The 1,124,315-nt window shown below is 41.5% G+C and overlaps 3 protein-coding genes, 3 long non-coding RNA genes and 1 other non-coding gene across 18 annotated transcripts; 4 read left to right on the plus strand and 3 right to left on the minus strand.

The window, feature by feature from the left end:
- Positions 1-83,616: 83,616 nt before the first annotated feature.
- On the minus strand, positions 83,617-83,762 carry LOC116587340. The gene has a single exon (XR_004284373.1). It is a non-coding gene; the product is annotated as a U4 spliceosomal RNA (small nuclear RNA).
- Positions 83,763-202,642: 118,880 nt separating this feature from the next.
- Positions 202,643-234,668, plus strand: LOC116586290. Its single transcript, XR_004283968.1, has 3 exons — positions 202,643-203,102; positions 208,209-208,336; positions 234,371-234,668. It is a non-coding gene; the product is annotated as an uncharacterized LOC116586290 (long non-coding RNA).
- On the plus strand, positions 215,021-217,617 carry LOC116586289 (zinc finger protein Aiolos-like). Its single transcript, XM_032336077.1, is given in 2 exon segments — positions 215,021-215,553; positions 215,722-217,617. Coding segments are annotated over 2 exon segments (1,362 nt in total). The 5' UTR covers positions 215,021-215,129; the 3' UTR covers positions 216,660-217,617.
- An 8,994-nt stretch (positions 234,669-243,662) lies between the features above and the next one.
- CD180 (CD180 molecule) lies at positions 243,663-257,921 on the plus strand. Of its 2 annotated transcripts, XM_032336079.1 has the most exons (3): positions 243,663-243,923; positions 251,159-251,325; positions 255,294-257,921. In XM_032336079.1, the coding sequence occupies exons 1-3, from the start codon at positions 243,831-243,833 to the stop codon at positions 257,020-257,022; spliced, it is 1,989 nt and encodes a 662-aa protein (XP_032191970.1). In that variant the 5' UTR covers positions 243,663-243,830; the 3' UTR covers positions 257,023-257,921. The 2 variants fall into 2 exon arrangements, with proteins under 2 accessions (XP_032191970.1, XP_032191969.1); XM_032336078.1 differs by lacking the exon at positions 243,663-243,923 and having other exon boundaries at positions 250,391-251,325.
- A 9,759-nt stretch (positions 257,922-267,680) lies between these two features.
- Positions 267,681-819,876, minus strand: MAST4 (microtubule associated serine/threonine kinase family member 4). Of its 11 annotated transcripts, XM_032336080.1 has the most exons (31): positions 819,181-819,876; positions 673,801-673,954; positions 650,980-651,104; positions 569,071-569,145; positions 539,467-539,498; positions 524,104-524,139; positions 387,564-387,652; positions 344,316-344,385; positions 338,710-338,788; positions 332,124-332,281; positions 329,771-329,846; positions 327,620-327,829; positions 322,257-322,358; positions 319,772-319,904; positions 315,935-316,002; positions 313,432-313,517; positions 307,016-307,224; positions 305,482-305,620; positions 303,591-303,723; positions 302,543-302,708; positions 300,578-300,679; positions 294,906-295,028; positions 294,586-294,698; positions 292,649-292,776; positions 292,056-292,291; positions 287,669-287,869; positions 285,120-285,349; positions 284,450-284,572; positions 275,596-275,732; positions 273,273-273,454; positions 267,681-272,908 (listed from the first exon to the last, which is right to left on the minus strand). In XM_032336080.1, the coding sequence occupies exons 1-31, from the start codon at positions 819,541-819,543 to the stop codon at positions 269,040-269,042; spliced, it is 7,947 nt and encodes a 2,648-aa protein (XP_032191971.1). In that variant the 5' UTR covers positions 819,544-819,876; the 3' UTR covers positions 267,681-269,039. The 11 variants fall into 11 exon arrangements, with proteins under 11 accessions (XP_032191971.1, XP_032191972.1, XP_032191973.1 ...); XM_032336081.1 differs by lacking the exons at positions 524,104-524,139; positions 569,071-569,145 and adding an exon at positions 474,057-474,137; XM_032336082.1 differs by lacking the exon at positions 524,104-524,139.
- Positions 493,805-508,836, minus strand: LOC116586296. Its single transcript, XR_004283970.1, has 3 exons — positions 508,826-508,836; positions 504,691-504,697; positions 493,805-498,784 (listed from the first exon to the last, which is right to left on the minus strand). It is a non-coding gene; the product is annotated as an uncharacterized LOC116586296 (long non-coding RNA).
- Positions 819,877-875,768: 55,892 nt separating the features above from the next.
- On the plus strand, positions 875,769-887,806 carry LOC116586294. The gene is made up of 3 exons (XR_004283969.1): positions 875,769-876,436; positions 886,564-886,847; positions 887,459-887,806. It is a non-coding gene; the product is annotated as an uncharacterized LOC116586294 (long non-coding RNA).
- The last annotated feature ends 236,509 nt before the right edge of the window (positions 887,807-1,124,315 follow it).

Consider the following 1,124,315-nt stretch of genomic DNA (forward strand, 5'->3'; position numbering starts at 1 on the left):
CCCTGGGATTATGACCTGAGCTAAAGACAGCCAACGGCTTAACCGACTGAGCCACCCATGTGCCCAACAAATTTGGAAGAGTTGTGTCTTCAAATATCTTCCTTTCCTAATATCTCCATACTTCTTTTGAAAATACAACTATACATTGTTATATTATTTGATACTGCCCTATAAGTCCATTTTTTATGTTTTCTCTTTATTATGCTTCCATTTAGATAATTTCTAGTGCCTAGTCTTAAAATTCAGTGATTTTTCTCCTCCTGTCTCCAATCTGCTAATAAGTTCATGCAGTGAATTTTTCCTTTCAGATAATTTATTTTTTAGCTCTTGAGCTTTCATTGGTTATTTTTATAATTTCTATTTCTCTGCTGAGATTTTCCATGGGTTAAATCATTAAGTTCTTTTCTTTTAAATCATCTAACTTTTATAATAGTTTTTCAAAATCTTGTCTAATAATTCAAATATCTAAGTCATCTCTGGATCTACTTTATTTACTGTTTTTCTCCTTATTATGGTGATTATTTTTCTGTTTTTTCACTTGTCTCATGTTTTATTATTACTTAGACATTATAAATGCTACATCACTGAGATTCTAGATCTTATTTTTTTCTTTTAAAGCTTGTTAATTTTTTTTTTCCTGGAAGGCACTAAACTGATTAGTAGATAGCTTCTATCCTGTCAAAGATTTTGCCAAATGTTTTGTTAGGGCAGGGGTACAATAACCCTTGCTATTGGGCTAACGTAACTTACTCTTAATGCATGGTCTTTCTGGTCTCAACTAAACATCTAATACATTCATTGAGGTCTCTTTCCCCTGAATGTTGGGAATCCCAACCTTTCCCAACTCTTTGTCACTTTCATAATATCCATTCAGCTAAAACCATCATTAACTACATTCTGCCAAAACTAGCAGAGTTTCATCTACAAATGCATAGTCAGCTATAGACTCAAAGAAACACAAATTCTTATTTCTGATATTTCTTCTCTATTTAGCACCCTACACTCTAATACCCTACCTTGCAAGTCTCAATACTCTACAAATTTTGAGATTCACTTCCTTTGTCCAGCAAGATAGCTGTTTTCTGTGTGGGCTCTTCTTCCAGGTGCTACCACTTAGAAAGTACCCCCACACAAAAAAGCCAGGGTGAATATGGAGCTTATCTTAACTATTTCCCCCCTTTAAAGGGCCACAGATCTGTGCAGTCTGTTTTCCAACGCCTGAAAAAAAAAAAGATGCCTCAAATATTTCATCCAGTTTTATATTTGTTAATGGAGAAAAAGTAAGCCTGATAATTTTTCTATAATGCATGGAACTATAAGACCATTACTAGAAGTTATCCCAAGTAGAGGAAATACACACACACATACTTCAACAGCCATAGCTCAACGGAAACTGTTACATACCTAAAACTTTCCAAAGTCTGAAATTTGGGACCTGTGTACTTCCATTCATGATTAAAATTATACCTCCCAAACAAACAGGTATTTACCTGTGGAAACACTTATTTGTTTAAGGAAAACCAAAAAGAAAGAAAGAAAGAAAGAAAGAAAGAAAGAAAGAAAGAAAGAAAGAAAGAAAGAAAGAAAGGAAGGAAGGAAGGAAGGAAGGAAGGAAGGAAGGAAGGAAGGAAGAAAGAAAGAAAGAAAGAAAGAAAGAAAGAAAGAAAGAAAAAGAAAAGAAAAGAAGAAGAAAGAAAGAAAGCCAGCAAAGCATATCTGAAAAGCTAGCCTCATATGGCGCGGGACTATAGAAGTTTACCTCCTGAATTATGGAACCAGTCTAAATTTGTTTGTAGGTGTGATTATCACCTCTACACATGTGAATCTCTTATAACCTTGAAAGTGACATTTAGCCCATTCATTTAGTCAAAGTGAAACCAAAGTGAAACTTCTCTGTAGATCAGAATCTCTTATGGCTCAGACGATCATATAACTAATTATTCAAACTGGGAAGCTTTGACAGTTTTAATAAATACACAAGGGCAAAAGCATGCACATGACTGGAACATATGGTCAATCTGCTTATTGTATTCAAATGGTCTCTTGCCTGGAGCTGTGGAGATGAGAAAGGAAGGTGGTTCTGGGACTTCTTTTAATGACTTAAACTCCTCAAGTTTTGGGAAAGTCCGTTACTCTTTTCTTTTTGAAGAAACAAAGTCCTAAGGAGGCTTACACATCCACTAGTTCAAGTGACCAGTCCTCACCTTTCTTTCCTCTATTACATTTCCTGTCATGCTTTGAAAGACTACTTCCCTCTAACTGCAGGAATGACCCCTGTGCATACCCTGCTCATGCATGTGAGGGGATAAGGAAAGGAAGAGAGACAAAAGTGATAAAGAGAAAATAAATTTTGCTATTTTTCTTGATAGGTGCATTAAGTTGCTTTTATCTTTTCTGTCAGAAGTTGGAGAAATGCTGTTCAGGTTCTATTCACCAATTACATCGTTTGTTGTATTGTCTTTATTAAGAGCCCTTGTGTGATGCAGCAAAGTAAAAATCTCTCTTTGTTAAAGATTGTTTACCTCATTGTGATTAGTGGGAATACTAATCAGCCAAAGAAGAAAAGGAAAGATCATGCAAGGACTAAAATAATAGTTTGGTAAAGAAAACAACTTTACTTTAGTCTTTGAAAACTATTCTATCCATATCCTTTTTTAAAGGGCTACAGCATAAAGTACCCCCAGTCCTCCTCTTTAGTCCCTTGATTCTACTTAACAGTTGTTCCAGAACATTTTATAGCCATATAGCTTAGTTTGCATTGATTTCTTTAACTGTGCTCAGAAAATATAATCACAAAATGTTCTCACGCCATTTGGGGTTCAAGGAGAAAGTATAATAATGTTCTTGCAAAAATGAAAACCTTACTTGCCCTATAGTCCAGGCCAGAAAGGAAACACTTTTTTAAAGGACAAATGAACAAATGTCTTCTCTATTGTTTCTTCTTTGTTAGATGGATAAGAAACAGGTAACATTCTCAGAATGGGTAATATAAGTAAATAGTAATGTATAATTGGCAGATTTCTCAGTGATTTTATTGGTCTGATGTCATCCATGCATAATTGGGGAGGAGATACTTAAATGGAAAGAAAATTTCTAATGCAGTTTGGGTTGGGGGTAGCATTTAATTCAGCAACACTGCAGCATTGCACTGCAGTGATTTGAACAGGGACTCCTTGAAAACTTTCAAAGTTGTGCAGCAGACACTTATTCCCAGTGCAGTTATCAGAGGGCTGCATCTCCTTACATTCTACTACCATACAGATGCATGAGTACTAATCAGAACATAAATCGTCATAGCTTTATTAAGACAGTTTATGAAGATTCTGGACTTAAAATGTGATCTTTCATCAAGTGAAGAAAGTAATCTAAAAAATTATCTTCAGTTAGTCTATTAATCCTGATGCAAAACATTATTCATTTGACCTAAATCAGATAGAAATTGGAGATAGCTAGCAAACTTCTCAGAGCAGGAGATGAGAGAAGACAGACCATCAAGATGAGAACTAGTACTTCCCTTACTCCCTGCTAGAAGAACTTCTCACCTGTACCCCTTTTGAGAAGAATCTCTGTGAAACACCATTCACCATGGCAGTTGATAGCAACTTCATCCTTTTAATTGTGTATAACAAAGTCCTTGGGAATCATCAGCGACTTTTGCATCTTCTAGCCAATCTACCAGAGAAGCCTGTTGGCTCTACCTTCAAATATACCCAGCATCTGACAAATTCATACTAGCACCACTGCTCCTAATCTATCCATGCTACCATTATCTCTCAACTAAATTATTGCAGTAGCCTCCTAAAGATCTTTCTGTTTTGATTTCTTACCTTACCATAGCCTATTTTCAACCCAATAGCTTGAGCAATTATCTTATTTTATTTTTGGAGCAATCATTTTAAAACTAAGGAAAGGGGCATCTGGGTGGTTGGGTCTGTTAAGCCCTGACTCTTGGTTAAGGCTCAGGTCCTGATCTCAGGGTCCTGGGATCAACCCCCATGTTGGGTTCCATAGTCAGTATGGAGTCTTGAGAGTCTTTCCCCTACTTTGCCTCCCCCAGCTCACATGTGCGCTCTCTCTCAAATAAATAAATAAACTCTTAAAAAAAAAACTAAGGTAGATAGTGTCACACTTTTGATCTGAACTCTTGATGAGCTCTTCACTTCACTGAAACAACAACATACAATCTTAAAGTTCTCACCATTTTATATATGATCGACACATACTGGGGCAGGATCACCAGCATTCATCAGTCAAGAATCCTAGAAGGCAGAATAGGTCACTTCCAATATATTAATGATAGGACTTTGTGGATCTGAAAAGCCCTCACTTTAAAACCCCTCTTTTGCTGATAGATCATGGAAATTCAAGTAGGGGTATTTGTATGTCTGACCTATGACTTTGATCTTCATTGAATAACAAACATATTTCAGAAGGACAAAAATGTATGCACTGATAAGTGACTTCTATTTTAAGATGTATATGTTTCTCATGCTCTTTTTTTGGCAGTAAATTATGAATGAAAGTAATATGGGTGCTTTAGTATGGAGAGAAGAAAATGGAATCAAACCTTATAGTACAAAGAGGTAGAAGACCCAGACCACAAATTTTCACAGCATCATAATTCTACCAAGGGCCAAAACTAAAAACAACTTTTATTAAAAATGTAATGGCATTTTAAAAATTCACTACCAAAAAATAATATATGCTTATCGCAACAATTCAAGTAATACAAAGATATAAATTTTAAAAATGAATCTTCATCTCCAGCTCTTATTCTATCCCCATCAAGACACATTATTTAATAGTTTAGCATATATCATTCCATAGAGATACATTTCAATTTAAAGTATGCCCCTAATGCTAACTGAGCCCAACTTTGACATTAAGCTCCATTACACTATTTTCTTCGATTAAGGTTATTTTTTTCAAAAAATCATCTTAGCTATCTATAGAGACCATTTGAAGAAAAATTATTGTATAAAAAAGAAGGAAGAGGATCCACATATGAAAGAACTTCTATTACATCTCTCCATGCCTGGCAAACTAGTTCGTTAAGCAATTTTTTGCTTAAAAGTTTGAGATTTTTGTCAAAGGTCATGCATTCTTTCAGAAGAAGGAAATGAGATGCTATTCTCCCAGTGGAAAATTTACAGAATTACTTTCCATGTTTTTCACACTGAAAATACACTTGGATAAATTAATGGTAATTTCTGAGATTGTTTGAATCCGTTTTCAGTGACAGGCTCTACATTAAGAAAGCATTCTTCATGAATCACCTCTTGTAAGTCCTCCCTAACCAGGATAAAGGTTTATTCTGGTTTTTCAGATTATACTTAAGGACTAGCAAGTACTCAAGGAATTCCAAAATTCAAAAAGGGAATATGTTCAAACTAAGATTTCTCTGATTTATACAATCAATTCAGCATAGCATTAACTTTATATATCTAAGTCCTATTAAGTCATATCTTTGGTTTCTTTGAAACACTTCTTAGAATATGGCATAGAAATAAAAAAAAAGAAATCAGGAAATAGAAATCAAGAGAGAAGAGGACTAGAATGTGAACTAATACAAAGTCAGAAGACAAAGTGCTAGACTGACATGGGGTGGGAACAAACAGACAGATGTAGCTGAACTGTATTTAGAAGTGGGGGGAAAATCATCTCTCATTTACCAGTACATGATGACAAATGAGTCTTATCTCATGTGTGAAACCCATTTGATTGATAGTAGTTGCCTGGAAGACAGTGTCTGAAAGGGATTCTAAGGCCCTCCTTGGGGGGAGCCACAAACTATTAGGAAAATTTTGACATGTCTAATTTGAACATAAAGTAGGAAATGGCAACATATATCTTATGGAAACAAAGAAGAAATGGAGAATAATAGTAACTAAGTACTTGCTCTATATCAGGTGCTTTATAAACATTCTCTTACTAAATTCTCATAGATCCAATGAGGTTAACACTATAATCTACATTTTATAGATGAAGAATATCATTCACTAAGGGGTGCAAAAGGGGTAGAAAAACAATGATTTTATGACAGAGGGAGTGAAAGGTGTGTGCAAATGACCAGTCCTACAGATGAACAGTTTGTGGACTGACAGCTGTCATTCAGAAAGAATCTATGTACACTAATGTCTTCCTACCCCACTGCTTCCAGTGTTTCCAACACCTCTTATATTTGAGTATCACAGATATTCAGCAGTTTAAATTGTCTCATTCTTCAAGATGTGCCATTATGCTAATTATAATGTCTTCATCAATGGTGAATAATTTTTCCCATTGGAAATTATTTTACAGTTGGAAAGAAACCTGATTCAAATTCTCTGATTACTACTCCTAGACCAGAGAGACTATTTAAGAACAATGGAAAGGAAAGCATATGAGCCCAAGAGCACAGAATCCATCAGCAGTCTCAGTCACGGAGACACTCTGCTTCTGATAACTGGATCTGCATCTTGGATTAGTCACTCTCCCCGCTCTGGGGATGGACTACTCCTTCTAAGGTCTATATGGATTCCTAAGTGCTGTGGTTTCTAAGAGATCAAATGTAACTCTACTAGAAAGAGTCAGAGAGTCTTTACTATAAATAATATATAATATTGTGTGGGAATAAAGAACATATATTTTATCCATTCCTTTTTCAATACATATTGGGCATATCTGAGGTGAATGCTCTTTGTTCAACACACAGACTGAGGGAGAAAGCACCCATTCACTCCGTGTTAATGTACTGACCACGCCTTTGGGCAAGGCGTTATGCAGGTATGAGAATTAAAGTTGTAAATCAAGTATAAATGTGCTCTAAACATAGGAATAATAAAGATATATAAGTAAAACATAGATCAGAAAGTAAAAAGAGTCACAGGAGTTATACAGGTAAGTTGCTATGGGAGATAAAAGAAAGGGTAAATACCTTTTGTGGAGCTATGGAAACAGTAAAAGGAGTTTCTATGGATAGAGCCTTGTGAGTAAGCCTTCAGAAATAAAGAACACTTGGCCACATAGGGAAGAACGGAAAGAGGAAGGCCATCCAGGCAACTGATCCACTGTGAGCAATGGCGAGGAGGAGGGCAAATACAGAAAAAGAATGGACAAAAGTAAAATATTCACCATGGCTGGGATGAAAGGTCCCTGCAGGCAAACAGTGGTCAATGACAGAATCCCCAGAAAGGGATTCTGTCATTGACTAGAAAACAGTACAGAACCTGCAGTGACATAATAAAGGAATTAAAGACTTTCTTTTGTAAATCAAATCGTTTTGAGCAGGAGAGTAAAAAATCTCTGTCATCTGCCAGATCATTCTGGCAGGAGAATATAAGGTGAAGTAGACTGAGAAAATCCTGGGGATGAGCTTAGTCAGGAATTACTTCAGGGTCCAACCAAGAACTAGCAAGTGCCTGGACTAATATCATGATAAGGAGAATGGGAGAGGCACCCACGAAAGCTAATAATAATTGTAACAGGGAAGAAGCAAGAGGGCAAAGGAGTAGCAGACTGAAATATCATTAGGTCCCAGGAGTTCAGCTAGATGGTTATCAGACCATTCCGAACACCTACGAACTCAACAGGAGATAGAAGAGAAAAAGAGCAGCAATTCAAGAGACAGAAAATTGACCACTTTCAGAATGGTAGGACATGCAGAGAAGTGAATCCGAAGAGAGAGGAATAGATACCACAAGGGGAAGGGCTGGCTCCCTGTAAGTGGTGGAGCAGCAGAGCACAAAATCATAACTTTTAGAAGTCTGTTCCACTGAAGGACATCGCTCCAGAGGCTAAGCGGAGGGTGGAGCCCTCGCAAGGATAGTATGGTCCCAGGACCCATGGGGTCACAGAAAGACCAGGGCTGACTGAGTGTGGCAAAGCTCCCAGATTTTGGAGTACGGAAGCCAGATGCAGAAAAGGAGCCCAGGAGTGAGGTCTCAGCTCCAGGTGGCCTTAAACCATGATCCAAGGCACAGTTGAGCCAATGCTCTTCAAGCAGGGACCCCGAAAGTGGCAGATCTGGGGGGAAACCCCCTCCTTCCACCTCTGGGAGGAGTGCCGTGGGAATGCATGGCAGGAAATCTGCTGGATTTGGAGACTCCAAATGGGGCTGTGTGCCAGAGACAGAAATGCTCGGTCACAGGCTGGGTGAGCATGGAGTCATGAGCCACTGACTATTTTTCTATGAAGGCCCATTGAGGAGTGGGGCCCTGAATCTCAGGTCCTCGGGCCAGAGATTGGGAGGCCGCCTTTTCACTCCCGTCCTCAAAAAGCTTTACGGGAAACATTCAGGGAACAAAAGCTCCTGAGAGCAAAACCAAACAGATTGTTTAGCCTGGCCCCCAGGAAGGGCAGTGCAATTCCATCTCAGGCCAAGACATTTGAGATGCACTGCAACAGGACCCTCCCCCAGAAGTTCAGCAAGTACCTCAAGCCACGACCAAGTTCATCCATCAACAAAAAAGGCCAAACTCCAGAGCTAAGGGAAAGCAACACATAGAATTCATGGCTTTTTTCCCATGATCCTTTAGTATTGCAAAGTTAAATTTTTAAAAAATTTTTTCTTACTCTATTTTTTTAACTTTTCTTCCTCCTGCTTTTAATGTTTCTTAACTGTTTTATCGTATCAATAACTTTTAAAACAAATTTTAAATTTTCCTTGTTATAGTCATATTTTATCCCTTCATTGTATTTAATCCTCTTTTTGTATACATACAGGATTTTTCTTTAAAAATTTGATATACATTTTCTTCTAACAGATAAAAATATACACTAAATCTAGCACATGGCTTTGTTCTAGTCTCTAACCTGATCACATTCTCTCCTCTTCTTTTTTGTTCTTTATCCAACCAATTTATCAATTCCTTTTTAAGACTCTTTTTAAATTTTCATCTTTACAGTTATTTTCCATCCCTTCATAATGTTTACCCTTCTTTTGTGTATTTAAATACCTTTTTGTCTCTTTTAAATTTGGGGACATAGTTTCTTCTAAGACACCAGAATACACCCCAAATCAAGGAGGTGGCTCTGTTCTATTCACCAGTCTAACATATACATAAGACTTTATTTTTTATTTTTTTATTTTTATTTCGTTTTTCCCCATTCTTCTCCTCACAGTTTCGGGTCTCTTCTGATTTGGCTAGCATACATTTTTCTGGCATACATTTTACCACCCTGTTAATATTTTATTCTCTCATTCATCTATTCTTATCTCGATAAAATTACAAGATGGAAAAACTCACACACACACAAAAAAAGAGGCAGTACCAATAGCTAGGGACCTCATCAATATGAACATTGGTAACATATAAGAACTACAGTTCAGAATGATGATTCTCAAGTTGCTAGCTGGGCTCAAAAGAGCCATGGAAGATAGTAGAGAATTCCTTTCTGAAGAAATAAAATCCCTTTCTGGAGAAATAAAAGAACTAAAATCTAACCAAGTTGAAATTTTAAAAAGCCATTAATGAGGTACAATAAAAGTGGAGGCTCTTACTCTGAGAATAAATGAGGCAGAGGAGAGAATTAGTGATATGAAAGACCAAATGACAGAGAAAAAAGAGACTGAGCAAAAGAGAAACAAACAACTACTGGACCACGAGGGGAAAAATTAAGAGATAAGTGATATCATAAGATGAAACAATATTGGAATAATTGGGATCCCAGAAAAAGAAGAAAGAGAGGGAAAGGCAGCAGGTATATTGGAGCAAATGATAGTAGAGAATTTCCCTAATTTGGTGAAGAAAACAAGCATCAAAATACAGGAGACACAGAGAACCCCTCCTTAAAATCAATAAAAATAGTTCCACACCCTGTCATCTAATAGTAAAAAATTACAACTCTTAGTGACAAAGAAAAACTCCTAAAAACAGCTCGGGATAAGAACTCTGTAATATACAATGGAAGAAATATTAGATTGGCAGCAGACTTATCCACCAAGACCTAGCAGGCCAGAAAGAACTGGCATGATATATTTGGAGCACTAAACGAGAAAAATATGTAGCCAAGAATACTATATTCACCTAGGCTGTCATTGAAAATAGAAAGAGAGATAAAAAAAAAAATTTCAGGACAAAAAAAAAGAAAAAAGAATTTACAAACACCAAACAAGTCCATGGTAATTATTGAAAGGTGTCCTCAAAGCAAAGAGAGAACTTAAAAGCAGTAGACCAGAAAGGAACAGAGATAATATACAGTAACAGACACCTTACAGGCAACACAATGGTACTAAATTGCTATCTTTCAATAGTTACCCTAAATGTAAATGGGCCAAATGCCCCAATAAAAAGACACAGGGTATCAGAATGGAAAAACAAAACCCATTGATATGCCATCTGCAAGAAACTCATTTTAGACCCAAAGACACTTCCAGATTTGAAGTGAGGGGGTGGAAAACAATTTACCATGCTAATGGACATCAGAGGAAAGCTGGGGTGCCAATCCCTTTATCAGATAAATTAGATTTTAAGTCAAAGAATATAATAGATGAGGAAGGACATTATATCATATGTAAAGGGTCTGTCCAAACAGGAAGATCTAACAATTGTAAACATGCCCCTAACATGGAAGCAGCAAATTCTATAAACTAATTAATAACAAAATCAAATTAATGAATTAACAATAATACAGTAATAGTAGGGGACTTTAACACCAAACTCACTGAAATGGACAGATCATCCAAGCAAAAGATCAACACAGAAATGAAGGCTATAATTGACACACTGGGCCAGAAGGGCATCACAGATATATTCAGAACATTCCATCCCAAAGCAACAGAATACAATTCTTCTCTAGTGCACATAGAACATTCTCCAGAATAGATCAAATCTTGGGTCACCAATCATGTCTCAACTTGTACCAAAAGATTGGGATCATTCCCAGCATATTTTCAGACCACAATGCTCTGAAGCTAAAATTCAATAATATGAGGAAAGTTGGAAAGAACTCAAATACATGAAGGCTTAAGAGCATCCTACTAAAGAATGAATGAGTCAACCAGGAAATTAAAGAAGAAGTGAAAAAATTCATGGAACAAATTAAAATGAAAACACAACTATTCAAAATCTTTGAAACACAGCAAAGGCGGTCCTGAAAGGAAACCATATAGCAATACAAGACTTTCTCAAGAAACAAGAAAGGTCTCAAGTACACAACCTAACCCACACGTAAAGGAGCTGGAGAAAGAACAGCAAAGAAAGCCTAAACCCAGCAGAAGAGAAATCATAAAGATGAGAGCAGAAATCAATGAAATAGAAACTGAAAAAGCAGTAGAACAAATCAAACAAACTAGGAGCTGGTTCTTTGTAAGAATAAATAAGATTAATAAGCCCCTGGCCAGACTTATCAAAATAGAAATGACCCAAATTAATAAAATCATGAATGAAAGAGGAGAGATCACAACCCAAACCAAAGAAAGACAAAAAATTATAAGAACATATTATGAACAACTACATACCAGCAAACTTGACAATCTAGAAGAAGTAGGTGCATTCCTAGAGACATACAAACTACCAAAACTGAACCAGGAAGAAACAGAAAACCTGAATAGACCCATAACCAGTAAGGAGATTGAAAGAGTCATCAAAATCTCCCAACAAACAAGAACCCTGTTCTCCTGAAACTGTTTCAAAAAAAAAAAAAAGAAAGAAAGAAAGAAAGAAATGGAAGGAAAACTTCCAAACTCAGTTTATGAGGCCACCATTACCTTGATCCCAAAACCAGACAAAGACCCCACAAAAAAGGAGAATTACAAACCAATATCCTTGATGAACACTGATGCAAAAATTCTCACCAAAGTGCTAGCCAATAGGATCCAACAGTACATTAAAAGTATTAACCACGACCAAGTGGGATTCATTCCAGAGCTGCAAGGTTGGTTCAACATCCACAAATCACTGCAATAAAATACATTAATAAAAGAAAGAACAAGAACCATATGATACTCCCAATAGATGCAGAAAAAGCATTTGACAAAGCACAGCATCCTTTCTTAATCAAAACTCTTCACAGTGTAGGGATAGAGGGTACATACTTCAATATCATCAAAGCCATATATGGAAAACCCATAGCAAATATCATTCTCAATGGAGAAAAACTGAGAGCTTTTTGCGAAGGTCAGGAACACAGCAGGTATGTCCACTACCACCACTGTTATTCAACACAATACTAGAAGTTCTAGCTGCAACAATCAGACAATAAAAAGAAATAAAAGACATCTGAATCAGCAAAGAAGAAGTCAAACTCTCACTCTTTGCAGATAATACAATACTTTAAGTGGAAAACCCAAAAGAGTCTACCCCAAAACTACTAGAACTGAAACGGGAATTCAGTAAAGTGTCAGTATATAAAATCAATGCACAGAAATCAATTTCATTTCTATACACCAACAGCAAGACAGAGGAAAGAGAAATTACAGAGTCGATCCTGTGTACAATAGTACCCCAAACCATAAGATACCTAGGAATAAACCTAACCAAAGAGGCAAAGAATCTGTATTCAGAAAACTATAAAGTACCCATGAAAGATATTGAGGAAGACACAATGAAATGGAAAAACATTCCATGCTAATGGATTGGAAAAACAAATATTGTGAAAATGTCTACGCTACGTAATCTATACCTATCAAAATACCATCCTTTTTTTTTTTTTTCAAAGAAATGGAATAAATAATCCTAAAATTTATATGGAAGCAGAAAAGACCCTGAATGGCCAGAGGAATGTTGAAAAAGAAAGCCAGGGGGTGGAGTCAAGATGGCGGAGAAGTAGCAGGCTGAGACTACCTCAGCTAGCAGGAGATCAGCTAGATAGCTTATCTAAAGATTGCAAACACCTACATATTTATCGGCAGATCGTAGAGAAGAATAACACCAATTATAGAAACAGAAAATCAACCACTTTCTGAAAGGTAGGATGGGCGGAGAAGTCTGTTCCGCTGAGGGACATCGCTCCAGGGGCTAAACTGGGGTAAAGCCCACGCGGGGTCAGCATGGCCTCAGGTCCCGCAGGGTCACAGAAGGACCGGGGGTGTCTGAGTGTTGCAGAGTATTAGAACGGAGAAGCCGGCTACAGAGACAGAGCCGACAGTGAGCTCCCAGCTCGGGGTTACCTTGAACTGGTCGCAGGCTCGGTGATCTCGGAGCGCGGCCAGAGATCAGGTAGACGGGAGTTACTGGGCACTGTTCTCTGAGGGCACACTGAGGAGTGGGGTCCTGGGCTCTCGGCTCCTCCAGGCCAGGGACCAGGAGGCCACCATTTTTATTCCTGTCTTCTGGAACTCTACGGAAAGTGCTCAGGGAACAAAAGCTCCTGAAAGCAAACCCGAGCGGATTACTCAACCCGGCCCCTGGTAAGGGCAGTGCAATTCCGCCTGGGGCAAGGACACTTGAGAATCACTACAACAGGCCCCTCCCCCAGAAGGTCAACAAGAAATCCATCCAAGACCAGGTTCACCTACCAAGGAGTGCGGTTTCAATACGAAGGAGAGCAGCAGAATTCCAGAGGAGGAGAAAGCAAAGCACGGAACTTTCTTCCGTGGCTTTCTCCCCATGATTCTTTAGTCTTGCAGTTAATTTAATATTTTTTCTTTTTTAATTTTTTTTTCTCTTCTTCTGCTAAAAATTTTTAACTTTTACCCTTTTATTTTTTAACGTTTCTAACTAGTTTATCTAATATATATATTTTTTTCTTTTTTATACTTTTTCTTTATTTGTTTTCTTTTTTTAATTGTTTCCTTTTTTTTCTTTCTGAACCTCTTTTTATCCCGTTTCTCCCCCCCCCCCCCATGATTCGGGTCTCTTCTGATTTAGTTAAAGTGTATTTTCCTGGGGTCTTTGCCACCCTTTTAGTATTTTACTTGCTCCTTCATATACTTTTATCTGGACAAAATGACAAGGTGGAAAAATTCACAACAAAAAAAAAAAAGAACAAGAGGCAATACTGAAGGCTAGGGACCTAATCAATACAGACATTGGTAATATGTGAGATCTAGAGTTCAGAATGATGATTCTCAAGGTTCTAGCTAGGCTCGAAAAAGGCATGGAAGATATTAGAGAAACCCTCTCGGGAGATATAAAAGCCCTTTCTGGAGAAATAAAAGAACTAAAATCTAACCAAGTTGAAATTAAAAAAGCTACTAATGAGGTGCAATAAAAATGGAGGCTCTCACTGCTAGGATAAATGAGGCAGAAGAAAGAATTAGCAATATAGAAGACCAAATGACAGAGAATAAAGAAGCTGAGCAAAAGAGGGACAAACAGCTACTGGACCACAAGGGGAGAATTCGAGAGATAAGTGACACCATAAGACGAAACAACATTAGAATAATTGGGATTCCAGAAGAAGAAGAAAGAGAGAGGGGAGCAGAAGGTATACTAGAGAGAATTACTGGAGAGAATTTCCCCAATATGGCAAAGGAAACAAGCATCAAAATTCAGGAGGTGCAGAGAATGCCCCTCAAAATCAATAGGAATAGGTCCACACCCCGTCATCTAATAGTAAAATTTACAAGTCTTAGTGACAAAGAGAAAATCCTGAAAGCAGCCCGGGAAAAGAAGTCTGTAACATACAATGGTAAAAATATTAGATTGGCAGTAGACTTATCCACGAGGACCTGGCAAGCCAGAAAGAGCTGGCATGATATATTCAGAGCACTAAACAAGAAAAACATGCAGCCAAAAATACTATATCCAGCTAGGCTATCGTTGAAAATAGAAGGAGAGATAAGGGACACCTGGGTGGTTCAGTTGGTTAATCAGCTGCCTTCGGCTCAGGTCATGATACCGGCATCCGGGGATCGAGTCCCACATCGGGCTCCTTGCTCGGCAGGGAGCCTGCTTCTCCCTCTGCCTCTGCCTGCCATTCTGTCTTCCTGTGCTTGCTCTCTCCCCCCCCCTCTCTCTCTCTCTGATAAATAAATAAAAAATCTTTAAAAAAAAAAAAAAAAAGAAGGAGAGATAAAAAGCTTCCAGGACAAACAAAAACTGAAAGAATTTGCAAACACCAAACCAGCTCTACAGGAAATATTGAAAGGGGTGCTCTAAGCAAAGAGAGAGCCTACAAGTGGTAGACCAGAAAGGAACAGAGACAATATACAGTAACAGTCACCTTACAGGCAATACAATGGTACTAAATTCATATCTCTCCATAGTTACCCTGAATGTTAATGGGCTAAATGCCCCAATCAAAAGACACAGGGTATCAGAATGGATAAAAAAACAAAACCTATCTATATGTTGCCTCCAAGAAACTCATTTTAAGCCCGAAGACACCTCCAGATTTAAAGTGAGGGGGTGGAAAAGAATTTACCATACTAATGGACGTCAGAAGAAAGCAGAAGTGGTAATCCTTATATCAGATCAATTAGATTTTAAGCCAAAGACTATAATAAGAGATGAGGAAGGACACTATATCATACTCAAAGGGTCTGTCCAACAAGAAGATCTAACAATTTTAAATATCTATGCCCCCAACGTGGGAGCAGCCAACTATATAAACCAGTTAATAACAAAATCAAAGAAACGCATCAACAATAATACAATAATAGTAGGGGACTTTAACACTCCCCTCACTGAAATGGACAGATCATCCAAGCAAAAGATCAGCAAGGAAATAAAGGCCTTAAACGACACACTGGAACAGATGGACATTACAGGTATATTCAGAACATTTCATCCCAGAGCAACAGAATACACATTCTTCTCTAGTGCACATGGAACAATCTCCAGAATAGATCACATCCTTGGTTCCTAAATCAGGTCTCAACCAGTATCAAAAGATTGGGATCATTCCCTGCATATTTTCAGACCACAATGCTTTGAAGCTAGAACTCAACCACAAGAGGAAATTTGGAAAGAACCCAAATACATGGAGACTAAACAGCATCCTTCTAAAGAATGAATGGGTCAACCAGGAAATTAAAGAAGAATTGAAAAAAATCATGGAAACAAATGATAATGAAAACATAATGGTTCAAAATCTGTGGGACACAACAAAGGCAGTCCTGAGAGGAAAATATATAGTGGTACAAGCCTTTCTCAAGAAACAAAAAAGGTCTCAGGTACACAACCTAACCATACACCTAAAGGAGCTGGAGAAAGAACAAGAAGGAAACCCTAAACCAAGCAGAAGAGAAATCATAAAGATCAGAGCAGAAATCAATGAAATAGAAACCAAAAAAACAATAAAACAAATCAACGAAACTAGGAGCTGGTTCTTTGAAAAAATTAATAAGATTGATAAACCCCAGGCCAGACTTATCAAAAAGAAAAGATAAAGGACCCAAATAAATAAAATCATGAATGAAAGAAGAGAGATCACAACTAACACCAAAGAAATACAAACAATTATAAGAACATACTATGAGCAACTCTATGCCAACAAATTTGACAATCTGGAAGAAATGGATACATTCCTAGAAACATATAAACTACCACAACTGAACCAGGAAGAAATAGAAAGCCTGAACAGACCCATAACCAGTAAGGAGATTGAAACAGTTGTCAAAAATCTCCAAACAAACAAAAGCCCAGGGCCAGACGGCTTCCCAGGGGAATTCTACCAAATATTTAAAGAAGAACTAATTCCTATGCTCCTGAAACTGTTCCAAAAAATAGAAATGGAAGGAAATTTTCCAAACTCATTTTATGAGGCCAGCATCACCTTGATCCCAAAACCAGACAAGGATCCCATCAAAAAAGAGAGCTATTGACCAATATCCTTGATGAACACAGATGCGAAAATTCTCACCAAAATACTAGCCAATAGGATTCAACAGTACATTAAAAGGATTATTCACCACGACCAAGTGGGATTTATTCCAGGGCTGCAAGGTTGGTTCAACATCCGCAAATCAATCAATGTGATACAACACATCAATAAAAGAAAGAACAAGAACCATATGATACTCTCAATAGATGCTGAAAAAGCATTTGACAAAGTACAGCATCCCTTCCTGATCAAAACTCTTCAAAGTGTAGGGATAGAGGGCACATACCTCAATATCATCAAAGCCATCTATGAAAAACCCACCGCAAATATCATTCTCAATGGAGAAAAACTGAAAGCTTTTCCGCTAAGGTCAGGAACACGGAAGGGATGTCCATTATCACCACTGTTATTCAACATAGGACTAGAAGTCCTAGCCTCAGCAATCAGACAACAAAAGGAAATTAAAAGCATCCAAATCAGCAAAGAAGAAGTCAAACTATCTCTCTTCGCAGATGATATGATACTATATGTGGAAAACCCAAAAGACTCCACTCCAAAACTGCTAGAACTTGTACAGGAATTCAGTAAAGTGTCAGGATATAAAATCAATGCACAGAAATCAGTTGCATTTCTCTACACCAACAACAAGACAGAAGAAAGAGAAATTAGGGAGTCAATCCCATTTACAATTGCACCCAAAACTATAAGATACCTAGGAATAAACCTAACCAAAGAGGCACAGAATCTATACTCAGAAAACTATAAAGTACTCATGAAAGAAATTGAGGAAGACACAAAGAAAAGGAAAAATATTCCATGCTCCTGGATTGGAAGAATAAATATTGTGAAAATGTCTATGCTACCTAAAGCAATCTACACATTTAATGCAATTCCTATCAAAGTACCATCCATCTTCTTCAAAGAAATGGAACAAACATTCCTAAAATTTATATGGAACCAGAAAAGACCTCGAATAGCCAAAGGAATATTGAAAAAGAAAGCCAGAGTTGGTGGCATCACAATTCCAGACTTCAAGCTCTATTACAAAGCTGTCATCATCAAGACAGCATGGTACTGGCACAAAAACAGACACAAAGATCAATGGAACAGAATAGAAAGCCCAGAAATAGACCCTCAACTCTATTGTCAACTAATCTTCAACAAAAAGAGTCCAATGAAAAAAACTGCCTCTTCAATAAATGGTGTTAGGAAAATGGACAACAACATGCAGAAAAATGAAATTGGACCATTTCCTTACACCACACACGAAAATAGACTCAAAATGGATGAAGGACTTCAATGTGAGAAAGGAATCCATCAAAATCCTTGAGGAGAACACAGGCAGCAACCTATTCGAACTCAGCCACAGCAACATCTTCCTAGGAATATTGCCAAAGGCAAGGGAAGCAAGGGCAAAAATGAACTATTGGGATTTTATCAAGATCAAAAGCTTTTGCACAGCAAAGGAAACAGTTAACAAAACCAAAAGACAACTGACAGAATGGGAGAAGATATTTGCAAACGACATATCAGATAAAGGACTAGTGTCCAAAATCTATAAAGAACTTAGCAAACGCAACACCTAAAGAACAAATAATCCAATCAAGAAATGGGCAGAGGACATTAACAGATATTTCTGCAAAAGAAGACATCCAGATGGCCAACAGACACATGAAAAAGTGCTCCATATCACTCGGCATCAGGGAAATACAAATCAAAACCACAATGAGATATCACCTCACACCAGTCAGAATGGCTAAAATCAACATGTCAGGAAATGACAGATGCTGGCGAGGATGCAGAGAAAGGGGAACCCTCCTACACTGTTGGTGGGAATGCAAGCTGGTGCAACCACTCTGAAAAACAGCATGGAGGTTCCTCAAAATGTTGAAAATAGAACTGCCCTATGACCCAGCAATTGCACTACTAGGTATTTACCCTAAAGATACAAACGGAGTGATCCGAAGGGGCACGTGCACCCGAATGTTTAGAGCAGCAATGTCCACAATAGCCAAACTATGGAAAGAACCTAGATGTCCATCAACAGATGAATGGATCAAGAAGATGTGGTATATATACACAATGGAATACTATGCAGCCATCAAATAAATGAAATCTTGCCATTTGCGACAACGTGGATGGAACTAGAGCGTATCATGCTTAGCGAAATAAGTCAAGCAGAGAAAGACAACTATCATATGATCTCCCTGATATGAGGAAGTGGTGATGCAACAAGGGTGGTTAAGGGGGTAGGAGAAGAATAAATGAAACAAGATGGGATTGGGAGGGAGACAAACCGGAAGTGACTCTTTTTTTTTTTTTTTTTAATGAACAAATTCTGATTTTCTATTTTCAGTCATTTGACACAGTCTTTTTGGGTTTTCCCCAAAGGACCGTTGGAATATATAATTCTTTTTCTCAAAAGGGTTAAGTGCTCAAATTTTCTGCAGTATCTTCTTATTGATCTCATTTGTGAGGTATTGTGGAGCTATTCAAATCTTTATTTCAAGTCAATGTGTTCTCCATTTCCCAATATCAATTCCACACATTTCTACATTCAAATCCCAAAGATACAACACATAAATCTGAAGGTAGATCCCTAATCAGGAGTTTTTCTTTTTTTTTAATTAAATTTATTTATTTTCAGCATAACAGTATTCATTATTTTTTCACCACACCCAGTGCTCCATGCAATCCATGCCCTCTATAATACCCACCACCTGGTACCCCAAACTCCTACTCCCCACCACTTCAAACCCCTCATGGACTCTGAAAAACAATCTGAGTGGTTTGAAGTGGTGGGGGGGGTGGGAGGTTGGGGTACCAGGTGGTGGGTATTATTGAGGGAATGGATCATAGAAGTGACTCTTAATCTCACAAAACACACTGAGGGTTGCTGGGGGGATGGGGGTTGGGAGAAGTGGGGTGGGGTTATGGACATTGGGGAGGGTATGTGCTATGGTGAGTGCTGTGAAGTGTGTAAACCTGGCGATTCACAGACCTGTACCCCTGGGGATAAAAATATATGTTTATAAAAAATTAAAAATTAAAAAAATATTAATAAATGAAACCTAAATAGAGAAAGAAAAAGAAAGCCAAAGTTGGTCGCGTCACAATTCTAGACTTCAAGCTCTATTACGAAGCTGTCATCATTAAGACAGTACGGTACTGGCACAAAAACAGACACATACATCAGTGGAACACAATAGAGACCCCAGAAATAGATCCTCAACTCTATGGTCAACTAATCTTTGACAGAGCAGGAAAGAATGTCCAATGGAAAAATGACAGTTTCTCCAACAAACAGTGTTGGGAAAATTGGACAGCCACATCCAGAAGAATGAAACTGGACCATTTCCTTACATCACATACAAAAATAGACTCAAAATGGATGAAAGACCTCAATGTGAGGCAGGAATCCATCGATATCATTGAGGAGAACACAGGCAGCAACCTCTTCGACCCCAGTCACCGCAACTTCTTCCTAGGAACATCGCCAAAGGCAAGAGAAGCAAGGGCAAAAGTGAACTACTAGGATTTCACCAAGACCAAATCTTTTGCACAGCAAAGGATACAGTAAACAAAACCAAAAGACAACTGACAGAATGAGAGAAGATATTTGCAAATGACATGTCAGATAAAAGGCTAGTATCCAAAATCTATAAAGAACTTCTCAAACTCAACACCCAAAGAACAAATAATCCAATCAAGAAATGGGCAAAAGACATAAACAGACATTTCTGCAAAGAAGACATTCAGATGGCCAACAGACACATGAAAAAGTACTCAACATCATCTGGCATCATGGAAATCAAAATCAAAATCACAGTGAAATACCACCTCACACCAGTCAGAATGGCTAAAATTAACAAGTCAGGAAACGACAGATGTTGGCAAGGATGTGGAGAAAGGGGAACCCTCCTACACTGTTAGTGGGAATGCAAGCTGGTGCAGCCACTCTGAAAAACAGCATGGAGGTTCCTCAAAAAGATGGAAATAGAGCTACCCTACAACCTAGCAATTGCACTACTGGGTATTTACCCTAAAGATACAAATGTAATGGGGCACCTGGGTGGCTTAGTGGGTTAAAGCCACTGCCTTCGGCTCAGGTCATGGTCCCAGTGTCCTGGGATCAAGCCCCACATTGGGCTTTCTGCTCAGAAGGGAGGCTGTTTCCTCCTATCTCTCTGCCTGGCTCTCTGCCAACTTGTGAACCCTGTCTTTCAAATAAATAAATAAAATCTTTTTTTAAAAAAAGATACAAATGTAGTGATCTGAAGGGGCATGCATACAAGAATGTTTATAGCAGCAATGTCCACAATAGCCAAACTATGGAAAGAACCTAGATATCCATCAACAGATGAATGGATAAAGAAAAAGAATGAATATATATACATACATATATACATATATATATATATATATACATATATATATATATATATACACATACACATACACACACACACATACACACACACACATACATACACACACACCACATTTTCTTTCTTTCTTAACACACACACATACATACATACATACATACATACATGCAATGGAATACTATGTAGCCATCAAAAGAAACGGAATCTGGCCATTTGCAACGATGTGGATGGAACTAGAGGGTATTCTGCTAAGCAAAATAAGTCAATGAGAGAAAGACAATTATCACATGATGCCCCTGATATGAGGAATTTGAGAGGCAGGACGGGGTGTAATGGGTGGTGGGGAGGGAGAAAATGAAACAAGATGGGATCACGAAGGAGACAAACCGTAAGAGACTCTTAGTCTCATGAAACAAACTGAGGGCTGCTGAGGGGTTGTGGGGTAGGCATAGGTTGGCTGGGTTATGGACATTGGGGAGGGTATGTGCTATGGTGAGTGCTGTGAAATGTGTAAACTTGATGATTCACAGACCTGTACCCCTGAGGCAAGTCATAAATTATATGTTAATAAAAATAATTTTAAAAATAATAATCTTAAAAACTCACATCTTTTGGGTGTTTACTGTGCACCTTGTGCTGTCCTGAGACATCTAAAACTCACAACAGTGCTTTGAGCTAATTTCTATTATTTCAGATTTACTGAGGCACAGAAGGTTACTGCATAAAGACATCCCTACTGCATAAAGACATCCTTAAGGAACCGAACCTCTGGCTCCAGAACCCTGTTTCTTAATCTGCCACACCCTGCAGAAGTGACAGTGAAATGGCAGGGTCACTGAGGGATGATAATAGGAAGAGGAGGAAAGGTCAGAGTTGATACTGAGACTCCAAGCCTGGCTGCTAGGAAGGTGGAGCAGCAGTTGTCAAAGGATGGAGGAGGAAAGAGGCAAGCAGGTTTGAAAAAAAGACAGCAAGTTGAGGGTATGTTGCTTTGAACGGGCTGCCATGAATGAAGGTAAATAACAATAACAAATAACAATAACAAATGGAGGCCAAAAATGTAAGTGATTGTCAGGGCCAAGGATACAGACTTATGAGGGTTATGATGCCATGACACTCTTCAAGCAGAGAGTGTGGGAAGGTAAACGTTAGCGCAGGTGCTGGGGGAGCATTTAAGTAGAAAAGAAGAGGAAATGAACAGAAGAGGTTCAAATCCAACCATGTCCACAGAGAAACGGAGTAAGACTGGAGAGCACATGCTATGGAAACTAAAGAAAAAGTGGTTCCAACTGGGAAAACACAAAGATGTCAATGGAATTAAGGAGCATCTAGGAAGGCCCCTTCCTGTGATTTTGTAATTAAACAGGATCCCAATGAAGCAATGTCATTTCCACAGAAACTTCACCTACAATCCAAGGACACAGAGAAAATCTATTTTGTCATTGAATGCAACTCAGGCTAAAAAGGCAAAAAATGAGCAAATCATTACCTAGATACTCTTTTTTTTCAGGTAGCTACTGTTCATATATGTGGACAATAAAATAATTAGATAAATAAAATATGTGATAAGTAAAATAAGCATTCCCAATTTATCTGTGGCATTTGCTTCACTCTTTGGAAATGCATTCTAAATTACCAATTTCACCAGCTCAATGGTAATCCCCTGATCTCACTGGCTACATAAAGCAAACTGTAGACCTCTCAGCCCTACCTCCTATGGTATATGCTATTGTACCTCACATAAGATATGTGAGAAATTCATTTTTGAATTTATCCAAGGACAGGAGCTCCCATCCCCAACCCCACTGCCTGGTGGCTACTTGTGCTATGGGAAGATGTGTGGCTTTATGCCAAGTAAACCAAAGGTAACTGGCAACTACCGTCCCCTCCCAAGTTTTCCCTAACAAGCCAACTGACTCAGTCTGTCTTCTCAGTTCTTAACCTGAAGACCTCACTTAAACTAAACCAGTGATTAGAAATGATGTGTCCATAGGATGCCTGGGGGGCTCAGATTTCTTAAGTGTCTGCCTTTAGCTCAGGTGCTAATCCCTGGGTCCTGGGATTGAGCCCCACGCCAGGCTCCCAGCTCAACAGATAGTCTGTTTTTCCCTCTACCTCTGCCTCTCTTGCTCTTCATGCTCTCTCTCTGACTCTCTCTCTTTCAAATGAATAAATAAAATTTAAAAAAAAAAAGAAAGAAATGATGCATCCTAGCAGAAGCATGGAATATAGGAGTCTATTTTAAAGGAATGTTACAACTCCAGTTTTCCCTAATTCTCATAGATAACGATGACATTTGCAAGAATTGGCAGTGACCACCTTGTAACCACCCATCTATATTCCATGTTAATGCTGCTCCTGCATCTTTTTTTAAATTTTATTGTTCTTGTTTGTTTGGAGTGTTAGTAACGATTCTTATGAACACAATGACATAAGCAACATAAAATAATGGAAGTAAGGAGAAATGTCAGATATTAAAAGCTAAAGAGATTCATATTTAGAAAATGAAATAAATTCTAGTTACATAATTCTGAAGAATAGGCCTTTGCCTGGGCAGCAGCCCACCTCAGGTTCAGTGTCTCTGTCCCCTCACAACCTACTTTTGCTTATCTTCCCGCTGGCAGAATTCAACTTAGGGAAGAGTATAGCTCTCATTTGATAAAACACATTTAATTTCCAGTGAGGAAAATTAACTATCTTCACAATACTGCTCTTAATGTAAATATATTGTATATTTAACTCTAAACCACCTACTAATTTGCTTTAAATTGGCCTAATAATACTTATTGCTTAAAGTTATGCAGTGAAGCAGCCTCTGCTCTTTGAAAAGCTAATTTTGACAGCAGGTGCTTCTTATGCCACTGTAATCTTTCCTATAAAGATTGTTATCACTTAATTATAAATGGCAGCTGCATTTAGGGTATTTTGGTCCACAATGATGGTTTGATTGATTATTGGAGTTCTAATTCCACTTTGGGATTTCCAAAAAGCATCTTCAAGATTCTCAGCATCAGCACATATTAGTTCATTCTGTCACAAACTGTCAGCCATGAGGTAATGTTTTATATAAAGCACAAAGACAGCTCTCTATTCCTTTTTGACCAAGAAATTTAAAAAACAAAACACTTGTGTGTGTGCTTTACAAATGATATGTTTCTTCAGCATCTAACTCAACCACATATGCTTTGAAGAAAACCAATTTAGACAAAGTGTTTTTAAGGGTATTATAATACTTAGGGAAGAATAGGAGTTTTCTAGAATTTAAGGGGAGAATATGATGGTAATATATGAGACTTTTCATATTTTTAAAAAGTAATACCTATTTTCCTACAAACCCAATTTTGATATTTTTTCCAAGCTATATGATAAACATAAAAGTCAGCTGATGTGATTACTTCCCTTGAAACTGATGAATCTTTAGGTCAAAGTATATGTAGATATATGTCAATCTACATTTGTTTTCTATCAAAGAGAAAAAAAGACAGAGAGAGATGTTGAATATATCAAATGCAGAGACATTTTGTCCTCTTTGGGAGCCTATCCCAATAGAGAAAGAAAATATACAATTGCCTCTGTCCCCAAACTACTACTTTTCTAACTTCACTGCCTCTGTCCCCTGGCTAACCTCTTAAAGACATGTAGCTGTATGATTGAGGCAAATCCCTAAACCTCTTTTATTTATTTTTTTTTTTAGATTTTTTTATTTTATTTTATTTGACAGACAGAGATTACAAGCAGGCAGAGAGGCAGGCAGAGAGAGAGAGAGAGGAGGAAGCAGGCTCCCTGCTGAGCAGAGAGCCTGATGCGGGGCTCAATCCCAGAACCCTGGGATCATGACCTGAGCTGAAGGCAGAGGCTTTAACCCACTGAGCCACCCAGGTGCCCCGTCCCTAAACCTCTTTATGTGAACACTGCCTAATCCATAAAATGATGCTAACAAATGACCAAATGTTGCACAAACCAAATAGGAAAACACATGTTAAGCTCTTAGAAGTGTTACTTACACATATGAAGCATTTAAATATTATAGGAGATTTTATGGTAATTATTAAAGAACTGTATGTTTTAATGGAGCTGCTTCTTGGTATCAGGCACTCTACTGGGTAAAAGAATGAAATACAATCTCTCTTCTCTAAGTAGACCACAGTCCATGGCAGCATGTTTTTGCTTGGCCCCTAATCTAAGAATGAATTTTATATTTTCAAAGGGTTGTAAAGAAAAACAGAGAATAATATGCAACAAAGACCTGTAGAGCCTTCTAACTTTAAATTATTTATTATTTGGCCCTTTACAGAATAAATTTTCCAGGGGCTGCTCTGCAAGTGTTCTCAATCTAGTAAGACCAACTAATACTACAGTAAGTGCTTCATAAGGAACAGAAATGTTTTGGTGAGGGAACACCAGACTAATAATCTTGCTGAGGACAGTGGAGAGAAAGTCACAGGTCTTGCAGTAGAAGGTATATTTGAACTAGGACATGTGTATCATAGAGGAGGTAAGATCTGATCTGCCTCAAAAGGGAAAGGAGTACGCACAAAGAAAAAACAAGATCAAAACACTAGGATGGTATATTCCAGGAATTGTGGTTAGTTCAATGTGTTTGCTTATAGGGTATCTATCTGTGTAGAAGGGAGGGTGAGGAGGGGGAAATTTAATGGCCTACAATGAATGTGAAAAGAGCCACAATATGAAGGGCCTTAGATGCTCTACTACAGGTCAGAATTTTTACATGAAAGTAAAAGGTTATCACCAAAGATTTTTAAGTAGGAAAATGACAAAATCAGATTAGAGATTCAGAACAATACTTCAAGCAATAGTACAAAACATAAACTAATAAAGATACTCTGACTTTGGGCAAAGATGCAATAAACAGAACCAGATTTAACCTTCTGCTTAAAACTGTTAAAAAGAAGTAGACAAAATACATGAAACAAGGTTTTCAGACATTGGCAAGAGGCAGTGCTATACACTGACTCCTGAAAAGCAGGGGAGAAATGAACAAAGCCTTAACTGACCAGATTCCTTCATGGAAAGAGGTTCTAAGCCAGCATAGGAGGGGGAAAACATAGCATGTAATGAGGATAAAAATCAATCAACAGAAACAAACTGAGAAATAATAAAGATTACAAAATTGTTAAACAAGTACCTTAAAGATTATAACTATAATCCGAATTCCCAAATGTCAAAGGAGAGGAACTTTGAGTACATTAATTAGAGATATAAAAGATATTTTAGAACACCTAAATCGAACACCTAGAGACCCCCCCCATAAAAAAGCCTAAAACGAAAAATAAACTGGATAACAGAATATTAGACACTACTGAAAAAAGTACCAATGAACCCAAAGACACAGTAATAGAAACTATCCATAATGACATACACAGAGGAAACCCCTCCTGCCTGCCCCCCAAAAAGAAATGAGTATTAGTGGTCTATGGGATGCGTTGACTCTCTAAAGGAAGAAAAAAGAGGCTGGATAGAAAATAATTTTAAAGAAATATAGAAAAGTATTTTAAAAATGCTTATCTGCAATAAACCCACAAATTCAAGGACGTAAATAAACCACAAGCACAAGAAATATGGATGTAGTGACACCAACATTCATCATAATCCAACTGGCTAAAAACTAGTGATAAATAGAAAATCATAAAAGTGGGGTTAGGGGCAGACATTACATACAGAGAAACAAAGACAAGAATAACAGCAGCATTTTCCCTGGTGATAATGTGAGGCAGAAGACATTGAGTAACATCTTTGAAAGACTAAAAGAAAAGATAACTGTCAATATAGAATTTTATACCCAGGTAAAATATCTTTCCAAAAGAAAGATTAAATACAGACTTACTCATAATATGTGAAAGCAAAAGAATTCAGAGCCAGCAGACCTGTACTAAAAAATATATTAAAAGAGGTCTTTCAGGTAGAAGGAAAGTAATACCCATGGAAATCTGGATTATCAAAAGAATGAAGAGGGGGCACCTGGGTGGCTCAGTGGGTTAAAGCCTCTGCCTTCGGCTCAGGTCATGATCCTGGGGTCCTGGGATCGAGCCTCACATCAGGGTCCCTGCTTAGTGGGAAGCCTGCTTCCCCCTCTCTCTCTGCCTGTCTCTCTGCCTACTTGTGATTTGACTGTCAAATAAATAAATAAAATCTTAAAAAAAAAATGAGCACTGGAAATTATTTTTTTTTAATTTTTAAAATTTATTTAAAATGTAAGTGACTAAGGCAACAAGGGCTTTATAACATATATAAAAGTAAAATGTATGAAAACAAGAACAAATTAGCCATAGAAAGAGAATTCCCCAACTTGATAAAAGACAGCTATGCAAAACCTACAGCTAACGTTAGATTTAATATTCAAAGACTGGCATCACAAAAAAGGCAAAGATGTCCTCTCTTATTCTTTGTATTCAACATTGTACTAAAGCTTCTGGTATTGGTAATAAAGCAAAATAAAGAGGCAAAAGGAATCTTAATTGGAAACAAAAGAAGAATATAGTGAGTGAAACAAGTCAGAAAAATAATATTCTACTTACATCAAATTCTAGGAAATGCAAACTCATCTATAGCAATAGGAAGCAGATGAATGACTACCTGAGAACAGAGGTATGTGGGGGAAGACAGTGAGAGACATATAACAAAGGAGCACATGGAACCTTCTGAGAATGAAAGTTATGTTCATTATTTTTATTGTGGTGATGGTTTAAAAACTTCTCAAGCTGTATACTTCCAATATATGTAGTTTATTGTCAGTGAATTACAGCTCACTATGTCTGAAAAAAATGATGATGATTAGGATTGAGGTGCAAAGGCAGAAATTCATCTAGGAGATAAGAATAAGAGAAAAGAGGAGAAATAATTGAGACCAGGGTTAGAAAGGTGAGTTCAAGGGTTTCTGTGTGGATCAATCAATTAAGCATCCGACTCTTGCTTTCAGCTCAGGTCATGATCTTAGGGTCTCTGAGTGGAGCTTCATGCTCGTGGAGTCTGATGGAAATCCTCTCTCTCCCTCTCACTTGCCCCTCCCTGTCACTCTCTCTCTCAATTAAATAAATAAATCTTTTTAAAAAGTGATTTTAGGAATGAAGAAAATAAATAAATACAAGTTTTCCTTCTGAGGTTGAATGAACAAATGTGCAGCAGCATTAGGGAATGGAGAAGTGTCTGATTGAAGGGGAAAGAGAATGATTTGAGTTCTAAACAGGTCCCATGGTACATCTAATTACAAAGTGAAGAAATAGTTGCATATATAGCATTTAATTTTAGGACAGAGATCTTGGTTGGAAGTCCAGATTTGGGAATCATTAACAATACAGTAGAAAACTGAGGCACGGGGAATGGGTGCGAATGCCTAGGGGAAGTCCTTATATTAAGAGAGGAAAAACAGGAAGTGGAGCTGTGAGAGATATCAATACTAAGGAATGGGCAGTAGGCTTTGTTCTCTGAGTCTCCATCCTCTTTTTATCACCCCATACTCTACTCTCAGTTCTCCAGGGCAGATAAACATAAACCAGCACCATCCGCAACCAGAGATTCACTTTGCTCTGAGCAGTGTCATGTGCAATTTCAACTCAATCTTGGATCAAATCAAGAACTATTTCATCAGGTTCCCAAGTATATTTACACACTTTGTATTTATACAAAGTACATGCCTAACTGTTTTCAGGGTATGCATCATCCCTACATTTTGCCGTGCTTGGTAAGAGACAGTAGAGAACTGGGATAGGCACGAATGCAAGGAAGGCTGGAACAAGTCTTGGAAGATCAAGCTCCTTCATCCTGGTCAATGTATCTCTACTTCCTAAGACAGTGTACTGCAGTGAGATTGTAATCAACATAAGAAAATCATTATGCTTAATTCTCCTTAAGATAACAGAAATAGGGAGCCTGGCTGGCTCAGTCAGCTGAGCGACTGCCTTTGACTCAAGTCATGATCCTGGAGTCCCAGGATCAAGTCTTGTGTCAGGTTACCTGCTCCCTGCGGGGAGTCTGATTCTCCCTCTGATTCTCCCCCCACTCTGGTGCGCGCTCTCTCTCTCTTTCTCTCAAATAAATAAATAAATACATTCTTTTAAAAAAAAAAAAGATAACAGAAAAACAATTTTCTACTATAAATTCATCTGTGCTTAACAAGAAAAAAACAAGGGGGGGGTCCAACTGAAAGCTGTCCTTTATATATTTTTAATTTTAAATTTTTTTTAGTTTCTTTTCAGTGTTCCAGAATTGTTTATGCACCACACCTAGTGCTCCATACAATACGTGCCCTCCATGATGACCAAGCAGACAGAGATGTTTTCCCTTTAAGTAAAGTACTAACCCAAGGTTACCACGACTTCCTTCTCTGTCCATCTCAGCCCCTTAGAGAAAATAAAACTGTTCACATAACCACTGTCTCTAATGACAAAAAATTCTTTTTTTATTTCTATTTTTTAAAAAATCCAAAGAGTCAAAGCATCTTTATTATTTGTTCATTTTAAATAATTCAACCCTCTGAGCCGTGGAAACTGCAAAAACTAGTGGAATACTAAATAAGGAGCTATGGAAGAAAGATTCTTTCCTGGATATCCTTACAAGCCAAGGAGCCTCTAGGCAGTATTGTGACTTGGCAGAGAAAAAGACTGCAGTCAGACAAGGCTACCTCTTGCTCTCTGACATTTAACTTGATCTTTTATTTTTTTCCCCCACCTTCCATATGTAGACCAAATTCACTCATGAAACTCTAGCTCATCAAATTGACTTCCCTGCACATTTAAAGATGGAGCCAGGTACTGCATAACATTTGAAGTTTTGTTTTTGTTTCTGTGTTCTTGAGTCACACAATGGGGGGCAAACTATACCTTCTTTCTGGTCAACCCAAAAATTCAAGTGTTTACAGTGTGAATATAAGCAGAGATGACCACAGTAAAGCTTCAATTCAATGGAATAGGCAAAGAATTCTAAATTTCACTACACAGATATGTAGATAGGGCCCCCCTGAGGACTTCCTTCCACAGGAAGATGAATTAGTGGTTCTCAAGGAATTCCTTTTGTGATTGTTCCTGCTGGTCTTATAGCGGCTGCTGACTATAATTTTGGAGGTCACAGACAGAACACACGGCATGGTAAAACCATCATCCTCATAAAAGGATGTGTTACTTGCTAACACAAGCAGATACTAACATCATTTACTTTGTTTTTTTTAATCATCTGAGATATACTGCATCCAAGAAAAACAATTCAACTGATTATGTGGGGGAGCAAAGGTAGAATTAAAGAGTAAAATAGGGACAATTAGAACAGAGTCCAAACCTTAATTCAGAAGGTGAAGTTAATCTCTAGTCTCTTGAAGATTTGTTGGTCAGGGTCTTAATATATTCACCAAATCTATTATTCAAGCAGACTTTCTTTGTATTTTTAAAGTTTTAACAGCTTTCCTTTATTGCCTCTGCCATCAAGTTTTCTTTCTCATGTGTTCTCTTCCCTTACTTCTAGCTTTCATCTATTTCAAAAGAATTAACAGTACTTGGACCTCCTACACAATGATCCTTCAAAGAGACTATGCACCCAGTTTAGTTAAAAATACAATATGAGAGGGAAAGAAGTATGTCTAGAATAACTGGTATTTTTAAAAGAGCAACATGTGATCCAAAAGAATGGAATTACTCAAATGAGGCAGTCCCCTGAGGAAATAATATAACAATAACCCATAAAAAGTAATTAAAACATTCCTGGTATACTCCAAAGTAGCCAGAAGAATTTAATTACAAACTTTATGGTTACATTATGAAGATTTATACCAAGGCTAGAAGCAAGAAGTACCCAAGCCTGGAAGGGCTTACTCACAGAACATTGTCATTACATCTCTCTCATGGAACCACTGATCTCTTCTCTCACAGAACCATTTGCCACTGTTTCTGAAGAGCAGTCACACCAACTTTTTCAAATACCCTGTGAAGCTCACAAGTGACACTGATGGGAAAGAGCAAAGATGTCATAACCAAATCTTCTGTGAGAATAGTGAATAGAAACATCCATATCTAGAATGGTCAGCAGTTATCACAACACCACAATAAACCACCAAAAAAAAGCACACTCTGTCCGGAGCTATGAGTGACGGGGGCAACTTCTAACACAATGGCATTTAGGATTCTCCATCACACATCATTTGCCCTAGAATAACTAACCTCTTATCAACTTAGAGTTGTCTAAGATTTGAGTCATTACAAAAAAGAATAGATTAAACAACAAAGAGTGATATTGTTTCCAGAAAGCTTCTTTTGCAATATAGGCACTAATTAGGAGCAGATAAGGTAGGTCTTATCTTACTATCTCAGATCATGATTCTGAGGATGCTTATGGGCACAGGTTAAAAAAAGAAAAAAAGAAAAAAAGATTCAGGGCGCCTGAGTGGCTCAGTGGGTTAAAACCTTTGCCTTCAGCTCAGGTCATGATCCCAGGGTCCTGGGACCAAGAGCCCCGTATCGGGATCTCTGCTCAGCGGGGAGCCTGCTTCCTCCTCTCTCTGTGCCTGCCTCTCTTGTCTACTTGTGATCTCTGTCTGTCAAATAAATAAATAAATAAATAAATAAATAAAAGATTAAATTAAAAACTAGAAAATTAGTTTTCAGTCAATTAAAAAATTTATGATCTCACATGTAGGAATGTATGATCTCACATATAGAAAGCTCTAGACACACACTGTGGTAGAATAAGGACTTATTTGGTCTTTGTCCCTGTTTCCTGGCACAAAGCTCCTAAAACACTTGGTGTTTCCTGAGTAATAGGGGTAACTTTGTTACTCATTATCAGACCTGTTCTATTACACTTGGGTTTATGCTAATGAGGTGACTTACGGTGAGGTCCCCAAACAGCCCCATAAAGGGGCTGAAAGACTAAATGTCCAGAGGACTGGAACGTTCAATCCTACCCACAAACCTCCAGAACAGGACAAGGGGATTGATATCAAGCTCTTAAAAAACTCTTGAACAACCCCTCCTTCTATACCTTGACCTACGTACCTCTTCCATTTGTGTGTTCTAAAACTGACCCTTTATAATAAACCTGTAGCAGTAAGTAGAGTGCTTTCCTGAGTTCTTAGTGACAAAAGTCATCAGAAGATGCAACCACTGACTGACCCATGAGTTGGACTTAAGCACATGGAGGCTCCTCACCCGCTCTATTAACCTTTGAATATGGGTTCCACTTGCTTTCTTGCTTCCAGAGGCTGCTCCAAGGACAGGGCTTTGAATTGGTAATGTGGTACTGAAGTCACCTACACATGACTAGCCCCAATTAAGACCTCTTTATAAACTTCTAAGATTTGGTAAGAGGGTGTGGGGATCCACCCATTTTGTTGCCATCCAAGACATGCCTCATATGCCAGCTCCTTTTGTTTATGAAAACTGACACCTGCCAACCTGGAGTAGCCTGCCTCTTTCTTAGGTCTCTCCTGCCCTCTGTATACAGGTGTCAGTTTCAGAGTACACTAAGGAAGTTCCTGAGAGGGTTGTGACCCAACAGTTCTATTACCCAATTCAGCAAATTACTGAACCTGACAAGAGGATTGTGAGAATCCCTTGACTTAATAGCCAGGTGGACAGAAGTAATGATAGTCTGAGATTTGCAATTGGCATCTAAAGGGAAAGCAATTTTATGGGACACAGTCCCTAATCTACCCGTGCTAACTTCCAGGGGCTAGTGTCTGATTTGAAATGAACCGAATTGAATGCCCAGTTGGTATTAACAGAGTTGGAGAACTGATTGTGTGAGGAAAATCCCCCACATATTTGGTGTCAGAAGTATTGAGTAGAAACAGATTATAACATGTACCAAGATAGGCTCTAGTTCAGGACTTGGCAACTACAACTTACAGACCAAATCTGGCCTGCTGTTGTCTTGGGGTTTTTTTGGTTTTTTGTTTGTTTGTTTGTTTTAAAGATTTTATTTATTTATTTATTTGTCAGAGAGAGAGAGAGAGAGACAGCACACACAAGCAGGCAGAGTGACAGGCAGAGGCGGAGAGAGAAGCAGGCTCCCTGTGGAGAAAGGAGCCCAATGCAGGACTTGATCCCAGGACTCTGGGATCATGGCCTGAACCAAAGGCAGTGGCTTAACCGACTGAGCCACCCAGGTATCCCTGGGTGTTTTTTTGTTTTTGTTTTTGTTTTTCATAAATAAAGTTTTATGGAACATAGCCTTGGCCATTCATGTATTATCTACGGCCACCTTTGTGCTGCCACAGGAGAGATGAGTAGTTATAAAACAGACCATACGCCACAAAGCATAAAACATTTGTTATATGACCCTTTACGTGAAAAGGTCACTGACCTCTGCTCTATCTCTACCTCCTTATAATTTGTTAGGCTCAGCTCTCTTCCATATATTGACTCTATGCTCAAACTGCCTACTCCAGGTCAAAAGGTAGATATTCCAAGTATCATATTCAAGTATGGCAATGTCCCCAGGCAGAAAAAAAAAAGCTGGTTGTTTTTTTTTTTTTTTTGTATCTCTTATAAGAACAAGGAAGCTTTTTTTTTTCTTCTAGCTTTTACCTAGAAGTCCAGAGAATGGTTTTATTCACGTAGCATTACTGTAAAACATATGAGAAGCCAGTGCTGGACCCAATCACTGGCAAGCAAACTGAAATCACTAATCAGAACCCACTCTCTGAGAGGGAGGATGGGTTAGCCCCTCCTGAAGTGCATGGCCATGTGGAAGAGGGTAGGTGTCTAAACCAAATCAGACTCTGTGGGAACAAAGATTGACAAGAAGAATGACAGTTGGCTACTACCAAAGCAATGAGTTAGAGTAAAGGTAGAGGAACTGAGTTTGACCCAGAAAACCACACAGGAAAATACTAATAATAATGATACCGGAGGATATGAAGATGATTTCAGAGAGGAAATAGTGAGGAAAGACATGGTCATCCATACTGAGGTTTCCTACAACTAATCTTGCTAAGATCCAAAACAATAAATGCCTTATCATTCAAATGGATCTACTATAAAAAAACATGTGAGTTATCTACTCCCTTGAAGAAGGCAAGGAGAGAAGAACCAACCATGCAGTTCTCCTGGGGAAAATTCGCTGAAGTAATTCTCTGACCATTTGTGTTTAATAGCTACATGACACTTATATTTGATACAAACCCTTCCGTGCAGACGGAAATGACTTCTAAAAACCATGGTTACTAAAGGGTCTATACAGTATCCTTTTCAACCACCCCTAATACAAGGGTTAAAATATAAAATTGTAAAAGCATAAATAATTAAGATGTACAGCTCATGTGTTTCCCTTCACAGAAAGACTCTTCAAAGTCTCAATATGAAAAAATAGTTTTTATACATTTCCTATGTATATCTCCTCTCTGATACATGAGATTACATGACAAATGACTTAATTAAAGGTAATTCTGAACAGACTAAAGTATATTCTTCCAGTTGGATAATTTTATGGGTTCTGACCCTCAATGACATGTATATTTGAAACCATTCATTCAGCACCAAACACACATTGTTGTGTCATATTAATAGTTTCACTATAAGTTCCTTGCATATTGTATGTCCCATCCCCATAAGGTAGATACTTTGTTTCCTCCTGATAACCACTGCCCATAATAGGTGCTCACCATAAAGTCAATAAAGAACTCTACATTTTTAGCAAGCCACAGTGTTAAAATGATTTGTGTTCCAAAATTTTATTTGTAAACCTGAAATTGAAATTTGAGTCCATTTTTTCTCCATTAAAAGAAATGTTAAAGATAGTAGTTATGTCTTCAGAGAAGTCCATGAGAGATACTTGAACAAATATACAGCCAACATAGTTTATCTTCACAATGAAAGACAGTAGAAAACCATACTAAATAGAAGGCTGCAATGATCACTCTAGAAGTTTGTGATTTCAGGGACACCTGGGTGGCTCAGTTGGTTAAGTGTCTGCCTTTGGCTCAGGTCATGATCACAGGGTCCTGACCCTCAATGACATGACCATCAAGCCCCGTATTGGGCTCCCTGCTCTGCCTCTCCCTTTGCCTGCTGCTCCTCCATTTGTGCATGTGCCCTCTCTCTCCCTAATAAATAAATAAAACATATTTTTTAAAAATTAAAAAAAGAAGAAGTTTGTGATTTCAGATCATAAAGAGTGCCCTTGGAAAGTAAAAGCATTCAGTATCATGGCAAGGAGTTCCCACAAAAGTAAAAAGCATTGCAACAGAGAACACAGTTTCTAACCCCAAATGCCATCCGATTGCAAAATCAATAGCAACCAAAAAATTTCTTACCTGGCTTTTTGAGTGTCAGCATGGGCTGAAAAATCAAACCAACCTATAAGCAGTTTTTAATCTAAAGAACAGTGAGGCTATTTGAAATAATATTTTTATTTTCTTTGACTCATTTGCAAAGAAAAGCTTTACATGCCAGTTGCACTGGGGAAAGGGAAAGATAGCATGGGGTGGGGAGCATGAAGCAACATGAGCAACACTATATGATTTACCAAGTGATGAGGACAATGTTTCTCAAAGTATAGGTACACCCCTTAAATTTGTCAAGTACAGGCACCTGAGTTTACAGTTATTTTAGGCCTTTTTTCTGAAGTTTTTTGTTAAATCTCTCTTCAACTTAGCATCAAGTCACTAACCAACCAGTTTTTCTCTTCCCTTTGCTCAGATACCTATTACAGATACAGAAATGGTTTTAACAGTCCATACTGTGCCTCTGTTTAGCAACTCATAACTAATCCTTAGAGTAAAATTCAAATCATCATGTTTGCCTGCTCCCTGAAGCTTGCTCTATAATTAGCATAATTAGTCAAAGGTGGTTAAATGGGGAAATCATATCATTTGCTTCCCAGGAACATGCCCTGGGATGCCTCGCCAGTGTTTCTCACTAATAAAGAGAGGAAAGATTGTGTAAACCTTGCTCTTCCATTGAACTCAAAGCAGAGTTAATTTCTAATATCCAAATGACTTACACTTTAAGACTAGCTCAGAGTTGATTCCATATTCACCAATATGTTTAATTAAATCACACAAACAAAATTACTACCTAGGTGATATTTTGTCTAAGTTCGCATTCTTCATAATCATCAGATTTGAGGCAATAAACAAAGTGATGTTTTGAAGCATAAAGGATAGATTGTTTTGTAAAACTGATGCCTGCCTGCTCCCAAAGAACCAAGTAATAACACAGAATTTTTTTTTAATTTTTTTTGAAGATTTAATTTATTTATTTGACAGAGAGAGATCACAAGTGGGCAAAGAGGCATGAAGAGAGTGAGAGGGAGAAGCAGACTCCCTGCTGAGCAGAGACTCCGATTCAGGCCCTGATCCCAGGACCCTGAGATCATGACTGAGCCGAAGGCAGAGGCTTAATCCACTGATCCACCCAGGCACCCAATAACACAGAATTTTTAAAAAATCATTGCAATCTTCCAAATTACCATGGAAGTTTGGTAGACAACTTTCTAGATATCTCTTTATGGATATGGTTAAATAAAAGATGAGTAGATATATTTATGGATAGACTGGGATCATTTTATTAAAATAGATCCACAGTATATATTCTATTTTTGAACAAAAAACTTGAATTTAATTTTACTTGAATTTACCAGAATGAAATAAAGTAAAATTAAAGAAATAGCTAGATTTTAGATAGATTCTTCCAATCTTAAAAACATAATATATAAAACCTTTAAGAAATAAGAACAATTAAAAAAAAGAAATAAGAACAATTTTCTTTAACTTTAGGCAATATCCATTGATGCCCTATAAAGATAATGTACTAACTTAACATATCTTCCCAATTAGCTCCTGCACATCCCTTTTGTTAGTTATATCATTTTATATGCAAAATACCTATAGTATTTAGATTCAGTTCTACAATCAAAGTCCTCTAGTGGTTTCAAGCTTTAAAGTTAAAAGAACTTCAAGATGAATGTCACTTCTTTTACAACATCTTTTCCATGTATTCTTGATTTTGATTCACCTCTTGGTTGGCCAGATTTCATAGTATAGTAGTTTATGCAAGAAGAACTCTATTTCCCTGAAGTATTTCATGTTGAGAATGTCAGTCTGTTGTCTTTACACTTGAGAGACAATTTGGGATGGTAAACAGCTTTTTCCTCATATTTATTCCCCTTAAGTTTTCGACACAATATTCAGCTATCTTATAATACTTACTGTTGCTGTGGGAAAGGTAGTAGGGGTTAGTATACTAAGAAAACATGAATCTGAGGGTTTTGAAGGGGTTGGGGGGTGGGAGGTCGGGGTACCAGGTGGTGGGTATTATAGAGGGCACGGATTGCATGGAGCACTGGGTGTGGTGCAAAATTAATGAATACTGTTATGTTGAAAATAAATAAAAAATAAATTTAAAAAAACCCATCAGTATTATCACACAGATGCGAAAATACTCAACAAAATACTAGCCAATAGGATTCAACAGTACATTAAAAGGATTATTCACCACGACCAAGTGGGATTTATTCCAGGGCTGCAAGGTTGGTTCAACATCCGCAAATCAGTCAATGTGATACAACACATCAATAAAAGAAAGAACAAGAACCATATGATACTCTCAATAGATGCTGAAAAAGCATTTGACAAAGTACAGCATCCCTTCCTGATCAAAACTCTTCAAAGTGTAGGGATAGAGGGCACATACCTCAATATCATCAAAGCCATCTATGAAAAACCCACCGCAAATATCATTCTCAATGGAGAAAAACTGAAAGCTTTTCCGCTAAGGTCAGGAACTCAGAAGGGATGTGCATTATCACCACTGCTATTCAACATAGTACTAGAGGTCCTAGCCTCAGCAATCAGACAACAAAAGGAAATTAAAGGCATCCAAATCGGCAAAGAAGAAGTCAAATTATCACTCTTCGCAGATGATATGATACTATATGTGGAAAACCCAAAAGACTCCACTCCAAAACTGCTAGAACTTGTACAGGAATTCAGTAAAGTGTCAGGATATAAAATCAATGCACAGAAATCAGTTGCATTTCTCTACACCAACAGCAAGACAGAAGAAAGAGAAATTAAGGAGTCAATCCCATTTACAATTGCACCCAAAACTATAAGATACCTAGGAATAAACCTAACCAAAGAGGTACAGAATCTATACTCAGAAAACTATAAAGTACTCATGAAAGAAATTGAGGAAGACACAAAGAAATGGAAAAATGTTCCATGCTCCTGGATTGGAAGAATAAATATTGTGAAAATGTCTATGCTACCTAAAGCAATCTACACATTTAATGCAATTCCTATCAAAGTACCATCCATCTTTTTCAAAGAAATGGAACAAATAATTCTAAAATTTATATGGAACCAGAAAAGACCTCGAATAGCCAAAGGGATATTGAAAAAGAAAGCCAACATTGGTGGCATCACAATTCCGGACTTCAAGCCCTATTACAAAGCTGTCATCATCAAGACAGCATGGTACTGGCACAAAAACAGACACATAGATCAATGGAACAGAATAGAGAGCCCAGAAATAGACCCTCAACTCTACAGTCAACTAATCTTCGACAAAGCAGGAAAGAATGTCCAATGGAAAAAAGACAGCCTCTTCAATACATGGTGCTGGGAAAATTGGACAGCCACATGCAGAAAAATGAAATTGGACCATTTCCTTACACCACACACAAAAATAGACTCAAAATGGTTGAAGGACCTCAATGTGCGAAAGGAATCCATCAAAATCCTTGAGGAGAACACAGGCAGCAACCTCTTCGACCTCAGCCGCAGCAACATCTTCCTAGGAACAACGCCAAAGGCAAGGGAAGCAAGGGCAAAAATGAACTATTGGGATTTTATCAAGATCAAAAGCTTTTGCACAGCAAACGAAACAGTTAACAAAATCAAAAGACAACTGACAGAATGGGAGAAGATATTTGCAAACGACATATCAGATAAAGGACTAGTGTCCAGAATCTATAAAGAACTTATCAAACTCAACACCCAAAGAACAAATAATCCAATCAAGAAATGGGCAGAGGACATGAACAGACATTTCTGCAAAGAAGACATCCAGATGGCCAACAGACACATGAAAAAGTGCTCCATATCACTCGGCATCAGGGAAATACAAATCAAAACCACAATGAGATATCACCTCACACCAGTCAGAATGGCTAAAATCAACAAGTCAGGAAATGACAGATGCTGGTGAGGATGCGGAGAAAGGGGAACCCTCCTACACTGTTGGTGGGAATGCAAGCTGGTGCAGCCACTCTGGAAAACAGCATGGAGGTTCCTCAAAATGTTGAAAATAGAAATGCCCTATGACCCAGCAATTGCACTATTGGGTATTTACCCTAAAGATACAAACGTAGTGATCCAAAGGGGCACGTGCACCCGAATGTTTATAGCAGCAATGTCCACAATAGCCAAACTATGGAAAGAACCTAGATGTCCATCAACAGATGAATGGATCAAGAAGATGTGGTATATATACACAATGGAATACTATGCAGCCATCAAAAGAAATGAAATCTTGCCATTTGCGACAACATGGATGGAACTAGAGCGTATCATGCTTAGCGAAATAAGTCAAGCAGAGAAAGACAACTATCATATGATCTCCCTGATATGAGGAAGTGGTGATGCAACATGGGGGCTTAAGTGGGTAGGAGAAGAATAAATGAAACAAGATGGGATTGGGAGGGAGACAAACCATAAGTGACTCTTAATCTCACAAAACAAACTGAGGGTTGCTGGGGGGAGGGGGTTTGGGAGAAGGGGGTGGGATTATGGACATTGGGGAGGGTATGTGCTTTGGTGAGTGCTGTGAAGTGTGTAAACCTGGTGATTCACAGACCTGTACCCCTGGGGATAAAAATATATGTTTATAAAAAATAAAAAATTAAAAAACAAAAAACAAAAAACAAACAAACAAACAAAACCCGTGAATATATCCTACAATTTAAATACATTTAAAACAAAAGATTAACATTGTGCTTGTTCCCAGAGGTCAGCAACAGGATTTTATGGATTAAAGAAAATAGAAGGTTAAGCAATGTTTCTTTTACAGCCCTACCTTCACCAAGTCATGTGTTCAATTGGGTAAATACTCTGACCATGGTCAGTTGCAAGCTACCAACATATTTTCACTAACAGGGGAACTTTTATGAGATGGGCACAATCAGAGCCCTATTGTGCACATTATGAAAAGAGAAAACAAAAGCTAGAGTGAGTGAGAGAGAAGCTTCAGGGCTTTAAGTTTCCAAGGGGGCATGATATGAAACAGCTGATGTCTCAAACACATACAGGATGAGATAAGTCCTTCTAGTGAAAGAGAAAGGTATTAATAAGAGATTACAACAGGGAGACCTGGTTAGAAGACATTTTTGATGATGTGACTTTTAGGCTGATTACTAAAATATGAGTGCATGTTGCCAGGAAGACTTGGGGGAACGTATTCCAGGAACTGGACTCCAAGGCCCATGAGATGGGGAAAGCATGTTTTAAGAACTAAGAAAGAGATTTTTCTCTGGTATTTACCATGGGAATCTGATCAAGAGCCTGGAGCCACAGGGGTACATGGGACATCCAGGGCCTTCACAATTGCTCACAGGCCAAAATATGGCCCTGACTCCTGTCACTGGCTTGCAGGGCTTAGCTTACCTGCAGCTAGCTCCTCCAGCTGTGCCCCTGCACCCTACTGGCCAAATTCTCAGCACCAGGCTTCACTACTGTAAAATAACCATGGTGAGACTTTGCAGCCACAGGACTACACTCCAACAGATGGGGCCCCTGCAGCTGCCCATGTGCCTGAAACTGGCTCTAGCCCTTGCTGCTGGCCCTGGCCCTCACCACTAACTATATGTCTTCAGCTGGTCCCTGCCACTACACAGGGACCTGGTTTCCCTCTGGGATAAAGAACAAGAGAAAAGTGTCCACTCTCACCACTCCTTTTCAAGATAGTACTAAAAGTCTTAGCCAAAGCAGATAGACAAGAAAAAGAAATAAAAGCCATCCAAGTAAGAGAGGAAGATGTAAAACAGTGTTTGTTGATGACATGACCTTGTGTACAGAAAATTCTAAACTCCACAAAAATAACTGTTTAAATAAATGAATTCAGAGAAGTTTCAGGACACAAAATAAATATACAAAAATCTGTTTTCAAGTTCTACTCTAACAATGATCTATCTAAAAAAGAAATTTAAAATGAACACCATTTGAATAGCATCAAATAATAAAATACTTATTTACATTTAACAAAGGAAATTAATGATCTATACAATGAAAACTGTAAGACCTTGAGGAAACTGAAGACAAAAATATGGAAAGATATTCTGTGTTAATGAATCAGAGTTAATATTGTTCAACTGTCCACAGTACCTAAAGCCCTCTACAGATACAATGTAATCCCTATCAAAATTCCAATCTCATTTTTCAAAGAAATAGGAAAAACAATGCTAAAATTCATATGGAACCATGAAAGACCCCAAGTAGCCAAAGGAGTCTTAAGAAGAACAAGGTTGGAGGCATTACATTTCCTGATTTCAAGCTCTACTACAAAGCTTCAACATGGTTACTAGCATAAAAACAGACACATAGACCAACAGAATAGAAATGAAAGCCCATAAATAAACCTACACATATATGGTCAACTAGTACATGGTACATGACAAAGGAGCCAAGAATACTCAATGGGGTTAAGGATAAATCCTTCAATAAATGGTGATGGGAAAACCTGATATTCACATGCAAAAGAATGAAAATGAACCTTTATTTTATACCACTCACCAAAACTAACTAAAAATAAATTAAGACTTAAACATAAGACCTGAAACCATAAAACTCCTAGAAGAAACACAAGAAGCTCCATGATATCCATCTTGATAATAATTTTTTGAATAGGACATGGAAACACAAGCAATAAAAGCAAACATCAATAAGTGAGACTACATAAAACTAGAAAGCTTTTGCATAGCAAACAGGAAAATCAACATAATGAATAGGCAATTTGGGGAATAGAAGATACATCCAAACCAAATATCTGATAAGGGGTTAATATTCAAAATCTGCAAGGAACCCAAACAACTGGAATGGCAAAAAATATATATAAATAAAAATCTTGAATTTAAAAATGGGCAAAGAACTTGAATAGACATTTTTCCAAAATAGACACAAATGACCAACAAGTATATGAAAAGGTGCTCAGTATCACTAAACATTGGGGAAATGCAAAAATAAACCACAATGATATATTATCAGACACCTGTTAGAATGGCTACTATCAAAAACAAGAAAAATGGCTGTTGTCATTATTTGTTATTAAATAAAATAATTTTTTTAATATTAACAAAGCCAGTGAAGATGTGAAAAAGAAGGAAACCTGGCACTCTGCTAGTGGGAATGTGAACTGGCATAGCCACTACAGAAAACAGTACAGAGGTTCCTGAAAAAATTAAAAATAGGACTAACATGATCATCAATCCTACTTTTGGATATATATCTGAAGGAAATCAAATTGATGCCTCAAAGAGACATCCATACTCCTACATTCTTTGCAGCATTATTCAGAATAGCCAAGACATTAAAATAACCTAAGTGTCTACAGGCAGAAGAATTAATTTTTTAAAAATATGATATACATACACATACACAAATGCACACACATAGAGGAATATTATTCATCTGAAGGAAAGCCTATTACTTGCATCAAATGAATGGAGAACATTATGCTAACTAAAATAAATCTGAGAAACATAAATGCTGTATGATCACATTTATATGTAAAAATCTTAAAATATCAAACTCATAGAAACAATAGATTGATACTTACAAGGGGCTGGGGAATACAGGAGATGTTGGCCATAGACTACAAACTTGCAGTTATAAAACATAAATTTCAGAAACCTAATGTAAAGCATGATGACTATAGTTAGTGACACTGTATTGTACACTTGAAAGCGGCTGTGAGAACAGACCTTAACAACAATAAAAAGTGGTAATTATGTGATGTGAAGGATGTGTTAAGTAACTTTATTGTGATAATTATTTCCTTCAATATATAAGTTTACCAAATTATCACATTGTTCACCTTGAACCTATACAATGTTATAGTCAATTTAATCTCAGTAAAGCAAGGGGAGGGAGATTATCAAAAACAAGTAACTAAGAAACTATCCTGAACCAGTAAGAAAAAAGCACAACATACCACCAAGGAAGGAGGCAGGGGCCAGATCTCACATTGTCTTGCACACCAGCCATGTCAAAGACCTTGTGTTTTATACTAAGTGCAATAAGAAGCCATTGGAAGATTTAAATAAAGGGAGCAAAAGGCTATTTGAAGTGTTAAAGGTCATTCTGGATACAGAGGACAAAGGTATGAGAGTTGAAGAGCTGGTATGAAGAAGAGGAACAACCAGGAAGCTCGAGGCAGGAAGCTGTGAAAGCACTTTGAGGATGAATAGGATTTTTAGTTGATCCAGGGTGGGGAAAGCAAAGAGGGACAGACAGAGAGAAATTTAAGATATGCTCTGAGAAAAAGTCATCAGGATGTGGGAAGTAAAGCAGAGACAGAAGCCACAAATGACTTTCAGTTACTGGCCCACAAACATAGGCTGAAGGAGCCACATACTGACAGGGGAAAACTGCGAAGAACAACCATGGGGGAAAAAAGTGAGATGTTGATGGTACACCTAAGTGAAATTTAGGGCATCTTTTCATATTTGTGGTTCTGGTCTTCATATAAGCTTTATATGAGCTTGAGGCTGAAATTTTGGGTTTCTGTATAGCTACAATTTATACCATGATGGAGATGAAAATGCTTAGAGGGAAAGCCTCACTAAGGCCAGAAAATGGTCCAAGACTAAGCCCTGTAGTTCCAATAATTATTGGGTGGTAAAACAGGGAGATACTTTGTTTTATATGTAAAGGTACCAACCAGAGAAAGAGCTATCAGAACTATCAGAGGAGAAGAAAGGATTGCAAAGAACACAGTATCATGAAAATCAAGAGATAAAATTTTTCAGAGAGGGAAGAGTTAACCACTGAGAGGTCACATAAGATGGGTAACATGTCCATTGGATTTAGAAATTTGGGAAGTCAATGGTAACTTTACTGAAAATTGTTTCTGGGAAGAGATTGGGGTATAATCCAGGCGTCAGTGGCTTGGGCAGAGAATCAATCTACCACATGATTCCTCTGTTTTTGAATGTAAAATCAGGTCACTAAGATGGTCTGGATTTCTTGAAGATTTGCTCAATTACATGATTCAAAAGGCCATGTGTGATACCCACCATAAAGACAAAGGAATTCACCTTCTTGGAGCAAGCTGCAGTCCAATGAGGATTCAGAAATCCTGCAGAGAAGAGGCAATTAAAATTTCGACAGAGTGCAAAACTAAATGATGAATCATCTTTGGAGACATAGGTCCAATAGCGTTCTCAGGGCTCCTTTCACAATGGGTGATTAGTGCATATAAGAGTTGGATAGAGAAAAGAAGTCAGTTAAGAAATAAGACCACATTGACTTCCCTTTCCCAGTCAAGCAGCACTAGAAAACACTGGATCTAAGTTACGGGAAGAAAGGCACAGGAGTTCTTGTTTGTTGGTTTTGTGATAGTGATGATGGATTTTGTTATTTTGTTATTGTTGTCATCATTTGCTATTAGGTAAAATAATGTTTTAAAACTAAGTCCATCTATAACTGTGGCATAGGAAAAATGTACTGTTTTCCATCCAAAGCACATGCATCATATTTCTGGGCAAACATTTTAAAAGATACATGTGCTATGCTCCCAAGTTCTTCATGTCGAAAAGAGAAAGGTTAAATAAGTTATGATTCTTTCTTCAGAGTAAATGATTTGCATCCTACTGTGACTAAGTACTACTATTGGTTAACTTTAGGCATGCCTGCTCTTCTTTATTTAAAAGACCATTTGGCAGACTAGATTATTTCTTCTTGAGTTTAAATATTTGCTTAAAATAGTTATTTCATAAATATATATTTTCTCTTTCCAGGAGAATGTAAAACTGTAAATTTAAAATCTTTAATTTTAACTAACATGAAAAACTAAAAGAAAAAAGATGTTCTTACTCAATTTAAATATGTATTTTTCAAATAATAATGTGTATTAGAACCCTAAATTATATATTTTCCCACACTGTGTTGTACGTGTAATTAATCTGCTTACAGTGCCATTATCACAGAAATTTAAAGCTGAGAAATTTACAAGTTGAAAGAAATCTTAGAGATCCTCCTACTCAACTACTAATCACAGAAAATAAACATACCTGCATAACATTACTTCTAGAGAGAGGTCTGCACAATGTTAAGTTTCAAATTTCTAACCAGAGACATATGGAAAATATCAGAAATGACCTTTTGCTCTTTGAAAAAAACAATTTGAATGATGCATTGTGAAAATGTCTCTTCTGGGGATGTAAGAGCTCTAACGTAGAGTCCCCTCCTTAATGTACATATTATCCAGAGAGGAAATGAGACAAGGGAGGTGAGTGAGGGCAAAAGGGGAGATGAGTCAAACAAAATGAGATGAGGGGAAGGATGCAGATTGGAAACATCAATGGCATGGGACCCTGAATGGCTGCTATGTATATCAGGGATAGGAGGGGAAGGAAAACAAGGCAGATGGAAATTTTCAGATGCAGTGAAACAGGGGCACATGAAGGAAACAGGCAAACTTAGAGTGGGGCTTCAGAGAAAGATGAGTGTGGTTTTAGATGCATGCAAGTACTCTACTTAAGTGTGATATTTGAATCAAGGATAGATAAGCAGTGTGAGGGCAGGAATCAAGAGGAAAGAAAACAAGTTTCCTTCTGATGCACCTGAGGAAACCCATAACTTTAATGGGCAGCAAATGGAAGTCAACTGGACATAAAAGTTCCTTCATCAGAGAAGTATAGTTTATTCTTCTCAATACAGATAAAAATGCTTAAAGCCATCATTCTATATTAAAAAGCAACTGCAATTGCAGGGTCATAGGGAAGCTCTATTTTTAATTTCTTGAGGAATCTCCACACTGTTCTCCAAAGAGGCTGCACCAACTTGCATTCCCACCAACAGTGTAAGAGGGTTCCCCTTTCTCGGGCGCCTGCTCAGTGGGTTAAGCCTCTGCCTTCGGCTCAGGTCATGATCTCAGGGTCCTGGGATTGAGTCCCACATTGGGCTCTCTGCTTGGCAGGGAGCCTGCTTCCTCCTGTCTCTCTCTGCCTGCCTCTCTGCCTACTTAGGATCTCGCTCTGTCAAATAAATAAATAAAATTTAAAAAAAAAAAAAAGAGGGTTCCCCTTTCTCCACATCCCCTCCAACACATGTTGTTTCCTGTCTTGCTAATTTTGGCCATTCTAACTGGTGTAAGGTGGTATCTGAATGTGGTTTTAATTTGAATCTCCCTGATGGCTAGTAATGATGAGCATTTTTTCATGTGTCTGATAGCCATTTGTATGTCTTCATTGGAGAAGTGTCTGTTCATATCTTCTGCCCATTTTTTTATATTATCTGTTTTGTGTGTGTTGAGTTTGAGGAGTTCTTTATAGATCCTGGATATCAACCTTTTGACTGTACTGTCATTTGCAAATATCTTCTCCCATTCCGTGGGTTGCCTCTTTGTTTTGTTGACTGTTTCCTTTGCTGTGCAGAAGCTTTTGATCTTGATGGAGTCCCAAAAGTTCATTTTCGCCTTTGCCTTTGGAGATATATCTTGAAAGAAGTTGCCGTGGCTGATATCGAAGAGGTTACTGCCTATGTTCTCCTCTAGGATTCTGATGGATCCTTGTCTCACATTGAGATCTTTTATCCATTTTGAGTTTATCTTTGTGTACAGTGTAAGAGAATGGTCGAGTTTCATTCTTCTACATATAGCTGTCCAGTTTTCCCAGCATCATTTATTGAAGAGACTGTCTTTTTTCCACTGTATATTTTTTCCTGTTTTGTCGAAGATTATTTGACCATATAGTTGAGGGTCCATATCTGGGCTCTCTACTCTGTTCCCTATGACCCTGCAATTGCACTACTGGGTATTTACCCCAAGGATACAGATGTAGTGAAAAGAAGGGCCATCTGTACCCCAATGTTCATAGCAGCAATGGCCACGGTCACCAAACTGTGGAAAGAACCAAGATGCCCTTCAGTGGACGAATGGATAAGGAAGATGTGGTCCATATACACAATGGAGTATTATGCCTCCATCAGAAAGGATGAATACCCAACTTTTGTAGCAACATGGATGGGACTGGAAGAGATTATGCTGAGTGAAATAAGTCAAGCAGAGACAGTCAATTATCATATGGTTTCACTTATTTATGGAGCATAACAAATAGCATGGAGGACAAGGGAAGATGGAGAGGAGAAGGGAGTTGAGGAAATTGGAAGGGGAGGTGCACATGAGAGACTATGGACTCTGAAAAACAATCTGAGGGGTTTGAAGGGGCGGGGGGTGGGAGGTTGGGGGAACCAGGTGGTGGGTATTAGAGAGGGCATGGATTGCATGGAGCACTGGGTGTGGTGCAAAAACAATGAATACTGTTAATGCTGAAAATAAATTTAAGAAAAAATGGAAGAAAAAAAAAAAAAAGCAACCACAAACAGACTCTACAAGTAGAACTTTAAAAATGAAGAAGACAAGGGCACCTGGGTGGCTCATTCAGTTAAGCATCTGCCTTCAGCTCAGGTCATGATCCAGGAACCCAGGAATCGAGTCCCATGTCAGGCTCCCTGCTCAGGGGGGAGAGGCAGGGTCTGCTTCTCCCTCTGCCCCTCACCTGCTCTCATGCTCTTTATCTCTCTCTTTCTCTCAAATAAATAAAATCTTTTTAAAAAAAAAAAAGATTTTATTTATTTATTTGAGAGAGAGACAGTGAGAGAGAGCATGAACGAGGAGAAGGTCAGAGAGAGAAGCAGGCTCCCCGTGGAGCTGGGAGCCCGATGCAGGACTCGATCCTGGACTCCAGGATCATGACCTGAGCCGAAGGCAGTCGTCCAACCAACTGAGCCACCCAGGCGTCCCTCAAATAAATAAATCTTAATGAATAAATTAATTGAATAAAAATGAAGGAGACAAGATGAAAATAAATGAGACATTATGCTGTCCGTGATCAAAGGAGCAAGACTGATACAAAGCAAAAACCAAGCAAAGTTTTATTTCACACTAGCACTGAGAATCAAACCAACCGGCTGGGGCCATCTTTATGGAGAAAGTGACCACCCCCAGCTTCACAGACTAGCTTTTATAGAGCAAAGGTCATGTGGTTGAGCCTGGTCAATGAGATTGTCTCCATCTGGCCTGACCTATCCTTGCATTCTAGGCTCTGTTATCTCCACCTGACCTGACCCGTCCTTGTATTTGGGCTCTGTTATCAGGGACTGATTGACCATATTTTCCTGGTTTCCCAGACTTGCTTTTATGTAAGTTCCTGAGGGGGGGGGGCGTCATTTTAAGTTTTACTGCACAAACAACAAAATGGCTGTTAAATTGAGATGGAGTTGCTCTGGCTAAGTAGGCCCCTACAAGACACAACAGGAACTAACTGCAAAATTAAATTTGAAAGCAATATCAGGGTAAGTATAATTTCAAAAAAAATTAAGTATTTTTGAAACGAGTGAATAAAAAGGGATTTTTTTTTTAAGTTTCTACCACCTTTTACAGGTTTCCCATTATTCAGAAGACAAATGCCAGAACATAAATTTAAGACTCTCCACACAAATCATTTTCCCGGCCTATAAATAGTAGTTTTTCCATTTATGAAGACTCTGAAGAGGGAGTGAGAAGCAAAATGGTGGAGCAGTAGCAAACTAAAATGACATAAGATCACAGGAGTTCAGCTAGATAGGTACCAAAGCATTCCAAACACCTACAAACTCAACAGAAGATAGAAGAGGAGCAGCAATTCTAGGGAAAGAAAATCAACCACTTTCTAAAAGGTAGGACATGCCTTTCAGAATCCGAATAGATGGGAAGATAGATCACAGGAGGAGGGGCTGACTCCAGGCAAGGGGAGCAGAGGAGCACAAAATGAGAACTTTTAAAAGTCTGCTCCACTGAGGGAAATCATTCCAGAGGCTAAGCAGGTGTGGAGGCCTCACAGGGACAATCTCAGGTACAGCAGGGTCACAGGAACATCAGGAGTATCTGAGTGTGGCAGAGATGCCAGGTATCGGAGTGGAGAAGCCAACTACAGAGACAGAGCCTAAGAGTGAGCTTTCAGATCAGGATTACCTTCAAACATGATCCAAGGCACAACTGGACCACGTCCCTTTGAGCAGGGACCCCGCAAGTGCCAGATCCAGGGAGACTCACCTTCCTCTTCTGCCTGCAAACAGCGCAGCAGGAATCTGCTAGGTTTGGAGCTCCAAAGAGGGCTGTGCACCAGAGACAGAAATGTTCGGTCACAGGCCAGGTGAGCCCAGAGAGAGGCCAGAGTCCATGGAGACAGGAGTGATTCAGTGCTTTTCTCTGAGGGCCCAGTGAGGAATGGGGACCGAACTCTCAGCTTCTCCAGGCCAGAAATTGGAAGGCCGCCATTTTCATTCCCATCCTCCAAGCAATATGAAAAGCGTTCAGGAAACAAAAGCTCTGAGAACAAACCCCAGCACATCACTTAGCCTGGCCCCTGGCAAGGGTGGTGCAATTCCACCTCCAGCAAAGACATTTAAGAACCACTGCAACAGGCCCCTCCCCCAGAAGATCAGCAAGAACATCAAGCCATGACCAAGCTCACCCAGAAGGAGAACAGTGGAACTCCAGTGCTAGGGGAAAGCAACATATAAAATTCATGGCTTATTTCCCATGATCCTTTAGTCTTCCAAAGTTAAATTTTTTTTAACTTAACTTTTTTTCTTATTCTATTTTTTAACTTTTCCTCTTCCCTCTTTTAACGTTTCTTAATGAGTTTATCTTAACAATACCTTTCTATAAAAAATCTTTTTAGGGGCGCCTGGGTGGCTCAGTGGGTTAAAGCCTCTGCCTTCAGCTCAGGTCATGTTCCCAGAGGCCTAGGATCAAGCCCCACATTGGCCTCTCTGCTCAACAGGGAGCCTGCTTCCTCCTCTCTCTCTTTGTCTGCCTCTCCGTCTACTTGTGATCTCTGTCAAATAAATAAATAAAATTTTAAAAAATATATTTTTAAATCTTCATTGTTATAGTCATATTTTATCCCTTCATTTTATTTAACCTTATTTTTTGTACACATATACTTTTTTTCCTAAAAAATATGGGGATACAATTTCTTCTAATAGATCAAAATATACCCTAATCTAGCATATGGCTTTGTTTTAGTCTCCAGACTGAGCACATTTCCTCTTTTTTTTTCTTTTTCCAACCAACTTATCTTATCAACTCCTTTTTTAGAACTTGTTTTAATTTTCATCTTTATAGTCATACTCCATCCCTTCATTGTGTTTACCCTTATTTTTGTATATATGTAAGTTTTTCTTTCTTTAAAGTTTTGGGAGGTAGCTTCTTCAAAGAGACCAAATATACCCAAAATCAAGGGGGTAGCTCTGTTCCATTCACTAGTCTAATATATATATATGCATACATACATACAAACATATATAATTTTTTATTTTTTATTTAATTTTTATTTCTTTTTAACCTCTTTCTTCTCCCCCCACTTTTGGATTTCTTCTGCTTTGGTTAGTGTAATGTTCCTGGGGTCTTTGCCACCCTTTTAGTATTTTATTCTCTCATTCATCTATTCTTATCTTGATAAAATTACAAGGTGGAAAACTCACCACGAAAAAAAAAAAAAAAAACAAGAGGCAGAACCAATGGCTAAGGACCTCATCAATACGGACATTGGTAATATGTAAGAACTACAGTCCAGAATGACGATTCTCAAGGTGCTAGCTGGGCTTGAAAAAGGCATGGAAGATATTAGAGACTCCCTTTCTGAAGAAATAAAATTCCTTTCTGGAGAAATAAAAGAACTAAAATCTAACCAAGTTGAAATCAAAAAAGCTATTAATGAAGTGCAATCAAAAACAGACCCTCTTATTGCCAGGATAAATGAGGCAGAAGAGAGAATTATTGATATAGAAAACCAAATGACAGAGAATAAAGAAGCTGAGCAAAAGAGAGACAAATAACTACTAGATCACAAAGGGAGAATTCAAGAGATAAGAGATACCCAAAGACAAAACAATATTAGAATAATGGGGCCTCCAGAAGAATGGGGGGGGCGCAGAGGTATATTGGAGTGAATTATAGTAGATAATTTCCCTAATACAGCAAAGGGAACAAGCATCAAAATCCAGGAGGCACAGAGAACTGCCCTCAGTATCAATAAAAATAGGTCCACACCCTGTCATCTAATAGTAAAACTTACAAGTCTTAGTGACAAAGAGAAAATCTTGAAAGCAGCTTAGGACAAGAAGTCTGTAACATACAATGGAAGAAATATTAGGTTGGCAGCAGTCTTATCCACAGAGACCGGGCAGGCCAGAAGGAACTGGCATAATATATTCAGAGCAATAAATGAGAAAAATATGCAGCCAAGAGTACTATATCCACCTAAGCTATCACTGAAAATAGAAGGAGAGATAAAAAGCTTTCAGGACAAACAAAAATTAAAAGAATTTTCAAACACCAAACGAGCTCTAAAGGAAATATTGAAAGGGGTCCTCTAAGCAAAGAGAGAACCTAAAAGTAGCAGACCAGCAAGGAACAGAGATAATATACAGTAACAGTCACGTTACAGACAACACAATGGCACTAAATTGCTATTTTTCAACAGTTACCCTGAATGTAAATGGGCCAAATGCCCCAATCAAAAGACACAGGGTATCAGAATGGAAAAACAAGACCCATCGATATGCCATCTGCAAGAAACTCATTTTAGACCCAAAGACATCTACAGATTTGAAGTGAGGGGGTGGAAAACAATTTACCATGCTAATGGACATCAGAAGAAAGCTGGGGTGCCAATCCCTTTATCAGATAAATTAGATTTTAAGTCAAAGAATATAATAGATGAGGAAGGACATCATATCATATGTAAAGGGTCTGTCCAAACAGGAAGATCTAACAATTGTAAACATGCCCCTAACATGGGAGCAGCAAATTCTATAAACTAATTAATAACAAAATCAAATGAACAAATCAACAAAAATACAATAATAGTAGAGGACTTTAACACCACCCTTACTGAAATGGACAGATCATCCAAGCAAAAGATCAACATGGAAATGAAAGCTTTAAATGACACACTGGGCCAGAAGGGCATCACAGATATATTCAGAACATTCCATCCCAAAGTAACAGAGTACACATTCTTCTCTAGTGCACATGGAACATTCTCCAGAATAGATCACATCCTGGGTCACAAATCAGATCTCAACCGGTACCAAAAGATTGGGAACATTCCCTGCTTATTTTCAGACCTCAATGCTCTGAAGCTAAAATTCAATCACAAGAGGAAAGTTGGAAAGAACTCAAATACATGGAGGCTAAAGAGCATCCTACTAAAGAATAAAAGAGTCAACTAGGAAATTAAAGAAGAAGTGAAAAAATTCATGGAAACAAATGAAAATGAAAACACAACTATTCAAAATCTTTGGGACACAGCAAAGGCAGTCCTGAGAGTAAAATATATAGCAATACAAGCCTTTCTCAAGAAACAAGAAAGGTCTCAAGTACACAACCTAACCCTACATGTAAAGGAGCTGGAGAAAGAATAACAAAGAAAGCCTGAACCCAGCAGGAGAAGAGAAATAATAAACATCAGAGCAGAAATCAATGAAATAGAAACAAAAAAAAAACCAGTAGAACAAATCAATCAAACTAGGTTTTTTGAAAGAATAAATAAGATTAATAAACCCCTGGCCAGACCTATCAAAATAGAAATGACCCAAATTAATAAAATCACGAATGAAAGAGGAGAGATCACAACCAAAACCAAAAAAAGACGAACAACTGTAAGAACATATTGTTAGCAAATATATGCCAATGTATCTGATAATCTGAAAGAAATAGATGCATTCCTAAAGACATACACACTACCCAAAACTGAACCAGGAAGAAACAGAAAACCTGAACAGACCCATAACCAGTAAGGAGATTAAAATGGTCAACAAAAATCTCCCAACTAACAATAACCCAGGGCCAGACGGCTTCCTAGGGGAATTGTACCAAACATTTAAAGAAGAATTAATACCTATTCTCTTGAAACTGTTCCAAAAAATAGAAATGGAAGGAAAACTTCCAAACTCAGTTTATGAGGCCAGCATTACCTTGATCCCAAAACCAGACAGAGAACCCACCAAAAGGGAGAATTATAGACCAATATCCTTGATGAACACTGATGCAAAAATTCTGACCAAAATACTAGCCAATAGGATCCAACAGTACATTAAAAGGATTATTCATCACAACCAAGTGGCATTTATTCCTGGCCTCAAGGTTGTTTCAACATCCACAAACCAATCAATGTGATACAATACATTAATAAAAGAAAGAACAAGAAAAGGAGTGCCTGAGTGGATCAGTGGGTTAAGCCTCTGCCTTTGGCTCAGATCATGATCTCAGGGTCCTAGGATCGAGCCTCTCATCAGGCTTTCTGCTCAGCAGGGAGCCTGCTCCCCCCCCCCCTGCTCCCCGCCTGCCTCTCCGCCTATGTGTGACCTCTCTTTGTCAAATAAATAAATAAAATCTTTAAAAAAAGAAAGAAAGAAAGAACAAGACCCATATGATACTCTCAACACATGCAGAAAAAGCATTTGACAAAGTACAGCATCCTTTCTTGATCAAAACTCTTCACAGTGTAGAGATAGAGTGTACATACCTCAATACCATCAAAGCCATCTAGGAAAAACCTACAGCAAATATCATTCTCAATGGGGAAAAACTGAGAGCTTTTTGCTAAGGTCAGGAACACAGCAGGAATGTCCACTACCACCACTGTTATTCAACATAGTACTAGAAGTCCTAGTCTCAGCAACCAGACAACAAAAAGAAAGAAAAGGTATTTGAATAAGTAAAGAAGAAGTCAAACTCTCACTCTTTGCAGATGATACTATACTTTAAGTGGAAAACCGAAAAGACTCCACTCCAAAACTCCTAGAACTCATACAGGAATTCAGTAAAGTGTCAGGATATAAAATCAATGCACAGAAATCAATTTCATTTCTATACACCAACAGCAAGACAGAAGAAAGAGAAATTAAGGGGTCAATCCGATTTATAATTGTAGCCAAGAATTTAAGATGAGGAATAAACCTAACCTCTTTGGTTAGGTTTACTGGACTCTGAAAACAATAAAGTACTCATGAAAGAAATTGAGGAAGACACAAAGAAATGGAAAAAATCCCATGTTCATGGATTAGAAGAACAAATATTGTGAAAATGACTATACTACCTAAAGCAATATACACACTTAATGCAATCCCTATCAAAATATCATCAATTTTTTTCAAAGAAATGGAACAAATAATCCTAAAATTTATATGGGACCAGAAAAGACCCCGAATAGCCAGGGGAATGTTGAAAAAGAAAGCCAAAGTTGGTGGCATCACAATTCCAGACTTCAAGCTCTATTACAAAGCTGTCATCATCAAGACAGTATAGTACTGGCACAAAAACAGACACATAGATCAATGGAACACAATAGAGAGCCCGGAAATAGACCCTAAACTCTATGGTAAACCAATCTTCATAAAAGCAGGAAAGAATGTCCAATGGAAAAAAAACAGACTCTTTAACAAATGGTGTTGGGAAAACTGGACAGCCACAAGCAGAAGAATGAAACTGGACCATTTCCTTACATGACCCACAAAAAAAGCCTCAAAATGTATGAAAGACCTCAATCTGAGACAGGAATCCAGAAAAATCCTTGAGGAGAACACAGGCAGCAACCTCTTCGATTTCAGCTGCAAGGTCTGAGGTCTTGAAGATGTGTATGTATATACAATGGAATACTAAGCAGCCATCAACTTCTTCCTAGAAACACCGTCAAAGGCAAGGGAAGCAAGGGCAAAAATGAACTATTGGAACTTCATCAAGATCAAAAGCTTTTGTACAGCAAAAGAAACAGTCAACAAAACTAAAAGACAAGACAGAATGGGAGAAGATATTTGCAAATGACATATCAGATAAAGGGCTAGTATCCAAAATCTTTAAAGAACTTATCAAACTCCTCACCCAAAGAACAAATAATCCAATCAAGAAATGGGCAGAGGACATGAACAGACATTTCTGCAAAGATATCCAGATGGCCAACAAACACATGAAAAAGTGCTCAACGTCACTCAGCATCCGGGAAATACAAATCACAACCACAATGAGATACCACCTCACACCAGTCAGAATGGCTAAAATTAACAAGTCAGGAAACAACAGTTGGTGAGGATGCAGAGAAAGGGGAACCCTCCTAAACTATCGGTGGGAATGCAAGCTGGTGCAGCCACTCTGGAAAACAGCATGGAGGTTCCTCAAAAGGTTGAAAATAGAGCTCCCCTGTGACCCAGGAATCACACTACTGGGTATTTACCCTAAAGATACAAATGTAGTGATCCCAAAAGGGCACGTGCACCTGAATGTTTCTAGCAGCAATGTCCACAATAGCCAAACTATGGAAAGAACCGAGATGTCCATCAACAGATGAATGGACAAAGAAGATGTGGTATATATATATACAATGCAATACTAAGCAGCCATCAGAAGAAATGAAATCTTGCCATTTGCAATGACGTGGATGGAACTAGAGGGTATTATGCTGAGCGAAATAAGTCAATAAGAGAAAGACAATTATCATGTGATCTCCCTGATATGAGGAATTTGAGAGGCAGAGTGGGGGTTTAGAGGGAAGGGAAGGAAAATATAAAACAAGATGGATCAGGAGGGAGACAAACCATAAGAGACTCCTGACCTCACAAAAAAACTGAGAGTTGCTGGGGGGAGGGTGGTGTGGAGATGGTGGTTGGGTTATGACATTGGGGAGGTTATGTGCTATGGTGAGTGCTGTAAAGTGTGTAAAAGCCTGATGATTCACAAACTGGTATCCCTGAGGCAAATAATACATTATATGTTAATAAAAATAATTAATTAAAAAAATAAAACGCTGAAGAGATTCTAAAATTAATTCCATATTTAAAAGGTTACTAAGTAGTGTTGTTTGGGGTATGTATATGGGTATAAAAACTTTAACCCCTTGAGAGTGTTAAGTCAGCAACAGGAAAGACCCAGAGTCTTTCATAGGGTAACTTATGTATTTCACGGCGGTAGAAGAGGGAAGAATGGAAGCTGAAGACAGAGCAAAAGGCAAGCCAAGGGTGCGCCAGAGCTGACCTGCAACCCCTCTCGCACTCCCCCCAAAGTGGGGTATGTACAACATTCCACAGGCCCTTGTGACTAACTAAGAACAAAGGTAGCAGAGAAACAAATGGTCAACTGATAAAGATCACAGTCAAACAGGACATGAAACGCCTCTTACAGTCTGTAACTGTCTTAATGATTCACAAGAAAAACACAGTCTTATTCATCAGACCTCCAGGAACCTACAGACACAATTTCCTAGAGCCCTAACATCACCTTCACCTCCATAAGACAGAAAACCCTATGAAATCAGTCACTCCCTCCAATCACGATGGAGTTCATTCTGTCCATGAGTCCTGTCCCTGTGCTATATTAAAAACACGTTCTTGCACTGTGAAACATCTCAAGAATTCTTTCTTGACCACTGTGCTCAAAGATGCCTCAGAGAAACCATAGTCCTTCCTCCCATTCCTTTCCCCTATCTTAAATTAGACTCACTTTATATTGAGAACTTAATTAAAAGAACTAAACTTGAAATATATACACATATATTTGTCAGGAATTATGAAACTTTTTTTTTTCTAAAATGAAGACAGAACATCTACCACTTGTTAACTATTCTCATTTCAAAAGCCCCAAAATGTGATATAACAAAACAAAGGTAAAATGTTTACTAAGATGGGACATTAAAAAGTAGAATAAACATATAATTTAAATATACCCAGCAATCCTGAGTTAATTCCTGAGGAGGCAGAATACATGCTCACAGTGCCGGACAGAGTTCATTGGCCATTTCTTTCACACCACCTTCCTCAGTTCAAGAAAGTTCAAAGGCCCCATCTGGCAGATGAAACCAGGGCTCTCTAGAGCAAGCAAATCTAAAAAGCTGGGAGAAAAGAGCCCTGGAGAAAACCCAACACAGTTTGGAAGGAATAAGGGCCAATACAAAAATGAAAAAGAATTCTTCTAGATGGTTGAAATTTTTACCCTGCACTAGCTGAGCCAAAGCACCCTCAGTCCCCTTCTTCAGCCTTGTCCTTTTCTAGCTGCCTGCCACTGCTGCTGAGTTAGAGATATGCAGTCCCACTAGGGACTCTGTCATCTACCCCTTATGGGTCATTCATCCTGGCTAACTCCCATTCACAGGGTATTAATACATCAGGACACAGAGCTAGCAGTAAATATTCAGGACACCCAAAGTACACCGTGGGTGTCATTTATCTTGACAATGAGCAAAAGATGTATCTCTAACAGTCTACATTATTGAACTTATCAGTGTTCAGCTGTACTCACTCAGAGGCGTTCTCCCTCAGACCCTGTTTAAAACTTTAATCCTAGCCCTTCTCATCTAGCTCTGCTCTCCCCTTCTCTCATACACACACACACACACACACACACACACACACACACACACAACATATGTCTGTACATATCTTTGTACATATGTATGTATTTGCTACCAGTCTGCATGTCTGTCTCTTGCACTAGAATGTGAATTCTGGAATACAGATTTTTTTTTAATTTATTTGACAGACAGAGATCACAAGTAGGCAGAGAAGCAGGCAGAGAGAGAGAGAGAGAGAGAGAGAGAAGCAGGCTCCCTGTTGAGCAGAGAGCCCAATGTGGGGCTCAATCCCAGGACCCTGAGATCATGGCCTGAGCCAAAGGGAGAGGCTTAACCCACTGAGCCACCCAGGTGCCCCCGGAATACAGATATTTTTGTCTGTGACATTCACTGCTCAATCCCCAACACCTACAATAGTGCCTGCCATACAGAAGCACTAGCAAATATTTGTGAAATGAATGTTAAGGATTATGCTAATCTTTATTTACTACCATCAGAACAGTTTGCTTATTTTAGGTAATTAGACTGTATATGAGGGTTAATGGTCATAACCAAATGCCTTATGAGCTCCAGGGAGCTTTACTCTTACCAATGAATGCTTATTCATTTGAAGATACACATGATTCTTGCTAAGTAATTGCCAAACACATTCTTGCCAAACACATCAGTACCTCAGGACTCAAAATGTGCAACAAACCTGTGGATATTTGAGGAAGATTCTGGACAAGGCGATTATATAAGTAAGTTTGTGAGACATTTAGTTCTAAGTAACCTGTCGAAGAATGAAAAGCATAATTTACATCCTTCAAATATATCCGGTACAGGCCCTAAGAACCTCTCAATCAGCACCTTAGACTGTTAGCTTTGATAAACATCAATGGTCTCTGCTTGATTAGAAGCCAAGTGGGTCTCCTCTTTTATAGACTTCATTCTAGATAGCGGTGAAGACCATGATGAGAAGAGCCACAGAATTCACAGCCATCATCGGCAGCCACTGCCATTTCTGTTTTATTTACTCTCCGCCCCCACACCTCTGTGAAGTGGCTTCTACTGGTAGTAATTAAAGAAGGCAAGCTTTGTGAAGCATATTGCACATCTAGTAATTGTTCTGAAATTGTTAGATGCTATATTATCATTTTAACAATGAAGAAATGCAATGAAACAACTCACCGGTATCACAGAGATGGTAATCGAAGAAATGAGATCTGAACCAGAACTGAATTCTGTCTCCAGATCTGAACACTTAGCCTCTGGACAGTTCTTCTCCTGGGGTCTACTCCTCCATCCTCAATCTCACCCCCTCCACGTTCCAAAACTCCACACCTATAATTTAATGTAAAAGGCTAAGTCTGAATAATAATTAAATATGGTTAATCAAAATTTTTGAAGAAAATTCAGGTAACTCTGAATTCACTGATTTAGTAAGGTTAGCCTTAATTCACAAATGCTCATATATTGATACTTTCCTGTTCATACCATCACAGGTCACAGACCTGATTGGGTTGTTGAATGAAACTGTCACCAATTCATCTCAGGTAACTGGAAATGTAGAAAATTCATTTCTTCTATTTTGGACTACTAGCCATAATTGAATTACATATGGTAATGCGAGTAGCTTCAATTTAATGCCATGAACACAATTCTGCAAAACTGCTTTAAATCCAGTTTCCATTATAGGAGTCCTTTCATCTCACTGGATTTCATACAAATTGCATTTTGTTTCCCACTGAAAAACAACAGGTTCCTAAATGAAAAGTCACTGTAAAATCACTTAAGAATGATAATATTTATAAAAAGCTACCCACGTGAATAATGACAATGGATAAAATATGACTAGTAAGTATAGCAAATCTATACTCCAAGTAAGTCACAAACTTAACAAGCCATAAATCATGCTTGCTGTGCAAAATCCAAAGATGCAGACAGTCTGGCCCATGGTCTGCCTAATCTGCTAGGAGAAAACCAGGCATTTGACCTAAACAGTATTTCTGTCTTTTTCCATTTCCCATATGGAATCTTCAAATGAGAGCACAAAGATATAATAATTCATTTATTTGTTTCCTACCAAGTATTTCCCCCCTAATCCACTTAAATGAATAGCTCTTCTAGAGCAAAGGAAGCTGACCATCTGGCAGACACAACTCAAATACTTATTTCAGTCAGAGTAATTGAATATGAGGATGTGATGAGGAGAATGAGATTTTGCTGGACAGAACTGATCCTGGTCAGCAATTCCTAGCTAATCAGCAGCTAATCTCACTTGGGCTGCATGAAACCTGAAGCTAGTTAACTCTCATCGTCTCTCAAGCACCCAAGAGTCAGCTTCTAGAAACAACAACTGCATCTAAAGAGGCAACCTTTGCTCTTTCCATCACCCAGCTCTTCTGGATCCGTAAGTCTAGTCCAAGTTCTGCCTCTCACCAGGATACCAGCCCTCTTTAAGGGCCCCTTTTATTTACCTCATACTTGCTTTCAAGCCACCTTGCCTCCCACTTTCCTACAAACAGCACTACTTTCTACCAGGCACACATGACTTCAAAGTCTTATTTCTACAACATGAACGTAAATTCTTTGAGGTCACAGGCCACAATGAATTCTTCTAAAGCAAATACTTCTAGAGGAAACACATCTTGACTGATTTCAATATAATTGCTTAGGTGGCCTGCCTCCTCTGCATAAGCACTGAACTCCAGGAAGCAAATGCCCAATAAGCTGGTTCTCCAGTCTAAAGAAGTATTTTCAAGTTAATTTATGTTTGAGTAATTGCTGGAAGCTTCCCTCTTTTTGTAGGAGGAACTGATGTAGAACTAAAAAACAACAGTATTTCCTTCTTGTTTTTCATGATGAGAACCAAGTCTTGTTAGCTATTTCCCATCATAAGCCCTTACTCTTCGAAGTATGATCTGTGGACTGGTCCATGGCATTGGTATCACCCGAATCTTATTAGAATGGCAGCAACCAGGCTCCATCTGAAACCCATTGAATGAGAATACACTTTCATAAGATCCACAGGCAAATTAAAAGCAAATTAAATTTTAAGCACTGATTTAGTTCATAACTTTTCCTTATAATATCATATTTTGCCTTTGGTTTCATTTTATTGGATTTTTTCAAAAGTACTATGTCTGATGTAACAGATCAAACAATATAAAATTGTAGGTGTAAAAAGGTTAACAATCATTCCCATCCTGGCCACCGGTGAAAATCCACATTAAAAGTTGACTGTGTGGGCATCTGAGTTATACAGTCAGTAAGGTGGCAATTCCTGGTTTCGGCTCAGGTCGTGATCAGGGTCATGAGATCGAGCTCCCTGTGGGGCTCTGTTCTTAGCACAGAGTCTGCTTAGGTTTCTCTCTCTCCCTCTGCCCCCTAATTCCCCATGTGTGCACGTTCTATCTCTCTCAAATAAATCAATAAATAAATCTTTAAAAAAAAAAGTTGACTGGGAAATATCTCTATCCGGGTTCATACATCCTTACGCAAAATATAATGTGCACGTAAATGATAAGTTCTGAGTGATGGAACAATCTTACTTTCAATCAGCTCTACAATGTGGGCACTGACAGAAAGAGGCTGTTAACCCAAATCAGCATCAGCTGCCTACACCTGCCCAAGCCATTTCTCAGATTCCCTAGGTGCTAATGCACATTTTCACAGTCATCTGTGCACAATCACCAACCTCCAAGCAATAAAATGAAGATGAATAAAGTGGACAGACAGAATAAATCCTCAGCCTTTGTGTGTGATGTATTTCGCATGATGGTATGTGTACGATATGGCTAGAACCAAATGTTTAAGTAATCAAATGAGCACATTTGCTATCTTCTTTCTCCGTTTACAACTGGGCAGCATTGACAGTGTTGGAAATTTTATGGCTTGATTCAAAGGACCAAGGACACTATAAGCATGATTTGCCTTTGCCCCGAAGGCTGAATGTCATTTATAAAGCGGAAATGGTTCGATTATATATTTGCAAGTTTTCTCTATACTAATAGCATGTATTGTTTAGGCATCTAAATGAGGGATTATAATTTAAAAAAAAAAAACTATTTTGCAGGAAATGAAAATTGCAACCTATTCTGGGACAACAGGTAGCTGGAATAACCAAAAGAACGCAGAGCTGGAGAAAAGTTAAGAATAACATTAATAGGAATGAGAGGTAAAAGTGCGCATGGCAATGTACTCGCCAACTCTGCTGATGGATGGATGCCTGAGTGTGGGACGAGGCAAACGCTGCAGTGACTTATCTGCACAGTTATTACATACTCAAATTAGCTCATATGGTATTTATACATGGCTTGAAAATTGGCTATAGCTTTTTTTTCTACAGATCGGAATTTGATGGGTCCATCCTAGGCCCCCTCCAAGGGGTGAAAGACTCCAAGCCCTTCCTGAGAGAGCAGTTTTCTCTGACAGGCCAACCCGCCACAGAGGGCATGGGGTCATGAAAAGTGTAGGCAAGCCTTTTACGTTATCCTTGAGATCTCATCTCATACCTTAGCTCACCAAATATCCAAATCCTAGCATTACAGGGTTCTTAACTTTGACCTCAAACTTCTGGTCTGATCTAGTGAGATCCGCAGAACTGGTACCAAAAAAACCCAAAACAAACAAACAACAACAACAACAAAAAACATAAATAATAGAACAAGCTTAGGGGGGTTCAGATGGTGACATGATCCAAGGCCACTAAGTCCCCAGGTCCCACCTTTAGTGGATACTGATCAGGGTTCTATCATCCCAGAAGCAACTTTATTTCTCTTTTCTTATGTAACCTCTCTTGTGTATAAAACACTCCTCCACCACAAAAGGAGATATGGTAAAACATGAGGCTTGAAAGTTACTTCAAAAGGGTGACAACTGGGGCTCCTGGGTGGCTCAGTGGGTTAAAGCCTCTGCCTTCGGCTCAGGTCATGATCCCAGGGTCCTGGGATCGAGCCTCGCATCACCATCGGGCTCTCTGCACAGCAGGGAGCCTGCTTCCCTGCCTCTCTCTACCTGCCTCTCTGCCTGCTTGTGATCTCTGCCTGCCAAATGAATAAATAAAATCTTTGAAAAAAAAAAAAAGGGTGACAATTTTAAGCGTCTATCCCCTGTCATTTGCTCTGCCAACAGCATCCAATGGCCTGACTTTAAGATGGGGAACAACTCCAACAACAAAAAGAGCTGGGAACCAGTACAGGAGAGCTGAGTGCAAACCAGGCAACGGGCTCAAGGTTTTACCCATGCTATGTCAGTACTACACATCAGTCATCACTGAAGGAGCTCAGTGTGTTAAAAATTCTCACCTTATTAAAGATAAAGAAAAAGGGAGGCACCTGGGTGGCTTAGTGGGTTAAAGCCTCTGCCTTCGGCTCAGGTCATGATCCCAGGGTCCTGGGATCGAGCCCTGCATCGGGCTCTCTGCTCAGCAGGGAGCCTGCTTCCTCCTCTCTCTCTCTGCCTGCCTCTCTGCCTACTTGTGATCTCTGCCTGTCAAATAAATAAATAAAATCTTTAAAAAAAAAAAAAAAGGATAAGGAAAAAGGGAGAGAGAGAGATTAAGAGGCTTCCAAGGGTCACACAACCTGCGTAGACACAGAGACGCCTATTGATCATGGGTTTTTCTGCTTCCAGAGCCCTCAGCATCTCACCCTTTCCTGCAGAGACTCCACAGTAAATCCACTAACAAATGGGGGGAAGAGAGCACTGGATTTCAATTCACAATGTGTTAATCTATATGCTGGCTCTGCCACCTGCCCCAGGGAAGTTACCTAACATCTCTGGATGGCAGAGCCCTCACTGGAACGTGGGATGTTTGAAGAAGTGAAAACGTTTACAAAGAAAAGAAAGTGCCTGGCATGTAGTAAAACTTTACAAATATTACATTCCCCAAAGTGGATTCAGCCTTAGCCACTTACTAGAATTACAGAGACTTGATCTGGGTACATGCTTTTAGGCACTTACTACATAGTCCACAAAGCACAATCAAGTGGCATCAATTACTTAATTATTTTGTGGGAAGAAAGAGGACATCCTCCACAGATACACTAAAAAATGAGGGTGGTAAAAATGTCTGCAGTGTTTTGCCTTTCCTGCTGGCAAAGCTTAAAACGTACTGACAAAGGTTTTTATTTCCCTAATACCATTCCAGTTAATTCAAACAGAATTTGAAATTAACATACAGATTTCAATTCGGGAATTATTACTTTTTAACCAGTGGTGCATATCTAGGCTACTATTTATGACACAGATCTTATTTAGCAGAAAGTCTACTTGTAAGCTGGACAATGTGCAGGGCTCTCTGAATCTCATCAGCACAAAAGCCAAAAAAGGTTAATCCTGATTTAGCCGCCTACACGTTTAAAGCTGATCAGCTCGTTCTGTCCTTTTGTTCTGTCCCACCTGCACAAATCCTCCAGGCTCCAACTAACTCTGTTCCGACATGCTGAGTGTCAGGAGGGCCTCAGGCTTGTGACATGAAGGGACTTCACTGAGATTATTCCAGACCCGTCCCTACCCACACAAGTGCCACTGCCAGAGGGTTCACACATGGTGTCCACACACTCAGATGAGAAAAGCTTCCATCTGCCCCAGCTCTGTGGTGTGCGGGGTCTTACAAGAGTTTATATATCCTCTTTATCTTTGTTTAACAACAAAGAACAAGAGAGAGAAATCGATCAGATTACTGCAGTATCAGGGCTTATAGGAGAGTTTGGCATATCTGCAGCTAAGACTATCCAGGAGCTGTGGTATTCTAAGTTCTGACCCCAGAAGAGCTGAGAGGGGACAAAGCAAGAAAGACAATGAGTCACAGAGAAGTCTGCAGCTCCACGAGTGCTTTTCTTTTTCCCCCTCTATCATTATGCACACAAACAAGCAAGCAAGAAAAATAAATGAATGAGCAAGCAGAAAATCATTTGGTCTAACATATGCATGTTCCAGATTTTAAAAGAAAAATAGGTCCAGAATTGTGGCTGCAAAAAGAGGCTTTCCTTTGACCTAATCTCCTCTTCTAATTATCAATTCCTTTCTCTCTTTCACTTACGGCCTTGGATCAAATCCTGCTTTCATAGGATTTACTAACTGTATGTTCCCAGGCAAGTTATTTAAATGATCTTCCCTTATTTCCTCGCCTATAAAAAGGGGATACCAAGAGCCCATACCTCATGGAACTGTTGTCGAGATTAAATGAGTCCCTGAAATGAGTGCTGGACTCATGAGGGACATTACAAGGCCATGGTAAGTCCGGATCTGCACATGTCTGCAGTATAGGATCGACCACTGCATTTGAGGAGGTCTCTCAGTCACAAGGGATTCACTATGGCAAAGAGTAGGCACTTCAAGTAAAGAGACTGAGGGGAGCAGGTAGTCTACTAAGGAGGGTTTAAGGAGTTTAACTCAAGGTTTTAGACATAAAAAGTCTGAGGGATGCCTGGGTGTCTCAGTCGATTAAGCAGCTGCCTTCAGCTCGGGTCATGGTCCCAGGGTCCTGTGATCAAGTCTCACATCCAGCTCCTTGCTCAGCAGGGAGCCTGCTTCTCTGACTCTGCTTGCCACCTTGCCTACCTGTGTACGTGCTCTTTCTCTCTCTCTCTCTGACAAATAAATAAAATCTTTAAAAAATAATAATAATCTGAGCAGGTGGTAGAAAAAAAGGAGCAACAAGTTGGCCTTTGGGAGATGTCCACTCCATAACAGACAATCTTTGGGTCAGGACAACTGAGAAATGTTTTTTGGGGGCAGGGAGAAAAGGAAGACACAGGCCAGGAGGCAGCCCACACCCAGCATCAGTGACAGGGGACTCAGGGAAAACACCAAGAGCACATCTGTGTTAGTTCAGGACCTCTGAGAGGTAGAAACCAAGACAGAATTAGATACACCAGCGATGTGTTGGAGGAAGCACCTGTAAAGGAAGCAGGGGAGGGGAACCAGAGAAGGCAGGTGAGAACCCTGAGATGTAGCTGCAGGTCAGAGTCCTGTGAAGAAGGGGTCAGAAGGAGTTTGGGCAGGGAGAGTCTCGGAAAGTCCAAGAAAGTCTTAGGTCAATGGGAAGGACTCAAGCCAAAGTTGTCCATATCCTAGAGGGAAAAGGGCCTGTATTAGTCACCCACTGTGCTGGTCATTGGTTGAGAGAAGCCTGTAGAAGTGAGGCTCCAGCAGGAATAAGGTGGTGGGTCCAGAAGGACACCAGCAGTGGTTGTCAATCATGCTCCTGCAGCAGAAAACCTGAGTGTTCATTCTCATGGCTACCACACTCCACTGTGCAACAGAGATTGATTCTATATATGGTCTCAGGAGAAGCTCCTCCATGGTTCTTGGGTACCATCTCTTACTCAAGGTTAGTGGTCTCAGGGCCATAGCTGGTTCTCACCCTATCCCTCCTCCACCATCTATTAGAAATTCCCTCACCCTCCACCATCACCATGGCAGAGCTTGGTGGCTCATCTGGCAGTGTGAAGCAAACTTTCCTTTCTTCTGGGAAATCACTCTTTTCTGGGTAGGAGATGGCTACCCCACAATGCAGTGGGTTAAGGGGATGCCAGCAGATGCCAAAGTGGATCAGAAGGCTGCACACACACTTCCCCCTGGCCCCATTACGCAAACATTTCTACTGCCCTGAGGACAGGGTGGTGACTTCTTCTTGCTTGCTGACTCTGGACACAAACTATCTAAAGCGCTTTGGTGGCAGAGGTAATGTGAACTTCAGGAGGATGTGACTGAGGCCTCTGACAGAAGGTTATCATCTTCAAGCCTTCCATCCCAGAGTGTGAGGGACAGAAAGCACAAAATCTCCACTGGGAAAAAGCACCAGGAGTGATTTCCCAGTGACCTAATCATATTTCCCAGACTTGTATATTTTTCCTATTGGGGACATGGTGTCATAGAAAGGGCTCTGATTTAATGTATATACTGCATCTTAAAGGAAAGCCCTCCATCCTTTCACAGAGTTGCCTCCAATCTAGTGCATCAGACATCCCTTCAAACAATTCCAGGATTTTCTGAGGTCAGCTCCTTCTGAATGATGGATGGTATAGAATGTGATAAGATCAGCAGAAGCTATAAGCCTGATCCCACTTCCACTCCTCCTTTGCTGTAATGTTGGATCCCTAATCAAATCCATATCTGTTGGTCAAGCTTTCTGTGAGTCCCAGAATAATGATGATGGCTGAGATTCTGCAGATAGGAAAAGCAAACACATACCCAGAACACATATCTATCCCTGAGGATGAACCACTAGCCTTTCCAGGGCAGGCCCATGTAGCCACTTTGCCACCAAGTGGCCAGTTGGATTCCTCAAGGAATATGCTTTTATAGGGGCTCAGATCTGTCTTTCTTGCAGACAGGGAGGGCATTTAGAGGCAACAAGGCTACAGATGATGATGCACAGCTCATGGCCACAATGCCAAGTGCATTGCATGACATTAGGCAAATCACATAGCTTCTCTGCATCTCCATTTCCTTTTATGAAAGGAGATTGGACTAAATATTCCCTGAAACTTCTTCCATATCCAACACTATGAACTACTAAGACATGAAGGTTAGAGGTATCCCTAAATAGGGATGGGGGTAGTCCCCTAACCATGAGTCCATGCACAGCAAGCCCTCTCCTGAATTACCTGAATTACTATGAACTGTGGAGAAATTCACACCGATCTGAAAGGTAAAATATTTGAGGTTTTGTCACTTCCAAGTAAACTAAGCTAATACCTAGTAAAGCACCCACTTCAATCAAGAGAGAAAAATGTGGCTATTTTCCATTTCACTGACTTACGCGTGAGTGGTTAAAAACAAAACAAAACCATAACTCTCTAAACGTCGGCCTCAAATTCACCACTCAGTCAGGTTTGTAATCACCACCAGCAGAGTTCTCAGTTGAACTCATTTTAGGTAGGGTATCACGAGGGTAACAGATGTAACCAACATGATAGAATCCAGATGTTTACTGATCGAGACTGAGGTTTCAGGGCCTCGGTCAGTTATCTGTTTTCCTGCCTGCTCTGTACCTACTCCTCTTTTGGAGAAATTCCCGGTTGCTCTTGTCCAGCTTGATCTTGGACAAATTACTTAGCTTCTCTGTAAACTTGCTCCATATCTTCGCCTATAAAATGGACACAATTATGTTGTGAGGATTAAAGGAGATGATGCACACAAAGTGGTTAACGCAGATCTGGAGTGAGTATTAAATCATGGTCCTTCCCATTAGTTTGACCTGTCAGTAATTGACTTGCCTCATTCTGCTCGCTCCATGCCACTAGATACCACCCCCCCCAACAGTTTTTGCCTTGGCTGTGGGTGTGCTCCCCACTTTCTCAGCTCTTGGGAGTAATTAAATCTTAATATCCAGTGTTCTCTTGTTCCAGACACTGGCATTCCACTTGTTTCTAAACCTTGGTGATTTCCCAGCACCCAGGACCTCATATCACCTTCCTGTCTCCAAAGTAAGGGTAAAATCAGTTTGATTTCAAGTATCTTAAATAGTCTCCCCTTCCTTCACTCAGAAGCACAGTCCCTTTTCCAGGCATAACTGGCACAATCTGTGAAGGGAGACTTTGTGTGCCAAACAAAGAGAAGCCAGAGCCCAGACTTGGTCGAAAGTACCAGAGTCTAATTTGAGGACGATGTCCAATGTGAGCTCAAAGCAAATAATGGGATGAAAAGTGCTGTCCCTAAAATAATTTCACCACAAAATAAAATTCTGTGTCCTTTTCCCCCACCAAATTTAAAAGCTGTCCCTCAAAACTCACATTTCTCAGTGGCAGGAGGCTCCAAGTTTTTGATGATACCACAAACTAATACCTAGTTGCAGGTGATGGTTTTCAAACTACCCCCTCCGCATTTACTTTCTTGTGTGAGACTGCCAGGCTTAATCGTCCCAAAGTCACAGGTAAGAAAGCAGGCTCAGAGTAGACAAGCAGTTTCCCTGGGATCACAGAGATGGCCAAACAGCTCTGTATCATTTCTTATTTAGACTGGATTGGAGTCAGCAAATTCTTCTGGAAGGAGAGAGATAGTAAATATTTTAGGCTTTGCAACCACACATGGCTTCTGTTGCACATTTGTCTTTATCATATTTTTTACAACACTCTGAGAACACAAAAATCTTAGCTCACACACCATATTGATACACGTGGCAGGTTGGATTTGGCCTGCAGGCCAGTTTGTCAACTTCTGCACTAGAACGACTTTGTAGATGTATTATTTGCATTTTATTTTTTACCCTGTCCCATGAACCAGATAAAATTTTAAAATGATTTCAGATTTTACAACTAGCTTTTGTTTTTGTTTGGGAGAGGTGGTGTTTTTTCGTTTGTTCAATAGCAATTATAAGACACTAGATTCCTTTTTCATAGGTAATTCTCTTCCCAAGCGTACTAAAACTAAATGTAAAATTTATAGGCCTCTAAACTAACAGATCCTTCTGCCTAAAATAGCTAAATAATTTGACTATATTTCTCGAAGAGTAAAACACGTCAGTCCAACCCCTTCGATTTAAAAACATCTTAGGTAGTCTAAACTTCCAAAGATTTTAATAGTTTTATTTCCAAAACTTTCTGGTTATAAAAGGGAGAGAGAATCGGGCTTCTGAGCTTAACTACTTGTCAGCATCCGAACTTAACCAGTGAGCCTTTCTCTGAAAAATTCATCAACCCGTATGAATAGCATACAGAGAAGTCAAACGAATATAAAGAATCAGATTCTTTCATCAACGCCCACTTGTCTGACTATTTAGTCCCCATAACTTTTTTAAGGGTTAAAGATCACTTTCCATGTTGACTCAGAAAAAAGCAAACAGGAAATCAATACCATGTTAATAAATACAAGGGTCACCCTGGGTCAAAACAAGTCATTCTTCAAATGTTATTGGCCTTAATCTGTTATGGGAATTGTTCTCCTTATATCCTAGAGTTATAGGAAATGTGGGGTTTCAGTAAACCAGATGCTAAGATGACTTTCTTCATAATCTATTCCATATGCTAATTGTTTCACAAACCCACTCGTTTCTCAACCAGGTGGGTCAGATTGTTTCTGGCACAGCACTGATGAAAAGCATATCCCATATGTTACACATTACACAATTGGCATCTACACAAGAGTCAAGGTCCATCCCTCCTTTCCTCCCACCCGCCACCTTCCTTTAGAAAATTAAGGACTGGCAATGGCCAGAAGCTGGATACTGTACATGCTCCATCAGTTCCCTAAGGAGCATTTCTAAAAACTGGGCCCCAAGTTGCAGTCCCTGTTTGCCTGCTGTTCTGTCCAGTCACCTGCTTCACCTCCATGGGCTGCAGGGTCACCCTTCCACCTCTTTTACATCTTTGTACATTTCTTTGGTATCTTCCCCACATCCCCTTAAATAAAAGAATAATAGTACCAACTTCCAGTTACCACATAAAAATATGTCATGGGGATATAATGTACAGCTTGGTGATTATAGTCAATACCATGGTACTCCATATTTGAAATTTCCTAAGAGTATATCTGAAAAATTCTCACCACAAGAACAAAATTGTGACCATACATGGGGATGGATGTAAACTAGACTTACTGGGGTGATCGTTTTGCCATAGATACAAATATGGAATCATGTTGTACACCTGAAGCTAATATGATATTACATGTCAATTATACTGTTAAGAAATTTTTTTAAACCTGGTTTTTTAAAGAGATTTTATTTATTTATTTGATAGAGACCACAAGTAGGCAAAGCAACAGGCAAAGAGAGGGGGGGAAGCAGGCTTCCTGCTGAGGGGCTCGATCTCAGGACCCTGAGATCATGACGTGAGTCAAAGGCAGAGGCTTAACCCACTGAGCCACCCAGGTGCCCCAACACTGTAAGATATTTTTTTTTAAAAAAAAAGAAAAAGATTATACCTTGGCTATTTCTATATTTTTAATTTGAATCAGTCATATACTTCCATTCAATAACAACAACCAGATTCCATATTTAAAAGAAATATATAGCTTACCCATAACCCATATTTAAGAGAAAATATATAATCCATACAGAAATTATCATCTAAATATTTGTTATTCCTACTGCTGAATCCTTTTTTGGTCACCAGTTATGGTCTAAGTTATAAGAAGCTCTTCTCCAATAATTTCACTGTCTAGGTAAGTAAAAAACACCTATCAGAGAAACCAGTGGTTCTCAAAGCTTTATGTGCACAAGAATCAGGAGAAGAACTGGTCAAAGATAGAGATCACCAAACCCCATATCTGATTTAAAATGTTTGAGGTATCTTTAGGGTAAATACCCAATAGTGCAATTGCTGGGTCATAGGGCAGTTCTATTTTCAACATTTTGAGGAACCTCCATGCTGGAAAAAAAAAAAAAAAAAATGTTTGAGGTAAAGCCTGGAAATGTGAATTTCAGCAAGCTCCCCCAGTAAGCCTGGCGCAAGCCATCTACTGTACAGGTATACAATCTAACAGGTTACAACCCTTTGAGAAACACTTTAAAAATCTTTGGGTCAAAGTTGGGCTGAGATTGTTTAATGATGCCACAAGATGAGAGTAACACAATAATTATCAATTTGTAAAGTTATAGGTTTTATATGTCAGTGTATGAGTCAGGGTTCTCCAAAGAAAAAGAACTGGTAGAATGTACATATATAGAGAGATTTATTTCAAGGAATTGGCTCATGAAATTATGGAGGTATGGCAAATCCACAATCAGATGGAAGAGTCTGGCAGCTGGGGACTCAAGAAGGAACTGCAGTCTGAGTCCAGAGACAGCCTCCTATAGAACTGGGAAGAGCCAATGTAGCATATAAAGTTTGAAGGTAGTCTGTTGGAGAATTCTCTCTAGGTCAGGGAAAGTCATCTTGTCTTCTATTCAAGTCTTCAACTGATTGGATAAGGCTCACCCACATTAAAGAGTACAATAAGGTTTACTCCAAGTCTACCAATTTAAATGTAAATCTTATTCAAAAACACCCTCACAGAAACATCCAGAATCATGTTCGACCAACTATCTGGGCACTGAGGTCCAGTCAAGTTGATATATAAAATTAACCCTCACAGTCAGGATATCCAGTAGAGGGGGTTAAGTTCTGGGAGTCATGGGTCATATACCTCTCCATCTCTATTTCCCTAATTATCTGATTCATCAGTTTTCCAGCCTTAGCGCCATCTTTAGGATATAACTTCTAAAGTAAAATTCCCACCTGTAATAGGCAAAATAATGATACACAATTTTTAAGTGTTGTTGGGCTGATCATACTCTCCCCTGTCCGTACCCCAAATTACCTGGAGAATAGTAGCTAACATTTCCAAATAACTCACTGTGACTAAGAATACCCTCAGTTAACTTCTTCATTTAGGAATCAAAGCCTTCAAATTCTTTAGCACCAGGCTCTAATTAATTGGATAAGATAATTACAAAGAAAAAGAGTATAATAAGCTTTAAAAATGGGTATGAGGCTTTCTCATCACTTCATTATTTTATTTTTTTAGCTAAAAGTAGATGATGTTGTATTTAGCAAATTGATCAAGAAAATCCCTTTGCTGGCAAATAATGAAATGTATAGGTTGTAAGCAAGGATTCAGGAACTGGTTTTACTTTCTCTGCCATTCATTCATTTAATCATTGCTTAACTTGTGTTAAGCTACAACACTGCTCCATGTTTTGACATGCTGGGTATACTGACATGGGTAAGACAGTCTCTGCCCTCAAGTGTGTCAGTATAATGAGAAACAAACATACATAGAGCAAAAATCATCCTAACTATTTACTGTCTACTATATGATAGTGATCAGGCTGTATATGCTTTTCTTCTAGGCCTCACAAACTTTCTGAAGGATAATTAATCCCACTTTTCCTTGAGAACACTGAGCCAAAGAGTGGTTCAGTAACTTGCCTAAGATCTCAGAGCCAGTTTCTAAAAGTGAGCCTTCAATCTACTACTATAGATTTCTGACTCTAAAATCTACATTCTCATTCTACTACTATCAAGCAAAAGAAGCCCATTAATTGTGCCATAGTCCACATGGCATGAAGAAAGAAACACAAGGATAATTGATTTGGAGAACTTGACATTTAAATTGGCCCAAATAAGCAAAAACTTGCCACACTGAAATAAGAGGATTCTAAATATACTTAACAGCATGAAAACCAGTATGTAAAATCAAAATGCCTGTTTTTCAGCATCCAGAAGAAGACTGCTAGATCTGAAGACAGGAACATAAAGAAGAATTCAGAGATGATGCTCAGAATGTATAAAGCCTTGAATATAGACTTTTCCCTACAGGTATGGGGTATTTTAAATTAAGAGTCTGCCATCACAATGTGGATGGCATCCTGTTATAATGATACCATAGTCTGAATAGCTAGGATTCAAATACAGTTACTATTCAACTGAATTATTAACACTTTTTCCATTCATTCAGCAGTTACAAGGGAATCGAAAGTTCCTATTTTTAAAAATAGAACAATGTTAAAATCAACCTGTTCTTGAGTAATATGATAGTTCAAAATTTTAAAATATCAGGCTATCATAAAATGTTTAAAATGATACTTTATTTTTTTATATTTTAGATTTTATTTATTTGACAGAGATCACAAGCAGGCAGAGAAGCAGGCAGAGGGAGAGGAGGAAGAAGGCTCCCTGTTGAGCAGAGAGCCCAATGCGGGGCTCGATCCCAGGGCCTTGGGATCATGACCTGAGCCGAAGGCAGAGACTTTAACCCGCTGAGCCACTCAGGTGCCCCGTAAAATGATACGTGTTTTAAAGGAGAAAAAAAAATCTATTAAAAGGAAGAGAAGTTCATATTTATTTAATAAAATATTTTTGTATTTCTAATAAAGCATTTTGTGTATATTTTGTTATTGTAAGCTACAAATAAGTTGAACAAAGGTAAATATTTTGTCAGAACTTCCTTCCTCACACTCAGAGGACTCCCCATCATATCTGTCATCTCAGCTCTCAACAATGTTGCTGACAATTCCCTCACAAACAAAAATGAGAAACAGAAAAATGAAAACCAGCAATTAAAACAAAGTACTTCAACTTTTTCTGCAGAGCTTTGATTTATCTGCGGATCCTAGTTATAAATGCCACACATATTCCAAACAATGGGTTCACACCATTCAAGGTATGTCTATTAATGAATTGACATTATATTTGGTTTGCAATTTAATAATGTGCATTATGGAAGTTCATGCTTTAAGAGCACACTCTTCTAGCACACTGTAAAGTACTTTTAAAGCGAGGCTTAAAATAACTATCTGTATATAATTCAAAAGCTTAGTTACTTCTCTTTAATCTTAAAGTCTTTAAGGTAAGGAACCATTAGTTCTTTCCTGCCATTTATTTAATCAAGATTCAAAATATTCACTTTTGGAGGGTAGAGCTCAACAGAATTCATTTATAGGTACACACTTTGTTCTCAGCTTCCTTCTGACCGTAAAAATCTACCAAATGATCGCTGTATGTTTCCTTAACTGATTGTCAGAGGAAGCATGGGTCTTTGATATTCCCTTTTAAAAGATACTTTCATACACTAAAACTTTAATTTTTTAAGTCAATGTCCATCAATTTGGGTTCCAAGGACTTCCAAGTGAATACTGAGGAATTTTCTTTTGCTTTTTTTTTTAATAAAAAAGGAGAGAAAGTTTATTTTTTAAAATAAATTTACTTCTGAAATTTCATTAAATTTGCTTTAATTTAAAGGAGGCTCAATATTTTCCAAGCTAGACAAACACTGTTTTCCAAAGGTGTTATCTGGCTAGTTTAACGAACCAAACATCCTTATTATTTTCGAGGCAATAAAGAGAGAAATGCATGTTTTCTGCAAATATTCCAATTTTCTTGGTATTTACACATACATCTTATTTTTCCCTTAAGATTTATTTATTTATTTATTTGACAGACAGAGGTCACAAGTAGGCAGAGAGGCAAGCAGAGAGAGGAGGAAGCAGGCTCTCCACTGAGAGGAGAGCCAGATACGGGGCTCGATCCCAGAACTCTGGGATCATGACCTGAGCCAAAGGGTTAAAGGCAGAGGCTTTAACCCACTGGGCCACCCAGACGCCCCTACATGCACATCTTAATAATGGAATTTCTGTGGAGTCTGGAGGAGGATATCCAAATGCCAATACAAACAAATATGATCAGAGCCTACATAGTTTCAGGAAGCCCTGACTACTGAAGAAGTTACTCCATACCAGAGCATTTGGTTGGAGAAATTATACAAAAAAATTCTATAACAAGCCAAAACCATGATGACACTCTCTAAGATAAAGTCTAAGTTCTTCACTTCTCCCTAAATTCTGCTGCATACTTTAGCCATCACCTGGGATTTCAAGACCCACTTGTTTTGTTCAGTCAAGCATTTGACATCACTGGATATTAACGAATAAATGGCAAGCATGGGCACCCACACACATACACACAGAACAGCAGGTTTAGAAACCAGGTGTAATTTAAAGTAAGTATTTAGAGCTCTATTTTAATATACAAGTCAAATCAGTGAAAGTTATTTGCTCAATCAGATTCTTTTTTTTTTTTTTTTTTTCATATAATGTTACAGAAGCTTGCCAATGCTAAGGGCTCCTTTCCTCCAAGATTTCGCTCTGTCCAAACCTTCATTCTTCATTCTATGTGTTTCCCATTCCCTCTGGCATACGGTAAGCTTCTTATTACATAATCATCATAAACGTTTATGGACCTCTCAAATTTCTGTGTGATTTTGTTCATGTGTACATTCTTTTCTCTTCCAAAATGCTAAGAGACTCCGTTTGGTCTCCTGAAAGCCTGAATCAATTCTTGGATTAAGTCAGATAAAATTGCCAGTTCCAAATGTTGCCTAGAGCTCCAGAACACATTTGTGCTTGTGGAAAGTGTCCTGGTGTTACTGGTCAGACTCGCTTTGGGTGTTGGCTTGGTTCCTTGCATAGCAACTTGGGAAAAGTCTATACTTGTTAGAAGGGAAAAAAATCCTTTTCAGAAGAACCTATTCTTCAAAAAGTGAAGAGTTTTATTTATATTCTGAGAAAGGGTGATTAGTTTAACTGTTGTGAACCAAATGTACAAAGGGTACAAAGTGTAAAACCAAAACATTTGTCCACCTAAATCATTGAGCATCTGTGCTCTGTGATGAGGATAAACAGACAAAATGAGTGTATTCTCTCCCCTCTACGTGCTAAAATCTACTGGAAGAGACAGCTATATAAATAGGTAATTAGAGTACTATATAATACATGCTACAAAGGTATGTGAATACAGTGACGTGGAACCCAAAGGAGGAGAGGATTTTTGTTTGTGTTTCTGTCATTTTTCCCTTTAGCTGGCATCTCTTTCCAGAAGACTCCTGAGACACAGGCAAAAGAAAGAAGTCTGAATATGCATCTGGAGGCATCAAACAGGGATGAGGGCTTCTCTGTATTGGGATTAAATAAGGTGCTGATTATGTAAGTGTCATTACCTGCCTGTATTGAGCTTTGACTATTTCTAGCACATTGCTAAGAACTGAGGCTTCTCAGAGGCACTGCCAAGGAAACTGTTGGAGGTTGCCAGTCATTTTAGAGAAATGCCATAGAACGCTGCATGCCAGATGGCTACTGATGAAAGTGATGAAGGTTCATGCTTGGAAATGAAGTCCAATTCCATATTTGGTCCTTCTTTCCTTCTCTTTTGAATGCATAAGAGAGTACAAACTCAGCCTTATTCTTCTTCTGTCACAAAATCCCCATTGTCCTTTCTCCACTTGATAAGGTCCTGGAGAGATGGAATCAAGTTAAATCCTCTTTATCCCAAAGCCTCAGAGGTCTCAGAGTCCTATCTCTCACTGAGTCAGGCCTTTTCTCTTTTATCTCCTCTTATTCATGATTGCCAGAAACAACAGTCAATGGAACCCACTCAGGGTCACCCTGCCAGCAACTCAAGTTTCTGTGAGTTAAGTTTTTCCCATCTCAACATCTCATGGGGGGCGGGGAAGGGAGAAAAGAAAGAAATGTCCTGCTGAAAATGTTTTATAATGGTCCCGCTTTGTAGAAGTTCACCTGGTCTCTGTGGAAGGCCTTCCCTACAACCACACCCACCTACTACTTTTTCTTTCTCGGACTAGTGTATAATATTAGGAGTAATTGCTTCTCCCTCACTCCTAATATCCTATGTGGAGGGGGCCCAGTGGGACAGAAATCCTGGTCTATCTCCCCTTCTCTTACGCCACCTCAGGAAAGTGAAGTGGTAATGAGAAAAATAAACCAAGCCTTCTTCTCCCAGCATCTTGCTTCTTTCACGCTAGGAGCTAACTCACCTCTGTTCCTCCATGCTGGTGCCTGGTCAGGTGAGCTTGCTTAGTCTAGGCTAGACATCAGCTAGTCATCTTGCCTAGAATCATACAACCATCACCCAAACTAAGGTTTTCACATAGTAAAGCTGACATATTGCTACTCTGTTTGCTGTTAGGTCCCTTCAAAGAACCCTGACAAATGAGAAGTAGTGATAGGAACTCCAACAAAAAATAGCCTTCACTCTTTCTGAGTAGATTTTTTTTTTTAAGATTTTATTTATTTATTTGACAGATCACAAGTAGGGAGAGAGGCAGGCAGAGAGAGAGGGAAGCAGGCACCCTGATGAGCAGAGAGCCCAATGCGGGGCTCGATCCCAGGACCCTGGGATCATGACCTGAGCCGAAGGCAGAGGCCCCAACCCACTGAGCCACCCAGGCGCCCCAGTGAGTAGATTTTTATTGGACAGAAAGCATTATGTCACTTTCTGTTCTTTCCTCCTGAGGTGTAGGAGGCCCTGCTAGGAGAAAGGGAAATAGCAGCAGATCTCTTAATCCACCCTGAGGGTGACAAGAAAGCCCTGAGATGGAGCAGAACAAGTTATGAAAACTCTACTTTTTGATGGCTTTAACTTGATTCTTGTCCTTTACACTAGGTAAAAAAGCATTCTGACATTAGGACATTTGGGCTCATAACTGTCTTGGGTCTCCTCCTTCCTTCCATCTATGATATTCCCATAAATACATCTCCAAAAATCCTTCCTAAAGCTTTCCATGAAGTGGGCTCTGGTCTGTGATAGCCAGACTGATGTTACCCTCTACTTCTCCACTGTATTTTGTCTAAAGGCATTTGAATGAATCAATAAATAAATGAGTAATGATAAAAGAAATGGAATGTCTTTTGCTTGCACATCTATAAAAGAGAGATGAGAACCTCTCTGATATTCTTCAGGGTTACTATCCTGCCCCACTGAAATGTCTCAGGGACAGCTGGAGCCCAGAAGCTCCTCATTCAGTAACCTAATAAAAAGTGTGAGGAACATGCAGCTTGATTTTCATCACACTGGACTCTGCTCTGCAATGCCTTGGACGCTGGGGTTAGCATAAGATCTGTAATATGTAGGCTTGGACTTCGAATATTTTCACTGGGGCCAGATAGCTAGACTGCCCAGCCTGACACCAGGTCTCTACCGGCACAGGATGGTGAGGGAGAGGGCAGCATTCCAGGCAATTTGGAGGAACAGAGACTGAGCTTGGCTAGAAAAGACCTGAGAAAAGCAATTTTGATCCCTGGATAATCGCCCCCGTTGCTTGCAAAGCATGCCAGTAGAAACCTGTCCCAGGGGTTTCCAAGCTTAGAAAGTAAAATGATTGAAACTCAATCCAGAATAAGGGTATTGAGGCAATTAAGCAGGGGAACAAGTGGGGCCTTTGCCTGGAGCAACTTCTGTCCCATCAATTGAGAGAATTTACTTGCCCTCAAAGGAAGGTTATTTTAGCACCTGGCACCAGAATTCTCAATATATGAGCTTTGCAGTCTCCTTTGATCTGCAGTTACTAGTTCCTGGATTATCAGGCAGTAACTAAAGGAAAGAACATGTTCTCTAGCTGTACTTGGCCCATGGGCTGTGATCAGCAATGAGGGTTGTAGCTGCCACATAGTTAGTTTACTTCATGTATAGGCTTACTCACTGGGGTTCCCTTCTAGAGATTGAACTGAAAGACTTTAGTCACCCCTAAGGTCAAACTACATATACCTATGCTGCGGATTACCTTTAGTTGCCACATCTTTCATCTCCTAGCCCCAGTGATAAAATGCCACCCAAAGAGACCCAAGGTAAATTTTTTGTTTTGTTTTTCTAGAGGGGGAGACTTTGGGTTCAGGCAGTCCTAGATTCAAATCTCAGTTGTGTGACTCAGAGAAGTCATTTCATTTCTCAATTTTCTCATCTAAATAAAGGGAAATAATAAGATATAACCACAAAAACAAACAAACAAAAAGACATAATCACAAAGATTTGTTATAAGGACTAGTGAAACATCTTATGTCAAGGACTAAAACAGCTTACCATATGACTAGCATATAGTAAGTGCAGAAAAACGATCACTCTCTTCCCCAACTTCTCCTTCAAGCAGGGCTTGGAGAGTTATTCTAGACTAATGGTTCCATTCTGGTTGTGTGCTAATGAGAGCCAAGTGTTTAACTGCAGGAATTTTGTGAACCAGTTGATGTGATGTTGGGAGTTTAACAATGGCCACAGTGAGTGTATTCATCTTCCAGAAATCAGCAGACACTGTAAATCAGGCAGGCCTTCCATCCAGCCAGCCAGATATCTGCTTTATTGGCATACCACCAGTGGTTCTCAAGGTATGATCCTACAACACCAGCAACTACAATGCCTGGAATCTCTTAGATATGCAAATTAACCCAGTCAGAGCCCAGCCCTGATAAATCACAAACTCTGAAGGCAGGGCCCAGAAATGTACTTTACCAAGCCCTTCCAGTGATAGATGTATGTGGCATGTTAAATGACCTGCAGGGAGGGTAGTGTGGCTGGAGTAAAGTAAACCAGAGGGGGACAGACAAAAGGCAATGGGGCAGTGGTGGTTAGGGCTGCAGAACACTTCGAAGAGTTTGACTTGTGTTCCAAGTGACAAGGAAATAACCAGAGGGTTCTAAGCAGAAGAACGTATCTTTTAAATCCCATTTTAAGGGACCACTGTGATTGCTATGTCGAGAGCAGATAGTAGGCACCAGGGAGGTAAGAGAAGGCAGAAGCTTGGACCAGGAAGACAGAAACATATATGTTAAGAAGCAGTTGGCTTCCAGATATATTTTGAAGATACAGCAGTAGGCTTTGTTGTTGATTGTTTACAGGTAGAGAATGAGGGAAAGAGAAGAGTCAAGAATGACTCAAAGTTCCTCAGCATGAGCCACCAGAAAAACAGATTTTCACTGAGATACAGAAAGAATGGGCTGATGAAAGGCAGCAAGTTGGAGATTAGGAGATCAGTCCATTTTGGACATGATGAGTTTGGAAGTCTATGAGACATCAAGAGGAAATGTCAAGGAAGACATTAGAACTGACCCTGGACTTTGAGGGAGGAGCTGGGCTGAGAACTTAGCTTTGGAAGTCATCAGCTTCCAGATGGTACCTGCTGAGTTGGTATAAGATAATGAAAGCAGATGGAAGAAGTGGGTCCTTACTCTAGAAAGGGTAGAGTCTGGACTGTGGGAAGAAACCAGCAAAGGAAACAAAGAAAGAATAATTAATGAACATTATTAGTGCAATACAAATTATGGAAGCCTTCAGAAGGCTGAAATAACATACTGCAAGTAGGTATCCAACTTCAGTTCATGTTTCCCGGGATCGCTTATGTCCTTTCTTAATCATCAGTGAGTAACAGTCTTCACTCACAGCCTTCTAAATAGAGGCAGCATTCAGTTACATATGAAGTGGGACCCACTAAGCCAGTCTGCACTTCCTTCATCCTCTAAGATCCTACAGCACTTGCTTCTTCCTAGGGAGTACAAGACTTGTTACCACAAGCTAACCACAGCCAGTAGCCAGCTCAGCAGACCCATCTGAAACTACACCTGTGTTTGTGAATGTTTTTGCTTTATCAAAAGGAACATGTAATTATCTTAAAAATATAATTCTCCATCTTTGAAATATGTTGGAACAGTCAAACCTTCTTAAGCCCACAGTGCTTTCACAAGGACAGTTTAATCAATTACCGTTTTAAGCTTTTAAAAGTCTCTGACTCATTTGAGCAAGTTGAGAAAAAAGACAAAACATCAGTATCTTGCTGGAAAAATATTGTGGGTTATTGGCGCTGAAACAAAAATAACACTTAAATAAAGGCACTGTGCTCCCCAAATCAAGTGTATGCCCCATCTTTTTCTTAAGAAATCTTCTTTGCACTGGGGACTTTATGAGTCGTAAATGCTTGCAACCTGCATGATGTGGCCTTGGACAGGTTCTTTTCTCTGATCATTCGTTCCTTCCCGGGGAAAATGAGGATAATAATACTTACACAATAATGTGTGAGTGGGAGGCACCCAACACAATGCTGGATACTCAAAACTCCTTTTCCACTGCCCTAGAAACAAACATGGTCCCAAGTAGTTGAAATGACCACTTCACAACTGAAAGAACAGTGGTTAACAGTATAAGGCGAGAGAACATATAGTTGGGAGCACTTTTGCCCAAGCAGAGTATTCTGACTCAGTTGTTGATTTGTAGAGACTATTAGGGACACAACCTTATCAAAACATCTATGAAAAAATGTAAAATGACTTTTTTAAAGAAAATTACAAAGTAAGGCACAAAGCAGGTATCACTGGCTTTCTATTCCATCATGACCTTCACCTTGACTCTGAAGTTCTTCCTTAAGAGATGGATTAATAATATCTATTTCCCACATTATTTCAGTTTTTCTAAATGGAAAACTTAGTACTTATTTTTATAACCTAATGCAAACACACAGCTCAAAAGGCATTGTACATTTGTCCAAACCCATATGAATGCTCAATACCAAGCATGAACTCTAAGTAAACTACGGACTTTGGGTATAATGAGGTATCAGTGTTCATCAGTTCTAACACTTGCACCACACTGGTGGGAGATGTTGATAATGGCTGTATAGGTGTGAGGCAGGGGATGTATAAGAAATCTCTGTACCTTCCTCTCAATTTTGCTGTGAACCTAAAACAGAGCTTAAAAAAAAATTCCACTTAAAACTCTAAAAGCAAGACATATTATACCTTAAAAACAAATTTAAAAAAAAAAATCATCTTAAAGTAACATGTACCCATCTTTGTGGTCTATACGAGGCTCAGTGATACAAGGAAAGAGTTCTCAAATACAGAGGCAGACTTAAGGCAACAGTCTTGCTCAAGTTAGAAAACCAATGGAATAGCCTCCCCAGGCATGTGGGTCAGAAGAAGAGGTGACTGAGGCTCCCCTCCCCAGATAAGACTTGGTATATGAATCACGTTAAATGCAATTTCTCCAAGTAGTTAATTCCCCCACATGTTGGGCTTCCCCAAGGGAAAACTTCCATCTTACTTTACACTGGCTCCTTCTAGAGACTTCATTAAAAATGAATAAATAACCTAGCAAACAACGAGCAATAGAGCAATTGTGGTCACTGTTTTCTGCGATAGCATATGTGAGGCAATCCGTACTTCAACAAGTCTGAGGGAAATTCAGAGTTGTTTCTTGAACACTCTTTCCTGAAGTTCTCCCACATCACAGCTTCTTCTGGAGTCCGTTCTGCTTTACTGAAAGGTCCTACTGTTTCCCCAATGCCCTCCTCTGCCTCCACTTACCTCTAAAATGTGAAGGCTCCTCTGCTTTTCTTATGCTACTCATGTTCACTCTCAGATTCCCTTTCTAGACACACACACAACAAAGAGGCAACTGGGTATCCCATCTGTGCTGGGGTTGCAGGAGATCGTGTTGGACCCAAGGAGGGGAAAGATCTGGTTTGAAATGTGAGCAATGTAGTCACCTGATGGGCAGTTTTAATTTTCCTTGGCATCTTGTGTTCTTCTTACCAGCCCAATTTCTCTTTTGGCATGTAATCATCTCTTGAGAATTCTAGGATTCACTTTTTTGCTAGGTCATCTATTAGCTATGGTGAAGGGATCCTATGGGAATCAAAATGATACTGCAGCCCCATGACTGTGATAAGTCATATATGCAGATGTTTTCAACACCAAAATGGCCTTAGACCCTCTGTGCCCTGGGAGGACATCACCAGAGTTGAACAGGAGACCTTTGACTGAATTACCAGACAAAGAAAATTAAGAGCCAATGTTTCCTGTTGCTCTGACTTCAGTTACCATTTATATGCTGAGGAATTCTCAGATCTCTATCTCGGCACAGTATTTCTCACAAGCTTACAACCTTGTATCTCCACCTGAGTATCCCCTATGGAACTAAAAACATCAAAAATCACATTATTCATCTTCCAATTTCAAACCTACTTCTCCTTGTTGTTGTTGTTGTTGTTGTTGTTGTTTTCCACAATTTTGGGGGCCCCACCATTTATCTAGTTATCCAAGCTAGAAACCTTTTACCCTTCTCCCCCACTCCTGCCATTCCCCAAATCCAATCAGAAATCTTAAGAAATTGTGCAATCCAAATATTCTGAGGATCCATCATATCGCTCCATCAGTAAGTCAAAGAATCATGAAGTTCTATAAGCTGCCCTGATCTGGCCCCAGCCTTGCCCTAGTGATTAAACCCAGGATACATAGGACCTGATGGTCTTCTTCAAGAGACACATCACTCTTCTGACTGCACACATTTCTTCCCTGCCAGTAATTAGTTTTTACCCCTGTAGTCACCTGATGGGCAGTTTTAATTTTCCTTGGCATCTTGTGTTCTTCTTACCAGCCCAATTTCTCTTTTGGCATGTAATCATCTCTTGAGAATTCTAGGATTCACTTTTTTGCTAGGTCATCTATTAGGGATCCTAATGGGAATCAAAATGATACTGCAGCCCCATGACTGTGATAAGTCATATATGCAGATGTTTTCAACACCAAAATGGCCTTAGACCCTCTGTGCCCTGGGAGGACATCACCAGAGAATAAATATGCATATAAACTAGGGCAAACACTGGAAAAGGTTATTTAGCATTTCCTAATGCTATTAAGGAAGGACCTAGGAGTCCAGTTTCTATTTAAGTTCTCTGAAGAAAAAAGATGTGGAATTTGGGGATAAACAGGGGTTGGAAGAATAGGAGGTCATGGCATAAATATATCTCTATCTCAATCAAAAGAAAGAAAATTAGGAAAGAATTGTCAATTCCACTGAAGCTAAGACATCATTTCATGAATTATTCTATTAGCAATAATCGTGCCTCGGATAAACCTCATTGGCTGTGATACTGCCACTGTGCAAAGCTTGTTCTAAAGATGTTTGATGAGAATCTACTCTGGCTAGGTAGTAGGAAAGATTGATAGAGCTGTTTGATGATTGCTGTTGCCAGAAGGTCTATAGCACAGAGGTAGCTGAAAATAAGGAAACAGACATTGTTATTAGAACTGAAATGAGTGGGGTGGGGTGTGTGGGAAGGAGGTTATATGCAGACAGATGACAGGGATAGAGAACCAGATTTGGGAGAGAACAAAGAAAATCTTGCTAAAGGAAATGATATCTAAGTTGAAACCAGAAAGTGAATAAGAGTTAATCACGGTGCAGCAAAGGGAATGTGAACAGGGAAAAAGGGCTCTGGAAGAAGGAAACAGTATAAGCAAAGGTCCTGAGATGAGAAATAACCTGTTTCGTGCAGGTCTCCAAAAGAAGTTCAAACTGACTTGTGTAAAATTCAGTGATACGGGAGATGAGACAATGTTTCAGCTTTGAAGTCTCTTATTAGCCACATGAAGAAATTTTGACTTTGTTATGTCTTGTGTCTTAGAAATAACCCTCTTCAATGGGGAGAATAGATTACAGTGGGGAGGAGTTATTTATTAGGAGGCTTACTGCAATAATTCAGATGAGAAATTATGATGGCTTGCATTAAGGGGTAACAACCGGGATATAATTAAGTGACTGTGTTCAAAAAATATTTAGGATCTGAAATCTAAGAATTGATGATTACATGTGAAAGTTAGAAGAACTTGCAATATGGCAATATTAATTTATTTTATAAATAATGTTATGAGTCTCTCTAGGTCTTCTTTGTCTTTATGTACTTGCATTCAGCACAGGGTCCAGCAAAGAGTCAATTAATGCTTAATTAACGAATGAATGTAATTCTGAAAAAAAAAAGTTGGTGCTTTATTCTGACCCATACCACCATGAAAATATTTTTAAATGTATCTATACCTATATATAAACTGCCATACAGATTTTACTCTTGAAAGCCTATTAAAAAAGCAATTGCAAGTATGCTTTGGGAAACAGAAAAAAAGAGAAGAGGTTGTGGAAAGCTCACGGTGTGGACTCTCCCATGTATATATACTCTGCGTGGCTCACTTCGGTGTTCGTCATGACTTCAAAATAATAGCACAACTTAATGCTTTTTCACACCTCTAAAAAAGGTGACACTCCTCATGCCAGCCTGCTGTGCACAATTATAGGAGAGAAACCACAGGGAGTAACCAGTTGCTAACAAGCATCCCCTAGAACATCCAAGGATTTTTACCAATATATTCACTCACCAGAGCTGCCCAGTGCAAATTCAATCAGGCCTTTCATTTATGTGTGCTGATGGCAGACTGCTCTGAAGGACCAGATTGCTCCAAGGGATTGCAGGGATTGTAGGGATGGAATCTCATACATTGAAATAACTGGCCCCATTTTTTTTCCCTCCTCCCTTGTTACAGTTATAATTCATTACCATCTGAGGGCTATTTACCAGTCTGTGTAAAAGGAGTCAAATGTTGGGCTAACCGATTGGAAATATGCCCACATAATGCAATTTGTTCTCCCCACTGGCACGCATAATGGCAGCCTAGCAAAAGGGCCAAGAATGTAAAACACATAACAGCTACTGAGCTGCATCCCAGGTGGGCCAGCTCTGACAGGGTGAAGGTAGATTGACCAGAGAGCTATTACTGATCTGAACTCTCTGATTTTACTCAACAGGAAGAAGACCTTTTAGAAGTTCGAGAATTATTTTTTCAAGTAAATTGAAAGGCTGGCCTTCTACACAGAGTACTCCCTGTCTAAATTATAGAGATTGCTTCTGACTGCCACACACTAAGACTGGCACTGTTTGGTTGAGACATCCCTTCTGAAACACCTCGTGTTTCTTTCTGCTCTTCCTTTCATCGCATACGCCAGCACTTTGACAAGTTAACCTCCAGCAAAGATCTTTCTTCTGCCAGACATAAGAGATTTGAGAAGCAAAAAAAGAAAAAGACAAAAAGAAAAGAGTGAGCGATGAGGCCAAGTTAGAGGGTGAGCAGGACAGAACGGAGGTCTCCAGGTGGGTAGTGACATCTTTGTTGAGAAGTCCAAAGCAATATTGCACAAACCCACCTACACTCCCAAGAATATTCATGGGATAAGCCTTCCTTGCCTTGTAAAAGCAAAGAAGCATTGATTTGATATTCTATCCCAAATTTTAAGCCTCAACTTTTTCTGCAAAATGGGAATAATGCATAGACCACAGGAAGTCATGAAGATTAAATAAGATCATAAGGCAATGATTGTAGCACAGTTTCTAGTACCATGAAAGCACTCAATCCATTTTGACCATAATCATGAAGAAGCACAGTAGGAATCTTGCCTTTACCTTACAAGATAAACTGCCAGATTACCTTGATCCATGAGGTACGAGTTTACTTACCACATCAACCTCCATTTGGGGAAAATAAAATATCCTGATCATTGACTTTTGGTGGTTACCAATGGGTTCTGGTTATTATTAAACAATGCAAATGATTGCATTATTCTCAAAGGCACAAAACTGCAGCATAGCCATAAAAGGCAAGAGTTTGGGCATTCTCTACCACCTTCATAGTCACCCATAGACCATAGGGTGGAAGGTCTATGTTCTGTATTAGGCCACCCAGTATAGCCAAGGCTACCTGGGTGCCTTATCTATGCCCCCTCAGCACTAACCAATCTAATACTTCCAGCTGAATGCAACTGGATCTTTGCCTGGTGGCTTTCTCTGGCCCACTCAGCTAGAAGTGTCAGGGAGGTAGAAGCACCAGGGAGTTAATATCCCCTGGAGCAGACCTCTATAAATAACTGGTAGAAGTTGGTAGATTGCTATCTCCATGAATGGAACAACCTGAGACATTTCTACACTGTTTCCCAGAATTCCCCAGGACTGACCCCTGGCTGTACACAGCAGGAACCTGGTCAATAATGTCCTTACTGACTTCCTTCCCTTCCTTCCTTCCCTTCCCCACATTCCTACCAGTGTTTGCTGGGACCACCTCCTAAACAGGCTACTTGTCCTCAGAGTTTCCTTCTGGAAACACTCAATCCAACCCCCATAAAAGAGCCTTCCATAACAAGGAGCTCCTGCAGCTCCTCACTGCCACCCCATTCCACCATGGGCACTTGAGCAACTGCCATTTCCACCTGGGGATTTCTGATTTAGGGAGACCACGCATAGCTTTCAAAACAACTTCTGTGGGAAATGGCCCCAGTCAATGTTTCCTGAGAGCTCACCTTGTACCACACATCGTAAAAATCGATTCTCCTATTCTACCTCTAACCATTATAATAAAGTAAGTATCATTATTATTCCAACTTAAGACTTGTGGAAATCTGGGTTCAGGGAAGTTAAGTTACTTGTCAAAATCTGACAGCAAGTGAAAGGAAGAGGTGGGTTGGCACCTTTGTTGGTTTGGCACCAATGCCCATTACACTTAATTCCTTAAGCTACCTATAGAACCTTCTGAGTGATAGTTCTGGGGTCGGTATATTTATAGAGCGTGCCTTGGGCACTGGATATATTTGCACTTACTGAAACAGTTTATCACTTTCCTTATCCTACTCCATGAGCAGCTTGCAGTCTAGTCTGTCTCACCCGATGCTCAATCATGCTCAAACAGAGCTTTATAGCATTAAGTGGTGTGGTGGGAATGGTTGGTTATTTGTCTCCCCATAACATTCTCAAATTTCTTCCTTTCATAACAGAGCCCCTTAGTTTTAAGTGGAACACTTGGCTACTACCTAGACACCCACTCTCCCAACTAGACTTATAGCTAGATATGGCCACAAGGATGTGAGTGGAAACACTGAGGACAATTCCCAGGACCTACCTGCTTGTGCTTTATCTCCACATCGTCCTTGTCCCTTCCTTTGGGAGGGAAATCAGAAGTGGAATGTTAACACTGACCAGGAACACAGGGTGACAGAACAAACTTGAAGAAGCCTGGGTCCCTAGATCTCCACACAGAGCCGACTTGCCCAGCCCTCCTGATCAGCCACCAACACATACTGTCATCTGAGAGAGAAACATTTACCTACTTTGAGCCACTTGTCTTTCTTCGACTTTGAGGCAGCCAAACCCTCATAAAAAGAGAGAAAAGAGAACGAGGAACTGAGAAGAAAGTCAGCAAGAAAAAGGGGGGTAAACACCAGAGGAGAGCAAGGCTCAGAAGGGGATGAACTATAGTATTTTATTTGTTTGCTTGTTTTAAAGTTTTCGGAAACACAAAGGAAGAGGAGGAAATCAAAGCCAGAGAAGAAAGGAAGAGCAAAGGCCTTCTCTTTTATCCTGCCTCTTGGGAGGCTGTGGGTGGCAGGAAAACAGAAGCGGAAAGGAATCCCCAGCTGCTATCAGAACCCATAAAAAGTTCAAACTCAATTTTCTACTGCAGAGCAGAAGATGTCACTGACTCCAAAGCAGAAGGGGTCCTCAGGATCAAACTGGTGCCCGTGGAAGCCTTTGCACGTGCAAGTAGCTCAAGCAACCCTGGGCCTCCCTCACCCTGGAACAGAGCAAAGCTCCTCACCTTAAGGGAAGGCTCCAAGTCACTCAATACAGCAGACCATGTTTTCACTTTACTCACAAGAATAATAACTATACAATGCAAATGTGTGCAAACTGCCAGTTATTTTCTAAGAGGACACATGCTTTAAAACATTCATTTCCAGAGTCCACACAACAGGATACTGTCCATTATTTACATAAAAACAAATACAGCTACTCTGAATGAAGGAACACTTTTTAAAAATTGCATGCTAATTATTCGTCCCTGCAGTGCCTCACCACAGCCAGCACTTTTGCTAGTGAACATCACCGACTGCCCTTCAGATCTTGGCAGAGCCCCAGGCCCATGAGTCCCACACACAGCACTGCTGAAGCTGGCGACCAGACCTCGGCCGCTCAGCTGTGCGGGGCTGGTGCGGTGCTGGTCGATGGGGCACCTTATAAGCAACATGCAGAACAGCTGAAGAAGCAAATTAGCCGTGGTCAGTGAAGAATGGTAAGTTGAGGGGGCACGAAGGGGGACACTACAGCAGATGATATAAATCAGGATATCCTGAAAGGGAAAATCGAGGGACTCTGGAGGAATATGAATTAGTGTGCAATCCAGGTTCCCAATGTCCTGAGTTGCCATCAGTCATTCCTGCTTTGAACACCTGCTCTGAGAAACCATTCCGCAGAACTTCAAGAAGCCCACTCTTTGGGGGAATTTTCCTCCCTCAACTATTTCTGAATCTTTATGGAGATACTTCCACAGGTGTCTGTCGTGACTGTCACCTGCCACCTCTATCCGCTATCTTATTCTCAGCAACTTGTCCCTTCTGTGGGTCATCACTTGCTGGCTCACACCTAGCTGTCTGGTCTGTCTTTTTCCTTGAACATTAACACCCTCAAGAATGGCTGAAACCAGAATATAGTGTCTAATGATGGAGATGCTAAGGGCTATTCAAGGGAATAACAATGCAGACATAAAATCTTCAGCTGGTTGTTGGACATCACCCATCCAAGCGTGCACAGACCAGGCCACTCCCTAGGTACTGTGCCCTGCTTGCACCTAGGCTTCCTAGGCTTGCCAAACTCGGGTGGGAGAAGGGAAGGATATTGTACTTTACTCAGACTGGACATCAAGTAATACAAGCCTGCTCAGCACTTCCACTAGGACACAGATTCCTCTGTATCCTTGGTCACTGGTTGGCCCTTCTGGGTAACATCTCTCAGAAATACAACTCTGACCTCAAGAAAGGTAACTTCCTTATCATCGGGAAGAACCTCTTGTATCTTTATTGTCCTAACTTGATTTGAGCTTTGTCTTACATAAACCAGTTTTCAAACTTAAGGAGTTTACTTAAAACTTCCATTAAGCAGAAACTACGAAAAGCCTAGAAAGAGCAGCTATCTCTCCAGCTCCATACTTTATTCTGATTGAGGGTTCAAAAATACAAGGATTCAATAAAGCTGAGATTAAATCACTGGAGAGTACTGATAACACTATACTACTCCCAACTTATAAAAAATTCAAAATTAAAACAATCTAAAGCCGTAGCTTAAGTATTAGGAAATCCAACTCAATTCTCATTTTTCTCACTATGATGATTTTGGTGCTTTTTCAAATAATTACTTAGTGCAAAGATGCTCTCATTTTCTTTGAAATTCTTCCTTGCTGGTGCCCCCCAGGACACTCAGCTTCTTTGGGAAGCCCACCACTATGTCCGGTATTAGAGCGCCAACCTCCCTTCCCCATTGTACATGGGAGCTAATTCCAGAGCCCTACTAACATCACAGTTGCCTTTGCTTAAAAATCCACCCATAGTAAAACACAATGCTCCTCTCCAGTGTCTTCCTACTGCAGTATTCCTGAGAACAATGGGCTTTTGCACTCAGCAGACAGTGTGAACTGCCCCAAGATTATTTAGAACCAAAGGGGTCCCTTCCCTTTCTTTTTCTCCACCATTTACTCAGGGCCTTAAACCTGATGGTCAAAGGAAACCTTATATGACTCATTTATTCAACAGTGTTTGTTGAGCATGTGTAGTGGCTTGAATAGTGCTTCCCCCAGAATCCACATCCACCCAGGACCACAGAATATAACTTTATGTAGAAATAGGGTCTCCACAAATGTGATTAGTTAAGATGAGGTCATTCCGGAGTAGTGTGAACCCTAAATCCACATGAGGGGAGGACACACAGATATACACATGGGGAATAAGGTCTGGTGACAACGGAAGGAGAGACTAGAGTGATACAGCCACAAGCCAAGGAGCTAACATCAGGTACTGCCAGCAACCACTAATGGCGAGAGGCATGGACAGGATGGTGCCATAGAACCTCCTCGAAAATCCAACTCTCCCAACACCATGATTTCCGACTTCTGGCCTTCTGATCTGGGAAAGAATAAATGTGGCTATTGGAAGTCGCTCAGTTTGTGGTGATTTGTTAGGGTAGCCCCAAGAAACTAATAGAGCTCCTGGTATTTTATAGTCACGGTACCAAGCACCAAAAGGATAGCAAGGAGCAAGACAAGGAAGGTCCCTATTCTCATGTAGCTAAAATTCTATTGGAGAAGACAAACAATAAGCAAGTGACAAAATAAATAGGGTTACTTCACAATGTGATCAATTTTATGAAAGAACAATAACAATGAAGTGATAGAGATGACCGGGGGAGGTAGGGCAATACTTCCTTTCTCAATGGGATATTTCTGGAACATTCACACAGACAGTGTTGACACTACCCACGAAGTCTCTTTCCAATCCAGCCGGCACTTTCCAGGAGCGTGCCCCCTTCCACTCCACTGTGCTGCTCTCATGCCAACCAGAGATCTGGCCTCTCCTCTCCTCTCTTCAGAAACTCAGGGCCTACAGAGTTCCAAAGGCAATTCTGCTTCTCACACCATACACTGTTTTCACCCACAGAAGGTTTTCTTCCTTCACATGTTCCCCAGCTTGAACATGTATCAAAACTGACAAGAATTGCTTTTCTCCCCCCAACCAGCTTGTACATAATGGATGTCAGTATATGCCCTCACCATACTAAGAGAGCAGATCCAATTTGACTTAATTACCACCGGAGCTCTGTAAACAGCCGCTAGTTATTGCTGAGCCCTGTGGTTTATGAAGAGAACACCACAAATGACAGGAAGCTGCAGGGGGAAAAATAGTCTGAGCTGCCTTTGGCATGCTCGCTTTTGAGTACAGACACTTCCATTCATCAGTGGGGACATTCATGTAATCTGGGCTGTCAGGATTATATTCCAGAAAGGAGCAACAGAGACCCAAAGTGTTGTTAATTACGTGTGCATCTCTGAGCAGAAGTCCTCGGACAAGAATGCAAGATGCTGCTTCAAAACCATAATCAGCCAGACCCTGCACACCAACCTGAGCGGGACTTCTCAGGGTGGCCCCACTCTGCCGCAAGCCCTGGGATTCATGAATGAGTGCAGACCCAAAGACACATTCAGTTTAACAGAACTTGGCTTCATAAGAGAAAAATTTCCACCCAACAAGAGTGTGGTTTCACAGGATGACTCACGCTACCCCAGCGTCTGACACACTGCAACTTGCAGCAGGAGCACAAGGAGGAAGGGCGGGTAAAGGTACAGCAGGTGCCTCTGTTCTGAACAGGGACGCTGGAGTCCTAAGCTCAGGGTGTCCCCACACAGAGTGAGGGCATGCAGTGAGGACAGCATTCTAAAGGTGATGTGCTCAAGAGTGAAAGTGAGGACCTGATGAAAATGCAGATTCTGGTTCAGTAGTCTGGGACAGGGGCCTAGAATATTGCACCTGGAACAAGCTCCCAGGGATACCCACAGGCTGTTGAGGACCTGGAGAACCGGCGGCCGTGTACAAATGGACTGGGGCAGGGGTCCACTTCCAAGGCCTTTGCCAATGCCTGGACATCCAGGTAAAAACCAGGGCCACTCTGCTTCTCATGGGCAATCATAAACTGTTACATATTAGATATAGTTTCTCACCACCAAAAATGATTTATTCTTATTTCAACAGTGTATGACAATTCTATGTGTTGAATTAAGACACAGTCAAGTATCAACATAAGTAGTTTTCAGAAGATGATAAACCAGCGTATCTGCACTTGATCTGCAGAGGATAGTCACACAGGGAGCAGTCACAAAGACCAGTGCCTAGGCTCCAGGCCATGGCAACTGAATCCAGATCTCCTGGACTAGTGTGTATAAAGGAGGTCAAGGGGAGGCAAAGGAAGAGGTGGACAGCCCGGAAGGAAGGGAAGAGAAAAATCCAAAACAAGAGGGACTACAGAAAAGGATGAATTGCACTCACTTCTTACTTCAGTTCCCACTCCTTTCCAACAGCGCTCGTTTCTCCCCTTGCAGACTCTCCTTCCTGGTATTCTTCCAGTCAGAATGTGTTCTGCGGATGGCAGCACCAGAATCACCTGGGATCTTATTAGAAACTGAATCCCAAGCCCCTCCGCACACCTACTGAACCAGAATCTGCATTTTAACAAGATCCCCAGGTAATCACTGTGCACAGTAAATTCTGAAAGCACGCCTCTGCATGGATTTGAGGCCAAGCTCTTTGGCGCAGACATACACTAGGTACAAAGGCAATCATTAAGCTGCCCAGGCAATTCACACTGGGGTCAGCTGCTGCTTATACCCCTGGCAGGCAACTGTGGGAGAGGATGCCTGTGAACGGGTAATTGATTTACAACATCATCTGACTGTAACCCAATGAAAGCCAAGTTGTCTCTTTTCCTATATTGATATAATTACCGACATGAGGGGAAGCAGGTTCTTTCTTCAGATCAAGTAACCTTGTTATTCATCAGCCTGTGCTAGCTCCACTTCTGATTAGCAATTTATTCTGGGGGGTTATGGACTGACCCCACTTGGCTTTCATTATTCATTCTCTTTCCAACAGCAACAATTATTTAGCTCTCAGAATGATATAAACGAACATGCAGTTATACAGATTTGCATTTTCTGTACATCTTTCTATTTTTCTTGCCTGCCTCCATAGATAGAACATTACTTGAGGACCATGAATGCTTTTTTAACTCCTCACAAAACCTAGCACTTAGTGAGAAATGTAATTGATGCTGCTGGGTGATATCAGGAAGCAACTGTAATACTGTTCCTCTCAGTGCCCCATCTCCTGAGATAGAAACAGAACTGGTTTAAGCCACACTAGAACACCCTCAGTTCCACAAAACTCACCACCTGCCTCTCTGTGCTCTTTGCTGTAATTCAATCATGAAAAGCAGATGCTGTCACTAGCTTAGAAGCAGTTCCCGAGAGTTCATCTCAAAGTCATTTATTGGAACTTCAAGTGTATTATCCCAAAACAATCCCTTCAGTTCCCTCTGTAGCCAGCGTGGATCCTGTGAGTGGGAAGCCATACTTCTACAATATCAACGGCAACAATGTTAAATTAAATCCAAAAAGGTTTTCCTTCAACTTGATTTGGTCCTTTAGAAAGAGTCCGAATCAAATGACTATAGGAGGTAGGAAGAGATGATTTTACAGATTCCGAGGCATATATATTTCTCAGAGCTTAGTATTAATTTTTCAGGGTAAATTTTTTAATTAAAACTTCTGATTTTCCTCTTTCTTGCACAATATGTGGATACACCTTAATTTTTACACTTATTTTCCACAAGTATCACTATTCTGTGGCTCACAGATGGCTCCTAGATGAACTCACAAGAGGGAGAAAAAAGAACAGAGAAATTAAAAGAGAAAAGTGAGCATGATCACAATCTAGTGAGTCTAGTATAATAGAAGGAATTAAAAGGTTAGGTATATGAATGAGTGAAGGATGGCTTGAGGTAGATACAAAATAATCAAATTTTAGAAATGGAAGAAACCATAGTCACAATGACCACATTTTCCTTTAGGGCCCTGTTCTTCAAATGGAGGGAAGAAGGGACTATGCTCCAGGTGACAGTGGACAGTATCTGGACACATTTTTGGTTGTCACAACTGGTGGAGTACTACTGACATCTGGTAATATCTGGGACCAGGGATGGTGCTAAGCACCCTACAGTGCACAGGGAAGCCCCCAAACAATGATTTATGCAGCCCTCAGTAGTGCTGAGACCAAGAAACTGCTTTGGAGGTAAAGAGTAACAGGTAAGATGGTCACTAGCTGGCTGAATAGTGACAGACATTCTTAAGATTCTTCTACAGCAAGATTATGGAGAAGAGGATTGGGATGGCTGATCTGACAACCCAAGGTTTACTCTAGGTGAGAAGATGATACTGCATGTCACATACTGAAAAGGAGACAAAGAAAGAAAAAGATCCAGTTGTTGGGAGAGTGGTGGGTAGGGAGAAACACGGTACAGAGAGTGGGTCAAGGAGCAGGGTTGCAGACTGAGCACCTCTGTTGCTGTGGAAGGTCACAAGATAGCTTAAAAGAGCTACATCAGGCTGGTCAAAAGCTCCTTCACGTGGAGCCTGCCATCTTGGTTGAGCTTCAAGGTCAGCAGAAGTGGGGACCAAGGCAACTTCTGGGCAGCAATTCACTAATATGAACATGGGATGACTGTAGGGAAGGTCCATGTAATCTGGCGGGCATCCATGAACTAACAATGACCTCCAGGAACTAACAAACTCACTAACATAAAGTTCATATACATATTTTGATCACTCCCAAATTTTCATCTTTAGACAGATCTCCTCCCCTGAACTTTCAAATCATGATCAAATGCCAATTTACCTTCTCAACTTAAATATCTAATAGGCATCTCAAATTGGAATTTCTAAAAATAGGGCACCTGGGTGGCTCAATGGGTTAAGCCTCTGCCTTCAGCTCAAGTAATGATCTCATGGTCCTGGGATTGAGTCCCGTATCCGGCTCTCTGCTCAGCAGGGAGCCTGCTTCTCCCTCTCTCTCTGCCTGCCTCTCTGCCTACTTGTGATCTCTATCAAATAAATAAATAAAATCTTAAAAAAAAAAAGAATTTCTAAAAATAAACTCTTAACAATCCCCCACACCTGTACTTGCTACAGTTTTCCCCATCTCAGTTTCTCAACTAGAAACACTGGAATCATTTTTATTTTCTTCATCTGACACTGAACATCTAATCAGACAACAAATTCTCTCAGCATTATCTTCAAAATAAATCCATACTGAAAACATTTCGTTAACTGAAAGAAGCCAGTGACAAAAAACTGCATGTTGTATGCTTCCATTTACATGAAATGTCCACAAAAAGCAGGACAACGGAGAGAGAACATAGACTAGTGACTACGAGGACTGAGGGAAGGAGATTGAGGGGTGATGGCTAAGGTGTACAGGGTTTCTTTTTTTTTTTTTTGAGATTTTAATTTTTTATTTTTTATAAACATATATTTTTATCCCCAGGGGTACAGGTCTGTGAATCACCAGGTTTACACACTTCACAGCACTCACCAAAGCACATACCCTCCCCAATGTCCATAATCCCACCCCCTTCTCCCAAACCCCCTCCCCCCAGCAACCCTCAGTTTGTTTTGTGAGATTAAGAGTCACTTATGGTTTGTCTCCCTCCCAATCCCATCTTGTTTCATTTATTCTTCTCCTACCCACTTAAGCCCCCATGTTGCATCACCACTTCCTCATATCAGGGAGATCATATGATAGTTGTCTTTCTCTGCTTGACTTATTTCGCTAAGCATGATACGCTCTAGTTCCATCCATGTTGTCGCAAATGGCAAGATTTCATTTCTTTTGATGGCTGCATAGTATTCCATTGTGTATATATACCACATCTTCTTGATCCATTCATCTGTTGATGGACATCTAGGTTCTTTCCATAGTTTGGCTATTGTGGACATTGCTGCTATAAACATTCGGGTGCACGTGCCCCTTTGGATCACTACGTTTGTATCTTTAGGGTAAATACCCAATAGTGCAGTTGCTGGGTCATAGGGCAGTTCTATTTTCAACATTTTGAGGAACCTCCATGCTGTTTTCCAGAGTGGCTGCACCAGCTTGCATTCCCACCAACAGTGGAGGAGGGTTCCCCTTTCTCCGCATCCTCGCCAGCATCTGTCATTTCCTGACTTGTTGATTTTAGCCATTCTGACTGGTGTGAGGTGATATCTCATTGTGGTTTTGATTTGTATTTCCCTGATGCCGAGTGATATGGAGCACTTTTTCATGTGTCTGTTGGCCATCTGGATGTCTTCTTTGCAGAAATGTCTGTTCATGTCCTCTGCCCATTTCTTGATTGGATTATTTGTTCTTTGGGTGTTGAGTTTGCTAAGTTCTTTATAGATTCTGGACACTAGTCCTTTATCTGATATGTCGTTTGCAAATATCTTCTCCCATTCTGTCAGTTGTCTTTTGATTTTGTTAACTGTTTCCTTTGCTGTGCAAAAGCTTTTGATCTTGATGAAATCCCAATAGTTCATTTTTGCCCTTGCTTCCCTTGCCTTTTGCGTTGTTCCTAGGAAGATGTTGCTGCGGCAGAGGTCAAAGAGGTTGCTGCCTGTGTTCTCCTCAAGGATTTTGATGGATTCCTTTCGCACATTGAGATCCTTCATCCATTTTGAGTCTATTTTTGTGTGTGGTGTAAGGAAATGGTCCAATTTCATTTTTCTGCATGTGGCTGTCCAGTTTTCCCAGCACCATTTATTGAAGAGGCTGTCTTTTTTCCATTGGACATTCTTTCCTGCTTTGTCGAAGATTAGTTGACCATAGAGTTGAGGGTCTATTTCTGGGCTCTCTATTCTGTTCCATTGATCTATGTGTCTGTTTTTGTGCCAGTACCATGCTGTCTTGATGACGACAGCTTTGTAATAGAGCTTGAAGTCCGGAATTGTGATGCCACCAACGTTGGCTTTCTTTTTCAATATCCCTTTGGCTATTCGAGGTCTTTTCTGGTTCCATATAAATTTTAGCATTATTTGTTCCATTTCTTTGAAAAAGATGGATGGTACTTTGATAGGAATTGCATTAAATGTGTAGATTGCTTTAGGTAGCATAGACATTTTCACAATATTTATTCTTCCAATCCAGGAGCATGAAACATTTTTCCATTTCTTTGTGTCTTCCTCAATTTCTTTCATGAGTACTTTATAGTTTTCTGAGTATAGATTCTGTGTCTCTTTGGTTAGGTTTATTCCTAGGTATCTTATGGTTTTGGGTGCAATTGTAAATGGGATTGACTCCTTAATTTCTCTTTCTTCTGTCTTGCTGTTGGTGTAGAGAAATGCAACTGATTTCTGTGCATTGATTTTATATCCTGACACTTTACTGAATTCCTGTACAAGTTCTAGCAGTTTTGGAGTGGAGTCTTTTGGGTTTTCCACATATAGTATCATATCATCTGCGAAGAGTGATAATTTGACTTCTTCTTTGCCGATTTGGATGCCTTTAATTTCCTTTTGTTGTCTGATTGCTGAGGCTAGGACCTCTAGTACTATGTTGAATAGCAGTGGTGATAATGGACATCCCTGCCGTGTTCCTGACCTTAGCGGAAAAGCTTTCAGTTTTTCTCCATTGAGAATGATATTTGCGGTGGGTTTTTCATAGATGGCTTTGATGATATTGAGGTATGTGCCCTCTATCCCTACACTTTGAAGAGTTTTGATCAGGAAGGGATGCTGTACTTTGTCAAATGCTTTTTCAGCATCTGTTGAGAGTATCATATGGTTCTTGTTCTTTCTTTTATTGATGTGTTGTATCACATTGACTGATTTGCGGATGTTGAACCAACCTTGCAGCCCTGGAATAAATCCCACTTGGTCGTGGTGAATAATCTTTTTAATGTACTGTTGAATCCTATTGGCTAGTATTTTGTTGAGTATTTTCGCATCTGTGTTCATCAAGGATATCAGTCTATAGCTCTCTTTTTTGGTGGGATCCTTGTCTGGTTTTGGGATCAAGGTGATGCTGGCCTCATAAAATGAGTTTGGAAGTTTTCCTTCCATTTCTATTTTTTGGAACAGTTTCAGGAGAATAGGAATTAGTTCTTCTTTAAATGTTTGGTAGAATTCCCCCGGGAAGCCGTCTGGCCCTGGGCTTTTGTTTGTTTGGAGATTTTTAATGACTGTTTCAATCTCCTTACTGGTTATGGGTCTGTTCAGGCTTTCTATTTCTTCCTGGTTCAGTTGTGGTAGTTTATATGTTTCTAGGAATGCATCCATTTCTTCCAGATTGTCAAATTTATTGGCGTAGAGTTGCTCATAGTATGTTCTTATAATAGTTTGTATTTCTTTGGTGTTAATTGTGATCTCTCCTCTTTCATTCATGATTTTATTTATTTGGGTCCTTTCTCTTTTCTTTTTGATAAGTCTGGCCAGGGGTTTATCAATTTTATTAATTCTTTCAAAGAACCAGCTCCTAGTTTCGTTGATTTGTTCTATTGTTTTTTTGGTTTCTATTTCATTGATTTCTGCTCTGATCTTTATGATTTCTCTTCTCCTGCTGGGTTTAGGGTTTCTTTCTTGTTCTTTCTCCAGCTCCTTTAGCTGCAGGGTTAGGTTGTGTACCTGAGACCTTTCTTGTTTCTTGAGAAAGGCTTGAACTGCTATATATTTTCCTCTCAGGACTGCCTTTGCTGTGTCCCACAGATTTTGAACCATTGTATTTTCATTATCATTTGTTCCCATGATTTTTTTCAATTCTTCTTTAATTTCCCAGTTGACCCATTCATTCTTTAGAAGGATGCTGTTTAGTCTCCATGTATTTGGGTTCTTTCCAAACTTCCTAATGTGGTTGAGTTCTAGCTTTAGAGCATTGTGATCTGAAAATATGCAGGGAATGATCCCAATCTTTTGATACCGGTTGAGTCCTGATTTAGGACCAAGGATGTGATCTATTCTGGAGAATGTTCCATGTGCACTAGAGAAGAATGTATATTCTGTTGCTTTGGGATGAAATGTTCTGAATATATCTGTGATGTCCATCTGGTCCAGTGTGTCGTTTAAGGCCTTTATTTCCTTGCTGATCTTTTGCTTGGATGATCTGTCCATTTCAGTGAGGGGAGTGTTAAAGTCCCCTACTATTATTGTATTATTGTTGATGTGTTTCTTTGATTTTGTTATTAATTGGTTTATATGGTTGGCTGCTCCCACGTTGGGGGCATAGATATTTAAAATTGTTAAATCTTCTTGTTGGACAGACCCTTTGAGTATGATATAGTGTCCTTCCTCATCTCTTATTATAGTCTTTGGCTTAAAATCTAATTGATCTGATATAAGGATTGCCACTCCTGCTTTCTTCTGATGTCCATTAGCATGGTAAATTCTTTTCCACCCCCTCACTTTAAATCTGGAGGTGTCTTCGGGCTTAAAATGAGTTTCTTGGAGGCAACATATAGATGGGTTTTGTTTTTTTATCCATTCTGATACCCTGTGTCTTTTGACAGGGGCATTTAGCCCATTAACATTCAGGGTAACTATGGAGAGATATGAATTTAGTGCCATTGTATTGCCTGTAAGGTGACTGTTACTGTATATGGTCTCTGTTCCTTTCTGATCTACCACTTGTAGGCTCTCTCTTTGCTTAGAGGACCCCTTTCAATATTTCCTGTAGAGCTGGTTTGATATTTGCAAATTCTTTCAATTTTTGTTTGTCCTGGAAGCTTTTAATCTCTCCTTCTATTTTCAATGATAGCCTAGCTGGATATAGTATTCTTGGCTGCATGTTTTTCTCGTTTAGTGCTCTGAAAATATCATGCCAGCTCTTTCGGGCCTGCCACGTCTCTGTGGATAAGTCAGCAGCCAATCTAATATTTTTACCATTGTATGTTACAGACTTCTTTTCCCGGGCTGCTTTCAGGATTTTCTCTTTGTCACTGAGACTTGTAAATTTTACTATTAGGTGACGGGGTGTGGGCCTATTCTTATTGATTTTGAGGGGCATTCTCTGAACCTCCTGAATTTTGATGCTCGTTCCCTTTGCCATATTGGGGAAATTCTCCCCAATCATTCTCTCCAGTATACCTTCTGCTCCCCTCTCTCTTTCTTCTTCTTCTGGAATCCCAATTATTCTAATGTTGTTTCGTCTTATGGTGTCACTTATCTCTCGAATTCTCCCCTCGTGGTCCAGTAGCTGTTTGTCCCTCTTTTGCTCAGCTTCTTTATTCTCTGTCATTTGGTCTTCTATATCACTAATTCTTTCTTCTGCCTCATTTATCCTAGCAGTGAGAGCCTCCATTTTTGATTGCACCTCATTAATAGCTTTTTTGATTTCAACTTGGTTAGATTTTAGTTCTTTTATTTCTCCAGAAAGGGCTTTTATATCTCTCAAGAGGGTTTCTCTAATATCTTCCATGCCTTTTTCGAGCCCGGCTAGAACCTTGAGAATTGTCATTCTGAACTCTAGATCTGACATATTACCAATGTCTGTATTGATTAGGTCCCTAGCCTTCGGTACTGCCTCTTGTTCTTTTTTTTGTGTTGAATTTTTCCGTCTTGTCATTTTGTCTAGATAAGAGTATATGAAGGGGCAAGTAAAATACTAAAAGGGTGGCAACAACCCCAGGAAAATATTCTTTAACCAAATTAGAAGAGATCCAAAATCGTGAGGGGGGAGAAAGGGGATAAAAAGAGGTTCAAAAAGGAAGAAAGAAAGAAAAAAAAAAGAAAAAAGAAAAAAGAAAGAAAAGAAAATAATTTAAAAAAGAGAAAACACCTAAGAAAAATGTAAAAAAGAAAAAATATATATATTAGATAAAATAGTAAAAAATCGTTAAAAAAGAAAAAGGTAACAGTTAAAAAAAAAATTTTACCCGAAGGCGAGAAAAAAAAAAAAATGAAAAAGAAAAAAATTAAATTAACTGCAAGACTAAAAAAAATCACAGGGAAAAAGCCATGAGTTCCATGCTTGGCTTTCTCCTCCTCTGGATATCTGCTGCTCTCCTTGGTATTGAAACCGCACTCCTTGGTAGGTGAACTTGGTCTCGGCTGGATTTCTTGTTGATCTTCTGGGGGAGGGGCCTGTTGTAGTGATTCTCAAGTGTCTTTGCCCCAGGCGGAATTACACCGCCCTTACCTGGGGCCAGGGTGAGTAATCCGCTCAGGTTTGCTTTCAGGAGCTTTTGTTCCCTGAGCGCTTTCCATAGAGTTCTGGAGGACGGGAATACAAATGGCGGCCTCCTGGTCTCCGGCCCGGAGGAGCGGAGAGCCCAGGGCCGCACTCCTCAGTTCGCCCTCAGAGAACAGCGCCCAGTTACTCCCGTCTGCCCGACCTCCGGCCGCGCTCCAAGCTCACTGAGCCTGCGACCGGTTCAAGGTCACCCCGAGCTGCGAGCTTACTGTCGGCTCTGTCTCTGTAGCCGGCTTTCCCGTTCCAATACCCGCAAGCTCTGCGACACTCAGACACCCCCGATCCTTCTGTGACCCTGCGGGACCCGAGGCCACGCTGACCCTGTGTGGGCTTTGCCCCGGGTAGCCTCTGGAGCGATGTCCCTCAGCGGAACAGACTTTTAAAAGTCCTGATTTTGTGCGCGGTTGCTCCGCCACTTGCCGGGAGCCGGCCCCTCCCCACGGGGTCTATCTTCCCGTCGCTTTGGATTCACTTCTCCGCCGGTCCTACCTTTCAGAAAGTGGCTGTTTTTCTGTTTCCAGAATTGCTGTTCTTCTTCTCTTCGATCTGCCGATGGATTTTCAGGTGTTTGCAATCTTTAGATAAGCTATCTAGCTGATCTCCGGCTAGCTGAAGTAGTCTCAGCCTGCTACTTCTCCGCCATCTTGACTCCTCCCCCACTGTACATCCAGGGTTTCTTTTTAAGGTGTTGAAAATGTCCTCAAATATGTTGTGTTAATGGTTGAACAAATCTGTGAACCTACTAAAAGCCAGTGAGTTGTACATTTTGAATAGGTATAGTGGATGGTATATTTCAATAAACTTGCTATTTTTTTAAAAAGCATATGTACACATAGTATCTCTACAATCTGACCTCTTCTCAGGATCTGTTCAATGACTGACACAGCCCAAACCATAACCCCAGCCCTACATTATTGCAGCAGCCTCTGGACCTGACTGGACACTGGTTTTTCTTGCTACTCTACCTGGATGCTTTTCCCCAAGCAGCTCATAGTAACCCTTTGAAAACCTAAGTCAGATGATATTACTGGCTCCCATCACAGTGGAATGAAAGCCAAAGTGGCCCTGCACACACAGACTGGCCCCACTTGGCACTTCAGCATCATCTTCTCTAACCCCTATCACTCACTGCTATAGCCACCCACTTCTTCCCTGCTTGGTGAGCACACCAGGCCCTGCTCCCTCCAGGACTCTGAACTTGCTATTTCCTATGCTTTTTCTCCCAGATCCAAGTGCCCTGCTCCCCCACCTCCAACAGTCTTTGCTGGAACCTTTGTTTTAAGGCCTTTCTGGTCATCCTATTTAAATTGTAACTCCCCAACAGCACCTCCTAGTCCTCTTTCCTGTTTTATTTTTCTCTTTAAGAGTTACCACCATCCAGGGGCACCTGGATGGCTCAGAGGGTTAAAGCCTCTGCCTTCAGCTCAGGTCATGATCCCAGGGTCCTGGGATTGAGCCCTGCATTGGGCTCTCTGCTCAGCGGGGAGCCTGCTTTCTCCTCTCTCTCTCGGCCTGCCTCTCTGCCTACTTGTGATCTCTGTTTGTCAAATTAATAAAAACTTAAAGAAAAGGAGTTACCACCATCCAAAAGTGTGTTTAATTTACTTATTTCTTTTTACTGCCTCAGTTACCTAAAATGGAAGCTTTGTGAGAGCAGTAATTTTTACCTAGGTGTTCACTACTATATCCAGAACACAACCTAATATAATAGGAGATATCTGATACAGATGTGTTGAATAAATGAAACAAGTTAATGCAAGAAAGAATATAAAAGTTAAATTATATAAAATTGAAAATATATGCTATATCCTATGACCCAGCAATTTGTACTTCTTGTACAAAGATACAAAGGTTGTGATCCAGAGGGGCACCTGCACCCCAATGTTTATAGCAGCAATGTCCACAACAGCCAGACTATGGTAAGAGCCCAGATTCTCACTGACAGATGAATGGGCAAAGAAGATGTGATATACACACATACACAGATGCACACACACGTGTACATGTGCTTGCACACACATAAACACACACTGGAATATTACTCAGCCATCAAAAATGAAATCTTGGGAGGGGAGTAGGGAGAGAGTGGTTGGGTTATGGACACTGGGAAGGTATGTGCTATGGTGAGTGCTGTGAAGTATAAACCTGGTGATTCACAGACCTGTACTCCTGGGGCTAATAATACATTATATGTCAATAAAAAAATTAAACAATTTTTAAAAAGTGAAATCTTGCCATTTGCAACAACATGGATGCAACTAGAGGATATTACACTAAGTGAAGTCAATCAGAGAAATACAATAATCATATGATTTCTCTCATATGTGGAATTTAAAAAACAAAAGAGAGGAGCCTAGAGGAAGGGAGAGAAAAATAAAACAAGATATTAATCAGAGAGGGTAAAAAACCATAAAAGACTCTTAACCATAAGAAATAAACTGAGGGTTGCTGGAGGGGTATGTTGAGGGGCTGAGGTAACTGGGTGATGGGCACATGATGTAATGTTGAGTGTTACATGCAACTGATGAATCACTAAACTCTACCTCTGAAACTAATAATACACTATATGTTAAATAATTAAATCCAAATTTTTAAATCTAACAAGAAAAAGAAAATGCTATAAAAGTTTCATGGTGAAATCACTTCATATTTCTGTTTTAAAACCTTGACACTTTTTACCCTCTTTTACCTATATTCTATCATAGCCATAGTGGCCCTATTTTTAAAACATAATTAGTAAACACAAAAGAGGAATATGTGGTCTTTAGAGAAGGAAAACTATTAAAAAGATAAGAAAAATAACATACTTTTAACAATTTACTGAGAAAAATACAGTGTCAGGAGGGGCAAATGGAACAGCTCCTTCTAATCTGGACATCATTCTCTGGTTTAATTATCTCCTGTGAATTTTGGCTTAGCCCCCCAAATGAAAAGGCAATTATTTTATAAGTACTCTTAAAAAAAAAAAAGTAATTAAGAGACTATGAAAAAGAGAAGAACTGAGGCCCATGCATGACTGGAAAAGAAAAGTGACCATTAAGAGCCAATCCACAGTTGCCAAACTGTGGAAGGAGCTGAGATGCCCTTTAACATATGAATGGGTAAAAAAAGATGTGGTTCCTATATACAATGGAATATTACTCAGCCATCAGAAAAGATGAATACCTACTATTTGCATCAACATGGATGGAACTGGAGGGGGATCATGCTAAGAAAAATAACTCAAGCAGAGAAAGACAATTATCATAAGTTTTCACTCATATGTAGCACATATAGAATAACATGGAGGACCACAGGGGAAGGGAAGGAAAACTGAAGGGGGAGAAATCAGAGAGGGAGACAAACCAGGAGAGACTATGGACTCCCAGAAACAAACTGAGGGTTTCAGAGGAGAGGTGGGTGGGGAGAGGGCTAACAGGGTGATGATTATTGAAAAGGACATACGTTATGATAAACACTGGGTGTTATACGTAACTAATGAATCACTGAACACTACATCAAAAACTAATGATGTACTGTACAGTGGCTAACTAAACATAATACTCAAAAAAAAAAAAAAAAAAGCCAGTGGCTCAGTGGGTTAAAGCCTCTGCCTTCGGCTCAGGTTGTGATCTCAGGGTCCTGGAATCGAGCCCCACATTGGGCTTTCTGCTCAGTGGGGAGCCTGCTTCCCCCTCTCTCTCTGCCTGTCTCTCTGCCTACTTGTGATCTCTGCCTGTCAAAATAAATAAATAAAATATTTTTTTAAAAGAGCCAATAAGTCTCTTGAATTCAGATATGATAATAGGATTTTGGCACTTCCTAGGGTTACATGATATCTTAGAATTCCTCATCTTTCCCTAAGTAACTTTTGAATCCAAAAAGTGACTGCAGAGAATTACAGAAAGCATTCTTTTTTTTTTTTAAGATTTTATTTATTTATTTGACAGACAGAGATCACAAGTAGGCAGAGAAGCAGGCAGAGAGAGAAGAGGAAGCAGGCTCCCTGCTGAGCAGAGAGCCCGATGCAGGGCTCGATCCCAGGACCCTGGGATCATGACCTGAGCCGAAGGCAGACGCTTTAACCCACTGACCCAGGCGCCCCTACAGAAAACATTCTAATAGTCCTAGGATAAAATCATGATTTGATTAAAGAATCAACAATGATTAGTGAATAACCATCTATTTGTACCTATTCTTAAGCATTTCTCTCAGCCTTGCTCTAAAACAGCTCTCATTTAGGGACATCTGGGTAACTTAGTCGTTTAAGCATCTGACTCTTGATTTTGGCTCAGGTCATGATATCCGGGTCATGGGATCGAGCCTTGCATCGGGCTCCACACTTGGTGTGGGGCCTGCTTGAAATTCTTTCTCTCCCTCTCCCACTATGGGTATCCCCCCCTAAAATACAATAAAAAATAAAATAAAATATTTTTATTTAAATAGATTTTAAGATAGAATAGTTATACTAAGCCATGCTGAATACAAAGTTATGTTAAGTTCTCAGTTCACTGTGAGTTGGGATAACATAGAGTTTGGGACCACTGCATTCCAAGTGCACACAAGAAAAGGGCAGTGACCTGGGGAGAACCACAACTACAAATGAGTAGCAATATCACATTTCTGAAGAAGAGATTTGTATAACCAAGGAAAATGTCATGGGAAAAGTAGAATTTCAGGTAATTGGGGTTGGATAGGTAAGAGCAGTAAGAACAAAGTGAATAAAATAGGATTTTAGGTAGATGAAAGGAAAGACAGGGCCTCTATTGTGACAGTAGAGAAGCCCCTCCACTCATACCTCTAAAGGAATTTAAAGGACACTCTGTGTCCCAGAGGGAAGCCCCCACAGTCATGGCCATAACTGTCATCTGGAGGGCATGGCATTCCAGAGCGTTGGAATTGGAGAGCAAATTATGGCCAAAAGCCCCAACATCCTCTTCACTTAGTTTTGTGCATAGACAGGCCTGCCTCCAGTATTTCAGAGCCTAGGGCAAGAGTATAAATGGAGGTCCACATGCCATGTATCTCAATTGTAAGCCCAGCAAACAAACTATTAAATAAAATTTGTTCTATTACCCTATCTTAACAGATACACCTTCCCAACAACCTGGATAGCCAGATTCAAAATGACAATTCCCAGGACTGTATCATAACATGACATCAAAGAATGGCATCGAGGGGAGAAATCATAGTCTCTGCGCTGTGGACCGTCCCCTTGCCTTCCCAAACCTAACTCAATCCTGCACCTCTATTCACATATATGTGGACAATGAGAATGCATATCCAGACTTTGTCCACAGCAGCTATTGACTATCCTCACATCAGTGGCCCAGTCTACCTTCTGGAGATAGACCTGGAGAAGAGGCCCACAGAGGTCCTAGAAGTGGATGCAGGACCATCAAGGCAGAGAATTCCAAGATCCCAGGTACCCGAAGCATGATCTTGAAGGAGTGGTACAGGCTCCAGGTGGGTACATGAGGAAAACAAGGTCCAAGAGGATCTAAAGAATATGGTCCTTTTGTCCTGATGTTGCAGAAATGACTGTCCCAGAAATTTCCTCATGTCTCTTAAGGATCCCAAGGAACTACATAGGAAAATCAAAGTGTATACTTCTCCCAAACAAACAACCTCTTACTGATTCAGAGGAATGCCATTACATCCACACCTCAAAATATCATCCAGGAGAAAGGGGACACATCTCTCTTTTAGAAGAATTCAAAAACCTGTAAACAGATATCCTGGATCCAGAAAGTGGAGTTTAAACCCCACCCCCGACCCTGCCTTTTAGCCTGGGTTGGACTTAGTGATTTGCATTAAAAAATAGAGTATAGAAAAGTAAAAAATACTAACTTCACAGTGGAGAAGGCTGGCAAACCCTACCTAAATCAAATGATCAAGGTTAATCACATCAGTGAAAAGTCATGTTGATCTCATATGTCCATAATAACATGTCAAGTTGATGAGGAAGACATACTCTGTGGTTTGCTTCTCCAAACCCATAACCCTAGTATAACCATGAGAAAAACAGCAGACACATTCAAAATGAAGAGCATCAACAAAATGCCTGGCCAGAACTCCTCAAGACTGTGAAGGTCCTAAAAACCAAACAGAGACTGAGAAACTGTCACAGACCAGAGATTCTGGAGACATGAAAACTAATTCCACTGTGGCACCTTGGATTGGCTCCTGGCACAGAAAAAAGACATTAATGTGGAAACTTGTGAAATACAAATAAAATCTGGATTTTACTTAATAGTACTGTAACAATGTTGATTTGTTAGTTCTGACAAATGCATTGTGGTAATGTAAAATGTTAACAATGGGGGGAAAATGGGTAAGGAATGTTTGGAAACTCTCTGTATTCTCTTGGCAACCTTTCTACAAATGTAACATTATTCCAAAATACAATTTTTTTAAAATGTTCATCCACAGCATCAAAGAATCCCAGTACATCCATCATTCTGTCTCCCTCTGGCCCACATTCGCTCTATTGAACAATGAGGTGGCATTTTCCAGGTCTAGAATACTGATTTGGAGACCTTTTTCATGATACCTCAAAGATGCCAGTTCTCCTGGTCAAAATTAGTCTGATTCCAGAGGTGCACATAACCGACAGCGCCTCAGAGTATCAAGATGTGTCTGTGGGCATTCCAAAGAAAATAAAGAAGGTTTAAAAGAAGAAGAGGAAGGGAAATTACTTGTGGCATGTTTACAATTTGGAGCAGCATAAAATAGGAAACAAATGACATATATAAAAGTCTGGTAATAAACTTGAGAAGGAATCCTAAAACAGACCACAGAGACCTTAACACACTGCAACAGAACACTCAGCTGTTCAGCTGTACAGCCTCCCCTGGGCATGCGCGCAGTAGTTACTCTACAAAACTGCCTCAGAATGGAACTAACCATAGACATATGCTCTCCCTTACCTCTGCTGTTAAGGAGGGGACACCAGGAATTTGCATAAAACTCAGAAGGGTCAGCTATTTCTAAGAAAAGCATTTGGTTTATCATGGGAAAGCAGCACAAAGAGCTCTTGCAGTGCACCCGTACCATTCAGTCAGAGGTCCACAGAGAGCCTGTTCATTCCCATGGATGTAAACATATAGGATTTGCTAGTAAAGAAAACATATGACTTCAGGTATTTGCCATAGTTGGAAATTTGCTCCAGGCACAGATAATGGTATCTTCCCAAATTAATGTAGGTGCCCTGCAATGAGTCCCCCTGTGGCTTCAGAGAGCAAGATCTTATAACTGCTCTACAGCTGCTTGGCTTGAAAAGAGACCATCAGGACACTCATCAGTACCTCTTTCAAAAGCCAGATTTTGCTCTTTCACTGGGATTCTTACCACTGACAAGTTGTTTGGGAAAGTGCTTCATTAATTAAAGAAAACTCCAGGCCTTACAAAATGTGGCAGCAATTTGATACCCCACTTACACAGGATTAGCTACTTTTGAATAATGTTTCAACATCCAACCAGAACCTAATTGTTAGGCCATCTTTTCTCAGACCATCAAATCAAGAGAAGGAGAACATATATATGTATTGAGCACAGTCTGTGCTATGAGTTTCACGTCCTTGCTTTATTCATCAACACCCCCCCCCCATCTCTATGAGGCAGGTATGATCTTTCTTTTACACATAAGGCAACCAGACTGTGAGAGGTTAAGTGTCATGGATAAGGCCACATCTTGGGACAGCTAGCAAAGGGATTTGAACTCAGCACTGTTTTCTATTAAAGTAAAAGATACTGTCATTAACCCATCCTGCCCCTGAAAATACTCTGGAAGACAGAAAGAGATTAAGAGACTGAGGAAGAAAGAGAGAATATGAAGGACGGCGGGAGGAAGGTAAGAGGTAAGTGGGAGGGACAGTCAGTTCGAATGAAGATCGTCTGCAGACAAAATCCGGAAGGAGTGAAGTTTCTATTTATCTGGCCATGTTCTACACACTGGCTTTGCCCTCCTCCACTCCTCTCCTCCTCAAACTTCCCTGCCTCGGAAGTCACCTCTGCAGGTTTACAATCCTTTCAGTTGCAATTAACAGAAAGCCCACGCAAAATGGCTTAAATAATAGAGGAATTTTTTTTTTTTTTTTTTTTAATCAATGACCAGAAGATCCAGAAATAGGGCAGACTTCAAACCAGTCTCTATCCTGGGCTCAACCAAGAGGGCCAGGACCGCTTTGGAGTCTCATCTCACATTCTCAGATTTGTCTCCATCCAGAAACTGCCCTTTCCCAGTGTAGATCCCAGGAAGAAAGGCTTTCTAATGTGCATTCAAGGAGAGACACATAACAGAGAGAGAGAGAGAGAGATGAGGCAATAGCATGACCATAGAGCCAGAAGAATACAGAAAGGTCCCAAGTCTGTGTTTCCCCAGTGAGCCCTGCTCCTCATCTTCATCCCACCAGCCCCATCTCTCACCTCAAGCCCTGTGGTTTCCTAGGGGAAATATGCACATAGGACAATGGAAACCAGGAAATAAACCTCCACCTTACCACATGCCAGGTGCACATAACCCACAATGCAGAATACCCTGGTAAATATGACAAGAGTCCTTGATGGAGGCTTGAGACTTCAAGATGGTCTTTCCCGTCCAGCTACCAAGTGAAATGAAATGAGAACTTTCCAATATTTAAATGTTTCTGTGAGAAGAGAAGAAAGATCCCACTTAACCGGCAACACGGTGGTAGAAGGACAAGAGAAACAAATCTAGAGCCAACCTCTTGTTCTAAACATAATTTAGGTGGAGGAAGCAGCAGACCTCCATGCCCACGTCTGGCATTTCTTCCACAAGAAAATGTGGCTCCTTCAATGTCTTGAAATATGACCAAGTCCTTTCAGCATTACTTCCTCTCAGAAAGGGCAATACATTCTTGTTAGACATTGTATCTGAGGCTCAGAAATGACTTCTTCCTAGCAGCGTTCTAGCTTCTTCAGTGGGTGGGATGAATGATGTGTCTTAAGATAGAACTAGGACAAGAAGTCACCCAAGGATGCTGGGGACAATGCTCTGCCTCACCATGCTGGAGGAATGTGATCTTAAGCAGGAGGTCAACTTTACTTGATTTTTCCACAATGAAGTCAATGACAAAATCCTTATGGATGAGTAGTATAGAAGTTTGTTGTAAAATGTCTACAGGGTAAGTCCAGTCTTCACACCCAGGTTACTCAGAGCTGAGAGGCCATCACCTATTAGATAACTATACAAACCTACCTTCTCTGTGCTTTAGTTTTGTCATGTACACAGTGCAAGGAGGTGGGACTGGCTTAACTTTAATGCTTTTTCCAGAGGTCTCCAACATTGAAATGGAAGGGTATTTACATATAAATGTGGATTCAAATTTACCTGTTAAGAAGTAACACTTACTTGCACATTACCTTGCTGAAAAATAGATTTAAATCTACAGTTATTTTTAAACCTCAACAGAGAAGACACTGTACCTTCAAATTACATATAGTGTCTTCTATTCAGAAGATCCTAGGAAAATATTTAGTAAGGGTTCTAATGGAGATGGAGTCACTCTCACTCAAAAGTACAGTAAAGAAGTAAGAAGATCTTAACCACCAACTTGGGTCTGGAAACTATTCCTCTATGTGTGTGAATTAATAGACTCAAACAACAAAAACAGGAACAAAAATTAATGTATTTGGCTCTACAGAAACATTCTAATAATATTCTAAGTCCCACTTGCTTTTGGTTTACCACATAGGTAAAAATGTTCCTTCTGGTTCATTTTCTCTTTCCTTAAAGAGTGCATTATTCTTCCACCCCTCAGTATAAGTTAGATATTCAGTATGTCCTTACTTCTAGTACTTTGTCCTCCAATGATTTTAAAAATCAGGGGTGGGCTCCTGGGTGGCTCAGTGGGTTAAAGCCTCTGCCTTCGGCTCAGGTCATGATCTCAGGGTCCTGGGATCGAGCCCCACATCAGGCTCTCTGCTCAGCGGGGAGCCTGCTTCCTCCCCTCCCTCTCTGCTTGCTTCTCTGCCTACTTGTGATCTCTGTCTGTCAAATAAATAAATGAAATCATTGGAAAAAAATAAAATAAAAATAAAATAAAAATCAGGGGTGCGTGGGTGGCTCAGAGGTTAAGCCTTTGCCTTTGGCTCTGGTCATGGTCTCAGGGTCCTGGGATCGAGCCCCACACTGGGCTCTCTGCTCAGAGGGGAGCCTGCTTCCCCCCTCTCTCTGTCTGCCTCTCTGCCTACTTGTGATGTCTCTGTCTGTGTCAAATAAATAAATAAAAGTCTTTAAAAATAATAATAAAAAATAAAAATCAGTCATGTGGTGTGGTGAAGCAAGTATAGGATCAAAAGAACTAGGTTCAGGTCCCAATGCCTCTACTTAAAAGGTGTGAAAAAAAAAAAAAAAGAGACTCTTAATCATAGGAAACAATGGGTGGAGGGATGGGGTGGGTGGGTGATGGACGCTTGGGAGGGTATGTGTTGTAATGAGCACTGGGTATTATATAAGACTGATGAATCACACACCCATACCCCTGAAACAAATAGTACATTATAGGGGCACCTGGGTGGCTCAGTGGGTTAAAGCCTCTGCTTTCAGCTCAGGTCATGATCCCAGGGTCTTGGGATCAAGCCCCGCATCGGGCTCTCTGCTCAACAGGGAGCCTGCTTCCTCCTCTCTCTCTGCCTGCCTCTCTGCCTGCTTGTGATCGCTGTCTGTCAAATAAATAAATAAAATCTTTTAAAAAAATACATTATATGTTAATTAATTGAATTTAAATTTAAAAAAAATTAAAATTTAAAAAAAATTTGTGGGACTAGGCAAGTGGCTTCTCTAATATAAAGGGAGTGATTACATTTACCATACGGGGTTACTATGAAAATCATTATTATTTATTTATGCCTTATGCTCTTTTGGAAAGGAGTGATGACAAGTACCATGAATATGTAATTTAAAAGATGGCACCTGAAATGGAACTGAGGGAAGACAGAAAAAAAGAAAAAAACAAGACTTGTGACTTAAAATGGATTCAGGAATACAGTTAAAATGGTTAATCGCATAGAGACATAAACATCTGCTCTGAGAAGGAAATCCACATACTGGACGGCTGGGGATGATGAAGGATATCGCGGATGGAAGAGCGCCTGCAAAGGTAACAGTGCTACATGGCTATTACTTGTTTCTCTACAAAAAGCCCAGACTTTGAAATCGTGCAATCTCAGTGTGCCTACTGGCTCTGTGTTTTACTTTTACTACCTCTCAGCACCTCAATTTTTCTGATGTCTGCAATGAGAAAAATAAATCCCACTTTGCAGGGGGGTGGGTCTCCAAAGTGACTCATCTGTGGCAGGAGCCCAGGGAATGTGAGTTTCTGGCTCGTTCTCTTCCCCTCTCTTTCCCTCTTCACTTCTGTATCACTTTTCTGCATACTTCAGATAGTAAATACTCCTGTGAGAAACTGTTTCTAGTTCACTAAATTATCCTCTGTTTACCATCATTTTATTTATACTTATTAACAGCAATACAATACCCACATCTGCCTCGGAGAGTTGCATACATCTGTATTTACTAGAAAACGGCTTCCACTCAGGTGTCAATAGCAACAACAAAACAGAAAAGTACCTTTAAAAACTGCCCTGAAACACACAAGGCCATTAATGTCACATACAATATAGGAGAGTTGATTTCTTGACAGAAGGTTAATTAGTTCTCTCCCATAGGATGGCACTGCCATAATTAAACCAATAACAACAAGGAGAAAATACACCCCTGGGCAATTGAAGACATTCTGACAAGAATGAGAAATGGCAGCGGGCACTGGGCACCAGGGCTGTTTTCTAGTTGCTGTTGTTTAATCATCATTGGCACAAGTAAGCAAGTCCTCCCATGCCAGATAACGTCTGCTCCTGAGAGTACCCTGTTTTAAACAGAAAGCAAATATTTCAGCTTTATACCAGGCCTTTCTGTACTATCTCTTCGTAAATGAAAGCAAGAAGCTCCAGATGTGGATAAAACCTTAGTATCTCTGGTTATATGGTACCATAGATCATCTCCCCTGGTAATGATATGATTAATAGCATCTGTTCTGTGACCTGATTACAGGCAAATTCATGCATATTCATGACAGGGAGGCAGGAAAGACGCCTACACACATTAGGAGCCTACCTGCAGGGACTGATTCCCCTAAATGAGAGTGCCAAATAAGGCCCAGCAGAAGCTGCTGTTGTGAGTGCTCACCCTGCTGACATGGCTGGAAGTTTCATTTTCTTGAGGAGGGGGGTAGGGGGAAGTCATTTTAACAAGGTCCATGTCCAGCATGGAGCCTGACTCAGGGCTCAACCTCATGACTCCGAGATCATGACATGAACTGAAATCAAGACTCGGACACTTAACTTATTGAGCCACCCAGGCACCCCTGGAAGAAGATACATTTTTCTTTTCTTCAATTGGGCATGGTGGGAGTACACAATTTCCTCTGGGACACTTTTCTTAAAACCTAGGAGAGGGTCAGGGAAGTGGTATTAGGCAGCTTGAACTCACTGGGCTGTCTTTCTAAAGGGTGTGGGGGGTTCAAAATTCAAAGAAGAAAAGCAGTGCCATGTGCTCACACATATCCCCACACCACCAAGCCCTAGAGGTTGGATGTGTTGGTGATAATACAAACTCCCACTTCCTATACATTTACATTCAAGACTCCAGTGGGCTGAGAGGTGGGTGTCCAGTCCGACATTGTCCACTACCACCTTTAAGGCCCAGCTGAGTACCTGGGGGCTCACAGCTCAAAGCAACAAGTTAAAAACAGAACCAAAGATGTCTGCTCAGAATGTGCAAAACTGCTTTAAAAGTCTTCAGTCTGATTTCCAGAGTACTGTCTCTCTGCTAAGCTTTGTCTCTTGGCAGGGCTTTAGAAGGTCAGAAGCATTAACAGTTCCTGGAACATTTACCAGGAGGCTACCACAGAAACACTGCTGTTTGATATACAGGAATAGTAGTACTTCTCAACCTAAAACTTGCCTCCATGGAAATCTGGATACGCCGTTTTTCTTTTGTGAAGCACTTCTGAATCCTCCCTGTCAGTTACCTGGGCTTAGCCTAGTTTTCAAGGTAGCATAAGAACCAGTGTTTACCAAGCAAATAAAGAAGTCTGCTCAGAAGAAGCAGGTATGCAGGTGCTTACGGTTTTCTCAAAGATCTAGAACATTAGCGGACATCATCATTGGTCTCTGTAATGAGGCAACCATGGAATGTATGTATCTTCAGTAACACTAAGGAGTCATAAATCAACGCCTGTCCCAGGTGATTGCCCACACATGACATTCTAAAGCATTCACCTGCTTGCAGATAATTTACAAGAATCTTCATCATGATGCGATTCAAGGCAAGGTGTCAGAATACTTTCAAAAAGCTGAGAGCTCTGTGGTGATTTAAACACCCCTTAGCTAATTCTGGAAATTTTACTAGAAATTTCAGATCCTACACAATCAAAACACACAAATTATTAAATTCAAAAACCTATGAGGGTGACAACAGAAATTAGGATAGTGTCCTAATTTGGATTAGAATTCTTGGAGCTTAAAACCTAGGTGAAAAAGTGAGTACTATAAAATGAGCATCCCAAATATGAAGCAGGATGTGATAAATGCAATAAGATACTACAGCAAATAGGTGTCAATCTTGTGAAGGCATAGAAAAATGGGAAAGCAAACAAAACCCAGAGATCTACTATTCCATCTCCAAATAATATGATACTCCTTCTATACACACAAAAACATAAATTTTCTTATTCTTCATTGATTGTGTCCTAATCGATATGCATTTCAAATCAATTATTCATTTTGCGGCCATATGCTATATTACTTTCGCAAGTAGCCACATCTATAAATTCACCAAGATGCTCTTGGGAGAAATGCCAGACTCTCTAAATGTAAAGTTCATTAATTGAATCTAACCTCAAATTTAAACATATGTAACATCAAGACAAAACCCCTACTTGGCCCTAAACCAAAGACCATTTAAAACTCAAATTAGGGGGTGCCTGGGTGGCTCAGTCTTTAAGAATCTGCCTTCAGCTCAGGTCATGTTCCCAGTGTCCTGGGATCGAGTCCTGCATCGGGCTTCCTGTTCAGCGGGAAGCCTGCTTCTCTCCTTCCCACTCTCCCTGCTGTGTTCCCTCTCTTGCTGTCTCTCTCTCTGTGTTGAATAAATAAAATCTTTAAAAAATAATAAAATTCAGATCTGTACTCAGTAAGTATTTATTGCTGATTAAGAAAATAAAATTGTCATACACATCATATGAGAGTTTGTCATTCAAGTTTTCCACAGCCAATTATTATTAATCCCCGAAAATAGCATGGCACATGTGAACTAAGACATTACAGATGGGAAGGGTGTGGATCTCGATGTTCTTGACTCGGGTATATTCCACATTCAGCTTAAACCTGAATACTTGGAATACATCGGTCACAATACATGTGTTGAGCCTTGGCAACTTATAACTCATTTCTGCCATCACATCCGGACGGACATAAAATCACTACCAAGTAACAACAGTAAGTCCCCTTTCCCTTACTCTTCCACGTTCTGCATTCCCTCTTTTTACCTGACAAGAGAATTCTTCATAAATAGGAATGTAATCAAGTTTGGTGGATGACTACTAATGTTGTATAGGTCCCTTTTCACTGTGTTGGGATATGAAAACTAGGTCACTTACCTTTAACTATGCTTATTAAATGACTTCAAGTTTCCTTACCAAGAATGAGTAACTGTCTTCTCTACCTGTACAAAGTCCAAGATTCTAAGAATGCTTACCCAGGAAGGAATCAGTTCTGGTGATCCCCCTTGTGGAAAGAAAAACCCAAAATCCATCTGAGCATCCTCCATGGAATGGCCAACTTATGCACTGCTGCCATTGCTGGAAAAATACCTAGGTTCTGGGCGCCTGGGCGGCTCAGGTCATGATCTCAGGGTTCTGGGATCGAGCCCCGCATCAGGCTCTCTGCTCAGCAGGGAGCCTGCTTCCTCCTCTCTCTCTCTGCCTGCCTCTCTGCCTACCTGTGATCTCTCTCTGTCAAATAAATAAATAAATAAAATCTTAAAAAAAAAAAAAAAAACTACCTAGGTGCTGCTGAAAGAGCAGCCCAGCACAATCACTGTAACTTCTGCAACAGTGCAGTGCAGTTAGCGTGTCCTTCACCCTGCTGACACTGGGTATCCCCACAGCGTGATGCAGAAGAAAGGTCTTGAGGAGCTACAGTGATCTAAACGCGTGTCCAGCTGTACTGGATTGTTTATGCTGCTCAGGCCTTGGGTCTTCGACGCATGTCTCATCCATCGATTCCTCACCACAGAGGCTCAGTGATGGCCCAAGATGTTCCCATAAGTGGAACACATCTGCCACCGCTGGGGCTACTGTCACCACCACAACCACAGGCCTCCATGCCAAAAGTGGCCAAGATGGACCCTTGCACTGGCTGCTCCAGCAGTTTCCCAGCATGACCAGGTACACAATCCAGGAGTGCAAGAGGGTGAGCAGTTCTGAGACACCTCTTCATAAGGGTGCTTTGAAGACGTGCCACATGACAGAGAAGTCACCTGTGCTTGGTAACCGGAGCTGTGGTTTTCTCTATAACACATTCTCTTGTATTCTCCTCTCCTTCCCTCCCTGCCTCACATCTTTATATCTCTTCACTCTGGCTTCCCTGGAATGGTACTCTCTCCAGAAAGCACAGGGAAGGGAAGAAGCTTTTCCCTTGGGCTATCTTCCAGTAAATCTGGGCTAAGATTCCACCAGGGATGATGAAAGTGAAACATCTGGGGTTCCCAGTACATGGAGAAAATCTCTCTCCATATATGTGACATACAGCTCTACTTATGCTCCATCACTGTAGCCAGGGCACCCCCCCCCCAGGCTACTGCAGTGTGTTATGATGTTCTTTCAGTGCACAGGCAAGCACAAGCACACACTCACGTGTCATCTCTCAGAAAACACTGCAGCTCCACCTCAGTGCAAGAGAAGCTGGGATAGGAGGAGCTTCAACCTCTCACCATACTGGGTTAGGAAATGCACTCCCCTCCAACCCCAAGATGGCTGTCACCTTTGAGACTAGAAGAGACAAGATCTCCTTCCCTCTTCTAGTCTTAAAAGCCCCCTTGCTTCCTGCCATGAAAGGATTGCTTCATTTTTTTCTCAGAGGAAAATCTCAGCTTATTACATGAGGTTATGAGAAAATCATGCTCACTCAGAAGTCTGTCTGCATGGCCCTCCACTTCCCTTTGAGTTACAACAGGACATCCCAAGGCAGATATGACATGGAGACACCTTCCCCCTCAATAGCTTTTAGCCAGGACAAGGCCTACTAGAAGACATTCATTCAGCTCTCTTCCCTGTTTAATTTGAATGGCAAATAAGGGACTTTCTCACCAAAACCATCCAGTCCCTTTTTACTTTCCTGGCATGCTGTTTTTAACTCCTGGCATTGAATTCCTTTTTGAAGAACCCTCTGGATACATCTGAACTAACCTGGATAAAACTATTAAGTGGAAAAGACAGGGAAAGGAATTGCTACCTATCAGCTGGTCAAGATACCTGGCACAGATTTACTGGCAGAAAGCCTACTCCTAACATAACTGGGTGTCATTCAACAACTTCCAACTGGTGCACACACTGAGCACTTACTATGTGTCAGGTGCTAGGAGAAAAGAGAAGTAAAAAAATCCCTCTCTGTCCTGCAGGGAGACACTGGAAAGTGGCAGGATCTCGTTTTGTTTGCTTTGTCATTACCAATGTCATCACAGAACTTCCTGTTTTATAACAAATATTGAAACAAAGCCACATCACTGTTCATCACTCTCGGTGCATTTTGGAGAGTCATAAAGACATATAAATGTCTTTTTACATAGTGATAATCTTTGTTTATGAAGTGGTTTTCAGTAAGTATTGTCACATATTTCATGTGTTTGCACAAACCTAAGTAAATATCATTTCGATAATTGTATTTAATAGTAATTTTTATCCTCCTTTCTATTCCAATATACCTTATTAAGATGACACCCTGCTACCAGGGTCAATGGCTTGTCAGAATAGATGCTCAATAGCCCCCTTACTCCTGCTCCCTATTCTGAGCCTCACTGACATATAACATTTCACAGTGAGGGGGAACCGGGAACCATTATGCCTCTGACGATCGCTTAGGTGACTGTTCCCTTTCGCATATATTTATTGATATACTTCACTGCTATGGACTTTTTTTTAATATATCATTCTTTCTTGTGGGGGTAGTCTACTACTCAAAGAAGTCTGTAGCTATTATACCATGCCAGATCCCTGCCGAGACAGACTAGAACAACAGAGAGCCACTAACAAAACAATGTGTACATGTGTGTCCCCTAGCCCATTAGGGGTTAGCAATTGTTTCTGCTGACTCAAGTTGTTTGTATTTTCATTTCCTCAATTATCTTCAAAGCTATGTATTTGTGCCACGTGATATTTGACTTTCTATATTTCCTTCTACGTAAGCCAAGTGTTCAAATTCTTTGAAAAATAAAAAATGAGTTTTTGCATGAAACAGAAAGAATAAGAGGTGACTTAGGACATGGCAGGGATTGTGGGCTCTGAATGCCAAGGGTAGGGTCCTAATCACAGGGCTCAGGTCCCAAGAGGAAGGGGATGAGATCAGGGGAATTCTATAGCAGGCCAGCTCTACCTTCTGCATGGAAAACCAAAGAAGTCCATCCAAGAAAGGGAAATTCCCCAACCTTTGTGTCAGTTCCTAAACCACAGACCAGATAGCCAGTCATTCTACATGAGCTGGAATTTGCAAAGACCTTTTCAAACATGCCTCACAGCTCCCAAATTAATCTGACCACCCTCAATTTGCAAAGAAAGGAGCTGAGTCACAGAGGGTTTGAGTCACAGGACTAAGGCCCGTTAGTGAGAGAGCTGAAGGCAGGAGGCAAAGCTCCTGAATGCTTGTCCTGGACTTGGGGGAAAGAGGCCACCCTGCCTCCTTGTTGTGTCTATCAAGAAACAGACGGCCAATTGTGACCTCCCCAACTTCCACAAAAGAGCAATTTGCTGCTTTGCCAACAGTGGGAGCTGAATAAATTGGCCCTTGTGCTCAGGGTATGCTGAGCCCAATTCTCTGCATCAAGCTGAGAGCTGCCCAGCATGCTCATCAGCCAGATCACATGCAGGTTGAAGCCCCTGGGTGGAAGGAAGTCCTCTCATGCAACCAGAAATGGATTGGTATGAATGGGGGAGCCAGAGGCTTGGCCATTCCCTTCCTGCTCTGAAAGTAGAAAAGGAAAAAATGCACGATGCACAAAATCCAGATTTTTTAAAGGTAAATTAATTCTAATTTATGAATCAGACATTTGGATTCATCAACTCTTCAAAAGCTTAAAGAAAGCATCAAAACACCTAATCAATTGAACAGAACCCCAATTTGCTTAGCCAGCTTTTTGCACAACATCCACATAGGTTGTACAAGGACATTATTGGTACCCAACAGACCAGATGTTTGGCAATAAATGAGTATTTTCTTAAAAAAAAAAAAAAATTCTGAGGACTCTAAGAACCAGTTCTTCAATGTTCTTTTGTATTTCATGTCACCTGAAAGTGAGAAAAGAAGGTAGACCTCTCTGCTCTGAAACTGACCCTTTCCAACTCATTTCAAGGCAATTTGGATGCTACTTACCTAGCTAGTTTTTTCTCCCATTCAAAACCAAATGAGACTTTATTGTCAGGGTTTTATTTCACTTTCTGGCTATTACTGAATAGACATATTTTTAAAAAGAATAATGAATCATGAAAAGAAGACCAAGATTTTATGAAACCAACATTCACACAGTCCCTTGGAAATTTACTGCCAAGTGTATACACAGTGGGTGTCTTTAAAGAGATGGAGGCATCTCTTTAAAAGACCTTCCTTTTAAGTGTTGTAATCATTCTAAGCAAATAAATGAAGGAGCATTTACTCTGGTCCTCATCTGTAGCTAGAGGCAGAGGGCCACAAAGGCTGCCTATGTCACTGGGGTCCTAGGCCAGCTCTTCCTGTCTCTGATTTGCTGCCTTGCTCCTCACAGGGCTGGGAAATCTCCAAACTCTACTTTGACTTTACCTTGAATGTATTCCTGAATTCTAAAAGGGTCATACTCTAGATGTAGTAGCCAAAGGGGGAAATGCCTCTATTCTGATTAGGCTCCCAAAAACCAGCTCTTATATGCCTACTGTGACCAGAAGGGCAAGTGCTTGGAGGCAGTCCACTTACTGAGGCACTGGCCAGCTCACACATGGCTTGGGCTATTCCCTTTAGCTTCCATGGACCCTAGCAAGGAGGCAAGAATTCAACCAGCATTTACTGAGGGCCTATGTGCCAGGCTTGGTCTTAAGTGTGGGGGACAGAGTAATGAACAACAAAGACAAGGTCCTTGCTCTAGAGCAGTTTATTTTCTAGAAGGAGAAATAGACAATAAAATAATAAAAACATGTGACCATTGCAAGTACTGTTAGAACCCTGGTGAAAATCAAATCAGATTAAATGAGAATGAATGATCTGTGTTAAACACCAGATTTCAAGGGAGTCCTCCATGGGAAGATGACAATGGACCTCCCAGCAGCCCAGTGATGAAGGCAGAAGGAATAAAACATGCAAAGACAATGGAGATAGGACAGGCAGAGGGCAGAAGTGTTCATGGCCTTAGAGAAAGATCCATGAACTCTACCACAATCATCTCAGGCTGTTAGCCTTACCAGAAGAGGTACTTAGGAGACCAACTCTCCACTAAGACACATAGCAGAGGGCCAACTCTGGCCCTGAAGGCCATCTCACCCAACCCCTTGTTTTAAAATCAGAGAACAAAGACCCAGAAAGGCAAGAAGTGATTTGCCCTAAGTCACATGGACTCAGCTAGGTGGGGCAAGCTTGGGAGCAGTGTGTGGGATATAAAAACTAGTGGGATTCTAAAGTAGAATAGCCTTTATGGAACCTCTAAAAACACAGTAGGCTACTCACACACAACAGGGAAAAGGGACCCTGTAGTCAGATTATCAGAGTCAAGTTACCATCTTGAGTGATCCCCAAAGAAGAAAGTACTGAAGCATCTCACGTAGGCAATGTGATACTCCAATTCAGAGGTGATGCATGTCCCCTTTGCTCACTACTCATTTTCCATGTAGCCTACAAAGACACACACCCAGGACAAAGAACAAGAAGTATCTGGCAAATTGTGCTTATGACCGAACACCATGCTCTATGTTCTACAGGCTACACCAGCAAATAGAAAACCCCCACAGAACCAAATGTCAAGCCTTTCTTTTTCCAACCCAGAAAAGCTCAGGCACAACTCAGAATTAAATTAACAGAAAACAGGATGAGGAGAGACAAACCCACAAGGTTTGATCACCCAAAAGGTGTGATCACTAATTGTTACTGTCAACAGTTGGACGGAAGGAAAAATATTGCTTGGCTGAGGAAGAAGAATGCCTTGCTAAAAGCTGGAAGTCAGTTCCCAGGGCTCTCAGGGTTTTGGACCCTCAACATAGAAGTCTTATCCTATTAATTAAAGGAACCCCCCAAAAATCTTAATACATAGTAGTAGAAATTCTTCATGTTGTTTTCTTTTAGAAGACAGCTTCAGGGGTGAGCAGGCTCCAGAAAACAGTCTTGGCTGTAACAAAGAACATGCTCACCTCAAACCTTCTTAAACTATTCCCTTCCCAGATAAGCTCATCTCAACAGGTAAACTCAGTCACAGGCATTGCCTAGAATAACAAATACTAAAGTAGTATCTACATGCTCATACCAACTTGACCCTGGCTTAGAAGCAGGTGTACACAGACATGCTGCCTGTGGACATGTCGGCACCAGCAGCCCACCTCAAGGTTACACCTCCTGCCTCTCCTGGCCTTCTGGATCTCATGCCCCCTGCTGCTAGTTGCACTATCGCTGTGTCTGGCACACGCCACAGAAAAATGGCGCAGACACAACCACACAACTTCTCCAGTGAGAGCTCACCCTCTCTAATCCCAACTGAGCGTGAACATGGAGGAATAGAATTATCTTCTGTTCTCTTGAACCTCAGCAGGAACCGTGACAAAGATTTTCTGAACAAAGGCCACAGTGAGATGAGGCTGAAAACTGAGTCCAAGAACCCAGCATTTCAAACCACACAAGAGAGTTCTAGTCACATGAACCTCAAGAATGTGTTTGTTATCTTCAAATCTTCAAAATCTGCCTGCTTTTTCCACATACATCACTCTCTTAGAATCCTCTTTACCAATGACCCACTGCTAGAAGGAAAAGCAGTCCAAAATCACGGAGACTTAATGGCTACCGAATTCTTCACCACTTTTCCATGGAAATTGGACAAAAAAGCTGGCTTTGCAGCAGGATGTCAAAATGGCCTCTGCCTGCTGGACTCTCTGTATGAAACACTGGAATTGTTCTTAAGGAAATTCCACCCAATGACCTTTTTCAGCACATAATTGGAGTGTGAGGTTTTCTTAAGCCCTGTGCTAAGATGTTTCTGGTATAAACTCATTGGCAATCTGAAATCTCCTGTGATTACTGGAGATTGCTGTGCCACTTCTCAGAGTTCAAAAGGCAAGCAGGCGAATACCGCTGGGCTTTGGGGACACACAGCACAGATGTGTTTGCCAAACTAAAATGCTTTCTCATTAGAACTACATAAAATCTGTAATTACTGGTCTACCGAGGCTTCTGAGAGAATTCCTATCCATTTTCTTCACCTCACAAAGAATCCACAGGAGTTCACAGACCACCCCTACTCCCTGCCCCCATCTGGCTCAATTTGGTCAAGGCTTGTTTTAATCACATTAAAATGTCACATCTGGAGGATAAACTTTTTCATGGGGTTGCACATACGGCCTTTACAGGGGACTTTTAATGCTGATTCATAAGCCGTCTTCTGTTTGAGGTATGTTCAGTTTCTAGCCACCGGTTCTCTCTCCCACCACCCCACTCCTTTCCCCCTCCACATCACACTTTTACCTCTAACCCCATTCTTCGGTCTACAGTGTCACCCATTCCACAGCATGGGAGGAAAATCCCCCTCGTCATTGACGATGTCGCTCACTTCCTCCAGAAAGTCATCCAAGAGCACTGGATTCACCAGCTAAGAAGTAATTGTTCAGGACTCCTGAACTCCTCCAGGCAGAACCCCTCACAAACTCTCTTTATAAGGTCAACAACTCCCACCAAAATATCCCTACTCAGTGTCACTTTCCCCATTAGATATGAGAAATACCTCTTTGCTAATGTGAAAATGGGTAGTCATGGGTTACTGGTATAGACTATGAGGTCATTCATTATCACTACCCTGGTTGTAGCTAACAATTTTGAGGGAATACTCTATGTCAGGCACTAATCTGGTCCTCTTCCTGTGTCACTTCATTCAATTCCAAAAACATATGCATGAGGGGGAACTATTATCATTAGCCTTACTTTACAGATAAGGACACTGAGCCCCAGGGAAAGTAGATAACGTACCCAAACTCGCTGCAGGTAGTGATAGAGTCAAGATAAAACTCCGCATTCTGACTCCAGAGCGCTTTCTCTTAGAAGCAGTTTTTCCCAGCAATTGCACTATTGGGTATTTACCCTAAAGATACAAACGTAGTGATCCAAAGGGGCACATGCACCCGAATGTTTATAGCAGCAATGTCCACAATAGCTTTAAATAGTTTAACTAGTTTCTTTAACTATGGAAAGAACCTAGATGTCCATCAGCAGATGAATGGATCAAGAAGATGTGGTATATATACACAATGGAATACTATGCAGCCATCAAAAGAAATGAAATCTTGCCATTTGCGACAACATGGATGGAACTAGAGCGTATCATGCTTAGCGAAATAAGTCAAGCAGAGAAAGACAACTATCATATGATCTCCCTGATATGAGGAAGTGGTGATGCAACATGGGGGCTTAAGTGGGTAGGAGAAGAATAAATGAAACAAGATGGGATTGGGAGGGAGACAAACCATAAGTGACTCTTAATCTCACAAAACAAACTGAGGGTTGCTGGGGGGAGGGTGTTTGGGAGAAGGGGGGTGGGATTATGGACACTGGGGAGGGTATGTGCTTTGGTGAGTGCTGTGAAGTGTGTAAACCTGGTGATTCACAGACCTGTACCCCTGGGGATAAAAATATATGTTTATAAAAAATAAAAAAAATTAATTTAAAAAAAAAAAAAAGAAGCAGTTTTTCCAAGTTGATCCACAGAAAAATACAAAAGACATCTTCCCAGAAAAGGATGCTCTCATGACCTGTGTTCCACCCATTTTCTACTCTCTCCTTCCTTCCTTCTGAGGAACAAAAGCACTCATCCACCTCACAGAATGGCAGCAGTCTCAGTGAGGGAGAAGATGGCCCAGCCTCAAGGCCAGCATAGCCTTGACTGCCATACCAAGTCTGGCTATCAGATTTCTATCTGCCATCTGTGTGAAATGAAGGCAGGCAACCCCCAGATTCCACAGTCCTGGGCTTCTCTGGGACCTGTTGGGGGTATTCATTAGCACAGAGACAGGCTTGCACCAAGGAAAGACCAGCCTCCACTTCCTATTAGACCAGGATGAACACCAAACCCTCTTCAAAGCCAGCTCTAAGTTCCCACATGGCTCTTAAACATATCCAAGACTGAGTTTGAGCTCCAGTCTTGGCAAAGTCAGGATGTGTGTTTCAGTGCAAGTGACCAAATCTCTGTGAGACTTGGTTATGTGGGCATCAAGCTGCTAGAGGCCTGTACAGAGCCCATGGGGGAGAGGCCCCATGGGCCTCTACACAGGCCCCATCATGGGCCAACACATGATGCTTCTTTCTCTGGACACTGCTGCTCTGTCTGTCTGGATGTGGCTCTAGTGAGCCCCACCATAAAGCTCTCCAAAACTTGTAAGCTCCGCAGCTCCTGACTGGTCCTGACTCTGCAACCTCTGACATTCTCTCTGGTTCCAGTTTGTAACTTCATCGCTGACCTTTGCTTTACCTCTTTCATTCCCAGTACCACGTTCTCCTTCCTGGACCAATCCTACCTTTGGCTTTGGCTCAACCATGCCAGACCACCACATATATATGAGAATGGAGCTCCTCCAGGGCACAAAGGCAATGACCACCAAATGTCTGAGGAGCAAACTCACAGAAGGTCCAAGGCAGAGTTACCTGAGTAGCTGATCTGTTTTGGCACACCCACAAAACACGTCCGGTCTCTCCTACTCCTGGCTTATCTCCTGGACAAATCATGGCACTGCTCCCCTCTCTCTCACACTCTGAGATTCTGAATAGTATTTTATGGCTCACAGAATGAAGCTCAAACTCTTGCGGAGGCACTCCATACTATACCCATCCTTTCACTTGAGCCTCCTCTGGCTTTGCTCCCACTACTCCTCTCTGTGGAGACCTGTGGCAGCCGAGCAGAAGCACAGCCAGCAGCGTGCCCTGTCTGCTTCAGGACTTTCTGCTTTCAGTTCATTGGCAAACTGCAGAGGCTCTCTAAATACCTCCCCCTAAAGTACCCAATTCTTAGGCACCAAAGAACACATTTCACAGCAACAGAGCTAGGCAACAGCAACATTTTTTTTAACCTTGGCAAGAGTTATTATTTTTTTAGTTTGGACTACCTTAAAACAAACTGCCACTTCATTTTGTCTGGCACTACCTTGACCTCTCCTCAGGATGACTGTCCCTCTTTGGTCCCAGGGGTGGCCCTACACTGTAGAATAACAAGCGTCCTCACATCCCTCCAGTCCGTGCCAAAAACTCATCAAAATCTGGAATGAGCCAGTAATAAAAACCTCCTAAAGCTAAAGTTGCTACAAGGGAGAGAACATTCATGAATGAGATTTCTCACTGCACCGACGTCAGGAAGTGAATCACTCAACCTCCCACCTGCCAGTAATTCCTCCCTTTAGATCTGCAAGGTTCACCCTCCAACAGTTTTCATATCCAGTAAAGGAAGAGGAAGGCGGGTCTCCCTGTGGTGGGTGTTAAAATAAACAGGCTCTGGCAGCGTGAAGAACCTCACTTCTCTAAGAAGAATCTGAGACAGAGGAGGAAGTGCATGGACATGATATGCAGGTTTTTATACACTGCCGTAATATTTAAGTCAAACCCAATTTACAAATTATGACATGAATCCTAATACGTGTCTCTATACAAAGCCACAAGCTCTTTAAAAAAAGAAATTAAAGTTAGGCCATTATTCACTACAGGCTAGAAGACAGGAACCGAGAAAAAATCAAACATCATTGAATTTACAGATGCTGCAGGAACCTCCCAAGTCCTGTTTTTACAAGTTATACATATTCTTTGCTCAGAGACAAGAAAGTTCTGACCCATACTTAGCGACTTCCAGAAACTGATTCCTGTTTTCCTGCTCATTCCTGGAAATGGAGCTCAAATGACTGATGAACCCCCTAAAAAATAATCCATTTCCTTGCACTTATGCGTATATTTACCTTCCTTTAGGAAGGGAGCTTGTAAATTTCATTAAAAGCCAAAAGCATTCAGAAACCCAACAAAGGTCGAGGACTCAATTCTAAAAGGAGGTCTTTATCCATCCTTTAGGACAAAAAAGTAGATCAAATGGAGCCCATATGGATGTTCCTATATCCCACAGATTATTTACACCAGGAGAGACTCCAAACAGATGTCTGCAACTTGTACCTTCAATGCTCGATTAGGACGTTAACTATATTATATTCAAATTATCTGGTTTAAACTTAAAAAAAAAATTAATTTTACACCTCCCTGTGCAAGGATTGTGCCCAACATCAAAGATATAATTGGCATGCACCACCACAGCTGTATAGGCTATTAAAGTATTGAAATTCTTCCATAGTCTCCCAACCAATGTCCCCTCCTTCCGGAACCTCTGGATTTCGCCCCAACTTTTTCAACTACAAAGTTAATATCTGGAAATGCAGAGAGCCCCCACGATGTACCCAGTGCTCAAGTCAGTGTCTGTGTGGATTGACCAGGTCATAGCAACTGTTAACATATTGAATATCACCACTGGATATAATAATGAACAAAAACGGACTGGTTCTTGGTCTCTTTTCACTTAGTCTGTATTACTCAAGGTAGTTAATAGAAGTTGCTGCTGTAGCAATGGCCACATTCACCAAACTGTGGAAGGAACCAAAATGCCCTTCAACAGATGAATGGATAAGGAAGCTATGGTCCATATATACAATGGAGTATTATGCCTCCATCAGAAAGGACAAATACCCAACTTTTGTATCAACATGGATGGGACTGGAGGAGATTGTGCTGAGTGAAATAAGTCAAGCAGAGAAAGTCAATTATCATATGGTTTCACTCACTTGTGGATCATAAGGAATAACACAGAGGACACTGGGAGATGGAGAGAATTGAGTTGGGGGAAATTGGAGGAGGGGACGAACCATGAGAGACTGTGGACTCTGAAAAACAAATTTGGAGGGGAAGGAGGTAGGGGTTGGGTGAGCCTGGTGGTGGGTATTAAGGAGGGCACAGGTTGCATGGACCACTGGGTGTGGCACATAAACAATGAATCTTGGAACACTGAAAAACTAAAATCAAAGTTTTTTTTTTTTAAAAGCTGCTGCTGTGAGAAACAATCCCCAGATCTTTGTCACTTAATATAATAAAAGTTTGTTCTCATAGTCCCAGACAGGCTGTGAGTGTATCTGTCAGGACCCATGTGTTATCATGGACTGCCTCACTTCCATGACATTCCATTGGCCAGAATCCAATCACATGGCAAACCAAACTACGAGAGGGGGCTGGGAAACTTAGTCTTCCTCTGCGCCCAGTAAACAAGATTAGTCAACATCTAGCCTTCTCCGGCACACACTCTGAACTCAGAGCCTAGTACTATACAAGGCTATTCATCAAACCATCACACTAATAAATGCAGAATGATACCTGTGACAAGCTTCTCCCTCACTCCATTAGCAGAGATCACCTGGAAGGTCCTGTATGTTTCAGAGCTGTGCTTCTCAAAGATGAGGTGCATCCAAAACCTGGACTTAGGTTTAGTTTTAGCTTGCTAAAACCTGTTTTGCTGGCCCCCATGCCAGCACTTCTGATTCAGGAGGTCTGGTGGAAGCCCTGAGCAGGTGATTTCTGAGAGGTTCCCAAGCAATACCAGGACAGTGCTTTAATTCCAAAGCCAGAGATTTTCTTGCCAGATCAGCAAAGAGGCCCTGAACCCAGAGTAATTCTCTCCCTCCCCACCCCCCCACCCCCCAGCATTTCTGAAGGGCTTCTCTCCTCTCTCTCAGATTTTCAGTTCCCCTACTGAGATTCTGGCATTTCAATGGTTTTGCTACCTTCCCCAGGTCAGGCGATTCCCAGGCCCCTCAAGGCTAATTACATCTTACTAACAGCTGTATTTAGGGCCCCTTCTCTCACTCTGCCCAGTGTTCTTGCCCAAAATCAGATCTCTCCTAAGATAAACAGGACCACCAAGGCCACGCTCTGGGGAAGTCCTCTCCAACCAGCCTTTCTTTTGGGGTTTTTGTCCTTTCTTCAGTCATAGCAAAACCCTGTGTGCAACAGCCCTCTCTTTCAGAATGTTAACTTTGGCCAAAAGGAAACACATATTATTTTATTGTAACCAGGAACTAGCAAATCAAATTTTATCTGAATATTCACTCTTAGTTTCTCTGAGAATACGGACTCCCTGCAAATAACAGTGAATGGTGGACACACTGCCTGCTTTATCTGTTCATGTCCAGACTTCTTTGCTTGTCTATGTTCCATAGGGAGCCAACGAGGAGGAATCAGATGAGTCTAAGCCAGAGCATTACCTTGGGTCCCAGTTTTCTCATTGGCGAAATGAGGATAGCAATGCCAACCTCACAAAGCTCTTGTGGTGGCCAAATGAATTACAGGGAAGGCCCAAACATAAACAAGGCTGAACCCCAATGTGTAGCCTGGGGAGTATTCTTTAGGTATACCATACACAGAGATTAAGAGTCACTCGAGATGCATTATCAAGGTCAGGCGCTAGCAGCATTAGATGGTGCATGAGCAAATATGTTTGTACGCCAGACCTCAACTCTAGCTATGGGACCCTAGATAAATCATTTAACCTCTCTGTGGCTCTAGGGCCTGTAACACCAGTATAAAGGGAAATTTAGTTACCATCTTGTTTCTTCTGAGGGTATTCTGCAACTCATAGGAAGGAAGATGAAATTCTTGGAACTTTTTGAAGAGAAGTATCCTATTTATTCAAACCTATGATGATATAAGCCCATCATATCAAAAAGTGAACTAAAAAGACTTTGATACAAACTTGTTTCTCTAGTGGAAAGATTTATCTCCTAAGAAAGGTTTATCTACAAGCAATACCCACTGCAATTTCAAATGGGAGTTCGGTTTTTGGTTTTTGTTTTGTTTTGGTTGATTTATACCCAGGTGGGCCTGAACCTTCAAGTTTTAACCTGAGATCCAATCCCTAAATATTTAGAAAGGTTCTATAGCAACTTGAGGATTAAACATCACTACATCTGTGAGGAAAAAACTGACGTCACTCTTTTAATCCAGGGCTGAGTTAGTGCAATATCCTCTCTCTGCCCTGACTGTGCATGGAGCACCTGGACCGCTTTGCATGTGCTCCAACAGCCTCCAAAATCTGAAATATCCCCAAGCAGGGCTGCTGCTGAAAGGAAATTAGGAGAGCTGATGCCATCCATCAGGAAATTGAGTATTTAGCATAATGTGCTTTTCCAGCTTCAAGAACTCTGTGAACGACATCTTTTTCACTTCGTTAATGACAGGAAATGAATCATTCCATGCTTCAGTTGGCCAGCAATGGAAGTTCCATTTCTCCATTCTCAGGGAGTTAGCCTGCAGCAGGATTTCTCTCTCCTGAGGGTGGTACTAGAAAGGTCTCCCAATACTCAGAATTTCACAAAGGGCTTGGACCAGACAGAGGAGACTGGTGCAGGTGAGCACGTGAAGAACACAAGTCCACCAGGCTGAGAATTCAAAAACATGGTGCTCTTCACACTCTGTGGAACAATACATCATCAGAAATTTGTGTGTGTGCATGTGTTCTGTTTGTTCCCTGTCCCTCTCTGCCTCCCACAGTGATGAGACTTAAATAACTCAAGATCGAACAATGAATTCTGGAACACTGAAAAGAAATAAAATAAAATGAAAAAAAACAAAAACAAAAAACCTCAGGATCAGTTGTGATATGTAGCAAAAGGAGAACCTGCAGCACAGAATCTAGTAACAATATTACATCACCAAGTGGATTCTAATGAGACTGAGTCCACACATTTTGTAATCCAGCTCCCTCCCTATGCCACCATAAAGCACTCCTTCTACCAGGGACGCCTAAGCAGGTCTTCAGTGTTTGTGGAGAAAAATAAGTTAGGGAGAAATTAAAAGAAGGGAAGATCATTGGCTAGCTCCTAAATAGCCCAGCCCTCTCCTCTAAAGACTCCTTCGGGTTTATCTCCTGTAATCTAAACAAATCAGCCCTTGGACTTATCCAATCCTACAAATTAATGACTTCTTCCATTCCAGTGTTTTCTCTCCTACTTCTCAGGAGCAGCTTTCACAAAGTATCACAGATTTTAAGCAGGGACTTGATTGGAAGCAAAAAAGGTAGACCCAGAGAACAAAGAAGGGCTTGGTCACCCCTGTACAAACAGGGAGCCATGGAAGGCTGGCTGGGGAAAACAGAGTCCCCTCCACAGAGGGAGCTTGTCCCCAAGCCACTGTTTAGCACATATTTCATATCAAACATTGCATCCTAAGTGGCAGTGTAGAGAGAAAACAAGCAGATACGGTAGTTAAAGGGAAAGCCTTCTAGGTGGAGAGGGGGTCCACAATTGCAGAAAAATGATCGCAAAACAAACACAAAAGACAGCAAACCCACTGAAACAACACTGACTTAGAGAGAACTATAGGTTAATTACCTATAAAAAGAGGAAAGGAGGGAGGAAGAGAGGGGACAGCATAGAGAGGAAGAGAGGAGAGAAGCCAAGAGAAAAGAAAGACCTACGGCTATAAATTAGTTTCTGATGTATTTCAAATGACAGGATCCTGTTTATTTTCTCCAAAGTATAAGCAAAGTAATGGTTATACCCTGATGTTAGTCGACCTTTATATTGAAAGTAGGTTTGATTTTGTAAGGAACAGGGAGTACAAAGGGCACCAACATCTACACTGTTGTGTAAAGGTGAGTATCATTACCCAAAACAAGACTTGCTGCAAGGGACAGGGGTACCTATGTGAATATTGTGAAAGTTAAAAACAAAAACAAACAAACAAAAACAAAAACAAAAAAAAAAAAAACAGAAACAACTGAAACACAGGCATTGGTCAGGTTAGTAGTAAACCATGAATGTTAACCATAGATACATAGCTGAGAGAAGTTATTTCATTTCCAGCAACACTGATCTTCCAGGCTCCACTAGCTGTATGGGAGACACAACTATAAAGAAAACCATGATGCCCAGTTCTGAGGGGCACAGCCTAAAAAAGAAAAGATGCATTACAACACAACGCCACAAGCATGGAGAATCCAGGAGGAACACATGTGCTGGGTCTTGAAAGACATGCGTTAGTTCTTGGGGGACAAAAGTCCTCCAGGGGCAAACTGGGACAAGATTGTGAAAGGCTTTATATGAGACTCCGAAAGAGATGAACTTGGAGGACCTGTCAAGAGTTTACTCAGTGAAGTGGTGTGACTGTGTCTATGTTTAAGAAACATACCTTCAGGGGCAGTGTGGTGGACGGGTTTGATGGGGAAGAGAAAGGAGAGAAAACAGGCAAAACTGTTAAAAAAAAAAAAAAAAAAAAGCAAAAAAGCCCAAGCATAAAAGCCTGAAGGAGAACAAAGTCAACAGGGATGGAGAGGTAGAAGACTGCTAGACAGGGAAAGTGGCAATAAAGATACGGTGACCACTTAGATGTCCATTAGATGTCAGGTGTCCAAATGATCCTAAGAGTTCCATCTTGTGCTACCAGCAGGACAGTGGTACCTGACTCAAAAGACTATAGAATAGAAACAAATGTTCCTATTTTGGCTTTGGTGGGGGTTGGAGCAGATATAAATTCATTTGGACATACTGAGTCTGAGAAGACTTTGAGGTAATCAGATCAAGGTGTCCACGGGTAGGTGAAACAAAGTTCTGGAGTTCAGGCAAAAGGAGGCAGGAGTCTGAAACCTAGACCTAAACATCACTGGCATTCAGGCTATCTTTGAAGACAAAGTCAAGGAAGACATGTAAAGTGAGGGTCAAGGATGGAATCCATGCGCACACGAAGGGAAGGCAGCTGATGGAGCTACCTGAGAGACAGGAACGTGGTTAGAGCTCTTAGTTGTGGAGGAACTAGGGCTCTAGATTTGGGGCCTTAGGCTAAACTCTGAGTTGTCAAGATTCTCCGTTTCATTATGTATATAGATGAGAAGAGTGTTTACCTCTATTTGACGTCATCATAACAGTTAGGTTGTCATTTATGAAGAACACAGAGCTTGGAAGGTGGCACTGATGTACAATGGGGACACTACTTTCTGTCTTTTTTTTTTTTTTAAGATTTTATTATTTATTTGACAGAGAGAGATCACAAGCAGACAGACAGAGAGGAGGAAGCAGGCTCCCTGCTGAGTAGAGAGCCTGATGTGGGGCTCGATCCCAGGACTCTGAGATCATGACCTGAGCTGAAGGCAGCGGCTTAACCCACTGAGCCACCCAGGCGCCCCTACTTTCTGTCTTTTTGACAGCTTGAACTATGGCACAAGACTACACATACCATTTGTACAATGTGTCACTGTTGAAGCATTAGGCTTTTCACCTCCAGTGTCTCACCAGAGGCACCACCCCGCTTCTGGCTCTGTGCCAGATCAGACAGGCCAAATGCAGTATTCTCAACATTCCATGCTGCAAAGTGTTGGGTTTCAGGAGCTTTTCCCTTAAGCTTTTAAAGTATTCTGAGAGAATCAGGCTTCAGTCATCCCCTCGTGATGTATTTGCAAAAGACCAGGACAACTGTGTATTTACCTGTTTCACAAATGTGTAATCACTAGAGTTGCATCAATCACAGATTGTAATTTTGTCTCTGCCCCTTGCTAGCCACAGGGCATCAGATACTTTACTTCAGCTTTGTGACTGTCAGTTTCCTCATCTGAAAAATAGGCATGATCCTGTAATCAGATGCTATTGGGTGCCAACTCTGCATCTATTCTTTCTTCTTAACAAGACCCCAGTGTTGCCAGGGATCCATCCACTCCATCCCATGCAAGCCTGAGACTCAGGGCAGCTAATCCCACTCTTAACTCTAGGAAGGAATCTCACTGATCTAAAAATAATTATATTTGCTTTTTCGCTGATTGGTTCAGAAAGGGGCGAAATTCTAAACAACAAAATTAAAGAAAAATCCACTGCAGACATTTGAGGAAATTATTCTCACTTCAAAGAGAGAGCCACACAAAGAAAGGATCTCCCTCTGGACTTTGCTGTATTTGACTGTGATGTCTGGGACTACTGTCACCATCTTGCTTCTAGCTTGAGACTGAAGCCAATGTATGGGATGGCAGTTGAAAGACAAAGAATCAGGGCTGCACTTGACATCTTGGATCAATGCATCAACCAACTCTGAAGACTGCTCTAATTCTGCACTTCCTGTCATGAGACAGAATAGGTTTTCTTTTTTTTTTTTTTTAATTTTTTAAAATTTATTTACATAAGAAAGAGTGAGAGAGAGAGAGAATGAGAGGGAAGAGGGTCAGAGGGAGAAGCAGACTCCCCGCTGAGCAGGGAGCCCAATGCAGGACCTGATCCCGGGACTCCAGGATCAATACCTGGGCTGAAGGCAGTTGCTTAACCAACTGAGCCACCCAGGCACCCTAGAATGAGTTTTCTTATCATTTAAGCCAGGTTGCTTTTGGGATTTCAAATATTTAAACTGACATAGTGGTGGTATCCACTTCATAGGACTTCAGTGAAAATTAAATGGAACCCCGTGAAGTGCTCAGAACATAGGAAGTATTCAGACACTGCTACTGTTGTAGTGGTTTATGAATCCCATTTCAGTTCACCCTTGGGTCAGTTATTCTTTGTAGGAAAGCTCCGTCTTTTTGGTTCACCTTGGGAGAACATCCTTTGAATACCGTCTATATATATAGTCTAATACTAATACTTTATTCTATAGTCTTACACTCAGTGAACCATTACGTTTGGAAACTCAGTACTCCCCATGTCATGCACACAAGGCTGAGCACATTTCCTGAGTTATCTCACTGAGTCCTTCCAGTAATCCTGAATCAGGTGCTTGCTTTTAGATACCCACTTACTAGATGACAAAACTGTGGCTGAAGAAATGGACCAAAACTTAGACTTATATTTTCAAGCCTAATACCACTCTGCTTTCTTATTCAGTGTTGAAATGATCCATTTCACAGGCACCTGTGAAGCAACTGCTTATCCACGTCTAAAAACTTTTGCAAATGGGTACTCCTGTCTGTGAAACTCCAGATGGGGCCAGCTAAGGGACAGAGAATTGAGGCTATTTGGACTTAACGAACAAGTGAAGAAAGCATCCTGAAAGAGGACGAGGAGGAATGCAAATGCAAAAATGTACATGACTGAGCTGAGCTAAATGGTGACATCACTGCAAAGAAGCATAGGATCTGACCACACTGTAAAGATCAGAAAAGGGAAGCGAATGAGCTCCCTCTCTCCAGAAAACAAAAACAAAAACAAAACAAAACAAAACATGTATTTTACTTGAGCCTAGACAGAGGTATCAATAATGGGCAAGGAAACAATCATTTCTGGTCTAAAGCATGTTATATAGATATGTTTGTGGTTAGGCAAAAACAAGTGGAAAGAAGCATAGTAAAATTTTATTTTATTTTTTATTTTTTTTAAGATTTTATTTATTTGACAGATAGAGATCACAAGTAGGCAGAGAGGCGGGCAGAGAGAGAGGGGGAAGAAGGCTTCCACTGTGCAGAGAGCCCGATGTGGGACTCGATGCCAGGACCCTGAGATCATGACCTTAGCCAAAGGCAGAGGCTTAACCCACTGAGCCACCCAGGTGCCCCGAAACATAGTAATATTTTAACAAAGATTTTTCTGTATGGTAAAATTATCAATATTTTATTTATCTCCTTTGGATTTGTCCATACTTTCCAAATTTCCCAACCAAAATTATTTTAAATGCATTAATCATACACTTATAAAAGTAATTATCTAAGCAATTTTGTGTATGCATGTGCACATACACACACAGTTTATACTAACCAAACTATCTGCCAGGTACGTCCAGCTCTAATCGGTTCCTCTTTTCTTTGCCTGGCTTCTCCTCTTCTCTAGCCACCTGCTTGCTACCTTTTGCTCATTCCCTGCTTTTCTTCTCTGAGGAAGTGAGCTCCCACCCTGAAGGAAAGAAAGCAGTCTAGAAATGCAACCTCACCCCACCTACTGTATGTGCCAAGGACCACAGAGCCTGGAAAGGAGATGGAACTCTGGGTGAGGGCCACTATAAGCATGGGCAAAGGGAGAAGCTTGCTGTCAGATGACAGCTCTGCAGAGGCTCCACGGTCAGTCTGGGTGAAAGATAGCAGGTGAACACCATCAGGGAACTATTCCAAGAGGTAAGTGGGAGAAAAAAGGAAGGATTCTCTGAACATTCAAGCAGCCCTGAAATGGGATAATATAACATTTCAAGATACCTACCAATCTTGCTATTAGAAAATATCCAACCAATTAATTCAGTATTTTCTCATGTTTTGGAATATGGAAGGAAAGAAGGGGGCAGAGAAAGGAAAAGGGGGGAGGTCAACACAACAATGAAGCCTCTTGCTTGAAATCCATATCAGAGTTAAAAAAACAAAATTACCTTAACAGCCAGCTCCAGGATTCTCTTTAGGAGGCTGTTTATTTATGGAAACAACTTAACAAGGTAGGTTATAAGGCTGTGAAGACAGGGGTTTGCAGGAGACAAGGCAACAACAGCTATGACATGATACAACATGGACTTTTAAGAAAAAGTACACCCATTTTCCAAATGAGATTATGTAGTTTTCAGAGAAGTAAAGATGTAAATGTCCCTGAATCCCCAAAACCCTTGGTAAAACCTACTAAACACATACACACACAGAGACCTGGGAAATAGTGGCAGTTTTATGGAATTCAAATAGAATGGGTTCTAGGTTGGAGGTGGCATGGGGGTTACTCCCAGGACCCCAAGGATGAGACTCTCCAAAAACTGAATTTACTGAGCAGAAGCAGGACGCTGGGTGGGGAAGTAACATCCATAGCAATCCCAACAGCTGACCTGCAAGGTTGCCCTGAGCTGGCATTGATGAAACAGTTGAATCCTCAGAACAGCCCTCTGAAGGAGGAACCACTCTTACCTCCACATTACAGATGAAGAAGAGGAGGCACTGACAGGCTGAGCACCTGCTCCACAGCCCATGCCCTGAGTCATCACTCTGAGCTACCTCTCCTGAAAACAAGATATGTCCCCAGAAACTTGGAAAATGCTACTGGACTTTTCCTCACATTTTTGGATCAAGGTGAGTTTCAAGGCAATCTTGAAGTGGCAGGAGGGTTCCAGGTGACATTTGTGTGGAGGTGATAGAACACAGTATTAATGTGTAATCAGAAACCCCAGTTCTGCTTTCTAACTTCAATCTCTGTGACCTTTGAAAAGTTATCTTCTTTGATCCTCAGTTTTCTCTCCGATGAAGTAATGGTCTAATAAGAGATCTGTCTCCCACTATCATGTAACTAACAGATCGGTTAATCAGAGCCCATCACTAAGAGCCCAATACATGGAGCCTTTTACTTGTTCTGTGCAGTTAAAATCTACACTGATGCTGCACGTGAACAGCTGGCCAGCAGCAAACCTGTGCGGGCTGACTGTCAGGTGCACCTTCTGTAAACAGAAAACATCTGCTTTACTTCATAGAAGCCACTAGGGTTTCACTCAAATAAAATAAACATAAGCCTAAAAAAATGTTAAGAAAAATATGCATTCAAAAGGTCATTCTAATGCATGATTGTGTGAACTGAATATTAAAATGGAAACTAAAATGTTCCTGCCACTGTCTGAATATATTGTGATTAGTTACAATCTGAAATTTACACAGTACTGTTTTTCTAGTGATTAAAGTTTCTTATTCCAAGTTCAACACAATATGTTGAAGCTTTGCTTTCCTTCTCCCAGCAGGATTTTTATAGATGAGCCTGAATTAAGATTAAACAAACATATAACAAACCTGTATCACATTTTCAGCTGGAGGGAAAAAAAAAAAAGGAAGCCTGAATCAGTCAATGTAACTCCATACTTCCGGCTAGGCCATAAATGTCAGTTGTTCTACTTAAACAGAAACAGAGAGCCTGTCTCAGATCTCTATGGGAGTCAAGTGAGATGAGAAACCAGAGAAAAGATGATTGTTTCAAAAACTGCAATGCTGGGTGTACTTGGGAGTTTCAAAAACGCAGTAATCGCTGAACACCAAATTTTTAGCTATCAAAGAGCCCCTTTCAAGAGTTAAACTTCTTCCCACAAGAGCACTTTGATAACATGTGATACAAATAGAAATGTTTCTATACATTTTCTTTCTTGAAATACTCTAGAGAAAATGCTGAAGCTGGTAAAAGAGAATCATGAAGTGGAAGGGAAATACTGAACTGTCCCAACTTTCAAAAACCATTGAAATGCATTCTTCATAAATAGGGAACTGAACTGTGGGGTCACAAGCATTCATGCTGACACACACCTGAAACAGGATAAGAAGTGTGAAATGGAGCCCATGAATTTGTATCCACAAAATAATTCCCTTAAACAAAACTGTGCATTCGACATTTCTCAGATGGAGAAGAGCTTCAAGGAGGGAAGAAGGAACGTAAGAAAGAAAAGAAGTTCCATGGTTTTCAAAATTCCAAATGGCTTTAGTTCAACCTTTTATCTTCTAAAAACAAAATGACAGCAGCCTGTAAGAGACACAGGAAGGTCTCACTATCACACCCTCACTCATGCCTCAGCTACGTGTGCAGAGCAGAGAGAAGCTAACCGGGAACAGCGGAGAACTAGCAGCAGCTTTGTGAGCTCACTCCACCCTGTGCCTCAGAACTGGACCATCCCAGGTGCCATTTCAGGGAAACGTTTTTCCCACAGTTGAAGGAAAGCAAAGATGACATCACTTAACAAACACCACATGGTGACAGGGGCAGAATCATCTTCCCAGGCCAAAACCCCCTCCACTCCTATTAAGTAGCCCACACTCTGTCTCTGAACATCCCTGGATCATGCTATTGTACTAGAAGTTCAGATTCAGGGCAGAAGACAGTTCTCAGAATCTTCAATAATCCCCTACTGGGCGGGGCAAACTCCTTGGAACAAGAAATCTAAAGGAACAAAAGTCATGCTGAAAGTGTTTTGAAACAGTTGAACCTTGTATATGTTGAACAGAGGATCATTTGATTGCATTTTGTTTCTTCAAATGCTTGTGGGCAAAATGGGCTGATGTGCCACTTGGCGTGGGTGTTCCCAACAAGTTCACCCAGTATGAAAATTCACCCTAGGAAACACTCCTCTTCAAAAAGAACACACCCCTCCCCAACTCCACCTTTTTCTGAATATACAGAAGTTAATAATTCAGCTCATGTTCCTTGAGGCAGAGGGTATCCTGGAGGTATGAAAATGTTCATCTACCCAAAAATTATGCCCTATTTACCTTTCAATTACAGTCAATTATTTAAAGATGGGGACAGTGAATGGGCAGGTATGGGGGGTGGGCTGGAGAGAGGGTGAAAGGGACCCAACAGCAAAAGATAAGAGCAAAAACTGCAGGGCTTCACAGTGCTGCTGTCTGAGCCCCTGCCAGGCTGGGATGAACAAGCACAGTCAGGATGATTATAGGGGCTGAAAGACTACTATTTCCTACTTCTTAACTGTTTCCCCAAGAGAGCCCAGCAGAGACTGGGGAAACAAGAGAGGACCACAGCACGAACCTTCAACAGCTCTCAAGTTACAGTGAAAACAACAGATTCAAGGAAAATACCATTACAGACCCCTCTCAGAATAAACCAGAATAATCTTAAAATCACAGATGTGCCACAGCATGTTCATAAACTGTTAAGATATTTAGAGACCCAGTTCAGAGACTCCTAACATTTGGGGAGCCATAGACCACTTTAGGGAATATGACAAATGCAATGTGCTTTTCTTCAGAAAAATGCCCATATGCACAAAGACATAACACACCACCAACTACTGCAGATGGTTCAGAAGATCTCCGAAGCCCCCTGCATCATGAGCAATAGACATCTGACCCAGCTGCCTCCTACCCACCGCTACACCATTATAAAATGAGAAAGCAGAGAGCCCGCTGGGGATAATAATACCTCTAATTCTGAGTAGTCAGAGTTGTCACAGGACCAAATCTTGTCCCATTTCCCTCAATTTCTAGAGCAGAATTCTTCCTACTGCTTTGTGAATCACTAAAAGAAATTTCTATCCTTTTTAAAACTATCTCGCCCCTAAGATAACTTACATAAAAATTAGTATCTTTTGCTACTACTCATGTCTAAAGAGGCCACAGAGCAAAATGTAAGAGATCTAGACAATTCAACAAGAGCATCTTTGCCTTTATAAACAGACTGAGTTGTTTCTGGTTTGTTTGTTTGTTTTTAATTCTAGGGTACAAACCATTCTGTTGAGAGTCCCCTAAATACTCTTAAAGAGAACACCCATTTATCCATGTCAGACCTTGCTCGAACCATCTGCCACCCACAAGCATACTTGTCTCATCGACTGCTGGGTGGACATCTTTTGGAAGGAGTTTCATCTTATTCTCATTAGTGTTCAGCTGAGAACTCTGTCCCCTTTCCTTCTCTCCATTCAGAACATGAGCGCTCTTCTTTCCAACTCAACGACAAACCTGCCAAGTTGTCATGGGGCCAAATCCCCCACTTGCCACTGACTAATGAATCCTCTGAAAATCTGAGTCCAAAGTGTAAGCTATTTAATGCACAGGGCTCCTTTAAGAAATGAAGGATCTGAGAGGACTCTCACAGAACTTCGAAGCATATAATATATCTTTATCATTTGGCTGGGGGTGCTAAATGAAAGTTATTATGGTCCAATATTTCTTGGATCCCATTCTTTCTTCACTTTGTAAGAGGAAGGACTACTCCTCAGAGAGGCAAAGATTCTAGGAAAAAGTAGAACACCAGTTTCATTAAAAAAAAATTTTCACCAAGTATGCAGAATGCTAATTTTTTCAAGATTGTTCATTATCTGGGGTGCTGTCCTCATTGCTTCATGGGAAAGTCAGCACAGAACAAGAATGTGGGTCCTTGAGGCACTGGCTGGGCCTGTCCCAAGGAGGGAATGTCCTGGTGTCAGGATAGATCATTCCAGGCCACCAAGGGGGACTATCCTAAGCCTGCACCATAACTTGCAAGCTTTCACCCAATTCATGTGCCCTCCCACCCAGAGGCTTTTCACAGCTGGGAGGCTGCACACAGCAGAGCCCCCTTTCCGGGACCCCTTAAGAAACATGGGTTATACTCCAGAGTCTAATTTGGCTCCAACGTACTAGGTGAATTCAGGAAGCTGCAAGAGATGGACCCATCCTTACTCCCTCAGAACAGCTTGAAGATCAAAACACTCTGACATCATCCTTAATTCTGATCTGAAAGGCCCAGCACTCATGCTGGCGCTGGTCCGTCTCTGGCAAGGGGCAGAGGTGTCTGTGGCAGGCCTTCACCAGCAGCACAGGGGAGAAGAGCCAGTTTGGTTCCTCTGCACGGTCACATGGTGGTGTACATTTGAATGGCTCCTGGAGCTGCTGGTCCTGGCTCATCTTTCTGGAGCTCTCACGAAGCTGGCCACAACCTCACAATAAAGTATTTAAAGATCCCATCCTCAGCTCCCAGAGGGCTTGGGCTCCATGAACATCAAGCCCATCCCCTGTCACCTTCCCCATTTTGTCTGGGTGGCCATCTCCATCACTCCCACAAGGTTCAGGATCCCGGACCATCTCCCTGTAAGGTGACGCCCTATAAACTGTATGACCCTCTCCCTTCAGGACCTTCCCTTTTCATTCTTAAGAGTCCACTTTTGGCAATTCCAATTCTAGATATAAGCCTAAAAGAATTGGAAGCAGGGACTCGGGCAGATAATTACACACCCATGGTCAAAGCAGTACTACTCACACAGCCCGAAGGAAGAAGCAACCCAACGGTCCATCAACAGATGAAGAGAAAAGCATATAATGGAATAGTATTCCATTTTGAAAAGGAAGGACATTCTGACACATGGCTATAACACAGATGAAGTTTGAGGACATTATGGTTAAGTGAAATAAGCCAGACATACAGGGACAAATCCTGCGTGATTCCACTTATGTGAGTTACTTAAAGTACTCAAATTTATAGAGACAGAAAGTAGGGTGGGAGATTCCAGGAGCTGGGGTAGGTTGAGGGGGAGAGGGAAGTGGGGAGGTATTATTTAATGGGTACAGAGCTTCAGTTTAGGAAGATGATAAGGTTCTGAGATGGATGGTGGTAACAGCTACAGAATATTGTGAATGTATTTAATGTTGCTGAAACATATAGTGCCAAATGGTTGAAATGGTACATTTTCTACATACTTTGCCTCAATTAAAAAAGTTTTTCGGGGCGCCTGGGTGGCTCAGTGGGTTAAGCCGCTGCCTTCGGCTCAGGTCATGATCTCAGGGTCCTGGGATCGAGTCCCACGTCGGGCTCTCTGCTCAGCGGGAAGCCTGCTTCCTCCTCTCTCTCTGCCTGCCTCTCTGCCTACTTGTAATCTCTCTGTCAAATAAATAAATAAAATCTTTAAAAAAAAAAAGTTTTTCAAGAGTCTACTTTTGGAAGCAAAACAAAACTGACAAAAAATTAACCTAAGTGTCACCTTTTTGGAGCAGACATGCTGAATGCAATACTACCGAAACTGCAAACAGAAGTCACTTCTTGGGCTTTCCTTCATTGTTCCCTCCCTTGTTGTGCCTCAACAACTTCCCTAAAGTGGCTGGGGGCTCCTGAAGGCCTCAGAAGCAATGACATGGCTCTGGGAGACAGAGCATCCCTGTGGGCCCTGGAAGATGTCATCTTTCCTACGTGCTCTTGCTGAAATGATAAGTATTCACAGCTTGATATTCTGAGAAAAAATTACATAAAAGCAATTTTCCTCAGTACTATTTCTGGACCTTGTATGAGTCATTCACTGCCTTCCGAAGTGCTTGCATTGCTAATGAGGGCTTTCAGTGCACAATACACCAAGACTCCTTCAACATTCTATTGGCACGAAGAATAAAGAAACTGCTGTTTCATTCGTAAGTTCATCCTGAAAGGTTAGAGATAACTAGATGGAAGAATCTACCACTCATATATACTAAGTACTTTATCTACAAAGCCAGCCACCTGAGAGGCACTAGCTCTGGGCATCTAGAAGTCCCCGTGCCTGCTTCAGTTATGTCTCATGCTTGTAAGATCTCGTCAGGCCAGTTATCAGAGAGACACATCTCTTAGAGATAGGTCCAGCTCACACGTGCAGAATGTGGCACTGCGTATGACCGGTGATGTTTATAACAACAACCTTTATACCTGCTGTGAGTCTGAAGGACCTCAAGAGTGAAAGTCTCCTCTAAAAGATGAGTCAGAAGTCACCGCAGATGGACCAAGACCAGAGTCCAAACACTTCTCACAGATAGGCTGTTCACAGGACAGCCAATTACCAAAGGCACCAGTCAGCATCTGCTGCTTTCTCTCTGCCTCCCTGGAGGAGTGAAAGAGCATGCATGTGAGGCCACTGTGAAGAGTATATGCACCTTCCCACGCAGAATTCCATCAGTTCCCTTTGCAGAAAGAAGGAAACAGTGACACACGAAGACATTAAAGAGTGTGAGAGTGTAATGCAAGGCGGCTTGAAGGGGCTTGAAGAGTTGTTTTGCTTCCCCCGCTCCACTTGTAGTCTAAATCCTCATATGCCAAAAGGTACTTACATCTCTTGGCCTGTTCAGTGAAGGAACACAAGACCAAGGCAACAACCAGACAAAGAGAACACCTTCCCTCTCCTCTTCCCTCGCTAAATGACCGGAATGACAGAAGAGCGTCTTATTATGAAAGAAGCAAATGATCGCTTTCCGAAGAGAACTTCCACTTCTCATTAGTTCCCCTGACAAAGGGCCGTTTTCTCCTCGTGTCCATGTGGACACTGTCTTATTGACAGTTTTCTTACTCTTCCTTCTTGATTGTCCTGCCACTTAGAAAACATCCTTTCAGGAGTCATTTCTTCCACAGACACCAAAGCTACCCTTCCTTCCGCCTTCCTCCTGTCTGTTGAATTCTTACACTATCTTTAGGAGAAAGAGCCAATACCAGAGATTAGGTCGGTTCCAGAGAAGTTCAGTAACTTGCCCAAGGTCACACAGCTTAATTATTGACAGATAATTAGCCGCCTATCATTTTTCTTATCACTCTATCCCTCATCTCTCAGTGCCTGAATGTCACTCGATCACTATTTGATACAACAACTGAGTGCATGTCATATTTTACGTGAAGCCAATCATTCTGCTTCTTTTTTTTGGTAAGATTTTATTTATTTATTTGACAGACAGAGATCACAAGCGGGCAGAGAGGCAGGCAGAGAGAGAGGAGGAAGCAGGCTCCCTGCGGAGCAGAGAGCCCAATGTGGGGCTCGATTCCAGGACCCTGGGACCATGACTTGAGCCGAAGGCAGAGGCTTTAACCCACTGAGCCACCCAGGCGCCCCAATCATTCTGCTTCTTGATGCAAGGTAAGAGAGAGAATAGAAATGTATTAGTATTCACTTGATCAGCAAATGAGAGGAACAGAGACCAGCAGCTAAAGGTTCTGAGGGTGCACTCGATCTCAGTATGACAGCAGCCTTTCCTATCACCTGCATGTCTGGGTGCTATCCGTTGTGGATGAGCATCACACCTGGCCTTTGATCCTGTGTGGGGAAATTATGAAATTATGTGTGCATGCACACATGTGTGTACACACACACATGCACATGTACATGTTGGAAAGAAAGAAGGGCACAATGCAATGACTAACTTGAGCAGGTGGGTAGGGCAGGTGGTGAGAAAGAAGAGGGTTGTGTGCCCAGAACTGTGGTTCCAGTGCCAACACATCCCTCTGTGGCAAAGAGAATGACATAAGCCGTCATGCCACATTTGCAGGTAACCATGAAAGTGAAGCAGAGCAAAACCTTTGTCACTGTTATGAAATCCTGAACCCTATCAGTCCCCTCACCCTCTAGACTAGGGAAACCTGAGCCACACTCAAAGCCATCTCTACCTATCTCTAAGTAGTTGGAACACACAAAAGCTGCTTGCCTGGTGTTGAAAATAACCCTGAATAGGCAACAACCATTCACAGCAAGAACAGCAATGGGCTGGACTCTCTTTGGGACCCGTGACTGCTCCCTGGCCTACTGGAGGCTCAAGTGGGCTTTGGCCTCTGTTGTGTGTCTGAGCACAGGAGGCTGAGGCCTTGCTTTTGTGCTGAAGTTTGGCACATGAATGATAAAGCTTATGAGCATTTTCAGAGGCCATGTGTCATCAACCACATATGATTTTCAATCTAATTTACCATAAACTGTACTACAAGATTCTTTCCCAACCTCAGTGCCTTAAAATGGACAAAAGTGTTCCCTTCTGCCTTTCTTTGCCAAAGAATATCAGGGAGAGGCCACTGTTGGTGCAGTCCTATTCTCTGCCAAAGGGATGACAAAGTGTTGTAAGCTTATCTCCCAGTTCTTTTTAAGACCAGAATCAATGCAGACAAAGGCAAGAGGGGGCCCTTTGTGACCCACTCTCATGTTTTCTTATTCCTCTGTATTGGTTTTTTATTTGAGGTCATGAGGATTTGAAATCCTCTAAGCAGAGGTAGAAAAATTAAAAGCATGTTAAAAGTGGCTCGGACCTACGGAAAACAAAAATTACAAGTTGTGGTTAAATTCTCACAAGGAATGTTATCCAAAGACCTTACTATATTTTCAAGTACAGAATCACGTCTGACACATAGATGTTCAAAAGTATTTCTTTCATTTAATGCACCACAAAAGCAATATGTCACAGTGAAATGAAAAGATATCTGAGAAAGGTTTTCTTCTATGCAGAGACACAAGCAGAGAAATGGACAAGACAAAGCTTTTAAGTGGGCTCCACTGGGTGCCCAGCCTGGCTGAAGTAGTGCCAACAAAACCTCAGATGGCCCTATCAGCATGTTGACATTCAGTGACTTTTCACACTTCAAAATCTGTGACAAGCTTATCTCATTCAAACTACTACAATCCTCAAAACCAACAAAACTCTCAGGACAGGTGGCTAAGAAGGAACAAAATGTTTTAAATCCACAATGAACGTGAGAAAATGGAAGTCAAAATAAATAAATAAAAAGATGTTTGAACTTGAATATATAGTTCTTTGCAGACTTTGCAATCATTCTACATCACTTCACATCAGGATGCGAGAGAAATAAAGATGCCCTCAGAGAGCACACGAGGAAACTAAGACCAGGTGTAGGGCTTCTGTCCAAATGTCAGGTCCTTAGATCTAGAAGGAACCCTCAGATACCTCCCCTTCCAAATTCTAAGTAGCATCCAGAAATGCTCTAAGGCAATGTTTAACACCTACAGTCCATGGGCCAAATCCAGCCTACTGCCTGTTTTAACATGGCCTACAAGCTAAGAATGATTTTTAAAATCAAAAGAGTATTATATCAAAAGTAAAAATAACATTTAAATGTTTCAGTGTTGATAAATAAAGTTTTATTGGAACATGGCACCACTTGTTCATTTATATGTGGTTTGTGGCTGAGTTTCAGTTACAATGGCACAGTTTAGTAGTTGCAACAGCTCACCACCCACAAGCCCAAGATATTCACTATCTGGCTGTGTATAAAAAAAGTTCCCCATCTCTCTCTAAGATCATAGGACGGAAAGAGTAAAGAACAGGGAACATTCTGGGTATCACTTCCCAGGACCATGAGGAAAGAGACCAATTTTCCCTATTAAAGATTCCCTCACCAAAGCAAGAACCTGAATACCATGGTGCTCCTGGATACTAAGGCCTAAGACAAATGACTCTGTCATAGGATTCTGACCCCACTGTTCATTTCCAAGGTTGTGCAGTCATTACAGTAAATGATCTGCACATTTTAAGCTCCTGCAGTCAGGCCTCCTCTATTATGTCATGGTAAATAATATGCTGTAATCACACAAATGTGTCACTACATCAGCTAAACACTGAGGAGGAAAAAAGAAGCAAATAGTCTCCCAGTTTGAGGCACAGGGCTGAGTAATCTGTCAGACATTCCACACATCCCTCAGATCAGACCTCTGAACTTACCTCATTGATTAAAGAACCTTCCCAAGATGCAAATTATTTGGACTGAATTTAACCTTGCCCTCTTTGTATAATGTTCAGATCAAGTGTCAAGCAAGTCTGGATCTCGGGAGAGTTGGCATTTATCTACTGTGTCCCAGAGAGCTTGACACCCAAGCACTCAGTGCCTCTCAGAGCTCAGAGAATGTTGCTCCATTTGAGGGGACAGTGGGAAGACAATGCGGGATTGTTGGCCAACAGCAAGTCTGATTCATCTCTTTGTTAAAATGAATCGGAAAAGCTGCTGCATCTGTGTGTGCTGGGAAGTCAACACAATTACCATTGTTTATAGCCCTGTTTGTTGTGGCTGCTCCATGTGCACAGATTTGGCAAGGGGAGAGATTTCCATATTAAAGTCACTGTTCTGAGTGTTTAGTGTTTAAATCTCCAGTTACATAAATCTTTGCCTACCACACTCCTGGACTTGACAGCCCAGCTTGGAGTGATCTGGAGATGGGGTAGCACATAGAGTGGCCAGTGCCTTGAGTGTGAGAATGAACAGTCATCTTGAAATGAAGGGAAAAGGCCAAAGGAGCACTTGGACATGGAGGACACACGCCAACACAGTTCTAGCTTACAGCATGAATTCTTCCAAGAAAAAGGATTCCCAAAAATCCAGTCTGCACTTTGGAAATGCTTCACTTCTAAGTTTCAAATAAAAAGTTCTGAGTCTCTTTGGGAAGGAAGGAAGGGCGGACAAGGGGAGCGAGGAAACAAGTGAGCGCAGTTTTTTTTGGTATGCCAAATGGGCTAGGACAGGGGGGTGGCATCCATTTTGTAGCATACACCCATACATAACTAGCGAACACTCCCAGTTATTCCATCAAACACTAATCTAGGCACTGCTATGAAGGCATTTGCAGACTGAATTAAAATCCCTAATTCATTGACTTTCAGATTATCTTGGCAGGCCTGGTTGAATCAGTGGCAGCCCTGTGATAAAGCTTCACGCCCTCCCTGAGCCATCTTCCAAGTTGCATCTGAACTACCGTTGTTAGGCTTGCTCAGGATCCTCCCTCCCTGCCTACCTATAACAGCTTCCAACTGGGTCTGGGGGATTCCAACCTGCTCTTCATCTTCCCCCTGTCAGACTGACTGCCCAGGGATTTCAGTTTGCACAATCCTTTAAACCAATCCCTTCTAGTAACATCTAGCTCCCACCAGTTCTGCTTTCCGCTACACCAAACCTGACCCAGACGCAGGGCAAGCTAGTCTGGCCGTGCAAATCAGCACCAGATCACTGGCCCGTGGCATTATAAAGTTCACCAGCAAAATTGTTTCTTTTTTCCACCTCTACCCGATCTAAGGGACATAACACTTTTCTGTCAAAATCACGGTTCGATCAGGCTACTCTTCTCAGAAAGGCAGTTGGTAGGGAACTGCGGCAGAAATTAGATATTCTCAGAGGTTCTGTTATCTTTCTTCCACCTCAGCTGAGACTCTGTGCGACAAAGTGCCTCTGTGGGGCAGGCACAGCTACTCGGCTCTCATTTCTTTCCTTGATATTGTATCTACCCAAAGGTGTATCCAGGTAGGAGAATACCAGAACTGAACCTGCTTATGACTGAGTTGTCAAAGAACCACAAATCTTGATTCAGCACAAGCTTTTCCCTATTCCCCCCTACCACTCCCCACCACCCCTGCCCCAGCAGCAATGTGAATCCTGTGAAGAAGAATAATTAGGCCTCACCAGGGCATTCTTTGTTGGTTGGTAATGCTTTAAATCTACTTGGGAAATTATCTGTTGAAGACTTTTTTCTGTAGATTTAGCTAACCTGCATGCTACCACTTCCCCTTGGCCTTGGGGCAGAAACAGAGGGTATCCTACACTGTTGGTGGGAATGCAAGCTGGTGCGGCCACCCTGGAAAACAGCATGGAGGTTCCTCACAAAGTTGAAAATAGAGCTACCCTATGACCCAGCAATTGCACTACTGGATATTTACCCCAAAGATACAAATGTAGTGATCCGAAGGGGGCACATGCACCTGAATGTTTATAGCAGCAAATCCACAATAGCTGAACTATGGAAAGAGCCGAGATGTCCGTCAACAGATGAAAGCATAAAGATGTGGTGTGTGTGTGTACCTTCATAGTGTGTTCATGGTATACAATGGAATACTATGCAGCCATTCAAAGAAATAAAATCTTGCTATTTTCAACGACATGGATGGAACTAGAGGGTATTATGCTGAGTGAAATAAGTCGACCAGAGAAAGACAATTATCATATTCTCTCCCTGATATGAGGAATTTGAGAGGCAAAGTGGGGGCCTGGGGGTAGGGAAGGAAAAAATGAAACAAGATGGGATCGGGAGGGAAACAAACCATAAGAGACTCCTAATCTCATAAACACACTGAGGGTTGCTGGGGGGAGACAGGGTATGGAGAGGGTGGTTGGGTTATGGACACTGGGGAGGGTATGTGCTATGGAGAGTGCTGTGAAATGTGTAAACCTGATGATTCACCGACCCGCCCCCCTGGGGCAAATAATACATTATATACTAATAATAATAATTAAATAAATCTAAAAAAGAAAAAAAAAAAAAGAAACAGAGGAGAGTAAAGGTTTGCATGGTAAGCTAGGGGACCGTCTGGCCTTCAACACCAGTCCATCCCAGGAGCCTCAGGTTCCCTAGGGAAGGACGCAGAGGACCTCTCAGTGGTAGAAGAGGAGTGGGATAAAAGAAGGGAGAGGGATGGCAAGGGATGGAAAAGAGCCCCACTTCTTTCAGCTCCCCCATCCGATTTCCAGAAGGCCCAGCCAGGGGGGCTTCAGAATCCAGGTGTGGGCCTCTGAAGGTAGAAACTCTTATGTTTGGTTTTATGTTTATGTCAGGTACAGTCAGAGCAGCAGGCCCTTGGAAACATAGTTTAGGGGTTCTGCTTACTTTATGTCTGAAAAGACCAAGAATAATTTGACACACAAGTACTGTGTGGTTTTTTTTGTTTTTTTTTGTTTTGTTTTGTTTTTTAAAGATTTTTTTTTATTTATTTACTTGACAGAGAGAAATCACAAGTAGACGGAGAGGCAGGCAGAGAGAGAGAGAGAGAGGAAAGCAGGCTCCCCGCCGAGCAGAGAGCCCGATGCGGGACTCGATCCCAGGACCCTGAGATCACCACCCAAGCCGAAGGCAGCGGCTCAACCCACTGAGCCACCCAGGCGCCCAAGTACTGTGTTTTTTAATGATACCTTCATTTAAACTCTTATGTGGAGTAAGACCCAGAGCACATAGTTCCAATCAAAATCCATTAATCTTGTCGTTCTGCATCAAAGCACAGGATTGAAAGTGACAGACTGATCACTGAAAATATTTGTTCCTCCTTCCGAGCCAAGCTCGTGTGGACACCAATGGGGTAAACGTGCTGCCCCGCTCAGTAATATTGCAGAAACAATATTTTTATATTTTCTTTGTGAAAATGCTTTCTTTTATAGAATCTTTATCTTTAACAAAAACTATTTCTTTTGGGATAAGACTATAGGATAATATCAATTTATAATTGAGAACAAATTTTTGGCAAAGAGTGAAGATTTTTGCTTGGCTGGATCAAGTTACTGGAAAGTTTAAAAAAGTAAAGCAAGAAAACATCTGAGACAAGGCACTCTTTTGTGTTTAGTTGATTCAAAATCAACTTTATATCAAAGGAGGGAGAAATGAAACTGATCATGTTAATACAATTCCTGACAGGAAAGAGAGCATTTTTACCAATTAAAAGTGTATTTGTAAACAGATATTTTCTCTGCTTCACACACACACACACACACACACACTCACAGCTTATGTGTCAGATTCACCAAAAATGACGAAAGTACTATGTTCAGACAACCAGGCTTTTACATCTTTCAAAACAAAAAAAATTAACACAATTTCAAAAATAACTCCTAAGCCTATTAATCCCAATCAAGTTTATGAATGTTCCAATAAAATAGGCATTATGTCTGATTAATATATTTGTGAACCAAAAATTGAGACACAGTGTCTGACATGTGGAATTTGCAGAAAAAGGATGCCAGTCACAGGAAATCCTGGACACGTGGTTGCTGTAAGGATCCCACATGTGAAATAGCACCAATTTTTAAAGTTCTTCACTTGTAAAAATTGTGTTCTACTTAGTCCTTATACCATGCCATCCTCAAGGACCTAAAATGTTACTTGCCATGCAGCAGAGTTCAATATGTGTGGAAGGCACTTTATGGTTTACAAAATATTTTTACATTTCTTATTTCATTTAATCATCAGGAGGATCTTGAGGGGGACTTGGGTGGCTCAGTCAGTTAACCAATTGACTCTCAATTTCAGCTCAGATCATGATCTCAGGGGGTGAGAGGGAGCCCAATGTCCAGCTCCCTACTGAGCACACAATCTGCTTGATATTGTCTCTGTCCCTCTTTCTGCCCCTCACCCTCATGCTCATTCACATAGGCACTCTCTCTAAAATAAATAAAGAGGCACCTGGATGGCTCAGGTGGTTAAGTGTCTGCCTTGGCCTTGAGTCATGATCCCAGGGTCCTGGGATCAAGCCCTGTGTCAGGCTTCCTGCTCATCCAGGAGTCTCCTTCTCCCTCTGCACCCCCCCCACCCCCCATTTGTGAGTGCACTCTTTCTCTCTCTCCCTATCTCAAGTAAATAAAATCTTTTTTTAAAAAAATAAGTAAATAAATCTTTTTTTTTTTTAAGGTACTTTGAAATGAAAGCAAAGAAGCTGTTATGACTATACCCATTCTATTGGAAGTACTATTAAATTACCCATTTTGTCGTAACAGGAAAAGGGACTGGATGTGAAAGGTCACATAAACAGCAAGGGGCTGAGCTAAAATGCCAACACTCACTGATTACCAAATTGATTCAAGGAATCGCTCTCTGTTACCTATGTTATTGGCAAAGATAAAAACTGAAACACTTTGCTGACGTGGTTGTATGTGCAATCCCAGGTACTTTGGCTCTGAGCACACACTGGGACAAGCTCTCTGTGAAAGAATTTGGCAGTACACATGACAAGTCTTTAAATCATTCCAATTTTCCCCAAAACCCCAACTCTAGGAGGCTTCCCTAAAGGAAATCCCATGTCCAGCAATGGTGGACTGACTAAATTATTTTGCATCCATACAACAGAATACTCTATTGCCATTAATAACTTCAAACGATATTTAAAGACAGAAAAAAAATCTTGATAAAATATTAAGTGACAAAATAGGATAAGGACCTTGAAGAATACTTTTTTGAAAAACTGGAAACAAGGCAATACAGCAAAATGTTAGCAGTAATGTTCTTTGGGCAACATGCTATGGTGACTTTTATTTCCCTTTATGCTCTTCTTTATTTTCCAGATTTTCCTATGATCAGAAAATAGTCTTTTTTTCCCCCCACTGAAATAAGGAAGATGCCTAGGCCTTACCTCTAGAGTCTCAAATACCAAAAATTTTCAGTAAGTGAAATCATGGCAATAAGGATGTTCTATGATGAGAACTGGCCCAGATGACATGAGGTTCAGAGGCCATGCAGGGAACATTGGGGCCTCAGGGCACTGGGTGGTAAGGAGGGACTGCAGGATGGGCATGACCAGGCCGGGAGAGGAAGGAGAAGGGACTCAGTGCTCCATTTGCCTCCAGCCTAGCAGAGTACATGGGGTTATGGAAATGCAGATAGAGGCAATGATGGGATAAGCCGGAGGAAGCTATATTATCTCTAGGCTTCCCTGAGCCTGAGACAACATACCCTATAGACATTATCAAGTCATCTCCAAAAAAAAAAATAAATAAAAGTATAGGAGTTGGGTAGTAAAGAAATGGTAGAGCGTTCTTGAGCAGTTATACCTTCCTCAGCTTTTTCAAACCACACAGATGCCCTGTTTCACAGCCACCAGTTTCCTAAATCCTGACAAACAGGTTCCTAGCCCATCAGCCTACACATTCTGCATTAAGAGATACCTGAGAGAAGGAGACATACTCAAACTCTGTCTCAGACACATCCCCACACTACTCCCTTTCCTACCTACTGACCTGCAAACTTTTAGCTACTTCTTTCTTCCTCTCTGCCACTTGCCACCTCTGGTTCTCCATTCCTTGTGTGACCTAAACTATGTATGGGCTTGGGAGTGGGGGCCCTCTACTAAGTACTTCTAGATTCTTAGCTGTAAGCTCTACCAGCCCACAGATACTTCCCCGTCAATGGAAGGGAGCTTCACCTTCTGGGTCTACAAGACAAGACAGGTACAAAATGGAAAGGACTCTGCCTTCCACTTTACCACTCTGCCCATAGTAGGACCTTTTTCCATAGCACTGAGTGCCAGCAAAAAGATGTTTGTTTGTTAAGAAACAAGGCAATATTAGACCAGGCCTCCCCAGACTTGCCACATCAAGAGAATAGTGTGGTCAGAAGCCAGCAGGATCAGATGAGGCTGTCTCCCATGTCTTACTAATGCTGCGGCTGGCACAGAGGCAGTTCAACTTAACACATGGCGCAAACTTGCTTCAAATCCTTGCTGAGAGTATTCTCTTGGACAAGCTACTTAATATATCTAAACTTTGACTTCCTTATCTTTTAATGAAAAAATATAAACACCTTACATAGATGGTGTAAGAAAGACTATGAGACAAAGGTATAAAGTATATACAGTTTCTAAAACACAGAATTTATCCAGTTAATGGTGGCACATAGGAAGATAGATGAAAAATAAGGACTGAAATCCAAAACTCTTACACTAACACCCTTCTTCCCACTATGCCATTATCTCTATTTGTTACTGGCTTTTTCAGGGAAATTAGAGAAGATTGACAGGCTAGATAATAGTTCATATTTTCACCATGTTTCTTTGTGGTTTTGTTTGATATTCATATTAGAAAAGTAGGCTTATACACACAGAGGTCAACTTCATGACATAATTGAAGATTTTTTTAAAAGATTTTTTATTTCTTTATGTAACAGAGAGAGAGATCACAAGTAGGCAGAGAGGCAGGCAGAGAGAGAGGGGGAAGCAGGCTCCCTGCTGTGCAGAGAGCCCGATGTGGGGCTCGATCCCAGGACCCTGAGATCATGACCTGAGCCGAAGGCAGAGGCTTTAACCCACTGAGCCACCCAGGAGCCCTGACATATTTGAAGATTAAAGGGGATAAGGAATAAAATATAATACATAAGTTTAAAGGAAATAGGGAATAAAATATACATAAGATACATAAAATATAATATATGAAGTTTGAGAACACTCAGAAATAAGTACATAACAATGTGTATCTGGGTGGGGAGTAAAACCACATTAACTACTATGAGAACCAAAAACAGATATTGTAAGAAAATTGTCAATATCCTTCATGAAGAGATGCAAAAACCCTTAACAAAACATGAACAAACTGCACTCATAATATATAATAGAATAATACATCAGCACCACGTGGGACTAACCCCAGGAAGGAAAATTTGGTTCAACATTTGAGAATCAATCAGTATAGTTCACTGTCAGCAAACTAAATAAGATAAACCATATCATCATCTGAATGGATGCAGAAATAGAATTGATAAAATTTTACATCCATTCATGATAAAAACTCTCAGCAAACTAAGAATTGGAAGGAACTTCCTCATATGCACAAAGGATATCTATGGGAAACCTACAGCTAACAGCATACTTAATATTGAAAGAATGAATTTTTTTTTTACCGATGTTAGGAACAAAGCAGGAAGGTTCACTCTTACTATCGCTATTCAACATTTTACCATAGGTCCTAGCCAGTGCAAGAAAGAAAGAACAATAAAACAAAAGAAATAAAAGGCATCCATATTGCAGTGGAAGAAAGAAAACTGCCGGTATATACAGAAAATATGATTCTCTACACAGGAAAATCTTCAGAACTCACACACACAAAAACAGGCTATTAGAACTAATAAGTGAATTTATTTAGCAAGGTCTCAGGAGACAAGACTAGTATTTTCTAAAAGTTATTACTTCCATACACAAAAAATGAATTATAAATTGATATCAATTAAAAATTGAGAAAATTTTAAGTGGATTTATAAAAAGACCGAAGTAAATGGAGAGCAAAAACATGTTCAGAAAATTGAAGACCCAGTATTGCTAAGATGCCAATTCTCCCCAAATTAAGATATAACTTCATGACAAACACAATGAAAATCCCAGAAGGACTTTTTTGAAGAAATTGACAAGGCCATTCTAAAAGCTATATATGAAAAAGCAAAATATCTGAAAAAGGCAAAACACTTTTGAAAAAATAAGGAAAAAGGTGGATGTTTTAGCAAATCTAACTTGTCCTCCTTTGTGTCTCCTTTACTCTCACATGATTACCACACTCCCAACACTTCTGACATAATATATGTGGGTTTTCTCCACACCGAGCAATTCTTGGCAACACTAGCTGGGTATCATAAAATTTAATTCAATTCCAACACCATCTACTTGGGAGATAGCATCAAATTCCACAAGTTAAGAGCTCAGTCCCAAAAGATGACACCACCTCTGCCTTCCACTTCAGATGTCAATCACAAGTCCCACACTGTCACCTATACATATAACTGACCAGCCATAAAGTAGAGTTCCCACAATTAATTCCTTAAGTTCAATAATTTGCTATTAATTATCAAAATCTTGAACAACCCAAGTGAATATCAACTGGAAGGTAGATCAGTTGTGGTACATATATATTTTGGAACACTACTTGGTCATAAAAAAAGGAACAGACTATAATACATAAAACAACTGGGATGAATCTCATAAACATTACTTTATGTGAAAGAAGCAAGAGACAAAAGGCTCCTATTTTTATGACATTGTACTGACCTAGCATATAAGAAATTCCATCACCTCTTTTCTCTACTCTTCCTCATTTTTGCCCCTTCTTCACCAACCTGGTCTGTAGCAACAGAATATCCAAGTGCCAACTTCAGACTCTTTGAAGCCAGAAAGACTTAGAGTGAGACCCCTTCTCACTCGACCATCTCCATGGGGGCCAAACAAGTGAGTTCTCTCTGAGCTCTCAACATCACACCCAGTGGTAAGCCTGCTGAGAGAGGGAAGCAGAACCACACCAACTGCATTAGAACCTGCTACTTGCCCACCAAAAGCCATTCTCCCTTCTTCCTTAGTAACAGACACCTATGCAATTAGACACTACAATGCGCCCAGCTCAAAAACCACATTTACAAACCTCCCTTACAGATATAGGCAGTCCATGAGATTTCAGGTGAAGTTACTGGGGAATGTTTCAGGGAAAGACCCTGAAAAGAAGTTAATTACAAGTATTTTTACCTACCTCCTTTCCTTCTTCCTTGTGCTTGCAAGGCAGAAGTGATGGATGGAACGCCAACAGCCATCTCCTGACAGTGAGGTGACCTTGAATACAAAAGGCATGCAAAAAGACAGAAGAAGCCTGGGTTCCTAATGATGATGGAATCACTATACTAGTCCTGGACTGCTTGGTTCTGTTTTACATAAAAGGGACAAAAAGAGTCTTGTTTTTTTTAAGCCAGCATTATTTGGACTCTGTTAATAGCAGTCAAAAGCAATACCTAAATGACTCAATGATCTACTTAACTTTATAAAATGATACTGAAAGCTACAGAGTTAAAAATGAAAAATTGTTGATAGCTTGATTTTTACCTTGGTTTAACTTTCTGAGAAGAATTTGCAGATCTCATAGATGAATTCTATTACCTTAATTCACTAATGTTTGCTCTTTCTTTCAGTTAAACTGTAAGTGGATAGAAATGTACAAGTTATAAGTCACACTACTCTATGTGCCCAGAACTGTAGGAAAATAGTATCCATCCCTGTTACTTATTCCAAATCAGGATTAAGTTACCTTAGCTACCAAATTACTAACTGCTTTTCCTCTTATATTAATACTCAATGAACTCAAAGAGCATCAAAACACCTGTGTAGGGGAGACAAGATGGCAGGGAAGTAGGAGGAGGCACCGTTTCAACCTGTACCCTAAAGTGAGCTGATTACCTACCAAAGAACTCCAATCACCCATGAAATCAGCCTGAGATCAGAATTATACACATCTAGATCTCTACAGGGGCAGAAGACACCAGTGGGCAGGTAAAGCAGAGTGGGAACATGGGACTGATATCGGAAGATAAACAAAAGAGGGAGGGAGCCACCAGACGCAACCGATTGGAAAATAATACCCCAATACGAGAGTGCCCTGCGTCTAGGGACCAGCATTAACTCAGAGTCTGCTTGAAAGCACTCAAAAAGAGCAAAGAATCACGGGGTGGGGGGGGAATTGTGGGAATTGGGGCTGTTAGGGACAGGGGCTTAAGTCCCTAGACCCAGGACAGCCTCCCCTGATGCTGAGCCAGAGAGAGTGCAGCGGAGAAACCAGGTCTTGTTCCCTGAGTCTCCAGTGCACCCGAGAACGCATGGGGTCTGGCTCCTATGAAGGGCTGGGAGCCTCGCCAGACAGCAGAATGCTGGGGCCGTGCTAACAGAGCCTGAGACACATGCACCCCACACCCTCCCCTGAGAGAAGTGCATGCAGGCACCAGCCTGGCTCTCTTAGACCCGGACCGTGCTATCAGAGCCTGAGACTAGCACGTCCCTCACTCTCCCCTGTGAGAGGTGCGCGCAGGCCCCAGCCTGGCGCTCTCCGACCTGAAAGACTAGGCACTCCCAGCCTGGGCCAGCAGGAACATCACAGTGTGCGATCATCGCTGCTTGGAACCTCTCTGGTGGTCTGGAGCTACCCAGATAGCCACCGCTGCCGTGGTTTGGGGTACAAACATGAGATCCTGCATCTCCAGGGACCGCGACTCGAACATGCTCTGCCTGTATCTCCAGGGACCGCGACTCGGAACATGCTCTGCCGGCAGCAGAGGGGGAAATTATGTGCTCTGGAGCACTCACAGGGGAACAGACGGAGGCTTCTCTCTGAGAGGGAGGTCAGGGTGCAGTTTGCTTTCCCCTAAACCTCCAAAAACCATCAAAAGCTGTCAAGGTGAGAAAAAACAAATGAACAAACATAAAAACATCCAAAGAAAAGAAGCCTGAAAAACCAGTTTCCTCAGAGCCCACCCCCTTGAGGGGGGCAGGAGGACTTAACTCAGGGAACATCACTGACTGAAAACCCACGTGGCAGGACCCTCCCCCAGAAAACCAACCAGGAAAGAAAAAAAAAAAGACGACAAGAGAACAACCACCACTACTTCATAGATACAACTTTCATTTTTAACTCATTCCCACTATTCTGGTTATATATATATATATATATATATATATATATATATAATTTTTTAACCTATTTACCATCACAGTGAGATGTCCAGGACATCAAATTCCATAATAACCTTCATAACCTTCTAACCTGAACTTTTTGATACATACACCCGTGTTTTTCTTTTGCTTTTATATTTTTTTAATTTTTTAAAAAATTTTAGTGTAGTTTGGTCTAGTCTATTCTTTTTTTATTTTTATTTTCTAATAGTCATATAGAGTTAAACTTCAAGGTAATCCCCTTTCCCCAATCAATGCTACCCCTATAGGTAAATGATTTTTAATCCCCCTTTATCTTAGGAAGTTGAGTCCTTTAACAAAGATCTCAAGATACATCCAGGAAGAATCAAAATAACCTTCCTCACCCACACTGAGAATTTATAACCACTCTCCCATCTTTTTCTTCCACCAGTGTTTCTGTGTATTTGTGTTTGTCCTGATAGTATATAAATCTTATACTTGAGGTTCTTTTTGATGAGGTTCTTCCTTTTTTTTGCTTTTATATATATATTTTTTTCTCTTGTCATATACTTTTATCAGTCTTTCTGTTTGTCTGTATTTGTTTGTATACTTCATAAATCTTACCTGGGGGCCCATTTGGGCTGAGCTTTCTCTTTTATCTTCCCTTTTTTTCCTCTCTCTCTCTCTCTCTCTCTCTCTTTTTTTCTTTTTCTTTTCTTTTTTCTCTCATTTGGGTGGAGAATCCTGATTGGTCAGAAGCGTTCCAGGGTGCACATTGACTCCACCACGGTGGATACATCCAGCTACATCCATTCAGTCATCTCTCACCAAAGTTACTAGGAGGAGGAATGCCCAACAGAAGAAAAATACAGAGGATGGGCCTTATACAACAGAGCTAATAGCTATCAACATAGACAATATGTCAGAAAGGGAATTCAGGCTAACAATTATCCAGGCAATAGCTCGGTTGGATGACCAAATGGAATTGATTAGGGCAGAACTGAAAGCCACCAGAGATGATGTTCAAAATGCTCTCAATGAGTTCCAATCTAATCTAAATTCTCTAAAAGCTAGGGTAACTGAGACAGAAGATAGAATTAGTGATCTGGAGGACAAACAGAGAGAAAGGATCAGGAGGAAGCCTGGAACAAACAGCTTAGAAGCCACAAAAACAGAATCAGGGAAATAAATGAGGCCATGAAACGTTCCAACATCAGAATTATTGGAATCCCTGAAGGGGAGGAGAAAAAAAGAAGTCTAGAAGACTCCAATCTCACGAATGGAACCAGCATTCATGTGCTAGAGGCAGAACAGTTTCCCCCCAAGATTATAGATTCTCGAAAGTCCTCAAGACACCTAATAGTAAGAATGAAGAATTATAATTGTAGGCAGACTCTCTTGAAAGCAGCTAGGACAAAGAAGCTCCTTATGTACAGAGTAAAGCCCATCAGAATAATGTCAGACCTGTCCACAGAGACCTGGCAAGCCAGAAAGGGCTGGCAAGATATATTCAGGGCACTAAATGAGAAGAACGTGCAGACAAGAATACTTACTCAGCAAGACTGACATTGAAAATGGATGGAGATATAAAGAGTTTCCAAGACCGGCAAGGCTTAAAAGACTATGCAACCACCAAGCCGACACTGCTGGAAATATTAAGGGGGGTTTCTATAAAAGAGAAAAAATCCTAAAAATATCATTGAACAGAATAGAGACAATCTACAGAAAGAAAGACTTCAAAGGTAACACGATGTCAATAAAAACGTATCTATCAATAATCACTCTCAATGTGAATGGCCTAAATGCGCCAATAAAACGACACAGGGTTGCAGATTGGATAAAACGACAGGACCCATCCATATGCTGTCTACAAGAGACCCATTGTGAACCTAAAGATACACCACAACTGAAAGTGAAAGGATGGAGAAACATCTTTCATGCCAATGGGCCTCAAAAGAAGTCCGGGGTAGCGATTCTCATATCAGATAAATTAGATTTTAAAATAAAGACTGTAGTCAGAGATACAGAAGGACACTACATCATTCTTAAAGGGACTATCCACCAAGATAATCTAACAATTGTAAATATCTATGCCCCCAATATGGGAGCAGCCAATTACATAAGAAAACTATTAATCAAGATAAAAGAGTCATACTGATATGAATACAATAATAGTAGGAGATCTTAACACGCCTCTCTCAGTAATAGGCAGATCATCCAAGCAGAAAATCAATAAATAAACAAGAGCATTGAATGACACATTGGACCAGATGGACCTCATAGATATATACAGAACATTACACCCTAAAACAACAGAATACTCATTCTTCTCAAGTGCACATGGAACCTTCTCCAGAATAGACCACATACTGGGTCACAAATCAGGACTCAACTGATAACAAAAGACTGATATTACTCCCTGCATAGTCTCAGATCACAATGCTTTGAAACTGGAGCTCAATCACAAGGAAAAGTTCGGAAGGAACTCAAACACCTGGAAGCTAAAGACCATCTTGCTTAAGAATGCTTGGGTCAACCAGGATATCAAAGAAGAACTTAAACAATTCATGGAAACCAATGAGAATGAAAACACTTCAGTCCAAAACCTATGGAATACAGCAAAGGTGGTCCTAAGGGGGAAATACATAGCCATCCAAGCCTCCCTCAAAAAACAACTGAAAAATCCAGAATACACCAGCTGTCTTTCCACCTTACAGAAGTGGAGAATCAACAACAAATCAAACCAACTCCACACATAAGAAGGGAAATAATCAAGATTAGAGCAGAGATAAATGAGGTAGAAACCAGAGATACAGCAGAACGTATCAATGAAGCTAGAAGCTGGTTTTTTGAAAGAATAAATAAGATCAATAAACCATTGGCCACACAAATGCAAAAGAAAATAGAGAAATCCCAAATTAATAAAATTATGAATGAATATGGAGAGATCACAACTAACACCAAGGAGGTAGAAACAATCATCAGAAGTTATTATCAACAGTTATATGCCAATAGGCTAGATGAAATGAATGCATTCCTGGAAAACTATAAACTCCCAAAATTGAACCAGGAAGAAACTGACAACCTGAATAGACTGATATCTACTAACGAGACTGAAGCAGTAATCAAAAACCTCCCAAAAAAACAAGAGCCCAGGACCTGATCGATTCCCTGGGGAATTCTACCAAACTTTCAAAGAAGAAATGACACCTATTCTCCTGAAGCTGTTTCAAAAAATTGAAGCAGACGGAAAACTTCCAGACTCTTTCTACGAAGCCAGCATTACCCTGATCCCCAAACCAGGCAAAGACCCTACCAAAAAGGAGAATTTCAGACCAATATCACTGATGAATATGGATGCTAAGATTCTCAACAAGATCCTAACAAACAGGATCCAACAGCACATTAAAAAGATTATCCACCATGACCAGGTGGATTCATCTCTGGGTTACAAGGATGGTTCAACATCCACAAATCAATCAATGTGATAGAACACATTAATAAGAGAAGAGAGGAGAACCACATGGTTCTCTCAACTGATGCAGAAAAAACATTTGACAAAATCCAGCATCCGTTCTTGATTAAAACGCTTCAAAGTATAGGGATGGAGGGAACATTCCTGAACTTCATAAAATCTATCTATGAAAGACCCACAGCAAGTATCATCCTCAATGGGAAAAAGCTTGCAGCCTTCCCGTTGAGATCAGGAACACAACAAGGATGCTCACTCTCACTACTCTTGTTCAACATAATATTAGAAGTCCTAGCAACAACAATCAGAGAAATAAAAGGTATCAACAAAGAGAAATAAAAGGTATCCAAATTGGCGATGAAGAAGTCAAACTCTCTCTCTTCGCAGATGACATGATTCTTTATATGGAAAACCCAAAAGACTCCACCCCCAAACTACTAGAACTCATACAGCAATTCAGTAATGTGGCAGGATACAAAGTCAATGTACAGAAATCAGTGGCTTTCTTATACACTAACGATGAAAATACAGAAAGGGAAATTAGAGAATCGATTCCATTTACTATAGCACCAGGAACCATAAGATACCTGGGAATAAACCTAACCAAAGAGGTAAAGGATCTGTACTCGAGGAACTACAGAACACTCATGAAAGAAACTGAAGAAGACTCAAAAAGATGGAAGACCATTCCATACTCTTGGATCAGAAGAATAAAGATGGTCAAAATGTCTATACTGCCTAGAGCAATCTATACTTTTAATGCCATTCCAATCAAAATTCCACCGGTCTTTTTCAAAGAGCTGGAGCAAATAATCCTAAAATTTGTATGGAATCAGAAGAGACCCCGAATTGCTAAGGAAATGTTGAAAAACAAAAATAAAACTGGCGGCATCACGTTACCTGATTTCAAGCTTTACTACAAAGCTATGATCACCATGACAGCATGGTACTGGCATAAAAAAGACACAAAGACCAGTGGAACAGAGTAGAGAGCCCAGATATGGACCCTCCACTCTATGGTCAAATAATCTTCAACAAAACAGGAAAATATATAGAGTGGAAAAAAGACAGTCTCTTCAATAAATGGTGCTGGGAAAACTGGACAGCTATATGTAGAAGAATGAAACTCGACCATTCTCTTACACCGTATACAAAGATAAACTCAAAATGGATAAAAGACCTCAACGTGAGACAGGAATCCATCGGAATCCTAGAGGAGAACATAGGCAGTAACCTCTTCGATATCAGCCACAGCAACTTGTTTCAAGATATGTCTCCAAAGGCAAAGGAAACAAAAGTGAAAATGAACTTTTGGGACTTCGTCAAGATCAAAAGCTTCTGCACAGCAAAGGAAAGAGTCAACAAAACAAAGAGGCAACGCACGGAATGGGAGAAGATATTTGCAAATGACAGTACAGTCAAAAGGTTGATATCCAGGATCTATAAAGAACTCCTCAAACTCAACACACACAAAACAGACAATCATATCAAAAAATGGACAGAAGATATGAACAGACACTTCTCCAATGAAGACATACAAATGGCTATCAGACACATGAAAAAATGTTCATCATCACTAGCCATCAGCGAAATTCAAATAAAACCACACTGAGATACCATCTTACACCAGTTAGAATGGCCAAAATTAGCAAGACAGGAAACAACATGTGTTGGAGACGATGTGGAGAAAGGGGAACCCTCTTACACTGTTGGTGGGAATACAAGTTGGTGCAGCCACTTTGGAGAACAGTGTGGAGATTCCTCAAGAAATTAAAAACAGAGCTTCCCTAAGACCCTGCCATTGCACTACTGGGTATTTACCCCAAAGATACAGATGTAGTGAAAAGAAGGGCAATCTGTCCTCCAATGTTCATAGCAGCAATGGCCACTGTCGCCAAACTGTGGAAAGAACCAAGATGCCCTTCAACGGAAGAATGGATAAGGACGATGTGGTCCATATACACTATGGAGTATTATGCCTCTATCAGAAAGGATGAATACCCAACTTTTGTAGCAACATGGACGGGACTGGAAGAGATTATGCTGAATGAAATAAGTCAAGCAGAGAGAGTCAATTATCATATAGTTTCACTTATTTGTGGAGCATAACAAATAACATGGAGGACATGGGGAGATGGAGAGGAGAAGGGAGCTGAGGGAAATTGGAAGAAGAAGTGAACCATGAGAGACTATGGACCCTATGGGCGGGGGGTGGGAGGTTGGGGGAACCAGGTGGTGGGTATTGGGGAGGGCACGTATTGCATGGAGCACTGGGTGTGGTGCAAAAACAATGAATACTGTTATGCTGAAAAGAAATTTAAAAAAAATAAAATAAAATAAATCTTTTGTTTAAAAAAAATAAATTTGAAAAAAAACCTGTGCAATTTTGCATTCTGTAGATGCAGATTTATTTGGACTCTAAAGAATTCAGAAAATTCTCTTTTGGTAATCAAAAACATCATTAAATTTACAAAACAGGTGTAAGATCTGCAAGTTCTAAACCTTAATAATAATAATAATAATAACGTAAAGCCCCAGATGAGAGAAGAGACTAAAATGGTTAAACGCAGGTTTATAGGGGCTCCTGGGTGGCTCAGTTGGTTAAACATCTGCTTTCCCCTCAGATCATGATCTCAGGGTCCTGGGATCTAGCTCTCCATCAGGCTCCCCTGCTCAATGGGGAGTCTGCTTCTCCCTCTCCTTCTGCTCCTTCCCCAGCTCATGTCCTCTCTCTGTCATTCTCTCTCTTAAGTAAATTTTAAAAATGTTTAAAAGCAGATTTATAAAAAGAATAGCTAGACTAAATGATAAAATATAAGAATAATAATTATTAAAAAAAACCTTTTCGGGTTATAGAAGAGGACCAGCTGCTGGTGTGACTGACTGCCCATGGGTCTAAACCCTTGGGGTCTCATTTCTGTTTATAACAGCCCCCTTCACACCAGTTCACAAATCCTCCATTCACACCACCTCACACATCATCTTGGGTGAGCCAACTGGGGACTGCAAGGACTATAAACAGAGGACATAATAAACAAGATCACAGGCACTGCCAGGTACAGGACTTAAAGCAGAACAGTTCATCTACACTGGGCTCCTAATCTAATCTTACCCTCATTTGAGTTTCTTTCACCCCCACAATGTTTTGTAACAGGGAGTTTCAAACCAGTGTGGGGGAAAAACAAAAGTGACAAGTTTTTGTGGGGTACACTTCCAGTTGAAAGGAAGCCACCGTACACTCACACAAAGGATGAGAGATGGAGCACTCCCCAGGGAGCCACATCAAGGATGCTTCCCAAACAACTGCACACATCAAGGTGTCTGTGCTGTTTATGACATTAGGTAACAAAGTTGAGAGGAACAAAGAATCACTTCAATCACACTTGAATTTCAGCTCAGAAACTTAATCTGAGCAAAACTAAAAGCCCATTCACACCATGGAGAGCAGTGACTTTGGCCTGGTAGGGTGCAAAGAATCAAGATTCCAGCATCTGAAGGCTTGGACCTGAACCTCCACAATTTTCTTATTCAACCTTATGTTAGTTACTTAACCTCCTTGAGTTTCAGCTTCTTCATCAGGAAATTATGTTGATAATGCATTTATTCCAGGATGAGGTGAAAAACAATGACCTATAGGAGCTCAGTATATCCTGATTCCTTTGTCACTTCTCTATATTCCCATAACCTCAGCCTGTAACCATAACCAAGCAATCAACCTGTAGGGCAAAGCTGGCCTAAAAACGTGTTTTTGCTGCAAACTGTGTATGTGTGTGTTTTTAAGGCACCACGATTAAATTCTTTTTCAGTTTTTATTGAAAGTTCAGTTAGCTAACACACAGTGTTTCAGGTGTATAATGTAGTAATTCAATACTTACATACAACACCCAGTGCTCATCACAAACACCATCCTTAATCCCCATCACCTATTTCACCCATTTCCCCCGCCTTTTCTGGTAACCATCAGTTTGTTCTCTGTAGTGAAGACTCTATTCCTCGGTTTACCTCTCTCTTTTTCCTCCCATGATCATTTGTTTTGTTTCTTAAATTCCACATATGAGTGAAATCATATGGCATTTGTCTCTCTCTGACTGACTTATTTTGCTTAGCATAATGCTCTATAGCTCCATTCACATCATTGCAAATGAAAAAATTTCATTCTTTTTATGGCTGAGTAAAGTGCACACACACATGCAGCACTTCTTCTTTATTCATTCATTTATCAGTCAAAGGACATTTGGGCTCTTTCCATAATTTGGTTATTGTTGATAATGCTGCTATATAAATATAGAGGTGCATGTATCCCTTTGAATTAGTATTTTTTTTGTCCTTTGAGTAAATACCCAGTAGTGCAATTGCTGGATCATGGGGTCATTCTAACTTTTTGAACAACCTCCATACTGTTTTCCAGATCAAGACAATATGGTATTGGCACAAGAACAGACACAGAGATCAATAAAACAGAAAACCCAGAAATGAACCCACAACTAAATATTTTTCTAAAACTACTATTTCAGTTTATCTTGAAAAATTGTAATGGTAACACTGGGCCTACATTCCTCCATGGCCACATGACTGCTGGAGTTGATTGTTTATACAGGGCCTCTACTACACAGCTCATTGACTTCCTAACCCAACCATGTTCATTGCCATGAGTTAACTGCCTGACAACACAAACATCTGAATCTGCCAGAAGTGGTAGCAATCACAAAGGTGTCATCTCAAACTACCATCCTTGCTGCCCTCTACCACATCACAGGCTCCTTTGGTACCCTAGTACTGTAGTGAAGTTAAACATGCCTTTTGAGCTTATTCTACTTACTGATGGATCAACAGACTGCATGTGAAATGGAAAGTTTAGTCAATTACATGAAACCAAGTCATGAGGGAGGGAGGCCAAGGAGACACAGTCAGAGAGACAGGGAGACAGACACAAACACACACATACTCCCAACCTATGATAAACTGACCAGATTCATTAAGTTCATTTGTTCCCCTTTAAAAATTCAATAAAATGAATTTGTGGGAATATACAAAAGTATAAATCATGCACTTTAATTCTACAAGTGTTAATTAATGTTTAAATGTATTTCTTTATTCTAAGATAATTTGAGTCAGCTTACTCTTACATGTAAAGTCAAATATTAAATTAATTATCAAATAACTAGCTAATGGGAACAAACTGAGGAGAGCATGGAGAAACAGGCACTCTCATATTGCAAATCAGAGTACAATATGGTACAATACCTACAAAGGGGAATTTGGGAATACCTACTAAAACTCGAAACGAATTTACCATTCAGACCCCAAAGAACCCACTTCTGGAATCTATTTTGATAATAGCCCTGTGTGAGTGGGAAATAATATATGCATAGGTGTATTGAGTATCTGTTGTTGCATTATAAATATGGCAACCAACCATCCTGGTTTGTACAGGACTGTGGGGTTTACTGAAACTCAGAACTTTCAGCACTAAAACTAAAACAGACCCACAAAAACGGACTGCTGGTAATCCTAGAAACAAATTACTCTAAAATTTAGAAAACATAGGCAATAAGCTCCTTGACAAAGGTCTTGGCAATAATTTTTTTAATCTAACACCAAAAGCAAAAGTAACAAAAGCAAAAATAAACAAGTAAGACTACATCACATCATCTTCTGCACAGCAAAAAAAACTAACCACAAAATGAAAAGGCAACCTACCAAATAGGAGAAAATATTTGTGAATCATATATCTTATAAGGGATTAATACCCAATCCAAAACATATAAATTCATACAATTATATAGAAAAAACACACAAAAAATCTAATTAAAAAATGAGAAGATCTGAATAGACATATTCCCAAAGAAGAGAGAGAAATGGCCAACAGACATATGAAAAGATGCTCAACATTATTAACCATCAGGGAATGCAAACCAAAACCACCATGAGATATCAGCTTGCACCATGGCTATCCTAAAAAAAAAAAGAAAGAAAGAAAGAAAGAAAGAAAGAAAGAAAGAAAGAAAGAAAGAAAGAAAGAAAGATATATCAAGCACTGGTGAGACTGTGGAGGAAGGGGAACACTTGTACAATACTGATGGGAATGCAAACTGGTGCAGCCACTGTGGAAAACAGTATACAGGCTCCTCAAAAAATTAAAAATAGAACTAGCATATGATCCAACAATTCCACTTCTAAGTATGTGTCCAAGGGAAAAAAAAAAAACACAAACAAAAAAAATAGCTGCACCAACCCCCACATGTGCAATGCAGCATTATTTACAACAGTCAAGACATGGATAAATAAAGAAAATGTGGTATATATATACAATACAAGATTACTCAGCCATGTGGTTCTTCTCTCTTCTCTTATTAATGTGTTCTATCACATTGATTGATTTGCAAATGTTGAACCATCCTTGTAGCCCAGGGATGAATCCCACCTGGTCATGGTGGATAATCTTTTTAATGTGCTATTGGATCTTGTTTGCTAGGATCTTGTTGAGAATCTTAGCATCCATATTCATCAGTAATATTGGTCTGAAATCCTCCTTTTTGGTAGGGTCTTTGCCTGGTTTGGGGATCAGGGTAATGCTGGCTTCATAGAAAGAGTCTGGAAGTTTTCCTTCTGCTTCAATTTTTTGAAACAGCTTCAGGAGAATAGGTGTTATTTCTTCTTTGAAAGTTTGGTAGAATTCCCCAGGGAATCGATCAGGTCCTGGGCTCTTGAAAAAATGGGCAGAAGATATGAACAGACACTTCTCCAATGAAGACATACAAATGACTATCAGACACATGAAAAAATGATCATCATCACTAGCCATCAGTGAGATTCAAATTAAAACCACATTGAGATATCACCTTATACCAGTTAGAAGGGCCAAAATTAGCAAGACAGGAAACAACATGTGTTGGAGACGATGTGGAGAAAGGGGAACCCTCTTATACTGTTGGTGGGAATGCAAGTTGGTGCAGCCACTTTGGAGAACGGTATGGAGATTCCTCAAGAAATTAAAAACAGAGCTTCCCTATGACTCTGCCATTGCACTACTGGGTATTTACCCCAAAGATACAGATGTAGTGAAAAGAAGGGCAATCTGTACCCCAATGTTTATAGCAGCAATGGCCATGGTCACCAAACTGTGGAAAGAACCAAGATGCCCTTCAACGGACTAATGGATAAGGACGATGTGGTCCATATACACTATGGAGTATTATGCCTCCATCAGAAAGGACGAATACCCAACTTTTGTAGCAACATGGATGGGACTGGAAGAGATTATGCTGAGTGAAATAAGTCAAGCAGAGAGAGTCAATTATCATATGGTTTCACTTATTTGTGGAGCATAACAAATAGCATGGAGAACATGGGGAGATAGAGAGGAGAAGGGAGTTGGGAGAAATCAGAAGGGGAGGTGAATCATGAGAGACTATGGACTCTGAAAAACAATCTGAGAGTTCTGAAGGGGCAGGGAGTGGGAGGTCGGGGTACCAGGTGGTGGGTATTATAGAGGGCATGTATTGCATGGAGCACTGGGGTGGTGCAAAAATAATGAATACTGTTATGCTGAAAATAAATAAAAAATAAATTAAAAAATTAAAAAAAAAAAAGAGCTTCCCTATGAGCCTGCAATTACAATACTGGGTATTTACCCCAAAGATACAGATGTAGTGAAAAGAAGGGCAATCTGTACTCCAATGTTCATAGCAGCAATGGCCACTGTCGCCAAACTGTGGAAAGAACCAAGATGCCCTTCAACGGAAGAATGGATAAGGACGATGTGGTCCATATACACTATGGAGTATTATGCCTCCATCAGAAAGGACGAATACCCAACTTTTGTAGCAACATGGATGGGACTGGAAGAGATTATGTTGAGTGAAATAAGTCAAGCAGAGAGAGTCAATTATCATATGGTTTCACTTATTTGTGGAGCATAACAAATAACATGGAGGACAAGGGGAGATGGAGAGGAGAAGGGAGTTGAGGGAAATTGGAAGGGGAGGTGAACCATGAGAGACTATGGACTCTGAAAAACAATCTGTGGGTTTTGAAGGGGCGGGGGGTGGGAGGTTGGGGGAACCAGGTGGTGGGTATTATAGAGGGCATGGATTGCATGGAGCACTGGGTGTGGTGCAAAAACAATGAATACTGTTATGCTGAAAAGAAATAAAAATTTTTTTAAAAAATAAACAAATAAAAATAAATTATTTAAAAAAAAGATTATTCAGCCACAAAAAAGAATGAAATCTTCCCATTTGCAACAACATGGATATTCCTTGAGGGTATTATGCTAAGTAAAATAAGTCAGAGAGAGACAAACACTGTTGTGTAATCCAAAACAAACAAACAAAAAAAGCAAATGCACAAATAACAATAAAAAATAAGCTCAAAGATATAGAGAACAGATTGGTGGTTGCCAGGGATGTGGAGGTGGGATGAATGGGTAAAGGGAGTCAAAAGATACAAACTTCCAGTTATAAAATAAAGAAGTCATGGGCATGCAATACACAGCATGGCAACTATAATGTATATCTGAAATGTTAATATTACTGTACTTCATATTTGAAAGTTGTTAAGGGTGTACTGTAAAAGTTCTTATCACAAGAAAAAAATGTGGAACTATGGAGGGTGATGGACATTAACTAAATTTGTTATGGTGATCATTTTGCAACCCATACAGATATCAAATCATTATGCTATACAACTGAAACTAATATAATGTTAGATGTCAGTTTGATCTCTATAAAGAAAGAACAAAGGAAATATCAGGGCTAAAACCAGAACAGCACAAGGCAAATGAGGCTGTTGGTCATCCTGATAACACAATGCCCTAAAACAATATATATATTTTTTCTCTTTTTTGAGCTTGCAGTTCCTGTGCATCAGGAAACCAAGCCCAGTTTCACTGGACCTCAGCTTCACAGCCTCTCAGAAGGCTGCAATCCAAGTGTCACAGAGGGGAGAGGTCTCCTCTGAATGTTCAATTATAGGAGGACTCACTTCGAAGCTCACTTGTGTGGTGGTGATAGGCAGAATTCCCTTTCTCAGGGCTGCTGGAATAAAGGCTTCACCTACTTGTTGGCTGTGGGCCAAAGACACCCCCAGTTCCTTTCTATGAGGACTTCTCCAGCATGGCAACTTGTTTCATCCAAACCAACAAAAGAGAGTTTTCTAGCAAAACTTGAAGTCAGAAAAAAATTTTTGACCCAGTCACAGAAGTGACAGCCCTTCAACATTGTCATATTCCAGCGGTTAGAAGGGGAGGGACTTACATAATACCAGGAGGTAGAAATCACCTGGAACCAGCGAAGACTCTGAGCCCTCACCTAAGTGGATCTAACACATCTGTGTTCTATTTCAAATCTTCTCAACTCCCACCCCCCACTCTAGCTAACACCACAGTAGAAGTCCCAGATAGTGATCAACTAGACACAGGTGTAACCTGGCTGTGCTCTGCTTCAAGCCTGTGATGGTGGGCATACAGATCATGGTATTTTGAGGGTAATAGACAGACAGCAGTAGAATGCTTCTTGACATTAAAAAATAAATAAAAAAGTAAGAGCTGGCAGACAGAAAGTTGAAATCAGAAGCCATAACAGAAAAATCGTGGCCCTCCACCAGGGTTCCAGTTCAATCAGTTCATAGACCCAGAGCCCACTGACTGAGGGGAGGCAGTTTTCCTTGAAAAATAGCCCAAGTTTATTACAAGTATATACAGTAAACATTACCTCCATCCTTCCCCAAAGTGACCTGTGATCACTTCTCAGAGTAACTTTACAGGAGAAAGGAAAACACAGAGATGTTTTGACCTTACACTGCTACCAAGAAATCATAAATATCACTTACTATAAATGTCACTACTATTCTCTGGTTAGAAAATAAAGTATGGAGGGGTGCCTAGGTAGCTCAGTGGATTAAGCCTCTGCCTTTGGCTCAAGTCATGATCTCAGGGTCCTGGGATGGAGCCCCGCATTGGGCTCTCTGATCAGCAGGGAGCCTGCTTCCTTCTCTCTCTCTCTCTCTGTCTGCCTCTCTGCCTACTTGTGGTATATCTCTCTCTCTGTCAAATAAGTAAATAAAATCTTTTTAAAAAAACAGAAAGAAAGAAAGTAAGGGTAACAGGTAATAAATGAAATTCTGGTCCAAATCCATCCCACAGTAGACTCATTAGTTATTTCTCTAGTAACTGAGTTTATAATTGGGATGAACTTAGAGGATGGAAACCCTCAAACTACTTCCCTGAATTCTGAAGTTAGAGCCTTTATAAGGGCAAAGATCATTGTGACATTTATCGTTCGTAACAGCAAAGCACAATCAGGCAACACCTGTTTTCTTCCTGGGCATCATTTGAGATGAGGCTGAAAATCCTAAACACAGAATGTGTCCTCTGGGCACACTGGGCAGTTCTCCAGCCCCCTAAGTAAGTCTTCCACCCCTTCTTTTATCTTTGCAAAGAAGAGGGGAGACGATTTAACAGGCCATTATACTCTCTAAACCTTCCATCAGAGGATTTTTTTTTTTTTTTAGTCTGAGCTAGATACTCTTACAAGATGACCATAAACCACAAGTGGTATACCTAGAAGGATGCAGAGCAGGACCCCAGAGCACGAGCAGGACCCCAGAGCACGAGCAGGGCGGAGCCAGAGATTGCCTTCAATGAAAGCCCACACAGCCATTCAGCACCGACTTTTCCCCAGGGACAGTTCAAGTACAAGGGATGAGATCCACAATAGCCAAGTATGGGAGCTAAGCTGGTTTAAAATCCTCAGTCCCCAAAGGAGCCAATATCCCTGTAACAAGTCCCTAGACATAGCTTTCATCACCCCTACAGGACACCCATTACACAAGTCACCACACTTAGGAAAGCCCAAAGCATGGTCTTCCTAGCAGGAATTTATGGTTCTTTGCAGTTCCTCCCACTCCAGATACAATTCCCCACTCAAGGGTCATTTATATCATCAGGAATAGGGTAGAGTTTGCATAAAGAGGTTGCCGAAGCAATGGAGCTACACAGCTAACCAAAGGGCAAATTCTTCTGCAGAAGAAAAAGGGTTGTTTACCGTTAGCCCACTCATCCTTTCATAAGAGTCCATAGATTCTGCTCCTCAGGAAGGAGCTACTGTAGCTACAGGTATTCCAGTGTCTTTGGGGGAACTGCACAGAGAGTCACAGATGGAGGGAGGAATTCCAGAACCAAATTTATCTCCTCCATTTGTTTTTCTGCAACAAGCTCTACTTGAAGTATGAGATCAATGTGGGTTTTTTGGTGGGGTTTTTTTTGTTGTTTTTTGTTTTTGTTGTTGTTGTTGTTGTTGTTGTTTTTGTACTGATGGATTATTTGTTTCAAATAGGGAGGATACTATAGCAAACTCCAGCCAAATCTTAGGGCTTCTTGGGAAAGCCAGAGACTGAGGTGCTTGAGACTATTAATGCAGGACGTCCACATTGCCTACTCTCTACTATGCCCTTCAGATCACAGGGCAGGACAGTCTCACCCAGGGTCCAGAAAGTCATCTGTCAAGCCACCGGGTAAGTTTACCCTGGGTGGGTAATCAGGAGCAATTCTCCTTAACCTCTGGGATCTCCACTAACTCCCATGTGGGCCTGCATGCTTAATGATTCATGTTCTGGGGCATCAAGGACCTCTCACCTGTAGCGGTTCCTCTTTCAGGCCCCTGAGCCCAAAGGCCCCTTCTAACTCTCTGCTCCCTTTTGTAGTGTACCCTCTTTCCCTCTCCCAGATTTTGTGACTCGGCTCCATTCCATGTCCCCTGGGATGGAGCTGGAGAGGATTCTGGGTCCATATGAATGAAGGGCAGAATGAAGGTCAAGCATTTATTTACACAGCAGTCAAATCATTTTCCTAATGAGAGTGAGTGGCTCCATAAAAATCTCCTGCTCCATTTGGCTCAAAGGATCTCTGTTTTCTCCCCGTTTAAGTTACATTAAGAACAGGTCCTCTTCTGTCCTCTTAGCCTCATGGGTGCCATACCCCAGGGGATGGGGGAGAGGCAAAGAATTCATTCCACACGTAAATGCTTCCAACTTTCCAGACGCCTGCTTGGTTTGTTCCAATAAACTGAACATCCACAGAAAAAGTTTCTGCCTGAAAGAAGATCTCACCTTCTCCCAAGGGTGTACAGCAGGCAAACTCTTCATGGAGACCCATGTTGTCATCTTCAGGCTCTGCTCTGTCCTCCTTGTGGCCAAAATCTCCCCATGCAGCTTGTGGCCTGGCACCAGCCCAATGGAGAAAACTCAGTTCTTTTCTCTTGTAGCAAGTCAATACGTGTCCTTAATGATTCTAGTGGTGCTTTGGTCAACTGTCCAGAGAGCCAAGAACAGGCTCTGTGGGGAGAGTGGGAGCTGGCATCTATGGGCCAAGGAGCATTGTGCAGTGATTCCTTAATGACTTTGTTTAGTGGGAGATGAAATATAGGGCAAAGTCCGAGAAGACTGAGCGGGGAGCTAGGGAAAGAGAACAGATGTTGTAGAAGATACTCTTTCATGTTTCCTGTGCACCAGAAATCTGCAGATGTATGTTGGCAGGGCTACAGTCAGAGAGCAGAGGGAGGCTGGGGTTTACACATCTGGAAGTCATTTGGCAGGGGCAGAGTTCAAACGCTTTCTGCTTCAGCTGCTCTTAGACGTACCTTGCCATGCGGGCTGTTTCAGAGTGAGGGGCCAGCCATTCCCAGAGTCCCTCTGGCCTCACTCTGGTGGAAGCCCTACCTAAGCTGGTGGGTTTTCCTCTGCATCAGTTCAGTCATACAGAAAAGCTGAAATAATTATAAAAAGAGAGAAGGGGACCAGGGAGGGAGGGAAGCAAAGAGGACAATGCACCACAACTGAGAGAAGCCTGGCTGGAAATCAAGAAACAAAATGTACTTGGACCAAATCCAGTGCATGAGTTAACTTGAGAGCAAAGAACACCATTCAGGGGGGAAGGAAGGAGGGGCTTCTCTGCAGCATAGTAACACCCAGGGATCATGCTCACACCACATTTACTTTTCTCAGAAGTCCCTGTACATTTTTGCCTTCACTGATTTTAGGAATGTACAGGACTCTCTTGATCCTGAAGGGATTACTCCCTTTGGAAGGATTTATGGGGTTCTGTAAAGAGAGAAAGCAGGGTCTCTGAGGGCCTGGTCATCACCCCACTGACCTCCAGCCTCCTGCTGACACCCTGAGATACAGCCCTCCCTCTCAGAAGGGGGCAAGTTCAGCTCGGGTGTTTTGCTTCCCTCAGAGGAGAACACATCTTTGGGGTGAAATTGTGTCCCAGCTCAAAGTTCCTGTCATGCTCAGCTCTGCAGACCACATTGCCTGCAGCTGCTGGCAGGCCTAGCTTGGGACTTCGCACACACCACACTTCACACACCACACTTCATGTGGTGAGCAGAACTGGCAAGGGTGGGGACATGGTAATGAGTTTAAAGGCTCCGGGGCATCCCCAGGTTGGCTAGAAGACCTCAGAAGGATCACAGTCCACCAGGGGAGACAACAGAGTACTTGAAGAGATCAGTAACAAAATACAACCAAATATAATAAACGCCAAGTGTGAGATAAAACACGTTCAGACAGATCTTCTCATAATTCTCACCCCCTCAAACCTGCTTAACTTCCTGTGCCCGCTAATTTGATGGATATCTCTGTCATCCCCACAGCTATGCCCAAGACAGAATGTTCACTTATACCCCTCCATCACGCTATGTGTCCAATTTGGCCCCAGGTCCTGCTGATGCTATGTACGTCCCATCTTTTGAACGTGTCCATCCCTGAATCCCAGCTACCCTGAACCATGGTAGCTGCCACCAAATTGGTCTCCCTTCTGCCAGTCTTGACCCTTGAGTCTATTCTCTGAGTTCCTTCCTGAAATATAGATTTGAGTGTGTCCTTTCTCTAAACAGCTCAGTGATTCTCCACAGCTTTGGGGTCAATGTTCAGCCTCCTAAATGTGAGATATAAAATCTTCACCATCTGGTTTTTGTCCAGCCTTCCAAACCTCATCTTCAGGGGTAAATGTTGAATAACGAGACCTCCAGATACACCATGTGTTATCTTCCAGACACACTTCCCCTAGAACAACAAGGAACTTCTACCAACCTCCTGCTCATACCCTAATCTCTCCTCTACCTGGACTTCTGCATATATTTCTCTCTCTCTGCCCAGAAGGACCTTCTTCCTTCCTCCCTAGTCATCCTTCAAAACATATCTCTTCCCAAGAAGTCACTGCCCAGCAAGAACAGTGGCCATGAAAATGCTGCACTGTAATTGTGTGCTGTGGGGGCTGCTGCTTGAGCCAGGCACCAGTGAGAACAGGCAATATCTTTATCTTTGCACCCATACTGTCTTACACTGTGCCTGGCACACAGTAGCTACTTAGAAATCACTGAATCAAAGATTGCAAACAATGCTAGTTCTTAATTCACTACTTAACTCTACCCTCTTGTACAAAGAATGTAAGTGCTATAGGCCTTCCATGGGTCTGAGGAATATATAATCAGAGTAGCTAGAGAAGACTTCTTGGAATAGAGTTGCCAGATTTAGCAAACTAAAATATAGGATGTCCAGTTAATTTGAGTGTCCAGTTATTTTGAGTTAAACAAAATAAACAATGAGTAATTTTTTTTAGTGTAAGTGTATCCCATACAATATCTAATAAATATTTATGGTAACAAAATATTTATTTATCTGAAGTGCACATTTAACTGGGTGTCCTGTAGTTTATCTGGCAAGCCTATCTTTTGAGGAGGCTGCATCTGAGCAAGAACTTGATAAATGAGTCATATTTAGAGAGGACAAAGAGAAAGGGGGGCTGGTTCTTCTCATTGGAGACTGGCAGGAAGGGCCCTGTGCAAAGAGCACAGAGAATGGAAAGATGCAAGGAATTTTCAGATTGGTCTGGCAAGAGGATGAGGTCTGTGCTGATGAAGGATGAGAAGCTGAACACGAAAATGGACACTGAAATTCAAGTGACCTGAGAGGGAAGAAATATAATTATTCAGACACTTGTTCAGAGTTTTTAAGTCCTGACCTGGCCCAGAGGTGACTGGACGAAAGGACGGGAAGAATGGGCAGATTACTAGATGGAGCAGGAGGTTGGGATAAAAGGGAACATCTAAGGAATCCTCGAAGACTGAGGACTCAAGAAAAGAAACCAGACTGGAAGGGGCAAGCAAGGAGGATGAGCTTCATTTACACAAAGTGACTTCAGTGTAACAGTAAAATGCACAACAGAGTTGGAGATGGGGTGCTAGGCCCTTGATGTGACAATGACAGGGAGTGACTGGGATGGTTTGCAAGGGCTCTCTGTCACTTACATGACACAGAAACCTATCCCAGGCAGCATAGGAGAACCCTACCATGCTGCTGTATTCAACACTCCACACTCCAGAGCTTCTCAAGGGTCCTCCAGGCCACCGAGGGGATGTCTCACTCTTTGGCTTCCTGACAGAATGATTGATGTCGTTCACCATAAGACATTCCTAAGATGGAAAGGAGCATTTTTGCAGTAAGCCACCTAAATGTGTTGTTAAGCCCAAATGTAATAGAGTTCAAATCCAATCCTGAACAGAGCCAAGTACTTACATACATGAAACTGGCAGAGGCACAGTCTATAGAAATAATAGATATGAAAGTGCTTTGAAAATTATAATGTACTATCAAGAATATTACTATGCACACAAACTGAATATTTCCCAGATAACTGAAAATAAATGCCCAGACATTCATTCGTTTACTGTCAAACATCTGGATATCTCAAGACAATCAAATCCAACCCTTTCCTTGACATTCTCTACGTCCTTTCATCTTTTTCATAAATACGAGTTACCACCATCCATCATAGTCTATAAGCAATACCTTATTTTGTGTTTTCTCTGACCACCCACCAAAGAGTATAAGCCTGGAAGGCAAAAATTGGTATCTTTACTTTCTTTTTTCTTTTTTTTAAGATTTTATTTATTTATTTGACAGAGAGAGATCACAAGTAGGCAGAGAGGCAGGCAGAGAGAGAGAGGAAGGGAAGCAGGCTCCCTGCTGAGCAGAGAGACCGATGCGGGACTCGATCCCAGGACCCTGGGATCGTGACGCGAGCCAAAGGCAGAGGCTTCAACCCACGGAGCCACCCAGGTGGCCAGTGTCTTTACTTTTCAAAGGGCTGGCTGCATCTGCATACAAACATCTAGGTAGCTCAAAACTGTCCTGAAAATACAAATATGGAAAAAAAAAAACAAAAACCTCCAAATAACAACAGCCATTGTCCCATAAGTGGGCATCCAATGTCATGCAGGCATATTAGGAGACATGGTCCATGTGAACAACTTGATTGTCCTCCCAATAAGACAATTGTAGGCCAGTGTCTAGGTCCTTCCTGGTAGAGGGTAGTACGAGAATGCTGGGTGACCCACGAGAGTTAATTTCCCTCTTTGCTAAACTGGGATCTTCGGTATTTCCTCTCATATCCCAAGAGGCCTCAGAGCCTCACCCTACCCCCACTGAGGATTGACTCATCAAAGATACCATGTGGACCATGCTTTTCTCATCATCCTGGGATATTGTGTTTGTTTCCAACAACAGAAAAGAGCTGTATTTGAATTCAGATTCCAGAAACCAGCATGTCTACTTGAGCCTGTGGTTCTTTTTGCACAGTTCAATCCCCTGTCTCTGGAGCAATCCTAACTGCCACAGAGTGTTGACTGAACACCGCCTTGCACATGCTGTTCTACAGAGCAAATGGAAGAGAAAGGATTCCTGCTCAGCTTCCCAGCGTGAACTCGCAACCCCGATGTAGACAAACACAAGAAGTACACTGCAGCTCAAGCTCAGATGAGCCTTGAAAGACATCCAGCTGCACTCTTCAACCCAGCTGGTATGTGTCCTGGTTAAATAATGGAACAGACTGGCAAGTCCCGGAGAACCCAGTGCTAAAGTCCAAAAAACTGTCATGTTTTTGAGTCTGCTTGCCCCCCTGGGAAGCAGGAGGCTGGGGGGAAAAGGATTCAGTAGCAGGATGTCAGAAAAGATGGAGGCGTCCTAAGTGAGATAGACCCTACTAAAGAGCTGACTCTTCCTTGGAGTCTAGTGCCAAGGAGATGGGTGGAAATCAGCAGGGACAGGCGGGCCCTAAGGCCCACAGGGGGCAAACTAGAGAACCTGAGGAAGTCACAGGCTGGAGCACCTGAACTCCCAACAGGTCACGGTGATAAGAAACCTGCTGCCCTTTGCTCCATTCCTCAATTGACTACTCTGTGTCCTCTCTCATCTGTGTCAGTCATACGGCCACCCACAAGGAGGCTAGAGAGGAGGCTCCCCTGTTGTCTCCTTCTAACACAGGGGACTTCCTTCCGCAAGTCCTCCCCTTCTCTGTAAGGCCATCCAGCCTCACAGAGCCTATCAACCCTTCCTCTTTTCCATGCTCGTCCTCAGTTGATTCATTGCAGTATTCCTCGGCCTCCTAATTACTGCCAGACATGAAGCTGATGGGTCGGGCTTTACAGACACTATTACTGCCAGATTCTCTTCCTTTCATTGTCTGGAAGCCTGTCTCCTTTTAAGCCCTAATCCTTTTTGCCATGTTTGACCTAGTTTCCATTATTTTATATTTTTCCATATTAAGTGAAATAAGCCACTTGTCAACCTGCATATGTCTTATTGGATCCAGTTTTTCTTTTGTGACTCAAATGAATGCCTGATGGAGGGAAAAATGAAAAATATATCCCAGTCAGTACTAGAGATTTATCCACTTTCTTAACTTACAGCATAAGGACTAGATGGAAACCCCTTTAAAAAATTCTGGTGATATTCCTTAACAAGGCAAAGCTTTGCTATTACTCATTACCCACCTACTCTCTGCTGTCTTCAGACAGACCAATGTGTTTAAATATATAAAAAATATGAAGCATGTGTGGATAAAGCCCTCCTTACAACTGTTAAATAAAAAGTGCTAACAGTTGATGAACGTGCTTCAAGGATAAGGAAGAAGGAGTAAGTGAACAAGGAAGAAAGAAAGAATGAGGAATGAAGAGTTGAACAACAATAATTAGACACTCATTTAAAAAGCATAATTAATCCCCCTTCTTATCTTAAGCCCCAGATAACTGTATGTGAGGCTAGGCAAAAGCCTAAGAAGCATGCTGCGGAAAATATTTCTCGAAACATACATGGCATGACCACAGGTATGCAGGAACAAAGACATGTTTCGTGATAAATAACGCACGAACTGGTCCACCGCCCCTTTCTGGGTGTACTTCACAAGGAATCACACGTACTGGATATGTACCACAAAACCTTTGCACCAAACCAAACTTTTAAAGGCTCTCACTATTGCTTTAATATTCTTCATCTTGCTTATCCATCATATAGGGAGACATTAGGACTACTTAGGGTATTCTCAGGTACTATTCTTAGTCTATTTTCTTCTCCAAAATCAAAGTCTTACAGTCTTACAGCTGCCAAACTGAACTTGGAGAGCAGTGGGATTCTCAGGGATTGTACCCAGAAATACTCATGTCAGTGTGGTTTTTAGTCCTGGTAAGGAGTGATAACTGCCTTGCCCTGAGTGGTGGAACTTGGATTGTGCAATCCAGAGATGACATTTGGGAAAAGTGAGAAATAAGCAAATTGATTAGTTTTGACCTGCCGAGATGACAAGCTGATGCTTATCCAATCCTCATTGAATGACAGATTCTATTTTAAAAGAATATTTTTATGGATATAATATTCTTTTAAAGATTTATTTATTTTATTTTTTAGAGAGAGAAAGAAAGGGTGGGGGTGGAGGGGAAGAGGGAGAGAGAGAATCTCAAGCAGACTCCCAGCTAAGAGTGGAGCCTGATGCTGGGCTTGATCTCAGGACGCTGAGATCATGACCTGAGCCAGAACCAAGAGTTGGACACTTAACCAACTGAGCCACCCAGGTGTCCCTAAAGGAATATTTTTAAATTATTGATAAAATACCAATACTAAAATATAAATTAAAATAAATAACAGGAATAGCTGTGACAAAAATATGCTTTGCACTTTTTATGCATTATTCTAACACAGCTATCTATCAGGCAGGTATTATTATGATGTACATTTTATAGATAGAAACCTCAGGTTTAGTGTCATAGAAAATTAGGTAGATGTGCACAGGTCCATATGACCTCTGATCCCATGCTCTTAGATACAATGCTTTAAAATACATTTACAATAGAATTTTTTCTAATTAGATATGTAAAAAGGATAGCAAAACAAATTACATTCACTCACAGACAACTTGGCAAAATCTCTTCTACATGTATCCTACATATCCCCACAATTTAGCAAAAAAAGGGAGCAGAGATCATTCTTAACATATTGTTGTATAAGCTTTGCATTTTCATTAGAAATACTGTGTGGAGGTCTTTCATGTCAATACGCTTCTTCCACATTGTATCTAATGACTGTTTTTCATTGTTATCCCTGTACCATAACGTATAATCAGTCCTCCCTTGGGACATTGTGGTTCTTATACAGAGTGATGAAATAAATATCCTAATAACTGACTTCTTACACACGTTTTTATATCCTTAAGATAAATTCTTAGAAACAAAGTATAGGTTTATCACATATTGCCAAATTACCTTCAGAAGTGCAAATTTTCATTCTTACCAGCAATGTATTAAAGAGTGTCCTCTTTCCCATGCCAGCACTGGGTGTTAGCATTTTATATCTCTGCCAATTTTAAATGGGAAATAATAAAATCTCATTGATCTTTTATTTGCTCTGCCTTAATTAGCACTAGGGCAGGGCATATTTCATGTCCTTGGTATCTGTATTAGTGCTTTTGTCAAATATCTATGTCCATCATGATTTTCTTTCAGGGCTCATTAAATAGTAATCATTTGCCAAAATAATGTATTAAATACATTTCTTCCAATTTTTGCATTTTCTAAATTTTTTTTCAATTGCAGAGAACTTGAAATTTTTCTTTTCTTCTTTGGTTTCTGTCATCATTATCATCCATAAAAAGAATCTCTACCTTGAGGTTATAAAAATATCTAAGTTTTCTTATACCTCAAAGTATTTTTTAACACTTCAATATTTAGTTTATCTAGAATTTCTTGGTGTAAGATGTATTTTATTTCTTATAATTTATTAAATCAAATGTCCAAATACCATTTACAAAACAATCTATAAATTCATAATTCATTTGTAAATATTGATTTTATACCAAAACTTTATATATACTTATGTTCATTTCTAGCATTATTGGTCTATTTCATAGACCTATTTCCTTCTAATTCCTATGTTACTATTATCTATTTTAGTTATTACAGCTTTAAAGCCATATTAATGTCTCGGGGGCAATTTTCCCATCATTATTACAAACGTTTATTCTTTCAAGTGCATTTAATAATTATTCTGTCATTTCCCCCTCCAAACAAAAATGACATTATTGTTAGAACTGTGTTAAATCATTATAATGATTTGGAAGGAACTGATAGCCTTACAATTTGAGTAAATTGTTCCTTCTAGGAACAAGGAAGGCATGTCCACTTATTCAAGTTTTTTTATTTTTCTCAATAAAGCATTCACTTTCTTCATATATAACATGTGCCATTTTATGAATAAAAGTGTCTTCTTCTTGTTATATTTTACAACTAGGATGAAACTCATACAACTGGAATCCAAGTGGTCCTCATTTTGACGAGGGTAAAGCTGATACGCAGTCACCCTCTTCATGTGCAACACAACAGGATATATTAGAGGCAGCAGTTAGTCCCCATGACACTATCTCCAGGCCCTATCCCTAAAGATGTGTCCACGATTCCCCATCGCTACCACCACCACCCTGCTCATGGCACCAGTGACTCTGAGGACTTTGCCTAGGCCGTTATTGGTATAACTTCCAAAATGACACTCCTGATTTCACATTTCACTCTTTAATCTATTCTTTGAATTTCAAAAATAAACAAATCATACCACTCCCCAGCTTAATACTCTGCAGGGGACTCTTAAATCCAAAATCCAGGGCTCTACAAGATGACCCTGTGTGCCTTTCCAACCACGCCTCCCTGTGCTCCCTTCTTGGCGTGCTCCACCACTCTTGCCTTCATTCAGCAGCCCCACCATCCCTCTGCCTCAGAGTGCTTCTTCCAGAGGGCTGCCCCTTCTGACCACACTCGAAGCTCACCTTGAGGGTCACCTACTCAACAAGATCTTCCCTGATCATCCAATTTAAAGTAGATACCATGACTCTTATCATATCTTCCTGCTTTATTTTTGTAAAAACATTGATCATGAAATTTTAATTTGTGTATTATGTATCATATCCTCTCAGTCGGTCTCCCCCAACTCCATCTTGGAGGCAAAGTCTTAAAATAGTCATAATTTCTGTCTTGAACACTACTGGATTGCAAGGGACTAGTTAAGTACCTGGTACACAGCAGATGCTCAATAAAAATCTGTGGAACAAATCAATAATTGAACAAACATTTTTCTGGGTCATGGGGAGCACCATTTGGTGGAAGCAGCATGCATTTTACAACAAAGAAGATCTGTGTTTGCCTCTCAGTCCTAGTCCTTGTGAGTTCCTGGGGAAAATACCCAGTCTTGGAATATTGGTTTTTTCAGTCATAAAACAGGGAGATTAGTAACATTCTATGCAAATTCTATGCATAATAAAATTTGACAATTTAATAAGAAAACACTAGTATAAACACTAGTACAATTCCTAGCACATAAAATGAACTCAAGATGGGTTTGTTGTTTTGCCTATTCCTGAACTACTTTGACTTACCAACTAGCATGTTAACCTATATCGTACCTGGGAAACTGAGAAATTTAGTGCCCAGAGAGTCTCAATATTAGGTTAAATCAGACTTTCAAAGTAGGTATAAAACAGGAAGCGCTGACATCTGAGATAGGTCTTTGCTGCAGTTTGCTTTCTGAAATTCAGAAGGAACAGACATTTCAGCAAATTATTCCCTAGCCTAACCTACAACATAGAGTCAAAGACAAGGACAGTCAAACAAGTCAACAACAAATTTCGTTTTGCTATAAATCAACACAATTAGGGTATTTAATCTTAAGGCCAAATTAGGGGAAAATACTCATTGCTCAGATCCATATAGCACACTGGAACTATAAAAGGGGGCATTAAACACTCTCCGGGGGAGGATCCAAAATTCAAATAAATCGATGATTATGGTCTCCTAAAGCAATTTCACTGAATTTCCATGAGCCACCAATATCAGGAGAGTACATAAATTATATAAGACTATAAAGTCTGACACAGTAAAAGTGGTTCATTCTGAAAAAGGAAATGAATTCTTTGACCTTGACTATCAAAACACCACCATTGATTTTTTTTTTTTTGCACTTTCCTTTAGAGTTTACACTTGAAAAGCCAGTTCATTTTGTTTCCTCTTTTGTTTATATTTTTAGGGTTTAGCCCCATGGATAAAATGTAGTTTCCTAAATCTCAGGAATTGTAGGCTTGTCATTGAGAAGGCCAGCAATCCCTGTTCATGGTACCCTTCCAATTGCGAGCAGCCCTTCTTAAAACCAGGACTCACTCCATCTGAAATACTACCTAGAAAGTAGTGGGCACAAAATTATAGATCATACCCTATAATGAAGAGGTTATGTGAGCCTTAAAAAAAAAAAAAAAAAAAATGCAGCATATGCTTTCCCAAGAAGTTCTAGAAAAGAACCAGCCAACACCAAGAAGGAGGAGTATCAGCCAAGCATAACAACTGAGAGTGCAGATTCCAGACCATAGTGCTGAGTTGAATCCCTGTTCTACAGCTTACTACTGTGTGAACCTTGGCAATTTACTTTTCCCTTCTGTGCCTCAGTCTTCTTGTCTGTAAAATGAGGAAGATAATAGTGCCTACCTTACACAGTTTTAATGAGTTAGGATTTTCAGGGAACTCAGTAGAGCTAATTAAAGGCTTTCTATAACCCAGTTACAACTCAAGGGAGAATCTTCATGTCTCTGTTCCGTGAATTTGTGTCCTTAGTGAGATGAGGTGAGCCCCTCCCACAGCCTTAGTGGAGTGATAAACAGGGACTCTATTCACGTTGTCCCACATTGTTCCTCCTTTGTCCCACAAGGTGAAAGAGGTAAACATGGGTCATCCACTCACTTTTATCAGTGAAAAAATGACATCAGTGAAATGAATAAAAATCCAGTTCCACTCATCTTAAAAATCAAAGAAGGATACAGTAATTAAACCCTGGTCCTTGGGTTTCCAGACCTCCGCATCACTTCCTACAGGTGTCATAATAAACTGTGACCTATTTTCAGGGCAAAGATGCTGAAGGTAAGTATCCACTGCATGGGCAAGTATAAAATATCAAAATTTCCTCCTTCAGAGGGTCCCCACAGAGTCAAAAGTAGTAAGACAACACCATTCTAATGCTCCCCAAAATACATGAAAAAAAAAACCTTGAAACTCTTTAAAGGGCCAATCTAACTGTGCCCCATACCTCACTACTCACTACTCACTACCATGCTGTCTCACCTTTGCCCCCCGAGCACTAGATGATCTCTTTGAAATCTGAAAATAACTTGCATTCCCTGCCATGAGAGAAGCCCATCTGCTGAGAAAAAATTTAAGTGAAGGATTTGTTTGTTTGTTTGGGGGGTTTTTTAAACCATGATATGGGAGTGATTTTAAAACTAGGGTTTGTAGGGGGAAGAAGAACCTAATCTGGATGCTAACCAAAGAGGGCAGTTCACAGGTATTGGGCAGCCAGATAAGCTATGGGTCTCCCCTAAGAACCAGTGCAGACTCTTCTTAACTAGAGGATAATTCAGGAAAGTGAGAACTAAGACAGCAAGAGCCCATTCATCACAACTGTAATAATGAATAGCCATAATGACAATGAAAGGAGAAAGCAGAGAAAATAAAATGTTTCGAGATGGAGAGGTGGTTAGGAAAACTGCATACTGATCATTTTTCTTCCAGAAACACCACTGAGAAAAATTAAGTCTTTAACCTTTGATGGCTTCCTGCAGCTAAGCCACAGAAATCTAATTGAGACACTCAGGTCCATAGAAATCCGCCGTCTGCTCTGGCTTCAGAATCATATTATTATAAGCCTTTGACTTTATTACTGTAAGAAACAAAGAATTATTGCTACAGAACCATTATAAAGACTGTACATCCAAATGATGCTTTTCTGGTCTTTGTTTACTAATCTTTCCCCATTACCTCCAGCAAAGAGATGATGGAGATACCTCAGGGGACACTGTATTCTGTTTGGTTCTGGGTTTTTTCCAAATGTGTTTTGTATTTCCATTGTAGAAAAGACACAGAATTGAGTGCCTGTATAAAAGACAAGAGGACAATTACTTTTGGGATAGCACTGTAATATTACCAGTATTACAATACCCCTTTTTATCTTTGGGTTTAGGAAAGATGTTGCAACCATATAGCCTCTCACAATGATGTGCTTGCGTGCTTCTTATATCGCCCACTGCACATTCAGAGACAGTGCAAGTGTATTATTCCATTTGCTTCCAACGTTTAGCTCTAGCAGTATCTGCACAGAACAAGCCCCAGCTAAGAACTGGATCTCCAGGTAGCTTTATACTTTTTCATTTTCTAGCTAGTGGCAGGTATGAACAATTTGACAAAGCCAACAGGCTTTCAGAGGAGGAAGAGGCAGCTAAGATGTAATCTCAAAACTCCCTCTGTACTTTATTCAGTGTTGACTTAAACCCCCATCTCTTGTTCATCAGGAAAATCCCCATGACAAACATCATCTCATCTGATGGCCTTCACTAGCTCTCTCAGAACAGAAAGAACGGCCGCCATCTTCTCCTGCCCAAGCAGCTCCCTTTACACAAAGCTTTCTCACACTCATCACTTCCAACTCCAATGACCTCTCTGCAACTCTGCCTTCCCAGTTTGGTTTTTGAAAACCTAGCACCAACCCCCATGCCTGGCTCTCAGGAAATGCTCTCTGAATAAATGAATGGATGAATGAATTAATTGACTAAGTATTACAATTAAATGGTTGGGAAGCCTCAGGAACATGAGATGGTGACATCTGTTAGGAGTACAATTCTCTCTTTAGGTATGTAGTTGACACTACAATCACAAAAACAGGACACCCAAGAGAACATGGCAATTTTTGAATAATCAAAATATCCAGTATTGGTTGTATCAGCTTCATCATTTATGGCATGCAGTTTACATAGCCTGTGGGGATAAAATTTAGTAGCTACTATGTCAGTTCAAGGAAATAATAATGACGATGCTGCTGATGATAACGAAACCACCAGTAAGGGGCAATACAGGTTAATTTACCATAAAAGAGTAGCAGTAAGAGTAGGTTTTATTTTGGGTGATGGTTTTGTTTTGGGGTTGGGGAGTAGGTTCACAGGTGTTCATTATCCTATTAAAAATAATGAACCACACATGTCTTGAACCAAAGATCATAATCAATAATTAATAAAATCCTGTACTAAAATAGAATAAAAAGTAAAGAGAACAAACTTCCTACAATGTATAATTCTCAACCTATTATTATAATTATTTATCTTTGGATAGCACTTCAACCTAAATAGCACTTAGTGTTCTACTTCATGGAATGATTTAGATTTTTGTCTAAGTTTAATGAAATCCTGTGTTAATATGGAAAGTGGTAGAGAGCGCTCAATATCCATAAGTGAGTTGAGCATATGGTATAAGGCTTTAATTATAAGCAGATGTTCTGTTTTAGGGGACACTATAGACTCATGACCTATTTGTATTCACACAATAAACTGTGTTAAAAATAAATTAATAAAAAAAAACAGCAGGGTTCTATGATATTCAGACACAAAGCTCAAAAGGACTTGTGAAAATCAATTCAGTCCTTATTTTCCTTCATTCATGAGCAATGCCCTTAGTTGTCATAAAAACTAATCCTGGTTAAAGTTCAATTCAGAGGACAGAATTCAATTAACCAATGTTCCAACAACAATAAAAAAAAATAAAAACCAAGTGATAACTTTACACTTGTATAAGGTTTTACTGTTTCCATGATATTAGAACCTCTATTTGTTACCAGTGCTAGAATCATTCAGCACGCAGTCAGGAGAGCAGAGCACCCAGGATGAGGTGGATAAATATACATTAGTGTCAGTGATCATGTTGACAAAGCCATCCACAGTGCTATGCATCATTCACTCAGGACTCTGTATGATATCTGACCAGAAACACTTCATTTTATGGCCTACTTAACACTTACCTTCAGAGGGCAACACAATGAATAGGAATGAATCTAGAATTGAAGTAGAGGGAGCATTCTACCCTATGAGGCTATAATGGTGCCTAAGAGTCAACTAGCTCCAGGTACAGAGCCAACCTTGAACACAAGAGGATTTTTAATCACGAAGAAACTTCCATTTTGCTATGTTATTCTAGTGACCTCTGGGTTACTTAAAATGTGAGTTACAAGACTATCATTCCTGCTGCCTTTACAACAACTGCTCTAAAGGTGAGTCTCCTGAATTGTAACCTGTCACGCATAGACATTAGAGGAACTGCAATGTCACAGAATATGGGTTAAGGAAAAGGCTTTATCAAAGAAAGTGGCAGCTGGCACAGCCAGACTCAGCAAGAGAAGAGAAGAGGTGGGATCACCCTTTGCCCTCTGAAGAGGAGCTGGCAGGACACTCAAGCAGTATGGCTTATGGTCTAGTAAAGGAACACAAGGCCCATTCCTCTGTATCTCTGTTAAGGACATGCAGGAGAAAGGGGCCTTGTTATAGGAAATGCAGACAGATTCCTGTTGCTAGGTGGACTGTGTTTATTTTTTATTTATTTATTTTTTTACTTTGATATAACTGGTGATTTTTTTTCAGTGTTCCAAGATTCACTGTGTATGCACCACACCCAATGCTCCATGCAATACGTGCCCTCCTTAATACCCACCACCAGGCTCACCCAACCCCCCACAACCCTCCCCTCCAAAACCCTCAGTTTGTCTGAGTCCACAGACTCTTGTGGTTTGTCTCCCCTTCTGATTTCTCCCAACTCACTTCTCTTCTCCATCTCCCAATGTCCTCTGTGTTTATTCCTTATGCTCCACAAGTAAGTGAAACCATATAACTGAGCTGTGTTTAGATGCTATCTGTTACCGTACTTGTCCAGGAAAGCCAGCCACCCAGCATCCAGAGATCTTGAGGCCCCTGTGGGATTACAGGCCTCCCTGCCGAAAGAAAAGCCACCCGTCATATGAGAAGCTGAACTTGGACACATCTTCCCCTGGCAAAGGGAAGTCCCTAGGACCAGCTGAATCATTGTTGAGGCAACGCAGAGAAGGTATCTATGATTGTTTGCAGATACCTGTTACATGTATCACAGTATGACCCGTGAGTCTACAAAAGACTATGAAATAAAATTATGCTAACCTGAATCTTCTGCTTCCCTGTGTCTTGACTTGCCTGTATTAGAATGATTGTTACAGCCAATGCCAAATAAGCATTCTGTATCTTCCTGTAAGAAGAGGACATCCCTACCCAGGTTCCTTTCTTTTCTAGAAATATTTCTCTACAAAGCAATTCTAAATCCTTGACTTCCTTTTATTTTGTAATCCTATTATACTAAGACCAATGAAAGGAAAAAATACAACTAAGGTATCGATCACATTTGTCCTCAGAGCTCCTGACCTGCACACTTCCTCTCTCTTCGCAGGTACCAGATTCTTGGGTTGCCCACCTGGGACTCACCCTCAGGGTGCTTTTGCCAATAAAATGTACCTGTTTCCTGCCCTATCCTATAACAATAAAGAGTGATTCAATATACAGATAAATCAATATTCTTAAGCTTTTTCACAATCTAGTGTGCAGTGCAATGAATGATTAAGGAATGATGAAAATTCTCGACACTCAGAGAGGATACTTTTGTCAGGGAAGTCTTCCGTGTTCCTTACTTTCTGCCTGTGGTCCTTTTTACACTTGACTTCAGCCTGGCTTGCTGTCAGCCGGGAGGCTGGACTGTAACAGCCGATGAGCCTTCAGGTAACATTGTTGGAGTCCTTTGGTTAAGTTCACACCAACTTTTTGTCTTGATCTCTATACTCCAGCTCCTCCGTTGTCAACTTTGTCATTATTTATTGGACATTTTATTGCTGTAGACCAGTAATTTCCTTTACAGAATGAGATTCTGTGTAAATAAATAAGTAATACACACACATTTTGAGTGTTGCTTCCTAAAAGTTAGTTTTTTGTGTACATGAATCTCAAAAATGGAGCTCCAGTCTCAAGTTCTTGTTGATCAGCTATTAAATACTTGGTTTGCTAATAACAATGCCAAAACAGTGTACTGAACCTGGAACCCAGAAATCTCTGTTTGATTCCTTATCTTGCATTTGGTTTTCTTCCCTAAGTCTCCTCTTTCCTCTATTGTTTCTCCATACTGGAAAAGAGCGCAGTATCATAAGAAAAGAAATGCAAAATGGACACACCACAGGAAATCACCACTGTGCTATATTCTTGGCAACCCTTCATGGTCAGGGGAAAAGTTCTTTTAAGAAAAAAGGAAATAGCATACTGAAATAATTTATTAACTGATTAAGTACCAAGATAAGTATGATTCAAATCTCATTAACAAACCAACTTCTAAGCCAACCCTTCAAATCTCTTTTATGAGATCTTTAAAATTCTTTACATTAAGTTTCCTACGGTCTAAAACAGATTGCTTAAACTTGAGACCAAATCAAGGAAATTCTCCCAAGTATTCCCCAAGACCTCTGGGTGATGGTCTGACAGCTGGGCGTGGGCAGGATGCACGAAGTGCAGCGTGTACTACCAGGTAAGCACCGAGGAACGTCTGCAGCCTTGGAGAACCAAGCAGGTACCTGTCTAGGTTTCCTGTGGTCTCCAGGAGCTGCGAACTGGACTAAATCACATGGTGCTTCAGCTGCAGCAAAAGAAGTAAATGGCAGCAGTACAATTCCAACAACAAGCAGGGAGTCCTTTTTTGACATCAAAGAGGTTATTCTGAGAATACCATTAATTGGCTAGAAGACAGGTAACAAATCTTTCTCACAGGCGAAGAAGACTTGAAGCTCTCAGTTCATCTAGGTCTTCTGATTCCCTTCTCTATAGTAGGCATGTGAGACCTCTTCATAATATATATGAATGCATAAATGCACATAGAAACAGCCAAATAAATGACACTCCTGTTACTGTTTCAGAACCACTAGAAGACACAATTAGAAACTGCAGCATAAACCCCAGGTCTTCTGCTTGTCAAAATGCTTCTCAGTTGCTTTTACTTCTATGTTAATCAGCCTCTGGCTGGTTCAAGATATGCTATCATAGAATGAGATTCTTTCCTTTGTTTTTTAAATCTCAAATTAAGAATTCAAATCCTGTGTGATGCCCTTCTCTGAGATCTATAATGATTTTTTTTTTCTCGCATACTATGTCATTCAATTCTGATAGCTATAAGATACAGGGGATCTTTTCTCATTTTAAAAAAATCATCAAAATACCTGAATATTTTAAGTATGACTGTGTGATGAACTGTCCTAAATAAACCACTTAGACTTCCCATGTGCTATAGGACTTGACACCAAAATTGAATATCCCGGTATACAAAAGTACGATATGTATCAGAAATAGTCCACCTGCTCCAGAATAAGTTCAGGTAGATGACCCCAGCCTGTCTCCCCCATCACTCTCCCTTCACACACCCCAAACAAAGTATTTCCCTCTACACAACTTCTTAGATGGACACATAGGTATCTCTGCAAAATAGAGGCTAAAAACTACTGCCCTAATATAATTCAATTTTAAAGTCTAATTGTAGATAAGTAATTCTTGCAGATACTTCATAACAATAAAAGCGATTGGTTATACTGCTCAGATGGTTAAAAAAAAAAAAGATGATTATACTATACTACTATAGGCTTAGATTCTGCCAACATGTTGAGATCACTGTCCTTAGAGTTACATACTCTCATTAACATAATTTTTCCCTAAGCAGGAACCAGTTGCTTTCTCCATCATGAATTGTATTTCCAGCTGAGTCAATGTCTCTGCAGCATTAATTAGCTGGGAGCAATCACAGCTACAGTTTTCATACCAGCTTGTACTGCTTTCCCCAGCTATGGTAAAAATCTAGTTTTCCCAGGCCCCCTGTCTTGAGGATAGTGGGAAATGTTAGTTATGCTTACATGGAAGTTGATGAAAATTGTATGAGAAATAGAAAAATATATGTATGTATGTATGTATGTATGTATGTATGTATGTATATACACTCATGTGTTTATTACTATATCTAGAGTCCTCATCTGGTTGTAGTGAAAGCAGGTTTCTTTTCCTTTCAAAGTGATCCACATTATGTTACCAGGCCTTATCTAAATACAAATTGCAAGACAACCTAGACCTTTCCTTTTCATTTCCTGTATTTCCTCCCTTGAGTAATTTCTGAACTCATCCTGATCTGCCACACAGTGGCTTTGAGACAATTGACATGTTACTTAACTTCTCAGAACCCCTCTTGAGAATGGAGATATTAATATCATCTGATTCGGAGAGTTGCTATGGGGACAAAATAAGGGAACATCCATATAAAGTTCTGGATGCTTCTACTCATTTGTGTTAGATAACTTTCCACTCCTGCATTTATTCAGGAGTAAGATTATTTAGACCATTATATGAACACCCTCCCTTCAAAGCACAAGGTTAAAAAAAAATCAGCTTTTTATCTCTCTGTCCATCAGTAAATGATACTCTAGACACACACAGAATGCACAAACATGAAAACGTTCACTTTTAATAACAGTATTAGTGGCAGTTAGTGGCATCAAGGGAGTCACATAAAAGACATTATGTTTTAAAGTAAGGGGTTATTTTCCCAAGTATTAACTTACCAACTTTCTACACACCAAGTTCCCACAGCAGTCAAGAACATCTGAGACGCTGCTAGCCTCAAGTTTCCCCTAATGGGGCACTAATTATTTTCAAATAAAGGCCTCTAGTGTGTAAGCTGTCTATGTAGAATGCAAGTACATTAAGTAATAGTAAACTTAACCCATCATTCTGATGTCTACAATGTCGTGCTTCAGAAGAGTCCAGGAAAGATCTGGTTGGAACTAAAAATATTTGAAATACAATAAAAATATTTAATATTTGAATTACAAGAGTATCAATCACTGAACAACTCCCTCAAAAAACAAATACAACACAATTCTATCACTGCTCCCCGTAACATTTACTTTTCCTGAAATGATTACATCTTTAATACACATGCTCACACAAATAACCATCACACATGTGCACTCCACTCCTGTGATACAAAGTATTTTCTTGTGAAAGGCTCTTTAATTTTGTGTTTTCCTTCTTTATTTGCAATCTGTTTTTAGGACTTTAAAATGAGGTGTTTTACCAGCGCCACCTTGTGGTAATAAGCCATTTTTAATTCATCCACCCACTGTCTCTTCCCCCATCTTTTCTGTTTTGCGAGTGGTTTTTTTTCATTTGTATTCATTTATCATTCATCAGCGCTGGTGTTACTGAAGATAGGATTTCATCAAAACAAAGTAAGCCATTAAAAATACTAACAAAAAAGCAATTTTTTTGCCATTAAAAATACTAACAAAAAGCATAATGTGAGCAAAACAGTAGAACCCATACACTTAAAAACATGCCACTCTTTGGGGCAAGAAATGTAGCTACAAATCAGAGATTTATGAAGAAGAAAAAGAGGGAGAGAGGGAAGAATCCCAAATGGGTTTTAAAGGGAAAGCTAACCTGATTTAAGGCATTTTGGCTACTTCTCTTCATATATCCACACATTTTCTGCCCATTGCCAATCTGAGAGCCAAGCAACTTAGAACAGCAAGCAAATGCTTCCCAGCCACAAACAACAGAATATTAAAGCCATTGATATTCTTCTCACAGCAGCGGAAGCCAAAGCCAGGTGCTAAAGGAATCAGTTGTTTATAAAAAAATAATCAAATATTCCTGCCTTCTTTCCTTCCTCCTCATTTCAGCTTCCTCTCACATAACTACCAGCATCCCTTCTCCCAATGGCCAGAGTGCTACTTGGGGAAAATAATAATGTATGATTTTTTCCCCCTAAAACACTTCAGCACTAAAAATTTAGACCTTCATTAAAGAGCTTTTACGCCCAGTAGCAGGTATGGCCAGCTGGCCATCAAAACAGGTAACACGTGTACTTTTTTTTGTTTCGATCATTAAACCCAATGAAAACTTCATCCAGCCTCTGAAAGCCCTTGACTCTTTCAACTCTGAAACAGATCGTGATGTGGATCCACCTGATGAAAAGGAGTAAAGGTAAGACTTGAGAATTATGGCCAGAGAATATCCACTCATGAGTCTACATAAGGGCATCCAGGCCGCAGAAGGAGCTTTCCTGAGCAGAGAGGCCCAAGGATGACCTTCTGATTTAAAGGTCAAAGTCAGATTTACACATGTATGTGCACACATAGGCACACACAGGCACACATATGAAGACTCACACACGGGGACAATCACCCAGTCCACTGGCATAATAGGGTTCAACCCCACTCCTTACACTGACCTTCCATGGAAAGTCATGCCTTTCCTATGGCTTCTAGAGCCTCAGACCTGGGACCAGATCCCAGGGACGGAAGCATGTGATAGGAGACTCAAAAGTCAAGCTGTCAAGTTTGCGTAAGATAAAACTGAAAGAAGAGAAATTGTGTCTACTGGAGATTTGGGTTAACAGAAAGAAATCTTAGCATCAGCAGATGCTAAGCCAGGGTGAAATACTGGGAGGAGTCATGGACCGGACTGTGAGGAGGGAGAGATGATTAGAGCAGCGAAAGGAAGCTCTGAGTGAGCCATTGTAATCACCAAATCCAAAGTATTATTCCTGAGTGCAGAGCCCTGGAGGCCTGCCAAAATCAGACATCCTAGCTGACCTTTCCAGGTCTCGGTGACTCCCAACCAGACCGAAGACTGTGACTGAGAAATGAATTCCTTTTCCTTCCTGGTGACCCCACATTACTTTCCAGTAAGTTCTCCCACAATACAATTGTTCCTTTATCTGCACAGGAAGGGTATTTGTGATTCCTTCTGGAAACCGGAGCACTGTGGGTGCCAGGCTCACTGTCTTGGCTGCTGGCTCAGAGTCTGACCATACACAGACCTGGAAGGAAGCCCAATCATGTGTGGGCTGTGATGCAACAGCCCAGCTCACCTCCTGGCTAGGTGGAGGTTTTAACTCTCCAGGACCCAGTAGCCTGACAGTGACCAACAAATAGAAGTTACTGTAACTCCAGTGGTATAAAACAGGGGTCGGCAAATTATAGCCCCCAGGCCAAATTAGGTCTGCCACTGTGTTTATAAATAAAGCTTTACTGGAACACAGCTATGTTCATTCATCTCAGTATTTTCTATGGCTGCTTCTACACAAAAATGGCAGAGCTGAACAGCTGCAAGAACAACCATTGGCCTCTAAAACCTACATTACACTATTAGGGCCTCTACAGGGGAAGTTTGCCAACCTCCACTTTAAAAAGAAAGGTCCTCGGGGCACCTGGGTGGCTCAGTGGGTTAACGCCCCTGCCTTCGGCTCAGGTCATGGTCCCAGGGTCCTCGGATCGAGCCCCGCATCGGGCTCTCTGCTCCGCGGGGAGCCTGCTTCCTCCTCTCTCTCTGCCAAATAAATAAATAAATAATCTTTTTAAAAAAAATAAAAAGAAAGGTCCTCAAAAGAAGGCAGTATGGTATACCACAGAGATCAGGAGATGGGGACTCCAAAGGCTAGTTCATAGTCCTGGCTCTGTTGAAACTATCTGGCTGTCTAGTTCTCAGTAACCCTGAATGCCTCTGCTAAGCTGAAAAAGACACAACAATTCTGTAATTTATACATTTGGTAATGCACAGCATTTCAAATGCCAATTTTACTGTACATTTTCCCAAAAAATGTCATTTTTCTATTTGTAATCCAAGGATTGTGATATTTAAAATCATTATTTTGGAATCTATACCTTGTGCTTAAAAGGCAAATACATACACACACAAGCACACATATACACACACACCAGGGCAAGCCATCCAGTCCACAGATAGAAGAACAGGGTTTCCCACCCAAGCTCCTTAAACTGACCTTCTGTGGGAAAGGCATGTGGCTTTCAGGGCCTCACCACTTGCTCAGAGAAAGCTGCTGTGTGTCTAGGGCCTCACCATCTGTAAAGCTGTGATCAAAACATCACTATCAGTTACCACCTAAGGCACAGCTGTAGAATTATGGAGAAGTGTTTTTACATAACTTAACAACTGTCTGAGTCTGTCTCCTGACTATAGGAATAAGAATCCCTAATTCACAAAATATTTCATACTTTATAGCACATTTATATAAAATTCAGTTGATGCTATCCTATTTATTTGTATTCCATACCATCTGGCTACTTTGAGACTTGCAAATAGTCTCCAAACGCCTCTCAAGCTAAGAAAAACATAACATAGTGAAGCTGGTTTTAAATCAGGGCTCTGACTTAGTCTGGGCTTTCTTCAAAAGCAGAGCCTAAGACAAGATCATTATTTTGGGAAGTGATTCCAAGGTACAGAAGTAAAGGACTAGGCAGACTGAAACAGGGAGGGGAAGGGAAGCCAATCCAAGGACCCTTTATTGATATAGTGACTGCTATGGGCAATTAGGGCTAATCCACCCCCTGGGATGCTTTGAATTGCCTTGTAGAATGAGCCCCCATATGTTCCTGCAGAATATGCAGACTTGGTAGTGTTCATACAGCAATTAACATCATTGGCGCATGGCTTTATTTCACTCTCACCTCCAGTGTGACCATGGGGCAGAATGAGTGACCTGGCCGCTGCAAGCAAAATGAGTGGAGAAGCCCCAGGTCAGAAAGCAAGACTTATGTGGAGCAGATGAAACAAGGAGCTGATGAGTCACAAGTATACACAGTTGTCATAGCAACAGCTGGAGTCAAAAGGTAGGCTGGGATGCCTGAGTGGTGCAGCTGATTAAGCATCAGACTCTTGGATTTGGCTCAGGGCATGATCTCAGGGTGATGAAATCAAGCCCCAGGTCAGTCTCTACACTCAGCATGGAATCTGCCTAAAACTCTCTTTCTCCTTCTGCCCCTCCCCACACTGCACACACACTCTCACTCTCTCAAAAAAAAAAAAAAAAAAAAAAAAAAAGGTAGGCTAAGGGGAAAGAGGCAAGATGGTGGAAGTGTAGAGGACCTCATTTCATCCCTTGACTTCAGCTAGATATCTACCAAATCTTTCTGAACACCTATGAATTCAACTCAAGATGTAAGAAAACAATTGCTGGAATTCTACCAATAGAGTAGTGATGACTTTCTGCAAGGAGGGAGATGTGGAGAAGTGAATCTGATGGGATGTATTGGAAGATAAACAGCAGTGGGGGAAGCCTCCAGAACCCAGCTACCAGAAGGTGACAGAGCCCCAAAACTTTTAGAATTCTGCTCCAGTAAGACATGTCCCTGCCTCAAAGGTGCTCAAGTGGTGAAGTAGGGCAGAATCCTAGGCAGGACATTGTGGCCTCAGGATCCCTTAGGTCACAGAAAAGCTCAGGGGTGCCTGAGCCAGCAGAGTTCCCAAACATCACAGCAGGGAAGCCAACTGCAAACAGCAAGTCCAGGAGTGGGCTTTCACCTTGGTATTGCTAGAAACCACAAACCATGGCATAATTGGGCGACCACTCTCCCTGCAGGGTCCTTCAAAGGGCATAAAAGTGGCGACCCTCCTATCTCCCCTGGGAGGGAGCAACTATATGAGAACAAGTTAAGCAATCTGGAAGAAATGGATGCATTCCTAGAGACTTATAAATTACCAAATTTGAAACAGAAAGAAATAGAAAACCTGAACTGACCCATCACCAGCAAGGAAATTGAAGCAATAATCAAAAATCTCCCAACAAACAAGATTCAGGGCTGGACAGCATCCCAGGGGAATTCTATCAAACATTAAAGAAACATTAATACCTATTCTTCTGAAACTGTTCCAAAAAAATAAAAATGGAAGGAAAACTTCCAAACTCATTTTATGAGGCCAGCATTACCTTGATCCCAAAACCAGACAAAGACCCCACCAAAAAGAAAAATTACAGGCCAATATTCCTTACAAACATAGATGCCAAAATTCTCACCAAGATACTAGCCAATAGGATCCAATCATACATCAGAAGGATTATTTACCACAACCAGGTGGGATTTATTCCTGGGCTGCAAGGCTGGTTCAACATCTGCAAATCAATCAACATGATAAATCACATTAACAAAAGAAAGGACAAGAACCATATATGATCCTCTCAATTGATACAGAAAAAGCATTTGACAAAGTACAGCATTCTTTCTTGATTCAAAGTCTCCTCAGTGTAGGCATAGAGGGAACATACCTCAATATCATAAAAGCCATCTACGAAAAGCCCATAGCAAATATCAGTCTCAATGGGGAAAAACTGAGAGCTTTTTCCCCCAAGATCAGGAACACGACACGGATGCCCATTCTTAACATGCTTGTTCAATATAGTACTAGATGTCCTCGCCTCAGCAATCAGACAACAAAAAGAAATAAAAGGCATTCAAATTACCAAAGAAGAAGTCAAACTCTCATTCTTTGCAGATAACATGATACTCTATGTGGAAAACCCAAAAGACTCCCCCCCAAAATTGCTGTAATTCATACAGGAATTCAGCAAAGTGGAAGGGTATAAAATCAATGAACAGAAAGCAGGTGCATTCCTATACACTAATGATGAGAAAGAAGAAAGAAAAATTAAGAAGTTGATCCCATTTACAACTGCACCCAAACCATAAGATACCTAGGCATAAACATAACCAAAGAGGCAAAGGATCTCAGAAAACTATAGAACACTCACAAAACAAACTGAGAAAGACACAAAGAAATGGGAAAACATTCCATGCTCATTCCATGCTTAACAAATATTGTTAAAATGTCTACACTACCTAGAGCAATCTACGCATTCAGTGCAATCCTTATCAAAATACCATCAACTTTTTTCACCGAGCTGGAACAAATAATCCAAATAATACAAATAAGTTTGTATGGAACCAGAAATGACTCCAAATTAGCCAAAGGAATGTTGAAAAGAAAAACCAAAGCTGGTAGCATCACAATTCCAGACTTCAAGCTCTATTACAAAGCTGTCATCATCAAGATAGTATGGTACTGGCATAAAAACAGACACATACATCAGTGGAATAGAACAGAGAACCCAGAAATGGACCCTCAGTGGAACAGAACAAAGAACCCAGAAATGGACCCTCAGCTCTATGGTCAACTGAATTTTGACAAAGCAGGAAAGAATGTCCAATGGAAAAAAGTCTCTTCAACAAATGTTGTTGAGAAAATTGGACAGCCACATGCAGAAGAATGAAACTGGACCATTTCCTTACACTATTCGCAAAAATAGATTCAAAATGGATGAAAGACCTAAAAGTGAAAAAGGAATCCATCAAAATCCTAGAGGAGAACACAGGCAGCAACCTCTGTAACCTCCGCCTCAACAACTTCTTCCTAGACACATCTTCAAAGGGAAGGGAAACAAAGGCAAAAATGAACCACTGGGACTTCATCAAGATAAAAAGCTTTTGCAAGCTAAGGAAACAGTCAATAAAATCAAAGGACAACCATCAGAATAGAAGTATTTGCAACATCTTACCAGATAAAGGACTAGTATCTAAAATCTACAAAGAACTTATCAAACAACAAATAATCCAGTCAAGAAATGGGCAGAAGACATGAACAGACATTTCTGCAGAGAAGACATCCAGAGGGCCAACAGACACATGAAAAAGAGCTCCACATCATATGGCATCAGGGAAATACAAATCAAAACCACAATGAAATATCACCTCACACCAGTCAGAATGGATAAAATTAACAAGTCAGGAAATGACAGATGCTGGCAAGGATGCGGAGAAAGGGGAACCCTCCAACACTGTTGGTGGGAATGCAAGCTGGTGCAACCACTCTGGAAAACAGCATGGAGGTTCCTCAAAAAGTTGAAAATAGAGCTACCTTATGACCCAGGAATCACACTACTGGGTATTTACCCTAAAGATACAAACGTAATGATCTGAAGGGGCACGTGCACCCGAATGTTTATAGCAGCAATGTCCACAATAGCCAAACCATGGAAAGAACCTACATGTCCATCAACAGATGAATGGATAAAAAAGATGTGGTATATACATACAATTGAATACTATGCAGCCATCAAAAGAAATGAAATCTTGCCATTTGTGATGACCTGGATGGAACTAGAGGGTATTATGCTTAGCAAAATAAGTCAATCAGAGAAAGACAACTATCATATGATCTCCCTGATATGAGGAAGTGGAGATGCAATGTGGGGAGCTTGGGGGGTAGGAGAAGAATAAATGAAATAAGATGGGATCAAGAGGGAGACAAACCATAAGAGACTCTTACTGTCACAAAACAAACTGAGGGTGACCGGGGGGAGGGGGGTCGGTAGAGGGTGGTGGGGTTATGGACATTGAGGAGGGTATGTGATATAGTGAGTGCTGTAAACTGTGTAAACCTGGCGATTCAGAGACCTGTACCCCTGGGGCTAATAATACATTATATGTTTATAAAAAAATTAAAAAATTTATTAAAAAAAAAAGAAACCACAATGAGATACCACCTCACACCAGTCAGAATGGCTAAAATTAATGTCAGTAAAAAACAGATGCTGGCGAGGAAATGGAGAAAGGGGAACCCTCCTACACTGCTGGTGGGGATGCAAGAGGGTTCCCCCTCTATTTTCAACTCAAGAAGCTGAAAAGAGAGCCACCCTTGACCCAGAAATTGCACTACTGGTTACAATACTCTAAAGATACAAACGTAATGATTTGAAGGGCACCTGCATCCCAGTGTTTATAACTGCAATGTCCACAATAGCCAAACTATCCCAAAAGAGCTGAGATGTCCTTCAAACAGATGAATAAAGAAGATGTGAGATATATATGTGTTTGTGTGGATATATATATACACACACACTATATAATATATATATATTTATGTATACATACATACACACATACAAAATGGAATATTACTCAGCCATCAGAAAGGATAAATACTACATACTATTTACTTTGATGTGGGTGGAACTGGAGGGTATTATGCTGAATGAAATAAGTCAATCAGAGAAAAACAATTATCACACAGTTTATATGTGGAATATAAGAAACAGCGAAGATCATAGGGGAAGGGAGGAAAAACTGAATGGGAAGAAATCAGAAAGGGAAACAAACCACAAGAGACTCTTAACTATAGGAAACAAACTGAGGGTTGCTGGCGGGGTGGTGGGTGGGAGGATGGGGTAACTGAGTGATGGGCATTAAGGAGAGCACAGGATGTAATGAGCACTGGGTGTTACAGCCATATATGAATCACTGAACTCCACCTCTGAAACCAATAATACACTACATGTTAAACAAGTAAATTTAAATTTTAAAAACTAGTCAGAGGGGCTCCTGGGTGGCTCAGTGGATTGGGCCTTAGCCTTTGGCTTAGGTCATGATCCCAAGGTCCTGGGATCAAGCCCCACATGGGGCTGTCTGCTCAGCGGGGAGACTACTTCCTTCTCTCTCTCTGCCTCTCTGCCTACTTGTGATCTGTCTGTCAAATAAATAAATAAAACTTTTTTAAAAACCTTTTAAAAGCTAGTAAGAAAAAGAAAATGTATGCTATAAAAGTTTCATGGTGAAATCACTTCATATCTCTGTTTTAAAACCCTGATACTGGGGCATCTGGGTGGCTCAGTGGGTTAAAGCCTCTGCCTTCAGCTCAAGTCATGATCCCAGGGTCCTGGGATCGAGCCCCACATCAGGCTCTGTGCTCTGCGGGGAGCCTGCTTCCTCCTCTCTCTCTGGCTGCCTCTGCCAGAGATCTCCGTCTGTGATCTCTGTCTGTGAAATAAATAAATAAAATCTTGAAAAAAAAAAGAATGAAAATTATAAAAATTAGGCCAAGAGGATATAATGGCACAAGAAGTGACCATATAGTATGTAATATTTAAATTCTACTACCCCATCCTCTTGGCACACCGTCAAATAAGTTAGCATGATCACAATATTCCTTCATGCAAAATCAGAAGAACATCTGCCCACACTAGACATGAAATAAAGAGATGAAGACACTATCCTTGTGTTTAAGGAGAGTTCCATTTTAAAGGAGGATTGACTCTGGAAATAAGTTATTTTAATGCATTCAGATTAATACCACCAGTTAATATGCAAACACAGACAGATCCTCCAACCTCTATTGGATGGGGAGCAAGGAATGGATGTCAATACAAGGGAAGTCTTCTTGGGAATTAAGGAGTGCACTTATGATGAGCCATCGGTAAAGAATGGAATTGTTGAATCACTATACTGTACACTTCAAACTAACATAACACTATACAGTAATTTAAAATGAATTAAAAAAAAAAAGGGAAGCCTTCAGAAGGAGCATGAGGCCCAAGAGATTTCAAAGGACGAATAAGAGTTTTTCAGGAAGTAGAACAGAATGAAAGAATGAATCATCTATGCAGAGTCATGGTAGTTAAAGTGAGAATGAGTGCAGGAAAATAGGAGGACTTTAGAAATGATGACATCTAGGTAACACAAGGGGAAATGGTCAGCCATAAAGAGGCAGCACCCAGACCATGAGACCCCGGGTCCCATCTGACACACCTTGAACTCCATTCTACGGGCAAGAGTGGGAACATGTTAGGATTGTGAAAAAGGAATGGAGTTGCTCAGTTTGTTTTTAACAAGAAAGGTAACTCCAATAACATCACGGAAGGGAGTTTGTATCATCTCAAAGGAACTTCAGCAGTAAATTAAACTCTGTGTATCCTGATGATCCCAAGATTAAAATAATTCAGCTCCATCAAACATGCCAATTCATAGAACACAAAATAACTTATTTTTCTGTACATATACAGAACATTATGGCTAAACTTAACACAAGACTGAATGAAAACAGCTGCAAGCCTTCATCAAAGCAGAGACATTTGTGAGAGGGTAGGTCCGTTAATTTATTATTTAATGCTCACAGCACTATAATGTAGGCCTAGAAATAATTTAAACGACTGGTCATTTCCCTGGCCCTTAGCTTTGGCAAAACAACATGAATATTCAGGAAGACTAATGACAGGACTCAGTGCAGAAATATAGGTTTTTCCCATGGTGTTGACAAGAAAATCAGTCACCATAAACAATGGGCATCTAATAAACAAAGTTGACTTCCTCAATTTTTTTAAAGGTTTTATTTTATTTATTTGACAAAGAGAGAGATCACAAATAGGCAGAGAGGCAGGCAGAGACAAAGGGGGAAGCAGGCTCCCTGCTGAGCAGAGAGCCCGATGCAGGGCTCAATCCCAGGACCCTAAGACCATGACCCGAGCTGAAGGCAGAGGCTTAACCCACTGAGCCACCCAGGTGCCCCGACTTCCTCAATTTAAATTCAGCAAAACAGCAGAGTAGTTCTAATGCTCCTTCTGTGAATCTGTGTGCCAAATACAAGAGGCAGAGTTACAATAATGAAGAGGAAGACAATGAAAAGGAAATCGAACATGAAGGAACAGACTCAGAGACAAGAGAAAAAAACTTGAGAGGACCAAAGAACTTTCTGTGCTTCAGTTTCCACACTGCCTAGAAAGAGCAAGTACCCCATCTCTCCCTCCACCAAACTGTGACAATAAGTGATGTCGATGCTGAGTGGCTAGAAATCGGACAATTCCAAAGAGGCATCCAGAGACCATCAGCTTATGTTGAAGCCTCCACCCCTCCTTTAGTCAAGCCCTTCAATTCATTTTGGAGCCATGGCCCAAGCCAGAAGTCTGGTAAGACTTACAGACCCTTTCCTATTTCTATTTTCTAATGTAGTTGAAAGCATAAAATTATATTGAAATGCAATTACCAAAATAGTAAGAACTAGTATATGTGCTTCTCTATCAATCCATTAAATATCAAGATCTAATGGTGACTCTGATAACTAGCATAACTTCTGTGTAGTTATACCTGTAACGCTGTGAGGTGATATCAGTAATTTCTACTGGTGACAAACTCTTACGTGCTGCTAATACTGTTTTGATAGTTGCCTAGTAATAGCTGAGGCATATGCTAAAGTTACGTTGGGGGCTGATAAAACTGAAGATGTAATTCATGAATCCTCACTTAAGTCTGCTAGCCACACTTCTGAAGGTGTGTTTCAATCCTTTTCCTGGAAAAAAAGCAACTTCAATTTCAAAGAAGTCCTCAGACCTCCATATGATAGAAGTTGTGATTTTTTAAACAAATGACTGAAAATGGGTATAATAACTAAAAACTACCACAACATTAGTTACTTAGAAATATTTGCTTTTGATAAATCACAACCCCATCTTCACATACTCTATCTAGAACAGCACCCATATACCCATATGTAAAAGACTGTGTATTCAGCCACAAACAATGCGTTAAGCACATAAGAATTTAGAGAGCTGTGTTTTAACACAACCAACATCTGTTTTGAAAAAATATACTATCCCAAGTACTAGGTACAGACTTTGACTTCTTTCTACAACTGTGAACAAATGAACTCAGTTCTCTTCGTCTGTAAGATGGGAGTTAGAATTATACTGACTTGATAGGATTACTGTGAAAGGTGAAATGAGCTAAAGAAGTATTTTTTTACACAGTGGGTTGTAAATCATTAAGCAAGACATAAAGTCCATTAGCATGTCACAATCAGCATTTTTAAAGTGAAACAGAATAAAATGGGAAATCGCAAAGAGTATCACATATGGTAAAATTGTTTTATGAAAATTTTATTTCAAATATATAGGTCTAACTCCAGCTGTACATCACTTTTTTTAATAGTGAATAATAAAGGTATTTTTTAATATTGAAATAAAACATAAAAAACAGATAGTGGAAGACATGGCACTCAGCAAACTACTGCTAGTGGTAAGAGTAAATCACCAGTACCCCAAGGTCCAGAGTCACAAATTGAAAGCCACTCCGTTCAAGAGGCTACTTAAAGACCTGGCTTGCTAGGAACGTGTGAGACCAACAATTGATCGGTCTGCAGAGGGATCAGACAAGCCCTGACAAGGAGAGAGGAAAAAATAAAAACGGGACTCTAGAAAAACAGGATAGAATTTTATTTAGCTTACTTCAAAGATCATTTTACCTTCTCTGGTAATAAGTAACCATATGACCTCACACAAGTTATTTAACTTCTCTGGACCTCAGCTTTCTAAACATAAAGGTAATAGTTGTTATCTCATAGGGTCATCATGAGAATTCAATCAGTTAAATGTAAAATGTAACATTTTACAAATGTAACATTCACTCAGTGAATGTTAGGTATCATTATATTGCTAGTATTATTACAGGACTCAGAACAGACAAAACTACAATTTGCAACCATTTTTCTACTCCCCCTCCTTAGCTTGAAATGATTTTTATCTTTTATTGTTATTCCTACAGCAAACAGACTTTTTTTAAACCAAATAAAAGGCTGCAAACAACTTCATTTTTAGGAAGTCCTTTATATACTACCACCTACGTTCTTCTTTTCTCTGAGATCTAAGTTATTTTTCCAGAGTTATTTTTTATTTTTGTCTTGTGTGGCTGACAGAGGGGGTGTGTGTATAAATGTTCACATTCCTAACCATATGCTGAAATTTTATCAGGAGATCTAAGGTGCTAATCCCAGCTTTCTGGATGCACTACTTCTTGCTTTCACGTGGAAAATACCATATGGAATTCATATGACCCATGCAAGGGCAGTTGAGCTTCTTTAATATTCACAGATATATCGGCCCCTGAATTAAATCTGGGATTTAATATACCAGACACCAATCCCCTGACAGAGGCTGGTAAGTACCTGACCAGAAACAGACTTTCTAGGTGACCACTGAATTTCTAAGTCACTTCACATACTTTTGTCCAGCCACAGAGCAAGTAAATGGTGGAATAATTCAGAACCTGAGGTATCAGGGAAAAGCATGCCCTCCAAAGAGGAAGTAGCTCTCCAACGCTCCATTTCTTCTTTGCCCTCCCCTTGTCTAGAAGTGTCTTTTAAAATTGTGAGGCATGCACCATCTTTCCACTCCCAGTCCTGTCCTTTTCAGAATTGCTAGCCAAAAAGGGTTTAGAACACCACCCACGGACGTCCCATCCAAATCCCTATGCTCTGTGTCTCCTGGAAGTCTCCAGAGGTAAACATTTCTGATCCAAAGTAAATAAACTGCCTACGGGCTGGTCAGAATCTCATGAGAATAAGTAACTGCAAACAAAAGCAGAGCCAAGAAAAATGGACAATAGCAGAAAGGGTTTTTCCCAACTTTTCAATATGAAAATTCTCTAAAATGAAAGCTGACAGACTAGTATAACCAGTATCTATATGCCTATCACCCAGATGCAACACCTATTGCTATTTTGGCATTTTTTATGGATGTGTGTATCCACTCAACTGTGTGTGTGGGGGGGGTGCATTTGTGTGTATTTTGAATAACTGGAAAGTTCCTGATATCCTGATAATTCACCCCTAAATATTTCAGCATGCCTCTTCTCACAATGACATTCTCCTCTGCATTCCCCTATTGATAGAATAATAACACCTAAGCAAATCAAGAGGAATACCATAATATTTAATATTAGCCCACATTCCAATCTCCATCCTCATCCTGAGAATTAAAGCACTGCATTTGATTGCTATAGCTCTTTCAGCTCTTTTAATATAGAGCAGTCCTCCTACCTCTTATTTCAACAACAGTGGCTTTTGCATGTGTCCAGACTATGTCTAGCAGGACAGCAAACAGAACCTTCCACCCACCCTCCGCCGAATGGAGAACAAAAGTCCCAGCTCCTTTCCCCCACCACGCTTCACCCATAGTCACATCACTGCAGCCACACTGGCCTCTGTGCTGCTCCCAACATATTAACATGCCCAGCTCTGACATCTGGCTCCTGAAGGGGACTGTTCCTCCCACAAATCCCAAGAGGTGCCCTCCAAACTCGTGCAGGTCTTTGCTCAATAAAGCCTACCTTGAACATCTTAATTACAACTGTAAACCACCTTCTCCACCTTATTTTTTCTTCATAGTGTCTTTCACCATTGAACTTTCTAGACATTGTGTTTCTTTTGCTGGTCACTTATCTCACCACCTGGAATGTACCCTCCTCCAAGACAGGGTCTTTGTGTGATATGCTCATTGCTACATCCCTACTCCTATATGAGGGTTGGGTTCTAGTCAATCAACAAGTATTTATTAAGACCTGCTGCTATGCTCCAGACACTGGCAGAGCAGCAGTACCTGCTTAAAGCTGGCCCAGCCTGACTCTAGTCCCCGATGCCCCAGAGCAGTGGCAAACCCACTGCCCAGTATTCAGAATGGCTTCTCAGAAGTTAGGTGAGGCCCTGGGGCCATGCACATTAATTCCAGAGCCCTGGCATTTGCTTGAAGGTAGGACTGACCCTATTGTCCCACTGTCCCCCTCATGAATCCCATGGCTTCCAGTGCAGGTCTCTGACAATTCTCCTAGGCCTAACAACTCCTCAATCTGTTCCAGTCAAAGTGTCCACAGCAAACTTGCCTGTATCCACCCCTAAAGGACCACTTCAGTGGTTCCAGTCACCCATCCTCCCACTTGTCCTCCTCGAAGCCATTGCAGTGATCTTTCTAAGACACAGTCATTGCAGAATCATTGCCTCAGCTCAAAATACTTAACTGACATTCCGCCTTGCCCAGGATTAAACATTAGTACCTAGACTGATGTACACACAAGACCCTTCTTATGTGTGTACCATCCTGACTACCACCTCCCCCATCCTGATCTCCTGCCACGCCCCACCTCACATTTGACACCACTAAGTTATTTTTAGTGGTTTCTGGAATATCTATGCTCCGTAGGTGAACTTGAACACTCTCTTCTGTTTATACTCACATGGAGCATTTTGCCTAAAAAGAAAATCACTTTAACGTTAATGTTAACACCCTCCCATTAGTAGTGTTTGCCTGCCAGCTAGATCTCGCTGCAGGCCTGGAACCCATGCCCTATGAAGATTCCATAGGGGTGTGGGTGAAGGGGTGTGGGCCTTTGCATCTTCCTATCCAGAGAGGTTTTAGTAAAACACTAGGTGTTTAATAAATGTGTACGACTTAGCCTAAGAAGCTACTTTGCCCTGGGCAGGGCTGTGTGTTTAGGGCCTCAAGGATCAGAGTTGGTGACCCTGATCTTCCCTATTCTGATTTTATGGCTCAGGCCTAGAGTGAATGGTAAACGTCCTCATTGTTTCAGTTTACTGAAACATTATGTAAACCCAGCATCAGGCAGGCTGTTTGGCGACAAACAACTCTGCATTCCAGAGCATGCTGACCCTGTGGCCAGTTGCTTTGTTTGCTTTTCACTAACAAAGAGGCTCTCATTTAAAGTTCTGAAAGTTAAACCACATTATATTCATTCCATCTTGTTCTCCCTCATAAAAATGTGAGTATGTATGCTCGCGTGCGTGTGTGTGTGTGTGTGTGTGTGTGTGTGAAAGAGAAAGACAGACAAAGCTAGATGCCGTGAAATTAGCGTGGCAGCTATGCTTCAAGCTAACTCTTATGCCCTGACCTGAAAGGACTGGATAAAACACGTGGGATGAGGCACCAGGTCCAAAAGGGCCACGGTTGGTTGTCACTAGACTTAGCAGACCGCCTGCTTCCAAAGTATTAACATGGACCACTCACCAGTTCTCCACTCCATTTTATTTCCCTCTGAGAGTCATTACCTTCTTCACCCACCTGAGTCCACAAAATTGCATGTGCCTAATAATGAGGAGTGTTAGGATTTCTCTAAGGAGATGAGACTAATTTTCCACAAGCTAAGAATTTTTTATATGGTAAATATGCTTCTGTCATTTCTATCTACAATATATGGACAAAACTACAATATCACTTAATATTATTATTTAGAAATTTGCAACCATTACCCTACTCCATAGAAGAATGGGTATCCCTGGTTCTGTGCAGTGAGGGAGTATACAAGGACTCGAAAGCTGCTCGCATACCCATGCTTAGACTTTGCGGACTTCAGGCTGAAGGTGAGTAAGCATTTCCGGCAGGGTCTTGAGACTCCTTCCCCTGGCTGTTAGCATTGTTTCACTTTGTCTGGTTTAAACCGAAGCCAGCTGAATCTCCTCCAAGTTCCAGTTTTGGTCAGATCTCAGGAGACAGCCTGTCTGGTTATTTAAAAACAAATATCTGCCTGCACATCCACCCCAACCTGATAACATGGCAGATCCCTGATGCCTTGTGACCCCACCTGGGTCCCCATTTGTGGTGGAGGGAGGGGTAAGGACATTAAGTGCTGGGATCTCCACAACTGAGGTTACCAAAGTACAAACAAGAAGGCCTGTGAACAGACAGTGAGGCTACAGAACCAGTTACGCTCTTGCACAACCAGTCTCTGCCACCACACACCCATGTTGTCTTCTCCTTTCCCCAGTTTACTCATGAACGTCTCCTTTCATGGCCTCAAAGCACATCCGATTATATGCCACTAATCAGTGAGCATACAGTAGGCTTGCCCCTGATCAGTTTCCTGAAAAGACAGGAGAGAACAAGAAGAAGGGAGTCTTCACTCCCAAGGAGTTTATAACACAGAGATGGAGACAAAAAAACACACCAACATAAGAAACAGAATAAAGATATGGGATTATTGTATTGTAGACACAAAGAAGGGGACTTTTGCTCACTGGGTTTTTCTGCAGTGAACGAGTTCATCCTCGGAATGGCATGTAAGACTTGTCCATCAAGGGGACAGAGGCGGGAGGATTGGATTCAGTGCGTGAAATAATTCACTTTCAAAACATTTAACATTTTGGAATTCAATTATATTGACTTCAAATATTGTTCATTGAATTACAATTTGACTTTTTAATTCAGTGAAAAACTCCCTGTCAAATTTACCATTTAAAATCTTTGCTTAAGTGTTTAAGAATATATATATATATTATTAACATAAGCTTTTCTCCTCTCCAATCTGTGCCAATCTCCCCTAAATCTTCCCAACTGTCTATCTTCCTGTATTCCTCTTCTACCAGGAAATAAAGAGCAAATTCTAATGCTAATGCTAATCTCCAAATACTGATGTAACAGGGTTATATGGTAATTAATATTATAAACAACTCAATAAAGAGGGAGTCAGGTATGGTAGGAAGAGCTTGGGTACCAGAGAAAGGAGGCTTTAATCTGAATGTGCTCCTTTCTCATTATGTGAACTTGGAAAAGAATAATAATCCTCATCTCATAGGTTTTTTCCTTTGATCTATTAAGTTTTTTAATAGGAAAAAGTATTAATGTACCTAAAAGATCTAGCACAGTGTTACATACACTATTTTATACTGCCTTATATAATCTGGGAATTAGATAGAAATCATTAAAAACCATATAATTTCTGTTTTTAAAAGTCACTGTTTTGAAAGTGTGTTTTCAAAACCACAAGAAAGAACAAGTGTTGGTAAAGATGAAGAGAAGGGGGGGGGGGGGACCTGTTACACTGTTGGTGGGAATGCAAACTGGTGCAGCCACTGTGGAAAACCACTGTGGAGGTTCCTCAAAAAATGAAAAATCAAATTATCATATGATCCAGTAATTTCACTACTAAGTATTAATTCAAAGACTTAAAAAACACTAATTCATTGAGAGATGAATGGCTAAAGAAGATGTGGTATAGACACATAACGGAACAGTACTCAACTATAAAAAAAATAAACTCTTATGATTTGCAACAACACAAAAAGATCTAGAGGGTATAACACTAAGCAAAATAAGTCAGTCAGAAAAAGACAAATACAGTATGATTTCACTCAAATGTGGAATTTGAGGAACAAAATACACAAAGAAAAAAAGAGAGAAAAATAAAAAACCAGACTCTTAACTATAGAAAACAAACTAATGGTTGCTGGAGGGGAGGCAGGTGGGGGATGGAGGATATAGGTGATGGGAATTAAGAGTATACTTACCCTGATGAGCACTGAGTGATGTACACAACTGCTGAACCACTAGGGTGTACATCAGAAATTAATATAACACAGCAAGTTAACTATACTGGTAATAACGTTTTTTAAAGTGAATAAGCATTTACTGATAACTGTACTTTTAAGGATGAAATTGTGCTCTCAGGTCTCTCCCAGACACTTGAGATAACCAGAACACCAGCAATGGAACAGCTTCATCAAAGTTGGGTTTGGTTTGCTGAGTAATAGCTTGGAAGAAGAATTTTGTTTGAATGAGGTTTAAATTATGAGGATTATGTGCAGACAGAAAATGGAGAGAACATGAGGAGCAAATGAGTGAGACTGGAAGAATGGGGAAAAGCTGGAGACAAGAAAAATCAAATCCATCAACTCAAACACACCCTCGAGTCCCAGTGAAGAGAGCATGGTACAATGGAAAACTCACAAATTTGGCAATCAGCTGATTCCAAATTCCTGGTCAGCCCCTGGTAGCTGTGGGGCCTTAGGCAAGGCACGTGACCCTTCTGAACTTCTACATCTTCACAAAAATATCTTTGAACAATACCTAACTAGCAAGAAAGATTAGAGATGATCTGTGTGGAAGTGCATGACACAATACCCTGTCCACAGGTATGTTTAATAAATGCCCTATTATTACCTCTTAGTCATCATTCGCTATTGTGATCCCCTGGAACCAATGTGAAACAGATCCTTAAGAAATTAAAACCAGCCAACTGTCCAGCCAAAATAGAAGCAGATACTGAGCTAGAAACACACACTTGACAAGAAAAAAAAAAATTTTTTGTAGCCATAGCAAGATCAAGCAAGGAAAAAAAAAAAAAAAGATAATGTTGGAATATTATGGAAAAATATTTTGATATACCCAGAAGGAATAAGTTTTGGTGGACTTGGTAGCTAAGTATCAGGAAACCAGAGTCCACTAGCTACGTCATATCACCCTTGGTAAGTGCAGCCATGTTCCAAAGCAGAAGTGTCCAGAGGAATCACAGATAAAGAAAGCCGGGCTACCAAATTAAAATTACAGACATCCAATGAAGAAATTCGTTATGTACTGGATATAATAGCAGCAGATGACACCCTTTCTATGGAGAAGATTAATATGCTGACTTGAGAGGTGGGATTCTGGCCACTGGAAAGGGGTGTCCAGGTGGAGCCAGCGAAGTTCTCCTCCTCCCAGAGTTCCTCCATGATGGCCCATGGTACAACAGTGGTCAAGAGCAGAAGGACGGCACTCAGAGACTGACTTGAAGACCAGGAAAAGAAGTAAAACTGCAACAACTGGGACCCACAACATTCCTTAAGAATTTCTCTGCAGGGGCGCCTGGGTGGCTCAGTGGGTTAAGCCGCTGCCTTCGGCTCAGGTCATGATCTCAGGGTCCTGGGATCGAGTCCCGCATCGGGCTCTCTGCTCAGCAGGGAGCCTGCTTCCTTCTCTCTCTCTCTCTGCCTGCCTCTCAGTGTACTTGTAATTTCTCTCTGTCAAATAAATAAATAAAATCTTTAAAAAAAAAAAAAAAAAGAATTTCTCTGCAAAAGTTTCACTTTCAGGGACTGACGAATGGGATCACTTCAAGAAAGACACCCTGTTCTGGGTCCTAGATGCCAGATTCTGGACAGCAGCATTATCCTACAACACACAGGAAAACCAGAGTAGAAACCATCAGGTGTAGAATCACTTAAAGTACTAATATCATGTCCTAAATCCTGCAAAATAAGATAAATATATCGTATGAACCAATAATACAAGGCCTCCCTGTGTTCGCAGAACAGCTCTACTGTATTCAGTCTACAAGTGTATATTCTAGCTATAAGGAGTTTTGAACATGTAACGGACAGTAATTATCTTCTTAGAATTCAGCAGTTTTTGGAGGCAGTGCTACAAATGGCCTAGCTCTCATAACACAAACCAAACAAACATGAACTCTAAGCCGAGAACTTCATTCAGCTGCCTTCTGATTCTGGTCACATATGTTAAATTAAACAAGGAAGCCATTAGACTTAGGTGACTTTAATCCTTTAGTCGCCTAGCGAGCGAACCCATACCTAATCCTGTAAATGCCTCAAGGTTAAGAACCTGGAAACCTAAGGACAACCACTCACAACAAACAGCCAACTAGGCCTCCCAAGCAAGGCAACCGCTTACGCTACAGCCAAATCGAATCAGTCCTTCGCTTGCTTCCCAGTCTTCCCTTTGAAAGTCTTTCCTCTGACTCCTAACTACTCTAGCGTGTCTCTGCCCAATTAGAAATCCTGTTTACTCAAGCTAACAATTTAATATGCCTCAGTTTATCTTTTAGCACATTCAAACTCAGTCCTGAATACCCTCCTATCTTACGGTCATGTCCTCTGACTTTTAAAAAGGGAAATGTCTTAGAAACCATCTGGCCCACCCCACCCACTCTCACCCTGTGACCATTTAAAATAAGGGAACCAAAACTCAGGGAGGCTGAGGGATGTCCAAGATCATAATGATTTTAATGTTTATCCTTCCTTCTGTGAATGCTAAACAAATCATTTTAATAAGACTTAACAGTATCCACATAGATCACTGCTCCCAGCACATATGAGTGAACAATGCTATCCTGTCATGACTGACAGAAAAAGTAAAATGAAAGTTAAATGACATGTCATGCTTTCTCACATGAGAAACCTATTTTGTGGAAAGTAGCCACAAACAAATAATGTGGATGTTCATACCAGACCAGGGATAATTTAGAAACAAAAAGTATGTCCAGTTACATGAAGCTTACAGTGATAGCCCTCCAAGTAATTCACAGAGAAGCATTTTTTCTTTTTTTTAGATTTTTTTATTTGACAGAGAGAGATCACAAGCAGGCAGAGAGGCAGGCAGAGAGAGAGAGAGGGAAGCAGGCTCCCTGCTGAGCAGAGAGCCCAATGTGGGACTTGATCCCAGGACCCCGAGATCATGACCTGAGCCAAAGGCAGCAGCTTAACCCACTGAGCCACCCAGGCACCCCACAAAGAAGCATTTTTTAAATAATTTTTTTTTTTTAAAGATTTTATTTATTTATTTGACAGAGAGAAATCACAAGTAGGCAGAGAGGCAGGCAGAGAGAGAGAGAGAGGAGGAAGCAGGCTCCCTGCTGAGCAGAGAGCCTGATGCGGGACTCGATCCCAGGAACCTGAGATCATGACCTGAGCCGAAGGCAGCAGCTTAACCACTGAGCCACCCAGGCGCCCAAGAAGCATTTTTTAAATTATCATTTTTTATAGAGCTGTATTTTTTAAATAACTTTAAAAATATTTCACCAAAATGATTATTTCACAAAATTTCTGGAATTCTGAAAATTGAGCAGAGCTTCCTCTAATTCCCCTTCTCCCTCTCTGAGCCACCACCATCAGTCCGCACTCAACTCTGGCTCCACTGGCCCGGCATGAGTCTGCAAAACCCACCATTTTGGTGCTCACCCTGTTGGCCTCTGGACAGAATCACTCTGGTCTGTTCTTAGGTCATTTTGCCACAAACAAGTACGTCCCTGTCTGAAGCTCACTGGTCCTTTTGTGTGCCTTTTGTGTGCCTAAGACCTACTTTCACATCCTCTATATGCCAACAGCAAATGGACTCCACATTGCAACCTAAACCCTACCCAAACCCATAAAAATAAGTGGCCATCCAAGCCCCTACAAGCATCAATTTATTAAATGGGTGCACGAAACCAACATGAGAATAAATCAGCCTGGGTGCTGTCAGTGAACTCAGCTTTCCATATAAAATTCTTCACACACTGGCCAAATGTAAGCCCACTCCTAGCCCCCACCAACGTGTATATTTAAAATCATCCCACAGAGGACCTCTTCTTCCATACAATGCACCTCAGAGATTTGGATGATTCACCCACAGCCTGTACGATCCTGGAGATCAGCTGATAGAATAGCAATGGTGGGCACTGAGGGGCCAATGAAATGCAGAAACTATAGGACGCAGGGTATAGTATTATTTATCAGTAACAAGTAAGTCACATTATCTCAATCTGACACTCATCTAAGAATTCTATGAAGTTGTCTGGTTCTGGAGGGGGCGGGAAATCTCAAAAAAAAAAAAATGAGAGAGAGTAAGAACTATAGGAAAATGAGAAATGTTTTGTTATCATGGAAGTCGGAAAAAAATTTTTCCTATACTTAGTGAAGGAGAATACCCACCAATACAAAAAAAAATTATGTGAGGTGAAAGGCAAATTCAACTAAGTCCAAATGTTACACTATATTCAAGGTATCCAATAAACTCTAATTTTTAAATACTAACATAGGTCTGCAATTTTTAAAAGAGAAAATCAGCCTCTCCTTGCCATTATGAAATGACTATTAAATGCACCTCAGAGATCTGGATGATTCACCCACAGCCTGAACGATCCTGGAGATCAGCTGATAGAATAGCAATGGTGGACTACCTAAGGGACACCTGGCTGGCTCAGTTGGTAGAGATGCAACTCTTGATCTTAGGGTTGTGAGTTCCAAGTCCCAGGCTGGAAATAAAAATTACTTCAAAATTTTAAAAAAAAATTAATATTTTATTTATTTATTTGCGAGAGAGAGAGAGAGAGATTGAGAACACAGGGAGAGGAAGAAGCAGGCTCCCCCCTGAGTAGGGAGCCTGAGGTGGGGCTCAATCCCAGGACCCCAAGATCATGACCTGAGCCAAAGACAGATGCTTAACCAACTGAGTCACCCATGTGCCCCCAAAAGTAAAAAATAAAAATCTTTTAAAAATTTAAAAAATAGGGGAATCTCCCGCCAGCTGCGCGCTGCGTCCCGGCGACGGCAGGAGCACGTGGAGCGGCCGGGGAGCCAGAGCGCAACTCCAATCCAATCCAGCCCAGCCCAGCCCGGCGGCGAGATGGAAGATACAAAACCAAATGTGGAACTGAAAAGCACTCAGGAACAGTCTGTGTCCACAGAAGACCCAGTGATTTTGAATGACTATGATTTAACCAAACCACATGAAACAGAAAATGTGGACAGTGCAGAAGGCCCAACCAATGAAGATGAAGATCTAGGAGATGATTGCATGAAAGTGAAAGATGAATACACTGAAAGGGATGAGAATATTTTAAAGCCAGAGCCCATGGGAAATGTGGAAGAGACTGAAATTCCATACAGCTATTCAAGAGAATATAATGAATATGAAAACATTAAGTTGGAAAGACATGTTGTCTCATATGATAGTAGCAGACCAGCCAGTGGCAAGATGAACTGCGATGTGTGTGGATTATCCTGCATTAGCTTCAATGTCTTAATGGTTCATAAGCGGAGCCATACTGGTGAACGCCCATTCCAGTGTAATCAGTGTGGGGCATCTTTTACTCAGAAAGGTAACCTCCTCCGCCACATTAAACTGCACACAGGGGAAAAACCTTTTAAGTGTCACCTCTGCAACTATGCATGCCAGAGAAGAGACGCACTCACAGGTCACCTTAGGACGCATTCTGTTGAGAAACCCTATAAATGTGAGTTTTGTGGAAGGAGTTACAAGCAGAGAAGTTCCCTCGAGGAGCATAAGGAGCGCTGCCGTACATTTCTTCAGAACACGGACCTGGGTGAGACTGCAAGTGCGGAGGCAAGACACATCAAAGCAGAGATGGGAAGTGAAAGAGCTCTCGTTCTGGACAGATTAGCAAGCAATGTGGCAAAACGAAAAAGCTCAATGCCTCAGAAATTCATTGGTGAGAAGCGTCACTGCTTTGACGTCAACTATAATCCTAGCTATATGTACGAGAAAGAGAGTGAGATAATCCAGACCCGGATGATGGACCAAGCCATCAATAATGCCATCAGCTACCTTGGTGCTGAAGCCCTGCGCCCCTTGGTCCAGACCCCACCTGCTCCCACCTCAGAGATGGTTCCAGTAATTAGCAGTATGTATCCCATAGCCCTCACCTGTGCCAAAATGTCCAACGGTGCCCCCCAAGACCTAGAAAAGAAGAATATCCACCTGCCAGAGAAGAGCTTGCCCTCTGAAAGAGGCCTCTCCCCCAACAATAGTGGCCATGACTCCACGGACACTGACAGCAACCACGAAGAACGCCAGAATCACATCTACCAGCAAAATCACATGGTCCCCGCTAGGGCCCACAATGGGATACCACTTCTGAAGGAGGTCCCCCGCTCTTATGAACTCCTCAAGCCCCCACCCATCTGCCCGAGAGACTCCATCAAAGTGATCAGCAAAGAAGGGGAGGTGATGGATGTGTATCGGTGTGACCACTGTTGAGTCCTCTTCCTGGATTACGTGATGTTCACTATTCACATGGGTTGCCACGGCTTTCGTGACCCTTTTGAGTGTAACATGTGCGGATATCGAAGCCATGATCAGTATGAGTTCTCATCTCACATAGCCAGAGGAGAGCACAGAGCCATGCTAAAGTGAACATCTGGTCCCAGAGATGATTTATGCCTGAGCATTCAACATAATTTGTAAAAACCGACACCCCACCTAACAAGCTATTCTCCAAACAAACTCAGTTCCAAACCCCTTTCCATACCACTTTTAGTGTCCAAAGGGTCAAGTTCACATGGAAAACAGAGAAATGCTGTCTTCATTCAGAAATTGTTTGCTTTTATATCATGTTATCATTTTTGTGAGACCTTTGTTTTCTCATCGGGGACTTGAGTTTTTATGACATTTAAAAGCCATTGAAGTATTTGGTCATTACCTTTTGCAGCAATAGAACAAGCAGTCCTTGGAGTTTGTTGCCAGTCAAAAGAGTCCCCCAGCTGTGCTGCATGAGACATTCTTTCTGAGATACAGTGCCATATGTGGAAAAGTCATACATCCAGGTCCATAAGAAGAGCTCACCAGCTAACTTCGGTGGGAAGACATGCCCTTCTGCACTTAACAGAGGCTGAAAGTCTAGGATATAATCTCCTCATCCCTAATTAGAGTCTAATAGTAAGGAAAAGAACAGTGATAAAATAAGTATCTGTTACCAGTTCCTGAAGACCCCAGTCTCCAAGCAGCAGACCCATTTCTTATCACACAAGGAAAAAAAAAAAAAAAAATCAAGTTATTCGATGATACTTCTGCTTCTAGCCTCCCATACCAATTTAAAAACTGCTTTGGGTTAAACCAGTCCTGTATAAGAGAAATTCTATACCAGAAGAACTAATGGTTTTAAACATAGACTATCATTGAAACTTCACAAAGTTGTCTGTTAAGGCATCCATTTCCTGTCGTCGAAATTGGCAGAACTGGACTCTGAGGGGGAAATAGTTCAGCAGCAGGAGGAGAGGGGCAGCTCTGTGAACGTTCTTGGTCTCCTTCATGGAGCATTAGTATACAGACCTAAGGCACAATTGCCGATAATTTTTTTTTTTTTGACAGAAAATAGACAATCCAAAAAGCATGACTTAGTCTCCCCTTTCCCACAGGAGAGGAATGAGGGACAGATATCATGAGTATTGTCTGGTTCAGTGTTAAGCTTCCTGAAGAAGTGAAGAGAGGCGTACCCCTGCTAACAGGTTCTCCTTCATCAAGGCGGATAAGGTTTTCTCCCTGTTTTAAGCTGCTGTATGCCAGGAAGATTCCGGAAAGTCTGCTCTTGGTTCTGCAGATCTATTGGCCAGCTTTGTCATTAATTATGAGAGATATGCTATCAAGGAAAAGTGCAGGGATAATTGTAAAATTAGTACTGCAGTAGAGGTCCCAAAATCTGTTTGCAAATTCCATATTGGCTGCTAATTAGCTATATGACTTTGGGCAAATCACTAAACTCTTTTTTTTTTTTTTTTTTTTTATTTATTTTTTATTTCCAGCATAACAGTATTCATTATTTTTGCACCACACCCCGTGCTCCATGCAATCCGTGCCCTCTATAATACCCACCACCTGGTACCCCAACCTCCCACCCCCCGTCCCTTCAAAACCCTCAGATTGTTTTTCAGAGTCCATAGTCTCTCATGGTTCACCTCCCCTTCCAATTTCCCCCAACTCCCTTCTCCACTCTAAGTCCCCATGTCCTCCATGCTATTTGTTATGCTCCACAAATAAGTGAAACCATATGATAATTGACTCTCTCTGCTTGACTTATTTCACTCAGCATAATCTCTTCCAGTCCCGTCCATGTTGCTACAAAAGTTGGGTATTCATCCTTTCTGATGGAGGCATAATACTCTATCCCCAGGGGTACAGGTCTGTGAATCACCAGGTTTACACACTTCATAGCACTCACCAAAGCACATACCCTCCCCAATGTCCATAATCCCACCCCCTTCTCCCAAACCCCCTCCCCCCAGCAACCCTCAGTTTGTTTTGTGAGATTAAAAGTCACTTATGGTTTGTCTCCCTCCCAATCCCATCTTGTTTCCTTTATTCTTCTCCTACCCACTTAAGCCCCCATGTTGCATCACCACTTCCTCATATCAAGGAGATCATATGATAGTTGTCTTTCTCTGCTTGACTTATTTCGCTAAGCATGATACGCTCTAGTTCCATCCATGTTGTCGCAAATGGCAAGATTTCATTTCTTTTGATGGCTGCATAGTATTCCATTGTGTATATATACCACATCTTCTTGATCCATTCATCTGTTGATGGACATCTAGGTTCTTTCCATAGTTTGGCTATTGTGGACATTGCTGCTATAAACATTCGGGTGCACGTGCCCCTTTGGATCACTACGTTTGTATCTTTAGGGTAAATACCCAATAGTGCAATTGCTGGGTCATAGGGCAGTTCTATTTTCAACATTTTGAGGAACCTCCATGCTGTTTTCCAGAGTGGCTGCACCAGCTTGCATTCCCACCAACAGTGTAGGAGGGTTCCCCTTTCTCCGCATCCTCGCCAGCATCTGTCATTTCCTGACTTGTTGATTTTAGCCATTCTGACTGGTGTGAGGTGATATCTCATTGTGGTTTTGATTTGTATTTCCCTGATGCCGAGTGATATGGAGCACTTTTTCATGTGTCTGTTGGCCATCTGGATGTCTTCTTTGCAGAAATGTCTGTTCATGTCCTCTGCCCATTTCTTGATTGGATTATTTGGTCTTTGGGTGTTGAGTTTGCTAAGTTCTTTATAGATTCTGGACACTAGTCCTTTATCTGATATGTCATTTGCAAATATCTTCTCCCATTCTGTCAGTTGTCTTTTGATTTTGTTAACCGTTTCCTTTGCTGTGCAAAAGCTTTTGATCTTGATGAAATCCCAATAGTTCATTTTTGCCCTTGCTTCCCTTGCCTTTTGCGTTGTTCCTAGGAAGATGTTGCTGCGGTTGAGGTCAAAGAGGTTGCTGCCTGTGTTCTCCTCAAGGATTTTGATGGATTCCTTTCGCACATTGAGGTCCTTCATCCATTTTGAGTCTATTTTTGTGTGTGGTGTAAGGAAATGGTCCAATTTCATTTTTCTGCATGTGGCTGTCCAATTTTCCCAGCACCATTTATTGAAGAGGCTGTCTTTTTGCCATTGGACATTCTTTCCTGCTTTGTCGAAGATTAGTTGACCATAGAGTTGAGGGTCTATTTCTGGGCTCTCTATTCTGTTCCATTGATCTATGTGTCTGTTTTTGTGCCAGTACCATGCTGTCTTGATGACGACAGCTTTGTAATAGAGCTTGAAGTCCGGAATTGTGATGCCACCAACGTTGGCTTTCTTTTTCAATATCCCTTTGGCTATTCGAGGTCTTTTCTGGTTCCATATAAATTTTAGCATTATTTGTTCCATTTCTTTGAAAAAGATGGATGGTACTTTGATAGGAATTGCATTAAATGTGTAGATTGCTTTAGGTAGCATAGACATTTTCACAATATTTATTCTTCCTATCCAGGAGCATGGAACATTTTTCCATTTCTTTGTGTCTTCCTCAATTTCTTTCATGAGTACTTTATAGTTTTCTGAGTATAGATTCTGTGTCTCTTTGGTTAGGTTTATTCCTAGGTATCTTATGGTTTTGGGTGCAATTGTAAATGGGATTGACTCCTTAATTTCTCTTTCTTCTGTCTTGCTGTTGGTGTAGAGAAATGCAACTGATTTCTGTGCATTGATTTTATATCCTGACACTTTACTGAATTCCTGTATAAGTTCTAGCAGTTTTGGAGTGGAGTCTTTTGGGTTTTCCACATATAGTATCATATCATCTGCGAAGAGTGATAATTTGACTTCTTCTTTGCCGATTTGGATGCCTTTAATTTCCTTTTGTTGTCTGATTGCTGAGGCTAGGACTTCTAGTACTATGTTGAATAGCAGTGGTGATAATGGACATCCCTGCCGTGTTCCTGACCTTAGCGGAAAAGCTTTCAGGTTTTCTCCATTGAGAATGATATTTGCGGTGGGTTTTTCATAGATGGCTTTGATGATATTGAGGTATGTGCCCTCTATCCCTACACTTTGAAGAGTTTTGATCAGGAAGGGATGCTGTACTTTGTCAAATGCTTTTTCAGCATCTATTGAGAGTATCATATGGTTCTTGTTCTTTCTTTTATTGATGTGTTGTATCACATTGACTGATTTGCGGATGTTGAACCAACCTTGCAGCCCTGGAATAAATCCCACTTGGTCGTGGTGAATAATCTTTTTAATGTACTGTTGAATCCTATTGGCTAGTATTTTGTTGAGTATTTTCGCATCTGTGTTCATCAAGGATATCGGTCTATAGCTCTCTTTTTTGGTGGGATCCTTGTCTGGTTTTGGGATCAAGGTGATGCTGGCCTCATAAAATGAGTTTGGAAGTTTTCCTTCCATTTCTATTTTTTGGAACAGTTTCAGGAGAATAGGAATTAGTTCTTCTTTAAATGTTTGGTAGAATTCCCCCGGGAAGCCGTCTGGCCCTGGGCTTTTGTTTGTTTGGAGATTTTTAATGACTGTTTCAATCTCCTTACTGGTTATGGGTCTGTTCAGGCTTTCTATTTCTTCCTGGTTCAGTTGTGGTAGTTTATATGTTTCTAGGAATGCATCCATTTCTTCCAGATTGTCAAATTTATTGGCGTAGAGTTGCTCATAGTATGTTCTTATAATAGTTTGTATTTCTTTGGTGTTAGTTGTGATCTCTCCTCTTTCATTCATGATTTTATTTATTTGGGTCCTTTCTCTTTTCTTTTTGATAAGTCGGGCCAGGGGTTTATCAATTTTATTAATTCTTTCAAAGAACCAGCTCCTAGTTTCGTTGATTTGTTCTATTGTTTTTTTGGTTTCTATTTCATTGATTTCTGCTCTGATCTTTATGATTTCTCTTCTCCTGCTGGGCTTAGGGTTTCTTTCTTGTTCTTTCTCTAGCTCCTTTAAGTGTAGGGTTAGGTTGTGTACCTGAGATCTTTCTTGTTTCTTGAGAAAGGCTTGTACCGCTATATATTTTCCTCTCAGGACTGCCTTTGTTGTGTCCCACAGATTTTGAACCGTTGTATTTTCATTATCATTTGTTTCCATGATTTTTTTCAATTCTTCTTTAATTTCCCGGTTGACCCATTCATTCTTTAGAAGGATGCTGTTTAGTCTCCATGTATTTGGGTTCTTTCCAAACTTCCTTTTGTGGTTGAGTTCTAGCTTTAGAGCATTGTGGTCTGAAAATATGCAGGGAATGATCCCAATCTTTTGATACCGGTTGAGTCCTGATTTAGGACCGAGGATGTGATCTATTCTGGAGAATGTTCCATGTGCACTAGAGAAGAATGTGTATTCTGTTGCTTTGGGATGAAATATTCTGAATATATCTGTGATGTCCATCTGGTCCAGTGTGTCGTTTAAGGCCTTTATTTCCTTGCTGATCTTTTGCTTGGATGATCTGTCCATTTCAGTGAGGGGAGTGTTAAAGTCCCCTACTATTATTGTATTATTGTTGATGTGTTTCTTTGATTTTGTTATTAATTGGTTTATATAGTTGGCTGCTCCCACGTTGGGGGCATAGATATTTAAAATTGTTAGATCTTCTTGTTGGACAGACCCTTTGAGTATGATATAGTGTCCTTCCTCATCTCTTATTATAGTCTTTGGCTTAAAATCTAATTGATCTGATATAAGGATTGCCACTCCTGCTTTCTTCTGATGTCCATTAGCATGGTAAATTCTTTTCCACCCCCTCACTTTAAATCTGGAGGTGTCTTCGGGCTTAAAATGAGTTTCTTGGAGGCAACATATAGATGGGTTTTGTTTTTTTATCCATTCTGATACCCTGTGTCTTTTGACAGGGGCATTTAGCCCATTAACATTCAGGGTAACTATTGAGAGATATGAATTTAGTGCCATTGTATTGCCTGTAAGTTGACTGTTACTGTATATGGTCTCTGTTCCTTTCTGATCTACCACTTGTAGGCTCTCTCTTTGCTTAGAGGACCCCTTTCAATATTTCCTGTAGAGCTGGTTTGGTATTTGCAAATTCTTTCAGTTTTTGTTTGTCCTGGAAGCTTTTAATCTCTCCTTCTATTTTCAATGATAGCCTAGCTGGATATAGTATTCTTGGCTGCATGTTTTTCTCGTTTAGTGCTCTGAAAATATCATGCCAGCTCTTTCTGGCCTGCCAGGTCTCTGTGGATAAGTCAGCTGCCAATCTAATATTTTTACCATTGTATGTTACAGACTTCTTTTCCCGGGCTGCTTTCAGGATTTTCTCTTTGTCACTGAGACTTGTAAATTTTACTATTAGGTGACGGGGTGTGGGCCTATTCCTATTGATTTTGAGGGGCGTTCTCTGAACCTCCTGAATTTTGATGCTCGTTCCCTTTGCCATATTGGGGAAATTCTCCCCAATAATTCTCTCCAGTATACCTTCTGCTCCCCTCTCTCTTTCTTCTTCTTCTGGAATCCCAATTATTCTAATGTTGTTTCGTCTTATGGTGTCACTTATCTCTCGAATTCTCCCCTCGTGGTCCAGTAGCTGTTTGTCCCTCTTTTGCTCAGCTTCTTTATTCTCTGTCATTTGGTCTTCTATATCACTAATTCTTTCTTCTGCCTCATTTATCCTAGCAGTGAGAGCCTCCATTTTTGATTGCACTTCATTAATAGCTTTTTTTATTTCAACTTGGTTAGATTTTAGTTCTTTTATTTCTCCAGAAAGGGCTTTTATATCTCTCGAGAGGGTTTCTCTAATATCTTCCATGCCTTTTTCGAGCCCGGCTAGAACCTTGAGAATTGTCATTCTGAACTCTAGATCTGACATATTACCAATGTCTGTATTGATTAGGTCCCTAGCCTTTGGTACTGCCTCTTGTTCTTTTTTTTGTGTTGAATTTTTCCGTCTTGTCATTTTGTCCAGATAAGAGTATATGAAGGGGCAAGTAAAATACTAAAAGGGTGGCAACAACCCCAGGAAAAAATGCTTTAACCAAATTAGAAGAGATCCAAAATCGTGAGGCGGGGAGAAAGGGGATAAAAAGAGGTTCAAAAAGGAAGAAAGAAAAAAAAAAGAAAAAAAAAGAAAAAAGAAAAGAAAAGAATTAAAAAATAAAAAAAAAGGAAAACACCTTTCAGAAAGTGGTTGTTTTTCTGTTTCCAGAATTGCTGTTCTTCTTTTCTTCGATCTGCCGATGGATTTTCAGGTGTTTGCAATCTTTAGATAAGCTATCTAGCTGATCTCCGGCTAGCTGAAGCAGTCTCAGCCAGCTACTTCTCCGCCATCTTGACTCCTCCCCCAAATCACTAAACTCTTAAAACTAAGTTTAACAATAAAGAATTGGGCTTAAATGCTTAAAAAAAAAAATTTAAAAAATAGGCACTTGTAGGTCGCCAAATTATGACCCTGCTCCCAGAATCTTCCCCACATGTGTTGGGTCCTGCCCTGAATTCAGCCCCATGAGTACAGCCACACAAAACATCAATCCCAACTCTTCTGCTGTTCCCTCCTTACCATCGCAAATTGCCCCAACCCCTGCTTGCCATTTCTGTCTCTTGCTTCTCCTATTTCAAAAGCAGAAAGGTCTCTTTCCTTTCCAAACTGCTTCTTCCTAAGCTCCCACACATAATTTTGGTTGTATCAGTCCCTTGCCTCTTCAGTCTACCATTCTGTACCTAAATACTCCCTTCTGAATATCACCAAATGGTGCTTGCGTCTCCCATTACCCTAACACTCCCATTTACTCCTCCGGAGCACCATGCTCTAGCAGCCTCTTTTCTGTTCTGTACATCAGCGCCAAACTTTCAAATGAACAGTGGGATCCTCGATGTGGCAGGCTTGGGTCTCATTGGCCTTGGACTCCTCACCACGCTAGCACAGTAATGTCCCTCGATATATTTGAGGACCAGATGACTGAGCCAATCGTCTGTTTGTAGTGGTGATAACAATCACACCATAGCTTCACACCACCTGCGATTGAGTCTAGTCATAGGAGAAAGTGAGGTGGCCTTGTCTTGCAGGCTGAGCCAATCTTGGAATTAGACTGATATATTCGTTGCAAGGGAGTTACAGGTGCGACACTGCCCATTTAAGCGTGACAATGATTCACGTCAAATGAACTGTCACTGCTATTTCCAATCCTCCTTCCAATCTGATATCACAGCTACTGCTTAGTCACCAGGACAGCAAGCTCCTTTGCGTCAAAACCACCCTCCTCAAAAATACCCCTGCGCTTCCACCCCTGGTACTCTATCCATTCTATCACATTACACTTTCCTCCACCAAGATTCAGCTCTAGCATCCGATCCGCAATGCTATCTGGCCTACAAAGCTTCATTCCATTCTCCTTCAAAATAACTGTGGCATATTTTCAATGGAAACCGGAATACATCACACATGGTTAAAAATAATTCAAGCAAACAAAAGCTCTGAATGAAGTTCTGAATGAAACATCTCCTTCACAAGACCATAGTTCCTTGGCTGAGGAGCTTCTCAGTCTCCTAAAGGGCAGCCATTACATCATTTTTTGAAATACCCTTCCAGAAGTCTTCCCTCTCCTGGAAATACACACAAAATATATAATAACTTTTTTAGAGGAACAGAAGAACACAATGGACACTCTTGTACAACTTGATTTTTGTTCTTAGCACATTCAGGAACTTGTAAATCTAAGTTAATACATGCGAAGCCCTTAGAACGGTTCCTGGCCCACAGCAAGGGCTAAGTAACTTTCAGGTGGAGTGTATCAGAGGCCATCCCAGCACTCGAGTTTCTACCATTAGACCCCAGAAGCATACAAATAAAGGCTGGGGGTTTCACTGGACAAGAGCTCCGGGGTGCTCTTCCCCCCCTCACATCCAGAGGGGATGTGAGGCAGAGGATGTGAGGCAGACTCCCTGCAGACTTGGCTATTACCTCTCCCCTTTGTGTGGCATTTGGGGGAAAAGGCCACCCCGGAGCTCACACTTCCAAACTAAAATCACACCTCCCTCCCACTGATCCCCAAGTCTAAACAATACGCCGAGGAGTAAAAACAAAACACGTTCTTGCACTTTGCCTTGATTACACGGCAAGAAGGATACATTCGGCCAGATACGATTAGCTTTGTGGCATCAGCTCCCTGAAAATTCTGCCCGAGCTGGCTCAGCTCTGCACTAGGTCCCAGAATGTTTCTAGAAGGTAAGCTGCAGTAACCTTGCCTCAGGCTCCGGTCCCAACCCTTCCTGTGTCCCCTAATAAGAGCAGAACACACAGGAGGTGTGAAATCAGATGTGACTCCAGCGAGGACAAGGTCATGTGTTCCGCTGGCTTTGGGAGATGACCGCAGAGTCCCCGTCAGTCCTCACGAGCAGTTTTCAGGTCAGAGAACTTGGGAAGCTCTGACGAAGGCGCCAGTTTTCGCCATTTTCAGCTCCCTCACCTCAGGCCCGCAGCACTTCCGGCTCATTTGCATACCTGATGAGCCTTTCAGGGCCCAGGATCTTTCCGCAGCCTACCCAGAATGCACCTTGCCAGCCTGGGCACTGGGTTGGGGAGGGGCAGGGGCCATGGGACCTGGACTGGCAAGAGCTCTGTGAATTTTGGCGTTTGGGGCAGGGGTGGAATTTGGGAGAGCTTGAGACTGCAATTAAAGGGAAGTTGGCAACTTAAACACTGCCCCTTAACAGTTAGTTGAGGGTCCATTAAGTTTAACCCCCCACCCCACCCCGCCCAGACTTCTTTGCAGGTACCTGTACCCCTGTGGGCTCACGGACACATGTGCACACATTAACAGGAACCACTCAGCAACCAAAAACAGAAGGAGAAAGAGAAGGAAAAACAGTGGCATCCTGAGGCTCACAGGGGAAGAAACATGAGAGGCTTGACCCCTTCATGTTACTTTACTGAGAGGCTTATGTGGGGTGAGGGACTGGGTCAAAACAAGGTCTGTCTTAGACACCTGTTCTTGCCACCGACTCTCCCAAACGTTTCCCAAAGCCTTAGAGCACCCGATACACGTACACACATAAGTGCACATACATAGGGAAAATGAGCCTTCTATTTTAACAGCTGCAGCTTCTTAACGGAATGGACTTTCCACTGAGCCTGTCATATAAATAACCCACGGCCTCTGTCAAAGAGAATATTAAAAATATTGAAGTTGAATAAATAGGGCATAATAAATAATTACATAAATAATAAATAAATAGGGCATAGTTTACCTAAAGTGGCACTTGGCCTGGCCACCTGGGTCAATAGAGGTTCAGAGGCTACTGAGTGACCTCAATTGTTCTGGACCAAAACAAAGAGAAACTTTTCTGAGCAAAATAATAATCAGGTCAGCCTCCTAGAGCCTTAGGAGTGAACACAAAACCAAGGGTCAAAAGGACAGGACAGTGTCAGACCAACCTCAAGAGGAAGGCCCAGAATGCATTGTGACAGTGTGTCAAGGCTGGAATGTAGGCTGAGCATTGTGCTGAAGGCAAACTGACCTTGTCCCCTGTGCACAGATGTGAGAGAAAGAGGAGTGGGATGTAAGTTTAGGGAAGGGATCAGACACTCTCCAGGGAAGGATGGATGACAACTCCGCGCAGCTGTCTGGAAAGTTCAGGGCTGTTGAGCTGTTCCAGTGACTTTAGGGAATTAAGATGTTTGGAGTAGGAGTCCCAGACAAAAGTCTGAATTTAGTCTGGCTTCCAGTTGCTCGGACCAAAAACCTTCGTGTCATTCTTGACACACATCTGCTCCATTCCCAACACTCCCGCCAACATCCAGTCTATCAGGAAATTCTATCAGCCTTATTTTCTCAATATATCCATTTCTGCCCATTTCCCACCACGTCTGTGCTATCTATCACCCTGGTGCAAGTCATTATTATTGCTCACCTTGATTACTGAAATAACTTCCCTAGGGTTTGTGTTTCTATCCTTGCTCACCTATATAGTCCACACAGCAGCCAGAGCGATAATTTGGTAAGTGATAAATTACTAAATTCTCCAACTGAAACCAATACTACACTGTATGCTGACTAACTGGAATTTAAATAAAAACTTGGAATTAAGGGGCGGTTGCATGATGTGATAGGCATTAGATGGTATTCACAACTAACAAATCATTGAACACTACACCAAAAGTATGTAATGATGTACTACACGTTGGCTAATCGAATTTCAGCAAAAAAATAAATAAATAAAAACTTGTAGGAAGAAAAATAAATATTTATTTGAGCAGCATAAATAAACAAATAAATAAAATGCAACTCAACTTCTCTGCTGAAAATCCTGTGATAGCTTCCCTTCTCACTTAGAGGAAAACCAAAGTCCTTCCACTGCTTTACAAGGACCTCTAGAGAGTGGACCCATGGCCACGAGGCCATCACCTCCACCTCCTTACAGCCTCACTCACTCAGTGCAGCCACACTGGCCTCCTCATCCACCTGGAACTGACCAGGACCGCTCCTGCCTCACGGACCTGCTCAAATGCAGTTCCTTCTGCCTGGAAATGTCCTCCCCAGATATACTCATGATTCATCCCTTCAGCTCCTTCAGGCTTTTTTTTTTTTTTTTTCCAAATATCAACTTCTCATAAAGCTCTACCCCTTAAACTGTTCTATTTCTTTTGTGCATACAAATTCCTCTTAAAGTGTTCTATTTCTTTTCATATAATTTATCACTTTCTAATGTTATAATAAGCACATTTTCATATATGGAACATATTTATTACACATTACATATTTATTACACTACCTGTCTTTCCCCACACAAAAATGCAAAGTTCCATGAACACAGGTAGTTTTACATAATTTGTTAACTCATGAATTCTTTGAGCCTACTAGATGGTCAAGATATAGATGATTCTCAACACAAATCTTCTAAATAAACGAACAGCCATTTAGGTCAAAAGTCACTGAATGGCTCCTTTGCCAGACCGGGAGCTCCTCTATAAAAAGAAATGTGGCATCCATCCATTCAGGCATGTGATTAGTATTTATTGAGCACCTAATCCATACCAAGCACTATGCTAGAGAGTCTAAAATACAATGGTGAACAAAACATGTACAACTTCTTGCCTTCATGAAACTTACAAATTAGTGCCTAGAGACAGATACTCAACACATAACTGCACAAATGAGATCATTACTACCAACGTAGTGTACCATTAAAATAGTCCAGGAAAAACTTTATGTTTTGTACTAGGTTGGTGGTAGAGGAGGTGGAAAAAGCTAAGCAGATTAAAGATTATTTAGTAAAGAAAATGTAATGGGAGATATAAATGTATTAGGTGGGGTTGGGGAGAATATATAACAAAGGTAAGTCCCAAAGCTCTGGTTTAAGTAACTGAGTGGATGAAAGTGCCCTTTGCTAGAGTAGTGGAGTCAGCTAAATAATGGTCCACCAAAGATATACATGTTCTAATCTCTGAAATTTGTAAATGCTATCTTATCTGGAAAAAAAAGACATTTGCAGGTATGATTAATTTAAGGATCTTAGGACCAGGAAATTATTCTGGATTATCTGGCTGGGCCCTACGTGCACTCACATGTAATCACATGTATCCTTATAACACATGTATTCTTATAAAAGGGAGATCAGAAGATATGCGCGCGCGCACGCACACACACACACACACACACACAAGGCGATATGAAGATGGAACCAAGAGAAATTTGAAGATGCTGGCATTGAAGATGGGAGTGATGGGATCACAAGCCTACTATGATGATTAATTCTATGTGTCCACTTAACTGGCCACAGGATGTCCACACATTTGGTCACACACCATTGTGGTTGTGTCTGTGAGAGTATTTCTGGATAAGATTAACATTTGAATTGCAAGACTGAGTAAAACAGACTGCTTCCCTAATGTGGGTAAGCCTCAACCAATCAACTGAAGACCTGAAGAGAACAAAAATGCTTAGTTAGAGGGAATTCCTCCAGCCTGACTGATTGAACTAAGACATTTGTCTTTTCCTGCCCTCACACTGGAGCTGCCATGCCACCACTGGTCCTCCTCAGTCTCTAGTTTGCAGATCTTGTAACTTCTCACCCTCCATAGTTGTGTATGCCAGTTCCTTGCAAAAAAAACCACACATACATACACTATTGATTTCAGTTCTCTGAAAAACCCTAATTAATACACCAAGGAATGCTGGAAGCCATCAGAAACTGGAAGGATCGAGAAACAGATTCACCTTGATTTCAGCTCAGTGAAACTGATTTTAGATTTCTGGCCTCCGGGACTCTAAGACTATAAATGGATACTACCTTAAGCCAATCTGACTGCAGTCAGTTGTTACAAAAGTCACAGGACACTGACGAAATGGGAATCACTATAAGAGGAGATGTGGGGCAGGAGGGCATCAGGATTAGATTTGGAACATGAAATCTGGGATGCCTATCACACACCTAGGGGAGAGGCAGGTCAAATCAAGATTTGGAATACAGGTATGGAACCGATGGAACGGTCTGAGCAGGTGTATAAACCCCGGAGCCCACAGACTGGAAAGCATCAGAAGCAGAGTAAAAGGAAGGACAGCTGAGTGCCACATCCTGAGGCAGTCTCAACAGTGAGAGGTCGGGAAAGAGGACAGCTTGAGAAAGAAGCAAGAGAGCATGGGGTCTTGGAGACCAACAGAGGTGAGAGTTTTTGAATTACACGGTCCTCAGCTCTGGAGCAGAACCCAGTGTGGAGGAGATTTAAGAGTGAATGGTCGATGAGGCAGGAACAGCCTGTGTGGAAAATTTATCCTTAAAGTATGTTTGGTTTGGAAAGTAAATAAAGAGAGCAGAGAGTTGCCAGGAATTTGGGGCCCTGGGAAGATTTGGGGGGGTCCTTATTTTAAATAGGAGAGTTTAGGGCATCAGGGCATTGTGCTTGGAAAATTACCTGAGAGAACAGAAACAATTGGAAATGCAAATGAAGGTGAGGTTCCTGGCTGAAGCCTGAGAAGGCTGAAGGGGGAAGCACACACAGAGAGCAGGTCTTAATCTGGGCTGTCATCTAGGATTTCCTGGGGATAATTTTAAAATCTTACTGCCTAGCCTGCACCCAAGACAAATGGCATCAGATTTCCTGAGTTAGGACCCAGACATCAGTTGCTGTGCATGCTTCCCAGGTGATTCCAAGAAGTGGACCAGGGGCTTCAGAGCACACCCAGAAATCAAGGCCTTGAGTCCAAGGAGCATCAGGCACAGGTTGGAGGTTTGCTGGGTGTAAGTGAGGGAGTTGCCAACTTCACTGTTATATTTTCAAAATTCAAGACAAGGTCATGTGCTAAGTATGTCCTGAGCATATAATGGAATAAGGGAAGACTGAGAGCCAAAGAAAAGGAAAATAAGATGACTTAGTTCATACTGAGAATGGAAAAGGGAAGATGACCTCTAATTGGGGAAACGTGGCAAGAGCGCTGAAAAGATGACCTGTAATTGGGGAAATGTGGCAAGAGCGCTGCTATAACTTACAGCTATACCATCCATCCATCCATCCGTCCATCCATCCGTCATTTGTCGGAAAGACACCAAACTAGGCAGTAAGGATAAAACATAAGCAAGACAATGTCCTCACAGATTTCACAATTCAGTGAGAAAGTAGACATATACGTAAAGAGAAGATTCAGGAGCTTTACTCCGTCAAAGGGATAGTGGGGACCATAACCCTTATGGGGACAGGAGGCATCTCCTCCCATCACAGTACATGGCACACAGGAGGCCCTCAGCCATGTTCATTGTACTCCCAGAACTTGACTGTTGTGGGGAAAGGGAGGGCATGAAATTGACATGAAATGACAATTCAGCTTTTATTCTCCAGACGTGACAAAAGCAGCTGCAAAACCTAATGACCTTACCAGCAGCATAGTGTCACGTGGCATCTGCAAACAGGAGAAAGTCTCAGAGCTCAGAAGGGGTGCCAATGCAGAAGTCAATGTGGAATTTTCTACTTGGTAATCTCCATGTGAAAATCAGAAAGTGGTCACTAGGTGGCAGGATTAACATTTGCAAAATAACTTGCCAAGTGTAGGAACTAATCAGATACCAGCTGGTGCCCAAAACCAAACTTCCTGGTCGGCCCAGGGAGTTTCCTGTGCCAGTGTGACCAGCAAGGAGAAGAACACTATAAACTGGTTGTTTGGGGTCACTGTTTAATGTAAACTGATTAACCTATGGTTATTTAGTCTCCTGTCTCTTTGGCCTCTAAAACTATGTTGTCGGATAAAGTAGACACTAGTCACATGGACCTCTTTGAGCACCTGAAATGTGACTAGTGCAAATGAGAAACTAATACTTAATTTTATTTTCTTTAATTCATGTAAATATAAAAGCTGATATTCTATTTCAATTATTGGAAAAACTCTCAATTATGCTTGAAACAACTTGGGTATGTCAATCCCAAGTTGAATCCTTTTCAACCATAAATTTTCTGAAATCTAAATACAGACCAAGAATTTCCAAACAAAATGTACTATGAAATTGAGATCTGGTATAAGGGTAAAATATACATCATGAAAAATAAAAGGTAAATATCTCATAAATATTTTACACTGACTGCATATTTTACACTGATTTTTACATTGCATGGAATTAAATATAATATTTTGATATTTGAGATGAAAATGCATTACCAAAACCAACTTCACATAGTATTTATTTTTATTGTAGGTGTCTTAGCCTGCTGTAACAGAATACCATCAACTAACTAGTTTGTTTAAACATCTACTTCTCACAGCTCTGGAGGCTGAAAGTCTAAAATCAAGGTGTGACAGATTCAGTGTCTGGTGAGGATCCTCTTCCTATTTGGAGACAGCTACCTTCTTACTCTATTTTCACTTGGTGCAGAGAGAGATCATCTCTCTTGTCTCCCTTAAAAGGGCACAAATCACATCACAGGCTCCACCCTCACGACCTAATGACTTCTCCAAAGCTCCACCTACAAATGCTATCAAATTGGAAATACAGTCTTTAATACATGAATTTTGAAGAGACATAAACATGCAATCTAAAACAGTGGGCTACAAGAAAATTAAAAATTACTTAGGTGGTTCCCATTGTTTCTCAGAAGGATGTGTCAAGTTTCCTATGCAATAGAGCTTTTGTTAATGTAACATGAGGGACTAGAGAACATAGGTCAGGAAACGGCTAAGGAATGAGGTTGAGCTGGGTGGGGGGCTCCACAGAGCAGTGGGCTGGCATTCCCCTACCTTGACCCACTCTTAAGCATGACGCCCTGACCAAATGGGTGTTTTGTTTTGTTTTGTTTTGTTTTGTTTTGTTTTTGTGTTTGTTTTTTCATTTCTAGCCCAAAGAGACAGAAGATCCAAGTCCTGGGGAGACAAGGTGGCTGGGAAGGGTCTTTCAAAATTCACCCAGAGCTTTTTCTGTATACAGTCCCCCACTTCGAAAGCTAGACCCCTCTCTGTTCTCAGGGCACTGGTCTCAGCTCAGATACTGTCCTAAGAGAGGCTTTTCAAAAGGGGTAGGGGGAGCAGAGAAGAGAGTTCAAAGGTTTCTTCAAAGCATTGGGAAGGGATGCCTGGGTGGCTCAGTTGGTTGGATGACTGCCTTTGGCTCAGGTCATGATCCCAGAGTCCTGGGATCGAGTCCCACATCGGGCTCCCAGTTCCACGGGGAGTCTGCTTCTCTCTCTGACCTTCTCCTCGCTCATGTTCTCTCTCTCTCAAATAAATAAATAAAATCTTTTAAAAAAAAAAAAAAGCATTGGGAAAAGCTGGTTGTTCTGATGGTTTTTTCTCTTCTTCAAACTTTCCTGTCACCTTCCCTCTCCTGTTTTATCTCTAGTGTCAAACTCCTTAGGTTCAAACCCTACACATCCCTGAATGACTGAACAAGTTATTGCGTTTCCTTGTGTTTCTTTACCCAGAAAAGACTACTCAGAGTGTACTAATAAAGATTAAATGAAAAAATATCTGTGAAGTACTTAAAACAGTACCTGGGCATAATAAACACTATGCAGTAGATATTGTTATTTTCTCATAACTTTTTTTTTCAACTTCCTCACGAAGGTGATAAAGAGTTGGCATTCTAAGTCACAATTTAAAAAAAAAACTAACTAAAAAGCAAAAATACTTCCAATCCCAATTTTGCAGCTGAGAGTATAAAGAAAAAAAATAACAAGTCAACAAAAAGTACATCTATTATGCAACTGTGAACCATGGTCAGGCTGGTAGATTTCTAGGTAGAATAGGCCACCTCCTGCCCTGGGAAGAAGCCAGATCCTCAGCTATCCAGATTTCTGCTCCATCTCCTGCAGAAAAAACAGCCTGGTGCTCAATCAGCTTGTGCAGAGCAACCTGTCACAGTTCTTAATGGCGGTGGTAGCTCAGTCATTTGTATTAGCACATTTTGACATGACAGCTGACTTCTCCAGATACTACAAAACTGTACTGCCCCTGCTCAGGCTCTACACCTTCTCAGAAAAACTACAGCTTGGGATAGCTCTAAGACAATTCCAGCACTGACTCTGACATTATTGGCTCATACAAAGCAAACACTGTCATTTATTTGGTTTATTTCTGGCTCCCAAATACTTACCTTGCATACGTTTCAAATCTATAAGTCAGCCTCACTTTACACAGCAGATATGGGCATAGTTAAATTTTGAAAAATCAGGTCATCCAAAAATGCACTAGATTTGGCTACAGTTTAAAGGAGGGTGTCCTGCAGTCACAGATAAACTGAGTCCTTTGTTAAAGGACTAATTTCATGAGTGTAACAAATTTCAAAGTGTTACAAATGGTAGATTTTTTTTTAAATGAATTAAACTATATTTAGAAAGTGAAAAGGAAGTTTTAGAATTTCCTCTTTCTCCTTCCCTTTTTTTTTTTTTTTAATAGACCTTCAATGCGAGGGAACTGCATTCCAAAGAGGAAGACTATGTTAGAACTGAAGCTATAATCACAATTTTTCCCATTCTCAGCCACTGTTGATTGCATCTCCATGTAAAGATTTTTTTTTTTTTCCTCTAACCTTGTTGTTTATTTATGGCTGATCTTATCACAATCTATGTTTATCTAGAAATACAAAATGGATTTTCTCTCTCCTGTTGAAAATCCCAAGACCAGTTCTTGGCTTCCTGTTTTCTTCTCCACAGGTTCCAGGTGCTTGCATCTTATTTTAAAAAGGAAAAGCCTAGGGGCACCTGGGTAGCTCAGTGGGTTAAAGCCTCTGCCTTCAGCTCGGGTCATGATCCCAGGGTCCTGGGATCGAGCCCCACATCAGGCTATCTGCTGGGCAGGGAGCCTGCTTCCTCCTCTCTCTCTCTCTGCCTGCCTCTCTGCCTGCCTCTCGGCCTACTTGTGATCTCTGTCTGTCAAATAAAGTAAATAAAATCTTTAAAAAAAAAAAAAAGAAAAGAAAAAGGAAAAGCCTAAAAAAAAAGGGAAAAGCCTAAAGCTAAATGGGTACCATCTTGGAGGTAAACTGCCTATCGTGTTGGTCAATGTCAGGGCTGGGGGACAGGGTGCATCTCAGGTATTTGGGGCCCTCTACTCCTGACTTCCCTCCAGCCAGGCACAAGCCCCTGGCCAGGCTCAGCAGACCACTGGGTCCCAACCCTGGAAATGGGGGCAGCTCAAGCCTTTTCCTTTGTCACCATGCTGGCTACTGACCTGACCAGGCATCTGGGCAACCCCACAGTGTCTTGGAAGAATGCGGACCTATGGAGAGAAAACACATGGGTGCTGCTTGGGCCTTCCAGAGACAAAGACCAGAAAAAAAAAATTCTGAAGAGCAAGGGATACATGGGGTGCTAGGATGATGAAAAGCCGTAACTGAAGTCGAGGCTCAAAAGTAGAAAGAAGTATAAAAATCCAAGAGGAAGAAAAGTGTGAGAGAAAGATAATTGAAACAAGAACTGAACACCAACAAAACAGACAAACTTTACGAGAAAAAGGTTTTCACAAAGGAAATACAAGAGAAGTGGAGTGGGAGCCAGGCGTGGAAGTAAGGGCTCCTGTACGGGGACATAAAGGAAAAGGACCGAGAGGCAGAGTCCAGGGGAACTGCAGGGCTCTGACTTATTTACTCTCTGTACTGATGAATTCCTGCGATTGTGTTTGGTTTTGTCTGGTTTTGTAGGTCACAGCCCCTGGTAACTTGGTACAAACTTAAAAACATGATTAATTGGAAATGCAAGCTGGTGCAACGTCTCTGGAAAACAGCACGGAGGTTCCTCAAAATGTTGAAAATAGAACTGCCCTATGACCCAGCAATTGCACTATTGGGTATTTACCCTAAAGATACAAATGTAGTGATCCGAAAGGGCACATGCACCCGAATGTTTATAGCATCAATGTCCACAATAGCCAAACTATGGAAAGAACCTAGATGTCCATCAACAGATGAATGGATCAAGAAGAGGTGGTATATATACACAATGGAATACTATGCAGCCATCAAAAGAAATGAAATCTTGCCATTTGCAACAACATGGATGGAACTAGAGCGTATCATGTTTAGCGAAATAAGTCAAGCGGAGAAAGACAACTATCATATGATCTCCCTGATATGAGGTCGTGGTGATGCAACATGGGTGGTTAAGGGGATAGGAGAAGAATAAATGAAACAAGATGGGATTGGGAGGGAGACAAACCATAAGTGACTCTTAATCTCACAAAACAAACTGAGGGTTGCTGGGGGGAGGGGGATTGGGAGAAGGGGGGTGGGATTATGGATATTGGGGAGGGTATATGCTTTGGTGAGTGCTGTGAAGTGTGTAAACCGGGCGATTCACAGACCTGTACCCCTGGGGATAAAAATATATATGTTTTTTAAAAATAAAAAATTAAAAAAATAAAAAAAAAACATGATTATTTTTCAGCATTTTGAAATAAAGCACTCCCAATGCAAATTGTTCCGGGATAGCAAATCTTCCCCCAAAACCAAAAACCTTCAATATGTTCCAACTATACAGAATCTAAGAGAGACCTACTTGGAGTATAATTAGGGTGTCTATTTGTGACAAACAGTGACTCTCTGGACAGAGATTGGTTCCAACCCTGCCATGTTCAGTAGCTTTGGGCACTTTTTGGAGAACCAAACTGTTGCTTTAAAATAGAGAGAAGCTGGTGTGTGAGATTCATGCCATCTCTAGAAACACGTTTGCAAGACATGTGCCAGTGTTCAGATGTTGCCACAAGAAAAGCTCTCTGTGCAGAATTTTAACCTTCTATTTCTAGTCCCTCGGCTCTTCCCCAAAGTCTTTTGTCCTCTACCCAGCCCCCCGCCCCTGCAACCCCCATGCTGGCCAACTGCTCAAGAACTCCTGTGACTGGAGAAAGCCTCCTTCACAGGAGGTGGCTGTAGTAAGCAGAGATTGGGCAGGCCAAACTGGTGAGCCCCCTTAATTAGCTTCTTTGTATAAATATTTCCCCTTGTCCCTACTTACCAATCAGGAGCCATGATGTGTCCTGATCACAACAATAATTTGGGCCTGGGGCAGCCACCTCTTGCTCCATCATGAAAGAGGACTATTTACAGTCGCCTTTGCAGTCAATTCATCTCCGTAGCAGTGGAAAGTCACTACAGCTCACAGTAATCACTGGTTGTGAGCAAAGAGGCCCTTGGTGGTCAATAGCATTGGGCCTTCAGCGGCCCCGGCAGTGGCTCAGAGCTGTAGATTATGCACAATTAAGAAAATGCATCTGTGTGAAGCAAGAAGCAGCCCGCAGGCCTGGGGACCAAGTCAGCATGTCCTTGGCATTTACTAGGTCCAGATGTCTTTATCTTCTGGGCAGGAAGTCAGGGTCTGTCCAGATGGCATCTTGATTGCCTTCAGCCCAGCTGATTAAATTTCTAGGGCTGACATCTCTTCCAAATACACTCTCCATCCTCGAAAATGTGGTTGTGGAATAAGTGCCAGAAGAATCCCTGTACACAGCAGCAAACCGGGAGGCCTCGAACTGGAACCTGAGTGTCTGGGACGCAGACACTGTGCAAACTCCCTGCCACATGGCTGTGGTTCTGGAATGCTTCCTGTTGCAAACAAGGGAATTTCTGGGAAGCCAGTGTGGTGAGGGGCAAGATCACAACTCTCGGATCAGACAGGGCCCATTAGGAGTCCTAGATCCTCCACACTCTGACCTGTAAGCTGGAGCCTATCCCTAAACCACTCTGGCCTCAGTTTATTGGCCTATAAATCTACGATAACAACAAGACCTTCCTTGACAAGTTTTTTTTGAAAATTTTTTTGACATAATGCATGTCAAGCGCCTACAAGATTACCTGGCTTCTTCCTAATAAGGTTTCCTTGCATATATTTTCTAAGAAGCCTTCCTTAGTTTTGTTCCTAGCCTTATTTTAACTTCAGAGAACCTGCTTCTTAGAAATGGAGACCTGAATGGGGGTGATGAACCAGCCTGGGCACCACATATGCCTTTTGTTAGAAATAATAAATTATGGGTGCCGGGTGGCTCTGTTGATTAAGGGTCTACCTTCAGCTCAGGTCATGATCTCAGGGTCCTGGGACTAAGCCCTTTGTCAGGCCTAGGGGAGAAGGCTCCCCTTCTTAGTGGGGAGCCTGTTTCTCCCTTTCCCTCTGTCCTTTTCCCTACTTGTTTTCCTCTCTCTCCCTCTCTCAAATAAATAAATAAAATATTTTTTTTTAAAAATAAGTCAAGCAGAGAAAGACAACTGTCATATGATCTCCCTGATATGAGGAAGTGGTGATGCAACATGGGGGCTTAAGTGGGTAGGAGAAGAATAAACGAAACAAGATGGGATTGGGAGGGAGACAAACCATAAGTGACTCTTAATCTCACAAAACAAACTGAGGGTTGTTGGGGGGAGGGGACTTGGGAGACGGGGGATGGGGTTATGGACATTGGGGGGGTGCTTTGGTGAGTGCTGTGGGGTGTGTGGACCTGGCGATTCACGGACCTGTACCCCTGGGGATAAAAATATAAGTTTATAAAAAAATAAAAAATTATAAAAAAACACACAAATAAATTATTCTCCGTAGTCCTTTACAGGTTACCCTTCATAAGCACACTTGAGAGGTAAGCAGAACAGATGCTACTCCTCTTTTATAGAAGAAGGCAAGACTCTGAGAGGCTAATGACTTGTCCAAGGTCACATAGGTATCTGAGTCTGAAGACAGAAACCCATAAAGGCTACTAAATTCCTGTCTGCTGCTAATCGCCCCCTGGGGAAGTCAGTGTTCCACATGGTGCAAAGGAACGAACAAAATCTCCAGGCTCCCCTCAAACCACCACCATCCTGCCCCCAACAACTGTCTCCCCTCATACCAGTGGGACTTTTCTGGGGTTCACTAGAATGAAGAAAGGATGTCATCCGGCCATTTACAGAAATTGTCTTGCCTCTCTGCTAGTTCAGCAAGTACTTTCCTCTTGTACTGCACCGTAAAGGGCTATGAGAATTTAATCTAATATGATCCTCACAGAAAAAAAGCCTGACAAGAGACAGGATGTGAAAAATGTTCCGAAAGGGCTAAAATAAATGGTTTGATAATAATATGAATAATCCCAGCTCTTGGGAATGTCAGGCTCATGTTGTTCTTTTATATTCTTAAAATTTAAAAAAAATTGACAGGGTTGGATTAGATTATTTTAAAGCTGATTTTTAGTTTTAAAATTTCCAATATTAATATACCACTATTAGGACCACTTTATTTCAGAGTTAAGGGTTTATCTCAGAATCCCAATTCCCAGTACTATTCTCTAGTCCCTGTATCCCAGTGCCTGTTAATACATTCATTTAAAGCTTGAGAGAAAAACCCCAAGGACACCTTTAACATTTATGCCCTTATAAAATATACCAGATGAAAAAAAAAGTTAGTAAATGGCACTGACCTTATGGTTAATTGGAAGTTAAAACTTGATAAATATTCCTACATGTTACACATATTTCCAGAACCATATATGTGTAACCAGGTGTCCACAGATAATAATGAAGCCTTGATTGGGGGAAACGTCCTTTTTAAAATATCCTTTTTTAAATGGCTATAAGCTTCAAATGCTGTAATTTTTAAATCCAGTTTAAGTGGTTATAAGTCCAGGGAGTGGCTATTTTTGCTATGAGTCATCTCACAAAGGGGTAAATCCTGGGGCAGGAAATGCAAACTGTCCCTGGATTAGGCAAGAAGAACTCCCCCTTTCTCTGAATACTAAGGCCAAGGAGGCCTGGGCTCTGAGATGTGAAAAGGCCTGGGGTAATTTTGTGGAGGAGAAGGGATGTCCCAAGAACTTGGGTCCACAGGCCATGTGAGGATACGGTGCCTACTTGGTTAAGATGGTGATAACAGAACCATCAAACATGGAGCAGAGAAACAGGCAGTTCTGGAGCAAGAGAATCAAGGGCAGCATGGCAAAGCCATCAACACAAATGACCTTGAACGTGAGCACATGGTAAGAAGAGCCATGTCTCCTCTCCAGGTGGTGAAGGGGCTCTGTTTAGCCTGAGGATATCACAAGAGCCACCAATCGAAAGGCAAAGGCATAGAGCATGTCTAGACCTGAGGGCTCTGTTCTAATGTGCCCACAAGGCAGAACGCCAGGAACCCCCAAGAGAGTGGTGGGGAGGATTTTAGGAGGTCTTCACCTCTGAGCTTCATTGCTGTTAACCTTAATGGTTTAGTAACATAAATGAATATGGAGAAATATAATGATAAGACATTAAATTGATCATAAGAAGCATTAGAATATTCAAGTTGAAGTAGAATTTTAGATGCAAGTTGATTAGCATCTGGGGGTGGGAGAGGAAACAGGGGGAAGGTCAGGCACGACCCAAAAGCAGAACAAAAACTAAATGTACAAGAGAAAAAAAAAAAGAAAGACAGGACAGTTGTACACCACCTGGTGCCCATGAGCTGTACATGGAAATTAAATGTCTAGTTCTTTGCTAAAGGTGGAAGACAGAAGCATATTTGGGTTTGCAAATCCCTGAAAAAAGGCATATTAGCCTTTGGGTTTTAGCTAAGAAAGGGCTTAAAGAAGCAAACAAGTTATCCTAGGATCCCAAGTCACTCCGCAGACTATCATCAAATGGAAAAACGAGAAAGTGAGGTCATGGGTCTCCCAGACATGAAAGTGGACAGTTCTGGGAAGTCACCCATGGGGTGGCTGCTGACCCAATGGATGAACGCATGGGAACATGGGGGAATAAAAGAACAATAATTGCCCTGGTTACTTGTCTTTAGAAATAAATGAGTTTCTAATGTCTTTTCTTACCTTCCCCTTTCTCTTTCCATATCTCTGTAAGAACTGGCTCTTAAAATAAGGGACAGCAGTTCTATCCCATAATGGCTCTGTGAATCGGTTGGAATCATAGCAGGCATGATGTCCACCACTCCAGGCAAACCTCTCTCTGTTTTCTGTTTGCTAAGAAGGGGCAAGCTCACCTGGAGTAAGAAAGAGTCATTGTCAACAAACAGCAAGTAGGAGTCTATTTTATTGGCTCAAGCCAATCAGTTATATAAGTAAAATGGAAACCACTGTTTTGAAATAGACAAATTGGATTTTTAGATGAAGAAGTGTCTTACAGATAAGCTAGTCCAACTCCATCATTTGACAGATGGGGACATTAAGATACAGAAGGACGTTCCCAGTGACGCACGAGTTGATGGCAAAGCTAGAACAAGAATTCAAGTCATTGCTTTCCTTAGAAGATTTGGAAAACATTCAGATAGACTGTAAGGGATTCAGATGCATGTAGCTATGGTCAGGTTGGAGGAACTAGAGATTTTTTAAACCTGGGAAGGTTATGATTCAGAGACATCTTAACTACTGTCAAGTAGCAAAGGACCAGCAATAAAGGCTTGAACTTACTCTGTTGGCCTGAGGAAAGGAGGAGCATTGGAGGGAAGTCAGAGGGAAGACTTCAGGCTTTGGTGGTTTAGGTTTTAAACAGTCAAAATTTGCCAAGACAATTTGTTGGGGGCAGTAAATTTTCTGTCACCTGAAGAATTTCAGAATAGACTGGGAGGTAATGTAGTGTCTATGTTTTGTCTATGGAAAGGGGTGGGGCAAGGGGTGTGGAGGGAAGAATTCAGGCATGAAAATCATTTGGATGGGGTGACCTTTAAGAGCCTGTGATTCTTTACAACCTGGTACCAAATAAGGGTTTATTCTTCCTTTGAACTCTAAAACCTATCTTCCCATCTGTTTGCAATAGTTTAAATTTTAATCTATTTCATATTTCAGGGTATTATGCCCTGAATATTTGATTTGAATGCTGTGGCAGAAGGTCACTCATATTCATTTATTTTCTTTTACTCTTATACACTTGCAGTGAGTCTTTTGAATCCATTATGCAAACGTATGCAAATCATATGCAAATAGCACGGCCTCAGAAAATGACAAAATCCTATAGCCTTAACTGAGCCATCAAACCTTTCCTTAAAAAGAAAAGTAATACACCTTTTCCACATCTCTGGGCAGGAGACAACTTTCTGATAGTGATATTTCCATGACATTGGAATTGGTTAATCAGAGGAGTAACACATCCCTTGTATTTACATAGGAGTTAAAGTTTAAGAAAGCATTTTCAAATGATCCCATTTGATCCTCATAATTACCCTGTGAGGGCAGAACAGGAATTGGAATTCCTGTTCTATTTTTTAGATGGGAAATAGATACAGACAAGTGACATGACTTGCCCAAGTTCACTTGGTTGGTCATCAGCAGACTTGAGGCCAAAAACTATGCTCCTTCAAAACCAGAGCTCTTGCCATGCACCGAGATACATGCCTTTAAGGCGAGGTGGGCTGTCATCCAGTTTGCTTGCACTGTGTCTTACCAAAAGCACCTTCGGAGCCTCTTCTGTCGATGAGAATGGCATTTGAGGGGCGAGATGAGAAAAGCCTAAATATTTGTAGTAGCCCTCGCACGGTGCCTAAGCCACAGTTTCTCCAACCCCCTCTGCTTTTTCTTGTCTGGTCTGACATTTCCGACATTTCCAGATGAAGCACTGCCTTCATCCCAACCATTCTTCACTCTTTCAGGAGGCAAAATTCTTCCTTAAATTACAGTATGTAAGAGCACAGTCTCCATCGTGAGACCGTGGGTCTCAAGCCATCGTCCTCCATTTTCTAGTTATGCGGCCTTGGAGAGGTCATTTAATTTCTCCAAGCATGGGTTTTTACATCTATAAAGAGGGAGAAGCAACAGCACCTCTATGGTAGGACATGGGATAAAGATATAAACGCAAACAAAACAGCACCCTGCCTGGAGTCTGACATAGAACAGGGGCTCAATAAATAGCAGCTCCAGTGATTCTTAATGAACAGTTGTGATGAAGTAATGGAAGCAGCCTCTCAAGTCATTCTGAGCTCTGCAGTAAAGAACCGGGCTCTGGGAAATGGACTGGGGGAACCATAACGCCAAGCAGCCCCTCTGATGTCTAGAGGGAGCTCAGTTCAGCCCAGTGAGGAATGGCTGAACTTTGACTTTCTTTAATTATTCCCCCATCTTGTGCCATGATGAGGACAACTGCAATCCTGCTTGAAGCTATTTCTAAGAAGAGATAGAACCAAGGCTGACATCCTTAATCCTGCTCTCCCCGCTGGACTGCCCCATATACAGCAGGGTTCCCTACTTCCCCAGATTGAAAGGGAAAAAAAGGGGGATTCCATTCCACCTGAGCTGCTGTATTCAGCCTGAACCACAGGGTCAAAGGATGGATGTGTCATCCTCCCGTACCGAGACCAGAGGCAGGATCAACCAGGAGGCCTAGGCCGTCGTGGAGAGGGGCCTTGTCCCCTCCTGTTCCAGTGCCCACCTCCAGCAGGCCCCGCCTCAGAACCTGGTCCTTCCCTCTGCACCACCCTCCACCACCACCAGCATGCCACCGCGCCTCTCCATGGCGCTCACCTAGGACAGCTAATGAAACAGCTTCCTTTGTGAGGCCAGCTTCCTGCTTCTATGGCCTCTCTTGTGGAAAGGGACCAGAAGCTGTTGGAGGTAGCCAAACTGTTGAAGCTGGCCTAACTCAATAAAAACCATCACACTGAGAGTCCGGGTGACATGCACCAGAGGGGTGTTCAACTGATTCATGCTTGCCAGGAAATGCCCTGGACCATTCTGGGGCTGGGTTCTCAGCTATTTTTGGCAAGTATTGATGGTATGCAAAAGGAACTTCCTCTTTTTCTTTTTCTTTTCTTTTTTTTTTTTTTTTAGCACAGACCTAGCAAAAACTGAGCAATCAACAGCATTTCTTGTTCCCATATCACCCTTCTGAGCATCTCTCTGCCTGCCGAAATACTGAGGCCACTATACTTGGATACCATTTCTCCGCTCCAGGCACTGGATAAGCCGACCAAGCTGGGGTGGCCTCATTCCAATGATGGCTCCCCGTGCCAGCTGCTTCTTATTGGCGGTGGTGTTTTCTACGAGCTGTAAAGCCATCATCTCCTTGAATCAGATGTGCACTGAGGTGAGTCTGAACTGTGTGTCTTTATCTAGATTAAACTACCTGGAAATTGTGAGATTCGACAGTGCTATCTGAGCCTTAGTCTCTCAATATCAACTGTCTTTAAAAGGGTGACACGGGAGGCGCCTGGGTGGCTCAGTGGATTAAGCCGCTGCCTTTGGCTCAGGTCATGGTCTCGGGGTCCTGGGACGGAGCTCCATATCGGGCTCTCTGCTCGGCGGGCAGCCTGCTTCCCCCGCTCTCTCTGCTTGCCTCTCTGCCTACATGTGATTTCTGTCTGTCAAATAAATAAATAAAATCTTTTTTAAAAAAAGGGGGGGGTGACATGGCGGGTAGTGGTTTTTCTTTAGAGTGAAGGAGACATAGAGCTCCGCAAGGGGATGATCTGGAAGCTTCTTCACTGGAAGAAGTAAGGGTTTTCCTCCTCTGCAAACATTTCCCTCAAAAGGATCCTAACTGGGGTATAAGATACCAACAGGGGCTCAGGGCAAAGGGCAGCCCTCCAAACATGTGTCCAGCTTGGAGGTGCTGTTTTTCCAACATCCTAGCATACGGTCACTGCCACAAACTGCTTTCTGGTGTCCTGGAGATTAGTGAAGATGGCCTGTGCCAGGTTTTAGAGCATAGAAAGATCACTCTGAATGAGTCTTTCTCCTCGCATCGGACAGCCCTCCATCTGTTTTGTTAACCCACAGGAGTAATACTGGAGAATAGAGCCAGATTGTATCTTCTGTTTTACCCCATAACAATATTTACCAACTTGTGGGAAGTTCTTGGAGAAGGCGGTGAGAGACATAAAGGAGAAGGATCTGTCTCTTGTCAACTTCTAAAGTGCTTCAACCTCTCTCCTGCTGAGAAACTTCTCATGATTCTGGAGACCAGAAGTCTAAGATCCAGGTGCTGGAAGGATTACTTTCTTCTGAGACCTCTCTCATGAGCCTGTAGATAGCCACCTTCTCCCTGTGTCTCCACATCGTCTGGCCTTTGACGTATCCATGTCCTACTGTATTCTTCTCCTAAGGACGCAAGTCATACTATATTAGGGCCTATCCTGATGATTTCATTTTAACTAAATTACTTCTTTAAAGACTCTCTTTCCAAATAAAGTCACATTCTGAGGTACTTGGGTTAAGACAACCGAATGTGGGGGCAACACAAATCAGTCCACAAAAGAAGGGGTCAAGGAAGAGGTTTTTATCAACCCCAGAAGGCTACCTCCCCATCATTCAAGTTGGAAGGCCAATTACACACAGGCACATAAAGGACATGATAAGAGGCTCAGAGTGGGGACACCACCTCCTCAGTGACAACATCCTCAGGTAGGACAGTATCGCAATCAAATTCAAGCTCATTGCGAAGCAAGCTATCTTAAATATCCCCCTCTTAAGCCTACCAGCTCAACTCTTAAATCCCTGCAGGGCTGCAAAGCCCATGCAGCCCTCCAGAGGCCCAGAAGGGAGCCCTGGGAGATTCTGGAAATCCTGTGGAAATACTGTACCACTCTCACTTCCTACTGAGGACGCTAGGTTCCAGAGTTGTCAGTTCCTTTTTGCAACTGGCCCCAGCTTTGGCAGAGGAGAGGAGAGAGCAGCCGGGCGAACTCCTAGGCCTTGTGTTACCTATTCCATGGGCCCTCTGACACTCAGGTGTCACAAGTGATGCTGAGGGTCTCAGGATCTCTGGGCCTGGTCCTATGCTGCAGCAAGAGCTTTAGCTTTTGGTTAAGTCAGGTGAGGCTGAAACCTTTCAATACAACAACCTCCCTGCATCTCTTCCTCCAAAAGGACCAATTTTCAACACTTTGGAACCAATGCAATTAACACTATCTATACCTTCCTTTATATTCTCTATCATATATGAGTTCTTGGTAAGAGGATTGGCAGGCTGTTTTCTGAGCTGTCACTCTATGAGACTACTGGCAAGTTGCCAGGATACAAAGAAGAATGAGGGTTTGGTCCCAAGGTAAGGAACTTCTGGACCACTGGCAAGTGGAATAAAAGTGGGAGTGGTGGGAGAGGAAGCTTTGGGTTGAAGGGTTTGTTTTTCTCCAAGTGCAGGTCACCCAATTTGCCCTGCCCTCCCCCTCACCTTACTTTCCTCTTGTGTTCTCCTCTCCAGTTTAAGCAGAATTAACCACGTCCTGTATATGTGCTCCTGTGGTGGCCATTAGCTCATCAGGCCCTAATCTGAAAACAAGGCTTTTGTTTTGCTTTGAGTTTAATAAACCTCTTATTGAAGTAGAACATACATGCAGAAGGTTCCCCGGTCCTAAGTATACAGCTCCCTGAGTTTTAACCCAAGAGAGCACATCCATGTGACCAACATATAGATCAAGAAACACACATTCTCAGAAGCCCCTTCATGACTCTTTCCAGTCACCAGCCCCCAGGGGCATCCAATACTCTAACTTCTATGACCAAAAAATGATTTTCCCTCTTCGTGAATTTCATATACAGGAGACCACATGGTATGTACTCTTTGGTGCCTGGCTTCTTTTGTTCAGCATTAAACATGTGACATTTACCAAAGATGCTGCATAGAGCAATCATTTGGTTTTTTAATCACAGACTGTATATTTTGTATTAGTGTATTGTGGTATTCTCTTGTATTAGAGAACCACTATTTATTTATTTATTCATTCAGCTGTTAATGGCCGTTTGCCTTGTTTTCGATTTCTTGGCTATTGTAAATGCTGCTGCCTTGGACATTTATATCTATGTCTCTAGAAAACAGATGTGCAAATCTTGATTAGGTGTATACCTGGGTGGGGATGTATTTGGTCATAGGGTATACATGTATTTAATTTCAGTAGATATTGCCAAAAGGTTTTCCAAAGGGCCGGTACCCAGATATACTCACGGGCAATGTGTATGAGCTCTGATTGCAATGTATCCCAGGATCCTCACTATTGTTTAAGAATGTTTGCCATTCTGATGGATGGTGAGTAGTGTATTTACTAGGATTTAATTTTTATTTTCCTGATGATTAAAGTCAGTACATTTTCAACTTCATTGGCCATTGACATATCCTTAAGTGTGAGTGTATGTGTTGGGGGGGGGTGAGAGAGAGAGAGAGAGAGAGGGAAGGGCTTCTTCTAGTCTTTTGCCCATTTTCCCTTGGATTATTGGTCTTTCTCAAATTGATTTGTTAGGGCACTTTAAGTATTGTGGATATAAGTCCTTCGTTAGATTGCAAATATCCTCTCCCACTCCATGGCTTGCCTTTCCACTTTCCTAGTGATATCTTCTGATGAACAGAAGTTCTCAATTTTAATGTAGGTTAATTTATTATTGTTCCTTTATTTTCAGTGCATTTCTGTCCTGCTTAAGAAATTTCTGCCTACCCCAAGGCCATAAAGATATATCCTATGTTTTCTAGAAGTATGCCTGGTATTTATTGCTGTTGCTTGGTTTCCTTTTTACATCTATGGCCCACACTGAATTAAAATATTTCAAATATTTTATTTCAATATTTCAAACCTAGATAAGTTCTAAAAATATAATGAACATCCATAAACACTTCATGTGGAATCTTCCATTGTTATATTCTACATGTTCTGCGTGTGTGTGTGTGTGTGTGTGTGTGTGCTTACATCATAAGTAACAAAATTAGAGCCATTACCAGGTATTTGGAGGCTGACAAATGTGCAAAGCATAACTAGAATAAGTGTCCTGTGATCTGAATTCTGATAACACTTTAGATGAACTCTTGAATAATTACTTTGAAGCGTAGACACACCTCTTCATTTCAAATGAACTCATCTTGGCTACCCTGTCCCCTCAAAACTATGGTAGAAGGCAGTCCTTCCATCCTAGGGAGGGGTGGAGAGTGCTTAGTAGGACTTCTTTTTAGGAGAACTCCAAGTTCACAAGTTCGCACATACAAAGGCTTCTGAAGAGTTGTCAATAACATGATGTTGTGATGATCCAGTGAAAGGAACTCCTCTTATGAGTGCCCAGCCTACATTATCTCATTAATCCTTAGGGCTGGCCGGCAAACAAGGTTATCCCCCATCTCTAGCTGGGGAAAAAGAAGGCTCAGAGAACACAGTTAAGTGGTTGAGAGCTGGAATTTGTCCACCAGACAAATAGAAAATGAACTGCATATAATTGGGATGCCCTTTGCCTGGAGGTGTCAGGTAGACCACCAAGCTTTAGGACTCTGCCCTTCTGGGAATGTTTTGTTTTATTTTTAGAGGGCAGCTGTTACCCTGGGATTTGATGCAGTCATAACGCTATCTCTGGGTAGAAGAGTGAAAAATGGAGGGAAGGTCAGTGTTCGGCATCCCAGACTCCTCGCGCAGGGGGAAGCTGGCCACTGTGTGTGCCGAATGCAGACAAGACATTTGTTGGAAAGGTGGGAGTTGGCACCTGGGGAAACTCAAAGGGTTCAACATTAGAATATTTCAACACTTTCGACAAGAGAAAATACAGTGGGATAGCAGGAAGTTAGAGCTACAGCAGAAGGCGGCAAAATAAGATCTTGATTGAAAAAATGCTAATGAATACCTGGGCGGGAAAGGGAGGGCAAACACCGATGTAGCCCTTGGAAGTCCTGTTCTGTGGAAAAAGCACAGCTCCGGCAGGACGCTAGAGACGGAGTAGGTGGTGCAGGTCCCAGTGCACATGGGGTCCTGAGTAAATGCCTCACGTCTGGGCAGCGGGGAAGGCCCGGGACGGCAGCTGTGAAGGCCCCATAGCCTTGCACAGCCCTGCCGGCGGCAGGAATTCCCAGCAACAAGCAACCCGTCTGCTGTGGAACCAGCCAAAGCAGGAGTGAGGAGGTCATTTGCCACAGTGACCTCGCACTGAGGGCTAGAGAAGGAGAGCTGGTTTCATAAGAAGTGCTCACATGGAACTCAGAGGAACCACAGGGGCTGCACGAGCAATGAGGTGTCTGCCTGGAGAAGCACTGAGCGCGTGTCCCTGGCGGCCAGCCCCACCCAGGGGCAGAAGGGCCATGGCCCCACCGTATTCCCTTTCTGCCTCCTGCTCCTTCCCTCTCTCTTGCATTGTCCTTCTACAGTCCCGGAATCCTGCGCTCTGCTAATCACACTCTCACAAAGTTTCGACATGGATCCTGACAGCGAAAAAGACACAACTTCATTCACATAGTATTTCTACCAAAAATGTATAACCCGAATCAAATCAGGAGGAAAGATACGACCCCAAGCAAGGGACATTCTGTAAGATACGAGGCTGTGTTCAGTTATAAATAAAACAAGATGAAATAAAAATAAAATAAAAAAATATATATCTCAATGCTATGAGAGACAACAAAAGGCTAAGGAATTTTCTCAGACGAAAGGAGTCTAAAGAGCCATGAAAACTAAATGCAATGTGTGAACTTGGATTAGAAAAACAAAATTACTATGAAGGACAATATTAGGACAATTGCCAAAATGTGAATACAAACTCTATGTTGGACAATAATATCGTATCAACATTCAATAGTCTGAATTTGGTAATGGCAACATGATTACAGAAGAGATGTCCTTGTTTTTTTGTTTTGTTTTCCTAAAGATTTTATTTCTTTATTTGACAGAGAGCACAAGTAGACAGAGGCAGGCAGAGAGAGAGAGAAGCAGGCTCCCCGCTGAGCAGAGAGCCTGATGCAGGACTCGATTCCAGGGCTCTGGAATCATGACCTGAGCTGAAGGCAGAGACTTTAACCCACTGAGCCACCCAGGCACCCCAGAGATGTCCTTGTTCTCAGGAAATTGAGGGGTAAAGGGACATGATATCTGCAATTTACTATCAACAAAAAAGAGGATGAGAAGAGTGAGTGTGTGTGTGTGTGTGTGTGTGTGTGTGTGTGTGCTTCCTGCCTTAAAAAATACAATAGACCAGAGCACCAGGCTTGCTCAGTTGGTAAAGCCTGCGACTCTTGACCTTGGGGTTGTGAGTTTGAGTCCCACTGTGGCTATAGAGACTACTTAAAAATAAAATCTTTAAAAAATATATGATAGATTGCAAACGATTTAACACTGCTTGAGTGATTGCAGAGCACGGGGCGCTCCGAGCCACCATCCATATAGTAACTGTGATCGCACAGGAGTGTGAATATGAAAACCAAAGGGGAGGGGATGGGTGTGTGTATGCAGCTTAGGACATTTTCCAAGATGTGCTTGTTTTTTTAAATTCTCTTATAAGCTGCAATTCTTGTCATTTGCCTCTCTCTCCCAGGAATCAAGGGCAGAATTCAAAATACTCGGCTCCCATGGAACCTAGGATGAGGCAATCCTCTGAACTTAAATGCATGGCTGTTCCCCAATGCTGGGGTCTGGTATCAGTAGCTTGTGGTTCCAAAGATCCAGAAATGAGTCATGCTTCAAAGTTGCATAGTCTCATGACCTACGGGCTATGCCACCCTGCTAGTTTGTTTAAATTGTGTCTTAAGAAAAAAAAAATTCTGATGTAGTGTTCAATGATTCATTAGTTGCATATAACACCCAGTGCTCATCACACCACGTGCCCTCCTTAAATATTAAGAAAATTTCTGAACAGATACAGAAGTCATTAGTTACAAAGAACGTCCATGAGTACATAACTATATTCAACAATCATCAATATTTTGCCTATTGATTTCACCTAACCATTCCTCCCTTCCTTTTTTCCCTGAGTATTCGAAAGGAAATCCCCAACATCAAGTCATTTTATCCAGAAATACTTCAAAAGGCTTCTCTAAAGAATACGAACATTGCACTTATAATCAACAAAACTCACAATTCCTTAAGATCTTCTAATATGCTATCCTCAAGTTTTTCTTGATAGTCCATAAAATCTCTTTTCCTAATGCTTTATTTGAATCAGAAAAGGTAGCATAAAATATGCAACATACTACATACCATATACCATGTACTACGTACCATGTAGGAGCATTCTGTACCTGGCTCTTTACACCTGACAGCATACCTGGATATCACTCCATGTCAGCATGTGGGGGTTTTCCTCATCCTGTCTTCATCTGCAGAAGGTTCCATCTTGTGAATGTACTGTATTCCATTCAACAAGTCCTGTATTGATGAATAAGCTGGTTATTGCCCATCTTTTGGTACCACAAAAATTACAAAAATGACTACAGCAAATAATCTTTTGCATGAGCCACTTTGTGTCTTTGCAGATATCTATTTGGTCAAGATCACTAGAAGAGAGATTGCTGTTCAAAGGATAAATGTAATTTTGCTAGTCGATCAAATTACCAACTCTGTTAGGAATTTATATTGTTTCTCTCATCAGAAAGAAGCCAACAGCACATATAACTGTGAAAATTTAGGTCTCGCGGGAGTTCCTGACACTCTACCAAATACAACAGAATTTTTGGAATTTGGCTTTAATTTCCTACCTACACTTGAAAATACAACTTTCAGCAGACTTGTAGATCTGATCTTCTTGGATTTAACCAGGTATGTATCTGAGTTCCTCGTCTATAGTTGATATTTTACTTATGTAATAACACAACTTGCATTCAAATTGTTTCCAGGATCTTCTTTTGGGAGCGCAGGGACACTCTATCTATTTTTCAGGTTTACTCTTTCCCATGAAATGTTTTTATGCAGGTGAAATGTAATATTTTTAAAAACCCAGTCAGTAGAGAGAAAAGTGGATTATTTTCAAAACTAGATTGCATCAGCAGTGTTAAGAAGTTCTAAGGAATACTGATAAAAAAAAAACTGAAAACAAATCTTGTATTATATCAGATACATAGTTTATATTGGGTGATGACATTTTAAGAAAAATTTATAGGAGAGACACATAAACTACTAACTTTTCCCCCCTCTAGATTGAGAAAAGAGTTCCATTATTTAATTTTAGAAGCAAAATCAGGATTCCAAATGCTGAATCAGGTTTGTGAACCAGTGGGCAGAAGTATCACAAGGAAAAAAGGGAAGAAACCAGAAGGGAAATACAGCATGCACGGGTGCGCGTGTTCATGCCTGTGTGTGTTTGTGTATGTGTGTGTGTGTAAGATGGGAAAGGCTTTCCATGTAGATGGGGTCTACACTGCTTGCAGCAGCTCTGTTTCTTTGGTGTCTCAGCCTGAGCTTCTCCAGAGTGGCAGAGCCTTCACATCCCCAAGACTATTTCAACTTTATAACTTTATTTCAACTTTGTAACTTTAATGCTGAATATTATTTAACTCATGTTCAATGAGGAAATGGAGGCTCGGGGAGACTCTGTGAGTTTGCTTAGGGTCACAGAGTAAGGGAACTAGGACTCTGCTCTCCTGACTCACAGTCCAGATTCCCCCAGAGAACCCCAAGCCACCTCCACAGCCAAGATTCCACCAGCTGCCTTGCAATATGTCACTGAGACAAAGCCTTGCCTTTTCAGACAGGGACAGAGATCATTCTACTACCTACCCTTTGTGCCCTTGAGATATTTACTTTCCCTCTACCTTACCATTTCTCACTTTTAGATGAAATGAGTTTGACCACATTTCTAAGGAATGCATGGGGCCAGGATAGCTTGTCCAGCTAGAACACTCTAGGTTTCCTCTTCTGTTATTCTCAAATGGTAATACGGATAGGACCTCATACTTTCTAAACTCCCTCTCCTTAGCTCTCCTCGCCCTTGCCTCTCACAGGGCCACCAGTCAGACACTATTTTTTATTACTTTAAATAGCCACTGGGTTTTTTTGTTTTGTTTTGTTTTGTTTGTTTTTTAATAGCTCTGTCAACATGTTTTCTGTTTTTTTTTCTTTGATTACTCTTCCATCTCACTTTTTGGACTTTCTCTTGGAACAATTTCCCTTTTTTCCTGAGGTACATAACAATTTCTTTAGTGAAAGTCTGCTAGTAGTCAACTCCCTCGGTTTTTGTTTTTCCAAAAATGTCTTTATTTCACTCTGATTCTTGAAAGACAGTTTCTCCTGACAAGATTCCAAGTTGGTAGTTATTTTTCTCAGCCCGTTGGTGCTGCCGTTCCATTCTCCCCTGGTTGCTGCTAGATAGTCACCTGTCTGTGTAATCACCGTACACATGCAGGCAATCTCTCCTCTCTTGGTGTTTCCAGTAGTTTTTCTTTGCCTTCAGTACTCTGTAATATCAGTGTTACACTGAGTAAATCACTGGGCTTCTTGAATCTGCAAGGGGTGTCTTTCATCAATTCTAAAATATTCCGGCTGTTATTTGTTTGCAACTTGGCCTGCTCCCATTCACTCTTTGATCTTCTCTGGATCTCCGATTTGATTTATACTGCATCTTCTCATCCACCCTTCATATATGTCAATATGCCCTTCTTGTTTTCCACCTCTTTGGGTTTTAGACTATATTCTAGGTAATTTTCTCACATCTACTTTTAGTCCATTAGTATCCTCCTCAGCTTTGTTTAATCACTTGGGTAAACTGTCCTTGGTTTTTCAATTTCATTAACTTCCTACTTCAGTAAATTTCAATGACTTCATTTTATAAATATATCACATCAGTTTTAATAAGTTTTTCCTTCATCATATTATTGGTTTATACTGTTTCCTTTAAACATATCAAACACATGTTTGATAGAAATATGTGTATTATATATTCTGATAATATATATCAGATATATCACATATTCTTTATAAATCATATATATATGTTATCAGATGTACCTCTTAATTCCAGTAAAATTCTGTTTGTTTTAACCTGATTCTGTAGAACATTTTTTAAAAGGATGTATTTATTTGCTTAAGAGAGAGAGCATGAGCAGGAGGGACAGAAGGAGAGGAAGAAAGAATCTCAAGCAGAGTCATGCTGAGCACAGAGCCTGACACAGGGACTCTATGCCATGACCCTGAGATCACAACCTGAGCTGAAACCAAGAGTCTGATGCTTAACCGACTGCATCACGCAGGCCCCTCTATAGAGCACTTTTTTTTAAAACTGACTTTGACTAACTAATTCCCTTATGTCTTGAGTAAAATGTTACTTTGAGCTTATTTATCATTTGAAACTTGATGCAAATCGTTGTTTAAAATACTTTCCTGGAATTACACAATGGCATTATGGCTATAGAAAATAAGCCTATATTTTTTGGAGATGCATAATAAAATATGTACAGGATATCTAGGATCTAATTTAAAATCATTCAGGAGGAAGAGGTGGAAACAGAAGAAGCAAAGAAGTGTATGTGGCCAAATCTCAAGAACCGTTGCCGCTGTGTGATAGATGTATGAAAGTTTATTGTACTATGATCTTGACTTTTATGTAAATTTGAAGGTTTTCCATATTAAAAATTAATTAAGTAGGTATATTACTCCCAAAGAAATTTCTGTTTACTTCTGCCAGTTACCTGAAGTCACTATCATCCTGGAGTTGCTTGAAACTCAATTTTCTACACGAGCTTCTTTTGGGTGGTTCACAGACAGAGCATCAACTCAGGCCACACTCCTCAGGAGTGGAAGCTTGTAGTTTGAGAATCTCAGAAGAGACTTCTCTCATTATTGTTGTTCCATCCAGAGCTATGGCCAAGAAAAACACATATCCCCAAGATCACCCTCTATGAACTTTTTTTTCAAGGTCATCCACCGAAAGAATCCTTTTTGAGGGTCTTGGTGGTTTACAGGTTTTTGATAGGACCTCCTACCCTGCTTGGACCCCAACCTTTGTCTCCTGTCATGTTGCATATGGCTTATCACAACTCAGGCTCTAAGCCACCAAGAACTGGCAGACATTGGCAGATATGACAAAGCTAGCTCCAGGGCTCACTTGTTCCTAGGGATTCCAACTTTTTCTAAGGAAATTAGAATTCTAAGGAATTTCCTTCTTGATCTCCAGGGGAGTTATGTGTGTGTGTGCGTGCGTGCGCACGCACGTGCATGCACGTACATGCCTACACCTATGTGTGCATGCATAATCCAGTATTTTCAGGTGCAATACCAGGATGAAAACTCTACTTTTCCATATTTCTATGGAGCATTTTCATATGTATCATTTGACTAACAACTGTTCCTCAAAGTACTCACCATTTCTGTACTTTATAGACACAACAAAAGAGGTTGAGATAAGTTGTGATTTGCCTAGAATGAGATACATATACTACATATCATGTTATATATAACATACTGTATATTACTTAAAATAGTAAATAGTTGGATTGTGCCTACAATCAAACCATTAATTGTTCCCTAGAGTCCAAACACAAACCTCGAAGAGTTCAATCCAAAGGGGCAAGATATCCAGAAAAAAATTCTAAATCAAAGTTTTCAGAATTGAGGCTAGCCATTAATCCACAGGTGATCTGTTGGTACTTAAGAAAGTTTTTTATGTTTTATTTTAAGTAACAACATATAGTGTTTTTAATAAACACAAAAGATGGTTCTATTAATATAGGTCACTGTGACAGAGTTTTTCTTTTTTCCAATTAACTATTGTTAAATACTATTACCTTTTCAAGGTGCCAGATTAACTGGGTACATGAAGATACTTTTCAAAACCATCATCAATTGAACACAATTGTGCTGACTGGAAATCCTCTGATATTCATGGCAGAAACCTCTCTTAATGGGCCCATGTCACTGCAGCATCTTTTCCTAATCCAAACAGGAATATCCAATCTCGAGTTTATCCCAAGTCAGAATCTGGAAAACTTGGAAAGCTTGTATCTTGGAAGCAACCATATTTCCTCCATTAAGTTCCCAGAAAACTTCCCAACCCAGAATCTGAAAGTTCTGGATTTTCAGAATAATGCTATACACTACCTCTCTAGTGAAGACTTGCATGCTCTGGAGAAGACCACCAACCTAAGCCTTAATTTCAATGGCAATGACATTAAAGGCATTGAGGCTGGAGCTTTCCGTTCAAAAATCTTCCAAAGTTTGAATTTTGGAGGGACTCTTAACTTGTCTGTTGTATTAAAAGGTCTACAGAACTCCTCTATTCAGTCTCTCTGGCTGGGGTCATATGAGGACACGGATGACCAAGACCTTACTTCAGCCATGTTTGATGGACTTTGTGAAATGTCTGTTGAAAGCATCAATCTGCAGAAGCAATATATCTCTGATATCTCATCTACTACATTTCGGTGCTTCACTCAACTCCAGGAATTGGATCTGACAGCAAATCACTTAAATGAGCTCCCCTCTGGGATCAAGGGGATGAAGGCTCTCAAGAAATTAGTTCTCAATGTAAACATATTTGACCAATTGTGTCAAATCAGTGCTGCCAGTTTTCCATCCCTTCTAGACCTCTCTATCAAAGGCAACAAGAAGAAACTTGACCTCGGTGTCGGCTGTTTGGAAAAACTAGAAAATCTTCAGAAACTTGATTTAAGCCACAGTGATATAGAGGCTTCTGACTGCTGCAATCTTCAACTCAAAAACCTGTCCCACTTACAATACCTAAACCTGAGCTACAATGAGCCTCTTGGACTCCAGAGTCAGGCGTTCAAAGAATGTCCTCGGCTAGAAGGTCTAGATTTGGCATTTACTCGCTGGTATGTTAAGGGTCCACAAAGTCCTTTCCAAAACCTCCATATCCTACAGGTTCTGAATCTTTCTCACTGTCTCCTGGATACCAGCAATCAGCATCTTCTAACAGGTCTGGTGGATCTCCGCCATCTAAATTTACAGGGGAATCACTTTCAAGATGGGAGTATCTCAAAGACCAACCTACTTCAGACCTTGAGGAGCTTGGAGATTCTTATTTTATCCTCCTGTGACCTCCTCTCCATAGACAAGCAAGCATTCCAGAGCCTTGGGAAATTGAGTCACGTTGACTTAAGCTACAACAACCTGATGGGCAATAGTATTGATGCTCTTAGTCATCTTCAGGGAATCTACCTCAATATGGCCGCCAATAACATTCAAGTCATCCCATCTCATCTCCTCCTCACCTTGTCCCAGCAGAGCACCATTAATTTAAGTCACAATCCCCTGGACTGCACTTGTTCGAATATTCATTTTATAACATGGTACAAAGAAAACCTACAGAAATTTGAGGGCTCAGAGGACACCAAGTGCGCAAACCCCCCGTCTTTAAAGGGAGTTAAGCTGTCTGATGTCAAACTGTCTTGTGGGATTACGGCCATGGGCATTTTCTTTCTTGTAGTATTTTTATTCTTGATTGCCCTTCTGCTCATTTTTTCGGTTAAATTCCTTCTGAGGTGGAAATACCAGCACATTTAATGCTGAACGCTTCTAGAGATGTCAAGTCAATATGTTTATGAAAATGCCTGAAGAAAGGGAAGAGTTGTCTGTTCCTTTTCAGCCTCGCAGACTTCTCGGACTGGTTCCTGTAGCTGGGCAGGGATTCACTGTGCTTCTCTGAGTCCTAGAGCTAATGAACCTTCCTGAAACTTAAACTGACTAGGGCTAGGGGGCCCAACAACAGCTGTGAGAGACCCAGAGCCATTTCTTCACATGGAAGGTGGTTGGAGGACCCTTGGCAGGGAAAGGCCAGGAGAGGAATGCACAGGAAGCCATCTCCCTTCTGGTTGTGGACACCCCTCGAAGCAGCTCCTACCATGACTCTAAGAGGAAATCAACTCCTCCAACTAGGCAGTGTGGACAGAGTTTGGCAGCCCAAACTCTGTCTCCCACAGCTTGGACATCATGCTTGGCTCTGAATCCTCAGTAAAGCATATTTACTTGAAAAATGTGTTGAGGATAAAGTCTCAAAGCTTATTTTAAATGGAAAAGGGGATACACAGCGAATTTAAAAGAAGAGGCCGAGAAATGAATCTGACCTAAAATCAACCTCACTGATCTCTTTAATCCTTGGGTTTAAGCCTTCTACAAAGCAGCTAGGGTGTAAATAGCTACCAAAAAAAAAAAAAAAAAAAAAAAAAAAATCACCCCCACTAGCCCCCCAGCCCCCAACATCTAGGAGTTTTGCTCCATTGGCCACCCTCTCTTCAGAACCCCAGAAGCTCCTTCTACCTATCTGGGGCACTTGCTCTTATGTTATAAATCCTACCTTACACATGGGCTGTGGTCCAAGTGATCTTCTCATTTGGATGTCTGGTCCTTAGAAGCTTCTTTCCCACAGGAGCTATGAAATAAATAGTGCTTTGGTTGCCAGGCCAGCTCTCAAAACTCTATTTACCTGGGACAGCAATCAATACAGCACATTCACATTGAAAACTGGTGGAAAAAAGCGTAGTTGTAAGCTAGCCTTCCAGAACAATAAGCCGGCTTACTGAGGTCCCAGTGAGGGTGGGGGTGTCAGCAATGGTTATACCAGTGGAAAAGAGAGGACAAGACTGTTGAATGTCAAGAGGGAGAGAGGACAGGGAAGAGGAAAGTGTTTTGACTTGAGCCTTACAAGGTACAAAGGGTCATTCTCATGTACGGCTTGATCTTCCGTAATCTTCCTGGTAGACAAGGGCTGGAACCTGTTGCCCTTAGATGTTACATTTATATGGTCTTAAGTTCTGTAACTAATTTTAAACTAAAGATGGTAACATAGAGTTATGAAAATCTGATTGGTTATCAAAATAACATTGATTAACGTTCATATCCAATGGGAATTGATTAGCCCTTCAGATGAGGGCATAAGAGTGTATCACAGTAACAAAGTAGAAACTTGGGGAGCAAGCTCTCTTTACCTCTGTATCCCTGAGAACCGCAGGAAAGACAGGAAATGCTGACAAAATGCCATAGACCTCTACTGCAAATGCTCTGTTAGCCTTAGGGTTTTTTGTTGTTGTTGTTGTTTGTTTGTTTGTTTGTTTGTTTTGTGCAGTCCTGCATGGGAGGCCCAGGTTTCTCAGAAGTTCTCCTGGGTGCAAAACTTAAGGGGGAAACCAAAAAATTCAGTAAGCAAGACAAAAACATTTTAATGCGGTATTTTAAAAACTTTAATGACAGAAATACATGGTAAATAAAATATAAACATTTAAAAAAACAGGATCCATAATAATAGTCCCATGCTGAACCACATTAGAGCCTGAGGCAAAAGGAAAAATCTAAACCTGACTTTGTTCAAAATTTTGATATTTTGCATTAGTTTTTTAATTTAATGTTGCGTAAAATATTATCTTCATTACTGAGTTCTTTGGTGCTCCCTTAAATTTAGCACCCAGGGTGGGTGTCTCACTGGCATTACCCCGTTGCCACCATGAGGAATGTTAGGAAGTAGGGATTCCCAACTCATTCCCAGGCCACAGTTCACCTAGGCATGTATGAGTGGGCATATGCTATCTCAGTTTTACTCAGAAGTGTCTGTCCATTTCCCCTCACTTTCTGGAAGTAGCCCAAAGTGTCCAAGAACTTACACCTTGTTCCCCATCCTCAGGTAACTTCCAACTCTTGGACTCCCAGGCATCCTTCCTTCAAAGCCAAGAGAGGGGGCAGAGATGAATGGGTACCTTATTCCCCTGAGCTCTAGGGAACCTTGACCTGACCAGCGAGGGCAGGCTGAGTACCACTCTGCTGATGAAATGAAATATCACACAATTAGCTGGTTTAATGATCTCAAATATCAGCGTTTGGGAAAACAGACGCCTGAAAAGGAAGCTTTCCTGAACTTTCCTGAGGGAACATTGGAGATGTTGTCATTTACATGTGTGTGTGGAAAGAGAAAGGAAGGGCTGGAAATATGAGGAGACTGGGCCTCACCTGTCATCTACCTTTCTTCCCTGGCTAGGATGGTGGGGCACCATTCTTAGAAGACCAGTTCGAGCCACCGTGGCTTGGTATTGATTGGCCTTGAGTTTGGCAGTGACCAAGGCCTTTTTACACTGAGTTGTGGGCTCAGGAGGGACGTGATACAGAAGTAGAAGGGGCTGCCTTGGCCAGGATCCGTTGGTGTGCAGAGTGGGGGCTATTCTGGGTGGCTTCCTAACAGCTGCTACAGGAAAGTCTCCTCATTCTGGGGACCTAGAAGCAATGTTAGTTTAAGAGTTCAGGCTACCGGGGCGCCTGGGTGGCTCAGTGGATTAAGCCGCTGCCTTCGGCTCAGGTCATGATCTCAGGATCCTGGGATCGAGTCCCGCATCCGGCTCTCTGCTCAGCAGGGAGGCTGCTTCCCTCTGTCTCCCTCTCTGCCTGCCTCTCCATCTGCTTGTGATCTCTGTCTGTAAATAAATAAATAAAATCTTTAAAAAAAAAAAAAAAAGAGTTCAGGCTACCAACCTTCTCAAGTCGAGAGAGAGCACCCCTGCCGACTCCAGCAGCCCATGTGGCCCACTGTCGTGCTGGAGCCACGACTTAACTTTGACAAGTCAAGCGGGAAGGGAGCAGGACACACAGTCAATTTGTTTCATTGATGGTGTTCATTTGCTTGTAGCAAATGAGCTGATCAGCTCTGGAAGCTCTGGGAGATTTCCCTGGTAGTCACGGTGAAGATGCAAACACCCTGCTCCCTGTTTCCTCTCTCTCTCCCTTCTCTCTTTCTCTTTCCTTGGGGTTCCTTACCTTCTTTCCTGCTCTCCTCCCCTCACTTTGCTTCCTTCCTTCTTTGCTGGTTTCATGCTTTCCTTCCTCCCTTCATCCATAACAGAGTATGGAAGTCCAGGCTCTCTGAATCCAGTCTAAGACAGAACCAAGCCACTGAGTTCCCTGTGCATTCTAGCAAATTCAGGTTCTTCAGGATTTAAGCTGCAGACACAAAATGTTAACTACTGACTTACCACTCCGTAGCCACACTGTCCTCCACAGTAGTTCATTTGGAAGAACAAAAACATAGTATTCTGTTTGGGATATCCATGATGCACATGGCATCACATGAAAGACAGTGGGGTCCTAAGGCCCAGCAAAATGTAATTGCCCATCTTGCTTTCGTCTAAATCAGGCACGCGCCCCTTCCGTGTCATGCAACTTGCTATTCCATAACCGCACGCTGATCTAAGGCTTTGTGACAGCTCCTCTGTTTTAAGCAACAGTAAATTCACCCTGCAAAGTCAGAAAGGGAGCTTTTTTGATAGCTGCTGTCAATTTTATTGCTTTATCCTGGTTACTAGGATAGAATCTGAAGACAGGGTGTGTTTATTGGTTTTATGTATCGCATGTTGTTACCGCTCTGACAAGCTACTCCTATAAAAATGTGTTATTATTGCATGTTGTAGCTCAGTGAGCTGACCCTGCATTTCAAAGTGTACTGAAGCAAATAGCATTGAAGTCCATAAAAGCTGACTGGCCTCCATCACAGAGGACTCTTTGTGTGAGCTGCAACTCCCACCGTCTGGTGGCAAATTATACCTTTCCCGTGAGCCAGGGGCCATCATTGCTAACCAAACACAGCACAGACCCAAACACAGGCAGTATCTGTAGAATTCCCAGGCAGGAAACTCTCATCTCATTCCTACTCAGCCAATTCCTCACTAAGTATCATTTGCAGTTTTGAACTTTACAAAGTATGAGATAAATGGCTTTTAAATATTTTTTGTATAAGATGCAAATGGGGCAGCTGCCATGGTTTTCTCCCTTGAATGCTGAAGAAAAAGTTAGCTTGAGACATAGCAAGAAGGAATGTCATGAGTTCTAAGCAAGTCACAGCTGGGGATCCTGGGTGTTTAACCAGAATCAATTGCCTCGAAAGTTAAGAGTTAGAATGTTTCATAGGGGGAAGGTGAGGTTAGCTTGAAGGCTTCAAAGAATGGGCCAGCCAGGTGTGGCTCCCAGATACTGGTTTATGGCCAGAATCATCTGGGGGATTACTTACCAAACAGATTCCTCTGCCTAACCCCTAGATGTTGGAATTGTGTTAGACTGGGTTTGGCTCTAGGCTCTAGGCCAAATGATTTCACGCATGCAAAATATCCTTCCCTAATCTTACATTCATCAATATAGAGCTGAGGCACATGTTAGGCTCCATGAATCAAATGAATTGAAGAACTGCTCAATGTTCAATAATGGGAATAAGGGACTAAGGAGCCTTCAAACCCAAGGGCGAGACATCCCAGGGCATGCAGCCTATTATTCTCTTGCTACAATTGCCAGGCCACAAGACTCTGTTGCTAAACTCTGGTGCTCCCCCTACGACCCTCCACCCGCACTCCCATTCCATCCCTTCTACTTACAGTATGACATCATTTATTGAATAATGCTGGTCTTGAGAAAAGAAAGAACTAATCTACGGATTATTTTAAAAAGTCATTACTGTTCATGAAAAATTAAACAGGGAATTTCACTGAACTCTCATCTCCCCAAGTTGAGATATTCTTTAAGCATGTGACTGTTCAAGACAAGGCATTAGATCCCACAAAAGTTGGCAGAGGACAAGGGCCACCTTGGGTCTCCCTTTTTAGCTTTCTCTGATCTTTGGAAACAACCTAAATATTCAATAATAGATAAATGACTTAATAAATCAGATGATGTGAACAAACTGGGAGATGTTCTACATTCTTGGGTGGGATAGGAACATTGGAAACTTGTTGGTATGACTAGGAGTTGGAGGAATACAACTTAAAAGGAGATAAAGGTTTATATCTATTAGTCAAGCAAAAAGAAAGAGCTGAATAATAGCATCGGTAGGGATGTGGGGTTATAGGGACTATGTGCATGGCTTATGGACATAGATGGGTGAAGCCATTCAAGAACCCTGTGACAACAATTAGTCAAGTTAAATATGTGACCCACACATTCTGCGAGGGTGTATTTCCCAAGAAAATCTCACATTTCCACAATATTTAGTGTGGCATTATTTATGGAGGAGGATGTTCAAAGCAGTGTGAGTGTTCATTACCAGGAGAATGGGTAGGTACATGTGGAAGATTCCCACCATGGGTATTATACAGTCGTCGGGAACAGTGGGTTATATATAGCTATGGCTGTGTATTGGAACATTAAACACACCGTGTCAGAGGAGGTCATCCATAGGACATGACTACTGGTTGACCCATGAGCTGGACCTGCACCATCAGAGGCTACACACGCCCTCCCATTCTTGGAATGGACATTCTACCCACCATTCCCACAATGCGAGCTGTTTGAAGGAGCAGTCTGCAGGGAGCCATCTGGATGGTACATGTACCTGAACCCTATTAAGAGGTCTGTATAAACTTGAAAGATTCTGGCACATGGGTGCAGAGATCTACCTGTCTGTGGTCACCCAACACAAACCTCATATGCAAGTTTCCTTGTTTATTAAACCTGCCACCTACCAACCTGGACTGACCTGCCTCTTCCTTCTGCCTCTCCTTCCTCTTCCGGGACAGGGGCCAGTTTGTGAACCAAACAGAGAACTTGATGGGGAAAAAAACAAAGCCCAAATGACACATTAACACAATCATTTTTAGACATTAAAAATACATGGATACCTTAGAATGGCCAAAATTAACAAAACAGGAAACAACATGTGCTGGAGAGGATGTGGAGAAAGGGGAACCCTCTTACACTGTTGGTGGGAATGCAAGTTGGTGCAGCCTCTTTGGAGAACAGTGTGGAGATTCCTCAAGAAATTAAAAATAGACCTTCCCTATGACCCTGCAATTGCACTCCTGGGTATTTACCCCAAGGATACAGATGTCGTGAAAAGAAGGGCCATCTGTACCCCAATGTTTATAGCAGCAATGACCACGGTCGCCAAACTATGGAAAGAACCAAGATGCCCTTCAACGGACGAATGGATAAGAAAGATATGGTCCATATACACTATGGAGTATTATGCCTCCATCAGAAAGGATGAATACCCAACTTTTGTAGCAACATGGACGGGACTGGAAGAGATTATGCTGAGTGAAATAAGTCAAGCAGAGAGAGTCAATTATCATATGGTTTCACTTATTTGTGGAGCATAACAAATAGCATGGAGGACAAGGGGTGTTAGAGAGGAGAAGGGAGTTGGGGTAAATTGGAAGGGGAGGTGAATCACGAGAGACTATGGACTCTGAAAAACAATCTGAGGGGTTTGAAGTGGCGGGGGTTGGGAGGTTGGGGTACCAGGTGGTGGGTATTATAGAGGGCACGGATTGCATGGAGCACTGGGTGTGGTGAAAAAATAATGAATACTGTTTTTCTGAAAATAAATAAATTGAAAAAATTAAAAAAAAATACATGGATACAAAACCATACCTGTTTTTGTAAGAAAACAAGAAGATAAACCAGTTAATTCACATGGCTACCTAGAATTGTAGGGATAGAGTCAATGAACTCTGGCATAAACTGGCTGAGAACTGGAGAGCAAGACGACCCCAAGCGTCTGCCTCTGAGGCTCCCTGCCATGAAGGAAAGCAATACGGCACATCCATAAAATGAAATGCCACGCAGCCATTGTGAACAATACTGCAGAAGCGTATTTATAGATGTTGAAATATATTTGTGATTTAATACTCATCCAGGGAGGTCAGCCAACATCATGTCCCCTGTTACTTAAGTTTTTTGAAAAAAATTAAAAACCTATATAAATTGAAGAATGACAGAACACCTGGTGGGATCACAGCAATTCCTTTTTCTTCATCTCTGTACTTCGAATCTGCCTCCTATGACCATGTTAGGCACGGAAAAGGAGTTTTGTCATTGAAGAAAGACTTCTTTTGTTTCTACAAACAAGGGCAAGAAGAATAGAGAGGTCACTGGTTGTGACAATTTACAGGAACTGGAAAATGAAGCTGCCTTTTCCTAAAGCTCTATGTGTTTCCATGAGGTCAGGGAGCCATAGTTGTTCTAAGGATGCCCGCGTGGACGGAGCAGGGGGCTGAGGAGCCGGGGCTCGCACTACAGGCCAGCACCACCCTGAAGGATGTGGGCAGGTATCTGCAGGAATCACCCTAGTCCCCCAAAGAGTCAATCTGTCTCCAGCCTGGGAACGGCACTTCATGGCACTGTGTAACATGGTGTATGTATTCCAGAGGGACAGAATTTTCAGGCAAAGGATTTTTATTTAGGCAGGTTAGGGCTGGAGGTTATGGTGTTGGCAGGCTGACATATGAAACCCCAGTCAACGCAACACGCTTGCTTCAGGCCCCACGAACATCTTCATCCTTCACGTCCTGGCTACTGACAGCCGTCTCCAAGCAGTGTTAATGAAACAGGAGCTGAGCATTTGTTACAGGCTTTCAGCTGCACTGTGGTAATAGACGTTCTGCAAAGCTGTGTGCGGCAAGACCTAGCAACCATAGACAGCAGATCTTTTTTTTCTCAACATCAGAACAGGCTTGACTGGCACATCATGGAGGACAAAGGGAAGTCAAGTTTGGGGGCTTTTGGAAGGCATGGTTCCAGAAATCAGTGGGATGTTGTGTGTTTTTCCTTGAGGACTGGTGCGAAGATCCCAGCCTGTGGCCCAAGGAGTCTGAACTGCCAGAGAACTTGAATGTGAGCCAGACTGACTGACTTTCAATAGGCAAAAAGTAATGAACCCGAGGTTCAACAAAGGCACGGTCATTTCTAGCTTTTGTAGATAGACAAGATGTGGAGAATATTCATGGGCACAGACCTAGAAAAAAAGGACTAACACAAATCACTGCTTTTAGAATGGGTTAAAACCATACTGGTAGGTGGGAAATTAAATTTAGAGAGCTGCCCTACCCTTGAGTGGCTTCATTACTGGCCTGTATGGAAGGAAGCAGATTTCTGTAGTTAAGATTAAGCTATACTTCTTCCTGTTACATTTGTGTTACGAACCGGAAATCCTAGATGGGAAATTGCCAACTGACTCATTAGAATTAATCAAGGAGCCCTATTACAGAGAATGATTAGCTGCCTTGGCTTGAGGTCTCCCACCAATCACCAAACATGTAATTTTGCCCCGTATGATTTTTCTGCATGTTAAGAGACAATGAGATGGCTTCGAGCATTCACAGAGGGGCCCAGACCTGAATGCAACCACATGACATCTGGAGATGTTTAGAAAGGTCGACAGCTTTAGAGCCAGGAAAAAAAAAAACAAAAACAAAACAAAAAACCTGGATGCTAATATAGACTCTCTTCACAGCGTGTATATTAAGGGAATGACATCATCCATCTGGGGCTATTTCCTCATCTGTAAAATAGGGATGCTGCTACCATCTGGGTTGGGGCTCAAATGACATGGAAGATGAAAAGTATCTTGTCCAGCACTAGGCATGCACACACACACCTACATATACAATAAATGTTAGGCTGCTTCTTTCATTTCTGGTGGTTTCAATGGCTTTGATTACAAAAAGGGAGAAAGGAAGAGAGGAAATGAACGAAGACAGGGCAAAATGCAATTGATGGAGGAAGGTTTCTGGAGAACTGAAGGAGCTGGAGCTGGTGTCCCTGAGAAGGAGACTGTATGGAGACAGTGACTGTGGTGTGGAAGCTGTCAAGTTCTGCAGGCAAGGAAGAAGGTTGGTAGAAAACATAGGAAGGCATTATAGGAAGACTTAATCTTTAAGAAGAAAGCATTTGTGTAAGTAAAAAAAAAAAAAAAAAAAAATTAGGGGCACCTGGGTGGCTCAGTCAGTTAAATGTCTGCTTTTGGCTCAGGTCATAATCTCAGGGTCCTGGGATCAAGTCCTGCATTAGGCTCCTGCTCAGTGGGGAGTCTGCATCTCCCCCTCCCTCTGCCTCTCTGCCTATTTGTTCTTGCTCTCTCCCCCTCCTCAAATAAATAAAATTAAAAAAAATTAGTAAACCATTCCCCTCCATAAAAAGCCATCTGTAAAGCTGCATACTTCCCATAATATACAGTTATATTCAGTAACATTTTAGGGATGTATGTATACACATAAGGAAAGAACATGTTAGTCATTATCTTTTCATGCTAAATTTTTATTTCAATGTTATGCAACTGCATAAGTATAAATATTTGTTCAATATACAACAATTAGGACATCCATAGGGAACTTCTTAGAGAAAATAAGACTGCAAACACTTTATTGCACAGATCCTAACAGACTTTGAAGCTGGTCAACCTACAGCTGGGAGTTCTACCGAGGAGCACATCTTACAATCACAGGAGACTGACTGGAGAGAACACAGGAGAATTCCTACCAGCTGACTGGAGAGGTTTACAACAACAAACAGGTATTACATGAATGCAACCTGAAGTACTCTTTACTCATCCAAAATGCAAAAACATATTTGGCAAAAATGATAATACACTATACAAAATATACATAAAAATATCATTTGTAAACGAGCAGCTAGTTGTGCTTTAAAGGAAACTGGACAGTTAAAAAGCAAAGGCTGTAAACCATGAACTACCTCCCCGATACATCTGTCGAGGTGTCTGGATACAGAAGACTGGGTTATGACAACCACCAAACACAGATATGAATTATAAATGTTGAGACCACTTTGGAAACCCATTTGAGTTCTTTTACAATACTTATTTCTTCTACAATTTCACGACAGAGCGATGGGGAAGAGCAGAAACTACGTGGGGAAAAAAAATCAGGGGCAAGGAGGAGACTTTTTTACTTTTATTTATTTTTTTCCATTGCCATCTCATTGTACAATGAAGGACAACCAAGCAGTCAGTTAAGTTATGCCTTTGTTTTTGGAGCAGGGTTTACAGCCTCACTAAATAATTTATAATCCAGAGGCTGTGCTTAGAGGAACAATTTTATAGCTTGAAGATACTAAGACAGCCGAGGGGGTTTGGGTGCCGAATTAGTATTTATCGGTAATATTTTTTTCTCTTGAAAAACAAAACAGAACAAAAATCCTACTATGGATCCCAAACATCTTATAAAGACTTATCTGTGTGTATTTTCTCTTAGTGCCTTTAGTACTTATGTCAGCAAGTGTCGTCTTACAATATAAAACAAGCCACCAGGACAACTGCAACGAAAACAAACAAAAACCCCCTCAGCACTAAAATGATTTGACAAATTCTACATATTCCATGGTATACAAAATTTAAATAAGGCTTAGCAAAAGTAAAAAGGACACATTCAAGCACCAAATAGCTCCACCGAGTCTTTTTTTTTATTAAAAAATGCTGCTCTTTATTAATACAGTATTTATTTTTTTTTGCATACAAATAAAGAGATCGTGTTATGTAATGTATGGAGCTACTCGATGCATCAGAAATGAATGTGAAACCCAGGAACTTGCTAAAAACAGCAAGCTTCATCTACAACATAAGGCCCCAGCTATGTATTAAAATGTATCTGATGTCCTGATTATTCATTAATATATATGCTATGATGCCAAAATCCACCCCCTGTTTCCCCTCAAAAAAAGCAAAATTTAAAACCTCTTCCAATGCCTGATCCTTCTTACTCGATTTAAGCACTGTCAGATTCGTGTGCAGCCAGTAATTTTCCTTTTTGTTCAAGAGCAGGGCTGGTGCAAAAGTCCTATGAAATGTGTGCTTCTTGGACTAGTGACTCATAGCATAAAGGCCTGAGTTTAAGAGCATGGAAAGAAAAAGAAGGGAAAGTAAGGGAAAGTTGACGTGTGTTTATAGCCCACACTCCAGCGAGGGTGAAGACCCTACACACACACTCACAGACAAGCACAACTGGCCTTTCAGACAGTTGGACCCAGGATCAGAACGTCCACTGGGATGGCTGTGCAGTGACAATGGTTAGCTCCCTTGGTTCTGGCCATTCCTAACAGAGGAAAGCTTCCAAATGCGGTGATTAGAGTAGTTCTTGCTTTCGGATCTGGAAACACAGGTAGCCAGATACAGTACTACCAAAATCTCTCCTGAAAAGTACACACAAAAACTCACGATCTACTGTATCTAGGACTTTCTTCCACCTTTAATTCTACTTAGAATGCTTTAACTTAGAAAAATGTAGCCTTGAAATATTCTCTTAAACCACAGACCAAAACATGTGGGTGGGTGCGTATGTACACGAATAGGAGCATAGCTCTACTTTTTAATACACCCATTTTTAACCGTTTTGCTTCATTACTACATTATGATAAGTGGTAAAGCAAAAATCTTAACTGGGGAAAACAAAACAAAACAAAACAAAGCTGTGGTAAACAACGCAATCACAGCAGCAAGGTACCGACTCTCAGTCCCAAACCAAACACATTGCTAGGTATTTACAGAGAAAATCTTTTTCCTCAGCAACCCTCAACTGTAAAGGTTATTCCATTGTTGTTGTTTGTACAAACACTATCTGGTAACAGTTTTACCGGTAACGATCGGGAAGGCAATTGGAAGAAGGTCCCCTCTTTCTTTCCGACTTTCTCTCCCTCTCCCTGTCCATCCGCAGTGAGGCTCCAGGCTCTGCCCGGTGGGCGTTGCCACACAGTGCTGGTTTCGAAAGGTAGTCAAGACTCAGGTACACATTCAGGTCGGGTCTCCCTAGTCTGGCCTGGGGCCTGCCCCACTACGAGGCCTTTTTGTGAGGGCTGCTACGCACACTCTCTTTCCCCCGCCTCTGCCGGACCACAAAGTCCTTCTCAGAAGAAAGGGTGATGGGCCGGTCAGGGTTTGGAGCTGGGGACGCCTTGACTTCTCTGCCTGGGTTCTGTTTCCGAGTCTGAGGGGGCTGGGTTGGGACAGGCTCTTTCCCTTTGGTTTCTCCTGCGGTGGCAGTTACTGACAGGGCCCTGTCCCGGTGGCCGGCACCCCCCGCCACACTCGGGCCAGGGTGGTGCAATTCCAGAGTGACGGTGGGGCTCCGAAAAGATGGCAAGGAGTCACTCTTGGTCATGTGGGTTCTGCCATCCCCCCCAGGCAGGGCCTTAGCCGCAGCCCCGCCAGCCTTGGTGGAAGACGCATCGCTGCCACTCGTGGTGGCCTCTCGCGCCCCCGGTCTGGCTTCAGGAAAGCTGGAAGAGTAACTCAGAGACTTCTCCGGGAGGGCAGTGGATCGCAAAGAGCTCTGCCCAGTGGCCGAGGGTGACCGCTTCATGCCACTGGGCTTGCCTGCCTCATTCAGCGGCTTCTGGGCACTCAGCCCTTTCCCCTTGGCCTCTGACAAGCCTTTCCCAACAGCAGCTGCTGGCCTCTCTGTGCCTTTTGGCCTGGCCTCGCTAGATGCCAGGGGAAGGCTGGCCTCAGGCTTCCCACTCTCTGTGGCGACATAAAGTGCTTCAGTGCATTTCTTGCCCTCAGACTTCCTGTCAGTGGTAGTGGTGGCCAGTGAACTTGGACTCATGTCTGTCTGTTTGCACAGAGGTGGGCAGTCTTTCACAGTGGATGGTTTGGGGTGCTTTGGAGACAGGTTTTGCTTTTCACTGACAGTGGCGGGTTTCTGGTCTACCAACTCATCTACTCCTGGGCGTCTTTGCCATGGCAGGAGCGTGGGCTTTTCTAGCCCCTCTGGGGGATGCCCAAAACTGGCGGGTTTCAGCCGGGTGTCTAGAAGACCCCCTTCGGCCTGCAGTGGGACTGAGGGTCCACCTCCTCCCTGGCCCATCGCATCGCTAACTGTGTTCAGGGAACCTGGGAGGGCAGGGAACGCATCCAAGATGCCCTTGCTGCAGCCCTTCCCCTCTCGGCTGGGGCCAGCAGGGGGCTGAGAACCAGGCTCTCTGCCCACTGCAGGACCACTGCTTAGCTTCTGGGAGGAGAGGGCCCTGTCTGGGTGCTTCGACTTTGGAGGGCTCGGGTCAGGGCCAGGCCTGGGCTTGTGGCTGCTGCTTTCACTGTGCGCTGTGGTCGGCTTGGGAGGGCCCTGGAGGCCCAGGCCAGGTTCTGCAGCACAGGGCTTGCCCCCGGGCTCTCCGGCTGAGCCGTGGCTCAGCGAGCTGCTGTGTGGCCGAGCCGCCAGGCCGTGCAGTTCTTTGGTGACTGGGACTGGCTGAGAGCTACTGCTGACATGCTTCTGTGGAGGCTGTTCCTTCCCTTCCAGCTCCTTGGGACTGTCTCTCGGCAAGACGGGGAAACCAGAGAGGAGGTCTCCTCTCCCATTCTCAGGGCCGGGTGGCGGCTGGGAACGCCGGGCTGGAGGGGCTTCTGGCTGGGGCTCCGTGCCACCTCTTCCTCTGCCCAGCTCCTTCTCAAGAGTCCCTGCTGAAGGCAAATGAGAGTCCTCCCTCGCCAGAGGCCTCACCTCCACGCAGCCATCTCTGGGGCTTGCTTTGCCACAAGACCCCCATGCTTTCTCTGTGGGGTGGGGCTGTGTGTAGCAGTCAGGGCGGGGCCTTCCCCCAGAGGGGAGGTTTCTGGAATCATCATGGGTTTTAGCAGCTTCTGGAGGACACAGCTCGGTGGAGGGGTCTCTTTGAGAGTCAACCCTCAGAGCAGACCGCTCGCCTCTGGCTGCGGAAGGGCCCCTTTCAGAGGATTCCCTCCCGCTCAGCTTCTCTCTCGAGGGGGTACTTTCAGGGGGCAGCAGGCTGCGGGACCTGGATGGGTCGGTGCTGTGGGGGTTCTGCCCCAGGAAGGGGAGGAGTTTAATGTCGGGGCTGTGGTCTTGGTGTTTGCTGGGGCCCCCCTCCTTCTGCTGGGGATTGCTTTCCATGACCGTCACTGGGCTCCTGGCAGCATGGGAAGCTTTCCTGTCCCGCTTTAGGTCTGGCTCAGGCAAGGAAGCTGCTGGTGAATTCTGGAGAGCCCGGCTAGAGGATGGGAACCGGGACTCCAGCAGGTAGGACTTACTCATCCTGAAGCTGGCAGGGGAGGGCTCCCTCTGACCCGCTGTGTCACCCTTCATGCCCCCGCCACTGGGGAGAGCTGGTGGCACAGAGGGCCCCACATCACTGGCTGGGCTGGGGCTCTGTGCAGGCTCCGGGGACGGCAGCTCTGTCTTGGAGGCCTGAGGTCCAGACAGGAGCGCAATATCCAGAGTGCCCTCAATTGGCTTCAGGCAGGACACGGACCTACCTTCCATCTTATACTCAGAGGGGCTTTTGCGGACAGGTGACTCAGGAGCGACCAAGCCCGGCTTTTCCCCTCCACCATCCACCCGGCCAGCGAGGGCCTTGAGAGGGACAAAAGCAGCAGCACTGATCTGAGCCGGGTGGGCACTGCTGACGAATGCTCGGCTCTCAGAGGCTGGCAGGGCCTCCTGCTGTCCACCCACAGCCCGGACTGGGTTCCCAGGCAGGCTTTCGTGGGCACTCGAGGTCATCTTGGGCTTGAGCACAGAGCACGGGCTGTCATCTTTGTCTTCAAGGGACACTTTCTTTCGGAGGTAATCGATGTTGGCCAGTTTGCTGTCTAACTTCTCACATCGGGGACAATCCTTGGCCTGGGAGGCCTTCTCCATGTTCTCCCCCTTCGTGGAGCTAGACCTGTCTGTGGCGTGACAGAGACTGTCCTGGAGGGTGCTGGCAGCAGAGGTGCGCTTAAAGTCACAGATGCCCTGGCTGTGGTCCCCGGGGGCCAGGACATGGCCCGTTGCTGCCCCTTCTGAGGTCACCCCCTCGCTGACCCGAACGCTGGCCTGCTTGTGAAGAGCCCCCTTCAGCAGACTGCCCAGGGACTGGGTCTCCTGCAAGGCCCCTTTGTTTTCAAAATGGTTTGACCTTTCTAAAGCCTTTGGGTATATTTTCTTCTCTCTCTCTTCCAGCCTCAAAGTTGAGAGGTTTTCTAAATCACTACCAAGTCCATGGGATTTCTGTTGGGGTTCCTGTTTCTCCAGGAACCCATCCGGTTTCTTCACTACCACCTTGGCCTTCAGCTTCTCTCGGTCCAGCTCGTCCACAGACTCCTGTCTCCCCAGCTTCCGGGACACAGGGCGCTTCAGGCAGCCTTGCTCAACGGGCCTGGCACGGCTGAGTGAGGGTGCGTCACACACGTTCTCCTCCAAGCTCTGCAAGGTCACTTCCCGCTGAGGCTGTTCCCGCTGCACTTCCTCCTGGGTCACCTCCAGGCTGTGCTTGCGGGAACACAGGTGCTTTTTGTCACTACCATAGGAGGGGGAGAGCTTCTCCTCCGACTGCACGCGCTTGAGCAACGGGGACCTTGGGGGCTCTGCGCTCTTTGGCCTCACGATATGTCTGACGATGGTGGGCGGGGAGTGCATTTTGCTGGGGAAGGCTTGAGCGATCTTGGAATTGCCAAGCGAGTGTCCCAACAGAGGGGATGGTGACCGCTGGGGGGAGGTGGGCTGTGGCGTTGGAGAGGGGGTCCTGGCCAGTGGGGAGAGAGGGATGCTACCAGCCGACTTGCGCCTTCCCGACCGGTAGCGCTGTCCGCTGAGTTTGGGGGCCAGGCCATGAAGGGTACTGGGTCGGATGTGTCCTGACCCTGCTGGGGAATTGGGGGCACTAGAGCTTGGGGAGCTGCTTTGGGAAGAATTAGTACCTGTGGGTAGAAAACAGAAAGCCATGAGCAATGGACTCCTTCCCTTTCCCTTCCATGCTTCCAACCCAAACTCTCTTCTATCAGCTTAGATAAAGGTCAGCAAATTGTCTCAGCATTTAACTCTAATGAATACATGCTTTTCAGATACATCTTCCCCACATCAGGGTCCAACCCAGTACTTCCTGTCTTAATGTTCTAAACAACCACATCTCACGACGGCCCCATAAATCCTGTTCACTACCATCTACATCCTCAACCATCTTTCATTAACCTGGAATAAGCCTCCTGTCCCTCAGGAGCTCACATGGTGATTCTGACCACCTCTCAACTCTCCCTTGCTGCGTGGGCCAGGAGACTAGCTCACCTGATGGGAAGTCGGGGGTGGAGCGATAGCTGGGCGTCGGCGACCGGGGAGACAAGCTGTGCGTGGGGGAACCCGGGAGGCTCTCCCCTGAGGACAGGGACCGGTTCAAGCAGGAGAAACTTCGGCTGGTGTGGAGCAAAGGAGAAGGCTGCTTGGCTAGTTTTTTGAAAAGGGATCTTCTCCTGGAGTGAAAACCGGAGACAACAGATTAGATTCTACACTTGGGGCCTCCCCGTCCCTGTGCAACACCTCTGCAGTCAGTTCACACCTCGGCAGCAGGGACAGCGGTCCCGGGGCAGATCCTACCCTAAGGTGCAGGTTCCCACTTTCAAATTAAAAACCTTGTGACTTAGAAAGGAAGAGTCTTTGATATTATACAGTGGAAGCTCTCCCAATTCTCCAATACTTCAGGCAGAGCTGAGAAAAAAGGAAAAATATAAAACACATGCGACATTTACTCATTTCTTTGTCAGGTTTATGAGGAGGGCGTTCTTGACCTGAAAGCTTCTGAGCATGTACCCTCAGATACAATAACACAATTTAATTAAGAGGTAATACCAAGTAAATCTCTGAAAGAAAAACCATTATCTTAGATATAGAATTCTTTAATGGTGATACGCTGGGCAGTGGCTTTATCTAGAAGGGGCTGTTTGCGGTGCTTATACCACAGTGGGCTCTTGAAAATTCCTAATGACAATGTAGGCTACACATTAACATAGAAAAAGCGAGAAAGGTGAACCGAAGCTTATTGTGTCAGCAGGGCACCAGACGCTATGCTGCAGCAGAAGCAAATGTGTATTTAGTGCTCAAAAAGCGTATCTTAAAGCAATAAAAAAAAAAAAAAAAAAAAGAGCTTCTGATGGCTAAGAAATGCAAGTGGCTCTAGAAAGTTCTTTTACCTTTGCCATTATGCAAGCCTCACTCACCCCCACAGTGAGCTTAAGCACACGTTTAAACACTGCTACCCCTTGGAAAAAGTGTGTTCTGTCTAACTTAAAGCACAATCCAGATACTAAGCACACATTAAAAAAATTTAGGAATCACTCATTTATCTAATATCTAATAGACTACACATCTCAGAACTGGTGTGTTTAATTTTAATCAAAGCAATAAATGTAGTTGGGTTAAATAATGACATTATCTTATACAGTTCATAATGAAGAACAGCAAGTGTGCTACTCTGTCCTTGGCACACTTGGCTGAGAAACCACTTTCTACTCCTTGAGCTGTTTCTTCTATCTGTCTGCACATTGCTACGGAATCTCTTTATACTATGTTTTCGTTTTTCAGTTTTAGAAACTATCTATTGACTTCCCAGCACAGAAGATGAGGATTAAGCTTCTCCCCAAGCACCTTTCTGCCTTCTGACCAAATACACTTCCCTTTTTCTATTCCTCCCTCTACAGCTAAACCAAAACTTTCAGTTAGAGAAAAGGGTGGTCTTTTTTCCTCTCTATTTTTATATTATAAATACTGTCCACGGCTGGGCTAGGCAAAGCATAATTCCACTTCCTTTCTTGTATGCTTTTGTCTTTCCTGGAATTAATAAGCATTCTTTTTTTCATTTGCTTATTTTCCCACATTTCTATCACTAAAAATCCTCTTAATACAATCAGACACATTAGATCTAAGTAGGCAAAGGAGGGATACTGCTGGGACATCACGCAGGGAGCCCATCCAGACAGCTGACTAGGGAGAAATGTCCCCACGGCAAGCACATACACGAAGCTTGCCAGTGTGTGCAGAGAGCACAAAAACACTCACGGTGCCTCCCAGATTATAAATGTGTACCCCAGTTAGATCTTCAGCCAGTAAAACAAAACCTCTTTACTTGTAGGCTTACTTGGATGCTTTTAAGATATAGTTATTTCCAAATATCTGCCATTTAAAAAACTGTATGTTTTCAGGTAATGTAAAGGCTATTATTAAAAGTAGATTTCATGCTAAAAACTGCCTGAAGATCCAACACCTTAAATCCAACTCACCTGAAATGAATTCTAGAGGCTTAAGAAACAGTAAATGGCTTTTCATGGTACTCACACAGTAAAAAAAACAAAAACCAAAAACCAAAAAAACCAAAAAAAACAAAACAAAACAAAACACCAATCTGAATTCTCCTACAATATAACTCTGTAAATCTTTTCATTGTGAAAAGTAATGCTATTATGAATATGAACTTTAATGTACAAATATCTGAACCATAGCATGAAATTTCTCACAGAGCAATGGATCTTTCTCAGACAGACGTGTTTAAGTTAAGTAAGGAGTAACTTTCCTCCAACAAGGTATATACCAAAATCGCAAAAATACTGCTTTAACTAACCTTTCTAGACTTTCTTTCTTTTTAGATTTCTTGCTCCGCCTCACCATCCGGCTCTTATAGCTGTTTCTCCTGGCTGGTCCCGTTTTGATTGATGTGTTTTCAAACGGGGTAGTAGTGATTGACACCTTATTTCCACTCTATAAAAAAAAAAAATGGGACAGGATTAAAGGGATATTCTGGGAGGAAACAAGATTTGGAACTGGGCTAGGAGATTCAAAGACAAATAAAGATACTTAAAGATATATGTACAAAAGCCTTCCATTTCTAAGTAACCTTTTAATAAAGCAGGAACATCCTAATAGAACACAAAGGGTAGACAGCAAAACGACAGGTTTCTTTAAGAGGGCAGGCTCTGGACTCCACAGATGTGAGTTCAAATCCAAGTCCTGTGACTGCAGGAGATTGCTTCTCCTCTCTGGGCCTCAAACACCTGCCCTGTCTACCAGCGGAATCAGACCTACCTCACAGAGGCTCATGTGAGGACTCCACAGGATGGAGTTAAGAAAGGCTTTAGCACCAAGTGTGACATGTGGAAAGTGCTCTATAAATAAGTTACCTTCATCCATAGGTATGGAGTATAAATGTGCCCAGGGGCTGTCTGTTCTTGGTTGATTTATTTTACTTTTTTCTCCTTTTTGTGTTTTTCCTTTGACCTAGAAATCATAGTCTAGGAAAACTGAAAGAGACTTTTTAAGTATTTTAAAAGATTTCTTTCCTGTCACCCTAAAACTTGTCAGCTTGCAGAACTGGAAAGTTGATGCCAGTGAGTATAAAACAGCTTATCTTTAACCAGGTCATACATGGGGAGGTAACTCCTGGTGGATTACTGGGTATTTCACTCACTGCTGGAACAGGACTTGCTGGGAAGGCCCTGAGGTTAGAAAGGACAGTGGAGTCAGAAGCCGGGCTGAGGGGTGCCGAGGGCAGATGGTAAGACTGATTCCCTTCACTCCCACATCAATGACCTCTTCTTGAATTTCTTAATAACTGGGGGAGAAACATATCCTTTCAAAGCCACAGATGGCCCTGATTACCTTGAAAAGACAAGAATTATAAGGAGAAAGCTCTTTTCAAAGGCCTAAGCCTGGGAAACACCTAGCAGTTTAGCTCTAAGTGATAGGAGAGTTGAGTATGGTGGGGGTCAGGGGACTCAACCAAGGAGGACTGACTGCTTTCATGTTAACATCTACTCTGCTGCTTCAATTTGGGAAATAATACATGATATTATAAGAAGTAATTGTAGAGCATAAGTGAAAATAAAAATCATGGAGAAACCTATCACTCAGCTAACACTGATAATATTTCAGAATATTTCTTGATCTCTTTTCGGGTACATATAAATTATGCACGTATATGGACATACTTCAGAAATGATTTTAATCTTAGTTAATCTAATATTTAGCTTTATGTTGTTTTTCCATCTCACATATACAACTTGGAAAACATTCCCTGCATCATTGAATGTTCATTGAGAACATAATTTTTATTGGCTGTATAAATAATATTCCATGAGATGGGTGAATCAAAACTTATTTCCATACTTTTCTACTTTTCAATTCTTTTAAGGGTTGTCATAAATAGCCCTATCTATAAATCACTTGTTTTAATCTCTGTCATTTTCCTTAGATTACATAATTAGAGTCAATGTAGCAAATCAAAGGGTCTTTCCAAACTTTTTAAAGACTCTTGGTACAAACTAATACACTATTTTCCAGAAAGTTTATGTCAATAGGTATATTTATGGGCAGCACATATATACCTTTTTTTTTCCCCAGATTTATTTGAGAGATAGTCAGACACTTAACTGAGTGAACCACCCAAGTATGCCCATAAATACAATTCTTACCACAGGTTTGTCAAAACTGAATATTAACATTAAACAAATTCTCAATTTTATGCAAATAAGCTGTATCAAGTTTTTCTCTTCCTTCTTTGATAGTGTCTCATTTATTTTGGTCATTTCTATCTCTTCAGGAGATAATCTGTCCAGGTCTTATATCCATTTTAGCATGAGCAAGTCTTAATATTTTGACTGATTTGTAGAGTTCTTTGTACATTTAAGACATGTATTCCCATACCTAATGTCCTAATTGTAAAAAACAAAAAATATATATACATACATGAATATTATGTATATATACATATATAATATGTAAATAAATAAATATATATATGTATATTAGGGAAATAGGATTTGAACTGAAACGAAAGGAAAAAAAAATTATTCTGAAAGACTAAACTATATGTTCTGCATGCAAATGCCAAAACTTTAAGAATAACCCTTTATCTGATGGTAAAGACTGACAGTCTATTTCTTGTTTCCATAGAACGTTCAGCTTCTACGTATGAAAGGCCTACCAATGCACGTTGTTTAGAACAGGATCTTCCCTGTTCTAAACAAGTCTGTTCTGCATGCCTTAGGTGAATGAAAAGAGCAACCAGTATGGCTGGAGTTCATCTTTCACTGCCATTCTTTCAACCCTTTTCCATATTCACATACAGACAGGACAGAGAGCCTTCGTGACCACTGAGGCTCTCCTAGTATGTGAGTCACTGAACCGGAGTCCAGTTCTACCCTTCCTAACATAATTCGCCATCACCTTTCCTAGCTTTATCTGCAAACAGTTAACAATGCCATGCAGCCTTTTTCAAGTGCGTCTTGGGCATTAAAGTGTTTTTCACATATATTCTCTTGCTTTATTTTCACCACCACACCAGGAAGGATGTTTTAGTTTTTTACAAATAATGTAAATATTTTACAATAAATATTTGTACATATTTAATAGATACAAATTATATACATTATACATATCCTATATTTAAATTATATATATTTAATATATTATATACAACATATATTTGTATATAATAATGTAAATATTTTACAATATTTTACCATTGCACCTGGTGAGGTGGGAAAGAATTGTTATCCTTGTATGAAAGATGGGGAAAATAGATTCAGGGACACTGGGGTTTCTTCTTCCCAAGGTCACAGAGCCTAGTGGAAGAGCTCTGGCTCTCTGACCCTTATCACCTGTGCCACTCGTCATGGGTATGGCACGCCCTGGTCCTTCACCTCTCTTGCTCCCCGCAGAGCATGGCTTATACTTAATGGGTGGTGGTGAGGGAACCAGGTACTGGATTAACATAGAGAATGATCAACACATCAGACTGCCAAAAAGAAAATGAAGAGATATAAAATAAGCATAAACATTTTAAGAGATAAACATAAGTGATAAGCCTACTCATCAGAAAATAGTTATGACCACGTTTTTTAAACCAGAGCACATCAGGATTTAATGCTATCCTGAGCTCTCTACAAATGTTCCCTTCCCCTATAAAAGCCAGCTCTCGTTTTCTCTTCCTTGTTTCTATATATGACTTGTTCCAGGGGACCGTTTGCTTGACTGACGTAAATACACTGAGAGAATTTCCCTAAGGAGGAATTACAGACACAGAAGATACAGACTCCAAATATTTCACCAGGAGCATTAATGACAACGAAAATGGTAAACGAATAGAAAAACGACATTTTCCGCCAACAGGGTTAGGAATCGTAAAGCCTGCCACCTGGTGGATGCATTGGCCACACGGAGGGCTGTCTGAGCAGAGTGCAATTTGTCTTACTGGGTCAGTTCCTCCTCAATACTTTCTTCCAAAGAACAAGTGAACTCTTCTAAGAGAAATTCTGCAGTACTTGTTTAAAAAACAACAAAAAATGGGGCCAGCAGACTGTTAAATGTTCAATTTGTTTACTTTTCCTATTAACTATTTGTGTAATTGTGCATGGTGGGAGGGAAATTGCTTTAAGCTGGCTGAACTCAATACAACAGCAGGCTAACCGGACTGTTCCTCTCAGCCTGGCTCCACGTGAGCTTATCAGTTGGCCTTGGATAGCTTCCTGAGGTAGACTATTTTTATATTCCTTTCTCTGCATCACACACAAGGGGACTGTTGCGCGTTCTGTAGATCAATGTCTTTGCTCTGCTTCACATCCTCTACAATCCAGCTCCAACCAACCTGCATGCCCCAACCTGTATACAAACCGGGGCTCTTGCCGCGCCCGTTTACTCACGTACCTCAAGCACGTTGAGTTTTCTTGCCCTTCTGTCTGCACACACTCCCTCTGCTCTACTGAGACCATAATGCACTCCCTTCCCATACACTAACGCTCCACCCATAACCTCCAACTCTTCCTCCCTGTCTACCTTAGTTTAAGCTGTCTGTCCTTTGGACTTTGGGCCATATTTACAGTCTGTGTCTTTGACTGCAGACTGATATTGGACTCTCTTTCCACATGAACACTGTACTGCATTACTGGCAATCAGAGAACCTCGGGTATAGGGCACTCTGGTTGGACTAACGCCACGCACGTGCTTTGACACCACACAGCAGGGCGCAAACCCTCCTCTACTCCCTCTTAGCAGGTAACCTCGGACTGCTCAGCTAACATTCTCCTGCTTTGATTCCTTCATCTGTGAAGTGGGCGCACACTGTTATTTACAGCACCTACCTCCCAGGGTGTAAGGATTGTGGGAGTTTGTCTGTTACCTGTTATTCCCGGAGTCCTCTGCCCTATGACCCTTCAGGACCTAACACAATGCTCTGCACATTTTCTGGGCTCAGTGAATAGGTAGGGAGGGTAATAATGACACTATCTTATGGTCTTCATTTTAGTATCTAAAAGTTCCCCCAGAGTTCATAGAAAAGAAATTTCTGAAGCAGGGGCTGATGAAGTTTTAGGGTTTCTCTTATGCACTGGGCATTTAAACTAATGCTATCCTGAAAAAGCAACCTGGTTGAATTGGGAGTTTCCTGATTAGGCAGGTAAAGCCAGACACATGGTTATGTGCCTCAACAGGGACGTCACCCACGACAGCAGCGGGTGAAGAAAGATTTTATTGCTTTGGCGAAGTTCTCTGAGAAGGCTAACCTGAAAGCCGAAAGGAGGTGATTAACTCCTGGTGGCAGGAGAGCGTGGGAGGCAAAGGTGAAGGAGCACACTTTAAGGGAGTCAGAGAGGCAGTGGGGCGCTGACCTGGAGAATCACAGGATTCTGTAATTCCATGGATCCGCCATGTGAAATGACTGCGGACCTAAGTCCCTGCTCCCCCAGCGGGTTTGCCTGCAAGTTGTGAGGGGCAATGAGACCAAAGGTGAAGACCTTAAATGGAAAATGCTTCTGGCGTTCACATTCCAAAAGCTAAGTAAGTACTCTAGGAGCATTTCTAAACAGACACATGGCAGCCCCCACCTTTGCCTAAGGTTGCCACGACATGTCACGAAGCAGCCTGCAAGTATAAACCGTCAAGGAAGCAGCATCCAAGGGAGCGAAACAGAGCTGTTACCCTGGTGCTCCGCAAGCGACGGCATGAGGGCGCCCAGTGTGGGTATCCCTCACTTCACGCGTGGTCCAAGAACCGCTGCTTAAATTTGGAAGAAAGCTGCATGATTACACAGTTCACTGGGAAGATAATTAAATCCCTTGTATCCTTTTTGTTTCATTACACTGGTTGCTCCTCTCCAGTGCTTCCTTTATGAACCAGAGGCAGGATCCTCCGGTTGGCTCTGTGACAGAGACGCCAGGGCTCTCCAGCGCGCTGCGGCTGTGTGTACGCAATTTCAGAGCCACACTGACTAGATCCAGGAACGAAGGTGCTCCATGACCAGGGGAGGACACACTGGTACAAATGGGACTGGATTCTGCCAAGAGGCTTTGCCAGAGACCTTCAGGAGAAATATATATTCAAATTCCACAGAAGCAGGTTTTAAAAATCCTGAATCATATCAAATATAAAACAAATTATGAAAATCATCAAATGTCTCAGCCAAGGAAACAAATGCATATTTTCTAAAGATATATATATATACACACACACATTTATATATATGTATATACATATTTGTTTATTATTTCTTGTGATTTTATGAGCAGATACATGAAATGACAAAGAGATACGCTGTGGCTGGAGCCATGCGGCATATAACAATGCTGTTGTAAGGAAGGCAGAAAGCCAAACTATGTTACCATTTCAAATCCCTTTGACCTTCTTTTAAATGCTAAGGCCAAGGTCTGAAAAAGCTCTAGCAGGATGAATAACAACTAACAGAACCTCACCTGTAAAACACAGACTTACAATCTAAAACAAAAGGTGAGCTCCTAGAGAAGAGCAACTGAGCATTTTAGAGATAGATAAACAACACCTGTCTCTGCCTGCCTGCTTCTTCGGTGGGGAGGTTTCTATATTGGATATGTACACAGTGGGTGGGGGGACCCAAAACAACTTCCCTGGGCTCTTCCTCACAAAGGGGCAATCTGTGAGCCAGCAATGGAGGCAGCCTCGGACCACAGGAGCAGGGACTGTGACAGAAGCTGCTGGTCAGACTCATGAGTCTGTATATCCCTTCTAGAATTTTGCCCTGTAGAGCCCGAAGTCATTTCAGGTGACTTCCACAGCCAAAGGACCTCCAAGTCAGCATCACTGCTGTGCCTCCCATTTCTTGGACACTTATTAGGAGTGAGTTGTTGCACACCGGGTGGACAACAAAGAATATTATCAAGGATAGATGGGGAAGGAAACGAAAAAACTCAGGTCTTACCCGCCATGTCTTCTGTTCTGTTTGGTAGGCACACTGAAAAGCGGAGCCTAACTTGAGCCATTTAATGTTGAATGGTGAACTGAACGGCACGTACACCAAAGACATCAGTCAAGACATAACAGGAGCAACGTGTGGTACTTGGCTCCTCCCATGGTAACTTTTGGACAGCAGGAAAAGGAGAACCCCATTGTTCACCTCAACCCCACAGTTACTGGGTACCCATCTATATCCAGGTACGGGGTGCATGCTGGGATTACATGGACAGCTTTAAGAGTTAAGATCTGCCCTGCAGGGCTCTGTCGGATTTGCTACGTGTTCAGCACGACCTTCAGCGGATTTCCAACACTGCCTATGGCCCTGCAGCGTTCTCTCAAGACTGAGTCCCATCCCTCCAGTGAGATCAATACATGCATTTGTGAGAAAGCTGGCTAGTGTTAGGTAACAATCTGTAGGAATTTATGAGGGCAACGTCAGGCCCCAACCATTCAGACTTCAGTTTTGAGCCCAAGACCCAAATTTCATTAATAATGTGAATTAATCAATGGCAATAACTTTCTTAAAATCTGCTACTTTACAATGGACATTGGGATATGGGATATGCCTGCTATTAACTACTCTTAGAAACCTAGGCCAGACCCTTAATTTTTTGAAGAATATATTCTTATTAGCTGTGGGAATGACAGGAAAGGAGAAAAGTCATTAAACTGCCCTAAGTTTTGGGAGGCTTAGCACACCCACTTCTCTGTAGTGCCTTCTAGAGTTCTAATTTTCTTTCATGTTTCAATTCAATGAAATTTCTCTGTGATGTCTCTCTACTCACAGAATATTCTCTGAGAAAGTATGACAGCCCTCCCTCTGACTAATTAAGTTAAACTTTACGTGCTTCCATACATCTCCTGCATCTCCGATACTTCCCAAGGGCAAGGACTATAACAATTCCTGTGTTATCAACATCTACCATCTACATCCGGCACTGGACTCAGAGCACGTATTCTGAAAATGGTCTAAATGCACATTATTTAAATAGCATATACAAATTAATGCTCTCTCAACACCCTGTAGGTTATTTGAAGCTATGGTTCACACCTCTCTGTGTAGAAGTCCCTTACAGACCCCTTGGTGCTCAAAAAGCAAGAGGTCATCCATAAACCTGTGGGTGTATAAAATAATCCTGTATTTCAGGATTGAGACTATTTCTGATCACAGACTTCTTTTTCTGAACAGATTTTACACGCAAACACAAACTTCATCTTTGTTTTTACAAGACCCATATTTGGAGCTCTAACCTTATATTCTACAGTCAGCAGGTGACACAGCAAGTAACTCAACAGAAATGAGAGGATCAGTGTAGATTTTCTCCCTCTGCTCATGTCCACGCTTCTTGTGATCTTAACTCTACAAGCTTTATTCAGCTTACAGCAGAAAATGACTTATGCTCAAATTCATTTGTATGAGGTGGGGGAAGGCCTAATGATTGTTACCACCCCCTCCTCCATTACTACCTATTTCTGTCATTTATGGTATATGTGCTTATTTTCACAATTCTTTTTTTTTTTTTTAAGATTTATTTATTTATTTGAGAGTGAGTAATCGTGCACATGGTGGGGGGAGGGGGAGACAGAGAGGGAGAGAGAGAATCTCAAGCAGACTCCCTGATGAGCACAGAGCCAGATGTGGGGCTCAATCTCATGACCCTGAGATCACAACCTGAGCTGAAACCAAATGTGCGATGCTTAATTCACTGAGCCACCCAGAGGTCCCTGTATTCACAATCCCATCTTTCAAAGGAAATTCAACTATTAGAATGAACCTTCATATCTGACCTCACAGTTTAATACCACTTCATCTTCCATTGTACTAGAATAAAACTTAAGGTTCCTGAAGAAAATCACCCTTAGGATAGGTGATTTCCAAACATTTTACTATGTGAGGTTCATAAAATGGGGGGGAAAAAAACAACCAAAAAACAAACAAACAAACAAAAAACTTTTGTTATCTGTGATTTAGAATAAGAAGTTCAATTAGGAAGTGACTGGGCAGATATAAGAACATGATTTTCATGATATAAATAACCAGAGAATTCATATTCTCTTCTCCTTTATATTAAACCTTAGACTATTAAATAGCTTTCTCAGTGATAAGACTGAGTATGTACCACAGAGAAGAACTACAGAACTTAAGGAGAGAATTCTTGGTACCAGTTCTTTCTAATGACCTGCTTTCCCTGTATGGCATGGACATAAAAAGATAATACCTTTAGCAAGAGCTCTATAACTTCCGTGTGGACAAGTCCATGCACCGGTTCTCCATTGATGTGTGTGATCAGATCCCCAGCCTTCAGTCCTGCCTGGCATGCTGGACTTCCTTCTTCTACATTCTAAAGTCCAAGAACAGAGTACACATTCATAAGCCAACAAATGGCAACCCTAACATCTGCTGTTTCTTCTGGGAGAATATTCTGAATTTATCAGCAAATAATCCTAAGCGGAAATCAAGAAGGCATGGTTATTATTCCTTTTCTGTCATCATCCTAAAATAGGACCATTCCTTACAAAATTTCAGGTGAGTGGAGAAGGTAGTTTTGTTTTAAAATAAAAGAAGATCAGAAAAAAGATTACAAAAATAAAACGAAACAAAACCAAACCAAAAAGCCCCAAAAAAGAAACGTGGCAAGAGGACAATCTTTGACAATTTCCACCAGCTTGTTATGCAGAGTGGACAAACAGGAAAACTTGACAGAATTATGAGAAATTACTAGTTTTTGTTAAATTCAATGCCCCCCCCCCCATAAAGGGAAAGGGCATGAACAGGTCCTCAATGTCAGCTTAATGGAAAAACAGCTCAGAGATCGGCCTCCCAACGTATTCATTTTCCAGGATGGGTGGGAGTAGAAATGAACGAGGATGAGAGGCTGATGGTCTTACCCAAACAATATGGTGCACCGTGTAGATGTCACTGTCTCCCACATACACCCGGATGGCTCGGATGGTAAAACCATAGTTCTTCCCGGAACTGTGGATCACAACAGGCTGATGTGGACTGGCGGACGCTGCTGATGAATCTCGGCTGGGAGAGGAGTCTCGTGAAGAAGAAGGGTCCGAGGACAGGGAATGGGGGGACATTGGACTCCCCAGTGGAGAAACAGCAAACATATCTGCGACACAGAAGCCAGGCATCAAAGCCAATCCTGATCACACAGATGCCTGTGCAGTCAGCCCACGACGCATCAGCCCTGCCATGACTAGGAGCTTGGCTGCAAGACCAACTCATTCATGTCTCATCAAGAAATAATATAAAAATACTTATCTAACTAGCATGGCTTTCTGAACAGAGGCTATTAAGAGAACTTCAAAAGTGTCTATTTTAACTCATTTTTCAATGAATTCTCTGAAGTTATAATTTCTTATTTACTTACACTAATTAAAACACACCCAAAACCTAGCTCCTACCTGGTTGTGATAGTTCTAGTTAGCATGTTTTCTTTTAATTACAGAAACAAATCACAGATGCACAAATTTCAAGTATGCCTTTACACAGAGAATACTGCGTGGCCCAGAGTAAGAGATCCTCGGGCTTCAAATCTTGCCCTCAACAACTTGAACACGGTTCTTCTCAAACATGCACGGTTAGGAAAGCCATTTATCAACACCCCAGTTGCTTTCTATAGTATTACTGAGCTAGTACTCATGAAGCGATTTTGATCAAGCCACAGGGCAATGTTAATTTCTCAACGAATCACTCCTCATTCCTCTGACTACAACTGATTGTCTTCATATGTTACCTACAATTCTGACAATGATTCTGAGAGGATAACGCAGGTGAAATAGAGAAATTTTAACAAACACTTTGTTCACCTTCCACAATAGCAATTCTACTCTGTTCTTCTTGTTTAAGAAGCAAACACACTTCTAATTTAATTGTTGCCATTGCGTTCCTTCTATGTGAATCTAAATAGATCTTAACTGGTCACATGAAACTGGGTGCGTGTTTGACAAGAAGAACAATCCAGAGAAGACACTGAGGTTGCAAGGGTGAGCCCCATGGGAGCCAGGCGACTGAGCCCCAGGGCTGCTGAGCCTCACCAGGTGCACTGAGTCCCCTGTGGACACAGAGAGCTCAAACTATCCACACTATCATTTCTTCCCGTTCTTAGGTCTGGCCAAAGTAGAACAAAGCTAAGTGTCTCACTACCATGCTCCTTCATTTTGTGACTGCACGTGGCATCTTGGTTCTCTTTTGTTGGCTACCTTTTCTCTAAAGGTCAAAAGACCAGGTGAGGAGACACACACCGGTGGGCAGTGAACTTTGAACCATGCAAGCAGGCACGGGACAGAGTGGACACACACATACATTGAACCTGCTGGAAAGCCAAGTCCCTGACCCCTTCCCTCCCAAACGGAACAGCTGCTCTACTTGACTAAGATTTGGGCCTTCTCAGCACCTTTCGAAAGCGAACTTACCTTCCCCACCACAGCTGCTCGGGGGCCACTGCCTTTGGGTTATGAGCAGTCATTCAAACAAACTAGGTGTTTGTTTTATGGTACTACAGGGGATGTCTCCCAGCAAAGATATGCTAGAGGGAGCAGTACCCCCACGGGAGCAGTTGTTTCTGTCAAATTTCTTTTTGCACAAGCAGGAAAATTTTGAAACAGGAAATTTTGAAAATATCAATGATTCCTTTTAGACATGGTCTGTATTCTTCCCAATGCAAGCTGTCTGCAACAGAATTCAGTTACTACTTGCACTCCCTTGCCGCCATTGGAACTACCGGTAAGTCACCAACCCTAGGGTGTGTATTTCATCTTTTCCAGTGGAATTGCTGTGGACTTGGTGATTTGTGGAGGCAAAACCTAGTTATGGAAAAATACTGCAATTCCACAAAACCATAATTAAGCTCTGTTTTCCAATACATGGAAGAAAATGATTTGACTGCCAGTAGGAGGAAGCATAGCTCAACAGACAGCGTTGGGAAAAAGTAGAACTTCAGTGCTGTCTGTGACTCTCTGCATCCCTGGAAATGAAAAACTTATATCCTCCATGTCTATTTCCTCATTAATTAGATGAGGAAAAACTATACTTAGCTTTCCAACACAGATGCTATAAGCAGCTCAGTAAAGTATATAAATGATGCCCCATCTCAAGAAGAAAAACTATTCAGAGGAGGTAAATTTACTACTGAACTTGGGGAGAAGGGAGCAGAACAGGAAAGAAAACAAATATAAGAAGGAAGGCATTGTGGGAAGGAAGCCTGCCTCATCTCCCGATGCAGAAAGAAGCCAGAAGAAATCAGCGACACATGCTGTCTGGGAGGCCTGGAGCGCCTGCAGGGAGAAGCTCCTGGAACAGCAGGGTCAACCAGCTACCACTCGCTATTGCCTCTAGCCATCTTGCATCCCCATCAGCATTCCGAACCCGGGGAAGGAGGGTCACATGCGCACATCACACAATTTCATGCGAGTAGATGTCTCTCTACCTCCTGGGATCATGAGGGACAGAGCACTGGCAGAAAGGGACTTTGTGACTTTCCCCGAGATTTTCTTTTTTTCTGTGCTTTCTAATCGCTGCCGGGCCATGTGCGAAGCGGGTTCACTGGATGGCTTTGCGGAATTATCTGTACTGTCCACACACTCGCTTCGTCCATTTATCTGATCCAAGTGCTCTGAAAAACTGCCAACTGCACAAAGAAGAAGGGATAAACACGTTCAGGGAAATCTGGGACCAGAGAGGTAGGGAAAGGGGAAGAGAGAGGGAAGGAAGAACAAACTGGGAAACGTCCTCCCCTGTGGCTCACGGGCCTTATGGTGTCAGGCAAACATTACAGTCATGACCAGTTGGAGAAAGGGGACGTGGAAGAGAGGGAGAGGAAAGTGGCGTCCATTCAGGTGTCACTCTACCCGTCCACGAGTCTGCTCATTCTCAGCCCTGTGACTCCCCTTGCCTAGAAGACTCATTCCTTTCTAGAATCTCTATCTTACAACCCTTGTAGTGACAACTCCCCCCCCTCATTCCCAACCCACAGAAGGCCATGCTATAAACCAGCACCACCTTATCAACACCATGACCGTCCGCTGTCTAATATGGTTATCCGGTGATATTAGTGATCAACCTTAGCAATGTCTTAATAATGTGGACAACGCTGCTTTGTGGTAAGTGGACATCACCTCATGTCTTTGTGTAGACTTATGCCTGTGTCACCTCATACCATCTTCCCAGGACACCTATACTAGGCTCACACTTTAACTGATAGAAGAGTGTCGGAGGTGTCACCTTGGACTTCTCATGCCATATGCCCCCTTATACTCTCCACTCTTTGCAAACCTCACAGGATGACAAAGCCTATTACCCACTATGTTACTCAGTGGCTCTCTACATCCTCCTGACTTTTCCTCCAGGCAGTGTGTCATTGGCTCTGTCCTGAAGTTATGGGACCCGTGGTAAGATCCTTTCTCCTCTAAGGTTGCTGTGCCTTCTTTATTTTTGTTTATTAACCCTTAGGAGACATTGGAGGTATTCTTTTTGTCTCCTTGTTTTTAGTTAAAAAATTAGGACTCCCCTCAGGATGCTATCCCCCTCAGGGATCCCAAGGGAATATAACCATGTAGGAGGCGATAAAAATGGAAAATCGCTGATGTCTGTCTGGGCAATGGCACACAAAGAGTCAAAGTTTCTGGGCAGAAGTCACATGTGGAGTTCCCGCAGAGAAAATGTGAACAGCCTCCCCTTTTGGTTCTTCCTACTCTTGCTTTTGCAGACTACCAGTTTTCTTTCTTTTCTAAAAATCACTGATAGTTTATCTTTGTCGATCCAGAAAAAGCAAAGCTGATATCATTTTGACTTCTAAATGCTGTGTTACCAGGCCTCCTCCACCCCGTGCTTTAAAAACCATCAAGACAATCATCACCTTAAGGTTTGCAATCCATGCAGAGAATCTGATACAAACGACCATTATAAATGACCCTTTGAGGGCGCCTGGGTGGCTCAGTGGGTTAAGCCTCTGCCTTCGGCTCGGGTCATGATCTCAGGGTCCTGGGATCGAGTCCCATGTCCGGCTCTCTGCTTGGTGGGGAGTCTGCTTCTCCCTCTCTCTGCCTGCCTCTCTGCCTACTTGTGATCTCTCTCTCTCTATTTCAAATAAATAAATAAAATCTTTAAAAAAAAAACAACAAAAACAAAACAAAACAAAACACAAATGACCCTTTGAAAGCCCAGTTGACAGGTTTTAAAGGACACAACACTCTTGCCGGGGAAAGGGTTAGGCTGGATAAGACTTAGCTCACATTGCTGTTCTGCTGCTGACCGTACCACTCAATGGCATAGCTCGAGTTTGGCCTTTGTGCACAGAAGTGGCACCTGCCCTAGAGGTGGAGTCCTCGCTAAGGGAAGCTGGGATCTGGCAGAGTGCTGTGGGTGCAAGAAAGGATTCAGACATCCATGTGACATCCATGTGACCTACAGAGGAGGATAATCCTAAGGGACGTATCAGCAGCCCTCCTGTTCCCATCCGCTCAACACAATCTCACTCAAGTCCATCTACTCTGCGCTCTCTAAATAAAGGAATCAACAGCTCAAGGACTTGATGAATACCGTGTCACGAACCAAACACCTCATCTCAAAATCCGTAAGCTTCCTTTCGGGTAAGTCACACACTCTTCTCCTTGCTAATCGGGGGCGGGTGGGATCCCTGACGAATGCAAAATGAAAAGCTGAATCTCTTCACAGTGAATAATACACCCAGGACCTCAGGACTTTTACTTCTCACCCATTCAAAAGCAACTTAAGTCACAAAGGAAAACAAAGAGGTGTAAAGCTCTACTTCCCTAAAGGTCTGCACGGGAATGTACGGTTCTCTTTTCTATCATCCCTCCCTCCTGCATCCACCACCTCATTTCGTAGCCCTAGGTTTAAGCGTGCATTTCTGCTCTGCCAGTGGTGGATAATGTCACCTTAATGTTCTGTAAATGTCAAGGGTTCCTTCTTTTTGATGGTGGAGCAATATAAAAATCAACAAATTTAATTTTACTACAGTCACGGTTTTCAGATTTCCTAATTACCCTTGGCCGTGAGCAGACCAGCTCATCTCTCTATTCTGTGCAGCCCCCAAGGTCTTTGATTATTTTTAGTGTGTATATGGGGGAGACAGAAAGGTGGTTTGAATCAATTAATCAAAATGCACAGCAGGACCTAGCAGGTTTTTTTTTTTTTTAAATTATGAAAGTAATCAATCAACTGCTTAGACTCCCTTTCCCTCCGACACTGCTGATGGGGACCAGGGCACGGAGACTAAGTGATCTACTGTATTAAGAAAAAAATTTAAATGGAGCTAAGTACACTCTCTTTAGAGCATGATCATAAACTAGGAAACAGAGACCTTAGTAACCAGAAATATAAAATACTGAGATAATTCCATTTGGCTTGACCACATACACAAACAAAAAAGAATTAAGAATCCTGGACCACTAGGTTGTGCCTACACTACTTCTACGTCGCTATTCCCTTGGCTTTATAAAAAAGTAAAGATAAGGGGAATTATACTACATGGCAACAGAACTGAGGGGAAGAGGGAGAAAGAAAAAAAACCAAACAAACCCACATTATTTTTCCCTATGATAAACCAGAAGCACATGAAAAGCTCCACAGAAGCAAACTTTTCAGCTTGGCTGAAATAAACCTAAGCTGTAAGATATGTTTTCGTGAAATGATTTTAAAAAGAGTTATGCTGGGAATATTCAGTTAGATTAAAAAAAAGTTCATAAAAATTCTTGGAATCATTCATGGTTATCAATACAGCATATTGAATATAGCTTAATGAAAATTATCATAGCAACCCTAAGCCATATCCACGTTTCATTTAAAAAAAAAAAAAAAAAAGCATAAACGCACCCTTCTCTGTGGAAGGATATGCTGTGCAAACAGTTGTTGTAAACCAAGTAATATTTTAAGTGCTCTTGGCTGGTCTGAGGGAAATGCAAGTTTGATCACCTAATGACACAGTAAGCCTTTTAAAATCCTTTGAAGATACTGTCTCTGCTGTCAGGAATGTTACGTTACACAAAAGTGACTCTGTAAAGTACTCTCCAAGAAAAGCCCAATCCCCCTGGACTGCCTCACCAACAGTGACCCGTGTCTGTGGAGTTTTGGTAGGACTGGAATGGTAACCTGTGCCTATAGCGGGATCCTTTCATATGTGCATGAAACACCAATTTGAATTGTGTTGGTATTTCTCACTCTCTCCTCCCCGTCTTTGTCCCAGATGCATGGAGATCACCTGGGAATCTCACAGAATAAGCATCTTGCTGTGCTAAGTCTAGTGTGGATATATGGAACTTATCTGGCACAACATGGCCCCATGACCAAAACCAACTCTTTCCAAGAAACCACCACCCACTGCAACACTGGAAGGAAAGCTGTCTTTATAGTGTACCTTCTGGGCGACTGAAGCCATGTTTGAGGGTGATTTTGAACATGTCGCTGTCTGATACAGTTCCCAACTCCCAACTTTGACTTACACACCACTGTGCGAGACCCGCTTTTGCATCAACAATAGAGAACACAACACGGTCCTAGGGTGTTCTGACTGCCACCTGAGAACCCCATCGAAGCCCAGCTGTGAAAGCAAAGGCTGGCTCTTGGGCCAAACTGAAGTGAGGAGGGTTCACTCTCTGGCCATGTGGTCGGGAGGGGTGACCTCAGTTCATAAGAGCTGATGCCCGAGTCCTAGACGTGGGGCCGAGGAGGGAGCAGAGTGGCACAGAACAGCCATTGTCACCGCCTAGGGAGGCCGCCTGGGATTCCAACCCTGGCCCTGACCCTCCAGCTGGTGGATACTGGGTGTACGGCAGGCAGCATGCCCAGGCGCTTACCCGACAGTGTGGAGCTGCTGATGGTACTGGCTGGCGTGGTGACCTCGGGCTCCTCCTGAGTGCACTCTGCAGGAGGAAGGGATGGCTTTTCTGGCTCCTCGGGCAGGTCTCTGGGGCAGGGAGCAGCTTCATCTTTCTCTGCCTCTGTTGAAATAGCCAGTTTGGGAAGTGGGCCAGAACTGAGTTTATGTCTGTTGCTTTCAGTATCTGAAGAGTTGGATGTGGATAACTGTTGCCTTAATTAAAAACAAAACAGAGGCATGTATGCATACACACTAGGAAACTGCGTTCGAGGAGACTCTGGGAAGAAAGGAGGTAAAAATGGAACGGAGGGCAGGCTAACCAACACGTGTCTAGTGCAGTGGTTCTTACAGCGCGATCCCTGGACTGGCCGCAACAGCATCCCCTGGACCTTAGGCCAAAGGCACGTTCCCAGCCTCCATCCCTGATTTAGGGGAGCAGATACGCTGGGATGGGCCCCGCCATCTGTGTTCTCACAGGGTTTCCAGGAGATTCCGATGCCCGCTCAGCCTGAAGAACCACTGCACTAGCAGTGACCGCTTACGACCCTTCTTAACAGGCGTTTCACGTACATTTCAGAATATTCCGAGCTCCAGCTGAACGTCTCCGTGGACGGCAGTACAGCGCTTTTGGTCTTGTCTCCGGGGTCCTCCTTCTCTTCTCCGGAATTCTGGGTTATTCGGTCTATGCTGCTGAAAACCTGTGAGGCCAAGCGCTGGGGTTTATTACGACCTTCTTGAAAGAGCTTGTCAGAAAAACCCCAAACTTGGGGAGAAAATCTGAGAGTCCCACTCAAGTTCAGCTGGAACTGTGTATTCAGAAGGTACTTTCCGATGCTATTTACATGAGTCCTGAGATGAATGGGCCGTGGATCTATTTTTTTTTTCTCCTTGGAGTGGGGAGTTATGAAGTCATCACCCTCTCGCCCTATCTCACTATGGACTTTGCATCTGCAAACCCAGTCCACAGATGCTTTGGGGTTTCTAAGCCCTGGGATCAATGCACATCTTAGATGACTTTTTAACCATGAAGTCTATCAGAAAAAGAAAATCACAGAGAAGAAGATTTAACAACCACCAGTCAGGAGCGGGAAGGAGAGAAATGAATTGGAATTGAGTGTGAAGAGAAGAATAAATTACCTGGTTCAAGATGTGTGTGAGGGGGAAGGCAATGCACATTTGGTTCTGAGTCAGAGGGGTTTGTCTGGATTATAAATCACATGCACACACAGGCAGCTTCCTAAGATGGGACTGGTGTTTCTGAAGGGGAGCAGAGTTTAGGGAGACCTGAGATCTCTGCTGTCCCACAGGAAAGATGGAAAGAAAAATCGGGAGCGGAAAGCCCAGGGCAGGAAGCACTCCCCACAGAGCAACACAGCCCCTTGCTGCTCTCATGGGAATGGCCCTTAGATGGCATATCGTGTACTGTGGTGAGGCCCAGGGTGACTAACGCACAGGAGACAGTGGGAAGGGAACAGAGTCTAGGGCCTAGCTTGGATGGGCCAGAGCACAGGAACGAAGGAAAGCCTGTCCTCAGGATAAGCAAAGCTTCAGTTCTGGCTCTGGGCGGGCTGGCCAGCAGACCCTGCAAGGAGACCCCTACCTCTCCATGGCCTTCCTTTAAACAGTGAAGGCAGTGTCGGCCCATTTGCAGATATGCTCTATCTAGTAGTCATGTACAAAAACGCACACTTCATAAGCCCTACATGGTAGGGCTTGATCTGAACAATCAACACGCAAAACGCCATGGCAACAGGGATTGCATAGTTACTGAAAAGCACAAAAGGGAGAAGGGGGCCCTCCAGATGCCCTTCCATTTTCCTAGGGCCCTGTCTGGTCTCAGGACTGTCCGATTTCTTTGTGAGTGGTAAGAATTTTTTCACGTTACCACTCTCGGTAAGAAGCATCCTTGTCGGACATTGATTTTATTACCTTCTCCCGTTTCCAAAACTCTAGCTTGGCTTTATCTGGCTTCTGTCATGTAACTTACATTTTCTATTACTGACTACAAGACTTTCCCATTTCACAGCAACTATCCCCAAGGGTCCTAGCTGATGTCAAGGACTCTGACTGCTCCCTTGTGTTGTATTCTTTTGATAGTAAGAGGGGGCAGTGTACACAAGGACTCTAGCTCAACGTTCTTCATTGAAGCATCAGAGAGGTGGGAGATTCCTCTCCGGACTGGCACTGAACTAGACTCGGTCCTGCAGGGTGAGGTCTGCATATATATGGCTATGGTGTTCTCTGAAGATAGTACTCCAAGTCCAAATCTGGGCCTCCATACCCATCTATGGAGAGTGTGATGAGCTGGCAGGAACTCTGGATTATCAGGATGGTGGGATCAGTCACTCTTCTGAAACTCCAAGGAATTTTAAGTATAGGAGACCCCAAGTCCAAAAACACTGTAGGTAGTTTTTATGATCTTGTCCAGCTGTTTAGGGATGCCCACTATCGGGTCTGAGGGAGATTCTCTGGGGAGACCCTGCATGTTTATGCCACATTTCACTTACTTTTGAAAACCTGTGTGAACAGGAGGAAAACTGCCTTATTTCCACATTAAAGTCTTCATCATTCGTGTCATCCTCTTCCTCTGTCTCCATGTGATGATACTTCTCTGACCGAGCTGCAGGGAAAGGTGTGGGCACAGTTCCAATTACTCAGCATTTCAGCTTTTACTTTAGATACAGTAATTAATTAGGAGCTCCTATATCAAAGCAGCCTTATGTGTAAGAACTCACAGGTTCAAGACTGGAGGGTTCTACCCTAAGTGGAGATAATTTTCTACCAAAGTAAAGGTCAAACAATGTTTTATGTCAGATAATTCACGTACTATCAAAATAACTTGTGTCATCCTCGGATTCCAGCTGGGGAATAAATTCTGCCTTCTGTCTCAGCAAACTGTTCCAGTCTAAAGAGCGGAAGAATCGATGCTGTTTGACTTCGTAAGCACCACCTTGGGGCGGGGAGGGAGGGAAAGGACAGAGGGGGAGATGTTAAACTACCCTCCAGCAAAGCTTTTAAGAACAACACCCACCCCACCCCCCAATTTAGCAACAGAAAAAATCAAAGAATCATGGAAATCTTACTTTGTCATTCTATAACCAACACGCCCCATAAAAGAATCTCTTCCCCATAATTTATCAGCAGAGGATTTGATTTTGCTAACAGCAGTTGTTATAGCACATGTTTCTTTGTTAATTTTTCCATGACTTCCTCCATTTTTCAAAGGTTAATGATGCGGCCACTTAAAACCACATTACGTCGAACCTGGGGATGTGGACGCACGTTGGCCCAAAGCAGACTTGCTCAGTACAAAACCAAAGAAATTCTAACAAGGCGCAAAATGTGTTCACAGCAATATTTCCTCTGGAGGCGAGGTTAATAAAGATGAATTTTTCCTAAAAAGTATATAATGGTTTCCATTCAATTTTACTGGCTTACTTGTTAACATAGGTAGGACTTTGACGCTGTGGGTTACAGGTTTTTAGGTAAGAAACTGGCAGACCTGTTTGACAGATTTATAAAGGATGGGATGGAAAGCGGGCACAATTCTTAAGTTTAGGCTTTTTTTTTCCCCAAAGTCAGCATGACTACGCAATTCAGTAAAATGTTTTTAATTCAGGTTTATTTTATTATTTTTAAAAGTATCACTCTTAAAAAAGTATTTTATTTATTTATTTGGAGAGATAGGGAAGGGGACGAGAGATCATAAGCCACGGAGGGAGGCAGAAGGAGAAGCAGACTCCCTGCTGAGCAGGGAGACCAATGTGGGACTTGATCCCAGGATTCTGGGATCATGACTTGAGCCAAAGGCAGATGCTTAATCAATTGAGCCACCCAGGCATCCCTCAGCTCATAAAAGAGGATTTGGAAGGGGAAGCCCCACCAAATATCATACCCTACGCCATCAAAGAGAAGAAGGCCCACAGTCATAGCGTGAGCATCCGGCCTCTGGCTTGCCCGTCCCCTCAACCTCCCGCCCGCCCACACTGTTGAGGAGGGAGAGAAGGAAGACTCTATCCTGAAAAAACACCAGGAAGAGAGATTTCACACAAGACTAACAGAGGTTCTAATTGCCTCCCTGCCAGGAGACACCCTGTAGGGGTGACTTAAAGCCTCTTTCATGCCCTTGTCACTATGTTTCCCACCCTGTTCTCTGTGGAATATGAAAAAAGAGGAGGAAAAATGCAAAGCGAAGGAGAAATGGCCCTGGGTATTGGGGTGGGGGAGCTGTCTACGTGGTTCAGAGATGGGGTCGTGTCCCCATCAGACTGCTGTAGCACAGGGGGCAGGTCAGGGCCCCAAACCCAGCCAGGACCAATTGGTGTATGGAGAACAATGGAGAGAAAAAAAGCAAAGTGGGAAAATCACCCCAAGAAATGAAGAAGAGATTTTTTGTTACTAAGCATTCCCTATGTTTCCAACACAACACTGAAGTCTGACCTCGACCACAGCAGCAGTAGCGCGAGCAACTCCGGTGGGAGGGCTGACTTGGACAAGGACTGCACTCCACGCTAGAGGCATCTGGTTTCCTTTCATTAAATCACTGAAAGCAACCCCGCAAAGTAGGCATTGTGTCAACTCCATGTGTGGATGGGGAAACAACATGTAAGGGAGAAAGCATACGGGACCACGAGTGCCTAGTAAGTAAAGCGTGGAGAGGCTGAGCTGAAGTCTGTTTAAAAAACAGCCAGGCCCGTCCTCGGGGTCATAATGCCAACACGCCCGCACACAGCTGCCAGACACACACTCTTCCAGCGTTCTTATCTCAGAGAAGCTGAAAGATCTTCAACATCTATCCAGCTCCCTCACTGTGCCTATGACACTAAGGTCCACAGGGTCAAGCCCTCCCGAGCGGCGTACCACATACCGCGCTGCAAGGACTCTCACTTCCACTCCTGCTCATGGGGACACAACGATGACAGAGGATACCCCCAGGTCACTCAGCTTTACTCAGAGAAGCACAGTTCTCTAGATCTAAGGGCTCACAGGGCACTTCCGGACCATAGTGGGAGGACTGGGGTTCACATTCCTCCACCCGGCACTCTTTGGAACTCAAGTTGGGGAGGACATTCACTTCATCTCTGTGGATGACGACAAGGGGTCCTCCCCACAGGGTCACGGCCCACATTTCTCACCCTTTGGCCTTTGTGCCACACCCTCTACCCTCCCACCCCTGCCCCAAGAAGAGGTTCCTTGACCATGGAGTCCTGTTTCTCGTGCACTTTTGCCGAGATGGGGAACAAAAGAATTAAAAGGACACACTGGGGAGAAATGACGTCTGGTCTAAGCTGCTGGGGCAATGCAGATGATGGCATTATGAGCCTGAAAAAAATGATCGAGCCCTGGAACTCATGCAGGGGACAGTGCTCACTGTAACAACTCACCATGCAGGGAAGGACAAGGAACAGTTATGTCTGGAGCTCCTGTGATGCACTACGTTAATGTGCCTGGTCACTTCATGACCGTGTTCGCCTTCAGTCCTCGCAATCATCCTGCGAGGGGTATGGTAACAGGCCCATTTTCCTAGATTAGGAAACTGCGACCTAGATCATGAAGAAACTACTCTAGACCTCTCAGCTGGTACACGGTAGGGAGCCAGTCACCTTATTGGACCTATAAAGTCCAATAAAACAGGCTGCCGCTCAATAGCTCACAAGTTCAAAAGTCTAGTTCAAGTAGGACAAGTTTCTAAATTCTAAGTTATGCTTCACACTAATGTTCTCCCTTGCGTTTTTCTCTCCTTTCATGGAAGTTTCTTAAACATCCATTATGTTCTTCACACTCCTTTTCTTAGCCTCTCTAGTCTCTCGGGCAAATGTGAATTCACACATTTTCACGGTGCATTATTTTGCCCGCTAAATATGCATTAAATCCAAAATGCTGTCATTGGAAGCAGCATGGCAGGCCTGCGGGATTCTCAGCCTCATTCTCTGGGCCCTACTGGGATCTGTCATGTTGGACCTGACTGTTTGGCAAGTACTTCCTGAAATGCTAAGAGCTTGGGCAGGGTCTTTTAAATGTCTCTTTTGAGCTTCTGCTAGGAGATTCGCATCTCTAATTGTCAAGGCCTGAAAAGAACACAAGTAGCAGTAAGGAGAAAATGCACAGAGAGATAAATCACAGCATATAATATAGAAAGATGGGCATGCTGACCAGCATCATAGCCCTGTTTTGTTGAAGTCAAGATTCCCGGTCTTCTCAGAGGAGGGAAACAGACAGAAGACTCAGTGGGAAAACTCTCCAAACTGACCCAAGAACACTGAAGAGAAGCAGGCTTTGGGGAAGGCACATGTCAATTCTATTGTTATCTTTGGTCATATCTCAGGACAATGCTTCTCTAGGACAGCTGAGTAGGACATGGACATTGATATTTCTGTTGTTGCAGGACAAGCTGGAAATGCCACTGGTTCTCCTATTTGGCTCAAGTGAGTAAAAAAAATCACTCCTCAAAACTCTGCCCCAGTCAAAGCTTGACATGGACTCTTTGACTGCTACTCCTCTCTCTGGAGCCAGAAAGCAAATGTGACTGCAGGTCACAGCAGGTAGGGAGGAACAACTTTGCTAGTTGCTTCAGACAAAAGGAACACCAAATAGGGTGGGAAGAAATATATTCTGTCCAAAGAGTTCAATCAGCTCAAAGGTGGAGGTACCACCACCATTGCTGGATCTCAGACATCCACAGGGGAAAGTACCAGATTATATGGGCAGGAAATTAAAATGACAGTACCAGTGGCAGCAGTGTCTGACCTGGTGCTAAGAGCCAGAATGGGTGATCTTTCATCCTCACGGTAATCCTGCTAGATGGTACTTCTCTAAGCTCCACTTTACAGATGAAGAAATGAGGCACAGAAAAGGAAGCATCCTGCCCACAATCACACAGCACAGATTTAAACTCAGGTAATCTGACTGTGAAGTAGTTTGTGCTCTTAATTTCCACTCTTTGCCGAAGGCCCACTCATCCACTGCAAAAGACATACAGGCACACGGTACTCCAGAAGGAGGCTCAACTCAAAAACGTTTTCGTAAGCGAGGCCAGAGTCTTCTTTGATTCAGTCAGCGAGATTTTTCTGTACAAAGCCAAAGAGTAAATACTTTGGGCTTTGTGGGTCATACAGTTTGAGGATTCAACTCTGCCACTGTACTATGAAGGCAGCTACAGACAATGTGTATGAATGGCACTGCTGTGTTTCGATAAAACTTTATTTACAAGGTAAGAATATGATCTATGGGTTTCAATGCACCATCATCAACTCCAGTAGCACAGCATACTTAAGCAAGAATGGAGCCCTCCATCTGGGGGATGCTGTGGGCAAACATGGACAGTTACGTGTGTATTTGGAGGAGTTATTGGAAAAACTGAGGGAGAGAATGATTTGTTCAGCATTTTCTGAGTTTTCTATTATAATGAAGTAGAATGAAACAGCTCAGAGTAAATATTCCATCAAGTCAACAATTTTCATTGCTGAAAATTATGGATACTATCCACAGTGTGCGTGTGCGTGTGGAGTTTATATTTATATTTTAATATTTAGCCCTATCTAGATAATACTGGGGCAGGTTGGAACTCCATATTGGGATCTCTGTCTATTCAGAATATAAGGAAGAGGAGAAGCAGAAAAAAAACTCTAAGTAGAAGAGTTGGGGAAAAAATAAACAGCAAGAAACAAATCTATATTATCTCCTTCATCTTGAAAGCCAATGGTTTTAATCCTCTTTCTTGGGCTAGGGTGCTGATCACCATGATGAGACAGCATGGTTCAACCCCAGACACTCATTTCTAGTAATTAATTAGTTCAAGTACTGATAAACCATTTCAAAGTCTATAAACAGTTAACGGGCTGGATCAAATATTTTTGGGAATATATATATATGTATTTTTTTAAAAATCCAAACAAAAAAGTTCTACATCTCAAATCCTCTGTTTTAATTTAAAGATGCATATTTTTCAGGATACAAGAGTTCCATTATGCGCCCTCAGAGTTTTTCCTCTAGACCAATTTTATTTATTGAAATAAATTAAGAATAACTTTTGCCGGTGCCTGGGTGGCTCAGTTGGTTAAGTGACTGCCTTCGGCTCAGGTCACTATCCCGGAGTCCCAGGATCGAGTCCTATATTGGGCTCCTTGCATGATAGGGAGTCTGCTTCTCCCGCTGACCTCTCTCCTCTCATGCTTTCTCTCATTCTCTCTCTCTCTCTCTCTCTCAAAAAATAATAAAATCTTAAAAAAAAAAAAAAGAGTAACTTTTGCTTTGCAAAAAAAAAGACGAAAATAAGAAAAACAAAAATCAAAGACAACCACCCACCAGCCTTCCTAGTGTACATACTACTCTCAGAAAAAAATCCAAAATATTATTATTATGATGTGTTGTAGTCATGTCCTACATCAACCGACAGATGTTTCTTATGCAAAACCCCCTCACACAAACAAAGACCTCTGAGTGCTCCACAAAGACATTATTTTTTGCATATTAGCACAATTAAAACATATGTGCTCTAACCTGTTCCCAGTCTCTCCAGGGGATTCTGCCTAAGAAGTAAGGTAATCAGATCCTGGGCATCAGGGGGCGGCGCCTCGTCCTTCTCTGGCCAGTTGATCTCATCTGGAAGGGAGATAGGTCATTTACAACTTTATTGTTCAAACGGCAGTCTGGGTCCCAATAGCCAGGAGGATGCCTGGGAGTCTATTACACAAACAGAATGTCAGGCTCCATCCCAGCCTGAATCAGAACCTGCATTTTAACAGGATTGTCAGTTGATTTCTGGGCCCAGCCAAGTTTGAGGAGCATTGTTTCATGAGACATGAACCAGCATAGCTTACAACAAGGCAGGGAGAAAATATTTCAATAATTAGTATCTTCCATTTATTTGCTTTTTTGATTCTTCAATTTTTTTTTTTCTTTTTGGCAGACTTGGCTCAAAACAAATTATTCCTTCTAGTTATTAAGAGGACTTAATATGGTAAAAACCCTTGTGTTTTAGATGGTCGCCCTTCCAGGCAATCAAGAGAGTATGATTTTTCTTTCTCACTATTCTCAAATGTGAATTTGAGCCTGCCCTTAGAGCTCTTCAGCTTCCAGAAGCACAAATTAATTTTGCAAAAATAACTATTTCTAGAGACAAACGAAAGGCCAAAGTGTTAAGCTTGGAGACAAAAAAATCCAAAGTAATCATGGTAATAATGGAAGTATTTAAAGTCTGTCCATAAATATTAGAACATGTTCTACATTCCACAGGAGTTCGCCTGAAGATAAGGTGTGCGTGCTTGTGTGTATGGAAATGCAATAAAAACATGAGTTATTTCTGTGTGTGCCTGCCTCCAGCTTCCTCTGCTGCAGTTTAAATCTGATTTGGAAAATAAAACATGAATATGCATCTGAGCCGTAAGGCATGGAGAACAAAGCCAGCATTTGCTGCTGTGTTAATTAAACAGTTGATTCCTCTTGCCATTCAGGCCTTGGTCTATCAGAAAACAGCCTAGTTATAAATCCATAAACAGCTCAGATATTGTAGAAAAGGGTTATACACTGCAGGCAACCCACAAATCTACTTTGTTAAGGTTTACAAATATGCCTGGCTTGCAAAGTCAATGATAGAGAATAATGCCGTGATTAAGGGACTCCTCATACCACCACAAATTTTCCCTCTTTCCACTGATAGACCTTGTAGCACAGCCCAAAAGGTGGTTGAGTGGGTGATGCGGATGTCAGCGATAACTGGTAAACTTTGAGGTGGAGAGGCCTTTCTGATCTATGCTTCGGGAAAATTTATAAAAACAGCAGGTAGGGTAGTAATAGAACCTATTTAATTATCATTTAGTTTTGCCACAAGCCGCATAACAATAGTGAGGGTCAGCGTGCAGGTTAAGATCTAAAGGTTATTGAATTTTAAATGAAAGATGAACAGCTGTTACAGAAATAACATTACACCATAACAACCACCAATGAAATCATTAACAATCTGTGGATTAAATTTGCTTCCTTCCCATTCTCATTATTTATTATTTGGTAGACATTTGTTTTAGGGTTTATTACATTTTTGTTAATTTCTTCATTGCGTCATTAGCCATTTTCCCCCATTTATGTAAATGCTACCCACATTAACCTTTTCTTCCCTGGTGCAACTTTCCTATTATAGAAAGGAAGACTGGACGGCAATGAAATAATTTACAAATCCCACATGAATTTCTTTTGCAGAAAAGCACACATAAAAACTGGTCACACTGCTAGTACATTTCCAAATTCCATGTTAATGAAACTTCCTCAGATCAATTTTCAACACAAATTGATCCCCTGAGATTTGTGAAAGTCAGTTATGTGCTATGATGAGTGAGTTCTTTTAATGTGTTGGCTAAACTGTTTGATAAAGGTTAACATTTTAGTAGTTAAAATGGCAATACTCCACAGAATTGCATGCAATAGCTGTTTCCCAACAGCCGCTTGAAGAGAATGCCTGATGATATTTACCACTGATGACTTGTCCAAATAGCTCTTCTGGAGTATCCCCGAAGAATGGCACGCATCCAACCAGAAATTCATAGAGGATAATCCCCATGGCCCACCAGTCCACTGGCTTCCCATAGCCTTGCCTCAGAATCACTTCTGGTGCAATGTATTCAGGTGTGCCACAGACCTAAAAGATGATTGCAATATTAGAATAATTGGAATATTAGACATGAATTAAAATGAGCAAGATGGCTACACACCAATTATTTTGCCCAGAGCGCACCTGCTCAACCACAGAGATCCAATCGGACGAAGAACTCAGGAACAGCAATTACAAGTCAGTATCCGTAACACCAAAGGCAATGAAATATTTAAACAGCAAAAAGGGGAAATTTAAAAAGCTGCTGCAATGTTAAACTATGTGTAATGAGTAATTTTGAATGGAAGGTTTGATGCTATTTGGTGGTTTCACTTATTTCACAGTATTAAAAACATTTTTAATCCTCAAAGTTAATATAATGATACAAGTTTAATCAGTCACCACCACAGATAATTTTAGTATTTATATGACCAAAATAGAGTCACATCCTGGTTACTTCAGAAAAGCATGTCGGTTGAGATGTGTTTACCTTAAGTAACTTTACAATGAACAGATTGTGGGCACATGGTAATGAGGCATGCTTAAAGGGAAATGGGCCATGGCTCGGATTTTAGCACCCGTGATTGTACAATGCATCATGAGTTTCATGAGTACTCTGCTGAGACTCCTGAATTCCTTACAAAAACAGTTTTCCATTTGTCTCTCTCACATTCTCACTTGTGTGCAATTACATCGTTCGTCTTGCTAATAGACCATAATGCTGGGGAGGAATGTGGAGGAACGGACAGTTCAAAGAGGCCCAGGGAGAAAAATGGAAGCAATTTGCACTTTATTAAACGTAAGGCTCATACAGACATCTAAACGCCCAGTCCTAATGCAGACCTGGCTTACACAAGTTGATTCGGAATGTCAGCGGCAATATCGTACTTTTTCTTTCTCTCTCTCCAGCTGAGCTGCAGCCAAGCCTACCTGTTTGTCCAGGAACTCTCGAGCATCCTTCTCGATATGACCCTCATAAAGATTGGTGGTCATGCTCATTAGTCCCACCTTGGATAATCCAAAATCTGTCAGCTTTATGTGCCCCATGGAGGTGACCAGCAAACTATGAAGCAAAAGGACACATACGATAATACTTACTTTGAAGTTCTTTTTTTTCTGTTTAGATTTTCTCCTTTTCTTGGCAATTTGTAAGACTATTTACTGTAGAGGTATCAATCTTATTTATTTAGAAAGAGGGGAAAGGCAGAGGGGCAGAGAGAGAGGATCTTAAGCGTGGAGCCCACCACGGGGCTCGACTTCACAATCCTCAGATCATGCCCTGACTGGAAATCAAAAGTTGGGACACTTAACCGACTGAGCCACCCAGGTCCCAGAGGTATCAGTCTCAATATAAAATCCAGCCTAGGGGGTGCCTGGGTGGCTCAGTGGGTGAAAGCCTCTGCCTTCAGCTTAGGTCATGATCCCAGGGTCCTGGATCAAGCCCCACATCAGGATCTCTGCTCAGTGGGGAGCCTGCTTCCCCCTCTCTCTCTCTCTGCCTGCCTCTCTGCCCATATGTGATCTCTGTCAAATAAAAAAAATTAAAACAAACAAACAAACAAACAAACAAAAACAGCCTGGGAAGAGATGGGGTCCCATTAACACATTACATATGTGTATCTGGCTCATGAGTGTGATTCACAAGGGAGGACCAGACACCTGGCCTGGCTAATCTTTGTTGGAGCAGCCACATACAGTATCATTTACAGGTTTAAACTTAGAAAAATATAAGCATGGGACTCCGATATCTTTCTATTTTCAGAATAATAAAATAGAGAAGTGTTCTCAATAATCCCACGCCATACATCAGAAACTAAGATAAGCAACCATCTGTGATTTAAGTGACACATAAGATAAAGAACTTGGACAGAAAAATGAACTACTGTTCAAGATTTCAACTTGTGGATCAATTATAAATTTCTGCTCATTAAGCACAAAATGCAGATTTCTTATATAATGCAAAGAATTCACATGTGACACTTTTATTAATTTAATCTTTAAAGTTTTCATTTTCAAAGGAAAAATTAGAATTTTAATTAATTAAAACGTTAAAGGAAGAGAGGATGTGAAAAGAGAAAAAACAGCTACAGAAAGGAAATAGTTCATATTCTAACAGTTGTTTTTGTTAGGTAATGCTATGAATGAATTTTTTCATGTTTTTCTGTACTTCAAAATTCTCTGGAATGAGCATGAATTAATTGTAAATCATAAAATTTTCAGCACGCTTAGAATCTTTACATATTAACATGTAATGCTTTTAGAGGTATATGAAATTAGTAGAGAAAGCATAAAAAATTTAATAAATGGTGTCAAGATGAATAACTTAGTCATTAGAGGGGAAAAAAGTCTATCTGTATCTCAAATCAGACATTAAAACGAATGTCATGAAGATTAAAAATTAAATTCAGTATGAAATGTGAGACAGAATATAATACCAAGCATATCATTGTGGCGTAGGGAAGGAATAGGAATAGGAAGGAATAGGGATAATCCCAAATGCAGAAACTATCCAGAAAAAAACTTGTAGCACATTTCTAGAAGCTATTCAAAACTGAACATGACAAAAAACTTTAAAAATTTTAACTAATCCTGGCTTTGTATCATCTTTTTCTTTTGTTTCTTACAAGCTATTATTATAAGCACCAAAGTCTTTAAATTATTATATAAATATTATCATATAAACTGCTAAAATAACTCACTTGGGAACATTATAGGAGAACTTCAAAACGTGCAAAGCAACATTAAAGAAAACATTTTTAGAGACAGTAAACAACTCTTTGTATAGTGTGGAAAAAGAGATGTGTTTCCTTGGTGTACATACTTGTCTGGTTTCAAATCCCTGTGCACAATTCCATAATTATGTAGATATTCCAAGGCCAAGACCGTCTCAGCAAAGTACATCCTGGCCATATCAACAGGGAGAGGCCCCATGTTCTTCATTAATGTAGCACAGTCACCTCCTATAAAACCCAAGCACAAGATTTAGCAGGTGGAGTTATCAGCTAGGATGGAAGAAGACCATCAGTTCAGATTAGAGACCTTCAAATCAGAATGCCCTCTATCCCCAGACACAGCATTTCAAATTCCTAAGTGGAGACCATGCACAGAGTAATCACATCTCTAATTAAGATGTGGTGTGGGGTGTGGGGGAAAAAAAAAGTGTTTTTTTGTTTTTGTATTTTTTTCTAAGCAGGAGTCCTTCCAAGAGAGCGGACTTGCTCTGAAGCGGAACTGACATTTGAAGAACAAAATACACCATCATAAAGCTTGGGTTCTGGAATCAGGCTACTGAGTTCAAATCCTACCCTTGACTCTTAAGGCAGGTAGATCTTAGTCAAACTAGACCGGGCTCTTTCCTGTAATATTAGGATATAAGACTGTCATCCCTTTTCAGATTATTGTGAGGACTAAATGAGGTAATCTATGTAAAGAATTTAGGATATTGCTAGTATTTATTAAACATGTGACAAATGTCAGCTATGGTAAACACAACCAAGGTTAATAAAGCCCGGTGCTGGCATGGGGGAAAAAAAACTGGGTGGAAATCAGGTAAGCTATGATTTTGTCTTGTGTCCACAAGGAAAGTATCTAGTAAGTTTCCCCTCTTCTCGGGTTTCAGTTCACTCATCTGCAAAATGAAAAGGTTGAACTAGATGATATTTAATGTTTCTTTGAGTTTTATAGTTTTGGGGTTCTGCTCCTATAAGTTTTAGAGCTTAAATTAGATGCTCTAAATTAGATGCTCTGCAGACGGTTTTGGCCCTTCCTGATATATTCTTTTTATTAACCTAGTTTATGTCAATAAGTCATGGCCAAAAATGCAGAAATTGAATGTAAAATGGAAGGAAATAAGAATATTTAAAAGGTAAGCCATAAACATCAAAAAAAAAAAAAAGGTAAATTTTCTTGACTTGTATGTTCTTTGCCCCTAACTCATTTTTAATTTCACACCATAGACGAAAAAAGGATGTATTTTTAATTCATTCTTTAAGAAGATCAATTGTAATGAATGATTTTATGCTATGTGATAAAAGTAAGTAGGAAAAAAATCCCATCACCTACATTCTAACTTTAATGACCAACTGAGAAGAGGTAGTTAGGATTAAAAGCTATTAAAAAAGAAAAACAACCTTCTTCCAAATAGCACTAATTTTCCCTTTGTTATAGTAGAGCAGGCACTCTACAAGCAATTATCAGAAGATGATGACTGGGAATACAGCCATCTCATTGCCTGGCTTCAATTCCTGGGCGGCTACAACCATTCCACAGCCCAACAGGGAAGGCCTCCACCGCACAAAGGAGCCAGTGATTTCTGGGTACAGGTGTCATGTTCTCTGTGTCAGACACTGATTTACCTTCCACGTATTCCATGACCATGCATAGGTGGCGCCTTGTTTCAAAGGAGCAGTACATGCTGACGACAAAGGGGTTCTCTGCGAAAGTCAGGATATCCCGTTCCACGAAGGCCTGCTGGATCTGGTTTCGGAGGATGAGGTTCTGTTTGTTAATCTTCTTCATAGCAAACCTCTGCCGGGATTCCTTATGCCGCACAAAGTAGACTGCCCTGAAAAGGAGCACAAGAGTTGGGGTTCATGGGAAGTGATGATGCTTTTGGATACAGTAAACCATGTGATGGCCAGCTTCTCTTTTCCTCGTTATTTCTTTCTTTCTTTTTTTTTTTTTTTTTGCATTCACATGGCCGCTGGAATTCAGCTCATAGATACTATCCTAGCAGTTACAAACATCCCACTCCAGGCCAAAATCTTATGGCACCATTTATTTATTTCTTATTCTTTCGCTAAATGTCACTGGTCACACATAAGGCTTCAAATTCATCTTCACTGCAAGGACAGAAATGGACAGTCTCCAGAATGAGCTATTTTCCAAGAGCTAACCGATATTTTCAGTTCTTCCACAAACAAAGCAAAATTCAATATATAAGTCAGAGTGGGAAAAGAATTTTAAAAAGGACATATACAACCATGAGCTATATCCTTTCAAGCATTAGATATATGTTAGGCATTTTTTTCTAGACTGACTAAAGCGGTAATTGTCTACATGGTACCCTTGGGATCTGCAAAAAGGACCAAAGCTTCTTAGGGTAGGTGGCTTCCAACTTGAGGGTAATTTACTCCCCATGGAATTCCAGATAAATGAGAAGAATGTAATAGGTCATGTGAGGCTGTCTTGCAATGGAGAGTAGTGTATTTCCTCACTACACACATCAGTATGATTTACACCTATGGCTGTTTCAACAGAAAATGCATTTCCCAACATAAAAGGAAGCCAATAATACACTCGTCCATCCGACCCATGGTCAAGGTGACAGCCAACTTCACTGTAAAATGAGGAGGCTGCACTCACGCACATACTCTAAAGAACCAATTCTGGCTGGGCAAAGACAATGGACTCTTTGAAGCTTGATATGGAAGAAACCAGTCAAGAGGAGGAGGAGGCTTAAAACCTCACCTGGCAATGATGAGCAACAAGGAAAGTATCTTCAACTGGCTCATTTTCTGCTAAGTTACTCCTCACTAGTCATTATTGTGGAACAGATGTGAGCTCTCAGGTTAGGAAATGTTCAAATAAATAATAATTTACCTAAACAGCTATCACTCACAGTAAAGGATGTCCAACGTCTGTATCCTAAAACAAGGAGTTACCTGATCTGAGATGCATAATAGTAAGTAAAATCCATTTACATAAATCTGAAGTATATTCAATCTCAGTTTAACTGATATTCACATGTTCCTCCCAACTGTTCAACCAGAAATTCATTTTTCTTTCAACTCTGTATGTTTGCCTTTTCACTGTATCCGTCTTTCTCCTTCACTTGCAAAATCATTTTTTTGGGGTCTCTGTTTAAACCTTACCTTTTTGTTTTTGCTTTACTTCTCCTCCCCACCCCAATATTTCTTTGGTCTTCTCTTCTTTCCTTCACTGTATAAAAAATCTCTTTTACCCACACTTTATATAACCAACTCAAGGAAGAATCTAGCGCTGTTATTTCCACTGTACCACAAACTGACAGGGGAGCTGGCCAGCTGGGTGGCCAACACTTTCCACACAGGCTAGCAGTCTTCTTCAGGATGTCAAACGCTGGGGCTCTCACCAGCTGGGTTTATTCCTACACCTGTTTTTCTGGTGAGGCTTGATATCAGGATTAAATAATTTAAACAAATATTTAAACCGATGAAACAGGAGTGTGAAAAAGAAAAACTTTGTTGTTTATTTTTTTAAAAATGGAATGCTTTGGAAAGTACTGATAGATATGGTAAATATGAGCTACTAAATAAAAATCCTATTGATTTAGTATGGGTGAGAAGGTTTTCAAAAGTGGGAAAAATAATACAGTCTAGATTCCTACACGCAGATTGCTTCAAGTTCCTGCTTCATATTTAAAGTAGCGAAAAGTAGAAAACAAAAACAATGTATTAGAAAGATGGTTTATATAGGCTGTCCTAAAAAAGGCCTTATATCAGAGGACTACTGAAATTATACACACACACACACACACACACACGCACATATGTGTGTGCGTGTGTGTGTGTGTATGTGTGTGTGTGTGATTATCATTTCTTTTTTGAAGAGAGAGAGTACGCGAGTGGTGGGTGGGGGGGTGGAGAGGGAGAGAGAGAAGCCCAAGCAGGCTCCATGCCCAGCACAGAGCAGGACATGGGGTTGGATCTCACAACCTATAGGTTGTCACCTGAGCCAAAATCAAGAGTCGGATGCTTAACTGACTGAGCCACCCAGGCACCTCTGAATTTAATATATATTTAGATTACACTGAAATGTTTAATTTCAGGATGCATCTGAAATTAAAAGTATATTTAAAGTATACATCATTTTTTTTAATGATTTCCGACTCTGACCAATTTAATTAACCAACCGACTATTACTTCTTTCTGGATCAAAGACTTTTACACTATTTTTCTTTTTCCAAATACTGACTGAATAAAATCAAGATCCCCCCAAAACCTTGAGCTTCTCCTAATCAGATGCTGGAAAGTGGACAGACAGATACAAAGGGAGCACAGAAAATAACCTGACTTACTCAGAAACAGAAGACAAACACTGGGGAACAAATATTGTTTTGAAGACAAATTTCTGAAACAGGGAATTTACATTTTAAAATGAAATTTAGAATTTGAAATGTTGAAAAAAACAGTATCTTTACGTAAGTGCTTGCCTACAACCGAGAGTCAACTGGAATACAGCTCACGTTCTCTCTCTTTGGATATTTCACACTGAGTAGATGTTGCACTGAGGACCCTCCAGACATGATACTAGGAACCTCACTTGTAGACTGTCAGAGGGCTGCCATGGGATTTTCAATCAACTATCAGTGTTTCTTACATGGAAAACTGCTCAGCCGTATGTCTGAGAACAACAGGAAGTGGGGAAGGAAGAACAGCCTTCCGCCATTTAATGAAAGAACAAAGGAGAAAGAGGCTTTGGGCCCAGTTTGACTGGCATCCGGACTAGGTTTCCCAGGGGCACTCTGTGAATGGGGAAGGACCCATACCTTTACTCTCAGACTTGCAATTTATAGAACCTCATGACTTTTTGCTTTGCCTTACTAGGATGTGCTTAACATCATCAGTCAATGCCTAGGGAAATTTACCTACATCCACAGAAATTAATCCTATAGGTAGCTTGAGACATCACTGCCTGGGGACGCTCATATCTTGATCAAGTTGCAAAAGTCAACTATGCTTCTTAATTAGAATCTGCTGTAGCTACTTATCTCTTTGTTTTATGTTCTTGTTTTTACAGTTCTTTACTGCCTTAGGAATAGTCTTTTTAATGCTGAAATCCAGTCGTTGAGCAGTAATTGTCCTCTCTCGTGTACACCCTCCTTCCTCTCCTGAAAGCTGATGCTCCAAATTAACTTAATTCAGCAGAGAGAGGGTGAGAGAGATTGAAACAGAGAGACAGACAGAAGCTGGCTGACGGACAAGACATCTAACACTGCTAAGCACAGCTATACACCATCCAAGGTTTTAAAACTGGACTGAACTGACTCAGTCCCTCATTTCTCTGCAGTTTGGCCTGAAAGAAAGGCTGCTTTCTTTCAAAAGGCTGCTTCGGTCTCTTTTTTCCTACACTGATCTGCCTGGTAAGTAGTAGAACCCAAGGTTGGGGGATGATGCAGGGAGCCGGGTACCTGTCCTCTCTCAGTCAAGCTTTTTTTCACCCCAGGCAGAAGTGAGGAGTGGCAGGGTAGAGAGAGATGGAATCAAAAGCTGATGGGATAGAGAACAGAATGAATCGGTCCTCTCTGGAGTGTGAGTATCTCATGTGTATAAAATAATGCGTAAACCCGAAAGCCCGGGACACGAATCGTGCGAGCAAATCTGTACAAGCGAACAAGAGTGAGCGTATTAGAGGAAAGGCTGTAGGGAGAGAGCTGTAGCCACCAACCTATGCACATGCATCTGTCGCATAAATGACCCCATCTTTTGAGGCATCAGAGAGAACGATGTACAGCAAAGCTAGAAACAAAAAGCAAAGTGGGACAGAAATGTTGTGCCTTTGAAATTTAATTTTTTTTAATTAAGTCAGTTTTACTCTTTCACTCTGAAAACATCCAAAGCTGTCCTTTAAAAGTCCAGGTGGAATCAAGAAAAGACGGCTCCAAGTTGCAACAGCAGCACCTGGAGAAGGGAGGAACTCTGCTTGGAATCAGCACACCTGTGACCAGCCGTGCCTCTGAGCCCCTCTTTCCCCATGTCTAGGCGGAAATAACATCAACAGCACTTGGGGCTCTTGCAAGAAGAAAATATATATAAACCAGGGCTCAGTGTCCAAAACATGTTCAGCGGAGGAGACTGGATGATATCAAATTAGCAGATTGGGTTTACAACATGAACTATCACTAAGTATGATGTTGAGAAAACCCTGATGTGTTATTTAGCTCCTTCTAATGACAGGGTTAGTTTCCAGCACAGGCGATTTTCACCACGTCGCAGAATCAAGGTCACTCGAAGCCGCCAAGGTGAGTGGCGGACTTTAACACAAACGCCAAGGAAACCTCCAACAGCCTCAGTTCATCCGCCCAGAGAAGCATCCCCGTGTTTAGCCAGGTTCCGGAAGCCTGCCGTCAGCATCCTGACTGGGTAGACCAATGGGTTTAGCGTCGTTCAAATTTTAAATTAAAAAGAATTAAAACGAAGGGGAAATCTGTCAGAAATGTAGTGGGAGATTAAATCTGAGGAGAGCAAAAGAGGGAAAGAAGTTTTGGCTGCTGGGCAGAAGTTCCCGTAGGCAGCTTGTCAGCCCATTAATGACTTGGCCTGCATCCGGGCTGTTTACCGATTCACAGCTTGTTTAACTTCTTGTATATTCCCAACCAGTCCCCGAAGTGTGATATACCTCATCTACGAGACAGCGCTTTAATTGCACTACAAATGAGTTTACTCAACCAATTAGAACTCCAAATACTGCTAAGATATATGCCCAAATTTGATAAAAGTGGTGCTTCACAGATCATCTTATTCTAGAATTCCACTGCCAATAAAATCTATCAGTGCTCCAGCCCAGAGACCCATTAAATCAAAGACCCGTTTTTTTCCCTAATGAAGGAAGAAATCCTCGGAGGATCTCAAGAACCAACAGGAACTACAACCAAGTAAGAAACAAACAAAACTCACAAACGACTATATGTTAAATCAATTTTCTTAGGGGATAAAGTTTCCGCGAGGCCCCTGAATGAAAGACAATGTTATGAAAATAGGACATCAGAAAACATTTACAAGCCACATCAAGAAATATACCATTTGACATAATCCTGGAAATAAATCAGTGAAGCACAGAAAGGACTCACAACTATTTAAGTTCTTCACGAAGTTAATGGTGTGGAAAATATTAGAGACAAAAAAAAGTCATAAGGAGAAACATCCCTTGTGGCATAACAAAAATCACTTTATCTCATCTGCTCATCTGTGTGATAAATGGCAATAAATGTCTATGGGATTGTTTATTGCCCTCCATATACAGATGGAATTGAGATTAATACTTAATTAAACTAGAGCTCTTGGGCTGTCTAAAACGGATCAGGACACAGGATGTGTATTAATTACCCTTCCTAACTGTTTCTGAGTAACTCAGCAGGATCTCGTCACCACTGACCCTTCCTATGCCCTGAGAGGAAAACCCTGTGTCTCTAAATAAGAAGCAAGAAGGGGGCATCGCTAATGTGACCAGATAAGAACACGGACTTCAGCTGAAAAGCAAAACAAAACGCTGGTATAATATAAAGACTGAGGGAAATATACTGCTTTAAATTTTCAAGCAGTCTTCTCATTTAAGTACTTCTCTCACCAGACTGACTGGCGGTCAGAGAGGAACTACTAGCTAACTCTTAAGTAGTGATGCTATCTGTATATGAAATTACATGTTTTCAGAGATACAGATTATTTATATATCCAGATAGAAATGTATGTATGCATATATACGACCAAGAATCAGGTATTTCTGCACCCAAAGGGCACAGTAAAGGAAGCGGAAACAGGTATATATAAAAATGTACCTTTACTTTATAAAGTCTCCTCCATACCTCTAAAATAACTCCAGGTCACTTGATAGGCTTTCTTGATGGAGTATCTAAATGAAAAACGATTTGGGCTGCATATTATACCCACCAGTGGAGGAGCAGTGAACTGAAAACTCAAGTCCCTAATGATGTCTATTTGGCCTAGGATAAATGCGAAGAATGTATTACTCAGGTGTGTTAAAATACAATAGAGAGCTTTCTTGAATTACTCACCCATAGGCTCCATTGCTAATCAATTTAATCGTTTCAAAATCACTTTCCCGAGGTTTCCTTTGAAGTTTCAGGGAAGCATTCGAGCTCTTGGAAACAAAATAAGGAAGTTAGGAGAGTTGAGAACTCAAGAAAATGGTTTTAATAGTACCACAAATAACATTTGCATTCTATGCTCTGGTGTGGAATCTGTTGAAGGGCAGTATCCGAGCCAAAGGAAGCTGGCACACAGCTTTCAAGTTGAGTTCTGCAGGGCGGTGCTGAGAGATTGCCTCTCATGACGGAGCCTCAGTCTAGTTTAAGTGAACCTCCATTTCTGGGAGATGAAGGCACCAAGCTATTGAAAATTTCTAATTTGGAGGTGCCAGGGTGGTTCAGTTGGTTAAGCCTCTGCCTTCAGCTAATGTCATGATCTCAGGATCCTGGGACTGAGTCCCAAATTGGGCTCCCTGCTGCTCAGTTGGTGCAGCATTTCTGTCCCTGATCAGAGGATGTCTGTCCTTCCTGTGGCAACCATTCTTATTTGGAAAAGGCAGTCAGCAACAACGAGGCAATGTGTGCCTCTCCTGACTTCCACATCATTAGTCTTACCATGGTTTAGATAATCTATTCTCAAAAAGACATTTCTTTAAAAAAGTTGAGTTCAAAGGGTAATAGTAAGTAAAATGGGTTTGTTTGTTTGTTTTGGAAATATTCTTTCATACTCCACATATCTTAGGTCTGAGAGGATGAGCATGGACAGCCTCTTTGCTCCTTTTGCAGAGCCCAGAGCTCTTTCCTGTAATTGTGGAAGAAACCCCATGAGTCTGAGGTGTTTGTCACCCGCCCCCACTGGATGCTGTCATCAGTTGACACACTGTCCCATTTATCAAAGGAAGACCTGGGTACCCAGCTTCCCACCTTCCTCTATGCTTCTCTCACTATCCTGGGTGACTTCAGGGGCCATGAGGTGGCCTCTGGGCTACTTATATTGCTCAACCAAGCCACTCTTCTTCTTCTCTATTTCACCAAGGTTTCTGGCCATGGGCCCTGGGTCTAGTCATCACTGCTAACACCCTATCTCAGAGGACATAATTCAAGACTGGAACCACTCACTTGTCCTACCATTCCATTCTGATGGGGCCCTGCAACTTTGGACTCAAAGATTCTTTTCAAGGCCCACCTGTCTCATTAACTCTTCCCCACCCAGGTGACCACATTCATGCCCATGGATGACTCTTACCCCATTCAGAACTCCCAAAAACCCTCCAAGTACTGGGAGATCCCACACCATGTATACGGATGCTAGTGTAATGGCTCTTCTTGAATGTCCCCCCAAAACTTAAGTCTACACTTATTCAAAATTATAATATTATAGTTTTATTATTATTAATTATTATATTATTAAATATTATAATATACAAATTCAAAATTATAATATAATTATATAATATATAATATAAAATTCAAAATTATAATAATTAGGATAAAGTTAACAAAACAACTATCATTTATTTAGCATGTAATAATGTTGCTGATCTAACCATTTCACATAAATTATCTCATTTATTATTTTGTCACCTTATATATTTATTTTATAGAAGAGGAAACTGAGGCACAGAGAAGATGTCCACAGTTAGTGAGAGATGCAGCCAGCTTTCAAATCCAGGTCATCTTACTCTAGAGACTTAGCCCCCAAGCTACACAGCTGCCTCTTTCCTGACCACCCCCAACTTGTTTCAGCCTGGTTCCCCTTCTGGTGTTCACAATTAGGGACAATGGCACCAATATCCCGGAACTCTTCCTTGAGCCACTGCCAAGCCTCTTGAGTGGCTTCTCCATGGTCACCCCTATCTGCCCCCCCCCACCCCATCTGTGATCTATACCGCCTTTGTAAGATTGTTTTTAAGCTGTAACTCTGACTGGGTCAACTTCCTGTCCATCTGTCCCCACCCCACAAACACATACATTTCTTCCCAAGTTCAATAGCTTCCCACCATTCTTTGAAAGGAAGGATCTGACAAAGATGAACAGTAAGGACCTCTATGTCTGGTTTTTGCTCCCAGCTCTCCAGTCTCTATGATGTCCTTGCCCTTATCCTCAGATGCACTCTGATCCCTTGTGACACAGTCTTTGTGCAGGTTGCACCCTGGGCCTGGAATGTTCCCTCCACGCCCTTCTCACCCTAGTAACTTCTCATATCACAGCTCCTGGGCCATTTCCTCAGGAGATCTTTTTGGATTGGGAAGACTAAGGTCACTCTCTGTCAATGTTATGTTTTAGTAGCACAGGGCCCTTTTTCTTTGTACATCTTCTTCGAATTTATCATTTTTATTTTTTGTGTATGGTTTCTTTTTTTTAATCTCTTTCTCTTTGGAAAGAGGGGCTGAAATTATATGCTTACTGCCTTGCACATAGAAGCACAACACATGTTTATGGAAGAAATAAAGTTATTGACACACTGTAAATCTCCAGAAGCTGATAAACAGAAAAACCAACACCATATTTCATTGAGAAAGATACTTACACTCACTGATTCATCTGTTTCTGGTGTTTCTGCTGTCCCACTATCATAGTTTCCCAACTGAGCCATTTCTAAATTAAAAAAACAAAACAAAACAAGGTTTAAGAGAATAGGACAATTTCAACTAGACAAGAAGTAACTTCTTCAATACTAAAAAAAAAAAATTACTCTCTACTTCAATGTACCCATGGGAAAATCTTAAATCAAAAATGGCAAGACTTGATAACTGACATTCTGGAAATTGTTCAGGACATTGTCTCATGAACACCTAGATCCTAGGTACTTCAGAGCTGGGCCTCTGCTTCAGCTACCAGGACTGACTGGCCAACACAAACTTAGGGTTGGGGGGCAGGGGTGTGTATGTAATAACTGCTCTTATCATCAAGAGAGGCACGTCTTCCCAGGCTCAGACAGGCATGGAAGACGCACTGACTCCAGCTCAGAGATGATCCTCAACTTGAGGTTGAATATTCCTTGTTCTGTTTCTTTGCAGCCACTGAGAGATATCCCCTGCCTAGTACATGAAGAATTTGCAATTTTTCACAAACGAAGTAGTAGTTGTTGAGAGGGGCTGGACAACAAAAAAACTTAGCACACCACCATGATCAGCACATCCTAGGGACCTTTCACCCCACAGGCTTTCCTCTCTGTAAAATGGGAACAATGTATTCATGTCTGAGAGTTTCTTGTAAGTATGATACAGGATATTACTGTAGGGCTCTTAGCATGTCAACTAACAAAAGTGAAGTGTTCACTTAATATTGATGGTTATTTACGATTATTAGTTACACCCTGTAAGTTAGTCAATCCTGGGCTGGATGCCACATGCCTGACACCACCTTAAGTACTATCCTGGTGGTCTAGTTAAGAGACAAAATCAAAATAAAATTAAAAAAAAAAAAAAGAAAAAAGAAGAAGAAAACGGCATTTAACTGCTCAGTCTACAATGGAATGCATCTCTGAGTCTATATAAATAAATAAAGAAACCTAATTCATTTAATTGTTCATTTTAATTTTTATTTTTAAAGAAAAAAAGGTGCTTAATTAAAAAGAACATGAAGGAATTCTCTCCAAAATGCTGACGGGGAGTTAGTTATCTCTGAGTGGTTAAGATCATAGATACTGGGGCGCCTGGGTGGCTCAGTAGGTTAAAGCCTCTGCCTTCGGCTCAGGTCATGGTCCCAGGGTCCTGGGATCGAGCCCCGCATCAGGCTCTCTGCTCCGTAGGGAGCCTGCTTCCTCCTCTCTCTGCCTGCCTCTCTGCCTACTTGTGATCTCTCTCTCTGTCAAATAAATAAATAAAATCTTTAAAAAAAAAAAAAAAGATCATAGATACTTATATTTTCTAATTTTTCAAAATTGAACATGTATACTAAATTATATATAGTAACTTATGCAAAAGTTATAGTTTTTAGTTACCTATTTTTGTATGCATCTAAAAGTAGTCCTTAGACTCTCATTTCATGTATTCATATTCTTACAAATATCATCATCCTTTTTGGGAGAGATTACCCATAAAAGATACAAAGCAAAACAATACTGGAGGGTTGTCTTCGGATAAAAACCAACAAATTCCAGAATCTAAAATAACTGAAGACTGACACTAACTTTCCTAATTTACCAGTAGGGGAAATTCAAAAATAAAAATGAGCTCAGTACAAACCAGGTGATTTCTTAGTGTCATTCAAGTGATGTTAACTTCCTGCATGATAGGCACTTTAGATTGGGGGCCTGGGAGGTGGGCGCAAATGTATTCACTCTCAGGGACTCTCAAGGATAAGATGGATTTTAATACTGTTTAAATAAAAGAGCAACAGTACCTAAAATTTATTACGCATTACTGCATCTTGGGGGGAGAGATGAACTCCTATAATCCTAAAAACAACTCTACAAATAGGTCCCATTTCCCTGGTTTTATGGAAAAAATACTGAGGCACAAAAGCTCATCAGCTGCAAGGTCAAGGTCATGGCCCACAGGGCTGGGGCCAGCGTGCAGACCTGAGCTTTTCCACTCCCCATCCTCACCCCCAAACTTCAAAGCTCAGGCTATACGTCTGTTAGTGTAAATGTTGACAAGAAGGGTAATAAATGTAGATGAGAGTCTAAATAATGGCATGTTAAGGGGTAACAAAGAGATTAAAAATCACCGTCAGATCAGAATCAAGAATATGAAGCATCAAGAGTTAAAAACACGACTCCCAGCGATGAATTTGTATCACTAAACTCAAAACTTGTCCAAGATCACCATTAAGATTTTTTTTTTAGAGTCTCTATAAAGGCACATAAATGGGCCTCAGATGATTCACCTACCAAAGTTCAGCCCACAGTGATCTTTACTGCCGGGTTAAGAAAACTGCAAAGAGCCCACTCGTTCTACAGTTCAAGGGCTGAACCAACCTCAACTCTACCAGCGTGAACAGTCACTCTAATGTACTTTGACAGTCTCCCCACTCCAATTATTTTCATAAAAAAAAAAACAAATTAAAAGATGGCTGTTTTAAATAGGATTTCTGCTAAATAACTATTATCTGGGAAATACATATTATTTGCAAGCAGTGAGTAGTAATGGAATGGAACCAGGAGTCAGCTTTTGAAGCAGGAAGCTAAGGCATCGTTTTGCAATGCCTGAAGAGATTTTTAAAACTCATCTAAATACCATTAAACATCTGCCCTTTTTATTTCATTGATTTAAACCATTTCTGAAGACTCATGATTCAAAAAGGTAAAGATGGTAATTTAAAAGCCATGGGGAAAAAATCTCTCCCCAGGGAACTTTTCAGGAAAAGCAGCCACCAGCCTCTGATAAGTGATGAATCTGATGTGGTATTGCTTTCAGGACAATATAAATTTATCTGGCATTATCTCCCAGGAATGCATGCATCATTTCACTGGAAGCAAAGATCCAATGGCCGTAAGAGCAAACAAAAGCGGGGGAAACAGGAGAGCAGGGCAGAGAGCAGCAGGTTCCTGGGCTTTAGATGGGAAAATATCTGTGCCAACAGTTACCATCATTACAAACAATTTAGCAAGATAAACGCTGTTTGCAAATTCAATTTTACGAACCAGGAAGAGGATTTCGAATGAAGGAGTCTTTGACTGCTTTTGACTCTTCCTAGGCGGTATGTAACTTAAGTGTTTTAAAGTCTAATCCAAATAATAGAGATCAGGAAAGGGTCGGGGGCAGAGGAGTAGTTTACTGGTATTAGATTTTTAAAAAACCACTAACAAGATGCTTAGTCTTCTGTGTATTTAATAACATTAGACCTATAAGCTTTTAGAAATATTTTCCCCCCACTGGCCTTCCTGTATATTACCATTTTTCACAATTTTTTGTTACACGCAAAAATCTACCTACCAACACTCTACCTCGTCTAAATCTATCATCAGTTGCATTACTCCCCAATTACTTTAAATGTCACTTTTAAATTAATTATAATTAATTTCTTTAGCAACATCTTCAAAATTAAAAGTACACTTGAGAAGAACCCTACTGAGCTTTGCAAGAGAAAAAGTACTCAGAGAAGGCTGTAATCTGAACGCTTGCAGGACGCTGTGGTATTGTCAGGATGACAGGTCTCTGGGATTTCAAGGCCTCAGACCCACACTCTAGGTAGAACACAAAATGGGTCAGGTTCACCCGCTCTTTGGGACTCAACGTAGTGAGTTGTGAACCCCATAGTGAAGGGTTGCTTTCTTTCTTCAAAGCACAACTGGCTCCCCAAATTTGCACTTTTCAACAGACAGAGCTAAATCATGAGGAAAAAGTAAAGACTTGCTAAGTTCTTGTTTGAAGTCGTAGTGCACAGTCCAGTGAAAGGTCAGCCCAACCAAGGTACGTACCTTCCAAAGGATCCTTATTGAGCCCCAGCTGGCTAATGATGTACCTGGGAATGTCGGTTTTAATACCCTGTCCTTCTTTTGCATGGCCTTCTGCTGCTTCCAATAGGTAGTAAAATTCTTCAGGATCAAATTCCTAGCAGAAGACAAACACAGATGTATACTTATTTGAGCCAAAATTCTCTGAGGTTTTATTACATAAATTCCTCTCACAATAAGATTTGCTCAATATACACAGTTGCAGGTTATTTATGCAGGAAGGAAGCAAATGGCTTTTAAAAAAGTGCGCACTTCTTATTTCATATTTGAAGGCTTTCATATTCTGAGGCAATGCATGCATGTCCTTGGTAACTCATAGAGGAACCACTTCCAGTTTCCTTAAAATGCAACCTTGAAGATATCCTACTGCTATCTTATTGAAAATGAACATGTCTAAAATTCAAATAATGCCTTTTTTAGTAAAAAATTTTTAAATCCAAAATCTCATCCAGAAGATTCAGTTTCTCTCTTTGCATAAACAGCCTCAAAAGGAGTAATGTTAGAATCCATATTCTCAAAGGTTTTGCAGGAAACTCCATTAGTACAAAGGGGTGCAAAAGTATTTTTTTAAAATATCAAAATTACCACTTTTTATTAGTACGTTCTAAAATTAAGTTAATATTCATGGAATGTGAAGATTAAGAAAGACAAAATTATAAAACTAATGCTATTACCTGTGTCTATTTTTAAAATTTGGTAGCATATTTTACCTATGTATTTACTCTCTTTGGTTGCTACTTCTAGGATGTAATAAAAATCTTTAGAGTTCCATTACTCTAAATTGATGTCATGGGTTTACTTCTTGTACACAATTATGTTTGAAGATTTAAACCACAGAGGCTATTTTTAGTTAAATTTCCTAGATGTTATCCCCTCAAGATGTTTCCCATTTTAATTAATACCCCAACTAGACAACTTTAGAATATCAGCATTTCACCTAAGATCACTCAAGGGTTTCTAAAGGCCATGTAAAAAAAGTCTCGCTGCAGATGGAGGAAAGTCAAAACCAACATATACACTCAGTGTGCCCTTTTTAGAAACCTACAATGACACAAAGCGCAGGCCTCAAACAGCAGGCCTAAGACCACTGGTTGGAAACCAACCCCTCAAACTCTGAAGCTCCAGTTTCATTTGAGCTTTAATAGTGCTGAGAACAGTAACATTTTCAATTCTACTCTTAAGGTCACCTCTTTCTATCCCTGAAAGGTTATACTTTTACTTTTTCACTTCTGGTGAGGGGGGATTACTGAAAAAATTCATTTCCTCTTTTAAGGCAAAATCTTCTATTAGCATATCTGTGGCTGTCCAGAGAAACAAGTTTTAATGCTAAATGCTATTTTTTCCCCAAATGAAACAAATACAGGAAGTACAAACATGTGGTGCATAATTCAGAAAAAGTACAATGGGAGACGTAGTACAAAATGAGACTTCCTTTTGCCTACATTCGTCAGGCACACGGTTCTCCCAGAGTATTTGTTCCCCTTTATCCTTCCAGAGACAATGCCAAATGGTGCTTTTGAATCTGTGGTTCTAAGGGTCCTGGCCGTTGATGGAAACACCTACTCCACCATGCCCCTCCCCGTTTCCTCAAGATTTCCCCTCTCACATGACTCACTGTGCATTGGTATATATTTATGGGGCTTGTGAACATTTCACTATTATAAAAAGCTATGCATGTTAATCAAAATAAGATCAAAACCCTAGCAATACCCCCCTATATGTATATGTGTGAATGTTTAATTCTGAAAAGCCGTACTGCATGGAGTGTTACACTTTAATGGCTGGCAGAACTTAAAAGTGAGTGCTGATACTATGTTAAGCCCCTTAAAACTCGTCTTATCTTCAAAGCTTCATATTTGTTCACAGGGTGGACTGAAATTTCAGCCAAAATTACGTGAAACAAAAATTTTAAAGTAGGAAAATGACCAAGGACAATATAATGGACAAAATGAACTCATCTCTGGAAGTTTCTCTTCTTCCAGTCTATATGGGACGCTACTATATTCTCCCTAATGGGTTGCTGCCGAGCATCTGTTTCTAACGTGCCACATTTTAAGAACAAATACTAGTAACCGCAGGTTATGACAAACCTCTCTCTGCATCTTGCCAGCTCCAAAAAAGTGAGGCCCAGCAAGTGTTTTAAATGAGCTGTCACACAGTAATGGTGCGGAGATAAGATTAAGCCTATTAGTTCACGATGATATTTCCACTTTGAAAAGAATGTGATATGATTTTCACTCAATACAGCACAAGTCCTAGAATTTTTACTTAAAACCAGAAAACAAAACCACATGGGGATGTGCTCATAAACATTCACAAGTTGTAGCTCCTGTGGACTCTTTCCATTTAACTCTGGTCTTGGAAGCCAAATGAAACTGGAGGTTTCTGATGGTCACTGCTTTCCCACAGTTAACAATAAATAATGGAGTTCCCTCTAGGGGCAACTTACCAGGCACTCCAATAACCGAGCTGGGCGGGCAATAACAATTAGGATCTTTCGAACTAGTTGTTTAATAAATGCCAATTCTCCACTTTCTGAACGATCATGAGCCTGTGAGAAAGCAACAAAAAGAAAGGTGAGACAGGGTTGCTCTACTAAATGGAAAAGAAAATCAGCCAAGTACATTAACTAGATAATTGCAAATATTTGAAAATTAAGTGATTTAGAAAATACTTTTTAAGGATTGATAAGCGAACATTATCGCTTCACATATGGACACCATTAAACTTTTTTTTATCTACAAACTGGCTCTATTAGCTAAATTTCATCTGTAAAACTTTGATTTATTCTGTGTTAAAAATCAAACACTGAAACTCTCAATGTGAACCATGAATGATAGAGAGATTAACAGATTATGACACATTAAGCTCATGGTACACGTGGAGTGAGGGGCAGATAAGGAGACTTGATTTGCCAGATGTCGCAAAATGAAGTATGAAATGGCTAATATAGTGAAGGTCTGCTTTTGTTATTGCCGGCATTTAATATATTTATGTTATGAAATAGATCTTACATGGGTACCACAATTAGCCTATAAATTCACTATGGTATAATGTGTAAGAAGTTTGCATTGCTTACTTCAAATGTTAGGGGGATCACATTTATACTCACACACATGCATACGAATTTGGTTTCATATATTGAATAAATAATACCTAGGCACTCAACTCAGTAAAACTTAACTGACTTTCCATCTTTTAAAATTTTATGTCACATGCTGCCTCATCAAGCACAAAAAATATCCTGAGAATAAAACTCAGTTTGAATCATTAAAATTTTCAATGATACTTTCTTGAAGAAATGAGGTAAATCTGCATCAAGGCAGTCATAAAACCAAAGTTGTACAAGTTTAAACATGTGAACTTTTATGCCAACTCACTTTAAGGCTGTCATAATTTTTAAATTGGCATGATTTACTTTCCCCTAAGGACTAAAAAAACACACATCGAGAAGATGCTGGTACAATAGAACATAATTTCACAGACATACTAATAAATATTTCAAATCATTCTTGAAGGTGCTTTATTCTAAGAACCAACCCTCTTATGAAAAGAAGTGGCAGACTAAATCTGTGAAAAATTATTAAACTTAGTGATAACAGGTCTACGAATTTTAAGCCATCAAATCAAAGGCAACTTTCCAAAATGTAGGTATAGGAAACATATATATAGGTTAAAGCAAAAGAGCCAACATTTCAAAGAAAAAAACACAGGGGAAAAAGACCACTGGTGAATAACTGTGGAACAGAATGCGTTCAAAGAAAACCAACTTGTAGCAAAAACTACAGGTCCTAGCAATCAGGTGGGATGTTAAGACATGTATAAGGAGTTACACGTAATATTTAAACTGCCTTAGGTTTTCTTTCTAATTTTTGTTTTACACCAAAGAGAGACTTTGGAAGAGATAACGAATGCCAAGAAGCATGGTTATATGCCTTCTTTATAGCTTCTTCTTAATCAAAACTAAACAGAAAACCTTACAGATGAAACAAAAAGCCACCTAACTTCGTGATTGACAATGTGGGCTACATACAGAATTTCCTCTTATTGTACTAATTACTGCTTTACAAATTCAGGAATATAAGAAAATCTAAAAAGCCTGAATGTGTTTTGCTGAACTCTTCAAAGAGAAAAAAGAACTCTGTATCTTAAAAAAATCTTTAGTTAGTTTAGATTACACAAATTCCATTTTAAAAACTGTAAAAATAATCAGTTCATTCCTACTTGTTACTTCTAAGAATTATCCGCTGTAACTAAGGCCAAAACACACAATGGGTAATGTTAACTCAAACAACATTCTATCTACTAACAGTATTGGGAAGGGAGTTTTGTTAAGACAACACCAAACAAAATCACACAGTTAGCACGAGAAGAGAGAGAGTTTCCAGGCTGCCAACAGCAAGCGCCAACACTAATGGATACCCTGTGTTTGTATTTTAAGTGTTGGCTGTTATAAAAAATACTGAGACCCATATTTGAGTAGGTTATAGCTTCCTATGTATAGTATTTTCTTTGGCAAATACACCTAAGAGAGAAAACACAGGGAGACATAAAAGCATTCATCTGGAATTGACCTAGACCTGGGGACTTTAAAAAGACATCAGTTAAATCAAGCTGTTCAAAGCCGCAGGGGGACCCTGCCTGGGTCTGCAAAAAACTGACAATGGGGAAAGTGGCCAGGAGATACCCTGCAGGCACACAATGCCGCAGCTGGGAAGTGACAACAACTGCATACTGGGGAAGGCAAAGGCAATTCTCACAATAAGACTCCATCTAAAAGGCACAAGTTCCCCTGTGACTGTTTAGCTCCAAACCCTGGAAGGACACTGTTAAGGCGATTCTGAAGACTGTTTCAATTTTCCCACAAGCACTGACTGAAGGAAATGTTTATCTGTGAAGATAAATAAGAAATTCCTATTCATAATCAAAACTTGCTCTTCATACCACAAACATACATGCTTCTCTGCTGAAAAGACAAATCTTCCTAAAAATCAACAATTAATTAATTAACTAATTTTTTCTTTTTTTGAGAAAGAGAAAGAGAACACGCAAGGGGCAGGGAGAGGGAGAAAGAATCTTAAGCAGGCTCCCAACCTGCTTGGAGCCCAGTGTGGAGCCCAACACAGGGCTTCATCTCAGAACCCTGAGATCATGACCTGAGCTGAAATCAGGAGTTGGAGGCTTAATCAACTGAGCCACCCAGGCAACCTCAAAATCAACAATTTTTGTCTCTTATATGGTGCATTCACATGATTTTTGAAAGCTATGATTTTTTTTTTTAATAACTGCCATGAAACAATCTGCCAGGTCTGTTAAACAGAAATAAAATTCAGTGTGTGTGTGTGTGTGGGGGGGTGTTTAAAGATTTTATTTATTTGTTTTAGAGATACAGAAAAAGAAAGAGAGAGTGTGAGCAGGAGGGAGGGGCAGAAGGAGACGGACAAGCACACTCCATGCTGAGTGCAGAGCCTAGTGTGGGGCTGACCCTACAACCCCAAGATCAGGATCTGAGCTGAAATCAATAGTTGGATGCCCAACTGACTGAGCCATCCAGGAACCCCACTCGGGGCAGATTTCAAAGCAAATCACTCTGGACATTGATTCTATTCTTTTCAGAAAAAGCCTCTGAAGGAATGAAAAATGCAGGACTAAACTAGTAATTTTAGTAATATTCTGGGACATGTATGTGGAATTATAGGAGTATCTCACAGAAGCTGACTATACAGATACTCTCTTAACTGCTTCTTCTGTTTAAAAATGCACTATTTGGGGCGTCTGGGTAGTTCAGTTGGTTAAGCATCTGCCTTCAGCTCAAGTCATGAGTTTAGGGTCTTGGGATAGAGTCCCGCGTCGGGCTCCCTGCTCAGCAGGGACCCTGCTTCTCCCTCTGAGCCCCCTCTCCTTTCAAAGAACTCTCTCATGCTGTTTAAGTGAAAACCCCAAACAGATCATTACAAAATGCATTGTGCTCAACGGGCCATGTTAGGGTTTCTACTTGTAGGCAGAATGGAGCCACTGAAGACTCTTAGATATATGTTCTTACAGCCTCATAGGAGCAAGAATGTGGGAGTTAGGATTACTGCCTTGGTGGAGAGACACTCAACAGACAGGCAGACACATGAATTTGAAATCTAAGAGAGAGCTGCTGATCTGAGATGCAGAATGGAAGCCATTAGAGTTCATGGGTCTTTAAGATAGCCAACAAGATATCTCCAGCGGGGAGGAGCCGTGGGCCACCAATCAGATATGGGAAAGCTAACTTCTAGAAAACACAAGTTAGAAGAGCCCTTGGAAGAAGCAGAGAAGAAATTAGTAATTTTAGAGGTACCAAGAATAAGAATATCTTGAAAGGAGGGGGAAGGGTTAGCAAGAGAGAAAGGGAAAACTTTAGTATTGCTAAATCTAATAATATTTAGTTAAACAGGCTGCTCTGAGAGAATGTGCAGTGGATAGGACAGTGAGGAGGAGAATGGACTTCAATGAGTTCAGTGAGAGGAGGTCAGAAGCCATTCACTCCACAAGCGTTTTCCTATGAGCTAGACGTTATTCTAGATGCACAAACAGACAAAATCCCTGCCCACACGGCCACTACAGCCTATGCTGCAGGCAGTCCCTGAGCCATCAGTCTGTGATGACGTGAGTAAAATTACTGAGAGTAAGCACTTAGCAGCTCTTATATTTTTACTTTGCTTATACATCCAAATGCAAGATCATTTTCCTATAAATTTATTTTCATTTTAATACGTGGAAGAATAGGTGCAAGACAAATTGGAAATGAACACCCAAACTCCAAAACAACATATTTACCAGCCCTAAAATATGGTGAGAAACACTGCCTTAATGGACCACGACAGGCTGAAATATGAGTAATGGGACCAAAGTACAGAAAACCCTGTCGGGATGTTGGGATGGGAAAGAAAAGATAAATAGTGGCTGCCGGTCAGAGAGAGATCTCACCAGAACTAAACTCAGTTGGGGCAGACAGATAATTTCCAGAAAACTAGGATGCTAGTATTTTCCTTCAGGTCCACGCAATTATTTACATATTCATGGTTAGAGAAAAACACGTACAATCATGCTGACATGGGCATAGCTTCTGCCCTGTGAGGTAGAGAAATACAATATATCCGAATATGTAGGCTAAACAGGTTTTACTTATAGGTTGTTGCTGATCAATTTCAGTCAGTAGAGCAATATATACACTAATTGCATTCTACCATACACATTCCTTCCTGTCCTGGTTGTTATCGGGAGCTAAACATTCAAGGGGTTGGCTCAGGCAGGCCCTGTGTTTATCTGTCTTTTGGAAATTGGATATTTCGTTAGAAGAGGAACTGACACTAATGAAAATATAAGTTACCATTTACTGCCCAATACCACGTGCAGGTCAATTAATAGGACACAGGCCTGGAAGAAGCCAGCCGTTTTCCATTTAGCTTTTTCAGATATTAGGACTAGATAGCATCCTCAAATAACACACATGCACTCAGGCAATTTATAACTTTATGGCTGGGGGTAGGGGGAAAAATCACTGCCTCAAAATCCTTCACAATCCACTTATCCCAGAGCCATAGATGGTTGGATCCTGAGGTTCCTATAAAGGTTATTACATTAACTTTCTATTACTATAAATGATGACGGCAATCAATTTATAGAAAGTAGCAATCAGTTTTTTCTTCTTTTTTGCTTCCCTCCGAATATGAACTCTATCTCACGGTTAAAACGTGGAAGCAAATGCACTCGTGAAATTTCTCTTTTTTCAGGGGAAAAGCAAAACGAATCAGAAAACTTTACACGGTATGTGGTTCATACCTCTTGTAGCAATTTATCTAATTTGTGCTGTAATTCAAGGAAGTATCGTGAGGTGATGAGACCCTGGTGGGATTTATCCAAGCAATCTCGAGCCAGTTCAATAATCTGGTGGTGAGTGAAACTAAGCACTCCATCTGCTAGAGGAAGAACGTGGTCAGGGGAGTAGCTGGTGATAATTTCCTTCAGACGTTCTTCCATCTGAGCCGTAGCCTAGTGAGAGAAGACGTGCACACACAGATGAAATACAACAAAACACACACACGGACAATCATTACATTTATGGAGCATTTTCAGAGGCCTCCACAAATTATGAAACATTTCTCAAAACTAATTGTGCATACACAATATCATTATATATTTGTCAAAACCCACAGAATACACCTCCTGGTGTGAACCTTAAATGTTAACTATGGACTTGGGGTGATTATGATGTGTCAAGGCAGGTTCATCAATTGTTAATAAATGGACTGCTCTGATGGGGGATGTTCATGGGGGGAGGGTATTTGGGTGGGTGTGCTGGAATGGGGAGGGTGTTGCGGAGACATGGTTGGGGGTATATGGCAATTCTTGGTACTTTCAGTTCAACTGCACTGTGAACCTAAAACTGCTCTAAAAAATAGTCTGTTTTTTAAAAAAAAAATTATTTAAATTCAATTATCAAATATTATATGTTAGTTTCAGAGGTAGAATTCTGTGATTTATCAGTTGGATATAACACCTAATGCTCATTTAAATTTTTTTTTTTTTAAAAGCAGCAACAGCAGCCTTATCTCATGGAAGAAAGGTGTGAGGTAAAGGGAAACTGACTATCCAAGGGTGATAATGATTTTTTTCCTATCCTATCAAATATAAAATGGGCTATGTCAGCTTCTTCAAATAAGCCAAACAATACTGTGCATTGTTATGTTTTCATTTTAAATCTTGGGCTCTTTCTTTCACATGGATGTTCAACGATATCCAGTTAAATTTTTACCTATTCAAAACTCAGGACTGTTGCTGGAATTCCACAGGGTGGGCCAAGAGTCATTTTGTAGTAGGTTTAAATGCACCAGGAACATCCTTACCCTTCTCTCAAAAAGCTACATCTTGTACAAAAGGCCAAGGAGATTCCTTGGGTACATCTATCAAAAATTTCCTTTGCAACTTTGATTTCATTTTCTGTGATGCCCTAGTGTCTAATCAGTATCCCCTGGTTATATTAACTGTCTATGCAGAGAGGGGTGCCCTCTGCCTCCTGCTCCTCTCTAAAATCCCAACCAGCACAGACTATGAAGAGTCAGGACCTATTTCCCTGGTGACGAGGGACAGGTAATTAATAGCTAAGACGGCTTTAATCAATGACATCAATGTTGGGTTCATTACAAATAATAAGTACTCTACATGTGATTTATGAAACCAGAGATTTCCTTTCGTTTTCTTGCCTAGGGCTACACGAGTAGCTGGGGAGGAACAGGAACACAATGGAGAGGCTGTCCTCTCCTGACTGTGCAGGAGCACTAGGGGAAAGGTCGTGCAAGCCAGGGTCAGGGAACGTCAAACGGCAGCTTTCCACAGCTGGGGCATCTGTCAGCAACTCCTCAGCAAGTCTTTTCGGGCTCAGTGTGAATTCCCTTCGCCATTCTATTGGGGAACATTGCAACTGCACCTTCCCTTCTAAATTAATAGGGTTAGACATGTATTTGCTGAAGACACAGGAAGTCACAGAAAAGAAAAAGGAGGTTTTTGGGGGGTTGTTTTGTTTTTTAAGAAAAAAAGACGTTCATCACATTCCACTCTCCAGGTGTCTAAGGAAGGGAAAGGATTGCTCTTGGCACTATACAGCAGGCCCAGACAATGGGCAGGGGAGCATGTGGGTGCAGAGGCTCCCTCTCCCTGTGGCACCCCACCAGGCCCACCCAGGGGATTGGGCAACCAGCAGGATTTGCTTTAGAGGGAGCTCAGCACACAGAGAGTGTGGGTAGTGCTCAGCCATTTAAATAAAAATTGTTCAGTAATTTTTACCTTTCTTAGAAGCTGTGGTGCTATTCTATACAGGTCTAACTCATTACTACGCGATTGGCCCATGCTTTCCCATAACAAACCACCTTATGGACGCTACATGCATATTGCCCATTGGTTTAGATGCTAGACATCTTCAATTCAGTTCATTACCTTTGGGAACCTCTCTTTGTAGACATGGTTCATCATAATTATTTCATGGTCACAGCAGGCGGGAGAACGTCCAGGGCTGTAAGCAAAGCAAATGACCCTTTGAAACTTGCCTCAGCATGAAATGAAAATAAGCTTTTTATTTATAAACAACTGGTTGGACCAAAGTACTATACAACCTTTGCAAGAAAAGAATATTAGGTAATAAACTACAAAATCAGTCATTAGTACACACATAAATACCCACAAACAGTGACATCCTGAACAGGATTCAAAAAGGAAGCTCTAGAAATGGAATGCCACGAAATAATGAGAGCTACAATATAAAGGAGGTCAGAAACGTTCTTAAATTGAGATTATATTCTGTATGTAGAATGCATTTCTATTGTTCTGGAAACCAATTAATGAATTGCAATATAAAACAAAAGAAGATCGTTCCAAACAGCAACATCGAGGACACACTGAACAGAGCAATTTCACACTTTTTTCCGACACCTGCGCTCTTCCACGTGCCACTGAAGAGGTCTGACGGTCTTCTGCGGCACAGGTGTCGCCACTGAAATCCATTTTCTAGCCTCGCAAAGATCTCTCTGGGGGTGCTGAAGTCAGCATTACGTACAGTATGAAACAGAGGCATGGAGCTGTTGTGCGCTCTTCTTCCTTTCAATAGCAGTTTCATGTTTCTTCTTAGTGTTACAGAGTTGGGCAACCTCAGTGAGGACGGTGTTTACCCTTCTGGGAGAATACAGCCTGTACTAGATACCCAAGGAACTCCTTTCATAAAACCATAAAATGGGCACCCCTGTGGTAAAACACAATGTCCCTAAATGAATTCATAACATTGAACTTTTATTCCCTAACTCAAAATAACAACATGTTGCCAAATCATTCAATGTGGGGTACATTAACTATCAGTTTATTATCCTAAATAATATCCCAGTCAGGGGCACCTGGCTGGCTCAGTCAGTAGAGCATGAGACTCTTGGGTGTGGGGTCATGAGTTTGAGCTTCATGTTTAGTAGAGAGTTTACTTAAAAAAAAAAAAGAAGTACAAAGGGGAAAGGGGAAAACCCTTATCAGTAAACTTTGATATTCAACTGAACACCTGACAAACTATTTTTATAGTAAAATCTTCAACAGGAAAGTATACCAATTCTACAGCAGCAAGATTCATACAGTGGAGATGGACTGCCTTGATCATCCTGCAGAGAAGGACCTGCTGCCCCAGCAGCTGGGACTACAGAAGCCATCAGCCCTCAGTCCCTTCAAAGATGGCCTCAGCTGCAGTCACCTCACCCAGGCCAAGTCCTTCCCAGGGCTGCACTCAGCAACTGAGGTAAGGATAAAAAATAAGGGCCATTTGGCAGAGAGGGGTAACTCTGATGGTCATGCCATACCCAGAGTTCCCTGTGGAGTCAGCTGTGTGGCACCTAGAGTTCTTTCTGTTCAAGTCAGCTTGCTGGCCTTCCTCACATGGGATAAATCCTAAGCACCCCCTAATAAACATCCCAAACACAAATCTGTTTTAGAATCTACATCCTAAAAAAACAAACAAACAAAAACAACAAAACTCCAAACAAAAATTTGTAAAACACATCAATCTATCTCTATATATTTCTGGCCCTACTCAAGGTCAAAATTGAAGGGATATAAATTCCTAATAATTAATTCATAAGCTTGCAAAAAGTAAAAACTCATGAAGGGAAGAAAGATGAAAAATATAGATGAACTTTTATAATGTGGAATCTAAAGGAAAATCTTTTTTTTTTTTTTTTTGCTGTCCTTCCTTTTTAGCCAAGCTTACTCATCTTAAAATAAGAACACTAAGTGTTCCTGTACCACAGTTAGATTGACTTGAAATTTCCAATGCAAGAAGGTTTTACAGGAGGTCTCTTTAGTCTGTCGTGATTATTGCTACTATCCCAATTTACAAATTGAAAGAAATGCAAAGAAAAACAGAGGGCGGCCTGGGTGGCTCAGTCATTAAGCATCTGCCTTTGGCTCAGGTCATGATCTCAGGGTCCTGGGATCTAGACCCGAATTGGGCTCCCTGCTCAGTGGGGATCCTGGTTCTCCCTCTCCCACTCCCCCTGCTTATGTTTTCCTCTTGCTGTGTCTCTGTCAAAAAAAATAAATAATATCTTTTAAAAAAATAGGAAAAAATAAAGAAAAACTGTAAGATGCCTTTCAGTGGTAATTACCAATATCATGTAGAGATTGGAAGAATCACATGATTTTTGGGGTAGTGCACAAATCAATTCACACATAGGTGAAATAGAGGAACAAACTACTTCCCTCGAAATGGTTAAAAACAGATAATCCAATTAAGTAACACTTTTCAATCAGGTCCACCTACCTCAGACTTCGGGAACGGGGGCGCATAGGCGTGTTCCTGCATCTGTTTTCTGTGGCAATGCTTTCGGTAGTACAAAAATGTTTCGACAGGAAGTGCAATTCATCTGGCGTTGGTTGGTAGGGTAACTGATGCAGCTTCTCCTGGGAGGAAGAGGAGGACTACAACAAACCACAGGGAGGTTAGAGGACTGTGTGAGAAAGTGAATTCAAATTCAAGTGAATTCACAATCAAAGCAGTGAACCTGGGTGACATCACCATTTTATAGTTTCCCTTTCACATTATAATTATAGTAATTAGTGTCCAAACGTATACCCTTACTGCTTTCTCTGTGAGGTCAAAATGCCTTCCGTATTTCATCTCATTTGTCTACTTGACCATTTCCCAAAAGATAGTTTCCTCTCTTGCAGAAAATCCAGGCTCTGAAAATGGGGAGGACTTGTTCAAAGCCAAGGCAAGAAAGTGATACCTGGACAATCTGGGTGCATGAAATGACAGATTAGTTCTCAACTGAGTATGGTACCCTTGCTTGGACCACTGCTCACAATTAAATACAGTGGCTTTCCGGTGAGTAACATAAAATGACTTTTATGATGTGTGATTATAAATAATTCCTTTACAAGGCATGCTGTCTATCGATACATTGGTATGTGCCTTGGGTGAAAAGGGGAAGAGATGAATATACTTTTCTCACTAATGCCATTGTTTTAAAATTTGGAATTTTTTTTCTTCCTTTATTCCTTTGGCTAAGACTTCCTCTTCTCCCTCTCTTTCTCTCTCTCTCTTTCTCTTTTTATTAACATATAATGTATTATTTGCTTCAGAAGTACAGGTCTGTGATTCATCAGTCTTCCACAATTCACAGCACTCACCATAGCATATATCCCCTCCCCTCTTTTCCTTTGTTAAAGCAGCTGCAGTGGTGATTTTTTTACTTTCTTGCGTATAGATTTGCTTTCTGAAAACTGTCACTTCATACTTAGAGAAAGGTAACACAGAGAAAATGAGTAACTAAATAACACTGTTTTTAATCAATCTGAGAAATAGACCTATAAAGCAAACAGACTTTTCTTTTTGTTTTCACTGGGAGGTAAACTCTATAAGCAATTCTAACAAAAGAGACTGAGAAATTTTTGAGCAAGAGAAACATGATTAGAATAAGCAAATTTGTAAAGTTAACACTCATCCGAAATCTCAGTTTTAACAGTTTTTTTTAAAGCTGTCATTAGTTTAACAATAAATGCACTTCATAAACACTGAAGCATCACAATGCAGTAACACTAGAAATTAATGACTAAAGCTTAAAAATACCCTCACACCTTGAAATTATAAAACACCTTATAAGTCCACACAGAGACAAAGAGGAATTTTTGTAATGTAATGAGATTGTTTTATAAGCCATAAAAATGAAAACACCACTGGAAAAACTTATGAGTTAAACCAAGTCTCTATTCAGAAGAGTATAAGCACAGCCTTAAACACTTTTTGCTGGGGAAAAAAAAACAACAAATAAAACACAATCTAAGTCAACTCAAGCAATCAGGAAAAGAATAATAAAATCACCGTAAGCAGGAAAGAAGCCTTAATGATCAATGTGAAGATAAGGAAATTAGCTAATAAAAAAATGTAAGTAAGAATCTGTATGTAGGTCTCAGAGGAAAATCAATGTCCACAGTCCTGTATCCAGGACTGCAAAACTCTAAAACCCTGAAGTTTATTCCTAAGACTACAGGAATCCCTTCTGATAGCCTAGCATCAACTGAGCTCATGGAAAGCTATTTAAAATATGTATTCAATCCACTTAGTAGGAATGTTGATTCAGGCTTCTGTAGAAATATTGATATATTTGACTGTGAGCCACTGGCCCAGGTACTGCTGGGCTGTCAGGGAAAGTACAGGGATCCCGTTACCTTTCTAAAATATGAAAATTAATTCCCAAACACACTGGGCTCTAGAGTTTCATGTAAAGTATCAGGGGCCTGCAGTGACATGGAAATGACAGCAAGCGACTTCGAAGGGTAAGTTCCCTCTCTGGAAGGAAGGAACAGAAAGGGACTGGGGTGGGGGCAGCGTTTTATTTGTACCTTTAACATTTACTAAACAAAATAACAATTTATTTTAAAAAACAGCCCTAGCAAATGTAACAAAATGTTAGCAAGTGTGGAAAATTCGGTGATGCTACCATATATACAGCCACAGAACAAAACCGCATAAGGAATGTGCCCCAGGTTTAGGGATAGGGAATAAGGCAAAATGAATGGTGCAGTGGTGCTAAATGTTCCAACCTTAATACTAGTAAAGAAGTAAGGAGGCAAGGACTCCTTTGGGGAGAGAGACTCCTTCATCTATCTCAGTTGGAACAAGCAAGGTACAAATGGGAGGAGGGTGATAACCTATTCAAGGGACAACGGATGGGTTCATGGCATTGGGGACAACTGTAGGCCAGGAAAATAGGGCCCCAAAAGGGAAATGATATTGGACAATCGAAAAATCCAAGGTGAGGCTTTTGCAAAGATCAGGGACTCACTCAGGGGAGAAATTTCGAAGCCAGTGAGAGGGACAAGACAGCAGAGGTGCAGGCTTGCCCCAAGACCGCACACCATACTTCAAACCACCTCCACTGGTCAAGGCATCCTGGGAGTCCCACTTGGAGGAGAGCTTCAGTAATTGGTCTGGGAGTTTCTGATAAACTGTGTCTGATTACTTTACACTTCTAGCATATTCTCTATGTGCGGTGTCAGGTCTCCTCACCCAAATGGTCTGCACATGACTTTTGATAGCATCATAAATCAAACCCACATTCATAGAGTAGAGAGTTACGTAAAAAAGTTGTACAAGACTTTCCCAAAACTGTTCTGAATAATGATATCATTTAATCTCTCCAGATAACCATTTTGCAACAGACAATACTCATATGAATGCATAATTTCCTACTTCTTATTAAATGTAGTATCATTTTATAGTCATACCTCACATATGTATAGGTATTTATATTCTTATTTCCATTTTCTCAGCAGAAAATAATTAATCTGTTAAGAAATATGGGGGACTGTCCTCCTCCTGCTGCAGTTCTATATTACTTATTTTGAAATTAAAAATTATGACTGCAATATTATCTTGGAAAAGTTCCCCACTGATTAATTTTAATGGAAAAATCTGGAGTTGAAAGAAGTTGCAAAACCAAATATTTTCTGGAGGGACTGATTAACTTCCTATGACCAAATCTTTTCAGTGTTAGAATACAGCATTTTTAACACTTGCCAATGGTACAGCTGCCATATATCCAAAAGATAAAGATGTGATGCTTACATTTCAATAATAGTACTGCTGGAATTCAGCAAACAACACAATTACCTGCCAAACTTAAGTGGTATGTTCCAAGTGTTTGTCATTTTGTGTTCTGTATGTTTACTTTTAAAAAATAACTGAAATGCATTTTGATTGGCCTCATGACTAACAGTTAACCCACAAAATGAAAACTGGAGAGTGCCTCAGATAAGATTTAGAAAAGAAGAAAATGAGGCGAGTCTGGCTGGCTTAGTCAGTGGAACATGGGACTCTTGATTTCAGGGTCATGAGTTCAAGCTCCACAGTGGACATAGTGATGAACTTAAAAATAAAATATAATATATCTTTTTTAAAAAGAAAGAAAAAAAGAAAATGTAACTACTAAGCAGTTTTGGGCAAATTTTGCCCCACTATGTAAAGGACAAGAACCCCAAAACCCTGAGAGAAATGAAAAGTAGCTTTTCAAATTTTCACTCATTATATTTATCAACAATCAATAGGGAGAATAGATAACTGAACTTTTTATATGTGGAGCACCTACACTTCACACACTTAACAGTTCTTTGCATCTTTTGGCACAAAGTAATTCGAAAGCTAAAATTTTAGAGGCGCCTGGGTGGCTCAGTTGGTGAAGTGTCTGCCTTTAGCTCCGGTCATGATCCCAGGGTCCTGGGATGGAGCCCTGCATTGGCTCCCTGCTCGGTGGGGAGTCAGCTTCTGCCTGCCACTCTGCCTGCTTGTGCTCTCCTTCTCTCTCTCCTCCTGTCAGATAAATAAATAAAATCTTGAAAGAAAATTTTATTTTGAAGGAAAACATAGGAACATGAGGTCAACAATTGTATGTACCATCTTCTTTAATAAACATTAAAGAGAAAACCTAGAAGCTATCTTAACGCTGGTCAGCAGCTGTCAGTTAGAAACACAGCAAATGTGTGTGCGTGTGTGACTGAATGTGGTCTCACGGGGCTTCTTCCTTAGACACATATGGAAGTCAAGGATGGTGGTAATTCATTGTGCCAGATGGCCAGGTCATGTTTATTAATTAAAATATTTATTTTAAGAAATACCATGTAAATTCCTTAAAAAGAGCCAAGAGCCTGGAGTCTAGACCTGACTATATCTTCGAGAAAGGAAGGGGCTGGTCAAAGCCCCTCAGTGTGTCATTCCCTGTGTCTTACATTTCTGATAAATAAAAGGAAGAGAACGGTAGCAATTGCACAACACAGTGTGTTGCTGGGATTAAACAAGACTACTATGGCGCACTGGAAGTAGTCAGGCTAATGTCTAGCACATAATAAATATTTCTATACTGGCTTTTAAAATTATTTGTACCAAATGAGGTCCGATTGTACCATATGAGAGACTGGCTTTTTTAAGTGGTGTATGATTTAATAGTTACAGATGGAAAGATCTTGTGCTCTCGCCTATTTTTCTCGCAACGGTCAAATTACTGTATATATACGACACTAAAATTTGACTGAAGGGCGAAGCTAGGTCATAGAGCTGAAATGAACAAGAATCTGGAGACAAAGACTTCTCTGAAAGTCTGTAGAAGAACTATACTCAAATTTCAGAAAGTTACCCTTGCTTTTCTTTTCATTCAGTTTTAGCATCTATTTTCACACTGGAGTTACCCACATTTTCAACATCTAAAATCAACAAATGACCAGTTATGACTCTGGACACAGCAGCCCAGGGTGGCTTCACTGTTTTTTAGTGACAGTTTTATCCACTGAAACCATCCATGAGTCTGAAGCATCCTCTCCAGGTGCGAGGTTTCTGCGTCATTGAAATGACTCAAGGCTGTCAGGACGCTTCACCAAAATTATCGAACTGGACAATAAATTCACATGCCATACTAAATGGAATAGAAGATAAGAAAATAAATTACCTCTCCTCAATAAAATACCAGAGAGATGGTAAAAAATAATCCAATGAATTTTAACAAGGCAATATTAAAGTGCTCCAGAAAATTCACATTATATTGCATCTGCAATTCTGGAAACACATAATGTAAGGCAGCAATGATACCAGTTAGTTTATAAACAATGATAGTGTCCTTTCTTTTTTCTAAAAAAGCATTTATTTGAGAGAGAGAGGGAGCAAGGTAGTGGGGAGGGGGGTGGAGTGGGCGGGAGGAGAAAGAGAATCTCCAGCAGACTCCCTGCTGAGTGAGGAGCCTGCTGCGGGGCTCGATCCCACAGCTCTGAGATCCTGAGATCTTGACCTGAGCCGAAATCAAGAGTTGGACACTTAACCTAGAGGGCCGTCCAGGCACCCCAGCTGTAATGTCTTTTCAATATAAGTACGTGCTGAATGTACTTGCTTAGCACAGAGCTGGGGCCTGTGAAAAACCAGCAGCACCAGCCCAGTGAAACAATGGATGAATAACCCTACACAATAAACCACAGACTTTCCCAAAATGAAGATGGAAATGGACCAGAAGGAAATCTAAAATCATCAGGTCCACATTTCTGGCTTGTCCAAGGGCATTCGGGCCATTCCATTAGGTATGTATTGAACGCCTACAACAGACCCGGGGTTTCTAAATGACCTCCAGCTTCCAAAGCTCTGCAGAGACAGATACCCCACAACACCACTAATTTAAACTGAGAAAGCATCTATCTAAACTTACTGAATTGTTTCCATTCATCGCTAGAGCTCGTGTTGAAATGTTACAGTTTGGGGCAAGAGCATCCTTCTTTCTTTATCCTATTTCCACGGTTTCATTTTGTCTCTTTGTCTTAACTTACTACGAAATTCTTTTAATCTCTCCTTAAAAAAATGTCTTACCTAGGAGGTACAGATTTAAGGCTTGCCATTTTTTTTTTTTAATTTGAAGGAAAAAAACAAAGAAACAAAACAGCAAAAACAAACAAACAAAAAATCCCTGCATCTAAGCCACACAAGAGGAAAAAAAAGACTCAGGCCATCAAAGTTTAATGGCGTTTTCAGTACTGATATCACTGGTGTGGAACCAAAGCAATAAAACCAGATTGCATTTCCCCCCTCCACACCCCCCCCAAACTACACCAAATGGTATTAAAACAAAAGCTCCTAATCTCCTCCAAACTTGTGATCCTGGGACTTAACTCAATTTATGCACCATAGTTTAAAAGCTTGCAGCAAAGAGTATGTCCTTTTTACATCTGTCAGCCCCTCATGTGATGAGGAACCTATTCAGAGTGACAGACATGCCAAATTTATCTCCTCCTTCCTACCAGGAAACACCCAGAGAAGACACGTGCTGTGCCAGAGAGCCGTGTGATTGTGAGGAAGAGGAGAACAGTTCAGTACTTACAGAGACTGTGGAGCTGGGCGTGTTTGTCCCATAGCCCGAGGAGGGGAGAGAAGCCAAGGACCAGCGGCGTCCATCAGTCCTATTGAGAGAGGGAGATTAGCTTTGGCCAACGCTGGAACACTGTTACAGGGGGGCCCCAGGGAAACCAAGCATTTTTAGTCAAACAAATGATACAAATACGGTCAGTGAAGATGTGGAAATGTTCAGCACGGGCCAGAGTAAACAAACATTATACAGCAGGTTGACTTTTATTTAAACTGAATCGATATAGCCAAACAAGTAGAAAGTGAATGGGTTGATCCATATTATTGATCTCTCACTAACACACTTTGACAAAATGAATACTGGGGATAATTACAATGGTCAGACTCAGCAGATTCAAATGAATAAAAACAGAAAGGGAGGAGGAAAAAATACTTGTGTCTGGAGGCTGATCACTGAGGTCACGGGTCTCTGGAAGGGCCTGAATTCCAGCAAGGTCTAAGAGCCTGTGGGGAATTTGATGACATCCTAAAAACTCTCCACTTATTTTCAAGGAAACTGTCTTCCTCCTCACACCTAGGGAGGGGATTAGTGGGGCCCAGGGCTGTTTCAAGTCTTAAGTAGCAAAAAAACTTTCACACTAAAATAGTGACTGACCTTACGGTCAGAATCTCTAAGACTTACTGTCTTCTGACAGGACCTGGCTTCAAGTGTTACAACAAAAGTCCCTTGCAGAGTTGTGAGTAGGTAGCCCCGCTCCGGCCCAGGACAGCAGGAGCAGAAAGAAAATTCTCCACTAGTCACAGAACCTAATGAGAAGAGTACAAGTGTCTGCTCCAGTCATAGGGCAAAACTGTCAGGAGTCCTTGAAGAGAGCGATTTTCTCGCCAAATGGTCAAAGGGTAGCTTCCAGGGTAGATTCTGGTTATGAGTTAGGGTCTTTACAAGGGTCTCAGATGACTGAATGAAATAATAGAGATACTGTTGCAGGGAACAGAAAGCAAACCTTCTGAACTCTCGGGTGTTACAGAGTCATTATTATTTATCCTGTTTTAAGTAAGACTATGATTTCAACATCATATACTCCTGTGAAAACAAATAGATGTGTATTTGCCAAGGGAAAAACAGGAAAAACACACATTATAAAGGCCTATACTGCATTCTTTAGATGTAGTCTATCCTATATAGACTTCTTATAATTTACGACTGTACTCATTTACTATGCGAGAGATAAGAGGGGGCCAAATTTACCACAGACACATTCACAGGAAGTTGAGGTCAGGGGATTCAACAGCATTAGACTTGAATTTGAGAAATGTCACAATCAGATGTTTATGTAAAAAAAACCTGATATTTGAGACTAAATTACGTCAAGGGAAAATATAATCACAGACTACCTTGGATGTTGCCTCCAATAAATGCAAATGGTCCACAAAGACAAAATGGAGAAATTCAAGTGGACAAATCACAGAAATACTACAATGTTAAAATCTGAGTAAAATTTACCTGTCATTTCTGTGACCATGATTGGAGTACAATTGGATCAAGTTTGTTTTTTAAAAAAGAAGCAAAACAAAATATTTGTAAATATGCCAGAGATAAGGAACGGGAACAATTAAGTCATATGTTCTTTAAAAATATTTTTAAGCAATTAAAAATGTTAAAGATTTATGGATAAAATAATTATAAGAACATGTTTCTAAAGATATCAATTAACTGGACACAGGTTAGTTTTATTTTATTTGGCTACTTACTGAAGACTTAAAAATCCATGCTGTACTTTACATTTTAAACACCTCCAATTTTTAGAAGTAAAAAAAAAGGGTGGTGGATATGATTTTTAAAAGGATTATTCAGTCCATTTAATAGCAATTATCAGAAACTAGTCTCTGGAAAGAACGCAGGCACGATTTCCCCCATTGTGACTTTGTTTTGTGATTCATTAACTCTCCTTTCCCTCAGGTATCAATGAATATATTTCACATGAATGAACAATTCCAAGGAAAGACACATTCTTATTAGTTTTGAAACATAAATTACATTTGCTTACTCTGGAAAACACCCAACTAAAAGATGTTTAAACAAGAAAGTGCAGCCATGGACCAGAAATAATTTATGTCTCATGAAGTTCCCCAAGTTCTTGGTGTCTATTTACTCAACCGGAGCACAAAGGACCATTGCATTTTCATTACCATGACGACCGCATATCAGAAGTTATTATACATGCTATATACTGTACTTAAGAGAGAGCATGCCCTTTTTTTCAAGAAAGCTATCACACAAGTGCAATTTAGATCTTGCTAACAATGTTGTCTTTTCTTTGCAGAAGCTACCAATAAAATATTACTGGAAGACAGCCTACATTGCAGCCAAAGCAATAAGGCTTTCCTGAAGTGATTTTTTTGGGGGGTGGGGTGGGGTGGAAATCTCTCAGTGTTAAACTAAGTGAGAAGGAACGAAGAGAAAAACATCTGATGGGAACATAGAATACAAAAGACTTTGCAAAAAACATCATTTCAACACTACTGAAAAAAAATCATATTAATACTGTATATAACAAAGGAAAAGTGGAAAGTCCCAGTATCAACCTGACTCTTATAATTGTAGAAAGAGCAAGAAGATTGATTTGTTTAGTTGTAACAGTCACCTGGCATGACATCTTTTATATTCTGATTGATACTGGAACAAGGTGAACTATGCCAGGTGCTCAACCAGTGTCCAATGACCTGAACCCAGCAGCTAAGTCTGTTCTAGTAATTTGCTTGTGGAAATGTATTCTGAGATTTACCCTGGTAAGGAACAAGGAGGCACTAGGAAACACCCATGGCATGCAGTCAGGGCTCTGTGTTTCCAATGTAAGTAAAAGCAGTACGTAATGGGTCAACTCCATCAACTTTTGGGAATGGTAGAGCAATGTTATTGCCTCCATCTTAAGCCAAAGAAAAAAATGTTAATTCTGTAATCAGACTGTAAATCTGTATCACAGTTCTTAGGAAAGAATATATATGCTTCTTTGCTCCTGATGAAACTTATTATGCTATAATGCTCATTTTCATCCTTTTTAACTCATTAGTAAAAAATTAGCTTGATAATTTTACTCTTACGGATGTATTAGATAGCAAGTGAGTGCCATCCTATTTTCCAGTCTGAAATTAAACTATTCCATTACAGGGGATGTCTAGTGGGGGCGTATTATCACATACTGGTATATGTAAGGTATATGTTTATACACACACACATACACACCCCACACATAATGGTATAAGTAAGATAAGAAAACATTAATAAGCCTGATCTTTATCCCTTCACTCAAGAATAATTTTAAAAACAGAGCAATCTCTTCTCTGTTGGACTAAATACACAAAATAAAAACATGTGAGAGTCTCAGAATGATATTACTTCTTAAAGTCTCAAAAATGCACACCGGAATGGAATGCAATGGAGACCCATGAGTGGTCTTTCCATGTTTCCTGAATAAAAATGAACTTTACAAAGGAGGAGAGAGACATCAGATGTTAAATAAAAACACATCAATTTTAGTTTTTATAAGCAAATGCAGGGTTCTGTTTACTTGAATAAAAGTTTAAAAAGATGATCACTCATGCCCCAATCTAAATTAATATTTTTTCAAGAGTGTGGAGGGAGTTCCATCTGGAAATTCATGCAAAATGAACTACAGGTCTCCTGTGATAATCTTCTGTCATGGTTTCTGGTTTATTTGTCAAAAATTAACATGCCTGGGGGTTGTGTACCTTTTTAAATAGCAGGGAAACCAGATTCATCTGTCCTCCAGTCACCCACTTAATTATCAGATTCTCTTCATTTTTATAAATCTGGCAGGATTAAGAGACTATGATTTCTGTCATGTTTAAACGCACACTATAATGAGATTTGCATTTTTCTTATTACTTAAAGTAATTAAACACATTCTTTTAAGAGGTGTGTTTTAAAGACTATGGTGGGTTCTTGTTCATCCATTTTTGTAAGATTTTCATTTCCACTTAGATGAGTAGCACTATCATGAATTAATATCTACTGGGTGAACATAGGCTTTGTGGGACCAGTAATTTTCACCTTTTCTTTATAGTGCTTAGAACAAGTTCCTAAAAGAAGAGAAGTTGAACTGGGGAAAAAGTCAGGGTGGGGGTCTCAAGCTCCTTAGAGAGCCTGTCTTATGGTTCTGGTGTCCTGCCCATGATGGAGAATAGGTACTTTCCACACACAGGCACCTGCCATATGGTGGGGGATGTGTAATACTTACAAGGGATATCAGTTACAGAGAATTTGGGAAATAGTGCCAACAGGTCCTCTTCTTTGGATGTAGTAATGTAAGTACGTTATGTGCTGACCAACGGCAGTGGGGACACTGCAGGTTTCGCTAGTCAGGAACACGTGTTAAAACAAATCTATTTTTTTTTTTTTAACCTACACATATGTCTTTATTCAGTGCTATGTTAACGCACTTCCTGGGTGGAAGTGTCTGAGGAAAATGAGCAAGTATGCTGGACATGTCAACCATAAATGAATTCAACCTGAATATTCAGCGACCCAGCTGAAGTTCGGTTGTTTTCTGTTTTTCCCGGAGCAGGAGGGGCGAGGGTGTATGAGAGGTGACAGAACCCAGGACGGTGAAGGTTGGAATCAGACAGGGAGATGTACACTGATCCCACAAATAGAACAGAGAAAATGTAGCTGTGTAGACTCCTCTCATTTGGAGAAGTCACAGAAGAAGATCCAGAACCTGTAGGATTTCACGTTATGGCACAGGCCTATGATCCTCCTAATTCACAACAAGACTTCCTTGTGGCTCAATGACCCAGATAGAACACATGTATCTTCAGCACTTGGTATCAAATTCTAACTAAGATATGAACAGAAAACATTAACTATCCTATAGTCCATGCGTGGCTTTATCTCAAAGGGATCACAAATTGGTGGCTTCATGCTCTCAAGTAAAGATGCATCTTAGAGTTCATACCCTCTGATCTCAAGAAGGTGATTTAAAAAAGAAAAAGTATTTCAATAACAACAATAACAGTTGTATCAGGACACAGAGATGAGTCAAGTCCTTGTAACATAAGCTTGGGTAGTTCCGTAAAAATCTGCTAAACCTCAAGCATGTACAAGGCAATGCTTGTACACATACACACAAACACATACACACCCCCAACACATAATGGTATCAGTAAGATAAGAAAACATTAATAAGCCTGATCTTTATCCCTTCACTCAAGAATAATTTAAAAAACAGGGCAATCTCTTCCCTGTTGGACTAAATATACAAAATAACAATAGGTGAGAGTCTTACATGTTAAGAGAGAAAAAAGGAAACCATCACCTCTCGCCCTCACTGGGAGCCCAGCGTCTGTGTGGGACCAAGAGAGGTACATGGAACTCTAACCTGAGTCAGAAATCATTATTAAACTGTTAAAGCATGAGTGTTTTCAACAAATTTGGGTGGTGGTGTGAAGCTATCTTTGGCCAGGGAGCTTCAGAGGCCATATATAATACGCGGGATCTCATAGGCAGAAGGCAGGGGAACAGGCGGGAATGAGGAAGAGGGAATTCAGGAGACGCGCTTCTCGACATAACACTTTACTGTTTGACCCACAGCAAGTCCTCACCTCCGTGCAAATGAGAAATGGGCTGAGGCACTGGGGGAGAAATTTCTTGGACTATCTTGAGGGCTGTTTCCTGTAAAGAGAAAGAGGGAAAAAAAAATCACAACATGATTTTATTTTTGTAACATTATCCACATCCAGGATCGTCTTCTTTCTAGTAATACGTTTCTGTACATTCTCATCCCACATTCCCCTCTTCAAAAATGCTTCAGTTTTCCTTGGAGTGGGGGCTGGGAGTGGGGGGGAGGGAGAGTGAGGGAAAGGCCTTGAGTCCCAGCACAGTGTTCTGAGGGTGCAAGATATATGAATAAGCACATCCATCCATCACCAAGCAGCAGTCTCCCAGGGATTAATAACCTAAACATTTCAGTCCTAAAGAATAACGTATATATAAATGTCTTGCTTCTCAGTCTTCCAGATGTTAACATTTGAAGCGACAGGATAGTTGTGGAGGCCTATGCTTCACCTGGTGGTGGGGATGGGGCTTTCTATTTTGGGAAGCAGCCTCAGGATTTTTTATTTACGGAAACCAAGTACATGTCTGAGTTCTCAAAAATAAATCCCTGTATTCCAGAATCCAGTTTTAAAAGCAGAAATGTCAGTATGCATCACAAAATACTGGGAAGAACCCAGTCATTTGGACCTATTTCTCCAATGACCCAGATCTAGCCCCTAAAGCTATTTTCTTCAACACCTCCCCCCAACCCCAGTTCGAAGCATCTGGGCTGTGACTGGCCAGGCAGACGTTCAAAGCCACTACCCCACAAAGGCTTTTTTCTCAGAGAGTGTTTTCCTTGCATCCCACGGAGGCGGGTGAGCACAGACCGCTCGCTGCAAAGAGCACAGCTCCTTGGGGGCTTGTTACTTCCTCCATCAGAACACCCAACCTGCTGCTGGTCACTGAGAATGCGTGGTAGGCAGCTGGTGAGGGGCAGCTCAGGACAGCCCAGACCACCCGGCTTCCCTCCGCGTGTTTAATTAGATTGGCAGAATTATCTGAGGACCGGAGGGAACTGTATGTAGCTGGTTTAAAGGAGGAGGTGAGGAAAGGTTGCAGGTTAGCCTTATACTGTCTTGAAACATGGAGAATAAATCAGGAAGCTGTGTTTAATCCCTACCAGCCAGCCAGTTCCCACATTACTGATTTCAGAAATGGAAGTGACAACTGTGGCAAGGTGTGAGGAATACAAGACTGCAGTACCTAGCTGCAAACAATGCATCGCCTGCGTGCAAATAAGAAGAGACCAACCCATTAGTGTTACCTTGAGGACTTCTGGGCTGGTTACATCTGTACTGAAATTTTTCGATTAACTTAAGGTTGCAAATTTTATAGAGATGTTGTCAACCGATGCCATTAACTTTATGACAGACAGCACAATTAAAGCCATTTGACTAGGAAGCACTGAAAAGCCTGTTTCTTTATGGACAGAAACTCTAGAAGAACTTTTCTCTCTTTTGTAATGAAATTTATCATGTCTCTGCATCTGTTGTTCCTTGGGCCCCTGGAGAAATGGATTCTGCTTTTGCTATCCAGTAATCCAGGACTCTTTTTGTCCATCTATCTACACAGCTAAAGTAAGTTCCATCAACTTTTCCCAATAGCCTTCGTTCCCACCACCCTGCCTTTTCCCATCTTAGCTTATATATTATTCTTTGTAGCCTTAAAAGATCTTGAAAAATTCAAGATAGCTAAAAATTCTTGATTCTGAAAGGGAGATGAATCTAATGCCAGAAATCTTAGTGTGGATTTTGTTTATTTGGAAAAAGAGTTCACTTTGCTCACATCCCATATAGAGCAAACTACCAGTAAGTTATCAGGAAAAACAGAAGAATTGATTGTTGGAAGCCAAGGTATGATCAGTTTAGTAATCCCTGCTACCGAATTCACTAAGAGTAAATAATAAGATCCATGAAACTTAATACCAAATTCTTAGCTCCAGGTTCTTTTAGAAAGTGAACACTGTATTTGGAGATTATGATGAGATCAACTAGAACTAAAGAGAGCTTACTACCTATTTTCAACACTCTGAAGAAGGGAGAAACAAGGAGTTAACTTAAAACCCTTTTCACTTTTAGAGATTTTAATGACTGGTCCCCAGGAAGCCATGTAACATCTTATAATACATGGCAACTGATCCCTTTGAAGATGAACAGGCTGAGACAAAGATATATAGAGGTAGGTTAATTTAACTCTGCTCTTAATGAAAACAAAACAAAACAAAACAAAAAAAAACAACGCTACCATTAACCATTTCTAATCTTTGGGTTTTTGCCTCTCCATTTCATGCTAACTTTCTAAGCCCATCGATTGAAAATGTTTCTCATCCACCCCCACATTGCTATAGAATCAAACCCAAATTCCCACATTTTTAACTTCAAGACTACAGGGCCATCTGCATAATCTTGTTCCTAACAGATCTTTCTTCCTGTTTCATGGCAGCTCTAAAGCCAGGTTTAAATGCCAATGTGTGCACACATGCACACCCCTCCCCCCTTCCCTGCCTATCACAGAGGTTCTTAAATGGAGTGGGATATTAGAGAAAATGATGGTGGCCTGAACTAGAATACCTGATAATTCATTACAGATAAGAGATTACAGCTTAACCTGAGGACAGCTGGGCAAACTCAACAGAAGAATGGAAGAACCTCAGGAAGGGGAAAGAAACCACCCAGACAGAGCAGGATGATACAGTAGGGATAGACACTCTGGCAGCAGGAGATCCAGACTCGTATAGCCAATGAGCTGTGAGCTATGTTTACTGGTATTAACCAGGGGAGGGCCTTACGAGACATCAGCAGGCAAGAGAGAGACGCTAGAGATTTTAATCTGGCATGAACGTGTTGGGTGGACAGGTGAGTGGCCAAAGAAGGGAAGTTTAGGAGCGTAGATTAGGACATGAAAGGCCAACAGAAAAAACATCTTTGTGAGCAAACCAAGCATAATTAGTGATGCAGTAGAAATGAAGTGATGAAAATATTCCAGGTTACCAGCGACCCACATTTGGAAATTTTGAGAGAGAAGAAGTGGAGTGGTTGTGATAGGACAGGAAAAGGGTGGATGAGTCTGTAGATTTTTGTGTTATTACAGAATATTCCTCCATCTTCCTTCGGGAGAGGTAAAAAGATTAGGAGATTAGATGGGTGGGAGTTAATCTTCGTTTCTGTTTTTGTTGTGTTTTGATTTTAGAGAGGATAGGACAGAGCGAGAGTGAGAGCAACAGCGAGCGAGTCAGCGAGAGAGACAGACAGACAGAAAAGAGAGAGAGAGAGAATCTTAAGTAGGCTCCACATCTAGCAGGACCCAGGACCCTTGAGATCATGACCTGAGCAGAAATCAAGAGTCAGACGCTTAACCACCAAAGACACCCAGGCACTGCTGGGAGTCAATCTTTGAAGTCTGTGATCTTATTTGAAAGAAAAATTGATTTCTATGTTACCTACTCAGTCTCTGAGGCCTGGGGGACGTACTTTTGTTATACAGTGAAGAAAATCCCACTCATTTAGAACAGATTAAATTAAAAAGCACACCTTATATATGTATTCTTAAGAAATGAGGACCAGGCTGCTGTGGACATGCCCAGCAAGCCTCCGGGATGAGAAAGCAAGACGGACTGAAACCAGAGTCCTATACATGACCTTCACTCCTCACAGCACTGCTCTCTGAATTCATCCACCCATCTGCAAAGCAATACCTGAGAGACTTTCCAATGAAAACTGGTGCCAGTTAATTCTCTGCCCATATGTGCAGCCCTTGCTTATAACTCAAATCCTGCTGCTCCCAGGGATTTGCTGGCTCTTGGATCTTTGAGTGCTAGGACACTTCATAGACCGCTGTTATCACTGCTGATGTTTTTGACCTGGTAAAGCAAACCTTAGCAGTGGTCAGGCATTTGGTAGGTAATTAATGCTAGGGTCCCGGGGGTGGGGTGGGGGGAGGACTAGCACAGCCAGTATACAAGCAGTATAACAAAATGGGACTTTACCTCACGGCTCTGCACAGGGTGCCTCATTTTCAAGGCAGTTATGGTTTAGAAAGTGATTTCCAGATTAATTAAATTGTTTGATTGCTTTGTAATTAGGTTGGAGAAGTCCTGTGTCTTTACCACAGAGAAACAAGCTGCAAATCTTTTTAAAAGGCATATGCTGTACCCACCACAGATTATTAATGTGCTTTTAATAGCTGTCTGTTCACAAAATGATAGTTTCTGGTTGCCTTGATTTTTCTATCTGGACTGAGGGAATCCAAGAAATAATGATAATTGCCGTCTGAAACTCCTGGTGGATCAAAGAGTAAGCCCCCCATTTGAATCCTTGTTGTCATTACTTGACGATCAGCTTAAATGACTTGTGGCGTTTTACGCTGTAACAATCAATACCATGGTTCCTGTCGCTTTGTAGGAGACTCTGAGTAACATATTGCCATTGCTGTAGAGTGTAAGACCAAACCTGCAAGTATCAAACCTAGCATCTCCTTCCAAGATGAATTTCAGCAGATAAGATGGGCACGGGAACAGTTAGGCAGGAACCTCAGGCTGAGTGAGCTTGCAAAGACAGTAGTTCCCAACACCTGACCCTTTTGACTCTAGCCTAACAGACCCAGCTAATACAAGAAAAGTTAAGTCTTCCTCTCACTTAGACAGCTGTCTCAGCAACTGGCTCCTCTCCAGATACGATTGTGGAATATTAATTAAAGCTGGGCAGCTGTTTAGAGTCTAAGTGGACACAGAAAAACCTTGATTGGCCTTCTGTGGAATTGTCTCTGGGTAGTCTGTGAGGGGTCTAGAGCAAGCCAATGAGCAGAAGTAGGCTCATCTGCCTGGTTTTCAAGTAAATACAAGATTACAGACAATGAACCAAAACTGTCATAAAATCTCGGTTCTCTAAACTTGTTTTGGTTTTCCCTGTCCCTCATTGCTTACTGATCCTTCCAGCAGCCAAGACCACTACTATCATTTGATTCATTCATTCAACAAATATTTATCAATCCTCCACACCATGTAGAGGGCAGTAAGATTTGACTTACATTTTAGAAAGATCCATCTGGTGTTCTGTGGCCTATGGGCTATAAGCAGGTGTGAGCGGAAGCAGGGAGATCGGTTAGGAGGCTACGAGCTCAGACAAGCTAAGGAATGATACTCTGGGTGGGGTGACTTAAGATCTCAGGTGCTTTCTGGCACTAGAACGAATAGGACTGGCTGAAAACTGGACTGAGTGGAATGATAAGGGAAACAGAAGAAACCAAGAGGACTCCTAGATTCTAAGACTAAGCCAATGAGTAAGATGGTGGCATTAACTGAGACAGGAAAGACCAAGGGGAGGATAGGGTTTGGGAGTGTGAGACAGAACTAAGAACATAACTCCATTATCTGAGTGGGTATTAGGCTCTTTCACTTACAGAGACACCACATCAAATAATTTCAAATATATCAAAATGTACTCATATGCCACTTTTTAGGCAATTATATATAACAATGTTATACTTAGTTGCAGTTCTCATGCAACATTTATATTAATTATGTAAAAATTCTGTTATATAAAAATTCTGTTATAGTTGTTACTGTACTTGAGAGCAGGTAACATTTTTCTGCTCACATCTTTAAATGCCTAACAGACAGAATAATCCTGATCTGAGTCAGACACTCAAACCACTGAAGAGTGCTAGTGAAGGGTTTATAGAGAAGGAAAATTCTATAGGCTAAATATTGAAGATTGAGTAATGATAACTTCAATCACTGTCTGTGTCACCACAGGTAAAACCAAATGGAATTTAACGTGTATTCTCCTCCCTATCTCTCTTCCTCTAATTGCTATTTCTAAATATTTGATGGGGGGGGATAAGCTTTAGTTATACATGTAGATACACACAAAGTGTATTTTGAATTCTCAGTGCCCAACCTAGTCTCTAAGATATAGAAAACTAGAAACATACAGCTTTTAAACCCAACAATTATGTATTAAGATCTTTTTGTTCACAGCTTTGAGCTACGTACTATAACAGATGAAGTGGCGAACAAAACCCAAAGAGCTAAAAATCTGATAGAGGCCGCTAACTCTAGATATCAGCCAGCTCTAGACTCATCTTGCAAAACCAATTCTGGACCCAAATTCATGTGAAAAAGAAGTGTTCTTAAGCCAAAGCTCTTAAATGTATCAAAATTACTTACTAAAAATGAACGCTCAATGACAATACCATATGGAGAATGTACTGTGTCACAGCATACTGTTGAGAAATGGACACAGCATGCTTTCTAAGGAATGACTGATGAGGCTGGAGGTGGAAAACATGCAGGGAGTAAAAGAGAGATCCAATAACAGGTCAATTTCTATGTCGTAAGACTCCCAATGATGCCTATTGTCTCCATTTCATGAAGCTGGTCCTCTGGAATTTGTGTACTCTATTTGAAATGCTGTGGCACTGACACGAATCCCTTGGAGATGTGTTATAATGGGTTCTTGAGAATGTTTTAGCTTTTCATTGACCCTTCCTTATTACTCTGAATTGATGTCACATCTCAAGGTGATCTCGAGTAAAGACCGGTGAATGTCAAGAATGATGAAGAAAGTTGATTTTTAGTTGTGTATTTTCCTCCCATCTACAGTAATTCATCTCCCCACAATAGAGAAAAGATTATTTTGAGTCTTTGTTTAAAGTTGCTGAGTAGCACTGGTGAGGTCAAGGAAGGGGAGTTAATAACATAGCCACTGTAACAGATACTCCTAACTTTCATGCAATTTTATGAAACTCGATGCATTCCTTCATCTTAGATAATTAATTAGTATCTGAATCAGGATAAAAGACTAAGTTAAAGAATGTAACCTACGGTGCATGTTTTCTTTTTCTGTCATACACGAAGGGATCTCAATTCTTTAACATAATTAGATACAAAGAATATCCCTTTTTACTTAGAAGAGTAGGGTGGGTGCCATCAGGAAATGGATTCTTCTCAGATTGTTTGCTTCAACTGCTCAGTAATTTCTAGTCAAAGAGCAAGTATTTAAATGACATGGTGCATATGCATATACCTTGCTAAATATAATCTGAATGTAATCTCTATTATATATAAATCTGAATGTATCTCTATTATATAAATCTCTATTACTTTTTCCTTTCAGTTCTTCATAGTTAAAAAAAAATACATTTTCGACTTAAGAGGGTCCCATTTAACAAATACTAAATGTTCCTTCGGCTGCTGGTACACCAGTATTCTATCTGAAAGAAGCAAAATACATACATTTTTTCTTTTAATAGTTACCTAATCATTTTCAGTGAGTAACTCCAGAAACAGGTTCAGACTTAAAAGAATCAAAGACATTCAATTCTACTGCTTCATTATAAAATAATATGCTATGTGCCAAGTATCTAACAATTCAGAATTGTGACTCTGAGTTCCCATAAACCATACTGATGTTGGAAATTCCCTGACCCTGAGACTTTGCTCTAATATTTTTCTTTCACTCTTCTCTTTCATGTCCTTATATCAATAAACAGTTCTCATCTGCAGTGCATAAGAGACTCACTTGGGAAGCTTTAAAAATGCTGATATCCAGGCCCTAACATGACCCTTTTTAAATGAAGTGATTGTAATATGCCAGGACTCAGAAGCATGACCTGAGAATTTGCTTATATACTATAAATCAAATTCGAAACATCCACTCGTCCCTCAGACCACTTAACCAGGAAGTTTGGATATTTTTTTTTCACTTCCCCATGTCATTCTATAGTGCAACTTCCCTCCTTGTCTCAGGTACAATAATAGTTCAATGTTCCTTTTACAAATTCACTTCATGTGACCTCCAAGTATTGTCCAAATAGGACTAATGCTTGAAATTCCTCCCCTATCAATCCAAACAAAGAGCATCCTACCATGTGAACACCCTGGAAATCCCACCTGCCCACATGTGTTCTCTGAGGTTAATCAAATAAATGATATACTTCCTTTACCCAGTCCTACTGCTACCCTTCACTTCATTATTCTCACTCTATTATTTCTTCTATCCTCACTTCCTTACTTCCACAATTTTTCCCTTTTTTCAAACAGGGTGTAACACCCCACCCAAGCTTAGCTGTGTATCACTCCTATATTCCTAAAGTAAGTCTAAAAGTCTCTGTAAAAGGAAAACATAAGAAAAAAAATTCATTGACCATAATCCTTTTTTTTTTTTTGTCTTTTAAAGATTTTATTTATTTATTTGACAATGAGAGACACAGTGAGAGAGGGAACACAAGCAGGGGGAGTAGGAGAGGGAGAAGCAGGCTTCCTGCCGAGCAGGGAGCCTGATGCAGGGCTCGGTCCCAGGACTCTGGGACCATGACCTGAGCTGAAGGCAGATGCTTAACAATTGAGCCACCCAGGCACCTCCACTGACCATAATCTTGCTTACACTTTTATTATCAAGTCTTAATCTTTTGATTATCCAAAGTTAAACACCAGTTTTCATTTCAATCACCACCTAACAGTATATGAGTGAAATATTTGCCTTAAGACTGTATTCCCTGCTTTCATTTTCTCATGGCAGAATGCCCAGTATTTGGTTCATGTAGTACCAGAATTTTAAAAATTATTAGGACAGTTAAAATCAATTCACGGGGCCTCAAGGCAACTTGTGATTATCGAAGAAAAAATAACATCACTCTAATCATTCCAATCATTCCTTCTTACAAAAAAACAGGACTGGGGGCACCTGGGAGGCTCAGTTGGTTAAGCGTCTGACTCTTGGTTTCAGGTCAGGTCATGATCTCAGGGTCATAAGACAGAGTCTCGTGTGGGGCTCCAAGCTCAGCACAGAGTCTGCTTGAGATTCTGTCTTTCCCTCTCCTTCTGCCCCTCACCCATCTCACGGGAGTATGTGTGTGTGCACGCGCTCTCTCTCTTTCTCTCTCTCAAGATAATAAAAAAATCTTTAAAAAAATTTAGAAAACAAACGAACATGATTTGGTCTTTTCCATGACAGAGATGTGCCCATTCAGGTCCTTATTCTATGTATGTTCTATACATGTATCCAGGGCATTTTTAGCATACGATCCTAAATTATGATGGATGGGGTGAGGGGGCTTATTTCAAACCACACACAACCCTGAGATTCTCTACACAAATACAAACTTTTAGAAAATCACTAACTTCAGGAGTCACAACTATTAATTACAATGTGTTGAACCCTTCAGGTATGTTCAGGGGCACTGAGGTAGGAAATAAAGTTGTGACTACTCTTCTTGATCCGCATGACTAGGTATCTACGGCCCTCTGAAAGAAAAAATTAGGTACAAATTTTAATCACATATTAAATCATATGACAAATAGTTACGTAACTAAATTTCAATACCAGAAATTGTAAAGCTACTAGAAGAAAACAGGGAAAAGCTTCTTGACATGAGTTTGACAACAATTTTTGGAATACAACACAACATCAATAAAATAAAAAAGAAATAAGACTACATCAAACTTTCTAAAACACTTCTACAAAGCAAAAGAAACAGCACAATGAAAAGGCAACCTCTCAAATGGAAGAAAATATCTGCAAACTACCCATCTGGTAATAAGGAGCTCATACAACTCAATAACAAACACAACAAAAAAAATTTTTTTAAATGTGCAAATACCTTAGACATTTTTCCAAAAAAGATGTATAGATAGATCAAGAGAGAAATGAAAAAAAAAATGCTCAACATCACTAATCATCAGAGAAATATAAACCAAAATCATAATGATCAGGGAAATACAAACCAAAATCACAATGATATCACCTCACATCTATCAGAATAACTATTATCAAAAAGACGAGAGACCACAAATGTTGGCAAGGATGTGGAGAAAAAGAAATCTTCATGCATAAGTGCTGGAAATGTAAACTGATGCAGCCACTATGGAAAACAGGACAAAGATTCCTCAAAAAAAATAAAAAATAGAATTATCACATGAAACAAAAATCCCACCTTGGGGTACTTCTCCAAAGATAATGAAATCACTACTTGTAGGTATTTACCCAAAGTTAAGAAATCACTATCTCTGCACCCCAAGTTTACTGTAGCTTTACTTACATAAACATATGTAACAACATATGGTAACAACCTAAGTGTCCCTGATGAATGAGACAACTGTGGTGTATACATAAAAGAATATTATTCAATCATAAAAAAGGATACCCTGTCTGTTGCAATAACACAGATGGAACTTGAGGGTCTTATGCTAGGTGAAATAAGCCAGAGAAAGACAGATACTGTATTTTCTCACTTATATGTCGAGTCTAAAAATCCCGAGTTCATAAGGGCAGAGTGTCAAATGGTGGCTGCCAGTGCCTGGGGGACATGGTGAGATGTTGTTCAAAAGGTACACATTGTATGTAGAAGGTGAGTTCTGATAATAATGTAAGGTATAGTGACTGTAATTTACATATTGCAATACAAACTTGAAAGTTTAGAGAACAGATCTTAAATGCTACCACGACGCACACAAAAATGATAATTACGTGAGGGGATGACAGTTGGAACTAACCCTATTGTGGCAGTCATTTTACAATACATATGTGCATCAAACCAACATGTTGTATATGTCATATATGTTAATGATCAATAATGTCTCCATAAAGCTTGGGGAAGGTAAGCCAATATACGCTGGGTATGTCATTAGATCCATTAAGTATAAGATCATTGATACTGGTGGCTTCCTTCAAGTGATGTTGGCGATGATGATGGATGAAATGGAATATTGGCAATTCTGGAGACTGTGTTTGAGACTAGAGCTCTGTGTTCTAGAATACCTGAGGGCCACTCACTTTCTGTGTGAGGTGAAGCGTGACAGTAAGGCAGACGAGTGCCTGGAGTTCAACAGGAAAATATTGACATGACAGACTCTTGGTAGCCTTTGGAGGAAGTCAGATGAGTCAGACCATCCCTGACCACAATGCTCTCTCCCATTAGACAAGGAAGAAAGATGGAAACTGAACATAATAAGATCCTGCACTCATTTGGTATAAATAAAACGAGGGAACCATGCATTCAGAAGAGGGATGGAAGGCCATACAGAGGCAACCTCCGATCTGAACCTCCAGGGAAAATGGTAGATGAAAGACTGAAAGGAAAGGAGACTTTTGAAGCAGAGGAAACTGAACAAGCAAAGGGACAGAGTACAAAAGAGAAGGCCTAATTTACCTACTTTAGTTTTACTACAAAAGCAATTATACAGACACAGAAAAAAAAAAATACAAATGGTTCAAGAAAGGACACAATAAAGACTAAAAATTTCTCCCGAAGTCTGACTTCCATTCACTGATTCATTCAGACATTTACTATGAGCTCAAGCATCATGTAAGGCAGCAGGTTCTGGGCTCCTGTGCCCATATCCCAATCCCCAATTCTACTCTTCAGGTGCAACCTCTTTCAATAGGGTATGAATCTATCTAGAAATACATATAGATGTGCAAGCATGGACTATGAATAAAAAAAAAAAATCCCAAAAGAATACCATGCCATTTATTTGTGTATGTATAGTTTTAAATTTGCTTTTTTCTTCATAATCTATCTACATCTTTCTGTACCACCACACCGCTATCTGTCATCATCTTTATCATCAAATAAAATTCCAGTATGCCATAATTTACTTCGTTTCCTATTAATGGATATTAGACTGATGTCAATGCTTTGAAGATTCAGTATCTTGTAAATACTTTCTGGAGGAGGTCACTCAGAGGATGTGACCTCCACTGGATCCGGAAGGGACCCAGGTAATTGGAGGCTGCAGATCTCCTCCGTGGTCCACGGAATGTATACTCTGCTCACCGTTCCCATAGGTAAAGGTCTTCCAAGGACAGAGCCCTGAGAGAGAGCTGGGCTAAATATATGACTGAACCCAGTTACGTCTTCTATGTAAACTTGTAAGATTCTGGTCACGAGGCACATACCTGCTCCCCTGGAGGCCCCTCAAGGCTGCCTTGTAAATAAGTTCCCTTGCTCTTAAAGCTGCCACTGGCCAATCTGCAGCGTGAGTGATCCTGAGGATTTTTTAAAAATATGTTAACTCTCTGTTTCATTCTCTACAAACTACCTGGCTCAAACTTTCTTCTTCCGAATTGTTAGGTTAGTCTTTTTTTTTTAATTGATTCATTCTGTTTTTGTATTTTTACACTGAGGCAATTCTGTTAATGCACTGAAGATGTTCCATTTGTTCTTATCTTTTTATGTTGGTTATGTTATTTTTCCAAGAAGAAATTTTTGTTTAACCAAATTTATATCAACCATTGTCCTTTATGACTTTAGGTCTTGTACCTTGTTTTAGGTCTTCTCCACTTCCAAATTCTTTCCTCAATGCAGCCATGCTTTCTTCTAGTACTTTTATGGTTTCTTGTTAATCAAGTTTTTTTCTGTATCTACACGGGATTTATTTGTGTATGGATGGAGGTAGCAGTCCAGTTTATTTCTTTTCTAAATGACTAATCAGCAGATTCAAGATCATTTATTGGCCTTAACAATCTACATTTTCCCCAATGATTTAAGCAAGGCACATTTAAGGATTGCCAAGTCATTTGATGTCATGGAAGCAAAGTTGTAGGAATTAAGGCAGGGCAGGGCGGTGAATGGTAGGAAGCACAAAGAATGAATGAACATCAAACTAGAAAAGCCTGCTGGCCAGGTGGAACTATCCTTTAAGACAGTATTCCAGGTGATTCTGTATCTGGTGGGAACCCTGGAGTCCCTGTTTTTGTCCAGTACGCCAGGCGATCCTTGGGCACACTAGAGTTTTCGGAATCCTAACTTCAGAACAGTGATTCTTAACCTTGGATTCATATTAAAATAGTCCAGCGGACAGTAAAACAAACAAATGAAAAACCTCAATGACAAGGCACACTTCAGTCCAATTAAATCAGAATGAGGACCCTGGATGGGGCAAGATTATTTTTAAAGCTTTCCAGGTGATTCTGATGTGCATTCAAGTTTGAAAAACACTGTTTTAGATTCTGCTAAAGCCAGTGAATTTTACAGATTAAGTTGTTCTCTAACTGTACTAAGTATCAAAAATCCCCTTGGGTGCTTTTAAAAAAGATATATACTGATGCCAGGTCAGATACATGGAGTTTCTGATTTAATTGGTCTGGGACCTGGTATTTTTTTAAGCTCTGCAGGTGATTCGAATGTGCAGTGAGGCTTCAGAATTCACAGAACTATAATTCTCAACCGTAGAGTGTATCAGAATCACCTTGAGAATCAGACCACAGATCACTGGGCACCACCCCCAGAATTACTTAATTAGTAAGTATGCGTTGGCTCCTTAGACTCTGTATTTATAACTAGTTCCTGGAGCTGCTGATCTGGGATCACATGTGGGTACCACTACACTCATGTATGTCAGGACAAACCATGAATGTTGCTTTAAAGATATAATTACATTTATGTATTTAAAAAAAAAAAACCACACACACAAAACATTTCAACAAAGAGAAATGTGAATGAGGTAGACACAGGCAGTGAGAGCAGGTCAAAAGAGGGAACCTGGTCCTTACTCCGCTGCAGATGCCCTGAACCGGGGCAGGGGCCAGGACGAAGCACCAGAGGTCAAATTTCAGAGGGAAACTAAGACTTAGCATGGAAGGTGGCATGGAAGATGCTGGGTGGCCAGGTACAATGACATTGCTAAAAGTGAGAATGAACAGAACTGGTGATAATCAGCTTGCCTACTGAGTAACAGTTGGAGCTGAGGTGCTGCTGGGACATGTTCAGATGGAGAAAGCTCCGGCAAATAGAAATATGCATCTGTGTTCAGACAAAATGTCCAGGCCCAGGATAGAACTGGAGGAAAAATCAGCACATGCATGAAGTACCAGGTCTTGGGAAAGGACTGCTTGTCACAGGTAAAAGGGTGACAAAGGATGTAACACAAGAAGATTCCAATAGTTAAAATGGATGAGGGCACAGAAAGGAGCCAATGGGAAGGATGGGAATACTGAAGAAAGAATTAGATGAAGTAATGGAATAAAAATTACCAAGAGGTAGGAAATGGTTCCTAATATTAAATCCTCTATAGAGCTCAGGCCGAATAATAATATTTTACAAAGAAATCACTGATCTGACCACTGGGAGATGATGATTTTAGTGGAGCAGGGCGATGGGAGTAGTGTCATGCCTCTCATTTATGTCATCAGTGAACGCTGGCCAACATTGGACCTGACTAGTTTCCCAAGGGAAATGGAGTAGGACTTGCTGGCTCGACTTCACGGAGACATAAAATAAACATAATAATAACATCCGCACTTGGTTATTAATTTAATCAACTTATAATTTTAAAAGAAATTTTAAATGTTATAATAGCTCATAATTTCACAGAATGATTTTTAAAACCTCCTATTAAAAATGTGCTCTCAGGGGCGCCTGGGTGGCTCAGTGGGTTAAAGCCTCTGCCTTCGGCTCATGTCATGATCCCAGAGTCCTGGGATTGAGCCCCGCATTGGGCTCTCTGCTCCATGGAGAGCCTGCTTCCTCCTCTCTCTCTGCCTGCCTCTCTGCCTACTTGTGATCTCTCTCTGTCAAATAAATAAATAAAATGTTTAAAAAAATATTTTAAAAAAATGTGCTCTCAGGTGGAAAATGGCTGAGATAATATATAAGTGAGGGGTAAGCTTTTGCATTTTATGCTATGAAGCTACAGCAGGACAAAAGCCTCTCCTCTGTTATAGGCCAGAGGATTTACAATTTTTCAATCTTAGCACAGGCCCATTTTCCTTAGGATATTTCTAATTAACATCTTCTTAACTAGAAAATGGAGGAGTTCTGCTAAATAGTTTTGTAATGTTTTCCAACAGCAATTAACTCAGATCACCCCTCCCACCCCAAAAGAACCCCCATTTTTATTTAACAGCACATGTCATAAAAAAGCATTCTGATCTTCATGCAGATTCTGGCTGCTCTGCGGCAGAAGCATGTGTCTCCAGGTGAAGTTAGGTAGAACGCAGAAGCATATGCCCATCAGCACGGAGGGGCTGAGTAAGGATAAACCAGACTGAGGGGATAACTTTAGTACTGCTCCTAATATTGGAAAATGCTAAACATAAAACTGTGTAACTGCTTCGAACTGAAGGCAGATGGTGAGGGTGGAAGCAATATGCACGTGGGATTTTGCTGGTGAAATGCTGAAAATCCACAGTAGAGGAACTGCTCAATTTTAAAATAACTTTTAAAAACCTGACTCTAAAGGTAACATGTGTTCATGTTGGAAGATTTGGAAAATGAACTATAAAAATGAAAGTGGTAATCCTTTTAACGTAGTATGGTATTTTTCTTTAGCCCGTTTATGGATAGTGTGTGCACATACACGCACACTTTTATTTTATTTTCTTAAGTCATCTCTGCACCCTACATGGGGTTTGAACTCACAAGCCTGAGATCAAGGCACGCGCTCCACCGACTGAGCCAACCAGGCACCCTGGAAACATACTTTTAAATAGGATCACAGGGATGACTGGGTGGCTCAGCTCGTTAAGCCACTGCGTTCAGCAGAGGCTGTGATCCTGGGGTCCTGTGATGGTCCCCCGCATTGGGCTCCCTGCTCAATGATGAGTCTGTTTCTCCCTCTGACCTTTCCCCCTCATACTCTCCCTCTCTCAAATAAATAAATAAATAAAATCTTAAAAAAAAATAGGATCCCATATTCAGTTTTTGTATCCTGTTCCTTATAATTAGGTTGTAATCACAATTTTCCTATGCCATTACATTTTTTTCCTATGATGGTTTTTTAATGGCTACACATTATTTATCAGACAGATGGACTACAATTTAAGCATCACTCCTCTTACTATACAATATTTAGGTCGTTGCCCATTTTTGTGCTATTATAAATAATGCTGCAATTAATATCCTTAAATATGTATTTCTTTTTTTTTTCTTTTTTTTTTTTAAAGATTTTATTTATTTATTTGACAGAGAGAGAGATCACAAGTAGGCAGAGAGGCAGGCAGGCAGAGAGAGAGGAGGAAGCAGGCTCCCTGCTGAGCAGAGAGCCCGATGCAGGACTCGATCCCAGGACCCTGAGATCATGACCTGAGCCGAAGACAGCGGCTTAACCCACTGAGCCACCCAGGCGCCCTTAAATATGTATTTCTGAGTACTTTTCTGATTAATTCCTTAAATTATATTTCATGAAGTGCAAATAATAGTTCAAGTGATGGAAACTATTTTTAGTGCTCTTGACAAAATACCACTCTGCTTTCTAAAAAGATTATAAATTTACATTAATATACTAAGCATTACTATCTCACTACACCATCACCAGAAATGATTATTACCATGCGTTGCTTTTTAATATTTGCAAATCAGGTAAAACTGGTATTTCATTATTTTAATTTGCATTTCTTTGATTAGCATGAGGTAGGACTTCTCATTCGTCATTTCTACTTTTTCCTTTGTGAGTGGTCTGTTCATGTCCTTTGCCTATTTAGTGGGACATTAGAATTTTTTCTTTCATTCAAGAGAGTTTCTTACGACTTAATAATACTAAACTTCTGCTCGTGATATTTGTTGGAGATATATTCTTAGTTACTAGTGTTTTCATTTTTTACGGTGGTTTTAACTTATAGAATTATGAGTTTTTAATATACTCATATTACCCACCTTTTCCTTAGCTGTTTCTTTGACTTTTTCATGCTAAGAAATTATTTCCTCATCCTGAATAACTACCTATTCTTTTTACTTTTTAGGGCTTAATTTTTACATATCATTTAACAGCGGGATGAAAATCCTTTTTGCATATAGCATGAAGGGAGTCCACCTCCTGTATTTTCATACAGATAGCCAATCTTCCCACTACCACTAGCTGGTTTAAACTCTGTCTTTCTCAGGGCTGTGTGATGTTTTCCTCAGCATATCATTATCAATCCCTGGCAATTTTTATTTCACATGTGATCAACTGCTTGCACTGTCCTCACCCTAAATGGTGTCTGCTAAACTCAGGTAGTCAGGTCCAAGTCCCTGACTTTATGTGGCCAACGGTAACTACACAGTCTTCCAGATATACTTTAGTCATTACGTCCACTTACTAGAGTGAGTATTTGCATCCTATGCTCACCCAGTAGCTTCTGACTGGTCTTCCTAGAGAAAAGAAATTTCCCACATCAGGACCACTGCCTCCCCAGGAAGGATGCCACCATCCATGTTTCCAGCTTTCTTTGCAATGAGGGCGTAGTCGAGGCTTTGCCAATTAAGTCTCAACTCAGCGTTGGCTTGAAAGAAAACACTATGAGGAAGCAGGTGACTAATTAATTTTTATGGCAAGAGTGGTGGCAGGGGCACATCTCTTGGGAGCGGGGGCAGCAGCATTTGAGTTTCTGGAATTCAGGGATCAGGGCCAGGAGCCAGGGGTTGCTCTGCACAGTACCACGTGGTCTATGCATTTTCGAGGCTATGTGGACTTCGATGCTCTCTCTTTCGTCCTTCTGAAAATTATCTGAACTACCTAATACACCTTAATAAATTCCTCCTCTCTTCAACTACAGAGTGAACATGTTGCTTGCAATGAGACAGCTACACACACAATTACACTATCAGGAGTATTTGGATTAGAGTTGCTTTAGAACTATGATTTAACATGGGGAGATTATATTTTTTAGCTTTTTCTCCAATAAACAGGACATGTCTTTCCATTATTCAAAAAACAGTTTTGCTTTCAAATCAAGTTTTATTGCTTCTACATAGCCATCTTTTTCAAGTCTCTTTTGGTCACTTCAAAGGCATGGTATTTATGCCATTTCTTTGGTGGAAAAGAGGGTATAGGAAAAGAGTAGAATGCTAACATGAATTGATCCCTTTCTTTCACTATCATTTCTAACTGGTTATAGCTGATAATACTCATTATTAATTTCTACATATTCATCTTGTATATAATATGCTTAATGAATACTTTCATTAATTTTTATATTTACACACTTAATTCTCTTGCATATTCTAGGTTATATCTGTCATCCGAATACAACAAACCTTACCTAGCTCTTATAGATTTTGTTTTAGTTTTATGTGTTGCTTGACTACAAAGAACCTCTAGAGTAAAGTTAAATAATAATGGGGAGATATTTTAATAAAATGCTGACTGTATTTTGGTGAGGTAAGACTGGCTATCTGAATTAGATGTGTCTTCCTGTATTACGCAACCCTCTGTGTGTTCTCATTTTCTAAAACATTTTCAGCAAGAATAGATGTTTAATTTTATGAAGTGCTCTTTCAACATCTATTGAGATAAACATCTGACCCGCTGCTTTGATGTATTAGTACCACTCACAACATTAAATCAATCAGCATTCTTGGGATAAACCTTAGTAGTTTATAGTAAATAACTCTCACAGAGTCCTATTACAACTCTCACATTTATATTTCAAAGTGAGGTGTGGTGGTAGTTTTCTTACTCTGTGTTAGAGTATTTTCTTCTTTCCCTCCGTGACGCACAAGGAAATCACTGCTTTTCATGCTAGTACGTTTATTTTAAATGTTTAAAAAACATACCTGAATGTCTATCTTGCTAATGAAGACATTCAAAAGGAGTAAATATAACACTTGTTCACTCCCCAAAGTTAGCCGAGAAACCTGGTGTATGTGTGCTTTTGCTTTATATCTCCACCTTTCATTTTGGCTGATGGGAGTTCCGGATCTATCCTGTTGTTAGTGAATCATTATTTACACTGTTGCACTTCCAAACTATCTTTTCAAACTTTTAGTATGCTCAACATAATACTTTTATACCCCATCTTTCCAATTCTTTAGTTCTTTCACTCTTAGCTACCTATCTTTAAATGAGTTCCTCAGGAAAGACTTATGAAAAGTGTATTTTATGTGACCTCCAATGAATGATAATGCATTCATATATACATACATACAATAGCTTATCAAATAGAGCTCTGTGGCCACAACATCATTATCTGGCAATTTGTGGAAGGAAGTATGACACCAGAATAAATTTTATACCTTTGTCAGCAATCGATTTATTCTTTTCTGTTCAGAAGTACACTTGTGTTTTTCTTTCACTGCTTAAGAAAAGAAAGTCACAGGACTATATCCAGGGCAGAGATGAATTTTTGTTTCTTGTTTTTGTTACTTGGTCTCTCTTCCAACACAAGTCTTCATTAAAGTATCTTTGATTATTGCTTTCGTTTCATTCTTCTAGTTCCCCACCAGAAAAATATATTGTTATAAATTAATTAACAAACCCTCGGTTTATTTGAGGTAGATGTTTAAAACTATTAAGTGCAGTTCCTCAGATATAATAGAGAAAGATAAGGCTGTTGGGAGAACAATGGATGTAAAACGGCTTTCTTGTGGTAGGAGGAGGCTGCTAAATATTTTGCTTGTTGGCTGAGGTACAACGTGTCTGACGTCAGGATATGCAGCACAGGAAAGTGAAATTCACCATCTTGTGGAAATGTTCTGTCTCTGCCTATCAGGCTCTTAGACCGTTTCTGAGGTCCAGCCATGTATTGAATGTATTTGAATCATGAGATTCTATATTATATGTAAGGTTAATTCTTCCTAAGCACGTGACCAGTCTTTGGCAAACACCTACTCCGTGTTACTGCAGTTTTACAAACTGGGGATGATGGGACGTTACAGGCATTTCAGTGAAAAGTATGATTAGCTAACAAACCCAGGAGTTTTAAGCCAGCCACTCACCATGAGGTATGTTCATGTCAGAGACTCAAATTTAGGTCTTGTAACTTCTACCTTTGCTAGTAAAGAAAATTTGCGGAAATGAAATGTTAAGCAGGAGTCAGGTAAGACAGGCACATAATCATGACAGAAATAGTTAAGGCCTCACATCACCACAAGAAATGAACATCCATCATTTATGTCAACAGTAAGTACAGGAGAAGTGAAATATGCCAACTTCACAGAGCTCCTGACAAAGCAGACTGCGACTGCTTATGGGAAATTTGTTGCAGGGGAACTATGTACATCTCTTGATGTAAAAATCTGCCTGGGTCTCCAGAGAAGGAGGAAGAATTTACATTTGGCCTTTCTCTTTTGAAAATCAAAACTGTCAAATGAAATGACTTGTGATAAGCTTCAAACCCACATTTCCTACTGAAATAAGGACACAAAAGCACCAAATGTGAAACCACTCAAAAAAATTTTTTTTCTTTCAATTTCAAGGATGTTAGAATGTCCCACACCAAATTACTGATCCTACAAGGAAGAGGGCTTTTATCAATCAAGGAGCTTGCTTCACTTCCTACATTTAGCCAATTTAAAATATTTTACATATGCCAACAAGAAGTGGGGTTTGCTCTTTGCCTGAGATCAATCTCTCTCTTTTTCTCTCAGACACATAAACACAGACAACCATGTACGCACATGCGATTGGTCCCTCATTCTCAAATCTTCAAAACTAAATTCATATGATCAGGGGGTCACTTTGGTCACTACCATAGTGTTCCAGAACTTGTCCACATGGGCAAAAATAAGGCTTTCATGCCTGAATGCTCTAATTTACAGACATACCACAAACGGAGACGTAACTGCCACTCCAGTAAACACAGGGATGGCTTTCAGACTGTGACTGGGAGGCCCAGGCCGCAGGACAACCAGTTTTCCCAACCAAAGTACTTCCAGATGGAATATCCATCCTCAGATGATATCCATGGCCATGTCCAGGACACGCCTGTAGGTCATTCAGGCATGCTGTCCTCCATCTTAAGTCTGTAGGGTCCAATCTACTTTCTTATTCTAAATCCTTTCCTTATTATTTTAGATGCTGAGAAACCATTTTTCATCAGCCCCTAGAGTACTAGAAACATGTACCCAGTGAAAAACATAAGGCCAGTGTGAATTAATCTGATAAATAACATGATGCAAGGGAAAAAACTCCTTTAAAATGAAAGAACAGGAAATACGGAGTTACAGCCTCGGAATAAATATTAAAAAAGAAAATTAGAATAAATACATATAATCCAATCTCCACCTTTAACAGAAAGGAAATTAAAGGCAAGTGAAGATAAGAGAACTGTTCAAAGTCATCCATGATTAATAACAACACATGATAGAACGAAAAGAAAATTAATCTGAAATATAACTACTTTATATCTACTGAAAAAAGGTACATGTAATTAAATGCTGCTTTTTCATTCACTGACAACTGAGACCACAATAGATGGACCAGTCTGGAACATTTTTGCTTTGGGGGAAATTCTCAAGTGTACCTGTATTAGAGATTCTGTGCCCAAAAGGAGGATGTTGACAGGACAGTCAGCAGCAATCTATGATTAAGACACGCACAGTTTTTATAAAAAGGAAACCTGCCCTCTCTCAGTCACTTGTTGACTAGGTAGGTGTGATTTCCTGCTGACCCTCCTTCAGTGAGTTTAGTCATGTGGGGTCTTGTTAGTATATTGCTGACACGCTTGTCTCCTGACCAATAGTTACTCTTTTCATGTATTAAAGCAACTTAATTAATTCCTAATATAATCTGAAATTGTTCTCTATCCTCAAAACACACCATACATGGTAACTATAATAACAAGATGCCTATAAATCGACATGTTTATTTATGAAAAGTGAGCTCCCCCTGCTCCACTTAAGGTGGGAGACCCAAGCTCTTTCACAGAGTAGTACAGAAGGAACATAAATGAAGAAAACTGCTGATCTAGAACCTGTGTCAGGCCCAGCAGAGGAAAACGAATCAAACTTAACTCTGGGGATGTTCCCGGTCTTCCCCGATCCTTCCAAAAGACAACTTCAGGGACTACCACAGAGTCCTGCTGGGAATGGTGCCAGAGGCAATAACTGGGAAACCGGGTGTCAGACCTAGCTCTGATACCAATAAGCCCCGTGACCTGGAACACGTAGCTGCACTTGGTCTCCGTTTCCTAGAATGGTTTTGAAATACGCACGTGGGCGTGCACACACGTATACACAGTAAATCTTCCACTCAGGCAAAAGAGGACTCTCCAGCCCAAAATGTGACCAAGGGGAAACCTTCTCTGGTTGAAGCAAAGGTGAAGGAGGGGGCTGTGAACCTCCCTCCTAAATAACTACATAACCCTTCCTACTCCCGACCCCTGAGGCAGGCCCTCTGGAACTGCTGCGGTTCTCGTCCACTGGAACTGACTTTTTATTTTTTACTTTTATTTTGATTGATATTGATTGATTGATTGATGAGCGAGAGAGTGTGTGAGTGTGGCGAGGGGAGGGAGAGGGAGAGAGAATCCCAAGCAGACTCCACACTGAGCTGACCTGGGGCTCCATCTCATGACCCTGAGATCATGATTGGAGTTGAAACCTAGAGTCAGACACCTAATGGACTGCACCACCCAGGTGCCCCTGGAATGGACTCTTAAAACAAATGCTGTTTGTTTGCCAAAGCAGCTCTAAATCAGACTAAGTACACAGCTGAGGGATCTCCAAAGGCTGGAATGCCGAAAGGGGAACATCACAGACTATGACACCTGTACTGCAATGGGGACCATGACAGAGACGTCACATTCCACTGTCAGCAGCCCACCTGAAGGCTGCAACAAGCCTGTGTTCTAACTTGCTTTGTATTTTCACACCATGGTATCCCATTATTTTAACATTATGGATGCAGATTGGTCCCAAAAAACACCTGAAGACTTTCTGAAAACCTCTCACTGCTGGGGTACTTTATAATACTGCAAACAAAGTCACATTTAAGCGATCGTATGAGGTAGCATGGGCAAGTTCTGTTATTTAAATTTTTATATATAAGGAAGTTGAGATATAGTGATTTGCCCAAGGGAGCAACGCTGATACATGGTAGAGATGAGCTAAAATCCTGATCGGAACCCCAAGGCCCAGCGTTTATTACACACACCATTTAGTCCTTCATCGGTTGTTAAAGATCTCCAAATTAAAAGGGTTTGGTGGCAGGATCAGGGTGACATAGCAGGTGGAGGTTTCTACACTAGAGTCTAATAAGTCCTCGGTGTCTGGGAAAGCGGGGACACGGGGTGAAGCATGAACAGCTAGGCAGCTTTGTGCTATGGTTCCCCCTTCACTGACTTCCCTAACTTCACCAGGTCACCATGATGTCACTGGGGACAGAGTTCCTGGAAGTTCAGCAGATTAGCTATTGTTTCACCTGGAGAGAACACACTTGAGATGTACTTAGATATGTGTAAAGTTATTCTGGTGCCTACACAACACATTCCTGATGTTTATTAAATGCCATTTGCAGCAAGCATTAAAGAGCATTTCCTGTGGACACTATCTTTGACTTTAGGGCCTCAAAAAGCTACAGCGGACAATAAGGAATGACCGGACAATGCAAGCACAAGACAATAGGAGGCCAGCACTTTAAAGAGGCTCCTCCCAGAGTAGGCTGCGAAACGAATCAGAGTTGATCACAAAGACTGATGTGTAATGTTATTCACCGTGACATTACTTATAAGAACAAAAAAACAGGAAACCAGTCAAAATATTCATTAGGGGAAGGCAACTATGGCATGTTTGTGAAATGGAAGTATTCTGGACTTTTTGAAACCAAGTATTTGGGGGAAAAAAAGACATTTAACGATACTTAAAAATCTCAAAGAAAGAAAAATGATCTAGATACAAAATTGTATCTATGATCCCATGGGTCACACACAGCTCTAGACAAATTATGTGTATATATAAAAATTTATATTTTATGTATGAATTTATGTATACACAAGTATCATAAAAATTATAATAGATGTACATATATAAACTAAACATATTTAGACAAAAACATCCAAAGGTTAGGAGTAGCTAATTCTGAGTGGTGGATAAGCACAGATGATTTTCGCATTCTTCTTAAATTTTCTTATATTTTCCAAATTTTCTACAATAAACACGCACAGTTTTTGCAAACAGGAAGAAAAAGGGTTTTAAAGACATTCTTAAAAAACATAAAGTATTTCTTTTTTAAAAGCAAAGATCATCTCTCTTGCCTAAAACTACATGACTGTGCTTGTATGCATGCTGTTCTAAATTCTTTCCACCTCTCTCTTCCCGGGTTATAGGGATGCCAAATCTGCTATCAACCCCAATGCAAGAGTGTTGATGGGCTCTCCTTCCCCACAGCTGAACCCTCTAAACTTGTGATGGTTGCCAGAGTATACGTATACCTTAACATTTCATGACAAGCTCTATAATTACCCACTGTTACCCCAACCATAAAAGCTTAGAACTTGAAAAGCCTGCAATTTGCCTGGCTTTCTGGAGAAGTACTTGCAAACTGCTGTAACAAACACAAAAAATGTGCATTAAAGCATCCTTAAAGCTGAAATTATAATTATGCCAGAGTCAGTAAGTTCAAAGACAGAGATGGCATTACTGTGCATGTTTAGGCAAACACTCTTTAGCATAGGTACTCAAATTTAAAATACAGGCCTATAAACCTCGCTTACTTAAGACTACCTGATAGGTTCAGGCCATTTAGGTTATGTTGAGTGTGTTGTCTTCTACCAAGGGCGCTGCCACTGAGTGCAGACAGATGGCTCATCCCATACTAATGGGACAACGGTCTCAAATTCTTTTGTCTCTCCTGAATGGGCTCTTTTCCTGGGATACAAATCCAGACACTCTCACTAGCTAATGGGCTGAAGAAGACAGTCTGTCCATACCCATAATGAGAGATTTTAACTAAAGCTCAGAGATCATGTGGGGGTACACTGATATAGAGCATGCCAGGAACACTGTAGTACCAAAAACAAACAAACAAACAAACAAAAAAAACCCAAGTCACTGTGACAATCACCAAAGCTGTCCAGTCTGAGAGCATCAAGTTCTGAAAATCTTGAGGATGAAGACAGCAGGGATTGAAGCAAGGATTTTAAATGCAACTTTTGGGGGGCACCTGGGTGGCTCAGTGGGTTAAGGCCTCTGCCTTCAGCTCAGGTCATGATCTCAGGGTCCTGGGATAGAGCCCCGCATCGGGCTCTCTGCTTGGTAAGGAGCCTGCTTCCCCTTCTCTCTCTCTGCCTTCCTCTCTGTCTACTTGTGATCTCTCTCTGTCAAATAAAGTCTTTAAAAAAAATTTAAATGCAACTTTTGACCTTTCTACGTTTTAGGTGATCATTTATTTACCGTCTGTATGAACATAAAAGCAACCCTACACCTAAGGCAATCTCTTCTTTTTCAATGGGTACATAAAAAAAAGACTCTTTTTAGCATATATATATATATATATATATATAATATATATATAAATGAATATATAACTTCTAGACATTTAGAGTATATAAACTTCTAGACATTTAGAAGACCTAAGGACACATGTCATTTATCTGTTTTCAAATGGTGAAATATGTAATTACCACAGTGTAAGATTTAAATCCAAAAATGTCTAATCCAAACGTAAATGCTGTTGATAATCAATTATTTTAATTTCTAGTTGTAATATTTATGAAATATGAAATTAAAAAGACTTATCTACCTCACAGACTTTCAAGAAAATAGTCTATTTTGAGACCTTTGTTTCTCAAATTTTGGAGGGGAGAATCCTCTCCCCTCCAAAATTTGCAAAAATCTCTTTTCTCACAGCAAAAATAACTTTAAGAAATTCCAATGTCTATTATCTACAGCTCAGATTTCCTTCATTTTGGTGAAACACTGCCTTGTGTGACTGCTCTGTAGATTTGGAAGGTGGGCAAGAGTCCCTTAGCATCCAAACTATCCAGCAGTTATGAAAGGTGGGAGCTCCCTCTCAGCTTTTAGCCAGGGTTGAGACAGATTATATCATGGATAAGATAAATGAAAGATTTGCTAAAACTACTTTTAAAATAAAGTTATTAAGATAATGCACTAAAATCTGTGGGGATTTCTACCTAATTAGATTATTTCAGAGGACTTTCTCTTTGTTGGGATAACAAATCTTCCATCTGGAGACTATGCTGCATTTTTGGTCACCAGAGTAAAATGAAGCTCTGTCCATTTCTTTATGAATCGTCATTTATTCTTTGAATAAATATTTGTTAAATGCCTGGTAAAGACCGAGGACTTGCTATTAAAATGTACCACTCCCTCTTTCTGGGCACTCTGTCTTCTCTTAAATTCTGAGATACTACTTTCCTCTCTTTCCCTCCTGCCTCTCCGGTTGCTGCCTCTCAGTTTCCAGCTGGCGACCTGTCCTCTCAGAACCTCTAAATGTTGGCCTGGTAGACTCAGCACCCCCACCTTGCCGGGTTTGGTCTTCTTTTCACTCCCAAACTCTTGCCTCACTGATTTCATTCTCTCCCAAGGTTTTATATACCACTAATGAATGAATGGCTTCCAAACTGGTATCGCCAGTACAGGCTCAACCTCTGAGTTTCAGACCCATAAAACAACTGCTTCTTTACATCACTTAAATGTATCATGGGCATCTTAAACCCACTAAGCAACAAAGTGAACTTTTCAGCATTAGCTCAGCTCTGTTCTTTCCGCCCCCTCCCTCTTGGGAAATGCCCCTTCTGTTCATCCATATCCTCAGCAAGACACCTGCATGCCATCTTTGATCAATTCTCTCTCACCCCACAGCTAACATACCACTAAATAATGTCAATTCTAACTCAAAAAGCAGGCAATTAAGATCCAGTGGCACTTAAGCAGCTAAACCAAGGCAAGAAGATCCAGCTACTGTGTAAACACAAAAAGTTATAAAATTTTGATTAAAAAAAATGAAGAGCCATCCCCAATGGATGAGAGTGTCAAACCTTCCTAAGTGGCTGCTATGTTCTATTAAAAACAAAAACAAAAACAAAACCCACAAAAAACTATTATCACTTTTGTTGACACAGGGGAGGTTTAAAATAATAAAAGGCAGCTTCACCAAAGCTTCAATTTATAATTGAAGGAGAAAATAAAAACCTAAATCAAAGGTCATTCAGATTAAATTCTACATTTAGAGTTTAGGGATACAAGAAAGATGTCAATTGTTAAATTAATGCTAGGAAACGAGTACATATACACTTACAGTCTTCTTAAAGGGCCAAAATGACAAACTGAGGTCACAGAGCAGATGATCTACATGAAGGAATTAAGAAATACTAATGATGCTGATATACACCCCCGATTAGTGATTCAACACAAAGCAATACCCCAAACTAGGAAAATACACTGACTGACGTCAGTCCACCTGATTTTATCATACTTTTCCTTAAGCAGGAAGGGCAGTATGTGTCATTACTCAAGCCAACAATTGACAGTTACACAAAGGCTAAGAATTATAAAACTCTGAATGCAGCATGGAATAAGAAAGGTAGTATTCTCTATAATTCAGAGAAAATGATTTTTGAAATACTTGGAAGTCACAGAATAGATGCATTGTGAAATTATATCGCTTAGACCAACACACTCAACTAGGAAATCTGGTCTTGGGCCCTCTGAAGATTTTAATCAAAACAGACAATTCCAATGTGATATTTCATTTGACTATTTTTATCCATATGATTTTCTAATTTTAAGCTCCACAAAATGAAATTCTGAGGACATCAGGTGCTCCGGACTAAACACAAGGTTTTATAACTTTAAGTTGGTTGAGATCTGCTTATAATTGGAAAAAAAGGCAATGAGTGACCTATCAGAGATTCCTCTTGAGTTAAAACAAACAAACAAAACAAAACAAAACAAACAAAAACACAGTTTCTACCATTTTAAAGAAAGTAGTTATACGGGAGAATCACAAAAGAATTTCTATTAGAGCTCACAATCAATTTGTATGACTCTGTGGGCACATAATTTTGCTCTGTCCTATTCCCCAAATACAAAAAAGCAAGGGAACTATTCATCCTCCATCATCATGTCTATATGGTCAAAGGAGGTGAATGCCTTGATGAATGAAAATGTTTACTGGAGATCTACAACAATTTGCCAAACATCATTCTGAGTATGGGAAACCTGCGGAAGGTTTTTGAATGACAGTAACAAAAAAAATGAAACAGATGTACTATCACACTTGGGGCTGTGTCCCTAGTCTCTCCTTATCTAAGGATAAATTTTTCACTGATATCTAAAGATCACTAATCTCTAAGTCGTTCCCACCAGTCAGCTAAAATTCATAAGAAACAGCTTTCCCTCTGTCTGTGTGCAACATACAAACCTGGTACCCCATATATCAGAGAAGAAATACATAAATGTATTCAGAAAAGCTTCTTTTTGCTCAAAAACACACTGCTTGGGAAAACTATCATCCCATAGAACAGAAGGTAAAGAAACATTTGACTGATACTAAATTTGTTAAGCAGGAGAAACAGTGAGGTCAGAGTAGACAATTTTTAGAGCAAGAACAACCTTGTTTTTTTTTAAAAAAAAAAAAGATATCTTATAGAAACTAGGCACAAGGACAGCAAAAGTGGAAGAAATCAGAAGGAAAAAGACCAGGCCACAGAAAAATTAAAAGTAAGAAAAGAAAAACCCTTACATTATCAAAGCACTAATAAAAAAAAAGTCAAATCAAGAATGCCTATCAGTGATAAGACAAAAAACTAATAAAACATAAAAACATAAAAACTAATAAAACATACCCATTAAAAATACCAAATATACTAAGATATTCACCTAACACATGTTAGAATGGCTAGTATCAAAAAGAGATAGTCAATATTCCTGTGGGGAGGAATATAAATTTGTGCAGCCATTATAGAGAACAGAATGGAGGTTCCTCAAAAAAAATTAAAATCAGAAATAGTACATGAAGGGAGAAAAGTCAAGATGGCGGAGGAGTAGCAGACTAAGATGATATCTGGTCGCAGGAGTCCAGCTAGATAATTATCAAACCATTCTGAACACCTACAAACACAACAGGAGATTGAAGAGAAGAAGAGCAGCAATTCTAGAAACAGAAAATCAATCACTTTCTGAAAGGCAGGATGTGTGGAGAAGTGAATGCGAAGTGACGGGAAGATACTGGGGGCGGGGGGCGTAGTCAGCTCTTGGCAAGTGGTGGAGCAGCAGAGTACAAAATGAGAACTTTTAGAAGTCTGCTCTACTGAGGGACATCACTGCAAAGGCTAAGTGGGGGTGGAGCCCTTGCGGGGAGAGTGTGGTCTTAGGTCTCATGGGGTCACAGAAGGATGGAGGTGTCTGAGTGTAGCAAAGCTTGCAGGTATCAAAGCAGGGAAGATGACTATAGAGATGGAGCTGAGGAGTGAGCTCTCAGCTTGGGGATACTTTAAACTGTGATCTGTGGCACAGTCAGGCCACTGCTCCTTGAGCAGGAACCCCACAAGTGGCAGATCCAGGGAGAACCCACCTTCTTCCGTGGGAAGAGCAGCTCAGCAGGAATCTGTTGGGTTTGGAGACTCCAAATGGGGCCGTGCGCCAGAGACAGAAACCCTTGGTCACAGGCTGGACCAGCCTGGAGCACGGCCAGAGACCAGAGAGAAAGTAGTGACTGACCGCTTTTCTCCATGGGCGCACTGAAGAATGGGGCCCCGAGCTCTTGGTACCTCCAGCTGGAGACTGGGAGGTCGCCATTTTCATTCCTGTCCTGCAGAGCCCTACAGAACGCATTCAGGGAACAAAAGCTCCCAAGAGCGAACTCGAGCAGATGATGCAGCCCAGCCCCTGGCAAGGGTGGTGCAATTCCACCTTGGGCAAAGACACTTGAGAATCACGACACAAGGCCCCTTCCCCAGAAGATCAGCAAGAACATCAAGCCAAGACCAAGCTCAAGGAAAACAGTGGAATTCCATAGGAGAGGAAAGCAAAGCATGAAATTCATGGCTTTCTCCCCACGATTCTTTAGTTTTGCAAAGTTAATTAAATTTTTTTAATTTTTATTTTTTTTCTTTTTCTAATTTTATTAACTTTTCCTCTTTCCTCTTTTAATGTTTTTTAACTAGTTTATCTTAACAATACCTTTCTAGAAAACTTTTTTTTAAACCTTCATTATTATGGTCAATTTTATCCTTCATTGTATCTAACTTTATTTTTTGTATACGAATAGGGTTTTTTTTATAAAAAATTTGGGGATACAATTTCTTCTAATAGATCAAAATAGACCCTCAATCTAACACAGGGCTTTGTTCTAGTCTCCAGGCTGAGTAAATTCTCTCCACTTTTTTTTTTTTTCATTCATTTTCCCACAAATTTTATCAATTCCTTTTTTAGAATTTTGCTTAATTTTCATCTTTACAGTCATATTATGTCACTTCATCATGTTTACCCTTATTTTTGTATATATATAGAAGTTTTTACTTTCCTTAAAATTTTGGGAGGTAGTTTCTTCTAAGAGATCAAAATACACCCCAAACCAGTGGGTGGCTCTGTTCTATTTACCAGTCTAATACATACATATATTTAAAAAATTTTTTTTAAAATTTCTTTTTACCCCCTTTTTTCTCCTACCGATTTGGGGTCTCTTCTGATGTGGTTAGTGTACATTTTTCTGGGGTCTTTGCCACCCTTTTAGTATTTTATTCTCTCATTCATATATTCTTATCTGGATAAAATGACAAAGCTGAAAAACTCACCACAAAAAAAAAGAACAAGAGGCAGTACTGAAGGCTAGGCACCTAATTGATATGGACATTGGTAATATGTAAGATCTAGAGTCCAGAATGACGATTCTCAAGGTGCTTGCTGGGCTCGAAAAAGGAATGGAAGATATTAGAGAAACATTGTCCAGAGAAATAAAATCCCTTTCTGGAGAAATAAAAGAACTAAAATCTAACCAAACTGAAATAAAAAAAAGCTATTAATGAGGTACAATAAAAAATGGAGGCTCTTACTGCTAGGAAAATTGAGGCAGAAGAGAGAAATAGTGATACAGAAGACCAAATGACAGAGAAAAAAAGAGCTGAGCAAAACAGAGACAAACAACTACTGGACCACGAGGTGAGAATTTGAGACACAAGTGATACCATAAGACTAAACAATATTAGAATAATTGGGATTCCAGAAGAAGAAGAAAGAGGGGGGCAGAGGTATACTGGAATGAATTATAGTAGAGAATTTCCCTAATATGGCAAAGGGAACAAGCATCAAAATCCAGGAGGCACAGAGAACCACCCCCTCAAAATCAATAAAAATAGGTCCATACCCCATCTTCTAATAGTAAAACTTACAAGTCTTAGTGACAAAAAGAAAATCCTGAAAGCAGCAAGGGATAGGAAGTCTGTAATATAATGGTGAAAATATTAGATTGGCAGCAGACTTATCCACAGAGACCTGGCAGGTCAGAAAGAATTAGCATGATATATTCAGAGCACTATATGAGAAAAACATGCAGCCAAGAATACTATATCCAGCTAGGTAGGCTACTTTGAAAATAGAAGGAGAGGGGTGCCTGGGTGGCTCAGTGGGTTAAGCCTCTGCCTTCAGCTCGGGTCTTGGTCTCAGAGTCCTGGGATCTAGTCCCAAATTGGGCTCTCTGCTCAACAGGGAGCCTGCTTCCCCACACCTCTCTCTGCCTGCCTCTCTGCCTACTTGTGCCCTCTCTGTAAAATAAATAAATAAAATCTTAAAAAAAAAAAAAAAAAAAGAAGAAGGAGAAATAAAAAGCTTCCAGGACAAACAAAAACTAAAAGAATTTGTAAACACCAAACCAATTACTGAAATATTGAAATGAAATATTGAAATATTGAAAGGGGTCCTCTAAGCAAAGAGAGAGCCTTAAAGTAGTAGACCAGAAAGGAACAGAGACAATATACAGTAACAGTCACTTTACAGGCAATATAATGACACTAAATTCATATCTTTCGATAGTTACTCTGAATGTAAATGGGCTAAATGCCCCCATCCAAAGACACAGGGTATCAGAATGGAAAAAAAACAAAAAACAAAAAACAAACAAACCTCACTGATATGCTGTCTACACGAAACTCATTTTAGACCCAAAGACAACTCTAGATTTAAAGGAGGTGGAAAACAATTTACCATGCTAATGGGCATCAAAAGAAAGCTGGGGTGGCAATCCTTATATCAGATCAATTAGATTTTAAGCCAAAGACTATAATAAGAGATGAGGAAGGGCACTATATCATACTCAAAAGGTCTGTCCAACTGGAAGATCTAACAATGTTAAATATCTATGCCCCTAACATGGGAGCAGCCACTATATAAACCAATTAATAACAAAAATAAAGAAACACATTGACAATAATAATATAATAGTAGGGGACTTTAACACCCCCCTCACTTAAATGGACAGATCATCCAAGCAAAAGATCAACAGGAAATGAAGACCTTAAATGACACACTGGACCAGACACACATCACAGATATATTCAGAACACTCCAATCCAAAGCAGCAGAATACACATTCTTGTCGAGTGCACATGGAACATTCTACAGAATAGATAACATCCTGGGTCACAAATCAGGTCTCAACTGGTACCAAAAGATTGGGATCATTCCCTGCATATTTTCAGACCACAATGCTCTGAAGCTAGAACTCAATCACAAGAGGAAAGTTGGAAAGAACTTAAATATATGGAGGCTAAAGAGCATCCTACTAAAGAAAGTATGAGTCAACTGGGAAATTAAAGAAGAATTGAAAAAATTCATGGAAATAAATGATAATGAAAACACAACGGTTCAAAATCTGTGGGACACAGGAAAGGTGGTCCTCAGAGGAAAGGATATATTGATACAAGTCTTTCTCAAGAAACAAGAAAGGTCTCAAGTATACAGCCTAACCCTACACCTAAAGGAGCTGTTGAAGGAACAGCAAAGAAAGCCTAAACCCAGCAAGAGAAGAGAAATAATAAACATCAGAGAAATAGAAAACAAACAAACAAAAAACCCCAATAGAACAAATCAATGAAACTAGGAGTTCGTTCTTTGAAAAAATAAATAAGATTGATAAACTCCTGGCCAGACTTATCAAAAAGAAAAGAGAAAGGACCCAAATTAATAAAATCATGAATGAAAAAGGAGAGATCATAACCAACATGAATGAAATACAAACAATTATAAGAATATATTATGAGCAACTATACGCCACCGAATTTGAGAATCTGGAAAAAATGGATGCATTCCTGGAGACATATAAACTACCAAAACTGAACCAGGAAGAAACAGAAAACCTGAACAGACCCAAAACCATAAGGAGATTGAAACAGTCATCAAAAATCTCCCAACAAACAAGCGCCCAGGGCCTGATGACTTCCCAGGGGAATCCTACCAAACATATAAAGAAGAATTAATACCTATTCTCCTGAAACTGTTCCAAAAAAACAGAAATGGAAGAAAAACTTCCAAACTTATTTTATGAGGCCAGAATTACCTTGATCCCAAAATCAAAGACCCCACCAAAAAGGAGAATTACAGACCAATATCCTTGATGAACAAAGATGCGAAAATTCTCACCAAAATACTAGCCAATAGAATCCAACAGTACATTAAAAGGATTATTCACCATGACCAAGTGGGATTTATTCCAGGGATGCAAGGTTGGTTCAACATCCGCAAATCAATCAATGTGATACGTTACATTAATAACAGAAAGAACAAGAACCATATGATACTCTCAATAGATGCTGAAAAGCATTTGACAAAGTACAGCATCCTTTCTTGATAAAAACTCTTCAAAGTGTAGGGACGGAGGGTACATATCTCAATATCATCAAAGCCATCTAGGAAAAACCCACAGCGAATATTATTCACAATGGAGAAAAACTGAGAGCTTTTCTGCTAAGGTCAGGAACATGGCAAGGATGTCCATTATCACCGCTGCTATTCAACATAGTACTAGAACTCCTAGCCTCAGCAATCAGCCTACAAAAAGAAATTAAAAGCATCCGAATCAGCAAGAAGAAGTCAAACTATCACTCTTTGCAGATGATATGATACTTTATGTGGAAAACCCAAAAGACTCCACTCCAAATCTGCTACAACTTGTATAGGAATTCAGTAAAGTGTCAGATATAAAAATCAATGCACAGAAATCAGTTGCATTTCTATACATCAACAAGAGAGAAGAAAGAGAAATTAAGGAGTCAATCCCATTTACAGTTACACCCAAAAATCATAAGATACTTGGGAATAAATCTAACCAAAGAGGCAAAGAATCTGTACTCAGAAAACTATAAAGTACTCATGAAAGAAATTGAGGAAGACACAAAGAAATGGAAAAATGTTCCATGCTCATGAATTGGAAGAACAAATATTATGAAAATGACTATGCTACCTAAAGCAATCTACACGTTTAATACACGTTAATCCCTATCAAAATACTGTCCATTTTTTTTTCAAAGAAATGGAACAAATAATCCTAAAATTTATATGGAACCAGAAAAGACCTCCAATAGCCAGAGGAATGTTGAAAAAGAAAGCCAGTGTTGGTGGCATCACAATTCCAGACTTCAAGCTCTATTACAAAGCTGTCATCATCAAGACAGTATGGTACTGGCACAAAAACAGACACATACATCAATGGAACACAATGGAGAGCCCAGAAATAGACCCTCAACTCTATGGTCAACTAATCTTTGACAAAGCAGGAAAGAATGTCCAATGGAAAAAAGATAGTCTTTTCAACAATGGTGTTGCAAAAATTGGACAGCCACATGCAGAGGAATGAAATTGGACCACTTCCTTAACACCACACAGAAAAATATACTCAAGATGGATGAAAGACCTCAATATGAGAAAGGAATCCATCAAAATCCTTGAGGAGAACACAGGTGGCAACTCTTCAACCCCAGCCACAGCAACTTCTTCCTAGAAACATCACCTAAGGCAAGGGAAGCAAGGGCAAAATTGAACTATTGGGACTTCATCATGATCAAAAGCTTTTGCACAGAAAACAATCAACAAAACCAAAAGACAACTGACAGAATAGGAAAAGATATTTGCAAACGACGTATCAGATAAAGAGATATCTATATCTATAAATAATTTATCAAACTCAACACCCAAAGAACAAATAATCCAATCAAGAAATGGGCAGAAGACATGAACAGACATTTCTGCAAAGAAGACATCCAGATGGCCAAAAGACACATGAAAAAGTGCTCAGCATCACTCGGCATCAGGGAAATACAAATCAAAACCGCAATGAGATACCACCTCACACCAGTCAGAATGGCTGAAATTAACAAATTAGGAAATGACAGATGCTGGTGAGGATGCGGAGAAAGGGGAATCCTCCTACACTGTTGGCAGGAATGCAAGCTAGTGCAGCCACTCTGAAAAAAAAAAAAACAACTTTTTCCTCAAAAAGTTGAAAAATCTACCCTACGACCCAGCAATCACACTACTGGGTATTTACCCTAAAGATACAAGTGCAGTGATCTGAAGGGGCATGTGCACCTGAATGTTTATAGCAGCAATGCCCACAAGAGCCAAACTATGGAAAGAACCTAGATGTCCATCTACAGAGGAATGGATAAAAAAGATGTGGTATATATATATATACACAATGGAATACTATGCAGCCATCCAAATAAATGAAATCTTGCCATTTGCAACACTGTGGATGGAACTAGAGGGTATTACGCTGAAATAAGTTAATCAGGGAAAGACAATTATCATATGCTCTCCCTGATATGAGTAATTTGAGAGGCAAAGTGGGGAGTTTGGAGGGTAGGGAAGGAAAATATGAAACAGGATGGGACTGGGGAGGGAGACAAACCATAAGAGACTCTTAATCTCACAAAACAAACTGAGGGTTGCTGGGGAGAGGGTGGCAATGAAGAGGGCTGTTGGGTTATGGACATTGGGGCAGGTAGGTGTTATGATGAGTGCTGCGAAGTGTGTAAGCCTGATGATTGACAGACCTACACCCCTGGGGCAAATAATACATAATATGTTAATAAAAAAAACACACACAACAATGATAGTGTTAAAGAAAAAAAAGAAAAGAAACAGCACATGATTTTGCAATTTCACTTCTTGGTGTCTATCTGAAGGAAACAAAGTTACTAAGAAGATATGTTCACTGCAGCATTATTTATAATAGCTAAAACATAGAAACAACCTAAGTGTCCATCATGAGATGGATACATAAACAAAATGTGGTATACGTATAATTACAGGACTACTAATCGGCCATTAAAAAAAGAAGGAAATTCTGCAAGTGCAACAACATGAATGGATCATGAGATTATGCTAAGCGAAATAATTCTGAGAAATACAAAAGGTCCATCTTCCAACTCTAAGATAAATTCCAGGATGTAATGTTAACTAAACCCACCTTGCTGTACAAAACTGTACTGTATAATTAAGGCTTCTAAGAGAGTAAATCCTAGAAGTTCTCATCATAAGAAAAAATGTATCACCTTGAGGCACCTGGGTGGTTCAATCAGTTAGGTGTCTCCCTTTAGCTCGCGTTATGATCCCAGGGTCCTGGGATCGAGCCTGTCATTGGGTTCCTCGCTCAGCAAAGAGTCTGCTTCTCCCTCTGTTCCTCACCCTGCTCATGCACTCTTTCTCTCTCTCAAATAAATACATAAAATCTTAAAAAAAAAAAAAAAAAGTGAAACCTACATGAGGGGATGGATGTTCACTAAACTTACTTCCCAATAGATGCAAATACCAAATTATGTTGTACATCAGAAACTAATATCATGTTCTATGTCAATTATTTCTCAATTAAATTGGAAAAAATACTATGATATTGTTTGGCTTATATTGTGGAACCTAAAACTCTATACCATGAGCGCTGGCAAGGGTGCACTAACACAGAAACTTCAACAGCCACATGCACACATATACCCATGTTCACACACCCACAGGAAAAAGGACAAGAAATAAAATGTTAGCAAGTGGTTGCGTAACTTGATAGGATATTCCTATCTTCCATGACATTTCTCCTCTTTCCTACAAACTATCAGTTTTCACTGTAATAATCGGAATATTCCATTTTATTTTTTAGCCACACCAGCCTGGAAGATCAGAATCACGGACATGTGTCCTGTTGCATTTCTTAGGAGATTTTACACTTCTTCTTTAAAATGGCACCGCATCATGTGGATGTTAGTAAGCCGATTAAGGACGTGGTTGCCACTCAGCAGCCACATTTCAGGTTTTGCTAAATCCGTTATTGCCCAGCTGCACACCTTCCAAGCTTAGGGTTCCCATTCTCGGCACAGTATGTAGAGACAAAGTTCCCCACCAACACTGGGGATGCTCTCAGGGACACCTCTGGCACCCTGGAACCCTTGCTCCCCTGTTCTACCCCAGATTATCTTCTCTGAACTCCACAGTGTTTATTTTTTCCCTGTCTCTATCTCATTGCCAGACTACTCACTTCCAATTCTTTGCATCAGCAATACCTGTCTGTAGAAACCCCTGCGTGTACCTCAGTCCTATTCAGAGTCCCACCTGATGAATGAGAACACCAATACAGCACAAATGCACGTTGTAAAGTGGACACACCCTTTCTCATTGTGGGGCTCAAGAAGAAACTCCAAAACAAGTCCCAAAGAGGAAGGTACTCACCATTTTCTGAACTGAGAAAAACCCTACTAAAAAAATACCCATGGTATCTCATAGTTTCTCCTCTTAATGCATGCAGTGGGTCGTTAAGCCCACGTCTCCTGGCCCCCAAGAGGTGGGGAAGAAGGAAGATGATGAAACATGAACCACAATGTCCACAGGGACTAGTCACACGAGAGGGACAAGCAATGGTCTGTTGTGCTGCCCAACCCCCATGCGCCCATCCCAGTGCTGTTCCGTGTGTTCTAAGTTTCTCCGTGGAATAGACGCTCTCTGGTTCTCTGATTATTTCTGCCTCTACAGGCCCCCTTTAGTTCAGTTACAGCTTTGAAGAAGGGCCTGGTGAACATTGCGGCAACAAATAAGCCAGTGACTCACCCTTCAGACATGAGGTACTTCATTATTATAAAATAATTTATGAACCTTTTTCCAACAACATATTAACCTAACCTTAGGGATATTTCCTGTCTGTAACAATTCCTAGCATTGTCCAATAGGAACGTGAGACTCCTTTCCATCTTTTCTTCCAAAAACATTCTTATAAATGAATCTCAACAGTTACCTGCAAATTCCTGGTAAGAACAACTTCTGAAGACACAAAAGGTTAGGTATTTTGGAAGGGGGCAACGTATGCTCTTAGGACTTAAAAGGCCTAGAGTCACTACCCAATCAGATAAGCCTTTTCAAAGAAAAAATGTGCTCTGGCTGATGGCAGGCAAAGTTAGAGACCTGAAGCATGGGAAGGACTGGCTGTGCCGGCAGAGGCTTGCAGGGAGAGGACCGTAGCCTCCAGAGGGTGAAAGGAGCCTCTGGCCAATGGTCAAGATGAGACAGGGATCTCATTCCTCTACTCGCAGGGATGTGAATCTGTTCACAACCTCCACGAGCTTGGAAGCAGATTCTTTCCTCGTCTCCAGATAAGAGCCCAGCCCAACAGACACTCTGATTTTGGACTTATGATACTCTAAGCAGAAACACTGGGTGAGGGGTCCTCGGGAACTAAGAACTTGGGACTTCCCACCTTTCTTTGATTTTGGCCTTCTGATAGCTTGAGAATCCCCTGAGCTCAAGCAAGTCAAGTGTACCCAGATATCTGCCCCACAGAAGCATAAAATTAATACACGGACACTGTATTAAGTGTATTAAGCCAGTACATTTTTGGTAATTTATTACACTACAAGAGAAAATTAAGGTGGGTATTGTTTTGTTTTCTTTATTGGCTTATTTTTAGAGCCTTATTTTAGTATAAAACCACTGTATGCTAATTTCCCTACCTTCCTAGTCCCCAAGGATTAACAGTGCTAAGTCTCTCCTTTCTCCTTCCAAAATTGCCTATGAATATGCATGATATACAAGTGTGCCTATATGCATCTATGCTGTCTAAAACACACACACACGTAGAAAATTACACAGTGTATTTTTTCACTTAACCACCCATCTTGAGCATCAGTCTAATATCAGAACATGAAAGTCTATCTCTCTCTAAAAACCATGCAGTGCTGGGCTGTACGTCTGAATCATTTTCCACAAAACCAGTCCCCTACTGAAGGACATGTTAAATGATGAAATGGTAATAACTTTACTTTCCATCTGTGATTTACAAGTCACTAGCCTTGTTATTTTCTGTTATTTTGCGAGAATTTCACTAGATTACTTCCTAGAGATGAACTGGTTGAGCCAAAGGGTAAATGCAGTTGCAGTTTTCACCAACAGGGCAAACTGCTACAACCAAAAGGGCATCACCAGTCACATCATTGATACTGATGTCACGTGGCAGGACCTCTTTCTCTATCTACAATCTTGCTGTCTTTGGAGTCTGTCAGTTTTATAGTTTTTGACAATATGTCAGGTGAATGATACTCTACTATGGCTCACGTTTCTCTCACGAGTGCAATGAATCATTTCATACTTTTGGGGGGACATTTTGATCTGTTTTCTATGATGTGCCATTGACATCTTGGGTGCATTCGCCATTTTCCTATCAATTTATACAAGCTCTTTGTGCCTGTGTTAAGGCAATCAGATACTTATCTATTACGGGCATAAAAAGATTTCTCACACTCGTTTCCTTTTGGTTTTATTTACTACAGAGAAATCTTCATGTTAGGGGAGATACACTAGTCTTTTCCTTTGGAGCCTCTGGATTAAATTTCATGCTTAAAATCTTCCCAGAACCAGGAGCCTGTGATTTTCTGCCTTTGTTTTTTTGTTTTGCTTTGTTTTGTTTTTTTAATGGGACTCCTATTCACTGCTCTTTCAGGAATCCCTCGCTCTCAACAAACACTATTTTGTTCATAGAGATAAGCTCCAGAACACTATGCTGGGCTCTCTTTCCTTAGAGCCCTACTGACACATCCACACAAGTGAATTCACGTTCTCATCTCTAACAATTCATTTGACAGGGGATTAATTCATGTGTCAGCGATGAGTGGCCTGATTCACATAAGCCTGACCTAAAATAAATAAATAAATAAAAAGTCTAACTTTATCTTTGGGTCAGTAAGCACTGAAAGATGGTGGTTTTTCTTTCGCTTGTGTTTTGTAAAGACAGTTGGGAATTCTCTCTGGCATTCTTTGTCTCAAACACATGACACAGAAGACAGCAACGGGAAGGAAGAGGCTATGAGGCAAGGTGAGTGGGCAGGCATTTACCATCATCAAGACAGGAGGACTGGTCTTTATTTAATTTACATTTCCTCCTCTTATTATACATAAATAGGAAACTACCAGATTGTGACAAATACCATGTCTCACAAATTAAGTCTGACAGAGTTCTACAGGTTCTGAGCAAATAAAAACCTGTTGGCTCTTCGACCTGAGGGAAAATGCCGTCAGAACCTGACAGACAGGCTTCTCTCTGCCTACTCCTCCGATTATGTCTGAAGAGAAAAGAATTCAAGCTAAGTCTACATAGAGAAAAAGAAAAATAATTAAAAGGATCATTAAAGTCTTCACCACATTTTCTCTACTCTCAATATTAGCACTGAAGAAAATCACAGCAATAAAAAGACTCATCAGCGGGCACATAAACTAGGGTACAATTACTACAGAACACTACAGAGAGGAATAGGATTGAAGTTTTTAATCACTACTGAATTACACATAAGAAATAAAATTCATGATACACTTAGCACTTGTTTATATTGCCCCATCTCTTCAGGATGAAAGTAAAGAAACAATTCCAGGGGCATCTGGGTAGCTCAGGCGCTCAAGCGTCCAACTCTTGACTTCAGCTCAGGTCATGATCTCGGGGTCATGAGAACAAGCCCTGCGTCAGGCCCCATGCTGGGTGTGCAGTCTGAATGAGATTCTCTCTCTCCTTCTCCCTCTGCCCTCCCCCACTGCCCTACACGTACATTTGTTCTCTCTCTAAAAAAACAAGACTGCAACTCTTTTTTTTTATTTTAAAGATTTTATTTATTTATCTATTTGACAGAGAGAGAGAGCACACAAGCAGGCAGAGAAGCAGGCAGAGAGAGAAGCAGGGTCCCCACCGAGCAAGGAGCCCGATGTGGGACTTGATCCCAGGACCCTGAGGTCATGACCCAAGCCCAAGCTCAACCGACTGAGCCACCCAGGCGCCCCAAGACTGCAACTCTTAAAAAAAAAAAAAAAAAGATAGAATTCCAGCCCCAAGTAGGTATTTGGCCTTGCTTGCCCCTCTGTCACCTTTCACTGTTTTGATAATAATGTAAATATACATCTCCATGGTATAAACAGTAATGACAGAAGTAGCTGGGTGGTCATCAAGGAGTTGTGGAAATTCACTATTACCAACTGCTTCCCCCTCCCCCAGCGATATCTCCCTCACACCTTCTCAGAGGTAATTACTACCATGAAATCTCTCTTTAAAAGGATTATGTTTTCCTTTAGGCGCTTAAAAGAAATGTATATACATGTTTAAGAGTATATGTGGGTATCCCTAAACAAAATACTGTTTATAGCTTCATGCTAACCTTACATGAATGGTTTCAACTAACTTTTTTTGCAAGTTGGCTTTTGCTGTCCAACACTCTCAGAGTTGCGTCCATGCAGACAGGCGTGGTGTTAATACTTCCTTTGTGCACAGTGTTCTGTGATGACTATGCCACAACTCATTCACCCATTTTTCAACCGAAAGCTACTTAGGGGGCTTCAGATGTTTAGCTATTACAGTGTGGCTACGAAGAGTCTAGACCATGCCCTCCTGTGTCTACGTGCAAGTTCTATCTGAGAATGGTATCTCTGAACTTCCATGGTCTTACTTTAGTATCATAATTTAATCAACTCTTGTTTTACCTTTTTTGCTTTGCCATCTTTTATTTATTACTAAAGAGAAAATAAAGTTTTGTTCCTAAGGGGCAACTATCTCTCTCTCTCTTGTTTCTTCTCCCCAAACCGGTTACTGTTAACTCCCAATCTCAATTTGAAAGCAACCCCTGAGCAAAAGGACTGCCTTCAGGAAAGAGTCAGAGCCCTATTTTTAAATAGGAAATGAGTATCATCTGAAAGCCCACTGGGGTTAGAGCTTCTACCAGAGTACAATGATTTAAGGCTTACTCATCCATCCTTTCCACCCGTCATCCTTCACAATCCTCAAGACAGCTTCTCAAAACACAGATCCTCCTCAAATCCTTGAAAGGCAATCAAAATCCAAATCCCTTGTACTCTCTTCCACCTCTTTCTCCACCTTCATGTTTTCTTACAATCCAACAAGCATGCCCCACTCCAGCCACACTGGCAATTCCTCTTCTCTCACCCCATTTCTACCAGCCCGAGTCTTGCTTGGCTTTCAGCATCTTGACTAAGTGGCTCCTTCAAACTCTCCCATACTTTCCTGGTTGGAATGAACCCTTCTCTACCTCACAACATCACGGATAATTAAAAATAACAAAAAACAAAAAACAAAAAACCCCAACATTCACAGTAATCTTCACTACACAGTTTTTCTAATATGGCTATAACCTTGCTTATAATTGGTACTTGAGGCCAAGGACTCATTCTTAATCTTCCCTATCCCTATAATGATTATAGATGTAATAAATAAGCCATTTCCAGGTAAGATCTGAGATAAACTCTTGCACACATACTAGAGAAGATATATCCTAGACTGTTACTAGCAGCATTATTTGTAACAGGGAATGTAAGTAACGGGTAAGTCCAACTTTAGGGAGAATAAATGCTGAATGGTTCTGAAAGAGGTTAAGACACATAGCCTCAAAATATGGCATCCTGACCAACAGTATTTTAAGCTGAAGAAATAGGAGAAATGGCATGTGCAGGAAGGTTCTGTGGATCTGCACCTAAAGCAAAGGAGCGTCTTGATTCCTGAAAACAATGGATAGAGATTGCAAATGTACAGCTCTTGCTCAGTTTGCCCCGGTTTACTAGAGTTAGCTCATTTCTGCCCTTTCCTTGCACAACTTTTCACTCTTCCTCAAACCTAGCATCAATTCACTCAGTTCAACCATGTCTCTGGGTTTCCTTTCCCTCATGAAGGCTCCTGTGTCATAGACATCTTCATTAAATAAATCTGTTGCTCTTCTCTTGTTAATCTGTCTTGGGTTAGAAGGTTCCCAGTGGAGAACATAAAAGGGCAGGGAAAAAGGTATTTTTCCTTCCCTAGAGTTCTGAACACTGATCCTCTTCATGTGAACTAACACATCTGCATTACCCAGAGATAATCCCAACATAGAAACCTGTCTTGCAGGATCCACAGATTTAGAAATGGAGAAATCAATAACTGAAAAAGGATCCCATATAAAAAAAACTTCTCAATTTCAGTGTCCAAACACTCTGAAAGAGAGGATGAGGTTTGGGCTAACTTATCAGAAAGAACAAAGTACTGATAAAACAAAAGGAAAACCAAGATAAGCGGGAAAGCCACACCTGAATTTCAAAATGCTTGGATTATTTTAAGAACCAGCAAGAAGAAGGAAGACACAACTCAAGAAAGGTTAAGTCGTTACCTGCATGAGCAGAGAGAGGTGAGTGTGGTCGAGGCAGTGCTGGTGACTGTCCATTGCCTATCAAGCTTTTCCGGTTGCTTGTTCGGCAACTGTGAAAAGGAAAAACAAAAAAAGCACATATAACGTCACTAATGTCCAGGAATATTCAATATACACAGATACTAGAGGTTCAGCAACCTATCTGCTCAGGCTGCGGCTTAAAGCTTTGCAAGTTAATATACACTCAACTAATATTTGAGGGGTGGCTGCCCCCTGAATATCAGAAAATATAATGTATTCATATTGCATAACACCATCAATATGTTTCACCACCAGTGAAGTTGTAATTAAATGCCTTCTTTCTGCTCCCGACTGCAAATAGGTGACACGCCATATACCCAAGTGATAAATTAATGATTCAAATCAGCAAACCACAGGTAGCATCTCTGTTGACATGAAATTTCTAATACAAAATTACATGCAGTGAAGCGCAATGACATTCATCTTACAATGATACACTAATTAAAAATCTAATTATTTAGACAAATTTCCTATTTGTGCCTTTTGTCAATAGAGCAGCTGATGCCCAAGATGTATTTCACTACTGATTCATTTTTCATCTTGAATACTCCACTCAAATTCCTCAATAAGGTAAATATTTTGGAATCATAAAAATGGACCCTAGTTGGTATTACAATAATAGTGAAAGCCTTTTGCCAAAGGCACACTACCTACTCTTTTTATCCTGGGTACCCACTCAATAGAAACAACCTGTTACATTCGGGCAAAGGGCAACTACTCTTTCCTGTTTCTGCCTGGACCAAGTTATAAAATACATATTTGGATTCGCAGATAACTCTCACAAGCAGCAAAGAATAGGATAAACATGAAACTGGCTGATGGTGACGTGAAAATGATCTCCCCTTCATGTACTTTTCCTTCAGTGCAGACTGGCACTGCATTCTCTATTAGCAGTAAAGCAGTGAGAAAAAGGGGAGTAAAATCCAGCAGGTCACCTCACCAAATTCACCTATAGTAAGGTTCAGGGCACTGTCATTCTATCCTCCTACACTTGGGCTGCCCTCAACTACCACTGAAGGTTTATCATAATCTCTTCTTGAATTCAGAATATACCTGTTTTAACAGGCGCTTCAAAGAGATGTTTTCACCTGACTTCCAAATTAGATACCATAGACATATTTGAGAGTTTGCGCGGAATATTTGAAAGGAACATTTCTCAATATTCAAATAATACATTTAAAGACCAAACTCAATTTCTTTCAGCAATATTGACTTGGAAACCAATCCTCTCCCTTAAAAGTTTGCTGCTTATTATCATTTGTCAACATTCCCTTATTTATAATTTGTTAAGGTCAGGCTGCATCATTTTATTTTCCTTACTGAAGCAATCAACATCCCTTAGCATTTCTGTGAGTGTAATTAAGATCACGTTTAGCCTTAAAGAATTGCTGATTAAGAATAGACCCTTGATACTTAATTATAAAGGTGGACTGTGATACTATCAACTCATCTATCAAGAACTATATATGACCTATTAAATTCAAAATTCATAATCATTAAATCAGATAGTATGATTGTTTTAAAAAGATACTTTATAATTTATTTAGTGTTAATTCAAATTGATGTCTTCTTTCATTCCAATACAGGAATAGTAAACATATCATCTTGTTAATGTTAATAAAAGAAATTACAAATGACAGATTTATACTCTGGAAATCTCAGCCAAGTTATTTGTTAATTTAACCAAATTAACTGAAATATGAGTTAACTGCTAGAAAGATGGCTGTATTATTTTTTACATTTAGTATTTGATCTAAATCACTTATGAAGATTTTCTCTTGACATTCAATTACTAATGTTTATATACGTAAATAAAGTTTTCAGTAAATGTAAATCAATAGAAATAGTAACCTAATGAGGGATACAGGTGAAACATAAGAACTTAAAATCTAAAAAATGGTATTTCTTGAAGAAAACCTTAAAAAATTGAATCTTCCCAACAAACATATAGAATGACTAGTACACTACTATGGGCAAAATAAATAGACAATGATTTAAATTTAAAACAAAGAAAAACAAAAGAAATTTTCAAAATTATGTCAGTTACTTAAAGCCTACCAAGAAAAGGCAGGAAAGTTCTGATTTTAAAAATGTGATTAAAAAAAAAAAAAAAGAATCACAAAGAAATCTTTAAATAAAACCCAGAAATAGAATACACTTGTTTGCTTACTGTAAAAAACATTAAAATACAAAGTATAAAAATATGGTAAGTTTAAATTACATTCATCCTTTGTTTGCCTACTCTCTAAAAAGACAGTAATCTTTACAAACTAATGATTATGAATGCAATTTAGAGCAAAAGAAAAAAGGATTCTTCATCTATGAATATGGGAACAAGGAAAAAGTTAAAAACAAGGCAGAGGGAACATTTTATACAAAACCTTAAATAATCAGAGGCATATCTTATTGACAAATGTTACGAACAATCAAAGTTGGAACGGTCTTCTCTAACCTCTCTATGATCTTGAGCATGAAGGTAGAGACAGTATTAAAATTAAATAGACTTGAATCTCTCAACAATCAAACAGGAAGCTTTTAACATGAAATACAAAACCAAACTTTATAAAAATACAGATTCCTATGTATTACATCTCCATACGCATGAAGTAGTGCCTTGGCCTCACAAATAAATTTATTTATTGCTAAAATCCTTAGGGTAAAGAGGAATTTTAGATTGTATTTAACCCCAAAATACCTAATTCTTGAGATATATATATATATATATAGATATATATATATAACGTAATATTGTATCTAATATATGTATATATATGTAAATACATATATATGTATATATGTATACATATATTATATATACACGTGTATATACATATATATGTAATATCTGTATATATATTGTGTATATATATGTATATGTATATATATGTATGTGTGTGTATATATAGATAATATTTTATATATATATATATATATGTATATATATATATATATATATATCTCAAATGTAATATTAGTGCTTTTAAAATCCTGGGGTCCCAGTGCCTGGGTGACTTAGTAGGTTAGGCAACTGCCTTTGGCTTGGGTCATGATCCCGGAGGCCCGGGATGGAGTCCTACATTGGGCTCCTTGCTCGGCAGGGATTCAGCTTCTCCCTCTAACCTCTCCCCTCTCATGCTCTCTCTCATTCTCCCTCTCTTAAATAGATAAATAAATAAAATCTTTTAAAAAAATAAAATAAAATCCTGGGGTACTCTGATATTCTGTAGACAACTTTCCATGGGTGGGGGACACTGGCATTCATCCAATCTCAATACAGCTTGCTTCCAATATCTCTGACATTACCTCATTTTATTGTTCTAGGTACCTGGTTCCCAATGAATGAATTAAAATCTGGTTTTAGTGGCACCTGAGTGGCTCAGTCAGTTGTGCACGAATCTTGAGCTCAATTCAGGTCTTGATCTCAGGGCCGTGTGTTCAAGCCCCACACTGAGCTCCACGCTGGGGGTGGAGTCTAGTTAAAAAAAAAGAATTAAAAAAAATCTGATTTTAACCCCTAGTAAAACAATTTTTAGCTGACAGGACCCATGAGCATTTACTATCTACACCGCCACTGCACCTGACACTGCCCACAGTGATGACACAGGTACAAAATGCTGAGTGGACCTCTGGGGTCATCATTTATTCCTCCAGGTTGTCCTGCAGGTGTAAGGAGAGGCTCATGGTATCCAAGCACAAAATGAGCTCCCCACATGGTGGTGACTATGCCACACTCATTTAATCCATAAAGTGAAGAAAGAGGAGATAGATACGCTGCCCCATAGACAAAATCCAGGTTCATTCCTTTATCCCCAGCATGACTGAGTCCATTCAGCCTTCCTTGCTTTTTCTCAAGCAGAGTCATCCCAGGAAAAAAACAGGGGATGTCCTGCCAGTTAAGACAGAACTACCACTTCTACCGCAGCAGAAAACTCAACTTGTTTAAAACTGATCCTCGTCTAAGCTTGTAGAACTGTCTCCAGTTTTTGGCCTTTGGAACAAAGGTCATAGGATTGCAGAAGTCAAACTGAAGAATGGTCATACACCCAAGTTTCAGCTCTGCATCCCATAGTGCATTCTCTCTGCTCCACTCTTCAGAAAAGAATGCAAGCCCTTTCCCCTGACTCTGCTTGGATGTGGGAGCCAAACACAGGAATACCCAAAGAGGCACATTCGCCTCTTTGGTTCTCTGCCTGGAGCAACACAGGGAGGCATGCCGCTTCTGCAGCACATGCGCACTTTGTGCCATCAGTTTGGAAGGTGACGCAATGACACAGATTCTTTTTTGCAAAATCGCAAGTGAGCCCAAGCAGCAGCCAGAGACAACCTGAGACCAAGGCAAACAGTAGACCAGGATAGAGAATGATGATGTTGAGAAAGTACTTCTTTTTACTTCATTCTTTGGTTCTTCCACCCATGCACGAACTATACACACACAACACGCACACAGTACAACAAATACCGCTGACCGTGGACCTGGGATCTGAGAAGAATGGGAAGTGGAAAGACAATGGAAGTACTTCGGGGTGGGTGCGCTAGGAAGCAAGGCAGGGAGAGACAGAATGACCTGGAGGGACGTCACAGCTAGATGGGCACAGGGTGTGGACATACTGTAGGGTGACACCAGGCCAGCACAAAAAAACTGTTTTGTCTGCCTGGTTTTTGGTTCTGGCAGGTGAAGTGAGGACTGCACAGGGCACGCCTCCTGCTCCGAGTTCACCGTTCCGATCACAAAGCATTCTACAAGGAGCTGGTCCATTTCCTAACCAACACCAACAGAGCCTCCCATTTGTCAGGAAGATAAAGAGACAGATCCTGTATCTTATTTTTATTTATTTTTTCTCAAAGGTTTGTTTTTTTTTTTTTTGAGAGAGAGCACGCAGAGGGAGAGCAAGAGAGAGAGGAGACTCTCCATTGAGCAGGGAGCCCAATGCAGGGCTCGATCCCAGGACCCTGTGATCATGACCTGAACTGAAGGCAGATGGCCAACCGAATGAGCTACCCAGGCGCTCTGAGACAGGGCCCGCATTTTACCATCTAAGTCAGGCCTGACTCAAAAGTGAGGTTAGAGAGGAATGTGATGTACATATTTTGGGTCCAAAGCAATAATATTCTTTATCTGCGCAGGTTGTCCTTATGCTGAGGGTTCCAATGAAGGGCCTGGCAGGACCGGCAAACCTCTCACATCTGAATCTGTCACATCTCTCCTGGCCAAAGAACCTGTTAATTATCCCCAACCAGGTGTATGAAAGTGGAAGGCCCACCAGACTATAGCCTTTTGCAACTGTTCTGAGTAGCTGAGCTCCAGCTTCATTTTAAATTACACTCATTTTGAGACATGAATACTCATCACGTCTGACCATAGCAAGACACACGGCAGAGGGGAAACCCCAACAGGCAGTAATTTCTAACATTCCGAGCTGATTTGAGAGGCCAAAGCTCAGGATGACGTGTGAACAGCCATGACTGAGGGGCAGTGATCATGCCGTGGACTGCATGGAGAGGGTCCCAGGAACTCAGATGCTAGGCTGTAATTTATTAGTTCATCTTGATGAAAAATCGGATAAATATGCACAGTGGACCAATTAAAGACCAAAGCTTTACTGGATGTGAACATCTGTTATTCTGAATACCTTAACAGAATCAGAACATCTGAATATTCCTTCAACGAAAAGGAAAGCTCCAGGCGAGGAAAGGGGGCGTGACTGTGAGACAAACGGCCCGGCTCGTGGGGCTCGGCTGACTACATGTTATAAACCGGGCCGGCTTCCGTGTCCCTCGCTGTACAAGGAACGGGCTACACCAAGGGAGAAAAAGAGTGATACATTTATTTTTCTTTTGTCTAAGATGTTTTAAAAATAGAGGGAATACAGAAAAATAATCATCTCCACCCTTGGCATGAAGAACTGTATCATTTTGTCCTATTTGTTCCTAATCACATAGCGGAGATAGGGGGGAAGTGTACCCTTGGACATGCAAACCAATCAATATTTTTCCACTCCCCAACCAGAGAACTACTAAAAATTGTGGCTTCTATCTTTTTTGGAACTTGACCACACACACGTGCATCAGATGAACAACACCTCTGTATGTGTTCACAGTTTCACGAGTGGTTTCCCATACCAGGAAGAAATGACAAAGATGGGGGAGTGCACAAAAGGGATGAATGGCTTGCCTTTCAATGGCTCGTTAGGCTTTATACCGTGGGCCACCCCGCCCCCACCACCCCCAGCAGGGACTACCTGATTCTCTAAGAATGGACAGCTTCCATGGTCTTTCTTGACTAGACTATTTAAAAACTCTGTAGGGGGAGAAGTTAAATTGTAGAAAATTGGTAGTAAGGCAGGGATTCTTGTTCACAAAATGCAAATGAGTTTTGTACGGTACAGACATAACTCATAATCTCCATGGAGAGATGATCCTGAACACTTAATAGCACTGTCCTACAAGATATTAACCAGTTCTGCACCTACTGGCAAATTCATGTCATCACTCCTATTGTGTGTGTGTGTGTGTGTGTGTGTTTCACAATCCTTTAATCTTTTTTAATAGGTTACTGCTACCTTCATTAGTTAGTAACAAATAAAATCTTTAACATACGGTCATTTTATATTTCTAGGACAGTCATGTTTTTTGACTTTTGTATAAATTACACTTTAGCTCACACTATAAATTATAGGTATGCTGCAACTTACTTTTTTCACTCAACATGTATTTTTGAGATTTAACCATGGCAACATAAATATATGGGTCTAATGCATTCCTTTTTTAGATTATTCACTTGAAGCAAATTTTAGAATTCTTAAAACACACTGAAATTATATATATCATGGACATTTCTTTTTCCTTTTCTGCAACACGAAAAGATCACTTCTATGTGTTCGCAAATCGGAATGCAAAAGCCTTGGGAAGTATCTTTGAGGCTGTATTTTGAAAGAAAAATTATATTAAGCACCATAAAGCAAATCTTCCTTAAAATCTGTGGACACCCTCCCCCAAATCCTGCTTATTCCTTCAGAGGCTGCTCTGTCCCCATCTTCACTTCTGCCTTCATACTATTGTCTTCTCCCAGAAGATTTACGTCCTTCTGATATAAATCAGTCCTCCTAGGCTCTCAGTCATTCATTCAACAAATTACTTTTTGAATCCCTAGTACATGCTAGATATACTCTAACTAGTAAAAATCCCTGCTACCCTCCAGGGGCTTCCTTTCTGGAGAAAGAAGCAGACTGTAAACACAGTAAATGAGTAAAATTTATACTATACTATAGGAGATGGTGAGGACATTTATGGTGAGAGAGATAGCGATGGAGAAAAAGAACATAGGAAGTAGGTCAGGGAGTGGGGAGTGCTGCTGTGGGCCATCGCAGTTGTACAGAGGTGGTCAGGAAAGGCCTCTTGGAGAGGTGAGGAGTGAATGAGACCAGAAGGAGGAGGCAACAAGCATTCACAAAGAGGAGAGGCCCTGAGACAGGAGCTGAGTGAGCCAGCAGCAAGTAGCCCAAGAGACAGTGGAGAGAGGGCAGGGACAGTTCTGTAGCAGCGTGCGAGGCCGGAGTGTGAAGTCTCAGTTTCTAGCCCAGGTGGAAAGGAACGGTGCTGGAAGGTTCCGAACATGATGTGACTTTTGTCTAAAGAGGAAGGTTCAGGCTACTAGATTGAAGTAACCAAAGGAGGAAGTCAGGAGGCCAGTTAGGAAGTTAAGCTGATGTACTCATCAACTCCTGCGATTATGGTTTATAATATTTTATTTAAAAACTAACTTTTATCAAAAATGGCTCCCAAACTCAATGTAAGCATGATGCCAGCCCATGCTGTCTTGTACAGCACCAAACAACAGGAGAAAGAGCCAGTGCCCGTCGTGGGGGCACGACCAAGCCTGAGTGCTACCAGCCTCAGCGTAACCGCACCAACACCATGACCTAGTTCCCACAGTCATTCAGGGAATGTAATAACGACTACAACTGATGTTATCGGCTGGATACTCAAACTTAACTTTCCCATTCGTGGAAAGACTCCTTTTTCAAGGCATTAATTGTAATGGAAATGAAGAGCTGTTCACACTGTTTTCACCTACGAGCAAAAAATTGGGGCTGATTACATACCTAGAAGAAGGCATAGGTCTCCCAAGCTTTAAAAAGTTCTCAGGACAATCAACAAGAAAAAATATATATTACTGTATACAGTACTTCTTGGACATATATCTAATCCTTTAAGATAACCCGTAATGAAGTCTGGCCCAATTTTCTGTCTTCACAGAGGAAGAGAGGATATTAGAAGACACTATTTGGTATAACAGATAGCAATGGAATGTCCTTTCCCACAAACAAACTACTATGAGAGATAAGAACACGAAGAAAACATTCTCCAAGTGTTTCAAGTATAAATGAGATAAGAATAATTCACAGATAACTGACTTCTAAGGGCAGAATCTGAAAGACAGGTACAAAACAAAATGTGTTGCTGTTTCAAGTGTGACACAGAATCCCAATCATCCTTGAGACCTATTTCCATAAATAATAAGCACTAGAATTTGATAGTATATACCATGCATGGCAAACTGTCCTTCCATTTCATAGGTTTTCTCTAAATAATCCCTTCATCTCAGAGATCTGCCTGGCATAAAATATTCTTACATCCTCTTCCTTTTTAGTCTGTTTTCTGACTGTCTGAAAACAAGACATAGCAACGCAGCTATTTCTACGTGGCGGACATGGTGAGCTCTAATGTCGTATGTGGGCCACTCAGCTGATGGGGGGCTGACATTCACCACACTGTTTCAGAGGGATCCTGGCAAGCAGAGTACCCAGCCCGGAGTCACTCATTTGTTCAGTAAACAGAACTGGGTATTCTACATAGAGGTTATAATCTAGGAGAGGGGATGAGTTCCTTGACACCAAACATTGTATTTTATGTACTAGCGAATCTCTTTGGGTACCCAGAATGCAGAAAATAAAAATGACTTCAGCAAAGATTCAGTAAGTATTTTTGAATGATGAATCCTTAGTTAATTAACTTTAATCACTCAAAAATATTTACTGAATCTTTGCTGAAGCTGTTTCCCAGTCGTTAAGAAGTTTATAATTTAACTTGGAGGACATAGTGTCGCTTGGAAGATTCAACTGATCCAAGATGATATAATACAGTCTAATACTACCTCATTGATCAAAGCCATGTAACTGAGAAAACACAAAAAACTGATGGGACTGTGGCACTGAATCTATGGCATGACACATTTTATTGGAACAACCTACATAACACATTGTTTTGAATAAAATTACAATGGGATAATCAGTGGAATTAAAAGAGGCTTAACATGACTCAAAGTCAAAGAGGAGCTGGTAGTGATAGGGGTATTTATAGAAGCAGGGTGGCGCCGAACTGCTAAAAGTGTTAGAAGTAAAAAGTAATTCAAGTTGGGGGGGGGGCCCGAGAAAAAAAATTTTTAGTGCAATTTATCTGCAACAAAATCTAGGAGGTACCTAGCCCATATGCCCTTCAGAAGTCCTCAGACTTCCATCTATCTGAATAAGGACAGCTGAGGGCTAAGAAAGTCAACAATGAGACACAGATGACTTGTGAACTTATGATTGCTCAGGGAGGACACAAAAGCTCAAACCTACATGGAAGACACAAAGTAAAGACTGTTCCTACCTGGGATGAGGGTGTGAAGAGAATGTTGGGAGGGCAAGGCGATTAATTTTGACCTAGGAGTTGAAAGACATGTGTTGTATCTTGGGAAACTGCTCCAAGGGTGATCTGGCCAAAACACTGTATGGAGTCATTCAAATCTATGGTGTCATCTATCCTGCAAAGCTGAAGAGCTGCTATCACCTGGCTGGGCCCACCTATGGCTAGGCTATCAGACTGGCAAAGAGAGACAGATTGGGGGGCAGTGGCCCTGGTTCCATAACTGGGTGAAGGGCCAGGGTCAAATACTTTTGAGACTCACGCAAGCCTTTAGTTGTTCCCAGGGTGGCTGCACACAGGAACCAAAGGTTAAGTGAACAGACCTACTGGGGAGTTAAGAAAGAATAAACAAAATACAAATACAGACCAATGTTTCCCTAAACTTCCGCTGTGTGTGTGTGTGTTGCAGAAAGGGGGTGGACTAATTTGTGACTTAAATATTTTTTTTAAGTTCCCATGTTTCATACTCAATATGGATGAAAGTTATGACTTGATACGTTTTTTCCTAAGGAGCAGAAAACCAAGTGCAAAGTCCAACTACAAAAGTTACTGTTAATCAATTTAATTTAATAACATTGAACTATTCTCAGTTGGCCAATGATGAGGAAATAAATTTTTAAAAAGCCTTAGATAGTGTCAGCAGTACCAAACCAGAGTAAACTCATCACATTAAATCCAATGTTCTGATCTGCCTTTCCGGAAAGACCACAAGAAAGTTTTACTATGAACTTCTTTCTCCAGTAGCTACTGGTCTCTAAATTTTATCGCTTTTAAGAAATGCTCCACACCTTTAGAAAGCTCAATGGTAAGATTTTCTTACTTCCAAATTTTACTCGGGCTTATACAGAACAGCTGAACTGCTGTATGTAATACTGTTTTACCCACTATAGACTTCTCCATCCAGAAATGAAATCTCAGCTTCACTTGCTATACCCAGACACTTTTAATTTGGTGGATATATTTTAGTCTGGTAGGGTAATTTAGCTACAGAGCTAAACACCACCCCCCCAAAAAATCAAAGGCTCTGTTCCTTCTTCCTGGTTCAGAGGATCTTGGGGCCACTCGGTTCCGACCCACAAAAGGGAGGTGAGTTTGCTTCTGTAAACACCCGATCTTTCATGAGACTCAACAGAAATGTATGTCAGACATGGGATGAGCAGCACGACTATTTAACACCACTCCAGGTCTAAAGCATTCTGCATTTGCCACGATTTGGCAGAACGGCCTGCCCAAGAGTGAACTGTCCCTGAGTCCACGTGCCTCCAGTCAGAACACAAACGCACACGTGTACGGCCGACAGCAGAGCTCCACTTTGTTCTCTTCCGCGAGGAAAAGTCATGCGGCACAAAGCCATTATCTCTCTGTTCAGTATGTTTTGTTGCTAGCTGTGCCTAATTCTGTATCTTGCAAAATGACATTCTGTTAATGACAGGAATGTCAAAACTGTGGTCATGGGCAGGAGTAGAAGAAAACGTTTCCTAGATGGAGAAACAACAGGAAAACTGCCAAATGGATGTGAACATTAGTTGTGTGTTCATCCCATACTCACACCCCACCCCTATTTGTTCTTCATAGGAGAAGGATGGAGCCTTCTAAGGAGGGAAGAACAGCCTATCTTGGTGAAAAGTGGGGGGCGGGGGGAGTGTCAAAGCATGTTTTCCTTTAATTAACTGGACAAATGTCTTTTTCCCCCCCTCCTCATTTGTATTCACTGATGTTTTCTTAGTGGGCCTCTCATTTTGCAAAGATGAAACTGGCCACAAGGCATCGATTCTCTTGGTAAAGACAGGAGGGCTGGAGAGATACCAGAAGTTGCTGACTGGTGAGTTTGTTACCCAGTATTCAGTGTGGGTAGCCAATTCACCTTGCTCTTGCCATTTGGGGGCTGAGCAATAGAAGAGTAGCTCTAGAAGATGACATGCTGTCTGCCAAGGCAGCGTGACCAAGTCATGGTAAAAAGGGCCAAGGATGAGAAGTCAGGTGGCTCTCACAACCAGGGTACCGTCAAAGTTGGAACTCTGCATTAGACAGAGAAATACATTTAACTACGACTTACATGGGTGTATAAAAATTCTATCCCAGAGAGAGAGAGAGAGAGCTAGATCTTTTTAAGATTTCATGGAATGCTATAAAATGTAAGGACTTGCTCTTGGTAGATCGGTTTTCCAATTCCAACTCTCTTAAGCCCCAATTCACCATCCTGTAGAATAGGGATAAGAATACGAACTACCTCAGAGGGCTGGGTGGAGATTAAATGAGATAATGCATGTAAAGAAACTGTCATCACAGCACACGGCACACAGCAAGTGCTTCATAAACAGGAGTTGTCCAAATAAGACGTTTTGGTCTCTCTTGCGTATGTTCTTTCATGCATTGATGTTTTAGTACCTACAGTGCAGCACTGAGGCTTTCCCTCAAGGCTCTTAGAACAAGAGGCATTAAGATTACCCACAGAATTAACTTCTAAGGGCAGGACAACGAATTACGTAAAAGGTAAAGAGGCTAGATCTAAGGCGACAGGACTTGATGATAGCAAATGAAAATACTAACAGTTACAGAAAAAAATGTAGCAACACAAAGGTTTATTGGTTGGCTTTTAGAAACACAGAGAAACAAAAGTTGCGGAATCACAAGTTCAAGTGTCAATCCAAGCACTGACCAAGGTCTTCAAACTGGCAATGCCAAGGTGGAGGGACGTATAAGGGACCCCACCCATTCACTGTTTCAGACCAACTGTCAAAACCATGTGCATCGGTCTCCCTTTGCCCAGGGCCATCCATCATTTCAATCACATAGCGACCATCCTCCCCAAGCAACCTTCTGGCTAGCTTCATGGAGAGATATGCCCAAACGTGAACAAAAACAGCAATAATAGTAACAGCTAACTTTGACAACTACTGAATACATGCCAAGAAACAGTTTAATTTTCACAATCCTGTGAGGTGGGATTTCTTTTTATCCCTATCTAGCAGATGTGAAAACCAAAGATCTGAGAAGTCTAGAGGCTTCTCTGACAAGATCACACGAGCAGTACGAGGCAGAACTGGAATCACATCCAGGCAGTCTGCCTTCAGAACCTGTGCTTGTAGTTTTCTTGTGCAAGTGTCTATAAGACTGAGAAAAAGAACTCTGAGGGGTTTAAGCTCAATAATGACTGTATTTATTTATTTTCAGGATTTTATTTTTTATTTGTCGGAGAGAGAGAGCTCACAAGCAGGGAGAGCTGAATGCAGAGGGAGAAGCAGGCTCCCTGCTGAGCAAGGAGCCAGATGTGGGACTCGACTTCAGGACCTTGAGATCATGACCTGAACCGAAGACAAACGCTTAAGCAACTGAGCCACCCAGGTGTCCCAGTAATTACTATGTTTATTCTTGTAAATTAGTATCTCAGCATTCTGGTCCTGTGCATCCAACAGTGAGCTTGGTAACTACAGGTCCATGCCAAAGAGATGGAGGGGATCCTGGCAGTACCAGGTCTTTGAGCCTATAACCTCATGTTCAGAGATACAGAGGGGACATCAAGCCATCAAGCTTCACATCAGATCGTGAGAATTTTCTGGAGGCAGCAAGGCTGACCTAGATGGATGGACATCCCGATGTCCAGGCTCACATAGACAGACAAGTCAGATGTCATTCTGTGGACATTTCCATTTCCACAGGGTAGCGTCAAGGATCCAAAGGCAAATGACCCAACTCACAGATAACCCAAGGCAAACAGACACTCCTGCCTTGGCCCTCTCTAAACCAGCTGGACTAGACAGACACAACTAGAGAAAAGAATTGTGCTTAAGCATGTATGAATCACATTTTTTTTGTTCCATTGTTTCTTAACAGATTTCAAAATTAAATCTAAACTTCTGGATCATGCTCCCTTTTATATATATATATTTTTTTTCTTTTTTCTTTCCCTCTTTCTAGATGTCTGACTCAGTATTAGAGAATAAAGAAGTCAGATTTCTGATGTGAAGCATGTCTGTGAGCGCAGGCTTTGGAGAAAAGGATTGATGGCACGCACTGTAATGTGCATCAGAAAGTGACTTTGGCCAGCAGAAGGTGCAAAGTGTTTCATAAGCTATACTGCCTGTGCTATTGAGACAAACTTTTTTATAACTTGAAATATTTACAAAATGAGACATCTCAAAATAAAACAAACTCATTATAAAAGGTACATATATTTACAACTTCTATAGACTTGTGACCCCAATTCTTAGATTTTTGGGTGGCATTTATTCTTTCAAGGTGTCATCCCCTTAGTCTGGCATCTTCCCCCATTCTTGCTGCCGAAAGACCTCTAAGACTTTCAGAACGTGTGAGAACATGTCTTTGTGGAAAGAGCCTTCAGGGAACTGTGAGTTGTTATAACTATGGCGGGAGTCTGGACAGGTTGGAGCGCCCCAAAAGCATCAGTTACTAAGGAAAAGTTGAAGGCTGGTTTCATTCACCTCGAGGTTGCTGGCTTGCCTCTCACAGGCACGGCCACCTATTTCTCCTAGGGCCAGCCTGTGCTCAAAGAGGTGACCTCATTCGTCCCTAGCCTGGGGTTTGGCCCTAATAAGTAAGTACCCTGAGCTCCAAGAGTAACACACCAACTCCACCTCTTCACCATATTCACCAGGCGACCAACCCAAACTCATTCTGCATTCCCTGCCGTGACTCACGCAGTTCCTGTTCATGGTGCTCCTGGATTCCTGTTTATTAAAGTTAGGGAATCTGACCTTCACATGACAACATTTCTAAGTAGAAATTCAATGCTATAGAGAGAAAGCACCCTACTGTGTAAAATGTCCATACTGAAAAGGATCCTTGCGGACTTGCCCACAGGACACTAAATTGCCTATCAAGACAAGAATTATGATACTTGAACTTACTGAAAACAAGTCAGTGACCCAATGAAAGAATGAATGTGAAATCTTTCACTGGCTACTTTTGCTCTTCTTATTTTTCTAAAGATCGTTGTTGAAAGAACAGAATACATATGAAAACAACAACACGACTAAACAATCTTCAAAATAAAAGCTGTCAATAGCTACCACGTGAGTCATTCCTTTGGCTTTGTGGTCACATCGTATTTTCATTCACAGTATAATCATAAAATTACAGGGCTCACTTATATAACACAGAGTTTTCTGCCTGAGTCTTCATATATTAGCAACACTGTTAACAAGAGGCTCCGAAGTTTCTGAACTCATATTATTATATGGTAAGGAGCAAAAGCCCTCTGAACCTTTAGCTAACCTGCCTCATGGACAGTACATAAAAAATGTGATGCTATAGTCTTCAAATGACAGAAAATCATTTCTCTTTTTACTTAAAAAAATTATGTATTTTTTCATCTGAAAGTTTAGATATTTTAAAATAATGTAAAAGAAAGCAGATGAGCGGTTAGCAACAGGTCATGTCACCTTTCTACAAACTGGAGACCTAGCGAGCACCTGGTGATAAATTCTCATAAGATAGAGTTGTCTTTTCTAACCCCCTCCAAGGATAGAACTATGAACATCGTTTTCTTGTTTTGACTCCTTTTTTCTCATGGGCAGGTCTATTGTTCCACCAAAAATCCCCAAGCATTTTGTAAAGAATGTCTCTGCTTTGGGCAAAGGAGGGCTGGTACCAGAACCCAAGAGATGTGCCTATGAGTTTGCAATCAGGAAATCTGGGGAGGGAGACATTTCCCAGAGTTTTAAAATAGCTCCATTGTTTAGTTAAGCCACACTGTGTATCTGAGGACCAAAAGAAAAGAAAAGACCAAAAAAAAAAAAAAAAACCCCAAAGTGAAATAAAATGAAACAAATTAACATATAATCATCTAAATTAGAAATGTAACTGTTGAAAGTTTCAATATCCGGATAGGCAAATTGTTGAATCCTGGTCAGGTTATGGCATTTTCTCAAGTGAGTACAAGAGACAATAAAGATATCTAGAAAGGGAATAATTTGATCATTGATAAACATGAAGTAGGGAATGAGAAGGTAGCAGAGGTCCCAGGAAGACTATTTAGTAATACATCATTAAACTAAAACATGTAATTCCATTCATAAAATAATTTTTAAAATTATTCTATTTCAGCAAATGCCGGCAGAACCAATAATTAATGTGTGTGTTCTAATTTAAAAAAAAACAAACAAAAACAACAACAACAACAAAACCAATAGCAAAAGAATCGGCAACATGTCTGGCACCATAGTTTGGAAGAATTTAATGGCACATTAATTATGAATGATAACCCCCCCAAATCCTCCTGGCCCTTACTGCCACAGCCGTGCTTCAGAGATGAGTCATTTTTCAACTGTGAAAACTTCCTCTTAGAGAAAGAACTTTGATTAGTTTTCTACCTCCTCTTGCAAGATATGATTTTACTTCAACAAGATTAATCTCTAACTCATCTATGAAAAAGTTAATCAATTTGTATAGAAATGAAGAAAGGTACTTCCCCATCTTTTTAAAATGTTTGTTAAAAATTGATAAGATTCAGGAATAGAAATAGAGTTGGCAACTTTTCTTAGGAAAGCTCCTTTTTTGGTCATTCTGTCCTCCAAATGCTTTTTATGTACTAAATGAAAAATCTATTTTTAAAAATCTCCCCTGCAATAAAGACCTGGTTCTGTCTGACTCACGGCAGCCTGAAATGCAGTGATGAAAAAGTCCAGAAGTGAGCAAAGCAAGGGTGGTCTGAGGTGGCTCCAGGACCAAGGCTGGCCCATGACAGTCCCTCCCCTGGGGACAGAGGAGCTGGAACTTTGCAAAAAGATCCTCACTGCTCTCCTTTTAAGATCACTTGACAATTACCTAGAATTAACTGTCTCCTCTCTGGGGAAGGTTTTCTGTTTCTAATCAAGCCATTTTTACCATTCACCCTCCCTCTCTATGCACATCCCTTTTTGGCCCTTTTTCTGAGATGGCAGAGAACTAATGATGACAATCAGTCTCTTCTCCTAAAAACCCTGAATGAAAAAGTGCAGTAAGTGAGGCTATGGCTGTAAGATGGGATGTTATTCCAAAAGCGCTTGCAAAGACATAGGTGAAAAGCAAACAAACGGTCCAAAACCTGAGATCAAACATGTTTAAAATACATGAAAAGGCAAAGAAAATGGATGGGAAGGAATTGTCCATCAACAATAACGGTGATTACTCCTCAGCGCAGGAATGTGGAAGTCTAAGTGTGTGTCCTTGTGTTTAGTTTTCACAACACTGCAACCTGGATTCTGTAACCTCTTAATCTGGAAAAAATAAGTGTGTGATGTGAGAATTTAAGCAGATGCCCTTTTGAATACTGCTGGCCATGATTCTTTAGGGGCACAGAGGGAGGTAGAAAGGGACCCTGTACGTGTCCTCTGACAGGACACTTCACTGAAATATTTATTTGTAGTATTCCTTCCCCTGGAGGAGGATACGAAGTATAAAGAAGAAGAAATCCTTGCAGCCAGAGTCTGGCTCCTGGGACTTACAGGGCCTATTGTGCGGAGTTTTGGTTTCAGGAGTGAGAGCGGAAGTCTGGAGGCAGCCATGGAGGTGAATCTCTACCCAGGTCCTTCCCTGAGGACTGAAGAGCCTGTGAGCCCAGTTGCTACAGGGAATGGAAGGGGTGGAACTGTCCAAGCCTAGAAGAGGACCTGGGCATTCCTGAGATGGGGAGAAGGCATAAGTGCCTGGTTGTGTGTCTGACTTGTGACTGGCCAGGACCTCTGTCTCCTCCTTTCCAATGCAGGGCTCCAGGAGGTACAAGATGGCAGGCCCTGGGGGAAAAAGGGGAGCAGGACAGAATTAAGAACAGGAGTCATGCCTGCTTGGCCAGTATCAGCTACAGATGTTTATGCCCACCACAGGCATCCAGGAATACCACACCCCAGCTTAGAACACGCCTCATCATCCCATGTAGGGTTTGACTGTAAGTAACTCAGATGAGCCGGAAGCAACTATGGGTTTCCACATCACCGGGCCAGATCAGAAAGGCTACACCAAGCAGCTCTAGTATGACAGAGACTGCTGATGACTGCATGAATATTCGCTTACCTCTGGACTCATCAAGTTGTATACATTAAATATGTGCAGCTTTTTCTAGGTCAACTATACCTCAGTAAAGTGATTTTTTAAAAAGAAAGCATCTAGAGAATCAAAAAAAACAAAAAACAAAACAAAACCAACATACCAGATCCCCTCGGTTATGACGTAGCAGCCAACATGAACTCACTCACTGCAACCCAGCCTACCAGGGAAGTGTCTCTTTCAGTAAATCGTCAACAAATATCATTTCAGTATTTTAGCAAAAGCTCATATTTCCTCAGAACCTGATTTAAAACATGAAACCAGAAACCAAGCACAGAATGGTGACCAGAGAGTTTGCTAATGGAAGGAATCGTTGGCACCCTTTAATTACAATCGAATTGCTTCTGGTTGTGGAAACACAGCGGTGCTCATCAAAGCCAGGGCAGGACAATTCTAATAGTTATTAATGACACAGGGGAAATGCAGCCAGACTTCGGCAGCTGACTCTGGTCAACTTGACTAATAGCAAAGCCAAAAGGGAAAAGGTCTCCTTGACTTAAAATGTCAACGAAAACACCACGTACAACCCTGGAGTTGCAGAGATCTGAAAGCAAAAGCAGGTAATCTCACTGGTTGCCTCTCAACTAGTAGTCTATCAGGCCTTCAAGGGAACCTTCCTGTTCATCAGTTAGCCCCCTCAGTTACACAAGTATGCTCCATCAGTGAAGACTACCCTTTTTGAATATCCATGTAGAACACACTTTTGCAGAGCGGCAGACAGAATCAGCTATTCTACAACAAAAAACAACTCTACATACCTCAACTTTTCCTAGCATTTCCTGTGAAATATCATCACTCCTTTTGGAGCTTTAATTACTAAATGTATATTCAGGTGGTAATTACCATATTGCATTGGAATATCAAGTGTCTCACATTCAATGTGCAGAACACTTACAAAGTCAAAGCTACAACGCAGAAGCTTTGTGTCACACGTTAAGAAAGCTCCCAGTGTTGGGGTTAGTTATATGGAGGAGTCATCTGTTATCACATAGCCCCTGGTCCTCTCTACAGAACATGTAGCTATAGAACAGATAGGGGGAAAAGCCTGAATTAGGAATCCGGCAGCACAGGGAGAAGAGGGAGACCTTGTGGTTTTGGAATCACTGTTACACAGCTCCCTGTTGCCACTCTGCCCCATACCCCACTCAAATGCCCACAAGTACCACTTGGCAGGGACCTCATCCATTTTCCTGGTTGCAGAAGTGCCATGCTTGTGTGGTGACAGCATTTCAATCATAGGACGTCAGAGCTTAGAAAGGGATCTGCAGCTTCTCAATACTTGGCTTAAAGACAGCTTAGCAGAAAATATCTGAATAGGGACTAAAGAACAATTCCAAATTCTCTAGGTGAGGCCTGTGATGACACCACAACAAAAGAAATAAGCCTTTTAGGCAGATAGTTTTAAACAAAGAGACCGTACCAGGCCAGGTAAGACATTTTATACTCAAGTCACCGGCCAACTGGCTTATGCTCTAATCTCTTGTTTGAAATGTGGTCTGGTATGAAGAGTAAGCTGCCATGAAGGCCTCTTTCATTGAGAACCAAACAGATAAACAGGGTTACACCCATGATGAAACGTAATACAGTGTAGAAACCTGCTCACAGACTTCATTGTTTATTCGGATCTCCAGATGGACAGGGTATGGAGATGCAGATTCACAGTGTCACAGTACCGGACAAACTGATTCCTTCCGCTGAAACTTGAACTTATTTTGCTCATCACAGACAACAGTTGCAAAAGCAAAGATAAAGGTGACGATGGCAATGAGCAAATGAACACAAGCAGACTGTCTCCCACAGTAGAATCAAAGTTAATCGGTTATCACACTGCAAAACCTAGATCGTTCTAACGTGACAAAATTCATAGCGTACCACACACCATTGCTTCCACGCTGTCATTCTGCGTAGCTAGCTCTCAGTTACTTTAGAATTGGGTGTTCCACTTAGGACTTCGAGCAGAAGCTTCTGGTTCTTAGTCTAAAAGCACAGAACGTTTTCGGCAATCTAAACCATGCCTATGTTGTAATGAATCCCAACAAATGAGCTCAGTCAGATCCTAACTTTTTTCTCTACTGGGTCTCCTCCAAGTATCACAAGTTATCAGTAACAACCTGAAAAAAGCACAAAGAAATTAAAATTCATTAGTTAGAAGGGAACCAAATTCCGCTTGGTTATTTTCATGTAAGTAGGTGCCACTTTCTAAAAAGTGCTATCAAATCAGCAAGAATTTTTTTGCTTTTGGTTTTTTAAGAGTGAATTGTTCACAGGAAGAAGTAATTAACAGACAAGAAAGAGATGGATATCAAACAGAATACTATTCTATCATCAAATGCTGGCTTCCAAGTATGATCATTCATGGCTAACCTGCGAGTCTGTAAACAGAGTTAGACCAGGGCAAAAAGTGTTTTATTTTTTTTAAATTATTCTAAGATGAAATAGTCATCTTAAATCATGCTGAATTGAGGTTTATCTTGTTTAATGTGCAAATAATGGCATATAACGTCTAATACTTTGAGGTACAATACTGGACATGAAAGAAAGCAATAAATCTGAGCTACCCTATGTTTATAGATTTCTAATTGCCACACATACGTATATTTCTTTGCACTTAATAAAATACATAAAATAAGGCACATCACTTTCCTTTTCTGGAGTTCAGAATTCTGTTATTCTCCATAAAGCCTCTCATATTTGCACAATCGTCTATGGTACACCATGGTACTATGGTACTATGGTACACCTGACATATATGATGTGTTAAATAGGCAAACCTTCACTTCAAATGGAATTTAGAAGTGGCCTTACTCTAAAATGCCTCCTCGCAGCTCTCCTACAGGAAATTGTCAACTCTCTGTTGGCAAGCACAGATCTTACTCTTCAGGTGCCCCTACTGACCTGGCACAAAGTCATCCTGGCCTAAACCTCGCCAGATACATGAACCTAAGAATAAGCTAATAAAAATGAAAAAAGCAAAGTTCTACTGAAAATGGGACAGGGGAAAGTGTGCTCATAATAAACCGTGGCCTAATAGATCTTCCTTTTTTAAAATGGTTAAAGTTACCATTTTAGTTTCTCCTCCAATCTTCATTAGAAAGCAGTGATTGGTTGCGGGGGGCGGGGGGTGGGCAGGATCTAGTGAGAACCATACAAGGTCAGACAGGCCTGGTCTCCAAGGGTCGTTCTAAAAGGGATAACATGTACCACAGAAGAACTGATGGGACAGATTCAGGTGACCACAAAAGTTCTAAAAGAACCTTAGGCTAAGGGGTTAAAGTAGCAACTGAGCAAGAGTTTCTGGAAAGGGGACAGATGGCTTTTGACAAATAAGCACACCTTCAACGCAAGTGACAGAAGTAGGTCATGATGAGTAAGTGAATTTTCCACTGACTCATTTCCACACGTATCATGGGCAGCAAAGGATACCAGTGATCTAATGCTCCGCCAGGAAGAGCCATACAAATTCATTCTCAAATGAAAGAATCTACAATTAAAGTTGACGTGGCATGGAGAACCACCGTCCTAATCCATAAACAGTCCCACGGGCAGGAGGGTCAAGAGGCCTGACAACAGATACGCATTTAACAAAAATCTCTGTGTATTCAGAAAATCTGGTAAGAGTTTAGGGGCATGAGAATAAGGTGATGCCTCCTCTTTCTCCAGCTAACAGATCGATGCAATCTGGTTTAATGGGGCTGCACTAATTAACATATATTCGACAAATTTCACTAAGTCTGCACGCAGCTTTTCAGTTTTCAGCTTTGAATGCCAACAACCTCTATTTTAGGTCTGGCAGGGGGAAAAAAAAACCGGGTAAATTATTTTTTAAATACAAATTCATTTATTTTAGTGCAAATGGAGCATACCACTGTAAATGTCAAACAGTCACCATCCATTATGGTAATAGGGTCTGGCCAATCTTACCAACTTATTCAAAGTTCACTGCATGAATGATCAGAGCTCTCAGTCCCTAGACAGAAGTTAAAATATGTCCTTATTAAAAAATTCTGAGGCAATAAATCAGGTTAAAAAGGTGGCAAGAGATGACCCCCCTCTGCCACCTACTCTGGGAAATGCCCAGTACTTTCTGCTCTGGCAGACGGGCTGAGCTGATCATTCCTGTCTGGGGAGAGCACACCAGGATGGGGTTGTACTATGAAGACCGATGGCCTCCATTCTCCCGGAACTTACATTCAAATCAGTCTGTTGAAATGCATGTGTTTTACTCTAGTGGGCGATTATCCACAGATAAAAGTAAATGCTTTCCCTCACACAGGAAAAACTACTGTCCCCAATGGGAAAGATTCCACCCAACGGACATGGGTTTTATTTTTTTCCAGGAGAGTTAATGAGTATGGTGTTCTCATTCATATTTGAAAAAAAAGTAGCCCAATATTTCCAGCCCGTTCTGAAGCACCAGTTGCAACTATAGGAAAAATAATTTTCATTTTAAATATTGACTGGCATGGGACCGACATTCCTAACCTTGGCCTCTTTAGCACAAAGCTCTACTGAACCAAGATACCAAATAAAAATAGAGCGACTCAGACACCCAAGGCTCTACAAAATGAAACACTGTAAGAAAGTGACAGGAGCACTAAACACAGGAAAGTGCTGAGGCAAAGAAAATTTACAAAACATTAGGTTCCCCAAATATATAAAGCTCATGTAATGTTTCAAATTAAAGCCACTTGAAACTCCAATAGAATGGAGGGGTATAAAACCACAGTCTCGTTACTGTATACGAAACAGGTCTTCTTCCAAATATCACCTCTAGAATTTTAATGATTTGCCTCAGAAGTGCTATGGAATGATGGTTGACAGAAATGAAGAGCTATTTTCTTCCCCCCCGCTGATTTAAGATGTCACTCAGACAATCTATTTCTGCCACTGGGGTTATGGGGACCTCTCCAAGAACCAAACTGATGAATATGTCATTTTACAACAGCTATCCAATAACCATCTGATGGAGAACTCTGAGCTCTCACTCAGTACTAACCTGGTTCAGGCCAAAGTTTACAAGGACAACAACCTTAAAACCATCAAATAATGCCCGAGACCATAAAAGAAATGAGATAGGGAATAGAGGTATTGTATCATGGAATTACTAAATTAAGTATGGAGATTTTATATCATATTGCCCTGAAAAATTATTTGTTTAATGAAGACCTATAAAAATGTGAAAGAGTGGGCTCCAGGATGGCTCAGTAGATAAGCGTCTGCCTTCAGCTCAGTCATGATCCCAGAGCCACAGGATCAGGATAGAGCCCTCATTTGGCTCCCTGCTTAGTGGGGAGTCTGCTTCTCCCTCTGCCCCTCACCCGCTCTCATGCTTGCTCTCTCTCTCTCTCAAATAAATAAAAACAGTCTTTTAAAAAAATGTGGGAAAGTGATATTTATCCACAGGGATATGAAACATTTAGGTAATAAAAAATATGTACTTAATTGGGAATCTGGATTTACAATTCTCTACACGTCTTTAAATCTATGTACCATTTCACATTTAATTGTGAAATCATAGTGAATTTCAACTTGTAACAGGTCTACATTTTTTAATTTAAACAAATTTCATTACATGAAATTCTGCAGTATATAAATGAGTGAAGTTTGACATGTATAGAAATGTTAAAGCTGGGGCGCCTGGGTGACTCAGTCGTTGGGCATCTGCCTTCGGCTTGGGTCACAATCCCGGGGCCCTGGGGACGAGCCCTGTATTGGACTCCTTCCTCAGCAGGAGGCCTGCTTCTCCCTCTCCCACTTCCCTGCTTGTGTTCCCTCTCTCGCTGTCTTTCTCTCTGTCAAATAAATAAACAAAATCTTAAAAAAAAGTTTAAAAAAATGTCTAAGTCTCCAATTCAGATTAACATTGTATAGACCCATACCTAGCACAAACAGCCATTTCAATGATGTGATTAACATCCGATTATAAATTCAGCAAGAATGAACTTCTGTTTCACTTTTTCATACCCTTTTCCCATATAAGCAAACATGCTTTCCTTCTAAAACCACCATTCTGTCTACCATAGTTTTCCTCTTTGTGGACCCAGAAATCATGCTGCCAAGAGAGGACTTCTAAATAGAAAATACTTTCTGTTCAAGAGAAAGAAGGCAAAAAAGCAAAACATCAAAACCCAACAGTCAAAAACCACTATGACTGCTACAGAGCTTTGCAAGTCCAGTTTCTTACTTACGTCCTATCATCTCTTTCTGTCCTGATTTCTTTTTCCTTAGAGACAGAATTTACATAGATAGTAAGGTTCCTCACTATATATATATATTTTTAAAGATTTATTTAATTTATTTATTTGACAGAGATCACAAGTCGGTGAGAGGCAGGCAGAGAAAGAGGAAGAAGCAGGCTCCCTGCAGAGCAGAGAGCCTGATGCGGGGCTTGATCCCAGGACCCTGGGATCACGACCTGAGCTGAAGGCAGTGGCTTAATCCACTGAGCCACCCAAGTGCCCCATCCTCACTATATTTTTAACTACAAGGAAAACAGTGCAGTACTACAAGTTTAGCAGCTACAGGATTCTATGCCCAATGATGGTTAAATCCTCATTACCCCCAAGTAAAAGAAAGTACCCAAATTTATCCAAGTAAAAGAAAACACACATACCTATGGAAAAGATTAGGTATATGGTTCACTACTTAAATCGTGTGCAAATCCTCTCCCCCCTCACCTCCATTTAACTTGGGAATACAGAGGACATGAAAGACTAGATTCAGTCCCCAGGTCTAGGCAGCCCTAAACACTAAAGACTCTTGGAACAGTAATATTTGACAGTCATCAACTCTGATGCTCTTCATTCATAGTTATGTGGACAATTCTCTATCCTCAGCCCGGAACTCTTTCCTACGTTCCAGACCCTTGCATCCAAGAGTTAGCTGTACACCTCTACTTGAGTCTGTAAAGGAGCTCACCAAAATGATCACCTTGCCTCAACCTGTCCTGCTTCCTGTGCTCCGGTCTCATCCTTCCTCACTGGAACCATCCAACTGGTCTACCAGTCCTGCGGATTCCATCTCCTTTCATGCTCATGGCTACTAAAGCCGTGACCGTCTTTTCACCAGCATCTCTGGCTTCGAAGCCTGGCCTCCTCCTTGCCCCAATCCAATTCCTCCTCCACTGCCAGGAATCTTTCCAATGCGCAAATGGGATCTTATCACTCACTGCCCTAAGGTAAAACCCTTCATCGGCCCCTCCTGCCAAAAGAGTTAATTCCAGGCCTCTAGCACTCTAACACAACCTCTTCGAGTCTCACTCCGAGGGTTCTGTGCCTGGAATATTCTCCTCCACCATATACTGGCACCTCTCTCAGTCACCAACCTGGTTTATCTCCCTGATAACCCACTGCTATGGGCCCTGGGATGCTCTCAATACCATTTCTAGTCCCTCGTGACCCTCCACACCATGGCTAAGAGAAGCAACCACAGACACACGACCGCACACAACACTGCAAGCTCCTGTGAATCTTTGCGTCTATCCTTGCTACCCACCCATGCCCCCGAAACCACCCCTACCTCAATTCTCATGAAACTGCAAGCTTTCAAAAGGGCAGGGACCATCTATCTCCTTTACCTCTCCCTCTCCAGCACAATGCCCGACATAAGGGAGGTGTTTGGCTAATATTTACTGAATTCACGAATAAACAGGTGCACAGGGTGGAGGGCAGATGGCACACAACTGCAATCCCAAGCCGCATCCCGCAAATGACATCGCCCGTGCTTTAGGCAGATCTTCTTAAACTCAGGGGCGGCTGTAACAACAGGTTCTCCACTAAGGGGTGGCTTTCAGGAAGTAAGGATGTTGTCTCTCCAAAGTGCTTAAAACAGACGAGCCTAACACAATGACGTGCACCAGGGGATGCGTACAGGATATGGGATACGGCCAGAGTTGACTTTGCTTCCGCGGCACAGTTTGGACTCGGAAGAGAATAAAACACTTATTCATGAGCTACTGGTCAAGACAGAGAGATTTTACTTTGTGTTTGTAATAACTATATATTCTGATGAGTTCTGTGCTACAAATAAATGTGAATGGTGGTCAAGCCATCTATCTTAGTACAACATTAAAGTAAAAAATTGCTGTCTTCTACGCTAATTATCTGAGTTGTATCATTAAATATGCAGATAATAAATATCCTTATACATCTTCAAGTAATAACTCTGATAATTTACAATAATTACATAAACATTCCTTCCTGATGAATATAACTTTTAATAGTCGTATGTAAAAACACGAAAATAGAACATATTATAGTTATTCTACCTTCCACATTTATTTGGACTTTCTCACAAATAAAGGTAACTGGTGAATTTAAACCTGATTTTTTTTTTTTAACCACAGTGAGTTTCATTTTCATTTGCCTTCTGCATTAAAATATAAGGGGAAGCCCAAATGTTAAGGAGGGAGGGAGTCTTTGCCATCCACATCTAGGTCAGTTCCATGTGTCACTAAAAAATGATGGATTGCTTTTTTCATCTTTTCAGAAGAGAATTCTGTGGTCTTGAGTGTTAAAGGAGGGGAAAATGTGCCTAAGGGGCTATGATTTACAATGATTCTGTCTCATGCTGATTAGCATAAACGACCGTGATAGGAAATTGCATGCAAACTCTAGAAGAGTCAATAAAAGATATTGATCCACAGCAGCAACGAAGGGAGGAGAAACTGCTTATAGCCTAGTTTCAAGGTTCCTATCTAATTTGGTAGAGATCTTCTAACCTGAGAATGATTCTATGTTTACAAAGCATTCTTATGGATGCATGAATTACCTTTCACAAGCAGATGGACAAATCAAATCTCAACACTTTGCTTTACTCATAGGTCTTTTAGGCTAGAAGTCTGAATCCAGATTAACATGGATGCATTTATAAGGCAACTGCAAAGCCAAAAAGAATCCCATTAGAGGCTAATGTCATGAGATGATGTTTTAACAGTCAAATGGCAGGACATTTAAGAGCATTCGTAGTTCTCTCTCTCCCCGCCCCCAAATTTCCCTCCCCCAGATGCCCAGGTGAACTTGGCAGGCAGGCAATGAGAAGCAATGGCTTCCATTCTCTGAAAGGATTAGGATAAATTCTGCTTGCCACTCCTCTTATTTAGAACATATTCAGACCGTCATTAAAACACAGACTCTAGGGAAAAAAGATGACTTTAAGATTAGCAAACGAGAAGGGCTTTATCAATTTTATTCTTTAACTTCTTTTTATTTCAATGATCTTATTTTCCAGCTGGGCAATGTAATTCAAGCCTGAGAAGCAGGCAGGGGCAGCACGTATTTTCTGCACATTCATGGCCACATGCGTGTGGTTATGACAAAGAGGTGATGATGCTCTGATGGCAAGACACTGAGGGAAACATGCTCCTCCACTGTAAGGACACAGCTTACTAGACAAGAAGAAGGGGACACAGTCACATTCCCACAAGGCCTGGCCTTTGGATCCTTCCAAAGGCAATGGTCAGGGTGACAAGTGACTCAACCACTGTCATGTTCCTATTGTTTGTTTTAATATACTCCTGGGCTTTACTAGTAATAGGCACAGTAAAATAAGTAATGAAAATCCAGCACATTTTTCACTTTTCACTTCTCAGCCAGGTGAATCATATATATATATATACATATGTATATATACATATGTGTGTGAATATATATATATATATATATATATATATAAAAAAAACTGTGTGTGTATAATGGAATATACAATACAGAGCATGCACAAATTCTCTTTAGGACATCTGCTGAACCATCCAGCTCACTAAAATCCTCAATTTCCACACAGGGAATTTTTTTTTTTTAACGATTTTATTTATTTATTTAACAGAGAGAGAGATCACAAGTGGGCAGATAGGCAGGCAGAGAGACAAGGGGAAGCAGGCTCCCCGCTGCGCAGAGAGACTGATGCGGGGCTTGATCCCAGGACACTGAGACCATGACTTGAGCTGAAGGCAGAGGCTTTAACCCACTGAGCCACCCAGTTGTCCCACACAGGGAATTTTTAATTGAACACTAGCTTTGCTCTATTCAGCTTAGCCCCCACAAACTTCATAATACCATCTACAAGGTGGCTTTTAGGTGATTCTATGTGTTCATTAATACCATACTTGTACCAAAAGGCAGATACTGCTATTTATTGCTGGTAATTTATGAGGCAGTCAAACATTAGATGAGGGAGAGCAAAAAAATCAAACTCAAAAAAAGCTATGGGTACCCAATGTCACAGAGCAGAGACTCAATCTTATTTCATACACAAATAAGATGAAATGAAGATGGAAATGTCTAGTATATTAGACAAAAAGTTTCAAACCTTGATAAAAGCACACCTTGGAATGTGTCTTAACAGCAATTTGCATTTAGTAATGTTTCATATTTGAACATTAAGTGTGCTGAAGAGGAAAAAGTAAATAAAAAATAACCAAATGCTTTCTTAAAATAATGATAACAATATAGAACAAGTTCAAAGCAATTAAAAAAACAACAACAACAACAGGAGTGCTTTGTCCCTGTAATGTAACTTTATCCTATACCTTGCCCCTGCTGCCCACCTTCCTTCATTTTCCAAGTCCCACAGCAGGAATATTTATTCTTTTAGAAGCTTTTCATCCTTAAGCATATGCAATGTTCATTCCAGACTTAAATGCAGCGATGTTGTACCCTCCTTTCCATTTCTTTTGCTAGGGAAAATGTGGAACGCCAAGACTGCCAATCTAGCAATAACACACCATGCAACAGGAGAGTCACAAACTTGGAAGGAATCACAAGTAGACATAAAACCTACTTGGCATTATATATCAAGATTCATAAACATATGCATATCACTTTGGCCTAGAAATCTCTATTCTGGGAATTTATTCTAAGGAAATAGTTCCAAAAGACGGAAAAGGCTAGATGAACGAATGTGCTCACTGTGGAGTGCTTTCATTCAATAAACCTTGATCAACTGTCTATTACGTGCCAGGTACCATGCTGGCATAAATTCTCTGCCTTAAGACATTCAACATCAGCTGGGAGTTCAGATAAGTATACAGAAAATTATAACACGTTGGGATAAATGCTAACAGGCCTGTACAGAAGCACTAGAAACACTGAAATGCACTGGAAAGAAGAGCAAAGAGAGTCAAGAAGGACTTTGCAAAATTGGGGGTAATGCTGTTACCATCTCTTCACAGTATTTTCTTTTTTTCTTTTTTTTTAGAGACACGGATCATGTTAAAGTACTGAAAAAAATTTTATTACTCTGAAAAAACATTCCTCAGTACTTCTAAAATAAAAAAACAACAAGCACCCATCATTGCCCTTAACAGCTTTCTGAAAGCCCCGCCATCTTTCTCTCCACCATGTGTGGGAGTTGGCGTGCACCCATCCATCACTAAGTCCTCATCGGGTACATTCAATCAGTCTGTTCCCCGTCTTAGTCTTCTGCTAGACACCAAGGCGTCCCTAATCAAAACTGCCAAGAACTCCCAGTTCATTTTGCTTAAAATACGAAACAAAATAAACAACAACAACAAATCTAATCGCTCCTTTGAGAACTTCCTCTTTGAAACGGCCCAATCATTTAAGTCACAAAACTGCTGCTTTGTTAAGGAGGTCCTTTGCTAAACGTGGTATTTGTAATTAGTAGCAATTTGTTAACATCTTCAGGAATGAAAAGAATTCCAGTTTGGGGGAAGGTTTTGAAGAAGTATAGATCGGACACACCTAGTAAGAGGGTGAGAAATAACCTAAACTGAAGTGGGACACGTTGCTATCTACTTAGAATGACGGTATTTACACTTGGATTAGAGCAAATTCTATTCCTGCAACCTGCACACCGCCCAGTTCAAGTCCAGACACGCTATATCTCAGGGTGTGGGAGTTGTGGAGAGACCTCCCTCAACGTGTTCTGTCCTGTGTCATGGCTCAAAGCTTTGGCCATATTCCAGAGGTGGATAGGGGCTTTGGAAGGAACGTTAGAGAAGGCCACACCAGAACTATCTTGTAAGAGGGCCTCCAGAGAAAGCCTGAACTTGAAATAATCAATGGGAAGACTAAAGGCAAGGCAAGACTACCGTTTTCTGAGAGCCTGCACTAGCTAGGCACTGCTAGAGGCTCAGGGCTGGGGAAATCCCCCTGTAAAGGACCAGACGGCATACACTTTTGGATTTGCAGGCCAGAGTCTCATGTTACAACTACTGGGCTCTCCTCCTGTGGCACAAGTAGCCACAGTTAATCCCTAAATGAATTGATATGGCTGAGTTCTAACAGCTTTATGTACAAAGACAGGCCAGACTGCACCCAGAGGCTGTAGTCTGCCTACCCTTCGTGCCTGACCTACGTGCTTATACCTCATATAAGGCACAAAAGGTGTGCTGTTTATTTTCCTAGTTAAGGATGAGGAAACCAAGTATCTGAAGTAACGTGACCTGCAAGGCCACATGTCTATTTTGTTAAGGAGTATGGATTCCGACCAAGGTACGTCTAAAGCCTGAGTCTGAATTCTCTATTTGAAAAGTGAAAAGGTTCTCTTAGGTTGAAAAGAGATAAAGAAGTTCATGTTGAATGAAAGAAAAAAGAAAAAAAGAAAGAAGAAAAAAAAATGACAAGTCAAAATCCTTCTTCCTGGTTAACATTAACCAATCTATGCCCACCTATGACAAAATATAGAGGACAGCAAAAATGCTGGTAAATAAATATATTTAGGGATATAATTGAAACACTCCTCCCCAAAGAAGCTTCTGGAATACTCAGTACTGAAACCCTTCATACCAGAAGGAAAAAGGAACCAAATTCTGTATTATAATGCGTCAGATCATTGGAAAGCTATAATGAAGTCACTCTCCTAGAACTGCAAAACTTCCAGAGAAGACTCTGGAAAAACAATCCCATTGCTATTCACATATTCCCTAATTCATTCACTTCAGGTCCGGACAGCACACTACAAAAGTGCTTAAAAAATGGATGTGGCGTCTGTCCTTTAGGAATTTCTACAGAGTTGGAGGCACACAGAGGCACTAAACAGTTAATCATTACCTGCTGATCTGAAAAGCCACCTGAGTATGTAAAGAAACTATGTAAGGGTGATGGGTCCAGCTCAGTGCCAGTAACTCGAGGAAGAAGAGGCAATGAAAATGAGGGCGTGATTGCTTCTATGTGACCCCTATTCAAAGTTCTTGCTCCTTTCATTCCTCCTGAGAAATACAAGATTCTAGTTCTACCACGGTTGTCCTCATTTGGAACCTGAAGACCAGGATTCAAGACCATTCAGGATTCAAGACCAGCTTGAAAGTCTGATGCCAAAATATTAGTTTCCTCATCTTACAGTAAAAGGACTTGACTACATGTTTCTGAAAGTCTTTTCCAAGTTTAAGCCTTCATTGAATGGATTTGTCAAACACAATTCTGTATGTCAACAATCAAAAAGGAAATCATAACCGGGACCCAACTTAGATGTCCACATATTTTAATCTATGACATAGGGTTCTTTAAATCCTCATAGTAAGAAAAAGTTTCAATTATTAAAACTATCTCTGTTAAAAAGCAGAAAGTATCACTTAGAGAGTTGCACAATTATTTCTGAAAATTAAATGATGATTTTCCCCAAAGGACAGAGGGGAAAGGAAGATGTGGAGCAGATGGATTCTTTGTTCCCCTATGGAGAAAAAACATTTCTACACCTTGCAAAAATATATTAATTGGCCTGCCATCTGGCAAGCCTGCTCACATACATAAGGGATAAAGTTTAGAACTTGAGGTTTAACATTTAAGCCTGTGGGGAGATGGTAATTGGAATCTTTCTGAGTTAGCATTAGTATTTTTAAAGGGAACACTTCAAGAGAGATCTGAATATAAGGAGAGAAACACAAGACCTAAAAAGTGAGAGCATCCAAGGTGACATCCCTGGTGTCGGGGGCTGGGCCCTCGTACTGCACAACAGGGAGCCAGCCACGGCCACGGCCATGGCCACGTAAGGGAAGGCTGTGTATTAGCTCAGTGGCTTTCAGAATGGGGTTTTCAACGCTTCCACACAACTTCATAGATAATGCCCACACAGCTTCTTATAGGTTAGAGGTATTTTTCAAATTTTCTGGAAATCATAACATTGTAAAGCTGGGTGGGTATTTTTTGTTTTTTAATCTTATTTATTTATTTATTTATTTATTTATTTTTAAAGATTTTATTTATTTATTTGACAGAGAGAGATCACAAGTAGGCAAAGAGGCAGGCAGAGAGAGAGGAGAAAGCAGGCTCCCTGCTGAGCAGAGAGCCCGATGCGGGACTCCATCCCAGAACCCTGTGATCATGACCTGAGCCGAAGGCAGCGGCTTAACCCACTGAGCCACCCAGGCACCCCCTGGGTGGGTATTTAAAAGAATCTCTCTCTCTATCTCTCTTAATTTATTTGTCAGAGAGAGGGAGCGCACAAGCAGGAGGAGTGGCAGGCAGAAGGAGAAGCAGGTTGTGCAATGCAGGACTCGATTCCAGGACCCTGGGACCATAACCTGAGCCAAAGGCGAACACTTGACTGACTGAGCCACCCAGGTGTCCCTAAAACATTTCTTTAAGGGAAAAAACCCGCTCATAAGACAGTAGATACAAAATATGAGTTTTGTGGTATGTATATACACATATGCACACACATGCACTCAGAAAGAACTGGGAAGGATAACCTCACATTCTTAATAGTGGTTACGTGTGTGAACTAGAATTTGGGGAGTTTTTTTATTTTACAGTTGTTTGTATTTTCTCCACTCTGTCTTCAGCATCGATTGTGTTTAAATTTTTCTTTAAAAGCTACATACATTCCACTGAAATTAAAACATACTAAAAATAGTGGTAAGATATGATAAATTACTTTATAAAACAATTCAAGGAGCTTGGATTTATCTTTTATAAAATGTATGTTTTGTTCTGTCTTCGTTCACATTGGAAAACTCCAGAAGTCCTTCTGGATCTCTGTGTTTATTTTCCCACAACCAGAATCTGTCATGAACTACATACCTTCCAAATCTTCCTCCTCATGGCTCTCACTGAACAACGCCAGATTACTTTAAATAAGTCTAAGTAGCAGGAAATAGTTAATCTGGTTTCTTAGAACTTCTTCCCCTATGCTGGCTCCAAGGAGTTATTACATATTAATAATACACCACACGAATGAGGTAGTTTATGCTTTTCTTTTAAGTATCTCATGATGCGTTTTCCTGGTACCTCCTGGATACTACCAACCAAGTAATCAACCTATGTGTTAATCATCTTCCTCATGAAAATGAGTTCTAAAAAGGATTATACAAGGTAACATGGTGTCCTGGATGGCATCCTGTCACAGAAGAAGGATATTAGGGGAAAATAACCAAGTGCAGGCTTAATTACATATGGAAACTAATATTTTAAAAAGGGGAGGATGGGGACAGGAAAACAAAACATCTTACTCTAATCCTATATTAGCGATGTCAAACAATTAAAAAACACCAAAAACTTTCTGAGGGGCTGGAAATCATGGTGGCAGTTACATGACTATTTGTCAAAATTTGTGGAGTTGCAAACCTAAAAGGATGATTTTACTATCTGTAAATTCTATCTCAATAAACCTTATTAAAACAAAACAAAACACCTCTATCTCCCTGGAGTTGATTTTTCTAGAGCAAGTGAATATAACTGGTAAACTTTATATCAGTAGGAATCTGAAGAAGGCTTGGGCCTGGGTTAATGGCCATGAAGAAAAGCATCTGGAACGTTTGAAAAAGCACTTGAAGGGGCTGCTTCTTCCATTCTATCCTCAGGGAAGGGCAGCCATTCCTCAAAAACAGCTCACATACTGTACCACTGAGAGCCACAAGATGGCCAGTGAAGGATTCTGTGGTTTAGAGAATTCTGGATACAGTATTTGTGCCTTCTGCATGTTACAGATTACTCACACTTTATTCCTTTACAATTGTGGTATGGATAACAAAGCAGTCACTTCTTAGTTCTTTAAATACAGTGGCTTTCCCAAGGGAAAGATGTATTTAAGTGAATGCCACCAACTCATCTCCTTTTCTTAAAAAAGGTAGTTAGGGGGACACCTGGATGGCTCAGTGGGTTAAAGCCTCTGCCTTTGGCCCAGGTCATGATCCCAAGGTCCTAGGATAGAGCCCCGAATCATAGGGCACTCTGTTCAGCAGGGAGCGTGCTTCACCGCCCCCCCCCACCCCGCCTGCCTCTCTGCCTACTTGTGATCTCTGTCTGTCAAATAAATAATAAATAAAATCTTTTAAAAAAAGGAAAAAAAAGGTAGTTAGGGGCGTCTGGGTGGCTCAGTCATTAAGCTTCTGCCTGTGGCTCAGGTCATGATCCCGAGGTCCTGGGATCCAGTCCTGTGAGTCCTGTGAGCCCGGCACTGGGCTTCCTGGTCATCGGGGAGTCTGCTTCTCCCTCTGCTCCTTCCCTGATTCTGCTCACTCTCTCTCTCTTTCACACAAAAATAAACAAAATCTTTAAAATAAAAATAAAAAATAAAAAAGACAGCATTAGCATAGTTAAAAGGAATTATTGTTATTTTTTTTTTAAATTAAGGAGCCTATAGGAAATTCATCCCTAAAATCTCAACATTTTTTGCGGGGGGGCATTCATATGGTACTCTCATTTAGGACGTAAGACCTTTTGTCCTTCTATGAAATGACCTATATGCATTATTACAAGATCAGTGATTCTGAGATATGTCCCCATAATACATCCATTCATGTAATGGAAAGGATTTTATAATACAGAGAGTGAAATCTCAGAAAAGTAGGCATGGGGTGCAGAGAAGTGTTATTCATTCAAAAGGCCTGTTCAGAGCTATACCATAAGTAAAACCTCAATTTTAAAAGCACACGCCCACTCAAATACCATTATAAACTCTGATTCTTTAAGATGAGGAAATTGCAGGAGAATACATATACAATTTCCATTACTGGGAGAGAGAATCAGCAGGTGGCATTTTAAAACAAAGTAAAACCTACTTCTATTTTTCACTCTCTTCGCTCAGACAGCAGGTGGCATTTCTATAGCAAAGATCAAAATTATCAGGCTCATTCCACCCATAGCCTCAAATTGCCAGGAGGCTTCTGCACTATAAAACCTAAAATCTTATTTGTAATAATAAGAATATAATTAGAATATTTTGAGAGCTCTATGTCTGTTGGAGACAGGATAGTACAGTTAAGTTTCTATCTAGATCCCTCTTAGTACTGTTGATATTTGGGTACAGTTAACTAATCCCTTTAAGCCTCAACTCTTTCATCTGTATAATAGATACTATAGATTGGATTAAGTGAGACAACACATACCCAACTGCCTCAACAAATATTCTGCCTCTCCCTCTTCTTTTGCTGATGTTGGTCTATCTCCTACCGGTCATTACACGTTACTGTAATTAACCTGGCTATATGGCTTTCTAACCTCACTAGAAAAGGATCATGTCATACACATCATTGTTTCCCAGGTGATAACCACAGCTCTAATCACATAAAAGCTACTCAATAAATATCTGTATATAAAAAAGTAAATGAGGCAATGCGACGAACCCCCAGCCTCCCGTGCACAGAAGTCAAATGTTGACAAACTGAGTTATTGGCTTATCAGGATTCCAAAGGTGATTTCAGGCTATTCGCAAGCCGCAAAGCAAGAAAAGGACCACACAGAGATGTGTAACTCATAAATAACCCCTCCAAGTATTTTTAAATGAAAACAACATCCCACGCTCAGAGGCGAATCCCCCAGCTCTAAGCCTCTGGTTGCTCTGTTTTTAGGTCCAGTTTATAATCATTTGATTCCTCTTTAGTGCTGTTAAGGTAAACCGGAAGAAGAGCCACATGGCCTGGAGTACCTGGGGACATCCCGTCCCAATCCAGCCCCTAAGACACCCTAAGGAACTCAGTCAATGACTAGAAGGCTAAAACAAAACAAGCAAAACAAAAGCAACATCATTTGAGTCTAATATGCCTTAACATAGAATTCAAGATATATACACACCTGGAACTTCCCAACAAAGTCCATAAATGCTGGGCCATGAATCCCCTCCAAACATGTTAGTTTCTTATTAAATAGATTTGAAATCAAACCTGTTAAGTGGCTGAAGAAACAGCTACAAGCCACTGCCTGCGGGACACACCTAAAAGAATGGAAGGTCTGAAAAGCCAAGCTTGTTTCTTCAGCTCTGGGCTGGGCATGCCACTCACACGGGAACCAGAAAACTGGCTTAAAATGAGAACTATAATCTTTCTGGAACAATAGGTCATGACGAGCTTCCTTAATGCCAAAATAAGTGTTTGGAGGTGACTTCTGCTAACTGAAAGAAAGTGTAAAGGGCATATATATTTACTCTGGCTTGAATACAACATTTTTGAATATGCTTATTAGTGCCAAGAGTCAGAACCCTTTTCCTCATGGATTTTAAACTCGGACCCATTCCACGGAATATGTTTCCTAGAAATGGCATCAAAAGGCTGCATCATATTAATATCTAAACAGCTCAACTGTCTGTACCTTTCGACTCTCAAATCACCCTTGGTCTGGTGTGAGGAGGTAGACTAATTTGAAGGTTAATTCTCATAAGGTAGACAAACCACAACTTCTATTATTTAAAAAACTTCTTTTAAGAAACCAACAAATGATAGGTCATCAATCATAATTTCAAGAAAACTCACCTACCTACCTAGAAGGCATCTCGGCAATGATGATGCTGATAAAATGACATCAAAATGACCAGGCTCTAAGTTTGATCTGAAGAGAGCAGAACTCTTGAGCCTGGATTTTTTTTTTTTTTTAAGATTTTATTTATTTATTTGACGGAGAGAGATCACAAGTAGGCAGAGAGGCAGGCAGAGAGAGGGGAAGGCAGGCTCCCTGCCAAGCAGAGCCTGATGCAGGGCTCATCCCAGGACCCCGGGACCACAACCCAAGCCAATGTCAGAGGCTTTAACCCACTGAGCCACCCAGGTGCCCCTTGAGCCTGGATTCTTATGTTAAGAAGGCTTATACAAACCACTATTAATTTCTCACTTTAAAAATCTTAGATATGCAAAGCTAACTCATCTGAAATTGATCAGGGAGAAAACAACTACTGAAAAAGATCACTACATACAAATTTTATAGGTCACAGAGTAAAAATAATGACAAGTTTTATCCCTTACTAACTCTCTGGGTCCAGACATCTAACCCCAAATACCAAATCCTAAAACACACAGGAAAATTATAATTTTTGCAGAATCCATAAAAAGAACTATGACCTGGGGCACCTGGGTGGCTCAGTGGGTTAAGCCTCTGCCTTCAGCTCAGGTCATGATCTCAGGGTCCTGGGATCGAGCCCCGCATCAGGCTCTCTGCTCAGCAGGGAGCCTGCTTCCCCCCTCTCTCTCTCTGCCTGCCTCTCTACCTACTTGTGATCTCTCTCTCTGTCAAATAAATAAATAAAATATTTAAAAAAAAAAAAAAAAAACTATGACCTAAAACACCCCTGAACAATCCCATACTCTCCCTGTTCCATTATTAGCCACTACGGCCATTTGAGATCTAAGATTTAAAACTTTCTTTGCTTAAAAATGCATCATTTATGGAAAATGCAAATTCATCATCAACCATTCAAACTGCCAAGTTAGGTGAGTGTGCCTATCAGCTGTTTTGCCACCTGTGTGCCCTTTGGAGTGGTTGAGCAAGCATAGGCTAATTTTACAACAAACTATTTTTTGGATTAGCACATAATTTGTGTTTATTTGGATGGGTACTCAAATGGAGAATACCAAGTGGATAAAATTAATCCTTACCTGGGGAAAAAAAAATCTATCTGACATAGCTTCAAAAGCTCTAGGGCCCCATGTCCAACCGAGGTAATCTACTTGGAAAAGCCTTTGATTTTGCATCCGAAGTCTTGAGATTAGCTAAATGAAAGTAGTATTTTTACAGGAATTTTATCTCAAGTTTCAAGATCAACAAGTCATTCCAAATCAGACGTAAGAAATAACATTACATAATAGTCACTTAAAGGCTATTGTTTTACAGTAACAAAGGTTTCATTTACCATATTTCCTAGAGTGCTTTATTCAGCAGGCAGATTTTCCCATGCCAATACACTCTTTTCTCTTAAACCCTCCATATATCTGTAAAAGTAAAACATTTAATAATTATGGTTTCCAATTTAAAGATCCCCATCATATAGTATTTTAAAAAGGTCTGAATGTTAAAGGGACACAGGTGATTTTTATGCAAGCTATGGGTTCAGTGATTTTCTTCTAATTTATAGCTAAGAATTCTGGCAGTGGCTAAACGATATTCTAAGTGACTCATGAGAGAAACACAGTAAGGTCAAAGTCAGGGTCCTGAGATATCAACATGCACTGTAATGTTTAAAATTAGAATAAAGCAAAACAAAGACCGCTTCAGCGGATACTCATAAGGCAAAATGAGCCTGGTGAACCCATCAGTTTTCTTCTGATTCTATGATCCTAGGAGCCCTCAGCAAGTGTCATCAGCTCCCCATTCCTCCACCCAGGTGATTCACTCACGACCTAATACATTATCTCCCCAAAAGATCTGGAATTTGAACTGCCATGTCATGTTAGAAAGTTTCCAGGGAAGTGGAGCTGGTTCTTACCTTGGAAGAGCAAAAGCATACTTGAGGAGTTCGAAACACAAATGGCAGTTGGGTGACCACATGCCAAGACCTGGATTTTTTGCCTGTATGTTTGTCTGCAACTACAGTTTCCAAGAGATCCCAGACTGTAACCCAATCTGAGCCATGGATTAATCTAAGATCACAAAGTCAGTGGAATGTACAAAGTCCCAGGGTTCTGTAACAACCCGAGCAACGTAAAGCTTAAGAGAGAAGCATAAATGACTGCCCCTTCTCCTTACCAGTCTATTTTACCCTCAAATGCTGATCAAAGCCTAAGTTCTCTGCTCAGGCCTTTAAAAAAACAAAATGAAACAACACAGCAGTATGATGTTTCAGGCTGATACTGGTATCATTACCTTCCCTAATAAGCATGTCCAATGGCGATTAGTGTAGCTAAACCCTCCTACAGATCCTCTCATACTATTAATAAGATTTAAGGTCAACATTTTCAGAATTTACAACCAAGCTCACAAGGAAACTTCCTAATTACCAAGACAGAGGAAAAGAAAATAAAGAATCAGAACGGCAAGTGTTAATGACCACGGAAATGTCTATTTAGAGATCCCAAGTATCACAAAAACCAAATTTGCTACTTTAGAATCAAGACTTCCACTGATAGAGACTGTGCCTCTAATAAATGGATTTGTACACACCCTGTGCCCACTTTCATCCAGGTAGCCCCAGGACCATTTTAATATCTTGACTCTACCACTTAACTTTCAAAGGGATTACTCAGTTACCATGACGTCACTCCCAAATGACTAGGTTACATGTAGTAAAGACAGCTCAGATTAAGAGTTCGCACATGCTTACTCACACAAGAGATGGGTGTGTATGGGGGTGAAGGGGGGGCAGTTCAGGGCTTCCAGTCGTAATCTCCCTGAGAAACCAGACTATTTCCATTTCAACCAATACAAGGAACCGTCTCCCAAATTATTTAGAAGGAGGCCTACTCCCAGTTTTCTCCTCTATGACCCATTTCCACACAGGGACTCGAGTGATTCCTTTACTCCAACATCTGTCAGTTTTCAGCCCAGAAAGAAGATGGTCTCTGTCGTGAGGCTTATGATCCTCTTGTTTTAAAGATACAACCCGGGCTTCTGATAACTAGATCTACGTGTAAAGAGAAGCAAGAAAAGCCATAAAACATATAATGTTCTACCCTGTCACTGTGAACTTAGTGACACACACACACACACACACACACACACACACACACACTCTTCCCGGTATTGACAAGTTCTAGTAATGGATAGCCCACGCCTGGCCATGGAATAGGCTCCACATTCTAACAGTTTATTTTTAAAGAACTTCTAAAATCCCCCTTTTGCAGTTTCTCACACACACACTCCCTTTTCGTTTCTTCCTTCTCTCTCCTTTCTCCCTCCCTCTTAACCCTTGGAAGACCTACCTATTCTAGGAGCCAAACGATTCATAATCTCTTATGGAAAGCTTCACACTAAGGAAGAAAAACAACATTATCACCCTGTGTGTGTGTTCCTATTCATGTCCTCTGTCCCTGGGAAGCTTTAACGGGCTACAGGATACACAAGGAGTCGGTAAGAACGTGCTGCTTTGGTCTAGGGTAGCCAGGCTCTGCCCAGACAGCACTGAGACACCTGTTGGAAGTTCCTGGCCTGGGCCTCAGCTTTCTCCTCTTCCCTCAGAGTACCCCTTTACTAGGCTCGGGGCGGGCGACCCAGGAGTGAGGGTTTCATGGAAAAGTACCAATGCCAGAGCTACCCATGAGAGGACTGAAGGGTGAGTCCTGCAGTGACAGGCAGGCCTGTCCTGCCTGCAGAACACACAGTCTGGAGCTGGAAGAAAGCAGAGGGATGAAAGGAAGCGGGTAGGAAACAGGCCTGGGCAGAGCATGGAGTGGGAGGAAACGGGTGCAGACTCGGGGAGGGGCCTGGCCTGCAGGTCAGGCATGGAGAGTCTGAGAGGAGGCCAGCCAGGGAGCTAGCTTCCAGCTTCCTGCGGAACAGGCTGGGAGAGGCAGGGCTCAAACTCAGGGCATAAAGGGCTGGTGGGCAAGGGAGGGGGCAAGTATCCAGATGCCCTCAGAGCCAGGATTCTGAACCAGAGCTCTTCCAGAGCTCTTAGAAAGACAGACTCTGAAGGCTATGAACAAAGCCTGAGCTTCCAGGCAGGTGGTGAAAAGTCTGAAACTGTCATTGCCTGTTTGTTTGGGCGATGAGGCAGACAATAAAGTGAGCAACAGTGAGTAAGGGGATATGATTCAGGGAGGAGAGCTGACAGCCCAGCTGTGAATGTGCAGGAGCTGGGACACAATGACGTAGTCACTGTCATTGAGCTGTAGTCAGCTCCCCACAGAGTGGTTACCACCCATGGTCTGCCATTCCTTACTTCAGGGCTGGTGCCCGGCTCCTCGGCCTCACCCCCACCCTTGCCCCTACTATCCCATGGCCCCCACTACGGTTCACTCTGAGGTCATCACTGCCTTCCCTGTCATCCTGGAGTATCAGTGCTGTCCAGATTCCTCTTGGGATCTCTCTGAGAACACTGTGTGGCTTCCTTTTTACCAGACTCTCTTCCAGGCCTCCTGGCCTGTGCCTGCCTGCCTGCATCTCGACCCACTCTTTAAATGGGGCCTCCTTAGTTCTCCCACAGATGAACCTAACCTACTTCTCCTATGGTCCTAATGATGACACTCAAACTTATTATTTCTGATCCAGCCTCTCTGGGGCCCTGAACTCTCACATCCAACAGCCTGCCTGGGGGCTCTTTCCTTCCTGCCTCTGAGACTTTGCCCTTCCCAGGTGCCTATCCCAAGTACTCCCCACTGATGGCTCTTTACCATCTTTTAGGTCTCCTGTTCAATGATACTCGCTGACCACATTATCTAAAGTAGTCCCCCCCCCGCCATACTGTGACTTTCTTCTCAACACCTGCTTATAGCCTTTGGAACACTGACCACCACTGGGCAACTGACTTATTTAGATGCTTGTTTATTTGCAAGGCCCAAACACTCTGTCCTGTTCACCATTAGAGCCCTTGCCCAGCTCGGGATATTGGTGCTATGAATCTTGGCTGAGTGAAGGAATGAAGGCTCCACGGTATTCAGTCTACATCAGATGCTCAACAAATGTAGATTAACTGGGCTTCTGGGGATCAAAGGAATGAGTACAAGTTCTGTCTTCCCTTCCCCCACTCTTGCATGTACAGGGAGCCCATTCATCTCCCTGGTCCCTCAGGTCAAAATCCCCAGGGCCACTGGGGAATGTTTCCTTGTGTCTCAGAGCCAATGGCTCATCAACTTTGATCACCTTTATATCCTCAGGGTCTCTCAAAGCCACAGTCTTACCATGTTCCTTGGTCAGACTTGCAAAAAAACCCTTTAGACATGCTCCTACAATAATGTATTAATTGGTTTCCAGGTATCTCCCTTCCCTCCCAGAACTAAAAGCCCCAGTGCAGCCAGACATGCCTTCTCCCTTTGGGTAAACACCAAGAAAGTGCCCACAAATATCAAGGGCCTCAACTCTCATCCTTGGCCTCATCGCCCACTACCCATCCCCTCGTTGTAATGATAGAAATAGCGTGAATACTTATGATTTACAGAGTTTTTATGTGCTCGTTGTTGCGTTAGGCGTTTTACACATATGAACATATTTTACTCTTTGTAACAATCCTGTAAGTAATTTACTTGTCCCTTTTTATAGATGGAGCAACTGAAGTCTAACAAACTTCCCCGATCTCATTCAAACCCAGGGCAACTGGCTTTAGGTCAACCCTCTTCACCATCGTGGTATATTATACTGCCTCTTCAAACTTCCTGCATCAGCAATACTGGGTTATGCTTCAAGTTTTTTATGCTCCAGCAACACTGAGCTATGTGTAGTCCCTTGAACTCTGCTGTTAGGGTCACTATGCCTTTGTACACACCATTTCTTTTGCCCTTTGGGAGGCCCTGTCCTTCTGTCTGATAAATACCAAACTATCCTTTCAAAACTCCCTGAGGTCTTGCCTTTTCTACGTGGTCTTTTGGCTCCTTGAGACCAAAGCCTGGCCTACCCAGTGACCACTCCTGAAGCTTACAGGTACCTTACAAATACGTCTCTATTGCCCTGGTTTGCAATGATTCATTCCCATGTCTTCACTGAGGGCAATCCCATGACTCACCTCTGGGCCACAGTGCTCAGGCTCACAACAGATGCTCAATAAATGTGTTTTAATTAGACTTTCCATAGGAGGGGTGAGTACAAATGCCATAATACCCAACGTGTCAGGACAAGAGACAAATGTATTCTCCATTCTTTTTAAAAGACACGCATTCACGAGCAAAACAAAAACTCATGCAACACTACAGATGTTTTTTAAAAGAGGATGCAGCATACCTAAAGATTTGATACATTCTGACCATTGCAGCAGTGAGTTTAAGATCCCTGAGTATCCCTGTTATTCAGGGCAACCGCTGAGTAATAGGGATTCAGAAACACACACACACACACACACACACAAAACCCCCAAACCAACTTTTATCCCATGGGCTCCCGGCAAACCACATTAGGAAAATTGCTCCAACTGATGAATCGAGTCACAAGCTGCCCACTGGCGTGGAGAATGGTGCTTGATTTAGTTGTCACCGAGATTTGGATATTGTCACATACACTCACTCAATGAAAGTATGACAGATTTCTGACCAATGAGGTTGAAAACCAAACATCTTCTAGAATCTCTAAATTGTGTTTTAGCAACACTAAAGTTGCACCTCAAAACTGAGCAGCGATATTTATAGACCAACAGTAGTCCTTTCCTTACATATGTGATATAAGTAATAAAGAAGCTTAAAGAAAGGAGAGAAGCTTGATCTTCTTCCCTCCCTCCACAAAGTTTTTAATCCAAAGGGAGAAAAATGTTATAAAGCTCAGGGGTAACATACAACAGCCCGGGATTTCTGTCTCCCGAAGCAGCAGGTGAATGGCTCTACTCAGTTGACCTTGTGGAAAGAATCGAAGGGCAGAGGAGATAAAGCCAGGCATAAAAAACAAAAAACAAAAATCTGTTTCCTGTTCAAGAGGAGTGATAAGATGAGATATCTCTGCCTTCTACCTGATCTAAGCAAGGAAAACTCCAAGTTTCTCACTTTGGTAGTTCACCTTATTCACAGAAGACATGCTTCAAAACCCCCAGTATATGCCTAAAACTGCAGACAGTATTGAGCCCTATATATCCACTATGTTTTTTCCTATACATAGATATGGATGATAAAATGTAATTCATAAACTGGGCACAGTAAGAGATGAATAGTAACTAATAATAAAATAGATTATAACAACATACTAAAAAGCAGTCAGGTGAATATGGCCTCTCTCTGCCTCTTGTGATGATGTGAGATAAAATGTGTGTGTGATGAGATGCAGCGCGGTGAATGACGTAGGCGCTGTGACCTGGTCTCAGGCCACTATCAATCGGCTTCTGGACTGTGGCTGACCCCAGATAACGGGGACTGTAGAAAGTGAAATCAGAGATGGGTGGGGGACTACTGAATTCAGGATTCTGTTAGCTGAAGGTTTTCTGTAGGTATCTTTCATTGATTTGATGAAATTCCCCTCTGTGCTTGGTGTTCTGAGAGTTTTTGTCATGAGTGAGTACTGGATTCTGTGGAGTACTTTTGCCCCATATACTAACCTGATCATGTGATAATCCTTACTTAGCTTATTATTGGGACAGATTATATTGATTGATTGTCTAGTGCTAAACCATCTTCGCATACCTGGGATAAACTGATCATGATGTCTGTTTTCATTCACTGCTGGATTTGATTTGTTAATAATTAGTTGACAGAACATTTGACGTTTTCTTCCATGCAAATATTCCCTAGAAGTATAAGCTTTAAGACTGTGTCACTTAAACTCATTCATGAAATTTAAATGACAGCAAGGCAAGAGAAAGGGTATTTTGAAAGGTTTAAGACTTTATTATAGAGTACTGATAGATGTTTTCCTAAAATTAAAAGAAGAAAATTTCCCTTTAAATAAAGAATATATGATTAAAAAAATAAATAAATAAACTGTTTCCAATGGAATGTGTAAGTTTTCCAGCAAAACATCGGACCAAGTCAGTATGCCTCCAGCCAACCTGTTGTCTGCAACAGTCAAGACAAAAAACAATGAAGGGAACAGTAAATTGCCTTTGGGATACAGAACAAGGATTGTCATCAGTTCAATACTGTGTAAAAATCTAGGCCTGAGATCAGGTCTCTATGATCAGATTGTCTAAGAACCCAGAGAGTTAAAAGGTATAGGCCCACGAAGGCCCAGTTGGAAAAGAAACTTTCAAAGTTTTCCTGTAACAGAGCAAGGCAACAAACCAGTACCATGCTGAACTGGCAAGGCAAATGCAATGGAACCAACCAAAAGGGCTTCCATGATGAAAATGTCTACCATAATACAGACTTAAGGGAAGAATGTGAAACCCTTCCATCTCTCCTTTTTGTCTAAATGGTACATATATCCTACCACAAAAAGCTCTGAGATGTTCATTCACATGTTCAAGGCGGGATTTACTCTTTGAAGGATGCAAGAAGCTGATATTAAAGAAAAGGTTAAGATGAAGTCCTCTAAATTACAATGTGAATCAGAACAAGTGGCTAGGAAAAAAAAAAAAAAAAGGAAAATGAATGATCTGATGGACAAAGTCAGCAAGTATGCAGAGAAGAAGCTGGGCTTGGGCAGGAGAGATATTCCCAGGGCTAGGGCTCACGCACCTGAGGGTGCAGGATAGGTGTCCTCACCTGGACACTGCGTACAGTCACAACTGGCAAAAGGACAACTTGAGGATGGCAAGGTCCTTTCGAAAGGACAGACTTAGGGAACTTGATCAGCCAGGTGCGGAATGGGGTTAAAGTGGCAGTTGGAGGAGGAGACAGCATTTAGAGCAGTGAAGGGAGGTCACAGAATGGGAAGAGTCCCACTGTAAGCATATGCTACACGCCCTCAGGGAAGGACACAGAACCGGAATTGATCACTGTATAATAAGAGAATGCAACAGCTACATATACCGCCCTGGACAGGAAGACAGTTGTCCTTCAAGTTTCCAGATCTCCATAATAAATATAAAGCAGTGCTGGTTCTTTGAGACCTATAATAAGCAGATGTGCATAGAGATGATCTTCAGGAAACCTATCTCCAAACTCTAAGAATCCTGGAAATCCCCAGTCACAAAGGCTGGGACAACCTCCACTAATAGAAGGGAGGGAAGAAAATCCATCCCCTTTTCTGTTTCACTGAACTGGAAAAAAACCGGGTCCATGACTTGGGGAATGGGGAAAGGCCTCCCACACTCTTCCACTTTGCTGGGAAGAGCCTAAGTTACTTCAGTTCCTAAGAAGGAACTTGGCACTCGGGCTCTGTGCCAGTGTGAATGGTCTGAATTGCAGTGTTCTGGATTGGAATGCCCTGGGCTGGAAAGTCAGGGTCACACTAGCCTGAGAATTCTCTCAGTAATATTATCAACAGGTAGACAGGGCAAAGAAAGGCTCCAAGCCTTTCGGTGGAGAAACACAGGTGTAACGCCAGAGCAGGCCAATCTCTTGGCAAAGTGGCCTCAACTGGGAGTAGAGACCTCATCATAGCCAGGACTACACGACTCAAATATTTAGGGGCCCCTGACAAACTTGAAAGGCAAGACGTTAAAGAATGCACTGCCACGAAAGTTGTGGTCTTATTCATAGATAGCATTATCTCTTTAGCTAATTAGCTGCATTTATTTTGCTGGTCGGGCATGGATGACACATCTTGAATAAAAATGACCAACACCAAAACATCAGGTCTCTAAACATACGGAGCAGAACAAGAAAAGCCTAGTTAACCTTACTTAAATCGAAACTCTAACATGGTGTCGCGGGACCAACGTTGTTCAAGTTGTATTAAAGGTAAGTGTGACTTTAAAGTATACTCAGAATCAGACAAAGGTGTGTGTGTGTGTGTGTGTTATAGGTGTATATTTGCATGTGAGCCTACAAATAGGGCACATCAGAATATTCCGGGATGCGCTGAAATCTATGAAACAAACACCAAGGGAAGTTTCGGAAGGAAAATTTACTGAGTTTTCCAAAGTATGAGCTATCTGCATTCCTGCTCCACAAAGTTATAGGCAAAACAAAGAGAATACACCATTTTCTGGTGTTCTTTCAACCCTGGAGCACAGAGATTATGAAGCTCCCAATCTGATAGGCAGTATCCTGTTTATGTGAGCGCACCATTGCTCTTAAACGTGCTCGCGGGGACGTAAGAGTCAAGTTGCAAAGAAAAACGAAGAACCTAGGGTTAGGCAACTCAGAAGGCAGGCCCCTCTAAAACCACCATAATGCCACCTTTCTGTGCTGGACACAATGGGGAGAGAAGAGAAACACTCCCCTTCAAAATCCTATTCTCTCAATCTGAGTGTCAGCAGCTAACTCTGAACTGCCTTTCACTTCTGCCACCAGCTTCAACCAGATTTTAAAGTTTTCTTGTCCTCCACCTATTCTGTCAAATACCTTTAAAAAATGAAAAGGCCAGCCTGTATTAGGAATAAATGTCAGCAAACCAGTTTAAAAAAAAAAAAAAAAAGTCAAAGTTATGCAGACCTGTCTCTTTTAAGCAGACAATACGAAACAGGCTAACTGGAGCTATCTTTGCATTGCACATCTGCATCTTATAAAGGTCAAATATTTAATAGGAAGGAACATCTGAAAGGCTCTACAAAGGGAAGCAGAAGCCTCCAGTGCCTGAGTGAGGGAAAGGGATGGATCTGATCAGATCAGAGACAGACAAAGTATCTCTCCTCCTCCCTTTCACTCCCCCCTCCACTCACTCTACTCACGCCCTTCTCACCCACATTTCAAAAGAACAACTGGAAAAGCACCGGCAAGTAGGATTCCGCAGGAAATCGGCGAGGATGACAGACAGAACACCTGAAACAGGGCCCCCCTGGCAGGGGAGAAACTTTTCGAACTGTCGCCCAGGAAACAAAACCCCAGCTGCTAAGGGGCTTGGGCAGCGTGGCTGCCGCCAAAGCCAACACGTTCCCTCTCCAGGCAAAGTATCGCCGCGTTGTTGTTTTTTACCTTTGTGTTCGCCGAAGCCTGTTCCCACTCCTCAAATGAGGCAAAGTAAAGTTTGAGAGCACAGTCCAAAAATTGGGGTCAGACATATCCATTTCTTTCTCTCTTCAATTCACTGCGGGTTCAAGGCCATAAGGCCAAACCAGGGAGGGGACGGTAAAATGGAAAAATAAAATAAAATAAAAGACGAAAAAAAAAAGAAGAAGAAGAAAAATATCCCAATTATCTACTCGCTCCCTCCAGAGGAAACGTGCTGTGAACTGTGATCTCAAGAACTTGGAGCCCGTCTGAAAAGTACCCGTCCTAGCCTTTAATTAACGCACAGCCATTTCTCCCAGGTTCAGGAAACTTATTTCCTCCTGGGTTTGCCCTCTCCTGGCCGGCCCTGGGCAGCTATAAACAGTAATTACAAGAGTGGGGCCGTGCGTTCTGCACAAAATGCTGTCTGTGTGTGATTCAGTCCAAGGTACTTTGTCATCTGTTTGGCAGATACCATTTGCAGCTCCTGCGGGGGGGTGTTGTGGGGGGGGCGGGATGACTATTTTAAGTCTCTGGTTCCGGGAGGCTGTTGCTTATCAGCAAACCATTCAACATCCGAACATGCCCAGTGCCGAGTTTCCTTTTGGTATCTACATACAAGGAAAAGAACTGAAATACAAAAAGCGCCTCTTCTCCCCCTTTGCAAAAGAAGAAAAAAAAAAAAAAAAAAAAAAGGAAACTTAACAGGCACTTTTAGAAAACTGGCCTATAGGCGGACTAGAACAGGACACCTTTGTGCGGCCCCGGCGGCTGGGCGCTGGTTGCGGAGGGGAGGAGGCTCCCCACCCCGCAGACACTCCCCCCGGGAGCGGGGCCTCATGGGAAAGGGGGCCGGCGGGGGTGGGAGGTGGGGGTGGGAGGTGGGGGCTCCGGCGCGCGAGCCCCGGAGCAGCCCCGACCCCAGCATCCTCTGCCCCCGCGCGCGCCGCGCCCCGCGCCCCCAGCTCGCGGCCCCAGATGGATCATTCCCCCCCAAATAAATAAACAAATCCAGCCGCGGCCAGCACCCGGGGAGGCGAGCGTGGCGCACACCTGAAGGCTGGTCTGTGATTCAGGGCAGAATGGATCACCACGAAAACACTCCTAGGAAGTGAGTAATTACTCTTTACCCGGACGCCGTTTGCAGGAAAAGCACGCCGATGGGATGCCACACTCGCCCCAAAACCTCAGTCAACTATATTTATGAGTTTACATTCATTTGATGAATTACGACAGGCACACCTGTTTGGCTTCGTGGACGGGCAGACACCGCCAGGGAATGGGGAGCTACTACCTGCGAAGACACTACTTGGCATTTATTTAACAAATGCTCGATTATTTCCCTTCCACGTGTGTTCAGACTTGAGGGAGTGAAAGGCAAGGTTGAATCCATGTTTCTGTCGTTCATCTTGAAGAAAGGCATGGAATTCAAATAACTTCCCAAACTGACAAATGCTTGTGTGAAAGTCTATGAAGGAAAAAAAAAATTAGAATTTAAATTAGCTGCCTTAAATCTGGCATAACAGGGTGAGAGCTACTAAATTTCACAAGAGTTTAATAAAAAAAAAAACTCATAAAAAATGGTTTAGTTCACCTACTAAATACTGGAAACAAACTTGCTTACAGAAATAAAGTGGAGGGGAGGTCAGCTTACAAAGGGAGGGGGTAAACAAAGAACAGAAGTGTACTTTGAGATCCTCTCTATCTAATTCTTATGACTCCCTAAATATTTTCACCCCAAGGACTCTAGGAATTTCTGATCATCATTATTTTACAAGTCCTTATTACACATTACCTCCTGAAATTCTCAGAGCCTCCTCGGATCCTTGGTATCTACTAAGAGAGACAAAAGATGCAATTTTTCCTCAGTTTAACAAGTGACAAAATACACTTCACCAGACACTAAGGAACTTGCTTTTCAGTATGTTTTTGTTCCATACTAAGCCATCTCTCCTCCACCACCCCCCTTTTTTTCAAGATCTTAAAAAGGTATTTTTTAAAGGCTGACAGAAAGACAGTACTACCCATGTTCCAGCGCTGTTTGTCAACCTCATTCCTTGGACATGTGAGGGTGCATAATTCTTTGTTCTGGGGGTAGTCTTGTACATTGGAGGACCTTTAGCAGCACGCCTGACCTCTACCCACTAGATGTCAGTTTTGACAATCAAAAATGTCTACAGACATTGCCAAGTATTTTTTAGGGGGCAAAATCACCCCGTGGCTGAGAACCACTACTGCCTTAAATAAAGCCTCCCTCTGAGAAAGGGAGCGCAAAGCATTGGTGAAGAGGAAAAAACTTGGGTCTGAATTCTGGATCCAATATTTAACTATGAATTAAGACAAGTCACTTAATCTCTGTCCATTTCCCCCATTTGGGGGGGGGCACATGATAGGACAAACTTTTAAGAGATCAACATACATAAGTGAGATGACATATATAAGCCCCTCTAAGCAGTGTTGAGAACACCCTGCACATAATGTCAGCAGTACACCGAAGTTAAAAGAATGCAATGCTGAGGGGTGTAGGAACAGAGCAGAGGACACTGCACACCATGTCCTCTACTTTCATGGTGGCCAGAATGTGCCTCCACTGAGATGTAAACAAACTGTTTACTGCTGTCTTCCCTACTAGTCTGTGAGTTCCTCAAGGCTGTGGTCCTGTTTTACTGATTTCTCTGTTTCCAAGATCTGACAGTTCCCGATTTATCTAAGCAGTGAGTAAATACTTTTGAATGGAGATGCTTCAGATACTTGGGCTTCCCTCAAAATGCCCTAAAATTATTGGTCTTCACAGGTCAACTGACTTTTGTCAAAGAATCTTAACTTCTTATGAATCCCATGAACATAGTTTTAATTTCTAAAGAATTTCTCCCATTGACTAATTTTTATCTACACTCTGTAACTGAAAACAAAAGTCCTGTAATTCCTCACGTCGCAACCAAAACTAAAAGAAACCCTCTCTGTATCCTGCCTACTACCTGCATCCCCAAAGGTAAGCCCAGGGAATTTTGTGTGCCGAGTTAATAGGTACTCGAGTTTAAGAAGGAAAATTACATCGTAGAGACCTCCCAGAGAAGGACCCTCAGGAAGGTGAAAGGAGACATGAAAGTGTGCTATCTGCATCACATGGTGAAGAAACTGTTCCAAGTGCAGAAAGAGAAAATTTGGGAAGCTTGACAGTGGTCTTTGAATACTGAAATAACTATTATGTGGAAGAGCCTTCGGATCCAAAGATGAAAAGGGCTGATAGGCCAAGAGAGGATGTCCTATAGAAGTGTCTGAGTAGAGGTAACTTGAAGGAGATGCAGTGCAAAGAATTCAAGTTCTGGATGGTTCCAAGAACTAATGACTCTAGCTCCCAAATCCTATATTCTATTTCTTCTAGAAAAGCCCTTTTATTGGGGCAATACCCATTAACAATGATAACTAAAATAGGTAAATGAGTACATAAAACATTTTTTCTTCTTTTGATTGAATGATACATATCCTGGTCTGGGAGCAGATGTCATTACAGCCTCCACTCTGTACATACTGGGTAATCCATCCTGCAGATTTTCAAAGGGATGGGTAAAAACACATTTTTTTTTTAAACTACATATACTTAAACATGTGTTTTGCACTTAGGTGGCTTGGGAAAATTGGGGTTGTATCCAAAATGAAAAAAATAAAAATAGGTAAAGTACATGAGGGGCCAGAAATGAACTACTTAACACAGTGAAAGTGGCTGATACATTCCCACATTCATTTAAGATAAGAGTAGGTGTGACACTCAAGTGTAACTTGTCTTCTAACCTGTTTGACTTGATTTGGGAACCTATGATTCAGAAGCTAATGCAGTTAGCAAACACAAGAATTAAAATTGTCAGAACTACTGACATTTTCCTACAGAGAAATAATTATATGGGCTACAGCTATAGTTTGGTTGCAAATACAGTGAAACTGGCTACTAAACTAAGAGGAAATTGAAATTAATGGAAATTCTTAAGACTATAACTGGTCTAAGTCAATATACAGATATTCAAGATTTTCTACTTATTGCACAATAACTGAGCCTACACAGTAATGGACAAGCTTTGTGATCCGGAATGCTCACTCATTTAATCAGATGATATTATGAGCCATTGTTTTTATAAGAAAGGTGAATGACAAAGAAAAATAAGCTTCTCACGATACTGAAATGCTGGCTTAGAATGAAATGAGTAGTTAAGAATGGGTCAAATTCGGGAGACAAACCATAAGTGACTCTTAATCTCACAAAACAAACTGAGGGTTGCTGGGGGGAGGGGGTTTGGGAGAAGGGGGTGGGATTATGGACATTGGGGAGGGTATGTGCTTTGGTGAGTGCTGTGAAGTGTGTAAACCTGGTGATTCACAGACCTGTACCCCTGGGGATAAAAACATATGTTTATAAAAAATAAAAATAAATAAATAATAAAAAAAGAATGGGTCAAATTCTTCATTGTTCACCTCCCTCCTATATACAAAGAAGTCCCATGTTCTTTCACTTACTTGAATTCTCCTATCCACTTGGTACCCTCTGCCCCATGCCCACTCAATAGGGTTTCCTCCCACCCTCCACAGAACAGCAGATAATAATCCCTGGAGCCTTCCTTGAACTTCAACACCGTGGGAGACTAAGCTCTCTAACGCAGGTGTGCAGCCAGGGAATCCGTCAGCTCCCTGCACTGACACTCTGGCTACAAGGCCATTCCAATGAGAAGACACCAAGAAAAGTGGTATTGATACCGAGTTCCCAATATATTCTACCTAATCTTGGCCTCCTCTGGGGATTGTGCTATAAACTAACTCTGATTTTCATCCAACCCCGTTTTTAGAGCACCTTGAAGTGACTACTTCCCTAATACTGTCCATATGTACAGGTCTGCCTTGTTCACCTTCTAAATGCTGCCTTGCAAACTGAAGGGCAGAAGTGTGAGCAGCAAACTGACTGACCTCAATAAGCCATCCTTGTAATCACAGCACATATTAAGAAATAAAGCTTAAAGGCTGAGCTAGAGATGTGAAGAAAGTTGCATCAAAGTGGAATAGGTTGAAAGAAAACTCTACTAGTGTTATTAAACTTTTTTTTTTGCTCACATTACTAAACTATGAAAGAAGATAAAAGAGATAAATGAAAATTATCATGTAGGGATAAATGTGAATGCCCAGTAACAGGAGATGGATAATAAGGAGGTTACATCATCCTTGGAATATGAAAAAATATTAAACAATATCACAAGGCAGATTCACGTTTATAGAGTGAGAAGATAAAACAGAAACACAATTAGACTGATTTCTATTTCTTTTTTTTTTTAAGATTTTATTTATTTGACAGACAGAGATCACAAGTAGATGAAGAGGCAGGCAGAGAGAGAGAGAGAGAGAGAAGCAGGCTCCCTGCTGAGCAGAAATGCCGATGCGGGACTCGATCCCAGGACCCTGAGATCATGACCTGAGCCGAAGGCAGCGGCTTAACCCACTGAGCCACCCAGGCGCCCCTGATTTCTATTTCTTAACAGGTTGAGCAGAACTGTGAGATTCCAAGGGCTGGCTGAAGGATAAGACCTGAGAGAGCAAAGGGCAGGGTGGAGACTAACTAGAATGGGAAGAGAACATAACATTGTCCTCAGGTACTTCTTGGACTCTAGGAGAATCATTGGCTCAGAAATGTAGCAAATAACCAGTGACTTTAAAAAAAAAACCCAAGAGGAGAGAACAGATGAATACAGACCATGGAGTACTTATCCCCCACACTGGTGACTCCTTGATGGGTAGGACAGAAAAGTGGAGTAGAACATGCGTGACAACAGTCCAGCATACAGGACCGGGCTGGGTTGCACGATCACTGTTTACAAGCACGTCACCCTACCTCTCTGCCCTCTGCCTTACCAGCAAGCGAAGGTCCTGGGAGAAGCTGCACAGTCAGGCTGACAGAGCTCTACCCCTGTGACAGGAAGTGGACAGAAAAGGTCTATCACCCTTATGGGGCTGCTGCAAGGGTCATCCTATAGGAGATGACAGGGAACCAGAGATGACTGTGTCACTCCATTCTAAACCAGCTGTCTACAAGATCCGCCAATAAGTGACACAGAGTCATAGTTCTAACAGAGCTAAGCAACCCAATTTGGGAGCGGAGAACATGGCTTGGAGATCAGACACCTCATTTCACAAATGGGAAGGCTAACTCCTGTCTTTAAAGACCGAACTTCTTGCCACTTGTTCTAGGCAGCCTTCCTTTGAGGTTCCCTATCCCTGCTGTTGAGTATCCCTCTACTGGCCTCTGCTCCTGAGAACTTCTGTAGGGAAAATGTTCTCCCACTGTATCAAAATCAAAATCTGTTTGCAGCTCAATCCCCATCAGAATAAGAGCCCCTTGAGGGAAGGGCTCTCTCCTCTTCATCTTTCAATCCTCAATACAACCATTTGGATGAATGTTGAGAGAAGGGAGGAAAGGAAAAAAGATTTGCTCAGGGTTAAAATGATACTTGACAGCAAAGTCAGGTATAGAATCCTGACATTTTGGAGACTCAGTTTGTACATTAAATTTTGTATATTTGTACATTTTGGAGACTCAGTTTGTTTTAAAAAGCTTTTTTTGATCTAGTCCTCCTAAATTTCATGACTCCATTGCTGTACCTATTAGGCAGGTCTATTGTCTCAGATTTCAAAATCTCAGAAAATAGAGACCGCATAAATAGTTTTATGTATGTACACATATACATGCATATAATTCATTTATATGAAATACTAACTGCTTTTTGCTTGTAACAGTGACCCCCAGATCGTAATCATTGCATTAGTCTCTCAATCTGGAATTAACTTCAAGGACATGGAGTTTCTTGATCCAGAAGCCTGGGTCTAAGGTTCATCATTTCTTCTGCGGTTCCTGAGCATGAATTACAGTGCAATTATCACAAGTGTCAATTTGGTTTAAGTGGGTCAGGGTAGTTATATTTAGCCCTTTGGTAGCCGACACTAAGACCTGTCTGTAATGTAAGATTAAAGTTAATTTATCAGTTCTCCTTTTCTTGAATATTTTTACAGGTCAGACATCTAAAGTTAAGGAAAATTGTGCCACTAAAATAAGAGGTAAGGTTTCCATCTAAGTACCACATAGGGAGTATATATAGACTGAGGTTAAAAACAATGTGCTTCTGCAACCAGTAAGAATTTCAGTCAATTAAGCAAGTTGATTTACATTATTCCACAAATCAGAGACTATTATTTTAGGGAAGACACAAAATATTTTACCTAAGGAGTTCTCAGGCAAGCCTCTAGTAAGTTAGGTCATTTTCATTACCAACAAAGATTTTTATTTATTTTTTTTTTAAAGATTTTATTTATTTATTTGACAGACAGAGATCACACGTAGGCAGAGAGGCAGGCAGAGAGAGAGGAGGAGGCAGGCAGAGAGAGAGGAGGAAGCAGGCTCCCCACTGAGCCGAGAGCCTGATGTGGGGCTCGATCCCAGGACCTTGAGATCATGACCCAAACCAAAGGCAGAGGCTTTAACCCACTGAGCCACCCAGGCGTCCCCCAACAAAGATTTTTAAAGAAACACTAATTCACAGAATAATTAACGTTTAGAATGAAAAGTGTTCAGTCTAACTATTCTTGTAGAAATGCAGTCAAAGCATCAATTAAATATTTTTACCTGTTTAAGTGGCAAAGTTGAAAAAAAAAAAGACCATCAGTGGTGGTGAGAGCATGAGAACGTAAGTTCTCTCTACTAACTACTGGGAAAGCTATCTGGAGAACAAAAATGCACACACACACACACACCCCCGACACATATATCACCTATACACAGACACACACACATAAATGTACATGTCTGCTACATATGTATACATATAATACACACATACAAATAGACATTTTAACCATAACTGACATCTTGGAACTTACACAAATACAACCAACTGCATACATAAACATTTATGCATATGGAAATTAATCTCAGAATTCCTTATAAAAGCACAGTATGGGTGACAAAAACTAATGGTACAACATGTTAACAAATGTAATTTTATTAGGGCAAATGCTAATAAATACCAAAAGAGCCATAAAATAAAATACTATGAAACCAATAAGAACAGAATAATAGATTCCAGTGATATCCAGATTCTAATCCCTGGAGCCTGTGATATGTTACCTAATATGTCAAGAGGAATTCTGAAGATGTGATTAAATTAAGGGTCTTGAAATGGAGAGATTTTCATAAATTATGAAGGTGGGCCCTAAATGTAGTGTCTTTATAAGAGGGACACAGAGGGAGATTCGACTGTATAAGAAGGCACAGTGACACAAGCAGGATGCTAGGCTGCTGGCTTTGAGGATGGACGAAGGAATGAAAGGAATGCGCAGAATTCAGCTCATGAAAGAAGCTGGGAAAGTCAAGAAAACATATTCTACCTTACTGTTTCTAGAGGGAGCTCAGCCTGCAGACACCTTGATTTTAGCCCAGTAAGACTGATTTCAGACTTCTGGCCACTAGAACTCTAGGAGAATAAATATATGTTGTTTGAAACCATTATAGCTTGTCATAATTTGTTGCAGTAGCCATAGGAAACCAAGACCACGTTTGTAAAGTATACATAATGGGAAACGCTCCTGAAATGTGTTTAAAAACAAAATGGAGCAGTTAGGATATAACTTGCTTATAATAGACATGAAAGTATATGAACAAAAAAGTGAACTAAACAAAGTATTTTTCATGGCCATCTGTAAGTGTGGAGTTATGGTTGATTTTATTCCTTTATACATACGTGTGTGTGTGTGTGTGTGTGTGTGTGTGTGTATTCTTTTTTACAGTGAATCCTATTATTTTTAATTAGGAAAAAAAAAACCTCCAATCCCAGAAGCCATGTATCTGACAGTCCTTTTACCATGACCTGAAATTTCATGTTCCTGCGAATTTTAAATTACTGTGAAGTTTACAAACTTTAAATGATGTGCCTTTACTAGACATTTTCATAAAACTGGATTAGCATCTTTTGACAAAATAAAATGCAAATGTAAAAGCTCTAAAAACCTTAGAAATACTAACATTGCTTTAAAAATGAAGTCTTTCCTACTCCCGGGAATTTGAGAATATAAAAATGAAAAATAACTGCTTCTACACATAAATCCTTACCTGTCTATGGCAACTGGGCAAATGGGTATTTTCAAAACTGACTGGGTTATAAATCCATACACGGCTGTGTTTTGGGTTGAATATATATGTTGTTATTTGCAGACTGGTCAGGCTGTGCATTTTATGTGACCAATTCTGAATTCCAGAATTATTTCATTGTGCTGTACATGAAGACTTTCTTCTTTCATTGCTCAGAACATTTACTTTTTTTAAAAAGATTTTATTTATTTGAAAGAGACAGAGAGAGCACAAGTAGGGGGGTGGGGAAGATGGGCAGAGGGAGAAGCAGTTCTTCACTGAACAGGGAGCCCAATGGAGGGCTTCAGCCCAGGACCCTGGGATCATGACCTGAGCCGAAGGCAGATGCTTAACTGCCTGAGCCACCCAGGCACCCCCAAAATCATTTACTTTTGATAAAGCAAGCTCCATTTTAATATTGGCCAACTAGTATGCAGTAAAAAAAGATGTTCTTAACTTCAAAATATTATATTATCTGTAATTTGGGATTACCTCTCCCCTCTCCCCAGCAAACACAAACTTGTTATTTCCCATGTTGCTAGATAATTTAGATTTTACTGTTTTTACTTAGCTGGATTATGAGGACTGAAAGGCACAGACCAAGTTTCTGGTACCAACCAAAGAAACATTCTTTGAACCAATGTATTGTAAGACACATCACAGAAGATACCAATATTAAAGTTAACAGTTACCCAAAAAAAACTGTCAAAAAGAAATTATTCCAGGTTTAAGAGCTATAGCAACAGTCAATCATGTCATCCAATATAGGGGCAGTTGGGTGATAGATGAGTGATCTCCACAGGTGGCTTTCAGCTCATGAAGCACATGCAGAATTATAAAGAATGCTAATACACCAATGACAAAAGGAAGTCAAGGCCAGACCAGATGACACATACACCGCAGAAATAGAAAACTCAAGAGAGTAGAAAAAAACTGACTTAAATGTAACAAAAATACACTAGTTGGGAACATAAGAAATTGAGAGAAAAGTCAATGAAGTTCTCACCATCCATAAAGTTAAAAAAACAACAACAACACAGTTTTTCACGTTGTACGGGGCTGTCTGGTCAAGGCCTCCATTATCTCTTGCTGGGATTCATAAAATGTCCTCCTGCTCCCCACTCCAAACTGTTCCTCCAAAACCACCGGCGCTAATGTGTGCACGGCGTTTGATCCTCCCTCTCTCCCCTGAAAGAAAATTCAGTGGTTCCCGCACTGTTCTAGCAATATTCCTTCAAGAACTGTTTCTGTCCCACCATCACTGAATTGCTGGCGTGCAGATTTGCGGAGGCTTCTCCACACCCACGGACTGAGGATTTCTGGGCATGAAGCCCAGGAATCTGCATTCCACTTAAGTGGCCAGGGGGGTGGAGGTCTTCTGCACATTAGAGTTTGAGAGGTTCTTCGTAGGAAAAAACAAAACCTCTTTAAATGGAATACTTTATAAATACAGAGCCTTACTGCTTTTGCCTCATACTTTGACACATGTCCCTTTGTGGTTTATGCTCCAATAATAAAAAAGTATGTACTTGTCAGAAAAAGTGAATTACTTTCCGCTCCCCAGACACAGGAGCTGCTCCATACCTCACTGCCTCATTGCCTTTGCACATACTGTTCCTAGTTCCTAGAATTTCCATCTCCTCTGCCTGGAAAACTTCTGCTCATCTTTCAAGTGAGAGATGAAAGGTCACCTCCCCAGCTAAGTCAGTCTGACCTTCTCCTGAAGACATAAGAGGTTTCCCTTCTGGATCTCGAATGAACTTTATACATATACATGCCTCTTTTAGAGCATTTTCCTAGAGCACAGTTGTCTACAGGTCCAATTCTCCACAAGGCTTTAAGCACTCTGAGTACAAGGATAGTTTCTATTCATCTGTATAGGTCTCTAAGTACATCAGAGATACCCAGCAGACTTCATGGATACTGTAAGATTTAAAACAAACACACACACACACACACACACACACACACACACACACACACACACACCTGTTATTTTTTCTATTTTTCTAAATTCTACTTAGAAGCCCTAGGGGGATGCTTCCAAAACCATGTAGCCTTTTGTCAATTGGTTGGATGGCTTTTCTTTTAAAGCACTGTCATTAAGGACAACCTTCATGATTATTAATAAAAAGAACAATGAAAATTTAAGACTGATTTTTAGGCAGATTTTAATGGCTCATTAAGAAATGAACCAAAAAAACACTATTAGCTTTTATAATCCATCACAAGTATGGCTTAAGTCAAGTGTTACCCTGCTGCCTCTGAAAAGATAACTAAAAATGCAGAGTGACATTTTTCCAAGGCTGGAAACTCAACCCTCCTGGGGATAGGATCAACATGTGTGCCCCCGCCTCCGCACACCCTCCTCGCCCACTGCAGTGAACAGATGACAATTTTGAGTACCAAGGCCAGAGTGTTCAAGGTCTGCAACCTGTTGGCCACCACCTCAGAGTCCCAGGCTCTGAGCTCTGGTATGTCAACCTCTTCAGCAAAACTCTCCCAGCCATTCAGGAGGAATGGACACAGCTGATCTGTTTCTTCTCCTAGCACCTCTCCTCCTCTTTGGCAAATGCCCATTTCTACATCTTGATCTTGCTTGTATACCACAGTCAACCAATCCCATCTAGGGGTCTAAGAATTAACCTTTTTTTGTTTTGTTTTGTTTTAGGGACAGCATGGGGGAGGGGCGGAAGGAGAGGGACAGAGAGGATCCCAAGCAAGCACCACACTCAGGGAGCAGCCTGACCCAGGGCTTGATCCTATGACCCTGAGATCACAGCCTGAGCCAATAATCAAGAGTTAGATGCTGAACCAACTGAACCACCCAGGTGTCCCTACAAATTAATATTTTTATTGATAATGTTGAAGATCTTACTATCTGGCAGGGTTTATATACGAAAGGGAATTAAAAGTTTTAGAGAAAGGTATGAGGAGGAGGGCAGAGTCCACTCATGACTGTAGGAGCGTGTTTAGTGAGTGACGTCAATCTGAATCTGGAGATGGGCTCCTCGAGAGCAATGGCCACTAAGTCAACTCCCCACCCCTCTTCACTAGGGAAAAATAGAAGTGAAGCTGTAAAACCCTGCTGTGAGAGGGTTATCAGGCCCTGATGCGGATACTACTGTATGACTTTTCACACACATGACAAAGGTTGATGGCTTACTTACTAATTGTGCAGCCACCAGAAATGATCATCACAAATTATATAATAGAATAATAATACATTACATGGAAAAAAGTATTTCAGAAGTAGCCTTACTATGGTATGATTCCCATCTCACAAAGCACATATGCATACTTGAAAGGATTTGTATGTATCATGGGAAACTGGAAAGAATTCATCCTAAGTGATTTATTTTACTCTTTCATTTCTGTTATTTGTGTTTTAATATATATTAAAGCACATCATATGTGTTAACAGTATTTCCTGGTCTGTAGGTAACTTGCTTCATTATCACATCAAACTGCTTTCATGCGAACTCATCTTCCAGCTCCCTGCAAACAACACTGCTTGATGGAAAACACACAGAAAAGGTAGTAGGGCCCAGGCTGTCTCTGGTGGACACTCAGGGAGGGACAACTTCACTTGTTCAAAAATAGTGGACAATAAACTGCTGGGGGGCTCAAAGATAAACATAATCATTAATGAGCATTTTGGATGGCATGGTGACAACATCAAAGCCCTTTCTCTCGCCTTCAAAAGAATCATTTCTTTTATTTACCCTTTGTTAGTGCCTAGTACCATGGCTTTAAAAACATTACTGTGGAGTTCATGGCTCAGAAAAATTGATTCAGTGATTCTGTCCCAGAAATGGGAAGAGGTTTGCTTCAGTGAGCTGCCAGGTATCTGCAGGACACCTAAAAACAACACATTATTTGTTATTGTCAGCTTTAATGGGGAGCAAAGCCTACTGCGTTTAACTTACATGACTGCAGAGCTCTGGTCTCCCAAATTACAAAGGACATTTTAGGGGTGCTTACAAAACATAAAACAGGCAATGGAAGTTCTGGCTGGATCTAATATCCATCAGTCAACATATGGTCTATGGGTTAAGCCCATCCGTTAATGTAGGTATACAAACAAAGACAATTTTGGAGTGTGAGGGGAAAAGAAGTCTTTGTAGTGTTTCATAAATATAAGTCATGATATAAATTACGAAATTTTTTTTTTCAATGAGCTGCTTCTAAAGGAAGCAAACAAAAGAACAGGTGGAAAACAATAAACAAATGAACAGACCAGAGCATGGAACCCAGACAGCCATCTTTCATAGATGCACACTAAGTGTGGGGAAAATGTCATGCCTAGAATCTGTAACATACCTCTTCTACCCAGCTTACTACTTAGGAGTAAATTAGGGCATAACTGCTTCTTTGAGTAGAGTTGGAATTTAAGGTCCTGTTTTTCAGAGTCATGTCTTAGAATCTTTCACTGACACAATTTCAAACAATTTCAAATCATGCTTCTTTTTCTTTTTCTTTCTTTCTTTTTTTTTTTTTTTGAAGATTTTGTTTATTTATTTTACAGAGAGATCACAAGTAGGCAGAGAGGCAGGCAAAGAGACGGGGGAGGCAGACTCCCCGCTGAGCAGAGAACCCCATGTGGGGCTTGATCCCAGGACCCTGCTTTAACCCACTGAGCCACCCAGGTGCCCCTTATTTTTATTTTTCATCCAAAGAACCAGCATTTCAGGGGCACCTGGGTGGCTCAGTGGGTTAAGCCGCTGCCTTCGGCTCAGGTCATGATCTCGGGGTCCCGGGATCGAGTCCCGCATCAGGCTCTCTGCTCAGCAGGGAGCCTGCTTCCTCCTCTCTCTCTCTGCCTGCCTCTCTGCCTACTTGTGATCTCTCTCTCTCTGTCAAATAAATAAATAAATAAATAAATAAAATCTTAAAAAAAAAAAAAAAAAATAAGAACCAGCATTTCAGGAGGCAATGACTAAATCATAACATGCTATACTCCTAAAAAATTCCAGTAAATAAAAATAAATAAATAAATAACATGTTTCCCCAATGAAATTACAACTAATCTACATGTCAGATCCCAGAAAACTCTAGAATAGATTCCTACCTACAAGTTTCCAAGACCAGTTAAGTAATTAAAAACAACAACAACAACAACAAACAATCTCAGAGACTAATATGACCAGATAAATTTATCATGAAGTGAGAGATGAAGTAATAGAGAATAGTTGTGGTCATATGGCTCTTTAAATTTGGGTATGAAAACTGACTTCATAAATAGAATACACTTCTAATAAAAGTTTATTTCTGATTTCAGAACAACTAATTGAGTTTCCAGGGCCATATAAAAATTTGTATCAATTTCTTTGTTAAGAATGAGCAAAACATGAGTAAGAGAAATCTCCTGATAATCTATAAATTACATCTTATGTAATTATTTTAACTTCCTGTCACAGTGAAGCTTCCCTGGAGCTATCAACACCTGGCAAACCTGAAGTCTGAATTTCACTTCTTCTACATCTCCCTATAAAAGCTGGAGGCTTGCTGGAGAGAAAAAAAAAAAAAGTCCTAAGGGAGAGATCTAGAATAAAGCTACAAAAGCAAAATTCTCAGTGTGTGTGTAGTCTTTGACTATTCTGTGATTGACTATTGATAAAAAAAATATTAATGGAAATGGGACATGGGATACAAGTATCATTTTATTTTTTAATTTTTTAAATTTTTAAAAAATATTTTATTTATTTATTTGACAGAGGTCACAAGTAGGCAAAGAGGCAGGCAGAGAGAGGAAGGGAAGCAGGCTCCCCGCTGAGCAGAGAGCCTGATGCAGGGCTCAATCCCAAGACCCTGAGATCATGACCTGAGCCGAAGGCAGAGGCTTAACCCCCTGAACCACCCAGGCACCCCCAAGTATCATTTTAAAAAGGGATTTAAGATAGTCTAAAAATTCTTTCCTGTTACAACAGAAAATATTGATCATGTTTTACTTATTCTAGAAAAAGTATTTCCTTCTTCCTTGGTTGAAACAACTTTGCCTAGTGTGAATATTTATTTAATTGCATGTTGTTATTTATCTGCAACTACATTTCTTTCCTCAGAAGAGTTGGCTTCAAAATGTCAGTGGGGGAAAACAGTAACAATTTACCATATAAAATAACATTTTTCACACAGCTACACCTTGTGTGTCAATATAGCTTTTGGCTAGACCCATACATGGAATTGCTGCTGTGCCTCCATTTCCAAATACCACAGACTCGGCTCAATTTGCTTGAATAATTCTGGGTCACCACATACTTCCATGGGACAGTGAGAACTTTAACTTATCAAGGACTGGACAAAATCACTCTGAAGACAAATTTTCTCCCCAAATGTTCTTACTGTTACATTTTTTTAAAATAAAAATAACTGGCTTCCTTACAGAAAAATAAATAGCCCCAAGCAAATGATGCACAAGAAAGTGTGAGGAAAGACAGAGATGGTTTAAAGGTGCTTCCGAGAATTGAAAAGAGGCAAAATTCAGGAACAATTTTTAAATGTCAAGGTTCTAGGGATCTTACCTTTCCAAGCCCCCTCTGACATAGTGTCAAACATTTCTGCATCTCACATTAAGCCTTTTCTCCTGTGAAACATGGTGTGAGTATTTTCTGTTTGCTGCATTTCTAAGCAATCATCACACATACTTGGGAATTCTTATGAGATGAAAAGATCTAAAATAGAAACTGTCTCCAAAAGTTTCATTTTTGTGATTGTTAAATTTAATGGTTAACAGAGTTGATGTTATGTTTTCAGACAAATATCTTGTTTCCTCTAAGAAAGCTGTGAGCCAACAACCTGATTCCCGGTAGGTTAAAATGTAAAAATAATATATGTTTTCATGGATAATGCTACAAAATATGGTAAAAAATTTTGCTTCTGTGGATTTCCTTTTGTTTTGTTTTGAACCAAAATATCTTCCCCTTTGCAGACTCAAACTGGTCACAGTTCCATGAATGTCCCCTTATGCACAGAACGTGGGGTGTATATGGGGTGGCAGTGCCACAGAGCGGCTGATGACATGGACTGGAGCCATTGCCCGGCTTGTGATCACAGCATCAGTACTTAGTAGTTATGGGATGTTGGGTAAGTTATTCAACCTCTAAGTGCCTTAGTGTCTGATTCTGCAAAATTAGAATTATACTTACCTCATATGACTGTTGCTAGGATTATGCTCATTGTTTTTAATGCTGAGAGCACTGCCTGGCATTTTAAAAGTATTAATCAAGCTACTGTTACTTCACAACCAGCAGATGAAGTGCATCTGAAAGAACCCCTCATTTTCCCCAGCAAAGCTGCTCATCCACAGGGAGCTGTCTTGAAGAAATGGACAGACCCCATATTTTGGGGAGACATCAAGACAAACCAAGTCCTCTAGATCAATGTCCTTAGTTCTTTCTTTTCCTTCCCACAGTTTCTTCTTAGGAATAGGGGCAGGGGTGGTCCCAATGGTAAGGATAACCCCATCTGGGTTAAGGGTCAATGAAGGGGAACAGAATCACAGAGATTAAAGACCTCTCCCCAGAACAAATAATAGAGTCACTTCCCTCTAGTGGCTGAGATACAAAATTACAACTGTCCCAGCCAAGTATAATTCTTGAGATGTGCTGTAATGGAAATAATTCAGAGCATGGTAAAGTGAAAAGCCAATTTTAAGCCAGTGGGGAGTAAGATACAGAATAACAAACCACTGAGACTTTTTAAAAAAAATAAATATTAGACATTTGCACAGTGTCATAATTATTAACCTTAACATCACAAAAAGAACAATTTTAATTAAATGTAACCCCACCGTATTTAATAGCTACTTCAGTGTCCTCTAAGTACAGCCAGTGTAGTCCACATGATAAATAGCTCTCTCCTTCTCTAAGTTTTTTAACAGATGAGGCTCATTACTTTACATAATCATCCCCAAAACTAGGACACCGCTCCCACTGTCGCTTTGCAGTGAAATATTAATCCTACCAAACCAAATATTTGACATGATCTGTTGGGCTTGGAGTATTTTCCTTAAACCATTAACTTCTCATGCATATGGGGAGACAGGAAAAAAAAAAATGAAAAAAGGAAAAGACATCTTTCATTACAGTTGTGTTACATGAGGAATATATAACAAAGGCAACCGGATTTTCCTTAAGAGTGCTGAAATTACTTCTTAGCAGTTTATGTTCTAAGCCATTTCAGACACTCAGACACCCAGCTCTTCTGAAACGTTCTGATTCTAAAACCCCACTGCACATGATTCATCAGCATCCACTCTGGGCTGTGTATGGAAGAAGGAAGGTTACACCAAAAACACTGCAAAAGGGGCTCATTTTTCTTTTATAAATTCATGTAAGAAAGCTTAAAAAAAAAAAATAGTCACCTACAAGACACAGAAGATATTCCTAAAACAAAGCTCTCCCGTTTTTTCTTTCACAGAAGCCATATACACACATTTGACTTTTAAAAACCTCCGATCTAAAATACACCCATTAGAAAGCGTATTTTCTTCTTTCATGCTCTTAAATACACAAACCTCAAGAAATATTTTCTCTAGCACATAAAGTACCATGACGAATCTAATAAATCTACGTAATTTCATGCTCGCTTAAGATACCGAGAGGTGTATAATAGTACACACATGCATATTTGTGTGCAATAAAACACAGTGTGGGAGAAGGAAGAATATAGGTGTTCAGCATTTCTATTTGATGAGCTGTCAGTTCATCTAAGGACTGATCTTCTCTCGGCATTGGGACCAACAGGACTAGATAGATATGAGCAGGGTGAAAAACTGATAGGCCCGTTTACAAATTTGCTTTCCCTAATGAAGGTCAGTTATTTCTCTGTTTAGAGGCCTATGATCCTTACAAAACGAAACATCCAGCAGGCGCCCTCCTTGGAATTTACCCAAAGGAGCTGAAAATTTACATCCTCACAAACACCTGCATGTAGATGTTTAGAGCAGCTTTGTTCATCACCGCCAAAACTTGGGAGCAATCGAGATGTCCTTCAGTAGGGGAACAGATAAGCAAACTGTGCTCCAACCAGACAAGGGAATATTACTCAGGATTACAAAGAAATTAGCTATTAAGCTGAGAAAAGACGTGGATGAAACTTAAGTGCATATGGCTAAGTCAAAGAAGCTAATCTGAGAAGGCTACATATGGTGTGATCCAAACTAAATGACGTTGTAGAGAAGGCCCAACTATGGAGTCAGTAAATAGATCAGTGGTTGCCAAGGAATGCAGAAAAGGGATGAATAGGCAGCGAATGGGAATTATGGGGCAGTGAAAATACTCTGTATACCATCCTGACGGTTATCTGTCACTGTACTTTCGTGCAGACTCACAGAACATAACAACTCCAAGAGTGAATCCTCACACAAACTATGGATGTCAAGTGACCAACCTGTGTCAGTGTAGGCTCACCCACGGAAACCAAAGTGCCACCGTGGCGGTGAACACTGATTAGGAGCATATGTGTATGTGTGGTCAGGGATGGACATATGGGAAATCTCTGTTCCATCCCCTCACTATGAAATTAAATGTGCTCTATGAAAAATTAAGTCAACTGAAAATAAAAAGTTAAAAAAATAAACAAACCACCGACTTTATATTTTGGGGCACCTGACCAGCTCAGTCAGGGGAGCATTCAACTCTTGCTTCATCTTGAGGTCATGAGTTCGAGCCCCATGTTGGCTGTAGAAATTACATTAAATAAAATTTAAATTGAAAAACTTTGCATTTTTAAGCCAAAAGGCATTTCAGATGACTGGTAAATTATTCTTTAATGAAATGAAACCAAACCCCAGAACTGCTCTGCCTGCAAAAATGAAGCTCAGCTTGGGCTCAGCCACCCTCTGGAGCCTCAGCACTGAACATTTGCCTTCCACCGCCTACCACGGGGCTCCCCAGGAACCATGACTCCCTCATAACCACAACATTGCTCCTGAGCGATTCCTGCCATGGCCTTTGCCCAGGACTGGCTTCCCTGCTAGCTCCTCTTCTCTTCCTGATTGACGTCTTTTCATCCTTCTACAGCCAAATAGCATCTCCTCTGGGAGCTCCCCGTTGAAATTGAATCAGACAGAATTAATCCTCTCTCCCCTTGTCTGTTATTGTATTACAGTTAACTGTTTTCTTGTCTGTCTTCCCTGAGGGAAGGTCATGGGTCATCCATCGTGGTAGCCCAGCCTTTTCTGTGGGGTCATTCCTGGCAATCAATACACGTTTGTAGGATGAATGAGTGGTTCTACGATGTGTATCTATCTATGTGTCCGTGGTTTCAAATCTTTGTTAGAAGTAGGTGGGGCCCAAGTCATAAGTGAAACCTGAGTGTCCCGTGTTACTGGACTATGTACTAGACTTTTCACCAGCATGTTAAATACACTGCTCATTTTCTCTCTAACTCAGCTTGTCTCTAGCTCCCTCCCCATCTTCCACATGCTTATTCTGCCTCCCACATCTTATCCTTCCTCCAAGCCTAGCCTCCTGTCATAGGTACCATAAAGGCCTTTACCATCTACACAGACATGTGCACGTAAGCTGTGGGCTGAAGGAAGACAAAAGCTAAGTCATTAAGTCACACAAGGCCTACTGCTCTCATAAGGCTGCACTAAAGATAAACCTGATTTGGCAATGGGAGGTATCAAAACGGAGAGTTCTCATATGTCACACAATGAGCAAGAGCCCCAAATTTCCCAGAAGGGCAATCAAGAGCCCCATGTGGCTGGTATCACGGGTCTTTGTCCTTTGTCTTGTGTCTCTTCTGGTATGTGCTGTTTACCTGCCACGCATCGCTCTCCTCACCACAGACCCCTGAACTCCACGGCCTGTGCCCAGGGAAGCACTGACCTCAGCATCACTCTCAAGGGGAATATTCTTGAGAGTTTCCCTGCTGGGAACTCTGTGATCTCACTTCTGTGAAGCCATTCATCCCTTCCTCCTCCGGATCCCTGGCCACTTGACCTGCAGCTCCCCAGTTCACATCTGGATCTGCAGAATCTCAGACACCCACCCCAGGGCCACTTCCCACCAGTTAATTTCATCCAGTCCCGTGACTTTATGTCAGGCCCTAAATCTGCTTCTCTGGGCCTAGCCTTCCTTGGGAATTCCAGAGTCCACATGGATATCACAGAGGCCTCTCCAACTTGACATGAACAAAACCAAACTCATGATTTTCTGGCACAAGCTGTTCCTCTCCAAGCCTTCCCCACCTTGGGAAATAGACCTACCATCTACTCTGTTACTCTAGCCAACAATCTAGAAACTCATCTTGATTTTGTTCTTTGCCTCAAACCCCTTCCTTCCAACTCATTCCCTCATAAGTCCTATGCATTTTCCCTTCAGAGCAGCCAGAATCTAACCACTTCTTTCCAAATCCCCTAGTCCAGGCCTCCCCTATCTCTCATTCTGGACTACTCCCTCAACCACAAAACTGAGGGCAATCCACCCACCACACAACAGCCAGAGGAAACTTGAACAACCACAAATCAGGGGCACCTGGGTGGCATAGTTGGTTAAGGGTCCAGCTCTTGGTTTCTGCTGAGGTCCTGATCTCAGGGTCATGGGATCGAACCCCATGCTAGGCTCCAAGCTCAGCACAGAGTCTGCTTGAGATTCTCTGTCCCTCTTCCTCTGCCCCTCCCACTCATTCTCTAATAAATAAATATATCTTTTTTAAAAAAGCAGATCAATTTCACAATATTCTCTTATCTCAAAGTCTCAAGTACTTCCCCCGCAGGCTTAGGGAAAAGCAAATCTGACCCTTTAAGTCCTTCACACCAGGTTCTGCCCATCTCCCATCACATCACACCATCTTGTCCACATGCTCTCTCCTTGCCCATGTGGCTCTTCTCTAGGCTGCTCTTGCCCTGCTTGTCTTTCCCCTTGGGATGCCTCTGCTTTGGTTTTCTCATGGCTGGTATCTTCCGCTCATTTAGGTCCAGCTTGCATGTCGCTCCCTCAGAGAAAAAGAAACCATCAGACCATCCTGCTGAATTTCACTGCAAAACACTTGTTATTACCCTCCAGGGTTTTCCTGGCTTGTTTTAGGGTAGTTCCTCTTTCCTCCCATCCCCTACCCCACTAGGATGTAATCTTCATGACAGCAGAGACCTCTGTCCTCAGACTCTAGAACACAGCCTCACCAGTAGCTGATGCTCAGAATGAGCGAGCGTTGTGTGAATGGAGGTCAGACACAATGCCTGAGTCTCCCTGTGTCACCCTGAACATTTTCTGGCCAAAACACTTTGAGAAGCATTGCTCAGAAGAAATGCTCAAAGCATTTCTCTGCTTTCTTTTTAGAGTTACTGATAGTCTACACCCTGTGCCCATCAGCTGATGTCGTAAGTTGCATCACTGTACTTCTCCAGGATCCCTACCTTTAAGAAGACTTCACAGAAGGTCTTCTGCCAGACCTCCTGCTGTTACAACATAACACAGTAAATCCAAGCCCACCCGCCCCTCCTCAGCTTGACAGCTACTGTTGACTCATCACCTTGTCTGTGCCTTGAAGTCAATCATCAACATGCAAAGATATGTGTGTGAACTTTCCCATTAAACAGACGAGGAAACTGGGATCCAGAGATCCTATATAACTCGTCCCAAGTCCCTTAAAGCAAATGACAAAGCCATATGTCCCTCACAAATGGCAGGGTACACCATCTCACAGGGAGGGCTAGATACACTGAAGTAAATGATAGTCTTTTCACCTTTAAATCAGCATCCCAAATCCCAGCTTCTGTCAAAATCGAGAATGCTCGAATCCCGAGTCATATTCAAATTTTTGGAACAAAGCTAACCCGTGTCCATCTGTTATCATGGAGAGGAAGCACTATAAAAGTGAGTGACATCAGCTAAGGCCTCCAGAACAAAACCTCCATGGTGACTTCACTCAGGGTCTCAACCACAAATGTTGCCACCAAACTCAAACTATCCACTAGTGACATTTCACAGCCTTGTAACCGAGAAGCTACACACAGATGCTCAGAAGGAAAGCTCACTGGCAGCAAAGGGACAGAACTCTAAACTATGTAGCTACCCCTGTGAAATGAAGTCAGATACACAAAGCAACGTCACCACTGAACTCCTTAAACAAAAATGCTATATAAATGCTATGTGCCCAAGAAAATCTCAAATTCTCTGGTGAATGGTGCAGCCTTCCTCATTACATAGTTTAATGTACTTTAGATCAGTATTAAAACTAGATCTAACTAGACAACGAGGCCTCTGTGGTTGGGCCAGTGAATCATCCGCAGAAGGGCACCACACTCCAGCGCTGGTCGCAGGCTCCCTTAAATGATCTGCAGAGAGGCACTTTAATGAGGGAGAAAATAGAAGCAAACGTAACTAGTCAAATCAGATCCTACAGGAGGGAAAACACGTTAACTGATGGGCTGATATCTGCCGCCAAAATATCAGCTAGGGGGGAACAAAAGGCTGTCAAAGCAAGACGCTGGAATGAAGCCAAGACAGCCCAGGGTTTGGGCTTCAGCTGCAATGCAACGTTCTCAAGAGGAACATGAGTTTTGTTTCCAATGTCAGCTCTCTAAGTGATTTTTTATTGATGTCATATTTTTAGGACTTGCTAGTTCTCCCTGACAACCAACCGGAGATTCCAATAGACTGTCATGATGACTTCAGATATACATGCTGAGATAAATAAGAAATTTTCTGTCATTCTTAAACACTCTTTTGTGACATAACTTCCCTACCTATCTATGCAGGTTAACAGTGTCCAGACACATTCCTATCCCTCAACTACATCTCTGAGTGACCCTCCAAGTAAGAAAATTCACCAAACCTTTACTAAGATCAAATTCAGCCGCGTTAAGTAAAGATACATGGAAAGGTTCAAGGTGAACATGAACATGGACACACAGACAGACAGACAGACAGACAGATGGAACAGTTCAAAATGGGACAAGGCCAGAGATGGTAAAGGAAAAAGAACATTCCACCTGTTTCAGGCTGCAAAGCCCCAGGGCTTTTCTCTACCAAGAGAAAGGGGGTCCTGACCTTACTGCTTTCTCATTGGTGAGACTCTGGACAAGTAACTTAATCTCTGTAAATTCTCATTTTCTCATTTATTCCATGGGAGTAACACCACCGAGTAACTCTACCTATCCTACCTATTCCCACCAAGTGGAGGCCTCAAATCATTTGGGGCTGCCTGAAACCATTACCTGGAAATAAATAACGGGATAAAGGTCAAATAAACAAACAGGAAAAATGACCTCCTTGGGTTTTTATGAGGAACCAATTAGCATGTGTATGTGAGAAGTGCCCCTGAACTGGATGGCACTTCACAATTACTGAGCCGAACTGAGCTTGGCAGAGACGCCGAGTATTTAATCTTCCTCCAGAAGCAATACCACTGCACAGCCCTCAGAATCAAAGTGGGTCAGAGAGTCTCTTGTAAAAATGAAATCCCAAAATTAAATGGCGCAAAATAAGCTTGGCCCTAGCCTTCCTTATCCCTCAACACCCAAATCAGCTTATCAATTTATAGTACTGGGTGATAGAATGCGTGCTCTCAAGGTACAACAAACTAGAATGGCTTTTTTTTTTTTTTTAAATATCTAAAGCTTCTGGACAATTTCTGTCAAAATAAATTCAATGCAACTAGCCAGTAGAGGGACACAGTTTCCAGTGGCAAGTTGATGGCACAGGTGCTGCCCACAGAAAGTACTGCTGATTGACTATAGTTTCTAGTCACTAAGCCTCTCACAGAGCCTCAAAATCCTTCCCTGCATGGAGGTCGGAGTCCGTCTTACAGAAGAGTAGTCAGAATGAAGCGTCTCTCGCTAGCCATCCCTAGAGCACAGAAATGAGCAGCTGACTTATCGTCAAATGTTTTCCAAAGTGGAAATTTCTACTTTGAGCCGATAATTTCCAATGAATAAAAAAGCATTGAGATTAAATTCATTCATGAGATCAATATATTCAGCCATTCGAGGTAACATTTTCCAAGCATTTCATGCTAGGAGGCTTAAAAATAGGCAAAGCTATTCAAAGTCACACGCTGTACTATATTATGAGGTACACGGAAAAGGCAGCCATTTGTAAAAATTCTGCCTTTCAGGTTTTTATGGCCAAATGATCCCTCCCACAGTCCACTGCATGGAGCTTGGGGATCTGAGTCCAGTGCTATTTTTTCTTTAGGATAATTCTGTTCTTTCTTGAGAAAAAAAACAAAAAACAAAAAACAATGGGCTGCAGTTCATCTCCACAAGTAAAACAAAGACCTTGGTTACAGTTAGAATTCCTCAGGCTCCTTACCAGCATCAAAAGCAGGAGGAGCTCTTCTGCCCAGTTTCTGGGGCATTTCTAAGAGAGCAAGAGGCTATATGCCCAAACTGGAACTACAAATGATTCCGGTATCTTCAAATCTCCAAATGCAGGCTTAGTCCACAGTTAACTGGACTAAAGATACCTCAGTTCTAAGTTGCCACTCAACGTGCCTTCCCAGGGCTAATTACTGTTCCCTGAACTGGGGACTATTCACTGTTTTTTGCCCCAAGTGTAGACCCAAACCACGGGAACAATGAGCGCGGTGGATTCTGCACGGCATCTGCCTCGCCACCCGCAGTTGGAAAGCATTCTTGGTGTCTGATGATACCACCCACACCTTCACCCACATCATGCAAGAGGTCCTGGCAACGCTTCCCAGCTCTGGGATCCATCTCCAGCAGCATGCTTGATGTTTCCACTTGGCTGTTTCAGTATCATATTCAGACATCACATTATAAACATGGCTAAAATGAAATTACTCTCTTGAAAATGGGTTTTTCTTCTAACTTCCCTTTTTCTGAGACAACACAATTCCTCTCATCTATAGGACGCTTCCATCCTTCCACAAGGCCTACCGACTCATCTTTCCTAACACCTTCTGCCTTCTTCCTTCCCCTTTTCAAGGCTGTCCTTCCGGTCTACTCTGTGTTTTCCCTTTCCCGCACTGTGCTTCATCTACCCTATTCATGCCACAGGCAGAAATCTCACCAGACTACCAAGTTCATCAGACCAATATTTTGGTTAAAAACCTCAGACACATCTCACACTTAAAAAAATAAAATGCAAGGTTTGTAAGCTGGCATGTGAGACAGTCCACAGTTGGCTCCCCACCTCTCCTTCCTAGGAAATCCCTTCTATGCGAAGTCTAGTCTTACTCAACCTCTCCGACAAGCTGGTTAATTCCTCACCCTTGACCATGTGTGTCCACCATTCCTTCCATTCCTACTTGCATGTTCATCCCTCAAGACCTACCTTACTCTCCTCTCCCATAGTCCCTCACCAACCTTCATAGTCAGTCTAGTTCACATCCTCCTCCTATATTCCTAAATCCCCCAGCTGCACCAATTAGGTGGCCTTTGTAACAAAACCTTTTTTTATTTTTTCAGGTATTTTGGTGTTATTGTTACTAAAAACCAAAATAAGCTCCAAGAAAAGGGGAACATCTCTTCTTGGTATCTTCTTCCATATTAGTATAGCAAACATAGGTGGTTCTTTGCCAACTACTGGATATGCTACAACTTATAAATAGTTTTGAGATGATTCCTAAGGACTGATTTTTAAAACACAGAATAAACCAGAGTGGGTACATTTTAGGTTTTCGCCTTCACTGAGTAAACCTTACTCTCATTATTCTAACTCGCCCACTGCCACCCAACTGTGGAAGCTCTTAAGAAATTATCCTTTTTGGAGGGAAGGGGAGAAAAGAAGAGTTTATTTTACTTTACTGAAATGATTATTTTTTATTTTAACACTATGCTAAAAGGAACACAATAATTCCAAAGTGTATCTTCACTCATGTTCATTCATAACCAAACTTACAAACTTAAACACAGAATAAAACAGTGCCTCAAAATAAGCAAGCAATATAAAAATTGATGTGTGATTTCATAGCAGCGCTACACAACAGATTCAAACTGGAAAATAAAATCCACCCTGAAGCTCCAAAGAAGTAGAAAATAGAAATGAAAATGCTTTAGGAGACAGGAGAAACAGAGTTCCAAGCGCCAAGTTCAATTCCTCAGTAGTCACTGCCATTGTATCAAAATGCCACTGAAATATACCTAATTAGGCAAACACTGAAAAAACAATAAATTGGATTTTCTCTCAGATTTCTTCAGTGCTATTTTCACAGAAGAATATAGCATCACATGGAATCTTACTTATTCCTGTAGGTCTGGTGATTTATCATCTTTTTCCCCCCTTTGGAAAGACACAAGGCCAGTGTAAGCTCAGAGTATGACCTGATGGGTCACGAAGGTGAAGAACAGGGACTCTGTTCATGAAGCTGTCATGAGGTGTCAGAGTCCAGACACTGCCGAGAGCCGGAATAAACAAAGCCACGCATAGAGGCACATTTCCCCCACAAATGCCTACAGCTCTTGCTGTGATCAATAAATTAGACAATTTTAAATGTTCTGGAATCTCTCTGCTTTTTGTCTTTTCTCTTTCAAGAGATATGTTCAATCCAGGGATCATGTGGGTGATCTACAAAATGCCTCACATTAAAAAGGAATCCCAGAGTCATAAAGATGAAGCTGTCCATCTCAGATCCCTGAGGCTAACCCCACGTATCATCCAATGCCACATAGTGCTGCAGCTTGTTCAAGCTCTCAGGCTGCTGGTCTCTGTGCTGTTTACAAAATTTAGCTCCTTTTATACCTTCCATCATGGATATAAGGATACAGATGCAAAGGAGCAAAGGAAGGTGGTCAGTGGCCATTGAAAGAATCAAACGAATGTTCAGTTATCCATACTGTGCTTCACACTGAGCGAACCACGAAGCCCATATGAACCAGATAATGCTGTAAGTTCTACAGAGTTGGTAGGTACAGACAGGATAAACCAAAGCCCATTATAATCACCGCATAAAAGACACCCAGATCTATGTCGTGGGGATGCTAACTGTTGAGATCCTCCTGTAAGATGCCACAGGTTCCAGGGATTCTCTCCCACACCCTGGATCCTAGGTGAGCCTACAGAGTGCCCTGTATTGAATACAACGCTGTGTTCTCCTAATTGAGGAGGGAGCAGCACGGGAGCACACTGCCCTATTATTGCTATCACACTTCGGTCAAGCTGTTTCCTTGTCTGAATCCCACTGACTTTCATCTCCCCCAGCACCACATCTGGCTCTCAGAAGCAAAATGACTGAAAGCATCAGGGGACATGAATCCTCCTCATTGGGGTAAATTCGGGGGAGTAGCGGTACAGGTGATGATACCTAGAGTGTGCGCCTGTGGCTGGAGATTTTTAATAGCTCCTAAGGGAGAAAGAGTGAACCCCAGCAGGTGTCTTCCAGGAGAGGGTAAGGGCCCCAGAGGACTGGAACTGTACTTCATTACATGGTTTTCCTTGCAGCCTCCCAGAGGCTCCCACAGACCCCACTGCCTCCTGGCCTACCAGCCCATGGAAACCACAGAGACCACAGCTCCATGTGATGGGGCTAACAGTCAGCAAGAGAGGGAGGGATTCTCACTGCCACACAAACACAGACACATAGACACACACGGCTCCAGGGCATCCAAAATCTGGAAGCCACTTAAAACAGCTACTTCAAGAGGAAATGAGTTCCCTGGACTGTGGGAAATGGGCTAGTCATCTTCCTGGGAGGATGCCTTTGGGGTCCCGCCTCTCATAGGTCTGTCTCTTATGAACACTTATGAGCAGTGTGCACTGTTCACCACATTCACCGGCCCTCGTTTCATGGAGGAGGAGAATACCTGGGTCAAAACAGTGCTGAGCTAGGAATCGGCAAAGCTGGTTCACATGGCGTGACTCCCTTAGTCCTTGGGCTACTTCTTCACCAAAACCGAGGTCAAAGTCCTCACCACACAGCTCTGAGAGGGTCATTCGAGAGTCACGACTGAAGTAAAAGAATGTACAGTTTAACATTATATTTTGTTCCTGTGGCTGATATAAGGAATGAACACAAAGTCTGTGGTTTAAAGCAACGAAAATGTCTTCTCTCACAGTTGTAGAGGCCAGAAGTCTGAAGTCAGTACCACTAGACCCAAATCCACCTATCAGCTGGCTCTGCTCCTTCTAGAGGCACTGGGGGGAAATCTGTTCCCTGCCTCTTCCAGCTTCTCCATGTAGCACATCCCTCTGCCTCACTCTTACAAGGATTCTTGTGATTGGATTTAGAACCCACAGGGATAATCCAGCATAATCTCTTCATCTCAAAATCCTTAAATTAATCACATCTGCAAAGACCCTTTTTCCATTAAGATAACATTGACAGGTTTCAGGGATTAGGTTCTGATCTCTTCAGGGCCACCATTCAGCCCACCACACCCACCAATTACACTGAGTGTTCATGTACAACGCCTGCCCCACATTCTTTTCTTGTTCCTTATCATCTCAACTAGAACAGAAATTCGTCAAGGATAAGACGTCTCCTACTCTGTAAGTCCCAAGAAGGCTTTTAACGTATTATGTACAGAATGAATGGCTATTTGTTCATTTAGAAAATAAAACCTCTGTTCTACTTAATTTTCCGTTCCCAACACGAGTATGCCGGTAAAAATTCTAACATAATGTCAAGTGCTTCATCTGTTATTTCTAAAATAGCCAGCCCGTCTGCTCCGAGTAGCTGGAGAAGAGAGAATCGCCGAGTACCTGGCTAGAACGTCATCCATGCTGTACTGTTCGTGAGAGTTTCAAATATCGCCAGAATCCAAAGACAGGAGGACCGCTAGGTGTGAAAACTGCGACAAAATCCAGACAAATGAGTGAGGAAATCCCGCAGCTCGATTCATCTCAGTGTCAAGAATAGAAAAGCAGCAGGTAATCTGGAAGAGCTTGAAGGAGGCTCAAGATGGGGGTAAACTCACTCGGGTTTTCAACAGCTATTTGCTGGGGGTGTTCTAGGTCTCAGACGCTAGGGACCCGGTGGTGAACGGGTTAGATGAACAGCAAATAAATGTTACAGATTGAATGCGGATACGCACCACGATGCAGGAAACATAATGAACCAGGAAAGGGAGATGGTGGGGCTGGGGGAGAGGAGGCCCTCTGTGGCAGGGAGGTTTAGTTCAGATATTTATGTGAAGGGGCGATGAGGTGACTGGTGATCAGGATCCACTACTCTTCCTGCGCAGCTAGACCTTGTTGTGTTGGAAAATGAAGAAATGCTAGAAAACAGACACAAACGAACAAAACCCCTAAGACGGTCATGTCAAAATGACCCAGTAGTCAGCCTGAACGAATTTCCACTGATGAATTCTGAGACAACCTGACCAGCAAAAAGCGCAATGATGGCCCTGGGTCATTACACACCAAATATGTATTTGTTTTCTGTTTTATGCCTTAAAAAATACATGAATCGATAGTAATACTCCCAACAGTGGGAGGAGAAGGAGGGGAAAAGTTCTTCTTTAACTGAAAAACACCAACTAATAACAAAAAACTGTCATTTTACAAATGGCAAGATATTAACTGACTCAAGGTCACCAATAAATGCAAAATCCATTGGGTGAAAGCTTGAGAAGGAGACAATTATTCACGCGGACTCTTAATGTCACTCCAGAGATTACTTAATAAAGCAAAAAACATGGTACCACAAGGGAAAAATCTGGCAGACGTGGGATTCTGGGCTTCCAAATGCGATGTTTTGGGGAAGACAACATCATCTGTTCCTGCCAAATATGTTTAACCTGAATCTAGTGAAGAGGAAACCACCAGATAAAGTGAAATTGTGGGACAGTCAACACAGCATTTACTATAGGCTTGAAAAATGTCAACATTATGAAGAGAACACCTCCCACCCCTACTCCCAATCCCCCAGCCATTCTAAACAGGTAAAGCTGTTATAATTTAAAGGAGACCAAAGGGATATGGCAACTAAATGGAATATATAATCTTTACTAGGATCCTGGATTTAAAAATACAACAAAAAGAACTTTTTAGGGACAACTAGAGAAGTGTGGTATGGGCTGCCTACCAGATAACACTGTAATCATGCTTAAGTTGATAGTATAATAATGACAGGATGATACTATGCCTATGAAAAAGAATGTACTTGTTCTTCAGAGATAAATGCTGAAGGATTTAAGGGCATAGTGAATGTCTGCGAAGTACTCTCAGATGGTTCAGCAAAAGAAAAAAAAATCTACCTACGGGCTAAGAGGGAAGGAGGCAGAAAGATAAAGCAAAGGTGGCAAGTGTGAACTGGTGAGTCAAGAGGAGTAAGGGCATTCGCAGTACCATCTTTCCAACTTGTTTTTGTAGGTCTGCATTTGTAAAAATGTTTAAAGGTGAAAGGACAGGGTGGAGTATTTCAGGACCAGGGGGGCAATGTGTGCGGATACAAACACAGTTGGGACGGCCCAGAAAAAGCAGAGCTCAATGTGGCCAGAAGGAAATGAGTGAGAGGCAGCAGGAAGGCAGCTCATGGAAGACGGGAAGGTGGCCACTGGAAGGCTCTGAGCAGAGGAGTGACTTACCCTATAGAGATCCCTCAGAGAGCTGGCTGGAGCACAGACCTTAGCAAGGCAGAGGCTGAACTGAAGCATTAAGTTAGGAAGCTACTACAAACATCCAGGGAGAAGTGACAGTGGCTCAGACTAGGGGAGTATTAAAGAAGGAGTAAGCAGAGCAGACTGCAAAGAATCAACAGGACTTCCTGATGGAGGATATGTTCACATGCTGCCATATACACACACTAGGAAAAGGTGGGGGGTGGCAGGACAATTAAAGATGATTTTAACTCTGAACTTGGTTAAGATGGAGCCAAATACATATTTTATTTAAAGAGAAAAGAAAAAAAATTCTGACACCACTCCTGGAAAAACAATGTTAGGTCACTTTGGTGTAACGCCATCAAAGTTGTTTTTTTTGTTTTTTGTTTTTTTTTTAAGATTTTATTTATTTATTTCACACAGAGAGATCACAAGTAGGCAGAAAGGCAGGCAGAGAGAGGGGGGGAGGCAGGCTCCCTGCCAAGCAGAGAGCCCAAGGCGGGGCTCGATCCCAGGACCCTGAGATCATGAACTGAGGCAAAGGCAGAGGCTTAACCCACTGAGCCACCCAGGTGCCCCTTCACCAAAGTTTTTATTAACTGGATCAGGTAATGACTCAACAGAGCATACTGTCATGGGAATAGCCATAAAAAGCCTAAGAAGCCATGAAATTTAGCTCATCTCCTATTCACTTGCGATCATTAGTACAGTTATCCCAGTTTCATAATATCTCATCACTCACTGTCATGTTGGAATATGCAATATTTTTCATACAAGGGTTGGGTTCTGTAGCTCAGTTTCAATACTGTGTTTCCAAGAACAATATGAAGCTAATAATAATAAAATAGAACACTCATCTTGGAACTTTTCACAAATGCTGCCTAATTAATTCTCAAAACACCTCCAAGAAGTATTATTATCCTCATGTTACTGCCGGAGAAACTTGAGAATGTTTTAATTCCGCATTTGTATTCACTTACTGAGACACCTTTGTATTATCATCACCATCTTCTGCTTTCAAGGAATATCACAACTTCATTCTCTGATCAATAGGGTGGGTGTTAATGGCTGCAGCAACATTTTAAGTACAGGAAATAGGTTTTAAAAAACGATGTGAAATCTCTTTTTTCTAGTCTAAAAGCAATACAGAAACTAAAGAAAATATAGAGCCGAACCGCCACTCCCTCAGCCACACACACACACACACACACACACACACAGCAAAGTAATTTCTTCATCTGCCCCAAGATGACTATGTAAATAAGAGATAGCCGCTAAAACTCCCCAAGAGTATCTTCTAAATATTAAAATTTATCTTCTAAATATATTCTAAAGCCAAAATTAAAAAAGTTGTTCCTACCCAATATTTGGTCTAGAAAGACCATAATAATGACTGCTCCTGAATGGTAGGGTCACACAAACATTTAATGGGGAATGCCACAGAGCAAGTCCTGGCTCCCTGCACATTGCTGGGGGCGGCGGGGGGGGGAGGTTCCTTCTTCAAGCCTGAGGAGGTGTGGCTTCTAGTAGAGCTCCAAGGGCCTAGGACCCTCAGAGCAATGGGGAGAGGCTGTCAGCCCCCAGGCAAAGCAGGCCAGTTTGGCTGAGGGAACCCAGCACAGACTGCTCAGGTTAGCACAGCAGAAGGTAACAGAGCTGCTGGGGTGCACAGCCTGACTATCAAGTGAAACCAATTTAACCCTCATTGCACGATCTAGGCTCTGTCTGAAATCAATTTTTTATACAAAGGGAAAAAAAGGGCACCCCAACTCAAAACATACTCCCTAGTTCCATAACCACACTCTCAACAGAGGACTGAAAAATGTACTTATGTAGTGACCCAAGCAGAAAAACTCCAAATGGAGTGATGAAATCAACTCTCCTGTGAATAGAATATTCTAATCAGAAGGCAAACTTCACATGACTGCTGACTCCAGGGTATTGAAGGAGTTCACCTCCACGCCGCTGAGTGAGAATGCGGGCTCTCTCACCAGATGCTTTAGTTTGAACCCCATTAGGCCGCCTTCTTGACACAGGTAGGTGGGTATAATTTGTTGCCCACACTTGGGAGGGTTTGAAAGTCAGGGAACGCCTTTCAAGAACCACCCTGGGAGAACAGGCATAAATGGAACAGAACCAGGGCAAACCAAGATGTGTGTTGACCGCATGTGACTTTGTTTCTCTGTGCCTCCATTTTCCCGTCTGTAGAATGACAACAGCAGCCTTGCCTCCCAGGCACATTGTGACAACTGCATGAACTCATCTCTGTGAGGGACGAAGAGCAGCCCTGGGTATGCAGCAAGCTCCTGACAAATGAGAACTAAGATAACAGTGAGGCAAGTAGCTAAGTTAGTCATGTTGGCCTCTCAACCAAGTCCTTAAACCGGAGAGCAGAGCACATGAAAACATAAACACTTAACTAAAACCTGAGAATCATCATGACAGAAACAAACGCCCTGGAAGGCCGCCCTGGGGGTGGCACAGGCAGATGCCTGCAAATGCAAGAGCACAGGTTAGGAAAGGACGCATGCGTTCCCAGGACGCCAGTGAACTTGAGGGTTCTGCCTGCTGTCTGACCTCACAGGACTTAGTGCCTTAGGCTCAGTAACTTTGTTACAGCTAAGTTTACATATCAGTTTAAAATGAAATGAAATGAAATGAAATAAAATAAAATAAAGTGTTCTAGAAAAAGAAACTCAAAGGAAAACTCCCAAAGCATCTTTCTGCAGTAAGCTTATTAATCACCCTTCCCCGTTCCCGCACATGAGTCTACTCCCAAGCTATCCCCTCTTGGACTACCTCACACACGTCACCTCATTCTTGCCTCTTTGGATTCTTACAAGCAACAGAAGCTTCCAGGAGGTGGCAGAGGCAGAAAGTGGGGTGGGGCCCAGGGAAGTGCCTAACCAGCCAGTCCACACACCCTCTACCCCCCTCTGATGCCAGCGTTCCCCATCTCTACCCAGACCCACACCCACGGGAACAGCAGAGCATTCATGATCCAGTTCAGCTTTGCTTAGCGGAGCCGGTCCTAGGACTGTGTGCACTAAACAGAGTCAGTTCTACATAGCAATTCTGAAATAAAATTCAAGTATGCATAAGGCAATTCATTAAACCCATCACATTCACAAAAGCACGGGAACTGGAATTCATACAGGACAAAAAAAATGCCATCTGGTACCAGCTTCTTCCGATTTGCTCAATGTTCTCCATCAAGTTAAAGTGGAGAAACCAAAATTAAAAAGAAATGGTCCTGCTCATACTATCAAGTCAATGAAACAAGAAGGGTTTAGCCGTCATGTGACTTCCTTATGCTTCCAGGTTCCCCAGGTAAAGGAGACACAAAATCATAACATACAACCATGTATTGGGTAAATACTTGTTACGTCTCCCCCTCACCATGGCCACAAATGAAGGGCATTCAGGAAGCTGTGAAGCCAGGAACCCTCCCAGCAGCAACAGGACAAATGGACAAGCTCTTAGCAAAATGAGATTAGGTGACACTGGCCCCTGATGCCCTCTTTTATGACAGTATCATCTACCTTCCCTTTGAGTGATGTATCCTCTTTGGTGTGGGATCTAACACGACTTCGAGATCGTTTTCTCAGTCCCTCATTAGAGTGAGGTTCGGTCTCTGATATACTCTGGGGTTCACCTCTCTTTGATAATGCCGGTCTACTCTGGCCTTGAATCTTACTTCATTTGTAACTGATACCTGGTCAGTTTTTACATGCTGATGGCTATCATTTAGTATTTATGAAAGAATCAAAATGTACGCCCTACCTCTCCCAAGTGTCAACACCATTCTCAAAGTGCACATACTAGGGACACCTGGGTGGCTCAGTTAAGCCTCTGCCTTCAGCTCAGGCCATGATCTCAGGGTCCTGGGATTGAACACTGCATTGGGTTCTCTGCTCAGCGGGGAGCCTGCTTCTCCTCTCTCTCTGCCTGCCTCTCTGCCTGCTTGTGATCTCTCTCTCTGTCAAATAAATAAATAAAATCTTTTTTAAAAAAGTGCACATACTATAGAAGCATAGGCCATGTTTTGAGGACAGGTTAAAAACATCAGTAGAGCCTTGAGCCCCAAGGATAATGGTCATTTCTCCAGCAGTAAATATTTAAGGAGACTCTACGATGTGTGTCAGGCACTATTTTAGACTTTGTGGATACATCTGTGAAGAAAAAGAGACAAAACACATTGTCCTTGTGGGATGTGTAGCACAGCGGCGATATTCTTCTTAGAAACGAGTCCTGAGACCTACCAGCAATGTGGCCTGTGTGACTGTAGTCACAGCTGATGTAGGGCGATGGGGGTTCGGGGGAACCTAAGAAGAAATGGAATATGTGCTTCGTTGCCGAGTCTAGTAGAGCTGACTGTGTGTCTATGACCTGAGACTCTAGGAAACAAATGGAGAGGTAAACTAAGGATGGAAGAAGTCCAACAGGAGGAGTGTACTAAGTGCCATGGAAGTGCCAAGGGAGGCTGTCCACCAAGAAGCTGGGGCATGAAATGGAGACACAGAAGAACATGCTCGATCACAACAGAAATGCAGCTGCTGAGTAAAGGCAGCCAGCCACCAGCTACTTACTGAGTCCCTACTGAGGGCGAGGCAGGTTAAGTGCCAAGAAAGACATGGAGAATGTAAAACGAGGCAGCTTCCCTTAGAACCTTGCTACATGATCAGAGTCGAGATTAGGAGCAGACACGGGTCATATCAAATTGCTCATGAGGCACTGACGTCATCATTATATGACCAGACACTCAACTGTCACCAATTTATGAAATACTGAGGATTATGGAAATCCTGAGTCACTCTGATTGGCTCAGACGGGGAAAAGGGAAGGCATGCAGAAATTCCAATCAAGGTTTTTAAGATGTTCCCGGTCATGTCATTGACAAATTGTGTATTTTGGATCGCTCTCCAGCCCTGCTGGAAGACAACAAAGGTGTCGGAATTTCAGGGCAGAAGGGACTTTGGGAATTGTATGGGGTCCTACTGCTCTGCTGGCTGTAGGAATGACTTCTGCATCCTTCCAGCTAAGTGGGAAGCTGGCTTTTCTGGAAGACGTCCAGCAGCACGAAACTGAAGGTTTAATGAGGCAGCCCACTGCCCATGAGCCCACAGCCCCTCAAACTACCTTGTGGTCTCCATGCAATGGTGCAAGGTTCTGCTCCCAAGATGGACTAAGCTCAACTTAAACTTCATTTAGCATCAGAGTTGCCCTAGAATCTGCAGATGTCTTGTTTCTGGGCAACCTTCAGGAAGCCTGAGCTGGAACACTAACTCCCGTCTCAGCATAGTCTGCCTCCAGGGCTTTACTATGAAAGGAACAGAATCTTCCATTGCCATATTTAGAAACTGTGTGTCAGCACCTCAAAAGGGCACATACACTGTGAATGCTCCCCACCACCACTCTCCCCCTAGACATGCAAACACTACTCATAAAAAAAGAACAGAGAAGAAACCTGATCCATCATAATCAAGGAAAGAAAAATCCGTGCAGTGTTACAATAAATCCTGTTTGGTGGTAATAGCATGAACGTATTTGGAATCTCTCCATTCATAAAAGACTATTATTTGGGGGCACACCATGAAGGATGCCCAGTCCCAAGCTGACAACCAGGTATCACAACCTAGAGATATCTCCGGGTGTTCAAGGTCAGACTCAGGGTGACGACTTTCCTCCCTCCCAAACTCTGCTCTCTTGAGGTCTATTCATTTAATGCTAGAAATCTCAGTGCCCATCATTTAGTTGAAATTATTTACTGAAGACCGATCATTGGTGACTTTCTTTCATCAACTTTTCTGACCAAGACTGCTAACTATTGAGCAAACTCATTTTCCCAAATACAAGTAAGCTGTACTTTGAGCCTTTCCTGTCCATAGGTGTAGTCAGAACGGTAGATCCTGGGCATGCCATATGAATAGAACTGATGTGTGCCATCTTCATGTCTGGCAGTTCACCACCTCCCATGCCCCTTCCCATTTCACCAACTGGAAGCTGATGCCCAGGGCAAACTTGACGGCATGTGCTAAAGAGCCCCCTGGATCCCTAAATCACCATGTGGAGCAGTGAGTCTCTCATGCTCTTGGTCTGGGAGTGAGAATGTGAGTCATTCTCTATTTGGTGGTTCATGTGTGAGCTGTGATTTAACTAATACATCTTTTCCTTCCAATCTGCTCATTTATTCATTCTTTGATAAACACTTCTGAAACACTTAATACATTCCAGGCATTGAGAGAAGCACCAGGGAAATAAAAATGACAAAGAGAGGTCACAGGTCTACCTAAACCAGATAATTAAAATTCAATATAAATGATCTCAGAGCACTATGTATCTTAAGTTAGTCACAGTGGAAAAATACGAGACTTCATTCTGAATCCTTGGCTAGCAAAGCAGGTTTATCTCTATGTGTATTAGCATCCTCACCTGTAAACAGAAGCATTATCCCTTTCCGTCTTACAATGGTGGATTACATTGAATGAGATCAAGTATATGAAAGCATTTAGTCGACTATAAAGTACTTTGCACATGTGAATTAAATTCATGGCACTGGTCCTAATCCAGGACTTGGTACTCATGAAGTGTTGTACCAGCATCCTCATTGGAGTTTCCACCTGAAATCCCATCCGTTCTTAATACCCACTAAGGGTATTAAGGGTAAAGGTTCACTTTTCTTAGTCTGAGCTCGCCTTGGTCCTTTCCTGATTCAGAACTCTGGAATGCTTACAAAATGGAAGTCAAACTTTTTAGCTCAGTTTTCATGCTCCCAAATTAATTTCTAAGTCCACATCAAGCTCTTTACAACTCCTGGCTCTCTTCTCTTTTATCCGTCTTAAGTTCCAGCTACACACGGCTTGTCTACAGAGTACCACATTTGCATACCTCCTTCACTGTTTTATGTTTATTTTTCAAGGTCCAGTTCAATTATCACCAGGTCCAATACATCTTTCTCCAAAAGCACTCTTTCAACCCCCTCCTCTTCCATCCTGTCAACAGCGTTCGTCTCAGACTCTTTTCCCCCCTACTACGGATAGCACCTGCATTTTGAATAGCTTATTGTCTTGAGAAAGGGAAAAAGAAAGGGAATGTGAGCATTTAATGAAGACATGTTACGCTGAAGAAAAAATTCAGAAGAGAGTCCAATTACTTTCAGTTGGATCACCAAAAGGAGACAAATTATAAGCTCAGGAAAATTCTCTGGATTGTCAGAAAACAATTCCCATGCTTTAGGATCTATTATATTCAGAGAGCATATATTATATGCTTTATGAAAGCTATTACATGGAACTTTAATGTTGAAAGTCACTTTTACAATAAATATAATCCTATCAGCAGAAGGGGAGAACCAAAGTTCAAAGTCATTAATTCATTTCGCCAGTCAATTCTTCTTCACAAATTTTTAGTTCAGTCTTATTTTAGAAAATAAGAGAAACAAATAGGTTAAACTGACCCAGTGATAGGCAATGGCCATGAATTTTTTTTTATTCATTTGAGTATGTGCAGAAAAAGGTATTCAGTAACAAAAAATAATTTCAGTCACTCTTTCCATCAACTGAGAATTTCATTCCACTTTCTCTCTTAGGATTAAAAAAAAAAAGGTTGGGGGGTGGTGGCTGGGTACTGCAGAGGATACGTGTATCCTCTAATTAAGTATGGAGAGACCCACTCTAACCAGACACTGAATTCATGAAAATATTAATAGAACATAGGTATTACACATACAATGTGAACAGTACTTTCTACCATGAATTCTTTTAACAAACTGGGCTAAAACATAAGTAGAGCTCCTGGGAGATCTTTCTTGAAAGAAAAGAAAAGAATAATTTACATCAGCCTGTGAATGAGAAGGCGGAGATGTCGTTGGGAGTTCTAAAAGAGATGAACATTTCTAATCCTTTTAGACAATTTAAACATTTTGTCCTGTAAATAACAGGATGGATATAAACTAATTTCTGGCAACCCACATTACAATACTTTAATTTGAATTGGGAAATACTTTCTAGAAACTGTAATAAGTTGTACTGTAAGAGACAGGTCAAAATTTGTCCAATTCAGCAGATCGTCTCCTAAGAAAGCGAGAGGAAAAACTACCACACGCACAGGAGTTAAACAACTAATCACCAGGCGTGAAGTGAAATATAGTTAAGATGAGCTAACTGGGAGAAGCACCGTACATTTTCCAGGTGCTCCCGTAAATCACCAAGCAAACAACTCAGTCAGTCTTCCTTACTCTGTTGCCTTGCTCTGTTAACACTAAGATGACAGTCGGAGAGGACGGTGAATTGTGTATTGCAGAGTCACAGGTGTTCCAATATAGGTTGTGGGGTCTGGGGGGGAGGGAAGGCAGAGACAAAGCAGCCACAGGCCGGGTCGGCACTGGAGCGCGCTTACCTCCAGAAGTGGAAAGCGAAGAGAGGACTACAGGGGCTGCCTGGGCTGGATGGGGTTGGACTCAGGCTCCTTGGAGTGAGACTGAAAGTTAAAATAATGTCATTCCGATTGGGGAAATGATGGCAGTAAAAATAGCAATGCTCATGTAAGGGACTGTGCTCCCTTCAGGCCAGAATCCCTGTGGCATGCCTATCAATACTCCGAGGCGATCAGCTTACCACTTGCCATTTTCCAGCTCTGAACTAGAGAACAAGGGCAGTGCTTCCTTCGGAAAACTGACAGCCTCAAAGCTACCACGGCCATTTGCATTTATGCCTTGTCTTTGTCACAGAGCAACTTAGCAGGTACCTTCTGTGATGTCTGCAAAGAAAATCTAGTCCTCTTTTACTCAGTATATTCTGATCAACAATCAATGGTAAATCAGTAGAACGAGAGGGAGGTAGTTATCAGACAACAGAATTCAAGTTAAATACTATAGTTTTTAAAAAGGCAAAGCGGCAAACATTTCCAAATAGGAAGATATGTTTTTAAGTGCTTTGCCGTGAAAAACACCCAACATCATTTTCTGTAATTCTCAAGGGCAAGGGTAAAAACTGTTTCTTACATTTATAATAGGTAATGTGAAAATTTCTTACACATATTACTATAAATTATTTTACTTTCTAGAGAGGTTTTTTTTTTTAATTTCATCTGTCAAAGGACCATTATAATCCCCACCCCGACCAATCTATCCAAACTATCCAGCCCATTCACCAGCCAGATCTCAAATATTCATCACAGGGTGGTGAGCCTACATTGCCTTTATCTTTTTTCCTTTTGGCCTCCTATATTTCCTTTTTTAGGGAAGAGATATAACTTAAATTTGTCAAATATCCCACTCAAAAATTTTGCCAATGGATTTATCAAAGTATGAATCTAATGCTTGTCAATTCCCAATTATTTTTACACGCCAAAAACAAAATTAGAAATAGCCAGGTACTCTGGTACCAACTCTTTGGCTGAAGTGAGCAGGAGAAATTCCCACAACAGTGCAACGAGATTCTTTTAGAATGTTCCTCTCTACTGGCCATGACCCTACACCGTACTTGGATGTTTGCCTATCTTCGAGAAGGGGTCCTGGATTGGAGCTGTATGTTGTCTGACTCCAGCTGGTTGTGCCCTTTACTGAACAGAGAAATGGCAACGGTGGCTAAAATCAGAGTTGGGCTTATCAAATTCTCATCGGTCCTTGTTTCCCATTATATGGATAATTGAGATGTGGCTGTATTTGTCTTAAACTGAAAGATAAAATTACTGCTCCAAATGCTCCCACTTATTAATAAAATGTCTCCACAACGTTTTTTGTTTTTTGTTTTAATCTTTTAAAACCATTTTCCGGTTTGGCGCCACTACTTAGTAAACTAAGGAACGGATTTCCTTATACATTCAGAGCACGTTCAAAAGCCACCGCTCTTAAACATGCTGTACTTGAACTTAGCAGCTCATTGGAAAACTCTCAGGAATGTCTACTGATACAGACATTATTTAACCTCAGTACAATCTTATCTGTCCCTTTGGGTCTGAAAATAGGCATACATAAGCACTGAAACCACGCCATGGTGCCAAGCTGAGACAGGGATCATACGTGCTCCCAAGTGTCTATTTCTATCCTTGAACCAATTTCTACCCTTATATTGAAAAAAAGAAAAAGAAAAAAAGCAACTTACTTCCTCAGAAACTGTAAAGCCATGTATATGCTATCTATACATCAGAAATTTCTGAGTAAATTAATGATCCATTAACTTCTGAAATACTTATGCATCTGGTTATCTCATATCCAGAAATCCAGAAAAGTAATTCCTGTTATTGCTAAGTCAGATGGAAAAGTCTGAATTGTATCTACAGAGTATAAAACACACTGGTGTCATAGCCCATGGCCGCAGTGCCTACAGGACACTCTCTCCTCAAAGGGAAATAGTATTATCTGTGGAAGAAAGTTCAAGAACCACTCCATGTAGCTGGTGTGTTATAAAGTCCCCAAATAATTAAAATAATATACATATTAAATCTGCTTTTAATAAAATCAGTAATTTTTAAGACCCCCCCATTAGAATATTTCTATGCAGTGGTTAGAAAATGAATTTACTCAGAGACTGCAGAATTTGCTTTCTCCATGAATGAATGTAAAATTAACTATGTCTATCTAAGAGGGATTTTACGTTTCAAGGTAAGCAAAATGTTCACAGTAAATTTTATGCTAACACTACAGTGACATTTAATAGTGATCCCTAGTCTACCATGTCAAGCTCCCTGAATGGAGGAGTAATCGATTTTAAATGTGCAGTAACATTCAGAGGCTAGACCCAGGGGGTGTGACCTGATCCAACACAATATCCAGGGAACCCCCCGGGTTTAGCTGATCCATACGCACTGGGTCATCATTGACAACGTCATAAAATCTGTGGCCTACCTCGAACTCTCACATTATAGGTAGAACATTTGATACAACTGAGCTTGTGTAGTAAGAAGTTCCTTTCAAGTGTATCCTCTTAAAGTGGACAAGATGCTAAAAACAAAAGAACAAGGCATAATGTGGAAGGATGTATACTACTAAGTCTGAAAAAAACGAGTAAGTGGGACAACCAGAAACAGAGGTGAAACAATGCTGGGGTTCATACCCTGGGTCTTAAGCATAAAAACACTGGCATCTGAGCTGTGCATTTCCAGAATGCCAGAGAGAGGTGCCTTGAGTGCATGCCACTGGATGTGCCATGAGGACGGTGAGGGCTGAACGCTAGGGTGGAGTTAGAGAAGGGCACGGGGCAATGGACAATGGGTAACTATGGCTTGTATGTCCATTATGAAAAATGCCACAACTAGCAAGAGGGTTCTAAGAGCCCTCTAACTTTTTCTAAGCAAGTACTTGTTAAGAAAAAATCAGTGTAAAATTTGAGAGCAAGGACTGACTAGAAAAGTATTCACATCACTTCAGAAATGTAGTGTTTTTATTAATTTATTATTAACAGAGTAATAATTTCCCTCATATGATGCATATCCAGGATTTAAGAGGAATAATCAATACTTGGAACTGGACAAAGCACTCTCTTCCTGCAGGTTTTCCCTGGAAGTAATCCAGCACAAAATGACTGGGATTGTATGAATTTCAGCTAAAATGTAATTTTCTATCTTCACTGGAAGTTAGAAAAAGGGGTATCTCTCTTTCCCTACCAGATTTACATGTGACTGTTTATTATTTTCGGCGTGCCAAGCACAGACTAACTCACAGTTCCTGCATCTTTGACTAACAGATTTAAAATAAAAATTTGCTGACACTTCCTGCATCACAGATGTTTAACTTCTGCGCCACAAATGAGATGTGGGCATTTTCACGGGGCGACATCAAATCAGAAGGCAGTCAGATGAGTTAACGGGTTAAAAAAAAAAAACCAGCTAAGCAAACACAGATCCTCAACTAGGTAAACACTGCATATGCAGTGGCTGGAGACTGCAGAGAGGACTCAAAATGCACTCCAGTTCATTAATATTCTGTTGCACAAATAAAACATGGATCACATCTAATGAACGTTACAAATAACCCTTCTCTTGTACTCTAATCCATTGTCACGTCTCCTGTTATTCAATGCAGACAGAGGCCTTTCTTGAGAAAAAGGCAGCATGGGGATAAACAAACAGTGAGAGAGGAGAAAAAGACAGCTACACCATGGCCTGCTGAGGCATTCTTTCACAATGAGCTGTTAAGATGTTTCCAGCACTGAGGTTTAGTAACTTTACATACGCAGCCACGCTTCTCCTGACTGCAGTGCAAAATGCAGGGTCTGGCTCTCCCCCTCCGCTGAAAACCAAAAGCCATGCATTTAAGACATGTTCCTCCACCTCACACTGCGGTGCTCTGAGGCTGGCAGTACAAACAAATGCTAAAGAGCTATTGGTTGCAGGAAAGCGGAGTACCATGCAGAAAGCATTAAAATATTAAAGACAGACAATACTTACTCCAAGGTCAGCCCCGGAATCTGCAGCCTTTCCCGCTGGGCTTTCATGCTTGTTGTATGTTACCACACTGTATTGTAACCATGACACACATTCCCTGCCAGCGTCCCGGTGATGACAGAGAGCCAAAACGAACCTCTAGAAAGGACTGGACTAACAATCTCTCTAGGGGGAGGGGGATCCTGCAAGTTTGGGTCCTTCCACCTCTAGCAGTAATCAAGAGATGTCAGCCGCCTTCCTCAGGTTAACAGCGGAGCACACTGCACTGCTTTCGTTAAGGGAATGAGGCTTTCAGCTCTGCATATCAAGTAATTGGTTTCTGATTTTTTTTTTTTTTTAAAACAAAGTCGCTCCACTCACAGACCCAGTTTTCACCTCAGTGAAATGAAAAGTCCTTTCATCATACAGGCTGGAAAAAAAAAATATATATATATATAAAGCAACAGTATCATACTTGGGAAAGAGTTTATCTCAGCCAACCTCAACTATTTCCCACCTCCCAGGGATGCTCTCAAATAGAATCGGGCCACCGGGAGAAGTTCTGTTGACTCTTCCTTTGGTGGAGTTAACAAAATCACTCAGGTGCCACAAGAAAGACACCGGGAATGGTGCCGAATGAAAACAATTAGATTTTTTTCTATATAAGGCAATCATCAGAAAGAGGAATAAACTAACTGCATTAATTTGGGGGATGTTGAACTCTGATGTGAAGCAAACCCTTGTATGAACAGGCAAAACCCTACGATGGGAAATACCAACTGGAAATGAAAGAGATAGGAGCTTGTGTTTTTATTTTTTGAAAAGTGATTTTTAAGAACACCATGGTGCTACATACTTTACAAAAGCAATCAAATATGAATAAGGAAGTAAAGGGAGAACGTACGTTTTGGAAGCCGGAAAGTTTCATACTGTATTTATTCAAATAACACAATTTTGCACAGTACTCCTAACTGGGGACTAAGTGTACTTCCATTGTTGTGTATGAAGAACATATCTGACTCATTTCTTCTGATGCATTTTAAAATGTTTTAAAATTCAGTCACCACCGGTCTGCTGAGAAGTACTTGATCAAATTAAATTTTATTTTAGCAAGAATTCTCACTCTCAAGCATTGCTGCTGGTCCACACAGCCAATCTGTGATCAAACAACCGTGTTTGAGTAGTTACATTTAAAAACTATGAAGTCAGGGGCGCTTGGGTGGCTCGCTGGGTTAAAAGCCTCTGCCTTCGGCTCAGGTCATGATCTCAGGGTCCTGGAATCGAGCCTCACATGGGGCTCTCTGCTCATCAGGGAGCTTGCTTCCTCCTCTCTGTCGCCTGCTTGTCTGCCTACTTGTGATCTCCGTCTGTCAAATAAATAAAGTCTTTTAAAAAGACAAAAAACAAAAAAAACCATGAAGTCAAATTTCATCATTTCACAGACAAAGAAACTGAAGGCGCACAACTGGTGACAGTGCTAGGGTTAGATGCTGGTGTATTTATTCCCCTATCCCAAAGGCCTTCACTTGCAGGGGTGCCATGTGCAGTTGTTCAGGTTGTGCCCTTCACAAAGGGGCTGAGCGGCGGGGGTGGAGGGGGTGGGGGGGGATGTGAAGCCTGAAGTCCAGCTTGCTTCCCACCCTGCCAAACCTGCCGTATCGCTCTGGGCTGCTTCCACAACCTCCACCTCCTCCCCACCCCCCCATTTTAAACAAAAATACCCTCAGCTTTGCATCCATCTAGAGGGTCACCTGTTTCTAATTGTACCAAAGTTCGTGTGGGCTAGAGAAGATTCATAAAATATTCCCAGAACCCTTCTCTAACCCCTAACCCGCCAACATGCTCCAAGGTATTTGTTAACTAGGTAACGACGTCTCCTACTGTGTGGGCTTACAGAAAACTAACCATATGGACTTCTCAGTGGTAGCAAATCCATACCAGGAACACAGACATTGTGTAGTGATCACAGGGAGGCCATTTTAACTAATATGAAAAGTATAACAATAAGAAATGATAAAGATATAGTAGAAGGGGGATCAACTTTGCTCACTAAAGTTAGGGAAAGCATGAAAGGAAGCATGGCAAAAGTAGGGTTATGATTTTAAAAAAAAAAAAAAAAGGAAAGAAAGAATTCCACTCTGCCTCCCCAAAAGCTAAATTTTCTGAACTTTTTATTTTCTGAAAATAAGCTACTTTAAGAATCACATTAAAGGGGTGCCTGGGTGGCTTAATCATCAAGCGTCTGCCTTCAGCTCAGGTTGTGATCCCAGAGTCCTGGGATTGAGCCCCACATCAGGCTCCCTGCTCAGCGGGAAGCCTGCTTCTCCGTCTCCCACTCCCCCTGCTTACGTTCCCTCTCTAACTGTGTCTCTCTCTGTCATATGAATAAGTGAAATCTTAAAAAAAAAAAAAAAAGAATCACATTAGAATTTTATTCAAAAGACTTCTCTACACAGATCTTAAGTGAATTTTAGTTCCACATTGTCAATGGACAACAAAATAATTTCCCTTGAATTTATTCTTATTTTAAAATATCCAATACCCAACTCCCCATCCTCCTCTGTGTGCCAAATAAATTCCCATGCAATGTAAAAATATCCAGACTCTCACCATTCTTTCCCCCTGAACCACTCTGATGCAAGGAATGTCCTGCCTGGCTGGATGATTAGAATTTTCTTCTCACTGATCTCTCCACTGCCTCCCTGGCACTCTCTATGCTTTGTGGGATACACAAATTCCAGAGTGATTTTTTTCCAGAAAAGCACGCCTGTGTTCAAAACACTCCAACAGTTTCTCTCTCACTCTAAGTAAGGCCTAAAAATTCTAGGAAACTTAGCCAAAAAGCCCCAGAAAATCGAGCATGAATAGGAATGACAATGGTAATGTACTAGAACACACCTGAAGTTTAATGCCATGAGTTCAAGGAGAGAATGGAGAAAGGGGGTAAGAAAAGAGTGAAGAAGGGAAGGGGGGGAAGGGAGGGAAGGAAGGACAGATGGAAAGACGGAGAGGGAGGGAGGAGGGAGGGAACCAGCCAGGCAGGGCGCCCCTTGGAAGATGCTAGGGAGCTACCCCATTCATTGTGAAAACTGGAAAAAAAAAAAATTACTACTTATCCTGATTTCCCTATGGACTGCATTTTATGGGTAAGAAAATGCTTCTCTTTATTCCAACAGGTGAATAGAGAAAGAGTGCTCCAGTTAGAGTACCATTTCTCAAACCCTAATAAATGATTGGATCTAAGCCATGATCATGATGATTGAGTGTTCTGTGCCTCTTGGTGCAACATCTATGATGTAATCCTACGGAAAAAGCCGCACCACCACAGGATACAATCAAGCTTCTACATCAAAGTGTCGATTACAGTATACACAGGGACAGAGAGACGCGGTCCGCAAAAGCTCGACTGGAAAAAGTGAAAACCACAACAAAGGACCTGGTATCTTAAACCAAAATGTTCAAGTGGGGATGTGAAGGAGATGGAGGGGTTAAATAAGAATGGAGAGACAATGGGCGCCTGGGTGGCTCAGTGGGTTAAGCCGCTGCCTTCGGCTCAGGTCATGATCTCAGGGTCCTGGGATCGAGGCCCGCATCGGGCTCTCTGCTCAGCGGGGAGCCTGCTTCCCTCTCTCTCTCTCTGCCTGCCTCTCCATCTACTTGTGATTTCTCTCTGTTAAATAAATAAATAAAAAATCTTTAAAAAAAAAAAAAAAAAAAAAAAAAAGAATGGAGAGACAAATCCATTAATGGCAGCCTGTGAACCTGTGTGGGTCCTGATACCAAACACACACATAATCAAATACTTGGAAATAATCAGGGTAACAGACACACACACTGACTAGGTATGTAGTAATATTAACTATTTTAAGAGAATATTGGGATCAGGATCACTTTTCATTTCTTATCTTTCAGAGATACACATAAAAATATTTACAGGTTAAATAAAGTATGCTTTGCTTCAAAATAATCTAGGGAGGGAGAGTAAGATATAATATTAATTAGTAAAAGTAGTGTTACCAATCTGGGTAATGGGCATATGAAGAGTTTGCTACACTGTTCTCTGCAGTACCTGCCTGAAATTTAGCATAATGAAAAAACTGGAGAGTTCTCACCGTGCCCACAAAGCTTCATGTGACATGTACACCCCCACCCTTCCTGGCCTCTGTCCTTGAACTCCACTCCTCACTGTCCTTCTGGTACCCCAAAACCACTTCCATCTCACGGCCTCTGCACTGACTGCTCTGTCTGCCACCAACTCTTGTCCCCTGAGTCATCCAAACATCCCATGGAGTGGCTTTTACAACCTCGCTGACCAGGCTTGGAGTTGCAAGCATCCCTTCCACCAACTGTTTCCTTCTCTTTCTGATGTATTTCTCTTCTCGGCACCTGTGACTTGAGACATATTTTAAATTCATTTATTGTCTCTCCTCTACAGGACTGTGGGCTCCAAGAAGTAACTGTGTTCTAACTCCAGTGCCAAGAACAGTCCATTCAGATATTTAATAAATGTCTGCTGACATTAAAATACACTATGAAGGGGCGCCTGGGTGGCTCAGTGTGTTAAAGCCTCTGCCTTCGGCTCAGGGCCCTGGGATCAAGTCCCGCATCGGGCTCTCTGCTCAGTAGGGAGCATGCTTCCCTTCCTCTCTCTCTGCTTGCCTCTCTGCCTACTTGTGATTTCTGTCTGTCAAATAAATAAATAAATAAAAATCTTTTTAAAAAATTAAAATACACTATGAAGATGAAGTAATTGAAACAGTATGGTACTAGCACAAAAACAGACACACAGATGAAGAGAACAGAACAGAGAGCCCAAAAATAAACCCATGCTTATATGGTTAATTAATCTAAGACCAAAGAGGCAAAAATATGTAGTGGGGAAAAGACAAGTCTCTTCAACAAATGCTGCCAGGAACACCGGATAGCAACATGCACAAGAATGAAACAGGATAAGTTTCTATCTCCAAACATGAACATAAATTCAAAATGAATGAAGACCTAAATATGAGACCAGAAATCATAAAATCCCTAGAAGAAAATGACAGTAATTTCTTTGACACTTGTCTTGGCAACATTTTTCTAGATATATTTCCTCAGGCAAGGGCAACCAAAGCAAAATCAAGCTATTGGGATTAACCAAAAGATTTGGGCGGTGAAAGAAACCATTAACAAAATGAAAAGGCAACCTACTGAATGTGAGAAAAAATTTGCAAATGATATATGTGATAAGGGAAAATAACTCATACAACAAATAATCTGATTAAAAATATGGGCAGAGGAGGGGCGCCTGGGTGGCTCAGTCAGTTAAGTGTCTGCTTTCTGATCACGTCTTGATCCCCAGGTCCTAGGATCGAGCCCCACATGGCTCCTTGCTCAGGAGGGAGCCTGCTTCTCCCTCTGTCCCCTCACTCCCCCTGTTTGTGCACATGGACTCTCTGACACATAAATACAAACTTTTTAAAAAAATGCAGTGTATATGTCTGTGTTCATACACACCTACACACAGGAATATTACTCAGCCAAAAAAAAAAACATGAGATCTTGCCATTTTCAAAAACATGGATTGGCTTAGAAGATACAAGGCTAGGTGAAATAATACAAAGAAAGACAAATGCCATATGATTTCATTCATAGGTGAAATTTAAGGAATAGATGGAAAAACAAGAGAAAAACAAAACAAAACAAAATCTTAAATACAGAGAACTGGTAATGGCCAAAGAGGGGGTTGGTGTGGGGTGGTCAAAAATGATAAAGGGGATTAAGAGCAGACGTATCTTGATGAGCAGTGCACAATGTACAGAATCATTGAATTGCTACATTGTACGCATTGTACACGTGAAACTAATATAACACTGTATGCTAACTATACCTCAATAAAAAAAGAAAAAAAATCTGAAAAATGAATGAATGAGTCTCCCCATATCGGTACAATTACCAACTAAGGGCACTCACCCTCCTTCTTCTTACAATGACAGCTCTTCACAGTGTTTGATAACTAACCAAACAGTACCGGCAGCTCAGAGAGTGGCATCCAAGAAAGAGGAGAGTCAGGATTTGTTCATACACCACAGGAAGACCCAGAAAGACCCCTACCGGCTGGAAAGCACACAGCAAGTACTAGGTGCACACTCACTTGTGCGCAGAGAAGGAACCTAAGGAAACATTAGAGCACTGTGCTGTGTGCTGGTGGAATGTGGAGAGAACACAGCTCGAAACCACACCGGAATGACTGAGAAGACATCCGCACAACAAGGCTGAAGTTGAGCAGCTTTCTCTTGCTACAGGGAGGGAACACCCTTGTACACTTAATGGTGTAAGTATGAGTTCTAAAGAAATCCACTGGCATAGTTTAAGGCTGGGTGGTTCTACACACACTCTAGAATGGTAGTTCTCAACCAGGGAGTTCCTCAACCAGGAAATGCCTCCAGACATGACTGGTTGTCACAACCAGAGAGGAAAGGGGTACAGAGGCCATGGTTGTTGCAAAACATCTCACCATGCACAAAGACAGCCCCCACACCGGAATTATCCAAGCACAAGTGAATAGTGTAACTCTAGAAACTCTGTTATAAAGTTAAGGGTCAATTTCTGTAGGACTCTCAGTGTCATTCACTAGATTGAAACATTTTGGTTCTGATTTCACTGGACTTCGTTTAGGGAAAAGAAAAAAAAAAAGAGCAGGCATTGTTCACTTCTCATCCCCCGTTTCCTCTCTCAGCAATACTGCCAACCTAAGTGTCTGTGGATGCCTCTGTCCTGTTTTCAGGGGGAAAAACTTTTTATAGCCAGAGCCCCAGAAGTATCTGTAAGTCACAGAAACCTAATTAACAGTGTCTCCTGGCCACACTCAGCCAGCAACCTAGATAGGGAATTTTGCAAAGCAAGATGTACGAAATCCTAAGGCAAGAGCATCACTCTCCCTGAATGTTCAACTATTTATACATCCTTAAAAGCTGTGCGTGGTTGAGGAAAACTTTCAGAAAAGATGTATGTTACCTCCTTTCATCACTCATGCAGTCCAGTAAAAATCAGAGCATGTTATGAACATTTTCACTCTCTTAATAGCCAGTATTTCTCATTTCATCCATTTCATTCAGCACTATATGTGGTGCCAGAATACAGGAGTGGGTAGGACAGAAACCCATCTGTGGAATCCATTTAAGCTGGAGAAAGAAAGTAAGGACACAGATGGAATCATTTCAGATAAGGACGGGTACTGCTCTGGTGCCAGCACAGGTGGGATGATGGTCAGTGACCCGGGAGTACACAGCACCCTTAGATCAGGGTGGGGAAAACAGAGTGATGTGTGAGTTTCAACGGTGGGATGCGAAGGGTGAGGAGACGGCACCAGAGAACGACAGGCAGAGAGAAGAGCAATTGCAAAGCCTCCGAAGCTGGGGACAAGGCTAAGTCATTTAATGGTCATGAAGAAGGTCCTATGTCTGATATGCAGAAATCCAACACATTGTTACTGAGCATTTATATAAACCATGGCATTATAGGATATGCAGAGATGAATCACACCTAAGTCTGGTTCTTAGGGAATGATAACGTTCAGTGTAGCAGGAGGAAGAATAGAATAAAAGTTCAAGTGGGAACAAGTTTTATGTCCTATGGGCCAAGGAGATAAGGAATCTGGTTTCAATGTTAACGGTATCTTTAATAAGTGGAATTAACTCTTCAAGCAGGCCTTTGTGAGACGCAGCTAATGGCTTCTAAAGATTCTCCAATGCTTCATAGAGCAATTTCAGATAACACCACGACGGCGTCTGTGTGTGTTCATTCACTGAGGAACCGAGGTTACGTGCCTCCAGTGAGCACGATACTAGCGAAGCAAGGTGAGTAAGAGAGACCCTGTCCCAGGGAGCCTTGACGCATGAAGATCAGGGCAGAGGCATCTTCCACTCCTTGACCCGCTCTTCTCTCCTACCCTCTCCTGTTCTTGTTCCTTCCCCCACAAAAGTAAGACCCTTTTTCAACAGAGACAGTTCCTCACTGTCATCTACATAATTGGCTGAAGATAGCTTAAGACATAAAAGTCACCCCATCTACCATCTATACACACCTTCTCAAGAAATGACTGGAGGACGTGCTGCCCCTCAGCGAGGAAGCAAACCGTGTCAGAGAAATGCAGGAGGGGGAAGGGTGATGCACGGAGATGAGTGAAGGGAAGGAGCAGGATGGTGGTCACGACGGTGAGAGGACATCCCCGGAAAACAGCCGTGTGTCAGCCCCGGACAGCGCACAGCCTGGCTGGGAAGGCAACGGTGGCGACGCACTGAGGAAGAGGCTCCAGGGCGGGGGACTTGCAGGTGAGCTGGTGCGGCGGGTAACGCGCAAAGTGCTCACAGAGGTTTTACAGTTGTGTAAAGAGTATGGGAAGGATTCGTGTGGGCTGCATAAAGTCTGAGGGGAGGAACAATACAGAAATTATTTACTCCAAGAGAAACACGGGTATGAAAGAGGGGGAAGAGAATCCGTGGCGAGGAAGAGGAGGAGAAAGAGGAGATGAGGAGGGAGGAGAAGATAAAGAAAATTAAAATATTAAAAATATTACATATATTTAATATATAAAATATTAAAATATTATAATAAATACAATAAGAAATAAAATAAACAATACACACACACACACACACACACACACACACACACAGTGGTAGCAAAATAATGACCCCTCTGAAGATGGCCTACTCCCCAGAATCTGTGTACTGAGCATGGCAAAAGCAACTTTGCCGATGTGATTACATTAGAGGAGATTGTTCTGGATTATCTACAAAAGACCCAATGTAATCACGAGGGTCCTTACACAGGAACAGGAGGAGGCAAAAGAGTCAGAGTCAAAGACACAACTGGAGGGAGATATGAGCCATGCAGCCGGGAGCCAGGAACATGGGTGGCTTCTAGAAGCCGCACAAGGAAAGGCACAGATTTCCCTCCGAGAACCTGCAGAAAGAATGCAGCCTTTGATTTTAGCCTCCTAGGATCCAGTTCAGGCCTTTGAGATGACATGTGTTGTTTTAAGACACCACATTCATGGTACTTTGTCACAGGAGCAATAGGAAACCAGTATGCACATAACCTAAGATGAATACTGAATATTGATTTAGCCAAAAACATTGTACCATAACAGTGGTCTAACTATTCTGGCAAGTTGGGGGATAGAAAAAGGAGGTAGAAGAGGTTGAATTAAGAACTACGTTTCCATGTTCCATATTAGGAAGTCAATATATAATGTCCAGGTTGATAAAGAGAGCAACAAAACTGCATAGTTCTGAAATATGGAGAACATCATTTAAAGAAAGAGTTCTGAGAGTTGAAGCTGTTCTCTCAGGGAACCAGGCCTGGACAGTGGGAAGAGTGAGGTAGATTTCTACAGTTTTTCACAAGCCTCAGAGTACTATTTAATTTTTAAAACTATGTATGTACATTATTCCGATAAGAATAAAATTGAAAGAAGAAAAGATGAGCTATTGTAGATAGCAGTCATCCCTTGCTATATCTCTGGATTTCATCTGACTCCCCTTTACTGAAACACTGTCTCATTTCCTGCGCTTGTCATTTATTATGGAACCAACATGGCCAAGAGCAGAGTTGAGTGTGAATGAAATTGTCTGAGCCCTGGACCAAGCCATGCTTGAAGCCAGACACTGAATCTTTCCAAGGATATGATCCAACAAGTCCCTTTTTTTAGGCCAACGTAGGCTGGATATTCTGTCACTTGAGATACTAAAGATTATCATTATTTGTTAGGAGTACAAATAATTCCATAAATGTAACCATTTTTATTCCCGTAATATAAGAAAATTAAAAAGCTAAACAAAGCCACAGATCCTTAAGTCCTGACTATAAAATGCACTGTAACAGTAATACTATCTATCATGGCCAGAACCTACAACCACCCAAATGCCCATCGACAAGAGAACAGCTATAAATACTGCAGCACATTAACTAACAGAAAGCCACACAGCAGTGAGCATACATGACCTATAAGTGCACAGCAATGTAGATGAATCCTACAAGCATAATGTTGAGGAAAGCAAAGTTTTACTATCCTGTGGGAATGTAAAATAATGCCGCCAGTGTGGAAAACAGCATGGTGATGCCTCAAAAAACAAAACAGCATCATCCTATGATTCAGCAATGCCACGTCCGTGTATATATACAAAAGAAATGAAAGCAGAGACTTGGACAAGTATATGGGCACCCATGGTCGTATCACCATTATTCACAGAAGCCAAAGTTAGGAGCAACCCAGGTGTCTAACAAAAAACCAACATGTAAGCAAAATATGATCTATACACAAAAGGGAAGGAAACTCTGACATATGCTATAACATGGATACAGCTTTAGACATTATGTTAAGAGAAACAAACTAGCCACAAAAGAAGACTGTCGGATTTCATTAAATGTGGTACTAAGAAGAGCCAAATTTATAGATGGAAAGTAGTATGGTGCTTGCTAGGGGCTGGGGAGAAGGGGAAATGGGGAGTTACTGTTAACAGGCATGGAGTCTCCCTGTTTGGTAAGATGAGTAGGTTTTGTGGGTACACAGTGATGATAGCTATACAAGAAAGTTAAGGTACTTCATGCCATAGACCCATTTACTTAAAAATGGTACCTTTTAGGGATGCGTGAGTGGTAACGGTTGAGTGTCTGACTCTTGGTTTCAGCTCAAGTCGTGATCTTGGGGTTGTGGGATTGAGCCCTGCACGGAGCTCCCCGCTCAGCATGGAACTTGCTTGGAATTCTCACTGCCTCTGTCTCTGTCCTTACCCCACCCCTCTAATAAATAAATAAATCTTTTAAAAAGAATGGCAAATTTTATATTATGTATATTTAACCACAATTTAACCAAAAAAGAAAAAGTGTACCTATCCTATGATTCTATTTATATGAGGTTCAAAATCAGGTAAAACCAATCTTTTCCTCTGGAAGTCAGCACAGTGGCTGTGGGGATAGGTGGGCAGCATCGGGGAGGGAATGACAGGAAGTATGAGGACTTCTGAGGTAGAAATCATGTGTTGTTTCTTTTTAAAGATTTTTATTTATTTATTTTGACAGACAGAGATCACAAGTAGGCAAAGAGGCAGGCAGAGAGAGAGGAGGAAGCAGACTCCCTGCCGAGCAGAGAGCCCATGCGGGGCTCGATCCCAGGACCCTGGGATCATGACCTGAGCCGAAGGCAGAGGCTTTAACCCACTGAGCCACCCAGGCACCCCTCATGTGTTGTTTCTTGAGCTAGTGCTAAGTAACACGGATGTGTGCACTTTGTGAAAATTCCTCAAACTTGTGAATTTGGAGATTCCTTCAAGTCTCAGGCTGCATCTTTTATAAAAGAAAAAAAAAAAGAATCTCTTTCTGAGGCTTTACAGCTTTCTCACATACTTTTCAAACACACTTCCTATTTTTGGAAAGTTATTTATACCCAGCATCATTCCAGACAGGATTTGAGACAATACATATAAGAATACACACACAGCTTACTAAATCATTATTTGTTAAATTTACAAATGAAGCAATGTTTAAAAAAGGAAATTAAATCAGAGCCAGAAGAAATAATTGAAAATGGAATATGATGACAAATCCAGGGGAAAATATGCAGAAAATACAGCACCCTCAAGGACAGGGGTGAATTTTATAGAGCTACCTGGGACTGAGACAATTAATTGCTTCCCTGACATTATATATTTTCTAAGTGACTAAGGCAGGATTTTAAGTCAAATTTTCTGACCCAACTACTTTATGTTATTACAGTTTACCACACTTTTTCCAGATCATACATAAAGTACAGACACTGACTTTTTCGACCAAATCATTCCAGGAACATTTTTCTAGATAAGATATCCAACATATTAGATTAACACCAAAATTTTATTTTTGAGAGTATTTTTGGAAACATAGTGCATAAAGTCAGATCCATGTTAGCTACATCATCCAGAAGGTAAGCTGGAGGTACTTGTTAAAAAACAAAAAAAACTTTGCCAAAAATGGACAACGCACAAAAATATCAGGGTAAATTACAGAGGCTTGTGAGAAAGCTGCACAAGCTATCAAGGTACGCTCTAGAGGAGGTAATGGATAAAAGATTTCTTCTATTTCCTTTAAAAAAAAATGGAATGTAGAATTTATACACAAAGACAGGGACCCAGCCTGGGACCCTGCATCCCCTACAAATAGAGAGCTCTCTCTACAAAATATAGATAATTTTGCTCCCCATAACAGTGCGGGAAGCATGGGGAAGAAGTTGAGATCTATGTTCTGAAGAACAAAGGCACCATCAGTACTGAAAGGTAAGGGGCACCGGGAGGGGCTATAGGAGAGTGGTAGGAGGCTGGGGGCCCCAAAGTGGGGCCTCTGAGGTCAGTGTCTGTGAGGGGATGGGGTTCTCTAGTGTCTTTGGTAGGAGCTGAAGGCACCCTGGGTAGGGATGGGGATCACACTGGAGTCTTATAAATAGAAACCGGGGGACGCCTGGGTGGCTCAGTTGGTTGGACGACTGCCTTCGGCTCGGGTCATGATCCCGGAGTCCCGGAATCGAGTCCCGCATTGGGCTCCCGGCTCCATGGGGAGTCTGCCTCTGACCTTCTCCTCGCTCATTCTCTCTCTCACTGTCTCTCTCTCAAATAAATAAATAAAATCTTAAAAAAAAAAAAAATAGAAACCGGGCTGGGAGGGCTGGGGGAATGAAGGTAACTTCAGCAACACCGTGATTGTCCCCTGGTTTTTGTACAGCTTATCAGGACTATAAAAGACAGCACCACCCTCAGCATTTTCCATTTTTGTTAATGGTTGACATACATGCGACCTGATTAGCAGAGTTCCTCATTAGAGAAAGGCCTTCTAGACCTATTAAAAGCTATCCTAATGATACCTGATTTTTATATTTTTTCAATTGTCAAGGTGTGATGATACAACTAAGATAATTTGCGTAGTTGAAGTTCTGTGATTTTTATAAATAGATGCAATTTCTCTCCACTTCCTGATTCTCACTGACCCCTCAAGGCAGACTGGCCTCTGTTAATTCGCTCAGCCTCCAGGCACTAGTCCAACTGGGTCCCTCACAGTGGATTCACATTCTGAATCTTTCATTTAAGAGACATCTATGGTGTGCATTAAGGATGAGAAGTGTCCCTTAGAGAAAAAGGACAGAAATCAGATAGCACTTCTGAGGCTAGGAAAGGAAAAGATGTCTTCATTGATCCAGAGACAGTATCTTAAGAATAAGCCACAGCAAAGGATTCCTTTTTAAAAAATCTGGGACTAAGAGTAGCCGTCTGTACCAGAATTAGAGGCACCTAAAAGAAGTAATGCGAAGATTCACAAATAAAAACTTTGCCTTTTAAACAGGACAGGGAGAACTGTAAATTTGAAACAGTTGAAAAAAAAAATTCAGATGATTGGCAGCAGATTTTAAACCTGAAAAGCCATATGCAAGAGCTTAATTAAGTCCTTTATGGAAATCTTATCATCAGCATTTATAGATACCGAGTTTTGAAACCTGGAGGGGACAATGTGTAAAGAAAAGGCACAAAGGTTTGCATCACCACTGAAGGTCTATATTCTTCTCTTAACAAACGCTCACCCATCTGAGATTGCTTTCTGTAACATATCTTAAAAATTCCAAGTCAAATACACTCTTTGGTTATTATAAAATGCTAAGATGACTTGACAATCGGTAACAGATGATCCATATATGTGTATTTCTCTGCCTTTCAAAATCATGTTAGCAGAGAAGCAAAAAATTGTAAAATCATGTTAATAAAGTACTAGAATTCCATGGCTGGGTGTAAATGCCTGCTGTGGAGACCAGCGGAGCAATGAAACGTTATTTCTTTGTATTACATATTTGGTAACCATAATTCCTTTAATCAACATTTACTGAACACCTATTATAGGCAAAAAACAAAACAAAACAAAACAAAAAAACCAGAATAAAGAAAATTTGTATTTCTTAGCTTCATTATAAAATGTTTTCTTGGCTTAAAAATAGAATTTTGTGGAAAAAGACATTTATTGGCTATATTCTGGGGAAGAGAGGGAGAAAGGCACATGTTGGCCCAAACTTACTTGCCTTAACAGTGGACTTTTAAATTGATTTTCATCCTGATATTCAAAATTCTAGTAAACAATAAAAGGGGTCACCCAGAAGACAGTATTGTAAAGACTCAGGTTGGCGGGGCACCTGGGTGGCTCAGTGGGTTAAGACCTCTGCCTTCGGCTCAGGTCATGATCCCAGGGTCCTGGGATCGAGCCCTGAGTCGGGCTCTCTGCTTGTCAGGGACCCTGCTTCCTCCTCTCTCTCTGCCTGCCTCTCTGTCTGCTTGTGATCTCTGTCTGTCAAATAAATATATAAAATTAAAAAAAAAAAAAAACACTCAGGTTGGCTTTGTGATCACCTCATCTGACTGAATTTTTTGAATCAGCAAATGAGAAAATGAGGCCTTACCCCTATCTGTTTTGATGAGTTAAGCAATGCAAAGAAACTTACATTCTGTTGTTAATGTGGTATTATCACATCTTCGTCAATGTGTATTTTTAAAGTTTAAGAAGGGTATATCTTGTCTCATTTCCCTCCTTCTCACTTATTTTTTCTGCAACTTGTAACACTGTACCCCAGGTACAAAGAACTCTGGCTTGTTTGGCATCATGACCCCCAAAAAACAATTAAACAAGAGAATACAGTCCAAAACACAAATTTAACTTTTTGGTAACATGAAAATCTTTTTCCAATTCCTATATCTTCCAGAAATTGCTAAATAATATTATGTTTCAATGTAAATATAGAGCCCCTTCAGGACCACTAGGAATGGCTGAAATAAGCATCTTACAAAGTCTCGAGAGCAATAAACTTTCCAAGAATATCAGCTGATCACTGAAGTTGATGTGGAGATGAGTCACCTGAAAACACAAAATATATTCTATAAAAACATGCTGAAAAATGTGCTACAAACTACTGATTTTATCCTGAGCAGGACTTGAATTTTAAAAACTAGCATTTGGGTTGATCATTATTTCTTCTCAAGAGCTTCTAATTTTTTTTCTTCTAGCCAATAATTTTTAGGAGACTATTATTTCAAAAACTTCTGAAAACATATTAATTACTAGTATTGTACGAAAAAGCTTAACCCCTGTGTAAATTTAAATACTGGCATTCTTATCCGCATTTTACAAGTGAGGAGGGGCAGGTGTAGAGGTAGTAATTAAATTGTCCAGGGTCACCCATCTACAAAAAGAACAGAACCCTTAATAGTATGCTTTGGGTAATTTACCGAGATTGCTTTCTGTAGTCTAATGAAGGATCGATTTGACGAATGTTCCTTAAGTATTGAAAGGTGGGGTGGGAAGATAGAGTCTGTATTTATAGCATGTAAAATTCAATACAGATCCATTCACATCCTAATTAACTTATTTTTATTTACTTCACCTAATAAGGATAATACTGTGTTAAAATGCCTGCCCCCTTTCAAAAAAACAAGTACCTCTTAGAATAGTATACTCAGCATTTCTGGTTTTTAGGATTGCTGAAGGACATCATTTGTTTTTGAACTAAACGGTATACTTGTGAGGGGTGCCAGCACATTTTATTCATCTCCTGGCACACACTCTGTCCCATGTCAAAGTTTGTTGATCTGAATTTAGAATTTTCCTATTTCCAAAATAATTATCTTCATTCTCCAGTGGCATATTTGTTTCTAACCCCCATTTTTTCCATATTTTACCCACTTACCACAATACTTATTTTTTGTCCCCAATATTATTCCCCTTAATAGAATTATCTGTAAACATGTTATACATTTTGAATTACTCCATTTGGCCTTTTTTTTTTTTTTTCCTGTAACATCTAAAGTCTGTTCCCTGATTAGCACTCTAAGATTTTAAATATACATAAAGGATCTATGATGTCAACTGCTTGAAATACCCTATGATGAAATAGAACAGCAAATTTTATCCGAGAAAAAAATGCCTTTCTTCTACCTTACTAAATTAAAATATTGAACTCAACTCAACTATCATTTATGCTCCTGACCTCCCAATCTAAAGTAGACCCACAATTACCCTCACCTAGAATATTCTGCTCCTTTCCTTCAGAACATCTTTAAAAATCAGGATATATTTTAAATAAAATGTATTAATATAAATCCAAAGAGAGCAAAGGTCATGACTTTTCTGTTTACCGTTTTATACTAAATAATTAGCATAATGCTCACATATAGGAGGCATTCAATAAATACAGGACAAAGCAAAGAGTTAATTAATAGTTAATAAAATCATTGCAAGTATAAGCACAGGGGGTGAAGGCATCAAATTCAACTGGGGGGAATATTTCTAGAAGGCTTAGTTACCATTGCTGACTGGAATAATCAGGATTATTCTGGGCTATCTTGAGAAGTCCAACATATTACCTGCTACTCAACTCCACGCCAGCCAGTGATAATGTACAGCATCATCTACAAAGCGCCATCATAGCCATGTAGCTTGGAAACGGCTTCAGAGAAAAGCTGAGAGCTACTATGGGAGACAAAGATCCTCAAGTGCTTTGCTCTGCCCTGGACCAGGGATGGGGATGAAGTGGGGGTTGGCGAAGGCAACAAGAAGACTTTGGGTTCAGGGAGTAGGAAAGGAGAAGTCTAAAGCTACAAGTTTTGATAATTCTGTAATCATGCCAAACAGCTGACACCTAGTCAAGAAAGACCTCTGGTGACGGACTACTGACAAGATCTTACCCTTTTCCCAGAAAACCTGAAACCTGGAATCACATTGGAAGGATCTCTTATCAACCCCACATTTGAAGGGAACTTAGTCTTTGGTTCCTTGACAAATAATCCAATTCACAGTATGACAAGGGTTCTCATCTTCAATTTTCCTTTTCTGTCTGCTCAGTCAACTTGGGAAATCAGTCTTTGAGCATGTAAGTGATCTAAGCTGGCAGTCTCTTTCGTGAGCTCACCCCCTTCTCTACCAATGTGGGACTCAAAATGGGAGGGGATGTGTTACAGCTGCCTTGTGTGCCGGAGGGACAGTCACTTTATAAGAGAAGCCTGTCGTTCAGATAGTCCATTTTCCTTTCTACTTTGCAGGGGAAAGAAGTTTTAAAAAACAAAACAAAAAGCCCACAGATAATTGGCTATTAATGTATTTTCACCCGTTTCAGTTCCAAGATTTGTCCAGACATCAGAGGTCACTACCTCAAAAACAGGGGATTCTTGAGACCCAGCCCTATGATATGAAATGCTCCCATGAAATCCCATGGCAGTTCATGAACTAAAACTAAACTCCTATGAACTAAATTAAAATTCAACTTCCTTTTCCTATGGGACGCAACCAGGTTGGGTAACATGCCCAAGCTTTAAGGGTTATTCTGTGTCCTGCCATAGAAAATACTCCACAGGATTGGCAAGGGTTATGGCAGAAAAGAGTATGCCCTGTAGAAGTCTCACCAGAATAATTCTTCCAGAAAGAAAAGACTGCAGGGCAAAGTGATATTGAGCATTAAAGCGAGCGGGAGGCTAGCTTCCAGTATCTAGATGGTGAAATAAAAAGCTTAAAATGCTCAATATCCCTAAGTAATCAAAGAATGGGGTTAACCCATCCCCTTGTGATTTCTATGTAAGTACAGACTTGAAATTTGATGCACTTTACCAGAAAAGGCCGAGGAGAGAAATGTTCATACGCTTTTCTTCGTGTGGAGATGGATACAGTATGGGAATTTAAAGCAAGTTTGCATTCCTCTATTTCAACATTCTCGTGACAGGTTGGGATCAGGCAGAAACTTAGGTCTGGTCCAAACCCTACAGGGACCATAAAAGTCACCCAGGAAAAAAAAAATATATCTATTTTCCAGGGTCCTACTTCTTCTAGGGCAGAAACAACAATAAAGAATTCAGAGGTGAAAAGAATTAGTATGTCATAAAAAAATAGGAAAGAAAAATAAAATACTCTCACATTGACTATCCCCGGGAGAATTTACTCACATACTTAAATTTATGCAGCAAGTTACCAGGAGCCTCATAAATACTGGACCCATAATCAAATTGTAATCATTCATTTTATTTACATTTCATTAGGGGGCACTAAGGTAATGATCTTCGAAAGATTTCACTTGCAGTCAAGGAAAGAGGAAGTGGATGTCCTGGGGGGTAGGGGAGGAGAGTGCCTAAGAAGGGGATGTCATTTGTCCCAAGGGCACAGAATTACTAAAACTGTTTAAAAAGTGACCATGTGCTTTATGCATCTCCCATGCATTATCGCATTCTCTATTATTTTTACTCCCCATGTTACATGAGAGGGAAGACCTGCATCTCTCTGACTTGAAGAACTCAGACTGAACTTTGAGCAGGACGTGAGAAACAAACAACTTCCGTGAAATAGAGGCTGCAACAGTAATTTCCTAGACAGCCGGAATATTCACCATATATATTACCACCTGTCATTTACTGTTGGCAAAATGCATGACAACCTTTCAGGCACTTCCAAAGCAATTTGAATAGCTGCACCAAAGGATAGAGCAACGATACACTGAATAAAACATCCCGTGCCTGCATCCTTCCTTTGAAGGCTGTCGGCCATACATTTTGAATAACCTGAAATGAAGATCAAAAGGGAACAGGAACCATTTATTTATTTATTTTACCAGAGGCAATGAATGAAAAGAAGGTGAAATTAAGGATTAAAAGAAGTTCACCTATAGGCAAACATCAAGACTCTGTTCCCAAGATTCATAAAGTGCAATGATCTCGTCTAAGTCACAAAGCCATGACTGACACCGTGGCAGAACACGAAGCCACAGCACCAGAAAGAGCTCAAGGAAAAGAAAGCCTGGCGCTCCTTCCTTGGACTCTTCCCCCTCAGCAGCGCCCCCCGTGTGCCCCCATTCCGCAGGCATAGCTCCTCCCGAGCTCCGGCCATGAGCATCACCGCGATTCTCTTCAACACATCAGCCTCAGAGTGGCTCCTTCCTCCTGCAGGGATTCCCTGGGTACAGTTCATGTCTCCCCTCTTTCCTCAAGCTCGTCATCAAGACAGGAGGAACCTGATGGAACTCAAGAGGGGCAAGTGGAAAAAGAGAGGCTGCCTCGTCTTTCAACTATTCCACCTAACATGTAGACTTTGGTTGGGTATAAACAAACCTCAGAAGCTAGCTTTTTATACAGACATTAAAGAAAACGAACGGAAGGATTTAAAAAAAATTGTCACACACGTTCACTCTCAACCCACTGTGCAATTTCAATGGAGCCACCTAAAAACCTGATAGCACTAGGTAACTGATTCACTCTAACAGGTAATTACACTAACAAGATTCTGTATGTAGCATATGACATAACTACCTAAACAATAAACTAAACGTGATCTCAATTTCTCAGAGCAGGAAACTGTTCCTACCGCTGAGGAAGGGGCTGCTCCTGCCCTCCCTGTGTGGCCCCGGATCTAGGGCACTTTTGTCTCTGTGGAGGTGCTCCACACACCAGTTGCAAGGTGCCAGGAACTCTGAATGCCTCTGGGGGGCTCAGGGATTAGGACCTGAGGGGTTCTGGATTACTCGGAAGACAACCTTCCTGAAAGTATGTGTTAAGTTGGATTCTATGGGACAGCCCAGGAACTCACCATCACATATAACATAGCTTCCCTGGGGAAACAGGTTCACAGGTTTTCAACAACTCATCTAGATCTGAACTGGTGAAAAAGAGCCCATAGCTGTTCATGAAAACAACCAACAGAAAAAGAGGCTCTCAGAGACTTTGTCTCTAAGGTTTTGTGTTTGGCTTTTGAATTCAGTGGGAGTCTCTGTAAACTAGGTTTTGCTCTGACTCAAGTCTCTGTAAAACTAGGTTTTGCTCATCTGTTACATGGAGGTCATAACATCATGCTTAGCGACCAGGAGGTAGTCAACAGATGTTCACGCTTTCTTTCCCCGTAGAAAAATTGTATAAGCTTTTTTTGCCGATAATATGGTAGGCAGAACTCTTAAATGACCTCCAGGAGCTTAAACTATTACGTAATCCCCTCCCTGTCCACTCTGACAGGCAGACCTTTGATGATGATGGAACGTTATTCCCATGGAGTGGTTACTAATCAGCTGACTGTTATTCAGAAGATGACACTGGGTGAGTGGACCTGACCTAATCAGGTAAATCCCTTAGGAGACGGTGAAGCGTCAGAGAAATGCTTCTACCTGCCTTGAAGACAGTGAAAGCCACTGTGAGCTAGCCACTGTGAGCTTACCACTGCGAGGAACCAAATTCTGCCAAACATTTGAGCTGGGAAGAGAACCCAGCTGAGCCCTGTCCTGACTTCTGATCTACAGCATTGTGCGATAATAAATGGGTGTTGTTTTAAGCCATTAAGTTTATGGTAATTTATTACACAGCAATAGAAAACTGAAACAGAACACAGCTATAAATTTATGTGTTTCTATAACTCTAGGGAAAAGAGGCATCAGAAATAACAAAGTACACACATATTAGAAGAAGAAAGAGAGGGAGGAGAAAGATTTGAGATGTATTGTGCTAGACACTCCGGCAGATACTGAACAAATGTTAACTCTTATAAAGAAAGAGTTTTATTTAGAAAGTTCTAGTGTCTTCTATTACTCTAAAATAAAGTTTCTATTTCAAGCCCAATTACCACCAACTTAAAACTTTTTACTTCATTATCATGATAGAAATCTTTTTTAAATTTTTCTAATTTTTATTATGTTCTGTTAGTCGCCAGACAGTACATCATGAGTTTTTGATGCGGTGGTCCATGACTCATTGTTGGTGCTCCATGCGATACACGCCCTCCTTAATACCCTTCATCAGGCTCCTGACAGAAATCTTTTAACCAGCAAAAGGATGTAATCAAATCATGGTTTGAAAGTATTTTATTTTATTCATTATTTTCTTTTAGATTTTATTTATTTGAGAGAGAGAGAGAGAGAGCATGCAAGAAAGAACATGAGTGGGAGGAGGGGAAGAGGGAGAAGCAAACTCTCCACAGAGCAGGGAGCCTGATGTGGGGCTTGATCGCAGGACCTTGGGATCATGACCTGAGCTGAAGACACACTGAACCCAGACTGAGCCACCCAGGTGCCTTGAAGAATTTTATTTTTATTTATTTATTTATTTATTTTGAAGAATTTTATTTTAAGGACACTGAGAATGACCCAATAGTAGGTGATTGTGACTTTGGAAGCACTATACAAAATCAAATAGCACGTATCACATAGGCCATTCAGAACCAATTTTTTTCTACTGGTGGAATAAGTATAAAAGAAACACCTTTTTTTAGAAATTGAGGACACATAAGTCCATATGACAATGCAGAAGGCAACTGGCTGCACCAAAAACATTCAGAATAATCTATGAATTACGAACTATTTTTAAGTGGCAAAAATCAGAAAATACCCACATCATGTTTTGATAGAAATCATACATATAAAGTTTAATAAATTTATGGAGGAAAAGTGGGGAAAGCGTTGCCTATATTTTAAAAGGTCTTGACATCTATGCAAGACATGTAAAATTAACATCCCAAGAACACTTAAAGTCCCTGAAAACTGAGAGTGACTTTCCAGAGAAAACCAGTGAATGTAAAACACATCTGTGTGACTTCAGAATGAAATTTCCATCATTTAGCATGCTCTAACTCTGATTCTAAAAAAAAAAAAAGCACAAGCACCAAGCATAGACATAAAACATTCTGAAATGCTTCCATAGGGAAAAGACAGCAGTTTTTCTGTAAGCACATATTGGTAATTGGTAGTCCAGTATTTCAGGAGATAGAATGGATAGAATGGAAATATTCAAATAATAAAAAAAAATTTTAAGTACTTTTACTAATGATATTTGCTTAAAGACAAAAAAACACCAGGTAGTGAATTCACTGTGCCATTCCATTAAGCAAATGAGCCTTTTGGAATTTGCTAGTATCTTAATTTGACAAAAATGTATTTTCAACTGTTAGGCTACAGATTCCAACAAGAACTATTTAGGGACCCAAAAGATCCCTGCAGTCACTCCTTATTTCTTAAAAGCAATAACAACTTTAGGTAACAAGAAGAATCTTTAAATAGTCCTTATTCTCAGAACCTGACCTCTGCATTTTCATGTTTGGTAACTATTTCTTCAAAACTCTGCATGTTATCCACTGTGTGAAAAGCCATGTTTTACTAGAAATGCTAGCCACATTTATAAGTGCTTGCTCTGACCTAGCACAGGACATGCATTACCATACTCAATTCTATCAGGTATACATTCATCAAACTCATTTCATTAATAAGGAAATTAAGACCTACCAAAGATTATTTAACTTATCCAAAGTTAGGTTGGGTGGTACATGATAGAACTGGGATGGTCAATCTCCAAAGCCAAAATAAGCAAATTATCTTTAACTGTCTTTCATAAGAAACTGTAATGAAACAGAGGCATGATTATGTATCATGGGTACTTTACCATGACAGGGAAAAATCAATGGAAACTTTTTGTACATATATATATGCCCATAATCTAACAATTTTAGATTTACAAGGTAACAACATTCTTGCTTTCTATCATACATAGACACACTCTCATATGAGTATCAACAGTGATACCTCAAACTCATGAAAGATACTGTCTACTTAATTATACCTAAATAAACCCTTAATTTGCTAATCAGATGATGTTTATATTAATCTCTAGGTCTAAAAGAATCTGCCAAAATTAATCCAAGACCAAAAACAAAGTCATAAAGAAATTTAACTGATAACAAAGTTATCTCTAACACTCTTCTCAAACAAGCTCAATTTCCAGCGTAATGATAAGATATATGGACACACAAACTTATATAGAGGACAATATGGAAAACAGAAAATAATAACTACAGTCTCATGAAAGTGGCTCAGAATCATGATGTGCAAACTTTTTTTTATCAACTTACATAGTCTTCTAGTATATAATTTCCATTACACAAATCCACATTCTCTTCTGCTAAAGAAAAATAGCATAGTAATAAAATGCTTTATACACACATCTAGAAAATATGTTTGTAATGGAGATAACAAAAGTTGTAACTCACATACAAAAAATACAAACTGATTAAAATACTAACCCCAGAGACATAACAGCAAACATATGAATAGATATTTCCCAGAAAAGAACATCTCAATAGCAAACTAAATGAAAAGATAATAAAATGTTTTGTTAGTGAAAAGTGAATTAAACTAACAATAAAGTATCACTTTACACGTCAAGTGGCAGACTATAAACAGTGTCAAAATACCTATTGTTGGCAGATTATGGAAAAATGTGGCTTCTCAAATTGTTAGCTAGTGGAAATACATGCATACGTTATTTCTTCTGTCAGGTTCAATTTGGGTATTTTCTATTAACCTGTCCTCCACATTACGAATAATGTCTTCGGCTGTGTCTGTTCTATTAAAACTGCCCATGGAATCCTTAATTTCAGAAATTGTATTTTTCAATTATCAATTTTTCTACTTGCTGCTTTTTCTCCCCCACAAATTTTAATTCTCTGGTGAAATTTTCCAATTTTTCATTTTTCTTCTTTAACATACTAGTCACACTTTTTTTTTTTTAACATTTTTTTTAAGTCCCTAAATTCTAACTTAAATCTTTGGGATAGCCCTTATGGGCAAAGAGTGGGTCTTTGCCCCAACTCCTCTCTAAACTCATGTCTGGAACATAAAAATTAGCATTCTCACTGTAAAACCAACCAAAACAATGTTCTTCATATTAAAAAGGAATAGTCCATTAAATTTAGGCAATTTAGTCATCTCTGGAAGCCACTGTCTCTTTCTGGATGGCAAGCAACCCTCGAATATGAAGAAGGGAAGGCATTTGGTGATAAAATTACCATGTAACTTAAAAGAAATTTAGCTATATTCCCTATTAAGTGTAATATTTCTTACATCACAGAGTATGTTTCACACTAACACTTTATATTTATCATAGACACTAGCAGCATTCCAGGAACAAACCACCTACCATGACTATTATGTGATGCTTACTTGGGAACAGGAAATATTGGAAAAGACCAATACCAGAAAAAAACAACTGCTATCCAAATGTGATATAATTTTGTATCTAGAAAGCCAAACAGAATCAATTAAAAAACTACTGGAGTTAAAAGAAAAGTTAAGTAGCTTGGACAGATCCCACATATATAAAATCCAATAGTTGCAATACCAGTAAAAACAAAACAAAACAAAAAAGACTTATTTACAAACCCTACTCACATAAAATTAAATAAATGAAAATACTCCAGAATAAATGGTTCCCAGAGGGGAAGTGAGTGGCGGGGAAGATGGGTGAAACAGGTGAAGGGGATTAAGAATACACTTACTTTTTTTTTTTTTTTTTTAAGATTTTGTTTATTTATTTGACAGAGATCACAAGTAGGCAGAGAGGCAGGCAGAGAGAGAGGGGAAAGCAGGCTCCCACTGAGCAGAGAGCCAGATGCAGGGCTCTATCCCAGGACCCTGAGATCATGACTTGAGCCAAAAGGCAGAGGCTTAACCCACTGAGCCACCCAGGCACCCCAAGAATACACTTATCTTGATGAGTGCTGGGTGGCATGTGGAATTGAAGAATCACTATAATGTATGCCTAAAATAATCTAACACTGTATGTTAACTCTACTGGCTTAAAATAAACTTTCAAATAAATAAATAAATAAACACTCCAAGATATCTTAAGGAGAAATATATGTGATCTGTTAAAAAAAAAACCAAAACCAAAAACCAAAAAAAAAAATTTTTTTTTTAGAAAGAGAGATACCAGAGTCATTAAATTAATAAATGTTTCTAAAAGGATAAAACATAGCTTAAGATGACACTTTCTTCTAAATGAAATGTATGCTTTTAATATTTCACTTAGGGAACTGTGGCCTTGTAGGTGAACCCCAAACACAATTCTAATATTTATGTGGAAAAAAAATGAATAGATGAACTTTATCACTTAAAAGTCTGCAAAACAAGAGCAAATATGGAAATATGTCTATAGTTATCAAATATAGTATAGTCCTAGTTAAAAGAAATATGGATAATAGAGAAGAGATAAGGCATATATTAAATATAAGACACAACAAATTAGTGGGGAGAAAATTATTTAGTAATGGCAGGAGGGGTAACTGGTTAACAAAATGGGAAGAAAACTGTAACCTATGATGTAATAAAATAAATTACAAACACACTTAGACAACATTTATTTTGTGCTCCTAGATGTCAGACACTGGTAGGTACCAGAGATGCCAAGATGAAAAGACAGTGGAACAGTCTAAGAAACAAAGGAGCAGATAAGAAAGTTCACAGAGGCCCCCAGTCCCGTCTAGCTGGAAGTACTTATCATCCTAAATTGAATGAGCATTAGGAAACTCGTAAAGTACCATGTGTGCCTTATTCCCTGCCCCCCACCCAAATGCCTTCACACACAAATGCACAGTGTCTGGCACACAACAGGTGCTCACATTTTTATGGAATAAAAAGATACAGGGCACCTGGGTGGCTCAATGGGGTAAAGCCTCTGCCTTTGGCATGATCTCGGGGTCCTGGAATCGACTCTCTGCTCAGTGAGGAGCCTGCTTCCCCCTCTCTGTCTCTGCCTGCCTCTCTGCCTACTTGTGATCTCTCTGTCAAATAAATAAATAAAATCTTTTAAAAAAAGATACAAAAGATGCTACAAAATAACAGGACTGCTTTTCTGTGTATGTTTCCTGTATAAAAGCATCGGTTCTTGTCCTTCCACTTCCAATGTTGGAAAACCTACTGTAATTTGTCACTTGCAGAATGATCTGAGGGACAGAAGGAGGAGTTTTCATTAAAGAAAATGAGAATGTATTTTTCATGTTTCTCAATCTATGCCAAATTCTGTCCCGAGGAGGGAAATGGTAAAAGAGGTGGTCAAGGTACAGACAACTGAGTAGGGAAAAAATGGTTTAAAGCACTTCTGAGAAGCAAAGAAGATACTGCTAAAGATTGTGAGCTTAAGACCAACCTAAACATTTCAGTATTACGACTTTCTAAAAGCAAAGGCTGGCAGCAGACGTGCTCAGAGATAAAGAATACCTATGAAAAAGAAACTGGCAGAAAAAGAAAAAAAAACTTTCCCTAAAAAGAAAAGAAAAAAAAAAAAGAAAAGACTTTTCATTGAGTTACATCCCAAAGGCATTTTACTGTACATGTTTAACACACCCATGTGAGGCTTAACATACACCAGGAACTGCTGAAGTGCTCATAGAAATATTACTTCATTCAATCCTTATAATAACCCATGATTCAGGTGCTATTATGACATTCTTCCATAGATGAAGATACAGAGGACAAGAGATGTTAAGCAATTTGACCAAGGGTATGTAATTATGAAGTGGTAAAGCCAGGATTTAAATTCAGGCTGTTAAAAATAAGTTTCCATTGATAGAATTCATCCCAAATGCATGGCCACCAAATTAACATGTTCTTCTTTTAAGATGGGAATAACAGAATATTCAGAAATAAAGGGAAGAGTCTAAGCAGTGAGGAAGACCTGAGTGTGAATTCTCTATCAATTAAAAGCTGTGACACCCTGGACAAGTTAAATAACATTTCAGCACTCTGGTTTTCACATCAGTTAAATGAAGACAAAACAACCGAGCCTCAGAAGTAAGGACTGAGAGAAAAATATCTACAGAGGAGCACCTGGCAATGGGGGACCACAGAGCTCTGGGCAACTTGCAGCAAATGTGGCAACAGCTGCATGACCACTGAGGGTCACAGGGCATTCTGAGCTGGCCACGCTCACTGTGGGGGTCCCCCAGGAAAGAGAGGGAAGAAAGCACAGAACTGGAAAGATGGCTCCAAGAATTTAAAGGGACTGGGGGTTAAACAGGTAGGAAAAGGGCACAAAGGGCAGATTCAGTAGGTAGCAAAGAGGTTTGCAAGGTTACAATATAATTGGCCTCCATAGGCACCTTGGAAGATGCTACTTCCCCTTTCAAAAGTGCTAATAATGACACAAGTACATCACCTTCTACGGGAAAACATGGCACTGCACAGTATCAAAAATCTAATGATGAAACGCAGACATGAGGAAGTCTCTTCTTAGTCTCCTCTGCATGTAAAATGAATAAAAAAAATCAGAAAGGGATACTCTGAATCCCTTTCTTACAGTGTACCTGTACCACTAGGAACTGGCAAAAATTGATTGGCACCTAGCGTGTTCCAAGCACTGTGCAGAGCATTTCTGATACATTATCTCACCGAAGCCTCATAATGGTCTCATTTCCATCATCCTCATTGTAACAGAGGCAAAGTAACATAGCTACAGAGTAGGAGAATTGGGCCAGAAGGTAACACCACCAACTGAAAAAAAAAAAGCCCACGATTTTATTTATTTATAAAGATTTATTTATTTATTTATTTTTCAGACCAAGAGCGAGCACAAGCAGTGGAAGTGCAGGCAGAGGAAGAAGCAGGCTCCCTGATGAACAAGGAGCCTGATATGGGACTTGATTCCAGGACAGAGCCACCCAGGAGTCCCCGCAAAAGCCGATGATTTTAACGACAGCAGCTACTACTTCTAAATACAGAGGTTTGGGGGAAACCTCTTCAGAGAAAATATGGAATCACTAACTCAAGAGTACCATTTCTCCACCCAGTGCAGAGGTCCACCACCTTTTAACTCATTAACACATGACTGGCCCGTCCCCACCCCTGCCCTTGGATCCTTCCTTTGTTGCCAGGTTCATTATTTGCTGTAAGTAATGCAGCTAAAAGCAAGGCTGGGTTTTGTATAAGAAACAACCAAGCCAAAACAAACAAACAAACAAAAGCCACAAAGCTTAGGTGCAAATACTTATTTCGGTAAAAAACAGAAAGACAAGAATTAATTGAACCCAAGCTCACCTATTTCAAGGATAAATATTAAGTCAACCTACTTAAAAACCAAGTCACATCCAAGAATACACTAAAACTAATTTGTACCAATTTTGGCCCTTCGTGTATTCTATACCAGTGCTCCTCCTCAAACTGGAGACTAAAAATGACTGTTAGGGAGATGAATATTAATGCAGTATAAAAATTTTTGTTGACATTTCACTGCGAGTCTTAAAAAAATATGAACTCTGGAATGACTATCCTTTAAATTCAGACTGCTCCATGATTTCAGTGCCATGTTTCCATCTGTGGTAATGATCAAGTTGGCCCTGTATTACCATTTCAATTTTCCAGAGCTAATGAGAAAAAAAACCAGAGTATACAAATAAGAGTATACAGAGTATACAAATAAGGCGAGGGCCAAATGATATTATGGAGCACCGAGGAACCATTGAGAAAGGCTTTCTGTCAGGAAAGTCACAGCAGAACTGAGCTTCACACTGCATATGATAAATATGTCAATTCAAAAAACAAACAAATGAAGGAAGCAGGTAGCATACCAGCCAAGAGAGATTTTGTTTTAGCCAAATATCATCATTAATAAGTAATATCAGGAGCACCTGTGTGACTCAGTTAAGTGTCTGCCTTTGGCTGGGGTCATGATCTCAGGGTCCTGGGATGGAGCCCTGAGTCCCACTCCCTGCTCAGCAGGCAGTCTGCTTCTCCCTTTCCCTCTGTCCCTCCCTGCTGCTCACGCACTCTCTCTCTGTCTCAAGTAAATAAATAAAAATAAATAAAAATCTTTATTTAATATTAACAGGTAATATTAAATCAATACTATTATTGTAAATGCCAGTTCTTTTTTTTTTTTTTAAGATTTTGTTTATTTAAGATTTTGTTTGACAGAGACACAAGTAGGCAGAGAAGCAGGCAGAGAGAGAGAGAGAAGAAGGGAAGCGGGCTTGGCAGCCCGGTGGGGGGCTCGATCCCAGGGCCCTGGGATCATGACCTGAGCGGAAGGCAGAGGCTTTAACCCACTGAGTCACCCAGGCGCCCCTGTAAATGTCACTCTTGGTGGTTTTGTTGTATTTGTTTTAATTGCAGTGGTGACAGTGAATCTGAGTTTGTATCTGGCTTTTTTCTTCATATATAATAAAGTATCATTAAACTAAATATATTTACATAACATTGTAGCCGTGAAAACATTTCTTTTTTATGGAAGCTTATACATCCTTTAAAGTAAAGGAACAGGTCTAAATACAGGTTCAAATCCTTGAACACCACAGGTTTGAACTTCATGGGGTCACTTATACACAGATTTTTCTGGATAAATACAGTATGGTACTGGAAATACATTCCCTCTAAGATTTTCTTACATTTTTTTTTCGCTAGTTCACTTCAAGAGTATAGAACAAATATACAAAATATATATTAATCTATTGTTTATTTTATAGGTAAGGCTTCTGGTCTATGGCAGACCATGTGGAGACAGTTCTTGGGGGTGTCCTAAGTTCTATGTGGATTTGTGACTGCCCGGGCATTGGTGCCCCTAACTTCTGCGTTGTTCAACGGTCAACTCTACATGGGTTTGCACTGAAATCCGTGAGCAGTTTCCCACACACTGCTGCCCTGCTCTTGCATACTCCACGCAGAGCACGTGTGATGCAAAGCATCTTACCACAGGATGCTTACCACGAGAAGGGAAAAATGAAACAAGATGGGATCAGGAGGGAGACAAACATAAGAGACTCTTAATCTCAGGAAACAAACTGAGGGGTGCTAGGGGGTGGGAGGGTAGGGTTAGGGTGGCTGGGTGATGGACATTGGGGAGGGTATGTGCTATGGTGTGTGCTATGAAGTGAAGTGTGTAAGCCTGATGATTCACAGACCTGTACCCCTAAGGCAAATAATACATTATATGTTAATAAAAATAATTGAAAGAAAGAAAGAAAGAAAGGAACTAGCTTAACACATAGTTAGACAGAAACTTTGACTTCTGCCAGCCAAGGAGGCATGGGAGAGTCCTGTGAAAGCTATGGGAAACATATACAGGTTCCCACATAATGTCAGCGATTTCAGAAAGCTGTCAGGTGTCCAGAGTGAAAACACTTTGTTGGAAAATAAGTATAGTTTAGAAGAGGTGCTTTATTCTTTTTAATTAGTAAGCAACATGCAACCAGGAAAGAAAGAGTGGGGACCAAAAAATCGAAACTACTTGGATCACCAAAAGGGATCAGGAACAACTAATAGGTTTGGGTGAGAAATTTTTGCTCAAATAAAGGTATACACAATTCAAAATCTCACAAGCTCATTTTCAGAGAGTCAAATTTAAAAAATACCTCATCGTCACTGAAATATTTTTATTGGGAAATTTTTCTACATAAAAGGAGCACGTAAGTACAATGCAGGCAGAGCAAATTATCAGAAATATGAGTACTAAGTCTATTCCAGTTAAGAGATATGGGCACAATCTATGGGTGGCTAAATATGGTAATAAATGATAATGAACTTCAGATAAGCAAAAGCCACCTTAGGCTTTGCAAAAGCCAAAGAATTTCTGGCTTCCCAGTATCTGTGGGTTTCAAAATATGATATCTGTACAGATGAGAATTAAAGGATACATCTATCCAATTGGAAATACTGATGAAGAGTTGTGCTTACGGGTTGCGAAAAAACCAATAGGTAATATTTTGAAAACCCCAACACAACATTTTGTTGAAATTTATTTCAGCCAAGTGCAGACTTTGAATAAATGAAAGGACTTAATTGCTAAATTTCATGGTGTGTCATAGAGAAAAATACCCAAATTTCATTCTACCAAAGATTAATAGAAAAATCATAATAAAAACTCCAAATTATTTACATAGCTTAAGTAGATATCAAAGATTGCAGACATGCTCTGAGGAACACAACTAATCATCAACCCACGACCCATGCACAGCTAATTACCACCCAATACAGTGAAAACCTTCACCACCTATTCAGTTTATAATGTGGCCCTCACATCAAGGTTTTGTCATTTTTGGTTTTAATAAGAACCAGTCATGCAGGGAATTTAATTCAAAGTGCAAGCACAATTTTAACATTAAGTTTATTTCATCTCCTTTTTTTCTCCACTTTTTCCTTTTTATTTTCAGAAGAAAGCAAACTGTGTTAATTCCTGAAATACACAACCTACAATGGTGGTCGAGAGTTCTCTATCACCTCCACTTGTGAAATCCAACTCTCCAGCTAGAATAAAATAATAAAACCAAAGTCTTCTACAGAAAGGGCATCTTATGAAATCGCCATTTGAGTAAGCAAACTAGAGGTTAACACAAGACATCCATTTCTTGGCTTGGCCTCCTCTCTCCAAGCCCGGGAATTCCAATGAAAAAGCCAATCTCATCTAGAACTGAGGAAGTTTTTGTCATCTTTTCTAGGAAAGGTGGAAGAGCTTTCCCTGATCAACACTGCCTCGCTACTCATCTCTAGAAACCTCTCAAATAATTCCAACTTTAGTTTGACAGACTTAACTACGAAAAAGCCCTCTTGGTTAAGATTTTATGAACAGCAATTAAGAATGGACAGGTAATAGAAGATAGTCCATATTTTCTATTTCTTACTGCTAGGTTATCTTTTGGAGATAACATCCATATCACCACCATCTCCAAAAAAAGAATGCTGGATACACACCCGTTTTTATAGCATTTCCATATTTTCCTGAAGATAATGTGACTTCACAGTTCCTTCCATGCACAGTTCACCCTTAAACAACACAGGTTTGAACTGTATGGTTCCGCTTATATGTGGATTTTTTTTTTTTATAAATATAGTACCATACCATAAAATGTATTTTCTCTATCTTAGGATTTTCTTATTAACAACCTATTTTCCCTAGCTTACTTTATTATAAGAATATACCAATCTGTGTTAATTCACTGTATATATTATGGGTTAGGCTTCTCCAGCATTAGGCTGTCAGTAGTTCAATTTGGCGGGTAGTTAAAATTTATACTTCAATTTGTGACTGCACAGGGAGTCAGCACCTTTAAACACCTTGCATTAAGGGTCAACTGTGCTTTAAAAAAGTGGCGAGGAGCGCCTCGGTGGCTCAGTCAGTTAGACATCCAACCCTTTTGGCTCAGGTCATGATCTCATGGTCCTGGGATCGAGCCCCACATGGGGCTCCATGTTCAGTGGGGATTCTGCTTAAGATTCTCTCCCTCTCCTTCTGCCGGTCCCCTTAACTTGGGAGCATGAACATGTTCTCTCTCACTCTCAAATAAATAAATACATCTTTTTAAAAAGTGGTGATACATCATCAGGTGTCTGTATCCCCATACTGGTTGGAATTTCAGTGGGAAACTGAGTCCTGCATTTGAGAAATTGAATGGCGTCCCTTTTTTTTTTTTTTTCTTTTTTTTTTTTAAGATTTTATTTATTTATTTGAGAGAGAGACAGTGAGAGAGAACATGAGCGAGGAGAAGGTCAGAGAGAGAAGCAGACTCCCCGTGGAGCTGGGAGCCCGATGCGGGACTCGATCCCGGGACTCCGGGATCATGACCTGAGCCGAAGGCAGTTGTCCAACCAACTGAGCCACCCAGGCGTCCCCAATGGCGTCCCTTTTCTATAGTATCTTAATATACACAATCTTTCCAGGAAGCAACACAGCTTTCAGTAGACTCTGAATATTTTCGGTGATGGAGGCCAGGGACAGATAGTATGGATAAACGAAATACAAATAATTTTTAAAGCTTCTAGATTGCTAGAAGCTTTACAATCTAGGAGCTTTAGAAGATAACAACTAGAAATTAATAAATGAAAACCAACATAATGTAATGCTCAATCTCTTTTTTTTTTTTTTTTGTCCAGCTGCTAACTAGAGTAACTTCATCAGGAATGCGTTAAGAAAACTGTAAATCAGAGTTAGCTAGGCTCCTTTTTACCAACCTCATCACTCTCCATTCTTCCAGTCAATTAATCAATCAATCAATCAAGGAAAGAAGACATTTATCTAAAACCAGGGCAGAAATTCCTCTCCTTCCATAAAAAATTAGGATCCTGGGTGGCTCAGAGGGTTGAAGCCTCTGCCTTAGGCTCGGGTCATGATCCCAGGGTCCTGGGATCGAGCCCTGCATTGGGCTCCCTGCATTGGACTCTCTGATCGGCGGGGAGTCTGCTTCCGCCTCTCTGCCTGACTCTCTGCCTACTTGTGATCTCTGTCAAATAAATAAATAAAATCTTTAAAAGAAAAAAAAAAAAAAAAAAGAATTAGGATCCTGATATGTGCCCAAAAGGCAAACACACAATTGATAAAATCAACAGCTTGAGGGGAAAACGGGGTACTAAGGATATGAGGTTACGAGTGAACTTTCAAACACTCTGCTAAACGTATGAAACCTGATAAAAATAAGGGAAAACATGCTCAGCGAGAAAAAAATGTGACATTTTATATACTTCAAGTATAAAAGGAGAGCATTAGTTGTCTTAAAAGTACCTCAGGCAGGAGCTACTTTTTAGGGTCTCACATCACTGTGACTTGGAGACACTGAGAAAATGACTTGGCCTTGTTAGAGCTAAAGTTCTGAGCAGCGGTGTTTCCCCGAAATCCGGACCTCCATGAAAATCGTCATGCCTAGGGCTAGCCGTGAATCCAGAGCTGCAGAGAAACATGAAGAGTTCAAGAAGGCTGAGGACAGCCATGGCAAAACCTTGATTTATCCCACGCAGCTGCACAAAGTATGTCTTGCCCATAGCACCGGTTACTGAACCTTAGTCCTGCCCCAGCAGCTGGGTAAATGCCCATCATCCCTCCTCTTGGGCTGCCCCCGTACGGTCTCCCAAAGCAGCCTCACCCATCTTGGCTCCCTCCCTATTCACTGCCTTGTACAGGACAATCAGATGCTGAAAGCATTGGGACCCCACCTATGAAAGCAATTCTCTACTTTCTTGCTTCATACATTCCTCAAGAAGTCAAATATATGTTATCAGGCAATTTTTCATTCCTTGAACGATTAAAAAAAAAAAAAAGGTCAAACGTTCTAACTATGGCTCGCACACTCCTCACTGATACGCTCCCAACCTGTCCACATCCTTTCAGTTTTGTCCTTTTTGTTCGCTATCAACGACACACACCACTGACCCAAGGAGAGTCCATGTCTCATTGAAGCTAACTATTAGTCCGTTTTGGAAAGCCAGATAATTTCCCTCTGGTGTCGGCTGTATTAACTGTCTGAGAGCTATACTTTTTATCATTGATACGGCACGTTCTTTTCTGTTTTCAATTCAACTCTCTAAAACAATGGTAAAAAGCAATGAAATGCTCACATCAGTGTTGTACTGCCAAGATAGGGATGCTGCTGAAAGTCAATGTTGGCTGGCAGAAAATGGGTATGACTAACACTGTCTACACCATTAGGAAACAGAGTTCTGAGTAAATAAGGAAGCAGTTAAGCAGGATACAGTTTCACAATCTTCTCTTTGACTTCATCTAGAAGGTGCCTTAGGGGGAAAAAATGTCATGGGGCACAACAGACTAGTCCTTCTTTAGGTCTTGGGAAGAAATTCTCCTTTCTTCCTTTTCCTTGGACCAGTCTTTTCTTCCTGAGATACTGTGTACTCTATAGGGCAGTGATTGGGGTTCCTGTGGAGAAGATCTCTGGATCAGTTAGGATTAGGCACAGCTGTAACTGTATATGACTGGTAACCCACATATGTGGCTTAAACAAAACAGCTTACTGCTTTCTCAGAAGCCCAGAATCCAGTGTTGGGAGTGGTGACTACCAGATGGTCAGACTCAAGAGACTTGTACCTTCCAGTTCAACCATCCTTAGTAGGTAACTCTATCCTAATGGTCTCCTCAGGGACCAATATGGGTGCAGGAGCTCTAGCCAACACAGATGCATTCCATACTGGAAGGAGGAAGTAAAAGAAAAAGGATTCCAACAAACTGTGTTATCTCTTGAGCAACTTTAACTTAGATCTCCCTGGTCAAAATGTAATACCACCATAACTCTATCTAGCTGTGAGGTAAGAAGTCTCCTTAGGCATAGTCATTTAATTGAGCACATTACCATTGTAATAAAAATCACAGTTTTATCTGTGAACCAAAATGCAATCATGAATACCGTGCACACAGCTGGATATCTCTGTCCGTGTCTCTGCCAGTTTTCATTCTGGGCATGAGCCTTGTCTTGAGGGACTCCTTGAAGCACCTGAAGGTCCAACCTTGTTCACTAGACACCACTGCCAAGGATGGCAGTCTCCAAGTAGGGAAGAGCACACTGGTTCCGCGTGTCCTTTTGCACCTTCCCCCAAGCACCCTGACAAGGCAGGGAGAAGGCCATCAGTGCCTCCAGGCCTGCCAAGATGCCTATACCCAGCTCATCTCAACAGCATACAAGGCAGTACTCTAAAGGTACATCTTGAAAGTTAAGACACCAGATCACAGTTGTCAGAGAAACAATGTGACAAATCGTGAGAGGTTTCCAGGTCCATCCACAGAGGACCACTTCACAAGTAATGGAGCAGAAATAGCAAAAATAGTATTCATTTGCCATCATCTAAAGTGGAACTGATTGGATTTCTTTAGATTACTCTAATGAGGTGTAGAGGAGAGCCTGGATGGAAAGAAAAAGGAAGAGCAAGGACCAACTCCTACTTCCTGCTGGCTTTGTTCTCTGCCAAGTACACCCTTCCAATGCTCTCTCCCGAACAAGCAACTTGTCTTTGTTTTTCCAGTCAGAGGAGTCCAGGAAAAAGGAAGGGGACATTGCACAGACTACTACAAGCTCGAACAGGACAGTACTTCCTGGCAGGGGGAATCTGTCTTCCACATTTGAGCAGGAGGAATAAGAACAGAGGGGCTTTTTGAATTGAGCTGCACACCTCGGAAAATACTTAGTCCTAACCCTCAGTACCTGTGAATGAGACCTTTATTTGGAAATAGTGTCTTTAGAGATGATCATAACGGTGAATCCTAACCCAATGACTATGTCCCTATGAAAGGGGAAGACTTGGACACAGGAAGAGTCATGCACACAGAGGAAAAGCCTGGTAATGATGGAAGCCAAGATCGAGGTGATGCATGTACAAGCCAGGGAGCGCCAGAGTGCCAGCCAACCACAAGGATCTGGGAGAAAGACCTGGAACAGATCCTCCCTCACAGACTTCATGAGGAAACAACCCCACAGACCCCTTCATCCCTGACTTCTAGCCCCTGGAACTGTGAGATAAGACGTTTCTATTGTTTAAGCCATCAAGTTTGTTTGCGGCACTGTGTGATAGCCGCCCCAGCACACTAATACATGGGGTGACGGGATCACATCCACTCACCTCCGTGAGCCTGGGGCAAAGCTCCCTTTCTGTCAAATGTCCACACCTCAAGCTACTTGTCAAGGGCCACCGTTTTCCACGACCATCGTTTATGTAACTGAGGCTCCAGGCATGCATGTTCTATAGGGTGGTTCAGGACTGTTCACCAAGACAGTATGAGAATGAGGGGTAGCCACAGGACCCTCCACCCTAACGTGGATCACCTACCACTGTGACCAAGACAATGAGAAGTCAGACACTGCACGGTTGGATACCTATGTGTCAGAGTCTGCTGACACTATACCAAGAACTATACCAAGAGGTAACTGCCAAAGCTTCTGCAGAGACAGAAGTATCTGAGTCAAAGGAAAAAATGAGAACAAAGGACCAGCACAGAAGGCCCTATAATCACTTCTCGCGATGAACAGGTTCACATATGAAAATGTATTCTCTCTGTCAATCTCTCTCAAACATGTTTCTCTGCTTCCATAACACCTCTCCTTTCTCTCTCTCTCCTGGCCTTTCTGTCATAGCATGGGGCTGGAAGACACTGGAAATGGAAGAGGCTGAAAAAGCTAAGCCTTTTAATAAATAGAAGTGAACTGGAGGAAGTCTCACTTCTATGCACATCCACTCTCTTTTATGGTTTCTAATGAAAAATCTAGGAAGGGAATAGTATAATATACCCACCTGGTTATCAACAACCACTCAACTTGACATGTCAAAATTAAATACTGTTGAGGCCCCTGCTCCCACTCCATGATCTTGGCTCCCTTCCTTCCCTGAAGAGGTAACCACCATCACAAATTTGGTCTTTATTATTCTCATACGTGCTTTTACTCTTCTCATACACGCTTTCACACACTACACTTCTACCACAAAAACAACCCACCTAAAATGATGGTGTTCTTTGGCCACATTACCCACTGGTTCCCTTTTTTCTCCCTCTCTTTTCTTTCTCCCATCTATCAGGAGAGTAATTATCAGAAAAATGTATTCAAAAGGATGGCAGGAATAACCACAAACAGCTATTTTTTATTCCTGTCAAAGAATATCTATTTTATTCACCTGTGTTACTTGTTCCCTTCCCCTACAAATCTGTGATATAATGAAATCAAGCCGGAACAATGGGAAGTACACTTTGAATAGGTATCTATTTCTCGCACTCAATTCAGATTGGTAAATGGAAATGTACATCACTTATGCTTAAAATTCTCCTGGAGAAAAAAACTGAACGGATAAATTAGAAGTTAGGATAGTATTAAATTTATATTGCACTTCTTAAATTTATTTATTTATTTATTTTAGAGAGAGAGAGATAGAGCACGCAAGCAGAGGAGGAGGGAGACAGAATTCCAAGCAGACTCTGTGCTGAATGCAGAGCCTGACCTGGGCTCGATCCCAGGACTCTGAGGTCACGACCCGAGCTGAAATCAACAGTTGGACACTGAATGGAGTGAGCCACCCAGGCGCCCCTTGTACTTCTTTACACAGACGACTAGAAAAACACTGAACTATTTCATCACTTTTACCAGTTTCCATAAAATACTTAAATGCAAACAATGAAATAACACTGTGCTAGACACAAATAAATTAAGCTGACAAGCCAACATCTATCATATTTGGAGCACATCACAGTCTTTTTTTTTTTTAAATAAAAAAAGGATTTTATTAATATTTATTTGAGAGAAAGAGAGCACAAGTGGAGGGAGGGGCAGAGGTAGAGGGACAAGCGGACTCCCTGCTGAGCATGGAGCCCGACGTGGGGCTCAATCCCACAACCCCATGATCACAACCTCAGCCAAAGTCAGATTCCTAACTGACTGAGCCACCCAGGCACCCCGAGGAGCTTACCACATTATTAGAAGTTGGAACAACTTAATGTAGGAATTCAGGAATTGCTCAGTCAACTAAAGGGTTAGTCAATGAGAGTGTTAAGCAGCGGGGGAAATAACGGATTTAAAAACACACAAAATGGTATCTACAAATATTTGTGGCACAACTCTGATACACCAGGCATGGTTCTAGGCACCGAGGATACAGCAGGGGCCCAAACCTCCTGGCCCTAGGGAGCCTCCATTCTAGCGGGACAACGTGCACAAAGGTACTCTAATGATACATTCTGAGCAACTCTGGGAAACCCTCCCTGATCAATGAATCACTCCACAAACCACAACATGGCTAAGGAAGGCTGCAGTGCTGGTTTCGGGGGAAATCTGAAAGAGCCCCAAGTGTTAGAGCAACACAAAGAAAAACTGTTCTACTCCCTAAATGAATATGTCATCTCTTTGTTGACTATGGGAACCTATTAAAATGTGTTGTGAGAAGTGATTTTTCTGCACATAAGAACTAAAAGCTTCCTTGAACCTAAACAAATACTGCCAACAGCTGCAGAAAAAATGTGAGCATTTTTTAGTTTTCTGGAATGAATTACACAAAGTAAGGAAATGCCTCAGTACCTAAACAAGCATACATGACCATGAGTAACGGTCCAGCTCGTTGCTCTCCTGGCTCTTCGGTTCAAAGGCACAGAAAATGTGCCCACATTTTGAGCAGAGTACTCAGTTCACCTATGACTGGTCGAAGCTCCAGAAAGTACTTCCCTGCTGGAAGAAAAACGCGCACCAAAGAATCAATCATCATCAAGTAATGAGGAGTTTAAAAAGAGCCTGAAGAGAAACAGACTAAAATGCTTTCAGGGACTATCTTTACATGGTGAGATTATGGATGAAAACTTCTATTCTTTATACTTTTCTACTTTTCTACAAGGAAATAATGAGAAAAAATGATAAATGCTTTATGATCTGAGAATTTTCACGGCAAAATAAAATGCTACTCCATTTCTTAAATGCTAGGAGCCTCTAACACTGTAGACACCTAAAGGAAAAATTATTTAATGCATCAAAAGACATAAGTGAAAGCTACATTCGCTGCTTTTTAAACTGTCTTTCCTTTAAGTGATAAGATAAGGGGTAATTTCAAATGCGTCTTCTCCCGGCTGTATTTTCTAGTTTTATGATGGTCACCTGTGTGACTAATAGTAAGTATCATTTTCTATAAAGACCAGTTGGCTGTAACTTATTAAGATATTACAAATTATACATTATTACTCAAGAAATAGACAATAGGAATACACATATCAGTTCCTGCCATAAAAACAGTTCTTGGAAATGCCTCCAGGTTTGAATTCTTTCCCTCTTTACAAGGACACCAGGGAAGCTCAGAGAGATTACAATGCACCAACTCTTCATAAATTAGCTATCTCCACGGAACAGCAGTCCCCGGTCTTCCGCCATCACTGCTCTGTCAACATATCAACACCACGTCTGATGAGTCACTCACTGACAGGAGACGGCAACAGGGAGAAAATGGAACAGGAAGGTCTGGTTCTCAGGCCTCTATCACATTACATACATTGCAGGATTGAAGTGTTTTCTGATGATAGAAAAACAACCGAACTCAGGGCCGGCTCCCTCTTGATGACAGGTTTTTAAAGCTCATCTTCGAGCTTGCGTCTGCTCTGAACCGCATTTCCCAATCATTGGACGGTGGGTTATGAAGGCAGAGAACAATTTGTTACATCTCTGAATGCCTCCAGCGACAAGGCCAGATTCCATCAGTCTTCCAACCAGCAGCCTGAAATATACAGTACTGGGCTCTTAGGTTAAGGTCAGTGCTCAGGGTCACAAACACGAGCAGAATAATTTCTACAGGGACAACAAAAAAAAGCCAGAGCTCTGCCCTCCTCAACAGAGTCATTTACAGAGAAGCAGGATGGCAGTGGCTCCAAGGCGTGAGGCAGAGGAACCTTGGGGTTTCTGGTGGATGCATATTCAGGATACAGTACTAGCAAGCCAAAAACGAGAAGATAGCCTGAAGTATGTGAGCCGCAGCCTCACAAGTACCTACAGTCCTCAAAGCACTTCCTCACTGGCCCGTTTCCTTTCTTTTTCAGGCAGGTCTCCCAACGGCTGGCTAGAGGGAATTTTTTCAGCCTTCATTTTTTAAGGCTCCTGCTGCCAACACCTGTCTCAATTGTCATTGGCTGACCCCTAAAGATGGGCATGAGATTCCCCAATATTAACGGACCCCAAGAGAACAATTCTTTCTGTCAGCCTCACATTGGGTACGAAAGCCTTCAACTACCTGGCATTTCTTTTAATCAGTTATACTGCTTTGGGGCTCATTTCACAAAGCCATCTGGCTTTGCAAACATCAATGTAAAGACTATGAAAAAACCCACTTTTTACTGTGGCCCTGCAATGGGGAGCAATCTACTTCAAAGTATGTTAAGCTCCAAGGGTTCTGGTGTGGAAATAGCTGGCTAAGATTCTTCATTGTTCAGACATCCAAGGATCCTGGCCCTCTAGAAGATAAAAGGATTCTTCTGAAAGCACCATGTAAAGGAAAATATTTGTTCAGTCACAGTGTCCCTACAAATGTGATCTTATGCTCCATGGCTGGGTGTCTAAGAAGATGAAAATGAAGGGGCCTTAACAGATCTGGTGGAGACCCGGTCAGATAAATTAAAGGTTGGGGGACATGTGCTGTCCTAAATTGGAGAATGCTGAGGTGCCCTCCTTCCTGTGAATATTCTACTCATTCTTACAACATGTTCCATACCTCAGGATGGCATTAAGGAGAAATGCTTTGATTTTTTTTTTCCTACTACTGAATACAGGTGCAATTTTATATATATATATATTTTTTTTTTTCAAGTGCAATTATATTTAAAATATCTTTATATTCTACTGCTTTGAGAGGTTCACTTTTGAAGTTTTCTATTCATACGTTTCAATAGTCCTACCCCTCTCTAAGAAATTGTAAGCTGGCCTTGGAAAAATCTAATAGCAGGAGAAGATACCAATGGAGGTGGTTCTTTTTTTTTCCCCTTTCTCTCTCTCTCTCTCTCCAAATAGCTATTCCATTCATTAGAATTTGAATGGTAGCAGAAATGACAACAGAAAACTCAAGGAGACTGACATTCCAACATTTAGATGTACAAAAATAGGGGCGCCTGGGTGGCTCAGTGGGTTAAGGCCTCTGCCTTCAGCTGGGGTCATGATCCCAGGGTCCTGGGATCAAGCCCTGCATTGGGCTCTCTGCTCCGCCGGGAGCCTGTTTCCTCCTCTCTCTCTCTCTGCCTGCCTCTCTGCCTACTTGTGATCTCTCTCTCTGTGTCAAATAAATAAAATCTAAAAAAAAAAAAATGATGTACAAAAATATCGTGGGGACTAATAACTCAGGGTCAGATTTAATGTGTCATTTTAAAAAGTCATCCTGTGACATAATTTCACTTGGAAGTTAGATGCAGCTGGCAGTACGTGTCCCCAGCTCATAAGAGGTTTCCCCAAAGCAGCAGCTTTCCTCTTTAAGGCACAGAGAGGAAGGGTCATTGACTATTGACCCAGCGGCTTGACCTGTATAATGGAGCAGTCTCAACACAGTTCTCAAGGGGAAACGCCCTGACAGCAGAAAGGACAAGTGCTTACGTCATACTCACAGCTGATTTATAATTTCTGCCACCAGCCCAGGGACAGGGTGGAAGCTCACTCCTTAAGACATAAATCTTCTCTGATGATACTACACTTTACTAGCAACAGACCTGTTTAAAATCGAAGCAATATGGAAGTCTCACACTTTACACTGGATCTGTTGCATCAATATTTTCTTCCACCTCCCATGTGTGGAAGGTTTAACATATTCTAGCAGTAGACTAAAGCAAAATAAAGAGGAGAAACTGGTGATACTCTACTTGGAGATCACTTCAGACAGTGCAAAACACATGAAAGTGATATTCAGTGAGGGTAAGATTTTAACAAGAACAAGAGGATAAGATTAAATTACTCCAGTGGTACGTGAAGTCACATTCTGCCTTGGTCACTTGGAGGCAACCTTGGCAAATCTTAAAGCGAAAATCTGCACAAAATATTTACCTTGATTCAGGTTTAATTTCTAGTTTAAGATTTTTCCATTGTTTGAAAATACAATATCATATAAGGTGTTCTGTTTCAATGTGATCTAGATTAAGAATGCCTATTAGTTAAGGAGGGCTACGGTTTACCTCATCTCATTAGGTCCAGGAATGATATCTGCAGGCTTCGGGAAGATTGCTTCGAACCCAATACCTGCGATCCTCTGGGAGCTATGTCGCTGTTTTTTTGGGCAGCACAGGAGTACCATCACTGGCTTCACATCTTTTTGTCAAGTGCAGGGATTCCAAGTAACCCTGGTCAGTTCATTGAAATCAGCAGAGGTGATGTATTCGATACAGTGTTGCAGATGTGGGGGATTGTCCTCCTCATTCTTCCTGTCCTGTGAGCATTACTCTGATTTTTCTGGTTCTTGTATCCTCCCCATGTCAGATTTCAAGGCCTCTACTCAGAGTGGCTTTGTAAACATACTGGTGATATACTGTGGAAACTGTGGTTTTTCTGGCTTCAAGAAAAAAACCTGATAAACAGTCATTCCAACCCCTGACCAGAGCCGGTGGTTTATGTTTGTTGTTTATGCAGTTTATTTATGATGGTTGTTTATGTGTGTTTGACAAACACAGAGAGGGGTTCTCTATACTATTTTTATTTATCTATGTATTTATTTAAAGATTTTATTTATTTGTCAGAGAGAGAGAGTCCGCACAAGCAGAGGGAACAGCAGAGACAGAGGGAGAAGCAAGCTCTCCACTGAGCAGAGAGCCCGATGTGGGACTCAATCCCAGACTCTGGGATCATGACCTGGGCCAAAGGCAGAGGCTTAACAGCCTGAGCCACCTAAGCGTCCCTCTCTATCCTGTTTTAAACAAATTTTCCCAAGTCTCTAGGTTCAGGCAGCCCTAGAGCTACTTGAAGTCTTAACTATTTGACATTAGTTTTGAAAACAATTCCTTTATTATTAACCTTATCATACAGTTACTTACTGGCTTTTTGTTTGTTTGTTTGTTTTACTATGCTTTTCAGTTCCTGCAATAGCCTGCATATATTTAAAAACAGGGATGCCTGAGTGGCTCAGTGGGTTAAAGCGTCTGCTTTTGGCTCAGGTCATGATACCAGGGTCCTGGGATCAAGCCCCCAACAGGCTCCCTGCTCAGCAGGAAGCCTGTTTCTCCCTCTCCCATTCACCCTGCTTGTGTTCCCTCTCTTGCTGTGTCTCTCTCTGTCAAATAAATAAATAAAAATCCTAAAAATAAATAAAAAACAAATTTGTCTTAAAATTAACAATGTAGAATTTATATATCCATGATTGTATTTAAAATATAGTCCAGTGATATTTTTTTAAGTTTATATTTGTCAACTGTCAGTGTTGATCCTGATTAACACTTGAGGACAGAAAACAGAATCTGAGTGGATTAAAATACAGTCTCTTTGGCAACACCAGAAACATGATAAGCCTTTTATTTAGCACTGTTTATATCACTTGTTACCTATGACAGAACAAGATCCGGGGCTTGGGGCTTTTGGTAGGCTCAACTTGTTCAATGGCTTCTAAGTACCATTTCCTCTGTCCCTGAAATTTCTGCTAGAGCCCTGCAGAAGACATTCCTTCAATTTGGTTTATCTGACATGAACAGCTCCACCCCTGTACACACTGTTGAAAGCATCCTTGAGCTTTAGCACAAAACAAAACCAAACAAATCCATTCTGAAACCAACAAAATGTTCCCTACCCCAATCATGGCTGCCAGTTATACTCCTGAAAGAGTCTGGTTGACCGTTAGTGGAAAGGAGTATTAGAGGCCAGAAGGCAGGGACATGAAGTGTCTGCAGGATGGCACTGGATCTATGAACTGGATGGCAGCTGGGAGCTAACTGTTCAGTACCTTTAGAACAGAAGAGAAAAATTCCACTTGGCTATCTATGATTTAATAAAGATTCAAAGTTCACATAGATGGTTTAAATTTAACTCTAACTAAACTAAGTCCTTTTTTTGGTCTCAGTGTGAATAATTTAAATGAATTCCCTCTCTCTTTTCTAAATTACTGTCTTTAATATTCATACACATGCCCCAAATTGCCATACCAATTAATTTATTTGAATTATAATACCATTAAAATTACGAAGAATCTCATTTTTTAAAAACATAATTGTTTTTTGTCCAAGTATTTCATTCAATAATAATCACAATACATTAATTATTTTACCATCTCATTTTTGGCTACAAAACTAATGGTTTTTTCTAATTAATTAATGAAACATGGGCGGACTCTACATGGGGAAATCCCTTTGCTTTCATAAGCAAAATACAGACCTTGTATGTGTTTGTATATATATTTATCTGTAAGACAACATTACTATTATTTTTATCACATGCACTTTTAATGGTTATATTTCAAATCCCCTTAGAAAAACACAAAGTTATTTAGTGTTTTAATATTATAAGTAAAGCTTCCAAAAAAGCAACTGAGAATATCAGTGAACACAATTAAGTTATTATCACAGTAACATAAAGTTGAGAAGTATCAAAAACATGTAAAATATTAGACAACTTTACCCAAAATTTCAGGTGTGACAGTTTCTTAGGTCAAGATTATTTAAGGTTTAGAAGAATGAAATCATAAAAGATCACAAGATACATGGTTTGTTATGCCCGTCTACAGTTCTTTCTTTATATTATTTAGCTAGCCATCAACCAATCCAAGTCTGAGTATATTTTATAGTTTGGCACATAAACAGAAATACAAAGTATTACAAGGTCACAGTCACTGAGGGCATTCATTACTGGAGCTTTAATGCAATAATCTACTTTTTGGATAGATTTCAACCATGGCATGTCTGTAACCCCCATTTCTCCATTTTGAGGTAATTGTACAATTATCACAGACACAAAGTAAAATCACATTTAAAGAATCAAAAGTCACTGGGTGTGGTGAAAAAATAATGAATACTGTTTTTCTGAAAATAAATAAATTAATTTATTAAAAAAAAAAGAATCAAAAGTCACAAAAGAAACAGGTCCTCAGTTTATCAATAAATATTTTCCAATTAGTAATACCAAGTGACAAGATCCCCAAACTGAGAATTACTAATTTAATTCTATTTATTATATATTGTTATATGACCTTTTATATTCAAAACATTTAAGATAAAATTCTCCAACTTTAAGTTTTAAATTTAAGTATGGAAAAAACAAATGGCTAAAAACAACAATGAAAACTATGAGAAGACCAGTGAAGGACAACTTACCAGACATTACAACTCCCTAGAAAGCTACTGCATTCAAAACAGAATGGTGTTGGCACAGAAATGGATAGGGATCAGAATACAGAGTCCAGAAATAGATTCAAATATATATGGCATCCTTATATGTGGCAAGATAACATTTCAATCCCATGATAAATGTTCTTGTAATAACTATAAACTAATAAAGACAGAATCCTACTTTATATCATGTACAAAACTTAAAAATTGCAGTCAGATTTGAAGGTTTTAAAAATTGGGGAGAAAACAGAGGAAAATATTTATATGACCTTGAGATACACACACGACCCTGAACAAAATAGATTATCTCAGAAGCAATAAAGAAAAAGACAGACATATTTGATTAAATAATAATTAACAATTTTCATGTGGCAAAAGACATCCCACACAGAGAGAAGAATGATAAAGATATATTTGCACACATATAACGAGGATTAACATTTCTAAAACACAGTAACTCTCAGAAAATACAAAAAAAAACCACATTACCAAGCAGAAAAGTGGGCAGTGGAAATGAAGCTGAAGTGAAGAAAAGAGAAATTCATATGGATAATAAACATGTGAAAATATTCTCAACATCAACAGTAGTGGGAAAAAGGTAAATGAATGATCAGGGACAATTAGATTGGTAAGAATTAAAAGGAGCAATGACATCTAATGCTGATGAGAATGTGGGAAATGGGCACTCTTACGCATAAATATCATTTGCTATTCCTCTGAGGAAAATAATTAGTTTTATCTGTTAAAATTAAAAATACACATACCGTTTGACCAAGCAATTCCACTTCTGGGAATCTATCCTATAGAAGAAAAAAAAAAGGACCAGTACGTAAGGACACAGGTACAAAGATGTTTACTGCAGCATTGTTTGTTGTGTGGCAGAGGAAGATGGGGGCTTGGAAATCACATAACGCCCAGGATAGGAGAAACAGTTAAATGAAATGTGATATATTGATAATATGCAATTATTTCAAAGAACAGGATAAATTGGTAGATGCTAACTTGGAGGTAATGAAAGCAAACTGGTAAGGTAAGAAAAGCAAACTGAAGTGCCATAATCCCATTCTTAAAATGGCAGCCACAGCAGCAACAGAACAGCATGTGTGATGCACTCACATGTACATGAAGGAAGGCACGGAGGAACACAGACCAGATTAACACCTACCTACGGATCAAAGTGGAATCAGGGATTAGAAGGGAGAAGGATTACTCACTTTCTCTTAGTGTATTTCTGTGCTGTTTCACTAGTGGCTAAGGGCACCATGATACTCTTAAAATTTTCAAAAATATATTTAAGAAACAATTATTAACTCTTATTAGTGGTAGTAGAGCCGTATTTCCAGACATTCATCCTCAGTGAAACAGTAGCAAATAACTATTCCTTTCTTTGATTATGCCAGTCAACACAGTATCCATGTTTAATTGCTTGCCCAGTCACCATTCCATCTCTCTCCCATATGTCTGTTAGCATGTGGTTTGGGTGGGTCAGACTCCCAGGGACACCCGAATGGTCTAAGGTAATTCTGTAGACAAGAAACACAATTGGAGCCGCTTCTAGAATTTTAATTTTCTAGTAGTCACATTTTAAAAAATTAAAAAAAAAAACAACCACATGGAAATATTTCCAATTATGTACTTGCATTCTAACTCAATAAATCCCCAAATACTACTGTTTCAACATATACTTAACATACAAATTATTAATTAGCTATTCCACATTCTTATTTCATATCTCAATTTAGACAAGCTGTATTTCAAGAGCTCAATAGCCATATGTGGCTAGTGGCTACCGTGCGGGATAGCATGAGTCCAAGCTAATGGAAGAATTGTTTTAATGTTACCATATTCAAGGGGGACATATAATTTAAGATGGCACACTTAAAAAAAAAAAAAAACCCACAACTCATCATGACAGAAGAAGAAATATCTTCTTGTGACGAGAATGCATAAGAAAAAATTAACCCTGAAAACTCCTGGCAGCCATGTGTGACCTATGAAGGAAAGCTCAAATGGGATGAAGGAGAAAATGGGTCCTGTGTCAACAATGAACCTTAGGATCAACCCCTGCCAGGACCATGGCCCATTTAGTTACATGAGCTGGTAAAGTTCATTTATTTTTTTCAGCCACTTTGAGTGAACTTTTCTTTATGACCTGCAATCAAAAGTATCCCAACTGAAGGGTGCCTGGGTGGCTTAGTTGGTTAAGCATCTGCCTCCAGCTCAGGTCATAATCCCGGGGTCCTGGGATTGAGTCCTCCAGCAGGCTCCCTGCTCACCAGGGAGCCTACTTCTTCCTCTACCCTTGCTTCCCTGTTCTTGATCTCTCTCTCTCTCACTCTCTTTCTCAAATAAATAAATAAAATCTTAAAAAAAAAAAAAAGTATCCCAATTGATACTCATCTATGGCCAATACCATATCTAAACAAATAATCTCCTCTTAAGCAAATTAACTCAGATGTTCAACATTTCTTCCATTTATCTGCAGTCAAGCCATGTTTTTGTTAAACTAGCTTTATTTGGTAACATTTTTAGATATCTTTTGGAAATACCTGAAGATTTCCACAGACTAATTCCTCATCATCCAGAATAACTGTCCATGGTTACTACCCAACAGAGTAGTTCTCCTCAAGACAATACAGACAAAAGGAGCCAAAGAAACCTATCAGTTTCACTCTCACTCTACTCTCTTTTCTAGTCCTTCCTCCCCAGACCAGGGTTCCCCAACTTGAACACTATTGACATTTTGGGGAGATAAGACTTTGTTGGAGACTGTGGTTTCCCTGAACATTGTAGAATGTTTAGCAGCATCCCACTAGATAATAAAAGAAATCCCACTCTCCCAGTAGTTGCAACAATCAAAAATGTCACTAGGCATTGTCAAATATCCTCTTTGTGGACAAAAATTGCCCCTGGCTGAGAACTACTGTTCGAGATCAACCACCAGTTCAAGTGCACAAGTAACCTTCCTTGTTCTGTTAGACTGAGTCATTGTAGAAAATATTAAAGTTTGTTCCCTGTATTACAAGCTTTCCATAAACACATGAGGTTCTAGAATCCCATCTGTTCATGTCTTCCTCCTCCCTTTCCAACTATGCTGACCCTGAGCTCTCCATTATATTCTTCTTTCTAGAAGAAATGCACCTACTTCCCTCTAACATCAGCTTGAAATAATTACTTGACTGGCTTCCAGAACAAACCACCCAACCATTTTTCTTGGGCTTCTCTGAGGGGATTTTTCTTATGAAATATTTGCTCGCTCATTTATAGTCATTCATTCCTCAATTCAGACTCTGCCAACTATGCCTCCCCGCTCCTCCATCAGCCCATGTTGGTGGGCAACTCTGCCCCTGTCTCTCCACACTGTAATACCCCACATTTTATCCTCCCTAATCCATCTCTAAGACTACAGTTTCACTGTAACCACCACTGGAAAACTTCACAGCTTCTCAAACTGATCTACAAAGTTAATTCAATTCCAGTAAAAATCTCAACAGGTTTTTTGTTTTTGTAGAAATTGACCAAATGATTCAAAAATTAAAGAACCTAGAAGAGCCAATAAAATTTAGGGAAAAAAATCAAGATGGAGAATGAACACTATTTAATATTTAAACTTAGTATAAAGCCACAATAATCAACACAATGTGGTATTGGTATAAAGACAAAGAGGTCAATGAGAAAGAATGTAGTCTATAAAAAGACACATACAAATAAAGACAACTGACTTCCAACAAGGATTAAAAAACAATTCGGGGAGAAAGAATGATATGTTCAACAAATGGTGCTACAACAATTAGATACCTACATGCAGGAACATGAACATCAATCCATATTTCACCCATACACAGACTGAACTCAAAATGGATCGCTTAAATTCATGACTGTAAAATTCAGGACTATAAACATTCTAGAAAAACAACAGGAGAAAAGCTTTGTGATCTGGGTTAGGCAAAGATGGTTAACCATGTTCATTTAAAGGACAAACTGATAACACAGACTTCATCAAAGTTAAAAACATCTGTTCATTATCAATGCTGTAAAGAGACTGGAAACACAAGCCACAAGTTGGGAGAAAATTTTACCAATCATACATCACAGTGTTATCTATAATGGCCAAAAACTATCAGCAACCCTAATGTCCATGAACAAATGGATGGATAATCAAACTATGGATAATCAAACTGTACCCATTCAATACGACATTACTTAACAATAAAAAGTAATTCACAGATGAATCTCCTAATAACCAAGCTGAGTGGAAACAAAACAAAATAAAAAACGGTACAAACAGTATTGTTGCATTTATTGAAAATTTTAGAAAATGCAAACTACCCTTTAGGGATGGAAAATATTAAAAACTGCCTGATTTGGCATGGTGGTGGGGGGTGAGGGCAGCGGTGGAGGGAGTCCTAACAGACCAGTAAGAGGAAACTTCTGGGCAAGACTGTTTCATTCCCTTGATGAAGTGGTGGTTTCACAGGTGTATGACAAAGTTTATGAAATTGTGCACTTTAAGTGCAGTTTACTGGATGCGAATTGTTCTTGCATAAAGCTGTTTGTTTCTTTTTCCTTTTTAAAGGTGTTGGCAGGGGTGGGGCACTGTTAGCTGTTGGGGAAAACATTAGCTGCTAGATCACATAGGGCTCTACTGTCCTTAGCACAGCTGTAACTGGGTCATGCTACATGGAATTTCATGAGAAGAAGCTTTTCTGGTGTGTTTTGCGTGCTTGTTTCACACGGTTTTAAATTCTGCTGCAGAGTAATACAAATGAAATCCATTTCATTGACTACTTAACATCATACAGCTTAGGTGATGTTAAATGGGAGCCTACAGGTTTGTGCTGGACAGAGAGAGATCTGACAGAGCCTCAAGAAGTACCACTGTCCACTACCTTTACTATAATTCCTCTTTTAAGTTATCTCCCCAAACAACAACCACCATGACTGTTCCTCCTGTGGTTTTCAAGATAAATCTGACCAACACCTCTCAGAAAAAGGGAAAGAAAAATGAGAATAAACTAAGTGGCCTGAATTCTCAAAGATAATAATTAAGTAACATGCTTTAACCAGATGTTTGATGACAGTGTTTTTCCCTGCAATTCTATCAGGATCAACTGCATTTACATACAAATTGATAATACCTTGGAATCCCACCTGAAAAAAAAACAAAAACAAAAACAAAAACCAACCCTGTTCCCCTAAGACATAAAACCCATGTACTAATCTACTAATTCCTTTTTGGTATGTGATGTCAAGTGCATTTTAAAAATTAAACTCCATTGCCTCCAAATGCTTCTTTAATCCACAAGGAGTGGTTTTAGCATTTAAACTAATCTATCCTAGACATAAAAAAAACCTTCTGCTTATTCTCCCAGATAATTGATTCTTGATTTGTTAAGATACTAAACACTATGCTTTATACCCTGAAATGCCAAACCCCTGGTGATCTCACTCATGTGCCCCATGCAGAGCAAATACCACTTAGTGCCTCAGCACAGAGGCCAAGGGGAGCTAAGAAAAGAACACACCCCCGCTTTGTCCTGCTGCCAGCTTAGAGGGATGGTCCCCACTGTCCCTGCATTAAACATTACCCTATGCTCCGCAGCAGCTACAGAAGCAAGTCATATGGTGCCAACTTCTCAAAGCAAATACCCTTTTCAGTTCTTGGAACATGAAAATAAACCCCAAAGATAAGCTCTGCTCAAAACTGGCCTAAGGAAAGGTACAGACCACCCCCGACAGTCACAGGAAAAGACAGTACTGGAAAATCAGGGTCTAGTAAGAGACTGGCACCCAGGGCTAATGCCATTCCCAGTTAATCCCATCGATCTGGATGACACACAGAAGTTAGAAATCACTTTTCCTATACAATAGAGAGCACAAAGCATAGGCCAAAGTAATATTTTCTAACAGAACAAGAACACTTTTCACAGAAACATTTACAAAATAGGCAAATATTTCTTGAAAGATTTTATAGTTATAGAATAAAGGCATTTCAAAATCTTTCCCTCAATATAATATGCATATTTGAATTTATTATGATTACAAACTTCATTTAAAAAAAATAAAAATTTAACCTTTTTTGGTAGCTCAAATAGATGTCACCTATTCCACATGCAAGTAAAATTCATAGAACAGGGGCACCTGGGTGGCTCAGTGGGTTAAAGCCTCTGCCTTTGGCTCAGGTCATGATCTCAGGGTCCTGGGATCGAGCCCCATGTCGGGCTCTCTGCTCAGCAGGGAGCCTGCTTCCCCCCCCACCCTCTGCCTGCTTCTCTGCCTACTTGTGATCTCTGTCTGTCAAAGAAATAAATAAAATCTTTAAAAAAAATTAATAGAACACCCTTAAGGAAACTCTTCCCCCTCATTAGAGAACTCTCTGCATAGAATTTTCTTATGGTACTACTCAAAAGTTACCTGGGTGGTGTATGAGCTAAAGCAGAGCCCAGAAGGCCATGGGAGGAGATGTGTCCAGCTGCTGGCATATTCTATGGTCTCATCTTATATTCCACAACCTGAGCGCACAGACGCTCTCTAACTCATCCAAGGAGAGGGGACTTTATCGAACAAAATATAAGAAGTCAATGCACATGTATTCAGATGAAAGAAACGACCCACCAGGATTCTCAGAGGGTGAGAACCCTATTGCAGAAAAACAAAGAGGGAATCCTCAAATAACTTCTTCCCAGCTATGGAGGTTGGACAGTCAGCTGCCACAAAGAGTAAAAGGGCAGGGAGCTGAATTCTCTGGCATCAGGAACAGCTGAGGAAACAGGAGAGATTCTAAGGAGAAACTTGCAGCTACCACCCACCTCTCCGAGATCCCCCTCAGAGGGCTTGACTCACTTCCACACCACAGGGTACCGAGGACAACAGAGAACTTGGCCACTTGGCTCATGTCTCAGGGAATAATGGACAGCACTTACTGAAGCTGGGACTGCTACACCACACAGCCAGGCTCTCCCCAGTCTCCAGATTAGTCTGACTAAACCTTGTTCCCTGGTAGTTCTGGGGTGTACCTTGAGGCCTTCCCTTTGGTTGCAGTTCTAAGTGTGAAACTCAAGAAAAGTTGGGGTTAAGCTTTCCAAAATGTCCCAAGAAACCAGGACAAGCATGGTGAAGTCAAGCATACAGGGGGGGTCTACCATTTAATTGATCCACACTGTGGACGTCAATGCTAAAACTCCTGTCTTCCAGAACAAAGCACACCCATTTCCTTGCTGATTACGTCTTTCTAACTCAAGCACACTCTTTTTCTTTCTTTTTTATTTTTTTAAAGATTTTATTTATTTATTTGTCAGAGAGAGAGGAGCGAGAGTGATCACAGACAGACAGAGTGGCAGGTAGAGGCAGAGGGAGAAGCAGGCTCCCTGCCAAGCAAGGAGCCCGATGCGGTACTCGATCCCAGGACGCTGGGATCATGACCTGAGCTGAAAGCAGCTGCTTAACCAACTGAGCCACCCAGGTGTCCCTCAAGCACACTCTTAAAAAGGAAAGGCTGCTTTCCAATCCCTGGAGGCAGGAACCCTAAATTCTGGTCACAGTTCACAGTCAAGGAACTAGGCTAAGCACAAGGAAATCTCCAATCCTTTGTGTTGTTAGTTCCACACTTCTCAAATAAAGGTTTGTCCAGTCAGAGGTCTGTTCAAGTTTCTTCCAGGTATGAAATTCTGACTAAAATTTTTGGTATGGACATAAATAATAGCCCGCTTCATTTTCCTCAACACCTGTCTACCCCAAAACACAATTTTAAGAACTGAACTGTACAGTATGCTGAGAAAAAGGATAGGCAGGTCTAGGGTGAGGGCTTATTCTGGAAGAGGGGTCACTGAGCACAAAGAGTTCCCTCATAGCCTGATGACACAGAGCCAGAACATGTGTGGAGTCCGTCCCCACAGCACACCTAGAAATCTCCTGTTACCAGGTTTGACCATCATGGGATGCAAGGGAAAGGTCTACCCAAGGCTCTTGGGCCAAATGCCCTGTTAAAAACCTCACCACTGACAAAAGCTGAGAAAATCCCAGCTCCTCAGAAAATGCTCTGCAAATGATACGGCTTTAAAGGAATTTTCCCAGCCTACTTTGCAGTCTTTGGTCTAACTCTAGAGAACAAAAATAAGAGATGGGGGAGGGGATGGCACAGGGAGGGCTTCACTGCTGGTACTCTTTATTTTACAGAACACGTACATAGTACTTAAAGTAGGCCACACACTGCTGTAAACACTTTACAAATATTAGCTGATTTAATTCTCAAGACACTCCCCATTTTACAAATGAGGAAGCAAAGACACCTAGAGGCTCAGTGACCTTCTGAAAGTCACAGCACTAGTTAAATGGCAGAAGTAGGATTGAAATCCAGGCAGTGTGTGTGGCTCCTCAGCCCATGCTCTGAAATGCCCACTGAGGAACAGACCTGAAAAGGTGGCTTTTAGTGAGAAACCAGAGGCAATCACTCACCAGCCTCGGGGGGTTGCTGTACAAGCCTACACAAGCCTCTCAGAGTGAGGAGTGCTCACTGAAAAACTCTCCAAATTCCTGCTTGATTCGTTTTTGTTAAAGAGTTATTCTAGCAAAGATGAAGTAGAGAACTTATCCTCTGGCCTTAGGGGCATCCAGAAATCCACTTTGCCACCATACAGGCCCTGAAGCTCTAACACTTCTCACCATGGGGAGGTCGGGGGGCATTTTAAGCTCACATGGAGAACCGGGTGAAGGTCTGACAGCCTCCACCCCCAACACGCCCAGATTCTAATCTGCACTCCCAGGTGTGTTTGGAAATGCACGTGTATTTTGAGAACCCTCTGGAGGGGACCTAGCCCTTCTTACCTTGGGGCAAAATTAAGGTTTCCCTACAATTTTCTAAGGTCAGAGGATCAATCCGACTTTGCTTCCACCTGGCAGGTCCCCCCCCCAGCTCCCTTCGCGGAAGATGAGGACAGGCAGAATAAAGGCCGCTGCCAACACAGGCCAAATACCAAACCAGCTCTTCGATGAATATATAAATGCAATTGACATTCTTTCACAGGCTGCAGTCCTCTCTTTACTCTCAGGATATATTACACCATTCTCTTTTGATATAAACATGCCACTTTAAATGCTAATTCGGATGCAACACTCAATTTCTTCTTCGTTTTGTTTCTGGGTTTCTAACATTAAAAATGACACTGGACTTCCATTCGGCTTTGACAAGAGATATTGTGAGTTTTTGCTTCCATATCTATGGGTGCGGCAGGGAAGAAAGTACTAAAAAGGAAGCTAATTTATTTTAAAATGCATCCAAATAACAAGTGTGGTTTACACAGCCTTTGGTGTGCTTGGATTAAGCCCTTTCCCTCCATTTCAGGAAATGTTGCCCTCACCTTGCTGAAAATCTCACAAAAATCTAATGCAACTCCATTGTGAAATGAAGGTGATTCCCTCTCCTTGCAGTCTAGACTGAAACTACTCATTTTACTCAAACTACTTTTTCTGAACACTGTTTAGAAAGTCAAGGGAGTATGCTCTGGCTGAAATACAACCAGTGGGAAAATAAGCCTTCTTTTCAGAAAACAGACATTTCTACACATGCCAAGCACATCGTCCCAAGCCTATTAAATTACACGGAGGGCCACTTCCCAGCTGGTCTCAAAACGAGAAATTCCATCCTAACCCTGTACCTTCAGTTCAATATATCTACAGTGAGACAAGCCACCTTCTGCGTCCCGCAGGCCCAGTTCCACCCAGAACCTTTCGACAACCCTCAAGGTCCTCTGCCTCCATTGTCCTGACCACCCTCTGACAACACTCTCCCTCTGCTGCTGACTCATCTCCCATCCGTTTCCTGCCCTGCCCCAGAGAGACAAAATTAGAAAGAAGGGAAGTCAGTCTGCCACTCATTCCTATGTTCATTAACTTACACGTGGGGCAGAAGAGTTCTGGAAGGCTGCTCCCTTATCTGGTGGCCTCCTGTCCCACCCGCCCAGGAGACGAATTCCAGTAAGGAACTGTTTGCCTCCGTGCTAAACTCGGCACAGGGACCTGCGGTCCAAAGCTATGCATGAGTCCATGAGACACCGAAGAGAAAACATCTCCAAGCTCCAACTGAATGGATTTCTGGTACGAGGACGTCTGGCACTGTGGCAGGTATATTTAAGATGCCTGCCTTCTCTGTACATGGGGAGGTGGGTTTCCTAGGAGACCTGAAACAGCTGGATGCCAGCAGACAGCTAGCTACGGGTGCCACACCCACCCGTGCTAGCCCCCAGCGGCCTCCCGAACAGGGAGATAGCAGACGGAAAGCGTGAATGGAGAGGGGACAAGACTCCAGGGAGAGGAACAATTACTGGATACAACAAGTACTGTTGCTACATCAAGAAATTATTAAAATAAGCCAAGACTCCTAAGATGTCTTTTAGGCATTTCCATCCTCCCAAAGATTGCTGGGCATGCAGAAACACACTTTTTCAGGACCTTTGTGCACACCAGGAGCGGCATCTGCTTGGGTTTCAACTGCTGGATGCTGCTTTAAAAGGTGTCTAGGCAAAGACCTGGCCAAGTGTCAAGTCCCTGATTCTACTCTAATCAAGTGGTAACTATTCACATAGTTTTATGAATTCTACATCAACCCGGCTCCATAAAACGGTGCCCTCTATGCTCATGATTAAAAGACATAGAAGAAACACTACTTAAGTAGCAAGGAGAATTTCCTTGCTAAGAATAGATAGTGCAGTTTCCTTCTCTGTATAAAGACATCTAAAAGATAGCTGGAAAACAACGGAGGAGGAGAGGGACTGGACTCCAGCCCACTTCGGGCACCTCTCCCTGGAGGAATTCTATGAAAAAAGAGGTTGTTGCCTGGGAGAAATGTTCACTCAGACAATTAACAAAACACAAAAGGGTCCTTTAAAAAATAAAATGTAGCTGCCTGGGCCACCCTGGCCTTGCTCCTCACCACTTATCTTGGGTTTTTAGCACCTTCTCTGTCCGAAAACAAACAATTCCCAGTCTTGCCTCTTGCGCTGAAATGTTGTTTCAGAGCCCAAGATCTAACTATGGGTAAAGACAAGATAAGGGACCCAAAACACCATGAGCACTTACATCAATACGGACTGTTTAGATTAGTTGTCATTAGGAAAATAAAAAGAATTTCAAGAGCGCCTATGTATTGCACACTGAATTTAAACCAAGAAAGATCGACATGAGCCGACCAGACACGGAATCACTATGAGTCCTCAACACATTGTGACAGGAACTCTGAGCAAAAGCAGGACAGTTCACTCTGCTGGGAGGCTCACTGTCTGGCTGGGGGAGACAGACATTGTGGGTCATCTCCCAACACCCATACTCTGTATGTGACCATACTGGGCATCTTGTGATAGATAAAGATAAGTCAGTCACTTCTCTTAAAGGCCTGAAAACTCAAGACAACAAATCTAATTCTGCAGCTAAATGTCATAATGTCGCATTTCAGATATCATCTCACGTGCCTCCTTTCTCCACGAGTACCAAAATTTATTACGATGCTTTGGCATTAACTAGTAAGGTACCTGCCACAGCAGATACTCCAGCAACTATAAAACTGTACTCATTTGAGCCAATCTTCAAGTCACAAAAAAACAAGAGTAAAACAAAAATAAATACAGATTGGGTACAACCTTGCATTCAAAACAGGTAAAATTTACCCAATTTTCCCCTTCAAATCATTGTTAAATCTCCATACATATTGGATAAAACAGTCTGAAATCTTACCTTCGTGTAATTACTGAGTATTTTAAATAAAATAGTTCAAGAATATCAAAATGAGAGAGTATACTGTAAATATCCATGTATCTACCACATTAATTATACACATGAAACCCCTGTAGCATTTAGTACTATAATTTGTCACCCATGCATGTTTTTATATTTTTACTGTACATGTTTGCATTCACCAACAAATGTCTTATTTTGCACATTTTAAAATTTTATCATGTAAATACTTTCTTGTAAATGCAATTTGCTTTTAGCTTCTGTTCTGCACATTTTTGATACTATTATGTGTTGATACTTATGTTCCAGTTCATTCACCTACCTGCTGTATAGTATTTCACTGAATGATTATATCATGATTTATTCAAAGGGTCTCCAGTTTTTGACAGGTAGCTTATAGGAGAAAGAGCAGAGAGTATCACAACTTTAGTTCCAAAGAGAAAGAGACGGAAAGTGCTGGAAGGATCTAGGATCAAGTCTTAGCATGTGGCTACTTAGCATGTGGCTTCCTCCTTGAAAGGGGGAAGGCACTAGGTGAAGTCCAGCTATCCAAGCAGTCAGCAGGGAGAGGACATCTGGGACCCTTAACTTGATAAAGGACTGAGAAAACCTCTGAAAATCTGATCTGGAGTCACTGCTCATTTAGTAACATCTTGCCTGGAAAGCAGGTCCTTTGACTTCTCCTCTGTTGCCCCTTCGCCCCATACAAAAAAAGGACAGAATCATTCCCTTTGCAACCTTTTAAAACATATATGAAACAACACAGATTTCAAGTGATTTCTTGAGAAAATGATCATATTTTACAAATTCCTGAGGAATTGGATTATCTTTTGGACAGAAGGCAGTTTGTTTTTTTTTATACTTTAAGATAGTAATAAAAAGAAAAACCTATTTTCTGTGATCCATTGTGAGAGCTTTAACTTTCACATATATAAAACATGTTTTTGTGATTCCAGACATAAAAATTATCTGTAAGACAATACTAAATCTTTTAAAAAATCTGATAAATCCCTAAGTGCTTGAATGATGACAATGCATTTTAAAAATATCATCCTTCAAGACATACAAAGCTGAAGCCCCAGGTATAACAAAATCAGGCACCTTCTTCCAGGAGCACAGCCTTTCTGAAGGCACACACCTCCCCCTACCTCTCCACCCCCAGCCCATCCTACCCCCAACACATTCCCTCGCACCACTTTTTAACTACAAGCAATGAGGAATCCATCACCCTGTGTAGTTGCTTACTGTTAACATGGAAACAAGATTCAACAGAACAGCGAAATCAAATCCTCAATCTCTCTGGGAGAAGATACTACAAGATCTGAAAACACTTATGCCAGAGGCGTTTAACCAGTAAATACAAGAACTAAGTGTTAACAAGTTTTAATAACCAGGAACAGTTACGTTGACAAGTGTGACTTGTGCCCTTCTTCATTAGATTTTTCATTAGATTTGTATTAAATCACTCTAGCAATTATTTTTAAAAATATTTTCTTTTTGGGGAGCCTGGGTGGCTCAGTGAGTTAAGTCTCTGCCTTCCGCTCAGGTCAAGCCCCACATCGGGCTCTCTGTTCAGCAGGGAGCCTGCTTCTCTACCTGTTTGTGATCTCTCTCTCTCTCTGTCAAATAAATAAATAAAATCTTCAAAAAAAATTTCTTTTTCTCCAAGTCATAAAACAACTGCATGAGGAAATTAATTACTAACGTTTTATATGGGGGTCAATGAAAATGCTGAGTGGTGTCAAGTCCCAGAACATCTCTATCATACACCATTAATTCTACTGGGAATATTTAATTAAAAATACCCAACTTTTGTAGCAACATGGACCGGACTGAAAGAGATTATGCTGAGTGAAATAAGTCAAGCAGAGAGAGTCAACTATCATATGGTTTCACTTATTTGTGGAGCATAACAAATAGCATGGAGGACAATGGGGAGTTAGAGAGAAGAAGGGGAGTTGGGGGAAATTGGAAGGGGAGGTGAACCATGAGAGACTATGGACTCTGAAAAACAATCTGTGGGTTTTGAAGGGGCGGGGGGTGGGAGGTTGTGGTACCAGGTGGTGCCTGTGGGTATTATAGAGGGCACAGATTACATGGAGCACTGGGTGTGGTGAAAAAATAATGAATACTGTTTTTCTGAAAATAAATTAATTAATTTAATTAAAAAAAATACAAAAGAGCATCTTCTTTCTTTTTTTTTTTTAACTTGGAATATTAATTTCCACAGAATTCACTAAAAAAGGAAAAGGTAGATTTATGTTGATGTACATGCTATGTTTTACTTCCACTATCTGATTGATGTATCAATTGACTTTTATTAAGGATGAGATTTTTTTTTTTTTTAAAGATCTTACTTATTTATTTGACAGGCAGAGATCACAAGTAGGCAGAGAGCGAGAGGGGTGGAAGGAGACTCCCTGGGATCATGACCTGAGCCAAAGGCAGAGGCTTTAACCCAGTGAGCCACCCAGGTGCCCCAAGGATGAGATTTAAATGACTAAAATGTAATTCTATGTTTCTCTTAAGCTTTCAAAGCATGGGTGTCAAAGAAACTTATGCCGTCACCCTTTTCATTCATGAAAGATTCTATGCTCCCAAGTCAAGAAATTTAAATGTATCTTCTATTTTCTCCCACCAACCCACAGTTATCAGCTAACATTAACAGACTTATACAGGGAGATGTGAGATAAGGAGATACTACAAAAGGAGGCCCTTAAATAGACATGGGGAATCTAATTTGTAATTAACATGACCTTAATAAAAATTTACAGGAAACATACTAACTCAAAAACTAAAAGAAAAAAAACGTAACCTAATATAAAGGCAAAAAGAAAATCTGACTGAAATTCTGAACTTCTCAAAGTATTAAAGACAAACCTAGGATAATTTAAGCGTTAAATAAAGGTACAAGGGAAAAGAGATTTTTTTTCCTAGTAAGATATTTCATGTAGTTTTACTTCGGGTTTTCTTATCTCTTATTTTTTATCTTGATTAGAAATACCAAAATTGGGGGCGCCTGGGTGGCTCAGTGGGTTAAGCCACTGCCTTCGGCTCAGGTCATGATCTCAGGGTCCTGGGATCAAGTCCCGCATTGGGCTCTCTGCTCAGCAGGGAGCCTGCTTCCCTCTCTCTCTCTCTCTCTGTGCCTGCCTCTCTATCTACTATCAAATAAATAAATAAAATCTTTAAAAAAAAAAAAAAAAAGAAATACCAAAATGTTTGGACTTTTCCAGGTCTAGGAGAGAGTCCTAATCATGATTCAGAAGAAGCCAAGGTTTTTATTCTAAAGGCATTTTCTACAGCCAACTTTTAGGTCATTAACCTCTAGCACACACAGATGAAAGATGGAAGTCCGTGAAAATTTATCCAGACACAGTCTTCAAAAACAATGATCCCATATCCTCCAGGCAGCCTAAAGCTGTAAAACGTTAAGAACCAAAATAGATAGTACTGAAATCTTCATAGAAGATGAAATTTTGGTTCTCAGATGCAAAAACTGACATAATCTAAAAACTGGTAAACAAAATGAATACAATCTTCCAACAATTACCACATACAATTCTAATACTTTAAGTTGAGATCTGTATCAACCTACTTGAAATATTATACTTTTCTATAAAAAGGACATTGCCCATCCACTCAATTCTGTAATGTAGATACCAAATCCCAGTATTTCCAGATCAGCCCTTACACAACACTGGTTGGTAACAAATCTACCCTAAATTTAGTGGAACACAGAAGGTAATTAATTTCCTTCTGCAACTTGCTAATGGTAAAACAAACAAACAAAGAACCAAAACAAACAATGATTTATGCAAATATATTATTGGCCTTCAAAACAAAAGGTTGGAACAAACTATGAAGAAATCAGGTTGAGGTTCATAAATCTGCTATTTTTAAAATAAGACCATGACATCAGTCAATGCAATAAGATCCAGATCTAACAGATAGTTCAGCTGACTTAAATTCCTCATCATCATGGCAAAAGTTTATCATTTCCTTTGCATAAAATCCATAGCATAAAAAACAATCACAGATTTCTAGAACATATAGGAGAACACTAATTTTTGACTCGGATCCATTTATACCATTTGCAGACCAAATAATGTGTTTGCTTGATTACCTAAGAGAATTTTTTTTTTTTAATTAAGATTGCCCCAGGAATAAGTAAGCATTTTGGCTTACAACGCCCATAAGGACAAAATCTAGAAAGTTTCTTCACCTTATCCTGAAATCATGAATATGTGACATTTATAAGTAAATGCAAAGTGTCTGTTTCCTCAATTCAGTTGATTATCATTAATCCTCCATTTGCCTGAAAATCCTAACAAGTTGGAGAATAACCACATTACAAACTGTACAACATAGTAATAATAAGGAAACAAAATTAGGCTACTTACAAACTTCCTCTTCTGGGGAGACTGAGCTCCTTCTGCAAAAGAAAAACAAAACAAAACACCTACATGAGAGGTCACATTAACCTTAGCCTAAAAAGGCACCAAACAGATAGCCTAATTCTTCATTATGCTTGATTTAGCATTTTTCACAAGGAAAAGATTTTAACGTCATGATTTTAGGCTGGATCCCTTCTTACATTGTTCTCTTTACATGTTGTGTTGAAATTACAAACATAGTTCATCTAAATTCCAAAACAGAAAAGGCACTATTCCTCTCAAAGCAAGGACAACAGAATACTAAGTTGAGCTCCATGGCCCTAAAATTGAGCTTTGGGAAAACTGGAGGAACCAAAGGACTTATCCAAAGAGAAAAGGGATAGAAGGAAGAGCAGAAATTTTGCAGGATTATAATTAAATGAGAGGTGAAATGGGGGAAAAAAAAAAAAAGGCAGTGAAATCCAGCTATTCACCCCCAACAGAAATAAACTCATGCAAGACCCTGTGCATACCAAAGATTACACGTTACTATGATTTGCTTAAATAAACCCAAAGATATCCTTCTGGTTTCATTTCTTAACATAAATGCAGTTTAGGACTTTGGTTATTTAAAAGTAGGTTAATGAATCTCTCGAAAGGTAACCAGACAGCAACAATTAATAGAGTGCTTTAAAGTCTTCAAAAGGGTGCTCTCACGCTAATCACTAATTAAGATCACTATCCACCTAACTATAGGGGAGGCTGTGAAAACAAAGAAACAAACAAAAAAGCCAACCAACCAGACAGAAAGGGATACAGAAATATCTTCACCCAGGAATGGAGATTTCAGAAGCCTTGGTCCTCAGGAATGATTATGTGATAACAATAATTAAGGAATAGGAAGTCATGAGTCATCAGGCTATTTAAACAAACAAACAAAAGAAAACCAGTATAAATTTGAAAGACTTGACTAAATTTAGTTTTTCATTCCTATAATTACCTTTTTTTTCCTTTTTCTTTTTTTGCCTTCCAGAAGCTTTTTTGAAAGGTGTTTCCCCCTCGGCTTCAAATTCACCTTTCCTGTCCCCTATTTTTATTGGATCCTTAAATGGGTGTCACAGACAGTGACCGCAGATCTTACTTCTAAACAGCACAATTTATCCCAGCACAGCTTACAGAACACGGCCTTGAAAGGAACAGACCGAGGGGAGGACGTTGCTTTAAATGTAAACCGCCCTACTTATTAACTGGCAAATGTATTCCCATACAGTTATAATAATCCTATCACTGTTTAATTACAAGAAGAAACAAGGAAACCATTTTAGAAGCAGGAGCTCTTTCTCCTCTCAAGAGCCTCAAGGTTCAGAGATGAAACACTGTATTTTTGTTTTGTTTCGCTTTTTTCTCCAATCCTTGATTATCTCCGAGAAATTACAGGGCTTGCTCAACTTGGATGCTTGATTGTGAAACCTAAGTGCACCTTCATTTACTAAACCCCCTAAGGACGAGATGAAAAGTCTCCGGTCAAGCCTGTTTTCCTTGTGCACTGAGATGTAAATGGAAAACCAATGAGCAAGTCTATCTTTGGTGATGACAAGCACTGAGACATGTGTTTTGTTTGCAGGTTAAAAAGAGAAAAGCAAGAAGAGAAGAACAACTCCCTAGAAGCAATCGTTCACGGGTCCGTGTATCTATTAGAAAGGAATTATGGAAGCCCACTGCACAGCAAAGGCCTAGAGCTCGAGAAAGGAAACGCTGTGGTCCTGTGAGCTGATCTGACAACAGCGCAGCAAGAAAAGGAGGCAGGGCTGATGGGTTATCATTAATAACAGAGTCAGTCAGATGTTATTTCAACTCCATATGCAAATAGATCACTCATGATATGAGAGGCAAAGGGCCAAATGAATGATCCCCAAATAGTTCAATTAATCACAGTTCACCAAATGACCCAACCGTAAGCTGGCTGCTCTGCTCTGCTCTGAGAAGAAAAAAAAAAAAAAAAAAAAAAAAAAAAAAAAAAACTGCTGAAACAGCAAGATAAGGGATAAAAACCAACTCTGTTTTTAATCAGAAGTCTTTCCAATAGGTCCAGCATCTAGCATGATGAGCTCCAAGCAAGGAGAAAGGTCACAGTGCGTAACCTGGTGCTGCTGCTCCATGGGACGGCCTCCGAGGCTCCAGGACGAGGAACAGAGGACATTTAATCGGCCACTGTCGACTGACCTGAAGCCTCCACGCTAACCAAGCTGAGGGAGCTAATCCACCTGACGGTTTGAATGTCAGACTCGGCACTGGAAACTCAATTTGGGAGCAAATTGGAATCAGATGTGATGGTAATAAAGTGAGAGAAATGAATGCGCTGTGGCCAAGACCTTGTGAACAGTGGCTTCAAATGGCAGCGGATTCCAGGAGGACCCAGCGATTGCAGACGGAGCAATGGGTGGCTCATGCATGGGGACCACACACTGATCGAGCCGAAGCCCGCAGAAGTCAGTGAGCGGCGGCAACGCATTTTCTGCCGAAGCCCCTGTCGTACATCGTGCACGTGTCTTCATTTTATTTTCTTAATGTCATGTGAAGGGCACTAACACATACTTAGATAATTAGGTAAGACATAAGGTATTGGTCCGAGTCATAAACCAAAGCTTCTGCTTAGGAGATCTGGAACGCACGTTAATAATTTAGCATCAGGTAAGGATTAGGGGAGGGAAGAAGTGTGGGACAAAGAGAGTAAAGGTCAGGAAGTATCTGCCTGAACTAAACAATATGGAACTATTAATCATCACAGGATTAAAGACACTCCTAAGAGTACATTCAAGAACATTAAAATTTTTTTAAAAGATTTTATTTATTTGACAGAGAGATAGAGGGCACAAGTCCACAGAACAGCAGGCATAGGGAGAGGGAGAAGCAGGCTTCCTGCTGAGCAGGGAGCCCAATGCGGGGCTCAATTCCAGGACTCTGGGATCATGATTTGAGCTGAAGGCAGACACTTAACTGACTGAGCCACCCAGGAGCCCCAAGAACATTAAAATTTTTTAAATGGTTTTCATGGATACTGATTTCTCAGTGACTTCTAACATCTTTTTAGAATTGCTGTGTATCATTACTTGCTGACAGTACAATTTCCTTTGCCCACCCCCCCTTTCTAAAAGTGCTAACTAGCTTATATGCATTCGGAAAATAAGGGTGAAGCTAAGTTAATTTTGTTTGAGAACACTGTGATCTTCTTATGATTCCTGGATAAGAGTGAGGACAAACAAGGGTCCCTCAAACCCAGTAAGAGAATTTTAGGAGAATCCGGGAACAAAAGAGTCCTAAGAAATGATTCAGCTTCTTCCCCCCACCCAGACCCCCTCCACCTCATGCCCCCCCACCCCCATCAACCTTGGGCACAAAAGAAGAAAATAACTTGTTTTATTCATGAAGGCAAGAGAGAAAACTGCGATGTTTCATATGTATAGACAATTTCCACAATGGTAATTTTAAAAGAATGTACTATTTAATATGGGTTTTTTTAAGGTTTTATTTATTTATTTGACAGAGAGAGACACAGTGAGAGAGGGAACACAAGCAGGGGGAGTGACAGAGAGAAAAGCAGGCTTCCCGCTGAGCAGGAAGCCCCATGTGGGGCTTGATTCCAGGACCCTGGGATCATGATCCAAGCAGAAGGCAGACACTTAACCGACTGAGCCACCCAGGTGCCCCTATTTAATATTTTTAATAGTTATACATACAAAATTAGAACAGTATGTTCACATATGTTTAGGGACTCTTTGAGCTATTCTTTTTTTTTTTTTTAAAGATTTTATTTATTTATCAGAGAGAGAGCGAGCGAGCACAGGCAGACAGAATGGCAGGCAGAGGCAGAGGGAGAAGCAGGCTCCCCGCCGAGCAAGGAGCCCGATGTGGGACTCAATCCCAGGATGCTGGGATCATGACCTGAGCCGAAGGCAGCTGCTCAACTGGAGCTATTCTTTTTAACTGATGGGTCATTCTGTGATTTTAAAAGAAAGGAGATGTGATTATATCACAAATAATATATATTGGAGCACCTGGGTGGCTCAGAGTTAAGACTATGCCTTTAGCTCAGGTCATGATCTTGGGGTCCTGGGATCAAGCCCCGAATTGGGCTCTCTGCTCAGCAAGGAGCCTGCTTCTCCCTCTCTCTGTCTGCCTTTCTGCCTAGTTGTGATCTCTCTCTCTGTCAAATAAATAAATAAAATCTTTTTTTAAAAAAAAATATATATAGGGACGCCTGGGTGGCTCAGTTGGTTAAGCAGCTGCCTTCGGCTCAGGTCATGATCCCAGCATCCTGGGATAGAGTCCCACATCGGGGTCCTTGCTCCGCAGGGAGCCTGCTTCTCCCTCTGACTCTGCCTTCCACTCTGTCTGCCTGTGCTCGCTCCCGCTTGCTCTCTCTCTGACAAATAAATAAATAAAATCTTTAAAAATATATATATATATATATATATTAGATAACCCTCTCTCTAAGAGGTGGAGCTTAATTCTCTTCCCCCTGAGATTGGCTGGATTTAGTGACACACTTCCAAAACTAGAATAGGGAAAGGGAAAAATAACAACTTTCCAGTGGAGAAACCTGACAGACAAGGTCTTAACCAAGTGATTCAGAAAAACACCATCTGCTAAGTTACGTCGCTCTCATGTGCTCCTGATACAATGTTATGGGAAGGGGCTTCACCTCAGGTTTTCTTGCTAAAAACCCTTAAGCCCAGTCTAATCATGAAAAAACATAAGGCAAACCCTAATTGAGGGTCGTTCTACAGAACATCTGACCTGTCCTCTTTAAAACATCAGGATTGTGAAAAACAGGGAACATTTGAGAAACTGTCAGAGATTAAAGGAGGGAGAGATGACTAAATGTAATCTATGTAGGATCCTGAGCTAGTTTCTGGATCAGAAAAAGGGGGAAACTGCTAATATACAAAGAGAGTCTGAGTTTAGTTAATAGTAATATACCAGTGTTAATTTCATGGTATTGACAAATGTATTCAGACTATAAAAGATATTAACATAGTGGATGGGTGCCTGGATGGCTCAGTCGGTTAAGCATCTGCCTTTGGCTCAGATCATGATCTCTGGGTCCTGGGATCAAGACCCGAGTCAGGGTCCCTGCTCAGTGGGAGATCTTCTTCTTCCTTTGCTTCTCTGCTCCGGCTCTCTTTCTCTCAAATAAATAAATAAAATCTTAAAAGAAAAGGAAACATATTAACACAGTGGCAAAGTATACAGAAATTCTCTCAAGTCTTAAAACTTTTCTATAAATATAAAATTATTTCAAAAAAATTTTAAAAGTTCTTTCTCACACAGGAGAAGAGAGAGAGGTAGGGAGAAAGTAAAACTGATGGGAAGGATGGACAGGATGAACAAATCAACATCCAAATATTCCAAGATTATTTTAAGGAGACGTTTAGCCCAATTTTTAGGAGATTGTGCAAGTCATCTTTGTGAAAGAAGACTTGGTTAGGTCCACCCATGAAGATGGTGAGAAGCAGTCGGATTTGAGAGACATTTTTATAGAACCTATAAAAGAACTGTGTGTAGAATAGGAGAGGAATCAAGGAAGTTTTCTGCCTAAGCAAATACAGTTTGCGGGCAGAAGAGTTTTGTTTGGACATGTTTCATCCAAGATGACTCTAAGGATTCCAAGTAGAAATTTCCAAATAGGTGGCTGGACTTCTGCGAGCCTGGTTTCAGGAAAGAGGCTGGAGCTGGGAAAAGACTTTGGAGTTATTACCCTACACAGGGCATGTAAAGCCCTGGGCTGGCTGAGACAGGAAAAGAACGGGAAGAAAGAGGCACACCCTTATGCATCATCATGGGCACTTCAACATTTCAAATCTTCAAGGACAGAGAATCATGCTACGTGTTGTTAAATGGTGCATTGCACATGCAGCAACTAGGGTTCTTTTTTTTTTTTTTTTTTTAAAGATTTTATTTATTTATTTGTCAGAGAGAGTGAGCACAGGCAGACAGAGTGGCAGGCAGAGGCAGAGGGAGAAGCAGGCTCCCTGCCGAGCAGAGAGCCCGATGCGGGACTCGATCCGGGGACGCTGGGATCATGACCTGAGCCAAAGGCAGCCGCTCAACCAACTGAGCCACCCAGGCGTCCCAGCAACTAGGGTTCTTAATAACCAAGAAATTGAGACAGGCGACAAGTAGAAAAAAATCTACTGGGTAGATACTAGCTCTCACACAGGTGACAGGATGGTAGCACAGACAAGATCAGAAAACGGGACAAAATCCAGGAAATTAAACCCCAGACAACATGGCCACACTCGGGACATCTCCACAACTGAACACTGAACTCAAGTCCAGCCTCCAAGAAGTGAAACTTAACTGCCTGTGCATCTTTCCCTCCTCACTCCTAGTGGGTTTTTCCCCTTCTTTGAGAGTGTTAGTATGATCATACCTGGGTCTCTGCTTCAGCTGTCATGGAACAGAGGAGAATACTAGATCCCTTCACCAGTACAGTGGGAGAAATAGTCATTGGTAAACTCACCATGTCATTGAGAGTTACAACTATTTTACATTTGCAGACAAACTGTTAATTTAGGGAGAGAGTCCAAAGAGCCAAGATATGCAGGGCAATACTTCAGGCACTGCTTAGGGCACTTAAGGAGGAAAGAAAATATGACAGATTCAAAAGCCAGCTGGTGGAGGGGGGGCAGTGATGCCCGGGTGGCTCAGTCAGTGAAGCCTCCACCTTCGGCTCAGATCATGATCTTGGGGTCCTGGGATCGAGTCCTGCATCAGGCTCCTTGCTCAGCGGGGAGTCTGCTTCTGCCTCTGCCTGCCACTCCCCTGCTGGTGTGCTTGTGTTCTCTCTCTCTTTGTCTCTTTCTCTTGGTCTCTGACAAATAAGATCTTTAAAAAAAAAAAAAAAAAAAAAGCAAGCTGGTGAAACATATATGCACACAAGAAAAGAGATACCAGGTATGAGATTATGCAGTTTTACCTGAACATGTAAACACTAACAGTGGACAAAAGATCAAAGGGGAGAAGATAATTCAGCTCAGGCAGTGGGTCTGAATGCAACTGGTGACACATTAATATCATCCAGGAAGCTTTTCAAAATAACAATGTCTGAACTCCACCCCTGGAGATTGAGAAGGAGAGTGGTCTGTGTAAGTTATTTAGTGGAGGTTAGTGCTTGCTTGCTTATTTATTTATTTATTTATTTAGAGAGCGAGAGAGCTATGGGGGTCAGGGGGGACAAAGAGCAAGAGAGAATCTTAAGCAGGCTCCGCACTGGGGAATGGGCTCAAACTCAGCACCCTGAGGTCATGATCCGAGTGGAAACCAGGAGTCATACCCTTAACCAGCTGAGTCACCAGGTGCCTCAATACTTTTAAGTTCCCTTAAGAACAATGAATATGCATAAATCTTTTGCCTTTGGGTTTTTTTCTTTATGGAATATTAGTTTTCTTGCCATCATTACAATAGTGAACTTTCAGGTTTTCAGTTATTTCCTTTGCAAGTGGGAAGCACTGGAGGGCAAGGAGAGGTACCCTCAGTGGAACTCCCTCTACGTGGGAGGGTGTAAAATGAGCAAGGAGTACAGATTCATCTGGGAACTGGTTCTCCCAGAGAAGGGATTTGGGCCCCATTTTTCTGGCCTCTGTTTCTAAGGGTCACTTATGAAGACAGAAGCACAGGTCAGGCAAGTTCACACTACAGAACCAGATCTTACATGACACTTCGGTTAGAATCAGAGCAGTGGTCAACAGCAGCTTATGTGCAAACAGCGCTTGAAAACTCCAGTAAACGGCCCGTAAAGGAATTGGTTTTCTGCATTAAAAGCCTGTAGTGTACAGCTAGAAAAGCAGCAGGTCGACCTCAAAGATCTGCCTGGACATTCACACCATTTGACCTGCAAAACATCCCTAAAATCCCTCAGTGGGAATGTGAGATCGGTGGAGAATCCCAAAGGATCTCCCCTTTCTCGCAGGCTCTATTTCATTCTATTTTTGTATCTATAAACACTTAAAGGCATTTATTTGCAGTTGTAAAGCTCAATACAATCAACCATAAAAGGTAGACACAAAACGCTTGCTGGGTTTCCATAGCCATTTTCCTTGATCAGAAACCACATCCTCACTTTCTTTTAATAAGAAAGTGGCTACCATCTTGCTTTCTTGCCAGGCTGGCTTTTTTTCTGCTGTGAACCCAAGTCATCAGCTGTTACATGACTAGGCATTAGGTGTACAGGCTCTCTCCATAGACAAAAAGTTTCTTAAGTCACAATATGGCTATCTGTCTCTTTCGGTTTTAGAAGCTCTTATCAAAAACTCAATCTAAGAATTTTACAACATCATCACCTGGTTATCTGCCGGGACCCTAATGCCCTCCCACTGAAAGCCCAGGGGAGACTAGTAATTGCCTCATGGTCACAAAGCCAGGACATGCTGGAAACAGAATCTGAATCAGTGTCATAAGGTTCCAATCTGTTCCCCTACAACGGACTGTGCAGGGTGGAGATGTGAGCCACTGAGAAGGGTTCTGAATGAGTACCTGTGCAGAGAGGGCTGGAATCAATAACCAAAGAGGGCAGCCTTTCCTCTAAAGAGTAAGAAAGATACAGGTTGTGAACAGGTAGGTCTGTAATTTCAGAAAAGCATAAATCACAATCTTTGGCCAAGGGTGAAGGCCAGGGGCTTGTGGAGGGACTAAAGCAAGCAAATGGAGGTCCTTTATTCTAGCACACACTTTTTAATAAGGGCCACGTGGGGGGTGCTGTGCCAGGCTCTGGGGAGAAAGGATTCCATTTGCTGTAAATTTTAGTGCTGATAAACCTGGAAGAGAGACCTTTAAAAATTATGCAACAGGACCAAAGGAGGAGGTGATCAGTTTTCCATAAGTACTGCTTATCGCCCAAGGATGCTACCTGTTATTTGGGATAACAAAACCTGGTGGAACTCACACTACTCTCAACCCTCAGGCTTAGCTCAGGTTCGGTGAAGCTAATGACAAAGTTCATTTGCTTTGGCCAGAGATGGCATGTGATTCAATCTGGGAAAACAAGATGCAAAACAATGTGTGTTTCCAGGATCCTGGGAGAGAATTCCTTCCCTTTTCCAAGAGAGCTAACAGGAAAGAAGGTGCACTAACCCCAAGAAGCTAATGGCGGCCGTAGGGTAGACAGACATGGAAGATGGCAGACAAGACAGAAGGTTAGAAACTGGGTATTGGGTGGTATCTTTCATACATGACACATGAGCCATTCGATTCTCTTTACTGTTTTAACTAGTTTAACTTGTGGGTTCTGTTTCTTGCAGTTCAAATATTCTCAAGTGACACACTACTTTTGTCTGGTTCTTCTTTAGCAGCAACTGGGAGTTGGTGAGAAGTGGGTGAGAAAAGGGGTATCCCTGAAAGAGCAAGAGATGTAGCAAGGCTGGGTGGAGTGAAAGAAGACACAGCTCTTAGTAAATTCAGAAGTGCTGGAACTGAAGGTAGAAAGAAAAAGCCAACAGAACAAGAATATGGAGGCAGAGACAGGGTCAAGTCACAAAGTTTTTGGAAGGGTCTGCCTTTTTGCTAGTGGCAACGAGGAGTTCCAGTAACATTTTATTATTATTTTTGAAAGATTTTATTTATTTGAGAGAAAGAGAGAGAGAGTGAGTACAAATTGTGGGGAAGGACGGAGGGAGAGGGAGAAGCAGAGTCCCCCCTGAGTAGGAAGCCAGACACTGGGCTTGATCGTAGGACCCCCGAGATCAGGACCCGAGCCTTAGGCAGACACTTAACCAAATGAGCTGCCCAGATGCCCCTATAACATTTTAAATAGGAGGGGAAAAATGGTGAAGTCTGCACATTAAAAAAAGATCACTCTGCCATCAGGATGTCAGATGGCTTATTAAGGACAAACAGGAAAGGAATTAGGGGGTTTATGAAGTTTGTCTGGAAAGCATGGTGGAGTAGGGACCAAGGAAGAGGCAGTGAGGAAGTCAGAGAGGAGCAGATTCAAGACAGAAATGTGCACAGGATCTATAAGGTGTTGAGAATAAATGCTTAACTAGTGGAAGGTTTAGAACCCTGGGAGCTAAGGGCAGGGTGCCATGCAGAGCTTAGGAAAAAGGGCCATCCCAAAGTACAGAGAACCTTTCAGAAGTTAAATAAAAGAAATCTGAATGGATGAGGGGATAGAAAAACCATTTAAGTTAGACCGCAGGGTCCCTGATGGGCAGGAACATGAGATAAAGTTCCAGAGTGAGGCAGGAGCAAGGGTCAATATCCTGGGTCTTTCTTACATGAAAGTTACACATCAATCATCACAAACCCCTCTTCCACTTTATGATTCATACACACAGGGCAGAAGTGGTTTTCCTTTACTACGCTCATCGGCCTCCCTCCACTTAAGAACAGCAGCTCCCATCTACCGTGTGCTGATGTCCGCTATCTCATTTCATCTTCACCACCATTTCCATTTTACAGAACCGAGACAGAGACAGGTTAAGTAGCTTACACAAGGTCACGGAGCTGGTAAATGGCTTAGCCTGTCTTTGAATACACATCAGCCAGAGTCCAGAGCAGTTTAATTATTTTTCATCCCCAAGGAAGACTTGGTCTGCCTGCACTGGGACCCTGACTCGTGGAGGCTATCAGGGTGTCCTCGTAGTTGATAACACACTGGCAATAACTCTCAGAAAGGGGTTCTACCGATTTCTGCAGCTCTTTCTAAGCAAATTTCACACAAATTATTTCTTACAGACTGTATGTGAAGCAAGGCCTTGAAAACACATTACTTTTAACACAGACCTTTTAAAGCAGAAAAAAAGCGTAACAAGTCAAATATCCAGCTAACCCCAAGTAAATGAGCAAATGAAACAAGCTTCCTTTCCCAGCCAATTATGATGGTTCCTGATGGTTTGTAACATGTTACACCTTTGACTTAAAAAAATCAAGCTTGGGAATCGGATATTTGTAGCCACATTGCCTTCCAACTTAGTATTATGTATGGGAAATCCACTTCGAAGTCAGATTTTCCACTTCCTACATGGGTTGCTGAATAATAGCTAGTACTTACATTAGTAACATCTCTGGTTTACTAAGTGTTCATTAAATACTAAAGTGAAGGGCAACTTATTTCCTCATTATTAGTAGCTTCCAGCACAGTCAAATTTTACTTTATGTGCTTATTTTGTTCTCTAAGAACAAAGGACTATTTCTTTCAAGAGAAAGCATGTCCTTTTTGAAATTAAAGAAACTCCTTTAGATCCAATTAGAAGAGTCACAGTCCTCTGCAACAAAAGCAGCCAAATAAGTAAACATACTAGATCAGCCAAACTTCAGGCTAAAAAAAATCTCTATTTAAGCTAAGCCAATCGTATACTCCATAATGACTAAATGGAGAAGATTTAGACTCACATACACGTATATTCTACTCCAAACGTTAGAAAGCATCCTTAAAAATTTCCCTTACCTTGTGTAGGACTCAGTCTCTTGAATTATTATAGGAGGATAGGACAACTAATGCCCTAAAGTGTTAAGAAGCTGAATGAGAACACAGGTCCTGCATTAAGCCCGGGTCTCAGACATGAGAGCACCCTAAATGTCAGCTATTACTATGTGAGCAGGTTTCTCACATTGGACAAGGCACCCAGGGCACAAGGGAAGAGCTCCGAGAAACAGAAATGGAGGGAAATCAAAGAAGAGGCACAGAAGACGCCTCCTCCTCTCTCTCAGTGTAGAACCCGGCCACTGTTCTGGGAACTACCTGGAAGATTCGAAGCCAATCCGGCTTCAGTGAAATCATGGACTGTTACTAATCATCAGAAAAAATGCCTATAACAGGAGATCAAACGCAAAAGCTAGATATTTAGAATTTTAATTGCCTTTAAGACAGTGCGAGTTTAGAGACCCTTCAGGGCTATAAAATTAAGGTCACTGTGGACAAGTTTTGTGATTTTTCTTTTTTCCCTGAGAAGAGTCTTAACAAAGATCTTGATAAATACGCGTATCGGCCCTGCCACTTAACTATGTTTCTTGTTACTCAGGAAAGCCTGTGACCTACAGTGAGCTTAGATAAAAAGGCAACACCACACAGCTGTGCCCCACAAGGCTTGGCAATTTTTTCAGTTCTTCCATCCATTACCCACAAATTATAGTAAATTCAAAATATTGATCTGCACACCCCCCCATGGGAAGAAAGTTACCATCGACTTTTATTGCTTATTGTTGGGTACAATTCCCTGGAATCAATAAAAGCTACAATGTTCATAAGCTTCTAAAAAGCTGGTTAATACAGTGGATATGAGACACCTCTTAGGATCAGTATAAATCTATAGGATTCTTCAATAGAACAGTGAGTGGCTAGCAAACATCTTCAATGTTCAAAAGCTTTATTTGATTTTAAAATCTTCTCATTACCCAGGAAAATGTATCTGTGACTGGGAATAAACATTAAGCAATTAGAGAGAACCCCACTTAATGGATCTTCACTTTCCTCTTTTGGTTCCCTTGCATTCCCACGCTGATGTCAATGTCCAATCCAGGGGCAATTATTAACAGTTGTGATCATTTTTTAGAAAGTATAGCTTAACACCGATTTAAGTAAGCTTTCTGAACAGTAGCTTCCAGGTTCGATCAAAGAACGCCAGTTTGCCCATAAACAATATTTCAACTGCCCCTAATTCAAAGAATCAATATCCTTTTATGAACCAATTTTTAAAAATCAGGTAATAATTCACAGGTTCCATTAAAATTACAGACAACCATAATACAAAAAGAAAAGGATTTTTTATAGAACCAGGAACCAGAATTGGATGAGACTATTTGACCAGTGATATAGAATTTATTCAGCTGAGATTAATCATTTTTATTTACTAAGGGCCCCTTAGAGTTTATCTAGCAGTCACTCTTCTGAAAGCCCATTTTAGTGTAGAAATTTACTGGCAAATCAGCTCCAGGGAGCTCTTGAAGTGCTGTATGAAGCTAATACCCACAAGCCTGCTTTCTTCTGACACTCTTCTCCATCTAAATGCAAAAGACGACACTTAAAATGTACATATAAAATGTACAAAGGTGATGGAAGATTAATGACACACATATTCAAATAATCAATAATGTGACTTAAGCCTTTAATGGTACTGAAATTTATTGTAAGGAGGTCACAGAATAAAATAAACAATTGGCTTGCGGGGGATATATCTTTTACTTAGTAAGTAATAGTTCCTATTTGCTAAAGGGCACGGTAGCTGACTTTTAAGATTATTTTCCCCAATGTGTTATTTCAAGTAACAGTACCTGGAGGATGCTGGAATTGGGAGCCCCAAGACTGACAAACACGAGTTAGCTATCTCCCTTTTCCTACTTTGCACCTCCCCCAGCAAAACCACCAGGAAAATCGGCACTGCTCTGCCTGCCGCCACAATGCCACCCACCAGCTTTGCCCCGGTAAGTGCCAGGCCCTGTGCTCCATATTTTCTCATACACGATCTCACTGGAGACTCACTTCAGCCCCGCAATTACAGACAAATTACCACCACTTCTTCTCATGGGAAACCGAGTTTTGGAAGAGTTACACTGTGATCTGCTCCAGGTTAGAGGACTCAGGCAAAGGACAGCAGAGCAAAGACAAAAGTGGGGTGAGGGACCCTGTTTCCATACTATACCAGCCATGGGCGTTCATCAGGCAAACATTTTTATGGGAGAAATAATAAATCTTTATTTATTTAAACTGCTCTTAGTTTTCTGTTACTTGCAGCTAAACATATTCCTGATAACTGTCCAAAAACAGTTCATACCGAACTTTTCAAGTCACTTTTGGAGCAGGGTATCTAAAGGCACACTAAGCATCAAGACGACCCTGGGTGGGGCACCTGGGTGGCTCAGTGGGTTAAAGCCTCTGCCTTCAGCTCAGGTCATGATCTCAGAGTCCTGGGATCAAGTCCCACATCGGGCTCTCTGCTCAGCAGGGAGCCTGCTTCCTCCTCTCTCTCTCTCTCTCTCTCTGCCTGCCTCTCTGCCTACTTGTGATCTCTGTCAAATAAATAAATAAAATCTTTAAAAAGAAAAGATGACCCTGGCACCACCGATTATGAGCATTAGAAGGGCTGATTCGGTACCCAAAGAAAATGACCAAATGTTCCTGAAATTAAGATTCGATTCTATGAGAAACAAAACTTTGACAACATTGGTTACAGACTGTCGATGTGGTTCCTTTTTTCAAAACAGATTTGAGAGGGTTGCACAGTGTGTGCTAATGACTTTGAAGTTAACTAAAGAGATTCCAAATTTAATGGCATCACATTTGTGACAGTTAATTAGCAGAAAATATTACAGTGCAGTGAAGTTTTTGCCTTTTTTTTTTTAAAGCATCAAAAGCAATAAAAGGTTTTGGGTTTTTAATTGCTTCTTCCCAAAGACTGAATTATGTTCTAATGCAAAGATAGAATGAATCCTTCTCTCAAAGTCAAAAGATCCCTTGTGATGTTTTTGTATCTCAAGGACTACAAAATAAGTGGATGTTTAAATTTGAGACCTAAGAAAGTTTTCATAAGGTGGCCTCATTTTTGTTGACTGAAAAAATAAAGCAATTTTCAAGTAGTAAGATTTTTCCTTTATAATATGTGAATGTCGCCATTTGTAATTCGGGGTGAATGGAAGTGGTTTCCACTTCGGTTTTTATTATACTAATTGGGTTCTTCCTTTGAAAAATCAGAAGCATAATAGATCTTATTGTACTGATATACTTACTATATCACACGGAAGCTCTGTGTCTTCATGATGGATTACACTGGATTACCTTGGAAACCTGAAACTGACGGTTAATTTTGGACTCACTGTCTTTTGAATGAAAGCAAGCAACAATAACAGTAAAAGCTGAGAAAACATGCATAGGATATTGAAACAGTTGCATGCTTATCTCATTGAAACTACAGTAAATTAAAAAAAAAAAAAAAACAACTGATGATACCAAACAATATTATGAACAAAGACAGGGAATCAACTTTAGATCCTTAAAGAATACAAAGTCACAGACACTTGAACTATCTTTCAAAGCCACACTATCTAGACAAGCTGATGAATTCACACTAATGCTTTTAAAGGGTTTTATCACTTTTAAAAGCTAGTCAAATAAAAAGAAAGAAAGAAAGAAAGGAAGAAAGAAAGAAAGAAAGAAAGAAAGAGAAAGAAAGAAAGAAAGAAAGAAAGAAAGAAAGAAAGAAAGAAAGAAAGAAAGAAAAAGAAAAAGTAAACTTAGGGTGCCTGGGTGGCTCAGTGGGCTAAGAAACTGCCTTCGGCTCAGGTTATGATCTCAGGGTCCTGTGTCAAGCCCGGCATCAGGCACTCTGCTCAGCAGGGAGCCTGCTTCCCCCTCTCCCTCTGCCTGCCTCTCTGCCTGCTTGTGCTCTCTCACTCTCTCTCTCTCTCTCTCTGTCTGTGTCAAATAAATAAATAAATAAATAAATCTTTAAAAAAAGAAAGAAAGAAAAAGTAAACTTAATTACACTAAATTTAATAATTTACCAAAAAAAATAGTACCTAAATAAAACAGACTGTTAAAGAATTAGATCTTTTTTTAATCCAGATGTAATTAACATAGAACTTTGCTTAAATTTAAGGTGTGCAACATATTGATTTGATACATTATGTTCAATATGGTTGCTCCATTCTACTGTGTCCCATAATTATTAATTCTTCTAGTGGTAGGAGCAATTAAGAGGTTTTTTTAAAAAGATTTTATTTATTTGGCAGAGATCACAAGTAGGCTGAGAGGCAGGCAGAGTGGGGAGGGGGAAGCAGGCTCCCCACTGAGCAGAGAGCAGAGAGCCCAGAGCCGAGAGCCAAGAGTCCAATGTGGGGCTCGATCCCAGGACCCTGAGATCATGACCTGAGCCCAAGGCAGAAGCTTTAACCCACTGAGCCACTCAGGCACCCCGGTAGGAACAATTAAGATCTGGTCTTTTTAGCAAGCTCCCTGTGGACATACAGTTTTATGGTCTACAAGCACTGAACTATATATAAGATGCCCAGGATTTATTTATCTACTAGTTTCAGGTATGGGCTCTTGAACCACATCTCTTCACACTCCCAGCCCTGGTAACCACCATGCTTCTGTTTCTTTGAGTTCGGGTTTTCACAGATTTCACACAGAAGAGATTATATGTCTCTTTTAAAGAAAGAATGTAAATTCAAAAATCTTCTGTGCTAATTATTACACACTAATTGAATAAAGCTGATTACCCACACATGCCTAGGTCCACCAGTATGAATGTGTTTAAGTGGCAGAGCCTCAGAGAGGCAGCCAGGCAAGGTGGCTCAGAATACTTGGCTTAGGAGGGGCGTCTGGGCGACTCAGTGGGTTAAGCGTCCACCTCTTGATTTCAGCTCAGGTCATGATCTCAGGGTCCTGGGATCGAGTTTCGCATTGAGCCCCTTATTGTACCAGGCTCCCAGCTCTGTGGAGAGGCTGCTTGTCTCCCTCTCCCTCTGCTCCACGCCCAGCGCTCTCTGTCTCAAATAAATAAATCTGAAAGAAAGAAAGAGAGAGAGAGAGAGAGAGAGAGAAAGGAAAGAAGAAAGAGAGAAAGTAAACTTGTTTAGGAGTATGGCCTTGGGCAAAGTATTTAACTTCTCTGTGGCTCTCTTCTCTCACTGGATATTATAGGTAAAAATAGGTGGTGTTATTGTGAGGATTCAATGAAATAATACACATAAAGTACCTAGGAAAGTGATTGGCATACATCGAGAATGCTAATATTAGGTTATTATTCTATTTTAAATATTCATGTGCAAATCTGACATTGCAACCTTAAGGTTTTGCAATTTAAAAGTATAACGTGTTCATCTACATAATAGGTAGTTATGCTGATGTATCTTCTGTGCACCAAAGGACAGATGAAAACCAGTAATAAATTTAAATATTCTCTAAGCCTGCTTAAATGAAAGCTTAAAAAATCTATCTTTGCATTTCTTATTGATACTCTCAGGTGCTTCCAGATGAGCTCTGCTCCTTTAAAACGAAACCAAAACAGATTACCCTCACAGTTGTAAATGCTCTTTGTCAAGTATGAAGTCCATCTCAATGGAAACCAAACTTCCTAAAAAAGCCAGATTCCATTTTTATCCCCCCACATGCTAAACAAGTCAGCATATGTTCCAAGCGTTCTATTGTGCATATCTTAAGCAGACCTTTTTTAGCATGTGTGGGTTTCATTAAATCACAAGTGAGAAGGTATTTCTTGCTCTGACCAGGAATAAGGCTGGATTTGTTGTCTACTCTGCATTCTGTATTTTTCTTAGTCTACCTTTCATCAATAAATAACAGTGTTGCTTTAACTAGAAAGTGTGGAAAATTCTGATTGAATTTTCCACTTCAAAGTACACAAAATCATTTCATCTAACATGCTGTGTTGGAAAATCTATGCTCCATTCTGACCTCCTGTTGCAGTCTATTTCAAGTGTTGGTGATGCACCGTGTCACACCGCATGGCTGGTGAAGGACAGTAAACATATTGACTGAGAAATGTTTTGAAAAACCCCTATTCCACATAGATCCCAGCTACTGTCAAAAATCACAAAAATGTTTGCATTCTGTCTGTGCAAGAGCATGACCGAGCTCTAGGAGAAATTCCCACAATAAATAAAAGAAGCTACTTGCATAACTCTCCATCTAAACAAGATGATGCTGGGCTTGGGATGAAGGGGAGGGGGGGTTGGGGCCAAGGTTTGGCCCAAATAATATGCTCAGAGGTGTCTAAGAGAAGACGTTATTAACAGTGCCCTTCCTTTAACCTATTTGCAAGGTTAAAATAAAATTTAGCAGAAGAGATTACCACCACTACTGAGAAGGCACAACTCAGCCGGCAGGCAAGGAACACACCGAAGGAAAGGTAATATATTGATTGACCTTTCCTTCCAATTGCAGTCCAGGCAGCTAGCTGTCTTTTTTCATTTGGAGGGATATGACAGCTGACCTAGCTTATTTTCTTGGACTAGCAAACTAGGGCAGTCCTTGGACAAGTTAGGCAGCCAAGACCAGAATACCCTACAATGACATAGCAATACAACACTAACACTGTTTTAAGTGGGAAGCCCTAAACAATAACACTGTCATCAGGTAGCCTTCTGGGTTAGAGTTTTCTGCTTTCCTCCAAAAATGAAAGCTTCCTTATCGGGAAGCAGCGGTGAGGAGGGTTTCCAGGTTACAGGATGGCAGTCATATGAATTATTCACAGTCTTTGGAATAAAGAGCAAGAGGGTCCCCATAACTTCACATTTCCCAGTGAATATGCTTAATGGGTTTCTGGACGATAGGCTCTGTATTCACTTAAGCTGGAGAAGCACATCATTAAATACAGGGCAGAGCGTTTACTTGTTGCAAGATTTTTCCCATTACTAGCATTTTACCTAACCAGAGCAAGGGGTATGGTCAACAGTGCTCTGCAAAATAATGGGTTCACAGAACACTTTGAGAGGGGAGCTCCACTTAAGGCATGCACATGGAACATGCTTTGAGAAATGCAGGCTTAACCGAGCCCTCTTTTTAGTACAACGTTAGGACGACCATAGGAAAAGCAGAGACCAAATTACTGTCATGTAATATGCCAGTCACTGCAGTCAGGAGCTTTGAATTTCACAGTCTTGTATCGCACTATGAGGAACCCTCGAGGTGACTTATGCTGTAATTCAATCAAGTGTCCCCTACTACACCTGGCAAGACTGTACAACTAATCCAAGAGGAGACTGCAAACAAGAGCTACACAAATACTGGTGCATCACAGTGATCAGATCTCTAAGGAATGAAACACAAAGAATAAGAGCACTACTATTCCACAGGCCTAGAGTGCATGTGCCAGACAAACACAGTAAATAAAAACCATTTCTATATCCATGTGTTTATAACAGCAATGGAATAACAGAGCTGGGCCCCTATTTACCAATGGGCAAGACTTCTCTTTGTTCTCTTTGCACTACTGGCCCATTTCCTGATCTCCCTGAACAAATTTCCTATTTCTGAGACTTGGACTTCCACTTTGAATGTAGACAATCATAAGAGACCATTACTTTCAACAACGTGAATGAAGATATGAAGAAAAACGAAAAATGAAAAGTGGAGATTTCGCTGTTTCCTTCCTGTCCCGCCATTCTATCATGATTGAGAGCTAGCTGTGGGCCTCCTGCTTCAAGAGTTTATCACTTTTTGGAATTTGCTTTTCTTTTTAGGTTTACTTGTGCCCTTAGCTTTTTAAATTATTTTTTGTTAAGCTACAGCATTGTAGCTGGTTTTGAATGTTAAGGTAACAGCAACATTGTCATTTTCTATATTCTTGTCATTATCTATATTCCCAAGTAGAAAAGGAAGACTGAGAAATAGGAGATTTTACTTCTTTGAGTCCCTAATTTTGAGGAGGTCAAACTTTATGAATAAGTCAGTAGAAAGTGAGGTAAATAATTAGGTCTGGAAAAAGCGTGTCTCTTCAATGTCACACCACTTGATCAACGGTGCTGAGTCATTCCGCTCTCCACTAGAGCTGGGTCTGGGCATGGCTGCGACCCATAGATAAGAAGAGAAACAGGCAGTGCACACAGATACACAGATAACCAAGATCTGGGTGTTATCAGACCAAGACTCAAAAAGAACTATGCTAGAGGATAGAGTGGTAAACATGCGTGACAACATGAACATGTAGGAAACATAGGAAATTTCTGTATAGAGGTAAAAACTGCAGTAATAATGAAGAACAAAAGGGGAGACTGAGACTGAAAGATGGGACACCAGAATGAAATGGACTTACCAGCTGACTAGGCAAAACAAAGTTAAGTTTAAGGAGAAGCAAAACAAAACAAAAACCAAAGGCCAAGAGGAGTATCTAAGACCCACGTGACAATATAAAACAGCTTACATAGGTATACATGGAGTCTTAGAAGGAGAAGAGAGAAAATGAGGTAGAAGATACATTTCTTTGAAAAGATACAGACCTAGGACTTCCAAAAAAAAAAAAAATGATGGAAGGCATCCATCCACATATCCAAGAGGTTCAGTGAATCCTAAGCAGAAAAAATACAAAGAAAGTCATCTTGGGCACATCACAGTTAAATCTCTTTTTCAGGCAGTAAGTAGGTAAATGTGTGCGTGGGAATGGCAAGGGAATGCCCCCCCCCCAATTAATATAGAAATGTTAAGAGAGGCAACAGAGTTTGCTAGATAAGCAATCCAGCTACCAAAATGATATTCTGGTCCGTGAGCATTAGCCACCGAATGTGTCTGAGCTGTTGAGAACACTCTTCCCAAGTATTAAGAAACACACTCCTTCCAAAACCTTATCAGGATCCACAGACTCTCCAGGGTCAAGGTAAGAGTAGCCTGGCTAAATGTCTACATTACTTTTTCAGAGTTGCTATTTAAGTTTCGATCTGTTTTTCCTTTTGCCTGAGGGCTGGGGGATAGAGAGGCAGAGAGGACACAGAAATCCTTGAAGGTAAAGGGATGATTTCAGTAATTCCTCATAAATCTAGAGCCAAATTGGGTACCCTGTACTTAACCCATTTTGTAATCTTTTCACCTCTAAATTAAAAGGATTTCCTACACCTGTCCTCCAAATAAATTGCTAATCTCATTTTGGCCAATTACCTGTTATACACATCTTTGGCGAGCACAACTCTGAATAGTCTGAGAAAAGCCCACAAATGTAATTCAGGACTTTTTTAAAGCCCTTGGCTGGTGGGGGGCGGGGGGACGGTTGGGGAACCCACCTAAGGACAAAAGAGGCTGAGCTACAACCAATCAAGGCACCTATGCATGCTTAACCTTTGCCAGCTGGAAAAAAATGGAGAAAGATCACGATCTAAGAATTTGTTTGAGAAGAGGGATGGGCCAAACTAAATACTTTTTCCTCCTTCATGTTTTCTGTCACAACATGCAAGCAGACTTGAAGTAGAAATTCTAGTAACTGAAATTCTGAAAGCCACAATGACTGTGATCTTTATAGGCTTGTTCTTTTTACCTGTTTTGAAGCTCAATCCCATCGTTTTCTTAAAAATCAGAGGCAAATAAAACCAAATACCATTTACTGGATAATAAATCAGATGTTGGAATGCAGTACGAGGAAAGACATAAAACTTCGACAAAAAAAATGGAAATTTAAAACATTCTGAAAACTGCAACAAGAGGATCCTCTGGGGTGTTGCTAATGCTGGGTTTTTTGTGTGTTTTGCAAGGAGGGGGCTGTTACGTGCGTATACTCAGTGCGTAAAAGTTCACAGACAACCGCACATTTTGGTTTTGTGTTATTCTTACAGAAGAAGAATCAGTGTCTAAGATCTGTGGGACAATATCAAGCTTAAAATACATTTATATCTTAGTAAAAATATGTTTTTAGAAGACTAGGTAGGAATTCTTCAAAAGGCAGCAGGCTGTAATCACCTTCAAATCCAGGCACTAAATCCCAGTGCCTAACTACAAAATGGATAGTAAGCATATGCTACTGGAACTGAATTCCAACAGACACGTTTCAGCACTGTAATTCTGAATGCTTTAGTACCGGATTTATATAACACTTCATAGAGAAGTAGTAATGGGAATCCACTTCCCTTGGAATTCTTGAATGTATCTAAGTAGAGAGATGTTAGCCTTAAAAAAAAAAAATGGGGAGACTTTTGCTGATTTTTTGATTGAATTGTTAGGAGTGTGGAATTCTGTAAAAGCCAGAATCCTTATAAATTAGGATAAACACACTTAGGAATCATAGGAGAATAAACATTTTACAGACAGCTTTGCAGCCATACAGAGATTCAAAGCAGTGGTGTTATCAGGTGGAAGAGAGTGGTATGGAGGCCAAAGACTGTATCCGACGCTTGAGGAAAAAACAACATCACCTTAAGGATAGTGGCTGCCTACCTTGTGACCTGAGAAATACTGACTGGTACAGGGCATCCCCTAGGAAAGAGGCACAGTCTCCCTTTATAAAGATGGTGGTGGCAAGGCAGATACCATGGAGGCTATGCACAGGGAGTAACTGCGTGTGAGTCCTGGCTTCACCTTGTACTAGCTCTGTGACCTTGGACAAGTTCGGTAACCTCTCTGTGCCGTCCTGCCAAAGGCAGTGAACAGTTCTGCACAGATTGCCAGGCGGAAGATCACTGTATAAGCATGGTCCCAAAATTCAACATGAGATTCTACGTGGCCACGAAAAAAGGGGGATTAATCATTTGTCCCGTGGGAAAACATTAATTCTTTGAGTGTGATGTTTACTGTCATAGCTGTGCTCTGTCAACTGGTACCTGGAGTCCACAGGAGTTGAGAATGACCACCAAAGAGTTAAAAAACAAGGAGGGGAGAGATGAAAATACCATTGATCCTCCCACTGGAGGGTCTTTCTTATGATCCAAACCCTAACAGCCTTTACCTATCTATTTATGTCTAACTGACGTCTGCTGCCCAGTCTGTTATATGCTGTAACAGCACGGGGTTGCCTGAAATTCACTGAGACTTCCCTGCTTTCCTTCATGAGTTGTCTACAGCCCTCAACCCATTTTAACATAAGTCACTAGCTGTGGTAAAATCAATGGAAGGTAGGTTTTGTTTTGTTTTCCCTATCTTTAGAAACACCCATAAGATGTAGCAACTTTTTGGAATGTTTTATATTTCCATTGTTTGGGCTTTTAAAGGCTTATAGGTTTCGCGGTGTCGTTTTTCAGCATTGTAAACTTAGTGCCCAGTAAAAATGACAGAAGTTTTTGTGTGGCAGGGTTGCCCATCCCCTTCTGTATCTTGTTCTGCGAGCTGGCTGCACGGGATTGTTCAGTCTGTGGAGATTCACCCTGCTGTACACTTCTGAATAGATATTTCACGTAAAAAGTACTATATACATGGACACCCCAAGCACACACTATTAAAAAACAACAACAGCAACAACACACTTAATCCACAAATTTGCAAGTGCCCAGCATGTGCCGAGGGCACCGTGTATGGGAAAGTGTCTACTCGTCCCTCAGCATTTCAGCTGTGTCCCTCACGAGACAGCCAGACTGCATGCTACAGAACAGGGACTCCAAGCCAGGCTGACTGCGTTTGAATGCTGGCTTCTGTGTCACCAGCTACGCGATCTTGTGCAGGAGATTTAACTCCATCATGCGTCAGTTGCCTCGCCTGCAGGGGGACGCTCATGGTACCACCACCCTCCTCGGGCTGCTGAGAGGAAAGAAGTCAGTTCGGTGTGCAAAGCACGGGGAACCACGCTGGCACATGCCTGGCTGTGTGTTCGCTCTTCCATGATCTGTAGCCGCGATACTCCCCTCACACGAGGCTGCTCCCACTTCTGCAGCATGAAGCCTCCCTTATAGCCTATCTCCTGGCCTATCTAATTTTGCTTGGGGAGATTCAAGTGTAGAGGATGGGACAGAGGTAATCATATTGCTCGGCCTGGAGCATATGCTTGTTACCCATCAGCTTACTTACAATGCTTTCTACTTCGGTGCCCCCTCTCCCCACTTCTCTTTCCCTGACTCCAAGTTACCCTCCTAATGCCCCAGATGGATATTCCGCTATTTGCATCAGCTCCTGGAAAATGTCAATTATATGGTGTGCATCTATTTTTTTTTTTTTCTTAAGACTCCATGCCCAGTGTGGAATCCAACATGGGGCTTGAACTCACGACCCCACGATCAAGAAGACCCGGACTGAGATCAAGAGTCGGACACTTAACTGATGGAGCCCCCCAGGGCCCCCTGGTGTGCATGTACTTTTTAACTGATGACAGAAGTGTGGTACAACAGAACTGAATTTCTAAACTTGTCTTCACACAGTGACATGTTTTCAGCTCTGTCCTCATTGCTGCACGTCTCTGGGCTGCTGCTTCTACCTGCTGGAAGTTTCGGGAAGGCATCCACCCTATTTTCCCAGCCATTCTCTCAACTGTCTACACTCACAATACCCCTGAACTTTCTGGAGCAACAACAGTGCTGCAAGAGGCATCTGTGCACACGTCCTTGGCAGAGGCCACTTTTTCCAGATGGAGATGTCAGGGTCACAGGGCAGACCATGCCCAGTTTAACTCAGAGCTGCCAGTTTACTCCCCCAAACAGCCTTATCACTCTGTGGAATGGCTGTACCAGACATTTTAGTCCAACAACCTTCTTAATGAAGGAGACAGTGTTATTCCCCCAGTGTACTGCTGAGGAAAGAGGAGACTTGTCAGTCTCATAGCTAGTACACGTCTGCCTGATCCCAAAGTCTCTGTGCATCCCCCCTCATGGACGGTCACACCAAGGGCATACCTTCCACATCGCCCTCATGTCACACTCCCCCCATCCCCATACGGCAGACAGCTTTCCTATGTGCATTACGGAGTCCTGACCTCTGCATTCATGCTGTTTACAATGTCCTGTTCCTCCTTCAAGAACCAGATGAAAACTCATGAGCTCTAGGAAATCTTTTCTGACTGCCGCTCACAGATTTCCCTCAGTTCAAAATCGATATCCAGTACCGCACTGATACTGTTAACCATGCAATTTGCTATTGTCTTTGGTTTATTTGTGTGCTAATTTTATTACATTCTTGAACATAAGCACCCAGTCCTGCAAGTTCTATTCCTCCGAGCCTAACTGCCGAGTGCACTCATAAGTAGAACAGAGTTTAAACAATGCAGACATTTTACCTCAAAAAAATCATCTAGTCCTAACCCCGTATTTTACAAAATAAGAGGAAAATTCTAGTTGAATAATTATTAACTAGTAACCTTGATAACACTAACTGTAATTTAAAGGATAGCTCCAATTTATTCCTTAACTGGCTGTGTGGGAAAAACTTTTCATCCATTATCTCATTTACTCATCAGAACAAGCTAGTAAGATGGATATTATTTTGTCACCCCCCCACCCTTGGATGAGTTAAGTGACTGGCCCAAAGTCATAGCTAGTAAGTTTCAGATATGGATTCGTGTCCCTTTTAACTGGGGTCAAAGGTAATTTGTGGATGGCTGATGTCAAAACTAATGAACGAAAACTATAAACAGCCTCAAAAATTTCTTTCTTTTTTTTTAACATTTTATTTATTTATTGGACAGAGATCACAAGTAGGCAGAGAGGCAGGCAAAGAGAGAGAGGAAGAAGCAAGCTCCCCGCAGGGCAGAGAGCCCAATGTGGGGACTGATCCCAGGACCCTGGGATCATGACCTGAGCCAAAGGCAGAGGCTTTAACCCGCTGAGCCACCCGGGCGCCCCAGCCTCAAAAGTTTCTGATAGAAATCTACCACCTCCAAAAGCCTTGGTTAATTTTTTTTTTAAACATAATACAACACTTTACGTGACTAAAATACTCTAAGAAATTATGGCAACTGGTCTTCTCAATTCCTTCCCCCTCTTCCAATATCCTTAAATAGAGTAACAAGTACTACACCCCCAAAAAAGAAATTATTCTTTAACACTTGAAATTCCTGGGACTAGGAAGGTGTTAATTACCATCCAGAAACTCAATGCATAATAAAGCTCAAAATTGTAGACATTTTTAAAACTAAACCCCTTAGTGCTCAAAAACCAACCTATATTCTTCTACTATTACAGACAGGAGCGCAATGCCTTGGTTTCCACTGCCATCATTCCACCTCATCTCTGCAACCGAGAACTCTGGTCATCATCGCTTCTTGTCCTCTCTGAGCAGTGGGTTTCTAAGGTCTCAAAGACATTTACTCTTCAGATAGGTAAAAAATGAAAAAAAGGGATCAATCCTAAAATGTTTACGGTCATGAGAAGAGAAGACCATCTGCTCTGAGAGAGCTCTGGGCTCATTTTCCCGGCAGGGGAGCCCAGTTTTTATAAACCTTATTCTCATTAGAAAAGGTAGAAAAATAGCTGGGAATTACTAGGAAGGATTTTCAGGCCCTGGAGCCGACTAAAACAATGTAGTTTGGAATGATATTTGGGTTTCTGGTAGTTGGATAGTCAGTGCAAGCAGGACATTTGGTTTGTTTTTAAAGGAAGAGAGAATGTTACAATACCTTCTGGTTTTGAAATTTATTAGATGCTGTGCCTCCCACTATTTACTCTCACATGCTCAAATTTTAAGTACAGTCTTTATGAACCTATTTATTCTGGATCAGCAAAGCTTCGGATGGAAAATGACAGCTCATCTAGAATAAATCTTCATCATCCTTTTGTGGGGAAATGCCGGAGGATTTGAAAAGTAATCCTCTGTAGTCTCCTGTGTTCTTTCCTTGTGTACCTCTCGTCTCCCCACATCGTGTCCCTGATGCTTCCATAGCAAATTGATTTTTATTTAACAGAGGCCTTTACCAGCTCCACAAATAACTGCTCTGCGGTCTTTGAACTATTATTCCTATTGCCCATTTTGCTTCATTCTTTGTTCATTTACTGTGTTCCAGCATTCATACTGGGGGACAGACAGGTGAGCATATTCTCAAAGTGAAAGCCTAGTTAGAAATTCCCAGTGGACAAGCTTAGCCAATCAGAGGCACATTACTTACCTTTGATTTCTTCCTAACCCTTTACACTTATTCAAATAAAAGAGATTTAAAAGCTTGTTTTCCTATACTTAAAGCACAAAAGGCTTTCTAAGACTAAAGGAAAAAAAAAGAATCCAGGCTACAGAAAAAAAAAGCCAACTCCTTGAGCAGACAATGAGCCCCTTATGTCTGGTCCATCTTTTCCCCATAGCTTTAATGTAATTCTGTTCTAAAAATTAACTTCCACTGAAGACAGTGATAGAAGACTGTCTAATAATAATGCTTTGCAAGTAATGAGGAATGATGTCATTGGTGGAGGGATTTTAGGATTGAGAAATGCCATTCAAAAATCTCAGACTAAATGGTAAAGTGATGTTATAAATAGCCTTGAGGGAAAAGAAAAATAATGGCTTAATTTGATTAAGAGAACATTTCATATATTCTCATTTAAATAGATGAGAAAATCTAGAGCCACGAAGGCTGTGTGTTAAGTGGCTACCAAGAGCTCGTTGATGGCAAAGCTCACTGCACAACCCAGTCCAGTTTATTCTTCCATCACTCCATATTGCTACGGGGAAACTAAACATCTCTACCTGATCACGCTTCTTTTGAGATTACACAACACTGACTCAGAACAAAATCAATGCCCTCAGAAGATCTGGCAGCTGGTTTACCATAAATTGTTTCTGACCCCCACAACACAGGCACCTATAATTTGCAAGAGTTCTTTACTACAGCGCGGGTTATTGAATTGAAAATGATACAGTGCAGATTCTAAAGCAACGTGCTTCTAATGAAAGGTCACCGGCTACACAGATGCACATTTCCATTTGCTATTTATTGTCCAAGTAACATATCCACACAGCTAACAGTGGCTTCCCCTATCACTTCGCAATGTTAGAAAAGATATTTAGGCCCTTCTAAAAATTTCTAGTACTGCAGTGTTTTGGGAAGAAAAGGAGCAGAACTTTCAAACCTGCTTGGTAACAGGGCTGAACCTATTCACATGCACATTAAAGCACCAGATAACTTCTCTACAGGAGCTTAATGACTTAAAGTCTTTTGAAAACAAAACAAAACAAAACAAAAAACAAAATATGATCCTTGCTCAAAACAAAACAAAAAGACGCTCACTACCATTAAAAGAAAATCCGCTAACTCACAGTGTAATTTACACTGCATGGCAAGGCACAGTACTTCTGAAAATGCCAAGGAAGAATGAAATGAATACATGAAAAACAAAGAGGAACCAAAGCATATGCTAAGTGGAGTCCTTAGAACACCACTGACCAGGAAGTCTGGGCTGTGCACAGCGTGATGCTTCAGTGCTTCCTTAGTTAAATCTCTTTGGTCTGGCCCAAGAAAGACCCCGTCTACATGGATCTATGTTCTACTCCAGCAAAATTCACATCTTACATGATGCAACCATCCAGCTTCTTCAAAGCTGGCTTATTTCTACCCCTCACACACAAGAAGACTTCCATGACTTCATCACAAGAATTATAAGCCTAAAATGAATTGTCTGGAGGAACTTGGGGAGGGGGTACCCTGGGCCCTTAATACGTGTAACAAAGGGTTATAACATCTGGAGTCCACTTCCGAATATTCACCATGGGCAGTGTAATTTTAGGTATGAGTTAAAATCATCCCCTATACACAGTCAGTGGCCCTGACCACAATTTACTCCCCTCAGAGTGGTCAGCTAGGCTTAGATAAGAGGTATCACCATTTTAGTCAACACTGGAGAGTTTACCAAACGGCATCATGTAAGAGGTTTTCTTTTTTTTTTTTTTTTTAAGATTTATTTATTTATTTATTTGACAGAGAGAGAGAGATCACAAGTAGGCAGAGAGGCAGTCAGAGAGAGAGGAAGGGAAGTAGGCTCCCTGCTGAGCAGAGCACCCGATGTGGGACTCGATCCCAGGACCCTGAGATCATGACCTGAGCCGAAGGCAGTGGCTTAACCCACTGAGCCACCCAGGCGCCCCATGTAAGAGGTTTTCATTGCTGAACTCAAAATCAGTGGCTTCCTGATGGGCATAATGGATGGTACACACAGGCTGTCACTATTGAAACTCATGATATTCAAGGTAAGTGGGCAAAATCCATCTAGAATGAAGAAATCCATTCTTTACCCTTGCATGGGCAGGGCTTACAAATGTAGGGAAGCCTGTAACGCACCCGCACGACTGACACAGGAGGACCAAATGCACAATGGCCTCCTGTCCAAGAGGTGACTTAGAGGAGCTCTGTTGCTTGATGCCCACTACAGAGGTGAGAGAATCCTGCCTGCCAGAAGTTGTCAGGTCATTGACCTTGAGTGGAACTTTTCCAAAAAGATCCAGCTGGAGCCGTTAAAGGGCCAGAGAACAGGGATTTCACTGGGTTTAGAGGACAGGCGGCTGCAGGAATGCTTTGTGCCTATCTGTTCACACGTGTGTGTTCAGTGAAAGTCCATGTACAGCAGCACAGCCCGTGACTAACTTGAGGTCTGTGGGATTAGCAAGCCTTTACCCAAACCTTCACCCACTCTTTGGTGGCTACTGCTATCTATCAAACCTGAGAATTGAGCATGACCCAACGCCTCTTGGCCTTTTGACTACGACCAAGTGAAGAACTGAGCATGACTGCACTGGCCTAGGACTGTTCTCAACACATACATAACACATGGCTGCGGCCCTGGAGCCCGCCCTCACCACGCTGTAAGGTGTCAGGAGTTGTACAAGTCAGAACACAGTCGTTATTATGACTGTAAAATATCTAAATGTGGAGTTAAATACATTACATTGAAATCAACGATAAAAGAGGCTCAAAACTGACTCACTTCCTAATGAGGCTGTTCTGTTTCACTACAGCTGATGTCAGTTTCAGCGGTACGGTAGACGAACCACGCAACAGTGCTCTCCGAAGCATCTCTTTCCCGCTGTGAGGTCAGTTGTATCACAGTGGGTCTTGCAATTGGCTGCGGAGGGAACAGCCCCAGAAACTGGCAAACGCTGCCGATCAGGGTTCTGTTTTTCTCAGGGCTGGTTGTTAAACCAGAACTCCTCTGGTACGGATGGCCTTGAATTCCTAGAGCAGACTTTGCTTCCTCCGAGACCTTCAATTACACCAGCATATATAAAAACCCACAACCTCCTTTTGCACAGAGGAACCACACCACCACGCACACGTGCCGCCTGGGGCGACAGGACACACTCACTTTTGAAGCAGCTGGGTCCACTAGTCTCTGCCGATGTCGGGCTGAGTTGAAATGGCTCTTCGGAGGCTGCCCTTCCTGACAGTGAATGGAAGATGGGGTGTGAACAAGAGACGGGAAGGGGAGAAGGTGGGGCATGGGATGATGGGAAATGGTCAGAAAAGGGAGAGGGACAGCGTTTAACGGCACTGTACTTGTTTCTTTCAGCTGATACCCAACAATAAAAACACGACGTTTTCCCCCACAGAAGCACATGCCACATTCAAGTCCTAAGTTCTTTTGTTAAAAATGGCCTTATATACACATGCGAGTAATAAGGTTATGAACACAGCCCAGCATCCAGACATTTCCCATCAAACCTTCATTCTTCCCTTATCTGATACTGTCTCATTATATTTTAAGGATACTAAGGAGAACTGGAACCCGGTTTCCCTGAACATGAAGTCGATCTTCCTGGAACAGCAAAAGGTATTAAAGGAGCACTCTTAAGAGTCAGACTTGGCACCCATGATTCACCAAAATGACACAGGAATCATAGTCTTCCTCAAAAACATGAAACATCTCCCATCTCTCTGCATCATCCTGGCAGAATTCCTGGTGCCTGGCAGCCACCAAAATTTCTGTCCCTGAATGCACTTACATTTTACTGGCCCCAATAGAGACCAAACATTAAGTTAATCATTTGATCTATGTAGGAGGGTGGTCTCTCCTTTGACCAGTCTTACTAACTCTCCTGTATATATAGAGGACACACGGATCCCACAGAAACACTTAGCATTTCCCCATTGTTTATTCCATGCCAAACATATACACCAAATAAAAATTCCAAGAAATTATCTTTTAAAGGGCAAATTTAGAATAGGGGTCCACATAAATTGTACAGAGTTTCGCTTCTCCATTCTCTCAAGAATTTAAGAAGCAAACATGATTGATCCACTGTAAGCATCAACTTCAGTGATGGGGAGATGAAAGCAACAGAGAGAAGGTCTCAAAAAATCCCTGGTTCCAGTGAGAGACACAGGGAGCAGAAGTGTTAGTGTCAGCTCAGCTCTGTTCACAGAGCAGAGCACAAGGCCTTCTACTTAAGTGAGAATGCAGTGTCTCTATTATAATACTTCGGAATTCTTTTTCTTCTAGGAATAACAGCCCTATTACTTTTAACATGTGGATCAATCACATCCACTTGAAATGCCCACAACTACTACTTCAGTGTCCAAAGTATAATGCTTACCTTTCAAAAAGGAAATGTCATTAAGTAGCAGACCGCAAGTCAGAATTATGTTTTTCCTAGTAACTGCTCTGCCAACATGCATTCTTTCCCTACTCTCTTCTGAAAGAATCCAAGGAAATAGTTTTAAATCTCAGCTGACCTAGAAAATGTACCAGAGTTTTAACAGTAAAAAATGATGCTCAATAATGCATTGAATATTTGACAAAACAAAAACAAAAAACTGAGTATGACTTCTCACTCAAAACAATCAATAGTTTTGCAGGAGAAATAGCTTTACGATTTTTTTAAAGAAGATTTTACTTATTATTTGAGAGTGAGCTAGAGAGAAAGGGGGAAAGAGCATAGGGTGGGGTCAGAGGGAAAGGAAGAAGCAGGCTCCCCTTTGAGCAGAGAGCCTTACCACACAGGACCCAATCCTAGGACCCTGGGATCATGACCTGAGCCGAAGGCACAAGCTTAACAGACTGAGCCACCCAGGTACCCCTACTCTTTGTTTTTTAAGTCATGAGATTATTTATTTAGCTGGCTTTGAAAAGTCTCCTTTAAATTTAATGGTTTATAAAAAAGTGGTTTTAAGGTTTTTTTCTTCCTAAAAAAAAGTCATTTGATAGAAACAAATAAATAGCCTCATTAATATATCTGGAGATCTATCTGCCCTTATTAACCTCCCTGTGAAATGATTACAACTGATTTAAGAGTTCCAATGCACAGTGCCAGGCTTCCACTTATGAGGAAAAAAATTAATCCTGGCGTTAAATATACAATTACAGTCAATGTGCAAATTAACTAAATCCTAGGCCTGCGGTTTATTGCTCTTCTTCTCACTGCAAGGTGAAAATGTTTTTTTGTTTTTTTATTAGCTAATTGCACCATGAACTCAGCAGGGGGCAGATGTTGATATTAAAACTAGAATCTGAATCTTAAACTCCCTCCCCTGTGGAAGGCCGGTTGAAAGAGAGTAAGCACATCATTCCAGGAGGAGAGTGGTGGGGAAGACAGGTTTTTGAAGCCTGGTTTCCATTTTATCTCATTTATCATCAAGTACAATGGATCTGTGACAACAGTCTGCTTGCAGTGAACAAATACGTGTATGAAATAATCAATACATTTATACAGATTCTGGTAATACATCTTAATAGAAACCAAAGAACAGTCTGGAGGATTGATGTCATTTTAATGAATTCCATATGGAGAGAAAATAAAGGAATTGTGAACAGCTCACACCAAGTTTTTCCTTCCTATGACTCCTATCTTAAAACTAATCTTAATTCTCAATAGAATAGTCGCATTGTATTCTACCACTGGGGGGGGGGGGAGTTAGTCATGGTCAGTTACTCACATATTCTGGAATCAGTTGGATACGGAGGCTTTGTGGAAAGACATAGATAGCTAGGTACTGGTTAAAACTTTTGAGAAGAATTTAACGCATCAGAAGCTAGAAACGTCTGCTTCTTCATTTTAGGGAGACCTTCATTTAAAAGAGTGTTCTTTTCTTTTTCCAGTTTTGTTATCGGCCAGATGTCCTGACACAACCAGGGGAAGTACGAACAATGCACCGTGGAGCACAAGCAGTCGTATAAAGTCAATTATGAAATACTTGACATTTTTAAAAAAGCAAACAGGGCTTTTATTAACGGTAATGCAGGAAACCAACATCTTACAGAAAAAAAAAATTGTACATACAGTTTTCCCTACTCAAGAAAAACAGAAAATTATATCATTCAGGCTAATGTTAAAGACAGAAGATGTGACTTCATTTTCTTTTCCCAAACTTTTAATCCCAAGAAGCTATTTTTCCTCTGAAATGACAGCCTTTAGACTCTGGTATCTGTCATTCCAGACTGAGACATCAGTCTCCAGGTAGCATTTACCTCCTGGCTAATTCCATCAACATCAGCAAAATAACAGATTGGACCTGGGTGGCTCAGGGGGCTCTCCACGGAGCAGCTTATTTGCATATGTAAATAGGGGCTCTTTACCACCAGGGAAGGAACAGGAGAAAGAGGGCAGGAAGCTTCACCATCAGTTTTGTGAAAACAGAAGTACATTATATTGCTCAGGTTAATTTAACCAAAATGCTTTTGCTGTGATAACCACCACTAATAAAAGGAGCGGCCCTGGGTTATGTAAATAAACTATTAAAAAATAACAAAGGAAGTACTGACATGTGCATAATCTGGAAACTTAATGAGACATATTTCATCTCCGTGCTAAATGCTTTCATCAAGCCTTCTCCTGTTAAGTAAGTCATTTTAGAAATTATAAACATCCCTTAGCACTGCAGATCATACTTTTTAAAGAAATTATTGTTCCCTAAACATTACAGATCCGATAGCATCGTACTTTAGCCTAATTTGCACCATACAAATGAATACTCTGTGGAAAACAATTTATCAGGCATGAAATAATGGGTGTCCGGTGAATTTAGTGGCTGACATCTGATTGCTAGAGTAACTACTTCTTTACGTCATGTATAAGGTACTCTATCTCAAAACTAGAGCCACAAGAAAAGTTTTAAACCCAGTGTATTTGTAAGTTTGGCATTAATCCCATTATTGTAAAAAAAAAAAAAAAATCTATCGTTGGACATTTCCAGCCTAGATTTTTTTTTTTTAAAAGATTTTATTTATTTATTTGACAGGGATCACAAGTAAGCAGAGAGGCAGGCAGAAAGAGAGAGGAGGAAGCAGACTCCCTGCAATCCCAGGACCCTGGGATCATAACCCAAGCCAAAAGCAGAGCCTTTAACCCACTGAGCCACCCAGGCACCCCCCAGCCTAGATATTTTTATATAAGATAACAACCAAAATAAACATAATGGTTTCACGGGCTCCAGACAACTTCTTAAAAGTCCATTCAAAACAATTTTAACTCTGGAAAAAATCAAATGCATTCTCAGGTAATAAAAATTTTCTCCCAACTCAGAGACATCTTTCTGTCTGTGATGAGTGTATTTTACTTCCAAGGGAAGCTCTTCCTAAACACTTGACTAAAATACAACAACGCCCCTGCAAAAAGTTACTAGTAAGGGAGATCCTTCATGTCTATCAAGCAATCCAGGACCACACAAAGTCAAGAAACTTCTTGAAAACAGACTGATTCAAAGACTCCCCAAGCTAGGAAGATTTAACAATTACCAAGCATATCAAAATAAGGATCAAAAACCCAAATGAACATGCAAGCAATGTGCCATTTAGAAGTGAGAGCACATTTTCAATGAGGACATGGTACAATTCTATAACCCGTGGAACTAATCCCTCTATACTTTATAAAAACCTCCGTAAGTAATAACCTTGTAAAGATGAAAGTACATCATTTGTTTTTCTTTCAAACTTTTGACTAGAGTTTAAGAGTCACCAAAATGGGGTAGTGGAAGGGATGCTCTCACCTCCGAAAGCAAACCCTAACACCATGGCTAACTTTTGTCACTGCGATGCTCAGCGAGAAATGTATTTCCCATCATTCAGCAACACAGGACGATACCGCCAGCAGTGTGATCTATTTGCTCATCTAGTCTAGTTTCTTTTTAAACAAAGGCCCATCTCTAGCTACCACATCTGAGGGATTTGACCTACAGTTCAAAACCACAGCAAGGAAGTGGTTCTTAGACTGTAAGACAGGGATCTTTAGACCCTGATGTTTTAAGTTGTGTCCCAAACTTCAATCATGCACTTAGTCATTTTTCCCATATTCATGTACTTCTTCTATTACATCTACTATGTATGTTATCCTTTTAATTATTTTGAAAGACAGCTCCATTTTTAAAAAATAGAATACTTCAATTTTTAATGATCGCCTAAGTAATAATATCTTGAAATCTTGGCTTTGTTGTTCCGGTTACATTTTTTTTAGAATTTTATTTATTTATTGGAGAGAGAGCACAAGCTGGGGTGGGGAGACAGACATACAGGCTCCCTGAGTGGACTCAATCCTAGGACCCCAGGATCATGACCTGAGCCAAAGGCAGATGCTTCACCACCTGAGTCACGCAGGCACCCCAGTTACATTTTTTCTAATATATATTAAGATAACTATATTGAACACGACATAAAAATATCCATGTACTGTCTATACTCATCTGTGTGCAACCAGTGCTGTTCATACAATCTCGGGCGGCAGGGAGCAGCCCAGGCTCTGCAGGAGTTATCTGGAGGGCAGGGTGGGTAGTGACTGCAAATGGGCATTTACAACTCTACCCTAACACCTCCCCCTCAACCCTAACTAACTACTCTGAGATGTTAAGCAAATTGCAAAACTGCGTATTTTACAAGTCCATGATCCAATTCTTGACCTCTGTCCCCCAAATCTGCTCTCCTCAGTGGACCTCATCTCTATCTTCCCTTATCTCTGACATTCACCCAACTGCTCTAACCAATGACCTAGCATCAACCTTCCTGTCTCATTCGTAATCTCAGTTCGCATGGGCCAGATACTAAACCCCACACACCCATATTTAATCCATCACCAAATCCTATCGGTTTTCATTTCATAACATATTTCAAATTCAACTCTTCTTACTTTTATCATTACCCACCTCATCCAAGACACTTATCTATAACATTTGCGGGGCTGCCATAAGAAATTACCACAAAATGGGCAGCTTAAACAAAAGATACTTACTTTCTCACAGTTCTGGAGGCCCCAAGTCTGAGATCAAGGGGTCAGTCAGCAAGTTGTTTCCTTCTGAGGGCCTTGAGGGAAGGAGCTGTCACAGCTTCACTCCTTGACCTCTAGATGGCCCTCTTCTTCCTGTGTCTCTGAACGCTATCTTTCCCCAGGCAGGTCTGCCTCTGTCCCCAAATTTCCCCTTATTATAAGGACACCAGTAACACTAGATCAGGGACCACCCTAACAACTTCCTTTTAAGTTGATTACCTCTGTAAAGACCCTGTCTCCAAGCAACGTTGCGTTCTGAAATACAGCGGCTAAGGCTTCCACGTACGAGGAGGCCAACAATTCAACACACACCACCATCCAAGTCATCCAGAATCCAGCAACACCTCACATCCCTTCTGCTACTTTTGCTGTTGTAGGGTCTCCCAGCAGCAGACAAAGCCACCCTGTACAATACATGCAATATTCCTTTTCTCCAAGCCCTCCAGTGCATTTCCCTTCTACACACCGCAAATCCTTCGAGGGCCTACGAAGTCCAGGCCTGGGTACTTGTCTGGATCCTATGCTTTCAGCCCCGCCCCAACCCCCACTCCACTCTGACCACACTGGTGTCTGTGCTGTTTCCTGAGCTCTTCAAGCACATTCCCAACTCACGTTCCCTGTGATTCCCTTCACTAGAAAACAGTCCTATGACTATTGCAAAGCATGCCCATTCACTGCATTCAGGAATGCTCCAATGTCCCTTCCCCTAAAAGACCACCCCCATCCCTCCCTTTCCCCTTCTCCTCCTTTACTTCCTAACAGTGACTACTCTGTGATATTATATTATACATGCATGTGTTCATCTTTTTTTCCTCTAAGTTCTTACAAGGCTGGGAGGTTGGTCTCATTTATTCTCTGCCTGGCATGTGACGGATGCTGATAAATAATTATCAAACCAACAAATGAAGCAAATTTATATACGTGATGCACAATTATACCAGCTCATTCACACCCAATATTTCAGCGGGGTTCCCACAGCAAAAAAAGAATGCATAACTCAGACAAGGTGTTTTGAGTCAAAATTATTTACAAAGAAGTAAGAGGAGTAGGGCTCCTTCCTCACCCCTAGGCCAGAAGAGGCAAAGGGAGGAGCTGCTTCCAGGACATGTAGGACAGACCTATATAGAGGGTCACCTGACAAGTGCCCTTACTTTCATAAGACCATTTAGCCAGCCTGGGCTAAGGCCACAGGACGGGAACCGGAGAATGGCTTCTATTGTATTCTCTATTTCCCCTCCTTGCTTCCAAAGCTCCTGCCCACTGGGCCTAACCCAACCTGACAGCAAAAGCTGTGGAGCCCTTTGATGCAAGTCTGCACGGGAGATGGGTAGTGGAAAGAGCAGAAGAAAGAAAAAAAGAGAAAGGGAGTCAGGGAAAGAAAGAAAGAAAGAATAAGAGAGAGAAAGAAGAGAAGGAAGGAAGGAAGGAAGGAAGGAAGGAAGAAGAAAGACAATGGAGAACTAGGAAGGGAGAGGACAGAGGAGGTAAAAGAAAGGGAAGTGGGGCAAGGGAGAGGATGGGAGAGAAAGGGAGAGTAGAGAAGAGCTCAAAGAGAGGAAGGCAGAGATGTACAAACTGATTTGTAAGTCAGAAAGAAGCTACAAAGTAACCCTAGGGCAACTGAGCCCCAGTTAACACCAGTAAGCACAGGGACTGCTTCCTTTCTCTCTTCCCTGCCCGGTCCTGACTCTGAAACAGCACTTGTTGTTCCCCTGGTGCTAGAGGCACCAGGGTGGCTTAGTTGGTTAAGCATCTGCCTGGGGCTCAGGTCATGATCCCTGGGTCCTGGGATCAAGTCCCATGTCGGGCTCCCTGCTCCATGGGAGTCTGCTTCTCCCCCTGCACCTCCCCCTGCTTGTGCTCTCTCTTTCTCTCCCTCATAAATAAAAATAAAATCTTTAAGAAATTAAAAAAAAATTCCCCTGCTAAATAACATCTGACAAAAGTTTAGCATCCGAAGTATATAAAGAACTTAGGCCACACAACACCCCCAAAACAAATAACCCAATTAAAAAATGGACAGAAGACATGAACAGACATGTCTTCACAAAAGACATATAGATGTCCAACAGACACAAGAAAAGACACCCAACATCACTCATCATCGGGGAAATACAAATCAAAACCACAATGAGACATCACCTCACACCTGTCAGAAAGGCTAAAATCAGAAACACAAGCAAGAACAAGCATTGGCAAGGATGTGGAGAAAAAGGAACCCTCGTACACTCTTGGTGGGAGTGCAAACCAGCACAGACACCATGGGAAACAGTACAGTTTCCTCCAAAAGTAAAAAATTAAACTACTATATGATCCAGTAACCCCACTACAGGGTAATTTACCCAAAGAACACAAAAACACTAAAGGAAAAAGACATATACCCCTATGTTTAGGGCAGCATTATTTACAAAGCCAAAATATGGAAGCAGCCAAAGTATCCACTGACAGATAAATGCATAAAAAAGACATGAACACTCACACACACACACACACACAGAGAGAGAGAGAGAAAGAGAGAGAGAGAGGAATATTACTCAGCCATAAAAAAGAACAAAATCTTGTCATTTCCAACAACGTGAATGGATCTAGAGAGTGTAACGCTAAGTGAAATAAGTCAGAGAAAGTCAGATACCATACGATTTCACTCACAGGTGGAATTTAAGCTACAGAACGAATGAACAAAGGAAAAAGAGACAAACCCAAAAACAGACTCTTCACCACAAAGAACAAATGGATGGTTGCCAGAGGGACAGGGAAAATAGGTAAAGGGGATTAAGGATAAGCACACATAGCCTGATGAGCACTGCGTCCCGTATACAATTGTTGAATCACTACACTGAACACGTGAAACCAAGATAACACTGTATGTTAACTCTACTGGAATTAGGAAAAAGACCATTACCCATTAAAAAAAAAAAAAAATTGCCGTTGCTGAACAGCTTACGATCCACGTATTCGCACCGAATCACTACGGACATGCCTGCGTGTTTGAAGGGAGCAGACACAAAAAAAAATTTAAGCAGGGAATCCAAGTGGTACTTTTCTTCTCTGGCTCTTGCTTCCCAGAAATACTCAGGGGGTGAACTCGGTATTATCTGTAAAGCACCATGTATCCATGTATCCAACGGCAGGGGTTTTTACTTTTGTCAACAGGTTTTTACATGCATGTGTATTTTGAGATCTGCAGTCTCAAGCCAGAAGAAAATCCTGGTTTTGGATTCCTGAGGAAATGCTTACTTTGAATTCAAAATCACTTCCCAGCCCAAGCACACTTCAGTTTGCCTTTTAAAGTTGTTCAAGCTTAGGAGAGGAGAAAAGCCAGTCTGTACTGAGTCCCGTAACATTCCTTGCAGAAGGGGGCTCTGGCACGCCGAAGGCCAGTGGCAAATGCAGAGGGCCAGTCTCCTCCCAGCCCGGACGGGTGAAGGAAGACAGTCCCAGTCACTGAGCCCTGCTGGACCTCGGCACCCACACCTGTCACCAACTGTGATGCATCTGAATGTCTGAAATGGCAAGATTCTCTAGGAATGTGAGCTCAGGATGGTACAGATCAAAAATATACAGGAGGCCCTGTCTGAAAAACAAGTAAATTCAATTACTGGGTCCTGTCATAGTTCAGATTTCTTGTAGGCTTCGTGGTATGTGTGTTTTGGGAATCACAGTATTGACTTGCTATTTAGAAATGTTTACGTTTACTGCTGTTCATAGAGAAATGTCTGGGTCTCTGCCTGGGTATTCTACCCATCCGTCAATGATCCTTTGTTAGAGCATTTTAGAACATTATATATTGATTCAAATTAATGAATTTTATGTCAAAGACCAGTTAACATATTTTACCATAGACAATAAGTTTATGGATGTAATTACTGTCTTGAGCTCCAAAAACACAGCACAATTATACCGCAGCACATATGTCAACCCACTTAAGTCACTTCAATTTAGAAAAAAAATCTAATGCTATCACATGCCACACATTTTTTAATGAGAAAAATTTCAAGATACCTAAATTAAGAGAACCAATTTTCCACAGGGAAATCGGGGGGGGGGGGGGGAATTTAAAGGTAAACCAATTTTCTGAAGGCAAAATAAAATTTCCAACATAGCTCTGAGTTGTACCCAAAGCAAATTACTTGCCAGCAAGTAATATGGCTCTGATAATTAGACTTGATTGGGGTTTCAATTAAGCAGGGGGATGCACCAGACTTCTCAGAGCTGTTTTGATTTGTTTTGCCTGTTCTGGCGGGATGGGGAGAATAGCCAGGGGCCCAGGCACGAAAACGCAACCCGGCACTGCAGACTGAGGTCCGATGGCATTCCACTGACTTGTCTGGCAGCTGCTTACCTCAAAGATTCATACACGAAACAGATTAAGGGCCTACACACCCACCTCGATCATAATTACAACACCGAACACCTGATCTAACACTGCTAACCCGTAGCATAATGACAACTGCATCTTTTACCGACGTGTCCTCGCTACAAATCCTTGAGTAGGGATATGAATAAAAGGTCATCTTGTCACTCCCTCTCATTAGGAAGGCTTTGGATGCTTAGAAGACGTGAACTTTTAAACAGATACAAATAGATGGATCCTCAAGTTCAAGTCACAGTGCTGTAATTTCATCCTCTCCTCTGTAATCTGAACCGTCTTTGATCTGGAGAGTATTGAAAAAAAAAAAAAAAAAACGCGTTTTGTCTTCTTTACTCGTAGTTCCTTGCTGTGCTCTGGCCTGTGAGGTGCATAAAGCAGATGTGAAAGGCGCTCTGTCACGGTGAAGAAGGTCTGAAACACCCACACGTTTGCACCTGTTAAATGGAACAACAGCTGCCTCCACAGTGTATGAGAAGAAATAAGGGATGCGACACCTTCAGCACATGCCTGGCATGAGTCAGTGTGACAAATGCTGGCCATTCAAGGTACTGTGAGGACCCGTGGTAACTGTGTAGTGCCTCTAACATCCGTGCAGCTCACTTCTAGTTAAAACTTGATGTAACTGATTCTGTGAGTACTTTGCGTATTTTCTCCATTTGTGAGTAAGCAGAGCAACAGAGCTTAGATGCCAGAGTTCCAGGCTTTGGGGAGATCACGGATGACTCGTATTCCCTGTCCTCACGCAAAGAAATCCTACAGGGTGACAGCAGACGATGCCCACCTCCAGTGATCTCAGATAAGGCCAATCTTGAGCCCACTAACCTCTCTGGAGATAACTGAGCGGTGACGAGAGAAGAGAAGCAGACGGCTTCCTGGCCTGCTTTCCAAGCACCAGACTCAGGCACTGTGTCTGGGGCCCCATTCATCACGTGTCCTGCCTGCACTCTAAAAGTGACGTCCATCCCCAGTGACACAGTGACTTTCCCATGCTTTGAGGGCACTTCCACTCTGATTGTCCCAGACACCCACGGGAATGCAAAAGAGGAAGGAAACATGCTAAACAATCCATGACCAAGTTTGGATTTTTTTTTTTTAACAGTCAGACGATGGGAAGTGGTGGGAGGGAAGGGCTGAAGCATGGGGCAGATAACCAGGGCAGATGACAGAAAGACAGAAGCCTCAGAGGAAGTGTTTGTGGGAGAAAAACAAGAAAGGCCATGGATTGGGGGGGGGGGGGGGGGGGGGACTCTAGCAAAAAAGGAAAAGGTGTTCTCTGCCAAGAAAAATGTGCTAATCTTATGCAGCTGAAACAGATATTTAAAGAAATGTTGTAAGGCTTTTGTCTTTAACTCCTTAACACTTAATCCCAAGGGAATACTTTCCTCAAACACTCCTGCAGGAGTAAGGGGTACTCCATCACTGACAGCCACAAGCGACAGCTATCCAAATGGGGAACCTCTCTTCTTGCACAAACACAACGACAACAAAAAACCAGCATCGTGTATTTTATTGTCTCAATCAAACTGCAAGGTCCATAGAAGAGAACAAATATTCTTGTGAACCTGAGTTTCTAAATACTTAACAGTTACACATAACACTTGCTGTGTGCAAAGCTCTGTTGGGCATGCTGTGTATTAATTACGTTATTCCTCATAATAGCTCTCCAAATTGGGCAGTGTGAGTATCCCCATTTTACAGATGACAACATAATGCATGAAGAAGTTTTAAAAAAATGTGCCTGAAGGCACAGAGCTGCTAAGAAGTGGGGCTGGGATTCAAAGGCAGACAGGTCACACAGCCTGTGCTCTCAATCCCTACCTCCAAGGAACCTTCACAGGTCACAGTCCATCAGTAACTAGATGTATCAGACCACTTTTTCAAAGAAGTACGGATTAATCAGTTCGAAATTTTTTTTAAGTTCAGTGACCTCAAGTAGTCTGAGATGGTTTATAAACGACTCACAAATTCCTCCTAAAACCAACCTTACTGCTCAATGGTTAAGTCCAATTCTAGGACAGTCTTAAAACCATGTGCCCTGCAGTCTTAGCAGCATTCTGGTTTCCAGGGTAAAGAGCCCATATGCAGGGTAGCACAGTGGTCTCCCTGCAACCACTGAGGCCACTCACACTCCAAGCATGTTAGTTGCTCACAGACCATGCTGTCCCCATTAGATAGTCTCCTCCTTGTATTTAAATCATTCATTCCATATGATATCATACTCAGTGACTAGCCTTCACGTGGCTCCCAGTGGCTACATTTAATCCATTCCTTAGTATCACTGCTTCCTAATTATCTCTGAATTCGATAAAAATAGAAGGTAAGATAAAAATGCCCCTTAGAAAACTGTAATATAGTCTAAAGACGTCAATGAACTAAAAGTTAGCCAAGACAAAGCTTTCTAGTTTGGTCCTATTGCTGTGTGAGGAAGAGGGTTTATTGGGAAGGTACCAAGTTTGGGGAAGAGGGGAGGGAAAGAAGCACAAATCAGCTAGGAGAGAGAACCAAGAATCAGGGAAGCCACTGACCTGTGTCTTAAATAAACGTACGATGCCAACATCAAATCCATTATTCTGCTACTTAAATGTAGCACAGTTTCAAGGAATACCAAAATGCCAAAGAACAGAATGGTAATTACCAATATGGAGAGGAAAATAAGAAATTTTAATGTACATCTAATAGTGATCACAAAAGGTTATGAAAAAGAAGTTGTATGTAATTCTCTAGCTGCAAGGCAACTAATTAAGAACTGTTGTAGACGCCTCGGTGGCTCAGTTGGTTAAGCAGCTGCCTTCGGCTCAGGTCATGATCCCAGCGTCTTGGGATCAAGTCCCACATCGGGCTCCTTGCTCGGCGGGGAGCCTGCTTCTCCCTCTGCCTCTGCCTGCCATTCTGTCTGCCTGTGCTCACTCTCTCCCCACTCTCTCTCTGAAAAAATAAATAAAATCTTAAAAAAAAAAAAAAAAGAACACACTGGGGCGCCTGGGTGGCTCAGTGGTTTAAGCCGCTGCCTTCGGCTCAGGTCATGATCTCAGGGTCCTGGGATCGGGTCCCGCATCGGGCTCTCTGCTCGGCAGAGAGCCTGCTTCCCTCTCTCTCTCTCTGCCTGCCTCTCCATCTACTTGTGATTTCTCTCTGTCAAATAAATAAATAAAATCTTAAAAAAAAAAAAAGAACTGTTGTAATATTGGTATGAGTTAACAACATACTAGAAGTCCCCACCAATGAATGCAGTTAGAGAAAGATGAAACAAACAATGGGGACACTATTATAATTGCAGCTGACAGAATATTTCTACTAATATATGACATTCTATAGACATTATTTGTTGAATGACTAAAGGAGCTTAAAAGAGACTTTAGATACAAGATCACATACAGAATAAACAGTATTTAGGGGTGCCTGGGTGGCTCAGTGGGTTAAAGTCTCTGCCTTCAGCTCAGGTCATGATCCCAGGGTCCTGGGATTGATCCCCGCATCGCATCGGGCTTTCTGCTCAATGGGGAGCCTGCTTCCCCCCGCCCCCCGCCTTCCTCTCTGCCTACCTGTGATCTTTGTCAAATAAGTAAATAAAATCTTAAAAACAACAACAACAACAGTATTTGTATATACCAGCAATAACCAACCAGAAAACATAAAAGGGGAAAAAAAAGAATTCATGATAGCAAATAAAGTCAAAGGGTATCTAGAAATATATCTAATGTGGCACCTGGGTGGCTCAGTCGGTTAAGCATTTGCCTTAGGCTCAGGTCATGATCCCGGGATCCTGGGATTGAGCCCCACATCTGGCTCTCTGCTCTGCAGGGAGTCTGCTTCTCCCTCTCCCACTCCCCCTGCTTGTGTTCTCTCTCTCTCTCTCTAATAAATAAAATCTTAAAAAAAAATCCATTAAAAGATTAAATAATATATAAGTGGCCAAAAGGTAAATGAAAAGATGCTCAACATCACTAATCATCAAGGGAACCCAAAACTACAATAAGATATAACTCATAATTCTTAGAAAGGCTATTATCAAAAATATAAGAGGTAAGTGTTGACAAGGATGTCGACAAAAGGGACTCCTTGTATATACCATTGATGGGAATGCCAACTGGTGCAGTCACCATGGAAAACTTCTGGAAGTTCCCCCAGAAATTTAAAATAGAACTACTATATGACCTGGGGGATATATCCACAGAAAAGAAAATCACTAACTCACAAAGGATCTGTACTCCTATGTTCACTGAGTATTATTTACAATAGCCAAAACATGGACACTATCTAAGTGTTTAGTGACGATGAATGGATAAAGAAAACGTGGAGTGGAGTATTACTGAGCCATAAAAAAGAGACACCTAGCCATTTTCTACAACACAGGTGGACCTTGAGGGCATTAGGCTAAGTAAAATAAATCAGACATAAAGACAAATATTGTATAATATACATGTATATGGAATCCAAAACAAACAAACAAACAAACTCATAGATAACAGAGAACAGTTTGGTAGTTGCCAGAGGTAAGGGGTGAGGGGGTGGTCAAAATGGGTCAGAAGATACAAACTTCCAGTTTGTACTGGAAGGTACAAACTTCCAGTAAAAAAATAAGTAAGTTCTGGGGATGTAAAGTACAGCATAGAGACTACTGTAACAACACCATATTATATATTTGAAAGTTCCTAACAGATTAGATCTTACAAGTTCTCATCACACACAAAAAAAGAAACTATGTGAGGTGATAGATGTTAAGTAAATTTGTGTTGATCATTTCATAACATAAACATATATCAAATTATTACGTGAGGGGTGCCTGGGTGGCTCAGTGGGTTAAGCCTCTGCCTTCGGCTCAGGTCATAATCCCAGGGTCCTGGGATGGAGCCTTGCATTGGACTCTCTGCTCAGCAGGGAGCCTGCTTCCCCCTCTCTCTGCCTGCCTCTCTGCCTACTTCTGCTCTCTCTCTCTCTCTGTCAAATAAATAAAATATTAAAAAAAAAAATTACATGGTATCCCTTAAATTAATACAATGTTACTTACCAGTAGCATAAATGTCCAGAAAACATTGTAAAACAAAACAAAGCAAAAAGATAAAAAAAGATCTATACAGTGAAAACTGTAAAAACAGTTTAATGGGTATAAATGAATACTGGAACTAATGGAGACGTAAGTCACAAATAGATGGGAAGATTCGTAGATACCCCAATTAATCTGAATAGACATTGGCAATCTAATAAAAATTCTAAGTCAATTTGTTTTGGTGGAATTAGACAAATTGTTTCTAAAATTCACTACAAAGCCTGAATAATCAAAAATATCCAAATCCATTCTGAATAAAAGAAGCCCCCAAATAAAGGACTTACCCTACAGAAGTCAAGCTTTATTTTAAAACTGTACTAAAGAATCATGTGGTGCTCACTACGGAATAAACAAACAGATTGGGGCAACTAAAGAACCCAAAAACAGACCCTTGCACAGATGGGAATGTAGTAAAAATAGACACAGAGTACCCAACGAAGAAAAGATAGACTAATTCAGTAAATGATACAGTAAAAACTCACTTTCCACCTGGGAAAATATACGAATTTAATCCATGCCACAAGCCATACTTTAAAAAAAATCAGATGAATGAGAAAGTTAATGTCAAAATATGACTTTAAATATTTTACAAGAAAAAGTGAAGTAGATTTTTTTAATCTATGAATAAGTACATATATTCCTCAACAGGTATACAAGGTAAAACTCATGAAAAAATATCAATAAATTGGACTTCATTGGGGCACCTGGGTGGCTCAGTGGGTTGAGGCCTCTGCCTTCCGCTCAGGTCATGATCCCAGAGTCCTGGGATCAAGCCCCACATCGGGCTCTCTGCTCAGCAGGGAGCCTACTTCATCCTCTCTCTCTGCCTGCCTCTCTGCTTGCTTGTGATCTCTGTCAAATAAATAAATAAAATCTTTAAAAAAAATAAAAAATAAATTGGGCATCATCATAACTGTAGTCTTCTATGACAGAATGATGTCTTAAGTTTTAAAGAAAGGTGCAAAATGAAACAAGATATTCTTAATGCATAAAATATAGGAGTTAATAAAAAAAAAATAATGGGCAAAAGATAGGACCCAACATATTAGAGAAGGTGAAACCCAAAACGGCCATTACACATATGAAAAGATACATAACCTACTTTAGTGTAATTCTTTAAAAAAAAAAAAAAAAGAAGAAGAAGAAGAAGAAAATAATCACTTTTCACCCATGAGAAAAGCAAAAGTCAAAAAAGTCTCAAAACAGCAGTTGCAGTGAATATGAAAGAAAAGAAAACCACAGTCTAGTCTCCATGTGTGCACTTGTACAAGCACACAGACAAAAGTTCCAGCATTATCTATTCAAGGTGAAAATAGGTATCTAATAGAAACCAGTAATTTTGCTTCTTGGCACACGCCGTTAGATCATCCTTACATACAGGAAGCAAGAAATCCATACACAGATGTCCACTGAAGCATTCTTGTAACAGGAAACTTAGAAACACTGACATGTCTATTATTAAGGGAAAGGATAGAAAAAAACTGTGGCCTATTCCTAAGATGAAATGCTAGTATTTTATTTTATTTTTTTTAAGATTTTATTTATTTATTTGACAGACAGAGATCACAAATAGGCAGAGAGGCAGGCGGCGGGGGCGGGGAGCAGGCTCCCTGCAGAGCAGAGAGCCCGATGCGAGGCTCGATCCCAGGACCCCGGGATCATGACCTGAGCCGAAGGCAGAGGCTTTAAGCCATTGAGCCACCCAGGTGCCCCGAAATGCTAGTATTTTAAATGGATGAACTAAATCTATGTGAATCAACCTAAATCTATCTAAAAAAAAAAAAAAAAAGAAAGAAAAGAAAGTTGCAAAATTATAGATGAAAAAAAAAAAAACTCAACATACACACCAAATTTACCAGGGGCGTTACTTTTGGGAAGGAGGGTGGACAAAGAAACAAAATCCTTGGAAGGAGTTTTTAGTCATGTTATGGATGTTTTAACATTTTTTTTTTGTTGCTATAATGTTCAATTACTTTTATTATAACTATTATCTGAAAAAAAGGACAAAATGTACACATTTATTAATTCCAGATGTTTGGTATTGAAGTGCTGTATCGTTCTGTACTCTTTGCAGTGTTTTAGGAATTTTCTTTTTTTTTTTTAAGAGCACGGATGATTGCTGGTCATGTAACTGTGACTCTTGTCTAGGTCAGTATTTAAACCAAGGACACTCCAATTTCATACAAAGCACAATCCAAAGATCTTCCTATGATAACATGGGCATAAGGACTGTCTTTGTGCGATGCACAGCCTTTGATTCATAGTCAGATAAAAAGAAAATCAGATTTAAAATCAGAAAGGCAATCAGTCAGTATGTGTCTTCCTGATAAAGACAACACACAGGAATTTCTAATCTTTTCCTCCAGACAGCACTGACATTGACTGGCACATGTGAGGGCAATTAATAACCCTTCAAAACTGAGATCAGTATCTTACTTTTCCTTATGTTCAAGTGAAAACAGTAAGATAAAATAGCACAGAACTTCGAGAAACTACCACACAAAAGGATTTATCCCTTCCAATTCTAGGTAAGGGTCAAAGAGTGACCTCCTGCACTTTCCCACCCTGACCATCAAGGGCTTCCTCTGATCCTTCTTGTCACGAGGGCCTCACTCCCACTGCTCATGCAGCAGGCACCACACCTGGCTTGCACCATGCCCCTGACAGTTGTCCCACATCCTTCCCGATTTCAGTCTCCACTGCGGTGCGATTCAGAGCAAGCTCTGACTCACCTGACGCTGACAGTGTTCATCTCCGACACACACTGTGTATTTTTCTAATTCTGCCCCAGACACTTTCTAAGATCATGGTAGCATGTAGGGCCCAGAGTGAGAAGGAGCTGATTCCTCAGGGACAACCTTCAATCAGTGGGGCCCAAGGGCTGGTGGTAGGTAAATATTCCAGCTTCCTGAAAGAGTCCTTCAAATGCAAGGTTCCGAGAGAGCTTCTTTCAATGTGTATCTTAAGAGGTCCCCATGGAATGACATTTCCAGGGCCCGTCGCTACAATCTTAGATTGGCTTTCCTTCCATGTGCCTCCTATATGCCCTCACAACCTTGTATCCAGCTCTGCTCTCCAGAGAAGTCAAATAAAGAGAACCATCTAGGCCAGCTCTGAATAGCTTTTTTCTAATTCCTGAGTTCTACTCTTTTCTAAATATTTAAGTGCCAAAGAACATGTGTACTATAGACACAGAAATAAACAAGGTAAGCCCTCAGTCATCAAGGAACTTACAGTCTTGTAAGGGAGAACACACATACACACACGCACGGACAGACACAGAGTGAATGTGACAGAAGCCAATGTCAAGGCACATAAGAGATGACCATGTCCTGAAGCAGGAGTGGTTGCCTCTGTCCGTGGAGATGCTCTCAGTCCACACGTATTCCCTTTTCCAACACAGGCAGGCAGCCTCTGAAATGGTTCCCAGTGATCTCAGTGCCTAATAAGCATACCATTTTCAAATCACTTCCCCCTGTGTGCGGAGCTTAGGGATTCTTCCCTCAAGATTAAAGTCTGAGGGGTGTCTGGGTGGCTCAGTGGGTTAAAGCCTCTGCCTTCAGCTTAGGTCATAATCCCAGGGTCCTGGGATCAAGCCCCACATTGGGCTCTCTGCTCAGCAGGGAGCCTGCTTCCCCCTCTCTCTCTGCCTGCCTCTCCGCCTACCTATGATCTCTCTCTGTCAAAAAAAAAAAAAAAAAAAAAAGATTAGAGTCTGACAAAAGTGATGAGGTATCACTTCTGAGGTTAGGTTACTGTGACTCCTCTGTCGTGTTGTCCTCTCTCGTTCTCTCACTTGCTTACTCCGATGGAAGTGAGCCGGTCATGCTGGAACTGCCCTGTGGGGGAGGGTCATGTCACAAGGAGCAGGAGATGGTCTCCCAGCAACACTTAGTTAGGAATGGAGACCCTTGCTCCAAGAGCCCGCAAGGAGTTCAATCTTACCAATAACCACTTAGTGACCAGAAGCAGGTCCACTTCTAGTCTAACCTTAAAGCAACTGTGGCTCTAGCCGGTATCCTGATTTTAGTCTTGTGAGAGCTCGGGAGACAGATCGCCCAGGGAAGCTGCACCTGGATTTTCAGCCACAAAAGCTACGATGTGATGTTTGTTCAAAGCAGCTACATTTTGGGAAGATGTGTTATCCAGCTGTGGCTAAACAACGCACAAACCAAGCACAATTAAAAGTCACCACTGATATGGATATAGTCTAGACAGAGCAGTATCTAGAGTAGGAACTAGAGTTAGAGCATGCCTGATGTCTAGTTCCTACCCATATTCATTAAATAAGCATTTACTATGTGCTAGGCCATGTGGACACCAAGCTAACTTTAAAAAGATACTGTCCCTGCCTTCTTGGAAAAAGGCAAGCTTGCAAAATTTCTGGTAAACCTATTTATGCAACTTCACTAGCTTATTTTAAACTAGGACTTGTTATAAATGTTTAATTTCTGCTGACTCTGTAGGCAGTTTATTAAATATATAATTGAGTGTCTTGGCTATATTAATGCACTTTGTGCTCACTGCAATATACCTAAGGGTCTGTTCCATCTGCTCAAAACATAAGATATATATTTAGAAAAGAGTTCTGAATTTCTTCTCTACAAAAATTCTTACAGGAATCAGGCCTTTTCCTTCCATTCATTCAAAAAACTATTCCCACAGGCAGAAAAGCCCGTGAAGCAGTAAGCTGGAAAACTTTATGTCCAAACACTCTGTAACATTTTCCAAGTTGACTCCTTGGAAGTCTACACTCTCCTCTAAGTCTCTGATGAGACTCAGAAACCACTGTGCAAACTCAGGACAAACATTTAAACATTTCTTAACAATATTACACATGTGAGACCTTCATCTGTTGTGACAAAACTTTTCCCCTTTCACGTGACACCAACTAGAAGGAACAAACTGATAAAAGTAGGGGCATTCTCTTGCTTATCCATAAAATATTTCTTGAGTCCTATTTGTTTATTTTTTAAAATCCCACCAGCTTTCCCCCAGCATCACAAACAGCTGAGGGAAGACTTAAAAGAAATAATGACCATTTGGACAAAAGAGAAAAAGAAAGATAAGGGGAAATGGTTTTTCAGTGAAAAATTTACATAGACACAGGGACACTCAGATCTCTCAAATCCACATGACTAGAAAAAGTTAAGCTTATCCTAGGTTTATCTCTTAGAATGCGACAGACATTATTACACCAGTCATGCAGCCTTATCAAACACACTACTACCTCTTTATCCCTACAGTCGTGTGTAACCAGCCATGGCTTTCAGAGACGTTAACCTGCACCAGAAGTGATACCCTGATGCTCCACCAGTCTGGGAGTGAGGACATGGAACAAAGGAACCAGAGTGGGGTGGGTGGGGGGAGGGGAGATCACAGAAGAACTTCACACTTACTAACCATCTTTTTAGAGTTGCCGTGGGTGTCAACCAGAAGGCACCACCCTCCATGACACTGTTAAGAAGAGGAGGTCACCCAGGTTTGTTTTTCAATTTCAAATGTGGCGGTACTGTACTCTTCATCTCATCACAGTTTCCGCACGTGCCTGTCCTCACTCACCAGCAGGAATTTAATGGGAATTCTGTTTAGGGAGGGAAAAGTCATTTATACTTTATTAGGGTGTCCTCTGTAGAATACCGAGAGATATCCGTGCAACTTTTGTAAACTTACTGCACACAACTGAGCTTTGCACATCTATGCTGCAACTATACTCTCATATAAAGGATTTAGCTGTGTTTCTAAATGGGGGGGGAGGGAAATGTAGTGCTAATTAATGGCTGTCAGCTAGGCAAAATGTCTTTCAGCACACTCCCTCCTACCAAATCACTCCAGAGTAAGAAAGGACCAGACCACGGTAAAGGGGTTAAGTACAAGCTGTAGCGGCAAAGAAATACAGGTTTATATCCACACAGACCAGCCTGATGATGTCCCGGCAATTTACCGAGTGTGTCTGCGCTTTGTTTTCCTCTTCCATAAAGTGGCATTAACAATGCCTAGCCAGGTCATTTTGAGAATTAGGGCTAATATACATACAGTGTCGAGCAGAACATCTAATATTTAGTAGGCATCCATTACACTATGGAAGAGTATTATTATTATTATTATTATTATTATTATGTATTTCCAAAATATTCTACCACACTGAGCCCAATACTAGAATGATTAATGGAACTTGTTATTCCTTAAAATAACAGGAGCTTAGCTAGTGTCAGATAACTTCAGTGGGTCCTCAATAGGGAGATCAGAGCAGGTGATCCTCCAGAAACTAGCTCAAAATCAACAATGCAGTAAAATCAGGTACCACTTGGCAAATCTGTCACCAGTCAAAAGGAATGGTAGAGACAGAAACTGTTCTTACAAAGAATTTTTCCCCCATTAATTACTGCTCACCTTCAGAAGAAAATCTACACCAAGACACTGCTAACAGAAAGACCCAACAGAGAGGAGGGGAGCGCACGCTATAATAATCCAGTGAAATGTGGTGCTAATAAAAACAAAAAGGGTTTTAGATATGTAGCACAGGTTTTTAACACATTAAGAAAATGGTGACTCTTAAGAGTCATTTCCCAAGAAATGAAAGAGACAGCAAGCTGGAACAGTATCTCACACAAATTAAACTGTCCTCTAAGAGCAATGGCCAACACAAAAAGAATGCATCAGAGGCTACTTGGAGCATCCTCCGGCTCACGCCATGAGTGTTAAATTTTGCGTAACAAAAATTTGTAAGGAACGAACGAGTTGGTTCAAATTGCCTGGCAGCCTACTCAATAACACCGCGGCCCCTGCCTGCTCTTCTATTAAACCCTACTTAAGATGATGCTGTATTAGACTCCTTTTCTCTACTCCCTGACTTTCTGCAGAGACTTTACGTAGGTAGATAGCAAGATAAGTAGGTAAGATTATGGTTCTTATACCATGAAAAAATAGGGCCAAGATGGAATACTCTGCTGAAGTCTCTCATTTGTTTTTACAATTATTTTAAACCATTCTAAATTACAGAAGATGGAGATTACCATCAATCAGGAAATGTAAGGCATGCATTAAGGAGAGACACTGCCTCTATGGGCAAGAGAAACCCTCTTCATTTCAAGAGAAGATTCTTTCCCCTTGGGATGCAATTTTACAAGGTTTTTGTTTGTTTGTTTGTTTGTTTGTTTTTAAGAGGTTTAAAATGCATTCTTTATACACACACACACACACATTTTGAAGGCCTAAATTTGAAAGGGATCACAAACACAAGGTTCAAAGGTTATGGTTATATTCTGTTTAGGGTTTCCAATAAAAATGGAATTTGAATACCCCTAAAGCATGACATATATTCTCAGTTTAGCCACAGTCCCCACCACTCCCTATTGTGCCCCTAGCTGGCTTTACACCTGTATCTTATGGCTCTAGTCCCTGAGGATATTTTTGTTGGCCTTCACAGTCTTAAAACATTAAATGAAATAGTTAATAGATATTTATTCAAAATCCAGAAAATGATAGGGGGCAACAACATGGGACAGGTTTTTGCAATTAAGTTAAATCATAAGATTCACTCAAGGATTTTAATGAACTTTCTGAAACGGGATCCTTTGTTAAGCAAGCACTACTTTCTTATTTAAAAAGTTAATATTTAAAAAGTTAATATACTCAGTATAACCACACAAAGGGACTCAAGCATTTGTTATGCACAGGAGGGTAGACTGATCAGACTATGAATGCAAACACTTTGATTCTGATATTCACTATTTTGATAACTTGAGTTCAGTCACTTTATTTCCCTGAAAACTGAGTGTTCTTAGCTGAAAGATGAAGGAATTAAGCTAGAAGAGATCTAGCTTAGATTAGATCTAGATTAGATCTGCCTTAATTCCTAAAACTGTAAGTCCAAGGTTTCTCTCTTGGACTTAAAATTCAGTGCTTCTCTCATTCTTAGTATCTCAGACATAAGCTTTTGAAGAAAAAGGGACACTTCCCTTTCAGAAAAGCTTGAAACCTGGACCTGGGAGAACTCACAGCAACAAGGAAAGGCAAATCAGGCAAATTCTTTACCTGGAATTCTGCAGTGAGTCAGAGGATGTGCAGGGACAAGTATCTGAAATTTATCATCTTTATTCTGGCTGATGTAACCACTACAAATAATGGCCTCATGCCTATGAGGTAATATGCTCTTTGCCGAAGACCTCATTAACAACTGAAAGGATCTTGAGAGAGTCTCCTTTATTTCACACAGAGCTTTTTCACTCTTTCCTTTTTAAGTTTCCTATTCTGATTATAAAAACACAGAAAATTAAACACACACACACACACACACACACACACACATACGAAATAAGTTTAAAAGAGAATGGGTCAAAAACTCAGTTAGGATCACCTGGAACCTAGCCCTTGACAACAACCAGTTTTATTGGTCATTTACCATGTCTGACCATGTATTTGGGATCTAACAGGGAATAAGATAATTTTCTTCATTTCACGAAGCTTAAGACTCCTGAGGTGGAGACAGACAAGAGAACAGACAATTGAGATGTGGTCTGATGGGGACCTTACCCAGGCTTGGGGGTTCAGAGTGGAAAACTGCTGCTCTGGGCAAAAGTACGTCCAAGTAAACTCAAGAAAGAGGAGGGCATGAGTAAATGAGAAAGGACGAAAGGACGGGGGAAGAAAAGACAGAGGTGGGGCAGAAGAAAAGGGAGGTGGCCAAGAGGAAGAGAGGGAAGGGCAGGTGAGGGGAGGGAAGCAGGAGGGGGAAGAAGATGGGGAAATTCATGCAGCAGAGGAAGAGGAAGGGGGTAGACTGCTCCAAGTAGAGGGCAGAGATCTGGGTTCCTCCTGCTTCCTCCACCTCCCACTGGGGCATCAGGCTGAATGGAGCAAATCTGGCAAACTTCCACAGACCCCTCACCATCATCATCAACTCCACAAGAAGGCTTCATGGTCCACCTCTGGACCCAAATTTAGAACACCACCATGACTACATCACAATTCACAGATGCCCAAAAGAACCAAGGAAACCCAGAACAAGGGCACCCCCAATCATCCCAAATATAGTCCCTGAGTCCAAAAGCTTTCTTATTTCACAGAGGCAGTGGCCCTCACCCAAACTCCACCCTGTCTACTGACTATGTGAAGAGAACACGAAGCTGGGGAGGGCAGCATGAATGTCAACTGCCTCCACGTGTCTGAGGCAGCTTTCTGCCCTGAGCACGCCAGCCTTCCGAGCGGCCTTCCCTTCACTCAGGTGAACAAACGCCACTGTGGACCTAGTCTGGCCGGCCAGAGCATCTGTGGAACTTTATCTTCCCATTGTGGGCATAGCATCTCATAAAGAGAACACTGCATAAAGTCAATGTCCCGAAAAGGAGAAAAAAAACTCAGAAAAAAAGACAGAAAAGAAACAGAGGACAAAAAGAAACAAACAAACAAACCAACAAACAAACAAAAAACCAACCAACCAAACAAACAAACAAAAAAAAACAAAACACCACTAGCAAGGATTTCCAGTTCCATACGCCCAAATCCTCATACAGCTCCATCGGAAAGCCGACAGTTGTGAACAATTATTTAGAGCAGAAATGATAAAGGCAGTAACAATATGAGGCTTCGTGCTGATGTGCCACATCAGCTATTTATCACTGTCAAAACATTTAGGATAAAATTACAATAACTTAGGCTAACTTATCACTGGTGAAGTCAAGCCTAGGAATTCTTTACTTGCTAAACAAATAACGGCCTGCTTTTAAGAGGTTAGCAGAGTAAGAGCACACACCACTAATCCTTCAAAGAAGAAAATATTTTATCATTTTTATTGCAAATGTCACTGAAATAAATTTTCATTCCTTAATAATCACATTTTTGCGCTTCCTCTAACCTCTCCGTCAACAAAACCCCCATACGTTAAAACCTATTGATGTTGTAAAATAAAATTAAGACATCTTTGTAGAGGAAAAATGTGAAATAGCTTAGGGGGAAACACAGTCAATCTATTTTGGTGTAAAAATAAAAATGTCTAAATATTTAAAAGGAAAAATAGCAATCTGAAGCAAATAACTAAGTAAAAACTACAAGATAGGGTGATTTCTGTCCCAGGTAACAAAATACCCAATTCAAAATGGCTACAACAAAATGAAGGAGTCACCCAGTGGTGTGTGCCAAGCCCAGAAGGGATTTGCTTCAGACCAGCTTTGACTCAGCAGCTTCCATTGTTAAGGACCTGGTTTACTTTGAATCCCTTGGTCCTGCTTTTTCATGGCATTGCCATTTCCTACAGCAGGCTTTCTTCACATACCCAAAATATTTTTCAGTTACTCTTGAGGTTATGTACTTCCTAATTAATGTCCAACAAGAGAAAGAGCCTCTTGGCATCAGTCTTCCCATTAAAGGGACAGAAGTCCACTCTGTCAGACTCAGTGTGGTCCACATGCCAACCCCACCATCACTGTGGTCTGAGGGAGCAAAGATGCTCATCAGCCCCTTCTACTCCACCTGCCTGCCTATACCATCCACCTGCCTCGATCTAGACCCAAGTCAGCATGTCCAAAACCACATGGGTTTCATCAAATGGCAATCAGGGGGTGCAGGGAAAGGGGAAAGGAGGAATGGATACCAGGGAACTATTTGGCCTCAGGGAACCACTTCTAATCTTCTAATTGAGATATTCTAATGAGATCTCAATTTGGTTAAGTCAGGCAAGTCATAAGCTCCAACTCAGTTGTTTTTCATAATAAAAGTAATACCATGTGATCTCCAAAGGTCCTTGGTTGTCTTTACTCCTATTTCCCAAGAACTAAAATTACCCTAAATAGCAAGTCCAATTTTAAAATCTCTTTTTTTGCCTTATACACTTCTGTTTATTAGCACAGGTCTCCACGTGTCAACTAGTTTTCAAAATCCTTCCAGGCTTTAAGAGAACGGTCCAGGGATTTTTTTAAACCATGATACACCTCTTCTGATACAATTACACCATTTGTAAGTTACAATTCTGGACTAGCTCTATTTTCTCTGGGACCCAAGTCATCAATAAACTAGCTGCCCTTCCAAAGACCAAGCCCTCCTGCCTCTTAGGGCAGTGGACATTATTTCACCCTGCCTTCCATGAAAAACTATTCAGAACTAATATAGAGGTCTACTATTGCAAAAATACAACACAGCTTTAGCTCTTCAAGGCCACTGGAGGAGTACGGATGAGGGAACTCGTTACTGTCTCATACCAGCTTACGACCTTTACATGGAAATACTACCACCCCACCTCTGAGCCTCCATATTATCCTAGATACAACTTCTATTGAGCCAGTCATAGTAGATGATAATTATCAATTGGGCTATTTGTCTTACCCACTTTAGGGAAGCAAAAAAAAAAAAAAATCACAGGACCATTAGAAATGTGCTCAAACCACCTGGATTTGAATCTAGGCCTCTAGGCTTTGAAGCCAGGCTCTGCCATTTGTTAACTAAATGAATTCTGAGACCTGGAAAGGCTAGTTCACTTGCCAGTTTTGACTTCTGGAAACTGATGTCCACCCAGCCTTTCTCAAGGGGCCACTGGAGAGGTAAAATGAGCCGATCCACGTAAAGCAGTCAGAAAACTGCCCAGCTCAATAAATGTTGTTTATGCCAATTACCACAGCTGGTCTAAGAGCACAGAATAGGACCCAGTTAATACTGTTGATATTACTCTTTTTTACGCATTAATTTGGTCCTTCATAAAGCGTTTCTAAAGCTTAGCAATGCTAAATGGATCTGAGTTATTTTCTAGGTCCTTCTCTCTTCTCATGCCTCATACTTCCACTGGCTGATTCCACCCACGACTATGGCTTCAGCCATCACCCACAGGATAATGCCACCTAAATATCTAGCTCTAGGACATTATTGTCCTTATCTCTCCAAGCTGTTTATCTCTCCATGCCATCTTGTCTATTAAATATCTCCCCTTAAATATGAGGAACTTAAAATAAACAGAACATCAAAAGAGAAATGAACAGAAATCAAATGCTAATTTCCATCATTGATGCCACGTCTCTGATAACCCCATCATTGGGTAAACTTCCTCTATGTGCCTCTATGGCATCCTATTGTATATTCCCCTTGTTTAACCATCCATCTTTTCATCCGCGGAGCATCTACTCTGAGATCAGCTAACCATCATAACACACAAAACTTGGCATTCAATTGTCTACTTACTAGTCTGCCTTCTTTCCTTCTGGGTCATAAGCTCCCAGAAGATGACAGGAATTGGATCTTGTTGGTCCTTGTATCACCAGCTTTGCATAAAATAAAAACACATGATAAAAAACCTGGTGGATGAGGGAATGAATGTTCCCATGACACTGGACTGATGTTGAAGAGCTAAAAACATGTCCCATAAATGGTCTGTTAATAGCAGGAACAGAAGAAAGAAGGTACTAGAAGAATGTAGCTGATCACTGTTTTCAGTGCATATATAAAATCCCAAAGATACTTTCTTAAATCAAATCAACATTCTTACACTGTGTCCAAAGCCAGACTATTTTTCATAAAGATAGAAAGAAGATTGTATGTGTGCCTGGAGGTTTAAAAGGTCATAGTCTATAACTGTGAAAACTGAGGGGAATAAATTGTGGAAAGCAGAAACCAACACCTCATGACCAACCTATACCCCCAAGTGCTCACACACACACACACACACACACGCGCACGTGCACACATGCACACACGCACACACACACACACGCACACACACACACACACCCTTGGCTGGGACCAGCTGTTAATGATGAATGCCAGACTTCACACCACTTTTCAGCTGAGAACAACTTAAGGAAAGCATCTCACAATGACAGGAAGGACTATAATAATGAGAGACACCCTCCTGGTGTGAGGGGGCAGGAAATGATGCAGCCACTGTCACCACCACAACCACCACCACTCCCTACCCCAGCACAGCCACTTGAAACACATGTGAGGGCCCAGAAAGAAAAAGAGGCTCAAAACTGAGATGACTCCTAAACCAGAGTGTCCAGTCACAATAATTTATGCCACTCCTTTCTGCTCTAAGCATGAGCACAGATATACCCTGGCTCTTCTTATATCCAAATCCCCATGAATGTATATTATCTTCCCAGAGCAACTTATCCTACTTGGAAATTATAGAACCTACAAGAGCACAAAGAGAATGGACCCATTTCCACATGGTTCCCAGAAGGTACCAGAAAGCTTCATTCAAACCATCACCAGTACTACTCTGTGAGGACCCCAGACTGAAGAAAAGGTTCTACTGAAGCCTGTGTTTCTTCTTATACACATAACACTGGCTAATCAGCTTCTGTGCTCGCTTCGGCAGCACATATGCTAATCAGCTTCTCATGTACTGAAGGCCTCATAAGAAAAAGTTAGTGCCAGCACCAGCAGGAAGATGGGTGAGAGGGCTCTGGACACAGCTAGGAAAATTATTCTCCCCCTCTGATATAAGTGAAGTGACCACAGCTCAAGAAAAAAGGGATTCCTGAAGGCATTAAGTGTTCAAGGAAAGCGAAATTGGAGAGCATACTGAATGACAGAGAAACTGCCTTGCTGACATGCCATGTTCTTTTAGAGCGCCTGACAGATGAAAGGTGGCCAGTGACGATCCTGAAAATGCAGGTGAATGGACAGTACAGGAAAAAGGTGTCCTGTTTCAGGACCACAAATGTGACAGCCATCCAAAAAGACAAGTGCTGTGACATCAACACTCCATCTCATGGAAGCCTTATAAATACCACAAACTAAAAATTCAGGATTTTCTGGGACGAAACAAAATAAGGTGGTTTTGAATTCACACCCACTTTGCCCAGAGTAGATTTACATAAAAATAGCTATAGATAAGGAAATGACATATGTAAATGCAGATATACAGACACACACAAGAACTCCTTTAAGGGCTGCATTTCAAATTATTGTGATTGGTTAAAGGTGTCTAGGCTAGTGTGGCATTAGAGATGCAAAGTTTCATTCATGAAATTTTAAATAATGGTGATAAGATTTATCTAGACGTACAAGCGGAACCTAAATATAAACCACATGAATAATAGAATGTGCATGAATTTTGAATGCTTATTTTTCAGAAGAAAACAAAGAACTGAACGTGTGAGTTCTCGGAGTCTCTAAGTGTAGCCTGTATTTGCATTTCAATGGCCTGCAAGGTAAGCTCTGTGAAATTGGTCAAATGTAAAGACTCTCATCTCTCCTCCATCCCCAATCAGTCAATTAGCTACTAGAGAAAGTGGCATACAGATGTTAAAATCCAGCATCTCAGAATCTATTTCAGCTGATACAGATCAAAGTAATTTTGAAGCAAGGATGTTGAGGACAGAGACTTTGCACAGAGCAAATTCTGGTTAGGAAGCATGCAAAACCAGGAGCTCATGGCTGATGGGGCCAGGGGACACACACAGAAATGGAATAGACAAGGCAGTTCACAACAAAATTTGTACAGAAAAGAAGAAAAGGCAAAATCTATAGACTGAGAGCCAACACATCAAAACATTTTTCCAGTAGGTAAAAAGGTATAAGTGTAGCAATTTTTGTCCATTTAAAACAAAGGCATTTCAGATGTCAGCTCTGCTATCCTGCAGCTACACTGCACCCAAACCATGAACCCTAATGGTCAATCTCTCCTTATTAGCATTTTTCCCTCTTCCCATTAAAAGACTTTACTGGCACCATATGAGCTACTCTTTGCCCTTTATAAATTCCCCTATTCCAAACGTGCTAGTTTATGCTCACAGGAGTAGAAGTATAATACACACCTATTACATATTAGAATGTTATCAATATACCTTTTCAATTGCAGCACTTACGGACTTTCGTTTTCTATGTTCCACTCTTTTGTCTTTCCTTTCAATAAAGACAGAGATTTTAGAAATCCAGAAGTGAGCCCAAAGAGCAGGGTGCTATGCTTGGCTCATAGGAGGCATTCAAGAACTAGGAAAAGATACCTGAATTTAAAGAAATGGTGACAATTTGTGGATAGTAAAAATCATGGAGCTCCTTTTACTAAGTGCCCACCCACCCCGCCATGGTTAGTGCTACAGGCTGAATGTCTGTGGCTCCTCCCCCTGCCAATGCAAATTCATATGGTGAAGCCCTAACATGATTGACTTGGAGGTACGGCCTTCAGGAAATTATTAGGGTGAGACTAGGTCATGAAGGTGGGGCCCTAGTAATGGGATTAATGCCCTTAAAAAAAGAAAAAAGGAAGAGACATGAGATTTGTCTCCACCGTTAAGACAGAGCCAGGAGGTAGCCATCTGAAAGCCAGGAAGAGGGCTCTCACCAGATATGCAATCTGCAGCACGTTGACCTTGACATTCCCAGGCTCCAGAAGTGTGAAAAATATATGTTGTTTAAGACCCCCTGTCCATATGATTTTGTTACAGCAGCCTGAACTAAGACAACTAGATATTTACCTACCTTTGCTGTAGTCCACTAATAATCCTGCTTGGTAAATGTTAGTATCCTTACATTATAGCAAAACACACACACACACACACACACACCCCAAGACACATAAAAATTTTAACCTGCTCCAGAGTCACACAACTGGGATGTGGCAAGTGACATAGTCCAAGGGAAGCAGAGAAAGAAAGAGGTTCAGCTATCTAGAAATACAGTAACGAAGGCCATGATCATGTACTGTGTTCTTGCTACCTGCTTGATACTTTCCAAAGTAATTTACACACATCCATCTTAATTATTTTTACAGCATTCCTGGGAGGTGAGTAGTATTCCCATTTTATGGATAGCAAAACTGAAGCTTAGAAGAGAGCAGTATGCCCAGAATAATCAAGGCAACAGGTGCTGGATCAACACCCCCACTGAAGTCTAACAGACTTCAACGCCACTGCTCTTATACTCGTAACCACAACACAAGCTCATCCCCTGTATTGTCACCACTGCCACCATAACTCTGGGTCACAAACCCACATAAAACTAGCACTTACAACAATCAGCATTTAGTCTCATGTTTGCAAGTCTACATGTTGACTATGAGTCTGCCCGTCTTGACTCCTGGCTCCCGGTTTCTGTAGGGTCCATTCCACAAGGATTTGCTCTGGGACCCAGTGGCTACTCAGGGCATGTTCTTCTCACAGAAAATCACCAAAGTGCAATGAGGTGAATCCAACTCCACAAACTTATTTCAAGCCTCTGCTTGTGACACATTCGCTGACAGCTCATTGGACCCAGCAGGTCACATAGGTGAGCCCAAAGTCAACCGATGGGAAGTAAGCCATGTCCACCGTGAAACCATGAGGCCTGGGCAGGGGACTGAATATATACAGAGGAGTAAAAAATCAAGAGAGTAGTTGTATCCACCACACTCACCAAATTCAATTTGTATTTACCATATCTTTTAGTTGGACTATTCAACAGTTAATGGAAAAAGAATCTGTGAGCTCAATAATTTAAAGTTCTAATGAAAAAGTATAAATAGTCAAGTCCATGGTATTATTCCACCTTCACCTTCAGAACAATACTAAAATTGAAAGAATAGATAACTGGAAAATACAAAAGTACCACCTCTCATCAGGAAAAAATATCATTATGAGAAAAATCCTGTAAAATGAATTTCTTGACGTGGCTGATATCTAAAAATAAGCACTAAGCTAAAACAATCCATTAAAAAACACTTAAGTGTTTTTTACAGTCATTTCCTGCTCATTGCAACACATTCTACCTCTCACTCTTAAGAGGGTTCAGTTTTTACCAATGTGATTTCATGTCTTTGTGTGTACATACACAAATTGGCAACAGTGTGTCAGAAAATTGATAAAATTGTACACATGCCATCTGTCTTTCTTGGTTGAACCCCCTGTCTTCAATTACAGCTATTCCATTCAAAGGGAACAAAATTCTTGGCTGAATTTGATGTAATCTCACTCAGGTTTTAAATTTACTCACTGTTTCAAGCAATATGGTACCAACCTCATCATCTTCATTTAAGAATGAATTGCTTTTTCCATTACAGCCTCTAGTTTGAGATGTTTCATTTTGCCTTTTCAAAATTGTATTGAAATGAGACTTTGTAGGCAAGTCGTCAAAGTTGGAAGCAATTTACAAAAATACGTGCACACAAAAAACCCACAAAAACACACAAAAAACTCCTACATCTTCAAAATGGATACATTATTTTCAAGATCCGACACTACAGCATGAAATGACTCTGCTCTTAGTATAACTATAACCAGTCCTGCAAAAGAAGTGTTAAAATACACATAATAGTAATTCTTGGAAGCTATTCTAAGAGAAACCTATTAGTCTGTGAGAAATTGCCCTCTCTTCCTATTCATAATGTACTTCGATTAATTATTTAAAGCAGATGACTTCAGAATCTATAACTGGCCTTGACCTCTGTGTGGAAACAAGCCTAAACCCATACGTTCAGTAGCTTATCGAACATCTCTGCCTACAAGGTGCTTCCATTATATATGCACAGAATTAGTCATCCTCTCACCATCTAGATCATTTTTATTTCTGGCCCCTAGCTGTTGCTGGTCCTATGGTCTGAAACCTGGAGGTCACCTGCAGCTTCTCCCAGCTCTTTCCCACCCATCCCAAGAGTCACCATGCCTTAATTGTACTGAGCTGCCTCTTCTCTACTCCTGCAGCCACAGACTCGGGAGCAGTGGTGGCACTGCTCACTTCCTCGCTCCTAACGTCCTAGGCACCTCCAGCCTCTCCTGGGGCACCCTCTATTCACACGTGACACAACAAGTGAGAGCTCGCACAAGACTGCTGTGCCCCGCTTAAGCTCTTTCAGTGGCTTCCTATTGTTGGGGGATCCTGTCCAGATCCCTCAACAAGACATAGCTCTTGGGCCTCTAGCTGGTCCCTTCCTCCCTCTCACAGGCATCACCTGTAGCTCCTTCCAAAGGGAGGGTGTACCCCATGTGGTCACCCCATCTTGGCATGCACAGCTGCTTCCCTGGCCTGGAACCTACTTCCTGCCTCACCCGCGCCTTGTCATCTGTCACTACTTGGCGGCAACCTCCCCACCTGCACAAAGCCTTCCGCCTCCCATGGCACAGCCTGGCACTATTACCGTGCCCCCCCTCCCCCGCACTGTGACAGATGTGGGACCTAGTGCTGGCTGTTGCCAGGACTGCTGTGCGAAGCCCCTTGCAGGTGGGCGCCATATCCCACTCCTGTTATGCTGATGGAACTGGCAATGAAAAGGCCAATGGTGTATACCTAACACACAACACTCAGTCGTCTGACACCCGTCTGGTCAAAATATGCTGCTGCTGTTGCTGCTATCATCATTATGATTATATGTCTGTTGAAAGAAAGGCAAAGAATGGAGTTCTATCCCTGACTGCGTGAATCAAAAGCATCTGCGTTCACAATCTAAGGGTAGTAAGTGTTTTGAGAACTCAAGCAAGGGCACTACAGAAGATCTACAGCAAGAGCCCCGAATCACACATGTTTGTTATCGACCGCATTAAGATAATGCTTCAAGGGACAAAGCTACCTCTTACCATACCTGAGGTGGTTTCTAGAAGTAAAGCACAGGGCATGCACCAGCAATTTTTTAAAAATGTAAAAATGGAACTGGACAGCAGCAGTGCCCTGGGTCCTGGTTAACGGGTCCGGGGTTAATGGTCTAGGGCTGCCTCCAGCCATCCCAATCTCGTAACTGCCCCCGAACGTGGGTTTGTTAATGCTCTCACATTACTACCATTGCCATTACTTAGGAACTCAAGAAACAAATACAAGGAGGACATCCACCTCCACCTTCTTCTCCATAAAAACAAACCCACGTCTTACTGGAAGAAAGGAAGCCAGAGCTGCCACATATGCCTTTTTAGAGACTGTCAAATTTTGCATTTGGAAGTACAGAAGGAGGTTCCATGCCTCTGGGCTCCTTGGACAGGTGATCCCCCCTGGAGCAGTGGGTCTCAAGCCCAGCTGCGCCACTGAGAGGTGCTAATTCAATCCATGGGGACTGCATCTGGGTCTCAGGCTTTAGAGGCTCCGCAGGTTGTTCAAAATGACAGCCTCTGTTAAACCACTGTCCTCAGGTCTGGAACCATGTATCATATTAGAACTGATTTACCTTTTTCAAATCCACAAAGACACAAAATAAACAACAATCTTTGAGAGCTTTTCATTGATCTTAGTGAGGGATATAAAACAACTTCTTAGACAACAAAGCAAAAAAAAAAAAAATCATAAAGAAGCTCTCAAATCTCACTTTGGTTGATTATACAAGTAATACATGCTTACTATAGAACAGTTAAGGAAAAATTCTTAGATCCTGCCATCAAGATGTAATTAACCTTTTAGTGCTTTTCCCCCTGTTATCTTACATGAAAAAAAAAATAAACAAAAAACAGGTTACTAATATATGTGAGATAGGAATTATTTTTGTTGTTGTTTCTTTCCACCACCCCCAACTTCTCCTCTCTACCTCATACAGACTAATGTGTGGGTAGGTGCTACACATTTTTATAGACTTATACAACCTTTGTATACACTTTGCTTTTTCACTTCTCATTATTGTTATCAGCTTCTTCTCCATCACGAAACATTCGTCAAATGCATGATTTTAATGGCAATGTTGTCTTCTAACATGTATGTCTCCAAAGTCATTTGCCAACCTCCATGCTTTTGGTTGCTTCCAAGACAGACACATGGTTTCAAAGACTTTTTAAAAAGCTCTACCGTTGCTCATAGTTTATTTGCAATTCAAGTTTCAAGTAAAATCAAATACCCTATTCTCATTACACTCTGGTGTCAACGATAAAATGATTGGTGGCTGCATGAATATTGATTGAGCTTTCTAATTTCAGGTAATTCACAGTTTTTAGAGTTAACCTAATTCATTGATTAGCTGGTCTTTTAGTCTCCTTTTGTCTTCTTCTAAAATTATTCTTTAGATAATTTCAGTGCTCTAAGTGCAAGATTATTAAATTTTCAGGTATTATCTACTTTGAAAAACCTTTTCTGGCAACTTAAGATTTCTCAAAGATATAATACATAAAACCACAAAATTCCTCAAAGCAGGAACTAAGAACCCAACAGTGGAGAAGTGGTGGCTACATTTATCTCAAAAGTTACTGCAGCTGAGTGTGTACCCATTCTGACCAGCTGAGACAAAACTGGCAAGACAGAGCCAGCTCCCAGTATCTGATTCGAAGAACCAAACTGGTTCACCTGGAGGAAGGACCATTGTGAGTAGTGAATGCTAAGCTAATTTATCATGCGGGCCTAATGCAAGAGACGACGCACATCATAAGGGCCAGGACTTCAAGGGGAGTTTTCCAGAAAGCGCAGAGATGGACAATCACAGCCATTTCTTTTAGCAACTCTCACTAAGAGCCAAGGACATGATGTGAAGTCGTAAGTCTGTCAAAGGATTTCCAGGGGAGCAGAGATGGACAGTCAGACTGTGACAGGGCACAGCTAAGGGAAGCTGGGGGACAAACAGGAAGAGATCACCCAGGGTGTTCACACTCCCACTTCTCTGAGCCCAGATCTGAGGAGTAGAGCAATTCAAAACTGAGATTGCTTGCAGGATCTCAAGTGCAGGTGTCCTGCATTATTGATTCAAAGAAGACCATGTGCTTCAGACACTAAAGTGGAAGGGGAGGAACATTCTCCCAAGAGGATTTGCAGCCTGACTAGAAAGAAGACATCATTACATGTAAGTGGGAAACGGTTGAGGGCCAGGGCTTTTCACAAAAGAGCAGCTTTGAATCCGTTCAAGTGCTTGAACTCAGTTCAGGCTCCAGAAATCTGCACTAGGAAAACTGATCATTTTGACCACGGCTGGCAAAATGCTGCCAGAGCGAGCGAAGAGCAGATCATTACATGCCATCGTACTGTGCGTACCTCCATTGCCCATCCAGACCTACGCCCGAACCTTAGAGTCTGCCTACACGGACAACACGTATGGGATCACTTGCCCCTCTGCCTTCTGACTGGGTTTTGCCAATGGGGAGCACCTTCAAGAGTGCAGAAGGAAGGAGGACAACAAAGTTGTGATGTCCCCTCAGCCCCTCCCTGCAGAATCACCATGGAAGGGCTATGTAGCTTCATCTAAGGCGCCTGTCTCTTGCCTTCTCTGTCTGGACCTTCGGCAACGGCTCCCTCCCTCACTCCTTCAGGCCTATGAAGATGATGGCTTCCTATTGCTCCTACCCTCTGGGACTGCACCATCCCTTAAACTTCACCTACACCTTGACTATACATACTTTTACACTTTCCCTTTCATTAAACTCTTCTCAAATTATCCAATTTATGCATGCCATCTTTTTACCGCCTGGACCCTGCCTGATACCCACATTTAACTCTTTAAAATCACACTATGCAAGGCTTTGTCTGATATGCACATTTAAGTATTTAAAATCATAAGGCTCTATGGCAATAGAGAGGCAAGTGTGCTAAGGTTAACTTATTAAGTACTGTGTGCCAGGTGCAGTACTTACATGACCTACAACCTCCTCCAATCTTAAAATACCTTAATATTTCTATTTTACAGATGTGGTTAAGCATTGTGTCTAAAGTTACAGAGCTATTCATTGTCACTGAACACATGTCCTATTCTAAAACCATGAATCTTCAATGGTCTTATCATTTCAGTGTAAGACATTCAAATCATTTTATAACAATGCACCATGCAATAGAATTAGGTACGCAAATAAAATAGATGATAACTATTACAAAGACCAGAATGGACTGCAGTAATTTGGGGATTTCATCAAAGAATGAGAATTTACTGTGGTCCCTAAAATGAGCAGCAAGAATTTGAGCAAAATAAGGAAAGAGCATTTTAGGTAAAGGGGATCTAGGGATCTATGACATCTGGAGAGGGGTGATGGGATAAGGTTTTGGAAGGCAAAGAGTTGGCAAAGAAACCCAAAAAGTAGACAGAAGCTAAATTAAAAAGAGTCAGCTATGTTTTAACTCTATCCAGAGGTAGATAATAAGTCACACAGGAATTTTAAACATGCGGTTGTGTGGGGATCCAGGATGACAACCAGCATAGACTGGAGAAGGGCCTGGACACAAAGGGATATGAGACATTTCAGAAATTCGGAGGTAAAAGAGTATAGCCCTAGACACTGGACATATTTTTATGGTAGAATTATTAAGGCTTAGGGACAGCAGGTAACAGATGGAGAAATCAAAGGTGGGAACAAGATGACTTGAAAAATTAGTATTTCAGAGACAAAAAAAGAGATGACAATTTTCTGGTTTATCAGCTATATCATCAGAGAATAAGAAGGTGCAAAAGAGGAGCCAGTATTCAAATTCATCTATTTTACATGGTTACAAAAAGGTGTTAAGAAAAAACAATTATTTAAGCACAAAATAGAAATTTGAGGGAACATAAGCTTTTGAGGGCATCCCATTCTTACTCTCTGTGAATCAGGAAACCACAACATTTTATTTCCATCTCAGACACAGAAAGTGAACTCCTTCAACAGCTAAGAAATACCACTTTAGATATGGCCACACCTGGTCTAATTAATTAGGCTTTTGCAACTACCAAAAGTTCATTTACCATCAGGGCACCTGGGTGGCTCAATCAGTTAGGAGTCCTCCTCTTGATTTCAGCTCTGGTTATGATCTCAGGACTTCAGGATCAAGCCCTATGCCAGGCTCCATGCTAGGGGAGCCTGCTTAGGAGTCTTTCTCTCCCTCTCTCTCTTATTCTGCCTTTGCCCCTCCCCCTGCTTGTGCACTCTCTCTCTTAAAAAAAAATTTTTTTTTTAATTTACCATCTTGATTCTTCCCGTCCCAAAAGAAGCCTCTTTGCCTTCCTGGAAACTTTGAAGAACAGAAGTTTTTTATGCCAAACTATTATCATAACTTTTTATTAAATTAATCCTCTAACTAGAGTTCTGACATGTAACTACACAGAATCTTAAGGACAGAGAAAGAGTCCCACACAACAATACTGTGATGGAATTTTGGGTCAAGTGTAAACACATCCAAATCACTTTAAAGTTGATAGAGAAGACACACTGAGGCATTGTGATTTGAATGACCCACATTTAAGTACTGAGGGAAACAGAGGTAGCTGGATACCCAGTGAGAACAGAAGAGTCCATCTGCTTCTTTGCTTACCAAAATTAGTTTGAGACAATGGCCAGTGGAAAATCAGAGCCTAGACCAAAGTAATAATGTTAGCTTTTTGTTGTTGTTTCACTTAAGGCTGGGAGACAAAGTCAGGTAAAAAGGAAAGAAAAAAAAAAAAAAAAAAACCCACACACAAAAAACCTAACACAAATCTGGAAGTCTATAGTCAAAAGATTTAGTCATTAACTACATCACACAGGAAAAAAAAAATTCATGCTAGCTGCATGTGATTATCTGGAAGTGGACTGAAATGCCAATACATAACTGGGGAGGAGGGAAATCAACAGATGATAGCAGGCAGAGCAAAATACCACAGGAGGACAGGAAAGGAATCCTATGACATCTCTCTAGGAGACTACTCCCTCTTTTAGTGATTTGTTGATACTTTAATGATGCCTATCCATCCTTCACCAGCCTTGAGAGCTATCATATTAGGGATAGGGATACTTTCATTAAAACAAACAAAATGGAAACATGTAACAAAAATCACTGAAACAATTAATTTCCCTGACATTTAAAAAATATGATCTGTGTATGAGGAATATTAGCCCTGAAAGGAGCCAGTTATCCTTTGATGAATTAGACCTGTCTAGAAATTCAAATTGCCCCAAGTCCAAGGTCTGACCAAGTCCATCCATCCGTCAGAATTTCCCATGTTTTGAGATGCAGTGTGAAAACTTTCCCAGGTTCTAACAGTGGAAGCCACTGGGGCCTCTTTCCCCCATTCTCATTTCAAAGGCAGTGATTGAAGTGCTATCAGCAGTACAGGAAATATTAATAGAGTCCACAGAAAAGATGGAGAAGTGAGTCACTTAAGATGAACAACTCAGTTGTGTTGCCCTTTTATGAGGGAGTCAGTCCTTGAGAAATTGTATGTTCTCACTAAAAAATTTCTCAAAGACCAGATTTTAAAAATACCACTAGTATTCCTGTGTTTTAAGAGCTAGGGGTACTGAAATTCTGAAAGTAGGTTCTAAACACATACCACATTATCTTACACTGAACACATACTACATTATTATAAAAATACACTTTATGGAATTAGAATATTTGTGTGCTCCAGATTTTTGACTGGGCTTTTTGTTATCTAAATTACTGGCCTGTTTGACAAAGCATGCCTCTCTATTCAGTGTGGCACATCAACTGACTCTTATCATTATATAAAATCCTATAGCCCTGTCAAAATGATCCCTGTAAATAAATAATGTTTACCATCTTTGCTGCTGATTCTTCTAACTTACAAACAAACTCCAATAGCATACACGGAGTAAAGATGTAACCATTTCATCTTGCTAGTTATGACACAGTGTTACAAAAATAAAAATTATCCCTCGCTATTCACCAACATATTGTCTATTATGTGCTAGTGTATTTATTATATAGCCATTAACTTTTTAGGCCTCATTTATACCCATCTCCTACTTAGTACACTCAAAGGTCTCGTTCTGAAATACTTTACATAAAAATAAATGGACACTGAGGGTACAGGACTTGCTCAAGACTGCCTCGCAAACAAAGGGTCAGAATCACAAATACAAAATGTGTAGGTTTCACCTTCACTTCCCTACTACAGATGTATCTCAGTGACATGCTGAAATGTTTCAAATAGTGTATATTTGAAAATTAATGTTTAAATTCACTAGGTGGCGTTACTCTCATGAACTCCACAGTATCTTTTGTAATACAAATTCTTAAATTTTATATTTTATAAATAGATTCCTTATACAGTAGTTTCTTTAAAAAAACTACTCTATGTAAGAGATGGCTTTTAAAAAATATATTAGATATAATGGGAGTTAAAAAAAAAAAAAAAAAAGCTTTGTTTGAGCCAAAGTTAAGTTGTAGCCATGAGGGGGGCAGAACTTTGAGACGCTTTCATATTGTTACTTCTCACAGAATAAAGACTTGTATCTCATTCATAAAAGAAATCAGACATTCTTTATCCATTGTGTAGCTTATGGTAGATGTAGTTAAAGTATGTTGAGTATGACAACAATCTAGCTGTCCAAGTATTACATCAATGAATTATGCTTCCTTTGTTTTGTTGCAAATGTTTTTGACAAGAGAGTATCTCCAGTATTTTAAATAACCACAATCATTATTTATTTCTAAAATTAAAAGTTCTGTGAGATCTCTATCCCTCAAAAGCACCATGTGTTTCAACCATATCCTCTGAAGTTTTGAGAATATATATTACAGAAATAAACCATAAAAAAGAGCTTCTGATCAACCACACATTAAGCAATTATCCAAAATGCACTAAAGGAAAGAGAAAACTTAGCTGAACTGCCACTTATTAATAAGCTGAACCACGGGGGAGCTTAACAGTTTATCATCTTTCTAACAAAGAGACTTTCCATATTTAGCCACTGACCCCAAAGAGGACATGGAGCCCCACGAACAGCTGTGCATTACCAGAACTTTATAGATGTGATGAAAACAAAGAAAAGGAAATCCACAGCAGTGACTAACCACACTGTACATTCAAAACAATGACCACAGTGAAAATCATTAAAGAGGCAAGTCTGTTTACTTAGGCTGGGAACAATACATGACATTTAACCCCAATTTCTTTAATCCCTCTTTTGTTTACCTGCAAATAATCCCCTAATTTACCCACAATATTATGATATGAATAATAACTGTATTAGTAATGGACACTTAGAACAAAAAAAGCAGACAACTAGACCAGTTGGAAGTCAACGCCTATTAAGGACTATCTGGAAGCATTCCTATATGTGCTATATATTCTGTACTGTCAAGCATGCATTTGACATTTTTATTTTTCAAAAATAATGAATGAGAGTTTAACAATGGCTACTCACTAGATTCTTTCAGAAAAAAAAAACACCACTTATACACAAAAGAAAGAGTTATCAAAGAGTTAAACATACTAATTCTGAACATACTTAGGTTTTGGCTTCCTTAAAGTTACAAATCGCTAAGCAGATGTTTTTTTTCAAGTTGTCTGATTTGCCAAGTTTTGACTTGGAATACATTTGTACACTGAAGTCGGAGTAATTTAATTAGAGAAACTTGGGCACAAAAATCAAGGCAGTAAGATGGGGATCTTTCCCCATCTCAATGTAAACAAATTACAGTCAACTTTGATTGAGCTGCCAGCAGAAACTTTCATCTCCCTGACAGGAGAAAACTCTCAGCAGCTGCACACATCTGCAAGACCATCAGACAGATGCTGCTGCCGCTCGGAGGTTGATCCTGACACAAAACTGAGTCCTGCGTTCCCAGAACTGAACAGAGTTGCCACCCTCGACAGACTTCCCAGACACTTGACAGAATGCCAAATTGGCTCCTCAGCTGTCACCACCAGCCACGATTTAACTATTCTTGAACAACCGGCAGAAAAACAACGCACAAAGTATCACACTAAAAGTCCTATCCATTGTCTCTGACAAAAGAGCCTTTCTCATTGAGCCCTGTGATGTGTCACTGAACCCTGTTAACCAGAGACTTAGTGTATCCCATTGCCAAGGGGATACAAGGAACCGTGCACGCTATCCGTGCCCAGAAAAGGAATGAAAAGGGAACTTTGAAATCCTCAACGACAGACCACTGAGGATGCTACATTGCAAGAACAGAAGGATCTCCTACCTGGAGCCCTCTTCGTCTTAGAATGCTGGACTCATCCATCTCCCCCTCCGCTTTCTCTGAGCCTCACAACAGTCTAGCCATGCTGTACTACCTCTACTTGAGCACGCTAATTCAGAGCCCGGCAGCTGCTGAACACTTACATCACGCTCTAGCTGATTGGAGCCCAGAGTCAGCTGGTCCCGCTTAGTTATGCACTCCAGCAACTTCGGAGATCACGGAGGCTTGCAGTTTGGGGCGAGAGTGCAGCAAGTGGGCTCAGGTACCTAAAGCGTTTAGCCAGGCGGAGGAGGGCTCTGGCAATTAGGCAGGAAACTGTGGGGTCCCTGTTTTTCCTTCTCCTTCAAAACGCGGGCTCTGGCATTCCGGACGACCAGTAAATGGCTTTCGGCAGGAGCTCCGGGTCAAGCCACTTCTGAAGCAACTAGAAGGTCAGAGTGGCTAAGTAAATCAGTGGTGACAGACACCTCTGCAAAAGGCAGCGACTGATTGGGACGGTGAAAAACTAGGGCACAGCTGGTCAGCCAAGCAGCACCACCATGCCTGCCACTCATCTTTTCTGATGGCATTAAAGAAAAAAATGTAGCAGAACATGCACGCTGCCTGGAAACCCTGCGAACAGAGGGCTCTGGGTGGCTGCTCTTCCAGCCTTGGCAGAACTCTTTCCACCTCCCAGTGTGAAAGCCAATTCATTTACATAAATACCTTGCCAGGAGATTCCTGGCCCTCAGATAGATACATTTTAGCTATTCATGTCCCTCCTGGTAGTAACTTGGTTTTGTTGATAGCTGACCAAAATATAAAAAGGCAGAAGGAATCGAAAGAGCCATCATTAGGTGGAATATTAACCTATTTACAGTCTATAAGCCGCTGGAAAAAAAAAAAAAAAAGATTCCCATCATGTGCAATTTCACAGTCTGTTTCAGCTTGTTTACTCTGCTCATCCTCACCTTATTTCAATTCGAAGCAACCAAGAGATGAATATTAAGTTTTCATTACTGGCCTGGCACAAGAGTAACAACATACAATACTACCAATTTATAATAAATTATTCCCCCTTGATTTCCATTCTAGAGATATTTAAATTGCAATTACAGTTTGGTTCTGAGGAGGCAGATTCTAGGACTCTCTGCGATTTGTCTGAAAACCACTTTCTCCTTCGTTCTAGCCATTAGACAGTCTCTTTCTTGAAAGAAAGGAGGTAAGACGGCATAACATTTTCTTAAAAATCCACATTTCCTGGGTTTTACCTAATCCAGATATCAGATTTCTTAATGTGGGGTGGCGGGGGGGTGGGGCGCACATGTCTAGAAGTTCCTTACCCATCCACCTGCTATTACACTAGCTTTCTGTCTCTTTCTGGCTGTCAACACACTATTAGGAGTGCTATCAATTGATTAGATTATGTCATTAAAAATAGCTTGGGGATTTATGAATCTAACCACTGAGGAAAATTGATTGCATTTTATGTTCCCCAACAGTGTCTGACTTCAGACATACAGAGAGAAACCCTGTCAAGAAACAGTAGCTCTAGCAGAAGCATCAGCAAAGATGGGTATCGGGGTGTTCTTCCACTTTCGTGTGCTCATTTGAAACCACTTAAGGAAGGAAGCCCTGGGGAGTTTTTAGTTCTTTCTCCCATATGCAGAAGTAGTACAATCTCTAGAAACAAAGAAACAGCACCTAAGTGATCCCTGGGCAAGCCAAAGGGGACCAACGAAATTCTAGCTCAAACAATTCTTTAAAAAAAAAAATTTTTTTTAAACTGTATGTGTGGGGCGCCTGGGTGGTGCAGTGGGTTAAAGCCTCTGCCTTCGGCGCAGGTCATGATCCCAGGGTCCTGGGATTGAGCCCTGCGTCAGGCTCTCTGCTCAGCGGGAAGCCTCCTTCCCTTCCTCTCTGCCTGCCTCTCTCTGCCTGCTTGCGATCTCCGTCTGTCAAATAAATAAATAAAATCTTAAAAAAAAAAAACCAAAACAACAGCAAAAAAACCCTGTATGTATTTGCTTACATGGAAGGACACAACATAAACAAAAACAAAAGGGGAACAGCCTAAAGAAAAAGGTTCAGAGCCAGGAGAGTAAGGTCAGCTTGCTATCTGTGGGGGATATGGAAAGCTGGTGGAAAGAGATACCCATTCTTGACAGGCCCACCTGTACTTTTATCTTTTCCCACAAAAGGGAGACCTTTTCCTTCAATGAAAACAAAAGCTATGACAGCTGTTGACCTTTCTCCCTCAAGTCACCCTCCTGAGAGAGGGGGCATGAACGGTTGCCTGAAATCTGAAGACCCATCTTAGACAAAGTGCCTTGGCAGCAGGTGAGAATACATTTACCAGCTCAGACTATCACTGTCATCTGTACACAGAGGCATAAGGAAGCCCTAGCTGGTTTTAGGCAAAGAAAAAAAAAAAATCATGACCTAAGAAGCTGAACTTCCAAAATCAAAAGCCAAGCCTGGTGTCCTTACATATGCTTGTGCTCTGACTACTGGGATCCTCGTTATGCTGGTCTGTCTAGAAAAAGTGGGGTCTAGTGGAGGGTACCAAGTTTTCAATACAGAGAAGGAAGGGAAAAGATTTTTCCCCTTTAAATAAAGATCACAGGTTGCCAGGAGGAAGGAAAAAAAAAAAAGGTAGTGTCCAGAAGTACCTTTTCTGTGACCAATTGGGTAAGCTAGCTGGAAATGCTTTCTCAAGACATTTCGAGGACACACTGTCAAACAGTCAAAAAGATGTGTATCTCAGGTAAGTGGACTCTATGCGTCCCAGGCTCTGTGGCAGCTAGAGAGGTTTGGTGGGTGGGAGTGATAAAAAGGAATTTGGTTAAAGGAGGAGGGGCGGGGGTGGGGGGGGAAACAAAGTATCCTTCTTAACAAAAGAGTATTTTGAGATAAAAATCTAGTTTAGTATTCAACCATTAACTAAGTCTAAGATGAAGATTATGACCACTGCAGCATCAAATCTCGTATGAAAAAATATCGATTACCTGTCAAAATGTATCACTTTGAGAAGTGATACATACGTTTTAAAGAAATAAAACCAGCCAGAGGCAAAAACATGTGGGACAAAAATGAAAGGCTGCTGAAAAATAACATCAAGCAATAATGACTTAGCAGAGGGAATAGTAAAAGGAAAATTGCTACATTTACCCTTTGCTACATATTTTCTCATCAAGATAAGCCATGTGTTAAAATGCAATAAAAACTTCAAATGGTGACACTATTCACAGGTAATAATTACGATCTAGCTTAATTTCCATTAATAAACTCATTTTTCCAGCAATTTTATGCCTTCGTGAATATGTTCACAATATCATGATTCAATTAAAAAAAATACCAACTTCAATGTTTAATGCATTACATATGTCTTCAAATAAAATTTCTTAGGCTTTATCATCAATTGTTATCTAAACCTGGGGGCTCCATCGTAGTTGATTTTTTTTAAAAGTATTTGTAAGGATACACCCCATGCATACTCTATCACAGGTGAAATTTACTTCAAAGAACACTCAAAATCCACGGATGCTATAATATGGGTAAAATTTAAATATTAATTGTTATTACAATAAATGATTCACAGAAACAAAAACAATTCTAAATCCTGAGAAAAATGTGGGTGGGGGTGGACAGGAGGAAGCATGTGGTTACACACATTTTCAACAAAGGGGAAAACTGACATTTTGTAATTACTGTCTGCAGTTATGTTTGGTATAAAGATACAGGTTTGCCATCTGATTTACCTGGTCAGGTATTTTTCACAAATTTAAAAAGAAGTTAACCTCTCTTCACTGGTTCCACCAGTGACGATAACTTTAGGTTACCCTAAAGTAAGCATTCGTTCTGATTATACACCCACTCTTCATCAACTGAATGGTCACTGAGGAGCTGCCGTGGGGAAAGCTTTGAGGAGTGTTGTTTTGTTTTGTTTTTTAAAAACACAAACAAAGATTCGGCAAGTTTCCAGACTTAACCCTGCCCACCGCCACCCACTGACCTAATCCACTCCCTACCAGCAGCTCTCAGTCTTGGCTCCTGGACCACCCACCTACAAGCCAAGGAAGCCCAGATCAGAGGGGACTGTGAGAATGGTTTCCTGGCAGAGGAGAAGGTTTCTCCCTCCCCATCAGGCACAGGGAGAAGAATCAGAAGAACGCTGCTGTTACCCGTCCCTCATCCCACCAGTAAGAATTGTCAGGATACTCTGAATGTGATCTCTAGACCATCACCACCATCCGTGGTAGGACCGCCCCATTGTGCATATTCTTACACACGTGTGGCAGCAATCACTATTTCAAATCAAGCAAAGTAGACAAACAGCCACAAAATGCATTTACCACTCTACCTTTTCTGTTACTTTCAAACAATAGACCAAGGATTCATAAATGTCTTTTATTTATGTTCACTGACCAGGTAAGTCTTTTGTGGCCAAGGGACAAATCTTCCATTCACCATTTGATTACTTTTCCCACTCAGAAGCTCAATGCCAACAGCCAATGAATGTGTTGTACTTAAGAAAAGGAAATAAAAAGATCATAAAAATTTAAAGGAGAAACAGACCATTCTGGAGAATGCATGTAAGTATCCATTACTGGGAATATAATCATACTGCAAGGTAAGTGGTAAAGAGAACCTCAGATGCCAATGACCAAGGTTACCGTGAGATTTGTTAAAAAGTAAATTTCTGTATTTACATTGAAACTCCTCAATTTTTTGCACTGTATTTTTCTCCATGTTTTACTTCTAAATAATAACTGCCAGCATTTATTGACCATACAGGGTGTGCCAAGCCCTGTTCTAAGTACTTCATAAAGTTTATCTCATTTAATCCTCACACAAACTCTATGAATTAAGATTTAATCCCCATTTTACAGAGGAGGAAACTGACCCTCAAAGAAATCAAGCAACTTCCTAAGGTCACACACTCAAGGAAAGGCAGAAAGAACCAAAAAGCTGACTCTTCCAATTTTGGTTGCTAACCACCCTATTGCCTGTTAGGGTTTAAACCAAGGGAAAAAAAGAGCTTTCCAGATGAAAGGAACACATGAAAGGTGTCAGGTATTTTTAAGTTCCTACGGAAAAATTACCACATTCTAAGTTGTCAGTGGTCAAAACACACCAGAGAGAGCATAAAGAATTCCAGATTCCATGGGCCACATGTCTCCGAAAAGCAAAGAAGCAGGGTCTCCACAGCTTCAGGACAGAAGCTAGAGAGCCCCTCCCCCCATATTCCCACCCTGGGACACAGAAGGCAGAAGGGAGCCAGAGACAAGTGAGGGAGGAGAGTTTCTACTTTCTTCTTAGCTGTCTCTGGGCCTCCAGGGACTCCCTCTGAGTGTCAACAACCTCACCTTTCTGGCTGCTCTGAAACAATTCAATTCCAAATAAAGTGTCTTTTTTTTTTTTTTTTTAATCAACATGTAAATTCCATAAAACCAAAGGTACCCTTTGTTGTGCCAGACATGCTACACATCCCCATTGACCTGCGGGGCTTTTTGGCAGCTCCTCATTTCCCGATCTCATCTTCTATGGAATCTACCACTGAAGGCGCTCCTTAAATGACTCTAGCCTTTCAGGTGAAATGACTCAGGGAGAGGCTGCTTGCCCTGTTCTCAACAGCACTGAGTCTTCTCCCTCATTTTCTGGAAGTCATAACTCCCCAGAGTCTGTAGGAGAAAGCCCCTAGTACAGAGACCTGTCCCTGTCCAGACTGTGCCAAAGAAGAACCCAGTAACTTGGGGCAAGTCCCTCAACTTCCCTGGGCTTCAGTTTCTGTGACAGAAAATGAAGACATGACTACAGACTTCGCCAGGAAGCTGGGGAAGAGGAGGAGGCCACTGTCTGGGAAACTGATACCGCTGCCCTTCAGGTGAGAGCGGTCCACTCCGGACACCTGGTCCCTCCCTTCTGGCCCCAGAGCCATGTCTCCACAATCTCCTTCCTCTTCCATTATCTTGCAGGCCACATCAGCCTGCAGAGTACCTACATCAGGTACTTCTCAGCCACTTTCTGACTACAAGGCTCCTTTGCCTGCCCAGGAACACAGGAGAGGCAGAAGACAGAGCTCAGTTTCCCAGTAGTTGTTTCTCATCCCCATCCTCCAAGTGACAAAGCAGTGAGCATGCTGACACCAGGGGTGGGCTGAAGTGTGGGGGAGGAAACACACACCAAGGTCTGCACTCTAACTCTGAAGAAAGGTTACATACTTGGCTCTAGTTGGCATTCATCTTCATTCCAGCCTAATATTAATACTGTAATAGGACAATATTATTGTCAAAGGTATTACTGCCTCATCTTTAGAAATATCCGTTATTCGTTAAAGTAACATACAAGTGAACCCAATGTTTATCACCTGTGTCATCAATGCTCTAAAGTAAAAAGACACTTGGAGACAGGTTCTATTCTATTGAAAAGTTCCAGGAGATCTTATACACAGGAGGCAACACTGAAACCATCAATTACCTTGTCCTGTATTTTAAAATAGTCATTTGAAATTTTAAAGGAACGTTCTAATCTCTAAGGTCAACAAAGGTAAAGAAAGAGTTCATACTGCATGTCTCTTTCTCCCCAAAGAAAAGTGCTCAAACCTGTCGGGAAGAGGACTAAAACAAAAGACAGGCTGCCTGCCTTCCAGAGAAAGATGGAATTTTTCCGATTCAAAGGAAAAGGGAGGGATCTAACACCTTCCCACATACGAGACACCGCAGTCTGAATTTGTCCAAGGAGTAGCATTTTCTCAAACACGTGTTTCATTTAGCAGAAATTGCAGGTGGGGGTCACTAGCAAGCATATGTCTACGAAATATGCTGCATCCCACGCGTCCTGCATTTAGCTCCATTTTCCATCCCGCCTGTAATCCTGAAGACTCTTTAAATGTATGCGACTGGCGATTTTTACCATGTAACATGCATGATTTCGCTTCAGGCTTTTCACAAGAAAGCTATATTGTCTTGACGTTTGCATCACCTTTTTTTATCTAATTATTTCTGGCATATTACCCATCAAATCACTACTGACAATATGACAGGAATCATGGTATTGAAAAAATTACATCCTAGGAGGAAATAATAAAATATAAATCACATACATAATTTTCTTTTGAACGTTTTAACAATGACATCCTCATATACATATGAAATATAGCAGACTATCCCCATAAATGTTCTAACATCAATCACGGCAGGGAAAATATTCTCTAGTTTGCGAACACGCGGATCCAACAAAATATAGCATTTCTAATAAAACTGGGTAATACAACTTCATTTTTTTCATACGAGAGCATTTATGAAGATCTGACAATCGGAAATAGCTCCAATATTTTTTTTCAATTATGTCCCTTCATCTCTAAATGATACACAGCTAACACTGGGATCGTGAGCTAGCAGTTAGTGAACTCCTATATTCCATATTAATAGATCTATCAAGATCAGAGTAGATGAGTGAAGTAACTTTGGCAGTCCTGCGGCTACAGGATACCTACCAACTGCACGAACTTTAGAAATGAGTAAGTCAATAGGTACATATGGAAGTAGGAACACTCCTGGTATCAACTAAGTATTTTAGGAGCGTCTGAAAAAAAGAGACAGTCCTAAAATAGCACGCTAAATAAAATGAGGGTAGGATTGCATACCTTCGGTAGTCAATCACTCTTCGTACTTAGGTATGTTTATCCCGACATGCTTACAATACAGATGGGAAGAGCTGCATGCAAGGGAATTGTTTTAAGCCCTATAAAATCATGTCTAGAGCCTTACTCTACCTTGAGATGCCAGTGTTCATTAATTCCGAGGTTCTGACTGGGAACCTCTTTTAGATCTTGCTGGCATTAGGCCCCCAGAGCCAAACAATTTTGGTGACTCTTTTATAAATACTTAGGAGCTAAGTAAGTCTAAGAGGTACATACAAAAGGGATTTTTAAAAAACAACTCAGCATCTTTCAGGTAGGCAGACGTAAGTCAGACACTGCCCTTGAAACCTGTTTCTGACTCCAGTGATACCCATGTAGAGCGGGCCTTTCTTTCCATCACTCTGCACTAACATGTCATTCAATTTGGAAGTGAACAGACATGGGGCTGCTGCTAGCACTCCTTTTTGGATAATGCCAAGTAGAACTCCTTGGGACTCAGCCATGTAACACGGCAACGAGACAGAACACTGTTTCTCTACAGAGTTTGAACTCTGTCTTCTAGCTTCCCTTAAATGTGCTCTTCAGAGAAACACAAAATGTGCTCCAGAGTCTAGCTCATTAATCCTCATCAGTTTCTTGTAAAGTAGCAAGGCAAGAGACTGGTCCAATTTACCAACAAGTGAAGTAAGGCAGTGAGGTTAAAAATAGAGTCCAAGGTCATGAAAACAGTTGAAAAACAAACAAAACAAAAATCAGAGCAAACAAAAGAATTCAGGCTTCTGGGTCAGGGACGAGGGCCCAGACATCAGCCATGTCCCCAAATTCTTCCCCCTTTTCTCATCTGTCTTCACTGCCCACCCCACCAACATTTTAACAGGAATTGAAGCGCAAGGGCTCCCCTGCCAAACCTTCAGATAGATGCACAAACAAATAAACTCATGTGTGCATACCCATGCATTGATATGCATACAGAGGGAAAAACAGAAGCACTAAATGAATGTCAGACCAAGGATAAATTCTTTAGGGACAAGTCACATTAAGCACTGTCCCCATTACCCAGTAGTAATGTCTATCTAGTTCAGCAAAACAAAGTTGAAAACAGTATTTCAACTGCACAAGTCACAGATAAACTGTTTTTGTTTTTAATGGTTAAGTGTCCCTCTATTCTCCAAGAACATATAGTCATGTATTAACATTCAAAATACCATGTGATTCTTGGGATTATGTCACACATTTAGTCCATGACTCTATCCAAAGACCTTGAAGAACAGCCTGTTTCTCCTTTCTCCTTCTTTTAGCTCAAGAAAAATAAACACTTGTAAAAACAAAACAAAACAAAACAACACACTTGTCTAGCTTTCTTAATATTTCAAAATTATAAATATAACTAATTTCTGTTATACAACATTTATAATATGCAAAGCCACCATAAAGTCCTATATAATTTTTTTAAAGATTTTATTTATTTATTTGACTCAGAGAAAGAGAGAGATTGAGAGAGTACAAGCAAGGGGAATGGCAAGCAGTGGCAGAGGGAGAAGCAGGCTGCCCACTCAGCAGGGAGCTCAATGTGGGGCTCGATCCTAGGACCCTGGGATCATGACCTGAGCCCAAGGCAGATGCGCCCCAAGTCCTATCTAATAGTCTTACCTAATGTTAATGAACGGTGATACATTGCTCTTTTTTTTTTTTTAAACACCAAACTATTCATCACTTTTATACATAAAGGACCTGGAAACAGCTATTAAAACTGTTTTCAAAGTAGTTCTCTAAGTAAGACCAAGAAATGGCTTTAACAAAAATTAATATTCTCTAAAAAAAGGACAATAAGTGTTCGAAAACTTTGATCTTGCTGATTGCTGATTTCTTGGACTTAGTTTCTTCTGAGTCTATGTAAGAATGCAGCTCTAGCACGTTATCCTTAAAAATCAAGATCTCAAGTTTTACAGACTGATAAAAAGTCACTACGTGCTGTTTGAAATCCACCGCTCTTTCATTTATATTCATTAATCTTAATGATATCATTAATGCACAATGTGTTTCACAGAAACTAATTGTATTTTTCCAGAATCAAACATTAACAATTATGCCTCCCATTATCACCTAATAAAATGAAATTTAAAAAGTCTCAGGCACATCAGTGAATATTTTGGTACGGTAACTAATTTGCATTTTTAATGCTACAATAAATTGACCAGATTATCATCAATTAGATAAATTAATATTCTGTCAGTAAGACCATAGGGAATTATTCTGTTAGAAATTGACAACTCCTGACACTCATTTCCTTGAGCCTTATTGAATACAGGCTTAGCCCTTCTTTGTCCTCTTATCTAAAGCTGGCCTTTGTGACTCTAGCTAATACCACACAACAGAACCTAGTCCTCTGTAATTTTATATATTTATCATTGCTTTAAGAAAAAAAAAAAAAAAAAAGGACATCTGTGCTCTTCAAGTAAGGGAGAAATATCTACCTGGGCAATAAAAGTGCCCTGAGTCAGAAGTGTGTGAATCAATTTGTTTACACCTTGCATTACTATACACATTTTTTATCCCCTTGATTCAAAGGCCAATTGCTAAACATCTACAATGAGCCAGGCATTATGATGAATGCTGAGAACAGGAAAGACAGACTCAGTCCTTCCAGAATGCAGTCAGGGATCCCAAGACACAAGTACCAAGGAAGGATGAACTCAAAGGGTAGGTGGCGAATAAGGGAGGTTTCCAAATTTATGCACTCATTAGAATCACTGAAGGTTTTTTTTTCAGATTTTGCTTATTTGTTTGTTTATGTGTTTGAGAAATGAGAGAATAGTGGGCAGGGCAGAGGGAGAGGAAAAGAATCACCAGTGGACTCTGTGCTGAGCAGGGAGCCCCACACAGGGCTCAGCCTCACAACCCTGAGATCACGACCTGAGCTGAAAGTTTAACTGACCGAGCCAACCAGGTACACCTGCACGAACTTTTATAAATTTCAAAATATAATGCCACACCCAATCTCCTAAATCATAAACCCCCAGGGTGGGCCCCAGGCATCAGCGGTTTCTGAAGCTCCTCAGGTGATTCCACTGTGCAGAGTTTTGACAGCCCTGTTCGGAAGGGCACAGGGTACTCAGCCCAGAAGTCAGCGCGACCTTCTTACTACAGAATTCCTGTCATCTTCCCCATGCTGATTACCAAACTTGAGAAAGGGGCCAGGGGACCCAGTGATAGAAAACAGTAAGGGAAGGGAAGGATGAATTCCTGTGGTTATAAAAGAAAAGGAGTTTCATCTCTTTTCAGCAAAGACAAGCATTTTCAATGAAAGACAAGGCACTTTTTGCACAATATTCCTCTAAAATTGAAGTTCAGTGAATTGGTAAGTCCTTTCGGTCTTGGCCTTACTAAACACATTACATGACTCAATTATTAAAAGCAAACAGGATCCTTCAGCTTTTCCTTTTGAGGTTTCTCCGGTGAAGATTTCATAGCTCGCCTGACAACTCTGAATGCCTATCGCCACTCTCCTCTGAGACAGGAGAAAAGGACATCTGTGAAAAGCTCGTTCATTGTATTCTTTAACTGTCCACTGAAGAAAACTAGCTATAATAGCCAGTATATATCCTGAATGTTTTACCTACTGACAAATGTTATTAGACCAGATCTGATTTCATTTTGTAAAATAGTACACGGAGATTCCTTACTCTAAGCCGTCAGTGAAAAATACAGATTTCTTTAGGGAAAATAAATAATAAGAATACTGTACAGGAAAGGAGGATTTTCTCTTAATCCTTGTCTTCTGAAATACAGGTTTTGGAAACATGTCACCTATTTCACTACTCAGTTTTTAGAGGGGATACTTGTATTTAAGAACTGAGAATGTCACTTCCTTTACATGCTTCTGAAGAATGCATCTTTCACCATCTTCGAGTATAAAAACCGTAACTAATAGATTTAGCACGGAGTTACTCATTTAGCTGTAGTATTTAATTGCACATGCAATGGAGTTTCTAATAATGTATCCCAGCAGCATGACGTCGATTTCTTCAAGAAGTTACATGCACCATGTTCCATTAAAATCCCCTTTTTTTTTAAAGTTACTGGAAGGCACTGCCCTAGCTAATGAAGCACATTTCTAGAAATGTTTCTAGAAAAAAAAAAAAAAAAAAAAAAAGAAAATATATATATATATATATATATATATATATATATATATATAAAAGATACCAAAACATCTACCATATATTATTCTCTAAAACTCAAAATACTACCGAGATTACATATTCTCTAACTTGCAGCAGTGATATGCAGCCCAAGTGTTGTTGGAAAAAAAATCTCCATGTGACATGATAAAGCATTTTTATTTCAACCAGATATTAGCTTTTATAAAGTTCTTCCTGACAGTTTCCTAACAACTAGAAGATTAGTTTTAAGTCAGCCAATTGTTTTTTTCCACTTGACTTAGTGAACCACCTTGCATGTAGGATATATCTTTCCTTCACATGCATTATGGATGCAACTTTTGAAAGTCCTCAACCTACTTGCTTCTACCAGTTGCAAATGAGATTTGCTGGTGTGCCACCTACTGGACAAAATATCATTTACATCAGTGCTCTTTACTTTGTTTCTTTGGACTTTTAAAACTTTAGATTCTCTCTGTTAATGGAGACGAAGATCCGAGAAACTATTTTTAGAGGGCAATCTAATGAGAAACTGAGTTTGCCCCATCAACAGTACTCTAGGTGGTAATGTTGTAAATGGTACTTATGGGAGGACTGGCCTCTTCTACACACCTATGGCTACTCATCATACTTGATGAAGCACAAGGGAGGCAACCAAGGGTCATGAAAGCATTCAAGGTTATCATCCAAACAAGCAAGGACGATGCTTGCTTAAGACCTGGGTGAAAGTGATCGCCTCGCCAAAAAGCTGATGATCTATAAGGAATTCACCCCACACTGACTACAAAAAGTAACAGATTCTCAGCTTTCTAAGTATGTTGTAACCTCAGTGAGGTATGCACTCATCAGAGACAGTTACTCTGATTTCATAGTTTGTTACTAGGCTAGTTAATGTCCTAAAACTCTGAAAATTATCTGGAGACCCTCCTTCCCTGAGATTCCAGAAGCGGCGAGAGAGAGGAGATGAGGAAAAGTACCAGGCAAGCACCACTGTCTATTCCTGCAAAGCTGCCCATGGAAACCCATCTCCCCCCTTGACCCCCAGAGACCTGGATCAGGCAGAATCCACAAAGCGTTCAACACCGCTCTCCTAAATCTCCAAGAGAATTAAACCTTCTATACTCTTCTGATCCCAAAGCCCTCCAAGGAAACATTCCCTTCTGGTTACAATGGAAGAGTGCACTATGCCTATGAGATTTGTATCTACCCCTCCGTCCTTCACTACTAGCTACTGTTTGCCATGGACTCCTCTTTCTGGTTCAAGCGGTCGGAAATGGAAATTCTGGTTTCAGAACTAGAACTACCCACTTCTTCTCAGTGGGTGAAAGATCTACAAGATGCCAGTCAACCAGCAGTTTTATAAGTCAGGTACCTATCCCCTGCTTTGCTCATTCAGATCGTTTGTAAGCGGAAATACACAGCAATGTGGCCAGTCTCAGACATTTTGTTCAGAAGCAGTACCCGGAGGCAACTCCTTCCTCTGTTTTTCTTTTAGGGAAGAAGTATGGCTGAAGAATAAAAAGCCCAAGAATGGCAACTGAGCAACTGGAATCCATTCTAGGTTCTGACACTTAGCTCTTGATTGCCCTTGGGAAAGTCATTTAATAAATCACTTCCTGCAATTTGTTTTAGTTTCCTTAAAGGAAAAGACACCTGCCCATTTTTACCCTCCATTTATACCCTGATGTTTAATTTTTTCAATCCTACAGAAAATGTAAAAGAATGCAACAAATACACTTATACTCTTCACCTCTCCTCAATTACAAACATTTATCTGTGCTTTCTTTTGCTCTAAGTATCTGTGAAACTACAATGGAATTTTTGACTTCAGAGAAAATGCTTTAGGTAAAAAGCTCCCCACCAGAAGGTGGTAAATGGTCAGTAACTGTATATTCAGGTTTCCCAAGAGTACTTTTATCAGGAAATTCTATTTCTTTAAAAACTCTTAGAACAACACAGAGCTGTCATTAACATTTTCCAGGAGATGGTTCAGTGAGGAGGGTCAGTCTCAGACGAACCCCAGAATCACTCCATTTCCAAGTGGGAAATCGTCTCAAACCCTTCCCTTCAGAAAGCTGAGAAGAGAGATCCAGGAAGGCTGCATCACCTTGTCTCTGCTATAAATAATACACTTCAATGCAAGAGAGGTGGGGATGTAGGCAGACAATGAGAACACCAGGAGGAAGGGGACTGAAGGGAGTATGGGAGGTAGCCAGGCATGGTCAAGGGCAGCAGCTCCCTAAACCCACTGACATTCACCCGCAACCATGCAGCATTACCACGCTCCAAGGGCAATGCAGGACAGCAGGCTTTTGGAGCAAACCAGAACCGGCTCTTCCCAAACTCTGAGAATTCCCCTCTCCAGCCTCAGCCTTACATTCCCCTATTTCAAACGCCTGACCCTGCTTCAGGCGTCGCAAGCATCTCTGGTTTTCCTCTTTATAGATTAGGCCATTAACGTGTCCTCTGACTATTAAACACGGGTTCTACCAGGGCAAAGATGTGACCACAGCAAATGAAGCTTTACCATGTCTGGCTTTGCAGGATAACCTCCTCTCTAAGCAAGAAGAGGGAGAGACCCTCCTGAGGTTACACAAGTCTGGTTTTGGGTTTCCTGAGCCGTGTTTCAAGGCTTTGTGCTAGAGATGGGATTTCCTCTGTTATTTTGGCGTTCTGCTTCAGAAATACAAATCCTTTTGTTTACAAAATTATCCATGGCCAGTTTCAAAACCCCTCAATCAATAAGAATAATCCAGCCGCAGAATATTAATTTTCAGTAATACATCTTCTATCGATCATTTCTTGGCATTCTTCCTGGTCTGGTGTGGTTTGGAGATCAGCCTGGCACCCACCGGCTTTCTTGTCATGATACGGACGGACAGCATTCCAACGCAGAGGGCACCACCGTCCATCTGGCCTTCACAGGTCTTTTATTTTGTTGTTTCCTGTTCTCTGCCTCCTGACTCCAACACAGACCGAGACTGTGGCTGAGGAGCAGTTTACAGCCAGCCATCAGCGGCTTCATTTGCAAAATGAGAGCGCTCCTGAACTCCCTTGTAAAATACTTTGAGGGGCTTTGATAAATTACAGCATAGGTACGCAATTATGGTATCGATTCCTAAAGCCACCAGGTTCTCGGTCAGTCCCTGTTGCATTCGCAGCTATCTTTTTAATATCTTTCCTCCTCTCTTGGAAAAGTGTCCAAAAATTTGACAGGTAGCATTATTTAAAGAGGTGCAATGCCTTCATCAATCGAGACTAACGAAACAGGTCTTTTTATGCCTTTTAATGTGTCCATCTACCTCCCTGACAAAGTGACACGGGCACCCATGGCACAACTAAATCAAGATGCGGACCAGACTGAACACTTTCTTGACGTGACTAAATTATAAAATGCATACATTAACAGACGTTAACCTACCCAGACTATGCTGTTGCGTTCTATCAAGGCTTCAGAAATAACTCCAAAACTTGCTCTAGATCTGACAGGCATCCAAATTATTTGAATAAACAAAAGGAAAGGTGGTGGGACAGTCGGGGGTGGGGGAGTGCAGAGCTGGAAGGACAAACACTTTCATTCTTTCTTTCTTTCTTTTTTTCTTTCCTAAACATTTCCTGGATCATTTTTTCATTTAAACTTCCAATGTGTTTGGACATGTCTGTCTTATTTCTCACATTGAAAATATATCCAGGGGCACCAGGGTGGCTCAGTGGGTTAAAGCCTCTGCCTTCGGCTCCGGTCATGATCCCAAGGTCCTGGGATCGAGCCCCACATCGGGCTGTCTGCTCAGTAGGGAGCCTGCTTCCTCCTCTCTCTCTGCCTGCCTCTCAGCCTACTTGTGATCTCTATCTGTCAAATAAATAAATAAAATCTTAAAAAAAAAGAAAAGACAAAAAAATAGATCCAGAGACCAAGAATATAGCTGCTATTTTTCACTCCCACCCTAAAACGTTATTTAGGAAAAAAAAAAAAAAAAGAATACAGATGCAGAGTAAGATGCTATATTTTACTAATTCGCCAACAGTTTTTGCCATAGCCAGGCTGGGAATCGGCCCTCCTCCCCACCACTCCTTGCAAGCAGAGGCAAAAGGCAGTAAGAGCATTGCTGACATCTCTCTCCAGCACTGAGCGACCAACTATCAGAGAGTCCTGGTGGTAGGAGCAAGAAGCCAACATGAACCACTTTGCCAGGCAGATTCTCTGGGCCTCTACCCAGATCCTGGGCATGCACGGCCCTCCTCTATGCACAAAGTCACCACCTAGAAAGCCAGTAAGGTTTTCCCTCCGACTAGTTACTCTCAGAAGGACACAGAGAGCAGAAACACAGTGGTTCTACATAAGGACAGCAGCATCCTCTAATTCCTGATTTCAGAGGAAAGCCTTTTAAAGGGGGGACTTGGCCAAAAAACCTTCCCATTCCATCCCTTCTCCCTCTCTTTGCCACTCAAGTTCAACCACACGCCGGATTAACTCCTCTGCATAGCCACTATGCTATGCCGTCAGTAAAGAACGGTGAAGGTAGAAGGAGGGCAGAGAGGGGACACAAAGGGAACTGGGAGAGCAGAGCAGAAAGTATTCTCTCTGGATTAACTAGCCCATCCACTTGATACAGATTTCCCCAGCTATCCTATGAAATCTTTCATAAGCCATGAAAGCATAAAGCAAAGAAGCAATTACCACTAATTAATATGGAGAACCTTTTGAGCACGCCCAGACCCAAGAAAACAACCTCCCAGGCTTTTTTGATAACTGAGGACACATCATGCTCAAAGATGCCCAAGATAAAGCACAGATGTTCAAAGCCGCGGCAGCCTGATGCTGAGAGGCTGAGTGTAATTCCCGCAGGGAGGAGCCTGGCAGCGTCACTCTCAAGGGTGGGTGGGTGGGTGGGTGGGTGTGTGTGTGTGTGTGTGCGCGCGCGCCCCCTGCCTCTGTAAAAACTTGGGGCAAAACACTGAACCCTATTCTGGCTCTTCAGCATTTTTCCCAACATGAAAACCCTCTTCAGATTTCTTTTGGCACTAATGCAGGTTCTTCACAAAAATGAAGTGAAATTTTGAAAAGCAGGGGACACCTGTACCAGGAATATCTAAACAGAGAACAGGCAGCCAGAAGCACCATTTCCAGTGACACGTGAGGCTTGGATGGTGCTCCCATTCATGTTTTCTGTCATACTGACTAGCTATTTACTTGTTCATCCCACCACTTCTTCATGTTTCTGGGAACACAGCTAGAATACATTGCCGAGGCTCTCTTGGACTTGGGTATGGTTACAAGACCAAGGTCCAGGCAATGGACTAGCAAGTAGATGTGATTCCTCTCCATCTCCTACCTGGGCGTTAACACTCAGAAAGAACAGAAGCATGGCAGAACGTTTGTCAGCCTGAGGTCCCGATGGATTGTGTGGAAGGGAAGCTACCTCTGCCAAAATGGCCTGGAAGTGAGGGAGAAATAAATACCCGTGGTTTATACACGTAAATAATAACAATATTGAAGAAACTTCTAAATCAGCCAAAACTGAGTGTGCTTGTTATGACATTTATTTACTGTAACACAATGCTCTCTTAAATCATCCTGATTAAACACTGGGAGAAAACTTACCTCACAACAACTACAAATCAGCCTCCCACTAAAAATAATGGCGTGCAAGTGTTCTCAGAGTGGATGTCACACAGGTCAGAGCTGCAGGGCTTTCAGAGTTGTCTGAGAGCCCACACCCTGGGGACCGCTCGGGCAATTTATACAATGGTACATCCATGTGAGGAAATAGTGTGTCATCATTAAAAAGGGCACAGGAGACTTTTCTGTGCTAATGTGAGATATCTTCACATTAAATTCAAAAGTAAAGTCAAAGCAGTTCCCAAAAATTCCAAAAAAATTTAGTTGTATACGTTTAGGGAGACATACATTATTTTTTTCCCACAACTAACAAGAAACAATTAGTAACGATTACCTTTGGGGAGACAGACAAAGAGAAGTAAATCATTTTTTTTTCTTACCTTTTCCTATTCTTGGTATTTTCTAATACTAGATATGCATGGCTTTTTATAAAAACGTCAATGGAGGGGTAGTGAGGGGGTGTGCCTGAGTGGCTCAGTGGGTTAAAGCCTCTGCCTTTGGCTCAGGTCATAATCCCAGGGTCCTGGGATTGAGCCCCACATCGGCTCTCTGCTTAGCAGGAAGCCTGCTTCCCCTCTCTCTCTCTGTCTGCCTCTCTGCCTACTTGTGATCTCTGTCTGTCAAATAAATAAATAAAATCTTCGAAAAAAATATATCAACGGGTAGCAACACTGTGGGCTATTAATTTTTTCAAAGATCCCTATATTTTAAAAAATATATGTATATTACCATTAAAATGTAAATCAGCAGCATGAAAGAAGGGTCACAGTCAGTGGAATGAATGAGTGTTCCCCTCCTCCCAGGCAGATCAACTCCCAAGTGAGGACACTAGGAGACTGTTGCTGAGTGATGGCCAATTAGAACTACATAATTCTGAATTTATATGGGTGTCATGAGTGACCATAAGGCTCCCCTACTTATACGGGTATAAGTAAATGACTCTTCTGTTTATTAGGAAAATAACATGTGGCAAGAGCATTTCTGATTACTGATCACTGAAGAAATGCTTGAAGAGCCCGTTCCACGTTAAGTTCACTCCCAGATGAATTCAGGCGCCATTCTCTGATTTCAAAGTTCTTCGTCTAATGCCACATTTTATGGGGCAGGGGGAGGGGGGAGCACTTCAGTTTGAAACCGTGAGGAGAGGCACCAAGGAGAAAAAAAACACAGAGTGAAGGGGACATCTCTTGGCATACAGGTAAGCTCTGGTAAGGCTGTATTCAGAAAGGCTCCCTCCTAACCCCAGGAGAAATTCTGCATCTCATTTTAAAAAATACCCTTCAGAAAAGGGAGTCTACCTTCAATTGCACATCTCTCAGTGAAGTGCATAAAGGCATCTTACGATGCAGAGTCTAGCTCATCTCTTTTGCTTGAGTTTCATTTCCAGCACAGCAGAGAAAAAGGCTGACCTGGGACGCAGGCGCCACAGCCAATAGAATGCACGTGCTCGCTGAGCTGCTGGATATTTTGTTTAAATCAACTGAACACAATTCCACCGGAACACAGAAGTTAAGGCAGAGAGAATGTGTGTTTAAATATTCTGACATAAATGGTTTGTTCCACAGTATCAAGAACCACAACCAAATATAGGGCAAAGAGGATGCTGTTAGTAAAGGAGAGGTTTCTGGAGAAACTTGTGGCTGCTGGCCTGGATCTAGGACAACAGAGGACACAAAGACACAGTTCTGCCAGCCTCCCCAGCATCCAAGGTTTCATCGGGAAACAGGTTAAAAAAAAATTACAACTACTCAAACCCTCCAACATAATAATATTTTAAAAAAACAGAACACTCCCCTGTACTTGATTTCACGTCTACGTTGTAATTACCTTTAAAGTACTCTGAACCAAGAAACAGCGTCATTAAATTTGGGGCCATATACTTGCTATCATCGTTAAAGAGAGTTGCACAAAATGAACTCAGAGCTACACCAACCACAGCACCTGCCAAGAACCAGGAGAGCCAGCGCATCTAACACATCAGCTCCTAGGTCTCTCCAGCAGCAAAACCCAGGAGCCCTCGTGAGCAACTTTTTAAAAAAATATAACTAGCAGGAAACCAGGAAACCTCAAGCCACATGTTAAAGCAGTGCTCCACAGAACAAAATTTTCACTAGATAAAACACAAATGAATAATTCAAGTCTCTGGCTTTGAGAGTTAAAAACTGCGGAAGGACCCAGCAAAAGGGTGTATTGGATATTCCAACTTCATAGCTGCCTGTGGAGTTTAAAAACACACGTAGACGCAGAAGAAAGGGTGAGAGGAGGCACTCCCAGCAAAGCCAGGCAGCCACACTAACATCACCCTTGAGGCCTCTATGCTAGCCGCAAGGCACAGGGAGGTGGATGCTGCCATCTAGAGGTATCTAGGGATATCGCCTTTGATAGCAGGCCAGCCAACACAAAAGGGCCGAGGGCCAGGGAAGCAGAGGACTTGACCGGCTTAGGGGAAGAAGCTGCCAGAGAGACACGTTCTTTCAGGAACCAGGTGCCCCCTTGTCTGAGGGGAGGGCACACAAGGAGGAAATGGCGGACGGACAAGAGAGGCTTCAGCTCCACAATTCCCATGAGCATAAGGATGTACAATCCTCTGTGATGGCAAATTGGGGCACGAGCAACTAGAAGAACGAGAGGGAAGAGAACACATGAATAAAAGATGGGCACCAACGGTCAGAGGTGGCCCCCGGGACAAAGGGCTGGCACCCGCTGAGACATAAACACCTTCAGACTTCCACTCTCAGGAGTTCCAAACTGTAGAAAAGGAAAACAGGCAGAAAGAAACTGAAGGGAAAAATTAAAAATCAGACAGGTAACCAGTCCGAGACTGACATCATGGGAGAAACAACAGACCTGAGCAATAAAGAATGCCTATAAGCTACCACAAGTTACTAGGAGACATAAAAAGAAAATCTATATTTAGAGCAAACAGGTTAAGAATGGTTGTATAGTAACATGATTTTTATCCCTACCTTTTAAGAAAAATGTTTAAATGTTCTCTGGGAATTTATCAACTTATGATACAAAAATAAGCTCTTCTTTTTAGAATAAAAAAATGAAGAACACAGAAGTCCTGAATTATTAATATTAATAGTCCTAAATTAATGCTGAATTTCCTAATTGATCTACCCAATCTAAGACTCTGGGGATGAAAAGGTAAATAAAGTTCTAGCAGACCAAAGATGTGGCTTAATTTGCCCTGATATTGGATTCCTAACCTTCTCCTCTTAATGAAGAGCTATCAGCACTGACAGGCTTAGGTGACGGTCGTAATTCAGATGCACGACTGTCACATCCTTCTGCCTTGTGGGACAGGCTATAAGCTCAGGACTTTAGTGAGAACTGTTGCCACCAGCAACTTCAGCTGCTTCCAGTTAATTTCATATCAAATTCAGATTTGCTTAAAATGCTAGACAAGTGGGGACTATTCAATCCTCCTCCAGCCTCTGCCGGCTCTGACAGGGCAAGGGATCGGAGGCTTGTCAGGCTTGATGGATGAGGGGAATTATCGCTCGTGCGCTGTCAGTGCCCATCCCCCTTTGAGCATGGCCTTTGCCTTTAGCACAAGGGGCAGAGGATGTTTTGAATGATTCAGAGAAACAACAGTTTGTGAAAAACCTCTCGAGCCAGCAAAAGTGCAGGCACTAACTTCACTTCTTTTGTTGGCTCTTCTGATGCTGCCACCAAGGAAAAGTTGCTATAGCAGAGGACATTTCTATAGGTACTGTGGTAGTTGGTAGTGTGGCGTGTGGGCGACATTTGGATTTCACAACTTTGAGCTATAAGGTAATGCTGTCAGTGCCTTCATGAAATCAAAGGAGCCCCTGAGGTTGGCCAAGGAGGAGCTTCTGCACATGTAGAGGGAATGCCAACGTCACATTCCCAGCTCCTGTCTCTGGATCAGCCTCTGGAGACCTGCTTCCGGCAGGCTCCAGTTTCTTAGGTTGGTAGCAGCCATCACTGGGGAGCCCCACTACAGAGAGCAGCAAGGTCCAGGGTTCTGGGTCACACCACTCCACTAGAACCTGGCACATTCAAGTCCCAGCAAATGGTGTCCCACCGCGGCACAGCGCACAGGCCAGGAGACTGACATGGAAGCCTGACAAGAGAATAAATGATTTCTCTCCCCACTGCAACTATGGATTTATAAAAAAAAGAGTCGATGTGTAATATTTTCACAAGGGATGATTTTTTGCCCTCTCACTGGTTTTCAAAGAAAATGAGGAAGTTATTTCCAGAGATAGAAAAAAAAAAAGTTAAAATGAGGGACAGTCTTTTAAATGTAATTGTAAATAAATGTAACTACAAGAGTTAGGAGGCTCCCCTACCAGCTCTACTAGATGTTAAAAATAGCATGAAACTAAAGGAATTTAATTATATGATATAACTACAAGAAAACAAAGCAAAGGAACAGAACAGAGCCAAGAAATAGACCTATAATGCGCTTGGGAATTTAACTCATTCTGAAAGTGGTATTACAAATCAGAGGGGAAGAGACACGGTTTGGTAATAGTGCTGGGAAAACTAGCTAGCCACTGGGGAAAAGAGTAGTGGGATGGACTGCTCTTTTACTCCTCAACAAAAATAAGCTCCAAACTGATTACAGATATAAACACTGAAAATGAACACATAAAAGAAAATAGGAGATAAATTGTTAGAATCTAAAGATTCTAGAAGAAGAAATACCTTTCTAGGCATGACATGAGACTCAGAGCCATTCAAAATGAGTTAATAGGACAAACCTCTGGCAGAACTGAGAAGAGGGGGGCAAAGCATGAGAGAGAAGACACAAATAATTTTCAAAAGATCATTTACTTATTTATTTTTGAGAGAGAGAGAGAGAGAGAGAGAGAGAGAACAGGCTCATGAGTAGGGGAAGGAGAGGAGAAGGAAAGGGAGACTGACTCCCCACTGAGTGTGGAGCCTGACATGGGGCTCCAACTCCTGACCCTGAGATCGTGACCTGAGCCAAAGTCAAGAGTCAGATGCTTAAGAGACTGAGCCACCCAAGTGACCCTCCACTAAACAATAATAAGAACGGGAAAGGAATCAAAACTGCAGCTTCCATGCAATAAACATAATTTTCAAACACAATAAACGGATCCACTAAACTACAAAACAGGTAACATCCAGAACAGTCAAGAAATCAAGCCATTGTTACACAAACTCTTCCAAAGATTAGAAGAAGAAGGAACTCCCCCCCCCCCCCCCGTGCTAGATACAACTACTGTTTAGCAGGTATTTCTTCTCCCCTACTGATGCTGGGATCGTGCGGCTTGCTTTCACCAAAAGACAGCAGTGTCACTATGGCCGTTTCAAGCCTAATCCTTAAGCATGGATTCCGCTCACCCCTCTAGAAGTTTCCAACTTTCAGCACGAGAATACCATTCTATAGACTAGTGTTTCCCTTCATCCTGGGTCCCACAGTAATCCTTGCAGAGCAGACAGGACCCTGACTTACAGATTAGATTTAAGCCAAGCCAACCCAACATTCACCACCTAAAGCAGCTCCCCCCGGCAAACCACAGACCCACAGCAAGAAATAAATACTCCTGACAGACGCCACTGAGAAACTGTGGCTTGTTATCCAGCAATATGGTTGGAATAAGGGAATGACTGATACATTCCTAATTCACTTTGTTGAGCTAACGTAACCTAACAAAGGCAACACAAGAAAGGAAAACTATAAGCTAATACCATTAATACACAGGAATGACAAAACCCTAAATAAAATACTAGTAAACTAACTGTACAAATGTATTTTTTAAAGTTATTTGTCATGACAATGTGGCATTTTTTTCAAAAACAACAGATCAATAACAATCAACAATGGGGAAAAAAGGGGGGTTACTTAAAAAAAGAACAACAAAAAAATTCTTCACCTGATAAAGAACTTCTAAAAAAGAAAAAAAAAACCCACCAAAGCATTCATCATACTTAAATGAAATGTTCAAAATACTCTTTGTTTTTAAGAACAAGACAAGAATGCATGTGATCACTTCCCTTCCACATGATTCTGGACATCCTGATTAGTGATTTAAGACTTTTAAAAGAAAATAAAATCTATGAAGACTGGAAAAGGAAGAAATATAGCTGTTATTATCTGCAGATCATCATTGCCTATATTGTCTACAAAAACTCCCATCCCCAAATCTACAGATATGTAAAAAATCAGTAAGAATTAGCAAGGCTGATTAATTTAAAATATGCAAAGTCAGATCAATTTCTAGACATTAGCAAACAGGTGTACATATTTATTTTTAAAGGATGTTATTTAAAATTCCTAAGAGTAAATCTAATAAAGGATATACAAATTCATTCTGTAGATAAGAACATTTAAAAAGCCCTAAGTAAATAAAGCAATATACTATGTTCTAGAATAATAAAACTCAGTCATAAAACTATCAATTTCCCAAATTGATCTCAGGATTTAACATAATTCTAATCAAAATCTAATTAGCTCAAAGAACTTCACAAGTAAATTTATACAGAAGATAAACATGCCAAAACAGCCAATACTCTTAAAGAACAATGACATAAAGAACTTTTCTTGACCAGTTAATAATAAGACTTGTTATCAAGTTAAAGAAATAAAGTGTGATATAGGCACAAAAACAGACAAACAGACCAGTTACAAGAAAGAGAAGCCCAGAAATAGAGAAATACACAAAGAAAGCCTAGTACTTAGTAGTTAGTTCTGATGTATGTTATGTTGTATTCCTGAATTGTTACAACAAATGCTGTCAGGATTAACTATTCTCATTTTACTAATGAAGACACCAGGGCTCAATGAAGTTAAGTGACAATTGCCTGAAATTACAGAGCCAGGTAACTAGAATTCAGTCCTAAGTTTCCCAAGCCCACACGTGTCAATCTTTTCCATCACCTACTATCTTTTAATGTTGGTAAATAAGCCAAGACAAAGGGCCTGTATACTAAGGATAACAGCAGCTTCTGAAAGTCTTTAGCAAAAAATAGGTACAACACAGCATCTGCCAGCAGAATCATGCAGAGGTCGTTACAGGAGGGGTTTAAAAGAAACACACTTCCCTTCTGAGGACATCACACCAGATCCACACTGTGAGTTTACTTCAACTGAGAAGGGCATGGATGCTTCAAGTCCTACAGAATTAGGGTCAGGGTTCCTCAAGTGTTAGGCTAATTTATGTGAGTCACAACTGGGAGGAAAAAAACCTACACACACTCCAATTACAAGAGAAACACTCATATCAAAATTCTTTTTTTGTTTGTTTTAAAGATTTATTTATTTATTTATTTATTTGACAGAGAGAGAGAGAGAGAGAGAGAGATCACAAGTAGGCAGAAAGGCAGGCAGAAAGAAGGGAGAAGCAGGCTCCCCGCTGAGCAGAGAGCCTGAGGAGGGGCTCGATCCCAGGACCCTGAGATCATGACCTGAGCTGAAGGCAGAGGCTTAACCTACTGAGCCACCCAGGTGTCCCCACTCATATCAAAACTCTTTAGAGAAAAAAACATATATATACTCAAAACTCTAAAGAACTATAGAGACCAAAACTGTCTCTTCAGGTAGATATGGTCCTAAAATAATCAGGGAAACACATAAATAACGCTCTACATATGTAAGAAGTAGTGGTGATTTTAAATCAACAAAAGAAACGCTATTTTTAAAAGAACTTTAAGAGAAGATAAATTAGGAACACTATGTCCCATAAAGTTTGTTTCCAAACAGCCATAATTCCTTGGTTGGACTCTCAAATACTACTTAGTTATGTGAAATTCCTATTAAAATGTTTTATGTTCTGGGCTCACTTAAGAGCTTGATTTTCCTAGTCATTTATGCTTAGCTTCTACGAATACAGAGAATCATGCTTTAAATAAAAATGAAATACAAGAAAAATGGTATTTTAAAGAATGGAAATCAAATTAAAATCTAAATTGCAAATCATCTAACATGTATAAGAAAGCTAAATTAGAACTCCAAGAAATGCTGAAAGGAAATATATTTTTAAGGGTCATAAACCAAACGATAATATTAATTGCAATAAGAAGTCTTATTTAAATGAAAAGCCCAAAACTAAGGATTTCATAAGCAATGCTCCTAATTTATATGCTTAACATGCTAACATTTGTTTCTGTCTTTTACATAGCTAACCAATTAGAGCATATTTCTAAAGAACCAATTTTATTTGCTGGCAATTATTTGTTATCTTAGCTATAATTCTGCAGCTTTTCAAGCAACAAATGAATGAATGTCTTACATCTGGAGAAGAAAATACAAAAAGTGATGGTATGATGTCTGAATACATGCAATTACTGGTATGTTACATTCTAATTAGCATAATTAGCTTTGAAACAGTTCTCACAGTAACTGTCAACATTTGTGTCGATTTAGTGGCAGTTAATGACATGTGTAGCAAAGATTTGCTATTCCTTTCACTGACAAAATAAAATAAGCCCTTCCCAAAGAGAAAAGGCAGCCTCAATGAGCATTCAAAACATCATTTAATCAACAAAACTCTGCAGTAGCAGGTTTAAGAAGGAAGGCCTTACAGTTTATTCCAAGAACCTACAAAGTGGAATATGGACACCTCAGGGGTACATATAATAAAATGAAATTTAGGGGGAAACTATATCAGTTGCCATTTTCTGTGTTTCTTCTTTTTTGTTGGCTTTAGTACATTAAGTACTTTTCCTTAGTTGATATTCAGGCTGATGCTCAGCCAAAACACACCAGTTCTGATGGCTAAAATACCTCCTTAGAGGTTGGCAAAGAGTCACTGCCTCAATCATTCTGTGTACACTTTATCTTCCCCATCATCATCCCTGGGATTCTTGGGACTTGTCCACGTCATGGCAGCTAAATGGTTAAAGTTGGCAAATGGAGCTGCCTCCAGACCCCTACTAAACCCCTAACAGTACATTCTAACAGTTTCCTAGTAAAGATGCACAGGTCTGTTAAATTGTTTTTTTTTTTTTTAATTTATTTATTTGACACAGAGCGGTAGATCACAAGTAGGCAGCGAGAGAGGGGGAAGCAGGCTCCCTGCTCAGCCCCAACGCGGGGCTCAATCCCAGGACCCTGAGATCATGACCTGAGATGAAGGCAGAGGCTTAACCCACTGAGTCACCCAGGTGCCCCTAAATTGTTTTTTTAACACCACCTCTAAGTACATGTAAATCATTTTAAAATACATTCACATAGTAGGGACACATTCAGTGATGGAGTGAGTCAGCAAAAATACCTGAAGACTGCCAGGCATTCTCTTCATTACATCTGCACAAATGATAGCAAAATGTGCCCATGGCAAAAAGTGATGGCAAAATCAACTCTATCTTAAAATAGATGTTGGTATACCAAAGATCCAGATACAAAGGCACTGCACTAAGTATACAAAATGTTAACTCAGGGATGCCTGGGTGGCTCAGCTGGTTAAGTGGCTGCCTTTGGCTCATGTCATGATCCCAGTGTGTCCTGGGATCAGGCCCAGAATCAGGTTCCCTGCTGAGCAGGGAGTCTGCTTCTCCCTCTCCCTTTGTCTCTCCCCACTTGTGCTTGCATGCTCTCTCTCTCTCAAATAATTTTTTTTGCTTTTTTAAAAAAGAAAAAAAAAAAAAAATATGCATGAAGACCAAGAGTCTGTTAAGTCTTTCATATAACCTAATGAGGAAAATGGAAAAAAAAAAAAAAGGAGTTGGGGTTTCCCTTCTCTGGTCACCCTTTTACTTTTGTTTACTTGACAATATCATCCCTAAAAGTTTACTGCATGTTGAAAATGCCAAACTACAGGGGCAGCTGGGTGGCTTAGTTGGTTCAGTGTCTGCCTTCAAGCTCAGGTCATGGTCTTGGGAGTCCTGGGATCGAGCTCCACATCGGACTCCCTGCTCAGTGGGGAGTCTGCATCTCCCTGTCCCTCTGCGCCTTCCCCTGCTTATGTGCGTATTCTCTCTCTAAATCTTTAAAAAAAAATGCCAACTTACACTTTCTCTTAACTTATAATTTCAAATAAGCTTCTTGTATTACAAATTATCCTAGAGAAAATGGAGTAGACCTGCAGTTATCTGAACATAATCAGAGACAAACTTATCTTTACCAGGCCAGTTTCATCACTTCTTTAAATCATAAACTTCAGATAAGCATTCAAGAAAACCTATGTCCCCTGGTTTAAGTTCACATGAACTTACTACTACTTTTGAACAAGATGGTACCAGTTAACATTATGGTTAATCAGCTGCAGATCATTATCCTGGGCCTTTTAGGAAATCAGCCAATTTGGGGAAGAGGAAGAGGGAAGGCGGGGAAGGCAAGCAAAGAAACCCTGTATGACAAATGCTTTGGTTCAGATATGCATAACTGAAAGAAGACTAAGTGTGGAGACATGTCAAGGAGGGCTCCTGGAAGAGAAAGTCCACGCGCTTAAGTATAGATCCGCAGTGGTCAGACAAAAAGAGGAACTATGCATAGAAGCACTTAAATATGAAAAACTCATAGCCTTCCATCACATGAATCTGTCAATAGAACGGATGTTTTCCAGAAAATAAAGGAGACAGGTAAGTTCCTTAAAGTTTAATTAATGAGTTTTTGATCAGAGCTATATAAAAAAAGCTATATAAAAAATGGACAAAATGATATCATTGATTCATATTATTTATGAGGTTAAAATCTATCACTACTTATGTCTAGGAATTTAAAAAAAAAAAAAAGACACACTTACACAAACCATTGCCCTGAACAATCAAGTATTTAAGAGATCACAAACAGTTGAGCTAAAATTGCACATGTCCCATTCTTCCCTTAAAAACAAATAAACAGTATCGGCTCATAAAGAAAAGCTGTAACTCAGTAAGCCATTATTACTATCTAGCCATGAATCCATGAATCCAGCAAAACTGAAGACTTACTTCCTTTTGGCTTAAATCTCTGCAGGTAACAGACTTAGCATCTGGGAGGTCTCCTAAGTAAAAAGGACATTCTTCATACAAACAGACAGATAGATGGTGGTGGTCTTCCAGGGTTCACATTAAACCAGAAACTATTCTGTCACATCAGTGACAGCCTCAGCCATGAGCCTCAGCCATGAGACTCTGGGTTTTCATGTGGTCCCTTGCCCTCCCTGACTATTCTAGAAACATTATACTAAGAAAAAATGTCACTATTCACACTATGCTGTCCACTTTTATCCACTACCCCCACCCCATTCCACTATGTACGTAATGCCATTGCACCTTGAAGTTTGCCTGACGATACTTGCGAGAGGTCTAGAGCCCGCTTGCTTTTCCAGATCTATAAATTCTCACAGCTGCACACTATCCAACACATTGTTTCTTCTACTTTGCTGATTTTTCACAAGTCTCATTTCAGCTAGCTTTGAAGCTCCTTTTAAAAAGCCTATATGTCACATATTTTTCATGTAAGGTTTTTAAAAAGTTTTTTGAGTAGCATTGACACTCAATGTTATATTAGTTTCCAGCTTATGACATGGTGATTTAACTTCTGAATACATTATACCGTGCTCACCCATCAGTTACCACAAAACACTAACTCTATTATCAACTATATTCCCTATGCTGTGCCTTTTAGTCCCAGAACTTACTCATTCCATTACTAGAAGCCTATATCTCCCACTCCCCTTCACCCATGTTGCCCTTGCCCCTAACTCCCAGAACTCTGGCCACCATCACTTTGTTCCCTGTATTTGTCTGATTCTGCTTTTTGTTTATTCCTTTGTTCTAGTTTTTAGACTCCACAAATGACTACTTCATTTTGCATAATACCCTACAGATCCATCCACACTGTCACCCTTTGTGTGGCTGACTGTGTGTGGTAGGGGGTGCTTCAGGATCTTGGCTATTGCAAATAATGTGGCTAGAAGCATATGGATATGGGTGGAATGGTATCTTTCGGAATTAGTGTTTTCATTTTCTTTGGATAAACAGCCAGTAGTGGAATTGCTAGATCATATGGTATTTCGATTACTAATTTTTGGAGGAACTTCCATACCATTTTCCAGAGTGGTTGCACCAATTTATATTCCCACCAACAGCACAGGAGGGCTCCTTTTTTTCCACATCCTCACCAACACTCTATTACCTTCTAGTACTACCTTTTTGACTTTAGCCATTCTGTCAGATGTGAGGTGATCTCACTGTAGTTTTGATTTGCATTTCCCCAATGATGAGTGATGATCTAGAGCACATTTTCATGTGTCTGTTGGCCATTTGTACATCTCCTTTGGAAAAATGTCTATTCAGGTCCTCCACCCATTTTTAATCACAGTATTTGTATTGGTTTCATTTTTGTGTTGTTTTGGTTTGGTTTGGTTTGATTTGGGGTTTTTTTGGTGTTAAGCTCTTAAGTATTTTGGGTATTAATCCTTCATTGGATAAATCATTTGCCAGTATCTTTTCCCATTCAAAAGGTTGCTTTTTTGTTTTGTTGATGGTTTCCTTCACTGTATAAAAAGCTTTTTATTTTGATGTAGTCCTAAAGGTTTATTTTTGCTTTTCTTTCCTTTGCCTCGGTAGACATAGCTAGAAAACTGTTGCTACAGCCAATGTCAAAGACATTACTTTTATTCTCTTCTGGAATTCTTGTGGTTTGGGGTCTCACATTTAGGTCTTTAACACATTTTGAGTTTATTTTGCGTATGGTGAAAGAAAGTCTGATCCAGTTTCATTCTTTGGCATGTAGCTGTCCAGCTTTCCCAGCACCATTTGTTAAAGAGACTGTCCTTTTCCCCCATTATATATTCTTCCCTCTTGTGTCTTGGATTAACTGACCAAAGTAGCATGGGTTTAATTCCAGGCTTTCTATTCTGTTCCGTTCATCTATGTGTTTCAATTGTGTGCTGGTACCACACAATTTTGATTACTAAAGTTTTGTAGTGTATCTGGAAATCTGGAACCGTGACACCTCCAGCTTTGTTCTTCCTTCTCAAGATTGCTTTGCTTATTTGGGGTGTTTTGTGATTCCATATGGATGTTAGTATAATTTGTCCTAGTTCCGTTAAAGAAAAAAAAAAAGCTGTTGGTATTTTGAGAGGATTGCATTGAATCTGTAGATTGCTTTGGGGAGTACAGACATTTTACCAATATTAATTCTTCCAATCCATGAAATAGCTTTCTAATTTTTTATGTTTCTTCAATTTCTTTCATCAATGTCTTATAGTTTTTACCTCTTTGGTCGTGTTTATTCCTAGGTATTTCATTATTCTTGGTGCAATTATCAATGATATTGTTTTAATTCCCCTTTCTGCAACTTTGTTATTAGGATTTTAAATGCTACCAACATCTGGGTATTAATTTTATATTCTGCAACTTTACCGAATTCATTTATTTCTTCTAACAGTTTCTTGGTGGATTCTTTAGCGTTTCCTAGGTATAATATCATGTCATCTGCAGATAGCGACAGTTTAACTTCCTCCTTAGCAATGTGGATGACTCTTTTCTTTTCCTGTCTGATTGTTATAGCTAGGACTTCCAGCACTATGCTGAAAAGAAGTGGTAAGAGTGGACATCCTTATCTTGTACTTGCCCTTACAGAAAAAACTCTCAAGTTTTTCCACCATTGAGTATGATGTTAACTGTGGACTTTTCATATATGGCCTTTATGATGTTGAAGTATGTTCCCTCTAAACCCACTCTGATGGAAGCTTTTTTTTTTTTTGAATTATGTCAAATGCTTCTTCTGCATCTGTTAAGATGATGATATAATTTTTATCCTTTATTTTGTTGATGTGATGCATCATGGTGATTGATTTGGGAATATTCAACCGCCCTTGTTTCTCAAGAATTCAGGAATTAATCCTTTTATTGTATTGCTGAATGTGGTTTGCTTTTTTTTTTTTTTTTTTTTTGAGGGTTTTTACATCTATGTTCATCAGGAATATTGGCCTATAGGTTTCTTTTTCTTGGTGTCTTTGCCTAGTTTTGGTATCAGGGTAATGCTGGCCTCATAGAATGTGTTTGGAAGCTTTCATTCTATTTTTCCCTCATATAGATTTTAATACTAATTGTAAAATAGGAACTCCATTAATAGTCAATTAACTAATAAACATAATGAGATATACACTGATTCAGAATCCAATGCTAGATTGATACCTCATGCCAATTAAATACATGAACTCTCACCAATACTGTTCATTTCACTAACCACGAAAGTTTAAGTCTAGAAAAACAGTAGGGGAAAAAAAAAAAAAAGAAAAATACAGTAGGAAAAGCATCAAAACATGCAGGCTTTTCCAGAACCACAAAACCCAAAAGTTTCTTAAGCCTATTAAGTACAATGATAATTTTTCATTTTTTTCCCAGGAAAGGAAATGTTCCATCCCCATGTCCTCCCTCCCACTAACCACCTTCTAATTATTACGGGCTTGTTGTTTTTCCAGGGTAACAGAATCCTTTTGACAATGAGGCAGCAAATAATCAAGTGCTCAGGTTTTGCCAGGAGAGCAAAGGGACATGCTGTGTCAGACCAGGAGTCCATAACAGTGGCACCCATTCACTGGTGCATCAAGGGATCCTACCATGATGGCAGCCAAAACTGCTTCACTGCCTTTATGTGGATTACCTCCCCAGACACAGAGGTCAATCAAATCACTGAGAGCCTGGCAATTCAACTAGTCTGAGCTCCAGGAAGCCAAATGAAGGAGCCTCAGAAAACCCAAAGTTCTTTTAATTAAGATCTCCTAAACGTTTATTAGTAAACAACCATCATCTAAGCACTAAATACATATCAGGCAGTACCGCGGGTGCTAAAAATACTGTAGGGGCTCAGACAGCTCAGGGGCCACGACCTGGCATCCCCTGGGTCATCTCATACTGCTTGGTGAACAGGTGAACCAGCTTCTAAACAGATACACCAGCTGGGTAAGAGGATAATAAGTGAAACCGAAGCTTTAACATACATACAAACCGATATATACACATATATATGGTATTACTACTGTTAATTAAATTAAATCCCCTCTATGATGATAAGAAATTAAAACAGGGCACACATATCTACTCTTTAGATCCCCCAAGATATTTCTGGTCACTATTCATCCCACTGATACTCAAATGCCTTTGATAACATCCAGTCCCTAACTGGCCAGTGCATTCAGGCATCCCCCCCCAGACAGCCGCTTTGGCAGGTACCCCATCCTTCCCAGGAAAGACAACACAGAAGGAAGGTAAGGACTGTTTTCTAATCTTTGCAAATGTCAGGAGGAGAAAACTGAGAGGGGAAGTTTTAGGTGACGAATCCAGCGGCAATTTCATTTTAGGGGAAAAAACCTACCCCACCCCCAGCCCCCGCCCTCACCTGCCAGATCCATAGTATTTCAGTCATTAACACACTGAATCACAATGAACTCAGTGTATTTTTTTCTGCTAATTATTCTCACAGCATCCAAGCATGTTCAGAGTAAGGAGGCACAGAGGCAAGAGTTGGGATTATGACAAGGATTTTATAGTTTGATTTTCACCTGATCTTTGATTTACAGACTCATGTTAAACCAGCGGCTCTGTGGATGGGCCCAGGTGAACCTATAATGAGATTTATCTTCATGGATTAGGCCTGACCTATAATAATCTGCTCAGGGCTCCCTATGGCTATTTCAGCACTGAGTTATGAAAATTCCTCCCTTCACTATAAACAGAACCTAGCTCAGAGGGTAATAACTGGGAGACGTATTACTCCTGGAGTACAAGCACTCTTGAGACTCTGATTATAATGTCCACAGCTGAAGGCACTATTTCACAATTGAGATTACTACTTTCCAGATGAAAAAAATTCTGAACTACAGAATAATGCCTTCAGCTACATATACTGTAATCACACTCGGGAGTTCTTATGTCCCAAGAGCAACAAGGTTACCAACAGTTGGTATGGGAAGCTGATTTAGGGAATGGAAGGAAGAAGTTGCAGGAAGAAGCTTAGATAACCCTAACTTCCTATTTGCTTTATTCAGAGGCTTAGGAGTAAGAGTTCAACACGTCCAATAACCTTATTAACTTCACTAAAAATCTAACAAGTTTAAAAGAATAATTATTTCATGTAGTAAACTAGCAAAGTTGTTTTTTTGTTTGTTGTTCTTTTTTTTTTTTTTTTTAAGAAGACAATATTGACTACTGGCCATGGTGTAGTGAGATGCACTTTCTCAATATATAAATCTGAACAGTGTTCATAGAAGCAATATTTAGCAGAAGTACAGAAACCTTCCATAGGGCTCATACCCTTTTCACAGTGATTCCACTCCAAGAAGTTACCCTAAAAACAGAGGTGAACAAGGAGTTATAAAAGCCTGCTCATCACCATTATCTGCAATAGGAACAACTAAATAACCTAAAATGAAATAACCTAAAAACTGAAACTAAATAACCTAAACGGAGAAATTCTGAGAAATCCACGGAATGGAATATGATGCAATCTTTTTTTTTTTTTTTTTTTTAAAGATTTTATTTATTTGAGAGAGAGACAGTGAGAGAGAGCATGAGCAAGGAGAAGGTCAGAGAGCAAAGTAGACTCCCCATGGAGCTGGGAGCCTGATGCGGGACTCGATCCCGGGACTCCGGGATCATGACCTGAGCCGAAGGCAGTCGTCCAACCAACTGAGCCACCCAGGCGTCCCTGATGCAATCTTTAAACTGAGTCATGACGGCTAAAGAGAATGCAAACTCATAGTTGTATTCTACAACTTTGGTTAAGCAATTTATCCAAGGGCATTCAAACTGTTCCTGCATCAATATTTAACAGATACTCTCTCAGAGTTAACTAATTGGACTTCAGCTCAGGTTTTTGTTTTTGAGCTATAAGGCTAATGAAGTATTGATATAATATTAAATGACTGCAAATAAAGTCTGTGCCCTAAATAAATGCTGACATTATGCCAGTGCATTCTGAATGAATTAAAAAGGAAAAATGCACTTTTGCATACGTTTAGTGAATTTTCCCTGACTCTTCATCATGCATTTGTGCAAATGGAAAAGATGAATATTCATCAAGGCTCTTTGAATTTATTACAGTTAAAATAGTTTGGTCTTAATATTTATAGTACATCATGAAACATAATTTTTTCATTAAAAGAAATGGATACTATGTCAAAAGAGGGCCACTGAAGAAACATGAAATTACACCATTGAACCTAATATTAAAAGTTGAAAAACATTATTTGAAAGCACATCCCCCCTTCAAAAATGTTAGCTATTCTAGAAAGTATCTTCCAGTGTGTCAGGTAATACTGAGTCAAAATGAGGAAGCAAGAAATAAGCTGGCAGGAAGGACAGAAAGATTACACTACTGCTCTTAGCAGCTGATCTGAGAGAATGGGCTCATTTCCCACCCTTCTAATAATACCACCTCCACTAAGCCTGACAACCCCAAGGAAGCACTGTTCTGATAAACACCAGGTACATCAATCCCAGCATTTCCTAGGAAACCAGCAACGGGCAAAGGACTGCCCATGAGATGGTTCATGGGATCCTCACAAAACTTTACAAGGTTACTACATAGATGAATAAACCAAGGCTTACACAGCTCCTAAGTGCTAGAGAGTGGAGCTGATCTCTTAATCGGTTTGTTCCCCAACCCCAATGCCCTTTTTCCAACTTAACCATGATAGTTTAACTCTGGAATATAGTTTCCACAGTGAATTGGTCTCTGTCTTGAAGATTAGCTTCTCGATTAGGCTAAACCTAAAATGTTAACCACAGATAAAAAATTAAGCCAACAAAAATAAACAGGAGTCCACTCTAGGGCCCAAAAATGTATAGATAGGAAATGACATTTGTTTATGCATTCATCAGGTCTTCAATGGGCAGTTACTCTGTAACACCACTACTCCAGGCCTTGGGAAGACAGCTGGGAAAACAGGAAAAATCCCTCTACTGTCATGAAGTTTTCATGACAATGGTTAATAAATATGTAACACAATAATAAACTAAATTGTCGTATACTGGAAGAGGATGAAGCTCTGGAGAAGAGTGGGGAGTGTGGCCTGCAGTGTGGGGAGCGGTTTCAAACAAGATGGTCAAGGAGGACCTCAGCAAGAGAAAACATGATAGGGTCAGGTCCACACACCACGCAGATGAAGCTCATGATTCAAATCAAAGAGAAAGTTGGAGAAAAACACTCAACTGGTTTTCACTGTGTTTCTACCATCTGTCCATGACTCCAACGTACAAAAGAAGGGAGGATTTTACATGATAGCCACATACACTGTTTTTAAACTTTAATCATCGAGGCTTACACCACCTTATTTTCCTACAGAAAAATAAGTTACCACAGGTCCTGCTTTTGTCTCTTGAAATCTCCATCTTTCTTGCCAGAAAGCAGCATCTGTATAAATCCCCCTGCTTCTGACAACTCTGACTTCTTTGATAAACTACCCATGTGTGTGGGGAGGGACAGAAAGATGGAAGGAGCAAATGGAGAAATGAGTTTTCCCCTCTTCAGATTAATGTATATGAAGTATACATCTGACACTTCATCAGCACTCCCGGCTGGTGTCCCAGCAGGCGGATACTGGCTGAGCATGGATTCTGCCAGCTACCAGGCTACTTAGGATGAATTGGCAACATGCCATTTATCTGAAATGCCCAACATGTCTGGAAGAGGGAGCACAACGACATTTAGCACTGCCCAGGAAAACTAGATACTTCAGGCTAGGAATTAATCTCCTCCTTGAGAAGGTAGTTAGCATTACCCTCCAGCTTGCCTATGGCATTTAAATCACTATAGGTCATGCAGTTACTAAAATTCAGACCTAGCAAGCCACGAGGCCTTCATTTATATCTTACTAACATATGGATACCTCTCAGGTGGAGAGTCGTACTTTTCTGAAATGTTTGTTGGTGTGTTGAGCAGGAAATGCTGTTTTATCCAGTGTAATGCTGTCATGTGGACATTTTGATTTCTGTTTTTCCAAATTTTTCCATACGTGAAGACACATACGACTTCAACTTAGTTCTTCAGTGAGACAACAGAACATTTAAGTCAATGTGATCCCATCATGACTGCGTACAAGCATATTCACTGAACTTCCTTGAAGGTGGACAGGGATCCTCTCTTCACTATTTTGTCATTGTATTTTTTGAGCGGCCAATGTGGAACTACACAAGATCTGGTCCATTACACAGACTTCATGGCTAATTACGAATTTAAGATACACACAGAACAAAAACAAAGAGTTTTTAGATGGATAGTCTTATTAGGACACCCATTACAGCACAAAGAATTGCATCATCACTCTCACCTTGCAAGCAGAGTCATCTTTCACTTTGTAGGAATAATTATTAATCATAATTATTATTAATAATAATTATTATTATTATTCATTCCATTAACAATATTTATTGAATGTTTCCTATGTGCAAGGAGTTGTGCCAGGAAGAGTGAGGAGTACAAATCAGAGGAGACAGGAGTTCTGTCCTCAAGGAGCTTGCCATATAGCAGGAAGAGTGACTTAAAGTTCTAAGATGGGGCAGTGGAGTTGAGAATAGTGGCCTGGAGAGAGGGTCAGAGTGAAGCACTTTCCACAGTTCAGGGCACCATGTGACACATCACTTGTTTAGAGGGAAAAGGAAAAAGGAGAAGTTCTAATAAGTGGGCATTTCCATCTCTCAACCAACATTCTCTATCACTATAGAGATAGTTTATTGTAATCAGTAAGGTAATTTAGATGTAATCCAATTTAAGAAATATGAAACAGATTAATGGTCTGCAAAGGGTACCAAAAGCAGCAAAAGTCATTAGCCCGAACTGGGCGATATACTGAAATAAGCGATATGGCCCACAAAGCTGGGCAGCTAGCAGAACAACAAGGAAATCAAGATGGCACGCTGCCTATCAGCTCTCCTCCAGCTGTTACTGCTCTTATTAGGACAGAATGTGGGGCGGGGCAGGAGAAGACTTGGTCAAACAGTCTGCAAATAGTTTTCCTTCGACGAGCATCAGGAAGTAATGAAGTCTCTGAAGGAAAGACAATGAGTTAAACCTTCACTGTCAAGTCAAAGATTAACTGCAGTCTGGCTTTCATACTCAAGCTTACCCAAAATATGTTACTAACAGAAGTAGTAATATTGCTAACAATTGAGATTTGCTATGTGCCAGGTACTATTTTAAGCTTGCTGTCTATGGGATTTTAGCACTTTCTCTAGTTCTGCTCTCAAGCAAACAGTATAAAAACTCACAGGACTGATAAGCTAATAATTAAATGACTCTTGAGTAAGAATTTCATCAGACATATTCTGAGGAGTACTCTTTTGTGTTATCTATTAATAGTTCTCTTTATCTTTTTAACTTATTCCAAATTATCTTAGGTCACTTGACATGTGTTTTACCAGTGAATGAATCAATTTCTGTTTCTGAGTATGGGACTACCAGTATTAGATGAGATTATCCCTTTTAACAGTGTTGTTTTATTCACAATAATTTATTTGTCAAGCAACACATAGGATTGCTATCCAAGTGTGAAGAGTAATTCTGCAGTGACCCAAAAAGCACCTCTCTTAAAAAAGTAATAATAATAATAATAATAATAATAATAATAATTGTGAGGCATTTCCCTCTTTTCTTAAAAAGTAAATGCTTTCAGTAAAATTAGCTTTCAATAAAATTCCCCAAGAAGAAAAAGTAACATTGAATTTGGGAATGGGATGATGGCAAATGGTAACTACCATCATTTTAACTGTACCTTGAAATACAAGTCCTAAAATTTTCAAGAGAGGAAAACAATGAACTTCAGTTCAAAGACTATAGTCAATTTTGAAGTCAAAATATTCTGAAACTTTTTTAGGAATAATTTTTCACTATCTTCACAATCTTTATTATTCTAGAAGTAAAATCAAAAGATTCCAAAGCTGATTTCTAGGAACTGCTTAAATACTCCTTTCATCTTGCAGGCACACTGAGTTGATAACATAGGAGAAACTAAATGATTTGCCCAAGTTTATATAGTTACCTAGTGGCAAAGTAAGACTTTTGTCAGAGATCTGACTTAAATCAAATCTTAAGTCAGAGGTCTGACGTAAATCAAATCTCTCTGCATTATTGAATGAGTCTCAAATATCCAACTTATTACTAATGCATAAAATTATAAGGCACCAAAATGCACTAATATATTATTTGCATCTCCATCAGTAAAAGATATTTAAAAATCTATTCCCAAAACATACAACCCTACCACCAAAAATTAACTTGTAGAGACTTCTAGGCTGTGCCAAAGGTTGAAGGACAGAAGGAACAGACCCAGAAGAAAACAAAATTCTAGGAAGCATCGTGGTTGAAAATAAAGATCAACACTGGAAGAAATGAACAAGGAATGCAAGATGCCAAGCTGCAAACAAATACGCAAACATGGATGCCAAGGGCCAACAGGTAAATGTGCAGAGAGCCCTGAGGTGGGAGTAACAATCAGTTTCAATTACCACAAAAAAGAAGGGTCCAGGCCAAAATCATCAATGGATAGGCAATCTAGGGGAAATTTTTGATGAGAAAAAATATGTTCTCATGGCCTGAAATTTACCTTCCCACAGAATCATCAGTAGACGGCAAGATTAAAAGTCTAATTCCAGTGGAGGCATCAACACCATGACTATGTGTGTGTGTGTGGCAGGAAGGGGGGGTGTGGGGGGTTGGAATTAACAACAGTGAGGGGCGGATGGACATGATGGGCCTGCAGAAGGTAAGCCCTGAAAGGACACATCACCACCCATGCTCTACTCTGGCCTGGAAGGCAAAATTTGAACCTCACCAAGAGGAAACATCAGACATGTCAGGCACGAGTAACAGGAGAAACATCCCATTATTTAAAATTGGGAGGGAGAGGATAGTCTTCAAAAATGTCTACATCACAAAAGGCAAAGGAAGGCTGCAGAAAAAATCCAGATTAATAAAGACAAAATAGATATGACAATTAAATGCAATATATGACCCTCGACTGAATCCTACACTGGAGGAGAAATGTTACACAAGACACGATAGAGCCAGTTGATAAAAATGAAATACAGAATGGCTTGAGTCACCATAAATTTACCAATGTTCCTAACTGTGGTAACAAAAGGCCATGAGAGACACAGCTTACTCTCAAATAGTTGAAGCAATTATCTGAGTGTGTGTACACAGATATGTATAACACATACGTATGTACCTACCTCAGCGTATATCCAAGGAGAGAGAAAAAAAAACAAATTGGGCAAGAAATTAATAGCTGGATCAATATGTTCTATGTATTTTTCATATCCTTCCAACTTTTTAGGAAAGCTGACGTTATTTTCAAATGAAGTATTTAAGAAAAAAAGCTCAGAGAGATTTTCATTTCTGGGGAGGGAGGAGAGGAAACAGTCGAGGTGTCAGAAACACTACAGATTAGGTTGGGGGTGTGGAGAAGAGACTTGGAAAAAAGTAGCACACTCCGTGCAAAAAATGTCACATTGCTTAATGCTAAATGTGGTTTAGTTCAAACCTAGTCAAATTCAATAAACTGAAAATAGTCCCTACGGTGGTGGGGAGAGGACACCGCATCGATGCACCGCGGACCCCAGCAGAGGACACTCACCAGGCTGGCGGTGAGTGATGGTGCCGACTGGCCCAGGGCCTGGCTGCGCATGCGCACGAGGTTGGACGTCTCCGCAGAGGCTGGCCAGGCCTGCCCGGCTACAGGGTTTGGAAGGAGGTACCTCCCTGTTGGGGTGAAAGAGAAGACAAGGTAAGTGGCAGGCAGAATATCACCATTTCTGTGTCGACCACAGGTCCCTGCTTGGCCATCCTTCTATACTGCTTCTGTCATTCTCCTTATATTTATTCATCGGAACCAGAGGAATATTGTTTTAATTAAGTCAAGGGATCCAGTCCCAAGTTCTGACCCTGATTTCCCACATTAACCCAAGGAAACCTCTCCAGCTCCAGCATGGGCAGCTTTCAGCAAGGGCAGGATACAGCATCTTGTGACCTCTGCCTATCCCACAGGAACTTGCGGAGCATACAGAGCATACACACAAAGCACCCTCAGCATCACAGAAGTAAGTCTGCACTTACAAATGTACTTTTCAAATATCTAATACGAAAAATGATCTCAGGATCAATGAGAAAAGAGCTGACAGAGTAGAGCTCATGACCAACAAAAGGAAGAACTAGAATTCTCTCAAGGGGAAATGGAGCTGGTGCTTCATTCTCGAAGCTTCCCTCTCTGAAGAACTGGTGGTCATCCAATCAGGCCCACAGGACACACATGGTATTCATTCGCATATGTCGGTGACATCGATGTCACCGAGCAAGTTATATCAACCCTGAAATCTAATATAGGTCTATGTCTTTAACAGTCAAACAGGTGGACCAATTCACATTACGTTACTTCCTCAGCACAAGGACTAAACTAGATACCAACACACAGGAAATAAGGTTCCTTGACTTCCGGGAGTTAGGATGGACGTGAATATTCATGCAGTAATGGAGCTCAGCTAAAGCAGAAAACGTTTGATTTTTCTGTTTCGCATGAATACTAGCACAATGACTGGCCATAGTAGGTGCTCATTAAGTATCTCATGAATGATTAAAGAACAAGTGGGAGCTTCTTTTCCCAAAAGACACATTGGCAAAGAGAAAAGGTGGCAGGCAACCCACAGAACCTCATTCAAGCTTTTTGGGGGGGGGGGGCGGTTCCAGCCAGATATCAATCAGAAACATGAGGGACTGTAGCACATGTGGCTAGGTGCCCTGCAGCAGAAGCAACATCTGGATTTCCTCCAACAGACCTGTTCCTTGTAAAAGAGCCTCACTCTCTTACTTCAGGCAACAAGCATATCCCACTGTTTAATTATAGAGTGAAAGTACACACTCTACAGAAAACAAGATTTGCTTTTGAGATCTTCACCTTGCCTCGGTGACAAATGGGGAAGGAAGTTAGCCAACCTTTCCGTGCCTTGGTTTTTCCACCACTAAAATGGGGAGAATGGGACTGTGTAAATTGTTGAGGATATTAAAGAATTTTCCAAGTAAAGCACTGAGTAAACCTTAGCTACTTAGCCCTAAGAGTAGTAAAAATGGTAAGTATCTTTTTCTCTTGGGTTTGGTTCCTTTTATTCATAAGCAGGAAGTGTAAACATATATATAAAGGAAAAAAGTCACCTATCATCACACCAGGGAAAACCACTATCAACATTTCAGTGATTTTCTACCAGACTTTCTTTCTGTTACCTCCATTTGCTTACAAAAATGGAGTCATTCTGATTTTTATTACCTGCTCTCCCAAACCCCACATAATAGACGACGACCTTTTCCAAACAAATACGTATAGAAAATGCCAATTAGGGGCGCCTGGGTGGCTCAGTGGGTTAAGCCGCTGCCTTCGGCTCAGGTCATGATCTCAGGGTCCTGGGATCGAGTCCCACATCGGGCTCTCTGCTCAGCAGGGAGCCTGCTTCCCTCTCTCTCTCTCTCTGCCTGCCTCTCCGTCTACTTGTGATCTCTCTCTGTCAAATAAATAAATAAAATCTTTAAAAAAAAAAAAAAGATAATGCCAATTAATTGAAGCATAAACTCTATCACTGAAAATTCAAATATGATTACCCTCTGTGATTCTGGCCACCACCTCAAAAACATTCAGCTCTATTTTTATGCAGGAAAGGTGACAGAATTGGAAGTCCAGAATTTTTTTTTCCTTGTCTTTTTAAAAATATGAACTAAAAGCTGGACTAAGAGGGCCTTTGGGCAATCCACTCCCTTTAGATCCAAAAGCAGGACATTAATAAAGAAGGACAGGAAAACTATAGACTACATTTAAGAAAACTAAAATCAGTATTACATGAATAAATGATGTAATATAGAAATATCTTTGAAGGACATCACTTGTTAAAAATATACCGATCTCCAGTAATCAGAATCCATAGCTTTTTTTTTTCCTTTTGACCCCTTCTATTTCATTTCCTAATATTTTATGTTTCTATTTTCTTTGTTCATATTTCAGAAAGAAGCCTGAGAGAAGGTACAGAGGCTATGTGATATAAAGGTTTACATCATGGAGAAAATTAACTTTGGCCTCACCACTGTTCTGCCCCAGAATTTTCATTTTAAAGAAAACCAAGGGTAGATACAAAAACAGTTGAAGAATTTGATGTAGCAATAGAAAAATTTAGAAGGCAAACATTTCAGTTAACTGGATAATTCTATATATCAGTCCTTTTTTTCCTTTTAGGAGAAAGTAATTCTTAGACTCTCTCCCTATGACCCTCCCTGAGGTGAAAAAATAGGTATCTATTTCTTTATCCCTAGTATCAGTACCTGGCCCTTAGTAAGTGCTCAATAAATATGAGCAGAATGGAAACAGGGACAGTTCTAGAATAAATCTTTGGTGTAGGAAATTCATACGCTAGGATCCTTGCTCAGGGAATCCAGTCCCACCTCAGATGGGAAGTCAGACTCAGAACAAGCACTGAGGGAGGAAGGGGGTGGACACAAGCGACAGAACCACTTCCCTTCCCTCCATACAGTTTCATCAGCTCTCACAGGGCACTGGAAAGCAAGCAAAGACCACGGCTAACAGGACCCCTATGTGTCCTCTCCTCCAAAGTCATTGCTGACCACCACCGTACATTTTATGTGCTACTGTACCATGTCTAAGTCTCATCTTGGCAACAAGGCCTGACGTGTGCATTATCAAAGGAAAACCAAGTGTAACACTAAAGTGGTAAGGACAGATTTTAATCAGTAGTAATGACTGCAAAAGGAAAAAAGGACTCCAGTGTGAACTGAACTCACCTTCAATTTGTACACAATCACTGAGTGTTTTCATAAGAGAAAGAGAGAGTAGGGCAGGGAGCCAGTGGGGGCTCAGTCGAGTCGGGGGAGTGAAAAACGACACAAGGTCCTGCAGTGTAACTGCGACCAGGCCAGCTCTGTCTGCCAGCTGACAATTACCAAATTCAGACTCTACCCTCCCACAGAGGCTGGGAGAAAGAGACCCGATCTGTTCACCCCAACAGAAAAAAAAATTTGACAGCCCCGAGCTTTCTCAAGCAGGCGCTTTAAGAGAATGAGGGAAATGCTAAGAAGGTTGCCTTGAGCTGTTAGAACCTATGCTAGTGTGTGTTTGTGACTTTACTGACCAAGTCTGAGGCCTGGTTGAGAAGGAGGCTCAGAGGAACCTGGCTAGACTTTGGTCAAGGACAGACTCTCCGTCAGGCTTCCATTCTTTTATTTTGTCACCAGACCCCAACCCAAAGGAGACATTTTGATGTTCAATAATTGATCAGTTCTGGAATTCAGTTTGAATCAAGTTTTTCAACTTAGTCCATATATTTACCTCATATAGTCTTCAAACCCAATAGGATATAAAACAGTGAAAGTTGCCAGTCATTGATACCATTGATTGATACCACCTAACAGCTGAGTGCCAACTCTGACCCCCCTACCCAGCAGTGATTACACCACTTATTCACGAACTTCCCCAAGTCTGTTTCCTCAGCTGGGCAACAGGGGTAAACTTACGGGGGGTTCCTAAAATCAAAAAAGAAAAAACATCATACAGTGGACATTCAGTAACAACAACTTAAAAAAATAAGAAACACAAAAAGCTTTCCATGACACTGTATATGATAAGGGGAGCAAGAAATAGACTTTCGTGAAGCCACTGGAAAAATCATTAAATTAGGAAACACACGCACACATACAATGAAATATTTATTATCCTATCATGGGTTAGATTTTAGATGTCATTATTCTTGCATGAGTCTTATCCTTAGGAATCACATGAATGTTACAAATGAATGGTCTGTTAGCACAACACATGGGAGGTGTTTATTCCTGCCTAGACCCCCATTAGTGTTAATAGGGAAAAGAGAACAACAGATGGATTTAAGGCAGTCATTAGAAGGCACTGACATCGCGCCATACTTGGTAGTGACTTCATCAGATTTTATATAAATTTGCTTTCTGATGACTACCAAGAGCCTCTGAAAAGTGTGTTGCGGTTGTATTCATGCATCATTTGCTGCCTACAATTTAAGAAAATTAGCATCTGTCAACTGCATTATTCAGCTGCACAGGGTGGAAATTAATGGATAATACCATTCTTAATTTCTTGTACAAGAGGTGAGCTTGCCTACCAATCTGGCTGCTTTATTTTAATAGGAAATTGAGCTTGCTGTTACAGCTGGAACTGTGGTCAGCTCTGTGCTCTCTGGAAACACATTTATAAAATTCTGATATGTTTATTACAGCATTTATTACATATATTCTACTGACATAACTAGAAATTGAGTAGCAATAAATAGAGGTCCATATCAAAGCTGAAATCAGTTGGCCAGATTGACGTAAGAACTTGTCAGGCTTCCATTATGGAGGTAGGAGTTGCTTGAATGAGTTTTTTATATTGGTTATTGTTACTGTTTTGGTCACAGGGCCTCTACTTAACAGAGTGGAAGATATGCAGCCTTTTAAGATTATATACTAAAATAAGTAGATTACTGAGCCTAGACCCAGAGTGCACCTTGGTTCTATAAAGGCTACATATGATCTCTTTAATGGGGTGTGTTTTCCTTTGTTTCCACCCTGTATCCCCAGAAACAAGAAGACCTCATAAATGCATGCTTTCAAAAATGAAATACATGCTTTCGAAGCCCCCCAAAGCATGAAGTATCCCTCTGAAGTAGCAAAATACCAGGTCAGCAATAATTTTAGCAGAATGGCTATATAAAGAATTAAATACAGCCTCTGGAGAACTACTTTATCATCTGGGAATAATGGTACCTGACTAGATTTAAAAGCTTCCAGTAAAAAAGTTCCTTATCACCTGAAGGGCAACACAGATTTAGCAGTCAGTCCACAGTCTTACGCTGGGTGAGTTCTCTCGGACTACAAACAAGCCATCCAAGGGAAAATAAGACCTAGTGACTACTAACAAAGCTGTCTTCGGATAGAGCTTCAGGCACTCGGTTATACATAAAACTCTGAAAAAGTTTGTTTATCCATCTAAGGCACCAACCAGGAACAAAGGGAAGTTGAGGGAGCGGCTGTGGTGTTCTCCATGGTTGCGGTGAGGCGGGGCTCAATCCCACCCCTGGGTATATGGAGAGAAGAACTAAAAGCAGGGACCTGAACAGGTATGTGGGCACCAAGTTCACAGTGGTATTACCCACAAGAGCCAGAGGGTGGAAGCAAACCAAACCTCCACTGAGAGAGGAGTCGACTGAGAGATGCTGTATATACATACAAAGGAGTACGGTTCAGCCTGAAAAAGGAATGAAATTCTGACACACGCCACAACACAGGTGAACCTCCAAAACATGCTTAATAAAATAAGGCAGACACAGAAGGACAAATATTGTATGACCCCATTTACAAGACGTATCTGGAATGGCCAATCTCACTGAGACAGAAAGTATAATCATAGATACTGGGGGGCTGGGGAGAGAGGGGAGGAGACCTACTGTGTACCGGGCACAGGGTTTCAGTTTGGGAAGATGACGAAGTTAAAGAGATGGCGGGGACAGTCGCACGGCGTTGTCAATGTACTTAATGCTGCTGACTTGGGCACTTAAAAATGGCTAAAATGGTGAATTTTGTTATGTATATCTTAAAATACACACGCACACACACACACACCCCTTCACTTGCTTAGCTAAAACTATGCACCTTCCTGAGAAAAAAATAAGTCTCTTACACTGTGTCGGAGGCATCTACATTAAACTACAGCAGCACGTGCTCTTGCAGATGACACATAAATAACTTGAGCACTTGGAATCATTTACAAATCAGAGGAACTGAGTTTTTCCCAGAGCGCTCCCGGGTTTAGAAATGAAGGAAGGTTAAAGGCCAGGAGAAGTTACTGGCTGAAGCCGGGGAGAACGCATGAGTCAGCAGCCGCTGTCCTCAAGTCTACTTCATCATCCTCAAGATGTTCTTCTCGGCTCCACTGCTCACTCCCGAACATTGGTCTCCTCATCACGGTGACTGTCATCCTCCCAGCAATTAGAGTTTCCCTTTATTCATCTTCAGCTGCTACTACAACGCAGAGACGTGGTTCCTTCCATCTTCCCTCTCACATGGGCGACTGACTTCCAATTTCTTGTCCTACTGCAAAAGAATAACTATACCTAGACAGTATGGGCAATGCTGCTAAATCATTCTTCTTAATGGCACAAATAAATATAATTTGAGAAACCGACAGACCTGTGACCAGAGAGCAAAGTTCACTGACTCCTATACTGAGCTGCTAGTCTTGCCTTAAAAGGAGAAAAAAAAGGGAGGGGGGTGTTTTTACTTGCACAAGGCAAGTCCAAAGTATAGCCTTGACCCTAAGCCTTAAAGACATCACTGGCTCCTATACAGGGATCTCTAACTGACAGGGGAACTGAACGCTGAACGGAGAGTGTGTGCATGCCTTCTGAGAGGCTGGTCGTCAAAGCCTGGGATGCCATCTGGACACCAAGGTCTGAACCCAACTAACATCACGATGCAGCTGTCGCCAAACCTCGGTTCTGCTGCATGACTCAAATGCGACGGAGATGCCCTGTCGCACTATGTAGAATACTATCATCAGCATTCTGTACTTAACAAAGCATGGCGAGGCCACCATATGAACCACGAGGGCCTGGTGAGAAAGTTTATAGGACACTTTAGAAGAAAGCTTGCAGCACGCAGAGCAGGCAGCAGAAAGCAAGAGTGCACTAAGCCCAGACTGGGTACATGACACAGGTTTCAGGGAGTCGCAAAAGGCCAGTTTCGCACCGTGAGAGCACCAGGGACTGTGGACAAGTAACAGCAAACTCATGTCTACATTAGAGAAGCCAAAGCCTTTGGACAAACCATCTCTGGCTGCCACTGCCACCATCAACTACAGCTGAAGTTTCAAATCCAAAGTAACTTCAGTTGTGGGCAATACAGTAACATGATTCAAAGGTACTCTCTTCACCCTCAACCACAGACAGCCACCATGTTGCCCTTGGCATTTTATGATAAAATGGGAAAAATGCCAACACACTGTACATTTTTAAATGGTTCAACCTGGGGACGCCTGGGTGGCTCAGTTGGTTGAGCGGCTGCCTTCAGCTCAGGTCATGATCCCAGCGTCCTGGGATCGAGTCCCACATCGGGCTCCTTGCTTGGCAGGGAGCCTGCTTCTCCCTCTGCCTCTGCCTGCCACTCTGTCTGCCTATGCTTGCTCTCGCTTCTCTCTCTATGACAAATAAATAAAATAAAATCTTTAAAAAAAAAAAAATGGTTCAACCTGAATCCATACTTAGCAATATATCTGTTCTTTTTCCTTTCTCTTGTTTTCCCTTAGGTTTCTCTTTAGGAGGCAGTATTTCTTCTCATCCACCAAGATGACCACTCTCAAACTCTAATACGGGAAGATACCAGGATCAAATGACTACAGGAAACAGAGCTTGGTAAACTGCAGTGTTTCTATTACTACAAGTACTCACAACACCCGGCAAATTCTCCTGCTCTGCAATGAGACCCAGCCCTGGCCAGCAAATCCCTGCGGCACCTCCATCCCCAAAATGTCTCCATTCAGATGAACACTGTCTGAATTTTAAACTCTTATAAAAAAAAATAACACAATGCTTTTGCCCTAAGCGCTAGCTATACAGACCAAAGGCTAATGGGACAACTTAAAATTGATTTTTAAACAAGTATTAAACAGAGCCTACTCTAATGAGAACATGGTCACAGAAATCTGACACCAAGTGGTATGGCTTGGAATGGCTGTCTGTGTGAGGGTACCCGGGAGCACGGTGGTGGCCGTGTCTAGGCAACGCTGGGCATAGGTCAGAGTTAACATCTGCAATCTGGCCTCCCTCCATCCACATATTGAAATATAATTCAGCAGAATGAATTGCTAGACATGCCTAACCCCCTGGGAAATGACAGATATTGATGAATGCTGTTGGGAAGATATATGGAAGGAAACGGCAAATAAATAGAACCATTTTTCCTCAGAGTCATTTTGCGGATATGTGGAGCAGCTGTTACACTCCTTGTCAGGCTTGCCGTTCTCCCTTCCTCTTGCTCCTTCCCCTTCCCCATCTGCCTCCAGACCTTTCTAAAACCCCCAGGAGGACCAGAATCTTGTATGCTTCAAAACACCAACCAAATGAGTAGGAGTCCTTCCCACCTCCTCTGTCACACTCTGACTTCCCAATCATAAGTCCAATTCTTCCCCAAATATCTTTCCATCTAAACAAGTTCACTGCTCTCCTCTGAATCCTGGAGATAGGGTCCATGTTTAAACTCATCAAAGTGTTGAATTCAAGTCCATCACCATTTAGCCCCAGTCACGAGGCTGAAAGCCAAGATTCACTGCCTATGACCCTGTGGTAGCTGCGTGGCCTTGGTCTGACTGCTTACTCTCCTACACCCCCTTTCCAGCACATGTTTTTGGAGAATGGAGATGATGGCGCAAGCCCGTACTGTGGCTGTGGGGACTAATCAAGAACGTGAACAGAGAGCCTCTCAGACCATCTGGCAAAGAGGAGTCCCGGGATAAACAATGACTTAACCCCTCTTCTTTCCAGTGCAGAACTCCTCTTCCCACCAGGGAATTCCTCCTCGGCATCGTCCTCAGAGAGGATCAAATTCTCTCCAGCACAGGGCACTTCGGGAAGAACTGGTTCTCATTCCTTCATCAAATGAACTCAAGAGCCTAGAGGGAGAAACCAGTCACACACCGGTTTGCATCCTGGTTTCCCCATTTATTAGCTAGAGAATCCTGGATACATAATCTTTCCTCTCTGAGCTCTCTTTTCCAATCTCTAGTGAGGATGACAGTAACACGTGTCAAGTCCCCAGCACAGTGTGAAACACACAATTTGTGCTCAGTGGTGGTTTAGGTCCCCCTCCAGGATGCTTTACCCAACTTGCCATCAAGAGCATTGAGCACATACCCCAAGGCACTGCTAGCCCTCCTCTTCCCAATCATACCACCTGTTCCTATGTGGCTTCATGCCACATAGAGTACCATTTATTGTAATACACACCACACCATGCTCTCTCCAGTGTAAACTCTGTCACCTGGGACTGAACCTCATATGTGTTTACAGCCTTATGTCACATCCCAGATAAGAAAGCTACCAAATTTTTACATGATCACATACTTAATGTCTGTGTATAGTAATTCTCTACTCCATCTCTCATTTGTATTTCTACCAGGGTTCATATTTTTCCATCACTGTGTTGTTCCACATTGCCTAGAAAAATACTCAAATTTGATTCAATCATTAGCTCTGTAACAATAATGGCAAAGACTCAGCAGCCTTACTGGTCACCTTTCCTGGCTTTGACTTTCACTTCTAAAACTCATCTCCAAAAGAAGTCCAACACCTCCATGAAACACTGTATCCTTTCAAAGTAAACTGAAAACATGAGACAACAATTAGTACTAACCATCTTGCTTTGGGAGAAATTATGAATCCTACACAATTACATTCTTTTGCACAGTAGGATGCTTAAATTGACACACCCAAATGTCCCTTGCAGCCCCGGGATGCTAAACATTTTTGACAACTGCCCTACATCTAAACACTTATGACAGAGGCCAAGGAGGAGATAGCCGTCAGGAGCTTTACAAGAGAAACAAGAAGAACAAAGGCAGCCACAGGGGGATAAAAGAAACTCTATGTCACAATCCAAGCAGAAATCTCCAGACAAGTCTGAATTTCCCAATAAGTTCTCTTTACCTAAGAAAACTTGTATATACACAGCCTAAGTCACCTAACAATGTACTTCCACATATATTTATTTGGAACAGTTTCTAGTTCGAAGCTGACATTTATTCCAAACAGATTTCAAATTCTTACTCCTCAATAACCATATCTACACTTTTTGAAGAAACTAGTATTTTTGTCTTCAGAGATGTTTGTTGATACTAGTTAATGAGTAAGCAAAAAAAATCTAGAACACAACGTGTGAAATGATTCTTCAAAACATACCATCTAGTAGACCTCCCCCAGGGATTCTGAAAGGTAGTTTGTTAAAGACCCCATTTCCGGGGATAGACACCTCCACCAGGGAGTGCATAGCCTCCTCTCATTCCTCTCTTAGTAGTAAAGTTAATGTCCCTCCTACCTGGTTTAAAAGCAACAAAATCAGGGGCGCCTGGGTGGCTCAGTGGGTTAAGCCGCTGCCTTTGGCTCAGGTCATGATCTCAGGGCCCTGGGATCGAGTCCCGCATCGGGCTCTCTGCTCAGCAGGGAGCCTGCTTCCTCCTTCTCTCTGCCTGCCTCTCTGCCTACTTGTGATCTCTCTCTGTCAAATAAATAAATAAAATCTTTAAAAATAATAAAAATAAAAAAAAAATAAAAGCAACAAAATCTAAGGAATAATGTTATCCAAATTACATTCGATACCCCGAATCAGCAAATCACTAAATGCTTTCTAAAACCTAACACAACACTGCCCTTGTTGTTTTTGTTTTTGTTTTTGTTTTAATATTTTATTTATTTGACAGACAGAGATCACAAGTAGGCAGAGAGGCAGGCAGGGGGCGGGGAGAGCAGGCTCCCCGCAGAGCAGAGAGCCCAATGCGGCGCTCGATCCCAGGACCCTGAGATCATGACCTGAGCCAAAGGCAGAGGCTTTAACCCACTGAGCCACCAAGGCACCCCAACTGCCCTTGTTTTTAAGAAGAGAAAAATTAAAGCCAGGGTCATCCTCCTGATTGCCTTAGCACTGCTTAGAAATTAATGAGAGGCACAGAGTTGGAATTCACCCCCTCATTTCTGGTCTATTCCTTAGTGACTAAGTTCTTCTGAAAGCTTAGAGGGCATTAAGCAGCCTTGAACTCCAGGGTCAGTTCTTCATGTTTTGAAGTAACAGTATCACTAGACTACAGCATTCCTTTTTAAAGAATTCAGCCATGATTACGGGGAAATCAGTGTGCTCGTCGCTGAGGTAGAGGAAGGTAGCCATTTGGTTGTTCCAGTCACCCTCCAAATAACCATCTCTCAAGACTGACATTCTGATCATTTTCTTCTAACAGTTTTATTAAATGCATTTCATCTCCCACGACATGAATCCACAAGAGAGAACTACAACTGTTGAAAGGATGGCAACAAGGTTGTATACAGCCTTGCATATATCAAAGAGAGTATCATGTACCAGATCTGCTTGGTTGTCCACAAAGACGGGCCTGTCTCTGAGTTGACTAACCAACCAGAGGGTCAAAGAAAACATAAGAAAAGGATATTGTACTAATATCTATGTGCAAGGCCTCTAAAAACTCTTGCCTTTCTCACCATGCATGTCCCTATGAGACAATAGCTCTGAGAAGGCCTAGGTACAAAACCAGTCCAGTCTCTACTGAAAGACGCTGCAAATAAAAATATAAGATGCCTAAATACATTTGAATTCAGATAAATCTGAATACATATGCCCCCAATTTTATATTGGACTGAGTATACTGAATATGTTATTAGTGGTTTATCTGGTATGACTCATTGGATGTCATGCATTTTTGTCTGGCGATTCTATTTACTGAGCACTTAATATGTGCACTGCAGGAAACCTGGCTTTGAGGATACAAGGAAAAGTTCCTGGAGGAATTTATCAGCTAGTAAAAGGGATGATGGGTATATACCAAAATAGAAAATGTGAAGTGGCCCATCCTCTAAGAAGAGGGCAATGTAAGCAGTGGAGGGGGAAGGAGGCAGCTCAAGTAGGGCTGCTGAAGAACCAGCCAGTGATATGAAGAGGTGCTTGGAACGGGATTTGAATGTTGCAGAAGACGGTGTGTTTCACTTCCCTGATTTGTACACCTAAGGAGGCATCTCATTGCTATGAGGTTTTTTGTTTTTGTTTTTGTTTTTTTAAGATTCCATTTATTTATTTGAGAGAGAAAGAGAGAGAGAGCACAAGCAGGGGGAGGGGCAGAGGGAGTAGCAGACACCCTGCTGAGCAGGGAGCCGGACCCAGGGCTCCATCCCAAGACCCTTGGATCATGACCTGAGCTGAAGGCAGATGCTTAACAACTGAGCACCCAGGCACCCCTTATTGCTGTGAGTCTATATATGTATTTGGGATATATCATTTTCCCTTTTTAAATAAATTATTTATATATGCTGCTGCTGCCAAAACCTAGTGTAATAGAGCACAACAGAACAAAGAAATGCTTTAGCACTGACATTCCTGGAAACCAAAGCAAACACAGTGGGTGACCCAACTCTTACTACTTAGCCAAAGAAAGAATTCAAATTTATCAGACTAATTTAACTCATTTTCCTTGTTCTGAGCCCAGAGAAATTGGCCTCCAAGTTTTTAAAGAAAAGGCCACTGACTGACAAACATAATTGCTCCTGTCCTCTATAGTGAAAAATGGCAAAACTAGAGGCGCATCCTAATTACGGGACACTGAGTAACGATAGAGGGCACACAGCCATGCACACACGCGTACATGTCAACACATACTGGGTTAAGGTCTGTTATTTTACATACATACATTTCACAGGGACTTGAATGCCTTATGCAAGATCACCTTATGCAAGATCCTTCAAGCCTAATCTGGTTCAGGGGTCACCATTTAAGGTGGGAATGATTCTACCTGTGTTCTTGTTCAGAAAAAAGGGAACCAGACATTTCCATTAAGACTGCACTGTCTTGTTAAAAGTTTCACCCGCAGCAGTGAACAAGTCAGCAATGGGTTAAAAAGCAAAGCAGCGACTGACCCTCCAGCTCTCCCTTCTGGCCCTGGTGTGAGGCAGTGCACCTGACACAGTCAGAGAACGGAGAAATGATCCGGCTAGGCAGACTCGGGAAAATAAATGTGGCTCTGACAATATGCGTTGATTAAGGACTTGAATGACAATGGAACATGACAATGACAAATGCAGGCTACCACCACCAGAGTCATTAATATAGCAGAAACACTAATTTTTATAAATCTTTAAACTTCCCGGTTGGTGGCATTTGCATTTCTTTGCCTCCTCTTTCCACTGCAGCGTTGACACCAAGTCAGCTTCATTTTCCACTTCCACCCAGGAAGTTAAGAAAAGGGTCCACATTCTTAATCTCTGATTAGCCACTGAAAACGAGTTTTGAACAAGAGATGGATGGGTTTCAGAGGCCGATGACAGGACATCCTTGGAACGCTCCTCTAGAGAAGACAGTGGGCTTCCGTGCTCAACAATGGAGCAAGTATTTATGTGAGAAGGGAGAAAAAGAAGGGAAACGAGTCTCTGCAAAGACGTCCTCCCGCCCCCCCGTCTTGGTAGCTAAAATTATTTACTACTCAAACTCAAAGGGACTTGGAGACTGATCCCATCCACTCATTTTACAGATGACTAAATTAAGAACCAGAAACCAAGACAGGCCTCACGTAGAGCTGTCCATCTGACTAGAATCTGGGCCTCTGACCCCCATTTCATGATTCCTATCACATCCTGTAACAGCAGTGCACAGCATGTCAAGATGCGAACTCCACCCAGCCAACTCACTTGCATTCCATCTTTAAACCCTATCAGTGTAACCCACGTATCCCATTCTCTTCCTGACACACATCTCCCCTAATCGTGACCGCATCACACCCAACTGCCAAGTGTTATCCAGGGGGTTCCAGCACACGAGCAGTGAGCACCCTGCATGCAGCTCTGTATAGATGCAGTATGCTTTCACTGTACAAGCTAAGAAAATGTCCCCAGGAGAGCCACTGACCCACACCCAGCTGCATGCAGGAGCTCCAGGGTGGCAGGAAATCTCCCTGGCCTTCCCCAACCTTCTTGCCCCGTCCCTAGTAATTCCAGGAGGGCTCTGTGTGGGATTTAACAGGCAACACTGATTTTCTATTACTTCAATTTGTACTTCATATTTTTTTTTAAAAGATTTCATCCACTTATCTGACAGAGAGAGAGAGATCACAAGTAGGCAGAGAGGCAGAGACAGAGAGAGGAGGGAAGCAGGCTCCACACTGAACAGAGAGCCTGATGCGGGGCTCGATCCCAGGACCCTGAGATCATGACCCAAGCCGAAGGCAGAGGCTTAACCCACTGAGCCACCCAAGTGCCCCAAGATGGAGTCTTCTATCAACATCTTAATTACTACTCACTAATTTTTTAAGTCCTTCTAACTCAATCTGATACGAAACCCATCAAATGGCTTTCTGATGAGCCAGCTCTGCTGACATAGCATGGCTCCCAGCACTCTCTGGAGCTCACACCCCTTCAAAGCTAACAGCCTCACCTCTCATCTGATTCTCGGTATCAGAAAACCACGTCAGGATTCTTCAAGCCCTCATGTAGACTCATCCCGTAATTAATTCTCCCAACATGCCTGACATCATCACCTCTTGGGAAGGCTTCCATGGTACCAAAGACCTGAAAGAACTATTAGAGTTTCAAGTAGGTCTCTGCAACCTGGTTCTGAATAAGGTGGCCACATGGTGGTTCCTAAGTAGCAGGTGACCACGGGCCTCGGAACCACCTGATGATCACCCTGTTAGGGGGAAGCCATGACTCCTGAGCCACAGCAAAAGGCTCCCTGACAGAGGGCCACTGGGAGGCAGCATCTGCCAAGGGAACTGGCAAACAGCTACAGGCCCCATTAAGTAGAAGTCTCTGGAGGTTTTCCTACTCTGACAAGGAGAAATCATACAACAAAAATACACCACGAGAATCATCTTCTAATTAGAGCACCTGGAAACCAACAAAATATCCAGATATAAATGGACATGAGAGTGGAGAAGACAGCAGTGGTTTTAAAGGCTACTTAAAAGCCAGCACTCTCAACCAGAAAGAAGATGCTAAAGGAGTTGCCTCTTAATTGCCTAGCAACCCAGAAGAATGGGTAGACTTCCTCCAGTTTCATTAACTACTGTTGATGAACTAACAATTTTACAAGTTCTAAAACAAAACAGTAAACCAACCTAAAACAATGCCTGCTCCCAGTTATATACCTTCAGCCTGGAGATTTTTTAAAACATTAACAAACAGCAAAACAAACAGAAATAAACTTTTTTTTTTTTAAATAAAGATTTTTCAAACATTGACAAATAGCAAAACAAACAGAGGCTTTTAAACCAATGCAGCCTTAAGTGAGAATTATCTGTGGATCTGGGGTTTTCTCCTGGTGGCCGAGAGCCAAGAACCCAAATTGAAAGCATCACAAGAGAGCATCATTTACATCGATTGTAAATGTCTTTGCCCTTTAAGAGTTTCAAATTTTGCCAGATTTCAAAATATTAACATTTCATTCATCCTCCAGGGCCTGGTTAAGTCCAACTCAGCCCACCCCATGCTTAGTCCCCAACACAACCACACGCCCAGGTCCCCACTTACAGTCAGTCCTCCTTCCAAGCTCCCTTTGACCCCACCTCTGAGCAATTCCACTAAACACACCAGAAGTTCACTCATTCTTTTTTTTGTTTGTTTTAAAGATTTTATTTATTTATTTGACAGAGAGAGATCACAAGTAGGCAGAGAGGCAGGCAGAGAGAGAGAGAGGAGGAAGCAAGCTCCCTGCTGAGCAGAGAGCCTGATGCGGGGCTCGATCCCAGGACGCTGAGATCATGACCTGAGCCGAAGGCAGCGGCTTAACCCACTGAGCCACCCAGGCGCCCGAAGTTCACTCATTCTCATACAGCTTGGCTCCACTCTCCTCCACCACTGTCTTAAACAACCCTCAAACAGGCCTCTCTGCTTTGTTCTGTGGAAAGACTATTCCCAGTATACCCATTTCCATAGTGTCTTAACCTTTTCTTCAAACATGCAGATAGCCTTCTTTTGATTCATGACCTCAGACCTTAAATCAGTTGTCAATGCTTCCAAGCAATTCTATTACATTTATAGCTCTCCTCCTGTTCTCCAAGACCCTATGACTTTCTTCCCTACTCTATGCCCATATGACCCTCCTGACCGCTACCTGGGGTCTCCTAACACATTGACAAAGGTGAAGCCACCAAATCTATTAAACTACCTACTTTTTATTAAGCTAATTAATTGAAAACAGTGATATGGAAAGGAGACATCTAAACATAGAACTTCTCACTCTCGAGATACACGTAGATTCACATGAAGTAGAAAGAAACAATACACAGAGATTCCAGATACATTCTACTCAGTCTTCCTCACTGGTAATACCCTGTACTGGGTACTATAATCATCAGTAGAATGACACCAACACAGTCAAGATCTAGAATATGTCCATCACCAGAGGATCCCTCATGTCGCCCGTCTATAGTTACACTTACTTCCCTCCCACCTCCCCCTCCTTAAGCCTTGGCAATCACTCACCAGTTCTCAACTTCTACAACTGTGTCATTTCAAGAATGGCATACACAAATGGAATTAAACAGCATGCTTTTTTATGCAGTCTAATTCCCTGGAGATTTGCCAAGCTGTCATCCCCATCAACAATTCATTCCTTTTTATTGCCGAATAATGTTCCGTGATATAGCTGTACCTAGACTACCAACTTTTGCATCCTTTTGCTCCTCCTTCCTCCTGTTTCAAGGGAGGAAGTGCCCCTTCGCCTATAAAAAAGCCAGCATGTGCGGCAGATACGTTGCTGGATTCCTCCCAAAGCACTTCCCTTTGGCTATCATCTCTTTCTTCGGTAGCACACCAACACCTGACAAACATGCTCACATGGACCCACATTAAGAGGTCTCCTCTGAACCCTCATACCTTTCCAGCTCCCACCCACATCTCTAGTCCCCCTCCCAGCCCTACTTCTCAAAAAGAGCTATCTACACTCAACTATCAGCCAATTACCTACCTCTCATCCCTTAACTACTGTTTGCTCTTAACCCACTCCATTCTAGCTTCTTTCCATACCTCCCCACTCTCCCCAAAGTAACCAGTGACCTACTGTTTAATCAAAAGACAATGTCTTATCATCATCCTCCTCTCCAGATGGAGCCAATCCTCTCTTTCCCAAAATACACTTCTCTCCCTTTCCGTGATTCCACAGTCCTATCTGACATACCCAGTCAGCAAGTCTTACAGGTATCCAAACTTAACATACTGAAAACGGAATTTATCCCATTTTCGTTATCAAAACCTACTTCTCTCTCAGGCCAAGCGTCATGTTGCCCCTGCCTCTTGTGTAGTTGTGTACAGAGGCAACAGTCCAGCAAGGGCCATTCTAGTGGCCCCCACAGCAGCACCCGGCTGACATGTGGCTGTGACCACTTGACAGAATCTGGACAGCTAGAATGTGAATGGACAGCAAGAATGTGTCTCTTCCAGGCTGGGACTTTTAAGAAGTTGGAAAGCTTTTACCTCTGTTTTCCTACTTCTCTCAGCTGGAAGCATAGCATCTTATGGCCGCAAGGAAGAATAAAACCAGAAAATGAAAGGAGCGTGGGTCCCTGACTCACCATGAGGAGGAAGACAGCTGCCTGCTAACCAGCAACATGTGCAGGAGCAAGAAATGAGTGAGTATTGTGCAAAGCCGTTGCTACGTTCTGGTTTGCTCATCACCGCTTTCTAATACCCATCATTTTATCTCAGCATTCTTTTGATGGAATTATGAAAACAAAGAAATCTAGGACATCAAAGAGAAGATTCAGAAGCACTATTTACTAAATATCAAGGCTACCCAGAAAAAAGTCTTATTTTATGTAAATTCACCTTAATCTCAATTCTTGTCTCACCCACCAAGCTAAGAAGGCATCTAGGATGAGAAACCCATGAAGCTCTATGCAACACTGAAACACAAAGGCCTCCAGGTTAATTTTAAAGAAAAAAAAGTGTTTTCTAGGATTGTGCTGTTTGTTTTTCCTTTCCCTCTGGAGGTAAAATCCCCTCTGAAATGGTTTTAAAATTTTTTCAGATGTCATTCCAAACCAATTACCATAGTCCAAGAAAGAAAAATGTCTCAATATTCCCTCCCCTCCCCCCTACCCCAGACAGAAGACTGGGTCCTAACTGTGTTAGAAATTCTAGATCATGCTATCTACAAAGTTGGTTTATTACTATTGGATTCAACTTACAAACACATACAGATTCTTCTTTGTTTTACTTTCCATACAAGCCATGATGTTTTGAAAAATATGCCTTTCTTCAGTAGAAAAAGGATCATTCACGCCTTTTCTGACTATTAGGGCTCCAACATACATCCCAGTTGTGAAATTCAGGACCAGTATTCAGGGCATTCCTTTGCCTGTCAAGAAGCCAGGATGCAAGATCCTTCTCTCAGGAAGATGATCTCTCCTTCACTGTTCAGCTTCCTTACGGTGAACTGTCAGGCACCTTACCACATATTTCTGACTTGACTTAGGGGTCTGTACAATGATTAGAATAATGCTCCTCTTACTCATTAGGGGGCTCCAAAGCTCAGTCAGTGTTTACAGGATAATTCTGGGTGCCTATTTAGCAAGTTGCAGGCCATGAAGAGAGAAAATACCATCGCCTCCAAAAAGATTTTTTACTTTTTTTTTCCCCCCCTTCAGGCAGGGTTGCACATAGTAAGCTCTGGGTTTTTTTCTTAAATGTTAGGCCTATGAAAAAGATATTGATTTTTTTTCCGCCTTTAATTTATTACCTGTAAGTAATCCCAAATTTAGTTAGGGAAGAAAACACCAAAAAGTTCAGCTATGGCTATCAGTGCATGGGGGAGGTAAGGGCTTCTCAGACTTTTTCCTTCCCCTTTGTTTTCTAATTTGTCTACCTTAAACAGATACATCACTGTTTTAATTAAAAAATAGTCACATACAAATATTCTTATTGTAAAGGACTGTTTAAACTAAAGAGGCCAATTATGACAAATGGAATCATTGGTCCCAATTCTTTGCTCCCCTGCAGTAGGGTTATAAACCTGCACCTTTGCCAAGGTATCACATGGGTAGAGCATGTTTCTGCCCCTTGACTCTGGGCTTAACAATGTGACTTGCTCTGGCCAACAGAAAATTAGCAGACGTAATGCCCAAGAGGCTTGAAATGCACCTGAGCTGGCGAACATGCAGTCTCATGCTCCTGTCTTTTACCAGAACATGATGCCTTGGGGTAGCTGCTGGTCCAGGAAAGCAGAGAGACACAGAGCAAATCTGGACCCAAACAGCACCCTAGACCCAATCCCAGCAGAGGTCAGACTAAATTATCCAAAACCTAGCTGACCTGCGGCCACGTGAGTGAGAAAGAAACACTAGTCTGCCAATGAAATTTTGTATTTCTACAATATTATTGTCACCAGCTGATAAACCAAGTATTGCCCCACACACACACACAAAACAAACCTCAGTGGCAAAAAAATGTCTCATGTGTTGAGTTGCAGGTGTGAAAAAAGGCCATAGCATCCTTCATGTCCCCATTAACAATGAACCCAGTCAACCACCATCCCACTATGAGAAAACTCCTTAGCAGACAGGAATTGTTTTCCTTCTCCTTGTTAAGCATACAATTATTTAATCACATTTACAGCAAGTCCGATGAAGCAAGCAATGCCTTGAGACCATTCAACAATGGGTTTCATACAAAAACATACTGTAAGCCTCTGACAATGTTAAAACTCAGATTCAAGTCTTGGCTTGCTGTCTGTGAACACCTGGATCTTGTGCCATTCATTCAAACTATCTGTTCCTCAGTGTTTTTATCTGGAAAATGGGGACAGGACTGCCTCCCTCACAAATACATAAATATGTTTAAGAACTAAGTCAGTCAATAAATGTAATTCCTTGCAAACAGTCCATGCCACATCATAAGCTCTTAAAGTTAGCTGTCACTATTATTAGTGATAAGATGATGAAAACATCACACATCTTCCTCCCAGAGAGCTGGGTTTAATGAAACCTGTCAAGGATAATTGGGTTACAAAAGTTTCAAGCCACAGGCCTTCACAAAAAAAAAAAAAAAAAAAAAAAAAAATGTTTCAAAGAAAGCAGTAGAAAATTGCCAAGGAAAAGACTTTTAGATTAAAACAAGGCTAAGCAAGAGGAAGATGGCTGGTCTTTACATACAAAATCTATCAGGCATAGACTTCTGATGGCAAAACCAGTTTGACTTAATTAAGTTTAGCAACAAGTATGTTCCAAGGTAAGATCACATGTGATTATTCATAGTTGCCTACAGCTAGTGGAAACTATGTTTCTTGAAGATCAGAAATGAGATTTTCTTTCTGCTCCAACTGGACACCAGAATACTGCCTGACACAAAGTAGAAACAAAGTGGACACGGGATTCAGTTTAATGTTCAGAAGCCCAAGTTCTCCATCAACTGCAATTCAATTTATGCTGCACGTAATAGTAATAGCCACCCATCAGTGGCTAAGTGCTTCGCATAAATTCTTTCATTAAATCCTCAGCTAAGCTATTTAGAGGACCAATTAGAATGTTTTCTTCATATTCCAATAAAACTTACAAGCAACTGTTTTTAAAACCAGACTGATGCTCATGAGATTCTTTTAAGCTCTCTCTCTAAGGACTAATAAACGTTTTTGAAAGTTATCTGACCTCACATTTAATTATCTAAAATAACTGTAAAGCATACTAAAATTTTTAAGAGTAAAAATGCCAGAGCTATTGAAATTATGAAATGGGAATCAATTATAGAATTTTTTTAAAGCTGTAAGCCACATTTCATGATTCAGGTCATATATCTGCATCAACACCTAGACCCCTGCATTGTTTTATAGTTTTAAGTCAACTCCTTCAGCAAAAATTGGAGAGAATCATTACTGCCCTACTTTTGGTCAAAAATAGTTTAACCAAAGTAAGTAAATTTCCTAAGTGAAATTAGTAAGCAAAGGGATGAGTATTTTAACTGTTAACATTTAATCCCCCCACCTACAAAATAAAGGTAGGTCTACCTAATTTTTAGCAACTCCCTGAAAAGAAGCAAATCGTCTGAATCTATAAATGGAAAGCAAAGAAAAATTCCCTAACAAGCATTAAAAGAACATCAGTAAAACTCAGGCATGAACATTTACTTAAACTTAGTGAAGTACAGCAGGTTTTTTGTTTGTTTGTTTGTTTGATTTTTTTTTTTTTTTGATGAATCTCTTCCCTTTGGTCTGAGGTCAGTTTCACCCTGCATTCCAACAGTATGCCACAATGGGTCAAATGTTCTAGATTCTACTGAGCCTAATGTCAGAATCATTTTTGTTCCCAGAATTTTCGTCTCCAGAAAGTCAAAATCCATAATTCTCCAAAAAATGTAAATAACTCAACTTATTTACAGACCACTGAAGAACAGGCAGAGAAGATCATCACATACTGAGAAAATTTTGCTTTGGGGTTTAAAAAACATTTTCTGCAAGGTTATTTATATTTAGAGGAAAAAGCACTCAAAATGAAATAGAAATTTAACCTTCAGTGACTTAAAGTCTAATAAAATGAAAATCTATACAGTGAGTTATTAAAAATGCTTAAAAATTACCTTAAGTTGGCTATCTTTCAAGTCAATACAAGTGATTTGTGAGTTCTCTGTATCTGGAAAAGTTTAATTTTTTACAACATGACGAAAAAGTGCATGAAAGGAAAAAAAGGATGAAAGATTTGAAGAGATGCTTCACAGAAGATAAGTGAATATCTAACAGGCACATGAAAAGACGTTCAACATCATTTAGTCGTCAAGAAAATACAAATTAAATCCACAGCGTGACAGGACTGTCTACCCATTAAAATGGCTAAAATTAAAAAGGCTGGCAATACCACAAGTTGGCAACGACGCAGAGCAATTAGATCGCTCATCTGTTGCTGGTGGGAATGTAAAGACAGTACAATTTTGGAAACAGTTTGGCAGTTTCTTATGAAGTTCAATATACACTACAGATACATGCACCAACATAGATGAATCTTAAAAACATACTGAGTGAGAGATGCCAGACACAAAGAACATGTACTGTTTGACTCCATTCGTGCTAATTTTTTTTTTTTAAGATTTTCTTTATTTATTTGACAGAGAGAGAGAGCACAAGCAAGCTGAGCAGAAGGCAGAGGGAAAGGGAGAAACAGGCTCTCTGCCAAGCAGGGAACCCGATGCGGGGCTTGACCCCAGGACCCCGGGACCACAACCTGAGCCAAAGGCAACCCCCCAACCGACTGGGCCACCCAGGTGCTCCCCATTCATGTTAAATTTTTAAGATGAAGCTAAGCTGCAGCGACGAAAAGCAGATCTCTGGTTGCCTGGGGCCAAGAAAGGAGGATTGGGGGTGAGAACGACGCAGTCGGGGCCAAGGATCCATTCTTTATCTGGACTGTGGAGGTGGCTATGGACAGCATACGTTTGTCAAAATCCATACACATGGACACTTAAAATGAGTCCATTTTATTGTATGTGAACTTTATTTCAATAAGAAACTTCATTTGTAAAATCCTCAATTTTACTGCTGTCTGGATTGGATCAGCTTTTACCAAACAGTGCGTAGAGGGGTGGGTGGGTTTTTACACACGGGACCGGGCCCCTGTCAGCCCCTGCTGGTGGGTCCCCCTCTGCCACGTCCGTCCCTCAGGACTCACCTGTCAGAGCCCCTCCCAGGCTGCCCCGCCGCAGCTCTCGACCATCCTCACTCAGCTGTCTTTTAAACTTCAGTGACTTTGCAGGGCCAGAAGTCACATCTGGATTGCTGCATTTCCGAAACGGCATGGGTGGTGGGGAGAGTATGTGGTCAAGCTGCAGAGAGAAAGAAGGGGCGTCACTCACTGCGGACACTCTCAAGACACCCAGCATGCAACACCAATCGGTCCCAGGCTCCTCTTTTCTTAGCCTTCTCAAAATCCCTCCCACCCAAGCCTGCTGCCCATCTGGTTGCTTTAAGCAATTCAGGGTTTCACTGTTGTGTCCTGCATCTGAAAAACATTCAGGCTTACTGCAAAATCTCAATAGCAATGATTTTTAAGCTGTGGGTCACAACAAACTAGTGGGTCATGAAATCAAGTTTAGCAGATCTAAGCAGCATTTTTTTTAAAAGTACAGTAGAAGTTGCTAGAGTCTAATGAAGGAAAGAAAGGTACGGTTTCATGAAATGTCTGATAAAGCTATTTTTGCACATGTGTCCTGAGTCACCGGGTCAAATATATGTCTTTCCATGGGCAATGATTGCTCTAAAAAATGAATAATATTGTTCTATAGAGAATCAATAGATAACTGCTTTAGTTGTTCACAAAAGAAAATCCACAAGCTTCTGGAGCTCACAAATATGTGCAGGGAAGGGCAATTTCTAAGCAGCACGGCCCTGAATGCAAATCAATACATCCCTCTATCACTTGATCACTTTTTAAAAGAAAACCTGTCCTAAGAATCAGAGAAACTAAAACCACTTCAAGCAACAGCTTTCTATAAAAGAATCCCTCATTTCAAGATCTGCCCTCCTTTTCTAAAACAAACAAACAAACAAACAAAACAAAACAAAAAAAAAACCTTTCATATTTGAAGAGGGCCATATTTTCTAAAAATGTTTACCTTCGAAGTATAGACACATATATATGGGTTTAGATGGTTATTAAGGACAAAAACGTTCCCATGCATATATCTATCTCCAGACAGTTATTAAGAACAAGAAAGAATTACAAAAGGTATTCATGGAAATTCCATGTGCCACAGAAAAAAAACACCTTGTAGAAATTTAAATTCAGACAAGACTTCAGTAGCATTGCTCAAATGTGGGCATTTCTAAGGATGCTTCATTGAGACTTGTTTTGTTTTGTCTTCCTGGGCAGAGAGAAGGATATCTGATTATACCTGTCAGCATTTTTTCAGATTAAGACTATCAAGGATATATTTTATAGGAAAATGAAATTTAGGGGCAAAATCATTTACTTGTCTTTGTACTGAAGCATATTCAAAACCACCGCACAAAAAGAAATTTAACCCTGCCTGTGGATAACTCCTCCCAAGCTCACTCATGTGGAACAGACCTCACTGGCTCAGCTATTACAAGATGTCAACTCTCCCCCAAGCTCAGTGCATTCATTAGTAACCCGGAACAGCTGGATTTCAGGCACTTGTCAGTAGGTACAACCCCAACTCCATTGCCCATCAGTTATTTACTATATTTCACTGTCAGTAGTCTTGTGAGAGGTCCCCAAAAACCTTGCAGTGTATGCAAGCCAGATCAGCAGGGAAAAGGGATTCCAGATTGCACTCTTGGAAGCTATCTGTTGAGTTCGCTGTTCATTACAACTGTGTCCTACTTAGGAGGACCTCCAAGAAGGAATTGTATCTAATTTTAGACACCTTGGCCTTAAACCTTATGGACACCAAACTGGAGCAAGGGAACCCTGGTCAGTGACCCATCAGCTACTGGAAAATACAATCAGTGGTCCAAGCGTAGTCCTATCATTACACAACGTAGAGGTTATTTTGCTTTCTTCTTGGCTCCATTTTAAGCCCTTACCCCAGTTGGTTTTGGGTTTCGTGTTTTGTTTTGTTTTCATTTTCCCTGCCAATTTTTAAAATATTTTTTTATTTGAAAGTAGGGTCCATACCTAACGTGGGGCTCAAATTTACAGGCCTGACACCAAGAGTCATGTGCTCCACCGAATGATGCAGCCAGGCACCCCTCTTTACGGTTTTTTTTTTCTAATTTGAAAAACTTCAGAACAAAATTTGTAATGACAAAAAAAATTGTAAGGGCAGTACAATGAGTGCCCTTATCCCCACGACCCCTGCTGAATAGTTAACCTTCTGCCATACCGCTTTTGCTCTCTTTCTACCACCCCAACACATTAGAGTTCTTTGCAGACATTATGAATCTTCCCCCGTCAAAACTTCAGCCTGCCTCTGCTAAGAACAAGGACATTCTCTTCAATTCTGCTACCCTGTATTATATGTAACCTTTTAAAATGTCTCAAATCTTTTGTTATCAACTTAAATTATAAATAGTAGGGAAAGGGTAAAATAAGATGATATCATAGAGAGTTACTGGTAGAAATTTGCTCTTTTGCATTAAAAGGAAAAATTGCATCCACAAGGTGGCAATGTGCCACAAACATTCAACAAAACACTCCCTATTAGCTGGCTACTGGGTCCTCTAAATGCGCCAAGAACCCCTCAGAGTATCTGAGTGACTTCAACTCCATTCCGCTTAGTGATCTCCTTCCTAATTACTAGTGGCATCTGCGTCAAATACAAATATTTATTGTTTAAGGTTCATCAATTTCTGCTACTTATTTTTCACCTGAAGTTAAATTTTTCAGCTTGCAGAATTACAATTACTCTCTCTGGGGAGGATTGTTATATCACCAATTAACAGAGGGTGGAAAAATAAGCAGAGGAAAGATAATTCCTAAATAAGAATGATGTGATTTCCTTACCTATTTCCAACAAAGCCCTCCAAGACAAAATGAATGATAAGGAAGAAGGAAATCAAGGATAAAGTGTAAGAAAACAAAAAAAGAAAATCCGTTTCATCACAAATAGAGGCACAAGCTCTTAGTCCATAAGTCAGCATTTTTAATCAGAATCATAACCCCAAGAGGGGAGAGTATTATTTTAAATCTGGGGAAATGGAGCCAGTGAACTGTGAGGCTGTAAATGTTTCAAACAAAACATAAGGAGAAAAACTGGTAAGCATAGGGCCATGTTCCAGGATACCATTTCCTTCTTCACATCAAATCACAGTCCCAACAGAGCTCTCTCTAAATAGATCATTTTTCCAAATTTGCTGGGTTGTCAGTGCCTCTACTTTTCTTTCTACAATTAGTCAAAGCTTCTCAAAATGGTCCACTGCAGCCTTGCAATTTATTTTTCATTTTTTGTCCTGATTCAAACACTCATGCTCCATTTACAAACATTTCAGCACACCCTAGAGCTTATGGTAGACATCAAACCTATCACTTTGGACACTGCCCTTTAAATAATTCCAGTTTAATGTTTACTAACTTTTCCAAACTCCCCAGGTCTTCATACTACAAGCAGTTCAACCAATGACAAAGCTTGTCCTGAAAATTCCAGTGATGTGTAAGGGCATCTAAGCCTGAACTTGGCATGCCTGCTTCACACGCTTCAAATTTTCCTCACTAAGCAGATCATGGACTGCTAGAGGGCCAGCCCTACGGCCTTGTCACATGCTTACCTCACCCGCTGCCAGCCACAGAGTGGCCCTGATCAACACACATTTTCCAGAAATGCATCCTCACTTCATTCACCAATAGCAAATACCAATTTGTGGTGGACTCCATTTGCTCCCAGTTTCCTAGGTCAGTTTTCTTAACCTCCTGTAGTTCCAAGAGCCACAAAATGTTGATGTCAGACCAACACGGAGCAAGTGTACCACCAGTTATGTGGAAACAGCTGCCACTGCTGCAGCAGTTTATCACACCAAACATGGAAGCATCTTAGAGAACAACAGACACTATTTTACAACTGCTTCAAGTCTCAGGTATTGGGGCCAATGTTTCCAAAATTCTCAGTCCTACAGAAAAGCTAGTCACCAGAATTCCACATCTGCCTTTTCTTTATTTATCACATCCATCCTCTGTGGGACATTTTACAGTGATTGGGCTGAGGAAAGCAAGAACCCACCACGAACACGCTGTGGCTTTGTCCAGCGGCAAAAAGCACAGGTAAAGGCACATCACTGAGCAGTCGCCATCTTCCTTTGATGTCTCTGCTTACCCCACCCTGACTATCTCCAAACGTGGACCGTGGGGTTCTTCTTCCATGGCTATATTCCCCAGGAATAGTATCATCTCTTTCTAAAAGGGCACATCCTAACTTACAATTAACATTCAACGTGCACCTTTTGAACTGACCATTTTCCCAGAACTCCCCTTCTAGACACTTCCATGCATGAGGCCATGAGTTCGCCAGTCTATAGCTTCTAAATAATCGCAACGACTGTGTGAACATAAAGGTATTTTTCCATTTTCAGTCAACTGCAACTCCTTTCTCTAGCTACTAAAGTCAAAAACCTTACAGTTTATTCAGAACTTCTGTTTTCACCCATATTCAGTCAGCAAATGCTCTCAGTCAACCTCCAAAATACATATATCCAGAATCCAATCACTTCCCCACTTCTACTATTACTGCTCTTAGCCCTGCTGTCCAGATCTCTCTGTTGCCATACCTGCCTAAGCACAGCAGTCAGGGACCCTTGTAAAGCACAAGCCAGATGGTCCACAACCTCCGCTGGAATCCCCCATAGCTTCCCTCCATGCAGAACAAAACCCAGAATCATGGCAATGACTTACAGGTCCTACCACCTCTACCAACAAGTCTCTGATCCCAGCCACTATAACTCCAGTCAATCTACCTTGGTGTGTTGCTGGACCTCCGGTGCCCTGGGCATCTTGTCACCCAGCACAATTACCTTGACCACAGCCTCTGTCAGGAACTCACTCCAGGTATTAGCTCCCACGATCCCCTCTCCCATCAGCCCCTCTCCATCCTTCTGGTCCCTGTTCAAACATTACTCTTCCAGGGGGCTCTCTCCCACAGCCTTGTGTAAAACAGCATGCCTACCACTTCATTCCCTTCTTTACTTTTCCTCCTAATATCTATCACCCCATGTTAGATCTTTTATATCAGTTTATTATCCTTTTTTTTTTAAAAAAAAAGATTTTATTTATTTATTTGACAGAAATAGATCACAAGTAGGCAGAGAGGCAAGCAGAGAGAGAGGAGGAAGCAGGCTCCCTGCTGAGCAGAGAGCCCGATGTGAGGCTCGACCTCAGGACCCTGAGATCATGACCTGAGCCCAAGGCAGAGGCTTTAACCCACTGAGCCACCCAGGCGCCCCCAGTTTATTGTCCTTCTTTCACCAGATCCTAAGTTGCATGAAATTACACACTAATCTGTTCCGTTTGTCCACCACTCTACATAAAAGGCACCATGTTAATATTGGTTGAAAGAACAGACGAATGGCAATCTCTGGTATTTTGTTTAAAACACAACAGCAAAAGAAAGAACACATGCAATTAAGGGTTTTTATTGCTGGAAAAAGCTGAACAAAATTATATTACATGTTACTCAAGGTGAAAATGCTCAATTGAGTCTTGAGCATTTTGACAAAATTGAATGTTTCGTGTATGAAAAAGACCCTGAGGTTATAGCAAACGCCATCTTTTTAAAGAATCTTTGCTATATACAAACTAATATGCTAATTTTTTAACACTGCTATCTCTGAAGGTGATTCCTAAATAATGAATTATTCGGCCCCTTAACTAGATCCTAACTAACATATTCAATTGTGTCTATCAATCCATGCCTTTCCCTACACTCCTTTCTCCTTTCTGTAATTCCTCGCTCATTCCCAAGATGTGGCACATGCATTTTAAAGACCCATCCAGAATGCATGTGCCCTAAGGGCAAAGTTCATTAGTTCACCAGGATCACCAATGTCACCTGCATACACAATGAGACTCACCAGTAAAGTCTTTATGCTAAAAAAAGAAAAAAGAGAAAGAGACTGACTAGTACCATGGGGTTATGAAGACAACGTTCAGTTATTGTTTCTTGATATTAAATACTCTAAAACACCAAAGGTATGAAAATGAATAATTAAAAAATTGCACAGTCTATGCCTGTAATCTTAATTAAGTGCTCTACTGCCTCTGTCCAATAAGGAATCCAATGAGCAACCTGAAACGACTTTATTTCGAAACAGGACTTTATTTACTTTTAAACCAAAACCTATAAACAACATTTTAAAATTTGGTAGAATAGAGTTCCATCATTAAGACAGTCATTACTGAATTCCTACTAATTTCGTGGTGGTTAGAAACGCCAATACTTTCTAACTAATTAAGACAATTAACTATTTCTATGCCCATTTCCTCATCCACAAAATGTTAGTAATACTACTACCTATGTCCTGAGGTTATTGTGGATATTACAAGAATTCATATATGCACTTAGAACAATGCAGAGAACATAGAAAGTGCACAGTAAACGTTCGCCGGGGTGGTTATTAAAACTGCCATATAGGAAGTCACTCCATTCACGAATGTCTCCGCCTGGGTACTTCATCACAAATGGCTTGCAAGGAAGTTAAACGGATTACAATTTTACTGAGTTGTCTTATTTTTCTTTATGGCTCAAAGAAGAACTCGGCTTGAACTGTTTTACAATTATTTCCGGCTGTTACTCTCATGCTATAGGGGGTTCAACTTGCAGGAGGCTGAGCTGTATGGAAGTAAGGAGCCGCGCCCAAATTTGAACTGTTAGGTGCAGTATCACAGGGTCATGCCTCGGCCAACCTACGTGACTCCTCTCTGAAGGGTGGGCCTCAGAGGCAGGGAGGATACAGGTGGACGATGCATGAAAAGGGCTTGGCGCATATAAGCACTCACTCACTAATAATATTGGTGGTAACTGTCACTAGAGCTGAGCTCACGTTCCCTGAGCCTGTTGACTGGCAAAGCATATGCCTCTCCACCTGACCCTTCTGAGTGGCATCTCTCAGGCATTTTTCCCATTCTTCCCCCTAATTCCACACTACTCCAGAAGAGAAAAAAAACATTTAACATGCTCACCATTGCATGAAGAATATGCAACTTCCCTTTCCCCGGCATCCTAAATTCTAACTACAGAGACTGAGTCAGACACTGACAGGGCTATAATCTCGGCTCACCAGATTTACTGTAAGGGCTCATTTAATTGACTTTGCTGACATTCCCTTTGGATTATGCCACCCAGAATGCATGCTTCCATTTAAGGATACTATAAGAAACAACCATGCGAATCCAGCCATGCTGTTGGACAAATGAGGAGGAACCTCCCTTACATAGTATCTCCCTTGTCAAGGTATGCTGCTGGGCACAGAAGGAGACAAAAATCCTCACCTTTCAGAAGCTTCGTTCTAGTTGGGGAGAGAAAAGCCCAGAGAAAATGCTGTTCATTCTCCGTAGTACAATCAGGCATGTTTCTGCTGGGCCATGGTCTTGATTTTACCCTGGGAACCCCAAAAAACACAGAACTCTCGTTCAACCACCAGAAATCACAGGGCATGTCTCCACAGCCCACTGCCACCAAGTGCGGCTGGTCCCATCTCCATCGAGACGTCCCAGGTCTGCCTGTGGCACCAACCTCACGCTGGATTTCACCTTACCCTGAGCTAGAGACTGAATGCTTGTGTCCTCTGCCCCCACATTCTTATGTTGAACACTAGCCCCCAGTGTGACAGTTTTTGTAGCGAGGGTCTTTGGGAAGCGAGCAGGTCATGAAAGTGGAATCCCCCTGAATGGGATTAGCACCTTATACAAAATACCTCACAGAGTTCTCTGGCTCCCTCTGTCATGTGAGGACACAGCTACAACTTCTATGAACCAGGAAGCTAAGCCCTCCCCAGACAGTGAATCTGCCAGCAGCATGCCCTTAAACTTACCGGCCTCCAGAATTCCAAGAAATGAACAGTTGTTTCTAAGTCGCCCAGCCTATGGTACAGTGTTACAGTAGGCTAGACTGACTACAACACCCTCTACAGCCTAGTTCTCAGGTCATGGTAATTTTGCTACCGAGGGGACACTTGGCAATGTCTGGAGTCATTTTTTGTTTTCACAATTTAAAGGGAGCAGTGGATTCTGCTGGTATCTACTGGCTAGAGACCACAGATGCTACTAAACACAGGACAAGGCACAGAAAAGCCCCAACCAGAAAGAATTACCCAGCATAAAATGTCCATCATGTCACTCCTAACAAATGCTATTCTGTACTCACTTTTCATTTGTGTATCTTCACCTATTTTTAAGTTATTTATCTTGCTGAGTTATGTGTTATTTCAGGTCATCTTAAAACCTTCTGAGAACAAGAAAAGGGACAGAGGGAAAGCACAGATGGAATCTTAGCAAAAATTGATCACGTCAACGAGTCTGTTAAGCAAATAATTTCCAGAGCCACATTAATTTACCCAAACTACTTAGCTGTTTATTGCAATTCAGTTTCTCCAATGGACATCATGTTTTGAAAAATAATACATCAATCAAATGTATTTAAGCTGAAAGATGTACCAGATACCAGGATCATATTCCATCTTCGGTTTTTAATTAATTCTTTGAATCACGAACTTCAATTAGCAAAATGAAAAGTGTTTCAGAAACATCCTAAAATACATTTATTAGATCAAACTACAATGGCTTTCACCTAAACAGAGCTGCACCACTGGTTTCATCCCTTATGAGAATTGATTTTCTTTCTTCCCTTCTGAGAGAAATATGTAAATTAGCACTTTGATACTGCTATCTCACTTTTGTCTGTCAACTCAACTTCAAGAAAGTCAATTCCTTTGCTTATGAACAGCTCTAAACACACACGCACCCACACATGCCCCACTAGCAAGCACTATTATCACGATCCCAAGAAGAGAGCTCCACGCAGCAGGCATTTAACTGTGATGTTTACATTAAGCAATAAATTCAATAGTCTACAGATAAAAAAAAAAAAGAAAAGAAAAGAAAAGCTAATATTATGCTAGTTTTTTTTTTTTTTTTTTTTAAACATAGAGATTTTCAGTTTAATTGAGAACCATGACATTGGGGAAGGCACGGGGAATATGCTGATTCGACTTCACATAAGCATCACCTGTTTTTCTGTCACTTTAATATTCTTAATCTTTTTCTGACCTTTATATAGGAATTTGATCCATGTCTGCAATTATTTACTTATCTGAAGTCATTAAATTCCCTTGGTACCATCACATCTCCATCAGTGATCTAACTCAATTCCCAGACCATACTTAAAGCAGGAAGAGAATACAGTCCTCTGAACACTTTTATTCTCCATTTCAAGTCAGAGGGGGACATGCTCCCCACTCCACACAACTTTAAGTGATGTTCCCACTTTCCCTTTGGGCAGAGGGAGGAATCCCCCAAGTAGGTAGTGTTATTATTCCCATTTTACCAGTAAGGACCTATATTCAGCAAAATTAGCTCCTCCAAACTGATCTGCTTCTTAGGCAGTACAAAAGGAATCAAGCCCAAGATTGCTTCCCCAAAGCCCCTGTTGGGAAAGACTGTTCCCAAAGGTCTCCTAGAGAGCCCCTAGAGGGGAGCTCACAGTGGTGAAACACAGCAAACCCCCGAAAGTTCCCTTGAATTTTCTCTTCTGTCTCTGGTACAAGATGACTCCCTAGAGGAGAACAACCTCAAAGTTTGATGTCAACCAGTCTGAATGCTCCAGTTCGAGCCTAGCTGGCAGTCTACACAAGTGGTTTCTAGGGCTTCTACGGATGAAATCCTGAATCCTGAAGCCAGAGTTCCAGAATCACAAAATATGAGCAGCAGAAAGGACCTAAAAATCACCTCTAGTCTAATTTCCCACTTTTTGGAAGACTGAGGCCCAGACAAGTCAACTGCCCAGGTTTAAAAAGGTAACTAGTGCACGAATATAGGCCAGAACCCAAACTTCCAGACCTACCATCCATTACCTCTCACACCTGCTCTCTTACTGACTTCACTTCCTGACACCTGACAGATATTCCCCATTCTGTTGTAAGTGATTTGTAGGGTTATCTAGGGGCTTTTATTCATACATGCTCTATTAACTCAGGGTTGTTTTAAATATTTTTTTAGCCAAATGTCTACTATGGACTGGGCACTGTGCGAAGGGCTGAAAAAACCAAGAACAGAATGGATAGAGTCACCTACCTCAGAAGACCTCTACCCAAATGCTACAGACAGACACAAAAACCCAACCATAAAACAACATCACAGGGCGCTTGGGTGGCTCAGTGGGTTAAAGCCTCTGCTTTCGGCTCAAGTCATGATCCCAGGGTCCTGGGATTGAGCCCCACATTGGGCTCTCTGCTCAGCAGGGAGCCTGCTTCCCACTTTCTCTCTCTGCCTGCCTCTCTGCCTACTTGTGATCTCTGTCAAATAAATAAATAAAATATTTTTAAAAAATCATACAACATCACAGACGCAAGGATGGAATGAGGTATGAGGGACTATAGTGGCTTTGAGCACAGCTATGGTCTGGTACCTAATCAATTTCTTGTCCATGTTGGTTGAAAATGCTGGTATTACTCTGCGCGAAATGCAATGGGGAGGGGGTGACTTGTATGTACTCGTATAGACTATGGTCTCCTCAGATACTCAGAAGCCAGTCCAGGAGCACAGAGCCACATGTAAACACTTGCTCACTGTGTGTCTGGACTGGCATTTTTCCAACTCAACCACCATGTCCTAAGGCTTAGGAGATACAGAGCTGAATTTTTCCCACCACCCATACCACACCATGACTAGAGCTTTTCTGAGCCTCATCAGCTATCCTTCTTGAGGCATCAACTGCTCACCAGGGGCCAGGTGCTCTAGGAGTAGTTCGGGGCATCACTTTCCATTTCCTGAGAGGACCAGAAAACTGAGGAGAGGAAGACGACACTGGTTTGAGGCAAGCCCACAGCCAGTAGAACACTCATCTACTTGGCCATACAAAAGGGACTCGACGATCATTTCATCTATAAAATAAGGATAATTCTATTTCCCTCACAGGATTTCTGCGGATTAAATTAATTGATTATTATATAAAGTTCCCAGCAAGAGGTAATACTTGAATGTTTCTTCTCTTCCCCTTTCCTTATCTTACCCTAGTTCATTTTGTCAGAACCATTTTTTTAAAAATCATCAAGAACTAGGGCGCCTGGGTGGCTCAGTGGGTTAAGCCGCTGCCTTCAGCTCAGGTCATGATCTCAGAGTCCTGGGATCGAGTCCCGCATCGGGCTCTCTGCTGAGCAGAGAGCCTGCTTCCCTCTCTCTCTCTCTCTGGCTGCCTCTCCGTCTACTTGTGATTTCTCTCTGTCAAATTAATAAATAAAATCTTTAAAAAAAAAAAAAAAAAATCATCAAGAACTAGAACTTCTTTTTAAATAACATCTATTCAAGCTAAAAATAAACTTTACGTAAGTTTCTGAGAAAAAAAACTTCAAAATATGCTCTCTGTGTAGAATAATGTTTAAGGGGAAAAAAAGAATAATGTTTAAGCTCTTTAGCTGAACAAACATATGGATGAATATTCATTTCATGTTTTTACATTAAGAGGGAAAACGGGATGTTTGAGCGAGTCTACACAGATAGTAGTAGCAAACCCAAGTCTGACCCAAGAGGCAAAATACACAATCTTTTTTTTTTTTTTTTTTTTTTTTAAAGAGAGAGATCACAAGCAGGCAGAGAGAAGGGGAAGCAGGCTCACTACTGAGCAGAGAGCCTGATGTGGGGCTTGATCCCAGGACCCCGAGATCATGACCTGAGCCGAAGGCAGAGGCTTTACCCACTGAGCCACCCAGGCGCCCCGCAAAATACACAATCTTAAGAAAAGTATTCCTAAGAATCCTGAGGCCTGAGTCCTCAGAAATCATCAGGTCTCATCTGGTGAAATGGAAATCATTTAGAAGGACAGGAATAACTGTCACTGAGAAAGTAGCAAATAGTGGGGAACTCAAATGAGGGCTCGGACGATGGCGGGATGGTAAGGGTCATGCTAACTATTTTTACCAGCTTCATTTCTTAAGAGGGAAAATAAATAAATAAATAACCTGGGAACATGAGGGAAAAGAGAGAAAAAAAAAATAAAGGACCGAGGGAGAAAGGATGGGAGAGGAAGCTAGAAACAGGCATTAAGTGATGTCACAAGAGCTTTGGGGAAGTTACTCCCCTGTCGGCCCCCATCCTCCTCCCATCATTCCCCCTCTGCAAGGGGCTGTGTCCCACACAGAACGTAAGATCAGTCTTCTCTCTTAGAAAAAGGAGCAAATAACAAACAACCACAAGAAATTTTTTTTTTTTTGACAGACAGATCACAAGTAGGCAGAGACGCAGGCAGAGAGAGAGGAGGAAGCAGGCTCCCCGCCGAGCAGAGAGCCCGATGTGGGGCTCGATCCCAGGACCCTGGGACCGTGACCCGAGCCGAAGGCAGAGGCTTTAACCCACTGAGCCACCCAGGCGCCTCCAACCACAAGAAATTTAAAAAAAAAAAAATGTATTAAGTATCAATAAACACATTCTCTTACTATAAACTAATACATGCCAAGACCTTCAGTCAGTTGCTCCTTATTACTCCCAGATTACTATCTGACTAGGTTCCCACCCTGACGCCTACCCTGTTTCCCGGGACTGAGTCTCTCCTTCTCAAATGCTAGTTTCCCTGATGTGTGCTCTCCGAGCTCGAGGTCTGGGGGCTGTCTTGTGCCCAGCGCTTTGCCCTGACTGGCTCTTCCTCTGAAACACAGCCTGCCAGGGACTAGATCCCTCCATGGTGCTGGCTCTCAGTGCTGCTTGCCTGCCTATTGCCTGACCAACTGAAGGACCTCTGCCCTACCTATGCTGGGAGCCACATGCTAGACTTAGGGCTTGCTTTGGAAGTTTAAGTAATGGGCTAATAGCCCAGATTTCTTTAGTCCGGTTCACACCTTCCCAGTGCTCAATCCAAAGACACTGTCCACCACCTCAACTCCCAGTCCTCAAGCATCAGGCCAGCCCCCCAGGAGGGATATGAACTAAAGCTCCCAATATGAGAAGGAGAAAATGCCACAGAAAGACATACAAGACAAAGAAGGGAAGGGGTGAGCAATGCAACAAGAGACACAAGGAGGAGAGGCTTGGTAGATTCTGCAGAAAATGTATCCATCTTAACTTTTCTTCCTCTTCTACCATTCACTTGGGTTGGAAATAACTTGATCTCTCGGATACTGTGATTCCTGATCACACCATCCTCTGAAACTCAGAGCGGCCAAACAACCATCACTGGAACCTCCTGACATGTTTGTACCTACTCTTCACAAAAAGAAGAGGGGCACCTCTATTCTGATTCCACCTTACTTGCCAGGAAGAAAAGTCTTCTCCAAGTTATAGGAGTGAAGAACAGATCAAGATGTTCCCAACAACCAGATGAAATCAAGTAAAGATTCTGCCTTTGGGTACAGGTTCCCAACTCTACTAAAGGAGGTATTCACCCAAAGCCACAGGGTAACAACAACAGACAGTAGATAAATCACTGTTGAGAATCCCTTGGGCTCTCAAAACAACCCCCAAGGATTGGGTGGAGTTCCAGAAATAAGATCCAGGCAACAAGCAAGAACTAAAAAGGTGTAAGTTTCATCATGTTGCCTTTTTTCTTTTTTTAATGGTCCCTGGAAGCAGTAATTCTAAGACTACTATTTAAAATACAGCCAATGTTAGCCAATCAAAGGAAGCAATTCTGTTTCCCTTCCCACCAAAGAGCAAAACCAAACCAGCCAAGACTCAAGAAATCCAAAGAAGCACCTGGCAAGCAGAAGTGCCAGCCAGTGCTTACCTAGGAAAGTATGCACACACTGACCTCTGACCATGTCCAAAACGGACTTGGCAGACAAACCCGGGAAGCAACTTCACAGTCAGCATCTGACCTACCCTGGTTCCCACATCTTGAGTCTTTATTTTCCCCTTCCTGCTGGAGCCTCACAGGTGAAAGGAAGAAGAACTCTGCATTGAAGACACGTGGATCTAAAGGCTGGGATAAAGGACATGCTATGACAGGGCAGCTTTCAAGCTCAAGCTTGCCATCTACCTGAGAACGGAGCAATCCACTCCGCAGGGAGAGACTGTCCTTCCTCCCAAAAACTCTGTGGCTCTCGTATCACCTTCTTTCATTTAAAGTTCCTACATGTGGGTGTAGACAGACGCATACGGGAAGAGCTGTATGCTTAACCTCACTGAAACGACACGGTTATGTACAAACTGCCGCTCAAGTAACCTCTCCTTTCCCTGACAGGTATGTGCGTGTAAATGGATGGGAAGACACATGTGGGAATAGAACTATTCTTACCTCAATGAAACAACACGGTGTATAATGTGTGTTTCGGGGAACACATTCTTCCATGAAGATATAAGTGTTTGCAAATCTGTGTTAGAAGCAGCTGGGAATCCCGGCGTGTGTAACTCACTGAAGCTGCACTGCAGACACACCTTCTTTCAAGTAAACTCTTCTTCCACTAAGATGTATTTGTAAAGTTAGGTACAGAAGCCTACTGGGATAGCCGCATGCTGAACACATGGAAAACACACCGCGTATAAACTTTGCAGGGGAAACATCTATGGCTCTTATATGTAGGTGAATTAGATTTCTTCTCCTCCCGTGGGGATTTTAACCAATGTATTCCTCCACCTAAGTGTTTATCTAAAGATTAACAAAAGCCAGCTCACGACCCATGAAAGCACAGTGGTCATTCACAAGGCCATGCCCACCAGACTCGTCTGGTCAGTGAAACACATACCACCCCCACCACTACCCATTCGCTGCTATCCCTGCTCCCAGAACCAGGCTGCCTCCCCACCAGGGCTGTAAGTTTCGTCTTCCAATGTCATATATTCTCCTAATGCTTCCAGTCACCCCCTACTGCTGAGAGTTCCCATTCTCACCAAGCTCAAACCACCGCAGCCCTCAAGGTCCATTCCTGATGTTTGCCACCCATTGATATCTCAGGGATCTGCAAACTAGAGCCCACACACACCAAATAAAACTGTACTGGACCACAGCCACGCTTCACTGACAGACTGTCCACACTCCGCCTTCCACAGCAGAGTTGAGCAGTCGCCACAGAAACCATATGGCCCACAAAACCTACAACATTTGCTCTCTGGCCCTCTACCAAACAAGTTTGCCAGCGCCTGATTTCTTCAATACATTTACCAAGCATCTACCACGTGCCAAGCACGGTCTGTGCCCTGAGAAGAGAACAAGGAGCACAGCCAAGCTCCCTCCTTCAGCGGGTAACAGGGCTGTGAGGAAGCAGCAGCAGGACAGGGGACAGAGAAGAACGGCCACTCTACTGTGTGGGTGATTAGATGAGGTTCTCACTGGAAGAGGCCCACAGCCACAGAGATCTGAAGGACAGAGAGGAGGGAGCTGCATCAGTGCCCACAGTGAGAATGAGCTCAGAATGCTGGTGTAAAAGTAAGCGAGGTGGCTAGACCATGTCCCCTTTCTCTGCCATCTCCATCCACCAGTCCCTCCTCCAGTGAGGCGTAGCACCTGATACACACCCAGCACCATCCTAACTGCAATAAGCATTCATCTCATGTAATCTTTAAGACCACCTTACAACATCCCCATTTTATAGGTAAGGAAACTGAGGCTTAGGGCACTTAAGTGACTTAGCCAAGGTGTAAGAGCTAGGGACCAATAATGACACTTCCACCTTGTTTCTTCTCTTTTAAGAGTTTACATCAGACTTTAATGCTTTGTTCACAAGTGATTAGTCCTAAAACCACTGCCTACCAACATGCACACTTTGATTCCCAGAGGCGTAAGAACCCTAGGCAATCAAGACTTTGGGGGGCTTACCAACCAGGATTTCCCAAGCATTCCTAAAACAGGTATGCAGATGAATCCCTGGTATAGCCCTCAGGGAGGGCTAGAGTAGTAGCCCTCTACTACTACTAAGAAACCCAATGATCATTCACAACAAAGTTCCAAAGCAAAATGCACTAGACAGGACAGAGTACACTCCATACATGCAAGCAACAAAAAACTCAATGGGAAAAAGGCAAGAGTAACTGAAGCTAACTTGCCCTGCTCAAAGGGAAAAAATTACAAAAAAATTATTTGCTAATTTCTCTATTTCACATTTATGCAAGAAAACAATCCCATTCTCTGTTAATATGCCTGTTGCCCCGGACTCCTAATCTCCTATCTGCTCCCCCAAAACTGAGCAAAGGTTTGATATGGTCAAAAGGTCACAGAAATAAATGTTTACTTACAGCGGAAGATATTATTAACTAACAAGTAACACAAGGAGTTAAGAGATGTGTCACAGAGAAGGAATGAAAGGAAAAGTGAAATAAGGTTAAAATGCACCCATACATGGAAAACAACAGGAGAATGAAGTGTGTGAAAAATGCCCAGGAGCTGGGTGAGGAGGGGCCCCATCATCTTTTAGGCCCTATTGCTATTCCTTTCTGATAGAGCCTTCTCTGATTTACCCAAGAATTCCTGCCCCAAGGAGTTTAGAGGTCAAGGTAAATAAAGAATGGCCTCAACTCTAACAACTAGAGAATGGTGTGGTTCAGCAGGTCAGAGAAAGGCAGCAGTGTCAAAATTAACTGGAAGGAAAAAATAATTTTACTTTTTTGTTATTTATAAATGGTATTTCACTCAAAATGGGACGTTATGTACCATCTCCCCATTTCCCAAATGATTTGGAATATAGGAAAAAACAGGAAAGTCAACTCTCAGAATTATTTTTGGAAAACCCCAAAATGACTTTATACAAGCCAGCCCATGTAATTAAGTGATGGCATATTTTACTTCACACTAAAGCACCTTTTATCAGCACAGTAATTAAAATCATGAGTGAAAGTATCAATAATTCAAGACTTCAGTGAGTGAGAAGCCTTCGAAGTAAAACCTTTTCAGGATTCTTACATTTCAGAATTTTGTGTAGTCACAATACCGCACTACTGAAAGTTATCCATCAATAATGGGATATAATGAAGTGAGAAATAGAATGTCAAGGAAGGGAGATGAAAAGAACCTATGAATAGTCCACGTGGATGACGCGGTTCTTAACACAAAAGGCCTGCAGGTAGCTGAACACCTGTCACTGTCACGAAGTCAGAAGGCAGACCTGAGTCACAGCATCCTCAAGGTGACCTTGATCCTCCTGCTCCCTGGCAGGCCTTCCTTGCAGCCCTGGCTTCAACCACACTAACAACCCTGAGCACAAATGCCCAGCTTGGCTGCTCCTGAGTTACTAAGAGAACTTCCGGATGTTAACAAACATCCTAACGTTGCTGGGTCTGGCTTTGTGTTCTTTCATTCTTTCAGTTAAATTTCGGAGATAACTTCTTACAATGGAGATAACTCAACATCACGCATCCTCTGCCCTGAGTCTGTGTGGGAGGGTGTATGCCGTATGCGTGACCTTGTGCGATGAACTTCACGCTGACTCAGATGGCCCAGACAGAAGGAAGAGGACTCCAGCATATCTGACCAAATACAGCATTACTTAGTTCCTACTCGTAGATTTTGTTGTTCATGGTATTGAAGTAGAGAATATAAGCTTCCTCGCTATCTTGATCTTTTGCCAACAGTTTGTCGTATATTACATGTGAAAACCAGTTTCATTTCTTTATCAAACATCTGTGATATACCTTTCACTCTAGCATGACTCAGAAAACTACAAGAACAGCTAATCAAGGAATGGACTACTGTTAACAGTACTGGAACGTGGGACTGTGGAATGACTACTTAAATCTTTCCTTATTCGTAGTCTGTCTCCCAGAAAGAGTTAAAGTCTCTAGTAGAGTAACTCTGGTAGGGATTCTCCCCTGACACTGAATACCCACTGTCAATTTCAACAGTTAAATAGTTACTGTTGCCTTTCTACTTCTGTTCAGAACTTACATTTGATTCTCTGGGCCATTTACTCTTTTATTCAGCAATAATTCAGTAAGGGCCCAGAGTAAAACTACAGTCATGTGAGTGTGCGAGTTCATCAGCAGGCTGGGAGGCACAAGAAAGCCAGGCACACCCACATGTGTACACACACACACACACACACACACACACACACAGCAACAGACAGAATGTACAGTTACAAAAATCTCCCCTTTTCCTGGCCTTGTACATCTCCTGCCTTTTTCCTAGTTGGTAGGTGTAACTCCTAGCAGGGAGCTATTACTAAACATTCCAAGGTTTAACTTCTGAGAAGAGGTTAAGTAAGCCACACACCCTGGATGAGGACTAGAGTGGAAGGGAGGGTGATGGTTCAACAGCCAGGTAAGGTTAAAATACGAAGGTGCTGGGGCACCTGAGCAGCTCAGTCAGTGGGCATTTGACTCCTGATTTCAGCTCAGATCATGATCTCAGGGTTATAGGATCAGGTCCCATGTCCAGCTCAGTGCTGACTCTTCTTAAGATTCTCCATACCTCTGCCCCTCCCCCTGAACTCTCTCTAGTAAGTAAATAAAATCTTTAACAACAACAACAAAATACAAAGGTGCTGAGGCCTGCACTTGAGTCCACTTCAACAGAAAGCAAGCAGTAGGCATGTGAAAATTAACTTCTCCAGATCCCCCAAATCCCACAGCTGTCTCCTCCAGTATCACCTATTCCATATCACCCTATCGGGCGGATAATGAAAAGCTCAGATCAGAAGCACTGAAAAAAATAAAGGTCATCATTGATTTCTTTTGCCTTGATAAAAAGAAAGGCAGGGTCTCACCTATGAAAGAAGTGGTTTCCAATTCCATTCCAATGATATTTATTGAGTGTTTACTCTCTGCAAAGGTTCTATGGAATCAGGGGCCTGAGTGCTATCAGGAACATTTCACTGTAGAAAGTGACTCAAGCTTTGATGAGCTGAACATATACAAATGAATCCTACAAAAATTACACCTCCTCTCCCCAAATACACGTATAAACATAAAAATTTTATAGTAATTTCAAGCTATTCATAAATCCTTAGGGCCAATGACTCCTAGGGCAAGCACTGTTTGATCTACTAGGAGAGAAAAACATGCAGAAGTTTATTTAATAAATTTACTACATGATTGTACCATTAGATATTAACCTTTTCTTCCAAACAGCTAAAAACCGAGCTGCCTTCTGTTTTCTCAAGTACCAGTTATCGCAGAAGACAAAATACATACACAGATGTAAGTAACATTTATTTATGTATAAGTAACATTTATGGAAAGGTAGCCTTTACTAATATTTCTGGCATCGCTTTTTACAGGCAACAGCAACTGAACTGAAATAAAACTTGCATGAAACCTAAATTTCTAAAACCTGAGTTTTTAACCTCATTCTTCTACTACGTCTAGTTATTTTGTATGATTAATTCTGAATATTAAACATTTTCTGTAGTTGCAAGAGAGCAAGCTGAGCACTTGTCATTAGTTTCAACGGTTTAAGTAATTTTTGCCTATGATATTGGTAGGAACAAAGATTCACTTGAATTTTTCCTTTTTTAAAAAGGCTCAGTTTTTCTATATAAACTATTTATGCTGTCAAAAGGGAAATATGAATGACAACCGAATTAGACACCAGGGGTGTTTTTAAAAATTTCTCTTGTAGTCTCCAGGATCTTCCAAGAGCCAAGGTCTTAGATCCAACCCAGAGGATGTTCTTTAGGGTGGAGCAAGGCATGCTAACAGGGTGAGTCTGGTGGAAGAAATAAGAACTCACTAGAACAAAGAGACAAACAATATCATTGCAAGGGGTGGGGAGAGAGTGAGGACGCGGCTAGATAACAGGACAGAAATAGACATGAACTGAAGTACTTTCCAGCTTCTACCACTGTGCTGCCCAATATAGCAGCCACTAGCCACAATTTAGATTTAAACAAAAAAAATTTAGTTCCTCAGTTGCACTAGCCTCATTTCAAGAGCTTAAAAGCCACCTATGGCTAATGACTATCCTAGGTGACAATGCAGAGTAGAGAACGCTGCCACCCTCTCAGCAAGCTCTAATGGACAACAACATTCTAGAAAGCGCCAACTCAGAAAACACTGAGAACCTTAGTGTTAACCGGAATATACACAGTTTCACAAACGAAAGCTTTTCAGCTATGTTCTTACAATGAAGCAGGACTATGAATTGATACAAAGCAGACGCAATAGTTAATATTAAGAATTATTAGTGCCACAGAGAACTGGTCCCACATTACACGATAAAATCCCTAACATGCTGGACTCCATCTGAGATTCAAGTGGCTCAGGAGCGGCCAAGCCAGTGGAAGGTCTGTGGATTATTCCTCCTTATGAGCCAATAACAACATTTGCTGTGTTCCTAATAGTCTGTATATGCCCTTCGGAGAAAGAGAGGGCTGAAATAATAAGACATGTTTTAGGCTTCAGGAATCAGTGGAGAGGGACAGGGCAAAAAACGTTTGATATGTATCTATGATTCATGTATTTCTAGCCCACATATTTTCCGTAGCCACATATCAAAGTCATGCTGCATTTAATCTTAAGCATTTAGGGAAAGGCATAACATTATTGCTATGAGGTATCATTTTGCTTTTCATTCAAATATTATCTTTTCCAGAGACTCATTTTCATTACATGCCTCCTAATTCGTTTTGGCTCATGGGTGGAGATTAGATCAACGTGAAAACAGGACCTTTTTTGGAAAGCCCAACTTTCTTCAAGTGAAAAATCAAAGATTGGACAAATCATCTATATTTGTTTCTCCTTTTTGTTCTCTAAGGTCTATGATTCTACTGGTTGCTCAGAATGCTCTAAAAAATGGAAACACTTTTAAGTTGGGAAACTGGGGAATTATAAAACACAAAAAGAAACTACAGAAGAGTTACACAACATGTGTGACTAAACAGAAGTTAACATGGTGACAGCTTTTCATTTAGGAAAGGTGACATAATGGAGAAACGAGAAACTCAGTTTGAGCCATTTTTTAAAAAAGAAAGCCAAGAGCAACGCTCTTATGATGGAGTTTCTATTTTGTCACAAAAGGGTTCAAGAGGGACAGCTGGCTGGCTCAGTTGGTAGAGCGTGTGACTCTTGGTCTCAGGGTCATGAGTTTGAGTCCCACACTGGGTGTAGAGATTTTTTTTTTTTAAAGAGTTCATAAAGGAAGTAATTGATTCATTAAATACTGAAGAAACTATTTGTTTTGTATTACTATATGAGAGTAACTTCCAAGATTTTGACCACATATGTAAGACATTTTAGATTGTTATCCAGTAGGCATACGAGAAAAACATTTCACAGAGTAATAACTTAGCCTCGTTTCAATGTTTATGTTCAGATACTCCCTATTATAATTTTATATTAAAATGCAGTTATGACCTATTAGGCTAATTTTATGACTTACTTATGAATTTCACCCTACAGGTTAAAAAAGTACTTCTTTAAGAGATAAGAATTTCTTTTGGGGGAATTTGTAAATGGTTGACCTGAAGAAAGGGAGCCATATTTGTACAAATAGGATCAAAAAATGTGTGTGGGTGATCGAGAAGAACAGGTGGAAAACAGGTTTAATACAATATTTTATATGTGAATTTCTACGTTTGCCAGATAAGAGGAAACCACTTTTTTGTTGTTGAAACAAAAAGTGGGGTAGATGTTCCTGGCAAGTGATATAGCAAATCCGGACTTGGCAGGCCAGCCAGGGCTATTTACAAAGCATAAAAATGTAAACCTAATGAAATGAAGGCTTGGTTGTAATAGTAAGAAAAGGCAGAGGAAGGGACAGGGGAATGGCAGGACTTCCCAATGGGAAGAGCAAAAAGGATTCTCCCATTTTTAAACACAAGATGACAAGCTTTCGGAACCGAGTGACAGAAATACCAAAGGAAAGATGTAGGCAGGGAGAAGACAGAAGACAGCTCATCAGCTCTCTCCACAAGCCACACTGGTCCCATTTGATCTGCTTCTTTTCCTCATGAGCTACAACAGGCCGTGGTGAAACACCCAAACTGGAAAAGGGACAAGCTCTGTCTCCACGCCCCAACACATCCAGATACTGAGCCCATCTACAGAGTCTGTGTGCATCCAGTTGTTTGTTCAGTAAGTCAAAAAATGTCTACCTCTCACGGACCAGCACCAGAGGGACGGAGCTCACCAGGCATAGTCCCCACCTATAAGACACCACAGCAAAAAAATCAGCTTCCTAGATAATGACAGCACAAAGTGGCAAGAACTCCATGTGCATACAAAGCACTCCCGGAATAAACAGCACTGGGTGAACAGTTATGCTTGGGTCAGCAAAGGCTTCCAAGAAGAAGGAGCTTTTCTATCAGGGGCCACAACATAGACAAACCAGGGAAGCGGAAAAGTGCCTGGTATGTAGGAGGAATGAGGGCTACAGACAAGCCAGAAGACAGGGTGGGGAGAAAAAAACCGAGAAAGGAAGTTGCTGCTGGAAAAGCGGGGGTGGGGGGGGCCTACCAGTATGCCAATGATCTTGCATGCCCTGGTGACAATGGCAGGCTGCGTGTGAAGGCACCAGGAAACCGAACATGCTTCAGCCAGAAAAGAGAACAAATCAAGCCCATACTTTAAAAAGCCAACACAAGCAACCATCTAAGAGGGAAAGTGGATGACCCGAGAAGCCATGGTGGGGAGGGGGGCAGCAAGGAAGGCTGTTGGCAAAGCAGGGCCTGGGGGAGAGCAGCAGCAGCAGGAGCAGGAAAGAGCAGGCAGGCAGACGTTGGGAAAGCAAAATGACATGTGTGTGTCCCTGTCAGCGAGGAAGGTCAACGACAGTGGGAAGTCACAGATCCCTACGGGGCTCTTACACTGGGGACGTAGCAGGGGGGCAGCTTGGGCTTGGGAGGAAAGATAAGAAAACTGGTGTTAAATGAGTTGAACTGAGTGAGGTTGCCTCTGGGACACTCTAATGGACTCTGTCAAGAAAGCACCTCCTGGGGGCGCCTGGGTGGCTCAGTGGGTTAAAGCCTCTGCCTTTGACTCAGGTCATGATCCCGGGGTTCTGGGATCGAGCCCCGCGTCGGGCTCTCTGCTCTGCAGGGAGCCTGCTTCCTCCCTTCTCTCTCTGCCTGCTTGTGATCTCTCTCTCTGTCAAACTGTCAAATAAAATCTTTAAAAAAAAGGGGCGCCTGGGTGGCTCAGTGGGTTAAGCCGCTGCCTTCGGCTCAGGTCATGATCTCAGGGTCCTGGGATCGAGTCCCGCATCGGGTTCTCTGCTCAGCGGGGAGCCTGCTTCCCTCTCTCTCTCTGCCTGCCTCTCCGACTACTTGTGATTTCTCTCTGTCAAATAAATAAATAAAAATCTTTAAAAAATAAAAAATTAAAAAATTAAAAAATAAAAAAAAAAGCACCTCCTGCTGTGAGCAACAGGAGAGGCATGGGGTAGAAGCATTCCCTCTGGGAGCTGGCAAGACAGAAGTGAGGGAAATGAGAAGACAAAGAAGAGGCCACCAAGAGCTGGGTGGGGAGATGACTAGAAGCCTGGGAACCAGAGGAAAAGCTAACTTTTTTTTTTTACTGAGAAGAGTTGGGAAAAACAAAAACAAAAACAGGACAAGGTGGTTCTTTAAAGAACAAGGTTAAATGCCACAGGGAAGCTGAGTAAAATGCGCGGCACATTTTTTCCCCTATGTATGTCTTAGAAATGAGCAGATCTAACGGAACCAAATAATAACAAGTGAAGGCTGTTACAGAAAGAAAAACTGATAGGTTACCATCTCACCGGATGCTCCTAAACCAGGAATCAAGCAAACTCCCAAGAAAGGTGATGCAATTAAACTATCATGACACATTAACTGAAACACCTTGTTCTATATGCAAACACCTGACAGATACACCCCAGAGACTCTGCAGATAACAGCTGCTCTGATCTTTGGATACTGCAAAGCTGCACCAATGCTGCTTTCTCGTAAAGCATGTCATGATGAATCCAAAGTGTTATTAGGCCACTGCGCCTCTCTTCAAAAGCTCCAAAATGCCTCTAAACAATAATTACTCACCTGGGGCACATCCACAGTGTCTGTCCACAAAGGAAAACATAACTTCCGCAATAACTGTCAGAGGTGGGCTAATGCATATTTTAAGGAGTATGTTTAACTATATTATACTGCTCAAAACACACTAGATTAAAGTTCCAGTACCTATTTAGAGTAGGAGGTGAGACCTGTTTCTGTTGTCAATATCATGAAGGTAACAAAGCCCAAATACAAAGGTGGGTCAAGTCAGGTGGAGACATCTGATTAGTGGGGGGATGCATACTGTCTGCCTGGTTACCAAGGAGTATGGGCCCCTGCCCTTTGGGAGCCTTTTGGGTGCCAAAGGAAACATGCTATTCTAGTCCCAGACTTCATCTTCTAAAATGTGCTTAAAAATTCTTTGCCCTTTGGGCGCCTGGGTGGCTCCATCAGTTAGGTATGGGGCTTTTCATCTCAACTCAGGTCATGATCGCAGGGTCGTGCGCCAATCCCAATCAAGGTATAATAGGCTGGTTCAAATGTCTACTAGGGTAAACTGTAACTCAACTGGTCACCTAGCATAACTGTGGCGTTTCCTGTGTGTGCATTACAATCTCAGTGGCCACTAAGCCAGGCCCGACCGCGTGGCCTTTGCCCTTAAAAGTTAGTCTGTGAAACAGAGAAGGGTCACCCTCTCTTGTAAGAGGTGCGTCCCTGAACGTTCGGTCAGATTCTTGATGCCTGGCGCAAAATAAAGCTTTGCTTGACCTTCACTTTATATCAGTCTCGCTCCTTTAATCACAGACCCATTATTGGGGCATAACAACTTCATGATAACTTGATTAAGCAGGGGGACAAAACACAACCAGTAAGCACAGTTTGTACGTGCATTCACATAACTGCCAGCTTTCGAATCTGCATTTTACTCAGAGACTTTAAAAGGTATCTGTAAGTTAGGCTACCTTGATCTGAACTGATGAATGCAAGGAAAATGTTCTACCTTAACTACTGCTCAGAATGCCTTTAAATTACCAATGATCAGCAATCCGTCATCAGTAAATATGCTTATGTCAAATGCCCTTATAATGAGCTATCACATTTTCAAATATTTTCCTCCATTACCTAGCCTGGAGATTAACACAACGGTGTACAATTTACAGAGAGGAGCGGGAATGAATTACTGGGTCTTGGTTTAAAGGAGCAAACCCCATCCTGAACAGAAGGTGAGGGGAGGGGGAGAGGAATGTATAAATTGAGAAAAGAATGACTTATTCATCTTCATCAATACCTGACACCATCATCATTTGGCCTCTAAAAAAAAAGATGTTTTAATTTGCTGGGAAGAATACATTTCTTCAGGGAGGAGATTTGGGGATTTGACCATGAATAATAATGAAGCGAGCCGAGTTTCCTTCATATGTAAAATTGAGCTCCAGTCTTTCAGTCCAAATGAGATTCTGAAAGTTGCAGGTGGAGGGCAAGGGATTCGAGTTACTTATGCAAGCCCATGTAGGCACCCTTCATCCACATCAACCAGATCTACATTTCCCTCTCCAATTAACATTAAGACAAAAGGAAAATAAAATAAAATCATCTCATATGTACTGGCCAGTTTGTAACAATCTGTAGCAACAACCCTAGGTTCAAAGACCCACCGCAGCTCACAAAGCTGCTCAGGCCCTGCCTAGAATGTCCCCCTCCCTTGCAGGAAATTCAGCCATCACCGCAGCCCTCCCATCACTACCCCTCTCCTTTGGTAAATGCAAAACATTCTCTTGGCACCAGCCATTTGCAATAAATCATTCAGACTTATGCCAAAGCTGGAAACTCAGCACTGATTAATTTTAAGGACGTTCTGATACTCATTATCGGTTATGGACAGTGACAATATTTCTCTAATGCCATTATTTGTTCTCTGCACCTCAGAAAGCTGAGAGAAAGCAACGATATGGCTGACCTTTTGTGGCTTCCCAATCATGACTGCTTCCCACAGGGGGAAAAAATGTGAAGAGAGTCCCAAAGCATTATGCAAGTCAGGTAGAGAATGAGAGTCTGAGTAAAGCAGACTTAGAAGAAGAGGTCCTCAATAGGCAGCATCGAAGTGATGGATAAATCGATAGAGAATGATTAAAACACCACTCTGTGGAGTGCCTGCATAGGTCACATACGTTTCATTATGAAAAAAAGGACGTTATAGGCAGACTGAATGCCTGGCCATGCAGGGTAACACGTACCAAATGGTTTATGGAGAGAATTCCTAGGAACAGAGCTCGTCAACACCGTCATTTCTTGAAGTTCACTCAAAGCTCCTTGCTTTGAATGAAATTCCTGATTTCCTTGGTGACTTTACTTGCACCACTTGTTTCCTTGGTAATTTAACTGTCCACATTCACACACATATGTCCCCTCAGACCCGATTTCTAACGTACTCCTTCATTTAACAGGTACACCTCCCCACCACCCGCCCCACACCCAGCACCGGTAAAGATCCTACCATTCCTACTCGGACTGCAGCATGAATTCCATAACTTGTATCTTCAACTGCACAATCATTGGACTCAGTGGAATAGAACACGCATTCATCTTCTCCTCCTTTTTCAGTGGGTCAATTCAGGGCTGCTCCCTTTCTTTCTCTTTTCCATAAAGCAGATTTGAAAGCTAAATATTATGCTTTTTGTTTCAGTTACCTTGACTCAGAGTATGGTACTGTGTTTATGAAACAGAAGAAAAACTACAAAAAGGCAAGCGGGGTAGCAGGAAGCCCAGGGGCCATGGTGCACTCAACAAGCCCCTCTCTGTCCTCCTCTCACAGCTCAGCCTTTCCGCCCCTTCTCTGCACCCAAATAATGGGGCATGACTTCCATTTTAGACATTTCCATGTATCACCTACTGCTGTAAAGAAAACCATCATGACTTCTGTTAAGGAGTATTTTGCCAATTCCTCCCAACAGAAAATAAGCTTTCTTCAGCCTCTTTTCTGTATTTTACTTGGAAGTAAAGTAAAAATTGGCCCCAGTAAAAGTCTTCTGATGGAGGTGTCATCTGTTACCTATTTCTACAGACTTATCCCAATGAGTTCATTGAACTAAACTCTTGCAATTTTCAAAAGGAATCTAATCTCTAACAGCCATGACTTTCTCATCCTTCAAAGAAATAGTATATTCAGAAATTTAAACTTCATCATCCAAAATGCAATGGAGACCTACCAAAGGATTATAGCAAAGATATTAAAATATTCAAGTGTATATAATACATATACACATACAAACATAAATGCATACAGAGATACACGTGACCCACATGTGTGTGCATACACATGTACATATACACATGTGTGTCATAAGCTAGTACTGTTTGAAAGCTCTGTTCATGCCAAGCAAATTCAAGATATGCTATTCCAAAGTTCTTTCAGAAGCCACTCTAGAACACTCTTAGCTTGAATGTACTTTAATATCTTTCCTTGGAGAATTCAAAGGCATCTTTATTTTTCATGAAAATTTACATACTCCTAAAACTTCAGCACACACTAAGAGAAGAACTAATTTTAGCTTATTGTATTTATAGAACTCAGAAAGGTTCCCCATCTTTCCTAGTGCTCATGAACATGATCAAAGTAGTTCTGTGGCAGTAATACTTCTGTTACATGAAGAAAATCACAGTAACCATTCAAATTTCATTCAAACCATTCAACATTTCAAATGTTTCCTATGTTTCACTGTACTTTCTACGTGTTATCTCATGTAATCCTCATGAAACAAACCAAGCAGGTGGTGTTATTCTCCATTTTACAGCTTCAAATTTTGAGTTCTTTGGTCAGAAAACCAACAATAGTTTCAAACATGAGCTTAATTCAGGGCGCCACAGGCAAACACCACACATGAAGCAGTCCAAATTCTGCCATTCTGTATCTAATGAGGACACCCATTTTAGCAGCAAAGAAAATAGAAAAAGGAAGATGACATCCCTCTCCTTCCCCACTCACCTAAGTAAAAAAACACCCACATAATATTTCCAGCACAACTAGCCACCCTCTCAGCAGAGATACATTCATTGTCTAGGCAATTGGTGTTTTCCTCTGTTACTGTCTTACTGTGAAGCCATCGGTTGGCTCAACATACGATTTCCTCAAATAAATGTTTCCACGATGTACTGAACTTGGAAATAATACTTTGTACTGCCTTCACCCTCTTCCTCCTCTACCAAGTGCAAGTGGTCTGCAGACAAGACACTATAAAGAACTTGGGGTGTGGGGAGAAGACAACCTATCTATTAGGAAATAACCTAAGGAAGCCTATGCAAGTATTTTCTACACTGTGGGTCATGACCCACCAGTGCAATCAGTTTATCAAGTCATGGCCAGCATTTTAAAGACACCAAAGTACATGCAATAGAAAAAAATCAAAACATACTACACACTAAGGTAAAAAAACTGTTTTGTGAAACTTTGTTTCGGCAACATGGTATAATCAATTAGGTGTGTATTTGTAGCATGTGTACTAGGCTGTGATATAAAATATGTATCTCGGTGTAGGTGAGCAGAGTTCTTTGACTCCTCTCTCCTTTACCTCTCACATACAACTAGCAAACTCTGCTGAGATTACCTGGCAAATATATTCTGACCTCTACAACCCCCACACCTCAACTACTCTCCACCGTACAACTTCCCGGGTAAGCATTTCTCACCAGAACAATTACAACAGCCTCTAAACTGACCTCTGTTGTCATGCCCCACCCCCCAAATGCAGATCTGACCCTACTCACTGATCACACTCTCCAACTTAAAGGCTTTCAGTGCCTACACAATCAAATCAAAGCCTCTCAGCATGGCATACAAGGTGCTCAGCAAACCAACCCCAAACACCTTACAAATTCATCTCCTACAATTCCAGTCTCTGTCATCACTCAGTAGGAACCCCCAAGCACCTATCACATCCTGCCTAACCTAGCTGCTCTCTGCTCAGGCTCTTTGCCTGCGGCCCCACTGGGAGTCCTTCTCTTCCAGAGTCTTCCCGGAATCTTGGAACATAGTTAAACACGACCTGTAAAATCGATGTCTGTATAATCTCTTACCCATGAAAATTAGATTCCCAGTGTGCCTGTCTCTTCCACTAGGCATGAAGGATTTTATCAACCTCTTTAGGTCTTTACTCAAATGTCACCTTCTCACAGTGAGAGCTTCCCTGCCTTCCCTGACCACCTTACCTAAATTTATACCCTGTCATTGCTTCCCCACCTCCTTCCCAGCTCTCTCCACTGGCTTTTTTTCCTTATCACTCACCACTGTCTAACTCATGTGTAAGTACATAAAAATACATAATGAGTTAGTTACATTACATATTATACGTGTGCATATGTATATGTGTATACACATTACATACTACGTATACATATTATACATATGCACATGCATGGACAATGTTAGTATACAATAATATTTTTAACCTAATACTTTGTTTAGTATCTGTCTCCATATATAGGAATGCCAGCTCCATTTTATGTCTTCCATTACAGCAATATTCTAATGCATGCCACATAAAGAGGCACTTGATAAATACTTGTTTAATGAATAAATAAGCAAATACCATCAAGATCAGAGGTTGCAACTCAACTCAACTTTGAGTCTCCAAAGTTATGCCCACTGTGGAGTTGGTACACAATAAGTGCTTCTATTTAAAAAGTAAAAAGAGAAACTCTTAGAAGCTATAGTGTCTGTTTTGCTGCACATTCATTTCCTTTTAGTAGAATGGGAATACAAAGAAATACAAGGCTAGAGAGACCAGTTAACTGACTGAAAGGAAAGTGGAAATTTTAGAGTATCACCATACTTTGTATATGGGCAGGGCATCTAAAACATGTTTAGAAATCTGTTGTCCTTTCAAAGTGGATATTATTAAAAAAAAAAAATACATTCCCTAAAGTGCCATAAACACATAAAGCTTAAAATGTTCCAATATGCTTATTTTCAGCACTCCTATTGGTTGACATTAGAACCATTAAAACTCTAAAGACATCTTATTCTTTGGGGGGAAGACGTCTTTCCTATGCTACTAAGTCATGGGCACATCCAATATTTATAATCATTTTAAAAAATCAGATTAAGAATGTAAGGAGAATGATAAAATATGCATATGTTCTTGAAGCCTACAACTACAGCTCATACACGTACTACAGCAATTTCTGTTAAAACGCAAATTTGTGACCAACAGTTGAAACTAGAAAAGAAATATGAAGCCACTTAAAAAATATTCCTTCCAATCAAATGAAAGATTAATATAGATGTTCTAATAAGAAAAGTGTATCATTTCATTCTTACAACATAAATTAACACTGGCAGAAACTTAAAAAGAAAAATCGTAAAATCCTGTAACAGAAAACTAGCACTATTTCTTAAATATGACATAATATTTCATTAAGAACAAGGCGGACTTGGATGAAAAATAAGGAAACAACCACTTTTCAGTGTTCTAAGAAGCAAATGGAACTTTCAAAGAGAAACAAATTCATGGTTAGAAGCCTACAGAGGAACCACTGAAGGTAACACAATGTGAAAGGTTTTTACCTTTCCTAAGTCACAGGCTCCAGTTACTAAGTTAGGGCAAGAACGACCTACCCAAATCCCTAACTCATCATCAGCAGTCAGAACTCCACCTGGATAGATGACTGTATCTGAGTTTAAAATTTGCTTTGACTATGACCTCATCAACCAGGGTGACAGTCCAATACACAAAACCCTGCCCTGGGTTTCTGTGCTCCAAACCTTACAAGTGTATTTTTAAAACAGTATCTTACAACCAAATATCAAGAATTAAAACATGGATATGACTGCTGTAAAAGGAAACAGAAAGGGATGAACAAGAACTCCTTTCTGCCGGGAAGAAAAACAATACCTTACTTGAAAAGGTGAGGCAATGTTTCTCATTTTTTAAAAAATATTTTATTTATTTATTTGAGAGAGTGTGAGTGAGAGCATGGTAGAGGAGAAGGTCAGAGGGAGAAGCAGACTCCCCATGGAGCTGGGCGTCCGATGAGGAACTGCCGAAGGCAGTTTCTTAACCAGCTGAGCCACCAGGCACCCAGTGCCTCTCATTTCTAACCACATTTGCTTGGAAAATAAAATAATTCTATTCAAAGTGACAATTTCTACATACATTCATTTGCATAATGATATATTTTTTATATATTACATATATATGTATTTTATATCCTTGAGTCAAACTTTGAAAATCTCCCTGCTTACCTTCAGCCCACATCACCAGAAATATCCTAGTCATGTATCTGGCAAAGGTAGAAGGCGAGGAGGCATACCAGCAATAGCTTCCAGAACAGTATGCCCAGTGTAAATTTGACCATCACCAAATGTTTTTCCCAAAGTTGTTTTCTTGTTGTTGTTGTTGTTGCTGTTGTTGTTTTTAAAATAGGAGACTAAGAGAAGTCAGCTTCATAAAGCATAATGTAATCAAAATCCTATGTGATTTTAAGTAATTTGGTCTTTCCTCTTAAATGACCTGTTTTAAAGTGAGAAAAGTATTATGTAGTCATCTCATTAAAAAAGAAAAATGAAAATCAGTTTGAAATCATTCCTGGAAAAAGCACACAAGTATCACCTGTGAAGATTCCCATTTGCTCAGAGTTGCCCGGCCACAAAGAAAGCTCAATTTTTTCATAAGGGATTAAGCCCGTCTCCTTATCAAATTCTTCATACTTCTACGCATCATCAAAAATGAAGAATATTTAGCTTTTTTCTTCTCGCTAAGGTTCTCCAACATTTTAAAGAATTCTAGAAGGAAGTACTCGAAAGGGCAAAGTCAGCAGTGCCATGGCTAAACCTCCTTTTAGCAACTACAGTGTACAGCACTGCCCTTCCCCCCCCCACCCCCCACAGTGAAAGTAACTCTGCTCTGGGCTGTTCCTCATCCACTCAATAAATCAAGCTTAATAGGAGCTAGAGTCAAGAATTCTACAAGAGATCTCATCGTGTTTAACAAGACTGTCTGAATAACCAATGGAACAAACCATCTTTTAAAACTTAGAAATAGATCAAACAACATTGGAGACAGACACTTCCATGAACACACATCTTAGAGGAAGAGACAGCTGACTAAAAATGGTGTCCAGCTAATTCCCCGGCACCACCTTTCACAACCTCTCATTGGATGTCACCAAAGTTCAGAAAGAAGTGACTGTTCGTAATACCCCCAAAAACCAAGCCTGCTGAAAACAAAATGTTCTGTCAGAATCTGGAAAGTATCCGCTGTATGATAAGACAGAGATATGCTCATACCTCTGCCCACAGCACATCCTCACTTGACTTCATTAACTGATTTTCTTTACAAAGCTGGGACGTTGCTTCCTAATTTCTCTCTAATATTTTATTTACTCTCTCTTTAATATTTTATTTATTTGACAGAGAGAGAGAGAGCACACAAGCAGGGGGAGCAACAGGCAGAGGGAGAAACAGACTCCCCATTGAGCAGGGAGCCCAACACGGGGTTGGATCCCAGGACCCCAGGATCATGACCTGGAGGAAGTCAGATGCCCAAGTGACTGAGCCACCCAGGCGCCCCACTTTCTAATTTTTCTACCACCTCTCTGACCCATGCACATCCCTTTTCAGCTAAAATAGATGGCAGCTGTCCTTTCCTGTGCCTCAGACATTGATCTGGGATATGAGGAGGGCACTACTCCCTGAATATCTCCCCTTGCTACTTCAAGTGTGACCACCTCCCTAAACATGAAGCTCTCTCCATTCAGAATGGCATTACAAATCCCAGAAAACTATTTAGCAACTAGGGACAACGGTATGTTGAGCATCAAAATTGATGAGCTGCAGCCAGTATTTCTCACAGCCAAACTGCAGCCTGCACTCACCAGTCATTTGACAAATACTCACTGAGTTTCCACCATGTGTCAAGGACTGTTCTATGTACTTGAGAGACATTAGTGGAAAACAGACAAAGACCTCTGCTCTCCCAGAATTTATATTCCAATAAGGGAAGTAGAAAATTAAAAAAAAATTATCTTCAGTTATATAATTTGGTAGACAATGAAAAGCACCACATCAACGAGAACAACAACAAAAAAAAACCAGAGGGCAGTAAATGGGGTTGAGAAGGGAGGGGAGGGGCAGCAGTTTTAAATAGTGTGGTCAGTGCAAGGCTCAAAAAAAAAGATGACATTTGGTGAAGACTGGAAGGGAATTAGCCTCCTGGACATCCAGAGGAAGAACTTCTAACAGAGGCTGATAACTGTCACAGAAGAGGTAGAGGCAATGGCATGTCTGGCACAACCAAGAGTAACAAGGAAGCCACATGAGTGGAGAGGAGTAGAGGGAGGGAGGGCAAAACAGGAGTCGGTAAGGTCTGAGAGGTAACGGGGGCCACGTCATGTGTAAGGACTTCAGCGTTCACTCTAAATGCAACACAGAGGGGCACATGGGTGGCTCAGTGGGTTAAGCCTCTGCCTTCGGCTCAGGTCATGATCCTGGGGTCCTGGGATCAAGTCCCTCATCAGGCTCTCTGCTCAGTGGGGAGCCTGCTGCTTCCTCATCTCTCTCTCTCTCTGCCTCCATGTGATCTCCATCTGTCAAATAAATAAATAAAATCTTAAAAAAATAAATAAATAAATGCAACATAGAGCAACTGTAGAATTTGGAGCAGCAAAGTAGGTTGACCTGACTTACATTTTGAAAGGATCACTCTGGTTGCTCTCCTGGGCATACACCATAGTGGGTAGTGATAGCAGCAGGGAGACCATTCAGCGACCACAGCAGTACAGAGAGTGAGAGACAACACTGACTCAGACCCAGGTAGGGTAGTGAAGAAAGTGACGAGACACCAGATCCTGAATATACCTGAAGGCAAACCCAACAGAACTGTCCAATGGCCCGGACATGCCATGGAAGAGGATAAACTGTCAAGGACAATTTCAACATAGCCAGAGCAACTGGCAAGGGGAAGCAGCCATGGACTGAGACAGAGAGGAGTTGTAGAACAGGATCAAGAAACAGATAAAAAGCTTGATTAGGGACACATTAACTTGGAGATGCCACATTCAACAGAGAGAAAAGCAGCTGGAAATGCATACACGGAGCATGGGAGAGGTCAGGACTAGAGATGTAAATTCAGAGACCATGAGTATATGGGTGGTAACCATCATACCACATAGGGCCATACAGGATAGATTAAAAATAGACAAGAAGAATGAGAGTCTACTATGGGGCATTCCAACATTAAGAGGTCAGAGAAAAAAGAACCATTAAAGAAGAGTAACAAGGAGCAACCAGTGAGTTACAAAGACCACCAAGAGTCTGAAATGTCCTAGAGGGCAAGTGAGGACCATATGTCCATATGTGACACGCCCCCCCCCCAAAAAAAGACTTTGACATGCCATATGACATCTGAGAAATGACCACTGTAGCTAAAGGAGCCCTGGAGGCGAGGGATAACCTCCACAAGATAGTCTATGAAGTAAGAGAATGAAAGCCTACTGGTCTGGGTTCAAGAGACTAGGAGAAGAATGAATTTGAGGCCATGAATCAAAATAACTTTTTGGAGGCGGCTGCCCAATTCAGCAATGACACTGTGAACACTTGGTAGGAAAGCAGGGCTTTAGGGAGAAGGTTTATGGAAATGCAACTAGTAATAGCATGCTTGTGTGCCGCTTGTGAAGTAGAGGGGAGAATTGGTAAGGTAGTTGTGTTTTTTTTAGGTAGTTTCTTTTTTAAATTGAGATGTAATTGACATATAACATTGTGAAAGTTTAAGGTGCACATTATGTTGATTTGATACATTTACACACTGTAGTATGATTATAGCCACTGTATTACCTAACACCTCTATCATGACACATAGTTATTTCTTCTTTGTGGTAAGTAAAATGAAGATCTAATCTCCTGGCAAGTCTGAAGTTTAGAATACAGTATTATTGACTGTAATCACTAAGAGGTGGCTTAGATTCTCAAAAACTTATTTATCTATTAGTTGCAAGTTTGTACCTTTAACCAACTACTCCTCAATACTCTTAATGGCCATGGGTGGTTTCTTCTGACTAGGTGAGAGGAGACAGGATGGGGGCACTAAGAAAGGGACTGGCCTTAGACCTGAGCATGTTAGTTACTTAGGACCATTCTCTGACTAGCATGAATGGCTACCTAAGCAACCAGAAGGAAGAGAGAGGATATGAGTATAGACACTGGGTAGAGGAAGGCTCTCTTCTGTTTCAATTTTCTCACCATTGTAGGGACCAAGTTCATCATATAAGAGTAAAGATGGAAAGAAAGATATTTAAAATCTGAGGAAAGAGGGGATCAGAAAAAGTCACCGTAAAAAAAGCCATCTTCATTATTAAATAAGAAAATAAAGCATTCAATTATTCAATTCAACAAACTACAAGATCATCAAACAAACCTAAGGGAAGCAAAAGAAAGAATCAGTAAAAAGATAAAACAGAAATTAAGGGATTAGAATATAAGCAGCAGAACAGCTGGTTCTTTGAAAAGATCAATAAAATATACAAACCTCTCACAAAGCTCATCAAGAGGGAAAATGCAATTATACAACACTGGAAATAAGAAAATGGATATAAGCCAAAGAGAAAAAGGATATGTAATATAAGTATAAGGGAATACGTATCTTGTGCTGAAAATTTGAAAAGCTAGATGAAAAGAAAGGATTCCTAAGAATATATAAATTGTCCAAATTGACTCGAGAACCAGACCCTGAACAATTCAATAACTGTACGTAAATAGACAATGCTGACAATGATTTTACAGGGAAGCACTATCAAACCTTTACAAGACAGAATTTTTATGCTTTTTAAAATGTTATATGATACAGGGGAAAAAAATCAAAGAAAGCTTCCCATTTCATTTTATAAAACCCAGCGTAAACTGAACACAGAAACTCCAAAAAATAGTTGAAGAAATATAAATCCATCTTATTCATAAGTATAAATAAAAAATCCTAATATAGGGCGCCTGGGTGGCTCAGTGGGTTAGGCCACTGCCTTCGGCTCAGGTCATGATCTCAGGGTCCTGGGATCGAGTCCTGCATCGGGCTCTCTGCTCAGCGGGGAGCCTGCTTCCCTCTGTCTCTCTCTGCCTCCCTCTCCATCTACTTGTGATTTCTCTCTGTCAAATAAATAAATAAAATCTTAAAAAAAAATCCTAATATAATTATCAAATCACATACAGTTATAATGTGATATTGTTAGATGCCAAAATTGCATTTGGAAAAAAAATTTTTTTAATCATTTTTTTTAAGATTTTATTCATTTATTTGACAGGCAGAGATCACAAGTAGGCAGAGAGAGAGGTGGAATCAGGCTCCCTGCTGAGCAGAGAGCCCAATGAGGGGCTCAATCCCAGGACCCTGGGATCATGACCTGAGCCGAAGGCAGAGGCTTTAACCCACTGAGCCACCAGGTGCCCCCAAAAAATCATTTTTAATAAGATGTTTTAGTAAACTCACATTAAACATCTTTCACCAGGCAGTTTCTGAGATCCTGTTTCACAATTAACTTCCAAAGTCCTTCCCAGTAGCCTCAAAAGCACATAATCAGTGCTCAAAAAATATTAGCTATATATTACCACTGTGTTAAAACAATATGTCTGAAAAAAAAAAAACAATATGTCTGCTCCTACCACTAATATTTAATATCTCATTATAAAGTTAACTATTCCCTGTCCTCAAGGGTGTTAACTATGGCCAATACTTTTTTAAGTTCTTTTTAGAACTTAAGCATAAATTCAGGCAGGTTGACAACAAACCTTTCTACAATGAAACACAAATCCTCTAAGGAAAAAAAGTCTATTTTAATTGCATTTTAACAATGTAGTACATCTTGATATGCACCCTAATTTCAATGATTGAGGAAAAACAAATTTATACAACACTAAATGGTTAGGCAAAAATATTTTATGTCAGCTCACCTTGTAAAAGGTATATGATTATGTATAACCCACTGAATATTTGGTCTTAATATTTAATGCAGCTGATAGTTTATAAATAACAAATGCTTCAGCTTAAGGAGAAAAAGAAAACTTTAAAAACTTGCCAGCTTTACTTTACACTGATTTCCCACTGGGAAGAAAGCTCATTAGGTATTGAAATAGTTGGTTTATATTTCCTCCAAAAAAAAAAAAAAATTACTTACATCCTCACTTGAAACTCTGGAGGTTTGAGAAAGCCTTTTAAATCACCAAGCTAAAGGAAGTAACCAAGGTGGTAATACCTTCTTGGTTTTAGTCAACTCTAGTGCAAGGCGAGCTGATGACATTCACTATACTCGGATTCCTAGCTTCCCAGAGGAAAAGAGTTCCCAAACACATGCAGTTCACGTCCATAACTCACTATAACCATTCTGTATTTGAAAGATCCATTGCTTTTCCTCCAGAGGATTCCGGAAATTCGTTGTTTCTTAGAAAATGCCAGGATGTAACTGTACTTGCTGTGAACAATGAAAAGAGGAGGCAGTTCAGAGCCAGTGAGTTGAGCACGTGAAAGCCGAAGGTATTGAGTACAAAACAAGGTTACTCTTTAAAAAAGCTAAGTTTTTTTTTTTAAGAACTCGACTGGAAGTCAAACAAGAGGCATGGAAGAAAAACTGAACAGCAGAGAGAGTAACCATGAAGGAACAAGACCTCATATACAGGATATATGCAGAGAGGAAGAGGAAATCAGGATTAACAAAGCATTACAGTTAACAGGGCACAATCAAGGTCAAATTGAGGAGATTAGAAAAGCTTGTAAAGCCCAAACAAGGGTTTTTCATGAAACTTTTTTACTACCAAATACAACAACTGTAATAGTGATCTCTAAGTTTGTTCACCAGGCTCCCTGCCCTTTACTCTGCAAACGGCCACTGGGAGACACAGCGGCCATGTTTGTGCCATGTGACTTTGCCAGAGCCAGCAGCCCTGAGGTTGTCCCCTCCACACACTGAGTCAGTCAAGTTCTCAACGGTCTGCCTCTGCCAGGCACCTGAACTGGTCCTAGGCCCTGGAGTTCAGTAGATTTCTAAAGAGCCTTTAGTAAGAAAAGCCTGAACTAAACTAACAAAATACCAGCATGTAGAAGAGGCCTTATGTCTGATTTAATGGCAAGAAGACTTGTAATTTGATAACCCATATTTAATGGTAAACCTTAAGGTACTTCCAAAAATACCCTTCAATATGTCCCCTTTCATTTTGCTTATGCTTTATTACCCTGGCAAAGCAAAGAAAAAATTGGTTTTAAACATGCATATTATACCTTATAAACCCCACAGATACTGAAGACAGTCTTCCAAAGATATTTTTAAAGCATACAGGATGTGAGCCTCTGTGCAATGGCCAAGAGCAACAAAACATTGTCACAGCTGAAATGAAATCCCTCATGTCCCAGCAAGAGCTCGGGGGTGCGGGAAGGCTAACAGCTGTGTGGAGGTGGTGGGAACCAGGCCTGGACTCCAAAGTCACACGGCTTCTTTCAACCTTAACAGGGCTAAGCCTAACTGGGAATGACTGAGATGACTCCTACCTGAGGGCTAGCCCAGTGATAATGGGAGGAGGTAGTAATCTTCTAGAAACCTTTCATAAATATGAACATAAAGGAGATTCGACGTAGCCTCCACAACACCAAACTGAGGCCAAGGACACACACACATACAAAATACCTCAGACGGAAATGCTTGGAAGAATTTTCTAACGTGGAGATCTTTTAAATGCCTAGCAACCTCCCCAGGGAAATAGCAGAGAAAGTCACTGAGAGTGGAGCGAGAAATTCATTTCTGAAAGCCTCTTTTCCAACTTGGGAAATTTAACTCTGCGCCTTTGTAATCCCCAGAGGCAGCTTGGCTGAGGCTGCACTGGGTGTAACCATATGTCAAAACTAATACATTGGATATGCTACTCACCCACAGTTTGTCAGAAAATAGTCAAAACTAAAAGTGCCAAAGGAGTCTTCTCTTTATGGATAGGAGTGTAAGGTGTGACTTCATAACATTAAAAATACTTTGTCCTTTACCTAGATAAGACAATTATTTAAACAGGCTATGTTTAAAAGACCAAAGAAATAGGCATTTATCTTCTTTTGGCAGGGGTGGAGGGGGTGTGCTATGTGGGAGCAGGAATGTTGGCCAACTTTCTTTAACAGCAGTTTAACCAAAAGTGAATCCTTCTCTCCATCCCCCCCTTACCTGCCTCCTAAGGTTCAAGGCCCCACGGAAACCTTTACTTCCCTCTAGCTGAGTGCTTGTTTCCTAGGATGTGATGGCCAAGCTCCCCCTCTACAGACCAAAGACGCAAAAGAGAAAAACAAAATAAACAGACCAAGAGAAAGAACGAAGCAGCAAGATGCTACCTCTACCGCAGGCTGATTTAAGAGGCAGGGGAACGTGTGGAGAAATCCAGGTGGAGGAAAAGTACACGAGGGATAAATAACAATGTTCCCAGTAGAAATTATTTTTATACCGGCTGTTTGGTACAAAACTTAAGACGACACTAACACAGATTTTCTCCAAAGGCAAGGCCTCGCTAAAGAAAAACTCAATAGAAGCAAATTCAACCCATTTTTTAAAAATTTTTTATAAACATATAATATATTTTTATCCCCAGGGGTACAGGTCTGTGAGTCACCAGGTTTACACACTTCACAGCAATCACCAAAGCACATACCCTCCTCAATGTCCATAACCCCACCCCCCTTCTCCCAACCCTCCTCCCCCAGCAACCCTCAGTTTGTTTTGTGAGATTAAGAGTCACTTATGGTTTGTCTCCCTCCCAATCCCATCTTGTTTCATTGATTCTTCTCCTACCCCCTTAAGCCCCCATGTTGCATCACCACTTCCTCACATGAGGGAGATCATATGATAGTTGTCTTTCTCCACTTGACTTATTTCACTAAGCATGATATGCTCTAGTTCCATCCACTCAACCCATTTTGATGGTTTCTAGAATCTCACATTATAGAAAGAATACTCAGATGATATAATTAGTATTTTTACCTTCCAGAAATGTCACAACTTCCTTTATGTTTTTGGCAAAAATCATCCTGAACCATTATTACCAAGACATTAGTTCTCCCCAGTTTGATCTATAAGATTCAGTACAACCCCAATTAAAATCCAACCAAATTATTTTGTGGATACTGACAAAATGATTTTATTTATGAGAGAAAGAGAGAGAGCATGAGCGAGCACACATGAGTTGGGGGAAGGGGTAGGGGAAGAAGCAGACTTCCCGTTGAGCAGGGAGCCAGATGCTGGGCTCAATCCGGGACCTGACCAGGATCATGACCTGAGCCGAAGGCAGATGCTTAATGGACTGAGCCACAAGGTGCCCCCTGACAAAGTGATTTTAAAGTTTTTATGGAGAGACAAAACATCCAGAATAGTCAATACAATTTTAAGAGAAGCACAAACTTGGCAGACTGATACTACCTGACTTCAAGACTTACTATGAAGATCCAGTCATCAAGACCATACGGTTCTGGGGAAAGAACACACGAACAGTTTCATGCAACAGAACAGAGAAGACACGACAGACCCACAAAAATAGTCAATTAACCTTTGACAAAGGAACAAACACAACATAATGTAGCAAAGACAGTACTTTCAAAAAATGATGGTGGAACATCTACATGCAAAAAAACAAATCTAGATGCAGACCTTACACCCTTCACAAAAATTAACTCGAAATAGACCTTAGACTTAAACAGAAAACGATAAAACTCTTAGAACATAAGAGAAGACCTAGATGACCTTAGGTACGGAAATGGCTTTTTAAATTTAATACCGACATGGGATTCATGAAAGAAATGAGAGATCAGCTGGACTTGACTACAATTAAAAACTTCTGCTCTGTGGATGACAGTGTCAAGTGCATGAGAAGATAAACCACAGTCTGTGACAAAGTATTTACAAAAGACAACTCTGATTAAAGACTGTTATCCAAAATCTACAAAGAACTCATAAAACTCAACACTAAAAAAATAAACTAACCCAACTAAAAATTTAGTCAAAAAGCTGGACAGATATCTCACCAAGTAAGATACAGATATATAAGAAATAAGCATATGAAAGGATACTCCCTATCATATGCCATCCAGAAAACATAAATTAAAACAAAATGGGTTGCCATATACACCCATTAGAATAGCCAAAATCTGAAAGACTGCAAATACCGAATTCTGGCAAGGATGGGGAGCAACAGGAGTTATCACTCATTGCTGGTAGGAATGCAAACTGGCCAAGCCACTTGGGAAGACAGTTTGGCAGTTTCTTAGAAAACTAACATACTTTTACCATATGATCCAACAATCATGGTCCCTGGTATTTAAACCAAGGAGTTGAAAACTTATGTCCCCACAAGGACCTGTACATAGCTATTTATAGCAGCTCTTTGCATAACTGCCAAAACTTGGAAGCTACCAAGATGCCCTTCAGTAGGGTATGGATACTACAGTACGGAGTATTGTTTGGGACTAAATAGAAAAGAGCAATCGAGCCACGAAAAGACGAAAAAGAACCTCAAATGCGCATTGCTAACTGAAAAAAGCCAATCTGGAGAGCCTATATTGTATGATTCCAGCCACGACATTCTGGAAAAAGCTAAACTATAGGGACAGTAAAAAGACCAGTGGTTGCCAGAAGCTGAGACGATGGGGGTAGGACAAACAGATGGAACACAGGATTTTTAAGGCAGTTAAACTACTCTGCATGAATGATAATGATGGATGGCATTATACATTTGTTCAAATGTGTACAAAATTCTACAGAATGTACAAAAGCAGTAGTGAAACTTAAGGTAAACCACGGATTTGGGGTGATCATGATGTCATGTGTCAATGTGGATTCATCAGTGGTAACAAACATACCACTCTGGTAGGGGATATGGACAGTGGAAGAGAACGTGCATATGTCGGGGCAGGGACTAAATAGGGAATCACTGTGCCTGCCTTTCCATTCTTTTGTGAACTACAAACTTCTCTCTAAAAAAAAAAAAAAAAAAAGGGGGTACCCAAAAAAAAAAAAAAAAAAAAAAAAAATCACCCTGAGTAATGGTTTTCTTCTAGAATATTCAAATAGTATTCCTTGGAACTCTTTTTCTTTCAGACTTCAATAGAAGTAAACTGAGTCCAAGTTAAGTCCATTTAAGAAACAAGTCAAATAGAAATAATATAGGCTTAAAATCTTTACCATATTCATTGGAGAAGTGAATCTCCTAGAAGGATCCAGTATTTCCTAAATTCTTTTTTTTTTAAATTTAAATTCAATTAATTAACATATAATGTATTATTTGTTTCGGGGGAGCAGGTCTGTGATTCATCAGTCTTATATAATACCTAGGGCTCCCGGCATAACGCACACCCTTCCCAATGTCCATCACCCAGCCATTCCATCTCTCCACCCCCAGCAACCCTCATTTTATGAAGAAGACTTTTCTCTCACAGTACTTTTCAGGACTCTGTTCTATAAACGTACTTTGAAAAATCTTGGATTATATACAAAGGGTCTAAAATGGGAGCTACCAATGGGTTAAATTCTGAAACAAAGCTGCCAGGTCACATCTATGCTCTGTTCCTTAAAACAGGTATCTGGCACTTTCATACACTGCTAAGAGGGGTTTAAGTTGGTATAGGCACTTTGAAGAAACTTACTGGCACTAATTCCTAAGGTCGAACTTACACATTACCGTATAGCCAACTCTTGGATATATAAGTGCAATTGTCATGAAAAACCACATGTAAGAGGACCCATAGCAGCAGGATTCACAGTGAGTCCACACTGAAAACAACACAGGTTGTTAATGGCAGAAGGGATAAATCAATGATAGTATCTTCACACAATAGGTGTGATGTCAGAAAAATGTTCCCTTCCCAAAAGTCCACATCCTAATCCCTGGAACCTGTGACTACTACCTTCCATGGCAAAAGGATGTTGCAGGGGTGATTAAATTAAGGATACTGAGATGGGGAGAAGATCTAAGTGGGCCCTGATTGTAATCACACATGTTCTTCTAAGAGGGAGGAAGAGGGAAACTGGAGGACAGAAAAGCTAAAGAGGAAGCCAATACTCAAGTGACATGCTTTGACAGTGGAGAAAGTAGTCTCAGGCCAAGGAATCCAGGTGGCCATGAGAAGCAGGAGAAGACAAGGGAACAGATTCTCCCCTCAGAGCCTACAAAACGGAGCTCCACCAGCATGGTGTCTTTAGCCCAAACTGCAAACTTCTGACCCGCAAAACTGTAACAAGAGTAAAGTTGGGTGGTTTTAAACTGCTTTGTGATACTTAGTTACAACAGGAACAGGAAATTGATGCAACGGGATACTATACAGAAAAGGGAAAGAATATACAACTGTTACACATAACAACAGGAAGGGCTCTCACAGACATCCCATTTGGAAAATGAAACAAGACCTAACGGGGCATAGTTTAAGATGGTATTTCTTTTTTTTTTTTTTTTTAAGATTTTATTTATTTATTCGACAGAGGGAAATTACAAGTACACTGAGAGGCAGAGAGAGAGAGAGAGAGAAGGAAGCAGGCTCCCTGCTGAGCAGAGAGCCCGATGCGGGACTCGATCCCAGGACCCTGAGATCATGACCTGAGCCGAAGGCAGCGGCTTACCCACTGAGCCACCCAGGCGCCCTAAGATGGTATTTCTATTGAGTTCAGAAACAGGTCAAACTCATGCATAGGGTTAGAGGTCAGAACAGCACTTTTTTCTGTGAAGTGCCAGGGACTTATAAGGATGCCCGGGAGCATCTAGAAGTGGGATCTCTTTCTTAAGACAGGTTGTGGTTACATGGGTATAATGCACTCTGAGAAAATTCACCAAATTATACACATATAATGTGTATACTTTTCTATCCAAATATTAGACATCAACAGAGGGTTTTTGTGGTTATTTTAAATTGTATTGTTTTTTTCTTTTTATCATTAGATCCAAATGACTCATAAAATAAATCCCTCTAGGGGAGGCCCCAGTAGGGAGCAATCCAGAGCTTGGCCATTCTCACTCTGTGAGGGTAAAAAACAAAGATAAGGAGGTCACTGACTATACCCACTCAGTCGATAAGGAAACTGGAAGAGTTAGGTCTTGGACAAACAAAAATAAATCAATAATTCTAACAAAAGATTATGTTTATGCAAATAAGAGTCTAGAGTGACAATTCCTGTTTTCCAACAATTCCATCTAATATTTTATACTAACAAAGTTAGATTAAGAATTTAGTAAAGAATCTCCAGTGTATCCACTGGGCTAGGGAAGACGGGCATGTGTCTGTAGTCTCACATCCAGGGAAAAAAGATGGAGAAAGACAACAATCGGTGAGAAAAGGCCTGCCCAGCTAACAGGGTCGAGATGTCACCACAGGGTCCTTCTCTCTTGTACTCTAATCAAGTGAAAGAATAATAAAAGTATTAATACTTTGACCTTGACATGTTACATATTAGAAAACATAACCAACACCATATATATCATGATAGAGTTTAGAAAAAACCTATACTATTTCTCTAATATATATTATATACACACACCCCAACCATTGCGTCCTCTGGGATATCAGATCAGAATGAATCTCAATGCAAAGTCACATCGTTTCTAGGACAAAGTGAATAAATCCAGTAGAGACAGGGAAGAAGTTAAACTTGAAATACTACAAGGAGGACCAAAGCAGAGATGAGTCACACCAGTTCCAGAGAGGGCAGGCAAGTCCTGACTTTAACAAGGTACGGAGGGAAGCAACAGACACTAGACCCTTTTCTTCCTTTATATTATTGGAACCAAGGGTATGAAGCTATCTGGTGACTGACTGGAAAAGCTAAGAGTCGGCCCTACAGTTCCAACAGTTTGCAGTCTACATGCCTATATGGTACCAAAGCATTTGGCAGAATGCTTCATTTTCTTAGGCTTAAGACCGCCTTACTATAACACCTACATGTACCAGAAGAGGCTCAGAAATGTTGAGAATCACAAAGTTAGTATGTCACCAAGTGGAGATTCCAATACCCTGGTGATTCTCTTTACCCCACATGTGGTCACTGGTGAATCCGTTTCACCATTAACACAGTGATACTGGAGTAGGCTTAATACTGTACTCCAATCCAAAATTCAGATGTAGAATGAACACTGTACACCTCAATCCCACTGGACCCTTAATTTCATTACATTTTCACTGAAATCATATAATTGCGTAAAGAATGAGTTTTATAGTAAACTCAATAGGAAATGGAGAGATCAATAGCCAGAATGTCAATATGGCTTTGAAAATGCATTTTGATGCCTCACTGTCCCTGAAGGTGATATGGTGAAACTCAAAATGCACATTCTCTGTTACCTGAAGGCAGAACAATGAAGGATTTTGAAGCTTTGGGAAATTGAGAATCTAGAAAAAACCTGAAAGAAAGCAAAATGTCAACAACTAAATCTGGGTGGTGTCTGTGATATTCTTGGTGCCTTTCTGAAACTGTGGAAAGTGTCAATTTTAACAGAAGGAAAAATTAAAGAATTTCACAGAAAATTTCTATGAAACAGCCACCTTAAAAAAAGTTTTGGGTGCTTTTAGGAAAAAAAAAAAAAAACAGTAACAGACATTAAAGAAGTCTAGCTTTGAAAAACAAAGTCCTAACAGAGAAAATTATATGCTTTCTACTGGTGCAGCCCCATAATTATCTTTCAATGTAAATTCTTATTAATACCTATCCCATTTTCGCATTATTTTAAAACTTCAGCATTTTTAAATGTGTTTTTCCCCAGAAATTTCTGTTTTCTCAAATACATGCTACCATCCCAGGAAATAAATTCATTCCTAGTCAGAGAAAATGCATGAAAACTGAAACTCAATTCCTTTGGATGTTATCATTACTGTTTTAAATGATTAATGGCTAACAAATGGGTTTACAACAGATAAACCCATCTAAGACCTGAATAACAGGCAAAACTGCAGCTCACTGTAACTAGGGGGAAATGACTGTTTACCCCTTATAAACAGAAGGCCAAGTTTAGGCAATGCAGAAAGCCAACCACAAACTCAGTCCTAATAAGGCGCTCAGAAACAGCATACACTGGCTACCACATACCAGACACTACTGTCCTTTTTATGGAAAAGGCAACCAAAGTCCAGAGTTCAAGCAGCTCACTGAAGTTATTTACATATGATGAGTTCCAACAAAAGATACTTTGTGTCATTATGCAATCCCGCCTTCACCAATAAAATTCAACATCACCAAGAGCTCCCTGAGACTCTGAGAGTCCCATTCACAGTGACATGCCATCTTTTAGCCACCCAGACAGTCATACCCATGCCACTTCATGAATCAAGAAAATGCAGGACAGGGTGCCTGCCTGGGTAGCTCAGTCAGGTAAGCATCTGCCTTCAGCTCAGGTCATCATCCCAGAGTCCTGGGATGGAGCCCATGTTCAGGCTCCCTGCTCGGTAGGGAGTCTGCTTCTCCCTCTCCCTCTCTCCCCTACTCGTTTGCACACGTGCTCTCTCTCTCTCTCTCTCCCAAATAAATAAATAAAATATTTTTTAAAAAGAAAGAAAAGGAAAACAAAGAAAATGCAGGGGAACCTGGCTGGCTCAGTCAGGAGAACATGAAACTTCTGATCTCAGGGTTGTGAGTTCAAGCCTGACCCTGGGTATAGAGATTTCTTTTTTTAAGATTTTATTTTTAAGAAAAAAAAAAATGCAGTTCAGAGTTCAGTGTGACCCAAGTCAGCAGTTAAGCCAAGACATTAATCTCATTTTTCATCTCCAAGTCTTACACTCTTTTCCACAAATCATAAAAGCAAACATGCTAGCTACAGGGGCCACGGGGTATAATAAAACTAGGACAAGTTGTACACAGCTGGGTTTGACTCTTACTTGGTAGTTTTATGAACTTAGAAAAGTTATTTCTTTGATTTCCAGTCTTCTCGTATTAAACACATCTATAGGCACCATCCCTCTCCCTGTAAAGACCACAGTAGATGTGTGAAAGATCTAGTACTCATGGATACTCAAATGGTAGTCGTTATTATTACCCATGACAACACAGGCTCTCGCCTTGTCATAACTATTTCACTAAGCAGTATTAAATGCATGCTGGCCCAAGAAATCAATCCTTTGAAGTCCATACAAAGAGTTCAAATACTTCACAGTAAAGAGATTGAAAGGCACTGCTCTTTACCACAGCATATGCCCTTCGTGGTTATCACTTCAGGGTCTAAACATTTTTTCCAGTTATGGGATGAATTCTATCTCCTCCATCAATTTCGTATGTTGAAATTCTAGTCCCAGTACCTCAGACTGTGACTGTATTTGGAGACACGGTCTTCAATGAGGCAATTAAAATTAAATCAAGTCACTGGAGCAGGGTCTAACCCAATCTAAGGAGACTAAGACACAAGCATAAAGAACAAACCACCACGTGAAGACACAGGAAGAATATGGTCACCTACAACCCAAAGAGAAAGACCCTCAGAATAAAATCAACCCTGCCAACACCTTGATCTTGGACTTCCAGCCTCCAGAATGTGAGGAAACAAATGTCTCTTGTCAGCGCCACCAAGACCCTGATATTTTGTTGTGACTGCCCCAGAAGACTAATACACCCATCGAGTGCCATCCTCCCCCACTGCAGCCCAACCCAGGTACAAAGGACACACAGCTGTGACCATCACTACCACACAAGGTGCCTGAAAACTGACACAAATGAGTGCTAAGGAAGAACCTGTTGTATGCTAGTCCATCCGGCAATTCCAGTCCACAAAAGGATCAACCTTTTCTATCAATTTCAACAATAGTGGCTATTTCACAGGACTCCATGAAAAGGAACTGGAATTCAGGAGTAGAAGAGCTCTGGCCCTCTACTGGGCTCTCTTCAGTTGGAAACCTCCCTATAGGAAAACACGGTTGGGCCCAGAAAATGGAGCCTTACTGCTCCACGTCCAGGAGCACCACAAATCGTTCAGAGTTAGGGCAAGTTTTTGTTTTTGTTTTTGTTTTTTTAAAGATCTTATTTAGTTATTTGAGAGAGAGAGAGAGAGAAAGAACATGCATGAGTGCATGAGGGGGGTACAGAGGGAGAAGTAGCTTCCCTGCTGAGCAGGAAGCCTAAAGTGTGGGTCGATCCCAGGATCCTGAGATCACGACCTAAGCCAAAGGCAGATGCTTAACCAACTGAGCCACCCAGAGCAGGTATACTTTCAAGTAAAAGTTACAGTAGCTTAGAAAGTGCTATCTTGCCATTTACAATACCATGAATGGACCTACAGGGTATTACGCGAAGTGAAGTAAGTCAGACTGAGTAAGACCCAAACCGTATATTTCACTTACATGTGGGATCTAAGAAACAAAACAAAGAACAAGCAAAACAGGAACAGACTCCTAGATACAGGGAACAAACTAGCGGTTGTCAGAGGGGTGGGGGTTGGAGGTATAGAAGGGAGAAGAGGTGAAGAGAATGAAGAGATATGGTATTCCAGTTATAAAATAAGACATGGGGATGTAATGTACAGCATAGGGAATAGAGTCAATAATACTGTAACAGCTTTGTATGGTGACAGATGGCTACCAGACTTATTGTGGTAATTACCTCATAATGTATATAAATATCGAAGCACTACGTCGTATACCTGAAATGAATACAATACTTCATCAATTCTTCAATAAAAAGTTTTTAAAGTAAAACAAAAAAATTACAGTTTCCAAAGACTAGCACTGCATTTGTAGTTTCCTGACTTACATCAGATTATGAAGAAATTGTATTATTATCACTATTATTTTTAGACGTTCAGATAAGGCCTAAGAGTAAAGTTTCTTCTGCTCAAAGCATTTTCTCAACACAGAAATTCAGCTATGGCTATTTATAAATCTCAGTTAAACTCTGCTGGATTGTCCCCAGAGACCTAAATCCCCTTTTTATACAATGGCAATTATTCAAAATGCCTGTCTGAAGAAAGAAATGGACTAACTGAAGATGAAGAACATTTATGAAACACTGGCTTGAGGGCTTCATCTCATCATGTGAAACAACAAAGAGTTAGTATTTCTCTGTTCCACCATTAGAACATGCATTTTCCTAGAAAATTCTACATTTTGACAGAGTAGCATTCAGAAAAAGAAGTTAATAGACAACAATCATGACAATTAACATTCCTTAAAAAAAAATATACAGAATGGGGGCACCTGGGTGGCTCAGTGGGTTAAGGCTCTGCCTTCGGCTCAGGTCATGATCTCAGGGTCCTGGAATCAAGTCCCACATCAAGCTCTCTGCTCAGCAGGGAGCCTGCTCCCGCTACCCCCCGCCTCGCCTGCCTCTCTGCCTATTTGTGATCTCTCTCTCTCTCTCTCTCTGTCAAATAAATAAAATCTTTTAAAAAAAGAGGGGCACCTGGGTAGCTCAGTGGGTTAAGCCTTTGCCTTCAGCTCAGGTCATGAACCCAGGATCCTGGGATTAAGCCCCACATCAGGCTCTCTGCTCAGCAGGGAGCCTGCTTTCCCCTCTCCCTCTCTGCCTGCCTCTCTGCCTACTTGTTATCTCTGTTGAATAAATTTAAAAAATCTTAAAAAAAAAAAAGAAGAATATACAGAATGACCTGTTTTATTAATAATTGTTAATTATTAATAATTTATTATGCTACTTCTTTTTACAATAAATTTAAATTTCAAATTACAAATTGTCCCCCCCCCATTTCACCAGGTATTATGAATAAGGGGTGTGTTTGGGCTTGGCTCTGCCCTCCAACTCATCTTGGCATACTTACTGAGTCCTCTCTGCCCCAAGCATGGGATTACAGTCATCATCACAGGTGTGAATTACATCGTGAAGGTCTCTCCGCTACCCTAAAGTCCCTTGTACTGTTAAAGATAAATAAAAATTCTGGGAACAGTAGAGCACTATTTCACAGAGAAGTCCCTGGACCAACTCAACTGGCATCACAGGGGGCTGGCTATTAACAATGCAGATTCCTAGGCTGCAGCGAGAGCTCCTAATCTCAGGACAATGTCCAGATTATCTTCGTTATTAATCAACTTCCCAACTGATTCTTTTTTTTAATAAAGATTTTATTTATTTGACAGAGAAAGACACAGTGAGAGGGGGAACACAAATAGAGGGAGTGGGAGAAGGATTAGCAGGAGAGCAGAGAGTCCGATGCAGGACTCAATCCCAGAACCCTGGGATCATGACCTGAGCTAAAGGCAGATGCTTAACGACTGAGCCACCCAGGCACCCCTGATTCTTATACTGAGTACAGTTTAAGACCCAAAGCAATGTACAGTACATGCTACTGGCATGAGGCTTTAGCCTCTGGTACGACCATCTATAACTTGTATGACCATGGGGAAGTTACCTCCCCACCTATATTCTAGGGACAACAGTACCTGCCCCTGAGAGGTGCCAGAAGAGGACACAAAATCATCTGTACAAAGCCTTCAACATGCTGCCTAACCCACAGCACATACTGAAAAATGTGGGTTGTTAAAATTACAATATACAAAAGGACTTTGAATTTATTGATTAATTTTGGTTGAGTCACTGATTAACACATTAAAACAAAGTGAATATTCTAAGGGAACCATGGAAACATGTCTTCTGATTATAAGTCACAAGGTTCTGAGTGCTCAGATTTTAAATAATGTTTAATGGTAAATGCCAGGCATATGGCTCTAAGAACACATGTTGAAAGCAGAATTCTGTAGTCAACAAGGTTTTCATTTCACAGCATCTTAAATGGAGGTGTCAGAGCAGACTCAGGGGAACCTGAAACCATTCCTGTGAAACATTATTTGACTTTGCCATCCAAAATCACACCATAGCATTCGCCTGTATAATTACATATTTGGCTCAGATTTTGTTTTTATCATTTATATCTTTTGTTTTCATCTTAAAAAAAAATTCCTATGTACTAGTAGAGCAGAGATTAGAAACACACCTGGGACTTTTGTAGAACTAAAGCAGCACATGTATTTAATTATGGTGAGGTTTCTGTCATTATCATTCTAAACATGTTCACGCTATACCCATTAAAAACAGAAAAAAAGGAAGCTATGGGGAAATGCAGACAGCACACAGTAAGTTTAATCTTTAGATGATCTCAAATGAATCTGTGCAAGCAGAATTCCAAATTACTGCACGTAAATAAAAAACGTGAAATCTGCCCCTCCAATATCCATTCTCCAGAAACAGTTTTTGGAACATTTTGGAAGGGCGTCCCATCCAGGACCTAGGTCCCCAGAGGACCAATAACGTCTATGCTGTATAGTTTGTGTGGCTTGGGGGACACAAATACTCACAGCTTGATCCCAGATTAGGAAACCCAGAAAAACCCTCATGCTAGTTGAGTGATCCATCTTCTAAAGAACCTGGTACTGTAAAATATATGAAACTTCTGTTTACTTCAAGGAAAATAAGCTCCAAATTCTTATGCATAGGAAGACACAAAAGATATGTAAGAATAAAGCAGAGGAGCAGGAACAATGGTGATCTGGGCAGGGATTTCATAAGAGGGTAAGTAGAGAAGGGAGCATCAGGGAGGAGGGGGAAGGCTGGAACAGTAGCTTCAGGGAATACAAAGTCTAGCCTATAGCTCAGAACCTATCACTTTACAGTTATTTCTTAAATATCCTGACTAAGTCTTTGCATACCTTACCTCGTGTAGTCTTTGTAGTTGTTACAGTTCCCACTTCCTAACTAAGGCTAAACTAAGCCTGAGCACTTGGCACTTAGTAAGTACTCTGTACTACAGCTATTTTTCTGAACAACAAATGAATCAGCCCAACTGAGTGTACTTTTAGAAGAATGACTCTGACATTCAAAACAGACACGGCAAGAGTGCCTAGGTACCTCAATTGGTTAAGTGTCTGCCTTTGTCTCAGGTCATGATGCCAGAGACCAGGGGTTGAGCCCCACACTGGGCTCCCTGCTCAGTGGGGACCCTGCTTCTCCCTCTGACCCTTCCCTCTCTCGTGCAATCTGTCTCAAGTAAACAAAATCTTTAAAAAAAAAAAAAATATATATATATATATATATGTATATATATATATAGACATGACATAATAAAGACATATAAATGGTTACAAGAAAAAAAAAATCAGGTACACAAATCTGTATCTTAATTATCAACTCTGGATGACACTAGCCCAGGAAGAAAATTATAAAAGTAAGGTATATTTTGAACCATATGTGAATTAATCTTTAAAAAGTTTTTAACTTGAGGGGCATCTGGGCAGCTCAGTCATTTAAGCAGCCAGCTCTTGATTTCGGCTTAGGTCCTGATCTCAGGGTCCTGGGATTGAACCCCATATCAGGCTCCATGCTCAGGAGGGTATCTGCCTAAGATTCTCTCTCCCCACTCCAACCAATAAATAAATCTTTTAAAAAAATTTTTTTAACTTGAAAAGTTAATGTTTTTGGTAAAGCTGAATCCTCTGAGAAGTGAAAACTAGTATTTTCAAGGCATTTTCATATATATAATTTTTTTTTTTTAAACAACAACCTATTAGGTAGCTATGCCCACCACAGCCATCTGGTAAGATTAAGAAAAGTTAAGCAAATGAAAAAGTAAGTTAAGCAATTGGCTCAAGACTATGAAATTCCAGCATTAGGCCTTGACCTATTCCCTCCATTTCAAATCTATTTCTTATTCCATCACTTATGTTGTTTTTACTGAAGATCAAGTTCTTAAAAAAAAGGTAAAAGTTTTCTTTAAAATGAAGCCCTAACTAAAGAAACATCTAAATTCAAATATTGGTAGCTTTAAGCCCTTAAGAAACTCAAGATGAGAAAATCAAGGTCTAATGGACTATAGGAAACTAGACAAGTAAATGCACATTTCCTTGCCTTGGTGTGAGATCCAGACCAGCATGAAAATCAGTGAGGGAAACAGAAACCTAGTTCTGAGAGGTTCTGTGAACAGAGACACAGGGATGCACCTTGCTAATTAAAAAATGGAAGAGAAGCAAAACAACACAAAAGAAAACACAACCAGGTGCTACAAGACATGCAACATGCATGCCACCAACTCAAAATGTACTTGAGATACATTTGTAGCAAAGCAAGCTGTGTAACGTATCTCCAGTGCCATCCGCATCCAACCTACGCAGTAATAGCCAAGTCTGAGTCAGCTACTACCATTCAAACTTCATCACCATCTGCTCAAATGTTAAAATACTCAGTAGCAGTGACTTCAGTAATACTCATCATTAGCAATGATAATCAATACCTCAATAATTATATTGGGCACCTGGGTGGCTCAGTCGTTAAGCCTCCGCCTTTGGCAGGGATCATGATCCCAGGGTCCTAACATCGGGCTCCCTGCTCAGCGGGAAGCCTGTTTCTCCCTCTCCCATTCCCCCTGCTTGTGTTCCCTCTCTTGCTGTGTCTCTGTCAGATAAATAAATAAAATCTTAAAAAAAAAAAAAAAGGTATGTTTACAGAGACAAAAACAAAACAAAAACCCCCACACATTAAGTAATTCACTTTAGGGAGAAAAAAAAAGTATCTCAACATGTTATCCAGAAATCCTAATGCAGCGATGACATATATCTACATTACAGCCCCATTTCATTCAGGCAAAGCACGTGTTGGGAGTCTTACTTCCCATCATAACAGATGAACATTCAGATGCAGAAGGCTACAGGGAGAAGGCATTTCCACGCAGAACAATCTTTAGGAAAAATCAACTAGAAAGGCACACTTCTCAATGGTCTAAATTGCTAAATCGTCTAAACGAGAATTGCACTGAGAAGTTTAAAAAGAAAAATAAAGTAATAAATACGTTAACTACTTTTTTCAAGATTTTATTTATTTATTTGACAGAGAAATCACAAGTAGGCAGAGCAGCAGGCAGAGAGAGAGGGGGAAGCAGGCTCCCCGCCAAGCAGAGAGCCCGATGCGGGGATCGATCCCAGGACCCCGAGACCATAACCCGAGCCAAAGGCAGAGGCCCAACCCACTGAGCCACCCAGGCGCCCCCTATGTTAACTATTAATAAAGCCTTCCAATAAGCAATTTCTTTCTACTTCAATGTGACCTTTCGGTTGATAAAATTCCAATAGGCTGCCCAAATTTGACAAGTTATAACAACATTAACCTAAAAGTCAAAGAACTTACACATAGCAAACCAAAATCTAAGGCTTAGGGTATTTCACCAAGATTAAAGAAAGTATCAACTAGAAAAAAAAAAAACAACAACAACAATTTGCAGGAGTTGCAACGGTGAGAGAGGAGCTTCCGGAATTTTCCATCATGAAACAGCAGACAAATTTCTATAAACCATCTTGGTGCTAACAAATGCAAAGGTAATAAAATTCTGCTTTTTAAACTACAATTCGTTATTCTCTCTGCTGCCACTAGAGCAAACACAAAATTACCTCCTTCCATTTAGCCCTAACACTAATGCTACAAGGGAGGGAAAGAGGAAGTGGCTGTAGGGCCACAGCTGTAGAGGCAGAAAGACCCCAGACTAGAGGCATCTGCCACCACGCAGCACGGATCGGAAACAGTACAAACTCAGGTGGATGGTGTGAAGAACATAGGGGAAAGAAAAGTAAGTAATTCACTGCTTGGGGGGCTGAGCACACATGGTGGTTCCATTTATGAGATGGGGAACCTAGAACCCTAGGACCCTGTCTTGTGCTTATGAAGATGCCCTTCAGATATCCAAGTGGAGATGGGAGATTCCAGACAGACCACTGGACCAAAAATCTGGAGCTCGTGAGAGACATGAGGGCAGGAGACACCACCTGATGGCTGTGTTTATAGTCAAGGGACTAGGAACTCACTTTTGAAAAAAGGTCTAGACAGAGAAAAGAGCCAGGGACAACGTTCCGAACCACACCCACCCTTGGAGATCAAGCAGAGGAGAAGGTTCCTCTAAAATCATCAGTAGGAGAGCAGCCAGAGAAGGAGAAGAAAACCAGGAGCGTGTAAGGTTGCAGGAGACAGAAGATGAAGGGTGGGTGTGTGAGGGCGGACAAAGCAGCACAGAAGGTGTGAGAACAAAGGAGGAGAGGTGTCAGGACACTACCACCCAGGGAATGGGAACGAAATGGTACAGCAGAGCTACAGTGAGCCAGGGAGCCCAGTTTCATTGATGGTCTGCAGAATATCCAACTACATGCTCCACGCTTGCACTTTACATCATCAGGGCTATGTTAATGACTGTCCACTGGCAGTGGGAGAGCAAAAAGGCATCTGCTGGAGTTCAGGCCACATACTAGATAATGGACTGGGAGGGAAGGCCAGACCGTGAGAGGGATGACAGACTGTGAAACAAAGGCAAAGCCCGAGGTTTAGAGGTGTCCAAGGAGAAATGGCAGAGTACGTAAGTGGAAGGGAAGGAAGTGGTGGTCAAATAAAGGAAAACTTTTAGCAAATTCCGGAGGTGTGTAAAGTTATTGGTGTGGACTGGGCCTGGGACAGCAGTTCTTCAACATGTTGGTCTCAATCACTTAGCTAAGTGACCTCAATAAAAATCCCACCATGAGTGTGGTGAAGTAAAAAATGCTCAATTCTTATTTACCACCCTAAACTGAAACCAATGTCAATTCAAGATGTCCCAAAGACCTCATAAAGCTGGATGAAGAGTAACCATTCTACATAGAAGGTTTCATCAGCACAATCACCAGTGGACCCATTTGACACATCCACAACAGATTTAAGGTTATTAAAGTAAAATCAACTCCATCAAAAGCTCTATGGCCTGCCTTGTCTTCAAAGTCACCGTCTCAAAACAGGGCTGGATAAGAAACTCTTTAACTGCATTTTCTTCTTCACAACTCAAACAAGTATATGAAGAAGGCCCATAAAGGGTCCACAGCTGGAATGAAGTAATCATACACAGGGCCAGAGAGGGGAGCAATGAGGTATCTTTCAGAACATTTTAGTAATAGGAGAAAAGGGAGTTTGAAAATTAATAGCTAATGGCATGTGACATTTTAGCTCAAGGGCGGGAAGCAATAACCAGAAGAAAACCACAGCAAGTACTTCTGACTTGCTGTGGTTTTCTAAACAAATTTCTACGGCTTCTCAATAAAAGTTATGTGGTGTCTGAAATACGAGAAACATAAAAATTAATCTCATTCCCAGATATTCATCCCCAGTAAGAGCACTGAACACATTATACTGAAAAAATATCCCAAAGGTATTCAAATATTTCTTTATTCCTTATCTAATCCTCAAATGAGTGATCCTGGGAAGCAGACAAGACTGGATTCACGGGTCTCAGTTCACAGATGAAGAAAGTGAGGCATTACAAGCTACATGACTCATCTAAGGTCACATGCCCAGTTAGAGGAGGAAGAGGAATAATGTTTCCCTAAATCAGAGCTTTTCCATCACCCCACGCAGATTAATTATTACTTATAATGATTAATGCAACCACAAGGATTCTGAGTGCCCTAGAAAGTTTCCACATCACATTTCCATATCACATTTTGACAATATACCTAAAATTTTCCAGAAGAGGGGGTCAATTCCCGGTGTACCCGAATCATGTGAAAAAAACAACCCAAAAGAGCTACGTTCCTACACAGTTAGATCTAGAGAATGTAATTTGAGATCCTGTTACCCCTTTGTAATACTTATGCTTACCATGTAGATAGCACTGTTCAGTATACTACACTAGCAGACACTGTACCTTTTAATGATTGTTAGGATAAAAAGTAAACTATTTAATTAGAAACATAGAGCTAAGGTTACATAGTCACTGGAGATGTTATTCATCAACTTCAGGGACAAGCACCTTGAAGGTCACTACCATGGGTGGACAAGGGCAGCTTAGAATTCCCAACAAGTTTGAAGCTGCTGCATTTTTAAGATCAAGGTAGGTCAAACCAACAGACAGGTGCTGAGCTGAAGTTCTGCCGGCAAAAAGAAACAGGTAGGTTTTGCAAGGAAAGAAAAAGAAGAGACAGAGAAGCCTCTGAGAATGGAAAAGCTCAATGAGAAAGAATAAGGAAACTCAGTCAAGAGAATTGACAAAAGAACAAGGCAAGGGCACCTGGGTAGCTCCATCAGTTAAGTGTCTGACTCTAAATCTCAGCATTGGGAGTTTAAGCCCTGTGTTGGGTTCCATGCTGGGTGTGGAGCCTACATAAAGGAAGGAAGGAAGGAAGGAAGGAAGGAAGGAAGGAGGGAAGGGAAAAAAGAAAGAAAAGAGAGAGAGAAAGAGAGAGAGATTAAGAAAAGAAAAGAGGAAAAAAGAAGAGAGTAGACTGAGGCAGAGCCATCCCCATGGAGCTCAGGAAACCCAAGTGCTTCAAGGAGACCGACCTTCCTCTCTGGGAATAAACAATCCTGACTAGGGTACAGACCAAATCTGGCACTGATCTCCCTCTAACAGCTCACAAGATTATTTCAGCAGAGACCTAAGATAAAATGATGAAGCAACATGAGATCAGATAGCCTGAAGAAAAGAATACTAAGTAACAATTAATGGTCTTCACGAATATGAAGCATTTTTACGAAGATCAAAGTAACCAACTGTCTTCAACTTCACTAAAGCTTAAATTGCAAAAAAGGAAACTGCTTAAGCAGAGCAGTTACTGGCTCTTAAGACACTGTTACTAAGAGATTCTCAGATCCGCCTTTCAATTTTTTTTTTTTTTTTCCCCAGTGATAGGATAAACGTTGAAATGCCTGAAAAGCCTGGGAGTTCTTTTGTGGTTTTACTCTGATGAGGAAAGGTTAGGGACATTAATTTAAATGTAGACCTTTTGAGCCAAATTTTGCAAAATGTTCCTCTTCGGTTAACTCCATCCCTATTTCCCACACACAGGAATGACTGACATGGGCAGGTCTTTACTGGATCTGCACCACTAGCCGTGGTGGCCAGTCATGGTCCAAGAAACATCGTTTCCCACCTCTCCCATCCCCTAGTAAGAGCCCAGAATGTCACCCTAGTCCTCAGATGGGGAAATCACTGCCCTGAATGGGAATCGTTTTTCCATCAGGTGGTCTATTATAGTACAGCAATCTGCTTTTCTCTCTGTCTCATTCCAGAAGCACTAGGAAAGATTCTGCAATACTTGCCAACCATTTAAGAGAGAAAGTGGCAAGACTGGTAGTTTTCTTGTCTGAGGGAAAAGAATAAAGACCCAAACTTGCTCTGAAACCATGAACAGAACTGGATCCAGAGAGTGCTTCAGGAAGTGTGATGGCCAAAACATTCCTAAGGTTTCATCACATCTATATGAGTAAGTGTGTCAAAGTTGCAGGCACCCTTACCAAAGAGCCCAGTGTCGCTGCTAATGTAGAGCAGTCTGGAAAAATAGGTCATCACCTTTGGTCTACCTGGCAGAGATGTGCTCCAAGGCAAAGACATCTGGACCTTGTGGGAACTGTGCTTAAAAACAAATATGGAGCGAGCATGACCTTAGGAGGATTCTGAGTCACACTGCATTAATCTCCAAAGCAAGCCAAAGGTTTACCCAAAAGAGGAAAATTTTGACAATTCTCATGGACCTAAGACTTGGCTATAAAGAGAGTTAGACAGCTTATGCAATAGGCTCACAATGTAATGTTCTGTGCTATACATACACCCCTGGAGAACGGCCACATCACCCTCAAGTAGGACGGAAAATATCAACTGAATTGATGATCAATGTCTTTTTTAAAGTCAAGATTATCCTTTAAAAAAAAAAAAAAACAGCTCCTAGAAAACAAAGAAGTTATGAAACCAAACAACTTCAAATAGGTAACTGAAGTCAGAAGTCAGGATTTCTGCCAATCCACTAAAAATATTTTTTTAAATAAGACATTCTATGTGCCCTTGACTTTAAGCCTTATAAATGGCAATCAATTTAAAACCACTAAAAAGGTTAGCTAAATAAGTGTAAAATATGATGGCTATATTTTACATTTTAAATTTTGTATAAATGTTTTCCATATAAGGTGCACAATTACATATTTGGCAATGCCAGAAACATACATGCTATCCTCTCCGCCCACAGAGCTCACAAGCTCCCACAAGGTTGTGGGGAGGGTGAAGAGGTGGTTTGAAATGCAGTAGGGAGAAACTGGAACTTACCAAGCAATTTTTTTTTTTTAAAGCAGAAAATGTAGGGATGGGAGTGGGAAAGAAGAAACAAAGGCACAGAGCTGACTGCAGGCTGATGAAAAAGCAATCTGACTTGGGGCATACAGCTGGAATTCTGCTACTGTGAACCACGCTGTTCTCAAGTTCCACTCTGCCCTCAGAGCTAAGTGAGGGAAATCTTGTCCTCGCAAGGGACAACTGAGAAATATTAACGCAAGACTTTCCTTGAAATCTTAATAAAATAAGCTTCACTTCTATGACAAATTTTTTTTAAGATTTTTCTTTTCTTATTTTTTTTATTTTTTTATTTTTTTTGTCAGAGAGAGAGAGAGAGAGCACAGGCAGGCAGAGTGGCAGCAGAGGCAGAGGGAGAAGCAGGCTCCCCGCTGAGCAAGGAGCCCGATGCGGGACTCGATCCCAGAATGCCGGGATCATGACCTGAGCCGAAGACAGCCGCTGAGCCAGCTGAGCCAACTAAGCCACCCAGGCGTCCCCTATGACAAATTTTTTACCTCACTTTTCAATCTCCACATTAGTAAATTCTTTGAAATCTTCAGCTTGCTTGCCTAGAAAAAAGGTTTCTCTCAAAATGTCATGTCCTTCTGAAAGCGTACACCACTGTAACAAAGCCAAACAATAATAGTAACAGTAAGGAGTCATGGCTAATATTGGCTGAATGCAGATTACTGTGGGTCTGGTCGAAATACTTAAATACATCGATTCAGTTCATCTTCTAGCCACCCTGTGAGGTTAAGTATTGTTACTATCTCTGTTTTATGGATACAGAGCTTGATGTTTAGAAAGGTTAATGCTAGGGGCGCCTGGATGGCTCAGGCCTCTGCCTTCAGCTCGGGTCATGATCCCAGGGTCCTGGGATCGAGCCCCACATCGGGCTCTCTGCTCAGCGGGGAGCCTGCTTTCTCCTCTCTTTCTCTGCCTGCCTCTCTGCCTACTTGTGATCTCTGTCTGTCAAATAAATAAATAGAATCTTTAAAAAAAAAAAAAAAGAAAGAAAGAAAGAAAAGAAAGGTTAATGCTAGGCTAAGGTCACAAAACCATTATCAGGGCCAAGGTTCTGAGTTAGGGGGTTTGACTCCAGCACCAGTTTTTTTGTCTTTTTTTAAGTTCTAACCCAATGTGGGGCTTGAACGCAGGATCCCAAGACTAAGAGTCACGTAGTCCACAGACTGACCCAGCCAGGTACCCCAACAGTGCCGATATTCTGAACATGCATGCTCTGATGGCATCAACCGTCCCTCTTCCCTCTAGAGCCAAGCTGAGCAGAAAGCACACCATTCTTCTGCAGTAACAGACACAGTGGGAAGAATTCTCTCCTAAACATGGCTCCCCCAAGATAAAACAAAAGGCAAAATTATGGTAAATCTGTTTGTAGAAATATGTAGTCAACCATTACCAATCTGTGGGGGGACTTTTCTTCCCTATCTACTCTTATGTTATTAATAGTTTAAGAAAAAGTTCCCTAGAAAGTAGTAGCCAAGTGATTGGCATCTTTGCATCGCCTGAAACAACTATGCAAACTTTTACTTCTGAACACCTCTATCCTGCTTTTAGCTCCTTGTTTTATCTTCCTGGGTCCTTTAGAATTTGACAGATTATCTTTGTAGAATGCATGTGGCCATGTGTGCAATTACTTTGTTAAGTACACGTGCCCAAGCCCACACCCATCTGTTCCTGTTCTTACCCCATACGAGCTACCAGAATCCTAGAGGCCAGCCAGCATCCTGCCCTTTTACCTCCCACGAGGGCCCAGCAGGTGCTGGCTGACCACTGCCAAAGGCTGACTCTCTGCAGCGAGTCTCGTGGCCCAGAAACTGACCCCCTTCATGACCCTTCCTCTTCTGCATAAGCCTTCAAAAATTACTAGACCTCACTCTTTCCAAGAACACTGGGATAAAAATGCAAACTCCTCGTGCTTTTAACTGACAAAGCAACTGTTACATTTTCTACGAGTGACTAATTAGACATGTGACTGGCAACTAGACCTTTAGGAAATTTTTCAGCCCTGACTTTTAACCAAATATTTATGTATAAAACATACAGTCACACACACACACACACACCCATTCATTCCAAAGCAATTTATGCACCTGATTTCCAAACACATTTAATTGAACCTACTGTTGCTTCAAATGAAATTTCTACTTAATGTGAATGTGTATGAATTATTAACTACTGCTCTTTGAGAATAGAACCTAAAAAAGATTGGGGGGGGGGGAACCAAACCTCCTGCCATAGTTGGAAGATTCAAGAAGTGACTATGTTTTCCTGTGACAACCATACAATAAACTCCTTTCCTCCATTTATTTTTTCCTTTCCCCCAGTTTCATTGTCCACATTCACGTGCCAGGGGCAGGCTGGCATGGATGGCCATGCAGGAAGAGGGCCCTATTTGGATGGAAAGATCCTCCATTTGGATGGAAAGATCCTCCAACTGCCTCTGCAGAGCACAGCACTGCCTGGGCTTTCCTCGATGGGAAAAAACATGCTGACCTTCCTTAAATATCCACTCACCCTACTGTGCCCTTTAAAAACAGGCTGCCACATTACTACTTAAAGTGGTGAAACCTCTTCTTCAAAATCTAAAAGATGAGAGTCAACAACACCTAAGACTCATATGCCCCAATTCCCAAGGCAAAATTCCTACCTCCCCAGCACCAAACCTGTGCCCTCCATTCCAATTTTTCTTTCATCATGAACAGCACGTTCTGGGGCCAGGGCAATGTGAACACCAGATTCTGCATTATTCCAGCCCCACTTCAGAGTGCCAAGGGGAAAACTGAGGTTTAACCTGTACCCAGGGGTTACCTCAGAGCCAGAAAGAGAGCCGGAAGACGTGTCACAGGGGTCTAGCTTACTCTGAGGCAAGGCAAGTTCATCTCAGGAGAGTCTCTGGAGATACACAACCTTAAGGATACCAAGGCAGGCCATCTGCATCTATCTAGAACCTAACTTTTAGGTGCGCACAGGTGACCATGGAAATCTGCTCCAGAAATACTGGTTTAACAACTTAGTCATCTTTGGGACACTCTTCTTTCCTTCCTATTGGTGAATCATCAGCCTTGATGCTTAGTAAAAGGCTTGAAGTCTGGTCAAATAACAGAGAAGAGGATCATCCCTGTGAGAATAGTCTGAAGACAGATGTTTATTCTATCAGGTCAACAGACTGGATGCTAGCTCAACCTGGGAAATATGGTCACACACAAATGGTTAAGAGGGAGCAGAAAGCATGAAAGGGTCCAAAATACCCTAATAATTGTTCAAGGAAGGAATGGTAAAGGGGCATTCAAATGTTGGTTCTTATCTTGATGGTAGTTTTGCTTTAACCTACATGATACCAAAGGGCTAACTTCCATAGCTACAGATGGGGAAAGTTAAGGAATTTATTTTTTTTTAAACAGCATCCAAAATGGTGCCGATAAAACCCTGGAGAAAAAGGAGCTTGCGTTTTAAGACAGTGAGGTAGCTGCTCATCCATTAGAAGGCAGTGAACACCCATTTCTAACGTGCGGAATCTTGTTTTCTGACTGAGGTAAGTGCTGGGTCTCCTGTATCAAACACCCCTTTCCTCCAATGACCCACCATGTCTCCCATCAACTTCCATTCCATCTGGGGCTTCCTGTGACTACCAGCCAATAGACCAGCAAAAGAATAATCTAGAATTCAACAAACAACCTCTTCAAAGGTCCGCCTTTGAGGACATAAAATCCAGATTTCTTTCAGCTCACTTAGGCCATGATTTGCCCCCTACCTCCCTTCACCTCTTCAAACGATCATGATTATCAAGTAGGTTATTACTACACGGCACTCTTTCGCTCAGGCCATAATAACAATTCATAACATCTATTCTCTCATTACTCTATGCCAGTCACTCTACTGAACTTACAACTATGTGTGTGTGAATATATGATCTAATTTAACAATTCTAAGAGATAGGTCTGAACCATTTCCTCTTTTTCCAGTTCTAAGTCTAGCCAAACAGGTCTGGAATTTGAACCAGGTCTGACTCCAAAGCCCTAAGTAACCCGAAACCACCTTCATTTTCAGCTTATCTCTTGATGCAATTCACTGCTATCAGCATCAGCACTGACATAACATCTTTTATCTGTGACATTTACTGTCTAGGTGATTCCCCACATTGTCTTTCGGGGACTCACAAGCATATGAAAGCACTTAAAAATTTTTAACTGGGATTAATGAAACTCTGGATCAAATTAACCTCAGTGCCCCTGTGGCTTAAGCACCCAGCACATTAGGCCAGGCATGTCCTGACACATTCTAACCCATTTCTGGGGTGTAGGTCCATCCACGACTCCTCTCGGCCCTGATCCAAGGGACAGTCTTACAACTCTGTCCTTGTAGAAGTTTCACCACAGGGACTGCCAAGAGACCTATTCAACCTGGATGCCCTCATATAGTCATGGAGCAAGTGTATTTATGATCCGAAATAAGACCTAAACATCTGTGTACACATTAAAGCAGTTAACACACACCTGCATACTAGAATGTCCAGCTGTCCCATCCTCTTGCTTAATTCTGAGTTACCAGTCACTTAACTGATGGTCCGGCTGTCATCACCCAGCCCCAAAATGATCCTGAACTGAAAAGCTCATGACGGTAAAGGCATGGGCCAGGAGGGGGTTGGGAGTGAAGGGAGAATGCCAATAAGAGGAGAGATAACGCAGGAAAACAGTGACAATTGAAAACTTTGCTCTTGTTGTCCCTTAATGAAGAAGCAGTCTGGGAGAAGAGAGAAGATGACAGGGGTCCAGGTGGGTCGGCATTAAATAACTGCACTTGTCACCACCACAGTCCATTCCCCAAACACCCAGACCCTCCCTGCAATTCCCTGTTGTCAGCCAAGCTGCGCCCTTCAGTATGAGAAGCACAAATACTAAGCATTTGGAGCCAAAGAAGAACGTTGAGGATTAAGCCTGCGCTTGAGCAAGAGAAGGGCAGAGCCCGGGTGAAATCCTGAGGATCTCCTTCAGCACTTCTTCGCCATCAGTGTGCTCAGAGTCACGGGCCAAGCTTGTTTTAAAGGCGGGTCACAGACTCCCACCGCGCCTGGATGCTGATCCAGTCACTCTGAACTGGGACCCAGAGGTCTGCACCTCATTGGGCCCCAGGTGACCTGAGCAGGTGGCTCTGGCCACACACCAATTTGAGTCGTCCTTGCCCGGCAGCTGGGGAAGCACTTCTAGACAAAGAGCTGGAAAAGGAGTCGGGTCCTTCCTGTGTTGCTCGGAACCTACCGGACCTGGGTCAAGTCCTTTCATCTCTCTGGATCCTTTGCAACTTCCAATATGTGAGAAGATGGGAAATGATCTCTCAGGGTCCCTTCTAACCCCGGAATACTGCGACTGTGGGAAGTGCTTTACAGAGTAAAGGAGGTGATACAATACAGGTGTGTTTCATGAACTCTCAAAGTTAGCGCCTTTGGTATACTTATTTATGGGTCTGAGTACAGGAAGTAAAGTAGAACTGGATTTAGGACTATCAGGTTGGTAGTAGTTCATGGAACTAAATATATACCCTGCTGTGCCCCCCCCCCCTTTGTGGGCAGAAGCAAGCAGCCCTTGCGTGGTAGGTCAGAGGTGCTGGTTGCCACATAGAAGGGTGTCAGCAAGTGCCCCACGTGGCAGGGAGGTCCGTGCCCTTGGGCTCCTAAGAGCAGCTTGCTCCCATGCACTCTTGCTCCAACTCAAGGGGGACTCCCTTCTGCAGGAAAGACTCCTCAAAGTTCCTTCCAGTGAAAAGAACATTCATCCATCCCACCAGGACATCACTGCAGTCTTAGTTTGTTCCTACTTCAGATATGGGTTTGGGGGCGGGGCGCAGGGGTAGATTCACATCACAGAGAACGAAGGAAAAATGTCTCCTGCTTCAGCAGGAGTGTAACAACAGAAAGAGCTTTCCCCCCAGAAGTAAAGCGCTTGTTCACTACTCTCTGTGAAATCACAGCTTGTTTGTTCAGTAAATAAAGCGTCTGAATTAATAGGGGATTTAAAGAAGCTAGAGGGGAAAGGCCTTGCCCTAAAATCAGATCCGTGGTTAGCGCCAACTCTCAGTGAGAAGCTGAATTGACATTCTCCTTCACTGTTTAATTACTAAGGGAGGGGGCCCTGGCAGCAGGCACGGAGGGGACTGTCAATGAGGCTCGGAGGGACCCTGGAGGACAATGAATGACAGCAAGGAAGATAGGTTTAGCAACTGCTGCCTGGCTTTTCCCTTCTTTCCTTCCAAGACAACCAAATAAATTAAATTACAAACCCGTGAATCCTATAATAAATAAATAAATAAAGTAAACAGAACTCTGCCTCAATTGAGTGTAGCTTTCCAGGACGAGAAAAGTCAGGAAACAGTAAGTAGAACATGACCCAGGCTCACCACAAGTGTACCCCAGCCTTTCCCCAGCTCACCCTTCCAAGCAGGTGTACCATTTTTAAGTTATGCCAGAGGCCCAATGCAAACAATTAAAACTGGTTCCCTGCTAAGGATGTAAAGTTATCCTTCCTTCCTCAAGGTGTACATCACCAGTCTTCGCCAAAGGCTGAGTGAAGATCTAATTTATAACCATGCAGTTCATAAACTTAAGCATAATAGAAAAATATTAACTAATATCATGTGTAACATAAAGGAAAAAGTCAGCATTGAGCTCAGCGATTCCAAATCTAGATTCTGGAGGATGATGAATTCCACCATAAGCCCAACAGTGTTAGTCAAGGGGAGAGACACAAGTGATGGTTCCCCCCAGAGTTGGCCCAAGTAGCTGCTGCATGATTTCTCTGGAAGGCGTCTATGCTCAGAAGTGCAGAGTTCTTTGTCTCCCTGGCCTCAGAACGCCTAGAACATTACCAAAAAGCTGCAGGTTCCACCTCTCTGGAATAGCTGGGACGGTGTTATGTTAACTATGGATGTTTTCATAAAGCAGCTTTACTCGAGGACAATCAAGTTCATCAAATTTCAGCAGTAAGGAAAAAAGAGAGGTAAGAGGTCATGGCAAGGGGAAAGAAGAAGGCTCACCAAGCCTCCTCTTCGGTGGAGGATACCCATAAAGAAGAGAAGCTGCTTAGAAGCGCAGGGAGGAAGGAACCCAGAGATAGCCAATGTTCAAACCTGCTACCATGAACACTTCCAGAACAGTGCTCCTGAATTATCTTTCTGAATGTAAATGGTTCTCAGTTTCTGCCAGAAACCAAGCAGTTGTCCCAACGTGGGGCATATTCTGTTGATCACTACATCTGGGCACTTATATTTTCTTTTTTTTTTTTTAAGATTTTATTTATTTATTTGACAGAGAGAGATCACAAGTAGGCAGAGAGGCAGGCAGAGAGAGAGAGAGGAGGAAGCAGGCTCTCTGCTGAGCAGAGAGCCCGATGCGGGACTCGATCCCAGGACCCTGAGATCATGACCTGAGCTGAAGGCAGTGGCTTAACCCACTGAGCCACCCAGGCGCCCCAAGGGCACTTATATTTTCTAAAGAGGATTGACAACTGTCTCCTCCCTACCCGCCCCTCTCCCCAACCACCACTGCAACTTCAACCTCTTCCCTCACCCCTCTCCTGAACAATCACCAATTCCGATCTGCCTCATGTCACATCATTTTCCTCTGTCTCCACTGTCATGGTCATCTTTCTAAAACCGAATCTGACCATGGCACTTAGCAGTCTTCCATTTTTCAGCACTCCCAATTCCCGTAGAACATGGTTCTCAAACTCCGGCAGACTTCGTCATCTGATGTGCCTGGTCCTACCCCCTCACCCAAAGAATCTGACCTGAGGGGAAGGCAGAGAAGTACGGGTCCAGGAAGCTCCATTTTTAACTAAGTCATCAGGTGACTCTGACGGAACGACACCACAAGAGCCCCGACCTGAAGTTCAAACAGCAGCCTTCCCATTCGCGTCCCGTGGTCCATGCCCCTCCCTCCTCCTTCAAACCTCTGCAGATGTATTCGCAAATCTCCACTTCCCCCAAATGTGCCTGGCTAACTCCCACCCGCCCTTCCAGATGAGACCAAGCATCCCTTCCAGAGGAACATCTCCCTAGACACACAGCGCTCCTCCGGGCATCCCAGGCTCTCTTCATTAAAGTAACAGACCACATTGTGTTCCCATCTCTCCTACTAGCCTCAGAGCTGCAGCTAACATTTTTTTTTAATCACCACTGCCGCTCTGACACATAGTAGGTTCTGAATAAATGTTGCTGACCATATTTTGAATCAACAAACAAATGCAGATGCTCTGAGTAAATCCAAACTGGGGAGCTGGCAGTGTTTCCCCTCGGAGAATCTTTCATTATCCCAGAACAATACATGAAAAGAAAGGTTAGAGAGGGAGAGGAGAAGCGCCAAGGGAGTGAAATTCATCCAGGGGATCATCAGGACAGACTTTACAATGCAGTTTCTGGTGACTGCATGTTTCCCGCCATTGTAACTCGGGGATCCTTTACAAGGCTGTAATTTTCAAATCATGCTGCAAGCTAACTACTTTTATGCAAATCTCTCTCAATAAATACTACCACTGAAGATAACACGGGCACTTGTTTGCCATCGTAAAGGCCAAAAACCCAGAAAATACCACTTCTTCAACTTTTAATTTTCATTTGGAATATCTGTGCCAGAACTCTCCATGGTTGCAAAAATGGTGGGAGGCAGCTCTCCATCCATCATGTCCATTGGAGAACACGGCGATCAACGCTGCCTACAAAGTATACAGACCCCTCAAAGCTGCTCCCCCACTAAATGACCTTCAAAAAGGAGATATTTTATGAACAAACTCTTCAGCTCAATTCCCAATACTGGATGATGAATCGATATGTAATTTTCTTGACAGAACTATTATTCGGCTCCTTGTTTATATTTCTTAAAGTATGAAAGAGACTTCTCTAGGTGTCTAGCAAGTTAAACTCCCTTAGCAATTACCTTTAGAATTTACTTCATCGGCCAGGCAATTCTCACACGCTGACATCGTGCGGAGAAGAAGCTGAAAGGAAAACACTTTAAATGTGAAAAAGACAAGCTTCTTGGGGGAGCCGCCACGTGGGTTAGGGCAGCCTGGTGCCAATTAAGAAAAAAACTTCCCTCTCAGCAAGTGCTGTGATTGGTTTATGATCCCAGCTTTTCAAATCAAATATTTATTGTCTCATGTTGCTCGTTATTAAGACCTTCCCTTCCAGCTTTATGATGAATTAATATTCCCAGGCCTGAAGCGATTCTGAGACTTCCACTAACCTCATCTGGATATTAAGAGTGTTTCATAGCCTTGTGAATAAAGAGCTTTGGGGGAACCTCAACAATCAGGGATTTCTAAGGCCTGTGAAAGGAAGGAAGGCAAATATATTGGCGAAATGCTTTCATTTCCCCAAGTGTCTAATTGGTCACCATTAGTGGTCACAAGGGACATGCAACTTACTTCTCTCTACAGTGTGGCCAGTGTTGGTGATAGAAATCTCCCTTTTTGCAAATGACAGGCACTGGTTTCAGCTCTGTCCTCTGTGGTAATACCACCTATTCTTCCGTCCACGCCCCTGCCTCTATATGGAGACAGCAATGGTGCCTCCCAGGACTGGACGGTAATGACTCATTCCTTTAAGTACCCCCCACCCTGCCATGCTTTAACCTCTGCTTGTATTTTGGTAACCCTGTGCCAAAAAAAAGCATTCTTGTGTGTGGCAAGAATCAATGAATACTTCGTATGACATCAGATCCACAAAGAACAGGGAGAAATCTCTCCCTTGTTAAGGCCTTTATTTCCATGAACACACTTTTAAGACAGCCTTTGGAGTTTTGTTTTAAAAAAAAAAAAATCCAACCTATTGACTCATGTAGTGCCTCCATTCAGTTAAAATGTTAACGACATTTTTACATGTGATGTTGTAAAGTGGTGACTACTTTATTCATCACACACATAGGCAGCTGGTTTTCTGAACATTAGAACAAGATATAATATTTATTCCCTATTCAATTTCAGCCCATTAGATTCTGCTCTGTGTTCCAGTGCACTCACCAGCCCTTTTTGCTTACCTCCAACAGCAGATGTGATGAAAATCCCCTGATGTTCTGGACCAAGTCATTAAGAAGCCCAGAGTCTCCCCTCTTGAGAGGCCACAAGACATCACTCCCATTACCCAACACTCTCAGAGAAGAGACACTCAATGACTTAGGACTTTGTACCTGAGACTTCTGGAGAGCATTCACGAAGGCCTTTCTAAAACTCAGGAAAACAACAATTTTGTACCATGGTAACTGAGGAATTTCTTCAAAAAAGTAGGTTTCATAGGCAATGGGCGGCTCAAAACACACTGGTTCCCAGGGGCAAGCTCCTTCCTTCCCTATGACTACTATAGCAAAATTTGTCCTCCTGTTGGCTCTCCCATTTCTGAGTTTTCCTACGATGGAGGGTGCTGCAGAAAAAGAACTTAGCGGCTATGTGCGAACCTCACATTCTTCTAAGGAAGGCAAAAGGATGCTAAATATAGGCAAAGTCTCCCAAAACCCAGGCAGCTAGAACATGGGCAACATTCCAAAGCTCAGCCAACAGCTATACCTAGTTGGGACTTCGAGTTGCAGGAAACAGCATGGAAAGCAAAGGCAATTCAGACTGCGTCCTGGCAGCCGAGCCCTGGCTCCAGCAGGCAGCCCTGACCATCTACCAGCAGGAGCCCTGGTGGCAGCTTTCTCAGGGCTCCTTTCCCTCAGCACGGGCTGACTGTGTTTTCACATCTGGTCTCCTCTGGGGTCTGCCATTTGAGGACCAGCTCCCCAAGTCTTCCCTTTAAGATGCCCAACATCCTTTTAGTAAGACCCGCTTGTACTGCAGTTATTCAGAGCTGGATCCTGATGTTCCCAAACCCAGGACTCAAGACTGTTAGGAGCTGCATCATCTACTCATTCAGCAGACCAGAATTCTGCCTGGAAACCATACCAACATGGCGGAACCCACCCCTTTCTTACACCTTTCAGAAACCAGACCCCACTATTCCTACTTCCAGCACCATTCTCATTCCCTAGAAGTTGAAAGATGGGAGAACTCTATTTTCAGCAATTCCATCTGAAGATTTTCCTGGGATGCTGGAATGCAATTCATCCAAAAAATAAAATCTGAACTCATTATGATCAAAAGGCACTTGCATCCGATCTTTTCACTCACCTTACGTCTCTAATCCCTCTAAGGTTTGTAGTCACACTCCCAGATCATCTTATCATTCTCTCTAATAAGGAAGCAAAAGCTAATGAGAAATTTCATATTTTTTCTTCTCTGTAATCCATGCAGACATGCCAAGAAATGGTCTTCTATCTCTGCCTTTGCCCCAAAAGTCCAAAAACTCTCCTGCAACAAACTAATCAGGTAGTTGGCTTCTGGTTATATTTGAATAGAAGCCAATTACTCTCTCAGGACCTACTAACTCTCCTCCCCTCGAAAAAAATTGCTCATTCCACTTTGTTCCAGAACAGGTTAATAAATTTTATATTCAAGTTTAGACTCTCAAAATTCCCACACAATATACCCATTCATGTGCTTAAGGCAACATAGATTCTATGACTTGATGATCAGCACATTCTTAAGTTTTAACTTTCACGTTATACGTCCAAATTCTCTTTTGGGGAAACAAAGCTGAATAAATATGCTTGCATCTAGTGTATTTTTCAGACTTTACGTAACCTAGAGAGCCTTATACTATATAATGCAGTTTTAAAAATTTTAACTCAATATAAAAATGCAAGGTATAGTTTCATGTAGATGACCACTTTGTTATGCTAATGAAGAGAAAGGCTGGAAAGCTATCAAAGAAGTTTAAACTTTCAACTGCTATTTCAATTTGCTCTAAACTACTTTCTCTACAGATCTTAAAAAATCAACAGTATTATAGTTGCAACAGATAAAAATACAGTACTTTATGTCTCAGAAAGGCACAGTGATTTCTTAGCACGTTAAGTAGAAATGTTTCTTCAAAATTAAGGTACAATAAATGCTTTTTGAAACTCTAACACCAAAAAAAAAAAAAAAAAAGAAGAAGAACCAGGTTGTCAGGTTGTCAGCCTAGCAATCTGCAAAAATAAGTTAACCAACAGCTGAGAAACTATTAGCAGATATTTCAAATGCATAAAACTGACAAAAGATTGTTTTCCACAATACATAAGAAACCTTCACAAATCAACAAAAGATAGATAAGTACAGCAGTAAAATGAGCAGAAGATGTGAACCAGGAGTTGACATTTGATGGCAAGCTCAGTCAGGAAATCAGAGAAAAGCTCATTAAAAACAGGAGTTACTACTTTACATCAAACAGACAGACAAATATCAGGAAGCTGAAAGATACTGGGTGCAGCCAGGGATAGGGACGGGGAAGACCTCACATAACTGGCAGGAGAAGTGCACACGGCACGACCACTGTATGAGCACTCAGGCACTATTTAAGTACAATGACGGATACAATTATCCCATGACCCAACAGGTCTGCTCCTGTATTCAAGTCCCATGGAAATTCTCACAGAGGTCTATAAGGCAACATGGATGGGAATGGTCACTGGCGCCTTGTTTATAGTGGTAGAGAAGGGGAGCAAGACTATACCCCACCCCAGGGTCCAGGAGAAGCCATGCTCTGAAAAAACTGACCTCTGCCACTGCTTGCCTTGCTAACGAATGGCACTTCTCCCAAGGTGGCATGTGCAAGGACCTAAGGAGGTAGGAAGTTGTGTTCCACGGCACATGAAAAACGTCCCAGGAAAAGACCACCATGCCATCTAGGGCTAATAAGCAGCAAGAAGAAAATGCTGGACATGGTCAGGAGGCAACCCAAGTACCCACGGATGAAACAGTGCACTTAAGTAAAATGCAGCCCACAAACAGTTAAGAGATCAAGACACCATGTACTTAAAGTGGAAATGGTCTTAGATACACTGGATGGAGTGAAAGAAGTAGGAAACATTTGACATACATTGTAAGATATTATGTATCATTTCTCTTTCTTCCTTCCATCATCCTTAGGAACAGATAATATTTAAAAATGCAAATAATAGAAATAAAAGCAATACAAAATAGAATACAGAAATAAACTCACATAAAATACTTATTTTATAACAGCTCATTCAAATAAAAAATGCACATTAAAGTGATTGTCTATAGGAGAGGGGAGAACATAAAAACTGAATACAGGGTAAAAGGATGGGGAGGCCAAAGGAAGGATGATCACCCAACAAAATTTTCAACTTACAAAAAGAAGATCATAGATCCCAAGGGCAATGCTTATGGATGGTTTTTGTTTGAGAATAGGAAAGGGAGCTAGGAAGTCAATTACATTTCATCAGTTGCATCCAACATTGAATGAATATGGTTTGGAACCATAGCAGCACCGGATTTTACACAAAATATACTGTATGTTTACATTAAACAAAATCAAGCCACTGAACAAAGATTTGAAAGAATTAGAATGTTCACCTACATCTTTGGTGAGTCTCTAGCTTAGCTAAAAATGAGAGAGATTAAAATGGATTTGCCAGTGTAAAATATTCAACATTACAAGATGCTTCTGAAAATTGAACAGCATTTTTTTCCAAATTTTTAATGACATTAAGTACCTTGTAGAGTCAGTCATGCTTAACACAATCTAAGCTAATGAAATACACACTCTTGAAAGAGTTGGTGAATCAGCTTTATTTTCAAAATTAAATTAAGAAATTAAGTTGGACACTGTGTAAGATCCACTGGACCTCATTCTTTGAAAAAGTTCAATTTAACCTCTCTAATCCTTGCTCAGTCATGGATGTTACATGGTTTTGTAGTGGTGTGGCAGGGAAGAAAATTATTATTCCAACAACCACACTCCTACCTCAAGGTACTTTTTCAAAGCTGTGACAGACTTTGGCAGACTGGGTATCAAAAAAGCCATTCACAGACCCACCTCCTTGTCATCTTCCAGTAAGATTTACTAGAAAGCCTTGCAGCTAGAAATAAGCATGGGATCCACTTCCAGCCAGGAAGACAATCACACGATTTACTGGATAGGTCTTAGAGAAAAATTCCTACAAATGGACAAATTTATCTGGGAGGGCCTCTTTTGCCCTTAGCTCTTGCCCCATCTTCCCACTGGAGTACAGGGGCAATGCCTGAAGTGCAGCAGGATCATAAAACCATACCCCAAAGATGGTGGCATGGGAAGACTGCATCTCCACCCTTAAGAGTGTCCTTGAGCAGTCATACCTGCCCCAGACCATCTATTTCCGGGTTTCTTAGTAAGTGAAATCAGCAAACTGTTTACTGTGGAAGACACTACTAGTTGAGTTTTAGCTCAATGCACTCCTGATACAGCAGCAATGGAAAAAAAAAAAACCACAAAACTGTGCAGGAATGTAGAAAAATGTAAGAGAATATTAAGTGGAAAAGACTATGAGATGGCGTGTTCACCATAAAAGCAATGATTAAAAAAAAATACTAAAGTGTTTGGTGAAAGATTGAAGAGCCACATATAATGTATCAGAGAAGGAGGCCTACATATGGGACAAGTGACAATAATTTCCCTTTCCTGGGCACCTGGGTGGCTCAGTTGGTTAAGTGACTGCCTTTGGCTCAGGTCATGATGACAGGATCGAGGCCCCAGCTCCATGGGGAGTCTGCTTCTCCCTCTGACCTTCTCCCCTCTCGTGTTCTTTTTCACTCTCACTCCCTCAAATAAATTAAAAATAATAAATAATAATAATTTCCCTTTCCGTAGTGGGACAATCTAAGAGTGAGATGGGGCACTATTAATAGTTATGCTGACACGAGTGTGAATGGACACTGACTTAGGCAAGCTGTAAGACATGAGTCAGGTTTTTGGTTTGTTCAAAAATTTTCAAATAACAGCTTTAGGGGCGCCTGGGTGGCTCAGTGGGTTAAAGCCTCTGCCTGCAGCTCGGGTCATGATCCCGGGGTCCTGGGATCGAGCCCCGCATCGGGCTCTCTGCTCAGCAGGGAGCCTGCTTCCTTCTCTCTCTGTCTGCCTCTCTGCCTACTTGTGATCTCTGTCTGTCAAATAAATAAATAAATAATCTACAAAAAAACAAATAATAGCTTTATCTCACCTTATTACAAAAGAGCTAAATAAATAAATAAATAAATAATCGTGCTTCCTTCTCTAACCAAGCCCCTAACTGTATCCCTTCATCTTCTTTGTAACAGATTCTGTCCTTGTCCTTATAAGGAAATCAGCAATAGTTCTGGTGAGACGCTCTGCCTGCAATCTTCAGGGAAAAGAAAGCCTCTTGCTTATTAGCCTTTTTCTACACACCTTCAATAAAAAGTAGTTTTTCTGAGAATTTCTTCAGCTGAAACTTCCTTTTAAACTAGAATATTCTATCTAAAATAGGATCACATAGCTCATGCTCATAAAGTAACATCACTAAGTAGCTTCCATAATCCCAACTAACCGTAACAAGCTCTGTAAGAACTGATCTACTAATTAAGACAAAGATCAGGGGTTGGTAGATTTCTAACAAACTACAACCACCGTAGTGAACATTAGAATATTTTCATTACATGCTTCTAAAACCTAAGACATATACATTACCAAGCAGTGGTGATTTGTACCCAAGGAGAAAAATTGACAGAGCTATGACTAATTCAAAGTAACAGTAACGCCAAAAGCCATTTGTAGTTGACCTTGGAGTGTTTGTTCTTACGCTTCCTTTTTGAATAAGATCAGGACACCGAGAACTGTCAACTTCTGTAATAGCCTCACAAAAATTTTAACCACGTAGTGCAGAAGGTTAATTGCCACACCTTCCCTGAGAATCACCCCAATTCTGCCGTGTAAACTAACAAATCTTGGGCAAGGCATTATCAAGCCCTGCACGTCCCAGCAGTAACCTGGCTTCTCAGGCTCATCTCTTATCACTTTTCCCCACACCAAAAAGCTGGGCAAACATTCAAGTTCAAGTTGAGAGATAAGCTTTGTCCTCCAATTCTGCCTTTACCTCCTTTTCTCTCGGTGAGCTTCTAGTCTTCATTCAAGGGGCAACTCAAATGTCATGCTCTTTCAGATGCCAGCACCCCCTGACCCAGGTCAGAAGAGTAATTCTTTCCTCCTGGCTCCCCACTGTACTAGCTCACTTACTGCAGAAACAGTTCCCCTTGGCGCTTACAGGGTCCTCCAGACCCTCAACAATTTCCTTTTCTCCAGTCTGGGAACCGTGGAAGTGATCACTTCCAACACCCTCCTGAGCCAAGAGCCACAAGTCCATACTCTCCTCACCAGTGGGGCTTCCCAGCCCAGGGAGCTGCCAGCCTGGGCTCTCTCCTGCCTTTCTGGTCTTTGCTCCCATGCCCAGCCACACTGCTGAATCCAGGGGAGCACATCTCCAAGTCCCTGCACCAGCCTGCCAGCCTCTATGTCCCATCACCAGCAGCTCCCGCCCTTGGCCCCCATGCCCAACCCTGACCTCACCCCAAACAGCCCACACCATGCTTTAGACACGCAGTCTCAAAGGACACGAAGAACCATCTGAAACCCGGTGACCTTCACTATCCCTATTGATCTTCTCTCCTTGTAAATCACCAAGAATTTGTGCCCCGTCTCTGTACCAGTAAGCCAAAGCACATTTCTCAGTTGCTAGTATGCTGCTGGTATCCCAGTCGCAGGGCACACCTTGCTAGAAATTATTTGAGAACACTCCCCGTGTGTCTCTGAGACCAGCTTCTCTCAGAAATAAGCCTGAGATGTGACCAATGATGAGAGGAATGCTGCTTCTGTGATTTTCCTCTAGCTGAACTCCTGCCCAGGCACCAGACTAAGAATCAGGCCAGGCTCCTACACTACAGATGCTGTGTTCTTGTTATACCCCCTAAACTCAGGATTCTTAGAGCTTTGCACGCTTGCCCCATTCTTTCTTTCCCTCTGCGAGTCTAGGGTAGCTTCCAGACCTCTTCCCCCAACCCCCATATTCCTCCACTTTTTGCCACAAGAGCGCTGCTAAGTACCACTGTTGGTAATTTGCTCCTCAACCAGCAGCCGGAGATCTACTGGGCCAAGGCTAGGTGTCCTCCTAACCCTGCCTTCTTATTTCTACTACCTTTGGGTGTTAAGCAAATCCTATTTTACAAGCATGGACAGTTTTCTTGAGACATTAAGTATGATGTCCTGGCAATTCTCTCAAGCAAAATTATACCAAACCAATAACCATTAACATTTCCATGCCTCCTATGTTTCAGGCACCGTGCCAAGCCTTTTACATGAATTAACATTTAGGTTCCACCACCATCCTGTGGGACTGGTACTCTTACTGACCCTGTTTTACAGAAGACAACTCTCTACTGGGGGACCCAACTAGGGTGAGTGGTCAAGTTGCTAAGTTCCCCCTAAGATCCCTAGCCTTAGTATCTCCCAAAACCCACTCCAGTCCTTTCTTAACCAGGTACAAATTACCAACCTCAGCAGAAAAGCCATCCTCAGACCTTTGTTAAAAAGGGTGAGAAACACCTGGAGATTGGATTCCCAACATCTCGTGTACTTGTCACAGTCAAGAGAACTAAAATGTCAAACCAAATAATTAAAAGCGGGCAATACTAATGCCCAGAAGAACAATAAAGGAGACTTTCTCAGGATAAAGACGAGACATAAAATCACTTCAGACATTAGAGTTATTGACAGTAAGCTTCCTGACAATGGGTCATGATATCTATTTACAGAATATAAAGCTGAAAATAAAAAGTGTAAGTGCAGATCTTTCCTTGAGCCCTGAATTAGGTAGACGGCAAAATAAAATTGCTTCAAACTAGCACAACCTTGATGTTGCTCTGAATGGTTTGGCATTTGGGGCAAAGGCAAGGGCTAACTCACTGATTTCATGGAATCCCATCCTCCTCATTGGAATTCAAGTGTTAAGAGTTTCCTTAATACATAGTGAATAGGACGTGATGCAGTAAATTAAGCAATCTCAAGTTCAATATAGGAGGAAAAAATTAAGTCACTGACTATAAAAGCCAACTTCAAAATTCAATTCTTTGAAATGCTAGGCTCTGTGTTGATAAACAGTGACACTGACCCTTAACATTTTCAATCTATAATGCACAGGTGAAAATGAATTGCATTTCGAGAATGTGGGTATCAAACTCAACCCCCACTTCCTAGAGATGCTATTAGTAGCAGCAACCCCATTTCACAGACTGAAGTCCTAGGTGAGTAGGTAATTTTCCTAAGATTTCAGTCTGGGCAGTAAAATGAGGAGCAGAATAAAACTGACCCACACTGACGGGGTGACACAGGAACACCACATCAACAAGGACAGAGAGAAACTAGATGAGAACTTGAGATAAAGTTCTCTCCGGGCTGCAGACCAAGGGTCATTGTTGTACATGATGGTGCCAGTGGCACTGGGGGTCCAGAGCAGGCCACATAACATCGCGAAAAGAAGAGAGTGCAAGGGCCAAGAGAAAAGTGCTAAGAAGCAAAGACCATCATGTAGCCTAAAATGGGACTTAATTCTGGGAAGGAAGGAAAGAAGGAGGGAAGGAAGGGAGGGAGGGAGGGAAGGAAAGACATAACTAAGGTCTCCCACAGAAGAGAAAGACATTGGCAGTAATACCACAGCTGTCTATGCAGAATAAGTTACTATTTCCAAATGGACTAATTAGCCAGGTACCAAAGATAAACCATCTGAATGAAAAGCAACTAATGAATGGAAATTCCTAAACATTTCCTTCTACCACTCGTGTATCTAAGTCTTCACCATGGGTAGGGGGACTAGACACCCAAACCACTACCGGTATCAGTTTATTTTTGGTAGTAAAAGGCGAAACCATTCATAATTACCCAGGATGGGCATGCGCAGGTATGGTCAAACTTTGCACGGACCACACCATCTCATGGCCCCTGGCATACCCACCTCCCCTTAACAAAAAAGATGGTGCTGTCCCTTCCCCCTCCTCCTCCCTGTGCCTCAGGCTGCCCCTACTCATCCTGCAGCTGTCCATCAACACGGCACCTGTCTCCCTGTGCTACTCCTTGCCATCACGCAGGACCCTGGTGATGGCAAGAAGACCTACTGCCCCAAGCAACCCAGCTTTTATTCCTAGCTCAGTATTTGCCACACTGCATGATCAATGTCTGTTTACTCCACTGGCTCCTTAACTAGATATGCCAAAAACTTGACACTGCATTTCATTTGCAAGCTGTGATTTTAAAATGGCCCCACATTTACTGGTACTATTAATTCATGGAGAAACCATCTTAAAATTTTTTCAAGTCACAGGTACCTGAGTTCTAGGGGCTTCTCTATCCATCTGTGGTCTTACAAATATTGTGAAAAAAACAGCAGTCCTTGAATAGGAGAGACACTAAAGTGGTTTTGTGTTTATTTCTATTAGAGGAGACACTCCAGCCAATTTCTCTCCTAAATTAGCTTTCCTTGCCATAATGGAGTCAACGTGATAACATTGTCCCAAAGGCTGTACATTTTAAGTCACATAAAAACCAAATGTGCAGGCATGAATATTCCATTTTATTTTTGACACGCTGCACAATTCATTTGGTGTGATTTCTGCAATTTCTCCCAGACTACAAAGTTCCATATGAAACAATCATACAGAATACAGATTACCAGATTGGACATGGGCAACAAGAATGATACATACTTTTTCTAGCTGGTTGGGGGGGCGGGGTCTGTGGAGATAAATGTAATTACTATCACAGACATTTCAAAGTCATCCAGAATAAAAATATGAGCCAAGTTCTGAAAGCACAGCCAGAAGCACATATGTAAATGCCTTGACAAACAGAAGCCTAATGGAAGCTTCGTGAGGGCAGGAATATGCTGAATGACTTCTAAGGCTAGGGCAGTCCTGGCTACAAATTAGAATAAGTGAAGTATTTTCATTTTTAAGAAATTACTACTGGCCTAGGGATGACCCTGCAGCAATAAAAAATTAGAACTTCAAAGCGTGGGGGCACCTGGCTGGTTCAGTCAGAAGAGCATGCAGCTCTTGATCTCGGGGGGTTCTGGGTTCAATCCCCATGTTGGGTGTAGGAATTACTTAAATAAAACATATTTTTTAAAACTACAAAGGGTAAGACCCAGGCATCGGTATTTTTTTAAGAGCCCCCAAGGGGCTGCATAACTTTTGTGAGAACCATTCCTCCACTTCCCACAGGTTTTCCCAGAACCAGAGACGATAGTGAGGAACACTTTTTAATATTTCCTGTATGCTAGGCACAATGGGATGGATATGAACTCGTTCAATACTCGCAATAACCCTACAGAATAGGTACAAGTACACTATCCACCACAATGTACCAACGGGGAAAAAAGAGGATCCAGAAGTTTAAATAATTTGCCCCATTTTCTACAAAGAATAATGTCAAGAAAATGTCATTCAAACCTCAGCAGTCTGTCTGTCTGCAACTCAGCTCTCTTAATGACTCTCTTGTTCAAATAGTGGCATTAAAGAACAAGCCCAAGGGTCTTAGGCAGATTTCTCCATAGCTGATAGGATTTGGGGCATGGGATTTAGGTAGATCACCAGAGGGAGGCATGAGAAGAATTGAGCTTCAACGTGCTATTAATACTGGAGCAAATCAAGGATCGTCAGCACCACACAACCTATAGCAGGTTACTTTCCTTGTTCATTATGTAATTTAAAGCCAAACAGAAATTTGGGGGCAGTTGTGCAGCAAAGCTGGTATGAGTCTTACCACTGGATTCAGCAGTACCACCTACTGAAGGATACAGCACAGGCAACGGCCTCCCTCTCTCCTATACCAACAGCCTCTCTCTGGGAACATTCCCATCAGCGTATAAGCATGCTCTAACAGTTCCTAAGGAAAGAAAACTGCCTGCTTGCTGGCCCCACTTGTCCTCACCTCGTTTCTCTGCCTCCTCTCACAAGAAACTCCGCAGAACAATGTTCTATATATATATTGCGTCCAATTCTGCTCCCATCCCTCTTGTATCAGTTTACGAAAACACTCGGCCGGGAGCTCTTCAAATCCTGGTCTGTCCTATTTTCCCTTTTCCCTACTTTTAAACCCCAGTTACATGCACGTTAAGACCTTTCCACCATATTCCATAGAGCTCTTCGGCTCCTTTCTCTGCTTCAGTCTAAAGACAGCCATAGGACTCATCTTTCATTCAACTTTTTTTTTTTTAAAGATTTTTTTATTCATTTGACAGGAATCACAAGCAGGCAGAGAGGCAGGCTGAGAGAGAGAGAGAGAGAGGAGGAGGAAGCAGGCTCCCCACGGAGCAGAGAGCCCGATGTGGGGCTCGATCCCAGAACACAGGGATCATGACCTGAGCCGAAGGCAGAGGCTTTAACCCACTGAGCCACCCAGGCACCCCTCATTCAACTTTTTAAACCCTGACTTGCCCTACCCTTTTTTTTTTTTTAAGACTTTTTAAGAGTTTGGGTTCACAGAAAAATTGAGAGCTATCCCATATACCCATCCCACACACGCACAGCCTTCCCATTATCAACATCCCCCACCAGAGTAGTACATCTCTTCCAAAAGATGAATCTTCACTGATACATCAAGGTCATCCAAATTCTATTAGGGTACCAAGGGGCATGAGGGTTGACTCTTGGTATTATACATTCTATAGGTCCGGATAACAGATACATGTCACTACACGTTTATTACAGTATCATACGCTGTAGTCTCATCAGCCTAAAAATCCTGTGTTCCACTCCACCTATTCATCTCTCCCTCCCCAATACCTCCGGCAATCACAGCTTTTTGTCTGTTTGTTTGTTTGTTTTTACTTCTTCCATCTTTTTGTCTTTCCCAGATGTCATGTACTCAGAATCATACAACACATAACATTTTCAGATTGGCTTCTTTCACTTACTAATATGCATTTAAGGCTCCTCCATGTCTTTTTGTGACTTGACAAGTAGTTCTTCTTAGTGCTGAGTAATAGTTCATATTACAGTTTTTTAATCTATCATTTACTTAAGTGCATGCATCTTGGCTGCTTCCAAGTTTCGGCAATTATGAATTAAGCTGCAATAAACATCCAAGTGTAGAGTTTTCTGTGGGTGTAAGTTTAATTCCTTTGTATCAAAATACCAAGGAATGTGAAGGGGCGCCTGGGTGGCTCGGTCAGTTAAGCATCTATCTGCCTTCAGCTTAGGTCATGATCCCAGAGTCCTGGAATCGAGCACTGCTTTGGGCTCCTTGCTCAATAGGGAGCCTACTTCTCCCTCTGCCTGCTGCTCCCCCTGCTTGTGCACTCTCTCTGACAAAATCTTCAAAAAATTAAAAAAAAAAATACCAAGGAATGCAATTGCTGGATCATATGTTAAGAATATGGTTAACTTTTCAAGTAAATCTAATCTTCCATTAAACCCATTACATTCTGTATTTTGATTATTTCATTTGCTGGCTCTAACACTTCGATTTGCTCTTATAACTTCTAGTTTTCTAACATAATTCTCAATCTCCTCTCTAGATCCTTGAACATACTGACAGTTATTTTTAAGTTTGCAATCATTTTCTGTTTTACCTGTCAATCTCTTTCCCCTGTCCCCTTGGTTTCTTAGAAAAGTCTTATTAGCTCTTCCTTTTTCTTTTCTTCCATTTCTATGCTTACCTCCTTCATGGCATCATTCAGTACCATGTCTTTAAATGCCTCCTATTATGCGGATGACTCCCAAATTAATATTCCCAGCTGTAACCTCTCCTCTTACCATCAAATTCTTACTTCTCACTGCCTACTAGACATATGTACACTTGACTGTCTCATAAGCCTATCACCAAAGTTACTATGTCCAAAATCAAATTCGATTTTATTACCTTCTCTTCTAGCAATGTTCCACATCAGGGTAAATGCCAATTCTACTTTCATCGCTTTAGAGGTATCCTTGTCTCCTTTCTTCCTTACTCCCTATATCCAAATCCCTCAGCAAATCCTTGGATTTATCTGCAAAAGATACCAAGGATGCCATCACCTGTCACCACCCTTGCTTCGACCACCAGCCTGGTCTAAGCACCATCCTCTCTCATCTGTAGTACTGACATTCCTTTGCAGCTGGTTTCTTCCTGTATCTACTCTGGCTTGCTGCAATCTATGACCATGGTAGCATGATCTTGGCCTTAAGACTTAAGAACTATCAGTCACTCCTTTGCTTAAAAATCCCCCATCAGGCTTTATTCTCAACCAACATAAAAAGCAAAATTCTTAAAGTGGTGCCGAAGTCCCCATACGATCTTCCCGGTTATCTCTCTGAGCTACTTCCTACTTCTCCTACTTCCCTGTCTCGTGCTCACTGCACTACAACTACAGGGGCCTCCTTGCCATTCCCTAAACAAGCAGAAGTCAGACATGCTCTCAATGCAGGACTTTGCATTTTCTGCTCCCCCATCTTAAATATCCTATCCCCTGACAGCCACATGACTCAGTCCCTCATTTCCATTAGGTATTTTTCCAATGCCATCTTCTAACAGAGACTTCACAGCAGTGACCAAAGAATAAGAAGAGCAGCTCCGTCCAACACTTCTCATCCCCCTGACCCAGCTTCGTTCTCCTCCATAGCTGCTTTTACCATTTGGCATTATCATGTGTTTATATTACTCAACTGTCTCCCTTTACAAGACTTCAAGCTTCACGAAAGCAGGAATTACATCTATTTGGTTCACTGCTGAGAAATCAGAGCTTGGCAGGTGGTAGGTACTCAGTTAACTGTTTGAAGGAAGGAATAATGAAGAACAAGTTAAATGACTCCTTTGTACCTGCCTGACTTATATAAACAGATTAAGACCATTCCTAAATGGATGTATCTCTTTGAGGATTTTTGACTTAAATTGTAAAAAATCCACCAATACCAAAGTAGCATACAACCCAAGTACAAACACATAATACTGACAGCCCATTAATGAAAGATGAAAATTATTGATGAATCCATCACTAAATATCTCTAAAAGATCAAATAGTTTTAAAAAGCACATTCTACAGTTAATGATCTACAATCTCCTAGATTTTTTTTCCCCAATTTCTTTTCATTATCTTTAAACACATGGAAGCAATAAAAGGCATCCAGCAAACTCAGCACTTTAATTACTTGACAATAGCTCTTTCCAAAAACCACTGCCCCTTTAATTTTAAAATAAACTTTTAATATGCCCAAAGTTCAAAATATTACGTGCTCTTGAACACATTATGAAATGCCTAAAGAGCTAAAATCCTTGACTGTATTACAATATTTAATTAGGAAAAGAGAAGAATTCTGTAATTAAGGTAACTTACAAGATAGAACTGTGAAATGAAGAGCTTGAAATGAAATGATTTGACAGACTCTAAAGAGGTCTTTCTACTCACAACTTTTCATTGCCTGTGTTTTCCCTTTCTGAAATTGAAGACTGTAGCTTAATTAATTAACCATTATGTCTCACACACAGCCAACCAAAGTTTCAAAGACAGAAAAACAAAATGCTAGGGCAATAACAGTCTCGAGAATGATTTAAAAAAAAAAAAAAAACAAAAACAAAAAAACCCCACTATGATTAGATTATGAAAAGCTCACCTAACCCTAAATTACAAGTTCTATGATGAGAGAGAGTTTTGCTGGGCAGAGAGCGGCAGATTTCTATGAGGGCAGAGATCCCTGAAGCCTAGAATAGTGCCTGATATATTTTAATTGCTCATAAAAAGAAAAAAAAAATTGAATGTCAAATAGTACCTTGAGTAGAATGCACAGTATAGGGCAAACCTACCTGTTCTGCTTACCACCAGCACTGAAAAAATATCACTTATAAGTGCATGGCTCCCTCTGGTTTGGTTAGCACTCAAAAGTGTATTTTCGGTGGGGGGGGGGGGGTGTGCGAAGGAAACTTATAAAAGAGAGTATTATTACTTGCTGCTCTTGCTTTCCAGATAAAAACTAGGTAGACCTAAAATTGACACAGACTCTTAATTCCATTTGGCTAAATATTTGAGAACACACCCTTCCATTACAAATATTAAGAGATTCTTTGTGTAGCCTATTTGATTTCCCAATTTATTAAGGACAAATACAGGTGTCTACTTTGGTTTTATTTGAATTTTCTTTTTCGGTCCAAACTCTTGCTGGAGGGAAAGTTAATTCTATCTCCAATGGAATACACCAAATGCATGTAAGATCCAGGCTCTGGAAAGGCATACTTGAAGATCCTTAGATTGGGTATGGTGACACACATTATAGCTGCTGACCAAATATACCTTTTCCTTCTTTCTCATCAGCTGAGTCCAGATTTATTTCAGAATAGCAACAGGCCCAGCTAACAAAAAGAAAGAAAGAAAGAAAGAAAGAAAGAAAGAAAGAAAGAAAGAAAGAAAGAAAGAAAAAGAAAGAAAGAAAAGAAAAAAGAAATCTACACTCTCTGGACTCCTTTGCAACAAGGAATGGCCATGTAACATTTCTGTCCAGTGAAATGAATAAATAAGTGGTTAGATGGGGCTCCAGTCCAGCAGACGGTAGGAGTGTGTGCTATCCCTACCTGCTTCATCCTGTCTGCTGTGTGAACTAATACTGAGAGCAGATCAGCCATCCTAAGTCCCTAAGGGGATATGCCCCCACCTAGGATGGCTGATGGAAAGTTGAGAAAGGTCTGGATCCTTGTAGGAACATGGAAGTCACCGTATCAGGTGCATACTGCCTACCTACCTGGCTTTATCATTCAGGGAGAAAAAGAAAAACTCTACTAAGTTAAAGCCACTGTTTCCTTGTTGTATCTCTTGACACTCAGTTGAATCCTCACTGATACAGTTACTAGTGGGGACTAAAAGACCATATAATATAGCTCTTGGTAGGGCCTTCCTTAACCTTACTAATATCTGATTTTTCCCCTTTTAGTCAGGCAACAGTCCTAAGATGTGACTCATCTGGTACTAAGAGAAATTCAACTGTTAAGAAGATAGTCTTTTACTGAATTAAGTAAAAAAAAAAATTCATGTTGGGGTTGGGAACTCAATACACCACCAATCAAAAGTCTGAATTATAAAATTTAATGGTATCTCCCTTTTCTTGGAAATTAACAAAATAGTCATTTACAAAAAAAATGTTCACAAACTATATGCTGCCATCAAAAAACAACTGAATTTCAAAAATTAAAATTTCTCCCTAAGTCTGCAAAAACCATTGACTTGCAACACGAAAATGATGTTTCCAACACCACCATCAGCAAGTCTGGCCAGCTTTACTGTATTTATCACAAATTTTCAGTTGCTGCGGACAACACAATGATGTTTCACTAAACACTCAAAGACGTTCTTTAAGTAAGTCCTGGTCACTCTGAGGCAGGAGAGGATCTGAGGCTTGGCTTTTACCATCTCACAGCCCTCTCTGGTTTGGGAGAATCAAGGGGCTACTGTTCATGGACATCACACTCCACAGTGACTCCCAAATCCTGGGCAATGCACGATGAAGAACCACATCTCTGTCTTCAGAAGCACAGTCCCATATGCCAAGGCCATCCTTCCATCTGTTCCCACCCAAACATCCCCTGCTGACCCTGTAAGACCCAGAACCAACGCATCATCCTCTGTGTGGAAGTTATCCCAAGGTGTTTCACTTATGCCTCTACTACACCATGCCCTACACAGCATCATCATCTCTTTGTTATTATTTATGGGCTATAGATGGGTCATGAAGACTGTGTTATAAATTTGCATGCTTCGAGTCTATGAAAAACATGGAACTAAAACTGATCACAGTTTGCGGAATGACTAAATGACTCAATGGTTACATGATCACACTCACTATTACTAATATCATAGGAAAATCAATCAAAATTTAAGTTATAACTTAAAGGATAAATATAAAGCTAAGTTCACTTTAAATAGAAACTATAAAGGAAAATAAAGAGTTGTTTTGCTTATTATTTGGTCTAAACATCTTTTAATCCTGACATCAGGGCCACCTCAAGTTCAAGAAGCATGTTAGCGTTTGTTTGCACATCCCTGGTCTAATGAGGTTACAGCATCCAGATGAAAAGGATACTATCTGGCAGTGTGGTAAACCACAGATAACAGATTAGGAATCAATGACCCGAGTTCAAGTCCCAGCCTGGCTACTCCCCAGCTACCAGACATTCATTGCTTTCCCATCTACCTTACAGGCTGCTGTGATGGAAAAATTCCTTATTTGTTGCTGCCACTCTGAGCCAGAGCACAGTGTCTGACCCCCTAAAGGGTATGCGACTGTCAGGGAATGAATGACCCAGAGAAGACAGTGCCTGGACTGAAAGACCAGGGTTTTTCCTACCACACCCTACATGCGCATAATGTTTTTTCACAAAAGACCACTTTTCTGCAAGTTCGGTTTAAAAATACCAGTTCCTAGTTCTCTTTCATTACAGTGTTTTCTTGAAGGACTATATGCTAGTTGTTGCCTTGACAATTCCACTTGCTTAGGTTTAATTTGATATTGATTTAAAAAGAGGGGGGAAAAAAACCCATAGCCATTCTACAATTAACAGTTAAAGTTACATAAAATCTGGTTGGAAATAGTCCAGTCTTTGTGAGCCTTTGTTTTCTCCAGAATGAAACTACATTCCTTTTTAATCTAGACAGGCCCACGTAAAAGGTTTAGCTGGAAAATCAAGGGTACAGTCACAGTTATGACTAAAAACTGAAGATTTCACCTATATATTTTCATAATGCAAATTTAAAAAGTGGAAAAATGTAGTTGGTATTCATCTATCCCTATCCCTCAGCTCTATCTATACACTGTACATATTCTAATTAATACTGGTCTTCAGAGGTGATGAACTGATTTGGAAGTGGCAGACCCAGAAGCTGCACCTTGCACTGAAAAATGCAAACAGATAATCCAAATCTTACTAGTGCCCATCAAATAAATGCTTATATGCAGGTTCAGGTTCTAAATAGGTACGCAATCACTCTGCAGAGTTTAACACAAACTCACTCCCCCATACAAGAGTACTATAAAAGATTTTAACGAAGAATGCTTCAACTTTTTAACCTTCCTCTTTTATCTTCTGGTTGCTTTCTCCTGTGGGGGTGTTTTCCTTTGTTTAACTGTTTCTATGGTTTATCACATTTGGGAGAGAACTAAAGAACCTACACACCCATCAGTAAGCAAGGCACATTTTCCCATCATCTTCATGGTTAACAAGGAAAATGACAGGCAGCAAAGGAGGAAGAAAGAGCATATAGAAATAAGCAGAACTCCAGCTGAATGGAAATTAAACTTCCCTTGCTGATAGTACTTACACATGCATCTTTCATTCAGGACCATACATTTACAAAAGCAAAATTCAATTAACTGGAAATGTATACGGGGAATCATACTACAAATACCGATTTAACTTTGTTATAAAATGCTGAAGAAAAATACTGCTACTGAATCAGGGAGAAATAGATTATCAGCATATTAACACAGAATATGCAATTTCTTCTTCAGGGAGTATTAGGGTAGCATTATATTTATTTTATGAAGATATAATCAGAATATTAAGGGGTATCTGGGCATTGTCCAACTGCGATCAGTCCGCAGACTGCTAACCTATTAGAGAGGCTGAAAATATTCTCCTTGGTGACAAGGCACTATCCTCTGTTAAGACAGTGATAATTTTTATCTAAGCTTGTCACCCAGTAAACTAGATAGGCTATTGATTTAGGTTGGACATCCAAATACCAAAACAATAAAGAACACTGGACAAAATCAGTCATTAATAAAAGGCAAAGAGACATCAGTTTCATGCAGGTGATCAGCAATCGGTCTATAAGGTAAAAATTATTTATAAAACCTCTGGAACAAACATTTTTCTTGGAACATTTTAAGTTTCTTCCCTTTATGAATCTTCTTAGAAATATGGTGAACAATGTTTACAACAATCTTCAAAATAAACCCATGAAATCAAGAGATATTGGGCACTACTGGGCAAAATAAGGTATGTGGGATTTCAAAATATGATTTTTCTTAGGAAAAATGAAACCAATATACCCAATATTTGAACTTACATGCATTATATAACCAAGAATTAGTTCTCACAAGTATAAACAAAAGCATTTTTCCCTTCCAAAACACTGGAAAAGGAAAACATTTCATTTAGTCATTTATAAAATGTATGAGAGCCTAACACTTCAGTACTTTAAAAGTCAGAGGTATTCTTTTTTCATAAAGCCCAGTCACATAAGCAAGAAGATGCACTTACAATGCAAAAAGCAATTCTTTTAGCCAATAAAACAGACTATCTGAGAACGGCCTCTCCATTACATGGAAAAAACCAGTGAACCTCATCAAGTGAGGTTATCAGAGTTTCTTCAATCCAATCTAGAATCCCACCCACATTGTCTTCTCATCAATATTCCTCCAAGCTTCTTCCTCCCCAATTACAAAAGACCAGATAACCCTGTGACTGATAGGTGATATGCACAATCTTATTTTCCACTGTTAAACAGAGTTAACATACTGAGAAAGCGATTTCAATTACTGAATAAATGGAAAAGGGTTAAATGCGGAATATGATGAAACAGGATTTAACAACATTCCCAAACCTCATCAGTTTCTGAGGAAAATATGCTAGTGAAGACAAATCTTAGAAAAGGTAACGTACATACAGCATTCACACTGCAGGGTTATTTTTTTAAAAATGAAAGAAACCCCCTGAGTAATAGTTGATATGCAGCAGCCATTATTAAGTACAAAGCAGAAAGATCTCTATGCTCAAATGGCCCCTTGTCCAGAGGTCTCACCTCCATGCTTTGGACCATTAGTGGCCACCTCCAGCAAGCCTGTCCTTCTTGCCTCTGATAAGCCACAGGTACCAGTTTCACCCTTAACCCATTCTTGATTCATCTCCTACAGAATGCCACTTCCAGGCTGAGTATCCAACTCTTGGTATTGGTTCAAGTTGTGATCTCAAGGTCAGGGGACCGAACCCACCTTGCTGAGTGGGGAAACAGCTTAGGACTCTCTCTCTCTCTCTCTACCCCTCCCCACCCAGACCGCTCTCTCTCTAAAATAAATAAATTAAACTTTTTTTTTTAAATGCCATTCCCAGCTTTCATACGCCACTAGTGAATTATTAAAGCCATTACATTTCTAAAGGCTTAAACTGCCAACAAATATTTTCCAAATTTAAAAAAAAAGGACTTACTGCTACTGGGGTGTGTGTGTGTGAGTCTAAACACATAGTTAGTTCTGAATCATGCCACTCTTTGCGCTCAGCACAGGGCTGAGCACACTTCAGGTGTGCTGGCCTGTGTATGCATAAGCCAATTCCACAGCATGAATATTATACACAGGGGCTTTCCTCTGCATCAGGTCACTTGACCATGGAATAATCACAAAGCAATCATTCTTTTTCTCAAATTGGGGTATAAGCTCCTTGAGAGAGAAACTACTCAGCTTTCTTTGCGTGCCCTCTCAGGGCACCCTCCCTTGAGGGTTTGCTGCAGGGTAGGCTGGAGCCAATCTGGGACTGGCTTTCTTGAAAAATAAACTTGGGACCAGAGGTGGCCCTGGCATGAAGATTACTGGGTTGTGGCAAATTTACTTAAAAATAGAGTCTCTTGGGACACCTGGGTGGCTCAGTTGGTTAGGCGGCTGCCTTGGGCTCAGGTCATGATCCCAGTGTCCTGGAATCGAGTCCCACATCAGGCTCTTTGCTTGGCAGGAAGCCTGCTTCTCCCTCTGCCTCTGCTGCCACTCTGCCTGCCTGTGTGCACTCTCGCTCGCTCTCTCTCTCTCTGGCAAACAAATAAATAAAATCTTTAAAAAAAAAAAAAATTGGAGTCTCTTAACATCCAGGCTATTGCTCACTGCTCCTCGAGGTAACTTCCAGTTCCTAAAACGGACTCTTTTTATCTTGTTACTGACTGGGAATGAAGTTCCTGGGTTCTGGGCTCAGCTGGGCCACCCCCCAGCTGCACTACTTGAATAATTCACTTTTACTTTCCTGTCCTTCAGCTCCCTCTGCTACGAAATGCTGAAGCCTATTCTTCTGTCAAAGTTCCAGGACTTCTAAATTTAAGATCTGTTTTTCAAGTGCAGCAATCTTCTAACGAAAGCATTAATACCCTAACGCTGAAGACGGTTTTGAAGCGTTTAACAACAAAGTTCTAAGACTTCAATTTCAGTGCAATATGTCTGAGCTAATTCAAAGGACTGAGAGTGTGTCTACCTCACAATGTTACCGTGTGTGGTGAAGGTTAAATCAAGCAACGAATATAAAGCATTTAGCTCAATGCCTAGCATTTACTAAAGCACTCAATAAGTACTAGCCATTATTATTGTTATTGAAAGAAATATAATCAGAACGCCTTAGATTTTCATCAAAAACCGTAATATCAATGTAATTAGTTGACAGAACTGAGTATGTTTAGAAATTCCTTCAAAAAAGGAAATAAATGAAAGGAAATTGTCAAGTATTCACTCAGTCACTAAACATCTTACGATCGAGAGAAAGCACATCTTAGCAATCCAGAATTTCCATATCTAATTTTGTAGGATTCTCTCATCTCCCTGCAGAATCTTGTTTCCTGTTAAAAAAAAAAAAAAAAAATCCAAATAAAGCCACCTCACCAGCAAAATGAAAGTTTATCTGCTCCAAGAAAATGGTATGTTGATACAATAATTGTTATTCTTTCCTCCAACCTCATTTCTACCTTTGCTATTTAATTTGTACAATTAAAAAAATCTACAGTTAAACCTTTCACTTTTTTTTTCCCCCTATCTTATCTGTCCATATGACCCTTTCCCTCCCCACTTCATCTCTTCTCTGGATGGAGTGTCACAAGGCAGCATGTCCTACAGCACTGTCCTCAAGGCCCCTCCCTCTCTCCTCTGACCACCCCATCAGCATTCCTGGGTCCTGGGTCCTCCTTCCCTTCACAAAGCTCCCTGAGAGATTATCTACCCCACAGCAAGCAGTCCCTTAGAATCAAACCACCTCTGGTTGCCTTTTTAACATCAGTAAGGGTATTGGAAGTTTAATGGATACTAGTCTCCCTTCTGGATGTCTAAAAGAGAGAAATATCTTATACCTGTTTTTTTAATATTAGTATTTTATTAAACCTTATCTCCCAGAGAGGTCTCCCATGACTGCTCCACGTCAAGTCCCCATATTCTTTCGTACATAGCACACTGTTTCCTTTCTAACATTTACCACACATTATTTATGTACTGCTTGCCTCCTTGACCAGCCGACAAGCCCCATGAAGAAAGGGACTTTATTCATTCATCAACGTAGGCCAACAATCTAGCACAACGTATCATAGAACACACAGTATTCACTACGTATGTACTGAATCAGTTGATGGCATCTGAGAGGCTTCATGCTTTGGTCAGGCCCTACGGGGGAAAAAAAAAACACAACAGATATGGCCCTCTGTAACAGAACTTACAATTTAGGACCAATTTTATTTGGGAAGGTTAGAATTTCACAAACTTACTAATTTTTTTGGAGAAACAAGAAACATTAACCAGATAAAAATACACAAAAGGCATGGTATACATTACAAGCTATCCAACAGGAAAGGAATCACGACTGGAAGAGATGGAGGAACCAACACAGCCATCAGAGAAAGTCACACACATGACGTGGGACTCGTGCTGGTGTTTGGTGGAAGGATTAAATTGGGGCTGGAAAAGAGAGCAGATGGCATTCCACAGTGAGATGAAGCTGGCAGAGCACACGGAAGGAAGGAGACGTGAATAAGCCTGGCCTGTGCAGAAATGACATGCAGATTCATGCCACTGAGGAGAGCGGGTGGGGAGCCGGGAAACAGATGACAAAGGGTCAGATTAGGAGCCTGGATCACAAGAAAGGGGTCATTATATTTGATGCCTCGGTCAAGAAAACCTTCCCAGCTTCGGTGTGGAGTAGAATGTTGGCACTGGGACATGAGCCTACCAATGACAGTCAACTAGGTGCCAAATAAAGGACTGGAAACAAGAACCCAACAAAGACTTGTTGGTCACGAGGGTAGCAATACTGAGAACAGAGATATAACAAATACTGAAATCTGCAAGTTCTCACAGTGGCCATCTCAATGTTAGAAAAGAAGACTAAAAGCAAAAAGGAAGAAACTACTGGGTTTTAGTGGGATTTCCAGTTACATGTATTCTTGGCCCCAGATCAATATATACTACAAGCGTAGGAGGTGAGAACGATACAGTACCATTAAAGACACATGCTAAGTCCTTATACCAACTGCTAATGCTTAACACTAGTTTGGTGAGGTTGACTGTAAGCATGAACTATTGAAAAATCTATGATGAACCTAGCACAGCTCTGCCCCTTCTAATAGCCATAGCTTTCTACATGAACTGCTCCCTAAAGATGTGCTAAAGAACAGAGCCACATGGCCTCTCAAAGGGATCAGGATTCCCCGCCCCGCCCCCAACAGAACAAAGCTGGTACTCAGAACAGAGAAGCAAGCAGTGGTAACACTAAAATGAAAGTTTTCCTTGAATAAATTTTTTTTAAAGAATCTAAAGTGAAAGATAATACTAGTTTATGCACAAATCTCCAAAACCAAACATAGTATTGGAAGGGAAGGGAGGGGCAAGGGGAAGGAAGACTCGAAGGGGAAAGGGGAAAGGAGAAAAGGAAGGGGAAGGGAGAGGAGAAGGGGGAAGGGAAGGAAGGAAAACAATCAGAGAACAAGACTCTTAGGACCTACTATGATCAAAGAACTATTCGTCGAAAAATAGAAGTATGTCTTTATCTCTAGCTTGCATTCAAGACTGAATTCTATTTCTTAGGCAACATGGATATTTAGGTAGAAAAATGGATATTTATGGATATTTGCTGTATTTTTCTGTATGCCTTAGTCAGAAATAAAGACAAAATTAACTGTAACTGCTTTGTCAACAAACCAGTTATAATACTTAACTACTCTGATTCAGCTAACAGAGAGCAACCATTTTTATAAAGCTTGCAGCAAGAGAAATAATCTAAGCTGATGGTTTATTTTCAAGCTTGAAAACGATTTAGATGTGTTTGTTATATTGTACTGTATCTTTGTAGCTAAGGAGATACACAGAAAGGAAACGAGAAGAACAGGGGGATACTATCTTTGCTGTTTCATCAATCATCAGTACACCTATTTATGCAATCCTGATTTTACTTCTGATACTGTACAGCATGACATGGAACAATGAACACCTCCTTCTTGCAGTTTACATCCTAGCCTTACTTAAACCTCATTTTTTTCATTTTGTCTTCCAGGATAGAAAAGATTCCAAGCTGAAGAACCACTTACAGCGTATGCTACCATCCTAGCCTTGAAACAAAGAATATAACCTCTCCAATCCATTATTTATCTACAAAATGGGAATTTTGCAGGGTGTCACACACAACAATATAACTGCAGTAAGCAAACTACTCAAGTAACCACCAACAATCACCACCTCCCATTCATACCCTTGTGTGGTTCATCCCCTTAAATGTGCGCTGGACCTGGTGACTGGCTCCTCATGAACAGAATATGGCAAACATTATGGGCATCACTTCAAAGATCATGTCAGAAAAAGACTGTGACTTGCAACCCCAGTGGAGAAGTCCCATGTAGCGAGGAACTGAGGGAATTCTTGAGCCAACGGCCAGTGAGGAAGCAAGGATCTCAGTCCAACAACCACCAGGAACTGAATCCTGCCAACAAGTCTGTGGATAAACTGGGAAGTGGCTGCCCTCCCAGCTGAGGATTCTGTGAGACCACAGGCCTGGCTGACACCTCAACTATAATCTTACAAAAAACCTGGCACCCAGCTAAGCCACAGTCAGATTCTTGTTCACCAGAAACTGAAAGATAATAAATGTTTAAATTTTAAGCTGCTGATTTAGGGATCAACAGTTGCAGAACAATAGGTAACACAATAATGTAAGTGCAATTTATAGAATAATATCTTATTTAAGGTTTTAAAAAACTCTATCTGGGCCCACAGGAAAGTGGATGTTTTTAAAAACCCCTTTTAAGACCCTCCTTGTTTTAAATAAAAGTAAGCTATCTTTATGCACTATCATCTAATACATCTGAAATTTATCTAATTAACTCACCAGTGGTAACATTAGTATCCTAAACTAGAAGTCAATCAACCATCAAAAAAAGAACCTTAACAGATATTATGAAGGTACTGGCAGTACTGAGGACACTTAGGGCCAAAACAAAGAGCGATTGAGACTGGACATTAATATCAGACAAAAGTCTTCAGAAAAAATTAAGGATAGAAGAATATACTTAATGATAAAGGAACACTTGGTCTATCAGGAAACATCAATTCTGTATTTATAACTGCCAGACACTGCCTCATAACACAACGAAAAAAAATCAGATTTTTTTTTTTTAAGTTTTAAATGACTTGAGAGAAAGAGAGAGAGAAAGAGACCATGAACAAGCACTAGTAGGAGCCAGGTGTAGGACTCGATCCCAGGACCCTGAGATCATGACCTGAGCCCAAGGCAGAGGCTTAAGCAACTGAGACCCAGGTATCCTCAGGTACCTCCTTTTAAAACCCCAAATTTTTCCTGAATAACAGCTTTTACAATGTATGACACTTAAAATAATGGAATTTATATCCAAGGTTCTCCCATAAGTAGGGTTTAAGCTTTCAAGAGATAGGGTGAAATGTAGCTCACATGATACAGAAAACGTTCTACTATGTAACACGGCCAGCAGGCAACACGTGTGACAGACTGACTCCCAGGCACTGATTCTTCTCCCCACCCTTACCATGCCCTGTGCCACGTAAGTGTGCAGGTCCCCCCTCCAGAGGCAGCTCACTTCCCCACCCACAGACCCTGAGTTCTGCCCTAAGACTCGTTCTGATCAATGGAATGTACACAGAAGCGACAATGCGGCACTTCTGATCTTTCTTGCACACCACGTGTTTGTGCTAACCTCAGAAAAATGGATTAAGTGCTCAGAAATGTACAGTTGTTAAACACATCTATTAATGAAAATGAAGTTACATAAACTTAAAAATAAATTACACTGAGAACAAAGCTGCTCAATTTCCTAACTTCCTAATTATTTTATTACCATCACACGTACTTTTGAGGTCTTCTATTCTATCTGTATGATAAAAAATACCACCTAGTGGCGTGCTTCCTGGTGATGTCATACTTGTAGCTCGACATCAGCCCTGAATGGAGTATACAGACCACAGAAATGGGCAAAGGCTACAAATCTGGGCTTATTTTTCATCCAGAGAGCTGGTCAGTGTTCTTTCGCCTTTAGAAATGCTTCCTTGTGGTCTCTACAATTTCAGCCTGGGGCCCCAAAACAAGCACTTCTACAGAAGACCTGAGGTCAACTCTTGGCAAGGAGACAAGCCCAGCCAGATACCAGGTGAAGGGAGGGTCACCAGCAGAGCCCAACCTAGACCAGCCAATCCACAGTCACCCAAGAGAAGCCAGGGTCCTAGCACAAACCCTGACTCAATAAGCTTATTTATGAGAGTCAGTTATCCCACACCACTGTGGCAGTAAACGACTAAAACACATGGTCAACGGGAGTTAGTTCAATTAGTCTATCAGAAAAGGAGAGACTGGCCTTTAAAAACCAAATCAAACCAAACCAGTCACTTGGGATAGGCACTGAAAGTGAGATGCAGATGGGCAACCACTGGGAGACTGATAAAAAGCCTAGCGAAGCAGGAGCACTGCCCTTGCAATGTGTAAGGGGATGACCTGAAAGGCATGTTAAGTACGGATTTATTTGGCCCTACCATGCACTGTGGATTCAGCAGCAAACAGGACAGAAGCACTGGACATGCTCATGACTGCTGGTGGGAGGAACAGGGAGGAAAAGGGGAGCACAGTCTAGGGTGCTGAAGGGGTGAGGAAGGGGCAAGGGCACAGCCAAAAGGTATCCAGGCCAGTCCATGGGATCGGAGAAGGCTTCTCAGCTCAGAGGTCTGAGCTGAGCTGACTCCAACAGTTCAGTTAGAGGTAACTAACTCTCTGCTAAATCATGCAGAAGGCTGCTAGAAATCAGAAAAGAAAGGTAATGCAGGGGGGAAATGAGCAGGATTTGCCAGGTGTTTAGATCTAAATGCATCAGAGCTGGTACTGAAACACCACCTGGATGACAGCACCGTCCGTCTTCGCTCTTCCTGTAGCTGGCGGGGCTTGCTCAGAGATACAGATCCTATTCATCCATGCAAGCCTACGGATAAGTCCAGTACCTGGTCCAATATTTGTGCTCACTTATGACTGCCATTCTTCCCACTTCTTCTTTAATGATTTACCCATTTACTTACCGGGCAATCCTGAACACGTCCCAGAAACAAAACTCAACAGCTGAAGTTGAGTCAGCATTTCCTAAGAGCATCTATGCCCAAGTACTGTCTATAACTGGTATGGCATCCAAGTGGATTAATTCAGTATTTGAGCCAGGGCATCCAGGAAACACTGCATCACAAAAGCAAGGAACACCTTATGCTCCCAACTGGAGAGAGTGCGTGCACATGTAGAACACCACATTCTTTATATTCTTTTTGAAATCCAAAGTATAAACCTATTACTTAAAATTAGGAAGGTAGGGCCAAATTACCCAGCTTTAAAAAAAAGCAATTTTTTAAAGTGGAAAAATGAAACATACAGGTATTCTAAAATGCAGCCTTTTAATTTCGACTGGCCCAATTCATAAAACTCTTGCTCTAAGATTTTTGCTTTAAGAATTAATTCTGCAAGATTACTGTCCTGCAAATAATGTACAAAGCAACTTCATTTTAGTCATATTGGCAAATCAAGCATACTAAATTCTTCCCACTAGATGACAATTCAAATACTGAAACACAGAAGGAAAATAAAATATCTGACAACGCTCTCATTTAAAACTATCTCAAGATACAGTTCAATCAAGCACCAATTTCTTCTTCTGAAGGCTGTTAGCCTCCAATGAAATATTAAAATTAATAAGACCATTTTCTTCAGAGATGTGTAGAAAAAACTCAGTAGGAATGCCACAGACAGGATATAATCATTTAATTTTTTAAAAGAAAAGGAAGTTACATCACCAAAGCATTACTGCCTTTCTCTGTTACCCTTAAATATATATACCCCTAAGGCATTTCCAGTAGAAAAACCAAAATATAAACTGTGAAGGAGACCTAACAGAGTGGAGGAATGGGTGAGTCTGGTGGTGGGTATTATGGAGGTCACGTATTGCATGGAGCACTGGGTGTGGTGCATAAACAATGAATTTTGAAACACTGAAAAAAATAAATGAATGAATGAATGAATGAATGAATGAATAAAATTTCACTTGGCAGGTGGGGGAAAAAAAGGAGACCTAACCCGGGCCCACTGTTTATTTTCTTGCTTTTGCCGGACTGTACTCATGAGCATCTCGTATATTTGAATCTTTTTTCACCAAATATTTTCTCTGCTCAGTCTGAATCGCTGCCATGCCAAGTTCAACTTTCCCAGATCTTCTTGTTCTAATCATAGCACAGCAAACTCTAGTAAAAATAACTAAGTAAAGATTCCTTAAAATGCGATGGTCCTATAACAAAAAGTAGTTTCAGAATTAAAACTTTCAGAAATATTATGGCCAAAGTCACACATGGCCACCAAGTCTGAAACAGCATGGATATACTAAGTGCAATTCATTCTCTCCCTCTCACGCTCTCTCTCTCTCTCACACCTGCAAACACTCACACACACACTTGAGCTAAAAGACAGACATTTCCCCTCAAATTTCAGATCAATATGCAAATGTCTTACCAGATGTAATTAAGGTGAAGTTATAAGGCTTTAGCTCCAATTCCTACCTTGACCCGTGTATTCGTAAGTTCAACTAAAAAACTCAGCCTTTTCCCTTCATGTTTAAGACTTCAAAGGCAGAGGCATGAAAAATGAATGGTCCAGTAAATTCTCAAGAAGCAAGGATAGCCCACCAGTGGCAACAGACACAGGAGTTAGCCATGTGGGAGTATATAACGGACCTTCGCTTCCTGTGCTACATTAAGGAGGAGCCTGAAATCTGTCATCCCTGGGCCATTTGAATTTTGCTTGGTTATACAGACACTAAGTTTTCAAACTATAAACCACTGAGGCCAGTTCGATTATTTCAGGGCATTTTCGTTTGTTTGGTTTTTTTCTTATTTAAAACTCTGTAGATCGTTCTAGGTAATGTTTCTTTTACGAATTGGTTAGCCTATGCAAAACACATATGAGAACTTTCAAACTTCAGTTTCATAAAAGAAAAAAAAATTAAGTATCAATTAAAAAAATCCATAGGCACAAAAGCTAAGTCATTCAGTAAAAATGTTTTATTAGCTATTTTGAAATCAGATACTGAACTCAAGGACAGAGAAGTCACTTGGGAATGGGAGGAGAGGGTCAATCAGAGGTCTGAATTACTTGTTTTGGAGAGGGCTCTTACAACTCACCAATTCTTTAAAGATTTTATGATTTGTTGAAGAAGTACAAAATACTTAAACAATGTCCCAGTAAGTGATCCTGGAACCAAACTTTTGAAAAACATCCAAGTGTTTTTAGAAGAGAATGGGGACACAGGTTATAAGAGGCAGCTTACTTGGCCAGGGATTCAAGATATAAAGATCATTCAGAAATGTGTTTAGGAAGCACTTACATTTATAATCCCAAACCTTAGTCCTACAATGGCAGTTCAGCATACTGAAAAAAAATTAATTGATGTTATACTACATTTGTAAGCAAAGGGCAAATATCCAAGGTTGAAATTAGTAAGAATGACTTAGACAAACAGCTTACTTAGACAGCTTATTTAAAGGTCCTATTAAAAGTCATTTAAATTTTCAATCGCATTGATAATGACAAGTTTTAAATGTTACAGGCTTTAAGCCTAGACAGTATGAAGAAGTGTAACATCCATCTTGACTCTGACATTTGCTTCTGCCAGTTAGGGCAGCTGCTTGGGGCCACAGTATTCTCGAGTTATTTGGCCTCTTCTTACAGTCGTGATAAATGGTTTCATCACATTATCACATGGTCAATGGTTTTGTGGCCCTGCTGACATCACCCAACGAAGCTGAGGAATAAGCAAAACAAGAAATGGAGTGAAATAGAAAATAAAGGGTGGAATGGTTTTCTAATACTTGGTGTTCAAACAGATAAATTAATATTATCTCTATGAACACAGATAATGAACACGATATCCTCTAAAGTAGTAATACTAGCTTTCTGGAAAATTCTAGTGGATTTACACTTTATCACTATGTTTTTGCTATATCTACATAAGCAAAATGACAAGTGGTGGTATAGAACGTCACTTTTTTAAAGGGGACAATTGAAGAGAATTTCTGGCACTTAGAGATGCTCATGGCCTCTGCCCTGAAAGAAGAGGAGGGTTATAATCAGAGTCCATAATTGAGATTTTTAAAATACGGTGCTGTAACAACTCAACTTCTGATGTCTGCCTCTAACCAATGGCAACCCTACAAATGTTCAGCTCAAAAACCTGTCAAAATGATTTATCATAGAACATTTTAGAAAGTATATCCTTTATCAATGATTAATGACCAAAAAGATAGCACATCCCGATATCTGACTGACTGGCAGAAAGAAAGATTTTTAAAATTTATCCACCGCATGTTCTCAAGGGAATGAATATGAAACAATGGGAAGCAGGAGGATATACAAAAAAGGTACATGGTTTCGACTGTTAGCACAGGCCTTAGAATCTCCATGCCATCAATCCCATTTCCAGAACATTTTAACCTGTTAGAATACAATCAAAGCATTAACCATATAGAACAAAAATACAACTATTTTAAGCCTTACAAGAATTTAAAAAAAAAAAAATTGCAAATTATTTTAAAACTCAAGTTGGAGAAAATATCAAATTTGTGAACAACGTCCTGCCAGAGGAGGAGGAAAAGGGAAGAAAGGTGGAACAGACTAGAATCTGGAAAACAAAACAAAGATGATCAATATTTGAAAAGTGAAAAATTCAAAGGAACATTATAAACAATTACAAACACTACCAGAGAATTCCAACCAGTTCTAAATTATTATTAGAAAATCACGTAGCTGTGAAGTGTGTAAACCTGGTGATTCACAGACCTGTACCCCTGGGGATAAAAATATATGTTTATAAAAAATAAAAAATTAAAAAAAAAATTAAAATTAAAAAAAAAAATCACGTAGCTTTAGTCCTAATTTGCCCTTACTTTTTTTAACAATAAAGGGGCAGCTGAGCAATTATTTTAAGAGTGCTTTTAAGACATTTAACTATGAGGGGGGGTGTATCCAAGGCTCGTCTTACATGCAGACATTTACAGAGTGAGCTAAAGCAGACAACAGCCTCTCTAACAAGTTTCATTGGCTAGGACAGTGAACACAGGTAGTTGAAAATCATCAAAGCAAAATAAGTAATATGCAACTCTCAACTGCCCAACATCACTCCCAGCTCACTGTTCCTCATATTCAAGCAGCGCTGGCCTAGTCACGCTCTCTCCTCATCATTACAAGACTCTAACTGGCCTGTTTTCCCTTCTACCTGACAGTCCAAAAGAACGAAATTTAGGAAGCCACATTTTACATAACAGTCTACAGAGTCAGTGTGCCTACAGATACAAAAGATAAGGAGTAAGAGAAACTTAGACCTTAATCCAAATTTTTCTGATAACCCAGACAAATGATCCGAAGTATGGCTTCTCATCTCTCTGGGCCTCAGTTTCATCATCTATAACACGAAAGAACTGAGTGGAGAGTGGTTCTAATGTTTCCTAGTCACATTCTTAATTAAATCTCCAGTATATTCCCCTATCAAAAAAAAAAAAATAGACACATGCTCAATATTCAATAATTAAGTAATGAAAAGAAGGGTCACTATCTGTTTCTCTGAAAACCACCCATCAACCCCACATCCAATCCCCATTCTGGAGGTCTTCTAGGGTCCTACCAGTTCCCATACAGTGTCATCAGTGTACTACCCCTTGATAAATTACCTCCCAAAATGAAAAGATTGGGCCACCCCCACCTAGCACTAGAGGTCAAAGCCTGGCTATAATACGGTCAAATACATTTGGAAGAGCTAGGAATCATCCTACACATGGCCTCTTACTCAATTTCAGTTAAAAAGAAGTCTGCTTGGGGCACCTGGGTGGCTCAGGTCATGATCTCAGGGTCCTGGGATGGAGCCCCACATAGGGCTTTCTGCTCAGTGGGAAGCTTGTTACTCCCTCTCTCTCTGCCTGCTTGTGATCTCTGTCAAATAAATAAATAAAACCTTTAAAAAAAAAAAAAAGAAGAAGAAGAAGAAGAAGAAGAAGTCTGCTACTTCAAATGTAGCTTTCCAAAACAAAGAACACTAACTCATTAGAACTGCACCTTCCTGCCAAATTCCAGATCTATACTGTCAGGTACGGTCACTCTGGATTCTACCATCTATAGGCTTGACTAACTCCACCTGTAGCCCTTGACAGTCAACCCTACCCAGTGAAATATCCCCATTCTGAAACAGTAATAATTCCATAAAGTTACTTCCGTCAGAGAAGTTCGACCTATAAATTCAATAAATTCAATAGAACTAATGAGATTTGTCTCTCAATAATATGAAGAAATGAGGCAACTAGAGTAAGAGGGGGGGAATGTGTGAACAGAGACCACCCACAGAAAATACTGTGACTGACACAAAAAAAATGTTTTTAAATAATCATTTCCATCCTTTCCTCGACCTATAGGCAAACTGGCAAAAAGCCAATAATCACGTAAAATATCCCTCAGATATATTCCCTAGAGAAATGAAGGTCTGATCAGTAGATCTCTATTATATAACGCTGTTTGCTACTATTCCAACAATATAAGAGCTATTGGTTTGTTCATATATGTTTCTAATGGAATCTTAGTACCCCCTTTGAAATCTGAAAAAAGCCAAACTGAGGTTTTCCCCAATAGATTATTAACTACCAAAACACTGTAAGTACTGAAAATCAAAGTGCACAGCTTTAAAAAAAAAAAAAAAAAAAAAGGCTTGTAAATGAACACTTTTATTTATGCAAAAGACTTTAGAATACAGAACACAGTAACTCATGGAAAATACTTAGTACTACAAATCTGGTAGAAATTCATTTTATATGTCTGAAAGTTATTTGAGTCTCTTGAATATGATAAAATCAAGCCATGTTCTTCTTTCTTTCCCATTAAATCCCTTAGAAACACCAGCAACAATTTAGGAATGTAAATGGATTTTCCACTTGCATTTATACTTAATGATGACTTAAACAGAAGGAATACAGCTTAATTCTTTTTGGAGACAGATTGAGCCCATAGGAATAGGTTCAAAAAAAAAAAAAAAAGGAAAGGAAAGGAAAAATTATTTTGACATGCAAAACAAAAAGAATGTCAAAAGGAAAAAACTGATTTAAAAACAACAACAATTACAACAAAATAAAGAAAACAACAACAATAACAAAACAGCTAAAGTCAAAGAGAAATGTCAAAACATAGCAGCTCGATGCCTGGTCCAAAGATGACACACTATGGGGTATGAGTCCTCTGTATAAGGGCAAATTAAATATTGAGGAACACTCCTCAAAGTCCACAAATATCCATTTGGTTTCATTTCAATTTTTTTATTCTCACTCCTTTTGATTCCTTGAATCTCACTGCTTTTACTACTTGAACTTTACATGTGACTCTAATGCTCAGAAACAAACTCTGTTAATAGGAGATGTGGATATCATAACACACCATGTCGCAAAGGGCACATCAATAGCTCTGACAGATAATACCTCAATAATAAGTTCTGCAAAGACTTCCTAAGTCAGCACTCCTGGAAGTCCAAATACTATGTCTGCCAAGGACATATGCTTCCCCTGACATTTTAGGACTAAACCCTATCAAGTAGATTTTTTTCTATGTCCTGCAAATACTTCTCATACTTAACTCTACAGTACCAGATACGTGGCCAAAGCAGAAACCATTTTTCTCCTAGAACACAAATCTCTGCAGAAGCCTATGTCAGCCACATGCATGTGTGTATATATATAAAATATATATTTTCATTCAGTCCAGTGAAAGAGAAAATGGTATTTGTTCAGAAATCTACATTTACATGATGGGTTATATGTAAAACAACAGGTTCAATTTTTAACTAAGGACATGGTGCTGCTTCTTTCCAGCTCTCTAGCTACATGAGCAGTAACAACATAGAAACAACGGAATACTCCAAGTATTGTTAATGCCATGTCCATCCTAAACTCCCAGGGGTGGGAGGGAAGGGGAGCAGACACTCTAAGAGAGACTGCATTGCAATTCACAACAACTATTTGACTAAGTGCTCTGCCACTGATTCTGTCTGAGTACTCTCAGAATTGACTAGTCTCAGAATGTATAACTATGGGTAATAACACCAAAATTCTATCTAGTGATTTTTTTATTCTTTTATAGATATGGAGGGGTACCTGGGTAGTGGGCATGGAGTTTGCTTAAGATTCTCTCTCTCGGGGCACCTGGGTGGCTCAGTGGATTAGGGCCTCTGCCTTCAGCTCAGGTCATGGTCCCAGGGTCCTGGGATCGGGCCCCGCATCGAGCTCTCTGCTCAGCAAGAAACCTGCTTCCTCCTCTCCCTCTGCCTGCCTCTCTGCCTACTTGTGATCTCTGTCAGACAGATAAATAAAATTTTTAAGAAAAAAAAAAAAAAGATTCTCTCTCTCCTTCAGCCCCTCCCCACCTTCCTATCTTGGGCAGGGGTCGGGGGAATGGAGGAGAAAAAAACTATGAGGGAAAAAAAACAAAGAATGCTTGGGGCATGAGGGAAGGGAAGGTGGAATAAACATATATCTTGTTTTGTAGCTGTCACTTGGGAACAAAGTAAGTATTTTATGTAAATGCAAACTGAAGTTAAAATTAAAAATTACTGTGCTTCTACTGGGTATTTACCCTAAAGATACAGATGTAGTGAAAAGAAGGGCCATCTGTACCCCAATGTTTATAGCAGCAATGGCCACAGTCACCAAACTGTGGAAAGAACCAAGACGCCCTTCAACAGACAAATGGATAAGGAAGATATGGTCCATATACACTATGGAGTATTATGCCTCCATCAGAAAGGATGAATACCCAACTTTTGTAGCAACATGGATGGGACTGGAAGAGATTATGTTGAGTGAAATAAGTCAAGCAGAGAGAGTCAATTATCATATGGTTTCACTTATTTGTGGAGCATAACAAATATCATGGAGGACAAGGGGTGTTAGAGAGGAGAAGGGAGTTGGGGGAAATTGGAAGGAGAGTTGAACCATGAGAGACTATGGACTCTGAAAAACAATCTGAGGGTTTTGAAGGGGGGGTGTGGGTGGTTGGGGGAGCCAGGTGGTGGGTATTAGAGAGGGCACGGATTGCATGGAGCACTGGGTGTGGTGCAAGAACAATGAATACTGTTACGCTGAAAAGAAATAAAAAATTAAAAAAAAAAAAAACTTCTCTGCAACTTAAAAAATAAAATAAAATAAAATAAAATAAAATAAAATAAACAAAAAGAATTACTGTGCTTGTAGTTAATAATAATATATTGTTCATTTAAAAAATTTAAGAGTAGGGGCACTTGAGTGGCTTAGTTGGTTAAGCATCCGACTCATGATTTCAGCTTAAATCATGATCTTAAGGTTGTGGAACTGAGCACCACATGGGGCTCCACACTAGACATGGAGCCTGCTTAAGATTCTCTCCATCTGCCCCTCTCCCTTCTCTTTCCCCCTCTCTAAAATAAAAAAAATCAATAGAAGAGTAAAAACTTACGTGTTCTTAATACAATAAATAAAAATTCTTTAAAAATAAAGAGAAAAAAATAATCATATATCCTGCCTTTCCAACTGGAATTGGACAAGACCCAAATGATTGATATTTCACTTAACAGAAATATTTTAGCTAATATTAAATATTAATAAGAATTACAGATTTAGAATTTGACCATTTTGCAAACTTTAATAATGGATTCAGTCATCATTAAAAGCTCTGAACATCATACAGAGACAAATACTACATATCTCCTGATGGCAACTGATTACCTGGAAGGTATTCCTGTGCAAAGAAAAATAAAGAAATAAAACCCTGATTCTGCTCAGGTCCTTGGATCTGCCAAATTGTAAGAAATACAGGGGAAAGAGGAAGCTGTTAAATGACACCAAGGAGATACAACTGGTAACTTATGAACCATGGGAAACACACAAAAGATGAATGCTAGGGGTGCCTGGGTGGCTCAGTGGATTAAAGCCTCTGCCTTCAGCTCAGGTCATGATCCCAGGGTCCTGGGATCTAGCCCCACATCCGGCTCTCTGCTCAGCAGGGAGTCTGCTTCCCTTCCTCTCTCTCTCTGCCTGCCTCTCTGCCTACTTGTGATCTCTGTCAAATAAATAAATAAAATCTAAAAAAAAAAAAAAAAGATGAATGCTACTGTTTCTTCAACACACTGCAATAAATTAAGACACAAGAGTGGGAGGTGGGAGAGGCAAGATGGCAGAAGAATAGGGGACCTCACTTCATCTGGTCCTTCGAATTTAACTATATAACTATCAAATCACTCTGAACACCTGTGAATTCAACCTGAGATGTAAGAATTGCTGGGATTCTACAAACAGAAAAGAAAACACTATTTGCAACATAGGACAGAAGGAGATGTGAACATAAGGGGATATATCAGAATATAAACAGTGGGGGTAGGGAGCCTCTGTAAGCCAGCTACCAGAAAGTGATATAGCCCTGGAGTGTAAAATTGGAATCTTTAGAAATTTGCTCCAGTGAGACACGTCCCTGCCTGAAAAGTGCTCAGGTGGCGAAGTGGGGCAGAATATTAGGTGGGACAGTGTGACCTCAGTATCCCTGGGGTCACAAAAGGAACACAGAGCCTGAGTCAGCAGAGTTCTCAGGATTGGAGCAGGGAAACTGACTACAGTCAGCGAGCCCGTGAGCCCTGCAAAAGGGCAAAAACGCAGCACAGAAAGCCTTCAGGGAACAAAAGGCACACAGAGCAACCCTAAGCAGCTTACACTGAGCCAGGAGTCCTGGCAAGGAGTGGTGCAACTCTACCAGGGCAAAGACACTTGAGAATCAGTGCAGCAAACCCCTGCCCCAGAAGACCAGCTGTATCATCAGGGGAATACCAAGTTTACTAAGCACACAGAACGGCATGGCTCCAGAGCTAGGAGGAAACAATATATAGAAGAACAGGTTTTTTCCTCAGGTTTCTTTTAGCTTTCAGTTTAAATTTTTCCTTTTTTCTCTTTTTCCTTTTCAACTAGTTTCTTATTTTACTAACTCTTTGTTTTTAACTTTTATTTTTACATTTACATTTGACAGATATCTTCTTCATTTTTGGCTTCCTTTCACAGTATTCATTTTTATTTTTATGTATATATGTAAGTTTTGCTTTCTTTACAATTTTGGGATTTAGTGTATCCTAAGAAACAGATCAAAGTACACCCAGGAACAAGTGACCAAGTGGATCACACTGTTTTGTCCACCTGTGAGATTATATTATCTTTTTTCCTTTTTTCTTTGTTCTCCTTTATGGTTTCTGACCTCTTCAGATTTGCCTAGTGTGTATTTCACTTGGGTTGTGGTTGATATTTTTTATTTTGTTCTCTTGTTCACCCATTCCTCTCTGGGCAAAATGACTAGAAGGAGGAATTCACAACAAAAGAAAGAACCAGAGGTAATACTCTGCCACAGATCTAATCTATATGAATATTACTAAAATGTCAAAGCTGGAATTCAGGATAACAATTATAAGGTTGCCAAATGGGCTTATAAAAAGGATAAGACACTAGAGAATCTCTTAGTGCAAAATACAATCTAATCAGGCCAAAATTAAAAATGCTTTAACTGAGAAGCAGTCTAAAATGGAAGTGCTAACAACTAGGGTAAATGAGGCAAAGGAGTCAGTGACATAGAAGACAAGATGACAGAAAGGAAGCAAGCTGAGGAAAAGAGAGAAAAACAACTAATGGATCGGGGGGAGGCTTCAAGAAATCAGCAATACCATAAAGCCATAAAATATTACAACTATTGGAGTCCCAGAGGAAAAACAAAGAGATGAACAGAAGGTGTATTTCAACCAATCGTAGCTGAGAATTTCCCTTATCTGGGAAAAGAAACATGCATTCAAGTCCAGGAAGCATAGAGAAACCCCCTCAAAATCAGTAAAAACAGATCAACACCCCGAAATATAATAGTGAAGCTCACAAATTTCAGATAAAGAGGAAATCCTGAAAGCAGCGTAAGCAGCTCCTTAATATACAGGTACAGGAACACTAAACAGGCCGCAGACCCATCCACAGACACCTGGCAGGCCAGAAAGGGCTGGCATGATATATTCAGGGTACTAAATGAGCAAAACATGCAGCCAAAAATACTTTACTCAGCAAGGCTGTCATTCAGACTGGAGGGAGAGATACAGAGCTTCCAGGACAAAACAACAACAACAACAACAAAATAATCTGTGATTACTGAACCATCTGTGGGAGAAGTATTAAAGGAGATCCTGTAAGCAAAGAGAAACCCCAAAAGTAACACAGACTAGAAAGAAACAGTGACTATCTACAGAAACAAGGACTTTACAGGTAATACAAGGGCACTAAATTCCTCTCTTTCAAGAGTGCTAATAGACTTCAAGAGGAGGCTGGCGTAGCAACCCTTATAACAGACAAATGAGATTTTAAACCAAAGACTGTAATAAAGACATGAAAAGAAACACTATCTCATACTTAAAGGGTCTATCCAACAAGAATATCTAACAACTGTAAATACTTATGCTAACTTGGGAGCAGCCAATTATATAAACCAATTATTAACAAAACTAAAGAAACACATTGATAATAAGACAATAATAGTAGGGGACTTTAACACCCCATTCACAGCAATGGACAAATCATCTAAGCAGATGATCAATAAGGAAACAGGGTCTGAATGACACACGGACAAGGTGGACTTCAAAGATAGACAGAGAACATTCCATCCTAAACCAACAAAATACACATTCTTGTTGAGTGCACATGGAACATTCTCCAGAACAGATCACATACTGGGTCACAAATCAGGTCTCTCTCAACTAGTACCAAAAGACTGATCGTTCCATATATACTTTCAGACCACAGTGCTTTGAAACTGAAACCCAATCACAAGAGCAAATTTGGAAGGAACTCATTACCTGGAGGCTAAATAGCATTCTATTAAAGAATAAATAGGTCAACCAGGAAGTTAAAGAGGAATTCTTAAAAATTCATGGAAACCAATGAAAATGAAAACACAACTCTTCAAAACCTTCAGGATACAGCAAAGGCAGTAACAAGAGGAAAACATATTAAGGGTATAAACTTTTCTCAAGAAACTAGAAAAATTTCAAATACACAAGCTAACCTTACACCTAAAGGAGCTGGAGAAAAAACAGCAAAGAGAGCCTAAACCAAGCAGGAGATGAGAAATAACTAAGATCAGAGCAGAAATCAATGAAACAGAAACCAAAGGAACAGAACAGATCAACAAAACTAGAACCTGGTTCTTTGAAAGAATGGTAAGATTGATAAACCCCTAGCCAGACATATCAAAAAAAAAAAAAAAGAGAGAGAGAAAGGACCCAAATTAATAAAGTCATGAATGAAAGAGGAGAGAGTATGACAGACACCAAGGATATACAAATAATAATAAGAACATATTATGAGCAACTACATGCTAACAAATTAAGCAATCTGGAAGAAATGGATGCATTCAGGGAAACTTATAAACTACTATAACTGAAACACAAAGAAATAGAAAACCTCAACAGACCCATCATCAGCAGGGAAATTGAAGCAGTAATCAAAAATCTCCCAGCAAACAAGAGTCCAGGGCTGGATGGCTGCCCAGGGGACTTCCACCAATCATTTGAAAAAAGAACTAATACCTATTCTTCTGAAGCTGTTTCAAAAAATAGAAATGGAAGGAAAACTTCCAAACTCATTTTATGAGGCCTGCATTACCTTGATCCCCAAACCAAAGATCCTACCAAAAAGGAGAATTATAGACCAATATCCCTGATGCACATGGATGTTAAAATTCTCACCAAAATACTAGCCAATAGGATCCAATAGTACATTAAAAAGATTAATCACCACAACCAGGTGGGATTTACTTCTGGGCTACAAGGGTAGTTCAACATCCAAAAATCAATCAACGTGATACATCACTTTAACAAAAGAAAGAACAAGAACCATAGGATCCTCTCAACTGATGCAGAAAAAGCAATTGACAAAATACAGCATCTTTTCTTGGTTAAAACTCTCCACTGTGTATGGATCAAGGGAACATACCTCAATATCATAAAAGCCATCTACAAAAAGCCCAAGGGGAATATCATTCTCAGTGGGGAAAAAATGAGAGCTTTTCCCCTAAGATCAGAAACACAACAGGGATGCCCACTCTCACCATGGCTGTTCAACACTATACTAGAATTCCTAGCCTCAGCAATCAGACAACAAAAATAAATAAAAGGCATTCAAATTGGCAAAGAAATCAAACTCTCACTCTTCACAGATGACATGATACTTTAAGACTCCACCCCCAAATTGTTAGAACTTATACAGGAATTCAGCAATGTGGCAGGATAGACAATCAATGCACAGAAATCAGTTATATTTCTGTACACTAACAATGAGACTGAAGAAAGGAACTGATCCCATTGACAACTGTACCAAACACTGTTAAGATACCTAGGAATAAACCTAACCAAAGAGGTAAAGGATCTATACTCTAAAAACTACAGAACACTTATGCAAGAAATTAAAGAAGACACAAAGAAATGGGAAAACATCCCATGGTCATAGATTGGAAGAATAAACATTGTTAAAATGTCTATGCTACTCAGAGCCATCTACACATTCAGTGGAACCCTTATCAAAAATCATCAACATTTTTCACAGAATACACCTAGAATTTGTATGGAAAAGACCCTAAATAGCCAAAGGAATGTTGAAAAAGAAAACTGAAGCTGAAGGCATTACAATTCCAGACTTCAAGCTCTATTACAGAGCTGTAATCATTAAGACAGTACAGTACTAGCACAAAAACAGACACATAGATCAATGGAACAGAACAGAGAGCCCAGAAAAGGACTCTCAGCACTATGGTTAACTGATCTTTCGACAAAGCAGGAAAGAAGATATAATGAAAAAAAGACAGCCTTTTCAACAAGTGGTGTTGGGAAAATTGGACAGTCACATGAAGAATGAAACTGGGCCGTTTTCCTACACCATATACAAAGATAAACTCAAAATGGATGAAAGACCTAAATGTGAGACCAGGAATCAACCAAAATCTTAGAGGAGAACTCAGATGGCAATCTCTTTGACCTCCTCCCACAGCAACTTCTTGCTAGACACCTCTCCGAAGGCAAGGTAAACAAAAGCAAAAATGAACTACTGAGACTTCATCAAGATAAAAAGCTTTTGCACAGCAAAGTAAACAGTCAACAGAACCAAAAGATAACCAACAGAATGGGAGAAGATATTTGCAAATGACATCAGATAAAGGGCTAGTATCCAAAATCTATAAAGAAATTATCAAATTCAATAGCTAAAGAACAAATAATACCATCAAGAAATGTAAAGAAGACATGGACAGACATGTCTGCAAAGAAGGCATCCACATGGCCAACAGACACATGAAAAGGTGCTCAACATCACTCAGCACCAGGGAAATACAAATCAAAACCAAAAGAAGATACCACCTCACACCAGTTAGAATGGCTAAAATTAACAAGTCAGGAAACAACAGATGTTGGCAAGGATGTGGAAAAAGGGGAATCCTCTCACACAGCTGGTGGGAATGCAAGTTGGTGCAGCCACTCTGGAAAACAGTATGGAGGTTCAAAAATAGAGCTACCCTATGACCCAGCAATTGCACTACTGGATATTTACCCCAAAAATACAAAGGTAGTGATCCGAAGGGATACCTACACCCAAATGTTTATAGTAGCAATATCCACAATAGCCAAAATATGGAAAGAGCCCAGATGTCCATCAACAAATGAATAAGATGTGGTGTACACAAACACACACACACACACACACACACACACACACACACACACACACACATTATTCAGACATCAGAAAGGATAAATACTTAACCATTTACATCGACCTTGATGGAACGGTGCTAAGGAAAGTAAGTTAGTGAAAGGCAATTATCACATGGTTCCACTCATATGTGGAATATAAGAAAGGGGATCATTGGGAAAGGGAGGGAAAACTGAACATGAAGAAATCAGAGAGGGAGACAAACCATGAGAGATGCTGAACTCTAGGAAACAAACTGAAGGTTGCTGGATGGAAGTGGGTGAGGGTCTGGATAATTGGGGGCTGGGTACTAAGGAGGGCACGTGATAGGATGAGCACTGGGTGTTATATAAAACCAATGAATTCCTGATCTCTAGCTCTGAAACTAATAATGTACTATATGTCAGCTAATTGAATTAAATTTTTTAAAAAAGACACAGAGTAGGAAACTAAAAATTATAAAAAATACTTTCAAAAATGTATCAATCATTTGCAATGTACAGATGTTATCTGAATCTGTGTTCCTATGAAGTAAATATTTTGTGACAAGTGGGGAAAGTAAGCAACCACTAGGTAATTATGAAACAATTACTGTTCAGTCTTTTTTAGATGTGATGATACTGTGCTGATGTTGAAAAAGCATTACCTTTTAGAGAGTTACAGAAGTTTTCATGGGTGTAATGAAATGATGCTTGGAAAGGTGGGAAGTGGGCAGGGACTGAGGAAACAAGAATGACCATGAGTTTTTCATGGCAGTTGGATCACTGTCCTCTCTATTTTTGTCTCGATTTGAAATTTACCATTTATTTTTATTTTTTTAATATTTCAGAGGGAGAGAGAGAGACTGAGACCAAAACCACGCATACATGCACCAGCTGGGGGAGGAGCAGAATGAGAGAATCCTCAAGCAGACTCCCTGGGGTCAGCAGGGTTATCACAGGGTTTGAGGTCACAGGCCTCAGATCATGACTTGACCTAAATCAAGAGTCAGACACTTAACTGAGTGAGCCACCCCAGTGCCCCCTGGGTGCGTGTTTTGTTTTGTTTTTAACATGAACTGCCTCTTACTAGCAGTCCCTAAGGAGCACTCCCCTCCTTAAAGAGGGATGATGACTCCTAAGACATCATTCTCTCCAGCCAGGTTTTCCCTGTCTCTGTGACTTTTCCTTTTCTCTTTCTTCGCTTCTCCCAAACCTCTACCTCATGGAGCTCCTTGGGGTTCAAGCCAGGACCCCTTGTCATCTCTGTACCTTCTCTTTAGCAACATATCTATTCTTATGCTATTCGGCATCATATATATGCTAAGAACTGCAAATTTCTCTCTCAAACCAGAGGCTCCCCTCTGAGCTCTAAGTTCACAAACCCAATTACCTACAAAACTTTGGTGCCTGGATTTTTAGGAAGCACCCTAAATGCGTACAAAAACAGAACCTTAAAGTACCACTGCTCCCTCAAAAGTGTTGTTCCTCTTCGTCATCTTGGTAAATGGCACCCAACGGCTCCAACTGAAAACTCAAGTATTGTCTCTGATTTTTGCCTCTGCTTCAAACTCAACCCAGTCTTGTAAGACCAGTTTTTTTGTTTTGTTTTGTTTTGTTTTTTACTGAGTCCTTCTTCTCCATCTCCTGTGTCACCCACCTTCCCCCAGGCAGCTTCAAAATCCTCCTCATGGACCTCCTAGGTTCATGACCCCCCCACACACACACGATTCGCCACCCAGCATCCACAGTGATCCTTTCAAGACCAATCTGAACACATGACCCCGAAGTGTGAAATGTACCAGTATCTTCTTCCATAACTTGAATGAATCCTAAATCCTAAATCGCAGAGTGAATCCTCTGCAATTTACCATTTCTACTCATCATCAAGGTGCAGAACAATCTACAGTACTCGTTGCAAGACCTGTGACTTTTTCACCAGTAGAAGTCTTCAGATCTCATAATTTTGTTATCTTGAAATATCACTCACATTACTACCTTGCAACTACAATTATTAAACCCACCACGAGAGCTTGTCAGTCAATAATTTAATAAAGCTAATCTTTTTCTGTGTTATACATGTAAACAGTTTTGATACCAGTATTTCAATATAGTTAGTTTTCTTTGTAATCCTGATTTTGTTTTGTGCATTTCAAGTCATGCAAGGGTCCACAGCCTAGTGATGTAAGGAAAGAGTAAGAGGTGGAAGAGATCCACCCCGGTCGGGAAAAGCATTCATTCACATTCATTTAGCTTCAAAGTGGCAGCATATTGTGACAATAAAAAGGGGACACAACTTTTTTGTCAATTTTAGTTTGTTTGTTTGTTTGTTTTTAATTCTCCCTCATATCCTCATTTGCCTAAGTGAATCACTCCATCACTCCTTCCTTGGAGCCTGACTCATCTCACCAGACTGCCAATGGAGCTCATGATACTTACACAAAAGTTTCAAGAATCCCTGCGTAGGAGCTAAAACTAATTAGATGCCTAATTTTTAAGCCTCTGATATGGAAACAAAAATCCCTTAAAAAAATTAAACAAGAAAACAAGAAAATGCATAGTTATGTAATAAAGTCTTAAAATAAAAAATATTTTCAAGATACAAGAAGATTGTTAATATACCCCATTAATGTATTACTTACTAAAATTGACAGGAAAGGATCAATATGGTAAAACCTATACGGAACTCCTACAATTCAGTAAGAATAAGACTCTATTAAAATAAATAAACAAGTCAGAGGGGAAGAAAAACTAATAAACTGCCCACACTCGTATGATTTTAATAGTAATCAACTTTAATATTAGTAATTACAATCTCAATATTGTTACCACCAAATTTTTATTACTTTTATTATAAAATAGTATTTTATTTTCATATAATTTTACATAATTTTATGTAATATATATAATTTATTTTATATAATTATTTATTTTAATTACAATCTGGGTGAAAAGAAATGAGGTTTAGGGATCATGGCCTAAAGGATATGAACATACCTCTTCTTTTCTATTGTGCATCTAGATTAGACCAGATCCACAGAGAAGCAGTTCTGGTCTCACCACTTAGTGTTCCAAGTGCCACCACTGAGTGTATCAAACCTACACTCCAGTCCCTTACACACCTGCTTTCACTGAATTCACTCGTGTGGAATTCCATCAGCCTACACTGGGGAGCATTATAATAAACATGCCCATGAAATTCAGCCCTGTGTCTCCTCTACATGAGCGGAGTTAAGTGACTTGGGGACAGTTCCTGCCCAGGCTTAGCATCCCAAGGTCACGGGCTTCATCTGATGTAAGGGACTATGCTTACTTCCAGTAGTGGTTTTTATCCTTCCATGTGAGGTATTGTAACACGTGCCCCCAAAAACCTGATGGAAGTCACGACTCCTTCTTGACATGCACACACTACCCTCTGGTTACAATTTCAGGGAGCTGAGAGACCTCTCCCCAGGCTCCAAGAGAAGAACCCCCATCTCATGGACCAAGCTTCCTTTCCCCAAGTTCTGCGTTCACATGGGCTGCTAACAAGTTTGATTTCCAACACCACCTTCACCCAGCAGACAGTTCATCTTGGTGTACATTTGCAATACTGCATACCTGCCGCAGTTCACAACCCTATACTCATTTCTACCCCAAACTTTGATTGTTTTGCTGAAGTTCACATATCCTAGAAAAGTGGGTCTTTTTTTCCAGTGGGTGAAGAAGACAAAGGTAGGAAAAGTATAAACAAAAATCACACTAATTACAAAACTTAGTGTGATAGTCATTAATGCGACTGACCACGTATTTCTAGTTTTTTCCTTTTCCAGGCACACAACAGCACTGCATGTTCTGCTTGCAAGCCACCAAACAAGTTCTAGAAAGGAGATGGGAGCAGAAGTGAGATGTGTCATTTACAGATCAGACAACCTTAACTGCTTGGGGAAACCTCTGAGCTCTTTTCCTCTTGGCACCATTATAAGCAAGCCTGGCAAGAGAGGCTGCTAAAGCTGTTCCCCCATGGCCCTGCAATGGATTTTTGGTGCTTTAAGCTAGAGAGACTGGGTGGTATTTCCATCTGCAGCAAAGCCTGTCTAAAGGGACAGAGGGTCAAGAGAACCTATAGACCTCTCACTCAGGAACCTAGACCCCAGGGTTTTCAAAGACAACAGGAGCATGGCAGAGATTGCATCCTGGTGGCAGGCTGGGATCTTCAGCAGGTCTAGTGCTAGCTGGAGCACTGCTAGGGCAGGCCTGTCAGGGGCCTACTGACAGGGAGCCTCAAGAGAACTGTCTAGGATAGGGAAGCAGACAGGCTCAGGCTGGGTGCCAGAAGCATGGGCTTGGTTGTACTGACTGGGCATGTGGTAAGAGACGAGGGCCATCACTCGGGCCCTCCCGGTGTGCTCTCGCCTAAGGCAAGGTAGCTGCCACAGAAGGACAAATGGCTCCCATCAAACATGGCTCATCTGGTCATCACTGCTAAGAAAACTACAGGGAATGCGCTTCTAATCACTGAGCACTTATTGTGATTATTTGGCACCTGGTGTGTTCCTAAAAAGCACATGGTGGGGGGGGCTTTAATGTCAATTCACAACATGTGTACATTTTTTTTCCCTAAGAAATCAGAGCTAAAGAGAAAAGTGATACGGATTTTTTTGTTTGTTTGTTTCATTTTTTAAAAATGAGGCCAATGGGGCACCTGGGTGGCTCAGTCAGTTAAGCCTTCGGCTCAGGTATGATCCCAGGGTCCTGAGATCAAGACCCCATATCCGGCTGCCTGCTCAGCGGGAAGCCTGCTTCTCCCTCTCCCTCTGCCTCTCCCTGCATGTGCGCTCTCTCTCTCTCTCTCTCTCTGTCAAATAAATAAATCTGTAAAAAACAAAACAAAACAAAAAAAAAAAAAAGAGGCCGAGTTTGCGTTTAATTTTCAAAAAATTCAAAACGTACCACCCTAGGATTTGAGGTTCTGTGCACTATAGATAGCAAGGCCACAAATTAGGCTTTTTAGCATTCTCCTAGGCAACGCAAGGAAGCAACGGGATTGCTTACATGGAGAGCAACCTTCATAAAAACAGACTGGTTACCCTAAAGCAACACAACTCATAGCACCCAGACCAGGGAGAAATTTCTCCCCTGTGTCCTCATAATGAGGCCACTGGGTAACATGAGCCTTACCGTCAATAAGGGTTTCAAGGGACTTTTCTCAGGAGTGTGCCTAGGTGAAAGCTGACAGCCTCCAACCAAAGGCCATCAATTCCATGGGTCTAAAGTTGGTTTTCAGAAACTGAACAGTCTAGTGAGCTGAAGTGACTCAGTGACAAATTTAAGTTTATCTGAAAGAATTAGAGGGGCACCTGAGTGGCTCGGTCAGTTAAGCAGCTACCTTCCGCTCAGGTCATGGTTCCAGGATCCTGGGATCGAGTCCCAAACTGGGCTCCTTGCTCTCCCTCTGTCCCCCACTTGTGTACTCTTTCTCTCAGTCTCAATCTCAAATAAATAAATAAAACCTTAAAAAGAATTAGAGATGCATGTATTAACAAATTTCAGTAAGACAGATACCTTAACTGAAAAAACAAACGTTAACAACCTAGCCTCCAATTAACACTTAAGGGAAGTACTTAAATTCCATGAAACTGTATTTGAAAATTATTAAAATTCTAAAATTTTCACCATCAGAATCCAATAGGATGTCAGAAGGATCTTTAGAAACTGGCAACACCACCCAAAATACAATTGGATATAGAATAAAGTAGAGCAAATGATGTGCAAATAAGTCTCAGGGATAAAATATTTTTAATTACAAAAATTGGACTGACTGCATATTCTTCAAGTAATGATCTGTAACTATCAGTCTCCCTGTCTAACACGACATCAACAAATGGCTATTAATTCCTAGTTCTAGTCCCCACTAAGTACCTGGTAGAGAACTAATACTTCGGTTGCCTCCAAACACAAATATGTGATGTGTTAGGGCAGCGCCAGCCCTGAACAGAAGGCCTGCTCACCTCTGTGGAGCAGTGAGCGGCGGAAGTAGCTACTATGGAAAACAGTCACTGAGGAAATGGCAGGGCCAGATTTCCCTCAAAAACTAACTTGAAGATCTCTTCCCTCACAAAGAGAAATAGAGATCCAAGACTCCAGGTTTCTCAAAAGAAGGTACTTGAATCCCAAATGGTGCTTGATAGACAATATGCATAGGTAAGCCTCAGAGTGAACAGGGGACATGAAAGGCATCCATTTTATACGAGTTAGTAGTCATTTAACAGTTTTTTCAAGTATTATATATAGGATAGGATGCAAAATATATGTGGTTATGGAAGCAAAAGATAGAAGACCCTGCCAAAGAGAATTCTGCTGCTTTCAAGTATACTGACAAACCCCAGGAATCAGCATTCATGACCACTAATACAGGAAATCTGAAGAGAATGCAAAGAAAACCAGTATTATTTATTGATTAATACAAATAATTCCGATTCATTTGTAACCCAAGGATTTAGTTATTCATAAAAATGTTTCTTATTTACATGTGGCATATAAAATATACATAAAATGCATATAAATTTTAAAAAATACTTAACATACACCTACATGTAAAATACACTTCATTTTACACTTACCACCCATGTTGGTAAGGGGACAACCACTATGTTGTCCCCCCACTAATACGAACCTCATTTGTACTAATGGTACCAATGGCATCACTGGGATTGGTATTTTTAAAAAATACCCCCAAGATCTCTACCACTCCAGTAGAGCTAACTTTATACTTAGTTTCTACATACAAATAGCAAGCTGTTAGGGCAAGTATAACAAAGCACTACAAAAGAGTAGCTTCAACAACAGAAAAGTATTCTCTCTCAATTCTGGTGACTGTTAGTCTGAGAGAGGGCAGCAGAGCCAGGCTCTCTCCAGAAGCACCAGGGAAGGGCGTGCTCCAGGCCTCTCTCCTAGCGTCTGTCATGAGTCTGGGTCTATAACGCCCAACCATCACCAAATAGCTTTTAGCTTCCTGTCTGGAGTTACACTTTAGAGCACATGATTGGGGGCATAGGGGAGGAGGTTTACTATCCATGGAAAACAGGAGAACTACCTATCATGAAAAAGTCATTACATGAATCTTCAATTCTGTTCTCCTAACTCGGGTCTCGCACACTCACTGAGACGCTCGGTCCTCTCATGGCTTCTCTCCTGCATGTGTGTACGTGTTCATTTTCTCCTCAGCAAGGCTGCACACTGAGACACGGGATTCCGATTTATAAGTACAAGTGTATACAAAACAAGGAAACTCCAAATTCCAGAATGTTTCTCATTGAAGGCCCCACTTCAATGCTGTACATAGAGTAACTCCTTACCCGGCCCCGCCTCAATTCCCAGATTTTATTCTTCAGAAAGGACCTTGGGTCCTTATCACAGCCTATTAGATTTGACCCACGAATCTAATTTGGTCATTTGGTTGCAGGTCTGTGGCAGATTAAAAGCCACAAATTAAAAGGGAGAGGGGAGGAGGTTATTATAGAAATGCTATAGAGGATGCCTGGGAGACTTCAGCTCAGGTCATGATCCCAGGATCCTGGGATCAAGCCCCACATCAGGCTCTCTGTTCAGCAGGGAGCCTGCTTCCCTTCTCTCTCTTCCTGCCTCTCTGCCTACTTGTGATCTCTCTTTCAAAAAAATAAAATCTTAAAAAAAAAAAAAGATATATTCTAAAAAAAAGAAAAGAAATGCTATAGAAATACAGAAGAACGAAGCCAAGCAGTCTGCGCACTAAGCAGGAGGACGAAGGCCCTGCGCGCCTTTCCACTTGCTCCTCAACGCAGCACCTCGAAGGCCCAGCACAGTTAACACATCTGTAAAGCTACCTCGGAGTGGGCACTCAATGACTGAACCAGCCTTAGGAATCTAAAAAGAAGCAGAAATTTAGAGAGATTACTCTCTGGAACCATTTCTTTTTTTCCCCTTTAAGTTCTGATTCTCTCTACAGAGGTCAACTGAGCTATATGAGAAAATAGAGATCCTAGAATAACACTCAACAGCCCAAATTAATATTTATATTTATTTACACACACACACACACACACACACACACACACACGAAAACTAGTTTAAGAGGTCTGCCAGGTACAATTTTAAAGCATCTTTAAAGGAAATGATTTAACACATGCACAACTCAATATTTAGTCTAAATTTCAGTATCTGCTCTTAAGTGCTTACAAATTTGTTTTATCACCTATATTAAACTCCACTCGGAACTTTGTTCAGGATGCAAAGGTTGCATCAAAGTCTCTTTTTCAAGACAGAACAGGAATAAACGTCAGTCCAGGTCCTCCCCAAACCACCAAAATAACCAAATCCCATTTACTACTGTTACTCACTGAATGTGCAAAGCCATTTGCTGTTCCTCGATGCATTCCTGGAAACAGGATGCAGATTTAGGATAATGCTGGAGGGGAAAAACGACCGTTCTGAGGGTCCATCAACTCTTTACAACCAACTGTGGTTCAATGGCACTGTATTCTGATGGCCAAAGTTCACAACAACCTCGAGCATTTCTCCAAACTGGCCTACACTCAGAATCAGTGAGGGACTTAAGCCATAGCCAGGCTCCATCCCAGCAGAAAGGATTTAACTGGTCTGGGGTATGGCTGGGTAATTTTTTTTTTCACCCTCAAAACTCAAACGACAGCCAGGGACAAGAACTATGATCTTTAATTTGTCCTTTCTCGACCATCAAGATCATACCTGAAGAGTTAAAAAAAATGGACATTCAATCCTCCAACCCATTCTGAAAAAGCTCACCTTTCCACCTATTTTACTTGTAAGTCAATAATTAATTCAAGTGTTTCAAAATAAAAATACACTCCTCTTCAAATTCAAGTATTAAAGACTCAAACGCATTCCTTATGGTTGATTGAAACTAGTAACCACCAGCTTTTTATTAAGTCATTAGTAACGTTACTCCACACATTCTCAGTCATCCCGCACCTGCCCCCCACCCCACCAAGAGCCCAGTTCTCGTTTGCCTGACAAAGTCTCCGAGTGTCTCTGGGAACATGAATTTAGGCCTAGAGCAACGAATGACAGACAGGCAGAGAGCAGAGCTACATCTGGGGCCCAACACCCTGAAGCTTTCTTTGAAATTCTTTCCCTGAGATAAACAGGGAAATGAATGCCCAGGTGGAAGTGGTTCATAATGTTAAATATGAAATGTTCTAAGTAATTTGCTAAAACTTGAAGGGATTAAGACAGCTGGAATTGGCAAGAAAAAGGTTTACAGAAGGAAAGGCCAATCCACAGGTGGGCGTGTGAGTCTGAGCTCTGCGGGGTTTATCACAGAGCTGAACACACAGCTATCAGAAGCAGGACCCCGCTGGAGAGGTGTTTCCGCCCACGTTCACCTTTGAGTTTGTACCAAAACCATCAGTGTCAAAACCAGAATTTTGACCAGCCTTCTGAAGGAATCTGGGGGGAGGGAGGGCCTATGTTTCTATGCCAAGTATGTTTTTATCTGAAGGGATTCCGGTAAGAAGCACAGACCTCTCTTGCATCACTCCCCCCGCCCCCATGTTGGTGGTTAGCCATGCAAAAACACAGCCCCAGTAGGCTTTTTAATCTCTAGAAGAAATCCTCGGCTCACTCAACTGTCAAAACACACAGAGATGACTTAGAGTAACAACACTGAATACCCTATGCAGGTCTTCTCTATCAACATGAGCACTGTTTGTGCCCTAATGTAATCCTGCTTTTCACATTTTCCCCTCTGTGTTAGATGCTTCTAGGTAATCAGACTATATACTATACAGACACTGTTGAGGACATCGTACACTCAACATTCAAGGTTTCCCATGTTATGAGAACATTTTTCAGACCTCAATACCCGGAAAAACTCCACTTTGCCTGAGTAACTGGTTTGATTTTGCCTTTACAATGCTAACTGATAGACCAATGTTTCTTTCTTAGCCTAGGCTGCTGGAATGCTATGAAATCCAGAATCAAATTTCGGCCCTCTTCCAGCAATGCTGTAGACCTGCTGTCATACATTTTTGTATGCTAAACCATTCCATCACTTTTAGTAATTTCCCCTTCTACCTTTAATTTGCCCTTTGCTCCAAAGTCCTGATCTATTAACTTCTACATCTAAGCACATATAAAAACTCCCCCAAGAGCTACAGGAAGAAATCCAACCTGACCACATTTTGATATAACTGTACACAATCAAAATGTGATTTTAACTCAAAAGATACACAGCAACTGCCCCACCTTTGATCTACAGTCAAGAATTCTGCTTCATAGCTCTGTGTTCTACATTTTTTTAAAAAGAAGCACAGATAGCACTGTAGCCAAGGGAAGCTCAAGAATATTTAATAAATCTGTCCAAATTTCCAGCAAATCTCCAAAAGCAAGCATAAATCACTGATGCTGTAATGATGTTAGGACCCCAACGTCACATGGCTCAATGGGCAAAGACCAAAGTTTCATAGAAGCAGCTTTAAATCTTCCTACTTCAACTTTTTTGGTCAATCAACATTGTATTTTACTCTATACAATTATTTTATGTAACTAATACTAAAATTATAATGATATATGATTAGGAGGAAAATGGTGATCACTAATACAGGTCACAACTGCCCGAACTCTTTATGCTTAATTATTTGCAGCCATGAATCTAAAAACTGATGAACACCCTGCTCTATCCAACCTGCTCTCAGTGAAGGTCATCAGGATCTTCCATCCTGGTGAAGCTCCCAGTCTTGACCTCCTTCAGCCTTATAGCATTACTGGATGTGGCTGATGACCTCCTCTTCCTGCTCCTCAAAACACCTTCTCTACTTGGCTTCCAGGATGCCAATGGTTTTTGTCTTCAATCTCCTCTTTAGCAAAGCATTCTTGGCTCCTTTACTACTCGCTCCTCATGTCCTTGACCATTAAGTTCCGAAGTTCCCCAGGATTTGGCTCTTCCATCTATGCTAACTCCCTGAGGAATCCTGTTGGTTCTAAAACCTTATATATCATGAATGACTCCCCAAATGTGCTTCCCTAGGCTGCTGCCTTTCCTCACCTCCACAATCATCTATCTAACTATCTCTTCACATTGCCACTTACACGTCCAATAGAAATCTCAACCCTATCCTGGAAAGGACAGAATAGCCTCTGTACTATACAGCAGAGCATTTTAAGCACTGATGACATCTATTTCCCTAATAAGAGAAAGACCAAAGCATCTGTCTTATTAGAAACAAGAACCACCACTTAAAGTCTTCAAATCATTATTGTCCTTTAACTGTTATAAATTTAGCAATGCACTCCTGAAACAATCTGCAGATGTTTCAGCAGACAATTTACAGAACATTCTAAGCAGGCATGACTGTCCTCAATTGCTTATTGGCACCGAATTTTACATGTTATTTATATGCACACTAACAGTGGAACGGGCGAGTACTGCACTCTCTCCAAGCAGCACAGTGAGAACCATCAATATTATGTGGAATCCGTGACTCTTTTACAAAAATCCACCAAGACAGCAGACACCAGATGCCAGCCCGCACATCTCCCTGTGTATGAGGGCTTGCATGATGATCCACTGGATAGCAGGAGCTCTTCTAATTACTTTATGCATCAAAAAAAAATTCACTCAGGGAACTTCTGTGTGGAACATTCACCTGCCCTTAGGAGTTGAGGGCTCTCAGGGACCCAGATTAGCATAAAGCACAAACCTCAGCAACAGACTAGAAACTGGGAACAAATGCCAACATGGAAAGCCACAGAATGCATCCTTGTTCAGTGGACATTGTTGGCCCCCAGGGCACACACAAATCTAGGAGATAACAGAACTGCGCTGAGCTTTCCATCTCAAGCTGTGTGCTGTATCAGGCCAGGGACTGTGCGGGTAGAATGCTGGCTGTTAGGCTGGCTGTCCTGCTGGTTGTCCTTCTACCATCTTTCCCCCTCAGTCAATGGCACCCCATCCTTCCAGTTGACCTGGCCAGAAACAGTGGGCTCATCTTCAACTCCTTCAGCTCTCGCTCTCATAGGCCACTTCTAGTCTGTAAGCAAATCCCGTCAAGTCTATGGTCAATGCACATCCAAGACCTGCTGGCTTCTCACTTCCACCACCAGGAGCCTCGTCCAAGCACCACCTTCTCTCACCTGGATTACATCAACCACTTCTTCACTAGCCCATATCCCAATGCTCCTGATTCCCTTTCATTTTCCTTTCTCCTTCCAACATCCTACATTCTAACAGGGGTCCACAAGCAATGGACTATGGGCCTCATCTAGCCTACTGTCTGATTCTGTAAATTAGTTTGTTGGGACACAGCCTAGCCATTCACCTATGTGTAACCTATAGCAGCTTTCATACTACAATGGCAGTCATGCAGTCATGACAGAAATTGCCTGGCCCACAAGGCCTAGATCTAGTATCTTGTCCCTAAGTTTGCGGATGCCCCCTCTAACACTAGTTTAATATATTGCTGTTCTCCCCTCCATGCAAGAGATCATGGACTTTTATCTGTTTATTACTGTATTTCCAGGGCCACTAACAGTGCCTGGTATAGGAGATGCTCCATAAATGTTTTTTTAGTAGACTGAGGAAGAAATTAATGACTAATGGATGGGTACTGTTCATTTCAGAAGGACACACTGGCAACTTCTCGTTAAACTGTCTTCGAAATGCACAGAAAAAAATCTATCTGTCACATAAAGTACAGTGTAATAATTATAGACGCTCAGGTAACCGTCACCTAAAAAGTAGGATATGGCTCATATCATTTCAGTCAAAAGTACTGTCTCTCTAAAATCCAAAGTTAACTAAAATACAATGTGGAATTACACATAACAGATCACATTCACCTAACAGAGAGCCATGGATCAGTCTGCATGTTCCAGTTCTTCAACACTGTTCAAAAGTGTCTCCCTTCTCGCACAGGAGCACACTTCAGGACAAAGGAAGAGGGAAAATTCCAGACCCTCACTGTGAAGGCTCAGGCCCTGTCAGTTAAGCTGCCTTCCATGAAGGCTTTGGGCACTTTAATATACCCATCCCCTCTTATCTGGGGTCCCGAATCCAATTCCATTCTAAAATGAATACTACACCACTTAGGATCCTTTTATTTATGTAAGCCTCTGACTTCATTTTTCTTAAGCATTTGTGATCCCTCAGAGCAAAAAATTAAGACAGTCACCTTCAACTTCTCCTCCTTATATTTCACTTCCATTATTAACAAGACTGCTGCTGGTGTCCAGAGAATTCAGAGGGGGAAAAAAACCAAAAAACAAAAAACAATCTATTTAGAAACAATTCCGACTTAACTGCTGTGTCAATTCCTATCCATGTCTCCCTTCCTCTGAATAAGGGGGGACATTTGCATTAAAAACAGTATCTCTCTTACTTAGAATGCACCTGCTCAAACTGATTAAACCCCCAGCAGGGTCATAATCCTCTACTTTTGAGATCACTACCACTCTAACAAAATGAGTTATCACTTCTATTGAGACATAAGGGGGGTGGGGTAGGTAAAACCGGAATTGTCCTCCTATGGGGCAGAAGAAAAGAATGGACCAAGAGGCAGGAAGAAAGGATTCGGAGAAATAAGTACCAACAATATTTTCTCATCAAATCCACAGAAATGTGAAGTCACATTTTACAGGAATTAACATTCCTGAAAAGAAATTTTTTTTTTCCAAGGGTCATCAATCAGTCAAGGCTGTCAGCTGTAATACCCTGTAGCACAGACTGATCTGCCTATTTCTAATTTCATAGCATAACTCCATTACCCATAATAAAGGGTAAGTCCTATGAAACTGTATTCAAATTGTACTTTTAGGATTAGTTACAGGCACAATACCATATGGTTTTAAGGTAGAAGAAAATAAGTATTGCAGAGTTCTACCTATTTCCTCCATTCATAAACATACACATCCAATATAATCACTTCATAATAAAAGTGCTAGAGAAAAGGACAAGCTATCCAGTTGATACTCTGCAAGACTTCATCTTATATAGATAAGTGCAATGGGATAGGATCTTCCCTACTATTTCAGTAACAGTGTGCTAAATTCCAGGGGGACTCTTAAATATTACCCCTTTCCTCATTCTACCACAAGGAGAAAACAGTAGGAACCTAAATGATTCCTGCAATTTAGGACCTATATTTAAAATATTGAAATTCTGGTATCATGTGTTAGGCTAACATCACCCCTTTTTTTTTTTCTTAATTTAAGGGCACAAGAATATACATTGTGGTGGTAAGAATTTACAAATCTTTTCTAACAAAAAAGTGACCTCAATAAAGATATTTATCATTAATAAAATAAACACATTCATTTTACTTCTCTCCAAATACCATAATGATGCTTTTCTTCTGTAATAAACAGATATGCTGAGAGTTACCTGGTAAAATATATACAAGGTTAATGAAATTTAAAATATTCACCAGAATGGAATCTTCTGAGAATATGTATAGAATTGTCTTAGTCACACTGAACCAGTGGCGGGAAAATAAGTTTATTTCCCTCAGCAAACCTACTTGGGCATATACATGAGCGTCTATATAGATTTGCAAGCACACACCTGGATCCCTGTACATGAAAAGAACGACGTATCTATTAGGAGAAAAGGGTATAAGCAGCTCAACAAAATTCTACAGGATCCTGCAGGCATTGATATTCTAACATGAATTTTTATGAGTTTTCAGGAAGGAAAAGTCTTGCTAATGAAAGGTTGGTAAGACATGACAGCTCCGGGGAACTGACACACACACCCTGGGGCTGCCATCCCCAAGCCCCTGCTCGGCAGGTGGCATGGTCTTAGTTCAGAATCCAGTGAGCCCGTTACCAGGAGGGACTCAACGCTCCAAAGCAGGAACCCCATCAAGTCCCAGGTGAAAAACCTTCTACTACAGTGATTCCTATAGAAGTTACTCTCACCTAACGGTCACACTATGTTTGAGGATCATATCACTAACAAATGACAACAAAAATACAAAGTGTAGGGGCGCCTGGGTGGCTCAGTGGGTTAATGCCTCTGTCTTCGGCTCGGGTCGTGGTCCCGGGATCCTGGGATCGAGCCCCGCATCGGGCTCTCTGCTCAGCGGGGAGCCTGCTTCTGCCCACCTCTCTGCCTGCTTGTGATCTCTGTCTGTCAAATAAATAAATAAATAAATCTTTAAAAAAAAAAAAAAATACAAAGTGTAACTCTCTTCCTCCGTGAATTTCTTGCCACTATTTTCGTTACCTCCATCACCCCTCCCATGGATCACAGGCCTGCCTCAGGGGGACAGGACGACATTCAGGGAGCTGCCAAGAAGGCAATGTTACATTCATAAAAGGTACTGTAGCTGCACAAAATCCTTTCACTGGCTGAGGAGGCCACAGAAAGGCAATGATGTCCTAGAAAGGCAGACAGGTAGCCTCCCTTCTCTATTTCCTCTCTCCGCGCACTCTCAAAATAATCATCAGTTCAGCAAAATTAAGTTAAAAAAAAAAAAAAAAAAACCTTCTCTTTTCATTACATGTTCACCAGCAATTCACACAGCTCTAAAGGAAATGAAAAGCACTATCATTCTAATGGGCACTACATGTGTTAATAGTTGCTTTGCAATTTGAGGATCCACTCAACAATTATCAAGGTAAACATCCAAAGTCACATCCAGTTAACTGGAGGTCTTTTAAACCAGTGTTCCCGTTATTTCTCAGTCCTTTCTCAATATGGGGAAAAAGTATTTATTTCTATAAACAAGGACATTCAAGTTGGTTCAAAAGTTAAGTTGTAGTGAGGACATGAATTTGCATTCAAACACACACACGCAGGCATGCCATGGAATCTTCAAATTACAAAATATTCATGAACAATGCAAAAAGGAGAGCCAACTATCAAAATCCTTTGTTACTCTGAAGACACAGGTTAGTACCCTTTATGCAAAGCTCTTGGGTCAAAGGTGAAGGTCAGTAAAAATCCAAGTACCACGAGTTAAACAGCTGAATGGCAACACAGGAGTTAAAATCATACCCGTCACTAATTAGAAAAGCAGGTAACAACTACTTGAGTTCTCTGTAACCTGTTTCCTCAGCAGTAGGAGGAGGCTACAGCCCTGGACCTCGTGGACTTCTAGGGAGGATGAAAAGGATGATCCATGCAAAGCATCTAGCACAGCTCCTGCTCATAAAGGACCCTCAGTAAATGCCACTGGGCAGTCACCACTGCGAGCCAATGGGAAGAAAGCCCACCATTCTATACCCACCGCTGGCTACTCACAGAACCACCTGGCAGCCTTTAAGACACACAAGGCCACAGAATCAGGATCTCCCAGCCGAATGCAGACTTGTCAAAGCTCCACAGGGGAATCAAATGTGCTCAAAGCGGAGACCAAAAATACCACCATTGCACCAACTTCCCTATTCAACCACAAGTGCCCACAAGACAGGCTCCCTATTTTGTTTATTGTGCTCCTGGATTTCCCAAACATTTTCTTTCTCTCTAAGTTTGGTATTTTATTTCTAGTTAGTGATCAATGGCCCTTCCACGTCTAGGCTTATGTAGTACACTTGCCTGACGGTTGCAGGTACTATGCAGGGAGAGGGCAGGCTACGGTGGGAGGGTGAACATCCTGAGCAACTGAGCAAAGGGAAAAGAACCATGGCGTCTGAACTGCTGATCTACTGTGTGTTCCATTTTACCCACAAACTTGGGTCACTTAAACGAACCACAGGGTCCTTCCACTTTACAATCCTAGGAGCCAGGAATTCAAGGAGGCTCAGCAATTCCATTGTATATATATATATATATATATATATATTTTTTTTTTTTTACATTTTGTTAAGTAACTGTTAAAATAAATTGGTCCAACTGTTTAGGCAAAACTTAAAAAAAAAAAGCTCCGATCTGCTTTTGCTGACCCCCCCTCCCCCGCCCCAGTGGGGAAGAACACTGGTTCTGGTATGAGACAAACAACGAGGAAGTTATTTCTGTGAACTTCACGTTCCATAACCGTGAGACAGCGATATCCCTACCTTCCTTGTAAGGCTGAAGGCAGAATTTTAACAACTAATGTATGCAAATCACCGACGCAGTGCTCAGCACACAGTGGGCCTTCAAAAAAGCCTAGGACGAACTGGCAGTCATCAACATTAAGATCGTCGTGGAACCCCACTCCGAAAGAACAGGATCAGAAATCCCGAGTATTTTAATGAGCTCTTGCTTTGGGTCACGTCTTAAGGTAATCTAAGTGCCTCATATTCAAATTTAATGTTTCCTTTTACCTTTAGGAAGAAATGCAGTCCATTAAATCATTAATGACAGCTTTGAGGTTCTCCTTTCAGTCCAGATGTGAATGCGCAAGGTGTCTATTTTCAAGGTTCAGCCTCTCTGGTGGAAGCCATTTTTTCCTGGCTTTGTATGTTTTTATAGTGTGTTATTACATAGATAATTGAGCACTGCAATTCAGCAACCAATTGTGGATAAGAGCTGCCAGCAAAGCTGTCAGGGAAATTAATTAGTAAAAGGAAAGAAAGGAGCAGTACTTACCATCTATTTACACAAGGAAGTCTCAGTCTTCGTTCCCGAAACTGCTTTTACATACATGTTTAAACATTTGCCCTTTCAGAGGATGGAGATGCAGGGCCCATATCGAAAGACACAGAAGTCCCTGCCCGAGGCTCATCTTGGGAGCTTGGGAAAGCAAGACCCTTGCTTCCCCGGGGCCTCACAACACTTGTCGATCCAGAAAGGAAGTGCTTCACATCCAGGGAGTTCTTGGGCTTCCCCCTCTCCTGCATCAGCCCTCTCAGGACTTCCAACAGGAAGGAAACCAGGGAATCCAAATCAGTGGGCTCAGATGTTCAGCCAGGCTGCACTGGTCTTATTCCAGGCAATTCTGCCTAATTCGTGACAACTGGCTAGCCAGCAGTGCCAGACTTCTAGAAACTAATTCTGACATAAAACCAGAACATAAAACACTTAAAACTTTTTTCAAAAAGTGTTTTTTCATCATCCCTTCTTTGAATTCCACTCCAAATTGTTTGCCTAGCTATGGGGACAGAGAATAAATGAGACATTCCCATGCCACAGCACCCACAATCCTCAAGGCAAGGTGAGGAGACTCCAGCTTGGTGTTCCTCTAGCCCAAGTCTAGCCCAAGTCCTCTAGCCCACCAGGGGTGCCCCTCATCGCAGAGCTTCAGCTTCTCTTCCACTACACAGTCAACAGCCCTCCGTGCATTCATTCACTCAAAGATTTCCTGCACACAGGGATGCAGTTGCCATGAGGACAAAGATGAAGCAGACAGGGGCTCCACTCTTACGAAGCTAGTGGTCTGGGGAGGGGTGAAGACACTACAATTCAGCAAGCTCAGTGCACTGACAGACCTATGGGTGATGATGGATGTAAGAAGCCCCTGGGTCAGAGCAGGGTGGGGGCAGGGTGCCAAGAGAGGGAGGGAAGGAAGCACAAGACCTTTGAGTGGAAAGAAACCAAATTCTAGGTACCTTATCTGCCTGGATTATCATAGTTAAATTTTTAGTTAAATTATACCAATGGCAGGGCCACAATTTTAAGTTTATGGGGCTGGAACACTTGAAGGCCTCATGCAACCAGCCAGACACTCACTGGGGCCTCACAGACTGCTTTCCCAGGTATTTTTCCTGAAGGAAGAGTCTTGACATGTTAGGCCAGAGAATAAAGAACAGAGCTCAAAGCAGGTTCATTTGGGAGCTCAGTGTTACTTGCAAAAGCACAACCACCCTTATCATCCTACTTTGGTCTGCCCATTTTAAGCAGCACCGCCTCCAGTAAGTTTTCCCCACTCACGCTATGCACATTTTCTCCAGTACCCCCGATGCCTTGCTTTCTAACTTACTGTGGCTTTTGGAAGCAACCACCACATCACACACGACCCCCACATCAGTAGATCCGAATCACTCACTTTCTGGTGAGGGAATTTTCTCCCGTCCTTGCAGAATCCTAAAGCAGACAGTAAGTCCCGGGAGTTTTATAGAGAGCGGGTTTTATCCTCAGGAGGTTCACTTCCCTCCCCACCTCCAACACTGGGAACTAGCTACCTGACGGGTCTGGAGAAATCACCTTATAAAAATCACAGGATCTGCCTTATAAAACCAGCTAGCCTAGGGAGGCTGAGGTGTTAAAATGAGTTCGCAAGGTTCGGAAGTCTCAAATGCTCCTAGATCCAGGGTTACCATGGCCACAGTTCAAGTCCTCAGTTAAAGCAAGAGCCCCATTCTGACACACACCATGCATGATTCCTGCCAGAGACCCAGAGGGTAAGAGCTTCTCCTTCAAGTTTCTCAAGTGCTCGTTGAGAAAAAAAAAAAGGAAAAAGATTAAGGGAGTGTCTGAAACTCTAGCTGGGCCAAAGACATCATTGCTCTAAACTTGGCAAATTTCAAGTCATGAGTAATCAAAAGATATCCTAAAGCAAGGAAAGTCCTATCTTCAAGAGATAGTATCCAAAATGGCTTAACTGGTCAATTCTTACCCAACATACTTTCTCCTGAACTCTGCCCTCACCAACAAAAACACAAAGTTCCTTACCACAGTGACTAAAATACTATTTGTCATAAACATTGCTTCATTATCTAGGGAAAGATTAATCTTTGAAAAAGTAATCTTGATTAGAAAGTTATGAAGCTATAAATAAAGTATTAAGGAAAATATGACCATTCTGGTAGTATTTTGTACCAGCAATTTTAAATTACACAGGCACAATGAATTAACCATAAACATATGGAAACACCAACCTACAAACTCCTCTTCCTTCTCAATATTATTACTTTGGAAGAGAAAACTAAATGATTTTTCTGAGACACAACTATACTTAGTGAACATACCTGTTACAGCAAATCACTTCACCTGGTACAACTTGCTCCTCTTTCACCTTCAAGGCACAAGGAAAATGCTCTTTCAGGAAAATCCCATCATTAGATTCTGTCCTTCCTTCCCTCCCCTGACCCACCTTCAGTAGGAATCACCTTCTCGCTTGTTCGTAGCACGCTGTGCACATTCAAGTCAACTCCCTCCACGTATGCTCTGTCTCCTTAACCGACTGCGTGTTGCTTTAGGCAGGACGAGATTTTTTTACAAATTTCTTCTGCGTATGCTTTCCTTCCCTCCCACCTGCCAACTCCCACAGAGCTTTCCAAGAAGTGAATTAATATCTACGGACCTGACAAAGAGAAACAATGGGCACCTGCACACCAGCTCCGACCCAGCGGAAGAAGGGTTAGAGGCAGCATTGGTGCCAGGCAGGAACCCTACCCCTCACCTCCAAGGTCACCTTTGCCAGTACCTAGTCTGGAAATAACATGCTAAGGGAATACTGCGACATCGCAGGACCCTGTGTCCACCCACCCAGCCCTCTAGTATTTCCTCCCCTTCTGTCCTCCCAAAGCACAGGCCAAAAGGCAATGGAAAGAGAGGCACCAGCCCTGTACTTGGATGATACTAGATACTTAGCTCCAGCCTATAAGCTTACATTAAAATGAGCCCCCCCACACCCCAGAAAGCACCACTGTAACAACCCCGAGTTTTTTTTTTTTTTTAAGATTTTATTTATTTATTTGACAGACAGAGATCACAAGTAGGCAGAGAAGCAGGCAGAGAGAGAGGAGGAAGCAGGCTCGCTGCTGAGCAGAGAGCCCAATGCGAGGCTCGATCCCAGGACCCTGGGATCATAACCTGAGCTGAAGGCAGAGACTTCAGCCCACTGAGCCACCCAGGCATTCCAGGCCTGAGTTTTCTAATACATCCTAGCTGAGCAACTGTTTTACCCACAAATGGAAAGCTATCCCCCCACCAAAAGTCAAATCAGTCTGACTGCCAAAGATTGAAAAAAAAAAAAAAGGTAATGGTAATTCTGTTATATAATCTGCCACTTTTCATCTAAGCCCACAGAGAGAGCAGCACCAATAATTAAATTTACATCCTTAGATGTCCTTAAGTGTCAAAATAAATTCCTAAGAACTGCAGGTAATAGTATCTGAACAACTCCACACAGTGCCCAAGTGATCACAGGATTTTCCTGAGTATAAAGTGAGCACCCCCTGACATTTCTCAGTAGAGCTTACACCTATCATTATGAAATCACACAGTAAACCTGTATTTATCATTTTTTAACAATCTGTGTTTTGGTTTCCCTTTAATTACCACTGACAATCTCTGAAGGGACACGGTGAGGCTCTGACAAAGCCATCTCCACTGGGGGAACTTAGCTGTAAGCAACGTTGACGAGACCTTCACCCTCTCTTTGCAAGAACCAATTGCACTAATTCCACAACTTAGCTTTAACTCCATCCTGAGAGGAGGGTAGACACACAGGAGAGAGAAAGTAAGCAGCTCTCAACATGATGAGTAAAAACACCCTCTACTCAGAATATGTGCTATCCTTCCTCAGTCTCGGCAAAGCTGGGTTCAGAAAACAAAGACTGCCTAAAAACACTTACTTGTTGTTTTTTTTTTTTTAACAAATAAGTTACCCCGTGGAAGGAGGGTATGTAGCAATCATTTAAAACCTCATCTATAGATGAAGGATAAATCTTGTTATGGGAATTAAGCTACAAAGAAAAAGCTAGGGGAAATTTAATAGTGCCCACTGCTGAGGGAGAGAGGGACCACGCAAATTAGAACATCATTTGCCCTACACCAAAATTTTATTGACAAAGAAAACATGTTTTGGGCAAATGCCTCCCAGTTTTAATTTTTTCCATTAATAGTACTTGGCTTATTTAGGGGCGCCTGGGTGGCTCAGTGGGTTAAAGCCTCTGCCTTGGGCTCAGGTCATGATCCCAGGGTCTTGGGATCGACACTTGCATTGGTCTGTCTGCTCAGCACAGAGCCTGCTTCCCTTCCTCTCTCTGCCTGCCTCTCTGTCTACTTGTAATCTGTCAAATAAATAAATAAAATCTTAAAAAAAAAAAATAGTACTTGGTTTATTTAAAAGGTGTCCTTCAATTCTTGGCCTTCACAGGTCTCCCTCAGCAGAAATGAACTGAAAACTGCCAGTGGACATTTTGCTTGGGGTTCAAATGAAATGCCCCACATGTGAAGGAGTCCTGGGCATCCCTGAAGGTGTCCTTAGGGCAAAGGAGAGTGACTGTCACACCTGCAGGAGGAGCCCCAGAGCTGCCACATGGCCAGAGTACAGGCTGAGTTGTGAGAGTTCCCTCTCCCCTGACTCACTGGGCCCTGAGAAAACCTAGCAGGTCTGGGCCCAGACCATGCCTGTGCAGATGTTGAGAATTAACCCCAATAATTCCTTGTGCCACCAGCATCTACCTTCAGAAGCTGCTCTATTACCCCAACACTAGAGGGAAAAGAGGCTTGCCCCAGTATCCCATTTATCCTGGGCCTTCATAATGCTTTTGCAGGCTCATCGAGATACCAAATCACCCTTGAAAATGACATCTCTGTAGGACTTCACACTCCGAGTTCCAACAACAGACTTTCAAACAAATTTATAAAACCACCCTGATTGCTTAAGCTAGAGGTATTAGCTTAAGCTAGAGATACTAAGAGATATTAGCCTCTGGTCTTAAAAAATAAAATAAATACAAGTCAACACATTGGTCCAAAACAAAGTTCTCTTTATTGTGATTTAACTTCATAAACTGTAGTCTACTGCAGAGGCTGGGCAGCTAGGAGCTAGAACAGCGCAGGAGAGCCCCAGCCGCTGGCTAGAGCGGACACCATACAAATCTTCCAAATTGAAGAATCTTTTAAAAATCAAAAATTGTTGGTCTAGACATGAGAATGATAGACTGGTGACATGCCATGTGGCCCAGAGAGATTAATTCTGGGCAGTAAGAAAATTTCAAACCCAAGCCTTTTCTGTCTAGAGCCTACAGTAAAATAAAAAGCAGATTCTGCCACTGATGAAGGATTTGCAGACGGCTCTAAAGGAAAAGACCCAATTTGGTAGTCAGAGTCCCCAGGAGCTAATACTAAAAGACCATACCATCCTTTATAGTTTCACCTACAACAATCACTTCTTTTTTAGTTTTTGTTTGAGAGAAACAAAGAGAGAGGATACTAGCAGGGGGAGGGGCAGAGGGAGAGAGAGAGAATCCCAGGCAGACTCCTGTTCAGCACAGAGCCCTAAGTGGGACTTAATCCCACAATTCTGGGATCAGGACCAGAGCTAAAAATCAAAAGTTGAAAGCTTAACCGACTGAGCCACTCAGATGCCCCAGAACAATCACTTCTGATGCACACAACAGTATGCTAAAGCATCAAACAAAATGCAAAACTGACCCTGTTATCCAGAGTTAAACTCCTCTGCAGGGGTTGGGAGTTAAGAGATAGTACCCTCTCTTTCTTTGGAAGACTGACAGAAACATACCAAGTAATTCTAAAAGATGAATAAAAATGGAACATGAAACTTTTTTTTCCTATATGTTTAAGTCAGCATAATCTGGAAGGAAGAATCTATGAGTAAATGTCTTTGTCAGAATTCCTTTCAAGAATATATGCCTATCCACAAATCAGAAAACACAGCGACCAAGTCTGTCAAAAGAAAGATGTGAATAAATAGTTCTAGAACAAATTATATACTGATAAGAACTTTACAATTCCAATGTTTCTGTAGTAAGAGAGAAACAAAAAATTGGAGCAGCAAAGGACCTCTTGTTTCAACACATGTGAAAATCACAGAGGCTGTAATCCACCTACTAAGAAGTCAAGACAGAGTTGAGGCTCCCAACCCGTCCGCCAATACTCAGCCACTACTCATAAAATTTTACCAGAATTCCTGCAACTCATTTCCACTGACAGCAGCCTTTTCTTAAGCACCAGTGGGTACAGCCCAGTATCACGGTTAATGTTTTAAAGCTGGTTATCAATATTTCACCAGAAATAAAAATAATTCCTTTCAACATGTGGCTAATAACGGCTTACTGCTACAAGTGCGATTGTGATGATCAAATGCAATTTCCCAAAGCCAACCAGAAAATAAAAACTGGTTTATAGTTTACAAAATCCTCACTTGTAGAAACTCACTCAGCCCATTAACTAATGACCTGAAACTCCAGATCAGAGCTTTAAATCTTGGCCGTGAACTTAAGTTCTACAGACAGACTCTTCAACCAAACTCTTCACGCCAAAGGCACAGAGACCTATCTGCTAAGTATGTCTTTTCATTAATGATTATTCGTTTATTCTTGTCACATCATCTAAGGTTCTGTGCTAGGTTCTTGGATACAGAGAGATCAAGAGTCTGGGACCTTAAGGAATGCAGGGTATATAATGTTAAGAAGGTCACTTAGCTACAGCTACAGCATGGTAGTGTGGACCAACTGAATTATTAAATTTTAAAGGACTCTGGTAAAAGTTCAATGAATAAATGCATGTAGAGCCCTCAGAATGATGCCTTGACACATACTATGCCTCAAATGCAATTTTGTGCAATATATGATTGTCCACTGAACCCCATGCACTATTCTTGGAGCAGGGATTTGACTTGATAGGATGCTGTTCCCACTCAGAGGAGCTTACAATCTAGTGGAGGAGAGACATTAATTATCAATAATACCACAAAACAACTGTACAAAATGGGAAGGAGAAATCAAATAAAGCATCAGAAAAGGCTATGCAACCTGTAAAGTCCTGTACAAATGTTAACAGTAAAGACAAGATCTGGCATAACCCAGGAACAAAGAAATGCAGCACAACCCTTAGAAAAAGAACTTCTGCTATCTTCCAGCTTTTAATTTAAGTATAGTTGAGGCACATGCTACATTAGTCTCAGGTATACAACATAGTGAGCAATCTTCAACTCTTAAAGTTAAAAAAGATATCTACTTTCATGAACAATGCAGGCACTTTTATCCTCACCCTCTACCTCCTCTTACACACTTTTACATCTTCAATGGTTTTCAAAGATGATTGATGCCCAAAGTGAAAGCCCTAAAGCACGACAAGATGTCAAATTGTTAAAAAAAAAAAAAAAAAAGTAAAGGAAAAAAGTACCTTGTTCACAGAATAGTAAGGCAGGAAAACCACACCAGGACATTACAGGGGGGAAGAGAAAACAGAAAGTGAGAACAAAAAGAGTTTCTGAGCTTTTGGTGAATCACACAATTTCATAACCAAAAAAGGCTTTTCCCCCAAACATTCTATTCAATTGAAGGTTTACTACAATCTTCCAACTAATGTAGTTTGTTATGTTCTTTTTAAAATTCCGACAGCCACACTTCACAAGGGGAATAAAGAAAAAATGCCAAAATGTCAAATTGCTTCTCTCCAGGTATAACTCCTCCCAAGCTGGTCTTATTCCCCAATTTTAAAGCTGTTACCCTCAGCTTGCTCCAAGTGGAAATGTTCCAATTTCCTCCTGAAAATAAGTGATGTTGACTTTTTAATAAAATTAAGAGAGTTCCAACTTGTAATTTACATTTTATCTCTTCTTCAAATAGTGATTTTTGCACTATGTCTAAAAGCCATCCATCACCGCAGATTAAAAGTAGTCCTAAAATGTTTTAGAACCACTCTGACCCTATTTTTCTTACTAGCCAGCAGTCAACAGCTTATGAGGATAACTTACTCAATGTATTTAGAAAAAAACACCAAGAAATTCCAAAGACATTAAGTGGTACAATAAATTTACAAAAGTAGTATTTCAAATAATAGATATGTAAGTTAAACGACCGATACACAGAGCAAAGAGAAGGCAGTCTTTCCTGATTTGACTGTAGCTTTCTGATGCTCACACAATAATCTTTAAACTAAAGCCGTACCAACTTAACCCTGAGCTTCTACTCACTAGTCACAAGAGAGCCACAAAAATGAAAGGAAAGCCTTTTCTTGCGTCTTCCTCACAGGTACTCTACTCATGTAAGAGGAGTATGAAGTGTTCTTTTGGTCAAACTTTTTAAGGATGACTTCTCTCCAAACAAGCAAATCTCAGGCTGCCCTTCTGTGTGGAGCAACTCTCCCTTCCTCCCTTGGCTGCACCTGAGGGAGAATCCCCACAGCTGCCCTCTTAAAACAAGCCTGAGGGGATGATGACTTCAAATAAGCCCCAAACCATATCAATTAAGCTTCAGAGGATTTCAGCTAAGCATTCCAGCTAAAGCTAAAGGAGTAACAAAGCAGATTTTCTGAGTTTATGTTACATGTGTAGGAGCTAGACACCATAACATATTTATTCATTAAAAAAAAGCTGTTTGTGAAAATAATCATTGAACCTTTATATACAAAATAGATTTCATCACCACTGCATCCCATTTCAACACCTTAATGTAGCTTAGGTAGCAATGACTGCCCCAAGAAGCAATTTTAAATTTGTAACTTCTGTAATCGAAGTCCCAATGACATATACAGTGACCTAAGATTTTAACCAATTCTAACCCAATTTTATTTTCCTTCCACCAATGATGCACTGGAGCCATTCCTACTGGGCAAAAGGTATACCCATCTCTGCCTAAAGGAATGCCTAAAAACAAATGTCAATACCAGAAGTCAGGGATATGATGGTATTATTTTCAAAACCAGAAGAGAAAGGCACAAAATCATGAGCCAGGAGTGAACTACACACCTACCTTTTCAGCTTATTAAAAATGAACTGACCAAGTTCTAAGGCAGAGGCCAAAAGACCCACACCTGCATGAGTTTATTAATGTATATTCTACTACCTGAACTAAACAAGCTGCACCTGTGAGCTTGCCCGCCACTGAAAACAACACTAAATTACAAATTCAAGAATAATAAAATTAAATTTTCATTTTCCACATGATAGCCTATAAAATTAGTTAAGAAAAGAAAGCCAATTTGTCAGTATTTCCACTCTCCCTCCCACATCCCTACCTCCCCCCGGCCCCCAATATCAGTACAAACCATTTGGGCTGAAAGGTTCAGTGGAAATAAGTACCATAATCAAAATTATATCGACTGTGTCCAAGAAAGGAATTGATGGGCTGGCAAAAGAGTACAAGCTTAGGGTACAAATTCATAGGCTGTCTCACAGACACATGTGAGACAGTTGTGAATTCAAATCATTAAATAAGCCGTGAATGCTCTTCATTAAGAGAAATGGGAAGGTCCACCAGAAACTGCACAGGAACTCTATACATTGAAGTGTGACTCCATTGTATGTGTGCCGCTGACCACGGTCCTGAACCAACATTTCACCTTCCGGGGAACGGTTTCTCGCCTATCTATCCTTCCCAGGGATTATGAACACGGTGAGAGTGTGCGGAGACAGACAGGCACAGAGAGGGAAAGAGACAAGTATACAGAAGATTCCGAGGACAAGACTTCTGCTGAATTTTATGCTTTAATCCAAAACAACGGTACCAGATTAAAAAAAAAAAAAAATCAGACAAAATATTGGAAACATAAGAGAACAAGAATCTCTGAATTGAACAATGCAAAGTTATGTAAATAGTGACCTGAACAGGCTTGTAGGGCAGTGCATGAGGCTGGTGAGAGGGAAACAAACCGCAGTCCCTGCACCAGCATGAGTTACAAGGTAAGTGCTCCGAGATTATTTTTATTTTTGCCTTAAAGGATGACATGCTTACACTGACCCCAAAGGGTCAAAACAAAAGGGGGTGGGGTCAGCACAATATACATACACGAAATCTTGCACTTTTAAAAGTACTATCACACTTCTGAAAGATTTCCTTTCTGCAAAACTGGGGTGACCCCTTGAACACCTGCCTTCTCTGTCCCACCTGACCCTAATGCTTATGAGAACCAAAGATGGCTTCCAGAAAATCATTTAATGTGTCTTGTCACTCTCTTCTGAGTCTCCAAATCATTAGCCACAATGTTTAAGCTCACGGTCATCTCACCAGGCTCTCCACCAGGCTGATGTGCTGCCTTCTGACTAAATCCCTGGGCACAGCAAGTAATTTACATATGCATAGAGTCTCCTAGGATATTATTTAATAAATGACCACTAAGAGGAGGTTCCATGAGTAAAAGAGAGATAGTATCTTTATAGAAGGGTTAATGAACCATACACCATAAAGTTTTCCTGTTAGTACATTATAAGAGATGCTCTATGAAATTAAAAGTGATAACTATGTTACGTATCTACCTACTCATGAATGAAAGGGCCTGCCAATAAAACATGCTGGTAGCATAATTCACCAGAGAAAGGAACTCTAGGCTTCTAATTATTCCTGGCGATGGCGTGCACAGTGTGCATAAACCAGTTCTTCCATACTCAGTAGTAAGAACAAATGCCATTATGGAACGCATACTATGTGCCAGGCATCATGCTGGGGACTCTAGAAAACATCTCATTAAGTCTCAGGACAACCCTCTGCAATAAACATTGTCATGCCCAGTTTACAGATGAGGAAACAGTTTCAGCATTAAAAACCTTTCCAAGTCACACAACCCATTACTGGCTGAATGAGTGTCGTTAGTCTGAACCCTCAGACACTACAGACCCTAGAGCAGAGGAAAAACTGGCCTGGCTGCTAGACCTGATGGGAGGAAAGAGAGGAGCACAAGACCTTTCCAGACAACACTACAGACTGTGATAATGTGATTATAAATGGCACGGGGTTTCTTCCATCTAAAAAGTGTAATCATCTTTTCTAAGATAGAAATGTGCATGCATACACATACACCACACTCAATTTTCTCTAGTGTCAGGCCACCTGGTTATCGATCCTCCTCATTGTGATAAATTTTCTTTTCTTTTCTTTTTTTAAAGATTTTATTCACTTATTTGCCAGAGAGAGAGTGAGCACAAACAGAGGAGCAGTAGGCAGGACCCTGGGATCATGACCTGAGCAGAAGGCAGACGCTTAACGGACTGAGCCACCCAGGTGTCCCTGTGAGAAACTTTGTAACAAGCTCTTTCTACAGGTTGTCATCTTTGCACCCCACATTATAGTTCTTCTATCCCCTTCCTCAAAGGGACAAACTGGGAAACAACTGGATTCATTCATACGTTGTATAGATAACATAGCTTGGTCATTGACTAAAACAGTGGCAAAATATAAATACTTGACTTTTCCCTAAAATACCTCAGACCAGAGGTGGAAAGGGCAAAATCCTTAGCTCTCTGATGCTGACCCTTCCTTCTCCAGAAAAATACAAGAAAACAAGCTAGACTCTCATAACGTGTATTAGCTCACAAACACCACACTTCCCACCAACAGGGAAGCTCATACAATCTCAGGGCAATTTCACCTTGTATTCACCTTGGGTAAATGTTTTCCTACAATTTACTGTGGAAATGAATGACTGCAAGCCCCTCTTCTCAGTCATCATTCCCATGAAAAGTTTTTCCTCCAAGAAAATAATAGGCTTAAGGCTTTCATCACAGTGAAAAGGAGCACTGATAATCACAATACGATAATCTCTGGAAGAGAGCTAAATTCTTTTTCTAGGATATTTCCCATGTGTTTACCTAGAGAACCTGAACTACCAGGAATGAGCCCCTGTTCCAGGTACACACCATTTATCAAGATGCCTTCTTCTAGGTCATCAGCTCCAACCCTGGAACATTTAAACAGGCTACATGAGCAGCTCCCAAGAGCTAGGCTTTCAGGCTTCCCACCTTCCGAAAACACAAATCTTATCCCACTTTCTTGATTCAGTCCTTCAAAGGCTCCCAGTACCCTTGTAATGAAGTCCACAAGGTTCTGGACGACCCGCTACATCTCTATCAAGCATCATCAGGAGGAATGCTATGCTCCCTCCTCCATGCCAAATGACCCACAGACCTACCATATTCTCTCTGGCGTCACAGCCTCCTGCTCTCTGCATCGCTCTGACCCTTTCCCTCCTCCCAGCTATTTCGAACTCATACATTAGGTCTCAGCTCAAATATCGCCACCTCAGTAAGGCAATGCTCACCTCCACATTAAATGAGTTATATGATACAGACACACTCCCTCACAGTCTGCTCCTCTGTACCCATTTACCACCTGGGAAACCAATAATAATTGGGAAACCATAATAATTGTATGTTTAGGGACTATCTCCCCCCAACTACACTAGAAGCTCCGTGAGCTCCAAGCTATCTCTGTCTCATCCACTCTAGACCCTTAAAGCTGAGGCCAATGCTTTGTAAGAATCTCATGCAATACATACTGCTTGACTGATTCTTTAAACTCATGGCTTTCTTGCTGAAATTGTGAGTCAAAAAAGGAGACTAAATATTACATGCACCAAGATTTATACACTACTTTTGTTCAAATTATGTAGCTGCTGTGATTAATAAAATACAAACCCAAAAAGCTTTACTGAAGGGGACTGGGTGCCTCAGTCAGTAAAGCGGCTGCCTTTGGTTCAGGTCATGAGCTTGGGGTCCTGGGATAGAGCCCTGAGCCAGGCTTCGTGCTCAGCAGGAAGTCAACTTCTCCCTCTCCCTCTGTTCCCCAACTCTGCCCCGCCCCATGCTCACTCCTGCACGCAAGCGTGCTCTCTCTCAAAAAATAAAATCTTAAAGGGGGGGGGGGCGCTTTATTGAATCCATGGTTGTTTTTGCTATTTATTTGCTTAAGTAATCAACACTAGAAATTTATCTGCTGCCTCACTATCACATGGCACACGCCAAGTATTACTAAAAGCAGTACTCAAACTCAAACACTAATTAATAGAACAGTTCAGAGACGTCCCATTACTGTGCTTACTTAACACAGGAAACTTTCCGAACGTATGTCAACAAAACAAGTCCTTCAGTGTTGCAGAGTATAAGTGAGCTACTTTATATGGAGTTGAAAAGCCTTTCAACCACTAAGCCTTTTTTCAGCCATTCTAAGAATCCTTCAAAGTTTCAAGTTCTAATATACACAGTGAAAAGCAGATTTAATACACAAGTCCTTTCAAAGGTATTTTGAATAGAACCTCAGTGATTTGGTTTTACCTGGATCTTGGGACGCCTGGGTGGCTCAGTCGGTTGAGTGTTGGACTCTTGATTTCCACTCAAGTCATGATCTCAGGAATGTGAGATCCAGCCCCACATCAGACTCTGTGCTGGGCATGGAGCTTGCATGAAAGTATCTCCCTGTCCCTCTGCTCTGTTCCCTCCTTCTCCCTTTCTCTTAAAAAAAAAAAAGAAAGAAAAAAGAAAAAAGAAAAACCTGGATCCATGAGATATTTTTGATAAGAGATCTAGAGGTCTGAGCATAACTCCCAACAGACAAAAACAAATGGATACACATACAGTCACCCTTCAATCAAATGCACAATGATTTTCAAAGATGCCATTTTTTCCTTATTCATTCAACATATATTTACTGCGTCCCTACTAATGTATTAGACATACTGTGCTAGGCATACAAAGCAAAATCCCTGCCATCGAGGAGTTCAGTGAAACAGCAAAATAGCACCTGAATATTTCACTAGTGTCCTCCACAGTTGCTTTGAGAAATGACAGAGCGGAGTGCCCAGAAGTCTGAGACATGTGATCAGAGAACAGTCCTCCAATCTAGATCACGATAGACTAATAGAGCCCACTACCTCTCAAAACTCACAGACTCCAAATGCAAAGGCTTCAGAAAGCAGCAGAGGGAGTCAGGTGCAGTTTATTAAACAAAATGACATGAGCCATCTCCTAACTCTCCAGTGTTTCAAGTACAAAAGAACTACAGTCGCTGCCTTGTCAAACCATTGTTTTTAAACACCAAAAGCATAAAGGGCCTGTAACACTTAGTAAGTTCACACACATACTGAAAGTAAGATAAAACACAAAATACTGTAAGACACTACTAGATATAGTCAAATCAGCTTTCACAAGGTTGCCAAAAAAAATTAGCACCACAATTATACACTACGTATTTGAATTTTGCTGTTTTTTAACAAGTTACAGAGTATGTTACTGTAAAAAGAAAAAAACACACTTTGGAAAGCAATGACTCTCCCAAGCTAGACATAACAATTTCAAAAACTAAATGAGCCTTTTCCCATTTTATGGTTTGCACTTAAGCCTTTTAATGCTTTATACTCAGGGCCTTGCTGGAGCATAACTAACATTACACTAACTTTGCCCTGCCATAACACAACCTGATACAAATAAAATCTGTTTCCCAGCTTATGCTAATAAAATCAGAATAACCTGAACAGACACAGCCTCAGGTTCTCTCAAAGCAGCAGATTATCTATATATAAATAAAAATAACAAGCCAGCCCAAGTTCGTAATTTCATGTCACAAAATTTTCATCACAAATTAACCTGAAAAATTAATATTTACTTAGCACTTAATACTCTATGTTAGATACTATGCTAGGATTAAATTAAATGGCATGTATAAAATGCCTAACTCTATCATTATTATTCCCATTTAATGGTGCAAAAACCAGGGCTTACATGAGTTGAGTGGTCCACAATCCCACATCTAATGTGACAGCGTTGGCACGCAAACCCAGGCCTTCCCACTAAACTTAGTGTTTGTAACCTAACTGAACCCTCTGGGACGGTGTTTGTATCTATGAGCATCTTCATAGGAACAGATGGAGAGCTTACATTAGATTCTCAAAGAAGCTCACGATCCCCACATAAGTTAAAAAAATCACTGCACCATATGATCACCTGTAGGGGAATAAAAAAACAAAACAAGAAACACCACACACTGGACTTCAAGGCCTTTTACCGAGACTACCACTTCTGTACCTCCTAAGGAGGTAAAAACTCCACAGTTACAGTTGCACTTTAAAATCCTCAGAGCAAGTCAAGATTTCCACTCCTGGATAATTTCCAGCAACCCCTGACACAGAGTAAGTTACACAATAAATTGTAATACTGTATCAGTTTACATCCAGTTCTGAGATTTCACAAATACTGACCAAATTTATTTAGTCATTGCACTTTCCAAAATATGTTTCCATCAACCAAGCCTCACTGCATTGCCTGTGAAATAAGCTATCATTATATCCACTTCCGAGAAAGTCAAACACTGTCACCCTAAGGCCAGGCAATAAATCAGCTATGGAATCAGGATCCAAAGTGAGAAGTTACCTACGTCCCCCCACCTCCAAGATACGCGAGACCATGTCCTTTACCCCAGAGCACCCTCTCCTAGCTACCCAGAAAACAGTGGGCATCTTTTCTACTAATGACAACATTAAATGAGATCCAGTAGTAAATCAATGAGTTAGGGCATACCCCTAGCTGCCCTATGACAAGTGTGCTCCTCTTAAAGCTGAGGCAGATATCACAGGGAAAACACCTGGCACATGCCTGGCATCTTCAAAATGAGACAGAGCCACTGAGGGACCCTGACAGCCCTGTGATAGGTATGGCACTCAGCTTAACTCCCAGCATCCTGTCCCTAGGATCAATCTTAATGATTCAGCCATCCTAAATTCCTGACCAGCAAAAACAAACAAACAAAAACAAAAACAAACCCACATTTATGTGTTAATTAATTATCTTGAAGTTAATTGGTTCAAATCCCTCATTCTACAGATAAAACTGAAAGAGGAATGCAACAATTCACCCAAGGCCTCACAACTCAAGAGCAGAGAGACAGTTCTAGAAAGCAGGTCTCCAGACACCTGTCCAGGATCCTTACATTCCTTCTGAGCATAGAGAAATCAGTCAGGGATACTGGCAGAAGGCTGGCCATTGACGTGACATCGAGGACTTCACTCTCCCCCCTTGTGCCAGATTCACTCTTTGCGTCCAGACTGAGATCCCTGGGGCCCAATGTCAGGACACTGACCTCAACTTGCATATTCTGAGAGACAAGAACAATTGCTTATTAAAGCTAACCCCACGAGAGAAGAAAAATAGGATTCTGTCACTGAAGAATTAACTTCACAAGGAGTCTATGTTAGGATGATGTTTTATTTATAATCATGCCTGACCAAGATGACTTCTTCACAACCACCGTCCCAAGCAAACAATCTTAAAGATAATGAAGAACGCCATGCTTTCTAAGCGTGCGCCAAAGGCCGAAAAAACAAACAAAAAACGAAAAACAAGGAAAGCAGTGGAGAGGACACCAAAGTCATATGCTCAACGTGTCGGGGGCGCAACCGACAAGTTTTGGAAGAACATTCTTCCAACAAACCAGGATGGACACAGTCCCCCTCCCCGCCCTCGCCGAAAATGGGAGGTTCTCTATCCAGTTTGGCAACCCGCGCGCATCTGGACACCCGGGAACAACCCGAATGGGCGCTGCAGGCGGACGGAAAGCTGAGAGTCCCCCTCTCACAGGAAACCGACGCTGCGCGGACCAGCCAAAACCACCCGCAGGAGATGCCCGCGGGCGGGCGTCCCTGACAGCATCCGCGCAACTCCGCGGCACCGCCCGCACTCGTCTGTCAGGACCCACACACAGTCTCTTCCCCTCACCACACTCCCCTCCGCCCGAAAGCTGAGGCGGGAAGCAACGCCCGCTTCGGAAAATGAGCTCTTAGTTGCGGGGACAAGCTAGGCGTCCAGATCACACCCGTACCCAGACCCATCGTAGCAGATACGGACAGTGAGTTCGCGGCTTTGACATCTTGGAAAGCACACTCTCAGAGAGCGCCTGAAGACACACAAGCGGAGGTAACAGTCACGGGTAGTCAACAGACCATCGAGAGGCTCCTAACTGCCATCACCCCGGCCTCCGGACAGAGCACCTGGGTTCCCTCCCTGTCCCCATACCCCGGGTGCGCCCTGCCACTAGCTGCGCGCGGGGCGCAGAGCTGAGGTCTCCCGATAGCCGGGACCCGGCGGGGAGCGGAAGAAGGGGGAACTCACCTCCTCGTCCTGCTCTTCCTGGGACGCGCTGCTGCCCCGGGGCGCGGGTAGCGCGGTTCCTCCGGAGAGCTGCGGCGGCGGCGCACAGACTCCAAGCTCAAGCACCACGCGCGCGGGAGCCCACGCGGCCGGCGGCCGGGCTCTCACGGCGCCGCCCGGCGGCGGCGGCGGCGGCGGCGGCTGCTCGCGGGAGAAGCCGCCGGGCTCCCCTTCCTCCGACAGAGTTTCTGAACCCGAGGAGGACTCGGCCGAGGAAGCGCCTGGAGAGGACGCGGCGGCCACCGCAGGGGCGGGAGCTCCGGGGCCGTGGCCGCTGCAGCCGCGAGGCACCGGCTCCGGCGCCTCCGAAACTTTCTCCCCCATTTCCCTCTCGGGCCCAAAGTACCGCCCGGGGGGCGGCGGGGACGCGGCGCGCACTCAGCGTCTCCAGGGAAAGCAGCGGGCTGCGCGGCTCCGGGTCGCTCTCGCTGACGCTCCCGGGCTGCGGGGAGCCCCGCCGGCGACTACATGGCCGCGGCACGGCCGCCGGAGACCGCCGCCAACTTACCAGCCGCCCAGACTTGGCGGCCGACGGGGGCTGCCGCGCGCGGGGACAGGCCAGCTCGAGTCCGCGCTCTACGTTCCACAACCCGTGCGCGCCGCGCCCGCGCCACCGGGACTGCGGCTTCGCCAGCAAAACCTGCCTCCGGGCAGGAGCGGGGCCGGCGGAGGAGACGGGCAGTCCGGGGAACCAATGGCGGGCCAGGCGCGCCGGTGGGCGGAGGCTGCGGCGCCCCCGGCCGCACGGGCGTCAGGTAGGGGAGGCGGGGCCGAGGCTCGGACTACGGGATCCCGCCCGAGCGCTTGGGGCCCAGGGGACTCCGGAGAGGAGGAGGGGGGACCCTGGAGGATGGGAGTGAAATCCGGCATCGGAGCCAAAACCTGGGATTGCGAATTTGGCGGGGGAGCGGCTGTCCGTCCTTGGAATGCCTTGGAGAGATGGCTGAGGGGGCGGTGAGACCTTGGAGAAGAACTGGACTTTGTTTGGAAAAAGTAAAATCGAGGAAACTGACCAGAAGAAAAAGTAGTAGGGCTTTAAGAGTAAAAGGAAACACAGTCACGCACCCACATGCCTGCTGGAGGAGAAAGAGGGAAACTTTGTCCCAAACTGAATCGATCTAAACCGACCTATTAACCAATCTGGGATTCTCCGTTTAAACTCCTTGGGCCTCAGTTTCCTCAGCTGGAAATGGAGATATTAATATTTGTCTTGTCAAGCTATAAGCAGAACATTATCTATCAATTATATATATATATATATATGTATATACATACATATTTTTTTTCCAATGACAATTTTCCTTATTTCTGTGTATTAAACTAAAAGTTTAAGCCAACGACTTGTATCTTTGAAAGAGAAGAAAATAACAAACAATGCCCCTATATTTAATTGGGAACAAGAATGTGCCCAGTACTGTGCCCAGGCCTAAACAAAGTTGAATTAGAAAGGGCTCTGTGGCCATTGCCTGTCTCTCCACATCAGCTAAGTAGAGCATGAAAAGAGTTTACATTTCCAGTTTAGTTTTTCCTATCCCTGGATTATAAGCCAGCAGGAAGCAAGACCAAGTGCTTCGTTTTCCTTACCCCTAAGAATTAGGAGAAAAAATTTTCACCAAAGGCACAAGACTCACCTTACTGTCCTCCCCTGGACTAGAAAATGCACCTTCTGGGTGACTAAGTGACTTACATTTCTTGGAAGCCAGCACTGGGTCTAGCAGTGGAAAATAAATGATTCCTCACTTGCTTTCAGCTCCAGCCCTGTTCTGAGATCCGGCACTGTGACCTGGGATATAAATTCAACCTGATTAAATTCCATAGACACTGACTGAGTTGTGTGCCAGGTGCTTGCAGGGGATACAAAGATGAATAAGGCAGGTCCCCTGCCCTTGAGGAGCTTATGGTCAGACAAGAGATTGATGCTGCATAATATAGCTCCATTATTAATTTTTTAAAGCTGTGGTAGTGCTACAAGAACAATGTGTCATGGGAGAATGGGGGAGAGTTACAGAAAAACAGTTAACAGGTCCTCAAGAATCTTAGATTTCTCTTTATCAGAACAGTTTTGCCAAAGGTCCTTAAGAACTAAAGGACTGGAGTTGAAAGCCCCTTCAGCTAATGAGCGCTTTTATGCTATCACAGTATTTACAAGTGCTACATCACACAAAGTGCTTCATTATACTGGACAGCAAGCTTTGTCCTGATCAGTTTCCTCCCCCCAGGATGAAGGGGAAGGAAATATGGCATGAACCTATTGCCATAGACAGCCATATACTGCAAAGCGGGCTCTGACTGTCAGGCATATATTGTGACACTTCAGGATTATCTGTGGGGATGTGAATACCTGCTGAGGCAAAAGGACAATTCTAGTGCCTTGACTAAGTTGTGACAGCAAGGCTGAAGCGAGAGCACAGTGGGGTGGTCAGAATGCAGTCCTGGGCCTCACAATTGCTTTTTTAGTCAGGAGTACTGGTCTTTATCTGAACCCCTATGTGGCTGATTTGGCAGAGCCAAAGTGAAATCAGGACTTAAGCAAACCATTCACATGAAAGAAAAGGAGAGGTTACTTTTTAGTGCATTGGAAAAGAAGAGGCAATGACATGATCTGAATTACTAACAGAAGAAACGATAATAGCAATTCTTGCTTGAGCCCTAGGCATTGTCTATAGGTGGTCTCATTTAACCCTGGCAACAATCTTATAAGACAGACTCAATTGGCCCCACTTTATAGATGAAGAAACTGAAGATTTGCAATGTCAAATAACTTTGCCAAATGTCACACAGCAAGCGAGATATAGAACTGTGGTTTGAACCCACTGGTACGCTTCTGAGGCGCCGTTCAACATTCCAGTATAATGCTATTCAGAACACACCACTCTTTCAAGCACATAGTTACATGCTACATTACAAATATCCACAGAGCAGGAATACTGTTGTCTTGATTCAATATGTAAAAGAATATGAAAGGATACTTGGAGAACAGATTGTTTCCCCCCACCCCCACCCCACATTTGTCAGGTACTTACAATGTTTTTAAATACTTTACGAATGTTAACTTTGTAATCCTTATGCCCTGTGAGGTAGCCACTATTATTAATTTCATATTACAAATATGAAATGTGTGAAAACTGTGGCATAGAAAACTTATGTAATTTGCCCAAAGTCACACAGCTGTCAAGTGACGGAGCTAGGATTCAAATTTGAACAGTTTGGCCTCAGCGTTCATGCTCTTAGACTCTACTGATCAAAATCAAGTACTGGATCAGTATTTAACTTTTTAAACCTTAACCCTTCATAAGAAATATAGTTTACAACTCATGACACATATAAATGCAACTACAAATAAAATTCCATGAAATGATACCTATCCTAAGTTCCCAGAAGCAATGCAGTCTGATATTTTATTGTATTTCATTGAAAATAAAAATGCTAGTTGCAATCACCTAAATATATTTCACACTCCACCCTGACACATGCAGTCGAAAGCAGTGTATCCAGTCATCCCCAGGGCTGACCCACGAGGGAAGTATGACTGTGGTACAGGCTTAGAGTTTCCAGACCAGAACTAGGCAAACTCAAAGGATGACTCTATACATAGAAGGTGATCAGAAGGTCAGATTAGTTCCTCAAAAATATCACAATTAGACCTATGGACAAATGCTGAGGTTTGGCCAAACCATTGGAACAAAATCAGTTTTGACTTATGAACCCTGTGGTTTTCTTGTCTGATAAATTATAATCATCTTCCTCAGTGTCAAGGAAAGTACCCCAACAAAAGGACTTCTCATAGATGTCCATACTGTTAGGTATAAAAGTATGGCTTTTTTCCTGTATTGTCACCGTGGCAAGAGCCAGAAAAATAAAAATGACTTAGTCATAGCTCTTGGGAAGCACTGGTATAGCTTTGTATGACAGAACCAGACCAGCCTACAGATGAGGAAGTACTAGGTGATCGGTGTCCATAGGTTGTATGAGACAGGCTCCCAAGTGCTTGGTTCAAAGACAGGAACCTCTGGGCATTTGAGTCAGTGATTACTGTGTTCAGTGATGAAACACTTGCCTCAGTTTTCTACATTGTTCTCCTAAGTAGCTGGAGATATTGTCTCTGAGAGTCTCTGTTGTCTCTGCCAGTCTCTTTCTGTGGGTGAGGCCAAGTGTGAATGTCAAGCTCTGTCTCTCTGTGATGGAGGATGTTGGAGGAAGAGTCATCACATCCTTGGTCCATTCCCATTGCTTTGACCTTCCTCCTAAAGATTAGGTTTACAATTTAATAAAATTGAATTCAGTTGTCCTTCCGCCTTACCTACATGAAATTAGAGCATCATCACCTCCAAACAAACATTAGTGCAAAATTACAAGTAAATATGTTCCTCTTTAATAGCCCATCATGTTATCTTTAGACTATGAAGATGATGATCTTACACTTTTGGCAGGTTTCTTAATTATCATTATTAATGATAGGTTTGCCTGCTCCCCCTTGACCAATGAAATGCAATTTCAGGACAAAGTAAATGTCAATGAAAACATGGCCATTGAAGTGGCCTAGACTGCGATTTCTGATTTAAACCAAAGGTGTAGCATAGTACAGCCCATGGCTGTTTCTGACCACCAGGCTGGGAGGAAAAGCTCCCACAGCTTCTCAGGCTTTTGTCTGTATCTAAGCCTCCAGGAGAGGAAGGGTTACAGGACAAGGTTCCAGAAGATAAGTAGAATTTTTAAATGATAGTTGAAAAGGACAAGGGAGAAAGAGTACTAACGTGACTTGCAGCTGTTGGAGTCTCTGACCTAGAGGTTGAGAAGGATGGGAAACTAAGCTACGTTAGTAAGTTAAAATAAGCCTGCCGCAGCCCTAAGGGGGTGGGAGGTCCTGCTGATCTGATCTCTTAGATCAAGGTTCCTCTGTGAGTTGTACGAGAAATACATCAGATCAGGACGCAAGCATGAGAACAAAGGATGCTGATTCCCTGGCCCCAAAGAAGGTATGGGAATCAACATTTTTAAGCCCCATTCCAAGGGAGTGTCAAGTATACTAAAGCTTGAGGATTACTGAAGATGTTCCTAATTTGGAAATCAAGGAGCCATTTTATTGGGCAAATGTGTATGGCTCATAGAAGGTGACTGGAATGAGCCTGACTGACAGCGAGGGCATCTCTTTGAACCACTTTGTTCCTATTCTCCTGGAATACAACTACCTTTGGGAGACCAAGACAACTTAGCAGCTGGACAGGAATATGCATGTTCTGAAAACAGCTGGAAAAACTGAGCTAATACACAAAAAGAATTGAGGATAATGTTCCCTTGAGGATTCTATTTAAACAAAATTCAAAATGGTGACCTATTTCCCATGGAAGATTCCAATCTTTTGCACTTGTCTTTCCAAGACGGACAAGATGGATAGTCACATCTGGGATTTTTTTGTTATGCTTTCAGCATGAAATGTTCTTTTATTATCACTCTTCATTTTTCAAAAAGATTTATTCAGTACTCTTTGCCTGTTTAGGAAACAGAAAACAAGCAAACACATTTACTCATTTTTATTCATTATCATGGTTTGCTTTCAGAGTCAAATGGTTCTGTTTCCCATTTTCAATTCACAGAGTAATTTCCTTGACTCTGTCTACACTGCTTGGCAAGTAGTTCCTTCCACCACCAACCCTAACTAATTAGAAAATAAAATGATGCTGAATAGTAACCTAGGAAGTGGCAACTCCTTCCATAGTCGTGGGCCAGTCTGCAACGCTAAGGGCAATTTTTAAGTTTTTTTCGTACTTGAAGAAATAGGGCCTTCTAGTTCTTTTCTCCTCAAGGTGTGGTTTGCCAATAAGCTGATAAATCATAACTCCAATAACTCCAATAAAAGGAGTTTATTGCAAATGCAGAATCTCAGCCCCTACCCCAAGCCTGCTCTATCAGAATCTTAAGAGATTTGTGAGGACTTCATAGCCACATTAAGATTAGCAAAGGACTGTTTGGTTCTCAAATATGGCTGCATATTAGAATTACTCATGGAACTTTAAAATACACAGGTGTCTCATCCCCAAGATTTTCTGACAAGTGATTTGGTTGAAGCTTAGGCATTGTGATTTAGCAAGTTCCCTAGATAGGAATGGCTCATTTTAGGACCAAGGCAGGGAAAAACAAGATGAGCCTGGAACAATTCAGGGTACCACAAATTAAGGAATGTCTGGAAAAAGGTAGGACATTGTCAGAACAACATAGGTACCACCATGAAGGAGTTCCCCATGGCCACAGGTAGACCCATCTGAGCAACAGAATATATCATGATAGTTCTGGACTTTAAACCATAGAATAAAATAAATAGCCACAGGTCCAAACTCCTATAAATAATGAAATAAAAACTTAAATTTAAGAACAAAGATAGTGCTTCCTCACAATTAACAAATGTAGAAAAGAAGAGGGAAGTAGAGCATCACCAAAAGGCGGACACCAAAGAAATAATTGCTGCAGGTAAGACAAAGACATGTGCTCAAGGAGCACCTGGATGGTTCAGCTGGTTAAGTACTTCAGCTCAGCTGATGATCTCACGGGTCCTAGGATCGAGCCCCACATGGGATTCCATGTTCGCTGGAGAGTCTGCTTGAGATTCTCTCCTTCCTGCCCTACCCCTCCCCCCAACTCATGTGCACGCACTGTCTCTCTCTAAAATAAATAAATAAAAAATTTTTTTAAAAGCATGTGTGCTCAAATTAACAAGCTGAAGTTTGAGGAGAAAAAGGATTTGCATAGGCTAGAAGTACTGCCCCCCAATATTTATCCAATACAAAGTTAAAACTAGTAACCACGCAGTGAAGAAACCCCTCAGACATCAACTTACCCATGCAAATCCCAGGACCCTGAGACCACGACCCGAGCTGAAGGCAGAGGCTAAACCCACTGAGCCACCCAGGTGCCCCAACATATCAACATCTTAAACTCCTCGCTATGATACACATCATATTTGTGGTATTCGTGACAAAAATGCCTAACCTCACTCAAATCATAAGAAAATATGACAAACCCAAACTGAAGCACATTGTACAGAATGACTGATCAGTACTCTTCAACAGACATAAGGTAATGAAAGATAAAGAAAAGTGTGAGCAACTGTTGAAGAAATGAAGAAGTAATAACTGAGTGCAATGTGGGATCCTGGAAGAAGTCCTAGAGTAAAAAAGAACATTTGTGGAATAAAGGGTGAAATGTGAATGACTGTAGTTTAGTTAATAATATTGCACCAATGTTAATGCTTGTTCTTGGTGATTCTACTATGGTTATATAAGCTCATCTTTAGGGTAAGCAGGGTAAGGGATATTAAGGAAGTCTTTGTACTATTTTTGCAACTTCGCTTTAAATCTAAAGTTAGTTGAAAATAAAATGTTAAAAAGCAAGAGTCCCTAGGTGAATCTGATGGCAGACAAAATTGAGAACGACTATTCCAGCTCTCAACAGCCACATTCCTTCCTCCTTCCTTTCTCCTTAGTCAAAGAAAACTATTTTTTCCTATTTTGACCTTATCAAGTGGACTGGTTTGAGGTAGTTGAGATAAGGGGCAACAGAGTAAGTAACCACATCAATGTTATGCCCAGGAAAATGTCCATGGTTGGTGCCATGGGGACCATACACTTGGAGCATAAACATAATAAGAGACGTATTTAGTATCTGACTGCCCTATATCCACTCTGCCTCCTTTTGGGAAGAACATCCCAATTTATTCGTAAGAAACTATCTATTTCCATCTGAGCAGCTTTGATGGTCTTAATGCTAGAGTGGTATATCCTTGGACTTTGAATCTTCAGAAGAGTATTGTAAGACAGTGGTGTCTGGACAAAGCTCTCAGTTGTCTTCCATTAACTAGCTCTAGGACTGCTGTGGGTCCAGCACTCTTTCAAGCTTTATTCTCTGGTTTTTCCTCTGATTGAATTAACAATAAAACTTCCTTCTGAACGAATTAGCTAAAACAAGCTATTGCTTGCCCCCAAGAAACTGTAAAAAATACAGGTGCCCTGACCTGAATCCACTGGTCACCCAGTCCAGGTGGGAAGAAGGGATCTGGATGCCATGGGAAAGCTAGGAGTGATACTGAACTTAAAGACGTATTCCTGACCTCAGTAAGCGTGCTGCTTCCAGCAAATCTCAAGAAACCATTCATGCTTCAGCTGTAAGTAGGGATCTCGATTACTGGAGGTTACGATGTTTGAGAAAAATAGTGACATGGCAGAAAAAAAAGTATTTCCAGCTATGGCAGAAATAGATCCTAACACCACACTATGTCAGAATTGTCCATCTCTCTTCCTACTAGGTTTTGGGGATCTTGAGGGCTAAAGAATGTTATTTACCCAGCACCTTATTTGTGCCAACACCTAAAACCACATCTGACATAGAAGAGTTCATGATAAATTTTTGAGTGAGTGCATGGGACTGCTGCTATTGCATGACTTTAAACAGCTTTTACTAAAATTCTATGTTTCCAGTTTGCTCAGAGACTTGTACAGTTTGATTAAAAAGAACCCAAAACATTTTAGAGAGGGGAAAATCTACTTATGTAATAAGCCGGCTTCATTCCTAACGAGTCCCTCTTATTAATAAAAACAATAACTGCAGGGACGCCTGGGTGGCTCAGTTGGTTGGACGACTGCCTTTGGCTCAGGTCATGATCCTGGAGTCCCGGGATCAAGTCCCACATCAGGCTCCCAGCTCCATGGGGAGTCTGCTTCGCTCTCTGACTTTCTCCTCGCTCATGCTCTCTCTCACTGTCTCTCTCTCAAATAAATAAATAAAATCTTTAAAAAAAAAAAAAACAATAATTGCATTAAAATCTTCAGCTCACACCACGATCACTGTCATGCTCAGCGAAGGTTCTTCCCAACTACCTGCCTTCCTAAAACAGCCCAACTAGTTAGAACTACCTGCACGTGGTGTCAATAGGGTGGGACGAACATTTGACAAGCCTTTGTGATTTCTTACTGGTCAGCCTGTTTTCAAAGCAGGAAAGGCTACTGCAAGCTACATGAACCTAAGGATACCCCTCGCAATACTAGTCAGGGTACGAAGAACCTGTGCCCTTGTTAATAGAAAGTTCTATTCTAATGGAAAACCCATTCTTTTTTTTTTTTTAAGATTTTATTTATTTATTTCACAGACAGAGATCGCAAGTAGGCAGAGAGGCAGGCAGAGAGAGAGGAGGAAGCAGGCTCCCTGCCGAGCAGTGAGCCTGACGTGGGGCTCAATCCCAGGGATCATGACCTGAGCTGAAGGCAGAGGCTTTAACCTGATGAGCCACCCAGGCGCCCCTTGGAAACCCCATTCTTGTCTAAGAATATTAGGACCCTTTATAACACTTAGCCATGTTGCAAAATTAATACAAAGGAACTGTTTGGACAGGAAGAAAGATGACATGAAATCATGGGACATGTCAACATGTGAAAGTCAAGGTTCTTAGAAGCCAGCCAGAGAGAGATGCCTGGGTGGCTACGTCATTTGAGTGTCTGCCTTCGGCTCAGATCATGGTCTTGGGGTCTTAGGATCGAGGCCAGAATCAGGGTCCTTACTCAGCCAGGAGCCTGCTTCTCCCCCTGCTATGTGTTCTCCATGATGAATGAATGAATGAATGGATCTTTAAAAAAAAAAAAAAAAAGGAAGAAGAAGAAGGCAGCCAGAGAATCCATTCTATCTGGTTAAGGTAGGAAGTGACTTATTAAAAGATCTTTGAATGCTCAAAGAGTCTTTGGGAGAACTGAAGAAGCAGGCTCTGGGGTGAACTTGCAGGAACAGTCCCCAGAATCTCACTGTACAATTGGCTTTAAAGGGAGTCGCTGCTCCTGATGATTTCCGAACCACATGGCCCTCCCACCATCTGTGCCTGGGAAGTGGATGCCCTGCCCCCAACCTGCTTCCTCACATAAATCACTTCTGTATCTTTCTCAGTCTATGCATTTGATTAGCAAAGCCTAAGTCACATGACTGTACCCTAGAGGCAAAAGAAACTGAGAAATGTGGGAGCTGTGCTTTCTATCTTGGGAAGATGGGATTCACACCATGAGGAACCATCATGATGTAGGAAGAGTGTCAAAAGATTTGGCTAACAGGGTAAACTAGAATGATATCAACTTGAAAATTCTCCAGCTCTTGGTTAATTGTACTAATCTGCCCCCAGCATAATGTTTGCAGCTGTCAGGTAAAATGGGCGTGAGGATCAGTTTTAGGATGCCTGCTCCACACATCAGTCCTTTCCCTAATTATCTCATGTAGGAAAAGAATTATCATACACTGAGCACATTCTATGTGTCAGACACTGTACCAAATGCTTTAGAAGCATGATTTTTAAAAATCTCTTCAATAAGCCCAATTTAAGTATACAATTCCCATTTTTAGAGATAAAGAAATTAGTGCTGGGATATGAAATATTGTTTCTCAAAGTCACACAGCAAGATGGAGCTAGGATTTAAAAATCCAAGATCTTTCTCAAATTAAGCTCTTTGTACTAATACTGGGTTCCTAACCAGCGCTTTCGTGGGCCTTTCAAAGGTAGTACTGCCTTCAGGAGCTCTTGTAATTGCAAATGCGCAATGCTCTGGGGAGGTCACCTAGAGCTTTTATTAGATTTCCAAGTGGGTACATGATCCCCAAGCACTTCTACCCAAAGTTGGAATAGATCAGTTTATGATCATAAACCTGTTGTTACAGGAGCGGAGGGAACATTCCAACTATTTGTTGATTTTTTTATCTTAACATTTATTGATTATGATACCATTTTGCAATATGAGATTCAAGTTTAAAATCTGAGTCAGGAGCCCTATCCCTTGGGTGGGATACATGTCAGTGTAGGAAGGAGTAGGGGTTAAAAACCAATGAGATAGTTTCTCTCTCCAAGATGAGAAAGAGCTGAGTAAAATAGGAACATATTTTTCACTTAACTACTGAAGTCCTAGCTGTACATCAGAAGGCCTAGCATCTATTTGTGACTTTGTCCCTGACTCCATTTATCAGAGCCTCCATCACCTGTGTGATGGGGGTAATACGAAACCTGCCATCATTTCCTCCATCACAATGTTATGAGATTGTTTTGGAAGTACTTTCATTTCCCCAACAGAAAAGCATTATAGATCTGTATATATACCTGTTATGACTTCTTTGAAGGGAAGAAAAGCACCTCAGAGAAGACTTGGCTTACAGCTTCCAGGACTGAGTGATTTCTGAGCCTTTCAGGCATCCATATACAGGATGTTCCTTGGAGAGAACAACTTGTTTATTTCTTAGTTTTACATTTCTAGTGGGTTGCTTCTTCCCCCTTTCCATTTATTGTGTGTTTTTCTTTAATAAAAAAAAATCCAATAGAAATAAGTCTCTTAAATTGTGTTAGCTAGCTAGAATGTTGTTTTAGATGGTTCATTATTTATGTCTTGCTGTCAACATGCATGTTGTTTTACAGAATACAAAAGCTTTACTTTAGGGGTGCCTGGGTGGCTCAGTGGGTTAAAACCTCTGCCTTTGGCTCGGGTTGTGATCCCAGGGTCCTGGGAGGGAGCCCCACATTGTCGGGCTCTCTGCTCGGCCGGGAGCCTGCTTCCTCCTCTCTTTCTCTCTCTGCCTGCCTCTCTGCCTACTTGTGATCTCTGTCAAGTAAATAAATAAAATCTTAAAAAAAAAAAAAAGCTTTCCTCTAGAAACAAGGTAACAATTGTTTTAAAACAGAAAGATGCAAAGAAGAGAGTTAGCCTGGTTCCCCTAGTAGAAGTAGCAGTATATAAAACATAGAAGGTCTAAACGTAACATTTTATGAATAGGGTCAAGCATCTGAGTGTGAAATTTTCCCTTATTTGCCATCTACTCCCCAAGCAATCAGTTTTTTAAATGGCATTTTAGAAAGGTAATAAATATCTACTAATACCAAATATAAGCTAATTTGAAAGCTGGGTAATAGGCCATAAATAAAAACATTGAGTGATTTCCACAGCTCAGCTTGTTCATACTAATGGAAATATAGATTATCAACGAGGGAAGTCAAGAGCTCATCTCAAATAGGGTGAAAGGCCAGATACTATGAGGTTCAATTATTGGTTGTTGTTCTTGCTGTTATTGTTGTGTTGTGTGTTTTGTTGGCTCGTTTATTTGCGTGGTCTTCCTATAGAAAAACATGAAGAATTCACAACTATGGTGATATCTAATACAAGGATTCAACATAAGATGTTTATTTAGCACTTAGCAGGGAGAATGGACAAAGGAGAAATTTTGAAAAGAGCCTTTGCTTGATGCTTTCTTCCAATGATCGTAGCTTGTAATTTCAAAATATAATCTTGCATATGAAATTGATGGGAGGAAGATTAATTGTACTTATTCAATTAGGTTCCTAATGTAGGAGCAGGAGCTACCTTCCTAGGAGTTATAGAATTCTTCCCATTTCCACGGGCACAGGAAACCTGAGCAGCATTCTGTTGCCTCTGTTGGAAGCACACGACGTTGGCTCCAGCTCTCATGCTCCTTCCGTAGCCAGGTGCTCATCAAGTCTTATTGATTCTTTCTTCCCATAACTCTCCCATTCATCCCTTATTTCCCATGTTAAATTCTGCTTCCCTGACTACGGTGCTTATGACCTCTGAGATTATTCCAACTGCCCTTTAAATGACCTCCTAGCTTATAGTTCAGCCCTTCCAATTTACCTTATATCCCCATGCCAGACTCATCTTCCAGAAAAACTGCTATGATCACTCCTCTCTCCTGTAGGTCAATAAGATATAAGCCAAAATTCTTAGCCCAACATGCAAGACCCATCTCTTTCCAGGTTCACCTTTCTCCATAGACCTTAAATTCATGCCAAACTGGCTTATTCACTGTGTGTGACCCAGACTCTACTCCCAATTCTATGCATCTAGAAGCTTATTTTTTTTTTAAAGATTTTTTATTATTCATTTGACAGAGAGAGATCACAAGTAGGCAGAGAGACAGGCAGAGAGAGAGAGAGAGGAGGAAGCAGGCTCCCCGCTGAGCAGAGAGCCCGATGCGGGACTCGATCCCAGAACCCTGGGATCATGACCTGAGCCGAAGGCAGCAGCTTAACCCACTGAGCCACCCAGGTGCCCATCTAGAAGCTTATTTATCCTTCTCTTCACACATTTAAATCTGACAACTACTCAAATATATATCTGCCCAAATTCGACTAAAATCTAGTCTCCCTCATGGTAGTTTTAAAACATTTCCTCCAATTCTTGACAATTCTCCCCTATCCTTAAATTTGGGTTGACTTTGAGGGATTTGCCTTAACCAACAGAACACAACAAAAGGAATGGAATGCTGCATATCTTCCAAAGCTCAGTGAGAAATGGCCCATTGCTCCCTCCTGTCTTGGAATACTTGCCCTAGGGGCAGCCAGGCACCAAGTCCAAAAACCCTGAGACTCCCATGCTGGAGAGACCACATCCATACACTCTGGTTGACAGCCCACCTGAGTTCCACTGAAATTACTGGTCAAGGAAGACATCTTGGATATTTACCCCCACAACCTTCAGATGACTGCCTCAGTCAACAACCTAGGAAAAAATTCGCCCCACCAAGCCCTTCTTAAATTCCTGATCCCCAAATCAGAAGCAAAATAAATAGGTGCTTTAAGCCACTATGTTTGGGGATTATTTGTCACACAGTAACAGTAACTATAATGTTCCCATAAATTCTTTACCTGCCCCCTATCCTGGGATCACCTCCCACTCTTTTAAATTCCAAGGATTTATTCTCTATCCTCGTTCATTCAGGAAGCATTGAGGCATCTACTAAGTGATAGACACTGTGCTGAATGCAGGGGAGGTAACAGGTTTTGAGAAAGAGAATATCTGTGCTCTCAAGGTTTTTATAGTCTGGTAGAGATGGACAAGAACATAGGCAATTATACTACATGATGTCCACAGTAACTATGTGAGCACATGTTTTGTGCCAAGCACTGTGTCACAGAGAGATAAGGTTGGAAATACTGATTTTTATAGGCTGTGGCACATCGATACAAAATTATTCTAGAGATAATTGAGTATGTAAGTCTGGGATCTGAAGAGAGAAGTGGAGTGGAGATTTAGGTTTGAGGGTCAAAAGCACATTGATGTTAGTGAAAACCAAGAGCATGGATGAGCTTCCCCAGGGACAGGGGTAGAAAAGTCAGCCCAGGCAGGAGTGCAAAGGAAAGGTGGCCTTCAAAGGAAGAGAAGGATCAGAGGAAAAGCAAGGAAACCAAAGCTTATGGATCCTCCAAATCAAGGTAAATAACCATTTCAAAGAGCAGGAAGGAGTCATGTGGCCAAATGTTCCAGGGGCCAAATTAAAAAAAAAAAAAAAACACTCAAATAGAGAATCAGATTGTCTCTGATGCCCATTTCACTGTAGTCTTGGGTTGTTATTTGAGAACACTTCTAGATATTAAGGTCTCTCTAAAGTTATAAGCTCTTTGTGGATGTGAATTATTTGTGTTGCAAACTTAAATTTCACATTGTTAACAAGATTTAGAAGCGCAAACTCCTTTTTGTTAACTGAAATGAATGCAGCCCCCATTTCTGCTGATGGCAGATTTATCCTCCGTTATGGTGGGCAGAATCCTAACAATGCCAGACATCTCCTTCAGTCATTCCTCCTCTACCACCCAGCAGCCATAGTCGAAAAGGAGCTGCTTCAGAGTTTCATGGTACAAATTCTCTAAATTTACACCAAAAGGGAAAACACCGTTATATATTTCTTATTGTGTCACAATACCAATTCAGGGCATAGAATGTCATAAACAAAGTCAAATTTTCAGCATCTCTTCCAAACCCATTCTCTCATAAGAGCTTTAAGAGCTCTTGAAAATCAAAAATGTTTTGGCTTTCAGATTATTTTCTTTGCTCTGGACTTTAATAACTTTCTTGAAAGTGCAAATTACTTTATTCTACATTGCATTTGCCATTTCCTCCAATGAATACCATTGATACCATGGGAAGAAAACAAGACTAAGATTTTCCAAGAACAAAAAAAAAATCAGATAATATTTCAAAGGATTTATTCAATTATATTGGTTATACATAGTAAGTGATCAATCATATAAAATATTGCTGATGACTTTTTGTTCCAACAAAGGCAATTTTGTTGGCCTAACATTTGTTAGCATTTGCAAATTGGGTTTCCAAGGTCAATCCTTAAAGGATTTTTATTCCATTAATAGGACTTAAACTATAAACATTTAAACTATAAATAGTGTCAACTGTCAGAGCACTATCGGTGGTTATGACTTTGCCACCCCCCAAAATGATGTTCTATAGGCATTAGGAAATGAAAAATAAAGATTAGTATGTTTTCCCTGTAATTATGCATCTTTACATGAAAGTAAACCTATTAAAACATAAAAGCACAAATACTAATATTACTAATCACTCTTTTAAATTAGACATAAAATTAGGATGCAATTTAAAGGAATAAAAGATTCTTGATACAGTTTTGTCCTCCTTTCTCATAATCTTTGTGGTTAATCATTGCTCAATTTAATTCTGGGTTTATCTTGAGTTTAGACAAAATTAACTAATTCTTTACTTTCCCAAGAATCAAACCTCAAACTTCTAGACGACTTTCCCCAATTGGCACACCTTGGGCTATTTCAGATTAAGGAATATTCCTGTAACTGCCTTTTTTTCCAGGCTACTGCTAAAGCAATTTTCCACGAGTTCTCTCTTCTTTTTAAAGCATATCCTTGTTCTTTTTCTGTTCTGTTCTTTTTTCAGAAATCTTAGTGGAAACAGAGAGAGAATATAGAGAGAGACACGTACTACCTCTTCAGTTACACCGTGGGAGCTGTGGGACAATCTCTTCCTCAAACCAGAAGAGAGTTCTCCATCGTATCACCTCTCCAGCCCCCTCTCTTGTAAGAGAGAGCCTGACTCTCTCTTCCAACTAGCAGTCAATCCTGAATCATGATTTCATATGTAAAGCTCCTTCCAAAACAGGCTAGGGTTACAAAGCACAGCTCATCAAAAATTTCCTTTTCTAGTTAGAGTTTACAATTGCTTAAAAGAAAGAGATAAAATGATATCACCTTCGTTGGGCTAACTTTCCACTGGCAGAAAAGCAAAGCAAGAATTTCAAGGGAGTATACATGCCCTTGACAGCACTTTTTTTTTTTATTTTTACAAGGATGAGAAAGTAAAGAGGTTAATTAGAAGGTAAGCTCCAATCAAATCTTAGGTGGGGGGCCTGAAAATATAGCAAAGTTGAGAAAATGAATGAATGGAGGGAGAACTAGGTAAGAAAACGGAAAGTTACTAAGGCGGGGGGGGGGGGCGTGGGGGGGGATACAAAGAAGGCTGCATTTGATTGCTTCCAAGAGAAACTGAAGCACTTACAGTCAATCGGGGCAGAAAGAAGGAAGCATATGGATGATATAAAAAACAGAACTAGGGAAATATTGGTCCTTTGGTTGGAAAAAATAATTTTGTTGTAATATTTACAGTGAGAGAAACGACTTAACAGCCAGTGTGCCTATTTTGTTGGGTCTCTTGTAAGTAATTAATACAGAGTTGCTGAATAACCAAATGTGGGGAAGGAGGTTCTCAGAGGAAGCCTGAGTGTGGGGATAAGGAAGGAGGGGACAATTTTCTGTGCAGAGATAGTTCTGCTGGATGACAAGGAAAGGGAGCACTGTTACTGATAGCTGCTCTATGACGTGCTGAAACATTTTCGGGATGTGTTTACAGCTGTAGTCTCCCCCGCAGGGCTCCAAGTGGGTGGGGGTATGGCATACCACACTCTAAAAGGCCTCTCACAGACTTTCTGGAGGACGACTGGGAACAATCTCTCTCCCCATACAAGCCACCCCTTCACTCTTTTCTCTTGCTAGTTTCAGAGCTAAAAGCACAACATGAAGACACAGAAAATTTTCTACACGTTATAGAGCAAAAACATCTTTCAGCTCTTTTCAGCATTTCCTCTTTTTCCCAGTGAATGGAGAGTCAGAGGTGACACTTGTTTGTCTGGGAAAAGCAGCGCTCACTTCCGCTACTTCAGACAGGCTCCAGCCAGAGAATCCCATGGAGGACTCCTGGGCCTTCAGGCAAAACCTCAAGTTTACTAAACTCAAATTAAGAACAATGTGTTTACTTGAGAACGGCATGTTTCAAAGATGTTGTCTTTTGCCTCTTGTCCATCTTCTGATACTTTTTCTTAATTAATTACAGAGTTAAATATTTGAGAAATGTCCAACAAGAAACCCCTGGAAAGTTGTTATCTGCTACAAATGGCTATTTTCCTATTGTGCTTTCTGCAACAAAAATGTCCCAGGCTACATGCTTTAAAATATTCCACTGGGGAATCGGGATTTGAAGGTTATTGGGAAAACAGGATTGGCTGTGTATTGATAATTTTTGAAGCTGGGGGATGAGATGACAAAGTTCATTATTCTATTCGGTTTTCTTAATTAGATAAAATGTGCATACAAATACATTCACAGTGACAGTATTTATAATACCAAAGCAGGTAGAAATAATTGGATTATTTAATCATAGAGAATGGCTAAAAAATGATAAATGATAGCATATTCACAAAGTAAACTATCATATGGCAACCAAAGAAAAATGTCAATAATGAATATTTAGTGACATGGAATAATGTTCACAATTTGCTAAGTGAAAAATCTGAGTGACAGTGAATATGTACAGTATAATATCAATTTTTTAAAATACAAATGGGGTAAAATTGGCCAGGCTGACCCAATTTTAATATTTGTCCTAGAAATCTTAAAAGTAAACATAAAAACATTATGTATACAGATACTCATTATAGTTTATTATAATAAAAAATAGGAGATAGTTTAAAAATGGATCAATTTCCTATATATTAACTAACTAGAATTTAAATAGAAAGTTGAGAGGTACCTGGGTGGCTCAGTCAGTTGAGTGTGTGACTCTTGGTTTAGCCTAGGTCACAATTTCATGGGTCCTGAGATGGAGCTCCACCCTCGCCCACCCCCCACCCTCTCCCACCTGCCCCCACCCCAGTGTTGGTACCCCGCTCAGCCAGTCCTCTGCTTGAAGATTCTCTCCCTCTGCTCCTCTCCCCACTCATGCACTCACTCTGTCTCTCCCTCGCTCACTTCCCCTCTCTAAAATAAATAAATAAACATTTTTTAAAAAAATAAATAAAAAATAAATAAAATAAAAATATATCAATTTAAAGTGATATATCTATTAAGTGAAAAACTATAAAGTCACATTGTTTGGAGAATACTTAATGAATTGGAAAATGTTTTCAAACTGATGTCAAGTTAGGGGCACCTAGATGGCTCAGTGGATTAAAGCCTCTGCCTTTGGCTCAGGTCATGATCCCAGGGTCCTGGGATCAAGTCCGACATCAGGCTCTCTGTCAACAAGGAGGCTGCTTTCTCCTCTCTCTCTCTCTCTCTCTCCCTGCCTGCCTCTCTGCTGACTTGTGATCTCTGTCTGTCAAATAAATAAATAAAATCTTTTAAAAAAAAAAAAAAACTGATGTCAAGTTAAATAGCATACTACCAAACTCCATATAGCATAGTCCATGTTTATTGGAAAAATGAATCAAATCTACATATGGCTTGGTAATAAGGAATTTAAAAATTTCAAGTATAGGGCCAACAGCTGAAGCAGAAGGAACTTTTCTGGGTTATAGTTACTCTTAGGTTAGGATTAAGTCACAGATTAAAAATTTACAGCACTCCTACTGATTTCTAAGTTCTTTTCTAAATCACACTAGGCCAATTAAGTTGGGCTTTCTGATCCATGCTTTTAAAGGAGAATTTCTCCTTGGCACTATGATAGATGAAGAATTCCTTTATTACTCTCTTGGTCTCTGTCCCTAGTCCTCAGTCCCAGGCTGACGTGTCCTGATGTGTGATATTTGGGTGACTTACTCTAAAGGTCCAATTCTTTCTTGAGCCCCACATCTGCTACTTCCAGGTGAGGCACCCTGCCAACCTCTGTCTCCAGGATTGTCAAGACAGACCCCCAGACCTAGCCCTGGGGCTTAACACACGTGACCCGTCCTCAACTCACAAACAGGAGATACTTTTACGTAGGATTTCCTTTTCCTGCCTGTGTGTAAAGATAGGCAAAGGACCTAGGTGGGTCAGTGAAAAAGGGTCACTTTTAGTTTAAATCCCTCCCTGTCTTCATATTTGTATAGCATGGGAATTTTAACATTTTGTTTAGACAGTCCCATGCTCATTCCCTGGGAACAGGAGAATCTAAAGCAAGATTATAGCCCAACTGCTTACGCTTTTACTAACATTGCTCTGCATACGTGCTCACTAAATAACCTTCCATCCTTGCTCGTAGGAAGGTACGGTTACAGCAAATGATCTGAGTAATATGATACATCTGGAAATCAAACCATTCCTAAAATTACCCTCTACACACACACACACACACACACACTATTGTAATATAAAAATCGTTTCTAAAAAACCAACACACACAAAAAAGAACCTCCACACACAAAACAGATAACCATGTCAAAAAATGGGCTGGGGCCTGGGTGGTTCAGTGGGTTAAGCTGCTGCCTTCAGCTCAAGTCATGATCTCAGGGTCCTGGGATCAAGCCCCGAGTCAGACTCTCTGCTCAATGGGGAGCCTGCTTCCTCCTCTCTCTGCCTGCTGTTCTTCCTACTTGTGATCTCCTTCTGTCAAGTAAATAAATAAAATCTTTAAAAAAAAATGGGCAGAAGACATGAACAGACACTTCTCCAATAAAGACATACAAATGACTAACAGACACATGAAAAAATGTTCATCATTGGGGCGCGTGGGTGGTTCAGTCATTAAGCATCTGCCTTCGGCTCAGGTCATGATCCCAGGGTCCTGGGATTGAGCCCCACATCAGGCTCCCTGCTCAGCAGGAAGCCTGCTTCTCCCTCTCCCACACCCCCTGCTTGTGTTCCTTCTCTCACTGTGTCTCTCCCTGTCAAATAATAAATAAAATCTTAAAAAAAAAAAAGTTCATCATCACTAGCCATCAAGGAGATTCAAATCAAAACCACATTGAGATACCACCTTACACCAGTTAGAATGGCCAAAGTTAGCAAGACAGTAAACAACATGTGTTGGAGAGGATGTAGAGAAAGGAGAACCCTCTTACACTGTTGGTGGGAATGCAAATTGGAATAGCCACTTTGGAAAACAGTGTGGAGATTTCTTTTTTTTTTTTTTTTTTAAGATTTTATTTATTTATTTGACAGACAGAGATCACAAGCAGGCAGAGAGAGAGGAAAGGAAGCAGGCTCCCTGCCGAGAAGAGAGTCCGATGTGGGGCTGGATCTCAGAACCCTGGGATCATGACCTGAGCCGAAGGCACAGGCTTTACCCACTGAGCCACCCAGGCACCCCCAGTGTGGAGATTTCTTAAGAAATTAAAAATAGAGCTTCCCCATGACCCTGCAATTACACTACTGGGTATTTACCCTGAAGATACAGATGTAGTGAAAAGAAGGGCCATCTGTACCCCAATGTTCATAGCAGTAATGGCCACAGTCGCCAAACTGGAAAGAACCAAGATCCCCTTCAACGGACGAATGGATAAGGAAGATGTGGTCCATATACACTATAGAGTATTATGCATCCTCCATCAGAAAGGAAGAATACCCAACTTTTGTATCAACATGGATGGGATAGAAGAGATTATGCTGAGTGAAATAAGTCAAGCAGAGAGAGTCAATTATCATATAGTTTCACTTACTTGTGAAGCATAGGAAATAATATGGAGGACATGGGGAGATGGAGAGGAGAAGGGAGTTGGGGGAAATTGGAGGGGGAGACGAACTATGAGAGACTATGGACTCTGAAAAACAATCTGAGGTTTTAAAGGGGCGGGGGGTGAGAGGTTGGGTAAACCTGGTGGTGGGTATTATGGAGGGCATTTATTGCATGGAACACTGGGTGTGGTGCATAAACAATGAATTCTGGTACACTGAAAAGAGATTTAAAAAATAAAAATTTTTAAAAAAATGAACCTCCAATAGAAAACTGACTACAAGACATAAAGAGATATATAAATGAGAGCCCAAAAGGCTAACACATATAAAAAGGAATATTTTGTCTTTCCGGTGATTAAAGAAGGACAAATTAACACACAGTGAAATATATTGTTTACCTATCAATTTAGTATTTTATTTTTATTTTTTTAAGATTTTATTTATTTATTTTTTCAAAAGAGAGCAAACATGATCAGGACTTCATGGGGGTAGGGGCAGAGGGAGAAGCAGGCTCCCCACTGAGCAGAGAGTCCAACATGGGGCTCTATACCACAACCCTGGGATCATGACCTGAGCTGGAGGCAGATGCCCAACCAACTGAGCCATGCAGGTAACCTCAATTTCATATTTTAAAATGATGATAATATTCAACTGGAGCAAGAGAGGAGTACCACAGGTAATATCATGTGCTGGGGGTGATATAAAGAAGTCTTTCTAGAAAGCAATTCAGTAGTATGTATCAAGAAACTGTGCAGGGTTTGTTTTCTTTCACCCAGTAATCTAATTCCTAGGAATCTGATACTAAGAAATATCAGCAATATTGACAAAGATTTAAATGCAAGCTTTCTCATTATAGTATTATTTATAATGGCAAGGAACAAGATGCAGTCAGGTTGTATAATAACAAGAGATTGTAAATTGTGGTGCATTATATTATGGAATATTATGTAGCCATAAAAGAGGTTGCTGGCTAACCTCTACTCATCCTTTAGCTATCTGCTCTGTTCTTCAAGAAAGTTTTCCTAATTAGGTGTTACTCTCATATTTTCTCTTCCCACATAGTGACACTTACCTTATTCCATTACAGTTGCTTTTTAATTGCCTGTCTTCTCATTTGACTACAAAGTCCAAGAGGACGAGGCCATGTTTATTTTCTTCTTCACTATATCCCCAGTGCCTGGGAAAATACATGACACATCATAAGTACTTGATAAGTAGCTATTAAATAAATACCAAGGGGCGCCTGGGTGGCTCAGTGGATTAAGCCGCTGCCTTCGGCTCGGGTCATGATCTCAGGGTCCTGGGATTGAGTCCCACATCGGGCTCTCTGCTCAGCAGGGAGCCTGCTTCCTCCTCTCTCTCTGCCTGCCTCTCTGCCTACTTGTGATCTCTGTCTGTCAAATAAATAAATAAAATCTTTAAAAAAATAAAAAAATAAAAAAAATAAATACCAAAAAAATTCCAGGCAATTCTCATGATAAAATTTTAGATGAAAAAAATAGGATACAAAACTACATAAAAAATCTGATCCAAACTTAGAAGAAGGAGGAGAAATTTTATCTCCATAGACAGATACAAAGAAGAAGAAACACAACTGCTCATCCTTGGGTGGTCTCTGGGTGGCAAGAATATAAGTAATTCCGTATTTTAAACTTCCATATTTTCCAAATTTTCTGCAATGCACACATATGTATTACGTTTGTAAATGTACAAAATTTTTTCTACTTATCCATATAAAATAAAGAGTAAAAAATTTCCAGAAATAAATTTCAATATATTTCTAATTCCCCAGTTGTTTTTAGTTTTCTCCTACCCTTAAATACTTTCTCTTTTTTGAAAGAAAGAACAAATCTCTACGATTAACATGTTAAAAAAAAAAAAAGTGGAATGAGAGTAATTGTTTTTTTCTAGTCTCCTTAGAGATGTGTGTGCGTGTGTGTGTGCGCGCCACTAGAATTTTTGAGGTCTGAAACTAAACTCTGTTATCACTGATAATGACCGTTCTTGCCACCTCCTCAGACTGGGTGTGTTTGGAAGCCTGCCCTGCAAATACTATTGAGCGGTCAGTTATGCACTCCACCTTCTAGTTCACTGCGTTTCCCAGCATCCAGTTGCTCTGGTTTCCAGTTTTTAAAAGGCACCAACACTACAATTTATCGGGAGAATGAAACCTTGAAAGCTGGGATAGCTAAATATTCACGCTACTCTTTGAAAATGGTAGAAAGACAACTTTTCCCCCCAAACATGTAGGTATAGATGAGTTGAAGTTTAATTTCCTACTTTTCATAGATAGTATGAACTGTGATTTATGATGCCCTTGACTGGTTGTTTTTTTTTTTTATTCCAGTATTTCTACACAACACCAAACACTTGTTCAGCTGCCACAAATGACAAAGGGAACTTTTGAAGGTCAAAAACTACTTCAAGAGAAATAAAATGATGGAATGGGATAAAGACATGTATCTGAAGAGGAAGAGAGAAAAGGCATGTAGGTCAAAGAACACCATCCTGACCCATTAATAATTTGAGTCTTTCCAGAACGAAGTCACTAAATCCAACTTCCCTATAATATTCGCTTTGTGAGGCAGTTCTCTGCCCCCACCCCTGACATCCAAAGAACCACAGCCAAGGCTTCCTCCAGACTCCACCAGCCCTTCATTTGCCAGCCTTCCAAGCTCTGCATGCCTGCAGGTAACCTCAGAGATTAATTGATAGAATAGAACTGGGACCTACGCAATGTGTCAGCATGAGCCCAGCATGTTCTAGGAAGTACAGGGAAGAATGCTCAGTAATTCCTGGGAGCTCAGTAGTCCTTGAACAGCTGGAGTTGTGCAGCTGTGCGGTCTGTGCAATGAAGCCACATCCATGATCATATCTGGCTCCACTCCATAGGCCCCAAGTGCTTATGCCTGCTTCAGAACTGGATGCTGTAGTTCAAACTATAACGGTCTATATGATCAAGAGATACAACACCACGAATTAGGAAAAGAGACTCTGTGGGTGGGGAATTGTTCAGGTTCTTTACTCACAGGAGTGATCTTAACAACTTTATTATACTTTCTATATCACTCTCTTCGAGACTTACTAAGTGTATTATTAGCACCTTTTGGAGGACAGTATAAAAACTCTTAAAATAAAAACAAGCATTGATTAATTTGACCCAGGAAATGCTCTTCTAGAAAATCATTCTAAGGAAATAATCAGCACACAAATACTCATGTACAAGGATATTCACCCAAGTGCTGTTTGTAATAATGAAGTATGGGAAACAACCTATGAAGCTTGATTAAATAAATATGAGATATAGATATGGCAAAATACTATTGATCCATTAAATACTATAATGTGGTTATATTTATTATTAATTTAGAAAGATGCTGAAATCTAGGCTGAAACAGGATGCACAGTCTGATCCCATTAATATTAAATGTATACATAGAAAAGAGTCTAGAAGGTTCTATACCAAAATAATAGTGATTTGTGTCTGGAAGTATTATGGATAAATATCACCCCCTTCTTTGTATTTCTATATAGGTTAAATGAAGTATAAGATAAAGCAAGTGAAAAAAAAAATTCATCCCTGCCTTTTAAGATACTGGATTATCATTCTAATAAAAATCTTCCTAACAGCCTAATATCCCAGTTTTCTATGTAACAACCTGTTCGTGTCTGCACCGAGATGCATTATGGTCCAGTGCTCAAGTTTGAACTAAGTGGTAGATATACAAATATGGCACAGTTTCTTTTCCAACTTACTGGTGCTGACGACTCAGGCAATCATTCTGACTAAAAGCTGAATAAAATCAGTCCAAATGGCATTAGCATCTTACCTCCATGCTGTCAGAACATGCCCATAATCTTCTAACCGCAATCTGGCAACTTCATGGATGAATAGTTCTATTCATCAGAAGACTCTTATTCAGGGATTAAATATACATGGCATGGCCACCACCACTACCTCCTCTCATAACCACGGCAGACATCATTAATCACACTTTGTCCTGTGAACCCAGATGTGGCCTCAAAATCTTTTCCAACACAGCTGTGTTCCAGGCAGCCCCTATCAATCATTTGTTTCAACTCAAGTTGGAACCTATTAGCCATATTTGCTCTGATTACTCTGGCTGCAGCATTATTATTCCTTTGACCAGTTCCCAGGACTATGGAGTTGAGAGGCATGACTACTTTCTTTCTTTAGTGGTCTCTTTTCCCCTTAGAATGTTTAGAACTTATAAAGGTGTCTCTGACATAGGTTAATTCTCTACGCAGCAAGTTTTAAAAAGCCTCCGTCCCCGAACCACATAAAAGAACCATCTCTTTTCAAGATCTTCAAGATTTAGAGGATGAACATTAGAGTCCTTGCCTCATCATAGTGACTATATTTATACTCCATGGAAAGTAATAGAATATGGAAAACATAACTATTAAGAGAAGGTAGAACCTAGAAAGGAGTGGGGCAGACTAGAAAGGAAAGAGTTGGCTTACATGAAATCACAGCAATAAAGGAATAATTTTGTATTCTCTATCTATAAAAAAAAAGCATACTTCTTTCAAAAATTTTATCTGAGGAAGGCATTGTGAAATCTTACATAGGGAACTTCCACATGTGAAACAGACAAATTCCAGCCTTACAGAAATAATCACTAAAAAGAGGTGTCTGGGTGGCTCAGTTGGTTGGGCAGCTGCCTTCAGCTGATGTCATGATCCCAGGGTCCTGGAATCGAGCCCTGCATTGGGCTCCCTGCTCAGTGGAGAGCCTGGTTTTCCCTCTCCCTCTGCCTTTGCCAGCCATTCTGCCTACTTGTGCTCTCTCCGTGTCTCCCTGTCAAATACATAAATAAAATCTTTTTTAAAAATTTAGAAAAAATAAAGCATTTTAAAAAAAGAAATAATCACTTGGGAGCCTAGATCATTATGGCCAATTAGTCACATATTTCTAACTCTCAGTCTCAAATCACAAGAAACAAACTAACACACATACACACAATCAGCCTTGGAAAAGTAGAAACAGTGTGTTTTCAGTACTCCAGAAATTTTGAAGAAATTAAAAACAAAAACAAAAACAAAACAAAGATGACGTGATCATGCTGGTAAACCACAGACCAAATCATGCAGACAAAATATAACTAATGCAGTGGGAATGGTTTAAGAGGAACTCCAGAATGGAAAAAAATAATAAACAGGCAGAGGCAAAACATCAAAGAAATAATGTAATAAAAGTTCCCAAAGCTGAATAAAGGTACATGTTTTCAGATTGAAAGAACCCACAGAACTGCTTAATTCTGCTTAATTCTAAGCAGAATTAAATAGATATATCTTGATAAAATTATAGAATACCAAGGATCAAGAGAAACTTCCCAAAGAGAGAGAGAGAGAGAAGACGACTTAGAACTTAGAATGAGGGGATTCCTGGGTGGTTCAGTTCCTTAAGTGTCTGCCTTCAGCTCAGGTCTTAATCCCAGGATCCTGAGATGGAGTCCCTCATTGGGCTCAATGCTCTGCAGGGAGCCTGCTTCTCCCTCTGCCTGCCACTCCTCACTGTTTGTGCTCGCTCTCGCTCTCTCTCTCTGACAAATAAACAAATAAAATCTTGAAGAAAAAAAAGAACTTAGAATGTAAATTGATTGGGTATCCATACTGCCATTAGAAACACAGAATTCTAAAACAAAACAAAACAAAAAAACAATGCTGAAAGACACTAGGAAATCTCAATTTTACAGGGAAAGTATTTTGAATGCAGTATTTTGTTCCTAAAAAATTAAAATTCAAGTTATAGGACAACAAGAAAATGACAATTTTAAGTGCAAGTAGCTCTTGTTGCATTAAAGAATTTATAAGGGATTAAAGTTTTAAAATGTTGAGGCAGTTGGGAAACCATATTTTAATCTGAAGGAAAGAAGAATTTTGATTGCTTTTGAAATAATTCTCAAGAGAACATTCAACGAAACTGCTAAAGATGTACATTTTAAAAAAGAAAAGAATGGAGCAAAGATAGACTTTTCAACAAATGGTGCTAGAACTAGACTTTCACATGTAAAAAAATGAATCTTGATAACAGACCTTATACCTTACACAAAAAGTAACTCAAAATAGATCATATACCTAAATGTAAAATGTAAAAGTATAAAACTCCTAGAACAAGAAGAAGATAAACTTGGTTATGGCAATGACTTTTTAGATACAATGAGGCATGATCCATGAAAGCAACAAATGATAAGGTGGACTTCATTAAAATGTAAAACTTCTGCTTGGCAAAACACAATGTCAAGAGAATGAGAAGACAACCACAGACTGGGAGAAAATATTTACAAAAGACACATCTGATAATGGACTATTACACAAAATATACAAGGAACACTTCAGACTCAACAACAAAAAAACCCAACAGAATTAAAAAATGAGCCAAAGACCCAAACAGTCACCTCACCAAAGAAGATATACAGATGGAAATTAAGCATATTATTAGATGCTTATAATAATAATGAATACAAGGGCACCTGGGTGGCCCAGTGGGTTAAAGCTTATGCCTTTGGCTCAGGTCATGGTCCCAGGGTCCTGGGATCGAACCCCGCATCTGGCTCTCTGCTCAGCAGGGAGCTTGCTCCCCCCTCAACCCCCACCCTGCCTGCTTCTCTGCCTGCTTGTGATCTCTTTGTGTCAAGTAAATAAATAAAGTCTTTAAAAAAAATGAATACAGTTATCTTTAATAACTATGTATAGTTATAATAATAAGTATATTAAAAGATGCTCCACATCATATGCCATCAGGAAAATACAAATAAAAACAACAAGATATCATCACATACTTCTTAGCTGGTGAAAATCCAGAGTAGTAACAACATCAAATGCTGGTGAGATTGTGGAGCACCAGGAACTCTCATTCACTGCTGGTAAAAATGCAAAATGGTGAGCTCTTTGGAAGACAGTTTGATAAAACTAAACATATTCTTACCATATGATCCAGAAATTGCACCCCTTGATATTTACCCCCAAAAAGTTGAAAACTTATATCCGCAGAAAAACCATGTGTGAACGTTTGTTATAGCTTTATTCATAACTGCCGAATCTGGGAAGTTACCAAGATGTCCTTCAGCACCCAGGTAAATGCATAAGCCAACTTTGGTACATCCAGGCAAAGGAATGTGCTAAAAAGAAGGGAGCTATCAAGCCATGAAAAGATATAGAGGAAACTTAAATGAATGTTACTAAGTAAAAAGAAGCCAACCTGGAAAGGTTTCATACTATACAACTCAAACAATGACATTCTGAAAAAAGCAAGACCTACTTAAATATCAGAGATAATTAAAACATGTTAAAATATCAGATAGTTAAAATATCAGAGGGGATGTAGAGGCAGACCACGGAGGATTTTTAGGGTAGTGAAACTACTGTGCATAGTACTACAAGGATGGATACAGGTCATTATACATTTGTCTGAAGTCACAGCATATGACACCAAGAGTGAAACCTTGTGCAGACTGTGGACTCGGGTGATTATGATGTGTCATTGTAGGCCCACCAATTGTAACAGACCATGCTGCTCTGGTGGACCTGATGACGATGGGGGAGGTTATGCATGTGTGGGGCCAGGGTATATGGGAAATCTCTGTTTTATCTATCTACCTATCTATCAGGATCCATGTCCAGCATGGAGCTTAATGCAGGGCTTGAACTCAGAACCCTGAGATCAACACCTAAGCTGAGATTACGAGGCGGAAACTTAACTGACTGAGCCACCCAGGTGCTCCTGTATCTTCCTCTTAATTTTGCTGTAAAATAAAACTGCCTAAGTGAAGTCTTCATATATATTATCTATATTTAACATATATACAAAATTTTATAATATATAAAGCTACATATAACGTTATTATATACATCATACATAATCTACATAGACTACATTATATGTATTTATTACAAAAGGAAAGATAAAAGAAAAAGAATGAAAGAAAAAGGGAGAAAGTGAGCTGAGGATAACTTTGTATTCAGTAGCTTACTTATAGGCAGCAAAAAATGATTACCTTCTAATATCTTTTTAGTGACTTATGCGAAATGATCCAGTTTTAAAGTTTACTTTCTTATATATGGAATTTTGGGTTTTATATTCTCAGTTAATATGGAAAGTGCTCTACCCTTGTTCCCCTTTACATGGTGAGGGCAAAGGGCAAATGAACAGATCTACTTCCCGAAAGATTCCTCATTGTCACCAGAATAGCTGGTTTCCTATAAGGTTGCATGAGGTCTCCTTTCACTTGTGGAATCAGGGGACAGGAAAGGAATTGTCTGTCCTACATAGCAGTAGAGCAGTGATTTCCTTGGATAACCACATAGAATGGTTGTTTCTGTGCTGTGTCACCTGTATCCTAAGTACATAGTGTGTTTACCTCCATTTTTCACTTCTAGTAGTTTCCTGCCTCCAAAATACATAAACAGGACAGTCCAAAGGAGTCATGAGATCATCCTCTGGTAAAAATGATAATGGCTAGCTTTGTGACCACAGTGTTTCACATCATTCTGATTTAACCTTCCCAAACAGCCCTGTGAGGGAGGGGGGACAGATACTATTATTTATTATTTTACAGAAGAATAATTCAAGACTCGGAGCATTTTATGAAACATCCAAGAATATTCAGCAAGTCAGTCAATCTGTCTGGCTTAGTGAGTGCCTCCTGTGTATCAGCACATAATGTTCTGAACAGAGTCCAAAAGGTGGGTAAGTCCCTCCATCATGAATGTGGGAGCTAGCAAAGGGAGACCGGTGGTAAACATGTGTCTTAAGCAGGTGTCATTCCGTTGGTGCTGCTATAACAAAATACCACAGACTGGGTGGCTCCTAAACAACTCAATTTACTTCTCACAGTTCTGGAGACTGGAAGTAAGAAAGTCAGGGTGAATGATGGTGCCTGTGTGTTTGGGGGAGGGAGGGTCCTCTTCCAGATCAAAGACGTCTCTCCGTGCCCTCATCTGGTAGAAGGGGCAAGGGATCTCTCTGGAACCACTTTAGTAAAGACACTAATCCCACCCATTGGGGCTCCACCATCATGATTCAAGCACCTTCCAAGGTCCCCACCTCCTAGCACCATCATCTTTGCAGGTTACAATTTCAATGTATGATTTTGGAGGTGGGGCACAAATATTCATATCATGACAGCAAGTATACGAAAGATAAGGTCAGGTACTGGTAATTGCCATGGAGATAAGAAAGAAGCAACACTGCCCAGAACTTGGACTGTGGTGTGGGGGAGGGGAGGGGAGCAGCTGCTTTAGCTCTGGTGGAATTGAGGAAGTTCTGTGAATGAGTCCTGAATTTTGAGAAGGAAGCAGGTGTGTGAACTGAACGAACAGCAATCCTAGCAGAAGAACAAACACCTTTAAGACAGCATTGAACTTTGGATGTTAGAGAGTAGGATAATGGATCAATGTACATGGGGTATGATGAGCAAAATGAAGGTTAGGGGGAAATGAGGCCTGAGAGGTAGGTAGGGGTCGATCACGTAGGGCTTTGTAGACCACAGTAAGGAGTCCGGGTTTTAGTCCAAGTGTAATGGAAGTTTCTGGGTTTTTGTTTTGTTTTAAGATTTTATTTATTTATCTGACACAGAGAGAGATCACAAGTAGGCAGAGAGACAGACAGAGAGAGAGGAGAAAGCAGGTCCCTCGCCGAGCAGAGAGCCCGATGTGGGGCTCGATCCCAGGACTCTGGGATCATGACCCGAGCTGAAGGCAGAAGCCTAACCCACTGAACCACCCAGGCACCTTCTGGGGTTTTTAAAAACACCTTTATTAAGGTATACATTACATATCACAAAATTCACCAATTTCAACTATGTAGTTCAATGATTTCTAATAACTTCAGCTGAAGAACACAACCATCCCATAAAGCAATTTTATTTTATTATTTAAGATTTCATTTATTTATTTGACAGAGAGAGATGGCGAGAGGAAAAATACAAGCCGGGGAGAGGGAGAGAGAGAGGGAGAAGCAGGCTTCCCATTGAGCAGGGAGCCCGATGCGGGGCTCGATTCCAGGACCCTGGGATCATGACCTGAGCCAAAGGCAGATGCTTAATGGCTGAGCCACCCAGGTACCCCACCATAAAGAAATTTTAGAATGTTCTCATCTTCCTAATATGATCCTTCACACTCACTTACAGTTATTCCCTAGTCCTACCGTTAGCCCCATGCAAGTCCAAGTCTATTTAAATTTGTCTTTTCTAGACATTTTATATAAAGGGAACCATAGAATATCTAGTCTCTTGTGTCTGGCTTCTTTCACTTGGCATAGTATTTTTGAGGCTCTATGTCAGTAGTTCATTCCTTTTTATTGCTGAATAGTGTTCCATTGTATGGAAGCATCACCATTTGTTTATGTATTCACCTGCTGATGAGTAGGTAAGTTGTTCTCGTTTCTAGCTACTATGAATGATGGTGCTATGAACAGTTGCATCCAAGTCTTTGAGTGGACATCTGTGTTCATTCCTTTTGGGTAAATACCTAGAAGTAGAACTGCTGGGTGATGTGGTAGTTTCACATTTAGCATTTTGAGAAACTGCCCAACTGTTTTTCCAGAGTGGCTACACCATTTTATATTCCTGACCACAGTGCATGAGGTTTCCAATTTCTCCACAAACTCAACAACATGTGTTCTTGTGTGTCTCATTTATGAGAGAAGCTCTACTGGATGCAAAATGGTATTTCATCGTAGGCTTCTCCTGCATTTCCTTAATGACTAAAGATGCTGAGCATCCAATGGAGAAGTTGTGAGCAAGGAAAATATATGATACCATGTATATGTTAAAGCTCAATGTGTTTGCTAAATGGTAACTAGACTATAGGTAAAAAGTTACTTAGGAGATGGTTGCAGTAATCCAGAGAGAGATAATGGTGTCTTAGAATCGGGTGATAATAGTGGAGGCAGAAAGGAGTATGAATACATATACATTGTGGAGGTAGAGCCAACAGAGTTGACTAATGGATTAGAGATGGGGTGTGGGTATGCAGGAAAGAGAGTTATTTCACTGAACAACTGTGTAGGTAGTAGTGCCATTTCTTATCAGGAGGGAAGATTATGGAGAAGAAAATAGGGTGATTATACCGGGGTTGGTGATTAATACTTAATTTAATTACATTACATTTTTGGTGTTTACTAAATATCCACAAGGAAATGTTGAGTGTATAGTTATATATGAGGGTCTGGAGCTCAGAATGGAGCTTTAGGATGGAGACATAAATTTGAGAGTCATTGACATATGGCTAGCATTTAAAGCCTTGGACCTAAGGAGAGACTGCCGAGAAAAAGAGAACAAAGAATGAAACCTAGAGGCATTTCAAAAGAGTCACTTATAGAGATCAGAGGGTAAGGTTGACATTTTGGAAATTAGGACTGGGATAAAAATAGGCTGAAGGAAGCATCTAGAAATATGTTCAATCGACTACTGACTCTATACCGATGTTGTCCAACACAGTAGTCACTAGCCACACAAAGCTAGTTGAGCATTTAAAACATGGCTTCTTGAAATGAGATGTGTAAATGTATAAAGTACACAATGAGTTTCAAAAAATTGGAAAAAATGTAAAATCTCACTAGTAATGTTTGTATTTATTACATGTTCAAATCATATTTTGGATATATTGGGTTAAGTAAAACTGTCATTAAAATTAATTTCACCTGTTTCTTTGCTTCAATGTGGCTACTAGAAAATTTGAAATAGCATATGTTATGCACATTCCACTTCTCTTTCTCTATTTCTATTGGGCTAGTCTAGAATGTTCTGCTCATAGTCTTATTCTGGTTTTCCAGAAAAAAAATCACTGTGCCCTATTAAAGTACTCTTGAATTTATGTGAGAATTGCAGAGGTATTTACTCCAAATATTTCTTACAGCACAGGTCATGTCCACAATATACAGAAAAGTGCTAATGTGGTGCATATTTTAGCTATGTGTTTATGTTGTGCAGATAAACCTGTATTTTAGCAAAGACAATGCCACATGGATCATTTGATCCTCACTAAACTGGGAAACTGTTAAAATCGAGGTATCATATCCTTGATATTTGTGAGGCTTAGGAAGTCCTTGGTGACTATGAAGGAATTTCAATCAAATAAATCCCTTCTTCCATCTGGTGATATACAACTTGATTAAATGAAGAGAAAGTTAATTATTTAATAAGGTCACAATATGAGTTAAAATTACTTACTTTTTTTCCTTTTCTTTGTCAACTATGGAATTCTTAACATACCACAAAAATCAGTTACATCACATTCTCTTCCCATAAATAATATATCAAGAGTTTCTTTTTAGAAATAGAAATTTCCCTTTGGTTAGAAATCAGAGATAAACTCTGCAGATGTAATTTGGCAAAGTTTCCTCCCTTTTTCATCTGCCTCCAATGAAGAAGGTCATTTGAACAGGGAACTTCCCTCAAGAGGTAAAGCTACACAGTTTTTCGTGTTTTACAAAATGGATAACAGGTCCAATTTTATACAGAGCTGTATGAGAATTTTTGTGATCTCAACAGAGAGCTTTCCCCAATATTCATGATTAAAATACCTCATCAAGAGGTATAATAATAGTCCCTCCATCTAGTTAAACTGTCCCTTGATCTAGTCCCTTCATCAACCAAAGGATCGGTTGGCTGTTCCACAGGAGTGAATTTTCTTTGTGGCAAAGCTTTGTGTAGGTTGTTTTTTGTAGCATGGTTTTCCTTTCTCGAGAAAGTTTCCATGCAGCTTGCCTGGCTGCATTGGCAGAGCATGCTAAATACACTTTTATCCTCACTGGGTATCTCCAAGAAACCACATGTTGTGAAAGGCTATTGAAATTACTGGGGTGCCTGGAAGCTTAGTCAGCTAAGCAGCAGACTCTCAGTTTCCACACGATCTCAGGGTTGTGAGAACGATCCCCAGGTCGGGCTCTGCACTCAGCGTGGAGTTTGCTTTAGATTCTTTCTCCCTCTCTCTCAAGTTCACACAGAAGCTCACTCACTCTCTCTCAAATAAATAAATAAAATTATTAAAAAAAAAAAAAGACTATTGAAATTGTGGAGAGACTAGGGAGCCTGGTCTTGCTATGCCATTAACTCCTCATGTGATTCAAGGACTATTATCCAACCTCTCCGGGCTTTGGCTTTCTCACCAGCACAATGAAGGCATCATCCTAGATCAGAAGCTCTTAAATACACTTCAGCATGTAGAAAGGGCTTGTTAAAACACAAGCTGCCCAGCCCTTACCCCAGGGTTTTGGATCCAATAGGTCTGAGTTGGGCTTTGAGAATTTGCATTTCTGATCAATTCCAAGGTGTGCCGATATTGCTAGTTTAGAGACTGCCCTGAGGACGACTCACCATCTCTGCCATGTTCCTTGTAGCTCAGCTTCCTAGGATTTTGTATGTGTTAAGTGCCTGTCTGCTGGTTGGCTTGCTTAATGCAAAAGCTCTAAAGAGCACAGACAGTCAGTTAACTCTAAAATAGGCTTTCATAAAGCAAAACTGTCATCAGAAATTCAGGCATCTCTAATTTTTAAAAAAAGTGTAAACTAAATTATTTTATTAGTATTCTGAAATTATGTATAAAAATAAACTTTGCAGTTTGGGGAGAAGATAAGTCAGTATTAATTTCTTTTCTCAATGTACCAATTACTTCTTATCCATCTAGCCATCACATTTTAGCTGAAATATAAAATTGGGAAAACATGTAGACACACCGCTTAATCATTCCCTGCACAAAATTCTCTGATGTGAGAGACTTTTTTCCTTGGGTCACTTCAGCATTATACAATCACATTTTATTTCTCATTTCTGTTGCAAGAAAGCTCACAATCAAAAAGATTATTTAAAATAGTGTGCCATAAAGCCATCCTTATTAATTCGAATATTTGCAATGGGAATGAGCCAGGTAATGCATTTTAGTGTTTAAGCAGTAAACCAGAGAATATGCTTTTCCTACATTTGATCCAGAATCTAGTTTTTGATACAATTGAGATGCTTTGAGATGTCCTAAATAATGATTGAAAACTTCAGGAATTATGCTAATTAATAATTAGCGTTATTAATCTGCTAGGGACTGCTCGTTATAGCTGGAGAAATAATGTGCTCTCATTTCATTTCTGTTTCTCTATTTGTGAAATAGGAATAGCAGTTTTCCTTGCACACAAGTGTTTATCGAGGGCATAAATAATTTTAGGCAATATATTTCCCCAAGTTGTTGAATGGAAAATGCTGGACTGCCTCTTAGAGCGACAGTCCAGCTTCTGAAGATGCAGGCGCCCGTGAAGGTAAAGGAAGGAAGGTGTCCCCAGCCTCTCCAGCCAGCTGGAATGAGCATTACAGCCAGCTCATCTCACTTCCAGTTCTCAAGCAATAATGATTACCAGCATCAGAAATAGTCCAAAAGTGCCTCTTTGAATGGATTTAAAACACCGTTTTCAAGGCTGGTCAGGGCTCAGTGTTAATAGGAACAAAAGCTGATACATCATTTCTGGAAAGCAGTCTGGCAGGAATCATCACAACTTGTAGCAATTCACCTTTTTTTTTTTTTTTTTTAAGCTCAGTAACCCCCTTTCTAGGAATCCATTCCCAGGAAATATCAGAGACACGGACAAAGATATGTATGCATACATACATACTGCACGGCTATTAGTAACGCAGAATAAAAGAAAACATCTTAAGTCACCAATAATAGAGGGATACTTAAATGAATTACAGGTCATCAGAATTTCTTCCCAAATTAGTTTGGGAGAATATTCAGTGACATAGGAAAATGGTCTTGCTAGAATGTTAGTGGGAGAAAAGTTCCAATGAAAACCTATTAAAACCATGCAATTTAGGTTGGAATGTGTTGTGTCAGCTTGGTTAAGCTGGGAACTGTGGGTCCCAGAACTCAATTTCTGTTCCCTATATGGGTTGGAGCTGGCCAAAGCAAGAACTTGTGTGAGATTTAGAAGGCAAATACGACAAAGCTGTCATTGCTTTCTGAAGGCATTTGTGGTCACATGTAACAAAGGACAGATTGAGAGATGTCTAGTAGCTTCTAGCTCTTCTCCCCTCAACATTCAGCACTTCTTGCTCCTGGTCTTGCAGACCAGTCAACAGTGGTCTCAGACCCAGCACAAGAGGCTTGCCTGTAGATCCACAGAGGACAAAGTCACACAGAAACAACCCCTTTCTAGAGACTTCCCTGTGATCTCACTTTGTGACATTTGATTCTTCTTGCTCCTATACCTGAATTGCCACAAATTTAGTGGCTTTAAACCACACAGATTTATTCTCTTATAGGTGCAGAGGCCAGACATCCAAAATCAGTTTCACTAAGCTAAAGCCAATAAATTTGCAGGACTGCTTCCTTCTGGAGGCTCTAGAGGAGAATCTGTTTCCATGCCTTTTCCAGCTTCTGGAGGCTTCCCACATCCCTTGGCTCATGACCCCTTCCTCACTTTGCTCTGTCATCGCATTTGCTACTATTGTGTTCAAATCTCCTTCTCCTTCCCTCTTATAAGGACATCTATTCCCACACAGAGTCCACTTGGATAATCCAAGATAATGTCCTTGGCTTCTGAATTGACTGATTAATGACTCCTGTCTTCTTCCGACCTCCCCATCATGGACCTTCACTTCTCTCCTCCCACAATCATGTAAGGTCCAATTCCTATAATAAATCCTGTAGCATAGTGGCTTTGCTCCCCTGTTTGAACTCAAACTGATAAAAATCTGAATGATGGATAAAATGTATGCCCATGTATAGATAGATATAGATAGACAGACAAACTGGAGGGAAATACATCAATATTTTAACAGTACTAACCTCTGGGTGGCAGGGATATAACTGCATAGAGGAAGATGCTGAAGATACAAGAGAGATGGGGAAGCCCTGAGGAACGAGATCCAGGGCGTTCAAGGGCACTGGCTTAGCTAGGAGGAGAGACAATGTCGTGAAAGGAAGCAGGACAGGACAAGAGTGGAAACAGGATCGTTTGTGGGTTTGGTGGCAGGAAGTTAAGGAATTTCCTTCTCATGGCCTCTGTTTTCTCTGTGAGCTGGAAGGTGGGTTTACATGCTAAGATGTGGGGGAAGTGGTCAGGTCTGACCTCTGAGGAGAGAAAGGAACATTTGGAACCGTGCTTGGGCAGAATGGGAGAGTGGCTGGAGCACTGTGGGGAGAGCTCAGCTGAGCAGTACCAGTGGGCCTAGGTCAGAGATTTTTTTTTCTAGTTTCATTAAACAGCCAGGGTACAGGGAAAAGAAGGTACATTACAGGACCTCTCAAAGTTGGGGTTTCCTGAGCAGCTGAAAAGAAAAGACAGTAGGGCAAGGGAGTTAATGATTTCCAGTGCAATTTCTCTTCTGGGTTGCCATGCTTTAGAGGAGGAAGTAGAAGCGTGGGAAGCTGGTGGGATACACTCAAAGTCAAAGAAATGGCAGGCGAAGAGATAGAACTAAACCCAGGTCTCCTATTGCAAGAACGGTGTAGTTCTCCCACAGTAAATCTGAGGGCTGCTCCAAGTGTGACCAGGAGGTATAAGGTGGTGCCTGCTGATGGAAATCCAGATTACTAGGCCTTGGACCAAGGATTTAACAAGTGCTCCCAGTGACTCTGAAGCATAATGAAGTTTGTGAATTGCTGGGATAATTCACCCCAGAGTCCCTGTCTTGTGAAGAGAACACATGAGCAAAAAATAGTGGCAGGGAGAGCAGGGAGGTAGGGACATTTCAATACCGAGAGGCAACACATGTGAACTTCTGGGGGAGAGGGGTGAGGAAGACAAGTTGGCACCCAGTGAAGATCAACAGACACCACGCACTGAGCAGGTCTGCAAGGTTGCAGAGGGTTTATGTTAACAGTGAGCAAGATATGAGAAAAACAGAAGACAACCCCCAGTTTTGGCCACAGCATTTTCCTTCTTCTGATGTCCAAGTATTATTTGAGCTTCTGAGTAACACCTAGGGACATTCACTATCCTCTCAGTTTTCCTACTGACTATAAATAGCATTGGTGGGAATGCAAGCTGGTGCAGCCACTCTGGAAAACAGCATGGAAGCTCTTCAAAAAGTTGAAAATAGAGCTACCCTACCACCCAGCAATCACACTACTGGGTATTTACCCTCAAGATACAAATGTAGTGATCTGAAGGGACAGATGCACCGGAATGTTTATAGCAGCAGTGTCCACAATAGCCAAAATGTGGAAAGAACCTAGATGTCTATCAACAGATGAATGGATAAAGAATATGTGATATATATATAGACAATGGAATACTATGCAGCCATCAAAAGAAATGAAATCTTGCCATTTGTGATGATGTGGATGGGTCTAGAGGGTATTATGCTGAGTGAAATAAGTCAGTCAGAGAAAGACAATTATCAAGTGATCTCTCTGATATGAGGAATTTGAGAGGCAGGGTCAGGGGTCGGTGGGGGTAGGGAAGGAAAAAAATGAAACAAGATGGGATCAGGAGTAAGACAAACCATGAGACTCTTAATCTCACAAACAAACTGAGGGTTGCTGGGGTTGGGGGGTAGGGTGGTTGGGTTATGGACATTGGGGAGGGTATGTGCTATGCTGAGTGCTGTGAAATGTATAAGCCTGACAATTCACAGACCCGTTACCCCTGTGTTAATAAATATAATTTAAAAAAAAAGAAAGAAAGAAAGAAAGAAAATGGAACCACCACAGATTCAACAGGCTTAAATTCCAGACTTCGGGTTGACATAGGCAGGGCTTCTTAACTTGGATGTTGACAGAAAGGAAGTGTTGTGTGGCCTTAGCTAGCGGAGGGACTGTAACGCTATTCCATATCATAGGATATCCACATCCAAATCCCACACCAACTGGTAGCAAGAACAGCTAAGCCTTTTGGAGGGAGAAGCTTCATGGGATCTGCATTCTAAGATCTAAACTAGAGGTTGATTTCATGTAGCAGAGATTTGAATGGAAAAGCTGTCTTCTCTCTACTGGGAATTTATCAAAGATGTATATAATCAGGGGCACCTGGGTGGCTCAGTGGGTTAAAGCCTCTGCCTTCAACTCAGGTCATGATCCCAGGGTCCTGAGATCGAGCCCTGCATTGGACTCTGTTCAGCAGGGAGCCTGTTTCTCTCTCTACCTCTGTCTACAACTCTGCTTGCTTATGCTCTCTCGCTCTCTGTCAAATAAATAAATGAAATATTTAAAGAAAAGAAAGAAAGACGGGGCGCCTGGGTGGCTCAGTGGGTTAAGCCGCTGCCTTCGGCTCAGGTCATGATCTCAGTGTCCTGGGATCGAGTCCTGCATCGGGCTCTCTGCTCAGCGGGGAGCCTGCTTCCCTCTCTCTCTCTCTGCCTGCCTCTCCATCTACTTGTGATTTCTCTCTGTCAAATAAATAAATAAAATCTTAGAAAAAAAAATTAAAAAAAAAAAGAAAGACTAGGAAATATTCCTTCTTCATCTGTATTTTCCTTAAAAAAAAAAAAAGAAAGAAAAAGATGCTCCCCTTTCCTTCATTCCTTTATTCACCAGTCACCCAATCTGTTCAGGGAATGATCTGTCTATCCATCAGTTCTTTCTATGCCCCACTGTGCTTGCCTAAGTTTAGGTCACCAGATTCCCTTCCCTGCTTTATAGAATAAGCCTCCCTTTGGTCTTCCTGCCTCCAGTCTTGGCCCTTCAAGTTATCCTCCAGGGTACTGCCAGAATGTTCTATTTAACATACAAATCTGATCTTGTCCCGCTACTCCTTTGCCTTCAAATCAAAGTAGGAACTCCTTATCTGAATGGGGAGCCTTAAGGCTCTCCATGGTCAGAACCCTGCTTACCTTTCCAGCCTCATTCCTTCCTTGCCCTAAGCTCACCTCCCTAATCCCGCACGGGAAGCACTGACCCAACCTTCCTGACCCTTCTCCTCCTGTCTCCCAGCATTTGGGAGCTGTTGGTGCTGTTTCCCTGCAAAGAACACTCCCTCTCCACTTCTTGGTTTTCTCTGTTTTACTGTCATTTGTTCCTTAAGCCCCTCCCCCCGCAGGATTCTTGCAGGAAACCATCCCTGAACTATCTCCGAATACATCTCACATTTTTAAGTTAATGAAATTGCATGATAACAGGATACTACCTTGACAAACACAGCACAAGTTTCACCAATTTATATTTTTAAAAAGAACTACAAAACCGTGGAGAAAGTTTCCAGGTTATTTCGGAAGATGAACTTTCTAAAAACCATGCTATTTAACATAACTTTTAGCATTTTTAGCCTTTCTGGATTAAGTAACCTTTCTCTGTGATCCCGTGGTACCCCACCACCACCTGCACACCCCAGCACAGTTTTATCATTGTCTACATTGCCTCGGACTGTGAAATCCTTGGGGACAAGGACACTGCTGTCAATGTTGCATTTCCAGTGCCTGGCAGAGTGCTGACTGTAACCTTCATGAGACTGAGCAAGAAGTGATGAAGGGCAACAACCCTAAGCTAACTCCTAACCTATTCCACCTGGGAAGCTGTTAAATGGTGTTGCACAACAGTTGTCCCAGACTGCCCATTGCTGAGCAATGACAAAAGCATTTACAGTTAGACCTGTAAGTAGGATACAACTCTTTGCCTTCCTAGTCTTTTTTTAAAAAATGCCCCACCCAAAACCATAGGGCTGAGAAAGAAAATGCCACAGAGAGAACATGTGGAGGGCCCTTGTAAGAAAGCCCTGGGGCCTTCCCTCCCAAGTCGAAGAAACAGAGTCTAGTAAGTCTCTGGGGCCAGGAGTAAGAGACCTGCAGCAAGGAGGGCATCCCCAAACCCAGCATGAAAAGACACCACTGGATATACAACTACATTACAGGAAAATAACCCAGTCTGGGCCAGAACTCCTCTATCACAAAGGTTAAAAAAAGATTACCAAGAGGCACCTGGGTGGCTCAGCCGGTTAGGCATCTGTCTTCTGTTCAAGTCATGATCCCAGGGTCCTAGGATCCAGACCGGCATTGAGCCCCACATCAGGCTTCCTGCTCAGCAGGGAGCCTGCTTTCCCACTGCCCCTCCCCCTGTTCATACGCTTTCTCTCGTTCTTTCTCAAATAAACATATAAAATCTTAAAAAAAAAAAAAGACCAATTTCTTTGGTGAGGAGAAATTAGAGGCTTATCTCAGACTCATTGCGGATCCTTTGTTGTTTGTGTACTACAGGATGAATTAGTAAATACACGGTTCTCATTTACGGATTCAGTTATTCTCAACAGAGCTTTGGGTTAAACAACCACTAGTCTTCATTATCATAGATACCTTAGACCTAAGGATTTCTGCCAGATAATGAGAATCAAAATTCTCACCTTCAGAATGCACAAAACCATGTAAGTAGCTCCCCCATCCCCTGCCCCCCCCATGCATCCTCACCCCACATCCCTTCAAGATTTCATCTTATTAGGGCTTACTTTTATCTCAGTGTGTGACATGCACAATTAATTGGCACTGAAGATCTGCTCAATGAGTGAGTGAAGGAAGGAAATAGACCTGCTCTATGCCAAGATTGCAGGTTCCACACCTTAACATTTTATACCTTGTACCACTTTCTCCAGCACAAGCATAAATCTTATAAATGGATTTCATGTATTTCTGTTATATTAACAGCTAGCTCTCGTGCCAAAGACTGTATTTGCTTCTGTCATTAATCTTTCTCTGGCTTGTGAGCTAGAAAAGTCATAATGATGGGAGTTGTCATAATGAACCCAAAACAGTAATTGTAATAAGAAAATGGAGGGAGAAAATTGAAAAGGAAAATGTCTCTCCCACAGCACCACAGATAAATGACCATATTCTTTCCCAGTTTCAAGTCTGCATGGTTGTATTTGTTCTTGTCAAGATCATTAGGTACCAAAAGACCATTTGACATTAGTGGGAATGTTTTTTTTTTTTTTTAATAGGAGTAATATATTGTTGTAAAAAAAATACCTCTTCCTTCTGTAGGTTTCTGTCTAATTCACAAAATTTTAAGAGTTAAAACACATCAAAAACTAAATAAAGAGTTTATATGAATGAGACGTGAATGAGAAACCTGCTTCAACCAAATTTCTGAAACGTAGATAAGCAATTACTCCTAATAAAGCAATCAAGGGTTTGAATGAGAATAGGATTAGTGCTAACTTAGTTAAATAGTAATTTGGGGATTTTTTTTAAAAGATTTTATTTATGTATTTGACAGAGATCACAAGTAGGCAGAGATGCAGGCAGAGAGAGAGAAGGAAGCAGGCTCCCTGCTGAGCAGAGAGCCCGATGCTCGATGCGGGGCTCGATGCGGGGCTCGATGCGGGGCTCGATCCCAGGACCCTGGGATCATGACCTGAGCCGAAAGCAGAGGCTTTAACCCACAGAGCTACCCAGGCACCCCAGCAATTTGGGGATTTAAAAGACCTTTTCCACAGCTCTTTTCTCCTCTTAAAAAAAAAAAGTTTCAAGATCATCCCCAGTCATTTTGATAAGTTACATCTTCCTGCCATTCTGCAGCATTTAACATACGATGAGAATCACTAGTGAATATAGAGAAATTTATAAGACTGCTACATTATTCTGACACCCTCTGGTCCTGATGAATCTAGTAATGAGCTCCACAACGAGATCCCAGACAAATCAAATAATTAATCGCTTGATTCAGAGGAAAAAGGCCTTCTTCTGAATTGCCAAGAACTTAGCTTGGAATGATTGCTCTAGGCATGCTGGCCGCTTAGCAACGTTGCTGTAAGAAGGCGTTACTTATATTAAACTGATACTAATTTCAAATTATCTTCTCACACTGTCCATGTCTTTGCCCTAATGTTCAACCCCCCTCCAGGCAAGTTAAGTTGATGACGGCAGAGAACCCTGATCTTGTCCCCCAGTAGTTATTTGAAAGCGTCAAACAGACCTTCTTAAGAGAGAGAAATTATTGGGGCACCTGGGTGGCTCAGTGGGTTAAGCCGCTGCCTTCGGCTCAGGTCATGATCTCAGGGTCCTGGGATTGAGTCCCGCATCAGGCTCTCTGCTCAGCAGGGAGCCTGCTTCCTCCTCTCTCTCTGCCTGCCTCTCTGCCTACTTGTGTTCTCTGTCAAATAAATAAATAAAATCTTTAAAAAAAAAAAAAGAGAGAGAGGAATTATTTCTCTTCCGTTCTCTTTCTTCTTCTTTCCCCCAGTTTCCCTCAAGTGACGTACATTCAAACCAGCTCTTAGACAAAAATATGAGATAAAAAAAGACTGAGTTAAGCCTAGATTCTCAATCCTGGCTGCACACTGGAATTATCCAGGGAGCTCCTTAAATTGTGCCATGCCCAGCCCCCATCCCAGGCCAATTATGTCGAAGTCTGGGGCTGGATCGAGGTATCTGAACGTGAAGGTTTCCAAGAGAGTCCAGTGTGTCGCCAGGGCTGAGACTCTCGGAGAGCTGAGCCAGGTTGATCAGGTGTCACTTGTGTCTCTAAAAAGGCGGTTAGCTTTGGACCCCTGACCAGGTACAGTACGGGGCCTGGAGATAGGAGTCTCTTGTAACCTAGGGCATAAAAGAAACGCAAGGGTAATTTATATCTAAGAAATCATCTATGGCAAGACTTTCCCTTGGTTTAATAAGAAGACTTCGGAAATTTTTGTTCAGCGCTAGTATAGGGACTCTTAGTATCAAATAAAGGAACAGGAGGAATCAAATAAAAGTATAATGTACCCAGTGTACCCCTACACCGACTTTTTCAACAAGTAAATAGGTTCTCTCTTCAGAGAGATCTCTAGAGACCTCAGTGACTGTGAAGGTAGTGCAAAAAAACACAAGAAACTCCTAGGGAATATAAGTCAGTCTCTTCTTCACAAGGACAAAGGGAAGAAAAATTTTACCCAACTTGGATGAGATGATGCTTCGCTGCTACATCACCACAGGCTGCTGTCCCCACCCAGTGTGACTTTACTGACACCGTAGCACTGCAGGGTTAGAGGACTGCTCTTGTGGCAGAAGCCTGGAAGCAAGAGAGCACCATCAGGTAGCCAAAACTGACTTCATGAAGGGAGTTCAAGATGACTTTTTCAAGGACTTGCCCCTACGCTGGAGTGAGACTACTTACTGGGCCTGGGACCCAGGAAGCCTAGTGTATGATCATCATGCTGACTAAAGCTACATGACATGGTCATGTAGGTTGTATCTGCCTTACCAGCAGTGCCCACAGAAGGCCCAACATTGTTCAGGCCAGCTGGAGCTTCTGGATTCCTACTTTAAGAGTGTTTGATATGTTAAAACTTCCTAATGCCAGTTCATAGGAATGAACAAGATTTTCCCCACATTTTTTATTTATTTTATTTTATTTTATTTTTACCATAAAATTCAAGAGCTTTGAGGGTAGGGTCATTGTCTTTAAATTTTCTGCAAACATTTAAGAACAAAATCCTTTCACATGTGGGAGAGTTTATCTCCCTGCCTCTACTAATTTTAAGATATCTGAGTGGGGTCTAAGTTTTCTTTTTTGGGGGGAGGGTTCTAAGTTTTTTGATTGTGCCATTAACCAATACATTGGCCAGGGTGTTACTTTTTATGAAAATACCCATAGTTAGCAGGTTAATTTGTACAGACTTTCTAAAAGACAATGTGTGCAATATTGCTTAAAAATTCTATTTAAAAAATATGTATCCGGGGAACATGGGTGGCTCAGTAGGTTGAGTGGCTGCTTTTGGCTCAGTAGGTTGAGTGGCTGCTTTTGGCTCAGGTCATGACCTAAGGGTCCTGGGATCGAGCCTGGCATCAGGCTCTCTGCTCAGTGGGGAGCCTGCTTCTCTCTCTCTCTCTCTGCCTGCCTCTCCACCTACTTGTGATCTCTGTCTGTTAAATAAATAAATAAAATCTTTAAAAAAAAAAAAAAGAATCTTCAGACTGTTGTTCTATTCATTTTAGGGACGGAGAAACAGAGGAGTGAAATAACACTGTGAATTATTGCCAAATTGAGAGGTCATCATGGGTCCCTTAGTTTCCTTTTCAAGTCATTTCAGGTGTTACCACAGACCCCGTTAGTTTTTCAAAGTAGGATAAATGTGTTCGTAGAGAGAGCAAAAAACATATGTTTACACAGTAAAAACATTCAATTCTTACGTATTTTGTATTCATGAAATTATAATAGTGAAGACATGTTAATGAAAAGTTACCATAAGCCAAGACAGATGGCGAGGTGAGTGGAAGCCAGCAGGGAGGATAAGGTGGGCCGTTGTGAGAGCAGAGGACCAGCAGCTTGATCAGTACGTCATGCATACTAGTGGCACTGAATTCAAGTATAAATGGAAATGGTGATGATGATGGTATCGCTAAAGGTGGAGAGATTTCAGTGTTCTGGGCACTGATTTTTTTTTTTGTCTTTTGTTGCCTTCTTTTTTTTTGAGAGAGAGAGAGAGAAAGAATGAGTGAGGGTGAGCAGGGGAAAGAACAGAGGGAGAGGGACAGACAGACTCCATGCTGAGCAGGGAGCCCCACGGGGGACTCAATCTTAGGACCCTGAGATCATGACCTGAGCCAAAATCAAGGGTAGGACTCCCAACCGACTGAGTCACACAGGTGCCCGGGAACTCCATCTAAGCACTTAACATGTATTGCTCTTAATCCTGACAATACCCTTGTTATGGAATCTGGACTGGGTCCTGACAGAACAAAGCGGCGCTCGCAGACTTTGGAGGACCAGAGGTTTATTAAAACACCAGCGGGCTCAGAGGAGAATGGTCTCCAAAAGTCTGAGCCCTGAGCACAGACAAAGGGGGGTAATTTATATACGTCTATTGCCGCATACGAGGCACTTTTGCACGCAGGAAGCAGGGCAGAGAGAAGAACCCGGAAGAGCCCTAGGGTAGTGGCTGGGACTCTTACTGACTCGGTCTGCCATCTCAGAACACAGATTTTCCCTTATCACCCTTATGAGGTAGGAACTATGAATAGCCCCATTTTCCTGAAGAGGAAACTGAGGAACAGAGAACACACAATGGGCATTGCTGCCATGATTTGAAATGCTTCCTTCTTTTCATCATCACCCCCTCTGAATCTAAAATGACAAATGAGACAATTTTCTCCTCCTGAAAGTTAAAAATAGCCTGTGGTTTGCATACACAGAGGCATGATGACAAAAGATTTCTGGGGCCAGGAGACCTAAGTTCAAATTCCGGATCTGCTGCTTTTGCTCTCAGAGCCTCAGTTCCCTCATCTATAAAGGAGGTTAATAATTCTCGCTCTACCAGGTTCTATGAATAAGAATTCCTCTATAGAGCGCCTGGGTGGCTCAGTGGGTTAAGCCTCTGCCTTCAGCTCAGATCATGGTCTCAGGGTCCTGGGATCGAGCCCTGCATTGGGTTCTCTGCTCAGCAGGGAGTCTGCTTCCCCCTTTCTCTCTGCCTGCCTCTCTACCTGCTTGTGATCTCTCTCTGTCAAATAAATAAAATCTTAAAGAAAAAAAAGAATTCCTCTATAAGAGTCTTGGCCCAGTGTGTGCTGCATGTGGCTAGAGAATAAACGGAAGCTCATTATGCTATTAAGGCAAGAAGATGAAGCAAGTGAGGAAACTTAATTGAATAACATTTTTAATTATTTTACGACTAAAAAACCCACTTGAGCAAATGGACCTAGGAGTGTTTATATAATTTATTATCTAAACCAGGGGACTTTAGAGAAGAAGAGGGCCCTATTAACAATTTATTTGGGGTAACAGGTAGAAACAGACTGTCCCGGGCAAACAGGGATGTGGAGTCCACCTACCAGCAGCCAGAGGTGTGAGCCCATAGCTATGGGACCTTTTCTGGACCCTCACCTGGTCCACAAGTCCCTGCTTCAGGATGGTCATTAGGCTGAGGAATAATGAACATCCATGAGAAAATCCCAAGGCTGTGTGCCGGCAATATGCAGGAGATTTTAAGTTTATGTGGCCTCCTGCTTAGATGAACTCTGTTCTTTTCTTTTTTCTTTTTAAGATTTTATTTACTTGACAGAGAGAGATACAGTGAGAGAGGGAACACAGGCAAGGTGAGTGGAAGAGGGAGGAGTAGCAGGGTTCCCACGGAGCAGGGATCCCAATGTGGGGCTTGAACCAGGATCCTAGGACCACGACCTGAGCTGAAGGCAGATGCGTAAGTGCCACCCAGGCGCCCCAAGATGAACTCTGTTCTTAAGAATTATCTGGAAACACCAGTTCCCAGGTAGGACATAAGCTTCATTCAGTATGACAATCGAAGTATGGTCACCACTGCTCTGTGATCTTTGAAGATGAAGACTGTACAGACTTGTAGGTAGGGTCTTATAATCAAACCCGAGGCACGCCCTCCTTCAGGAGGCTCTGCTGACCTCCCGTGACTGTGCCCCACACCTGCTTTCTGAAAGTCACGCACCTCTTGAAATGACATGGTACTTGGCTTGCATACAGCACACTCAGTCAAAGCAAGGGTATAGGCTATCAGGGTTTGCTGGGATTCTTCTGTCCTATTCCTTCATTTCAGGCCTGGAGATCTCAAGTGTCTTAACTTAGCCAAGGCTACACAGCTTGCCTGCTGCAGAAGAACCAGAACCCAGGACTGCACTCCTAGCAGGCAATGCTTTCTATGATTTTTTAGCTGCTTCCCTGAAAAATAGCTCTACCAGCATAAAGCACAATATAGCAATTCCAAAAATCACACACTATTTCAGACTTGTCAGGGTTATTAGCAGGAACTGAATATTCTCCCACTGTAGTCTATAGCATCCTTATAATTAGATGTATTTTTCAGCTCTTATTGGGAGAAAATTAAAATCAGATTTATGTTGATGCTTTAAATTCTCTACATTGGCCAGGTAATAAGGAGGTTAAATAATGTATGTGCTGTAGGGGCCCAATCATAAACACAGTCTCTAAGTTGGGACATTTATTTCTCAACATTGACATAGGTGGGAATATATAATAAATAAAAAATGAGGTATCCCAAGTCAGGGTGAGAAGACCAAAAATGAAAAACTGGTATTCATTATTCTGGTAGTTGGGGATTCCAGTCCAAGCTTATAAATGAAAATCAACCCAAGTCCATTGGTTTCTACTGTTTAAAGTCTACATTTTCCTGTCCTTTGTATCTAGTATGGTGGTTTAGGATAAGAGAGGAGATTGGGGGGTGAAAGAGGACTGAATGAAAGCTGGTCACCAGGTCAATGGGAATACCGAAGGACACACATTTTAAAAAGATAAAAGTACCCTGCTTCAAATATACCTTCTGGGGAAGTCAGAGAAGAGATGGTTTAACTGGAAACTGAGGAAACAGGAACATCAACAAATAGATTTTTTTGCAAGACAGTGGGTTCCTAGATATTCTTGATCTTGCCTTGCTGATCTTTTCCTTATCTGACAAAAGAAGTTCTAAATTCGTTTGACTCTTCTTAAATTGGATTTAAAACACGCACTGAGCTAGTGCAATTAGTCAAGAAAAAGAAATAAAAGGCTTCCTGATTGGAAAAGGAGAACTATTTCTACCAGCACGTGACATGATCTTATATATAAAAAATCCTTAAGAATCGGTCAAAAATACTATTAGAACTAATAAAAAAAAAAGTTCAGCAAGGTTGCAGGATGAATATTCAAAAATCAATATCAATATTCAGTATCAATATTCAAAAATTATATATTCTGGGGGCACCTGGGTGGTTCAGTGGGTTAAAGCCTCTGCCTTCAGCTCAGGTCATGATCCCAGGGTCCTGGAATCAAGCCCTCTGCTCAGTAGGGAGCCTGCTTCCACCTCTCTCTCTGCCTACCTCTGCCTACTTGTGATCTCTCTCTGTTAAATAAATAAATAAAATCTTTTAAAAAAATATTATATATCTACATATGTAATATAAATGGATATATTTATATATCCTGGGTTCAAGTCCACAAGATACGTGGTTTGCAAATATTTTCCGTAGGTTTTCTTTTATTTTCTTGGTGAAGAAAACACAAAAGTTTTAAATTTTGATGAAGTCTCATCAAAAATTAATTGTACAGTAGTCCTCCCTTATCTGAGAGGGATGCATTCCAAGACTCCCATTCCAAGACTGCCTGAAACTGCAGATAATACCAAACCTTAAATACACCATACATACAAACCTATGATAAAATTTAATTTATAAATTAGGCACAGTGAGAGGTTAGCAAAAATAAAATAAAACAATTATAACAATATATTTTGATAAAAATGATGGTGATGTGGCTTCTCTAAAAACATTGTACTATATATAATCTTCTTGTGATGATGTGAAATAATATTTACCTTATTATATGAAGGGAGGTGAATGACACAGACTTTATGATGTAGTGTTACAATACTACTGACCTTCTGACAATAGGTAAGAAGGAGGATCACCTGCTTCTGGACTGCAGCTGACTCCAGAAAATTAAACTTCAGATAAAGGGGGAAGAGTAATATTTCTATAAACTTGCAGTGAACAATCCAAAAATGAAATTAAGATCACAATTACAATTCTAATAGTATCAAAAAGAACAAAACACTTCAGGATATATTTAACAAAAGAAATGCAAGATTTAAACACTGAAAACTATAAAATATTGTTGAAAAAAACTAAATAAGACCTAAGTAAATGAAAAGATATCCCAACTTCATGAATCTAAAGACATAGTATTGTTAGATGGCAATACTGCATCCAATGATCTACAGATTCAGTGCATTCCCTATCAAAATCCTTAACAAACTGATCATAAAGTCCACATGAAAATGAAAAAAACCCAGAAGAGTTAAATCAATTTTGAAGAAAAAAAAAAAAAGGACAAAGGTGGAAGACTTACATTTCCCAATTTCAACATTTACAACAAAGCTGCAATAATCAAGACAGTGTGGTCCTGACAGGACAGACATGTAGATAAATGGAATCTATATTAAAGTCCATTTATGGTTCAATTAAATGTTTTTGAAGATTTATTTATTTGAAGTGGGGGCAGAGGGAGAGAAAGTATCCCCAGCAGACTCCCCACTGAGCATGGAGCCCGATGCAGGCCTTGATCCCATGACCTGAGATCACAAGCCAAAATCAAGAGTTAACCAACTGAGTCACCCAGGTCCCCATGGTCAATTAATTTTGCATAATGGCATCAGACAATTCAGTGGAGGAAAGAATAGTCTTTTCAACAAATGATACTGGTATACCTGGATATTCACATATAATAATGAAGTCAGATTTCTATTTTACACTCTGTACAAAAATAAACTGAAAAGGGATCATAGGCCCATATGTAAAAACTAAAACTATACAATGCTTAGGAAAAAAAATAACAGTAAATTTTCATGACCTTGGATTAGGCAATGGTTTTTGAGCTACCACACCAAAAGCACAAACAACAAAAGGAAAAATTAGGTAAAGGGGACTTCATCAAAATTTAAAACTTTTGTGCTTTCTTCACCAAGAAAGCAAAACAACCCAGAGAAAATATCTGCAAACTAAATATCTTGTAGACTTGTACCCAGAATATGTAAAGAGCTTCTATAAGTCAACTATAAAAAGACAACTCAGGGCCCCTGGGTGGCTCAGTGGGTTAAAGCCTCTGCCTTCAGCTTAGATCATGATCTCAGGGTCCTGGGATCGATCCCCACATTGGGGTTTCTGCTCAGCAAGGAGCCTGCTCCCCCCACCCCCGCCACTTTTCTCTGCCTGCCTTTCTGCCTACTTGTGATCTCTCTCTCTGTCAAATAAATAAATAAATAAATCTTAAAAAAAAAAAAAAAAGACAACTCAATTTACAAATGGGTAAAGGTTTTGAACAGACATATCTCCAATGAAGATATACAAATGATCAATAAGCAAATGAAGAGATGGTCAACCATTAGAAACCATTAAGAAAACAAAAATTAAAACTACAATGAAGGGACAAAGGGAAGTGATAAGTTATTGTTTGGTGGGTAGTTTCTGTTTAGAATGATGAAAAAGTTCTGGAAATGAACAATGACGATGCTTGCTCAACATTTGCAGTGTATTTAATGCCACTGAACTGTACACTTAAAAATACTTTGAATGGCATATTTTATGTTACGTATATTTTACCATGATCAAATGAATAGCCATGAATAGGTGTTACATCACAACCAGTGAAGGGTCATAACTAAAAAGTAATAACAAGTGCTGGTGAGGATATAAAGATATTGGAGCCCTTATAGACCATTGTAGGAATGTAAAATGGTATAACCACTTTGAAAAACAGTTTAGCAGGTTCTACTAATAGCTGAACATACAGTTACCATATTATCAACAATACCACTCTTAGATATATACCTTAGAGAATTTCCAAATGGTGTGGAAATGTACATGAGTATTCATGGAAACATTTTTCATAATAGCTAAAATGTGGAAACAACTTGATGTCTATCAATTAATGAATGGATACACAAAATATGGTATAGCCATGCAATGGAATATGATTCAACCATAAAAAATATTGTAGTACCAATACATGATACAACATGAAAACATTATGCTAAATAAAAGAAGCCTGTCACAAAAGACCATATAGTGTATGACTCCATTTATATGAAATGTCTAGAACAGGTGAATCCATAGAGACCAAAAGTAAATTAGCAGTTGCCAGGGGCTGGAAGAGGGAGGAATGGAAAGTGATAGCTGCCCGGTAAATGAGAGATAATGATAGCACACTTTGTAAATATGTAAATTATATTTCAATAAAGCTGTTATTTTTTTTTATTATTATCATCAAGTGGAGTGCTGAGTAGGCATGACACTCCTCAGAGTTTAGCACCCTATAATTATGATCCTGCTAAGTGCATTGAAAGCAAATATTTTGGGGTTAGAAAAATCGTACACCTGACATAGCCCTTTCTCTGCCACAGGCGCTGTTCATCATTTCCAAGTGATTCACATCCTTCTGCTCTGATTTCTTGTTCCATGTAAGAAGGCTCAGCTGAAAGAATGGGAACATATAAGCATCTGCAAATTCCTTTGCGATATGTCAAGAAAACATTAATGATTATTCATGTGACTCATTGCTTTACTCATCTTTGGCCTTGGCAATGGCAGAAAGCCACATACCACGGGACATGAAGCCAAGAGAGAAATAGTTTTCGTTAGCCTACTACGGCCAGAGAGAAGTGGGTGCAATCTTACTCTGCACAGAGTGTACATTCAATGTCCAAAGAGCCAACTACAGAGAATTCTGGGAAATGGATCCCCCTGACAGAGATGCACACAATTCTAGAAAGATTTAAATTGTAAGCACCTTGGTTCTTGGGAAAAGCCTCCACCATACAACAAATGTAACTGCAGCCTGCTCTGTGTATAAAAGACAATAAAACCTATCTCATTAAACAAAGCAAACTGGGGGCACAAATGAAGTAACAATGGACTTTATGCCCTTGAGTAGAAACTGTGATGTTGTTAAGCATTACATACCACTTCAGATTTTTTCCTAAGAATATTTTTAAATAAATAGAACCTAAATGATGTCTTTATTGGAGAGAGGTAACAAGTACAGGTCAAGTTGAAGAGTTTAAAGAACTCTCTTTGGATCTGCCTCCTCAGGCAAGGGCAACAAAAGCAAAGATAAACAAATAGGTAAATCCAGCTAAAAAGCTTTTCTGTAGTGAAGAAAATTATCAAGGAAATGAAAAGGCAATCTACTGAATGGGAGAATATATTTCTAGATGATACATCCAATATGGGGTTAATATCCAAAATACATGAAGAACTTACACAACTCATGACCAAAAAACAATCTGACTAACAAATGGGCAGAGGATGTGAATAGACATTTTCCAAAGACATACAGATGGCCAACAGACACATGAAAAGATGCTCACCAGCACCAAATATCTGGGAAATGCAGTTCAAAACTGCAACAAGGTATCACCTCACACCTGTCAGAATGGCTACTATCAAAAAGATAAGACATACCAAGTGTTGGGGAGGATGCCAAGAAAGCAGAACCTTCGAACACCGTTGGTGGAAATGTAAATTGGTGTAGCAAATATGCAAAACAGTATGGAGGTTCCTCAAAAAATCAAAAATAGAAATACCATATGATCCAGCAATTCCACTTCTGGGTGTTCATCTGAAGAAAAAAAAGACACTGATTTGAAAAGATATAGCACCCAGCATTGTTTATAATAGCTAAGATACAGAAACAACCTAAGTGTCCACTGATAAATAAATACACCACGAAGATGTGCCATGTACACACACACACACACACACACACACACACACACGGTAGAATATTACTCTACCATTAAAAAAGAATGAAATCCTATCACTTGCAACAACACAGATGGAACTAAAAGGTATTATACTAAGTGAAGTAAATCAGAGACAGACAAATACTGTATGATTTCACTTATCCATGGAATCTAAAAAACAAAATAAGCAAAACAGAGACAGACGCATAAGTAAGAGGGTAAACTGGTAGTTGCTAGAAGGGGGAGTGGGTAGGACGATGCATGAAATAAGGGTATGCAGAGGTGCAACCTTCCAGTTATCAAAGAAGTAAGTCACAGGGATGTAAAATACAGCATAAGGAATATAGACAAAAGTATCTTACTAACTTTGTATGGTGACAGATGGTAACTAGACTTAGCATGGTGATTACTTTGTAATATATATAAATGTCAAATCCCTATTTGAACACCTGAAACTAGTATAATACCATAAATCAACTACACTTCAATTTAAAAAAAAGAGTTTAAAACACATGAGGGGCACCTGGGTGGCTCAGTGGGTTAAGCCTCTGTCTTCAGCTCAGGTCATGATCTCAGGGTCCTGGGATCGAGCCCCTCATTGGGCTCTCTGCTTGGCAAGGAGCCTGCTTCCCCCTCTCTCTCTGCCTCCTTCTCTGCCTATTTGTGATCTGTTTGTCAAATAAATAAATAAAATCTTTTTTTAAAAAAGAGTTTAAAACACTCCAGCTATAACTTTGGGCAAACGACTTAAACTCTCTAAGCATCAATTTCCTTTTTTATAACATGAGGATAAAAGAGCTTTGACCCCATAGGGTTACCGTAAAGACTAAAGGAGGTACGGGGCAGGGGACATCCTGAGGGCACAGCTTGGCATAGAACAAGCCAGGCAGTGAGAATGGAGCTCTCTGCGGTGACAGCTGTTTCACTGGAGCTGGGCGGTGATGGTGCCTCCTACTAGCGTCTCCAGTGCCCTAGAAGCCCCAGTCTCCACCACCATCTTTGTTCTCTGACTTTCATTGTACTGCTGATGCCACTTCTGTCATCTAAGCTCATTGTGATCACAGATCGATCTCCTAACCTGCGTGTCTTTCTGCTACATACCGGATCAAAGTTAGAGACCAGCCCTGGCTGAAAGCCCAGTCATTGTGCCTGTTCAGTGTTATCTCCCACCATCTCCAAAATAGAAATCACTTGCTTCATGTTACTTTAGAAATTGTATTATGCAAGTAATAAAAGTTAATACTTACTTGCATCAAATTAATTTCCCTCTTGTCTGTCCCAAATACCAGGTTTTGTCTGGCCCCAGTTGTTTTAACATAAGTTTTATTTTCGAAATTATCAGACAAGAAAATGTGCTTCTTTCTTTCTGATGTGCAGTTGGACGCCGGCTAGCACACGCATGCACAGACTCAGGTAATCGTCACCATAATCAAGACACGGAATGGCTCCAGCACCCTGGAAAGCTCCCCTTGTTGTCTGCCACCCTTTCTTTCTGCCACCTCCCTTGACTAACCTTCTGTTTAGCTGACCTCACTACCGAGAATGTTCACACTCCTTATCTTTCAAGTTATCACACAAATTCCAGGGGTATGTCCACTCACCGCTCAGGGATCCAGCTATTCTCCCATTTATTTACTCATTCATGCATGTATACAACAAACATTTATAGAAGCAATTTTTGTGTGATAGACACAACATTAGGCGTAGGGAACACAAAGACAGGTCAAAGAAGCTTCCTTCCCTGAAGAGGTAGAGAGAGGTGATCAGTGATTTTTGATCGAAGTGCGACATACAGCAGGAATGGTTCGTGCACGGGGTACAGCAGAGAAAAGGGATCCAGGTGAGGTTAAGCGACTGCCTTTAGCTCAGGTAATGGTCCTGTAGTCCTGGGATCAAGTCCTGCATCAGGCTCCCTGGTCTGCAGAGAGTTTCTTATCCCTCTGACCCTCCCCCCACCCCATGCTCACTCTCTCTGTCTCTATCTCATTCTCTCTCAAATAAATAAATAAAATCTTTAAAAAAAAAGAATGCAACTTCACAAATAAGATAAAATTTTAAAAGTTCGAAAGCTGATAAATCCCACACACACTGCAAGTTCTAGAAGAGCAGCACACTGTTCTTTTGCGAACAGCAAAATTATTAGTGAATCAACTGCCTGAAACACTTCGATGACACTTTGATACTATGATACTTTCCCCCATATATTTTGGCCCCTTTGCCTGATTTTCTATTGTCCGCAGAGAGCCTGGGAAGACAATTCAGTCTTTCCTGTGGCATGGGTGAGAGACATCTGTTTTTTGTTACTAATGGTTTTAGAAATTTCTTTTCATTTTGTAACTTTGTTATCAGTCATGCCTCATCTCTAACTTCCTCTAACTTCCTCTCCAGCTCTGGCTCAAGCAGAGGAAAGCATAAGAGGCCCCCTCATTCCCTGATACTGACCCTGGGTTTGGTTTACAATATGCAAGGAAGAGCCTGAGTCATACTGTCCCCAAGCTGTCTACTTCAGCTCTTCTACTGGGGGGTCCAAGACAGAGCCCAGATGCTTGATGATGTTGCCAGAGAGAAGCTGTCATTGAGTTCTGGGCAGAGGGAGAAGGAGGGTCCGCAGCACAATGGCTCTGCCTACAGTACCAGAACTACCACCCCACAGGGCAAGAGTACTCTTTGGTTCAGGCCCCTAGCTAGGCTGCTCCTTCCTCCCTGAATCTTGAAGATCATTCCAGGCTTTGGAAGGTATATGTGCAAATGAGTCGCTGGAGCATAAACCCCTTGTCATCATTGCAAATCTGCCTTTGTGCAAAGCAAGGGTTTTAAAATAGCAGGGCATATTCAGGGAACTGAAAATTGTCTAGTACTGCTTGGAGGAGAGCTGAGAAGTATGAACTTGATTCTTGAGGCAAAGGGAAGCAGAAAGGGTTTCGAAGCATGTAAAAGAAGTGGTCAGATGTGTGGCTTTAGAAAAGATGATCAGAGGATAAGTTAGGGAAAAGTCTGGAGAAGGTGACTTGAACAGGCCGGAAAGGAATGACAAGACCCAACAGAAGCAGGAGTGGGGTTGGAAATGTAGTAACAATAACAGTATTACGAACATCAGTGCAAAGTGACATTTACTGACCACCATGCCATTTCCTTTTAAGTGTCTTAACTTACTTGGTCCTCTCAGATCCTCAGAAAACAGATGAGGAAACCAAGACCCAGATTAAGTGACTTGTCCCTAAGGAATGGGGATTAGGACCCAAAGTGACGGTGTCCAGAGCCATGCAAATAATGACCAATTAGATCTGGGGGAAGGAGAAGACAAAAAGGAATACTGGAAAAGAAAGAAGTTAAGGTGGGCAAGAGGCTATAAACTGAATTGGGAACTGTCCCCCTCCACCCCGCCTTCTTTTGATTCTTACAGTGAATAATTTATATCATTCTCTACATGTTTCACAGTCCTCTCCTCTGGCATGAGAGAAATCTATTTTGATTTCTATTTAAATATATTGCCTTTCCAACCAAATCAAAAACTACCTGAGTACAGCATTATTTACGCTATGTATCACATACTCAAGCAACAATTATTAGATGTCTACTGTGAACCAGACCCTGGGCCAGGCACCAGGAATATAAAGATGAACGTAACAAAACGCCTTTCCTCTGTCGCCCAGGGGGAGTGACAGATAAAGATTTTGATGTGATGTCACAGAGCAACCTAGAGTTCTAAACAATGTGATCTGAGAGCACATGACAGGGAGTTCATTTATATCCACCTGGGGAGGTCATGAAAAGACTCAAGAGCAGTGATTTGTAAACCAGGGATCAGTGTACCCACAGGAGTTCATTCAATGGCTATGTTGTGGATGGACCTTTCAGCCTGATGCAGAAGCCAGAGATATTAGCTGTTCTTGCCACAAGATAAGACATGTAGGAGAAACCTGGAGGTATATGGTTGGAGACTGATAGCAGGTTACTCTGAAAAGTACCATTCATGGTCAGTTTGTACTTACTTGACTGCCTGGCTAACTGAGGCCTGGGATGATTCAACCAGGGTGTTGAGAACAGGGATGTGGCTGCCTGGGATAGCTTGTAAATCCTTACATGCTTGGCCTTTTCAATGGGACTTTTGCTGCTCTTCCCATCAAGGGGTGGGTATGTTTCTCCATTATCTGAATCTGGGCGTGGCCATATAACTAGCTCTGGCAAGTGGGTCATTAGCAAATGTGATGCAAGCAGAAGCTTGAAAATCGCTTGCACGTTGCAGTTTACATCTGTTGCTGTTCTCTGGGAATTCTTCCATCACCATGTGAACAAGCCCAGGCTTGTTCTCCTTCTGGAGATGAGAGACCTAATGGATGGAGGTTCTGTCCCAGACATTCCTAAATCAATCGGCCTCAGCAAAGCTGACCTAGGTAAGAAGTGCCGATAAAACTCACAGGATTCTGAGAAGTTATCAATGTTTATTGCTTTAAATCACTAAGTTGTAGAGCGGTTTGTTACACAGCAAAAGCTAACTGATACACTGCCCTACTTACTCTCTTCCTCACAATCCTAATTAGGATAGTAGACATCAGATAGGAATCATTCACTTGGATTCTGTCCTTAGACTTTGGGGAGGTAAGTCACTGAATCCTTACGACTAAAAGAAAACAAATCTTCTAAATTTGGATGCCACACTGCTTATACTTTGGTTCTAGAATTCCAATACTCTTATAAATTTTGAGTGAGTACAAGGACTCTGCTGGACTATTTACCAGCTCTCTTGCCTCCCTAACCACACTTTGTCTGGTGATGCTGAGTTTGATGAAGTTTCAGACATGAAACAGCAAAGGACCTCACCTCATGTTCTAACTATGAGGAGGATGGAGTCTTGCTCCCCTCTCCAATCTTTATTGAAAAATTGCGAAGTAATATTAAGGGGCTGATTTTTTCCACCTTAAGGGGAAAAATTCTGGGTTGTTATCAGTCCATAAGCCTATATTGCACTGGCTATTCTACAAAAATAAACTAACATTCTCTTACTTATGATTCCATCTGAGTAAAGCTTAGAAATTCCTGCTTTGTTTTCAACATAGGTAAGTTCATTTATTACTTTCATTAATTAATTTGAAATATTTTGGGAAAGAATTGAAAGGGGTTTCACAACAAATAATTCCCCTGGACGGAAAAGCGAGGAACTTAGCTATGGGATGAAAAGAGTGTGAAACTTATCATTGTCCACTCCACATCCCACCTTCTGAGAAATGAGAAGAGATAAAAATGAAAGATGGTAGTTTATGACAGTTGAAACTTTCCTTTTTTTTTTTTTGGCTTTTATTTATCTATTTGTCAGAGAGAGAGAGCACAAGCATGGGGAGCAACAGACAGAGAGAGAAGCAGGCTCTGTGCTGAGCAAGGAGCCTGTTGTAATGCTAGATCCCAGGACCCTGGGATAATGACCTGAGCCGAAGACAGATGCTTCACCACCCAGGCATCCCAACAGTTGAAACTTTTTTTATAATAAAATGGACTTGAGGCAAAAATAAAGATATTTCTTAAATTTGCCTAAATACAGAGGGTAAAGACAGTGAGGGCTAAGAGAGGGACATAATCTGCATAGCTCAGGATATGGGACTTCTGGGTGGGTCAGTGTGAATCCAATTTACGTGAGAGCAAAGAATACCTAGATTAAGGCTCTCAGGAAGAGAGAGAGGAAGGACTGGTGTTTTAGGATTCACCCTCACTCTAGCATTCTTTTCCCCATCTTCACACAGGGAAGGCCATTCATAACTCCAAACCTCAAATGTCACCTCTTTTAGAAGACTTCCTGACCAGAAGAGAATTCATAATTAATTTGTGCTCCTATTTTTGTGCCGATCAGCCTACTTTATAATGTACATTCTCACCTATATACTTATTTGACTAAACAGGATGTTCCAGATTGCAAAAGATGATTGGGGTGGGGGATGAACAGAGAGTGCATCTGGCAAAGCAACTGTCATACAAGAAATACAAAATGAATATTTGTTCAAATAATGAAATGAGACATCAATTAATGAAGAGGGGTGTTTTTAAATAAGTGGGTAGAAAAGATACAGATGTAGTGAAAAGAAGGGCCATCTGTACCCCAATGTTCATAGCGGCAATGGCCACGGTCGCCAAACTGTGGAAAGAACCAAGATGCCCTTCAACAGACGAATGGATAAGGAAGATATGGTCCATGTACACTATGGAGTATTATGCCTCCATCAGAAAGGACGAATACCCAACCTTTATATCAACATGGACGGGACTGGAAGAGATTATGCTGAGTGAAATAAGTCAAGCAGAGAGAGTCAATTATCATATGGTTTCACTTATTTGTGGAGCATAAGAAATAACGCGGAGGACATGGGGAGGAGAGGAGAAGGGAGTTGAGGGAAATTGGAGGGGGAGATGAACCATGAGAGAATAAGGACTCTGAAAAACAATCTGAGAGTTCTGAAGGGGCGGGGGGGTGGGAGGTTGGGGGAGCCTGGTGGTGGGTATTACGGAGGGCACGTTTTGTGTGAAGCACTGGGTGTGGTGCATAAACAATGAATTCTGTTACACTGAAAAGAAATTAAATTTAAAAAAAAGTGGGTAGAGCCACTCAAATATTCTTTGGAACAGATACTAGGAACTTGTTCCAAGTTTCTCAGTAGATGGAATAAACAGAAGTTACCCAATAATGTAAGACCTTGCTTTTCAAACTTTGGTCCATGAACCAGTGTCATCAGCAGGATCTAGGAGTTTGTTGCAAATGCATAATCACAGTTTCCACTCCAGATCTGTTAAACCAGAATCGTGATTTAAACAAGATCTTCAAGAGATTCAAATGAACATTAACAGGGAAGAATGATAATCTAAGATAGTGGCTTTCATAGTTGGCACTAGATTGGAATCACCTGGACAATTTTCTTTCTTTTTTAAAATTTTATCTCCAGTATAGTTTCCAGTGTACAACAGAATGACTCAAAAATTGTATACACTACTTAGTGTTCATCATGATAAGTGTACTATTTATTTATTTATTTATTTATTTGAGAGAGAGAAAGCACAAGCAGGAGGGACAGAGGGAGAAGGAGAGAGAATCTGAAGCAGACTCCATGCTGAGGATGGATCCCAATGTAGGTCTTCATCTCATGACCCTGATGTCCTGACCTGAGCCAAAACCAAGAGTCAGACATTTAACCAACTGAGCCACCCAGGTGCCCCATAATAACTGTTCTCTTAATCCCCTTCGCCTACTTCACGCATTCTCCCACCAATTTGTTCTCTATAGTTAGGAGCCTGTCTTTTGATTTATTGTTAAGTTGTTTTGTTTCTTACAAAGAATTCCACATATGAGAGAATTCATACAGTATTTGCTTTCTCTGACTGAATTATTTCATTTAGCATTATACTCTCTAGATTCATCTATGTTGCTATTTGCTGAACATGGCAAGATGTCATTTGTATTGATGACTGAGTAATATGCTGTTGTATATAGTCCATATCTTCTATATCCATTCATCCATCAATGGACACTTGGGCTACTTCCATTATTTGGCTATTGTAAATAATATTTCAATAAATAAACCCAGGGGTGTACCTGTCTTTTTGAATTAGTATTTTTTACTCTTTGGACAAATATCCAGTAGAGGAATTACAGGATCCTGCTCACCTAGAAGGTTTTATGCACTACTATTTTCTAGGTCCCATCTCTAGAGATTCTAATTTGAATAATCCAGACTTCTCTCTGATCAAGATGAGGTAAAAGAGACCTAATTTATCATCCTGCCTTAAATGGCAGAACAAAAACAGCATATGTGAAATGATGACTTTCAGACTATATTAGTTATGTCTGACTGAATAGATACCCCCAAATCTGCCAGCTTAATAAAACCACACATTTATTACCCCACAGTTTTAGTGTTTCAGGAATCCAGTGTTTCAGGAATCCAGACATGGCTTAACTATCACCAAATTACCATATATTACTAATATCAAGAATGAGACTGTAGCTCAGGGTCTTTCCTGAGGCTGCACTTGAGGAGTCAGACAGTGCTGTGGTCTCATCTGAATGCTGGACTGAAGAAGGATCTACTGCTAAGCTCACCCGAGTTGTTGGCAGGATTCAGTTCCTTGTGGACAGCTGGACATAGGGCCTTCATTACTCTCTGGCTGTTGGCCAGAGGCTACCCTCAGTACTTTGCCATTGAAACCACTCCAACATGACAGCTTGCTTCATCAAAGCAAGCAAGAGAGAGTCTGCAAGCTAGAAGAAAGTCACAGTTTTCTGTAACTTTCTGTAGTCAGAGGAATGGCATCCTACTATACTTGCCATATCCTTTGATGGGTCACTAGATCTCACCCACACTCAAGAAAAGAGGGATACATGAAATATGAATACCAGAAGGCAGAGATCACTGAAGGCCAGCCCAGACACTGCCTACTGTACAGGCATTCAATAACAGTTATCAAGGGACTGTAATTTCTAACAGAAAGGAAATAAACAGGGTCAGTTGAACAACTGTTTAGCTTACTACCAGGAAACAGGTCCAAGCTACGATGCTTGAAAGGGGAAATCAAACAGAGTCCAGTGCACTCTGCAAGGTGAAGATACAGAGAGAATAGTTCAGGATGTTAAGGCAGCAAGAATGTATGAGACAGAGTACTGAATGTACAAAGAAAAAGCTCAGAAAATTTACTGAGGGATCCCTTGGAGTCTTTGCCTGAATACTAATTTGTGCATGTCTGAGCAGAAACTACATGAATCCAGGAAAATTACCATCAGAAATATACTAAAAGCTTCTCTGGACTTGCTCTAATTAAATTTAAAAGCAAAGGAAATCTCTAACGTTCTAAACTAGTTCCAGGTAGATTACTCAGGTGCCAGAACAAAATCTAACTCTATTTGAAGGAATATGACAAAATCCAGCAATCAATAATGTAAAACTCACAACACCTGTCATCCAATAACAAATGAGCAAGCATGCAAAGAAGTAAGAAAATAAGACCTAAAACCAGGACAGAATTGAATTAATAGAAACAGACCCAGAAATAACAGAGAGTGGAAGTAGCAAACAAGTATCTTAAAAAAAAAAAAAAAAACTGGAACACCTATTATAAATATTCTCCATGCATTTAAGAAGGTAAAACATGACCATGATGTGGGAAAAAATGGAAGACAGAGAAAGACCCAAAGACTCAAGGAAAGAAAACATGAAATGAAAAATAGATTGTGTAGATTAAGACTAGACACTGAAGAGGAAAGTTCATTATTATCAAGGCACAATAATAAAATATCCAAAATGAAACAAAACTACTGGAAAAACATGAAAAGTGCAGCCATGACCTGGGCCACAGTGTCAAGTGGGCTAATTTCTATGCAATTATAATCTCAGAAAGAAGGAGGGAGGGTAGGGCGCCAGGGTGGCTCAGTGGGTTAGGCCGCTGCCTTCAGCTCAGGTCATGATCTCAGGGTCCTGGGATCGAGTCCCACATCGGGCTCTCTGCTCAGCAGGGAGCCTGCTTCCCTCTCTCTCTCTCTCTCTGCCTGCCTCTCTGTCTACTTGTGATCTCTCTCTGTCAAATAAATAAATAAAATCTTTAAAAAAAAAATAAAAGAAGGAGGGAGGGAACAATTTTTTTTTAAGAATTTAAAAAAATTTTTTTATTTCTTTCCAGCATAACAGTATTGTTTTTGCACCACACCCAGTGCTCCACGCAATATGTGCCCTCCCTAATACCCACCACCTGGTTCCCCCAACCTCCTACCCCCTGCCCCTTCAAAACCCACAGATTGTTTTTCAGAGTCCATAGTCTCTCAGGGTTCACCTCCCCTTCCAATTTTCCTCAACTCCCTTCTCCTCTCCATCTCCCCTTGTCCTCCATGTTATTTGTTATGCTCCACAAGTAAGTGAAACCATATGATAATTGACTCTCTCTGCTTGACTTATTTCACTCAGCGTAATCTCTTCCAGTCCCGTCCATGTTGCTACAAAAGTTCGGTATTCATCCTTTCTGATGGAGGCATAATACTCCATAGTGTATATGGACCACATCTTTTTTATCCATTTGTCCGTTGAAGGGCATCTTGGTTTTTTCCACAGTTTGGCGACCGTGGCCATTGCTGCTATGAACATTGGGGTACAGATGGCCCTTCTTTTCACTACATCTGTATCTTTGGGGTAAATACCCAGCAGTATAATGGTAGGGTCATAGGGAAGCTCTATTTTTAATTTCTTGAGGAATCTCCACACTGTTCTCCGAAGTGGCTGCAACAACTTGCATTCCCACCAACCGTGTAAGAGGGTTCCCCTTTCTCCACATCCTCCCCAACTCATGTTTCCTGTCTTGCTAATTTTGGCCATCCTAACTGGTGTAAGGTGGTATCTCAATGTGGTTTTAATTTGAATCTCCCTGATGGCTAGTGATAATGAACCACATCAGGGAGGGAACAATTTTTAAAGAAATAATGTCAAAATTTTCCAAATTTGATGACTTCTATAAACTCACAGATTCAGGAACTCAAATGAATTAGGGCAGAATAAGCATGAAAAAAGAGGTACATTATAATTAAGCTATTAAAGCCAGTGATAAAGAAAAAAATTTTTAAAGCAGGGGAAAAAGATACTGTATGTAAAAAGGAATAACGATAGGAATTTTAGCAAGCTTCTCCACAGAGTCTATGCAAATCAGAAGACAATGGAAAGTCATCTTTAAAGTATGAAAGGAAAAAAGCAGCGATCTAAAATTTTTTAACCATAAAAAACTTCCAAACTTGAGGGCAAACTAAAGATATTTCAGACAAACAATGCTCCCTGCCAGCCAACATGAATTATAAGCAATGCAACAGGAAGTTCTTTAGGCAGAAGGAAAATGATAGCAGATGGAAATGCATAAAGGAATAAAGAGAGCCAGAAATGGTAAATATGTCGATAAAAAGACATTTTTCTCTTTCAAAAAAAATTTTTTTAAGTAATTGTTTAACATAAAAATATCAATATATTCTGAAAATGTAAATTATACATACAAGGAAGAAAAAATTATAATAATATCACAAAAGACAAGAAACCAGGAATTAGGCTACCCATTGTAAAGATTTTATACCATATGCTGATCTAAGTGTAACCTGTGAGGAGAGATCTCTTCCTCATTCTGTTCTCTCACAGTAGGAGAATGATATAAGAATGGTGACTGCAGTCAATGGATTTGAGCCACACAGAACCCAGAAGAGAAGGGAAGTTGGTGGGGCCCCAGACCTCAGTAATGAGGGAGTGGTGACAATTCTGGTGAAAGACGCTACTATTGCTGTCTGTATCTTGCTTTTTCCCTAGGAGAGCCTAGAGCAATAGGTTTCTCACAATTAAAAAAAAAAAATCATTATTTTTGTCACATACCCATGAGAACTGCCTTAACTTTTGTTTATGAAAAACACCTGAAAAAAAAAAATCAGAGGAACCAAGGGATGAAAATGAAGGACAGATAAATCTGCATTCATTAATTGAACCCAATATTAATTTTACTTAATGGTAAACCAAGCCAATTTGTATAAATCTAAAAGCTTCTTTGAATTCATATATTAAAAAAAAAAAACTATTAAAAAGAGAACCCCGCAACCTCACCACGTTTCTCAAATCAGATGATGTGTGGCTGTCCTGCTTTACCACTGCATGGGATGGAGACTGAGCACAACAAGGCTGATGGCCCAGCAACCACAGGATTAGGAATCTTCACTCTTGAGGGCCCACATGAGGAGGACACATCTGTCAGGAGACAGGGATTCACAGTCTGGGTCTGCACTTTAAAAAAAAAAAAGCCTGGAAAAAAGGGTCTAGAGGACAGTTACGAGCAAATTAAGGAGACTGAAATTAGGATCTATGAGGAATGCTTTATAAAGGGTTGGAGGTAATTCTGCATGAAAAAGAAAAAGAGTGACTAGCTGTCTTCAAATAAATTAAGAGTAATTACCAATAGATAATTAACAGTACAGCCCATTCCCATTATATGAGATAGAAACAAGCCGGAATGAGTTTAAATTGCAACAGTGAAGTTTGAACATGGAGGGAAGAACTTATTGACCAGAAGGGTGAGTAAGCATGCAGAAAAATCTAAAATAGTTTTCTTAAAAATATTAAGTTCTTAATAATTAAGAATTAATTATTAATAATATATTAAGTTCTTAATATATTCTTAAAATATTTTAAGTGAAGCTCTGTCTTCCTAACACATTTGGTGATAGATAGTGAAAACTTCATCCAGCTGATCCTTTAAAGTCATGTGCATGAAACAGCTGTAAGGTAAGTGATTCGTTAATGAATTAATTGAACTCAGTAAACCTTTTGCAGCTTTGGGGAAATAAAGAAAAGAAAAGCATAGAAGTCCTATTGTCTGATCTTGTTCTGAAGTAATTTATATTATAAAATTAGAGTAACAATGTCCATCTGATGGTGGACTCATTCTTATGGTCTCAGACAGCAGACAGAACTCCGTCTAATTTCACAGGTCCTTATGGTGAGACTACAGAGATTTACCCAAATTACTCAACGCCTTGACTCCTCGGTGAATCACTGCTTTCTACCACCTACAAAACAAGTTGCCTGAGCCTAAACTAAGATTTAGAACAGGTGAAAATGAAGATGAAGTTGGAGGATTGTGATACATGCATGAACTGTTTTTCCAGAAAGCTAGTCACCAAATGATTAAGGCAGTGGTTCTTCAGGTGTGTTTTCCATACCAGGATGAGCCTCCCCTGGGAACCTGCTGGAAATGCAAATTCTTGGGTCCCACCCAAGGCCTACTAAATTTGCAGGTGGAGCCCAGCATCTTGGGTTTTAATAACCCCTCCTGGTGATTCTGATACACACTAAGATTTGATAACCTTTGGCTTAAAGGAATGATTTGTAATTATTCCCAGCTGAGCCCAACCTAAGTTTCAACATCTGGCGACTGGTGTTAACTTGTAAAACTATGGGTCTCTAGCTTCATGAACTGAAATGTACAGGAGTTTCAAGTTTCCTACATGAAGGAGACACAGATGGAAGATGTCTTGCCTGGATTGTAGGTGGGGTACTTATTCAATATCTACTAACTGGGAAAAAAAAAAAGAAAAAAGAAAAAGTAGAAGCTTTGCATATAATAGAATGCACAAGTATTTGTTGATTATTTAATTCAGTCTAGTCCTTCTGTCTAATCAACTGGTTTGGATCCCCAAAGGAGTGGGGAGGGCTAGGAGCTGAATGATCTATGTTCATGAAAACAAAACAAAACAAAACAAAATGAAAGCTGTCTTAGAACTTGGATCATCAGCCACTGCCTCAAGGCCCAGGTAGAAAAGTAAAGGTCAGCCCTGTTCCACACTGGCGCCTAGACATTTCTAAGGACACGAAGCAGCTCCCAGGAGACCAGCTTGTCCAAAAAGGCAGCAGCAGTAGAAATCATGGTACGGACACAGACCTAGCAAGGGGCAGACAGGGCAGCTGGCATTCGAATATCAATATGGCTGTATCTCTATCCACAGACTGAGGAGGTCCCGATCGGGAATGAGGGCCCAAATATAATATCTAAAGCAAAATTAAACTCAGCCAGGAAAAATGAAAAAAAGCTTGTGACCCAGGTTCCCTTCAGGGTGTTAGAGAGCAATTTAAAGCCTTGGCAAGCTTGGTCTAGGTGCTTTCAGATTCAAAGCAGTGCAGTGATTGTCAGGCTCAATAGCTAGCTATCTGTTGATGTCAATGGTCTGGGAATTATACACCACTAGAAAAATCAATTCCTATAAAGTTTTTTAAATGGGTAAAACCACAGGAGCTTCTGTATGAACGGTAGAACAGAGAACACTGAAGCTGAGAGACCTCAGGTCTATCTTGAACGGGTGGTCAACATGTATGTATTGCTTCTAAACTGTGGCGGCCACTAATTCATACTAAAAATATTTATGGGGTACCTACCATGCATCAGGAATGGTGCTAGCCACTGGGAATCATTGGAATCAGGAGACTACGGTCAGGTACTCTAGAACTGCTCTGTTCAATATGGCGGCCCCTAGCCACATGTGGTTATTGAAATTCAATTCCTTAGTCCCATGCACCACATTCCAAGTATTCAGTGTGGCTAACGACTACCGTTTTGGTCAGCACAGATACAAAATACAAAGTAACAGAGGGGGAGCTTCCCACCGTCTGTCCTCCCAAGCCTCAGTGCTGGGGTTTTCCTTTCCCACTTCCAACTCCCCCAGGGTATCAAAGCCCCCTTTGAGGGTTGGTGCTGCTACACGCATCCTGCACCACAGTATTGGCAGAAGGTATCTGTGTGGATCATTTTAACCTGGTCTCAGAAGAATCTTGAGGCAGATGCAGGCCTCCTTTTGCCGAGTAGACCACGGGCAATATGGCACACACTCTCCAATTCCACTGTTATGGTATAAATTCTGGCTATTGTATAAAGCCTGCCCCTTTTGATTCTCAAAAAAAAAAAAATCTATTGCAGAAGTTAAAAAGAAACCTGGAACATTAACAGTCTCTTGCTTTTTCTCTTGCTCCTATTCTTCTCTCTACAGCAATGAGGGAGGAAAATCACTTGCAAGGACAAGAGGAAAACGAAAGCACAAAGATTAATATTTCAAGATATTATCTTGCCACATCAAAACAGTAGAAAACATGACTCTTGCCTCCAAGCTGCCTATATAACTGGAAAAACATGAAAAATGGGGAAACTCATGAAAAGTTAATAACCATAAAGAGGAGAGTAACAATATTAAACAGAAATGACAGAGGTGTCACTCGATCTACATGATGAACCCTCGAGGGCTTATAGACCCTAAGAATGACTTTTCACAGAAGGGTGAGTTCTGAGCTGCACAGATTTAGATGGGCAGAAGGGAGAAGAGGTGGAATTTCAGGTGGAGAAACGTAATAAGCAGAAGTGTGAATGTGGAGTTCAAGTGTTTGGGGCAAAAGGAATCTAAGAGTTTGACTGTCATGCCGCATGTGGGGACTGAAATAAGCCTGCAAGGGGAGCCTGAGAGACTACTGCAGGAAACCCTGAATGCAGGGCTGAAGTGTTTGGTCACATCTCACAGAGGGATGAGGATGTCCTTGAACTGTGTGCATAGGGAAGGGATACAGCTAGAGCAGCGTAATGACAATGAATGAGACACTGAACCCTAGCAGCAGCATTTGGCTATCTGGAAATACTGAAGCTGAGGCAGGCAGGAGACAGGAGGGAGGGGAGGAGGCTACTATAGGGGTGTGGGCATGAAGTGACCTAGGCCTAGAAGAGGGTGGGTGGCAGAGGAATGAAAAAGAATCAATGAGCATGAGTAGCATGCTGAAGTGAAAATCAACAAGGCTTTGATTCTTTGGAGCTGAGGGAGAAAGAAAAGTCAAATATACTATTAACTTGGGCAAATTACTTAGCATCTATAAAATAGTGATAATAGCTGTGTTTTACAGGTTTGCCCTGTGAATTAATAAAAAGACCTCTGTCAAATACAAGAAGTCACTGGCATACAGATGCAATTTAAATCCGTTATTTGAAACTGAGACGGCCCAGAGCTGCCCTCCTCATTCCAGCAGCCAGGGCCGCAGGGAAGAAGATCCAGCTGGAAGGGCAAGACTGACATATCCTCTTTTCTTTAAGGTCTGGGAGACATTATACTCTCAGGTGAGGACCACTGGACTGTAACAGAACTTTCCAGAATATACTGGGGCCCTGTGCTCTATTTTCAACACATGCCACATTTCAGGTCTCTAGAAGGTATCTGAGGTCCCTCCCACAACAAATAAAGGCTCACAGCTCAAAACCCTGATGTGCTTGTGTCTTTTTTTTTTTTTTTTAACATTTATTTATTTGAGAAAGGGGGAGAGAGCAAGAAGAGGTGCAAAGAGAGAGAATCTCAAGCAGTCTCCCCACTGAGTATAGAGCCTGATGTGGGGCTCCATCTCACAACTCTTAGTCATGACCTGAGCAGAGACCAAGAGTTGGACGCTCAACTGACAGAGCCACCCAGGCATTCCTGCTTGTGTCTTTAACTGTCTCAAACATCTAGTCTCATTGTTTAAGCCACCTTGCCAGCTGCTTTCCCTGTCTCTAATCATTTCTAATAAAATACTGTCTATGTCTCTACCTGGTCCACAAAACCTTGTTTAACAGGCAATATTGTTGCATATGCCTTAGATTTACAACAGAAATAGTAAAAGTTGCTGCTACCATGCTTGTTCTCATTTTTTAAGTAAGAGATAAGGAAGAAAAGAGAAAGGAGAAAAGGAAAAATGAGTAGGAAATTATTCTATTTATGTTGAGTGCTACTGCTTGAGGAAAGGCTGGGTAAATTAGTGGTGCATAAAGGGGCAGATGGAGATTTTTATAAAAATTGTGAAAAAAAAATCCCCTGAGCACGTTCAAATACTCTAGAAATTGTAGGTCTTGAGTCTTTATTATGTTGAATTTAACTTCAAATCTCTGCCCATCATTTTTACTTGAAACAGTATATATAAGTAGGCTGTGAGGATATAGATATCGATATCTGTGTATGCGTGTGTGTACATGGAAGAATACATCTACACACACATGTAGGAATGTATATACTTGTAAAGGGACACAGAAGGGAAAGAGAATAATATGGATGAAGGGGGTAACTTTAAATCAAGAAATGGGGAAGGAGTTAGGAAGAACATATATGTATGGAAGAAGAAATAAATTAGTTTATGAAAAGCAAAAAGAGAAAGGAAAAAGAAGAGAGAGACATAAGCCTGCCACCAGGAGGTGTTGGGCATTAGTCTAGTAAATGAGACCCACACACAGGGGCAGTGCAGCTGTGCAGAGCAAGAGGAAAAACACCATTGGACTAATTATATGCATGGTCCAAGTCTAAGCTCATAACTTGGGAGAGTATCTCTGTTCTGGAACTTAAAGAAGAGTCAACACACATTATAAGATGGTTTATAAACAATGAGTAACTTCCTTCCAAGGGATCCAGTGTCTCTTCCTGCCCTGGCTGGACAGAAAGTATCACTGAGGCCCCACCTGATTTACTTATTTCCTTGGCCCCATGAAAATATTCCTATCTGCTGTCCCCTAAGTTCAGAACAGTGCTCTAAGTGATGGTTTGTTAAACTTACCCATACAAATGTGAATGGGAATATGAATGAGTCAATTTACAGTAGCACTTATGATTCTAGATGATTTTCTAGAAATAATCATTTAGGCTCCAAAGGTGTCTTGGCCAAGTTGACAGTCTAGTTGTGAACACAGGGTTGGATAGGGAATTTCTTTTGCTGTGACTTCTTAGGTCACATGGTATGAAACACACATTCAGGGCAAAAAGGGGAGGTAGAGAAGGCCACTGCCAAGGGACAGGGTCAGAAAACTGAGAGATATCTGCAAAAGTGGGGATACTTTGGCTTTTCTCCATTTAATTCTCAGAGAATCCTGGCAGGGCTCCTGGTAAGCTCTTGGACATGGGTGACGAACTGTCACAGTCTGGCCAGGACTGAAAGTCTCCAGAGATGTGGAACTTTCAGGATGAGGACCAGGAGAGTCCTAGGCAAACTGAGATGATGGGTCACCCTCATAATCCTTCTCACAAGTCAGGTCTTGAATTGAACAATGAATACTAAATGATACCGATCTGCCATCTGCATCCTGCTAGCTCCTAGGTAAAGAATTACTAGGGCTCAATAGATCCTATCAAGTCTTCACTATTTCCCATTATTCTCTCCGCCCCACACTAGACATTTCTGTAGTAAAAGCAAAGGCAAATTCTCTTGTTTGGTAGCATCAGCCCAAGTTAAACAGATCAGTCAAAAATTCTAAAAGGCGAAGGAAGCTGGATGGCAGAGGAGGAGCAGACTGAAACAGCATTAGGTCCTAGAAGCTCAGCTAAATAGTTACAAATTATTCTGAACACCTACACACTCAACAGGAGATCGAAGAGAAGAAGAGCAGCAATTCTAGGAACAGAAAATTGACCACTTTCTGGAAGGTAGGACGTGTGGAGAAGTGAATCTGAAGCAACGGGAAGATAGACTGTGGGAGGAGGAGCCAGCTCCTGGCAAGCAGTGGAGCAGTGGAGCACAAAATCAGAACTTTTACAGGTCTGCTCCACTGAGGGACCTCACTCTAGAGGCTAGGTGGGGGTGGAGCCATTGCGGGGACAGTGTGGTCCCAAGGGGTCACAGAAGGATCAGGGGGGTCTGAGTGTAGCAGAGCATGCAGGTATGAGTAGGGAAGCCAGCTACAGAGATGGAGCCGAGGAGTGAGCTCTCAGCTCAGGGTTATCTTAAACTGTGGTCCGTGGCACAGTCATACCACTGCTCTTTGAGCAGGGACCCCACAACTGGCAGATCTGGGGAGACTCACCTTCCTCCTCTGGGAGGAGCAGCGGGGGAGCATGTTGGATTTGGAGACTCCAAGCAAGGCCATGAGCCAGAGACAGAAACTGCCAGTCACAGGCCAGGTGAGCACGGAGTGCAGCCAAAGACCAGGAAGATGGGAATGATTGACTGTTTTTCTCTGAAGGGGCACTGAGGAGTAGGGGCCTGAGATCTTGGCTCCTCTGGGCCGGAGATTGGGAGTCCGCCATTTTTATTTCCGTCCTCCAAAGCTGTATGGAAGGTGTTCAGGGAACAAAATCTCCTGAGCACAAACCTGAGCAGATTACTTAGTCTGGCAACGGCAGTGCAATTTCACCTCAAGCAAAGACACTTGAGAATCACTGCAACAGGCCCCACGCCCAAAAGATCAGCAAGAACATCCAGCTAAGACCAACCTCACCAATCAAGGAGAACAGTGGAACTCCAGACCTAGGGGAAAGCAATGCATAGAATTCATGGCATTTTTCCCATAATCCTTTAGACTTGCAAAGTGAATTTGTTTTAACTTTATTTTTTTCTTCTTCTATTTTTTAACATTTCCTCTTTCCCCTTTTAACAGTTTTTAACTATTTTATCTTAACATTATCTTTAAAAAAATTTTTTTTTAAATTTTCATTGTTATAGTCATTTTTATCCCTTCATTGTATTTAATCTTAGTTTTGGATACATATAAGACTTATTTTTCTTTAAAATTTTGGGATACAATTTCTTCTAATAGATCAACATACACCCTATCTAGCACATGCCTTTGTTCTAGTCTCCAGTCTAATCATATTCTCACCTCTTTTGCTTTTTTTTTCTTTTTTCAACCAACTTATCAATTCCTTTTTTAGAATCTTTTTAAAATTTTCATCTTTACAGTCATATTCCAACACTTCATCGTGTTTACCCTTATTTTTCTGTATATATAAGTTTTTCTTTCTTTAAATTTTGGGAGGTAGTTTCTTCTAAGAGACCAGAATACACCAAAATCAACTGGGTGGCTCTGTTCTATTTGCCAGTCTAATACATATATAATTTTTATTTTTTATTTTAATTTTCCCTTTTTACTCCCCCCTCCACCCCAGTTTTTGGGTCTCTTCTGATTTGGTTAGCATATATTTTTCTGGGGTCTTTGCCACCCTTTTAGTCTTTTATTCTCTCGTTCATATATTCATATCTGGATTTAAAAAAAAAAGAACAGGAGGCAGTACTGACAGCTAGGGAATTAATCAACATGGACATTGGCAGTATGTCAGAACTAGAGTTCAGAATGATGATTATCAAGGTGCTAGCTGGGCTCAAAAAAGTTATAGAAGATATTAGAGAATCCCTTTCTGGAGAAATAAAAGCCCTTTCTGGAGAAATAAAAGAACCGAAATCTAACCAAGTTGAAATTTAAAAAGCTATTAATGAGGTGCAATCAAAAATGGAAACTTTTACTTCTAGGATAGATGAGACAGAAGAGAAAATTAGTGGTATAGAATATCAAATGACAGAGAATAAAGAAGCTGAGCAAAAGAGAGACAAAAAACTACTGGACCATGAGGGAATAATTCAAGACACAAGTGATACCATAAGACAAAACAATATTAGAATAATTGGGATTCCAGAAGAAGAAGAAAGAGAGAGGTATATTGGAGCAAAGTATAGTAGAGAAGTTCCCTAATATGGCAAAGGGAACAAGCATCAAAATCCAGGAGGCACAGAGAACCCCCCCCTCCCCGCTCAAAATCAATAAAAATAGATCCACACCCCATCATCTAATAGTAAAACTTACAAGTCTTGGTGACAAAGAGAAAATCCTGAAAGCAGCTCGGGAAAAAAAGTCTGTAACATACAATAGAAAAAATATTAGATTGGCAGCAGACTTATCCATAGAGACCTGGCAGACCAGAAAGAACTGACATGATATATTCAGAGCTCTAAATGTGAAAAACATGCAACCAAGAATACTATATCCAGCTAGACTGTCACTGAAAATAGAAGGAGAGATAAAAACCTTCCAGGACAAACAAAAATTAAAAGAATTTGCAAACACCAAACTAGCCCTACAGGAAATATTGAAAGGGGTCCTTTAAGCAAAGAGAGCCTAAAAGTAGTAGAGCAGAAAGGAACAGAGACAATATTCAGTAACAGTCACCTTACAGGCAATACAATGGCACTAAATTCCTATCTTTCAATAGTTACCCTGAATGTAAATGGGCTAAATACCCTAATCAAAAGACAGACACAGGGTACCAGAACGGATAAAAAACCCAAATCCCATCAATATGCTGTCTACAAGAAACTCATTTTAGAGCCAAAGACACCTCCAGATTTGAAGTGAAGGGATGGAAAACAATTTACTATGCTAATGGTCATCAAAAGAAAGCTGGGGAGGCAATCCTTGTATCAGATTAATTAGATTTTAAGCCAAAGACTATAATAAGAGATGAGGAAGGACACTATATCATACTTAAAGGGCCTGTCTAATAACGATAGAGTATTAATTAGAGGGAGACTTTAACACCCTACTCACTGAAATGGACAGATCATCCAAGCAAAAGATCAACAAGGAAATAAAGTCTTTAAATGACACACTGGCCCAGATGGACATCACAGATATATTCAGAACATTCCATCTCAAAGCAACAGAATACACATTCTTATCTAGTACACATGGAACATTCTCCAGAATAGATCACATCCTGGGTCACAAACCAGGTCTCAACCAGTACCAAAAATTGAGATCATTCCCTGCATATTTTCAGACCACAATGCTCTGAAGCTAGAACTCAATCACAAGAGGAAAGCTGGAAAGAACTCAAATACATGGAGGCTGAAGAGCATCCTACTAGAGGTGCCTGGGTGGTTCAGTGGGTTAAGCCTCTGCCTTCAGCTCAGGTCATGATCTCAGGGTCCTGGGATCAAGCCCTGCTTTGGGCTCTCTGCTCAGCAGGGAGCCTGCTTCCCCCCATCCCTCTTTCTGCCTCTCTGCCTGTTTGTAATCTCTCTGTGTCAAATAAATAAATAAAATCTTTAAAAAAAAGAAAAAGAGCATCCTACTAAAGAATGAATGGGTCAACCAGGAAATAAAAGAATAATTGAAAAAACTCATGGAAATAAATGAAAATGAAAACACCACTGTTCAAAATCTGTGAGAAAGAGCAAAAGCAGTCCTCAGAGGAAAGTATATAGCGATACAAGCCTTTCTCAAGAAACAAGAAAGGTCTCAAGTACACAACCTAACGCTACACCTAAAGGAGCTGGAGAAAGAACAGCAAAGAAAGCTAAAACCCAACAAAAGAAGAGAAATCATAAAGATCAGAGCAGAAATCAATGAAATAGAAACCAAAAGAACAGTCGATCAAATCAATAAAACTAGGAGCTGGTTCTTTGAAAGAATTAATAAGATTGATAAACCCCTGGCAAGACTTATCAAAAAGAAAAGAGAAAGGATCCAAATAAATAAAATCATGAATGAAAGAGGAGAGATCACAACCAACACCAAAGAAATACAAACAATTATAAGAACATATTAGGAGCAACTATACGCCAGCAAATTTGACAATCTGGAAGAAATGGATGCATTCCTAGAGAGTATAAACTACCACAACTGAACCAGGAAGAAATAGAAAACCTAAACAGACCCATAACCAGTAAGGTGATTGAAGCAGTCATCCAAAATTTCCCAACAAACAAGAGCCCAGGACCAGACAGCTTCCCAGGGGAATCATAACAAACATTTAAAGAAGAATTAATACCTATTCTCCTGAAACTGTTCCAAAAAATAGAAATGGAAGGAAAACTTCTACACTCATTTAATGAGGCCAGCATTACCTTGATCCCAAAACAAGACAAAGATCCCACCAAAAAGGAGAATTACAGACCAATACACTTGATGAAAAGCGATGCAAAAATTCTCACCAAAATACTAGCCAATAGGATCCAACAGTACATTAAAAGGATTATTCACCATGACCAAGTGGGATTTATTCCTGGGCTGCAAGTTTGGTTCAACATCCACACATCAATCAATGTGATACAATACATTAATAAAAGAAACAACAAGAACCATATGATAGTCTCAATAGATGCTGAAAAAGCATTTGACTAAATACAGCATCCTTTCACAATCAGAACTCTTCAAAGTGTAGGGATAGAATGTACATACCTCAATATCATCAAAGCCATCTATGAAAAACCCACAGCAAATATCATTCTCAATGGGGGAAAAACCGAGAGCTTTTCAGCTAAGGTCAGGAACACAGCAGGGATGTCCACTATCACTGCTATTCAACATAGTACTAGAATTCCTAGCCTCTGCAATCAAACAACAAAAGAAATAAAAGTCACCTGAATCAGCAAAGAAGAAATCAAACTATCACTCTGCAGATGATATGATACTTTATGCAGAAAACCCAAAAGACCCCACTCCAAAACTGCTAGAACTCATACAGGAATTCAGTAAAGTGTCAGGATATAAAATCAATGCACAGAAATCAGCTGCATTTCTATACACCAACAGCAAGACAGAAGAAAAAGAAATTAAAGAGTTGATCCCATTTACAATTGCTCCCAAAACCATAAGATACCTAGGAATAAACCCAACCAAAGAGGCAAAGAATCTGTACTCAGAAAACTATAAAGTACTCATCAAAGAAATTGAGGAAGACACAAAGAAATGGAAAAATGTTCCATGCTCATGGATTGGAAGAACAAATATTGTGAAAATGACTATGCTACCTAAAGCAATCTACACATTAATGCAATCCCTATCAAAATCCCATCTATTTCTTTCAAAGAAATGGAACAAATAATCCTAAAATTTATATGGAAAAAGAAAAGACCTTGAATAGCCAGAAGAATGTTGAAAAACAAAGTCAAAATTGGTGGCATCACAATCCCAGACTTCAACCTATATTACAAAGCTGTCATCATCAAGACAATATGGTACTGACACAAAAACAGACATATAGATCAATGGAACAGAATAGAGAGCCCAGATATGGACCCTCAACTCTATAGTCAACTAATCTTCCACAAAGCAGGAAAGAATGTCCAATAGAAAAATGACAGTCTCTTCAACAAATGGTGTAGGGAAAATTGGACAGCCACATGCAGAAGAATGAAACTGGACCATTTCCTTATACCACACATAAAAATAGACTCAAAATGGATGAAAGACTTCAATATGAGAAAGGAATCCATCAAAATCCTTGAGGAGAACACAGGCAGCAACCTCTTCGACCTCAGCCATGACAGCTCCTTCCTAGAAACATTACCAAAGGCAAGGGGAAGCAAGGGCAAAAATGAACTATTGGGACTTCATCGAAATCAAAAGCTTTTGCACAGCAAAGGAAACAGTCAACAAAACCAAAAGACAACCAACAGAAAAGGAGAAGATATTTGCAAATGACATATCAGATAAAGGCTAGTATCCAAAATCTATAAAGAACTTAACAAACTCAATACCCAAAGAACAAATAATCCAATCAAGAAATGGGCAGAAGACATGAACTGACATTTCTGCAAAGAAGACATCCAGATGGCCAACAGACACATGAAAAAGTGCTCCACATCACTCAGTATCAGGAAAATACAAATCAAAACCACAATGAAATATCACCTCACACCAGTCAGAATGCCTAAAATTAACAAGTCAGGAAATGACAGATGCTGGCGAGGATGTGGAGAAAGGGGAACTTTCCTACATGGTCAGTAGGAATGCAAGCTGGTGCAGCCACTCTGGAAAAAAGCATAGAGGTTCCTCAAAAAGTTGAAATAGAGCTACCCTATGACCCAACAATTGCACTACTCGGTATTTCTCCTAAAGATACAAATGCAGGGATCCAAAGGAGCACGTGCACCCAAATGTTTATGGCAACAATGTCCACAATAGCCAAACTATGGAAAGAACCTAGATGTCCATCAACAGATGAATTGATAAAGAAGATGTGGTATAGATATACAATGGAATACTATGCAGCCATCAAAAGAAATGAAATCTTGCCATTTGCAATGACATAGATGGAACTAGAGGGTATTATGCTGAATGAAATAAGTCAATCAGAGAAAGACAATTATCATATGATCTCCCTGAAATGAGGAATTTGGGAGGCAGGGTGGGGGGGGGGTTGGAGAGTATGGAAGGATAAAATGAAACAAGATGGGATCAGGAGGGAGATAAACTGTAAGAGACTGTTAATCTCACAAACAAACTAAGGGTTGCTGGGGGGCAGGGAGGTAGGGAGAGGGTGGTTGGGTTATGGACATTGGGGACGGTATGTGCTATGGTGAGTGCTGTGAAAAGTGTAAGCCTGATGATTCACAGACCTGTACCCCTGAGGTAAATAATACATTATATGTTAATAAAAATATCTAAATAAAAAATAATAATAATAAAAATTCTAAAAGGCCACAAAGCATCCCACACATTTGAGAGTAGTATCCGTGAGCTGTAGTAGTTCTAAGTCTCTGGGGTTAGTTCTAGCACTAATAGTTTGGGTCTGTAAAGTCCAAGACTGGCCCTGGACCAAATTATAATGTACCTATTTGAGGTGTTCAAGTCCATTACTATCCTCTCTCCAACAGGACTGGAGCGCTTCACAATCTTTGTTTCTCGTAGTGAAACCTGTGCCCAGAGAAATGTCTAACACCAACAAATTACTCATTAGTGTGAATGAAGATGTAGCTCCCCAGGTTGATTTAAATGGTTAAATCTTATCTTTAATTATCTTCTTTCATTCCTTCTACCATGAAGTATTAACTGGGAGCCCTCCATGAGGAGGTTGTTATGTAGTAAGGGAAAGCAACCCCAGAGCCTGCCCCCAAGCAACTTAACCAAATTTGGCTGCCAGTAATTGCAGGCATCAGTTGACCAGAAAGAAAAAAAGCAGTGAAGGGTAGAAATGGGTTTCCTAATTGCCCTTGACATTGGAGATCTTAGGCTGGCATTTACAGGGGCTGCTGTTTCAGGGCGAGATTCTTATGAACTAACTGTAGGAATTAATGTGGATAGTAAAATCTGAAGTCTTAGTTTTACTTCTCTCTTATATTTGTTTAGACTTGAAAGATGATGTTAAGAGCAAAGATCAGGAGAATGAAGAAGTGGTCTGAACAGGAGTAAAACTAAAAAGGAGGAAATTTGAAATAGAGAAACATCAAATTCTGACTTTGGTCCAAAAAGTCATTGATTTCAAGGACTATATTAAAATCTCCCCAAAGCAAAACATTCTATGAACATTGATAGAGCAGCTTCAATGTCTGGGACAGGAAATGGATGAGTAAATAGTACATCTTATAGAATTTAATGTATCTTTGAGTGTAATTATAAAATATAATGTAGCAGCATGGGAATATTTTAGCATGTTAGTCTTTAAAGTGGAAATATAGTCTAGATTATATTGAAAACTATGTAAGATTCACAGAAGCTTACGAGCGGGGACTAAAAAAGTATATGGATAATTGAAAATTACAGATATGGGCATAAAAAGATCCTGGGTTAGTTATTTCATATTTATCTATCCTCATAATATTGTTTGTACGATAAACATTTTGATAAATCAATTGGACAGCTAAGGATAGGGGAAAAGAAATGCTTATTTATAAAGCACTGATTGACTATAAGCTCAGAAAAAGCCAAATGACAAAACTATGAGACTAATGTTTTAAAAAACTGATGAAGTTAGACTTCATCACTGGAAAGTTAAGCCGGATCCAACAGAAATAGTAGTCTCTGCATACTGTACACTAATTCGACTACCTCCAGAATACTCTGTTTAGCTCTGGATAACTTACTTTGTGGGAGACATTGATAAACTACAGCACACTAAAAGAAGGGAAACTATAAGATTTGGAAAAACCTGAAAAGAATAGTAAATGACGATAAGTTTTAGAAACCTTGGAATTTTAACTTAGGAAAGACAAGGCTGAGGGGGTGTGCATCTGTAGGATTGTTATTATAAATGCTGCATTAGGTTTGTGTAAGTTTAGAGAGAAGAAATAGAATTTAAAAAAAAAAAGAAACTTTAGGGAAGCAGTTCACTAGCTAAAATAAGGAGGAACTTTCTAATAAGAACTGGTCAACAATGCAATGAACTATTTCAAAAGGTTGCAAAATTCTCGTTGCAGGAAACATTTAAGTAAAAACAAGCAAAAAGCACCAACATTTGTTGTGAGGTTGTTCTGGATGGTTCCTAAAGACCCACTGGAACTTTAGATGGTATGTTTCTGTCAAACTTGAGAATGAGAGCTATTTGCTATCTTTCTACAATTCGCCAGGTATAGACATGAGACAGGTCAAATCTTCCCTTACATATCCTCATTCAATTTGGAGACATAAAATGTAATCAGAATAAAGCCAGATAAGAAGAAATAGATTTTATCAGTTCCCATTGGATTGTGTAAGAATATCCTCTGAGTTTATTTTAAAATTCCATTGCTCAAAATCCATTTGATTACTCTCAACCTAATTACTTTGGTCTACTTTGCAATTTCATTCTTGACCTTTAATCTAATCACCAAGGAAAGAGTTAAAATAAGTAACTTCTATAAGCCAGGCACCATACTAGTCATATTACATATATAATTGTCTTAATCTTCCAACCTTATGAGGGAAAAATTATCATACCCATTTTATAGTTAAGTAGAGATTTGCCTATAATTAAGAAAGACACACATAAGATCCTATAGCAAATGCCAGAGCTAGACCTCAAACTCAGGATCTAGATTTTTCCAATGCTCTGCTTAATCACCCTGTGGCTTTATCTTTCCCAAATAAAACCACTAGAGATGGGAATTCACCCACAAGCAACTACAATCCAATCTCTGGGCAAGACCCTGCTCATTATTTCATTTGTTTTGTTTTTGGAAACTGAGCTTGTTCCCACAAGAGGACCTAAATAAAGTTGCTTGTTCTTTGAATGAGAATGTTCAAGCCAGTAACTTCCTTTCGAGGTCACTGGTTTCACAGCTCAGGTCGAAAGGATAATGGCCCCCCCAAATATCCACATGGCAAGGCAGAACAGAGTTTTCAAATGTGATTAAATTAAGGAGTTTGAGATGAGGAACCATCTTGGATTGTCTGAGTAGGCCCAATTTCATCACAAATACCTTATAAGAAGGAAACAGGAAGGTTAGAGCCAGAGAAGCCACCATGTATGATGGAAGAGGGAAAGAGAGAGAGTTTTGAAGATGCAATACTGGTGGCTTTGAAGATGAAGGGATCATGAGGCAAGAAATGCAGGTGGCCTCTAGAAGCTAGCAAAAGCAAAGGGATGGATTCTCCACAAGGAACTCAGCCCTCCTGATACTTTGATTTTTAGGTTTTCTTTACTTCCAGAAATAAGACTGTAAATTTGTGTTGCTGTAAGCCACTGGGTTTGTGGTAATTTGTTAGAGCAACAATAGGAAACCACAGCCTAGAATATTCTATTTTGAATGAAGAGAAATTACCATATTGGAGAACATCTTGACAACTGGAGAATCAGGAACTTTTCTGCCTGCTGATGACAGACCTAAGACGGCTGTGAGCGTCCCTCACAGGCCCAAGACCCAGGCAAGAGTGAAGTGGAAGGGAGCGTAGGAGGGAGGCAGAGGGGGAAGGCAAGGAGGAAGGGGCCATCAAGAGAAAAAGAGAGATAAAAGAGTGAACGTAAAGGAGAGACAAAGAACAAGGTACAGTGGGTAATGAGCAGTACCTTGCCACTAACTTGTGTCCTACTAAGAAAGACATACAGGTTCTGGAATGAATCTACAATGTCAAAGTTAACATCTTCATAGAACAGGTATTCTATTAACACAAAGAGTGTCAACTTGATTCCAATTGCTGAAAGAGAGGTTTTAAGTTGTTTCTGAGCCTCTCGGATTCACTCCGGTGTTATCTCCTGTTCACATGACAAGGCTAAGAGGAGAAGAGGGGAGATCAGAAAGCCACACCATGGGCAGGGATTACCACGAGCTCCAAGGAGAGAAGGAAAGCACTACCTTTCGTTGACAGCCCACACAGGGGGAGTGTGCAGCATTCCTGCTCCATTCCTTTTCAAGAAGCTGTCCTCATGGGGCGCCTGGGTGGCTCAGTGGGTTAAAGCCTCTGCCTTCGGCTCAGGTCATGATCCCAGAGTCCTGGGATTGAGCCCCACATCTGGCTCTCTGCTCAGCAGGGAGCCTGCTTCCTCCTCTCTCTCTGCCTGCCTCTCTGCCTACTTGTGATCTCTGTCAAATAAATAAATAAAATCTTTAAAAAAAAAAAAAAAAGGACGCAGTCCTTAAGCTGTCGTAGCAAGTACCTGATTCTATCCCTGCTTGGCTTTTCACAAAGCCAGACCTGAGGAGTACCCTGCCAGGGTGATTTTTTTGTGTACTCACAGGCAATAAGCAGTTCTGAGCATCTAGGGGACCAGCTAGATTTGTACCTGAGCACTCTCTAACATGGGGAACTGGTGTCTTGCTGTAAGGTCTGCCTCGCTTACCAAAGCAGGTGAACTTGGTTTGAGTGGCTACAACCGGAAGCTGAACAACATGTTACACTTGATTCTATATGAACACTAACTGCAAAACTAGATAACATATATTTGGGCTGCTGAGAAACCATAGAAGCTTACCAGATACAGGCCCTAGTAGATGTTTTTTTTTTCCATTAAAACTTCTTAAGGATCATCTGATCAAAAGTCAGCTCAGACATTATTTAGCTGTGTTACTTTGCGTAAATGACTGTCTCTCTCCGTACCCCAGTTTCCTTGCCCACATCCCTGTTTGTGGGGGCCCTCTTTGAGTCTATGGATATGCAGTGTCCTGTACCGTTGGCATTTCAATGGCACTCTCCCTGCCCCTCTGATAGAGTGTACATTTTTCTATGTCATCTGGAATGAAAAGCTCTCTTCAATGCCAGGCAACATCGATGCTCTAAAAATGACATTCATTTGAGAGTTCTCTGCCTCCTTCATCTTTCTCCACTTAAAAATGGCTCATCATCTCTGTAAATCCAAAAGTTATCAGTTGTGATCTTTTGCTTGGACACCCCCAGAGCAGGAAAAGAAAACAAAACAAAACACAATCCAAACAAAGTGATTGGAGAACCAGACCCCAACAATTAATAGCAACAAAAATATATGTCCATGCTGTAACTGAATTCCTCCTACAAACATTAGTTCTTTCCTTCAATGACTACTTACTTGTTCATGAGGGCATCCTATGTCCCAGGCCCCATCCTAGGCACTTGGGACACAGGGATGAACAAAACAGACAAAGCTCCTGCCTTTAAGGAAATTACATTCTAGAGATGGAGACACACACTAAGTAAAAAGCACAAAACAGAGCAACAACGCTGAGTAGAAAGCTAGAGAGGGATGAAGTGGGGAGAGGCGGGCATGGGGCGTGCTGCTCTGGGTGGGCGCCATGAGTGATAACAGAAATCACAAAATACCACCCCTGTCATAAGTTTACAGTCTGGACAAGAGGCTGAACACCAGAGAATGACATTTAGGGGCCCAAACAAGTTGTTTGGTTTATGGTTTGAGTTAAACTCTAAAAGGATTTGGACTGGGCTGGGAAATTAAAGAAATCGTAGGGAAAAAGAGAAACAAAGAACAGAACACCCATCAGAAGGTTCTTAGCATCACCATGTAGATCAGGAACAGGAGGTACACTGTAAAGAAAGAAAGAAAGAAAGAAAGAAAGAAAGGGAGAGAGAGAGAGAGAAACAGCTATTCCCCTGATGACTTCCCAAGTGTAGGAGCCCACGTTCCTTTCTGAACTGGGGCCCAGGCCTCTGAGTCGCAGTCCGAAGAGGAAAGCCTGATTTCTGCTTCCTCTTCCCTAACACGCTTGACCCCATCTCTCCTGCAGGACCACGGGGAGGACTGATGAGGTAATGTCTCCAAAGGGGTTAGTGCTCCGCGGACTCTTCTGGCAAAATGCAGATTATAACCAGGTGAGGTCACACAGTCTAGAATGGAAATCCTGGAGTTAAAATATTCAAAACATAACATCAAATACATAATCTCTCCCTAATCAGACAGTTCAGAGTACATATGATGTGGCCGGTTTTCCTGTCTTTCCCTAACCACTTAAAAACACCCTAACCTTTGGCCACGAGTATGTGGGTTTTGGGATGCCATATGGAAAAAATACAACTGACTTTTTTTGTGAGCCGTGCAATGGCGTTCCAAAGTAAATCAGGACACACGTACATCAGGCCTGTTCATTTCCTTGGCTATGTGTTTGGCCAGATGATGTCAATACTTCGCTTGCCATAACTCTAGTCCAGCTGGCAAGCCGCGTCTGCACACATCATTGGATTTTAAGGATGGAGAGGAGCGGCATGAACCAGGAAAGGAAGTAAGGAACACCAAGAGAGAGAAACTTGACTTTCAAGAGAGACTCAACACATCAGCACATCTTAAAACTTTAGTTGATCATCGAAGGGAAAGCCTCTTGGGAGAGCTGTGAGGAGTGTTATTCAGTAGAGGCCTTCAAAATACATTTCAGACATAGAATTCTAGAGCACTACTAAAGGACAATTAAATCACATCCCCTCACCTCTCCTTTCTAAACTTATTGTCTTATGAATCTGAGGTCATACAGTGCTGTTGGAAATGCCAGACTTACACATGGGAAAACAACCACAAATATATATGTGTACATGCATTATTCTTTTCTGATATTATACCTTCACTTTTGAAATTGAGGATATGCAAATCCATATATATCTAAGTAAACTGGCACCATCTATAATAACACACTGCTCTGAAACAATCATAGAAATCATTTGGAAAATAGCCTCCCATGTTTTTGGATGCCATCTACATTTTTAGTAAACTTGGGATCGTATTTTCCGTTTTGTAAGGAGCTTTTTTTTTTCTATAATTTTGAAAGAGAACAGAAACCACATCTGAGGTGACTGGTTTCTTGGAAGGGCATCTTGAAGTCTGACCTCCTAAAAATGGGTTTTCAAACGTTAATGTCATGAATGCCAGGAGAAACAAGGAAATCCCTGAGCTTACCACAGAACAGACAATGCACAGGTAGTGGCTAGAATATAGGACTTTTTCTGTATAATCTAGGACTGCAGCAAAGCTGAGGTGAGGGAAGTCAACAAAAAACAGATATGATGCTTAGAAGAGGGAACATCAAAAACATAAGGATATGGGAAAAAAAAAACATAAGGATATGGAAAGCGAAACAAGAGGGAAATAAAGAACATCTGAATATTAACCAAAACAAAAATAACATGACTATTTTATTGTCAAACACAGTAACCCTTAAAGTAAAAACCATCATTGGAGATAAGGAGGGATACCTTATTATTAAATGTTCAATTCACCAGAAGGAAAAACTGCTTTAAATTTGTATGCATATAATAATATGGTGTTAAAATATATAAAGCAAAAATTTAAAGTACTTCAAGGGGCAAAAGATGAATCCACAACCAGACTGGGAGATTTTAAAATACTTTGAGAATAAATTAGTTGGCTCATTTATTCATTTAAGCTCTCTTGTGTATCCTTATTCAGCAAGAACTCTGTTATATGATTGCTGTGAGTAAAATATATTCTCTATAGGAAAAAGTATTCTAAGTAATAATAATACCATTTGGTCTTTGTTCAAGGCAAAGAAATTAATGTGAGGCCCAAGTTCTATATGAAGTCTTAAGGTTTCTCACCCATCCTCTACTTAAACTATATCGACTGAGAGATTTTTAGAAGGGTTGGGGAAAGACTACCTGCCTGGAATGTCATGGAGATAATTTTCCACATCAGCCTACTTATAGACTTAGAGGACTATCTCTGTTTCTAAAAAAATCCTAATATGTATTTAGCAGTAGTCAGCCACTCTGTTACAATGAGGTGACCAGTAGATCAGAAACTGGATTATTATCTGAGATATACCTGTCCATCCCATCGAGCTGGATTGGCTGGTCTTACTTCTTTGTGTGTGTTTCTCAAGTACCCCTTGGTGATAATAATTTACTTTCTTCTAACAACATTACAGAGCTTACACAAATATTCGATTAACAGTCAATCTGTCCCATTTTCCTGGGGCTTTTTTCTATTCCATGTATTGATAACCACTATATGACAGTTCAGTTGCATTCCGAATCACCTGCTTAATCACACTTGTTGCTCCTGAAGCTCTAGCTCCGATTATACCATTCTTTGCTTTAGGAATCAAGAATTATTTTACTATTGACCATGGGCCAACAAGAAAATGGACCATGGTCTTATCTTTGGCAAGTGAGTACTGTTTCTTATCTTAACCCAAAAGACAAAGATTCAAAACACTTCAATTTTAGGGTTACACTTGTAAATTATTCCTTTTGTAGGCATGTGTATCACTCATCCTGCATGGACAGTACAGTTCATTTTGAGCATTGTTTTAAATGTTCCAGCACTGAGATGAATATAGACTCCTGGCAGCTAGGCAGAGTGCTGGCAGTCTATCACCCTCCATGTAATGCAGGTCTCTAAATAGAGTATGGACAAATCTGTGCAGTTGTTCCTGCCAAGTCTTTCTACCATGACTGTTACCATCACTCCATGGTCCTGATTTTCAGCCAACGATACATTTATTTAAGTCTGCTAAATTAAAATTGAGGAACAGGTTTTTTGCTTATCTGCCAGATAAGCAGCAAGGGTTACTCATTGAAACCCAGTCAGAGGAAATCTTCCTACAAAATACCTGCCGGTGGGGTACAGATCCTGTTTAAATAGAAAAGCTCCTATAACAAGGATCATCAACTCTAGCCTCTATAATCTTTAGTACCCAAGCTCTCTAGAGTCTTTTTACAAAGCTAATATACTCTTTTCTCAGGTTCTCTAAACCCAAACTATGGATAAATATATCTGCATTCTCTCATTTGGTTCTTTACCCAAAAGCCAGTCCGATCACCACAGAGAAGGAAGGGGTCTATTTCGCTCTAGAAGTAGGATGCATTTCCCCTGATGATGGTTAACGCTCTTCGCTAGGCTAGGTCTCGTCTTTGATCTGCTGACACAATTGATCTTGAATTTCTATTGGTTCTGATGCATCTTGTTTTAAGATTTCTCTCACAAAGCTTTGTTTAATTCTCACTTGCTTGTCGTTTTATGTCTGGCCTTTGAACCCCCAGAGGGGCTTGATTTCTACCCCTCCCTCTTCTTTCATCCTCCTTCTCTTATTTTTTAAAGCTGATTTAGGGTGATCTGCATGTAGTGTTTTGGAAATAATGTGCAGCGGGGAGGAGGGAGCCGCATTAGTGAAACAGCAGTGGTGTATTCACAACTTCATTCCGTTTAAAAATGTCTACCTTATTCTCAGAAAATCTTTGGAGTGCACCGGGGCAGGGCGGTTGAGTATGTTCCATAAGAACAAGCAAACCAATGGTGAGTGCTGTGAAGTGTGTAAACCTGGCAATTCACAGACCTGCACCCCTGGGGATAAAAATCTATTATATGTTTATAAAAAATAAAAAAAAATTTAAAAAAAAATAATAAAAAAAAGAACAAGCAAACCAAACAGTCACTTAATGCTGCGGTTCAGTTCTGCTGTCTTTATTGTAGCCTGAGCCTCAAAGATGGCTGCTGTCCATGCACGGTGCTACTGAAATTTTCCTTCTGCAGAGTAAAATAAGGCCTTGCCCTCATATTACACTTTCAATTTCAGATCTGTGTGGGACCTCACGTGATCTTCAGCACAACCCCGCACACTGGTAGGACAGGAACGGACATGCAAGCTGACAGAGGACACTGGGAACTTCTAGCAACAGAGAAGAGTCTCTCTAAGGGACAAACACTCTTCTTTTCTTTCCTCTTCAGCAGAAATGGAAGGCAAGGTGTTCCCTTTGCCGAAAAGAATCGAAGGCCAGCTGAAATGAGGACGCCAGTGTGCAAAAATGCCTGCCTGAGGCCCTGTATACTGTTGTGGGTTTAGAAACTACGCTTCTCTAGTGGGGAGCAGAAAGGCGAGCCCCTTCCCTTGCTGCAGTAAACAAATACTGATGAGGAAGAGGCTGTCATCTAAATGCACATTCCCAGGGTTTTGATGGGTAATTAGCCAAGTGACTATCATCAAGGTTAATGGGCTTCCCTTGGTTAAATTTCCATCCGTTGGAAATCCATGGAAATAGATCCTTCGGGTCAACAAAGTCCTTCTACGGTTTCTGCTGTTATCCAGAAGGCCCAGTTTCATAGCCCACCTCTGGCTTGGCTTAACTGCTGGATTAGCACCAGAGTCTACATTACTCAGAGAGAGGGTCTATTTCCTGGCCCAGCATGTCAACACAAAGCACTAAGGAGAGTTCATCAACAGGCCAAGTAGGATAGACTGAGAGGATCTGCCACACAGTTGTGCAAAGCAGAGCACAGCTTCTGGGAACAGCAGGTAGGGAAAGGAAGCCAGCTATGGGGGTGGATGAAACGCATGAAGGTGCCATGAAAAATCACCTGTCTACTAAAATTACAGCAAAACAACATGCGGGTGAATTTAAGGAAGATCTTTATGCAGATGGGAATTTACTTTTTTTTTTGCACCTGCTGTCAGTAAGCATTAGACCAGAAACATCAGCAAACATTGATTAAGCATATTGCCTTGATAAAACTTCAGGCAAAAGAAGAAAGTAGTTCAGCCGCCCCAAAGCCCAGAAGACAAATTACTCTTGGTACAGCAATTAGAATGGGGGAAATTGCTGTACCTTTTTGAAAAAGCACTCAGAGTTTGGTTCTGTAGACAATCTAATAATAGCTGATATGACTTTAGAGAAAACACTAGCACTCCTATCATGCTTCGTAATTTTTTTTAAGTACTTCAGGTATATAAAATACCACATGACCAAAACTATGACAGTCAGCCTATTTCTAAGCTATAGCTCAGACTGATGCTTTAAACTAGTTTCCTTCAAGAAATATGTGGTATAATAAGTGAAATAAGAAAGACTTTAGGGACCCGGCATTCCCTCAACTTCCTGTAGCAATGTTCATCCTGAGCTGGGTTTTCTGTCAATTTTCCTCCAGCAGGTCGATAACATGAATGTTTCACAAGCAACTTGAAAATGCATTAGTCATTTTGGGATCCATTTCTTCAGTGTTCTTGCTGGTCCTTCTGACTGTGCAGCGGCAGTTGGGCTATGAGCACAAAATAATGTTCCTGGGTGAGAGAACCTACGTGTGCTCTGCGGCAGTGACCACAAGTAAATTCTAGTTTGTTGCCAGTTTAAACACAGCAGGCTGAGTGAGGGGTGAAGTCACGTAGGTTTCTGTGTGTGTACGTGTGTGTTGGACACTTAGCCGCAAATGCATACACTACTACTTCTGTTTTGTATTGCTTCTTTCCTTGAAATGGAAGGGAAATGAAATTTATATTTACTGTGTATTCATTATGTCAGGCTCTGTGCTGGGCCTGATGATAGTCTAGTGCTTAGGCACATGGCCTTTGAAGTCAGACTGCTCAGGTCAAAACCCTGGGTCTGCAGTCACTAGTCAGGTAACACTAGACAAGAATGTAACCCCTCCGAGCTTCCTTTTTCTTGCCTACTAACCATGATATTAATAGAAATTATTTCAAAGCGTAACTGGAAGGATTCAGTAAGTATAAACTGCTTAGCACATGGCAATTTGCAATAGATGAGATACTCTAACATCTCATTTAGCACAATAATTGTCCTACGAGGTACAAGCATTATATATCTATTTTATAGATGTGAGCACAGAAGCTAAGGAAAATGAACTCAATTCCTCACAATTTTAAAACTAGCCATGATGTCTCCTATGAAACAAATGAAAAGAATGAACAACTATATTCATTAGGGGAATGCTAGCTGCTGTAACAAATGAAACTCAGGTTTACAAAAGCCCACACACAGAAAAAATTAATTTCTCTCATGTAACACTTTAAGGTGGCTTCCCAGTTGGTAAATAAGTCTCCTCCCCATCATGATTCATACATCCAGCTTTCTTCCATGTGGAAGTTCTGCCATCCCCTAGAACCTTAAAGCCAATCATGTCCAGCGAGCACAAGGGGAAAGAAAACATGGAAAAGGTATACTGACTTCTTAAAATTCTGGACTCAGAGTTATCCAGGACTTCTGCTGGCATTCCGTGGGTAAGAACCAAATACACGGCGACACCCAGGTGCAGAGAGTGCTGGGAAGGACGGTCCCTAGCCAGGCAGCTGCTTTGAGTGACAGCCTTATCCTGTGGTGGGGGAATACAGTGTCAGTATAATATAGCATTCATTCCCTGCTGCCATTAGGTCAAAGGATAGCATCTTCAAGCACGAGGCACATTATTTGATTTAGACAGTTTGTTTTATTCCCCTCCTATTCCACACAATTTCTCCAAATCAAAACTTCACTCCTCTTCCTCATTGTCCTTATTTTCAAATCTATCTAAAAGGAATTTTAGATCAAAGGAATTTTAGATCTATCTCTTTCAGGGTCTTCAACAACTCTCTTCATGGGTCAAGGTACTTGTGCTATGCTAAGTCTGATGGAGAAAAGAGCAGGAGGAATCTGGCCAATTCAAGTGATAGCCTGAAGCTCATTGTTTTGTTATGCATGTGCTTTCCTGGGCTTCAAATATTGATAAGGGCCATGAAATGAGCCCATCTTTTAAAAAATCAAAGCCCTGTCTTGGTAGTGAACAAAAGGGGTTCTGCATTGAACAGCTAGTGTTAACCCACAGAAAAACCATATTAAATGCCTGCAAGTGGAATTCAGTTAAATGAATAATTAAACAAGACCACACACATAATCAATGACCCCTGTTTCAGTTATCTATCACTGTGTAAGGAACCACTTCAGAACAGTGGATTTAACCACAACCATTTTATTACCCTCATGATGGAGTGAGTTGACTGGGCTCATCCGGGCAGTTCTGCTCTGCATGATGTCAGCGAGGCTGCAGTCATCTGGGAGCATGATTAGGCTGGGTCCTCCAAGCCGGAGCCCTCATAAGAACTGGTGCCATGGTGGGGACAGCTGGAAGACTGGGGACAGCTGGGTCACTGGGGCAGTTGGCTTGGAATTCCCATGGAATTCCCTTTCTATATGGCCTCTCTACGAGATCTCTCCGGTAAGGTAGCCACATCTGTAATATGGCAGCCCAGGATTCCCAAAAGCATAGAAGTAGAAGCTACCAAATCTGCCTAAGACTTTGTCCCAGGACTACCATAAGGTCTTTTCTGCCAAATTCTATGGTTAAAGTGAGGCAAAGATCCAGCCCAGGTTCAATGGGCTGGAAACATAAAATGGTATATACTATAAGGTGTGGTCCTCTGGGTACCATTTAAGGGGTTTTTACCAAATTCCTAGCTCAACAATAAAAATAAGCACCATGCCAGACCCAAGTGCAGTCAGCATGGCCGGATGAGAAATTTTATATACTAGGCCTCTTATCCTTTTTGTTCTTCCCCTGTTCATTCTTTCCTGGGAGTCTGTTTTACAGGGGAGTATTGCCATTCCACGGCGCTCCTAACCTCAGAGCGAGCCAAGGCCAAGAGCGGCAGTCTGAGTTGTGATCACTTAACTCCATTTTTAGATGGTTCTCTCACTGTTCTGCTTTCAGATGCATAAAGACATGGCATGAACAGATCAGAGGAAAGTAGAACTGGAGATGAGGAGGGGCAGACATCCCATAACAAATGGGGCGGCGGTAGAGCCAAGGGCCGTGGACAGATATTAGAGGCTGGGATGCCTGTGTAATCTACGTAAGAATTGATGATTTGGGGATCTCATTTAGATACAGTGGAAATATAAGAAACATTTATAATGTACAATCCATAGGATTTGATGACCAGTGGCTTTAAGAGGGAAGGGAGAAGAGCTTGAGTGTGGGAGCTTGAGTGGCAGGATGAGTGAGTTCCATCAGATACCAAGAAAGGAAAGAGAGTAGGAGGAGTGTTGGGGGGTAAATGATGGAGATTTCACTTTTGAACACATAGCATTTGAGGTGTTTGTAGGAGATGTACTGAAGTTGAACAGTGGGCAATTGGATATATGTTTCTATGGTGGTATTTGTTTTTCCTTTCTTTTCCTTTCCCTTTCCTCCTTATTTATTCCCATTGCCCATGCTTCCTGCTTTGTATAGGGGGAAATTCCCCACTGAATGAGTCCCACATCCCAGTATAAAATCTTAAAGGGCCAGATTTTGTTTTCTCTGCCCCATCGTAGCTAGGATATGTACACCTGAGGCAGGTTTAACCAATCAATTGCACCCATCCGAGACTATGAATTAGGAATGAGTAACTTAAAAAAACAAGAACAATGGGGTGTTTAGGTGGCTCAGTGGGCTAAGCCTCTGCCTTTGGCTCAGGTCATGATCTCAAGGTTCTGGGATAGAGCCCTCTATCGGGCTCTCTGCTCAGCAGGGAGCCTGCTTCCCACACAGCCCCACCTGCCTCTCTGCCTACTCTCTCTCTCTCTGTCAAATAAATAAAAATCTTAGAAAAGAAAAAAAAAAAAAAGGAACAAGGACAATGGAGTCTTCGTTCTGCAGGCAGCAACACACCCACTTTCTAAGGAAAAATGGTCTCTGGTAGAGCAAACTATGGTGTCCAGTGCTTAGGACAGCAGGGACCCTTCTAGACTCATGATGCTGCTTAGCTTTGGCTTCCCTTTCTTCTAGCCCATTAGCTGGGTCTTGCTTTTTAAGTTTTGCAAAATTAATTGAGCTACAAGATATATTTTTGATAATTTACATTTTGCTTGAGTAAGCCTCTGTAGCTTGCAGCTCAGATCCCTAACCAGCTTATAATCTGGAACCTGAAGCAGCGACTGGGGATTCCTCAGAGAAAAGATGGTGGTAGAAGCCGCAGGGGTGAATGAGATTGTCCAGGGTCCAGAGAGAAAGTGTCAGGGTGAAAAAAAGAAGTGGGTCAAGGACAGGGCCCTGAGGAATAGTTACATGAAAAGGCTGGGCAGGGCAGAAAGCCAGCACTGTGCCCCTGAAGGCAGTCACTTCAAGGACTATCTTCCTCTGCCAGTTTCCCCAGAGTGAGACCATCTAGGGCACAATGGATTCAGGTGTCGGGGGTATTTAGGACTCAGAGTCCCACTAATAGAACAGATCTGTTGGAATGACAAGTCAGAGAAACCATGAAAACCATCAAGGGCAATGGACAGAATTGGAAGCACAAGGCCGACATCAGCCGTCAGGCAAGGAGCAACCGGGGACCTGGAAAGGCAGAAAGGTTGAGGCACAGCTCTAAGGTAGAGGCTCAGGGATGTCTGGAGTCCAGAGTTAGGGAGAATACGCTGGAAGACATACCAAGAAGGAGGCTGCTCTCAGGGCAGAAGCTGTTTGCCATCCTGTCCTTTCACACCTGAGACCACCTGCTCCGGGGTACCTGGTCCTGGCCTTAAAGGTCTGTCTGTATAGCCGAAGAACAAGTAAGAGCCCCACAGGGCATGGCATTCATCACTGAAGAGAAGCAGGAGTGCTGGGCTTCCTGGGAAGTTCTCACCCCAGGCAGCAAAATAACTGGGTGGTTTAAATTATGAAAAGGTTTTGTGCAAATCAGAACCAAATAAGACATGGCTTTTCTGGATATGAGTTCATTCCTAGCATCAAGAGCTACTAAGGGTGAGGAGCCCTAGTGGCCAGGCCCTCCCCATACTCCGCTGTCTGCTGCAATCCCTGCCTCTCCCGCTGAGCGGTGCTGTGTTGTGTGGGAGGCACAAATTCCTTCCTAGCTGGTACTACCTGATTTCGCCCTGCAGTACACACCTTGGGCTTTAACTCAATGTCTAAGTCTTTCCAATGAGGCTGAAGCATCTCCTAGTATTTAATGTCTCTTGTCTTTCCCCAGAGTCACCCACTAAACACTAACAGATGCAAGTAATGTGTAGGTGACCTAGATGGCTTATATATAGAAATCAACACGAAACTTTTATGCCTCAACTTCAGACCAATCCTTACCATAGGACGTGGTGTGTTTTCCTTACCACAGCTTTTTCTTCTTTGCTCTAGTGCTCTTCAGAAAAGAACTAGGACACTGAAATGTGAGGAGGTAACGGCATGGGGTGACTTCAGTTATCTGATGTCTCTGAAGCCTGGCCAGTCGACTTGTCCTCAAGAAGATATGGAAGCTTCAGACACAGCTGCTATTTTGCAAATGATTTTGTGATCCTGGTGGCCACTGTAATGACTTAAATGGCATTTTAATTAGCTGCTTTAAATGGCTTTGCTTTTTTACTAAAGGTAGTATTTTCATTTAAAAATATGGATCGCGGGTGTTTCCTTTTAAAAGATAGCTATGTTTAGCACACAGGAAAATGAGTATGTATTTGTAGAGGTTTTAATCATTTTTGTTTCTCAGATTGATTTTTGGAATATGAATTCTTCAATACTTTTTGGATTTGGTGGTGTCATATCAAGACTTATTATGTTTTTCCTGGTTTTAAAATACTGTTAATTCTTCCACAAGCTTCCCATAGCTCCAGTTTATTTCTGGTACCTACAACAAGTCCACCAGCTGTGTTTATGATTATACACAGTTTTAGAAAGGAGACTTGACTTAGTACATTGTGTGCTGGAAAGAAAAAAAGACACTTACCCTGGATATACATTTCCCTTCCTGCCTACAGTGCTTCTGCCAAAACCACCGGCCATGGCCTTCATGGAATGCCTTTTCACACAGCATTGCTTCTCATCAAGGAAATCACTTCACAGCACATGAATTGTGGCAATGGGTCTGTACTCATGGAATTCACTGGTCTCATTGTGTTTCCCACCATCCCCAGGCAGGTGGCTTAGTAGAAGAGTGGAATGGCCTTTTGAAGACTCGGTTAAAGCACCTGCTAGCTGGATGACATTATCTTGTGGGGCTGGGTCAATGTTCTCCAAGAGGATAGACGTGTTCTATATAAATGTCTAATTATATTTTTTTGTCCTACAGACACAATTTAGAGGTCCAGGAATTAGGGATAGAATTAGGGACGGAAATTGGCACCTTTCAGTACTACCCCCAAAAGACTGATGAGCAAAGGTTTTGTTTTCTGTCCCTACAATTTTACGCTCTGCTGCTAGTCTAGACGTTTTCATTTCAATAGGAGGAACAATTCCACCAGGAGGCACAATAATGATTCCACTGAACTAGAAGTGAAGACTGCCACCCAGTTACTCTGGCCTCCTTGGGCCTCTCAATTAACAGCAAAAAAGCAAGTTACAGTGCTGGCTGGGGTGACGGATCCTGACGACCAAGGAGCAAGTGGACAGCTACTCCACAATGGAGGTAAGGAAGAGTGCTTGAATATAGGAGATCCCTTAGGATATCTCTTAGTGTTACCATGTGCTGTGATAAAAGTCAATGGAAAACTGCAACAACCCTACCCAAGAAGGACTTCTAAAGGCACAGATTCTTCAGGAATGAAGTTGTGGGTCACGCCACCAAGAAAAGAACTATAACCAAATGTGGTGCTCACTGAGAGTGAAGATAATGTGGAATGGGTAGTAAAAGACAATTTTCTAAATATCAGCTACAACTATGTGACCAGTAACAGAAACAAGGACTGTAACTGTTATGAGTATTTATAGATTTATGAATATATTTGTGTGTACACATATTGTTGATGTAGCAAATATCTCTGCCGCCTTTCTTCTCTTATCCCCTTACCATGTAACATAAGATACAGTGACTTTAGAGCATAGTATTTAATAATTGCTAACTTAACATCATAATATTTCAGTTACAGGATATCAAAGAGAAAAATAAACATCACCAAGGACTATGTATCATTTTCTGGGGAAAGGGTTAGTGCATTTTTTATTTCATGCAGGGTAGTTGTGTCTTGTGAAGCATAAGTTTGACCCTAGAAAGGAGATTATCTTTATATGGAGATTAAATATGATTTAAGAGGATGAATATGGGTGCTCAATTGACAAAACGTGGACCTGAGATGGTATATGCGTCAACGTGGCTGGACCATGGTGCTCAGATATTTGGTCAAACATTATTCTGGGTGCTTCCGTGAGCGTATTTTTGGATGAGATTAACATTTAAGTTGGCAGACTTTGAGTAAAGCAAATTGCCCCTCAAAATGTGGGTGAGCTTCTACCAATCAGTTAAAGGCCTGAATAAGACAAAAGACTAACCCTGAACAAGAGGGAAGTCTGCAGCAGATTGCCTTTGGATTTGATCTATAACACTGACTCTTGCCTGGATCTCCAGCCGGCTGGCCCGCAGATTTTAGACTAAACATCTTCCATAATTTTGCAAGCCAAATTTCTAAAACAAATAAATATCCTATTGGTTTTGTTTCTCTGGAGAACTCTAATATACCAGATGATTAGGTTACTTGTTAATGGCTGCTATGAGTGCTTGAGTTAGCATGATGTATTGACAGGACAGGCAGACTTTTGGTTCTGAAATGTGGTGGACCTAGCTAACCAACCCTGAATCTTGATACACATTCACAGAAATGATACATAAAATACAATATACCAAACTTAATACTGAAAAATACTAAACTTAAAAATATTACCAAGACTGCAGCATAGGGAAACAAAATTATAAAAAGTAGAGCTAGAAATTAATAGACGCAAGGGATAGGGCGCCTGGGTGGCTCAGTCATTTAAATGTCTGCCTTTGGCTCAGGTCATGATCCCAGGGTTCTGGAATCAGGTCCTGTGTCCAGTTCCCTGCTCAGCAGGGAGTCTTCCTCTCCCTCTACCTACCACTCCCCCTGTTTGTGTTCTCTCTCCCCCTCTCTCTGTCAAATAAATAAACAAAATCTTTAAAAAATAGATACAAGGGTAGCATGAAAAGTCCACTTATGTCCAATACAAGTTCCAGAATAAAAGTCTAGAGCCAAGACTGGCAAACTTTTACAAAGTGTAGATCTTTTACACTTTGTGGGCCATGTAATCTCTGTCACAAGTACTCAACACTGCAGTTCTAGTACAAAAGCAGCCAAAGACAATAGGTAAGCAAATGGGTATAGCTGTGTTCCAATAAAACTTTATTTGCAAACACAAGCAGCGGCCAGATTTGCTCACGAACTATAGTTTACTGACCACTGGTCCAAAGATAATGGGTCAAAGCCAATATGTCAGATAAGAGTCAATAATCTTCCTGAAGTTTTAAACTCTTGATCTTTAGGCTGAATAAGTGTATTGAGTCTCAAGCAAATTACATATTAACAAATTTAAATAAAGTACACTGAATTGCATTGTAATGAAATTTCAGAATTCAAGGATCAAGGGAAAAACTTTATAAACAACTAGGGAGAACAGAGTATCTGCAATAGAACAGCTGATAACACATTTCTCATCACTAACACATAGAATCCAAAAAACAAAAGGATCAAATCAGAGAGCTGAGGGAAAATAACAGACAACCCACAATTCTATACCCAAAGGAAATATCATTCAAGAGTGAGGCTAAAGTAAAGATATTTTGAAACAAATACTGAAGAAGTTTACAATTCACATACCCTGAGGGAAAAGGCCAGGGAAAAGTATACTTCAGAGAGAACAAAGTGATCCCAAAAAGAAGGGGTTGGTGCAATGATGACCAGAGATCCATTTTCAATGGGCAAATTAAAATGCTTTAATAATAATAAATGATTTTAAAGTTCTTAAAAATAAGATGGAACCATAATACTGGGCAACAGTAATTTAGATTTTAAGTCAGGTATGCAAGGTAAAAATTTTAAAGAAAAAAACCTCACAGGAATATAAATGAAATATTTAACTTCCAAAACCAGTAAAAGGATTAAAAGTTAAGTCTTTCTAAGTTGCAATTCAATAGGAGTCAGAAAAGGAAACAGAGGGAAAAAAAAAAAAAGCCAAAGAATAATACATGGAAAACACAAAAAAGCAGGCAGGAATCAATTCAAATATACAAGAATTTGCATCAAATACAGATGGGTTAAGCTCCTCTGTTTAAAAGGCAGGAGTACTCAGGTTATATTTAAAATATATAAATAATTAAATCCAATTATAAGCTATGAAAAAGAGTCACACCTAGAACTTAACAACACCGAAAGTTCAAAAAGATGGAAATGATATACTAAGAAAATAAATTAGGAAAGGCTGATAACAAAGCTTTTGTCAGACAAAATAAATTTTAAGGCAATAACATTAGGGATAAAATAGGACATTAAGTTCCGATAAAAGAAAAAATAAATAAATAAAATGTTAAAAAAATTTTTAATTAATACACATCTAACAACATAGTCTCAATATACACAAAGGAAGTTTAGGCTGAATTACCAGGAGATGGTGTTATGGACAGATGGCTGTGTCCCCTCAAAATGTCCAGGTTGAAACCCTCAATGGGATGCTTTTGGAGGTGGCACCTTTGGGAGATAATTAGGTTTAGAAGAGGTCATGAGTAGGGTGTGCTTGATGGGATTAGTACCCTTAGACGAGACCAGAAAGCTAGCTCTCTTTTTCTCTTTGCCTTGTGTACGTACTGCAAGAAAGCAACCACCGCAGAGTAAGAGCCCTCACCAAACAGTGCATCTGCCAGCACCTCAATCTTAGGACTTCCTAACCTCCAGAACAATGAGACTTGACTATGGGTTGTTTAAGACACCCAGTCTGTGGTATTTTGTAATAGCAGCCTGAATGGAGACAGATTGGGGGAGCTAATTATTTCAGAAAGACTTTCAGTTGATATAGCATTTTTGTGGGATCGCTGTTGGTCAAGAGTTTAATTTTCTTCAGTTGAGGAAGGGTGCTAGGAAACTTATTCTTAAAGCACAACCAAGAATAAAATGTGCTTGTACATTAAAATGATTTGTAATAAAATGATTTGTACACGTGTGTTTGTTTTCATGCAATTACCACCTGTCTTCCCCTTGTTGCTTGTTCCCTTGTTACATTACCAACCAAAGACTGCACGAGGCCTTCATTTATATTTGGCTTATATTTATCTGCAAAGGGAAACTAGTTGATAAAGTAAAGAAGGCAAAAATTGATGAATGAGGAATTGCTTGGGGGAGGGGGAATGCCATGAGGCATCAGGGATGAGACATATCTCAGGTAGCAAGGTTAGTTTTGAACAGGTTGAAGAAGAGCTTATCCATGAGAGGAAGGGGGAGGATGCATATGTACACGGAGAAGTTTGTTTATGGAATGGGGTGGGCAATCCATTGAGGGCATTCCCACTTGTCAAACCGTATTTGCAAGTTATTCAGAGAATAGAAACTCCAAGAGGGCAGATACTTGTCTATCTTGTCACCATTACAACCTCAATACCTAAACAGGGCCAGGTATATATAAAAGCACAGTAATTATTGGTTAACGCGTTAACAGAGCTGTTGGGTATTAGGAAAGGACAGAACAGAGAACTTGGGAAAGTGAGCGAGTTAGCCGCCGGTGGGTGATAGGGTTTTGCAGATGAGACAAGAACTGAATAGATCTCTCAAATCAAACTTCGGTAGCAGGGATGGGGGCAGGGAGCACAGGGACGGAGCATCTGAGTACAACAGGAATCAAAATCTTAAAGCCAGAGGGGCTGAGGGAGCACTTAACCCAAAGCCAACCACGTTAACCAGCAGCCAGTGCAGTTGTCCCATAAAGCCAGTGAAACATGAAGCTGGTAGGGCTCAGTCAATCCCAAAGAAGTCTGCAGAGGGTGTGTTAAGTCAGTCAGTGGAGTCTGGGATTTCAGGCTGAGATAGTATCTTCCTCCCACGTACCGATCTGAATTAATATTCAACAACCTTTCTTCTTTAATATTTTGTATTGAATCATTAAGACTTGTCCTTAAACTTCTCCATTTCCAAGATTACAGAGAATTTGTCGACAACCATAGGTGTTTTTACGTTGATGGCTTCCTTTGAAGGGAATCACCTAAAACCTTTTCTGAAATGAAGAAATACCTCATTCTCTGCAGTACTGCCACTAACGAATCATTTCTGAGGCAGACTAACTCGTGGGATGATTTTCCCAGATGTCTACTTCTCCCTCTCTTTAATGAGCAATTTCGAAGAGTGAGATTCTTGTAACTTATCAGAAAGAAGTATGTCATTTTGGACAGGTTTAGAATCTAAGAACATCTTCATTTTCATTTTTTCTCAGACCCTGTGATACCCAGTTTCGTGTTGCTACCCAATGGTCACATTTCAATTGCTTTTCTTGAATGCTCAACTTTTTACAAAATTAGGTATTTCCCTGATAGAACACCCTGCATCAGAATAAGGCATTATAGAGCCTGACAAATCTAAGAGAAATGACTATTTTTGACCTACAAACAAGGTTATAATTGGCTTCTTGTTAAGAAGTAAACAGGATTAGGCCATCTTTTTTAGAAACAGATGTTAGTTTTCAAAAAAATCACATTAGTTTCTGATTAACAGCTCAACACTTTTTAGAGGCAGTATCAGTTTTAGCAACAGGATAGATTTGGACAACTGGCATTGTCTTTGTCAAAATACACAGTTACAATAAATAGAAGAGACCCAAAATAGCCCAAGGAATAAAAAATAATCCATTTCTCTTATGTATCTAAAGTGTCCTCAAATTATATAATCTTGATGGATTTATCCTCAAAATGGCTCTCTCCATATGGTGGGAAAGATGCCCCCAGTAGATCCAGGTTTACACTGTGTTTTGGCTTCCAATCCCAGTAAAAAGAAGGAGACAACCCTCCCCCACCCCCAACATCCACAGCAATCATTGAAAATATTATGGCCCCCTTGAGTCACATGTTCTTTCAGACAATTCACTAGACCCAGGGATTCTGAGTCATCTGATGGGCCAATCCAAGCCTGTCAGGGTGGCAGGGTGGGTATTCTTACCCACACCCCCTAAAGGAGAAAGGTAAAGCTACATGACAGCCCATTTCCAAAGGCTAAAGGTGCTGAACAGACCAAAAAAAAAAAGTAATAAATCTACATCTCAGTCTTTCCAGAGACTTCTCAGGGCAAGGGATTTATTATCAGACAGATGGGCACCATTCCCTAGCTGGAACAAGTTACCTAACTCCTATGAGGCTCATTTTTTCTCATTCATATCAAACTTGTAGAGCTGTTGCAAGGTTGAAGATCATCTATGTAAAGCTCCCTTGGTCCTTCTGTTTGTGTGCGTTCCTGTCTGATTACCATGTCCCCAAGGGGATCCCCTCAAACTCCAGTCCTCAGCCTACAGTGAGGAAGACAGCATTTACCTGCACCCACCCTCTTCCCTACAACCCCAACTCCTGGAGCTGTCCCTTGGCTACCTGGAAATTTTACCACTTTTTTGGGTCCTCATTCAATTGGGTAGACTTCCTCACCCCATTCTTGGTGTCTTAGTCTGCGCCACTGCTCTAACAAAATGCCACAGACTGGGTGCCTTACAAACAATAGAAGTTCATTTTTTCACAATAGCTGGAAGCTACAACTAATTACGCTCTTTGAAGCTGGGCAGCAAGACCTTGCTTACAGGGGCATCTTTTGGGTGACTTGTCACATCTGCCACATCCTCCAAGATTCAGTTTAAGAGGAAATTTCTCAAGCATTGAAGTCAGCTCTCAAAAGAGGCAGCCTGATTCCCATAGATGGGAAAGACTGGGGGCAGGAGATCATTCTCGGCCACATCACAGAGATGCTGCCTACTCAGTCACTAGAGCCAGCCTTACCCAAACCACCCCAGTCTCCCCTAAGACCTCTCAAACCAGGGGTCCTTCCATCCTTTCTGAGCCCCCTCTAGGGATTGGTGTTCTCCCAGGTGTTTATCTAACATTTATCTAACATTCCATAAACTGGAAGAGTAGGGCCAGGCCAGTGGCCTCAGAGAAACCAATACCTAAGAGTACGTACAGTGTCGTACAATTAACTAATACTTACTATATGGTGCAACTATACCTATTTTATGGATTAAGAAACTGAGGCCCGGTAAGGATAGTTAACCAAAGACGCTCAGTGAGTAAATAGGTCTCTGAGTAAGCCAAGCCTCTTGCCCTCCGAAGTGTGCATTCTTTCTATTGGCCATTAGGGGACTATGTAAAACATAGTCTGGCTGGTCAGAGTGCTTGGCTCTCTGAAAGGACTCATCCCAAAAGAAGTGAAGCTTTGGAAAAAGGAGATTCTGACTCTCTCACAAATTCTAGATGAGAGTTCTGCATGAAAACTATTCAAAGTGAGCTCTGTTTTATAAAAATAGCTAACACAGGCTGGTTAACTCTTGATAACTAAACCCTTTCCAACTCTGAAGACTCATTCTTGGTCTTGTCTCCCTCTGCCAGGTGGCTTTAGTTTCAATTGACCTTGGCTATAACACTGAACGGTGTTTGTCTGTGAAGGCCCTATTAACCTGAAGCCTCTGATCCTTGAATTGTTATTCACACCATATCCACCCTGCCTTTGTGTGACAACTTAATGTACATATGGGGACAGCAAGGTCCAAACCTTACTCATTAAAACGAGTAAGCTAGAATTACTACAGGGACCACCACAAGCACAAAAATAGTCCGTATTTCCCTGGTTTATACTTAAGGGAGTCTGACACCCTTATTCATGAGAAATAGCTTTTGAAGACAAGCTGGTCCCAACCCCATGCCTCAAGAAGGGCAGACAGGGGAGCAAAGCATAGGGCTAATAAGGACAGAGACCTCTGCGTTCAGTATTTGAAGAAGACAAAGAGAACAGGAAACGTTTTTGTTTAACCGCATTATTTATTGCTTTATTATTATACTTGTTTAATATCAGTAATGTCACTGTGGTCATGTACCTTCGATGCTGAAACCCACAGTTTGAGAGGCTTATCTCCTTGTTATAAAACAAACGTGTGAGCGTCTCAGGAACAGGGAGATGTGATCTGAAACTTAACACCAAACTGCTCGATGCATAGATTATTGGGAAAAGGAAAAGGCAGGCGGTTTACATGAATGTGGTTGTTTTTGTTTTGTTTTCTTTTTCTGCCCTAGAACCACATCGATCCCCATCTTAAAAGGCAAATTAAAGAGTGAACAGAAATACTCTAAGCCAAGTTAACTAAAATTAAGTTACTCATCAAAGTAGGTTGCAGTGAACTGAGGCTTGGGGGCCAAGAGAAACCGGGGTTAGGGATACTTGTGTTATCCGGTTGTATTTTGTTTTGTTTTGTTTTGTTTTAATACAGGATGCTCCTTTTGGAAAGGCGGGTTTGGAAGGTAATGGCCCTCTAGGCAGAGCACACCATGCCTTCAGCTCCGGGGCTCTGAGCAGCCAGCGTGCGGCACAGCAGATCGCTGTCATAGTCAGCACGTCGGGATTGCCTGTCACTGTCACTCTGGCTCAGTTAAGACGGAGCTGGGGCTGGTGCCAGCAAGATCTCTTCCATCCATAATGCCCACCCTCTGCATGAGAGTCAGCTCGCTCCTGGAAGAGCATCCCTCATTTAAAACTTCTCATACAGAAAATCAGAAAACCTCGCAAACTAAAGGTAGAGTTTACTGAACAACTGAGGCAAACAGCCTTTTAATCACCATTCAGGTCAGCTAACAGGACTGTGCTAAAAACCCCAGGAACCCCTTCACATGCCCCAGCCATGAGCCTTCTATTCCCCCCAAAGCAATTACCAGTCTGATTTTTAAAGAGGGCTTTTTGGGTTCCCTTAGAGTTTTTCACCCAAGTGATTAAAAACTATGGTTTAATCTTGCCTAGTAAAAAGACAAGGTGTATCTTAAGTCTCTTCAAACCTGCAAATACCCCCTCAATCCTTTTCTTTTCCTTAAAACTTATCCATCAAAGAGTTCACGACGTTTTGCCAGTAGAATTTGCCTCATCTGGATTTGGCTGACAGCTCCCTGCTGGCACAGTCCGATATGTTCTCCTGCCCTTGGGTTTGCCCACAAAAGAGAAGTCGTGTTCTCTCTAGTGCCTGAGTGAAACAAGTCTGGAAACCAAAATTTCTTCCTTCTCTCTCCCAAGCCCCTGAGGAAGGGCCCTCCCTCCAAGATACAGTCAGCCTCCCTGGGCACCTCACCCCTTTCATGCTTTTATAAATTCGTTCTCTTCCCAGCTCATCCCACTGCCTGAAGTGCCCTGTCTGCTTCCTCCACCTAGAAACCTACACCATAGTCCTCAGGGCCCAATTCAAAAGTCGCATGTCACTCACAACTCTGTGAAGTCTTCCCATAAGCCCTTGGCAAAATACGTCCCCAGGTCCCAGACGTGTTCTCTCTCCTTCTATCACAGCACTTGCTAACACCACGTGGTCACTGCCTGACCCAGGGCTCTCTCCACACCCACTGTCCCCACCCCATCCCTGCTCCTTGAAAGCAGCAACCTTAACCTTGAGGAAGTAGATATTAGGTGCGGCCAACAGCCCTGGATCTACTGAACACTCCCCCACACCCTGTGGTCCACAGACAGGCACTCTCTCCCAAGGACCCTCCTTTCTTTTCTGGTACCTTCAAGGCGTTCTGCTCTTCGGCAACTCATTTGTTCCCAAACACACGGCACGCTTCCCTGCCCTCAACTGCCTCTTCTCTTGAGAAGGATCAGTACCCTTGTCCCATCTGAAGTCGGCTTCAAACTTGGCATTCAGAGAGAAGGATCACGGAACACCACCCCTGCCCTGCTTGCCTCGTAGCTCAGCACAACAGCGCCGCAGTGGGATGCCTCCATGCTTTGGTCACACCGACAACGGACACAAGTAACACTGGAGACACAAGCCCCAATCACTGCCATCCTCGGGCAAGCCGGGCAAGCCGTGAGGGACGTATTCCCGCACCATTCTATTGAACTCTTTCTCACCTTCCAAACAAATCTGGCTTCAAAAATCACTGCCTACGAACTTTCTCTGATTAACTTGACCCAATTCTCTTAATCTCTCTACTCAATGAGCCTTCATTAATTATGTACCTAGAGATTTTACTCTATTCATGTGCTCTTACTGTATTATTCTATGAATATGCTTTCATTTCTTTTTGTTTGCTGAAAGGAAGACCTCAGTGCACAGTATTCTTGAAACCCCTGCAACCATGTGAGCTCACACTTCTGCACAGAGGACAGACCCAACAAGTGCCACTGACTGACAGACCTACATGACTATATAGGTAACTGGACACTTGTAATTCACAAGTATGAAAACTGAAAGAGCTGAGGGGGAAAAGATAAAATTTCTAGCCTTTCTGACGAACAGTTTATTCAAAACGTCTTTTTCTTTTCCTGAACGGTACTCTTTATTTGTCTCACCAACCCACTGAAATTTGCTAACCTGCCAATCTCCAGAGCTCTTTTTTTTTTTAATTATTTTTTATTTTTTATTTTTTTAAGATTTTATTTATTTATTTGAGAGAGAGACAGTAAGAGAGAGCATGAGCAAAGAGGAGGTCAGAGGGAGAAGCAGACTCCCCATGGAGCTGGGAGCCCGATGCGGGACTTGATCCTGGAACTCCGGGATCATGACCTGAGCTGAAGGCAGTCGTCCAACCAACTGAGCCACCCAGGCGTCCCTCCAGAGCTCTTTAAATAAAGAATTGTTGATCGAGTTTTGACTGTTCAAAGAGTCCAGAGTCCTAAATATAATCAAGTGTATTACTCTGAGTACTGCTATAGCTACTTGGCGATCACTGTCAGTAAATGCTCCTGAGTGAACCTGTAGAGTTTTCACGAATTTTTCCCACAATCCCCATGATACAGTAACTGTTCCTCTAAAGCAATGACCCCTCCTAATAATGCTGTAAGTCAAATGTAAACTACTTGATCAATTACTTTTTACTTTCCAAAAGGAGTATCTTTCAGGTCCTGGACTTACACGTCTATGATAGTTTAGAGTAAATGTTGATATTTAAGACATTTGTCCAAATTTGGACTGAAGAAACTTGTTTTATCTTCTAAGAAGAAGTAGGTTTTCAGAAGACTCAAGTCACCTATTCATTTACCTAAATTTAGGTTTATTAAAAACAAACAAACGAACAAAAAAAGTAAGCAGGACGTGTGTGTGTGTGTGTGTGTGTGTGTTTATAAAATATGTTCAAATTGGATTACTTAGAGTAGAATCCTTTAAAGTAAGCTGAGGGAAGGACATCACACGTTCTAGAGAACAGGAAGTTCCTTGGGATCTTTGGTCATACATTTTTTCAGTCAGTAAGTTGGAAATACCTAGATGCTTTACAGAAAAGATGTAAGGTAAGATTAACAGTATGTGAACACATTTGCCATTGTGCACACATTTTGGTATTTAAATCATTCATTAGTAAATACATAATTAGATTTGACCTACTACTTTTAAAAAGAATTATAGCCTTGATTACACTTACCAAGGTAAACACATCGTATTTATTCAAAGTAAATTTAAGTATTTAAATTGAAAGGTATTTCTTAAAATAAATGAGTGGTTAACTTTGATCAAATGAATGAAAGAATTGATCACACTATTTCTAGTATGATCTCTCAGTAGCCTGGGTCCCTAGCAACTAGAAGGCTGCAGCCCTTGGGCTCTCCTATTCATCCCTGACAAGTTTTCTAAACACCCTTCCTTCCTTCTGTCCTCTCTCTTCTTCCAAAGATAGTGACTAGTTTGGTCATTCTGATTTCCAGTGGCAACCATAGCTTCCCCTTCCTCGCCCAGGATAGCTTATTCCCCAAGCTAATCTCTTTCCTCCCTCTTTCCACTCTCCCTAAAATAATCAGTCTGACCCTTGTAGTTCTAGGTTCTCCTATGGAGGAAATAACAAGTTCAGAAAATCCTAAAAATTTATATGTGTAACTTACGAAAACCAGAAACATTTATAATTTCTTTCTAGGCCTGATTGTCCACTATGGTAGCCACTAGATATACAAGGCTACTTAAATGTAAATTTAAATAAATGAAATGAAATGAAATTTAAATTCCATTTCCTGGGTTTTCCAAGCCCTATCTTTTTTTTTTTTTTTTTTTTTTTTAATTTACCAGAGAGAGGGGGGGAGAGAGCGAGCACAGGCAGACAGAATGGCAGGCAGAGGGAGAAGCAGGCTCCCCGCCGAGCAAGGAGCCCAATGTGGGACTCGATCCGAGGACGCTGGGATCATGACCTGAGCCGAAGGCAGCTGCTCAAACAACTGAGCCACCCAGGCGTCCCTTCCAAGCCCTATCTTAAGGGCTTGATTGCAACAGCTAAGGTATTGGATGACATACAAAATTCCCATCATCACAGAAAGTTCTGTTGGGCAGAGTGCTATTACGAGTCCCTTCTCCGAAGCTCTAAAGACCTTCTCTCTTGCTGAGGATGTCATCCACCTTCAGGCTTCACCAGACCTCCTCCCAAGAGTGTGTTCAGGCTGGACAGACATCCTGTTTCTGAATTAAGTGCATCAGATATGTCTCATCATGAGGCCCATCGTAAGTGCCTCATATGAATGAATGTTAGGGCAACTCTTGTGCCCACCGACTTAAGGAAACGGGCAAGCCTGAAGGATTTTCGTCTTCTTCAAGAAGGTAAGCACAGACCAGGGAAGGGGCAGTGAAGCAACAGAGGGAGCATATTAAAGATTCAAAGACACAGTACTCTATCTCTTAGGAGAGGAAATTTAGAATTCCAGTAAGACCTCACCATGTGCAATACTTAATGGTGTGTAAACGAATAGGTAAAGAATGGAAGCCACAATAACAAGAGCCCTGCAGTGAAAATGCAAAAATCCTGTTTCAAGTGTAAATTGCCAACCATTTAAAAGATCAGGGCTCTCAAAAGGGAACCAGGCACACCTGTAAAGCACAGCCTGGAAAGGCTGGAAGTATCCGACTAACGCAGATGACTTTTCCATCTCACCCTCAGGCGGGGCGGTCCTTGCACGTCTGTCTTCATCACCTGGCCACCTCCAGTCCAGCACAGAGCCGGATACACCACCGGCGCCAGGACAGTGGTGCTGAGTACTTCACAAACACACGTGTTTCTGTCTTGGCTCCTTCCTTCTACTGTCCTCCTCCCAATGATTGTGGATGCAAACATTGAGGACTGCTGAGCCAAGTCCTGGGTCTTGTTCCCTTTCATTAACTTCATTGTTTTTCTTATTTGCTCAATTTCCCACAAAACCTTCCCTGACTCTTCCTGTACTTCTAACAGCTCTCTGGAACCACTCAATGTTCTTCTTCTTATACATCTGTTGGTTCCATTTCTTCCTGGGCAGCCTCTCCCCTGACATCCCCTGTTTTTGTCCAGTCAGAGATGGTTCACATCCAGGCTGCTGTGAGTGGTTGCCTGGGCGTCTCTTTCGCTGGTTTCCTGGGACCCGTTTCCTGGACTCTCACCCCGTCCTATCTTGATTTACTTCCTTATTTTACTACAGCACATTTGCTAAATGTCTGAAAATGTCTCTACTCTATACTTAAATTTTATTGGGGATTTAGTAGTGTTAATTTTAGGCCGATTGTCACTTTCGCTTGGATTTGAAGGTCTTGCTACAGCACCTTCAAGATTTCTCTACTGCTGATGAGAAGCCTGGTGTCATTTTAACACCCGATCTTTTGTACATGACCTGCTTTTTTCCTTCTTTAATATAAACTGATGTGGATCTTTTTGAAACTATTATTATTCTTTGGACAGTGAACTTGATGGACAGTCTATATCTATAGTTCTTCAGGCCTGGGAACTGTTACATATTTTTTATATGAAATAGGTTGAAAATGTGAATAGAACAAAGTGGCTTGACTTTCCCACAAGTAAGAGGGAATTATTTCCTGCCTTCGGACTCCAACTGAAACATTCGCTCTTCCCCAGTCCTGAGCTTACCAGCCTTTGGCTAGGAACTCCACCATTGGTTTTCCCGGTTCTCAGGTCTTCAGACTTTCCCTGGAACTACACCATTGGTTCTTTTGGGTTTCCAGCTAGCTAACTCACCCTGCAGATCTTAAGACTCTCCCACATCTATGAGGGTGTGAACTACTTCCTTAAAAGTCATGTCTTCAGGGGCGCTTGGGTGGCTCAATGGCTTGAGGCCTCTGCCTTCGGCTGGGGTCGTGATCCCAGGGTCTTGGGATCGAGTCCTGCATCGGGCTCTCTGCTCAGCAGGGAGCCTGCTTCCTCCTCTGTCTGCCTCTCTGCCTACTTGTGATCTCTGTCTGTCAATAAATAAATAAAATCTTTTTTAAAAAAAATCATCTCTGCATACACACACATTCTATTGGTTCTGTTTCTCTGGAGACCTCTGATCAATACAATTGCTCCTGTGTGAGTGAGAGACCCTAAAATGCTGCTTTGGAAAACCCTGGCTCTGGGTAGGGCTTGTTGACCGGAGAGTTTCACTGTCCATATTTGTAGTTCTTTCTTTCTTTCTTTTTTTTAAGATTTTATTTATTTATATGACACAGAGAGAGAGAGATCACAATGATGTAGGCAGAGAGGCAGGCGGGGGGGCGGGGGGGGGGGAAGCAGGCTCCCCACTGAGCAGAGAGCCTGACTCAGGGCTTGATCCCAGCACCCTAAAACCAGACCTGAGCCGAGGGCAGAGGCTTAATCCTCTGAGCCACCCAGGCACCTGTAGTTCTTTCTTCTGAATCTTCAATCTCCCCAAGGAAGCATCTTCCAATCTTCTGCCTCAGGAAGTATAAATGTGGTGGATGCGTGAAGGAAGAGCCAGAGGGTCTGAGAATTCAATGTTTTCAGTAGTGGCTGTTCAGGGTACAGAAAGCCCTGAGAGTCCAGCTGTTCATTCTCAGCTGGCACTGCGAACAGCTGGACACTGCAAGACACTTGGGCTCTGATGCGCTAAGGCATCCATTGCAGTTAGTGAAGGAACTGCTTTCTTATGCATTAAAAATAGCACTGTGTACCATCCTTGGAAGAACTGAAAGAATATCCCCTCATACTATTCTCTATAGGACTTAATATTCTTGCAGAACCCCATAAGAGAAAGGCCGGTAACAAATGCGTATCAAGACTCTCAGACTCTCTCCTGGTTTTCAGCCCCACAGCTCACCCCCCTTATTACAAGTCCTACAGCTAGTGGGGTTCTGCACAGGATGTGCTAGCCCCTCTGTAGACACTTAGATTGAAGCCTCCTGAATCTTCTTAATTTTTTTGAGATTCTTACTTATTTGAGACAGAGAAAGCATGAGCGGGGCCAGTAACAGAGGCAGAAGGAGAAGCAGACTCCTCACTGACCAAAGAACCCCACAGAGGCTGAATCCCAGGACCCTGGGATCATGACCTGAGTTGAAGGCAGGCTCTTAAACGACTGAGCCACCCAAGCACCCCCTCCTGACTCTTTTTCAGCAGATACCTCCACCCACCTGCTTTGAATCTTGTAGCAATTCATTGCTACTGCACATTCTTTGTTGTCTCCGTGCTTCCAATCTGGCTTTCTGGCTTTAAAGTATTTTATTCTCTTACACTCGTTTTGGTGGAATTTATAGGACAAGAAATGACTCAATGTATAGATTTACCATGATAACCCAGAAGCCCAGGTATTCTGAGTACATGATTAATACTCTAACTAGGATTATGTCATTTATCATTCAAATGAGGACATCACTGAGGGAAAAAGACTTTAAAAATAATTACTACTGTATAATTATACACACTTTTTCTTAACAAATTGGTATCATATTAGTGGATCTATTAAAAAAAGTTCTAATCTGGGGTGCCTGAGTGGCTTAGTCTGTTAACGGTCATGCCTCAGGTCATGTTCCCAGGGCAGGATCAGGCCCCATGTGTGGCTTCCTGCTCAGCAGGGAGTCTGCTTCTCCCTCTCCCTCTGTTCCTACTCCAGCTTATGCTCTCTCTCTCAGTAAATAAAATCTTCTTAAAAAATTCTAATCTTCCAGATTTAAAAAACTTTCTTGAAAATTTCAATTAGTATATCCAAAATAAAATTACATATCCATGTACATTAAAGTAAAAATTACAACAATTCCTTATGTTGATTATCTGAGTATTTAAAAACTGAATAAAGATTGCTGGAACATTTTCATTTAATCAGTTTTTTAGTCATATCTGTTTCTTTTCTTTTTTTTAAGATTTTATTTATGTATTTGACAGAGATAGATCACAAGTAGGCAGAGAGAGAGGAAGGGAACAAGGCTCCCTGCTGAGCAGAGAGCCCAATGTGGAGCTCCATCCTAGGACTCTGGGATCATGACCTGAGCTGAAGGCAGCGGCTTTAACACACTGAACCACCCAGATGCCCCTAATCATATCTGTTTCTAACATGTCACAGTTACTTTTCTGAATATACTTTTTTATTGTGGAACTTTCAGGTGTACAATATAATTCAACAACATCTGTGTACATTACAAAGTGATTATCCCCAGAACTCTTAGTTACTATCCACCACCCTATAGCCTTTCACCTCATTTGCATATTCCTTCCCCTGCCTCTCCACCCCGCCCCCCCGCCCCCCACAACTTCCTTCCCTTTTGGTAACCAGTGATCTGATCTGATCTATGAGTTTGTTCTGTTTTGTTTGTTCATTAGGGTTTTTTTTGTTTGTTTGGGGAGGTTCTTTCTGTTTGGGGGCATTGTTTATTTTGTTAGATTCTACATGTGTAAAATCATATGGTGTTTATCTTTCTCCTTCTGACTTAATTCACTTAGGATAATATTCTTAAGGTCCATCCATGTTTTCCCAAATGGCGAGATTTAATTCTTTTTTATGCCTGAGTTATATATATATGTATATATACATATATATACATATACATATTTGTGCATATTTATATAATATGTATTATATATATTACATAAATATAATTACTTCTTTATCCACTTATCCATCAATGGACAATTAGGTTGTTTCCACTTTTGGGCTATTATAAATAATACCTCCATGAGCATAGGGGAGCATATATCTTTTCGAAGTTGTGTTTTCATTTTCTTTGGATACTCAGTCATGGAATAAATGGATCAATCATATGGTAATTCCATTCTCAGTTTTTTGAAGACTCTGTTTTCCATAGTGGTTATAGCAATTTATAATGCTGCCAGGTTTGTACAAGGGCTCCTTTTTCTTCATATCCTCTCCAGCTCAATAATGCTTATCTTTTTGATACTAGCCACTCTGACTGATGTTAGATATCTCACTGTGGTTTTGAGTTGCATCTCCTTAATAATTCATAAGGTTAAACATCTTTTCGCGTGCCTGTTGGCCATCTATATATCTTCTTTGGGAAAATGTCTCTTTAGATCCTCTCCCCATTTTTAAATTGGGTTGTTTGCTTTTTTTGTTGTTGAGTTTTAGTTCTTTGTACATTTTATATATCAGCCCCTTATTGGACGTATGATTTGCAAATATCTTCTCCTATTGAATAGATAGCCTTTTCATTTTGATAGTTTCCTTCATTGTATAAAAGCTTTTAAGTATAATTATTTAGTACAGTTATTCTTAAAATGTTCCTAATATTTACTGTAATATTTTCAATATTATATTTATAGTTACTAAATTTGCAATTGTTGACCCCATCAATTGACTTTTCTCTCTAGGCCATAATATTTTAGATGACAAAATCCACTCTGTACAGGGTTGAGGTAAATGGGGAGCTTATTGCAAATTCTACTAAATGGAAGATATTCTCAGTTCTACTTTTTTTTCTTTAAAGTAGGCTCTACATCCAACATTGCATTTGAACTTGTGGCCTTAAGATCAAGGGCGTCATGCGCTACTGAGTAAGTCAGCCAAGTGCCCTCTCAATTCTACTTTTAAAATAAATATAAATATTTGAGCCCCATATTTTCACATGTACTTTATTTTTTGTCTCAATTCAGAGTAATTCTCCTTTTATAGGATAAAACTTAGCAAATATATTGTCTGTTGGTTATTAAAGTGATTTTTATGAGAAGAAAAATGCTTTTTTATGAACAAAATTCAACCAATATTTAAAGGACTCATTTACAAAGTTACATAATACCATCATGGGTCACTCAGGTGGACTTGCAGTTTTCCAAAGGCTCAAGATTTTAATAATGGACAATAAAGAGAGCAACATACAGCCAGACTGAAAGATCTTTCTAAATTCAGCACCAGCTTTGTTAAAAAAAAAAAAATTATAGCTCAGTTACTTTATGCATATATAAAAATATTTGTAAATCTTAACAACTACAACTTCTATTTTTATTGGTAGAGTACTGCAGCTTGTTTGAATACACAATTATGAATTATGCATGTATACAACCAATTCCAAATACATTTCTGCTCCATAGTTTCCTAATTTAGAAAGAACATTGTTATTGCTATGACTCTGTGCCTTAACAAAATTTGTATTTGTATTATGACTACAAAAACAAATCATGTTCTCTTCAGCGTTAAGTCTTTGAACTGTATTTAGAAATGAAATTCACTATGATGTCAGATATTTCAAATTCAACACAATGAACTTACAAAAAGCTTTACTTAGATGCCATTAATTTTATGGAAAAAAATGAAGCCTTATTGATATTAATGGATTTTGTCTGAAGCATCTGATGTCATGGGCATAAAACAGGCATAAGTTTTCTGTTCACAAATTCTTTCTTTGCTAATGGACACAACACATTGCCAGTCATTGCTTCATTTGTTTTGTACGTGCATAAGGAATTTGCAATTAAAAATGAGAGAAATCAATTTAGAACAACAGTCATTTTATCCAAGGAAAAGTCATACTTCACAAAGTGATGTATAAACATACTTTCTGCAGCTATACATGTTTAATTGTCTTTAAACATGGTATTCTTAGAATAAATACCAACTTTTCAAGTAGATTCTGACAGATCTTCAGCAAATTTGTGTCTGTTTTTCAGTGGACAAAGATGTCACCACTGACTCCATGGTGAATGGTTAACAATTTTTTTGCTCACATCACATGGTTGATTTTTTTTTTTTTGAGAAACTAAAATTCAGTTTTTAATTCTTCATTAGACATGTACACTTAAAAAGCTCATTGCTTAGACAAGATAGGGGCATAAGGAACTCCAAAAGCCCACTCTTCTATACAAGCAATAGAAAAATTGACAACAACATGACCAAATTTTTTGAATCACTGGAAACTAACTGTTGGGTCCTAAATCAAAGGAGTGAGACTGATACAAAGTGAAGGTCAAGCAAGGCTTTATTTCGAGCCAGCACTGAGAATCAAACCGACCATTTGGGGCCGCCTTTTACAGAAAGGGTGATCCCTCCCTGCCTTACAGACTAACTTTTATAGAGCAAAGGCCATGTGGTTGAGCCTGGCGCCAATGAGATTGAAAGCTGCACAGTCATGCTAGGTCACACACAGGTGACCAATTGAATTACAATTCACCCCATAGTAGCTATTTGAACTAGCCTATCACCTTGGTCAGAACTGGCGCCCAAAAGGCGCCCAAAAGGCGCCCAAAAGGAGGGGCCCACACTCCTTGGTAGCTAGGGAGACAGTTGCGGGCCCCACTGATTGGATGTCTCTACCTGGCCCCACTCATCTCTGCATCCGGGCTCTGTTATCCCCACCTGACCTGACCCACCCTTGTATTTGGGCTCTGTTATCTGGGACTGGTTGACCGTATTTTACTGGTTTCCTGGACTTGCTTTTAAGTAGGTTCCCATGGGGGGAGTGGGGGCAGAGTCAGTTTAAGTTTTACTGCATAAACAACAAAATCACTGTTTAACCGAATAGAATCACTCTGGCTAAATGGGCCCTTATACTAACCAACGGCTTTCAGTAACCCAGAAGTGCTTATTCAAGAAAAATGGCTGAATCTCAGTAAGAACAGTGAGGCCTGTGGCATCTTAACTTACTTTGTTCCTGTTTCCTAATCCCTAGCTCAACAGTAGCCTTGAAAATAACATTCTACCTTCCTGGTAACAGTGGAGCAGAGAGCAGATAGGCATCAGTTGCAAATTGTCCTCAGGTGATCTAGCTGGTGGTTCTCTGAAGGGGCTTCTCAAAAGGTGACTGACCTGACTGGTACTCTCTTGTGCTAAAAAGCAAAGGGTCAGGACTCTGCGGAAAATATTTATAGGCCAGTGTTGTAGTCCCTGCTGCCTAATTCAATAAGTAACCATTGGAGCAAACAACAGATGAACCAAAAAAACTTGGGAGGAAAGTCTTGGAGTGAGATGTCTTTTTAAAAAAAAAAAAAAAAAAGTAAGTAAGGGCTTAGGAAAGGTCTGACATATCCCAGGAAATTTAGGAAGTCATACACATCCCCAGGTCATGCTTGGGTTCAGCTGTGTTCCAGTTCAGGAAAGATGGGAGAAGGCCCTCCTCTGAATGACTTTGAGGTCTGCAGAAACCCCTCTGCAAAAGATTAGGAGATTCTTTGGTTCAGGACATTGAAGGAAATCCCTGTCCCATCATTACCTAAACACTAAGCCAAGGATATTCAAGGACCTTGGCCAAAAAAAAAAAAAAAAGAAAGAAAGAAAGAAAAAAATCTGGGTTACTAGCTCATACCATAAATAAATATTAATTCAAAATAGATAAAAGGTTTAAATCAAAAAGCTAAAGCTATAAAATCTTAGAAGAAAACATATATGTAATTCTTCCTGACCTGGATTGGGCAATGGTTTCTTAAATATGACATCAAAATAAAAACAACACGAGAAAAAAACAAATTGGACTTTACCAAAATGCAAAGCATTTTTGCTAAAGAGGCTACCAAGAGACTGAAAAGACAACCTCTAGGATGGAAGAAAAAAATTGTAAATATCTGTTACAGGTCTAATATCAGGACATATTATGAACCTTTATACCTCAATAATAGAAAGACAAATCACCCAATTAAAAAATCAGCAAGCGATTTTATTACATATTGTTCCAAAAGAGATACAAATGGCTAATATGCAAATGGAAAGATGTTCAACACTATTTATTAGTCATTAGGTAAATTCAAATCAAACCACAAATGAGATACATGCTCACACCCACAAGGATGGCTACAATCAAACAGCAGACAGTAACAAGTGCTAATGAGGATATGGAAAACCTGGGTCTCTCTTAAATCCCTGGCAAGAATGTAAAATGGTGTAGCTGCTTTGGAAAACAGTTTGGCAGCTCCTTAAAATGTAACCTTATGATTCAGCAAATCTACTCCTACATATACACCCACAAGAATGGAAAACACAGGTATATATAATTGTTTGTATAGGCAGAACTTTATTCACTCTGCAGATAATTGCATTTGTTACAAAATGAAGATGTGTGGCAACCCTGCTTTGAGCAAGTCCATTGGCACCATTTTCCTAACAGCCTTTGCTCACTTTGAGTGTCTGGGTTACATTTTGGTAACTTTCAGAATATTTCAAACATTTTTATTGTTCTCATGTTTCTTTCAGTGATCTATAATCAGTGATCTCTAGTGTTACTGTTGTAATTTGGGGGGAGGTGCCATGTATTGTACCCATAGGAGATAGCAAACTTAATTGATAAATGTTGTGCGTGGTACTGACTGCCCTAACAATCTACTATTTCCCTCTCTCCTCTTTCTCAGGCCTCCTTATCCCCTGAGACACAATATTGCAATTAGTCCCATTAATAACCCTACAATGGCCTCTAAGTGTTCAAGTGAAAAGAAGGGTTACATGTCTCTCACTTTCAATGAAAAACTAGAAATGATTAAGCTCGGTGAGGAAAGCATGTCAAACATCATGACAGGTCTAAACCAAGGCTTCTTAAAGGAAATTATAAGTACTACTCCAGTTACATAAAAATGATAAGAAAGCAAAACAGCCTTACTGTTGGAGAAAATTTTAGTGGTCTGGGTAGAAGTCAAATCAGTCACACCATGTTCTTAAACAAAAGCCTAATCCAGAGCAAGGTCCTCCCTTCAATTCTGTTAAGGCTGAGAGGGGTAAACGAGCTGCAGAAGACAAATTTGAAGATGGCAGAGTTTGATTCATGTGGTTTAAGGAAAGACATTATCTCCATAACACAAAAGTATAAGGTGAAGCAGCAACTGCAGATACAGAAGCTGCATGAAGTTCCCCAGAAGACTGAGCTAAGGTAATTAAGGAATGTAGCTACACTAAACAGCAGATTTTCAATGCAGATGAAACAGCTTTCTATTGGATGGAGAAGCTATCTAGAACTATCATAGCTATAGAGGAGAAGTCAATGCCTGGCCTCAAAGATTCAAAGCACTGGCTGACACTCTTGTTAGGGCTTTCTATAGCTGGTGACTTGAAGTTGAAAACCACGCTCGTTTACCATTCTGAAAATCCTAGGGCCCTCAAAAATTATACTAAATCTGCTCAGCCTGTGCTTTATAAATGGAACAATAAAGCCTGGATGACAGCCCATGTACAACACGTTTTGTTGAATATTTTAAGCCCACTCTTGAGACCTACAATTCAGAAAAAATATACTCCTTTTAAAATACTACTGCTTATTCACAAAGCACCTTGTCACCCAAGAGCTCTGATAGAGATATACAGGGAGATTAACACTGTCCTCATCCACTCTGCAGTCCATAGATGAAGGAGCCATTTTGACTTTCAAGTCTTATTATTTAGGAAGTACATTTCAGGGGTGCCTTGGTGGCTCAGTGGGTTAAAGCCTCTGCCTTCGGCTCAGATCATGATCCCAGGGACCTGGGATCGAGCCCTGCATTGGGCTCTCTGCTCAGCGGGGAGCCTGCTTCCTCCTCTCTATGTCTGCCTCTCTACCTGCTTGTGATCTCTGTCTGTCAAATAAATACATAAAATCTTTAAAAAAAAAAAAAAAAGAAAAGAAAAGAAGTACATTTCAGGGACGCCGGGGTGGCTCAGTTGGTTGGACAGCTTCCTTCGGCTCAGGTCATGGTCCCGGAGTCCCGGGATAGAGTCCCACATCAGGCTCCCAGCTCCACGGGGAGCCTGCTTCTCCCTCTGACCTTCTCCTCGCTCTTGCTCTCTCACTGTCTCTCTCTCAAATAAATAAATAAATAAATAAATCTTTAAAAAAAAAAAAAAAAAGAAGTACATTTCATAAAGTTTTAGCTGCCACATGTAGGGATGCCTTGAATGGATCTGGGCAGAGTAAGCTGAAAATCTTCTGGAAAGGATTCGCCATTCTTGATGCCATTAAGAACATTTGTGATTAATATAAATAGGGGGGGCAAAGTTTCAACATGAACAGGAGTTTAAAAGAAATTGATCCCAACCCTCATGGAGGACTTCAAGGGGTTCAGGACTTGAGTGGAGGCAGTAAGTACAGATGTGGTGGAAACAGAGAACTAGAAGTGGAGCCTGAATATGGGACTGAATTACTGCGATCTCATGCTACAACTTTAATAGGTGAGGACTGGCTTCTTATGGGTGAGCAAAGAAAGTCATTTCTTGAAGTGGAATCTACTCCTGGCAAGATGCTGTGAAGATTACTGAAATGACAACAAAGGATATAGAATATTCATAAACTTAGTTGAGAAAGCAGCAGGAGGGTTTGAAAAGATTGACTTCAATCCTGAAAGAAGTTCTACTGTGGGTGAAATGCTACCGAACAGCATCATAAGCTACAGAGAAATCATTTGTGAAAGGAAGAGTCTACTGACACAGCAAAATTCACTCTTTCCTTATTTTAAGAAGTTGCCACAGCGACCCCAGGCTTCAGCAACCACTCTCTGATCACTCAGCAGCTGACAACACTGAGGCAAGACCCTCAACCAATTAAGATAACAACTTGGTGAAAGCTCAGAATATAGTTCACAATTTTTAATAATTTTTTTCCTAGATTTTATTCATTTATTTGAGAGAGAGGAAGAAAAAGCAAGCATGAGCAAGACAGAGAAGCAGGATACCCCTGGGCAGGGAGCCCAAAGGGCTCAATTCCAGGACCCCAGAATCATGGCCTGAGCCAATGGTAGTGCTTAACTGACTGGGCCACCCAGGCACCCCAATAATAAAGTATTTTCAAGTTAAGGTTTATACATTTTTTTTTTAGACATAGAGTTACTGCGCACTGAATAGAGTATGCTAGAGTATATGTAAACATAACTTTTATATGCACTAGGAAACCAAAAAATTTATATGATTCACTCTGTTGGAATATTCACTTTACTGCAGTGGTCTGGAATTGAACTTGCAATACCTCTAAGGTGTGCCTGTACATAAATGTTCATAGCTGCATTATTTATAATAGCCCCCAAATGGTAAAAATACAAATGTCCATTAACTAATGAGTGGATAACAAAATGTGGTATACCTATACAGTGAATTATTATTCAACTATAAAAAGGTGTAAAGGACTGATACCTACTACAATAGGGATGAACCTGAAAAAACACATTATCCTAAGTAAAAGATGCCAGACACAAAATCCCTCATATTCTGTGACTTTACTTAAAATATCCAGAATAGACAAATCCATGAAGACACGGAGTAGATGAATGGTTGCCAGACAATAGAAGGAGAAGGAAAATATGGAAGTGACTGCTCACAGATACAGGGTTTCTTTTTGGAGTGATAGAAATGTTCCAGAATCAGATAATGGTCATGGTTGCACAACACTGTGTGCACACCAAAAAACCACTGAATTTGGCACTTTAAATTTGTTTGGATGGTGAGTTTTCTGTGGATTTTTATCTCATAACAATAAACCTCATGTCATGACAAGATTTTTTTTGCAAAATAAAAGGTGTTGCCAAGCAATAAAATAAACTAACATTGGTTTGTATCCTATAATAAATCAGAGAAATGTTGCAACAAAAGCATTCCAACAATCTTCTCTGTATGCCCTGTGGTGGGATCATTCAGCCTGTTTTCAGGACTTGTTTGTGGTACAACCTATAACTTTCTCAATTTTCCACTGACTCTCATGCCAAATGGCCTGGAGGCCTTGAACTTTGCTTCTAGAGGCTTTGGCACACTGGCTGGTGCATCACTATTCAGCTAAAGCAACAATGCCAATCACTTTCATCACCACCAGAGGCTTTTATGAGCAAGTTGGCCTTCACTACTTGCATTCCCAAGCCCTTGCTTTTATCAATAAATGTCCTGCTTACTGTCCTTGAAAGGGAAATGCTAGACGATGTTGTATCTAAAAAAGTTCAAGAAAAGAGAGGGTTTTGCTGGTCATCCTTAGATTTACTTGTGTTAAAACAAGAGTTCTGGGCTCAGCACAGGGATATTTCACAGACTACTAGATGAGACCTGGGCAGAAGCTGGAAGTGCAAAGTGGAGGTCTACCCAACTCATCCCGGCTTATTTAACACCATTACTAATAATAAGATTCTGTTGCAAATGAAAACAAAAATCCTGGAACACACCCTAAATAAGAAGGGATGTGAGGAAAAGCAGTTAATCTGGACTTCCCAGTCAAATCAGGACCTATGTCATGTCAACTCTCCTGCAAACCTTTGCACGGTAAGTGGCACAGAAATTGGGTTCTACAGAGATTTGACATGGAGATCATGTCTGGCCTCTGAAGGGTTCTTGTTTGGGGCTATCATGTAATTGTAACAGGTAAAGACAGGGAGAAAAGACAATCGGGGAGAACTAAAAAAGGAGCACAAAGTATATTTAGAAAGAAACAAACAGAACTTCCTCCGGGGTTCATCTATTACTGATTATTTATCAAAGTCATGTTTTAGTTTGATTTTCTGTATTTCCCATATTTTCAGGCTATTTGTATATGAACTATGCCTACAAACTATACTGCTGACATTATCCATCTTATGATCTAGTGCCTTTTTTTTCAAAATGATCAGGAGAAGAAGAACAAGAAAAAGAAAAAAAAAAGATTTAGAGGGGCACCTGGGTGGCTCAGTGGGTTAAGCCGCTGCCTTCAGCTCAGGTCATGATCCCAGGGTCCTGGGATCAAGCCCCACATTGGGCTTTCTGCTCAGCAGGGAGCCTGCTTTCCTTCCTCTCTCTGCCTGCCTCTCTGCCTACTTGTGATCTCTGTCTGTCAAATAAGTAAATTAAAAAAAAAGATTTACAAAAACAGGGGTGCTTTCTCTACCTTCTAATAAACATTTGAAGTCCCCCCCAACTGCTAAACAGGGCGCCTGGGTGGCTCAGTGGGTTAAGCCGCTGCCTTCGGCTCAGGTCATGATCTCAGGGTCCTGGGATCGAGTCCCGCATCGGGCTCTCTGCTCAGCGGGGAGCCTGCTTCCCTCTCTCTCTCTCTCTATGCCTGCCTCTCTGACTACTTGTGATTTCTCTCTGTCAAATTAAAAAAAAAAAAAATCTTTAAAGTCCCCCCCAACTACTAAACAAATGAATAACTGTCAATGGTAAATGATAATATTTATGACTTTTAAAACCCCTGAAAAACACTTACTTCTTGAAACAAACAAACAAAAAACAAACAGAAAAAACCAACTCATTCCATGAGGTTAAATCAATGATTTACCACCAGTTCTGATGAAGTATCACAGTGAAAGAAGCTCAGACTGAGTGTGCTCCAGGTACTTCCCCCACCTTGCCCCTGTGACAACTGCATATGGCTTTCTCAACTGCCACGACTCCATTACAGAAAGCGCTAAGTGCCCAGAGCCTTTTACCTTCCTCCTCCCCGAAGATGTCTCCAGAGCCTTCGCTACCACAGAGACACAAAGTAGCTGTTAGGTTTACCAGATACATTTATTTGACTGTGGTTTCAGTCTACAGTCTAAAAGTTCTTACTGCTACAATTTGGCATTTCCAATTTTCTTTCCAGAAATGTATGCAAACAACCACTTTTTATAATTTTTATAATTTGGATAAATACAATTCAGCTTCCAGAACAAGAGTAGTCACACCATCTTTTGTCCTCTAAATTATCCATTGGGTATCATTCTTTGAGGAAAGCAGTCTCCTAGAGGAGTGAAAGTGTTTTAGCAACTTTCACACTTACAGGAAGAAATATTTTGGACATAAAGGTGTGGTTTGTGTGTATTTCGGTTGGTTGTTTATATTCTTTGCAGCAGGGAACTATTATGGATCCCAAACATTTTTCATCTGCTTTTCAGCCAATGGATTTTCATGGAGATGACAAATCTTTGGAAGATAAATTTAGAATATGGGATGAACTTCCTAATTAGAAGATCTGAGCTGAAATAGGTATTTTAAACTTTATTTGACACTAAAATGACCTTTTTCAAGTATGAAAGAAACGGAGGAACTGTATGTTCTATCTACACAATCTTAAAGCACTCACTTGCTTAGGCCATTTCTGAGGGAGAATAATTCTATTAAATCAATTGCTATGTTTCGTTAGATCAGAACATGAAATAGAAGCTTTTGTCCCAGCAAAGAGGTAAGACTTGGAATACTAGTGTCAAGAAAGTTTGCATATATCAGCAAGGAAGTTAAAAAATGAAAAGATAAATATTTATTTTGAAAGTTAGAAGTGATCTATATAAAACAGTTTAGAGTTAGTAAAGCTCTGGGTTTAGCCCGAGACACTTGGAGTCCCATGTCAGACTTCTGCTCCAGGTAGCAGCCAGCAACTGACTAGAAGGAACTTCTAGTTCTTCTTCAACTTGGAAGACTTCTATTTTTTATTGTTTAAGAAAAACTTAATATAAAAATAAGATTTCTGAGAAGAGGATTACGAAAAGTTGAACAGTTTCTTCCAGGAGAAAACAGAATGGCTGTTTATAAGAATAAGACTTGCTATTCTCAGGGATGAAATCTCAGCCTGAAATTATACACAAGGTTATGGCTGCAGACAGCCATGGGCTAAGTCACTGCGCCACCATGAGTCAAGGTCAAGCTGAGAGTGGAGCACTCTGGACTATGCCAGGGGTTAGAGCTCTTTCCTCAGAAAACTGAGAAAAGGCAGGTTTCAACGGAGCATTTTCTAAAAGAAGGAGGGGATATTTTTCTCAATAGGTAAAAGCAAAGGCAGATTTATTCTTTATTAGCTGAGGTCCATTGGATATCTCTAATCCTCTCTGCAAATGTATTTCTCCTGCTTTCTTATTCTGTGAGCTCTTAGGAGCCGAGTGCCAAGGACTAAGGCTTGGGGCTCACATGCATGCCTGGGGTACAAATTCCTAAAGACCACAAAGGGTAAGGGAGAGGAAATGGTGGTGCCTGTCTTCTGGATCAGTCACCAACTAGACACCCTCTTTTCTTTTCTTTTTTTTTTTTAAGATTCTATTTATTTATTTCACAGAGATTACAAGTAGGCAGAGAGGTAGGCAGAGAGAGTAGGGGGGAAGCAGGCTCCCTGCCAAGCAGAGAGCCCTATGTGGGGCTCTGTCCCAGGACCCTGGGATCATGACCTGAGCCGAAGGCAGAGGCTTAACCCACTGAGCCACACAGGTGCCCCCCCAACTAGACACCCTCTTTAGTGCTACCAACCCTGAAGGGACTGCTGAGTCCTCTGGGGTTTTCTTGAAGCTAAATACAGTGGAATTCCCATGGTTGGTATGGAGATCCAGGCCTACAAAAACTCAGCTTTTCAAGCTTTGCCAAAGCTACGTTTTCAGCTTTGCATTAGAAAGAAGGAGAATTTAAACCTCAATTAAACCTTGAAGTGCTTCAGCACTTAGCATTTGGAGTCTGATTTTTAATCAAGACCACTAGAATTAATGCCATCCCATTCTTGGTTTGCAGCTGTGATCACGGATGAATCCGAGCCAGAAACACACACCTGCCACAAGTCCCTGTAATAAGACTGAGCACCTTTTCCTTCCAGAAACAGGCGAAGGAGATACCTGTTCTCTCCTGCTAGGACTCCACACTGATTCCCTGAACAGCCCATCTTGAGAAAAGCATAGCAATTTGAAAAGGTGAGATTACATAGGCATAAACGCAAATTAGTGCCATATGTTGAAGAGCCTTTGTTATTTATGTCTGAACCAGATGCTTCTATCCCCTACATTATATTTGCAATCAATCATTTTTAGCCCTTTTTCCTTATGCAATGTCAATTTAATAAAAGAATTGTGCTTCCTTTTTTCTTCATGACTATGAAAGCTCTCATGACCAAATAACCTCACTATTTCATCTCAGAAAGGTTCCCCTTGGAATTAATTACTTTGAAATCAAAGTATTCCTGAACACACAGCTCCTTTTGCAAACATCATTGGCACTTCTTCCTAACAGATCATCTTCCGTAAGTGAATCAAACTTTCGCCATGATGTCACTGAGACAAATTAGAGCAATAAAAGTACACGGTAAACCATTACAAGGTAACATGGACAACCACTCCAAGCCAGTTTTGAAATGTCATTATTACTTTACATTGTAAAATGGATTTTAAAATATCCTACTATGGAATTAAAACAGATTTGAAAATGGACATCGGAGATGCATGAAATCTGCCTTGAGCGTAACATACATCATCAGCACTGTGTGGAGATATTACTTACCATTTTTTAAAAAATACTACTGAAGTATATACATATAGGGCTTTTTTTGAAAGTTTAGAGATAATTGAATCTCAAATAAGGCAACTCTGAAATACTAAAGTAAAGCCCATCCCTGGAACTATCCCTTAAACACATCTCCTGTTACTTTGTTTTCTGCCTAATTCTTCCTTTCTCTACACACCATCCTGGCATGTCCCTCTTTCACTGTTTTCTAATGAAAACCTATCTTTATGATTTTTCCTTTCAAAAAAAAAAGGTCAAATACCCATAAAATTTTACCATTTAAACAATTTTAAGCTTTATGCCATGGATCAAGAGATCCATGGCATAAAGTATGTTGCCACTGTACTTAGCATCACCACCATCCATCTCCGGAACTTTTCATTTTCTCCAACTGATACTCTGTGCCCATTAAACACGAACCTCCCCCATTCTCCCTTCCCACTCAACCCCCGGCAACCATCCTTCTACTTTCTGTCTCTAAGAACCAGAGTCCTCTAGGTACCTGATATAAGTAGAATCATACAAAGATGAATAATCTTTCTGTGACTGGCTTATTTCACTTAGCATCATGTCTTCAAAGTACATACATGTTGTAGCTTAAGTCAGAAGTTCCTTCCCTCTTGAGGCTGAATATTCCATTGTATGTACATACCACATTTAACATGTCCATTCATTCATTAGTACACACTTGTGTTGCTTCTACCTTTTGGCTCTTGTCAATAAAGCTACTGCAAGCGTGTTGTGCAAATGCCAGTTTGAATCTCTGTTTTCATTAGAGTATCTGCCTAGAAGTGGAATTGCTTCATCATATACTAATTGCATTTTGAATTTTTCAAGGAATCACCATACTGTTTTCCACAGGGGCTCCTCCATTTCACATTCCCACGAGCAAAGCACAAGGGTTCCACTTTCTCCATATTCTTGTCAATACTTGTTTTCTGTTGTTATTTTTTATAATAGCCATTCTAATGTGCATGAAGTGCTAGCTCATTGTGGTTTTGATTTGCATTCATTAATGACTAGTGATGTTGCACATCTCTTCATGTGCTTATTGGCCATTTGTACATCTTCTCTGGAGAAATGTCCATTCAAGTTGTCTATTTTTAAATCATTTTTTTTCTAGTAGCTGAACTGTAGTTCTTTATATATCATGGATATTACCCCTTATCAGATATGACTTGTGAATATTTCCTCCCATTCTGTAATGTCTTCATTCATGATATTTTCCATTGATATACAAAACTTCCTAATTTTGATGAAATCCAACTTACTTATTTTTACTTCTGTTTTCTGTGCTTTTGATATCGTATCAAAGAAATCCTTACCAAATCCAATGTTGTAAAAAATTTCCCCCACTTTCATCTAAAGAATTTTAGAGTTTTAGTCCTACACACAGGTCTTTGGTCCATTTAAAATTAATTTTTATATATGCTATAAGGTAAGAATCCAGCTTCACTTTTTTCTTGAGGATTTCCTGGTCTTAATTATTTCTCTTCACCCCACTCAGCCTGGGCACCAAATTCAGACACTCTGTATTCTCTTCTTTACCCATTGATTCTCTACTTTCTTGACCTGTACACAATGTTTTGAGTCTATGAAAACCTGCTTATATCTGTTTTTTGAGTATGATTTTCTCAAAGGAAGGAAAAGAGTTTTGTGCTTTTATAGTACTCAAAACAGAACTCTTTCTTCATAAATGCTTTTGATCATGGTGATTGTCTCAATCAGGGTTCAGTAGCAGCAAATAACTCTAGCTATCTTAAGTAGAAACAGATTTAATAGAGGGCCGTAGATGTTTACAAATTCACAAGAAAGCCTAGAGTAGTGGGGGTAAGGCTGGGCCCCCAAGAACCATGTTGGAGATTCAACCATCAAGGAACAACCATCAAGGCTTATTCTGTCTTGAAGGTAGGGACTCACAAGGCTCCAAATGAACTTCTGACTTCCCAAACAGCACCCTCACTTGATCTAGGAATCAGGAAGCTGTCACTGCTGCTGCAACTGGAGCTCTAAGATTATAGCAATGTCCACCAGATCTGATCTCCACCTCCCCCCCCCAAAAAAAGATACTCCATAATCTACCTACCAACACCCATGAAGCCAGTGACTGGGCACTGGCATCTTGCTGCAGAGAAACCCAATACCTCCCCACCTGTGTATACCAACAAAATATTGCAAAAACAGAAGTCTTTCTAATCTGTCCAATACATCACTTGTGTCTTTCAAACCTCATTTGGGTACATCTAGTTGAAGAAACCTAAATCTATTCAAGAATCTTAAATGTAAGGGAGTTGAGACAAATGCCAGTTATAGCTTCCAGCCTCTGAAGAATAGGAAAGCAAACTAGAAGAATGAGAAGTTGGGTGCACTCCCCCATGTGTGAGATAGGAATCCATCAAAATCCTTGAGGAGAACACAGGCAACAACCTCTTCGACCTCAGGCACAGCAGCTTCTTCCTAGAAACATTGCCCAAGACAAGGGAAGCAAGGGCAAAAATGAGCTACTGGGACTTCATCAAGATCAAAAGCTTTTGCACAGCAAAGGAAACAGTTAACAGAACCAAAAGACAACTGACAGAATGGGAGGAGGTATTTGCAAATGACATATCAGATAAAGGCTAATATCCAAAATCTATGAAGAACTTATCAAACTTAATACCCAAAGAACAAATAATCCAATCAAGAAATGGGCAGAAGACATGAACAGACACTTCTCCAAAGACATACAAATGGCCAAGACACACAGGAAAAAGTGTTCAACATCAACCAGCATCAGAGAAATACAAATCAAAACCATAGTTAGATACCACCTCATACCAGTCAGAATGGCCAAAATTAACAAGCCAGAAAATGACAGATGTTGGCGGGGATGTGGAGAAAAGGGAATCCTTCTACACTGCTGGTGGGAATGTAAACTGGTGCAGGCACTCTGGAAAACAGTATGGGGGTTCCTCAAAAAGTTGAAAATAGAGCTACCCTACGACCCAGCAATCGCATTACTGGGTATTTACCCTAAAGATATAACTGTAGTGATCTGAATGGGCACGTGCACCCTAATGTTGACAGCAGCAATGTCCACAATAGCCAAACTATGAAAGAGCCTAGATGTCTATCAACAGATGAATGGATAAAGAAGATGTGGCTTATATACACGATGGAATACTGTGCAGCCATCAAAAAAAAAAAATCGGGGCACCTGGGTGGCTCAGTGGGTTAAAGCCTCTGCCTACGGCTCAGGTCATGGTCCCAGGGTCCTGGGATCGAGCCCTGCATGGGGTTATCTGCTTAGCAGGGAGCCTGCTTCCTCCTCTCTGCCTGCCTCTCTGCCTACTTGTGATCTCTGTCGAATAAATAAATAAAATCTTTAAAACAAAACAACCCCAAAATCTTGCCATTTGCAATGACATGGATGGAACTAGAGGGTATTATGTTAAGCAAAATAAGTCAATCAGAGAAAGACAATTATCAAGTGATCTCTCTGATATGAGGAATTTGAGAGGCAGGGCAGGGGGGTCAGGGGTAAGGAAGGGAAAAAATGAAACAAGATGGGACTGGGAAAGGAGATAAACCATAAGACACTCTTAATCTCAGGAAATAAACTGAGGGTTTCTAGGGGGCAGAGGGTGTAGGGATAGGGTGGCTGGGTGATGGACATTGGGAAGGGTATGGGCTATGGTGAGTGCTGTGAATTGTGTAAGACTGAACAGGTACAGACCTGTACCCCTGAAGCAAATAATACATTATATATTAATAAAAACAAAACAAAACAAAACCTCTCACGTGGATAAAGGAGCAAGGGTCTTTTTAGATAGCAGAAAAAGCAAGAGTCTTTGCAAAACTCTCTTAAAAGGCTGAGGTTCATTCTAATTGGATCGGATTGGGTCACATGTATCTCTTGAAACAATCATTGGGGCTGAGAAAAGAGATGCAGTCATTAGCTTAAACCATGATTGTACATCCCACCTCTAAAATTTAGGATAAAACCTTCCCCCCAATCCCACAACAGGCTGCATAGACCAAGGATGAAAGGTGGATTTCCCACCTCCAAAGTCAGAGACCATAGCCACAAAAAGAATTGAGCTATGGTCTTTCTACCTAACTTCCCCTTTTACCCCCAGAACAGCGCCTGGTGAATGTAGACTGTTTAAGGCAAGAATAAATGTGTGATATGTGAGTATAACCTCATCTTCTGTGGTGTGTGTATGTGTGTGTGTGTGTGTGTGTGTGTGTGTGTGTGTTTTCCCCTACTCCAGCTCAACAACTTCTACAGTGCAGAAAAGCTTCTGAAAAATTCTTACCTGACACCCACTGAGTACTTCTTTAACCACATGTCTTTCATTTTCTGTACAACTGAGCTCTGACTGAGAAAGTGAGAGTCAGTTGAGTTACTCTGGAGCAATCTAATTGTTTCTGAAGAAATCGGATGCAACTGAGTTGCTTGTTGACATGTTCAAGGGCAACTGAATATGTCTGATAGAGTTGAGAGCAACAGAATTGCATTTGAAAATCTCTTCTCATCATTCAGCTGGGCTTAAAAATTATTGCATAACTCTGGCATGCAACAATTGTAACCTTTGTTCTCTGCATTTAAGCCACCCTAGGGGAGGCCCTTTTAAAGAATTTTTGACCAGTAATATTATTCTATTTTCTAGTCATCAAAAATAAATCTGAATGTTCTTCTAATGGCTATAAAGAAAGCCGGAGAGAGTTTTTCCTCAACAAACAGCTATTTAACTGGGGGGAACTGTGGTCGTAAGCGCCAAAGTAGAAGTCTAGTAGAGGGTGCAAATTGCAATCCTACAGTTAGACAAAGAGCCCCTCCAGAAGAGCAACAATGAACTTACAGAAGGCTTGCTCTGAGATGTTTCTCCCATGGATTTAATTAAGGATAAGGAGTATATCTTTCAGGATCTCGCCTCAAACACAGTTGAATTCAGAGAACTGTACTTTTGTGTGTTATGAAGCTGAGAATGAATCAGATCTACACTGAGTTAAGTAAATTTACCTAAGTGGGTTTTCAGTTCTTTGGTTTTACCCACCCTGACTTTGAAGATCCCATGAATTTCACCCTGACTTTTGTTCCTGCTATTATTATTTCTAACTCTTTCAAGTTTTACAACAAATAACTGAATCCAAATAGGGAACAGAACATGTGAGGGTTACAGAATCTTGTTACCCTATTTAGTTCCCATAGCAACCATGGAGTGGGCAGCTTGCCTTTGGCACACAAGTGTAGCATCTCCAACCGTGTTTCTCAGAACCTTCATCTCTTGGGTAAATTTTCATCTCCCAATCCCAGTGGCCCATGCTCTCCCTCTCCGCATTTACTAAACTATGCTCTTAAATGATTCATACATTCTATACAAAACTAATGGTGGCTTAAAATGCTACACCACCTTGCATATTTGAATTTTATTAAGTATCAGAGCTCTAAGCTCATTAAACATTAATGGTAGAATCCTAGACCCCAGCCATGACAGAAGCAAGGCTGTGATGTAATACTGTCCTTCCTGACCTTGCAATTGGTCAGTGGGTGAGTTCAGTTGTGCACTAATGATGTGAGGAGTTTCTTACATGTTTATTACACTTCATTTCAGAAAGATGGGACACCTGAGAGGCTCAGTGGGTTGAGCTCCTGCCTTCGGCTCAGGTCATGATCCTAGGCTCCTGGGATCAAGTCCCACATTGGACTCCTTGCTCAGTGGGGAGTCTGCTTCTCTCTCTGCCTCTGCCTGCCACTATGCCTATTTGTGCACGCTCTCTCTCTTTCTGACAAATAAATAAGTAAAATCTTTAAAAAAAAAAAAAAAGAAAAGAAAAGAAACTCAGCAGAGAGAAGAGATATGAGTAGCTCTGCATTAATGCTGAAGTGGGGAAAAGTACTCAGATTTCAGATGTAAAAATCAATAAAAGTTGATAATTGGTAGAATGGGAACAAGAAGCACAGGTGTCAGCATTTGGGATGTCAGGTTGATAATATTGGTATTGGGGCACCTGGGTGACTCCGTCAGCTCATCTGACTCTTGGTTTTGGCTCAGCTCATGATCTCATGGGTCCTGGGATCAAGGTTCCATGGAAGAGCTCCATGCTCAGCAGGGAGTCTGCTGGAAGATTCTCTCCTTGTGCCCCTCCCCCCTTGCTCTAAGATAAATTAATACATCTTTTTGAAAAAAAATATGAGATTTATGGAGGAAGGATATTGTAGAAAGAATTGATTCATGGTGAAGACAATGAACTTTATTTTTGGACATGTTGAGCTTAAGCCATTGAACCAATACAACAGGCAGCTTGAAATAAGGGTTAATATCTTAGGAGAGAAGATGAGCCTAAAAATGGATAGATATCACTCACATATGAGTGGTAAATGAAGCCAGGTTAGTTCAAAGTTAGCCAGAAGGATGTATTCGAATGTACAGTTTGAGAAGTAGGACAAAGTTTGACCCGTGGAGAGCATCAATATATTATATATTCAATAGACTAACAGATGGATATGTATTATTATGTAGTACCTAGATCTACCTATCTACAGCGAGACAGAAATGTGTAGGGGAATGCCACCACACAGAAGACCAGAGGGGGTGATCTGTAAGACCAGATAAAGCAATAAAAAATCAACATAAAATATCATAAAAAATCAATGATTCTGGCAAGATCTCAAGATGCTTTGCTGGGATATCATGTCATGAAAAAATTTCTTGGGGCGCCTGGGTGGCACAGTCAGTTAAGTAACCAACTCTTGTTTTCTGCTGAGATCACAACCTCATGGTCATGAGATCAAGTCCTGTGTAGGGCTCCAGGCTCAACAATCGGCTTGAGTTTTTTTCTCCTTCTCCCTCTGTCCCTTCCTCTGCTCTCTAAAATATGTAAAGAAATCATTAAAAAAAAAAATCACTCACTCCTTCTCTACCTGAAGAATTAAAGAAATGGATTAAAGCTGCCATAGAATCAAAATTTTTAATAATCAATGCAGTAGGGGCACCAACCAATCAGAATGGGCCATCAACCAAGCAGTCAGCAGGAATACCAGGACATCATCAACCTGCAAAATCATACCATCACATTCTGGCTGATTATGTAGCCCTCAAGACTCTCCACTAAGGTGCAGTATCGGGTAGAAGTTAAGAGGTTTCAGATCCCTTCTTACTGGATTTTATCCCTGGTTCTACCACTTTCTAGCTCTGTAATCTTGGGATGGTTACTAAACTTTCTGTGTCTCAGTGTCCTTATCTATAGCATGAGGATGATCACAGAACCATAAAACACAGTTTTTAGAACAAGGCCTGGCACATTAAAATGACTAATAGATGTGAGTTGCTAATATTATTTCTGAATAACTTAGCTTTGAGCAACTCCGCCTCCCTATACCTAGAGAACAGAGTCTCACTTCTTTAGACATGTTGAATCCACATGGGCAGGCAATGATGCATTCACGCAACCATGCTCTGGAAAAACTCCTAAATTCAATTAGCATCTTCGGTTCAGCTAAACAAACTGGAAAAAATCCCAACTGCATCAGATACTTTATTTAGATAATTTCAATGAAGGAGGGAAAAAAAATTCTCTGAAATGAAACCAAAAACTCACAACAGACACATTTCATGGTTGGAACTGTAAGAATTTCAAAGGCATTTGCTTTTTTGGAGCAAGGTTTGGAGGATTTGACTAAAATGCTATTTGAGAAAGAGGATTTGGAAGGAAGAGACTTTATTTGTGGTACAACTGTTTCATCTCCACATCCTGACATGGATTTTTGCCTGAGTACTTGCTTCAATTCTGTTTACAGTGACCATTATTTTGTGGGAAAATAAAAGGGGCTCTTAAATAAAAAGGAAAAAAAAAAGTAGAGAAGACATGTTTGAATGAATAAAGAGGAAATCATGAAATATTGTCTGTGGCTTTCCAAAAAGTCTGCTCAACTGTACCATACTCTATAACTTGTGAAAACCCACAGAAATGAAATATCTGAGAAACAGCAGTGGTGGGCCAGCTCAGAAGAAGCAGTTTCTTTTGGATGATACAGAAGTTGATTAAAAACAGAAATTTCCACGATTCCTTCCAGAAGAGGGTGGGCAGGCTGAGAGAAGAGAAGAGCCTCGTGGGCTCACCATACTTACAGGAGGCCATCTCAGATATCACCCTCCCAGGCTGCCTACCCCTCAACACTCAATATTAAATGATTCTCTGTATTGTTCTCCAGTCTCTCCCTTCATTTTTCTTTAGAGCATTTCTCTCTGTTACAATTGCTACGTGGATTGTTTACTTTCTTGCTTATCATCTTTTTCTCCACTTGAATGTAATTCCATGAGGGCAGGGACAGTTTTGCTTCTTCTCGTATCTCCAATTCCTAGAATACCCAGAACAAATGCTCAATAATTTGTGTTGAAGGCATGAGTTAGTGAATAAATGAATGCAGTTGCTATAGTGACCATTCTGAATGAACTACTGTGTCAATTCAGTGTCCTATATACATTATGGACCAAATTGGTCACATGGTCAGCTGATAGGTATTTTGACCACAGTAAGCAGTCAAATCGATAAAAAAATGATCCACTCAGGAATTTCATTCCAAGCAGTTTTGACATGCCCTGACAGTAGCTCTACTTTTGACAGAGAGTTTTCAAAGCGTTCTCTTGGTACCTCTATTCAATAATTTTCTTTTCTAATGGGTTGCTTCCACAGCCGTGGCTAATAGAAAGACAAACAATATAGTACATTGCACAACAATTAAATTGTTGAGGCCAAATGGTTGATCTGGGTAAGACAAATCAATCAAGGGCTTGGTGACCATGGAGCAATTGACCTTGATGTGGTCAGTGTATTGACCCGTGAATCACCCCCATTTAGAGCGAGGGCAGGGCTCATGACACTGGACGGTGCTCTCTGCAGCCATATTTTTTTTTTTAAGATTTTATTTTATTCATTTGACAGAGAGAGATCACAAGTAGGCAGAGAGGCAGAGAGAGGAGGAAGCAGGCTCCCCGCTGAGCAGAGAGCCCGATGCAGGACTCGATCCCAGGACCCTGAGATCATGACCTGAGCCGAAGGCAGCGGCTTAACCCACTGAGCCACCCAGGCGCCCCTGCATCCATATTTTTTTTTAAAGATTTTATTTATTTATTTGGCAGACAGAGATCACAAGTAGGCAAAGAGGTGGGCGGGGGCGCGAGGAGGGGAGCAGGCTCCCTGTTGATCAAAGAGCCGGATGTGGGGATGTGGGGCTCGATCCCAGGACCCTGAGATCATGACCTGAGCCTAAAGCAGAGGCTTAACCCACTGAGCCACCCAGGCACCCCTGCATCCATATTTTAAATGAGTAAGAAAGACTTGGTGGAGCTTAAAAATGCTGAATCTTAGTGAGTGCTTGAGAAGTATACAGCTATCATTTATTTTAGGAAGAAAAGAGAGAGGCAGGGAAGAGGGTCAGCGGGTTGGGAGGCAGTAAAACACACGCATGCACACCACCCCATCTTAAAAAAAAAAAATCAAAACAAAACAAAACTCAATTCCCTAAAATCCAAAGCACTTAAAATGAAAATAAAACAGTGCCTCCCAAGTATATATTACCAGCAAGAACATATAAATGAGGGGCCAGGTCAGTGTCCTGAGGGTTTTTATTTGGAAGAAATATAAACTTTATCTAGCAGCTAGCTTCAGCATTGGAAAAGTTCTCTTGAAAACATTTTGCCAAATGCACTGAATTAGATAAGCGAGACAAAGTCTCTTATTATGAAGAAAATGTGAACTATTTTGTTTGCTTGATGTCAACTCTTAGTGCTTATAAATGGGGCATTTCAAAGCCACGTAGGCAAAGCCTTTCCAAAAGTCTTGAGAGGGTTTTGTTCATATAATAACAATGATGATTTCTTATGGTTCTTTATTGGCAAAAAAACAAAACAAAACAAAACAAAAAAAAAACCTGTCAAGGAGAAAAAAGAGATATTCTTCCAGGGGTTGGATTATATAGAGTCAAAGGCAGCTCTATCCAGGTTGCTGGGGAAAAAGTAAGTATCCAGAACTAAAAACAAAAGTTAGGGGTGGGGGTGGGGAGGGGAGAATTGTTTTGTGAACTGAGTAGTTCATGCAGCTCAGTGCAGTGAGGAAGGACTGCTGGGGGTGGGGAGGTGGGCAGGCTACTTTTATGTTCTAAACGAAACTCATTTCCATGCTTTAGAGGTATCTGATGATGAAATAATGAATAAATTATCATTTCCATAATATATGCCAGACTCTGTGCTAAATGTATTTTTTAAAGATTTTATTTATTTATTTGACTGAGAGACAGAGAGAGCACAAGTAGGCAGAGCAGCAGGCAGAGGGGGAGGGAGAAGCAGGATCTCCACTGAGCAGAGAGCCCAAGGCAAGGCTCCATCCCAGGACCCTGGGATCATGACCTGAGCAGAAGGCAGCCGCTTAACTGACTGAGCCACCCAGGCGACCCTGTACTAAATATTTTGTGTAGAGTATTTGGTTCTGGCCTCCCCACAATCCCATGTAGTCCAGAGTATCATTCCTATTTTACAGATGGGGATACTATGCTCCAAATCAAACAGCCACGAACAAGAAGAACCTAGCTAGTGGTTGTAAAACCAATGTTTCCACACCTTAGGTAGTCAGCACGTCAAGCATCACCAGAAAGCAACAGAACCTGGACAGTGGGCAAGAATGGCTCTTCCTGAACTCCGGAAGAAACCAGTTCCCCACAGGCCTTCATTGCCTGGCTCCCTGGAGAAGGCAGGGCAGGAACAGGACAACAGAGCACTGGCCAACTTAGGCAGAACCAGGACTCCAGTTGGGTGCTGTGAGACTTGGCCCTTTATAAAAGGGTTTGATTTTGTTTCCACAGCAGCTATAGACACATTCTCCTATTTCTGGCACGGCAATGGATTCAAACCTACCGAGAAAGGGAACAATCAATTGTGACCGGTAACGATTTGACTGGAAACTGAAGGGGAGAGGGAAATCGAGTGGTCGTGCTGGGATGTCACCATGTCCTTTGTCTAGATTTCTTTGATGCGATTCACCGGAGGACAGTTTGGAGACCAGAAGGCTAAGTACAGTGGCAAGGAAAGCGCGTGGCTGTCCCAGATGTAAAGACTTGGAAGAAGAAAAAGAGAAGAAAGGAGGGAGAAGGGGAAGCAGAAGAGACTGAGAAGAAAGGAAAGACTAAAACGACAAATGAGCGACGTGGACCCGAGTGAGCAGCCTCGAGAGAGTGGGTCCGCATCAGGAGGACCAGTTAGACAAGAGGGCCACTGGGAGAGCTGTGGACTCCACTCACCGCTTCATCCGTTTACATGAAAATCAAAGATAATCTGTTTGGCAGGAAACAAACAAACCAATCAACCCTCTAGGTCTCTGAGTGCACTTGGATTTGGGCCGCCCTGCCCCACCTGCATATAAATGATTTCTGAGCCATGGGAACCCCTCGCTTCATAATGCGTGCGGCAGGGGAACAAATGAGTATCGAATGGGAAAAGGCAGGAGAACTCCACACGGTGTGTCAGGAGACCAGGGGAAGTAAAACATAACATGGTAATGAAGTGATTGAAAGATTGTTAAGACAGCCCGTGTACCAGATAAAATATGGCCTCAATGTGATTGCCTGATTCCCTGGCAGACAATACGCCGGGCGAACTTCTCCCTTTCGGAATGAAGCAATCTTGCCCTCAGACAAGAACAATTTCTCTGTGTATTGCAGAGGAAGTGAGAAGTGGCACTTTGGATAAGGGATTCAAAGTGCCTGTCAGACGTGTTCACACAGCCTGCCGTCCTTCTCAGGCTCTGGATGCCCGCTGAGAGAGCTCTCTCTTGGCTGTTCCAACTGATGCAGCCTGTGAAACGGGCGATGCAAATACGAAGCTTCCGGGAACTGACCAAAAGACCGGCTATTCTTAGGGAAACAAAGAAACAGTCTGGGTTCCATTGTAGCCCATCTGCATGGAGCTTATCCCGTGTTTGACTGTTTCTGCACAGAAGCCCAGCCACACACTGTTCCAGCCTGGATGTGGCATTCTCTCTCGAAAAATGCAGTGTCTTGGTACTTAAGTGGGGTTTGACGGATGGTGAAATTGAGTGTGAATTTCAGGCAGGCCATTTCCTTTGACTACTTCAGGGAAATGCTGTAATGAGAAGAGGTTTTTAAAACCAAAGAGAAAGGCTTGGTCATTAAGTCTAATGAATGGCTGAATGCCACAGAAGGCATTCACAGATTTTGGCCATAATTATATTATTATTTATACATTTCCATAATAAGAACTTATTTCCAAGGGAGCACAAATTGCTTTATAAATGCAAGTTCCTTAATCTTTGGAGTATTCCTAAGCTACAGATTGGGCATTAGTTTTATTAGCTCCATTTAGCAATAGAGAAAATGAAGCTTAAGAAAGGCTAAGCTTCTAGCTTCCCATCACTGACCAAATGAAGATGTAAATTCAGGATGGAACGCACGGCCCTGCCGTCCAATCCAGGGCTGTTTCCCTTTCACTAGTACAAACAAGAGACACACAAAAATGTCTTCTTGTGACTATAAGATGGGATTTAGACTCTAAGGGCAGAGCCAAGGGTAAAGATGGAGGATGTGAATCTATAGCTCTCTGCAACATGGCTTTTATGATCTTTCTGCTGCACACTCTGGCCCCCAGGGTCATGAAATTAGGGAGGTGGTAGCTCATTGGTCATGAATGCAAAGGTTTTCCCTGCAGCTGGGAGCAAGTATCACAGTGGAAATTCCCAAAGTCCCTTCCCCTGTGTTCTTCCTGGATTAAGGGTCTAGGCCCTGGGCTCTTAGGTCAATCATTCATCTCCTGCCTAAGGGCGGCCCAAAGCCTGGAGCAGCCCACTAACACAAGCATCATTTGGGAGACTGTTAGAAACAGAGAATCCCAGGGGCTCCTGCCTGGCTCAGTTGGTACAGTGTGTAACTCTTGATTTCGGGGTTAGGAGTTTGAGCCCCACACTGGGTGTGGAGTTTACTTAGGTTAAAAAAAAATAAAATCTCTAATAAAAGAAAAAAAAATACAGAATCCCAGGCCCCACCTCAGCCCAATGGAATTAGTTTCTGCTTTTTACAAGATCTCCGGGTGATCCGTGTGCACAGTGAAGTCTGAGACTTGTTCTTCACAGTGGTTAAGTGTACAGACTGGATTTAAAGCATCTAAATAGAGTCCCTGGTTCTCCACTTAAACCACCCACGTGACCCCAGGTATGTTCTTTAACCTCCATTCATTCTGTGAAATTTCAGACAGTGAAACTGTCTACATCAGGGGCACCCGTGTGGCTCAGTTGGTTAAATGGCTGCCTACAGTTCAGGTCGTGATCCCAGAGTCCTGGGATTGAGTCCCACATCAGGCTCCCTGCAGAGAGCCCGGTTCTCCCTCTGCCTGCCACTCCCTTTGCTTGTGCTCTATCTCTCTTTCTCTGTCAAATAAATAAAATCTTAAAAAAAAAAAAAAAACACTCTACATCAGAGGATTATTATGAGGATTAAATGAGAGAATCTTTTGTTTTAAGGACTACTAGAGACAATGCACACAACGTATTAGGAACAACACCTACCACATAGCAAATGCTCAATCCATGGTACTTTCAGGCCCCTCCCTTGTCATTCATCCTAATGTGATTCAACATGGTAAAATAGTTGGAGTTACAACACACTGATTTGCTCTGGCCCCTCCCCCATGTCTTTAGGAATACCCTCCATTTCATAATCCATAGACTGTCATCAATCTTTCCTCCAACCAACTCCCTGCCTGTTTCCCAGCCCAACTCCCAAATTTCTGTTTGGGAGGTAGCAGTGTCCATGTCAGGGCTGCCTGAAGGGACACAGGACCCTCCAAGAGCTGACCCAGTCTCTGCCCCATGATACAGATACAATCTCAGCCACCCCAGCCCCCACCAGGATCCTGAACGACATTCAGGAAAACGACTATAAATAGAACAGTGGGACAGCTGGGCCACCCAGAGTTCTGTGGCACAGTCACCCTCAAAGCCTTGTATTGTTGAGAAGGTTTGGAGGCTAAACTGGTTTGTGATGAGACAAGGACATAATGGGATGAAACAGACTCCCTACTGTTCTGTTGACCTTTGTTTAGCACACAGAAGTTTTGTATAAAACAAGCACACTACCAGAATGGATTCTGCCAACTAGGTAAAGGCCAACCTAGATTCGTCTGTTCATTCAAGATGGCCCTTTAGCTACTAGACAGAGGTTTACAGGAAGAGGCCCACTTTTATCCATAAACCCAGAATTACCTGACACAACAGGCATTCATTAAGTAGTTGCTAGGGGCCAGTTCCTCCCCTGGCCCCTAGCCCTATCCAGAAGAGAAGACAGGGAACACACAGGAGAGCCCACTCCTCCTTAGTCAGAGGGAACTACATCTCAAATCTTTAAGGGTCATTTGCCAACCAAAACATATTATTCCCCAAATTAGAATTTCTGAACATAATATCTGAATTTTGGTATTTTTCCCCCTTCCCTCCACAGACTCAGGAAAAAGACCAGAGACTTCAGGGTTAAGGTCTGGAATCAGCTGCCGTCAATAACGAGAAAAAGACTCCATGAAGCAGTTAGCCGTCTGCTAGCCAGGGCACCAGCTGGAAATAGGACACTTCAGAACTGACAAGTGGTCTATGTTTTTAAGTAGGGGAGATCCAGCAATGTGAGGGGCTTCTCCTCCCCGTCACAAACCGCTGGATTGCGGTGGTGTTGCTGCTAGCCATGCCTTTCCCTCTCGGCGGTTTATGGACCCCAGAAATACACCGGTGACATCAACCAGGAGTGGGTGGAACCCAGGGCTGCTACGGAAGACCCACTCAAGGTTTACCCCTGAGACGTCCCACATCGCTGGGCTCTTCTAGACATGGGCACCATGGATTAGCCTCCAGGTGTGGACTCTGCAAACTGGGACTTGTCATTAGTGGTCACACACATTTAGAGCTGGAAGAGGATGTAACAGGAAGAGACAGGCCTCCCGCTGTTCTCCTGACATTTATTCCACAGAAGTGGGGTGCATGTTTATTTCAACGTAAAACAGCTGTCACTTAAACACAGCCAGCAGTAAAGAAGAAAAACAGGAACCGAGTGACTAAGGGAGGAGGAAAATGACGACGACTGAAATATTTACCAGGTGAACAACACACACACACAGGCAGAGAATGTGTTATTTCAGTTTTGAAACATTTCATTTGGTAAGGTCCTGGTAATAAAAGATGGGAATCACATAAATCACTGGGCTTTGGCTTTCTTAAGGGAAACCAGAGCTGGCGAAAGTGCTATGTTGACAGCTTTGCAGGTAGAAAATGCAAAAAGCAGCTGGTTTGGGGGTCTCGGCCCATTTCTGCAAACTGAATCACTGCTCATGACTTATCATCCATTCTCCACTTGTGAAAAAATCTGGGTGCCACTTAAACCTTAGCCAGGCCGCGGGGAGCCAAGCAGCAAGCTTCTAATGGCATTTTCTACTTACTGTTCCGGATGCAAAGCAGGATGGCATGGATCACTGCTGGCTTCCATGGTGTTCTCCTCCTCCCCGGTGAGAAGGAGCCTGGACAGGCCAGGTGGGACATAAACCAGCCATTGAACCCAAGTCCGTCTTCCGGGTCCTGCCCGTCTTTTTTTTTTTTTTTTAAGATTTTATTTATTTATTTGACAGACAGAGACCACAAGTAGGCAGAGAGGCAGGCAGAGAGAGAGAGAGGAGGAAGCAGGCTCCCCGCTGAGCAGAGAGCCAGATGCGGGGCTCGATCCCAGGACCCTGGGATCATGACCTGAGCCGAAGGCAGAGGCTTAACCACTGAGCCACCCAGGTGCCCCCCGGGTCCTGCCCGTCTTATCTGGTCCCTCACCTCAAGCGCTTGTCAGTTTCCCTGGCTGCACTGGTGAAAACGCTAATGGCTAAGACCCCTCCTATCTCCTGAGTTTATGATTCTGTACATCTGGAAGGGAGAGGGTGGGGAAGATTGGAAATTTGCATTTCTAATGGGTTCCCAAGTAATGCAGATGCTGCTGGTCCAGAGATGAGGCTTGAAGAACTTTTATATGAGAGGGTAAGGTGGGGGATGGAGTCTTCCACTGAAAATTTGGTTCTATCTTCACTATTTAAGACTGAACTGCCTTTGGGGCGCCTGGGTGGCTCAGTCAGTTAAGTGGCTGCCTTCGGCTTGGTCATGATCCCAGGGTCCTGGGATCGAGCCCCGCATCGGGCTCCCTGCTTCTCCCTGCCTACTTGTACTCTCTAACGCTCTGTCAAATAAATAAATAAAATCTTCCAAAAAAAAAAAAAAAAGACTGAACTGCCTTTGATACCCAGGGGAGAACTGTTGATGCTGAAACAGTCCCTTAGGCCTCGAGCTGACAAGAGGAGACCTGTTTCTTGACGAGAAAGACAGAAATGTCTTGGACCTGGTGCCTGTACTGTGGCACATCACCTTGGAATATCAAGTCACAGGGGGCCAGATTCTCCCATTACCTGCCTAGACCTGCAGGGAAGCCTCATATCATGAGACGCTGTGCAATACCTTCAAACCAGTGCTGCTCAAATTATTTAGAAAAAAAAAGATCAAGGCAGACGGCGCAATATAATCGAACGAGGACAAAATCTCGTTCTTCTTGAATATTTCCCCATCCGCCTCTGTGGCAGGTTGCTACAACTGTGGAACCTTCTGGGAAACGATCTCGTCTTACGGATCCACATCACCCCTGAATTTAACACGCCGCTCTCAGTGATCTGAAACTTCATACAGCATATAGGAACCTGAGCTTTTTGGCTCATTACCGGAAGCAGTAACTACTTTTTGTCATGGAAAAACACTGGGATACATCAACAAGAATTACTGGGTACTCCGCAAGCCTAGAGCTTCTAAGTCTCTTTGAGATGTGGTATTTGCTTGCCAGCTTGGGGACTCACTCCCACATGCTAGCCTCCAAGTGTGTGTTTCATCAAAATGATAAATTACAACATATCCTGGAGCTTTGAATTTAAAAGAACAACAACAGTTAAAGCCTCACATGCTGAGAGTTGGCTGGGCTGGGCTGACTCAGAGTGCAGGTGCCACACCAGCCCCTGCGCGAACTGGCCATGCGCTCTTGCTCCGGTCATCCAGTCCTTCTGGGCCCCAGCTTTCTTGTCTGTACCCGGACCGTTCCCCTGACTGGCAGGAAGATCACTGCTTTTCAAGGCGGTGGGTTCCATTGTTGCTCAGCTTGTTCCAAAGTCAAAAAGTTCTTCTGCAATTTGTGCCCAAGTGTGATGCTCTTTCTCAGCTGCTCACTTTCCCTAGTTGTGCCCTCCAGAAAAACCACAGAAAAGCCTCCTCCCTCTTCACATAGCCTCCATGTCCCCTTTAAAACTTCCCTAGTGTTCCCATAACAGACCACCCAAAAAATGTACTACAGCTCTCAACAAATAGGAGTTATTCAATAAATGCAAGTTAAATAGATGAATAAGTGAATGGAGGGGTGAGCGCTAGGGTGAGCATAGATATTAGCCTTCCTACCCTCTCAAGTCTGTCAACAATGCCCTTTAAGTGAGGTGCCGGACCTGGGCTAAGTACAGCTGCTAAGTACAGTTGACTTTTGACAGTCGCTACGTTAACACTTGTGGTTTTAACTATTTATGATGACTCTAAAGGCACACACCTTATAGTAATTTGTCCTTTGGTTATGGCAAAAAAGAAAAAATCTGGATTGATGCTACCAGGTTGATATGACATTTAAGTCATTTAAACCACTTAGTCCATAAGTGTGCCTAGTTGATACTCCAATATTCAAATCTCAATCTGACTTTTATTATATGTGTGTGGCATAGGGCAAAAGATATTCTATCATGGTATCAGAAATTCTGGGAACTTGAGAGGATTTTAGGCCACATTCCTCTCAAATAATAATGGTAAAAGATTTTCCAAATGGATTAACAAAGAATCCCATTGTAACTGACAATTTCTCATTATCTGATGCCTCTGACAATGGTGGCACTGAGCTCTCCTTCAGCCTTCTTTTCTTAGCTGGGTCATACCATCAGATCACATAGGGATTTTCATTTTATTTGAGAGAGAGAGATATAGGGAGATTGAGCAGGAGCAGGAAGGGCAGAGGGAGAGGGAGAGAATCTCATGTGCAGAACCCAACATGGGGCTTGATCCCACTGCCTTGAGATCACAACCTAAGCCAAAAGCAAGAGTTGGGCACTTAACCGACTGAGCCACCCAGGTGCCCTAGGGATTTTGTATAGGCACTGTCGTCGGCATGGTCTCCCTTTGCTGTGTATATGCCTACTACATTTCAAAAAAGGAGACTCATCTGGGGCTCCTGGAGGTTGGATCAGTCAGGGGAGCATGTGACTCTTGATCTCGGGGTTGTGAGTTTGAGCCCCACTTGGATGTACAGGTTACTTTAAAAATAAAATCTTAAGAAAAAACAAGAAAGAAAGAAAAAGGAGACTCATCTGTCTAAAAGAGAGATGGGCTGATTATGCTATTGGCTTCAGAGGAGGACATCACCTAGGTGGCCGTTTCTTCTGAATTATACGTGTCAGGAAACCTAACTGCTTCAGAGTGGTCGTGGCCGTTCAAGTTCTTAGGTCTGATTCAGACAAAACTCCTGAAAAATTGACATATAACCTAAAATGCCATTTTAAAATTTCTAGTGAGATCTACAGTGCTATAGTGACAACAATACTTGTGTCTAATATGAAAGGGATCTCTTGTAAAGATGCAGGGAAGCCTAATTAGTAACTAAAAGTTTGCTCAATTGAGCACAGAATCTAAACCAAGGCAACTGAATGTTCTGAACTCATATAAATATAGTATAAAATATTCCTCCCTAGTACTTAAGTATGCATGTCTACTAAATACTGCCTTTCTCCCATGGCCTGGGTAAACATGACAAATCCTTGTTCTCCAATTTCTCTTTATCTAGACTCTAAGCAGACTCTCACCTCCTCTAAATCTATTCTTTCTTTAAACAGAAGAAAACACAATGGCTGGGGTTATAATTTTCTGAAGTTAGATTCCAGGCTTGAAGATATTCTCCCAGCTATCATGATAGTAGTAGGAGGCTCTCCAGTCCTACATTGGCTATGCATTTGAAAACTCTCTTTGAACGGAAGACTGTTCATCTATTTTAGTTTTCCAACTATTTAATGATTTGAATAGACAATGCATGCACATGGTAAGATATTTCCTTCCAAAGGATGTTTTTAAAAAGCATATAGTGAAAAGTTCTCTCCGCTTCCTGATCCCCATCTCCACTGTTATCAATCTCCTGTGTAGTCATTCAAAGAAAATCCATACATTCTCTTCTTTCATATTACACTCATGGTAGGACGCCACATGTATTGTTTTGTTCCTTCTTATAGAATTACATTATTCCTTTTTTTTTTTTAAAGATTTTATTTATTTATTTGACAGAGAAAGATCACAAGTAGGCAAAGAGAGAAAGAGAGGGAAGCAGGCTCCCCGCTGAGCGGAGAGCCCGATGTGGGACTCGATCCCAGGACCCCGAGATCATGACCGGAGCCGAAGGCAGCGGCTCAACCCACTGAGCCACCCAGGTGCCCTACATTATTCCTTTTAACAGCTGCAGAGAATTCTGTCACATGGAAGTATGGTGTTCAAATAACAACATACATTTAGATTCCAGTCTTTGTCATCATAAACAATCATAAACAATGTTGCAATAAATGACTTTTATTAAATTTTAATTTAAAAATTTAATTGTGTATTTTATATATTTATATTTATAAATATATAAATACATTAAAATATAAACATATATTTATATATTTTATATTTATATTTTAAAACATAAAGGTATTTATTACATAATAAATCTTTAACATTTCACACCTGTACATCTCTGGAAATATTTCTAGATCTGAAATGACATTTTTACTATAATTAATATTGCCTTATATGTCCCCATAGCATTGATACAATTTCCATTCCTACCACCAATTTATGAGGCTGCCTATTCCCATACATTCACCATAGGATGGAGCCAGTGAGTTCATTAGTCATCAATTGCTGCATTACAAATTACCATAACACCTAACAGCTTAAAAAACATGTATTTTTTCACAGTTTCTGTGAGACAGAAGTTTAAGAGGAGTATATCCTAGTGGTTCTGCGTCACTGTTTCTCACAACCTTGTTGGCCAATACTACAGTCATCCCAAGGCTTAATGGGGCTGGATGATCCAATTCCAAAGTATGTCACTCAGTGACTATGGACAGAAAGCCTCGGTTCCTTGCTGACTGTTGGCTCACAGGATACTGCCGTCTCCACTTCTACACAGGCCTCCTTGAGTGTCTTCAAGACATACCAGTTGGCCCAGAGCAAGGGATCCGAGAGAGTGCAAGCAGGAAACTGCCATGTCTTTCATGACCTAATCTCAGAAGTCCCAAACCATCGTGTCTAGTGTATTTGGCTCATTACAAGTGAGGGACTATGTCCAGGGGACACCAGACTTTCCTTGGAAGGAGGAAAATGAAGTTCCCTCTCTTGAAGAGGAGTATCAAAAAACTTGTGGTTATATTTTAAAACCAAAAGGATAAGTTATCAATCTTTTTTTGTTCTTGCCCATCTGATAGGTGGAAATGATATCTACTATGACATTAATGTGCACTTACTTATTAAGAGTGAGACAGTATTTTTTTTTTATAAACATATAATGTATTATTAGCCCCAGAGGTACAGGTCTGTGAATTGCCAGGTTTACACACTTTGCAGCACATTCACCATAGCACATACCCTCCCCAATGTCCATAACCCAGCTACCCTCTCCCTACCCCCTCCCCTCGGCCCCCCCTCAGTTTGCTTTTTGACATTAAGAGTCACTTATGGTTTGTCTCCCTCCCAATTCCATCTTGTTTCATTTATTCTTCTCCTACCCCCCAAACCCCCAATGTTGCCTCTCTACTTCCTCATATCAGGGAGATCATATGATAGTTGAGACAGTATTTTTAATAGCTTCACTGCAGTCTGACTGATAAACAAAGGCCTGCACATATGTAATGTGTACAGTTTGAGATGTTCGGACAGATGCAGATACCATCTCATCAACATCGCACATAATGGATACATCCAACATCTTCCAAAACAAAATTGACAGATCTTAGCTAGAATAACTAAGAAAAAAGAGGAAAAGTCTCAAATTAATAAAATCAGAAATGAAAGTGAAGACATTATCACTGATACCAGAGTAATAAAAGGGGTCATCAGGGACCACTATGAAGGGTTACGTGCCAACAACTAGAAACCCTGGAGAAAATGGATAAATTCCTGTATACACAAAACATACTCAAACTGAATCATGAAGAAATAGAAAATCTCCACACAATAATAATGAGTAAGGAGACTGATCAGTAATTAAAAACCTCCCAGAAAAGAGAAGCCCAGGGCCAGTTTCTGACTTAAGATTACTCATATATTCTTTCTGCAAATTTTCTCTCCTGATCTTTGTTGAATTTTCTCTGGGGTTTTGGTGTTTGTCTACGGATATCCACTGTAACTTTTTTTTTCTGTTTGTTGATTTCCTTTGTGCTGGGAATTTTTTTTTTTTTTTTTTGGCATGCCCACATCTTTTATGGAATTCAATTGTTCAAATGCTTCTTATCTGGACTGTCTTAGAAAGACCTTTCCTCTGAGACTGTTGTTTTTTAATTCCACCATGCTTTTTTCTGTATGTTTATGGCTTATTTCTTTTACATTCAAATCTTTGATCCACCTAAAATGTATTTTGATACAAGGTGTCGGCGAGTGAACCAAATCTTATTATTATTTTTTTCAGAGACCACCTTTTTTCACCAATATCATTTATTGAATACGCATTATTTTCTCTTTATATCACTTAGTGTCCTGCCAGGAAATATGAAAGCACTCTAGAGATTTCAAGCAGAGGGAAATTTAATGCAATGAATTAGTGACAAAGACATTGGACGGGCTAAAGGAGCAAAGGGGAAAAGGGATATTATTCTGTGGCCGCAAAGCATCCAGGGCTCTGGGCTGGAAACCACCAGCTGATGCTCATTGTGGAACGGCTGGCCACACAGTCATTTCTGGTTTTGTAATCTCAGTGCAAACACTGAGCAGGAACCCAGAAACTCTAATGATGTTGCTGAATACGCTACTACCCTCTCTAACACTGGTGAAACCAAAATTGCCCACCATTGATGGGATTAACCAGAGCCAGAAAAGGCAATGGAAGCAGCAACATGGTCCCTTCCTTCACTTGCCTCTTAACCCGGACCAGTGTAACCCATTCGCAGAACTGAACCAAAAGAAAATGATTAAGGGAGTCTGGGCATTGGCTTCCAGCCAGCACCTTTGTAACGTGAGAGAGCAGGGAAGGTTAAGAATGGAGCAGAGGGCTAACAACCAGCCCTCTGCCCACTGATTTGAAAAGCCACGTTTATTACAGAATAAATTTCTCCATGTGTGAGGGTCTATTTCTAAGACTTTCTATTTTTTTTTTCCATTAGTCTATTTAAGGTGCAGTGTCACTCTGTTTTGAAGATTATGTTTCCATATCTAGTAGGGACAGTCTCCTCTCATTATTTCTCCCTTTAAGAATTTTCCTAGCTTTCCTGGATTGTTTGCTTTTCCATATAAGTTTTATAACTCCAGTTTGTATTTTATTGAAAGTATATTATAATTTTAGCACTTCTTGGGGGGAATCAATACCTTTATGGCCATAAAATTTCCTATCTATTCATTCAATATATGGTTCGTTTACTCCACTGTCCTATTTGGGATCTTCACTAGTGTTGAAAGTTTTCTTTCTATACATCTTGCTCATTTCTTGTTAAGTTTATTCATAAGTATTTTGTGTATTTTGTATTTGCTGTTGGGATCGCCTGTTCCGATCAATTATTGTTTGCACATGTGAAAGCTCTTGGTTTCCATACGTGATTGTTGTTCAGTTATCTTTGTTCAGAATTCCCTGATAGTATCAGCATTTCAATGTACTCTCCCTTGGATTTTTGAAGCAAATAGTTATGCTTTCCACTAATAACTATAATAACTGTAATTTCATGTCCTCTATTTCAACTTTTAAACCACTCGTTTCTTTCTCTTCTCTAATTGTGCCAAAGAATATCACCAGACTGTGAAAAATTGTACAAGTGATAGTGTGTCCTTTCCTTGTTCCCAATTTCAATAGGAATGCTTCCACTCTGTTGTGCATAATCTGGGGTTTTCCATAATAGAATATCAGTTGATCCTCATTTTGTCAAAATCCCTTTTTTTAATGGAGAATGGGTGTTCAATTTTTTCAAAAACCTTTCAACACTCATAAACATAATCCTATGATTTTTCTATTTATATCAATGAAAGCAAAATACATTAATATGCAAATACTGAAACAGCCTTGTATTTATGTAATAAATTCCTCATGGAATCATTCCAATGATTCCATTGTATCAGTCTTTTAGCACTTTTAAGCACTTTTTAGCACTTTTTGTCACGAGGAAGGCCTATCTGTAGATTTGTATGTTTGTATGTGTTGATACATGTATGTTCTTTGCCCTTGTCTATTTTAAGTTGATTTTTACCAGCTGCACCCTCAGATAGTGACCTCGCTGCCAGTTTCCTCAGGGGTTCCTTACACTGGCCTCCTATAGGCCCATTATGATGAAACTAATCTCTTATACATAAATATTGGACTTGATGATTATTCCTGATAATTATTTTTAAGATTTTATTTATTTGACGGAGAGCGAGAGATCACAAGTAGGCAGAAAGGCAGGCAGAGAGAGAGGGGGAAGCAGGCTCCCCGCTGAGCAGAAAGCCCGATGCAGGGCTCGTTCCCAGGACCCTGAGATCATGACCTGAGCTGAAGGCAGAGGCTTAACCCACTGAGCCAACCAGGCGCCCCTATTCCTGATAATTTCATCTTAAAGTTTCATTTCATTGCCCCAACCTACCAACATCTTCTTGATTTCTGATTTTCCTCCTCATGTTCTATTCTGTGTCTTAAAGACACATCTGGAAAAAAATGAAATAAAGACACATTTGGCAGATGGGTCAAAAGCCAGTTAACTGACTAGCCTGTCACCTCTCACTTACTTGTGAGGAAACACAGAAGGAAATCAGAATCAGGTAATGTTCCTGCATCCCATTAAAGAAGGAAAGGTAGGAAACACTTCCTAGAGCCATGTCACGTGACCACCTGCCCATCAAGGCTTCCTGCTACCAGAAAAGAGGGGGCTCCAGAGGCAGGGAGTTTAGAGAATTTCTAAGGTCATTGCTTTGGTTTCTATTTTTTATTGTGTATTTTTTTTTTCTTTCATTAAGTCAGACGCAAAAATCTTGTAGTATACTGGGACTGAGAGCAGTAAGTATGAGGTCATTTGTGATTACTCACTCCAGTCCTGACTTAGAGCTTCAAACACTCATAACTTTTAGGGTCAGGAACCAGCCTGTCAGAAGCCATGTGCCATGTTTGTTCAAGATTCCTACCCTAGATGATAGGAGAAGAAAACATGATTCCAAGGGATGTTTCACCGGCTGAAAAACAATGAGGAGCTCATTTTGGAAGTTATCACTGGATACAATAAATGTGACTTTTCATTTCCAATAGACCTGTTCTTTCACACTCTCCCTACACTGCCAAATCTGTTAAAAATAATAACAACAACCAACCAGTTATCTTGCTGATCTACAACAAGGCCTGAAACACACATTTAGAATTATTTATTCCTGGTGAATCGATTCTTCTGTCATTATATAATGCCCCTTGACTGCTGGTAATAATCCTTGTTCTCAAGTCTGCCTTGTCTGATATTAGTAAAGCTCCTCTAATTCCTTATGTTATTGTTTACATAATATATCTTTTTCTATCTCTTTAATTTTAATTTATCTATGTCTTTACATAAGTTTTATATTAAGGTGTAAAACTTAGGCTAAGACTCTTTTCTTCTTTTTTTTTTCCCTATGCATATCTAAGATCCAATGTCAATGTTGAAAAGCCTATATTTCTTTCATTAAATTGCTACTGAAATTTCATCAAAGTCAGTTGGGCATATTTTTGTGAGTCTGTTTACGAGCTCTCTATTCTGTGGGTCTATCCTTCCACCAACACCACACAATCTCAGTTACCATAGTTATATGAACCTTGAAGTCAGGTGGACTATTTGCTCTCACTTTATTCTTTTCCAAAATTTTTTTACCTTTTCTAATTTCTTTTCTGCTCCATATTAATTTTAGAATAATTTTGTCTATATCTACCAAAAATGTTTTTCTGGACTATTGATAGACATCGTGTGAAATCTGTGTATCAGTTGGAGTAGAACTGACACTTTGTTATGTTGATTCTTCCAATCCCCAAACAGGGTAAAGCCCTCCATTTATGTAGAGTCCTAATACATGTATACAATTAGTTTTAGTAAAAACTCCCCATTGTCCATAATGATCGTAGCAATTTATACTCCCGCCAGCAATGTATGAGAATTCTAATTCCTCCACATTCTCATCAACACTTTTTTATTTTGGCCATTCTGTTGGGTGTGTAGTGGTGTTGCATTGTAGTTTTGCATTTCCTTAATGACTCATTACACATTATTTTTAATGTATACTGTTATGTTTTTTCCAGTTTTGTTGGTACATAATTATCATAGCATTGTGTAATTTTAAGGTATACAGTGTAATGATTTGATAAATGTAGACATTATGAAATGATACCACAGTAAGTTAACATTCATCACCTCACATATTCACAATTTTTTTCCTTGTGACCAGAACTTTTAAGATCTATTCTCTCAGCAGCTTTCAATCATACAGTACCATATGGTTAACGATAGGCATCACTTCATAAAGTACAACCCCAGAACTTATTTATCTTAAAAGGAAGTTTCTACCTTTTGGCCACCTTCCCATTTCCTCAGCCCCTAGCTCCCTCTTCTCCCCCACCATCCCTGGCCACCACACATTTGATCTCTGTTTCTAGGACTTTGGTTTTTTAGATTCAACATATAAATAAGATCATATAGTATCTGTCTTTCTCCGACTTATTGCACTTAGGTAATGCCCTCAAGGTCCATCCAAGTTGTTGCAAATGGCAGGATTTCCTTTTTTTGTTTTTTTTTTTTAAGATTTTATCTATTTATTTGATAGAGAGACCAAGAGAGCACAAGCTAGGCAGAGCAACAGAGGGAGAGGGAGAAGCAGGCTTCCCATGGAGCAGGGAGCCCGATGTGGGACTCGATCCCAAAACCCTGGGATCATGACCCGAGCTGAAGGCAGTCGCTTAACCAACTGAGCCACCCAGGCACCCCAGGATTTCCTTTTTTTTTTTTGAGTGAGTGTGTGTATATATGTGTGTATCTTACATTCTCTTTATTCATTCATCCATTAATGGACACTTAGGTTGTTTCAATGTCTTGGCTATTGTGAATAATGCTGCAAGGATTTTGGGAGTACAGATTATGGGAGTACACTACTTTCAACTTTTTGAGGAATCTCCACACTGTTTTCCAGAGTGACTACACCCATTTACAATCCCACCAACAGTGGGTAAGAGTTCCAGTTTCACCATATTCTTGCCAACACTTGTTACTTCCCATCTTTTTGATGATAGCCATTCTAACCCGTCTGAGGTGATAATCTTGCTGTGATTTTGATTTGCATTATACCTAATGATTAGAGATGTTTCTCCAGAAATTTTTGTTGTTCTTGGGGTAGAACAGAGAAAACTATGTCTTCTCCATCTACCTAGAAGGGAAAAATCCTTGTTCTGCTTTTTTTAGTTTGGATTTGATTCGGTTTAGTCTGGACTTTAATTGCACAGATCATGCACAATTACCTTCATGTTTTTGTCACCTGGCAGAGGAATACTTAATTAAACTTTCTGGTGATAATATATAAGGTGGCAATAGCCTGTTTAGGAAATACTGAGATTAGTAAGTGATGAGTCTTTTCCGAGTTTATTCTGTTCATGTCAAAGAATGAATCGTACTCACATGTTCCTCAATTGCTTATTCGAAGCTTATTATATATAAGCCACTGTGCTTTGTTCTGGGTGTACAATGAATGAACTAGGTATTGTTCCTGCCCTCAAGAAGTTCATGGTCTTGTAGGACAAACAGAAAAGTAAAGTGATACTTTAATTGCATTGTATTAACTACTATAAAAAGCACAAGACCATAGGAGGGCTAAGGAGCCACAAAAGACTTTATAGATTTTAAAAAGCAACAACAAAGAAACCAAATTTAACTTAAAAACAAGGACACTTTACAGAAGTGTATTGAATACAAGCAGAGTCAATGAAGCAGCTAGATAAACAGTTTTATGGAACCCAATCAAGGCAGTTTTGAAGAGTTTGGAAATTGGAGCCCAGGCAGTGTCTCTGAACCAGAGCAGTCCCATCAGAGCCCTGCCAGAGGCAGGAGGAATTCCGCTTTCTTTCACCTGGCACAATTTCTACGAGACTCAAAGTCCACGAAGAAAGCAGGTGATTAACCAGCTTAGGTCCCACTTCGTCTACCTGATCATACTGGGGCCATGAGACGAAGAGCTAACTCCTTTTAAGTTCTGTGATAGGAGTGGACATATTGTTTTACCATCTAACCAAGGATACACAAAGGAAAAAAAGGCTAATTATCCAGAAAGCAATGAGGCTGCTCAAGAAAGGCTGAATGCAGCTGAAACTGACAAAAGTCCATGGTAACAGGTAAGCTGAACCTGATTCACGGGGAAGACTTAGCTAGTCCTGGAGTGGGAGAAGAGTATATTTAAGGCAGAACGGCAGCCATGCGCAAAGTCTGGGAAGAGAGGAAGCATGATAAATTTAGACAACTGAAGCAGGTCCAAATGGCTGGGCAGAGTTGGAGAGATGGTAGGCAGGTATAAAGAGGCCAAGAATAGGAAAATAGGGCAAGGTGATACTGCATCTTCAAGACAAGGGAAGAGCTCGGAGTTCACTCCTAAGGATGAGGGAGACGTTTCAATGTTTTATGTAGAGTTATGACATTTCATTTGTGAGAGATGGCTTTGGCCATTGTGATAATCAGGGAGAGAGGAAAGGAGCCTGAGCCAGGATGATACTGAGAGGCTCCAGAGATGTGATTAATTAGACTTAGGGAAGGAGGGGGTGAGGAAGAAGGAGGAGGAAGTATGATTCCCAGGTTTTTGGCTTAAGTTTCTGCATGGCTAATAATGCCACACAGAGAGAAGGGGAATTAAGGTGGGGGAAATGAGTTCGGTGTTGGACATACTGCGTTTAAAATGGATTGCTGAATATATGGTTTTGAAAGTAAAAAATGAGACTTAGGCAGAAGATTTAGGTTAGGTGTTCATCATTATAGAAGCCAGAGTGATAAAGGAAACACCCCTGGAACACTGTGCAGAGTGAGAAAAAGTGATGAGACCTTAGGGCGGAACCCTCACAGCATCAACACTGAAGAACTGAGCTGAAGAAAACCAGGAGCCAAAGAGAATCACGAGGAAGACCAGGGAGGTAAAAGGGCAAACGGAGGAGTGGTGTCAGGGAAGCCTGCATAGGGGACCGGTTCAGCACGAGGAAATGGCCGATGGCATCAGACAGCTAATAAAGTAAGAGGAGAGAAGTGTCCACTGGATTTGTCAATGAGGAGGGGGCAGGTGTGGAAGAAGTTTCCGCTGAGCGGTGGCAGCAGTGGCCAGACTGCCGGGGACCAAGGGGCGAGGAAGGGTGAAGACGTGGAGACAGTGCAGCTCACGGGCCCTCGGTCCTACCGCACGCAAAAATCACCTGCAGAGCTTTGGCGACTCACTGACGCCTGGGCTCACCTGTCCAAATTGAGATCTGATTAGATCAGAGTGAATTTACACGATGCATTAGTTTTCTCTTGCTGCTGTAACAAATGACCATAAACTTAATGGCTTGAAACAACACAAATTTCTCTCACAATTCTGTAGGTCAGAAGTCTGACATGGGTCTCATTGGGCTAAAAATCAAGGTGTTGGCCGAGCTCTGTTCCTTTCTACAGACTTCAAAGAAAACCTGTTTTCTTGCCTTTTCCAGCTCTGAGAGGCAACCCCCTTGTTCCTCTTCAAAACCAGCAACACTGTGTCTCTGTTCTTTCCTTCCATGGTTATAACCCCCTCTTATTCGCTTCCTCTGCCTCCTTCTCCACTTTGAAAGACCCTCAGGATTCCATGTAATCCATTTTAATCCCAGGAAAGCTAACAGCCTGTGGGGATTAGAAGATGGCCCTCTCTGGGAGGCTGTGATTCAAATTGCCACACATACGGAAAACTGTCAACACCCCTGGTGATTTTCCTGAGCAGCCAGGATACGCAACACTACAAGAAGAAAGAGGATGATAATGGAGTTAATAGTTTTTTGTTTTTGTCTTATTTTTTTTAATAGGGTGTGCCATGGTTGAAATAAAGAAGACAATTCATTTCAACTCCTAGCTCCTTTTTTCCAGTGGAGTCTCAACAGCAAAATTGTTAGAGAAGAACAATTTTTATTGGACACCTCTTAAAGATGCCCAGAGCTGACTCTTTCCCCCTCCTTCGCTTACTCAAAACATGACATGTTCTGTGACGCTTCCAAACCCATCGTTATAATTAAAAAGATGAGCAAAAGATATGCAGTCGCATGCTTGAGGTGAGGCTGAAGATAGCCAAACCTAGATTTATAGAAAATGAGCTTTTCAGAGACAGAAACTGAAGAGGCTAATCTGAAATGAAGCACCATTTTCCCCCCCACAGCAGCCTGGGGTGACTTGAGACCAGTCTTTTGTCAGCACTGGGGACTCCGAAATGAAAGAGTGCACATATCCAAATGCCAAGACTGCCATATTGCACAGGGAAGGCAAGCATGTGTTTTGGTTGGAAGGGGAAAGAGTGTTCAATTAATCCCGAAATGTTTGCAAAAACAAATGATGGGCAAAAAGAAAACTAAACTTGAAAGGAGTGTGATTTCTTTATGAAAGACCCATCTCCCCCAGTCTGGCAGCCACAAAATAAACACGTCAGCCAGCCAGGCCAGAGCAGATAATTAGGAATGAACAGCAGCACGTGAGCCGATTCCGGGAAAACCAATGCAGTGTGGCAGATGGGCAGGCCTCCGTGGCCTACCATGCCGGGTGTGAGGGAGGCTGAGCCAGGCCTCCCCAGGGTCTTCCCGGGGCCCTGGGACCAGCCACTTCCCCTTTCCCTGGGGCCATAACGGGAAGGCACACATTCAGTCTGTGTGTCTGACCCCACCTCCGCTCCTGGCCCACAACCCAGGCCCAGGGTAATTCAGCCCTGGAGGGATCTCTTGGGCCTGTCAAAGTGATGGGTGTCCTGCCTACTCTTCAGACACTTTTCCCATTCTGGGCACTCCCGAAGGACTTGGAGGGCTGGTCTTGCTGGGACCCCTTAACTACAGAGGAGAAAGAGCCACGCACAAAATATATGTATTCTGCTTAAGCAATTGCCTCATCGGGACATTTTTTTTTTTTTTTAATGGGGATTTACGTAATTCAGTTAAGACCCAATGCTGATCTACGCAGAGCAAAGGCTGGGTTCCCAAGGGCACCTCCACTCCCTGTGGTGGTGTCTGAGTCGTGATATAACCGCGCCTGTGGCCGGACTTGAGCCTGCCTGACAGAAAAGCACCAGCCTGACGACAGCAGTACGTCCAGTTCCCAGAGGCGGGCCACTTAATGATGCCTCTGCATTGACCCCACAGAAGATTTGATTTGCGTGGTTAAAAAAGACACTGTCAACTGCCAGTCTGAGGTGAACAGCCGAAGAGAAGGAGGGCCAAATATTCCAAGGCATCCACACTCCGGCCCACACTCTCCCCCCTCCCTTTTTTTCCTGAGGAATACAGATGGGCTGGGACTTGACACACAGACAGTGGTGGGTCTGTATCCTGCTGCTCCCTCTCCCCCTCCCAACCCCCCCCCCACACTTTCCTCTCACCCCTTCCAGCACTCACTCAGCTCCAAGCCTCAGAGGCCATAAAACCAGCGCTCACCACTCGGCAGAGGCGCCTTCCTCTTCGACTCTGGGCCTTGCCAGCTTTGCTCCTCCCAGGGAAGAACTCCGGCACAGAAGACAGGGTGTCCTGTGTGACGCGTTTTGGCGGGAGGAGAGTCTCCTGCCAGGTCCCTACTTCTGTTGGCAGACAGCATCTCCCTACCCAGGGGGCTCTGCAAAGGCAGGGCTTCTCCAGGACGGGGGCTGTCTGCAAGTCTTAGCACCCCTCTGACTGAGATGGTCTAGTTTGTCGTTGGGTTATATTGCTTCCAGACTTTTCTCTATGCATTTTCACATACCTAAAAAGAGGTTTGTGTACAGGTCAGCTGCCTGTCTATCCTTCCCTTGGGCTGCTCCTCTATCAATGGGCACCTTGTCAGCTCCGCCAGTGGAAGGCACTGTGGGAGATCAGAGGGCAGGAGCCAGGAAGAAGCCCCGGTCCACTTCCTATAGCATCGCCTTCAGAGCTTGTGACCCCCACGGGACAGGCCCACCACCATCAGCTCCCAGAGAGGCTCTGATTCTGAAGGCCTCTCTTCTCTCCTCGTCTCCTAGCAGAGAGATGGCACCAGCTTCCCACTGTCAGTAGTCACTGGAAAAGCTCCACATCTTTTATTTGTTCCTTTGTTCTTCCACTTCACAGAGCCAATCCCCTGTATTAGATTCACTTATAAAATCATCTGAGCCAGAGGCATAGATCAGTGGTGTCCAGTCTATTCACCTTCCTTTCGATTCTTTCTATTTAAAAAAAAAAAAAAAAAAAACTAGAGACATTTCTACTTCCCCAATTGATGTAGCTCATGGAGCAGTTTTATGAAACATACTCTCATAACAGAATTCTGGTTTGGGTTGCTTACCGGTTAGAACATGAATATAGTGCTGATCTCCTCACAAACAGAAGGGCTATGTGGCATGCAGCGGCAACACCTGCCTTAAATTATTGCCTGAAGTTCGCCTGGGATAATATGCCAGTTAAGACCAGGCTTTGGGGAATCCAGTTACTCCTGCCCACAACTGGCGTAAGCTGTCAGTTGGCCTCCTTTTTCCAAAGATGCAAAGAGCTTACAAAAGTCAACTATGAGCTTGGGCACAGGTATAGAGCCATTGAGCTACTTAGGTGTATTTAAAAGAATCTCTTATTTCTAATAGCCACGTGGGTGAACATTTGGCTCCAAACCTAATTGCACAGGTTGCAGAATCACACTGTCAGCTGAACATAAAAGCTACCCATATCTCATATGTTCATGTCAGAGTATACTTGAGAATGACTGGGCTCCTGACCCTTGAGAGGGGACATTCAGATGAGCTGACACATTTTGAACCTTGAACCAGAAAACCCTCCCGAACTTCCCTGTCCTCCAGAGACCATCCATCATCCCTTGTCTGTGCAAACAAGATTTCCCCTATTAAAATCTCTGTAATGTAATGATCTTACCCCAGGAAGCTTCTTGCGATGGGATACTAGCCTCCTCAAGACCCACTCCTACTAGTTCTTTCTGCCTCTGGACTCATAGATGGGATCGAATCGTATAGTATTCTAGAAGCACATTCCCAAGGAGCGTTCTAGGAAAAGGCATTTTATACACCACAGGAAAAGTAAGATCCTGCCCATTCTTAAGAGCAGGGACCTGGAGAACAACTGTGCAATCACATTCTAAAGGTGACAGCCAAAGAAGAAAACATTGCATTAGATGAAGCTGAAATTGTCAATAAGGACACACTTAACTCAGGATTCCAGACATCCTGTTCTGAATCATGTAGCTCAAAACAGTTCCAACAGTTTCTTTGAGTGGTTGACTGAAACTTGGATGCAGCTGCCTACATGTGGTTACATCGGGATGCCCCATCTTCCCTGGTACAATGACCTTTGCATGTTTTTCAGAGCCAGTGCCCATGGGTTGAGGGAATGCCTCATTTATCAACATGGTATTTCATACATTCTGAGCAAGTAGTACGTTTCACAGCAAAGGAAAAGCAGTGAGGATTTCACACCCATGGAATTAATTCACTGACCTTACATTCACCTCAGTTGCCCAGAAGGAGCTGGCCAGACAGAATGGCTTGGTATACACCCAGTTAGAGTGCCAGATGAGAGACAACATCCACTGAGCTGGGTACTATCCTGTAGGACACAATCTATGCCTTAAACTGCAATAAATGGCTGGTGCTCTTTTTCCTACAGCCAGGTCACATGGGCTGGAGGACCGAGGGCTGAGGACGGGTCCTGTTCACTATTTTATTCATTATATTCATATTCAGGTCCGCTTCCCATCCCTGCAATCTTGGGAGTTTTTCCCAAGGCTTCCACAGGGAAGAGGAAAGGGAGACTGCCATCTAGCTATTTGGATTTCTCCGTGCCACTTGATCAACAGACAGAGGATGGGGTTGATTTCAATTCCCAAGGGGGATGGGGTTGCTACTACATGGTGGAGGCAAAAAAAGCATCATTGGAGCCCAGAGGATAATCTCGTGCACCCCTTAGAGCTTCCAAATAAAAATCAACAGAATACAGCAATCCAATAAAGGCATGGCCACTAAAGACTTAGAACCTCTAGGAACTGTGATTTTAGTCATGCCAGCAGGCCAAGAACCCTGATCAGATAGAGCGCTGGCTAAGGACAAGGCAACAGGGCATGGGTGGTGGAAGAATGATAAATATTAACTGTGATAAATACCAACTGTGGTTCCATGACCAGTTCTAGAAATGATGACTCTAGCAGTTACAAATATTTCGTTATGTTTCTTTCTTTCATTTTCTCCTTTTTTTTTTTTTTTAAAGGATAAGTGTTCATGATCTTTAACTTCACAATTAAGTTGGTAAGCCACGAGACTGTAAGAAGCCACATCCATACCTTTGGGAAAGATCATCTCAACTGGAAAATATGTGCTTGCAACAGATGACAAGTGATGGGACTTGGCATCTCCCCTTGATGACAGGGTGAGAACTTTGTTTATAGGACACGTGCCTCAAGTCAGGCAGAAAGGAATGGACACCAGGTGACAAAAGAAATATAGGTCAAGGCTGTCTGCTTCGCATCACTCTCTGTTCCTCTTTAGCTCTATTCTGTACTTCAGGAACTACAGCATTTCGAGGGCTCTCTTTCCTCCTGGTTCCCGAGTAGAAATGACCAGCAGGTGGTGACAGGAGAAGACTGGAGGGTGGGAGCAGAGAACGTGGCCTTTCTCCCCCTCACTCTGCTTCCACTGGCATCTCTGGTAGTGGCTACAATTCCTCCCTGGCTTCAGACCTCCAGTGAAGTGACCTAGCACCTGAGCTCTGCTAATACTCTCTTCACTTTGTCTCTCCAATGTAGAGAAGCTTTTCACCTTTGTAAGAGATTCCCTTTCTTAAATATTTACAGGGCTTTATATCTTGCTGGTTGGACCATAACTGATATGGTCCATATTAGGTTATATACATTATATCATGCATATTATGTTATATAAGTAGGCTCTATATTGTTCAACTCCTTGTTCTTTAACCCTACAGTGCATCAAGGACAACCCTGTATTTTAGACCAATAGATCTAACACACTTTTAAAAAATAATTCATGTACCATAATAATGCATCTTTTTAAAGTAAATAATTCAGTGGCTCTTACTATATTGCCCACAAAGCACTACCTAATTCCAGAATATTTTCATTACTGTCCTAAGAAATCCTGGATTCATCAGTAGTCACTCCCCATTCCTTTCTTCTCCCTGATCCCTGGAAATGAACGTTCTACTTTCCGTCTCTGTGGATTTCCCTATTCTGGACATCTCATATTAATGGAATCATGCAATACGTGGTCTTTTGGGTCTGGCTTTTTTCACTTAGTATAATGTTTTCAAAGTTCATATGTGTTGTAGCATGAATCAATGCTTCCGTTCCTTTTTATGGCTGAGTTATATTCCATCATATGCATGTGTATACCACCTTTTGCTTATCCATTCATCAGCTGATGGGCTTTTGGGCTATTTTTACTTTTTAGCTATTAAGAATAACGCTACCATGTGCACTAGAGAAGAATCAAAATCACAGTGAGATACCACCTCATACCAGTCAGAATGGCTAAAATTGACAGTTAGGCAACGACAGGTGATGGCGAGGATGTGGAGAAAGGGGAACCCTCCTACACTGTTGGTGGGAATGCTAGCTGCAGCCACTCTGGAAAACAGCATGGAGCTTCCTCAAAAAGTTGAAAATAGAGCTACCCCACGACCCAGGAATTACACTACTGGGTATTTACCCTAAAGATACAAATGTAGTGATCTGAGGGGGCACGTGCACCCGAATGCTTATAGCAGCAGTGTCCACAATAGCCAAACTATGGAAGGAGCCTAGGTGTCCATCAACAGATGAATGGATGAAGAAGATGTGGTATATATACACAATGGAATACTATGCAGCCATCAAAAGAAATGAAATCTTGCCATTTGCAATGATATGGATGGAACTAAAGGGTATTATGCTGAGAGAAATAAGTCAATGAGGGAAGGACAATTATCATATGAGCTCTCTGACATGAGGAATTTGAGAGGCAGGGCTGGGGTTTGTGAGGGGTAGCGAAGGAAAAAAATGAAAGAAGATGGGACCAGGGAAGGAGGTGGACCATAAGAGACTCTTAATCTCAGGAAACAAACTGAGGGTTGCTGGGGGTTGGAGGGGAGGGATAGGGTGGCTGGGTTATGGACATGGGTGGGGGTGGGTATGTGCTATGGTGAGTGCTGTGAAATGTGTAAGCCTGACGATTCAGAGACGTGTGCCCCTGAAGCACAATAATACATAATATGTTAATTTTAAAAATAAAAAAAAAAGAATAATGCTACCATGATATTCATTCTCAAGAGCCTATGTGAACATACGCTTTAGTGCTCTGGGTTATATCCTGCTGGGTCATATGGTAACTGTTCAACTTTCTGAGAACTACCAAGTGTTTTCCAAAGCAGCTGTACCATTTTACATTTCTAATTTATTCTTTTTAATAGCTATATAATAACCCACGATATAGCAATATTAATGTTCTATGATGAATGTAACACTTCCCCTCTTAAATACATTCACATTTTCTCCATTTTTCATGGTTATAATTAATCATGATCATTCATGAACACATAATTTTGTATAACTCCACAGGTATCAGGACCCTTGCACATGAAATTGCTGGGTCAATTTAATTTTTTGCTTTAAAAAGTTTTTGCTTTCCAAATTTTTGTTTTTTGACTTACTGTTTCAACTTTTGCTTTGAAATATGCTACTGTGTCACCAAAAGGTTGCTACTAATCTACACTTGCACAACAGTGTATGAGAAAGTGAAATTTTCCCACACGCCTGCTAATACTGGGTATGTTTTCATTTTTGCCAATCTGATAGAGACCAACTTTGTCTTATTGTTTTAATTGCCTTGCTCTGATTGCAAAGGAGTGGGAGTCACAGCTTTTTCAAGTACTCATATATTTATTACCCAAACATAAATAGCTAGATTGGGTAATTTCTAAGGTGCCTGCAGCTGTGAAATTTGACTTGTGTGATTTATCCTCTGGCAAGAAATGATGGTTATGACCATGTCGGCTGAAGCCAAAGCCAGCTTTATGGACCATGTGATTGTTTAATTCTGTTTCCTAGGTGCTGGGAAGGGCCCTTATGCTCATCAACATCCTCCCACAGGATATCCACTAATAAAGCCACGCCCTTTTATATTTAGCCCAAGAAAACACACCAGTGCCTCCAGGAGAGCCACAAGTTAGCACGCGGGGATCAGAGAAAGTTTTGCTCAAAATTAGTCAACTGATATTTGCGAGGGCAAAAGGTCATAGAAAAAAGAACCTGGAAGACTGCAGGACAGAATTTACCTACTTCACATTTTTACCAAAAGTCACCTATTCCCCAGAGGGAAGACTGTGCTATAATGAAATGGCCTTGAATATAGAATCAGAAGATTTCAGATGCTGTCCTGACTCATACACTCATGTGAGGTCTTGGGTCACTTCCACGCCTCACTTTTCTAGTCTACCAAGTGGCAGTATTCTCTATTAAACCAGATAATTACAAAGTTCAAATAAGAAAATGCAATGAAAAAAAGAAATACACTGTTCTTCCTCTAAGGCAGCAAGAGCTACGAGTTCTCTCCCATACAGGGGGGACACAGAAACAGCACAGCTGGGTAGCAGTCAGACACAAGGGCCTGGGAGCTGTACTCCTCCACTTGGCCAAAACTCCAAAATGACTCTTCTGAGAAGCACACAGGTGAGAAGAGCCACATTCTACCATGCTGGCCCATTCCAGAATTTAACACACATGGCTGAGGTCCCTCTGCAAGGCCTTTCTTCAGGTGAAGATGAAGATGAAGACGGTGACTGAAGGACCCAGATGGGCTTCATTTATGTTTTACTGATTTCTCAGGTTATCATATCCCACTGCGTCTCCTCTGCTGTTGCTCTTATTTTACAAACTCTTCCTTGTGAATCGAATTAAGTGATGGCTGAACACCTAGCAGCCTGGACCTCACAGTGTGCCCCAGAGACTCAACCATCCACCCAGAGTCTATGCTTCCCAAATCCTAATTTTAAATTGTGATAGGAAGCCCCTAGGGCTTACATCTCTTATCCCCTTGACATCTAGATGTGACCACATAATGAGTCTTCACCCAGAGAGGGATTGTGAGTTTGAATCATGTGTATGATTTCCTGAGTAGATTTTGTTTGGGTTTTTAAGATTTTATTTATTTATTTAACAGAGGGAGACAGAGAGAGACCACAAGCAGGGGGAGTGGCAGGCAGAGGGAGAGGGAGAAACAGACTCCCCACTAAACAAAGAGTCCAACGAGGGGCTCAATCCCAGAACCCTGGGATCATGACCTGAGCCAAAGGCAGATGCTTAACCGACTGAACCATGCAGGCGCCCCTCCTGAAAAGAGTTTTTGAAAAGTGGGAGCACCTGCTTCATGTTCCCTTTTATCTTTTGCCAGCTGGATACAGATGATCATGTGGCTGACAGAATGGCTAAACCACACAGTGGAAGGAATCTTGGTCGCCGGGTAACCACGATGAGGGAAACTGGCTGGCCTTGACTATTGTTTAAGTGAGAAATTAAATTCTACTGTTTAATTTTGAAGTCTGTTTGTTCCAGCAGCTACCATGACTTTAACATCCTACCTGAACACATTTAGCCAACATGACCATTTGAATAAACAAGGTACTCACAAGCCTCATGATACTCCCAATAAACATCTTCATTACAGCCTAGAATTCTCTTCGAACAGAAAGCTCATTAAATTACCCTCATGTCATAGGACAGCTCCATTCTGCTACAACCAGCAATTCTTGGCTTGTGCTTTGAAAATCTCTGAAGCATGAGAAACAGATGTTGTACAACAAAAACTTACAATAAATATGTTGATTGTATGTTACCAAAAATTATCTGGAAGTGTGCAAGATTCAAAGAAATATATAAGAATAAGATCAGTCTCATCCAGGAGCCTACAATTTTAAAATGAGAAGGCAAGATGTTTATACAAAGAACTCTACTTCAAGACAGTATGTCTGGGTCTTACCAGGAATAGCTGCCCTAAGACTTTTAAAGAGGGTGAGATCATTTTTATTTGGGGGCAGTAAGGGAAAACTTCATGGAGGAAAAAGGATTTGAGCTGTGGCTCAAAGGTTGGTGGAATTAAGAGGTAGAGTCATGGACAGAGGCCAAGAGAAATTAAACTGGCAAGGTAAGTTACCGTTATATGCTAGACATCTAGAAGGTCTTGAATGGCAGCCTGAGGAAGTTAGACATAATTATAAAGGCAACAAGAAGCTGGTTATTTTAGATTCCCCCTTAAGTCCTAAAATGTTAGAGCTAAATATGTGACTTACCCATAGCAAAAGCCATGGCAGCTGCCTGTTCTTTTCAGAAATATACTCCAAGCCTGCTCTGTTCTCCTGTGGCCTACTTTCATAGTCCCTAAATTTCAGTAATTCAAACGCCACCTTCACAGTTTCATTCCATTCCCATGTACCATTTACATAGCCATTAATTATTTTGGGCTACTTCTAATTTCCTTCTAAGCAAAAAATATCTGTGAAATTCAGAGTAGACATCCATGCTAGGTAAAATCTTTTCTAATGTATCATCAGGTAAATGTATGCCTATTAAAAGTTTTAAAGTGTTGTTCTGTTTGCCACCTCCATACTCTCAGGTCCTACTCGTGGTTGATAGGTGGCACCTGGAAATCAGGGTCCTATTCTGAACCAGCACACACATCCTCCCCCCTGAATTCCCAAGTCAGTTATCTGTCCACACTCACTCCCTCATCTTATTGGGTCTATGGCTGGACTTAATAATTGATGAGTAACTGATGATGATGATGATGAATAACTGATGGTGAACTGACGCTCCTCACATCTTACTTGGGTTCAACAAAATGCAAGCTCATTTCTTGCTCACAACACAGGTGAGACAGTCTTCCTCCAGCTCATGGCTAAATTCATCTTGAATGCAAGGCCTCCAGGAGCACCATGGCGGAGAGAGTGAGACAGTGAGGGAGGAGCTGGAGATCATTTGGGTTTAATAAAAGCACCTGGCCTGGAGATAGCCTACACCACTTGTGCTCATATCCCACTGGCCCTGTGGCTCCAACCCAGCTGTAAGGGAAATACAGCTAATCCTACAGATATTAGTGCACACCAAGGGATCTCCACCACGGTAAGCTAATTACAACTGACCTAGAGATCCTGTGGGTCGTTGCTCCAAAACCGCCTCCAGGACAGAAACGCGTGTCTCAAATCTGCCCTTTCTAGCTTTCAGAAGCCACACATGTTCCTTGGCCCCTGGCCTCCTTCTATCCTCAAAACTAGCAACATTGCACTGACTCTTCCTCACATCTATCACTTTGATACCAGCCCCTCTGCCTTCCCTCTTCCGTTTTAAAGGATCCCTTTGAAGTGGATGATACTGGATCCACTGTGACAGTCCAAGAAAATGTCATCTCAAATTCTGCTGATTAGCAGTATAATTTCATTGACAACATTAATTCTTCTTTTGCCATATAACAACACATGTACAAGTCCTGGAAATTAGGACAGAGATATCTTTCGGGGGCCAATCCTCTGTTCACCAGAGAGGCCAACAGGCCACATAACCAGGCCATGGACATGTTTTGTTTCATCAGCCTGGTGTTTTCTTTTTCTTTCTTCTTTTAAAAAAATACCTTTTTTATTAGGATAGTTTATATGTTTTTAAATATAGTTTCTCTTAAAACCTCAGGAGATCTAGGAACAAGGGCCTAGATTCTCTCATCAAAAAAATAGGCTGGTATTATTTACAACAGCCAAGATACAAAAGCAGCCCAACAGTCCATCAATAGATGAACAGATAAAGAAGACGTGGTACATAGAAATATATGAATAATATGACAGACATTAGGTAAATATATATATATATTCAACATATACATATGGAATATTTAGCCATAAAGAAGAATGAAATCCTGCCATTTGCAATGACATGGATGGAGCTAGAGAGTACAATTAAAAGCAAAATAAATTAGAGAAAGGCAAATACCATATAATTTCACTCATATGTGAAATTTAAGAAACAAAACAAACAGGGTTGGGGAGAGACAAACCAAGAAAAAGACTCAAAACTATAGAGAACAACTATAGAGAACAAACAGATGGTTACCTTGGGTACAGGGAACAAATTGATAGTTACCAGAGGGGACGTGGGTGGGGGGGATGGGTTAGATGGGTGATAGGGATTAAGGAGCACACCTGTTTCCATGAACACCTGGGTAATATCTGAAATTGTTGAATCATGATATTGTACAGCCAAAACTAGTATAACACTGTATACTAACTATAATGGAATCAAATTTTTAAACTTAATTAAAAAAAATAAAGAGGGGTGCCTGGGTGGCTCAGTGGGTTAAAGCCTCTGCCTTCAGCTCGGGTCATGATCCCAGGGTCCTGGGATCGAGCCCCACATTGGGCTCTCTGCTCAGCGGGGAGCCTGCTTCCCCCTCTCTCTGGCAGCCTCTCTGCCTACTTGTGATCTCTGTCAAATAAATAAATAAAATCTTAAAAAAAAAAAAAAGAAAAGAAAAATATCACTGGGCTACCAAGCAGCCCTGTTTAAATGGGGCATGGGCCCCCCAGGTGCCATGACCTCAGCCACTTCCTACTGCCACACACTCCTGGCCCACTTCAAATTCTGTGACCTGCCTTACCCCCCCTTTACACTCGCAAACTTGGACCAGCCCTCATTTTATCCTGTCAGTGGTCCTCAGACTTCTGTCCTCTGTTGGCAGCAGGTCTCCTACTTCAGAATTCTGCCATCTATACAGAAATGTCTGGAGAGCCCTTGCTTCTGACTAGAATGCTCAGGAGGCAGGCGAGCTGCATTGAGAGAACCACAGGCACTCACGGGCCCTCCACCCCCACCAGGCCTCCTCGTCCTAAATCGGCAGAAGAAGCAGGGACCTAAGTGCATCCCAGAGCAAGCGACAAAGTTTTAATTTGCTGTCGCTTAAGCAATGCGTGTCTCTCTTTTTCTCTTCGGTCCTTGCTAAGAGATCTCCTCAGATGAATTTCTTTTGACTCTGAGGACAGGCCCCATGCTGGCACCCGTCCAGGCGGCATGCGGGCTTTCATTGTCCTCGTGGGCTTCAGTGAAGGGCATCTCACTTTGTTCCACTCGCCCGACGCGCACAGATCCAGCGCCAGCATTAATAACTCTGCAGGCCTGGCCATTCGATCTTCATCAGCGGCCGCGCACCACTCGCCGCACCGCGGATGAGAAGCTGCCTGAGCTGCCAGGGAGATGAGCTCTTCATTACCCAGGTCAGCGGCAGGGCCTCAGCCCCGAACACCCGGAAATCACATTAGCCGGGCAAATCTCTCTCGTCACTCCGACGGGGGCGGGGTGGGAGGAGGGGGCGGAAGAAAGAGATCTCAAAGACCTACATCGCGTTGAAATTCTTACCAAGGTCACAGGAGGGAGAGGCACGGGCAGGAGCCCTCCGGCGGAGTCCAGTGTTCCCCCAGCCTCCCTCATCTGTGCTCCACCTTCATGATTTTTGCCATTTCTGCCTAATATCTGTAACTCTATTTATTTACTATTTTCCTTAAATCAACTGTAAATGATTTGTTTTTATTTAGCCCCAGTCTAAGCAATAATAACCATGAAATTGGAGCTCAGATGGGCTAGTTATATATTTTTTTTCTAATGCACATTAACATTGGGGTATTTCTTTAATAATTACAATTAGGATATTGATGTTAAAATAAGGAATGTTGACCCAGGTATCATCTAAAATTATCTTATATGCTGTTTGTCAGATGCAAAGCATACTATGTTTTGGAAAACACGGGTCTAATCTATTCTCCCATCTCAGAACAGAATCACCTGTGAGTTAAATGAGGAAGATTACTCCTAGGCCATTCTCAAGGTTCTCTGGGTAGGGTCTCCCAAATTCAGAGGGTACTGATGCCTGTAGGTACTGGTGCCATTGAGAAACTCCTTAGAGCTCCCCTAAATCTCTCCGCTAACTGGAAGTCTGTTTCCTCCTATTTTGAGCTATAGTTGATAGTGGTAGAACTAGAAATTCTAGACCCCTGAACAAATGGTTCTAGAAATAGTTCATCTACTCTAATGCAGTGATTCCTAGGTGGCATGCCAGAAACCAGGTTGGAGCTAAAGGCTCCAAGTTCAGAGATGCGCATGCCCACATTTTAGAGATGGACAATAAAGGAAATAAGCAAGCCAAAAAGGGAAAAGAAAGAACATGAACAGGCAAGTTAGACCAAACAACCATATTGTAGGGCAGAGGTTGGCAAACTTTTTTTCTACAAAAAGCCAGATAGTAAATATTTTAGGCTTTGCAGAATGGATGGTTTCTGACAAAGCTATTCACCTCTGCCATTGCAATGTGACAGTAGCTATAAACCATACATACATATAATGGCATGGTTGTGTTCCAGTAAAACTTTATTTAAAAATAGGCAGTGGTCATTGTTTGCTCATCTCCATTTTAGTGTATTGATTGATGATTCTCAGTCAGTGTAAAGCACAACCTTCCCTGGTATAGCAGCTGTCAGGGTCCTCCAGGGTAACAAAACCTATACGATTTTACTTAATAGAAAGATAGATAGATGGATAGATTGATTTTTTATAAGAAATTGAGCTGAGGGGGCGCCTGGGTGGCTCAGTGGGTTAAAGCCTCTGCCTTCAGCTCAGGTCATGATCCCAGGGTCCTGGGATCGAGCCCCACATCAGGCTCTCTGCTCAGCAGGGAGCCTGCTTCCTTCTCTCTCTCTGCCTGCCTCTCTGCCTACTTGTGATCTCTGTCTGCCAAATAAATAAATAAAATCTTAAAAAAAAAAAAAAGAAAGAAAGAAAGAAATTGAGCTGAGTAACTATGGAAATGGCCAGGCCCATGATCTGTAGCATAAGTCAGAGATCCAGAGAATTAATGACTGAGTTTCAGAGTCTGAAGGCCTGAGAACCAGACGAGCCAATAGTGTAGCTCTGGTCTGCAGAGTGACAAGCTTGAGACCCAGAAGAGCCAATGTTTCAGCTGGAGTCTGAGGGCAGGGGGAAAAAACCATGTCCCATCCCAAAGACAGTTAGTCAAGAATAATTCTCTCTTTCTTGAGGGAGGGTTTGCCTTTTTGGTCTACTCATTCCTGCAACTGATTAAGTAAGACCCACCCACATTGGGGAAGCCAATCTGCTTTGCTCAGTCTACAGACTTAAATGTTCATCCCCTCCAAAAACATGCTCACAGAAACACCCAAAATAATATTTGGCCAAATATCTGAGCATCACCCCCCATCAGCCCAATCAAGTTGACACATGAAATGAACCATCACTCCTGGTAAGGTTCTGTCCTTGGTCCTAGGGCTGGAAGTTGTCAGACAAGGGTGAAATCCCAGATTTACAGAGGAGGCAGAGCTGAGAGACAAGACAGATGTGAGAGACCTTTTTAAATGCTGAGGTCCTGAAGTTAATGTAATGACATAGCCTAGGTTGGAGCCCTTATTTGACTTCAAGGCCTATGCTTTGTCCACTATATGATACTTTATTAATACAGTGAGTCCAAATGAGAGTATCCAGGAAACTAAACTTGCACAGCCTAGAGGAGACTTTAGGGATATTGGGGGGGGGGGAACTGATGGGAAACTGGAAAATAAACTGTTTTGTATTATTCCATAAGTAGAAATTGGATCAACTGGAAGTCACAAGGAGATACATTTAAGGGGCGCCCGGGTGGCTCATTAGGTTGAGTGTCTGCCTTCAGCTTGGGTCGTGGTCCCAGAATCCTGGGATCAAACCCCACGTGGTGCTCCCTGCTCAGCTGGGAATCTGCTTCTCCCTCGTCCTCTCTGCCTGCCGCTCCCCCTGCTTGTGCACTCTCTCTCTCTCTATTAAGTAAATAAAATCTTTAAACAAAAAATTTTTTCAGTGATAGCAGGAGAGGTATCCAAAATGGAATGGACTTCTTTCCTAGGTGGGTGAGATACCCATCACTGGAAGTATGCAAGCACATTGTGAATAGATCAAAGATGTGGAACACTGAGTATGAAATTCAATTCTGGTGTCTGTAATCCTTCCCAATGCTAAGATCCTATGATCCTAAGAAGACAGGACTTTGGCAGAACCTCTGAACCTTGGCCTGGTTCCTGGCTCCTTATCCCAGGGTTCTGCTCACTCAGAGCAGCTAAAGGTTCTCACTGAACACAGGTGTCCCTTGGAGATGCCCCCATGGCTAGCCTGCCTTCACTCTCTGGGGCTCACATTTAGTGCATTGGCTCTGTTCTCTTCTTTTCCTTTGTACCCTCTACTACAAGGCCTGACTCACATGCCTCAAGGGGACACTCAGATACCAGAGTCAAAGGGAAAGCAAGTGTCATGGAGCAGGAGGCCAAAATAGGCACACTTCTGTGGTAACTTCCTGGCCAGGAGCCCCCATGAAGCTCACAGCATTCATTCTTCAGCAGACCTCGCTGCCCTTTTCGAAGATGATTGCATGTTCCTTGAAGCAGACTGGGGAGAGAGGCCACAGGAGTCAGAGCGTGGAAAGCGCCTGAGAAGGAGAGAGGCAGGAGGGTTGTTGAAGGGACTGGTGGGTGAGAGGTGTAGGCCCTCAGCAGGGCTGAGCGGGAGTGTGAGGGGACAAGGGAGGTGGGTGACTGTGACACAGTGGCTGAAGGCTCTGGAGGTAGGTGCCCTAGGGTGAGACTGTAAAGAACACATGTCTTCAGAGTCTAAAGGGATTTTCACCTGCAGGGCTCTAATGCCTCCACAGAATGAGAAAACTGCAAAGCAAAGCCCCTCTTCTTTCCTATGAGAATCAAACACCGCCTCACCATATCTCAGCAATGTGGGAACAGCTACCCCTGTGGAATCAAGAGAGAGGGCTTCAGGTTCAGCTGTGCGGGAGGCCAGCTGTGTAGCCGCAGAAGACACTAGACAGCTCTGGATTCAAGACACAAACGTGCCAAGGAGCAGTTGGGCCTCCCCTGCCCATGACAGCTGTGACAGGTACCCTTGTGCCCACAGGGCCTAATGCACGTCAGTCCTCTGGAGGGTTGCTTATTGTTACTGCCAATGAGACACATATTTTCACTTTAGTACTTCACTTACAAAACAAAATTAGGAAGACAAGTTCAGGCCAGGGCCAGTCTCAGGCAGAGGTGACTCTGCATGCCACCACCAGAGGTTTGGGCCCATATCCCCCCTCAGTATCTGTTCCCAGGAAACAACCACTGCTCCTCTACAGTGAAGGACCTTAGCGGTAGGAGATGGGTCCCTGATGGTCCCGAGACAGGGAGAGGAAGAAAGCAGAATTCAGGCTGGATTCATCTGCACCAGTGAAGGGACACACAGGGACCTGGCACAAAGAACTGGAGAACAGTCGCTTGGGATTCTGGGGGAACAGATGGAACCAGGCTCTGGAGACTGTGGCCAACCCCATAATTCCTTCCTGGAAAGGAACCGCCAGTATTCCAGGTGCTCTGTTTCAAAAGGTCCCGTTTAATGACCATAAATGAGACTCTTCTAAACAGCCATCTGTTGCCCACCTTCTGCAAATACTGAATTCCATTCACATTCTATTCACAAGGGAAATGGTGACTCAGAGCTGTTTGCCCACCATGAATCTGTCCAATGGAATGATTATAATGAATCCTAAATGTCAGGCACACAAAGACGGCTGGGACCACAGGGACACCTGAGAGACCTACCCTCTCAAGGGGTAACTGGTGAGGAGCCATCGCTTTCCCTCCCTCTTCCTTCAGCTCCTCTTCTCCAAATGTGAGGGGCGGGGCAGCACCTCTCTCCTGGAAGGCTTCCTTACTGACAGCACATCAGGAAAAGAAAACAGGAAAGAAGCAAGGAAGGCTGCCCGCCCCCTCCCCCAGGAAATCCAAGGCCTTCAACTCATGGCTTTTCCCAGGCCCTCCCCGCCGCCTTCCCGAACACCTGGCTTTCCGAAAGTTAAACTCCATTGTGCCTTTTCCCAGACCTCTTCCCCACCTCATCCCAGGCAGAGCAAGCACAGTACATGGCAGCGCCTCACCGTCTCCGAACTCCTGATTTAAACCCTACTTACCTCAACCATGTCATGACATTGCAACTTCCGGCTAACTGTAACTATCACTATTATTAGAGGGAACCAATGTGTCTTCCAGATGCCCATTCAGAGCATATCGCACAAATTGGGGGGGTCTCACCTAGCACACGGTTTCTAACAATTATAAGGAAGATACATTTTCTTGGGTTTGGGGATCTCGCTATAAATTTTCCCAACCAGTGAGTTATTATTTATTTATTTATTAAGGATTTTATTTATTCATTTGACCAAAAGAGAGATCACAAGAAGGCAGAGAGGCAGGCAGAGGGGGGTGGGGGGGAAGCAGGCTCCCCGCTGAGCAGAGAGCCCGATGTGGGGGCTCGATCCCAGGACCCTGAGACCATGACCTGAGCCAAAGGCAGAGGCTTACCCCACTGAACCACCCAGGCGCCCAGTAAGCTATTATTTAAATAACAATGTCTTCATACTCCTGACTCTTGCATTTTCTCACTTCACAGTACAAGCTGGAACTGTTTCATCTTAGACTGATAGCAGTAGACCTATAGCTCTGCTTCAGGGTGTCAATGGCTGCAGAATATTCCACTGTATACTGTCATTTGTTCCACCAGTTCCATATGCATGGGCCTTTAGGATGTTCCAGACTTTTGTTATTTTGTACAATGCCATAGTGAGTATGTATGTGTGTGTGTATGTTTCAGCACATGGTCAAGTCTATCCATAAGGATAAATACCTAGAATTTATCTCGGTCAAAGTGTATGTTCCTCCAACATTTTTTTAAATATTTTATTTATTTATTTGACACAGAGAGAGACAATGAGAGAGTGAGAGAGGGAACAGAATCAGAGGGAGGGCGAGAAGCAGGCCGAGCAGGGAGCCCGATGTGGGGCTCAATCCCAGAACCCTGGGATCATGACCTGAGCTGAAGTCAGATGCTTAACAACTGAGCCACCCAGGCACCCCCTCTAACATTTTTGTAGATAAATACAGAAAGGTAGAGTATAAATCATAATTATAAATCTTACTGATGACTTAGAGAACTGAACCCCAGAAATGAACACATGAGAAGTATCAATCCTTTGGGAAGACCTCTGTATACATTCCTCACATCTTTTTATTTACCCTAGACATTTCAGTTTTACAAGATTCTGTGTTCTAGGTGGCCTCTATTATGGGCAGTTGAATACAATTTTCTGAAAAAACTGGAATATTTGAGGTAGGAAACGAGGCAGGTTAATAAAAAGATAACAGAGCACTGAGAGATCAGCTTCTACTTAGCTATTTTCTGGTCTTTTCTTCCCCACTCAGTCTGCGCCTGGCTCAATATAGATCCTCAGAAAACTATCTGATGAATTAATAAATGAGTGTACAAATGAATGAATAATGTAACGATGAACACTAGCTCAAGGATCCAAGATCATTGTTTTAGGTTTGGCCATTCCCACCTCCTCTTAGCCGCACCCTGGTGAATAAGTACCCTTTAAATCTATTAGACTCAGTTTTGACACTTTATATGTGGATCTATAGGCTTCTGACTTTCATTTCAAAAATCAATTATATGTTGACAGTCTCAGTAGCCAAGAATGATAGGTTCATGTCTGCATACTGGTATATTTTGGAGTCAGAAGCAGAGCACTCAGTTCCTAAATACTGCATGACCTAGCAGAAACGAATTTGGAAATCGGTGAGGCTCTGAGAGGAGGGGTTCTGGCTTGGCCTGCCATCCAACACAGAACACACAGAACAAGGAGACCATGGCTGTGGCGAGTGCTAGTCCTCCTCCTCTTGGACTAAAACACAGAATGCTCTAAACCTAAAATTTGTTAGAAATAGGATTATTAGGGGCACCTGGGTGGCTCAGCTGGTTAAGCATCTGCCTTCAGCTCAGGTTGTGATCCCAGGGTCCTGGGATGGAGACCCGCATCCAGCTCCATGCTCAGCGGGGAGCCTGCTTCTCCCTCCCCCTCTATGCGTTCTCTCTCATTCTCATGCTCTCTCTCAAGTAAATAAGTAAAATCTTATATTAAAGAAAAGAAATAGAATTATTAAATATGAAGATGACTAATAACCATGGGACTTTAAAGTCATTGAGCTACTCCCAAGTTTCAGTGACATGGGGATAAAAGTATCCATATTGTGGTAAAGTCAATGCAGGCATTATATTCATAGATACAAAACAAATGTAGTTAGTATCTTTTTTTTCCCCCTATATCTGCTCTGATTCTTCTTACCACTGCCAAATGAGGAGCAAAAGGAAGGAAGGAAGAAAGGAAGGCTGACTCTAAGCAGACTCGAAATACTTCTTAGGATTATATTTCTCTCATTTAAAAAAAAACCTAAAGGCACACAGTCCAAGGTTGTAGCTCCATGAAATCACCAGGGATCCAGGGTTCCCTTATGTTTGCTGAGCATGCTTCTATGCTCCAGATAACCTCAAGTTACAGGATGGCAGCTGGAGCTCTAGTCATTGTGTCCAGCTTCCAAGCAACAGAAAGAAGGGCAGGGAGTATCTCCCTGCTATGTTGGTTTCCTTTAAAAAGCCATCCCAGAAGTTTCACTCAAACATTTGCTCACATTTCATTGTCCATAATTTAGTTTCATGGTCATACCTAACTGCAATATAGTCTTTCAATGGGGTGCATTTCTGCCCCCAAATGGGAATTCGGAAAACAGAGAGGGGTGCCTGGGTGGCTCAGGTCATGATCTCAGGGTTGTGAGATCGACCCCCGTATTGGGCTCCACGCTGAGCATGGAGCCTGCTTAAGATTCTCTTTCTCTCCCTCTCCCTCCGTCCCTTCCCATGTCCCTCACTCTCACTCTCACTCTCTTAAAAAAGAAAAGAAAAGAAAAAAAGAAATTAAGAGTAGGGAGATAGCCAGTCATCTCCACACTAAACTACAGAAACAGCCGCATCCATTTTATCCTATTCAGGGCTCCAAATTTCTCCCTCAGGCTTTCTCTCTGCCCCTCTCTGATCTGTAGGTTGGCAACCCCAGGTGGGGTTCATTCTATAAGTGAGCCTTCTTCATGGGGCCCACGAGAATATCTCAGCAAGATCTCTTCGGCTACCAACATGTACCTCAACAGAAGGAACAGTGGTCCCCCACCCATAAAAACACTCACCTATCCCCCCAGACTCCAGCCAGAGGAAGCAAGATCAGGACCCACATATTTCTAGCACCTCTGTCCTCTAGTTCATCCCCTCTTCCTCCCACAACCCCCAAGGATGGAAGGAATAGGGTTTTCACTTTCTCTTCCTTTCTTTCCTTGACTTCCAGTATCATATCCTGAATACTCCATTTCTCAGCTCGAATAGGGGAGAGAATGGCTGCGAGGCACTGTGGGGAGAAAAACTGAAATGCAGTGGCTTAATATTTTGAAAACATTATCACTGTCACACCTACATTCTTTTTTACTTCTTGTGCACACGGTAAGCATACAGTCCCTTTAATGACTAACAGATTGTCATGGGCATCAAAAGGAGGTAAAACACGGAACTCTCTTGCCAGTGTGTGGTGTATTGTATATGCTTAGTCGATGTTAGCCATTAATAACTGCTGTTATTATTATTTAAATAACATCACTCAGTCTGCCTCGGTCTTCCTCTGTCCTTTTTATCTCCCCCAAACGAACACACAACAGGCATGGCTTCATCTCACAGTAATGTCATCACGCTCCCTCAGATTTTCTGTTTGCTTTGTTTTAAACCCCATTTTCTAGAAACAGGAGGAATTCTTTCCTAGGGAAGGGAAGAACTACTCAGAGACCTAGCTCCTAATCACCTTTGTTACTGGACTCCACATAGCTGTGAGCGAGCTGCTGTTCTTTAGGGAAGGGGGCTAATTGGAAGAGAAAAGATTGATGAAGGTCAGTGTGGATGGCGATGGAGAATTATGGCTGGAGGCTGGGTCAGCTGAAGTCAGGCCTCACAGAACCGCACCTCATCTTGCGACTCTAAATTATCCCTTACCCCTCGTGACCCCCCATGCGCTGTTGTTTGTGTAACAACAGCTCAAGAGAGCATGAGTGAAGCAAGGCAAGATGCGAATTGATCTATTGACAGTCAATCAGGAGGTTGGCTTCAAGATTCTGAGAGGCAGTTGCCTGAGGCTCTGGGCTGGAATTGCACTTAGATCTGAAAAAAAGGTAGGAGGAAAACAAGGGTGTACTCTTGGTTTGTTTGGGTGTCTTTGGGGGTCAGAGACCACCAGGTACCTAGCATTTCCTAGTGTTGAAGAGGAAAGTCCCAGAGACCTGGAGCTCTAAATGAGCAGACTGATTTAATGTAGGGAAAATACAAATGTGCACATTTATGAAGAATTATGGTGCCGTTACTTTTAAGTACAGCACAGAAATGTAAACAGCTATTTTCAATAGCTCCAGAAAATGTCACCACCAGGGCCTAGCCCTGATGGGGCAAGAATTTCTCAAACGCGGAACCAGAGGGAATTTCCAGGTTGCAAGATAAGCAGGGACACTGAGGCAGGAGGTGATGGGCAGGGTTTAGGACGGGAGAGTGGTGCTATGGGGTCCAGCAGGAGCCTGGGAATGGGGCCCTCTTGTCTCCCACACAAGAAGCTGCAGTAGGCCTAGTCACCCCAATCCAGAAGGATTTGTGTTGATTTTGCATTTCAGTGTTCCTGGTGGGAAAGGACTCTGATGGTCAGCCGTAACATTTGTCTGCTTTGGGGGAAAAGAGGAGGAGGGCATGATATATTGGTGGAACTGGAACCAACACATAAGACAGGTCAGGGGATGGATTTGGGAAATGCCAGATGGTTTTCTATGGTTTCCTAGTTGATGCTAAAATACATTTACCAGTAACAGATAAAGAAAGACCACTTACACCTATCCTCACATTCAATCCACACAGTAATAAAATGAAGCAGCTAATATTATCATCATTTTACATATGAGGAAATTGAGGCACAGAGAAGATTAACCTGAGCAATTTACCTAGAATTACACTTTGCATACATGCTAAAGTTAAGATTTGAACCCAGGGAGTCTGACTACAGGCCATCACAAGTACAATACTGGTTGTACCAAAAATCCCAACTGTAAAATTTATAAATCAGGGAACTGATCCTTTTACCATTAACTGTGAAGTACCATATTAGCATAAATTTCCATAAGGTAATTTTCAGTTAATTACAGAATTTTCAGTTCTACTCAGAGCTGTCCTTCAATAAGTAAGTTAATTTTTTCTACATTTTAAAATAATTACCTATGATTTGTATCATTAGCTCAGATCTATCTTTTCGTTTTCAAAAGCCAGGAAGTAAGTTCAGAACAACCCAAGAATGATGAGTTACCCTGACATTGCACTCTGAGCTCTGACTGTATTTTGAGATTTCCCTCCGGACAGCCTGGAATGCGGTCCCCCATAGTGCCTAGCACAGAGCCTGGTCCCTGCGTGGTGATGGCAGACTGAAGAAAGAACAGAAGCGGAGGGAGCTATATACTCATTTTCACTCATTCCCTCTCAGAGCTACCTTCTAGGAGCTGTCGTTCCAAAAAATTTTAGTCTTATTGCCAGAAATAAAAATAGCCTCAGCTATTTTATGTTCATATTTTACAACACATTTTGAGAATTAATATTTTATAAGAAAATTATTTTGATTCTAAATGTGATTTTTAAAAGGTTTATGGTATTCTTAAGTGTAACTTTTATTATGCCTTGGGGCCAGCGGTTTTTCTAGAGGAATATACTGGAGTTATTGACGTACGGTACCCCTTGTGAATTTCCCTTCATGTTCTGAGGCTGAAACAAGAGAAATTATTTTCTGTACATAATTTACTCCCTTCTTTCCACCTCTACCCCTCCTTTTCCCTTGTTGCCTTTTTTTTTCTTTCAGTGCAAAGTAAATAAAATAACCACCATTACCAATGGAAGAATTAAAACAAAATAAAACAAAACAAACAAAACAGGTTGTATTTGCAGCAAGCGAGAGTTAAAAGAATGGGCAGATACTCATCAAGACATGGGAAACCAGAGATGAAAACCTATACTCTCAGTTCTGCCCTGGACTAATGTCCTTCCCTCTTTAACAGTGTTTTCCTTCTATCTTCCCTGGTCTGCACTAAAATGACTGCTTCTTTTCTACCTCCCCTTTGATGGAGTGGCAGGCATTGATCTTCCGTTGAAGTGGCTACCTGACGCTTTTCTGGAAGATCTAGAAAGCTAAAGGCTGCAAGTAAAACTGATGGTACTCAAGTCTCTGTTTCAGTTAATGAATGATGCCTAACAGATCACTCCCAGACCAGCGGCTTAAAACAAAAACTACTGATTATCTCTTGTGGTCTGTGGATTGGATAGGGTCCTAGCAGACCTAAGCCAAGTTTGGCTGATCTTAGCTGCGCTTTCTCCTGCATATGTGGTCAGCTGGCAGGCCAGGTGGTCTAAATGGCCTTGTATGAGACAACTCTGCTCCCTCCCATGTGCGTCTCACATCCTTCTTGCAGGCCAGTGCAGCATGTCCTCATGGTGGTGGCAGGAGTCCAAGAGGGAAAAAGGAAAATGCATGTATTTGTCAAGCTTCTGTGGGCATCAGGCTTGTGAGCGTCCTATTGGCCAAGCAAAGTCACATGGCTAAGCCCGGAATTAAAGTAGGAAGGGACCAGGGGCTACGAGGCAGAAAGCCTGATAGTAGGAAACCAGTCTACCACAATTCCCTAATTAAAACCTCAACCTGAACAAAAAAGGTCATTCCTCCTCTTCTTCTCCTTCTCCAAGTAGACTCCATGCCCAGTGTGGAGCCCAATGCAGGGCTTGAGCTCACAACCCTGAGACCAAGACCTCAGCTGAGATCAAGTGTTGGACGCTTAACCTACCTCAGGGCCACCCACCCACAGGCCCCACAAAGTGATATGATAAAAATGAAATAAAGTCAAACTTCATTGTTGACAAATTCCATATTTGCAGATTTGCCTACCTGCAAAGACTAATTTGTAACTTCAAAATCAACATTTGGGGCACTTATGCAGTCATTCCTACACAAGCAAAGCGGTAAAAACTGTGAGTTGCCTGATGTGCACATTCCCTCTGCTGAGGTGGTTCAAGGTGATGTTCTGCTTCCTTATTTCAGCTCTCACACTGCAAGCAAGTGCCGTTTTCATAGTACACTTGACCCTTAAAGAACACAGGCTTGAACTGTGTGGTCCACTTAAATGTAATTTTTTTTTTTCAGTGAATACAGCACTGTAAATGTATTTTCTCTTCCTTATGATTTTCTTAACATTTTCTTCTCTCTAGTTGACTTTAGGAATACAGGATATAATACATAGAACATACATATGTTGAATGACTGCTTATGTTATCTGTAAGGCTTCCAATCAACGGTAAGCTTTAAGTAGTAAAGTTTTGGGGGAGTCAAAAGTTACATGGAGTTTTCAGGTGCAATGGAGGAGGGAGGTCAGTGCCGGAACCCCCGCATTGTTTAAGAGTCAACTGTAGGTTTCATGCCACATTATTTGCAATTTTTTTATTTCCCTATTTATTTTTTTTTAAGATTTATTTATTTATTTGACAGAGAGAGATCACAAATAGGCAGAGAGGCAGGCAGAGAGAGAGAGAGGAGGAAGCAGGCTCCCTGCTGAGCAGAGAGCCCGATGCGGGGCTCGATCCCAGGACCCTGAGATCATGATCTGAGCCGAAGGCAGCGGCTTAACCCACTGAGCCACCCAGGCGCCCCTTGATTTCCCTATTTAAAATGGCCCCCAGGTATGATGTCAAAGGGCCATCCCGTGTTCCTGAGCACAAGAAGCCTGGGACGTGCCCAAAGAAGAAAATGAGTATGTTGGAGAAGCTTCATACAGGCACAAGTTACAGTGCTATTGGCCATGAACTCAATGTTAGCAAGTCAATAAAATATTCTAAATAAGGGCTCTTTAAACAGACATCTAAAACAAGGTTATGTATTGATTGATTGATGAAAATGTTGTGACCAGAGGCTCACAAGAACTTAACACCATATTTACCCAGGAGCAATGGTTCCGTTTTCACTACTTCAGTGCCTGCAATGGTTTTTCAGAACATGATTACCTTAAGAAATGAGAACCAACTGTGTTTTTGTTCATTTTAAGCATTACTGTTTTAAAAGAGACTTTTAAATAACAAAATCTCTATTCTTATCTCTCTCTATAAATGCACACTTGTAAAACACAAAACATAAACAACATTCGCACATAAATACCAACTTGGCCTTACAGAAAACAACCTTGTGTTCTAGGCAAAACATTTATAAGAATAAGAATGCACTAGTTGGTGAAGGGACACTATCAGTGAGATTCCCAGTGACATCCAACACATGACTACTGAGCCCCTCCTACGACTTACTCTAGCCAAGGCCTAGTTCTTCAGTAAATGGATGAGAACTCTGAAGGAATAATAAAGATTCCAGAGAGTGAAATAGGATTCAAATGTGTTTCTGAGTCTTCGAATGAAAATACCGAGGGGCACCTGGGTGGCTCAGTGGGTTAGGCCACTGCCTTCGGCTCGGGTCATGATCTCAGGGTCCTGGGATTGAGTCCCGCGTCGGGCTCTCCGCTCAGCAGGGAGCCTGCTTCCCTCTCTCTCTCTCTGCCTACTTGTGATCTTTCTCTGTCAGGTAAATGGATAAAATCTTTAAAAAAAAAAAAAAAAGAAAAGAAAATACCAAACAAGAAAGGTATAAACATAAAATCATTCATATAATGAAAGCCAGGAAAACCAGGATTCAGTAAGAACACAATTTTCAGGAATGCATCTCTTACTGGAAGATCAAAAGCATTTTGTGTTGTTAGAGAACATGGGATCCCCAAAGAGCTTTGAGCCCCAAATTTAAGCTTCAGTGTTGGGCATGGTGAAGAGGTCAGATAGCACTGTGTTTAAAAGCTCAGTCTCTACCATCAGCCAGACCAGGGTATGGGTCCATGCTCTCCCCATCCAGTGGTTGGGTGATAGGGTAAAAGACACTCCCTCTGGGGGGGTTCCAGTTTCTTCATTTGTAAGAGTAATATTATGAATAATCAGACATTTTATGAACGCTGACTAGGATCCTGGCACCCTGCTGGGAGCTCTCCATACATCACCTCTTTTGATCCTCATGCTGCCTTATGAGGTGGGTGTTATCGCTGTTTCCCAACATACGCATGAGAAAACGGCAGCCAGGAGAAGACGAACAATTTTGCCAAGAATTAAGAGCTGGCAGAGCTGGAATTTGATCCTAGGCATCTGACATCTATCTCTTCAAGTTGTGTGTGAAAATTAAATGAGATAATGCATATAAAATACTCAGCACAGTGCCAGGTGTCTAACAAGCACATCTAATACATTTTTTTAAAAGATCCCTTTAAATAAGAGTGCCTCACCCTTCCTCCACTCCCACTACAACCGAAAGACTTGCAATTTGCAGAGGGTTTTGCCTAGCAACTGCGTATGATAAATTCTACTCCATGTGGTAGCACCACAGGAAAGAACCTTACCTAACCAGGGAAAGCATTCCAAATAACCCCCCTGGAGAAGTTTCTATTTGTCTTCATGAATGGAAGGTAATAAATATAAGTTGGGAGATCAGATTCAAGATTTGTGTTTTAACAATCACTCCCACCGAGGCCAGAAGTTCCACTGGTTTATCTCAACCCTACTTGAATTTATTTATTTAATCTATCTGATATTGTTAACTTATTTTCTGTCCCAATCTCAGATGTAACTATACTGTTTTTAAGGAAAACATTTTAAGTACAAAGAGAAGCCAGCTGTATAAGCCAGCCTTCTGGTAGGCCAAAACAAAACACACTTTGGTATCTCCTGGGTTTCCATTTCCTGGGGTACAAAAAGAACTAGAGAGAACATGAAGGTATCCGGAGTACGTATTCACTTACATAAATTTATTTCCCATTTTAATAGCTGTTTTATCAAATTATCACAATCACTTTTCACATAGTTGTGCACATTAAGGTTGCACAGACAAAGGTATGAGCAAGAAGTACTGAATGTCCTGTCACCTTTAACAAACAGGATCACTCCTCACTCTGTCTCCTGCCCCTTACTAGACCTCCACAGGGTCCTGACAACTCAAGCAACCCATGAGGTGAGGGAATACATGGAAGAAACAAAAAGGACAGTGCACCTGGACAGGGCTCGGTCAGTTAAGTGTCGGCCTTCAGTTCAGATCATGGCATTGGAGTCCTGGGACTGAGCCCATAGCAGGCTCCCTGCTTAGTGGGGAGTCTGCTTCCCCATCTACTCTGTCCCTTCCCTGGTCTGTGCTCTGTCTCGCTCACTCCCTCTCTCAAGAAAATAAATACAATCTTAAAAAAAAAAAAAAAAAAAGAAAGAAAGAAAGAAAAGAAAAGAAACAAAAAGGACAGAAAATACTCCTTCATCATGATTGGAAATCAGACAGCTGAAATTATTCGGGATACTCTGAGTATGAGTCTTAAAGAACCCTCTGCCACTACTAACAAGACTAAAGTAGATTAATATCTGCAAATATGAAACTCTTGCCAGTGTATACTGTTAAGTGAGAAAACTCAAGCATGTGGGTACTACCTCACTAACTGAATAAAAGAGTTGTATATGCACAGATTAGTGATCAAGAAGGACACAAAATAACTAGAAGGGGTAGATTCTTCAGGGGAGGAACTGTTTGTTTTTCAACTGTATTTTTTTTAAAGATTTTTTTTATTTATTTGACAGAGAGAGAGAGAGAGATCACAAGTAGGCAGAGAGGCAGGCAGGAGGGGGAGGGAGAAATGGGCTTCCTGCGGAAGGTAGAGAGCCCAACGCGGGGCTCAATCCCAGGACCCTGAGATCAAGACCTGAGCCAAAGGCAGAGGCTTTAACCCACTGAGCCACCCAGGCACCCCTGAATTTTTATTATAAATAATGTTTAAGCAATCAGTTGGGAGCTGGAGGTTCTACCTTGAGCCACACTGACCTCCCATCTGGGTGATATATTCTCCCCAAATAGGGAAGAGCAGAAACCTAAGGAAAGGGGGTACTTAGGGCAAAAGAAGAGAATTCTAGAAAGAGTTCTGAGAAGTTGGTTCCCCAGATTGACATTCATGACCTCCCCTTATTATTTTCCTCCTGTGTAACTGTCCCCTTCACCAGTTAGCACAAAGAATGCAAGATGGAACCCATGTAAAGATTGTACCCAGCAAGTAAGAAACAAACCTAATGAATGATAAGCAGATTTTTAAAAACTATTCAGAAAGAGAGTCACTTCAGAAAAGAGAATAATATTTCAAGTACTTCACTCTATTTTCAAAGAAAGGGAACTTAAGTGCTTTGGGGAGAGACAGAGAGAAAAGAGAAGAAACCAAAGAATGAAAAACTAGAGTATGAAAGAGTAGAAAGTAGCATGGGAAGAAATTTAAGATAACAATACAAGCATGGAATGAAAATCATATGAGCAGTGGCAAGAATAGATAATACTGAAAAGACAGGGATATTGAGATGGAGACAGAGCTTAAGAAATGTATATTAAAAAATGAAAAAAGGGGCACCTGGATGGCTAGTGGGTTAAGCATCTGACAGGTCATGATCCCAGGGTCCTGCTTGTCCTCTTACTCTCCCTCTGCCCTTTCCCCTGCTCATGCCCTCTTGCTCCCTCTCTCCCAAATAAATAAATACAAATCTTTAACAAATGAAAAAGAATTTTAAAAAATCGAAGATACGATGATGGGCTTGAGAGAAAAGTGAGGTGGTTTAGGTTCATCATGCACGTAGCTGATTTTGCTACAGTGGGGGACAGAACAAATATACTAAGATAACAAAAGAAAGGAAGGACATGAACACATGAAGGAAGACATGATGTCACTGATTAAGATCTGCAGAAAACTGAATTTTTGTTAAAGGAAAATACAGCCTCAAACTTCAACCTCTGGGGCACTCCGGAATTAAAGGTGTATTGGCCCAAAGGAGAAAATGACTGACCTCAGCCTTCTCCATACCAGTAATCAATGCCAAAAATTGCTGGAACTGTATCTACAGAATTCTAATAAGAAAAATATATGGCCCAAGAAATATATCTTTTGGGGGTGCCTGGGTGGCTCAGTGGGTTAAGGCCTCTGCCTTCGGCTCGGGTCATGATCCCAGGATCCTGGGATCGAGCCCCATGTCGGGCTCTCTGCTCTGCGGGGAGCCTGCTTCCTCCACTCTCTCTCTCTGCCTGCCTCTCTGCCTACTTGTGGTTTCTCTCTCTCTGTCAAATAAATAAAAATCTTTTTTTTTTTAAAGATTTTATTTGTTTTGTCAGAGAGAGAGAGAGAGTGTGAGCACAGGCAGACAGAGTGGCAGGCAGAGTCAGAAGGAGAAGCAGGCTCCCCGCGGAGCAAGGAGCCCGATATGGGACTCGATCCCAGGACGCCGGGATCATGACCTGAGCCGAAGGCAGCTGCTTAACCAACTGAGCCACCCAGGTGCCCCCAAATAAATAAAATCTTTAAAAAAAAAAAAAAAAAGAAATATATCTTTTGTGTTTAAAGGTAGCATAGTTTTAATAATGCAAAAAAATCTAATAATACAACACTTCTGATCCCTTCTTTAAAAAGAAAAGAAGATAACAAAATATAGCTAACCCAAAGACATGTAGAAAATGTTTATAGTCATGTCATGAACAGGGAAGCCATGGACAGAAAGACTGCTGGTTACCACTGACTGCTTCATTATGTTTCCAGAGCTCAGTGCTTTGTAAAAGTTATAAATCTGGGCAATACAAAAAAGTTATAAAAAATAAGATGAGGGGCAGAAGTTAGAATGAAGTATGAAATATATATTTCCCTCTTCTTCTACAATGAGGTAAAAACTGTCCAATGTTGATAAAACAAGAAACAGAGATTTAACTATATCAAAGTTTCAAATATTATTATTAGAAGTGTTATTACTTCTAATAAATAAAAGAGAAAAAAAAGTAAAACAAAGAATGTACAGAATACAAAAAAAAACTAAGCAACAATATACAGAGAATATAGATATACTATAGTCAAATAAATAGTGTAATAAAATGAAATGCAACAAATGTGTGTTCCCAAAAATAAATGTAAATGAGATAAATCTATATAATAAAAGAAAAGACTCAGTCTGGACTATCAAAACGCATCTATTTATGCTGAAAGTGAAAAATAAGAAGCTTCAATAAAAAAGTTGTGCTATATTCATATAGTAGATATCTGGCAGTCATTAAGAAAGAAGTAGATGTGTAGGAAATAATGTGGAAGTAAGTCCAATATAAATTAACAGAAAAGTATTGCGAGAAGTGTGCTTGGGTGGCTCAGTTGGTTAAGTGTTCATCTCTTGATCTCAGCTCAGGTCTTGATCTCAGGGCCATTTGCCCACACATGTACGCCATACATAAGCATTTGCCTGTGTGTGTATATTCAGTGTTACAGCAATGGAGGAGGTGGGCCTGCACCCAGTCTACCCCAGAGGGAGGAGTATTTTATCCTGGACATTGTTTAGAATTGCTGGTGCATAGCATTAATAAAAAAACAGACTGGCTTCTAGGTTTCGTTATTTTTTGCAATCCTCTTTTAACAACGCATTTCCTGACTGCCTGCACCTGGGCTGAACCATTCCAATCCTGTCCTGGTGTGCCTTGTCCTGGTGTGCCAGTGTGTGTGTAACAGGCATGTGCAATGAAAGACAATGTGTGTGTCTCTGTGTGTTAGTAGCTAGAATGATACACAATACACAGCCAATAGTGGTCACACCCAGGAGTAGAATTGGAAGATGTATGAAGAGCAGACATCTTATGAACTTCTCGGTACCACAGGAATATTTAGAAATGAAAAAACATCTTTTTTATTTTTTTTTAAGATTTTATTTATTTATTTGGCAGAGAGACAGAGAGTAAAAGTAGGCAGAGAGGCAGGCAGAGGGAGAGGGAGAAGCAGACTCCCCGCTGAGCAGGGAGCCGATGCGGGGCTCGATCCCAGGACCCTGGGATCATGACCCGAGCCGAAGGCAGCCGCTTAACTACTGAGCCAGCCAGGTGCCCCGAAAATTCATCTTTTTAGAACAGAGTTTGAATCAATAAGAAAAAGAAGAGTCCAAAAGAGTTGGCCCTGGGGAGGAGGGACTGTCCTTGCATGTTCAATTTAGTTTGGTGTGCCAGATAGAGCAAAACTGAATACCCCTTGGGTGACATCAAATAAAAGAAAACATACTGGTTCACCACGTTCCAATCAAGCCCAGGGCCTGGCACTAGCAAGATGTCCAATAAAGGTTTGTGGAGAGAACAAAAAAAAAAAAAAAATTAATTGGGTCAATGTCTCCTGGCAGTGAATTTCAGGAATGCATCAGATGATGAGTGACGCTCGCAAAAACAGGAGTGCGGAAGTTAGGAAAGATCACTGGCAGGAGGACCTTTTGCTGTATCAGCTCTCAGAACTTTCAAAAGCAGAACATTCAGTCTTCAGTCCTGTGAGACCTTTCTTTAGGAAGCTCAAAAGCATTGGCGTGCTATTTCCTGGAAGCCCGAATTAATATACAAATGGTGCCTGGAGGATGGAGTGAAAGTGATGGGAAGCATGTCCTTTAGACTGTGTCTTTCAAGTGACAGATGTGTCAAGTGGCCTTTAGCAATCACTAGGTCGCAGACAACTATCAGCTGAGTCTCTCACGAGTGTATGACATGCCATTTGTTGCTTCTGTTGTTTAAAGAGTCATCCATTCTCTTTAGACACTCAGGGAGCTGATGGCAGAGTGGATGTTGCATTCATCTGTTTAAGGACTCATTTACTCATTCCTGTTGTAAAAACAGAGCCAGTTCTTTTTCTTCTACACTGATGGGAGTTTGCACAAAGAGCCAGATTCACAGCATGCATAAAACCCAAGACCGCTTTCCCTCTGCCTCTCCTTCTCCCCAGACCCAGTGGGGAGGGCTGGGAAGGGTCCTGAGATAAAGTGGAGAGTTCAAAGTTACATTTTCCCACGACTCTAGGCAGAATCCTCCTCATACAGATTCTAAACAGGGGCAGTGGGGCCATCCCAACATTTTCCAGCATTCCAGCATGTGCAAGAGCAGTAGCAGGGACCCAGGGCTCTTCTCATTCCTTAGGCTGATCCTGGGGGATGGGAAATGGCAAATCACCCATTTGGTACCAGCCCAGTTCTGTCCTAAATCTTGATTAGTGACACTTTCAAATACAGGTTTACAAGGCATTATGTACAGCTAGAGGACAATGGTGCAGTAAAATGTCCATCATAGCATTGACACTTCACTCAAATTGTAGTGTTCCTATCCATGTGTATCAACCAGGCTCATAGCTAAGGCTATCCGCTTTCCCTGCTCTACAGGACAGACTGGTGACAAAGGAATGTCTCATCGCACAGTGACATTTTCTTGGAGGGGAGATTATTCCAGAAGCCCCTACCATAATAATTGCCAATTATGGATATTTATGGACTTAATTTATATTTGGATACAGAGTGGAGTCTAGCCACAGTGGTGACAGCAGACAGAACTTTAAATCTACTCACGCATTTGGAAACCTTCTCACCCTTCATGGACCTCTGGTCGATGCAGTTTTCTCTAGATAGGCCTCTCCATTTATCTCTTCTTATTTCCCACACAGGGACTGCAGAATGCTTCAGACTAGAGCATTCAGGGTGTGAGTAAACCTTGTTTACTAAAGAATGAGATCTTTACCATTGATGTTTCAAGTCATCAGTGCTTTTCTCTGTACATGGTAGATACAAATGGGCACAGGGAAGTCTGGGCATCTGGTTCTCTCTCTCTCTTTTCTTCTCCATACTCTCTCATCTGCTTCATTTTTGATCCTCTGATGTGGCTGATGGGTAGTCGAGTGGTTCAGGTTTCAGAAGAGGGAGAAGTTTCCCCTTAGACCGTCAGGCTAAGCCAAGACTTCTTTACTGAAGCTTCTGGCATGAACCCTATCACAGTAAATGAGACTTTGCATTCTTTTGCCATTGTGTTCTGTAACTTCACAGGGAAAGTGGGTCACTTAAATATAGGACCATGAGTGCCCCAAACATAGTGCTTCATGGGATGCCATCCGCAGAGTAAGCACTCAAATATTTGTAGAATTGAGAGTGTTTGAAGTCTAGTAATAGGTGAAAAATGAGAGTGACCTTGGTGAAAGTGACCTTGACTTCTACAATGAGGAGGCATCAGGAGTGGTTGCATCAAGGAGAATCCTTTGGAAATCCTACCTTGAGTAAAGGCTAATCATTTTGATGGAATGGATTCTGGTGACATATAAGGAATTCTAGTCAGTAAAAGCTCCTCTGTGTATGTGTTTTACAAAGTGTGGTTGATATATGTTGCCCCCATAGATATGTATGAGGATTTAATTTGTATACAAGCAAATGTTTTATTGTAACTACACTGAAATTATTTCATGTTAATTAGTTTAAATATAAGCTATATACCCAAAAATATGATTTCAGAGATATCACTGATTAGGACCAGATTTAGGTAAGTATTTATGTTATAATTGAGTTGAGTTCAGTCAATAGTAGTCTAGGTGACATAATGTTAAAACGATGGAGACAAGAATATAAAAGACTGACATGAGAGGAACACTGGCTACATTACTCTCAGTCCATTAACAGGTATATGCTGCTTTGGAAGACCTGGCCAAGAGCAGTACATCAGAGACCTATTATGGTCAACTAATACACTAACATATACCTTGAAGGGCCTTTTAAAAATCACCAATATTCAGTAGCTCTACTGCACAATTTTGAGGCTAAGTTTACTTAGCCTTAGTCAGCTGTGCTGAGTGACCTAGAGGGGTAACACCGGGCATGGGGGAATTGCAGACCTTCCCAGAGGGCTGGCTTTGCAACCTCCAAGCCTTTCCAGGAACCAGGGGCAGATGTTATGTGGGTATGGGGCTTGTGTGGAACTGGCTTGCCTTGTTTGAACCTTTGCTAGACCCCTAATCTGGGGCTTCGTGGTTCTCACTTTTTAAGAGAACTGGTGATGTGATGGCAAAGAAATATTTTTTCAAAGGAACGCAATCTAGAACCGTGACAAGTGGAATGACAGCAGTAAAATGAAGTCAGCTAAAGCACAGAAAGCACAAAGCAGCCACTCTACCCTGAGAATCTGAGAAGGCGAAATTGAGCGGCTTTATTGGCAGATGGCGAGCCCGCAGGGCTGGGCTGGGCACTCACCAAGCCTGAAAAAGATAGCCCTCATGGTTTATCCAACCTCATGACAATGTTGTGGCAAAGCGACACTAATGTGAGAAGGTAAGATGCTAATGGCAGTGAGATGTAATGTCACACTGCGAGGGAATCAATGGGAGATTCCTGTAGAAATCCTAGTACGAAGCTAGCATCAAAGGTAAGACAGGAATTCCCGAAAGTTCTGGGACTGAAGATATAGCCAGGAATGGAAACTTATCCCAAATACCAGTCAATCAGTGGATACCTGCGTTTGTGTCGTTTCCCGGCCCCATTCTGGACAAAGCAGACTCTGGGTGACTGCAGGCGCATATACCGTTGTATCTGTGTCAAGAAAAGGTGCTACCCAAGAAATGCCAACTAGATCCGGACTTAGGGAAGAAATTTCCGGAGGATACTCAAATAAAAGAGGCAGGAAGAAGAAGGGACAGGTCAGAAGAGCAGCAGCCGAGGCAGTAGACAACCTACAGATGAAGGCTGGATACCCAGCACATGAGAGTCGCTTGAGCAGGGAGCCAGGACCCACAGTAGAGGAGCACACCCAGCTGCCCATGACAGAACCATGGTCCAGACCTACGGGAGTCCTGATCATCCGCCTGCTGAGGTATTTGCTATCCCTCTACATCCAGCAACCTTCACAGTTCACCTCCACTCTAGAGCATAGCTGTGACACTCAGACCTGAGGAAGCCTAATTAATATACAGGGGCCCAAAAGAGCAAGACTATGAAGCCATGAGATCAGGGTCAGTTGTCACAGTCAGGACTATCAGGGATGGGAAACTGGCTGGGAGTCAGGATGCTGCTGATATTAGTGATAGTTCTAATGGATGAGTTAAGACAGGTGGTCCAAAGTCATAAACAAGGAGATTCCCAGGGACAGGGTGAAACAAAGAGAACAAATTTGAAGCATTCGCTCCAACGAAGACTTCAGCAGCCACAACCAAGTAAGTAACTGTGGTAACTCCTCTGATAAAGCTCACTTCAGACATGATGGCCTCTCTGAAAGCCTTTAGTGAACCACCCTCCAGGGCTCGGTTGGGTGCCCGTCCTGTGTGTTCCTCCAGCGTTCTGTTCTTACCCCTTTCACGACACTGAACACACTGAATCACCTTGTGGGGGTGTACTCTCCTGTCTCTGTGTGAGGACAGAGACTGTGTCTTATTCATCTGAGTTTTTCTAACACCCACTGGAGGAGAGAGAGAAAACAACAGAGGGACGGAGGGATGGGGGGCAGGCAGGAGAAAGAGAGATTAAGTGAATTGAACTGAACTCGTAAAATTCCACCACAGCCAAATCACTTGGCGATCCCAAAGGACATGTTATCACAGGGTTCCAACTACAGTTCAAAAATTAGCTCATGCTTGCGGATGTTTTGGGAGTAACTTATGGTGCAAGAAGTGTACCTCCACTGAATCCAATTTCACCCCTCCCTCTATTAGTGTGAACTCTTCTTTGTCTTTCCACAAAGCTTCACCCTCCTTCTTCTTTGGAGCCATTATGTGCTTGACATGAAAAATGTCCTGTAGAAAATGTAATCACTAATTACATCAATGAAAAAACTCAACTCTCAGATGTGAAATGATTAACCACAGAAAAACCACTTTTCAATAATAATTTTCCAGTCTTCTGTTTTCACTAGAATTGGTTTTCTGCCTATGCAGTGGGCTTTTCTGGACTTCTTTAATGCTGGTGCCCATCAACAATTCACGATAAAAATCCTCTCAGAAAGCCAGCCCTCCTGTAGGAGAAAAAGTGCGAACTACACGTCATCTAACGGACTTTCCTTCCCTGCCTTCTCTTCCAAATAAGGGCACAACTTCAAGTGCCACTTCATTTAAGCTCCTAAGTCTTGTGGACTTCTAAACTCTCCCTAGATTTTCTTCCCACCCCGCCCTCTCATCCTTTCATCTCTGCCTTCTGAGCTCCCTCGTACAGTGCTTTGCTGTGAGAGGTGGGAATGTGGCAGGAGGGTGACCCTGCCGTGTTTCCAGGGCCTCTCCCATCTCTCCCAGTCAGTGTCCTCCAAGGCCCACCAACTCTCTGTCCCTCAGACAGGTAGAAAGCCCTGCTTTGAGCCCTGACTTGTGCTAAAAACTGAGGTGAGGGCAAACACCAGTCAGATGAAGGCTATTAGGCCTCTGGGTCTCCGCCTGGAAAATGGCCTTCCATTCAAGTCCCAGCTCCGATGTCACCAATGTCACCAACAGTCATCCTACAAAAATTAGTGAATGCCAGTTTTGCCTCTTAAGCCATCAGGTGGCAGCCATACTATTCACGGGAGCCCTGGTCTTTGGGTCTGGATCCCAGGAGGAGGAAGGGAACATACAACAGGTGTTGATGACCAGCTAGTGGAGCAACAGTTACCTGATGCCCGTCAGTCAAGGTTAAGACTGCTTCCCTCAGAGGGGCACCTGGGTGGCTCAGTCAGTTAAGTGTCTGCCTTCGGCTCAGCTCATGATCCCAGGGTCCTGGAATCAAGCCCTGCATCAGGCCGCCTGCTCAGCGGGGAGTTTGCTTCTCCCTCTCCCTCTTCCTGCTGCTCTGCCACCTCTACTCTCTATCTCTGTGTCAAATAAATAAAACCTTTAAAAAAAAATCTAAAGATTGCTTCCATCAGCACTACCACAAAATAAAGGCAGTAGTCAAGGAACAAGTTGTCCTGAAGCTGACAAACCTTAAAGGATGCAAAAAGAGGAAAAGTGTGATTGAACCAAAAATTGTGACACATAACGTAGTTGCAAAAGAGCATGATGAGTGCCTTCAGACAAGGAGAGAGCAACGGCATGACCAGCCTTTCCCTTCCCTCTCCCCACTCCCGCCGCCCACCCAACGGTGCTGTTTCCCGTTTGCTTGCCCTGAGCTCCAGCTAGGGGTCTGCGGTGCAGCTCTAGGTCTGCCTGTGCGCTGTCAGCCTGTGGCTCTGATGGTGGTGGCAGTGGTGCAGCAACACCCTTCGCAAGAGCAAAAGGTACAGGTGACTGAGGGAGCCCACCTGAAGGAGTGCACTGTGGAGGGCGCTTCCAAACAGCATGAAAGTGGCATAAACTTATTTGTTCACAGAACACGAGACGCAGAGGTAGACGGTTCCAGCACTGCCGCAGCCACTCAGACCACCCCTTTCTCGTTCCTCTGTGGAGCCCCGCCCAGCTTCTACTCCAAGTCCTGCTTCTCATGGTCACCAGCTCCCAGCCCCAGGATCTCACACCAGAAAATCCAGAACAGGAAGAAAGGGCGGGGGGCGGAGGGAGAGTTGTCCTCACATACCTCTCTCTTTTACCAAAGAGAAAAAGCTTTCCAGCAAATTTCCCTTAACATCTCCAAGGCCCAGACTGTGTCCTAGGATCATCTTTAGCTGCAAAGGAGTCTGGAAAAGTGATCCTCTGGCGCTTTTGGTCTTTGCTGGGGGAGGAGGGCTTTGCCTGCACGCAAGAAGCAAGATAAGAGTATTTGTAGGGTGAAGTCAGTCATTAGCAATGTCTGGCTCCACTCTCGCCTCAGATGGCTCTTGTCACCTCTGGGTCCCCTCCTGCCTTGTAGCTGGCTGACTCTATTAGACAGGATCTCTGTGCTGTATCAAACCCCAAATTCAATCTCTCTGTGTCCTGCAGTGGTACCACATCCCAGAGAGCAGGCTGTCTGACGATGAAGTGGCTGTCACACCAGCGGGCACTCTCAGCCTCTGCTCATCCTGGGTGGCCAGGGGACCGTAGAGAGAGACGGGGACCTGGGACCAGGAAGGCTGACACAGCCAAACAGAACAGCGGCCGCAAAGGAGCTTAGAGCCACCCCTCCCAGAGGGCAACCTCGTATTATTACCGGTCACCACTGAAGGTCTTTTTCACTGAGGCCAGCACCAAAGGCAGGGTTGTAGTGTTGAAGAAGCATGAGTCTGCGCACTATGGATGTGACTTAGAACCCCAACGCTGCCACCCACTGGCGATGTGATGCTGGGCAAATTACATGAAGTCTCTAAGGCTTGGTTCCCTGAGCTACAGAATGGGGTCAACACTGAGCCCACCGGCAAGGTCCATGAAGGAGAATGAGTGAGCTAAGCTTCATAAAGCTCCAGGCACAGTACCTGGCACCGACTGAGGGATCTTAAGCGGCAAAGTCATCTGCTCCCGTCATGCTGCCCCCCATGTTCCACCGGGTCACGATCCAGAACTCTTGGTCAGGAAGAGCGCAGGCTCCTGGAGCCTGACTGCCTGGGCTCAGATGCAGGCTCCATCACAGCTCTGTGACCCAAAGCCAGTCCCTTAACATCTCTGTGCCTCATTTTTATTATCAGAAGAGTGAGTCACGGTCAGGGCCTGTCTCTCTGGTGAGTAGGAGACTCAAGCGCAACAACGGCGGCAACACACCCGCAACGGCTCTGGCACGGAGTGCGCAAGTGAGCCTACGTATGGTAGCATAGGAACAATGACATTTTTTTGTCCACTCTGTTCAAGAGTAGAAGGCAAGAAAGGTGTTTATGGAAAGACATTATCGAATGGCTCGCATGAGACTTAAAGCCTTACAGGGTTAAGCTTCCTTTATCAAGACAGTTTTCCAGCACCATTGCATCTCACTTGGCAGAGGGCAACCTCACACTCCTTGCCAGTGACCAGGGAAGGTCTCGTGACAAAGGCCAGATGAGGGTATGATGAGAGCCAGACAGACCGAGATCGGACCAGCTGGGTTCAAGTCCCAGCGCTGCACTTCCTGACAGCACAAACTAGGGCAGATTATTGAATTTCCCTTGGCCTCAGTTTCCTCTACCTGTAAAATGGAGGTCAGAAAACCTACTTCCTTGGGGCGCCTGGGTGGCTCTGTGGGTTAAAGCCTCTGCCTTCAGCTCTGGTCATGATTCCAGGATCCTGGGATCGAGCCCCGCATCGGGCTCTCTGCTCCTTGGAGGGCCTGCTTCCTCCTCTCTCTCCGCCTGCCTCTCTGCCTACTTGTGATCTGTCTGTCAAATAAATAAATAAAATCTTTAAAAAAAAAAAAAAAAAAGGGGCGCCTGGGTGGCTCAGTGGGTTAAGCCGCTGCCTTCAGCTCAGGTCATGATCTCAGAGTCCTGGGATCGAGCCCCGCATCGGGCTCTCTGCTCAGCAGGGAGCCTGCTTCCTCCTCTCTCTCTGCCTGCCTCTGCCTGCTTGTGATCTCCGTCTGTCAAATAAATAAATAAATAATCTAAAAAAAAAAAAAAAAACCTACTTCCAAGAGTTGTTTGACGAACAGCCCTGGTGCCCTTATTGCATGGAGCACTGGGTGTAATACAGAAGCAATGAATCTTGGAACCCTGCATCAGAAACTAACGATGTACTGTATGAGGATTATCATTAAAAAAAAAAAAAAAAACAGCCCTGGTACATACTTAAAAAACACTATCAATTATTTCTATTAGAGGCGTAATTAACAGACAATGATTTAAGTGGGCTCATTACTATCGTCCCTACTTTATAAACAAGAAACCAAAGCAGCCAGTTGTTGGTGGAATCTTCTGGAGCTCAGTCTCCTGTTTTACTGCTTATCCCATTAAATTCCACTCTGGTTGTAAGATTGATTTTTGGTGTTGTGGGTACTGCTCCTGGGTGATTTTATTTTCCCCTGGTGCATTTTAGAAACAAGGGGGTTGGTATTCCTGGCCAACTCACCCACCATTTCAGACTTGCTAGACTCCCTTCGATTTTCTCCATTAAAATAAAAGTGCGGTACTCAGAATGGGATGGCACCTTGGGAAATTTCCCCAACAAAGTGAGACCTAATTATGGAAAATAGTAGCAGGTCTTTGAGACAGACCTAGAGACAGAAAACAGTGATGTCACCACTTCCCGACCCCATACTGACCCTTCCAAACGTAACCAGCCACGACAAGAACAGAAAGAGGAGAAGGTAGCAACAGTCCCCTGTTTTATTACAGTAATTAGAGCGCATGGCCAATGGTCACACAGAGGCTTACACCTAAATTTCAAAAGGAATTCCCACCAGCTGGGCATGATACGCAACTAATAATCATTGAACACTACATCAGAAACTAATGATGTATTTTACAGTGGCTAACTGAACATAATAAAAAATAAAAGAACAGAAAAAAAAAGAAGAAAAGAAAGAAAGAAACAAAATATAAGGTTTAAAAAAATAAAGACGAAATTTAAAAAAAAAAAAAAAAAAAGGAACTCCTGCCAGGAAAATACATCTTTTTCTCCCCGACACTCTAGAATCTCTTGATCTATCTCTGCTGCTTCTGGAACTTACAGTTCAGATCCATCATCAGGCACCTTCCAAGGGACAAAAAAAAGTGGCTTTCATGTTTCAGACACAGTAACTTGTTCATTCCTCTATCTGAACACGTGAACAGCTGCCAGAACCACGCATCCTTCCAGCTGAGATGCGAGCGTCAAACTCAGGATGATCATTGCTCTCACTTGCTCCTTTCCAGAGCCAACAAAAATTCAGGTGAGGAACCCGACTCTCCATGATCAGCTAAGTGCGAATTCAAGGCCAAGCAGCACTGGTCCCTCCTTCAGAGTTCACAGTAGTCATCTTACCTGAAAGCTCAGAGGGGTTCACAGAAGCTAATGAAAGCACAGTAATAATAAAATGTAGCCATTTATAGTACATTTACCTAAGCAGCAGGAAGCATGCTAAGTGCTTTCTATACATCATTTGATTTATATCCAATCTCAACCTAAGAAAAAGACTCTCGGGCGCCTGGGTGGCTCAGTGGGTTAAGCCACTGCCTTCAGCTCAGGTCATGATCTCAGGGTCCTGGGATCGAGTCCCGCATCGGGCTCTCTGCTCAGCAGGGAGCCTGCTTCCTCCTCTCTCTCTCTCTCTGCCTGCCTCTCTGCCTACTTGTGATTTCTCTCTGTCAAATAAATAAATAAAATCTTTAAAAAAAAAAAAAAAAAGAAAAGAAAAAGACTCTCATGTATTTCTGAGAAAGCTAAGGGTTCTAGAGCAAAAGTCACTTACCCAAGGTGGCAAAACCAGCAAAAGGCAGGGATGGGATCTGAATGAGGGTCTGCTTTACCTCCAAAGCCCATGATTTAGCCAGTATGTTGTAACTCCACCCTAGATGTCACACATCCTCTTCACAAGATAGCTGGAGATTCATTCATTCAACAGATATTTATCAAGCACCTATACAATATGTCAGCTACTGTGCTGCATACACGAAGCTTATGGCCTACTAAAGACAGATAAGAAATTACAGTCAATAAATGGTGTGTCCTGTAAAAACAGACAACAGAACCCTCAAATAGGCATCAGGAAATCCTGGAATAAAAGAAGCAGGTGCTGACTTTCCATCCAGAGCTCTGGAACACTAGCAAACCGAGCAGATAAACCTAGAGAGGACTAATTACTCTGCAAAGTTCCTGGGCCACTGGGGCCAGGGGTCGGGGTGGGGAGTTGCCTTCCAAGTTCCCATAGATCCCAGCAGCAGCAAAGAGAGCAACCAGATTCTCCCGGGTTCCAGGGAAAGAGCTTGATGAGGACTGCAGACTGAGGTCGAGGTGCAACTATGGGCAGCAGTGTGTTCCTGACATGTGGGCCCAGACTGCCTCAGTGGATTCCAGTATGGGCTCCTCATCACAAGCGAACAAGCAAGATGAGACAACATCCAGGACGCCAGCCCAGAGTGAGCACAAATCTAAGTGCCTCCTAAGTACCACTACACTGTGACGTCCCCCAACAGGAACAGCCTTGCCTTGCTGGTGGGGTAGAAATACTTGCATATGACTGAGCTTAAGCCCAAGTCAACTGAGAAATTCCTGCGTTTCACTGAGTCAACCTGGCCATGATTAGACTGAACTTTCTGCATCAGTCACCACAGTGCCTGGAGGGAGAAACTCAGTACAGCCACAGGAAGATTCAAAACTCTACATTTCTGTACACGAGAAGTGAGAACCCAACTCCGAGGGCTAAGAGCAGTAGCTGGCTAAGTGTGGATGGCAGCCCGGACTTGGAAGGGGGAGAGGAGCTGGGAAGAAGGGAATGGTTTTAAGTCATATTTCAGAGGCAGTATTTAGGGGACACTGCAATGGGTTAGACTTCCAAGAAATGCGATGTTATAGGTTGAATTATGTTCCCAAGTAGTTCATATGCAAAAGTCCCCTGTACCTCAGAATGTGACCTTCCTTGAAAACAGGGTCATGGCTGATATAATAGTTAGGACGAGGTCACACTGGAGTAGGGTGGGCCCCTAATTCAATACGATTAGTGTCTTCATAAGAAGACAACCTTGGGTGGGGAGGAAAGAAAAGAAGAAAAAGAAGAAGACAACCTGGTGATGCCAGAGATACAGGAAGAATGCCACTGAACATGACTGAAATGCCAAAGATGTTCAACAAACCACAGAGGCAAGAGAGAGGTACAGAACTGACAGGGAGTAGGAACTCCTGTGCTCTTCAAGGTCCTCCTAGCTGGACTAAGAATCAAACTGACATGAGACAGATTAACAGGAGAAAATCAGATTTAACAGCCCATGTATGAGAAATCTACACAAACATGGAAATTCCAAAGACAGCCAGGCAAAACGAGTTTATCCCAAAGTAAGGACAAAGAGGTGGGGGTCTGGGACTTCAGAGGGAAGGAATGTAATTCACAGGACAGTAAGAAGAAGAGCAGATGGTTGCTGATGAGATGCCTGTCCTGCCAGACAGAAAAGCCTCTCAGATACAATTTATCTCTGCTAATAACTCTTATTCTGGGAAAGAACCTAAGTTTAGATTCTTTTACGTAGTTAAGGGCAAAATTTTTCTCTTTACATCGTTAAGGGCAAGAAGTTCTCTTTAGCCCACAGGATCTCAAAACAATCTTCATGCAAGAATGGCGCATCTTGGAGCAGCCTGCCTTGGGTCCTACAGATCGTCCCTCTGGCCCTTGGAAGGAAGCAACCCTATGGACACCTTAATCTTGGCCTTCAAGAGCCTCTAGAACTGTGAGAAAAAAATTCTGTTGTTTAAGCACTGGATACAGCACACCTAGCAAACCAATATAACAGGAAGGCACATTCATTCATTCATTAGGCACATCTTCATTCATTACACATTTCCTAAGTGCCCAGTAGGGCCACAAAAGGCGTACAGTGCTCTGAAGGATACAAGGCTTGACACTGTCCGTGACCACTATTTCCATGTCAGGGACCATAGACTCATAAATATTCCTCCAGTCGCAAGAGGCTACTGATAGGAATCCCTGCATCTCTGGTCAAGGCTCCTTCTGGAAGCCTGAGTCCTCCCCAGGCTCCTGAAGGTGGAAGCCTCATTGCCCCACAGACCCACTGTCTCACACTCACACGGCCTGGTCCCAGTCCAAGACCTAAGTCCCTCTGATTGTTTATCTTCTGTACTGACTCTACGTTCATTTTTCCTGACCCACTCTCCTCTCATGAAACGGACTCCCAAGTTGTCCTAGAAGACACAATCCATGAAAGACAAATCCCCTAATCCTCACCTCTTCACTACTCACTCTGCCTCTTTGTGTTCATTGAAAACTCACTCTGACCTGAGAACACCCCTTTCCTTTCAACCTGATTTTGTCTTTTACCCCCCACCGCACGGCATTTCAGGGTGAAAGGGGTGTATGAGGAGGACAGTATTTCTCCTGATGGAAAACTAAGCCTCATTCTCCGCTCTCTCACTCCCACTCTTCTAGAAGCCCATGTCATCACATTCTATGGGAGGCCTGGACCCCGGTCTGCTCTTCATCTCTGCTCTTGTGGCCTCGCAAACACCTTGTTTCTGGAACGGGAGAAAGCTTATTTTGACCCATCTTCTTTGGCCATTGTGTAGTCCAGGATCTTAGTTCATAAATATGCAAAACACCTTTTTCTCTCAAGATGCTCTCACTGTCTTGATATTCAGATCCTATTCTGATATTACAAAGCAGAACCTGGGCAGCTTCTCTCTCTTTTCTCTCTTCTGTCTAATCTTTCCCATGCAAAGGAACCTCTAAGGAATGCTCACAGGAAGAGTGCCTTTGCGGGTTTCCTGCCCCAGCACCCCATTGGGGACAATAAGGGGCCAGGTGGGGGTGACAAAAAGTGGGGCATAAGAAGTTGTTCAGAACTTTACTAGGAGGAAAATGTAGAGAGATGAGACGTGAAGCTATTGGCCTATGTTCTTCTTGCTTCTGACCCCCACCTCCCTTCCTCCCCCAGCGCTGGTGCCCAAAGCGTCCTCCTCTCCAACTGTGCGATCTACCCCTATCCCCCAGCTACCACTGTCTAGCCACACTGGCCTCTTTCAGTCGTCAGGCTTTCCAAGCCCTTCCCCACCCGTGCTCTCCACCAGTCTGTCCCATGGCCTGCTTACACACACTTCCTAAGGCTTCCTGGCCTACAAACAGAGCTGACACGGGAAACTCCTCAGAGAAACTTCCTTAACTCTCAGGAGGTTCTGTGCCTACCTTTGCCCCCACAGTTCTCTGTGTCGGCACTGAGAGGATTTCCTGCAGACCTGTATCCTTTGTTTATTGCTGTCTTTCACCTTAGCTGGTGTGTCAACTCCATGAAGGCAAAACCCACATGGGCTGTATTTCCTTTCTCATTTGCAGGAATTAGCCCAGCACCTGGCATTTAGTGAGGACGTGTTAAATGAAATAATCAGTGGACCCCAGCTTATTGCCCATGTAACTTCTTTGATGGAGCAAAAGGAAGAGTGAAGTTTGCTCTGTTGATGTGGGTAATGTCTCCACAACATCTGTTTATAGTACCCTGTGGAGCATTTTGCTTTAACAAGCCCCAGAATTTACATCTCCAAAAAACACAAGTGGTTACTATTGACATTAACCTATCGGTGAGCAACCTTTCCTGCTCAGCCTTTCTAAATGTAATAGGATGAGAAACTTTATTCAGTCCTATGGGGCACAGGGAGTGCTGTGTATTTTTTACCATTGAGATGATGTATTTTATTGATAAGGCAAATTTCAATGGACAATGGGCATTACTTTTCAGCCACTGACATGCTAATGTGAGCAGCAAGTCATAGATATCTGTGATATCATAAGAAACACATGTGTGGTCTTTGTTGGTTCTGACACAGAGCTTAAGCTGTCAGAATTTCCTCAGTGGTAAAGATAATAGGAGCATCTCAAGTTATTCATAACAAGCCACTTTCAACTCTACCTGAGTTTATACTAATGAGATGACTCTTGATGGGCTCCTAGATGGCTTAAGGATGGGGGCTGTTGGCCTGAGGAACCTAGTCTGTGATCAGAGGGTTAGAGCTTTGGGGAGGGGGGTGTCTGGGAGGAGGGGTGCCAACCCCACCTCTGGGGAGAAGAAAGTGGCTATAGATTGAGTTTAATAACCAGTGGCCAAAGATTTCATGAACCATGCCTATGTAATAAACCCTCCATTTAAAAAAAAAAACAAAAAACAAAAAACAAAACACCCAAACAATGAGGTTTAGAGAATTCCCAAGGTGGTGAACACATCAAGGTACTGGGAAGAGATGCACCTGAAGAGGGCAAGGGAGCTCTATACCCCTTCCCCCATCCTTTTCATTACACACCTCTTCTATTTTTCCATTCCTGAATTGTACCCTTTACAATAAACAGGCAAGTGAAGAACTTTCCCAAGTTCTGTGAGTCACTCTCACAAATTATTAAACCTAAGGAGGGAGCTGTGGGTACCCCCCAAATTTACAGCTGCTCGGCCATAAGTACTAGTGACAGTCCATGACTTGTGACGGGTATCTGAAGTGGGGGCGGTCTTGTGGGACTGAGCATTCAGCCTGTGTGATGTGGCATTAACTCCAAGCACTGTCAGAATGTAATGGAACTGCGGGACACAGCGGGCGTCAGAGAGCTGTCCTGGTCGCCGCAGACACCATGCATTTGATGTCAGAAGTGTTGGGAGTCAAAGCAGTTCAACATTTCATCCTTTCCCCCAAGTGTACATCAGACTTCACAGTCATGATATCCAAAGTAAGACAAACACACCCCAAGGGTATATGACATTATTCAGAGAGTTAAAGGACAAATATATTAGAGTGTCTGGGGTCTTTTTGCCTTGTCCATTAAAATATACATTATGTACGTATATAAAAGAACATATGTGTTATATATACATTTAGAGAGAGAGCGATAAAAAAGATATAGATAGCTACAGATACAGCAGGATATCTATTTAAACTTTCTACTAACAGGAGGACCTCCTGAAAAGTATTAGAGGCTACTGATGTCACATTCCCAAATTCATTAAATTACTTCATCCTTGAAAGAACAGTGGGAAAGTCCCTTTGACCTACACTTAAGAGATGAAGCTCAAAGGTGAATGGATTGGTCCCATGTCACTCAGGGTACTGGGGACACAGCTTAGGCTGGAGTATGTTCATGCCATTCCATAACATGTCCTGACTGACCGCCTGTTGTGTCAGTCTCTGTAGCAGGGACTGGGCATAAACAGACAAGTAAGATGTGCTCCCCATCCAGTACCTATACGCACCCTCCTCAGTTTGGGTCACCCACTGCTACTGGGATGAAATCTCCTCTCTGGTCAAGGTGTGGGACTCAGAGCAACTCTGTGGCTCCTGCCAGTTTCCTGGGGATTTTCTCTCTGCTCCTCACCTGCCTTCCTGACCCAGCCCTCCCTTCTTCATGGAGCGCAAGAATCTGAGGATCAGTGGTTCTGCCTGAGGTGATTCTGAGGACATTCTGGATGGCGTGTGGGACCCTCTGGGGCTCCACAGCATTAGAATGGGCCCCTGAGGCATGGAGAAGAGGAATGGACTCCGAGGCTGGAGTCCTGTGGGATAGGGCAGCTCCCTTAAGGCCTCAGCAGGAGACAAGAGTAAGAATGAGGCTGGTACGTCAGGGAGTCTGGGCTGGGGGCCACACAGAGAAGTCTCTCCGCTGAAGACTGAAGGCAGAACTGTGTCAGGGACATGCGTGGATGGGGATAGGGACTCAGTCATGAGAATCAAGGCTCGTGGGAGGGCTCATGTGCCCTTGACAGCTACCATAGGAACTGAGCAGGGACCTGTTTACTGGAAGCAGAATCAGAGGCAGGAGCTTACTAACCAGGAATGAAGCAAGAAACCGGTTATTAGAGCTGAAACACATAGTCACAGGGTATTTAGTAACAATGCTGGCTTATTAAAACCCCAGCTAGGCACCTAGAGTAACTTTGAATTCCCTCTCCTCAAAATGGGGCACTTTCATTGACAACACTACCATGGAAAAGGGGAAGTGAGGCTATTCTGACAACTAACACAGATGCCGGAGGTGCACCGGTGTGCATGGCTGCCGAGCCTCACAGCAGGGTGCAAATGGGACTCGGCGTCAAGTAACACCATCACCTTGAACAACTCGATTCACAGCTTATCTGTAACTAACTCTTAGTAACCCTTTGTTACGGACTGAATTGTGTCCTCTCAAAGCCTTATGGTGAAGCCCCAATCCCCAGTGCACCTGTATTTTGAGACGGGGCCTTTAAAGAAGACATTCAGGTCAAACGGAAGGGTGGTGTTCTAATCAGGAGGTCAGGAGAGGAAGAGACACCAGGAGTGTGCACATGTAGGGAGGAAAGGCCACGTGAGGGCACAGAGAGAAGACAGCCAACTGCAAGTCAAGGAGAGGACCTTACAGAAACCCAAACCTGCTGACATCTTGATCTTGGACTTCCAGCCTCCAGAATTATAAGGAATAAATTTCTCTTGTTAAAAAAGGTGGGGAGGTGGGGCGCCTGGGTGGCTCGGTGGGTTAAAGCCTCTGCCTTCAGCTCGGGTCATGGTCTCAGGGTCCTGGGATCGAGCCCCACATCGGGCTCTCTGCTCAGCAGGGATCCTGCTTCCTCCTCTCTCTCTGCCTGCCTCTCTGCCTACTCATGATCTCTCTCTCTGTCAAATAGATAAATAAATTTAAAAAAAAAAAAAAAAAAAGGTGGGGAGGTACTTTTAAGAGCCTGGAGTGGGGCAGAAACTAGAAATAATGAATCAGAGGTTAGGTAAGCATGTCAGCTTTCTTCATTCATTAGGTCAACGTTTATCGAGGGCCTCCTCTGCACTGGCTGTTATGCTAGGTACTAGGGGTGACAATGAATACAGCAACTGACCCTGCTCTTGCACAGCTTTCTGTACTGAGGGGGACAAACAAGGGAGGAGTATGTTAGGATATTTCATGTGGTGAGACGGGATGTGGCAGGGATAAGGGATTTTTGTGCTTCTTCAATCAAGAGGCAAAGATGCAAGTATATCCAAGCAAATTCAAGAATTCAAAGATAGACACTATCGGAAAGGAAGCTGGAAGAGAGAGGAAGAATATGGAGGGGAGAGAGGGGATAACTAATGCATCAAGGCACTCCGGGATTCAGGAAGGGAGCGAGTTCTAGAGCCTACTACCTTTATATGGTATTTGGTTTACTAGTAGGAAATACAGCTGTACTCAAGCGCTGGTATCTTAACAAAGAATAATATGTTTCTAGAAAGGTTGTGAATTGACTGTACCCACTGTCTAATGGAAAACTTGGCATCTGGAGTTGGATGAATTGGTTCTGAGTCCCAGTTCTACCGCATTCCTAGCCAAGTGAGGTTGGGCAAATCATTTCACTGCTTTTAGCCCTGGATTTGTTTGTTTCTTTCCCCCCTAGGACCTCAGATGGACAGAATCTGGTTCATCACAACCCCTGGTTCATGACCTATTCCCATCATTAGCCCAGCGTATTGCAAAGATTCATTCATATTGTTGCATGTAGGTGATATATTTTAAACTGCTATGTGATATCCAGTACGTGAATCCATGTATAGATCAATGATCTATGTCAGAGTTTAAGACCTTATCAGTGGGGAAAGGAGAAATTCAACTAAAGAGAGCTAGACAATAACAATAAAAGAATAACAATAAAAGAATTTTCCATATGGAACAAGATAAGAAGGAATCTCTAAATGATCCCATATGTAAAAAATTAATCCCAGATGAATTAATGTCTTACATGTCAAAAAGTATTGAAACTTATAGAAGAAAATTTAGGATATTTTAGACCCTAGAGTAAGGAAAGATTTCTTAAAGAAGATATATCCAGCATTGATTCTTAAATAAAAAAGATTCATAAATTTGAATATATTAAAGCTAAGATTGTTTTCATCAAGAAACAGCTTCAATTTCCTCATTTACAAAATGGGAATGATAATACCTTATAGAAATCTAACAAGATAGGGGCGCCTGGGTGGCTCAGTGGGTTAAACCCTCTGCCTTCAGCTCAGGTCATGATCCCAGGGTCCTGGGATCGAGCCCCACATCAGGCTCTCTGCTTAGCAGGGAGCCTGCTTCCTCCTCTCTCTCTCTGCCTGCCTCTCTACCTACTTGTGATCTCTCTGTCAAATAAATCAATAAAATCTTAAAGAGAAAAAAAAAAAAAAAACAACCTGGCTCAGGAGGTGTTGAAGGTTACTCAGTATCTGTTCTGCCTCTCCATTTTCTAGGATTGTACCACCTCACACTCTTCGCACATCGTATCTTCCTTGTTGGGTTTTCTCCTACCAGGAGAGGAAAACATAAGCTTCTAACAATAGCAAATTGCGTCAAACTAGACTTTTTTCATATAATTTGCCTAATAATGCATTCAGTAAACATTAACTGAGGGACATCTGAGGTGTCCAAAATTGAATTCAACTCTCGCAAGTTAGATTTGCTTTAAGATCGGGGCACCTGGGTGGCTCAGTGGGCTAAGCCTCTGCCTTCAGCACAGGTCATGATCTCAGGGTCCTGGGATCAAGCCCCACATCTGGCTCTCTGCTCAGGAGGGAGCCTGCTTCCCCCTCTCTCTCTGCCTACTTGTGATCTCTCTCTCTGTCAAATAAATAAATAAAATCTTTTTAAAATTTGGCTTTAAAATCTACAAAAGAATAGGAAAAGAACCCTCATGAAACAAGAGCTCACATCTAACGAACCAGAAAAAACAAACAAACAAACAAACAAACAAACAAAAATGGCCTCTGGAATTCGATTCTCTGGCAAATCATCCTGATATGATTTACTGAGGCTGACATGGTGTTAGACACTGCCTTTTAAGAAAAAAAGGAAGACAGGAAAGCTACTACCTACCACAACATATTGTTTTTCCCAAAAGCTGATGAGTTTCCTCCATGTCTAGAACCAATCTAATAATCTTCAGAATACTCCTTTCTCTTTCCAGGAATGTGCGGAGAGCAAGAGTGATGCACTAAGTGTGGTGTAGGAAACGGGAAGGGGATGAGACCAAGAGCGACAGCCTGGGTTCCAGTTCTGGTCCATTACTAACTAGCTGTGTGAATCTGGCCTTAAGAGGTGAGTGTCTGTTTTGTCGTTGTGTCAATAATGTTTTCAGAAACACGTTAAAGTTTGTAACACACACTTATATTTATTTCCAATGGGATCATGAGCTCCTTGTGGGCAGGAAATACGCCTGAGTCACATTTGTATACTCCACCATTCCTAGCTCAGAGCTATCATTAGGTTCTCAATAAATGTTGATTTTAAATAACAGCTGTCACGAAATAAGAAGAAAACAAAAGCCAAAAATAAAGGTTCAAGATACCTGCTGGTTGACATGTTACACCTGACATCTAAAAAAGAATGGTGGCAGTTAAAAGCAAAAGGAATGTACTCTATAAAACTATCTGTTCAATGAAGCACTGAAAATCACAAACTCTTTCTGGCCACTGTCTGGCCACGGTTTTACATTTAGATATGAAAGCTAGTCAGGCTAGGCTGAGAATAAAGGATGGCAAACAAACAAATGTCAACAGGCTTAGAATAGTTTCCAAGATGAGAAATTCTACTGGCCTTTTTCCATGTTGGTTCTCATCCCTCTTCCTGGGAGTTCTTCCTCTGCAATGTTCCCCATGACTGGTTAAAAAAAGGAGTAATTGGGGCTGGGTCAGCTCAGTGTCTCCCTTCTTACCCCTGGGAGTCTCTTCCCAAAGGTGATCTGCAAGGGAGGGATAGAGTGAATGGGGAACGGGAAAAGACAGGCATGAGGAAGGAGAAAGAAACTGGAAGATTTAAGCAAACGCGGTGGTGAGCAGAGCCAGTGAAAATAAAAAGTTCCAAAAACAGAAGTGTCCAATATCCAATTTTTTCTAATTTTGTGACAATCCTCTCTCATGTGATATTGCAGTGTAACCAGCTTCAGTACATACGGTCCTTAAAACAAGGTCATAGCACACCATGGCCTACGTGCACGGCTGCCTTGGAGAACTGAAGAAGAAAGAGCTATGCCCATATGGGGAATATGAGGCGCAGAAAGGACAGTGTGTGTGCAGAGGAGGAAAGATGAGAAGATTTCAAGAAAGAATTCAACAGTAGCAGGACCATGGAGGTGGAGAAGAAACATAAGGCTATCTACAACTCTGGGAAATACAGGGACGCAATGGCCTTCCCAACAATGAGATAAAGGCTCAAGTCATTCTGTTAGAAAGCCAACTGGGAAAGTGGCTCCAAAAACCTGGGGAAAACTGTGGATACTCAGGCAGCTGACATCTGGGTTCTAAATCTCTAGGTCGTCTTACTCTGGCCTAAAATTTTAGATAAGGCTGGAGAAGGTGGAAGAGGAAGTAGGGAGACAGATAAAGAAAAGAAGTTCTTTCTTGTCTTCTATTTCAGGTGTCAGAAAGCGAAGCCAGAGAGCTGGCTGTTTGTGCCCCCCTGGAAAGCAGAGTGTTACAGCCCACGTCAGACTTAGGAGGCAACGGTCAAACCGTTCTTCCATCAGATTAAGTCAGAGAATGAAGAGGTTTCTTAGAAATCTGGATTTTTTAAAAATCACCTTGCAGGGCACCTGGGTGGCTCAGTCGGTTAAGTGTTTGCCTTCTGCTCAGTTCATGATCCCAGGATCCTGGGATCGAGCCCCACATTAGGCTCCCTGCTCAGTCTGCGTCCCCCTCTGCCTCTGTTCCTGCTTTCTCTCACTCACTCTCTCTCTCAAATAAATAAAAATCTTTTTAAAAAGTGAAATAAAATAAAAATTTTTTTTAATTTTAAAAATCACTTTGGCCTGCACTCATTTATTATTTTTTTTTAAGATTTTATTTATTTAGGTGAGAAAGAGAGAGAGCACAAGCGAGGGGAGGGGCAGAGGGAGAGGGACAAGTAGACTCCCTACTAAGGCTGAGTGTGGAGCGCTATGCAGGGCTTGATCCCATGACCCTGAGATCATGATATGAGCTGAAGTTAGACACTTAAAGGACTGAGCCACCTCGGCATCCTGCATTCATTTTTTATTTTGTGTTAAAAAATACCTCAGTGGCAGGACTTCTGGGTGGCTCAGTCGGTTAAATATCTGCCTTCGCCTTAGGTCGTGATCTCAGGGTCCTGGGATGGAATCCCCCATGAGGTGGGGAGGGGAGGTTCCCCTGCTCAGCGGGGAGCCTGCTTCTCCTTCTCCCTCTGCTTCTCCCTGCCCCACTAGTGCTCACAAGCTCTCTCACAAATAAACAAGATCTTAAAAAAAAAAAAATCAGTGGTTTTGAAGATGGTAACATATGAAAAGGAGATTTAGCCAGCATTGTTTAGCACAATGCTGTGATAGTTGTTGGCCAAGCCGGCTCCTTCAAGGGCAGCCTACTGCATGCTGAAAGTAAAAGCAGAACATGGGCGTTCTGCCCTCTGAGGATCCGCAGTCCAGTGGAGTCCGGGGTCCCTCAGAGAAGTCACTCACTCACTGTAGACCCAGGATGACTGAAGGAACTTGCCAAGTCTCAGACTGCCTCTCCTCTGACCAGCAGTGTAGGCTGCCAGCAAACACCGCACTTTTTTTTCCTCCCACCCTGATGAAGAGAGACTAGGAATCACTGCTTTCTTACCCTGGTTCCCTGAGCGGCTTTTTTTTTTTTAGCCCATCTCATCTTTTCCTGGTTTTGTTCAATTTTCTGCAAGCTTTTCTATCTGGCTCACTTATTTCCCTTGATCCCTCAGAACCCTCTCCCCTAATTCCATTTACTAGTGGCGACATTTTCCCTCAGAGAGTGTAGCGGAACCGCCAGGACCCACCCCACTAACTCCACAGCCCCTCTGCCCCCACTGCCTGGCTTTTTAGGTCAGTGGAGACTTCCCAGGCCTACCACTTTTTTCTTTAGCTTTTTAGTTTCTGGCTCTGGGTTTTCTTTTTTTAATTACATGCAGAGCTATATTTCACACAACAGAAGCCAACTCAGTTTTCAGGTGAGTTAGCGTTTTATGGCAGAATCCCATCATTCCCACTCCCTCCTCAAAGCAGGACTAAGTTTATGTATGTATGTATGTATGTATGAGAATGGAAAGTGTCGGTCAACGTCGTATCGTGGAAAAGGCGCTGAACCAGGGGCCAAGGGGACGGCACAGGGCCAGGCCCCACAGCTTAATCAGCTACATGGCCTTTGGCAAGTCACCTAACCTCTCTGACTTCAAAAGATTATGCCTCCTAGTCTTCCTGATGACAGAGGTGGCAGGATTAAACGCATGCATTGCTGTAAGCGAGTCTTACAAACTGTAAAGCGCTGTTCAGCCTGCTGAGAACTGTGTCAGGCATGAGAACACACAGCCAGTGTTCCTTTCTGAACAAACATGCGAGCTCCGCCAGAGTGAGGGCTGGGTTGGCTCTCACTTATTACTTATTCCCAGGGCCTGGCACCTGGAATGAAAGCAGTGAGGGAAGAAGGAGTGAGAGCGGGAGGAAGGAAGTATCAGGTCCGTCCGTGTAACTGTGAAGTGTGCTGGGGGAAAGAACTATATAGCTGAACTATGACCATGTCTTTCCCGAATTTGCATCTATGGATTGAGCCCCATGTGTGCAAAAAAGTGAAAACACTGAGCTAGACCAGGGAGGTTTCTGCTTATAGCTCAACAACAGAAGTCCTGACCTGGCATGACCTCACAGGCATGGCTCCCTCAGGTAAGCCAATGTTACAACAGTGATAGCCAACATTTTTACAATGCTTTAGAGTTTATCAAGCATGCTCGGGTACCTGACCTCCTTCTGATCGTCAAAATACCATGTAGCTGGGTGATTCTGATTTTTCCTGTTTTCCAGATGAGGAAACTGGGGCTCACAGAAGTGCAGAAAATGACAGCAAATCCCATGGTCAGTAAGTGGCAGACTAGAATTTGGAGACAGTTTCTCCACGGCTGGGACCTTTCAGCTGCTAGTGAGGAGAGTGATGAGGGTGTGGCCGGTAGTACGCTGACAGCCTGGACAGCAGCCAAAACTAGTCTGATTTCCTCTTTACTGCATTCCAATGACTTTCATCCTAAATCCTTAGAGAGCAGAGATGCTCCCCGGCTAAAATAAGGACTAAAAATCCTTTTCAAGGAAAATACACAAGTGGCAAATAAACACAATTTTAAACAACTGACTTCCTAAAGAATCCATTAATTGCAAACAACAAGCATGGTGAGCCATCTCCCCCTACCAAGTTAGCAACAACAGAACTGAGATTGCGGAGTACGCAACAAAGATGGTGTTTACATTTAACCCTGTGCCATTATATACTGCTACAACCATTTGGAAGCTTCTGGGCCCTAAATCAGAAGCCACAAAACTGCTCACACTCTCTGAACCAGTGATCTTACATTTCAGAATCTGTCCTAAGGAAATAATATGAAATAGAGAGAAAAAAAAATATCTTCCTGAGACCTGGTTGTTGAATTCTCCCTTGGGGAGCAATGACATATCACGGTATTTTTTCAATCAATTTTCTCTTCGAGCTACATCCAGTTGGTTCCTATTACCTGGCTCCAGAAACATCATAATTATTTTCAAAACTCACACATAAAGATAGCAAATATAAATATTAATAACCTCCCCATCCTTCCTCCATAGTTGATCCCGATTGCTCTTTCCCATGCTCTGTCTTTCCATCCCCTTCCCTCCCCACCGCCCCCGGCCCAACAAACAAACTCAAAGCTCAGGTCAAATCAAACTTCTCACAGCTGACCAGAGGGACCATGACTACACACATTGTTAACTTTCAGGAGCCTCAGAATCGCCTGAAAAGCAGTTCAAATGTGGACTGTGGACACAAGCCCTCTCCCACAAACTTTCTCATTCGGCAGGTCCTGCGGGAAGCCTGTGGATGTGCATTTCTAACAAGTTCCAGGTGATGCGGAAGCTGCCGGCCAGAGACCACACTTAGAGAACAAGGGGGTTAAGCAGTCGTCTTGCCTTACGTGACTTGCCCTCTGCTTCTCCAGGCAAAAAGCTTTCCAGCCCTCAAGCCCCAGCTCCTCCTAGTTCTGCAGCCATCTCCAGTCCCACCAAGCTGAACTAATTACTCGTCCCCCGTGCTGCTTTGGGGAGAGACGAGCGCCTATTACAATGTGTAATGAGAGGTTGCTGGATGGTCGCTGCCAGCTCCCTGCTAATTGTGAGTGCCTGGAGGGCCGGTCCACCGCCCCGGCATCTCCACACCACGGGCACAAGGCTTGGTACCTGCCAGCCAGCCCCATCTGAAACGCTGACCCTAGTCCTTGCTGCCTCCTTGGACAGGAAGTTATGGTTTAACGCTGTTCCTAGAGGACCCATTAGCATACGGAATGGCTATTTTTTGAAAAACCGCGATTAGCCCATCATAGCAAAAGAAACATGAGCAGAGTTTATTAGTTTGCCAGGCTAGTAAATATCATCTTGCTTTGCTCTCTAAACTCCCTAATGAAGAGAGCAGCTCTCAGGCAAATAAATAAAACATTAGGTTGACAACACACAGCACATCACAAGCACACTTCACTAATTTGCTCATTGCTGAAGGACATTAGCCGTCTTCGGGATAATCTCCATAAACACACTGCCCAGGCTCCCCTTCTCCTAAATAAATAGTATCAAGCCACGGTTTTGCGTTTTTCAATATCGTATACGTATTTTATTTCAATAACTGTCTTTTAATAGCGAGATAGCCATCTTAATCAAATGAAAGCTATTTTTCAGTAATTGTCCTAAAAGCCAATTCCTTTCCTGGAAAAACACCCTTCGAATCACAAGTGGCTGGGCTGAACGGTAGTCTCAGAATATTAATGTGAGCTTAAGCTATTAAAATGTCATGGCTAACCTTTTTAAAACGTAATTAAATTAAAATAATAATATGTGGAACAGTTTTACTGGAAGGAACAGCTCTTTTTCAGATAACCTGTTCCAAGCCTCAGAGTGAACACCTTGAAGCCACGGTGGGAAAAAGGTTTTGCAGGCAGACAAAGAGAGCCCGGCTTTGCATGTGTTGTGATTAACTTTTAGTTGTTAGTATTAGAGTTAATTATTGTATCATGCTGGAGGGCAGGGACAATTTACTCCCCAGCACCTCCTGGACTTAATCAACAAACTAGCAAGACGATCAATGCTATTAGGCCTCATGTCCTTGTAATACGTTTTTCCAAATAAAAAAGATAAAATCCAAGGACAGAGCCCTAAGGAGGTAGGCTAGCTGCTCCCAAGGCCTCCCTTAACTCTATCGGGCTTAACTCCCTTCCTAAAGGCCGGATCTGCTGTGCAGGAGGGTTTGTTCCCCTGAGACCTCATTCTCTTGCAAGCAAAGTTCAAGCCAGTCCACACTGGGTTGGAGGAAATCAGTATCTGAAAACTCCCTTACCTCTTGGTAACTGGCCCTGGTAGGCTTCAGACAGGGCCTTTGTGCTCTTATCCTGTGTGTGGAAAGTTGTTACCCTCAAGACATTGTACTTACTTTTTCCTACACAAAAAATGACTTTCTGTTTCTTTATTTGATAATTTGCACTTGGGACTAGAAAACTTTTTTTTTTAAGATTTTATTTATTTATTTGACAGAGAAAGAGATCACAAGTAGACAGAGAGGCAGGCAGAGAGAGAGAGGGAAGCAGGCTCCCTGCTGAGCAGAGAGTCCGATGCGGGATTTGATCCCAGGACCCTGAGATCAAGACCTGAGCCGAAGACAGAGGCTTTAACCCACTGAGCCACCCAGGCGCCCATAGAGAACAACTTTTTAAAAGAAAGAAACTGGCAATGATATAGAACAGGCTGGCAAATGCCACAAAATACCATGTCTTAGTTTCAACTCTATTTCTTCGTAGGACCCCAAAACATTATGAAGAGGTAGGATGGGCAGGACACATGGGCACACAAAATAAGGAGGGCGCTACCATGACGAAGTTAGAGGGATTGCAGACAGGAGTGGAGAGGTCCAGGTGATAGTAGTAGCCTGTCTGGGGGCCACTGAAAGCAGAATTAAGACAGTCTTTGGCTCCTAAGTTATCTATCCTGAATAATTAAAGATGACTGCCTTTCTGCACGAATACCTAGATTTCTAATACAGTCCACTCATGTATTTACCCACTCGTTCACTCAACACAGATGTGTCTGTCGAGAATCTACTTCGTGCCAGGCACTGGGCTGAACATGTTCCCGGTGTGAGCCGTGCAACCTCAGGCTCTCAGTAGTTCACACATGCCCCAACTTGAGCAAAACTCTGTCTATAACAAAGTCGAGGATCTGTGTTGACCTCACATCTTCCAAAAGATGTCATCACCCCAGAAGTGACATACACTTCGATTCACACTCCACTGGGGAGAACATATCATATGGCCACACCTATCTGCAAAGGAAGCTGGGCAATGTATCTTCATTCCACGCCCAGGGAAAACTCAGGGATTCTCTTACCGGTTGAAAGAAGAGAAAAACCCATCTTTGCTATCCTAAGATAAGCGCTTTTATAACACAAGCTTTGGTGTCCTAATCATAAGGAGAAATTCTGATGAGGTAAGAATTTTGAGTATTTCTATACTACAGTGAGATAGAGGAGCCAAGAGCCATGTGGGCAGATTCTTCAACCAGGATTTGATCCTACTTCAAGGTCACAGCCTCAGAGTCAGGCACAGGTCTGAGGGCCCTTGAGGAGTGACAAGTGAACCACATAGGCATCACCATTCACACAAACTTCAGAAAAGACAGAGAGTGCTCTGTCCTATTCAGAGCATAATAAGTGGGCCTTTTTAAAGTTTGAAAGCAGAAGCACACCCTGCAGAATTATCTCTGATTTACATTTTCCTAATAGAACATTTTGGGGGGATCAAGGAGGAAAAACTTCTCCTCTACCTTCTTAGATTCAGTATGAGGGGGCAAAAAAAATTAAACTAACATAAGACAGATGAGCAAGAGAAAAGACAAAGTTTATTCACTTACCCAAGTGGGAGCTCACAAAGAAAGTGGCTCAAAGAAGTGGTTAGAAGTTAGAGCTTATACATATCTTAATAAGAACAGTGGCACAGTATTTCATGGGATAATAAATATTAAGGAATGACTGAGAATTATATGGGGAAACTAGTATCAGGGAAGGCTTGTCTTCCTAAGGTCTGTTTCGGCATCTAGCTCTGACTTCTCATCTCCTTCCCTCTAATGCAGGCAGCCCCCCTTAAAGGGGGATTTGCTATGGTTGAATTCTTTTGGAAGGCTGTGCTTGCAGGCAGGTGAAGGGCATGCAGAAAAAAAACCTCTTCCAGAATCCATTGATTTTCAAATGTTTTTGGTTCAAAATAATCCTTATGCCACAGCAGCATATTCTGGACCCCTTCTATTCACCCAAACTGTATAGAATCAATGAGAAAGAAAGAAAGAGGGAAAGAGAGAGAGGGGGAGGGAGGGGGGAAGAAGGAAAAGAGGAAGGAAGGAAGGAAGGAGGAAGAAAATTTAAAGGAAAGATGGAAGAAATGCAAGGACTGCCTATAATAAAAAGTTTTTCAGGCAGTGGATGAATTTCAGGGAGAAAAATTATATTCACATTTCCAAAATCAATGTATCATTTTTAACAAAACAATATGTGGGGAAAGACTTCAGTAACATTCCAGATACAACTGGTAAGGTTTCGTACTCAGTGTGAGTCATCTTCTGCCGGCCGGCCGTGTCCCTGACCTGAATGTATTGCCAGAAGCCTTGGATGAATGGCCCTGATTTGTGCTTAGTGCTGTACAGCAAGACCTGCAAAATTTGAGAAACTTTTGAAGAAATACTTGGAGAAGCAAAGAAAGGAGCAAAGAAAGGCCCTGGAAGGGAGGATTTTCCTGTACTTAGAGCAGCTAACACTCCACGAGTAGGAAGGAGTGCTTTAGCCATCCTAGATCCTAAATGAGAGCTTTTTAGTCGCATGTAGGTGTTTTACTATGTTTCTGTTACATTTTAGGACATTGGTTAGGAACTTGGAACTGATCCATAACGCAGGATAATTTTCCCCTTTCAAATAATGGGAAATAGGCTCTGGTTAGCATTTTCAGGGCAGAAGATCTGATTTTTAGTAATTTTTTTTAAGATTTTATTTACTTATTTGACAGAGATCACAAGTAGGTAGAGAGGCAAGCAGAGAGACAGGAGGAAGCAGGCTCTCCGTTGGGCAGAGAGCCTGATGTAGGGCTCGATTCCAGGACCCTGAGACCGGGACCTGAGCCAAAGGCAGAGGCTCAACCTACTGAGCCACCCAGACACCCCAGAAGATCTGATTTTTAGATGTGGGTGACTGATGTTAAGTGAAAGGTGCCTGTATTTTAGAGACTGGATGGGAAGTGATGCCTGGTAGCTCTTCACTTACTCGACATGTGTTCAGTGGACACCTCCTAAGGACAGTGAGCCAGGCATTGTGCTGAGGGCTGGGGAGAGAGTGGGGAAGAAGCCAGCAGCCCTGTTGTGCCGAGCGTCCAGCCTCAGGATGTGGTCAGAGCCAATGGAAGCTGCAGGAACGGGTGGGATGGTGCACTTCTAATCCAGCTCCAAGAGCCAGAGAGGGATGAGTAAAAGTTCGCATGGTTAAAAGGAGTGAGGAGGCCAGAGAGAGGGACTAGCCCATGCAGAAGTCCAGAGACAGGGAGCAAGGCAGCTACACCTGGCTGCACCACGGAGCCCCAGAGGTCAAGCAGAGCAGTCTCCCCATTGCAGCAACCCCCTATGAAGGAAGCCGGAAGTGCTCGGCTCCTCTCTGCAGCTCCCGCCCACATGCCCCTGGCGGTCCTCTTCATCTCAAACTCCCACAGGGATCAAACTGAATGGGCTCCAAGACCTTGCTTCCTGATCTATAAAATGGGATAATAAAGTTCCTCTTACAGAGCTACTGTGCATATTGAATGGGTTAATAGAAGTAAATGCTTAGACCGGGGCCTAGCTTATTTTCAGTGCTACAATATTGTTAATGCTATTGTTATTAGCCAGAGGCCCTATAAACGTGTCACAGTGAAGCTACAGGTTCCCTGAGCTCAGGGTAGGGATATGAAGACAGAAGAGTCCTCTCTTTCTCTTTCTCTCTCTTTCTCCTCTTCTCATCCCCCCACCTCCTCTTCTCCTCCACATATAACTAATGCGTATTTTTGGACACCGCCCCCTCATTGGTGCAAGGAGACTGCATCCTACACAGATTTCATTTAAGCAAACTCAAAAATGCCCACCTGGCTGGATGAGACTGCGGAGAATGATTTAAATGCTACCAGTTAGGGCGCCTGGGTGGCTCAGTTGGTTAAGCCTCTGCCTTCAGCTCAGGTCATGATCCCAGGGTCCTGGGATGGAGACCCGCATCAGGCTCCCTGCTCCATGGGGAGTCTGCTCCCTCTGACCTTCTCTCCTTTCATGCTCTCTCTCACTGACTTTCTCTCAAATAAATAAATAAAATCTTCTAAAAAATAATAATAATAATAATAATAAAATGTTACCAGTTAGTTCCCTGCTCCTCTCAAAGAGCACAGGCCCCAAAATGAGCTCCACGGGAACAGGAATACATGCCCTCCCCTTTGAGAAGGATCATCTCCCAGCCCGGCCCAGTCTAAGTACCCTGAAGCATACCTTGCAAGTGACTTAACAGGACTCTCCAGCCCAATTCGGACCGCCTGCAGTCTGCGCCCTCCGCACTGCCTTTAGAACCCAATCCTTCCTAAGAAGAAGCAGCCCAGCACTTCTGTTCTTCTGTTGGTTTAGAACTGAGAACGTTTGAATCTGAATCGGGGGAAATCTTTAAGGCTTTCTGAGAGTAGGTCTTTACTTTCAACAGTTTAAGTCACCCCCAAGCATAGCCTGAGGAGTAGGATTAAAGCCTCCCAGACGCGGAGAGACCCAATGAAGGGCTGTGATTCCCTACCTGGGCTGCCCCGCCTTTTCCCTCCCCCTCCAACTTCAGAGGTAAAATCGGCTTCCTCTCCCCCTAAAGCAGGGCTAAAAAGAGATCACCAATGCTGTGGTTTGTCACATGGCAGCCACAGCAGCCCAGGCACACAGAGCCAGAGCTTGGAAAACAGATGCTCTTGGTTCTCAAGTCTGCAAGCCCAGTGCCCCTTTAGAAGCTCAGGCAGGTATGTTCTCCCCACTGGGTTTAATTTCAAAATCCAGTGCAATCACTGAGAAATGAGAGCTATTTGCTCTTTGAGCTATGCACAATTTTCATCAGCAGCCTCTGGTGGCTACAGTCTCGGGCAGTCTTTTACCACCTTTTCTTCATCCTCCTTCTACAGACCCATGTTCCCGGGAAATGGTTTTTCTAATGGCCTGTGGATGCCTGCCCATGTCTGGAGGCATTGTCTGAGCCCCAAGTCCAGCGGCTAGAACTTCTCTCCCCAAGCAGACGGGCAGAGAGAGCTGTGGTCTCACGTTTCAGTTGGCTTCTGCCTTCCCTGAGACTCCGGAAATCTGATCCTCCTTTTTGTCTCTCCAGCACATTTCCAAATGGAAAGATAAACACAACAATGCAACAGTGTGCACGGAACTGATTCTCAGCAAGCCCTGATTTGAAGGTGTAATTACAGCTGGAAGCTGGCAGCTTTGGGGGGAAAAGGAAAACAAAAGGGGAAACATTCTTTATAAAACGTTCCCGTCCTTATTTTTACCATGGCATTCACGTCTTATTTTCCATCACACAGGGAAGCAAGTGTACGCTCACGTACACAAAAAATACTCCTCTATGCACACACCAAGTGCACAGCCTACCCACAAAGCAATATTTTAGAGACCCTTAGTCTTTAATGTTGTTCTTTTCAGCAAATGGACAGTAAGCCTGGTTTTCCTCCTTCCTCTGCTGCTCCTAAACACAGGAAAGAGATGAGCAAAACAGCATGAAACCTGAACCAGCTCACGCAGAAGGACTCCTGAGAATAGGATCTTCCGAATGGAAACTCCAGTTAGCTGCAGTGTCCTCCCAATCTCGTTGCTTAAATTGTGATTCCAAAGAGGAAATCCCTTATGGCCCCACAAGCACATACCATCAGTTGTCCACATTATTTATGGAAAAACCAGTCCTGCTGAATATTTTGGACACAGAAGTGATGCTTTCAAAATGAGATTTGCCAACACAGCCCCTTTTCCCCAAACAGTAAGAATCAGCAGAATATCCCTATGAGTCCTCTCAATTTATTCTTCATCGTAAGCCAGGGGGAGAGGAGGTCGGCTGAGTGAGATCCCAGGCTGCACACAGGCACTAACCTAATCCCATTCAAAGGCAAATGAGAGCAGAGTGTGAGCCCCAGACTTCTAAATTAGTGGGCCAGCTCTGAGACTCAGGGGTTCTTATGAGGCAGGACAACAAGGACAGCAAAGCCACAAAGAGCCAGGCCTCGTGAAGTGTCCAGGCTGGGTGGGGCCCAGGAGGTGACAACAGTGCTCCAAGGCAAAGACTGGACCACACACCTGTTCACAGCGGGGTATGCATGTGAAACACAAAGAAGTATGTGTGTGAGTCTTGCTTGAAAAAGCAGGAGGGCAAAAAAAATAAAAATAAAAATAAAAGAAGCAGGAGAGCAATGAGGTTTTAAGTGAATGCTACAGTGTTGACCAAACCCGCCCACCCGATTTCCTGCAGGCTCCCCAAAGGAAGAGGATCCAATTAAGCATGAAATAAGGCCTCAACCATATACAACAGCCTCACCTGGAATACGGCTCACCTCCTATGCCCTTCCCGCCGCGCCAGATTTGGGGGTGGAAACTCTGGCATCATTAAAAAACTCTCTCCTTGCCTGGGTGTTCACTTGCTCCCTGCTGGCCTTCCTGGAGCGGGTGGAAGGGATGACTGCCCTCTGTTTGGGAGGGGCCCTCGGGAAGGCTTCCAGGGGTCAGAGCGCAGCGTTGGGGAAGGGAGCAGACGTGGCTGATCCAGACCTGCTCTGGCTGAGTCTTCAGGAAAAAAGAGGACACCACGTTGTTGAGTTTCTGTATACACTGTCAGCCCAGATCCCCGGCGGGAGAAGAGATGAGTGCGAGGCAGATGACCACCCACGAGTGCTTTTGCCTGGGATAAGCTTGGTGCCTGGGAGAGGCAGGAAGAGATGCAAATCAGGCCTGAGTCAGGGAACCTCTAACCTCAGGGGAGCCCAGGAATCCAGGAAGCCCCGGCCGTACAGCAGCCATCTTTCTTTTAGGGGCTCAGAATCCACGGGATGGCACCACACAGCAGAGCGTGACCTACGGGGCGAGACCCCTAATTATCTCTAGTTCCACCTCTGCCTGCTTTTCCCAACACAAACCCTGGCATTCAGCACATACACATGCACACGCACACCTGTATGGCCAATTTTGTAATGACACGGAAGTGTCACAATGATGATGCCCTTGAAGACACAATGATGCCCTTGAAGTCTAGGTGGTAACTGAAAGAAGATGGCTTTTTGAAGCCATCCTGATCTTGGTTCCGTCCTTTATGAATTATGTGGCCTTAGCCAAATCACCTTTTGTCTCTTCAAAATGAACCAAGAAAGGCCACCCAGTATTTCTGAAGGGATTAGAAAGATAACGCATAGAAAGCACACGGAGAGGGGGGCACATGGCAGACCCCTAGCAAAAGATCAGATCAACGGTAACAGCCTAGTTAGCTATGGAGAGCCACTGGCTTATAAAAAACTAACAAGGCAGCAAGGGATGGGACGCCTGGGTGGCTCAGTCAGTTAAGTATCTGCCTTTAGCTCAGGTCATGATCCCAGGGTCCTGAGATCGAGCCCTGCATCAGACTCCTTGCTCCGTGGGGAGCCTGCGTCTCCATCTGCCTGCCGTTCCTCCTGCTTGTGCTTGTTCTCTGTCTTTCACTTGCTCGCTCTGTGTCAAATAAATAAAATCTTAAAAAAAAAAAAAAACAACAATGGAGCAAGGGAATAAAACTGAACAGAGTAGGCCTGGAACCACAGCAAAGTGGGCTCAAGACACTGGGCCAATAAGAGTGTAAAAGAGGACCTCCTCACAGAGGACCTGACTGAGCTACTTTGAAAAACAGGCCAGGCGATGACCCACAGCCAGACCTGGCTTCAAGGGTGTGTGGCCTGAGCAGTCACAACAGCCCACACTCACTCTAGGTTCTGCCTGTCCTGAAATTCTTAATAATTTCTGAACACCGGTCCCAGCAAACTATGCTGCCAGCCCTGCTCCTATTTACTGAGACTGATGGGGTTTTAATAACTGTCTCCTCTGAGGCAGCTCACTCCTTCTCAGAAGCTTCCTGAGCTGCTCAGATCCTTGATGCTCCTCTGATATCCCAGCCTGTGGGCACACTAGACACACCAGAAGGTTCTCCTTCTCAACTCCAGATCTCCTAATCCATATGACCCACCACAGCTTCTCTGTGGGTAACTGAGTGGGTGCTACATCCTCCCCAGGCCATTGCTCTCAATATAAAGGCCATATTCCCCTCCACAAAAACCTTTCCCAGAATTTAAGAAGTCTACCTGGCAAAGACCATCCCTGTGTCCAGCCCCATCTGCCTTCCATTCAAGCAGTACTTACTAAGTACCCACGATATACGCAGTGCCCAGCTGGGCAGGATGAGTCCTGTCGTCTTGGCAGCAGGCAAATCCCACCCAGAATGACAGGAACTGAGCTAAAGGAGCGATGTTCCCCAGGACCTAGAGCGAGTAAAACTTCATGAAATTTGACCTGAGAAATGTTCTCCTGGGACAAAGAGCACATTGTGGGAACAGGGGTGAGAGCACAGAGGTAGGGCTGTGTTCTCTCTGACTCCAGCAGCCGGTGAGACGCTGCCCACCCCTTCCTATTTCCCCGTCTGCTGTGAAGAAGTGTCCCGCCTACTCTGAACTGCACGACTGCTGGGGTCCTTGCATCCCTGGCCACAATCCTCCGGGACATCAGTCTTGTGGTTGGGGTGGGCTGGACTCACTTTCCCTGAGAGAAAGTGTTTGGGGTGGCCAAAGAGCCTGGAGGCACAGGAACAGGAAGAATCAGAGAAGAACTTGAAGAAAGTGGTCTGCAGAGAGGTGGGAGACTGGGTAGCGGGCACAGGGCTGAGAGGCAGGTTCCTGCTGACTAATCTCTCTTCCCTGCCTCTGCAAGAGGCCCTCTTCTGTGAGGAGCCAGAGACCCAAAGGAGAGAAGGTCCCGGGAGTGGGTCCAGAGGGGATGCCAAGAAAAGACTCCCCATTCATCAGAATCAGCGAGCTGTAAGCCATGAGCAGTGAGAGTAAAAAAAACTGCATCCTTCTCAGGAGGGAGACCAGAAATAGCGACAGAAGGACCTACTCTTCCAAATCAGCTCTAAGCCGGGATTTTGGCTTTAAAAAACAAAACCAAAAAAAGTGATGGAAGGGGGCACCTCGGTGGCTCAGTCGGTTGAGTGCAACTCTTGGTGTCAGCTCCGGTCATGATCTCAGGGTCTTGAAATCAAGCCCCGTATGGGGCTCTGTGCTCAGCCCAGAGTCTGCTTGTCCGTCTCCCTCTTCTCCTTTCCCTCTCTTTCTCTCAAATAAATAACCAAAATCTTTTTTTAAATGTGACAGAAGTTTATTGACCACACTGCAAGGGAGCAGCAGGCAGGACAGCAAAGGAGACACTGTCTTCCAGGAGGTAGTGGTGGGGGCTATAGTTAAGTGGGGGAGTCAGGAGGGATAGGAAAGTATGGAATTTTCCTCCTTTAGTAACTCTGCCTGGGTGTAAGTAGCCCATTGGTCAGTTAGGGCTTATGGCTTTGAGCCTGTCTGTAGTCAGCCCAGTGGTCACTGGGCGCCCTTCTGTCTTACTCGGGTTTCCATTGCTCAAGCCTGTTGCCTAGAGGCGGCCTCTCTGCTCCCCCCAACAGACTCTGGCATTGACAAATGGCAACGACAAACCTCTGGCATTCGGGCAGATGTCTCGTTCAGCAGCTGCTTCGTGCTGGACGGGGGTACACTGTGCCTCCCTAAACTTGTTGGCTCATCAGGGGTTCTGTGCAGTTACAGACCAGAGCATAGCTACTATAGCAACATGATGATAAGCAATTAGGGTGAGACTCCTTGGTGTCCAGGTCCACAGGATTTAGGATGAGGGGACCCTCCAACGGTATGGGCTGGGATCCTTGTTGTATCATTCACTGGATCATGGGATCATTCACATGTGGAATTATTGGATTCTAGAGGAGACAAATTTAAAAAGAGATTAAAGAAAGGGGGACCAGGAATTAGTAGTATCAGTATTAAAGCCAGGGGTCCTAAGAAAGGAAGAAGCCGTGATAGCCAAGACCAGGTTTCATTCCAGGAAAACCATCCTTGTGTTGCACAGTGCCAGAGGGAGGAAGACACTCAGATGTGTAGGACCATATTTGGCCTAGAGATCAAGATGGTGGCTGGATCCATGGAAACAAAGGAGGGGCCCCAAAAGCAGCAAGGAGGCTAAGAGTCAGCCAGTCTCAGGGAAGGGTCCTAACCGAGTCCATACCATGTGAGCATGGTCACCCTGGACGAGCTGCTGCTCCCACAGGTACCACACTTTGGGAAAGGGGACCTCGGGGCGGACAGAGTGAGAGAGGAAAGAGGTCCCTCACCCTCACGGGAACAGGCAGACCAACCTGCTCACCCTTAGACCTTCAGACCACACCAGGGAGCTCACCTGGTCAGAGATCTTCAGTCGTCTGAGGACTGCTAGGGTTAGACCGCCAAAGGAAGAAATAGGAAAGGGAAGGCAGGGTCCCTCCACAGGGCAAGAGGAGAAGGCCCTCACCCTTCTGGGCAAGGGGGTGTACCAAGTCTCCCCTGGGAATCTGGATCTTCATCAAGGACTAAACTCGGCTGGAGGTCGTCAGTTCCCCAAGGAGTACTAGAGTTGCTCAACTGAAAAAGAGTCCCAAGAAATCCCTGGAGAATCCAGGAGAAGTCTCAATCTGGCAGAGGTTCCCCATATGGGCCACTGAATGTGGGGTGAGCCGACTGGGTGGAGGCTGGTGGTGTGGGCGGTGAAAGAATTCACCCAAGGCAGAACAGAGGACATAGAAGCCTACTGAATGCACTGCAAGGCAGTGGCAGGCAAAATACAAAGGAGAGATGATCTGCTGGTTTGTGGTATTTTTAAGAAGTCATGCTCTATTGTAATAAATGTAAAAAAACATTCACTCTCTCTTACAAATTTCAAATAAAGTAAATATACCAACTTTGATTAAGTACAAGGCATAATGGTGATCTAAGCATGTGCTTTTTTTTTTTAAGATTTTATTTATTTATTTCATTTATTTATTTACAGACAGAGATCACAAGTAGGCAGAGAGGCAGGCAGAGAGAGACGGGGAAGCAGGCTCCCCAATAAGCAGAGAGCCCAATGTGGGGCTCAATCCCAGGACCCTGGGATCGTGACCTGAACCGAAGGCAGAGGCTTTAACCCACTAAGCCACCCAGGTGCCCCTAAGCATGTGCTTTTTGAACAAATCTTGTTACTTCTCCCTCTCTCCCAGTTTCCAACCCCCATACCTACCCCCATGGCCTCAGATTCTAATAAGCCCTGACTGAAATGTGGATGTTCACTTTTGTTCCCCTGTTTGGAAATGCTTATTATAAATTTATTTTCTACTGTGACCTTAACTCTCTGTCTTACTCCCCTTAGATTTTCTTAAGTCTTCTTTGGCCATGTGGCTTCTCAGAGGAGTGGGGCTCAAGAAGGTAAGAGAGGTTAGTCAGCAGGAACCCACATCCCACAGGTGCTGTCTCCATGCTTACTTAGTACGTGGCCTGTGATGAAGTCTATGTTCACTACATGTTGATAAACGATTGTATGTGTGAACGGACGGATGGATGGGTAGAAGTCAGGAATGCCAGATCAGTATCTACTCTCCTCTAGGGCCAAAGTTAATTTTGTGCTCTATCCTTGAACTTTATGGGATCGTAGTCTGGGATAAATTGAGAAGAGTGGACTATTTCTGGGAAGAAGACAGGTCCTCAAAGAGGACAGGTAAGGCTTTACCAATCTAGTTTTCTATACTTACTGGGAACATCTAACTTCTTGGGCCTCTCTATTCCCACCTGGACAAAGCCCCTGTCTTTGGGCAGCCATAAGTTGCTAGACACAAAGCAGGCCAGACAGAGACCCAGAGGGCTCCCAACCTCCACACACAGGGAAACCCACCATCGCAGAGAAGGAAAAGGAGACAGACTGTGGTTCACACTGACACAGCAGAGAATATCTTGATAAACAGGAAGGGATATAGAGCTGTAGTGTATACGATCAACAAGAGAATGAACTAAAAAAGAAAACCCTTGTTGAGGGAAGGGTGAAGGTGGCAGCTGAGAGCTCTTTTTTGGGACTTTGAATGACACAGAAAGTCAATAAATTTGAACGTTGATATCTAGAGAACAAAACCTTGACCAGGGAGAGGTGTGTTTAATTTCATTCAACGAAGCAGTTTCTAAAAACCAGGGCTCTGCCACAATGGAATGTTCAAGTCTATCACTGTTGAGAGATATTATGACTAAGTTTCCTTTCAGTGGAAGAATTGAAACAAGAAGCGTATGCTCATCTGTCTGAGCTGTCATGTGAGGGAATTCTGAGGTGGAGGAAGGTGGGGCCGGAAGATCGAAGGCTTTTCCATGACTCATTTGTTCAGGTGAGGCAGCCTTGCCATCCTTAACCCCCTACCCCCCACCCCACACTGAGACTCTGAAATCAAGTTTTTATCCAAGGGTCTGAATACCAACTCAATTCCCCACTTAGAATTTATGGATCTCCAAATTTCTAAGTTTATTGATAGAAAATCCTGCTATCCTCCCCCAGGCGGCGTGCAGCCCTGAATGGGAGCTAGCCTCCTTTCCCCATAAGTGGTCAGACTCCCCAAAGGATGGTACAAAGCTTCACTTAAAATATTCTCCTCAAACTTTGGATTTGTTTCTCTGGTTTTCTCTCCTTCTGTGTCCACAGCCTCACACCTGAAGTGATTACCAGAAAGGGTTTTGGAAAGCTTCTCCCCTCGGTCCCTGTGCTCTAGGTAATCCCGGGAGGACCAGAAGCACTCTTTCAGCTCATCTCTGGAAGATACCGCACAATAGTGTCCCTGCCTTGTGGTCGCCAAGCACTTTTAAGGAAGTGGTCCATAACCAGTATCACTAGGAAATGTGCTGAGGAACACCGCACCCCCTTCTCTCACCAACCTGGTGTCATACTCCTCAGCCCCTCTGCCACCACCATGCTGGGCTCTGAGCAGGGCACAGGCTCACTGCCAAGCGTGCCAGCATGTCTGTGCCCAGTGCCAGCCCAATCCCACCCCTTACCCTTTACCATCTCCTCAAGTATGTAAAGAACTTGGAACACTAGAAATTTCTAATTCCCCTTTACACATCCACTCTCTCCACATTGGATACAAGGAATGCATGTGAATTAGATGCCAGGAATTGTCCAGAGGGATCCAAAGTCCACTTTCAAACTATACCCTGAAACTGACTCTTAGTTGCCAACATCATCAAAATGGACCAGGTGGCCAGGCCACGTGTGTCAAACCTGGTAGGTGCTTGGTAAGTAGTCAGAGTGAGGACAGCTGCACTGCTGAGTGACTCTGAGCACAGACTCAGGACTCAGGAGAAGTGATTGGGTGCCATTTCTTCATCCATCAGTGAAGAAGTTGGTCTTGATTTCTAGGGCTCTACCATATCTAAAACAACACAATTTTCTCACTGAAAGGAACATTTCTCCTGAAAATCTTCTCTTTCAGATGAAGAAATCTCTGCCCTGGGAGGTACACGGACTTGGCCAAGCTCACACAGAACATTACAGCCTGGACTTCTGCCTCCTGGTCCTCGCTCCCTTGAACAATTCCAAACCAGGTATCATCCACCCTGAACCTTGGGACACAGAAGGCTCTAGATATTACAAATAATAACTGAGGAGAAACACAGCAAAGGGTAAAAGGAGCCTGCCATCCACTCCTTGGCTCCCTGTGGCAAAGGGTAATGCTGTTAGCATAGTCCTTCCGTCTTCCACCACAACACACCCCCACCCCTCAGAGCTAAAACTGCAGCCCAGGGCCAAGCAAGCCCCGCAGAACATCTCTGCTGAGACTGTGTATAGACCTGGGGCAACAAGCACCAGAGAACGACTTAATTCTGAATTCATGTTGCTATAATCCTGGTGAGGTGTATGCATTTCAGGGGGCAATGTGAGCTGGCTTGGCGCCCTCCCACAGGTTTGACAATCAAGGGTTCCCTAAACAACTCTCACAGAATAATCATGACCTCCCACTGATAACTAAGACTATTCAGCCCCTTGGGTGTTGATGGCCCTGTCCTGCTAACAAGATAAAGGAAGTAGAAGACAGGGGAGTCAGGTCTGGAGTTCCAAACTAAAAACCACATGTGCAGTACCCTAGTTTAACAGGGCTCCCTAAGTGAAAGTAATTCATGGCTACTTGGCAAGGGTCATGTGATAAAGTTTGGGCAAATGCTATTAAGTTTCGAGAATATAAAAGGGAAATGTTAGGGGCGCCTGGGTGGCTCAGTCGGTCGAGCGGCCAACCCTTGATTTTGGCTCAGGTCTTGAACTCAGGGTCCTGGGATGGAGCCCCGTGCTCAATGGGGAGTCTGCTTAAGGATTCTCTCTCTCCCTCTCCCTTTTCCCCTCCTCCTGCTCGCTTGCTCTCACTCGCTTTCTCTCTCTCTCTCTAAAATAAACAAATCTTTTAAGAAAGGGAAATATTGGATGCTTGGAATAGTTATGCTGGAGGAACTATGTTTTAGAGTTTTAATTTAGAGAAAGATCCTTTCTTTTGTAGGGCTGTTTGTGCCATTAACTTTGATGATCTAATTCACCTTCAGATTTTCCATGATCCACGCCAAAGCTGAAAATAGTCACATGTGCAGTGAACATTTTCAAGATATAAATAATTTGAAACACAGCCTGCTTATTGCTCTGAATGATTTACAAATTACTCTATGTGAAGACCACCACATGAGACTTCCAAATGCTTTCCCAGGTGTCAACAGGTAACAAGTCAGGCTGACATAAGCGACTACCTAGGTCCACATTTCAAGAACTCAGCATCCTGAAATGTCGGCAGGGCTCAGCAAGACAAGAACATTGTGTGCGTTTAGTATACATGCTAATAAAACTATTCCGCAGTGGTCACCCCTAGAACGTCTCCAAATCCTACTGCCAGAAGCAATAAAGTAAGTGTTGTAATCCAAATGGCAAAGACATCCCTTAATTTATGTCAATTATCTAATAAGCTACATGGAAACACAGCTATACCAATTTTATCACTGGTTTTCTTCTAAGCCTTGTCTGTTTGCAAAACAGAAATGACAATATGCACAACAAAAGAACAATGGATTATCACAATAGAAAGGGACCTCAGAGCTCATTAGCCCAGTTTCCTACATCATTTTATAGAGACGCAAACTGATTTTCTAAGCCACATCCCTCTGCTTTTAAGCAGAGCCTGAGACAAGGATTCAAGCACAGATGCTTTATTAAAAGGAATGCTCTTTGAGGCACCTGGTGGCTCAGTTGGTTAAGTCTGTGACTCTTGATATTGACTCAAGTCATGATCTCATGGTCCTGGGACTGAGTCCTGAACCGGGCTCCCTGGTCAAGAGGGAGTCTGCCTGCCTCCCTCGCCTTCAGTCCCTCCCTCTGCTTGCTCTCTCTCTCTCTCTCTCTCATTTTCTCTCTCTCTCTTAAATAAATAGATTAAAAAAAAAAAAAAAAAGAGTGCTCTTCAAGAAATGCCTGTGAGGGAGCAAATGAAGCAGTACTGGAAAGAGGAAAGGGCTAAGCGAAGATGTGACCTCAGGCTCCAGCTATGGACCTCCCCTACAATGGGGGTATCTGATGTCCTATCAGCAGTGGATAATGCTCTAGAGAAAGGAACAGCTATGAGCTGCCTATGTTAGGAGGCATTGCTCCCAGCAGCTAGGGGGTGGGCTCACTGGCCCAACAATGGGAACCTGGGCGGGGCCCAGTGGCAGTGCTCACCACAGCCCCAGAGAAGTGTCCAAATGAAACTGTCTGCAGGTAATGTCTCTATATAAATATATCAATAAATTTATATAGTACTTCTCTATATAAATGTAGAGAGAAGGACAGAGACAGAGAGAGAAACTGGTGGGGTGGGAAAACAGAGACTGAGAGACAAAAAGAGACAGAGAGATAGAAGACAGGCAGATTAAAATGGGCCATGTACAAGGGGACGTAACAAAGAAGCACACACCATGAGTGATACCGACACTTAGTAGAACAAAACCACTGAGGGGAGGATGAGGAGACTCAGCCCCCCGAAAACAGAGCAGCACACAGAAAGGGCTGTGCTAATGGCAGAGCTCTAAAATGAACCACAGGCTCTTCCTACTGAGACAGAGCTTTATAGGCAAGACCAGGGAGTTGAGAATCCAAGAAAGTTATTTATCCATGAGAAGAGGAGAGACATTGAGGTGTGAAGCCAGCTATAGACAGAAGGAGGAAACCCAGCAGTCAGTAGACAGTGTGCAGAGAAGCAGGAAGCTGACAAAGGGCAGGGAGCAAAGAATGACAGTCCAAGGTCATGAGTGAGATCCTGCCAAGTGACAGAGCTCTTGACAGGGAGATGGGACTAGAATGCCCAGGAGACTGGGGACAGCCTTCAGAAGTCAGCGGCGGGGGCTGTGAGGTACGACACCACACCAGTCTCTCCAGACTTGGCTGCCATGCAGTCCTAGTCCGGTGGAAGGGGATCCAAGGGGGGAGTGTGAGGCAGAAGGAGGACAGGAGCCCGCTGTGAGGAACAGGTGCCAGTAGACCCAGCAGCAGCCACTCTTCCTGGGGAGGGTTTCTTTTGTCCCTTCCCAATGCACCCAGAAAAAAGAGCAGCCTGGGGCGGCAGGTAGCTAGGTGAAGCGGGGGAGGCATGGGAAAGGTGGACGGCAGATCAGTGGTCCCCTGAGGCAGAAGCCAGGTCTCAGCCGTGGCCTGGGACAAGAAACCTATTTAGGGAATGGAGCTTTGCAGTCACTGAAAGTTTTGAACCTGAATCTCTAGGGCATCGGGGCAGCCCCTCTTGTTATCCAAGCCTGCGTTTGCTGAATGCGCAAACATTCATGAGTAGGGATCTCAAGAATGATTAAAAAGAGCAAAGCACCTGTGGGGAAAACATGCTATTAATCTTGAAAGTTCTCTTCCATTTTTTTACGGCTGCTCTTCTCCAATAAAACATCACATTGTGGTTTTGTTTATTTTAGCATATTACAGTTTTGATAAAGCCCTAAATCCTTACATCAAATATATTCTTCAATGTCAAAAGGGCATGCAAAGAAATGTTTCCTAATGAAAGATTTATCTTTTATCTGACAGTTCTGATTTAACTGGTTCTGATCTCTTCATCTTCTTTTCCATTTAAAAAAAAAAAAAGTTGAACAAAATTACCTTTCTTGGAATAACGGCCCCTTCTAAAACCTGACTGCTTTGTCATTACCTCTGTAATCTCCCTTGGAGATCATGGGCTATTCATTTTCTCCATGACTCCAATTTGCCTTTTGATATTTTTCTTTGGTCTGTTCAAACAGTCCCCCAATTGCCCAGCTCATCAGAGCAAGGCCTCAGCACAAGCAAGAGCCTACTGCCACCACGTGTCACCCATGGAGTGTCACCCAGGGCTCCACCAGCTCTAGGGCCCCTCCATGCACGGCGGAGGGGCTTTGAAAGTGGTCTAAGCTCCTCTCATTAAAGCTTCCTCTAGCTCTTATCCCTGAGACATCTTTCACCTCCACATCATGGCAGAGGCTGAAGCTTCACAGCCCTAGATAAAAAATGAGCTACTGAGACCTTTTTCAAAAAGGAAAACCTGAGAAAAAGAAAGGTTGCAAATATTACCTGGATGCTCAGGGCCCCATGCACACCCCTGATGAGGTTCCCTACATGAAGGGGCCTGGGTGAGGGGTGAGAGAGCCTGAAATGAAGCCGGCGCAGAGCTGTGTGTGCCTAGAGTATGTCTTCTCCCACTCTGCACCAGACCAACATCTCTGAGTGGGCAGCAGCTCTGGGATCTCAGTGGGCCATTTCCTCCAGGTGTTAAGTTGGGCCAATGGGTGATTATATCATTGTCGTGGCTTCCGATTGTGCTGAGTTGTCGCTGTTTTCTTCCTTTAATTTCACCCGTGTGATTTCATCTCTGTCGTCCTCCATGGAAAGCATGGCAGCCCCTGGCACAGCCCTGGCCCAGAGGAAGCACTGAGTACACCCAACTCTCACCCTCTCTCTTTCTCTTTCTCTCTCTCTCTGCATCTCCTCTTAAATATCTCCTCAAAAAAAAAAAAAAAAATCTTATCAACTGTGTTTAATCAGCAGTGTGGATCCAACTGTGCTGGCTTAGTCCTTACTAGATTTTGAATGCACAATCACGTCCCAACTCATTAGTGACAAGAAAGCTGAGCTGTCAAGCATGGCTTCCACTCCAGGAAAGGGGTCTGTGTGAGAGCAAAGTCCAGGATCCACACAAAAGCTGAGTTGGCTTTTTCTTTTCTTTTAAGCTTTATTGATCTCGGGAAGAGCTGAAGGCTTGATAGAAGAAAGGTGGGAATCAGCTCCACATACTAATTTATGTATTATTTATGGACTTAAGCCTATACTCGCCGCAATATGGAAAGCGGAAGCAGTCCACGAGAGCCGCACACAGTTCCAACGCCAGGAGTCATTCACACCAGAAGTGGGCAATCTCACAGGAGGAGAATGGCTTCCTGGGACCCGGTCAGACAGCACCACATCCACGGGAGACCTGGGGCAAATTCCTAGACCCCTATGGCCTTCAGTTTTCTTGTCTCTAAAGTGGGCAGAAATACTTGACCCTCGGGGTTGTGGTCATTTAGAGGTCTAAGGAAAAGACACAATTCAAAGTGGTTACAAACACGTGTTGTGGGCATCCTGCGTGTCCAAGTCCAACATGTCTTGTCACAAAACTGTCCCCTTCCCTGAGCCCAGGCCCACGGGAAGAGGCCATCCTTCATCCAAGGTGTCCTAGGAAGGAAGACCTGCTCCACTCATCCAGGCACGGCTCCCTCACACACTCTCAGACTCTCTTTCCGAAAAACAGAAACGGGCACGACCACCCCTTCACCCCCACAGCACCCAGTCCAGTATTTCTCATAACGACAGCTTCAAAGTAACGGCCAGTCGGCCTTCCACAGGCAGCAGGAAGCATGCGGGGCTCCAGGCCACCCACTCCCATCTTGCTTTCCTGCTGTCACCAGAGCCGGGGCTGAAATCTTCCCCCCAGCCTGAGGTGCCCATCCAGCCTTCGCCGTCCAGTACTCTCGGTCTTCTGGGGGAAGACAGATAATTTCAATGTCACGCTTAGCTGAGGATGCCCACCCCCAACACGGGTTGCCAAGAATGTGGCTCATTCAGGTGTTCTCTTTCTCTCTCCCCAGCCATCCCCAGATGCCATGGCTCTCCGGAGTTCTGTCAGAATTAGTTCACGTGGCAAGAATCCTCTAGCCCTTTTGGTCCCCTGCTCTCTGTCCCCTCTGAGGGCAAGCTGACTTTTTCTTTAATTGTTTTGAAACAACCAAGGACAGCTATTGATTGTCTGCAGAAAGCAGAGCCCTCATGCATCCTGCCAGCTCCCCTTCCAACCCTTCCCCTCACCCCGCTTTGCCATCCCCTCCCCAGGGCTTCTCCACCTTCTTCTCCCCCCTGCCCAGAGGACAGAGCTGCCTCCTGCATTTTACAACACTGACCTCATCTCTCATGCAAAACACAAATTAAATCTTCAGTGGGACATTTTACGGCAAATGTAACATTTATGGAACACTTCTATGAACGACAAACCCCCTGCTAGATATTTTCCACCTCTTATCTCATTTATTTCTCACAAGCATTTGGTACAGGTACAATCTCCATTTCACGAATGAGAAACAGACTTGAAGAGGCTCATCTAAGGGCACATGGCTTGTAGGCAGTGGAGTATGAATCTGAATCCCTACCCACCGGATCCAGGGCTCCTTAGAGCTCGTACCCCCTACCATCACTTCCACATGAGTGTTCCACATATTTGATGAGCGCAGGCTGTGCCAGGAATTCCTAGCAGCTCTTAGTACACCTCATGAAATAACTCTTTTCATCCTCGCAGAAGCCCTGTGAGGTAGGTACCATTCTTATCCCCATCTCATAGATGCGGAAACTGAGACATCGTGAGTTCAAGTAACTTGCCCAAAGTCCTAGAGTTGGTCCATGGCAGGGCAGGAATGTAAACCCAGGTAGTCTGAGACCCTTCAGACTACCTGGCTCCTGGCCAGCCCTGCTCCTCCCAGAAGGGAATTCTCTCTGTCCCAGAACCCTACAGCCAGCAGAGGGCCAGCAGGGAGGATAGGGCAAGACAGGAGTTAGTGGGACTGGGGCTTCCTAGGGTGCTCCGCTCTGGGAAGACTTAGCAGCTGGGGTCAGCAGGACCAGGGAGGGTGCAAGTCCGGGCCGCCCGCTTGTACGTCATACTCCCAGCCCCGCCACAGATGTCCCACCCCCTGGACTCAAGTGGCCACATCTCACCTTACAGATATATTCTGTTGAACCCTAGACTTGTTTCTGGGACTGAGAGCCCCCTGTTGAAATGCAAACGCAGCAGAGGTGACAATTTGTCAGAGTCACACGCCTCCCTTCATTGTCCGCCCTCAGCTGCCATTGTGCTTAGCCCCAAAACAGCTCTGCCTGGGGGGCAGCCTGACCTCTGGTGCCCTTAAGGTGCCCTGACCCAGAAACAAAGCAGCCCAGGGAGCTGGTCTTTGAGCCAAGGTTTTGAGGATGTGTCCTTTACACCTTCCCAGTCCTCAACACCAGCCCAATAGTTTGAAAACATGTGAAAGCCTGACCTCCTGAGATTAGCTGAAGGAGCTCTCATCGCTGCAGGGTGTGCTGGGGTAGGGACCTCAGAAAGGGCAGATCAAGGTCATAGAGAATGCCAAGAATAACTTTGGACCTTCAGAGAAAGGAAGCTGTGCAGAGGCGCCGAAATGCCCAGGAAGGAAGACAGTGATTACTGCACCTACAAGCATTAATTCAGGTCCTACCATGAGCTGAATTCATACAGTGATCAAAACACTGGGTCCTTGGCCTCATGGTGGTCTTCCTTCACTTAAGCTTTTGACTGGCTCCCAGCATTATATTTAAATTGATCCAAAGTTGCAACGTTTGTTTCTCATTTTTGAAGACTTCGTAGTGAAACAGTACCAAAAAACAGCAAACAATAACATTCTTAAAGTCCACACTCCCACCATGCGGAATTAGTGATTCTGTCCGCTTTCTCTTTCCTTGTGAGTCTAACACGTGCATTCTCACCCCAAACCTTCACCCCTCAGAGAATCACTACCACGACTTTAGGGCACACTTTTCGGTCCATCTTTTTCTACAATTTTACATTCACGAGCCTGCCTTTTCTGCTCCTGGTTTAAAAGCTTCGCAATTTCCATTCTTTCAGGGATTCACGTTCAGATTTTTTTTTTCACTTTTAGATTTTAAAATGCATACTTAACTACATATTTTCCCAACGAAAATAATTGACTTATTTGATTATCAGTATCCCACCTCACAAACCTTAGCTTGGCTTTAACTTCTCTTCCAAATGAACCCAGTCTCAAACCTTTGCTGTATTTACAATCAGAGTTTTCATTACGTTTTGCTTAAACAAACACATAAAGTATTGTCTTCCTCTGGCATCCCATGCCTTCCCTCCAGGTCCATTTGCATCCCTGCTTTAAGACATCCTGTATTAGGTCCCTGCATCTGCAGGTGGCCAAGTCTCAAAGTTCTTTTAGGTTTTAAAATGTCCTGGCTTTGCCCTAACTCTTAAAAATACAACTTTCCTGTGTTAAATGGTCTATAATTTACTTTACAATGTTTCAGCGAGATAGTATGACATCTATCTATGAATGTATGCTGGTTTTAGGCTGTGGTCCTGGTTGGTTAAGATTAGCAGTATGCTAATCAATAATAAACACTCCAAGAGTGGTTCACTTGAATCTCAGAGTCCACTGAAGACTCCCTCCCCTGAGGCAACTTTCATAGGCCCTGGAAATGCTGCTATCTAAAAATCACACAGAGATCATGAAATGAGCATAATTTTACAGAAAAAATATATATTGTTGCAGTAATTGGGGGGTCAAGCTATGTGGATCAGTTAGAAATATTGTACAGATATCTCCTCCTGCTCCTGCGTGGGTAGCGTGTAGAACTGGGCTGGCCCAATAGCTTAGCTCCCTGCAGAGCAGTGGTCTCCCCTTTGACCTCTGTTCTACTATTTAATAGGAAATGCTGTCCTTTGATCCAGCAGGAATACCCTACTTCTAGAATATTGTCACATCTGCCTCTAGGGAGTGTTTTACGCAAGCCATTGGGAGAAATGCCTAAAGGCATTTCTATCTCCCAGTAGAATTTCCTTTATTTTCTAAAAACAGGTAAGACTTTTATTTTTTTTTCTGCTTATCAAAAATGTTTGTGAATACAGCAGAATTTGATCTGAGACTTGCTTTCTTTATAAGATTCTACTTGGTGGCAAGATTATGCAGAAGAGGACCTCACTCACCACTCATCACTGGAGGTCCTCCAGATTCATCAAAAGAACAAGGCACTGAGTGACTGGAGTGCCTGGGTGGCTCAGTCAGTTAAGCATGTGACTCTTGATTGATTTCAGCTCAGGTCGTGAGAGCCTGTTTAAGATTTTCTTTCTCCCTCTTCCTCTGCCCTTCCCCTCCCTCTTTCTCTCTTTCCCTTATAAAACAAAACAAAACAAAACAAGGCAATGACTGAATATTGAATAGGCTTAGGTTAGTTCTTTACAGCTGATTATGAAATTTTAGGTTCCTGTTTACGAGTAGTAGTCATTGTGTTCTGACATCTATGATAAGAAGTCTGCTGTAAGTGTGATGGCCACAGCCTTGTAGATAATTCTTGTGAATTTAGGATTTTATATTCAACCATCCCACCACAATGGAATCTACAGAAGGATTTTTTTTTTCTTTTTAAATTCTTCTTGGCATTTTGACTTCTTTCTAGAACACTATCCCTTCATATTTAGAAAATATTCAGCCACTGCCTCTAAATCTTGGCTTCCAAATCACTAATTCTCTCTTTATCTATGTCTAAGCTAATTTATAACCCATTTATTGAGTTTTTTATTTCTAGGAATCTATTTCTCATTTTTAAGATTTCTGCTTAGCTCCTTTTAACTTGACTCTGAATAATTGTTTTTAGGCATTTCCATATCTTTGATGTAGGAATAGTGTCTCTTAGCACATGTTCAGTTTGACCCTTTGATTCAGAAGTCATTGTATTAATTCTTCAGAATAACCAGGAATCAGAACCAAAGCAGCTTTCTTTTAGAAAAATATGACAGTAGAAGTATGAGGAAGACATCCAGAATCCGTTTAATGTTAGAAAGACCAGAACCAGGTGATGAGACAACATCAATGCAGGAATCTGAAATATTTCATCTGCATGGAGAAACCATTTTATAGCTAGCTACTTTACAATTACATTGTGCTCTCTAATAACCCATTTAACATCATAGGTGGAGGTTGGCTCTAAACTCATGAAAGAAAACTATGCCAAAAAGCAGAGGTGTTTGATCCCGAGAGATAGTTATTAAGGGACTATGTGATCCAAATAAACCAGAAACACAAAGCAGCTGGATACCTAATACCAGGGCAAGCTTAGAGAGACTCAGAGGCCAGCCAGCAGGGAAACTGCTAATTGAAAATAGACAATCATGGGGTTTTTAAGCAGACTGGTGACATCATACTGTTACTTTATTTTTCTTTCTTTTTCCACTTTTTTACAGAATTGAAGACCCAGAGATTTTCAGTTGGTCGTGAACACAGGAAAGGTTAAATCAGGCCATCCCTCTCATCAGCAAACAGTCTATACCAAAAAAAAATTGTGGTTCTGATGAAGAAGTACTGGGAGTTTACAAGAAGTCTTGCAATTACAAAAACAAAACAAAAAGAAACAAGCAAAAAAAAAAAAAAAGTGTGGGAGGTGGGAGAGAGGAAAAAAAAAGAATGTCGTAAGGACTAACATTTACTAAGGCCCTCAGGACAAACAGGTTAATACTAATGAAAACCAGTTAAGCATTTTTCCTGACTCTCACCAAAATCCCCCAGAGCAAGTGCCCACATTGCAGATTCCTGGCTTTCTACCGGGAGTGCTCCATTCTGTAGGTCTGGAATGGGGCCCAGGAACCTGCATATTAGCAAGCACCCAGGTGGTTTTGGTATAAATTGTCACAAAACACACTTTGAGAAACGTTATATTAAGCTGTGGAATAAATTATATCTTATGTGATGCTACACATTTCAATTTAGCATTAAAATGTGATTGAGCTTTTTAATAGAATGATTACTGATCAGTGAATGTTTACACTTAGCTGTTTGCATGAAATTTCTTTCACGGAGGGGCCCCTGGGTGACTCAGTTGGTTAAGCATCTGCCTTCAGTTCAGGTCACGATCCCAGTGTCCTGGGATCAAGCCCTGCATAGGGCTCCCTGCTCAGTGGGGAGCCTGCCCCTCCCTCTTCCTCTGCCCACTGCTCTGCCTGCTTGTGCTCTCTCTATCAAATAAATGAATAAAATCTTTTTTAAAAATTCCTTTTTCTTTCACCGAAACACAAAAAATAAAGAGTGGAAAACTATAGGGATGCGTGGTTGGCTCAGTTGGTTAAGTGTCTGCCTTCGGCTCAGGTCCTTCATTGGAGTCCTTCATTGGGCTCCCTGCTCAGTGGTGAGTCTGCTCCTCCCTTTGCCTGCCCCTCCCCCTGCTTATGCTCTCTGACAAATAAATTTTTAAAATCTTTAAAAAAAAAAAAAAAGGGAAAAGAAAACCATGCTAACTAGGATCATTGGTTACCCACACCGATGAGGAGGGCATCGTATAACAAAGTACCTCCAGCTGAGAAGCTCTGACACCATGGTTCTCAGCCCTGGCTGCACTAGAATCATCTAGGACATTTTTTAAAAATACCAGTGCTCAGGCTCCATCCCAACTCAATTAAATCTGAACATCCGGGGTGGAGCCCAGGTATCAGCAATTTCATAAAGCTCATCAAGCAATTCTAAAGGCAGCCAAGGTCAAGAACCACGGGCTCTATGGAGAACGGAGCGGCTAGTCCTGCAAAACCCATCCCAGGAAGCAAAGGCAAACGTTACTGCCTGTTTCTCAAATGCCACTCAGGCTGAACCTTAGAAATAATTGGGCATCTGGTGGAAAGACTAGTGTTTCAGAGTGTCCCCTGAAAGCAAGCTGCTATGCAATTCACAAACATGGATTTTGTGGGTAGTGGCTCTTCCTGAAATAACAGTGGACAGGTACCTTCAGTTCCAACATCCTCTGAGTTCTGAGTAGGAAGTGTCCGCTCTGCTCTCAGTCGAATATCCAGGCAGTTGAAAATTAGCTCCATCGTCATCATCGATCAAGCAGTATTTTTCAAAGTCTCTATTCATCAGGAAAGGGACGTCACCACTCAGCAGATTAACAGAGTACTTTAGTGACTAGCTAGTGTTTTTCATCAGGTTAGCAAAATGCTTTATAGATGAGTAGGGTCAGGCCGTACCCCTGATACTGACAAAAGAAGTCTCCCACAGCTTCTCTCACCACTGCCCACCCTCAGTCTGGGGAGGCAGGAAATGGTCCCACAGAGGCTCTATGTGCTCCATTCTTTCTATCCCCTCAGACATTCTGAGGAGAGGTTAAGTTCTGCTTTTTTACTTGATGACAATATTCAAGGTCTCTTTCTCAATTTTGCTTTTCTAAATGAAACAAGCTCTGTATCTTGACTCCTTTGACTTCCCAAAGTACCTCACAACTGCAGAGGCATTTTTATAGGCGTCCTTTGTACCCTCCATCTTCTTCAGGTCTCTGAAATAGCACTTCCAGCAAGCAGTGCCACTCTAGCCATCATCCAGACAGTGGTGTGCCTTGGGTAGGTGCCATGTGAAGGTGGGCAGCTGGCAACAGAAAAACCAGGGACTCCTCTGCTCTTGCCCTGAATTCTCTAGCACCAGATCTCTCATTCTTTGCCAGCTTTGTGGAAGGAGCCTTGCTACAGTAAGTCCATTTCTTGTGGCCCCTCACAATTCCACCACAAGAAGCAGCTCGGTGTCATGGCATTGGGGAGGGTGTGTCTGAGCCCAGGAACCTGGAGGCACAAGGGGCTGTTACAGCCCCACCTTATATGCAATCGACCTTGGGCAAGCCGTTTAACCTCCCTGAGCTTCTGTTTCCTATTCTGTGAGACAGAAATAAAATACCCATCCTGCCTTTCTTAATAGATGGTTTTGAGAATAAAATGAGGTAATAGATTTGAAAGTGCTCTGTAAATTGCAAAGCCTGATATAACTCCAAAGTTTTATCATTAGACCGTGTGATCCATGCACCCCAGAATTCCATTCTTCATGACAAAGAAAGCTGTCAACATCAAATGCACAATTGAAGGGTCCCTCGGGGACACACGACAAGCCCTCCTTCCTTCTGTCTGAATTACTGATGGGGATAGATATTCCCAGGGCATAGAAAATTTTGTTAGCCTTGGTCCCCTGAGAGCTGTCACAGAAAATATGACAAGGAAGCCTAGAGAAAGATAAAGGAATTAAGGGGCATCAAAGAAAGGGGTTTTGTTTTAGCAGAGACCTTTTTCCGTAGAGGTCTTTAAACCAGAATGGGCTTTTTCAGTGTCCCCGGTTGGTTTACATGGTGGCCCAGTCTGATGACCACACTGATCTCTGATGGCCTCATGCTTTCCGAGGAGCCTAAATTATACAAAAGGCAATCAAGCTTCCAATTTTTTACATTGCATTTGGTCACCCAGATACACATCAGAGATCAAGCATTCCACCAACATCAAAAACAGAACCATGTACATTCTTACCACATTAGTTTCATAGCCAACGAAATGTTGAATTCTCTTGCCACACAGAGGATGGGCTAGAAGCCTTATCCCTGTCCAAAGAATAAGCTGGTGAACAGTCAGGTCGAAGCTGTGTTCCTGAGAATGAATGTCGCATTAAAAGTAAAAGATTCGGAAAAAAAATAATGATGTGGAAAATGTATACAGTACAAATACACTTGTAAAATATTGATAGAATGAGGGGAGCAGTGGCTGTTAAAGCCGCCAACCCAGTTGTTCTAAGAAGCTTGTTATTTAGTGACATCTAGTGGCGTCAGCTAGAAAAGCATCCACGGATGTTATTTCGAGGTTGGCAAAACAATGAAGCCACCAAACTTGCCTCTCCGTGGAAACGGTATTTTTACAATTCTCCTTTTTACTTGCCCATCTCCCACAGACCACGACTTGAGAAACCACATCCAATGGCACCAAACGGTGACAAAAGTAACAGAGAAGAATAGGCCATTGCCGAGTCCGTTGTATTGTTCATTTTTTATGAATTGCTGCTTAACATAGCTGACTTCCTAAAGAAGCGACAGATTGTAGAAACAAGAACATGGCCCTTGTGGGCCAATAATCCAAGAAACAGTGCCTGGAATAGGTCTTCTTCTGCAGACAGTAGGCTAAAGACACATGACTCCAACAACAACCTCTTACAAGGAACAAACAACACATTCCCTCTTTTTCCCCCAAAGGTTTATTTATTTATTTATTTGAGGGAGAGAGGAAGCAAGTGGAGGAAGGGGCAGAGGGCAAGGGAGAAAATCTCAAGCAGACTCCTCAATGAGCGTGGAGCCTGACGTAGGCCTCGAACCCATGACCCTGAGATCTTGACCTGAGCTGAAATCAAGAGTCAGACACTTAACTGACTGAGCCACCCAGATGCCCCAAACATATTCCCCTTTAAAAAGACTTTTAAGGGGCGCCTGATTGGCTCAGTGGGTTAAAGCCTCTGCCTTCAGCTCAGGTCATGATCTCAGGGTCCTGGGATCGAGCCCTACATTGGGCTCTTGCTTGGCAGGGAGCCTGCTTCCCTCTCTCTCTCATCCTGCCTCTGCCTACTTGTGATCTCTCTTGCCAAATAAACAAATAAATAAATTCTTTTAAAAAAAAGACTTTTAAAAGATGCTGTTCATCCAGAAATAGTAGCCATTCTCCCAACTGCCCATTGGACTTACTGTTTCTATGTTTCTATTCTCCTATTTCATCTGGTCCTGGGTAACATGAACTCCATCTTATAGGTCGAGCATATTCCTTGACATTGAAGTAGCAAGAGGATACCTTTCCAATGTGTCTTTGAAAACTTAAAGTGTGCAAATGGCCACCAGCTTCAGCTTCTAGGACACCTATTCCTGTGAGGGCTTTATTACCAAGAAACCAGAGAAGGTCTCTGTATAAATCAGCAGTGACAGGAACAAGGGTCATTTCAAGTAAAAGATAAAACTCCAAGGGGATTTGCCTCAAGTAGAGGAAAACAGCAGCTGCTTTACTGCCCACTCTCAGCCCTTTCTTAGAATTCTCCTGGGATTTGGCATAAGTACTCCTTCCTTCATCCATTCATTCACTCAACAAATAATTCAAGATTAAGATCAGTAAAGAAGAGAAAGGAGACTTTTATGAAATTTCCATGTCTTTGTCATTGAATTTATTGGATGAGGTATCTTTTTATATCAAATTAAAAGTGTAATTCGAGCTGGAATACCCATATAATGTTTCGGTCCCTTGCATCCCATTCCTGCAATAAACCACCCTCAAAGGACAGCGTGCCCTAGATGTCATTCGGGCTGATTCAGGTTCTTGGGAGAGCCCCCTAGTGTTGAGGAGCCATATCTGCACCAAGCAGAGCTCCCTGCAACCAGATCCGGACTACGGCCAAGACCTAGGGAAGACCTGGAGAGCGGTCTGCCAAATCAGGGGTGGGAGGGAGAAGCAGCAGGCATGGCTGGAGGGTGGGGAACCCTGCCATCTCCAGCACACACAACTTCACGGCCAAGAGCCTCACTGGAGCTCACAGATGGACAGATTGCTACCCACAGACTCGCAGAAGGAGGGAGGTAGTTACGCATTTAGCCGTCAGTGGGCATATTCCTCCCAACCTTGGCTCCATGGCTCTATAACCATTAGGAAAAGCAGCTGGAAAACTGGCTAGCTATTTCTCTGAAATATCTGTATGGCATGCTCTGGGATTCCATGCAGGTATCTGTTCGAATGATTCTTCCTCCCAATGGCCTTTCCTGCCCGTCTATCTCGAGACTCCCGACCAGTGTTCACTGCCAGAATTCTGTCCTGATCTGCAGACTCACAGATGTGTTGCAGGCATTCTGTCCTTAACACACCCAAAACAGGGCTCGTCCAGACTTGCTTCTCCTCCCCCTGGGCTCCCCAACCCAATTACCGGCATTGTCACTATCTGGACAACCAAGCAGATATTCTGGGCTTCTCTCATCTTTGACCCATTCTCTCTCCCTGCGCACCGCCCCCCACAACCTACTCCCTCCTATGCCCTCCACATCCAGGCAGGTACCAGTAGCTGCTTATTCCTGTAATGTGTCCCTCTGTTCCTGCCTTAGTGCAAGCCCCTAAAACCTTGTGTTTCTCACTGGGCTACTGAAACCACCCCCTACCTTCAAGCGTGCTTCCTCCAATTCATTATCTACACCAAAGCCAGAACAGTCTGGTGCCATCTCATGGCCCTCCTACCTACTAAATTTCCTGAGTCCCCATCATGTATAGGACGGAATCCAAGTCTCTCCATGACTTAGATCCTAGGGCGTCATCCCTCATTCCCCTCCCATACTCACGGTGTTTCCCATACACACAAGTAGTCACACGTTCAGAACATTCCACCCTCTGCTATGTCTTGATACCATCACACATCCTGCTCCTTCTAACCAGGGTGCCCATCTTCCCAGACTTCCATTCTCCTCTGAGCCTCCTTTCCCATAGATTTTGTTGCTCCTTCCTCTGAGTTTTCATAAAACTTGGTTTTATCTCTATCCAACAACGTTTTCATATCCTTCACATTATACTTTTGTTCCTCATATGTCTAATCCAGTAGACTATAAAATCCTCAAGGGATGGAATGATATTTTTATTATTCTTTGTCTCTCCAGCACTTGGCATAGTACCAAGCACAGACTCAATGGTTCTGTAAGTGTTTGTTGAATGACTAAAAAGTGTAAGGCATCCGTTCAATCAATAACATGGAGAGATTTTTCAGAGTCAGAGTAGTAAAAGGCCTATGAAAACCATTTTGCTCTCCCAGGGGCTTCATTATTCAAGTATCTCTTCACTACTCTTCTTCCTCCCTAACAGAAACCGATCCCCTTCAAGGAAATTTGCCTCTCCCCGTGCAGCCTGTATGGGTTATCTGACCTCATTCCCAGCTCCATAATGCCACAAAGGTAATGTCATTCCCACTCCTTCCCAGTGACTGGCTCCACAAAGGCATATGGCTGAATTTGGACAAGCATGATATTAGAAAATATTTTCTGGGCTCTTTCACAAACTTTTTTTTTCTTTTTTAGATTTTTTTATTTATTTATTTGACAGACAGAGATCACAAGTAGGCAGAGAGGCAGGCAGAGAGAGAGAGGAAGGGAAACAGACTCCCTGCTGAGCAGAGAGCCCGAAGCGGGGCTCGATCCCAGGACCCTGAGATCATGACCTGAGCCGATGGCAGAGGCTTAACCCACTGAGCCACCTAGGCGTCCCTCTTTCTCTAACTTTTAAAAGCAACCCCTGTTCTCTTGCTCTAGACATGGCCAAACACGACCAGCCCAGGAAGGTCACCCACAGAGGCCAGCAAAGCCAAGAACATCTTAGAAAAATGGAGCAAGAGCTGCTGGATTAAACCAGCATTGAAGCCTGCCCCATCTCTGGACCTTAACTGACATAGTCTCATAAACATCTTTCTTTTTTAAGTCCTCTTATGGTCTCTATGCTATGGCTTTACTCATAATAAAATTATCTCACCTGAAACATGTCCTCAAATAATACATGTATATGTACATTTGGAAAAATCCACTTAATCTCTGATGCCCTGATCGATTCTTCACAACTAAACCATATTCGCCCCCAGCATCCCATCTGACTCTGAAATAGAGTACAGGTTAAGGGAAATTGGCAGAGCAACCCATGTCAGCTCCAGCTGCCCACACAATAAAGCCAGCTGACAGATCTGGTCACATTTGGACAAAGCTTGTCTACTGGCTGGCCTCCTGGCAATTACAGGCATGTCAGAACTGAGGCAAGAGCAAATCTCATCACTGTTCAGTGCCCTCTGCTTTCTGCCCTGGCTTCACAATGACAGTTTATTGATACGTCCATCGTCTTCTTGACTGTTTGTCTTAAAAAAGAGATTTAACCCTGAAATAATAATATTAATGGTTCTTAATCATCAAAGGGAGAGTTGACAGAGTTGTCAAGCTAAACCTGGAAACTACGAGAATAAAAGCAAGCAAATATGGGCCCCCAGTTCAGAATAGTCTTAGCTGAGTCAAATTGACCACCTGGATCAGGATTCACTCAGGAAAATGAAACCCTCGGGGAGGTTTTGAGGATAAAAATCTAATGCAGGGCACTGGGTATAGAGGCAGTAGAAAAGCTAAATAAAAGGGAACATGTGTGGTGGGGCTGAAGGAGAACCAAAGAGAAGAGAGTTGTACCCAAAGAAAGCCATCCAAAAAGATGGCTCCCTTCCTCCCCCAGACTTTCTGTCTCCTTCCAGATCCAACAGGGAGAAATTGTAGTCTACAGGCTTCAAGCTCCCATGGAAGAGAGAATATGGAAGGGGGAGTGTGGCCCTTCCCGACCCATGTCCTTAAGAATTACATCAAGAATGACAAAACAGCATAGGAACGTTCAAGACCATTTCCTGTGTTTGTGCACAGGAATCGTAAGTTCCAATCATAAGCTCAGACTGATAAGGAGGCGGGGAGGGAGTGGGGGGCAAATCACACAGGTCAACATCTGCAGAGGGGGAAGTCACAGTATACTGCTCCCTACTAAGCAGACACACAGATGCATGGCGTTCAAAGGAGCAATCAAGGGTTGCTCACTGTTCCCCTTATACTGCTGGCTAGTCCACACACAGGCATGTCTTCCTTCCATTTTCTGTGGCATGCCTTTCATGCTTTCCCCACGCCCATCACTCACTTTTTTTTTAAAGATTTATTTATTCATTTTAGAGGGAAAGAGAGAGCAAGCGTGGGGAGGGGCAGAGAGAAAGAGAAATCCAAGCTAATGCTGTGTAGAGCAGGAAGCCCTACGTGGGGCTCGATCCCCAAACGCTGCAATCACGACCTGAGCAGAAACCAACTGCACCACCCCAGCGCCCCACCCCTCATCTTTTTTTTCTTTTTTAAACAAATCCTATGAGGCCTCTCTAGTATGCCCATCTATAGAGCTAGAAGGGCAGTGTTGGGTGGTTTGAACCTTCCCAGCAAATAAGTCAAATAAATCTACTTGTCACTATCAGCATTCTTACAAGAGCACAGAGTGCTAACAGAGTCTGAATTTTCCTCTCATTTTCCTGAGCACATCTTCCAACAAGTAAGGGGAAAATCCCAGAGGAAGTTTCCCAGACCTGATATGGAAAGATACCAGCTTGCTACAAACCACATCTCTTGTTCCAGAATGTGCTTCTCTGAGCTGGCCAGAACCCATCTCCATGAAAAGTACTGCTCATCCCCGTCCTCACACTAACACCATGTCCCTGGTCAGCAGTGAGTTCCAAAGAAAGAACACCCTCTTTTCCTGCTTTCTGCACAAAAGCTTGGGGATTTAAGCCAAAGCACTAAAGTCGTACCGTTCAAGGATCATCCTCAAGGAACGGGCCGCTAAAGATAATGTGTGGGAGGTTGTGATTATTTCATTCAACTCCCTCATCTCTTCGAGAGGCCAACGGTGAATAAAGATTATAAAATGCAAGCATGATACCTTTGTGCTTATTTCACCTCTGAGCACTAAGGATACGACCTAGTAGAAAACAAAACCCCACTTCGTCAGCCTCCCACATTCTCCCTCCTGGAGTGCTTGTCCAGGTGCATCCCAACAGATGGGAGGGCATGGGGATCACGAAGCAGCAAATGGCAGATGTGTGACTGCATGACAAAGCATCATGAATCATGAACTCCACTTAGGTGTCTTTGTCCGGCTACACACCCACTGTTCTCACAACAACTCCTCGAGAAGGGTGGTAGTGGGGGACAGAACCACGTGCACAGGGGTGCACATGCTTTCCTGCGAAGCAAAATAGACCTGCACCTGCACAACACCTTTTTAAGAAGAGTAAAAAGGCCATTTGACATAATCAGCTCTTGCAAGTTGTCTGAAACTTCTGGGATTCGTGACATCGTTTAAAGGCCCCAAAATGTTTTGACCGACCTAAGGCATCCTAGTAAGCAAGAGAAACACACTCAAGGATAATATTGTATATCGGGTAAACTTTGGTGATCATGGAGGGCTAGCCATCTCTAAGAAGGATTTATTTGGTATATCCAACACTATTTATTTACTCCTGGTCAGAGAGCGCCGTCTTCTCAAGCGCGTAAGGGACTCCAGGGAAATGTCTTGGCAGCAGCAAGATGCAGTGGAACAGAGTGGATATGAACAGGGATTTGGATTTCTGCCTTTTCCTCTTAGTGCTGTGTAACCTTGGGCAGTTGACTTAATCTTTCTGGTCTCAGTTTCCTGACCTTTAAATGGAAATGTTAATTAACAGGAAGAATTCCAAGATGGCTTCAAGACCCATGCTCCCTCTGTACATGCCCTGTATAACCTCCAGGAATGTGAATATGATGGATTTCACTCCCATGACGGGGTTATGTGATATAGCACAGCTGATTTTAAGAAAGGGAGATTACCTTGGTGAGCCTGGTTTAATCAGGTGAGCACTTTAAAAACAGCATTTTCTCCAGCTGGTCAGAGGATGAAGTCAAAGATACACATTTTTGCTGGCCTGGAAGAAGAAGCCACAACCATGTTGTGAAATGCCTATAAGGGCGGGTGGCAAGGAATGCGGCCGCCTTGAGTACTGATAATAATAATAATAATAATAATAACATGATAATAATTACGTTACCTTTCTAGGCTACTGGAACAATTAAATGAACTACCACTTGTGAATATACCAGTATTATTATTGAGCTCTACTGCTTCATTTTATTAACAGGGAACCTGAGACTCCGAGGTATTAAGTAATTTATCCAAAATCAGAATTTAAAGGCATAAAGTTTTGTCTTTTCTCTGCGCGCTGCTGGACCCGTCAGTGATGACAGTCATGTTTCCTGAGCATTTGCTGTGCATGAGAAACTGTGCTAAGTGCCTTATATCCATTTTCCCCCTCACCCAAACCTTACAGAGTTGGTACTTGTGTCAGCTTCCACTTGACACGTAACAAATGATCACAAGGTTGTCAGCTTAAAATAACACCCATTTATCGTCTGACACTTCTGTTGATCAGAAGTCTGGGCACCACATGTGTGGGTCTTCTGCTCAGGGTCTTATAAGCCTGAAATCAAGGTAACAGCAGGGCTGTGGTCTTCTCTAGAGATTCTAGGGAGCAATCTTCTTTGAGGCTTGTTGAGGTTGTTTGTCGAATTCAGTTGATGGCTCATCAACTCTTGTCCTTAAGACCATCAGCTGATTGGATGAGGCTCACTCATATTATAGAAGATAATCTTCTTTCCTCAAAGTCTGCTGATTTAAATGTTAATCTCATCCAAAGAATACTTTCCCAGCAACATCCAGACATGTTTGGCCAAATCTCTAGGTACCATGGGCCTAGACAAGTTGACACATAAAATTATTCTTTGCACATAGTCAATACCCTGTATATTACCATTCCCTTTGACTTTTGCTTATTTACTTTTTCCAGTTGTGCTGTGGAGTCCTCACGTGAAGAAGCAGAAATGAAGTTGGGGGAGAGAACTCTGGAGGGAGGGAAGTCTTGAGCTATTTCCCACACTGATTATATAAAGACGTTGACTGTGCACAGACTCCCAGTTCTTTACACTGGTGACCAGTTTCTAACAACCCACAAGGTAACAATTACAAAGATCTGTCTCCTTGGAAACTGTAGACATCTGCACATATATTTTCAGATAATTATCATTTTATATCCCTTCCAAAGAAGGAATAAAAGGATAGAAGGAGGCAGGGAAATAAAGGTAGTGAAAATCATAAAGGGTAGTAAGCTGCTTTCTGCTGCATTCAGAAATACCATTATTGGGGCGCCTGGGTGGCTCAGTGGGTTAAAGCCTCTGCCTTCGGCTCGGGTCATGATCTCAGGGTCCTGAGATCGAGCCCCACATCGGGCTCTCTGCTCAGCAGGGAGCCTGCTTCCTCCTCTCTCTCTGCCTGCCTCTCTGCCTACTTGTGATCTCGGTCAGTCAAATAAATAAATAAAATCTTTAAAAAAAAAAAAAAGAAATACCATTATCTCTAATACTTGTTTAAATTTTTCATGTAATTCAAAATTAACCTGCACAATGAAGGCTCCAGGCAGAAGCACCTCAGCCTCAATGGTCCCCCAGGTGGTAGAACCGTCACCTTCAACCCTCCTGCCTCATCCCCACACCAGGTCTGAATCTTGCCAATTAAGTAACTTTTTCCCTCCAGCTTCCTCACAGCCAGCATTTACAGCCCCTTTTGGAAACTGGCAGGGTGTGAGAGCTTCCGGAGACATGAGAAGTTCAGAATAAGGTTCCCAATTTCAAAATGCTTCTCAGTGAATTTCAAAATACCAGCAACATACCTGTGATGGTTAATCTTTTGGGGCCTGAACCACAGTGTCCACATACTTATTCAAACATTATTCTGGATGCTCCTGTGAAGGTAATTTTTGAATGAGATTCACATTTAAATCAGTGGGACTCTGAGTGAAGCAGATTACATTCCCTAGTGAGGGTGGGCCTCATCTAATCAGCTGAAGGTCTGCATAGAACAAAAAGACTGATCTCTCCCAAGCAAAAAGGAGTTCCACCAGTAGATGACTTTGGACTTCACCTGCAACACTGGCTCTTCTCCTGGCCTCCAGCCTGGAGATTGCGGACTTGCCAGATTCCGTAACCACATGAGCCAATTCCTGAAAACAAATCTCCCTTACTCTCTCTCTCCACACACACACACCACACACAACCCTGGTTCTGTTTCTCTAGAGAACTAATATAACCCTCAAGGTGACTGTAGAAGTACGTGATGTCACAGGTCTAATAAGAAGGGACAGGAGGTCTTCTATGGAGGAGAGACTGGCAGAGAGGAGAGGAGAGGGTTTTCAGAGATTCCAGACCAGGGTTCTGCCTCAGAGAAAACAGGGGATTGAAACAGGCCAAGAAAAGCAGAATGCCATGGGGGAAGGGGGAATGGAACTGAAACCAGTAGGAACAGCTTCTAGATTCTGAGCTCTGCCTCATACCAGGCACCTTGCTCAGGGCTTATATTCGTTATTTTATTCAATCCATACAAAAACCTAAGGAATGGCCCAAACCCCAAATACTGACAACACCAGAATCTGGTGAGGCTGTGGAGCAAGAGGAATTTTCATTCATTGCTGGAAAGAAAACAAAATGGTACGGCTACTTTGGAAAGGAGTTGGGCACTGTCTTATAAAGCTCAGTATAGACTTCCCATATTTTCCAGCAGTCACGCTCCTAGGGACTCGCCCAAATGATGTGAAAACTGACGCACATAAAAATGTATGCACGACTATGCAATCTAGAGCAAACTACACGTTTAATGCAATCCCTATCAAAATACTGTCAACCTTTTTCAAAGAAATGGAACAAAGAATCCTTAAATTTGTATGGAACCAGAAAAGACCCCGAATAGCCAGAGGAATGTTGAAAAAGAAAGCCAAAGTTGGTGGCATCACAATTCCAGACTTCAAACTCAATTACAAAGCTGTCATCATCAAGACAGTATGGTACTGGCACAAAAACAGACACATAGATCAATGGAACAGAATAGAGAGCCCAGAATTGGACCCTCAACTCTATGGTCAACTCATCTTCCACAAAGCAGGAAAGAATGTCCAATGGAAAAAAGACAGCCTCTTCAATAAATGGTGCTGGGAAAACTGGACAGCCACATGCAGAAAAATGAAACTGGACCACTTCCTTACACCACACACAAAAAAAGGGAGGACAGGTGTCTGAAAAGTTTACACACTGTATGATTCCAACTATATGACTTCCTGGAAAAGGCAAAACTGTGGAGATGGTCAAGAGATTAGTGGCTGTGAGGGGGACAGGCAGCAGGGAGGGATGACAACATGAAGCACAGGTGAATTTTAGGGGCGTGACACGGCTCTGTATGATACTGCGATGATGGATATATACATGCATTTGTCAAGACCCATAGAACTGTACAACATAAGTGGGGAGAGAGGGAGGTACATGAAAACCCATTGTATTTTCTGTTCAGTTTTTCTGTGAACCTAAAACTGCTTTTTAAAAAGTCTATTAACAAAGAAAAGAAAAGAAAAACCCTACTCAATGGGTGTTATTTCCATGTTATAGGTAAGGAAACTGAGGCACAGAGAGATAAATAACTAGGATGACCCAACACAACTCAGCAACAGCAGCTCTACCGAGCACAGCTAGGAGCTACTGCAATTGCTGGCACTTCCTACTAAGGATGCAAGGGCTGAGCCATTCGCCATCCGTTCACATACAAGCCCTCTGTATCCCCACAACACCCACCAGCAACTTGTGCATGCCCTTTCAGAAGTCTTGTATATGTCAGCCTTTCTCCACTTAATAGTTCTTACACATGTCTCCCTCTCTGTCTCCATCTCTGAAGCCAACACGGGGCCAATGAAGTTCTGCCCAATGGCCTTAAAATTACAAGGGCCCTAAAATGGTCCACCCATCCAAGGCAGAAAGAGCCTAGGAACTTGCTAGAAATGCAAATTCGTGAGCTTGACCCCCAGACACAGTGACACTGGAACTCTAGGTCCTGCCATCTGTGTTAAAAAGCCCGCCAGTAATTATTCTGAGTAAAATATTCCATTAAAAAAATAAGTACATACTATATCATTCCATTTCTATAAAATTCTAGAAAATGCAAACTTATCTATAGTAACTGAAAGCCTGAGGATGGGAAAGGAGTTAGTGGATATGTTCATCTTCTTGAGTTTGGTGATTATTTCACAGATCAATAGGTATGTCAAAACCTGTCAAATGGCACACCTTATGTATGTGTACTTTATTGTGTCAATTATATATGAAAAAAGGTGTTTGAAGTGGTCTCTGTGGAGCACCTGGGTGGCTCAGTGGGTTAAGCATCTGCCTTTGGCTGAGGTCATGATCCCAGAGCCTTGGAATTGAACCCCACATGGGGTTCCCTGCTCAGTGGGGAATCTGCTTCTCCCTCTCCCTCTGCCTCTTGCTCCCCCAGCTTGTGCTCTAGTATTAAAAATAAATAAATAAATAAAATCTTTTTAAAATAAAGCCCGCCAGGGAATTCCGACACACACAAGCACTGGAGAACCACTCAGCAAGGAGGCAGAGGACAGGGCACCTGCCATGTCTGACTGAGAGTGCAGGCGGTGGGGGGAGGAGTGTTGATTTGGTCCTTCAGAGTCTTCAGGTTTCCATACTAGAGGAAGTCCGTAGCAACTGGGAGGTTTCAAGTCCGCAGATAGGTTAGGTTGGTAGGTATGTAGGTAGGAAAACAGGGAGGGAGGGTGGGAGGAAAGGAGAGAATGGAAAAGAATTGCCACAGGTCTCCTCACTGTTTCTGACGTCTTCTTACTGCTCTCCACCACACTAACTCCTGGTTTCTGGATTAGCCAACAGAAGGACCTTCAGTGGCTGACAGAACCTGGCTATGCTTGCTTCCTCCCTTCGGACCTCTGCTGGAGTACTCCTCCTGCTCAACCCTCCTCCTCCATTCCTCCCACAGACCCTCTGACCAGCCTCTCCCGCTATCCTCCGGGCACAGGGCCTGCCTTGTCCCACCGGCTTCTACAAAGCTCCCCGCACTGTGTAATGTTCGTTGAATAAATAGATGGGCAACAGCCAAGGGAGGAAATGGTCATGGAAAAGGGAGAAAGGGGGTCAGTCTTGTCATTTTTGTCCCTTCCTCGCTTGCCCCCTTCCCACTGCCGCCCAGGATGCAAGAGTCTAGAAATCCTGACGCTAGGCATCAGTCCTTTGGCAAACTTCTGCCAAAGCCTAGGCCTCTTTGCTTTGGGGGATGTATCCCCAAACTGAAGTTAAGCAGTCTTGTGGGCTCCCCGGGCATGGGCACACTCAGGGAACAGAGGCACCAGGCCTGCAGGACAGATTGCTCTGGCCATGGGTCAAGCTTGACAGTCTCGCTCCTCATCTGAGATGCTCACACCCATCTGTCTTCAATCCCTGAATTCTTTCCCCCACCACACCTGCAGACCTCTTCGTACACCACACACAATCACTTGTCTTGCATGTTTGTAAATTAGAGAACGCTTCATCTCATTCTAAAGTCCTTGGCACAATAAATTAACCCACATCTACCAGGTGGCACCTCCAGCATCCCCTGAAACATAAAGACTATAAAATATAAGAAACAACCCGGAGACCAGCATCTCAGTGCTTATACTCCCTTCAGCAAGAGACCGTTTCTTGCCTCGGCTTTCGCCTGATTCATCTGTCACCTAATTCTGATGTCCATCCAGGCGTTAAATGGATTTAGGCCTTTTAACCTAAAGCCTTCTGCCACCTCATTTATTATACCTAGAAACGAAGTGCAGAGTGGGGTTTACTAAGTATTTGTCAGATGATGCTGACTTCAGGGTGCGTGCCTGTGGGGGTGCTGGGATGCTCAGAGACAGCTGGGCCTTGTAGGAAGCCTGCGCCCTGGGTCCTTCTGCTGGGCGTCCCTGCCCCACACAGCTCCCGCCTGTCGAGACCTGAAAAAAGCTAAAGGCAGGGCACACTCAGGAGCTTGGGCTTTTTAGCAAAAACTATCTGCTGTCCTTTGTATCAGAAAACATGTTAGGAAGTGAGTACCTATGTGGGTGTAGGAGAGAATAGAGAGAGGGTGTGTGGCAGACTATCTTGCTGCTGCACCCGACTCACGGCCAGACACCCTGGGCATCCCCAGGCCCAGCCGCCAGGGTTCTGCAGTTAGGCCTGGCACTATTCATTCTGACGTGACTACCTATCAGCCATTTCAGTTCGTCTATTTATAAAATGGATATTTTTACACTTTAAAAAACCTAGGAGGCCGGGCGCCTGGGTGGCCCAGTTGGGTTAAGCTTCTGCCTTCGGCTCAGGTCACGATCCCAGGTCCTGGGATCGAACCCCACATCAGGTTCTCTGCTCAGCAGGGAGCCTGCTTCCTCCTCTCTCTCTCTCTCTGCCTGCCTCTCTGCCTACTTGTGATCTCTGTCAACTAAATAAATAAAATCTTAAAAAAAAAAAAAAAACCTAGGAGACCTAGAGACATGAATCTTTCTCAGTTCAGAATTAAAAGGGGAAAGAGTTAACGTTTACTGGGTAATCACTATTAGCATCTGGAGTTATGACACTGTGTACATCTCACCTCCTTAACCTTAGCAATAAGCCTGTGATGTGCACAACAGTTGTGACGTAGGTAATTAACTCATTCAACAGCCCACAAAGGAGGGAGGTCTAGAAATGCCCCAGCCTGTCTGAACCTTACACCTCAGGTGAGTCCAGAAACAGGTCGGTGATTAGGACCTTGAAATAGGAGTCTTTTAAACGTGTGTGTGTTTGTGTACATATACATATATACACACATTTATTTATATTAAATTTATTTTATTTCTATTTTTTATATTTATTTTTTACTTTATATGCATATATATATAAACTCTTTAAGAATATAAGGGTGGTGGTTGATCTATATTAACAAGGCATTGATCTATATTAACAAGGCATTTAACAAGGCACTGTTATATTTCTACTACTATAAGTTCTATCTTACAAAACATTTTAGAAATGAGATCATAGAATCTCATTTTTGTAAAATCAAAAAAAAAATTAGTGTGAGTATAGTTCTGTCAGGGGTGGTACCTGTGTACCTAGAAAAAAGTCTAGCAAATATACCAATGTTAGCAGTGCTTACTTCAGAGACAGGAGGTCATACATAATCTTTATTTCATTCTGTATACTTTTCTGTAACTCATAAAGATGCATACAATGGGCAGAAATAACTCTTCCAATAAAAGCAATTGAGTCCTGGAGTGCCTGGGTGGCTTAGTAAATTAAACCTCTGCCTTCAGCTCAGGTCGTGATCTCGGGGACCTGGCATCAAGCCCCACATCGGACTCTCTGCTTGGCAAAGAGCCTGCTTCCGCCTCGCTCTCTGCCTGCCTCTACCCCTACTTGTGATCTCTCTCTCTCTCTCTCTGTGTCAAATAAATAAATAAAATCTTAAAAAAAAAAAAAACAAGCAATTAAGTTCTATTGTATGGTGACTAACATAACACACTAAAAGAATAAGATAAAATAAAAACATTTTAAAAATAAATAAATAAGAGTACAAGATAAAAAAGTTCAATCAGAAAAACAAAACCTAAGGATTTCACATCCAGTAAAACAGTAAGTTTCTGTTTCCGTTAACTTTCTCCCTGGATTTCATGTGTAATCTAATCAGTTTCAGAAAACGCCTCTCTTCATTTACACCCACTCACTCAGTCTGGCGTTTGTTAAGCACCTAGGGATAAATCAAGTACCGAACCACCGCCCCTAGGGGATCTGCCCTTCCGAGTCTCCTGGCAATGAAAGAACTACGGTTACTGTCCTCAGAATCTTCTATGGGGCAGGGAGAGAGACGGAAAGACCAGGCAGTAAAGGAAAGGAATTGAAAACTAGAACAAAGTAGCATCAGCTCCAAGCAAGGAAGAACTATTTGGACTGTGCTTTGCTTTTGTATGCTACAAGATAAGGTGGGACCAGAAGCTGTGTGTGGAGCCCAGTTTCCAGATTCTGCAGGTGAGGGGATGACGGGGCTGGAGGAGAGACTTAAGGCAGAGAAGAGGCCACCTGAGGACAGGTGACTAAAAGCAGAGGAAGACCAAGAGGTCCACCACGTGGTCTCCCTCCCTATAACTTTTCCCTACCTGCCACACACACCTTCTCTTGGACTCTCCCTCCCAGGGTTCCCTCGGCAGGACTCTGCTTCCGTGTGGGTAAGCATTAAAAATGGGGGTCACCCTTACAGGATGTGGTTTTATGGTCTATTTCAGCTGGCTTTCTTAATGAAAATAAATGTATCCGTGCAATCCTTACTAAAATATTTATTTCTGCAGACACTTTGAGTCAACTTCTTTGGAAACTAACGATTTCTTTTACAACCATCCAGAATCTCAGAAAACTTCCAGATTTGTAAAGACTCAGATACGAGGCACCCACAGAAGGCTAATTAATAGTTAGGCACCTGTTCAAATAACAGCCTGCAAGAATTTGTTCAATGCCTCCTGGTAGGGATGGGGAATAGCTGAAATTCTGTGTATAAATGCTATATAGGTCTCTATGGCCAAATTAAGGGATTTATTGTGTGTTCTAAACACTACAATTGATCTCATATTGGAATCGCCTATTTTTCTGTAATTTTTCCTTTGAAACTGTTTTGAGCTGGTCCCACACAATCACAAAGGATCGGGTCACTCAAAACCATTTTCCCCAACTTTTTTTCACATTATCCACCCATAGAAAATGAGCATATTTGTATGATAGGCTAAGGTAATCTGGGGGAGATTTGGAGCATAACTCTTTGGAACTTGGTGTCAGTTAAAAAAAAAAAATCCTCATTATATTTTCTTTGTTTTATATATAAAATCATGATGAGAAGATTTAAAATATTGGGGAATATGTTAAATACTGAACGTATATTAAACTTCCCCCAACATTTTTTGATATATTTTAATAAGAACCTTGAGCTTATTTCCATGAAGGTAGCAAACTAAAGTTCTTACATCATATCCTAAGGCTAAAATAGCTACACATAGTTCCTAATCAAGAATTCTCAGATGCTTGGGTGCCTCAGTCAGTTAAGTCTCTGTCTTCAGCTCAGGTCATGATCCCAGGGTCCTGGGATCCAGACTGGCACTGGGCTCCCTTCCCAGTGGGAGCCTGCTTCTCTCTCTGCCCCTCCTCCCACTCATGGGCTCTCTCTCCTCTCTCTCAAAAACAAATAAAATCTTAAAAAAAAAAAAAAGTCTTAATGATGATCCTTCAAATTTGTGAGTCACATAAGCGAGAAACTTCATTGACATAACTATAATGTAAATTTTAAAACCATTTTTATCACCCTTGAAAAATTCACAACAGTGAAGATTACCCTTTAAAAAAAAAATCTAACCACTCTTCTTTCTTTTCATTGGCAACATAATACTGAAATGTATTTAATGATGGGAATGGATTTTTAATCCAATGAAATCTTCACATCAAGTATTCCAAAAACAATGGTAACACTCTGAGAGGGCAGGAAAGTCATCCTTCAAGGCCAATCAGCTGCAAAACAGACAATGGAGCCATCATCTGTGTGGTAGGCTGATTATCAAATTCCCAGATGTGTGTCTCTGTTGCAATCCCCAGAGTCTGTGACTATGTTACTTCATATGGCAAAAGGAATCTCCCAAATGTGGTTAAAATGAAAGGTCTTCAGCTCAAAGGATGATTCTGGTCATGCATGTGAACTTAATGTAATCCCAAGGGTCCTTATAAGGAAAAGTAGGAGGCAGGAAAGCTGGAGTCAGAATAGACTTGACAACAGAAACCGAGGGTAGAGTCAGAGAGATCTGAACATGGCATGCTGTTGGAGGAAGGGGTTGTGTGCCAAGGAAGGCAAGGGGCCACTAGAAGCTGGAAAAGATCAGGAAACAGGTTCTCCCCTAGAGCCTCCAGAAGGAATGCAATCCTGCCAGCATCTTGACGTGGGTCCAGTGAAACCCATCTCAGACTTCTCACCTCTAGAACAGTAAAATAATAAATCCCTTCTATTATTTAAGCCCCTGCAGTTGTGGCTATGTGTCAGAGCAACAACAGAAAACTGAAACATGTATGTAAACTAATGCTGAGCCAGGACCTGGAGCCACACCCACAAGGAAACTTACCCAACCTCTGCATCTCCCCTACCTCCGACCACCTATTTCTAGGGCATCAGAAACACAAATTCTCCAACAGTTCCATAAGCCTTTGTCCACAACATGCGTACTTTGCAGCTGGCTGCCAGATTAGGTCTCTGGGCAGTAGGACTCTGCCTTCACGCAGCACATCAACCTAGACTCCTGAGTGCTGCGTGTTGCTCCTCATGCTGGCCACCCAATGCGACCACAGGGCAACCACGAGACCCTGCTCCCCTTGAGCTGCCCCCTGTGAGGGCTCCAAAGCTCCTGTCCCTGCAGGTCCTGCCCCGCCTCCTTAAGGCAAGCCGTAACAATACCTTTCAGCACACATGTGACCCTTTGTGACATCTCAGGATCCTGGTGACAACTATTGGGAATCTCTGACTTCCGTGGTCATCGTTACCAAGTCTGATACACAGCAGTACACCATGGTTTCTCCACTTCCAGTTTCTCAGCAGAACTGGATCTAGACGCCAGGCAATGATCAGCAGGCAGATAACAGAGCTGCTGGTGCAAGGCGTACACCAGGAACCCTGAACACACACAGACTTGGCTCAAGAGCTATTTAAAGGAGACTAAATCCATATAGATGATAAGTGATTGACGTGGGTCCAGTGAAACCCATCTCAGACTTCTCACCTCTAGAACAGTAAAATAATAAATCCCTGCTATTATTTAAGCCATTAAATACGTACCATTTTAGGAAGAAAAATCATCCAACCAATACTTTACTGGGTCTACACTTGGTACAATGTTGGCTCTATTTAGTCACTAATTATACATGGCAACTTTTCAAAAAAACGTGAATTAGGGTACTGTTTCCTGTCTTTTTAAAAGTGCAGGCTTGAAACACTAGCATATAGCAAGAATTCTATTTTTTTTCTAGTTCATCTGCCTTAAATTGAGCAAGTAGGCCTAGGCTATTGGTAATTCCTGATGAACAGTCTGAAGAGAAAGGCAGCTTAACCAGGTAATTTATCTCATCAAGTCACGGGCTGAGTCCTATAGGAATGTGACCCATTATTTTATAGGCATAACACACGTTTTGCACTGAATATAAATCTAAATTACAAATGAAGCATCGACACTAGCCATATTACAATTTACAGGAAATGATACACAATTTTGAAGCATGATTTGAAATAAATACAAACACTTATTTTAAATAGATACAAATACTCTTTGTATTTAAAGTAAACAATAGAGTCATCCATCTTGGATTCCTGAGGAGGAATATTTTACCACAGGTATTGTTTAGAATTACTGGTACAGGTGCTAATAAAAAGCAAACTGGATTCTAGTCAGTTTTATTATTAAAATAAAAATATTATTATTATTATTATTAAACTTCTCTTTTAATTCTTATTAAATTTCTCTTTTGCTTATCTCTAGGGGAGATGGTTCTCCACCCTTTGGTAGTAACAGCCTCAAATCCTTTTTAAAATGAGGCAAATATAAATAAAAGAATGTAAGCATACCTAGGAACTAAATCTACCTAAAAGACATATTTAGAAACCTCCAAATACCAGTGCCTACAGGAAATATTAAAACCACCCTAATACATCTATAACCCATTACTGCATAATCTTCCTTCCATTTCTCTGTTTTGCTTTAGGAGGATGTAGTTGGCTCACCTCCCAATCAGGACTGAACAGCCCCACTTCCTTAGAGTTTTGGCAGAGCCCTTACAATGCTGGCTGCACATGAACTCATTTCACACTTGGGAGACGGCTCCAGCCCTGCCCCCAGAGGATCCCATGAGCGCAAACTCCCACGTATTAGCTTTCAACCCAGATGAAGACAGTAAGAATCTATCTAAACTCTTCACCTTTTTCAAGGATGGCAAATTCAGATGTATAAGGCCAGGTCAGTAACGCAAATAAGTAAGACTATCAGGGACTACTGGTACTACACAAACTTGAGCCAGGAAAGGACGTGCATTTTATTTTTTTTAAGATTGTATTTATTTATTATTTATTTGACAGAGAGAGAGAGATCACAAGCAGACAGAGAGACAGGCAAAGAGAGGGGGAAGCAGGCTCTTAGCTGAGAAGAGATCCCAATGTGGGGCTCGAGCCTAGGACCCTGAGATCATGACCTGAGCTGAAGGCAGAAGCTTAACCCACTGAGCCATCCAGGCACCCCAGGATGTGTGTTTTAAAAGTTCATAATCACGGGGCAGCTGGGTGGCTCCATCGGTAAAGCATCACACTACTGCTTTCAGCCGGGATCATGATCTTGGGGTCGGGGGATCAAGCCCCAGATGAGTTCCCTGGCTCAGCAGAGTGCGTCTCTTCCTTTCCCTCTGTCTGTTCCCCCCACTCATGTGTGCATGCACTCATTCGCTCTCTCAAATAAATAAATAAATCTTTAAAAGAAGAAATACAAAAAAGGTTCTTGATCTCAAGGACACAATGGTGGTGGTGGTGGTGGTGGTGGTGGTGATACTGTGTTGTGTTTCAGTGTGTTTTGGAGGGTTGGTTTTTGTTTAGTGGAATTTTGTTTCGAGTTTGTTTTGTTTTTAAGCTTTTGCCTGTTTGGGACCTTGATTTTTGTCTGTTTAATTTTATTTCTCCATTGAAAGAAGTAATTTTCTTACTTGGTTGGAGCACTCTAGGAAAATTAGGAGATATATTCAGAAATTTCAGGAGACCCCTGTATATTAGAATATTTAAGCCATTTGAACATTTATTTAGACTTATTTCAACCATTCTAAGAACATCACTATTCTAGGATTTTCTTAATGACAGTCATTAAGAGAAAAAGATTCCACAACATCCTAAAGTAGAACATTCTAATCAAGAAAAAAATGAGACTCTGAGACAATGCTTACTTATTCTGTATTTACTTTACTTGAAGTTTTTATTTCCACCTGGCCTTAGAGATATTTAGGAAAGTGTTTTATGATGCCTATTATTTGTGGGAGTTTCTGTTTTATTAATTTTTAATCTTTGTAAAATGTATTTACTTTAATATCTATTTTAGATGATTTTGATATTTTTATGGTTCCTTGCAAAGACTATATATCAGAGTAACCCCTATTCCTGATGCTGTTCAGATTATCTTTCTATATTACTTCTAACATTATTTGCTTTGTATATTTTGAAGCGATATTATTTGGTTCATAAGAGTTCATTATAGTTATATATATATATTTTTTTAAGATTTTATTTATTTATTTGACAGACAGAGATCACAAGTAGGCAGAGAGGCAGGCAGAGAGAGAGGAAGGGAAGCAGGCTCCCTGCTGAGCAGACAGCCCAATGCAAATGTCGATCCCAAGACCCCGGGATCATGACCTGAGCCCAAGGCAGAGGCTTTAACCCACTGAGCCACCCAGGCACCCCAATAGTTATATATTTTTGACAGTAATTTGTTTTATTAACATAGAAGACCCCACAATCTTATTTAATCTCAATTTATTGGCTCCTTAGATTCTTTTTTTTTTTTAATTTTTTATTTTTTATAAACATATGTTTTTATTCCCAGGGGTACAGGTCTGTGAATCACCTGGTTTACCCACTTCACAGCACTCACCAAAGCACATACCCTCCCCAGTGTCCATAATCCCAACCCCTTCTCCCAAACCCCCTCCCCCCAGCAACCCTCAGTTTGTTTTGTGAGATTAAGAGTCACTTATGATTTGTCTCCCTCCCAATCCCATCTTGTTTCATTTATTCTTCTCCTACCCACTTAAGCCCCCATGTTGCATCACCACTTCCTCATATCAGGGAGATCATATGATAGTTGTCTTTCTCCGCTTGACTTATTTCGCTAAGCATGATACGCTCTAGTTCCATCCATGTTGTCGCAAATGGCAAGATTTCATTTCTTTTGATGGCTGCATAGTATTCCATTGTGTATATATACCACATCTTCTTGATCCATTCATCTGTTGATGGACATCTAGGTTCTTTCCATAGTTTGGCTATTGTGGACATTGCTGCTATAAACATTCGGGTGCACGTGCCCCTTTGGATCACTACGTTTGTATCTTTAGGGTAAATACCCAGTAGTGCAATTGCTGGGTCATAGGGCAGTTCTATTTTCAACATTTTGAGGAACCTCCATGCTGTTTTCCAGAGTGGCTGCACCAGCTTGCATTCCCACCAACAGTGTAGGAGGGTTCCCCTTTCTCCGCATCCTCGCCAGCATCTGTCATTTCCTGACTTGTTGATTTTAGCCATTCTGACATTATCACCTGTTTTTAATTTGTTCAATTATCTGATATATCTCCTCTTATCCTTTTACATTTAAGCACTTGCTTCACTTTGTTTTAGGTCTACTTCTTTTCGATAGCATAAGGTTGGATTCTGTTTTCCGACTCAGTATGAAACTCTACTTCTTTTAATGAGGATATTTTATCCCATTTATATTTATCATTGCAACTGAGCTGGTTGTTCTTATTTTTATCACAGTAGTCAATGCTTTCTCAGTGCTAATTTAGTTTTAAGTCTTTAACTATATTGATTCGTCTTCTTTTTTTTTTTCTATTCTATGTTTGTTCACTTGGTTTTGATTTATATGCTCCAGAATTCTGGATATTCGTTTGTTTCTTATTGCACTAAATAATCTACTACTTCTGTAAATAATTCTTTCACCTATATTTCTCTGTCAGAACCAAGAAAATACTTTATTTTTTTTTTCAGTTGCCTCTTTTTGAGATAAGAAATGAAGCACATTCTTTCTTCCATTCTTTCAGGTTCTTTTATTAATATCATATGGACTTTAAAACCTGGATTATTGTTAATTTCATATTATATGTCTCCTTTAAAAAAGATTGTGGGACACTTTAATTCAGCTCTTTTATTTTTTTTTTCACCTCAATTCTGCTTTTGCTGCCTTCAAGTAATTGTGAATTCTGCAAAGGCATTCCAGCTGTGAACAATCCTCTTTCTATTCATCTAGCTGCCTTTTTATCTTATAAGGCTGCCTTTTCACTGCAATTCTTTTTCACTGCTGGCTTTCTCTCTTGATGCACAGAGGTCAAGTCCTCTTGAACTGTTTCAAGAATGTCAAGAAGCCTTATGAAATTTTCTTCTGAGTTCCATGGGAGATGATTTTTAAAGGTATGCGTTTCCTCTGAGTTGTCCAGGTCCTATACCCTTTCCTTGGCCCCACACAATTTTTTTCAGGCTCCATGTCAATGTTTTCTCTTCTTTGAATGAAACCTACATCTAGCCTTAGAGTTTGTCAATGGAGAGTGTGATATGCCAATCTCCCAGGCTAATTCTTGATTTTGCATGGGTTTTCATCTAACTGATCACCGATTTGTTGCAGAGGTACCGACTTCAAACCTCTTCTTCCTTGTTCTCTCATACTGGAACCAATGGAGTACATGAGAGACTGGAATTCCCAACATGCACTTCCTATCTCTGCTCCTAAACTAATGCTTTATTCACACACATACACACACACACACACACACACACACACACACACTTCATGCTCAGATAATTTTTGAGATTTTCAGCTTCTCCCTAGATATACAAAGTTGGGAAAGGAGACATCTACTCTTCCAGCCTCCAAGAGGGAGACATAAAAATTATAACTGATCATTTTCAAATTATATAGGACCTAAGTTCATATAGACAGAGGATAAAGGAAGGTGGGATATATAATACCTCCTGACATTTTTTTTTAAAGACCATCTGCTTTGGAAACAACTCTAAAGCTTGAGGAGTTTTTCCTAGTCAAAACCCATCTGCTTTATGATTACTGTCAATCCCTCCCAGATTCTCTTACCAGGTTGCGTAGTTTGGGTTGGGGGAGTAAATGCTCATATTATACAGGATATTTGTGATTATTTTAGTAAGAAATAAACCATAAGTCTCTTTAAGTATTTATTGGCTTTCCTCCAAACACAGCCCCTGAAAGGTTATAGGGTATCCTTTCAATATCACACACACTCTTGCTGCCAAGCTGTTCAAGATTCCCTTCCATCTAATTTTGATGTCAATGATGCAAAAAATCTCTGGAAATCCATCAAAGAAGCTTCTGCCAAAAAAAATCTCTGGAAGTCACTCAAAGATGTTTCTGACATCAGGTGCTTCGATTTATTCATATATCACAGTGGCCATCCATATGTTGGGAAGTTCACAGGGTGATACCTAACTTTCAAACTCAGATCCTAAGTCCACCAGCCAAGGAAACACAAGTGCTTACGCTTGCCTGTCATGTGCCGTCCTGTTCCCTCCTTCCCCCCAGGAAACGGATGCTGGCAGATGGTCGTTCCCACAGGCAAAATCATGGTCTTGTTGTATTAAAAACTCATCCCTATGCCAACCCCCACCCCCGGAGGATAGGAGGCTGCCACCAAATGCTGGATGCTCCAGAACATGACACCATATGGTTGTCCCCATAGCCAGAGGCTTAGTAAATGGTGCTAAATTGCAGACAATTCAAAGAGATGCCTTTGTTTGCTGCTGAGACCTTAGTCTTGCCAAAAATCACTGCCTGTCCCTGAAAGCCCAGAGAAAAGATGGCCAATTCGGTGGAGGAGTGCAACTGCATTACCTGTGCTCCCAAATGCCCAAGGAAAGGGTGTCTGAGGGTCCCAGCAGAGTCAAACCTCCCTCCCCAACACATCAACCATGAAGGTCCCAATAACCCTCCGGTACAAGCAGTCTCAGGAGCAAAGGAGGAAAAAAGCCAGACTTGAAACCCCCAGAGCAGACCCAACCTCAACACCTTCCCTAGAACCACCCCGACGTCTCACTAGCACACTAAAGGGTGTGCGGTCAGTGACCTGGGCTCGGGTACAGCATCCCCTCTGCGGCTCTCTGCCCTTTGTACCCCCACCCCCTCTCAAGCAGCGGGCGGTAACACGGCCTTACCCAAATAGCCTCCATCAGACACTCAATTAACTTTGTCTTCCTTCCTTGCCTTTATTTTATTAAAAAAATTTTTTTTGTTGTCTGGAAAGAGACATCAAGATGTTTGGCCCGTTGAGCGATCTGAGTTTCTACAGATTTTTAAATACGGCTAATAAAACAGAACCCAAAGAATTACAGCCACCATTATGAGAGGTATGATTAAACTGCCTGGGCATGATTTGATTCCATTATATAAGAGCATGAGAGAAAAAGATTAAACCATCATCTTTATCACCCTTGGGGAGAAAAAGCACCTTTCCCTGCACACTGAAGACCACACCTCCGCTCACAGAGAAATTAAAATCCATTCATGGTTATTAACAATCAATGAGCTGGCCACTACCAGCACATTTGGGGAAGAGTTGATAACTGTGCCTGTGAAGACGGTAATTTACATTAATATGGACCATGAAGCTAAAAATGAAGATGAAACAGTGAAACGGAAACGTGGAAACCAGAAGAGAAGAACTTTCTTAGGTTGTACAACCTACAGGAGGGCTCATGGCACCCACCAGCATGAGGAATCTGTGGGGTGGCCTGGGGGACAAGAGATCTGAGTGCTCTGCAAACACTGTCCTCTTCCAGCTCTACTTATGGGCTGCCTGGTGCTTGCAGACTTCACGAGAGGGTACTTGGCACACAGTGGTTCCTGCAGGGATGTCCCGGGTCCCTGTGGCTCCATCATCAGTTGCTGGGGTGTTGCAATTTTCTCTTCTGACAAGCTTACTTGACCGAGACCAATGGCAGAGCTAACACTTTGGAAATTTCCACAAATCCTGGATCCTCCCATGGGAGGCTGTCCCCATTATCCATTGCAAGTTAGGGAGAAGAAATGACTTGCTTATTTGGAAGTTTTTACTATTCTTTCCCTGGCTTACCTCTAGTCCACACCCCCAACACTCGTAACCTACCCTACCTACCTGCCTCTTTCTCTCTCCCCGTGCCCCATTCACTTTGTCTTCAGACACATATGATTCCAGCACACTGGGAGTAGGTGAAATTTTATATGAAAGGAATTGGAGCACTTGAAATTTAGAGAGCATTTTGGTTTGGGTTGGTCAATAAGAGGTTTTTTTTTTTTTTTTTGAAACATTTTATTTATTTATTTGACAGACAGTTCACAAGTAGGCAGAGAGACAGGCAAAGAGAGATGGAGAAGCAGGCTCCCTGCTGAGCAGAGAGCCCGATGCGGGACTCGATCCCAGGACCCTGGGATCATGACCTGAGCTGAAGGCAGAGGCTTTAACCCACTGAACCACCCAGGCGCCCCAATAAGAGGTTTTAATTATTCTGATCTTATTAGTCACTTATGTTTAATTCCTTACCCATCCACGGCACACAGATTTAAGAAGACATAAAGAGGGGCGACTGGGTGGCTCAGTTGGTTAGGGCATCTGCCTTGGGCTCAGGTCATGATCCCAGGTTCCTGCACAGCAGGGAGCCTGTTTTTCACTCTTCCTCTGCCTGATACTTCCCCTGTTTGTGCTCTTTCTATTAAACAAATAAAAATCTTAAAAAAAAAAAAAAGAAGAAGACATAAAGATTACATGTACAGTGACTCCTCTAAAATTGAAACTAAGCCTGCTTTCATAATGCAGGAGAAAAAGCCTTGTACTGGAAGCCAACAACCTAGAGTGTACTCTTTGGTCTGTCACTACACATTTACGTGGTCCTGGAGGATTCATTTACACTTCTTGGGCATTGCTTTTCTCATCAATGACACTCACTTAACCTTTGGGGTCAAGGACACCTCTGAGAATCTGATGAAGCTACAGACCCTCTTCCCAGAGAAAATGCACACGAACACAGAACTTTGCACACAGTTTCACGATTCCCCCAAAAAAAAAGGTCCCCACAAAAGTCTACCTAGGGCTTCACATGTATAAGTGAGCCACAGACCAGGAGCCCCCAGACAGGAGCACCTCGCCAGCACTCCGAGCTGCAAAGTGCCACACCTTGGAAAAACCTGGGAGCAGCAGATAATGCTAAAGCATTTACTTTAGGAGAAAGAGGGGAAGGAAGGAAAGAAGGAAATCAAAGGAAAAAAAGAATGAGGAGGAAAAAGAAGTTCTCTTTCCAGTAACTTGAAAAACACTTATAAATTGAGTCTGAAAATGAGCACTTAATTGAATTAAATGCAATATAATTAAATTTCAGGTTATAAAGGAAAATGTGATATAAAATTTTAACTCATTTAAAAATATACATTCTGGAGAACAATAAAATGACTCATTTTAAATAAAATAAAGAAAGGAAAATGGAAGCAAAAAAAAAAAAATTTACCGTAACTAAATAATGATCTCAAAATAGGATTTAAATACTTGGAATTGTATGATAATCAAATTAATCTTTACATTTTTTTAATGATCTGGTTTCTGTGACTTGATTCTTAAATCTTCTGCGAAAATAAGCCTCATCTGCAGATGGCTTTAGTTCTATGAAAACACACCGCTACCCCCATTTTTGAAAATGCAATCTTAACAACTCCGTATAGGTATTCAATCTAAAAGATGTAATTACCTTTAGGTGAACGTCTTGAGCCAAGCCGCAAGCAGAATATAGCCACTGACAAATATTATGTGAACACTGAGCCGGAGAAGCCATGAACTCAACAGAGAGGGCACTGGGCTCCAGTCGTGGAGATGGGGAGCCAAGCAAGTCCCTTGCTCCGTCTGGACCTCAGTTCTTTCTTCCGCAAAATGAAGATGTTGAGCCTGATTTAGGAGGTGCTCAGGTAAGGCCTGAGCACGTTTCTCTGACTCCAAAACCAGTGCTCTCTGAAGGACTGAGATAGCCACTTCTCGTTCCTAGAAAGAAAGAAAGCAATTCACCTGGCTGATGGATGCCATGCCCTCCTATCATCCAAATCTGGCACCTTCTTTGTGGGTGCAGAGAGAAAGAGCTAGGAAGGGAAACTGGGGATGCCAAAAGAGAAGGAGATCCTGGTGCCATGTTTAAAATGCCACCCAAGCACGTTTGACACGCTTCACGCTTTAACATACAGAACATCGCGCAGTCATTAACTCTCAAGATTTATTCTCCTTTTTACTACTTATATGTTATGCTACTTAATTTCTCTAATTTTCAGGCTGGCTCAGGTGCAATAATGGAATTCTAGGTCAAGGATAATTTTTACACATGATTAACAGGCTGGAAGAACAGTGTCTTTCCAAAAAATGAATTATTCACCTGAAGTAATTAGCCGGTGGTTTCTAGTTTCTCGATATTCTCATTACAGCCTGTCTCCTCCTGCCAGAACGGGACTTGCGCTGGAATTTGGACCTTCATGTGGGCACCGTCCCCATCTGTGGGTTTTGGAATGAGCAGAGGAGCTCTGCCTTTCATCTGCCATGAATGAGCCTCCGTCACCGGAGCGAGGCTTTCATCAGCGAGCCTGGCTGGAAACCTTCCTGTGTGAGCACGAGCCTGCCAGACATTCGTATCAAAAATCCACAGGCTTTATTTAACTCTCCCTGGAAGGAGGTATAAAGGTTACAAAATAATGAGGAAGAGCTCTGTTGAGCAGGGACCCAAGAGTCACAACCTCTTTGTTAAAACTGACAAAAGAGGTGGGAGATAAACTCTATGAGGAATGAAATCGGGGCGATTTAACCTGCCGAAGGGGAAGCTGGAAGGGAGCAAAATCACAGGATTCATACATATGAAGAGAAATTATAATAGGGGATGCTGTCCGGACTCCTCGGAGGGAAGGTAAGAAATGTGCTTTAATAGCAACAAAAGGGTTTGCAGGTATTTGAGCATGTTGGAAAGAACAGACAGTAAGAGAGAAAAGCGGAGTTCTAATCCGTGCTCCTCCCTTAGCCAGCTGACTAGCCCAGGAAGCCCTGTTTTCTGGGAAATGGGAATGGGATTGCCACTGCCCCCACATGGCACTGTGGGGGGAGTAACGTTAGAGTAAAAAAGAATGTGAAGCACAAAATCGCCCTGAGAAAGTAAAGAGCTTCAGCTCAAGGTCAGAATTGTTATCTCCGTTTTGGCGAACCACAGTGAGGGGCTGCTGGTCACTGTCAACAGTAGGGCCCTGATTTACCTGGTAACCTCATGGGGTAGAGCGTCTTTAGCTCTGCACACATGTTTATTTCTCAAGAGCCAAACAGATTGTGTGTGTCCATGTTGTGTTTATACATGTGTATTTGTAGACAAAAAGGATCCCGATAAGGAAACTTTTCAACTTCTCTGGTGGAGGCTAGTTTAGGCCTAAAATCATAGTAATACCCTAAGAAATGCTGAAGTATATGAGAGGTTACCTTGGCGTATAGGTCTTATAAATAAATAGTGATGTCCAGAACTCTCTCACAAGGGAGCTTTCCCAGTCCTTACTAAAGCCACCAAAACATAATATCCCAGCAGCTGGTATTATTTTATATTTGGAAAACCCAAAAGAACCCATGGAAAAGCTATTTTATAGAAGAATAAAATAGTGGATTATAAAATCAATGTCCCAAAGTTAGTGGGCTTTATATATACAAAGAAGAACCTTAGAATGAGAGAGAATACCCCATTTATGATATCAATACACAGGTGCCAACTTAATAAGAAATGCCCAGGGCGCCTGGGTGGCTCAGTGGGTTAAGCCGCTGCCTTCGGCTCAGGTCATGATCTCAGGGTCCTGGGATCGAGTCCCGCATCAGGCTCTCTGCTCAGCAGGGAGCCTGCTTCCCTCTCTCTCTCTCTGCCTGCCTCTCTGCCTACTTGTGATTTCTCTCTGTCAAATAAATAAATAAAATCTTTAAAAATAAAAAAATAAATAAGAAATGCCCAAAATCTTTATGGGGGGAAGTGCAAAGGATTCCTTCATGTCCCAAAAGTCGCCTTGAAAAAGTACAGAAATAGAGCATGTTTTGGCATATCAGTTATCGTGAAGGCAATATATAAACTGAATAAAATTCCAATATAAAATATCACTAGAATTTTTGTCTGGCACAAAGTAAGTGTACTACAAAGTTCATTTGGAAGAAGAATAAACAATAATGCCAGGGGGAGAAAACCTAAAAAAAGAAAAACAATGTGAAGACAGGGAACTAGCTTATATAAAATAAAGCCTCTATAAGTTAATAAAAAACAGTATGGCACTAACACATGACTAGAGAAACCAATGGAACAGAATAGAAAATCCAGACCTAGGCCTAACTGCACATGGAAATTTCATATACAATAAAGGAAGTATCTCAAGTCAGAGAGGAAAGAGTCATGCTAACAGTGTGAGGGGCCGGCTATATGAAAAAGATAAAATTAGACCCATTTTTCATAATACACATCATGATAAAATCCAAATTGATTAGAGATTTACAGATAAAACATAAACCTATATAAGTACCTTAAGAAAATATATGTAAATAGCTCCAGAATTAGAGAGAAGGGCAATTTTTCTCAGTATGGCTCAAATCCATAGAAAAGGTTAATAAATTTGATAACATAATAACCAAAAACTTTTGTAGAGGTCAAAACACGATGAACATAGTCAACTACCAAAAGGTGAACTAGGCAAAACTATTTATTGCTAAGATCACAAAATATTAGTATCTTTAAGAAAGACAGAACTTGGGGAGGGGGGTCGGGAGAGGGCGGTTGGGTTATGGACACTGGGGAGGGAATGTGCTATAGTGAGTGCCGTGAAGTATGTAAACCTGGCGATTCACAGACCTGTAACCCTGGGGCTGATAATACATGATATGTTTATAAAACCTTAAAAAAAAAAAAAAAAGAAAGGAAGGAAGAACTTCTCAGAACACAACAACAAGGTCCAACAACCCTGAGAAAAAAACCAGCAAGGCGGTGCCAGTGAAAATGTCAGAGTAAGAAATGGCAGGAGTGCACTCCTCCGTGAGAGCAAATAAAACACTGGCAAAGATCTGTCAGAATCAACTTTTTCTGGAACTCTGGAAATGAACCCAATAGATGGCTACAATTTGGGGGGCACTCAATCAACAAAAAGGGCTGAATCTCAGTAAGAACAGTGAGCTCTGGGGCATTTTAATTTACTCTAGTCCCCTTGCCTGCCCTCAGCTTAACAGTTGCCTTGAAAGTAACAGCCCACAGTCCCAGTATCTATGAGGTTCCAGAGAGAGCAGAACCATTCTCATTTGCAAAGAATTGTCCTTGGTGATCTATCTAATGCTTCCATGGAAGCCTTGCTCAAAGAGCATGTTTTTGTTCTCTTTTTTGACGATTTTATTTATTTGGGGGGGGGCGCTCAAGCAGGGGTAGGGGAATGGAGAGGGAGAGGGAGAAGCAGACTCCCCACTGATGGGGAGGCCGATATGGTAATCGATCCCAGGACCCTGAGATCATGACGTGAGCTGAAGTCAGATCCTTAACTGACTGAGCCATCAGGTGCCCCCAAAGAGGCCTGTTTTATCTCCCCTAACTGGAACACACCCAGCACTATAACCATTACCCAAAGTTCATTTGTCAAAAACATTTATAATGTTGTAAAAACATTTACAATTTACAATTGGAACAGACAATAGATTAAAAAACATGGCAGGGTCGGGGGGGCGACTGGCTGGTTGAGTCAGAAAAGCTGTGACTCTTGATCTTGGGGTCATGAGTTGGAACCCCATGTTGGAGGTGGAGATTACTTAAATAAATAAAAACTTTTCTAAATTTTTGAAAAATAAAAAGCATGGAGGAAACGCTGGGAAATATTACCCTTGGGGCATAAGAGCTTGGAAAATTTCCTATGTATTCCGATAACCTGGAAAGCCACAGCCTCAAAAACAGGACTACATGTGTTCAGGAAAGACCTGAGAAGACCTTTCATCCTCACCCCTGGCTGATCCAGACTCTGCACACACAGGAAGTGAAGACTAAAGCAGGGTTACAAACTGCATGGCTGAGGACTGAAGGTTCACCCCAACACACACAGAGTCCCGGGCAAAAACTCAGAGATATGTGATTTCCGAACACTGAAGGAAACCTGTGTCCACTCATTGTCTGACCAGGAGGCTAACAGAACAGAAACTTCAAAGGTCAAAAATGACAAAAATATAGACTTAAACTCTGACTCAGAAAAGCCCCTAAAAAACAAACATTAAAAGCAAGCAGAAACAACAGACCCTGGGGAAGTTGGAGAATCTTGTTTCCAAAGTCACACATTACAATGCTCAACCTGTCTACTTTTCATCTAAACATTGTGAGATATGGAAGGAATCAAGAAAATATGGTCTATACCTGGGGGAAGGGGAGGGACACTCAATAGAAACCATCTCTGAGGTAGCCCGGACACTGGAGTTACTAGGAAAAGATTATGAGTCAGCTGTTTTACATGTGTTCAAAAAGCTAAAGGATATCGTGAGGACAGTGTCTGACCAAAAGGAGAATATTAATAAAGAGAGAAATTATTAAAAGGAACAAAACAGAAATTATGGAGCTGAAAAGTACAATAACTGGAATTGAAACTTGACTACTTAAAGTTAGGTCAATTGAAATTACACAGTCTGAGAAAATAAAAGAAAGAGAATGAAGAAAAATGAAAAAAAAACCTAAGAAACCTACTGGACACCATCAATCATATCAGCAGATACACTATGGAAGTCCCAGAAAAAGAAGAGAGAAAAGGGAAAGAGAATAATCAAAGAAATGAAGGTTAAAAAAAAATAATTGGCAAAGCCCCCCCAAATCTCTTAGTCTCAAACAAAAGATTTTCATCAAATGTCCTGTATTACTTAGAGATTTACTGTCACAGTTTCCCCATAGTTAGGAAAAGTATGGCCACGAAGAATTTTGCTTTGAAAAACCACACTAGAACTTAAGCCCTTTCTTCTAGAAATAATATAGAATCACTGCCAAGAGCTCATTAAGCTCTTTCCTTTTGGCATCATCTTCTGTTCTTGTGGACAGGAAAAACTTCTGTCATGCCCCAGTCGGGCGTGGAAAAATACCACCAGGAGGGTTTAGCTCTCAGAGCAAGTGTTCTCAGTGATCACCAAAGCAGATGATCACCCAAAACACAGGAACCCACCACGGGCTGTCATCGCTACAGGACAGCAAGCCAACTGGCTGCACAGGTCAGTCTAAGGACGTCTTTTGAGCTTGTGATCAAAAGGGGGTACGGGGGGAGTGTTGTACTGTACTGACTTTTTCCTTTCTTCTCTACATGGACAGAACCCATGACGGCTGTGGTACCACATGACTCTCGCCACAGTGTGTATTGTTGAATCCTCTCGGACTGTTGGTTATCTGATTTACGTTCCTGAGAGACTAGCGCTAGATCTGGCATCGCTTCCCATTCAAAGAGCTGCCCCACTGAAGCAGCATACATCGGGGAGGGTGCGACTTTGCTGATACCCTGGAGTTGGGGACTCCCCTCCGGGTCCGCAGAAAGCCTTCCCCCAGCTGCAAGGAGATGGGCTCCTCGCGCACCTGATTTCTTCTCCCCTGAGAAGGTTTCCTGACAGCTTCTTAGCAATCACAGACCTTTCTGACTCTTTCTAAATCAACACTGTAAAGACCAGAAATAAGGTTGAGTTCAGAAGGGCTAGAGACATGTGGGAAGGTTATGTGAATCCTAAAGCCGAATGCTTTTCCCATTTTAGAAGGCTACTTTCTCATTTTATGGTTACTGCTTCCGTGTTAGTTCCTCTTAAAAACAATTATTATTTTTTCTTTTTTAAATGGTGTTCCCTCTGGAAAATCTTAGAATGAGGTGGGGGTAAGACTCTATGACCACCTGGTTAGGGTTGAATCACACCTGATGTACAATTATACACTCTGCCCCACCCCTGAGGGGCTGGGACATGAAACAGAGACTGCCCATTTACTTGACTTGCTGTGCAAACATGGGCAGCAGTATCTTACCAGGCCCTGGTTTCTCACTTGAAAGTAGGGAAGAATGAGAGTATTTACCTGATGATATTGAGGAATGGCACATACTAAGCATTTTATGAGTATTTTGTATTGTTGTTGTTATAATAACAATTATTATTAGACTTAGTGAGCACCCTGAATAGGAACATTAGGTCTAATTCTCCAGGGTGTGGTCCCCAGAACATAATAGGTGCTCAATAAATATTGAGTGGGAGGTTGAATGAATGAATAAATGGAAAACTATTTAAATGAGGAAGCAGCAGTAGTAAGAATAAGAATTCAACCCATGGTCCCACTGAGTGTAGGTTGGGACCTTCCTAGATCTTTCTGGATAGATATTCACTGATGTTTGTATGTCCAGTGCAAAAGGAATATGTGTAAATAGGAACAGGGGACAATGGTGAGACTCCATGTTTTTGTTTAAATGTTTATGTATTTATTTCTTTGATGGGGGATGGGGAGGAAGAGGGAGAGAGAGAATCTCAAGCAGACTCTGCGCTGATCAGAGAGCCCAGCATGGGGCTTGATCTCAACATCCCAAGATCATGATCTGAGCCAAAACCAAGAGTTGGGCCCTTAATCAACTGAGCCACCCAGACACCCTGTGAGACTCCATGTTTTATATCTGTTGATGTAGGTATTGTAAACATGTATTGATTTGTACATCTGATGCAGAAAAAGCCGTGATGTCTGCCAGCCGCAGAGAGACATGGCAGCTACTGGAGAGTCTGGAGACATATCGGAGATCCCAGGAACCCTGAAGGGGATTTTGGAAGCCACAGCTACTGAGAGCTACAGGTGCTATAATGGAAGCTACTGCTACTGTCATGTTGCCACCAGAAGAGCTGCCTCAGAAAGAAGTTGAAAACCACTGAGGACCAGGGAAGAAACTGCTGAGACATGCTTTCACTGGGAAAGCCTTGCCAAGAGCCACCGTGGACCCCACAGTCAGGAGCCACATACCCAGTGACAGGTAAGGAGATTGCTGTGCTTCTGGCTCTAGGCATCTCTGCCTTGCAATCCTTGACTTTCTGGTAGGGGGTAGGGACTGTGAGTGTTCCACTGTCTTCCCTTAAAGAAAGAGACCAGTGGGCACAAGTCCAGCTCAATCACACAGAGCTTAGGTTCTCAGTGAAAGAGGTGTATCCCTGTCCCTGCTTTTGTACCCCATGGTAGGAGAAGGAAATCTCCTGATTACAATCACTATGTAATCCCTTACTTGTATGCATTATTTTTCTCCTTAGGAATTAAAATGATGGTACTACAAATCAGGAAAATTTGTTATAAGATATATATTCCTTTTTTTTTTTTTTTTTTTGCCAGCACTCACTCAGTAAGCATGGGCAAGTTACTGAACTTTGCCTTCTTCTAACATGGTTTTTCCCGTCTATGAGGTCAGGCTCCCTTCCCATTAAATATGGATGGTGTTGATCTCTACCTGCTGACTCTCCCCTTTGTGTTGGTGTTTTATATTCATGGAAGCCCAGCAAGGAACAAAATACAGAATTCAGTGCAGAGCTTCTGTTCATTGGGTTTTCATTCAAAATTCAACAGGTAGATAGAACTCCCGCATAAGAAAAGGACGAGGTGACTCACGGGAGGCAAGTAATGCCATACAGTAATGATGCTTGGATGCGGGCTGCCAGGGACTTGGAGGGCCAAAGGCTGAGCTTTTCAAAGAAAGAGAGTCTGAAGATGTGAACAGTGTGTGCCAAGACCATGCTAAGTGAGTTTTGCCGACCCCCCGACCCAGAAGTCGGTGGTGTGTGAGCTCTGCAAACACAATCAGCTCCCATTTGCCTGGAACCAGGCTGGTATTTTTGTGCTCCTCTGCAGACGGGGACGAATGGTACTACTGCATCTGGCTAATGGATCCAAAAACCAACAGTGTAACATCAAGTACTTCACGTGCGAAGATGATGCAAAGTACTGTCCGCAAGTACAAAGGTACTAAGCAAGCTCCCCGCCCTCGAAGAGCTGACCAGATTGTTGACGAAACAGACCTACTAAAAATAAAAGATGGGGGGCGCCTGGGTGGCTCAGTGGTTTGGGCTGCTGCCTTCGGCTCGGGTCATGATCTCAGGGTCCTGGGATCGAGCCCCGCATCGGGCTCCCTGCTCCGCAGGAAGCCTGCTTCCCTCTTTCTCTCTCTCTCTGCCTGCCTCTCTGCCTACTTGTGATCTCTGTCTGTCAAATAAATAAATAAAATCTTTTAAAAAATAAATAAATAAATAAATAAAAATAAAAGATGGAATTAAACAATCCCAGCAGATAGGTGTTAAGGACTGGTATCCACTAAAAGGACAGAAGGATTTACAGGAAGGAAGACCCGATGGGGTGCTTGGAGTGTTTTGTAGCAAGCTGGGGTTTTGGCCGGAGCTTGAAGACTGGGTTGAGTCTGGGTCAGTGGAGAGGAAGAAGAAGAGCAGGGGATTGTGTGGGAGCCAGCTCACACGGTCTCGTGAGAGCTGCTGGTTACCTTTTTCAGGAATACCGCCAGACAGCCATTAAACGCAACCATGACTAAAAATTAAATTATAAAAATCTTAAAATTAAATAAAGTATACCTTATAAATGTATATTTATATTATTTAGTACTATAATGGATAATATAGTATCAATACATAATTGAACATTATCTAAATAAACACTCAGAACTCACTGCTTCCTCATTACTTTACTGCATTTTACTGTAATTTATGCTGCTCAGGATATTAACATCTATGGTATCTATATGGTGGATATGCTATGTAATCATACACAGCATTACTATATACTATATACACAACATATACATCTTAATATAATATAATGTAGCTACTGCATAGCTCTTCCAAATTTCTTTCATGCTGGGAGCATTTACATAGCAGAAATCTGCAAATGCTAAGAATCAGGGCTTGATTTATTGCTCTGTTGGTTGTTTAGACTAAGAAAGTAATGGAAAAATCTTAATAACACAGATTCAACTTTTAAAGATACCATGTTGTGGGGGTGGTGGTGCCTGGCTGGCTCAGTCAGAAGAGCAAGAGACTCTAGATCTTGGGGTTGTGCGTTTGAGCCCCACCTTGGGTATAGAGATTACTTAAAAATAAATCTTAAAAACAAAAAATTATGTCGGTATTTGTTGCATCGTGAATGGCACCAAAGACTTGAAGAAATCTTCCAGCATTTGAAAATTGTTATGTGATTCAGCAAAGTCCCTCACACCATTGATGATCAAAACATTCTAAAATACCTATTTATGGGGGCACCTGGGTGGCTCAGTGGGTTAAGCCGCTGCCTTCAGCTCAGGTCATGATTCCAGGATCCTGGGATCGAGCCCCACATCGGGCTTTCTGCTCAGCAGGGAGCCTGCTTTCCTTCCTCTCTCTGGCAGCCTCTCTGCCTACTTGTGATCTCTGTCTGTCAAATAAATAAATAAAATCTTTTTTTAAAAATACCTTTTATGTAAAAAAAATGTCAACCAATACAGCAGAACTGCAGTGAGAAAGCCAGTTATGAAACATTTACACACCACTGGAGGAAGGTCACATCATAAAGAAGTAACAGCATGTGTACAACGGCAGAAGCTGAAACACTCATAGCAAACGGGATAGATAATGTGTTGTGATAGGAATAATGTGAGCTATAGTCCTGGGTTCAAATCCCAGTTCTGCTATTTATTAACTAGGTGAATTTAGAGGGGCTGCAAAACATGAATGAGCCTAAGTGTTGTCACAAGTAAGATGATAAAGCCAACCATATCATGCTGTTACAAGAATTAGGAAGAATATAGTTTTAAATGACTCAGATAGTACCTGGGGATGCCTGGTTGTCTCCGTCAGCTGAGTGTCTGTCTGGCTCAGGTCATGATTCCAAGCGTCCTGGGATCAAGCCTCTCAATGGGATCCTGCTCAGCAGCAAGTATGCTTCTCCCTCTCCTTCTGCCCCACCCCCGCTTGTGTGTGTGCTCTCTTTGTCTCTCTCTCAAATAAATAAATAAAACCTTCACACCAGTCAGAATGGCTAAAATTAACCAGTCAGGAAACGATGGGTGTTGGTGAGGATGCAGAAAAAGGGGAACCCTCCTACACTGTCGGTGGGAATGCAAGCTGGTGCAGCCACTCTGGAAAACAGCATGGAGGTTCCTCAAAAGTTGAAAATAGAGCTACCCTACAACCCAGCAATCACACTACTATGCATTTACCCTAAAGATACAAATGTAGTGATCCGAAGGGGCACGTGTGCCTGAATGTTTATAGCAGCAATGTCCACAATAGCCAAACTATGGAAAGAACCTAGATGTCCATCAACAGTTGAATAAATAAAGAAGATGTGGTACAGATATACAATGGACTACTATGCAGCCATCAAAAAAAAGAACTCTTGTCATTTGCAATGATGTGGATGGAACTAGAGGATATTACGCTGAGCAAAATAAGTCAATCAGAGGAAGACAATTATCATATGATCTCTCTGATATGAGGAATTTGAGAGGCAGGGCAGGGGGTTGGGGGGGTAGGGAGGGAAAAAATGAAACAACATGGGACCAGGGAGGGAGACAAACCATAAGAGACTCTTAATCTCAGGAAACAAACTGAGGATTACTGGAGGGGAGGGAGGTGGGAAGGGTGGGGTGGAGGGGTGATGGACACTGGGGAGGGTATGTCCTATGGTGAGTGTTGTGAATTGTGTAAGACTGGTGATTCAGATCTGTACCCCTGAAGCAAATAATACATTATATGTTAAAAATAAAATAAAATATGGGTGCCTATGTGGCTCAGTGGGTTAAGCCTCTGCCTTCGACTTGGGTCATGATCTCGGGGTCCTGGGATCGAGCCCCACATTGGGCTCTCTGCTCAGCGGAGAGCCAGCTTCCCCCCCTCTCTCTCTGCCTGGCTCTCTGCCTACTTGTGATCTCTCCCTCTCTGTCAAATAAATAAATAAAATCTTTTTAAAAAATAAATAGAAAAGAATAAAATGAATAAAATAAATGCCTCAGTGGCTGATGCATATCACACACCCAATACAGATACTAATTTATTGTAAAATATTGTAAAACCACAGAAAATAGTTTGAGCAATGGGTTTATTTATTTAAGGGGTGGGTGGAAGCATCATGTCTTGATTTCCAGGCAAGGAACGTGGAATTTACTACATAAACACGGGTGGGTCCCTGAAGGTTTCCTAACAGGTCAGAAGGTACACCATGGGACAATGGAGATGGCAGTGGTTTGCTCCAACCCTTCCTTCTACGGGGACATCTAGTGTAGTGCTGAACGGAAGCTCAGTTATGTACAGAACAGTGCCACACGGCTACTGGAAAATCCCAAATGCCTTCTGAATAAAAGATTAAATCACATTTAATATAATTTTGGTATTAGTATAAATCAGCATGCTCTAATTCTTTAAAAATGTGTAGCGCTTATCTAGCAGCGATAGGAATGCCCAATTAAGCAAGAACACCGAACCCACCCTCCATACTTGTCCTTCCTGTCAGTCTTTCACTGAAATGTTTGCCAGAACCTGTGGTTCTACTTCCTCAGCATCTATCTATCTGCTATGAACCTTCCCCATGGTCTTGTCTTAGGTCAATGATTCATAGCCTTGACCTCAGACTGGAATCACCAAGACAGTATTAATAAAACCGGGCCAGTGTCTGGGTCCTGCTTCCAGAGACTGTGGTTGAGTTCGTGTGAGGTGGGGTTTGAACACGGATATTGTGAAAGCTCCCAGGGACTCCAGCACACACCCATGCCTTAGTTTATGCTGCGTTCCTTATCTGAATCACTGCATGAGACAACACTTGCCTCCAATGTAGACTTCTTCAAATCCCTCTTCACCCTGCTTTCATAATGATCTCTCAAAAACACTCATCATGCCACTCTTGCCTGAGAACTTACCAGTATCTCCTCAGTTCCTACCCAATAAAGCCCAAGCTCATTGACACCAACCTTCTTTAACCACACACACACACACACACACACACACACACACACACACACACGCTCTAGTGAAAGGGTTATGACAACTTGAAACAAAGTGACCCAGCCTGGGAAAGATGTTGCAAATTCAGATGTTTAAAGACATTTCCTAAACTCTTTGTTCGAACACCCAGCCCCATGTAGCTGCTGTGCTTTCCTGAATGCCACAAAGAGTTTGGGGAGGGGAAAGAAGTCCAAGCACAGAAATAGCTCTCAGCCCCCGGGGCCCACGGCAAAGTGGGGGGAGATGGTGGCAAAGAGAGGTCAGCAGAGTTCGGGAGAGCCTGCTCCGTTCAACTTCTGACTCCCAACACATTATCTGATTTCCCTCCATTTATGGACTGAATGGTGCCTCTCCCCCAACTTCAGACCCCCCCAGGACCTCAGAATATAACCTCTTTTTTGAGATAAGATCTTTAGAGAGATAATCCAGTCAAAATAAGGTCCATAGGGTGGGTGCTAATTCAGTATGACTGGTATCTTTACAGAAAAGGGACATCGGAAGGCAGGCCCACTAACAGGAGAACACAGTGTGAAGACAGAGGCAGAGATCGGGGTGATGGGTCAACAAGACAAAGAATGCCAGACACTGCAGCAAACCACCAAAAGTTAGGGGAGAGGCTGGGGACAGATTCTCCCTCACATCCCTCGGAAGGAGCCAATCCTGCCAACACCTTGATCTTGGACTTGTGACCCCACAACTCAGAGACAATAAATTTCTGTCATTCAAACCACTCAGTTTGTGGTATTTTGTGATGGCCAACCAAGCAAAGTAACACAACTCCCAAATCTGCTTCTTGATCTACCCCTGCCTGTCTCTCCAGCCACATCCCACCTCTCACACCCAGACTTCATAACACAGCCATGTCAGTTGACTTCAGGTTCTCCAGATGTAGCAGGTTCTGGGCCTCTGGGCCTGTGCCCATGCTGCTGTCTCCACGTGGAGTGACCACTACCAGCCCCCTTTCACCTGGAGGGTACCCACGAGTCCTGGAAGGCTCAGTTCAACCCTCCCTTCTTCTGTTTCCCTGGTCACTGTGCTCTTCTCCCTCTCAGCCGAACTTCCACAGAATCAGCCACTCATCCTCAGATGTACCACTACTGCTGCTTGGACCCAACATCCCTTCCCATGGTCTCAGCTCCGTCTCTTAGTCCACCCACTGGTGCAGCTACTAGCGTCAACCCCATGTCAACCAGCTGCGCACAGGTGTGATCTGACCCACCCCTCTCCTCGGCCCACACCACTTGCACCTCCCTGCCTGGCCCAGGCCTTCTGTGATGCCAATAATGGAACACCCACAGAAACCCACTAGATACATGCAAAGGCCAAATGGAAGAAATACTCTGGAACCGGATAAAGTTGCCCTTTTCATCCGCTGGGCAGGATGTTCTGACTAACTTTTTATCAAAGTCCTTAGAAGTTCCAGCAAACTGAGTGCCAGTGGCTGGGGCAGTGGCCAACTCCGTAAGCATCCCTGTGCTCTGGCTTTCTCTCCTTCCTTGTTTCACTCCCTTCTTCCCTCCCTCTCTACTGCTCCCTTGAATCATTTTCAAATAAACTGCCTACATGCTGTGTCTTGCCTCCAGCTCCATGGTCAGAGAAAGTCAAGCTAAGACATTGTGCTTATTTTGTATTGGAGTACACCACATGAAATTGCCAAGATTTGACTGTAATTGGCTTACAAAAATGGCAATTTCATGTGGTCTGACTAATGACTATTTGTTTGTATTTAGGTCTTTTCCAACTGAACATAAGCTTCTTGAGATCAGGAGTGTATCAGGCATTTCTCATCCCTATCATCAACTACTGTGGCTGATACCCAGTGGTCCCTCTATAAATGTCAAATGAGTATGTAGGGATCTTCCAGATGTAGGTAAGGAAAAGATTAAGGAAGGATTCTTCCTTAAGTTGACCCCTACTTCACATTTTATACCAAATTAAATCAATATGAATGAAAGATTTAAATATAAAGAAGAAACAATTTTTTGTGCAATTTTTTTAAATACTAAGAAAGAATGTACAGCCTAGTGGTGGAGAGAGTTACTCAAACCAAAATTCCAAGATGGAGCAAGAAGGGCTCCACTCACAGAAGTGCAGAGTGCTAGAAATGCATCTCAGTTAAGCTAGCGGCTTCTAAGGAAGAGACCTCAAACCTGACCTCTGAAAGGGCCACAAGAAGGGTGTTCCAGGTAGAGGAAAGAGACTGTGCAAAGGCAGAGAGATGAGAAAATGGAAAAAATGAAAGCAATGGTCTTGAAGTTCTCCATGTAGATACTAACTGATCCATGGGTATTAAAATACCTCGCTTTGGGGAAGGGATGCCAAGTCTCACACAAACAGCAGCTGTCTCAACATCACTCATCATCAGGGAAATACAAATCAAAACCACAAAGAGATAGAAGAAAAGAACCTGTCAGAAGGGCTAAAATCGACAACACAAGAGACAATAGGTGTTGGCGAGGATGCAAAGAAAGGGGAATTCTCAGGGCACCTGGGTGGCTCAGTGGGCTAAGCCTCTACCTTTGGCTTGGGTCATGGTCTCAGGGTCCTGGGATGGACCCCTGCATCAGGCTCTCTGCTCAGTGGGGAACCGGCTTCTTCCTCTCTCTCTCTGCCTTGCTCTCTGCCTACTTTTATCTCTCTCTATCAAACAAATAAGTAAAATCTTAAAAAAAAAGAAGAAGAAAGAAAAGAATGGGGAATTCTCTTGCACTGTTGGTGGGAATGCAAACTGGTGCAGCCATTGTAGACAATGTGTGGAGGTTCCTCAGAATGTTAAAAACAGAACTATCAAACTATCCGGCAATTACACTACTAGGTATTTACCCAAAAGATTTAAAAAAAAAAAAAAATACAGGGATGCCTGGGTGACTCTGTCAGTTAAGCATCTGCCTCTTGCTCAGGTCATGATCCCAGGGATCCTGAAATAAAGCCCCACATCAGGCTCCCTGCTCAGTGGGGAGATTGCTTCTCCCTCTCCCTTTGCCACTCCTGCTGCTTGTGCTCTCTCACTCTCTCTCTCTGTCAAATAAATAAATAATTTCTTAAAAAATTTTTAAAATACAGATTCAAAAAGATGCATGCACCCCAATGTTTATAGCAGCATTATCAACAACAGCCGAACTATGGAAAGAGGCCAAGTGTCCATCGACTGATGAATGGATACTGATGAATGGATACAGAAGATGTGGTATGTATATATATGTATATACACACATATGTATATATATGCATACATATATAATGGAATATTACTCAGCCATCAAAAATAATGAAATCTTGCCATTTGCAATGACAGGCTGGAGCTAGAGTATATTATGTTAAGTGAAATAAGTCAGAGAAAGACAGATACCATATGATCTCACTCATATATAGAACTTAAAAAAAAAAACATAAACATATGGGAAGGGGGAAAAGAAAAAAAGGAGAGAAACAAGCCATGAGACTCTTGATGATAGGAAACAAACCGAGGGTTGATGGAAGGAGGTGGGTGGGGATGGGCTATATGGGTGATGGGTGCTAAGAAGTGCACTTGCTATGATGAGCACTGGGTGTTGTGTCTAAGTCAGGAATCAATGAAGTCTACTCCAGACATCAATATTGCCCTGTACGCTAACTCCCTAAAATTTAAATTTAAAAAATTGCAAGTTATTAAATAAATAAATTATAATAAAGTAAAAATTAAAATAAAACAAAAACAAAAACCAGCAGCTGTTTTCTTGGAGCAGGAGCTCAGAGTTAGACTCTGCCCCTGTTCCCTTGATGGGGGTGGAGTGGGATCTCTGTGTGAGGTAAATGGTTGCTGGATACCCAGGGTCATTGTGATCTCAGACCACACACCGGCACCGGCTTTGACAAGTAACAGAAAAACTGGCCAGGTCCACTCATGAAGGCGCATCCTGACTCCACAGCTGGATCCTGCACCAAATATACATTTATAAACTCTCTCCATTCTCTTTTGAGGTCGTGACAGAGAACTGCTTGCTTGGTAATTCACCCCACGGCGGATGACACGCCCGGAGCTGCTCAAATCACATGACCCAGCCTGGCTGAGGAACGGGATCTCACACGGAGCCACAGAACGGAGCATAAAGCAGGTTTATGCTTTATTTTTCAGTCTAGAATTAAGTTAATTAAATACTCGGGGCACTGTGTTTTATGGCCTGTGATAATCAAAACCTTTCCCCTACATAAAATCCAGTGTTTATACCATATTTACCCTAATGGATTGTTCTACACAATAAAAAGAGGGTTCTCTGCAACTTGGTAACTGAAGATAACTTTTAAAAATTTCCTGTTCCAAGAATCGGGCAAATTGAATCAATTTACTTCATTTTATAATAATGCAGGATTTCACCATGTATTTTAGAATCCACTTTAATTAATGAAGTATGCATTTTGCCATGAAATCCTTCGAAACAAGAGAAAGTGAAGTGACTAAACACTAAAGCATTCTAAAGAGGACCGACCAGTATACACCATGTCCTGTTCAAGAACAGGAGTAATTGAATACGAGTCCTGATAAGAGATTTTTATGGGGAAGCTCGTCATTTGTCACTTGTAATAATGAGGAAAAGTCACTTAGCTTCAGAAACTTGGTCTGTCACTAGAGGGTAGGCATAAAAAATGCCCATGTTCTTAAAACCATCTATTTCAAAACACCTGTCTTCGGTCACTTATCTACTTTTTTCAGACATCTGATAGGATAAATTGGAAGAAACTGATCAAATAATATCATCAGTAATATGCCCAGGGAATGTCTATAGTCATATATTCCCCAAATTACAACAGTGTGTTATTTATGACTTGTGTCAAAAATGCCTTGGGACTTTTGCTCCTCAATTCCACAGCAGTTTATTGTCCCAAAATTGTTCCCCTGTTTTATACCAAGATCCACAGCAATAAAGCAAGACATCAGAAAAATCAGCATTTGATATCCACAGCTTAGCATTCTCTGCGACCTGGGACAACCGGGAGATCACAGAAAGGGTCTCAGTGACCTTGCTGTAGCTGCAAATCACTGTGATCTGAATTATAATGGTCTCCCTTCCAATAATACATTACAGACTCCGTGCACTTAGGCGTCCTCAGGATTTCTCAGTAGGAACCAAAAATATTCCAGCACACACCACATTTTTCTTATCACACAGCTTCCATCAATACATTCATGGTCTCTTTTAAAACACATAATAAAGGGCACACCTATGTATTGTGCCCACATTTACCCACAAGTGCTCAGATAGATACATAAGCCAATAAATCCTAAATAACTAAATAAAAGAACTAAAATTCTTATTCAAGGGGAGAATGCACGGCTGTTCAAGTTCAAGATCTCTCCTAATAGAAACTGAATGAGAAACCAAACAAAAGCAAGCTAGCAGAGGTCGGCTGTGAAGGTCAGGGAGATGAAGGGGCGGCCATAGCAGCCAGTAGCAGGTGGTACCAAAAGGAGACCCACTGAGACCCTTGGCATTAGCTGAGAATGAGTCCCCAGACCATCAGGGGTCCCCATATTCAAACAAGTCTCTATAGGATAGGATTCCTCCATAAAAAGCAATAAAATACCAAGAGAAACACAATGCCCTTTCAGACTCACGTAAAGAACAACAAAGCCATATTGAAATGTCATTGCCCATTGCTGGGAGTCCTGCTGGGGACCTTGCCAGACCCCAGGGTTCCCATCCTGCCCCAAACACAGAGGCCTTCCCCCTAGTTTTCTCGCAACCTGAATGATTCACTCACAACAGGAATAAGTCAGATTTTTCCCTCAGGACGACTACAAAGTATTAGACGCCATGATTATAAAAATGGTGGCTAACAGGTCCGGGGTGCCAACGGGATACGAGGCAGTGTGCTAAGTGTTGTTTATATCAGAACTCATTTCATCTACACCTCAACCAAATGAGACACATGCTATTATGAGCCCACTCTTACAGATGAGACTCTTACATGTAATGAGTTAGACACTTCAGCAAGGGTCCGTACTCTCCTGTTCACAGGCATGTTCTCACCTCATTGAACCCCTGCATCTTTGCCCCGCCATCCAGTGAGGTGGATCCCCTGGAAACACACTTGTGCCACCTGGTTCTGTCCGTTGAGCCAGTCAAAACCCCAAATTCGACCTGAGAACAAGGGAGGGCTCAAAGCTGATTGCTGAGTCTTAGCGGCAGACCGAAAAGAAGAGTCACAGTCCCCCACTGCCAAGGTCCCAGCAGCCCTGGGGCCCGTGAGGGATCTTCCAGCAAGCTTGCTTCTTCCTGAACTAGACTGGGTTTCTTCTGCTCCTTGCTGCAACCTCCCTGCCTCTGATGCGGGGAGAGAAGAAAGTGCTCTGTACCTCCAGGAAGACCTTACCCCCTTGCACCTGGGCGCCTTCATTAGCTGGAACCGAGAGGGAGCTTCCAAACTCTGCAGACCCCCTGCCACGACTCCCACCCTGGCTACCACCCCCTGCCTTGGGGCCACAGGTCCTTTCTCCTGCTACAGCAGCCACCACAAGAAGCTCAGGACCACAAAGCACCTGGAATTCCCTTTACGGATCCTGCCACCCACCGTCACTCACCCCCCACCCCCCGCCACCTCTGAACGCTCTACCTGCGGAATCACATAGCAGTCCTCAGTGAAATCTCGGCTGTTCTCAGCCCCCTCCAGGACCATTTCCTTTACCTCTTGCTCTGACTAAAACCTGAGGAGACCACTTCTTCTGCAGCCCTTCTAAGTGACGGCTGTTATCCCTCTCGCGCTACTTAAACAACTGGGCTGGGGATGGAGTAGCTGTCCTAGGATCCTCACTGCCAATTCTCGACCTTTCTTCTTCCGACATCCTCCAACCTCCGCTTTGATCTTCTGCCATCATCCTGTTCCCACCCACTACCCTTCCTGGTTACAGTCATCTACCAAGGCCCAACATCACCCCTCATTGCTCTAAGATTTTTGCTCTTGGCTCACTGTCCCTTTCTCCAACAGTACTTTCTTCAAAATCCTTGGTGATTTTAATATCTTTTGTTTGTTTGTTTGTTTGTTTGTTTATTTTTTGTGATTTTAATATCTTTTTAGATATTAAAGATACCAAGAGGCTGTCTTTTCATGTCCTAAAGTTTTTGTCCTCCACTCTTCCTCAGTCACTCATTCCTAAAGTCATACCCTAGACCCTGTCATTTCCAATAATGGTATCCCCTCCAAAACATTGATTTCAAGAATTTCATTCATATTTCCACTGCTTATTTATATCCCCACTTGTCTTATGGCCGCCTCAAACTTGGCAACACCATCCTTCCAGGCATGTGGACCATTTTTCTCATACTCCACATCCAGTCCGTCAAGAAATCCCAGTGGATCTACTTTCAAAATATTTCCAGAATCCTGGGCATCTGGGTGGCTCAGTCAGTTAAGCCTCTGACTCTTAATTTCTGCTCAAGTCTTGATCTCAGGGTCGTAAGATCAAGCCCCGCATCAGGATTCAAGCTGAGCATGGAGCCTGCTTGAGAGTTTCTCTCCCTCTCCCTCTGCCCCTCCCTCCTGTTCACACTTGGTCTCCCATGCACTATCTCTCTCAAAAAAAAAAAAAGGAAGAAAAAAACCCAACAACCACATACTTGAGGTTATGGCCTTTTCTCCTCAAAAGCTCTTTGCTGGCTTTTCGGTCACATTTAAAGTGAAAACCAAAGTCTTTACAGTGATTTAAAGACCTAAGACATGAGGGCACCCTAGCACTTCTCGGACCTCCTTCCTGGCAGTACCACATTGTTTATTCTGCTTTGTTTATTCTTCTTTGTTTATTCTTCTTTGTTTATTCAACATACGAGACCCGCTTCTGCCTCGCTCTTTCTCTCACCTCAAGTAAAAATGTTTTCTTGTGATGGGTTTTACCTTACTCTCCTCTCTCCTGGGTCCCTACTCGGATCACTTCACCAAGGGTTTCCCTAACCACTCAACTTAAAATTACAACCCCTCTACACCCTCTACAACCCCTCTACACCCTCTCTCCCCACCCTGTCCCCTTTTCTTGCTTTTTTTCCTTCATGACACTTACTGTCCTCTTCATGCTATAAACCTTACTTCTTTCCTTAGTGTCTGCCTCCACCCGGTGGAATGCCAACTCCACAGAGGCACGGGTTTTTGTGTTTCTTTTTGCTAAGTCTCCAACACACAGGACATAGTAAATACTCAATAAACAATTCTGAATCAGCGAACCAATAGATTTAGGCAGATGAGGCCATCTCTCAAAGGCCACAGAGCAGGTAAGTGGTGGAACCAGGACCTGAGTACACATTTACCCAAGGCCACGGTCTCTGCACTGATGGACCACCCAGTCTCACGGAACAAACGTCCCCGTTGGCTCACGAAGAGACACAGTCACAAAAGCTAAATCTTCATGAGACAAGTTTGCTGTGCCCTTATTTTTAAAGATTAAGGATAAACAAGAGACTGCTTGGCATTGTTTAAATCGGGGCAAACTTTGTAAAAGGCTGGATAATAAATATTTCAGGCCTTTAGGCTACTTGGTCTCTCTCAACCGCTCATCTCTGCTGTTGCAACACGAAAGCAGACTCAGACAATACACAGACGGAGAGGCACAGCTGTGTGCCAACAGAACTCTATTTACAAAAAAAAGATCACAGTCTAGATTTGACCCACGAGCCATAATTTACTAACCATGGTTCAAATCTGTAAAAATGCAATTAGGCTGAGTGTGTCCTTGTGTTCCAAGTCCTAGGCCATTACTGGAAGTCGTGGGATGAAGTGAAATGTGCATGAACTTCTACTGAAGCCAGTTCTGGGTTCAAATTCCAGGCCTGCCACGTGCTAGTTGTGACCTGGACCCACTACCCAACCCCTTTGGGATTCACAGTGCTCACCCGTCAAAAGGGACGAAGCACCTTTCCCTGGCAGGGCTGTGGTGAGGCATGAATGAAAGGACATGCATACAACAGCCACTAAATTGCACGTTGTAGCTGTTCAGGACTGACTGTCCTGAACAGTCAGTTAGCAGACAGCGCCTCTCGGTCCTACTACACTGCACATCCCCTGGGGCCCAGGCACTGAGCGGTGTTCATTTTGAGTTCCCCTTAGCACCTAATTCTGGCCTGCAGATGTCAGTACCTAGCACTTTGTGAAAGTGAACAAGGACATCATCTGTAATTACAAAAACCTGTTTGCCTCCTCTTTATTTACAGCTACTAGCCACATGGAAAGAGCCATGTGTGGGGCAGTAACATAGGGAGAGGTTACGTGTGATCTGCAGGAGAGGCTTTCTGTTCAAACCTGGCTTTCACATGGACACATGAATATTCTAAAAGTTCCACTCTGTTGTTTCTGAGAAAACATACATTGGTGACATCAGAATGATAAAGTGGGCAGTGGTTCTCAAACTTGAGCAAACATCAGAATCACCTGCTGGGCCTGTTAAAACACCGACTATGGGTTCACCCCCCTCCCCGAGTTCCTGTTTCAATGCCCCTGGGGTCAAGTGCATGTATCTGTGCTTGTAACTGTTTCCCCGGGGTGGGGGGGGGGGCAGAGGGGTCACACTCTGAAACCCTCTGCTCAAGACCCTGACTTCTGAGTGTAGTCCTAGAACCAGTAGCAGCAGCTCCAGGGACCTTGGGGGGAACACAGAGTCTCAGACTTCCTCCCAGATCTCCTCAGGCAGAAGTGGCATTCTGGCAAGAGCCACATGTAGTTCCCACACATGTGGCAGCTGGCCCTGCTCAAGACCTCCAGAGCCCTTGGGGCGCCTGGGTGGCTCAGTGGGTTAAAGCCTCTGCCTTCGGCTCAGGTCATGATCCCAGGGTCCCGAGATGGAGCCCCGAATTGGGCTCTCTGCTCAGCAGGGAGCCTGCTTCCCCCTCTCTCTCTGCCTGCCTCTCTGCCTACTACTTGTGATCTCTGTCTGTCAAATAAATAAATAAAATCTTAAAAAAAAAAAAAAAAGAAAAGAAAAGAAAAGAAAAGACCTCCAGAGCCCTCAGCCCTAACACTTCAAGATGCTCCCCACGCATGCGCCATCCAGGAGCTCCCCTCCACATCCTGGCCCTGTAACGCTGAGGCAGGTCAGTGGCCTGGGCCATTTGGTGGCCTGGGCCCAGGGGACAGAAGGAAAGAGATCTTGTCCATGATTTGGAGGCTGAGGTCCTCAGCCACAGCCTCTCGGGGTCACACAGCAGGAAAACTCCTTTCTCCGCACTGAGAAAACAGTGCTCTGTTTTCTCCATACAACAGTGCTCAGAGTTACATCCTCCTGACCACACAGAGAGGCAGAGGGCAGGACCCCATTCTGGGGGAGCCCCCCAACAACTCCACCCCGGGCGTCCTTCCTAGAAATATTCAGTCTGCAAAGCTGGGCAAACAGAATATAAGCCAGCCCAAACTGAAGGTCTTCTGGACATTTCGGAGACAAAGACTAGCATGACCTCCACCCCTTATTTCTTCCTGGAGTCCCTATGATGAGAGGAATTATTCAGGCCAGGTGCCAAACACAGTTTCATGGGCTTACGGGGCTCATGCAGGCCACACCAGGATCTTGACCACCATGCAACGAGGCCATCCAGCCTCTGTACCAACACGCTCCGTCCCTACAGGCCAGCAAAAGCCCTGGGAGAGTAAGTGCAGCCCTCTCACCCCTGCCTCGGCTTGCCTCTCAGCCCTTCCCACTGCACGGAGTGCCCAGTGCAAAGGACCCCGCACCAGCCCACAGGGGATGAGCACGTCGAACCGCAGTTCCTTTCCCTGGAAGAGGAACCAAGACAGGAAAAGAGACATCACAAACAAACACGCAAACAGGGCTTCAGCTCATTAGAAGGGGGGTTTTTCTCTATTTCTCTACAAAAATGTGTTTCTCCACGGTCCTTGCGAAGTATGGACACCAGGGCGCCTGGCTGGCTCCGTTGATGGAGCATACAACTCTTGATCCCGGGGCTGTGGGTTCAACCCCATCCCACAAAGAAATGGGTGGTATTGACTGGCCTCCAGAACACTGTCAAGAAAGGGACGATATGCTGAATGTTTGAAGTCAACTTTACAACTGGGAAAAATGAAACAAAATGATAACATCCAAGTGAATAAGCAGGTATCATCCTTTCATAAGTTGCACTAATTGTGGTGAAAAATTTTTAAAAAATTAAAAAAAAAAAAAAAAAAAAAGCCCTACCCTGTACGAACATGAACACTTGTGAGGAGTTTACTGCGGGTCAGGCAGCAAGCTGGACCTCCCTGGTTTCACACCGCCCCCTGAAGCAGCAGGAGCTGATTTCACTCACAGCAATTCTCACATCCAGCATGTGGGCTTTTCTACACCGCCAGACAACCAGTTCTCCAACACTCCAGCACCAACTGGGTGGGTATCCCACAAATCAGCTCTACTCTGACACGAGCTATCGGGAGTCAACACCAGGCCCCGTAAGTGTAAGGGCACTCTCCCACAAACTGCAGGTTGCAAATATCGGGCACCCAGGGTACCCACTCTCTGTCTGACACAGCTACAAAGTTGAGGGTTCCCCCACGACCTCATTCCAGGTCCAGTGATTTGCTTGAACAGCTCGCAGAACTCAGGAAGACACTTGCTTTCATGTCAGCAGTTTATTATGAAGGAGACAAAGGAAGAGCCAGATGAAGAATCCGAGCCCCACTGTTTAAATATATTTATGGGGGGTTCATTACAGTGGTATGACTAAATCATTGGCACTAGTGACTGAACTCAACCCCCAGCCCCTCTCCCCACCCAGAGGTCGGGAGGTAGGGTAAAACTGCTAACCCTCCATTCAAGACTTGGTCTTTCTGTGGCCTGACCCTTATCCTAAAACTACCTAGGGTCCATGAAGAGTCCTTCCACTAGAATCAAAGACACTTGAACACTCTGGGTTTTTTTGTTTTTGGGGTTATGCATGCTGTTGATTAGAGAAATAAAGTTCAGAGAGATTAAATAGTGCCCAAGGTCCCACAGTGATTTGCTGGAGTCTGGATTTGAACTCAGTTTGTCTCATCTCAAAGTCAGCAAGTGCTCACAGGCGCCGTGCAGTCCAGCCTCCTCTTCTCCTTGCACAAGGGCCAACACTTGAACACTCTTTTCACTCCGGAAAATACAAGGGTTTTTGGAGTTCTGTGCCAGGAACCTGGGACAAAGACTAAATAGTTTTCTACGATATCACAAATGGCCATCATTCCCTTCTTTGTACAAACAGGAAATCTAAAACTCAGCGAGTTTCATTAACTTGCAAAAAGTCCTACAGCTAGGAACCGGGGTGTAGGTTCCTTTGAGGCTATATGCTTAATCATTAATGTATACCACCTTCCAACCTTAGGCTGTAATGAGGCACCTCCCTTGAGAAAAAAAATAAACACCGTGATGGCAAGAATATCCAAATGCTTCTGAAAATATTGGAGGTGTCACATTGCCTTTGAGTAAAGGTAACCCATGTGTAACAATGAAAACATATACCCATCTTCCGGAGATCCAGATGGCTCACGCACTGTTTGGATAAATGGGGAGGCAGTCACTCCCATCACTAGAAGGGAAAGCAAAACTCTGCCTCAGCTCAACCACAGGCCATCACGACTACCAGCTGCAAAAACACGGCACTTGGTCATGGCCCAGGTGTTAGCGTTGACCTGCTCTACCACATGCATTGGCCCAGACTAAAGCACAAGGAGACTTCCTGCTTCTCAGTCTTCCTACCTACGGCACTCCTTCCTCACCCGTCAGAACAACAGAAGGCCTTGCGTCGTGTTGGGGGGAAAGCAGCACACCCACAAACAGACGAAGCCCTGAGAGGAGCTTGGCTCCACCTACAAGCATGGAATGAGATAAATTAAAGAGCTCTGCTTACATTAGTTTCAAAAGGGAAAAGGCAGTTGATTTTTATTATAAAACCAAAGGAGGATTTGACGTGTGTTGGAGAGTTGGCAGCTTTATCACAGAGAGAATCATCTTTGTATAAATGCTACCCCTCAAAACTTTAAGTCAGCCATAATTCAATGGTGGGGGTAGGAGGGGAGGGTGGGATCAAGGCCGTTCAGGTATAAAGTACAGAAAACACCCAGAGTCCCAAGCATACAAGATAAAGCCAAGGGTAGGGGAAGTACAAATGGGAATATTATTAGAAAGAAAAGCCAGGTCCGTGTTTTAACACTGGCTACGGGGTGCCTGGCTGACTCAGTCCGGGGAGCGTGCAACTCTTGATCTCAGTGTTGTAAGTTCGAGCCCCACAATGGGTGTGGAGATTACTTAAAAATAAAATCTTAGGTGCGCCTGGGTGGCTCAGCGCTTTAAGCCTCTGACTTCGGCTCAGGTCATGATCTCGGGGTCCTGGGATCAAGCCCTGCGTCAGGTTCTCTGCTCGACGGGGAGCCTGCTTCCCCCTCTCTCTCTGGCTGCCTCTCTGCCTACTTGTGATCTCTCTCTGTGTCAAATAAATAAATAAAATATTTTTTAAAATAATAAAATAAAACCTTAACAGAAAATAATTAATAAATAAAACCAGCCCCAAATCAAGTCATATAAGGCACATTAAGCAGAAATGGACTCAAATGTCTTATTGACACAAAACAGAGGAAATTGGAGTTATGAACTGATTTGTGAGTGGTCATAACAATAAATAGCACTTCTTAAGAATGTACTGATCAAAAAAATAAAATAAAATAAATTTTTAAAATATACTGATCACCAAACTAGATATTATTCCTATTTTGACTGGGGAAATCTGAGGCTTAAAGAAGCTGAATAAGCTTCAGCAGATGCTACAGATGATTTAAAGCAGAGCCTTGATCCAAATCAAGGTGGAGCTGAATCCAAAGCCCATCAATTATTTAAGACTACATTGAAAATGGCTAGAAATTTTTTAGGACTACAAATTGGGAAGTGGCATCCCATTTGAGGTACGCCTAGAAGGGCCTGGAGCGACCCCTGCTGGTGACCTGCCCAACATCTTTCCCCCCTTCCCTCCTTCCTGTTCAAACCTCAATTATGTTATATACTTAATCATCAAATTTGCAGCTCCCAAGGGAAGAGTCCTGATTAAAATAAGAAAATCCTTGATGGATGTTCTCTCTGCCACTGTTACTGGTCTGTGAGTGAGCACGACTTGGGCGACCCGTTATACTGAAGGGAGGGGGCTATATATAATATAGGGGAGATACTCTTCTCCCTCCTCAGGAAAAAATAAGGAGGTACATTGTTCTTTGGCTAACTGGCAGCCATACTGTAGCCATGAAGAAAACCAGGTGAAGACAAAGCCAAGCCCCCACGAATGCAATTGTAGCAAGATGGGCGGGGGTGGGGGGGGGACCTGAATCTATACAAAAAAATTCCATTGAGCTGCTCACTTAACAAATTTTTGCAAGTGTCATACTTCTGAACTTCTTATTGTGTGAAGTAAAATGTGCCTTTATTTTTAACTAATTTGAGGCACAGCTGCGGTCACTGGCATATAAAAGCCTTCTAACTGGATAATGGCTCCCGGCCCCCATCATCCTCTTTAAAGCTTACCAAGTAGCCGTGTTCCACAATTAGACATTTAGTCCTTTCAATATTTGTGTTCCTTAACTGGTCATAGGTAAATAACTATATAATCTTAGAAAAGGAAATATTTTTCTTCTCTTTTTTTTGGATCTCATGTATCTATATGAGAGAGAGAGAGCAGGGGAGCAAGGGAAGGGCTGGAGGGAGAAGGAGAAGCTAACTCTCCTCTGAGCAGGGAGACTGATGTGAGGCTTAATCCCAGGACCCTGAGACTACGCCCTGGGCCGAAGGCAGATGCTTAACCCACTGAGCCACCCAGGTGCCCCAGGATTATTTTTCTTAATACTGCACAAAAGGAAATGATTTACGAAGGAAAATATTAATACATTTATCCACACAGAAAGTTAAAACTTTTTTTTTAAGATTTTATTTATTTACCTGGCAGACAGAAATCATAAGTAGGCAGAGAGGCAGGCAGAGAGAGAGGAGGGGAGCAGGCCGCCTGCCGAGCAGAGAGCCTGATGTGGGGCTCGATCCCAGGACCCCAAGACCACGACCCGAGCTGAAGGCAGAGGCTCAACCCACTGAGCCACCCAGGCGCCCCAGGATTATTTTTCTTAATACTGCACAAAAGGAAATTATTTACAAAGGAAAATATTAATACATTTATCCACACAGAAAGTTAAGACTTTTTAACAAGAGATACATAACTAAACTTTAAAGGGAAACAACAAAATGAAGAATGATTTTTCTGGATATAACACAAAGAGTATCCTTTCTGTATAAAAAGCTCTGCAAAGGGACACCTGGGTGGCTCAGACATTGGGCGTCTGCCTTCGGCTCAGGTCATGATCCCAGGGTCCTGGGATCGAGCCTTGGGGAGCCTGCTTCTCCCTCTCCCACTCCCTTTGCTCCCACTCCCTTTCTCGCTGTGTCTCTATCAAATAAATAAATAAAATCTTTTTTTTAAGATTTTATTTATTTATTTGACAGAGATCACAAGCACACAGAGAGGCAGGCAGAGAGAGAAGGAGGGGAAGCAGGCTCTCCACCAAGCAGAGAGCCCGATGTGGGGCTCCATCCCAGGACCCTGGGATCATGACCTGAGCTGAAGGGAGAGGCTTTAATCCACTGAGCCACCCAGGTGCCCAATAAACAAAATCTTTAAAAAAAAAAAAAGCATTCTGCAAATAGATGAAAATCTCAAGAGAAAATGTGCAAAGGATATGAACAAGTAATGACCACTAAATATATTTTTAATGTTCGATTTTACTCATAATCAAGGAAATATAAATTAAAATAAAATAGTATATTCATCTACCAGATCTAAATTGGCTATTTTCCCTTAATAAGGACTATGTCATTAAGGAAAGGACTTCCTACTGATGGTGCCTACCAGTTGAGGCTCCTGGGCTAGCTCACTCTGCAGCAGACTATCCTGGGCTGGTTATCAGGGCCGAGGCAGGGGGAGAGAGAGTGGAAACATATGGGTTTCTCAAGGCCCCACCTCAGAACTGGCACGCTATTATTTCCACCACCTTCTATTGGGCAAATCGCATCACAAGGCCAGAAAACAGTGAGGGAAAACTAACATTGCCTCTTGATGGGGAATTTGCAAAATCATACTACAGAAATTCTGAATACAAAAAAAGACAAAGAATTGGGGCCAATTTTCAATCAATCTATCACAAGCATGTCCTACATTATCCCAATTATGCTTTGAAAAAATTAAATATCTATAAGAGAGTATACATGTTTTTAATGTTTGTGATATATAACCAGATAGACCATCCACAGAAATCTATTCTCAACTGCACAAGCACCACACAGAAGAGAATATAGAAATGGCCAGTAAGACTATGAAAACACACTCCACAGCACTAGCCACCACTGAAGTGCAAATCCACACCATGGTGAGACTCCATTACTTACCCACGGGCATGGAGAGAATTAAGATGAACAAAGTTTTAAAACCCGACAACACCGCAGATTCATGAGGTGTGGAGTTGCTGGGACTCATATACCACTGGTAGGAATGTAAATGGGTAGATAACCACAATGGGAATTGCCCGTATCAACCCCAATGAATATAGATACTCCTAGGGGGCCCAGCAATTCCTCTCCTATATATATCCCCCAAAGCAAGGCACATATGCACATGAAAGAAGATATTTAAGAATATTCACAGAAGCAGGAGCACCTGGCCTTCGGCTCAGGTCATGATCCCAGGGTCCTGGGATCGAGCCCCGCATCAGGATCTCTGTTCAGCAGGGAGCCTGCTTCCCTCTCTCTCTCTGCCTGCCTCTCTGCCTACTTGTGATCTCTGTCTGTCAAATAAATAATAAAATCTTAAAAAAAAAAAAACTATTAAAAAAAAAAAGAATATTCACAGAAGCATGCTTACAGTAGCCAAAATCAACTCAAATGTTCATCAACAAGAGAATGACTAAGTTGTGAGGGTTTTTCACCCCCAAAAGGGAATGCCATTACAAGGGAAAAGAAGAAACACTACTAGAAATAACATGGATAACCCTAACGGACATACCGCTAAACAAATGAAACCAGACCCCCAAAAAGCATATACCTTACAATGCCATTGACCCCGGGCAAAATTGAGCTGCGGTCACAAAAATCAGAAGACCAGTTACCTTGGACAACAGGATGCTCCGAAAGTGGCACTAGGTGCTGCTAACGAACTGATCTGGGTTGGGGCTTTCCCTCGGGAGACTTGAGGCGATCCACTTAAAAAGTGGGTATTTTGCTGTATGTCCGTTATATTTCAGGCACACTATTTACCAAACAAGGGTAAAAAAAAAAAAAGATACGTTGGAAACGTTCGCTCTTAAAATGCACATGCCTCTCCGGGGAGACCTCTCGTGGTAACCCATCACCGAGGGCCCCACCAAGAGCGCCTGGCCCGGCGGGGCAGAGAGCCGGGCGAGAGGCTGCAGCACTGGCAGTCCGAGAGGCCCGGCGGCTGGAAGGGCGCCCCCGGGCAGGCAGCCCCCGCGGAGCGCCCCAGCGACGCCAACAGCAGGCCCTCGTGCAGCGCGCGAAACCAGCTCGGCGCCCTTGGCCGCAAGGCGGCTCCTTGTGACCCCGCCCCTTCCTGTCCTGCGCGCCCTCTAGGCCGAGCAAGCCGCCTTCGTGATCTTCTCGGCTTTTCCCGCGCTCAGCGCACCGCAGAGCAAAGCACCCCCCCCGCCCCGCCCCGCCCCGCCCCGCCGGCGCCTGGTTCAGTGGGAGTCCCCGCAAAATTGTCACAAGTGACAGCAAGTTTAAAGGGACCCCGATGGAGTGGAGAAGTGAGTTGGGGGAAATCGGAGGGGGAGACAAACTGAGGGTTTTGGAGGGGAGGGTGGAGGTGGGTATTATGGAGGGCACATGTTGCATGGAGCACTGGGTGTGGTGCATGCCTAGTGACTCTTGAACACTGAAAAAATAAAATTTTTTAAAAATAATAAATAAAGGGACCCAGGTGAACCCGCCTGAAAGAGCTTTCCTACCGCTCTTTTCCGCTTCCCCTCTCCACTTCAACTTCAACTTCCCAGTCATGGAATGCCTCCTTGTCAACACATTTTTAGGATTTTCTCACAGTTAAAAGGGAGATCCGTGGTGCTTGGGCTTGGGCTGCCTAAGGGACACTGGGGACAAGCTGCCAGGATCGAAGGAAGACTATAACTAAAAAGAGTGCGTTCAGGACTTCGCGTTCAGGCAGATGATTAGCTCATATCACTGTCTTTCCATGACAGCTGGGGAAATTTTATCCAAACTTGGCTCAAGGATTTTAAAATGTGCTGCAGTTTGCCCCAAAGGGATCTTAAAATATCTATGATTTTAACCAGTGTAATGTTTGAGTGTGTCTGGTCTCTGTCAACATAGGTTAATAATAAATTTGATTTACTAAATATAGCAAAGTAGGGCACTGTTGTCTGCAAAGTAGTGCTCATAATAATCAAAGGAACACTCTAACTCTGAAATGAATAATACATTATATCTTAATTGAATTTAAATAAAATAAAATTTAAAAATAATAATAATCAAAGGAACATAGAGAGAAAATGATAGGAAACTAATTTGCAAGGTAGAAAAGCAAATACTGTGCCCTTTCTGGACCGATTAAGCCTGTTGAAGAACAAACTGGTTTGCATTTTAACCACAAGAATCTATTCTTGTAGTGGTGCATGACTAAGTCCTGGGAAATGTAAATAAAAATCAGGAACCATTTGCCACGTAGAAATTTGAGAGTTATTTTGACCTCGTGTCACACACCATGTAAGCCTACCAATGCCCCAGCTAAATCCTAACACAAATAGGGGAATGCACACATTTTTTATAGGCCAAAGTCAGAGTAACTTCCAAGAAATAACGCTGATGACTCTACTCACCTCCTGACACAATGCCAGGACTACCCACATGGCAAAGGAAAGACCATGGTTAGAAAGTCCTGCAGCCCTCACTAATAATTTTGAGAGATGGGGCGCCTGGGTGGCTCAGTGGGTTAAAGCCTTTGCCTTCGGCTCAGGTCATGATTGCAGGGTCCTGGGATCGAGCCCTGCATTGAGCCCTGCTTCAGGCTCTCTGCTCGGTGCGGAGTCTGCTTCCCCCTCCCTGTCTGCCTGCCTCTCTGCCGACTTGTGATCTCTGTCAAGTAAATTTTTAAAAATCTTAAAAAATAATGCTGAGAGATCCAATGTCCCAAATAGGCAGCATGACCAACCTGTGTAGCCCCCCCCCGATAACCTCAAAGATATTAAATTCTAGATTCCATCTACCCGTTCAAGGAGAACATATATTCTCGTTCCATCCCATGATACCCGTGTATATCAAGGGCTGTAACTGGCCAGACTGAGCAGGTTTGTTGAATGGAAATAACCTAATACAACGGCTGGACATGAAAACAGGAAAGACACACGAGAGCCACTGAGCAGATGTCTGAAGAGTCCAATCCTACTTTAATTTCCAGAACATGATTAAGTTTCAGGCACCCACAGCCGTTCAGACCTGCTGCTTGAATCTTCGGTCAGTCGCCCATCACCGTGCCCAGACCATCAGCTGTGAGGGGAACACGGTGATCAGGAACTGTGCGCATTCCCTGGCTGTGAGGGGATCGAAGCCTAGAGGGAACACCTATGTGTGAACATCCACGGGAAAACAGGTCGGACGAACAAGTGTGTAAGTGCCACAGAAGAAGAAACACGGTGCTGGAACTCACCTCGCTAAGGGCCTCCGACGAGTACAGCTGATGACCGTTCAAAGGTGGCAGGCCTCAAAGCCTGGAACCTGGAAATGCCACCTTATAAGGAAGAAAGGCCTCTGCAAATGGGATTGAGTTAAGGATCTGGACAAGGGGCGGTCATCCTGGGTGATACTAATGGGCCAAACTCTGATCACAAGCATCTTTCCAAGAAGGAGGCAGAGGGAGATGTGGGCTGGACACTTGGAAGAGGAGGCCATGTGAGGACAGAAGAGATTGGATGAAGCAGCCCCAAGCCTTGGAATGTCAGGAGCCACCGAAAGTTGGAGAAGGGAAGGAAGAGTCTCCCCCCAGAGGCTCCAGAGTGCAGCGCTGCCAACACCCTGACTGGGACTCTGGCCTTCAGACCCAGGAGAGAACATAAGTCTTTTGTTGTAAGCCACTAAATTTGTGTCAGTTTGGTCCACAGAAATAGGAAACTAACACATCAAGAATTGGGAAAGACTTTAGAGGGGAAAACAAATGCATGTGCTGAGTCATAGAGGGTGTGGAGATGCAAGTAGAGGAGGCAATGGTAAAATGCAAAATGGAGGGGTGAGAACAGCCTCGGCTGGATTATGGAGGGCCCCGATGTTTCTGTTAAAATTTTACCTCGACATTTATTCATGGTGAATGAGAGGGAGCTCTTGCAGGGTTTTAAGTCATTTACATTTTAAATTTACACTTTAGAAAGGTCTCTGTCCACACTGTGGAGACCTTCCCTCACCAGCCCCACATCCAGTGTACTAGGAAATCCTATGGGCTCTGTATTCTGGATGCATCCACATTCTTACTTCGCTCCCTGCAGCCACAGCTAGCATTCTGATCCAAGTCCCCAGGTTCACTTCTAGATTTTGAAATAGCCTAATAGCCTCCTCGCTTCTCTCTCTCCCCCCCTCTCTCTCTGTCTCTTTCTCTATCTATATACATACATATGGGTATACTATATCTATTTATCATCTATCTATCTATCTATCTCTCTCTCTCTATATATATATATATATATATAATTGAATAGTCTTTGATCCAGTAACAATAAGCTCATTCAATAAATCTACATTAAAGAGATAGAGCTGGGTACCTGGGTGGTTAAGCACCTGCTGGGATCAAGTCCAGCATCGGGGTCCCTGCTCAGTGTGGAATCTGCTTCTCTCTCTGCCCCTTCCTCCACCCTTCTCCTGCTCATGCTCATACTCACTCTTTCTCTCTCTCTCTCTCGGAAAAAAATAAAAAAAGAGAGAGAGCTGTAGGAAAAGACACTAGGTAGATGATAGATACACCAATATTATTGATAAAGATAGAGACATACATTTGTGGGACAATTAAGTAAAATAGCATAAAAAATGTCCAGTAATGAAAGAATGCTTCATTACATTGTGAAATATTATTCAATCATAAGATATTTTCACTCATATACACAAAACAGTAATTAACTGGAAGCGATTAATGGCCTATTTTAACCTATCAGATTAGAAGATACATTTAAATGATACCTAATTTGGCAAAAGTGTAGGGTATGTTAGTATTCTAAATAGGCACAATCTCTCTTTTTTTTTTTAAGATTTATTTATTTATTTATTTGACAGGGGAAGAGAGAGAGAGAGCACAAGTAGGCATAGCGGGAGGCAGAGGGAAAGGGAGAAGCAGGCTCTCTACTGAGCAGGGAGCCTGATGTGGGGCTCGATCCCAGGACCCTGGATCATGTCCTGAGGCAAAGGCAGCCGCTTAACCAACTGAGCCACCTAGGCACCCCAGTACAATCTTTTTCAAGGACAACTTGGCACTAAGTGTAAAATGTCTGGCCCAGCAATAGTATGCTAGGATTTATCCTAAGAATAAAAGAAGAGATGAATGAAAGAGTCATTTCTATGAATGCTAAAAATGTTGATTAATTTTTTTTCCTGTAAAAGGAAAAAGCATGAACAACTTAAATTTACAACATTGTGTAGTTACTTAAATATATTATGATATATTTCTTGCACATTCATGTAATGCATTACAATGCAGCCCTTTAAAATGTGCTAAAGGGGGCGCCTGGGTGGCTCAGTGGGTTAAGCCGCTGCCTTCGGCTCAGGTCATGATCTCAGGGTCCTGGGATCGAGTCCCGCATCGGGCTCTCTGCTCAGCAGGGAGCCTGCTTCCTCCTCTCTCTCTCTCTGCCTGCCTCTCAGTGTACTTGTAATTTCTCTCTGTCAAATAAATAAATAAAATCTTTAAAATAAATAAATAAATAAATAAATAAATAAAATGTGCTAAAGAAGAGGTGCACCTGGGTGGCTCAGTGGGTTACAGCCTCTGCCTTTGGCTCGGGTCATGATCCAAGGTCCTGGGATGGAGCCCCGCATCATGCCCTCTGCTCAGCAGGGAGCCTGCTTCCTCCTCTCTTCTCTCTCTCTGACCGCCTCTCTGCCTACTTGTGATCTCTGTCTGTCAAATAAATGAATAAAATCTTTTTTTTAAATGTGCTAAAGAAGATTATTAAATAGTAAGGAAATATTCACAATGTTATTAAATTAAAAGAAAGTCTTAGAGTAGTGCATACAGAAATTTATGTCCAGATAAAACTAGAAGGGCGTACTTCAAAATGCTCAGAGTTATTTCTGATGGTGGGAACTACACGTCCTTTTTAATTTATTGTTTATGATTTTCTCCTTTACCCAATACCTCAACAATAAATATATAACACTTTGAAATCAGATTTAAAATATTTTGTTCCTACATTAATATTTGAGAAAAGTCTCACAATGATATTTTAAAAGGTAAACTACTAAACTATACACAGGTTTTGATTCCAAATTTGTGTATATGTTCACAAAGAAAATATACTGGAAGAAAAGACCAAAATACAAACAATGTTTAGTTCTGAGTAGTAAGGTTCCCATTCTGGGGAAAATGGGATAAGCAGGTTCACCCCTGTCTCTCCCCAACTGAAAGCAGTTACAAAACCGGGACATAACATGGGGACCAGCAATTTGAAGATTCTGGAAACAGAGCAGCAAAAGGACAGGGAAAGAAGATTGGCACTGGAAGTACCCTGATTCAGTGGAGAGAACTTACCACTTTATTTAACTCCACTATGGCCCTCTCTGGACTGGGGGATTGGGGGCCCATCAGGAAGCCACCATGGGCATCCACCAGACATCTGGCTCCAGGAACACTGACCAGCTCCCCTGGCAGTGACGATTCTGGCAAAGGTAGCCCGCGACCACCTATAAAACTCCGGAAAAAAACTACACTCTCTCAAAGAACTGCCTTCCCAAAAGAATAGAGCAGATCCTTTTGCCTTTTTCTCTGTGTCCCCTCGGTGTTCTGTCAACTAGGCCCATATGGTTGCAGAAGTGGTCCGCAGAGCATGGTAAATAAAGCCACAACTTTCTGAGGGAGGTACCAAAAAGGCGACTCCCCGGGGAAATGGAGTACTGAAGCAATCAGAGAAAGGCACTTGGAAAATCATCCCACCGAGTTGCTGATGACCCCTGGCCTCACTGCCAAACTGCACGAGCTCCAACTTAATCCTAATCGAATGACGACTTTGAGAGCTGAACTAAGGGATAAACCACTACCAAAGAGTTAGGCTGATGGCACCACTGGGACAGATCAGAACAGCCCTGCAAAGTTGGGGTCCCTGCTCAGCAGAGAGCCCGCTTCTCCCTCTCCCTCTGTCCCTCCCCCTGCTCTCTCTCTCTCAAATAAATAAAATCTTTTAGAAAGAGAGAGAGAGAACTCGCAGCCTGTAATCTCTTGGACATCAGCCTTAGCCGTTTTTCAGCATTCGTCACCTCAGGTAAGAGACTACTACAAAAAACTTTTCTGCAGCAAAGGAAACCATCAACAAAATGAAAAGGCAACCTATTGAAATGGAGAGGTTATCTGTGAATGATATCTTTAACAAATGAACAATACCTAAAATATATAAAGAACTCACACAACTCAATACCAAAAAAAAGAAAAAAAAAAAAGCCTACTACATAGTTGTTGGAGTTACCTGATTTGGAGTTTACAGCAGGTATTACCAAATTCCTCCACCAGGTAATGGTGAGCATTCTTGAAATGAACAAAAGAAAGTGTCAATAAAAAAAAACAAGACAGGGGTGCCTGGGTGGCTCAGTGGGTTAAGCCTCTGTCTTCGGCTCAGGTCATGATCCCAGAGTCCTGGGATCAAGCCCCGCATCGGGCTCTCTGCCCAGCAGGGAGCCTGCTTCCTCTTCTCTCTCTGCCTGCCTCTCTGCCTACTTGTGATCGCGCTCTCTCTCTCTCTCTCAAATAAATAAATAAAATATTTAAAAAAAAAAAAAAACACGGGGCACCTGGGTGGCTCAGTGGGTTAAGCCGCTGCCTTCGGCTCAGGTCATGATCTCAGCGTCCTGGGATCGGGTCCCGCATCGGGCTCTCTTCTCAGCAGGGAGCCTGCTTGCCTCTCTCTCTCTCTCTCTGCCTGCCTCTCTGTCTACTTGTAATCTCTCTCTGTCAAATAAATAAATAAAATCTTTAAAAAAAAAAGTAAAAAAATAATAAATAAATAAATAAATAAACAAATAAATAAAAACAGTAGACAGAAACAAGGGTCAAATGGAAAATTTCAAACAAAATTCATTGGAGGGACTTCTTAGCAGAATGGAGATGACAGAGGAAAGAGCGTACATAAAGAGCGGCCAGGAGAAATTACATAAGTTAAGCAACAAAGAGAATAAAAGATTAAAAAAGGGTGAATCTATGAGTTACTTCAAAAGTGTCGGGACAATACCAGAAGGTCTAAAAACACTCATGTCACCAGAGTCACAGAAGGAGAGAAAAAAGATGGGGTGTAAAACACTTTTTTTGAAAAAACAATGAAAGTTTTCTGAATTTGGTGAAAGACACAAACCTACCCATTCAAGAAGCCCAGCAATTCCAAAACCCACCCGGACACATCATACACAAGCTGCAGGAAACCAAAGGCAAAGGAGACATCTTGAAAGCTGTCAGAGAACAATGATTTGAATAAAGGCAGGTTTCTCCTCAGAGCTGAGTCCTGAAGACTGGAAAGAAGAGAGCAATACTTTTTTACGTCTGAAGGAATAGAACTGTCGGCATTCTATATCAGGGGTAACATTCCTCAGATTAGAAGCCATTCTCACACTAAGAGAAATGAAGAGAATTCATATGTGCACATCTGCTCTCAAAGAACTGTTTTAGGAAGTTCTCCCAACTGGGGAAACATTATCAGAAGGAAACTTATCTTCGGAAACAAAGGAAGAGAAACAAAAATGGTAAATATCTGATAAAAGTAACAATGGCAGTTGAACACAAAAATTGTAACATTGTCTGATAGGATTCTGTTGGATGTAGATGTAATAGAGAAGATCACTATTGTATACGGTGAGGAAGGTAAAGGGACTTATGTGGTGATGATATTAGAATAAGAACTTAATTAACGAAATTAATGAAAAAGATGTTCAAGCTCTGAATAGGAATCAGGGGCAGGGAGAATGTTCTCCAAACCAGAACAAGTCCTGTACCAAAAGGTCTGTCCTCACTTTCACCTGCCAAAATACAACTTCATCCACCCATCTTGCTTCAATCCATGATGACTTCATCAAGGTTCTCTCACTTCCTTCTGTGACATCCCCTTAGCCATTTGATTTATAACTGAGAGCCTTTGTAATACAGTAACTAGTAATATTAATAAAAATATCAACAACTGGGTGCCTAGGTGGCTCAGTGGGTTAAAGCCTCTGCCTTCAGCTCAGGTCATAGTCTCAGGGTTCTGGGATCGAGCCACGCATCAGGCTCTCTGCTCAGCAGGGAGCCTGCTTCCCTTCCTCTCTCTCTGCCTGCCTCTCTGCCTACTTGTGATCTCTGTTAATTAAATAAATAAAATCTTAAAAAAATATATCAACAACTATCTGTTAGGCATCTTTTATCAGATGGGGCACTAAGTATAACCCTTTACAAATGTTATTTCTAATGCTTACCAAAACCCTGTGAGACAGATAATATTATCCCCCACTTAACAAAAGAGGACACAGTCTCATTGGCTTCTGTGATTTGTATGCCTGTTGCGTTTGCAATAATTAGACTTCTCAGGTTCTGCTAAGTTGGATCTATCCTGAAGCATCTTCTGGGCTCACAGAATCTAAGCTAGACTGACCTTGGTAATGTGCTTCTACTTTAATCCTCTGATTCTATAGCTGACAAAACTGGGCTCATTTGGTTTGTTTTGAAATGGACTTGAACCCAGAAATCCCAGAGAAGTCCAAGCCAATAAAATGTATGTGAACTGGGAGGTCTTGACTATGGCTCTTAAGCCTCTCCGCAAATAACATGCAAGAAAAGGCTGAAAGAGTTGGAGAGAGCTTTGTGCAAACGGCAAAACCACTCTGGATTCTAGGATCAGAGAGAAACAATTTATGTTTCTGAGCATCAATACCTTCGACTGACCTTGCTGCTGAATGCTTATTGTGATTTCTGTGCTGCAGCACATTCCAAGTTCAAAGTAAGATGGATATATCTTAGCAACACGTGCTGGAGAAAAATCGATTTTTATGATAAATGGTGTGATGCTTGTCTTGTCTGGGGGCTGTGTGGGCAGCCCCAACGGAGTCCAGCATATCTACTTCTGAAAGGCCACCACTCTTGGAGCATCATAACAGGATTGTTACCTTGGAAAGTTTTAGGCCAAGCTGCAGTGCACACAGAAAGAAAGAGTATCTAAACCGTTCAACTATCATGTCTGCTATGGTCTGAATGTGACCTCCTCCATATTTGTATGTTGAAACCCTCTCCCCACCCAAGATGATGATATTAGGCAGTGGGACTTATGCCAGGAGAGTAGCGCACTCATGAGTGGGATTAGTACTCTTATAAAACAAGCTCTAGAGAGACACAGTCTCTTCAAAGTCTCAGCAAAGATGTAGTGAGAAGGTATCCGCTAAGAACCAGGAAAAGGGCCCACACCCAACCATGTTGCCATCTTGATCTTGGACTTGCCAACCTCCGGAACTATGAGAAATAGTTGTCTGTTTTTATGAGCCAAACTGTCCATGCTATTTTGTTATACCAGTCCAAGCAGATTGAGACAACATCTGAGGGAGCTTGGCATGGAGCAGGCCCAATGCACTGGGCATTGAAGAAGAGGATTTCGACTTGGAGAAATGGGATTGGAGGGGATAGGGAGCAGATGATATTCCAAGTTGAGAAGGCCAGAGCCCAGGAAAGGGGACCAAGTCGCGGGGAGCAGAGTTTGACTACAGCATAGGGTGTATATTCAAAGAAGGATAGGGCCTACATTAGGAAGGGAGTTTTCAGTGGAAGGAACTGAAACCCAATTCAAGTTTGCTGAGTGAAAAAAGAAGGGAATTCATTGGGCTCTCATAACTGGCACACCCAGGGCTGCTGCTAGACTCAGGTAAGATTGGATCCAAGCACTAAAAAGACCCTCCGTTTGTCCCTGTCCCCTTCCCTCAGCTGTACTCACCAATGGGTGCTGGCCAACTTCCTCAAGGTGGTCAACAAAAAACCAGCAGCAGTTACAGGGATACATCCCCTCGTCTGAAACTCAGGTGGGAGAGCGTCTCCCTCGCCTAGAGCAGTAGCTCGATCTGATTGGCCTTGTGCCTTCCTAACCTCTCCCTGCACCCGTCACTGGGTGCCTGTAAATGGGGAGCAGTGGTGGGCCGGGCCTGAGTTATCCACCCACCCTATTGCCACAGAAAAGGGCCTGTACCCAGAAGATGGAAGATGAGGAGAGGGAAGGCAAAAGTAACAGTTAACACGGTCTACCACAAGGCTACATCGTGGAGGGCCTCGGAAGTCAGTGTCGGAGGTTGGCACTGTATTGTTTAGACAATAGCAGGGACAGTGACTTCTGTCTTCCAGCAGAGAAGATGACTGATCAGAAATGAGAGTTACATAAGGGAGTCCAGTGACAGTGCGTGGGATGGACTGCAGGGGTCAGGCATGAGGGAGGGTCCCTCCAGCTCCAGGGGCTCACATCTGAATTTGACCCCCCAGGGAGCCCAAGGGTAGGTCCTTGCCATGGTAGAATAGGGAAGAGCAAAGCACTGGGAGAGGACTGTTCTTACGTCTTTATCCTGACAACCAAATAGCAACAGCACCAGAGCAAGGGGGGTGGGGTGGGGGGCTGCAAAAAGACCAGGGTTCTGTGTTTTCTCTGAAAGCCTGTGACCCTTACAAAGCTTGTCTCAGACTGAACATCGGAGGGGAGGTGGAATGCAGAATGAACTTGCCTGGGGGCGTCAGATAGGGGCTCGGGATGATAAAGACATTAACTTGGTATGTGCACAGAATAAGATCCAGAAGGCTGCACACAAACTGTCAGCACTGATTCGCAGAGAAGAGAGAGAACTTTCACTTTATAACAGCAACACTCTGATGTTGTATAAAATAAGCAGGTTTCCATTTGTAATAACAGTATCCATGGGCATTGTGTCAATGTTGTGTATACATGGCAAAAACGTACATTGTAAAGGAAAGGCATTGGAATTTTTTGTACCTTGAACTGGTGACTTGGGACACAACAGGTTTGCTCTGGGTGGAGATGAAGAGGGTACAGTGGGGGGCACGTGGTGGGCATGGTTAGTTCTCTCTGGGGCCTCAGGAAGCTTCCATTGAGAGGCTTCTCGTGCTTAGACTTGAAAGAGGATGGAGCGTTGACCAGACCAACAATAGTCAGAGGAACAGACATTGGAGGCTGAGGGAACAGGGCAGAGGAGTGAGGCCAGAGGAGCCTGGAAGGTCTACAAAGGCAACTCAGAGCAGGAGGTAGGGGCCAGCTCAGTCACCCCACCTGAGTACCAACCCCCTCTTTCCCCTCCTTCCCCCCACATGGGACTTTGCTCTGAGAACAAGAGGGAGCCATTGATAGGCTCCATGCAAAGGCAGGAGTGGTCTTGAGGGCCTGAACGAAGTTGGCAGCCATGAGGATGGAAATTTCTCACATCCAAGAGCAAGGTTCACACGCTGAGCAGGGGATGCGAGAGCTAGGGCTACCGGTTGCCATTTTCTGGTCTGAGCTGCTGTTGGATGATGGTCCATAGAAAGAGCAGAGCTTTCTTTTTTTTCCTTTTTTTAAAAGATTTTATTTATTTGAGAGAGAGAAGAGATCTCAGGACCCTGGGATCATGACCTGAGCCGAAGGCAGAGGTGCTTAACTGACTTAGCCACCCACATGCCCAGAGGAGAGCTTTCTTAAGGTCAACTCCATGGTTCTATGATCTTTATCATTATTCACCAGCGTTCACTTTTTTTCCCTAGTAGGTTAGTTTCATCCACTTTGCATCTGCCATCTGATGATTCGATCATCCCCATTAATACTGGAGTGGCCATTCAGTGGCACCTGCACCTTCCCTGAGCTTTTAGAGAATGTCCAGCCGCTCCTCCCCAGGACACCCTTGCTATTTCCCACACGTGCTACACCATGGTCCTAGCTTGATCCCAGGACCCCAGGATCATGACCCAAGCCGAACGCAGTTGCTTAACCAACTGAGCCACCCAGGGCCACCCCTGCCCCCTGGCCCCGGACACTCTTTTATCAGCCTGGTGAAGGGAGTGTGCTCTAGTTCTCTCGAGGAACATAGTTAGGGTCCCTTTTCTGGCCTCACGAAATAATCTTTCCTAATACTCCCAGCCCTCTGTACCCCAGAGCATTTCTCAGCACTCCATTCGGGCAGCTCTGCTTTGCACCTGGTTAACTGTAGGTCACCACTCTGCCTCTGTCTCAGAGAGTAAGCGAGCCGCTGTCAGGACTGGCCCAGATGTCTTTGCCAGGAGGGGCTCCCCTATCGATAATCCCCCTTGCCATCTATCTTATGTCCTCCACAGCCCCAGTTCAAACCTCCGCGCTACAGCCACACACAAGCCCCCAGAGGCAGTAGACACTTTAGGACTCGGTTCCTACAGTTCTTTCAGTGAGTACAACATTTCCTCTGTGCCTTGGAGCTATGCTCCACTCTGACTCTGGTTCTGGTCAAAAGCAAATCTTGGTGGAGCAGACCTTAAGGAAGATGGAACTCTCTTATGAGGCAAGGCCTGCCTAAGTGCCTAGCCGTTTCCACGGGTACCTACACCATGGTCCGAGAGAGCATGAAGCGGAGCGTATGTCCCTTACCAAAAGGCATTTGCTTGGCAATTTCGAACTTAGATACCATCTGAAATTTGCTCAAGAATGCCTGAGAATTTAGCCATTACTTATGAGCATTCCCTCATGCCTCTGGCCCTCGCCTTTCCTGCCCTCCTAACCTACATCTCCCTCCTCCCCCAGCCGAGGACATTAACAGACGTGCCTCCCAACCACCATTCTAGTGGACTTGTCGGGAAAATGAGATCCCAGCATCCTGCTTAGAACACGAAGCAGGGGTGTCGAGCTCCGTGGAGCCTGAGAGCATACTCAGTCATTTTAAAAGCTTGTTATTTTTGAGGCCCCAAGCTCAAGAAATGAATTCAGAAAGAAAATGAAAAAAATAACAAGACAGATAGCAGGAGTGCCTCCTCCACTAACAAAGGCCCTCAGCTGAAACCAATTTGGACAGCTCAGCTCCGTCTCGGCTCATGAACTCCGGTTTACCTCAGAGAAGCCCTGCAGTGCACACTTGCGTGCATACACACACACACGGCAGACCGGGTTGAGAGCTGTTGGGCCTGAAAGAAGCAAAGGAAACTTGCTCCTTTTATTTAGGTGATAATCTCTGTGGTTTTGATTTCAGTAGCTTAACATCTTCTGAAGATGTCTTAGGTCATCCTGGGCCTGAAAGATGGGTTTTTAGGAGACACTTCGGGATACTGAACTTCAGGAGAAAATAGGAAAATTCCAGAACCAGCTCCTGGTGCCTTTGTTTACACTAGCCACTTACCCTTTGAAACACCTCAT

The sequence above is a fragment of the Mustela erminea genome, chromosome 3 (assembly GCF_009829155.1).
Source record: "Mustela erminea isolate mMusErm1 chromosome 3, mMusErm1.Pri, whole genome shotgun sequence".
Taxonomy (NCBI): domain Eukaryota; kingdom Metazoa; phylum Chordata; class Mammalia; order Carnivora; family Mustelidae; genus Mustela; species Mustela erminea.

Coding starts and splice junctions, on each gene's coding strand:
- CD180 (XM_032336078.1), top strand. CDS start 250,994: ATGACTACAGCAAATAATCTTTTGCATGAGCCACTTTGTGTCTTTGCA. Junction 251,326..255,293: donor ATCTTCTTGGATTTAACCAG/GTATGTATCTGA, acceptor TACCTTTTCAAG/GTGCCAGATTAACTGGGTAC.
- MAST4 (XM_032336080.1), bottom strand. CDS start 819,543: ATGGGGGAGAAAGTTTCGGAGGCGCCGGAGCCGGTGCCTCGCGGCTGC. Junction 387,653..524,103: donor TGGAATTGCTTGGTCAAACG/GTATGTGTATTT, acceptor TCCTTTTCACAG/TTGCCGAACAAGCAACCGGA. Junction 327,830..329,770: donor ACAAAGAGAGGTTCCCAAAG/GTAATGAACTGA, acceptor TTCTCTCACTAG/GCTACGGCTCAGATGGAAGA.